General features: G+C 45.6%; 2 protein-coding genes across 8 annotated transcripts; one reads left to right on the top strand and one right to left on the bottom strand.

Moving 5' to 3' along the window:
• Window positions 1-281176: 281176 nt before the first annotated feature.
• LOC138285381 (mitogen-activated protein kinase kinase kinase 6-like) lies at window positions 281177-657565 on the top strand. 4 transcript variants are annotated; one of them, XM_069225240.1, is made up of 29 exons: window positions 281177-281626; window positions 290443-290582; window positions 300162-300185; window positions 301969-302156; window positions 314460-314628; window positions 316636-316742; window positions 390773-390943; window positions 391050-391162; window positions 422878-423037; window positions 424698-424959; window positions 425115-425222; window positions 425342-425391; window positions 429509-429604; window positions 455241-455331; window positions 456840-456973; window positions 463275-463402; window positions 476661-476797; window positions 481561-481666; window positions 508678-508835; window positions 509257-509458; window positions 544384-544555; window positions 567680-567842; window positions 582206-582391; window positions 583324-583429; window positions 603647-603914; window positions 604144-604256; window positions 606113-606219; window positions 651122-651198; window positions 656728-657565. In XM_069225240.1, exons 1-29 carry the CDS (start codon window positions 281383-281385, stop codon window positions 656795-656797), a joined length of 4050 nt encoding a protein of 1349 aa, XP_069081341.1. In that variant the 5' UTR covers window positions 281177-281382; the 3' UTR covers window positions 656798-657565. The 4 variants fall into 4 exon arrangements, 3 of the variants coding, with proteins under 3 accessions (XP_069081341.1, XP_069081342.1, XP_069081339.1); XM_069225241.1 differs by lacking the exons at window positions 651122-651198; window positions 656728-657565 and adding an exon at window positions 625238-625348 and having other exon boundaries at window positions 281338-281626; XM_069225238.1 differs by lacking the exon at window positions 651122-651198 and having other exon boundaries at window positions 281339-281626.
• Window positions 655028-927980, bottom strand: SYTL1 (synaptotagmin like 1). 4 transcript variants are annotated; one of them, XM_069225245.1, is made up of 15 exons: window positions 927811-927980; window positions 838407-838955; window positions 798109-798257; window positions 746704-746791; window positions 736727-736781; window positions 735902-735944; window positions 725437-725591; window positions 724290-724412; window positions 718645-718811; window positions 717525-717627; window positions 714759-714920; window positions 700163-700241; window positions 689578-689677; window positions 659218-659423; window positions 655028-658443 (listed from the first exon to the last, which is right to left on the bottom strand). In XM_069225245.1, exons 2-15 carry the CDS (start codon window positions 838592-838594, stop codon window positions 658304-658306), a joined length of 1758 nt encoding a protein of 585 aa, XP_069081346.1. In that variant the 5' UTR covers window positions 838595-838955; window positions 927811-927980; the 3' UTR covers window positions 655028-658303. The 4 variants fall into 4 exon arrangements, with proteins under 4 accessions (XP_069081346.1, XP_069081345.1, XP_069081344.1 ...); XM_069225244.1 differs by lacking the exon at window positions 927811-927980 and adding an exon at window positions 865807-865904; XM_069225243.1 differs by lacking the exon at window positions 927811-927980 and adding an exon at window positions 865369-865508.
• Window positions 927981-1138240: the final 210260 nt, after the last annotated feature.

Genomic DNA, 1138240 nt, shown 5'->3' with positions numbered 1-1138240 from the left:
AGAAGCATTTAATTTACAAGCACTATATACATATAGTACAATATACTAAGGACTTGTAAGTGAATTAAATAACCCAATCAGGTGTATACCAATTTTACCACTTTTAGAATGGAGAGCACAAGCCATTTACAACTGGTTAACAGGAGTAAACTGTGCAGAGAACAGAAGGCAGCAAAAATTAGTTCAGCAAAAGAAGGCAAGCATCTGGGGTGACCCTGCTGAAAACAAAATATCTACCATGCAGGAATAAAGTGTGCTGAGTCTTAAAAGCAAACAAAGATAAGCTCAGCAAAGGAAGACATAATTCTGGGGTAAACCAGGAGAAAGGGCCAGGTCCAATATTAGTGAATGCAAACTAAGAACAGCTTATATGTATGGAAATATACCGTTTAAATGTGGAAACGTCCACAGAAGCAACAGGAAGGGCGATTTGGTAGGACTACTGTTAAAAATAAAAACAACTTTAGATTTCCATTCATTAAGTCCAATTAACATACTAATTCTCTCTTGCCTCTGCTTCCAAAAATATTAAAGAAACCTATGGATCTCCAGTTATCATGCTACATTAACTCAATCAACCCTGAACCCCTCTGTCTGGTTTTCATCCCCCTATAGCTCAGAGCCTGCATTACGTATTGTGGCAGTTAACTTTAATATGACCCTAGGTCAGACTTGTGTTACAGTCTCATCCTGCCAGTTTGTTAGCAGTTTACAGTCTGGCATTCACTCTTGATCGCTGATCTTGCTACCTATAATGTTCAGGAAAGGCCTTAACGCCCTCTTTTTTTAAGCAGTACTCTCAGGCCATACATCTGCCTCCTTTTTAATCTGAACTTTGCCCTTTTCTTTATAGGGAGTCCAAAGCTCTTCTCCTTGAACCCTGCTCTTTATATTTATATTCCCCCTCTTCTGCACCTTATCCACTTATTTGGGTTATCTCTAATTTTATATGTGGATTATTCCTCGCTGTTGGCTCGAAGGTTTTGCAGCTGTTTCGTAATGTAATTCCCATACCCGTTTACCTTAAGTTGCCAGCTGGATGAGGAAACTTACCACAGATAAAACAGAGGTAGTAGTAGTGATCAGTGTTCCCTCTTGGTGGTCTTCAGTTTGGTGGCCTTCTAGTTTAAATCTTATTCCCACGCCATGTAACTTCTAAAAATCATGTCTGTTTTTTCATGCCTCACTTTTTTTCTCTGTGCACATCCATAAAGCAGTGTCAAACTGTTTTACTTTATTCTTCATGGTTTTTACTTTTTTTCCTCCAGTTGTCAGAGGAGCATTGCCCAATCACTTATTGTATGTCTTCTGGACTAAGGTAACTCTCCCTGGTAGGGAGGCCATCCTATCAGGAGAAACAGCTACAAATTATGCTAAGTTTTGCAAATTGTTTTCTTTTCATTCTATTTTATTTTACTTTGTATCACCACTTCCTGTCCAACTATGTTGGATGTGGCTGTAGGTCCAGAGATGCCGACTTTGGAACTGGGGAACCACTTCCAGTCTGCCATGAGCGCAATATCTTGTGATTCTGAGCAAAATACTTAAACTATGGACATTACACAAGTGTCCTGCAACTGGTGCTCATGTGCTTCAATACTTTTGGGTCTAGTTTGCGCTATATAAAACTGCAAGAAAATGGGTTGCTTTTAAAGCACTCTGCTAATGCCATCATCCCTTGCTTAGCCCTGGTCCTTACTTCAAATATATGTTCAGGATGTATGTCCATTAAAGATACTTTGTGGATATAGACTGAGATATTTTTGTGTGAATCCCTTCAGTCTGTATGATCAGTGCAAAAGGTCATTTCTTTCCTTATTTGGGTTCCAGATTATGGAATTATCAATCTTCTGGTCTCCCTAAAGCGATTAGTCTTTGGTTGTTTCTTACAAAAACTAGGAACACATTTTTCCAGAGTAAATACTTACTTATGCCCCTTCATGGCTCGCTCAGCGTCAGGACCACTTCAGGGCAAATGCGAATTTTAGAAAAGCTCAAATCTGTCAACCAAATCACATACCACAACTTTTCCACTCCTGGAAAGCCCTCCTTAAGAAACATCTGTACACATAGAGTGTGCTGCAAAACATTAGTTTACACTCACCTAGATAATGCTGAAAAAGAGGCTTAGGGTACCTTACATGCCAGCTTACCCGCTCAAAAATCCCGTCTACCCTTAATCACACTAATGAAGGACCTCCTGGTGTTTGCAGAGCGAAGAAGCTTGCACTTTTAAGAAATTAGAATATAGCCCAGAAGCACATGATGTTAACTAATGTAGTATGATGCCTGTTGATGAGCGGATTCGAAGCCCACTTGGCAGATCCCCAGACATTTGACTGCATTACTGTATTAAATCAGTATTTTCACCCTTAGTGGAGTGATGCGATAATTAGCATAATTAACTAAGAATGCTTTGATCCAGCATCTCCTTAGCACAACCCACCAAGCACGACTTCACAGGTCATATTTGACAGAACTTTTATTTCAGAGGTGCCTTTGCATTCAGCAGTTTATTTGCTGACTGTGCAAGAATTTAATGGGTGTGGATGCTTATATTGTTCTAGTCATAATCAACTGGATGATGACTGCGGAGGCAAGGCACTGAATGCATCTTATAAAACCTATTTGATAACCTACAGGAGAGGCAACCATAAAAGGGTAGTGAAGGCTAAGAGGTCACTCTGTGCTATGCAATCTTAACAGCTGTTAATTTGAGATGTTGATTAAGTAATAGTCCACATTTACCCATAGAACCCAGATTCCCTTCTAATCACATTTTTACTGTATCATTTCATTTGATCCTGTGAAGTGCTTGAATGACCTTTGGTGTATACACCTACCTCTTACACAGATGGTACTATCAAACTGTTCGCAATCTTCAGGGAAGTGCCAGAGTTGCAGTCAGACAACAATGGTTGATGAGCATCCTTTCCTGTGTTCTAAAACCTCTTTGGTGTCTTCACAGTAGAGAGCAGCAACATGCCAAATATCATCAGGTACAGCCTGAAAATTTTTCAGAGATTCCCACATCATCTTCTATTGCTTAGACAGCCCACAGTTCCCACCACTGAGCCTGTACGACCAACTGGAAAGATTACCAAACTTCAGATGGATTTCTTCACTTAATTTTTCTTGTAGTAGATGCCCTAAATGGATTAGGGCTGGCCAGATGTGGGTCCCATGTTCTCTGTGCCTTGGAGCTCAAGCTTTACCGAATAATGAGGCATATGTAGGTTGCATTTGATCAGTGGTTGCTTTTCCAGATAGTTTGTTCTCAACTGTTTCTGTTGGAGCAGGACTAAGACTAGCTGCCATATGGCTGGGTTTCTCTGGAATAGCATAGTGGGTGAAAAATGAGGGGCGTGACTTGACTGCCGAATGTGGTCAGCTGCGAGGTAGGAAATCTCTTGGACCGCGCTTCTCTCTGCCTGCACTCTCTGAGGACCGAGACCCTCACTTGGGTCACTAACTAGGCCCAAACTAGTATGTATTTCTTCTGTTCCCATGTGAAGTGTGTATAACAAGTGTATATGACTAGTCAGTGAGGCTGGACTCTACTTATTGGAGCAGTACTATTGGAGCAATACTAAGACTAAGAATACGATTTTCATATGGCTAGTCTGGAAAACAATAATCTGGAATGTTGAGCTAAGTGATTGTCAATGGCACAGATCAATTTAAACACTTCCTCCTTCACTTTATTTGTTGCAGTAGACACTCCAAGGTATGCCCAGACATGGGTCCTAACAGATTGTACTATAATTGTGTGCAAGATGTAGCAGAGACCATTTTCTTTTCTGTTGTTTATCAACCCCAGCAATGACTACATATACTAGGCTATGAAGGCCAGTTGTTGGAGTGGACCAAGGGGAATGGAATATTGGAGAAAATGAAGACACATGATTCCACACTCTGCCTCGTCACACCAGAAGTCAAGGAGTTCTGCAGCTTGTAGTGGATCTCCAGAAGATACAGAAATTGTCATTTGGGGGCAGTTGTACAAAGCTATTTGGTGATCACAGACCCTGTGATTTGCAAAATCAAAGGGGATATGGCTGGGAATCGCCTGTTAGGTATATAATAAACTAATTTTGGGAGTATGAAAAGTCTTGCAATATGGGTTTAACAAACCGTACCGAAGAATTGTTCATGTTCCTTCAGAGGTACTTTTAGTGGAACATAATACCGCAGACTTAATAGTCAAGATGGTATAATCCTGTCTTAAGAGTTCACATTTATGTGCAAAGGAATAGTCCAAAGCTTTAATACTAACAACACTGGACTGCAAGAAGTTTACCTCTAATCCAAAATACGCATAGATCAGGTCTTGGCAATTGAAATCCAATATCCATGTGAAGAGGTTTTGGCTGCAGCTACGGTGTAGATAAGATGCTGTGAACGACACAGGAATGAAATAGCTGAAGCTTCAAGATTGCCACCAGCAGTTTATTGCATATGGGAGATCGTTGTTCACTTCTGCATAGTATGTATTCCATGGCTGCACAGCTTGAATCCAGCCAGTTGCCCCACTCTGTGATCTTTACACTCAGCGTGATTGGTATTGAAGCATTGTTTCGCCACACTTGGAGTACATTAAGTCTTACCCCAAGTCTCTCTTCGGTCATCTCCCTTGCTCACTGTGTATGATGCAAGCTACATCTCACTGACCAGGCCTAGGTAAGCCAAACCTGGCTTCAGGTTGGTTGTGATCCTATCTGGAAGGGGCCTGGCAGTTTTGGCTGGACTGTTCTTTATGGAGCAGGACCAAGACTGATCTGCATGTGACTGACCTCTGTCTAGTAGGGTGTAGTAAGCAAAAAACAATGGACTGGAATGTGGTCTGAGCAATCCAATGGGCGAGATTGATTCAAGCATACTTCCCATCATTTGCTTGTTTGTTACACTGATGCCCTAAGTACGGCGGGTGTGTGCAAACATGGGTCATGTGAACACTGTGACACAGGACTCGTGCTATACCTTGCAGGCGAGGCATAAGTATAGCTAAACCTGTCTGAGTTTACTTGTGTTCCTGAATGCAGTGGGCCTGGCCAGGCACTTTTGGGCTGGGCTCTTCTTGCTGAAGCAGGACCATGACTGATTTGCACATAATTGGTCCCTGTCTAATGTGAGATAGACTGCAAAAAACAATGGTGTGAAATTTCTTGAATGAATGTCAGTTGCGGACATTAATTCAAGCATTTCTGTTTTAACTTTGTTGTTTATTGATGAGGAGATTAACACATCTGACCTGCCACCAGTATCTTGTCCAGCAATGACAATTAAAGACTGCGTAAAAAAATTCAATTAAACATGCTGAAGCTGATTACGATTTTTAAAGACATCCGCCCTGAAGCACTTTGAGCATATTGCAGCTAATTCACTCCAAATGGAACCAACTGCAGAATTCAGAGAGAGACTGGTCGGGCTAGCTCCTCTATTCCAACACACCTTTACTAGGAAAAACACTGAAAGTGAGGGGATAAGACAGCTCTAAGAACACCTTAAATTAAGCAGTATCCTGGTAGGTTGTATTTCAGAATATTGGTAGCACAGATATTGCCTGACATACATATTGTGACCTAAATGTTGTTTACTAAAATACCATTCTTCTGAATTTGAATTTGTTATTGTTAATGCTAATGAGGTACTAATTTCCTAAACAATATTTTTAACTGGCAATATTTATGCCACAATATAGCATCATCCTACTAATCACTCAGTGGAGTCCTAGGGATATTAGCAGTTCATATGTGACCATTGGAGGTCTTAATCCTACTTCAAATGTGAACAGCTTCTGACACAGGAAGCCTCAACACTGGGTCAGTGGCCCAGATGGAGCTTGTTGTCACACTGGAGCCAACAATGCAGAATAGTCCGCACCGTACAAGCAATTTATAAGTCAACTTAGGACTTCCCTAAGAGTCTTCTGTGTCATCACAACTAATAAACATCTATGTGCCACCCGTGACAATCATTGTAGCACAATGCCAGCCTCAATTCAAAATGATTTCCACATATGATATGGAAATGATCCAGAAAATGACAGCAAAATTATCAACTGTCTAAGAAAACTGAGTTGATTGTGATAATAAGCCTACCTGAGAGCCCATTCCAATAAAGTAAAGAACTAGGCACACATCCAACCTAAATATTCTAGGCACTTAACTAATAGTTCTGGTTTGACACAGACTTTTCCTCCATTCAGATTTGCAGCGTTCACGAAGAGAGCAACTTTAAAATGGCAGTGTTAAGTTGTATCCTCCCTCCCGTTCTGATTCTGAATTGAATCCATTATGGCCCCGGTATTAGTCTGTCTGAACTATAGCAAAGTAATCTTTCCAGATGCACCAAAGAAAGATCTTTAAAATCGAGCTGATCTAACATTAACTGGCCAGACATTAATTTGGACTAAATCATGCCAGGTTGCATGAGCACTACAATGGCTATATATAATAATATGTGGTGTGTTCTAAGGTGATTTTACTCTGTGAAAAGGTCTTCTGGTGGGTTGTCTTGAATCACGCTGAGAGCATACTGTTTTCTCATTATTTTCCCATAGAGGTTATGGAAGATGCTCCAGAAACTAAAATCTAAAATGAGACCACATTTTCTGTAAATTCACACTATCTTTCTCATCCATGTGAGAATGAAGTCTGAAATTCTCAGTAAAACATGTACACCCAACAGAAGCGGCCCCTCAGTTGATTCCTTTGTATTCTACTGCAGCTTCCTAGAGTGATCTAAAGAGCAACTAAAGTGTGAACAGTCTTAAGTATTAGAAAAGTGTGGCAGACATGAAGCCGTCTTGATTTAATAAAACTGGTAAAACTTAAAACATTTAATTTAGAAAGGAGCAAAATGATGGGGTTCATTTTGTCATTGAAATTATGGTTAGTGCTGTAGAGAAATTAGGACACCGTTTAAGTGAGTTCTCAAATATCTTCCTTTAAAACATTCTAACATGCAGACTGAAACAAGAGGCTACTGGTGTTGAAAGGAACGAGGCTTTAAACACCAGCAACAGACTGCTTGTTAACTCCCTGGGGATCAGTAGCCTTACTAAAGTGTTCTAATGAGCAACTAGAGTGCCAACATTCTGAATTGATGCCAAAAGTGTGGCACATCTGAATGCCATCTTGATGGAATTTAAGTGGGAAACCTGAAAGCATTTGGTACTGAGGGTATTGTAGTAAATGAGGAAAGTAGGGAGATTCCTAATAAATAAGTCTCTCAAGATGGCCACCAGAGTAAAAAGAGCCCAGATGTAGAGCACATACCTCCCAAATGAAGCTCAAGTATAACCCAGTTAGAAAAGTGTGCAAAACGCCTTCATTTCTTTGCAGTTTTATATAGCGCAGACTTGACCCAAAGGTATGGGAGTGGTTTCCATGAGCATCAGTTAGATTACACAAGAATACATTCATTTTGGCTTTAGGCATGGTGAGATTAAGTGAGTTCCCACAGGAACTAGAACCTGGTTGCCCAGTTGCAAAGTCTGCGGCTCTGGCTTTAAGGCCACATCCTCTCCCCTAAATGTAACATATAATCAAATGATCAGCTTGGATAACAAACATAAAGATAACATGCCAACATCAAATATACATGTAGGGTTCAGTTTATGCCCCCAATTTGAACAAAGCAGACTTCCTGGCTAAATTCAGTAAAACACTGACAAGAATTTGACATCTGAAGAAGATGATTGGATGAGACTGGAATTTAGCAATTGATCCACTCTTTATGGCTGATCAGACTTCCACAATGTTACAGATAGAGACATTTTAGGAGATCTTATGATGGACCATTCGCGGGCAGACACATGGTGCCGCCTTCATCCTGGAGACACTTATTTTCTAGCAGTAGCGGTCACCCTTCCTAAGAGCACAATTTATCAAATGTTGTCATTACAAACACAGACTACAATGCCAGGCTGCTTAGAGTCTTCCAACTAAAAAACTGCCATCAGCTACTAGAATTCCTGCCATTTTGTTGTTAAATAGTCCCATTGACATCACTGGAGCCTTTGCTTCCTGTTCCGTGACGTTATACACATCAGAAGCCCCTGCAACAGACCTAATGGAGCATAATGGACCCGCAATTTCTGGTCGCCTTGCAATTTCCTAAGTTGTCACAAACACAATGTGACGGTCTTCATGAGGAGATCTGAAATGAAGACCGTTGCATTTGCCATCAAACCCATGCCTACAAGAAAAGCCCCAAGAGACGCTGGATTCCTGTCAGAATTCTATAAGATTAAAATTCACCAGATTTTTACCCTCCAGGAAAAGGAGTAATGAAAATCCATTCAAACAGGGGGACTCTAAGCAGAGTTATAGGGCCTTTATCGCACAAATTCCTAAGGCGAGCAGTGATACACTCCATTATAAAAACTACCACCCAACCTCGCTGATTAATACTGCCATTAAAATTCTAGTGAATATTTAGGCCACCTGGTAAACAAGAACCAGGTAGGATTTGTTAATAGGTGCTCCTCTCATAACCACATGCACACACTTTCTCAACTTATCTGGTTATCTCTGCGTGCAACTGATAAACGGATGGTCCTATCCCTCAAAGCTGAAAAAGCATTTGATCATGTGAAATGGGGCTACCTCTTGCGATTGATGTTTTGACCATTGATCAGACCTTTCTAACCATGGTACAATGCGGCTCTACCAAACAACAAGAACAAGTGTAAACTGTGGTGCCCACCTCTCACAGCTAATAAGCATATGTATTAAATGTACCTGACTAGAGATGCTATAATTATGCTGCTTACATTTGTAACTGTATAACTTCTGTGTTACAAGATTAATTGTAAACTCCAATAAAAATATTTAAACAACAGTGTGGATACTGGGCATGCAGGACTGAATTTAGATTGCTGCCCTTGGTTTGACATGGCTGAAGATGGAGGCAGCTTGTCCAGAGAGTAGACCAGGGATATGTTTTGGATTTTAGGCACCCCTTCTCTCACCAAGCTTGAATTTATGATCCATGTTAGCTAAGTCACTATATGGAATCATAACTTGTAATTTAGGAAACAGCAAAAGAAAGACAGACAATAAGCAGTTACTTATATACAATCTGAAAGGATTTACTAATCCCCTGTAACATCCCTCCTATTCTTGGGCTGCCCTTGTACTGAATTGATCCACATAGATCATGGGGAAACTGAGGATGTAGCTATGGTATCCCTAAAGTACACAGAAGAGTGATTGATGGAATGCTTGAATTAATCTCAGCCATGGTAATCACTTGGTGCTGCATCCTAGTCCGCTTCTATTTTGCACTCCTTGCCACCTTAGTTTGGACCCAGCCATATCCAAATCATTCTTGACCAATATCAGCAGTCCAGCCCGAACAAGTAACCCAGGACAGGTTTCACCCTAGTTAGGGCTCATCGGCTAGGTATAGCTTGTTTCCAGTGACACAGTGTGCATGGTAACCGCATACCCATACCTCTTTGGGTGGTGCACTATACGAAAAAAAAATGGATGGAATGCTTTAATTAAACGTAACCACTAGTAATCACTCAGGACCGCATCTCAGTCAATTGCCACTTTGCACACCAAGCCTCTTCAGTTTCGACCCAGCCATAAGCAAATCAGTCTCAATCCTGCTCCAGTAAGAGCAGTCTACCCCTGACTGTCAGGCCATATCCTCCCTGAATCAGAACACACGCAACCAAGGACTGGTTTCAGTCAAGTTAGAGCTCATCAGCTAGGTATATCTTTGTTTCAGTGACACTGTGTGCATATAAGCCTCATATTGTCATAACTGTCTCTCTTAGGGCAAGCAACAAAAGTATACAAAAAAGTGATCGATGCAATGCTTGAACTGATCTCAGCTACTTGTAGTCACTCAGGCCACATCCTAGTCCATAGTTATGTTGCCGTGCTGGTTGTATGCAATGGTATAAGTGCCACCATTCTGTGACCTAAAGATATAGGCTTTTTCAGATTTCTACTGCGCTAATTTCCATGAAGATGACATCCCAGCAAGTTACATCTCGTGATTTTTAACCTGACTTTGAGGTAATAGGAAATGACCACACAACACTTGACTTGGCACAGACTGCAGGAACAACTGTGGCCATTGATTCTGAGTACATCACCATGAGCTGGAATAACTAGAATAAACTCACATATGTTTTATTGTGTGTCTTAGAAACATCATAGTATATGGGGACTGCAATCATCAAGAAGTGGTGTCCAGCTTTAATCTTGATTCCCCCCCCGAGCTTCAGACCTACTGCAAGCCTTTTAGTATTTACTGTACCCTTTCTAGTCTTTTATTTACTCTCAGATCATCTAGGGTCCCCAGCTTCTACCTCCCTCACACAAGTACAGTAGCTTTGTTGTCATTTTCGTGTGCTCCAAAGAGTGAACAGGAGAGGGAGAGAAAGAAAGAAATATTCAGAGAAGGTAAACAGGGATACAAAGAGGAAGGGAGTGTACGAAGAAGTCAATGAGAAAGGGTGTATGGGGTAGGAGCGAAAGGAGATAAGGAGGATAAAGGGATGAAAGGAAAGAAGAACAAAGATAATGAGAAGAGATAGAAAGGAAGAAGGAGAGAGGATTAAGCAGGGCCACAAATGAGAGAAGGTTGATCAAAGAAAAGGAGATGGGAGAAAAGAGTGCAGCGGGAAAGGAAAAGTATTTAAGTATCAATGAGAAGAAATTTACAGTAAGAAAATTGGTGTAAAGGGGCTGCAGCTACCACCTGGGGAAGATGACCACCTAGCCTTTGAGTTCAGCCATGCCTGGAGACTATAACAGTCCTCCTTACTGCCAGAGTGCCTCTACTGACCCACATGGCATGTCCTGGGGCATTCAATATGCTGTGATGCTAGCGATCTGTTTTTCATGCTGCCATCAAGAACAGCGCACCTTCATTCCAGCACAGTCTCCCCCAAGCCAATCTCACTCCCCCTGGCCGCAAAATGGCCGATTTTGGGACATCATGAGTACAAGGGTCTCTGCTGGCTGCTGCACGTTCATTGGTGACTCAGTTTCAAAAGTATCTGTATATATTGCCCCAGAGTAGCATCAGATGCATGGTAGCTGCTTTGATTTTTCCAGGCAATTAAGCGTGCCCCATGCTTATATTTACAGGGGCCGCTAGCACTTGACAAAGACCACCACAGAATCCATGCAGGGCGATCATGCATCCTTAAAACAAGAAATGCTCTCATTGGATGGCAGCCACTGAAGTGGAAGCATAAGCATAACTCTACAAAGATTTATCAACCACCACTGCTAGATTGGCCCGGTCGGAGAGGAGTTTCACAGAGTTGGAAGACAGGAATAGAAGGGGCAACCTTTGCATTTTTGGGTTCCAGAAAGTACGGAAAGCTTGACTCCTTCCTGTGCCACATTCATAGAAGAATGGATCCTTCAAATGGTAGGATTAAACTTCACTAAAGACTTTAAAATAACACATGCGCACAGAGTGCCCACATACAGTCCCAAATAACAGTGATGCTCCAAGAGCTCTCATCTTCAGACCCCTCTGTTACTCGCACCCGAGACCATGCTTACACAGATAAAAGAAGGTTCAGGGAAGTAAATGGCAAGGCTCCTTCATCAGTACTTCCCAAAACTGTTCTAAAGACACTGTCAAAAATGAAAAGAGTTCTTATCCCACCATCAGGCTCTTAAAGGCTTATCAGTACAAATTTCCTTCATTGGTCCCGTGCGACTGAAGACAACCCTCAACAGAAAATCACTATCTTTCAAGATCCTAAAGCCTTGGACCCCTACATTGTGGACATTCAACATTTGAAAATGTGATCCTAACATCGTGCTGGAATATTAAAATGTTCTGTAACCAAGATACCCTACTAATAACCACTGATTAACGATAACCAGCGATGCTCTCATACAGATCTATCTAACCTTCCCAACGCCTCTACCTAGTAGAGCTTCCAGAAAGTCCGACCAAAATACAGAATTTTAATTTCTTGTAATTCAATTTTTTTACTTGGTCGCACAAGTTTGTTGCTTGCTACTAACAATTGTATGTCCCAGTTTACCAGTAACTACAAAATCCCAGACAGGGATGTTCGCCTTCAACTGTGCATGTTATGCTAACATACAGTTAACGGCTTCCATCACTTGCTAACCACCAACCTACTAACTACTAATAACTCCAAGCAGTTGATTTGGTTTTTAGACCTTAGAACTACTCTCACTTCAGTCTTACTACCGGTTTTGATGCAAACTGTTTTTTTCTTTTTTTTTATGAATATAATAAGTGTATGCTAATAATCTACAGATTGTTTGACACTCAGAACACTCTTGGACAACTCTCAGTTAACTCATTTATTAACATGGTTTACACCCCAGTTCACCCAAAGGTGCATATTTGACAAGCAAATCGCCACCTTCAATACACTATGGCACTTGGTTTGCTTATCCTTTAAAAAATTCCACCACAGACACAACACTTGCTTAATACTCACACACCACACCTGGATACAACCGTATTCTTGTATCACTTTACCTAAAACTACTGTGGGGGCGGAGCCTCACATCCCCTGGGTCCTAGGCTCAACTGCTCATGGCCTCCACTGCCCACCCTCAGATAAGCTTTCCTATATACCCCCTGTGGGTACTCAGGAACATGCTGTCACTCTCTAGGCTAATTCTATACTACCTATTTCTTCCCTTCTGCTCTCTATCTTCTTCTGTATCCTATCCTATCTTCCGTTATCTTCCTACCCACCACCCCTTCCCTCTGCTCCTCTCACTTGTCCCTCTCCCAACATTAACACCCTCCTACCCGCTCCTCCTCCTCTCACCACTATTCACGACCTTCCGCCTATTACCCGCTGGCAGCCATCCAGGGACACTTCTGTTATGGGCCATTCCTTGCTCTGATGCACAACATAAAGATATTCTCCCTTGACATTAAGGGATTAAACATCCATCAAAATGCCAAAACAATTCTAGACTACACCCATAAGCTCATGGGAGACCTCATACTCCTACAAAAAAATAAAGTTGCTTTGAAACAGGCCATTCTCTAAATAAAGCGTGGGTTGGTGACTTATCATGTGCCCCAGTCACCAACAAAAAAAAAGTTTTAATTATCCTTATGTCCAGATCCTCCAATTTCACTATCCCCTCCTCAGAAGCAGTTCCTGGAGGTAGGTCGCTCTTCACTGAACTACAGAAAGATAGCACCAAAATTAAAGCTGTGAACATTTACTCCCCCAATAATGTCAATCAGACGTTTTGGGTGCACCTCAACAAAACATTGTCACTCCTGCCCTCTCACTGCAGAATCGCCATAGGTGGGGATTTTAACCTCCTGTGGGATGCCATTCTGAATAGAAACTCTGCATGCCCTCTCACATCCAACAAGTCTCACAAACCGATGCTGAATCTGTGCAAAAGATGTTTGGAGACTGTTCAATCCGACGGACAAGGACTACTTGTTCTTCCCCCACCCCCACAATTCTTTCTCTGAATAGAATATTTACTAGAAGACAAGTCGCACATCCCAACTACATCTTACCCTACTATTGAACCAATCCTAGTCTCAGATCACGGCTGTATCTCCCTTCTATACGACACATCTTGCAGCACATTAAAGACCAAAACATGGAGAATGAACTACCTCCTCACTGAGGACCCTACTTTTAAAGAAATAATCAGGAAAGAAATTGAACAATACATAGAATACAACAGATCCTCCGGCCCTAACCCCCAAAGCGCATGGGGTGCTCTGAAATGCACCATTCGGGGACACTTGATTAAACTTATGGCAAAAAAAAATAAAAAAGGCAATAAGGCCCTTGACCAACTGGAACTAAGAAGAAAACGATAGAAAAAGATCTCAAACAATCCAGAGGTAAAACACAGTTAAACATATTAACCAAGTTTAAATGCAAATAAAATACGATATTAAGTAACAAAGCCTATCTAATAGTCCAAAGGTATCAAGGCATCAGTTTCTTCTGACAAAACAAAGCCAGTAGAATTCTAGCCTCTTATCTAAAACGTAATAGCCAGAAAACAAGAATAACCTCCAATACTAATAAACACGACATCCCCTGCTCAAATGAAAAAGACATTCTGTCCTCCTTTGAAAATTTCTATTGTACCCTTTACTCCAAAAGCAACAATACTCCATATGAAACCTGTCTAGAATACTTCAACAAGATTAACATCACCAAGATAGATGAAGCTACCAAACTCTCATTAAAAAATCCTATCTCTCGCAATGAAATTATAAAAGCAGTTAAAAAACTGGAAGGTTAGTGGCACGCATGGCTTCCCAGTCTCCTCCTACCAAACCTTGGGAGCATCCCTAATCAAAGCCCTAGAAGACCAATTTTCCCACTTCTCCTCAACAGGTGCAATCAAGAAAACTGTCACCGAGGCTATTGTGATAGTTATACCGAAAGAAGGGAAAGACCCATGCAGCCCCAAAAACTACAGTCACATCTACCTAATAGATATTGTTTGCAAAATCTATACAAAATCTTGCCACTCAGGATGGATGCTATACTCCACAAAATAATACACGTATTGCAATCAGGATTTATCAAAGGCAGATTCAGAGCAGCTAATATCAGACTATTCAGTCACACTATTCAAAAAGCCCACCATCTCGATTACCCTGCCTGTGTGATAGCACTATACGCAGAGAAGGCCTTTGACACTGTCACCTCCTTCAGCCTAGGTCTGTACTTAACTAGGGTGATTCTTGGCTTATATAAAGAACCTTGAGCCAGATTAAATATCAAAGGCACCTTATCCAGCTCCTTTAACCTCCAACAAGGTACCAGACAATTGTGTCCTCTCTCCTCTTTAATATTTTTATTAACACTAGAACCTCTGCTCATACTAATAAGAGAAACCCACCCTTATAACTAGCAACCCCTTCTCTGAAGGACCTCAGAAACTGGCCACCTATGCAGACAACATCCTCCTCTTCACTACCCAAGCAGAATTAGTTCTGCGTCACATCATACCCATTATCAATGATTACGCTAAAGTATCAGGAGAGTGTCTCAACAAAGATAAACTCACACTTAATGTGCATTAACAGTTCCCTTATCAGCGATTATGGCCTCAAATGAAGCCCTGATAAGATAAAATACCTGAGAATCTGGTTCACGCAAAACCTGAAAGAGTGCATTGATCCCAACGATACTAGACAAAATTAAAGGCAGCTTAGATAAATGGTCCTCCATATTCATCACATGGTGAGGAAGAATAGAATCCATCAAAATGATGATCACTCCTCTTATTAATGTATTAATCGGTATGTCCCCATATATCTTTCAGACACCCTTTTGCTAACATAGATAGAATGTTCACTGAGTTTTTATTGTGCTCTAAAGAACCTAGAATTGCTCTGAAGAAACTAAGGCTACCTAAAACACTTGGTGGCCTGAACCTACCAGACTACAGGAGACATGCTCTCCTAGCAAAACAGGGAAGCCTTTGGTTCCTACAGTCTATCAACCCTTCCCCCACATGGCTTGCTATTGAAAAGGAACTCAATACACCACTCTCCCTAACATCTCTTATAACTATTAATAAAATAAAAACGGACCACTCTGCCAACATCTTCTTAAGCACAGTGCAGGCCCTGAGCAAAATTGCCAATTTAATAAAATGCTATATTCACACTTCACCTCCCTATGGTGCAATGAAAACCTAAAATTACAAGGCAAAAACTGTTTTTAGAGGAATGGGCACCAAAGGCATACTCTTTGTAGGTGATCTTTGCACACCCTCCAAGCCTATACCCTTTTCCCAACTCACAGCTAATTTCGATCTAAATGACCTAGACTTTTTCCACTTCCTAAAGATGAAGGAAATCATAGCCAGACACAAATCCCCAATTCCTCCCGACACATTACAATCACATACCAAAGAACGTCACCTAGCATCCAAACTATACTTTCTTCTAAATAGGGATCCCTACTGTGTGACATCCTGTCTCAGGAAGAACTGCAAGACGGGCCGTCCATACTAGTGAGCCTTACCTCTAACAAAATTACACCATCATTACCGCAGTGTTGTAACTGGAAAGCATATATGGCCCACTGGACCCCTGCCAGACTATTTAAACCCGGTCTCTGGTACTCTGTCACCTGCTGGATCTGCAAGAAAGAAGCAGGTGACTCAAGAGACATGCTATTGGAGTGTACGTTCTGTAAGAAATTCTGGTTGGACATTAGCAGTACCATCCTAGCCTAGCCTCCATCACATTAGGAGTCCTCCCCCCAGACATGAAAAATACACTAAACAAAGAAGACAGCCTTTTATGGGATATTCTAGTCTCAATCGGCCTCAAAACCAAACTCTCCTTCCACACCTGGTGGGAATAGGTTCAGTTCAACAGAGGTGCAGGTAACTCGCTAAACACATATTTAGGGACACCATTGATGAAAAGTGATACAATCTGGTTCAAACTAGATAGATTTATTTCAGACATCTCCCCTTACTAGTAGTTGCCACTCCCCTCCTCCCCCCAAGCCACTTCTCCCCCCCCACTTCCTACCCAACTCCTCTTCTGAATACACTTCCCATACTCCTACTCTGTTAGCCTGTATCTCCTCTCTCTCTCCTTGCTTTCTCCCTCGATCTTCACTCATCTTACGACCAGCCAGGGTATTCTACATGCCTCCTTCACTAATTAGCTCCACTTTCTTCACCACACAAACAACATTTAAATCTACTTCATCATCTCACCCATATACAATTACTCCCGTCCACCGATGGCATATGAGGCTGATTCATCAAGTATCAAACTGTTGTGTCCATGCGTATTGATGGTATCCTACCAGGTATTACTTTCTCTGTATGCCTTCAGCTGTACTTTCCTGCTCACATAAAATCCTAATAAAAACGTCTTTGGAATTAAAAAAGAAAATTGTTGTAAAAAAAGAAAGAAAGAGGATGATAGGGACTCTAAGAGAACAGAATAGAGAGAGAGGGAAATGGAATGGGGAAGGAAAAGCTCAGGTAATGAAAATCTGATATGCAAGTAAACATGTTGGAAGGAAGGAGGATGTAAAGAACAGAAGGAAGGGAGAGAAAAGTGTTCGGGCGATTAGAAGCATGTTGAAGAGGCTTTGAGTTTTAGATGAAGACTCTACCAATATTACAACTTATATCCCCCGATTAGAGTACTTAAACATTGATGATATACAACAAGGTGAGAGGAAATTCAGTCTAATGTTTGACTTCAACTATACTTATTAACCTTGGCTGGTAGGTGGGTTAAAAATCATAATGTAATTGGTGTACATGCTCGATGTAATTTCTTTCTTTCTGGTATGTCACTATTTACAACAAAGAGATCTCATTAAAGTGCTACCCAACGCCTTGGGTGTTTTGCGTGTGCTCCCCTTTATTCTGTAGCCAGCCAGTGATCCGGCCGACCAGCATGATGCTCTCCTTCCTCCACTACTTAGACTGACTCAGCGTCTTTACAGACAGGACAGGGCAGACTGCAGTGCTGGTGCCTCCTCAGTGTTACTGGGTCTCCCTGTCACCTCTCCCTCTCGCTTCATGAGATTTTTAATGTCTAGATAAGATACTGCCACCCTGATGTCCCGTGTCTCCTTTGCAGACGTTAAACCTTCTACAAGGAAAACAGGAGAGGAGCAGAGAAGAGTTTACCTACTGCTGATAGTGCTTTGAACTGACCGGTACTTTCAGGTACAGAGTAGCTGCATGCCTGCGATTTGAGAAGGTGAATACCAGCATTTCTAAGCAGGGGTTTAATACAAATAATAGGACACTTTTCATAAGTGAACAGATACGCTGGGATAGTGAGTATCTTCACTTTTATATTTCCATTACAAGTACTGGCTTCTGAGTTGGACATCTCTCCTTGGACTCTTTGTCTTAGGCCCACATTGCATTGCACAGATTGATACAAGGTTTTTCGGATGAGCTCTGGCACTGAGCCCTTGAGTACACAGGGGAGTTTGGAGAGAAAGTATAAGTCTGAAAACAATAAGCCTCAATTTTAAGTTCTCCCAGTCTTGATAGCTCAAGCCAGTGAGAGGTGTTTATCAAACACTGGCAAAAGGATGCCAGTGCGCTGGCATACAAAACATTGCTTGTGGGACTGGGAGTACCCCCATGGAGTTGAACGGCTGGACTGCAGTCCCCCACCGTGTGGCAGCCCACAACCAGTGTGCAGGGTAACAGCAAATAGTTTTAGGCAATTTGTCAACATTCCACTTCAACTATGCTGCATAATGTTTTTTTTTGTGGGGGGGGTGGGGGCAGGGGCTTACCTCTGTTTGCTGCCTGCAAATCTGTGAATGCAAGGCAGTTGGCACCTCCATATTGGACTGGCACCATCAAGCACCAGGAAACATGTTGCACACTCATCTCCTTCATTTAGTTTTGAGGACAAAATGACATGCATATAGGGCTGGGCTAAGCATGCATCTTTAATAGGTGCTTAATCAATCCCAACCAGAACCTGCCATAATATCATTATTACGTCCTCCTCAACTTTGCAAGTATAGGAACATGGAGTATTATACAGTTGTGCTTCAATATGTAATACTCTCACCATACCCCAAAGATGATCCTTGAATTCCAATAATAAAGCCTTAACTCAGTCCTGGTATTGTGGCAAAGAGCAGTCAGGCTTTCCTAGAGGAACATGTGTTAAGCATTTCAGGGTACCATCATGGAGGATAGTACTTGACAGGACACGAAAGAAATCTGACATGAATTTATAAAAATAAAGCAGATTTTTATATTAATTTAGACACCAAAACAAAGTAAATCAGTTATGGATTTGCAAGTGAAAAAGAATTCAATACTGTTCAAGCTGTCAAAAGTTTACAATTGGGGTCAGTGGGCAAAATCACTAGTGACATTCGGCCACTTGCGACGTGAGTTCAGAGAAACCCACTTGTAGTTACGGTGATGCGGGTCCCAGGAACAAGCTGCGACAGTCAGACCAAATTTACCTGGCTAGAGGGGCCTGGGCGCAGAGGTGTCCTGGCTGTCCTTGGTGCTGAACCCTAGAGGCGAGGGTGCTGAAAAATGGTACTTATGACACTCGCTCACTTGCCAGTCGAGTTTGTGGGAGCCCATTTGGGGTTAAGCTTGTGTGGGCCCCTGGACCATGATTCATCAAGCAGAACAACTCCACCTAGCTCAGGCATCCCTAGTGCAGAGGTGTGCCTGGCTATCCTTAATGCTGAACAGGAACTGTGGATGCTGGCTTTACCACTGTGATGGTGCAGACGAGGAAGCATACAAACTCAATAGTGGGTCCTTTGGTGACGTTGGATGCAAGTGTTGTGGTGTGCCCTCAGGTTGCAGTGTTGAGTAAAGGTGGTGATGACTGGACTGGCCACCAACAAGACACTGCAGTGTTAAGTTGGAGGAGAAGCTATCTTTCTTTCAGGATGTCCTGGGGAAAATGGTGCCAGCTGTAACTTGGTGGAGAGCTGGACTAAACTTCCCACGGTGCACTGGACCACCTGCTTTTGTGCAATCCCTTGGAAGGCCTGATGGCCAGGGCTTCTTTGGTTCCAGTAGGTGCTTTTTACCTGTGGTGTGCTGGACACTAGTGCCACTAGTCCAGGGTGTTTTGTTATTGCCTTTGGCTCACAAAGGATTCCCTCTTGTTGGGGGATTCAAACTTTGATCCAGGATGAGTTGCAGTTGAACAGTTCCAGAAAGGTTGGCACAGGTTCAAGGTATCACGCCTTTAGTTTGTCCAGACTTTTGTTATCTTCGATGCGAGTCTCCATCTGTCCTTTCTTCGCAAGTTGTTGCAGATCTGAGGTTCTGGTGCTGGGGTGTGGGTGCAAGTAGCCAATGGGCTACTATCCTCAGCAGCTAATCTGCCCCTGAGGGGACCACATCCAGTGTGCTGTGTCATGTTTTCTACTCAGAACCCTCTATTTTGCCACTATTCAAGATGTCAGAAGTCTTCCTCAGCTGTACAGACCACGTAGCTCACCCTAGCAGAGTTGTGGCTATACGCCTCCTGAATAACTAATTTTCCCACCCAGCCCGGGTGCAAATGTGCCTGGGTCATGGGGTGATTTTGTCCTCCACAAGGAGATAGTTTGCTTGCATATTTGAGGCGGTGTGCCCTTTAAAGCACACTGTCTTGATGTGCCACTTCACTAGCCTTCCTGGGAAGGAGGAAGGGTGGGTGAGAGGGAGGTGTGACCTCCTTCCTGTCCAGGCCTTTGTTTTGACTCTTGGGAGTGTTCACACTTTTGCCCAGGGGGTCAGAATCCTGTCTAGGTGGCAGAAGCTGTGAGCTGGCAGCCAGAGCACAGGAAAACTGGGACAACTAGGAGGGCAACTTCTAAGGTCGCCACAAGGCTGTATGCCACAATGCTCTCAACACAATATTCATGGCAGGGGTTTGATACTAAACATGACCCATGTAGGTGGTACCATAATGTAGCTGGTGACCCCTGTTTTTCCCAGGTGCCAGGCCATGTTATCCTGTGGAACGTCTTTCACTTATAGTAGCCTTTAATGGAAAAGGCCACTATAGGATTATATAAGCTTGCACTTACATGTCCACACCTTTAATATAATGCACCTTGCCTTATGGGCTCAGGAGTCCTTCTTTAGGGGTCACTGAAATATATTAAAGATATTGCTTTGGCTGTGCCACACACAGTGTGGTCAAAGTCGAGTTCAAGCAGTTTACACTGCTCCTGCAGCCTGCAATGGCAGGCCTACTATCAATTTACATAGGTCACTCAAGGTGTCACAAGCAGTGCTTCAGGTCCTGATGACCCCTTTAAGACCCATGCCCTGGGTACCACTGGAAGTACATGCTAGGGACTTATAAGTCCAATTCACATACTAACTGGGGTCTGGTTAGCAGACTTCAATGCAACTTCAGAGTCATAACCCACAGCACCCATAGGAAAATGTGGGGGAAGACCATCCAAAAGGGACACTTTTCTACATGTCTCTCCCCGCCTAGACGAAAAGTGACGAGTAACTAAACTTTTTCTTGGTAGTTCTCATCATCTAAGTGGAAGAAGCTGGAAAGGCCATCTGCATTGGCATGGTCAGGCCCAGGTCTGTGTTCCACTGTAAATTACATACCTTGTAGGGAAATAGACCACCTCAACAGTTTGGGGTTCTTGCCACTCACCTGCTTCAGCCACCTGAGAGGCCTGTGATTGGTTTGAACTTTGAACTGAGTCCTAAACAGGTTCTCAGGTGTCAGGTTCTCAGGTCTCAGCTTCTTCAGTGACCAACCCACAGCAAAGGCTTCCCTCTCACTGGGACTCCCATGCTGTTCACTAGGTAGGAGTCACCTATGGATATAGGCAACTGGTTGATCCTGGGCCTCATCATTTGTTTTGTGACAACACTGCCCCAATCCCATGTTTAGAAGTGTATGTTTGAACAATGAACTCTTTCCCATAATCTGACGCTTTTAGGACTGGTGCTGAGCACATGACTGCTTTCAGGGTGTCAAATGCCTTTTGACATCCAGTGGTTCAAATAACCTTCTTAGGATGCCTTTGGGGGTAAGTTCAGTGAGAGGGGTTAAAATGGTACCATACCCCTTCACTAACTGTACTACCCAGTCATGCCAAGGAATGCCCTGACTTGAGGCTGAGTTTTGGGAGGCTCCCGGTCCAGAATGGTCTGGATTTTGGATTGGAGAGGTCTCACTTGGCCTCCACCTACAAGGTGACCAAAGTAGACAACTGACCTTGCCCTATCTGACATTTACTGGGTTTTCTAGTTAGGCCAGCCTGCTACAGGGCATGTAAAACCTCTCTCAGGTGGACCAGGTAATCCTCACAAGTGGAGTTAAAGACAGGAATGTCATCAGGATTTGCTGCACTAAAGTCATCCAATCCTGAACAAACTCTATTCACCAACCTTTGAAAAGTGACAGGTGCATTCTTCCGCCCAAAATGCATCATTTCCACTTCAAAGTGTTCTTCAAGGGTAGAAAATGCAGCACTCTCATTTGCTCCTTGGGTGAGTACAGTCTGCTAATACCCTGAATTAAAAGGTACTGAGAAAATTAGCTGCCAGCAGCTTATCAATAAGCTCATCTGCTCTTGGTTTGGGGTGGGCATCAGTTTTAGTGATTGCATTGAAACCCCTGTAAAGCACACAAAACCCTATCTCTGTTTTCCACCCTTTGAGTGAAGCTTGGGGACGAGTACCACTGGGCTAGCCCAGGGACTGTCAGTAGTCAATCGCCTCTACCTCTAGCATCTTGCTTACTTCAGCTTTGATGCATGCTTTGACTTGATCAGACAGTCAATAATTATTTATTGATTTTTAGAGTTTTATATACAGCGAACAAGACCCTTTCGGGTGACAGAGCGCTTTACAAGAAGGAACAAAGGAAATATGATACAAACTGTTACAATGTACAAGCATTGCACATCAAAGGAAAATGTGATACAAATGGTGACAAAGTACAAACATGGTATAGATTAGGAAGAGCAATATTTATAAGTGTAAATGGTAAGGGTGGAGATGAGAATAAAAGGAACAGACAAAAGTCCAGTTCTGCGCATAGAGCGATAGGTGACAAAGCGGTGTGTAGATGGCAGAGAGATGCAGGAGAGAGAGTAGCCCTTACCTTGGGCGATAGGCGATGATGTGACAGGAATTAACTACCAAACAGGCAGAGAAGAGTCACTCGAGGAGAGGAAGATAAGATCTCAGTGTGATAGGAATTTGTTGGATAGTAGAATTTTTACTTCTTTCCTGAAGATGGATGTGAATTGGTTGCATCTAATCTCGGGAGGGAGAGAGTTCCAGATTCTGGGGGCAATTCAGTAGAAGGATCGGTTGTAGGCTTTTGTTTGCTTAAATGTTTGTGCCTTGAGAAGTAAGGAGCTTGTATTTCTAAAAGGTATGTTTTCACCTGATATGGTCAATTTCTGGGCCAGGTAGGAGGGGGTATTGTGGTATAGAGCTGTAGGAGGCTGGCCTGGCTTGTAGTGGGTACCAGAGGTACTTACACCTTGTGCCAGGTCCAGTTATCCCTTGTTAGTGTAGAAGAGGTATTTCTAGCAGCTTAGGCTGATAGAAGGTAGCTATGGCAAAGCAGCTTAGGCTGAACTAAGAGACATGTAAAGCTCCTACTATACCACTGGTGTCATATGCACAATATCATAAGAAAACACAATACACAGATATACTAAAAATAAATGTACTTTATTTTTATGACAATATGCCAAAAGTATCTCAGTGAGTACCCTCAGTATGAGGATGACAAATATACACAAGATATATGTACACAATACCAAAAATATGCAGTAATAGCAAAATGAAGTAATGCAAGCCGTGTAGAGTTACAATAGATTGCAATAGGAGCACATAGGTATAGGGGCAACACAAACCATATACTCCAAAAGTGGAATGCGAACCACAAATGGACCCCAAACCTATGTGAGCTTGTAGAGGGTCGCTGGGACTGTAAAAAAAAAAACAGTGAGGGTTAAAAAAAAAGCCCACCCCAAGACCCTGTAAGGTAGGTGTAAAGTGCACCTACAACCCCCAGAGAGCACAGAAGTCGTGATAGGGGGATGCTGCAAGGAAGACCAATACCAGCAATGCAACAACAGTGGATTCCTGGACCTGAGTACCTGTAAGACAAGGGGACCAAGTCCAAGAGTCGCGACAGTGTCGAGAGTGGGCAGATGCCCAGGAAATGCCAGCTGAGGGTGCAAGGAAGCTGCCACAGGACAGAAGAAGCTTTGTGTTCTGCAAGAACAAAGAGGACTAGGAACTTCCCCTTTGGAGGATGGATGTCCCACGTCGTGAAGAAGCTTGCAGAGGTGTTCCCACGCAGAAAGACTGCAAACAAGCCTTGCTAGCTGCAAGAGTCGCTGTTAGGGTTTTTGGATGCTGCTGTGGCCCAGGAGGGACCAGGATGCTGCCACTTGGATGAGGAGACAGAGGGGGCGCCCAGCAAGTCAGGGAGCCCTCACAGAAGCAGGCAGCACCCGCAGAAGTACCGGAACAGGCACTTAGAAGAGGAGTGAACCAGAGTCCACCCGAAGTCAGAAAAGGGAGTCCCACGACGCCGGAGGGCAACTCAGAAGGTTGTGCACTGCAGGTTAGAGTGTCGGGGACCCAGGCTTGGCTGTGCACGAAGGAAATCCTGGAAGAGTGCACAGGAGCCGGAGCAGCTGCAAATCACGCGGTACCCAGCAATGCAGTCTAATGTGGCGAGGCAAGGACTTACCTCCACCAAACTTGGACTGAAGAGTCACTGGACTGTGGGAGTCACTTGGACAGAGTTGCTGAGTTCCAGGGACCATGCTCGTCGTGCTGAGAGGGGACCCAGAGGACCGGTGATGCAGTCTTTTGTTGCCTGCGGTTGCAGGGGAAGATTCCGTCGACCCACAAGAGATTTCTTCAGAGCTCCTGGTGCAAGAAGGAGGCAGGCTACCCCCAGAGCATTCACCACCAGGAAACAGGCGAGAAAGCCGGCAGGATGAAGCGATACAAGGTTGCAGTAGTCGTCTTTGCTACTTTGTTATGGTTTTGCAGGCGTCCTGAGCAGTCAACGGTCGATCCTTTGGCAGAAGGTGAAGAGGGAGATGCAGAGGAACTCTGGTGAGCTCTTGCATTCGGTATCTGAAGAATTCCCCAAAGCAGAGACCCTAAATAGCCAGAAAAGGAGGTTTGACTACCTAGGAAGGAGGATAGGCTAGTAAGAAAGGTAAGAGCCTATCAGAAGGAGTCTCTGACGTCACCTGATGGCACTGGCTACTCAGAGCAGTCCAGTGTGCCAGCAACACCTCAGTTTCAAAGATGGCAGAGGTCTGGGGCACACTGGAGGAGCTCACCCTCTCTCAGAGGAAATCCTTTGTTCTGCCTTCCTGGGCCAGGGCTGCCTGGACCCGAGGGGGGCAGAAACCTGTCTGAGGGGTTGGCAGCAGCAGCAGCTGCAGTGAATACCCTGAAAAGGCAGTTTGGCAGTACCCGGGTTCTGTGCTAGAGACCCAGGGGATCATGGAATTGTCTCCCTAATGCCAGAATGGCATTGGGGTGACAATTCCATGATCTTAGACATGTTACATGGCCATGTTCAGAGTTACCATTGTGACGCTATACATAGGTAGTGACCTAAGTATAGTGCACGTGTGTAATGGTGTCCCCGCACTCACAAAGTCCGGGGAATTTGTCCTGAACGATGTGGGGGCACCTTGGCTAGTGCCAGGGTGCCCACACACTAAGTAACTTTGCACCCAACCTTCACCAGGTGAAGGTTAGACATATAGGTGACTTATAAGTTACTTAAGTGCAGTGGTAAATGGCTGTGAAATAACGTGGACGTTATTTCACTCAGGCTGCACTGGCAGGCCTGTGTGAGAATTGTCAGATCTCCCTATGGGTGGCAAAAGAAATGCTGCAGCCCACAGGGATCTCCTGGAACCCCAATACCCTGGGTACCTCAGTACCATATACTAGGGAATTATAAGGGTGTTCCAGTATGCCAATGTGAATTGGTAAAATTGGTCACTAGCCTGTTAGTGACAATTTGTAAAGCAGAGAGAGCATAACCACTGAGATTCTGGTTAGCAGACCCTCACTGAGACAGTTAGGCATCACACAGGGAACACATACATATAGGCCACAAACTTATGAGCACTGGGGTCCTGGCTAGCAAGGTCCCAGTGACCCATAACAAACATACTGACAACATAGGGTTTTCAATATGAGCTCCGTGCTCTGGCTAGCAGGAACCCAGTGAGACAGTGAAAACACCCTGACATATACTCACAAACAGGCCAAAAGTGGGGGTACCAAGGCTAGAAAGAGGCTACTTTCTCACAAGCGCTTTATGGGTCATACATGCAATTTTGAGGTGGATGCTAGCCTCATAGGGTAGCTATGTCAGTGAATGAATGTTGGGGTGATATGATCACATTTTTTTGATACATTGATGAGCCTAGCTGCTGCATTGAGGGTAGCCTTCAGCGGTGCAAGTGAGATGTTTCGTAGGCCTACCAGGGTAGCACTGCCATAGTCTAGTTTCAATAGCACTAGATTTTGAACTGCTGTTTTGAGGTCTGCCAAGAAGAGAACAAGTTTTAATTTCCTTAGAAGATGTAATTGATGGTTAGCTCCTCTAGTGGCAGCACTGATGTGTTTTTGCATGGGCAGAGCTTTCTCCAGGGTTGTCCCTAGGGATATAGCAGAGTCAATGATGTGTGAGGTTCAATCCAAGAGAGTAAGATGTGGGAGCCACTCTTTGATATAAGGGGTGATGGTAGGTGGTGAGATCAATAAGAATTCTGTTTTGAGGGTATTATGTTTGAAGTGGTTACGAGTCAGCCAATGTTGCGTTTTTGTCAGGGTGTAATTGAGAATATAGATGTCATTCAGAGAGGTGATTTTTATGTAGAGTTGAGTGTTGTCTATGTACATGTGATAAGAGATGTGGGTGAGTTTGAGGATTTCAGTTAGGAGCTGGATATATTGGTTAAACAATGTTGGGGCAAGAGTAGAACCTTAGGGTACTGGCGGCTGATCGGAAAGATTGTGGTGGATTAGAATGCACTGCTGTCTTTTGTGAAGGAAAGAGGAGAGCCATTAGCACAGTGCCAGGGAGACCCATCCTGTATTCTAAAAGACTCAAAGGGTTATCATGGGTGGCATGGCCAACCAAGATTGGCAAGTGGGCGTGATCCACATGGGCTCCACTGCACTGATATCTGAAAATCATTAAAACTAATTCCAAAATGTGGTGAAATGGCTCCCTTCGAGATGAGGTGCTGGCAGAGAGTGAGGGGGGGTCAAGGGTGCTGTTTTTTTTATTTTTTAACTCTGTGCAGCCAAAAATGCGACAAGACAGTCCTGCTCGCGAGTCAGGCACCTACCAGCCACGGGCCATCTGTTCCAAAATGCCTGGAACTCTGATGGACAGGGCCAAGGTGACCGGCATGCTCTGATCGCGCCTGTATGTAGAATGGTGAACAGGGTGGCGCAAAACAAAGGTGAGGAGGAGTGCAGGGGCAATCGTTATAAACATTAACAAGAGAAGCAGCGATGCAGAATAGGCGGGCTGTCAGTGCCCTGCAACAAACCCAAAAGCCTAGTTGGGGAGTGCAGCGGTAACTTCGATCTCAACGCCCCCTGACCCACTAAATACGTTTTGCAAGCCAGCCTCCCAGCTTAGCGGTGCCATAAGGGAGACGAAGCCCTGGATCGCCCGCACCGCAGCAGCGCTGTACAAGACTTGTGGTCCCCAACTACTGGTCCTCAAACTGGCGGTTCCACCATGTGGCTGTCCACAGTAAACTACCTGGCGGCGTTTCAGGCCCAGATCACCTCAAACTAGCTACTACACAAAGAAATGTGCCCTGGCTACCCATATAGCCCCCACCCAGACTCCGCTTGCTACTCTTAATAAATTAAAATGGCACTGCTTTATACAACAGGGTGGGGTTGGTCCTCAGAGCTATGTTCCCTGTGCGAGGCTCTGTCACGAGTGGGGTTACTGTAGTCCTGACATCACTGGTAAAGTGGGGACTCAAAGCTCCTGTCAGCGGGCTTCCAGTGAGGTGGCTTACTCCTCTCCCCACCAGGCCTATCTCAACACCATGGGTCTTTCATGAGATAATAGTGTGTCTTGCGCCCCTGGAGGAACGGCTGTCCCCCACACATGATTACAATTGAGGCCCATTTGTGCCACTTCATGCACAGATGATCACAGTAAACCTGTGTAGCTCCTGATGGCTGTATTATAGAGTCACAGACCAGAAGGAATGTTTGGTGACCAAACTCACAACTGAGCAGCTGGTGTTTCAATTTTTCACCAACATTCTGCTGTGGTTCTCACCAATTCATAGCACGCCTCACTGATCACACTTGCTGCTTTTATGCCTCTGAAAAAAGCTCAACCCAACAGAGTATCCAGCTACTTTTCTCCTGTGGAGGCCACCCCGGGGACAAGTCAGAACAATACAATGGTTCTCACCAAAGAAGACTCCCTATCCTCCCTGAGGGACTTTAAGTGGGAGCTCCAAGAGGCACTGAAGGCCGATTTAGCCTCCTCCCTTGAAACCTTCAAATCTGAAATCAGCATAAAACTTACCACTCTACAGTAGAATGTGGACTAAGTGGCCAAGAAAACTCTGGATCTCGATTCTAAAGTCCAAGGGTTGGTACAACGAGTCAGACAGATTGAAACCTCAAATGATCTCCTCAGCATGCAGTTCCAGGTTTCTCTTTTTAAGTACGAACATCTAGAAAACAGGTCCTGGAGAGACAACATTCAAATTTGCAACCTGGAAGAAGGATTGTAAAGCCCAAATCCGGAGGCATTTGTGATCGGCCTGGTCTCAGAGGTGGTAGGCGAAGGGAAGACGAAGATTAAGCTCAATAGAGTCCACCGTTCCAATCAGCAAAACCTTTGATGAGAGACGTCCTAGTGATGCCCTAGAAAAACTCCGCTCCTTCAAGGTCAAGGAATTAATCTTGCAGGCAGTATAGAAAGCAGAAGAAATCTAATTTCATGGGGGCATGTGCTCCCTCTGTCAAGACGTAGCCCAGCAACACTGACTAGCTGTCTGGAGTTTTGACTTGTCATAGATAAATTGCACCTCGATTTAATCAAATATCGATGGATCTATCTCTTTAGCCTTACAAATATCAATGGACCTATCTCGCTGGCCTTACATTTGACTTTCAAAACAAGACTCATCACTCTATGGAGCTATTGGATGCAGTGGCCTCGTTGGGAGTATCGATTCCGGAAATGCAGCGACTTGAGGGAGGCCTAGAGGGCCCGACAGGGAGCTTCTCTGTCAGCAGAGAGAAAGCACAATGGCTCACGCAACGACATCCACAAATGCATAGAAAACATTAATTTGGTCACATTACCATTTCCCATCTGCAATTTTTTTGATTCCTGGCCCCAGACCCCAGAAAAACAGCAACCAGCTCTCTGTTCTTTCTAGGTACCAACTACTGTTTGGGAGATATTCTGCAGACTACAGATTGATGGACCCTCTTCAGTGAGGTTAAGTACTATATTAATGTCGGTATGTTTTGATAACTTTACACTTCTCTTGAAATGCATTGGCATTTTTGACCTATACTCCTGCATAGATGCCTCGTGCAGATATGTCATTCCATTGTTTGGGACTTTAGGTCCTGTCCATTATTGTTTTTTGGTTTAACAAGTTCTTATTTTGGGTACCTGGGGGACTGCCTACAACAACGATGGGGGTTGAATGACAGAGAGAGTTCCAGAAGAAATCCCAGCTCTCGAGGGAGGTGGGGAGAACAAGAGTAGGTACACCAGGGGATAGAGGTATCACATTGATATTAACCATTAACACGTTATTATGGTAATCACCACACTTACATGGAATGTTAAAGGCCTTAACTCTCTGGCCAAACACCACAAGTTCTGGAAATACCTGCTGGACCAATTGCATTATGCTGTAGCATTACAGGAGACACATCTCGGGCGGGATGAGGATCATAGATTATGCTATAAAGCCTACCCTGTAATGTACAAATCATCTGCCTCTACCAAGCACAATGGTGTAGCGCTCCTTTTCCACTCCTCCTTAAAATTTCAGCCGGAGGGTTGAGGACTGGATAAGGGGGGCAGTATAGTATTGGTGAAGGGATGCCTGGCGGGCCAGGTGTGTACTTTCATATCCATATATGCTCCCAACTCTTGTTTTTACACTCACTGCCATCCTTCTTGGAGGCTTTGCAGAGGTGAAATCTTCTTGATGGGAGATTTTAATTCGACCTGGGACTCTGGGATGGATAGTGCCCAGCCCTACAGAGCTCTCACCTGGAGTTTCCCTTAAACCTTAAAAGAGCCTTCTGCTCAGCGGGCTCATAGATGCCTGGTGGACCCTCCACCCAACATCCCAAGACTATGTGTTCTCCTCGCACTCCCATGGTACTTCCTCCAGGCTACAATATCTTTTTGTCAGCCAATCTCTAACTCATGTGCTAGTTGATGCTTTGTTTCACCCCATTACACTCTCAGATCACACCCCTGTGGGGCTGGTGCTGGAATGGGATGCCCCACCACCCAAATAGTGCTGCTGGTTCTTTCCAGGATCCCTCTCTAGGGACAGGCTTTCTGGGGCTGAAATATGAAATACATGTAAAGAGTTCTTCCATCTGAATAAGTTATAAGGAATTGGGATGCCTTCAAGGCAGTGATGAGAGGAAAATGCATAGCACTCTTATCTTCTCTGACAAAGATCACTCGAATGACTCGCACTTGAGGCTGAACTTCACTGGGCAGAACAAGCCCATAAAGACAGCCCCTCTCTGGCCCTACAAAGAAAAGTGATAGCATTAAGGGGAAAACTCAATACAATCTATACCAATAGAGCTGAATTTACTCTCTTACGCCTTAAACACATGACCTATGAACAGAGAAACAAAGTGGGTTCTTGTCTGGTGAGGCAAACACGAGAAATAATCCATAGGGATCATTAATCGGGGAATGGTTCTCTGGGCGTCACTGACAATGAGAAAGCAAAGACATTTGGACAATTCTGTGAGCAGCTCTATACAGCTGACCCTAGAAATGAAGCAGTGCAACTAGATTACCTAGATGGGGTCAGGGTCCCCAAGTGATGGAAGGCCACCAAAACGATACCCTAGGGGGTCCCATACAGGAAGAGGAGGACCAAGCTGTGAACTCTGCTCTGAAACCCCATAAGTCATCTGAAGCTTTTGGTTTTCATGGCCCAATTCTATAAAACCTTTTGCTCCGACCTGATTTCTTGTCCAATGACTTTGTCTAATTACATAGCAGAGAATTAGGCAGTTACCCTCTCCCTGAGTGGACCATTAATAACCTGTCAGAAACAGGAGAAAGACCCCCAATCCTTTGGCTCATGTAGGCCTATTACACTCCTCAATTTGGATGCCAAATTATATTCCAACATTCTGGCCACCAGATTGGGTAATTTAATGCCTGATCTGGTCCATCCAAACTAACCAGGCTTCATCAAAGGAAAGGCAAACCCATGGCAATTTGTGGAGGCTGAGCCACCTGGTTGAAAAAGCTACTAAACAATCTATACTGGAAGTCTCATTGGTGCTTGACGCTGAGAAAGCTTTTGACCTGGTGGATTGGTTCTTCCTATTTTATACCTTGCAACAATTCAGCTTCTGTGACCAGTTCATAGCCATGGTAAAGGCTAGCTATGCCATGCCACAATCATGCATTCTGGTTATTGAGGGGAAGTCATATCTTTTTTACTTGGTGAGAGGGCCGAGGCAGAGTTGTCCTCTCTCCACACTCTTGTTTTTTCTGAGCATTGCAAGTTCAGAGCCAAATTATGCACACCTTCTCCTGTTCAAGGACTCTTCTTTCGATCAATAGAACACCAAATCTTCTTATTTGCAGACAATGTGTTGCTGTCACTTACATCCTACCCAACCTCACTGGTGGCTCTACAAACTAAAATCCAGATCTATGAAAGAGTGGCGGGTGTCCACATTACTTTGCGTATGTCCTTTCTGCTCAATTTGACCCCACCTTCACACGACATGGAGACCCTAGAGAACTGCACACCCTTTACATGGGCTAAAAAAATACATCACTTAATTAGGCATCAGCCCTAGAATAGTGGACCTTTATTGGGGAAATTACCCCCCACTCCTGCAATAGCTAAAAGCTGACCTCAAACGGTGGGCCCCGGTGTACATCTCGTGGCTCGGACACATTCATACAATTAAAATTACTGCCTTACCCAAATTACTACACCTTTTCCATGGCCTCCCCATTGAGTTAGACCACAACTTTGTACCATCCCTACTCACATGTTTTATATTGCAAAACCGCAGAGCTCACCTGCCATACAAATTGCTGAGACTTTCATAGACGCAGGGCAGCTAGCCCTACCTGACCATCATTTATATTACAAAGCATCACAATTGAGGGTGACTTCTTAGTGGTCCTTAGGGGAATCTGATAAGCCCTGGTTTCACATGGATAGAGCTGTGGTGGGCAGATACATATGGGATGTTAACCGTGGAAGCCAAGAGCAGATCGCCCTCCCAATGCTTACATTAGTACCCCTTCTAAAATGACTCTTAAAGTCTGCGACGAAGTGAATCGGGTTGCTGAATGGACTACTTTTCCCTCTACCTTTACTCCAATTCGCTATAATCTGGCGTTCGCACCCACCCTTCGTCCTGGCCCTTTTAACTTATGGAGGGAGGGGGGATGCCTCACCATTTCTGATCTCTTTCAAGGTTGGAATATTCTCACCTTCGAGAACTGCCAGCGAGACTTTAATCTTCCAGACTCAGAATGCTTCTGATATATACAGATGAAACATTGGGTACTTCACCTGGATATTAGGACAGCGGGTGCCAGAGACCTTACCCATATTGAACAATTTACTAGAAGGGCGTGGGGGCTCAAAGGGATGCATCTCCTTTATTTATCCCTACTTCTTTTTACTGTCACCACCCCACAACCCCATCACATGGCTTTTTGGGTGGAAACTTGACAACACAAATCCAATTGAGAAATGGCACAAGCTTTGGAGAGACAAACCCAAATTTAATCGTTCTATAAATATGTGAGAGTCGCACTACACATTTTTTTTTGTCTGGTTCTTTTATCCTACCAAACTGAAAGAAAAATTCCCAGACACGTCTGCACTTTGTTGGAGGGGGTGTTAACTACTTGGGGATTTTCATCATAGTTGAAGGGCCTGCCCGACCAGTTGCCTATTCTGGTCTGAAATACTAGCCGTAAGTTAAAGACATCTGGGATATCTGATCCCGGTTTTCCCTGAATTAGCTCTTTTGGGTTTATGAGATGATTCCCTCAAGTGTCAAACACCTGGTGATTGGGCAATAATGTGGTTGTGCCTTGGTGCTGCCAAGATCACGCTGGCGACTGCGTGGAAGAAAAAAGAGGTGCCATTGTTATCACAGTGACACATTCGGCTCTGGCAGGCAGATGTTCTACTGGACAATTATAAAAATTCTGAATACATTTGGGGAACCCTGGTAGAATATTTTTCAAGGGGACTTTCACTGTTTGTGTGCCCCATGCGTACACAGGCTCTCCATCTTTTACAGTTTTTACCGACCGGCTCCTCATCTTGAGGCACTACCTCCTCTGCCACATGATAGTCCCTCTTTCAGGTCTACATTGCCTTTCAGCATATCACATACCAGCAACTGCACTAACCTCACTTACCTTTGTTTGTAGGGTTTTAATTTGGGGATAATAATGGGCAAATGGGTTGTTTTATTGTACATTTATGATCAACACCAATACAATGCATTATTTTATGTCTGTATTAGGAGACACCTTCATATCAGGGAAGCTGTTTTATTGCTCTAGCAATCCTATTGTATAACATTAGTGTCTGATAATGCTAATATTGTTGATACCCTCTTATATATGAAAATCAATAGAGACAGTTTGGCAAAAGGGTATCATGATTGACAGTGTCAAATGCTGCTGGTAAGCCATGGGGGAGTGCTGGCATTAATACTGAGGGGAAGTTGGACTGCACTAGACCCCGAGTAAAGGTGTGTGATCGCCAGGTGGGAAGGGTTGGAGGGGGGGAGTGGGTGGGAGAGACGAGGTTGTCCGAAGGGAAGGAGTCAGAGGGGAGTTGAGAGGGGGCAGGCAGGGGAGTGGATGTGTCTAGTATCTCCTAGAAGTAGGATAAGAAATAGGCAAAGTGTTTAAGATTGCGATCTGAAGATTGAACGAGCACGGTGCCGTTGTTGTAGAGGAAGATGGTGGCATATGCATTGTGTAATGTGGAGGGTGCAATAGTGAGTTTGTGGATGTGTGGAATTTTCGTGGTGATGATGGTATTGAGTGAGGAAAATAGTACTTTCCTCTGTTTATTACGTCAATTGGTAGTGAAGATGAGGTCATTCAGTAGGGCACCCTTTTTGTAGCAGAAGTAGGGGTCAATGATAAGAGTTTCTTTATTAAGATTGAGTATTCTATGTTTGAGAGTTCTTTGTTAGGTTGGGAGAGAAGTCTATTAAGAATGAGTCATTTCCTGTGGGGGATAATAGGGCATTGGAGGTTTCTAGCAAGGGTTGGTTCCATGCTGGTTGAAGTAGAGAGAGAGCTGGGGAGAGCAGATAGGGCCTATTCCGGCTAGTAGCACGGTTAGGTGCAGGAATGGAAATTGCTGCATGGAGATGCAGGGGAGATTCCATTCTGTGTCATTCACCAGGACCATTCAATAGGGCCTCAAGGTAACTGTTCCAATCTAGAGCCAGAAGGTGTCTCGGAGCATAAGTTCATTATTTAGAGGCTGTGTAAGTTCATGGGTAGTTCATGGGTAGAAGAGCTGAGTGGAAGAAATATTCAATATATAATAAATAATATACAGTGCAAGTACAGTGCAAATATAGGTGAGACACTAATCATGGCAAGATACCAGCAAATACTGGGGGTGAGAGGCAAAATACAGGTGAGACATTCATAACTACAGGATAGCAAATATAGGGGTGAGGGTCACACAGGCATAGTGAGGTCAGGCAGGACCTGATCAAATAAGGAGCCACATTCCAGGGAGTCTAGCACGAGGGCTCATGCCTAGGTTCAGTGTTATTAGGGGGATCCAGGTGAGATGGGCTGAGAGGCAGCTCCTAGATCCAGAAGTCCAGCAGCGGGTGAGTCAGCCAAACATATCCCAGCAGAGACAACATAGGGTTGGATAGAGTATTGGACCATACCATGTAGTTCGTTTCTTAATTTAGATATTGTATGGCACAGTCACAGTGGAGCAGGGGCATATCTACAAAACTAATTGTACAAGTGACCATTCATAAATCAAAGATTACCCAAAAAACAACTTACACTAGCTGACTCTTGCAAATCAGCCCTCCAGATTCTTAAGCTGGAGCAACGACTACTCGGTGGGGTCAATGCAGTAGTAAACACATGTTTAGGGGATGTTATATGGTTTTAAATCCCTGGTTGTGTGATGACATAGCATACAGGAAGCTACCAGTTGTGTGGCTAAGGGGACAGCAACAGGAAATGGGATTGAAGTGAGGGGTGAACAAGTCTCCTCACCCAGTCAAACCAAAATGTAGGTCTTCCTCTTCTCCAGCGATCGGCCTCTGATCACGGTTGATCGGGTGGAAAAGAAGCTAGATTCAACAGAGGCAGTAGGGGAGCAATGAACAATATCCGCTATGGCAAATTATTATTACCAAAAGAATCTTCAGAGAAAGACAATCTCCCCAAAAGCGATACTAGCCCTGAAAAGTGAGGCTGGCCATCAACCTCGGTGAGATGGCTCCTTCCTCACAAAAGCTGCATGACCCAGAGCGGGAGTGAGTAGGTATCAGGGGCTGGATCGACACCAGCCACCCACAGTAGAAATGTCAGTGGTGCCATGGTGGTCCAGGTGAGTCTGTTTGGCTGTGGGGGGGGGGGTGGGGGGGGGGTGGTGAGAGGCTTTGGTGGGACCAGGCCAGACTACACCAGGTCAACAATGGAGAGGCGGAATTACTCATCTAGATATGAGCAGCAACTGGCTCACAGGAGTGCAATGGGAGAGCAATGCTCATACCGCCCGCGACCCCCTCCAGCTGGCCCCATCGGTTGGATGATCCTGTGTGGCACAGGCAAGCGTGGAAAGATCTGCATGCAGTGGAGAGCGATGCTCATACCGCCTGTGATATCCTAGCTGGCCCTACCGGTCTGAAGTTCATGGGTGGCATAAGTGTGCTGGGCAAGATCTGGCTGCTGCCAACAACAACCGCCTCGGGGGCTCACTAAGGCCACTCCAGCATTGGGATGACCTTACTTTAAGAACCACCGGAGTCTGTAGTAGAGAATGAGAGGGAGAGTCAGATCTCCTTGACCCCCACAATACACAAAATGGCGGGCTGCCTTTTTCGGAGCTGCACAGCCCTGGTTAAGTAAGCAGGGAGAGTGCAATACTTGCACCACCGTCAACCAGCTCCTAGATAGTACTGTCTGATCAGGGAGATCTCCTGCAGCCTTCAAGATTATCCCTTGAGGCTCACCTCAGCTCAGTAAGTCAAGCATCAGGAACAGCAGGAGCGAGTAAACTGTCACTGTTTGGACATAAAGCTGTCTCCCAGGATTAAAGGAAGGTAGCAGAAGCATTGACTTAGTTTTGAGCAAATGGAGGTAGTGGAGTCTGGCTAAATAGGGATATTTGCCAAAAGCCAATCCCAAACCAGGGAGCCTCTTATAGGCTCGACCTTCCAGCAGCCATCTTCTTATATTGAATGTGAAAGTATATTTTGTTCTTGACAGGGAGGCTGCCACCTGTGTCCACATCATGGGCACACCAGGTTGTCTGTCCAAGGGTCAAAGAGAAGAGCCCAGCAAACTGGCTGAGGATTTGTCTGCAGTCGGCCTGCTGCTGTACAATAAGGGTGTCAGATAAAACATCACGTTCTACCGAACCATCTTGTGGATTGGTTGATAGTAGGTCAGTGAGTGGTTCATTTTCCTCCACCTGTTCTCTATCAGTGACCATCATCATGGTCACACCAGCCCTGTCTTGGTGTGGCTTCAGACGATTTCCATGGAGCACCCTGTGAGGTTTCCTAGGGTTGTCCGAGTAAGCAACTTCCACTTACTTCTCCAAAATAGGGTAGGGCCCAGTCGACTTGTCCTGAAAGGCTGTAGGAGCCACAGGCTCTAACACCCACACCAACTGACGTGGTTGGTACTCAACTGACTTCTGGTCATACCAAAGCTTGAGAAGCTCTTAGCTCGCCTCTAGATTCTTGTTTGCTTTTTTCATATAGTAAGCCAGGTGTAAATGCAGGCCCAGTACATAATCCACTATGTTCTGCATGGGTTGTTTGAGAGGTTTCTCCCAACTTTCCCTCACCAAACGTAGAGGACCCCTTACAGGATGGCCAAACGGAAATTCAAAGGGGCTAAAGCTAACCCCTTCTGAGGCACCTCTCTGTAGGTAAACAAGAAGCATGGTAACTTCTTAGTTTTTCAGAGAGGCACATGATCATGTCTTTCAGGGTTTTGTTGAACCTTGAACCTTTTAACTAAACCATTTGCCTGAGGATGATAGGAGTGGTGACTTATACCACATTCAGTCCACACAGCTTTTAAGTATGCAGACATGAAATGTGTCCCTCTATCACGACCACCTCTTTAGGGAATCCTATCCTGATGAAGATTCCAAGAAAGGCCTTTAGCACTGCCGGTACAGTGGCAATCCTGAGGGGAATTTGCTCTGGGTACTTAGTGGCATGGTCCACTACCACTAGAATGAATCTGTTCCCAGCTGCAGCAAGAGGGTCAATTGGACAGACAATGTCAATCCCTACCCTCTCCAAAGGTGTCCCGACCCCTGGAAGTGGAATAAAGGGAAACTTTGGTTGTCCTCCTTTCTTGACACTAGCTTGACATGTGGTGCAGACATGATAAAACTCCTTAACCTTCTCAGATATCTGGGGCCAATAGATATGGACAACCAGCCTCTCCCAGAGTTTGGTTTGTCTCAAATGTCCAGTGAGAGGGGTGTCATGGGCTAAGCTCAGAATATACTCACTTGGGGAGCCACCACTATCCTGGCTGCCCCTGGTTTGGGGTCCCTGGCCTCAGTTTACAGGCGCCCATCTTCCCAATAGACCATGTGAGCTCACCCTCTTCTTGCCTTGCATCCCCAAGAGTGGGGCATGTTCTTTGCCTTGGCATAGGTCCTCTCTGGACCTATGGACTCCTCAGTCTACAACATCCACCAAGTTTGGTTTTGACCTTTTTGGGTGTCCCTAAACTTGAGCCTGTACTCCTCTGTTGTGAATCCTTCTATCAAGGTTTCCTTCTTATGCTAATAGGACACAGCCACTTCTCCATTAAGGGTCAGAAGACTGTCTCTGCCTTTCACTGAGAATAACTCCCAAAGTAGAGAGCCCACATGTTGGTGACCTATCCTCATTTTTCAGGCTTTCTCAAAGGCTACAAACCATGTATCAATGTCTTCACCATCACTAAACTTGGGGACATTCCCTTTGGGGATCTTAGGGTCAAAAGATTCATCCTTTTCCTTATTTGTACTGCTGCCACCATCATCTTTGGGCCTGAAGCACATCTTGACCTTTCTTTCTTCAAGGACTAGTCTCCTTTCCGAGAGTTCCAGCTTTCTCTCCTCTAGTGAGAGTAGGTCAAGCTCGTCCTCAAGGCTTGCTGCCACCTTACCAATGGGGGTCTGCTAGACTGACTCCTGTCACTTACCACTGGTCAAGGTAGAGTTTTGGTTTTCACCAGCTTCCGCATCATCTCCAATGTGGGCATGGGCATCATCCTCACCTTCCTCAAGGTCTTCTTCTGAGAAACAGCCCTCCCTCTCTAGCCTTTCTTTCTCATAGGACCTGAGGACTTTTGCAAGTTTCTCCTTTTTATCTGTAGCTCTAAAGCTAATGCCCCTTGATTTGTACAAAACCCTCAGATATTGATCCTCAGGGTTGGGATGATTGACAAGTTGAGATTCTTACCAGTCCATGGTACACTAACTTTTACTTGAAAGTTGGGACCTTGTTAAAATGTTACAAGAACTTTCTTAAACTTGTTTTTAAAAATGTTTTGGAAATACTATTGGAATGGGGGTCCTCATAGAGCCCTACGTATTCCAAGTCAAACATTTTTTATTTTTTTTATCTGAAAAACGACTTTGAGTCTAATGACAAATGAGGATTTTTCATCTGAAAAAATACATCTGACCAAGTGATAATGCGAAACACAAGATCAGGATCCCACATCTGTAACACCAATGTAAAAGTGAAGTATTATGCAGTGAAGTGAATGTTCTTACAATACCATAGAGAAGGTCCTTGGATTCACAGTAATAAATATTTAGCTCAGTCCTGGTAGTGTGGCAAAGAGCAGTCAGGCTTTACTAGAGGAACATGTGTTAAGCATTTCACAGTACCAATATGAATAATAAGTAACTGACATGACTCAAAAGAAATCTGACACCTATTTATAAATATAAAACAGATTTTTATATTCATTTAGACACCAAAATAAAGGAAATCAGATACAGCTATGTATTTTCAAATGAAAAATAGTTGGAACTGTCAAACTTTTACCATTGTGGTCTATGGGTAAAATCACTTGACCACTTGCGGAGTGAGTTCAGAGGAACTCATTTGTAGTTAAGGTGATGCAGGTCCCAGGACCAAGCTGCAATAGTCAGACCAATTTTACCTGGCTAGTTGGCCCAGGTGTAGAAGTGTCCTAGCTGACATTGGTGTTGAATGCGGGAGCTGCGGATGAGGAAAATGGTACTTGTGACACTCACTGACCTGCAGATCGAGTTTGTGGGGCCCATGGGGGGTGGGGGGGAGATTAAGCTTAGGTGTGCCCCTGGACCAGGATTCACCAGGCAGAACAAGTCCACTTAGCTCAGATGACTCGGGTGCAAAATTGTGCTTGGCTATCCTTGGTGCTGAACAGGAACTGTGATTGCTGGCTTTAGTACTGTGACTGTGCAGGTGAGAAAGCAGTTGTAAAAACTCAACAACAGTGCCACTGGTGATGTCAAATGCAGGTGTTGCGGTTTGCCCTCAGGTTGCAGCGTTGAGTAAAGTTGGTGATGACTAGGACTGGCAACCAACAAGCCTTGGCAGTGGTAAGGTATAGGAGAAGCTATCTCCTCTTCCAGAGGTCCTGGGGAAAATGGTAGCTGGCTGTAAATTTGTGGAGCGCTAGAATACACTTCCTACAGTACACTGAACGTTCTGCTTTTGGCCAACCTCTAGGAGGGCCTGATGGCCAGCATTTCTTCGGTTCCTGTAAGTGCTTTTTCCTGTGGTATGCTGGGACTAGTGCCACAAGTCCAGGGCAGTCTGGTCTTGCCTTTGGCTCACAAAGAGTTCCCTCTTGCTGTGGGAATCGAACCTTGGTGGGCTGAGTCGGATTTGAGCAGTGTATACTGGTTCTGCAGTCTCCAATGGCAGGCCTGCTGTCAGTAGTTTACTTGGGTCACTCAGGTTAGCACAAACAGTGCTTCAGGCCCTGGTGACCCCTTTAACACTCTATGCCCTGAGTACCACTAGTACCATATACTAAGGACTTATAAGGTGAGTTGAAGTCCTTGGAAATTGGGGATATCAATTCACATATACTAATTTAGGGAGAGAACACAGGCAGTGGGGCCTAGTTAGCATGCTCCAGTGTACTTTCAGAATCATACACAGCAGCATCTAGAGAAAAATGGGGGGGGCGACCTTCAAAAAAGGGCACTTTCCTACAGCATGTTTTAGTGAGACAGACACTGTCTGGCTCACAAAACAACAGAATATGAAACAAAGAAGGAAGTATTTCAGTGTTATTGTCCTGATCAATTAACAAAGGTGCCCCTTGAAATGTTTGGGCCCTGGGCCTGGAGTCGATGCCAATAAAACTTCTTTGTAATGGAAATGTATTGCCTGCATTCTTAGTGAAGCTTAAGGGAAAGACCCAGAATAGAAACAAGGCTACCCGTAGAAGTTCTATAAGGACCTTTTACCAGAAAACTTCTAATTAGGCTTTCCTGAGCAATGCAATTTTGTGGACAGCAGAGGAATGGGGGTGAGTCAGGAGTCGCTGTTGTTAAGGCTAAAGAAGTTTCTAGGCAGGACTTGCCCTTTTGACAAGAGTGAGGATGAACTTTTTCTCTGCCCAACTTTACCTTAACCTGCCTAACCTTATCTTACTCTAGCCTATACATATACGGCAGCAAACATGTTAAACTTCAACCCTCACCCCCCTTCAACACAGATAGTCACACAATACAAACATACACTACACCTATATACAAATTAACTATACAATAAAACCTAAACAAAGATATATATTTTTTCTTATTTGTTATTTATTTTTACAAAGACTAAACATTAGGCCCCCACCCTCTAAGACCCTATCCAAATCTAAAAACTAATACCTATGAGAATTTGTAAAAATATCTAAAAGCTAGCTTACCTAAACCTATATTATCTAAAACTACCTAAAAATTCTGCTTACTATTGCACAACTATAAAAAAGTAAAACAAAATGTTGAGATGAGCTGGGAAAGCTGCTCTGCAGCCTCCTCCGAATCTGTCTGGTGGGTGGCCTGCTGGCTCTGCTCCTCTATAAAAGTGGCCACTTTTTTGACTGTTTTTTGAATTCCTGAATAAAGGTGTATTGGAACATGAGTCCTGACGAGATAGCCTCCTTGAATGTGTGGCCAGACGTGTTGTTGCTGGTGGAGGAAGTGGTTCCACACTTGTGTTTGCCTGTGGGTGGCTTGCCCCTGCTCAGACGTGGCTTGGTCCTGCTCTGGCCTGGCTGAGTTCTGTTCATCTTGGTTTGGTCCTGGACTGGGCTGACTTGGCCCTGGTCTGGTGCAGCTCAGTCTTGGTCCATCCGCCGGTGTGCTTGGTCTGGCAATGTTCCATGTCCCACTGCCTTAACCAGCAAAAACAGTATTTGCATCTTTTAAAATGTTTTTGCTACATTCCTGACGTGTCTGTGACGGTCCCGGCATTGCTCAAATGTGCGGGTCTCATCAGCAGTCATGTTGGCTAAGGTGAAAATAATAATAATAAGTTGTTAAGACATGTATATGATGTCTGAGATAAATACACTGTCTGACATTATAACACAATCAAATGTACCTGAGCATAACAATTCCAGCAACAGTGATTGAGCTATGGACAATATGTTGCCAGAACATTGACATCCACTACTAGATCCAGTGAAACTGAGTTAAGTGCCATCTGTGTGGTTGCACTACTAACAATGAGATAGATCCCATATCTTACCGGCCAAATATTCACAATCATGAAGATGTCAAAGTTAGCAAATATGACACATGGGCCTGGTTAACCAAAATTGGGAATTGGAGTTGTGTCCAGTAAAAGTACATATCATTGATCAAGAACATGTGTAATGGATGAGGTGATACAATACAGGTAGGGTGGTTTGATTTGGCATGCCCTACCTGGACTTACAAAAGGCTGCACACGTTGCAAACCTCACTCACTCTGGGGCTAAGTAATGGGAGCCCTGCAGCACATGTGGAACACATAAAGTAGTACATGTGTGACACAGGGCTCAGAATTAAATATATGAAGCCACATAAAGCTACCCTGTGTGTTTTTCAGTGGGCTCATACATATTGAGGTAGGCAACGTTGGCTAAATGGCTGTGTTGCCTTACTTAGTGCTCAGGAGGCCTTCCATGGGCATTGTAGAGTGTTTTCTCATGCAACACCATTGGGGTATGACAAAGCCTTATATTTACAGGAGCATGTAAAAGGAGGGATGCAGTAAATCTTCACTGCTCCTGAGGTGAGGTCTAATCAGGAGCTGTATCTTAATTTCTCAATGTTATTTCCTCCTCCTATGTGTGCTACATTCTGCAGAACAAATAGGAAGAGGAAAAAGCCTCCTAGGACTGTTTAAGTGCAGGAAGTTCGCCCATCTCATTGCAAGCATCTAGTCTGTTTGTAGCCCATAGCAGGTGGCATGCTGGACTTCAGGGAGCCCATAATGACATGCCTGAAGCATGTGCCCAGGATAAGATACAGTGAGTGATGTGGGGCAGAATAATGGCAGAGTCCAGTGTACCATGACACATATGTGACATGATTTACCTTAGGATCTTAGGAGTACCTAAGCAGCAAGGTAATGAGCCCCTTGTACCGCACCTGCCTACTTCTAGAGATGCTGCAGTGGGCGAAAGCTTATATATATATATATATATATATATATATATAGTGACACAAAGCTACTTTTGTTGGCTTAGCATGGCCTCATAGATACGTAGTATGGCACTGCAGCACAAATTGAGGTGTTGCCTTACTCAGCACTTGGGATGCCCTCCAGTGATGTCAGCCAAGGACTGTTCCAATTTCTGGAGCGTAGCATAGGTGCCTCAGAAGTGTCCTTATTGGGACTGAGACACCTACAGACTCCCTGTAGGGTGCCGGCAATGGTCTCCATCCCCACCCGCACCTCATCTACACTGGACTCCTACCCCTGCCATTGAAAGACAAATTGGGGTTCTCGGAGTGCAGAGATGGGCTAAGGCTGGCAGATGGGGTAGGTACCGTTGTAGGTGGTTGATCTGGAGACACATCAACACTGTCAGCCCCTCCTGAAACAGAAGGTGTTACAATGTAGTCAAGGATTTACTAAAAAGTGTCCTCCTCCATGGGGGGCTTGATGTCACTGCCAGCAGTTTGGTTATCCAGGACAGGCAGCTGGTCAGAAGGAGTAGATTCTCCCTCTGCAATAAAATGGAGATATGTCAACAATGATCTATGCTAGATATTGACCTATGTTATCTGGCTGACCTACAGTATTTATCCTCATTCACTTTCTGTTCAACATTGACATGTAGGTCCTATGTGACGAGTAGGTATTGAGGCCAAGTAGGACTGTAGTTCCCTTTCAGATAGCAGTATCTGTGTATTGGTCACACCCCACTGTGTGACATGGGTGATTATTTGTGTCATACCACATATTGCAACACAGTTACACAGCTTGCTGGACTGCCCTGCCAGTGCCCGTAAGTTGAGGTTAGGTCCACATATGCCTTGGAAATTCGCTTTATTTTTCATGATAGCTATACTGAATGTGTTTTCTGATATTGACAGCACTACTGCACACATTGCAACAAGTCACCAGGGTGCCATGCATTCCCTCTGCCACTGCTCATGCCACAGCACCTGGGGAAGTGATGTGGGTTTGTCCAAATATTTGATTTGATCCTGCAGTCTGCCTTACACACGGTACACCATGGCAGTTTGCCTTGTTGTACTGTCTTGCATGCACATTGTGCATTCATGTGGCCAATGGCTCATATTGGTCACACATCCACACTACTCCACACAGCTAACAAGCTTGCTACACTGCGGGAATGTGTAAGGGCATGTACTTACCATGATTGTGCTATCTGTATACACTCATGGGATTTCATTACACTCACAGTTGGTTCCATAATTCTAAACAGTGGCTAGTGTGCGTTTGATGGACTAGACCCAGTGAAACTAGGTAGATTGTTAGCACTGACGCTCACCCAATGTCATCACTGCCAAAGTTGGTTATCTGCAGAGTATCACACATCTTTTGACTCAGCCCCACTCACTTTTACATATACAGTACTCCTCTGGCAATCCTCATTTAGAGCCAGGAACTCCACTTACTGTTACACACTGATAGAGCCCAGAGCATGCATTGACTCTCATGTGACACCAAGCCCTACAATATGAATCACCACTTCCAAGTGTCCAAAATGGCTGCCTGTATTTGAGAGCTATGTGTTAAGCTGTCCCCACATGCTAGTAGTTGTGACAATCTATCATGGTGTCCTATCTCATCCTGTTGCTCTCCTCCTGTTTTGACATATGTAGCATGCTAAGACATTTCTTCGTACATCTCCCTCCTGATACATGCTACATCTTTATCCAGGTCAACATCACATGTGGGATGTACTTTGCCTATGCCCTTTTCTCTGTCATCCCTTCTGAGCTGACAAGTATGACACTATCTGACACAGCAGTGTGTGTGTATTGCTCAGTCTACCTTCTACTACACATGTTACTTCTTACTTACTTGCTATGCACTGTCTCTCCATTTAGTGCCAGTTCAATGTGCTCAGCCACACCTACATTGCACAGCACTACCAGGGACCCACTGGACTCACACACCATCTATTGTTTGACCAAACACACATGGTCTTCTGGGGTGCATCACCTGCATTCCCCCTAGTATGAATTTGTGCACAACAGGAGTTATAGTGGTCTCTACCATGTCAGGCTGCAGCTCTCAGCTGTGTGCAATGTGGTTTACTGCTAGTGACCATACATGTGGAACTTCACATGTTCCTATGTGGTGATACTTCAGATGCTTACCACCTGACCCCCCCCCCCTCTCAGGTAAGGTGTTTATCCTCTGACAAAGAGTTGATATTCATACGTTGTCACCTCTGTTTTTGAGGATTTGATTTTCCACCTCACTAAAATTGCTCTTCCTCTTCCCCTGGGCTCAGTCTAGACATCCTGGCTGGTGCTGGGGTGGTTGGGGTTGTTGTTCTGGCTGCTGCTGCCTGATGCCTGCTCCACCTCTCACTTTAGCCATATGGGGAAACACTTTTTTTCAAATATGCCACTTTTTGCTAGATTTTTGACTCAATGTGCCACAAGGCTGATTTGTTTTGCTTTACATGCTGCAAAGCAGCCTAGTGTCACTTTTACTGCAAGTGTCAGTTTTGTCTAAGGCAGCTGTCCCACAAATTCCACAATTTTTTGACGCACCATGGGACCTTATCCCATTGTGTGCCATATCATAAATTCAACGCATCCAAGAGGTTTAGAACTGTCGTAGTTCAGCACAAGTATTACTGAAGCATTGCTGCGTCATCACTGCTTTAATGCAGCGAAGCATGAGTTCTTGTAAATATGCACCTAGGTGTATCCAATGAGAAGTTCATGTTTGGATGTGCTCTTGGAATTGCAGCAGATTTGTGGTGCCACTGCAGCAGATCTGTGAATCCACAAAATGAATGCAAAAAGAGAAAGATGTGCTGTATTGCATTTATAGAAAGTTTACATAAGGTACAGTACATTGTTTTGTTAATTGTTACTTTTTTTTCCAAAATCACAAACAACCGTTATGGAATCATTGTGCTATTCAAATATACAATAATTTTTGCTAAGATGCTCTATGATAAGTGTATAAAGTGCTCACGCAGTGCAAAAATTGGTGTGTAAAATATATACCTTTTAAGAAAAAAGCATTCAAGTTTTTTCAATCTGAGGGTCTGGTCAAAACCATCTTGTACATAAAGTATCTATATTTAGGACATGACTGATAAATTTCCAAACATGATATTCGTCCAGCTTAAATCCTTTAGATACAGGCCAAGAGTATGGAAATGTCAAAATCTGAATGGTCAGTCAGACGCCTCTGGGGCCTCAACAAACATAGTCCCACAGTTGGGCAAATGGTTTAGTCAGAGTGGATCCTGGAGGACTCACCCTGTCTTACAAAGGGTTCTAGAGGACGTTAGTCACTTTAAGATGCACCCATGTTGGTTGCTGTATATAGGATGATTGTATTGCAGGCCTTGACATATTAACAAGATCAGTTTGTTTCTTGTTATGTCCATTTAGCACAAATGAGCACAAAGCTTTAGAACAGGGCTAAAAATGCGTGTGTTCACTTAATTCTTCTTACTTTGTCTGTGCGGATTAATAATTAACTACATTTGAGTATGCTTTGATTAAATGCCCTATTTTCTGCACTGCTCGAAAGATGTAACACTTATGTGCAGAATTACCTTGTTAAAGCTCTAGTTTTTGGGTGTACTGATTTGGGGGCTCTGTGGTATGGCTCTTCTTTATACCCTTCAAAAGCTTCTCTGGTGCTGCTGTTGCATTTATAGCACCCCAATTTTCTAACAGTGGTTCATGGCAACTGCTTAATTTGTGCAGTTGGTTGTAGGTGATGAACACCGGCACTCATTTTCAGGACTAAAGCCTAATCATTGTCAGACTTTTTTTTTTGCTGTAGGCATTTTATAAATTTTCATAACACAAAATAAATTACAAAAGAAATAACATATAGAATATATAACATGAGACCCAAGTAAGTATAACATATCACACATAATGAAAATCAAAAAGTAGGTACTAACATATATATATATATATATATATATATATATATATATATATATATATATATATATATATGTGTAAAGCTTTGAAAAAAAAGTATCTTAGTGTAATAAGTATTAAAGAAACATGAAAACTGAACAAAGTTTAATAATTTTGAGTGACATTAACTGAATAAATAAAAGACACAGTGGGGGCGTGGCCAAGCAACATGGCTGGCAGGACGTGCTCCTAGTGAGCTCCCGCTATCGGTGAAATCCTTAAGAGATCCTGGGGTACCTGAGGCAGCAGGGACCCTCCTCCTGCAGTGGGACGACATGCGGAAAGTTCAGGCACAGCAGGGTCACTCTGTTTGGTACCCGCGGAGCTGAGGCGGTGATCGCGCACCTCTCTTGGGCCGCACGTGAGGTGGCAGCTGGGCCCGAGGAGATCGTGTTGGAGCGGTGGGCGGCCACATCGGTGACACAGCCGGTTCGGGGGGGCTCGCTGTTCAACGGCCCCAGTTCTGGGCGGAGGGCCTTCTGGGCCGCGGCATCCTTGAGGGCTCCAGCAGAGACGGCTGGGCCCTAGAGGTCTGTGCGAAGGCCTGAAGTGCATTGAGGTTATGGGTGGAGGTCTCCCCTGGGCTTTGCTGGGACCGGCTGCTGGGCCCGTTGCCAGGTGCGGATTTGGAGAGCGGGCAGCATCTCCCATGCTACTGACTCGGCTGGACCTGCTGGATACGCAACCCCCGGCCCCTGCTGAAGGTCGTCGAGGCCTGGAGATGGGAGGCGGGGTCCTGTAGGTGTGTCGGGGGGCCTACTGGAGCCCGGGGTGTCGCATTAAGACCTGCTGGACTGCAGTCGCTGGTTGGTGCGCACTGGAGCGGGTGTGCGCGGTGGTGGTCCCTGGACCTACCTTTTGGATCCTTTTGGCTCTTACCTGTGACTGCCTTAAGAGGGGTCCCCTCCTAATGGGGGTATCTGCGGCCTCTGCACTGGACGCTTGGTGAAATAGTGGTGGACAGGGGTGCCTGGCGATGTGGAGAGCAGCGGACACTGTTTTTGTGGCACTCTGTGTTTCAGACTTTATTGGGGTCTATCTGCTACAACTGGGACTGGGTCAGAGCCCTGGTCCGGGTTTGGGATGGGATGGGGTGGCATAAGTGGACAGATACATCACAGGGCAGTACCATGGAGCAGTATACTACCCTGGTGCCCCTGCCACAGCGTATGGCCAGATCCGGGGGGAGTGGACACGATATGAGAGTGCCAATGAATCCTGAGGACCCTTCACGTACGGGGGCTGCTTGCGGTCATCCAGTGCTCTAGGGTGGCAGTGGAGGGTAAGATGGAGACTGTGGCAGTGGAGGTTAATCTGCTTCGGGCGGACCTTCACAAGGTGTCCGACAAGGTCAAAGTGGCGAAGTGGCGGAGGGCTCTATTGTGGAGCTACAAACTGAGGTTGGGACCTGCGGAAACAAATGGTGCAGGCCAATTCCACGGTTGGACGCCTGGAGGTGAGGTTGGAGGATGCAGAGGGGAGGTCCCAGCGGAACAATATCCGGCTGCTGGGTTTCCTGGAGTATGCAGAGGGGTCCACTGCGGAATCTTTTGTTGAGAGCTGGATTAGAGATGTGCTGCAACCGACTGGGCTAGCCAAGGTTTTTGTAGTGAAGCACATGCATAGGGCCCTTGGTGGGCCCCACAGCCTGGCGCGCCGCTCAGGGCCATTAATGCCTGTCTTCTGATCTATAAGGATAACGAATGTGTGTTGCGGGCCGCCTGTGAGTCCGACAAGGCAATATACGAGAACTGCAAGATATCCATTTATCCTGATTACACAAACAAGGTGCAGAGTTCTCGAAAGGGATTTTTGGAGGTCATGGAAAAACTCCATGCCATGAACATTAGATATATGCTTCTGCATCCGGCACGCTTAAAGGTGCTCTCAGTCGGTAGATCACACTTCTTCGATCTCCGGTGGAGGTGTGGCGATGGTTGGAGATGTGGGATAAGATGGCCCCAGGGAGGACGGAGGGAACTGGAGGCATCGCTCTTTGGGCCTCCGGAGCGGAGAGTCCAGATTGGAGGTCACGTAAAGCTGGTCAGCTGGTGGATGCTGGGACTGGCGGGTCGGCTGTAATCACAGAGTTGAGATACAGCAGGACGGATCACTGGCGGTAGTGTGTACTTGTCTGGCTGGGGGTCTGGATGTGGAGCGGGGGTGAGGATCTGGGGAGTTCCTGCGCAAGTCTGACTATGATCTTCATGATTCAGGGTGCCATTGCTCCCTTCTTTGCAGGGTTGGTGTCAACAATGAAAGTATTTCTCTGGTGGAGAGCTGCGGCACTAATTTGGTTCAGGTCCTGACAGGGCCTCACTTAAGGACTGGACTGCATTGGCCATTGGGGGGGCCGCAGACACTTAGTGAATTAAGACTGGGGCGGTACTTGGGTAATCAGTGGATTGATGCCGGGTTGGGGGGTGGTCACTCCACATTTGTGGTAGGACTTTAGACATGGTAAGTTGGGGTTTAGGCTGTTGTCCCGGCAGCATCTATGGAGTGGACTTACAGTATGGTTTGTTATGGTTGTTTTACTGTGTATCCGGGGTGGGGGTTGGGGGTTTCATTGGCCAAGTTCATCAATGTTTGAAGTTTTTTCAAAAGTGCAGGTATTAGGAAAAGATGTGCAATATGTCTTTTCCTTGTTTTACCACGGGGGTGGAACACAGGTGGAGGTGCTCAGTTGGGAGGGAGGGCAATTCAGTATCACTATGGGTCGTCAAATTAACATGTTGACATGGAATGTCAGGGGGTTGAAGAACTACACCAAACGCTATAGGGTACACTCATTTCTCAGGAGACATAAGGTTCATATTGCCTGTCTTCAGGAAACACACATGACTGAGGAGGAAGCACACAAACTGTCTAAGAAGTGGCAGGGTCAAATGTTTTCATCCTCCTTCTCCTATGTGCGAGGTGTGTCTGTATGGGTGGCTCCGGGGGTTCCATTCACCCATGTATACAGTGAAGTACATGTAGAGGGCCGATATGTTCTCGTGGAAGGCATGTTGGATGGCTCACCCATCGTTATCCTCAATACATATGCACCTAACACTGATAATTACTCCTTCTACACCAGAATACCTGACATTTTGGGGCACAGTGTGGATGGGCCTTGGGTCTGGGCAGGGATTACAATTGTGTATTGCATGGTGATCTGGACCGCCTTCTGCCGAAGCTGGGAACTAAGCCCTTGATGATGAACTCTCTTACAGAAGTGGTGACACATTTAGGGCTATGGGATAGTTGGAGGGAGCTGCACCCTGAGGGCAGGGAATATACTTGTTATTCCAGAACACATAATACTGATATCCGATTGGACAGGTTTCTGCTGGGTGGTCTCAAGAGCTCGCAAGTACTGGATGTTACACATATGGGTAGGATCTTATCCAATCATGCACCAGTGCAGTTACAGTTACAATGGGGTGCAGCGGCCACCAGTCCAGCGTGTAGTTGGCGTATGCCTGCGGACTTCGTTACTGATGCGGGGTGTCGTGAAAGGGTGGGTGAGGCCATAAAACAGTACTTGGAATTGAATTGGAACACAACACTGTCTAGGGGCCTGGTGTGGAAGGCTATGAAGGCAGTTATAAGGGGGAGTGTGTAGGCATGGCTTACAGGGTATGCAGACAATTGGAGCGGGATCTTACAGAACTGGAGGAGAAATTGGGGGATTTGCAGCAGCAGTTACCGGACACGAGAATGGCTGAGCGGGAGGTTATACAAGGAGGTTAATAGTTGTTGGGATACTTTAAGCCTGATCACACTTGGAGGGTATAGGCAGCGACTGCATCGGGAGGGAGATAAATATGTCAAACTCCTGGCGTGGATTCTGAAACGGGAGGTGGAGGCCCCTCCTATTTTGCATATTAGGAATGCTGACGGTGAAATGCTCACAAAGCGCACAGACGTTCTACATGAATTGGCTGCGCATCTCTAAAGGGTGTTGAAGGCTGCTGCTACACTGCCTGAGGAGGGTGTGGGGGGGTTCTAAAGCAGATGCCGCTTCCGCCCTTGGGCCCGGACAGTAGGGATGCTCTTGAGACTGCGATTACTGCAGAGTGAGGCAGTGGCTGCAATGACTAAGTCCAAATCCCCTGGTCGAGATAGTTTTCCTGTTGAGTTGTATCTAACGTTGTCCCTGTCTTTAAGGGAGAAGCTCCTGGAGGTCTCTGAGGAAGCTCGAGTGCATGGTATTTTGCCAGACACCATGTATCGGGGTATTGTATGCTTGATGCTTAAGCCGGGGGGGAACCCTGGTGACCCCTTCTCGTATCACCCGCTTACCATGTTAAATAGCGATGTCAAGATACTTTGTAAGATTTTAGCTACCCAGCTCCGTGGGGTAATTCAGGGTCTACTGCACGAGAATCAATTTGGGTTTATCCCTGTCGTAGTACGTCCTATAATTTGCATCGCTTGGCACATATCCTTCAGGAGACCAAAGATGTGGAGACTGAATTGGCACTAGTGTCGTTGGACTTGGAAAAAGCCTTTGACACAGTTGAGTGGGGTTACCTTTTAGAGGTCTTGCAGGGCATGGGGTTTGGCCCTGGTTTTTGCGCTTGGGTGTGGTTGCTGTATACCGCTCCTACTGCACAAGTACGGGTGGGGGAAGAGCTCTCAAGCACCGGGGAGATGGCAGGGGCACGAGGCAGGGATGCCTGCTCTCGCCTCTTTTGTTTGCTCTGGCGGTGGAGCTCCTAGCGATATGGCTCTGAGAGAAGCTAGTGCCGTGGGGGATTCAGGTGGGAAGGTCCACACATGTAATTTCCCTGTATGCGGATGATGCACTGGTTTATGCACGGGATCCCAGTGTTTCGGTGCCGATGCTACTGCAGAGGTTGGATGTTTTTGGGGCTGACTCTGGTCTCAAAATCAACAGGAAGAAGTCACTCCTGTTCCCCATGGAGTCCCTTAGTGGGTTTGTGCACGCTGGTCTACCTAGAGCGGGACTTCGGTGGGAGGTTGAGAGTTTCCGGTACTTGGCTATATGGGTCACTCTATGGCTGTGCCTGCTAAACACAATGTGGAGCGAGCAGTTGTGGGCCTGTAACGCTCGGTCTCCTTTTGGAACAGGTTACCTCTCTATGTGATGGGCAGGGCTGTGGTTGCAAAGATTGTGTTTTTTTTGCCATTGTGTTTATAATTGGTCCAGAACTCTTTGCATCCGTTGGCTGCCTGGCTCTTTCGTCGTTTGGATAATCTGCTAATCTCTCTGGTATGGGCTGATCGACTAAGCAGGGTGGCCCTGTCGGTGTTGCAGAGGGATCTTGTGGGGGGGTGGGTTGGTGATTCCTAACATCAGATACTACTATTACGCAGCACACTTGCAATATGCTGCCAGGTGGATGACAGAAACTTATAACTGGTAGAAGAGGTTGTATGTAGGAATGTGCGATGAGCGGCACTGGTGCATATATCGATGTCGGGGGTAGATCTGACCCTGCTGCACCCTACCTGATCAAGATTACTGCTGGGAATTGGGAGCAGGTAGTTAAACGTACTCAGACGAGCCCCTTTTGATAGGGAGCTGAAGATAAGGGACTTGGCCCCATTTCGGATATGGAGAAGTTAATGTCGGTAGAGGCTTGGAGACTGGGAGGATGTGAAGTGGCTGGGGATCTTTATCCCAATGGAGAGTTTCTCTCCTTTACTGATGCTCAGGATTTGATTGATCTGGGCCTGGTCAATTTCTGCAATATGGGAAAATCGAGACTGGGGCACGTGAGATCTGGAGTGGTTTCCCGGTCGCCCTTGGGGCCTCCTCGGTGCTGAATGGTCTGATTAACTGGGGTCAAGGGACACATTTGATTACTCGGTTTTATCGAGCCCTCCGGGAAGATCAACCAGGTGTGATAAGTGTGGTACGCAGGGCATTGGAGTCTGACCTGGGGGAACCCATAGAGGATGGCGACTGGGATTTGGCTTTGTCTTTGGTGCGTACGGTGTTGTGTAACCATAGGTTTAAGACGTTGCATTTTAATTTTGTACATAGAACGTATCTCATACCCCGTCAACTAAACAGGATCAACCCGAACCATAGAGCGTGATGCCCTAGGTGTGGTGTGTTTGGTGCTTCCTTCCTACATTTGGCCTGGACTTGCAGGGCAGTATATGACTTTTAGCAGGAAGTGGTAGCAGCGATTGAGGAGGCCACGGGATTGGGGTTAGAGGCAACGCCGATGACCTGTATCTTGGGAGTAGTGCGGAAGCCGCGTGGTCGGGGCATTCCATATAAACTGACATAGCTAGCGCTGGTGCTGGCCAGGTATAGAGTAGCAATCGGTTGGATGAGCACCTGGAGCCCGATGATCTCCAACTGGCTACAGGATTTACTGGTGTGGGGGGCAGCCGAGGAGCAGCATATGCGCTTGACACGAAGAGATGAGAGGCCACTTGCTGATGTAGCGGCTTGGGGAACCTTCTTGTAATGGTTTACTGGTGGGAAGGACATAAGCTCTATAAGCAGCAAAGAGGATGAGGGGGTGTGGGGACACACCGCATCCTCTGAACAGGTGGCGGCCAACTATGGTTTCGATACGTTCCTATTTGCATAAGCTGTTCAATGTATGGTCTCATAATGATCTGGGTTGGGATGGTGGGATGGAGGGTAAGGTCTGTACAGGGGTTGTGACTCTTTCATGACTCGAACTCTGTTGTACATGGCCCTCTGGTACTCTTATGCAATGATGATGTATTGTCTTGCCATACCCTGCACTGTGCTGTATGTTCTTGTTGATTTCAACTTTTTAAAACTTAATAAAAACAGTTTAAAAAAAAAATCAAAGACAACAAAGATAATAATCAGATCTAGGAGTACCAGGTTCAAACCAATAGAGCAAAGTAGAACATATTACAAAAATGTACATTGTTTTCAAAGGTACGTTCTATAGAGGAGATGAAAAAAGAGAATAGAAGAAAGGAAAAGATGACATAAGGAGAAAAAAAGACAAAGAGAGGGAACGCCATGGGGTATTATAACACAAGAGTAAAAAAATCTACTTCCTATAAAATGAAATAAAGCAGAAATTTTTTGAGGGGTGAATTATGTTGCGGCCATAAATGCAACTCATGTGTGCCAAAGTGATTGTGAAAGGGTGGGTTGCTTGGCAAAAGTGATAAGCTTTTATGTACCCTGCTAAGGTAGGTATCCCATTCCTACCACGTATAAAATGAGACATGATTCAAAGCTTTCCATTCTAACAAGATAACTTTGATTGCTACCATCAAAAGAAGATCTAACAAATCCATATCATTATCAGACACATCGAAGGGGGGCAGAAGGCATGTGGGCCTCACATGATAAGAAGGATAGATAAATTGAAGGATATTTTAGAAATTTGATCCTGAACGTCTGTCCAATAGTTAGAAAGGTGTTTACATGTAAGAAACATATGATTGAGTTTGACTGCTGTATCTTTACAGGACCAGCAGAGACCAGAATCAGAAAGGTTTAATTTAAACATTTTGGCTGGTGTCCAATAGAGAAGATGTGCTGCGTAAAAATGTGTCTGGGATCATGTAGGAATTAGTTTATTGTTAAGATGTTTAGGAGAAATGTTTGGCTAGTTCTCATCAGGAATCAAAAAAACGTTTGACTTTTGAAGATATATGAACCAGTGTTGTTGAAGTGGTGAAGGAGAAGTCACTGGAGCGTTCAGCAGAATTGTATATGCATTTTCTATACCCCCTTGCTCAAATGTAGAAAAAAGAAAAGAAAGTTTGAAGGAGGCAGTGCACCAAGTGTTTAATTTCTTGCTTTTATCTTTAAGAAATTATAAAAGTCTATGTTGGATAGTGAATACTTGGGGCCTGATTGCGGCCTTGGCGGAAGGGATACTCCATCACAAACGTGACGGATATTCCGCCCGCTGTTTTACAAGTTCTATTGAATATAATGGAACTTGTAATACGGCGGGCGGGATATCCGTCAAATTTGTGACAGATTATCCCATCTGCCAAGGTCGTAATCAGGCCCTTAGTTTGTAAAAGGGCAAACAAAAGTGGTTCATTATCTACCATCAAAACAGACACTACATTTCGACTTTTTGAGGCCCAAACTGAACCTGTCATGGCTGAAACAGCAGTCGATAATTTTGAATTATTCTACAAGGAAAGGACCAATGACTTAGATTAAGACTTGTCCACAAATTTAAAAGCTTTAATCATATTGTGAAAAATATGAGAAGTGAGGTAACTCAAAAGAATTCACAGTTAAAGCTGGAAACAAAGTACAAAGAGATAGATGATGATGCTCAATTTGAAGCCAAGGAGGAACCATAGTTGTGGAAGGACCAAGCCAACATGCTCCACGAGCTATAAGGAAAGCTGTACAGAGGTTATACCAATTTGGGAAGTCACACCCTTCCATTGAGAGGGGAAGTTTATGTTTTTTTTAGATTCATGCTAGGTTTTTTTATTACAGCACAAAAAAAATTGATGCAAATTTATCTAAGGTAGAAAGAAAATTAGTAGACAGAGGAACAGGAAGCATCATAATCAGAAAATTTACAAGAGAAGTAATCATCATTTTTATAGTTTCCATTCTTCCCCATGAAGATATAAATGTAGGTGACCAAGAGGACAGTTGGTCTTTGATCTTATCTAAGATTTTATGTTCATTAGCGGTAATTGATTCATCAAATTCTTGAAAAAACATATGCAAGATACTTAATCATTAATCATTTTCAGTTGCCATGAAAGTCCTGATTGTTCAATACAAGAAGGATGACAGTCAACATCAGGAGGCATGACCTCAGTCTATTTAACGAGTAGCCCGAATATTCTGCGTAAGACTGAATTGAAGAAAGAAGGTTAGGAATTGCTATATCAGGATTTTCAGACACAATTAAATGTAAAATCTGCATATGCGGCTATCTTTAGTGTGTGTGAACCAAAGGTAACACCACTAATTTCCAAAGAGTTATTAGTCATCACTAATTACAGATCAACCACTAAAAGTAATAGTTAAAATAATGGACAGACTTGACAGGTGCCTTGAAATAGAGAGAAAGAGGAAGAGAGAGAACTGTTGACCCTTATCCTCACAGTGGGGTTCATGTAAAGGGACATAACCATTAAAGAGGAAGTTTCACCCAAGTTATACCTATTCAAAGCAGCTTTAAGAAAAGGGCAGTAGACTTTATCAAAAGCATTCTCGACATCCAAGGCTACTGCAAGGGTGGCAGGGAGTTAACAAGGGATGCTTTTCCAATCACATGGCAAAAAAAGACTAGAATTATCACATGCCAATCTACCTATAACAAGCCTATATTACGAACAATGAATTAATTTGGCAATCAAATGTTCCAGGCGTTTTGGTAGAATTTTTGCATAAATCTTTGCCTCCATTTTTAAAAACGAGATAGATCTATAATTCTTAGGATCAAGATGGTCTTTCCTTTCTTTAGGAGTCACCACTATGGTGGCTTCCATCGATGACCCTGAAACAACACTTGATGTATCAAATTGTTTAAGTTGGGATTCTAAAGAAGGTAAAATAGTATCAGAAATGGGCTTGTAAAATTCATTTGGAAAGCCGTCTGGCCCAGGAGCCTTACCTCCAGGAATGAGTTTAATTGCATTTAATATTTCCTCGTTATCAATCGGTTTATTAATGGAAATATTTTCATCCTTTGAGAAGGATTTCATGGGAATGTGACTCAAAAATGTTGCACATGCCTTAGCTGTAACTCCAATCTTCAGAGTATAGAGAGCAGCATAACATTTCTTTAATTTGTCTGCAGTTTTTCTTTTAATAGACCCTTGAGGGTCTTTACATGTCATTTTAATATTTTGTTTAAATTTCAGAAATGCAGCTAAGGACCTATCTGCTTTATTCAAATAGAAAGGGTTTGTGCTTTTTGAGCTAAATGCGCTTTTTTACTAACAATAGAGTTTTATTCCTAGTTAAGTGGTCTAATGTCTGTCAATAAAGAGGAATCCTCCGAGTTTCTCTGTAAGTAGCTGTCATATCCTTAATTGACCTGCCAAGAGATAGCAAAGTAGGCTTTATGTCTTTATTCTTTTTAGACATCTGACTAATACAAAGCCCTCTAAGTGAACATTTTAAAGCATCCCAGAGAGTAACTGGATAAGTCACTAAGCCAGAATTTTCTTTCAAGAATTGAGAAATCTCATTACGCAGCCATAGTCTATCTTCTTCTGATTCTAAGAGTTCTATATTAATTATCCAAGTGCTCCTCACTCCGGTTGCGTGGGCGAAAACGTAAAAGATACAGTCATGGCAGCATGATCAGATACTAGAATCGGTTCTATTGAGGAGTCAAGAATATCCTGAGTCAGCCCAGATATAATCAATCCTCGAAAAGGAACTATGAGAGGAAGAGAAAAACATAAAATCACTGCCTGTAGGATTCTGTAACCACCCTATATCTATTAAGTTATATGTAGTGCAGAAGTTAAGCATCGCCTTGTGACCCCTTGGAGGTCTATAGCGAAAGGCAGAACATCGGTTGAGAAAGATATCCATGGGAAGAGTAAAGCCTCCCCCCAAAACAAGTTTTGCTGATTGAGGTAAAGTCAGGAATGAGAATCATCAATGTTTGGAGTGTAAATATTAACTGTATAGAGTTCACCATCGTCATGTGAAAGTCTAGCTATAGTCCACCTGTCTTCTTTGTCATTCTTGAAAAAACTGTTCAGTTTGTGATAAGTGTAATAACACTGATTTCTTTTTAATTAGCTGGGGAACAATTGGGCCAGCGCGCAAGGAAGGGGTGGGTTTTTGACCAATCTTAGTTTCTTGTAAAAAGATTATGCCACTGACGGTCCATGGACCGCCAGAGCCACTGTGGCCGTCTGACCACGGGCACGGCGGTGGAGACCACCATATTGTTACTGTGGCGGTTTGGCCACTACCAATCCACTGCGTCACCGTCCATCCTGCTGCTTTACCATGGCCCGCCGGGCTGGGGGTTTCCACCTGCAGCCCGGTGGGAGTTGGATAACTTCTGAGGTTATTCCGACTCAGGGCACCGCCAGCATTTTCCTGGCAGTCTCATTGCCACAAAATGCTGGCAGTAAGGTATCCTGGTGATAGAAACTTGCGTTCCTGTCATCGCAGGGACAAGTGGGGTTTCAGGTAAAACCTTTCCTACCTCTACCTCAGAAATATCCACACAAGTCATTAATTCCATCTCCCTTATCATTCTCCTGGCCCCACCTGAACGTTTTAGTGGAGATCCTTACAAGGTACAGATATTTTTAACCCAGTGCTATTTACACTTCCTTTGTCGTCCTGTTATTTTTATAGAGGATCAGTCAAAACAGCATTCATTTTGTCTTATTTGAGTGGATATGAGACTTCATGGTCCATGCCTTTGGTGTCACGAAATGACCCTATATTATACGATTTTGAAGTCTTTAAAACCGAATTCCTTCGAATCTTTAACCGCAGAACAATTTCCCAAGCCACAGATAATGAATTATTAGACTTAAAACAAGGTGATAGAGATTTAGGGCCAGATGTAGCAAAGACTTTGCGACTCGCAAAGAGTCGCAAATGCGTCTTTGCTATGTAGAAATGCATTTTGCGAGTCGGCACCGACTCGCAAAATGCATTTCCGAGTCGCAAATAGGAAGGGGTGTTCCCTTCCTATTTGTGAGTCGCAATGGTTCGCGTCGCAAATGGACTCGCAGTTACCATCCACTTGAAGTGGATGGTAACCCAGTCGCAAACGGGAAGGGGTCCCCATGGGACCCCTTCCCCTTTGTGACTGGACCGAAAAATAATTTTTAAGAGCAGGCAGTGGTCCAATGGACCACTACCTGCCCTGAAAAATACAGAAACAAAAGGTTTCGGTTTATTTTTCAAAGTGCAGCTCGTTTTCCTTTAAGGAAAACGGGTTGCACTTTGAAAAAAAAACTGCTTTATTTAAAAGCAGTCACGGACATGGAGGTCTGCTGTTCCCAGCAGGCCTCCATCTCCGTGAGTGCCCTGAGTCGCTATGGGGTCGCAAATTGCACCCACCTCATTAATATTAATGAGGTGGGTCTTTGCGACCCCATAGCGACTCGCAGAAGGTGTCTGAGACACCTTTCTGCATCCCAAATTGCGACTTGCAATTTGTGAGTCGCAGGGACTCGCAAATTGCAAGTCACAATTTGGGACTTTCCTACATCTGGCCTTTGATCTCTTAGCTGGCCCAATTCAACAAATTAATTGTGGAGACTGGTTGCCCCGAGAGCAAAAGGGCTGCGTTTTTTTACTGAGGTTTACGAGAAGAACTAAAAGATGCACTAGCCAAAATTCCAGATTGACCTACTGATGTGTCAAAATTAATTGATCTAGTTTTACAGATTGATCAGCATCTTTTTGAAAGAAAAGCTGAACGCAAGAGAGAATTTTGTCCTATCCCACCACGTTTCGATAGGAATAAAGTGGGAAGTATCAGGATCTCTGAGACACACTCTTCGTAAGAGCCAATGCAAATCGGCAGTGTTAGAGGTCCCCTGTATAAGAGGAAAAGGACAAGAAAAGATCAATGTCCCTACTGTGGGTTGTCTGGGCTTTTTGTAAGAGAGTGCCCAAAGAAGCCTAAACAAGATAATTCAGGAAAAGAGAAAACTCATTCTACTAAGAGAGTAGCCCTGGTTGACTTGAATTGTCCCAATTAGTGGCAAACACCTTACAGTCTGCTTCCCCTCATCTTACCATCTCTTTTGACCTCATCTTCAGAGAAAAGAAGCTGCAGGAGGTTTCAGTGATGATTGACTCAGGGGCTACGGGAAATTTCTGCGACATCCAGTATGCCACAAAAATGGGAATACATTTAGTAAAAAAGAGAATAGCAGAGCCTGTTTATGCGGAAGATGGAACAAACTTGTCTTCAGGTCCTATCACAGATGAGACTGAACCTATAGTTCTGAAAGATCATCTAGGACACCAAGAAAAGATATCTTTCAATCTCATAGATGCTCCTCAATTTCAGCTGATCTTGGGCTTACCGTGGCTTACGGAACACAACCCTGAAATTATTTGGGAAAAGAGGACTGTCCAATTAAATTCAAGTTACTGTAGGAAGCATTATTATGGTCCTCAAGAGATAAGTAGTGCACCATCTCCCGCTCAAGTTTTAGCTACTAAATCCAATGTGGTTTGTGCTCTGGAAAAGGTTGTCATTCCCCCAGAATATAAAGAATTGTCTGCAGTGTTTGACAAGCAGAGGCAGAGAAGCTACCTCCCTGCATATCTTATGATTGCAGGATCGAACTTGAGCCAGGTTCGAATCTACCTTGCAGAAGAATCTAAGCCCTTACTGAAAAGGAGAACAAGTTCCTAAAAGAATATTTGGAAAAATATTTGGCAAATAGTTTTATTTTTTATTCGTCCCTCTCAATCCCCAGTCCCTTCCCCCCTTCTTTTTCGTCTCAAAGAAGAAGAATGAAGAGTTAAGAACTTGTATCGATTATAGAGCGTTAAATCAAGTTATGGTGAAGAATCAATATCCCCTGCCCTTGATTTCAGTACTTCTAGATTAGGTAAAAGATGCAAAAATCTACACCAAACTAGATGTTCGCAGAGCATACAATTTAATTTGAGTTGCTAAGGGAGATGAATGGAAAACGGCCTTCCACACGCGGTTTGGTCTATACAAGTACCAAGTGATGCCTTATGGGCTATGTAACACGCCGGCTGCTTTCCAACACTTTGTGAACAATGTTGTGAGAGAGTTTTTAGATCAATTTATAGTAGTCTACATTGATGATATTTTAATCTTCTCCCAGAATTTGCAAGACCATGTATATCACGTGAGAGCAGTTCTAAAGAAATTGTTGGAAAATAACCTATATGTGAAGTTGGAAAAGTGTGCCTTTCATGCGAAGGAAGTAGAATTCTTGGGACTCGTCCTATCGGAATATGTAGTTTCCATGGATCCTGCTAAAATTCAAACAATCCTGGATTGGCCTTATCCTAAAATGGTGAAGGAGGTGCAAAGTTTTATTGGCTTTGCCAATTTCTACCGCCGATTTATAAAAGAGATTTCTAAAAAGGTGGTCCCCATTACAAAACTTTTGTGAAAAGGAGTAACCTTCCACTGGTCAACTGATGCTGAAGAATCTTTTGAGATCCTCAAAAGAGCCTTTATGACAGCCCGATCCTTCTCCATCCTAACCCTGAGGAGCCATTTTTTGTGGAAGCTGACGCCTTCGACGAAGCGATTGGTGGTGTATTGTCTCAGAGGCACTGTTTCACCCAGTGGCATTTTGATCCAGGAAATTAACTCATCCTGAAAGAAATTATCCAGTTGCTGACAAAGAGCTATTGGCAGTGAAGGATGCCTTTCAGGAATGGTGGCATTATTTATTAGGGGCTCGTCATGTAGTCACTTTGTTCACCGATCATAAAAATCTTCAGTTTTTAAAGTCTGCAAAGACTTTAACTCCAAGGCAATTGAGATGGTCCTTGTACTTTGCAGATTTTAATTGTATTATTACCTATCAACCTGGTTCTGCCAATGGCAAGGCGGATGCGTTATCAAGAATTAATAATATACCTGGAGCCGGAGAAGCTGAAAAGATTCCAATTATTCCAGCAGACAAGTTTGTTTGTACCTTACAATTTTCCGAAATAAAAAGGAAGGTTTGAGAATCCATGTCTGACCAAGAAATTTCAGATTGGACCAACAAAAAACAAGGAAGAAGGGTTTTAGAAAATCTTCCTTTTGTTGAAAATGCTTTATATTTGCCAACTCGTGAGTTGCAAGAACTAGAGCTACAAGCATGTCATGATGATCCTTTAGCTGGCCATAAAGGAATTTTGAAGACTACTGAATTAGGTATTTCTGGTGGCTGCCATGATCCCTCAAATAACAATAAGTTCAAACCTGTGATAAATGCATTTGGAGAAAGACAACATGATTAGCTCCTGAAGGTGAGCGGCAGCCTCTTCCCATTGCACCATATCACTGGCACACCATTACTATGGATTTGATTTTAGATTTACCTTCTAGTCAAAGTTTTGAAACAATCCCAGTTTTTGTTTCCTTTCATCCCTTCTGAAGAAGGTTCCTAGATCCTCTCAGTTAACACAGTTATTTTCACAGCACATAGTGAGAGCTTGTGGCATTCCGGTGGTTGTAATCTCAGATCCAGGTCCCCAATTTGTTTCCCAGTTCTTGAGGGCCTTTATGAAACAACTTGGAACAGACTCACGTTATTCTAACAGTTCTCATCCAGAAACGGATGGACAGACAGAAAGAGTTAACCAGGAGATAGAGCAGTACCTACGCTTATATCTCCTGGACCAAGATAATGATTGGCCAGATTTCATTTGGACAGCAGAATTTGTGTACAACAATGCTATTCATGCCTCCACTGGTTATTCTCCTTTCTATTTGAACTCTGGTAGGCACCCAAACATTATCATAGGAAGGTCGGGAGGCTCGGTCCCAGCTGCAAATTAATTCAGTAAGAAAATTCAAAAGACCTTCCAATCCACTAGAGAACACTTGACCAAGGCAAAGGTCTCTTACAAGAAACATGCTGACAAAAAGAGGAGAGACAACCCTTGTTATTGCGAGGGTGAGAAGGTCTGGCTATCAACTCGACATTTACATTTAAGAGGGAACAAAAAATTCCAGCCTAGATATGTAGGACCGTTTAAAATAAAGAAAATTGTCAATCCAGTAACATTCAAACTCGCCTTGCCCCCTCAGATTAAGGTTCATCCAGGATTCCATGTCTCGCTACTTAAAGGAAGCCCTCCCAATGTTATGACAACCACCCCTCCAGATCCTATCCAAGTAGATTCACATTTAGAATATGACATTAATAGAATTTTAGACTCAAAGTTTAAAAAAGGAACATTATATTACCTCATTGATTGAAAAGGTTTTGGCGCAGAAGAAAGGTCCTGGAAGCCTTCCACAATGTGCATGCTCCAAGGTTGATAAAGCAATTTCACGACACTTTCCCTAAACCTTCTGTGGGATGGAGTTCTTTGGAGGGGGGTACTGTCAGGAAAACTATTGCCAGCGTTTTTAAGTTCTTCCCTCAGCAAAAACAATTCCCCTTTTCCTTGTACCCACGTTGGTTGCAGCGGCATCCTCATTCCTGGTGGCTCTTGCGGAGGCTGTTCTTAGATCTAGCTTCTTCAGGTTTAACTGCCACTCTCAAGATGGTGGCCCCAAAGCCTTGTGAGGTCAGCACTCTAATGTTTCTACCTTTGTCTCGTGCTGAAGCTTCCCTCCAGCTATTTCACTCTGGGAGCCCTGCACTTCAACTGTCATCCTGAAGAGAATGAGCAGTATTCCTGAGGCGCTTCGTTTCATAGAGAATTCTTCCAGTTTTGAATAATTAATTATTTTTCTTGTTACGGTGTGCACACCAGCTACTTTTTCCCTTTTGAAGAAGCTGATTTTTTTCCTTCTTCCAACAACTGGCTATCAGCTTTCTGAGGAGAATTTGTTTTGGCTTAACAGAACTTCAAGCCACTGCAGTAAGGAATCTTTTTGTGTGATTTCCAGAATTGCCAATAGATATATGTACACATATATCCAAGAACTCTTTGCTTTGCAGACTTGTCAGCCTTAGAGACAAACCTCCGTGCTCAGACTAATTCCTAGAGACTGTGATTGAGAAAACTGAACCTTGAGAAGGAGTTTTCGTTTCCTGTAAAATACATTGGCAGTTTGTATATTTGTGAACTTTCAAACTGTTCTCCAGAGAACCTTGGAAAACTCTGACTCCTGGAGAAAAGAAGATATTAAGTTAACATTGTTCTCTTAGAGAGAGGGTGGTCTCTATAAAAGATCCAGGTTAGAAGAACGATAGAATTGTGTGAATGTGAATGGCTGAACAGTTGAATGCGCAGTAGGAATGTACTTATCTAGCTCTTATCACCCGACTGCAGGTCCTTCCTTTAAAGAAATCCCAATAAGAAGAAAGGTGCAGGTTTTCAGAGACACAAACTGAATATCCTATCTTCAAGTGGGAAACACAGGCTGGAACTGGATCTGGAGGCGGTCTCTCTTTTTCTATTCCCATTCCCCTTTCCCCCTAGTGGATGCATGGTTCAGTTAATCAGTTAAAGTCTGAGCATGCATCTGTTGGAGGGAGTTGGGTAAAAGGCACCTGCTCCTGTGGAAGTTTGACTTAATGGGTAATCTTCTGACAGCAGTAGATACATATTTGAATGGCCATTATCTATTATGAAAGAATACAAAAAGATAACTAATAGTCATCATTGATAAAATAAAGTAATGAATAGAGGAGAAAATAAAGCCTCACACCCATATTCCTGATGCTCAGTCAGTCAAGTATGCAGGGATGTGAAATTCCTATTGCCCAACACATATTGTTGGGGATCAAGGGCAACACGTTTTCATGTTTATTTTGACCTTGGGACAAGTAGGCCCAACCATTTATCATTAATAAAAAACCTTCATTTTTAGGGTGAACACTGTAAACAAACATAAGGTCACACTGCACTACTGACAGTGGTTCAAGTAAAAAAAAGTGTACACATGTTTGTAAAGTTTAACAATATGAGGCTAATGGTCCCAGAATGCTCTCTGATTAGATGCAAATGTTTGCAGAAGCTTGTAAGCAAGAGTGATGATTCTTTGCTTTCAAAATAAAATGTTCAGGCTATGAAATTTTAGGTGCTATTTCATTGAAGCGTCATTTAGTAAAATGTGTTGATGCATGCTACCATTTCAAGAATATATTCCTAATAGAAAATCAGTGTAACCATTTTAAACAAGATTATGGGAAGCTTGAAAATAAACAAGCACTGGCAAAGCCAAATGATCCAAACTTTTTGTGAGTCTTTTGGTTTTGTCTATGCGTGTCTTTTTTTGACATGGCTTTTGTAACACTTTATTGTTGTTGGAGCTGCCAGGCCCTCACCATTGTAACAAACACTGGCAAAAAGGGGAAAAAAAAGTTTTTGGTCTCAAAAAGCACACGCTGCCACCATTGATGTAACAAGGGCCCTGCAGCCCCCCCTCCAGGGGGCCCCCTTAACACAGCACCTGCCCTGAGTGAGTCAGGAGCAGGGGGAGCCCACATTGTTCTTTGCAGGGGGGCCCCCTCCAGTTTTATTACGCCACTGATTGCCACAGTGGTTCCTGGCATGGAACAAAACTACTTTGTGTGCCAATATGCTCCTTGTGGAAGAGCAGAATGCGATTAATAACAGCACAGGCATCTGATAGAGAGATAAGTAGAAGTTTAATAAAAACTAAGGGGGTGATTCTGACCGCGGCGGACGGCGGTCGCCGCCCGCCACGCGGTTCCCGCCGAAAGACCGCTCCGCGGTCAAAAGACCGCGGCGGTCATTCTGGCTTTCCCACTGGGCTGGCGGGCGACCGCCGAAAGTCCGCCCGCCAGCCCAGCGGGAAACACCCTTCCCACGAGGACGCCGGCTCAGAATTGAGCCGGCGGTGTAGGAAGGTGCGACAGGTGCAGTTGCACCCGTCGCGAATTTCAGTGTCTGCTAGGCAGACACTGAAATTCTTTTTGGGGCCCTCTTACGGGGGCCCCTGCAGTGCCCATGCCATTGGCATGGGCACTGCAGGGGCCCCCAGGGGCCCCGCGGCACCCCCTACCGCCATCCTGTTCCCGGCGGGAGAACCGCCAGGAACTGGATGGCGGTAGGGGGTGTCAGAATCCCCATGGCAGCGGAGCGCGCTCCGCCGCCATGGAGGATTCTCAAGGGCAGCGGAAAGTCGGCGGGACACCGCCGACTTTCCGTTTCTGGCCGCGGCTGAACCGCCGCGGTCAGAATGCCCAGCGGTGCACCGCCAGCCTGTTGGCGGTGCTACCGCCGACCTCCGCCATGGCGGTAATTACCGCCAGGGTCAGAATGACCCCCTAAATGTCTTTGTTAACGCCAGACCTAATTAGAGACCCAATTCTTGAAGAAAGTCACAAAAGTGCACCCATGGTATATGTCTTTGAATTAGTGGCTTTCATGAATTCAAAAGAACTTACAGAAGTAGACCAATAAATTGTACTCCTCTAAAATATTTGTGAACTGTATTTTAGCACTACCAAAAATGGATGTGTAGACTTGCTCATCTGAAAATCTATTGAGCGTTTACAAGTTCACTTTCCTTCCAATCACATCTTAACCACCCTTGGGAGAACCTCTACTTCTGCCCTTGTCAGGAATAAATTTCCAACCTTTTTCATTATGGGAAAAGATTAGAGAAGAGCTGGTGGAAATCCTTAAAACATGGAAGTTAGTAGGGTTGTAGACTCAAAGGCATTCCAGCCCTGGAACTATTTCTTACTGCTTTCTCCAGTCCCAGTATGTAGGTTTGCAGAAAGATGGCAAAATAAGGAAATTGCTATAGTGGGGATTGAAATTGCAAGTATTCAAGCCCTACTATAGTAGTACCCCTGGCATAATCCAAGAGACTATTATCAGAGTTCTTACATAATGAGATTGCTGCCACTACATGGCACCAAAGGGACAAGTATTTTTTTTTTTTTACTGGACAAGTAGATTTAAGAAGCAACCTGTCCCATTGACAAGCAGATATTTTATTAAATCCCACACCCGAGTGTGAAAGAGAATATAACTATTTCAGAAAAAAGAGAAGTGCACCAATCTATGATATCGCAAACAGACTGTTGCATTTCTGTGAAAAATAGCAGCAAGAAATACAGTCCAAAATAGAGATTTTGCACACTTAACCCCTTCGCTGCCAGGCCTTTTCCCCCTCAGGTGCCAATCCTTTTGTTGGCTATTTGGCGTAGTTCGCGCTTAGGCCCTCATAACTTTTTCTCCACATAAGCTACCCACGCCAAATTTGCATCCTTTTTTTCCAACATCCTAGGGATTCTAGAGGTACCCAGACTTTATGGGTTTCCCTGAAGGAGACCAAAAAATTTGCCAAAATACAGCAAAAAATCGTGTTGTTTTTTTACAAATGGGGAAAAAGGGCTGCAGAAGAAGGCTTGTAGTTTTTTCCCTGAAGAAGTCATCAACAAAGGGTTTGCAGTGGTAAAATCACTATTGTCCCAGCTTTCGGGAACAGGCAGAGTTGAATTAGAAAACCCCATTTTACAACATAATTTTGACATTTTACTGGGACATACCCCATTTTTACTATTTTTTGTGCTTTCAGCCTCCTTCCAGTTAGTGACAGAAATGGGTGAGAAACCAATGTTGGGTCCCAGAAAGCTAAACATTTCTGAAAAGTAGACAAAATTCTGAATTCAGCAAGGGGTCATTCGTGTAGATCCTACAAGTGTTTCCTACAGAAAATAACAGCTGAAATAAAAAAATATTGAAATTGAGGTGAAAAAACAGCCAGTTTTCTCCACGTTTTACTCTGTAACTTTTTACTGCAATGTCAGATTTTTTAAAGCAATATACCGTTATGTCTGCTGAACTCTTCTGGTTGTGGGGATATATAGGACTTGAAGGTTCATCAAGAACCATAGGTACCAAGAGCCCAAAAATTAGCTGCACCTTGCAATGGGTTTTCATTCTATACCAGGTATACAGCAATTCATTTGCTGAAATATAAAAAGTGAAAAATAGGTATCAAGAAAACCTTTGGATTTCCAAAATGGCCACAAGATAAGGTGTTGAGAAGCAGTGGTTATTTGCACATCTCTGAATTCCGGGGTACTTATCCTACCATGTGAATTACTGGGCATTTCTCAAATAGATGTCTTTTTTACACAGTGTCTTACATTTGGAAGGAAAAAATGTAGAGAAAGAGAAGGGGCAATAACACTTGTTTTGCTATTCTGTCTTCCCCCAAGTCTCCCGATAAAAATGGTACCTCACTTGCGTGGTTATACCTACTGCTTGCGACAGATCACACACACATCACATTTTTTCATTGAAATCTGACATGTTTTTTGGAAAGTGCCTAGCTGTAGATTTTGGCCTCTAGCTCAGCCGGCATCAGAACTTGCTGTCACCGAAATGAGAGGGAAAAGTGTTTTTTTGGCCAATTTTTGAGGTTTGCAAAGGATTCTGGGTAACAGAACCTGGTCAGAGCCCCACAAGTCACCCCATCTTGGATTCCCCTAGGTGTCTAGTTTTAAAAAATGCACTGGTTTGCTAGGTTTCACCAGGTGCTGGCTGAGCTAGAGTCCAAACTCCACAGCTCAGCACTTTGTAAAAAACAGCCCTGTTTTCTTTGTGAAAATGTGATGTGCCCACGTTGTGTTTTGGGGCATTTCCTTTCGCAGGCGCTAGGGCTACCCACACAAGTGAGGTACCATTTTTATCGGGAGACTTGGGGGAATGCTGAGTGGAAGGAAATTTGTGGCTCCTTTTGGATTCCAGAACTTTCTGTCACCGAAATGAGAGGGAAAAAGTTTTTTTGGGCCAATTTTTGAGGTTTGCAAAGGATTCTGGGTAACAGAACCTAGTCAGAGCCCCATAAGTCACCCCATCTTGGATTCCCCTTATTGTCTAGTTTTCACAAATATGCAAGTTTGCTAGGTTTCCCCAGGTGCCGGCTGAGCTAGAGGCCAAAATCCACAGCTAGGCACTTTGTAAAAAACAGCTCTGTTTTCTTTGTGAAAATGTGATGTGTCCATGTTGTCTTCTGGGGCATTTCCTTTCACGGGCGCTCATCCTACCCACACAAGTAAGGTACCATTTTTATCGTGAGACTTGGGGTAGTGCTGGGTGGAAGGAAATTTGTGTCTCCTCTCGGATTTCAGAACTTTCTGTTACCGAAAGGAGAGGAAAAAGTGTTTTTTGGGCCAATTTTTGAGGTTTGCAAAGTATTCTGGGTAACAGACCCTGGTCAGAGCCCCACAAGTCACCCCATTTTGGATTCCCCTAGGTGTCTAGTTTTCAAAAATGCACTGGTTTGCTAGGTTTCCCCAGGGACCGGCTGAGCTAGAGTCCAAAACCCACAGCTAAGCACTTTGTAAAAAACAGCTCTATTTTCTCTGTGAAAATGTGATGTGTCCATGTTGTGTTTTGGGGAATTTCCTTTCGCGGAATCCTTTGCAAACCTCAAACTTTAGCCAAAAAAACACTTTTCCCTCTGATTTCGGTGACAGAAAGTTCTGGACTCCGTGAGGAGCCACAAATTTCCTTCCACCCAGCATTTTTTACAAAGTTCCTAGCTGTGGATTTTGGACTCTAGCTCAGCCAGCACCTGGGGAAACCTAGCAAATCAGTGCATTTCTGAAAACTAGACACCTAGGGGAATCCAAGATGGGGTGACTTGTGGGGCTCTGACCAGGTTCTGTTACCCAAAATCCTTTGCAAACCTCAAAAATTGGCCAAAATAACATTTTATCCTCTCATTTCGGTGACAGAAAGTTCTGGAATCTGAGAGGAGCCACAACTTTTCTTCCACCCAACGTTCCCCCAAGCCTCCCGATAAAAATGGTACCTCACTTGTGTGGGTCGGCCTAGTGCCCGTGAAAGGAAATGCCCCAAAACACCACGTGGACACATCACATTTTCACAAAGAAAACAGAGCTGTTTTTTACAAAGCGCCTAGCTGTGGATTTTGGCCTCTAGCTCAGCCGGCACCTGGGAAAACCTAGCAAACCTGCGCATTTTTTAAAACTAGACACCTAGGGGAATCCAAGATGGGGTGACATGTGGGGCTCTGACCAGGTTCTGTTACCCAGAATCCTTTGCAAACCTCAAACTTTGGCCCAAAAAAACACTTTTCCCTCTCATTTCGGTGACAGAAAGTTCTGGAATCCGAGAGGAGCCACAAATTTCCTTCCACCCAGTGTTCCCTAAAGTCTCCCGATAAAAATGGCATCTCACTTGTGTGGGTAGGTCTAGTGCCCGCGAAAGGAAATGCCCCAAAACACAACGCGGACACATCACATTTTCACAAAGAAAACAGAGCTGTTTTTTACATTACAAAGTGCCCAGCTGTGGATGTTGACCTCTAGCTCAGCCAGCACCTGGGGAAACCTAGCAAACCTGCGCATTTTTTAAAACTAGACACCTAGGAGAATCCAATATGGTGTGACTTGTGGTGCTCTGACCCGGTTCTGTTACCCAGAATCCTTTGCAAACCTCAAAATGTGGCCAAAAAAAACCTTTTTCCTCTCATTTCGGTGACAAAGTTCTGGAATCCGAGAGAAGCCACAAATTTCCTTCCACCCAGCATTCCCCCAAGTCTCCCAATAAAAATGAGACCTCACTTGTGTGGGTGGCCCAGGTGCCTGCAACAGAAAAATGCCAAACACCTGTAGAGATTGAGGGGATAGCACAGCGACTTGATAAGCACATATTTTTCTTTTATACATCTTTTAGGCTGACTCTGCTTTGGGGACCCACACAAGTGAGGTATAATTTTACTTAGGAGACTGAGGGGAACTCTGGGTGGTAGGAAATTTGTGCTGCAGCAGTGATCCTACAAAGAAAAGTGAGGAAAATATGCTTTTTTAAGCAAATGTTGAGGTTTGCAGAGGAGTCTTGGTAAGAAAGTGTTGGGGGTTCCAGGCAAGCCACACCTCCTTGGGCTCCTTGGGGTGTCTATTTTTATAACATGTCTGGGTTTGGTAGGTGTACGAGGATGGTTGTTATAAAGACCAACCTGCGCGGGTTTTCCTTATATTAAAAGGTTTGATTTATTTGGTTGAATAGAAATCAGTCTTATGTGGACAGTGTTTATGGCTGATAGATCGTTGCGTCTTCTCCCTCTTGATGACAGCTCGCGTCTTCTTCCTCGTTCTCTTCTCTATCTCTCTCAGGACCTCACAGGAAGCGTGTGGGAGGAAGAAAGAAATATAGTACGGGTAAGTGTGGGATAGAGGTTTTGCTGGTTTCCTTCTTTCTTTCCCTAAGTATCTTTCTCTTGTCTTTCTTTTTCTTTCTTTCCCTTATTCTTCTCAGGTTCTCTTGTCCTGTTCTTGTCCTTGTTGTTCTTTTTTTCCCTTCTTATCGTTTTCCCTTTTCTCTGTTCTCTACCTTCATATAAATCAGTATATCTCTCATTGCTGTCTTTTCCTCTTCCTTGCTTTCCCGTCTGTCTTCCTTTCTTATCGTTTTCTTATTCTCTGTTCTCTACCTTCATATACATTAGTATATCTCTCCTTGCTGTCTTTTATCTTCCTCGCTCTCCCGTCTGTCTTCCTTTCTTCTCAGTGTGCCCGTTTCGTGCCCACCCCTTTCGTTTTTCCTTCCTCCCAGTGTTCCCTGCGTCGTTCTCTTTTGTTGCCCCTTTCCTCCCTCCTTTCCGCACCTCCTGCCTCCCTCCCGGTTTCCCTTCTCCCTCACCCCGTACCTGGAGAGGCCACGCTTCTCATGAAGCGTGGCGGCTTTTCCGTTCGGCTTCCCGGGGTCAGCGGTCGTCTTCCAGGGTTTCTGCCGGTCCCGATCCCGGCAGCGTTTCGTTCCTCCACGAGGCAGCGTCTTCGTTGGTTGTCTCGGCGTCTCCTCTCTTTACAAGCTCCGGTGTCTCCCAGCTCCTATTCCCGGTGTCGCTCTCCTGAAGGGAAGGAAGCAGTCTTTTAAATCCCCTCAACTCCCACGGTTGTGATCGGCAGCCAATGTCAGCGCTGTGATCCTGGGCTAGCTCTGGTCCAAGAATGGCAGAGTCAGCACAAGTCGGGGAAGTGTGTGGGTTGGAGTGAAAAGACCCATCACAGTAGGTTTCCCTAGATGAAGGCTGCACCCGGGACCAAAAACATAGGTGCCCCCCCCAAACACAGGTAGTTTTGCAATAGATACATTTGATGTGTCCACCTACTTATGTGTTGTTCCAAATACTAAAGTTGTGAAAAGAAACGCACTTTGGTTATGTTAAAAAGACCCCTCACCCACCAACCAAGGTGGTGGAATGCTTCATCATCGGGGTCCCACCCGAGACACCTAGGGTGTCACAGGTGTGCTGTGACGCCTGATTACAGCGGAGCAGGTTTTGTCATTTTTACCACACATACTGATTGGATTTGGCATGAGGGTGAGTGATGGTTCAGTGGATCAAATTTTATTAACAAGAGATTTCACAAAAATGAAATGCACTGTTAATAACTGAAAGGCAAAAAACTGAACCAATGACTCAGCTCGTGAGTTGTAAAGCCACGACAAGGCACCAAGGGTCAGATGTAGCAAAGGGTTTTACCCATTCTGTGTCTATGGGAAAATGTGTTCGTACATATGGCCCCAACTGCTTTACAGTCTATTCACACACCTTCCATACATGACATGCACAAGACCATTCACGCCGCCAGGCAAGGGCCCAGCACATTACAACACTCGCATCGACAGAAAGCGCCACTCAAGGGCCCATCACTTTCATACGCCCACATGCCTGGTACAGCAATCACATCAACTGATGAATGTGTGGACTGGCGTTTGGCTGGCACCGCCAGCCAAGCGCCACCCCGCACACACCGCCAGCCAAGCGCCACCCCACGCACACTGCCAGCCAAGCGCCACCCCACTCACACCGCCAGCCAAGCGTCACCCCACTCACACTGCCAGCCAAGCACCACCCCACTCACACTGCCAGCCAAGCGCCACCCCACACACACCACCATCACTTTTTTTTTGTTTTTAAACAACAAAGAAACCACTAATTATAAATAATTACAAAACTACAAACACAAAAACTCTAACTAAATACATGACAGTAATGTCAACTGTGAAACTGAACATATAAAAATATACAACAGCAGTTTACGCTTATGGAATTTCCCAATAATTCTTCTATGTGTGGTAGCTACTGAAACAGCCACCCACACACAGCCCAGGCTTTGAAGGACAATCAGGGCAGTACATCCTAGTCTCCTCCCTGATACCTCTTCGAGCACAGACTCTACATCTCTTAGCAGGAAAGATTTTTTGGGCCGTGGGAGGAATGTGGTCAGCAAAGTGACGATCTTTCAATCTAGCCACATCCTCCACCACTGCTTCTCTAGGAACTCTTGCCTGTTCCAGCACAACAAGGTTCGCTATGATAGACTCCTGAAATTTCAAAAATGTCATCCTTGACTCTGGAGAACTATCCTTGAACACAACAAAAGCATGCTTATTATAGTCTAAAATGCACACAGGTTTGCGCACTTCGGCAACCTGACCCCAAACAGCCACAGGTGAAGTATTCTCATCATGGATGGTACTTAGCATGTACACATCCCTCCTGTCTAAAAATGTCAGAGCTAGCAGATCATCATTCTGCAAGGCACTGCACTGTCCCTTCTCAAGTTTTTTTTACAGACAAGCTCTCTTGGACAGCCTTTCTGATTAGAGCGGATTGTGCTACAAGCAACAGTGTCCACTCTGAACAACTCCTTGAACAACTGAACTCCAGTGTAGAAGTTATCTACATATAAATGGTGACCTTTGTTAAACAGTCGTCTACCAAGTTCCCACACAATTTTCTCACTAACTCCAAAAGTGGGTGGACAACCAGGGGGGTCAATATTGGAATCCCTACTAGTGTAGACCTGGAAATTATAAACATATCCTTTACTACTTTCAGAAAGCATATACATCTTAATTCTATACCATGCCCTTTTGCTAGGAATGTACTGCTTAAAAACCAAACGACCCTTGAACAGGACCAAAGCCTCATCTACGGATATTTTTTTGCCTGGAACATAGATCTTTGAAAACTGATCTACCAAATGATCAAGGACAGGTCTAATCTTAAAAAAGACAGTCAGAATCAGGGTGATATCGTGGCAAGGCTAAAGCATTATCTACAAAATGCAACATCCAAATAAGAAGCTCAGACTGGTGACGACTCATGATGGCAGGAAATATAGCAGTTGCCATCAAGGGACTAGTAGACCAATATGAAGACAGTGATAGCTTCCTTATCAGCCCCATCAAAAAAGTTAAAGCCAAGAACTTTTTCAACTCTTCCAGATTTGTGGGAATGCACTGGTCTAGCCCTAGAGTGTGGCCTACGTCTGGCAGCGTTGTCCCTCAAATACTGCTCTGCATGCAAATTAGTCTGCTCAACAATCTCTTCCAAAAATATATTGTCCATAAACAACTCAAAAAAGTTGACGGGCAAATTTTTTTCCCTATTAACTCAGCACCCTGGAAAACTAGTAAACACAGGTAACTATGGCTGCTCCATGTTTGGTGCAACCCACGTGTCAGGTCTTCCAATGGGATGCCTTTCAGCCGCTGGCTCCTGCACCATTGACACATCAGTGTCCTCCTCTAAAACAGGCCCTACATCAGCACTGAGAGTGGCTTCATCATCAGATGATTCCTCTCTGACAGAAAATTCACTTCCAGAATCTTGCACTTCCTCCTCTGCCTCAGATGCAGAGTCAGTCTCATAATCATGGTCAGAAGACGACTCAAAAAGCCCATCAACAACCTGCTGAGCGGTCATCCTACCGCTAGCCATGATCCTTGAGCCATGAAAGCCATGAAAAGGCGCTTTCCGCCGGTCAGAAGACCGCCATAACACCGCCGCGGCCGCGGTAAACCGCCACGGTCATTCTGACCCACAACTGGCAAACCGCCAAAAACCCGACATCCACAAAAGTCCGCCCCACCAACGGCCAGCGAAAAACTGGCGATCACCAAACCGCCACGCCAACAGAAATACGCCCATGCCATTACGACCCACGAATCCCTGCAGCGGTCTTTCAACCGCGGTATTCTATTGGCGGTACACCCTGCCGCGGTCAAAATACACACACCTTCACAAAACACTACCACATTGGACAATTTGAAAGACACACACCTGAGATACATACACACAACACTCCCACACACCCAATACTATATAAAACACACACCCACATCACCCACAAACCCCTACGACCAAAAAATTAGACAGAAGGCCAGAGAGAGACAACAGCAATAGACAACCCCACCACACAGAGGCAAACCACACCATCACCCACACAATATCCACGCACAAAACACCACACACCACCACACTCACCACACTCTACAACACATACTCCACCCCACACCTCATCCACACCACACCATGGCACCCCAAAGACACCCCCGGTTTTCAGACGCTGAACTCCGGGTCATGGTGGAGGAAATAGTTCGGGTAGAGCCCCAGCTCTTCGGGACACAGGTGCAGCACACCACCATTGCCAGGAAGATGGAGCTATGGCAAAGAATAGTGGACAGGGTCAACGCTGTGGGACAGCATCCACGAAATTGGGACGACATCAGGAAGCGGTGGAACGACCTATGGGGGAAGGTGCGTTCCATGGTATCAAGGCACAACATCGCGGTGCAGAAGACTGGTGGCGGAGCCCCACCTACTCCACCAGAATTCACAGCATGGGAGGAGGAAGTCTTGCACATCCTGCATCCTGAGGGCCTCGCAGGAGTAGCTGGAGGAATGGACTCTGGTAAGTCTCATCTTCACTACTTCCCCCCCACCCCACCTACATGTCAAATCATACCCCCACCCTCACCCCCACCCCCACCCCCAACCCCCATCACACCAACTCCTTGCAAATGGCTCACCATCACAACCCACCCATCCCAACACCTAGCCCTGCATGCGTCCACAAAGCATGGACACCCATCACCAAAGCCTGCCCACTGCACATACCCATCTCCCCCACAAGCCACCATCACATAAGCCCCCACAAGGGAATTCCAGCACTGGGGTACACGGGCACCCACCCATTGCACACTAAGGCACACACAGAAGCAATAACCATACTCTTATACCCCTGCAGGACCCGAACGCCACCACCCCGCCCAGGAGGGTCCAGAAATGTCCATCCCACCCCCAGAAGAGGCCCCCAGTGATGACAGCAGCTCTGTCTCCCTGGACCCAGATGACCAGCCCGGCCCATCGGGGACCTCCGGACAGTCGGTTCCCCTCACACAGCTACAGGCCACAGCAGACCTAACCCCTTCTGGGAACACCAGCACAGCTCCCACCCAGCGGGCCCATGCCTCTGTTTCCAGGACACGTCAATCAGCGGTGTGTCCTCCACTACAGGGCAGCCAGGTTAACCCACCACCCCAACAACAACAGGGACCTGGGGGCAGTGGTAGTGGGCACACGGTCCAGGGGACAGAGGCCCAGGGAAGCAGGGGAACTGGGAGGGCTGCTGTGCGACAGGGGGGGGACAGGCCCAGGGAACCCACTCTTCACGAGGCCCTCACCTCCATCATGGGAGCATACCACCACTCCCAGGAGACGATGGCGACGGTACTGGCCAGGTTCCAGGAGATCCAGGTACTGCAGGAGGAACAGTACATGGGGTTCAGGGAAGAAATCCGAACCATTAGTTCCACAATGGGGACCATCGTCGTGGCTCTCAACCAGATTGTCACCACATTGCGGGACCATGTGGCACCACAAAGGGCCCCTGTCACTAGCATGGACCAAGAGCAGCCTACCACCTCCGCCGGCGCTAGTGGACAGGAGGCCCCCACACAACAACAGGCCACCAGAACCCCACCTCCTGCAGAAGAAGAACCACACCGCAAGCGGGCCTGAGATCTCGGAAAAAGACAGAGTAGGATGGCAAGACCCCCGCCAGCAAAGGATACCACCTGATGTCATCCCACTGTCCCACATTGTCACCCTGTCCAATCTTAAACTGCACCTGCTCCATCCTTCCACAGGCATATGGACAATGCACCTATGAGACTGAAAATCTGGACTCTGCCATGGACATTCCTCCACCATCACCCATCACCGATTTTCAACCATGTCCCTAAATTGAGCACTTAAATAAATTCACTTTTCAGCACAAAAATATTCTTGAGTCTGCTTGTATTTTGAACAAATGTATTAGACATAACGGTGCCAAAATGTTCTGTTACATTGTGATGACAACATACCACTGTCACACAGCTGTAGTCCATGGGGAAACAAAGCAGAGGTCACGCAGTGGGGCCCACATTTCTGAAATCGGAAGGGAAAGACACAACTCAGTTAACATACACTGGGGGGAAACTCAGACAGTAGAGAGGCAGGAGACTGTAAGTAAATGTAAAATGCCGGTGTTGATTCTTACCTGTGTGTTATTGAAAATACTGTTGTATCACTGTGTCCCTATTGTCTGTGTCGTCCCCGTCGTCTTCCTCCTCTTCACTCTCCACAGGCTCCACAGCTGCCACAACACCACCATCTGGACCATCCTCCTGCAGGAAAGGCACCTGGCGTCGCAAAGCCAAGTTGTGAAGCATACAGCAGGCCATGATGATCTGGCACACCTTCTTTGGTGAGTACATTAGGGAGCCACCTGTCATATGCAGGCACCTAAACCTGGCCTTCAGGAGGCCAAAGGTCCGCTCAATCACCCTCCTAGTACGCCCATGGGCCTCATTGTACCGTTCCTCCGCCCTTGTCCTGGGATTCCTCACTGGGGTCAGTAGCCATGACAGGTTGGGGTAGCCAGTCACCAATTAGCCACACAAGGTGTCTCTGTAGCTGTTCCATCACATAAGGGATGCTGCTATTTCGCATGATGTAGGCGTCATGCACTGACCCAGGGAACTTGGCATTTACATGGGAGATGTACTGGTCAGCCAAACAGACCACCTGGACATTCATCGAATGATAACTTTTTCTGTTCCTGTACACCTGTTCACTTTCTCTGGGGGGTACCAAAGCCACATGGGTCCCATCAATGGCACCAATGATGTTGGGAATATGTCCAAGGGCATAGAAATCACCCTTCACTGTAGCCAAATCGCCCACCTCAGGGAAAACAATGTAGCTCCGCATGTATTTCATCAGGGCAGACAACACTCTGGACAACACCTTGGAAAACATAGGCTGAGACATCCCTGATGACATGGCCACTGTTGATTGAAATGACCCACTTGCCAAAAAATGGAGTACTGACAGAACCTGCACTAGGGGGGGAATCCCTGTGGGTTGGCGGATGGGTGACATCAGGTCTGCCTCCAGCTGGGCACACAGTTCCTGTATAGTGGCTCTGTCAAGTCTGTATGTCAGTATGACATGTCTTTCTTCCATTGTCGACAGGTCCACCAGCGGTCTGTACACAGGAACATTCCTCCATCTCCTCGCAAGTCCCAGCGGACGGTGCCTAGGAAGGACAACAGCGAGCACAGAGTCAAGCAACCCACAGGTACGTTCCCACAGCTTGCACAGTACACAATTCTCAATGCATTGAATGGCTTGTGTGAGTGGCAATGCAAGGCCTAGGCCTGTGTGACGCAGTAGAAATTCAGCCATGTGGGCCCTTGAAATGGCGGCTGCCTGACCTGTGGAGTGTGACAATGGGATGTGAGGTCAATGCGCTGGCGTGGCACACCGTGGCGGTAGGCGGTCGAAGACCGCGGTGCTAAGCCGCAGTGGTTAACATTGAACCCTATGGGTTTCAGGAGCCAATGATGATGTGCGCCGGCGGTCGCGGTACGCACCGCCGCGGGCGTGACCGCCATTTTCTATCTACTTAATCACTCGGGACCTGATCATCCACAGGAGAGGACCTATACTGCAAGTGCTGCTGTGACCTCTGTCTGGAAGAGACAATGGCTGCTGCGACTGGGGAAAGGGCCCCTGCCTTCACTTCTGAAGAATTGGAGAAACTCGTTGATGGGGTCCTCCCCCAGTATGCGCTACTCTACGGTCCTCCAGACCAACAGGTAAGTCCACTGGGAGCATGCTTTGTGGCCAATGGCTGGGTTGAGTGGGGTGAATGAACGATGGTGGGGAGGGGAGCAAATGAGGCATGCATCAAACGACAGATGAGAGCATGTGCCACATGGCAAGGGTGGGGAGGGGGGGCCACTCACATCGAGCATGCAGAAAATGATGACATTTATTTTTCTCTCCCTGTACATGTCAATTAGGTCAGCGCCCATCAGAAAGTCGACATTTGGCGTGCCATCGCCAAGGACGTCCGGACCCTGGGGGTCCACAACAGACGGGCACCCACTGCCGCAAGAGGTGGGAGGACATCCGCCGCGGGAGCAGAAAGACCGCGGAGGCTCTTCTGGGGATGGCCTCCCAACGTAGGAGGGGTGCCACCCGTCAATTAACCCCCCTGATGTCCCGGATCCTGGCGGTGGCCTACCCAGATTTGGATGGGCGCGTGAGGACATCACAGCAGACACAAGGGGGTGCGTACAAGCACATTCTGCTATCTTAGCGTGCAGTGGAGGTGTCTGGGTGGGGGAGGAGGGATGTGGGTATCCGTAGGCCAGGGCGCTTTCTGTAGGCTAGTCCCCTCCGTAAGGCATGGCCCTGTGCCCCCGCCCCCCACCTCTGTAGGGTGCCAAGTACAGCTATCCATGGCCCTGTGTCACCTATGTGTGCAGTTGTCGTCCTTTGGCTTGCAGTCCAGGTCTCACTGATTGAGTAGTGTACCACAAGTGCGCGGCGTAGTGCAGGGGGCTTCTGTTTCTGTCCTCTCCGCCAACTGTGTTGCCAATGCATACACTCAACATGTCTTTATGTTCCCCCCCCTATTTTTCGTCTGCTCTTCCTGTTCATGTATGCATTAGCATCATCTGGCAGAGGAGAAGTGGCATTGGAGCACGAGGGAGCTGCATCTCACATGGCCCCGGAGGGCCATGCAACGGACTCTGATATCACCAGTGAGACGGAGGGCGAGGGGGGCTCCACAACGGGGACACGTGGAGATGTCAGCGACACCGACACGTCCTCGGAAGGGAGCTCCCTTGTGGTGGCGGCAACATCCGTGCCCACCCCAACAACAGGTACAGCCGCCACCCAGCGCACCAGCTCCGCCCTCCAAGCAGCCCCTCAGCGTTCGCCCCGTGCCCGCTCGCACACCAAGGCGGGCATCTCCTTCGCCCCAGGCACCTCAGGCCCTTCCCCAGTTACCCCTGCTGCCCTCAGTGAGGAGGTCATTGACCTCCTCAGGACGCTCATTGTTGGGCAGCCTACCCTTTTGAATGCCATCCAGGGGGTAGAAAGGGAGGTGCACCGGAGCAATGCATACCTGGAGGGCATTCATTCGGGTCAGGCTGCCCATCAGCGATCGTTCAACGCTCTGGCCTCAGCACTGACGGCAGCCATTGTCCCTGTCTCCATCCTCCCTCCTCCAACTCCCTCCACCCAGTCCCACTCCCCTGTTCCTCTGCCTATCCCAGACACACCTACAGGCCAGCCTGCACACACCTCAACACCCAAGGGCAGCTCATCAAGACATAAGCACCACACATCCCACAAGCATTCACAGAAGCAACATCCACATGCAGACATACCAACAGCCACTGCCTCCTCTGTGTCCCCTTCCTCCTCGTCTCCCTCCTCCCTCCCTGTGACGTCTCCACTCACACATGCATGCACAACATCATCATCCACTACGTCCATCACTAGCACACCCACCAGAACACTCCGCACACGTGCAGTCACCACCCCCACTGCCATTTACACGTCCCCTGTGTCCTCTCCCACTGTGTCTGTCACTCCCTCATCCAAACCACACAAACGCAGGCAGCCACCCACCCAACAGCCATCCACCTCACGACAGCCTCCGTCACAAGCACCTGCACCCAAAGACAGCACACTTGACTCTCCTACAACCACATCCTCTTCCTCCACTCCCATACCCACTCCACCTACCCTTCCCATTGCTCCCAAAAAAAAATTCCTCTAAAAAATTAACCTCTTTCCATCACCTGACCCACCCCTTCCATCTCGTAAAAGTCTAATCAGCACCTCAGCCACCACAACCCCTGGACCTACAAGGACCATAGTCCAGGGATATTGGAGTCCACCACCTTCGAGGGCAGCCACATCGGCCAGCAGCAAAGGGACAGCCAGCCAACCCCCTGGGAAAAAATCTAAAAAAGGGAAGGCCCGGCGCAAGAGGACAGAGACTGCAGCCTCCACAGCCACCACCCTGGCACCGTCAGGAAGTGGGGTGCCACCTGGCACATCTACAAAGGGAGGCAAGGGCCACAGAGACTCACGGAAGGATGGCAAGGGCAGCACGGCCGACAAGTCCGGCAGCAGGCGAGCAGCCCAGGAGGGCCCAACCAGCCCCATTCCTGGGGTGAAGGAGGACACCCACGGGCACGGGACACCAGCACAGGAGGGCCCCGCAAGCGGAAAGTTGGATGGCGAGTGAACACCATCTATTGTCCAGATCTGGTGCCCTGGAGACACATGTGAAGAACCGCTGAACAGGGCCCTTCAAGACCAGCACCGCTGAACAGGGCCCTTCAAGACCAGCACCGCTGAACAGGGCACCGCCGTCTCAAGAACCGCTGAACAGGGCCCTTCAAGACCAGCACCGCTGAACAGGGCACCGCCGTCTCAAGAACCGCTGAACAGGGCCCTTCAAGACCAGCACCGCTGCACAGGGCCCTTCAAGACCAGCACCGCTGAACAGGGCCCTTCAAGACCAGCACCGCTGAACAGGGCACCGCCGTCTCAAGAACCGCTGAACAGGGCCCTTCAAGACCAGCACCGCTGAACAGGGCCCTTCAAGACCAGCACCGCTTAACAGGGCACCGCCGTCTCAAGAACCGCTGAACAAGGCCCTTCAAGACCAGCACCGTTGAACAGGTCACCGCTGTCTCAAGAACCGCTGCACAGGGCCCTTCAAGACCAGCACCGCTACACAGGGCCCTTCAAGACCAGCACCGCTGAACAGGGCACCGCCGTCTGAAGAACCGCTGAACAGGGCCCTTCAAGACCAGCACCGCTGCACAGGGCCCCTCAAGACCAGCACCGCTGAACAGGGCCCTTCAAGACCAGCACCGCTGAACAGGGCACCGCCGTCTCAAGAACCGCTGAACAGGGCCCTTCAAGACCAGCACCGCTGAACAGGGCACCGCCGTCTCAAGAACCGCTGAACAGGGCCCCTCAAGACCAGCACTGCTGCACAGGGCCCTTCAAGACCAGCACCGCTGAACAGGGCCCTTCAAGACCAGCACCGCTGAACAGGGCCCTTCAAGACCAGCACCGCTGAACAGGGCACCGCCGTCTCAAGAACCGCTGAACAGGGCCCTTCAAGACCAGCACCGCTGCACAGGGCCCTTCAAGACCAGCACCGCTGAACACGGCCCTTCAAGACCAGCACCGCTGAACAGGGCACCGCCGTCTCAAGAACCGCTGAACAGGGCCCTTCAAGACCAGCACCGCTGAACAGGGCACCGCCGTCTCAAGAACCGCTGCACAGGGCCCTTCAAGACCAGCACCGCTGAACAGGGCCCTTCAAGACCAGCACCCCTGCACAGGGCCCTTCAAGACAAGCACCGCTGAACAGGGCCCTTCAAGACCAGCACCGCTGAACAGGGCACTTCAAGACCAGCACCGCTGAACAGGGCACTGCCGTCTCAAGAACCGCTGAACAGGGCCCTTCAAGACCAGCACCGCTGAACAGGGCACCGCCGTCTCAAGAACCGCTGAACAGGGCCCTTCAAGACCAGCACCGCTGAACAGGGCCCTTCAAGACCAGCACCGCTGAACAGGGCCCTTCAAGACCAGCACCGCTGAACAGGGCCCTTCAAGACCAGCACTGCTGAACAGGGCACCGCCGTCTTAAGAACCGCTGAACAGGGCACTTCAAGACCAGCACCGCTGCACAGGGCCCTTCAAGACCAGCACCGCTAAACAGGGCCCTTCAAGACCAGCACCGCTGAACAGGGCACCGCCGTCTCAAGAACCGCTGAACAGGGCCCTTCAAGACCAGCACCGCTGAACAGGGCACCGCCGTCTCAAGAACCGCTGCACAGGGCCCTTCAAGACCAGCACCGCTGCACAGGGCCCTTCAAGACCAGCACCGCTGAACAGGGCACCGCCGTCTCAAGAACCGCTGCACAGTGCCCTTCAAGACCAGCACCGCTGAACAGGGCACCGCCGTCTCAAGAACCGCTGAACAGTGCCCTTCAAGACCAGCACCGCTGAACAGGGCACCGCCGTCTCAAGAACCGCTGAACAGGGCCCTTCAAGACCAGCACCGCTGAACAGGGCACCGCCGTCTCAAGAACCGCTGCACAGGGCCCTTCAAGACCAGCACCGCTGAACAGGGCACCGCCGTCTCAAGAACCGCTGAACAGGGCCCTTCAAGACCAGCACCGCTGAACAGGGCACCGCCGTCTCAAGAACCGCTGAACAGGGCCCTTCAAGACCAGCACCGCTGAACAGGGCACCGCTGTCTCAAGAACTGCTGAATAGGGCCCTTCAAGACCAGCACCGCTGAACAGGGCACCGCCGTCTCAAGAACCGCTGCACAGGGCCCTTCAAGACCAGCACCGCTGAACAGGGCACCGCCGTCTCAAGAACCGCTGAACAGGGCCCTTCAAGACCAGCACCGCTGCACAGGGCCCTTCAAGACCAGCACCGCTGAAGAGGACACCACCGTCTTAAGAACCGCTGAACAGGGCCCTTCAAGACAAGCACCGCTGAACAGGGCACCGCCGTCTCAAGAACCGCTGCACAGGGCCCTTCAAGACCAGCACCGCTGCACAGGGCCCTTCAAGACCAGCACCGCTGAACAGGGCACCGCCGTCTCAAGAACCGCTGAACAGGGCCCTTCAAGACCAGCACCGCTGCACAGGGCCCTTCAAGACCAGCACCGCTGAACAGGGCCCTTCAAGACCAGCACAGGTGAACAGGGCACCGCCGTCTCAAGAACCGCTGAACAGAGCCCTTTAAGACCAGCACCGCTGAACAGGGCACCGCCGTCTCAAGAACTGCTGCACAGGGCCCTTCAAGACCAGCACCGCTGAACAGGGCCCTTCAAGACCAGCACCGCTGAACAGGGCACCGCCGTCTCAAGAACCGCTGCACAGGGCCCTTCAAGACCAGCACCGCTGCACAGGGCCCTTCAAGACCAGCACCGCTGAACAGGGCACCGCCGTCTCAAGAACCGCTGAACAGGGCCCTTCAAGACCAGCACCGCTGCACAGGGCCCTTCAAGACCAGCACCGCTGAACAGGACACCGCCGTCTTAAGAACCGCTGAACAGGGCCCTTCAAGACCAGCACCGCTGAACAGGGCACCGCCGTCTCAAGAACCGCTGCACAGGGCCCTTCAAGACCAGCACCGCTGCACAGGGCCCTTCAAGACCAGCACCGCTGAACAGGGCACCGCCGTCTCAAGAACCGCTGAACAGGGCCCTTCAAGACCAGCACCGCTGCACAGGGCCCTTCAAGACCAGCACCGCTGAACAGGGCCCTTCAAGACCAGCACCGGTGAACAGGGCACCGCCGTCTCAAGAACCGCTGAACAGAGCCCTTCAAGACCAGCACCGCTGAACAGGGCACCGCCGTCTCAAGAACTGCTGCACAGGGCCCTTCAAGACCAGCACCGCTGAACAGGGCACCGCCGTCTCAAGAACCGCTGAACAGGGCCCTTCAAGACCAGCACCGCTGCACAGGGCCCTTCAAGACCAGCACCGCTGAACAGGGCCCTTCAAGACCAGCACCGCTGAACAGGGCACCGCCGTCTCAAGAACCTCTGAACAGGGCCCTTCAAGACCAGCACCGCTGAACAGGGCACCGCAGTCTCAAGAACCGCTGCACAGGGCCCTTCAAGACCAGCACTGCTGCACAGGGCCCTTCAAGACCAGCACCGCTGAACAGGGCACCGCCGTCTCAAGAACCGTTGCACAGGGCCCTTCAAGACCAGCACCGCTGAACAGGGCACCGCCGTCTCAAGAACCGCTGAACAGGGCCCTTCAAGACCAGCACCGCTGAACAGGGCACCGCCGTCTCAAGAACTGCTGAACAGGGCCCTTCAAGACCAGCACCGCTGAACAGGGCACAGCCGTCTCAAGAACCGCTGAACAGGGCCCTTCAAGACCAGCACCGCTGAACAGGGCACCGACGTCTCAAGAACCGCTGCACAGGGCCCTTCAAGACCAGCACCGCTGAACAGGGCACCGACGTCTCAAGAACCGCTGCACAGGGCCCTTCAAGACCAGCACCGCTGAACAGGGCACCGCCGTCTCAAGAACCGCTGAACAGGGCCCTTCAAGACCAGCACCGCTGAACAGGGCACCGCCGTCTCAAGAACCGCTGAACAGGGCCCTTCAAGACCAGCACCGCTGAACAGGGCACTGCCGTCTCAAGAACCGCTGCACAGGGCCCTTCAAGACCAGCACCGCTGCACAGGGCCCTTCAAGACCAGCACCGCTGAACAGGGCACCGCCGTCTCAAGAACCGCTGCACAGGGCCCTTCAAGACCAGCACCACTGAACAGGGCACCGCCGTCTCAAGAACCGCTGAACAGGGCCCTTCAAGACCAGCACCGCTGAACAGGGCACCGCCGTCTCAAGAACCGCTGCACAGGGCCCTTCAAGACCAGCACCGCTGTACAGGGCCCTTCAAGACCAGCACCGCTGAACAGGGCACCGCCGTCTCAAGAACCGCTGCACAGGGCCCTTCAAGACCAGCACCGCTGAACAGGGCACCGCCGTCTCAAGAACCGCTGAACAGGGCCCTTCAAGACCAGCACCGATGAACAGGGCACCGCCGTCTCAAGAACCGCTGAACAGGGCCCTTCAAGACCAGCACCGCTGAACAGGGCACCGCCGTCTCAAGAACCCCTGCACAGGGCCCTTCAAGACCAGCACCGCTGAACAGGGCCCTTCAAGACCAGCACCGCTGAACAGGGCACCGCCGTCTCTGCACCGTTCCGCTGGGCCCTTCCTCTCAAGCACCGCTCCGCTGGGCCCTTCCTCTCAAGCACCGCTCCGCCGGGCCCTTCCTCTCAAGCACCGCTCCGCTGGGCCCTTCCTCTCAAGCACCGCTCCGCCGGGCCCTTCATCTCAAGCACCGCTCCGCCGGGCCCTTCCTCTCAAGCACCGCTCCGCCAGGCCCTTCACCTCAAGCACCGCCCCGCCGGGCCCTTCCTCTCAAGCACCGCTCCGCCGGGCCCTTCCTCTCAAGCACCGCTCCGCCGGGCCCTTCCTCTCAAGCACCGCTCCGCCGGGCCCTTCATCTCAAGCACCTCTCCGCCGGGCCCTTCCTCTCAAGCACCGCTCCGCCGGGCCCTTCCTCTCAAGCACCGCTCCGCCGGGCACTTCATCTCAAGCACCGCTCCGCCGGGCCCTTCCTCTCAAGCACCGCTCCGCCGGGCCCTTCATCTCAAGCACCGCTCCGCCGGGCCCTTCCTCTCAAGCACCGCTCCGCCGGGCCCTTCATCTCAAGCACCGCTCCGCCGGGCCCTTCCTCTCAAGCACCGCTCCGCCGGGCCCTTCCTCTCAAGCACCGCTCCGCCGGGCCCTTCCTCTCAAGCACCGCTCCGCCGGGCCCTTCCTCTCAAGCACCGCTCCGCCGGGCCCTTCATCTCAAGCACCGCTCCGCCGGGCCCTTCCTCTCAAGCACCGCTCCGCTGGGCTCCGCTGGGCTCCGCTGGGCTCCGCTGGGCCCTTCATCTCAAGCACCGCTCCGCCGGGCCCTTCCTCTCAAGCACCGCTCCGCTGGGCCTTTCCTCTCAAGCACCGGTGGCCCATTGGCAGAAGGGGCAGGCCCGGATCAGTGTCGGGCAGGGCTGCACGATACACTCTGGGCACCAAGACTCCTCCAGTACCAGTGGAGTCTGTCATCCACTTGAGAGACTGTGGCTTTGCACTCCCCAGGATGGCACAGTGGGCAGGCCACCCACTGTTGAGACTTGTGAGACTGTGGCTTTGCACTCCCCAGGATGGCACAGTGGGCAGGCCACCCACTGTAGAGACTTGTGAGACTGTGGCTTTGCACTCCCCAGGATGGCACAGTGGGCAGGCCACCCACTGTAGAGACTTGTGAGACTGTGGCTTTGCACTGCCCAGGATGGCACAGTGGGCAGGCCACCCACTGTAGAGACTTGTGAGACTGTGGCTTTGCACTCCCCAGGATTGAACGTTGGCCATGGAGGCCCCTCGTGGATCTAGCGTCGTGGACTCATCTGGCTGAGGTGCCCCCCTTCCCTTCCCCCTGAGGTGCCTGTAGTTTTACTATCTGATGCCCCTGCAGTGTTCTCTCCAATGGATTCGGGTCTCCTGTGTGGGCTTTGCCCATGTGTTGAGGACCATTGGCCCACGTACGATGACTGTAAGCCATTTTCGACTGGACAATTTACATATGTGTATATAGTTATTGGATGTTCGAATTACTTATTTACTTAGCCTTACAATATATTTGGATTTCGATATCATATTTTTTTGTCTTTGCATTCTTCCAGGGGGTTTGGGGGGTGTCACTCTGAGTTGTTGCTCTGCATTGGTGTGTAGGTAGTTGGGGGGGGGGTGTCGCGTATGTGTGTGCCCGTAACCTTTTCTCCTCCCCCCTCCCCTGTGTCGTAGGTGCAGTACTCACTGTTGTCTTCTGCGCCGGCGTTCGTGCTCCTGGTAGAGTAGCAGGTAGACAATAGCTGGTAGGATGTTTAATTCGGGTTCCATGCTGTCCAGATTCCTCGTGGAGTGTGTAGAGGTGAGCGTTTTCCCGTTAGTAGTCTGTTTCCGCCGTGTTTTTATCGGTGGGGCTCCCGCCCCGGAAAAGGTGGCGGATTGGTGAGTTGTGATAGGGTGGGCGGTACATTGTCTGCCGCCTGCCTGTTGGCGGTGACCGCCGCGATGTTTGTTTGTCCCGCCGTGGCGGTCGGAGTGTTAAAGTGGCGGTCTGTGTTGGCGGTTCCCGCCAGGGTCAGAATTCCATTTTTTTGACCGCCTGCCTGTTGGCGGGTTGGCCGCCGCTTTAACACCGACCGCCAGGGTTGGAATGACCCCCAAAGTGTAGCTTTATCACTAAGAGTTATAAACTCAAAAACTATACCGCACACTTGCCTGAAAAAACTTGACTCACTAGCAACTACTCTGCACAGCCACAGCAATCACCAATGATATCCCACTAAAAAGAGAAAAAAAGAAAATTAGACATAAAACAACACAATAATCATTGTGCATAAATCTAAAGACAATTTCACACACAATCCTGTATTCAGTACACCACCTACAAACATGTCATTCATGTATGGCAACAATACTCCTTTGGAGTAAATTTATTTACTTACCTAAAACATGCAACTACGCATACCGCAGGACAACCACTGCCAAAACTGCAACAAGCCACAGCAAAGGAAGCAAAAGCTTTGAACTAGAACAAAAAGAAGAAATAAACTGTTATTATCATAAATGCAAATACTTCGCCAGTTGACAAACACCCCGCCACCAACCATCTTTAAACGTTCCCGTGTGTCTAGTGTTCTCTGCTTGGGGTCAGATGGGCCTAAAACAATAGGCCAATTTGCCCCAAAGGGGGGCAAAAATACCATAGAGTATATTGCCCCCTTTGGAGGGCGACCCTTGCCCAAGGGGCCACCCCCCCACACAAAACACACACATGATCCCCAGCGCAAAGTGGATTCTGCCCCCCTTGAGGGCAGATGGGCCTGAAAAAAAAAAAAAAAAGGGCCGATCTTTGGGGGCAACCCTTGCCCAAGGGGGCACCCCAACACACACAAAAAAGAAAATAAATAATCCCCGGCGTCTTCATGGTTTCTGCCCCCCCCGGGGGCACAAGGGCCTACAAAAACTAGGCCAATCTGCCTCGAAAGGGGGCAGAAATGGCTAGATTACATGGCCCCCTTTGGGAGGGCGACCCTTGCCCAAGGGGCCACCCCCCACACAAAGCACACACACACATGATCCCTAGAGCTAAGTAGATTATAGGCCGATCTGCCCCCAAGGGGGCAGAACTGCCCAATAGTGCTTTTGGGCCATTGGGGGAGACCCTTACCCAAGGAGCCGCCCCCCCAACACAAAACAACAAAAAACAATCCCTGGTGTCTAGTGGCTTCCTGCCCCCCTTGGGGGCAGATTGGCCTAAAAATAAGGCCAATCTGCCCCCCAGGGGGGCAGAAATGGCGAAAAAAGCATTGCCCTCCAAAGGAGAGTGACTCTTGCCCAAGGGGTCGCTCTCCCATGCCGTAAAAACACACACGCACACCCACACCAGTTCCCTGGTGTCTAGTGGGCATTATGCGATCGGGCAGCAAGAATGCTTAAAGAGACATTGAGGGAAAGGAAAACCCTTTCCTTTCCCTCGATGCCCTTTACCAGGCATCCCCCCCCAGAGGTAAAACTTACCACCTTACTCGTAGACGAACTGGAAGCAAATGGCTTCCACTGCGGCTTTCCTCCCTTTCATGATATCAGCGTGCGATCGCGAGGAAGGAGGGTGGTGGGGGGTGTAAAGGGAAGGGATTCCCCTTCCAGCTCTCACCTGGGGGGGTGGAGGGTTGGCCCTCGGGGAGCGCTAGCGCTTCTCCCGAGGGGTTTTCAGTGGACGTAATGGTTACGTCCATGGCGCCTCACAGGCGCAGCCATGGACGTAACCATTATGTCCATGGAAGACAAGGGGTTAAAGAAGGATACACCAATATAGTTCAGTGAAAGTCAAGATGGAAGGAAATACGCAGAACCAAAAGCACCATCTTCATCCATCTGAGTCTCAGATATATTGTCCAAATGGTAGCAAGTTCTGATGGCTCACCAAAAATGTGAGGTTTACCTTTACAAACTACCCTGCAATCGGGGGGACCAGCAAATGAGAGGGGGATATTCCATTCAGAAAGCTTGAAACCTTGACACACTATCTCTTGTAAAGAAATGGAAATCTTAGTTCCTTGCCAAGAGGCCCCCATAGATTTTCTCACCAGTGCAAGAATGAATTCTGCATGATGGAGATTTAAAGGTTTAAAAATTACTTGACGTTGGATTTTAGTTTGCTTACGTTGAAAAGGTGGTACCCGATTTGCATGCTCTTTTTCAAAGTCTCTATAAAAGGATATTTGAAGGGTAGCCGGGATCCAAGATTCCAAGACATCAACCACAGGAGAAGATTTTTCCTCCACTCCTTCAAGAAGACTAAAAATTCTAAGTGTACGACAACTACTATGATCTTTAATATCAGTGACATCTCTTTTGAGGTAAGAGACAACCTGATCAACCCTTTGAAGTTGTTTCCAGTGAGCATGCTTCTTAGCATGGTTAACCCTAATAGTCAGGTCCTTCATATCCTTCCTGATGGTCGCAAACTCCACTTGTAAACAATCCATGTTAGTTTTAGTACTTTGAGCAATGTCATGTATATCATGAAGGGCCTGATTTAGAGTTTGGTCGACGGGTTACTCCGTCACAATCGTGACAGATACCCGGTGCGCCGCCTTACCATCCCCATAGGCTATAATGGGATCGTAATACGGTGAATGGGATATCCATTACGTTTATGACAGAGTAACCCCCTCTGCCAAACTCCAAATCAGGCTCTAAGTTTCGATTGTATAGCCTCCATTGTTACAGGATCTCCACATTTGTCCTTGATAGGGGAGTCAAGGATCTTGCTTTGGCCGTTTTAATTTCCCCTTAGCATTTTTTTCTTTAAGATTCTTTAAATTCAGCAATGTTTGGTGACAGGGGGGTAGAGAGAAAACAGCGTAGTAGAGGGAAATACTGCAATGTAGGTCAAATATAGGGTACAAAGAAGCAACTGCAAAGATCGACCATCTGATGGTCGCGGCTTCATTTAGTTAAATCCCTTCATACTATGAGTAATCTGAAGAAAAAACATATCCGCTGACATTTCAAACAACATCTGCCCAAATAATTACTTTGCGGAAGGTCTTGAGGATATAGCATAATAATGCTAATATCATGAGTCAATAGCCAACGATATTAATGATACAAGGTATGAAGGGCAAAGACAATAGTACATGTGTTACAAAGCAATTACAAAGCGAAGTCGTAACCTGAAAGAGTTGCTCCATGCTGATGATTTAATGGGGAAAACCCAAACCTTTTAGGGGTATTGTCTCTATAAAATGTCCTAACATGAACAAAGGTGTAACCCACATAATCGTTGGAAAAGGGGTAGAAAAAGATTTCAGCAAAGGCTCCAAACATAGAAATATGTGCCACATTAATTAGGAGATGTGAGGCTTATATAAATCACAAAGAGCGACTAAAACACAGTGCGGGCTGTATATTTAACTTTATTTTCCTTTCCCATCCTTTTTCGGGTGGCATGTGTGAATCATCGACCACTCCTCGAGCATAGGACGCCGAGATTCCGGGTGTACTGGGCGTAGGATTCTTTCACACGGACTCCTTTACTCAAACGGGTCAAGTGGACGCGCTGAATCTTTACCGCATGGTCTGAGTGCAGTTTATATATATTTTCTGGACTATATTTATTATCTAACAGTTTGTTTTGGTATTATATCGAATTTATGACAATTTTCGGATTATGAGAGCTATATGTCAAAAGAAAGATATGCACCTGAGTTTATAAGCCCTGATGAAGCCAAGGGGCAAGAAGTCCAAAAGATGAAACACAGGTTGGCAGTGGGCGAAGGATAAGTAAAGATAGAACATTTCCAGTAATGAAATTGGACCTCTAAATAATAATTTCACAATTGTGTACATTATTTGCGTGTGCTGAAGGCTTCCTTGTTGTTTGTGCAACCCTAAAGTTCTCATGGGGATGTTCCCTGGACATCCTCCACACTGTTGTAGCTATTTCAATAGATACAGTGTGTACTTTAGGGGTGAGCGCCAAAATTCCTAAACCACAATTTTTCTGTACACTCCTTGAGCATATTCACACTGCAAAATTACAAAAATTCAGAGGCCTGAGTGGCCGAGGGGACAGAAATGGCTGGAGCGCGACCCATGCAAAAGGAAGGAGAGTGTTAGCCTTTATCGTTCTCCTGAGCTGCGGGGCATGCACAGAACAGTGAGTGTCTCCTCGTGCATTTCCTCACTACAAAATACCAAAAGTCAAAGGTCTGGGTGTGATTTACCTGGATCGAAAAATACTGCCCTGTAGCCTGCCGTGTTCCTCCAGGCAGCGCAACTGCCCCAGCATCATCGCCGAACAAAGTGAGATTACATGCGGCGCCATCTTGTAAGCCACTCTTTCTTAAAGAAACAATCCACAGTCGGCGATCCTCAATAAATGTGGGTCTCTGGCTCACAGAGGAACATCAGTAGGCTCCATAGTCGTTCCCCCATTAATCCGCCAGATCTCCAAGAAGCCATCCCGTTCTTCTATGGTTCAGCGCCATAGAGGCTCCATTGAGCTCAAAACAGAGTCGCCATCCAGTGCGGCTCCTAAACCATGCCCTGATAATTGTTAGTTTTAAAATGTATAACAAGAATAATTGTGGTAATAAAATATATTTATAAATTTGTGAAAATGTATAGTGCTAAACTGAAAGTATGGGTGAAATTGTAGTACAATTTATATGAAAAAACTGTAAAATGCACTGAAAAAGGCAAAGGTTACAGGGATGTTCTAGTTAGAAAGGTTTTTTTTTTTTTTAAATCTTAGAAATTCACTGAAAAAAACAAGGTTACATTGGCATTATAGTTGGAAATAAAATTAAAAAACCTTAGAAATTCACTGCAAAAAAAAAAAGGTTACAGGGACGCTTTGGACGGCTCAGATTTTACACACACCCACCCATAGATATTCAGCAGTTATGCTTATCTGAGCTAACTATAACTCATAATACACTGCTTATGACCTCTCATATTACATCACTCATGACATGGTTAGTGACATCAGTGATGACATATCAAATGACATTAAGGATGACATCAACGATGAACTCATCCAGCAAAATAAACTGCAATGTACTTTATAAAATAACATTTAATTTCTTTTTAAATAAGAAGACAACATAGGTGGGAGACGTATAGCTCAGAGCTGACTGTAAGCTTATGAACTACTACATTAACTTGTCACCTAAGGGACATTTGTCAGCAGATAGTCCTGTCTCTCTTGAACCACTACTCTAAACACTAATGATCAAGGTAAATGTCTAACGATATAGGATAGTCTTTTGCAAACCACAACACCATTCGTAACCCTGAAAAGAGGTTTTAGTGTAAATGTCAGATTTAAGCAAACCACTATAATATACAAACAATAGAGAGCTCTTTGCGGACAGCCCACTGTGTCACAAACTGTTAGAAATGTGGTCGCTAGTTGGCAGCAGCATGCACCCTGGCTATGCAGGGGCCACAATCCGAGTCAAGGTAAGTCAAATACACAACCTAAATTAACCTGCACTCACCCTCTGGTAGCTTGGCACAAAGGCAAGCTTAACTTAGAAGGCAATGTGTAAAGTATTTTTACAACACACCTGCAGCAACTAAAATGACAACACCATAAAAAGCCTCCACACAGATGTATAAAAATAGAGACTATTTATCTGAGTAGATCAACATCAAAACTACAAAATCCAATGAACTTTCACTATAAAAGATATCAAGAATAAGCACACTTTTATTGGGCTTGTTTTAGAGCCTTTATGGTATTTTAGGTGAGTACGTGTATTCCTCTGTGATGAGCACAGCGAAGAATTGGTGGGGCCATTCGGGACCACTCCGAATATTGACTTAAAATTCCAAATGTGTTTGTCTCTTTACTGCAGGGAGCGCAGCGCAAGCTCTAAGGCTGCTCAGGCAGGCAGTATCGAGGCAAGCCAGCGCTGTGGCAGAAAGCAGGGTTGTGTCTGAGCACAGCTCGCCAGCTGGGGTAGTGCAAGCATGTGCAGCGTGTCACCGTTACCTAGCAACATGAGCGGCAGGCTGAAAGGAAGCCACTCCAAAGTCTTTTCAAAGCAAGAATTAGGCTGAAATTAATCCACTCCGAAGTCCTGGGAACACAAGTGGCAGACTGAAAGGAAGCCACTCCGAAGTCCTAGCAGAGGGGGCAGTAGGCTGAAATGAAAGGGCTCCAAAGTCCTGGCAAAGCGGGTGGTAGGCTGAAATGAAACCCCCCCTGAGGTCTTTGGTGTCCTTGAGGCCCCTAGCAGAACCAAGGGCAAGTCAGCAAGCCCTTGAAGTCACTCTGGATGTACACAGGGCAGTGATGGCGGAGAAATGCCCACTATCTAAACGTGAGATTTCTAAAATAGTAAAGAGGATTTATCATTACCATTAAAATTATACTAAACATGATGCAGCTACTTCTCTCGGACCAGGATTTACAGCTCTAAGTACTTTAAGGAGTTCCCATTGCTGGCCAGTGAGAAGAGCAGGCCTTCCAGTAATAAAAAACAATTCTGAATTTACTCGTGCAAAATCATAGAAATTCAGCAGTTAGAGTTCTTTCAAGTAACTATAACTCGAGCCCTAAGGTAACTATAACTCACACCTTTGCCATGCACAGCTAATTACTCCACATATGTCATTGATGAGATATTGTTTGGCATCTTTGATATCACTGTAACGTTTGCAATAACATTATTGATAAGAAAACTGTGCATGGCACGGCAAAGACGCAAGCTATATTTTCCTTAGGGCACGAGTTATAGATACTTCAAAGAACTTAACTATAACTGCTGAATTTCCATGGTTTTGTACAAGTAAATTCAGAACCTAACAATAACACCCCTGTAACCTTTGTTTTTTTCAGTGAACATAGATATATATATGCATATATATTTATATACAGATATATATATATATATATGTGTTTATACGTATACACACACACACACAAACACACATATATATATATATTTATATATATATATATAGAGAGAGAGAGAGAGAGAGAGAGAGAGGGGGTTCACTTGCCTTATTATACTTATTATGCGTGGTATGGCATGTGTGGTAAAGTTACAGTGGTAAAGACATAAGTGGTAAAGGCATGCATTGCAATGACAATTCTGACAGGCCTTACCAGTTCCTCTAGTGCTTATCACAGAGTTGCCTTTCATGCTGATGGCAGGCTCGTTACAGGGGCCAAGAAATCAGACCATAGCAGAGCTAAGAGATTGCATGTATAACCTACAAAACTATTCACAAAGGCCTACCCTGACTGAAGGGGAAAGGGAAACTCAGAGGTAGACAACAGAATCCAAGGAAAAGAGACAGAATGATCCTTCAAATTCCCCAAATCCACAAAAGAAAAACATCTAAACATGCCTTGTCCCAAGACTTTGGAACTCCACTCCTGAGCACATAAGATGTGCTCCAAAGCTATTTGTCTTCCAAAAATATTTAAACACTTATGTCTTCGACCTACATTTCACCCACTAAACACTACTATTCTTTTTTCTATGATATTCCTATGTTACGTTTTCATTAGGTCCTTCACTAATAAAGGGATGTGCCAAACGCTAATATATACTATATCAGTCTCAACATGTTGTATGTAAAACCCTCTGCTGACCTGTGACTAGATCTGTGCAGGATAAATACAATAAATAAAAAAAGTGATGCTTCAACTAGCTTAAAAGTGGTAATTCTTTGCATTGTTATTACATTATCAAAACTGCAACTTCCTCTGGCTTTCTTTCAGTGCTGAATTGGCTAAGAAAACATCAGCCATCTCACACCAGAAAGAAGCACTCTGTCCACCAGTCTGCTGGAGAGTTTACCCCTGAATGCAAAAAGGGCCCTAAGTTTAAGATATTGTTCTCGCGCGACTTGTGTCGAAATAGAAAGTAGAAGCAGAGACTACATTCAAGGAGGTAGTTGATGGAAAAGTAACTATAAAACAAGCAGGACGCACAAGAGGGGCTTAACGGGCAGTGGGAAGGGAGGGGAATGTGTATTGGTAGGTGTACTAGGTGAGAGAAAGTGCATTATTTAGTGAAATAACCAACATTTTGAACTCTTGTCAAACAAAGAAAGGGAGAGAGTTGGTGTGCGTTTTTGTCTGCGTGTGTAAAATGTCCTCGTGAAATCCGACAGACACATCACCATACCTGACTGAAAGCACCTGCAACCAACTATTTATCACAAAATATATTTATTAGGGGAGTGTAACACCTCCCCCTCCCCCCCAATATCTCCTTCCCCAAAAGATACGCCCCTGGTTGTAAGAACTAAAAGACACTGATGAAAAGTAAGAAAAACTTGGTCTCACGAAAAGATATGAAGGGTTTTCCCGTGACACCAAATACCAAACAAGTACTGAGAAACCAAAAAAGGTTTTGCATCCCATAGGTCATGCCCGCACAAACAAATAATAGGAAATAAACACAAGCAAATGATACATTTGCAGAGCACATACCTCCTAAAGGCTTTGATGCATCCCTCCACCATGTATAAAGATACAGTGTAAATAAATGTATAAATTGAGGCCCAGAGTATGCATCACCTTTTTGGCACAACCCAAAAATAAAATCTAATTGATTAATTCTTGTAATGAACACAAATGTTTTCATGATAGACCTGCTTGAAATGTGTGTGAAGTCTTTTGTTCTGATGTCACTTCTTGTGATGTCACGGGTTGTGATGACACTTAATGTGATGTCACATTCTGTGATTAGAGATGGGTGATCCAACAAATTAACAGGGAGCACTTAGTCAAGGCTCGATCTTAGAACCCTTGCACGAGCTGAGTCATGAAAATATTTGCTGTGTAAATCATACAACAAAGATCAAGTAAAAATATGATAAAGTCTCTTCAAAATTCAGAAAAAGTGTATTTATTTTAAAATGTGGATGCTTTACAGGAGCCGTAGTTATATTACCCAAAGTCATACACATTGTTTCTAGGCAGGAGGAGCTTAAGTGATTTGACCAGGATCACAGTATGTTGAACCAAAGCAGAGACTCGACCTAGTTCCCCAGTCAGCAGTACTACCAACAGCTTTGACCGTAACATCACATCCCGGGCAAAGAGAAGGAGGAAGGCAGGTCGACGCCATATAAAGGATCGGCTTATTATGAGCTCGAGTTTCCATCGGAGCCTCGAGCAGAGCCAGGCTTCAGGTTCGAGTCTGGCTCGAGGTTTCAGTGGCTTGCCCACCTTTACCTGTGATGCCACGTGGGATGTTGCGCGCCAAGATGTGGTGCTCTGATGTCAAGAGCCATAAGGTCACTTGCATATTTGCCTCCACTTCAGTTTTTTTAGGACTTGTGCCCTGGAGATACTCCTATAAACAGAGCCATCTACAGATGTGCAAACACATGAGAAGAGAAAACGAAAGTTAATGCATCAAGAAAGATTTAAAATTGTAAAAATGATGTTATTTTTTCCCAGAGAAATAAGTACAGAAACAATTGGTCGTTCTAGTGGGAGGCTGTTTGATAATTTTTCTGCCACACCCTTTTATACCCGGTCAATACATAAAACTATTTTTCGTCCTAGGCATGTTCAGCAGAAATATGTCAGTGGGGCGCAGTGTGTGCGTTCAGGATGGGTAGCTGGAATTGGGTGCTAGGACTATTAGAGAGGTTAAATGAACCTACACCCACGAGTGAGGACAATTTGTTCCACCACTCTTGATAGTCTCGCACAGTAACTCTACTCCCCCACTTCAGTCCTTCAGATTGATAAAGGACAGAATCTGCACTACACTACTGTATCAGACTAAGGTAACCATCTGGCAAGATGGCAAATTCTTTTTTAAATTCAAATTTATTTTGTTTTGTGATGTTGCTTTATGCGCCCTAAGTGGCAGGGGTATGCCCAGACGTGGGTCCCTTGCTCGCTGCGCCACTGGATTCAAGCTAGCCTGGCTGATGAAGGGTGATACCTTGTTTCCTGTCCAGGGAGGCCCTCGCCTAGCAGTTCGGGCTGGACTGTTCCCATGGGGAACAGGGTCAAGACTGATTTGCATATGGCTGGGTCTAAACTGGGGTGACGTGGCGAGCAAAATAACGATGGATTAAACCCAGATCTGTGACTGGGGGTGATTGTTTGAAAAGTTTCAATACTCCGTCCATCATTTTATTTTGTTTTGTGATGTTGCTTTGTGTGCCCTAAGTGGCAGGGGTATGCCCAGACGTGGGTCCCTTGCTCGCTGCGCCACTGGATTCAAGCTAGCCTGGCTGATGAAGGGTGATACCCTGAAACCAGTCCCAGGATGCTTGTTTCCTGCCCAGGGAGGATCTGGCCTAGCAGTTCGGGCTGGACTGTTCCCATGGGGAACAGGGTCAAGACTGATTTGCATATGGCTGGGTCTAAACTGGGGTGAGGTGGCGAGCAACGATGCATTAAACCCAGATCTGTGTCTGGGGGTGAGTGTTTGAAAAGTTTCAACACTCCGGCCATCATTTTATTTTGTTTTGTGATGTTAAATTCTGGACAGTGACAGTAAAAATTCAGGACAAAGGGGCAAAATTCAGGACAAAAGGTCATTTTTACGGACTCATTTTAGGAGGCGGAACAATTATAAAATAGACAGCTGACAGAAGTACAAGTCAAAATAGGTCTAAGTTCTTTAGTTGTATTACACATTGGAGTATTGAGCAAACATTCACATATAGCTTGATGTACTTAACAATGAAAAAACTACCAAACACACACCCCAAGAAGATGTCGACAGCTGGCCATGAATTATAGTGATATATATATATATATATATATATATATATATATATATATATATATATATATATATATATATATTACTGAACATAGACTTAGAATGCACAGGCTGTGGCACTACTAGAGAGAGTGAAACTGAGAAAGAAATGATATTGAGAAAGAAGGCAAGGATATATACAGCGATAAGGAGAAAGAATTTTGGAAAGGTGAGAGTGAACAATTAGAGAAGGGGAAAGCAAGCGCCGGTCAGCCAGCTGATACAGATAAAGAACTGATGATGAAAGAGCGAAAAGAATAAGATGGGGCAAAGAAAGGAGTGAAAAAGATGCAGAAATATGACAGTTCAAGGAGAAACAAGCCTTCTCTCCGGAGTGCCTGTTACCTGAAAAAAAAATGTAAATGTCTGCAACAGGTTTATCAGCTAGTCTAAAAGCTAAAGGGGAACCTGCTTTTTCCTGTGTGAAGTACATTTGTAGTTCAAGCTTATCAGACAGTTCATGAACTTACATGGTGGGGACAGCCCGCCACTGCTTGCCTTTGGTTGTCTTTATTGGCAGTATTTATTGCTTGCTTCTTATTAAATGGATTTCCTTGTCCCAGCTTGTCCATCCTCTGTCTGTCCCTCCTTTTGAGCATAGCTCCCTTAACATCTCTCTCATTAGCTGGCTTCTATTCTTCCACTGATCACTTTTATGGAACCTTTTTTCCTTTTCGGTTAAGCACTCCATAGAGAACATGTGTTTTCAGCTCTCTCTTTCTCACCTCTGTGTGCTCTCCCCAAATTGCCAAACTGTGCTGTGTTTCTGTCTTGTGTACTTCTCACCTATCCTCCTCATGCTCACTGTTGTTCTCACCTTCACGTGCTTCTCTGTTTGTGAAGCTGCCACTTGTGGGTGCATCTCGCTTTCTAGTTTGCTTCTCCCCCTGCATTCTGTATTCGTCTCCCCCCATCCCCTTGTTCTATGTTTTCCCCTGGCTACCTCTGTTGCTCACTCCTGTGTGTGATGCTTCCACTCCCTTATCCCCATTGTCTCCTCTGCTTCCACAATCACTTGCAATCATTTTATGGGCACCCTAAAAAATGCCCCACATTTGCAGATTTCAACCTTTTGTGAAGCATTACTCGGTTAGTAACAGGTAATTAATTTGGGAAAGCCTTTTATAACCTGTAGGTTAATAACATTGGATAGGACTGAACAGTCCATTTTCCGTTGCAGATCACCTGCTGGCCTACTGACACTCATCTGCAGGACCATGAATCTCATTTTGCCCTTGCTCACCCTCAAATCCCTGTGTATTCTCTCTGTTTTTAGGTCCTGACTCTGCTGTTCATTCATAGAGATCCCTTATTTAGGTCCTTAATACTCCAGCTAATGCTGAGGCCTCATAACTGTGGCCTTAGTTTTAGCTCCCAGAAGCGCCTGCTAACCCTTAGTTCCAAAAGGCTCCTACTCACCCTGCTTAACCTCAAGTTCTATAACATCCCTCACAATAAGGTTCCTCAATCTTCACCTTCATCCCTGAGGCATCTGCTCAACTGTGGGTAATTGAAGCTCCTCCTCCTCTGTTCTGTTCCTGATGTTCCTGTTCACATTGCAGATCACTGAACTTCCTGGTCACTTCCATGTCCACAAACTCCATGCTGACACTGTTTACTCAAAGCCTCTACATAGTCTCAAGGTTTACCTTTACTCCCTTCCAGGTACTGACTGAAATGTCACTTCACTGCATGAGAATACCTTCTGCTGATCCTCATATGCTGCAAGGCCTTAGGCTGGTTGTCCTGTCTGAAGGAGCTGTGAGTTCTGCTAGCCTCTGTCATTTGCCCCTTACTGTTGCCTGCAGTTGGAAGCTTTCCAGCACTCTTTTTCAAGTCAATGGAGTCACTGAAAGTGGCCCAGAGCGAGATTGGTCATCTTCCAATTTGAAGGTCTGAGACAAAGTACACAAAAACCCTACTACACACAGTCAGATATACTAGAAAGCTATAAATATTACAGGTTACCTAGGGCAGATAAATTACATTATTGAACAAGCATGCAAAAACCTGAAAGATTTAAGTGTCTGTTTCAGACGTTCCTGTGCAAATGTTAGGTCATGATTTGGACTCTGGCAGGGACACCTCACCTTTTCAAGACTTAAAATTGTTATCACTAAAGAAAGTACTGCCAATGAATATAGAAATGAATTAATGATTATCATTCCTAAGCAGCTGCATGTCATGTGTTTCATCTCGAGTTATACTCAGAAGTGAAACTACATTAAACCATGTTCCAGAATGCAATGCTCCAGTGGCGTAACCGAAAATAACAGGGCCATCCTCTTGCAGAACGTGGTGAGGGACCTTAAGCTTCCCATGTGTCACAGAAATTCATAGACCTTAGGCTCAATAGGGGCCCTCTGAGGGGAGGTGCCCCCAAACAGTGCCACAGGAACTACATGGCCCTACAATACACCCCTGCAATGCTCTGTTCGTTTAAAAAAGGATTGACAGAATGTGACCAGCATGGCATGGAGACACCTAGCAGCTACCTGCTGTGCCCTCTTGTCATCCCTCTTGCTATACCTCCATCATCCTCACCAATCAGTGTCTCTTGGCAGCACTCTATGGTAAGGATGTTTTAAATTGTGAAGATGAGTCGTCTTAAGAATGAGTTAGACAAGCCTGGTCCTGCTAGCTTAAAGAAGCTCCTCTAGCACACATTGGCACCAATCCTGATTGGCGTAGCTTTGTAAATAAATAACATAATATAGTGCATAGCACTGCCTTGCAATACCTTCTATTAGGTAGGGGATGCATGGGTGGTGCATGATCGTTCCCGTGCATCCACCCATGTATTTTGATGTATACTCATATTTGCAAAGACTTGTAAAGATGGGTTTACACCAAAATGGTGTGCCTATCTGAAGCTGGTGTCCTCAAAGGATAGTTTTCTCTTCCTGCTCCAAAAACTTACATGACTACAATGTTTTGGCACTAGGCAGCCACAAGTGCATCAGCGTGAACAGAAAGAGTGGTGCTGTTCTGCTCTTTCTGCTTCGCGGAATGCAGTGCTGCAACTTCACTCGCTCTGTTGTGTTGCATGAAATGTTTGTAAATATGATCCTCAATGATTTGGCACAGGTGTCTAGAAATACATTTTGTCTTGGACCTTGTACAGTGTTCTGCTGCCTTTTGACAAGGGTCACGGTATAGAAGTAACATATATGTACAGTCAGAAAATCACTGCTTGTTAAGAAAAGGATATTTTTCAAATAATGGGGGAGAAAGCCATCCAAGGCTCTAGCAAAAGCCATTTGTCTGGCAGGTTACAGGGCAGCAGTAGAAAATGTTGGGATAATTGCACACTGGTCATGTTATATTCAGCATTTCTAATTGTGCTCTTTGTTCTCCATATGTTTTATATGCCTACCAAACATGATTGCACTGAGCCCTCATTTTCAGTAAAATAGTGGTTGGTGTATTGGCGGAGCCCCTCTCTGGTTTTTGGGATCTCAAGGTACCAGGGATTGACTGGTCATGCCCTCTCCTGATCACCCGGCCTCTTTTGCACCAATACCATCAGCGGTGAATGATCCAAAACTCCTGGTGAGGTGTCGTACCTCAGAGTACAAGTGAACCTGTGTATGACATATGATGAGATAGTCAATTATGGAGAGACTTTTGTGTGCCCAAGAAAATTATGTATACTATGGCTTGTGATCAATTGGGTTGGTGGTTGAATGTGCTGTGAGTCCTGGTCAAGCAACTACCACAATCCTTTGCAGGGTGAACCTCAAAAAGACACAAAATTAACATGTGCTGAATCCTGGGTAGTTTTATACACAAAGCAGTCAGGTTTAACTTAGAGGCAATGTGTAAAGTATTTATTCAGGACACATGATAGAGTGAAAAGACAACACAAGAAAAATCCCAAAACAATTTAGAAAAATGTTATTAAATTATTTGACATCAAAATGACAAACATTTAATCAGTAGAACCGGAGTTACGAATTTTGAAAGTTTAAGGTTCAAAATAGCACCTAAAAGCAAAAAGCGCCAACCACACACATCTGGTCATGTTAGACCAGGGCAAGGTCACAAGTTAAGGCCGACCACAATGGGGTGCACTTCGGATACAAAAAGTGGATTGTGCCCGGTCAGCGCTTACCTTTAGACTTGCAAAATGTTTGGAGAAACAGTATCTGAGAAGGTAGAAGTTCAGTGGGGCAAGGCTGCAGAAGTATCTGAGGTGGATGTGTCATGGTTAGTCACGGAGAGAAACAGTGGTGAAGATTTTTAACTTCAGGCTTAGTTGTCGAGATGGAAGTCGAAAAAATCTCCAGCGGGAGGTAGCAGAAGGATATAGCCAAATACAGTTCCATGAAGTCAGATACCCCTTTGGCAAAGGCAGCTTAAACAGATTTGCTGCTGCAGAGAAGAATGTAGCGGGAGAAGCCGCAAAGTCAATCTGCCCGGCGATGCACCTGGGGCAGATAGGCGAGCAGGATGGTCTCAGTCTCTTCATATTTGTCAGAGCACTTTTTGGCCAAGTTTTGCCTAGGGCCTCGGATTTATAAAATGGCCATCTGGGCACTTTGAGCACCACAGCCAAGGGTTCAGGATTGGATGGAGACCTCCTGGGGATTCAGGACTCACTCAGGGTGGGTCCAGGTGCAAGTTTAAGATGGTGGGAGCCTGTTATGTCCCTATGGCTCTAAACAAGAGGCCAGAAAAACTGGCCCTTGGAGTCACATCTGATAGTCGTGAGTACAGGTGTAGATGTAGAGCTCAATAGCAGGGCATGCCTCTGTGGGTTCAAAGCAGGCAGCAAAGCAGTCCTTCCGGGTACAGCAGTGGTCTGGCAGAGTGCATAGCAGGTCACAGCATCAGCCTGTCGTAGTTTGGACTCTTGCTCTGGGCAGGACTGCTAGTTTAGGGATGACAGTACTTTTGTTTGTAAGCGACTACGTCTTTCCTACAACAAGTCGCAACTGTTGTCCCAACCTTACCGGCTCACTAGCAGCACCTTACCAGAAACACAATAGTAAAAGGTGATTTATGGCAGCCGTTACGCATGGACTCGAAAATAAGATTTCTCAGGGAGTGTCGTGGTTAAACGGAGATTACCCTTTTCTCACAGATATATCATGTCTCATACAAACACAACATACAAAAGTACACTGTTCCACACGTGCACAAATAGCCTAGGACACCTGAGGTGTCAGGAGCAAGAACCCTCAAGCATCACAATGGATGACTAGCATCATCATCAGGAAATGCTCCTCGTCAGGTCGGCGCTGCAACGCCTGACGGGCTCCCCAAAGGGGGGCACTCAGCCGTACTGTTCTGATAGTAACTCGTAGGTCTAACCTAATCAGACAGATATGCCTACATTCAGGCACCAGCATACGCACGGAGAGAACGGAAGAAAATATTAAAATTGGTTATTCATCGCAAAAATATTTCATAATTTTAATCAATACACTAGGATGAAGACCAAGATTAAAATCAGGAAGAAAGTAATAAATTGAGTGTTGATGCTCAATTACTCTCAAAGAGCAACAAACTATAGGGGACTATAACTATAATAGTACCCTTAAACCAGGGTCGACATGTTTCGCGTCGAACGGTCCTCACGGATCCAATGACGCTTCATCAGGACATTAATCAATTCTTCTCCAAATCAAAAAAAGGGTGACAAAAATATATATATACCGGTCACTTACATTAAAGTAAACTGGCTAAGTCACAGTCAGGTCGACCATCAATGGTCAACCCTGGTTTAAGGGTACTATTATAGTTATAGTCCGCTGTAGTTTGTTGCTCTTTGAGAGTAATTGAGCATCAACACTCAATTTATTACTTTCTTCTTGATTTTAATCTTGGTTTTCATCCTAGTGTATTGATTAAAATTATGAAATATTTTTGCGATGAATAACCAATTTTAATATTTTCTTCCGTTCTCTCCGTGCGTATGCTGGTGCCTGAATGTAGGCATATCTGTCTGATTAGGTTAGAACTACGAGTTACTATCAGAACAGTACGGCTGAGTTCCCCCCCTTTGGGGAGCCCATCAGGCGTTGCAGCGCCGGCCTGACGAGGAACATTTCCCGATGATGATGCTAGTCATCCATTGTGATGCTTGAGGGTTCTTGCTCCTGACACCTCAGGTGTCCTAGGCTATTTGTGCACGTGTGGAACAGTGTACTTTTGTATGTTGTACTATTATTGGGAGACTGTACACTGGACCATATAACCTCCCGGTCCCCCCCCTCTTTTTTGATTCATACAAACACAGGCAATGACACAGATGCAGTAGAGTTACAATAGTTTTTATTTAACATAACTGCAATTTGCGATAAATTCCATGGGCTGCAATGATTAGGATAATGAATAATGCAAGAGACAGAACTGTGAAGACGAGAGTCATTATTACAAAGACCCCCACCATCTTGCAATACCTCGAAATTATATATTAGATGTGATATGCCCTAATACCCTAATGTGAAAGGCCTAACCTCCTACCTAGAGGAGAGCTGGGTTTGTTAAACCTAATCTGCCAATGCCATGTCCATGAGAGGGGCCCCCAACCCATGTTACCTTGGAATGAGGTCTCTATCTCAGACTCTGCAGGGACACGAAGACTGGGTCAGCGCCAAGACGACTGCAGCATCGGTATCAGCGATGGTGGTGATGCCCTCTGGTCGGAATCCCTCTGATTATCTGTCTAAAGTGTGATGTATTTATACAGATCTACAAGGTCCCCTGACGTAGGTGTTCCTAAACAATAGATAACAGACATGCTTGGGATGGCAATTAATATCAACAATCCCTTGAAAGTATAGAGAGGGAAAATCCCTAAGGGTGAACACCTACTGTTTGTCTGTCTTTGGTGCTTGATCTTGACGCCTTGGCGCGGTGACATTGATAATGTTACCCATAACAAGTTGCCTAACTATAAACAAGGCGGCCATCTTAGAAGAAATAAATAATTAAATGGGCTAAGACAGAGCAAGCTAAGTAGGTTAAACGTCACTAGGTGACGCGGGCAAAAGTTTACAAGCCAAAGGCTAAGCTAACTCCTGTTATCCCATGAAAACAAACTAGGATTCACTACAAGGCATTCCTCTGAGAGTCCTTTCACAGGTCCAGCAGTAGTGAACTGAAGTATGGTTCAGAGAGTCCTATTTTTATACCTTGGTGCCCTGCCTCGAGGAGGTGGGAGAAGTTTCTGGAAAGGTTCTTTGAAGTTCTGGGAGGTTCTTGCCTCCCTTGCTCTGACTCTGAGCTGGCTGCACTAGCAATACAGTATTGTTAAGCCTATTGTGAGGAGACAAGACACAGCCTATTTGGTGCCAGTGGGGCTTTGCTCAGCTCCACCCCCATCTTGCCTGTTAACTGACCATTTAAGGTCTGCAAATCCCACCATTATGTGACTTCCTATGAGGAATTCACAAACTCCTAGTTGTCAGTTACACCCAGTCATGTGACCTACGTTAGGCAGCAGGCACAGGAGACTAAGGGCAGGAAAATGACAACTTTCTAAAAGTGACATTTTCAAACTTGTAATGTTAATTTCAACTTTAACATTAAGAGGTCTTATCATTACAAGCTCGAAGGTCCAAAATATGAAATATCTACCTCCTTTCATTTAGGAATTACAGTGTACTAAATGCAATAACAATTTACCAATTGTAATCCTACGGGATGGGTAGGCCTCACAGTAGTGAAAAACAAATCCAGGAGTTTTTCACTACCAAGACATGTAGAACTTAAAGATATATGTCCTACCTTTTAAATACACAGCACCCTGCCCTATGGTCTACCCAAGGACTTCCTTAGGGTGACTTATATATAATAAAAGGGGAGTTTAAGGCTTGGCAAGGGGTTTTAAATGCCAAGTTGACATGGCATTGGGCACTGCATTCGGGCTGCAATGGTAGGCCTGGAATATGTCTTGAAGTGCTATTAAAGTGGGTGTCACGATAAATGCTGCAGGCCCACTAGAGACATTTAGTTTACAGTCCCTGGGTATATGGCATACCACTCTTTAAAGGACTTACAAGTAAATTAAATATGCAAATCAGGTATATGCCAAATTAAACCATATTTAGGGGAGTGAGGGCAAGCATTTTAGCACTGGTTAGCAGTGGTAAAGTGCACAGAGCCCTATGGCCACAGAAGCAAAAATTCAAGAAAATGAAGGTAAGCAGGCAAAAGATCTGAGGGAAGACAACCCTAAGGCTGACAGGTCTAACAATGATCTGGCGGGTTATGTGCTCTGAGGAGGTCCACCAGTCCCCTAGCTGTCAAAAAGTCTTGAAGAGGGCTAGACCTTTCCCATATGGTTCTAGCCGTCAAACCTGTTGCTTTCGTTACAACTTTGGTGTAACTCTACAAGGTATGCTTTCCCACCCAAAGGGACACAGGTGAACTTGGTATAATGCACCCGTGATGAATGTGAAAGTGAAGTTATTGTAGCCCCACAAACCACTACACTATTCAATGTATAATTGACATAGAAGTATTGCTTTTGGGTTACTAACAATCCCACAAAGTGATCATGGGCACAGTGGAAACAGCAACAACCTTATTTCGATATTCACGGTATCACACATGCTGTACTAAGAAAAATGAACACTTTTAAGCTAAAAGTATTTATGACTACATGAACAATATGTTTTTTAACACATCTAAAACAACTACACATAATATTATAAAAATAACAAGGCACATTATCAATAACCAGAATAAAATGAATATTTTCAGCATTATTAAAATATAATGTAATTTAACACCCTAATGCCTACTCGTATGCGCTATACAAAGAAAGCATGAAAGGCAGAGCAACTTGCGATCTACAGTTTCTTCGGAAGAAGTGACGCACTGCATACCTTGTTGACAGCAAAGGCTGTATTTTTCAGCAGAGGCGTGAAGACAGTGTTCCCTCCAAAGGGCAAATATCCGCTGGGGTAGCAATCAGTTGGTCTCCTCCGGGACCCAACTTTATCAGCTGCAGTGTTCAGGTGAGATGTGTCATCTGCGTGATGTGAAATGCACCTGCATAGTGTGAAATGCACTGGCAACAGGTGAGACTGTCTCTGGCTGAGTCACAGGCAATAATCTGATTGAGGGACCGCTCCTGACAAGTGGTCAAGTGGTACACCTCATATTCTAAATGTTATCAGAAATTGGAATTTCTAACATAAATTTAGAATGTCTGACATAGATTATGTACATCAAGGTATGCATCCCAGACATTTCCTTATGAACATATAAGACAAAAGGACGTCAATTCAGACCACATTATTTTGGTTATATATTTGTATGTATTCTTTTTTCACCTTGAGATGGTGAGGAGTATACATTTGACCCAGACAAATGATGCATTACATATTGTAGCTATCTCATGAATTGAAGAACTTCACACTATCACAATTCCTAGAAACATAAAGGGGGTCATTCTGACCCTGGAGGTCACCGACCGCCAGGGCCAACGACCGCGGAAGCACCGCCAACAGGCTGGCGGTGCTTCCATGGGCATTCTGACCGCGGCGGTACAGCCGCGGTCAGAAACGGGAAACCGGCGGTGTCCCGCCGGTTTCCCGCTGCCCCAGGGAATCCTCCACGGCGGCGCTGCTTGCAGCGCCGCCATGGGGATTCTGACCCCCTTACCGCCATCCTGTTAGCGGGTGTCGGGCCCTGATTGGGCCTCTGACAGGGCCCACATTGATTTTCAGTGTCTGCTTGGCAGACACTGAAAATCGCGACGGGTGCAACTGCACCCGTCGCACACCAGCAACTCCGCCGGCTCCATTTGGAGCCGGCTTCCTCGTTGCTGGTGCTTTCCCGCTGGGCTGGCGGGCGGCCTTTTGGCGGTCGCCTGCCAGCCCAGCGGGAAAGTCAGAATGACCGCCGCGGTCTTTCGACCGCGGTACGGTCTTCTGGCGGTTCCCGCCAGGCCGGCGGCAACCGCCGCCGGCGGGGGTCAGATTGACCCCCAAAGTCTGGCAACATCTGAGTTTAAAAGCAGATCATGACAATGATTCTGTAGAAAGCAGGCAATATGGTGGCTCTTGAGAACTGTACTAACTTCACGTCAAAATTATCCCAGTTCTTCCTCAGCACTAAATTAAAGTCTCCAGGGCCTGCATTAAGAAGGAACTGTTAGGCTGCGGTCGGTAATCTGCCTGCGGAGCACCTTTTTTTGCCCGCGGGGAGACCCGTGGTCCATTTTTCAGCACATCGGGCCTGCCACAGGATGTTTGTTCACCCACAGTCTCCAACTCTTGTGCTGCAGCGGGGTCAGATGGCCCGGGCAGCAGATCTTGCCACAGTTGCAGTGTGCTCTGCTTTTGCATCCGGGTGGCCCCCACAACACTTATATAATACTTATGTTTTCTTGGCTCTTGACTGTCCGCCCTTTTGGTCATGGGGGCCATACTTTCTTGGTCCCAGAGTGCTTGTCTATCCTAGCATGCACTGCTCTTTCCTATTACTAGTACCTTTCCAAGATGGTGTTTCTCCTATTTTGTCCTATGATACTTTCCCAACTTAATATGGCGTTTTTCCTGTTTGTTCACTTCCTGTTTTACTGGTATATAAGTGGCTTGAATTTCTTTCTTCTTTGCGTCGCAGCACTCTGGTTTGGTGGTCCTCACTCCTGTTTCTTCCTGCTATGGATTACATTCTGCTTGGTTTTCCTTGCGGCTTCATGATCTTCCAGTTCTCGGAGTCCTGAGTTCTACTGTGCCTTTTCTGATTTTCTGGAGCTCCTTTCTGCTAAATGATTCCCTGTTGTCTAATCATACTGAATTTGTGGAGGCCTTTATACAAAAATTTTGAGCGTCCTGGATTACAGTATTCAGCAAAAGATGCCTTATGTGACATTCAGTAGGGTAATCAGGATGTCTTGCAATATATAACCAGGTTTCGTCATTTGGCAGCAGTGACCACTTGGGTAGTACGCACTTATCCTTTTTCGTAGAGGGTTACGTGATAAAATAAAGAATGAACTGGTGATTCTGCTCGAATACACATCATGAAATAACTTATGTATGTAGCATTAGCTATAGAATGCTGCCTTTAGGGAGGTCATTTGGAGAAACGGAAAGGTTGTATTCAATCCCATATGGGAACTTCACATACAGTGACTCCCTGTCAAGAGTATACCTAAGCTGCTGCACCCGTTGTCTCTGGAGAAAAATTGAAGCAAATAGACATGACCCATGGTCCGCTATCTGAAGCAGAACGTGAACATAGGTGAAAGAAAGGACTGTGCTTGTTCTGTGGCAATTCAGGACACTTGATTCAGGCTTGTCCTACTCGTCCCACGAAGTCTATAGGAAACGCCAATTCCTGTCCTCTGTAAGAAGGGAGAGGGCGGGACAGTTAAAGATCCCTTCTATATGTTCTTCTAAGATGGACACATTGGCCCTCATTATGACTTTGGCGGTCATTGAGCAAGACTGCCAAAGCCACGGGCGCCCAGAGACTTCCAGTGCTGGTGGTCTTCTGCTCACCATATTATGGGTACTGCTGGATTTCCACCACATTTTGGGTGGAAATCCAGCAGTAGTCATGCTGGCGGGTGGAGGTGCTGGGGCGGTTCCACCACCAGCCCCGTCCCGCCAGAAGGACTCCACCCGCCATATTTAGTGCAATAATATGGCCTGGCGGTGTCCTGATGGCGGGGCGCTGCCAGAGGTGGAAGCGCCCATTCCCTGCTGAACGACCTCCTTCCCGGACCAGGTAAGTTGATCGTCCGACAGGGGAGGGCGGTGGGAGGGTGGGGGATGTTGTGTGTGCGTGTGTGAGTGTGTGTTATCTGCGTATGTGCATGAATGTGTGTATGCGTGGTTGTATGTGTGTCTGAATGTAGAAGTGAGTGTGTGTATGCATTTAAGTGTGTATGCGAGTATGGATGCATGAGAGTGAATGCGTCTATGTCAGTGTTGTGAATGAGTGATGCGTGGTGCTTGCGGGTGTCTTTGTGCATGTATGCAGGGGGTGAGGGCGATCTATCTGGAGGGGGTGTGAAGGGTGGGGAGGGCGGGAAGGGGTTTTGGGGGGGGATTGTGCCTGCGGGGTGGGGGAGTCATCTGGCGGTGACAGGGAAGAGATTTCCTGTCACCGGTAGCCTTTCTGCCAGGGTTTCTGTGGAAGTGCTACTGCCGCAGAAACCCTGGTGGAAACGCGGCTCCTAATATGGTCGGCAGTCTTCTGTGGACTGCGAGGTCGAAGATGCTCATCTCTGGCCCCGCAGGTCCGACCGCCCTGGCAGTATGAGCAGAGATGTGGCAGGTCTTCTTCTACTGCTTATGTTGTTCAATTAACGGATGGAAGAGAAGAAAGAGTTTTTGCCTTATTGGATTGTGGTGGTAGTGATATCTATCTTGATAAGGAATGGGCCAAGGAAAATAAGATACCTGGTGTACTCAAGGAAATACCTGAACAGGTTCATACTGTAGATGGTACACTTCTTTCATCAGGACCTGTAACAGTAACTCCTCCTTCTTTGTGTTTGAAGTTTGGGAAACACCAGGAATAACTTTGATCTGATTGCTTCTCCTAATCATGCGATCATATTAGGCATACCTTGGCTGACACAACACAATCCTTATATTTATTGGGTACCAGAACCACTTCTTTATCTTCTCAGTTTCGTAATCATAACTGCTATTCTTCAAATATATATTGGTCTCCCAGAGCTATACAATTAGAAAACAAAGAGGCAGGTTGTTCTATCAATTTTATTCAAAGGGTACTCAAACAATAAACTGAATATCTAGATGTCTTCCAAAAGCCTGTAAGACCTGTTTTACCAACACATCGAGAATATGATTGTGCCATTCTACCCGAAACCCGGAACGGTTGTTCCTTTCGGGTGAATGTATTCTCTTTCCGAACCTGAAAAAGAAACACTTAGAGAATATCTGAATGAGAATCTAAGGAGCGTTTTGATCACATGGTCTTCTTCACCTGCAGGGGCTCCTCTTTTCTTTGTACTAAAGAAGATAAAAGATTTACATCCCTGCATAGACTATTGCGGTCCTAATAAGATAACTATAAAAAACAGATATCCTTTACCCCTTATAAAGGAACTATTGGAAACTTTCAAAGGAGCACAGAGGTTCACTAAGTTAAATGTACGGGTGGTTATTACCACCTCCAAATAAAGGAAGGAGATGAGTGGAAGACCACTTTTAGCACCCCATTAGGCCGTTTTGAATACCAAGTGATGCCTTTTGGTCTAACAAACGCTCATTCTATATTTCAAAGATTCATGGATTCTGTATTTTTGGATCTTTTAAATCAAATAGTTGTCATATAGCTAGATGACATCTTAGTGTATTCCATTCAACCAGAACAACATACATACCTTGTCATTCAAGTCCTTGAAAGACCGCAAAAGCATCAGTTATTTTGTAAACCACAAAAGTGTGAGTTTGACAAGACTGAAGTGGAGTTTCTGGAATATCGTATTAACAGGACTAGTATTGACATGGATCCTGGAAAGGTTCAAGCCATCCCGGATTGGCCATCTCCTTCCACGATAAAAAAGACGCAATATTTCATAGGATTAGCCAATTTTTATCAGCAATTCATTAAAGACTTTGCTCAGCAAACAGTTTTTTTCACAGATTCTTTAAAGAAAGAAAATCTTCGGAATGGATTCTGTTGGACTGAATCTGCTGAGACAGCCTTTAAGGATCTGAAAAAAACTTTTACACAGGGTCCAATTTTACAGCATCCCGATACTATAAAAAAAAATATAGTTGAAACTGATGCATTTGATAGAGCGATAGGGGCTGTACTCCTACAAAGACATGATGAAGATGGATTAGAACACCCAGTTTTCTATCTCATATTCTGACAGATTCTGAACGTAACTACTCTGTAGTGGAGCGAGAGATACTTGCTTTAAAGGTGGCCTGTACTGAATGGAGACAATTTCTAATGGGAATTAAAGTACCTTTTGAGGTCAGAACTGATCATCGGAATCTATTAAGCCTTCAGAATTATCAATGTTGGAACAGTCGACAGGCAGGATGGGCTTTCTTCTTCTGTCAATATGATTTTTTCATTACTTACATCCGTGGATCACAGAATATCGTAGCAGATGCTTTGTCCCATCGCTATCCAGAGGGTGTTACCATTCCAGCACAGCCCATTATAGAACCCCATTGGATTGTTGGAGTGGTACAATCCTTTATGGATCAAGTGTTATCTGAATACGCTGTACTCACTAAAGAAGAATGGGAGACATTGAATCCCCAACTGAGGAAAATCAATAGATGTCATCTTCATGAAAAAGCATTATTCCTTCCGTCCAAAAAAGTGCAAATACAAGCATTACAGATGTGTCACGATTCACCTGTTGCGGGTCATCATGGGGTCAAGGCAACTCAAGAATTAATCATTCGATCTTTTTGGTGGCCTACAGTTGTAAAAGATGTTAAGACCTATGTTTCTTCTTGTCCAGTGTGTGCACAAGCTAAGATACCTTGTAACAAACCTGCAGGATTTTTACAAAATTTGCCTGATCCACCATTCCCGTGGCATACGATATCTACTGATTTTTTATGTTCCCTACCATCCTCTGTAGGGAATACCGAGATCATGGTTACTGTAGATTGTTTTTCAAAGGTGCCTCATTTTACGGCTTTAAAGAAATTACCTACTGCCCAAGAGTTGAGCCACATCTTTTTACAGAAGATTTTTCGCCTTCACCGTCTCCCTCAAGTCATCATTACAGACCGAGGCCCTGAGTATGTTTCACATTTTTGGAAACAATTTGGTAAATTTTTGCATATTGAGGTAGCCTTATCCTCTGGGCTCCATCCTCAATTGAATGGACAGAGAGAACATTTAAAGAAGAGACTTAAGCAATATCGCCATTGTTCTTGTACTGCAACTCAAAGTGACTGGTCCCAATATCTATCTTTGGCAGAGTTTTCATACAACAATATGGTGCATACTGCATCAAAAGCAACTCCTTTTATTTGTACAGATGGATATCATACCAGGGCCTTTCCTACAATGAATATAGAGTCTTCCTCTGTTCCAGATGTAACCTCTTTCTCCCGTCCTCTTTGTAGTGTCCAAAAATAGATGCGTTCTAATTTGCTGGCTGCAAAACAACTTATGAAGAAAGGTACTAATGTAAGACGAAATCCTTTTCCCTTGTATCAGATTTAGGAGAAGGTCTGGCTTTCATCTACATTTTTGCCTTTTTGTTTGTCCACAAACAAATTTAAACCTTGATATTATGGTCCTTTTAAGATCGTACATATGGTGAATTCGGTGTCCTTCCGTCTGCAGTTGCCTCGGACATGAAAGATACACCCACTATTTCATGTTTCACAACTGAATCCATATGATTCTGATCCTTTTCATAGACACCATGCTTGCCCCCCTTCGCTGTTGGTGGATAATAAGCGGAGTATGAGGTACAAGAGATATGTGATTCACTTTTTTTTGGAACCATCTTCAATTTCTGATACATTGGAAGGGTTAGCCACTTAGTGACTGTTCTTGGGAAGATGCTTCTTCTGTTCATGGTCGTCTTCTTGTTCACAGATTTTTTGGGCTTTTTCCTGGTAAGCCTTGGGCTCCGGGGGGAGACCTACTGTGACGCCGTGGGTTGGTAATCCGCTTGCGGAGCCCCATTTTCTTCCCGCGGGGAGGCCCGCAATCCATTTTTCGGCACGTCGGGCCTGCCACGGGACGTTTGTTCACCTGCAGTGTCCAACTCTTGCATGCCGGCGGGGTCTGATAGCCTGGGTTAAGCCAAGGATCTTTCCACGGTCGCAGTGTGCTCTGCCTTTGTGTCGTGAGTGGCCCCCACGATGCCTATATAATACTTATCTGTTTTCTTGGCTTTTGGCTGTCTGCCCTTTTGGTCATGTAGGCCATGCTTTCTTGGTCCCAGAATGCTTGTCTAGCCTAGCATGCACTGCACTTTCCTTTCACTAGTACCTTTCCAAGATGGTGTTTCTCCTATTTTGTCCTATGATACTTTCCCAACTTAATATGGCGTTTTTCCTGTTTGTTCACTTCCTGTTTTACTGGTATATAAGGAGCTTGAGTTTCTTTCTTCTTTGTGTTGCAGCACTCTGGTTTGGTGGTCCTCGCACCTGTGTGTTCCTGCTATGGATTACTTTCTGCTTGGTTTTCCTTGCAGCTTCTTGATGATCCAGTTCTTGGAGTCCTGAGTTCCACTGTGCCTTTTCTGATTTTCTGGACCTCCTTTCTGGAGGTATTTTCCCTGGTGTTTTTTCCTCTGGAGCTCATCTGGAGGGCAGGGACTGCTTGGGCTTTCATCTTGCCAGCAGCACCATGGCTACCAGAAGGGGTAGTCCTTATCTTGGCCACACCAGGTTGTACCAGATCCTACATCTGACAGAGGCGGTTAGAGAAAGGTGAATCATGACAGGAACTCACCTCCAGCAGGGTGAGGGCATGCAGTTTAGATGGAACACATATTGGTCATATATTAAGCGTCGCCCCCTCCCAGTGTCCTGAGAGAGCCACATGCCTACCCTGTGCATCTGCCTATGTTTGTTGGGATATGAAAGCAGAATTCTGCCTCTCCATGCTTGCTCGTTTTGACTAGTATAGCCACTCCTCTCAAACCCATTCAGTAGCATTTTCTATTCCCTTCTATCTAGGGCTTTGTGGTTGTTGCTCTTCATATGTCTTTCCTGCACCCACACTACATCCAGGCATGACGTTAGCACTGGAGCACCACCCCCCTCTTGGTCTTGTGCACCATCCCATTAATAGTCCATGACAGTATTCTCAGTGTTTTGGCATTTGCCATGTTGAAGCTATACCAATCCCCCGCAGGATCACCTCATGATGGACCATCATCCTCAGCTGCTGGTACAACTGCCCACAGTAGTCCCATTTATGTTTCCCATTCATGGTTCTCGACAGTGAAGTAAAGTGACAAAAAAGGATACTTAATGATAAACCTACCCCTTGTGTCCCTCACCACTCCCTACATACCTGCATAGTGAGCTTAAACTCGCCCACACCGCCCCCCAACTTTGCACAGCATCTGTTGCCCTTTGAGAAACATAGGTGGTCATTACAACCCTGGCGGTCGGTGTTAAAGCGGTGGTAAGACTGCCAACAGGCCGGCGAAAAAAAATTGGGATCACGACCGTGGCAGAAACCACCAACAAAGACAGCCACTTTAACACTCCGACCGCCACGGTGGTACAAACAAACAGCTTGGCGTTCACTGCCAACAGACAGGCGGAGGACAATGTACCGCCCACAGTATCACAACCTACCAATCCGCCACCTTTTCCGGGGCGGATTCACCGCAAACAAAAACACGGCAGAAACAGGACTTCGAAGGGAAAATGCTCACCTCTACACACCCCATGAGGAACCAGGACGCCATGGAACCAGAGCTGCACATTCTGCCAGTCCTTATCTTCTTGCTCCTCTACCAGGAGCATGAACGCCGGCAGCGAAGACAATGGTGAGTACAGCACCTACGACACAGGGGAGGGGGGAGGGAAAAAACAGGGACACACACACGCAACACGCAACACCCCCATCCACTACAACACACACACTAATACAGCATGATACATTACAGTTACACCCTCCAAACCTCCTGGGAAGAATGCAAGAACAAAAGAAAATGAGTGTAACCATTGTAATATATTAAAATACAGTACGCAAAAATATATATATACACTATAAACAAATATATACACCAAGAATAGTAGTCCAGGTAGTGATCCATTGAAGTCCGTGGAACACTCGGCCCACATGGTGTTGGCGAGGCCCACACCCAATCGCCAAAATGACAGAGAAATCACTGCAGGGGTATCAGATAGCAATAAAACAGGCACCTCAGGGGGAAGGGAAAAGGGGGGCACCTCAGCCGGTTGAGTGCACAACGCCAAATCCACGAGGGGGCCACATGACCGCTATTCCATCCTGGGGAGTGCAAAGCCACAGTCTCTCAAGTCTCTACAGTGGGTGGTTTGCCCACTGTGCAATCCTGGGGAGTGCAAAGCCACAGTCTCTCAAGTCTCTACAGTGGGTGGTTTGCCCACTGTTCCATCCTGGGGAGTGCAAAGCCACAGTCTCTCAAGTCTCTACAGTGGGTGGTTTGCCCACTGTTCCATCCTGGGGAGTGCAAAGCCACAGTCTCTCAAGTGGAGAACAGTCTCCACTGGTTCTGGAGGGGGCTTTGTGCCCAGAGTGCTTCATCCTGCCAAGGACAGAGGTAGTGGATGTTTGTCTCCACTGGTTCTGGAGGGGGCTTTGTGCCCAAAGTGCTTCATCCTGCCAAGGACTGAGGTAGTGGATGTTTGTCTCCACTGGTTCTGGAGGGGGCTTTGTGCCCAGAGTGCTTCATCTTGCTCGTGACGGGCTGAGTAGCGTCAGTGCCCTTGGCGCTCATGGGCCAGCGGTGCTTGTTGCGGCGGTGTCATTGGCAGCGGTGCTTGTGGCGTCGGTGCCCTGTTCAGCGGTGCTTGTGGTGGCAGTGTCATTGGCAGCAGTGCCCTGTTCAGCGGTGCTTGTGGCGGCGGTGCCCTGTTCAGCGGTGCTTGTGGCAGAGGGGTCCTTTGCAGTGACTCAGCTTCTGGCGGTCATGTCTGGCCCAGCTGGGCTGGTGCTGGCGGTCATGTCCTGGGCAGCAGGGCTGGTCCTGGAGGTCCTGTCCTGGGCAGCAGGGCTGGTGCTGGCGGTCCTGTCCTGGGCAGCAGGGCTGGTGCTGGCGGTCCTGTCCTGGGCAGCATGGCTGGTGCTGACGTTCTGTCCTGGGCATCAGGGCTGGTGCTGGCGGTGGCCTCCTGGGCAGCAGGGCTGGTGCTGGCGGTGGCCTCCTGGGCAGCAGGGATGATGGCGGTGGCCTCCTGGGCAGCAGGGATGATGGCGGAGGCCTCCTGGGCAGCAGGGCTGGTGCTGGCGGTGGCCTCCTGGGCAGTGGGGATGATGGCGGTCTTCTCCGCCGTGCTGCTCTTCCCATACTTGCTGACTTTCTTGTGGGCCTTCCCCACCTTGGAAGGTGTCACAGCTGACTCCACACTCCCACCTGTACCCCTGGGAGCGGCTTTGGTGGCTGGAGTCCCCCCTCTCCCGCCGGGCACTGGACAACCTTTGATGCTTCACAGGTGGGGGACTGTCTGTGCTGTGGCTCCGTGCCACACTGGCTGCCCTGGTGGCCGGTGCACTCCAGATTCCTGTGACTATAGGCACCACTGGTGCCGGAGATGTTGTGGCTGAGGTGCTAGGTTGGGACCTGGAGAGTCGGGCCCTAGGAGACGGATGGGGTGGGGGAGGTGAGGGAAAGAGGTCAAGGTTGGACAGGAAAAGTTTCTTGGGAACACTGGGACAGGTAGCTGGAGGGGGTATGGGAGTGGAGAAAGAGGTTGTGGTTGTAGGAGGTGTTTGTTTGGTGACTTTGGGTGAATGTGCATGCGCTGGAGGCTGTCGTGAGGTGGATGGCTGTTGGGTGGGTATCTGCCTGCATTCGTTTATCTTAGGAGGGGGCATCACAGACACACTGGGAGAGGACACAGGGGACGTGTGAATGGTAGTGGGGGTGGTGACTGCACGTGAGCGGGGTGTGGTGGTGGGTGTGCTGGTGATGGAAGTAGTGGCTGTAGATGCAGTGCATGCAGGTGTGAGTGGAGACGAGACTGGGAGGGAGGAGGGAGACGAGGAGGAGGGGGACACAGTGGAGGCAGTAGATGTTGGTGTGTCTGCATGTGTGTGATGCTTGCGTGAGTGCCTGTGGGATGTGTGGTGCTTATGTTTGCCAGAGCTTCCCTTGTGTGTTGAGGTTGATGCTGGTCTGAAGGTGTGCTTGGGATAGGCTGAGGTAGAGGGGATTGGGTCTGGGTGGAGGAAGTGGGAGGGGGAGGCTAGAGACAGGGACAATGGCTGCCATCAGTGCTGAGGCCAAAGTCTGAAAAGCTCGCTGAAGGGCCGCCTGACCAGAATGAATGCCCTCCAGGAATGCATTTGTTTGTTGCAACTGCCTTTGTACACCCTGGATGGCACTCAAAATGGTAGACTGACCAACAGTGAGGGACCTGAGGAGGTCAATGGCCTCCTCACTGAGGGCAGCAGGGGTGACTGGGGCAGGGGCTGAGGTGCCTGGGGCGAAGGTGACTGCCACCCTCCTGGGTGAGCGGGCATGGGGCAAAGGCTGAGGGGCTGCTGGGAGGGCGGTGCTGGTAGGGGGGGTGGCGGCTGTACCTGTAGATGCAGGGGGCACAGATGTTGCCACCACTACATGGGAGCTCCCATCAGAGAATGAGTCTGTGTCACTGGTGTCAGCCCCTGTCCCCGCCGTGGAGCTCCCCTCGCCCTCCGTCCCACTGGTGAACTCCGAGTCTGTAGTCTCGCCCTCCAGGGCCATGTGGGATGCAGTTCCCTCCTGATCCGGTGCCACTGCTTCTCCACCTGATGATGCTAATGCACACAAGAACAGGGAGACCACAAAAAGGGGGGGGGGCGACAGAAGAAAGACATGTTGAGTGCATGCATTACCGCTACCGTTGGCGGACACGACAGACACAGAAGCCCCCTGCACTATGCCGCGCACTTGGGCTCCACTGTTCAATCCCTGGGACATGGCCTACAAGGCTATGGCCGACATCTGCACACATGGATGACACAGGAGCCTGACTAGGTGAACTTGGCACTGTACACAGGCGGGGTGGGGTGGGGTGCCACAGGGTCTGCCAGAACAAGGGGACCTAACTAGCACACTCGCCCTGGCCTAGGGAAACCCACAGCCCACCTCCCCCACCCAGACACCTCCACTGCTTGCAAAATCAGCAGAATGAGAGTGTACTCACCCCCTTGTGGCTGCTGTGATGCACTGAAGCGCCCATCCAACTCCGGGTAGGCCACCGCCAGGATCCGGAACATCAGGGGGTCATGGTGCGACGGGCACCCCTCCCACGTTGGGAGGCCATCCCCAGCTGAGCCTCCGCCGTCTTCTTGCTGCAGCGGCGAATGTCCTCCCATCTCTTACGGCAGTGGGTGCCCCGTCTCTGGTGGGCCCACAGGGTCCGGACTTCCTTGGCGATGTCCCTCTTCTGGTGGGCGCTGACCTACATGACATGCACAAGGAAAGAGGAACAGTCATTACCTACTGCACCGTCAATGTGAGTGGCCCCCTCCCAACTCTGGCCATGTGTGCATTTCTGTTCTTAGAACTCTGCCCCCTTCCCTCTCCCACCCAGCCCTGTCCACCCAGGCCTAGCCCATCCACCGTGCTCCCTGTGTACTAACCTGTTGGTCTGGAGGACCGTAAAGTAGTATGTACTGGGGGAGGACCCCATCCACAAGTTTCCCCAACTCCTGTGCAGTGAAGGCAGGGGCCCTTTCCCCAGACGCAGCAGCCATCGTCGCTTCCAGACCGAGGTCACAGCAGCACTAGCAGTGTAGGTCCTCTCCTGTCGAAGGTCAGGTATCTAGTGATTGAAGAGATAGAAAATGGCGGTGACGTCCGCGGCGGTGACGTCCGCGGCGGGGCGCATCATCACCGACGGCGCACCTGTTCATTGGCTCCTGGGACCCATAGAGTCCAATGTTAACCACTGCAGCATTGCGCCGCGGTCTACGACCGCCTACCGCAACAGTGTCCAACGCCAGCGCAGTTACCCCACAATTCCATTGTCCCAGTTTAGAGGTCAGGCAGCCGCCATTTCAGGGGCCCACATGGCTTCATTTACTACTGCGTCACACATACCGAGGCCTACACTCAAAACATATCCCGGAAGGGTTAATTGTCTGTTGTAGTCTTGTGGTTGACTGTGGGTACATACGTGGAGGAATGGTGACTGTTTCTTCGCTGTTGTCCTTCTTAGGCACCGTCAGTTGGGACATATGGGAAGATGGCGGAATCCGCCGGTGTACCGACCGCTGGTGGACCTGTTGACAATGGAAGAGAGACATTTGATCGTGACCTACCGGTTTGACCGTGCCACAATCCAGGAACTATGTACCCAGTTGGAGCCAGACCTGATGTCACCAATCCGCCATCCGACTGGAATCCCCCCTGACGTTCAGGTGCTGTCAGTGCTCCATTTCCTTGCAAGTGGGTAATTTCAGACTACTGTGGCCATGGCATCAGGGATGTCCCAGCCTATGTTTTCAAACGTTTTGACCAGAGTGTTGTCTGCCTTGCTGAAATACGTAAGGAGATACATCATTTTTCCTGAGGTGGAGGTTTTGCCTACAGTTAAAGGTGACTTCTATGCCCTTGGACATATCCCCAACGTCATGGGTGCCATTGATGGGACCCATGTAGCTCTGGTCCCCCCCGCAGGAGTGAACAGGTGTACAGGAACAGGAAGAATTATCATTCGATGAATGTCCAGATGGTCTGTTTGGCAGACCAGTACATCTCGCAGGTAAATGCTATGTTCCCTGGCTCTGTGCATGACGCCTACATCCTGCGGAATAGCAGCATCCCTGATATGATGGGTCAACTCCAGAGGCACCGTGTATGGCTATTGGGGGACTCTGGTTACCCCAACCTGTCCTGGCTATTGACCCCAGTGAGGAATCCCAGGACCAGGGCAGAGGAACGGTACAATGAGGCCCATGGGCGGACTAGGAGGGTGATTGAACGCACCTTCGGCCTCCTGAAGGCCAGGTTCAGGTACCTCCATATGACAGGTGGGTCCCTATTCTACTCACCGAAGAAGGTGTGCGACATCATCATCGCCTGCTCCATGCTCCATAATTTGGCATTGCGACGCCAGGTGCCTTTTCTGCAGGAGGATGATCCAGATGACGGTGTTGTAGCAGCTGTGGAGCCTGTGGAGCCTGTGGACAGTGATGAGGATGAAGCTGAGGAAGAAGAAAACGACAACAGGGAGTCAGTCATACAGCAATATTTCCAGTGAGACACAGGTGAGTACATTTTCAGGTTTAACATAACATTAACTTTCACACGTCTAGCTCTATCCTGTACCTACATTTCACTCACTATTTGTTAACTGAGTTGTCCCCTTCCATTTCAGTTTCACAAATGTGGTAACCTACGTGTCAACAGCTTGCACCCTTGAAAGGCTTGTGATGTGTGACATTGGTATGTTGGCCTTCCAATGGGTAACCCTTTTTGACACTGTAATTGACAATACAAAGTTCAAAATCATAGACTGACTCCAGTTTTATTAGTGTTTCAAGGGTGTTTATTTAAGTGCATAAAAATGAAGGGGGTTGTGAAATGGGGGTGGGTTATGGTGGAAGAATGTCCATGGCAGAGTCCAGTCTATTAGTCTCACAGGTACATTGCACATCTGGCCATTGGAAGTGGAGCTAGGGCAGTTCCAATCTGGACAGGGTAACAAAGTGGGACAGTGGGGGGACAATCAGGGTAGTCTTATTTCCTGGCGGGGGTCTTGCCATCTTGCTTTGTCCTGTTCCTGGATCTCAGGGACCGATTTCGTGGTGGTTGTCCGTCTGCAGGGGGTGGGGTGCTGGTGTGGTGGTCCTGTGGCGGGGCATCCTGTCCACTAGCGCCGGTAGAGGTGGTAGGCATTTCATCGTCCTGGCTAGTGTCAGGGGCCCCTTGGAGTGCCCTCAAGGTCTTTTGAATGTCCGTCAGCACCCCTACAATGGTGCCCAGGGCGGAGCCGATGGTCCTGAGCTCCTCCCTGAACCCCAAATACTGCTCCTCCTGCAGACGCAGGGTCTCCTGCAACTTGTCCAGGACTGTTGCCATCGTCTCCTGGGAGTGGTGGTATGCTCCCATTATGGAGGAGAGGGCCTCGTTGAGAGTAGGTTCCCTTGGCCTGTCCTCCCTCTGTCGCACAGCAGCCCTCCCAGTTCCCCTATGTTCCTGTGCCTCCATCCCCTGGACCGTATGCCCACTACCACTGCCCCCAGGTCCCTGTTGTTGTTGGGGTGGTGGGTTACCCTGGGTGCCCTGTAGTGGTGGACACACCGCTGATTGACCTGTCCTGGGTAGGGAGGTATGGGCCCGCTGGGTGGGTGCTGTGCTGGTGTTACCAGAGGGTGTAAGCTCAGTGTTGGGTTGTGGCTGGGCAAGGGGAACCGACTGTACTGAGGCCCACGATGGTCCGGGCTGGTCATCAAGATCCAGTAGGGCAGAGCTGCTGTCGTCACTGTGGGCCTCTTCTGGGGGTGGAGTGGTGTTGTCTGGACCCTCTGGTGTGGTGACGTTCCTTCGGGTTCCTGCGGGGGTATAAGTACATGATTATTGCATGTGTGTGTGTAATGGTGTGCAATGGTTGGGTGTGCGTGTACACCAGTGCAGGCATTCCTGTGTGGGGACTTGTGTGCTGATGGTTGGGGGGTGTTCTGGGTATGTGCAGTGGTCATGCTTTAGTGATGGGTATCCATGCTTAGTTGTGTCATGCAGGTCTTGGGGTTGGGATGGGTGGTTGGTGTTATGGGTACATTATTGAGGAGTTAGGGTGATAGGGGAGGGTGTGAGGGTGGGGGGGTGTGATAGCATTCAGGTAAGGTGGGGGATATGATAGTTAAGATTTGACTTACCAGTGTCCGTTCCTCCAACGACTCCTGCGAGGCCCTCAGGATGCAAGATGGACAAGACTTGCTCCTCCCATGTTGTTAGTTGTGGGGGAGGAGGTGGGGGTCCGCCCCCAGTCCGCTGTACCGCGATGTGGTGCCTGGATACCGTGGAACGCGCCTTCCCCCGTAGGTCGTTCCACCTCTTCCTGATGTCCTCCCTATTTCTTGGGTGCTGTCCCACAGCGTTGACCCTGTCCACTATTCTTTGCCATAGCTCCATCTTCCTGGCTATGGATGTGTGCTGTACCTGTGAGCCAAATAGCTGTGGCTCTACCCGGAGGATTTCCTCCACCATTACCCTGAGCTCCTCCTCAGAGAAGCGGGGGTGTCTTTGGCGTGACATGGGGTGGTGTGGGTGAGGTGTGGGGTGGTGTATGTGTTCATGAGTGTGGTGAGTGTAGTGGTATGTGGTGTTTTGTGCGTGGATGTTGTGTGGGTGATGGTGTGGTGTGCCTCTGTGTGATGGGGTTCTCTATTCTGTGCTGTCTCTCTATGGCCTTCTCTCAGAATTTCTGGTTGTAGGGGTTTGTGGGTGATGTGGGTGTGTGTTTTATATTGTGTTGGATGTGTGGGAGTGTTGTTTGTATGTGTATCAGTTGTGTGTATTTGGAATTGTCCAATGTGGTGGTGTTTTGGAGCTGTGTGTGTATTTTGAGCGGAGCGGTGTGTACCGGCAATGGAATACCGCGGTTGAAAGACCGCTGCGTGGATTCGTGGGTCATAATGGCATGGGCGTGTTTCTGTTGGCGTGGAGGTGGAGGATTTGTTTCCGTATGTTTATCGCTGACCTTTGGTGTGGCGGTGTTGTGTGGGTGTCTGAATTTCGGCGGATTCCGTGATGTGTGTCATAATAGCTGTCGCGGGCTCCCGCAGCCGCCACGGTGTGTTGGCGGTCTTCTGCACGGCGGTAAGCGCCTTTTACTGCCAATGTTGTAATGACCCCCTTAGTGGTGCTGACCTTGCTGTGAGGTTGCGTAACCCAATGCCTGATTTGGAAGTAATAAAAGCGGTTAGAATCTGGGAATCTATAGTCATGCTTAATATTCTTGAATTACTTCAGAGCAGCATCTGCGTAGAAAGCTCGAAGCCGGAAATAGCCCGTAGATCTTCAGACTTGAAAGACAGAAGTAGACATGACAGGTGTGAAGTCTGTATTATCTACAATGGGCATGAGTGGGATGGGGAAATAAGTGAGACCTTTTTTCCATGCAGCAGAGCCCCACACAGCAAGCGTAGCCTAAGTAAGATGGAAGACGTACAATAGCCGACCTTGCATAATGTTGGAGACCCATGGTACTACCGCTATAGGTTTAGAAGCCAGATTTTGGTTAATATAACACTACTGCCTCTCTGTTTCTCCTTGCTACTGTTCACCAAGTAGGGTAATTGTGAGTCTTGATAGTAGAGAGTGAGCTTTGGAACTGCCCAGCTCACGTTCCATGGTGTGCTGCATGTATATTTTTGCAGTAAGTCCTGATTGGCCACCTGCCCATATGGAATTCATAGAAATCACCAGTATGTGGGAGATGTCTTCTCTCCTAAGAGGAAGGGGCATGGTTTGGAAAGAATATGGAATCTGAAGTAGCAAGGCAATTGTGAGTGCAGATATGGGCCCTACCCAGGAAATGGAAGGATTCCGCCAGTGCCCCCAAGGATGATAAGGCCTCATGCATGCAAAGGTCGAAGTTAGTTTTTGTGCAGGTTTAAAGGTTTGGTGTCACAAGATACCCAAGTACTGAATGGAGTCAGTGGACCAGCAAAACGGTGTAACAGAGTTTAACATGTTGGCTAATGCATGGCCTCCCACTAATAGTAGACACTCTGATTCAGTCATATTTACATGGAGGCCTGCCACTTCTCAAACCTCCTCCAATAGGATAGGCTCAGTGGGGGTAAGAAGGAGGTTTCCCACAAAAGGAAACACTAAACGTTTTTGTGGCAGAATGAGATACTATGCATTGGTGGGTGTAATCTGAAGGATGGGGTTCTAGGAAAAGGTCAAACAGGAGTAGGGGCAGGGGATAAGCTTGCCAGGGGCCTCTATGGATTGATATGAGGTCCAAAGCCTGGCCATTACCTCTGATCCTACCTGAGGGGGTGGTGGGAGTATAAAGAGCTGCGATCCAACAATGGAATTGCACACTCAGGCCAAACGTTTGCAGGACATCAAAGAGCATACCCCAATTCACCTTATCAAATTATTTTTCAGCATCAAGGGGTGACAGGAGTGCCCCATTATTGGTTATATTAATCAAGTGCAAGACGTTTGCTTTTGTTACCTTCTAGCTCTGTGGAGGACACAACAACCCCGGTCGGAATGAATCAAGTAAAAAAAAAGCCTGTCCAATCTGTTAGCCACCTGCTTATCAGCTTGAAGTTCATATTACACATGGAGATTGGGTGATAAGAAGGGCAAAGTGCAACATCCTTTCTTGGTTTATGTTGCAATACGATAGAGGTCTCAGTCAGGTTATGGGTGGTGGTGAAGGCAATAAAAAGAGCAGTTAGAATGGGAAGAAGCAAATCTCTTGTAGAATAGCATGGTAATCCCATCTGGCCTAGAGCTTTTGTGGACTTACATGGGTTAATGGCTCCCAGTAGTAAAATAACAGGCTCCTTGAGTTCTGTTGTAGACATAGGGCCTGATTCACAAGGGTAAACTTACACCAAAAATTTAAGTTTGCACCAAACGTCTACGTTTAGACTTAAAGTCTAACTTTACTCACTGCTAACCAATGCTAAAGTGCATGTGCTCTCTGAAACATGTCAACATTGGCTCATACCCATTTGGCATCTTTAATTTACTTTTAAGACCCTAGTAAACTGCACTAGATATACCCATGGCCTATATATTAAATGCTACTAGTGGGCCTGCAGCACTGATTGTGCCACCCATTTAAGTAGCCCCTTAACCATGTCTCAGGTCTGCCATTGCCAGGCCTGTGTGTGCAGTCTCACTGCTACTTCAAACTTGGCATTTAAAACTACTAGCCAAGCCTTAAAGTCCCTTTTTCGTCTATATAAGTCACCCCTAAAGCAGGCCCTAGATAAACCATAGGACAGGGTGCTATGTACATAAAAGACAGGACATATACGTATGAGTTTTACTCCTCTCATAGGCCAGCATTAGGGATCCTCTTATGTGCTTGTGAGTGATCATTTCTGATCTGAGAGGAATAGACTTTTCATATCTGGTATGGTTAGAATGGTAGTAAGAAATCCTACTTACTGGTTACTTGGATTTTACATTACTATTTCAGAAATGCCACTTGTAGAAAGTAGGCATTTTTCTGCACTTACTGCCATCTGTGCCTTACAGCCTGTCCCCAATCCACGTCTGCTCTGTGCTGGTTGGCAGCTCCCCTTGTACATTCCACCCAAACAGCCATAAACTCAGCTTCATTTGCATTCATCTGCATACTGATGGGTCTTCCTGAGCAGGAAAGGTGAAGGGGCTCACACATACACTTAAAATGATTAGTAACCTGCCCTAACACAAAGGACTGATAACCCCCACAGGGCTCCTGGCAGACAGGACTGGGTTGAAAGGGGAACTTGTGCACTTCAAAACAACTCTTTGAAGTTTCCTCCACTCCAAAGGCACTGTTGGGTATATATATTTGGTCTGTGACTCCACCAAATTAGACACTTCTGGATCTGCAACTAGACTCTGTCAGAGGGACTGCCTGGCTGCCCAAAGCACTCATCTTGACTGCTTTGCTGAAAGAACTGTTCTCTTGCTTGTGACCCTGCTGTAAGAACTCTGCCTTCCTCCACAAGTGTTGTCCAAGGGCTTGGATTGAGTTTGACTCCTCTTCTGAAGTCTCAGGGCCAACAAAGCCTTCACCAAAGAGAAGAAAATCCCTGTCCTTTGAAAAATCGACGCAACAACTGCAGAAATCGACTGAGCGCCTACCTCGTGGCTGGAAACTCCTTGCACCGCCTACTCGATCGACACAACACCTGCAGAAATCGATGCAGCACCTGCATCGCAGCTGGAAAATCGCCACATCGCCTGCAAGATCGACGTCGCATCCTTCCTAACAGCGCATTCTGGATTTTCAACGCATCACTCTAGGGCGTCAAAATATCCCTGCATCGCAATGAGGACCACAGGCTGCGCTCCTGAAAATTGATGCATCACCTTGCAGCGTGGAAAGTACAAAACACATTGGCCCTCATTACAACCCTGGCAGTTGGTGATAAAGCAGCAGTAATACCGCCAACAGGCTGGTGGTAATAAAAATGGAATTTTGACCACGACGGAAACCGCCAACAGACAGCCACTTTAACATTCCGACCGCCACAGCGGTAGCAACAAGCACCGTGGCGGTAACCGCCAACAGACAGGCGGAAGACTATGTACCGCATACAGTATTACAACTGGCCTATCCACCACCTTTTCTGGGGCAGTTCCAATGCCATCAAAAGCACGGCGAAAACAGTACACAGAAGGGAAATGACTCACATCTCGATACACAAGGAAGAACCACAACGCCATGGAGCCCGAACTGCACATATTTCCAATGCTGGTCTACCTCCTCCAACACCAGGAACACGAACGGCGACGAAGATGACCGCGGAGAGAGTACCGCACCTAGCACACAATTGAGGGGGGAGGAAAAAGAGAGTGACACACACACGCAACACGCAACCGCCCCACCCCAACACCATACACACAAACAGATGCAACAACATTACATATACACCCAGTAACCCTCAGGAATAATGCAAGGACAAAAGGAATTGATTAAAGTGAGTGTAATTAAAAATGTAGATAAATACCTCCTTATAGCACAAAACAGTATGTACAATATATACAAATGGAGGGACAATGCCTACTCCAAAATGTCCGTGGCCCACAGGGCCATAACACATAGGCCAAGGCCACACTTGACTCCTGCCTCAATACGGAGAGAACACTGTAGGGGCATTAGGTCAAAAACACACAGGCACCTCAGGGGGATGGAGAATGGGGGGGGCACCTCAGCCGGAGGATGGTACAGTGCCACTGCTCCTCGAGGGGGCTACATGCCCTCTGCGATGTCCTAGGGAGGTCAAAGCCACAGTCCATCAAGTGGGTGTTTGCCCACTGCTTGGTCCTGGGGAGTGCAAGGCCACAGTCTCTCTATTAGGTGGTTTGCCCACTGCTTGGTCCTGGGGAGTGCAAAGCCACAGTCTCTCTAGTGGATGCCTTCTTCTACTGGTTCTGGAGGGGGCCTTGTGCCCAGTGTGCTTCATCATGACTAGGAGGGGGGGGGGAGTGGATGCCTTCTTCCACTGGTTCTGGAGGGGGCCTTGTGCCCAGGGTGCTTCATCCTGGCAAGGAGGGGGTGAGTGGATGCCTTCTTCCACTGGTTCTGGAGGGGGCCTTGTGCCCTGTGATACAGATCCTGGATGGTGCAAGGTCACAGTCTCTCACCTGGGTGTCACACCTACAGGTGTTGCAGGGGCCAGGGCGCACTACAGCCCATGTAGTCAAGACTACACACTGCTCAGCGGCGGTGACGGCTGCTCAGCGGATGGCAGTTGCGAGGCTGGCAGCTGTGCTGTCAGTGGTGGGGGGAGGCTCCAGGCCGTCTCCTGCAGCCTCGGACGGCTGCCCACTGGGGCTGCTACTGCTGGCAGTGGTGCTGGTGGCGGTGCTGTCAGTGGTGGGGGGAGGCTCCAGCCCTTCCCCTGCAGCCTCGGACGGCTGCCCACTGGGGGTGCAGCTGCTGGCAGTGGTGCTGATAGCAGTGCAGGTGGCAGTGCTGGCGGCGGTGCAGGTGGCAGTGTTGCCAGTGGTGGGGGGAGGCTCCAGCCCTTCCCCTGCAGCCTCGGACGGCTGAAGTGCCATGGCTGGTGTTGCCCAGATGCTGCTCCAGCCCCAGGCACCAGATCCATCCTGCCTGCAGCGTTTGTTCCTTTTATATTGACCTTGGCAGCTGTTGTCCCCTTCCTGCCCTTGGCAAATGGTGGTGCCTCCTTGCTTCTGCCAGCTGGTGTTCCCTTCCTGCTCTTGCTAGCTGATGGTGCCTCCTTGCTGCTGCCAGCTGGTGGTGCCTCCTTCCCCTTGCTGGCTGGTGTTCCCTTCCTGCCCTAGCTAGCTGTCGGTCCCTTCTTGCTCTTGGCATGTGGTTCAGGCACACTGGCAGTGCTGACGGGTGCCTCCTTGGAGCCTCTCACACATGCAGTGGCTGCAGAAACTACAGTGTCCGTGGACTGGGTGGCTGAGGTGCTGGCCTGGGTTCTCCCCACCCTGGCCCGAAGTGAAGGACGGGGGGAGGGCCAGGGAATAGGTCAAGGGTGGAGAGGAAAAGCCTTTCAGGGACACTGGAGCTGGGAGAGGGTGAAGGTTTGGGAGTGGAGGAAGAGGGAGTGGTTGTAAGAGGTGTCTGTCTGCTGTGTTTGGGTGCAGGTGCATGGGCTGGATGCTGTTGTGAGGTAGATGGCTGTTGGGTGTCTGAGTGCTTGCATTTGTGTACTTTGGGAGACGGGGGCACAGACACAGTGGGAGAGGACACAGGGTACGTGTGCATGGAAGTGGGGGTGGTGACTGCCAGTGAGGGGCGTGTAGTGATAGGCGTGCTGGTGATGGAGGTAGTGGATGAGGATGTAGTGCATGCAGGTGTGAGTGGAGACGCTACTGGGAGAGAGCTGGATGACAAGGAGGAGGAGGACACAGTGGAGGCAGTGGATGTTGGTGTGTCTGCATCTGGATGGTGCTTGTGTGAGTGCCTGTGGGATGATGTGTGGTGCTTGTGTTTGCCTGAGCCACTTCTGTGTGTTGATTTGGGGTACATGCAGGTCTAAAGGTGTGCTTGGGATAGGCTAGGGTTGAGGGGAATGGGACTGGGTAGAGGGAGTTGGAGGTGGGAGGCGAGAGACAGGGACAATGGCTGCCATCAGTGAGCTGGCCGGAGCCTGGAATGATCTCTGTTGGGCCGCCACGCCGGAGTGAATGCCCTCCAAGAATGCATTTGTTTGTTGCAAATGCCCTGCTAGACCCTGGATGGCATTCAGTATGGTTGACTGCCCAACAGAGAGGAATCTCTGGAGGTCAATAGCCTCCTCACTGAGGGCAGAAAAGCTGACTGGGGCAGGTCCTGAGGTGCCTGGGGCGAAGGAGATGCCCACCCTCCTGGGTGAGCAGGCACGGGAAACTTGCTGAGGGGCTGCTGGGAGGGCGGTGCTGGTACAGGGGGTGGCTGCTATACCTGTAGTTGCGGTGGGCACAGAGGTGTCCATCACCACCAGGGAGCTTCCATCGGAGGAGGTGTTGCTGTCAGAACTGTCTCCGTCGTGGTACTGCCCTCGCACTCCGTCCCACTGGTGCCCTCACCGTCGGTGGATTCGGACTTTAGGCCCATGTGGGATGCAGCTCCCTCTGTCGCCGGTGCCTTCTCTCCTCCGCCAGATGATGCAAATGCACAGAAGGACAGGGCGACAAAACATAAAGGGTGGGGAAGAGACAGAGGATACACTTGGTAAATGCCAGAAACAGCAACACCTTTGGCGTACACAACTCACAGGCAACAGCCCTATGCACTAGGCCATGCAATACCAGTTACAATGTTAGTCACCAGGCCATGGGGTACAATGCCTAATGCCATTAGCTGCACACCTGAAACCCACAGGACCCTGCCCAGTAGTAGATGCCCACTAGCATTAATGGGGTTGGAGTGCATCTGAGCCTGCCCATCATGGAACCTACCATGTTCGTCCTGGCCTAGGGGCACCCACAGACCCACATCCTCCACCCAGGTTATACCTCAACGCGTGCAACTTCATGATTCAAAAACTGTACTCACCCCCTTGTGGCTGCTGTGATGCCTTCAAGCACCCATCCAACTCTGGATAGGCCACCACCAGGATGCGGAACATCGGTGGGGTCAGGGTATGACAGGCACCCCTTCCTCGTTGGGAGGCCATCCCCAACTGGGCCTTCACCATCTTCCTTGCCCAGCAGCGCAGGTCCTCCCATCGTTTGCAAAAGTGGCTGCTCCGCCTGTCAAAGACCCCCACGGTCCACACCCCCTTGATAATGGCACACCAAATACCTTTTTTCTGATGGGCGCTGACCTGCAGAAAAAGATACATAAGAAAAGGTATTAGTCATACCGTCCGGACTGTTACACTCATGGCCCACCATATCCCTCCCAAACCCTTACCCATAGACATTGCCCAACAAACATGCAGCACTTTGGTCAGGAGAGTGAACAAGTGAGTAAACAGATAGAAAATAGCGGTCACGTCCGAGGTGGTGCGTACAGTCATCCCCGGCGTACATCACCCTTGGCTCCTAGAACCCTGAGGCCCCAATGATAACCAATGATGTGTTGCACAGCGGTCGTCGACCACCTCCCGCAACGACGCACAACGTCAACGGAATTACCTCATTTCCACTTGTCCCTCCTCACAGGTCAGGCGGCCACCATTTCAGGGGGGAACAGGCCATGGCACCTAACTGCATCACAGCAGACATTGGCACATCAACAGACTCACATTTTCACATACTGTTTCTGTAAAAAAAATGCAAGGCATATTAATCTGACTATCTGCTCACCGTTTTTCACCCAGTGAGGATGAATAGGAGATGGAGACATACCATCGTGTACAGACCCATAGTGGACCTGGCCACAATGGAGGACAGGCACATTATCCTAACCGACAGACTTGATAGGGCCACAATCCATGAGCTGTGTACCCAATTGGAGCCAGACCTGATCTCAGCTATCCGCCACCCCACTGGTATCCCCCCTCTTGTGCAGGTCCTATCAGTGCTCCATTTCTTGGCAAGTGGGTCCTTCCAAGCAACAGTGGCCATGGTAGCAGGGATGTCACAACCTATGTTCTCAAAAGTGCTGACCAGAGTGTTGTCTGCCCTGATGAAACACATGCGCAGCTACATCGTTTCCCCCCAGGTAGAGGATTTAGCCACAGTGAAGGCTGATTTCTATGCCATGGGACATAGCCCCAACATCATTGGTGCTATTGATGGTACACATATTGCCTTTGTCCCCCCCCCCCGGAGAAATGAACAGGTATACAGAAATCGAAAGAGTTTTCACTCTCTGAATGTGCAGATAGTGTGCCTGGCGGACCAATACATCTCCCATGTCAATGCAAATTATCCTGAGTCTGTGCATGATGCCTTTATTTTGAGGAATCATTACATACAACAATGCCCTAATGGGGAAAGATCGACAAATTAATTATATATCATAAAACAACATAGGTGAAAACAAAAAAACTATTTATTCATATAAATATATATATTCATTTATTTACTTATACAAAAATATCAATTTAATATATTCATCCTATATGGACAACCCATCTAGTAAAACAACACACCAGAGGACAGATAGTGTGAGAAAAAGTGCTCGTGATAGATAGAAAGAAGAATACATATTCCAATGAATCAAAAAACCTATACAAAAAACATTAAAAACAGTTGGTTGGTTCTTTTCTGTTTGCTGCATTAACTCCATTCCAATGATTCATTGGAATATGTTTTCTTCTTTCTATCTATCACGATCACTTTTTCTCACACTATCTGTCCTTTGGTGTGTTGTTTTACTAGATGGGTTGTCCATATAGGATGAATATATTAAATTGATATTTATGTATAAGTAAATAAATGAATATATATATTTATATGAATAAATAGTTTTTTTGTTTTCACCTATGTTGTTTTATGATATATAATTAATTTGTCGATCTTTCCCCGTTAGGGCATTGTTGTATGTAATGATTATCTTCTACCCAGCCCGATCGGGTTTTTGGGTTACCGTCTGTGGTTTATAAGTATTTATTTTGAGGAATAGCAGCATTCCATATGTGATGTCTCAACTGCAGAGGCACAGGGTGTGGCTAATAGGTGAGCCCATGGTCCCCACCCAGTGTCTGTTGGTATATGGGTGTGGGGTTGGCCCTAAGGGTGAGTGTTTGGCTAACAGGTTTCCCTTCGATATTTACAGGTGACTCTGGTTACCCCAACCTCTCATGGCTACTGACCCCAGTGAGGAATGCCAGGACAAGGGCAGAGGAACGTTACACTGAGGCACATGGGCGAACAAGGAGGATCATTGAGCGCACCTTTGGCCTCCTGAAGGCCAGATTCCGGTGCCTCCATCTGACAGGTGGGTCCCTGTGCTACTCACCCAAGAAGGTCTTTCAGATTATCGTTGCATGTTGCATGTTGCACAACCTGGCCTTGAGACACCAGGAGCCTTTTCTGCAGGAGGATGAGGCTGGAGATGGTCGTGTGGCAGCGGTGGAGCCTGTTTACAGTGACGAAGAGGAGGCAGAGAAAGAGGATGTGGACAATAGAACAACCTTAATTCAACAGTACTTCCAGTGACACACAGGTAAGACACTGTAACTTCACCCTCCATTGCAGTTTTCCTATTTCTATGGCCACTTACTGTACCCTTTGGCATCTCTATTTTCAGATATCTGTGCCATACTCTGGCTCCTGGTGTGTTTACTGCTGCCCACTACAGGCCATACCTATGTATCTATAACTGTACATTTGAATTGCTATGTTAACAGCTTTTTTTTTTTTTTTTATTATTCTTTTTATTGAGTTTTTATGAGGATCCACCATAACAAAAAAGAAAAAAATACATTGCAATTCCAAACTTTGTCTTAAATAATTCCCACAGTGGTTCACAGAGAAAAAGCTCTATACAGAAACACTAAGATTAGGTAGCTATGCAAATTCATTCAATAGGTGACTCAAGAACAGATTTATCCATGATTGTCTAAAAAGAATTCACCCCTAATCGAGGAATTTTTTTTACCACTTCCTATTCTACTAGCATATCTCATTTCCTGATTTCTGACTTACACCGTTTTGCTCCGCCATTCTTGAGGGGTGGGAGATAACTCAGAACGCCAGTTTCTCAACAAGAGAGATCTGGCAACCACAGTGGCAATAAAAATGAGTTTCTCCCACCTGAAAGGGAGCCTTACCTCGGGGTCGAAGCCTAGGCACAACAACCGGATACTGGGAGTTATAATAACCTTAGCCATAGTTGTTAGCATCTTGAATATTCCCTCTCAGTACTCCTGTATATTTTGACATGTCCCAATCACATGTATCCAACCCGCCACCCCTACTGCTTTACAGGGAAAACAGAGATCAGGACAGCTGGGCAAAACACGGGATAAGGCTATCGGGGTTCGATATAATAGCCCTTTACTGAAAAATATCATTTGATGCCAATTCACGCCTCTGAGAACTGAGAAATTTAGATGATTCATTCTCTCCCAGCACTCACTTGAAAGATCAAAGTTCTCCTGACGAGCCCATTTTCTTTGTGCCTTTGCCTCAAGATCAACCTTATCCCTGTCCACCAATAACCTTCTCCACGACCCGGCACTCCTTATTCCAGGAGGATCCACCAATTCTGAGACTAACGCCTGGGCATTAATGATTACATTGATATCCAGATCCCTTTGACTGTTTAGCATAGTATTATAGGATCCCACCAAAAGAAAGTCATTTTTGACAACCATCTGGATGTCTAAGGGAGTTTCCCAGTTGTCTTTGATGCGAAAATGCCCAATTTTACTAAATCCTGCATGCCCCCACCTCTTCACTAAGTCTGCATTGCGCTGAGCACCAGAGCGTAGAATGAACTGTGTAAGGGGGGTGTTGAAATGCAGATATGGGATTGAATACTTTCTAAAAAAATCTGACTTTCTCTTAAAGAGCCATTTAAGAATCTTATAGCAAACTTTTTTGGGAGATTTCGCCAAAAGTGCTGGATTCCGAATATCGTGCTCCCTACATATTAACTCACAAAAGTAATTAGAGAATGTAGAACCTACAGTTTATTCTGCTTTAAAACTAGTGAGATAATGCGCAAAAAAGGCAAAGTAATAATTTTTTTAATTGGGCAAAGCTAACCCCCGCTTTTCTTTATCCACATATAATGTGTTTAATGCGGCTCAGGCCTTCTGATTTTGTCAAATAGAAGGGTGAAACATAGACTCCAGTTTTTTGAAAATGTTTTGTGTTAAAATACACAGGATGGCTGAGAACAGAAAATTAAATAATGGTAAAACTGACATTTTAATCAATGCAATTTGACCTATTATAGAAAGGGGGAGAGACCCCCATCGGGCAAGCAAAGCCTGAGTTTTCAAGAGCAGCGGGGCATAATTAAGGTCATTCAGGTCTCCTATATCGGCTGAAAAATAAATCCCAACGTATCTCTTTGGCCTAGTATTCACACAATGTCTTAATTCGGGGAGCAGTTTAATAGAAGAGGTGTCACACAGAATAATATCGGTCTTACTCATATTAATCTTGTAGCCACCAATTTGCTCAAATTCGGCAAAAACACTAAAAGCCGATTCCTGTGAAGTACGTTCTTCATCCAAAAACATAATAATATCGTCAGCGTAGAGTTTAATCTTTCCCATTGATTCTAAAGGGGGTTGAATCTGACTATTTTGTCTAATTTTAATGGCTGTAGGCTCAATGAAAAGAGCAAAAAGTATAGGAGATAAAGGGCAACCCTGCCAAGTCCCTTGTTGTACTTGAAGTTGACCAACACACACAGAATTAATAATAATATTAGCTTCAGAGTTTGAATACAACCTTTGAATTAGTGCAGAGACCTGAGAGGGCACCTTATAGCTAGCCAATACTGCGAAGAGTGTATCCCATACAACTAAATCAAATGCTTTTTTCCGCATCTAATAAAAGAAAAATGGCAGAGATCTCATTAGAGGCGAAATAGTTAAGAGCCTCAGCCAAAAAATGCAAGTTGGCGACCAGCTATGAACCCGTTTTGATCGGGATGCGCCAGTTTATTGACAACTGCATTGAGCCTATTAGCCAAAAGTTTCGTAATAATTTTATAATCTGTATTTAGCAAAGAAATTGGACGATAAGCATTAGGATCTTCCCTGTCCTTATTCTGTTTGGGAAAACTAACCACATTCCCTGAGTGCCAAGAATTTGGAATCTGTTCGCCCCTAAGTAGGCCATTAATTAAAGAGAGAAAATCATCAATGAATGTCTTAATGAAAGCTTTATAAAATTCAGCCGGAAAGCATCAGGTCCACAACCCTTTCCCATAGGGAGGTTCCTGACAACCTTAAGGAGTTCTAACTTCGTAAACGGCTGTATTAGAACATCTCTGGCCTCTTCTGTGAGACTAGGAATATCCAGTTTCCCCAAGAATTCCTGAATAGACCTTGGGGGTTATTCTAACTTTGGAGGAGGTGTTAATCCGTCCCAAAAGTGACGGAAAAGTGACGGATTTACCACCAGCCGTATTACGAGTCCATTATATCCTATGGAACTCGTAATACGGCTGGTGGTATATCCGTCACTTTACCGTCACTTTTGGGACGGATTAACACTCCTCCAAAGTTAGAATAACCCCCCTAGTGTCAATATCCAGAGCATGGCTGTAAATTTGCCTATAACGCTCTAGCATAATTTCATCCACAGCTCTGGGGTCAGTATGTCTAACCCCAGTGATAGGTCATCTCAGGGCATGTATGATATTACCAGCAATTCGATCCCTATCCTGCCATGCCAAAAATTTGCCTGTGAAATTTCTCTCCTCATATACCTTTTGTTTATAAGTCTGATATCCTATATCAACCTTCTTAAGAAAATTGTCGGCCAGTGTCTTTTTACCTAATTCAAAAGACTGTCTATTGTCTTCCGAAGGAGCATGTAGATAAGTAATTGAACACGTTTGCACTGCCTCTTCCAGGGAGGCATGGTCAGATAAGCCACGTATATTCTCTCTCATGGGGGGCATTCATTCTCCAAGGATTACAAAGCATCAACACTTTGACATAGTGTTTAAAGATTTTGGCAACTCTAGGCTTATGTTGTTTCTTGCCCCTAACAGTGGTATCCAAAATTGGATCCTGAAGAAAGTTAAAATCCCCTCCAATAATATTTTACCTGATAATTGCAAAAGGGACTGGAACAATCCTGCATAGGGAGCTGGATCATCTAACAAGGGTGCGTAAAAACTAACAAAAACAAATCTTTCTTTGGCAATTAAACAGTGCACCCAACACCATCGTCCTTCGGGACCGCAAAGAAAGTCAAGTGGCTGTGCATTAAGACCTCTAGCTAGAAAGACCACAACGCCTCTATGGGCTGCTGAGGCTGCGGCAACTACCTTGAAATCGCCCATTTATTTAAACATATGGAAGCCCGCAATTTTTTTAACTGGGATATGAGTTTCCAGTAAAAGAATAACCGAGGGATTTAGGGCAGCTACCCTTTCTTCGATTACAGACCTTTTCCTCCGATTATTTAACCCGTTGACATTCCAGGAAACTATTCTTAATGAAAGATTCAATCTTGCTATTGAGTTCTCAAAGAAAATTGCCAAGGAAATAAATGACCAAAACCTGGTCCAATTAACATCACCTCCTCTAAAACCTTATCCCTTCTGAAATACACATAGCTACTATTTGGTGTGGAAAACCAGGATCCTGTGCCCCCTACCAACCCTCCCGAAACCCATCCCCAACCCACACCCCCACCCTTGGGTGGCCAGAGCCTGTGGCCCCCCAGCATGAGCGATCTGGGGCCACCCCCGCCCCCAAATCCCACCCTTCTTTAATTGTGTGCCTTGACATGGCGCCCTACACCATAGACTCGGAAAGGACTGGAGTGTTAGTACCATAAAGACGCATTTGATTTACACTCTATGAAATCCATCTTTCTGAAGGAGCAATTCCCCTCCCAGTGCCAGGTCCATCCTCCTTAACCCCTCTCTCTTAATCATATTTCCCCCCCGCCCCACTACCCTCTGCCCCGACTGCTTCTGAATTGAGTGCAACAAAGTCTTAGCAGCGTCAACTGTATGAATTAAATTAGAATGGCCCTGAAAAAACACTTTAAGTTTTGATTTGCTGTACAAGTCCTGCCGGAGCACCGTTTTTTGGAAAGCCGGAATCATCCTTTTCAATTCTCTCCTTCGATGTGCAGCCACCACAGACATATCTGAAAAAATGTAAAGGCGAAATCGCCAGGAGCCTGATGTATTTTACTCTTAATTGCTTGTTGAAGAATGCGTTCCTTGACCCGAAAATCATAAAAATTAACGAGGATAGTTCGAGGATACTTTGCTTGGGGTGACTGTACTGCGGGAACTAGATGGGCCCGCATGATCGTAAGATCCAAATGTTTATCGCCTGGTTCAGAGAGAACATGCTGCAAAATAAGGTCCGTGATTAAGTTTGTGACAGTCTGTCAGTTTTCACGCCCTTCCGGGATTCCTGTAAACCTCAAGTTTGATCTGCGTGAGCGATACTCAGCATCATCTAGCCGGATCTGTAAATCTAACAAATCAGCTTGACATTTTGCCACTGATGGTTCCTCAGAGACGCGAGCATCCTGCAGGTCGGATACTCGCTGTTCAATCTCCTTGATGCGTGAGTTAAGTTGCTGTATATTACTCGAAATTAAATTCAAGTTGTGATTCCGTCCTCTGATTTGCCTCGTTTTGTAAGATTTTCAAGGCTTTTAACTCAGACAAGATCTAAAGGAGCAGATTTTCTGAAAGAATATCGGACCTTGCCTTGTCTCTAGGTGCGTGAGAGAACAAGCCCATTTGAGAGTTCAGCTGATCCTGGACCGATTCAGGAGGTCCATTAACAGAGGGGTTCGTGAGGGGGCCCAACTGTAGTGCTTATCCCTGACGCAGAAACTGACTTGCAGGACTCGCGAGAGAGATCAAGTAGAGAGCTGTTTGCTTGAGGAGCAGAGGTAGAGTTAGTAGTCAATGCGGAGCATCGGCCTTTTGGCCCTTCACAAGTTCAGAGAACAGAGGATAGAGCATTTTGGAGCCTGCGCCCATATCCAGAGCCCAGCTGTAAGTAGCTTCGGCGCTGCAGCTCAAGGCTGATTGATTCAGAGGTAGGCTAGCCTTATTCATTGATTGTGAATTTAAATCCAAGTCCAAGTCCGAGCTCCTAGCCTCTGCCAGTGGAGACTTAGAACCAGCATTTTGCGAGCTAGTCATAGAGGGGGTAAGCTGTGAGGAGAAGTGTCGCTAGAAGCTAAAACGACAGTTGGTGGAGGGACGGTATTTGAAGACAAGTCCATATTCAGGTGATTGTCGGATGTGGCTGGGCGCTTTGTTTTAACAGTGCGAGCAGCTTTAGGAGCTCTAGAAGCAGGGCGTCCTTTTCCCTGAAGATAGTGCGGAGATTGGGGCATTACACAGCGCGGGGGCAGTGTCCTTTTAACCAGCCACTTTCCAACTGTCAGAATGCATAAATGTGCAAAAAAATTTACAAAAATGTACTGCACCAACACCAGACACTGCTCACATCAAAGTAACTTATAATGTCCAGTTTAAGAAAGAGAGGGAAAACTTCCTTCAGTGGAAAAAGGAAATGCCCTCCATAACCCCCACCTCACCTCCGTTTCCAGTCCTCCTCTCCTGAAAAACAAAACTCCTACCATGCAGTCTCAGGCCTCTTTGGGACTGCAACAGATTCCCCTGACAGCCAGAAGAACCTGAGGGAAATTTCTCCAGAAAATGCCTCAAAAAAACGGCAAGCAGCGAACAGCAGGGAGGAGAGGAATCCAAACGATCTTTTCCGTGTTTCAATAACACGGCGCTGGCATAAAAGCGTCTCCCTGCAAGCGCGCGTCCTTGCGAGCCGGTGTTCAGCTGTGGAGCATGACGGAAGATCCTACGCGGCTATGTCGTCATCATACATATTTCAAACAATTGACAGACTCCATACTTGTATTAGTTCCAATGGTGTTTATTTAGGTGCTAATAAGTGTAGGGGGTATTGCAATGGGCTGGGTTGATGGTGGAGGAATGTCCAGGATAGAGTCCAGTCTATTGGTATCACAGGTGCATTGTCCACGGGGGCATAGGGAGTGGGGCAATGGCAGTTCAAGGTGGACAGGGTGACATAGTGGGACACAAGAGTGACGTTCAGGGGAGTCTTATTTCCTGGCAAGGTCTTGGCAATGTTCTCTGGCTTCTGCCTGGATCACAGGGACCTTTTGTATGGTGGTTCTCCATCTGCTGGGGGAGGGGTGCTGGTTGCCTGTTGTTCCTGTGGGGGGGCCTCCTGTTTACTAGTGTCAGCGGAGGTGGAGGGCTGTATTTCGGTGTGGCTAGTGTCAGGGGCCCGTTTGGTGTTGGCCATGTCTGACAGCACCCCTGCAATTGTGACCAGGGTGGTGTGGATGTCCCTCAGGTCCTCCCTGATCCCCAGGTACTGTCCCTCCTGCAGCCGCTGGGTCTCCTGCAACTTGGCCAGTATCTGGCCCATGGTCTCCTGGGAATGGTGGTATGCTCCCAAGATGTTGGTGAGTGCCTTGTGGAGAGTCAGTTCCCTGGGCCTGTCCTCCCCCTGTCGGACAGCAGTCCTCCCGGCTTCCCTGTTGTCCTGTGTCTCTGTCCCCTGAACCGTGTGCCCACTGCCACTGACCCCTGGTCCCTGATCATCCTGTGTTTGTGGGGTTGCCTGGGGTCCCTGTATTGGTGGACACATTGCTGATTGACATGTCCTGGGGACAGAGGTATGGGCCCGCTGGGTGGGTGCTGTGGTGGTGTTTCCTGAGGGGGAAGGCTCTGTGGTGGTATGGGACTGTTCCTGGGTAACCGACTGTCCAGAGGTCCCTGATGGGCTAGGTTGGTCATCCTGATACAGACGTCCAGAGCTGCTTTCATCACTGTGGGCCTCTTCGGAGGGGGGGACTAGTTGTTGCTGGCACCTCCTCTCCAGTGACATTGTGTGGGGGTCCTGTGGGGATGTAAATGCAGTGCTATTGTTACTGCATGTGACATCTTGTGCATGGGTATGTTCCCCTCTATGGTTGTTATTACCAAGGCAGCTTTGGCTTGAGTGAGGTGCTATTTGGTTGGCTAAGTGATTGTCACTAGTGTGCATGCTGTGGTGATGGTTGTCCATGCAGGTCTGTGAGTGGTGTTCATGCATTGGCGTTGCATGCAGGGCTTGGTATTGGGATGGGTGGGTTGTGATGTTGGGGTATATGTGAGGTGGTGGAGTGATGGGAGTGAGGGTAGGGCTGGGAGTTTGTGATGGCATGCAGGTAGGGGGGTGGTGAAAGTAGTGAAGATTTGACTTACCAGACTCCAGTCCTCCTGCTACTCCTGCCAGGCCCTCAGGATGCATGATCGCTAAGACTTTCTCCTCCCATGTTGTTAGTTGTGGGGGAGGAGGTAGGGGTCCACCGCCAGTCCTCTGTACAGCTATCTGGTGTCTTGCTACCACGAAACGCACCTTCCCCCGTAGGTCTGTTCTGCTTTCCTGCTCTTATCTCATAATCGAGCTTACAGAACTTTTCTGGAATGCACTTCCGAGTTTAAAGAAGACATTTATTGTTATTATTTCTTCACCGCAAGGTTCTTGAGAGACAAAATTAGTAGATTGGAAGCACACGTTCAAAAGTAGTCGCAGCAATGAAAGCAAAATATATCAAAGTACTTCTCAGTTGCAATGTACACAGCAAATATATGTGATTATATTATAGCACTTCAAAGCAAAGCATAAAAGTCTAACTTCATCACCGTAGGGCCTACAGCTCAGCTTCATCTTTCTGGGGTCTGCAAGTTGTTGACTCCGGTCAACTGCGAGAAAGAGATTTTCTACCCAAACGGGAGACAGGCAACTGACGTCTCCGTTCCTGTCTGAAGTCAAGAAGATTCAATCTACCTCTGCTGTAGTCCAGAGTCATCCTTAAAAGCAAATTCAGTGTGAGAACCGAAGAAACTTGGAGAGTGGCCAATCCTCCTGAGCTCACTCGTTCTCAGACTGGATTGCGAGGTAAACAAAATCTACGTGCTCTTATCAGCTAAGGTCTGGTGTGAAGAAAACAGCTTGGTCCATCTTGTGGAAAAACACAGCTTGGAAAAACACAGCTCATCTGCAATGTCTCAACTGCAATGTCTAACCCCACGTTAAAGCCAATAGGCAGCTAACCTAAATATCAAATGTAATGTCTAATGTCATGTCATAGCCAATAGGCAGCTAAGCTGAATACAGAATGTAATGTCTAATGCCATGTCAAAGCCAATAGGCAGCTAAACTGAATACAGAATGTAATGTCTAATGCCATGTCAAAACCAATAGGCAGCTAAACTGAATACAGAATGTAATGGCTAATGCCATGTCAAAGCCGATAGGCAGCTAAACTGAACAAAACATATAATGTGCTACTGGTGAACATTGAGCAACTAATATGCGCAATGGTGAAACACAAAGTCATTGGTCAAACACAATTAATAGCATCACACGGTTGTAACACCTCTTCCTGATGTCATCCCTTGTTCTGGGGTGCTGTCCCACAGCGCTGACCCTGTCCACGACTCTCCGTCATAGCCCCATCTTCCTAGCAATAGACGTCTGCTGCACCTGTGATCCGAATAGCTGTGGCTCTACCCTGATGATTTCCTCCACCATGACCCTTAGCTCCTCCTCCTCTGAGAACCTGGAGTGTCTTTGTGATGCCATGGATGTAGTGTGTGTGGTGTGTGTGTGAGGGTGTGTGGGTGATGTGTTGGGGTGTGTGCTGTAAGGTGCGTGGATGGTGTATGGGTGATGGTGCTCTGTGGCTCTGATTCAGTGGGTGCTCCTTGCGTGTCTCTCTCAGTTGTAAATTGTTTGTAGTGGTAAAGGGTTGTGGGTAATGTGGGTGTGTGCTTTATAGTGTTGTGGGTGTGTGGATGTGGTGTGTGTATGTGTGTCAGGTTTGTGTGGTTTGAATTGTCCAATGTGGTGTTGTTTTCTATGTGTGTATTTTGAGCGCAGCGGTATGTACCGCCAATGGTTTACTGCGGTTAAATGTCCGCCGCAGAGATTCGTGGGTCATAGTGCTGTGGGTGTATTTCTGTTGACGTAACGTGTGTGTTTTGGTACCGCTAGTTTATCACTGACCTTTGGGCTGGCGGACTTGTGTGTGGGTCTGTATAGTGCCGGATTTCTATGTGTGGGTCATAATACGTGTAGCGGTATACCACCACGGACGCGGTATGTTGGCGGCAGTTAGCATGGCGGTAAGCGGCACCTACCGCCAATGTCATAATGAGGGCCATTGTCTTCGCCACCAAGAAAATCCAACGCATTGTCTTACTTTTCAATGCATTTCCTCCTCTGCTGCCCCTTTGCGTTGTTATTTTTGACGCATCCCAAGTACTGTGTGTTAAAAGGATACAACCACTGATTTTTAAGGATGGAGACTCATTTAAACCTTTAAAAAGTGATGTCGTGACTTGTGCATATTGTATTTTTGTCATTTTGGTCTTATTTTATTCAGATAAATATTATCTATTTTCCGAAACTGCTGTGGAGTACGTATTGTGCTGTTTTCACTGTGTAACTGTATGAGTTAATGCACAACACTTTACACATTGCCTTCTAAGTTAAGCCTGCCTGCTCTGTGCCAAGCTACTAGACAGTGAGCACAGGATAAATTAGGTTGTGCAGTGCCTTACCCTGACTAGGACAGTGGTCCGTTATTTGGACAACGGGGTGTACCTCTGCCAACTAGAGAGCCAATTTCTAACACCATGTCTAGTACTTTAATTGGAATCTGAAGACAACAGGAGACTTGGTGCAAGAAGCTCAAGAGGAGGCAGAATGGTAGATCATGAAGGAAGACACTGAAAGCGTTTCAGATGCAAGGACTACCGGATCATCAGGAAGGCTTGAAAGACTCCAGGTTCTGGGTGACTCAGGAGGTGAGTGCAGGGACGATGTTTGCGCAGGACTGGAATGAGGCCAAGCACCGATGCAGGTTCAGTGGGGGATATATATGCTGGAAGAAAAGAGTGTTCCTGAAGGCACATGTCCCACGTGGAAGTGTGGAATGTTCCAATGAACCTGGGGAAGATCATTTGTTACATACAATGCAATGAATATGAGGCCTTGCAGGTGGCAGATGCAAATGGTAATTGGCAACAATTAACAAGTATAGCGAAACTTCAAGCGCATGATGCAATGGGTTACAGTGGATAGCATAACTTGTTCTAAAAGACATGTGATAACCTGCAGGTACAAAGCAGACTAAACTTGCTTAGCAACTGAGCAGGAGGGTCAATGTTTCAGGCTTCCTTGGAGGGGGAACCATGGAGTGCTTGAGACAAGAGGGCGCCACAAGGGAAGGATGACTTGGAGTGCTCAAGGCAGGGAGGCACCATAAGGGAAGGGTGAAATGAGCCCGGCGAGTAAAACACTCCGCACATAGGGCAGACAATGGAGTCATGACAGATTAAGCCTCCCACAGAAAGATGATGCCAATGGGTGTTATCAGTGATAGGAAAGTCTGTAATTGGTTTGAGGAAGCAGCGCATGACAGCATGGCCACTAAGAGTACCTGGTAGAAAAGAAACTATACACTGTTGAAGGAGATGAAGCCTCCTTGTCTCACCTTCGTCATGATTGCCTCCTTGTCTGCAAAACGTTGAATGAGGGTGAGAACAGCTGGCATACAAGTCCCAGCTCTTCAGAGAAAGATAACCCTATTGGCTCTATCATGTGTATGGGGCCACCCTTTCTTCTCTCAAGGACACTATCCAATAGGTCTCAGAGATAAACTGAGAGGTCAACATGAGTGATTGTGGTCAGCATTCCTCTGATATGTATAGCTTTTACGTTGAGACCTAATCTCAAGGTGTTCACACTTCTCTTGCAAGAGGATACCTTGATTTTCGAATTGTAGGATGGGTTGTTGTAGGACCTAACTTTTCGTAGTGGTTGCCAGTGGTGGTAGTGTAGAGGGATGTTCTCTTTATTAGGATCAATATGAAAATTGAAGGGCCAATTTGATCTTTGTGGTAGAACAATGGTTATTTATTTGTCTATTAACTCCATAGGAATGCATTGGCTTGAAGGTGGCACAGTGGGCATAGGTGGAAACATTGCGTTGTTCAGTGTAAGTCCTTTTGGAGCTTGTAGCGTGTGTTTAAAGTATTTGTGAGCCAACGTGAAAGGTTCTAGAGGAAAAGTATTATTACTTATGCAGAGATAACTCCTTAGGGATGCCTTGATGTCCGAGGGAGCTCTGACAACTTACATACAGGTATTGTAAAGAGATGCTCCATTTTTAAAGATAAATATGAATTTTGAGGATAGCAAAGTTGTTCCATGTTTTGGTGAAAAGGTTCCTGGTGTCAGACTAACTCCTAACAGACGAAATAATGGTATGTGTTGTGATTGAAAAACAACGTATTCATAGTGTAGCAAAGCTGAGTCTGATAAACTGGAGTTAGCTGAATTATTTAAGGAGGTTATATTTTATCTAAAATGGGGCCTGCGTATAAGGTGCTGGCACAATAAGATGCTGGTGAATAAGATGCTAACTTTCACCAGCGAGTAAATGTTGCTCGAACAAGAAACTAACTGTAACCTCATCTCCAAATTGTTCATAAATGTTTTGTTAAGACAGAAAGATCCTGTCTTACAATCCGTAGTTCCTCGGGTGTATTAACGGCAAAAAACTACGCAGGTTCCTCCTCCAAGTTAACTCATCTCTACTTTGTAATGGCAAAAAGTACACAGAACGCATAATTGACACGTCAAGACGTTTTCCATCTGGTAACCTGGATACGTAGTGACACCTGAGGCTCCTCAGCTCTGTGGCTGCCAACCAATCACTGTTCTCCTCTTCGGAACGGACCCTCCCATTGTTCCATTCTGGAACAAGAGAACAGCTGGCTTATATGAAGTACAACACAAACAAGCACTTCTTCTCCCATATAAAAACACATACAGAAGAAAAATAAAAAATAAGCAACATAATTTCGAGACAAAGGCAAAAAGTAAGAAATGATATAAGATAAACAAAATCTTAACTGAATAAAAAATGTAATTAGAACAAACCAATGCAATGTGAAATAATACTAGAACGTCTAAGCCATCAAAGTAAAGTAGGAGTACAGAAACTGATATAGAACCATGAGAGACGTCAAACATCCTTAACAACCATTTAACCCCTTAGGTGGCCTCCTAATCCTTTTTCACAACAGTCAACCGAAACGACTCACTATCTGGACATACCACATAACTCATACCACATAACTCAATATTGCATATTGAAAAAACGAGTATAAAGTAAATTTCGATAATGTTTAATAAAAAAAAACAGACAGACTGCATCAATGACGTCAATAGCCACACAGAACGAACTAAGAGGAAGCAACGTATATCACATGCCCCCAGGTAATCAACTTTCAACCTTTCATTTTCATCCTGTATATTTTTCCAGATTGCATCAAATCTCATTATTGCAAAGTAACCCTGAATGGAAGTTGTTAGACCTGACAGCCTTGGGGTGGTCACCTCTAACTTTTTGCCTGCCTCCCTCCACTGCTAACCAGTGCTAAAGTGCATTTGCTCTCTCCCTTTAAACATGGTAACATTGGATCATACCCAATTGGACTATTTAATTTACTTATAAGTCCCTTGTAGAATGCACTGTATGTGCCCAGGGCCTGTAGATTAAATTATGCTATTAGTAGGCCTGCAGCACTGATTGTGCCCCTCACTTAAGTAGCCCCTTAACCTTGCCCCAGGCCTGCCATTGCAAGGCCTGTGTGTGCAGTTTCACTGCTAATTCGACTTGGCATTTAAAAGTACTTGGCAAGCCTAAAACTCCCCTTTTTCTACATATAAGTCACCCCTAAGGTATGCCCTAGGTAACCCATAGGGCAGGGTGCTGTGTAGGCAAAAGGCAGGACATGTACCTGTGTATTTTACATGTCCTCGTAGTGTAATACTCCTAAATTCGTTTTTACACTGCTGTGAGGCCTGCTCCCTTCATAGGCTAACATTGGGGCTGCCCTCATACATTATTTAAGTGGTAGCTGCTGATCTGAAAGGAGTGGGAAGGTCATATTTAGTATGGCCAGAATGGTGATACAAAATCCCGCTGACTGGTGAAGTTGGATTTAATATTACTATTTTAGAAATAGCACTTTTAGAAAGTGAGCATTTCTCTGCACTTAAATCTTTCTGTGCCTTACAATCCATGTCTGGCTGGGTTTAGTTGACGGCTCCCTTGTGCCTTCATTCAGACACACCCCAAACACATGATACTCAGCCTCACTTGCATACATCTGCATTTTGAATGGGTCTTCCTGGGCTGGGAGGGTGGAGGGCCTGAAACTTGCATGTCAAAGGACAGTAGCCTGCCCTCACACAAAGGACTGCCGCACCCCCTACTGGGACCCTGGCAGACAGGAGTGAACTGAAAGGGGACCTTGTGCACTTCTAAGCCACTCTGTGAAGTCTCCCCACTTCAAAGGCACATTTGGGTATTTAACCAGGGCCTCTGCCCCTACCAACTAAGATACTTCCTGTAGAAGAAACTGGAACCAGAACCTGCATCCTGCCAAGAAGAACTGCCTGGCTGCCCAAAGGACTCACCTGTCTGCTTTCTGTGAAGGACTGCTGCCTTGCTGTTGCCCTGCTGCCTTGCTGCTCTCTGGCTGTGGTGAAGAAGTGCTCTCCGAGGGCTTGGATAGAGCTTGCCTCCTGTTCCCTGAAGTCTCAGGACCAAAAATACTTCATCTCTACAAGAAGGACTCCTTGTGCGGTGAAATTCGACGCACACCCTGCCAGAAACGACGCACAGCCTGCACTGCGGTGAAAATTTCACCGCACGCCGAACCGGAACAACGCAGCCCGGCCTTGCAATGAGAAGATCAATGCAGCACCAGCGTAGCGACTGGAAAATCGATACACAGCCCACTGAATCGACGCACAGCCGAACCGGAACGATGCAGCCCGACTTCCAGAGAGGAATCAACACAGCGCCTGCCGTGCGGTAGAAAATTCAACGCAACGCCCACCGAATCGACGCAGCTTCTGTGACTTTGTCCTGCCAGTGCAGGAAATCAACGCATTGTCCCCGGGGCGTCCGAAAACCCCGCAACCCGAAGAGGATCCACAACTGAGCGCTGGAAATCGAGACACAGCCGCCCCTGCGTGAAAACTAAATGACGCACACTTCTTCTCCTCTGCGATTCTTTGCAGAGATTTTGCACGCGAACCAGTTACTTTGTGCTTGAAAGAGATCTTGTTTGCTTTTAAAAGACTTAAGACACTTTAGATCACTTTACTGTGATATCTGAACATATACTTATTGTATTTTAATAATTCTGACCTGCATCTTATCAGATAAAGATTATATATTTTTCTAAATACTGTGTGGTGTATTTTTGTGGTGCTACATGGTGTTATTGTATGATTTATTGCACAAATACTTTACACATTGCCTTCTAAGTTAAGCCTGACTGCTAAATGCCAAGCTACCAGAGGGTGGGCACAGGATAATTTGGATTGTGTGTGACTTGCCCTGACTAGAGTGAGGGTCCTTGCTTGGACAGAAGGAAGCCTGACTGCCAACCAAAGACCCCATTTCTAACAGAGGTTAACCTCTATTTGTAGCTAGGGTTTGTTCTCTCACCGACCTTTCTGTGTGAATGATACTAGTCTTAAACTCCATCCTCTGCCTGCCTTAGTACCCCTGAGTGTACCCTACTCTCTCACATGCCTGCCCCATTACTATTTCCTATATTGCAGTAAACTAACCATACCCCCTTACAAATCATGAATTTGTACCTGTTTCAGCAATATCTAAACCTTTTCTAATCAATCTATTCATCCCACTCCCATGATCAAAATCAATTTCCCCTTCTGTGTAACCTCTTCTTGCAATCTCACAATATATAACTTCTGCCACCCTATTTACTTATCAATTCTTTTTTAAACTTGCATGAGCGGACTCTAATAATTACACTTAACTCCTTTTTATTTAATTCACCTTTAGAAACTGTAAGAAATACTTAAGGTTCCTCAGAGAAGAACCCAATAACCAAACAGAATTACAATAATAATTAATAACCATTGAATTAACTACTAACGTCAGGTTATGGAGCAGCTTGGTAACTACAATAAAAGCACATCAATGCATTGTCAGAGGTAATAAAACAGTGTATTACTAAATGCCCTTGCAATGTAATGCCATACACTCCATCTCTTGCAAAGCAGTGATGTGGCGCTTTTTCTCTGGTTTCGATTATAAGCACTATCGACTGAATGAACCGGGAGCGGAATTAATCCCTTAAGGATTTGGTGCTACAGAACTCGACCTGATCAACATGTAAATTCAGTGTCAAATAAAATTTCATAGTTAAGTGTAAAACACACGAGGCTTCACAATAGAGACTGACGTATTAAAATGAAAACCATGAACGTTTATTGAAAATGAAAAGCATTACAGTAAGTAAATAAATTACAAAGTTAGTCAGGTGGTTATTTTCCATGTAAAAGCGTGAAGCTCAGAATAAAATGCAACTTATGAAAGTGAAGAACAGAAGAAAATTCAGCTCAGTAAACATGATGTAATTGATGAATCAGACCAACAGTGTCACTTTCTAAAAATCTGTGAAAAGAGAACCTAACTCCCCCTAGGTTTGACCCATTACATATGGCTTTTTAAAGTCCTAAAAATCCCACTAAATAGTATTGCACAAATAATAATACAGTTTGAAATCACATTTGTCTGTACTGTCAGACAAACGTTTACAATATGATTCCCATCGCCAATACTCTGGTGACACCTTGTAGTTAGCGCAAATTCTGAAGCAATTCAAGGTTAAGTTCTCATGAGAATCTCAATGTGGCCCAATTAGGTGAGACCTTGAGAAAGCATTCACTTTGCTAACAGCCTGAAACAAAGCTTGATAACAAAGCATCCTGAATGACACTGTGTTTCAGAACATTATTCACAAACTATTAGTCACACGAGGAGTGCATGGACAGAGAGTTGAATGTGTGCAAGAATAAGGCAGCAACAACCATTTTAAAATTGAAGCCTACATTATCAATGTTAAAATAAACACATTCACAGCAAAATATCTCAAATGTATTAGGAGTTAATTTCATTTTGTCAATACAACTATGAGTTTTCATTAGAACCACTACACCAGCAGAAAGAGGGAAATTTAAAAAACAAATAATCGTGGATATATTTACCTCATTGGTTTACGTTAAAGTGGTGACAATTTCAGGAAGGAGAAAGCATATTAAAGCTATTTGTGGCTTTAAAAAATCGTGAGTCTCACATCTAAATCTTGTCTGTTGGCATGCTTGCCTTACCTCTACGCCCCTCATCCTCATCCCATTCATTGCACTACGAGGGTGACCGCATTCTGGGCAGAAAAAAAGCAGAGGAGATTTCTCAGTAAGTGCTGCCCACCCCCTCGGTGATATATAATGGATAGCTTACCCAGAATCCTCCTGTTTTTTTTCTGTCCTCTAAACCAAGAAACACAGGATCGAGAAGTAAGTCTGTGAGAGCAGGGTTTTCCTGCCCCTCTGAACTGCTCTCCATCTGTGAGAGGACTTACTGCGGTCATGTGTTAGCTCCTTTTCTCAGTGAAGCTGAAACTCAGAAGTGAAGCACCGGGGATGTTGTTTCCCTTGCCAGCAGAATTGGTTCAGTCTTGCTTTTCTCCTCTTCTCCTCACGGTCAGCATGGAAACTGAGGAGCTGAGTTTGGAGGGCTTAATGCCTCTTCCTTTGCCTGCAGATTGGGCGCAGGGTGCAGGGCAAGTTAATAGTGGCTACATATGTGCATACTTTTGTTTGATTCCAATGCAGGAAAACCTGTCAAGGGAGTGGTTAGGATACGCCCCTGCCAGAGGTTACTGCCTATAGTTGTTTGACTGGTGCAGATGGTGTTTTGCCTGTATTTTTCTGGGGAACACAGTGTTTAGCTGTTCCTGCTCCAGTTCCTGCCTGGTGTTTGGCAGTTGCCACCTTTTACAGGATGAAGAAGAACACCACTAAGAGGTAGAGATGTTGATCAAGAGATGCTCTCCCATGTCATAGAGAATTTGGGGTTTTCCCCACTAAAGAAGCCTGCCTCTTGCACTGCGGCGGGGTTGGACAGTAAGGGGTCAGGCCACGGATCTTGCCCGCGTCGCAGTGTGCTCTGCCTTTGCATCACGGGTGGCCTCCACAACACCAATACAATACTTATCTGTTTGATTGGCTTTTGGCTGTCTGCCTTTTTGGTCATGGGAGCCATGGTCTCTTGGTCCCAGAATGCTTGTCTATCCTAGCATGCACCGCTCTTTCCTTTTACCAGTACATTTCCAAGATGGTGTTTCTCCTATTTTGTCTTATGATACTTTCCCAACTTAATATGGCGTTTTTTCTTTTCCTGTTTGTTCATTTCCTACTTTACTGGTATATAAGGGGCTTGAGTTTCTTTCTTCTTTGCATTGCAACACTCTGGTTTGGTGGTCCTCATCCTGTTTGTTCCTGCTGTGGATTGCTGTCTGCTTGCTTTTTCCTTGCAGCTTACTGATGTTCCAGTTCTTGGAGTCCTGAGTTCTTCAGTGCCTTTTCTGATTTTCTGGAGCTACTTTCTGGAGGTTTTTTCCCTGGTGGTTTTTCCTCTGGAGCTCCTTACAGAGGGCACGGGTGCTTGGCCTTTCATCTTGCCAGCAGCACTGTGGCTACCGGAAGGAGTTGTCTTTATCTTGGCCAGACAGGGACGTACAAGATTCAAAGGCGTACTCCACCTACATCCGACAAAGGAGGTAAAGGAAAGGCGAATCAAGACAGATTGCAACGCCCAAAAACCTGTCTTGGCCAAAATATAATAGAGGATCTTCCGGGTGAGATTGTGGAGACAGCTAAATCATTAGTACATTCTGTGCAACAACAGGCTCAAGAGCTGCAACAATTATGTTTGGAAAATACAACATTACGACAAGCATTGGCCTCTAAGACAATGGATGTTCCTTCCGTCTCTATCATGATGCCACAATTTTCTGGGGATCCCATTAAGTAGAAAAAATTCCTTGATTCCTTGATAGTATTTTTTGCATTTCGTCCATCACAATTTCTTCAGGAGAAGACCAAGTTTGGTTACTTGATAAGTGCCCTGTCAGGCTTGGCTTTAGCATGGGAGACTCCATTGGTGACCGCAAATGATTCCCTGTTGTATTTTTTTACTGAATTTGTGGAGGCCTTTAAACAAATGTTTGAGCATCCTGGATTAGCGTCTTCAGCAGAAGAGGCCTTATGTGACATTCAGCAGGGTAATCAGGATGTCTTGCAATATATAACCAGGTTTCATCATTTGGCGGCAGAGAATACTTGGGTAGAATGCACCCTCGTTACCCATTTTCGTAGAGGTTTACGTGATGAAATAAAGGATGAACTGGTGCATTCTGCTAAAATATACAGCATGAAAGAACTTATGAATGTAGCATTAGCTACAGAATGCAGCCTTCGCGAACATCATTTAGAGAGACGAAAAGGTCGTATTCAATCCCATATGGGAACTTTAATTACAGTGACTCACCGTAAAGAGGATACCCAAGCTGCTGCACCCGTTGTCTCTGGAGAAGACCTGATGCAAATAGACATGATCCCATGATCCGTGGTCCGCTATCTGAAGCGGAACGTGAACATAGACAAAAGAAAGGACTGTGCTTGTACTGTGGCAATTCAGGACATTTGATTCATGCTTGTCGTACTCGTCCCTCATAGGCTATGGGAAATGCCAATTCCTGTCCTCTGTAAGAAGGGAGAGGATGGGACAGTTAGAGATCCCGTCGAAATGCTCTTCTAAGATACACACATTATCTCTTTTTCTATTGCCCATGGGGGAGTGCAAAGCCACAGTCTCTCAAGTCTCTCCAGTGGGTGGGGTGCCCACTGCTTTATCCTGGGGAGTGCAAAGCCACAGTCTCTCAAGTGGATGTCAGTCTCCACTGGTTCTTGAGGGTGTTTTGTGCCCAGAGTGCTTCATCCTGCCAAGGGCTGAGGTAGTGGATGTAGCTCTCCACTGGCTTCATCCTGCCAAGGACTGAGGTAGTGGATGTATCTCTCCACTGGTTCTGGAGGGGGCTTTGTGCCCAGAGTGCTTCATCCTGCCAAGGACTGAGGTAGTGGTTGTATCTCTCCACTGGTTCTGGAGGGGGCTTCGTGTCCAGAGTGTTTCATCCTGCCAAGGACTGAGGTAGTGAATGCCTTTCTCCACTGGTTCTGGAGGGGGCTTTGTGCCCAGAGTGCCTCATCCTGCCAAGGACTGAGGTAGTGGATGCCTCTCTCCACTGGTTCTGGAGGGGGCTTTGTGCCCAGAGTGCTTCATCCTGCCAAGGACTGAGGTAGTGGATGTATCTCTCCACTGGTTCTGGAGGGGGCTTTGTGCCCAGAGTGCTTCATCCTGCCAAGGACTGAGGTAGTGGATGCCTTTCTCCACTGGTTTTGGAGGGGGCTTTGTGCCCAGAGTGCTTCATCCTGCCAAGGACTGAGGTAGTGGATGTATCTCTCCACTGGTTCTGGAAGGGGCTTTGTGGCCAGAGTACTTCATCCTGCCAAGGACTGAGGTAGTGGATGTATCTCTCCACTGGTTCTGGAGGGGGCTTTGTGCCCATTGTGCCCAGAGTGCTTCATCCTGCCAAGGACTGAGTTAGTGGATGCCTTTCTCCACTGTTTCTGGAGGGGGCCTGGTGCCCAGAGTGCTCCACGTGCAGTGTGGCCGGTACAATTCCCTCACCTGGGTGTGTGTGCCACGAGATTGCCGAGGTACAGGTAGCATGATACACCATGGAGACAGCGACATACCCCACACCGATGCGGCTTCGCATTCCACCTGCAGGTGACAACAGTGATGACTGTAATGCTTCATGGAAGCTGCCCAGGGTCCTGGAACTCGCCACCAGCCTCGGACGACTGACCACTTGGGATGGTAGGCATGTTAGTGGTGGTGCCACTGTCGGAGGACGTCGTGGGGCCGCTGGCGGTGCTTGCGGCAGTGTCTGTGGTGGCAGTGCTTGCGGCGGTGTCAGTCGTGGGGGTGCTGGCGGCGGTGTCTGTCGTGGCGGTGCTGGCTGCGGGGTCTGTGGCGGCGGAGCTGGCTGCGGGGTCTGTGGCGGCGGTGCTGGCAGTGGGGTCTATGGCGGCAGTGCTGTCGGCGGGGTCTGTGGAGGTGGTGCTGGCGGCAGGTTCAGTGGCGGCGGTGCTGGCGGCAGGGTCTGTGGCGGCGGGGTATGTGTCAACACCTGCTGAGGGAGAAAGCACAATGTCTCCTGCAGCCTCGGACGGCTGCCCACCGGGGAAGAGGCTGGGGACTGTCGCAGCAGCTGTAGACGTGCCAGAGGCAGTGCAGGTGGCGGTGCAGGTGGCGGTGTTTACCGCCATACAGGTTGGCGTGGACGTGGACAGAAGGAGTGACACTGGTTCCTCAGTCTGTGCCACCATGCCCTCTCCTGACCTGCCCTTCAGTTTTTGGCCCTTCCCCACCTTTGATGGTGGCGCAGTTGTCTTGCCACTATCCCCTTTCGTTTTTGCTGAACCCTTGGTAGCTGGTGTTTTCGGCTTCTCCCTCTGGGATGTGGGCACCTTTTTCACCTTGGCAGGTGGCGGAATGTCCTTGCCCTCGCTACTTGGCACACTGGCAGCCCTGATGGTTGGCGCACTACATGACCCCGCAGTTGCTGGCACAACTGTGCCTGGGGATGTGGTGGCTGAGGTGCTGGGCTGGGACCTGGAAAGCCTGGCCCTAGGGGAAGGACGGGGCATGGAGGTGAAGGGAAGAGGTCAAGGTTTGCCAGGAAAAGTTTTTTAGACACACTGGGACGGGTAGATGGAGGGGGTTTGGGAGTGGAGGACGGGGGGAGGGGCAGGGACTAGGTCAAGGATGGAGAGGAAAAGCCTTTCATGGACACTGGGGCTGGAAGAGGGTGAAGGTTTGGGAGTGGAGGAAGAGGTAGTGGTTGTAGGAGGTGTACATCTGCTGAATTTGGGTGGAGGTGCATGGGCTGGAGGCTGTTGTGAGGTGGATGGCTGTTAGGTGGGTGTGTGCCTGCGTTTGTGTACTTTGGGAGGAGGGCTCACAGACACACTGGTAGAGGACACTGGGGATGTGTGAATGGTAGTGGGGTGGTGAGTGCACGTGAGCGGTGTGTGGTGATGGACGTGCTGGTGATGGAGGTAGTGGCTGAGGATGTAGTGCATGCAGCTGTGAGTGGAGACAAGACTGGGAGGGAGGTGGGAGACGTGGAGGAGGGGGACACAGTGAAGGAAGTGGATGTTGGTATGTGTGCATGGGTATGGTGCTTGTGTGAGTGCCTGTGGGATGTGTGGTGCTTATGTTTGCCTGAGCCACTCTTGTGTGTTGATGTGTGTGCATGCTGGTTTGATGGTGTGCTTTGGATAGGATGAGGTACAGGGGATTGGGTCTGGGTGGAGGAGGTTGGAGGGGGGAGGCTGGACACAGGGACAATGGCTGCCATCAGTGCTGAGGCCAGAGCCTGAAATGCTCTCTGTTGGGCTGCCTGGCCAGAATGAATGCCGTCCAGGCATGCATTTGTTTGTTGCAAATGCCTCTCAACACCCTGGATGGCATTCACAATGGTAGACTGTCCAACAGTGAGGGATCTCAGGAGGTCAATAGCCCCCTCACTGAGGGCAGCAGGGCTGACTGGGGCAGGGCCTGAGGTGCCTGGGGCGAAGGAGATGCCCACCCTCCTGGGTGAGCAGGCACTGGACACATGCTGAGGGGCTGCTGGGAGGGCGGTGCTAGTAGGGGGGGTGGTGGCTGTACCTGTTGATGCGGTGAGCACAGAGGGGCCTGCTACCGCAAGGGAGCTCCCATCAGAGGAGGAGTCGCTGTTGCTGGTCTCTGCTCCTGTCCCCGCTGTGAGCTCACCTCGCCCTCCATCCCACTGGTGGCATCAGACTCTGTAGCTTAACCCTCCAGGGCCAGGTGGGATGCAGCTCCCTCCTGCTCCGGTGCCAATGCTCCTCCACCTGATGATGCTATTGCACACAAGAACACGGAGACCACAAAAAGGGGGGGGTTAGACAGAAGAAAAACATGTTCAGTGCATGCAACACCACTACCGTTGCCGGACACAACAGACAGTGATCAGCCCTCTGCACTACGCCATGCACTTATACTTCCTAGATTAATCACATGCCCATGGAGTATGAGGCCTAAACCCAATTGCTGCACACCTGGAAGTCACAGGAGTCTGACTAGGTGTAGATGGCTCCAACCACTAGTGGTGTTGGGGTGCCACATAGCCTGCCTCACAAGGGACCTTGCCTACCAAGATCGCCCTGGCCTAGGGGAACCCACTAGCCACCTCCCCCACCCAGACACCTCATAATGCGCGCAAAGTCAGCTGAATGAGAGTGTACTCACCCCCTTGTGGCTGCTGTGATGCCCTCAAGCACCCATCCAACTCTGGATAGGCCACCGCCAGGATCCGGAACATCAGGGGGGTCATGGTGCGACGGGCACCCCTCCCACGTTGGGAGGCCATCCCCAGCTGGGCCTCCACTGTCTTCTTGCTCCAGCAGCGCAGGTCCTCCCATCTTTTCCGGCAGTGGGTGCTCCGTCAGTGGTGAACCCCCAGGGTCCGGACATCCTTGGCGATGGCACGCCAAATACCCTTCTTCTAGTGGGTGCTGACCTAGAGAAATGGTATAGAGGGAAAGGAAATTACTTACCCGTCCGGACCGTCATACTCATTGCCCCCGTTCCCACCCTTGCCCTGAAGCACATACACTCACCATCCGCACATGCAGGCCTCAGTCCCCCCCATGTATCTTCCATCCACACCACTCAAAACAGGCATTGCCCATGCAGCATGCTCAAAGTGTACTCACCTGTTTGTCTGGAGGACCGTACAGTTGTGTGTACTGGGGGAGGACCACATCCACTAGTTTCTCCAACCCCTCCGAAGTGAAGGCAGGGGCCCTTTCCCCAGACACATGAGCCATCGTCGCTTCCAGACTGAGGTCACAGCAGCACTTGAAGTGTAGGTCCTCTCCTGTTGAAGGTCAGGTATCAAGTGAGTGAACAGACAGAAAATGGCGGTAACGTCCACAGTGGTGCGTACCGTCACCACCGGCATACATCATCATTGGCTCCTCGGACCCATAGGGCCCAATGTTAACCAATGCAGAATTGCGCCGCGGTCTTTGACCGTCCACCACAACGGTGTACAACGCCAGCGCAGTTACCTCATATCCCCTTGTCCCACCTTACAGGTCTGGCAGCCGCCATTTCAGGGGTCCACATGGCATTAATAATAACTGCGTCACACCTATGTAGGCCTGGAATACACAGTTACAGGCACATTGCAGATTAAAACATTTGTGCAAATGACATTTTGGGATACCTCAGTGTTGGCTGACTCTCTGCTCGCTGTTCTCCTCCATAGGGAATGTCTGCTGGGGCAGCTGATGAGATGGTGGCATCCTCCGGTGTACAGACCGCTGGTGGACCTGTCGACAATGGAAGAGAGACACATATTAGTCACATACAGACTTGATCATGCAACAATTCTGGAACTGTGTGCCCAGTTGGAGCCCGACCTGATGTCAGCTATCTGCCATCCTTCTAGTGCAGGTCCTGTCAGTACTCCATTTCTTGGCAAGTGGTTCCTTTCAAATAACAGTGGCCACTGCATCAGGGATGTCCCAGCCAATGTTCTCTAACATGTTGTCCAGAGTGTTGTCTGCCCCGCTGAAACACATGTGCAGCTACATCCTGTTCCCTCAGGTGGAGGATTTGCCCACAGTGAAAGGTGACTTCTATGCCCTGGGACATATCCCCAACATCATTGGTGCCATTGATGGGACACATGTGGCATTAGTAACCCCCCCCCCCGCAGGAGTGAACAGGTGTACAGAAACCGGAAGAGCTACCATTCGATGAATGTGCAGATGGTGTGTTTGGCAGACCAGTACATCTCCCATGTGAATGCTAAGTTTCCAGGCTCAGTGCATGACGCTTACATTTTGAGGAATAGCAGCATCCCTTATGTGATGGGGCAACTCCAGAGGCACCGTGTGTGGCTAATAGGTGAGGCCAAGGACCTAATACAGTGTGAATAGGTGTCTGGGTATGGGGTTGTCCCTATGGGTCAGTGTGTGTCTAACACTTGTCCCTCGATATTTGCAGGTGACTCTGGTTACCTCAACCTGTCATGGCTACTGACCCCAGTGAGGAATCCCAGGACAAGGGCAGAGGAATGCTACAATGAGGCACATGGGCCAACAAGGAGGGTGATTGAACGAACCTTCGGCTTTCTGAAGTCCAGATTCTGGTGTCTCCATATGACAGGTGGTTCCCTCCACTACTCACCTAAGAAGGTATGCCAGATAACCTGGCTTTCGACGGCAGGTGCCTTTTCTGCAGGAGGATGGGCCAGCTGGTAGTCTTGTGGCAGCTGTGGAGCCTTTGGACAGTGAAGAAGAGGAGGCAGAAGAAGGGGATATCAACAGCTGATATCCTGGGAATGATGGTAAGCTCCCATGATGTTGGAGAGTGCCTTGTGGAGAGTGGGTTCCCTGAGCCTGTCCTCCCCCTGTCGCACAGCAGTCCTCCCAGCTTCCCTGTTGTCCTGTGCCTCTGTCCCCTTAACCGTGTGCCCACTGCCACTGCCCCCAGGTCCCTGATCATCCTGTGTTAGTGGGGTTGCCTGGGTTCCCTTTAGTGGTGGACACACTGCTGATTGACGTGTCCTAGGGACAGAGGGATGGGCACGCCGGGTGGGTGCTGTGGTGGTGTTTCCTAAGGGGGGAGTCTCTGTGGTGGCCTGTGTCTGTGTCAGGGGAACCAACTGTACCGAGGTCCCTGATGGGCCGGGCTGGTCATCTTGATCCAGTTATGCAGAGCTGCTGTCATCACTGTGGGTCTCTTCTGTTGGGGGACTGGATATGTCTGGCACCTCCTGCCCGGTGACATTGGGTCGGGGTCCTGTAGGGGTGTAAAGGCATGATTATTGCATCTATGTGTGCCATTGTGTGCAATGGGTGAGTGACCCTGTACTCCAGTGCTTGCATTCTTGGCTTGGTCCTTGTGTGATAATTGGTTTGGGGTCTGTGTGGGTATCTGTAGTGGACATGCTTTGGTGATGGGTGTCCATGCATTGGTGTTACATGCAGGGCTTGTTTTTGGGGTGTGTGGGTTGTGTTGGTGGGGTCTCTGTGGGTTGTTACGTGTATGGGTATGAGGGTAAGGGTGGGGTATGTGATGGCATGAAGGTAGGGTGGGGGATAAAGTAGTAAAGATTTGCCTTACCAGAGTTCAGTCCTCTTGCTACTCCTGCGAGGCCCTCAGGATGCAGTATTGCCAAGACTTTCTCCTCCTATGTTGTTAGTTGTGGGGGAGGAGGTGGGGGTCCACCGCCAGTCCTCTGTACAGCAATCTGGTGTCTGGAGACCACGGAACGCACCTTCTCCTGTAGGTCGTTACACCTCTTCCTGATGTCATCCGGGTTCTTGGATGCTGTCCCACTGCGTTGACCCTGTCAACAATTCTGCACCATAGCTCCATCTTCCTTGCAATGGAAGTCTGCTGCACCTGTGATCCGAATAGCTGTGGCTCTACCCGGACGATTTCCTCCACCATGACCCTAAGCTCCTCCTCAGAAAATCTGGGGTGTCTTTGAGGTGTCATGATGTAGTGTGGGTGATGTGTGAGGTGGTGTGTGTTGTGATGTGTGAGGGGATGTGTTGGTGAGTGTTGTTTGCGGTGTGTGGATGTTGTGTACGTGATGGTGTTGTGTGTCTGTGGATGCTGGTGTTGTTTCAGGTAGTGTCTCTCTTTGGCCTGCTTTCAAATTTCTGGTAGTAAGGGTTTGTGGGTGATGTGGATGTGTGCTTTATATTGGATTGGGTGTGTGGGTGTGGTGTGTGTATGTGTATCAGGTGTGTGTATTTTAATTTGTCCAACGTGGTTGTGTTTTGTAAGTGTGTGTGTATTTTGAGCGTGGTGGTGTGTACCGCTAATGGATTACCGCGGTTGAAAGACCGCCGCGTTGATTCATGGGTCATGATACTGTGGGCGTATTCCTGTTGACGTGACGGTGTTCGTTTTGTTATCGCCAGTTTATCACTGACCTTTGGTGTGGCGGACTTGTGTGGGAGTCTGTCTTCTTCACGGCGGTAAGTGGCATTTACTGCCAGGGTTGTAATGAGGGCCTATGTTTCTTCTTGTCCAGTGTGTGCACAAGCTAAGATACCTCGTAACAAATCTGCAAGATTATTACAACCTTTGCCTGTTCCACCATCCCCATGGCATACGATATCTACTGATTTTTTATGTTCCCTACCATCCTCTGTAGGGAATACCGTGATTATGGTTACTGTTGATTCTTATTAAAAAATGGCTCATTTTACATCTTTAAAGAGATTACCTACTGCTCAAGAGTTGAGTCACATATTTTTACAGGAGTTTTTTCGTCTTCACAATTTCCCTCAAGTCATCATTTCAGATCGAGACCCTCAGTATGTGTTACGTTTTTGGAAACAATTTGCAAATTACTGCATATTGAGGTAGCCTTATCTTCTGGATTCCATCCTCAATCGAATGGACAGACAAAACATTTAAATGAGAGACTTGATCAGTATCTCCGTCACTCAAAGTGACTGGTCCCAATTTATATCTTTGGCAGAGTTTTCATACAACAATATGGTGCATAATGCATCAAAGGCCACTCCTTTTTTTTGTATGTATGGATATCATCCCAGGGCATTTCCTACAGTGAGCATCGAGTCTTCCTCTGTTCCAGATGTAACCTCTTTTTCTCGTCGTCTTTGTAGTGTCCGGAAAAAAATAAGTTCTAATTTGCTGGCTGTATGTAGGAAGTTGGCTTTGTATGTACTATTTCAAAGTAAGAAATAGCATGCACAGAGTCCAAGGGTTCCCCTTAGAGGTAAGATAGTGGCAAAAAGAGATAATTCTAATGCTGTATTTTGTGGTAGTGTGGTCGAGCAGTAGGCTTATCAGAGGGTAGTGTTAAGCATTTGTTGTACACACACAGGCAATAAATGAGGAACACACACTCAAAGACCATTCCAGGCCAATAGGTTTTTATATAGAAAAATATATTTTCTTAGTTTATTTAAAGAACCACAGGTTCAAGATTTACAAGTGCAAACAGGCGTCAGGTTTGCAATTGGTTTCAAAGGGAGACCTGGGGGTCTCTTCAGCAAAGCAGGCAGGCAAGGGGGGGGGGGGCTCCTCGGGGTAGCCACCACCTGGGCAAGGGAGAGGGCCACCTGGGAGTCGTTTCTGCACTGGAGGTTGGATCCTTCAGGTCCTGGGGGTCTTTACCAGGCGTCGGGTTCTTTGAAGCAGGCAGTCGCGGTCAGAGGGAGCCTCTGGATTCCCTCTGCAGGCGTCGCTGTGGGGGCTCAGGGGGGTCAACCCTGGCTACTCACGGGCTCGCAGTCGCCGGGGAGTCCTCCCTGTAGTGTTGTTTCTCCGCAGGTCGAGCCGGGGGCGTCGGGTGCAGAGTGGAAAGTCTCACGCTTCCGGCAGGAAACGTGCAGTCCTTTAAAAGTTGTTTCTTTGTTGCAAGTTTCAGTCTCTGTAGAACAGGGCCGCTGCCTCGGGAGTTCTTGGTCCTTTTAGATGCAGGGTAGTCCTCTGAGGCTTCAGAGGTCACTGGACCCTGGGGGACGCGTCGCTGTTGCGGTTTTTCTTGAAGTGGGGAGACAGGCCGGTAGGGCTGGGGCCAAAGCAGTTGGTGTCTCCGTCTTCTCTGCAGGACTTCAGGTCAGCAGTCCTTCGTCTTCAGGTTGCAGGAATCTGATTTCCTAGGTTCTGAGGTGCCCCTAAATACAGAATTTAGGGGGGTGTTTAGGTCTGGGAGGGCAGTAGCCAAAGGCTGCTGTCCTTGAGGGTGGCTACACCCTCTTTGTGCCTCCTCCCTGAGGGGAGGGGGGCACATCCCTATTCCTATTGAGGGAAATCCTCAAAAAGCAAGATGGAGGATTTCTAAAGGCAGGGGTCACCTCAGCTCAGGACACCTTAGGGGCTGTCCTGACTAGTGGGTGACTCCTCCTTGTTTTTCTCATTATCTCCCCTGAACTTGCCGCCAAAAGTGGGGGCTGTGTCCAGGAGGCGGGCATCTCCACTAGCTGGAGTGCCCTGGGGCATTGTATACGAAGCCTGAGCATTTGAGGCTCACTGCTAGGTGTTACAGTTCCTGCAGGGGGGAGGTCTGAAGCACTTCCACCCAGAGCAGGCTTTTGTTTCTGTCCTCAGAGAGCACAAAGGCCCTCACCACATGGGGTCAGAAACTCGTCTCTCAGCAGCAGGCTGGCCCAGACCAGTCGGTCCTGCACGGAACAATTGGGTAAAATACAGGGGGCATCTCTAAGATGCTCTCTGTGTACATTTTTTCATAAATCCAACACTGGCATCAGTGTGGGTTTATTATTCTGAGAAGTTTGATACCAAACTTCCCAGTATTCAGTGTAGCCATTATGGAGCTGTGGAGTTCGTTTTTGACAAAATCCCAGACCATATACTTAATGTGGCCACACTGTACTTACAATGTCTAAGAATAGACTTAGACACTGTAGGGGCATATTGCTCATACAGCTATGCCCTCACCTGTGGTATAGTGCACCCTGCCTTAGGGCTGTAAGGCCTGCTAGAGGGGTGACTTACCTATGCCAAAGGCAGTATTGTGTGTGCATGGCATCCTGAGGGGGATGCCATGCCGACTTTGCCTTTTTCTCCCCACCAACACACACAATCTGCAATGGCAGTGTGCCTGTGTTAGGTGAGGGGTCACAACATATGCTGCAGACCTTAGGGGCCTTCACTGGTCACAGGGCCCTTGGTACCACTGGTACCTTTTACAAGGGACTTATCTGTGTGCCAGGGGTGTGCCAATTGTGAAAACAATGGTACATTTTAGGTGAAAGAACACTGGTGCTGGGTCCTGGTTAGCAGGGTCCCAGCACACTTCTCAGTCAAGTCAGCATCAGTATCAGGCAAAAAGTGGGGGGTAACTGCAACAGGGAGCCATTTCCTTACACTGCATAACAACGTATGAAGAAAGCTACTGATGTAAAAGACGTCCTTCTCCCTTGTATGAGGTTCAGGAGAAGGTCTGGCTTTCATGAAAAATGTTGCCTTTTCGTTTGTCCACAAACAAATTTAAACCTCATTATTATGGTACTTTTAAGATCATACATATGGTGATTCCAGTGTCCTTCCATCTGCAGTTGCCTCGTACATGGAACATACACCCAGTATTTCATGTTTCACAACTGAAATCTTATGTTTCTGATCCTTTTCATAGATACCATGCTTGTCTCTCTTCGCTGTTGGTGGATAATGAGCCTGAGAGGTACAAGAGATATGTGATTCACGTTTTTTTCAGAACCGTCATCAATTTCCGATACATTGGAAGGGTTACCCTCTTAGTGACTGCTCTTGGGGAGATGCTTCTTCTGTTCTGCTTGGTTTTCTTTACAGCTTCCTGATGTTCCAGTTCTTGGAGACCTCAGTTCTACTGTGCCTTTTCTGATTTTCTGGAGGTTTTTTCCCTGGTGGTTTTTTCTCTGGAGGGCATGGACTGCTTGGGCTTTCATTTTGCCAGCAGCAGAGGCGGGGTTGGACAGTAAGGGGTCGGGCCAAGGATCTTGCCCGCGTTCCCGTGTGCTCTGCCTTTGCACCAGAGGTGGCCCCCGCGACACCTATACAATACTTATCTGTTTGATTGGCTTTTGGCTGTCCGCCCTTTTGGTCATGGGAGCCATGGTCTCTTGGTCCCAGAATGCTTGTCTATCCTAGCATGCACTGCTCTTTCCTTTTACCAGTACATTTCCAAGATAGTGTTTCTCCTATTTTGTCCTATGATACTTGCCCAACTTAATATGGCATTTTTCCTTTTCCTGTTTGTTCATTTCCTGTTTTACTGTTATATAAGGGTCTTGAGTTTCTTTCTTCTTTGCACTGCAACACTCTGGTTTGGTGGTCCTTACTCCTGTTTGTTCCTGCTGTGGATTGCTGTCTGCTTGATTTTTCCTTGCAGCTTACTGATGTTCCAATTCTTGGAGTCCTGAGTTCTTCAGTGCCTTTTCTGATTTTCTGGAGCTCCTTTCTGGAGGTTTTTTCCCTGGTGGTTTTTCCTCTGGAGCTCCTTCTGAAGGGCACAGCGTGCTTGGCCTTTCATCTTGCCAGCAGCACCGTGGCTACCGGAAGGAGTCGTCCTTATTTTGACCAGGCCAGGACGTACAAGATCCGAAGCCGTACTCCACCTACATCTGACAGAGAAGGTAAGGGAAAGGTGAATCGTGACAGATTGCAACACCCAAAAACCCATCTTGGCCAAAAGATAATAGAGGATCCTCCAGATGAGATGGTGGAGACAGTTCAATCATTAGTACATTCTGTGCAACAACAGGTTCAAGAGCTGCAACAATTAAGTTTTGAAAATACAACATTACGACAAGCCTTGACCTCTAAGACAATGGATGTTCCTTCTGTCTCTATCATGATGCCACATTTTTCTGGGGATTCCAATACATTGAAAGAATTCTTTGATTCCTTGACAGTATTTTTTGCATTTCGTCCATCACAATTTCTTTAGGCGAAGACCAAGTTTTGTTACTTGATAAGTGCCCTGTCAGGTTTGGCTTTAGCATGGGAGACACCATTGGTGACCGCAAATGATTCCCTATTGTCTTTTTATAGTGAATTTGTGGAGGCCTTTAAACACATGTTTGAGCGTACTAGATTAGAGTCTTCAGCAGAAGAGGCCTTATGTGACATTCAGCAGGGTAATCAGAATGTCTTGCAATATATAGCCAGGTTTCATCATTTGGCGGCAGAGACTACTTTGATAGAATACGCCCTTGTTCCCCATTTTCGTAGAGGGTTATGTGATGAAATAAAGGATGAATTGGTGTATTCTGCTCAAATATACAACATGAAAGAACTTATGGATATAGCATTTGCTACAGAATGCCGCCTTCAGGAACATCATTTGGAGAGACGGAAAGGTTGTATTTAATCCCATATGGGAACTTCACTTACAGTGACTCACTGTAAAGAGGATACCTAAGCTGCTGCACCCGTTGTCCCTGGAGAAGACCAGATGCAAATAGACATGACCCATGGTCCGCTATCTGAAGCAGAACGTGAACATAGACAAAAGAAAGGACTGTGCTTGTACTGAGGCAATTTAGGACATTTGATTTGTGCTTGTCATACTCGTCCCTCAAAGGCTATGGGAAACGCAAATTCCCGTCCTCTTTAAGAAGGGAGAGGTTGGGACAGTTAAAGATCCCTTTGAAATGTTCTTCTAAGATAAACACATTGGTGGTCATTACAACCCTGGCGGACGGTGTTAAAGCGGCGCTAAGACCGCCAACAGGCAGGCGGTAAAAAAAATTGAATTACGACCGTGGCGGAAACTGCTATCAAAGACAGCCACTTTAACACTCCGACCGCCACGGCGGTACAAACAAACAGCATGGCGGGCACCGCCAACAGACAGGCGGAGGACAAAGTACCGCCCACAGTATCACAACCTACCAATCCGCCACCTTTTCCGGGGCGGATTCACCACGGACAAAAACACGGCGGAAACAGGACCTAGAAGGGAAAACGCTCACCTCTAAACACCCCTTGATTAACCAGGATGCCATGGAACCAGAGCTGCAGATCCTGCCAGCCCTTATCTTCTTGCTCCTCTACCAGGAGCACTAACGCCGATGGCGAAGACCACGGTGAGTACTGCACCTACGACACAGGGGAGGTGGGGGGGAAACATAGGGAAACACATATGCAACACGCAACACCCCCACCCCCACCCTCACCCACGACAACACACACACTAATACATCATGATACATTATAGTTACACCCTCCAACCCCCCCAGAAGAATGCAAAGACCAAAGAAAATGAGTGTAACCATTGTAATATATTAAAATCCAGTATGCAAAAAAATATATATATATACACTATAAACAAAATATACACCAAGAATAGTAGTCCAGGTACTGCTCCATTGAAGTCCGTGGAACCCTGGGCCCACACGGTATGGGTGAGGCCCACACAAGATCCCCGACCATGACGGCGAGAACACTGCAGGGGCATCAGATAGCAATAAAACAGGCACCTCAGGGGGAGAGAAAGGGGGGGCACCTCAGCCGGTTGAGTGCACAACGCCAAATCCACGAGGGGGCCACATGCCCACTGTTCAATCCTGGGGAGTGCAAAGCCACAGTCTCTCAAGTCTCTACAGTGGGTGGGTTGCCCACTGTTCAATCCTGGGGAGTGCAAAGCCACAGTCTCTCAAGTCTCTACAGTGGGTAGTTTGCCCACTGTTCAATCTTGGGGAGTGCAAAGCCACAGTCTCACAAGTCTCTACAGTGGGTGGTTTGCCCACTCTTCAATCCTGGGGAGTGCAAAGCCACAGTCTCACAAGTCTCTACAGTGGGTAGTTTGCCCACTCTTCAATTCTGGGGAGTGCAAAGCCACAGTCTCTTAAGTCTCTACAGTGGGTGGGTTGCCCACTGCTGCATCCTGGGGAGTGCAAAGCCACAGTCTCTCAAGTGGATGACAGTCTCCACTGGTTCTGGAGGGGGGCCTTGGCCCAGAGTGCTCCATCCTGCCAAGGACTGAGGTAGTGGATGAATCTCTCCACTGGTTCTGGAGGGGGCATGGTGCCCAGAGTGCTTCATCCTGCCAAGGACTGAGGTAGTGGATGGATGTCTCCACTGGTTCTGGAGGGGGCTTGGTGCTCAGAGTGCCTCATCCTGCTCGTGACGGACTCAGTAGTGTCAGTGCCCTTGGCGCTCATGGGCCAGCGGTGCATGTGGCGGCGGTGCCCTGTTCAGCAGTGCCTGTGGTGGCGGTGCCCTGTTAAGCGGTGCTTGTGGCGGTGGTGCCCTGTTCAGCGGTGCATGTGGCAGCGGTGCCCTGTTCAGCGGTGCTTATGGCGGCGGTGCCCTGTTCAGCGGTGCATGTGGCGGCAGTGCCCTGTTCAGCGCTGCTTGTGACGGTGGTGCCCTGTTCAGCAGTGCATGTGGCGCGGTGCCCTGTTCAGCGGTGCTGGTGGCGGCGGTGCCCTGTTCAGCAGTGCTTGTGGTGGCGGTGCCCTGTTCAGCAGTGCTTGTGGCGGCGGTGTACTTTGCAGTGACTCAGCTGCTGCTGGTCCTTCATGGCCCACCCGGGCTGGTGCTGGCGGTCCTGTCTGGCCCAGCGGGGCTGGTGCTGGCGGTCCTCTCTGGCCCAGCGGGGCTGGTGCTGGCGGTCCTGTCTGGCCCAGCGGGGATGGTGCTGGCGGTCCTGTCTGGCCCAGCGGGGCTGGTGCTGGCGGTCCTGTCTGGCCCAGCGGGGCTGGTGCTGGTGGTGGCCTCTTGGGCAGCAGGGCAGGTGCCGGCGGTGGCCTCTTGGGCAGCAGGGCTGATGCTGGCGGTGGCCTCTTGGGCAGCAAGGCAGGTGCTGGCGGTGGCCTCTTGGGCAGCAGGGCAGGTGCTGGCGGTGGCCATCTGGGCAGCTGGGATGATGGTGGTGGGCTCCTGGGCAGCGGGGATGATGGCGGTCTTCTCCGCCGTGCTGCTGTTCCGAGACCTGCTGACTTTCTTGTGGCCCTTCCCCACCTTGGAAAGTGTCGCAGCTGACTCCACACTCCCACCTGTACCCCTGGGAGCGGCTTTGGTGGCTGGAGTCTTCCCCCTCTCCCGCCGGGCACTGGCCAACTTTTGATGCTTCACAGGTGGGGGACTGTCCATGCTGTGGCTCCGTGCCACACTGGCTGCCCTGGTGGCCGGTGCACTCCAGATTCCGGTGACTACAGGCACCACTGGTTCCGGAGATGTTGTGGCTGAGGTGCTAGGTTGGGACCTGGAGAGTCGGGCCCTAGGAGACGGACGAGGTGGGGGAGGTGTGGGAAAGAGGTCAAGGTTAGACAGGAAAAGTTTTTGGGAAACAGTGGGACAGGTAGCTGGAGGGGTTTTGGGAGTGGAGGAAGAGGTGGTTGTAGGAAGTGTTCGTTTGGTGACTTTGGGTGAAGGTGCATGCGCTGGAGGCTGTCGTGAGGTGGATGGCTGTTGGGTAGGTGTGTGCCTGCGTTTGAGTATCTTGGGAGGTGGCGTCACAGACACACTGGAAGAGGACACAGGGGACGTGTGAATGGCAGTGGGGGTGGTGACTGCACGTGAGCGGGGGTGTGGTGGTGTGTGTGCTGGTGATGGCAGTAGTGGTTGTAGATGTAGTGCATGCAGGTGTGAGTGGAGACGAGACTGGGAGGGAGGAGGGAGACGAGGAGTAGGGGGACACAGTGGAGGCACTGGATGTTGGTGTGTCTGCATGTGTGTGATGCTTGCATGAGTGCCTGTGGGATGTGTGGTGCTTATGTTTGCCTGAGCTTCCCTTGTGGGTTGACATGTGTGCATGCTGGTCTGAAGGTGTGCTTGGGATAGGCTGAGGTAGAGGGGATTGGGTCTGGGTGGAGGAAGTTGGAGGGGGGAGGCTAGACACAGGGACAATGGCTGCCATCAGTGTTGAAGCTAGCTGAAGGGCCGCCTGACCAGAATAAATGCCCTCCAGGAATGCATTTGTTTGTTGCAATTGCCTTTCTACACCCTGAATGGCATTCAAAATGGTAGACTGCCCAACAGTGAGGGACCTGAGGAGGTCAATGGCCTCCTCACTGAGGGCAGCAGGGGTGACTGGGGCAGGGGCTGAGGTGCCTGTGGCGAAGGTGATGCCCACCCTCCTGGTTGAGCGGGCATGGGGCAAATGCTGAGGGGCTGCTGGGAGGGCTGTGCTGGTAGGGCGGGTGGCGACTGTACCTGTAGATACAGGGGGCACAGATGTTGCCACCACCACAAGACAGCTCCTGTCAGAGGACGAGTCTGTGTCACTGGTGTCAGCTCCTGTCCCCTCCGTGGAGCTCCCCTCGCCCTCCATCCCACTGGTGAACTCCGAGTCCATTGTCTCGCCCTCCAGGGCCATGTGGGATGCAGCTCCCTCCGGCTCCGTTGCCACTACTCCTCCGCCTGATTATGCTAATGCACACAAGAACAGGGAGACCACAAAAAGGGGGAGGACGACAGAAGAAAGACATGTTGAGTGCATGCATTACCACTACCATTGGCGGACATGACAGACACAGAAGCCTCCTGCACTACGCCGCGCACTTGGCCTCCACTGTTCAATCCCTGGGACATGGCCTACAAGGCTATGGATGACATCTGCACACATGGATGACACAGGAGCCTGACTAGGTGTACTTGGCACTGTACACAGGTGGGGTGGAGTGCCACAGGCTCTGCCAGAACAAGGGGACCTTGCCTCCTAAACTCGCCCTGGCCTAGGGAAACCCACAGCCCACCTCCCTCACCCAGACACCTCCACTACACGCAAAATCAGCAGAATGAGAATGTACTCACCCCCTTGTGGCTGCTGTGATGCCCCCAAGCGCACATCCAACTCCGGGTACACCACCGCCAGGATCCTGAACATCAGGGGGGTCATGGTGCGACGGGCACCCCTCCCACGTTGGGAGGTCCTCCCCAGCTGGGTCTCCGCCGTCTTCTTGCTCCAGCGGCGAATGTCCTCCCATCTTTTCCGGCAGTGGGTGCTCCATCTGTGGTAGACCGCCAGGGTCCGGACGTCCTTGGCAATGGCACGCCAAATATCTTTTTTCTGGTGGGCGCTGACCTACATGGATTTTACAGGGGGAAAAGAAAAGATATAACCAAATGCACCGTCACAGTCATTGGCCCCATCCTTACCCTTTCCATTATGCACATGCACTCACCGTCGTTTCATGCACGCCTCAATCTCCCCCCCCATCTTTCATCCACCCCACTCTACACAGGCATAGCCCACACAGCATGCTCCCAGTGTATTTACCTGTTTGTCTGGAGGACCGTAGAGTAGCGTGTACTGGGGGAGGAACCTATCCACGAGTTTCTCCAACTCCTCCGATGTGAAGGCAGGGGCCCTTTCCCCAGTCGCACGAGCCATTGTCTCTTCCAGACCGAGGTCACAGCAGCACTTGCAGTGTAGGTCCTCCTGTCGAAGATCAGGTACAGAGTGATTGAACAGATAGAAAATGGCTGTCACGTCTTCGACCGCCTACTGCGACGGTGTGCAACGCCAGCGCAGTTACCTCACATCCCATTGCCCCACTTTACAGGTCAGGCAGCCGCCATTTCAGGGGCCCATATGGCTTAATTTTTAACTGCGTCACACATACCTAGGCCTAACCTCAACACACATACAGGCCAATTTTCGGATTATGATTCGTGTTCTGTGTAAGCTGAGGGTACGTACCGCTGAGTTGTTTGACTCTTTGCTCGCTGTTGCCCTTCGTAGGCACCGTCCGCTGGGACATGTGAGGAGATGGCGGCATCCTCCGGTGTACAGACCGCTGGTGGACCTGTCGACAATGGAGGAAAGACATGTGATCATCACCTACAGGCTTGCCCGTGCCACAATCCAGGAACTGTGTGCCCAGCTGGAGCCAGACCTGATGTCAGCTATCCGCCATCCCACAGGAATCCCCCCTCAAGTGCAGGTGCTGTCAGTACTCCATTTCCTTGCAAGTGGGTCATTTCAAACAACAGTGGCCATAGCATCAGGGATGTCCCAGCCTATGTTTTCCAACTTGTTGTCCAGAGTGTTGTCTGCCCTGCTGAAACACATGCGGAGCTACATCGTTTTCCCTCAGGTGGAGGATTTGCCTACAGTGAAAGGAGACTTCTATGCCCTGGTACATATCCCCAACATCATAGGTGCCATTGATGGGACCCATGTGGCTTTGGTACCCACCCCCCGCAGGAGTGAACAGGTGTACAGAAACCGGAAGAGTTATCATTCCATGAATGTGCAGATGGTGTGTTTGGCAGAACAGTACATCTCTCATGTGAATGCCAAGTTCCCTGGCTCAGTGCATGACGTCTACATCCTGCGGAATAGCAGCATCCCTTATGTGATGGGTCAACTCCAGAGGCACCGTGTGTGGCTATTAGGTGAGCACCTGGGAGCAAGTCAATGGGAATGGTTGTCTGGGTCTAGGGATATCCCTCCAGGTTAGTGTGTGTCTAACAGTTGTCCCTCGCCATTTGCAGGTGACTCTGGTTACCCCAACCTGTCATGGCTACTGACCCCAGTGAGGAATCCCAGGACAAGGGCAGAGGAACGCTACAATGAGGCCCATGGGCGAACTCGGCGGATAATAGAGCGGACCTTCGGCCTCCTGAAGGCGAGGTTCAGGTGCCTCCATATGACAGGTGGATCCCTATTCTACTCACCAAAGAAGGTGTGGCAGATCATCGTGGCCTGCTGTATGCTTCACAACTTAGCTTTGTGACAACAGGTGCCTTTTCTGCAGGAGGATGGTCCAGATAGCAGTGTTGTTGCAGCTGTGGAGCCTGTGGACATTGAAGACGAGGAAGCAGAAGAAGAGGACATGGACAACAGGAACTCAGTGATCCTGCAATATTTCCAATTACAATTGATAGAGCATTTTGCCACAGTAATTGCTAATACACTATTCCGAAATCACAGACTGACTCCAGATTGGTTTGTGCTTCAAGGGTGTTTATTTAAGTACTCAATATTGGAGGGGGTTGTAAAATGGTGAGGGGTGATGGTGGAGGAATGTCCATGGCAGAGTCCAGTCTATTAGTCTCACAGGTGCATTGCCCAAATGGGCATAGGAAGTGGAGCTGGGGCAGTTTGAGGATGGACAGGGTGACAAAGTGGGACAGAAGGATAGCATTCAGGGTGGTCTCATTTCTTGGCGGGGGTCTTGGCATCGTTCTCTGTCTTTGTCCTGGATCTCAGGGACCGTTTGCGGGGTGGTTCTCCCTCTGCAGGGGGTGGGGTACTGGTGTGGTGGTCCTGTGGCGGTGCCTCCTGTCCACTAGTGCCGGCGGAGGTGGTGGGCAGTTCATCATCCATGCAAGTGTCAGGGGCCCCTTGTTGTGCCACAGTGTCCCTCCTGGTGTTGAGTACTTCCTTCAGCACCCCTACGATGGTGCCCAGGGTGGAATTGGTGGCTCTGAGTTCCTCCCTGAAGCCCAAATACTGTTCCTCCTGCAGGCGCTGGGTCTCCTGAAACTTGGCCAGTACCGTTGCCATCGTCTCCTGGGAGTGGTGGTAGGCTCCCATGATGGAGGAGAGGGCCTCATGGAGAGTGGATTCCCTTGGCCTGTCCTCCCCCTGTCACACAGCAGCCCTCCCAGTTCCCCTGTGTTCCTGGGCCTACGTCCCCTGGACCTTGCACCCACTACCACTGCCCCCAGGTCCCTGATGTTGTTGGGGTGGTGGGTTAGCCTGGGTTCCCTGTAGTGTTGGACACACTGCTGCTTGATGTGTCCTGGTGACAGACGTATGGGCCCGCTGGGTGGGTGCTGTGCTGGAGTTTCCAGAGGGGGGAAGGTCTGTAGTGGCCTGTGACTGTGTGAGGGGAACCGATTGTCCCGAGGTCCCCGATGGGCTGGGCTGGTCATCTATATCCAGGTGGACAGAGCTGCTGTCATCACTGTGGGCCTCTTCTGTTGGTGGTGTGGACATGTGTGGACCCTCCTATCCAGTGACATTGGGTAGGGGTCCTGCAGGGGTATAAAAGGATGTTTATTACATCTGTGTGTGCAATGGTGTGCAATGGGTGTGTGTCCGTGTACCCCAGTGCTTGCATTCCTGTGTAGGACCTTGTGTGATGATGGTTTAGGGGGGTGTATGGGTATGTGCAGTGGGCATGCTTTGGTGATGGGTATCCATGCTTTGTTGTTGCATGCAGGGCTTGGTGTTGGGATGGGTCGGTTGTGATAGTGGAACATTTGTGAGGAGTAGGAGTGATGGGGGTGAGCGTGGGGGTATGTGATGGCATGCAGGTAGGGTGGGGGATGTAATAGTTAAGATTTGACTTACCAGAGTCCATTCCTCCATCTACTCCTGCGAGGCCCTCAGGATGCAGAATCGCCAAGACCTGCTTCTCCCATGTTGTTAGTTGTGGGGGAAGAGGTAGGGGTCCGCCGCCAGTCCGCTGAACCGCAAGGTGGTGTCTTGAGACCACAGAACGCACCTTCCCCTGTAGGTCGTTCCACCTCTTCCTGATGTCATCCCGATTTCTTGGGTGCTGTCCCACTGCGTTGACCCTGTCCACTATTCTGCGCCATAGCTCCATCTTCCTAGCTATGGAGGTGTGCTGCACCTGTGATCCGAATAGCTGTGGCTCTACCCGGACGATTTCCTCCACCATGACCCTGAGCTCCTCCTCAGAAAACCTGGGCTGTCTTTGCCGTGCCATGGGCTGGTGTGGGTGATGTGTGGGGTGGTGTGTGTAGTGATAAGTGGGTGATATTTAGTGGTGTGTTGTGTGAGGTGCGTGAAAGTTCTGTGGGTGATGGTATCGTGTGCCTGTGGATGCTTGGTAGTTGTTTGTGGTGTCTCTCTCTGGCCTTCGTTCAGGATTTTGGTCGTAGGGGTTTGTGGGTGATGTGGGTGTGTGTTTTATATTGTATTGGGTGTGTGGATGTGGTGTGTGTGTGTGTATGTGTATCAGGTGTTTGTGTTTCCAATTGTCCAATGTGGCTGTGTTTTGTAAATGTGTGTGTATTTTGAGCGCAGCGGTGTGTACCGCCAATGGAATACCGCGGTTAAAAGACCGCCACGTGGATTTGTGTGTCGTGATAGTGTGGGCGTATTTCTGTTGGCGTGACAGTGGAGATTTTTTTTTCGCCAGTTTATCGCTGACCTTTGGTGTGGCGGACTTGTGTGGGTGTCTGAATTTTGGTGGATTCCGTGCTGTGGGTCATAATAGCTGTGGTGGAATTCCGCGGCCGCAGCGGTGTGTTGGCGGTCTTCTGCACGGCTGTAAGTGGATTTTACCGCCAATGTTGTAATGAGGGCCATTATCTCTTTTTCTATTGCCCATGTTGTTACAATTAACGGATGGAAGAGAAGAAAGAGTGCGTGCCTTATTGGATTGTGGTGCGAGTGGTATTTCTATTGATAAGTAAATGGGCCAAGGAAAAGAAGATATCTGGTGTACTCAAGGAAACACCTGAACAGGTTCATACTGTAGGTGGTACCCTTCTTTCATCAGGACCTGTAACAGAAACTACTCCTTCTTTGTGTTTGAGTTTGGAAAACACCAGGAATATCTAACTTTTGATCTGATTGTTTCGCCTAATCATGCGATCATATTAGGCATACCTTGGCTGACACAACACAATCCTTACATTAATTGGGTAACCAGAACTATTTCTTTATCTTCTCTGTTTTGTGAACATAACAGTTATTCCTCAGATACGTATTGCTCTCCCAGAACTATATCATTTGAAAACAAAAAGGCAGGTATTCTATTAATTTCATTGAAGGGGTACCCAAACAATATACTGCATATCTAGATGTCTTCCAAAGGTCTGTGAGCCCTGTTTTACCACCACATCGAGAATATGATTGTACCAGTCCACTGGAATAATGGTTGTTCTTTTTGGGTGAATGTATTCTCTTTCTGAACCTGAAAAAGAAACACTTAGAGAATATCTAGATGAGAATCTAAAGAGTGGTTTGATCACACTGTCTTCTTCACCTGCAGGGGCTTTGTACCAAAGAAGACAAAAGATTTACGTCCCTGCATAGACTTTCACGCTCTCAATAAGATAACTCTAAAAGACAGATATCCTTTACCCCTTATAAAGGATTTATTGAAAGCCGTCAAAGGAGCACAGAGGTTCTCTAAGTTGGATTTACGGGGTGCTTATCACCTCCACCGAATAAAGGAAGGAGATGAGTGGAAGACTGTTTTTAGGACCCTCTTTCGGCCATTTTGAATATCGAGTGATGCGTTTTGGACAAATGAGCGCTCATTTTATATTTCAAAGATTCATGGATTCTGTATTTTTTAATCTTTTATATCAAATAGATGTTATATATCTAGATGACATCTTAGGGGGTGATTCTGATTCTGGCGGGCGGCGGAGGCCGCCCGCCAGAATTCCGCCCCCATTATACCGCTCCGCGGTCAGAAGACCGCGGAGGGTATCATGAGTTTTTCCCTGGGCTGGCGGGCGGTCTCCAAAAGACCGCCCGCCAGCCCAGGGAAAAACTCCCTTCCCACGAGGATGCCGGCTCGTAATCGAGCCGGCGGAGTGGGAAGGTGCGACGGGTGCAGTGGCACCCGTCGCGTATTTCAGTGTCTGCAAGGCAGACACTGAAATACTTTGCGGGGCCCTCTTACGGGGGCCCCTGCCGTGCCCATGCCATTGGCATGGGCACGGCAGGGGCCCCCAAGGGCCCAGCGACCCCCCCTACCGCCATCCTGTTCATGGCGGCTTTCCCGCCATGAACAGGATGGCGGTAGGGGGGGTCAGAATCCTCATGGCGGCGGAGCGCGCTCCGCCGCCATGAAGGATTCCCCCGAGCAGCGGTAAGTCGGCGGGAGCCCGCCGACTTGCCGCTTCTGACCGCGGCTGAACCGCCGCGGTCAGAATGCTCGTGGGAGCACCGCCAGCCTGTTGGCGGTGCTCCCGTGGTCGGTGGCCCTGGCGGCCACCGGCCGCCAGGGTCAGAATGACCCCCTTAGTGTATCCCATTCAACCAGAACAACATATGTCACATGTCATTCAAATCTTTGAAAGACAGTTATTTTGTAAACCAGAAAAGTGTGAATTTGACAAGACTGAAGTGGAGTTTCTGGGTTATCGTATTAACAGGACTGATATTGCCATGGATCCTGGAAAGGTTCAAGCCATCCTGGATTAGCCACCTTCTTCCACGGTAAAAAAGACGCAATGTTTCTTTGGATTAGCCAATTTGTACTAGCAATTCATGAAATATTTTGCTCAGCAAACAAATTTTCTCACAGATTCTTTAAAGAAAGAAAAGCATTGGAACGGATTCTGTTGGACTGAATCTGCTGAGACAGCCTTTCATGATCTGAAACAAACTTTTACACATGGTCCAATTTTACTGGCATCCCTATACGATGAAAACATTTATAGTTGAAACAGATGCATCTGATAGAGCGATATGGGTTGTACTCCTACAAAGACATGATGAAGATGGATTAGAGCACCCAGTTTTCCATCTATCTCATATTCTGACAGATTCTTAACATACCTACTCTGTGTTGGAGCAAAAATTACTTGCTTTAAAGGTGGCCTGTACTGAATGGAGACAATTTCTAATGGGAACCAAAGAACCTTTTGAGCTCAGAACTGATCATCAGACTCTAGTATTCCTTCGGAATTTACAATGTTGGACCAGTCCACAGGCAAGATTGTCTTTCTTCTTCAGTCAATATGATTCTTTTCATTACTTACAATCCTGGATCACAGAATATCTTAGCAGATGCTTTATCCCGTCGCTATCCAGAGGGTGTGACCATTCCGGCACAGCACACTATAGAACCCCATCGGATCATTGGAGTGGTACAATCCTTTATGGATCAAGTGTTATCTGAATACACTGTACTTACTAACGAAGAATGGAAGACATTGAATCCCCAATTGAGGAAAATCAAGGGATGTTATTATCATGATTTTTTTTTTCCTTCCTTCCAAAAAATAGTGCAAATAGAAGCATTACAGATGTGTCACGATTCACCTGTCACTGGTCATTGTGGAGTCAAGGCAACTCAAGAATTAATTCTTAGATCTGTTTGGTGGCATACAGTTGTGAAAGATGTTAAGACCTATGGTTCTTCTTGTCTAGTGTGTGCACAAGCTAAGATACCTCATACCAAGCCTGCAGGATTATTACAACCTTCGCCTGTTCCACCATCTCCATGGCATGCAATATCTACTGATTTTTTATGCTCCCTACCATACTCTGTAGGGAATACTGTGATTACTGTGATTATGGTTACTGTAGATTATTTTTCAAAGACGCCTCATTTTACATCTTTACAGAGATTACCTACTGCTCAAGAGTTGAGCCACATCTTTTTACTGGAGAGTTTTCGTCTTCACGGTCTCCCCAAAGTCATCATTTTAGATCGAGACCCTCAGTATGTTTCACGTTTTTGGAAACAATTAGCAAATTACTGCATAGTGAGGTAGCCTTATCCTCTGGGTTCCATCCTCAATCGAATGGACAAACAAAACATTTAAATCAGAGACTTGATCAGTATCTCCGCTGTTTTTGTAATGCAACTCAAAGTGACTGGTCCCAATATCTATCATTGGCAGAGTTTTCATACAACAGTATGGTGCATAATGCATCGAAGGCAACTCCTTTTTTTCTGTGCGTTTGGTTATCATCTCTGGGGCTTTCCTACAGTGAATATCGAGTCTTCCTCTCTTCCAGATGTAACCACTTTTTCTCGTTGTCTTTGTAGTGTCCCTAAAAAGATACGTTCTAATTTGCTGGCTGCACAACAATGTATGAAGAAAGCTACTGATGTAAGAAGACGTCCTTCTACCTTGTATCAGGTTCAGGAGAAGGTCTGGCTTTCATAAAAAATGTTGCCTTTTCTTTTGTCCACAAACAAATTTAAACCTCATTATTATGGTACTTTTAAGATCATCCATATGGTGATTCCAGTGTCCTTCCGTCTGCAGTTGCCTCGTACATGGAACATACACCCAGTATTTCATGTTTCACAACTGAAATCTTATGTTTCTGATCCTTTTCATAGACACCATGCTTGTCCCTCTTCGCTGTTGGTGGATAATGAGCCTGAGTATGAGGCAGAAGAGATATGTGATTCACGTTTTTTTCGGCACAGTCTTCAATTTCTGATACATTGGAAGGGTTACCCTCTTAGTGACTGTTCTTGGGAAGATGCTTCTTCTGTTTTGCTTGGTATTCTTTGCAGCTTCCTAATGTTCCAGTTCTTGGAGTCCTCAGTTCTACTGTGCCTTTTCTGATTTTCTGGAGGTTTTTTCCGTGGTGGTTGTTCCTCTGGATCTCCTTCTGGAGGGCACAGACAGCTTGGGCTTTCATCTTGCCAGCAGCACCATGGATACCGAAAGGGGTCGTCCTTATCTTGGCAAGACTAAGGCATACAAGATCTGAAGCCGTACTCCACCTACATCTGACAGAGGCGGTAAGGGAAAAGCAAATAGTGACATCCTCATCCCAGGATACGGTGTTGCTGCAGTTTCACAAATCTATTAATTTGTGACTTCCGATTCATCAGTACATTTTGAATGGTATTAAGAATGAATGGAAAGAACATGAGAAAATTACTGTTCCTAGGTTTATCACAAAACTCTGACCTTTGGAAGAAATGTAGGCTGTTCTGCCTAATTCAATCTAGGTTTATTTTGTGGTAGCCAGTTTTATGCACCATTCATATATGGCTGAAGTGAACATTTAAAAGAGCCCCCTCACAAGAAAGTGGGCTCCTTGTTGTAAAAGGGTTTTTTGGGATCTCAGATTGCAGTGAGGGCTAGAATTTATGGGGCTTACACAATATAGTTTTTACTGACAGATTTTGGGCCTGATTACGATATTGACAGACAGGGCCACTCTGTCACAAACATGACAGATATCTCATCCACTGTATTACGATTCCATTATATGGTGTGGAGATTGTAATACATCGTATGGCCTATCCGTCACGTTTGTGACTGAGTATTCCATCCTCCAACATGGTAATCAGGCCCTTTATTTATATTGCAGGCCATCCAACAGGAGAAGGACTGTCTTCATCTATTATAATCTTTGGAGTGTGAGATACAGTTCTTATCATATACCTCATGTGACATGGTAAGGTCCTCATCCTTAGCCAGTAGAGCTTCTATCTCAGGCAGACAAATTGTGTACTTAATGGAGTGGAACACTGACACAGTCCAGAGGGCAAGTGCCCTTTGAATGCCCTTTGAAGGTCAGAGATTATTTAGTCCGGAGTTAGATGATAAATTCCATTGTTTCTTCAAGGAAAGGAAATATTCTTCAACCTTTAGGAAGGAGGTGCCAAATCTTCCAGGTCTTCTTGATGGAAATTCTTCAGACAACCTTCAAGGAGACAATCCTCTGACCATTCTTCCAGATCCCAGGGCAAACCATCCTCTTCATTTCATTCATTTACGTAACAGAAATCAGACTGAGGGCGAAACCCAAAGAATTCCTCACTACGTCGAGATTCAAGCACCCTTACAGGTGTTAGCGTGTCTGACCTTAATAAGTAAACTTACAAGGGGACGCGCATAGGTCGATGAACCTTTTGACTCATAATTAAGATGTTCTTACCATAGCTCCAGTACATAATCAATAATCAATACACAATAGTCAATAATCATCAATAATCAACATTAATAATCAATGGAGTAATTAATTGTCACGCATCAAGACCTTTCAGTCATTAATAATCACACCTTTTAGTGAAAATTAGAATATTTATTTCCCTATATTAACAATGCTAAAGCCATGTAGATTAATCTCAAAATCAAATACATACAGAAACAATACTGGCTGTCCAAAGCGGCGGAAGAAATGTAATCTAATCAAAGCTTGAACTACAACACATTCTAAGCTTATGGTGCAAATCAATAACAAAGTCAATTGCGTCAATGTGATTACATACATTAAGTTTAGCAGAGAAATTCATCAAGCATTAATCCCTGTTATCATGATTTCATCAGAGAGGATCCTTAACTAACATCAGATTAGCATCTGCATGTTGGGCTTCATGCAAAAAGATTTAGTAACACGTTGATTGGTTTGTCTTGAAATGTCCTCATCATCCGGCTTGTCAGGCAACAATATCGTTGCAACTCTATAGGGGCTATAGGGGAATTTTTTTAACACAACGAGGGAACAGCGTCTACCAGGTCCATTGAATGGGAGACTTTTAAAACAGTAATCCGGGGAAAGTGCATTGCCGAAAATATAGGTGCCCGAAAATCAATAGAAGCAGAACTTCTACAATTGGAAGACTATCTTAGAGACGTGGAAAGAAGGCGCCCCACGCAAACTGACTTACACCCCACGCTAGTGGCTACCAGGATAAAAAACCACGTGGCAAATAATACACTTGGTCGCATCGATTATAAACAACACTTAACCAGACAACACTCGGAAGGGGACAAAGCTAGCGCTTTATTAGCCTGGCTTGAGCAACCCCCCAAAAAACAAACTGTTATAGTCGAAGTCGAAAACTCACAGGCCGCACACGTATACACCCAAAAAGAGATGAATTCCGTCTTCCGCGAGTACTATGCACTTTTATATGCATCCCCCACCGTAATACTGACCTCCACCCAGTTACGTGAATTAGAAGCCCTCACCACCCCCAGCCTGACAACAGAAGAAAGCTCAACCCTAGCTACGCCTATATCGATCGCTGAAATAAAATCTGCAATCCAAAGTATGGCCAGGGGTAAAGTCCCAGGAGCGGACGGGCTCTCATTCGAATTTTACCACCAGTACCAAGACTTGCTAGCCCCCCACCTTTGCACATTAGATGCAGAAGCATGGAATAGTAATACCCCCCCCAATCGACCAATGTAGCCATCATGATCCCCTTGCTGAAACCAGATAGACCTGCCACAGATGTTCGCTCTTACCGCCCCGTCCATGCTCAACATAGACTACAAAATAGTAAGCCAGATCCTAGCCGACAGACTACTTCCCCATATGCCTTCATTGATACATCAAGACCAATCAGGTTTCATACCCAAACGCAGCACATCCCAAAATATTAGATGCCTCATATCAGTACTCCACTCCTTGCCACCGAATTTACCACATGCGGCGATCATCTCGGTCGACATAGCGAAGGCATTTGACAGCTTAAGATGGGACTATCTGGAACAAGCTATGCTAAAGTTGGGGTTGGGGGAAGGGTTTGTAAGGTGGACCAAACTATTGTATGCTAACCCTACCGCAAGAGTAAGAACAGGCAATTACATATCTCCTCCATTTCGGATCGGCAGGGGCACCAGACAGGGATGCCCATTGTCACCCCTTCTTTTTGCAATCGCAATAGAACCCCTAGCCCAAATGGCAAGGTCCGGCCTCTACTATAAAGGCATCCCAATTAATAACTGGTCCCATCACATCTCCCTATATGCAGATGACATGCTGCTCTTCCTACAAAGCTTAGAAACAGAACTACCAGGGGCCATGAGAATGATGGAGAACTACAGAGCCGCCTCCGGACTCCAGATTAACTAGAAGAAGTCCGCCATTTTCCCACTGCACAAAGAAACCCCAGAACCTAATGATACAAGCGGTCTTCCCTGATCACCTAACACATTCAAATACTTAGGAGTAAAGATTTACCACTCAGTAAGTGATCTACTAGAAGGAAACATACAAGGAGCACTCAGAGGGATTAGAGCCAGTATGCGCTTCTGGGAAACACTGCCTCTAACAGTCACAGGTAGAAGTGCTCTCCTTAAAATGATAGTGCTGCTCAGATTGCTGTACTATTTTTCAACCATCCCACTCATAATCCCGAAAGCAACGTTCAAAGAAATAGAGTCCATGTCAACAAATTTCATTTGTGGTCCAAGTAGACACAGAATGGCAATACGATCTCTCCAGAGACCTACAGCCAAGGGAGGCCTAGCCGCCCCTGACATGGAAATATATTACTGGGCAAGACAACTACAATGGATCGCAAAATTATCCATCAACCCTCCAACTAACGCTGAACTATGCCTTCCCTTAAACTGCTCCATAGACAGGATAATGGGCATACTACTGAACCCCCGGAAACCCAAGCAACTGCTCCCGATAGAGTGGGAATCGGCTAGACACTGTTGGTCCCAATATTTAAAACGCTCTTGCATTAACACTCCATATGCCCCAGAAGTTCCACTGTCCTGCCTGACCCATATCTCAGGGAAGCAAAATATCCCAGGTCTCAACAAACTGATATCACATAATATTACTAAACTAGGAGACCTATACGGGGAGGGAAACTTCACACCTACACTGAACTACAAACACAATACGACCTCCCCCCCGGTTTATTCATCACCCACAATGCCATCATTAAAGTTGCCCAAAAAACTTGGAGAACTGGGAACCTTGAACCCCCCACTCATAATAGCTGCAACATTATTTGCTCAATAGGAGATCAGAAAGGAGTGGTATCAGGAATTTACAAAACATTACAAGCTAGCACACGCTTGCCTCTAGCAAATCTTAAATCCAAATGGCAATTGGACTTAGACATCACATGGGAAGCAGCGCAATGGGACCAGATCACCTCTCATGTCTACTCTGTATCCAGAAATGCCAGGTTCAAATTAATAAACCTATACATCTTTCACAGGGCCTACGTGACCCCATAAACGATCACCAAAATCTACGGCACAAATATCACAGGTTGCCCCAGATGTGCGGAACCTCCAGCAGGCTTCATACATATGCTCTGGAGCTGCCCCCAACTTAACACATTCTGGGAAGAAGCTTTAGCAAAAACTTTAACTTGTACTGATAGATCATTGAATAAATGTCCGGAAGTGGCTCTACTAAGGGACTTCCCACGCCCGACAGCCCTTAAAATAGCTAACAAGTTTATAGACCTAGCCCTGATCCTGGCTAGATGCGAAATAACCACAAATTGGAAGTCAACAACAGGCCCACAAATAACCAGATGGCAAAACTCATTAGAGAAGTGGGCAGACGCAGAAGGAACGGTATTGCTACGTGAGGCACTACGAGAGCTCAGGCCCAGAGACAATGCCTCTCAATGGGACTCAATTCTGGAAAAACTAAAATCACCAAATGCATCCATCATAGAAGCAAGTGTAACCACCTCGGAATCCGACACAGACTCAAACGCTGCACCTGAATCCTAATGCTTTGCGAGAGAGGAATTCAGCAACTTACCCTATTGAGACCTACCAACTGTGAATTACATTATATAAAAGTTGATGCATGAGGGGGGGAGGGGTGAGCAGCAGTTCAAGTAAAGTAACCTCTATGTCATTGTTATTGCTATGTTCAAAACTTTAATAAAACCTTTAAAAAAACAAAAAACTACTAAACCAGACAGATTACAACATAAAACCAAGTGTCTCATATACTTTAATATACTCCGGAGTCTTAGACCATGCAGCGTCCATACATCAACAACCATGTGGACAATTTTTTAGCACAAAGCGCCACACACATATGAAGTTCTACGACTTCCCCACTCTCACACTGCGGAGCATGCGCACTCCTTCTACAACTTCATTTGGAGTACGGAAACTCCTTAAATCCCTCAGAGACCTCACAATTCACCTGCAATTTGCATAGGCGGTGCAAGCGCAACCTACTTCATTCACTCTGTCACTAAAACACCAAGAGCATCCTCCAACAACCATTAGCAGGATCCAGGATCTGGGAAAGTCATTTTTGGACTTAAGGGAACATTTTCTCTCCAATTAGCATCATTGAAAAACAAAATCCAAATCTCAATAATAATGAATTCTGCTACAACCTCTGGGACCTTCAATCCTGCTACTATCTTTGTTCGCTTATTATTCTGTTGGGTGTCTATGATAAGCCCTTAAGGAGACGAACCATCAGTCACTTACATTCTCTGTTAACACCTGTCACTCTGTACCGGATGTCTAGGGCAAGCTCTTAAGGAGACTAACCATTACCTCTGCTACCATGTCTTCTTGATGGAAATTCTTCAGACAACCTTCAAGAAGACAATCCTCTGACCATTCTTCCAGATCCCAGGGCAAACCATCCTCTTCATTTCATTCATTCACGTAATAGAAATCAGACTGAGGGCAAAAACCAAAGAATTCCTCACTATGACGAGATTCAAGCACTCTTACAGGTGTTAGCGCGTCTGACCTTAATAAGTAAACTTAGAAGGGGAAGCACATAGGTCAATTAACCTTTTGGCTTGCAATTAAGATGTTCTTACCATAGCTCCAGTACATAATCAATAATCAATACACAATAATCATCAATAATCAACAACAGTAATAATCAATGGAGTCAGTAATTGTAACGCACAATGACCTTTCAGTCATGAATAATCACACCTTTTAGTCAAATTTTGAATATTTATTTCTCTATATTAACAATGCTCAGGTCATGTAGATTAATTTCAAAATCAAATGAAATACATACAGAAACAATACTGGCTGTCCAAAGCGGTGGAAGAAACGTAATCTAATCAACGCTTGAACTACAACACATTCTAAGATTATGGTGCAAATCAATAACAAAGTCAACTGCGTCAATGTGATTACATACATTACGTTTAGCAGAGAAATTCATCAAGCATTAATCCCTGTTATTATGATTTCATCAGTAAGGATCCTTAACTAAAATCAGATTAGCATCAGCATGTTGGGCTTCATGCAAAAAGATTTCGTAACACAAATTTGGAAAAACATCTAACTATGGCTCTATCAAAACAGTGCAGTTGGTACCTAGAAAGAAAATGCAAATATGCATAATAATCAACAGTCTATTACTTTATACCTATCCTCAGTGTGGATCAGCATGCAGAGTCAATCTTCGTCCTGAGAACATCAGTCGATCAGCAAGTCATCAAGTCTCTAAGCATTAAAGTTAAGCAAGTCTCTTGTCAAGACGCACTATGGGCAAAATGTAAAGGCAGAATGTCTGGCTAAAAATGCTGCTGTCTTCTCAGTGTAGTCCTGTTTACTCAAAACTGCTAAAACTACTTCCCAAATCCCTATTGGCCAGTTAATCGTATGTTCACACTTTGTCCAAGAAAACTAAAATTCCAAATATATGAATTCTAATATTACTCCGTTCACATGTCGTTGATTGGTTTGTCTTGCAATGTCCTCATCATCTGGCTTGTAAGGTAACAATATTGTTGCATCTTCCACTCTAGTCAGTATCTGCATTGTTCTTCTCCTGAGAAAGTCAGTCTCACACACATTACACACAAAATGTTACACTAATAGAAACATCATCTTCTAGCAGTCGGTTCTCATGAGAAAGCTTCCGTTATGAGCACATTTAAACAATACAATAGAAATCACAGTTTAACTCTCTAGGACAGCCATTTTATTAAACATCAAGAAATATGGCTTTTACATGAGACCTGGCTAGTAGGCCAAGACACTTGCTAAGTTAAGGCCTACAAGTAATAAAGCTAAAGCTTACTGCATAACCCTCAATATGACATATTACTACATTAGTCAAACATACTGTATATTCAACATTTCATAATATTAAATCATTGACTAGTACAATTCGTTAACTTTGGTGGCCATTTTTCGTGATCCCATTTTCAAATGTGTGCATTATTTTTCTACATTACTATGTTTTCGACACAAACTTATTATTCAGAATACATGAACGCTTGTTATTCATTTTTATTAAAACACCTGCACTAGCAATGGTCAGTGGACAGATAAGGGAGATTTATATAAATGGAATTCAATCTCTTCAGACAAATGAGATCTCAACATTGTTAAGATGGGTTACCAAATAGAATTTCGACTCCTTCAGAATATTCTGGAACCATTTGCACTCTTCTTCTCAGGAACTTCTTCAGGAGTTCGACCTTGAGGGAAGGGATTGCATCCCTTCTGAAGAAAAAAGTGGTTTGTCCTGTCACAAGGAAATGAAGGGGTCAGGGTGTTTATTAAATTGTCTACCTGATCCAAACATCCTCCAGGGAAACCACCTGGTGATAAACCTAAAAAACCTCAATCAGTAAATTCCAGACATCAAAATGGAGACACTATAGAGGCTCTCTCCCTTAATTCCAGTGGAGAGTTTCATGGTTACCCTAGATCTCATGGATGCCTATCTTCATATCTCTATAAGAAATAAGGACTATGGTAGTTCATGATTCTTCAGTTCGGCATCAAATCAGTTCCCAGAGAGTTCACAAAAGATGATGGCTTCATTTGTACCCCTTTTTCATCTACAGGGGATATCAGTGTATCCATACCTGGATGACTGGCTTCCTCATGCTTCTTCCTTTCAAGAAACCTTGAATATTCTAGGATGAACAAAGGCGGTGCTAAGAAGATTAGGACTGCTTCTCAATCTCCCAAAGTGTAAACTGATTCCAATGTGAGAAATCAAGTTCATTAAAGCTATTTTCAGAATTGATCTAGCGAGATTATTTGTGACGGAAGACAGAATCATATGCATACAAAGTTTGATCAGGGTCCTTCTCTCCAGTTCGGATGTTCTGGCAATGAGATGTATGGAGGTCCAGTGGCACATGGTGGTCTGTGTATTTACAGTCCCTTGCACATCTTTATCTGTGACACTTGTACAAGTTCTATTCTCCAAAGACTCATTTGTTGGACCAGTTGGTTTCTCTCTCAAATTAGATCAAGCAAAAGCTGAAATGGTAGTTAGACACTGTAAGGAAATGCCTCTTTTTGCATGTTCAACTGCACATTAGTGGACAGATGCTGCTGGTTTGTCGACTGCTAACCAGGCCTCAGTGCTGGTGTTCTAATCTCTTACAAAGTGTATGTTGAATTGGCTATACCCAACTAGCAGGTGCTGTCTTTTTAAGTCCCTAGCGTATGTTCCCCAGGGCACCGAGGGTGTTAGAGAGCAAACATTATTAATAAAAAATGTGTCACTAAAACATAATGTAATAACGTATATTGAAAGGCCTAACTGAAAAACGTGTTGGAAAAATAAAAGTTTGACTTGGAAAAGTGATTGCCACAATGAAGTTCTATGTGGAACAATACATGCTGATGAAAATGTATTTTGATTAATCATAATTACAATTACTGACAAAAGAAGATTATTAATATGTATTACAAAAACTAATAGTTTGAAATCATTAGAAATGGTTTATTCTTCGTGTTTAGCATTAGTTAAAAGGCCCAAGTTTTTGTTTTTTTCCAGAAACACAATGTTTCATCAAACATCCTGTGTGACTTTTTCTATCTTGATCTCATGTTTCATTTCTTGTATTTCTTTGAGTAACATTTAACAATAGGCCTTAGTGTTTGGCAGGAAGCAACATGTCATGTTTCTAAGTTCTTTTTTTTTTTTTAAACACATATTTTATTGTTTTTCAACAAAGCAGAATTATTACAAAATTCTTTCTATTTACCAGGTGAGATAGCAATGACATGAATATAGTTTTCTTATTTGGTATATAGAATCCAATAAAAGCATCTCCTACTGGCGATGCCCTCTTCCAGCCCTCAGCATCTAACAGCAACAACAAATCCATAACTTCCCAATCCCCCACCCTCGGTTGCACTGAATATGGGAAAACCGTGCTTGTCTATGATATTCAAGCCACCTTCCTGATAGTTCCATCAGTACTCAGCCAGGTATAGGGGCACAAACTCCCTTCTCTCAGCGGACACCCCGTGGCAGCATGAGCCCCTACCAAGTGACCATATTCTCAGGTTGTGACAGTTTCACCTACCAAAGCTACCTGGAAGTCATCTACTATGGCCTCCCTTGCCTGGGCATTCTCCAGGCATCCACTCGCCCTGTTTGCCTCCTGAAGTGATACTGCACTCTCTATTGTTGCCCATTTCTCTAGTTCAGTGCACCAACCGGGCAATCCGGGCTCCTCACAGTTTTTTCCAATTATGTGTTACTTCACCTTTCGCCAATAGGAGAGCCAAAACCTGAAACTTACTGGCCACTTTGTTTTTTGAGGTATGAGAGTACCAACTTAGCAGACAGTGCCCCGGTGTGCAGGGTATGGCTCTATTTAGCAACATGTTTAATTGTTCCGTAGCCCCCTCCCAGTATTGGTGCTGCTGGGGCAGCTCCATAACATGTGGAACAGCCCTGCTCCGTTATCCCCGCATCCATGGAAGCCTGTCTCCTCCACTCCAAAGTAGCGTTTTATACGCTCTGGTGTTAAGTATTCTCTCTACAGCATGTAGAAATTGATCAGCTTAAATTTGGCATTTTGTGATACTTTGGGCAATCTATTAAGGATGGTGCCCCTTGCTGTCTCTGATATTGGGGTACCTAGACCTTCTTCCCACTTAGCTTTGAGCCGCTCAAGCGGTTGGCGGCTATCCTCGCCTATAGCCTTATACAGATTGGAAACCATTTTAACCTGTGCCTGAAAAGCGAGCCAAGTAATCACAGCTACTCATCACCGGCAGTTCAACAGTACCAGTTCTCCAATGTTGGCGTATCGCCATAGAAACTGCTTCTACCCACACTGCAAGGCCTCTCCAATCTCCCCCATGAGGAATTGCTGTCAGCATCGTTATCGGTGGAGTAGGCGCCTAGGGGACCATCGACCGAGGCTCGCTGCAGGCATCTCCTCCAGCACCTCATGATCACCTTGAATTCCTCAGTGTCCATCACAGAAGTGCGCCTGATACCCAGTAATATTCGCGTCAGATCTGGCAACACTGGTATAAACGCACTCCCCCCTCTCTCTGGTCTTTGTCTCCCCACCAACCATTGAGCAAACCACTGCAGCTGGGCCGCTAAATAGTATCCCTCAAAATATGGCACTGCTAGCCCTTCCTCTGCCACAGGGTGTTGCAGTGTAGTTAGGACGGCTCGCCTGCGGGTAGATCTCCATATGAATTATATAACTGTTGAGTCCAGTTCTTTGAAAGTCGCCCGGTGTATCCACAGGGGTAGTGCTCCAAAGTAGTGTAAGAGGTGAAGAAGGGCAATCATCTTCAGTAATTCTATTCTACCTATGGGTTGTAATGGAAGGGTTGATCAAAATACTATACTAGTTTTCAAGGCCCGTAGGGCACTCCCCACGTTTTCATCTAATAAGTCGACTCACTCATGGTAGATCTTGACACCCAAGTAAGACATACAGCTTGATGCCCACTGCAGTGGGGTCAGGTCTTCTGGCGGTGCCAATCCTGCAGTTGCTGGGTAAACCCATGACTTCTGCCAGTTTACCTTAAGGCCTGATAGTTGCCCAAACTCTGCCAGCATGTTTTTAGCTCCAGCTAGTCCCTTCTTACCGCCTTGTAAAACAACAACATGTCATCAGCATATAATGCTATTCTATGCCATTGTCCCCTTACTTTCAGTCCTCTGTAGCTTGTTCCCTGCCGCACTCTAGCTGCCAGTGGCTCCACGGCCAAGGCAAACAACAATGGGGATAATGGGCATCCCTGTGGCGTCCCTCTCTCTACTTTGTAGCTCTGCGAGATTACTTTATTTTTTCGCGCACACGCTGCTGGGTTTATGTATCGTAGCTTAGTGCAGGCTATGAAGCCTTTACCAAGACCAATTCGTGCCATCACTGCAAATGGATAGTCCCACTCTAGGCTCTTGAATGCTTTTTCTATATCCACAGCCGTGACCACCGCCCCATCGCAGTCTTGGGCCCCTTGATCTAGTATGGAGAGTAGGCGTCTGATGTTTGGGAACGTGCTATGCCCAGGGATAAATCCAGCCTGGTCTAGGTGTACCAGCCGCAGCATATGAGAGAGCAATCTTGTGGCAAGTATTTTACTAAGAATTTTGTAATCGACAGTTAACATCAATAGTGGCCAATAGGCTTTATAGTTCCAGGGAGGTTTGCTAGGATTCAAGAAGGGCACTATTAATGCTTCACGGGTAGTGTCAGGTAGCTGGCCCGATGTTCTGGCTTCGTTATATAGTTTCTCCAGTTTTGGTGCTAACTAGGCTACATACGTCATATACTATTCCACTGTAAATCTGTCTGTTCCCGGTGTTTTTCCCTTTGACGTCCTTTATAGCTGCATTGATCTCCTGTTGTGTAATATACGCCTCCAATTTCTCAGCCTCTTCTGGTCCAATTTGCGCTAGACCAGCTGTATCTAGGTATACCCCTCCTGTTTCTTCCTCCCAATGGCTAGCGTTTCAATATACCTGAGTGTAGTATCTAAGGAAACAATCATTAATCTCTTGTTGCCTAAATTCTCAGTCCCCTTTCTCTGTTTCTAATTCTAGGATTGGGGTCTCCCTCTTCGCTGGGTTGGCCAACCAGACCAGTGAGGTATTTGACTTATCACTTTCCGCATACATAAGTGCCATATAGCCCTTGTAATCAAAACTTCTGAGTCTCTCTACCTTAGTGGCCATCTCTTTCTTCTTATCTAGCAAGGGCTGCTGAATAACTGGGTGCTCAGGCCTCCGCTTCTCAAGCTGACGTAGTTCCTCCTCAGCAACCCTTACTTCCTCTACCAAGGTCTTCCCTGTTCCCATCCCCATTGCTAGACACTGTCCTCTGAGAGTGATTTTGAATGCATCCCACTCTACCTGAGTACTCAATGCCATCCCTTCATTCTCCTTGAAATATTTCTTTATACCCTGTCTTAACGCCTCCCTGGTAGCTTGATCCTCAAGGATTTCCGGCTTGAGCTTCCAGGTGGGTATCTGAGGTTGGAGTTAGTGCCAGTTTTAACTCAGCATTATAGGATTATGGTCCGAAACCGTATAGGCCAGGTATTCCACATTCGTCACCGTGCTATGCACATCAGGGGAACACAGGAATGTATCAAGTCGCACATGTAGATTATATAAGCTAGAAAAATAGGAGTAAACCCTGACTTGGGGGTGAGTCAATCTCCATACGTCTACTAACCCCCATTCTCCTTGCCACTCTAAGAACACCCTCGCCAGTCTCCTTGTCAGGGCATCTCTCAATGGAGGGTGTGACCTATCTGCTTCTACATCTGCCACACAGCTGAAGTCGTCACCAATTATTAAAGGATGCGTCAAAACGTTTGTCAGTTGCCCTGACAGTCTCACTATGAATGAGTCCTGATCCATATTTGGAGAATAAATGCTAATTATTGTCAGATATCTGCCCTCCAGCCTCCCACTCACTGCTACATATCTTCCCTCAGGGTCCACTACTTGAGTCGTACACTGGAAAGGCACCTTCTCTCTTACCCAGATGAGCACTCCTCTGGCAAAGGCAGAATAGCTAGTATAATATGCTTGTACTCACACCTGCGCTACAGTGCCGCTCCCTCCTAGGTCATCAGATGTGTCTCTTGTAGCAGTGCTTTATGCAGGCCTCGCCTATTTAAGTATGAAAAGACCTTGTACCTTTTAGGAATGGTATGCATAGCTCTGACATTCCAGGACATTACATTATAATCCACTTGCGGAGCCATAATAACCCTAGGTAGCTCAAATACTCTGCTTAGCTGTCCCTCATCTCAGCAGGTGCGTCCCGGTACCTCCCCAAAGACATTACTTTGCTCAGTGTAGTTATGCAATCTATGTGATCCCAAACAAGTAACCTCTCAACATTCCAACTTCCCTCCCCTCCCCAGGACGAATCGGGCAGAGCCCCCTGTCGAAACTGGCTCAGTGCCAACCAAACAATGTGGGTTAGCCCACATTAACAGCAAGGGGAAAACGCAGGCCAGTACTTGCAGCTTGGGCCTCCCGGCTAGGTCCCCAATCAGGATTATACAGTTAAACAAGTATCAATTCCGTGTATCTTGATACTGTGCTCTCAGTAGTCTCCTCCCTCACCTGGGGAGGTTTGGACCATATCCACTGAATCTCACAGTTGACGTAACGTGGTAAGCAACCCTGTTCAATCTCTATATAGAGTCATCTACAGTTCCAGGGGTAACTTGGGGGAGTATTATGGTGGAAATGTTAGACCTGCTGGAGGCCGAATCTGATTCAGAGTCCTCTGCGCTGCTGTTCTCCATCCCCAGGGGGGCCGTTGCCCAAGCCCTTTATGTTTGCCACTGCCTCGACTGATCTCGGGTGAGTCCGCCCCCGACAGGGGCCCCCCTTCGCGGGTTGGGTCATCTTCTTTGTTTAGTTTTCGCTGAGCGTCGTTCCCCTCCCCCCCTCAACTGGATCCAGGTTGTGGATGATTGTCTATCCAGTGCCAAACTCCTTGTGGGGTAGAGAAAAAGAAGGCTCCCTCAGTTGTTACCACCCTGAGCCGTGCTGGAAATAGCATGCTATAAGCCATCCCCATCTGGCGGAGCCGTCTTTTGGCTTCAGCAAATTAGCTTCTCTTTTTTTAACGTCCCGGGAAAAGTCAGGGAATATGAGCACTCTATTGTTTTCCACCACTAGCTCTTCCTTCCACCAGGCCAGGTCCAGTATATAATCTCGTCCTTATAAAACAACTCGGTCCTGGGTTTTCTTAGGCTCCTGCGGCTGTCATTTTGTGCTCCTACGTCTGCTGGCTCTCCCACCGATGTCTTGTTCAGGCTCTGCTCCGTGCCTCGCTTCAATGTGGAAAGGTGCTGCTTGTTGTCCCTGCAGGTTCTCGCCACCCAAACAATGTTTTATATTTCGATGCACGCCAGGATTTCAAAATTTTGGGTCCCTCAGCTCAGGAGCACTTCAAGATGCTGCTACCGCCATCGGCCTCAGGCCACGCCCCATTTCCTGTTTCTATGTAGTTTAAATTGTAATCTTTGACTCAGTGGGTCCTCCTTCAAGATCTGGCAGGACTCCAACTGTAAAAGAATTGGAGATTTATTTGATGCTCAAGGCATCATGGAACTTGCCCAGCTCAGATTGGCTTATGCCCTTCCGCAAGAAGCATACTGGCAATACTTGGCTATTCGGCACTGGGTGTCCTTCACAGCAATTCGATTGCATGCGAGTAGACACCTCCTCCCCTTTGAACAGTGGTTATTAACAAGTACAACTGATAAGATGTTTATTTATAATATTTATGGCTTCCTGACTACACCACAGATCTTGCCCCAGACTCGTGCAAGATGTAGGTGGGAGGCTGAATGTGGCCGTCCCTTTACGGATAGGGAATGGCAAAATGTACTACACCACATGCAAGTAACAGCCCACAATATGAACACTAAATAATTGTTTCTGAAGGTAGCACACTACTGATATTTCACGCTGGCACGTGTGGCTGGCTGGCGGAGGGGCACCACTGATCGGTGTTTGCGGAAATGTGGATGGCTGGGTACATTAACACACATTTTGTAGTATTGCCCCCACATAGCCACTTCTGGGACAACATTCTGAACGTTATTGATGATGTCAATGACACAACAATACCACACTTTCCGAGTTAAATCCTATTAGGACTCCCAAATCCTACCCTCTCAAAGCCCCAAAAGGTAGAGCCATCATGCTGGCGCTGGAAGCAGCTAAACAGCTTCTTCTAGCCCGCTCGGATCAGAGGTACTCCCAACCCACATGGATTGGTTACATAATCTCTGGTACATACTGGGGATGGAGAAACTGACGGCAGCAGCGACTGGATCCCTGCCTACTTTTGATAAAACATGGAGGCCCTGTATTTCCTTTTTCTCTGATGAGTTTAGAGAGCTGACATGCCAGTGATGATTAAGGGGGTCATTCCGACCCTGGCGGTAAAATCCGCCAGGGCTGGGGACCGCGGATGCACCGCCAACAGGCTGGCGGTGCATCCCTGGGCATTCTGACCGCGGCGGTACAGCCGCGGTCAGAAACGGGAAACCGGCGGTGTACCGCCGGTTCCCCGCTGCCCTGGGGAAACCTCCACGGCGGCGCAGCTTGCTGCGCTGCCATGGGGATTCCGACCCCCTTACCGCCATCCTGTTCCTGGCGGTTTTGGCCGCCAGGAACAGGATGGCGGTAAGGGGGGCCCCTGCAGTGCCCATGCCAATGGCATGGGCACTGCAGGGGCCCCCGTAACAGGGCCCCACCAAGATTTTCAGTGTCTGCCATGCAGACACTGAAAATCGCGACGGGTGCAACTGCACCCGTCGCACCCTTTCCACTCCGCCGGCTCCATTCGGAGCCGGCATCCTTGTGGAAGGGGGTTTCCCGCTGGGCGGGCGGTCGGCCTTCTGGCAGTCGCCCGCCCGCCCAGCGGGAAACTCAGAATAACCGCAGCGGTCTTCTGACCGCGCAGCGGTATTCTGGCGGCTCCCGCCGGCCCTGCGGTTACCCCCTAAATGTCCTGCATTTCATTCATTTAGATAAAACCCCGACTGAGATGACAGAAACTGCATAGGGGCGATAGAGTTGTTCCTAGGTGGGAGCTAATAAGCTGGCGCTGATGTAATGACGAAGGTGTGGGGGGTACATATCTTGTTTTCTGTGTTCCTGTATTATTTGCTACATGTTTATTATCCACCGGCCGGTGGTTGTAGGTGGTGTGGTTGTAAACCATTGCAAAAATTCAATAAGAGATTTAGGCCCTCATTACTACCCTGGTGGTGGGTGATAAAGTGGCGGTAATAGCACCAACATGCTAGCAGTAAGTATCGCCAAATTATGACTATGGAGATGATTACTCCCACAGACAGCCAATGTACCACACTAACCGCCACTGCGGAAACAACAGCCACCACGGCGGAAGCCGCCAACAGCCAGGCAGAAGACAAAGTACTGCCCACCATATTAAGACACAGCACACGGCCACCTTTTACTGGGAGGTACCAACGCCAACAAAAGCTTTGCGGAAACAGAGCTCAGAAGTGAAAGGACTCACCATTCGAGACACAGGGAAGAACCACGCCGCCATGGAACCCGAACTGCAAGTTTTCTTGATGATCTTCTATGTTATGCTCCACCTGGAACACCAACGCCGACGAAGACGATAACGGTGAGTACAGCCGCCTAGCACACAAGGGCGGGAGGGAGGAAAACGAGAGTGCCACACTCACGCATAACACACACTCGACACACACACACACACCATACACACAACCAGCTGCACACGTAAACCAATGGCACAAGACACACAGCAGAATAATACATGAACCATAATGCTGGAGTAACGACAATGTATTAGCATAGCAAAATCCACCCCATGAACCAAATATATACAAATGTCCATAAAGGGCCAATGCCCAGTCCAAAGTCATGAGGGCACACAAGGCCACAGGGCACATTTCAAGGACCATCATGTTCCCTGACTCAGCCGGAGAGAACACTGCAGGGGCATCATTTTGCAAGTGGGAAGGCACCTCAGGAGGAAGGAGGGGCACCTCAGCCGTATACGGGAACATTCCCACTGGTTCTGGTTGGGTCAAAATGCCCATTGCTTTTTTCTGGTGAGTGCAAGGCCACAGTCTCTCAGGTGGGCGACTTTCTGACTGGTTCTAGAGGGGGCAACATTCCCATTGCTTTGTCCTGGGGAGTGCAAGGCCACAGTCTCTCAGGTGGGTGACTTTCTCACTGGTTCTTGAGGGGGCAACATGCCCATTGCTTTGTCTTGGGGAGTGCAAGGCCACAGTCTCTCAAGTGGTGGACTCCCCCACTGGTTCTGGAGAGGGCAACATGCCCATTGCTTTGTCCTGGGGAGTGCAAGGCCACAGTCTCTCAGGTGGGTGACTCTCCCACTTGTTCTGGAAGGAGCAACATGCCCATTGCTTTGTCCTGGGGAGTGCAAGGCCACAGTCTCTCAAGTGGGTGACTCCCCCACTGGTTCTACAGGGGGCGGCCCGCACAGTAGCCCCTGGAGGGTGGCCTACATTGCGTCCGCCGGCAGTGACAGCTGCAATGTGGTGGTTGTTGGAGAAGTCTCCTGGGCAGCCCCTGCACTCACTGATGGCTGCATTGTTGTCATGGTTGGAAGAGGCTCCTGGGAAGCCCCTGCACTAACTGATGGCTGCATTGTGGTGGTGGTTGGAGGAGTCTCCTGGGCAGCCCCTGTACTCCCTGATGGCTGCATTGTGATGGTGGTTGGAGGAGTCTCCTGGGCAACCTCTGCACTCACTGATCGCTGCATTGTGGTGGTGGTTGGAGGAGTCTCCTGGGAATCCCCTGCACGCACTGATGGCTTCATGAGTCTCCTGGATAGCCCCTGCACTCCCTGATGGCTGCATTGTAGTGGTGGTTGGAGGAGACTCCTGGGCAGCCCCTGCACTCCCTGATGGCTGCACATCCACAGCTTGCGGTTGAGGCCTTGTGACAGCTGGTGGTGGTGGCGGTGTTAGCCTGACAGCTTCCGCTAGTGAAGAGTGCCTCGTCTCCTCCTGTCCATGGGTCAGGGATCCCTTACCCATCCTGGCAATGTTGGATGGGCTCTTCCCCTCTCTGCCTGATGGTGCAGGCTCCTTCCCCTTCTTCACAGCTAGTGCAGGCTCCTTCCCCCTCTTTACAGCTGGTGCAGGCTCCTTCATATTCTTCACAGCTAGTGCAGCCACCTTCCCCTTCTTCACAGCTGATGCAAGACTCTTCCCTTTCTTCCCTGGTAGTGCTGGCCCCTTCCCCTTCTGTGTTGTAGGTCTGGTATCCTTACCACCACAAGTATGTGGTGCTACCACTGTCCCCATGGACTGTTTGGCTGAGGTGCTGGGCTGTGTCCTTGGTACCCTGCCCATATGTGCAGGACAGGGGGAGGGGTAGGGAAGAGGTCATATTGGGAAAGGAAAAGCTTTTTAGGGACGGTGGGGCGGGAGGAGGGAGGAGTAATGGGAGTGGAGGATGAAGGAGTGGTTGTTGGAGGTGTATGTCTGCTGGATTTGGATGCAGGTGCATGGGCTGTATGCTGATGTGAGGTGGATGGCTGTTGGGTTTCTCAGTGCTTGCGTTGGTGTCCTTTAGGAGGGGGGACAGACACGGTGGGAGAGGGCACAGGGGATGTGTGCATGGCTGTTGTGGAGGTGTCTGCCAGTGAGGTGTGTGTTCTGCTTGGAGTGGGGATGCTGATAGTGGATGTAGATGTAGTGCATGCAGGTGTGGGTGTGAACATGACTGGGAGGTAGGTGGGGGAGGAGGAGGAAGGGGAGACAGTGGAGGCTGTGGATATTGTCGTGTCTGCAACAGTATGGTGTTTGTGTGAGTGCCTCCAGGGTCCTGTGGGATGCAGCTCCCTCTGTTGCCGATGCCACTGCTCCTCCACCAGATGATGCTAAGGCACACAAGGACAGGGTGACAAAACAAGAAAGGTGGGGAGAGAGACAAAGGATACACTGGGTCTATGACTGCACCAACACAACCATTGGCGTACATAGCACCCTCACACACAGGGAACAGGTCTACGCACTATGCATTGCACTACCAGTGAAATGGCTAGTCACCAAGGCATGAGGAGGGAGCACACACCACCAACTGCATCACACCTGGGACCCACGCAGGCCTGCCTAGCAGTGACTACTAACAAGCTAGGTTACCTGTATTTGCCATGCAACCATCACCCGTCAGAGGACCCACGCTGCAATGTCTGACCTTGCCATAGGGGCACCGACTAACACACAACCACCACCCGGATACCACCCCACCAGCCATAAGTTGTAATGATACCCACTGTGCTCACCCCCTTGTCGCTGCTGTGATTCCCTCAAGCACCCATTCAGCTCAGGGTAGGCCACCGCCAGTATGCCGACCATCACGGGGATCAGGGTCCAACGGGCATCCCTTCCTCGTTGGGAGGCCATCCCCAGCTGGTTCTGCGTGGTCTTCCGTGTCCAGCGTCTCAGGTCCTCCCACCGTTTCCGAAAGTGGGTGCTCCGTCTGCCATAGACCCCAGTGTCCGCACCTCCTTGGCAGTGGCCCACCATATTCCCTTCTTTTGATGGGCACTGACCTGCTGAAGCAATGAAGATAGGAAAACACCATTAAACTAACAGTCCAGGCTGTCACACACATGACCCACCATGCCCGTTTCCATCACCACTGGCACACACATTTCCCAGCGCACGACAGGCACACCACCAACAGAAAATACCCCCTTACACAATGCCTTCACACACATCCCCATGCATCCATGCACATGCATTGTGCACACAGTGTACTCACCTATTGGTCTGGAGGCCCATACAGCAGTCCGTACTAAGATAGGACCCCATCCACCAGTCGCTCCAACTCCTCCGAAGTGAAGGCTGGGGCCCTTTCCCCAGTCACACAGGCAATGGTAGGTTCCAGACACAGGTCACAGCAGCACATGCAGTGTGGCTCTTCTCCTGTGGAAGGTCAGGAAACAAGTGAGGAATGATTGAGAAAATGGTGGTCACGTCCACGGCGGAGTACTCCGTCACCACCGGCGTACATCCCCATTGGCCACTGTACCCATAGGTCCCAATATTATCCAATGAGGAATTGCACAGCAGTTCACGACTGCCTACTGCCACGATGCACAACATTGGCAGAATTACCTCACTTCCACCAGTCCCTCTGCACAGGACATGTGGTCGCCATTTATGGGGGGATGAACAGGCCTATCGATAATTGCTGTGTCACAGTATAAATAGGCACATACTTTGAAAATTACACTGTCCAAATACATGATTGCACGATGTGGACTGCTGTTGTGATATAGTTTTTCAAATTGTGGCAGCCTACTCACTCTTTTGTCCCTTAGATACCTACCGCTGTGGATGAATAGGAGATGGAGACATACCCCCTAGTACAGACCCCTGGTGGACTTAGCTACACTGGAGGACAGGCAGATAATACTCACCTATAGACTGGACAGGGCCACAATAACAGAGCTGTGTGCCAAGTTCGAGCCTGACCTGATCTCAGCTATCCATCATCTGACGGGGGTTCCCCCCTCTTGTGCAGGTTCTATCAGTGCTCCATTTCCTGGCAACAGGTTCTTTCCAAGTAACATTGGCCTTGCCAGCAGGAATGTCACAGCCAATGTTCTTAATCGTGCTGGCAAGAGTCTTGTCTCCCCTGGTGAAACACATCTGCAGCTACATAGCTTTCCCCCAGGTGGAAGATTAGGCCACAGTGATTCTATGCAATGGGACATATCCCCAATATTATTGGTGCGATTGACGGAACACATATTTTGTTTGTCACCCCCGGCAGAATGAACAGGTGTACAGGAATCGTAAGAGTTTCCACTCCATTAATGGGCAGATGGTGTGCCTGGCGGACCAGTACATCTCCCACGTCAGTGCTAAATATCCTGGGTCAGTGCATGATGCCTTTGTTCTGAGGAATAGCAGCATCCCAAATGTAATGGGCCAAATACAGAGGCACAGGGTGCGGCTTCTAGGTGAGCCTTGGTCCCCATCCAGTGTTTGTTAGTGTATGCCTCTGCTGTTAACCAAATAGGATAGTGTGTGGCTAAATGTTGTCCCTCAATACTTGCAGGTGACTTTGGCTACCCAAACCTATTGTGGCTGATGACCCCTGTGAGGAATGCCAGGGCAAGGGCTGAAGAGCGTTATAATGATGCACATGGGTGAACCAGAAGGATCATTGAGAGGACCTTTGGCCTCCTGAAGGCCAGGTTCAGGTGCCTCCATCTGACAGGTTGATCCCTGTGCTACTCACCCAAGAAGGTCTGCCAGATAGTAGCGGCATGCTGCATGTTGCACAACCTGGCCCTCAGACGCTATGTACCTTTTCTGCAGGAGGAGGAGACTGGAGATGCCCCTGTGGCAGCAGTGGACCCTGAGGACAGTGAGGATGAGGAGGCAGAGGGTGAGGATGTGGACAACAGAACATTGGTGATCCGTCAGTACTTCCAATGACACACAGGTGAGACAGTGCAACTTCACATTTCTATGACTGTTGTTGCATTCTGTGTGGCAGTGGCATGCCGGCATTACCCACTTGTTACCTCTACTTACTGTCACCTATGGATTATCATTTTACAGATGTTGGTGATATGACAACAATGTCCTGATGTGATCACTACAGCCAGCAACAGGTCATTCATTCTATGCTCTCACTATGTATAGTTCATTTGCAATGGATGTAGCTGTTTCAATCAATACAAATGTGCTATACATGAAATATTAGTAGTCAAGTTTTGTCCAAGGGTGTTTATTGTAGTGCTAAGAAATTGAGGGGAAAGTGCAATGGAATGGGGCGATGATGGAGGAAAGTCCAGGGTATTGTTCCAGTCTGTTTGTAGCACAAGTGCAGTGTCCAAGAGGACATAGGAAGGGGCGCAATGGCAGTTCAAGGTGGTCAAGGTGACTAAGAGGGACACAAGGGGAACATTCAGGAGAGTCTCATTTCCTGGCGGTGGTCTTGGCAATTGTCTCCGGCTTTTGTCTGGGTCGCAGGGAACGTTTGCGGCGTGATTCACCTTCTGCAGGGGGAGGGATGCTGGTGGCCTGTGGGTCCTGTGGCGTGGCCTCCTGCCCACTAGCGGCAGTGGAAGTGGAGGGCTGTTCAGTTTACTGGCTAGTGGTAGGGGCCCGCTGGTGTGCTGTTGCCTCCCTCATGATGTTGGCCACGTCTGCCAGCACCCCTGCTATGGAGATCAGGGTGTTGTTAATGACCTGCAAGTCCTCCCTGATCCCCTGATACTGTTCCTCCTGCAGCCGCCTGTTCTCCTGCACGTTGTCTAGGATCTGGCCCACCATATCCTGTGAATGTTTTTAGGCTCCCAGAATCTCAGAGAGTGCCTCCTGGAGAGCCGGTTCCCTGCTCCTGCCCTCTCCGTGGCACACAGCAGTCCTCCCTGTGTCCCAGTGTCCCTGTTGGCCTGTGCCTCTGTCCCCTGAACGTTGTGCCCACAGCCATTGACCCCTGGTCCTTGATTGGCTTGGGGGCGAGGTGTGGCCTGGGGTCCCTGTACAGATGGGCACACTGTCCTGGGGACAGAGGTGTGGGTACGCTGGGTGGGTGCAGTGGGGTTGGTTCCTGATGGGGGAGGCTCTGTGGTGGTCTGTGAGTGGGCTTGGGTGACCAGCTGTCCAGTGGTCCCTGATGGGCCAGGTAGGTCCTCCAGATCCTGAAGTCCAGAGTTACTGTCATCACTGGGTGCATATTCTGTTGGGGGACTGGATAGTGGTGGCACCTCCTCTCCACTGACATTGGCTGGGGTACTTGTGGGGATGTAAATGATGTATTATGCTTCAAGTGTCTGACATTTGTACTTCCCTAGCTTCCCCTCTATGGTTGGTGTTGCCCAGCCAGCTTTTGCTTGTGTATGGTGATGTATTGTGGTTATGTTAGTTTCCCTATGCTGTGCATGCTTTAGTGATGGGTGTCCGTGCAGGGCTGGGAGGGGTGTCCATGCATTGGTATGGCATGCAGGGCTTGGCATTGGGCTTAGTGAGATGTGTAGATGCAGTGTGTCGGATGGAGTGGAGTGATGGGAGTGAGGGTGAGGGTGTGAGATGGCATGGAGGTATTGAGGGATGATAGTTAGTAAATATTAACTTGCCAGTGTCCAGTCCTCCAGCAACTCCAGCGAGTCCCTCATGATGCAGTATTGCCAGTACCTGCTCCCCCCATGCTGTGAGTTGTGGGGGAGCAGCTGGCGGCCACCACCAGTCCTCTGTATGGCGAGCTGGTGTCTTGCTGCAATGGAACGTACCTTCCTCCGTTGGACGTTCCACCTCTTCCTGATGTCATCCCTTGGTTGTGGGTGCTGTCCCACGGCGTTGACCCTGTCCACGATTCTCCGCCATAGCTCTATCTCCCTTGCTATAGATATCTGCTGTACCTGTGCACCAAAGAGCTGTAGCTCCACCCTGACAATTTCCTCCACCATGACCCTTAACTCCTCCTCAGTAAAAAGGGGGTGCCTTTGCGGTGCCATTGGTGCTGGGTGGTGTGTATTGTTGAGGGTGTGTTGGGTGATGTGGTGGGGTGTGTCATGTGGAATGCTTGAGGGGTGTATGGGTGTAAGTGGTGTGTGTGTCTAGTTGTCTCTGTGCTCTTCTCCTCAATCCCCTGGTGGCAATTGTTGTACGTAAAGGGTTGTGCTCTTGGTCTATCTCTCTCAGTTGGCAATTTTTTTGTAGTCGTAAAGGGTTGTGGGTAGTGTGGGTGTGTGTTTTATAGTGGTGTGGGTGTGTGGGTGTGGTGTGTGTATGAGTGTCAGGTGTTTGTTTTTAGTATTGGACAATGTGGTGTTGTTTTGTAAGTGGGTGTCCATTCTGGTATGTGCTGTCAATGGCTTACCGCCGTTGAAATGTCCGCCGTGGTGATTCGTGGGTCATAATGTGATGGGTGTTGTTACATTGGCATAACAGAATGGGTTTTGGGATTGCCAGTTTATCACTGACCTTTGGTCTGGCGGATTTGTGTATGTGGCAGTATTCTGTCAGATTGGTGTGTGTGTGTCATAATATGGTGAACGGATATCCACCACTGTGCGGTATGTCGGCAGTCATCAGTGTGGCGGTAAGCGGAGTTTACCACCAGTGTCATAATGAGGGCCTTAATCCATAAATTGTAATTTTTGTACAGAAACTGCTGACCGAAGAGAAGAATGGAGTGACAACATGAACCAATCCTGGATAGAGGATTAGAGAAAAGTTACATCTGAGGTGCAGACAAAGCCTGATTGGATGTGCACTAACCCACCTCATAGTCTTGTCCAATAGAAGCTTAGTTAGTAACTTTTGAAACTTTGATATAGCAACTCTTTAGGTGATGTCAGTCAGTTCTCCATTTTCTGAGCTTCTATTCAGTTCTGCATTTTTAGTGATTCTGTTCAGCTCGGTTATTTAGGTCTTATCTATGATTCTAACAGTTCAGTTTTACTAGGCCCAACTTTACTGAACTGTTTCCGCTTCTTGTTCTGATGCTGACTAATGAAGATCCGATGTTCCTGTGCTCTGCGGATGAAGGTTCTGCAAGTTGCTGACCCACTGAGGAGAGGTATAATCAATGTGCATTTGTTTTCTTTTGCAGGTTTTTTCTCTTTAGAAAATCCAACAGCTCATTTTATTTAGTGAAATAGTTAGATGTTTTCCAAATTAATTTTTGTCATATTTTAATTTTTTCATGAAGCCCACACATGCATTTCGAATTAGAGTGTTGGCTAGGGATGCCTGACCTAACATTTGATTTTTAACATATAATAATTGATTGTGATTAATTCAACTGCAAAACTAAATGTATGCTGTTTCTATTATTCACTTAATTCTGTTGTTATTCTGTGTTGTTCTTTGGCATGTATAATGGTAAATGCATTGGCAAGATTGGGATTCTTTAGATGGTTTGGACAGCCTGTGTTTCTGTATTTCTATCATTTGGTCACATCATTTACATGACTTTAGCGTTCTTAATTTGAGGGCTACAAATGTTTAAACTTTACTAACCTGGTGTGGTGATTATGGCAACATAGGTCCTGGTGTTAGCGTTCTTAATTTGAGGGCTAAAAATGTTGAAACTTTACTAAACTGGTGGGGTGATTCATGGCAACATAGGTCATGGTGTGTATAAATTCTGACTCCCAATTGAAAATGTTGATTATTTGATGCATTTATGATGATTATTGGTTTATATTGTCTGACTGGATGATCTCACACTCCTATCTGAGTCAAAAGATTTGAGTCGACCTCTAAGGGTAGTAAATGCCACTGCCCTATTACGTGACACCTTAGCCTGAAGTCACTGGCTCACAAGGGCATGTAAGGCTAAGTGTCCACCTAAAATGCAGCACTGATTGTGCCTCCCTGAGTGTGACAAGGTGCAAAACCGCTCCCAGCCTGCACTGCAGACTGGAAGAACAGTATTTACACTGCTATTTTTACTTTGAAATTTAAACCAATGGCAAAGTCACCCCTTCTTTTAACAGTATATGTAAGTCTCCCCTAAGGAAGGTCTATAGAGCTCTATGTCAGGGAGTTGTATGCTATTAGGTAGGGCATATATTTTTTATGTGTCCTAGCAACACTTCGAATTTGTAATTTTGCTATGGAAAAGTTAGTAGCTTTATTTGCCATTTGCTAACACAGGGTAACTGGAATGCACCCCAGTCTGGCTAACTTCTGAATGGGGACTACCTAACTTGATACTGTAAGGTATCAAATTAATCATGGTCCAGGTCACATTTAAAGTCACTATTAAAATAATGCAACTTTTAGAAAAATCCCACTCTGTGACCCAGCTAGTCCAGTGGCCAACATACAGCTTTCTACCCACCTGGGGAGTGATGTGAATGCCCCCATGACTTAGGAACAATAGCTGCCTGCAGAAGGGTGAAGTGTTGCCGCACCTTAGCAAGAAGCCACTCAAGGTGTGAGCCCAAAAGGCGAGTTTCAAAGGAGAAGCTGCATTTGGTGGACAGATGGTGAGCACACTATTGAGAGGCTGTCCTTTGTTCAGGTAGACAGGCTGGAGACAGGGCCAGAAAGGGAAAACCAAGGCCCAAACCTTTTTTCCGTGGGTGTGTAGCCCCCAGATCGCCAAAACTTTAGGGTGGGAGACCAAGCTCTGAGGGCAGGTTCAGACATCTTAAGAGTGCCTAAAATAGTGCCCCACGGATTGCCATATGCCACACTGCCAGAAATTTGGCACCCAGAAGGAAGGGACCTGGTAGCCCATTGGCTAGTGGGTTAGCGAAGTCGGGACTGTGCCTATGGTTCCTGGTGTGGGGAAAAGTTGTGCCCCAGACCAAAGAAGTGACTCCAAGGATCAGTTGCCTGATCCACTAAAGCCACCTCCAGGGACGCTAGAGCTGAAGAAGTCCAAACTGGCGATTTGGTAGCCAACGCAGAAGATCCGCCGCTACCTGTCACTCGGTACCCCAAGAGACCGATCCTTGACAGCCATCCGAGTCAGCCAGACCCAAAAGTGCTATCAGAGTCCAGAATGGTTGGCCAAGTGGGACACCAGCCTCCATCAAAGGCTTTTGCTTCAAGCGCTGTGCCCGGAGACCAGTCACCCGGCAGCACCTGTCATTTTACTGTCTCGAAGAGTACTTCATGGCGCCCCAACCTCTGTGGCCAACGTCTCCCCACATCATCCGTGGACAAAGGAATCACCATAAAGGCACCCCGTCCACCACACAGCAACCGGAGCATCCTCAAGCATCTTTTCATCCTGCATACCCAACATCAGTACCCCTCCTGACGCTTCAGATGAGGCCTGCCAGTGGAGCGATGTAGGGCCTGCCCTACTCCAAGGCACACAAGAAGTGGCTAGAGGCAGCAAAGCGTCCCCGACTGCAGGTGGCGGGGTAGTGCACTGGGCCCTCGGGGCATCAAGAGACTGAAATAGAACCATTGGGAAGGTTCCCGAAAGAAAACACCAAGACCTGGAGACAGCGAGGCTGCATGAGGCTCGAGGCAGCAACCACTCCCTTGCAGATGCACAATTAGTAACAGCCCACGCCAACGCCACCCTGCAGGCCAAGACCCCCTTGCCCAGAGAGGGGAAGGGAGAGAGTAATCCTGCCCCTTAAGTCACAAGACAGCCAGGAAACCAAGCAAAGCGTGGCCCAACACGCTTCAAACCAGCAAAGGCACAAGGGGCTGAGACAGATACACACCACCGCAGCACCCTGCTGATATGTGCCTGGCAGCCCGTACTGCACAAAACTGGTCGGAGGAGAGGTAACACGGTGAGCCTGTGGGCAGTGGCAGGTTCTTGCTAGGTCCCTGCAGATCACCACATTGGTGGCAAAACATACAGAGCTGCTGGAGGACACTTGGTTCTGCCACCCCAGGTGGGGCCTGATAAGGGAATGTCACGGGGCCTGCTCCATTGGAAGGCATGCACAACGGGCGCCCACAGAAGCTTGGGGCCCCCAGCGGCGAGCAGTGGTGAGGGGCAAAAGGCCCTTTGAGCAGTGGGAGACTGTGCTAGACCCAGTGGGGATGTTGATAACAGAAGAGCACCCCCCACTCCTGGCGGTAAGCACTAAATTGCCCTGGGACACGCTGTAAAGTAAGCGAACCCTGTTGGGGCCTGGCAAGGCACCCCGTAGATCCCTGTAGAATCCTGTGGAGACAGAACGAGGTACATTGAAGCGGAGCCATGCCGGCACCGCGACACCTGGAGTAGGGAGTGGCAACATTAGTGCTGGTGCTGGGGGCGATGGGCTGGGCCCTGACCACAGGGCAGCACTCGAACACTGAGGGAAACACCTGACCCACCTTACAAGACAGTCGCTGACGCTTGGGAAGGAAAAGATGCCCACGACCCCAGCACACCACTTGTGCAGACAAGAGAGGGGGGAAGCTGAGATACAAAGGAACTCAGCATGCAACACCCTAAAAGCACTGCATGGAGAACACCACAGCGGAGCAATAGCCAGAGGCAAACCCTCAGCCGCAACATCGCAAACCAAAATAGACAAATTTGCCAAGCAGACCTCTCAAACTGACGGAGCAGGGGTGGCACATGGCATGGTGCTACAAGAGGGGAACCCTCAAAACTCCATGATGTTGCAAGCAATCAAGGACCTTAAAGATTCGCTGTAAGGAAGCATGGGAGAGCTCAAAATCGACCTTTCCTTAATCTGCTAAGACCTAAGAAACACCACGCACAGAGTCAGCGAAGTAGAAACCAGGGTCTCTGAAACAGAAGACATGTTCAAATCACACGACACTGACCTCAAAGCCCTGAAGCGGCATGTTAACCTGCTGGAGGCCAGCCTGGAGAATGCAGAAGGAAGATCCCGCCGCAACAACCTTCGCATCATGGGCATCCCTAAAGGACTGGAAGGGTCCTCGTCTACACCCTTCATTACAAGCTGGCTCAAAAGCTGAGTGCCAAAGACTGCTCTCTCAAACTGCTTCATGGTGAAGTGGGCTTACCGTGCCCTGATGCCAAAGCTCCCTCTGGGGGTCCCTCCCCAACCCTTTATCCTATCGCCAGGGTGTTGAACTTTGCAGACCACAATGCAGACATCCCAGCAGCAAGAGAAATCAGCTCCCTGAAGAGTCAGTCGGCCCCGTGCTGATTTTTCCCGACTACACCCAAAAAAATCCAACAATAACGACGATCATTCCTGGATGTGAAAAAGAAACTCAGAGATATGAATGTGAAATAGATGCTGCTCTTCCCATCCAGACTAAAAGTCTTTTTTCAGGATAAGACCTTCTTCTTTGACTCACGGGAAGCAGCTTGGGAATGGCTGGAGGAGCACCCCAACCTTCGCAATCGAGGGGGCCCTGGCAGAGGGAGCGGGAATGAAGTGAGACAGGGAGGTAGGGAGATGGGAAGAGGTCAGAGAGATCTGGTTGGGGGCTGGCGAATGAATCCCAAAAACGACAGAGCTGCAGAAACATAAGGGCCACCTCCCTGGGTCCAACAGAGAGCCCTGAGTGACACAACACTTCCCTAGTTCTGGATGACACACAGTCACTAGACCCATAGGCTATCCTTTGATCTGGGCCTCCTAACCACATACAGACATTATGACACCATCCTCACAACACAGTTTTGACCTCACACAAGGCTCAGACACACTTCATAATGCATTGATGCACATCAACCCCTGCACTCTGATAGCCACAACATTTTGGAGGACTTAGTGCATGTTCTAGGTTTATAGTTTAGATCTAGTTAGGGTGGGACGGTGACCTGGGGTTGGGGGTGCTTATAGTAGCAGGAGAAGTGACACCTGAAGGCACATGAGGGGTACTTCTAAATGGTGAAGTATAGGGAGGGCTACAAGGGGTTGGGGAATCCACTTTGTTTTACATAATAGTGAAATGCACAGGTTGATTAACATTCCCTTGCATGGGCCCTCCCTCCTCCATTCACACAATACTCATGATATCCTACATGGAGGAAAGCTGTGACACAAATTCAATTCGTATCACTCTCCTGGAATGTGAACGGTCTGCTCTGTAGACTTAAACAAGGGGTAGTGCTCAAATCAGCTCATCGCCATGGGGCAGACATCCTTTTGTTTCAAGAGACACACAGAATGGGCAATAAATGCCCTTTCTTGGTCCCCCGGGGCTACAGCCAAGTTTACCATGTGGGATTCCATTGGGGATCAAGGATAGTGGCTATTCTGATCCACAAATGGACTCCTATGACCATATCACAGGTATGGCATGATAGCAGTGGCAATCTCTGGATCCCTGGAAGTGTCCTGGTTATTTATTATAAGCATGTATTTCCCCCCCCGAATGTGTTGTTCCTGTCTGCTCTGGGAGCTCTCCTAAGGGAGATGCTAAAAGCACCATGGCTGATAATAGGTGACTTTAATGGGGTATGCGATCCTGACCTGGATGGATCTGGCCGAACACGAGGAGAAAATCCAACCATGCTATCGGGCTTTCTGCGCAAAATGATGGCAATAGAAGTTTGGAGGGCTCATCACCCACAGGAAAAGAGGGTATACATCTTACTCTGGAGCACACTGATCCTCTTCTAGGCAGGACTACCTTATTACTTCTCAACACAAGGGCCACTGTGTGCGAAGTGCGCGCATGCTGGCCTGAGGCCTCTCAGATCATTAGCCCCTGCTGATGGAGACGGAATGGGGCCCCCAGCCTGTGGCCACAGGATTCAAACTAAATGAGTGGTTCCTACAGGGTGAGGAGTTCAGGGATATGGGTCAGAAATTTTCTGTACAAAATCTAAGAACTGTAGATTCTCCCAGTGTCCTCTGGGAGGCACAGAAGGCCACCCTACGAGGAGGCCGTATTAGTTACTGCAAAAGACGGAGAACCCACCTCTGCCAAACAATCAAGGACCTCGGAACAAGGGTGCTTAACCTGGAGATATAATACCTTAGCTCACAGCAAGGTGAGATCCTACAAGACTCCCTCCAAGTACAATCAATCCTCAAACAGGAACTCAGCCAAGAGGTGAGAGAGGTGTGGGTGGCCACAAAGAGTCGTATATGCCGATGGGGTGATAAATCCTGCAAAATGTTACATTGGCTCTGTACGCCATGGCAGTCCGGTTCCCTGGTGGCATTCCTGGAGTGGGCAGATGGCACCCGCTTCAAGGACAGTGGCAGGATTGCAGAGGAGTTTGTAAATGTTTACTGTAAACCCTATGCTGCTGAGCTGTACAGTCCACTTGAAGACTTGGAGCAGTAAGTGGCCATAGTAGTGGGAATATCAGCTTGCCAATGAAAATTTACAATACAGAAATGCAATGGAAGGTGAAGCTACGCTGTCTTACCTGGGTGTCACTGGAAGTACTGTCGAATGATTGCTGTTCTATTGTCCACATCCTCATCCTCTGCCTCATCTTCGTCACTGTACACAGGCTCAACCGCTGCCACAAGCCCATCTCCAGCCTCATCCTCCTGCAGAAAAGGCACTTGGTGATATAAGGCAATGTTGTGCAACATGCAACATGCCACGTTGATCTGGCACACATTCTTGGGTGATTAGCACAGTGAACCACCTGTTAGATGGAGGCACCGAAACCTGGCCTTCAGGAGGCCGAAGGTTCGCTCTATAATCCTTCTTGTTCGCCCATGTGCCTCATTGTAACGTTCCTCTTCCCTTGTCCTGACATTCCTCACTGGGGTCAGTAGCCATGAGAGGTTGGGGTAACCAGAGTCACCTGCAAATACCGAGGGACAACTCTTAGTCTCACACACTAACCCTTAGGGCCCACACCATACCCATACACCAACATATACTGGGTGGGGACCATGGGCTCACCTATTAACCACACCCTGTGCCTCTGGAGTTGAGCCATCACATATGGGATGCTGCTATTCCGCAGGATAAAGGCATCATGCACAGACCCAGGATACTTTGCATTGACATAGGAGATGTACTAGTCCGCTTTGCACACTATCAGCACATTCATCGAGCGAAAGCTCTTTCGATTTCTGAAAACCTGTTCATTTCTCCAGGGAGGGGTCAAATGCAATATGTGTACCATCTATTGCCCCAGTGATGTTGGGGATATGTCCCATTGCATAGAAATCAGCTTTCACTGGGCCAAATCCTCCACCGGGGGAAAACAATATAGCTGCGCATGTGTTTCATCAGGGCAGACAACACTCTGGTCAGCACTATTGAGAAAACATTGACTTAGACATTCCTGCTGCCAAGCCCACTGTCACTTGAAAGGAGACAGTTGCCAAGAAATGGAGCACTGATAGGACTTGCACAAGAGGGGGGATCCCAGTGGGGAGACGGATAGCAGACATCAGGTCAGGCTCCAATTGGGCACACAGCTCTTGGATTGTGGCCCTGTCAAGTCTGTAGGTGAGGATAATGTGCCTGTCCTCCATTGTTGCCAATGGTCTGTACACAGGGGATGTCTCCATCTCCTATTCATCCACAGCGGTTGTAATCTAGGGGGCAAAGCGATGAGCATTTGGTCAGTAGTCAACATTTCCAAAATGTACAGTGCATTGAAAGTTGTGACAGAAACAGTATGTTGTTGTATAGGGCAAAGTGGTGCCTATGTGTTCTGTGACGCAGTCAGGTGCCATGGCCTGCCCCCCCTGAAATTGCGCCTGCCTGTTCTGTTAAGAGGGACATGTGGAAGTGAGGTAATGCCGCTGACGTTGTGCGCCATTGCGGGAGGCGGTCGAGTACCGCCGTGCAACTCCTCATTGGTTGTCATTGGGCCCTATGGGTTACAGTAGCCAATGGTGATGTACGCCGGCGGTGACGGTAGGCACCACTGCGGACGTGACCACCATTTTCTATCTGTTCTCTCACTTGCTACCTGACCTTCAACAGGAGAGGACCTACACTGCAAGTGCTGCTGTGACTTGTGTCTGGAAACGACCATGGCTCCAATCTCTGAGGAAAGGGCCCCTGCCTTCACCACTGCAGAGTTGGAGAGATTGATGGATGGGGTACTACCCCAGCACCTAATGCTGTATGGGCCTCCAGACCAACAGGTGAGTACACTGTGGGCACAATGCATGGGGCATGAATGCATAGAGTGCTGTATGTGAGGGCCTCGTGTAAGGGGGGTGGTTGAGGGGTCCTAGGCAGCGTGATGCATGCATGGTGGGCAATATATGTGCGTAAGGCGATGGGAGGGATATGGTGGGCCATTAGTGTAACAGGCCGGACGGTATGACTGATACCCTTTTCTATGTGTATTTCCTCTGCAGGTCAGCGCCCATCAGAAAAAGGGTATATGGCGTGCCATCGCCAAGGATGTGCGGACCCTGGGGGTCTATGGCAGGTGGAGCGCCCACTGTCGCAAATGGTGGGCAGACCTGAGACGCTGGGCACTGAAGACGGCAGAGGCCCAGATGGGGATGGCTTCCCAATGAGAATGGGGTGCCCGTCGAACCCTGACCCCCCTGATGTTCTGCATACTGGCGGTGGCCTATCCTGAGCTGGATGGCCGCTTGAGGGCATCACAGCAGCCACTAGGGGGTGAGTACAGTTTCCCAATATACTACTTGTGCGTGGTGGGGTGGTATCCGGGTGAGTGATGTGGGCCTGTTGGTGTCCCTAGGCCAGGCCGGACATTGCAGGGTAGGTTCCATGTTGGGCAGGGGCTGATGAACACCACCTCCAGCCAAGCTAGTGGGCATCCACTACGGGGCAGGGCTCTGTGGGTCTCAGGTATGCTGCAATTGGCGTTAGGTATTCATGTCCATGGGCTGGTGACTAGCATTGTGACTGGTAGTGCTTTGCCTAGTACGTAGGGCTGTTCCTTGTGTGTGAGTATGTTTTGTACGCCAACGGTGGTGTTGTTGCTGCCATTGACCAAGTGTATCCCCTGTCTCTTCCCCCCCTTTTTGTTTTGTCATCCTGTCCTTATGTGCATTAGCCTCATCTGGCAGAGGAGCAGAGGCATTGGTGATGGAGGGAGCTGCATCCCACATGACCCATGAGGCTGAATCCACCAACGGTGAGGGCACCAGTGGGACGGAGGGTGAGGGGAGCACCACAGCGGAGACAGGAGGGGACAGTTCTGAAAGTGATACCTCCTCAGATGGAAGATCCCTAGTGGTGGTGGACAGCTCTGTGGCCATCCCAACTACAGGTACAGCTGCCACCCCGTACCTGCACTGCCCTCCCAGCAGCCCTTCAGCGAGTTTCCTATGCCCATTCACCCAGGAGGGTGGGCATCTCCGCCCCAGGCACCTCAGGCCCTGCCCCAGTTAGCCCTGCTGCCCTGAGTGATGAGGCTATTGACCTCCTGAGATCCATCTCTGTTGGGCAGTCAACCATAGTGAATGCCATCCAGGGGTTGGCAGGACATTTGCAACAAACAAATGCATTCCTGCAGGGCATTCACTCTGGCATGGCGGCCCAACAGATATCAATCTAGGCTCTGGCCTCCTCCCTGATGGCATCCATTGTTCCTGTCTCTAGCCTCCTCCCTCAAACTTCCTCTGCCCAGTGCCATTCCCCTGAACCCCAACCTATCCCAAGCACACATTCAGACCAGCATTCACCCAAGACAACACACCAGAGTGGCTCAGGCAAACACAAGCATCACACATCATCCCACAGGCACTCACACAAACAACATCCAGATGCAGACAGACCAACATCCACTGCCTCTACTGTTTCCCCCTCGTCTTCGTCATCCACCACCCTTGTAGTAGCGTCTCCACTCACACCTTCATGCACTACATCCTCATCCACTACCTCCATCACCAGCACGCCTTTCACTACACACCCTTCACTGGCAGTCACCGCCCCCACTTCCATACACACGTCCCCTGTGTCCTCTCCCACTGTGTCTGTGCCCCCGCCTCCCAAAGTACACAAATGCAAGCACTCAGACACCCAACAGCCATCCACCTCACAACAGCATCCAGCCCATGCACCTGCACCCAAACACAGCAGACAGACACCTCCTACAACCACTTCCTCTTCTCCACTCACAAACCTCCACCCTCTTCCAGCCCCATTGTCCCTAAGAAGCTTTTTCTCTCTGCCGTTGACCTCTTCCCTACCCCTCCCCGTCCTTTACGTCAGGCCGGGGTGGTCAGAACCCAGAATAGCACCTCAGCCAAGCAGTCTACGGCCACAGTTGTTTCGGCACATACTGCAGGTATGAGAGGCTCCAAGCAAACACCCATCAGCACTGCCAGTGTGCCTGCACCAGCTGTCAAGGGGAAGGGCAAGGATGTACAACCACCTAAAAAGGGGAAGGAGGCACCACCACATGGCAAGGAGACACCACCACATGCCAAGGCCAAGGGCAAAGCAGCACCACCACATGGCAAGGGCAAGGTGGCACCACTACATGGTAAGGAGGCACCACCACATGGCAAGCCAGCACCACCACATGACAAGGAGGTACCTCCACATGGCAAGGGCAAGGAGGCACCACCAGACGGCAAGGGCAAGGGCCTGCCCCTACAGGCAGGAACGACAGGAGGCCTGGTGCTGGGTCTGAATCTGAGCCCCCAACACCAACCATGGCGCTTCAGCCATCCGAGGCTGCAGGGGAGGGGCTGGAGCCTCCCTTCACCACCACCAGCAGCACTGCCACCACCAGCAGCAGCCCCAGTGGGCAGCCGTCAGAGGCTGCAGGGGAAGGGCTGGAGCCTCCCCCCACCACTGCCAGCCCCACCATCAGCACCGCTGCCAGCACCGTCACCAGCAACACTGCCAGCAGCAGCAGCCCCAGTGGGCAGCCGTCCAAGGCTGCAGGGGAAGGGCTAGAGCTTCCCCCCACCGCTGCCACCTGCACAGCCACCAGCACTGCTACGAGCACCGCCACCAGCATCGCTGCCAGCAGCCCCAGTGGGCAGCCGTCAGAGGCTGCAGGGGAAGGGCTGGAGCCTCCCCCCACCACTGCCAGCACCGGCACTGCCACCACTGAGCAGCCGTCGCCGTTGGCGGGCAGTGTGTGGTCATGCCTCCATGGACTGTGATGCATCCTGACCATTGCAAATCGTGTGGGTGTAACACACAGGTGAGTGACAGTGACCTTGCACTCCCCAATATCTGCATCGCAGGGCACTCACCCCCTCCTTGCCAGGATAAAGCACAATGGGCACAAAGCCCCCTCCAAAACCAGTGGAAGAAGGCATTGAGTCGCCTCCTCCTTGCCAGGATGAAGCACACTGTACACAAAGCCTCCTCCAGAACCAGTGGAAGAAGGCATCCACTAGAGAGACTGTGGCTTTGCACTCCCCAGGACCAAGCAGTGGGCAACCCAAACAGTAGAGAGTTTGTGGCTTTGCACTCCCCAGGACCAAGCAGTGGGCAACCCACCCACTAGAGAGCCTGTGGCTTTGCACTCCCCAGGACCAAGCACAGGGCATATAGCCCCCTCCAGGACAAGTGGTGTTGTACCATCTTCCAGCTGAGGTGCCCCCCGTTCCCCATCCCCCTGAGGTGCAGTGTATTTTTGACCTGATGCCCCGGCAGTGTTCTCTCTGTGTTGATGCAGGAGAAAGGTGGGGCCTTGGCCTATGTGAAGTGGCCCTGTGGCCCACAGACACTATGGACTGGGCAGTGTCCCTCCATTTGTATATATGTAAATACTGTTTTGATTTTTGAGGACTTATCTCTAGTATTTTATCTTATTACACTCACTTCAATCACTTTCTTTTGTCCTTGCATTCTTCCTGAGGGTTACGGGGTGGATGTGTAATGTTAATGCATCTGTTTGTGTGTGTGGTGTTGGGGGTGGGGGTGTTGCGTGTTGCCTGTGTGTGTCACTCTCTTTTTACTCCCCCATCCCCTGGGTGCTAGGCGGTAGTGCTCACCATGGTCGTCGTCACCGGCGTTGGTATTCCTGGTGTAGGAGGAGGTAGACCAGCCTGGGGAACACCTGCAGTTCGGGCTCCATGGTGGCATGGTTCTTCCCTGAGTCTCTAGAAGTGAGTCATTTCCCTTCTGTGTACTGTTTCCGCCGTGCGTTTGATGTCGTTGGTACAGCCCCAGAAAAGGTTGCGGATAGGCCGCTTGGAATATTGTGGGCGGTACATTGGCTTCCGCCTGGCTGTTGGCGGTTACCACCGCGGTGCTTGTTGCTATCGCCGTAGCAGTGAATGTGTTAAAGTGGCTGTCTGTGAGGGCAGTTTCCGCCGCCGCCATAATTTCATTTTTTTTACTGCCGGACTGTTGGCGGTATTACCATCGCTTTATCACTGACCGCCACGGTTGTAATGAAGGCCAAAGTGTCCTAGAGTAAATAGCAATACTGTCAAAAATAAGTCCAGTATCTAGGACATCACATTGAAAAGCAAGTGAGGAAGGTGTCGCAAGAAAGGATTTCTGCAGTCCTGAAAATGAACATGCCAATTATCCTGAGAGAAGCCAGAATGTTTTGGGAATGGTGGTTTACTTTTACCAGTGCATACCCAACTTCTCCCTAGTGGCAAATCCTTTACAGAGGCTGACACACAAAGATATGTCTGATCCGGTACCCTGAGATGACAAATGCTTGGTTACCGTCCTAGAGCTGAGAGAAAGACTCTGTCATGCCCCAGTCCTGGGAATGCCTGATTAGAACAAATAATTTGCTCTCTTTTGCAGTGAGAGGGAGGGCTGTGTCATCTCAGTGATTACAAAGATGCATTGTGCCAGGGCACAGAAGACGGGAAAGACAGGGGCGAGCCATGAGTCCCCCTGGGGGACTCAGGGAAGCAAGCATCCATCAAGCACGACGGAGCATACGGATGGAGGGAGAAGTCACGGGCCCAGCAGGGAAGAAGAAGCAGGAAGTGGGAAGACGCACAGTGGGACCTCGGACGAGAAGGAGTGACGTGGAACCGACAAGGAGGGACGTGGAACGACCGATGAGCAGGAACAGGAGGAGAACCAGAAGAAGAGAGGGTTACAACGTGACGGACGAGGGAAGAACCCAGACCCACCAGAAGAGAAGGGAGTGGCCAGAATACCCAGCCAAGTCCCAGGAGGGACGTGGCTTTCCCAGGTATGGGACCTTGTACACGGTTCATGTTATAACTTGCTGGGGTTTTCAGAGGGGCAGCAGGGAGGTTGTATGGGCCACTAGCAAGCACACCAATAGTGTGGAAGAGGGCTAGGGCCTCTTCAACACTAAACCAAAACACAATTACACCTATCTGAGGGGAGGACTGATCCTTTAATTATTTAGCTGGACCACTTTTATGACTAATTGTCTGTCAGGTCAACAGTCCCACATAAGTAGGAGATAAGAGCATTAAGAAAATATTAATAAAACAGAACTCTAACCCGCATGCATGTTATGACACAGCTATCTGAGGGGAGCACTGTTATTCTTTTTCTTCATGAGGACACCAAGAAGGAAGGGACACAGTTGGCTATTATTCTTTCTTAACCCTCCCTCACTAAAAATAGCACTTCCTCTGTAACCATTACGTCCCGGCACTGGAGCTCGGAAGAAGCGCTAGCGCTCTCTCTGTGGGCTTCCCACCCAACCCCCCCCCCATGGCAGGGCTGGAAGGGGAATCACTTCCCCTTAAACTCCCGACCCTCCCCCAATCATGTCTGATGATGTCAGAGCGCAATCGCACTGGAGATTACAGATTAGTTTCTCCTCGGTACGGGGGGCAGGGGAGGCAGAGAGGCATAAAAAGGGAAGGAAAGGCTTTTGCTTCCCTTTTCATGTCTCTCTGAGCATTCCCTGGGGGCAGATCGGCCTATATTAATTAGGCTGATCTGCCCCCAGGGGGAGGCAGATGCCATTACCCACCAGGGATTATATATATATTGATAAGGGGAGCGACCTATTAGGCAGAGGGGCAAATTTTTTATCAGGCCCTTTCTGCCCCCCGGGACAAATTGGCCTATATTAATTAGGCCGATCTGCCCCGGGGGGGGGCAGATGGCACTAGACACCAGGGATGTTTTTTTCATTTTTATTTATATTGTTAAGGGGAGCGACCCCTTAGGCAAGGGTCGCTCCCTGGGGGGGCAATTCTTTTTATTAGGCATTTTCTGCCCCCCGGGGGCAGATTGGCCTACAGTAATTAGCCCGATCTGCCCCTGGGAGGGGGCAGAAGCCACTAGACACCAGGGATTTTTTATTTTATTTATATTCATAAGTGAGGCGACCCCTTAGGCAAGGGTCGCTCTCCGGGGACCAATTTTTTTATTAGGCCTTTTCTGCCCCCCTGGGGGTGGATCGGCCTATATTAATTAGGCTGATCTGTCCCCAGGGGCGCTGAAGCCACTAGACACCAGGGATTTTTTTTTAATGTATATTGATAAGGGGAGCGACCCCTTAGGTAAGGGTCGCTCCAGGGGGTGGGGAATTGTTTTTAGGCCATTTCTGCCCCCTTTGGGGGAAGATCGGCCTATTTCTATTAGGCCGATCTGCCCCACGGGGGCAGAAACCACTAAGGCACCAGGGATTGGTGTGTGTGTGTATGTGTGTGTTTTGTTTTGGGGGGCACATTACTCTTTGGCCATATCAGGCCCATTTGCCCCCAAGGGGGGCAGAAAGCCCACCAGAAACGAGGGAAGATTTGTTTTTCCAAAATAAGAGGGTGTGGGTATAGCCAGACCCCCACCCCAACCCCACCCCAGGGGCCAAAGTTGTTCTGCCCACCAGTGGGCAGATGGGGCAATTACCCCTGATCCACACCCCGGGGGGGGGGGGGCAGAAAGTCTACTAAATGCCAAGGAATAAAAAAAAAAACTGTGGTGGTGGCTACCAACCAGTATGGGCATGGTTGTGCCCCCACCCCAACTGAAGGGGGGTAACAGTCTTTCACCCTCTCCCCCTCACACTAAAACATCTTATCCCACGGCAAGCAAGAGGACATTTCATTATTTTGGGTTTTGGTTTTAAATTTGGGCCATGAGAGCTTGGCTAACTCTCAAAATCGTCCCACTTGGAATGGTGAGGGCTGCACTTTTTGGACTTTGGGACGCTGCCATGTAGAAAAATCCAAAAGACCTAGACATATCTGAAAACTAAACATCTGGGTGAGTCTAGGGTGGTGTGCTTCACATGCACCTGCACCTGCACCATTTTCTTACCCACAATGCCCTGCAAATCTCCAACTTTGTTGGAAATCACACATTTTTTCTACATTTTTGTGATGAAACCTTCAGAATCTGCAGGAATCCACAAAATTCCTACCACCCAGCATTGTCTCATCTATACCGCTAAAAATTCTGCCCCACTTGTCAGAAGAAAAATGTTTTTTTTCAAACTGCCCTTTTGGACCCACTTCGGTTACCCCTCAATTTTTACCTGTTTTTGGCTCTTCCCTGTCACAGGCACTTGGCCCACCCACACAAGTGAGGTATCATTTTTACCTGGAGACTAAGGGGAACGTTGGGTGGTAGGAAATTTGTCCTGCAGAAATGTGGGAAAAATGAGAATTGTTTAGCAAAATTTGAGTTTGCTGAGGATTCTGGGTAAGAAAACACAGGAGATCCATGCAATTCACAGGTCCCTGGATTCCCTTGGGTGTCTAGTTTTCAGAAATGTTTGGGTTTGGTACTTTTCCCTACATGGCTGCTGAGCCCAGGACCAAAAACGCAGGTGCTCCCCCTCAGCAAAAACAGGTAGTTTTGTATTTGATAATTTTGATTTGTCTAGATAATGTTTTGGGGCATTTCCTTTCGCGGGCACTAGGCCTACCCACACAAGTGAGGAACCATTTTTATCTGAAGACTTGGGGGAACGCTGGGTGGAAGGAAATTTGTGGTTCCTCTTAGGTTCCAGAACTTTCTGTCGCCAAAATGTGAGGAAAAGGTGTTTTTTTGGGCAAAGTTTGAGGTTTGCAAAGGATTCTGGGTAACAGATCCTGGTGAGAGCCCGACACAACACCCCATCCTTGATTCCCCTAGGTGTCTAGTTTTAAAAAATGCACAGGTTTGGTAGGTTTCCCTAGGTGCCGGCTGAGCTAGAGGCCAAAATCCACAGCTTGGCACTTTGCAAAAAACAGCTCTCTTTTCTTTGGGAAAATGTGATGTGTCCACGTTGTGTTTTGGGGCATTTCCTTTCACGGGCACTAGACCTACCCACACAAGTGAGGTACCATTAGTATCGGGACACTTGGGGAAATGCTGGGTAGAAGGAAATTTGTGGCTCCACTCAGATTCCAGAACTTTCAGTCACCAAAATGTGAGGAAAAAGTGTTTTTTGGCCACATTTTGAGGTTTGCAAAGGATTATCGGTAACAGAACCTGGTGAGAACCCCACAAGTCACCTCATCATGGATTCCCCTAAGTGTCTAGTTTGAAAAAATGTACAGGTTTAGTAGGTTTCCCTAGGTGCCGGCTGAGCTAGAGGCCAAAATCTACAGCTAGGCACTTTGCAAAAAACACATCAGATTTCAATGTAAAATTGTGATGTGTCCATGTTGCGTTTCCTGTCGCGAGCATTAGGCCTACCCACACAAGTGAGGTACTATTTTTATCAGGAGACTTGGGGGAACACAGAATAGCAAAACAAGTGTTATTGCCCCTTGTCTTTCTCTACATTTTTTCCTTCCAAATATAAGACAGTGTGTAAAAAAGACGCCTATCTGAGAAATGCCCTGTAATTCACATGCTAGTTTGGGCACCCCGGAATTCAGAGATGTGCAAATATCCACTGCTTCTCAACACCTTATCTTGTGCCCATTTTGGAAATACAAAGGTTTTCTTGATATCTATTTTCACTCTTTATAATTCAGCAAATGAATTGCTGTATACCTGGTATAGAATGAAAACCCATTGCAAGGTGCAGCTCATTTATTGGCTCTGGGCACCTAGGGATCTTGATGACCCTACAAACCCTATATATTCTCGCAACCAGAAGAGTCCAGTAAAAAAATCTGACATTGAAGGAAAACGTTACAGAGTAAAACGTAGAGGAAAATGGCTGTTTTTTCCACCTCAATTTCAATATTGTTTTATTTCAACTGGTATTTTCTGCAGAAAGACCTTGTAGGATCTACACAAATTACCCCTTGCTGAATTCAGAATGTTGTATACGTCTCATAAATGTTTAGCTTTCCGAAATCCAGCTATAGTTTCAAACCAATTTCTGTCACTAACTGGAAGGAGGCTGAAAGCACAGACAATAGTAAAAATGGGGTATGTCCCAGTAAAATGCCAAAATTGTGTTGAAAAATGGGGTTTTCTGATTCAATCCTGCCTGTTCCGGAAAGCTGGAAAGATGGTGATTTTAGCACCGCAAACCCTTTGCTGATGCCATTTTCAGGGGGAAAAAACACAAGCCTTCTTCTGCAGCCCTTTTTCCCATTTCTTGTTTTAAAAAATGGCATTTTAGCTGTATTTTGCCTAATTTCTTGGTCTCCTCCAGGGGAACCCACAAACTCTGGGTACCTCTAGAGTCCCTATGATGTTGGAAAAAAAGAACGCAAATTTGGCGCGGATAGCTTATGTGGACAAAAAGTTATGCGGGCCTAAGCACTAACTGCCCCAAATAGCCAAAAAAAAGGCTCGACACAGGATGGGAAAAGGCCTGGCAGCAAAGGGGTTAAAGTGCACAATATCAAATAAAAGAAATAACAACAAAAGAAGACCAGAAGTGGATACTAAAATATGTACCTGATAGAGACTTCTTGTTTTCTTCTCTCCCTCTCCCTCTCTGGTGATGTGGGAGCCAAGAAGCAGCAAAGCTACTGGCTGTAAATGAATAGAAAGGAAAAGAAGTTACCCAGGGACAGAACACCAAGATCTGTATTAAAACAAACCTGAACTCTTAATAGACTATAAAACACTCTCAATGCATCTAAAACATCTGGTCAGAAATAAAAATTACTCCGTTTTTTCACAATCCCAGTGTAATGTATATGTGTATGCCTCCAGAATATGAAACAAATCTTCCAGGGATAGGTAATGTTAGCATTTTTCTCCATGTTTACTTTACCCTGTTTTAACACCTCGTGTTGGACGTCTGAGAGGTGCTTTACAAAATCCTGTATTGCTGGTACACCTTCAGATGATTTAACAATATTTTCAGATAACCTTAGTGTATTAGTGCCTGTTACACAATCGAAGGGGGATACCCCAGTGACAGAATGCTGTGAATTGTTGTACACAAATTCACAAAAAACAGGCAAAGTTTGTGACAAACCCACAGGGGGGTGTCTGAGAAGCCTTGTTCTGAGTACAAATGGGGCACGTAATCATGCACATCCTTGGACAGTGTTGGCCACCAAAACCATAGCTGACAATTAGCCAGAGTCTTGAGAATTCCAGGGTATCAGCTAGAAGAGTATTGTGACACCAAGTCAATGCTTCCTGTCTTAATTCCTTAGCGGGAATAAATAAAGTGGTTCCATGGCATGGAAGATTATTATGGACATGATTATTTTTATCAGTTATCCAAGAGGCTAAATTCTCCTGGCTTATGCTTTGTCTAATCCTATTCAAGAATTATTCTTGTTCACAAAGACCTACTATGTCTTCAGGTGATATGATATTCTGTGGCGTTTGTTCCTGAGAAATCTTCTTTGAATAACCCAACATGGATAGCCAGTCTGCCTAAGTCTGTTGTGTGTCTGGATGATAGGTAATGATTAAATAGTATTCACTGAAGAACAATAACCCCCTTACTTGTCTAGAGGGTCGATACCTTTAATGATCGTAACAACTGGAGATTCTTATGATTGGTGTTATTGTAATGGTATGCTGAGCCCCTAACAGGTATTTCTGCCACTCTTAGAAACATAACTTAATTGCCTATAGTTCTTGTTTGGCAACTGTATGTTTCTGTTCAGCTGGCAATAACTTTTTGGAAAAGAATGATACTTGGGGCATGTGTCCTACTGTGCTGCCGCGTTGTGACAGAATGCCACCAACTGCAACCTGAGAGTCATCCGCCTCTACAAAATACAGTAAAGTGGGGTCTGGATATCTGAGTACCAGAGCTGTGGTGAATTTCTCCCTGAGTAACTTGAATGCATCATTGGCCCCGTGGACCAACCAAAAAAGAAACCTTTTTTCAGAAAAGTCTGGTAATTGGGCTTACAGTGTTGGAGAAATGGGTGATAAAGCGTCAATAAAAGGTTGCAAAGCCCATGAAACTTTGATCTCTTTGAGTGTGGTTGGTGCTTGCCAATCCAGTATCACCTCCACCTTTTTCTGATCCATGGTAACACCTTCCAGAGACAGGAAGTATCTCCGGAATGCAACAGATTCAGTGTGAAATGCACATTTTTCCAGTTTAACAAAAAGAGCATGTTATCAGAGTTTTTGCACACCTTCCTTACAGGCTCTGTATGTTCAGTCATGTTTTGGGAATAAATTATTGTGTCATCGATGTATACTATTACGCAAATGTCCCGTAGATCTTGCAAGACCTTGTTTATAAAATACAAAAATGCTGCAGTGGCATTACATAACCCAAATGGCATGACTGTAAACTCAATTGATCCAAATTTGGTTTGGAAGGCTGTTTTCCACTCATCGCCTTCTTTTACATGAATGTGTTGGTATGCACCTTGCAGATTTAGTTTAGTTTACAGATTACGGTTTCAAACCTAATTGAGCAAGACTGGAATCAGGGGCAACGGATATCTGTTCTTAACAGTAACCTCATTGAAGGCTGTAAAGTCTATGCATGCCCTTAACTCGTCATTCTTCTTTAATATGAAAAAAATCAACAAAGATGCAGGGGATGTGAAATTAATAATAAAGTCCAGGGCTAAAATCTCATCTGGGTATTTTTTCAGGTGTTTTGTCTCAGGTTCCGAGAGAGCATAAAAGGCGACTGCAAGGAAGCAATGCGCCCGAAATTAAATCTATGTGGCAACCATATTCCCTATAGGGAGGCAATTTTATGGCCTTTTGTTCATCAAAATATCTTGAAAATCCTCTGTAGGAACTTGTGTTATGCATTCTTGTTTTAGTACTATGCATGTCATTGGAGATATAACCTCCTGCTGCTCCTTATAACAATGGTTTCAATAATAGTGGGAACCAAGAGTGACAAGGCGAAGGGACCAATCAATGAGAAAATTGTGAAGCTGAAGTCAGGGAACCCCTACTTTAGCACCAAGGGTGGGTGTCAATGAGATCAGAGGTCAGAGTCTCCATATGCCATTCTCACATGCTAGAATAATAGGAACAGTTTCATTTTCAATCAGCCTGCAAGACAGCTCGGAGCCATCGACAGCAAAAACTTGTTCAGGTTCTCTTTTCTTAACATGTGGTATATGCAAGGAACTGGCCAAAGCTATATCAAAAAAGTTTCCTGCAGACCCAGATTCTAAGAGTTAAATAGCTTCTGCTGTTGAGGTGAAAGTATTACAATGGCTAATGTAGTAAAATGTTGTGAAACTTTATGTGAAGTGTTTGCCAAAAATTGGGGAGTCTGAGCTAGGACCTTATCCAACTGGTTGACCACTGTGTCAGCCGGGCATTCTAGCCTTCATGCATTGAACTATACATTACAGAAACATTCTTTCAATTCCCTTTTTGTTTTGACAGTATACTCATGAACGAAGTGCCCTGCCTTACCACAGTTCAACTTTGATTCAACTTTTTTCTTTGATCTTTTTTCCTCTTTACTCAATGGATCACGTAAGCCTCCTATCTGCATCGGTTCTGCATTATCCTGATTCTTAGGCTCAATCTCTTTATGCTCTAGATGTACCACTGATAGCTTATGTTCTCCTCAAGACATTCTCCCTTACGTTCATTAACGTATGCTCTAACCGGACGAATAAACCAATGAACTCAGAACAGTCTGATGGGAGATTCACTATTTGTGCTAAAGAACCTTTCAAATCATCTCTTAGTCCTCTATAAAAGAGGGAGGTTCTCTTCTCTTCTGGCTATTGAGTTTCTGTGACCAGCATACAAAAGGTTGTAATATAAGTCAGAAGATCATTATTAACATGGCATAAGGTCAATAATTAATTATCAATAGCCTGAGCAAAAGTGTGTTTAGCAAAGAAACGATGCATCAACTTTTTAAATTTTCCAAAGTCATATAAGACACGGTCACTATTTTCAGTGAGTGGAATAGCCCAGCTAGCAACTGTAAGGAAATGCCTCCTTGGCATGGTTACCCCCTGACTTTTTGCCTTTGCTGATGCTAAGTTTTCATTGAAAGTGTGCTGGGACCCTGCTAACCAGGCCCCAGCACCAGTGTTCTTTCCCTAGACTGTACCTTTGCTTCCACAATTGGCACAGCCCTGGCACTCAGATAAGTCCCTTGTAACTGGTACCCCAAAGCCTGTACTGGGTGGAGGTGCTTCACACCTCCCCCTGCAGGAAATGTAACACCTGGCGGTGAGCCTCAAAGGCTCACCCCTTTTGTTACAGTGCCACAGGGCATCCCAGCTAGTGGAGATGCCCGCCCCCCGGCCACTGCCCACACTTTTGGCGGCAAGGCTGGAGGAGATAATTAGAAAAACAAGAAGGAGTCACCCACCAGTCAGGACAGCCCCTAAGGTGCCCTCAGCTGAGGTGACCCCTGCCTTTAGAAATCCTCCATCTTAGTTTTGGAGGATTCCCCCAATAGGATTAGGGATGTGCCCCCCTCCCCACAGGGAGGAGGCACAAAGAGGGTGTAGTCACCCTCCAGGACAGTAGCCATTGGCTACTGCCCTCCTAGACCTAAACACATCCCTAAAATTAGTATTTAGGGGCACCCCAGAACCCAGGAAATCAGATTCCTGCAACCTGAGTTAAAGAAGAAGGACTGCTGACCTACAAGCCTGCAGAGACGACGGAAGACGATAACTGCTTTGGCCCCAGCCCTACCCTGTCTCCTGACTCGAAAACCTGCAACCAGCGACGCATCCAACAGGGACCAGTGACCTCTGAAGTCTCAGAGGACAGCCCTGACCCCCAGGACTAAGAAACTACCGTGAGCAGCGGCTCTGCTCAACAACCTGCAACAAACTTGCAACTTTTCTACATCTATAAAGTCCTCACTCTTCCCGCCGGAAGCGTGAGACTTCACACTCTGCACCCGACGCCCCCGGCTCGAGATCCAGAGAACAAACACCACAGGGAGGACTCCCTGGCGACAGCGACCCCATGAGTAGCCTGAGACGACCCCCCTTGACCCTCACAGCGACGCCTGCAGAAAGAATCCAGAGGCTCCCCCTGACCGCGACTGCCTGTAACAAGGGACCTGCTGCCTGGACCAAGCACTGCATCCACAGCCCCCAGGACCTGAAGGAACTGAACCTCAGTGCAGGAGTGACCCCCAGGCGGCCCTCTGCCTAGCCCAGGTGGTTGCTGGCCTGAGAACCCCCCCGTGCCTGCCTGCACCGCTAGAGTGACCCCCCGGGTTCCTCCATTGAAACCAATACAAAACCCAACGCCTGCTTTGCATACTGCACCCGGCCGCCCCTGTGCCGCTGATGCTGTGTTTTGTGTGCCTACTTGTGTCCCCCCTAGTGCTCTACAAAACCCCCCTGGTCTGCCCTCAAGGACGCGGGTACTTACCTGCTGGCAGACTGGACCCGGAGCACCCCTGTTCTCCATAGGCACCTATGTGTTTTGGGCACCTCTTTGACCTCTGCACCTGACCGGCCCTGAGCTGCTGGTATGGTAACTTTGGGGTTGCCCTGAACCCCCAACGGTGGGCTGCTTATGCCCCAGAACTGAGACTTGTAAGTGTCTTATTTACCTCACAATCTAACCAATACTTACCTGCCCCAGAAACTGTTGATTTTTGCACTGTGTCCACTTTTAAAATAGCTTATTGCCATTTTAACCAAAACTGTATATGTTATTGCTCTAATTTAAAGTTCCTAACTTACCTGTGTGGAGTACCTTGCATTTTATGTATTTACTTGAAATCTTGAACTTGTGGTTCTTAAAATACATTAAGAAAAGATATTTTTCTATATAAAAACTAATGGGCTGGAGTAAAGTCTTTGAGTGTGTGTTCCTTATTTATTGCCTGTGTGTACAACAAATGCTTAACACTACCCTCTGATAAGCCTACTGCTCGACCACACTACCATGAAATAGAGCATTAGAATTATCTAATTTTGCCACTATCTTACCTCTGAGGGGAACCCCTGGACTCTTTGCACACTATTTCTTACTTTGAAATAGTATGTATAGAGCCAACTTCCTACAGCAACGATGTCCCCAAGATCGGATATAATAAAGGCTATCTTAGCTGTTTCTGAAGGAATGGCTCTAGGTTTTGCCAGAAACTGTAACTGGCACTGACTCCTGAAATGTATTACTATCCCCAAAGAACCTTTCAGGTAGGGCCAGCGGCACAGGGGTTGGAATGGTTACCGTGACATGCATAGGATTAACATTTCCAATGCAGGGTGCACAGGGATTTTTCATTTTGCCAAACCGTGCAGGTTGTAGGACAGGCCTCGTGTCTTTGGGAGTTGCCCCATCCCCTACATCAGCTAACCAAGGTGAATGGCCAGGGCGATATTTGACTAACTCTTCCTTAAGTGACAGATTTTCCTGTTGCAAGTATTCAACATCACTTTGTACATCTGATAGTTCCTGAGCTAAATTAGCAACATATCATTGATAATCCAAATTCTCTGAGCAGTGGAAAGTGCAAGGCTTGGGCTTCTGTCACGCACTCACCCGGTTCCAACCACAGAGACGATGCTGGACCTCCTATCCCTCCCGAGGCAGGAAATTAACAACAGTAACATCCCCCCTCATATGCACCCTGACTCCAGGTGGAAGGGGTAGGGTATTAAAAAAGAAGTGATGAACTTGCATCACTGGGGTACTTTTCTGCTGCCTTGCGCCACTGTCTAGTAGAGCTTGAACTCCCTAGACCCCATTATCATTGATACAAGTGCAGAGCACTAAAAACAACTAGAAGCATAGTTTCCCACCAGTTCTCAACTAAGAATGTTTTAACAATTCCTTACACAATAATGTACATAGGAGTGTACTGGCACTCAGTAACATACAATGTTCAGATCAAACTCAGATACCACTTCAGACTCTAGAAGTCTCTCCAAAACTACTAGCTACAACTTGTCAAGGAATGCAGTAGCAAAACCTTTGGGTGCAATAAAGTTCAGAGTGTTGGAACAAGAAGATTCCAGAGTGCAGGGCCATATGGGAGTTAATACTTCAACAATATCCAATGTCCAAAGACCAGCTCATTCTTTCTTGAAAACCAGTCTTGGAATTATCCACTAAACTATGGATTAGTGCACACTATCCTGAGGGTAAAGCACTTAGCCTTGTCTAGCACTTTAACTGGAATCCAAAGACTTCATGAGGCTGAGATGCACGAATCGTAAATCATGAACAAAGACACTAGAAGCAGGCGACTCAGGAGGTGAGTTCAGGGGCGATACTTTTGCAGGACTGGAACGAGGCAAGGTGCTGATGCAGGTTCAGATGGGGTATTTATGCTGGAAGGAGAGACTGTTCCAGAAGTCATGAGTCCCACGTGGAAGCATGGAATATTCCAATAAACCTAGGGAAACCACGTGTTACACACAATCGATATGAGGCCTTGCCGGTGGCAGGTGCAAAAGGCAGTTGGAAACAATGAACAATGTATAATGGAATCCCAAGTGCATGATGGTACAATTCAAAGGGTCAGAGTGGATACTGTTACTTGCCCAAAAGACATGCGATAATCTGCAGGTGCAAAAAACAGATTAACCTTCCATAGCAACAGTACAGGAGGCTTAATAGTTCAAACTTTCTGAGAGGGAGGCCGGGGAGTGCTGGAGACAGGGAGGCACCACAAGGGAAAAATGACATGAGCTCGGCATGTAATACCCACAGCACAATAGGCACAAGATGGAGTCATAAAAGTCCCTATGGCTTTAGTGTGGTCCATGACTTTGGACAGTTATGGTCACAGCGAGGTTTCATGACCCGTTCTGGTTCTCTCATAAATGGAGAGTATTTAAACAATTTACTCGAAGCTCTGCAGTTGTCTGCTTGACAGTGGGCAATAAGTACGCAGAGGAAGTTGCAAAATGCTGTGCCAATAGAGCTTGTACATTCAACGGCGACTACTCTAATGAAACCACAGATGAGACCAATGACAACCTTTTGTTAACTACAGCTGATACATGGGAAGAAGTTAAGAGGATACAAGGTGAAATGCCAGAGGCAGAACAATAAGGTTGGGTCAGAGCAAGTTGTGTCAAAAAGGATGAAGACATTTGGGTTACAGAGGATGGAAGACAGATGTTGTCAGGTAGTCTGCTGCCCCTTTGGCTAGGCATTTCCATGGTCCTGCCCATGTAAGGAGGGTTGCCATGGTTCGTTTGTTTCGACAGACTTGTTTTAACCCCAGATTTTGATTGATGGTGGAAGGGTTGTGTCAACTAATGAATGTAGGGAAAAGTACTGCAATGACACTGAGCCACATAGGAAGATCAGGTGGTCCCTTCAATAGGATACAGTTGGACTTTATCAAAATACCTGTGTTAGACCTGACAGCCCTAACTTTTTGCCTGCCTCCCTCCAATTTTTGTACACTGCTTTTGCTGGTTTTAGGACTCTGCGCACTTTACCACTGCTAACCTGTGCTAAAGTGCAAATGCTCTCTCCCTTAAAACATAGTGACATTGGCTCATACCCATTTGGCTTATTTAATTCACTTATAAGTCCCTAGTAAAGTGCACTACATATGCCCAGGGCCTGTAGATTAAATGCTACTAGTGGGCCTGCAGCACTGGTTGTGCCACCCACATATGTAGCCCCTTAACCATGTCTCGGCCCTGCCATTGCAAGGCCTGTGTGTGCAGTGTCACTGTCAATTTGACTTGGCGTTTAAAAGTAATCGCAAAGCCTTACACTTCCCTTTTTCTATATATAAGTCACCCCTAAGGTATGTCCTAGGTAACCCATAGGCCACGGTACTATGTAGGGAAAAGGCAGGACATATACCTGTGTAGTTTATATGTCCTGGTAATGTAAAACTCCTACATTTGTTTTACACCGCTGTGAGGCCTGCTCCTTTCGTAGGCTAACATTAGGGCTACCCTCATATACTGTTTGATTGGTAGACAATGTCATATTTAGTATGGCCAGAATGGTAAATCAAAATACTGCAGATTGCTGAAGTTAAATGTAATATTACTATTTTAGAAAGGCCATTTTTATAAAGTGAGCATTTCTCTGCACTTAAATCCTTCTGTGCCTTACAATCCACATCTGGCTGGGTTAGTTGACAGCTCCATTGTACAATTCACTCAGACAACCCCAAACGCAGGATGTTCAGTCACACCTGCACACATCTGCATACTGAATGGGTCTTCTTGGGCTGCTAGGGTGGAGGGCCTGACACTCACATGTTAAAGGACAGTGGCCTGCTCTCACACAATGGACTGCCAAACCCCCTACTCGGACTCTGGCAGACAGGATGGAACTGAAAGTGGACCTTGTGCACTTCTAAGCCACACTTTGAAGTCTCCCCCACTTTAAAGGCACATTTGGGTATTTAAACACGGTCTCTGATCCTACCAACTCAGACACTTCTGGACAAGATACCACTGGAGAAGAGACTCTGAACCAGAATCTGCAATCTGCCAAGAGAAGCTGCCTGGCTGCCCAAAGGACTCACCTGACTGCTTTGCTGGAAAGGACGCTGCCTTGCTGTTGCCCTGCTGCCTTGCTGCTGTCTAGCTCTGCTGAGTGCTCTCCAAGTGCTTGGATTGAGCTTGCCTTCTGTTTGTTTCCTGAAGTCATCTCAGGGACAAAAAGACTTCATCTCGGCAAAGAACTCCTTGTGTGGCAAACTTTCGACGCACAGCCTGCCAGAAACGACGCAGAGCCTGCATCGTGGTGAGAAAATCACCACACGCTGAACTGGAACGGCGCAGCCCTGCTCCCCGAGTGGAGATCGAGGCAGCGCCTGCACTGCGACCGGAACTCTGACGCATTGCCCACTGGATCGATGCATAGCCAAGCCAGAATGACGCAGCCCAACTTCCTGCGAGGAAAATTGAAGCAGCGCCTGCCGTGCGACAGAAATTTCCCTGCAAAGCCACTGGATCAACGCAGCTCCTGTGACTCCGTCCTGCAAGCCCAGGATTTCTCTGCATCATCCCCAGGGCACCCAAATACCGCGCAACCCAAAAAGGATCCAAGTCCGAGCACCGGAAATCGACGCAAGGCCCTGGCTCCATGAAAAATATTGATGCATCATCTGTGTGCGGCCAGAGAAACCAACGCACACCTTCCCATTTTCCACACATCTCCTCCTCTCTGGGCCATTGCAGATAATTTAGACGCAAACCAGGTACTTTGTGCTTTCACAATACACATTACTTTTAAGAACTTAAGACTCTTTTTACCATTCTCTAAAGTGATATTTCAATGCGTCTTGATCATTTGACCTTAGTTTATCCAGATAAATATTCTATATTTTACTAAACCTGTGTGGTGTATTTTTGTGGTGTTTCTACTGTGTTTTTGCATGATTTATTGCACAAATACTTTACACATTGCCTTCTAAGTTAAGCCTAACTGCTCAATGCCAAGCTACCAGAGGGTGGGCACAGGATAATTTGGATTGTGTGTGACTTACCCTGACTAGAGTGAGGGTCCTTGCTTGGACAGGGGCTAACCTGACTGCCAACCAAATACCCCATTTCTAACAGCCTGTGTGTAACTGGTTGAGATACGCCCTGGTGGTTGTGTGCATCTTCTCACGCTGGGTGGAAGCATACCGGACCAGAAAAAATCAGTCTCACACTAGCTTAGTTGTTGTTGAGGGAACTTATCCCTTGGTTCGGTTTTCTGGCTTCTCTGGAGTCAAACTGAGGGACTCATTTCAACAATGAGGTCCTGAAGTTTTTGTGCGCAACATTACAAGTGGAGCAGAAACTATGTTTTAGCTATCGACCTGAAGCTTCAGGGACAGTGAAACAGGTGAACGGCACATAGAAATCTAGACTGGCTAAAGTGAGTGCTTTGATATCTTTGAAATGGTCTGATGCTCGGCCCCTTGTGTTGATGAGCCTTCGCAGTATTTCTGATCAGAGGACGGGACTGTCCCCCCATGAGATAATCATGGGCAGAGAAATGAGACTGCAAGCTGTGCCTGTAAATTCACTTGTGAACATTACAGATGATATGATTCTTGATTACTACAAAGGACTGCTGATGTAGTGCCTTCTGTGTTTCTCCAGGTTGGAGCAGCCACTGCTTGACCACATCAGGAGCAGTGCCACAAACTCAGTCCTGGCGATTGGGTCCTGGTGAAGAAACATGTGAGGAAATCATGTTTAGAACCTTGTTGGCGTGGACCTTACCAAGTTTTTCTGGTGACAACTACAGCTGTTAAATGTGAAGGTCTTCCAACTGGATTCTTTCTTCCCATACTCACAGAGCTGAGTATCCCCTTGATGATGTGACAGCACCTCTCCTATGAGTGCCAGTTATGACAGAGAGACAGAGGAAGCAGGCTAGACAAGCTGTTGGGGACCAAGCAGAGCCTGGAACAGCACGTTTCATTTGTGGGGGCTCTGGATGAGTCAACAGCTGAAACTGAGACAAGTGAGTCTCATCCTTTGGTGGCAAATGAGTCCGACTCGGACCATGACGATGGACCTGGTACAGCAAAAATGCAAATGGGAGCTGGACACTGCTGGCCAAGAAGGCAGGAGAGAGAAAGACTGGGGCCTGATTTAGAGTTTGGCGGATGGTGATACTCCTTCACAAACGTGACGGATATCCCATCTGCCATATTACTGTCACCCAAGCCAGATTCCTCAGTATCTGCTGGAATAATCTGAGGTACACATCCTTCAGACAGTCAAGGGCTGATTTAGAGTTTGGCAGATAGGGTTACTCCATCACAAACATGACAGATATCCCATCCGCTGTATTTCAATACTATTATATCCTATGGAAATCGTAATATGGCAGTAGTTGTCCTGCGGTTTGCGTAGTTGCATGTTTTAGGTAAGTAAATAAATTTACTCCAAGTGAGTATTGTTGCAATGCATGAATGACACGTTTGTAGGTGGTGTACTGAATGCAGGATTGTGTGTGAAATTGTCCTTAGAGTTATGCACAATGATTATTGTGTTGTCTTATGTCTAATTTGCTTTTTTTTTTCTCTTTTTAGTGGGATATCGTTGGTGATTGCTGTGGCTGTGCAGAGTAGTTGCTGGTGAGTCAAGCTTTTTCAGGCAAGTGAGCAGTATAGTTTTTGAGTTTATAATTCTTAGTGATAAACCTATACTTTGTTACTTATCTTACACAGTGCTGGTTGTTGGTGGTGTATTTGTCCAGTTAATTTTTGTAGGAAGGATCATGGCCAGCCGTAGGATGACTGCTCAGCAGGTTGTTAGTGTGCTTTTTGAGTCATCTTCTGACCATGAATATGAGACTGACTCTGCATCTGAGGCAGAGGAGGAAGTGCAGGATTCTGGAAGTGAATTTTCTGTCAGAGATGAATCATCTGATGATGAAGCCACTCTCAGTGCTGATGAAGGGCCTGTTTTAGAGGAGGACAGTGATGTGCCAATGGTGCAGGAGCCAGCGGCTGAAAGGCTTCCCATTGGAAGACCTGACGCATGGGTTGCACCAAACATGGAGCAGCCACAGTTGCCTGCGTTTACTGGTTTTCCAGGGTGTCGAGTTAATACGGAAAACTTTTTGCCCGTCAACTTTTTTGAGTTATTTATGGACGATATATTTTTGAAGATATGTTTGTATGTGTGCTTTGTGTTGGGGGCAGAACTGCCCAAAAATACATGTGAGCCCCTGGGGGCGACCCTTGCCCAAGGGGCCGCCCCCCAACACAAAAAATAAAAACCAACAATAAAATCCCTGGTGTCTAGTGGCTTTCTGCCCGGCGTAAAAATAGGGCCAATCTGCCCCCAAGGGGGGCAGAAACGACGATAAATACATTGCGCCCCCGGGGGGAGCGACCCTTGCCCAAGGGGCCACCCCCCAACACAAAGCACACATACAAACATATCTTTCTGGCGCTATTGGGATTCTGCCCCCCTTGGGGGCAGAAAGGCCTAAAAAAAATAGGCCTCTCTGCCCCCAAGGGGGGCAGAACTGCCCAAAAATACATGTGGGCCCCTGGGGGCGACCCTTGCCCAAGGGGCCGCCCCCCAACACAAAAAATAAAAACCAACAATAAAATCCCTGGTGTCTAGTGGCTTTCTGCCCCCCTTGGGGGGCAGAATCCCCATAGCGCCAGGGATACTATATGTGTGTGTGTGTGTGTGTGCTTTGTGTGGGGGTGTGGCCCCTTGGGCAAGGGTCGCCCCCCCCAAAGGGTGCAATGTAATCTGGGGGATTTCTGCCCCCTCCCCTTGGGGGTAGATTGGCCTATTTTTTTTTAGGCCCATCTTCCCCCAAGCAGAGAAGACTAGACACAAGGGAAAATGAAAAAATGGTTAGTGGCGGAGTGTTTGTCAACTGGCGAAGTATTTGCTTTTATGATAATAACAGTTTTTCTCCTTTTTGTTCTAGTTGAAAGCTTTTGCTGACTTTGCTGTGGCTTGTTGCAGTTTTGGCAGTAGTTGTCCTGCGGTTTGCGTAGTTGCATGTTTTAGGTAAGTAAATAAATTTACTCCAAGTGAGTATTGTTGCAATGCATGAATGACACGTTTGTAGGTGGTGTACTGAATGCAGGATTGTGTGTGAAATTGTCCTTAGAGTTATGCACAATGATTATTGTGTTGTCTTATGTCTAATTTGCTTTTTTTTTTCTCTTTTTAGTGGGATATCGTTGGTGATTGCTGTGGCTGTGCAGAGTAGTTGCTGGTGAGTCAAGCTTTTTCAGGCAAGTGAGCAGTATAGTTTTTGAGTTTATAATTCTTAGTGATAAACCTATACTTTGTTACTTATCTTACACAGTGCTGGTTGTTGGTGGTGTATTTGTCCAGTTAATTTTTGTAGGAAGGATCATGGCCAGCCGTAGGATGACTGCTCAGCAGGTTGTTAGTGTGCTTTTTGAGTCATCTTCTGACCATGAATATGAGACTGACTCTGCATCTGAGGCAGAGGAGGAAGTGCAGGATTCTGGAAGTGAATTTTCTGTCAGAGATGAATCATCTGATGATGAAGCCACTCTCAGTGCTGATGAAGGGCCTGTTTTAGAGGAGGACAGTGATGTGCCAATGGTGCAGGAGCCAGCGGCTGAAAGGCTTCCCATTGGAAGACCTGACGCATGGGTTGCACCAAACATGGAGCAGCCACAGTTGCCTGCGTTTACTGGTTTTCCAGGGTGTCGAGTTAATACGGAAAACTTTTTGCCCGTCAACTTTTTTGAGTTATTTATGGACGATATATTTTTGGAAGAGATTGTTGAGCAGACTAATTTGTATGCAGAGCAGTTTTTGAGGGACAACGCTGCCAGACTTAGGCCACACTCTAGAGCTAGCCGGTGGATTCCCACAAATCTGGAAGAGTTGAAAAAGTTCTTGGGTTTAACTTTTTTGATGGGGCTGATAAGGAAGCCGTCGCTGTCTTCATATTGGTCTACTAGTCCCTTGATGGCAACTGCTATATTTCCTGCCATCATGAGTCGTAACCGGTATGAGCTTCTTCTTCGGATGTTGCATTTTGTAGATAATGCTTTAGCCTTGCCACGAGATCATCCTGATTCTGACCGTCTTTTTAAGATTAGACCTGTCCTTGATCATTTGGTAGATCGGTTTTCAGAGATCTATGTTCCAGGGAAAGAAATATCTGTAGATGAGTCTTTGGTCCTGTTCAAGGGTCGTTTGGTTTTTAGGCAGTACATTCCTAGCAAGAGGGCACGGTATGGAATTAAATTGTATATGCTGTCAGAAAGTAGTACAGGATATGTTTATAATTTCCGGGTCTACACTGGTAGGGATTCCAATATTGACCCCCCTGGTTGTCCTCCCACTTTTGGAGTTAGTGAGAAAATTGTGTGGGAACTTGGTAGACGACTGTTTAACAAAGGTCACCATTTATATGTAGATAACTTCTACACTGGAGTTCGGTTGTTCAAGGAGTTGTTCAGAGTGGACACTGTTGCTTGTGGCACAATCCGCTCTAATCGGAAAGGCTATCCAAAAGAGCTTGTCTGTAAAAAACTTGAGAAGGGACAGTGCAGTGCCTTGCGGAATGATGAGCTGCTAGCTCTGAAATTTGTAGACAAGAGGGATGTATACATGCTAAGCACCATCCATGATGAGAGTACTTCACCTGTGGCTGTTTGGGGTCAGGTTGCCGAAGCGCGCAAACCTGTGTGCATCTTAGACTATAATAAGCACATGGGTGGTGTTGATAGAGTAGATCAGAGGTTAGAACCTTACATTGCTGCTCGTAAGTCTTATGTGTGGTATAAGAAATTAGCGCTTCACTTGTTCCACTTGGCAACTTTTAATGCTTTTGTTGTGTTTAAGGATAGTTCTCCAGAGTCAAGGATGACATTTGTGAAATTTCAGGAGTCTATCATAGCTAGCCTTGTTGTGCTGGAACAGGCAAGAGTTCCTAGAGAAGCAGTGGTGGAGGATGTGGCTAGATTGAAAGATCGTCACTTTGCTGAGCACATTCCTCCCACGGCCCAAAAAAACTTTCCTGCTAAGAGATGTAGAGTCTGTGCTCGAAGAGGTATCAGGAAGGAGACTAGGATGTACTGCCCTGATTGTCCTTCAAAGCCTGGGCTGTGTGTGGGTGGCTGTTTCAGGAGCTACCACACACAGAAGAATTATTGGGAAATTCCGTGAGCGTAAACTGGTGTTTTATATTTTTATATGTTCGGTTTCACGGTTGGCATTAGTCATGTATTCAGTTAGAGCTTTTGTGTTTGTAGTTTTGTACTAATTTATGATTAGTGGTTTCTTTGTTGTTTAAAAACAAAAAAAGGGGATGGCATGTGTAGAGTGGCGCTTGGCTGGCGGCGTGGGTGGGGTGGCGCTTGGCTGGCGGTGTGTGTGGGGTGGCGCTGGGCTGGCGGTGTGTGTGGGGTGGCGCTGGGCTGGCGGTGTGTGTGGGGTGGCGCTTGGCTGGTGGTGTGGGTGGGGTGGCGCTTGGCTGGCAGTGCCGGCCAAACGCCAGTCCACACACTCATCAGCTGGTGTGATTGCTGTATCAGGCATGTGGGCGTATGAAAGTGATGGGCCCTTGACTGGCGCTGTCTGTGGATGCGAGTCTTGTAATGTGCTGGGCCCGTGGCTGGCGGCGTGAATGGTCTAGTGCATGTCATGTATGAAAGGTGTGTGAATGGACTGTAAAGCGGTTGGTGCCTTGTCGTGGCTTTACAGCTCACGAGCTGTGAGTCATTGGTTCAGTTTTTTGGCCTTTCAGTTATTACCAGTGCATTTCACTTTTGTGAAATCTCTTGTTAATAAAATTTGATCTACTGAACCATCACTCACCCTCGTGCCAAATCCAACCAGTATGTGTGGTACAAATGACAAAACCTGCTCCGCTGTAATCAGGCGTCGCAGCACACTTGAGACACGCTAGGTGCCTCGGGTGGGACCCCGATGATGAAGCATGCCACCAACTTGGTTGGTGGGTGAGGGGTCTTCTTCACATAACCTAAGTGTGTTTCTTTTCACAATTTTAGTGTTTGGCACATCACGGACGTATGTGCACACATCAAAGTGATATATTCCAAAAATACCTGTGTTTGGGGGGGGAGGGCCCACCTATGTTTTTGGTCCTGGGTGCGGCCGTCATGTAGGGAAACCTACAAAACCCAGAAACTTTTTAAAACTAGGCACCCCAAGGAGTCTAGGGAGGTGTGGCTTGTGTGGCTCCCCCAACATTTTCTTACCCAGACTCCTCTGGAAACCTCAAAATTTGCATAAAAAAGCATATTTTCCTGATTTTTCTTAGTAGGATCACCGCTCCAGCACAAAATTCCTACTCCCCAGTTTTCCCCTCAGTCTCCCAAGTAAAATGACACCTCACTTATGTGGGTCCCCAAAGCAGAGTCCGTCTAAAGATGTATAAAAGAATATGCCCTTATAAACTTGCTGTGCTATCCCTTCTATCCCTTCAGGTTTTGGGCCTTATTCTGTTGCAGGCACCTGGCCCACCCACACAAGTGAGGTATCATTTTTATCGGGAGACTTGGGGGAACGCTGGGTGGAAGGAAATTTGTGGCTCCTATCAGATTCCAGAACTTTCTGCCACAGAAATGTGAGGAACATGTGTTTTTTTAGCCAAATTTTGAGGTTTGCTAAGGATTCTGGGTAACAGAACCTGGTCCGAGCCCCGCAAGTCACCCCTCCTTGGATTCCCCTAGGTCTCTAGTTTTCAGAAATGCACAGGTTTGGTAGGTTTCCCTAGGTGCCGGGTGAGCTACAAGCCAAAATCCACAGGTAGGCACTGTTTTCTCCCAAAATTTTGGATGTGTCCACGTTGCGCTTTGGGGTGTTTCCTGTCGCAGGCGCTAGGCCTACCCACGCAAGTGAGGTATCATTTTTATCGGGAGACTTGGGGGAACGCTGGGTGGAAGGAGATTTGTAGCTCCTCTCAGATTCCAGAACTTTCTGCCACAGAAATGTGAGGAACATGTGTTTTTTTAGCCAAATTTTGAGGTTTGCTAAGGATTCTGGGTAACAGAACCTGGTCCGAGCCCCGCAAGTCACCCCTCCTTGGATTCCCCTAGGTCTCTAGTATTCAGAATTGCACAGGTTTGGTAGGTTTCCCTAGGTGCCGGCTGAGCTACAGGCCAAAATCTACAGGTAGGCACTTCGCAAAAAACACCTCTGTTTTTTTCCAAAATTTAGGATGTGTCCACGTTGCGCTTTGGGGTGTTTCCTGTCGCCGGCGCTAGGCCTACCCACGCAAGTGAGGTATCATTTTTATCGGGAGACTTGGGGGAACGCTGGGTGGAAGGAAATTAGTAGCTCCTCTCAGATTCCAGAACTTTCTGCCACAGAAATGTGAGGAACATGTGTTTTTTTAGCCAAATTTTGAGGTTTGCAAAGGATTCTGGGTAACAGAACCTGGTCCGAGCCCCGCAAGTCACCCCTCCTTGGATTCCCCTAGGTCTCTAGTTTTCAGAATTGCACAGGTTTGGTAGGTTTCCCTAGGTGCCGGCTGAGCTAGAGGCCAAAATCTACAGGTAGGCACTTCGCAAAAAACACCTCTGTTTTTTCCCAAAATGTAGGATGTGTCCACGTTGCGCTTTGGGGTGTTTCCTGTCGCCGGCGCTAGGCCTTCCCACGCAAGTGAGGTATCATTTTTATCGGGAGACTTGGGGGAACGCTGGGTGGAAGGAAATTTGTAGCTCCTCTCAGATTCCAGAACTTTCTGCCACAGAAATGTGAGGAACATGTGTTTTTTTAGCCAAATTTTGAGGTTTGCAAAGGATTCTGGGTAACAGAACCTGGTCCGAGCCACGCAAGTCACCCCTCCTTGGATTCCCCTAGGTCTCTAGTTTTCAGAAATGCACAGGTTTGGTAGGTTTCCCTAGGTGCCGGCTGAGCAAGAGGCCAAAATCTACAGGTAGGCACTTCGCAAAAAACACCTCTGTTTTTTTCCAAAATTTAGGATGTGTCCATGTTGCGCTTTGGGGTGTTTCCTGTCGCCGGCGCTAGGCCTACCCACGCAAGTGAGGTATCATTTTTATCGGGAGACTTGGGGGAACGCTGGGTGGAAGGAAATTTGTAGCTCCTCTCAGATTCCAGAACTTTCTGCCACAGAAATGTGAGGAACATGTGTTTTTTTAGCCAAATTTTGAGGTTTACAAAGGATTCTGGGTAACAGAACCTGGTCCGAGCCCCGCAAGTCACCCCTCCTTGGATTCCCCTAGGTCTCTAGTTTTCAGAAATGCACAGGTTTGGTAGGTTTCCCTAGGTGCCGGCTGAGCTAGAGGCCAAAATCTACAGGTAGGCACTTCGCAAAAAACACCTCTGTTTTTTTCCAAAATTTAGGATGTGTCCACGTTGCGCTTTGGGGTGTTTCCTGTCGCCGGTGCTAGGCCTACCCACGCAAGTGAGGTATCATTTTTATCGGGAGACTTGGGGGAACGCTGGGTGGAAGGAAATTTGTAGCTCCTCTCAGATTCCAGAACTTTCTGCCACAGAAATGTGAGGAACATGTGTTTTTTTAGCCAAATTTTGAGGTTTGCAAAGGATTCTGGGTAACAGAATCTGGTCCGAGCCCCGCAAGTCACCCCTCCTTGGATTCCCCTAGGTCTCTAGTTTTCAGAAATGCACAGGTTTGGTAGGTTTCCCTAGGTGCCGGCTGAGCTAGAGGCCAAAATCTACAGGTAGGCACTTCGCAAAAAACACCTCTGTTTTTTCCCAAAATTTAGGATGTGTCTACGTTGCGCTTTGGGGTGTTTCCTGTCGCCGGCGCTAGGCCTACCCACGCAAGTGAGGTATCATTTTTATCGGGAGACTTGGGGGAACGCTGGGTGGAAGGAAATTTGTAGCTCCTCTCAGATTCCAGAACTTTCTGCCACAGAAATGTGAGGAACATGTGTTTTTTTAGCCAAATTTTGAGGTTTGCAGTGGATTCTGGGTAACAGAACCTGGTCCGAGCCCCGCAAGTCACCCCTCCTTGGATTCCCCTAGGTCTCTAGTTTTCAGAAATGCACAGGTTTGGTAGGTTTCCCTAGGTGCCGGCTGAGCTACAGGCCAAAATCTACAGGTAGGCACTTCGCAAAAAACACCTCTGTTTTTTTCCAAAATTTAGGATGTGTCCACGTTGCGCTTTGGGGTGTTTCCTGTCGCCGGCGCTAGGCCTACCCACGCAAGTGAGGTATCATTTTTATCGGGAGACTTGGGGGAACGCTGGGTGGAAGGAAATTTGTAGCTCCTCTCAGATTCCAGAACTTTCTGCCACAGAAATGTGAGGAACATGTGTTTTTTTAGCCAAATTTTGAGGTTTGCAAAGGATTCTGGGTAACAGAACCTGGTCCGAGCCCCGCAAGTCACCCCTCCTTGGATTCCCCTAGGTCTCTAGTTTTCAGAAATGCACAGTTTTGGTAGGTTTCCCTAGGTGCCGGCTGAGCTAGAGGCCAAAATCTACAGGTAGGCACTTCGCAAAAAACACCTCTGTTTTTTTCCAAAATTTAGGATGTGTCCACGTTGCGCTTTGGGGTGTTTCCTGTCGCCGGCGCTAGGCCTACCCACGCAAGTGAGGTATCATTTTTATCGGGAGACTTGGGGGAATGCTGGGTGGAAGGAAATTTGTAGCTCCTCTCAGATTCCAGAACTTTCTGCCACAGAAATGTGAGGAACATGTGTTTTTTTAGCCAAATTTTGAGGTTTGCAAAGGATTCTGGGTAACAGAACCTGGTCCGAGCCCCGCAAGTCACCCCTCCTTGGATTCCCCTAGGTCTCTAGTTTTCAGAAATGCACAGGTTTGGTAGGTTTCCCTAGGTGCCGGCTGAGCTACAGGCCAAAATCTACAGGTAGGCACTTCGCAAAAAACATCTCTGTTTTTTCCCAAAATTTAGGATGTGTCCACGTTGCGCTTTGGGGTGTTTCCTGTCGCCGGCGCTAGGCCTACCCACGCAAGTGAGGTATCATTTTTATCGGGAGACTTGGGGGAACGCTGGGTGGAAGGAAATTTGTAGCTCCTCTCAGATTCCAGAACTTTCTGCCACAGAAATGTGAGGAACATGTGTTTTTTTAGCCAAATTTTGAGGTTTGCAAAGGATTCTGGGTAACAGAACCTGGTCCGAGCCACGCAAGTCACCCCTCCTTGGATTCCCCTAGGTCTCTAGTTTTCAGAAATGCACAGGTTTGGTAGGTTTCCCTAGGTGCCGGCTGAGCTAGAGGCCAAAATCTACAGGTAGGCACTTCGCAAAAAACACCTCTGTTTTTTTCCAAAATTTAGGATGTGTCCACGTTGCGCTTTGGGGTGTTTCCTGTCACCGGCGCTAGGCCTACCCACACAAGTGAGGTATCATTTTTATCGGGAGACTTGGGGGAACGCTGGGTGGAAGGAAATTTGTAGCTCCTCTCTGATTCCAGAACTTTCTGCCACAGAAATGTGAGGAACATGTGTTTTTTTAGCCAAATTTTGAGGTTTGCTAAGGATTCTGGGTAACAGAACCTGGTCTGAGCCCCGCAAGTCACCCCTCCTTGGATTCCCCTAGGTCTCTAGTTTTCAGAAATGCACAGGTTTGGTAGGTTTCCCTAGGTGCCGGCTGAGCTAAAGGCCAAAATCTACAAGTAGGCACTTCGCAAAAAACACCTCTGTTTTTTTCCAAAATTTAGGATGTGTCCACGTTGCGCTTTGGGGTGTTTCCTGTCGCCGGCGCTAGGCCTACCCACGCAAGTGAGGTATCATTTTTATCGGGAGACTTGGGGGAACGCTGGGTGGAAGGAAATTTGTAGCTCCTCTCAGATTCCAGAACTTTCTGCCACAGAAATGTGAGGAACATGTGTTTTTTTAGCCAAATTTTGAGGTTTGCAAAGGATTCTGGGTAACAGAACCTGGTCCGAGCCCCGCAAGTCACCCCTCCTTGGATTCCCCTAGGTCTCTAGTTTTCAGAAATGCACAGGTTTGGTAGGTTTCCCTAGGTGCCGGCTGAGCTAGAGGCCAAAATCTACAGGTAGGCACTTCGCAAAAAACACCTCTGTTTTTTTCCAAAATTTAGGATGTGTCCACGTTGCGCTTTGGGGTGTTTCCTGTCGCCGGTGCTAGGCCTACCCACGCAAGTGAGGTATCATTTTTATCGGGAGACTTGGGGGAACGCTGGGTGGAAGGAAATTTGTAGCTCCTCTCAGATTCCAGAACTTTCTGCCACAGAAATGTGAGGAACATGTGTTTTTTTAGCCAAATTTTGAGGTTTGCAAAGGATTCTGGGTAACAGAATCTGGTCCGAGCCCCGCAAGTCACCCCTCCTTGGATTCCCCTAGGTCTCTAGTTTTCAGAAATGCACAGGTTTGGTAGGTTTCCCTAGGTGCCGGCTGAGCTAGAGGCCAAAATCTACAGGTAGGCACTTCGCAAAAAACACCTCTGTTTTTTCCCAAAATTTAGGATGTGTCTACGTTGCGCTTTGGGGTGTTTCCTGTCGCCGGCGCTAGGCCTACCCACGCAAGTGAGGTATCATTTTTATCGGGAGACTTGGGGGAACGCTGGGTGGAAGGAAATTTGTAGCTCCTCTCAGATTCCAGAACTTTCTGCCACAGAAATGTGAGGAACATGTGTTTTTTTAGCCAAATTTTGAGGTTTGCAAAGGATTCTGGGTAACAGAACCTGGTCCGAGCCCCGCAAGTCACCCCTCCTTGGATTCCCCTAGGTCTCTAGTTTTCAGAAATGCACAGGTTTGGTAGGTTTCCCTAGGTGCCGGCTGAGCTACAGGCCAAAATCTACAGGTAGGCACTTCGCAAAAAACACCTCTGTTTTTTTCCAAAATTTAGGATGTGTCCACGTTGCGCTTTGGGGTGTTTCCTGTCGCCGGCGCTAGGCCTACCCACGCAAGTGAGGTATCATTTTTATCGGGAGACTTGGGGGAACGCTGGGTGGAAGGAAATTTGTAGCTCCTCTCAGATTCCAGAACTTTCTGCCACAGAAATGTGAGGAACATGTGTTTTTTTAGCCAAATTTTGAGGTTTGCAAAGGATTCTGGGTAACAGAACCTGGTCCGAGCCCCGCAAGTCACCCCTCCTTGGATTCCCCTAGGTCTCTAGTTTTCAGAAATGCACAGGTTTGGTAGGTTTCCCTAGGTGCCGGCTGAGCTAGAGGCCAAAATCTACAGGTAAGCACTTCGCAAAAAACACCTCTGTTTTTTTCCAAAATTTAGGATGTGTCCACGTTGCGCTTTGGGGTGTTTCCTGTCGCCGGCGCTAGGCCTACCCACGCAAGTGAGGTATCATTTTTATCGGGAGACTTGGGGGAACGCTGGGTGGAAGGAAATTTGTAGCTCCTCTCAGATTCCAGAACTTTCTGCCACAGAAATGTGAGGAACATGTGTTTTTTTAGCCAAATTTTGAGGTTTGCAAAGGATTCTGGGTAACAGAACCTGGTCCGAGCCCCGCAAGTCACCCCTCCTTGGATTCCCCTAGGTCTCTAGTTTTCAGAAATGCACAGGTTTGGTAGGTTTCCCTAGGTGCCGGCTGAGCTACAGGCCAAAATCTACAGGTAGGCACTTCGCAAAAAACATCTCTGTTTTTTCCCAAAATTTAGGATGTGTCCACGTTGAGCTTTGGGGTGTTTCCTGTCGCCGGCGCTAGGCCTACCCACGCAAGTGAGGTATCATTTTTATCTGGAGACTTGGGGGAACGCTGGGTGGAAGGAAATTTGTAGCTCCTCTCAGATTCCAGAACTTTCTGCCACAGAAATGTGAGGAACATGTGTTTTTTTAGCCAAATTTTGAGGTTTGCAAAGGATTCTGGGTAACAGAACCTGGTCCGAGCCACGCAAGTCACCCCTCCTTGGATTCCCCTAGGTCTCTAGTTTTCAGAAATGCACAGGTTTGGTAGGTTTCCCTAGGTGCCGGCTGAGCTAGAGGCCAAAATCTACAGGTAGGCACTTCGCAAAAAACACCTCTGTTTTTTTCCAAAATTTAGGATGTGTCCACGTTGCGCTTTGGGGTGTTTCCTGTCACCGGCGCTAGGCCTACCCACACAAGTGAGGTATCATTTTTATCGGGAGACTTGGGGGAACGCTGGGTGGAAGGAAATTTGTAGCTCCTCTCTGATTCCAGAACTTTCTGCCACAGAAATGTGAGGAACATGTGTTTTTTTAGCCAAATTTTGAGGTTTGCTAAGGATTCTGGGTAACAGAACCTGGTCTGAGCCCCGCAAGTCACCCCTCCTTGGATTCCCCTAGGTCTCTAGTTTTCAGAAATGCACAGGTTTGGTAGGTTTCCCTAGGTGCCGGCTGAGCTAAAGGCCAAAATCTACAAGTAGGCACTTCGCAAAAAACACCTCTGTTTTTTTCCAAAATTTAGGATGTGTCCACGTTGCGCTTTGGGGTGTTTCCTGTCGCCGGCGCTAGGCCTACCCACGCAAGTGAGGTATCATTTTTATCGGGAGACTTGGGGGAACGCTGGGTGGAAGGAAATTTGTAGCTCCTCTCAGATTCCAGAACTTTCTGCCACAGAAATGTGAGGAACATGTGTTTTTTTAGCCAAATTTTGAGGTTTGCAAAGGATTCTGGGTAACAGAACCTGGTCCGAGCCCCGCAAGTCACCCCTCCTTGGATTCCCCTAGGTCTCTAGTTTTCAGAAATGCACAGGTTTGGTAGGTTTCCCTAGGTGCCGGCTGAGCTAGAGGCCAAAATCTACAGGTAGGCACTTCGCAAAAAACACCTCTGTTTTTTTCCAAAATTTAGGATGTGTCCACGTTGCGCTTTGGGGTGTTTCCTGTCGCCGGCGCTAGGCCTACCCACACAAGTGAGGTATCATTTTTATCGGGAGACTTGGGGGAACATAGATTAGCAAAACAAGTGCTATTGCCCCTTGTCTTTCTCTACATTTTTTCCTTCCAAATATAGGAGAGTGTGTAAAAAAGACATCTATTTGAGAAATTCCCTATAATTCACATGCTTGTATGGTCACTCCGGAATTCGGAGATGTGCAAATAACCACTGCTCCTCAACACCTTATCTTGTGCCCTTTTTGGAAATGCCAAGGTTTTCTTGATAGCAATTTTTTACTCTTTATATTTCAGCAAATGAATTGCTGTATACCCGGTATAGAATGAAAACGCACTGCAGGGTGCAGCTCATTTATTGGCTCTGGGTTCCTCGGGTTCTTGATGAACCTACAAGCCCTATATATCCCCGCAACCAGAGGAGTCCACCAGACGTAACGGTATATTGCTTTCCATAATCTGACATTGCAGGGAAAAGTTACAGAGTAAAACGTAGAGAAAAATTGCTATTTTTTTCATCTCAATTTCAATATTTTTCTTTTTCAGCGGTTATTTTCTGTAGGAAACCCTTGTAGGATCTACACAAATGACCCCTTGCTGAATTCACAATTTTCTCTACTTTTCAGAAATGGTTAGGTTTCTGGGATCCAGCATTGGTTTCATGCCCATTCCTGTCACTGACTGGAAGGAGGCTGAAAGCACAAAAAATTGCAAAAATGGGGTATGCCCCAGTAAAATGCCAAAATTGTGTTGAATAATTGGGTTGTCTGATTCAAGTCTGCCTGTTCCTGAAAGCTAGGAAGCTGCTGAGTTTAGCACTACAAACCCTTTGTTGATGCCATTTTCAGGGGGAAATCCACAAGCCTTCTTCTGCAGCCACTTTTTCCATTTTTTTTTTAAAAAAACGAAATCTTCACTGTATTTTGGCCAATTTCTTGGCCTCCTTCAAGGGAACCCACAAAGTCTGGGTACCTCTAGAATCCCTAGGATGTTGGAAAAAAAGGACGCAAATTTGGCTTGGTTAGCTTATGTGGACAAAAAGTTATGAGGGCCTAAGCGCGAACTGCCCCAAATAGGCAAAAAAAGGCCTGGCACAGGAGGGGGAAAAGGCCTGGCAGCGAAGGGGTTAAGAGAAGTCATGGAAACTAATAATACAAGTAAACATAGGTACATATTGGTAGGCACATTAATAGTTATAGTTGTAATATTAATTGTTTTGCTTGTAGGATTATACCCACCTACATCTCGTTCAGTGGCAGACAAGCCTGCTGATAATAGACTGTACTTGATTGATGACAAAGAGCTACATGTAGATTTATCTAAAGGTGACTATTCTTTATATGTTCATAATAAACTGCTTTGTGAATATGTTGATGCTATGAACGTGAGGTATTTTTATGTCTGCATGCCGTTATCCACATCAGCTGCAGAAGGTATCACCTATAACCAGTTGGGATTTGGTCCTTTCAGAAGTTCCTTTTTTAAATCATTTGAATAGAAATTCGCATGCCAAAATAATGGATACAGCTAAAAGGTATTTTACACCTACCATGACACTAGATACTGCTTATCCTCATAGTTTAATTTGCAAATTGACAGACGTTGAAAAGAAATGTTTAAATCTTGTGGAAGACAGGGGGAGGAAGATAAAAGTTAAAGCAACAAATCTAACTAGGGTACCACAGTGGACTAAATAAGAGATTGATCATCAAGCAGCAGTAAATCCAGGCAATTTTGCTTTAAATTAGCAACACAAAGGAAAATTGTGGGTGCAAACTGCAAACTAACAAGAATGAATGTGACATTCTATTTGTGGGAAAGAGTGCCACCATACATTTTGAAGTTAGAGGAAATTGGGAACTATTTTTAAATGAAAACTATCCTATATTTCCTAGAGTTTTATTATTTATGGAAAATATGTCTATTTGAAATTGCCCAAGAAATGGTATGGTACATGCTGTTTGGATGTAGTCTTTCCAAAGATTTATCATGCAGAACCGTTTGATGATCCTGTGTGGGAACAGAATTCCAGACCCAAGCGTGGAGCTTGTACTAGTGAAATTGTAGGAGATATTTTTGATGCAATGATTCCATGTGTAGGTGTGATTTTGAATGGCATGAATATTAGAAAGTTGTCTATGTAGTTAAGTTGTCCACTAGTCCTGCAGGAGCTTTATTACTTGTAGATACTGAAATTGAAGCTATAAGATCCATGGTTATGCAGAATCGTCTTAGACATTCTTCTCGACAAAGAGGGCGGAGTCTCTCAGATGTTACAGGCCCAGCAATGCTGCACCTACATCCCTGATAACAGTAAGGACTTGAAAAACTATGTTAAGAACATAGCTGGTCTCAAGGAAGATTTGAAGGAGAATTGGTTTGCTGCAGCTGGCAAATGGTTTGGAAACCTTGGAACTGGAATAGCGGGTTCCATTTTGATACCACTTGTGAGAATTGCCTTTGGTGTGATATCTTTAGTTGTTATCTTTAAGGTGTGTAGACGGATAAAAGGAAGGAGAGAAGTGAAAAGGAAGAGAGAGGAGATTGTATTAGAAGAGAGTCAGTGTAAATATTATGATGAGATGAAACATATGGAGGAGACTAGACAAAATACATTAAACCTATGAGGGTTTGATTGGTCCATCTGACAAGAGTCTTAACTTGATTGTGATGGCTTGATTCGCCATCAGCGGGAGGTGTGGAGTAGTGTTATTGTGACTTCACCCCTATACATTACAGAACGAATGCAAACATGCGATTGACTCTGTTAGAAATGGGGTCTCTAGTTGGCTGTCAGTTTACACCCTGTCCAAGTAGGGACCCTCACTCTAGCCATGGTAAGGGAGTCGTACGTAAGATAACCCCTGCTCAACCCCTTGCTAGCTTGGCACAAGAAGTCAGGGTTATCTCAGAGGCACTGTGTCAAATATTTGTGCACATACACAGTAACACAGTGAAAACACAACGAAAGTACTCAACACCAGTTTAGAAAAATAGCCAATATTTATCTGAGTAAAACAAGACCAGAATGACAAAAATCCAACATACACAAATAAAGTCATCGCTTTTTAAAGGTTTAAAAGAGTCTTAATCCAGAAAAATCAGATTTTGTATCCTTATAACACCAGTACTTTGGATGCGTCAAAAGCAAAGATGATGCTGGTCGCAAAGGAGGAGATGTGTTGGAAAAGCAAGCTAAGCGTTGATTATTTCCCGGCTGGATGGGAGATGAGTGGATTATTTTCCCGCCTAGTCTGTGATGCGTGAATTATTTTCCTGCCGGACGGGTGATGAGTGAATTCTTTTTCCGCTGAGCTGCGATATGTCGATTCCTTACTCTGGTGCAGCGTCAATGAAGAAAATGATGCCCAGGGAGGATAAATGGAAAGTCCAGGAGCATGACAACAATGGATCTGCTCTAAAGCAGGCGATGCGTTGATTTCTCTGCTGTGAGACAGGTGCTACATCGATTTTTCAGCTGCAGTGTAGGTCCTTCTTCGATTTTTCTGCAGCACAGCCTCCGTTTATGGTTTTTAATTCAGGTCACCAGCTTCCACTTCCAAGGGCCCCGGGACTGAATTTGGCACCACTTGGCAAGTCACGACTTTCAGTAGAAGAGCCTAGGCACTGGCAGATAAAGCTTTTGATGTCCCTGAGACTTCACAACAGGAGGCAACCTCAGTTCAACCACTTGGAGAACCTTGTCCAGGCCTTTCACTTACTGGTAAATCAAAAATGCCATGGAGAAAACCAATCACCAACCCAATTTAGACAGAGAGCACTTACACTTTAGCACTGGTCAGGAGTGGTAAAGTGCCCAGAGTCATAAAGCCAGCAAAAACAAAGTTCAGCACAGAATCATAGAAGTAGGTCAGAAGCCACAAATACAGGGGAAACCATGCCAAGAGTTGACAGGTCTTCCAGACACCACATATTGGCCCTCATGATGACATTGGAGGTAAGTGCTGCTTACCACCATGCTGACGAGACCGCGACAGTATACCGCTATGCGTATTATGACCCCCACACATAGAAATCTGCCACTATACAGACACACACATGAGTCCGCCACACCAAAGGTCAGTGATAAACTGGCGGCACCAAAACCCACAGCATTACGCCAACAGAAATACACCCACAGCATTATGACGCGCGAATCACTGCAGCGTACATACTGCCCTACTCAAACTACAAATACACTAACAAAACAACGCCACATTGGTCAATACAAACTACACACACCTGACACCCATACACACACCACACCCACACACCACTATAAAACACACACCCACATTACCCACAACCCTTTACTACTACAAACAATTTACAAAAGAGAGCGAAGCACACCAGGAGCACCCACATTACCAAAGCCACAGAACACCATCACCCATACACCATCCAAGCACCTCACAGCACACACCCCACAACATCACCCCACACACGCCACACACCCTACATCCATGGCACCACAAAGACACTCCAGGTTCTCAGAGGAGGAGCTAAGAGTCATGGTGGAGAAAATCATCCGGGTAGAGCCACAGCTATTCAGATCACTGGTGCAGCAGACATCCATTGCAAGGAAGATGGAGCTATGGCGGAGGATCAACGCCGTGGGACAGCACCCCAGAACAAGGGATGACATCAGGAAGAGATGGAACGACCTACGGGGGAAGGTGCATTCCGTGGTTGCAAGAAACCAGATAGCTGTACAGAGTACTGGCTGTGGACTCCTACCTCCTCCCCCACAACTAACAACATGGGAGGAGCAAGTCTTGGCAATCATGCATCCTGAGGGCCTGGCAGGAGTAGCAGGAGGACTGTTCTCTTGTAAGTCAAATCTTTACTACTTTCACCCCCCTACCTGCATGCCATCACAAACTCCCACCCCTACCCTCACTGCCATCACTCCACCACCTCACATATACCCCACCATCACAACCCATCCATCCCAATACCAAGCCCTGCATGCAACACAATGCATGGACACCACTCACAGACCTGCATGGACACCCATCACCACAGCATGCACACTAGTGACAATCACTTAGCCAACCAAATAACAATTCACACAAGCCAAAGCTGCCTTGCTAATAACAACCATAGAGGGAAACATACTCATGCACAAGATGTCACACGCAGAAAGACTAACACTGCATTTACATCCCCACAGGACCCCCACACAACGTCACAGGAGAGGAGGTGCCATCAACATCCAGTCCCCCCCAGAAGAGGCCCACAGTGATGACAGCAGCTCTGCACACCTGGATCTGGATGACCAACCTGGCCCATCAGGGACCTCTGGACAGTCGGTTACCCAGCCACAGTCCCATTCCCCCACAGAGCCCCCCTCAGGAAACACCAGCACAGCACCCACCCATCAGGCCCATCCCTCTGGCCCCAGGACACGCCAATCAGCAGTGTGTCCACCACTACAGGGACCCTAGGCAACCCAACAAACACAGGACGATCAGTGACCTGGGGTCAGTGGCCGTGGGCACACGGTTCATTGGGACAGGGGCACAGGACAACAGGGAAGCTGGGAGTACTGCTGTGCAACAGGGGGAGGACAGGCCCAGGGAACTAACTCTCCACAAGGCACTCACCAACATCCTGGGAGCATAACACCATTCCCAGGAGACCATGGGTCAGATACTGGCCGAGTTGCAGGAGACCCAGTGGCTGCAGGAAGGACAGTACCTGGGGATCCGGGAAGAACTGAGGGACATACAAACCACCCTGGTCACCATTGCAGGGGTGCTGACAGACATGGCCAACACCATGAGGGAGGCAGTGGCACACCAACGGGCCCCTGACACTAGCCAAACAGATGAACAGCCTTCCACCTCCGCTGACGCTAGTGGACAGGAGGACCCACCATAGGACAACAGGCCATTAGCACCCCACCCCTTGCAGAAGGAGAACCACCCTGCAAATGGTCCCTGCAATCCAGGTAGAAACCAGAGAACATTGCCAAGACCCCCACCAGGAAAAATACTCTCCTGATTGTCACCCTTGTGTCCCACTCTGTCACCCTGTCCACCTTGAACTGACATTGCTCCTCTATGCGCCCTTGGACAATGCACCTGTGATACCAATAGACTGGACTCTATCCTGGACTTTCCTCCACCATCACCCAAGCCCATTGCACATCCCCATTTACTTCTCAGCACTGAAATAAACACCCATGGAAAAAATAAGTATGGAGTATGTCAAATGATTTAAGGATGTCCTTGTTTAACAATCTGTAGACATTGCAAATAGACTGTACAGTGATGTATACATAGTTATGACATGTAATGTGCTGCAGTCAATAAACCAGGAGCCACAGGAGTGCACAAATATCTGCAAATAGATATGTTAAGTGCATGCAATAAGTGGCCTTTGTAGTGGGAACAGAGGCCAGCCAGAGAAAATTCACTTCACAAAACAGCAATGGAAGGCGAGGTTACAGTGTCTTACCTGTGTGTCACTGGAAGTACTGTTGTAATATAGTTCTTCTGTTGTAGAAATCCTCTTCCTCTGCCTCCTTTTCACAGGCTCCACTGCTGCCACACGACCATCTCCAGCCTCATCCTCCTGCAGAAAAGGCATCTGGTTTCTCAAGGCTAGGTTGTGCAACATGCAACATGCAACGATGATCTGGCAGACCTTCTTGGGTGAGTAGCACAGGGATCCACCTGTCAAATGGAGGCACCTGAACCTGGCCTTCAGGAGCCCAAAGGTATGCTCAATGATCCTCCTTGTTCGCCCATGTGCCTCATTGTAACGTTTCTCTGCCCTTGTCCTGGCATTCCTCACTGGGGTCAGTAGCCATGAGAGGTTGGAATAACCAGAGTCACCTGAAAATATCGAGGGATACCTGTCAGCCAGACACTCACCCTTAGGGCCAACCCCACACCCATATGCCAACATACACTGGGTGGGGACCATGGGTCACCTATTAGCCACACCCAGTGCCTCTGGAGTTGAGCCATCACATATGGATGCTGCTATTCCTCAGGGTAAAGGCATCATGCACAGACCCAGGATACTTTGCATTCACATTGGAGATGTACTGGTCCGCCAGGCACACTATCTGCATATTCATAAATACGGGCCACAGATTTATCTAATCAGGAGCTGGGTGGTCATTTTCATGCCTGGTGGTTACCTAGATGTGGACCCACAGATCCTTGTTACACTCTATATTTTGTGTCCCTTGCGCACCACGAGAACGTGTAGACAAACAATTATAGAGGCACAATACTATATATATCTTTTAGACATGGAATTTTCTCAGATTGATGAATTTGAATGTGATAACCCTGTGCAAACATGACTCTAATTAACTGTTGAAGTTTCAGTTTTACTTGATTATATATTTTACAATTTTTCATATTTAGTGACTCACCTTGGTTATGAGGTTTTACGCGTCCCTATGATGCCCTGTCTTTACATGGGATGGTAAGCCTTCTATTATGTTCACCTTTTTTTTTTTTTCTTTGGGATCTGATGCCTATCACACTCACTACTCTCCAGTAAGACACCAATCAATGTCTTCCTGCTGGACTTTGTTTTACATGAGTGTTTTGTCTCCTATGCAGGGCGACCTACTGTTAGACTGACTGTGACGACTGGTCCATAGACTGTAAGTGATCTCCCAGCATTTACGGTCTCTGTTTTTGTTTTTTACTTTTTGTATATTAAGGAGAAGTTACAACTAAACGGTCCTGATGAAGTGCCAGTGGATCAATCCCTGACCGAGTAGGCGCGAAACATGTCGACCCAGTGTTAGGAGTGAAGACTCTTCCCTCCTTCCCCTTTTTTAGGAGTATAGGAGACATCATTCCCTTGAGACTCCTACTTGTTTTTAATCTTGGCCTGACCCTTACTATAAGCATGAAATCTAGTTACCAGGTGTTCAGAGGCAATTTTATATACCCTCCACTCTCCTTTTCTCCTCTGTCAGCACGTCCTGCGGACCTAATTTGATCTGCAGAATCATCTTTCGGTTGAAGAGCCACCACCTCTTGTGTGGTGGCCCGTCAGACGTTGCAGTGCCCGTCTGGCGAGGAGTTAGCCCGATGATGATGCCTAGCATCCTATTGTGATGCTTGAGGGCACTCCTACAGATAACTTCTTTCAGTCTTCTTCTTTTTTCATCCTTATTGACAATATCTTTTCTTTGGAACAGTGTACACATTTTTCATTATAAGTTTACGTATAGGGAGTAAGTACACTGGACCAGATAAATCTCCCGGTCCTCCTCGTATAGGTAGCATATTCAAACATATCCTCACAGTAAAATGCCTTGCATGTTGTAACAGAAACAGTATGTTAACGTGTAGTCCCGTAAATGTGCCTATGTCTGCTGTGACGCAGTTAGGTGCCATGGCCTGTTCCCCCCTGAAATGGCGGCCACCTGACCTGTGTGGAGGGACAAGTGGAAATGAGGTAATTACGCCTACGTTGTGAGCCCTTGCGGGAGGCGGTCAAAGACCGCCGCGGAACACCTCATTGGTTATCATTGGGCCCTATGGGTTCCAGTAGCCAATGGTGATGTACGCCATTGGTGACAGTAAGTACCGTTGCGGATGTGACTGCCATTTTCTAGCTGTTCACTCACTTGCTACCTGACCTTCAATAGGAGAGGACCTTCATTGCAAGTGCTGCTGTGACCTGTGTGTGGAAGGGACCATGGCTCGAGTGTCTGGGGAAAGGGCCTCAGCCTTCACTTCGGAGGAGTTGGAGAGACTAGTGGATGGGGTCCTACCCCAGACCGTTTACTTTATGGTCCTCCAGACCAACAAGTGAGTACACTTTGAGCACGATGCATGGGGCATAAATGCATGGAGTGCTGTGTGTGTAAGCCTCATGTAAGGGGGGTGGCGGAGGGGTCCTGGGCAGAGTGCTGCATGTATGGTGGTCAATGTCTGTGCATAAGGGGATGGGAGGGATATGTTGGGCCAGGAGTGTAACAGGCCGGACAGTTTGGCTGATCCCATTTCCTACGTATCATTGTCTGCAGGTCAGCGCCCATCACAAAAAGGGTATTTGGCGTGTCATCGCCAAGGACGTGTGGACCCTCAGGGTCTTTGATAGACGGAGCACCCACTGTCGCAAACGGTGGGAGGACCTGTGCCGCTGGGCAAGGAAGACGGTGGAGGCCCAGCTGGGGATGGCCTCCCAACGAGGAAGGGGTGCCCGTCGAACCCTGATCCCCTGAAGTTCTGCGTCCTGGCGGTGGCCAATCCGGAGTTGGATGGGCGCTTGACAGCATCACAGCAGCCAGAAGAGGGTGAGTACAGTTTCAGAATCAGAAAATTGCACGTGGTGAGGTGTTATCTGGGTGGGGGATGTGGGCCTGTGGGTGCCCCTAGGCCGGGACGAACATGGCAGGGTAGGTTCCATGTTGGGCAGGGTCAGATGCACTCCAGCCCCAAATATGCTAGTGGACATCTACTACTGGGCAGGGTCCTGTGGGTTTCAGGTGTGCTGCTATTGGCGTAAGGCATTGTACTCCATGGCCTGGTAACTAGCACTGTAACTGGTAGTGCATGGCCTAGTGCATAGGGCTATTCCCTGTGTGTTTTGTACGCCAACGGTGGTGTTGTTGCTGGCATTGACCAAGTGTATCCTCTGTCTCTCCCCCCCTTTTTGTTTTATCACCCTGTCCTTGTGTGCATTAGCATCATCTGGCGGAGGAGCAGAGGCACTGGCGACGGATGGAGCTGCATCCCACATGGCCCATGAGGCCAAATCCACCAACGGTGAAGGCACCAGTGGGACGGAGGGCGAGGGGAGCACCACGGTGGAGACTGGAGGGGACAGTTTAGCCACGACTCCTCCTCCGATGGAAGCTCCCTGGTGGTGGCGGACTCCTCTGTGGCCACCCCAAGTACAGGTACAGTCGCCACCCACATACCAGCACTGCCCTCCAGCAGCCCCTGAGCGTGTTTTCTGTGCCCGCTCACCCAGGAGAGTGGGCATCTCCTTCACCTCAGTCACCTCAGGCCCTGCCCCAGTCAGCCTTGCTGCCCTCAGTGAGGAGTTTACTGACCTCCTGCGATCCATCTCTGTTGGGCAGTCAACCATAGTGAATGGCATCCAGGGTCTGGTAAGGCATGTGCAACAAACAAATGCATTCCTGGAGGGCATTCACTCTGGCGTGGCGGCCCAACAGAGATCATTCCAGGCTCTGGCCAACTCCCTGATAGCAGCCATTGTCCCTGTCTCTAGCCTCCCCCCTCCAACTTCTTCTACCTAGTCCCATTCCCCTCAACCCCAGCCTATCACAAGCACACCATCAGACCAGCATGCACCCAAATCAACACACAGAAGTGGCTCAGGCAAACACAAGCACCACACTTTATCCCACAGGCACTCACACAAACACCATCCAGATGCAGACACACCAACATCCACTGCCTCCACTGTGTCCCCCACCTCGTCATCATCCACCTCCCTCCCAGTAGCATCTCCATTCACACCTGCATGCACTACATCCTCATCCACTCCCCCCATCACCACCACGCCTATCACTACACGCCCCTCACTGGCAGTCACCACCCCCACTTCCATGCACACGTCCCCTGTGTCCTCTCCCAATATGTCTGTGCCCCCTCCTCTCAAAGTTCACAAACGCAAGCACTCAGACACCCAACAGCCATCCACCTCACAACAGCATCCAACCCATGCACCTGCACCCAAACATAGCAGACACCTCCTACCACCACTACCTCTTCCTCCACTCCAAACCTTCACCCTCTTCCAGCCCCAGTGTCCCTTAAAAGCTTTTCTTCTCCACCCTTCACCTATTCCCTGCCCCTCCCCTCCGTCCTTCACTTTGGGCGAGAGTGGTCAGGACCCAGGCTAGCACCTCAGCCACCCAGTCCATGACCACTGTAATTTCTGCAGCCACTACAGTTGTGAGAGGCTCCGAGAAGACACCAGTCTACACAGCCAGTGTGCATGCTCCGGCTGCCAAGGGCAAAAAGGGAGCACCAGCTGACAAAGCCAAAAAGGGAGCAACAGCTGCCAAAAGCAAGGAGGCACTACCAGCTGGCAAAAGGAAGGAGGCACCACCAGCTGGCGAAGGCAAGAAGGGGCCACCAGCTGCCAAGGGCAGGAAGGGACCACCAGCTGCTAAGGGCAATGACAAAGGCACAGACGCCGCAGGCAGGATGGATATGGAGCCTGGTGCTGTAGCAGCATCTGAGCAAACAACACCAGCCATGGCACTTCAGCCATCCAAGGCTGCAGGGGATGGGCTGGAGCCTTCCCCCACCACAGGCAGCACCGCCACCAGCACCGCCACCTGCACCGCCACCAGCACCACTGCCAGCAGCAGTCCCAGTGGGCAGCCGCCTGAGGCTGCAGGGGAAGGACTGGAGCCTCCCCCAACCACAGGCAGCACCGCTGCCAGCACCGCCACCAGACCACCACCAGCAGCAGCCCCAGTCGGCAGCCGTCCGAGGCTGCAGGAGAAGGGCTGGAGCCTCACCCCACCACTGGCAGCACCGCTGCCAGCACCGCCACCAGCACTGTCACCTGCACCACCACCAGCACCACTGCCAGCAGAAGCAGCCGTCCGAGGCTGCAGGGGAAGGGCTGGAACGTCACCCCACCACTGGCAGCAACACCGGCAGCACCGCCACTGCCACCGCTGAGCAGCCATCACCGCCAGCTGGCAGTGTGTAGTTGTGCCTCCATGGGCTGTAGTGCGTCCTGGCCCCTGTAGGTGTGACACCCAGGTGAGAGACTGTAACCTTGCACTGGGCACAAAGCCCCCTCCAGAACCAGTGGAAGAAGGCATCCACTCACCCCTCCTTGACAGGATGAAGCATACTGGGCACTAAGCTCCCTCCATAACCAGTGGAAGAAGGCATCCACTTGAGAGATTGTAGCCTTACACTCTCCAGGACGACGCAGTGGGCAGACCACTCACTAGAGAGACTGTGGCGTTGCACTCCCTAGGACCAAGCAGTGGGCGCACCACCCACTATAGAGACTGTGGCTTTGCACTCCCCATGACCAGGCAGTGAGCAGACCACCCATTAGAGAGCCTGTGGCTTTGCACTCCCCAGGACCAAGCATTGGGTAGACCACCCACTAATGAAACTGTGGCTTTGCACTCGCCAGGACCAGGCACTAGGCAGACCCCCCACTAGAGAGACTGTGGCTTTGCACTCCCCAGGACCAAGCAGTGAGCAGACCACCCACTAGAGAAACTGTGGCTTTGCACTCCCCAGGACAGATTGATGGGCATGTGGCCCCCTCCAGGAGCAGTGGCGTTGTACCATCTTCGGCTGAGGTCCCCCCCCTTCCCCCTGAGGTGCCTGTGTATTTTCGACCTGATGCCCCAGTAGTATTCTCTCCGTATTGAGGCAGGAGTCAAGTGGGGCCTTGGCCTATGTGATATGGGCTTGTGGCCCACAGACATTATGGATTGGGCAGTGTGCCCCTCTATTTGTATATATTGTAGATACTGTTTTGTGCTTGAGGACGTATTTCTAGTACTTTATATTATTACACTTACTTTACTCACTTCCTTTTGTCCTTACATTATTTCTGAGGGGTATGGGGTGGATATGTAATGTTGTTGCATCTGTTTGTGTGTATGGTGTTGGTGGTGGGGGAGGGGGTGGGGGAGTTGCATGTGTGTGTCACTCTTGATGTCCTCCCCCCCCTTGTGTGCTAGGTGCGGTACTCACCGTGGTCACCTTCCACGCCGTTGGTATTCCTGGTGTAGGAGGAGGTAAACCAGCATGGGTAACACCTGTAGTTCGGGCTCCATGGCATCGTGGTTCTTCCTTGAGTGTCCAGAGGTGAGTCGTTTCCCTTCTGTGTACTGTTTCCGCCGTGCTTTTGATGGGGTTGGTACCACCCCGGAAAAGCTGGCGGATTGGCTTGTTGTAATAGAGTGGGTGGTACATTGTCTTCTGCCTGGCTGTTGGCGGTGCATGTTGCTACCGCCCTGGAGGTCGGTGTGTTAAAGTGGCTGTCTGTGTTGGCAGTTTCCGCCGAGGTCATAATTCCATTTTTTTTACCGCCGGTCTGTTGGCGTTATTACCGCCGCTTTCTCACCGACCGCCAGGGTTGTAATGAGGGCCATTGTGTGTGACTTAACATTATCAATGTAAAGTGAAGCATCAAACCATTTTATTGAGAGTGCAATCACTGTAGAAAATTGAGTATCACATACAAATGTGTGTTCTAGTGTTTAATTCTAACATGAAGATTTGTAGCTCTCATTCACATTTACACTTGTATTTTGAAATGTTGCATTTAGTGAAAGCACATTGCAAATGCAATCATGAATTAGTTTATTCACGTATTGCATTCATTTTGACATTATGCTTTCAGTTACAATTATTAAAATTGCACATCAACACTGATTTACTAAGTTAGCATGAGTAGGCCTTCATTTTAATGTGAGATGTATTTTCCCAGGCTCTGAGTGTTTTTCTTTTGCAGGTGTGAATTTGTGGTCTCTTAGCTAGAGAAAGGAGTATTGTGTATTAGACATAGAGGGGCCTGAGAAGAGAAATTTTGGCATGGACTGGACGATTAAATGAGCAGGAAAAACTATTTCCATTCATTGCATATCTGAGAGACTCAAGGTTAACCTGGTTGTTGGAGCTCTTTGGAATGGGAGATTTGTCCAAAGGTGCAAGTGTGCTCCATGAGAGCGAGAAATAATTGGGTTTCTGCTGACATGTTGGGAAATACTGATGCTCCTGGAACTTTCCATCTTAAGTTAGTGTTCACATTGTCAGAGTTAAGGCAGATTCCTATAGATTTGGATAGGTGAAGACCGCTCAGATCTCTTTTGTCTCTACAGCGCGTAGCTTAATGATAACAATGGTTTCTTTATTTCTGAAGACACCTAGTGGAGTCTTTACGATGCTGACACCTACCTTGCCCTAACCCCGAAACCCTTGAGACCTTATCATACTTAGCTTAGAACCTAACTAAATGTCCTTAATTCTGTATGTTTAGAAGGAGCAATCCCAATTTCTTTAATGAATGTCAGTTATTATTTCTTAGTATCTGTATTGCTGTGACTGTATTTTCTGTGTGCCTTATGCTATTGAGATTGAATCTATTTTGGCATTTTAGCTTGCTGGTTCTGATTCTGTAACTTTACAATTTGATTTTGATATACATTGGAGTGATTACTAATTTGTAAGAAATTTACTAAACTTCAATACTGATTCACGATCTTCTTTGTGTGACCAAATTGACTTCAGAAACTTAAAATTATGAATTTGTAGCTAGCTCCTTTGCCTCCCAGTACACTGCAATATTCATCAGATGGAGGCAACCACCCGCTTCTATATGTGCCCTCTCATCTACCAGGGGTAAGGTTACCTCTTGAGCAGCACTCTAGGGAGCATCTATTCAAGAGATTTATAGAGTGGCTACCTCTTCTTCAAGCTCCACGTTTGTAAAGCATTACAGACTGAATAACATGCTTGACTGTAATAAGATTTTTGGTTTGAGGGTTCTGACTTCAGCTCTTGAGTAAACTGTTGTTTTGACTTGATAAATAGAGTATTCACAGAGATGGTATGTATTAAATCAATTAGTGTGCATACTTTTGTATGTACTGTGGGTTAATGTCAAAGGCTTTTTAATGTGGTACAACTCTTTGTGTAATGACTGGGATGAGGATGAGGGCCTTTTCCTACCTTTTACTTCCTAGCAATCTTCATTACTTTTAGTCCTACTCATCTTCTTTGCAGCTATTACAAACCCTCCCTCCAAGCCTTTGACTTTGCTTGGATATAACAGGAGGATTCTGGGTAATTCATCCCTTATCTGACAACCCAGGAGGGTGGGTAGGGCTTACTGAGAATTCTGTTGTGTTTTTTCTGTCCAGCGGGTAGAGTCATTCTTATAGTTTAATGACTGAGACGAGGGACATAGAGGTAATGCATAAATGCCAACAGACAGGATTCAGACAGAGACACACATATTTTAGAGCCACAAATAGCTTTAATTAGCTTTCTCCCGCTTGCGCAAATGGTTGTTGCTGCCTGTTCCCATCTTATTCTTCCACACAATCAACTATCTGTCCATGCACTCAGCACACAATTGTGAGCTTGCAAAAACATATGTTGAAATACAATGTTATTCACTCATGTACAACATGATGCTTTGTTCTCAAGCTTCATTTCAGGCTGGGTTGGCAAAATTAATGTTTTCTCAAGGCCTAACCAAACATGGGCCACATTGCGATTTTCATGAGAACTTAACCTTGGATTGTAGTAGAATGTGTACCAGCCACAAGGGGTCACAGGCGCACTAGTGATGGGAATAAAAAAAATTCTAGCTATTGCATCAAGAATTTTCTGTTCTATTAAGGACACAGAAGTGAGGATTATGCCTCTCTTTCTTTACTGTCAATAAAACAACAGCCAATGAGTTTACAGAAAATGAAAAACTACAACTCCCAAGAACACTTGTAGTCCGGCCTGACCAATCCCAGGCTAGTCCCCCACTATAAGAGTCACCATAACAAAAGTCCTTCCTCTTTCTTTGCGTCAGATGATCATTTCTCCATAACTTTCATGAACTTGAGCGGAACATGCTGTCCAACAACCTACGGCAGCGAGATCCCGAATCGTCATCCGTCCAAAGTATCACTTGCCTTTATTACCTGCACCTAAGGATAAAGGAAATGTACCAATAATACCATAATGAATGAATCTTAAGGGGGGTAAAAACTTTGATATTTACAAACACATCTCATCCTAACAAGTATAAATCTTTAAAATTGAACACTTAATAAAATCACAGTTTTCAGCATAAGGGTGAGATAATCCTCGCCTCTGTGTTCTTAATAGAATTGAAGATTCTTGACGCGATAGCTAGAAAATGTTTTATTCTATGTCAGGACCGGAGGCTTCGGATTATGCTAGTTTAAAGCTGTTCTACCACTGTTGACGCTATATCAACAATATGATAAAATACCTTAAACGTATTGTCTGAAGACCAATCTGCCGCTACCATGATATCTTCTAATCTAGATCCAGCTCCAAGAGACTTAGATGCCATAGCTCCCCGAACCGAGTGAGCACCAAAAATAGAAGTGTCTATACCAGCTTCCCCCAAAAGCCATTTAAGCCATCTAGCTAAATTAGCTGCTGACATAGGACCACAAGGTTTTTGCAGAGAAATCAACAGTTGACCCCCTACATCCCTGCGACATTCCAGCGTACAACTTTCATAAGCCTTCAAACATTGTACAACACACAACTTCTGATAATGGGGAAAAGCAGGATATGAAATACATTTAGTTGCAGTTTCTGTACGTCTAGAAATTGGGAATGAAACTCCGGAGGGAGTAAGTGCTCTACCTTTCAAGTCCAATGCTCTCACGTCCAATACACGTCTACACGAGATTAGACACACAAAAAAACATACGTTTGGCAGATAACTGCTTACGTGACAAATCGTCATTACACGGCCAAGACCTGATAAAACTAAAGACAACATCCACATCCCACAGAACCAAATATCGCGTTTGAGGAGGATTAACCATAAGAATACCCTGACGGATTTTAGAAATCAAAGGATGCTCCCCAACGAGTTTACCATTCCCATGCGGATGACCCGCTGAAATTGCAGATTTGAAGTTATTAACAGTTCTGTAGGCGAGACCCTGAGTTGCCAACTCCGAGAGAAAATTAGCAATCATGGAAATCTGGGCCCCCAAGAATCAATACTCTGTTCACTGCACCAACCCACCCATCTCCTCCAGGAGGTTTTATAACGTTTATGGGTGGAGGGAGCCCAGGACTGAGACAGGAAGAACATAGCTTCTCCTGAAGCATTTGCCAACGTCTCCGGAAAGTCTCCAAGCCATGAGGCTCAACTGGCCTTGTACCACTAGAGGATGGGGAAGACTCAAGGGGTCCAGTAGCAACGACGGGAACAATGGAAGAAGAACAGGGGGTGCACATGATAGGGACATCGCAAATGGAAACCAAGCTTGAGCTTTCCAGAGAGGTGTCACTAAAATGATCTCGGCCAGTTGTCTTTTGACCTGAGCAAGGACTCTCTAAATCATTGAGAATGGGGGGAAAGCATAAAGAAGATCCTGGGACTAGTCCTGAAGGAATGCATCCGATCCCATCGGTAAAGGATCCGGCCTCCAACTGAAAAACTGAGGCAGTTGGGAATTGAGGTATAATGCAAAAAGATCTATTGAGCAGGGACCCCATCTCTCTGTAAGGTTTTGAAAAATCAATTGGTGAAGCTTCCAATCGCTGCCATTCCTCAGAAAACGAGAGTTCCAATCCGCCACCACATTTGAGTGACCTGGAATGTACTCCGCTACCACACGAATCTGGTTCTGCAGACAATAATGCCAAAACTCCTTGGCAATCTCCGCCAGCATGCAAGATCTGGTCTGGCCCAGTTAATTGATATATCTCACTGCTGAGATGTTGTCCATTTGCAGCAGTATGCAACAAAAGGCTTTGCTGGGGGAGAGCAAGCGGATCGCAAAGGCTCCCACTAGCAACTCCAAACAATTGATGTGAAGACTCAACTCTTCCGAGGACCACCATCCTCCCATCTCCATCGAGCCACAACAAGCTCCCCAACACCACTGGCTGGCATCTGATTCTATTACAATTTCTTGCGAGGACGCAAAAATGGCCCTGCTGTTCCATGCTTCCATATGGTTCAGCCACCAGACAATCTCCATTTTGGCTTCTTCCTATAACGGAATCTGTTCCGCATAAGCCAGACCCTTGCAGAGATGCAGGATCTTTAGACGTTGAAGAGCCCGATAATGTAACAGGCCTGGAAAAATCGCCTGAACTGACGAACCAAGAAGCCCCACCAAATGGGCCAAAATCCATAATGATATAGTCGGAAAGGCAAGGGCTTTCCGTAACTCTCTCCTTATCGAGGTCTGTTTCGCCAACAGTAACCTTAGATGGGCCTGCACAGAATCCACCTGAAAACCTAACAATTCTATACATTGCGAGGGGAGTGTTAGTGACTTCTCGCTGTTGATCAAGAATACCAAATCCTGGAGGATTTGAATCACCCAGGTCAGATGAAGTAAGGCTAAGTCCTTGGACTGGGCCATGATTAATATATCGTCGAGATAAATGATAAGGCGAACGCCTGGTTCTCAAAGGAAATGCGCTACGGGGCATAGCAGCTTGGGGCGGAAGATAGACCAAAGGGGAGAACCCCTGAATTTGTACCACTGGTGTCTCCAAAGAAACTGCAGAAAGCGTTGGTGCGGACAGAAAATTGGTACCGTTAAGTATGCGTCTTTGAGATCTAGACGCACTAACCAATCTCCTTCTTGCAGCAGATCTCGTAATAGATGGATACCCTCCATCTTGAAATGGCGATAGACTATCCACGAATTGAAATCTTTCAAATGTAATACTAGGTGAAAAACTCCTCCCTTCTTTTGCATGAGATAAATAGTGCTGACAAAACCATTTGGATGTGGTTCTGAGCAGACTATCGCATGTTTGTGAAGAAGATCCTCGATTTCTGCGTCTATAAAAACACTCACTGTTTGGGAAAAAAGGAGAGGTAGAGGAGGATGGATTTGACCTGGGTGGATTAAAATTCCAGTCTGAAACCCTGTACTGTTTGTAGAACCCATGGATCTTGTGTAATGTGTCCCGATGCCTGGACATGACTCTCCAATCTCCCCCCAAGGGTTACCTCTGTAAAGGGAACAATTCTCACCTCAGACAGAGGAGTCTTGATTGCGTTCAGACCCTTTTCCTCCAAAACCACGACCTTGTCCTCTTCTGGCCCTGGATGGCTAAAATCCTGAGGAGGACTGGTAGTAGCCTCGGCCTCTAGGGACGTAGTTGGTGGAGGTCTGCTGAAAGCCCCAGCCTGACGCTCGACCCCGATAACGTCCGGCCCTGGTAAAAAGGCCACCACTGAACATCCATTTCATCGAAGACTGGGCCTTATCTAGAGCTGTAAAAGTAGATACATATTTACCCAATTCCTTAATGAATTTGTCTCCAGAAAGGAGTCCATTAGCCAGGGATCCTGGTTCAGTAGGAGCAAGCTCTGCCAATTTGGGGTCGATGCGCATAAGAAAGGACTTTCTGCGCTCTGTGGACATGGCACAGTTCGCGTTTCCCGGGAGACAGATGGCTCTCTGAGCCCACTCAAGAATGGCCTCTGGATCCAAAGGCGTACTGGTCTCTTTAGCTTGGACCGCTAATTCCAAAATTTTTGTAATGGGGCCTGAAAGATCCAACATTTTCTCTTGGCAACCCTTCCAGGCATGATCAAGCGCTTTCTTGGGGTCTTTTGTGAACTTCTTCAAGAAGGTAGCCATACTGGGGTCAAGTTCAGGAGTGTCAGCCACCTTCCCAAGCAGAGAGACATTTGGAACGCAAAGTGCTGCACACATCTTTGTTGAAACTTCTGCGCAGTCTATCCTGCACATAGTCGGCCACTTCCACACATGGAACCCATTCTGTATAACGGGGATGAATAATGTTCTCGGGGTCAAACAATACATTTTTCTGTGTCTCCGCCTCATCCGGGGCACAATGAGATTTACGTTTACCCGGTTGCTTGGGTTCAGAGAACTCCGAATCCGAATGAGAATCCGGAGATTGCGAGAGTTCCTTGCACGAACCTGATGGCGGTGGTAATATGTTAGAAGCGGCAGTGAGACCAGGACCATATTTGTCATCCTTAAGGACCACAGTTGCCATCTTTGAAAGAATTTCTGCTGAGGATAACAAGCCTAAGAATGCTCTGGGGTTAAAACCGTCTTCCTCAGATTGAGGTTCTCTAATCCTTGACCCAGATGGTGGAGGTCCCATCAACTCTATTTGCCCATATCTGACCAGGGGCATTGTAAAAGGTTTTAATGCTTTAATTAAAGCTTGATTAACTGAATCTTTACATGGTGGCCAAGGGCCTGTACCAATCTTTCATCCATCTGTTCTGGGAAGGGTCCTTCCACTTCTTCCTGATAGTATTCATCCTCTTCCGCAAAATAAGCCATGGTAGGATGCACAGGAGGAGTTGAAGGGGGGGAGGAAAGCCCCTACAGGTCAAAGAAAGGCAGAATAATCTGTCCAGAATTTCACTGAGACACTGTCTCAATAGGGCCCAATTTTGTGTGGAAGGAGCACCTGTATCACTCTCCTAGGCAAGGCCTTATACCACTTTTGCGCCCCGTCGGGCATTCCAAGGGCAGTAAATACACTTGTTAAGCTTGCGCGCAGCACACAACAGAAATCCGATTCAAGATCGGAATCTCTGGCTGTGTGCATGCGCGAGGAACAAACCAGTAAAAATAAGGAGCGGACTGCTCTCAAAGGCAGCGCTCAGAAGGCCTCCAAGGGAGGCCTGGAATTCCCTTGCTGGAGTCGCCAACCCGCCGCGCGTATCAAGAAGAGGGGAAACATCACGTTGCGCGGGCGGGACTCCAATACTGTGCACAATGAAGTCGCAATGAGCGATCAGTAAGAGGGACACCCTCTGATCACGCGGACGGCTCAACATGAGCAAGGCAGGTCCACGAAGCATGTCCTTAAATCAAAGCCCTAAACCGAGCGCCGCTCAGCCCCGCTCCCGCTCCACAGGACGATTTACATACAGTAACAGTTACCAGAAAGAAGATACAGACTAATAAGGAAAAGGGACTTATCTTGGGCTAGGCAGCAGCAAAGAAAGAGGAAGGACTTTTGTTATGGTGACTCTTATAGTGGGGAGCTAGCCTGGGATTGGTCAGGTTGGACTACAGGTGTTGGGAGCTGTAGTTTTCCATTTTCTGTAACCTCATTGGCTGCTGTTTTATTGACAGTAAAGAAAGAGATGCATAATCGGAAGCCTCCGGTCCTGACATAAAATTGTATGGAACTGTTAATGCGTCCTTCTATGTCAATTTATACACATTAGGACTCGTTTTAGGCCGATGAATCTTTTGACCCAGTGGTGAGACACCGTAAGACGAGGTAACTGATCAATATGTCAAGCAATATATCAATAATATTATCAACATATATCACCACAATATATTTCAGTTTAGACTGTCGGCGCAACCATGACCTTTCAGTCATGAATAACCACATCTTTATTGAAGTTTTGTGAATTTGATTCCCTATTGATTACAATCTAATAGCAAATGTATTAGTCTCAAAACCAAAAAGCAAAAGAGCATAGTCACGATATGGCAATTGTGATAAGATTTTGACAATGCGAAGATGACAAACATTAAACCACTAATATGTGATATGTACACAAATCAAGTACGTAGAACAGCACATACGTCTCAGTTCAGCATAGCACAATGTCAGTCACGTTCGTTGCGTCAGTCAGGGTGAACCCTAGCCTATCCACTAATTAGCATTGGCATGTTGGACTTTATGCAAAACAATTTAGAACACCGATTTGGAAAATATCTAACTAAGGTCTCTAATCAAAAATACAGGAGTTGGTACCTAGAAAGGAAAGCAAATAGACAAATTACAAGAGCAACTGTCATAATTACCCTCCTCGGAATGAGTCAGCATACAGGTTCAGACTTCTTCTTCAGGACATCAGTTGGATCGTCGTCAATCTATCTAGTCTAAGGGCAGGGGACACTTCCCTCATAAGGAAGAAAGTGTAATGGGGCGACTAAGGGTGAGGATGGTTTATTAAGTCTCAAGTCACCAAACAGAGTGACAGAGTTTCTGGATGCAATCAATATCATTCCCTACCTAGATCTCTCGAGTCTCCTGTGTCATGAGTTTTTATCCCTTTTTCGTGATACCTTCCCCCAAAATTCTATTGGATAGTCATTACACCCCACTATCTTTAACCTATCAAATTATACATTAAGTAATGCACTTGTCATTTCATGATAATTCATAACATTTTGATTGGTCTTCATAATTGACGTTTTTCGTAGGTGGCACATCCGGGGTTACTTCATTCTCTGGCACTTTCTTCGGGTCAAAAGTTCTCTTTTCCGTGGTTGAATGTCCTTGGATGTTTCCATATTTGTTGCAAATCGTATAAAACTTATACTAAAGCAGCTATCATGCGGATGGGAACAAGCTTAAGTTTGTTACATAAAACAAAGGAAGAATACATGCTGGGTCATGGCCTTTTGCAAGTTAGCACACTGGAGAAACAGAAAAAATATGCTTTAATATGAGAGCTACACGGCTAATTCTTCGACTCACGCTAATTTAAGGCTTATGGATTCTAATAAAATGCAATCTTCGTAAATGTTAATATATTCGATTCATTCATAATATAAGCAATCATTTCTTATAGATGACATTAGTATATGCATACAATAATTATCTTCAATTATAAGTATGTTAGAATACATTTCAAATGAATAATATTTTTATGAATATTAATGCAATATTCGTTAAGTATAAGCTTTTCACATCTAAAACAGGTAATATTCAGATTACGCTTTCAGTCCCTCCTCTGATGACGCTCGTCATCACACAAATCTTTCTTTGGTCTAATTTTTCACCTTGCGCATGATACGCATTTCAACATCTTGCCCTTTATGAGAACTTTCCCATATCTCATTGAACATTTTCTCTCTTTCACTTTCTTCATTTCTTCTGGTTCTTTTGGTCCAATTTCTTTTTACTTTGTCATTTATTTTACATGCCCCCCATAATCCTAATAGACAAATCAAAACAATTAATAAACCCATCAAACTTTTTGCAAGTACCCCATTCCAAATGTTGGTAAACCAGCTTCCAACTGGGGCAATTCCCTTTCCAAATTTCTCCCAAACTCCAGGTTCTTTCAGATCCTTCAAGTCTGTACTATCTCTAGTAAGGTTAGTAAGCACGCTTCTAATTTTCTTACTGTTATCTGGAATAAATGAGCAACAATGACGCTCATTAAGCATTTTGCAGACACCTCCACTCTTTGCTAAAAGAATGTCTAAAGCAAGCCGATTTTGAAGAGTCATAGCTCTTTCTGCAGCAAGTTCAGTATCCATCAGGAGTATAGCCCCTGTAAAATTTGTCAGCATGTTATCCACAATAGTAGACAACTTTTGAATTTTCATAGAATTCAAGATAACCCCTACTGATGGGATTATAGCTCCAAATATATCACCAATGACAGCCGCCACTGATTCGCGTTTTTGTCTAGAATGTTGCAATTCAGACGTCTTAGGTATTTGTTTCAAGTCATCAATCTGGTATATCTTTGGGAATACTATCCCCAAATAACTTGTCCCATACCATCCCTTAGGGAGACGGTAATAAGCATTTAGCCCACAGATGTAATAGATTCCAGGGATCGCTGGATCTTGTCCATTCAGCATAAAGGTCCATTTACTCTGAAACAAAAACACATGCCTACACTCACTCGTACCCAAAAACAAATTGTCTTGATCAGATTTTGGCCTATATACACAGAGCCTACCTACGTGTAATGCATCTATAGCTAGTTTGCCTTGTGTTTTGATTGCAGTATAAGCATAATCATTTGCATATGTACGTTTCTCTAATCCTTTTTCTAACCTTTCTTTCAGTGCTTTGCGTCTATCATCCGTGTGATCTAAAAAAACTTTTTTCTACAGGTGACAATAAGCAAGTCAAATTATTGCGATGTGCATAAGCAGTCCCAAATGTAAGTGTTGGCTCAAAGAATCCTCTAACTATTTTTATATCATGCTCGTTAGCTAATTTATTCAAAAATTCAATCACAGGCACAAAAGAAAACACAACATCCAAGTTCGAATAAAAATATTGCACATGCTCTTGATTATAGAATCTTGTTAGTAGCAAGCTGCAACTAATTCCATAAGTGAGAGGGAGGCTATGATAGGTAACTCCCTCCTGTACAGACAAAGGAATTTTAGTACATACATAACAATCTTTCGCATCCATATTCGTTTAGTAAGCGATAGAACACATTAGTAGAAAGTTCCCCTTTTGCATTAATTCCCTCATGCATATGTCTTGCATCTTGCTCAAATCTCTCCCATGGTGTTAGTGTAGTAGTAGTCTCAGGTTTTGAAGTTGCGTTAATAGTTTCTTTCTCTTTCCACGGCATTCCCACAATCACTCCTACAATTATCAATGCACACACAACACCTATTATAAGGCCTAACCAACCACACACCTTACTTCCTTTGCTACTATTTATATTATAAGCCATGTTTGTATAGAATCAGACTAGCAGATTGACAATCAGCTCAAGAATAAACCTCTGCAGATTTTTACAGCGTTTCACTCACTCCAGGACCCTTTTTGTCAATTCAGGTTAGCAGCTTGTCATAATCAGGTTTCTTTAAAAGTCAATTCTGGATTTTGTGTCACTTCCAGTAATTTATAGACTCTCTTTTTTCAGTTTTCAAGAATTTTCAAACTTAGCCAAGTCTTCCTTGAGTTTTGTTCAGGTACCGTAATACTGGCCTGGTACTTCTCGATCAAAACAGAATGCTAGGAATTCTTGTTGCCATTCAGATGTTGTAGCATACGCCCATTCAGGACCTGTATATCTTCTGTTCGCAATTCTTTTTCTCTTTAATCTTCGTTCACCTTGTTGTTCTCCTTCACTCAGATCATCTGCTTGTGAGGTATCACTTTCTTCTATTATGGTGTCATTCGATACCTCTCTTATTTTAGGATGCGATTTGTCTGGCCAATTATCGCCTCTATGTGTCTTTTCTCGACGTTTCCCTTCAGGACGTTGGACAGCACCCTCCTCTTGTGATATGGTGTTTTCTCTTGACGGACCTGCAACTGGTTCGGGAGACTCTGACACGTTTTGATTTGTATCTATAGTTTCTCCTTCTCTTTCCTCTTCTGGTTCTATGTTGGGTTCAGATTCTAACCCGTAATCGTCTACTTCTGGGAGAACCTCTCCTTGGCTTAGTTCTCCTGCTGCCTCTACTGAGATAGGCACTCTGTCACCTCTTTCGAACTCATTGATAGCTTGAGGGACAAGGCTGTTCTCAGTGGGCTCTCCAATAGTCTCAGTTCCTTCTTGACTGTTCTCTGACTCTGAGACTTCTCTTCCTGAAGTTGCTGCACCGGATACTTCAAGTTCCTCTTCAACAGGACACGTTACCTTTTTCATGTGACTGGCATGTATCCAGTTGGGAACCCCGGCACACTTCACAGCAGTGGTGGTCGTCAATATTACTTGATACAGTCCTTTCCAACGTGGTTCTAGGCACGATTTTCTCACGTGCTTCTTGACAACCACCCAGTCACCAGCTTGTAGAGAGTGTCCTGGATCGCCAATCGGTGGCAATGTGTTAGCTTCTACTTGGTGAGAAAAAGAGCGAATCACGTCAGCCAAACCTTTGCAGTAATCCAACACCATATCATCTGTAATATTCACTAGTGCATTCGCAGGTACTGTTGGTAATCTCATAGCTCTGCCCGTGAGGATTTCGTGGGGGGACAGTCCTGTTTTCTTGTCTGGGGTATTTCTCATAGACATCAGTACTAGAGGTAAGGCATCTGGGGCCAAATGTAGGAAGATTCCAAATTGCGACTTGCAATTTGCGAGTCCCTGTGACTCGCCAATTGCAATTCGCAATTTGGAATGCAGAAAGGTGTCTCAGACAATTTCTGCAACTCGCAATGGGGTCGCAAAGACCCACCTCATTAATATTAATGAGGTGGGTCGCAATTTGCGACCCCATTGCGAGTAGGGGCACTCACGGGGATGGTGGCCTGCTGGAGACAGCAGACCACCATGTCCGTGACCGCTTTTTAATAAAGCAGTCTTTTTTTTTTTCAAAGTGCAACCCGTTTTCCTTAAAGGAAAACGAGCTGCACTTTGAAAAATAAACCGAAACCTTTTGTTTCGGTATTTTTCAGGGCAGGTAGTGGTCCATTGGACCACTGCCTGCTCTGAAAAATTATTTTTTGTGCCAGACACAAAGGGGAAGGGGTCCCATGGGGACCCCTTCCCGTTTGCGACTTGGTTACCATCCACTTCAAGTGGATGGTAACTGCGCTTTCATTTGCGACCGTAATCGCGGTCGCAAATGAAAATGCATACCATTGCGACTCGCAAATTGGAAGGGAACACCCCTTCCTATTTGCGACTCGGAAATGCATTTTGCGAGTCGGTTCCGACTCGCAAAATGCATTTCTACATGGCAAAGGGGCTTTAGCGACTCGCAAACGGCGATTTTCGCTGTTTGCGACTCACTAAAGCTTTGCTACATCTGGCCCCTGGTCATTTCATGTTTGTTGCTGCGCACATTTTAGCCATTCTTGATTTCAGAGTACCATTCATCTGCTCAACTAGTCCTGATGCTTCAGGGCGGTAGCTACAATGCAGCTTTTGTTCAATGTTGAGTGCAGCACACAGGAGTTTAATCACCTCATTGTCAAAGTATCTTCCCCTATCTGATTCTATAGAAACCGGAAACCCGAATCTTGGTATCAGTTCCCTGAGTAGTAGTTTTGCAACTGTCAGACTGTCATTCCTACGTGTGGGATGTGCCTCAATCTAATGACTGAAAACACACACAATCACCAACACGTACTTCAATCCTCCACAAACAGGCATTTCGATAAAATTCATTTGCATTTTGTTGAATGGACCTCCAGCTCTCCCAATGTGGCTCAAAGTTACCATAGATTCTTTTCCAGCATTCATCTGTTGACAGATGATGCACCTGTGGCAAGTGATTTCTGCGGCATGTCTGAATTTTGGATTGAACCAATCAATCTTAAAGGACCTGATCATGGCATCCCTTCCTAGATGTGCCTGCCCATGATAAAGCCGGGCAAACTGTGACAAAAGGCTATTTGGCAAAACAAATTTTCCCTCTTCTGAAACCCATAAGTCATCAGCTCTTTGTACACATTGCATTCTTTGCCATGAGCGTTTCTCCTCTTTGCTCGCACGACCTTGTAATGTTTTCAGTTCATCTAAGGTGTCAACCACTCGTAATGCCATATTTAAATGTGTGTTGTTTTCAGATTGTGGTAACAATTCCCATTGTTCCTTAAACGATATACAGTTCAATGCACAAAATCTTGCAACTTGATCTGCATTGCCGTTTCCCATAGACACAAAATCTTGTGACCTGATGTGAGCACTGCACTTCACCATGGCAATTTCTTGAGGTAACACAATCGCTTGTAACAAATCTCTTATTTGTTCACCGTTTTTCACAGGAGAACTAGAGGAGGTCATAAAACCCCTCTGTGACCAAAGTTGGCCAAAATCATGCACAATTCCGAATCTGTATCTGCTATCGGTATAGATAGTGACTTTCAAATTTACAGCTGCGTGGCGTGCTTTAGTAAGGGCAATTAATTCTGCCACTTGTGCAGAGAACACTCTCTCGAGCCAGGAGGCTTCGACAATGCCAGTTATGGTACATACCGCGTAACTGGCTCTCAATGTTCTTGCTGAATCTCTTAGACAGGACCCATCAACAAACATAATGCAGTCATTTTCTTTTAACTGGGTATCCTGTATGTCTGGGCGAGGTTTGGTACAGAGTTCAGTCACTTCAAGACAATCATGGTCAAATTCTTCCCCATCTTTGATTTCAGAATTTTCATTAGGGAGTAAAGTTGCCGGGTTCAGTACAGTGCATCTTTTGAGAGTGACATTCGGTGACCCCAGTATGATCGTCTCATACCTAGTGAGACGTGCATTTGTCATGTGTTGAGTCTTAGTTGGTGTCAAGAGAATTTCAACTGAATGTGGAACCATTACTGTCAGAGGGTATCCCATGACTATGCCTTCACATTGTAAAAGGCTCTGACCAACTGCTGCAACTGCACGCAAACAACCCGGTAAGGCTGCTGCGACAGGGTCCAAAGTAGCTGAAAAATATGCTACAGGGTGATTTGCATCTCTGTGGACCTGTGTTAAGACAGACAAAGAACAAGCATCACGTTCATGACAAAACAACAGAAAAGGTTTTTCGTAGTCTGGCATTCCCAATGCTGGTGCCCTGTACATGCATTCTTTTAATTCTACGAATGACTCAAGTTCCTCTTTTGACAAAGTTATTGTATATGGCTCATCCTTGACTTCTTTTCCTGTCAATTTTATTAACAGTTTTGAGATGATTGAGAAGTTGGGTATCCACTGACGACAGTAGCCCACCATTCCCAAAAACATCCTGACATCTCTTTTTGTTGTTGGAGGATTCATCTGCAAAACAGCTGTTATTCTTTCCTTTGATATTCTTCTGGACCCTTTCTCAATCAAATGTCCCAAGTATGTTACTTCTTTTTGACAATATTGTAACTTTCTGGGCGACACCTTGTGTCCATTCTTTCCCAGATGATTCAGTAATGCAATGGTGTCGTTTTACAACTGTCTCTGGTTTTGGATGCAATTAACAAATCGTTGCTGTACTGCACAAGGGTTGAATTAAAAGGCAGCACAAGAGGTTCCAAATCCTTTTTCAGTATCTGATTGAAGATGGATGGTGACTCTGAGAACCCCTGAGGAATTCTGCACCAACTGTACACCTTATCCAGGAATTTGAAACTGAACAAAAATTGGCTATCCTCATGAAGAGGTATCGAAAAGAAAGCTTGTGATAGGTCTACTACGGTAAACCATTCAGCATCACAGGGAACCTGAAACATTATTACCGCTGGGTTGGGTACCACAGGACAACATTTTATCACGATTTCATTTATTTTTCGCAAGTCTTGCACAATTCGAACTTTTCCACAGGGCTTCTTTAAACCCATGATGGGTGAGTTACATGGACTGCTCAAGACTTCTTTCAGGACCCCCTGTCTGAGAAAATCTGCAGTTATTTGTGACACTTCTATAAGGACATCCTGGGTCATGTGATACTGTGATATTTGTGGGAACACTGCATTTGGTTTGATCTGAACTTTGACTGGTTCTACTCCTTTTATTAATCCTACTTCCTTTCCGGTCAAATCCCACACTTTCTCTGTCACTGTTCCCTGTAGTTCAACAGGTAAGTCAATCAATGTATGCATTGGGAATAAAGTCATCAAAGGGTAGTCTTCATTTGTTCCTGCTTCTTCCTCTATAAATTGACTCTCATCTCCCTCATCGTCACTGTTTGTCTGTACCTCAATTCCATCATTGGAACAGGTAATCGAACATTTTGTCTTACACAGTAAGTCCCTTCCTAGTAAGGATACTGGACTTGAATCGCATACAACAAATCTATGCAGCCCTTGGAAGTTGCCAATTTCAACTTGCACCGGATCAGTAATCGGGTTAGTCAGGTACTGATTTGCTACTCCAACCACTCGTATGGTTCGCACTGAGAGAGGCAATCTTGGGACTTCTGCACTTCGAACTGTAGAGCGTGTAGCTCCTGTGTCAACCAAAAATGAAACCTTATAGCCCATTACTTTTCCCTCTACATATGGGCCTCTCTGATCCACCTCTAGGGATGCTGCAAGCCTGCACTCTTCACTGTCTGAGCTATCATCTGACCAATCCTCATTCATGCCACTTTCACCTCGTAATGGAAACTGTTGTACAGTGTTATTTTGATTTGTTACCTGACCTGTGACCTGTGGAGGAAGCATCACCTGTTGCTGTCCCATCGGAGCCATTGGTAATTGCATTTGCTGTCTAGGCACCATGGGAATCTGCTGTTGCACTGGTTGCATTTGTATTGACTGAAAACGCGGCATTTGCATCTGCTGCATGGGCTGTACCCCTTGCATTTGTACCAAATTATTCTGAAAATTCAGGTTTTGATGTCTCATCTTTGGACCTTGTGAATTTTGTAAGGTACCAACATTAGTGCTGTGCTGAACTGCACCATCCTGCACCACATTCGGACACTCCCGTTTCCAGTGCCCCACGCCCCCGCACGCGTGACATGGCGACATCCTTTTCGCTCCTTGAACGTCATTTTGAATTATAACATTATTCATGTCCGAACTGCGGTTCACAAACCCTCGACCTCTGCCTCTTGGTTGTGCCTGAAACACGCCATTCATTTGCGGTTGTTGTTGTTGTATCATCTGCTGAACTCCATTTCCCTGTATTCCAGTCTGTGCAGCCCTTATCTGCATCACTATCACCTTTTCCTTCAACTTTTTCTGCTTCAATTCGATCTCATCCCTACAGTACTTTGCATACTGCAATACCTCATCAATCGGTTTAGCTTGCCAACAGATCAAATGATTCTTAATCATTTGACTAACTTCTGGTCTCAATCCTTCGACGAATCTAAACACAAGGTGATTCATGTCTTTTGGTTCAATTGTCTCAGTACCACTGTAATGCTTAAATGCTTTCAACAATCTCTCGTAATAACCATGAATTGACTCTTTAACCTCTTGAGAGGTCCGGTCGATTTTCTGCCAATCAGTCACCTTCGGCGACACCTTCTGTTTCAAAAACTCAATCAGTTTATGATAATATTTCATCACCTCTTCTGAGGGTGCTCCGTTCACCTTATCTCTTGCCGGCTCCTTCGTCGGCCAATCTACCCCTCTCTTGCACTCGAGCCACAAATCAGGCGGAACAATGATCTCAAACAAAGTATTCAAGTCTTCCCAGAGACACTTTGCAAGTTTTACAAACCTGTCTGTTTGTTGATACCACTCGATCGGCTTCTCTCTCAGCCTAGGATAATCATTTGTAAAAGATAGAATGTCTCCTCTAGTCCATGGAACATGTACTAAAACACCACCAGCTGTCTCTCTCATAGGTAATATTTTTACCGAATCCAAATCAGGTGAGGTCCTAGCTTGATTAGACCCTGGACTATCACTCTTTCCCTTATCTCTTTTCTTTGCCCATCGGCCTTCCCATTTCTCCAATGCACCCCAAATTTGTGCACTCTGCAACAATTCTCTCAAATGTGCTTTCATGCCTGCAGATCTCATGTGTTCAAAATCTTTTGAATCAAAATCTAATCTGTAACTTCTTTTCAAATGTTTAGTGTTTCCGATATCAATATTGTATTTGTCTGCTAAGTTTGCCAATCTCTGATGTACTTTGCCTACCTCCTTGGTAATTTTGGGACATAGGTATCTTAATTCTGCTTCTGTGTATGATTCCAATCTATTTACTCCCATTGTCCCTTCTACTAACTCAGCAGCTTCTGCCCCTAGTCGTACAAGGTTCAGGTATTCGTCTTGTTTCTCTTTCTCGGGTTCAACTGTGGTCACTGTAGTCTTTTGTGAAGTATAGGTTTTCTCTAACCATTCATTTAACTGTTGTACCGTAAATCCCTGCAGTGAAATGTTCCCTGCATGTATCATTGGAGAATGCGAAGTATTTGTACTCATGGTTTGGGGAGTTAGAACTCCCAAAACTGCTTGACGCATTGCTTCGAGAGGTGCCCCCACTGGACTAAGGTCCATTAAAGGTCTTGTGGCTCATTTACTTGCTCTCCAGGGGCCATTATCTGTGGAATTCCCATAGGCCCTCCTCTTATCGCTTCTTGAGTCATCACTCCCTGATCACACATCCCTGCTTTATGTTGTGCATACAATGGTACAGGGGGACCAACAGTAATAGGTAATGATATAGCGGCAGGTGTCTGACCTGGACCCAGACCTCTTGGAGCCTCAACACCATAGGTCTGTTCCAATGTACCTGGAACAGGTACTAATGGCGGTCCCGCTACAGGGTTATACCCTGGTATCAACTGTGGAGGTTGGGACATTAACTTCGGAGTCGATTCAATCTGTATTAACTTTGGCTTTGTGTATATCGGGTCCGGCGGTACTATCACATTTGTGGTAGTTTTAAGCACCGGGACAGCAGGATAGATTCTCTTTATCTGTGGTGGTGGTTGCAACTGTATCGGCATGTCGGGTGCAGTGGGTACACTGACACCATTCTGTATCAAAGCTGTATCGCTAGTCTGTACCGTATCAGTAACTCCCTTTTCCTGCGTCTGGTTCCCAGGATCCAAGCTAGTGCTTGGAGCGTTGTCGCTCACCGCATACAGTGGCGGACGATCATGTAACAATCTATCCATAAATTTCTCATCATCTGAATCATTGTCCTCTTCCCAGGATCTTTTATTTTCTTTAGATTTGCCTGAGTCTTTATCAGTTTTACAGGAGGCTTTCTTTCCCTGTGTTTCTTCTCCCTGAATTATTGCTGGGAATAACTTTAACCCATCTACGATTCCCCTTTTCCACATTTTGCTCTCATTGTCCCACCTGGCCTCTGCATAGGATTTTTCTGCCCTTCTCAGTCTTCTCTGAAACCTTTCTTGTCTATGTTTAAGAGCCATTAAGTCCCAAATCGCTAAAGCCTCATATTGTGCCGGTCTTGGAGGTGGCTTTTGTGTACTTAACATCCACCTCAGATTTTCTAGTACCTTTGGATTGAACGTACCATGTTCTGGGAACGCTAGACACCCTTCTTTCTCTGTTAATTTGCGCCACTGTTTCATCCATAAGCAAGGCGCGACACCCTTCTCTTCCATAACCGTATAAGCTGGTGTACCCTCAGGTGGTGTAGGTTCCCCATCAGTTGCTACAATATATACATCTCCCTTTAGAGCGCTCTTGAATGCTTTGACAAAATTCATTTTTGCGATTCTCTTATTTTATATTTAATCAGAAATGGCTTAGTTCCCAGGACACTCTTCACCCACCCTTTCTCAACCTATTGCCTCTCACGGACGGCAGCCAATCCGTGTGCGACCCTTCTCGACATCCGACCTATCTCAGCGCGGCACCACTGACGTCACACTCACACACACAGCAGCTGAGAAAGTCTTGCGGATTGTCCGCTCTTCACTGACTCTTACAATCATACAAACTAATGCAAATTATTGCGAGCACCTTTAAATGACAAAACAAATCTGCCGGTTTACTACAGGAAGGGTAACACATTCGCTTCAGAACTTTACAGAGATTTCACTTGAAGCCTCAGCTGCTACTCTCACCCTTCTCAGTTCCCGCATACGCAAGCAGAATTCGGCCCGCAAATTCTACTCTCGACTTGTCAATGACTCCTTCTAGTGCACTTTAGAATTTGTCAAATCTCCATCAAAGGTTTCATACATGAATTATAACTCAAACTCGATTTGTCAACCATGCCAGATTGACCTATTAAACCGCACAGATTACAACATAAACCACATTTATCTTCATACTCCGGAGTCTTAGACCTCAACAGGTCCGTACACAACAACCAACCATGTGGATAATTTTGAGCAACAAGCGCTACATTCGCATGAAGTACGTTGACTTCCCTACTCTCATACTGTGGAGTACGCCTACTCCTGCTAAACAACACTTAATTTGACCTAATTCACACAGATTTTCCACAACACCTGCAAATGCATAAGCTTAGGCAAGCGCAAGAACCCTAACCACATACATTATGACGCCGAGAACATTCCCAACTCATTTAGGCAGGCTCCGAGATCCAAGGAAAGCCATGGCAAGCTTAGAAACCCATCATACCTCCAAATTGCATTATCACAAAAAAACAAATTAAACAATGAATCTCCGTTTTAGGGCCCCCAAGGGCCAAACCGTCGCTCTGCTACCAGAACTGTTAACGCGTCCTTCTATGTCAATTTATACACATTAGGACTCGTTTTAGGCCAATGAATCTTTTGACCCAGTGGTGAGACACCGTAAGATGAGGTAACTGATCAATATGTCAAGCAATATATCAATAATATTATCAACATATATCACCACAATATATTTCAGTTTAGACATTGGTTAAAACTGTTGGCGCAACCATGACCTTTCAGTCATGAATAACCACATCTTTATTGAAGTTTTGTGAATTTTATTCCCTATTGATTACGATCTAATAGCAAATGTATTAGTCTCAAAACCAAAAAGCAAAAGAGCATAGTCACGATATGGCAATTGTGATAAGATTTTGACAATGCGAAGATGACAAACATTAAACCACTAATATGTGATATGTACACAAATCAAGTACGTAGACCAGCACATACGTCTCAGTTCAGCATAGCACAATGTCAGTCACGTTCGTTGCGTCAGTCAGGGTGAACCCTAGCCTATCCACTAATTAGCATTGGCATGTTGGACTTCATGCAAAACAATTTAGAACACTGATTTGGAAAACATTTTAACTAAGGTCTGTAATCAAAAATAAAGCAGTTGGTACCTAGAAAGGAAAGCAAATAGACAAATTACAAGAGCAACTGTCATAATTACCCTCCTCGGAATGAGTCAGCATACAGGTTCAGACTTCGTCTTCAGGACATCAGTTGGATCGTCGTCAGTCTATCTAGTCTAAGGGCAGGGGACACTTCCCTCATAAGGAAGAAAGTGTAATGGGGCGACTAAGGGTGAGGATGGCTTATTAAGTCTCAAGTCACCAAACAGAGTGACAGAGTTTCTGGATGCAATCAATATCATTCCCTACCTAGATCTCTCGAGTCTCCTGTGTCATGAGTTTTTATCCCTTTTTCGTGATTCCTTCCCCCAAAATTCTATTGGATATTTGTTGTGGCCTCTTTCTTTCTTATGTATTCTCCCTACTACCTTAATGTTCCCTGCTACTCAGCCAGTGAGTGAGGTCATAGTATGGTTGGAATGTTGACAGTGTTTGTGCTTGGATGAGTGGTCAGTTGGAGTGAGAAGGGCTGAGCTGCAGGATGCTGCTCCTGGTGGGGCTTTATCTGTGACCTTCAACTAAGTTAATAAACCTACTGCTTTTATAATCTACGAGCATCCATCTCTGATTACAACACTGGCGACGATTTAAGGAAGAACCAACGCGTGAAAAAAAGAAAGAAACTGAACCTACAGAAAATCTAAGGAGGAACTAGATTACAGAGGAAAACCAAGAGAAGAGAGATTGAAAACCTAAGAGAAAAATGGAAAACAAAAGAGACTGAAGTGACGAAGAATGCCCTGGAAGCCCCACCAGTGTCTTTTCTACCAGACAGCCTGTACTCAACAGAAGTTAGAGGGCGAGTGACCTGTTTAACTTCAAGGCAAGCTGTTTAGTCTACTAGGTATGCAGCAAACAGGGAGTGCAGTGGCCTGAAGATTGAGAAGGTGGGCTGCTCAGCTGTGCATGGAGCCAGACCTGTTGTACCTGCTTGTATGGACTGGGCATATTGCGGGAATGGTCTGCTGAACTGCCTGTGTACAGAGTTAAAAATGTATGGCACTAAACATTTGGTAACCTAGTAGAAAGTCAGAAGGAGGAACAACTGGTGTTAGCATTTAAACACTATCTGAAGAGTGATCAGTGAACCTGCGCAGCAGCCGCTTGAAGCACTGTCCTTAGGGCACACATGGTAACATTTACAGTCTACCTGTTGACTGGGTTGCTGAGTTTCCCCATCTCCTATTCTACAAGAGAGATCATTGGGTACCTGATCTGTTTCCAGGAAGCTTTCTGAGAGGAAGACTACAGCGCCGACCTGGCACATGGGAACAGCTCATGTGCAGTGAAGAACATGTGTGCCAATTTTTCGTATGAGGATAAAGAACTGTGCGTTCATTTAAATGGGATAAACTGTACAGTGGCAATGTATTCGGGTGAGAAGTCGCTCACCGGCGTGGAGTATTTGAATATTTTCCTGGAATAATTTAACTTTAGGTTTACTGTCATGTGCATTTTACTCAATACCATACATTGCTTGAGTGTATTTTTCAATACTGCTACCCTCTATTTTAAAGATGCATTGGGTTGAATTGAGGAATGTTATTTTTATGCTGACATTGTTTGCTGCTGCTGAAATTAATTTTTATTGCTGTATTGAATTGAGAAATGTTATGCCGTTACTGACATGTTTTAAAGTTGCTGAGTCGTGGCATGTATGTTACGCATGGGAGGTGCACCCTAATGCTATTTTAGCATGAAATTTTGCTTACCATATTTTGCGTGTGCATATTGGCCTGAAGTTTTAAAGCCATGCTTGATTTTAGAGATGTATAATTTGAGGTTGGATGCTAGAGTCACGTGCAGAGTGACATTCTTATGTTGTGATATTAGTATTTTGATCCATATTTGGGATTGTGTTTTTGACCATCCTTCCTAAGGGGTTAAGGATGTGGGGGCAGTGTGTTAAGCCCAATGTTAAGGGGGATACGCCCCAGTGATATGTGTCAATCCTTCCTATGGGGTTAAGGATGTGGGGGCAGTGTGTTAAGCCCAATGTCAAGGTGGGTGGGGGTACACCCCAGTGATATGTGTCAATCCTTCCTATGGGGTTAAGGGTGTGGGGGCAGTGTGTTAAGCCCAATGTCAAGGTGGGTGGGGGGTACATCCCAGTGATATGTGTCAATCCTTCCTATAGGATTAAGGATGTGGGGGCAGTGTGTTAAGCCCAATGTCAAGGGGCGGTACACCCCAGTGATATTTGTCAATCCTTCCTATGGGGTTAAGGATGTGGGGCAGTGTTTTAGGCCCAATGTTAAGGGGGTACATCCCAATGCAGTAGAGGGTAGGTGAAACCCTGGTCCTGTTCGAGTATAGGGTGATGGGAGTATGTGATTACACCCCAGTGCAGTAGAGGGCAGGTGAAACCAGTAGAGGGTAGGTGAAACCCTGGTCCTGTTCGAGTATAGGGTGATGGGAGTATGTGATTACACCCCAGTGCAGTAGAGGGTAGGTGAAACCATGGTTCTGTTTAAGTGAATGGTGATAGGGGTACATGTTTACACCCCAATGCAGTGGAGGGTAGGTGAGAACCTGGTTCTCTTTAATTGAATGGTGATGGGGTAGGTGGTTACACCCCAATGCAGTAGAGGTGAAATAAACTCTAGTCCTGTTGAGTGTTGAGTTGTGGAAGGCAACAGGTTGGTCCTGTTTTAGTGTGCATGATGTGGAGGGGAACAGGTAGTTAGTGTTCTCTGTTGGGTGAGCAGGGACGTTTTGTGTTATTTGTACACTTGTATTGTAAATTTGTGGAACGTATTGATTAACAGTTTTTTACCTTCTTACATCCCATTGGAGTATTGAAGTTATGCAGAGTGAGCGTTTGTTAACCTGTACTGTTTATTTCGATGGGGTGGTACTCAGTTTTGGAGGAAGGTTGATGAAGGGTGTTTTGCCGTTTTCCGTTCTGTTGAATATTTCATTGTTTTGTTAAGGGGGGAGATGTGTTGTGGCCTCTTTCTTTCTTATGTATTCTCCCTACTACCTTAATGTTCCCTGCTACTCAGCCAGTGAGTGAGGTCATAGTATGGTTGGAATGTTGACAGTGTTTGTGCTTGGATGAGTGGTCAGTTGGAGTGAGAAGGGCTGAGCTGCAGGATGCTGCTCCTGGTGGGGCTTTATCTGTGACCTTCAACTAAGTTAATAAACCTACTGCTTTTATAATCTACGAGCATCCATCTTTGATTACAACAATATTCATTACACCCCACTATCTTTAACCTATCAAATTATACATTAAGTAATGCACTTGTCATTTCATGATAATTCATAACATTTTGATTGGTCTTCATAATTGACGTTTTTCGTAGGTGGCACATCCGGGGTTACTTCATTCTCTGGCACTTTCTTCGGGTCAAAAGTTCTCTTTTCCGTGGTTGAATGTCCTTGGATGTTTCCATATTTGTTGCAAATCGTATAAAACTTATACTAAAGCAGCTAGCATGCGGTTGGGAACAAGCTTAAGTTTGTTACATAAAACAAAGGAAGAATACAGTACATGCTGGGTCATGGCCTTTTGCAAGTTAGCACACTGGAGAAACAGAAAAAATATGCTTTAATATGAGAGCTACACGGCTAATTCTTCGACTCACGCTAATTTAAGGCTTATGGATTCTAATTAAATGCAATCTTCGTAAATGTTAATATATTCGATTAATTCATAATATAAGCAATCATTTCTTATAGATGACATTAGTATATGCATACAATAATTCTCTTCAATTATAAATATGTTAGAATACATTTCAAATGAATCATATTTTTATGATTATTAATGCAATATTCGTTAAGTATAAGCATTTCACATCTAAAACAGGTAATTTTCATATTACGCTCTCTCAGAACGTTTGTGAGACAGTGCTGACAAATGAGATTTCAAACTGTATTACCCTTTCTGGCATATGATTCAGTGTGATTTTAAGCCTTTGCACGTTCAAACTAATATGTATAAGCCTTATTGTCTTTAACCCTATAAAATGGGTCAAACCGAGAGTGGGTTGGCTTGAACCATTCGACGGTTTTATCTTTCAATACTTTACCACTTATTTTCTTTCTTTAATGCCTCCCATTTTCAATAAACCTTCATGATTTTAATAATCTTTATTCTGAAACCTTGCAGTCTTATATAGCCCAGTTTTTTTCTTAGAATTCTTGGACTTGTAGTCCTGGTTTTGGGTTAAATAAGACTAAAATCCCCAGAAGTCTAAGAAAGAAACAGAGGATGGGCCTAACTAACACGCAGGAACCTGGGAAATTTGGCAGCTATGAGTCTTGTTGCAAAACAACATAACAAGCTGCTTGTCTCACTTGAACTCTACGATCGGTTCAGATAATTTGCATAGGTTGTAGTTAAGTCGAAGCAAGGACGGTGTCGCGCAAAATACTAAACGTAAGCACGTACAGCTTTGATAGGCGTGGTTCAGGTGTAGGTTATTGCCGTCAGAGGGTACATCCTTAGCAGTGGGTGGGCTAAGGTAACGGGCTGTTGATTTCAGTCAGTGCACTTCTGTTTTTTTCTCTGGGGCGTGGCTTTTTTACTTAAACAGAAGGGCATTGGTTGCCCGGATCATTTTCCATTGGTGGGCTTCCTCTCTGTGAGATTTTTGTCTTTAAGATGTTCCTCAAGTAGGCGTGGTTATATTTCCCGAAAGTCATTTACTATAGCGTAGGCGCGGCACATCCCTCTAAGGGTGTATTGGCCTAGTACGGTGTCATACTAGGGGTGTTTACGTGCAAGTGGGCGTGGCTGTTGAATTGGGTGTGGTCTTCTAGTCTGTGGGCGTAGGCCTGGTTCTTCTGCTCACTGTGCGAATGGAGTCGGCGGTGAACTGCTGGCAGCATATCACTGCTGGGCTGCCCACCACCCCGTCTTCACGGGTCCCTCCGCGGCCCCCAACCGTGGTGCTGGTGGTACCGGACACGGGCCAGGACCCCCCCTCCTTGCGCTGTCTGCAGGAGGCATGTGCCGGGCTAGGCGCTACCGTGTGCACCCTGAGTCGGGGGAACCTGGAGCTTGGTGGCGACCCGGGGGGTCAAGAAGACTTCTACAACGCGGGTAAGGGGGCGGGTAGTGGCGGGTGGGTAACGAGAAAAGCATTACGGTGGAGGTCTTCTGCATCGAGGGTTCCTGGCCGGTGCCTTTGAGGGGTTTACTACTAGGGTAGGGAAGTTGCTCTGAGCCTGAAGTAGTTCAACACCTAGTGTGTGCCCCACAATGAGCCCCCTGTCAGGGTAGGATATGCAGAGACTTTGAATGCTATGACATGTAGCCTTTTCTGTTTCAGTTCAAAGCATACTTTTTCATGCGTGAGCATGCACAGCGCCGCTAGATAAATACCAAGGTTTGTATGAAGGTTATACATAGCGAGAGTGCCTCTTTGTAGATATAGGTCTGGAGCTAGGGAAAGGACGTGTTTGTACCTCTGCTTAGGGGTAGGGTATTGAAATAGGGAAAAGCTAAGCCAACATCCAAACTGGTTTTAAGAAATTAGACTTCTAAATGGTGTGACTACTCACCTAAAGGAATAATAATCATAATCCTTGTCAGAATGAACGCTTAAGTCACCAAGTTACCATAAAATCACCCCCCGTGTCACAGAACAATCAGGGTTAATTTAGAGCAATATGTAAAGCATTTATGCAATACCATAATAAAGTTGAAATGCACCGCAATAACAATCCCAAACCAAATTAGAAAAATAGGGTAAAATGTAATAACCAAAATTATAACGACCCAATAAGGGGAACCAGAGAGATATATATATTTTTTAAAAAGTTTATGTAATAGAAGCATAACATATCCGTTATAGTCAGTGGTCATGGTAGAGTGGGACCCAGCCATAACTTAACGCAGACCACAATGGAGCGCATGTTGGATACTTCATCCAGGTTTGTCCTGGTCAAATAATTTACCTTCTCACTTTAGTCCTTTAAGTTCCAGTCTTATAGGGTTTCAGGCAGAGGCCAGATAGGAAGATCATTCATAATTCTGTTGGCAATGGTCAGGTGGACAATAGAAGAAAAACGCCTCTTGCAAATTGTAGTGTTCCTTTAAGTTAAAATGGAGGTCATCCTTACAGCACTTGGGGACATTTCCCTGACCTAGGTACAAGAGAAAGCAGATCTTAGACAGCTGGTTCAGTCCTCTTTAGACCTCCGTCGAGTCCAGAAGTGTTCTGAAACAGGTGCATGGAGGGGCCACACTTATGCCCAGCAGAGGCTAGTGGGTAGGAGTGATTCATAGACCCCCCCCCCCCCCCCCAACCAAATGGGGTAAAGGTCCTGAGACCACATCTACCCACTGTGGGCATTTTCAAGATGGAGATAGCCTTTGGCCACACTAAAGTTGGGCTCTGAGGAGTGTTTGTGTGTGAGGTGTACTATGGTAACCCTACTGTCCTCCAACATTTAACACCAAAATCCAATTTGTGACAGTCACTGTACCCCTATAAACTCAGAGACAGAGATCTGGTAAAACAAAACCGAATTTTGCAGCACCAAAACAGTCAATAGAAAAGTATTATTTTGGCATTCTGCTTCCCGGCCTTTCAAGTGTGCCCCCAGTGTTGTATGAAAACTCCACCAGACCTGGCTCAAGCAGGACTCAACTCTGTAATCTAAAAAAGAGGAGCCCTGTGTTCTGTAACTTGGGTCTGTCGAGAATGGTGACATGCATCTCAGCGCTCTAAAATAATGAAATATTTGGGATTTATAAATACCTCCGACATCAGTCGTTCAAGAGCTCAGTGAGCCAGTTACCCTCTCGGTCGGCAGCCAGCGCAGCCCCAGTCAAGACTTGCTCAGCATGTTGAGCAGGCACCATTCTCTCTCTGGCGGCAGCGCGAGGGACCTGTCGCCTCCAGAGTCTGATCCGAGTGGCATGGCTTCATCAATCTTGAGAGGGGCTGCAGGGGGAATCAAATGGCGGCACAAGTTAGTGGCCTTTTCAAGCAGCAGCAGAGGGGCTATTCCTCCAGCCAAACTAAACTGCAGAGTGCTGCCTGCTCGCACCACTGGCTCCCACTGCCTATAGTCGGCAGTCTCTGGTTGAACAGCCCGTGTATTGTGCAAAATGATTGGGGTCTTTGTTTATGCTATGATGTGTCAAGTGCTGCTGCCTGCGGAGATTGGATCCAGCGAGCATGGCTGAGTCAGCCCTAAGCCTGCAGTGCAGCAGTCGTCGGTCACAGCAGTGCACACCTTGTGCTGCTTTGCTCAGTAGTACTAAAAGCAGCAGGTGCTGTGTGTGACAAGCAGCTTCAGGACGAGGCGCTATAAATGTGACTTTGCATTTCAATGCAGTGGTGCGGACCACGACACTGAAATGCATTATTCTAACCTCTGATGCATGGTAATTGGCAGGGCTGGTCTGCTAACATTTGCCTGTGACAGAGAAGGACTCTTTGAAGTTAACCCAGTTTCTGGGTCCAGCCCTACGGATGTATAGCTGAGTCCTCTGCAGATGTGTGTGCCTCTATGAAACCCAACTGCATCTGGTTAATCGGACCACCTGATCATTCTATGTGACTCATGGTCACTACTGTCCTGCTGCCCGGATTTAACTGCTGGTAAGTAATGCACCTGTGACTAGGTTCTCAGAGATGACACGAAAATGGGGATTGTACCAGTATGTTTTGAAGAGACAGATTGTAGCGTATCTCCTTATATGAATAGGACCATTGAAATCCCTGGCTATGATTCAAAGCATAGCATTAGATAAAGCAGATGTCCCACCTGTTGAAACCCAAACCTTATCCTGATTCCTTCCATATCGAGACCTCACCCACTTTTCCCTTTCGGTTTTAGGGACTTCATCCTGCAAGACTTTTGATTGCTCCTACAAATTGCGCAAAATGTTTGGAAGGAGTCAGTTTCAGCGTTCACATAGTTCTTCTTGATTGAATACACAGGGCGCAATACCTTGCCCTTTTCTCTGCATAGTAGTTTCCAGCAGTAACACAATCTTATCCGCTATTGTGTTACACATAGTACAACAGAGACTCTAGGCTGTTAGAATGCTTCAAGCAAGTCTATGACATATTTTCCATATCTTTTGGAGGAAGTCAAAAAAACCATCTGTGACCGCAACTGTCGGAAAATGTGGACAATACCAAAACCTAGGCAGTTGCAATGCTTGAAGCAAGTCCAGTACAGTTCCCATTTCTTATGGGGGAACCAAAGGAAGTCAAGGAAACCCCTCTGTGACCACAACTGTCTGAAATTGTGGACCATGCCAACGCCTAGGCAGTTGCAACGATTGAAGAAAGTCCATGATATAGTTCCCATTTCTTTTAGGCGATCCAGAGGAAGTCAAGGACCCCTCTGTGACCAGAACTGCCTGAAATCATAGACCATGTCAAAACCATACTGACTCTTGGTATAAGTGGTGACACTCAGACTTCAGGAAATGCAACATGCTGCGGTAAGAGTGATCAGCTCAGCCACCTGTGCTTACATTAAATTGCACAAATTGGAGGCTTCCATGACACCTAAGGTGCACACAGTATAAACTGCTCGCAACGCTCCATCTCCACCTCTTAAGCAAGAACTGTCTACAGACAAGATAAAATCTGGGTTTTCCAGGGGGGCATCACCAATGACAGATCTTGGCTTGGGCACCAATCAGTAAAATCTAGACAGCCATTGTTGACCCGCATAATCATTGGAATCACTGTCTGGGAGTGGGCAAGATTAGTAGTATTTAGTACATTACGCCTTTTCAGAGATACATTGTATATGTCCAAAATCACTTGTTCATATTTAGTTAGCCTGCTGTTTGTCATATGCTGTGTTTGAGTATGGGTCAACAAGATCTCAAATGACTGCGGACCCAGTACAATAAGCAAGTAGCCAATAACAATGCCCTCACACTGCTTGTGGCAGACACTGCAGCTCTTTGCTTGGTGCATCCAGGAAGTGCAGCAGCCACAGGATTGAGTATGGCAGAGAAATGAACCACCTACAGTTTTTCTTCCCCATCGACCTATGTCAAGAGATAATGTCCACAGCAGAGTTTCTCTCTGAGCTCTAGGAAGGCATTCTTTGTAGAGGCTTAGCCACTAAAATTGGGAATCCAGTGAGTACACTAGCCTACAAATAACAGGAAAATGCCGACTTCTCTCTTTGTTGTTGGTGGGGGTCATTCTCAGAATTGTAGAGAGATCTCGGAACATTTTCCATTGTCCTTTCTCAAATGTGATGTCCCTGATACAGAACCTCCCTCTGACAGTACTGAAGGTTTGTAGGAAACACGTTGTGTCTTTTCTCTGCCACATGATCAAGCAACACAATGGGTTAAACTGTAGGGTCTTCAATCAAATATTGAAGAAAAACATCTGAAGAGTCTGTACTCTCTTGTGGGAATCTACACCAGGCCTGAACGTTCCCTAAAAATCAGAATTGGAAAAGAAGCTCCCTCCTCTTATGGAAAAGGATGGTCAACACAGAGCAGTGACTGAGAACCATTCGTACTCCGATGGAATTTGGAAAAGTATCACAGCAAGATTCTGTACCACGGTACAACATGGAAGAGTGATTTGATTCACCTTTCTCAGGCCCTGAACTATCCTCCTCTTCTTATTGCTCGATTTCTGAAAACGCATCACTGGTAAGTTGCAAAAGCTCCCTTAGATTTCTTTTAGGATACCCTGTTCTAGCATGGATTTAATAACGGGAGTAATTCCTGGCACCATCCCAAGTGTGAGGTTGTATAGGGCCGTTCGGGGGTACTCTTCGTTAGGCTTCTATATGAGTTTCACAGGGTCGACATTTTTGATTGACCTAGTGTCTTTGCCCATAAAATCAGATACTTCCTCCCTCCCTGTACATCTTAAGTCAGGAGGTAATTCTTATGTCATTAAGATTGGAGACAACACAACTGCTGATCCCTTTGCTCTTAATTTAACTTATACATCCTTGTGTGTTGGGGGGGTTCCATAGCATCTCGTGTGCCATAGATCATGCAGTTTAATTTGTAGAGTGAATCTCTGCCCCACTGATTGACTGGATGTGAGTATGGGATCTCTACTACTGTAAGTAGAGCGGGCGCTCAGGTAGTGATCGATAATGATATATGGTGGGCCATTCATCTGTCCATCTAGCTGTAGCCTACTCTATAACTGCACCAAGCACGTCTTATCATCCCTCTCCCCCCAGGACTCCGGCGCAGTCATTGTGCTTGATCAGGGTCCAGTCTAGTGGGTCTGTAAATACCAGGAACTGTTGGAGAATATCAGAACTCATAAAAGGGTTCTGTTGAACCTTTGGTTTAAATTCAAATCATACCTTCATTAGGCCATGTTTTGCTGTATCATTGAGGCTTGGTCCATATTGGCATTATGACATTTAAACGTGCGAATTCCGCATTTGCATTACATTCATATTTGCCATTTGAACTTCATTTTGCATTTGATTTGGGTTTAATCTACGTTCTTGTTTCTAGTGGGCCACCTTGGTGCAAATTAGATAAGCAGTAGTCTTCTTCCGCAACATATTTATATCAATCCCTGCATTCTGCTCAACAACCATTCCTCTTCCACTGGCCTGCGGACCGAAATTCCCTGTCTGCGATCTTTGACCACCACCTTGGTAACCAGCTGCCTACATTCCTGCACCAAGACTGGGAGCAGAATTAAACTCTGAATTTGCCTTCAGGATTTTTAACACCACTGTATTGTCTGAAAATGTATATCAACCTTTTATTATAAGTGCACACAAACTCTTTGGACTCTTGGGTCGTTCTATTTATCTTTGTTTTCAAATGAGAATTCACCTGGTTATATTTGTCCATAACAGCTGGAGAAGACGCATTTGTTGTAGCATTGACCTATGGTTTAGCATTTGACCCATCTAACACCACCTTGTATTTTTCCCACAAATCTTTAGGAACCACAGTGTCAAAGAAAGTATTCAAGTCCCCCCACAGCCCAGACCTTTCAAAATCTTAACAATCCTAACCATTGCGGTGTACCATTGGTTGGGATTTTCCTGGAACTTTATTTGTGAATGTAAAAAGATCACTATGACTCCAGGGTACGTGAACCTACCCACCTTCATTCACTTCTCTCAGCGGGGACTCACCACTGCCATCCCGTTGCGATCTCTGATTCTGGTGGCGGTCTTCTTACGGTCCGGCCACCAGGATTGTAATCTGGCAGTTGGTCCACCAGGATGCATCCGATCACACCACTACAGCGTGTACGGTGGTCCTATGGACCTCTGTCTTCTTAATCGTGCCCTTAGTTATCGGCAATTTAACTAGATACCCTGGACCAGCCTGTATTCTGCAAGTGTACTGTTGCAATCAAGTTCGACATTCTACAGTTATCACATAAAAGAAAACATTTTGCAAGGAAAAGAAATTAAATGAACATCACATTTGCAAATTTGGACTTCAGCTTTACCCAGAAAAAAATGCACATATTTTATGACGCAAGATGGTAACAAGACAGACATTAGCCATTTTAAAATGTAGACTTACAGTAACTATGGTTAATCTATACATGAAACAGATGAAACATTTGCGTGTTTACATGTTAATGTCGATAAATACAAAACCTTTAATAAGTCAAAAACCTTTTCAAGTCCATTCAAGTTAAAAATCTGAGTTGTTCTTGAGATGGGGAATTTTTTTTTTGGGTTGAAAATGTTCCTAGTTGACGTGTGAAATTTGGGGCTGCCCTGGATTAGAAAACATTCAATGTCTCCTGGGGTCGAAAGCGCTATATATAAATAAATACATTCTTGTGTAATTTATGTGAAAACGGTGTATTTCACACTATACACGTATTGTTATTTTGCATGCATATTGTACTTGAGGACTTACCTCCTGTGCAAGATTCAAGCAAAATACTGGCAGCAAACTGGTTCAAGCACCAAACATCTGTACACACGTTTTACAGTTCCCACAAGGTTTTTTTGCTGCAACCAATTTCTCACCTGCAATAATTAGGCAAAAAAGCGTATCCGGGAAGAACGCCAACATTACTCACCATATTCTAACCGAAAAAAATCAGAATTTTGATCAAAATCATAATTAGTTCAAAAACGAATCCCCAGGCCTTATGCACACTTAATAGTCTAAACTGTTTTTTATCAGAGAGTCGTATACTCTCCATCTAATCGGGCAGTATCAATGTAGTGCATATACTTTAGTATGAGAGGTCACAGAGGCCTTCACGGATACAAATCTTAGTTTAACGACTGCCCATCAACTTAACTTTAATACTCCCATCGACTGGGCCAGTGAGTGCAAAGTAAAGAATGACGAAACTTGTCAATCATGCCACAACTTTTTCTTTTCTTCAAATGCCATATTGTACTTTGTTAGCTTGTGTTTTACTCTGTTACCGTACCACAGATTCTTGTTACTGGGTGACTATTCAAGTTCGTTGAAACCAAAATGATATTTTACAAAAACGGCATTACAATAGCAGCAGCAGATCCAGTGATGCTAACACGAAGGCAGCATTACTTGTGCCTCGTATTCGTATCTAACTCTGCGAGATGGAAACATCGGAATTCCCAGCTGTGTAGCCTTTGCAAGCGGATATATTCGCCAGTGGAGTTCAGTTGGTTAACGGGATTGCTGCAGCAGTCTGTTTAGGGCGCCCTGTTGGAATGGTTTGAATCACAACAGATTGGTAGCTTTCCATTCTTCCCAGATTGATAGCATTACTCCGGATGAATTGACTAATATAAACATCTGTTTGCAACTCAAGTACACTGCTTGACTATGGCAGCAACACCGCAATAAAATCACATTTGTTGTTATTTTTCTTTTGTAATTCCTGCTTGAGCCACCAACAACCGTTTTACAAAATGGTAAGCAGTAGATCATGCACCATTGTGGCATATTTACTATCTCTGAGTGAAGTGTTGCAGATTTCCTTACTTCCCAATGTTTGTTGATTCTGCTGCAGTTGATTTGCTGCTGTTGTGTATTGCTGTGTGTACATGGGTGCTGCTTTGAGAATTAATTTATGAAGCAGACCTGTAAAGCACACTAATACCCAGAAGAATCTTGTGCTAAGACTGTGTCCCAAGCCCTCATGAAAACTGCTGAACTCATCGTGACTGTCCTCCTGGCAGAGAGTCAGACCGCAGTCTGCAGTGTTATTTGATAAATGAGATGTAGAAACCACAGACCTCTCTAAGTGACTAGTCACTTAAAGCTGGAAACTCAATACTTGATAGTTGAGACTTTGCTTAAATGCTTGGTAGCTGTGTGTCTCCGCGGAGTCCTTTTAGGTCTGATATGTAACGGAGTTTGAGCCATGAATAAATAATCTAAGACGTTTCAGTTCAGCCTCAGTCAGCCATTGGCTTCTGTGGTTCTGGAACCTTTAGCCCTGGATTTGAGATATTGTCACTCACATCTTGTAGGAATATTTCAGTCTCACCATTCTTTTGAATATTTTGATAGATTCTTCCTCTTCCCCTTGCATGCATGAGGGACTTGATTTTACATATGACAAGTACTGTCTGGTAGCATATTTGCTTATTTACCTTATCAATGCATCGTATACACAAAAATGTTTTTTTTTTTTTTAATATTTTGCACTGCAGTAGGCCTTTTTATTGCTTTTGCTGTCTCTTAAGTGCTCTGTTTTGCAATGCTTAATTCCGTTCTGAAAAGTGGCGATTCTTGCAATTTTGCTTTGGTTTTTCTAGTCCTCACAACTCTCTCGTAGCCCGTTCAGGGGTGTCGGTATAGACAAATGGCGGCATTTATATTTAATGATTCCCCCCCCCCCCCCCCCCGGAAGTGCCTGCAATGCCAAACACATTTCACTCGTTGATGTTTCACATCCCTCTCTTTATATGGCTCACTCGTTGTGTTGTTCACTTCTAACCAACGTCCATCCCTTTCAGATGTTGCCATCGTGGAGGTGAATGACTCCCTTGCCCAGCCATCACTGTTCTACCACTTGGGTGTGCGTGAGAGCTACAGCATGACCAACAACATTCTGCTGTGCTGTCAGACTGACCTGGCAGATCTGCAGGCTCTGAAGGTGAGTCCTGGGCTCCAAAAACGACATGAAAACTTTGAAAAGAAGGGAACTGAAAGAGAGGCAAGTAGACTGAGGTAGAAACTTCGAGATGGTGGGAGATAGAGAATGCAAGACAGAGGTAGACTTAGACACTGAAAGAGAGGGAGACAATAGGTAACTGAGATACTAAGCTCGAGACTTTGAGAGACACTGAAAAAAAAACTGATAGACAGAGACGCAAAGAAAAACACAGAGTGAATTGATAATGAGTCAGTGACCTCTTTCCTTTAGGTAACATAGGGGGTATTGATTGCAGGTACTGTTTACCACTACTGTCTCGGAGCCCTGGGTATTATCACACTCAACATACCTTTTGTTGTACCCTTGATGCTATTAGGATAGCACTAATTTCTGAATATTTGGAAGTGGCAGTAGGTTGCCACAAAGCAAGAATTAGACCACTTGGATTATATGTTAATAGAGCACCGCATTTGGTAATGGAGTGTACTGAGCTAAGCAATGAAAAGGCAAATTACACTCTAGCGAATAGCAAAATATGGAGCACAATCTGTTGCATTGTTATCTGGGTCTGTTGGCGTTTTAATAATTTTGACAGACTGGCACAAAGACGTTTCTGGTATTCTTGGAAATAATCCGTTTTCTAAAGAAAATAAACTATACACATTGCACAGATTTATGGGGTTTGTCTTGCATGGAAGCGCAGGAGAGCCCACTTTAGTAACAGTTCTTTCTACATCGAAATAAGAGTTTATGTAAAATATACGCATTGTTGCGCTCTGCAGAAAACAAGCGCGCACATACCAACTTAATGAGGTAAAAGGTGTACTGCTTTTATCCTTGACAGCTGGTCTTCACTTTCAGATTTACTGTGTTCATGCTATTTTCCTCTGAAAGCACCACGATCAATTAAAAAACAAAAAAAAAAACACTAGAAAATTTGAACACCACGTGTTTATGTGCTTTAAAAAGGGATACAAAATGATCGGAATTCTTGTAAACTGAGTTCTGCATTACAATAATTGCTACTTTGAGAACACTGTCTGTGATGTAAACATTTGCCTGGAGAGCGAAGCAAGACATTTTCATGACACTTAAGTAAAACACTTTCAACTGTATTTTCCATTTAAATGCATGAAGATTTTGTTTCCTTTTGCTGACCAAATCCCTTCCACTTTAGTACCTCAAATTAGTGATTCAGACTATCTGGGTAAAATTGAAATTTTTAAAGGTTTAATACAGTAATCAACAACCGAAAAAAGTCCCGTTAAATTTGCAAGGTGTGTTAAACCGTATTTGCATAGTTCTTTTTTACCAACTTTGATATAATGAAGTTGCACATTAATATTCTTGGTTATAATCTGCAGAACATGCAGCAGATCCTAAATTTTGTGGCCAATCAGTTATGGCCGTGAAGTTGCATAACTCAAGTGTGGTGTATTGATTTTGCTCAATAAACTAAATGTCTGTTCATAGCTATGGGTTTTAAAAATAATACCTCCTTGTTTAAATATACGAAACCTTCTGAAGTTGATCTGCAATCCCAAATAGTGTTGTGTTAATGTGAAGAAGTGTTACAAATAACATAACCCAGTTGACTGTGTACAATCGGTCTCCTAAGATCGAAACATAAGGAGGCTGGGGTTATCGTCTACATCTATTTGGTATCAGTTATTTTGCCATTTTATCGTATTTTTAGTGGATAAATGTGTGAGGCAGGATGCTATAATAAAATCCAATTTCCAACAATGTATCTATCATTTAGTTAGTTTCTCAGTGTTCGGGTGCAAAGAGAATCTCAGTGGGTTTAAGGGTAAGCATAGGTGTGTTTGGCTGAGAATATGCAAATAACATCCAAGTTTACAGTAATCAGCTGCCTATGAGAAAATTCGTATTTTTACCTAACAAGGATGTTAGTTTGTGGTTGTTACTTTTAAACAGCAGTGTCTGGATAACTGCAGGGATAAGGGACACGTTAGGTTAAAGTGACTGATCTAGTGTAAGAAGGGCCACTTTGAGCTTCCGTTTGTCCCATATACAGTGTCCAAACAGGGGAGGGGTCTACTGATGTTGAAATACACTTGGCATTCTCAGTATGTCATTTTGAAGTTCGAAACTGTAGGGTCTGCTACCTACTGCATGGCTGTGCCTGCAGTTTTAAGGTGGTTCAAGCACTTATGTAACCATGATGTTCACAGGAAGAATCTATTAACTCCTAGAAACTGGGTTTAGGTCTAGGGTCCAGCCCTTCGTGATGTCTTTGGAACTATCAGGAATGGGTACTGATTTGGGTCATCTGCCTCAGTAACCAGAACACTACCCTCAAACATAGAATGAAAGCAAAAAACATGCATGTCCCATTTGGTCTGGAAAGTGTATTATACAGACTTCTAAAAAGTCAGGTGGTCAGGGAGCAGGTCAGGCCTACTACCAATGCTTTCCTTGAGGGTCCTAGCATATCATTTACCCAAAGTTGTATAAGGTGTCTTGGGTAACTCTAAACCAGCTGGTTGCAGACTCTTGTGTCTCTTGGCTAAGGTCATTTCTTTGAGTTGTCCCCCATCTGGATCCAGTTTTTCATGCCGTTGCTCTCAACATTATCAGGTCCTCTTCTACTTGGGGGTGTATAGCTTACAATTTCCAGGTAGGGCTATTATGAGTTAATATTGGATTTTTGTAGCAGGGGCGGATGGGAGGGTCAAGGCTGAGTATCTTGGTCAGTTGCCTCTCCAATCTTAGGATCTGTGCACTGACACACCTACAGGGAGCAGGAAGAGGACCAGGCACACTTCTGCAGACACAAGGAAAGAGGAGAACACCACACCATGGCTGGAGAGGAGACCAGGGATGCTGGGGGCAGCAGGAAGCAAAACATTAATTTTCTGCGAGGAAGCTTGATGTCCTTACTGAGGAATGTGTGGCTGACTTTGACAGGCTTTGAGAAGGCTTCTTTTGGTGTCCCTGAAGCCCAGAAAAACAAAACCTGGAATTACATGTAGGAGAAAGTGAATGCCTTGGGAGTCGAACAGAGAACCATACCTGAGCTGCACAAGAAGTGGTATGACCTGCGCTCCAGGCAAAGGAGAGGCTGGCCTGCAGGATGGCTGAAGGGCGTGTGACAGAAGGGGGACCATCCACCTGACCCCCACCGACTGCCATGGAGTGGCTCATAGAGGCAGACTGGAACCTTCCAGTGTTACTGAAGTTAGAGATAGACACCTCACTCCCAGCAGCCACCGGCCAGGTCAAGTGACATACCTGTATGTTGATTGTAGACTACACTGTTAGGCAAACCACGGCAGAGAACTCAAAGCCTGGACTACTCCAGACAGTTGTTCCAACCACTCATCCGGTGCATCTTGGGAGTTGTAGTGCACTCCATCCTCATGCTGTATAGTGTGCCAGTGGCCGCATGTAACAATCTGTTACAACTCCTGCAGCAGAAACACACAAATCACAACGTCACAATATTGTTGTGACAAAAACAGTATAATTTATTTATACTAAATGTGTGCTGCATATGTCCAATAGGTCCCAGTCCTGATGTCATAGACACTACAGCAGCTAATGACACAGAGATGGAGCCAACATTATAGGGGTGTGGAATTTTAATAGAATATCTACTTTCCATGGGACAGATTGCTTCTTAAATTTACTTTTCCTGTAAAAAATGTACTTGTCCCTTTGGTGCCATGTAGTGCAGCAACAAATTATGGCAGCAATCTCATTATGCAATAGGTCGGATAATAGTCTCTCTGATAGTAGGGCTTGAATACTTGGAATTTCAATCCCTACTATAGCAATTTCCTTGTTTTGCCACCTTTTCTGTAGATCTACATACTGGGGCTGGAGGAAGCAGTAAGCAATAGTTCCTGGGCTAGAATACCTTTGAGTCTGCAAACCTCCTAACTTGCATGTTTCAAGGATATCTACCAGCTCTTCTCTAATCCTTTCCCATAATGAGAGAGGTTGGAAATTTACTCCTGACAAGGGCAGAAGTAGAAGTTCTTCCTGGGTTGGGAAAAAAGTGGTTGGAGGAAAAGTGAACGTGTAAACGCTCTATAGGTTTTCACATGAGCAAATCTGCAAATGCATATTTGCTCATGCTAAAATACAGTTCACAATTATTTTCTAGGAGTACGATTTCCTGGTCTACTTTTGTAAGTTCTTCTGAATTCACAAAAGCCACCAATTTAAAGACATATACCATGGGTGCACTTTTGTGACTTTCTTCAAAAATTGGGTCCCTAATTAGGTCTGACATTTTGTTTTTATTAGACTTCTATGTGTCTCTCTCTATTGGTTGGCTTTACTGTGTTTGATTGCGTTCTGCTCTTCCGCAAGGAGCATACTGGCACACAAAGTAGTTTTGTTTAGTGCCAGGAAACACTGTGGCAGTCAGTGGGGTAATGAAACTGAAGGAGTATCCCCACCACTCCTCCTGCAAAGAACATAGAGGGCTCCCCTCCAGACTCAAACGTGGCCCTCTGGAGTGGGGCTGCGGGGCCTTTGTTATTCCTCTGGCAATGTGTGCTTTTTGAGACCAAAACTTTTCTTTTTTTTTTCTTTTCCACCAGTGTTGGTTACAATGGTGAGGGCCTGGCAGCTCCCACAACAATAGTGTTACAAAAGCCATGTCTAAACGAGACACGGATTGCTGAAACCAAAAGACTCACAAAAAATGTCTGATCGGTTGGCTTTGCCATTGCTTGTTTTTTTTTTTCATGCTTCCCATAATCTTTTTGAAAATGGTCAAACTGATTTTCCATTAGGAATATTTTTTGGAAATACTAGCATGCACCAACACAGTTTACTAAATGATGCTTCAAAGAAATAGCACCTTAAATTTCATAGTAGCGAAATGTTTTTTTTCTACTTGCAATTTTTTCTGAACATTTTAGTTTGAAAGCAAAGAATCATCACTCTTGCTTACAAGCTTCTGCAAACATTTGCATCTAATCAGAGAGCATTCTGGGAGCATTACACTAAGCCTCATATTGTTAAACTTTTCAAACGTGTACACTTCTTTTATTTTTTACTGGAACCACGGTCAGTAGTGCAGCGTGTCCTTAAAACGTTTTCTTACAGCGCTCACCCTAATAACGGCTTTTAATTAACGTACCATAAATTCAAGTTCGAACAGCCTTAACATATGAACACATATTACCTAAACTGCAGAAAGTTCCCTTTTCTGTAAACTGGGAACCAAAGGGTTTGTGCTGCAGAGGGCTGGGCCTGCTTGCCCCAAGGAAAAAATAAACATGAAAACATCTTGCCCTTGACCCCAAACAGTATGTCTTGAGCAATAGGAATTCCACATCCCCGCACTGTCACCTGGCCCATCCACCTTCACACCATCATCAGTGTGACGTAAGACCACATCACTGCCAAGCTTCCAGGACAGTGAGGGAGAGCACTTCTCTTTAGCTGATAAAACAAGTGCTGATCCAAGTCCATTCAGCATGGCCAATGTGTCCAGTCCATCAGCTGCATGTTCAGCCACGTATGGTGGTCTGGAGATGGCAATCATCAGAACATAGCATCTGCAAAACAGGAAAATCAGTGGTGTGATCAGGGATCTGCAGCGCCTCACCAAAACAGTTTACAAGAAGCATGAGCGCTAGACCAGTGCTATGGAGAGGGAGCACAGGCAACGGTGCCTGCGTCATAGACACTGGCCAGATTTGATGCCCACACCCGTACAATGAACCCGCTGACCAATGCCACCTTCAGCCTGGCCAGGCATACTATAAATATACAGACAAATGTCACATTGCTACCAGGATGTCCCCAGGGGCCTTGTGCAGGTGTCCGTGGCTCTTGAAAGTCTCCAGACCAACATTTTCACTCTGCCAGCCAACCCCCCACCCTCTGGGAGTGAGGATGGCTCGAGCATAAGTAGTGTGTCTGTCCTGGACACACTGTGCCATTAGGAATGAATCCCCAACAACGTTCTGAAAGTGATACGTGAAGGGCCTGGGCAGAGGAGTACAAGAAGGGGATGTAAAAAAAAAATAATAATAATTTGCAGACATGGCACATTCCATTTTGTTTTTTGTTTTTTGGTATGCATGCAATTATTTTTCTCTGTACAGTTTTACTTTTTTTTTTTTTTTTTATGACAACATTGACCCCTGAATTAAAAGCGGTGATTACTTTGTGCATTAAGACAAGTGTGAGTTCCCTCATTGATACCATGCCATGTCTTACCTCCGAAGTAGTTGTTGGTGATATATGTGTGTGTAGCCGGTCTCTTAGCTGCATGTCTGCCATCCTGTTGTCCCTGTGGTGGCTGTTGTTCATCATCAGAATCTTTTTCTGATTCTGGTTCACTGGTTACATCCTGTAGTCCCCTCCGCATTGCTGTGTTGTGTTACATGGCCCAGGTCACTGTTATCTTACAGCATGTTTGTGGCCTGTTTAGTAGTACACCTCCTGTCTTATGGATGATCCTGAAGCAGTATTTCAGTATGCCATATGTTATCTCTATGACTGAGCGTGTTCCTTGTGTGACTTGTGTGACTACTTGTATCGTCGCAGACTTGGTGTCCGGGTAGTCGGGTAAGGTATACGAATCCATGGACATAAGGGATATGCACTGTCACCTTTGAGACATGGTTGTGTAAACCATTATAACATTACAAAAGAGGCCCAGCTAAACGAACTACCACAGGATGGATAGGAAAAAGGATTTTCCTGTTAGAAAAACCTTCACCCACCACGGTTACCCCTTGGTGGCATACTTCATCATTGGGTTTCTTCCCGTTCAGCTACGGAGCGGGGCGTGCTACGACCTACGGGATACATGGGAGCACTGATGTAATCTCGTCAATGTGAATCACAAGAGGAATAGGAGTGGTGGGGACTTGGGTGAGTTTAAAAATACCGGTCTCCTAGTAATTCCAGTGATTTAATAGATCTCTTGGAGGCGGTATGATTAAAAAGGGGCTGTGGAAGTGGGAGATGTAATGTACCTGACTTTCTAGTCTACATGTTTGGGAGCCTTACCCCTAGGCTCCTCTTCAGGACCAAGGTGGACTTTCTGGTGCCCAGCCATCACTGTTCTACCACTTACAGACTCTAATGAAAGCATAAATAGTACATTCTCTGTGATATGGTGCAATTCACCTTACTAATGTGGAGTCATAAGATGATACCTATTGTTTATAGTGTCCGTCATTAGTACCTGTGGAAACACAAGAGAGGCATAGTAATCATAGCCCCCATTTGTAATGGGCCGCTATGTATGTTTTGTGGGTGTGGTGCCACCTATTTGAAAACTGCACCCCACTCATGGGAAACGGCACTCATGAATATCGGGACCGAGACTAAAGTACTCTCACAATCAACAGTACAAGACCTACTACATTTAAAACTTTTAAACATGTAAACACGTGAAATACACCAAACAGCACACATGTGGTGCATGCGTAACCTACTCAGTAGTATTTGGATTCTCATATCATAGCTCCTCCGGGAGGGGTGTGTGCTTGTAGTCACACCCTAAAGATTTGGCAAAGTTTTAAAATCAGTGCATCTTACTGTATCTGTAGCGCCATGTAAACAATGTTCAAAAGGCACTTACACTTCCTCAAAGCGAAACTTCTGCTCTGTACCTAATGCTCAGCTTCCCGGGGTCTGAAACCTGAATGCTCACAGGGGAGCCGAGTTTAAATGTGCAGCAAGGTATCCTTTGTGGGTGCCTGTAATTGCACTGAGGTCATTGGGTCTTCATAGGTTTACAGAGGCAAGACTGGGGATTCCCATATCGTTTTGATAATTATTTGGGTGCTTCTTGTGTTTAACGAAGGGTTACTCATTCCTTTCTTACTATGATGGTGACATATATGTGAGTGGCTAATATTTTTATTGTTGAGGGTTTGCTCTTTGTAACACTGTGGAATGTAAAGAATGAGATGGACATAGGACCTTCTGCGCTGCCTAGGTGTACCGTTCATTTCAGGAGATGTATATCCAACTAATGATTAATGTGATGTTAATACTTCATCAGCTGGCTCCAAGGTATGTTCTCATTGAGGCCAAATTGGTGTGTGTGCAATTTATAAACCCATTATTTATTTATTTTTCGAACAGTGTACATAATTAATCGCTTTATGGTGTTCTAGGATAACCCACTAGTAATCCTCCACTGTGTGTGCTTTCTCTTTGAAATGAGTGGACATTTTAGTTATAGCCTGTCCATATCTCAGGTCACTACGGTTTTCGCAGATGCGAGTCTTAACTTGCATCCTCCCCCCCCCCCAAAAGACACATCACCCCGAAACTTTGCAGACCGCAGCTGGTGGAACTGGCAATGTTTTTAGAAAGTTTCATGAAGCTTTGTCAAGCGGTGCCAAATATATAGGCAAGTAGAAAACCACTTTTTGTATAGAAACGTGGTCCTACCTATAACTACCTAGTGGCAACCACCACTAGGTAATATATATATAATCTCAAGACAGTACCCTTTCATGTTTAGATTGCAGCATAAGGTATGCATAAAAAAGAAGCATGCAATTCTGGGTAGTTCCTAAGTTTAGGTGGAGAGCAGCTCCTTTATATGGAGCACCCTACAACACCACAGACATTCTGAATCTGCTCATTTCAAATGTCTGTTTCTGTAGCAGAGTTTTAAAGCATAGGATTAGTACTGTCCCATCCATGCAGGCCTAGAGAATGACAGTGTCTTTTATCATTTTTACAGTAGTCTTTAAGCATAGGATTACCACGGGTCATCCGCACCAAACTTAAAAATGTCAAAAACAAGGCGCAGTTTTAGAGCTTTTAATTGGTAAAGTGCGATCATAGCCCCCCTGGAATAAATAAAAGCTGCCCCTGATACATGTGCTTTGCTCAAGGTAGAGTTCATCAGAGAGATATAGCTTTGCCCAGATACAAGGGAACACCCAGTATAATTTTAAAAAAATCTTATGCCAAAGTCAAGATAGTATCCTTTCAGGTTTAGAGTAGTGAAAGGCTTTTGCCATTGCGAAATAGTGATTTGTGATGTAATTGTAGAGAAACCTACCAGTGTTGCCTGTAAAGTAATGACTTCCAGTGATTTGGGGCCGAAGTAGTGAGGGACACTGCTGTAATTTTCATCCCCAGAGCACATGCATAGTCTGTTGTGGAACGCAAGAAATGTTTTCCTCCACACACAAGCCACTTGTCACAAATTCTTGCATACATGGAGATGGGGAGGCAAAAAGGAGAACCTCACTTATGAGGAGCTTTATAAATGTAATTCTGAGCATATGGCCAGACTTGGAAACGACCACTATGCTATGTAATCTCAAGATGAACCTTAAAGATTAGACCCTACAAGCCCTAAACTCGTCTGTAGTTGCTTGTGTTTCCATTGAGAGGCACTGTAGTGAATATTTGGGGTGGGCTATTCTTTTTGGGTGTGTCCATGCCTGACGTATATGTGGTTGGTCCTTGTGTGAACCTGTATAGCGGGGTGGTACCCACTACAGTGCTGTCTTTTTTTTGTATTATTATTTGAAGCTCCATCACTTATGTTCTGTTTGTTACCTGTAAGTGTCTACCATAACTGACAATCTTCTTTTTTAACTGTTGCAGGAGGATGTTTCCCCAAAAAATGTGGTGAGTGCTGTGAAATGTCTCCTTTTCACCAACCCTCATTCTGTCTGGCCACTGAATTAAGTCTTTAATTAAATCAGGCCATCAATCGTTTTTCTTTTTTCTAATATCCTCAAACTTTCTTTTGACAGAGGCTCCTTATTAAAGGAGTGATAGAGAGAGTGAAGAGAAAATGATGGAGGGGTAACTAAAAAAAAAGAAGAAAAAAAAGGAATGTGGAAACAAATGGTAGTGAAAAAAAGACTAGCGAATGGAAAAGGGATAGGATGTCATCTTAGTCCCTGAAAAATTCAATATAAAGATGGGAAAGTAAAGAAGAGAAGTACTCCAAGGAATGGAGAACACATTATGAAGGCACCGGAGAGATGGACAAAGAGCATCAGTAGAATAGGGAAGAGTAAGGGAGTGGACCCATGGGCTTGACAAATTCTTGATACAAGATTTGAATGACTTAGTAAGAGTCAACCCCGAATTCTGCAACTGAACCAGACCTCCATATTTGATTGACAGTGTTTCAGATAAAGTCCGAACAAGTAAATCACCTCCACTAATACCAGAAGGAAAATAAAGCTGTGTATTTTCAATGGATTCTACTGCTTACTAACCACCAGCATGAAATTACTTTTGGGAAAATTATAAGTGTTTTTTGGCTGCTTTGAAGAATAGACATAATTTGCTTGATAGTTTTTTCTGTCAGAAAAGTCCGTTTGGCAAGAAATCCCATTTAACTGGGCTATAGGTGCCAGTCACGTTTGCAGTACCATTGGAGAAATTGTGTACAGTAATAACCCAGTTTGCCTGTGATGCTCAAGGATAAGATGAATTCCAGTAAAGGCATACTGTGTTGTAAAGCGAATTCCAGTTGTGAGGGGGTAGAAGTGTTGCAGTGAAACAGAAGTTGAATTGTGGCTATTTTCATACTTTGGGTCGTGGTTATTTCCCATGAATGAGGACTGAAAAAAAAAATTGACTGACTACCAACATGTTTCAAGGCTTAAATCAGCCTGTGTCACAAGTGTGGAAAGACTAGTATTGATGGGGCTTGAGGATGATGTTGTAGTATTGATGGGGCTTGAGGATGATGTTGTAGTTGAGGAAAATGAGACAAGCTAAGGATATGTGAACAGTTGCTGTGGAAAAAGGAAGCACAAGTGGCGGAGAGGGTAAGATTGCTGTTTAAGAGGTACAGTGCATTGGTAGAGAAGGTCGATGCTATATTTATCCTGTTAACCCAACCAGTGCATTAGGTTTCCGACTTGCAGTCTACTTGCTGCTCACTTTGCCAGTGACACAAAATTGGGGATGCAGAGCCTGCCACCCACTAAACTCTTCTGTCAAGAATCACCTCTCCCTAGACTTCCAGTTATATTATGACTCCATATAATTATGTTGGCATGAAACCCGCAGTTTTAGTTTCAGGCTGCAATTCTGCTTCCTCATAAGAGGCAAGCTGGAGGTTCAGTAAACCCATGTTCTTTACCTTTTTAAGGCACTCCGAAATGGCAGAGGTCCTATACAACACCCTCAAATAAAATAAATAATTATAAGGAAATAGCATAGAAGGGAGACGTTGTACTGGTGGATATGGTAACGAGCTCAGTGGAAAGATGATTTTGCAGTGGAAAGCAGAAGTTAGTGTGGGGGGGGTGAATTGCCGTGCTAGTAGTAGCCAGTGCAGTTGGATAGAGAGTATTGACTATCTAAAAGGAGAAGGCAGTGATGGGCATTAGGATAGTGTGATTAAATTGAGCATAAAATTACCCTCTTGCTCCTCTACTTTTTCTAGGACTGCTGTGGCAACTACACTTTTATTCCTTATGTGGTAACTACGCAGGGAAAGGTACTGTGCTGTGACTCATCCATGATGAAGTGCCTGACAGAGTTCTTCCAGCCCCACTTCAACATTGATACCTTTCTCACACCCCTGACGGCACGCCTCGCCAAGCTGCTGGAAGGTACCACCACCAACTCCTGGTAAGATACCGAATTAGAGGGAGCAAGGTCATTACTGATGAGTGGCAATGTAGAGTTTGTGTCTAGATGCTGTAATTTTGTTTTGAGTGCAGCAATACAGGGTCATTGTGTACACATTTCAGAGCTGTGTATGCATCTGAGACAAAACAGGAGTCATTATGTCAGTAAGCATGCTATTGCTATAAAGGTGATCATGAGGCAACACTTTAATTTTTGAATGAAATGGGCTCAAAGGAATTTTTTTTAGAGATATTCCTACTATTTTAGCTGAAAAGCAGTAGGTTTTAGAGAGTACTTCAAGATCTACTGCAGCACATTATTCATTAACATTTATAAAGCGCGCTACTCACCCGTGCGTGTCTCAAGGCGCTAGGGGAAAGACTGGGTTACTGCTGCTCGAAAAGCCAGGTCTTTAGGAGTCTCCGGAAAGCGGAGTGGTCCTGGGTGGTCCTGAGGCTGGTGGGGAGGGAGTTCCAGGTCCTGGCCGCCAGGAAAGAGAAAGATCTCCCACCCGCCGTGGAGCGGCGGATGCGAGGGACGGAAGCGAGTGCGAGGCCAGAGGAACGGAGGAGGCGGGTGGGGACGTAGAAGCTGAGGCGTCGGTTGAGGTACTCCGGTCCCTTGTCGTGGAGGGCTTTGTGTGCGTGGGTGAGAAGTCGAAAGGTGATCCGTTTGCTGACTGGGAGCCAATGCAGGTGTCTCAGGAGTGCGGAGATGTGGCTGTTGCGGGGTACGTCGAGGATGAGGCGGGCCGAGGCGTTTTGAATGTGTTGCAGGCGATTTTGGAGTTTGGCTGTGGTCCCAGCGTAGAGGGTGTTGCCGTAGTCCAGGCGGCTCGTGACGAGGGCGTGGGTCACGGTTTTTCTAGTGTCGGCGGGGATCCAGCGGAAGATCTTGCGGAGGGTGAGGAAGCAGGCGGAGGACACGGCGTTGACTTGCTTGGTCATGGTGAGAAGAGGGTCCAAGATGAAGCCGCGGTTGCGGGCGTGGTCTGCGGGGGCCGGTGCGTTGCCAAGGGCCGTGGGCCCCCAGGAGTCGTCCCAGACGGACGGGGTGTTGCCGAGGATGAGGACTTCCGTTTTTTCAGAGTTCAGCTTTAGGCGGCTGAGCCTCATCCAATCTGCGACGTCCTTCATACCCTCTTGTAGGTTGGTCTTGCCGCTGGCGGGGTCCTTAGTGAGGGAGAGTATAAGTTGGGTGTCGTCGGCGTAGGAGGTGATGATGATGTTGTGCTTGCGTACGATGTTGGCGAGGGGGCTCATGTAGACATTGAAGAGTGTCGGGCTGAGTGATGAGCCTTGGGGTACGCCGCAGATGATCTCGGTGGGTACTGAGTGAAACGGAGGGAGGTAAACTCTTTGGGAATGGTTTGAGAGGAAGGAGGCGATCCAGTCCAGGGCCTGGCCTTGGATCCCGGTGGAGCGGAGGCGGGTGATTAGGGTGCGGTGACAGACGGTGTCGAAGGCAGCCGAAAGGTCAAGGAGAATGAGGGCGACTGTTTCACCGTTGTCCATCAGGGTTCTGATGTAGTCTGTGACTGAGATGAGGGCGGTTTCCGTGCTGTGGTTGGTTCGGAATCCGGTTTGTGAAGGGTCGAGCAGGTTGTTGTTTTCCAGGAAGGTGGTCAGCTGTTTGTTGACTGTCTTCTCTATTACCTTGGCTGGGAAAGGCAGGAGAGAGATGGGGCGGAAGTTTTTCAGGTCGCTCGGGTCCGCCGTAGGTTTCTTTAGTAGGGCGTTGACTTTGGCGTGTTTCCAGCATTAGGGGAAGGTAGCAGAAGAAAAAGAAGAGTTGATGACGGCCTGGAGGTGCGGGGCGATGATGTCGTCGGCTTTGTTAAAGATGAAGTGAGGGCAGGGGTCCGAAGGGGCGCCGGAGTGGATAGAGTTCATGGTGGATTTGGTTTCTTCAGTGTTGATGTGGGTCCAGTTGTTGAGGGTGATGGTCGGGGGTGCGGGTTCGGTGGTGTTTGGTTGGATCTGGTGTCCGAAGCTGTTGTGGAGGTCGCTGATCTTGCGGTGGAAGAAGGTGGCGAGGGATTCGCACAAATCCTGTGAGGGCGTGACGGCGTTGGGGTTGGAGAACTCCTTGACGATGCTGAAGAGTTCTCTGCTGTTGTGGCTGTTTTTGTCCAGTCTGTCGGTGAAAAAGTTCCTTTTAGCAGCGCGGATCAGGCCGTGGTGTTCGCGGGTAGCGTTCTTGAGGGCGGTCATGTCAGCGGTGTGGTCCTTGCGCCAGGCCTTCTCGAGAGCGCGACAAGTTTTCTTTGAGGGTGTCAGAGAACCAGAGAGGTTTTTTGGTGTTGGTCTGTCGATGCGTGCGTTTGAGGGGAGCAAGGTTGTCTGCGCAGTTGGAGATCCAGTTTGTGAGGCTGAGGGCTGCGTCGTTGGGGTCGGTGGTGAGGATGGGTTGGTTGGCGGCGAGTGCGGAGAAGAGTTGCTCTTCGGGGATCTTGTTCCACTGTCGACGAGGGATAGGTTGAGTGCGGAGGTGGCGGGTCTCGCGTCAGAATGTGAAGTGGACACAGCTGTGGTCGGTCCAGTGTAGAGCGGAGGTGTGGCTGAAGAAGATGTGTTTGCTGGCGGAGAAGATAGGGTCGAGCGTGTGTCCGGCGATGTGGGTGGCGGTGTTCACCAGTTGTTTGAGGCCGAGGTTGGCGAGGTTGTCGAGCAGGGTGGTGGTGTTGGGGTCGTTGTTTTGTTCCAGATGGAAGTTGAGGTCGCCTAGGAGGATGCAGTCCGGTGAGGCGAGGGCGTGCGGGGAGATGAAGTCGGCGATGGCGTCGCTGAATGGGGCGCGCGGTCCGGGAGGACGGTAGACGAGGGATCCTCTGAGGGTGGTCCTCGGGTCGGTGCGAATCTGAAAATGCAGGTGTTCTGCGGCGAGAGGGGTGTCTTCGGTGGAGGTGGTGACGCTGATGGAGTCTTTGAAGACGATGGCGATACCTCCTCCTACTTGGTTGGTGCGGTCTTTTCTGGAGATCTTGTAGCCTTCGGGGATGGCGGTGGCGATGTCTGGAGCAGAGGAGGCGTTCATCCAGGTCTCCGTGATGAAGGCGACGTCCGGGGCTGTGGAGTCCAGGAGGTCCCAGAGTTCAACGGCGTGCTTGTGGACGGAACGAGCGTTGACCAGGATGCACTTGAGGTGGTTGATGGCGCGTGGGCTTGTGGTCGTGGTAGTAGCGTGGTGGAAGATGCGTTTGCAGGAGTTGCAGGCGAAGGGTCCATGGGTGCGTTTGGGGTGAGCTTGGAAGCAGGTGTTGGAGCGTCCTGGGTTGAGGGCGTGGAGGGTGGTGGGGTCGTAGCGGATCAGCGGGGCTTGGGAGAGCTGGGGACCAGGGGTCGTGGCGCTGGGCGCGGGCCAGGCGCGGACGGGCGCAGACGGGCTAGCCTCTGGCGTGCCCGCTGCGCACTCGCGCAGCGGCTGCCATATGAGGTAGGAGGGGGGGGGGGGGTCAGCTGGGGGCGAATGGGAGCTGGGGGGCGGGGGCGTGCAGGAGGTCGCGGCGGGAAAGCGCGAGGGAGGGGGGGACAGGTAGAGTGAGAAGAGCTGGGGTAGGGGGGTTTAAGGGTGGAGGGGGGGTGAGTGTTAGGAGGTTTAGGAGATTAGGGAGAAAGATAGGAGTAGGGTTGTGAAGATAGGGGAGGGGGGTTGTAGAGGTGGGTGAGAGGTAGAGTGAGAGGATAGGAAGATAGGTAATAGAGGGGGTGGCGGGAAGGGGGGGGAGAGATAGAGAAATACACAGAGAAAATCGATAGATAGAGAAAATCGATAGATAGAGAAAATCGATAGATAGAGAAAATCGATAGGTAGATAGGAGGAGGTGGAGAGTGAGGGAGTTAGATAGTGGGATAGAGAGATGGAGAGATAGGAGGAGTGAGGGAGATAGATAGGGGTGATAGAGAGGGGGGAGGCGAGTGAGGGAGGGGGATGAGGCAGGAGCAGGAGGGCAGGCGCGGGGAGAAGAAGACGGAGGAGGCAGAAGAGCCGAAGGCAGAAGAGCCGAAGGCAGAAGAGCCGAAGGCAGAAGATAGAAGACAGAAGAACGGAAGAACACAGAAGACCACAGAAGAAGATACAGAAAACGAAGAACAGAAGGCAGAAGACCACAGAAGAAGATACAGAAAACGAAGAACAGAAGGCAGAAGACCACAGAAGAAGATACAGAAAACGAAGAACAGAAGGCAGAAGACCACAGAAGAAGATGAGGAAGAAGAGAAGAAGAGAGAAGACGGGGAAAAGAAGAGTACAGAAGAAGATTACAGATGAGCGAGGAGGAAGAACAGAAAAGAAGCAGGAGCAGGAGAGAGGGTGAGTAGCGCGGGGCAGAGCGAGGAGGTGGGGGGTACTTACTGTGAGGTGGGTCTCAGGAACCTGGAGGAGCTGCAGGGGGAGCGACCTACCCTTGGGTCAAGGGTCGCTACCACTGTCGCGCAGCGGCCGCCATATGAGGTAGGAGGGGGGGAGGGGTCAGCTGGGGGCGAATGGGAGCTTGGGGGCGGGGCGTGCAGGAGGTCGCGGCGGGAAAGCGCAAGGGAGGGGGGGGGACAGGTAGAGTGAGAAGAGCTGGGGGAGGGGGGTTTAAGGGTGGAGGGGGGTGAGTGTTAGAAGGTTTAGGAGATTAGGGAGAAAGATAGGAGTAGGGTTGTGAAGATAGGGGAGGGGGGTTGTAGAGGTGGGTGAGAGGTAGAGTGAGAGGATAGGAAGATAGGTAATAGAGGGGGTGGTGGGAAGGGGGGGAGAGATAGAGAAAATCGATAGAGAAATCGATAGAGAAATCGATAGATAGAGAAATAGGAGGAGGTGGAGAGTGAGGGAGTTAGATAGTGGGATAGAGAGATAGAGAGATGGGTAGATGGGAGGAGTGAGGGAGGTAGATAGCGAATGGGTTAGATAGGGGTGATGGAGAGGGGGAGGCGAGTGAGGGAGGGGGATGAGGCGGGAGCAGGAGGGCAGGCGCGGGGAGAAGAAGACGGAGGAGGCAGAAAGAACAGAAGACCGGAAGAACAGAAGACCAGAAGAACACAGAAGAAGATGAGGAAGAAGAGAAGAAGAGAGAAGACGGGGAAAAGAAGAGTACAGAAGAAGATGAGGAAGAAGAGAAGAAGAGAGAAGACGGGGAAAAGAAGAGTACAGAAGAAGATGAGGAAGAAGAGAAGAAGAGAGAAGACGGGGAAAAGAAGAGTACAGAAGAAGATTACAGGCGAGGAGGAAGAACAGAAGAAGAAAAGAAGCAGGAGCAGGAGAGAGGGTGAGTAGCGCGAGGCAGAGCGAGGGGCTGGGAGGTGGGGGGTACTTACTGTGAGGTTGGTCTCAGGAACTCAGGAACCTGGAGGAGCTGCAGCGGCAGGGGGAGCGACCTACCCTTGGGTGCTGAAGCAAACATTTTCTTAAGTAGTCTTTCTGACCTTTTTTTTCCCCCTCTGCAATAAACCCTAGTAGCTCCCAGTAGAGCAATGATTGGAGGAAGTTTTGCGTAGTTTGGGGGCAGTGGTGAGTCAAAACCTCCATAATTCTTCTCTGAAAAAAATCCTGTTCATTGTCTAGGGGTACGCATTCAGAGTACTAACAGGTGTGTTAGTCTTGATGAGTGTGACATTTGGTCAGTGTGTGCATTATGGTTGCATTATGAGAGGTTCTCCCCTGCTTCTCAATGAATGGATGCCCTGTGCCAGATACTGAGCAATTATGTTGGTATTTCCAGGCCGGATACCAAGAGCAATAGCCTCCATTGTAAGTGCAGCAGGGATATTTCAGGGTTTTATGCCATTTGGTAGCATTACTGGCATGAAAATAGCACCACTGTTTATCATACCGCCATTCTAATGAAATGAGGTGGGAGATTTTTCTCTATACAAGTCTGCAAACAATGGAACAGCCTGACAAAGAAAATAAGGATAAGTGGATGTGGGCGAGCCAGAGCTGAGCCAACTGTCTGGTGCAGTTGTAAGAGCCCGTGCATGAACCGAGACCTGGAAATGTTTGACATGTAAACCATGCAACTGATATCACGTAAATTATGATAAAGTTTCTTCAAAAGTTTAAAAAAAAATAATAATAATAATGTTGCGCGGGCAGTCTTATTTTAGCTTCAGGGCCTGCACCCTTTGCCCTTCTACCCAGCTACATTTTTTTTATTTCATTTATCCGTTTTATGATATTTCAGCATGGCTTACTTTTAGCAGGGATGTTTTTATTTTCTAATCAACTGCCTTTTTGCAAAAGATTTGTTGTCTGTTCCTTTGTGTGACATTTCATCCTAGGCCTCTGCTCAGTGCTGTATAGATAGTTTACCTAGTATTGCCGAACCAAGAGTACGGAGCCAACCTTCTAAACGCAGACATATTGTCACGTCAGGTCTGTTCTCAGAACATAACACGTTTGTATATTAAAAAAACACCACATGGGCCAAAGGAGGTTAGAGGGGATTCTAGCTAGAGCCATTGCATGCTGTCCACCATCTTTTTCGACAGCTTCACAGACCCTGGTTTTGTCTTCCAGCTAATCGGGAGGATTTCCGGCAGAACAATGGACTGACTCCTGCCACCCTTCAGGTATAGGGTCAGGACTTCTCCGTTAGGCCGGGATGGGCAAAGGGCTACACACCAACATGATCTCAGGTTTAGAAATTAGGGCATAGGTAGGAATCACTAGATTCATGCTTATTCCAGGATTAATGGTCACAATCATCGCTGTTACGTTTAATGCTCCTAATAATTGCAGCTCATGTTTTATAAACTAGGATGCCGTAATTTCAATAAAATGCATTGAAACTTTTCCTGCATAATCTCTGTTGCCATCATGTGTTTGAGACCTTGTGTATATGAGAGAAAGGGTTATGGTCTGTCGACCACAACTTCTATGAGGAGTCTGAGTATTGAGTCTCTAGGCTGCCAGAAATCATCCTTACTTCCTAGGTTTGAGTGAGGTGCTGCCAGCTAGTGATGCACTATGCCTACAGCTTCCATCTGGTGTGAGACTAACTCAGTCGCTGAGACATGGTGGTGCTGCTGTCCTAAATTCAACAGTCTTAACCCCATGGTAAGAGTCCTACGACACACATTTCTTTAACATGCAGCCGCTTTGAAGTTAATATCACTTTATAGGTTCATTGAGAGGTAATGAATTTGAAGGGATTAGTTAAACAACATATTACCACAGTTCACACAGTTTAGTTAGCAGGGAAGTCAGGATTAATTCCAGGTTGTCTGGTTTCACTTTGTACAATTGGCTATTAAGTGGGTATATCTTTGTCTCTCCTTTTCTCCCTCATATGTTCATGCTTTTTCAACTTTGTGCATGAGGTTAGAGCGAGGTTGGCATGCCATAGCCACATGAAAGCTCACTTGTTTTGGGCTAGATGTTCCGAGAGGACCTCGAGCTGGGCTTTCCCTAGCAAAAAGTAACCAGCTAGAGTTAAAAAAAAAAAAAAAAATTAAAAAAAATAAGAAAATGCAATTAACCTTGGCTTTTCTCCAAAACATGACTCAAACCCTGGAAGACAGTATACAATCTGTCAAGTGAATCGAAATGTTTTAGACGGTTTATCAGTGCCCTAGATGGTTAAGCTCACAGTGACATGGAGGGGACCAGAAAACCACTTGTGGCTGAATATGGTGTCCCTAGCATGGATTGTACATGCAATGCCAACCTTTGTCTCTGACAAAATCTGTGTTTATATGATAAGCACCTACATGCTATACTATTTCTGTGGCTCAATACTTTAACAACTGCATGTCGGGAATTAGTGAATGGATGAAGACAGCTTATTAAAACATAATCTTGATAAAAAGGAGTTTATCTTCTTTGGTTGCTATTCTTCGATCTGGTCCCACAACTGGTGGCAGTCTGCCTTCGGCTTACCTCCAGCCCCCTGCGAAGGGATTCGAAATTGTAAGGGTTTTGTTTGACGAGCACTCATGTCAATCACACCTTTCCTCCTGTTTTAACATCATTGGATCCCTTAAAGTATTTCCTTTTATCTCAGAGTCAGCGCAGAAATTGTTATTGTTGCTTTAATCTCCTCCAGGCTGGACTACTGCAGTGCTTTGTTTCTTAACATGGAGCAGAGTTCTCTAGTAAAATTGCAAACTGTCCAAAATGCCACTGACCATCTTATTTTGAACATTCCTAAATTTAAATTGGTATCTGAGAAGCTTTAAAAAATTACATTGTCTCCCTATTAAGCAATGAATCTCATTTAAAACCTTCTAGGTCGCTCGTCATGCTCTTCATGTACAGGGACCTCACGTTTTTGGGCTAAATTCAAGTGGTACCATCTGACTAGATTGTTACGCTCTGCTTTTAGGAAACAGCTGATCATTCCTAGATTTTGCAAAGCTAGATGGGGAGGTAGGTCTTTTGTCCTGCATACTGCTAAAATGTTGAACTCTTCCTAGTCACATATCTGTTCTGGATAACCATTTACTATTTAGAAAGAGTCTATTTGTGCGCTTTATAAAGTTTATTTCAGTTCATGCTCACACTTGCAATACACAAATGTTTATGCACTGTCAGAGCCTTACCCAACAATTCTACCATACCTACAAACCTCACGCATAGCTCTCAATTTGTCCTCACTCAAGTCGGGCATCCATCAACAATCGTTCATCACACCTGACGGGTACAGAAGCTAAAGAAAACTGGAGTGCTTTCATGACCTCTTCAAGGCCATGAAGCACCACATAAAGGATAGATAATATATAGTAGTGCAACCATCCAGAAAGTGCAGTAAGCCTTACAGTGGGTATCGAAAGCACTACATAAATACTTCTATAATACATATACCCACATGAAATACAAAAAAATACTAAATGACTGCAACCAGAAGTAAACTGCACAAGTAGTGCTAAAACAACATGGTCCAGTGGGTCTTAGAAATGCCAAGCCCTTGAAAAACGTATAAACCAGCTAATGGTGTCTGAAAAAAGAAAAATGCCTGGCAGAGCCAAGGTAAACAACTCAACCCTGTGCTAGCAGAAGCTGTTTTATATCACGAGATGACTCTGAATCACAAAAGATGTAATGTTTCAATGTTGTGGTTCTAGTTTACAAATCATTGTTTCCCGTTGTTACACCAAATGAATCAACTGCTTTAAACTAGGACCACATGTAGAATGCACACATTTGTTAAAAGGAAACCCAACTTTCAGCGTATCCATGTGATGTATATCGGACTAGAAAGAGCAAAGACCTGGTGTATTTACACGTTTTCACTGTGATCTTGGTGCCATGACATGTTTACCATCATCTATTTCCCAGTGTATATCAAGGATAAAAACTAACATTCAATTTAACAACGAAAGGTGACACCAATACAAATGCATTTACACGACAATACAGTTACAAGCCTTCCACTGGCAACCAGAATGGCCTAAAACTGATAGCAATGTATATATTTCAAATATCAACCTTGCACATCAGAAAGGAGAAGGGATCTGTGAAGTGTCCCAGTGGATGTAATTTCTTTGTAGGAAGAGCTTGAACTCTGTGCCATTTGGTACTTCCTAAAATGGGCAGGTGTCGCCCGTTTCTTTCTTGGACCAATTTTTCATGTTTTTTTCTTTCGTTCTCACCCTGCAGTTTAACCTTTAGCCATGTGATTGGTTAAGGCCAGGGGACAATCAGTAAATTTGTATGCTTTTTTCCCCCAGTCATTTTCTGATGGTATCTTGATGCACTAGCGGAAAATGCATCTTGTGTTAACGATATTTAGGCCTCAAAAATCATAAAAATGTTAATAGACCTGCAGATCGAGTAGCCTGAATAATCTACTCGACCTAACTGTAATGTACTTGACCCAGAAACGGGTCTCAAAATGTGTGATCTTAGGCAAATATTGTATTTTATAGTTGCCTTTTTTCTTCGTTCTCACATATGAGTGTGCCATCAATTAGGAGTTCAGCATTTCTGCTGCACCTTCTAACGCTAACGTTTGCTCAATTTATAATAACTGTAGCCCGCATATAGGGTACACATGATCCATTCATGACTTGCCTCTTAGTTTAGGAATAGCTTTGCCATGAGGGCAGGAGAGTTTCTCAGTTTATGTTTAAAAACTCACTTTTAATAAATATATTACTAAAGCATGATGTGGTAGCTCACTGTCATTTACAGACAGTAAATTTCCAAGAAATGTCCAAAAACCTTCCCACTAACTTGCAGCTTTACTGATAAAACTATATAGTGTATTAACAAATATCTGTGAAAACTGGGTTTCAGAAAACATTTATCATTTGCACATCACCAAGTAAAGTGTTTTGACTTTTTTTCATTCTGTTAAAATATATCACACAAGTAGAAAAAATGGTCTTTCACAGCTACTGAAATATATTTTGAAATGTTTGTAAAGTTGACTTAGTTATATAAATGGTGTGTGTTAGGAAAAACCTGATACCAAGAGACTTTAATTTCATATAGGTCAGACAGTTCACCTTACAAAATCCTGGAACTTCGCAGTCACAAGGAAAAGTATTTGCATTGCAAAAAGACAAACTGACTTTTGACCTCTTTCTCTGAACACAGAGCAAATGTGACAAGAATAAGATTTATATGCATCTTAATTGTTAATTTAGTTTCTGACTGAACAGAACAGCTGTTCTTTGTCCACTTACCAGAAGGGTCAAGTGGAGTCTAAAAATAGCTCGACCTCCCAAAATAAAACTCGCCGTAGATTTTTCGTGCCCTGTATCTTCCAGATGTTACTTTAGCCCCCAAGTTGCAATGGTATTGATCTTGGCTAATTTGAGTAACGTCCTTTCACCTGGATATCTGGATATGGATATTGGGATTTTTGTTGTTCATATTGCTTTTCATGGCACTTCATATGACTGTGATACTGTGTGTAGTTTAGCAAAGCACCTGTAGGAATCCTCTCTGGGCTGCATGGTTTTCAGCAGCTTTTTCCAGAGCATATTCGGTATACCACTGTGGAGAGGACCCAAACCTCAGTCTGGTAAAGCAGAGTGTCCACTTTCACACTGAAACTCTGTGGGTCCTTGTGTTAATGTGATATAATTTGGTGAAAACATGCCAAAACCTATGCTACATGTTAAGTCCTGGTATGCAAAACTGTGTACTTCATATATTGTCTTCTCTGTACTTTGTAGTTTGTTTTTGCAGACACTGAGTGTGTCCCAGATCAGTACCTTTTTTTCTTTTTTTTTTTTTTTACTACCGTATTTAATTCCATTTTGTCAACAAGCCTTGAAGTGCTGCAATTTCATGGCCAGGGTGAAGTTGTCTATCTGATGCTGCACAGCTCACAAGAGACATGTTGTAATTTTTTGTTGATGTGCTGGCATGCCCTACTGCCTCAGTAGGTGATTGGGCATAGGGTGCACAGGTTTCAGGGCATTTGCTAGTGTTCTTCAGACTGCAAGCGTCGGTGGACTTTAACTGTTGGTCCCAAAGAGACCTCCTTTGTGTATTGAGTATATGAAGTTGTGTATATTTGCAGACCCTGTCCCTCTGTTATTAGGCAAACGGTTTGATACATCCCAGCTTCAACCTCCTCACACAATGTGACTCCAGAAAACAGAGGGAGGCATTTCTGAAACGTGAAAAGGATATAAGAGCAGCAAAAACCTACAAATACTACACATACCCTCAATAATTAGGCCATTAATTGGTTGCTTTCTGATGGGCATCTTCAACAATACAACTTGTCATTCATATAGTAGGACAGTTTGAGAATTTCCACTTCCCTTCTTTTGTACATTTTCTGGACTGCACGTGTTTTCACCCAGTGAGCCCAATTATCAAGCAAGCTGTCTGTAGATATTTTGTTTCACTGACTTACAAAGAATTGGCTCTGATGTCAGAAGGAGTAAGAACAAAGTGCATATCTCTTTAAGACAGTGGCTACCTCCCTCTCATAAAAGAAAGACTGGCCATACTGGAGCCTAACATACAGTTAGAGGGCACAGGCGATGAGGCTAAGGGGTAAACGGACTACTATCTCCCACCATGTAAATTCAGTCTCTCAAAACTTGGATCTTTGGACTTTAACTCAGTACAACCATACATATCGCAAACTATTACAATAAAATGAAAAATCTTTTGGTTTAGCGTTCTTATTGTTTTTCCCCTGCGAGCTCATGCAGCAGGTAGGAACTGCCATAACTGTTATGTGCACATTATTTGCAGGGTTGTTATGTGTGTTCTGTTTTGGTGTTTGGGTGAATGTGCTCTGAGGCTTCAGAATCAGAAGTTGAAAGGACCGGATTACACAGGCCTCGGCAATACGTAAATGTTTATAACAGCATTAGTTTGAAGTTTATAAACCACTTGTTTATCTTGCAGTGAGTACCTCCGGGAGACGATCCGGCGGGATATCCGGAAAGCCCGGGAAATGTACAGCGGAGACCAACTGAGGCAGGAACTGAGCCGTATTCAGCGGCGGCTGGACAGCGTTCAGTGCCTTAGTCTGGATATCCTCATGAACTTCCTGCTGGCTTACCGTGATGTGCAGGTAACCTCTGCTTTCACTTATGCACTGATATTGCAAACCTAGATGAAAGGCGCCTGTTTAATATCTACTGCCATTTTGCAATACCAGCTTTACAGTTCCTTTCCGTGTTTTCATACCATTGTCACCAGGGAAGACTATGGCCCTCATTATGACATCAGTAGTATTCTCAGAATACTGCCAATGCCAAGGGTGCCAGGAAACCACCAGTGGTGGCGGTCTTCTGCTCGCAATAATATGGACATTGCAGGATTTCTGCCACGATAAGGGTGGAAAACCTGCAGTAGCCATGCTGGTGGGCGGTGGTGCCCTGGTGTTGCTACCACCAGCACCGCCCCACCAGTAGGTCACCACCAGCCGCATTAAGGCCATTAGTACGGCCTGGCGGTGTCCTGCTGGCGGTGGCAGTGCCCCTTCCCGTTCCCTGCCGGACGACCTCGCCGGACAAGGTAAGTCAGGGTCTGACAGAGGATGTGGGGTTGGAGGGTGGATCTGCACGAGTGTATGCATGTGTGTGTGAATGTGAGTATTGTGGTGTATGCGTGGTTAAATGCATGTATGAAAGTTGAATTGAGTGCGTGTCTGCATGCCAGTATGTATACATGCTTGAATGGGTGTTTGGATGTCTGTATGAATGTGTGCCTGAATGCGTGTTGGTATGTATGAGTGAATGCGTGCATAGAAGTGTAGGTGAATGGGTGTATGAGTGCTGCGTGTGGGTGTCTGTGTATGGGGGGAGGGGGGTGTGGGGTGAAGGGTGCTGTGACTGTAGGGGGTGGTGAGGTGATGTGAGTGTGTGTGGATGTGTGCTTGTATGGCTAAGGGGGTGGGGGCAGTTGTGTGGTGGGTGCGTGTCTGCGTGTGCATGAATGGGTGTCGGGTCTGCAGGTGTGTGCGTGTATCGGGGTGTAGGGTGTTCATGAATGAATCTGCGGTGGGGGTGTGTGTTTGTATGGGGGGCTGTTTAAATGAGAGGTGGTGATGAGTTTGGAAGGGGGTTGGAAGTTAGGTGCTGGTGGAGTGGGGGCAGTGCCTACCGGTGACGGGGAAGGAATTTGCAGTCACCAGTAGGCCCTACCGTCACGGTTTTCGTGGCGTTGCTAACACCGCAGAAACCATGGAGGTAGGCTGGCTCATAATGCCGCAGGCGGTACTCTGTGGACCTCCTGGTCGGAGATTAAATCCCACATCTGCACAATGAAATATCTGGATGTTTCTAGCGCTGTTCCTTTCAGTTTGCGAGATCACAGAAAGAGCCACGCAGGCCATTGTACTGCAGACTCCAATCGACCTTTGAAATATCCATCGAGTATGGGACATTACTTCGACAATCTGAAGATTGCTATGTGTCTGTATACCCATGGCCTTATGAAATTCTGTCTGGGAGGGGGGGAGGGAACATAATGGCAAGTGTGAAGTCTGCTGCAACATATTTTCTGCATGGAATTCATAAAACAGTTCCCTTCAGTTTTTCCTTTATCAACCTCAATGTTGTTTTTATGGGAATAGTGCCAGATGTTCATCTCCATATCTATACATAATATCAGAATCAAAGTGTAAGTGTCTTATCGCATGATTTCTCCAGATTACCATTAAATCAGAAATATGTATGCAAAAACAAAATCATGAAAGGTAAATGAAATAATCAAGAAATGTAACTATGCAAGGCAAGTCCAAAGAGACAAACTATGATAGCATTATTTGGTGCTATACCCGACCAGCCAGTCTTTTAGACATTAGCATTTCCATAAAAGTCAGTGTTGGTCATTGATATACCAACACACACTGCAGAGAGAACCCATATAAAACAGAGTGTCTGGGTCAACTGAAAGGCAGACCAGAGGAAATCCATGAAATCCAGTGCCTGTTTCACTGTTTTTTTGTGTAGATAAATAGGAATCTGTAGTTGGACCTAGTTTGTAATTTCAGTAGTGTGAATAATGGAGTGTACTGCGTTCTTTAAAGTGTCATGCGTTCCTTGATGTGTTAAACTATACTCCTTCTACTCAGGACTACAATGCCATCATATCCCTGGTGGAGACCCTGGAAGCCCTACCCACCTGTGACATGGCCCAGCAGCACAGTGTAACATTCCATTACACCTTTGCGCTTAATAGGTGAGTGCTGGGCACCCTCTAGTCACAGAATGTTCTGTACTTAATATGTGATCACGCCTACTTGATTGTGTGAAAAATCTACTAATCGGCTTGGCTTTGGCATATAGTTATGGCTTTCAGAGGGAGAATATAGTTGAATGAGCTTCTATTCCAATCTGGAACGCACGAAATGTCAACTTACCTATTGCTTGCATTAGAGGTAGAACGTCACACACAGATACTACTTGCATGGGCGTTCTAGCTTCAATTGTTTGTGAATAAAGTCAACATTCTGAAATAGAAATTCTTGAAACCCCTACTTAATCACTACTGGGACCTGCTGACTTTCATCCATGCAATTTCCATGATTTGAACCTCAAAACAATGCACACAAATAGAGAAACAAGTATATATAAAGCAAATATAAAAAATGTGAAATATTTAACTCCGAGACTAGTCATATGCAAAAATGTAAATTGTAAAGGGAATGTTAGAGCGTTTCAATATTTAGTTTCATTTCTAAATGACAACATGATTTGATTGACTCTAGCATATCACTTTGTTTTTTGCTCGTAAAGCATGTTCTCTTTTTCTCACTGCATAGCAGTGGTTCGATTGAAGCCATCAGTGGTCCTAACTAGATTTTGTTTTCTGTACTTAAGCTGTTCCCACGAATTAAGATAATGATGCCAGCTTAATTTTAGCCTTCAATTTCTAATTCCTTTGTATTTACAGACTGTTTTAAAACTTTGTTTAATACTTTTATGTATATACTTTGTTCTGCTAACTTTTTTTTAAACAGTCCCAAACCTCCTGTGGAGGGATCGTGGATGCGAGGGGTCCGCATACCTGAGGTTAAGATCTGTTTGCCTAAAATATTGTTCTCATTTAATCCCACAGTGTAGGTTTTCATCTGTCAAACATCACTTATTTTGATCATGGGTACGCCTCTCCTCTCACCTATACTGTCTGCCCATTTCCTGTATAACTTGTCTCACTCTATCCCAGCCCAAATACACTGCAGCCACTTTCCTTTATTAGATCTAACATGTTATGAGTGCATTTGTTTCCTTAACTACATGAAGAGACATTGTAGTACTGATTATTTTGGTGCTCATACTTAGATATAAATGCATTGTATTTAGATTCTCAGCAACAGTCAGCATGCCTGCTTTTTGTATTAGAGAGCTGCAGAAGGGATAGGCATGATTTCCCTTGCAGAACTCCACGGGAGAGAAAAGGAAGGAAAGTGCATAGTGGGTCCACCATGTCCACTGTTGTGGAAGCTTCAAAGGAGAAGCAAAGCTGGCATGCTTGAATGGGGAGAAATATGGTTCCAGTCTGATTTTACAGGAAGGCCAAGTGCTCTTTTCCATGGGAGGGAATCCATATAATGATCTAATGGAGGGATGCCATTTTTTCTGTAAGTACTAACATTTTGAAAGCTTTGAACTGACCATTCATTTTGCATAGTTTTCACCCTAAGTGTCAAACCCCTAGTAAACTATTGAGTGGCTGAGGATGGGAGAAAGGCCACACTCTTTCACCTCTTCCTACCCCCCCCCCCCCCTGCCCCCCCCCCAATCAACCTCTGCTAGGTGCTATATTTGATTAGTTAGTTGGAAGCATCAGATGTTACACCGGTATGCTGCTTGTAATCGTTAGGCCGGGGACCATGACTCCCTACCAGAAGGAAGCAGTTGAAGGTCTTTTGTGTGGCCTATTAGCAACTGAAGCCCAGCTTTGTGAGGCTTCCAAGAGACAGAAAACAAATGGAAGTTCAAATGTGTGGAGAGGACAGTAGGTCATGAAAGTATGTGATGCAGAACTTAGAAGCAGTTCAGTTGAGATAATGCTGAATTGTGGGCAGTAGCGTGACCGCCATAGTCAAGAACTTAGTGTGTTTCTAAATAGTATCAGGATTGGCTGATCTGCTAGTCCCCAGGGACACAGTAGGGCACTTGAATGAGACTTGTTGTGAAGCAGACCAGTTGACCTGGTCTGCCAGTGTATTTGATGAAAATTGTTTGTATGAACTGGGAAGTGTGTGACAAAACCTACTTACACTCACTTTGCACTGGTATCCAGAAAAGGGACTCTCCTGTGGAAAGTGAGGTCTTTGGCGCCCATACCTGAGACTGAACTAGCAGCTGACTAAAAGGTGGTACTGTCTACGGCATAAACTGACTCTGAAGCACTCTTTCTGCCATGGAGATGCAAGCGCGAGACACCCCCTAAAGAAACTAAAGTTTTGAAGATGTTAACTGTCTGCATGCACAAGATTACTGATGCTAATCCAGCCACTCTAGCTTCACAGAAGGGCACGATGCATCCTGGGACTGTGATCTTTGCTGTGCTTCTGCACTGGGAAAGAGCTTCTACTGTCCACTCCCTAGTACAGCACACAGTTTCTTTGATTGGCCTTGTAAAATGGAGATGTTTAAATTTAATCATAAAATATTTTTTGATTGTGCTAAATTGGCCATAGAGCTTTACTGAGTAGTTATGTGCCGGCCATCCCTGTTCAATGGTATTAAGGGGTAGACGCAATTATCTTAGAGACTAACAGTGCTTACCTGTTTGGGAGGTAGTTTTGCATGCTGTTAATACAATTGGCCCTACTTCCCATAGCTAGCATTCCCGTACCCCTGACTGCTCTCTTGAATAATACAGACCTTTACTATACAACTTCTCTCACCTCAGAGGGAGTTGGGTGTGCTTGTGCCCACATCCTTCTGTTTGGTGCCTTGCTTTCCTGCTGAACTTTGTCGTTCTCATCTTTTTTTAGGGTCGAGTGTACAAGCGCTCTGGCCTGTTGTAATCTCTCTGTGGGCTTTTAACTACAGGCATGTCACTTTTGTTGGTTTGTGGGCTTGCCTTTTAAAATTTGCTTGATTTCATTTGTGAAAGGCATGCATAAATCATGCCTTTTCCCACTGCTTAGCCCTCCTCGAGCGCACGGCCAACTACTGAAAACGAAAACATACGAGGCTCTGTTTTCTGCATAGTTCTGGTTTACTTTCCCTTTTTATTTCCTATGCAGCACAATCTCGCTCTGGGCATTAATCGAGTGCTTTGCATGTTTACTTCTATTGTTTATCCTAGCTCCTTGGCGAATTCAAGGTTTTACACAGTGCGATCGCGCTCGTTTGTTATTTCCCCTCATCCCTGTCACTATCCACATCACCCTCATTTTTTTTTTTTTTTCCTCTTGAACACGATCACCCACTTCCTTTCTGCGCCCTCCCTTGTTTTCTTTGATCTGGACTTTAGTACAGATCGCATTTGAAGATCTGCCATTGTTTCATTTTATTCAAACCATATTTTATGTGGGAACTGGGAGAGCTAATGCCGAGATTCGAACCGCGATCCCCAGTCCCAGAGTCGGCAGCAGCTCTGTATGTTGCTATGCGTCCTCTCAGGCCCTAACTCGTTTAGAAATTTTACAGTTAATGTGGTCTGTTATAAAGGGTTCTGAAATTGGAAATGGAATTAAAACTATACAATTACTCTCCAAAAATATTTAAGAATATAGTGTACTGATAGATTTGAATAAATCCATGTTTCGCAAATACATAGTTTAATTGATGGTAAACGCAAACATTCACTGTTGTTAAAATCTCTACTACAGGGTAACGTTTTCATATCGGAGGTGGGATAACAACTATCCAGTGCTGTGTTGCTCAGTCTTTGTGATCTTGATAAAATGACTGTGCCTCAGTTGCGTTAAATATAACTATTGGGAAGTTACGAAATTACTAATTTCCAGACTTCCCTCAAATGTTTGCTTACACTGACCGCTTTCCTCTTAACGCGCACCCAATTCACGGTCTCTGCAGTTCTGTTTAACCGAGCACTTCCCGTTTAGCCTGGCACTCGGTTCAGAGACGCCGCCTTTGGGTGATTGGCTTTCAACCTATGTGCATGCTTTCGGGGTTTCACCGCCACACATGAATGAAATTAAGGACTTCTCTCAAGTGGTTGCTCACACCGAGCGCTTACCGTGGCACACCATTCACGGCTGGATCCGCTTTAATGTAATTAAACACTTCCCTCAATAGTTTGTTTAGTGTGCTTTGTTTACGCTTTACTAGCGCGTTACACACGCGCAGAAATGAAATTTAATGTATGCTGCGCATCTATGTAAAGGAGCACTGCCTTCAAGTGTTTGTATTTGGCTTATGTTCTAAATGTGCGTTTGTTGTGTTTAGTTTGTCTTAAACGTGTGACACGCTACATCGACAATTTTCTTATAATGTATGCGCTTTGGATTTAAAATTGGGAACAAGCACTACACACTTATCTCTGCACACGCTTTACATATGCTGCATTGTTTTTTTTATTCCATAATTGCGGACGCCATGCGAGGATGTTCTCATTTCTTTGAATCTACTCTTGTGTTTGGGGTTGTCCGTTTGCGTTAGTATTACAGTCTACAAATAAGGGAGGGTTTCTTAGTTTAAGTATGTGTTTGTAGATATTACAGACTAAAATGTTTTGGGTACATGTTATATGACGCCTCCATCACTTTAATCCATTATCTCTGTTGGCAGGTCTTATGTGATGCTGCGCTTCATTTAAATCCATTATTGCGGCGCATTTGCTTTGTGCTGATGCGCACCGTTCGTTCAAATTCCTTGTTTTTAATTTACATTATTTAAATGCGGAGATGAAAAAGTGACCAAGCTCTTCACACTTATCGCAGCACCGACTTCACGGACACTGTACTTCATTTGACTCCTTAAAGCTGACCCATACTGAGACTATCGCTCAAAAATTGAAAATGGTAATCAGGGGACACGCTTCACGGACCACACACTTTAATTCTAATGAACAGTTCTCAAATGGGGACATCTTAAATTTGTACTTCATTGGTGCGGCACCCACTTGACGGATGCCGCACTTAATGGTGTACTATCTAATAATAACTTTTAGGTTACATTACGCGCAGTTGCCAACTTGCATTATGCAATTGTTAAATTGTGTGAGCTTTAATTTTTTATTTCCTTGAAAGGTGTTTTCACACAAAGTAACTGCAAAAATGCCTTTATCGCTACTGAGTCTGGCTCCCCTGGTGGCTTAACATCCTGTGCTTTTGACTAATTATTAACTTTATGGATTCGTGCCTTACACAAATGCAGGTCATACAGTTGATAAGAATCTTTACTGACCTGCTAATGACCTGCCTCCTAGATTCAAGCAGGTCTATTGCAAAACAAAGATGGCATGTATTGTACTTTCGTAGCCCATCTCGGTTTTCATCCTGGCACCTGCTTCAGACAAAAGATGTGTGTTGGCGATTAGCTTTTACTTTGCTAAAAGTGTTGGAAAGGCTACACTCACACTACTGTGCTTTACAAATCTTTGCACCACATTTAACTTGAAACTGACTACTTTTAGGGTCGGGCGTGCAAGTGCTCTGGCCTGTTGTAATCTCTCTGTGGGCTTTTAACTACACCCACTCTTGGTATTCATTCTTTGTTGTGCTTGTCTCAAATGCTTAATTTTTATTGGTGCATTTTGTGAAGTGTCCCTCCTTTGTGTGCTGACTTCCCTCCCAGGTAGATTCACTAACTGTACATTTTTGTTGGCCATGACACTACGTCATGCTTCCTCCTGTTACAGCGTGTGATGTCCCCTCTTCCGGTTTCGGTTTGCCTTTCATCCCAGCCATGATCCTTTCTAGACATTCATTCAGGGAGCCAATAACTCTCGCGCTCATGGCGGCGGTGGTGCTTTGAATCCGCTTGCTTCTGTCAACTGTTTTACTTTTCATTTTCAATTTATGTGGCAAGAAAAGTCCAGTTAGAAATTTACAATGTTAATAGCTCTAACTTGATCAAACACAAGACAAATGCTTGGTATTTTTATTTTGGCTGCTGCACCAGTGCCCACTCGGGGACCTCAGAGTGCTGCCAGATGGTGCTGATAAAGGAAAGGTGTGGTCAGCAAGCGGTGATGTACGTTGGGCTGAGCTGTGGAAAACAGGCATTCAAACCTTTTCTGGTAAATGGGCTTCAAGAAGTCCCCGAACGCCAAAGTTTTTCACGTTAAACGGAGATGTTAGTGAGCCATCTAAAACAAGTTAGCGCAGTTATTTTTAAAAATCTTTGCTGGAGTGGCATTTTCTCCGATTGGTTAATCCTTTGTCCGTTCGCTGCTCACAACACATTTTATTTTAGCAATCATGTTAGCAAATGAGAGCAAGTTTCACTCTCAACTGTTTTGCACTCTGAGCATTTTACCTCTCTCGGAGAAACTTTAGACCAGGGATTCCCAAACTGTGGTCCAGGAACCCCTGCTGGTCTATGAAGCCTCCTCGGGTGGGTGGAATGGAGAAGGGTGGGTCTGCGACTCTTAGAAAATGAAATAATATTCACACTAATAAAGTGTATATACATGAAGTGGCTGAATGTACAAATAAACATACTGTAAGTATCAAGGAATTTGAAATTAGAGGGAAAAAATGTAATTAGTATCCTCAGATTGACTCGTGGGAGCAGTGCAGGTGCATTAAACAGAATATAGTGTGGATGATGTGTGACTTCAATAGAATTTAGAAGAGCTCCAACCTTCCTATGATAATTAAACATTTATTTTTTATTTATATTTGTTTGCAAATATGTGTTATTATTTGTTTGATAAATTCTTGTTTCTGTTGTTTCCATTAATGACTCGGTGGGGGTTCCTGGATTCTATTAATGAATCAGTGGGGGTCCCAGGTTTCCAGTAATGATAAAGTGGGGGTCCACAGAACTCAAAAGGTTGAGATCCATTGCTTTAGACCATTCTTATGGGCATCACCTGCTGAGCTTTCACAAAATCATGGATGTCTGTCCAAACAAATCTTTAATAATCTCCTGTGCTGTGACTTTGAAGCTGTGTTTTTCATTTTTTTTTTTAAATTTAGTTATTCTTTTTAACAGTAATGACCATCACTGCGTATGGTGCGCTGACTTCATTAAAGTAAAACGAACCAATGGACTTGTTTTACTTTGATTGAATGAGTGCCAATCCCCCTCAGGTAATAAAGGAAAGGACACAAGTTTGGTGTGGATTCCTTTATTGTAAAAAAGTTAATGGAGCCCTAAGCTTGAACTACCGCAAGTAGCAAAAAAGTGTCTCAGCACTGGGGATTGAAGGTGAGGTGTGGCGGGGGGTTGCAGGACGGGTGGGTAATGGGGGAGTGGGGGAGGGGGTAGAGGCAGCAGTTTAGTGGCTAAGATCAAATCCAAGAGAGCAATCCAGTTGCGTCATGACGCAAGTCTAGATATTGGACTCTGATCACCGAACACAAAAACAGTTATTACTGTATCAGCGAGACTTTGGAGACGGCTTAGCAAGTTCTGTTGCATCAATTCATTACCCATCCTTTGTTTTCATACCCCTTTTCTTATTCACATATTTAAAGTCTTATCCTATCCTTTTACTCACTTTACAAAATGCTCACAGCCAGAACTTTTGTCTTAAAACATATCTTTAAAAAAATGAAACTGTTAGTAGCATGCTAACACAATTACAATTTGTGTCATTTATAATGGATCCAATTAATTAGTCCCAATCATCTAAAATAATCTTACATTTTAAGAAAGGCAAATATATTTATCATTAGGTCGAAACAGCTGATAATTCTGATCCATTTAACTCCAACCTAATATAGGAAAAAAGTCAGTTTTTATCAGTTGACACTCTCCTCTATGGTGCTTTGACTCCTCCTGGTTGTTGCTTGACCCCTTCGTTCACAACTGCTTCCCTAACTGCATTGCTTTTATTTAGAGGAACAATGCCAGATAGGAACTTCACAGATAACTGGATTGATCATATGGCATCAAACATTAAACAAGGCCCCCAGTGAAGAAAATGTGTGCATATGGAAGTCCACATTATCCACCTATGATACCTTGCCAAATAACTGGACTTGCAATCCAACATATATGATCTGCAAAAAGATGTTTGCACAATCCTAGCATATCGTGTTTCTGCAAAAGGCTGTAAACTTGAGCACCTAAACAATGAAATCTTTTTCTGCCAAGAAAGAGACCTCTACAGGAATATCAAATTGCACATACTCTCCGATTCTAGATAAACTAGACACTTTGCCATCTATAGCAACTTCAGCAGAAGTAAATAATCTAAAACATAAATTCCAACGCTCAACCGTGAATGATAAATAGGAATGATGAATCCCAGAATGAACAGCCTATAATTTCTGCAAAACAAATTCTAGTTACGATCATCCAAATGCAACATCTAGTTAAAATGTTGATGGTTATTTCCAAAAATAGATCCCTCCCCTTGTGAATTTTCCATAGGCATTAGACTAGATCCAGAAACATTTCAAGCAGCATTCCTGCGTGCTGGTAGGTGTAATCGTGCAGCTCCATACCAACTTCATTCTGTTTCAAAAGTGACAAGTGGAACTAGATTTAAGCGCCGCTCATGCACACTGATGCACATTTCTTTCTTTCCTTGCCTTCAAACGCGGATCTGGAGCTACTCCTCTGTCTCTCATGAGACATGTCTTTCTTTAAATTCTAGTTTGCAAGGGAAAAGGTCACGTCTCAAATCAGGGTTCATACCTTGTAAGGGACTGTTGCAAACCGATGTCTGTGATGGAAACCCATGAGGTATACTTTTAGTGCTTGGCATTGGATCACAACTCCTGGGTCTGTGATGACTGTGTTCGGATAAATCCGAAGGTCATACAGGAGAACAAGGTGAAGCTTCACATCGCCAAACACTAAAAGACTCAACATTGTGACCAGTTGAAAGAAAGGCTCGGGTCCCATTTCAGAAGCAGATCTTCATTGTGGTTGAAGTAATCTGGTAAGTCCAGAGGGAAGCATAAGACGTCCACGTGGGCCTTTTCCCCTTCTCACCACTCACATGTCCAGAGAAGGCATGAGTGTGTCAACATGCCTCTTGATCTCTCTCCCGATCTTCTTTGGAGCAGATTCCAAGCTTCGTCTAAATGCAGCTGGTTTTCTCAGGTTCATCGGCAAAACCTTGGCAGATTGAGGCTTTCTGTGAACACATGCTGGACCTTTTTGGCAGTTTAACAGCTCTTTGGCGCACCTTTGGGCCCCAAGGACTCATGAGGGCCTCCAGTTGTTTTTCTACCGGCAGGTCTGCCCTTGGCACCATCGGGAACCTTCAAACCTGCTTTAGGATTTCGCTGTAGTGCTGAATTTGTTTCAGTTCTCACTACTGACATAGGTTCCCTCAGCATAGATGGCGCCAGAGGACGAAGCACACCCCATCTCTCTCTGACTACGATCTGAACTAGTCTCAACCAAGACAGTGCTCCGATACCATTGCAGTGCGGCCCTCCGGCAACCCAGCAGATTCAGGTGCACTGTACATACCAATCTGCAGAACCCAAGCACTACATAATATTCTTCGCACCGACTAAGGCAATGACCATCTTGAGGATGGGGATGACTTTTCTCTCCAATCTACAGAGGATAATTGGTCAAAGGAATTGTACGATGGTAGTGGCCTGTACACTTGTCTAGACACTGGCCTGGTCTCTCCTACTGGCCTGGCGACTGAGGAAAGCTCCTCCTCTACTGCCAAGTGAAGGGCAGCAAAAGTGCTTGACCTCCCATTGCCCAGAATGGAAGTAAAAACCAATGTCCTCTCAGAGGTCCTTCAACTAGGTCAGACACACTCAGAACTACTGTTACCTTTTAATAAGGCTCTCACCCACACTCTGTTGGGTGCATAGGCAAAACCATCCTCAGGGCCCCCGGTTAGCAGCCAAAATGTGCTGAACATGCTCTTTGATGGGGATCACCTATTTTGGCCCACATGTGGGCCAAGCTTTAAAAAAAATAAAGGATTCGGAGACAGCAAAAGCGATGGGGGCACTGGAAACACCTGCACCCTGAAGTTTCTTTCACAGCATGCCTTACAGTGGAGGATCAAAGCAAGCCTCCCCTGAATCCTCCACATCTTACCAGTGCACCCAAGGCCAGCAATTCTCTCCCAGGGGCTGTTTTAGAGGATCCTATAGGGGTTGCAATTCCAGAGGCAGATTCAAGGGTAGCTCTCCAAAATGAGCTACACATGTCGCCAAACCCTGACTTGCCTGTTCTTCCCCTGGCCATAAACACCTGTTGGAACACCTACAAGGTTTCTTTTCCTCATGCAAACAGTCACATCAGACCAGTGCGTGTGTGATATTATCGAACATGGTTATTGCATGGAGCTCACTTCCACGCTGTCCACTACTCCACCTCACAAGCGCAGACTATCACTGGGACATCATACACTACTTAAGGAGGAGGTCACAGTCCTTCTCTGCAAAGGGGCTATAGAAACTGCCCCCACCATCAGCAAGGTACTGGAGTCACTAATACCTAAAAAAGACAGGTCTTTCAGTCCCTTAAACAGATACTGTCAGAGTATTTTCACATGTCTACCCTTTAGGATGTTATCCCACTGTCTAGCAAGGGAACTTTATGGCCATGCTCGACCTAAAGGACGCCTATTTCCAAATCCCAATACATCCGGCTCATTCTCAATATCTCTGATTTGTGGTCAACAGAAGGCACTACCAGTTCCATGCTCTCCTTTGGGGTCCCTACTGCACCCAATGTGTTCACCAAGTGCCTTGCGGTGATAGCGTCACACCTCCGCAAACAGGGTGCCCATATTTTCTCATAGCTGGATGATTGGCTTTTTAAAAAGTGCCACCCGTCTGCAGTGACTCGAACACTTGCAGGTCAAATAGGTCTGCTTCATCGCTTAGGGTTTACCATCAGGGCCACAAAATCCTACCTCCAGCCCCTGCAGATCCAGCCTTACCTAGGTGGTGTTCTCAACATGGAGGTAGGATTAGCCTATCCAAATTCTGCCAGGATCCAGTCCTTTCAGGCACTAATTCTCTTGTTTCAACCTCCTCAACAACTCAGTCGTGACAGCCACGCACCTCTTAAACATGATAACCTTCTGCATTGACATAGTACCTTGTGCCAGGCTTTAGATGCATTTGTTACAAGCATGTTTGGCCCAACAGTGGTCTCATGAGGAAGGCCATTGGGACGATTTTGTGTTGATCGGTTGCTGCACTCAGTACTCTGTGCAGTCGTGGAACACTAACAACCTGTTGTGAGGGAGGCCTTCCTAGACTTGTCATAGATGATTGTTACAGTGGGCACCTCCCTTATGGGGTGGGGCGCCCACTTACAGGATCTGACTACAGGGTCAGTGGGAAACCAAATACCTCGGTCTCCACTCCTGCACCTAGAGTTTCCCTGGCGATGAAGGCCTTCCTACCTCACCTGCTAAGCAAGGTTGTCCTTGTATGGATAAACAATATGACAGGCATGTATTACATTTTCAAACAGATCAGATAGATCTGTTCGAAACAGGAAATGCCAAATGCCCAAACTTCCAATTTTTCCACAGTCCAGTGGCAATGTGCTGTGGATTAACTGGTCAGGGATATTTGCCTACGCTTTCCCTCCTCCCCCTGTTCTTCCATTTGTGGTGTGAAGGCTTCGGCAGACATCCCTCATGTTCATCCTAGTAGCCTCCGCATGGGCTCGCCAGCCATAGTTCACAACTCTGCTCGAACACACTCTGGTAATGTGCAAGAGGCTCCTCAGCAGGCTGGACCTCTCATGCAGAACCCCAAAGAAATCAGGCACCCATATCCTAAATCGCTCAACCTTGCGATCTAGCTCCTGCAGCCATAGAATTTGGGTACTTTTTATCTTCCACCTGAATGCATGAGCATTCTCAAGGAATCCCGCAGACCTACCACCTATGTCTCCTTCTCTGCCAAATGGAGGCGATTTGTCTGCTACTGTTACTCAAAACAAATTGGCCTGTTTAAAGCTACAGTACAAAACATTTGTCTATTACTTGCTTCACTTGCAGGTTTCTGGGTTAGCCTTTTTTCCTCCATACGGTTGCATCTAGCTGCTCTGGTTGTTTATTTTTAGAATAGACAATACATCTCTCTCTTCAGGATACCAGTTATTAAACCCTTCATGGAAGGTCTCAAGAGTATTTCGTCCCATGGTTCCTCCGGCACACTTTTGGAATCTCAACATTGTACTAACACAACATATAGGCCTTCCTTTTGAGCCCTTCCACACGTTCCCACTTCAGTTCCTCTCTTGGAAAGTGGCATTTCTAGTTACTGTCACCTCACTCAGGCTTGTCAGAGCTTCAAGCATTAATTCTGGAAGAACCTTTCTTCCAAATACATAAGGAAAGGGTTGTCCTCTGCAACAACTCTAAATTCCTTCTTAAAGCAGTGTCTCATTTCCATCTTAATCCGTCAATTGGCCTACCTGTTTTTTTACCCACAACCTGATTCTGTTGTGGAATGACTTTCCTTACTTTGAATGTAAAGCAAGCTTTCTTGTACTACATTGATAGGACTAGGCCACTGAGGAAGACACAACAACTTTTTGTTGCTTTCTCCGACCGCCGTTAAGGGAAGGCTATATCCATGTTCAGCATTTCCTGCTGGATAGTTAAATGCATTCAGACATTTTGCGAAACCAAGATAATTCTACCCACTCCTCCTAGAGCACATTCTACTCGAAAGAAAGGAGCCTCTATGGGCTTCGTGGGTAACATCCCAATAGCGGATACATGCAAAACAGCAACCTGGTCTACACCACACACTTTACAAAACACTACTCTGTGGATGTTCTATCCTGCCAACAAGATGATGTTGGTCAGGCAGTTCTTCAAACAGTTTTCCAATCAACTGCAACAGCACAGGCTAGCCACCGCTTTTGGGAGGACTGCCTTACAGTCTGTGCACAGCATATGTATCGTCAGCCACACATGCCTTGAACGGAAACATTTACTTACCCTGTAAGCATCTGTTTGTGGCATGTAGTGCTGCAGATTAACATGCCCCCACCCTCCTCCCTGGACTCCTGAGGCTATTGCAGTCTTTCTACCTTTCCTTTTTCTCTTATGTATGGACATCTTCCTGTATATCCCTTCACTTTACATTTCATCCTCACCCTCTGTGCGGTAAAACTGTCTAGCAATGGGGTCCATGAACATGCTCATTATCACCAAGAGGAGGAGTCACTTTACCTCGTGACTCAAAAGATATCTTCGAAGAAGGGAAACTTGCACACATCTAGGCCCAGCTCCAGATGGCAGGAGTGTGCACAGCAAGTGCATCTACAGGACCTCAGGCCACAAACAAAAGCTTACAGGGTAAGTAGCATTTACCTTAAGTTAAAAGTGAAAGCGTGTGTATCTGTCAGTCTGTCTCACACCGTAGTGGCGGAGGAGCTACTTAAGGTATCTCTGTCCACAATGTTGAATGTCTTCTCATAGTCAATTTAGTTGACATAGAAAGGGCGTTTGATTGCTCATTGGCGCACGGTGTCTGATCTGTGCAGGATTCATCTTTGCAGAAGCCAGTTTGTCCTGCGACAAAGCATTGACTTGTTCCTTGGTTCGATTCAGGGTGACTTTGTTGAACACTTTGCCTGGGGTTGATAGAAAAGTTATTCCTTTGTAGTTTGCATAGTTACTCAGTGTAGGAAAGTACCCTCTTTTTGGCATGGTTACCCCCACATTTTGCCTGCTGTCAGCATGCTTAGACTGCTTTCTCTGGGATCCTGCTAACCAGGACCTCAGTGATTGTGCGCTCTCTATATTTCTCTCTCCGTCTGTCTCCCTCTCCCAGTGTGGTTGCCTAGGACTTTGTACACTCGACAGTTGACATACAGGTGCCCCCTTATAAGTCCCTAGTATTTGGTACTTGGGTACCAAGGGCATTGGGGCACCAGGGGTTCCCCATGGGCTGCAGCATGTATTGTGCCACCCATGGGAGCCCATGCAAAATGTCTGCATGCCTGCCATTACAGACTGCATGAAAAGGTGCATGCGCCCTTTCACCACAGGTCACTGCACCAGGTCACTGAGGGTCACTCCTGTGGTGGGCCCTCCTAGCCCAGAGGGCAGGATGCAGGTCCCTGTGTGTGAGGGCACCCCTGCATGAGCAGAGCTTCTCCTGCAAACTCGAGTTCCATGGCACTGGACCTCGTAAGTGCGGGGAAGCTATATAATGCTAAAACCGAACCGGGCATGTTTGGTATCAAACATGTCTCAATCATACCCCAATACTATTGCCAGTATTGGTTGTATGATTCCATGCACTCTGGGGGCTCCTTAGAGGACCCCCCCCCCCCAATATTACTATAGAGTGGTCCCCTTGGTCCTCTCTGCCAGCTGTCTAACTTGGGAGACAGTTAACTCTTGCCTCTCCTTGCAGGACAGTACCCCTGGGCATTGTGACTATTGCAGCTACCAAGGCTTGTTGTCTCCTGCTCCAAGGGACCTTCAGGCTCCTTAAGGAGTAGCCCTGACCCCCAGCACTTCTTCCTACCAAGCACATTCTCCTCTCGACTGCTCCAGTGACGTTGGACTTCTCTTCTGGTGTGCTGACTTGGCCTCACTGCGACTTACTGTGCCTGCTGCCAGTGAGTTGCCTGTGAGGGCTGTATTTGCTTCTGTTGGCTCTCTCGACTGCTGAGGGTCACCCCGGACTCCCCTCTAAAGGTCGAGTCCCCTGGGCCTTTCTGGTCCTCTTCAGCATTGCAACTCAGATTTTTCTCCTCTTGCATTTGCCAAGGCTTGTTGGTGGTGCTTCAACACCACTGATCATTTGTACCCGACAACCGACGTGGGACACCATCTGCACCACTCCAAGGACTCCTCTCCAGCTCCAGGGCTCCACAGCTGGTCGTCTTCTTCCTCCGTTGACCTGGTTCTTCATCCACAGAAGGGTGGGTATTAGCTCCTGCCCCCACTGGACACTCCATCATTGACTGGACTCTGTCCCCTTCTTTTGCAGGTCCTCTTCTTTCAGAATCAACCATTGGTTTCTTCTAGACTGGTGCTGTTCTTGCACGATCCTTTTCTAATTCCTCCTATTAGTACTTGGGAAGACCATGTACTTACCTCATCTCGCCTGGTAGCCACTCAGGTACTCACCTCTTGGGATTCCTAGTTCTTCCGACTCCCCTCTAACAACTCAACAACCTTTGGTGGGGCACAGTATCTCGCATTCCATTTTCTTAGCATATGGTTTGGGCCTTCCCTAGGGCCCTCACTATTGTCAGTAAGTATTGCCAATGCTTGTTGTTTATATTCTAATTTCTGATTGCTATTGTGTATATAAACATCTTATCCCATGGCAAGCAAGAGGACATTTGATTATTTTGGGTTTTGGTTTTACATTTGGGCCATGAGAGCTTGGCTAACTCAAAATCGTCCCACTTGGGACTGCACTTTTTGGACTTTGGAACGCTGCCTTGTAGAAAAATCCACAAGACCTAGACACATCTGAAAACTAAACATCTGGGTGAGTTCATGATGGTGTGCTTCACATGCACTCGCACCATTTTCTTGCCCACAGTGCCCTCCAGACCTCCAACTTTGCTGGAAATCACATATTATTTCCACATTTTTGTGATGGAACCTTCCGAAATCTGCGGGAATCCACAAAATTCCTACCACCCAGCATTGTCTCATCTATACCGATAAAAATTCTGCCCCATTTGTCAGCCTAAATATAATTTTTTTTCCCTTCAAACTGCCCTTTTCGACCCGCTTTGGTTTCCCCCTCAATTTCGACATGTTTTTGTCTCGTCCCTGTCACAGGCACTTGGACACCTACACAAGTGAGGTATAGTTTTTAACAGGAGTCTGAGGGGAACGTTGGGAGGTAGGAAATTTGGCCCACTGAGGTGATCCCACACACAAATGTGGGAAAAATGTGATTTTCTTTTTTTTTCAGCTAAATTAGAGGTTTGATGAGAATTCTGGATGAGAAAACACCGTGGGATTCAGTCATACCTCCCTGGACTCCATCAGGTGTCTTGTTTTCAGAAATGTCTGGGTTTGTTAGGTTTCCCTGTATGGATGCTGAGCCCAGGACCAAAAACGCAGGTCCCCCCTGCCCGGAAAAACAGGTAGTTTTGTATTTGATCATTTTGATGTGTCCAGATAGTGTTTTGAGGCATTTCCTTTTGTGGGCACGAGGCCTACCCATACAAATGAGGTACCATTTTTATCTGGAGACTTGGGGAGAACGCTGGGTGGAAGGAAAATTGCGGCTCCTCTCGCATTCCAGAAATTTCTGCCGGCTGAGCTAGAGGCCAAAATCTACAGCTAAGCACTTTCCAAAAAAACAAAGATTTCAATGTAAAAATGTGATATGTCCATGTTGCGTTTTCTTTTGCGAGCATTAGGCCTACCCACGCAAGTGAGGTACCATTTGTATCGGGAGACTTGGGGGAATCACAGAAAAACAAAACAAGTGTAAAAAAATAAAAAATAATAGACGCCTATTTGAGAAATGGGCTGCAATTCACATGCTAGTATGGCCACCCCAGAATTCCGAGATGTGCAAATAACCACTGCTTCTCAACACATCTTTTGTTCATTTTGGAAATACAAAGGTTTTCTTGATGTCTATTTTTCATTCTTTATATTTCAGCTAATGTATTGGTGTGTACCCGGTATAGAATGAAAACCCATTGCAAGGTGCAGCTCATTTATTGGCTCTGGGTACCTAGGGTTCTTGAAGAACCTACAAGCCCTATATATCCCCGCAACCAGTAGAGTCCAACAGACTTAAGGTCCTTTTACTAATATAGGCCATTTAAATGGGTAATTCTATATATGCCATCCATTCCCTTTTTGTTTTTAGGATAGTATTTTTTGTTGGAAAATTGTTTTTTCTCGCTTTATTTGAATGATTGAACTGGGTTTAATGGGGGTATGGAAAGATGGTCATTTGTTCTCGTCAACAGTCTATTTGCCGTGTTACCGTTAAGTGTTGTTATAATAGGTTTGTGTTGGTCAAGTCATTGATATTACAGTGGTTAAGTTATCTATATTTTTTGTATGTGGAATCTTGTTGTCGCTCTGAAGTGGATGACACGTCCTCTTTTTTTAAGAACTATTTAACAGAGTCGAAAAATAAAAAATAGAAGTTATAAAAATAAAAACGTTTGGCCGCAATAAAACTTGATGTGCATCCTGCAATTGAAAATAGTTCATAATGGTGTCAGTGTAGGTGTTCTTTTTCTTATAACCATAGTGGCCTAACCTCACTATAATAGGCCCAGACCCTAGTTTTATTTCAACATTCTTGCAGAGGCACTGAAAGCAGACATTGAACCATCACTAGACAAGCTCTACCCCATATGTGGAAGGATCTGGGAAGAAAAAAAGGTCCCATCAAACCAGAACTAGGGATATCTCACCAAGATCTCCAAGAAAGGTGACCTGAGTGTAGGAAGCTGGCCTAGTGTGTGGTGGACACCTATGGTGTTGTCACCTTATACTAGATATAAGGTAGCTGTGCATGAGCAGCCAATACTAATCTAAGAGACCTGCAAAGCTTATGCAATACCACTATAGTCACACAGCAACTTATCACACATGAAAGATCCACACAGTGTTACAAAAATAATGGTACTAGATTACTTATAGGCAGTCCCCACAACTGGAGGTAAGTACACACTAGATATATACACAATAGCAATCAGAAATTAGAATATAAACTACAAGCATTGGCAATACTTAATGACAATAGTGAGGGCCCTAGGGAAGGCCCAAACCATATACTAAGAAAATGGAATGCGAGATACTGTGCCCCACCAAAGGTTGTTGAGTTGTTAGAGGGGAGTCGGAAGAACTAGGAATCCCAAGAGGTGAGTACCTGAGTGGCTACCAGGAGAGATGAGGTAAGTACATGGTCTTCCCAAGTACTAATAGGAGGAATTAGAAAAGGATCGTGCAAGAACAGCACCAGTCTAGAAGAAACCAATGGTTGATTCTGAAAGAAGAGGACCTGCAAAAGAAGGGGACATAGTCCAGTCAATGATGGAGTGTCCAGTGGGGGCAGGAGCTAATACCCACCCTTCTGTGGATGAAGAACCAGGTCAACGGAGGAAGAAGACGACCAGCTGTGGAGCCCTGGAGCTGGAGAGGAGTCCTTGGAGTGGTGCAGATGGTGTCCCACATCGGTTGTCGGGGTGCAAATGATCAGTGGTGTTGAAGCACCACCACAAGCCTTGGCAAATGCAAGAGGAGAAAAATCTGAGTTGCAATGCTGAAGAGGACCAGAAAGGCCCAGGGGACTCGACCTTTAGAGGGGAGTCCGGGGTGACCCTCAGCAGTCGAAAGAGCCAACAGAAGCAATTACAGCCCTCACAGGCAACTCACTGGCAGCAGGCACAGTAAGTTGCAGTGAGGCCCAGTCAGCACACCAGAAGAGTAGTCCAATGTCGCTGGAGCAGTCGAGAGGAGAATGTGCTTGGTAGGAAGAAGTGCTGGGGGCCAGGGCTACTCCTTAAGGAGCCTGAAGATCCCTTGAAGCAGGAGACAACAAGCCTTGGTAGCTGCAACAGTCACAATGCCCAGGGGTACTGTCCTGCAAGGAGAGGCAAGAGTTCACTGTCTCCCAAGTGAGACAGCTGGCAGAGAGGACCAAGGGGACCAAGGGGACCACTCTATAGTAATATTGGGTGGGGTCCTCTAAGGAGCCCCCAGAGTGCATGGAATCATACAACCAATACTGGCAATAGTATTGGGGTATGATTGAGACATGTTTGATACCAAACATGCCCCTGTTCGGTTTTAGCATTATGTAGCTTCCCCGCACTTACGAGGTCCAGTGCCATGGAACTCGAGTTTTCAGGAGAACCTCTACTCATGCAGGGGTGCCCTCACACACATACGTAATTTTTGCTGTGTTTTGGCTGATTTCTTGTTCTCCTTCAGGGGAACCCACAAAGTCTGGGTACTTCTAGAATCCCTAGCATATTGGAAAAAAGGATGCAAATTTGGACTACTCCCATGTTGGGAATTAATCATTGCACGTGAACTATAGTAAGGCTGTTATTTTCTGAACTTTCCATGACGGAAACCAATAAATGTACCTGAATCACAACACGTGGGTTTGATGAATTTTTGACTGCTTGCAACTTGCAATATGCAAATCTATTTTTTCAACATGAATCAAGTGGGTTCTCAACTCTAGTATTTACAGAATTTTTCTTCCCTAGGGGATTACTGGTCCATACCCCTACTTGAGTTCCGACCCACAAACCTTTAGCCTTTTATCGGGCATTCTCACAGGAAGGAAATTTGGACCTTCTCTATTTATGGTTAAACTGCTACAAGCCATCGTCCTGCTAAGCCCTATGAAGTAGGCAATTCTTTGAATTTCTTCAGTTCTGACTACAATGGCGAATCATGCAGGCAAACGAGAACAACAAAGCAACAGACTTGATCAAGTTTTTAATACCTCTGGTGCTGTCATAAATCGATCTAATACTACTAATCCACTCCCAGCAAAAAGCACTTTCTTAGCTCTAGAACGAGCTGTCAAAAAAAGAAACGTACAAATGGTGGGAAGCAGCTTCACTTAAAAAATGCCTTGAACATGACTTGATACCACGGGGACTAAGAATTAAAATTTTCCCTCCAACTGATACCACATCCCAAGAAAGACTTCAACAATGGGAAACTAACCTACAGATGGCTTCCAATAATATGATACAACAATTAATAGATATAGCCCAAGAAGAATATGAAAAATATCGACAGGAACTTGATATTCTAAATAAACGAATCGAGGAAGCTAACTGGGGTGATATTTCTGTGAAAAACTATGATATCCTTAATAATATCCTAGATCATTATGAAGAAGATATTATTCAGAGAAAAAACAGAAAATTCAGACGTGACCTGACTGATTACCAACTAGGAAGAGGATATACCTTTAGTAAACAATATGATAACATAAAGGTAACCAATTTGACCACAGAATTACCTAGCTGTTTGGAGACATTACCCTCCTCAGAAATCGAGTCATCGGAAGTAGTTGAAAAACGTCAACCCAACAAACCAATGGTACATTTTTACTAGGAAGTCAGAAGACACCATCTTGGAATGACACAAGACAGCCGCACAAAACCACCAGGTACTATAATAGAGGAACCAAAACCACTTGTATACAGACAAGAGCTCGCAGCAAGGAAGCGAGACACAGAGACCAGACAAAGACCTAATCGTCAACTTATCCAACATAACCTTATTGTCCCCTCAACTTGACATCCTAAATAGGGGATTATCGTTTTGCCCCACTTACCGTTGGGATCTAGTACAAACAAAAATCGACCTATTCAAATTTATCCAAAAACTCAAACTTTAAATCCTTTTTCTCCACCTCAATACCCAAACCCCACTTGTCTCAACAACTACAGACTTCTAGTGATCTCACAGTTCAAGATCTGGAGGCAATACGATTATTAAGTAACTTCTAATGTTGAGTAACAAGATCAGTCCCTCATTGAAATAGCCCATGAACTCAATATTGAGATGACATCGCATCAACACTTTGATCTTCCAATCAAATCAACCGTCACTCCCGTGTTACCAGCTGGGAATTGGATTGATCTATTTTTTTACAGCTGTGACACAAGACCTTGACCAGGAATATCGCAAATACTTTAAAAAAACAATATCTTCCATTAAATATTAACTCTACACATAAAAAAAGCTATCAATGAATTAAAAAAGAACAACATTGTTTTCATTAAGGAAGCAGATAAGGGAGAGGCAGTATTGTTATTCTCAACAAAAGTGACTATTTGCAGGAGATTTACAGACAAATTAATGACACAACCTGTTATAAGAAACTTTCATCAAACCCCACACGGGAGATTCAAAACAAACTGAACAACCTTCTAGATCATTGGTGCTCTAAACAAATGATTTCTCCTGAGGAAAGGAACTTCCTCTTTATACAACATCCTACTACTACCACTTTATATTTGCTACCTAAAATACACAAAGGCAGCCACCCTCTTAAAAGTAGACCAATTATTTCAGGTATTAACTCCATCTGTTCCAATCTAGGTACTTTCATTGACTTTGAGTTGCAACCTCTTTATGCAGGATTTACCTTCGTTCATTAAAGACACCAAGGATATATTACAAAAACTACAAAATATTGACTGGCAACCAGATTATATTCTTGCCACCATAGATGTGGTGAGTCTATATACCTCCATCAGACATCAAGATGGGATTGAAGCGGTCAATAGCTGTCTTTCTACACGATCGGTTCACTTAATTGAACGGAACCAGATGATAGAAATGTTATCATTCTTCCTTATGAATAACTTCTTCCTCTTTGAAGGTCAATACTTTATCCAACTGCAAGGTACGGCGATGGGAGCCAAATTTGTGCCGCCTTACGCATGTATTTTAATGGGAGCAGTAGAAAGACACTGGCTTTTGAATGATAACTTTGAACATCTCTCACAACACATAATTTTCTGGTGTGGCTACGTAGATGACAACCTGCTTATTTGGCTGGGTCAGCAGTCTTCACTTCAACTTTTTCTCGAATCTCTCACACCAAACAGATGGAATATTGAAATCACGTATCAGTTCTCCAGAACCACAGTAGAATACTTGGATCTTACACTGTATATTGAAAATGATAAATTACATACTCGCTTTCACAGAGAGTACAGCAGCCAATTCCATTCTACATGCCTCTAGTTGTCATCCATCCAGCACAATTTGCAACATCCCAGCAGGAGAATTCAGACGAGCTAAACTAAACTGTAGTAATATATCTGACTATGAGACCGTATCCTCTGAAATTGTTCAACGCTTATCCACCAGAGGATATAACATTTCAAGCTTAAAGAACACTGCCAAAATAGATGGAAAAACTATGTTAAATAAGTCTAAAACCACATCTAAGAACTCTCCTGTCCCCTTTATGACACACGTCCATAATGGTCATCAATACATTTGCAAACTACTTCGCAAACACTGGTATCTACTTTATAATAAGCCGTCAATCAATCAACATATTTCATCCCATCCTCAGATTGGCTTCAGAAGAGCCCCCAATCTTAGAGACAAACTCTGTTCCTCGTTCTATTTGGACAAATCCTCCACTCCGTTTCATACGACCACCCAAAGGTTTTTATACCTGTACAAAATGCTCTATCTGTAAACTTGGTCTAACTAAAACAAATCAATTTCTATCAATGATCAACCTTTTGTGATACGAGACTTAATCAACTGTGAAAGCACTAATACTGTCTACCTCATTAACTGCCCTTGTAATAAATCCTATATAGGGAGTGTTGGACCTGGCTTTTTGACTGGGACATCCCCAAACCTTTTGCCTCCTTCCTACTATTGTTTTCTGACCTGTTGTTGTTGGCTTTTGACCTCTGGGCACTTTACCACTGCTAACCAGTGCTAAAGTGCATATGCTCTCTGTGTAAATTGTACTACTGATTGGTTTATCCATGATTGACTATTTAATTTACTTGTAAGTCCCTGGTAGAGTGCACTACATGTGCCTAGGGCAGGTAGATTGAATGCTACTAGTGGGCCTGCAGCACTGGTTGTGCCACCCACCTCAGTAGCCCCTTAACCTTGTCTCAGGCCTGCCATTGCAAGGCCTGTGTGTGCAGTTTCACTGCCACTTCGACTTGGCATTTAAAGGTACTTGCCAAGCCTAGAACTCCCCTTTTTCCATACATAAGTCACCCCTAATGTGTGCCATAGGTAACCCCTAGAGCAGGGTGCTATGTGGGTAAAAGGCAGGACATGTACTTGTGTGGTTATATGTCCTGGTAGTGTAAAACTACTAAATTTGTTTTTACACTACTGTGAGGCCTGCTCCCTTCATAGGCTAACATTGGGGCTGCTCTCATACATTGTTGAAGTGGCAGCTGCTGATCTGAAAGGAGCAGGCAGGTCATATTTAGTATGGCCAGAATGGTAATATAAAATCCTGCTGATTGGTGAAGTCGGATTTAATATTACTACTCTAGAAATGCCACTTTTAGAAAGTGAGCTTTTCTTTGCACTAAAATCTTGTTGTGCCCTTCAATCCACGTCTGGCTAGGTTTAGTTGACAGCTCCTTGTGCATTCACTCAGACACACCCCAAACACAGGGTACTCAGCCTCACTTGCATACATCTGCATTTTGAATGGGTCTTCCTGGGCTGGGAGGGTGGAGGGCCTGCCCTCACACAAAGGACTGCAACACCCCCTACTGGGACTCTGGCAGACAGGATTGAACTGAAAGGGGGCTTGGTGCATTTCTTAGAGACTCTTTGAAGTCACCCCCACTTCAAAGGCACAAATTAGTATAAAACAGGGCCTCTGCCCTACCTCATCAGACACTTGCTGGAGAAGAAACCTGAACCAGAAACTACATCCTGCCAAGAGGAACTGCCTGGCTGCTCAAAGGACTCACCTGTCTGCTTTTCTACAAAGGACTGCTGCCTTGCTGTTGGCCTGCTGCCTTGCTGAACTCTTGCCTGGCTGTAAAAGTGCTCTCCAAGGGCTTGGATAGAGCTTGCCTCCTGTTCCCTGAAGTCTCGGGACCAAAAAGACTTCACTCTTCCTCTTGGACGCTCTGTGCGCCGAACTTTTCGACGCACAGCTTGTTCCGCGGCAAGAAAAACGCCGCACACCGCTGATCAACGCAACGCCTTCGGGACGACCGAAACTTTGACGCACGGCCTCGCAAGGACAACGCCGCCCGACTCCGCAGGAGAAATCGACGCGACGCCTGCCGTGAGATCAAAACTTTGACGCACGGCCTCGCAAGGACAACGCCGCCCGACTCCGCAGGAGAAATCGACGCCTGCTGTGAGATCGAAACTTCGACGCGCAGCCCCGCAGAACGACGCGCAGCCGGAAAACAAGCAGGAAAATCCACGCACAGACCCGGGACATCTGGTAATCCCCGCGACCCACAGAAAGAGACTGTCCGCGCGCCGGAAAACGACGCACGACTTCCCCGCGTGGAAAATAACGACGCAAGTCCGTGTGTGCTGGGGAGAAATCGACGCACACACCCTTTTTCCACGCACCTCTTCCTTTGTGGCCCTCTGAGGAGATTTTCCACCAGAAACCAGGTACTTTGTGTTTTTAAAAGAGACTCAGTTTACTTTCTAAAGACTTAAGACACTTTATATCACTTTTCAGTGATATCTTTACAAATTCATATTGCAACTTTGATCGTTTTGACCTGAAGATACCCAGATAAATATTATATATTTTTCTAAACACTGTGTGGTGTATTTTTGTGGTGTTATGCTATGGTGTTGTATGATTTATTGCACAAATGCTTTACACATTGCCTTCTAAGTTAAGCCTGACTGCTCGTGCCAAGCTACCGGAGGGTGAGCACAGGCTGATTTTGGATTGTGTTGTGACTTACCCTGACTAGAGTGAGGGTTCTTGCTTGGACAGAGGGCAACCTGACTGCCAACCCAAAACCCCATTTCTAACAGGGAGTACAACCAGAGCACTGAAAATTTGGATACAGGAACATTACCGCAACATTCCAAAAATAATACTAAACTCCCCTTGGTCGAACATTTTGTAAAATGTCACCCACATACACAATAATTTACTCTTAGTGGCCTGATGCAATTGAAACCACACCCTCTGGGTGGTAATCTTGAACTTCAGTTACGATGAAATGAAAATGAAAGCAGACTCCTTATTCGTTATGATACTGCACGGCAAGGTCTCAATAAGGATCTTGAGTGGCACTACTTGCTTTATTAGTAAAGCCTGATCAATATCACCTGATGAACTTTACACCTATGTTGAACTTACATTGTTCCGTTAGATTCAGTTCTGTAGTAGGTCTAAGCATATCATTTTGCCTTGAAGAGTTGTTGACAACCTAAAGGGACCTACTTGAATATTCAAGGACAATTTTTATGTTCAACACTGACTATTTGCCTATAGGTTTACGCCTAATTGCTCATTATTTGTCATTCATGTCCAGGTTATCTCTGTATTTTAAAATGACACTGTTAAAATTAGGCTTGTCATATGTAAAGTCATTTCTGTTATGTATGAGGATGTTTTCTTTCTTTATTTTTCACCCATCTGCTTCAGTCACTAGGGTATTTGCCCTTTCTTTCATCTTCGCCACTCTCATAGCTTACCTTGAATATATCAAGGCTACACCCAATCCTCTATATATCATTTCAATTAGTGGCCCTCAACATATAGTCAAATCTAAGGTCTCCATAGCTCATGTTATTGTCCCCCAATCCCACCTCTATCCTTGTATAAATATTAGGATCATTCTCCCAGGAATGTTTGGCCAAACTTAAAATAATTTTATATTCAGGAAATTCATAATTGGCCTGTTTCATCTCACTGGCTTTAAGCAATTATTTACATTACACACACAACATGGCCAACGTTTTAGCCATGCTCTGTAATGGCTCACTCTACACTATTGTAAATATTTTAGTAGTATTTTGTTAAACGTCTAGTTCTTGTACAACTTGTATACAGATCCGTTCTGTCGTCAAAAACAAGATGAACAGCCTATAGGGGTAAAGTACACGTTCGACATTTATCTATGGTAACATGCCTATACGCGTCTTTTAGCGCTTTCAACATGGCGCTCCATCAACATTTTAGTTTCCTTACATTTCTTGCTAAAAATGGAAGTAGGACTTGGCCACAGTCTCTAATTAAATACCATGCTACGCCCGCTTGCGTTTCTAGACGCACTCAATATGGCGCCCAACCAACACGCTGCTTCGCCAAGCCCTTGTTGATTTTCCTGATTCTGTTTGTTGAACTCGGGTGAGTTACAGGAGATATCATCATATCGTTACACTTGTAATTAATTACTTAGATTATCCCATGTGGGTTTCTCTTACAATTTCATAAATCATTTTTTAAGTTTCTATCATCAGGCAACATTAATTATAAACTTTGTAGATAATGAATAGCTGCAACTCACTAGATATGACCGTCAGAACTACGTGACATAACCAAATAAACTTCCTCTACAATATCATCTCTACCCCTTTACTACTGTAATTTTGGGTAACTTAAACTATATTTAACACACTTCTACATATCCTTATAACCACCTTAGAGTATATACTGCAGATCAAAATGCTAAGCGTTATTTTGTTTCTGCAATTTTTTTATAACATTCAGGTTATACTAGTCATTTATCCTTGTTATATTTCTTGTATTTAGGCCACCTATATTTCTATCATGAACAATTGAAATGAATATTCCATTGGTATAATTTTCCTCCGTTTTCTTTTAATAAGTTTTTATAAAGGAGTGCATGATTGATTAACTTTGTGGGACTATCTGGACAGTTTGGATCATCTACCTTCATATTATATTCTATTATCTTGTGCCAGCACCACTGTCATCTTTACGTCCTTTTTCTGATCTTCTGGTCTTCTAACCCCACTATCCCACAGGTTTTCTTGACACTTGTTCAGTTTTGACTAACATGGAAGGGACTATAGTAAATAATAGTCTTGTCTTTTTTCTAATGGTCTTCCAGATTAGGTTCACTGGGTTCATTTTTAGGTTTTCTTCTTCGTACACAATTTCACTATTTTTGCCTAGTCTATTGAGCACAAGCACTGATGGGTGAGAGCCATGCATGACCTTCACTAGTCTCTTATTCGATAATACTTGGAAGATTCCTTTTAATACATGACTCGCCCATTCTCCATCACTTGCAGCCTTGAGAAAGCCCTAGGTGAACACACCACAAGGGGCGAAACACGTGTCGGTTGTTTTCTACGTGCAACTTATCCAACATTGGAAATGTCTTGAATCAGTGAATGTATATGAATTACAGACTATTTTTTTCCTTGCCACTCTCAAGACTACTCCCATGTTGGGAATTAATTATTGCACGTGAACTATTCTAAGGCTGTTCTTTTCTACACTTTCCCATGACGGAAACCAATAAATGTACCTGAATCACAACACGTGGGCTTGATGAATTTTTGACTGCTTGCAGCTTGCAATATGCTAATCTATTTTTTCAACATGAATCAAGTGGGTTCTCAACTCTAGTATTCACACATTTGGCGTGGGTAACTTATGTGGACAAAAAGTTATTAGGGCCTAAGTGTGAACTGCCCCAAATAGCCCCCCCCAAAAAAAGGCCTGGCAGCGAAGGGGTTAAAATGAAACCGGGACTCGCAAACTTGTTACTGAAACAACACCTCATAAGTCCGTCCTCTTTATAGTCCAACTGATCTTTCTCAGCTGGAAGAAGAGAATCTGATAATAAAATGTAAATCTTAAACTGTTAGACCATATTGGAATGAAATGCGATGAATAAACAAAGCGATAAAACAGCAATGGCACCTCCCGCCTGTCCTGTGTGTGCACGGTCATTACTTGCAGAACACCAATATCTTGTTTGGGAAAACTTTCCTAGAAATACATTACTACCGGCAACCGAGCAAAACGAAATAACAGAGCCCCCTCTGAATGAAAAGCTCTGTGTTCACGAGCCTATATTGAACTTTTTAAAAGACTGCTCTTTGATTGGGAAGAATGTTTGCTTTTCTGAAAAGGTTTTTAGCCACTTGTAGCAACAACTATCCAGGCAGGTCATTTGTCACGAATCTGTTTCATAAAATTGACTCTAATGTGCACCAGCGCCACCTGTAAAGCCCGCGTTTCATAAGCTAATCAGAGCATTGGTCTGAGCAAACGATCAAACCAACATACAGTGCACTCGCCTGATACAGCGTTCTAACTCAACCAGCCTTCCCGGCACTCCGGCACCTGCGTCTGCTGATCATATCAGTGATCTTGTTCAACATCAAACCTACTCCATTTATTATTGGTCATCCACATTACATTATGCCTTAAAGGCCCACCCTTTTGAATAAAATTAACATAGCTGCCTCTGCAGCGCAATCGGTGCATCGTGGAACTCGTAGTCCACGATTTCACTAAGATCTTTGTACCCGATATTTAGCTGCTCTTAGGATTTCACAATTACTACCATTGAGCTCATAGTGCACCAAGCGCATGTTCTTTATTCTCCTAATTTTTAAGTGTCCTTAACCATTTTTTAATTGTCTGTGAATGTCCACGGCAACTAAATCTCCAAACACTCTTCCACCTTAATACTGTCTGAGATTCATCGCATCATACCCAATACCAAATTACAGACAAACTCCAAAGGCTGTGAAATTCAGAACGGTGAAGAAATACTATACCGAAAAGCTTAATCTGGGCAGCGCTTTGTTATAGGTGTTGCATTTCAGACATTTCATTCATCCCATCGTTGGTAGTTTTAAATTTCGAAATGAAATTAGCTTTTTTTAAATTCAAACTTTGTTTGAGGTTGCCATCTCTTTGGGTGAGTTCAATCACAGATAACACTTGTTACAATTCGTCCTCAGTGTGCTTTCTTTTCAAAAGATGATTCACTAATGGGGCTGTAACAGCTTTGCGGCAAATCCTTGACTTGTGTTAGATTAGCCTTTGTCTCACCTCTTGGTTAGCCTTACCTTTGTACAATTTTACGTGGGCATATAATCCCATAGATAACATTTTTAGTCTTGCAGTTGGAAAAAGACCTGTGGTAACATTTCACATTGTTATGTGAAAACTCCGAGCCCTCAAGGGTTTGATTGCAAACAATACAAGTGCCTCATTTATGATGTCGCTTTACTGGTGGCAGAATCCAAAGTTTTTGCAATTTTTATTTTTTTCTTCGAATTTGGACGAATGTACAGCCTTAAAATCTGTTGCCCAATGTTGATGTGTGTTTTTTTTTTTTTTTTTTTTTTTTTTTTTTAATGCAAATAATGGATATTGAAAGGAGTAATCAAGGCCTGAAAGTAGGTGCCAATTTTGTAGAACAATTTTATTTCAAACCATTTGGGAGCAAAATGTAGGCACGCAAACCAGATGTTCCATTTTTGGGATGTCTTTTATTTTTTTCTCCAAGAAACATTCCCTTGGTGGAAACTAAGCTCTCTTCATGGCGTTATTTAACAATCTTTTAGGATACCATTTTATTTAAATTTTGCTACGAGGACCTCAGCGTGATATAAACAATCATTTTTACGGGACCAATTGCGTCTAATCCGTAGGAATTGTCCATACAGTAAATTATCTCTCAAGCCTCTTGGATGAAAGTTTGAGTAATGCAGTGCCATATTCAGTTGATTCTTGATGAAGAGTTGTCAGTAGCCTACCATCTTTAGCAATGATTTCGATGTCCAAGAAGGTAATTGCTGTTTATTTATTTTTTTGGTTTAAACACTGAACTTAATGTCAGGAGATCTGTCATTCAACCAATTGGAAATCTGGTCCAAAGAGTGGACATCACCTGTCCAAATGCAAAGAATGTTATATTTAAACAGAAACCAACCAGTTGTATGGTTCCTCAAACCGAGCCATGTAAAGTAATGCAAGCTCTGGTGCGAAGGAACAACCCATTGCTGTCTCTTTTTATATGAAAAAAATATTCATCCTCAAACTTGAAGTAGTTCCTTTTTAAAGCCAGCTGTGCTAGCTCTATCACAAACTCAGTGGGGACACGATGAGGCCTTACTCTTTCTTGTAGATATGATTCAATGGCCTAAAGTCCTTCTTCCTGTAGTATTTGGGTATAAACAAAAACCACGTCAAGAGTGACCAGCCATTGTGTTTCAGGGCTAAATTCTACCCCGTCAGTTTTATTAATCACGACTGCTGTGTCCGTCAGGTGTGATGGCACTTTCTGAACTTAAGATTTTAAAAATGTGTTCACATATTGTGAAAGTGGTTTTAAAACTGAGTCACAACCGGAAACTATCAGACATCCCGGAGGGGATTTCTCACCCTTATGGATTTTAGGATCGAAATAAATCACAGTTATCCGCAGCACTGTTGGTATGTCCTGATGCCTTCTTATTTCTCAGATGTTTGATGCATTGCCATATTTCTTCCTTGGTTAGTCTGCTACAGTAGATTGAGAAGTACTTGTCAGCTGGCAGTATGTCTGGCGGAGACACTTGCACGGTCTAGTTGAGCAGTTCTTCAAAGTGCTCTACCCATCTTCGTTGTTGGCCTTCGTTACCTATGATTGACTTCCCGCTTTGCCTTTAATGAGTCTTTCTGGCTTGCTCTAACTCCAGGAGAGTTTCCTTGTTATGTTGCAGAGTTCTTTGAAGTTTCGATGTCTTGCTGCTTCCTAAGCTTCGCTGGCAGTACCATTCATAAATCTTCACTTGTTTGCTCTTAAGCTTATGTTTGCTTCCTTGCTGTTTTTGGCATCTTTGCCTTGAGCTTACGTGGGAATGACCTGCAAGATAGTCAATGGAGGACAGCTCATGGAAGCTTTCCAAGTGAGGACTGGAGTCCACCAGGGTTGTTTGCTCTTGCCTTTCCTCTTCCTGCTGGCTATAGAGTGGTTCATGAAGATATCCCCAGCAAGGTAAAGAAATGGGATTCATTGGACACCTTGCTTATAGCTTGATGACCTGGCCCTACTCTCCTATACCCCTGTGCAGATGCAACAAAAGTCAGTGTGGCAGCCGCATCAGCACAACTTGGCCTCAACATCCACAGGGGAAAAACCAAGTCCCTGAAGGCTAACATGGCCAACACAACTGAAGTCACTCTTGCAGACAATGCACTGGAAGAGGTTGAGGCCTTCACCTACCTGGGCTGTAATATAGACAAGCAGCAAAGCAAGGGGTGCCTTCATTCAGCTAAAGAAGATCTGGAGCCCCAAGGACCTACTTCTGGAAAACAAAGATCAGGCATCTAACATCAACCTAAAAATTATCCTTTTTGTATGGAGCAGAAACTTGGAGGATAAGTGACCATCATCAACAACCTCCATCAATGCCTGTCTGAGGAAAATCCTCTAAATCTGCAGGCCAGCCACCATCCACAACATTGACCTATGATGGCAGACTTTCCAACTCCGTGCTCATGAAGAAATCATGAAAAGACGCTAGGGCTGGATAATCCACACCCTCTGACTACTTGGGAGATTGGGTCAACTAGATAGTTAACATGCAGGATGCCCTTGGATGTTGGATGCTAGAAATTGGGTCTGTGGTTGGCAGAGGTATGCACCCTGGTCAAGTAGGGACCACGGTCCTAGTCAGGGTAACTCGCAACACAATATAAATTATCCTGTGTTTACCCTCCACTAGCTTGGCACAGAACAGGCAGGCTTAATTTAGAAGGCAATGAGTACAGTATTTGTGCAATACACTTTGAAAACACCATAAAAAGTACTCCACACCAGCGTAGAAATTTTGATTTTCAGATCACAGAGGATGTGAGGCATCAGAAAACAAAACCGTTGCATTGATTCATTACTGCGCAGAGGGGGTGATGCATCAGTTTTTCTCACGCGGGTGAGCCGATGCATCAATTTCTAGACACTAGGCCTCGTGTGCTCACTGCGGTGTGGAGTCGATGAAGAATTAGCTCCCAGGGATAATGTGTGCAAAATCCAGACGTGTGGTGGCATTGGGATCGTGGTGAAACAGGTGCTGCATCGATTCTGCAGCTGCAAGACAGGTGCTGCATCGATTTTTCTGTCTAAGCATGTTGAGGTGTGGATTTTCTCTTTTAGGTGAAGTCTATGATGGCCCTGAGACTTCTTAACAGGAGGCAAGCTGACAAGCCACTGGAGATCACTTGTGGTGGGAAGGCAAAGTACTCCCAGCAGAGTCAGAAAGCAGCAGACAGCAGGGCAACAAGCAGGAGAGCAGTTCTTCCAGGAAAGCAGTACTGATGAGTCCTTTGGGCAGCACTGCAGTCCTTCTGACAGAGTCCAGTTGTAGGTCCAGAAGTGTCTGATTTTAGGGGGTCACAGACCCTGTGTGTGTCTATCGATGACGTGTACCTGCAGATACACATGCTATGCATTATTCTGCCATCTAGTTTGGGATTGGAGTGTTACAAGTTGTTTTTCTTCGTATAAGTCTTTTCGGAGTCACCCAATTGAGTGACTCCTCCTCTTGGTCATACTGCGCATGGGCATTGACTCTGTTGTTAGTTTGTTTTCTTTCCGCTGTTGAGTTCGGACCTGTTTCCTCTCACTCCGAGATTTCGAATCGGAAACTTTAGGTAACATCTTTGATCGGTGGTATTATTTGGATTGTGTTTTCCACCTAGACGCGAACCGATAGTACAGTCGAAAACTAAATTTTGCCCTTCTAGGCGCGTGCGCCCAACTTGGGCCTGTTCTGGCCTACCGCGTCAAAGCCTAATGGATCGTACTCCTTTTCGATTTTGTCCCCGATGCCACACAAAATTTCCATATGCAGACCAACACCTTGTATGTAATGTTTCTTTCCCCCGTTCACAGAGAAGAGGATTGCGAGGCCTGTCGATCGTTTCGATCCAAAATAACCCTGCATGATTGGAGAGCCAGGAGGCTAGAAATGGCATCTAAGAGTAACGAACATCTCGACCCCATGGAAGAAGATTAGGCGCCGACGGCAGTTTCCATCAGAGACACCGACTCCAAAGACGACTCAGAGGAAGATAGATTTATCACTGCTGGTCAGCACATGAGTACGACTGCCCCTATGCCCACACATAAAAAGTCCTCGAAGGCCTTGGGTGCACCACTGCCACAGAGCCAAGGTTTGACCTGAAAGAAGATTCTTGTCGACAGACCTTCAGGTTTGCGCCGAAAAAGGCCACACCTCCATCGATACCAGAGTCGAGCAAGTCCTAAAAGAGCTCAACTTCCGAGTCGGCGTTCCACTCTTTGGAGTGGAAGCCATGATGCCCTGCTTCGGAACCGAAACACCCGGCTATATTTTCAGGCCTGAAAAAACGAACATCTTCGGAGCAGAAAAAGCCTTCCTATTCGGAAGGACAAGGACTTTCGAGCCATCTTAAGCAGAACTCAAAATCACTTGATGAACAGTCATAATAGACCATCTGATCATATTTCTGAGGACACAGAGATTCAACCCATCCTTGAAATCATGGATGAGAGACAATCAAGGATTCATATCCATAAAGATACCTGCAGAATAATTACTGCACCTCATCTACAGACCAAGAGAAAGTTGGCTTTTCAAGAACATTTAGATACTGCTCCACCACCAGCAAAGATTTTAAAAGGAAGGAGAAGCCATTACCTATGCATACTTCTCCCCCTCGTTCACCACAACTTTCTTTTTTGCCACCACCTACTAGCCCACCACCTTTGCCTTCACCAACTCATTGCCAGTATTCTCATTGTGATATGGTTGATCCTTGGGATCCCTATGATCCGTATCCTATTCTGCCAATGACCTGGACTTGTACCCTTCCAAACCTTCTCCGCCAGAAAGACACTAGTGCATACATGCAGGTTATTTCTAGGGCAGCAGTGTTCCATGGGGTGCTCATGCACAGTAAACCTTTGGAAGAGGATTTTCTTTTTAACACCTTATTCTCCATGCACTCATGATATCAGTGCCTCCCAATGCTACCTGGCATGATTAAGCATGTGGATGAAATATTCAGTGAGCCGGTCAAAGCTAGGGTTTTAACACCACGCATTGACAAACAATATAAGCCTGCACCTACAGACCCTGATTACATTACCCACAAAGTACCTCCAGACTCAGTGGTTGTGAGTGCTGTCAGAAAGAGGGCTAGTAGCCAGTCCTCAGGGGATGCTCCTACCCCTGCCAAAGAGAGTAGGAAATTTGATGCTGCTGGCAAGAGGGTAGCGACACAAGCTGCTAACCAATGGTGAATTGCAAACTCGCAAGCCTTGGTAGCAAGGTATGATAGAGCCCACTGGGATGAGATGCAGGAACTCCTACAACACCTGCTAAAAGAACATCAAAAAAGGGCACAACAGATTGTTGAGGAGGGTCAGGCCATAAGTGACAACCAAATACGGTCTGCCCTTGATGCTGCCGATACAGCAGCTAGAAGCGTGAATACTGCTGTCACCATATGCAGACATGCATGGCTACGTTCCTCTGGATTCAAGCCAGAAATCCAGCAAGCAGTACTAAGTATGCTTTTCAATAGAAAACACCTGTTTTGTCCTGAGGTTGACACTGCCATAGAAAAACTCAGGAAGGACTCAGACACTGCCAAAGCAATGGGAGCCCTCTATACAACAGCTTACAGAGGCTCCTTTCGTAGACAACAATTTAGCTGAGGATTCAAGCCACAATCCAAAGAGGCTTCTACCTCCCAGGCAAAACGAGGGCAACAACAACAGCAATACCAGAGAGGGGCATTTAGAGGTTCTTATAGAGGCCAATACTTTAGAACCAGAGGCAAATTCCAGCCCTCAAAACAAACCACTACCCCATCTAAACAGTGACTTATTAAACAACCCCACACTGCAGCAATTCCACTCCCAATGGCAAAATATCACCACAGACCAATGGGTACTTTCAATTATCCGCAATTGTTATTGCTTAGAATGTATTTGTACCCCTCCAAACATTCCTCCACGTTATCACAGGTAGTCCCAAAACACAATGCTCTATTACAAGAAGAAGTACAATCGCTACTACTAAAAGAGGCAATAGAATTGGTCCCAAAATCTCAACAAGGAACAGGGGTAAACTCACTATATTTCCTCATTCCCAAAAAGGATGGCACTCTCAGACCCATTCTAGATCTCAGACCACTATATCTATATATCATGTCAGAACACTTTCACATGGTAACTTTACAGGACGTCATTCCACTACTACAAAACAACAAGATTACATGACTGTATTAGACCGCAAAGATGCGTATTTCCATATACCCATCCATCCAGCTCTCAGAAAATACCTAAGGTTTGTGATAGCAGGAAAACATTATCAATTCAAAGTTCTGAAAATCAGCATTACAGCTCCAAGAGTGTTCACAAAATGTCTAGCGGTAGTAGCAGCTTACCTAAGAAGACAACACATACATTTGTTTCCATATCTAGTCGATTGGCTAATAAAATAAAGCAATTTTTATACAATGTCAACAACACACTCAATACACAATAGAGACCCTACATACACTGAGGTTCTCAACTACCAAAAATCCCATCTTCAGCCAGCGCAAGTGCAACCTTACCTAGGTGCTATTCTCAATATGCAAAAAGCCTTAGCCTATCCAAATACACAAAGGATACAAGCTTTCCAACATCTCATACCACAAATGCAGCCAAATCAACATTACACTGTAAGATTTATCATGAAACTATTAGGAATGATGGCATCCTGCATAGCAATAGTACTGCGAACAAGACTAAAGATGAGGACACTACAACAGTGCATCACATCAATGGTCTCAAGCACAGGGCCAATTACAATATCTAGTGCTGTTCGACTGCCAAATGCAGAAGTCCCTTCAATGGTGGAATCTCAGCAATTTAATGAAGGGGCAGTCATTTCAAGACCCTATCGTCAGACCACAATAACAACAGATGCATCAATGATAGGTTGGGGAGCACATCTCAACAACCTTACCATTCAAGGGGAATGGGATTAAAAACAGTAACATTTTCACGTAAACCATTTAGAATTATTAGCTGTGTTCCTTGCCCTAAAAGTGTTTCAACCCCTTCTGACACACAAGATTGTTCTGACAAAAACAGACAATATTACGACCATGTACCACCTGACAAAACAAGGCAGGACACATTCATCTCAACTGTCCCTTCTAGCCCCAAAAATATGGAAATGGGCAATTCACAATCACATTCATCTACTAGCAGAATACATTCCAGGAATACACAATCAGCTAGCGGATCTCCTAAGCAGAACACACCAACCGATACACGAATGGGCGATTCGCTTTCAGGTACTTCAACAGTACTTTCAAAAGTGGGGAACACCAGAAACTGACCTAGTCTCAACAAGCGAAAATGTAAAATGCCAAAACTTCGCATCCATACACCCACACCCTCTGTCCAAGGGCAATGCTCTATGGATCAACTGGTCAGGGATATTTGCTTATGCTCCCCCGCCCCCCCCCCCCCCCCAACCCCCACCCCCCAACCCCCTCCTGCTTCTTTCATTTCTGGTCAACAAACTACGTCAGACCGCTCTCACCATGAAACTCATAGCCCCAAGGTGGGCACAACAACATTGGTACACAACACTCCTAGACCTGTTAGTAGTACCTCACTACAAACTTCCAAACAGACCGGATTTGTTAACACAAAACAAAGGACAAATCAGGCACCCAAATCCCAGTGCTCTCAACTTAGTCATTTGGCTCCTGAAGTCATAGAATTTGGTTGCTTACAACTTCCATTAGAATGCATGGAAGCTCTCAAACAAGCATGCAAGCCTACAACTAGGCAATGCTTTGCTAACAAATGGAAACAATTTGTTTATTACTGTCAATCTAAAATTACAGACCCACTTACAGCATCAATACAAGATATTTTATGGTACCTACTTCATTTACAGAAGTCAAATTTAGCTTTCTCATCTATTAAAATCCATCTTACTGCAATATCAGCATACTTTCAAACTATTCAACATACCTCTCTCTTTAGAGTCCCAATTATAAAAGCCTTAATGGAAGGACTAAAATGTATTATTCCACCTAGAACACCACCTGTTCCTGCTTGGAATCTCAATATTGTATTCACGAGACTAATGGGCCCACCTTTTGAACCCATGCATTTCTTTAAGGCTCAATTCTTAACCTGAAAAGTTGCTTTCCTAGTGGCCATTACTTCATTACGAAGAGTTTGTGAAATACAAGCATTCACTCTTGAACCTTTTTTCCAAGTACACAAACATAATGTTGTATTTAGAACTAATCCAAAATTTCTGCCAAAAGTTGTATCACCTTTTCACATAAACAAAACAGTGGAATTGCCAGTCTTCTTTCCACAGCCAAATTCAATTACAGAAAGAGCCCTTCACACTGTTGACCTTAAAAGAGCTCTAATGTACTATGTGGGTAGAACAAAAGATTTCAGAAGAACAAAACTGCTTTTTGTTGCCTTTCAACAACCACATAAAGGGAATCCTATCTCTAAACAAGGATTAGCAAGATGGATTGTTAAATATATACAAACATGTTACATTGAGGCAAAAGACAACTTTAATCACACCTAAAGCACTTTCGACTAGGAAAAAAGGTGCATATTTGGCATTTTTAGGAAACATACCATGGCAGACATATGTAAAGCTGCCACATGGTCTACACCACATACATTTACAAAGCATTACTATGTAGATGTATTTTCAAAGCAACAGGCCAATGTTGGTCAAGCTGTCTTACGAACATTATTTCAAACAACTCCAACTCCTACAGGCTAGCCACCGCATTGTTTTGAGGGGGAGAGCAACTGCTTTATAGTCTATGCATAGCATGTGTATCTGCAGCTACACATGCCATTGAACGGAAAATGTCACTACCCAGTGTACATCTGTTCATAGCTTATAGTGCTGCAGATTCACATGCACCCTCCTTCCTCCCTGGAAGCCTGATTTTCTAGTTTGTACATATGAATATACACTTGCATGGACATCTATTTTTCACTTGCTATTTCTATGCAACATTTATATTATTACACTCTATCACGCCTTCCTACACCCTTTTGTGGGAAAACAATCTAACAATGGAGTTGATGCCCATGCGTGCAGTATGACCGAGAGTAGGAGTCACTCGACTCCGAAAAGACTACTTCGAAGAAAAACAACTTTTAACACTCCGAGCCCAACACTAGATGGCGGAATAATGCATAGCATGTGAATCTGAAGCAGTACATTGGGTAAGTGACATTTTATTTATATATATATATATATATATATATATATATATATGTAAATGTTCGATGGCATGTGTAGCTGCAGATACACATGCTGTGCATATCCCGCCATCTAGTGTTGGGCTCGGAGTGTTACACGTTGTTTTTCTTCGAAGAAGTCTTTTCGAGTCACGAGATCGAGGGACTCCTCCCATTTCGGCTCCATTGCGCATGGGCGTCGACTCCATCTTAGTTTGTTTTCTTTCCGCCATCGGGTTCGGATGTGTTCCTCTACGCTCCGTGTTTCGGTTTGGAAAATTAGTTAGATATCGGGAAAAATTTGACGGTATTGTTTGCGTTCGGGTCTCGGGTTAGTTAACACAGATCGACACCGAATTTTTAAGCGCTCCGGTGGCCCTTCGGGGTTTCGGTTCCCGCAGGGGCCTGGTCGGCCCGACCACATGCGTCGACAAGACTAATGGAACGGACCCCATTCCACTTCTGCCCCGAATGCCACAACAAGTATCCTTACACAGATCAACATTTGGTCTGTAATTTGTGTTTGTCTCCCGAACACAAAGAGGATACCTGTGAGGCCTGTCGAGCGTTTCGATCGAGGAAAACGCTGAGGGACCGGTGAGCGAGAAGACTTCAAATGGCGTCGCCGCCGTCAGGACATCAAGACTTGGAGGAAGAAGAAACCTTCTCCATTGCTGACTCGGACAAGGCCGAAACAGAACAGACGCCGAAAACCGTGAGTAAAACTGCCCCAGCCAAAACTCACGGTAAATTCAAAAACTCGGTGACCGTCCATCGGCACCGAAAAAGGGCACGCATGTGTCGAAGTCATCTGACTCCGGTCGAGATACCGGCACAGAAAAGACTCGACCCCGAGACACTGGGTCAGAACAATCTCGACATCGAGATACCGGCACCGAGACGACTCTGCTCCGAGAGATCGGAACACCGAAACACAAAAAAGTGGCTTCGGAGCCAAAAAAGATGGTGGAAAAGGTTTCGATCCCGAAACATCCGGCTTCGGAGCCGAAAACAAGTTCCTACACCGAGGAGCAAGGGCTTTCCACACAAATGCAAAGCCATAAATTTGGACAGGAACTAGAGGCAGGGGAGCCAGATTATACACAGAGAAGGCTCCATATCCAAAAGGAGACAGGGAAGATAAGAACTCTCCCTCCTATAAGGTTGAAAAGGAAACTGCTTGTGGTGGTTTAGCCTTCTCTTGGAAAGCCAAAGGTGGCAAGACAAGTAACTCCGCCACCATCACCTCAACGCTCACCGCAATCATCACCAGTTGCTAGCCCACCGATGGTGCAGTCTCCAACACACACAAGCATGAGCCAAGATGACCCAGATGCATGGGATCTTTATGATGCACCTGTGTCAGATAACAGTCCTGACTGTTACCCAGCAAGACCATCACCACCTGAAGACAGTACTGCTTACACGCAGGTGGTGTCCAGAGCAGCTGCCTTTCACAACGTCCCCCTGCACGCTGAACCAATCGAGGATGACTTTTTATTTAACACTCTGTCATCCACACATAGTCAGTACCAGAGTCTTCCAATGCTACCAGGAATGTTAAAGCATGCAAAGGAAATATTTCAGGAACCCGTGAAAGGCAGGGCTATTACTCATAGGGTGGAGAAAAAGTACAAGCCTCCACCAACAGACCCTATGTACATTACGCAGCAACTGACTCCAGACTCTGTAGTAGTTGGCGCAGCAAGGAAAAGGGCGAATTCACACACCTCCGGGGATGCACCACCACCCGATAAATAAAGTCGCAAGTTCGACGCAGCGGGAAAAAGAGTGGCAGCACAAGCAGCCAATCAATGGCGCATTGTGATTTCACAGGCTTTGCTGTCAAGATATGACAGAGCCCACTAGGACGAAATGCAACACTTTATTGAACATCTGCCCAAAGAATTCCAAAAACGTGCACAACAGGTGGTAGAAGAAGGCCAAAGTATCTCAAATAACCAGATACGTTCAGCAATGGATGCAGCAGACACAGCTGCAAGAACTGTAAATACAGCGGTGACAATTCAGAGACATGCATGGCTGCACACCTCCGGATTCAAGCCCGAAATCCAACAGGCTGTGCTTAATATGCCTTTTAATGGACAGCATTTGTTTGGGCCGGAAGTGGACACTGCTATCGAAAAATTGAAGAAGGATACAGATACGGCCAAAGCCATGGGCGCGCTCTACTCTCCACAGAGCAGAGGCACTTTTAGGAAGACACCATTTAGAGGGGGGTTTCGGGCTCAAACAGAACCCTCAACTTCACAAACCAGGCCCACATACCAGAGCCAGTATTAGAGAGGAGGCTTTTGGGGACAGTATAGAGGGGGACAGTTCCCTAAGACTAGAGGGAAGTTCCAAAGTCCCAAGACCCCTCAAAACAAACAGTGACTTCAGTGTCACAAATCCCCAACACGTAACACCGGTGGGGGGGGGGGGAGAAGACTAACAGATTTTAGGCAAAAATGGGAGGAAATAACAGACCTGTGGGTCCTAGCCATCATCCAACATGGCTATTGCATAGAATTCCTACAGTTACCACCAAATGTGCCGCCAAAAACACACATGTCCAAACAACACATGGATCTATTACAAATAGAAGTCCAAGCGTTGTTACAAAAAGAGGCAATAGAACTAGTACCCAGTCATCAAAAAGGGACAGAGGTTTACTCCCTGTACTTTCTCATACCCAAAAAGGACAAAACTCTAAGACCTATATTAGATCTCAGAATACTAAATCTTTACATCAAATCAGATCACTTTCACATGGTAACACTTCAAGACGTAATCCCCCTACTCAAACAACAAGATCACATGACGACATTAGATCTCAAAGATGCGTACTTCCATATACCCATACATCCTTCACACAGGAAATACTTAAGGTTTGCATTCCAAGGAGTACATTACCAGTTCGAAGTGTTACCATTCGGAATAACAACAGCACCAAGAGTATTTACAAAATGCCTTGCAGTAGTAGCGGCACATATCAGAAGAGAACACATACACGTATTCCCATATCTAGACGATTGGTTAATCAAAACCAACACCCAAAAACAGTGTCTTCATCACACAAAATACGTCATAGAAACCTTTCACAAACTAGGGTTCTCACTAAACTATCAAAAATCACACTTACAGCCGTGTCAAATACAACAATACTTAGGAGCAACAATCAACACAACAAAAGGGATTGCCACTCCCAAGTCCACAAAGGGTACAAGCATTCCAAACCATACTACAAAGCATGCACCCAAACCAAAAGTATCAAGTAAAATTGGTGATGAAACTGCTATGTCATCATGCATAGCCATTGTCCCAAACGCAAGATAACACATGCGGCCCTTACAACAGTGCCTAGCAACACAATGGACACAAGCACAGGGTCAACTTCAAGATTTTGGGGGTTATTACAACCTTGGAGGAGGTGTTAATCCGTCCCAAAAGTGACAGTAAAGTGACGGATATACCACCAGCCGTATTACGAGTTCCATAGGATATAATGGACTTGTAATACGGCTGGTGGTATATCCGTCACTTTACCGTCACTTTTGGGATGGATTAACACCTCCTCCAAAGTTGTAATAACCCCCCTAGTGTTGATAGACCGCCAAACACACACCTCGCTTCAATGGTGGAATCCTATAAATTTAAACCAAGGGCGGCCTTTCCAAGACCCAGTGCCTCAATACGTAATCACAACAGATGCTTCCCTGATAGGATCGGGAGCACATCTCAACCAACACAGCATCCAGGGACAATGGGAGATTCAGCAGAAACAACTTCACTTAAATCATCTAGAATTACTAGCAGGGTTTCTAGCGTTGAAAGCATTTCAACCGATAATAACACACAAACACATTCTTGTCAAGACAGACAACATAACAACAATGTACTACTTAAACAAACAGGGAGGCACACACTCCTCACAACTGTGTCTCCTAGCACAGAAGATTTGGCATTGGGCGAATCACAATCACATTCACCTAATAGCGCAATACATCCCAGGAATTCAAAACCAATTAGCAGACAATCTCAGTCGAGATCACCAACAAATCCACGAATGGGAGATTCATCCACAAATACTGCAAACCTACTTCCAAAAGTGGGGAACACCGCAAATAGACCTATTCGCAACAAAAGAAAATGCAAAATGCCAAAACTTTGCATCCAGGTACCCACAGCCTCACTCCAAAGGCAATGCGTTATGGATGAGTTGGTCAGGGATATTTGCTTACGCTTTTCCCCCTCTCCCATTCCTTCCGTATCTTGTTAACAAATTGAGTCAAAACAAACTCAAACTAATACTAATAGCACCAACTTGGGCACGACAACCTTGGTACACATTACTAGACCTGTCAGTAGTACCTCATATCAAACTACCAAACAGACCAGATCTGTTAACTCAACACAAGCAACAGATCAGACACCCGAGTCCAGCATCACTCAATCTAGCGACCTGGCTCCTGAAGTCTTAGAATTCGGACACCTAGACCTTACACAAGAATGTATGGAGGTCATCAAACAAGCTCGAACACCTACTACAAGACATTGCTACGCAAATAAATGGAAACAATTTGTTTATTACTGTCAAAATAATCAAATTCAACCATTACACGCGTCTGCAAAAGACATTGTGAGCTACTTACTACACTTACAAAAATCAAACGTAGCTTTTTCGTCCATTAAAATACATCTCACAGCAATTTCAACATATCTGCAAATTACACATTCAACTTCACTATTTAGAATCCAAGTCATAAAAGCATTTATGGAGGGTCTAAAAAGAATCCTTCCACCAAGAACACCACCAGTTCCTTCGTGGAACCTCAATATTGTATTATCGAGACTCATGGGTCCACCATTCGAACCCATGCACTCTTGTGAAATGCAATACTTAACCTGGAAAGTAGCCTTTCTAATAGCTATCACATCCCTCAGAAGAGTGAGTGAAATACAGGCCTTTACCATACAAGAACCCTTTATACAAATACACAAACATAAAGTGGTTCTACGCACAAATCCAAAATTTTTGCCAAAAGTTATATCACCGTTCCACTTAAACCAAACTGTGGAACTCCCAGTGTTCTTTCCACAACCAGACACTGTAGCTGAAAGAGCATTACATACATTAGACATAAAAAGAGCTCTAATGTACTACATTGATAGAACTAAACAGCTTCGCAAAACAAAACAATTGTTTGTAGCTTACCAAAAACCGCATACAGGGAATCCAATATCCAAACAGGGCATTGCCAGATGGATAGTTAAATGTATTCAAACCTGTTATGTTAAAGCTAAAAGAGAACTGCCTATTACACCAAAGGCACACTCCACTAGAAAGAAAGGCGCCACAATGGCCTTTCTAGGAAATATACCAATGACAGAAATATGTAAGGCAGCCACATGGTCTACGCCTCATACATTTACTAAACATTACTGCGTGGATATGTTAACAACACAACAAGCCACAGTAGGACAAGCAGTACTAAGAACATTATTTCAGACAACTTCAACTCCTACAGGCTAAACCACAGCTTTGGGGGAGATAACTGCTTACTAGTCTATGCACAGCATGTGTATCTGCAGCTACACATGCCATCGAATGGAAAATGTCACTTACCCAGTGTACATCTGTTCGTGGCATGAGACGCTACAGATGCACATGCGCCTTCCCACCTCCCCGGGAGCATATGTGGCTGTTTTAAGTTGACTGTAATTAAACTTGTACATTTGAAATATTGTAAATATAACGCTTTTAAGCACATTATGTACATACATACTCCATTGCATGGGCATTATTACTATATACACAACTCCTACCTCACCCTCTGCGGGGAAAACAATCTAAGATGGAGTTGACGCCCATGCGCAATGGAGCCGAAATGGGAGGAGTCCCTCGATCTCGTGACTCGAAAAGACTTCTTCGAAGAAAAACAACTTGTAACACTCCGAGCCCAACACTAGATGGCGGGATATGCACAGCATGTGAATCTGCAGCGTCTCATGCCACGAACAGATGTACACTGGGTAAGTGACATTTTTCATGTATGTATGTGTATATATGTATGTGTGTATATATATGTGTGTGTATATATGTATATGTTCGATGGCATGTGTAGCTGCAGATACACATGCTATGCATAGTCTGCCATCTAGTACTGGGCTCAAGAGTGTTACAAGTTGTTTTTCTTCGAAGAAGTGTTTTCGAGTCACGGGATCGAGTGACTCCTCTTCTTCGGCTCCATTGTTCATGGGTATCGACTCCATGTTAGATTGTTTTCTTTCCGCCATCGGGTTCAAACGTTTTTCTTTCGCTCCGATAGTTCGAGTCGGAAAAGTTCTAAGACTCTCTAATTCTCGTCGGTATTGTTTCGATTGCGTACCATATTCCATCAACACTTCGGTACCGTTGGGTCAAACATCTTTACTCGCCCTTCGGGGCTCCCATGCCCAACTCTGTCCTGGTCGGGCCGACCGCGTGGATGCCTCATGGACCGGACCCCATTCTGCTTTTGTCATCTGTGCCACACAAAATTTCCCTACACAGACCAACATCTCGTCTGTAATCTCTGTCTCTCCCCAGACCATCAGGAAGAGAATTGCGAGGCCTGCAGATACTTCCGTTTGAAGAAAACGCTCCTAGCAGAAGAGCACGGAGACTCGAGATGGCGTCCAAGAGCACCAAACGTCTTGATGTCGAGGAGGAAGAGATTATGCACACTGCAGTCTCCATCTGAGGGTCTGACTCCGAACAGGAGCCTGAGGAGGACAGACCAGTCACAGCAGGACAGCACGTGAGTACGTCTGCCCCTGCCCCAGCCAAGCCCAAACATAAAGCCTGGGGAACGCCACTGCCGGAAGGCCATGGCTCAACCCGTAAAAAGACCTTCGGTGACCAACCAACAACTTCGTCACCGAAAAAGGCCACGCCACCTAAGCCTTCGGACTCGAGCTGAAGCTCTGTCTCCGAGACTACCAAGCATTGATCCTTCGAGTCAAAACCTTGAAAATCGTTTTTGGAGCCAAGGCCATCCTCCACTCCCACCCTTTCGATACCGAAAAAAACAGCTTCGGAGTCGAAAAGGCCAATTTATACAGAGGAACATGGACTTTCGCAAGCACTCAAAGAAAGCCATAAAATCCCTGAGGAACATTCACAAATGGAGGCTATAGATGAAAGGCAAGCCAGGATTCACATCCACAAGGACACTGGCAGAATAATAACATCACCTCCTCTAAAGTCTAAGAGGAAATTAGCCTTCCAAGAAAAATTGGACACTGATCAGCCACCAGCTAAAGTGTCAAAGTCTAAAGAGAAACCTCTGCCTCCTCAATTTTCTCCTTCTCAGTCTCCTCCTCACACTCCTCATTTGCTTATCTCTCCCCCTACTAGTCCCACACCTGTGCAATCTCCTGTACATTCATTTGATTCACAGCATGACAATGTGGATCCATGGGATCTTTATAATCCAAATCCCATTCCAGATAACCCAGACTGCTATCCCTCTAAACCATCACCACCAGAGGATAGCACAGGAAATAATGAGGTCATAGCTAGGGCAGCATCCTATCACAATGTCGCCCTGCACACTGAGCCGTTCGAGGATGACTTCCTTGCTCCCAGGCATGTTAAAGCATGCAGATTAAATATTCCAGGAACCAGTGAAAGCCGGAATAAGTGGAGAAAAAAGTATAAGCCACCACCCTCTGATCCTGCATTTATCACACAACAATTGCCTCCGGACTCTGTAGTGGTAAGCGCAGCTAGAAAAAGAGCAAACTCTTAGTCATCAGGGGATGCACCCCCCACCGGACAAGGAGAGCAGAAAGTTTGATGCTGCGGGCAAAAGGGTGGCATCTCAGGCAGCCAACCAGCGGAGGATAGCCAGCTCCCAGGCATTGTTGGCTAGATATGATAGAGCCCACTGGGATGAGATGAAAGATATAATACAACATCTCCCCAAAGACCAACAAAAAAGGGCGCAACACATAGTTGAGGAAGGGCAGGCTATGACAAACAATCTGATCATGTCAGCCCTTGACTCTGCAGACACAGCAGCTAGAACAATCAACACTGCTGTTACCATACGAAGGCACGCATGGCTTAGGTCTTCAGGATTTAAGCCTGAAATTCAACAGGCGGTCCTCAATATGCAGTTTAACCAAAAACAGCTTTTTGGCCCTGAGGTAGACATGGCTATTGAAAAAATGAAAAAAGATTTGGACACCGCTAAAGCCATGGGTGCTTTGTATACAACACAATACAGGGGATCCTTTCGTAAGCCCCAATACAGAGGTGGATTTAGAAACCAAACACCTGAGGCATCCACCTCACAAGCAGAATCAGCCTACCAACCTCAATATCAAAGAGGTGGGTTCAAAAGCACTTACAGAGGCCAGTACCCCAGAGGCAGGGGAAAATATCAGTCCACAAAGCAAGCCTCACAACCACCAAAGCAGTGACTTTATCCATCACTTCCCAACTCACACCTCACCTGTGGGGGAAGACTGCAAACGTTCCACACCAATTGGCTACCCATCACAACAGACAACTGGGTATTATAAATCATCCGCAATGGCTATTGCATAGAATTGGCACAAATTCCACCAAAACCACACAACCTCTATACACAACAGATTGTATTGTTACAAGAGGAAGTAAAATCTCTATTACTCAAACAAGCAATAGAGCCAGTGCCACAAAATCAACTAGGAACAGGAGTTTACTCACTGTATTTCCTCATTCCCAAAAAGGATGGAACCTTAAGGCCAATATTAGATCTCAGAACCCTCAATCTTTACATCCTGTCAGACCACTTTCACATGGTAACACTACAGGATGTTGCCTTACTACTTCAACAGCACAATTTCATGGCAACATTAGACCTCAAAGATGCGTATTTTTACATACCCATCCCTCCAGCGCACAGAAAATATCTCAAGTTTGTAATTCAGGGAAAGCATTATCAGTTCAAAGTGTTACCCTTCGGAATAACAACAGCTCCCAGAGTATTCACAAAATGCCTGGCTGTAGTTGCAGCCTACCTAAGAAGGCAACACATTCATGTCTTCCCATATCTCGATGAGTGGCTAATAAAATCCAACAGTCATACACAGTGTCAAAAACATACGCATTATGTAATGCAAACCCTACACAACCTAGGGTTTACCAAAAATCACACCAACAACCTTTGCAAATTCAACAGTATTTAGGGGCCACACTAAATATGCAAACAGCGCTTGCAAGCCAAAGTCCACAAAGAATACAAGCATTTTGCAATATTGTGACACAAATACAGCCAGCCCAACAGCACACTGTCAAATTCGTCATGTAACTGTTGGGCATGATGGCATCCAGTATCGCCATTGTCCCACATGCAAGACTAAACATGCGGCCTTTACAACAGTGCCTTGCACAGTAGTGGTCACAGGCACAGGGTCAACCTCACGAGACTGCCACACATGCATATCACTTCAGTGGTGGAATTCCACAAACCTAAACAAAGGGCGGCCATTTCAAGACCCCGTGCCTCAGACCATACTTACAACAGATGCACCAATGATTGGCTGGGGGGGGCGCACCTCAACAATTGCAACATTCTGGGACAATGGGATGCCAGACGCAAACAGTTACACACAAATCACCTAGACTTGCTAGCTGTATTCCTTGCACTCAAAGCTTTTCAGCCTCTTCTCACTCACAAGAACATCCTTATCAAAACAGACAACATGACAACAGTGTATTACCTAAACAAACAAGGAGGGATCCATTCATCCCAACTCTCCCTCCTAGCCCAAAAGATTTGGCATTGGGCAATCCACAACAAGATTCACCTGGTAGCACAGTACATTCCAGCGATACACAACCAATTAGCAGATGTTCTCAGCCGAGATCATCAACAAACACATGAGTGGAGGATTCATCCTCAAGTGCTTCAGCTATATTTTTGCCATTGGGGAACACCAGACATAAATCTATTCGCCACAGGGCGAAAACACAAAATGCCAAAACTTCGCATCCAGGTACCAACATCCCCTATCCAAGGACAATGCTCTATGGATTAATTGGTCAGGGATATTTGCTTATGCTTTTCCCCCTCTCCCGCTCATTCCATTTCTAGTCAACAAACTACATCAAAACAAACTCAAACTCGTACTCATAGCGCCAACGTGGGCACGTCAAACCTGGTACACACTAGACCTGTCAGTAGTACCACCTATCAAACTCCCAAACAGACCAGATCTGTTAACACAAAACAAACAACTGATCAGGCATCCAAATACCAACATACTCAATCTAGCGATTTGGCCCCTGAAGTCATAGAGTTTGGGTATCTACAACTACCAACTGAATGTATGGAAGTAATTAAACAAGCAAGAAAACCAACTACCAGGCAGTGCTATGCAAACAAATGGAAGAGATTTGTGTATTACTGTCAATCAAAACAAATTGCCCCTCTTTCAGCATCAATACAAGACATTGTATGTTATTTGCTTCATTTGCAAAAAGCAAACTTAGCTTTTTCATCCATAAAAATACATCTCACTGCAATCTCTGTGTACTTGCAAAATATACAACACACCTTTATTTAGAGTTCCTGTTATCGAAGCCTTCATGGAAGGATTAAAATGCATCATTCCACCTAGAACGCCTCCAGTGCCTTCCTGGAATCTAAACATAGTGCTTACCCGACTTATGGGTCCACCATTTGAACCTATGCACTCATGCCAGATTCAATACCTAACATGGAAAGTTGCCTTCCTAGTCGCAATTACTTCATTAAGAGGAGTCGGTGAAATCCAAGCTTTCACAATTAAAGAACCGTTCATACAAGTACACAAACATAAAGTTGTACTTCAAACGAACCCAAGATTTCTCCCAAAAGTTATATCACCGTTTCATATCAATCAAACAGTGGAACTACCAGTCTTCTTCCCACAGCCAGACTCTGTATCAGAAAGAGCCCTGCATACATTAGATATTAAAAGAACCTTAATGTATTACATAGCTAAAACAAAATCATTTAGGAAAAACAAACAGTTATTTGTGGCGTTCCAAAAACCACATACTGGTAACCCTATTTCAAAACAAGGTTTAGCAAAATGGATAGTAAAATGCATCCAGACATGTTACCTTAAAGCTAAAAGGCATCTCTTAGTTACACCAAAAGCACATTCCACACGGAAAAAAGGGACTACAATGGCTTTCTTAGGAAATATACCAATGGCCGAAATTTATACATATATACATACACACACACTCTCTCATTATCCCCCTCTCACCCCTCTCATCCTCTTCCCCCTCTCCCCTTCTCTCCCTTTCACTCTCTCTCCCTTTCACTCTCTCTCCCTTTCGCTCTCTCTCCCTTTCGCTCTCTCTCCCTTTCGCTCTCTCTCCCTTTCGCTCTCTCTCCCTCGCTCTCTCTCCCTTTCACTCTCTCTCTCGCCCTCTCTCCCTTTCACTCTCTCTCTCGCCCTCTCTCCCTTTCACTCTCTCTCGCCCTCTCTCCCTTTCACTCTCTCTCTCGCCCTCTCTCCCTTTCACTCTCTCTCTCGCCCTCTCTCCCTTTCACTCTCTCTCTCGCCCTCTCTCCCTTTCACTCTCTCTCGCCCTCTCTCCCTTTCACTCTCTCTCGCCCTCTCTCCCTTTCACTCTCTCTCTCGCCCTCTCTCCCTTTCACTCTCTCTCTCGCCCTCTCTCCCTTTCACTCTCTCTCTCGCCCTCTCTCCCTTTCACTCTCTCTCTCGCCCTCTCTCCCTTTCACTCTCTCTCTCGCCCTCTCTCCCTTTCACTCTCTCTCTCGCCCTCTCTCCCTTTCACTCTCTCTCTCGCCCTCTCTCCCTTTCACTCTCTCTCGCCCTCTCTCCCTTTCACTCTCTCTCTCGCCCTCTCTCCCTCTCTCTCTTTCTCGCCCTCTCTCTCCCTTTCACTCTCTCTCTCCCTTTCACTCTCTCTCTCCCTTTCACTCTCTCGCCCTCTCTCCCTTTCACTCTCTCTCGCCCTCTCTCCCTTTCACTCTCTCTCGCCCTCTCTCCCTTTCACTCTCTCTCGCCCTCTCTCCCTTTCACTCTCTCTCGCCCTCTCAACCTTTCACTCTCTCTCGCCCTCTCAACCTTTCACTCTCTCTCGCCCTCTCAACCTTTCACTCTCTCTCGCCCTCTCAACCTTTCACTCTCTCTCTCCCTTTCACTCTCTTTCTTTCTCTTTCTGGCTCTCTCTTGCTCTCTCTTGCGCTCTTTCTTTCTTCAAAGAGTGATTTTGAAGTGCACCAGTTCACCTTTCAACCCAGCCCTGTCTGCCAGGAGGTCTATGGAGGGGGTTATTAGTCCCTTTGTGTGGGGGCTTAGCCAATACCCTTTGAAGTGTAAGGGAGGGCCCTCCACCCTTCCTGCCCAGGAAGACCCATCTGTCTGCAGAGGAATGTAGGTGCAGTTGAGTGTCCTGTGTTTATGGCTGTCTGAGTAGAATTCACAAGGGGAATTGCCAACCAGCACTGACCCAACGTGGAATAGGAGACAGGCTGTAAGGCAAAAAGCAGTAAGTGCAGAGAAATGCCTACTTTCTAAAAGTGAGCTTTCTCAAATACTAATGTTAAATCTAACTTCACTAGTAAGCAGTATTTCTCACCACCATTCCAAACATGACTATGGCACAGCTTTCGGAACAGAAATTGCCATTTAAAAGTATGTAAGGAAATTTCCAGTACTGGTCTATGAAAGGAGCAGGCTACACAGTAGTGATAAGTGACTTTGGGAGATTTTCACTAACCGTATATGTAAAACTTACAAGAACATGTCCTTCTTTTTACTTACATAGCACCCTACCCTATGGGCTATCAAGGGCCTAACTTAGGGGTGACTTGTATGTAATAAGAGGGAGAGCTAAGGCTTGGCAAGTACTTTTAAATGCCAAGTCGAAGTGCTAGTGAAACTGCACACACAGGCCTTGCAATGGCAGGGCTGAGACATGGTTAAGGGGCTACTTGTGTAGGTGACACAATCAGTGCTGCAGACCCACGAGTGGCATTTAATTTACAGGCCCTGGGCGCAAATAGTGCATTTTACTAGGGCCTTGTAGGTAAATGAAATATACCAACTGGGTAGGAGCCAATGTTACCATGTTTAAGGGAGATAGCACAAGCACGTAAGCACTGGTCAGCAGTAGTAAAGTGTGCAGAGTCCTAAAACCAGCAAAAGCAAAATCAGAAAAATGGAGAGAGGCAGGCAAAAAGTTGGGGTAAGACCACCTTAAGGCTGTCAGGCCTAACAGTGGAGTTCGGCCGGGAATGCCGTAGCTCAAGTCCTACTCCATTGGCACTTTACCATGCTCCCCCCCCCCTCCCCAATCCCCCAGCAGGCATATGTAAGTTGGAGTATAGGGTGCTAAAAGAGTTTTATAGGGGTGGATAAGCCAGTAGGGTGGAAAGGATGTTTGGATGAATGCCAACTCATTGAAAATAAATGGGGATCAAACAGAGTTCCTGTGCTGCCTACTAGGTAGAACCCTTACGACACTTTCCCCACTATGTCTGGCCTTTTTCATCTGATGAGATGCCACTGCCATCAGACACAGTCCGTAACCTTGGAGTTGTATTTGATAATAAACTGTCCCTGTAGAACCACATGACTAAAGTGGCAGGCATGTGTTTCACATTACTGGATGGACTAAGGAAGGTGCTTCCTCTTCTGCCCTCCCAATCCAGAGTTATGGTTGTGCGAAGTGTAATACTTAGCAGACTGGACTATGCAACGCCCTACTACTCAGCACCAGTCTACCTGGTCAAGCGACTGTAAGCAGTACAAGTAGCTGTGGCCAAACAGCCACTGAATAGACCTTGTGGGTCCACGGCCAGTGACTCCTTCAGTGAATTACACTGGCTCCCTCTGAAACAGAGGATCATGTTCAAGGTTATGTGTATTATTTTCAAGGCTCTACAAGGAAAAGGCCCTGTGCCCATGCAACTTAGGTTCCAAAGATATTATCCACCGAGATCTCTCCGCTCAAGCACCGCAAACCTGGTCTGCATTCATGCCTACTGAAGATCAAGGCAAGGTTGCTAGATCTTTTCAGTTAAAGCAGCTCAGTTATGTAATGAGCTTCTGCACTCAGTGAGAGCCTCGTCTGAGCTGCTGCAATTCGGAAAGGCTTTGAAGACCTGGCTCTTCCCGAAGTAATTCTAACTTTGTCGAAAGTTTGGCATGTGCACTCTTAGCAATATAGTACTTGGTATGCTGGTGCCAGGATATCCGTTTTGGTGACAGTTTGAGCTTCATAAATTTGATAAATAAATAATTAACATATTGAGGAAAGGTCACTTTTGGAGTTTACGGTGGGTGTGGGGTTTTAGGTGGCAAGGGTAATTTTAGGGATTACGGTGGGTATGGGTTTTTGGGTGGTAAAACTTTTCTTTTTTCTTTATTTTTTTTATATAGAGTTTAAGGTGGGTTTTTGGGTGACAAGGGAATTTTTAGGGTATAGAGTGGGCATTGATTTATTTGTGACAAGGGTTAGTTTAGGGTGAGTATGTGTTTTTGGATGGCAAAGATAATTTTAGGGTTTAGTGTGGGTATGGGTTTTTGAGTGGCAAGGGATTTGTTTATGGTGGGTATGAGTTTTTTTGGGTGGTAAGGGTTTTTGTTAGGGTTTTGGGTAGCAAGGAAATGTTTAGTGTAGGCATGAGTTTGAGGGGGCCAAGGTTTTTTTTTTTTTTATTTTTTTTAATTTTTTTTAGGGTGGTTATGGGTTGTTGGGTGGTAAGGGGTCTTTAGATATAGGTTTTTGGATGGCAAGGTTTTTTTTTATTTGTTTTTTTTTTTTAAGGTTTAGGGTAGGTATGGGTTTTTGGGTGGCATTTTGTTTGTATTCTTTTTTTTTTTTTTCTTTTTTTTTGGATTTACGGTGGCTATGGGATTTTGGGTGGCAAAGTTTATTTTTATTTTTAGTGTTTAAGGGTGGATATTGTGAAATAAATTTACAAGTCTCTTGTAAGAGGCTGATTTTCTACAAGATAGAATACAAGGATTCAGATTATGCTTCAAAATATCATTTTATTCACTACAGTGGGTCACCTACTAAGAGTGTCAATGATGACGATGACTCTCTGGCCAAGGGAACTGGCCATTCCCTCAGCCTTTGATGTCTTTTATTGCAAAAAAACCAACAACAAAAAACACTTTACCACACTATGCATGCGTCGTAATTTCCAAACATGTTCAAGCAAACATTTCCGGTAAAACCTTTGAACCACAAGAACAGGATGTTCAAACACAGAGAAAACATTTCTTAGAACATGGGATGGTTTAGCCCATCTGCAAAGTTTCGAAAGCAACTCTTAGAAACCTGCACATTTGCAAGAAATGAAATTAAACAGGGCTGATGAAGGCATTCAATTTTGCTCGTAGCACATAACAAATGGAACTGAAATGTTAGACAAAATGGAGCCCTCACGGCAAGTTAAGAAATCTATTTTCCACAATATAGGTTTTTGGGTGGCAAGGGGTTTTGTAGGTTTAGGGTGGTTATGGATTATTGGGTGGTAAGGGGTTGTTAGGGTTTAGGGTAGGGTGATCTCTCTCTCTCTATATGTATATGTATATATATGTATATATATATATATATATATATATATATATATATATATATATATGTTCGATGGCATGTGTAGCTGCAGATACACATGCTTTGCACATCCCACCATCTAGTGTTGGGCTCGGAGTGTTACAAGTTGTTTTTCTTCGAAGAAGTCTTTTGAGTCACGAGATCGAGGGACTCCTCCCCTTTCGGCTCCATTGCGCATGGGCGTCGACTCCATCTTAGATTGTTTTTTTTTCCGCCATCGGGTATGGACGTGTTCCTTTTCGCTCCGTGTTTCGGGTAGGAAAGTTAGTTTGAATCTCGGAAAATTCATCGGTATTGTTTGCGTTCGGTATCGGGTTAGTTACAACAGATCGACACAGACTTTTGAGCAGGCTCCGGTGGCCCTTCGGGGTTTTTTCGGTCCCCCGTCAGGGCCTGGTCGGCCCGGCCACGTGTCTCCTCAAGGCTGATGGAACGGACCCCATTCTGCTTCTGTCCAAAATGTCATAACAAGTATCCGTATACAGATCAGCACCTGGTCTGTAACTTGTGTTTGTCTCCAGAGCACAAGGAAGATACTTGTGAAGCCTGTCGAGCGTTTCGGTCGAGGAAGACATTAAGAGACCGAAGAGCGAGAAGACTGCAGATGGCGTCGGCGCCGACAGGACAAAGGCATTTGGAGGAGGAAGAAGAAACCTTCTCTATCCAGGAGTCTGACTCGGATGAGCTCGATCTCGAAGAAACGCCTAAAACCGTGAGTAAGACGTCGAAACATAAAACTTGCGAGAAGACCACAAAAGCCCAGGGGACGCCACCGCCAACAGGCCATGGCTTAACCCGAAAAATAGGTGACCGATCATCGGCACCGAAAAAGGGCATGCTTGTGTCGAAGTCATCCGACTCCGGTCGAGATACCGGCACACAGCAATCTCTGGCCCGAGACAGCGCCTCCGAGCAAGTTCGGCACCGAGACAGTGGCACCGAAATGGGTCGGCACCGAAAGACCACGACGCCGAAAACAAAGAAAGTTTTGTCGGAGCCCAAAAAGGCGACCGAAAAGGTTTTGATTCCGAAACATCCAGCCTCGGAACCAAAATCAGGTTCCTACACCCAGGAACAGGGATTGTCCTCCCAAATGCAAGGACATAAGTTCGGACCAGAACTAGAATCAATGGAGCCAGACTACACTCAAAGGAGGCTCCACATTCAAAAGGACACAGGGAAGATAAGCACTCGTCCACGAATTAAAATGAAAAGAAGACTTGCCTTTCAAGAAAAGGACAAGCCGCCACAGGCAAAGGTGGCAAGACAAACAACTCCGCCACCATCTCCACCACCATCAATGCACACATAACCGGTAGCCACTCCACCACTTATGCAATCCCCGACTCATACTGCAATGAGTCAAGATGATCCCGATGCATGGGACCTTTATGATGCTCCGGTATCAGATAACAGCCCAGACTGTTATCCAGCGAGACCGTCGCCACCTGAGGACAGTACATCCTACACTCAGGTAGTCTCAAGGGCAGCTGCTTTTCATAACGTCACCTTGCATGCAGAACCAATTGAGGATGACTTTTTGTTTAATACACTATCCTCCACTCATAGCCAATACCAGAGCTTACCTATGCTAACTGGTATGCTAAAACACTCCAAACAAGTATTTCAGGAGCCTGTGAAAGGCAGGGCCATAACTCCAAGGGTGGAGAAAGTACAAGCCACCGCCAACAGACCCTGTGTATATTACGCAGCAATTAACACCAGACTCTGTGGTTGTAGGGGCAGCTCGCAAGAGAGCAAACTCTCACACCTCGGGAGACGCTCCACCTCCAGACAAGGAAAGTCGCAAATTCGATGCTGCAGGGAAAAGGGTTGCAGCACAAGCAGCAAACCAATGGCGCATTGCCAACTCACAAGCACTTCTGGCAAGATATGATAGGGCTCATTGGGACGAAATGCAGCATTTCATAGACACTTACCCAAAGAGTTCCAGAAAAGGGCACAACAAGTGGTGGAGGAAGGACAAAGTATCTCAAATAATCAGATACGGTCAGCAATGGACGCAGCAGATACAGCTGCAAGGACAGTAAATACTGCAGTAACAATAAGGAGACACGCATGGTTGCGTACGTCAGGATTCAAGCCGGAAATACAACAAGCCGTGCTGAATATGCCTTTTAATGGACAGCAGTTGTTTGGGCCAGAGGTGGACACTGCTATCGAGAAACTTAAAAAAGACACTGATACGGCAAAAGCCATGGGCGCACTCTACTCCCCACAGAGCAGAGGCACATTTCGCAAAACACAATTTAGAGGGGGGTTTCGAGGTCAACCTACAGAACCCACAACCTCACAAGTAAGGCCCACTTACCAAAGCCAATATCAGCGGGGAAGTTTTCGGGGGCAATATAGACGGGGACAATTCCATAAGAATAAAGGGAAGTTCCAAAGCCCAAAAGCTCCTCAAAACAAACAGTGACTTCCAAGTCACAAATCCCCAACACAACACCTGTGGGGGAGAGACTAAGCAATTTTTACAAACATTGGGAGGAGATAACAACAGACACTTGGGTACTGGCAATTATCCAGCATGGTTATTGCATAGAATTTCTCAAATTCCCTCCAAATGTTCCACCGAAAACACACTATGTCTAAACAACACATGGATCTTCTAGGATTAGAGGTCCAAGCATTGCTACAAAAAAGAGCAATAGAATTAGTACCAATTCAACAGAAAGGAACAGGAGTTTACTCTCTGTACTTTCTCATTCCCAAAAAGGACAAAACACTGAGACCTATATTAGATCTCAGAACATTAAATACCTACATCAAATCAGACCACTTTCACATGGTGACATTACAAGACGTAATCCCACTGATCAAACAACAAGACTACATGACAACACTAGACCTAAAGGATGCATATTTCCATATACCAATACATCCTTCACACAGAAAGTACATAAGATTTGTATTCAAAGGGGTACATTACCAATTCAAGGTGTTGCCATTCGGAATAACAACTGCACCAAGAGTTTTTACAAAATGCCTGGCAGTAGTAGCTGCGCATCTCAGAAGGCAGCAAATACATGTGTTCCCGTACCTAGACGATTGGTTAATCAAAACCAACACACTAGAACGGTGTTTACAACACACAAAGTACGTCATAGAAACCCTACACAAACTAGGTTTCTCAATCAACTATACAAAGTCACACCTTCAGCCGTGTCAAACACAGCAATACTTAGGGGCAACAATCGACACAGCAAAAGCGATTGCCACTCCAAGTCCACAAAGAGTACAAGCATTTCACGATGTAATACAGGTCATGTATCCAAACCAAAGAATACAAGTCAAAATAGTAATGAAACTCCTAGGCATGATGTCCTCATGCATAGCCATTGTCCCAAACTCAAGATTGCACATGCGGCCCTTACAACAGTGCCTAGCATCACAATGGTCACAAGCACAGGGTCAACTTCTAGATCTAGTGTTGATAGACCGCCAAACATACACCTCGCTTCAATGGTGGAACAATATCAATTTAAACCAGGGGCGGCCTTTTCAAGACCCAGTGCCTCAATACGTAATAACTACACATGCCCCCATGATAGGGTGGGGAGCACACCTCAATCAACACAGCATTCAGGGACAATGGGACTCCCGGCAAAAAACAGTTTCACATAAATCACTTAGAACTATTGGCAGTATTTCTAGCCTTAAAAGCATTTCAACCAATAATAAGCCACAAACACATTCTTGTCAAAACAGACAACATGACAACAATGTATTACCTAAACAAACAGGGAGGAACACACTCGACACAGTTGTGTCTCCTGACACAGAAAATATGGCATTGGGCGATACACAACCACATTCGCCTAATAGCACAGTTCATTCCAGGGATACAGAATCAATTAGCAGACAATCTCTCTCGGGATCACCAACCGATCCATGAATGGGAGATTCATCCCCAAGTACTACACACTTACTTCCAAAATTGGGGAACACCACAAATAGACCTGTTTGCAACAAAAGAAAACGCAAAATGCCAAAACTTCGCATCCAGGTACCCACAAGATCAGTCTCTGGGCAATGCGTTATGGATGAGTTGGTCAGGGATATTTGCATACGCTTTTCCCCCTCTCCCACTCCTTCCATATCTAGTAAACAAGTTGAGTCAAAACAAACTCCTACTCATAGCACCAACTTGGGCAAGAAAACCGTGGTATACAACACTACTAGATCTCTCAATAGTGCCTCATATCAAACTACCAAACAGACCAGATCTGTTAACGCAACACAATCAACAGATCAGACACCCCAATCCAGCATCGCTGAATCTAGCAATTTGGCTCCTGAAGTCTTAGAGTTTGGACACTTAAACCTTACACAGGAATGTATGGAAATCATACAACAAGCTAGAAAACCAACCACTAGACATTGCTATGCAAATAAGTGGAAAAGGTTTGTTTATTATTGCCATAATAATCAAATTCAACCCTTACACGCATCTGCTAAAGACATCGTAAGCTACTTGCTACATTTGCAAAAGTCAAAACTAGCTTTTTCATCCGTTAAGATACATCTTACCGCAATCTCAGCTTACCTGCAAATTACCCACTCATCTTCACTGTTTAGGATACCAGTCATAAAAGCCTTTATGGAAGGCCTAAAAAGAATTATACCACCAAGAACACCACCACTTCCTTCATGGAACCTCAACATTGTCTTAACACGACTCATGGGGCCACCGTTTGAGCCCATGCACTCATGTGAAATGCAATATTTAACATAGAAAGTTGCATTTCTAATTGCCATCACATCTCTAAGAGTCCGTGAAATCCAAGCATTTACCATACAGAAACCATTTATTCAAATACACAAGCATAAAGTAGTTCTACAGACAAATCCGAAATTTTTACCAAAAGTCATATCACCGTTCCACCTGAATCAAATAGAACTACCAGTGTTCTTCCCACAGCCAGACTCTGTAGCTCAGAAAGCACTACATACATTAGACATCAAAAGAGCGTTAATGTACTACATTGACAGAACAAAACAAATTCGGAAAACAAAACAATTATTTGTTGCGTTCCAAAAACCCCATACAGGAAATCTAATTTCCAAACAAGGCATTGCTAGATGGATAGTTAAATGTATTCAAACCTGTTATCTCAAAGCAAAAAGAGAACTGCCTATTACACCGAGGGCACACTCAACTAGAAAGAAAGGTGCTACCATGGCCTTTCTAGGAAACATTCCAATGACTGAGATATGTAAGGCAGCCACATGGTCTACGCCTCATACGTTTACCAAGCACTACTGCATGGATGTGCTAACAGCACAACAAGCCACAGTAGGACAAGCAGTACTACGAACTTTGTTTCAAACAACTTCAACTCCTACAGGCTGAACCATCGCTTTTGGGGAGATAACTGCTTACTAGTCTATGCAAAGCATGTGTATCTGCAGCTACACATGCCATCGAATGGAAAATGTCACTTACCCAGTGTACATCTGTTCGTGGCATGAGACGCTGCAGATTCACATGCGCCCACCCACCTCCCCGGGAGCCTGTAGCCGTTTTGAAGTTGATCTTGAACATTTGTAAATTTGTAAATATATTACTTTAAACTGCATTATGCAGATACTTGTTTACTCCATTGCATGGGTACTATTACTATAATACACAACTCCTACCTCACCCTCTGCGGGGAAAACAATCTAAGATGGAGTCGACGCCCATGCGCAATGGAGCCAAAAGGGGAGGAGTCCCTCGATCTCGTGACTCGAAAGACTTCTTCCGAAGAAAAACAACTTGTAACACTCCGAGCCCAACACTAGAAGTCGGGATGTGCAAAGCATGTGAATCTGCAGCGTCTCAGGCCACGAACAGATGTACACTGGGTAAGTGACATTTTCCATATATACACTTACCACTTAAACTTTTTAAAACACATATGCCTTTATTAATCATACCTTTACAACAAACATTTCATTGTAAAGTCATATGTGGTAAAGGCACATTCATGGTAAAAGTTGTCATTGTAAAGAAATGCGTGGTAAATGCATGGGTAGTAATGGCATGCATGTTTCCGTAGTACACACGCAAAAATATAGTAAATTACTGTCAGCCCATGAAGAATTAAGTTACCTGAACATTTCTTATTTTCTTTTGTGCAATTCCGTTTGTCTGAAGGTGATCAAATAAATGAAAGCATAATTGTGATCTAGTCCACATGTGAAATAACAAATTGCATTCTTTTGAGAAACAAGGTCTTTGAGGCATGGGGAATCAAGATTCCAACAACCGACAGAATGATAGTAGTCAGTCTTAGCTAATGGGATTTATGCTGACATAGAAAAGGATGCAAGCCCTTTTAACCTTTGGACACCTGCCTCAAAAAATTCATGTGGACACAGAAGGGACACCTTCCTGGCAGGGAACACACCCATAACAGTATTGTGGGGTCAACATAGTGGTACACAATCCAAAATAAAAGAAGATAATAGTATGAATAAGCGGGATTGGGGCTAGCTTGCTTCAGCACTTGCCCCCAAAGTACACCAAATATGCCCACATTTGCAAGCCGCCTTGCTCATACAAAGATGCGACCCCTCATGTATTTAATATACTTTCATAGAATGAGACACTCTCTGGAAGCAACATTGCCTCATGTGCTGCAGGGAACATGGAGGTTCCAGTTGTTGGTTATGTAGAATTTTATTCCTGAATTGTGATTAAGAGGCTTGTTTGGGATGGTCTTGCAATCATAACCACTTGCATGGATTTTAAAATGGCTAAGAAAAATCTAGAGAACTCATCCTTGCTGGCCCTGGCAATTGGAAATTTGAACTTTGGAAACAAAGTCAGCATTTCCTCTAAGTTATTGTGTATAATAATCTTGCCCTAAAAGAGGATACAAAATGAAGGACTTCAGAATACTCTATTCAATGTAAGGCTTGCCTACAATGACCCTCTACAGTTAGTCGCCAGTAACTTTAATTTACATGTAATGAAGGGTACTGAGGCAGATGATCTGTTCTTCCTGCAAAATAATTATTGGGTGATACAGGATCAAATAATAACTCCTTAGGGCAAAGGCAAACTATTCCTTTCAGGACACAGGCTTTACATGTTCGCTGCTCACAAGATTAGCGCATGTCCTTTCCCCACTCCTCAGTAAGGAGGCTAGCAGTCTTCGACTGTTTCTTTGAATCTTTGAAATTATTATTATTTAAACAACTTTAACATATGGATAAGATGTGAAAACACGGTTTATGCTTATTTGAAGGCCTTGAACAAATGAAATGGCTGCGGTGCAATACAAAAGTCACCAACTCCTGTGAAACCTGGAAGGGATCCTTAGTGTCATGTCAGCATGGTGCTACCTCAACAGAGTCTGGTTGGCTAAGCATTTGGGAGTCAGTGCACCATATATTTCTCGAACATTAAATTCCAATTATGGCAAGCAAGATATGTTCCAAACTACCTTCAAACTGACAAAATGTGATGTACAAATGCCTTCTGATAAAATAAGTTACAATTTAATAGAAAAATAAAATTCTGAACATCTTTAGCGATGCAACATAGACAGAGAAGGTAAAATAGCTTAGAAAAATTTAAAAAACAATGTGGTAAACAAGAGCACAAGAAGAACAAGATTGGGTAGCATTGTTTGAAGCATGATCTTGCAAAGCTCAAAGGACGTTTGAGTCATTCTAAACTGAAAAGGAAATTGCCTGCACCCTAAAGGGAGTGGAAACGTAGCCCATAACATATGGGCAGCTCATATTATTACGAAGGGAATTCTGTTCCCCTAACTTGGGTTCTTGCCTAACAAACAATGCACATCTTGAAAGTACCATTCTTTGCCATTTTTGGCTAGTCAAGGAGATTATTCAGAAAACTTCCCTCACTCGGAAGGTACAGTGCGAGCTTCCCTCACACAGAAGGTACAATGCAAGCTTCCCTCACAGGAAAGGTACAATGCAAGCTTCCCTCACAGGGAAGGTGCAATGTAAGCTTCCCTCACAGGGAAGGTACAATGCAAGCTTCCCTCACACGAAAGGTGCAGTGCAAGTTTCCCTCACAGAGAATGTTTCATGCAAGTTTCCCTCACAGAGCAGGTACAATGCAAGTTTCTCTCACAGAGCAGGTACAATGCAAGTTTCTCTCACAGAGAAGGTACAATGCAAGCGTCCCTCATGCAGGAGGCACAATGTAAGCTTCTCTCACAGAGAATGTATCATGCAGGATTTCCTCATACACAGCAGATGCAGCACAGGCAGGAGCAAGGCAAGCTTCTGTCAGACACAGCAGGTACAGCACAGCAGCAGTGCAAGCCTCCCTCTCAGAGAATGTGCAGTGCAAGCCTCCCTTACACTAGGAACAGATACAGTGCAGGCAGCAGTGGAAGCTTTCCTCACACACAGCAGATACAGCACAGCAGCAGTGCAAGCAACTCTCACAGAGAAGGTACAATGCATGCCTCCCTCAGACGGAAGGTACATTGCAAGTTTCCTCCCAACAGAAGGTACAGTGCATGCTTTCCTCACAGAGAAGGTACAATGCATGTTTTCCTCATAGCGAAGGTACAATGCAAGCTTTCCTCATAGAGAAGGTACAATGCAGGTTTCTCTCAAGATCCAGCTATTAAAAAAATTACAAGCATGCATGTGTAAATCAGTTTATAGGAAATGTTATATAAGACGGTGGGGATTACAAGGCGTAGGAATCACATCATCCATACTAGTAGGCAGTAGAGTTTAAGTGTGTTTGGTTCAGAGAGGTACAAACTCTGGATTTAATACGTACCACAGTGGTTGGTTTTACTAAAAATAATTTATTGCTACCAAACTAACCCTTTTAGCAACAGTAGGATAATGAAAGACTGGGGAAAATAGAGTTCTGACCTATACCACACAGTTTGAATGCAGCTCCTTGATGGGAGTTCATGTGTAAATGTATCATATTAGGATTGTAATTTATGGACTGCAAGAAACCAGGATCTCTGTGACAAAGCAGTAACCCACTGTGCTAGCCGCATAAAATTAAGTTTAGTGATCTGCCTAGTACAGGTTCTTTGCAGCAGGCACATTAACCCTCTGCGCCACATCATGGTGGGCGAAAACTGCCATTCGACAAAAAGCTGATCTCCCTTCAGTAGGAACATCATTCACTAGAGTTATTTAGACATTTTAATTGTTGCCTGAAAATTCCTGCACACAAAAGGAATTCGGCAGAAGGTGATGTTAGTTCTGAGTACACAGCACCTGAGGGGGTAGCAGCCCACCATCGTTGTAGTTAGAATGGCTGATTCCCAGTTGGCCCAACCACTAACAGACAGAATTGGCGCCACACCATAATCTGCTGTATCCGTGCAGAGCATAGAGAATGGATAACATCAGCTAAGCAAGGTCCTTCTCACTTGTGGGCGGAGTTAAAAGTAAGCAGACCCAGCAGTGCAAACGCTTACAATACACACAACACACGGGCCTCAGCACTGCATGATGCAAAGTAAAAGCAATGTGAAACAAAGTCAGGAGAGGGAGACCTGGCAAAGCAACACTCGGGCATCTACTAATAGGCAGTATATTTTAAGCGTATTCGGTCCAGAGAAGCACAAATTCTAGATTTAAATCATGCTACAGTGGTTGGTTTTAATAAAAAGAATGTACTGCTACAAAACGAACCCTTTTAGCAATATTAGGATAATGAAAGACTGGGTAAAAATAACGTTATAACCTATATCACACAGTTTAAATGCAGCTCCTCGATGGCAGTTCATATGTGATTGTATTATATTAGGATTGTATCTCATGAACTTCAGGAAACAAAAGGATATCTGTGACAAAAGCAGTATTCCACTGAGCTAGCCGCATAAAATGCAGTTTAGTGATCTGCCTGGTACACGGTCTTTGCAGCAGGCCCATTAACTCTCTGTGCCCCTTCATGGCGGGTGAAAACTGCCATTAGACAAAAGGTTGATCTGGCTCCAGTAGGAACATCATTCACAAGACTTTTCTTGACATTTTAATTGTTGCCTGAAAATTCCTGAGCACACCAGGAATTCAGCAGAAAGTGATGTTAGTTCCGAGTACACAGCGCCTGAGGGGGAAGGGTTCTCCCATCATTGTAGTTAGAGGGGCTGATTTTGAGGCGGCCTGACCGCTAGCAGACCGGAATGGGCACCACACCATAATCTGCTGTAACCGTACAGAGCATAGAGAAGGGATAACATGAGCCAAGCAAGGTCCTTCTCACTAGTGGGCGGAGTAAGAAATGTAAGCAGGCCTTGCACTGCAGACGCTTATAATGCGCAAAACACACAAGACACTGCATGAGGTAAAGTAAAGGCAATGTGAAACACTGTCATGAGAGTGAAACCTGGCATAGCAACATGGGGGCCGCCGTACCACAACAGATAACTCGAACAATACTCTTGGATTTTTTGTAATTAAAAGTAAAATGATTTATACCTCCTATTGTGAAAAGGAGGCCCCTGCACTTGTAGACGAGGGAAACTTGCAGCAGCCCAGTCGCAGCTGGTCTCAGCTATTTACAAATCAGTGGAGTCAGCTGGACCCAGCCTGCAGCAGTAGTCGCTGCCGGGCACCTCGGTAACAAAAAGAAACAAGCATTTACAATGCAACGGGTCGCGCGTTTGCTCATGTTAGAGCTGATCGCCTTGTAAACTCCTAACCCGACTTTTCACCTATCGTGCAAAAGTGCATTTATGTACATAACCCGAAAAAGTGAAATCAGCTATGTAAAGCGCTCGACTTTTGCCAAGCGAGATCGCGCTTGTAAATTAGAGAAAAAAGTCCACGAGCCCGATGGAAAACAGCGAGCCTCACATGTTTTCTGTACGTGGTCGCTGCGCTCGAGGAGGGCTAGCCACTGGCAAAGGCATGACGTATGCGTGCCTTCGACTAATGAAAGCAAGCAGATTTTATTAGGGAAGCCCACTAACCAATAAAAAACACTGACGTGAAGTTGACAGGGCTCCCAGGCCTTTTCTAAATACAAAAGAGTCTCGCTGCGATACGCATGCGCGAGCGCATGCAACACAGGCTCGACCCTAAAAAACTGCACTGGAGCGTTAATAAAAACGAAACAGCAAAAAACTTTAATAAGAACACTCTTCCTCTTATGCTCCCCTACAGCAGCTGCACATCTTTCCTCACCTGTTGAGCAGTCTCCTATGGAGTTCTCCCAGGAAGGGATACGCCAGGGAACAGATGACTGCTCTTGGGAGAGAGTGCCTTCTCTAAATCCAGGGCTGTTACAAGATGAGAGCATGAAGTAGTGGGAGCTGGGCTGTGTGCGGCACGACCAGCAAACCGTAAAAAATAAACAAATGTAAGACAGCTTGGAGGAGGGAGGAAAGTCTTGGAGTTCACAGCAAATGTGACCAGATAATATTTTTAGCCCTTTTTCCAGCAGGGCTCAGAAAAATGAGCACTCCTCCCAGTGCTCTAGAAGAAAGATCCTAAAATGGTGAGCAGTGTATTTAGATAATAGTTGGTCCGATCTCCTGGGAGGAGAAAAAAAAAGTGTGACAGAGTAAGACTACCCAGTAGCAAGCAAGGATTTTTAAAATACACTGGTATACACAAATCACAATGACTGGGTGGAGCTGAACCTCACAAACCATCTACATCAGGCCGCTAAGCGACAGCGCAAGCGCTGTCAAGGCTCAACCGAAATAGGAACAATATGTGATCCCTGGAGTTAAATGTTTTGCCCTATTACACATAGAGGCTAAATGTTTTGCAAACGTTTTGTTCACAGAAATCGAGTGTTGGGCCACTGCCTCTCATTTAGTTTTGCTCAACCCTGTTGGCTTTAAATTAGCCACTGTCTCGTCTGGTAACACCTTGCCTTTTTCCTTTCTGGTTGAAAATGCCATACAAACAAAAGCGGTCTCATATATACTTGTTTCAGTGACTTTGAATGGCATTTTTAGCGAGTAAATGGAAACCATTTATGGCAAAAACTGCACCAATGGGCATTATCTTCAGTGTTGCTTTGTGTCTATATTGACACCGGGGTTAAGGTCAAACAAAACAGAAATAAGAATGTCTGCTCAAAGAGTTACAGGAACAGAAGCCTCAAGCAAGTGTGTGTACTTGCACCTTTTGCTTTTTAGCTTTGACATAGCTGATTTAAATGGCAAGCTTGACACCGTGTACCCGCCTCCCCCAAAATCAGTAACTAGCATGTAACCTTTTGCTGTATGCTGACGATATTGTTCTCTTAAATCACACTGTAGTATGTCACCAGAAAAGATTGTCTGATATTCTTTCTGCCAAACAGATTCAATGACTGTTAACTGCAAAATAACTAAAGTCTTAGTTTTTGTTAGGAAGTTCCGTAAGCCTGGCTCTTGGCACTTAAGTAAAAATCCAGTTGACAGGAGAACCACTGATACATTTCTAGGTGTTTAGTATGATGAATGAGACTGCTGTGGTCAACATCTTTCCTCACCAATGGCAAAGTAGATTCACTATGATTTGCCCTCAGCCCTTTAGCAAGGTCAAGCAAACAATTCTTCATGTGTGCTGGTACCTACAGTTAGAAAAGCTAAGCTAATTTCCCTCACTAACCTATGGTGTAAAGCCCTTTCCAGGAAAGGTAGCAGAGCAATACCTGTAGGTCTCTGTTTAAGCTTCCACACTGCACTTCTCAGGCACAGATTAGAATGGAGTGGCCTGCTCAGTCAATCACTTGTTAAAATCTACTTTTGTGAAGACCTGTTTCAAACTGTATGTACAATACCGAAAACTCAAACCTGAAATATTACATATTGGAAGAAATCAATAAAGAGAACATTTGAAAGTAAAGCACCTAGAGTCCCTATTTAACCACCACCTTAGTGCCCCTAGACGTCAGTGTGCCTTGGAAACTACTGTTATAATTTAAAACCTTTATATAAATGATAAAGCCCCAATTTGATTTTTTTTCTTCCTGGAAGCGAAAATAGCTTTCAGGATCAGGAAATTAAGTCCATATTTGATGGGTATTAACTCATACAAAAAAAGCACACCCACAGAAATATCGTACAGCACCATTGTAGGCTGCTGGCCTGGTGTGTGGTGGGTACCCAGGGTACTTACACCTTATACCAGGTGCAGGTATCCACTCTTACTGAAGTGTAGGCAGTGTCTCTAGAGGTAGCTGTGGATGAGCAGCCAAGGCTTATCTAGGAGACATGCAAAGCTCATGCAAAACCACTGGAGTCACACAGCACTCACACACATGAACGAAAACACTCAGTTATACAAAAATAAAGGTACTTTATTTTTGGAACACAATACCACGAAATACTAGAAGGGCCATTCTCCTATAGGTAAGTAATACACTATATACACTAGTAAACAGTAATAGGCATAGAAAAAGTTAGAAAACAGGTCAAATAGCAATTATCAATAGAGACCCTGGGGGGGCGCTCAAACCATATACTAAAAAAATTAAATGCGAACACAGGACCCCCACCTAGGTAAGTGTAATGTGTAGAGGGGAGCTGGGAGTACTAGAAAAGCTCAGAGGTAAGTAACACAGTACCCCTTCCCAGCGACTAGGGAAGCAGGAGTAAATCACTGGAATTTCCCCAAACCACCCAAAAGGAAGGAAAAGAAGAAACAAATACACTCAGACAAGACTGCAAGAAACCAGCGTTCGATTCATGGAGAAGACCTGTGGAGAGAGTTGCAGTTGCTAGCAGGAGCCCTGGAAACAATGTTGCAGAAGAGTTCTTCTTCTTGGAGACAGATTGGAGGGAGCTGAAGGTTCCAGTCGCACTTCTGGAGGCCAGAAGTATAAGTAGAGGTTGCAGAGGAGTCCTGCTGGAATCTTGCAAGCCACATCTGTGGACCCACCCAAGAAAGAGACCCTAAATAGCCCCGAAAAGGGGATTGGTCATCTAGCCAGGTAAGCACCTATCAGGAGTGGGCTCTGACGTCACCTGCCTGGCCTGGCCACTCAGATGCTCCCAGAGTTCCCCGCCAGCCTTGGAAACATGATGGCAGAACCCAGGGGCCCTCTTATAGGAGCTCTGAACACCACCCCAGGGATGGTGATGGACAGGGGAGTGGTCACTCCCCTTTCCATTGTCCAGTTTCACGCCAGAGACTGGTTTATGCACGGAGGGCACCAAAATATGCCCGTCAAAGCATGCCAGTGGCTTGGGGAGGCTACCCCTCCCAAGCCAGTCACACCCATTTGCAAAGGGAGAGGGTGTTACCTCCCTCTCACAAAGGAAATCCTTTTATCTGCCTTCCTGGGCTTGATCAGATCAAGCAGCAGGAGGGCAGAAACCTGTCTGAAGGGTCGCAGCAGCTTGGGCTGCCCAGAAAGCCCTGTAAGACTAGTGGTAGCAATTTTGGGGGCCCTCTAAGGAGTCCCCTGAATGCATGGAATCCTACTTGCAATAGTTGCAACAGTATTGGAGTATGATTCTGACATGTTTGATACCAAACATGCTCAGGTTCCATTACCATTATGTAGCTGGACATAGGTAGTGACCTCTGTCCAGTATACTTGTAAAATGGCGTCCCCATAGGGGTGACTTACAGTGACCTGGTGCAGTGACCTTTAGTGAAAACTGATGCATGCACCCGGTTCACACAGACTGCAATGGTAGGCCTGCAGAACCCTTTGCATGGGCTGCGTATGGGTGTCAGAAAAACTGCTGCAGCCAATAGGGATCCCCTTGCACCCCAAAGCCCTGGGTACCTAGGTACCATATACTAGGGACTTACATGGGGGGGGGGGCAGTATGCCAGTTGTGGGAAGAAAAAGGTACAGTTGCCAAGTTAAAAGGGAGAGAACCTAATCACTGGGGTCCTGGTTAACAGTCAAACACACTCACAACAGGCAGAAAATGGGGTAACCGTGCCAAGAAAGAGGGCACTTTCCTACAACCATATTCAGTACTACACACAAAAGTTAATGCAGTTGAGTATTGGGCTCCTTCCAAGTCTAGACTTTTAAATCAAAATGGGTCCCACCCTAAGTATAAGAAATTGCAAGCTCTGTGATCATAACTTAAGATAATCCGCTCACATATTATGTATCTGCCCAGCGGTTGACATAGAGTGCTTGATTCAGTTGTGAGGCCCGTTTAACCAAATACATATTCATAGATGTCACAAAGCGATCGCATTCTGTTTAAACGGTGACCATCCTAAAGTCGTTTCCAGATTTAAAAAAATGATGAACACAGTGACAACACTACTACGACTCACAGAGGTAGTTTGATTCCATGTGACTAACATTTGTTTTGCCTTCTCTATTGAAAGGTCCAGGAAGGCTATTGCTGTATATTATCTTACCTAACTATGCGTGAGGAAGTGAATTATTACTTGTGGTGGAGTGCCAGCCACTCCGATTAATAAATCACCTTCTCACATTCGTGTGAGAAAGAACAATTTTGCCTAGTCTCTTCCAGTTTTGCGCAGCTGGATTTTCTTTTTGGCTCTGTACACTGGGACATTGCTAACCAGGCTTCAGTGTATGTGCTCTAAGTAGCAAAACATTAACTAAACCCTAACTGGAATATGTTCCTTTCCATAAAAAGACATAGTATAAGGTGCTTAAAGTGTATCCATGTCCCTGGAATTTAAATGTCACCTACAGACTATAGCACTACTGAACTATCCACAAGTGTGACAAGGCAAACATGATTCTAGGCCTACCACTGTAACTTGGCTGCTGAAGGTTTAAACCTGCAGCCAATCTGCCAGAATTAAAGCCATTTTCAGAGGAGAAGTCCTTTCTTTTAAATATTAATAAGTCACCTCTATGTAGGCTGTTTAGCACACAAGGGAGGATGCATGATAAGACATGTCCATTTTTAAAGTGGACATGTCCTTACAGTGACTAGCACCCAAAAGTTATTTTCACTGCATGAAGGCTAGCTGAGCCATTGACGAGCACTGAGAAGCAGTATTAATTATTACATCTGATAGAAACTTCAAGCTACAGATTCCGTACCTTAGAATTATCCCCAAGGGTTAGAGTGGATTCAGAATTTGTTTGCAAGTAGTACCCGTGTACAGCAGTGGGTGGCGTCATTCGTCTCGGTCTAGCATCGTCCCCATCGTCTGCACCGGAAGTCACTTGCGTGATCTCTAAATATGGGCCACCCCCGCACACTGGCATCAGCTCTTTTCTTTCCACCCTAGTCAGTTTAGATCCGGAGAAAAAGTACCCCCCCCCCTGTCACTCTGACCATTTTTTGACCCTTTTGTTGAAGATTTTTGTCACTTTGTCTCCTTTTGTGGGTGGGATGTCCACAAGGAAGGCTGGTTTCAAACCCTGTGGTGACTTTCATCGCCATATGTTTGACAGACCCATACCTTCTCTGCCTCTGGGGCTTCGAGTATGACCAAGACCTGAAATCGATTGTAGCGTCATGCACCTCAAGGCCTAGAGGGAGCGGTCCCTCGAGCTCCTTGCTGCCTGACATGTGACATCTCAACGGTCTCGATCCAGGTCAAGAGGAAAGTCCCTTTATTGGTTACGGTACCACTCAAAGCGCTCTTCGCAGTCCAAGTTGTCTGGGTGACACAGTGGGTGTATCCCACAAACTGACCTGGTCCATCAAAGTCATCCAACGAGACGAGGGAAAGTAGGAATTTGAGGCCTGACTCTGCAGTTGAGCCTGTGACATGGCTGTCTCAGCGCCTCCCTGAATTTCCTGGAGCTGGAGCACCCCCCCAACTCCATAAAGTTTATGAGGCCATGCACCTCATATTTGGGCTCCCCATCCCTGCTGGCATGCTCTCTGTCCCCATGGGTGCATGAGGAGCCCCTAGGCCTTAGACTAATCTAGAGCAGCACTGGTCTGGCTACCTCGACCTTCCTGAGCGCCAACTCCATTGCCGATGCCCCCAGCGCCACAGTGCAGTCCCTATAACCATCCCTGACTCTGGCATGGAGCCGGATGGGGGTTGTCAGACGCCCACTGGAGGCAGGACGGAGCCTGTGTCCTATTCCTATGGGCTAGGACATGGGGATGATTGGGAGGAGCCACTAGACCCAGATGAATACCAGTCCTTGCAGTCATCTTGCAGATGCTCGTAGTCTGGACACCTCCCCAAATACTGGCTTGGTCTCTCCTTCTACTGTGACTTCGTAGGAGGGAGCCTCATTTCCTATGGTGGTGTTGAGGGTGGCCACGGTCCTGAACCTTCAGTTGCCCTCCGTGGCAGTCAAGGCAAACCTCTTGATGGTGGTGCTTCAGCCAGGATTCACCCCATCAGAAATGCTTCTCCTGTTTAACGAAGCCCTGACGGACTTCTTCCTGGGGGCCTGGGTCAGGCTTTGCACAGGGTCTCCTGTGAATTGCCATCATCCAGCCCCATGTGATCTTGCTTTCCTCACACTGCACCATACCCAGAGAGCTTGATTGTCCAAGCCTCCACTTCCAAGCTCATTCCCTACTACTCCGGCAGACAGGGAATCCAAGATGTGGATACTTTGGAAAATATGTTTTCTTCTGTCAGACTGGCACTGTGGTCGTAAGGGTTTCTTCATCTTAGATTTAGGAACTGAGGGGGGCACTGTGTTATTAATTGCAGTAGGGCCCACCAGACCCCTGGAAATGTTTACTGTATTGATTAGGGGGGGGGTCAGGAGTGGACCCTCGCAAACAAACTAGTGCCAGGTATAAATATGGCACCCAAGGGCCCATTCTTCAGGGCATTCTGGACCTGTGAAAGAGCAGAAGAAGGACTTCACCTGCTTTTTGAGACCTGCAAGAAGTCCTAATGAGCTGGACCTGGTCCTGGCCAAACAAGTGGACTCCAGGGGGCAATTGGCTGACCACATGTCAGCTACAGGGCCACAGTCAGCTATAAGAGGCCTTTTCTCTGAATTCCTAGAAGACCTGACCTGGATCCTTGTATGGCCTTTGCTGCAGTGAGTCTTGGAGTGCTGTTCCCTAAGTCCTGGGACTCTTTGATGTATTTAATTATACTACTCCTGCCACCTGTAAGTAGCTGGTACTTGGAAACTCCGAGACGTCAGAACTTGGACAAACCTGCCAAGGAGTTCTACCTAAGGCGTGACCCCGCTTGGCTGAAGAAACAGGTTTCCTTTCTTTGAGCTTCTTCACAGCAACAAATCTGTTTCAGCAGGACCTCAGTGAGAAGGTATCCAGCCTCATGGATCCCTCGTCAGACACAACCCACAGCCATGGTTCACTGGAGGGGGAAGACACCAAGGTATCCGGAAAGTGAGAGGACTTGTCGGGGGCTCAAAATTTGAATTTTCCACTAAAACCAGGTTTTCCTGGGACGTCGTCCTGCGCCCATCCAACTATGTGTACTTTGGATATGGACTACTGCCTTGCCCAGCTGAAGGATTTTGACTTCCAGTTTCTGAGACTAGGTCCTAAAGTTAAATCTGCAATTGATTTGAATCTGGTTGCCGTATCCAACCCATACTCCATCACTGTCAGTCTGAAAAAGCACCCTGGTCTCGGTCTACCTTGACCAGTTGAATTTCATTAGTGCTTAACGCTTTTTGGCACTATTTTTACTTAAATCTTTTAAATTTCGTAATTCCGGTCTTCCAAATTGGATGTTTGTCATTTGTTTGAGTCATTTTGTTTGTTAAATCAATTTATTAGTTTTTAGAGTATGCAATTACCCAAAGGTGTCCTGACACTAGCAAACTAATAGATTCTGTGCTGTGGCTTGTATACTTGTTGGCTCCAGGCAAAGCCTCAGTAGACAATTTTTTCTTTTTTTTTTACAGCCCTGCAATTTTCTTTTTGCATTTAACTGTTTTGGTACTTCTGAATTCTTTGCACATTTTCTCTCAGACAAGTGTGTATGCTCTGTGCCAAAGCTGCCAGGGGTTGGGCTGAGGTTTAAGATGCTGAAACCTTTATCTGGACCTAGCAAGAGAGTGACCTTATTACTTGTTATGGACTACCATCCACCTCAAATAATAATTAACTTTCTTACACTGTGCAAACCAAATCCACAAAATTTGTTACCATGGTTGCAGAACTGTCATTAGATCTTGTTAATTAACAGTTTTTTGGTTCTCCTTCCCTCCGTGATTCATTAAGCGTTTTTTAATATTTTTTTTGTTTCATCCAAAGTGGCAACTGTTATACACTGAATTAATTGTGACTCACTTATATTAATTATACATGTAAATAGTAAATCTGTGGACGCTCTTTTTCGTAGTATTGAATCTCTTTGGTGTTTAAATATCGACAAATATGAATTGCTTTTCTTTTTTCTTGATTTTATGAACACTGTTTTGTTTACACTAGTGTAATTATATAAATACAACAATTCTTATCATACACCATTATCCTTTGCATCCAAAGTAGAGCGCGTAGTGTGCATTGGTGTCCTATTCCTTCTGCTCTAGATGGCTTATTACACACATCCTATTCCCATTTCGTACCTACATGAAACCCACAAAACTACCTCACTGCATCCACCAGAAAGAGGTCACACAGCTATATCTTAGTCTATTTCCAGCATGATCACATCACACCACACCACACACTGATATCTTATTTCGTGTTTAGTGGGAGCTCAACACCCAACTTTATTCGTTCACACCTAGTAGAGGGATGGACCTATTTTGTTACACTAATATGTCTCCTTCAACTGATTGCTGCTCACAGTAAACACTTAACCTGCTAATTTCACTATATGTGATATGTCTCACATTAACAGCCAATTCCTTTCACTGCAGATGTTGTTATAGTGATTATCTATTCTATCCCTTAAATGAAATACATAACACAAAATTATTTGCACGATTAAACATACAAGTACTGTCAAACGTTGTTGCACTCTTATCCTATTCTTCCCATGAATGGAAGCTTAGTGACACTTACCTAAGTCCTTACGCTGGAGGAAAAAACATACACACCCCACTCATACTAGTACTTTTTGTAAAGGGTCACCACTCACATCTTGTTCCTTCCTCCAGGGTGAGTTTCCCCTCACAATATTTGCTTATTTTTTGGTCTAGATGGTGCTCACCATAGTCCTTCCTTTAGAGGGACTTATTACATTATTATTATTCTGTCTCTTAAAGAATTGTATCTCACACTTGAAGCCACAAGCTCATCCTACACTAAAGCTGTTCCTTCTACTACAGTGGTTCGTCAGGCATAGAGTGAATTGCTGATATGCCACATCATTATCCACATGTCTAATAATACAAGTGGTCCCGCTCATAGATGACCACGCTTCTATTCTTTCCTTCAGCAGGAACTCATTATACAGCCCTAGCTTACTTAATCTCTTCCAGAAGCTAACTAGGCTCACTTGTATCATCTCTCTTCTGCCTGTAAGGTCTCATCACACATTCCTATCCTAATCCTTGCACAAAAGAGCTCGCTACATAACCATTCTGTATTCCTTCCTCTACTGAGAACTTGCAGTACATTTTTATTGTAGTACTTTTTGTAGTAGGGGTGCCCCACATAGTTGTAATTATTCCTTCCATAAGAAATAGCTTACCACACACTATCTTTCTATTGATTCCAATAGAGGTTAATCACGCTGAATGTCTGTCAGGTACGGCAGGAGAGAACTCTTTACCAACTGTTGCTGTGGTGATGCCAGTGACCATGATAACCTCTTTTTATATATGCATGGTGGTTATCTTGCATCGGTATCTCCTTCCAACTCTTGACTGTTGTTTTCTATTATACAGTTGCAAGTACCTGTGGTCTCCCAGCACTCTTGCTGCTACCCATTGCAATCATGTAATGAGTGTGTTTAAAAGATGTACGTAACCCCCCCCCCCCAACCACCCTCCCTCCGCCGCACCTCTCTCTCCAATTCTGGAAGATGTCTTTTTATTAGTATTTGTCTCTCTGCAGGCGGAACCAACCAGGTGACCGCAAAAAAGCGCTGGCTGTTATCCTGCCAGTTGTGGAAAGTGAGGAGGGGACTGCCCCGGACCTGTACTGTATGTGCGGTCGTATCTACAAGGATATGTTCCTTAGCTCTGGCTTCAAGGATCTTGATAAGAGAGACCGTGCCACATTCTGGTGAGGCCAGTCATCCGATTACTTCCCTATCCTGTCGACTATGTCCATCCTTAAATCACCCATGTATTATCTCTCCTCTGCCTGATCCGTATTTGTGATTTACTAGGTATGGAAAAGCTTTTGCTACTGAACCAACGCTTCACTCTGGTATCAACCTTGCAGTCCTCCTCATGGCGTCTGGACATCAGTTTGAAAGTTCAGCAGAGCTGCGGGTGATTGGTAAGTATCTGTCATGTTGAAAGCATATTCTTTGACTTTTGAGTGGTTTGAGGTTGTGGCAGGTGTATGGGAGTTGATGTGGCAGATAGAAGAGGTGATGTGTGGCAAGTCATCGAGAAGGTATTGCAGCTTGATGATAGTGTGGAAGATGGAGAAAGAATGTCCAGGATGCACTAGCTGGTTTAAAACTTCGCTGATCAAGTAAAGGCTGCATGGCACATTTGATAACTGAGTAACAGATAACCAGTCTCAAATATATAACTTGACAAAGGGTTATGAATACTGTACTGTAACTCAATTCAATGATAGTTATTTTATCAACCTTAAAATAGAAATGCCTGTTTCAGTTTCCACTCCACAATAAGCTGCAAATGTACTAACTGTCAGAGTGGCCTCACCAGCCAGTACATTTACTACAAAATTAGTAAATAAGCTAATCTTCTTATTCCTATACACAGGTTTTTTTGAAGCACTGTAAAAATTGACCAAGGAGTCTTTTCAGCGTTGTCAAAAGTCTGATAAATACCCCCAACCACTCGCTAATGTGGGGAATTCCCCAATTTCTTTGAAGAAAAAGGAAAAAAACATGTTTTTCCGCCGCACTTTGCATACCTTAAAAGAAAGGCATTAAACCACAAACCGTCAAAATAATGTTTTTAAAGCTAATATGCAAATTGACTTGTAAATATGCTCACTGATTTAAGGCCATCCTTTCTTTCACCGTCCCTATCCCTGGACATAGTGTAAAACACATAGGTTCATCCTTCATTTATTATTTGACAAATACTATCAATGCTTCACTGGTTTAGGATGTAATCCTTGTAGGAAGATGCCACTGTTGCCATGGTTACCACCTAACTTTTTGCCTTTTGTTGATGCTAGTTATGATTGAAAGTGTGCTGGGACCCTGCTAACCAGGCCCCAGCATTAGAGTTCTATCCCTAAACTGTACCTTTGTCTCCACAATTGGCACACAGATAATTCCCTTGTAAATGGTACCCCTGGTACCAAGGGCCCTGTAGCCAGGGGAGGTCTCTAAGGGCTGCAGCATGTGTTATGCCACCTTGGGGACCCCTCACTCAGCACATGCACACTGCCTCTCAGCTTGTGTGTGCTGGTGGGGAGAAAAAGACTAAGTAGGCATGGCACTCCCGTCAGAGTGCCATGCCCACAACCCACTGCCTGTGGCATAGGTAAGTCACCCCTCTAGCAGGCCTTACAGCCCAAAGGCAGGGTGCACTATACTACAGGTGAGGGCATAGCTGCATGAGCACTTTGTCCCATAGTGTCTAAGCCAATTCTTAGACATTCTAAGTGCAGGGTAGCCATAAAGAGTATATTGTCTAGGAGTTTATTAAACACGAACTCCACAGTTCCGTAATGGCTACACTGAATACAGGGAAGTTTGGAACAAGAAGGACTGCTTACCTGAAAGCCCAACTGAGACGATGGAGACAACAACTGACATTTCCCCAGCCATACCGGCCTGTCTCCAGACTCGCAGAACCTGCAACAGCGACGTATCCAGCGAGACTAGCGACTTCCGCCGGCTCAGAAGACTGCCTTGCAACCCAAAGGACCAGGAAACTACTGAGGACAGCGGCTCTGTCTGAACATCCAAGAAGAAACCATCTTTAAAGGGACTTCAGCCTAACTCTGGAAGCGTGAGTCCCCAACACTCTGCACCCAACACCCCCGGCTTGTGTCCAGAGTAATCAACAATGCAGAGAGGACACCCCGAGGCGACTCCAATGACGTGGACACCCTGAGATGACCTTCCTGCACTCCCACAGTGATGCCTGCAGAGAGAATCCAGAGGCTCCCCCTGACCGCGACTGCCCGGTGACAAAGAACCCGACGCATGGAAGAAGCACTGCAGCCGCAGCCCTGAGAGGAACAGACTACCGGTGCAGGAGTGACCAGCAGGTGGCCCTCATCGTTGCCCAGTTTGTGGCTGGCCCGAGAAGCACCCCTGTGCCCTGCCTGCATCGCAAGAGTGACCCCTGGGTCCTTCCATTGATGTCTATCTAAAACCCGACATCTACTTCACACTTCACGCACTGCACCCGGCCGCCCCTGTGCCACTAAGGGTGCATTGTGTGTGCCGGTTTATGACATCTCCCCTCTCCCCCAGTGCGTATCTGACTGGCCCTGTGTTGCTGGTGCTAGGTGTTTGGGGTTGACTTAAACCCCCAACGATGGGCTGCCTATGCCCAGGAGACTGAACTTGTAAGTGCTTTATTTACCTGAGAAACTAACCAATACTTAACTCCCCCAGGAACTGTTCATTTTTGCACCGTGTCCACTTTTAAAATAGCTTATTGCCACTTTTGCCAAAACTGTGTACATCACTGTTTTAATTCAAAGTTCCATACTTACCTGTGTCAAGTACCGCACAATTTATGTACTTAACTAAATTATGAATCTTGTGGTTCTAAAATAAATTAAGAAAATAATATCTTTCTACATAAAAACTGTTGGCCTGGAGTTAAGTCTTTGAGTGTGTGTTCCAATTTATTGCCTGTGTATGTACAACAAATGATTAACACTATCCTCTGATAAGCCTACTGCTCGACCACACTACCACAAAATAGAGCATTAGTATTATCTAATTTTGCCCCTATCAGCCTCTAAGGGGAACCCTTGGACTCTGTGCACACTATTTCTCTCTTTGAGGTAGTAAATACAGAGCCACCTTCCTACAGTCCTGATTGTCATAAAGTAAGTCAGGCCACGCTGCTTCTTGGGGGGGAAATAATGTAATTTTTTCACTACATCTCTCCTACCTTCCTAGCAGAAATGTGTAGAAGTTGTGTTACTAAGCAGATAGAAAAACTACTCTGATAAAAATAAAAAAATAAAACACCTCCACAATTTTCAGTGAGGCCTTGTTGTAAGGCTTGTTGCAGCCATCAGCAATGTTACAAATAATGTATGATAATCCACGCGTCCTAAATGAAAATGGATCATGCCTTCAATTTCTTCTTTCACCTGTCAATAGTGTTTGGCACAGTGAAACATGCCTCCTTTCTAAAAGAAAATCATGCAAGAACATATGGTAATAAGTGGCAAGTTTCTATAGTGGTTTGACTCCTATGTTACTTGCTTGATAGAAGTGAGTTATTGAACTTTCTATACTGCCCATCTTCTCTTCAACAAGAAGTCCCTTGAGGTTCAGTCCTTTTCCGTTGCTTTTAAATATGTACATGCAACCCATCAGTTCCCTTATGAGACAATCCACTATTTTCATGACCCTCAGCTTTATTGGAGAGTCTCCTCTGTGGATGATATAGCTGGTCGTGGAAAAGCTGTTGAGAACATAGTCACAAACAACAGAGTTTTGCTTTCCTCTCTTTTAAGAGACAGCCTTATGTGGTGTTTTTGAGGTACAGAACTGCAATCCCTCCATTGTTGAAAGAGTAAAATAATTTGGCTTTATACTGATCATGAACCAGAATGTGCACAACCACATTAACACTTTATTGCTTTGAAGTTGGGCTTGTTTTGCTAGAGTTGCCAGTTCCAGCTGAAGGCTTCATAAAAGTAGTTTAAAGTTTAGTCGTTACTAGACTCTGCTAATTCAGTTCCTAACGCAGAATCAACCTGCCGCTCTACCCTCCGTATCAGGCTCCAGAATATCTAATCACATCTCTTCAGTGCTGGTTGCTCTAAAATGGCTTCCTGTTGAGGGTTGAGGTTGACTCAAGTCGACCTACATTGTTCATCCAGTTATGCAATGAGGAACAACAAACTACCCGACATACAAACAAGCAAGTCATCTCAGAATGTTCCCAACTCTTCAAAGCACAGTCTTCCTTCCTGTAGAAACCCCCTCTAGTAAAACAAGTATAAACTCATGTTAGACCTGGCAGCTCTTGGTGTGGTTTCCCTGTGCTTTATTCTTCTGCCCTCCTATTTTTGGATCCTGTGCTGTGATTCGTTTTCACTGGTTTCGATACTCTGCGCACTTTACTATTGCTAACCAGTGCTAAAGTGCAAGTGCTTTCTGTCTAAATTATATTGGTAATTGGCTTTTCAATGACTTGCATATTTGATTTACTAGTAAGTCCCTAGTAAAGTGCACTAGCGGTTCCCAGGGCCTGTAACTCAAATGCTACTAGTGGGCCTGCAGTACTGGTTGTGCCACCCACACGAGTAGCTCTGTAAACATGTCTCAGACCTGCCACTGCAGTGTCTGTGTGTGCAGTTTTTAACTGCCAGTTCGACCTGGCAAGTGTACACACTTGCCAGGCCCAAACCTTTTCTTTTACTATATGTAAGGCACCCCTAAGGTAGGCCCTGGGTAGCCCCGTGGGCAGGGGACAGTGTATTTTAAAGGTTGGACATGTACTTATGTGTTATATGGCCTGAAAGTGAAATGCTGCCACATTTGTTTTTCACCATTGTAAGGCCCGTCTCTCCCATAGTTTGACATGGGGATTGCCTTTAAATCTGTTCTTAGTGCAGATTATCATTGGGAGCAGATGGAGATGTTAAGTTTGGGGTCTCTGAACCCACAATTTAAAAATACATCTTTTGGTAAATTTGGATTTATATTGTCTGAGAAAATAGGCATTTTCTTGTTTAACCATTCTGTGCATCTGCCTGCCTGTGGAATCCAAGTCTGGGTCAGACTGACAGTTGGGTAGTTTGTGAATTCCCTCTAGACAGTGATACAAAGAGAGATGAGGTGTGTCCTGCATATCCTGATGAGTCTTCCTGGGCTAGAGTGGGATGGGTGGCTGACACCAGCACTTGCACGGGCTGTGCCTGCCCTCACAGAATACAGTATCAAACCCCCTTGATGGACCTGTTGCTCTGACTGTTGCTTTGCTGTGCTTGCCTGCTTCTGCTGCTTCTGCCTGGGGAGTGAAAGGACTAGACTTTGCTTTCTGAAATCCTGCTTGTGAAGTTTTTCCAAGGGTTGGCCTGAGCCTGCCCCTTGTTCTGAAGCCTCAGGGCCGTCAGAGACTTAATCTGCCAGCACCTGGTCTGTCTTGCTGAGACCCCTACCCTGCCAAGTGGTGCCACATCCAGTCCCTGTGCCGTGGAAAGGAGAAGCTGGTGAGCCCAAGGTGAAAATCCACGCACCGTAGCCCAACAGCAGAAACATCAATGCAGCCCTTGAATTGCAGCTGTAAAAATTATTTAGGGCCAAGGAAATCGACGCATCGCCAGCTCAGCGTTGATTCATCGCTGCTGTGCATTTGGATTTTCCATGCATAGTCCCTGGGGGTCAAAAGCTTAAACATCAGTGCACAGACCAGAGGCTGCTTGTCCGGAAACAAAAGCATCCCTTCCCTGTGAGGAAAGAATCGACGCATCGCTTACCCGGCGGAGAAAGAATCAATGCACAGCCTCACTTGCGTCGATTTCTGTGATTAAGACTCTTTCTACTTTAAAAATTGACATCTTATCTTGTGTTTTGGATTTTTGTTGTTTTGGTCTTGTTTGATTTAGATAAGTATTGGCTAGCTCTCTAAAATTGGTGTGGAGTTCTTTTGTGGTGTTTTCACTGTGTTACTGTGCATATTTGTACACATTCTTTACACACTGCCTCTGAAATAAGCCTGACTGCTTATGCCAAGCTGCCAAGGGTGTGAGCAATGGTTACCTGAGCTGTGTATCTCCCATACCCTAACTAGAGTGAGGGTTAGTATTTGGACAGGGTGTAAACTGACTGCTAATTAGAGACCCCATTTCTAACAACTCTGAAGCTATGAAGTATGTAACCTTTCTCCTTAAACCCTAAGGAGAAATCCTTCAATGAAAATTTGAAAAAGTGTCTAAAGCCCTTTGCTTCTAGCATCCCCTGCATTTGTGGCCTGGCGCAAGCAGGCTGTGAGGGTTGTGATCACCTTTCTTCTGTTCCTCCGTCGCAGTTCAGTGCTGATTCCTTCATTATTATCTTTTATACCCTATAGTGTACTTTATGGTTAATCAGATTGTTATAAATTGTACACTGAAACTGAAAAGACTTCTTGTTGCATATTCCTTACCTTTGAATTTCCCCAGGCGTCAGAATGGATTGGGAGATTTTTTTTTCTTCTAGCAGTACCCCTGCGCGCCGTTAGGTGGCGTTGGTCGACTCCGTGGGCGTCGTGGATGCTGTGATGACATTGCGGTCGTATATAGGCGCCACCCCGGAGCGCTGACGTCAGTTCTTTTCTTTCCACGCCAGCCTATGCACAGAAGCGGAGAAGAGCTACCCCAGTAATTTTTTGACTAACTGCAAAAAAAACATCGAATTAGTTTTTGACGCGTTTCGGTGCGTCGAGGGATGTCTCGTAAGACCGGATTTAAGCCCTGCGACTCCTGTCAGCGCATGATGTTGGTGACGGATCAGCACCTCGTGTGTATCTGGTGTTTGGAGCGCAACCACGACCCGGAGTCGTGCTCAGTGTGTCAGGCCACGAACCCGAAAGCTTTGAAGGAGCGGTCCCTGAAGCTTATGGCGGTCCAACACTTGACTCTGCGTTGTTCCCATTTGAGAGGAAGGTCAGGAGACTGGTGGCAGAGTCACCACCATTCTTCTTCATCCAAGTCAACTGGACGTTTGGGTAAGATGTTCCTCAGCCTCGCCCCGTCGCTCGCACGACGCAATGCGGGAAGAACATTGACGTTCTAGGCCTCTGTCCTCAGAGCCTCAGCCTGGATCTGCTCCGTGCTTTCCCGAATTTATGGGAGCCGGGACTACCCCTGCCCAACTTAAGGAGTTCTGTGAGGCCATGCGCCTCATATTTGGGCAGTCCGACCCACCCTCAGCGCCTTCAGGCCCAGGGGAGTCTGTGAGGGCCGCCTTGGATTTAAAGTCTGTGACTTCGGTCTGGCTCCAGAGGGCACCTCAGGATTCGCTTCCTGATCCATCCTGATGCCAGGCTGTAATGTCATCTTGGAAGCCAGGCATCCATCCACCAAAACGGTATATGCCTGTCGTTGGGAGAAATATGTTGCATGGTGTGTCAACAAATCTGTTGATCCCCTCTCTGCACCTCTCTCAGAGGCTCTCCTCTTTATTCTCTCCCTTGCCCAGCAGGTCTCTTCTCTGGGCACCCTCAACGGTTGTCTGCCATCTCGGCCTTCTTAAGGCTACCAGACCAACCTTCTCTCTTCAAATCTCCCATTGTCAGGAGGTTTCTTAAAGGCCTCACTCATATGTTTGCTCCCGTCCCGTACATCATGCCCCAGTGGGACTTGAACTTGGTCCTCACATACCTCATGTGTGCCCCTTTCGAGCCTCTCCACAACAGTCCTTTACAGCTCTTAACCCTTAAAACAGCTTTCTTGATTCCCATCACCTCTTATCTGAGTAAGCGGGCTTCATACTCTTTCTTCAAATCCACCATTCCTAGCAGTGCATCCTGACAGTGGTGCTTTGTACCAGGGCTTCCTTTCTTCCCAAAGTGGTAACACCTTTTCACGTAGGCCAGTCTATCACCCTGCCTACTTTTTATGCACCCCCACATCCCTCTCATGAGGAGGAGAGACTCCACCATCTGGATCCAGAAAGAACGTTGGCGTTCTGCCTAGATTATACCAAAGAATTCCGGGTGGGCTATCAATTCTTTGTTGGATATGTGGTTGTGAAAAAAGGGAAGGCGGTGCAGAAGAGAACCATCTCACAATGGCTAGTTCTCTGCATCAAGATGTGCTACGCTTTGGCAAAAAAGTAACCCCCTAAGTGTTTGCACGCTCATTCAACCAGAGCAGCAGCTGCCACCATGGCGTTAGCACGCAGAGTTCCAGTCCTGGATATCTTTCAGGCCGCAAAGTGGGCGTCATTACGTTCACCAAGCACTACTGCCTGGACAGTCAGGTCCGCAGGGATGGCTATTTTGGCTTTTTGGTGTGATCTTAGTTTGCAGCCCACCACCAGGGATGGTATTGCTCGGGTATCTATTCAAAGGTAAGGAATCTGCAACTAGAAGTCTCTATCAGATGTACAAGTTACTTAACTTCGGTAACAATATATCTGGTAGAGACATATTCTAGTTGCAGATTCCTTACTGACCTGCTCATCCTCCCCGCACTGCAGACTGATTTCCAGGGACAGGTACTTCCCTCTAAGGGCCCTAGATTTGGTGCACTGTTTTCAGTGTTCTTCATGGCTCCGCGCTACTGGCGTGGAAAGTCGTGAAAAGAAACTGATGTCAGTGCGCCGTGGTGGCGCCTATATACGGCTGCAATGTCATCACATCGACCACAACGCCAGCGGAGTCGACTGACATCACCTAACGGTGCACTTGGGTACTGCTCAAAGAAAAAATCTCCAGATTCAGTCTGATGCCTGGGGAAATTCAAAGGTAAGGAATATGCAACTGGAATATGTCTCTACCAGATATATCGTTACCAAAGGTAAGTAATTTGTAATACTCTGTTAAAACGTATGCTCCTGTTTAAAGTGTGCTTAATGCCCTGATCAGCCTGAGTCACACTATTTAAGCCTGGATATAAATAATTCTTTGATGAAAGTTGTTCACAAGGGAGTCTGGATAGTTTTATTTCTGAAGACTGAAGTAGATCATAACTGAGGTATACTTCTTGTGGTCAGGTGTTTCAGACCACTCACCTACCAATGAGGCCACACTTTTGTGTTCTCCCACTTATTTTCATTCTGTGGGATGTAGATTAGTAATGCATGATGGGATTTAAGTGCCAGCAGTAAATGATGATCATAATGGAGCATCCGTCACCTTATCCTTTTATCCCAGAAATCCCATTACCTATTTTGGATCAGCAAAGTAACCTTTGCTGCACTCTACATCTGATCGAGACATCTAGTTGCAGATTGCTTATCTTAGAATTTTCTCCAGCCTGCAGTCTTGATTCAGAGATATTTCTCGAGCAGTACCTGTGCGTGCTGTTAGGTGGTGTCCATCAGCTCCGTGTTCATCACTGGCTGTGCCATATATGATGCCATGTGTCCTCTGCTCCAGCACACTGATGTCAGTTCTTTTCTTTCTGCACTAACCAGTGCTGATCCAAAGAAAAAGATACTCCTCAGTCACTTTCTGATCTTTTATTGACTTTGTCAAAGATTTTTGAGTGTGTTGAGAATGCCTCTGTGTAAAACCGGGTTCAAGCCCAGCGCATCCTGTCATCGTGCGATGTCTGTGACGAATCCACATATTGTGTGCCTTTGGTGTCCAGAGCGCAACCACAAATCTAAAGTCATGCTTTGAGTGCCGGGCCTTTAATCGGGAAGCTTTGAGGGAGGGGCCCTAAAGCTTCTGGCGGCCTGGCATTTGGCTCCCTGTAGGTTCTGATCTTGGTCGAGAGGAAGGTCCCAAGATAGGTTGTGGAACAGCACCTACCCCTTCTCATCCCACTCCAAGGCCTTGGAATGATCGGGTATGTTGAGACGTAAGAAGTAGTCGAAGATGAACAAACGTTCTTCGACTTCTCCCCACCCGTTGTCCGACGAGATGAGGGAAAGGGAGCATCGTTGTTCTAGGCCTCTGTCTGCAAAGCCTGCTTCTGGTTCAACTCCGCGGCGCCCTGAGTTTATGGTAGACGGAGTGACCCCTGCCCAACTCAGAGTTTTAGGAAGATATGCGCCTCATGTTTAGGCAGTTTGACCCTGCTGGAGCAACTTTGGGCCCCTTTCATTGTGCCCCTATAGGACTTGAATTTGGTTTTAGAGTTTTCTGATGTGAGCTCTTTTCGAGCCTCTCCACAATTGTCCAATCAAGCTCCTCACTTTGAAAATAGCCTTCCTTGTGGCCATCGCATCTGCCTGCAGGGTAAGTGAGCTGCAGGCATTGTCATCTAAACTGCCCTACCTTTCCGTTTATCCTGACAAAGTGGTGCTTCGCACTAGGGCTTCCTTTTTGCCAAAAGTGGTCATGCCCTTTCATATAGGCCAATCCATCACCATGCCTACTTTTTATGCACCCCAGATACCTCTAAGGAAGAGGAGAGTCTCCACCACTTGGACGCGAAAAGAGCTTTAGCGCTCTAGCTTGATCAAACCAAAGAGTTGTGGATGGATGAGCAACTCTTTGTTGGCTATGTGGGTGTGAAGAAAGGTCAGGCAGTGCAGAAGTAAATCATCTCCAGATGGGTCGTACTCCCCCTGAGGGCTTGCACGCTCATTCTACCAGAGCTAAAGTTGCACTGCGTTAGCACGTGGAGTTCGAGTCCTGGACATCTCAGGCAGCAACTTGGGCATCTCTGCACATGTTTACCAAACACTACTGCCTGGACAGTCAAGTCCTATAAGACAAGCACTTTGCCCGTTCCGTTCTGAAGGACTTTCTAGTATGATCTTAGTTCGCAGACCCACCGCTGGGGATGGTATTACTTGGGTATCTATTCTGAGGTAAGGGATCTGCAACTAGATGTCTCTATCAGATGGATAAGTTACTTCCCTTCAGTAACACCTTATCTGGTAGACACTATCTTTTGGCAGATTCCTCAAAGAGCCACCCATCCTTCTTCTGCAAACTGATTTGTAGAGACAGGGACTCCCCTTTCAGGGCCCTATGTGAAAAGAAAGTGATGTCTGCCTGTCAGCAATATAGGACCCGCAACTTCATATCAGGTGCTGCTGACGATAGACGCAGCGACGTTAGATGCCACCTAACTGCACGCAGGAGTACTGCTCGAGGAAAATCTACAGATCCAGACTGACACATGGGGGAAATTCTAAGGTAAGGAATCTGCAACTAGATATTGTCTCCACCAGATAAGGTGTTACTGAAGTAATTAACATGTCCATCATCAGTCTTCATTATAAGAGCACACTTATCTTTTAGTAGATATGAGATATAACAATAATAGGCGATCTTATTTTAACAGTCTTTATAAAAGCGCAGTGATTTCTCAGTAGACTGGACACATAGTTTTTGTACAAAATGCTGTTTATTTTATTTATTTTTCTCAACATTTTGTGTTATTAATTACAATGGTAGTTTACTTATGACAATCCCCTTCGATAATGGCACAGATGTCAAAAAGAGATGGAAAACTGTAGGAAAGTGCCCCTTAGGCATGGCTACCCCCTACTTTTTGCCTGATATCTGTTGCTAACTTGACTTACTGTGTGCTGGAATCCTGCTAACCAGGCCCCAGCACCTGTGTTCTTTCCCTAAACTATACCGTTGCTTCCACAATTGGCACACCCGTGGCACACTCAAGTCACCCCTCTAGCTGGCCTTACAGCCCTAAGGCAGGGTGCACTATACCACAGCTGAGGGCATAGCTGCATGAACAATATGCCCCAACATTGTCTAAGTCCATTCTTAGACATTGTAAGTGCAGTGTGGCCATACTGAGTACACGGGCGGGAGTTTGTCATTTCGAACTCCTCAGCTCTATGAAGGCTTCACTGAAGACTGCAAAGTTTGGTATCAAACCTTTCAGCTCAGTAACCCACACTGACGCCAGTGTTTCATTTATTCAAAAATGCACACTCAGGGCATCTTAGAGATGCCTCCTATATTTCACCGAATCTTCTAGTGTAAGGCTCATCGGTCTGTGCCAGCCTGCCACTAACAGACACGTTTCTGACCCCAGGGGGTAAGAGCCTTTGTGCTCTCAGGGGTCAGGGTCAAAACCTGCTCCGGGTGGAGGCGCCTCACACCTCCTCCCTGCAGGGACTGCAACACTTGTCGGTGAGCCTCAGAAGATCCTGCCTCTTGTTACACTGCCCCTTGGCACTCCAGCTAGTGGGCATGCCCACTTTTTTTTGCAGAAAATTTAGTAAACACCAGGTGTGCTTACCCCCAGATGGGACCACCCCAAGGATGCCCAGAGCTGAGGTGAACTCCTCTAGCCAGCATCCTCAATCTTGCTGTGGAGGATGTTAAATACAGGGGGGGGGGAGGGACCGGGAGGTTATATGGCCCAGTGTACAGTCTCCCAACTATAGTAAATATGAATAAGGTACACCGTTCCAAAATTATCTAACAACCTAGGAGACCTGAAATCTCAGGAGCAAGAGCCCTCAAGCATCACAATTGATGACTAGCATCATCATCGGGAAATACTCCTCGCCAGGCCGGCACTGCAATGCCTGACTGGCTCCCCGAGAGGGGGCTCTAAACCATGCTACTCTGAGAGTGACTGGTGAGTTCAAACTATGCAGACATGGATGCCTGCATTCAGGCACCAGTACACATAGGAGAGGGCAGAAAAAATAGTTACAATTGGTTATTCATCGCACAATCTACACCATAGTTTAATCAGTACAAAAGGATGAAGACCAAGATTAAAACCAGGAATGAAAGTCACAGATTGAGTTATAATGCTCAATTACTTTCAAAGAACAGATAAACCTCACCTGTGCCAATTAGGGTGTGTATTTAGTGCTGACCTGTAGTCCCCCCAGTGCTGATCTAACCCCCCATGTCTGTGCCCTGAAGTCACAGGAAGAATCAGCTTGCAGGTAAGTACCTAAGTGCTCTGTCTCCATAGGATTCCATTGGGTTCCCAACACCAACTTTGACCTCTGCACCTGGCTTGGCACCCTGTTGCTGGTGGTGCACCCTTGGTGTCTTCCTAAACTTTGCATGTGGACACCCTAACCCCTGAAGACTGGGATCCTAAGTCGAGTACTTAACTTCAAATAGGACTGCATTGCTTGCTATGAGAAATTGCACATTTCTAATTTTGAAATTGAAAAGTATTACTTAACTCTAAACTGGTTTACATGTGAATTCTAAACAAATTGCATTTGATACTTGAAAGTGATACATTCTTGCAACTTTACTAACCTGCAACAAAGATCCTTTTGGTTCTGGAAATAAAGTAACAAAGTATATTTTTTAATACATAAACCATTGGGCTGGAGTTAGTCATTGAGTGTGTGCCTCATTTCCTGACTGTATGTACAACAAATGCTTAGCACTACACTTTGATAAGCCTAACTGCTCGACCACACTACCACAAAAGAAAGCATTAGTATTATCAACTTTAGCCTCTTTAAAGCCTCTGGAGATCTACTGGACTCTGTGCACACTATACTTGACTTTGGTATAGTATATACAGGACCAGCTTCTTACAAACTGCTTTTAGTGCACAAAGCTGTACTGGCTGTAGTTGAAGCATCCACTGAACAACAATTTCTTATTTGATTGTTGGTTGTAGCTCTGAAGCTGCAAACCAAATGTCCAGTGACCGAAATATTTATCCAGGACTGTTGCTTGAATGTTTTTCAGACGGATGCCAAAGAGGCTTTGCATCTTTATCAAGTGATATTGACGCACATATTCTGAAGACCAATCAAATAGTTCTGGTTTTACGTTCAAGTGGTCTTTGGGATGAAGCCTGTGATTTAAAAAATCTTAAAATAACTTGATAAATAGCTCATTCTCCCCATGTCCCTCCCTCTTCCAGCTTTTGGAACCCACTATTCATAAGTTATAACTTGCCCAGTTTGAGCGTTAGATAGTTAATCTCTTGCTGCTGGCTTGTTTGGTCAGACAAGTGGTCTCAAACTCTTTCCGGGCTGCCTGTAGTCCTTTTACACATCTCCAGTTAAAACCATATAATCTGTCTGTAGTGAGAGTCTTCAGTGCAGCGTTTTACCTGGGTTCCACAAGAGGAGCACCCTTCACAATCTCATAACATGGTATGTGCTGTTTCACCGTTGTTATGTCTCAGGTGTGGAAAGTGGCTTTATTTGTGTTGAGATGAATCCTCTGCATTTTCTGATGAGCCTTGTGCTTTTTATCCACAGTGGACTTGATATGGAAGCCCACTAGAGGCTGCTGTTTTTCATATGTGAGACATGAGCTGCGTTTAGCTGTCGAGTGGGGAGGGGAGTATGGGGGGCCAAAGTGTATCTCTGTTTAAGAGGGGTTCTCATTATCCCAAGCTATGAGGGATTGACACTCTTGGCAGCATAATCTCTGGTACAAGTAAAAGCATTTTTACCTTTACTGCAATGGATGTATGACCTACCAGCTCCCCCGCAATGATAATCCATTGCAGTCTACTATACCTTAGGACCGTTTTCTTCATGATGTCTGGGATGTTCATGATGGATGCCTGATGGTGTGTGTGTGTGGTGTTATGTCTGTTTATGTCTGTCGGGGTGATACATGGTGATGTCTATTTCTAATGGCACACCCTTTTCAAAACCAAGTTTGGAGAGGCAGGTTGCACTTCAAAAGCTAAACACTGCTTGACTGGCCATTTATGCCCATATCAGAAGATAAGTATTGACCTTTTCTGCCATTACTTAGTTCAGATTTGGACATTGAGAAACCTAGCTTTTCATGTGCTACTTTGAGGGAGAGGTGACAGCATGGTCAAGAAGCACGACTGCTGCTGCATCACCACTCTCCTTATGGATTGGGCACAAGTCCAGGAAAGATTTTGCTGATCTGTCTTGACAGAAGATGAGGACAAAGGAAAGAAGCAGAGGAGAAAGGAAAAATGTACCTACCTTGTACTTGCCGGCCCAAAGAGGTAGAGTGCCCTTGCCTAGTGTAAGTGATCTTCCTCACAGTTTGTCGTGAAAGCTAGTCTAGTGAAAGGACCTGCGTGCAACCTCATTGACAGACTGGGGCTTCCCTGGAGACACTTAGTTGCCCCAGACAACTGGGCTCTAGAAGCCACTCTGCATATCTTAGTATAGAAGAGACGCCATCCCCTTCAGTCATAAGAGGATGAACCTGCTTCGTCCCTTGACCCTCCCTGCAACAAAGGCATGCTTTGGCTACCCTTCCAGCCATCCTATGAGTCCTTACTTCCACCCGTTACCTGGGATCTTATCACATCTACAATAGGAAGTTGCAGTGATTCTGAAACGATTGAAATTGGTTTCCTAGCTAAAGCATTTCAGGAGAAATTGTGGAGTGAACTCCCAGCCACAGCCCGAAGACTAGTCCAGTAATCTTTTGACCCCCTGGAACTTTCTCTGCCTGTTATGGGTGCCCCCTGCACTGGCAAACCTCAGTGGCAGATTCCTTACCTTAGAATTTCCCCCAGATGTTAGTCTGGATCGGGAGATGAGATTTCTCTCGAGCAGTACCCCTGCAAGCTGTCAGGTGGCGTCGGTTGACTCTGCTTCTGTTGTTGGTGTCCTGTTCGCCAGATATGACATCGCTGGTCGTATATAGGCACCACCCTGGTGCGCTGACGTCTGATCTTTTCATTACGTGCCAGCCTACAGGCAGATCTGAGGAAGCGCTACCCCTCAGTCACTTTTTGACTGGCTTTTTTTACTTCTGTCAAAGCTTTTTTGACTCCTGGTACTTCGAGTATGTCGTCACAGAAGACCGTATTCAAGCCCTGTGACTCCTGCCATTGGAGGAGTCAGAGCCGCACCTCGTGCGTATTTGGTACTTGGAGCATGACCACGACCCAAATGTGTGCTCCAACTGTCGGGCCAAAAAATTTAAAACTTTGATGGAGAGGTCCCTAAGGCTCATGGTGGCCTGGCACTTAGCACCGCGTAGCTCCCAGTCTTGGTCAAGAGGAAGGTCCCGCGACCGCTTGCGGAGCCCACACTCTTCATCGTCTCATTCAAAATCTTTGAGACGCTCAGGTAAGCATAAGAAGAAGTTGAAGTCCAAACATTCTTATACTACACCCCGTCAGTCAGATGACACGATGCGGGATGAGGAGTGCCGTTACTCTAGGCCTCCATCCTCAGAGCCTGCTTCTTGGTCAGCTCGACGCATCCCTGAGTTTCCCAACTCTGAGTTCTATGAGGCCATGCGCCTCCTATTTGGGCTGGCCGACCCTTCTGTTGCGCCTTTGGGCCCAGCAGTGGTTGGCTGGGGCGCCCAGAGTTCTGCAACAGCTTTGGCCTCCGCTCCGGGGAGCTCCCAGGTATCCATTGCCAGATTTGTACCAGCGTTGGTCATGCCACTGCGACCTTCCCCAATGATGGAGCTGAGGTCGACGCTCCTGATGCCTGCTGGGCCCTCGATTGGCATTGATCCCATTTTATTGCTGACTTTGACACCGAGCTGGACTGGCGTCGCTTGATACCAGTTCGCACTTGCTCCCCAGGTTGGATCCTGATCCTTATTCTTATGGGTATGGTGAAAGTATGGAGGGGTCGCTGGACCCTTTAGAATACTAGCTTGATGCCCCATGGAGTGAGCTCAGGACTTCGGTGAAGCCAGTGGTCTCAATACCTCTCCTGATGCTGGCATGCTTTCTCCCCCTTACTGTGGTTAAGGAGGAGGGGGCGTCCTACTCAGTGGTGGAGAGCAGAGCAGCCGAGGTCCTGAGCCTTGAGTTGCCTGCTGTGGCTATCGGGACTAACTGCCTGGCTGAGGTGGCTTCTTCATTAGAACCCCTTTTGCCCTTCAATGAGGCCCTCGCGTATGTCTTGCTAGGGAATTGGTCCAAATCCAGCACAGGGGCACCTGTAAACTGGGCAGTCGCTGTCACCAAAGGCCTGCGCGTAATAACCCAAAATTCCAGACCCCTGAAAGCTTGGTTGTCTTGGCCTCTTCATCCTCAGCTTGGGAAGAAAAGGTTTTCTTCCATCAGTCTGGCATAGCAATCTGTGAACACTGCATGCCTTTTAGGCCATTACTTCCATAATTTGTGCAGGTGCTGCCACAGATCCCCGAGAAGCCCCGGACTATTCTCTCCTAAGCTATTGCTGACAGGAGGGATGCAGCTAAGTTCACAGTCAGATGTACGCTGGATAAGACCGACTCACTGGGCAGATCTGTTGCAACGCTTATGAACATGCCCTTCAATGGCACTGTCTCTTCTGAGACAAAGCAGAATCAGCGATCAAGTGCTTTAAGAAGTCCAGGGTTACAGCTCTATCCTTGGGGCTTGCCGCTGCCTCTCTCCCCCCCTCAGTCTGGTTTTCACCCTTTTTGGTGACTACAGGATGAGTGCCCAACCACATCCCTTTTTTGTCCAGCCACTGTGCTGCGCATGCTGCTCAGCTTCTGCGTGGCCGGGGATGTGGGATCCAATGTCCACGTGGATCAGGGAGCCCTGTCCTCCACCCCTCCCGCTGCAACCTGATCCATGCCACCATCTTACGATCGGATGACGTAGGATCACGTAACACTTATCTGCAAGGATGTTACAGCTCTCTTGGCCAAGGGAGCCATAGTGAGGGCCCCTGTGCCCTAAGTAGGTCGTGGTCGTTATTCCTGCTACTTTCAGGTGCCTAAAAAGGACCAGGACCTCCGCCCTATCCTTGATTTCTGGTCCCTCAATCTCTTCCTCATGAAGGAGAATTTGACAAATGCTCATTCTGGCACAGGTCCTATCTATCGTGGACCCAGGAGACTGGACGGTAGCGTTGGACACTTACTTTCATATGCCCGTCCTGCCGGACCACAGAAGTTACTTGCGGTTTATAGTAGGTCTCGAGCATTTTCAATTTACAGTGCTCCCATTTTCCTGCACCCTTGAGTGTTCACCAAGGTGATTGCGGTGGTCGCAGCCCGTCTGCGCAGGTTAGGGGTTTCAGTCTTCCTTTACCTCGACAACTGAAGGTGGGTTTGCCCCAGACTGTCCTCTCCCTTCTCCAGACTACGGCTGATCTCCTGCACCCTCTGGGGTTCACTATAAACATGCTGAAGTCAAACTTGACTCCTCAGATGCTCCCTTTCAAAGAAGCTGTTCTTGACGCAGTGTAGTTTTGGGCTTATCCTCCTGAGCGGCGAAACCAGGGTATTCAGGCAATGAAACTGACGTTTCAGGCTCTATTCTGAGTTTCAGTGTGAGTAGCTCTGAGGCTGTGGGGCCTCATGGCCTCCTGCATCCTGCTGGTGACACATGCCGGATGACATATGCAGGCTCTGCAATGTAACTTGAAGTTCCATTGGACCCAGCATCTGGGAAATCTCTCAGAAATGTTCCAGATCTCAGAGGGAACTGTGCACGATCTGCAGTGGTGACTATTGAACCGCAGTTGGGTCAAAGGCAGATCCTTCTCCTTTCCCCAACCAGATCTGACGGTAGTGACAGCTATCACTCCTGGGATGGGACGACCACATGGGAGATGCAGAGATCAGTGGCATCTGGTCTCCGGTGGAATCTGGGCTCCATATCAACCTTCTGCAGTTCAGGGCGATCAGGCTAGCATTGAAAGCATTCCTTACCTCTTTGAAAGGTAAAGTGGTGAAGGTGTTCACGGACAACACCGCTGCCATGTGGCACCGCAACAAGCAAGGCGGGGTGGGGTTGTGGACCCTTTGTCAGGAGGCTCTGTGCCTCTGGATATGGCTGGAACATCTGGGCATATCCCTGGTGGTTCAACATCTGGCGGGCTCTCTGAATGCAAGAGCAGATAAACTCAACAGTCTATGCTTAGTCGATCATGAATGACGCCTCCATCCGGAAATGCCACTAGGTCTTTTTCAGCAGTGGGGCGAGCGTTGGTTAGATCTGCTCGCCTCCACTGAGCATGCGCAATGTCAGCTGTTTTACATGCTAGAGTTTCCAAGGTGGCACTTGCTCAGCGATGCTTTTCCACCAAACCACTTCTGTCCAGAGTTCTCCAGATCATCAAGAACAACCAGGCCCATGTCATTCTTGTGGCTCCGGACAAAGACTCTAGTATCCCAAGCTCTTGGGCATGGCCATCGATCCTCCACTCAAACTGGCTCTTTAGTAGGATCTTCTGTTGCAGCAGCAGAAGATGGTTCTCCATCTAAACCTGTCCAGTCTCTGCCTTCTTTTGTGGAGATTGAGTGGCAGCAGTTGACAGGTTTTGACTTTCCCCACCGAAGTCTGTGATGGTATCTATGCAGCCAGGCGTCCCTCCACTAAAACCGTGTACAACTGTTGGAACAATTTTGTGGCATGGTGTGCAGACAAGTCTGACTTCCCCCCTCTCTGCCCCTCTTTCTAAGGTTCTTTTGTTTGTTCATTATTTGGCCCAGCAGGGCTCTGCATTGGGCACACTCAAAGATTATTTGTGTGCCATTTCGGCTTTCCTCAGATGGCCTGACCAACCCTCCTTTTTTAAATCTCCCATTGTTGGAAGATTTCTAAAGGGTCTTGCCCATCTGTTTCCTCCTTCTCGGTTAATAATGCCCCAATGGGATTTGAACTTAGTTCTTACTTTTCTGATGTGTGCGCCTTTTGAGCCCCTTCGCAACTGCCCACTTCGGCTTTTTACTCTAAAGACAGCCTTCCTTGTAGCCATCACTTCTGCCCGCAGAATGAGTGAGCTGAAGGCTCTTTCCTCGAAGCCACCTTTCATCTCCATCCAGCCTGACAAGGCGTTGCTTTGTACCAGGGCTTCCTTTCTACCTAAACTGATCGCTCCCTTTCATGTAGGCCAGTCCATCACCTAGCCTGCTTTTTACACACGCCCACATCCTTCTAAGGAAGAGGAGAGACTACACCGCCTGGACCCCAAAAAAAGCATTGGCGTTCTATCTTGATCGTCATAGAGAGTTCAGGGTGGGTGATCAACTCTTTGTAGATTATGTGTTTGCGCAGAAAGGTCAGGCAGCCCACAAGAGAACCTTCTCTAGATGGGTTGTAATCTGAATTTTAATATGCTATGCATCGGCTAAAAAGCAACCCCCTGAGGGTTTGCACGCTCACTCCACCAGCGCAGCAACTGCAACCACTGCGTTAGCATGTGGATTAAAATTCCTGAATATCTGCCAGGCAGCAACAAGGGTGTTCTTACAGATGTTTACCAAACACTACTGCTGGTCCGAAGGAGAGGGTACTTTGCCTGTTCGGTCCTGCAGGACTTCCTAGCGTGATCTTGGTTTGCAAACCCACCTCTGGGGATGGTATTGTCTGGGTATCTATTCTAACGTAAGGAATTTGCAACTTGAAGTCTCTGTCAGATGGATAAGTTACTTACCTTCGGTGACAAATTATCTGGTGGACATATTCTAGTTGCAGATTCATTACCGACCCACCCATCCTCCCCGTTCTGCGAACTGATTTCTAGGGACAGGGTCTTCCCTTTCAGGGCAACTTTAACAACACAAAAGGATGATGGACAGAGTGCTGACAATGCAAACACTCACCCCCAGTCACAGATCTGGGTTTAATCCATCGTTCCTTTGCTTACCATGCCACCCCAGTTTGGACCCAGCCATATGCAAATCAGTCTTGACCCTGTTCCTCATGGGAACAGTCCAGCCCGAACTGCCAGGCCAGGTCCTCTCTGGACCGGAAACAAGCATCCTGGGACCGGTTTCGGGGTTTCACCCCTCATCAGCCAGGCTAGCTTGATTCCAGTGGCACAGTGAACAAGGGACCCACGTCTGGGCATACCCTTCCCACTTAGGGCAACTTTAACAACACAAAAGGATGATGGACGGAGTGCTGACAATGCAAACACTCACCCCCAGTCACAGATCTGGGTTTAATCCATCGTTCCTTTGCTTACCATGCCACCCCAGTTTGGACCCAGCCATATGCAAATCAGTCTTGACCCTGTTCCTCATGGGAACAGTCCAGCCCGAACTGCCAGGCCAGGTCCTCTCTGGACCGGAAACAAGCATCCTGGGACTGGTTTCGGGGTTTCACCCCTCATCAGCCAGGCTAGCTTGATTCCAGTGGCACAGTGAACAAGGGACCCACGTCTGGGCATACCCTTCCCACTTAGGGCAACTTTAACAACACAAAAGGATGATGGACGGAGTGCTGACAATGCAAACACTCACCCCCAGTCACAGATCTGGGTTTAATCCATCGTTCCTTTGCTTACCATGCCACCCCAGTTTGGACCCAGCCATATGCAAATCAGTCTTGACCCTGTTCCTCATGGGAACAGTCCAGCCCGAACTGCCAGGCCAGGTCCTCTCTGGACCAGAAACAAGCATCCTGGGACCGGTTTCGGGGTTTCACCCCTCATCAGCCAGGCTAGCTTGATTCCAGTGGCACAGTGAACAAGGGACCCACGTCTGGGCATACCCTTCCCACTTAGGGCTCACTGTGCCACTGGATTCAAGCTAGCCTGGCTGAGGAGGGGTGAAACCCCGAAACCGGTCCCAGGATGCTTGTTTCCGGTCCAGGGAGAACCTGGCCTGGCAGTTCGGGCTGGACTGTTCCCATGTGGAACAGGGTCAAGACTGATTTGCATATGGCTGGGTTCAAACTGGGGTGGCATGGTGAGAAAAATAATGGATGGATTAAACCCAGATCTGTGACTGGGGGTGAATGTTTGATTGGTTCCGCATTCCGTCCATCCAGTTACGCTATCCCACAGCGTTTGTATTTTGCTTTGCTTTTGCCGCCCTAAGTGCGCCGGGTATGCCCAGACGTCGGTCCCGGGCTCACTGTGCCACTGGATTCAAGCTAGCCTGGCTGAGGAGGGGTGAAACCCCGAAACCGGTCCCAGGATGCTTGTTTCCGGTCCAGGGAGAACCTGGCCTGGCAGTTCGGGCTGGACTGTTCCCATGTGGAACAGGGTCAAGACTGATTTGCATATGGCTGGGTTCAAACTGGGGTGGCATGGTGAGAAAAATAATGGATGGATTAAACCCAGATCTGTGACTGGGGGTGAATGTTTGATTGGTTCCGCATTCCGTCCATCCAGTTACGCTATCCCACAGCGTTTGTATTTTGCTTTGCTTTTGCCGCCCTAAGTGCGCCGGGTATGCCCAGACGTGGGTCCCGGGCTCACTGTGCCACTGGATTCAAGCTAGCCTGGCTGAGGAGGGGTGAAACCCCGAAACCGGTCCCAGGATGCTTGTTTCCGGTCCAGGGAGAACCTGGCCTGGCAGTTCGGGCTGGACTGTTCCCATGTGGAACAGGGTCAAGACTGATTTGCATATGGCTGGGTTCAAACTGGGGTGGCATGGTGAGAAAAATAATGGATGGATTAAACCCAGATCTGTGACTGGGGGTGAATGTTTGATTGGTTCCGCATTCCGTCCATCCAGTTACGCTATCCCACAGCGTTTGTATTTTGCTTTGCTCTTCCCTTTCAGGGCCCTAGTTCTGATGCACCAGGGTCAGTATGTTTCATGGCTCTGTGCTTCTGGCATGGAAAGTCGTGACACGAAACAGACGTCAGCGCTCCGGGGTGGCACCTATGTCCAACCTGCAACATCCTATCCAGTAAACATGACGCCAACGACGAACGTGGCGTCGACTGACGCCACTGGACTGCGAGCCTGGGTACTGCTCGAGAAAAATCTCTAGATCCAGACTGACACCTGGGGTAAATTCTAAGGTAAGATATCTGCAAGTAGGATATGTCCCTAACAAATAATTTGTTACTGAATGTAAGTATTGTGTCCATCTGATATAGAGACCTAAATATGCACCTTCTCGTTAGGAGCACCCAGCACAAACTTGCATCTTAGTCAGCCACTATCCTTTCTGTAGCCAGGGGGCTGGAGGGCAATGGACTTCACAGAATTCATTCTGAACCCTGGAAATCAGTGACGAGATACCTGTTTACCCTCCTCGGCGGACACCCCCTGAGACTGCAAGAAGAATCGTGACTTCGACTTTTAAAAACTGACTGGCAATTACTTTCCTTTGGTTTGTTTGTGTTTTGGGCATCCTTAAACGTATTTTGGGTTTAATAGCACATCCTCTGAATGTATTCTGACCAGTTTCCTATGTCTGAAACCAAAATAAATCACTGCCTACTGAAACTAGCTGTTCAGTTTAGTTTTACCTGATAATGAACCTGCAAGGAGACTTTTCAGTTTTCTCAACTCCAGTGTTAGCACACCTGAACCCCACCTTTAGAATAACCATGGCCCTAGTATTTGAGTTTTTGGATTGTTACTAAAATGGACAAAAACATCTTGCTTCTCAAGTAGAATCTGTTACACTGCCTTGAGGAGGATTGGCCTTTTAGTTATTTCTCCCTTTGGGAGTAGTCTCATATGCTGTGCTGAAGCTTAAAACACTCAACAGTGGTTCTCCAGAAGTAAGGGCCATATATATTTCTGCTACAAACAACCAGTCCCTTCTTTGCATTTTCTGGACTTCAGGTTTCATTAATTTGTCCTCATCACAGAATAATATCAGCCTCTCAACACAAATTCAGAATAGGAACAAAGGACAGAAGGGGCATGTAGAATTCTGGAAAACCTCCCAGTTCTTCATGAAGAGTACCCCTCTAGTCTGTACCCATTCCCCAGACTTGCCAGACAAGTCACCAAAGCACTGTCTCCTAAAACAGATACATGTTAGTCTTTGGTGTAGTAAAAAAAGGCTACTATTAAAAAACCAAAAACAATCAAAAAAAACATCTTAGCACTTCTCAACAGCCCTTACTTGCATGTGTTTTTAATTTACCCACTTTAGGCCCTCTGTTAGTAATTTTTTTTTTTTCCCAACTTTACCATCTAAAATACAGGTTTATGGAATGTTTTAAAGTCTCGTAAGACTGATGTTTAACATTGGTCCATGGGACCAAAGCATGCCAGACATTCAGTATATGCAGACTGTGAATGATGGCATTTTGTATATAAATATGTTCGATGGCATGTGTAGCTGCAGATACACATGCTGTGCACATCCCGCCATCTGGTGTTGGGCTCGGAGTGTTACAAGTTGTTTTTCTTCGAAGAAGTCTTTTCGAGTCACGAGACCGAGGGACTCCTCCCATTTCGGCTCCATTGCGCTTGGGCGTCGACTCCATCTTAGATTGTTTTTTTTCCGCCATCGGGTTCGGACGTGTTCCTTTTCGCTCCGTGTTTCGGGTCGGAAAGTTAGTTAGAATCTCAGAAAAATCATCGGTATTGTTTGCGTTCGGTATCGGGTTAGTTACAACAGATCGACACTGACTTTTGAAGAGCTCCGGTGGCCCTTCTGGGTTTTTTCGATTCCCCCGTCGGGGCCTGGTCGGCCCGGCCACGTGTCTCTTCAAGGCTGATGGAACGGACCCCATTCCGCTTCTGCCCAAAATGCCATAACAAGTATCCATATACAGATCAGCATCTGGTCTGTAACTTGTGTTTGTCGCCGGAACACAAGGAAGATACTTGTGAAGCCTGTCGAGCGTTTCGGTCCAGGAAAACACTAAGAGACCGAAGAGCAAGGAGACTGCAAATGGCGTCGCGCCGACAGGACAAGAGTGTTTCGAGGAGGAGGAAGAAACATTCTCCATCCATGAATCGGACTCTGATGAGATCGATCACGAAGAAACGCCGAAAACCGTGAGTAAGACGTCGAAACACAAAACTCACGAAAAAAACACTAAAGCCCAGGGGACGCCACCGCCAACAGGCCATGGCTTAACCCGAAAAATAGGTGACCGATCATCGGCACCTCCACACAGCAATCTCGGGCTCGAGATAGTGGCTCCAAGCAGGTTCGGCACCGAGATAGCGGCACCGAAATGGGTCGGCACTGAGAGACCACAACGCCGAAAGTAAAGAAGGTTTCGTCGGAACCGAAAAAAGCAGCCGAAAAGGTTTCAATACCGAAACATCCGGCCTCGGAAACGAAAACAAGTTCCTACACTGAGGAACAAGGACTGTCCACACAAATTAAGACACATAGATTTGGACAGGAATTGGAAACAATAGAGCCAGACTATACACAAAGAAGGCTCCATATCCAAAAAGAAACAGGGAAGATCAGTACTCTCCCTCCGATTAAAATGAAACGCAAACTTGCCTTTCAAGAAAAAGACAAGCAGCCACAGGCAAAGGTGGCTAATCAAGTAACCCCGCCACCATCTCCACAATGCTCTCCGCAACCATCACCGGTAGCCACTCCACCAATGATGCAATCCCCAACTCATACAGGAATGAGTCAAGATGACCCTGACGCATGGGACCTTTATGACGCACCAGTGTCAGATAATAGTCCTGAATGTTATCTAGCTAGACCGTCGCCACCAGAGGATAGTACAGCCTACGCACAGGTGGTGTCGAGAGCAGCGGCATTTCATGTCAGCCTTCATGCTGAGCCCATTGAAGACGACTTTCTTTTTAACACACTGTCGTCCACACACAGCCAGTATCAAAGTCTTCCTATGCTTCCTGGAATGCTAAAACACTCCAAACAAGTGTTTGAAGAGCCTGTGAAAGGAAGGGCCATTAATCCAAGAGTGGAGAAAAAATATAAACCACCACCAACAGACCCCGTGTACATCACACAACAGCTAACACCGGACTCAGTTGTAGTAGGGGCTGCACGCAAAAGAGCGAACTCACATACTTCAGGAGATGCACCACCTCCAGATAAAGAAAGTAGAAAATTCGATGCAGCAGGCAAAAGGGTGGCGGCACAGGCAGCAAACCAGTGGCGTATTGCCAATTCACAGGCTTTGTTGGCCAAATACGATAGGGCCCATTGGGACGAGATGCAACATTTTATAGAACATTTGCCCAAGGAGTTCCAAAAGAGAGCGCAACAAGTAGTAGAAGAAGGACAGAGTATCTCCAACAATCAGATACGGTCGGCAATGGATGCTGCAGACACAGCTGCTAGAACTGTCAACACAGCAGTAACAATAAGGAGACATGCATGGCTGCGTACATCAGGATTTAAACCAGAAATACAGCAAGCTGTGCTGAATATGCCATTCAACGGACAGCAGTTGTTTGGGCCGGAGGTGGACACTGTGATCGAAAAACTTGAAAAAGACACTGACACGGCCAAAGCCATGGGCGCACTCTACTCTCCACAGGGCAGAGGCACATTTCGAAAAACACAGTTTAGAGGGGGGTTTCGAGCACAAAGCACAGAACCCACAACCTCACAGACAAGACCCACTTACCAGAGCCAGTATCAGCGGGGAAGTTTTCGGGGACAATATAGAGGGGGACAATTCCAAAAGAATAGAGGAAAGTTCCAAAGTCCCAAAACTCCTCAAAACAGACAGTGACTTCGAAGTCACACATCCCCAGCACATAACATCTGTGGGGGGGAGAATAACCAAATTTTACAAACATTGGGAGGAAATAACAACAGACACTTGGGTCCTAGCAATTATCCAGCATGGTTATTGCATAGAATTTCTCAAATTCCCTCCAAACGTCCCACCGAAAACACACAATATGTCAAAACAACATATAGATCTTCTAGGACTAGAGGTTCAGGCATTGCTACTAAAAGAAGCAATAGAATTAGTACCAAAACACCAGAAAGGAACAGGAGTTTACTCTCTGTACTTTCTCATACCCAAAAAAGACAAGAGTCTGAGACCTATATTAGATCTCCGAACATTAAATACCTACATCAAATCAGATCACTTTCACATGGTGACATTACAAGACGTAATTCCACTACTCAAACAACAAGACTACATGACAACACTAGACCTAAAGGATGCATATTTCCATATACTGATACATCCTTCACACAGAAAGTACTTAAGGTTTGTATTCCAAGGGATACATTACCAATTCAAGGTGTTGCCATTCGGAATAACAACTGCGCTAAGAGGTTTTACAAAGTGCCTGGCAGTCGTAGCTGCAGATATCAGAAGGCAGCAAATACATGTGTTCCCGTACCTAGACGATTGGTTAATCAAAACCGACATGCTAGAAAAATGTTCACAACACACAAAGTATGTCATAGAAACCCTCCACAAACTAGGTTTCTCAATCAACTACACAAAGTCACACCTTATACCGTGTCAAACACAGCAATACTTAGGGGCGACAATCAACACAGCGAAAGGGATTGCCACTCCAAGTCCACAAAGGGTGCAGGCATTTCACAATGTAATACAGGCCATGTATTCAAAACAAAAAATACAAGTCAAAATGGTGATGAAACTCCTAGGCATGATGTCCTCATGCATAGTTATTGTCCCAAACGCAAGGTTGCACATGCGGCCCTTACAACAGTGCCTAGCATCACAGTGGTCACAAGCACAGGGTCAACTTCTAGATCTGGTGTTGGTAGACCGCCAAACATACACCTCGCTTCAATGGTGGAACAGTATAAATTTAAACAAAGGGCGGCCTTTCCAAGACCCAGTGCCACAATATGTAATAACAACAGATGCCTCCATGATAGGGTGGGGAGCACACCTCAATCAATACAGCATCCAAGGACAATGGGACACTCACCAAAAACAGTTTCACATAAATCACTTAGAACTATTGGCAGTATTTCTAGAGCTCAAAGCATTTCAACTCATAATAAGCCACAAACACGTTCTTGTCAAAACAGACAGCATGACAACGATGTATTACCTAAACAAACAGGGAGGGACACACTCAACACAGTTGTGTCTCCTGGCACAAAGAATATGGCATTGGGCGATTCACAACCACATTCGCCTAATAGCACAATTTATTCCAGGAATTCAGAATCAGTTAGCAGACAATCTCTCTCGGGATCACCAACAGATCCACAAATGGGAGATTCACCCCCAAATACTGAATACTTACTTCCAGAGTTGGGCAACACCACAAATAGATCTATTTGCAACAAAGGAAAACGCAAAATGCCAAAACTTCGCATCCAGGTACCCACAAGATCAGTCTCAGGGCAATGCGTTATGGATGAGTTGGTCAGGGATATTTGCTTACGCTTTTCCCCCCTCCCACTCCTTCCATATCTAGTAAACAAGTTGAGTCAAAACAAACTCATACTAATAGCGCCAACATGGGCAAGACAACCTTGGTACACAACACTACTAGACCTTTCAGTAGTGCCTCATGTCAAACTACCAAACATACCAGATCTGTTAACGCAACACAAACAACAGATCAGACACCCAAATCCAGCATCGCTAAATCTAGCAATCTGGCTCCTGAAGTCCTAGAGTTCGGACACTTAGACCTTACACATGAATGTATGGAGGTCATAAAACAAGCTAGGAAACCTACCACTAGACATTGCTATGCAAATAAGTGGAAAAGATTTGTTTATTACTGCCATAATAATCAAATTCAACCCTTACACGCATCTGCCAAAGACATCGTAGGATACTTACTACATTTGCAAAAGTCAAAGCTAGCTTTTTCTTCCATTAAGATACATCTTACAGCAATTTCAGCTTACCTGCAAATTACGCACTCAACTTCTCTATTTAAGATACCATTCATAAAAGCATTTATGGAAGGTCTAAAGAGAATTATACCACCAAGAACACCACCAGTTCCTTCATGGAACCTCAACATTGTCTTAACACGACTCATGGGTCCACCTTTTGAGCCCATGCACTCTTGTGAAATGCAATACTTAACATGGAAAGTTGCATTTTTAATTGCCATCACATCTTTAAGAAGAGTAAGTGAGATTCAAGCATTTACCATACAAGAACCATTTATTCAAATACACAAGCATAAAGTAGTTCTACAGACAAATCCTAAATTTTTACCAAAAGTCATATCACCGTTCCACTTAAATCAAACAGTAGAATTACCAGTGTTCTTCCCACAGCCAGACTCTGTAGCTGAAAGAGCTTTACATACATTAGACATCAAAAGAGCGTTAATGTACTACATTGACAGAACAAAACTAATTCGAAAAACAAAACAATTATTTATTGCTTTAAAAAACCTCATACAGGAAATCCAATTTCTAAACAAGGCATTGCTAGATGGATAGTTAAGTGCATTCAAACCTGTTATCTTAAAGCAAAAAGAGATCTGCCTATTACACCAAAGGTACACTCAACTAGAAAGAAAGGTGCTACCATGGCCTTTCTAGGAAATATTCCAATGACCGAAATATGTAAGGCAGCTACATGGTCTACGCCTCATACATTTACCAAACACTACTGTGTAGATGTGCTAACGGCACAACAAGCCACAGTAGGCCAAGCAGTACTACGAACATTGTTTCAAACAACTTCAACTCCTACAGGCTGAACCACCGCTTTTGGGGAGATAACTGCTTACTAGTCTATGCACAGCATGTGTATCTGCAGCTACACATGCCATCGAACCGAAAATGTCACTTACCCAGTGTACATCGGTTCGTGGCATTAGTCGCTGCAGATTCACATGCGCCCACCCGCCTCCCTGGGAGCCTGTAGCCGTTTAGAAGTTGATCTTGAACATCTGTATATTTGTAAATATATTACTTTAAACTACATTATGTACATTACTCCATTGCATGGGCACTATTACTAGCATACACAACTCCTACCTCACCCTCTGCGGGGGAAAACAATCTAAGATGGAGTCGACGCCCATGCGCAATGGAGCCGAAATGGGAGGAATCCCTCTGTCTCGTGACTCGAAAAGACTTCTTCGAAGAAAAACAACTTGTAACACTCCGAGCCCAACACCAGATGGCGGGATGTGCACAGCATGTGAATCTGCAGCGACTAATGCCACGAACAGATGTACACTGGGTAAGTGACATTTTCCATATATTGCATTTAAATAGATAAATCCTCAAAAGTTGCCATGGATTTAACTCCTAAAGACCATGGTTGGGAAAAGTTAGCTTTATAACTTTATAGTGTGGGTTAAAACAGAGCTCTTTTGCAGATGAGGTAAGGGTAAGATTGACGCCAGCTGGAACATTGCACTGATTAAGGACGTGGGGTTCTCCCTGGAGGTGGTGCTCAGGTGACGGTCAGAGGTTCAAAAAGACATTTTAAAATAGTCACGTTTAACTAACTACTGATAAAACCTGTAAAAACAGATGATACATTCTCAGAGCCAGCTGAAGGAAGTGGTCGCTCTGAAATGAAAACGGGTGCTTGTAGTAAAAAAATTATAAAAAATACTCTGTTTAGAGATGTTTATGTATAAAGCAGGGATGCAGGAAGAGTGAATTAAGAAAGAACCCTCAAATTATCAAGAAAGGGTTTTTATTGATTAACTGGGATGGATGAGGTCACCAAAATAATGTGTTTGCTGGCAAGCAGAAGAGTGCTCTATGAAGTTTTTAGTAGTTTGATGAATGGGAGAATTGAAGAGTTGTCTGGTTTCTGTTTTTTGGGCTGTGCATTTCTTAAGACTGAGAAGATCACTTCAAAATCGCTTTCTGTACTTAGCACGTGACCTTGTACTGATGCTCATGTGGAGAGTCAGAACATTTTAAGTGGGCACGCAGGTGCTGTTCTCACTTTGGTAAAACACAGGGTCATCGGAGGCATGGTTACTGTGATTAAGTACATTACTGAAGTGGGCAGCAAGAAAACCCCTACCTTGCACATTGAAGCTCCTCTAAGTTTCAGAATTATTGGTTGATGCTCGATAGTCCAAATGTTGAAGGAGAAAAAAAAGATGTATTGAAGTTCCTCAGGCTACTTCTTTCAATACCACTGTTTCTTGTGCTGTCAGGGAGACAAGCTGCTATCCCATGGCGTACCTGTTAACTTTCCCCTAAGTCAGGAATACTTGTAAAACAGACAAACTGCCTTCAACAAATAAAGATGCAAGAGACCCAAACACCTCTGTAGGGCAGATCTGGAGCCAAGTTGTACTTGTAATGCAGTTAATTTTTGTCCTTGTGAAGATGATTATCCTCTTGCAAAGCTACCCTTGAAGACTCTTGAAAATAGACTGTAAATGTGATGTTTGAAGACCAAAACAATACCACGCTCACAAAGTGACCTCTTGTAGTTATCTGGAAAAGATCAAACTGCAGAATACACAAAGCGGTGGCTCATTAATAAAAAGAGGTTACCCAGAGGTTTACATCTACTAGAGTTTGAAATTTCCTAGGACACTTCTATTTATCCCAGCTCTAGTGAATGAGAAAATTGCAATATTTTGTGGTTCTTCCATTTAAGGTGAAAACCAAGACATCAGCAGAGACATTTTGGGGCTTACTATATTTAGGGCTTGCCCATCAGCTGTAGTAGTAGACCATCAGTCACAATGGCTCTACCGAAGATAACAAGGACCTGTGGAGAAGTAAAGATTGTTCTTGATAAAATTCCTGTAGGGTATTGCATCAACTACCATACAGCTAAACTAATGACCTCTGTTCTCATAAAGGAATTGGTTTTTATGGGAGTAGTCTTCTCCTAAGCTATGAGTACTTGCTGAAACCAATTCATAAACTATCTCTGCAGGAGGTTAAGCCTGGAAAGGGTAAATAAACTATATTGGTCTGACATCATTAATTTCTTTGTGATATAACATTCTTCAGCTTTTAATATTCCCTACCGCTGGCATCGGACAATCTAAAAGACTAAGCTCTTAAGAATACAAATGCAGTAAAAATGTATATTCCTAACTAATATTTTAATAAAACAAATTATATGTGTGCTGCGCCTGAAATCCTGTGGTTGCACTGAGATTCTGCACAACTGTTCCACAAACATAGTGAGGGTTTCAGCCCCGGTACAATGTTAAAGCAATAGGACTGGTCCAATTTCTTTAATTAAAAAATAATTACAAAATCAGAAGCGTGATGGGTCAAATAAATTGTTACAAATATGATCACTATCTTAGCTTATCTAGATGAGAATGAGGTGGGCCTGTATATCTCAAACAGCGTAGAAAGGTGAATGTGAAACTATGCTAATAATTGGGTTGAAAGGACTGCCAACAGTTTGAGGTACTCTGCAGCGTTCCAATGTGCTATGTTTTTTTTTAGATTTCTCAGGTCTGAGTTCCTCTGCATTGTCCAGCCTCACATTAATTCACTGAGCTCATCAATACTGTCCGTCCAAAACTAAATTCACGGGGATTGTACCACTGCCCTGCAACCCTCCTCCCCCACCCCACCCTTAATGCTTAGAGATCATCAGCACTGTCCCATCAACACCTTACTTAACTAAAATCGTCAGAAATGTTGTATTGTCACCAGAGTTCACTAAGTCTTCCATGGTTTAATCACACTGTCCTTTTATCCCTGTTAAGTTATTGTGACCAGGGTGCTGAGTGTTTCTGACCGCCCCCCTCCTTTTGACCCCCCGAGTTGACTCTGATAACTAGTAATGATGGCCATTTCACCTCCAGGCGTGAAGCTGAGCTGCTTGCTGGGCCGAAAAGGCAGTCTGGAGAACATGCAACATTATTGGGATGTTGGCTTTTACCTGGGTGCTGGGATCCTGGCAAATGACGTGGGCAAAGTGTGCCGGGCCTCGGAGAAATTATACAAACTCAACCCTCCTGTTTGGTAAGGATCCAGGGTAAACCCTGGTTAGAGCTGCAGCAAAAGAGAAAAGTATGAGGGAAGAAAGCAAGCATTGTGTGGGTTATATTGGCATAAATTACTTCCTCCTATATTTGAACATCAGCTCTAAGCCACCTCTTACTTGAACGTCTCAATTGTGTGACTGCATGCAGTCTATGTTCAACTCCAAGACCACATCAGTGCTCACCATCTCCTACAAGACTACCAGTATGGTTTCAGATAACGTTGCAGCATTGTAACTGCTACCTTACACATTGTAGATGATGCCCACTTGTCTGCTGCCTTTAATATTTTTGGACCTTTCAGCTACCTTTGACACAGTCAATTACCCTCTTGCATATGCATCCTGAATTCTAGAATAGGATTCACTGGCTACGTCCCTCAGTAGTTCTCCTACTACTTTTCCAACTGACATCAGCTTGTTTACATGGTCTCCTCCAGGTCACAAAAGATCCTTACCACCTGTGAAGTCCTCCAGAGCACAAACCTGTTCCTTGTCATCTTCAACCTGTACATGGTGCCTGACATGACTCAATGACATGAACCTTAATGGCTTTGAACCCCAACCTTCACCAAATGGCAAGCCATTTGGACTCACCATAGTTACCAATTTCTCCGTCAAGGAACACATTGCCAAACAAAGAACTGCTGCTACCAGCTCTCGCAAAGGCAATTAAACATTTTCTGCCAGAAAGAGACTTCAGAACTGCTGTTAAGTCCTTGTACTTTCACATCTTGTCAGTGGTAATGCCCTACTCCATGGCCTACTCGCTGCACACTGCCACTCCTGAGGGGCATCCTATGTGCTACAGTCCATTTCACCCTACAGTAGAAGAAATAGGATCACATCATCCTCATGCTGATGGAGCTCCATTGGCACCCCTTCCTGTTCTGCACCATCTTCAAAACCAGCTGCATCAGTTACAAAGCCATTGTGACCTGCTCCCCCGCTTATCTTGCGGACAAACTCACAATCTCTGGTAGGTCTTGGCACATGGATAGCCAGGACACCATCAGACTCCTGACTAAGATGTTTGAAAAATTTAAATAAAACAACAGCAGAACTTTTCCATCTATGCACCCAGGTTCTGGAACAGCATCTCCGTATCCATTAGGATGTCCCCAGTGCTGCTCTAATTTAGGAAATAATTGAAGATTCACCTTCTGAAGGAACACTGAATCACAATGCATTAACTATCCCCTACTCAGTTACCTCTTCTTACTTTTTGATTTTATGGTTGTCTTTGACACTGTACAGCCCTACACTGCCTTTTGGCTAGGTTTGTGCTATAGAATCTATCTCTCATGCTCCCTCCCTCTCTCTGTTTCTCTCTCCTCTCTCTCTCTCTCTCTCTCTGATCTCTCTTCTACCCATAGTCTCCCTTTCGATTCATCTCTCTATGCTTAGTCATTCTCGCGCAGTAAGAGTTGCTTTGGGGAGAAAGCAAATCGAGTCAATATCGCTAGAAATTCCCCTGAGAAAAAATAACTTGTCACACTATGGAAAATGAATGATGAATATTTGCAGAGCCTCTTCATTGTGCACCGCTATACCTACTTTAGTGACTTTTCATGTAGCACAGCATGCTTGTTTCTCATCATTCTTCTCTCATGCCACTAATTTCTTCCAATTCTACTATAGGTACATCATGTCCATCATGGAAACTGTTCTACTCTACAAACACTTTAAGATGCCCTCACTCAACTGTGCCATGAATTCCAGTGGGATGTCCCAATTTCAAGCAAGCACTGATGGGGTTTCTCCCTTTATCATCACCTCCAACACAGCACATCCAGTACCAGTAACCCCTGAGGACGCCATTGAGAAGCAGCAGTTATTTGATTTCTGGATGAGCTTTCTGCATCAGTCATGCCAGCAATGCATTTCCACAGAGAGCTGCCCAGTGAGTACTGGTAATTTGTGTAGGGTGATGTGTAAGGTAGCCAGAGAACTTCTATGAGGAGCCATGTCCCTCATGGTTGCATCTGTTTTGCAATTCCTGTGTACCCCGTGAGAGTCTGTGTACACTTATGCAAATATTTCTCCTTCCCGCTGCAGGTTCTTGTTCTGGAGATGACAAAGATTTTCCAGCCCTCCTTGCTGAGAGTGAAGAACAGTGGAGCAGATCAGATCTTGTCCCTGTGCCATGTCTGCCCCTCCCAGGAGGTGAGAGGAGCTTAAGATTGTATTTGTTTACTTCCAGTCAGCATCCAATACATTCTTTTTGTTTATATCTCCAAATGTGGTGTCTCACATTGAGTCTTAACTTTAAATTTCTCCTGCAGAAAGGAATTACTAGTTGGACATTCACACCATCCTGTATCCGTGGAGCCAGGTAAGCTTTATTACAATGTGCTCACCAGACCTCTGACTCAAATCTAACTCTCCTTTTCAGTCTCCTTTATCCTCAAACAAGCTGTTCAAATATTCTGTAAGATGTCTTACAGGCCTTGTTTAAATGGCAGATACTGTCTAGTGAGAATCTAAATAATGTGTTGCAAGGAATTAGGACGCTATTTTCTTACTTTGTCACATGCTCAAGATCTTTGGTAGTGATAACAGCCAACAGGGGTATAAAATGATGAGCAATTGCATCCTCCTGTCAATACAAAGTGTCACTGACATGGATTTCAGTATGTCATATATGTATTTATATGAAAGCAAGCAAACTAATTATGAGCAGCCTAGTCAATGGAGTTGATGTGACACTATTAACCTGAAGTCAAAATAAGTAGATATGAGGGTTTTAAGTAAAATAATTAGCAAATGTTTGCTATTGAATCTCCAGGGATTCAGTGAGATTGATTCCTGTAGTTCCGACCAGTGACCTGCGGCCATGTTTACTCAGCAGGCATTTAGCACATATCAATGGTAGATTTTTCTTTTGTGTAAGTCTTAGACTGAAACATTTATGGGAAAAGCAGAGCAATTGGAATTTAAAGTATAAACATGTATTAGTACGGGTAGTAGGATAATATACTATTTTATTAATTTACAATGAAAATGAAGACCCAGCCTCATTTTGAGCCCCAGTGGAAAATGTATATGGAAGGTGAGGTTAAAGTGTTGTGAAAACCTCACACTGGGTAATCAGAGAAAAGTACTTTACTCATGGCTGCACATGTAGTTGTAACCTGAAAGACTTCCTTTTATTGAGTAAGAATGCAGGCACTCTTCAGGAATTCCAACTTTCTTGTACGGCCACCCTAGATGGTTCACCTTTTTACTGAACACTGTTTGTGCTGGCTGTAGAACTCTGTGCCCTTTACCTCTAGTAACCAGTGGTAAAACACCTATTCTCACCATTTTTAAACATTGTTAATGTGGTATACTCCTGTTGGGAGAATTTCACTCACCTATAAACCCCTTCTATGTGTTACCGGGTGTACCCAGGGCCTGTAAGTTAAATGTAATCAGTGGACTGCAGCACATATTGTGCCATCCACTACAGCAGCTGTACAAACATGGCTTTTGACAAGTCAAAGCCTTCCTTTTAAATATTAACAAGTAACCCCTAAATAGGCTTAATGGCCCATAAGGCACTGTGCATGCTATTTAGAAGGAGACATACAAATTCAATGTTCAATAAGTCCTTACAGTGACTAGCCTCCCAAAAGATATTTCACTGTAGCAAAGCTGACCGTTCCATGGACAAACACTGGGATTCAAAATAGAATTTAGGTTTGCTGGGAAACAGCTTGAAAATAATTAAAAAGCGTCAAAATAGTTATTAAAAGCCTAGTTCAATGGTGAAGTTAGATTTTTAAAAAATATTAAGAGAAATGTACTATTAGGAAGTTACGATTAACATGCCTAAAGTATCTGGAGGCTAATTTGCATTAGCCTCCCAATACAGCCCTCAGAGTGTGCAAACCCCAATGATGTGTGAATGAAGCCCATAGATAAAGACCTAAGTGTTTTTTTTTTTTGGGGGGTGGGGGAGAGGGCGAGGGGGATGAACTTGCTTAACTTCAAAGAGTTCTTCCCTGTCGGATGCAGATGCTGGATGACACCTGCCCAGACCCTATTTTTGTTTCCCCAGCCAGGCATGCTCCAATCTTAGCAGGAGGAGAGCTTCCCCCAGGGCTGCTGTAGTATGCCCACAGAGGAGGGCTGTTCATTTCTCTGGTCACACTTGCTCTGTGCAAGGGTAGAAGGGTTTCGCCATCTTGTGTTTAGGGAGAGAGGAGGCATTGTGAGATTTGTGCAGTAGGGCACACTGGAAATGCTTGAAAGGTGGGGTAGAGTAACCCATAGGAACATTTGCCTCAATATTAAGGGAAGGGACTCTCTCCCTCATCAGATGGTGCTAGGCATAAGGTGGCATCCAGAGTACCCTCCCCAGGACACTTGCTGAGCCTGAGGATAAATAAAAGAGAACTGAAGCTGCTGTCAGTAACCAGAGAGGAGCCCTGGAGGTATTTGACCTGGTCCTCCTTATCCCCAGTACAAAGAAGTGGACTTAAGGGCCAATTGGATGACCTCCTGTTTGGGTGATAGGGCTACAAAAAAAGCAACAAGAGCCCCCCTTCCTGCAAATGTCCATCTGACCAGTTCCAACTGGGATTGTGTTGGACTTTGCTGGTGGCCACTGCTGGAGTAAGTCCTGACCCCCAAGTGCTGTTCCTGAGGTTCTGGAACCCTGGGCTGTGTTTGGCTGGACTTCTTTTACTGTTCCTGAAAACTTGAGACTTAGAAACTTTTCCAGTTTCAAGAACTCTAGAGGACTAGGTCCTGATTGGTTCAAGGCGCGTTGCTGTTGCACTGAAGATTCAGGTTTCTACCACTCTGAGGTTTTCTGCAGCAGCATATCCAGTTCAGCGGGACCTCATGAAGGTTTCTGGCTTTCCAGAACCCTCTTGGCCAACAGTCTGCAGCCTTGCCCGGCCAAAGGATTTGGAACTTCAAAAAAGTGACTAAGTATGAATGTAGAAACTGTGATCGGGCAAAGGAACCAAACGTTTTTGTCTGCAAAGGCCCTTGTCTGGGAGCGAAATTCTAATTTCTCGGGCATGTAGCGTCTCTGCCAAAAAATAGATTCACCAGACCATGTAGAACAGGTACACAGCCTCGTGGAGCCCTCTTCTGCTACGACCTGCTGCATTGTCCCACTGAAGATTGTTTTACTTCTGTTTTTCAGACGACGTCCTAAGGTAAAATGTCTGACTAGGTCAAACCTTATTTCTTTATCCATCCTGCATTACATTGCGGTTGGCCTCAAATGTGCCTATGTCGTCATCTATCTACCAAGACCAGTTGATCTTGGTTGGCATCTAAAGCATTAAAGCATTTGGGGTTATATACAATTTCAAAAAATCATATCTGCTGTTCCCCTTACTAGAAGTTAATTTTGGTTTCATTTTATTTTCAAAAAAAAAATTCTAAATTGGTTTCTGTTTTTTATTGTGTCGGGTTTTGAATTTTCTTTACTGTTTTAGTGCTGCATAAATACTTTACACATTCCCCTAAGTTAAGGCTGTCTACTCTGTGGCATAAATACCTGGAATTTAGCCTCAGGTTAGGTTAGTAAATTCAGTTTTCACCCAGAGAAGGATTGTGATTATTACTTGAGCTGTGTAGATCACCACCCTCAAAATAATACAGCAAGTCCTTAAGCAGTCCTCTAGCCTATGAGCACTGCATGGCTACTCTCTTCATGATGAAACAAATTGGCTGTGGGATCTGCTACAATTGGGTATCCCACTGTCATTTAAGATATCCCCTGAATTACTCCCTCCACTCCTTTACACTCGGGAGCAGCTCCTCTGCATTGGTGGAGAAGCGGCGCCCTCCTGGCTTAGAGCCAGCAATTTTCTTTCTGCTGGCTCAGACAGCAGTGCAGGAAGGCGTGGGGCTGGGGCACAGGAGAGTGGAGAGTGGAGAGAGTGCACCTAAGTACGCATGTGTGTTTGGCCGGCTGACTCAGGCCGGCCAAACACCCAAGCGCACTTAGGTTTCTCCAACCCGGCTGTGTTGAACAGCTGGGCTGGAGAAACTGCACGGACCCAGGGCAGAGTCTGAGCGGCAGTCCAAGCTGCTCAGACCAATCCTGATGATGCTTGGTTTAGTATGAGAGCAGCTCCAGTTTTGCTAGGGAGTCTGTGCTGTTTTTTTTTTTTATATATATATTTTTTAAGTTACTCACCTCTCAATCTCCCTCCCTCCTCCACCACTCCATCACCCCCCGCCCCCCACTAGCTCCCCCCTTACATTTGTGTCATCCACCACTGTTTGATGGATCTGCTCATGAAGGGACAAGCATGCAGTGCTGTTTATACACACTTGAATTACAATGTGGATACATAGGGCTGATAGAATAGTAATATTGCTTGGTAAGAGAGGAAAATAAATGAAATCTTGATGCAGAAAGCTTGGTAGCTTACCAATTGTTGAACAATAAACTACATCATCCAGTGATGCATCTTCTTAATGATGTCTTTCTGTTCTGCTAGCATTGCAAAATGTGACGAGCGCTGCTGTTTCTTGTATGTCTTGCACACAGCGCAGGATTTCCAGCTGTACTTTCCTTCTCAGCAGCACTGCAAATGGTGAGTTTGAAATGCTGTTGTCTAATGCAGAAATGGGTATGTATATATGTCTCCTCCATTCTCCCTATCATATAATTATTTTCTTTCTTCATTCTGTCTTTTTCCCCTCACTACCCTATTACCATGCTTACCACCTGAGGGATGTCGTCTCCAACTATTCACACTTTGTAATATCTAATAGAGCTATCTAGTTGCAGACTCCTTACCGGTGTTAAGTGGCATCAGTTGGCCCTGCACCCGTCTTTGGGGTTGGAAATGTCATTGCAGGTCCTCTATAGGGGCCACCCTGGCGCACTAACGCCAGTTTTTTTTCTTTCTGCTCCAGCCAGCGCTGATCCAAAGAAAGAGCTACCCCTCAATTACTTTTTGACTGTTCTTTTTTCTCTTTTTTCACAGCTTTTTTTGCATTTCTACTCCTGTGTCTTCACATAACACAGGGTTCAAGCCCTGTGGATCCTACGATTAGGTGATGTCTGTGACAGATCCGCCCTCATGTGCCTTTGGTGTCTGGAGTGCGACAAAGAGCTAAAGTTCTGCTCTGATGCACGGGTCATGAATCTGAAGGCTTTGAGGGAGTGGTACCTATGATGATGGCTCCTGGCACTCTACTCTACGCAAGTCCCGGTCTTCATTGAGAGGAAGGTCTCTGGATCTGTTGAGTAGTCCCCTCTCCTTCGTCCTGGAGACTTTCATTTAAGTCAAGACAACTGAAGATGTCAAAGAAAGTGAAACATTCTTCGACTTCATCATGAGGAAGCCCAGAGCATTTGTCAGTCTTGGCCTTCATCTGCAGAATCTGCATCTGGCCCGGCTCAGCGTCTCCCAGAGTTTCCGGGACCTGGAGCAACCCCTGCCCAATTTAAGGAGTTTTATCTGGCCATGCACCTCCTCTTTGGGCAGTCTGACTCCACCGGTTCCATGCGGCGGCTTCAACTCTGAGAGGCACCCATGGATTGATCCCTGCATCCAAACCAGCGCCCAGCCATACCACCTCAACCTTCCCTGCTGCCTGTTACGTGGTTGACGCTCCCGCCTCAGCCTGTGCCCCCGGGTGGCACCACGCCTTCCTCATTGCCAACTCTGACATGGAGCCAGATGAGTGTCATACGACGCCGACTCTGGCATCGACAGGGGCCTTACACCCTATTCCTGATTCTGAGCTTTATTCCTATGGGCTAGGTTACGGCGAGGAAGGGGAGGGGACCCTTTACAATACCAGCTCCAAGACCCCATGGACCTGAGTGAAGTAGTTGGCCTGGATACCTCCCCAGATACTGGCATGCTCTCTCCCCCTACCATGGAAATGGAGGAGGGAGCTTCATATTCAGTGGTGGTGTGGAGAGCAGCCGAGGTCCTGGACCTTGAGCTGCCTTCGGTGGCAGTCAGGACTAATCTCCTGACAGAGGTGCTTTATCCTGGGACTTCATCCACTGAACCCCTCTCCCCTTTAATGAAGCCCTTACGGTTGTCCTACTGGGTACCAGGTCCAAACCCAGCGCAGGGGCTACTGTTAACAGGACAATTGCCCAAGCCCATCACCCAGCACCCGGTGACCCAGGTTTCCTGATGCAACACCCCACCCCTGAGAGCTTCGTCAAGCCCTCACCTCCCAAGGCACGTTCTCTCCCATACCCCCGGATAGAGAATCCAAGAGGATGGACTCACTTGTTTCCTCCATCCCCCATTCATTATACCCAGTGGGATTTGAATTTGGTTCTGACATTCCTGATGTGCAGCCTCTCCACAATTGTCCTCTCAGGCTTCTCACCTTGAAAACAGCCTTCCTTGTGGCCATTACCTCTTCCTGCTGGTTGAGTGAGCTGCAGACGTTGTCATCTAAGCCACCCTTCCTAGTTATGTACCTTTGGTAGCGCCTTACCTAGTAGAGACTATAACTAGTTGCAGATTCCTTACCGACCCACCTATCCTCGCTGCTCTTAGAACTGGTTTCGAGGGACAAGGACTCCTCTTTCAGGGCCTTAATTTTGACACACCAGTGGTTAGTGTTCTTCATGAATCTTTGTTTCTGGCGTGAAAAGTCGTGAAAAGAAACTGACGTCAGTACTCCGGGGTGGTGCCTATATAGGACCAACAACATCATATCCAGCGTGGACGATACCAACGATGGATGCAGAGCCAATGAGTGCCACCTAGTGGAGCACAGGGGCACTGCTCGAGAAAAATCTCCGGATCCAGATTGATGCCTGGGGAAATTCTAAGGTAAGGAATCTGCAACCAGATATTGCCTCTACCAGATGAGGCATTACCTAAGGTAAGTAACTTGTCCTTCTAGTGTGTACACCATAAACTTTCCTCCCTTAGCCTAGAGAGCCGATTTGGAATGTAACAAACTCATGTAACTGGCAGTCCTGAAGGTACAAAGCCAGAAATCAATGTCCACAACAGAAGGTATGTTTCGGCAAAAGGTATGGGGCAAGGAAAACTGTGTGTACCTTAATAATGCATGATGATTTGGGCTGTAAAAGCACATAAGCTGTACTTATTGTGACAATATTTCTCCAAGTGATTGTTTATATTTCATTTATTACGGCTAAAAAGTCCTAAAAGTATTACATCTGCTTAAAAAAAAAAAGATAAAATGCAATCATAAATTAAGACAACAGGCTTTTTTAATATAGAGCGGCACATAAAGTACTATACAGAGCTGTGTTCAAGAATTCCAATTAGGTACATTATTGAAATGCCACATAAAGGTCTCAAATTTACAATGAAAACAACCTCCTCAGGCATCCTCTTCAGGGTGTGACAAATAAATTGAGAAGGGAAATCCAATCTATCTGCCATTGTTGTACTGTATACATGAGTGGTTACTTATATATCACTGGCTTAGCGTATAACCATTTTACATTGTTTAGTAAATTCTTCTGCCCATGTCACTTGTTTCTTACCCGGCCTATGCCATCTGTAAATTCTTTTGTTCATTATTTGCCGTACCTCTCATTTTCTTTGTTACATGATAGCGTCACCATCTAACTCTGCTCTTTCCCTCACTATTCTTCTTAGGTTAATCCTCCTTTTGTTTTCCCTACTTCCCCCCCCTCACTATCACTCTACTTAATCTTTCTTAATTTGTTCATTGTCTTGCCTCTAGTTCTTCCTATCCCTGGCTTTTCTCCTCAAAGGGTTTCAATCTTTCTCTCTCCCTCTGCTCCGAGGCTTCCAGTCTCCACCTCACATTGGTCTCCCTTCCGCACCTACTCCTCCTGTCCTGGGTCAGGCCTCATCCTGTATTGAGTCTCAACTCTGCATCTCCTACTGAAGCTTTGCTCCTCTCTTTCTTTGGAAAAAAAACCCCTCTTGATTGTATTCCCCCTCCCTCTCACTTTTCTGCTCTCCCTTATGCCCTAGTCTTAACACCAAGCCTATCCATCAGTTCCAATGGTTCTCTCTTGTTTTAGGGTCAGAAGTCTTCTGTTTGATTTTATGAAGCTGTCCCACCCTGCAGTTGAATTTGTCTGCACAATCGTATGTGTTTGCTTCCTGTCAACTCAACAATCCTACCAGCTCTTGCAAGGTTCTCACCTTAACTCTGTCTTTGTTGACATTTGAGCAGGTCTTTGATGGTAGGGGATTACTTGAAGTGAATCTTTTTTGTGAGAGTGGTCACTGCCCTCTATACAAGTGATGCAGGACTGACATAGGTGAAAGAATGATTTAAAGTCTGACATAGTTTTTTAGTTTTTTGTTTTACTTGTACTCCTCTGGTGGAAGAGGTTGGCTGCTTATCAGCTCTCCCTGTAAAAGATCTATTCAGTCTGCAATAACTGGGCTCTTTGGCCTTCATTATATAAAGAGGCATATGTGAACCGTACCTGGAGATATATATATATATATATATATATATATATATATATATATATATGTTCGATGGCATGTGTAGCTGCAGATACACATGCTGTGCACAGTCCGCCATCTGGTGGTGGGCTCGGAGTGTTACAAGTTGTTTTTCTTCGAAGAAGTCTTTTCGAGTCACGAGACCGAGGGACTCCTCCCATTTCGACTCCATTGCGCATGGGCGTCGACTCCATCTTAGATTGTTTTTTTTCCGCCATAGTGTTCGGACGTGTTCCTTTTCGCTCTGTGTTTCGGGTCGGAAAGTTAGTTAGAATCTCGGAAAAAATCGTCGGTATTGTTTGCGTTCGGTATCGGGTTAGTTAGAACAAATCGACACCGAATTTTGAAGAGCTCCGGTGGCCCTTTGTTTTTTTTTCGATCCCCCGTCTGGGCCTGGTCGGCCCGGCCACGTGCGACTTCAAGGCTGATGGAACGGACCCCATTCCGCTTCTGCCCAAAATGCCATAACAAGTATCCATATACGGATCAGCATCTGGTCTGTAACTTGTGCTTGTCCCCCGAGCACAAGGAGGATACTTGTGAAGCCTGTCGAGCGTTTCGGTCGAGGAAGACGCTGAGAGACCGAAGAGCCAGGAGACTACAAATGGCGTCCACGCCGACAGGTCAAGAACGTTTCGAGGAGGAAGAAGAAGTTTTCTCCATCCGCGAGTCGGATTCTGAAGAACTCGACGCCGAAGAAACACACCAAACCGTGAGTAAGTTGTCGAAAATCAAGACTCACGAGAAGTCCACAAAAGCCCAAGGGACGCCACCGCCAACAGGCCATGGCTTAACCCGAAAACTAGGTGACCGATCCAAGGCACCGAAAAAGGGCATGCTGGTGTCGAAGTCATCCGACTCCGGTCGAGATACCGCCACACAGCAACCTCGGAGCCGAGACAGCGGCTCCGAGAAACTTCGGCACAGAGACAGCGGCACCGAAGAATTTTGGCACCGAGACACCACGCTGAAAACAAAGAAGGTTTCTTCGGAGCCTAAAAAGACTTCCGAAAAGGTTTCGATTCCGAAACATCCAGCCTCGGAGCCGAAAACTAGTTCCTATACAGAGGAACAAGGATTAACCTCCCAATTACATAGATTTGGAGAGGAGCTTCAAGCTGTAGAGCCTGACTACACGCAAAGAAGGCTTCATATTCATGAGGACACAGGGAAGATAACCACTCTTCCCCCCAATCAAAATAAAAAGGAAACTTGCCTTTCAACAAAAGGACAAGCAACCACAGGCAAAAGTGGCAAGGAAAACAACCCCGCCACCGTCTCCACCACCATCAACACATGCATCACCAACAACAACTCCACCACTGATGCACTCACCAGCTCATACTACAATGAGTCAGGATGATCCCGATGCATGGGACCTTTATGACGCTCCAGTGTCTGACAACAGCCCAGACTCCTATCCCACAAAACCGTCACCACCTGAGGACAGTACATCCTACACACAGGTGGTCGCAAGGGCAGCCGAATTTCACAACGTCACCTTACATTCTGAACCAATTGAGGATGACTTTCTGTTTAACACCCTATCCTCCACCCATAGCCAGTACCAAAGCCTTCCCATGCTCCCAGGAATGCTAAAACATTCAAAGCAAATATTTCAGGATCCAGTTAAAGGCAGAGCCATAACTCCAAGGGTGGAGAAAAAGTACAAGCCACCGCCAACAGATCCAATCTATATTACAACACAACTAACACCAGACTCAGTAGTTGTCGGGGCAGCTCGTAAGAGAGCCAACTCCCATACCTCAGGAGACGCACCACCTCCAGACAAAGAGAGCCGAAAATTTGATGCTGCGGGAAAAAGGGTTGCAGCACAAGCAGCAAATCAATGGCGTATTGCCAATTCACAAGCACTTTTGGCAAGATACGACAGAGCTCATTGGGATGAAATGCAACATTTCATCGAACACTTATCCAAGGAGTTCCAAAAAAGAGCGCAACAGGTGGTAGAAGAGGGACAAAGTATCTCAAATAATCAGATACGGTCTTCCATGGATGCAGAAGATACAGCTGCAAGGACAATAAACACTGCAATCACGATACGAAGGCACGCATGGCTGCGCACTTCAGGGTTCAAGCCGGAAATCCAACAAGCTGTGCTCAATATGCCATTTAATGAACAGCAATTGTTTGGGCCGGAGGTTGACACTGCCATTGAGAAACTCAAAAAAGACACCGATACAGCCAAAGCCATGGGCGCACTCTACTCCCCGCAGAGCAGAGGCACATTTCGGAGAACACCTTTTAGGGGAGGGTTTCGAGGTCAACCCACAGAAACCACAACCTCACAAACAAGGCCTACTTACCAGGGTCAATATCAGAGGGGAGGTTTTCGGGGACAATATAGAGGGGGCCAATTCCCAAGAAATCGAGGAAAATTCCAAGGCCCCAAAACTCCTCAAAATAAACAGTGACTCACAAGTCACACAACCCCATCACATAACACCTGTGGGGGGAAGACTAAGCCAATTTTACAAACTTTGGGAGGAAATAACAACAGACACCTGGGTCTTAGCAATTATCCAGCATGGTTATTGCATAGAATTTCACCAATTCCCTCCAAACGTCCCACCGAAAACACACTATGTCAAAACAACATATAGATCTTATAGGACTAGAAGTTCAAGCATTCCTACAAAAGGACGCAATAGAATTATTGCCAAATCTACAAAAAAAACACAGGAGTTTACTCACTGTACTTTCGAATACCCAAAAAGGACAAAACTCTGAGACCAATACTAGATCTCAGAACACTAAATACCTACATCAAATCAGACCACTTTCACATGGTCACGTTACAAGACGTAATCCCACTGCTCAAACAGCAAGATTACATGACAACATTAGACCTAAAAGATGCGTATTTCCATATACCAATACATCCTTCACACAGGAAATACCTAAGGTTCGTATTCCAAGGAATACATTACCAATTCAAAGTGTTGCCATTCGGAATAACCACTGCGCCAAGAGTTTTTACAAAATGCCTGGCAGTAGTAGCTGCACATATCAGAAGGCAGCAAATACATGTGTTCCCGTACTTAGACGACTGGTTAATCAAAACCAACACGCTAAGACAATGTTCACAGCACACAAACTACGTCATACAGACCCTTCACAGGCTAGGTTTCTCGATCAACTACGCAAGTCACACCTTTTGCCGTGTCAAACACAGCAATACTTAGGAGCGACAATCAACACAGCAAAAGGGATTGCCACTCCAAGTCCACAAAGGGTTCAAACATTTCACAAGGTAATACAGGCCATGTATCCAACACAAAAGATACAAGTCAAAATGGTAATGAAACTCCTAGGCATGATGTCTTCATGCATAGCCATTGTCCCAAACGCAAGATTGCACAAGCGGCCCTTACAACAGTGCCTAGCATCACAATGGTCACAAGCACAGGGTCAACTTCTAGATCTGGTGTTGATAGACCGCCAAACATACATCTCGCTTCTATGGTGGAACAGTACAAATTTAAACCGAGGGCGGCCTTTCCAAGACCCAGTGCCACAATACGTCATAACGACGGATGCTTCCATGACAGGGTGGGGAGCACACCTCAATCAACACAGCATCCAAGGACAATGGGACATACATCAGAGGCAGTTTCACATAAATCACTTAGAACTGTTAGCAGTATTTCTAGCGCTGAAAGCATTTCAACCCATAATAACCCAAAAAATACATTCTTGTCAAAACAGACAACATGACAACAATGTATTATCTAAACAAACAAGGAGGGACACACTCGACACAGTTGTGCCTCCTAACACAAAAAATATGGCATTGGGCGATTCACAACCACATTCGCCTAATAGCACAATTTATTCCAGGGATTCAGAACCAGTTGGCAGACAATCGCTCTCGATCACCAACAAACCCACGAATGGGAAATTCACCCCCAAATACTAAACAATTACTTTCAAATTTGGGGAACACCTTAAATAGATCTATTTGCAACAAAAGAAAACTCAAAATGCCAAAACTTCGCATCCAGGTACCCACAATATCAATCCCAAGGCAATGCTCTATGGATGAACTGGTCAGGGATATTTGCGTACGCTTTTCCCCCTCTCCCTCTCCTTCCATATCTAGTAAACAGGTTGAGTCAAAACAAACTCAAACTCATACTAATAGCACCAACATGGGCAAGGCAACCTTGGTACACAACACTACTAGACCTTTCAGTAGTACCTCATGTCAAACTACCCAACAGACCAGATCTGTTAACACAACACAAACAACAGATCCGAGATCCAAATCCAGCATCGTTGAATCTAGCAATTTGGCTCCTGAAATCCTAGAATTCCGGCACTTAGACCTCACACAGGAATGTATGGAGGTCATAAAACAAGCTAGAAAACCTACCACTAGACACTGCTATGCAAATAAGTGGAAAAGATTTGTTTATTACTGCCATAATAATCAAATTCAACCTTTACACGCATCTGCAAAAGAAATAGTAGGATACTTACTACATTTGCAAAAATCTAACCTAGCTTTCTCTTCCATTAAAATACATCTTACGGCAATTTCTGCTTACCTACAAATTACGCACTCAATTTCATTGTTTAGGATACCAGTCATAAAGGCGTTTATGGAAGGCCTAAAAAGAATTATACCACCAAGAACACCACCAGTTCCTTCATGGAACCTCAACATTGTCCTAACACGACTCATGGGTCCACCTTTTGAGCCCATGCACTCTTGTGAAATGCAATACTTAACGTGGAAAGTTGCATTTTTAATTGCCATCACATCTCTAAGAAGAGTGAGTGAGATTCAAGCATTTACCATTCAAGAACCATTTATTCAAATACACAAAAATAAAGTTGTTCTACGGACCAATCCTAAATTTTTACCAAAAGTAATCTCACCGTTCCACCTAAATCAAACGGTAGAATTACCAGTGTTCTTCCCACAACCAGATTCGGTAGCCGAAAGAGCACTACATACATTGGACATCAAAAGAGCACTAATGTACTACATTGACAGAACAAAACTAATTCGAAAGACAAAACAATTATTTATCGCCTTTCAAAAACCTCATACAGGAAATCCAATTTCAAAACAAGGCATTGCTAGATGGATAGTTAAGTGCATTCAAACCTGCTATCTTAAAGCTAAAAGAGACCTGCCTATTACACCAAAGGCACACTCAACCAGAAAGAAAGGTGCTACCATTGCCTTTCTAGGAAATATTCCAATGAACGAAATATGTAAGGCAGCAACATGGTCTACGCCTCCTACATTTACCAAGCACTACTGTGTAGATGTGCTAACTGCACAACAAGCAACAGTAGGTCAAGCTGTATTAAGAACATTACTTCAACTCCTACAGGCTGAACCACCGCTTTTGGGGAGATAACTGCTTACTAGTCTATGCAAAGCATGTGTATCTGCAGCTACACATGCCATCGAACGGAAAATGTCACTTACCCAGTGTACATCTGTTCGTGGCATTAGTCGCTGCAGATTCACATGCGCCCACCCGCCTCCCCGGGAGCCTGTAGCCGTTTAGAAGTAGATCTTAAACATTTGTAAATATATTACTTAAAACTTTATTATGTACATACGCATTCACTCCATTGCATGGGCACTATTACTAGCATACACAACTCCTACCTCACCCTCTGCGGGCAAAACAATCTAAGATGGAGTCGACGCCCATGCGCAATGGAGTCGAAATGGGAGGAGTCCCTCGGTCTCGTGACTCGAAAAGACTTCTTCGAAGAAAAACAACTTGTAACACTCCGAGCCCAACACCAGATGGCGGACTGTGCACAGCATGTGAATCTGCAGCGACTAATGCCACAAACAGATGTACACTGGGTAAGTGACATTTTCCATATATATATATATATTGTGTTGGGGGGGGGGGGGGGGGGGAGTTTGTTCATGTGTATTTTGGAGGTGTGAGTGCTAGAGTCCTTTGGGCCTAATATGTGTGCATGCCAGTCCCAGCATACACATTGCATGTCTTCCTCCAAAACATTACATAAACCTATTGGGTGCGGTGAGTAGAAGGCTTTGTCCTTTCATGTGGAAAATATTCCCTTGTAACAGTGAAACCTACGCTCCCATTTGTGACTAGCCTTCCTCTGTGAAATGGCTGACAAAAAGAGGTAATTCCACATACAATGAGGCAGATTAAACTGGTCTAAAGAGGGACAGCAGTACAGACAACCCAGGGAATCGGGACACCAGAGTGGGACAAATGTTCCTCTGTGTTGGAAAACCAACTGGACTTTATAAAAGCACAGCCTTTCCTGATTGGAGGTGAAGTGCTGGCCGTCCTCAGCCCATATGTTGTTTAAAGATTCGATGTCACGGTTGAAGCCCTGTGCACCAGCATCAAGAGAAGGTTCTGAAGATCCAGAAGAGGAAACCCTGCTTGATTGCTGTTTGCAAATAAGTCTGAGTATAATTCTAGGAAAGAGAGAGGAGAGATTGACATCCCTAGGACTGGAGCTGGAACTCCATGTCCTACAAGCTCCAGCTGACTGGAAAGACCTGCATGTGGAGATTCCCCAGGAGCCACCTTGTTACCATAGCAGCTGTCCAGAAACACCACAATGTCATCTGAGCCGAGGAGTTGATCCTTTGCCTTCTAGCATTGAGAAGGGTCAACCTCTGCATTCCCCGATTACCATGTTACTACTTTCTGAGCTTCTTTGCCCTTTGCTCTCCGGGTCTGTACGGAAATGCCTTCCTTGGCATGGTTACCCCCTAATTTTTTGCCTTTTGTTGATGCCAGTTAGGATAGTGTTCTTGGACCCTGCTAACTAGGCCCTAGCACCGGTGTTCTTTCCCTAAACTGTACCTTTGTTCCCACAATTGGCACAGCCCTGGCACACAGATAAGCCACTTTTAAATGGTACTCCTGGTACCAAGAGCCCTGTTGCCAGGGAAGGTCTCTTAAGGGCTGCAGCATGTCTTATGCCACCCTGGGGACCCCTCACTCAGCACATGCCCACTGCCTAACATCTTGTGTGTGCTGGTGGGGAGAAAAAGACTAAGTCGACATGGCACTCCCCTCAGGGTGCCATGCCCACCTCTCCCTGCCTGTGGCATAGGTAAGTCACCCCTTTAGCAGGCCTTACTGCCCTAAGTCAGGGTGCTCTATATCACAGGTGAGGGCATAAGTGCATGAGCCCTATGCCCCTACAGTGTCTAAGCAAAACCTTAGACATTGTAAGTGCAGGGTAGCCATAAAGAGTATATTGTCTGGGAGTCTGTCAATTACAAACTCCACAGTTCCATAATGGCTACACTGAAATCTGGGAAGTTTTGTATCAAACTTCTCAGCAGAATAAATGCTCACTGATGCCAGTGTGGTACTTATTGTAAAATCCACCCAGAGAGCATCTCAGAGATGCCCCCTGAATACCAGTCCGACTCTTAGTGCTATGCTGACCTGTTTCTGCCAGCCTGCCACAACCAGACGAGTTTTTGACCACATGGGGAGAGTGCCTTCATCACTCTGTGGCCAGGAACAAAGCCTGTACTGGGTGGAGGTGCTTCTCACCTCCCCTGGCAGGAACTGTAGCAACTGTAGGTGAGCCTCAAAGGCTCATGCCTTTTGTTACAACATCCCAGGGCATCCCAGCTAGTGGAGATGTCCGCCCCTCCGGCCACTGCCCCCACGTTTGGCGGCAAGGCTGGAGGAGATAATGAGGAAAACAAGGAGGAGTCACCCACCAGTCAGGACAGCCCCTAAGGTGCCCTGAGTTGAGTTGACCCCCTGCCTTTAGAAATCCTCCATCTTGAGATTGGAGGATTCCCCCAATAGGAATAGGGATGTGCCACCCCTCCCCTCAGTTAGGAGGCACAAAGAGGGTGTAGCCCACCCTCCAGACAGTAGCCATTGGCTACTGCCCCCAGACCTAAACACACCCCTAAATTTAGTATTTAGGGACGACACTGAACCCAGGAAATCAGATTCCTGCAACCTACAACAAGAAGGACTGCTGACCTGAAAGCCCCGCAGAGACGATGGAGACGACAATTGACTTGGCCCCAGCTCTACTGGCCTGTCGCCATACTCCAAGAACCTGCCCAGCGATGTATCCGACAGGGACCAGCGACCTCTGAGGACTCAGAGGACTGCCCTGAACCTAAAGGACCAAGAAACTCCCCAGAACAGCGGCACTGTTTAAAAACTGCAACAACTTTGCAACTTTAAAGCAGCTTTCAAAGAACTCTCTCTTCCTGCCGGAAGCGTGATACTTCACACTCTGCACTGATGCCCCCGGCTCGAGTTCAGGAGAATTAACACCACAGAGAGGACTCCCAGGCGACTACGATGAGGTGAGTACCCTGAGTCGACCCCCCTGCACCCGTACAGCGATGCCTGCAGAGAGGATCCAGAGGCGTCCCCTGACCACGACTGCCTGGTAAGGGAACCAGACGCCTGGACCAAGCACTGCACCTGCAGCCCCCAGGACCGAGAGGAACCACCTTCCAGTGCAGGAGTGACCAGCAGGCGGCCCTCTTCCTTGCCCAGTCGGTGGCTGGCACGAGAAGCCCCCCTGTGCCCTGCCTACATCGCCTAAGTGACCCCCTGGTCACTCCATTGCTTTCTATAGCATACCCGACCCCTACTTTGCACACTGCACCCGGCTGCCCCTGTGCCGCTGAGGGTGTGTTTTGTGTGCCTGTTTGTGTCACCCCCAGTGTTCTAAAAAACCCACCTGGTCTGCTCCCCGAGGACGCTGGTACTCACCTGCCAGCAGACTGGAACCGGAGCACCCCTGTTCTCCATAGGTGCCTATGTGTTTTGGGCCCTTCTTTGACCTCTGCACCTGACCGGTCCTGTGTTGCTGGTGCTGTGGCTTTGGGGTTGCCTTGAACCCCCAACGGTGGCCTGCCTATGCCCAGGAGACTGACTGTGCTTCACTTACCTGAGAAACTTAACCAAACTTACCTCCGCCAGGAACTGTTGATTTTTACAGTGTCCACTTTTAAAATACCTTATTGCCATTTTAACTTAAACTGAGTGTACTACTGCTTTGAATCAAAGTTCTATACTTAACTGTGTGAAGTACCTTGCACTTTATGTACTTACCTCAAATCTTGAATCTTGTGGTTCTAAAATAAATTAGAAAATATATTTTTCTATATAAAAACTATTGGCCTGGAGTTAGGTCTTTGAATGTGTGTTCCTCATTTATTGCCTGTGTGTGTACAACAAATGCTTAACACTACCTTCTGCTAAGCCTACTGCTCGACCACACTACCACAAAATAGAGCATTAGTATTATCTAATTTTCCCACTATCAACCTCTAAGGGGAACCCTTGGACTCTGTGCACACTATCTCTCACTTTGAGATAGTATATACAGAGCCAACTTCCTACAGGGTCCATTCCATTAGCTTACAGAAGTTACTCTGAATAAGTGCCTGCACTTGTGAATGAAGAGAAAGCAAACTGCCTTAATGAAGCTATTAAGGACACTGTGCACCCGCAGGTCCTTCTATTGTTAAAGACTGTTAAAGTGCTCAAATGAGATCTTTAGAGACCCTGTTAAATCTAAGTTAGTGACATACAGAACTAAAGAGAAATTCAAGCCCCACACCTCACACTCTGTTGTTCATACAAGGGCGTGTCCCGCCTGATTCACTCCTAGTCCGCAATGCCAGAAGGGTGCTTATGCAAGGTACTGAGGACTTGCCAATCTCAGGTAAATTAAGTGTACTGATCCAGCAGGAAAGTGTGCACTAGGAACAATGATGATCTGCTCCTTACATTGATTTGGCTCATATCTTGCCATGCTATTATTAGCTCATTATGTTATGTGTATTTGCAAAGCTTACTATCACCTGAAAGGTATCCTTGCACTGTGTGTGTGTGTGTGTGTTTGTGCGCGCGCCTAGCCCTACGTTTGGTAGGTAGGATAATTGAAAAGTCAGGTCTTCAACCTCTTGTGGAGTTCAGGAAGAGTGCTGGAGGTTCTCATGTGGAGAGGGATGTCGTTCCACGCTTTGGGAGCGATGTAAGAGAGTGCATGTCCTCTGATTTGGTTGTGTATGTGCAGGAAGCTGACTCGCCATATAGTGCACTAAACTCAAGTACACTGTGCAGAGTTCAGTAGATCTGCAATTGGTATTGTAGAGGCAAAAGTAAATATGAGTAATGCTCCATTTTGTGGTAGCCTGGGCCAGCAGTTTAGCTCATCAGAGGGAAGTGCTAAGCATTTCTTGTACTCAGAGGCCAATAAATGAGAAACACACTCGAAGAAATCCAAGACTAATTTAGAAAAAAAGATATTTGTAAATATGTATCAAACCCAAGAACTTCATAATCAGGAAAGTAGACTTTTAAGCATAAATACTTTGCAGTTTCAAAAATAGACACTCCAATTTTCTAAAGAGTGCTCTCAATGTTTTCCTATGGATGGAAAACAGTGGTCAGCAAACACAGGTGTAGGAAGCTGGCCTGGTGTGTGGTGGTTTCCCAAGGTACTTGCACCTTATACCAGGTCTAGGTATCCCCTCCTAGTGAAATGTAGGCAGTGTCTAGAAGCCAGGCCCTCTAGAGGTAGCTGTGGATGAGCAGCCAAGGCTTATCTAGGAGACAAGCAAAGCTCATGCAAAACCTCTGTAGTCACACAGCACTTACACACATGAAAGAAAACACTTGGTTATACAGAAATAAAGGTACTTTATTTTTGGTCAACACAATACCACAAAATACTAGAGGCAACCCTCCAATAGGAGGTAAGTAATAGACTAATTATATACACTAGTAAACAGTAATAGGCACAAAAAAAGCTTAGAAAGCAGTGCAAATAGCAATAACCAATAGTGACCCTGAGGGGATCCCAAACCATATACTAAACAAAATGAATGCGAACACAGGACCCACCAACTAGGTAAGTGGAATGTGTAAAGGGGAGCTGTGAGTACCAGAGGTAAGTAACACAATACCCCCTCCTCTGCGACCAGGAAAGCAGGGGTAAAACATATTTTCCCCAAACCACTCACAAGGAAAGAAAAGAAGACATCCAGACAAGACTGCAAGAATCCAGCGGTGGATTCCTGGAGAGCAAGACCTGTGAAGAGAGGTGACCAAGTCCAAAAGTGTCAGTGGAGTCCAGGAGGAGTAGGAGCTACTACCCACCCAGCTGTGCTTGCAGGAGTTGGTGGACTGTGAGGAGAAACAGGTCAGCGCTGGAGAAGAGTTCCTGATGGATGCAGAAGATATTCTACGCTGGAGTGAAGATTGCAGACTTTTGTCGGCGCAGGAATGCCACCAACAAGCCTTGGCAAAGGCAAATTCGCAGTTAGTGGAAAAGTGGTGCTACAGGGGACCAGCAAGGCTCAGGAGGACTCCACCCAGGAGGTGGAGTCACAGGGGACCCTTAGCGACACAGAGGGCCCAAAGGAGCGGAGGTAGCACCCACAGGAGTCCAACAGGACAGGGACACACAGAAGTTGCAGAAGGAGGCCACGCAGCACTACAGAAAAGGATCCCACCTCGCAGGAGAACCACGCAGAGGGCTGTGCATTGCATGAAGGAGTGCTGAGGGCTGGAGCTGCACGTAACCTGAAGTTCCTTTGGAGGAAACTCAAACAAGCTTTGGCAGCTGCAAGAGACGCAGTGCACTCTGGACCACCACCCGTGATGCAGAATCCACGCAGCATAGGATGAGAGGAGATCTATGAAGCCGGTCGCTGTTGCAGTAGGTGCCCGCGGATACAGGGGAGTGCCTCCTTTACTCCAAAGGAGATTACTTCTTCCTTCTATTGCAGATTGAAGACTTGCCTCCCTCAGAGGATGCACAGCCGGGGAAATGTTGCAGAGGCTGGAAGAAGCTGTGGAAACAATGTTGCAAGAAGCGTCTTCTTCGTTGATGCAGATTGTCGGTTCCTGTAGGGTCCAGTCATGTTTCCAGTGGTTAGAAGTCAAAGTGGAGGTTGCAGAGGAGTCCTGCTGGACTTTTGCAAGCCGAATCTAAGGACTCACCCAAGAGGAAGACCTTAAAGAGTGGGCTTGGACACCTAGCCAGGTGATCGCCTATCAAAGTGCATCTGACGTCACATGCCTGGCCTGGCCACACAGATGCTTCCAGAGTTCCCTGCGAACAAGCTGGTGGAACTCAGGGGCCCTCCAGAGCATGGACTAGCGGGGGTGGGATCCTGAACCGGTGTAGACTAGTTTATGCACGGAGAGCACCAAGTGTGCCTTTCAAAGCATACCAGTGGCTTGGGGAGGCTACCCCTCCCAAGCCAGTCACACCCTATTTCCAAAGGGAGAGGGTGTTAACTCCCTCTCCCAAAGAAAATCCTTTGTTCTGCCTTCCTGAGCTGGATCAGATCAAGCAGCAGGAGGGCAGAAACCTGTCTGAGGGGTGGCAGCAGCTTGGGCTGCCTGGAAAACCCTATAAGACTAGTGGTAGCAATGCTGGGACTCCGTTAAGGAGCCCCCAGAGTGGATGGAATCATACTTCCAATACTTGCAACAGTATTGGGGTATGATTCTGACATGTTTGATACCAAAAATGCCCAGGTTTGGAGTTACCATTTTTTTTATTGGACATAGGTAGTGACATTGTCCAGTACGCGCATAAAATGGCACCCCACTCCTCACGAAGTCCAGGAAAATGGAGCTGTAATTCATGGGGGCACTTCTGCTAGTGCAGTGGTGCCCTCACACACAGGTACTTGCACACTGCCCTCTGGACTAGGAGGGCCTTCCATAGGGTTGACTTACTTTGACCTGGTGCAGTGACCTGGTAGTGAAAGGGTGCATGCACCCTTTCATGCAGGCTGCAATGGCCGGCCTGCAGAACACTTTGCATGGGCTGCCTATGGGTGGCATAATACATGCTGCAGCCCATAAGGATTCCCTGATACCCCAATGCCCTGGGAACCTAGGTACCATACACAAAGGACTTACCTGGGGACAACAGTATGCCAAATATGGGGTGAAAAGGGTGCCAGCAACCAAGTTTAAAAGGAGAGAGCATAATCACTGGGGTCCCGGTTAGCAGGATCCCAGTGAACACAGTCGAACACACTGGCAAACGGGCAAAAAGTGGGGATAACCAAGCTGGAAAGAGGCTACTTACCTACAACAGGGTTAACAACTACTTACAAAGCCAATCTCAGGGAGTTAAGGTAAGTACTGGGCACTGATTAGAACCACAATAACCGGTCCCACAGGGTGGCACTGGGACTGCCATGTGCAGAGGTGTTGTAGGGTGTCAGGTGGCCAGTGGTTTCCTATTGGAGTTTGACCTTGTGGCAAACAGGCTGCATACTCTGGCTGGGAAGCCAGTTGGTGACAACAAACAGGTAGGTAGTAGAAATGGGGTGTGTGGGGGACGTGGGTGCACCTTTGGTCCTCTTTCCTTATGCCATGGGCGACAGATGCAGGAGTGTCTTTAGGCATCTGGTTTTCCCATCCAGGAGCACTCGTGGACAGGGGGTCCTATGTGTTGAGGCTGCAAGGCGGCATCGAGAAGTCTGGCAGGGGTGGACCTAGGGTGTACTCAAGCTCTTGGGAGCCAGGGGACGTCGTTTGCACCAGTGACTCACCTCAGCTAGGGTCAGTGATTACGGGTGCAGTGGTTGCTGTAGCTGGATTTTCTCTCTCCTCAAGCCTGTGGAAGAGGGGACCTGCATGCAGAGGCTGCAGACATCTCAGAGTTAAAGATGGGTGAGACGACACAGGAGTCCGTCCCTGTGCAGCTAAAGACCGGCGTTTGCACCATCAGTTGGCTTCACCTCGGGTTGTGGACGTCGGGTGCAATGATCCCTTCTGGTGTCAGGTTTCCAGGGTTCTAGTCTTTGCTTTGGAGTATCTTGTTGCATGGCAAATCCAGTGCCCATGGGAGACTTGAGTCTTTATTGAAGGCTGGACGAGTTGGCTTCTTGTTAAGGATCCTTCGAGGTCAGCAGGCAGGCCGGAGGAGCTGGGTCCAGGTCCGCTGCTCCTTCGTTTTCTCTTCTGTGGGTGTCCGGGTCTTCTTAGGTTGTCAATCTAAGTTCTAGGGATCAGGTATGCCACCCAAATACTCAATTTAGGGGCATTACAGGGAGTGCCCGGCGGTAACAAGTGGGATAACCACCTTTAAAATGACTACACCCTTCTTATGACCACTCCCTCTGGGAAATGGGCATAAGCCTAATGGCATAATTCCTTCCAAACAAGCTGGGGAAATTTAAAAGATAGTGTCTACTTTAGGGGTGGGACTGGCATGAAGTGGGCACACCTCCTAATTTAATTAATTTTCCTGCCTGTGCTGCTGCCAGAAGGAGGGTCAGGACAGGGGCATTGGTCATCTCCACCATTGGGAGAGACCTGGGCTGCATTACAAAGGAGGCAAGGCCTTTGTAGCTCTTTGCTCTGAAATGTCCATCCTGCCTGGGAAAGGAGGTCACACCTCTGCTCAGTGCAGGCTTTTGTCTCAGACCCACGAGAGCGCTGGCTCTCACCTTGTGGTGCCAGAAACGCTTCTGTGGTGGCTGAACTGGTCAGGACCAGTCAGTCACCACACTAGTAGCTGGTAGGTTTTTCAGTGGACACTTCTAACGTGCCCTCTGGGTTGCATTTAATATTAAATCCATCACTGAGGTCTGTGATGGTTTATTATTCTGAGATGTTTGATACCAAACATCTGAGAATTTAGAAAAGCCATCATGTAGCTGGGGAACTCGTATTGACCAGTGTCCAGCACTTGCATTTAAAATGGCTTCCCTGTGCTCTTACTATCTCTCAGAATCGACTGAGATGTAGCAGGCGCATATCAGTTCATGCATATATGCTCTCACATGTGCCCGGTTGCACCCTGGCCTAGGAGTGAGTTAGACCCGGCACATGCAGTGATAGGGGACCTGGCACACGGGTGCGTGACAAGTCGTGTTTTCAATTTAGCCTTTACCAACACACAAGTCCGCAATGGCAACACTGTGTGGGTTAAATATGAAGGACCTGAAGGTGGCACAATTAGTGCTGCAACACTCAGAGACCTTCTTTAATACCCCAGGCCCTAGGTACCAGGGGTACAATTTACTAGGGACTTACAGTGGTAGCTAAAGAGTTTGGCAATTGTGCAAAACAACTGTGCGGTTTTGGGGAAAAAATCTGACACTGGGGACCTGGTTAGCAGGGACCCAGTGCACTAACAGTCAAAGCCACATCAGAAACCAGGCAAAAGTGGGGGCTAACCATGTCAAAAAGGGTGCTTTCCCACAGTGTGGAATCTTTGCAAGGAGGAGTCCTTCAGAGATTTACCTTACAGCCCGATGCACTTCTACGAAGCCTGTAAATGCTGGATGCAGGGACAAGTTTTTGCCCTGGTGTGGAACCTGTAACGTGGCCTCACTGGAGGCAAAATGTTAAATGTCTTATTTATTTTGTCTTTGGCTCAGCAAGGGCATGCAGTGGGCATAGTTAAAGGTTATCTGGCGGCCCATTCATCGTTTTAGAGTTTACCAGACCAACCACCCATTTTAAAATTACCTATTGTGATGTGATTTCTCAAAGGTTTAATCCACATGTTTCCTACTAAATCTGTGTGATACCAAAGTAGGATCCTAATTTGGTCCTGTAAGGAAATGACTTGCATGTTCACCTCAACATTTTTGGACTGATGCTGTTGGTTTTTCAGCCCAGTGCACTGAGGTCTGCTAACCAGACCTCAGTACCAGTGTACAGACACTATACAAATTGCATCTCAAATTGGACACCCCTAGTTGACAAGGACTGGCTTACTTATAGGTCTCTAGTTCTGGGTCTCCAAGGTGCTCAGGACATGTAAGGCATTGTATCCACCCAGGTCTACAGCACTGTTTGTGCCACCTTGTGTGCAACAAAGTACAAATGGCTCCCAGCCTGCCACTGCAGACTGGAAGGCTAGTGTTTTCACTGCCAGTTAACTTTTGCCATTCACACCAATGGCAAAGCCACCCTATCCCTTAACACTATAGATGTCTCCGCTGCACAAGGCCTATGTAGCCCTATGGCAGGGAGCTGTGTTTTGGTAAGTAAGATTTATATTTTTAATATTTTTTAACAGCAACACTTCCAAATTGTTGTTTTGTTGTAGATAAAGTTAGTAGCCCTATTGGCTAGCACTGGGTTACCGGTTGGCACCCCAACCCGTTAAACTCCTGAATGGGACTACCTAGCTCTATCATGTAAGGTATCAAATCAATTATGGCATTAAACCAGACCTGGTGCCCAGGTCGAATTTGATACTACTATTAAAGTTAATCAACTTTTTAAAAGTTGCCACTTTATGCTTCAGCTAGCCCAGCAGCCTCACACTTGCCCCGCCACAGAGACAGCTTTCTGAATGCCTGAGGAGACGTGTGAACAACTCCCCTGCACAGGAACAATGGCAGTTGCCGCTGAGAGTCACAACCTCTCCCAAGATGGCCACTCAGTTAGTTCAAAGGTGAAGCTGCATTTGCTAGGGAAGTAATGCCAATACCCCTGAGCAGGATGCATTTTGTTCCTGCAGACACAGTGGAGACGGGGTCAAGAAGGGGAAACTCTCCAAAACCGGTTCTACTGTGGGCATGTAGCCCTCTGGTAGCCACACCTTTAGGGTGGGCTGCCAAGCTCCTAACAACTGAGGAAGGGTTGCATCTGCTTGAAAGGAGCAAGAATGTGGTACTCTGGGATAGCTGTTGTAGTTGGACTTGCACTCCTAAGTGAGACTGCTGGTTAAGGGATGACAGCACATTTGTATGTAGGCAACTGAGTCACTCGTACAACAAGTTGCAACTGTCGGCCTATCCCTCCCGGCTCGCAAGCAGTACCTCACCAAAACTCAGACAGCAAAGGTGATTTCTGGCAGCCTTATGCATAGACTCTAGGTAAGACCTCTCAGGGAAGTTGTGGTAGAAAAGAACTACCCTTTTCTCTCATTAGGAGCAAGTGTTATACACACATAGGCAAAGAAGGAGAGTTTTCAAAATATTTATTGAAAAGACTACAATCCATGCTAAAAATGCATGTCTTGCAATGATTAGGTTAATGACCTGTAAAAGAAGCAGAATTGTGAAGATGAAAGTTGTGAATATAAAATCCCACACCATTTTACAATAAACATGAGAAATAAAATTAGTAACCAAGATAAACTAATCTCTACCCTAAAGAGAGCTAGGTATGATAAGCCTAATCTTCCAGAACCATGTCCATGAGAAGCACCCCCCCAACCATTGTTACCTTGTTATGAGGTCTCTAGGTCAGGCTCTGGTGACACAAAGGCTGATTTATGCATCAAGGTGATGTGCAGCATAGATGGCATCTGGAAGGAACCCCTCTAATGACCTTGTCCGTGTGAGGTGTGTTTATTCAGATCATGTAGGATTCCTGACGCAGGTATGTTCCCAAACAACTGATAATGTGGCAGACTTGTTGTCTGCAATTGCATAAACAATCCCTAACAAGTGATCCAATCACACGTAAGTGGAAAAGGGACATGATGACAATACCTTTGTGTATCACTGATAGGAACGTCGATAATGACGCCTTATCAGAATTGCACTGATAATGAAAATCAAAACATTTCTTATAAAATGTAAGCATATGGCGAAAGCTAAAAGAAATAATAAAATAAAACATAGCTAGCTAAGTAGGTAATAGGTCACTAGGTGATGGGGCACAGGCCTGCAAGCCAAGGGCTAAGCTAAAACTGAAATGAATTCACCACATAGCCACATGCCACACATCACAGAAAGTTTGTCACTAGATAGGAGAGGACCCAGTAGCCCATTGGCTAATGACTGCGTGGTCCCCTCAGGGCACTTTCCTGCGATAAATATGGCACCCCTGGCACTCTGACCCGCCGATCACATTGGAATGGGAGAGAGGACCGAAGAAGAACTGCCCAGTGGCACGTGCCCGCACAAAGAGGGGCTACACTGTCGGAAGAACTGCACCTGCTGCGCTCTGGGCTAGCAAAGATTGCACTGTATCACAGGTTCCAAACTCAGAAAAAGTTGATTCCCAGCCCCATCCTACAACAGTGACTCCGAGGATCAGTCATCTGAGCTTCTGGAGCCAGCTCCAGAGACACAAGAGCTGAAGTACCCCAAACTGACGCATTCGTAGCCACCACAGATGTTTTGCTGCTTCCACTTGCTGGACTCCAGAGAGGACTTATCTGAAATAGCCAAAAGCTGCACCTTAGTCTGTCTGACCCAGGAGTGCTGTCCAAGTCCAGATTCATTGCACCCAAGGGACATTAACCCCCACCTAAGGATTTTACCCCAACCGCAGTGCAGATTGACCAGTAACGCAGCATCTGCTGGCATGGTACTGTGATGTAGAGGACTTCGAGGGACCCCAATCTCTGTGGCCAAGTTTGCCCCACCTCACCCATACAAGGGAACACCCTTGTCAACCTCACCACAAACGTTACATCATTTGAGTGTCGTTTTCCTGCATCCCTCAGTATCCAGACTACTCAGTTGATGTCTTGGGCAGTTGTCCTGTAAAGTTTGGATTTTGCTTAAAAAACTAACTGGTTTCCAGGTAACTGTCCAGAATGTCCACTCTCGACCTGTAGACGTCTGTACTCCTGGAATTGTTCTAACCCAGGCAGGGGTAGGCAAACTTATTTTTTCAAACTTTTTGAAAGTTTCTATAGTTTTTGTTGACTAATGCATTTTTGTGGTTGCCTTTTAAAGTGATAATATCTTCTAAAATCTGTATCTCTGGAATGCTCTGGTGGACAATGTTCAACAAGGTCTCTAAAAATTAATGAAAATATAATCTTTTTATTTTTTTTAATTGTCTTCATTTTTTCATGTGTTGTAGGTTTCTTTTCAATGCTTGGTGCTGTTAAATGCTTTACACATAGTTCCTTTCTAAACCTTACTGCTCACAGCCCCAGCTATCCAGGTTTGAGCTTGAGATCAAGTAAATAAACCTGATGCAACCTAAGGTGGAATCTGTGTGTGTACTGCATGATAAGGCCACACAGCCATATCATATAGAACACCCAAATCCTCACAGGTCCTTACTGTCCCTATGTGCACCCCTTTGGAGCTGTTGCACAGTTGTATTTTGACCTTGAAGACAGTCTTTCTCATTGTGGTAACTTTAGCTCATGGCTTGAGTGAGCTTCAAGCTTTATCATTCCAGATACCCTACACCACATTCTTCCTTCTTTCTGGACAAACTGGTGATGAGGACTAGAGCGACCTTTTTACATAAGATTATGACTCCATTGCATGTCAGTCACTCTTCCAGCGTTCTTTGTGGCTTCTCCCCACTCAAAAGAGAATGAGAGACTTCATTGTTTGGACCCAAAAAAAGGGCTGAATTTCTACAGTGATCATACCAAAGACCAGCCGGTCGATGATCAGCTATTTGTAAGGCTGTCTGGGGAAAATAAATCTCTGATGGTTGAATCAAAAGTACTTATTATTGGGCTGTGGATTCCTTAATCCACAGCCATATGTGAGCATCAATACAGAGTCTGCTCTCAAAGGGTGGGTGCACAGGGGAAAACTGGACAATCCAGGGCAAAAGGACACCACAAAGCAGCTTCTGCTCAGCAGTGTGATGGAGCGGATGGCAATGCAACTAGCCCTTTGTGCATTTCATTAGCAAATATGCAGCAACTTAGTGCTCATGACAACTGTATGTTACATCTAGAAGTAGAGGCATTCAGTCTCCACAACTGTCACATTTGGCATATCAAAATTGACTCTGGACTATCCTACCTAGTACCATTGTTGGTGAAACATCTCCCAGAGGTCGACAAAAACGTTGCTTATCTATTCAGCAGATGTTATCAGCAAACCTGTGAGTGGGAAATCAGAGCTCAGTTACTTAGCTGTTTCTTTCAACATTGAGGCGCATCAATAGTCGGCCTGTTCGCCACAAAAGAATATGCAAATAAAATGTCAAAACCTTGCATCCAGGTGCCTTCACTGGCAGTCTCCTGGCAACACACCATGGATCAACCGATTAGGGATATTTGCATGTACTTTTCACCCCCTACCAATGATTACTATGTTATCATCAAAAAGAACAAAGGTCTTTGATACTAATGTTCATAGCTCCACCATGGGCTTGACAGCCTGATTCTGTGTGCTTCTGGAAATGTCAGTCCATCCTCATGAGCTGCTGCAACCATGCCCACATCTGTTTATGTATCCAGGTAATTTAACACATCCCTGGCACATGCGATTTGGCACTTGATGGACAAGAATTTGGGTACTTATAATTATTGTAAGAATGTATGGAAATATTGAGGTTGAAAACCAATCACTGGGGTGTGCTATGCCTCAAAATGGGAGAGCTTTGTTCAGTAGAGCAGCATTTTAAACGCACCGACTTTAACAGTAAAAAAAAGGTAGAAAATATTATTTCTTGTGTACAAAAGTCAACTATGCCTACACGTCCACAGACGCGCACTTAGCAGATATAGCCACCTACTTACAAAACAGAAAACGCAGTTCAGTTTTAAACTCCTCATTGGTTTAAAATGTTATGAAAGGTTTAGAAAGAATTGTACCTCCTGCACATCTGCCTATCCTGTCACTGAATCTTAATATAGTCCTACCTTGACCTATGGGGCCTCTGTTTGAGCCCTTCCATTCCTACTTGCTACAGTTCCTTTCACAGAGGCTGGTCTTACTGGTTGGGTCCTTTATAATGCTGTAGATCCACATGTGCCCTACATTTTTCCACGAGTGCAAACAGGCAGTAAGATGACTGAAACATACTTAATCAGTACTTATATTTTTATGTTTCTTATACCAGTTTCACTGACATCGTAATGTTTGGCACATACACACCACTAGCACAGGGACTTTGCCTTGTGAACTTTTTTTGCATTTTTCAAATTCCACAACCTGGTGTCACTGTTTGAGCCAGATGTAGTACTTACAAATCCCGTAACATTGTACTTTCTGGCTGGCACCTTTAACCTATTGCTTTTAGCATGAAGCAAATGCTTCTTCAAATTTCTCAGTTGTCTCAAATCCCCCATAAGATACAATATTTCATCAGCACAAATGCTAATCGTACTTCTCGTACATACCAGGTACGATTGCATACATGTTTCAGATTGGTTCCATGCCCCTGAAAGGGACTAAGCACCTGTGGCTTTCAGTGTGTAATATTTCTTAGCATACAGTCTCTTAATCACCTATATTAATAATTTTCTCCCTGTAACTTGAGAAATGACTATACTCATGTTACCGATAAGTACTGTGTTGGATTGATTACGTTTCTAACCCTAGACCCCCTGCTGACTTACAGTTTGACTGCTAAAACACACTACCCTGAGAGAGTTAAGGGCTAAAAGGCAGTGCTTGAACATTTCAAATGGAGTGCATTATTATTATGACCGCCCGAAGAAAGCTGGAAGTGACTTTAATCCAGAAGATAAGGACAAGTAAGCTCAGACTGCCCTGGGACACCAAGAAAAAGGCTCAATGGGCCCTAACAGCTTCTTTTCTCTGATTATGGGATTCCTTCTTCTCTTTCCCTTTTAGAGCATGTCTTCTTTGTCCCTTCTCTTACCATGTGGCTCTGCTTTTTTTTGTTTGCCCCCCCCCTTCTATTTTGTGTCTCTCTTCTTTTCACCTAAATCTCATCTCTTTCGCCTCTCTTAGTTGTCCTCTCCTTTTTGCACACAAATCTCCTTCTGCTTTGGGACTCCCTTTCCTCTGTTGAAACTCGCTTTCTGTCCTGGAAGTTGGTCATGAATTACTTCATGGGGGTGATGTCCCTGACCTACTTCTAGCTGGTGCAGTGACTTATGTTATCTGTGACAGGTTCTGTAATGCGATTCGCACCTTCACGGCAGAGCATGAGCTAACAATCGGGGAAGACGGTGGAGACTGCACTTCTGATGACTTCCCAGAGGTAATGCTAGACAGGGGGCTGTGGTGAATTGTGTGGGTGCGAGGGATGCCTGTTCCTGACAAGACCACAGATCTGTCTTGAATTGGAGTTTTGGTCCCTGGGATAAGGTTGTGAAAGATCAGACGACTCTGAGGATTTGGAATGGGGTTAGAGGTGCTTTGAGCAGATGCAGCAAGTAATCTAAAACTCATATGGTGGTCTCATTGCATCTGTTCACCGAAGGATGATACAGGGTTAACATAGGGCATCCTCCTTTAACTCTGGGTGATGTTGGGCAGCTAAGAGTTTATTTTAGTGGCACTGAGGAAACGTATGTAGAACCCTGGGATATGCATCAGGTACGTGGTCAGAGTTGAAGATGAATAGAATTTAGTGGGGAAATGGAAATCAAAGGTAGCATAATTTCATTGTGAGTTACATGACACTTACTGTAATTGCTGTGATGACTCAATCCCCTAAGAATGCTGATTTTATCGATCATACAATCTTAGGTGATCTCAAAATATCCAGAGTACTGGAGGGGAAAAAAGGCTGTAAAATTGGGGAATAACAGTCACTGCCCTGAAATGTGGCACACTCTCCAGAGCTGCTGTACTAGGTAGAAGTAGGGTCTGTATTAAGAGCCTTACCTGGACTGTCTCATAGGTCCAGGGAGAAATGGCAGTTATTTCCATCTTTACTAGGTCTGCTATGCTGCTCAATTGTCAAAAGAACAAGGTTTGCAAATGGATCTGCCCTGGGCCTAAGGGGCGACGAGTAGACACAGGCAAGCAAAGCAAAATCCTTGGGGTATAGTTCCATTGGGTAGGCACCTGAAAGTCTAAGGGGTCTTGTGCCATGTGAAGGTTGTAGTTATTCATTGGATCTTGCCTGCTGGTACGTTGCTCGCATAAATGCCAGTGAAGCTCAGCTTGCCTTTCTTAGGGCATTCTCTATATAATGCTGCATATGTTGTAACATGCCTTCTAGAAGATTCTTCAGAACAAAAGGTGGTACATAGTAGTCTTCAGGGTCACAATTTCAGACCCAGCGACTTGGTCAGAGCTCTCTCTGACCAAACGACTTGGTCAGAGCTCTGTCTCTGGCCCAACCAATTGATCAGTACACTTTGTGAACCCACATCTTAATCAGTGTGCTCTATCTGACCTCACTTGTCCATGTGCTCGCCAAACCAAGCATCTTTGTCCGACTACTCTTTATGCCTACGGCTTGGTGAGTGTGTTCCCTTAGCCCCACTACTTGGACAGTGACCTGTCTCAGCCTCTTGGCTTAATCGGCACACACTCCGATCCCACTGCTTTGTTAGTGCACTATCTGGCCCAGTGGTTTCTTTGTTGCTCTTTCTGGTCCCATGACTTGATTGACAATCTCTTCGACTCTTTAGCTTAGTGATATCTCACCCCTGATAAGAATTATGGCTCTTCTGTTTATTGTAATCCAGACCATGTCCCTTGCTCATGCTCCTGTCTTCATTCACCTTTTTTTGGCCCTTCTTGTCATCCTCTCAGTTCGATTATGAGCTCACTGAGAATGGAGATCGGGTGATTCTTGGTAAAGGAACCTTCGGGGTTGTCTACGCTGGGCGTGATGTGAACAGCCAGGTGCGAATCGCCATCAAGGAAATTCCTGAGCGGGACAGCAGGTATGTACAATGGAGCAATATGTGTGTGGATAGGTACTACGAATATTGTACCGGGGCTTTATGTGTTATATGGACAGAGGGATTGCATTGTGTGTACGGTAGGGCACTGCTTGTGTAAAGAACTGCATTTATGTGCCAGGAATGGAAAAATGCAGAAAATTGGGCTTCTTTTTGTTGGTGATTTTCCATACTGTCATCAATTCCAGGGCAACAGCTGAGCAAATAGATGGCATGGGGAGTTGAAAAACAGGATAAGATTTCCTTAAATAGAGACGTTAACAGTCATTTGTAGTGCATGCTACTATTTATCTGTGGGTGTATTGTCATTTAAGATTTGAATGCTTAAATTGATAAAGCACAAAAAGCATCAAAGTATGAGAGCATCTTTATTAGATAAATGTGGAAATATACTATTTTGCAACTTCATTTATTGACAGAACACAAAATAAACATGGATAAATACTGGTAAGAAGGCCAAAAAATAAATGTGGATGTAATCAGATGAAAATGTTAAAAAAAAAAAAAAAACTTAAAAAAAAAAAACTAATAATATATATATTATAAAACCAGGAGCCCTAATTACAAATGACCTTCAGCTTGGCAATCGTTTATAAACTTGGGCGGCATGGAAGCCTCCGCCTTGCGGATATAAAGACCTCCGCCAGCCCATCACAGCTTACTGCGTCTTCCAAAACCCCAAGGCTTCTTACTTAGCCCAAGCAAATAGTATTGACATCTATTGTACCAATGAGAAAAGTAAACCTCAAAGGTGTATCTTACCATACTTTTACTGTTCAAAGCCGGTACACTTGAATGAGACACTTATGTGTTAGACACTTACAAGTTATTATGTGAGGCAGCTGCCAATGGGCAGTCGTAGTTAGGACTATGTTTCCACAGGAAATGGTGTTTGAATAATCTTCACAAAACTTTGCAGAAAAAGTCCCCATCCACCTCAGCTTCTCCCTGGAAAGCTGTGGGGTAATCTGTTGAGCACAGACTGAGGAAAAAGGGTGGCGGAGGCCCAAAACACATTTTCCCATAGCAGTTTTCCATCAGAAAACTAAACACAAGTGCAACCACAACTACTTAATGGAATGCCACTAAATATGGCAGTTAGCTATTTCCTCAAAGTGAGGTTTTTGTGATTTGGCGTAAATATGTTCACTACTTTAAGGTTCAAAATGTATGTATTTTTCATGCCCAAGAGGATCCGTGGACCCAACAGATCAAAAGATAAGATCTGATTGGCTTCCACAACATCATATATGAAGGGGGTCTTGTAGAGGGCAAACTTGTCACCCCGAGGGGTCTCCTGGTACTGGAGGGATGCTGCAGGCTTTGTCCGGCTGGCAATAATCGTCGAAGAGCCAAGTCTTGAGCTTCTTTCTGAAGTCGTTCAGAGAAGGGGCGGTGCACAGGTGGAGGGGTAGGTCCTTCCAGTACTTGGCGACATAGTGGGAGATGGAGCAACCTCTGAAGCATTCGGGGCGGATGTGGGAGATGTGCGCCTGGATGAGAATGGCTGAGCGAAGTTCTTTGGTCGATCCGTGGAATGCGAGGCCGCTTTAGATGTAGGCGGGTCCAGCATTGTGCAGGGCCTTGAATGCATACATGAGGCATCTTTGCTGGACGGGAAGCCAGTAGAAGTTCCTGAGGTGGGGAGTGATACTGTTCTTCTGGGGAGGACAGTTTTTGCTGCCGCGTTCTGGATGGTGTGGAGGCGGTTAATGAGCTGCTTCTTGGTACCGGTGTAGCGCACATTGCCATAGTCGAGTCGGCTGGAGATGAGTGCCTGGGTGACTGTCTTCCTGGTAGAGATAGGGAGCCATCGGCAGATTCAGAAGCAGGCAGAGGAGATGGCGTTGATATGTTGCTTCATGGTCAGTTGGTTGTCCAGGATGATTCAGAGGTTGCATGCATGGTTGGTGGGGATGAATGGGGGACCGAGGGTGGTGGGCCACAACGTGTTGTCCCAGGGTGGGCGGGTGGCAGAGGCTTGTTCCCGAAGATGAGGATATCCATTTTGTCTAAGTTTAGCTTGCAGCAGTTGATCCTCATCCAGGTGTCGATGTCGGTCATGGTGTTTTAGAAGTTGGTTCATGTGTTGGTGACATCGTCGGAGAGTGATAAAGCGAGCTGGGTGTCGTCTGCATAGGATATGATGTTGAGTCCCTGGGTGCGTGCAATATCTGCCAGTGCAGCCATGTAGGTGTTGAAGAGGGTGGGGCCGAGGGATGAGCCCTGGGAGACGTCGCAGACATCATCTTTGGGTGCAAAGATGAAGGGTGGGAGGAGGAGCCTCTGTTCGGCCGGAGAGGAAGTAAGTGATCCAGTTGAGCGTGTTGTCCTGAATGCCAATGCTGTGGAGTCTAGTGATGAGGGTGTGCCTGGAGACAGTATCGAAAGCTGCCAATAAGTCGGGGAGGATGAGGGCTGCTGTTCCCCCTAGGTCAAGGAGGTGTCTAATGTTGCCAGTTGCTGCAATCAAATTGGTCTCGGGGCTGCGGTTGGGCTGGAAGCCGGATTGGGAAGGGTCGAGCATGTTGTTGTCTTCGAGGTAGTCCGTGAGCTTGCAGTTGATAGTCTTTTCCAAGATTTTGGCGGGGAATCGGAGGAGCGAGACGAGGCTGTAATTTTTTAGCTCGTTGGGGTAAACTGAAGGTTTCTTAAGGAGGGGCTTGACCTCGGCATGTTTCCAGGCATCAGGGACCGTGGCTGTTAAGAGGGAGTGTTAGAAATGGGGTTTTTGGTTGGCAGTCAGGTTACCCTCTGTCCAAGCAAGAACCCTCACTCTAGTCAGGGTAAGCCACACACAGTCCAAATTATCCTGTGCCCACCCTTTGGTAGCTTGGCACGAGCAGTCAGGCTTAACTTAGACGGCAATGTGTAAAGGGTTTGTGCAATAAATCATACAATAACACAATATAGCACCACAAAAATACACCACACAGTGTTTAGAAAAATATATAATATTTATCTGGGTATTTGCATGTCAAAACGATCAAAGATGCAATATGAATTTGTTGAGATATCACTAAAAAGTGATATGAAGTGTCTTAAGTCTTTAAAAAGTAAACAAAGTCTCTTTCAAGCACAAAGTACCTGGTTTGGAGTGGGAAATCTCCGTAGAGAGCCGCAGAAGAGGAGCTGCGTGGAAAAATGGTGTGTGCGTCGGTTACGCCCCTTCACACACAGACTTGCGTCCTTATTTTTCACACGGGGAGACGTGCGTCGTTCTACGGGAGGAAAAATGGTGTGTGCGTCGGTTTTGCCCTTTCACACACACACTGACTCGCGTTGTTATTTTTCACTCTGGGAAGACATGCATAATTTTCCGGCACGCGGACCGTCTCCTTCTATGGATCGCGGAATTACCAGATGTCCCAGGGTCTGTGCGTGGATTCTTCTGCTTGTTATCCAGCTGCGCGTCGTTCCGGGAGGCTATGCGTGGAATTTTCTTTGTCACAGCAGGCGTCTCGATGATTTCCTCTCTGGAAGTCGGGCGAGGCCGTGCGTCGAAGTTTTGGCCGCTCCGCAGGCGCCTCATCGAGTGGCGTCTTTCAGGATCGGCGTGAGGTGAATTTTTCCAGCGGAGCAAGCTGTGCGTCGATTTTTTTCGCCGCACACGGTGTCCAGTTGAGAAAGAGAAGTCTTTTTGGTCCTGAGACTTCAGGGAACAGGAGGCAAGCTCTATCCAAGCTCTTGGAGAGCACTTTTGCAGCCAGACAAGAGTTAAGCAAGGTAGCAGTCCTTTGTAGAAAGCAGTCAGGTGAGTCATTTAGGCAGCCAGGCAGTTCTTCTTGGCAGGATGCAGGTTCTTGTTCAGGTTTCTTCTCCAGCAAGTGTCTGGGTATAAAACAGGGCCTCTGCCCTACCACCTCAAAGTGCCTTTGAAGTGGGGGAGACTTCAAAGAGAGGATCAACATTTACATTCTCCAAGTCAGTGACAAAAATATTGTATTAAGCCTGGGCTCTGCCACGTGGTAAAAGCAAAGTATCTGAATCTTAGTGGTTGTCTGATGTTGGTCTTACAGTAGGATTAGAGAGTGGCCTTCGATGTGTCTGAGAGCATAATAAGTTGTGCTTCCATTATTGCTGGTGCTGCCGGCATTGGCACCTGCATCAATTCAAAAGAAACCGGCCCATAGAGTGGAGCCTGGACTGAAGTTCGCACATGAGTCAGTGTGGAACCTGAAGCAGCTCTGAGTGGAGAGACTGAGCCGGAAGGTGGACAGAGGAAACTGGTAAAGTGTCAAAAAATTGCAACAGGGCCTCTCAAAAGGCCTTGACCTGCTGTAGTGTCTCTGACAGACCAGGAAATTGATGGTGCATTGGGGCCACACTCTGAATTGGCTCCTAAGGAGGTCTGGAGTGACACTGGGTGGCATGTTGACGCCTTCTCTGGAGTTTGAGAGTGACGGAAGGGGGCCAAGTGCCTCCTGGGTGACTTATTCTTCTTTAAAAACTTACCTCACAATTGTGACCACAAGGCAGATCTGTTGTGGGAATGGAGCCATCCCTTTGACCAGTCATTTGGAGTCTTAAGATGTTAGGCAACATCAGGTTTCGCCTCGTAGTCCTGTATGGCCTTCAGGTTCATCTGGATGCAACTGTCAAAGACCCTGGACTCATGTTCCAACCCTAGCCACCAAAGGCATACTGTGACATCTGTTTGACAGTCCCTAAAAGGTTAATAAAAGGTTTATACTCTGTCATTTTGGGAGATGGTATTTTTCCTTGTACTCTGGATTTGAACAATTCAGTCAGAAAAAGTCTAGTCAACGACTGAGTAGCTCCAGATCCACCTTTGAAGGTGCAGAAAGAAAGAAACTGATGGCAGCACGCATGGCTCACTTTTATTTGGCTCTGCTTGTCACTTCTGGAGTAGAACAACATTAGTGCGGAGCCACATAATGCCACTTGTCGGGGCGCAGTAGCACTACTTTAAACTTTCCGGATTCAGTCTGTTGCCTGGTGAATATTCACAAGGTGAGTAATTTGCTACTAGAAGTATCCATCAGAAAGTTTGGGTCAGCCTTCAGAATCGCTCAAATGTGTTATATTTGACCCTACATATTGTTCTAATGGATGTAATTAAATGAATGTAGAATTCAGTAAATGTTTTGCTATCGTAGCTTGTTTTATAAAGTTGACTAATTTTATTGGCTTAATCTTCATATTTGCAGTAATTACATTGCACACAATTTTGAAATTGAAGAGTTGTCAATTGAAGCCAACTACTGTTAGACTATGTAGTTTTACAGTGACTGGATGTTTTTGGATTTAAGGGGATCAGACTTAAGTGTGTGTGTATTTGTACTAATTTCCAATGCTTGTTGAGAATTCAAAATATCTATTTACTTTCTGCACAGTGTCTGTAGAAATTGCATTATTTTCATTGGTATTTATTTCTCCTCCTGGTTTAGTTAGTGGTTTCATTGCATTCTATTGATATTGCATTTGTATAGTGATTATTACCACTGAAAAGACGCTGAAGCTTCTTTTAATATGATTTCAGAAGGGCCATCTTTAAGTTTTGCAGTTACCTTGTTGAAGTTGCCTTTCTGTTCTCTGCCTTAATATTTCTCCAAATGAGATGTTCTTAATTTGCCATAGTTGATGACCCGAGTTAGTATGTAATGCTCTATTGACAGCTGTTCCCTTTAGATGCAGTTTGCTATTAAGAACATTTGCTTTGATATTGAGTTCAACATATCAAAATACTGTATTGGTTGAACTAAATTTCAAGGTCAATTCTTTGTTCTGATCATTGTTATTTAGATAAGTAAAATACTTTAAATATGTCTGGTACTGTAAGTTGCAACATTTTGCCTGTTCGTATATGCTGAACCGATTGAAAAGCAGTGCACTTAAGTGTCAAGGTTGGTGTGCCTGGGCTGCATTTTGTATGTATTTGTCAAGTTTTTTTCTACATATGTTTGCAAAACAGAAAAACATTGCGTGCATACAAAGGCCACACCTAGTGCCTTTGCCAGTGCTTGTTTAATATATAGGGGCACTTTATCTTTGACAAAGAATGTCTGAAATTTGCAGGCACTCGGTGTGATCTTGGTTCTCAATGGAGCAATGAGCAGGTAATAAGAATTCACCAATCGTAGGCTTTTTTTAAATTACTAGATCACAGATTCTAGTTGTTCCATAGTGTGACACAGTGTTCGTATGAAGTGAAAATGCAGGAGGCTGGGGGCTTGCTTATCAGAATTGCTGTGGAAGAATAGCTTTTCTTGATCAAACCTTGCTCAGAACCACTCTTTATCTTCTTTCTCTCTCTGCAAAGGTTCTCACAGCCTCTCCATGAAGAAATTGCCCTGCACAAGCGGCTGAAGCACCGAAACATTGTGCAGTACCTTGGCTCAATCAGTCAGGATGGTTTCATCAAGATCTTTATGGAGGAAGTCCCCGGAGGTATGCTAGGATGGTTTTGAAAGGGGTGGTAGTCATTAAGGCAGACCCTATGCGTCTGGGAAATACAATGTGAGGTGAGGTAGGATGTTAAGGCAGGTAAGGTTCAGTTGTAAAAGTGCATGAGGCTGATGTTTATTGGTCACTGTTAGCATGCATTTGTAAACGAGTGGGGGGTGGAGGAGGTCATTGCTACAACTTAGACATTGCTACTAGAATGGAAAATAAATAAGATGCTATATGGCTTTCGTCCATTTCTTATTCGCATCAGGGCTAAAGGGTGGCAACTGCGGCATTTACACAGGAAGTCTTCAGAAGTGAGTGGGTGTGAACTGCCCATGGGACTAGTTTTTGGTGGTGCACACTGGATGTCAATATTTTGAAGGTGCTTTTCTCACTTAATTAAATGATGTCAGGATTGAGTGACTCTTGAGTTGCTTTTGTGCTGGCTACTGTTGAAGCTTTTGTGTGTTGGTTTTACTGGTTGGGTCTGTTGTGTGTGTGAACCTAAGACTGTGTCTGTGTCTGTTTAGATGTGTAGGTGAGCAAGGAATGCAATTGACAAATTTGCTCATTCAATGATTGCTGCAAAGTATTCTTGTGCTCTTCCAACAATTCTTGTTAATTTTTTTTTTTGTTCTCGCCTCTCACCAGTGATTTCTTTCCTTGGAATGTGTATTCTCATCAATGGGCCTAATACTTTGAATGTACCTGAAGTCACCAGTGTCCACTGCCTTTAAACCTTGTTCATAGTAGTGCTTTGTTACTCATGGGCGGTTCCTCATGCAATCTTCTTTGATATTCTTAAACATTAGCTGTTAGCTCTTGAAGATTCCAGGAACCCCACTGTAGTGCAAAGCAGCGTCATACAGTTCATTCTCCATCTTTGTGAAGTAAGAATCTCTGAACACAGCTATACCTCTTGAAGTCCTGTTTTTCATTGTAAATACTTTTTCGCTGACCTTTTTGCTTTAACCGACCTTAGTTTTCCACTTGCGCCAGTCCGAAAATGTCCTTCTGTCTAACTTTCTGCTTTTGCGTTTGTTCTACTCATCTGTGTTAAGTTGATGGAATGGACACTGTTTCGTTTCTGTCCTCGGTGCCATTCCAAGTTCCCCCATTTTGACCATCATCAGGTGTGTAATCTGTGCCTTTCCCCCATCATCAGAAAGCTACCTGCGATGTCTATAGATCTTTCAGATCAAAGAAGACCCTTTGGGGCTGAAGAGCTCGTAGGTTACAGATGGCGCGGAAATCCCCAGAAGACACCCTTGACATATTTGTGGAGGATTACACAAAGGAGGAACCCGACCAAGAAGACAACTTCTTCATTCAAGATTCTGCCTCCGACGTTCAGTCTGAGATTAAGAGCAGTGAGGTGACTTTGGCACAGCCAGTGAGTCCTGCCAAAAAAAAACTGTTAAAAAAGCCCTTTACGAGGACTCTGGACTGCCACTGCCACCAGGCCATGGTTGGTCTCGGGAACATTTCTTCTTTTCCGCTCGGCTCCAAAACCAGCCAAGAAACTAACATCGACCTCAGCATTGACCTCCTGCCATTCGGTCAAACGACTTCTGACAAATCTTCAGCACCAATCACCTCTGGTCTGATCCGACCAGCCACAACCACAGCTTCTGTACCAATAGTCACCAACTGAAGCAATTGGTACTGAAAAACAAAGGAGTCAACTCCTTCAGAACGTATGGACTCGAGCCAATCCTCCACTGCGTCATGTCCAATTGAGGCTATTTTGGAGACTATGGATGCAAAACAGGGCCGCCGCCATATCCATTAAGGTACAGGGAGTATCATTGCCTTCCCCGTTACATTCAGGAGGACATTATCCTTCTAAGAGGCTTTAGACACTTCACTGCCTCCAAAAAGGACCATTAAGAACAACGCTGCTTTATCTAAACCTTTCCTTCCTCCTCCTCCTGAATTACCTTCCTCACCACCTCCACCCTCTCATTCTTCTCCACCTCTTCCCCTCCTCGTTCCCCTTCCTCTCCTACTGCAGGAGACCTCACACCTCAGGGTTCTCCTCTCTTTGTAGGGGAATATTTGTGTGGAACACAGCAAGACCCAGACCCATGGGATGCATATGACCCTGGTCCCATGATAATTATGGACCCAGATTTATACCCTGCAAGACCCTCTCCCCCAGAGGACTCTACTAGTTACTAACAACATATAACGAGCAGCTGCTTTTCATAATGTTCGGCTCCGTAAGGACCTGGTAGAACAGGATTTTCTGTTTTGACACCTTAACCACCGCACATAGGGATCTTTAGTACCTTCCTGTGCTTCCTGACATGATTTGTTACGCAGATTACATCTTTAATGAGCCAGTCCGCTCTAGAATTATCAATCCTAGTGTGGATAAAAATTATAAACATGCTCCTTCTGGTCCACTGTACGTCCGGTCTCAGGTCCCACCAGATTTAGTAGTGGTCACCACTGCAGTGAAGTGAGCCAACAGCCAGGCCACAGAAGATTCTCCTCCACCACAGAAGGAGAGCACAAAGATAGATGCAGCAGGTAGAGGAATTGCAGCACAAGCAGCAAATCATTGGCGCTTTGCCAATTTGCAGTCCCTTTTAGCAAGGTGTGATCGGGCTCACTGGGATGAAATGGAGGAGTTCTTCCAATATCTCCATGATGAGCACTGCAAACGAGGCTAGCAGATTGTTACAAACGAACAAACAGTCACCAGTAACTCTGTACGCTGTGCATTAGATGCCGAAGATACAGCTGCATGAGGGGTAAATACAAGCCTATTGTTAAGGCAACATGCCTGGCTTAGATGTTCTAATTTCCCGCCAGGGGTACATCAAGCGGTGTTCAACACTCCCTTTGTCAAAGAACACATTTCTGGCCCCAAGCGTACTCCACTCTGGAGAAACTAAAAAAAGATACTGACATCACAAAGGCCATGGGTGCCCTTCAGTCACAGGCACACAGAGGTAATTTTTGCTGCCCCCCACATTTAGAGGTGGTTACAAAGCCACAGCCTCAAAACCATCTACCTCTCAAACTAGACAACCCTCTACCTCATATTCTTAAGGTTTCTTCATAGGTACCTTTTAGAGGCAACAACAGAGGCAAGAGCACTACCACAAGTGGTTCATCTTCAACATTTAAGCAGTGACTACATACTTTGGCCAAGCTCCACACCACACCTGTAGGGGGGCAACTTCGAAATTTTCAGACACATGGATAGATATAACATCGGACCAATGGGTCCTTTCCATTATCCAACATGGTTATTGTCTGGTGCTAACTACAACCCCTCCAAACGTTCTCCCTCGTTCTCACAGGTCATCTCACGAACATCTCACCCTCCTAAAGCAAGAGGTACAGTCCCTGATTCTCAAAGGCACCATAGAGCTTGTTCCATTACAATACCAGGGAACAGGAGTAAACTTTCTATATTTTCTCATCCCGAGAAAGGATGGAACTCTCAGGCCAAATCTGGATCTCAGACCATTAAATCACTACATTCTCTCAGAACACCTTCACATGGTTACTCTTCAAGACGTTATTCCCCTACATCAACAAGACAACTTTGACGACACTAGACTTAAAAGATGCCTACTTCCACATTCCCCTCCACAGAGGACATATCTAAGGTTTGTGGTGGCAGGAAAACCTTATCAATTCAAGTCCTGCCTTTCGGAGTCAGGACTGCTCCCATAGTGTTCACAAAGTGCTTGGTGGTAGTCGCTGCACACCTCAGAAGACACAATATAAACATGCTCCCTTACCTAGATGACTGGCTAATCAAAGCCAGCACTCTACAGCACTGTCAGTCTGACATTTAGACCACAGTAAACCTACTTCACAAGTTAGGGTTCACAATCAACTTCCTCAAATCCCATCTACAACCACTTCAGGTTCAGCCCTATTAGGGAGCCATTCTCAATGCAGAGTTGAGGTTAGCATACCCCAACCCAGCATGCATTCAGAAATTTCAGTCTCTTCTCCCACAATTACAGGAGAATCACCCATATACAGTCAGGACTATCATAAATTTTTTAGGGATGATGGTCATGCATTGCCATTGTTCCCCATGTCAGACTACGCAAGCTTCCCCTGCAGCAGTGTCTGCCACGTCAGTGGTCTCAGTCACAAGTTCACATAGAAGATCTAGTGTTGTTAGACCGCCATACTCGCCGCTCTTTGCAATGGTGGAACACCACTAATCTGTTGAAAGTGTGACCTTTTTATGGACCCTGTGCCTCAGCTCATTCTGACCATGGATGCATCACTGACAGGGTGGGGTGCTCACCTTAAGACCTCAGAGGACATGGATTATGGGATCTCACTGACCAATCCATGCACCTCAACTCTCTGGAGCTTCAGGCGGTGTTTCTAGCCCTGAAAGCTTTTCTTAGGTTCGGTGGCATGTGTTGCTGCAGATACACATGCTGTGCATAGTCCGCCGTCTGGTGTTGGGTCGGAGTGTTACAAGTTGTTTTTCTTCGAAGAAGTCTTTTCGAGTCACGAGACCGAGGGACTCCTCCCACTTCGGTTCCATTGCGCATGGGCGTCGACTCCATCTTAGATTGTTTTTTTTCCGCCATCGGGTTCGGACGTGTTCCTTTTCGCTCCGTGTTTCGGGTCGGAAAGTTAGTCAGAATCAACGGAAAATTTGTCGGTATTGTTTCGTTTGGTATCGGGATAGTTAGGGCAAATCGACACCGAGCCTTAAAGAGCTCCGGTAACCCTTCGGGGTATTTTCGATCCCCCGTCGGGGCCTGGTCGGCCCGACCGCATGAAACATCGAGACTGATGGAACGGACCCCGTTCCGATTCTGTCCTAAATGCCACAGTAAATATCCTTATACAGACCAACATTTGGTCTGTAACTTGTGCCTGTCCCCTGAGTACAAGGAAGAGTCGTGTGAGGCCTGTCGCGCGTTTCGGTCGAGAAAAAACGCTCAGGGACCGAAGAGCCAGGAGGTTGCAGATGGCTTCCACGCCGACAGGACAACAAAGGTTCGAGGAGGAGGAAGAAGAAGAAACTTTCTCCATCCGCGATTCGGATTCCGAAGAATTCAACGTCGACAATCAACCAACCGTAAGTAAGACGTCGAAAGAAAGATCACACGAGAAAACAGACAAAGCCCAGGGGACGCCACTGCCAACAGGCCATGGCATAACCCATAAAGTAGGTGACCGTCCATCGGCACCGAAAAAGGGCGAGCCGGTGCCGAAGTCGTCCGACTCAGGTCGAGACACAGGCACGCAACACTCTCGGGACCGAGAGAGTGGTGCAGAAAAGGCTCGACACCGAGATAGCGGCACCGAAGCTACTCGACACAGAGCCAGCGGCACCGAAGCTGCTCAGCACAGAGATAGCGGCACCGAAGATGGTCGGCACCGAGAGGCCAAGACACCGAAAAAGAGAAAGATCTCGTCGGAGCCGAAAACAACTAAAGACACGGTTTCGGTGCCAAAACACCCAGCAACCGAACCAAAAACCAGTTCCTACTCAGAGGAACAATCACTTTCCTCCCAACTAAAAAGACACAGATTTGAGGAGGAATTACAAACTACAGAGGTAGATCACACGCAACAGCGGATCTTTATCCAAAGGGGTACAGGGAAAATCAGCACTCTTCCCCCAATCAGAAGGAAAAGGAAGCTTGACTTCCAGCAACAAGACAAGCCACCGCAAGCAAAGGTGGTAAAGAGGGCAACTCCACCACCCTCTCCACCCCAGTCAACTCATGTATCACCGGCACAGACTCCACCACCATCACCAGCTCATACCACCATGAGCCAGGATGATCAGGCAGCATGGGACCTCTATGATGCTCCAGTATCGGACAATAGCCCAGAGTCGTACCCAACTAAACCCTCACCACCTGAGGACAGTACAGCATATGCACAGGTGGTAGCTAGGGCAGCCGAATTTCATAATGTATCTCTACATTCGGAGCCTATTGAGGATGACTTCCTCTTTAACACCCTGTCCTACCCCCACAGCCATTATCAAAGCCTTCCCATGCTCCCGGGAATGCTTAGGCACGCTAAACAGATTTTCAAGAGTTAAAAGCAGAGCAATAACTCCAAGGGTGGAGAAAAAATACAAGGCACCGCCCACAGACCCTGCTTTTATTACATCACAACTGACACCAGATTCAGTAGTCGTAGGAGCAGCTCGTAAAAGAGCCAACTCGCAGACATCAGGCGACGCACCACCTCCGGACCAGGAGAGCCGCAAGTTTGATGCAGCTGGGAAAAGGGTTGTGGCACAAGCTGCAAATCAGTGGCGCATCGCCAACTTGCAAGCACTCCTAGCGCGATACGACAGGGCCCATTGGGACGAGATGCAACATCTCATCGAGCACCTCCCCAAAGAATTCCAGAAACGAGCGAAACAAGTGGTTGAAGAGGGGCAAAATATCTCCAACAACCAAATACGTTCTTCTATGGATGCAGCAGATACAGCCGCAAGAACAATAAATACTGCTGTGACAATAAGGAGGCACGCATGGCTGCGCACATCTGGTTTCAAACCTGAGATACAACAGGCAATGCTCAATATGCCGTTCAATGAACAGCAATTGTTTGGCCCAGAAGTGGACACTGCAATTGAAAAATTGAAGAAGGACACTGACACAGCCAAAGCCATGGGCGCACTCTATTCCCCGCAGGGCAGAGGCACATTTGGCACTTTTCGCAAAACAACTTTCAGAGGAGGGTTTCGAGGTCAAGCCACAGAAGCCAGCACCTCACAAACAAGACCACCTACCTACCAGGGACAATATCAAAGGGGTGGCTTTCGAGGCCAATACAGAGGGGGCCAATTCCCAAGAAACCGGGGAAAGTTTCAGGGTCCCAAAACCCCTCAAAATAAACAGTGACTCACAAGTCACACAACCCCTTCACACCACACCAGTGGGGGGGAGACTAAGCCAGTTCCACAAATCATGGGAGGAAATAACAACAGACACTTGGGTCTTAGCAATTATCCAACATGGTTATTGCATAGAATTTCTCCAACTCCCTCCAAACGTCCCACCGAAAACACACAATATGTCAAAACAGCATATAGACCTTCTAGGACTAGAAGTTCAAGCATTACTGCAAAAAGACGCAATAGAATTAGTACCAAAAACACAAAAGAACACAGGAGTTTACTCACTGTACTTTCTAATACCGAAAAAGGACAAAAGTCTGAGACCAATATTGGATCTCAGAACACTAAACACCTACATCAAATCAGACCACTTTCACATGGTCACGTTACAAGACGTAATACCACTACTGAAACAGCAAGACTACATGACAACGTTAGATCTAAAAGACGCGTATTTCCATATACCGATACATCCCTCGCATAGGAAATACCTTAGGTTCGTATTCAAAGGAATACATTACCAATTCAAAGTGTTGCCATTCGGAATAACGACAGCGCCAAGAGTCTTTACAAAATGTCTAGCAGTAGTAGCTGCACATATCAGGAGGCAGCAAATACACGTGTTCCCGTACCTAGACGATTGGTTAATCAAAACCAACTCGCTAACAAAGTGTTTACACCACACAGATTATGTTATACAAACCCTTTACAAACTGGGTTTCTCCATCAACTATGCAAAGTCACACCTTCTGCCATGTCAAACACAGCAATACTTAGGAGCGACAATCAACACAACAAAAGGAATAGCCACTCCAAGTCCACAAAGGGTTCAAAATTTTCACAAGGTGATACAAGCTATGTATCCAACACAAAAGATACACGCAAAGATGGTATTAAAACTCCTAGGCATGATGTCCTCATGCATAGCCATTGTCCCAAACGCAAGATTGCACATGCGGCCCTTACAACAGTGCCTAGCGTCACAATGGTCACATGCACAGGGTCACCTTCTAGATCTGGTGTTGATAGACCGCCAAACATACATCTCGCTTCTATGGTGGAACAGTACAAATTTAAACAAAGGGCGGCCTTTCCAAGACCCAGTGCCACAATACGTGATAACAGATGCTTCCATGACAGGGTGGGGAGCACACCTCAATCAACACAGCATCCAAGGACAATGGGACGTACATCAAAGAAAGTTTCATATAAATCACCTAGAATTGTTAGCAGTATTTCTAGCGTTGAAAGCATTCCAACCAATGATAACCCACAAATACATTCTTGTCAAAACAGACAACATGACGACAATGTATTATTTAAACAAACAGGGGGGAACACACTCGACACAGTTGTGTCTCCTAACACAAAAAATATGGCATTGGGCAATTCACAACCACATTCGCCTAATAGCACAGTTTATTCCAGGGATCCAGAACCAGCTAGCAGAAAATCTCTCTCGGGATCACCAACAGGTCCACGAAAGGGAAATTCACCCCCAAATCCTGAACACTTACTTCCAAATTTGGGGAACACCTCAAATAGATCTATTTGCAACAAAAGAAAACGCAAAATGCCAAAACTTCGCATCCAGGTACCCACACCGGCTATCTCAAGGCAATGCTCTATGGATGAATTGGTCAGGGATATTTGCGTACGCTTTTCCCCCTCTCCCTCTCCTTCCATATCTAGTAAACAGATTGAGTCAAAACCAACTCAAACTCATAGTAATAGCACCAACATGGGCAAGACAACCTTAGTATACCACACTACTAGACCTGTCAGTAGTACCTCATGTCAAACTACCCAACAGGCCAGATCTGTTAACACAACACAAACAACAGATCAGGCATCCAAACCCAGCATCGCAGAATCTAGCAATTTGGCTCCTGAAATCCTAGAATTTGAACACTTGAACCTCGCACAAGAGTGTATGGAGGTCATAAAACAAGCTAGAAGGCCATCCACTAGACACTGCTATGCAAGTAAATGGAAAAGATTTGTTTGTTATTGCCATAATAATCAAGTCCAACCATTGCATGCATCTCCAAAAGATGTAGTAGGATATTTACTACATCTACAAAAATCAAATCTAGCTTTCTCTTCCATAAAAATACATCTCGCAGCAATATCTGCTTACCTGCAAATTACTCATTCAACTTCCCTATTTAGAATACCTGTCATTAAAGCGTTTATGGAGGGCCTAAAGAGAATTATACCACCAAGGACACCACCTGTTCCTTCATGGAACCTCAACATTGTCTTGACAAGGCTCATGGGTCCACCTTTCGAACCCATGCATTCTTGTGAAATGCAATACTTAACGTGTAAAGTTGCATTTCTCATTGCCATCACATCTCTAAGAAGAGTAAGTGAAATACAGGCGTTTACCATACAAGAACCATTTATTCAAATACACAAAAATAAGGTCGTTCTAAGAACAAATCCAAAATTCTTACCAAAGGTTATCTCACCTTTCCACTTAACCAAACAGTGGAATTACCAGTGTTCTTCCCACAGCCAGATTCAATAGCTGAAAGAGCACTACATACATTAGACATCAAGAGAGCGCTAATGTACTACATTAACAGGACAAAAGAAATTAGGAAAACAAAACAACTATTTATTGCCTTCCAAAAACCTCATACAGGGAATCCAATTTCAAAACAAGGTATCGCCAGATGGATAGTAAAGTGCATCCAAACCTGCTATCTTAAAGCAAAGAGAGAACTGCCTATTACACCAAAGGCACACTCAACCAGAAAGAAAGGTGCAACTATGGCCTTTCTAGGAAATATTCCAATGACCGAAATATGTAAGGCAGCAACATGGTCTACGCCTCATACATTTACTAAACACTACTCTGTAGATGTGTTATCTGCACAACAGGCCACAGTAGGTCAAGCCGTACTAAGAACTTTATTTCAAACTACTTCAACTCCTACAGGCTGAACCACCGCTTTTGGGGAGATAACTGTTTACTAGTCTATGCACAGCATGTGTATCTGCAGCAACACATGCCACCGAACTGAAAATGTCACTTAGCCAGTGTACATCTGTTCGTGGCATTAGTCGCTGCAGATTCACATGCTCCCACCCTCCTTCCCGGGAGCCTGTAGCCGTTTAGAAGTAGATCTTGAACATTTGTAAATATATTACATTAAACCTTAATTTTGTACATACGTATTTATTCCATTGCATGGGCACTATTATTAGCATACACAACTCCTACCTCTCCCTCTGCGGGGAAAACAATCTAAGATGGAGTCGACGCCCATGCGCAATGGAACCGAAGTGGGAGGAGTCCCTCGGTCTCGTGACTCGAAAAGACTTCTTCGAAGAAAAACAACTTGTAACACTCCGACCCAACACCAGACGGCGGACTATGCACAGCATGTGAATCTGCAGCGACTAATGCCACGAACAGATGTACACTGGGTAAGTGACATTTTCATTACCTGTCACACAAGGTTGTTTTTGTCCAAATGGACAACATGACAGCCATATATCATCCACTAACAGTGTTGTTAGAACACCTGACTCACTGTTTTCTGCAATGGTGGAACACCACTAATCTTTTGAAAGGTAGGCCTTTTCTAGATCCTGTTCCTCAAGTCACATTGACCGCAGGTGCATCACGGACAGGCTGTGGTGCTCACCTTCAAGACTTGACAGTGCAGGGCCTCTGGGATGCCAAGCACCAGTCTTTACACATCAAAGACTTGGGGCTTCAGGCAGTATTCCTAGCACTGAAAGCCTTCCTTCCTCACCTGTCTCACAAGGTTGTCATAGTCCACACAGACAACATGTCAGACATGTATTATTTACACGATCTTCTCAACTCGCTCTGCTCTCTTGACCATTTGTCAGTGGGCCCTTCACCTGTTGGCGGAGTACCTGCTCGGAATGGACAATGGCTTTTCAGGCCTTCTCAGCAGGATGCAGCAACAGGTCCACAAATGGAAACTCCACCCACAAGCTCTTCACTCATACTTTGAAAGGTGGGGAACTCACCACATCGACCTTTTCGCCACAGCAGAAATTGCTAAATTCCTAAACTTTGCCTCCAGACATCCACACCATCTATCCGAAGGCAACGCTGTATGGATTAGTTGATCGGGGAGATTTGCTCACACTTTTCCACCTCTCCTTCTCATTCCTTTTCTAGTTCGGAGGATCTGCCATACATCTCTCACCATGATCCTTGTAGCTCCCACTTGGGCATCACAGCCTTTGGTTCACCACACTCCTGGATCTCTCAGTAGTCTCACATGAGAAGCTCCCCAAAAGGCCGACCTTCTAACTCAAAATCAACTGAAATTTAGAGATCCAGACCCCAAGTTACTCAACCTTGCTATATGGTTCCTGATTTCATAGAGTTTGGATATCTAGGCATACCTCCAGAGTGCATGGACATTCTCAAGGAAGCCCGTAGACCTACTACTAGAGCCTGCTATGCTGCAAAATGAAAATGTTTTGTTTGCTGCTGCCAACCCAAATGCATTGACCCCATGAAAGTCACAGTACAAGAAATTATTTGCTCCACTTGCAGGAAGCAAATATAGCCTAAATTTTCATTCAACTACATCTCGCAGCAATAGCTGCATATCTATGGAACAAACAACATATTTCCTTGTTCAGGATTCCGGTCATTAAGGCTTTCATGAAAGGTCTTAAATGTGTAATCCCACCTATGCCTGCAACATTGTGGAACCTTAACATTGTGCTCACCAGACTCTAGGGTTACCCATTTGAACCACTCCACTCATGTGTGCTTCAATTCCTCCAGTTGAAAATGGTTTTCTTAGTCACCACCACTTCACTTAGGCGTGTTAGTGTGCTCCAGGATCTAACCCTGGAAGAGCCTTCCTTCCACATTAATGGGGATATAGTAATTCTTCTCACTAATCTCAAATTCCTCCCTAAAGTGGTTTCTCAGTTTCACCTTAACAGTCCATTGAAATACCAGCCTTTTTCCCACAGCCAGACTCTGTTGTGAAAAGAGCCTGTCACACATTAGCTGTTAAAAGCACACTTGTACTATATTGACAGAACTAAACACTTTAGGAAAACTAGGCAACTTTTTGAAGCTTTTTCTCTACCCCACAAAGGCAAACCCAATATCCGAATCCGACATAGCCAGATGGATAGTCAAATGTATATGGAGATCTTTACCACTTTCTCCTAGGACACACACTACTAGAAAGAAGGGTGCTACTATCGTTTTCCTTGGTAACATTTCCATAGCTGACATTTGTAAGGCAGCTACTTGGTCTACACCCAAACATGCACAAAAACTACTGTGTGGATGTTCTAGCACGCCATCAAGCTAATGTAGGTCAGACATTGCAACGTACACTTTTCCAGTCAGCTGCAGCTCCAACAGGCTAGCCACCGCTTTATGGACGGACTGATTTACAGTCTATGCAGAGCATGTATATTTGCAGCTACACATGCCATCAAACGGATTGTTACTTACCCTGTAAACATCTGTTCATACCATATAGTGCTGTAGATTCACATGTGCCCTCCCTCCTTCCCAGATGCCTGTGGCTGTTGCAGTTACTTTACCCTTGTATATATTTTGTACATTTGTATTTACTTCCTTCCACTCTATCAAAGGAGTCGTTGCCCATGTGCAGTATCACAGAGAGGAGGAGTCACTCGATCACGTGTCTGAAAAACACTTGTTCGAAGAACAACAACTTAAACCATACTGGACACAGCACTAGGTGGCAGGAGTATGCAGGGCATGTGAATCTATAGCAAAGCATACCTAGAACAGATGCTTACAGGGTATGTAACATAATTATTCATGGATGTGGGCACAAAAACCCAAAACGGACACTTTAAAGTGTTAGGCGTATCTAAGCAACTTGTTTTCATTGTTGAATTCTCACGTTTTGTTTCATGTTCCTCTGGGGTTTAGAGTCACAAGTATCAAAGATCCCAGGATCAACTTACATATTCTCCGCCCTTATCCTTTATTTCCCTACTGGGTATCTTCTTTGAATGCATAAACAGTCCACCCTCTTCTTTGTTGCACCAGGAGTTTAGTTATTTTCTTTCTTCCCTTCAATGTGAGCAGCCCAACTGATTCTGATCTGCATTTTGGAACAATAAAGGTTTGGATTACTTCAGTGTAAAAAAAAAAAAAAAAAAAAAACCTCCCACGTAATGGCCTGTCCACCATTTCCTCTCCTCCATGTTTTCTTTGAGATTTTGTTGCATTAGAACTTCTTTTAAAACATTTTTCTTTGATTCTGTGCATAGGTGGAGGTATTCTTATGTTTATGAATTTTCATAATCAGGAGGAAGAGGATCACAAATAAGTAAATTTTGCTTCTTAGTGGTGATTCCTACCTTGACCCCCTGGGTTTGTCACCCTCATAGGCAGCCTGTCGTCCTTGCTACGCTCGAAATGGGGCCCACTTAAAGACAACGAAGCCACCATGGCCTTCTACACCAAGCAGATCCTGGAAGGAATACGCTATTTGCATGACAATCAGATAATCCACCGCGACATCAAGGTAAGATCAGAGACTGACTTTGACATACAGTGGGAATGGACCTTCTTCTACAATGGTTGTGAGCTGATATAAATGCTAGGAGCATAGACATGTTTCTGCTTGTATAGTGTGTGTTCTCTAGTTAAGGATTAATCTTGCTTAGAGTCTAGTAACACTTAGTAATGTGCTTAGAATTGTCAGACAACCGGTAAACGACAGCTGTAGATGTGCTGAAGATCACAGACTGCATGTGCATCTCTTTGCACGTTTCCTAAAGTTCACAGAACACACCCCTTAGTAGCACACAAGATTTCAAGATGCAAGTTAATGCCCTTTTCAGACATCACCTGATATGCAGGTAGATTGTGTTTATGTGTTTTAGTCAGTGTTAGGCCTGGCATCCTGAGGGTGGTCTTACCAAATATTGTTTTGCCTTTTTACCTCTTGTTTTGTTGCTGTATCGTTTTTTTAGCCTTAGGACTCTAAGCACTTTACCACTGCTAACCAGTGCTAAAGTGCATGTGCTTCTCCCCTAAATATGATTACACTTTTGTATCCACAATTGGCGTATTTCATTTTCGTGTAAGTCCCTTGTAAAGTGGCATACCATATACCCAGGGCATGTGAATTATATGCTACTAGTGGGCCTTCAGCACCGATTGTGCAACCCACATAGGTGCATACATAGGCTCCACTGCCGAGCCTATGTATGCAGTTTCACTGCCACACCGAATTGGCATCTAAAAATTCTTGCCAAGGCCAGAGGTCCCCCTTTATTAAATCTAATTCACCCCCAAGGTAGACCCTAGGTAGCACGTAGGGCATGGTGCATTTAAGCAAAAGGCAGGACATGGACAGTTTAGGAGTTTTTCATTACTAGGACATGAAAAACTTAGTCATTTTTCATTATTGTGTGGCCTGCCCTTCCCCAAGGCCAGCATTAGGGATTCCTTATAATATATTTAAGATGTATTTCCTAATCTGGGAGGAGTAGCTGCATCATGTTTAATACCATTGGAATGGTGATAATAAATCATCTTTACTGGTAAAGAGGGATTTATTATTACTATTTTAGAAATGCCAGTTTTAGAAAAGTGGACATTTCTCTACACTCTCTGCCATGTCCGCCCACGGCCTATATCCAGTACATGTCTGGCTTGGGCTAGGTGACCGTTATACTTGTGCATTCCCTTCAGACTCCTACAACACAGGATACTGTGCTCTATCTGCATTAATCTGCATACTGATGAGTCTTTCTGGGGAGGAGGCTGGGAAGCGCTCACCCTTGCATTTCAAACGGTAGAGACCTGAGCCCCCACAAAGGGCCTGATTATCCCCCCACCACCCCGACTGATAGTCTGGAGCCAAGGCTGAGCTGAAAGGGGGACCTGTGCACTTCACAGAAATTCTTTGTAGTCCTCCCCCCACATCAAAGGCACTTTCTAGTATAGTCTCTTGACCCATTAAGTCAGTACAATACTGGACTAAGAAGAAACTGCTGGAGAAAAGGATGCTGCGCCAGAAGGATTGCCAATTTGCTGTGCCCGACTGCTTCCATGCCTTGTGCCAGAGTGACTCCAGGGGCTAGTTAGCTAGCCCCTGTTCAACTGAGGCCCCAGGAGCATCAAGGACCACGCTGCAAGAAGACCTGTCTCCCTGCCAGCGTTCACAGCGCTGTTAGAGTGTAGGTAATTGAGTGCCTGTGGTGTGCGGTAGCAGAGACTCCCAGGGTTTCAACTCAGTCCTTGGCCAAGTAACAGTGGTGTTCTGGGGCTGCAGGCATCCTCTTAAGGGGAGGAAGAAGGTTCCACCTTCCTTGCAAGGAACACTTGGACACAGCCCACTTCACTGGGTGAGTCGCACACGTCAAACGAGACTGCACGTTGCTCAAACCCCCACCACCGCCTGTCACTGTGAAACGCAACTGCCTCACTACAACCCGGACTCCATGTGGATCTTGATACTGTCACTATCCAGGCCTGTCTTGCTTGTAAACTGCTGGAGGGATGTACTCAAGTGGTCCAGATTGATTACTAGCGCTCTCCCAAGACGCCCGCCCAGCAAGGCTTGACATAAATGCTCTACCACATACCGATATGGGTGGCTATAAATTTACCGTGCAGCTCCTGTCATTACCATAAATACCCTAACACGAACCCCATGCAATCGGAGATACGGATTTTATCCTTTCTTTTGTGCATTGATAACTTCATCACTGTGGGGATTTATTACAGACTTGTATTTCTTGCCTTGGCCGAATATTATTTCCACCAGATCTATTATGAAGCATAACCCCTAAGCTATTTATTGGATCTTTCTGTCTTTTTTGTCTTGTATTCACTATATAAAAAAAATCTAAATTTTCTTAACCTTGTGTGGTGTTTATTTATGGTGTTCTATTGCGCTGCTGTGAGTGTGTTGCACGAATACTTTACACATCGCCTCTGAGACAGGTCTGACTGCTTGAGTTAAGCAACCAAGGAGGTGAGCAGGGGTTTTTGTGGCTGTGTGACTCCCTTTCCCTGACTATAGTGAGAGCCCCTACTTGGACAGGATGCATACCACTGCCAAGCAGAGACACCCATATCTGTCAGTCAATAATGTACATAGTTCTTCTTTCACTATACTAATGCTGCCTGTTTAGGCACGCTTTATGGGATATGGATCACAAGGAAAAAAACCTTACCATTGTTACAGTGCTCCAACATTTTGTTTTACTCATGTATTGTGGTGGAACTCGAATTTGGCTCTTTACCAACAACACTCCGCTTACCAGTGGATTCCTTGGTGTGCCTGTAGCGCCGCTGATGTTTGGGTCAAATTAGCTGTGCCTCTGCAGCTTGTGTAGATCTAAAGAGGTCTCTGTATGTTGTATGCAGGCTTGTTCAATTTGTGGCACAGATGAATACAGACATGTCTACAGTGACTAGTAGGGCCACTTAATGACACCTCTGGCCTGAAACAGACATCTATCATGTCCTATTTTTTTTTTTTTTAATTCTTAATTCTTTTTATTGCGTTTGAGGCAAACAAGTATATAACAAAACAATTTAAAATGCAATGTAGCACCAGTACATTGCCAGACAAGATTAATTTCTCTGTTTTTGCTTATGCTGTGTTTTTGACTACAACAAATCTGTTTACTCCATTACTGACTTTGCAGACCGGTGAACCTGTGCACACCATCTCCATTATTCTTGTAAACGTTAAGCAACTTGAAAAGACTGTGTATCACAGCTTGGTGCAAGTGATCTTTCTCAGTTGAGCCGGCCACGGACCCTTTGAGGATGGGTCTCGTTTTTGGAGCAAACGAAGCACGACATCTAATGCTCTGTCTTGGCATGAAACAACACTTGTACAGTTAAAATTGTATAGAAAAGGCATAGGATAATGTGTGTGACACAAGTTTACAAAGTTGGATGGCTAGGGCCAGCAACTCCTTTAGTCTACCTAGAGATCCTGAGTCAGATTAAGAGGAGAGTGAGTTGCATGTTAGACTGAGAATAAGCAGCATGTTTCTAATTGAGCTGTTTTGCCAACTCTAAATGCCGTTCTGGCGCTGGAGTAGTAGAAGATGCTGTAGGCCTAACCGGGGAGCTGCTTTTTTGTGCTGAACTCTGTGTTGGATAAGCAGCTGCCTGCTTCTGGTCAGGATTGAGGTGAACTGGAGCTGCTCTGTTTCGCTCAGTTTTACCGTGGCAGGCAAAGCATAGTAACAGGCCTGAGTACGTTGTCGGAATTTCAGTTCTAGGGTAGCTGGATTGCATGCAGGTTTAGCAGGAAGAGTTTCATTAAAACTCTGGTTAAGCCCTAACACGGGGAAAGCATGGGTGCACAGGGTTAAAGTACAGGCAGTCTCATAGAGCGGATGATCTGCCCATTTGACGTAGTGAGTGAACATTTGAATGAATGAATGAATGATGAGGGTTGAGATTTATTGGTAGAGCTAGAAGTGGGTCTCATCTCTAGAATAGCAGTGGATGCTGTATGCAATAATTGAAATACACCGACTGATTTGTTGCGTAAAGTAGTTTAGTAACTGATGGTGACCATGTTTAGTTTGAGAATCATTAGCAGAGCAGAGTCGGACGCAGTAGTCGAATTGCAGCAGGTAATGTGTTCAGTATAGTACTCCAAGTGTTTTGTTCTGTGTTCTCATTCAATTAGCGTGTCTTGATAGAGCTGAGACTTGTTGCCGAATTTATCATTGAAAAGCTCAACTTCTATTGTCCTCCTAAATGAACGATGGGGCTTGCAAGAGTGTGGTTGTTTTTATGGTATATAATTTCTTTTTTTACAAATGTGGCAAAAGGCCTTAAACGTCCCATCTAAATCCTCAAATTTGTTTTTTTACTGACTAATTTCCAGTGGTGGGATATGGAAACATGTTGTTTTGAGTAAATTCAAGGCAGTATAGGGGTGTGCCACTTTTCACTCTCCTTACAAATGTTTGATGAGATATAGAGGAAGACTTCTGAGGTTTCCGTACATGAGTGTGTACCATTCACTGGGACTGTAGTTAATTCTGCCGATCCTGGTTGTGGTAGGTTGGCAGATCTTTGTGGGTCTCAATACTATAGTATCATGGGGAAAGCAGTTTTTCAATGAGGTGCACCAGATCTGTGCCCTATTACTGTTGTAATATTGCACGGGGGAGTGCACATCTGTTGAGGTCAGATAGCCTGAGGTGGGAGCAATGTAGTGCTGTGGGGGAGGTGAAGTGCGGTGCTGCTTTCTAGTTATTTATATAATGTATTGAAGTTCTTCTTTGTTTTTTTCTTTAGGGCGATAATGTGTTGATTAACACCTACAGTGGAGTACTCAAGATCTCAGATTTTGGTACCTCGAAAAGGCTAGCTGGGATCAGCCCGAGCACAGAAACATTTGCAGGTGAGAATAGTGACATTGGAAAGATGTTGCCAGAATCCTCTGATATCTGTGGTCAAGCCATAATTCACAACATTTCTGGGCCACTGCATGTTAAGTATAGCTCCGAGCTGTAAAAAAATGCCTCTTTTTGTATAGCCATCCCCAAGTTTTTCGAGTGATGCTGATGGTTTTTCATCTCAGAGTGCACTGAGGCCTAATACCCAGACCTCGGTGGCAGTGCCCTGACCCTAAAAGTTTGTTAAATTGGCTACACCCCATTGGAAATGGTTAACTTACCTGTAGGTCCCCAGTAAATGGTACCCTGGTACTCAGGGCATGTAAGTTAGAGAAGTACCCCCGGGCGTGCAGCACTGATTGTGCCACCCTGGTGGTCCCCCAAGTAACACAAATCCCCCAGTCCGTCACTGCAGACTGCTAGACCAGTTGAGTGCTGCTAGCCCGAGTTTGCCATTGGAAGCAATGACGAAGCCATCACTTCCCCTGGACATGTTTGTAAGTCACCTCTCTGGCAGGTTTGCTGAGCCCTAAGGTCAGGGTGAAACATATAACTCAGGCAGGACCAGTACTTTACGTGTCCTGACAGTAGAACAAGCAAAGCTACAATTTTTACTGTTGAACACTTTGGTTGCCTAATTGGTGGGTACATGGTAACACGCTGAACACCTCAGCTGTGCTAACTCTGGAGCGGTACAACCTAAGTGGGCATTCCTAAGTATCAAACAACTCATTACATTAAGCCCGACTTGTATCTCAAATTGAAATTAATGTAACTTGGCACAGTATGCAGCTTTAGCAAAGCTGCCACTTTGTTGCCTTTAGAGCTCCTGTACCTTCCCGGGCACACGTGGAGTCTGCTTCATGAGAACTGTGTCTGCAGTTCCTGGACGGGTGCTAACAACTCACAGGAAAGAGAACACTGAGGGATTGCAGGCCAGGCGGGTGTCACGTCCCTCCTGCAGGAAGCCACTTTGGTGTTAGCCAAAAAAAGGCAGGCTTCTGATGTGAAGCCAACTTTGAAAGGCAGATGTGTACCACCAGGGGGAAGGGTTACCCCATTGTTGACGTTGACAAACTGGCACAGGAGGCTGAGAGGAGAGACCAGTAGCTAAACCAGTTCCCCAGGGGCATATAGCTCAGAGGTGGCAAAACCCCAGAGTTGGGCTGGGGAGGTGTGTGCACCAGGAGAGAGGTCTTGCCATCTTGGAGGTGAGCAAAATAGTGCACCCTAGGACAGCCAGATGCCACATTCCACAGGAAGAAGTCAATAGGTGGGAGGGAACCTGGTAGGCTATTGGCTACCAACTGCATCCTACCCTGCAGGCATTTTTCAAACATCAGATGGGCACCACTGGCACCCAGACCTCAGATCTTGACCAGCTTGGAAGAAGACCTGCCCTGCTGTACCGAAGGACCAGCAAAGAGAGGCTGCACCAATGAGGGTTTCTCTTGCTGCACCCGGTGGCTACCGAAGAGAGGAACTGTGCATGCCATATCTTGCTCAAAGAGAAGATGTCTCCAGAGCCTAGTCAAGGCAAGAGAATTCCAAGGGCCAGATGACTGGCCTCCTTTTCACAGCACGGGAGACACAACAGGTGAAAAAGCCTGCTGGGGCAAGTTGGTATCTCAGAGTCTTAAAGCAGTTACTACTGCTGCCGTGCAGCACCAAGGCGTGACACACAGAGTTCCATCTGAGCTTGCTGAACCTGGGAGTGCTGTTGGAGAGTTGCTGGGACCCTTGGAAGGCGAGTATTAGCCTGTAACCGCAACATTAGGCAATTGGTAGTCCAGTGGCAACTGGACTTCGGCCAGACCATAGGGGACTTTATGGAAAGTCAACCCTGCAATCAGGACCAGCTCCTTGTGGACTGAGGAATCCATGCAAGAAGACTCCCATTTACGCATCGCATCCACAGCACCCTTAAAGCATTATTAGCATCCTTTATCCCTTGACTCAGGAGCATTCCATAGTAAACCATTGTAACGTGGATAAAGTGCTGTAACTGTTGAAGGATTGCTTCTCCTGTGAAGGTAAATGTTCTTGAGAACCTCACTGGACCCCCTGACTAGCTCCCTTTCAGAGTTGGTCATCTAGAGTAATTCTACCTGACCGCACTGACACCTACCTGTGTCTAGTTTAGTGACTTTAGCAATGCTTGTTCGCGGTGAAGTGAAATTGCACTGATTTTTATTATTGCTTGTAAAATCTATATCTACGGAACTGTCTGATGGATCTTTTTCATTCTGTTGTCCAAAATCTTATGAAATACAACCTATTTTTAAAAATTGATGTTATGTTGATTTCTTCTCATTGTTTTGGTGCTGTTTAGACGCTTAGCACTTTTTTCTCTGTATTAGCCTTGCTGCTCAGTACCACAGCTAACCAGAATTGAGCTAAGGGTTTGACAGACAAAACTCCTGGATCCTAAAGAGGTTGCTAAGTGTATTAAATGGAGAGGTTGTACTACCACACCATATAATGCACCCCTTTTCCTCACACGAGCTTACTGACAGTGGGGACATATTGTTCAGAATCTTCTATTCACTTAGAGGGATGATAAATTACAAAATTGCTTTTTGGGTTGGGGTAATTTATTCGATTTTCAAATGAACATACTAATGGAAAATTACAAGATGATACAAACATAATCTACGTTTTGCGCGACTCATGTTGCAAAGATAGAAAATATAACATAGCATATTATCAATCTACCAATGCCTCATTGGGTATCAGCACTCTCCCAATAATAAGTGTACCACAGCATGATAGGACTCGACAGTTAACTTAGACAGCTCAACAAAATCCCACCTCCCAGCTATTCTGCTTCAGCCGGCAGTGTAGCCATCGTCCAGTTTCACAGATTTTGGCAACTACCATTGCTATATCCAGCCATCTCTTTTTATGATTAGTGATGCCAACAAAGTTCTGTGTGACCTAAAGACAATTCAATTTGAGAAACGATTGTATGTGCAAGTCGCTCACACGCTGTAGTGCGCACCAGCTAGGGTTCCAGTTTGTTTGCTACCTTGGATACAACTACAAATTATGTACCATATATTAACCTGGTTGGTCACATCTCCAACAGTTTGTATTAGGTGTGAGCTTTGCCTTGTGACATTTGTATATTGAGTGCCAGTCTTATACTACTTTAAAATAACTGAATTTTAACAGTGCCTCTCAAGTCTCTGTCATGATCTTGCATTATGTCATTCCAATCTACAAAGAGGTGCCCTTAGTTTTAGAAAGACATGTTGCCTAATATGTTTGTGACTAGACACCCACATCTTCAGAGAGCAGCCAGAATGGGGTTTTCTCTGGCCTCTTTGGAAAGGTTTTTTCGATATGACTATGGGTCCCTTAATTCCTTCTTATAGGTGACTCAAGTGTGCCCCGGTCATGGGTCTCCAGTTCCGGGTGAAAATGTTTGGTCAATAATGACAGATGATATATATCAGTATTAGGGTGGGGCAAACAACCATAGGTCTTGGTTGCATGCAGTTTCACCCCATCTACTCTTGGCGTAGTTCCCTGCCAAATGTGGTCATTTATTTGATGATCAATATGCCAGAGTTGCATGCTAAATACATAGTCAAAATGTGGGGCTGCTACAATCTTAATTGTCTGAATTTGCTGTCACATATAGAGCTGTAGCGTGTTCCAGACCACAGTGATTTTATGCATTTGTTCCTTTAAGACTGCCATTTTATCTGGGTTCATTGGGTGAAGGGTATTGGTCACTATGATACTCAAGTACTTCATTTTGGTCTGCATCTACCAAAATGTAATGCTAGATAGGGAGCGGGCAATCCTGTGAAGTATCAGTGTTAGGGTTTTGTTCTTGGTCCATATGATTTATATTACCTTAAAAAATGGAAATACTCATATGACCATATCGAGGTGCTTTAGTTTTATGCATTCTGCAGGGGGATCAAAACCTACAATATCTTTTGACTAAGGGAATGCTATAGCAAAGCCTTCTAGCGTGAGTATAATTAATAGAGAAGATGGGGGCAAGCCCCGTCTGATCCCTTTGTTGATCAGTTATAATTGACAATGGCCGAATGGGTTACACTATAGCCATTTCATCATAGTCCAGAAGGTGGGACCTTTAACCATCCTGGTGGGTACGCTAAAATGATAACCCCATTCCACCCGATCAAACGACTTTTTGGCATCGAACAAGAGGGACACCATTTGAATCCTCATTTAGCCTGGTAAGTCAGAGTAAATGAGATGTACGCACATGGCTGCATGAGGAACAGACTAGGATGAACTCAGCTTGATTCCTGTGCACAAAAGAGGGGTTGACAGTTTTTAACCTTGTTTGCCAACATTTTGGCAAGTATCCCAAATCTCTGTACATCAGTGATATAGGGCCAGGTGTTTTGCGATTGCAAACAGCCCAATGGGCCGTTTGCAATCACAGAAATACATTTATGGTATGTATCAAGTTCAATTTGCGATTCAGTAACTTGTTACCAAATCTCAAATTGGATTTGCGACTACATACTGATTCGGTATTAGGAAGGGGTGTGTCAAGGGCGTCCCTTCCAAATACCGAATCACAGAGGTATGTATGATTGTTTTGTGACTGTGAATGCGGTCGCGAAACAATCGCAGTTAGCACCAATTTCAAATTGGTGTTAACCCATTCGCAAAGGGGAAGGGGTCCTATCGGACCCCTTCCCCTTTGTGAATGCATGCAAAAAAACAATTTTAAGAGCAGGCTGTGGTCCCACGGACCACTGCCTACTCCTAAAAAATTAAAAGAAAACTTTTCATTTTTCTTTGGTAAACGCATCCAGTTTTCCTTTAACCCCTTCGCTGCCAGGCCTTTTCCCCCCTCCTGTGCCAGGCCTTTTTTTGCCTATTTGGGGCAGTTCGCGCTTAGGCCCTCATAACTTTTTGTCCACATAAGCTAACCAAGCCAAATTTGCGTCCTTTTTTTCCAACATCCTAGGGATTCTAGAGGTACCCAGACTTTGTGGGTTCCCTTGAAGGAGGCCAAGAAATTGGCCAAAATACAGTGAAAATTTCGTTTTTTTCAAAAAAATTGGAAAAAGTGGCTGCAGAAGAAGGCTTGTGGATTTCCCCCTGAAAATGGCATCAACAAAGGGTTTGCAGTGCTAAACTCAGCAGCTTCCTAGCTTTCAGGAACAGGCAGACTTGAATCAGAAAACCCAATTTTTCAACACAATTTTGGCATTTTACTGGGGCATACCCCATTTTTGCAATTTATTGTGCTTTCAGCCTCCTTCCAGTCAGTGACAGGAATGGGCATGAAACCAATGCTGGATCCCAGAAACCTAACCATTTCTGAAAAGTAGACAAAATTCTGAATTCAGCAAGGGGTCATTTGTGTAGATCCTACAAGGGTTTCCTACAGAAAATAACAGCTGAAAAAGAAAAATATTGAAATTGAGGTGAATAAAACATCAATTTTTCTCTACGTTTTACTCTGTAACTTTTCCCTGCAATGTCAGATTATGGAAAGCAATATACTGTTACGTCTGCTGGACTCCTCTGGTTGCGGGGATATATAGGGCTTGTAGGTTCATCAAGAACCCGAGGAACCCAGAGCCAATAAATGAGCTGCACCCTGCAGTGCGTTTTCATTCTATACCGGGTATACTGCAATTCATTTGCTGAAATATAAAGAGTAAAAAATTGCTATCAAGAAAACCTTTGCATTTCCAAAAAGGGCACAGGATAAGGTGCTGAGGAGCAGTGGTTATTTGCACATCTCTGAATTCCGGGGTGACCATACAAGCATGTGAATTATAGGGAATTTCTCAAATAGATGTCTTTTTTACACACTCTCCTATATTTGAAAGGAAAAAATTTAGAGAAAGACAAGGGGCAATAGCACTTGTTTTGCTAATCTATGTTCCCCCAAGTCTCCCGATAAAAATGATACCTCACTTATGTGGGTAGGCCTAGCGCCCGCGACAGGAAACGCCCCAAAGCGCAACGTGGACACATCCAAAATTTTGGGAGAAAACAGAGGTGTTTTTTGCGAAGTGCCTACCTGTAGATTTTGGCCTCTAGCTCAGCCGGCACCTAGGGAAACCTACCAAACCTGTGCATTTCTGAAAACTAGAGACCTAGGGGAATCCAAGGAGGGGTGACTTGCGGGGCTCGGACCAGGTTCTGTTACCCAGAATCCTTTGCAAACCTCAAAATTTGGCTAAAAAAACACATGTTCCTCACATTTCTGTGGCAGAAAGTTCTGGAATCTGAGAGGAGCTACAAATTTCCTTCCACCCAGCGTTCCCCCAAGTCTCCCGATAAAAATGATACCTCACTTATGTGGGTAGGCCTAGCGCCCGCGACAGGAAACGCCCCAAAGCGCAACGTGGACACATCCAAAATTTTGGGAGAAAACAGAGGTGTTTTTTGCGAAGTGCCTACCTGTAGATTTTGGCCTCTAGCTCAGCCGGCACCTAGGGAAACCTACCAAACCTGTGCATTTCTGAAAACTAGAGACCTAGGGGAATCCAAGGAGGGGTGACTTGCGGGGCTCGGACCAGGTTCTGTTACCCAGAATCCTTTGCAAACCTCAAAATTTGGCTAAAAAAAAACATGTTCCTCACATTTCTGTGGCAGAAAGTTCTGGAATCTGAGAGGAGCTACAAATTTCCTTCCACCCAGCGTTCCCCCAAGTCTCCCGATAAAAATGATACCTCACTTGCGTGGGTAGGCCTAGCGCCGGCGACAGGAAACACCCCAAAGCGCAACGTGGACACATCCTAAATTTTGGGAGAAAACAGTGCCTACCTGTGGATTTTGGCCTGTAGCTCACCCGGCACCTAGGGAAACCTACCAAACCTGTGCATTTCTGAAAACTAGAGACCTAGGGGAATCCAAGATGGGGTGACTTGCGGGGCTCGGACCAGGTTCTGTTACCCAGAATCCTTTGCAAACCTCAAAATGTGGCTAAAAAAAACACATGTTCCTCACATTTCTGTGGCAGAAAGTTCTGGAATCTGAGAGGAGCCACAAATTTCCTTCCACCCAGCGTTCCCCTAAGTCTCTCAATAAAAATGGTACCTCACTTCTGTGGGTAGGCCTAGCGCCCACGAAAGGAAATGGCCCAAAACACAACGTGGACAGAACATATTTTTTCACAGAAAACAGAGGTGTTTTTTGCAAAGTGCCTACCTGTGGAGTTTGGCCTCTAGCTCAGCCGGCCCCGGGAGGGGGGGGGGGGGCAGAAATGCCCTAAAATAAATTTGCCCCCCCCCCCCCCCCCCGGAGCGACCCTTGCCTACGGGGTCGCTCCCCCTGCGTGACATTGGCGCCAAAAAACAAATCCCCGGTGCCTAGTGGTTTCTGCCCCCTTGGGGGCAGATTGACCTAAAATCGGCCAATCTGCCCCCAAGGGGGGCAGAAATGGCCTAAATACAATTTGCCCCCCAGGGGAGCGACCCTTGCCTGATGGGTCGCTCCCCATCTCGAAAAAAACAAAAAAACAACAAAAATATGTGCCCTGGTGCCCTGAGGGTTCTGCCCCCCCCCCGGGGGCAGAAAAGGCCTAAAATAAATTAGCCCCCCCCCCAACCCCCACCCCACCCGGGAGCGACCCTTGCCTATGGGGTCGCTCCCCCTGCGTGACATTGGCGCCACAAAACAAATCCCCGGTGCCTAGTGGTTTCTGCCCCCTTGGGGGCAGATTGACCTAAATTCGGCCAATCTGCCCCCAGGGGGGCAGAAATGGTCTAAATACAATTTTCCCCCCAGGGGAGCGACCCTTGCCTGATGGGTCGCTCCCCATCTCTAAAAAAAAAAAAAGAAACAACAAAAAAAAAAAAAAAAAAAAAAACAATTGCCCTGGCGCCTAGAGGTTTCTTCCCCCCCTGGGGGCAGAGCGGCCTAGTAATAGGCCGATCTGCCCCCAGGGGGGGCAGAAATGGCCTAAAATAAATTGCCCTCCCCCCCAGGGAGCGACCCTTGCCTAAGGGGTCGCTCCCTTTGCGTGAAATTCACGCAAAGAAAAAATTCCCTGGTGTCTAGTGGTTTCTACCCCCCTTGGGGGCAGATTGGCCTCATCAAAATAGGCCAATCTGCCCCCAAGGGGGCAGAAATGGCCAAAATATAATTTTCCCCCAAGGGGAGCGACCCTTGCCTAAGGGGTCGCTCCCCACCCAAAAAAAAAAGAAATGAAACATAAAAAAAAAAAAAAACAAAAAAAAAAGGTCCCTGGTGCCTAGAGGTTTCTGCCCCCAGGGGGGGGCAGAAAAGGCCTTCTCAAAAAAATGTCCCCCCTGGGAGCGACCCTTGCCCAAGGGGTCGCTCCCTTTTGTCTGTTTCAATAAAATAAAAAAAAATCCCTGGTGTCTAGTGGGGTTTCAAAAGCCGGATTGCAAGCAATCCGGCTTTTGAAACCCTCGGAGGGACTTCAAAGGGAAGGAAATACTCGCGCGCTGACGTCACAGGGGGGGTGGGGGGGTCGGGGGTGGAAGGGGAAGGTCTTCCCCTTCCATCCCGACTTGGGGGGGGGAAGGGGGGTGTACGGGGGGCGCGCTAGCGTGCCCCCAAGTTCCCCTGTGCCTAGGACGAGATGATCTCGTCCAAGGCACAGGGGAACTGTAGCCTTGGACGAGATCATCTCGTCCAAGGCACAGAAGGGGTTAAGGAAAACGGGCTGCATTTAAAAACAAACAAAAAATTGCTCTATTCGAAAGGAATTACACACATGGTGGTCTGCTGAGCCCAGCAGGCCACCATCCCTGTAACTGTAGCCATTTGCAGTGTATCGCAAAATGCTACCTGCCTCGTGAATATTAATGAGGTAGGTCTATTTGCGAGCCCTTGCAAATCGCTATATGAAACTCCTGGAGTTTCATACATTCCAATAGCTGTTACTTAATTGCGATTTGTAAAAAATCACAATTTGCTGATCGCTATTGGAATTAATGATACATCTGGCCCACAGACTTTGTTCATTGTAATGGGTTTCTCCCTGGTTTGGGAGTTAGAAAGTTTTAAGCTCTATTGAAGTTAGATGGTAAGCCTTCCGATTGTAGAATTTCCTGGAACATCATGCTCAATACTATAGCATAGGTAGATACTGTTATCTTGTAAAATTCTGCAGGAATTCCATCTTACCCCGGGCCTTTCCTCATGGGCTTGTCTTTGACGGTTTTTGAAACTTGTTCTTCAGAAATTATTCTGTCCAATTCCTCTTGGCTTTCTGGAATTAACTTTGGAATGAGTAACCTATAAGGAAACAGTAGCACAACAGTATCAGCCGTAGGTATTTCCGAAGTATATAGTGCCTCATAAAAGGAGGCAAATTATTTTGTGATATCTCTGGGGTTTCTGAGAATGGTATCATGGACATCATAAAGTGCTGCACTATTTGATGTAGCATTTCTTCAGTTCTGCTGAAAAGCTTAGCGCCAGTAGGCCTTTTTCCAGTGTTCATAGTGGCAACTTCAATATGTTGAAGGGGTTCCTCAGCCTGCGAAGTGAGGTATGCTGTTAGCTCATATTTTGCTCTTCTAAGACAGCAAAGGAATACACCTGTCAGCTTCCTGTAGGATTCCTTTGTAAGTTAGTTAATTTCAGGTTCCAGTTTCATTCGTTACCCCCGAGCTGTGTTATGTGCTAAGGACAAGCCTCTTATCTTGCCTCTGAGATAGAAATTTCCAGTGGCCCAAAGGAGCAAAGTTGATGTTAGAGTTGTTATCTAGTGCCATGTAGTCCCAGAACTCCTGTAGTACTTTTTTTGTTTTCTTCAGGAAGGCTACATCTTAGGGTATACACCTTCCTGATTCTGTCTCTGGGCACTTGTAGCTGCATGTCTAACTCCAAGCTGATTGGGCATTATGTGAGATGAGCTGGATTACTATTGTGAATTTTGTGATATATATATTTTTTTTTTTTAGGAAAACCCTCAGCAATTCTTAAAAATAAGCCTATTTTGGTGTAGGTCTTTTGGGGCCGTGAAAACAGCTATATTCCCTGTCCATATGGTCTGCCATAAAATCTTGTTAAATGCTCCTCTCTTTGTTACGATAGTCTTGGCGACCATAGTAGTCCTGAAAATGGGTCAAGCGAGGCATTCCAATACCCACCAACGACCGTTTTTGTTTCCCAGACCTCTGTCAATACTTTGTTTATTTTGGCGATCAAGTCTCCCTTCTCAGTGATAAGGGCATATGCAGAGCCTACCAAATAGTAGTGACTTTGGCATGTCAATTTAGCAAAGACGAAAAAAACAGCCAAACAGTCTTGTGATTTGCATAGGTTTCGGCACTTTATTGCATAGGGATCTGTGTATGAAAATGCAACCCCACCTATTCTTTAGGTTATTGTTGGCCCCCACTGAGGATTTTCATGTGAAATCGGGACCTGAGCTACTAACACTGTTCCTACCCAGTCCTGCCTTAGATTATCAGTTCCCAGAGACTGATGAATTTCCCGTGCCAATGCAATATTTGTGTGTTTTTCCATCCCATGTAACAGAACGTTCTTTCTTCCAGACACCGAAGACCAATAGGGTGTCAGAACACAAGATGAGTTAGTGAAGAGTATCCCAAGAAAATTGTGAGTGAGGCAGCTATTGATTATTACAGCAACACAAGGCATGAAGGAACAGTGAACTTCTTGAATAATTAGCAGCAAAAGTGCTACTAAGCACTACTAACCTTATTAGGGTGAAAAACTCCATAGGTCCTCCTTGTACCATTCCTAATCATTGAAGATCGAAAGGGACCCAAGCTGAATATTCAAGCTAAATAGGCAGTGTAGGTGATGATTAATCACTGCAGACTCTAAGTTTGGATATAAATGTTCGAAGGCATGTGTAGCTGCAGATACACTTGTTTTGCATAAGTCCACCATCTAATGTTGGGCTCAGAGTGTTACAAGTTTTTTTTCTTCGAAGAAGGTTTTTGAGTCACAAGATCGAATGGTGACTCCTCTCGATGATATTGCACATGGGCATCGACTCCTTTGTTAGATTGTTTTGTTTCCGCTGTCGGGTTTGGACGCGTTTCCTCTCCCTTCAGTAGATCTCAGTTCGGGACTATCCGAGCTTCTCTCCTTTTCTATAAACGTCAATATAGGTCTTGATCGGGTTTTCCAATCTTACATTAGATCCGATTGTAATCGTCGGGGACCTCACTCTTCTTGGGCCTACTTCGACGTTTGGTAGTCTAACAATGTTAGGCTGATGGAACGGACTCTGTTTCGCTTTTGCCCTCGGCGTTACGCCAAGTTTCAATACACCGATCAGCACTCAGGGTGCAATCTCTGTCTCTCTTCAGATCACAGAGAAGAGAACTATGACGCTTGTCAATCCTTTCATTAGAAGAAGACTGTTAGGGATCAAAGAGCACATTGGTTGGAGATGGCGTCCAAGTCGTCGGAAACGCCCAACATCTTCGGAGAAGAACATGCATAAGAGGAATTGCACACATCACTCCATCATTTCCATCGCAGACTTCGGTTCAGATCGAGATTCCGATGTCGACAGCCATTCCATCCCACTGGCGCAGTATGTGAGTACATCAGTCCACTCCCATCACCCAAAGACAACAGAAAAGAATTCAGCACTGGCCCTGGATCACCCACTGCTTGCCAGCTGTGGTTTGACCTGAAAAATACAATCGAATGACCAACCCTCGGGTTCGGTGCCAAAACAAAAGGCCAAAGTGCATTCGGCACCGACCAAACTGGCACACAACATAAACATGTGCACTCACACGTAGACATGCGCACATATACACATGTGCAGTCACACTCGCGCATACTCCTATTGACTTGCAATCAGGCAAGCTCAAGCAACCACACGCTCAAATATACACAAGTGTTCTCACACGCAGAACACCAACAATATGCACACTCACTCACCAACTCGCACGTTTTCCACATAATACACTTATCACAAAGTTTGTGTAAAGAAAAACAATATTCAGGTAACTTGTGATTTAACTCTTGTAACGATAATATGCACAGCCTTGTAGGTTTTCTTGTGTATAATTTTTGTCTTAACATAACTTATAAGTGGAAACACAAAAATGCCAAGTTTATATTCTATAATCCACAATATTTCATAGCTTCAAACCCCCAATCAATAAAAAGTGTTTGATCTTCAATCTTGGTCGGTGACAGCCAGAGACTACCAGGAGTTCCCCGCTATAGCAGAGAAGATGGTCGAAGACTGCACGCCGGGCGAGCTAGGTAACCTGGCTAGGCTTAGGCCGCAAATAAGAGACATCAGCATGAGCTGGAGGAGAGACTATTCTTGTTCCATGTGTGATGACAATTAGAGAGTGAAATATGCTGTGCAGGGGAAAAATGAAGAGGTAAACGCCCGCCATGGGACTCTGAAGGTAGCGGACATTGGATACGGCATCAAAGATGAAACTACAAATCCCATGGCTGAGTGCTGTTACTATTAGAAGCTGTGCTCACTGTGTGCTGTCTTGGGACAGTAATTTGAGCATCTGCACGGGCGGGCCCTGGCCCAACAACACTTTTTGGGGAATGTGGGATATCTGTGAGTGGCTGACTCACCTTCCACTTGGGGCCGCGGTTGTTGTGTGGTCTGCTGTATTTCTCCTGGGTGACTCTCACTAACGCTATTCACCTCTGCATTTCACACTTACCACCGTCCAGACCGTGAGAGAGAACACTCGAGATTGTCCCCAGGCATGCATGAGAGATCACTAGCTCAGCCATCCAGCCCCACCCTGCAGCTCCGGGGCCAATCTAGACGCTGCTCCCTTGCTGTATACGGCATGAGAGCAGTGTGAGGATTGGCTCAGTCAGGGGCTGCCAGCGCTCCTTTGGAGCCTTGGGGGCTGGCAGTGCAATCCCCCGGGCTCCTAGCATTGCACATAGGCGAGGGCTCAAGTGTGCATGTCAGGCTGGACAGAGCAAGGCACCCGCCCAACCTGACGTGCACTTTTTTACCCCAAGGAGGCCCAGCTGTGTTACATTCAACAGCAATTAAAGCTCCACCCCAACCACGTCCAACTCCGCTCACCCTCAATTGATTCCATTCATACAAAACAGGAAATTTTCCCGGGCCATGCCGTGCAGTGCTGAAGCTGATAAACAATGTAATTATTAAAAACTATTATTAATATGTGGCTTGGGGGCAGGGGGGCAATGCCCCCACGCCCTAATAAAGAAACCACCACTGAATTTATGTGACTCAACAGGATATAGATCCATGGAACTTATTTGATACAGATCTCATCCCTCCTAATGATCCTCATTTATACCTTGCAAGACCATATCCCCCTGAGATACCACTGTTTACAATCCGGTTGTAGCTAGGGCAGCTGCATATCATAAAGTACAACTACATACAAATCCCATTGAGGGTGATTTATTTTATTTTATACCCTAACATCTACTCATAAGGGGTATCCGTGTCTCCCAATGCTCTCAGGCATGCTTAAACATGCAGAAGACATTTCCAAGGAACCGGTAAAATCTAGAATTAATACACCAAGGGTGGATAAGAAGTATAAACCTGCACCCTCTGATCTGGTTTTTATTAGAGCTCTATTACCACCTGACTCTGTAGTCGTCAGAGCTGCAAGAAAGAGAGCAAATAGTCAGTCTACAGGGGATGTTCCTCCTCCAGAAAAGAAAAGTCGTAAATTTGCCACAGCAGGAAAGAGTAGTAACCCAAGGTGCTAACCATTGGAGGATTGCAAACTCTCAAGCACTTTTGGCAAGATACAATTTAGCTCATTGGGGCCAAATGGAAGATTTATTACCGTACCTTCCACCAGAACACCAAAAAAAGGGCACAACCGATAGAGGAAGGGCAGGCCATGTCCAGTAATCAATTTAGATCTGCTATGGACGCAGCAAGGTGCTACTTATTCCAGTATTGGAACTTTCATAGATTCACATGCTTGAATCCTTCCCCGTTGTTGAGATGGGATTCCCCGGTGTAATATGCCCAATTGCATATTAAGCATTCAATGCATTAGGCCTCTAACTTAGAAACACATCAGTCATTTTGTAAAAAACAAACAAAAAAAAAGGACCAAACTCAAACGACAGCCAATCAGATCACACCACCCTATAGGACCTTCCTGTGAGGTGCTGACTTCCCTCAGATTTTCTACTGCACGTCGTGCTTAGGAGTCTCCTCTGAGCTCTGCTCAGTTTTTCTCTCAGATATTCTTTCTGAGGAGAATTGGATACTTTTTCTCTTCAGAAGTTCTTACAAAGTGGGTGCTTCAACCTGACAACCATGTCAGAGATACCTAAAAAAAGGCTTTTTAGAGCCTGTGCTAACTGCATGAAGAAAAGGCTGCATGTGGGTGACCAGCATAAGGACTGCATATATTGTCTCTATCCTAACCATAAAACGTGAGCCTGCAAGGTATGTAGGACCTTTTCTACTAAAACTCTGAAAGAGAGGGTTGCCTTCTAATTTGGCAACAAAAACTAAAATCCAGGGACAATACGGTTTCTGATGAGGACAGTGCCTTTTCTTCTGTGTCTGTCGTCAAGACACCTGTGAAGAGACAGGCTGAAGATATCTCAGGGGAACCACCTAAAAAGGCTTCAAAGAAATCATCTGAGGCGTCCTCAAAAATATGTAGCCCGTCAAAGAAGAAGGGAAATCAAAGGCTTCAGATTTGAGATCTAGAAAGAAAGCTGTCTATGAGCCCCCACCGCCACCATTCAAGCTAAAGCATACTTTAAAAAAAAAGTCTCTGCACCGTCAACAGGACCATCATCGACGGTAGCTCCATCGACGGCCCATACCTTAACGACATCTGCCGTTGTCACAATGTCTATCAGTTGCGAATACTGAATCTTCATCGACTGTCTGGTCATCCTCGTCGACGGCACGCCCCGTCTCTTCGCCGTCGCATCAGTCTTCGCCGATGCAACTCACCTCGTCGATGCTACTACCGTCGACAGAACACTTGGCGCTTCCACTGTCAGCGACGGCCTCATCGACGACTCTTCTACCGACGACGACACTCCAACCATCAACTGCCTCTTCGGCAATGTTTAAACCGTCGATGCGTCTACTGTCGACAACACTTGATCCGTCGCTCACTTTGTCGACACCGCCACCGTCGATGACCTCATCTCTCGTCGGCGACGAAGATTACAGAAAAGATACAGAGACCATCATCCTTTGCTCTCTTCTCGTCGACCGATCAGGCTGCTCAAAGGAAAGTCAAAAAATACCATGAGACTCCTTCAATAACATCTCCTAGTAAAGTCTCGAGCTTTCTACCTTCGCATCTGTTGGATGAAGATGACTCAGAAGAAGATGGCCTTTATGCAGTGGCCAGCAGTGCCTCTCAATTACAAGTCAAATGTCAAGAGTATTCAGATAATGATGACTCTTACGACGACGAACACTATTATGAGCAGCAACAACCGAGGCTGGTAGGTCTCCCTCCCGGATTGGTTTTGGATTTACAAGCAATGTTGGCGGATTATAGGAAGCGCTTTCCGCCAAAGCCTTCTTCGGAGCATCAGCCCACACTTCTGCTATACCACCAACTCCTCAGCCGTTTCAACAATCGCAACATGTAACTCCACCTAGGCCCCAGCATTATCCACAATCTACACCTGTGCAGGGGAACCCTCTTCTGAGGAAGATGCTGCGGAAGGAGAGATTCATACAATGCATGACAAATGGGATGGTTATATTATTCCAGTACCTGCCTCTCCTGAGACACCTGTGGTAGAGTCTCCTCCTGAGGATATCCGTGGCTTTCATAACCTGCTAGAAAGAGCAGCCACATGGTTTGGTCTCCCAATGCCTGCAACTCAGCGGGATTGTTTCCTCTACGATTTCAAGGAGCCTCACAGAAAAATGGTCAGGGCTATCCTGATAATTGATCACGTTTGGAGCCAGGGCTTGAAGATAATGCAGAATCCTGCAACGGTTCCTGCAGTGCTGCCGAGGTTAGCCAAAAAATAAGTCCACAGATGAATTACTAGCTAACGCACGGGCAGCTAGCACGAATAAATTGTACCGCCTTAAGTGAAAGCCATATTGTTTGTGGTGTAAAGCCAGGAATATACACCCTTTCTCCTCCGCACCGAAAACAGTGTTGACATACTTCTTACAGCTAGCACGTTCTGGGCTTTCCCATGCGTCCATCAGAGTCCATCTGGCAGCTATTTCCCGATATAGAAGAATACCAGGCAAACCTTGTGTTCTCTGAGGTTAATAAAGCACTTTTTGAAAGGTCTCTTCAGGTCCTTTCCTCCAGTGAAAGCCCCATCTCCTGCATGGCAACTTGGCACCGTCCTTGGCCATCTCAGGAAGGAGCCCTTTGAACCCATTTACAGGGCAGACATCAAGTACCTCACATGGAAGGTGGCTCTCCTTCTCGCCATTACTTCGGCACGAAGGGTCAGCGAAATTCAAGCTTTCACTATCCAGGAACACTTTTTGCAATTCAAAAATGATAGTGATTCTATGCACCAATCCCAAATTCATTCTTAAAGTGCCTTCGGAATTTCATATCAATGAGCCAGTAGTGCTTAAGTCATTTTTCCCGAACCCTCAAACTACTGTGGACAGAACCCTGCATTCACTCAATCTTAGAAGGTGCATCAAATTTTATTTGGACAGAACAAAGTCATTTCAGAAGACTAATAGCCTTCAGTGCCTCTAGGAAAGGGCACCCTTTGACGAAGCAGACTATTTCTTGATGGATTAAAGACACAATCGTTTTCTGCCATCAGAAGGCAGGTAGACCATTGCATACGAGTGTGCGAGCACATTCCACCAGAGCAATATCTATTTTCATCCTGTGCACTGTTTGCAGGTGTCAATACAGGACATTTGTCGTGCTGCGACATGGAGGACAGTTCATACTTTCACGCAGCACTACTTCCTGGACACTGAGTCGCTTCAAGATGCACTTGTTGGGCAAGCAATCCTCAGAAATTAGTTCAATGAAGGTGAGCTGAAGTTTCTTCCCTCCATCTGCTTGTTTTATATTATCTCACATTTTCTATTAGAGTAATGCTGCTTTCCAGGCTGTAGACCGCAGGAAACGTTATGAGAATATTGTCATGCTCTTTCATATATAGAATGCTATGTTGCTGTTGAACATGTCAAAAATGTGTTATTCACTGCTTACTATTCTGATTCAAGCATGTGAATCTATGAAAGTTCCAATACTGGAGTAAGGACACTTTCATAGATTCACATGCGACCCATCCACCTCCCCTGGGGAGGTCACCTTCATTCCCTCCGTTCTATCTGTACTGCAGCACTTGTGCTTGGAAAATCTGAGGGAAGTCAGCTCCTCAGAGAAGGGAACTAGAGGGTGGTGTGATCTGATTAGTTGTCTTTTGAGTTTGGTCCTTTTTTTTTTTTTTTTACAAAATGACTGTGATGTGTCTCTAAGTTAGAGGCCTAGTGCATTTAATATTTAATATGCAATTGGGCATAGCTTCTGTATTACCCCGAGGACTCCCATCTTGACGACTGGAAAGGATTAAAGCAAGTGAATTATGAAAGTGTCCAATACTGGAGAACTAAAGTTACAGATAAGTAACTTATTTCTACTCAAAGGTGCCATAGGTATGGTACCTATATCGCAACAAGGGTCGGTAGTGTATTCACTATACTTCCTCCTACCAAAGAAAGATGGTACTCTCAGACCAATCTTAGATCTCAGACTTCTCAGTCAGTACATTCTATCAGAACACTTTCACATGGTTACTCTATAGGAAATCATTCCCTTGCTACAGAAACAAGATTATATGACCGCATTAGATCTAAAAGATGCTTATTTCCACACTCCCATCCATCCATCAGAAATTTCTGAGATTTGTTATAGCAGCAATTCAAAGCACTACCCTTCGGAGTAACCGCACCAGGGGTATTCACCAAATACCTAGCAGTGGTTGCAGCATTACCCAGAAGACAACATATACATGTCTTTCTGTATCTGGACGACTGGCTTATAAAAGCCAGTGAAATTCAAACCTGTCAGCAGCATACACAGTTTACAGTGGACACCCTACACAGTCTAGGATTTACAATCAAAAATCTCACCTGCAGCCAGCCCAAATACAACCGTATCTAGGAGCAATACTAAACACTCAATCAGCATTAGCATACCCAAACCCAGTGAGAATTCAAGCTTTTCACAATCTCATATCTCAACTGCAATACAACCACACTTACACAGTGAGGTTGATCATGAAACTATTGGGAATGATGGCATTATGCATAGTAGTATTACCCAATGAATTCCTACACATGAGACCACTACAGCAGTGTCTTTCTCAAGAATGGTCTCAAGCACAGGGTCATATACAGGATCTAGTGTTGTTGTACTGCCCGAATTATCACTCTCTGCAATGGTGGAATCACACCAGGTTATTAAACAGGCGGCTCTTTCAGGACCCTCAGCCACAGACCATGATCACAACAGAAGATTCAGTGATAGGTCGGGGACCCCAACTCAGCAACCTCACCATACAAGGGAAATGGGACTCAATTCAACAAACTTATCACATAAACCATTTGGAATTACTAGTAGTGTTCCTAGCACTCAAAGCTTTTCAAACCCAAATCACACACAAGACAGTGTTAATAAGAACAGGCAACATGACCGCAATGTATTGTCTGCAAAACCAGTCATCTCAATTGTCATCTCAACTGTCCCTTTTAGCACACACAATTTGGAAATGGGCAATTCACAATCACATTCAAGTACTAGCAGAGTATATTCTAGGGATACAGAATCAACTAGCGAACCTCTTAAGCAGGACTCAGCAACAAGTACACAAGTGGAAGATTCACCCACAAATGTGGGGAACCCCAGACATAGATCTGTTGGCCACAAGCGAAAACACAAAATGCCCAAACTTTGCATCCAGGTACCCACACCCTCAATCCAAGGGCAGTGATCTATGGATCAATGGGTCAGGGATATTTACTGCTTTTCGGCCTCTCCCACTAATTCCATTTCTGGTCAACAAGATCTGTCACACCTTCTTCACTATGATATTCACTGCTCCCATATGGGCATGTCAACACTGGTACAAAAACCTGTTGGGTCTGTCTGTAGTACTACATCAGAAACTACCTAACAGACCAGACCTATTGACCCAGAACAAATGTCAAATCAGGCATCCCAATCCCAGTATGCTCAACCTGGCGATTTAGCTCCTGAGGTCATAGAATTTGGCTATTTACAGCTTCCATCTAAATGTATGGATATTCTAAAGGAAGAACACAAACCTATAACTAGACAGTGTTATGCAGCTAAAAGTAAACGTTTTGTATATTACTGCCAGCCCAATAACATTAACCCACTTAAAGCGTTGTTACAGAATATTGTATGTTGTTTGCTTCATTTACAAAAAGCAAATCTTGCATATTCTACTAAAAATCCATTTAACAGCAATAGCTGCTTACCTTCAAAACACAGCATACTTCTCTGTTTAGGATTCCTGTTATGAAAGCTTTTATGGAAGGCCTTAAAAGAATTATTCCACCTAGAGCTCCACCAGCTCCTGCCTGGAATCTTAACATTGTGCTCACAAGACTTATGGGTCCACCATTTGAGCCCATGCATTCTTGCCCTCATGTTTTTTTCATGGAAGGTTGCTTTCTTAGTAGCAATTACCTCCTTAAGAAGAGTTAGTGAAATTCAAGCATTCACTTTAGGAGAACCTTTCTTTCAAATTCACAAAAATAAAATAGTCCTTATCACAAACCCAAAACTTCTACCAAAAGTAGTTTCACCATTTCATATCAATTCAGTCAGTGGAATTGCCAGTCATCTTTTCACAGCCAGGCTCAGTTGCTGAAAGAGCTCTTCATACCCTTGATGTTAAAAGGGCTCTCATGTATTATATAGATAGAACAAAAAATTAACGCAGCTTAGTGGCTTTTCAACAACCTCACAAGCGTAATCCTATTTCGAAACAAGGATTAGCCAGATGGATAGTAAAGTGCATTCAAATGTGCTGTCTTAAAGATAAAAGACAGTTACTAGTAACTCCTAAAGCACATTCTACTAGAACAAAAGGGGCTTCAATGGCATTCTTAAGATATATATATACCAATGGCAGACATATGTAAAGCAGCCACATGGTCCACACCACACAAATTTACTTAACACCGCTGTGTGGATGTCTTATCTCGCCCACAAGCAAATATTGGACAAGCAGTGCTTAAAACACCATTTCAAACTACTCCAACTCCTACAGGTTAGCCACAACTTATTTTGGGAGGGGACTACTTTACAGTCTATGCCAAGCATGTTTATCTGCAGCTACACATGCCATTGAATGGGAAATATTACTTACCCAGTAGACATCTGTTCGGGGCATGTAGTGCTGCAGATTCACATGCGCCCTCCCTCCTCCCCAGAAACCTGTGGCCGTTGTAGTACTTTATTTGTAAATATATGTATACATTGCATGGACATTTGCTCATATATATATTTCTACACTCTTTACTTCACCCTCCTGCGGGAAGCAATCTAACAAAGGAGTCGATGCCCATGCGCACTGTCACCGAGGGGAGGAGTTGCCCGATCTTGTGACTCGAAAACCTTCTTTGAAGAAAAACTATTTGTTACACTCCGAGCCTAACATTTGAAGGCAGACTCATGCAAAGCATGTAAATCTGCAGCACTACATGCCACAAACAGATGTCTACTGGGTAAGTAACATTTTCCACATTGTACTGGTGTAATAAACTGGAGGTGGCTAAGCTTTAAGAGGGAACATTGATTTGTCTCTGTTTCTCAGAGGTTGACCGCCTTTTAGTTTATCTCGGGGAAGTTATCTAGTGATGAGATGTCAGATTTGATGGTCAGCGCTGGTGTACTGGTTAAAACTACATCCGTTGTGGAGCCTTCAGATGTTTTTTAAAAATGTGTGAGAGCTTGCAGGTTATGAAACTATTTTGTTCTACCGTCCACCAAAATAACATGATTGCTGGGTCTATGAGACCGTATCAAATCCCCTTTTGCTTTAGAAGAGGACGGCAAGACAAGAACTTCCTCCTGAACACGTGGGTGTCATGAAAACTTGGCACCAAATGAGCCTTTCCCCCTTGAAGACATATGGCTCATGTTTGGCAGTTTGAGATATCAACCTGGCTTGCTGGTAATGCAGAAGGCACATAATTACTGGTCCGGGACAGTCTGCAGTCCCGTTCTGTGTGCCCTTTTAAACTCAGTAGTATTTCCGAAGTCACTGCCTAGAAGTCTAGGGAGAAGGCCAGCTAAAAAGCTGTGTGTGTCATCCCTCTTTTGGCTTTGTCAGGCCATAAGCACGTAAATTGACCCTCCTGCCTTAAGTATGATGACTTTTTTTTATTTTTGCCCAGTCTTGGGGCTTCGGATACCCTTTTCTCTGGGTCCATTAACCGTTTTTCTGATGTATCCAGCAGAAATGTCAGTGCAGACATTTATCTATGCATGGTTTTGAATCCATGCATAGTCTCAGTTGAGTCCAGTTCCACAGAGTTTTATTTTCTTCTTTTCAATTCCTGCGTGAGGGTATCTGATGTTATAAAAGCCATGCCTTCTTCTTCACTCAGTTTTCCCCCCCCCCCCTTTCTGCCCACCAGTACTTCTGGGACTAGGAGCGGCCTCGAGGCATTGTTCCCTGAACTTGATTAAAGCAGCAGCCTCAAAATAGCAAAGAAGAATGTTTTATAGAGTAGTCTAAACCATGGAGCTATGCTGTGGGAAGTTGGCTCTGTATATACTATTTCAAAGTAAGAAATAGTGTGCACACAGTCCAAGGGTTCCCCTTAGAGGTAAGATAGTGTCAGTCAGTCAGTCAAAATAACTTTATTCGGCATATTGCCATAAAAGTACACATGCATACATATAAATCATCATAAAATACAGTACTTATTGCATAATTCAAAAGGCGAGACTCTTCGATCTGCAAGTCTATAAAATCTAAGCGTACCACTTAAGCCTACTAAATCAATATATAATAATAAATACTTATAAAATCATATACAACAATAAAACAGTATTTGAATTCCCTTAATAAATAGTCACATTGCTAATTCATATCGATTCCTAATGGTGATAGCGGATTTGATAAAACTTAAAATAGAGCTGCACATTTGTTTGGATGAAAGGCTTTGAATGCCAATCAATCCTTCTTTATAAGAAAGGGTGTGCAAATTACGCAAAATAGGTAATAAAAAGGTTTCCCTAGGAGCTGAATAGAGTGTACAAAATAAAATAAAGTGACAAGTACTTTGTTTCGAAAAATTGTCACAAGGGCATGGCGGTAATGTTTTTTCCCACATGCATTTTGTTGGAAACGCCACTCTAAAATGAATCATATTAAGTCTAAACAGTACAAGTAAAGAGTATAGGGAAGGGATCGGAAACCAAACAAAATAAGGTTCTATCGAATTTGATGATGAAATTTGTACATATAAATCAAAAGAACTCAGTTTCTCTGCCACTTGATATCTAAGATTCGTAGCGTACTCTTTATATCAAAATTTAACAATTTCCTTCTCATTGGCGGGCAAGAGCTCTGGTTTAGAATACATAAACTCAAAATCCAATTTCGAAAACAGTTATGAACAAAATGTAACCATGGAATTTTGTTGTGGTTTGCTAACGAAATACAGTCTTTTACACAATCATCTGTTAAAGTAGCCGCCGGATTTGACCATACTTTTATCCATAACAAAAGGGGGGCAATATCTATCAAATCTGTAATTTAGCGGATTCCCAACTCCTCATGGCATATAATATTCGCTACACTCTTGGGTACCATAAGTAGCCGGTGGAGAAATGTATTCTCTGCCTGTTGTAATATACTTGAACTGGTATATCCCCAGAGGCCACCCCCATAAATCGCTGCAGAGACACATTTGGATTTATAGAGCGTGATGATCTGGTGAACCGGTCTATGCCCTAATCTACGGGCAAAGCGAAAGATTGCTTCAGCATTTCTTTCCATTTGTTGGAGCTTAAAATTCAAATGGAATTTCCATGACAGAGAGGAACTTAGGTACAAACCTAAATAGCAAAAGTCTTTTACCTTTAAGATAGTGGCAAAAAGAGATAATTCTAATGCTTTATTTTGTGGTAGTGTGGTCGAGCAGTAGGCTTATCAGAGGGTAGTTTTAAGCATTTGTTGTACACACACAGGCAATAAATGAGGAACACACACTCAAAAGACAATTCCAGGCCAATAGGTTTTTATATAGAAAAATATATTTTCTTAGTTTATTTTAAGAACCACAGGTTGTTGTGGGGTTCAAGGCAACCCCAAAGTTACCACACCAGCAGCTCAGGGCCGGTCAGGTGCAGAGGTCAAAGAGGTGCCCAAAACACATAGGCTTCAATGGAGAACAGGGGTGCCCGGTTCCAGTCTGCCAGCAGGTAAGTACCCACGTCCTCGGAGGGCAGACCAGGGTTTTTTTGTAAGGCACCGGGGGGTGTGGAGGGGAGCACAAGCAGGCACAGAAAGTACACCCTCAGCGGCACAGGGGCGGCCGGTTGCAGAGTGCAAACGGGCGTCGGGTTTTGTATTGAAAGCAATGGTGAGACCTGGGGGTCTCTTCAACAATGCAAGCAGGCACAGGGGGTAGCCACCACCTGAGCTAGGCAGAGGGTCGTCTGGGGGTCGCTCCTGCACTGGAGTTTGGTTCCTTCCGGTCCTGGGGGCTGCAGGTGCAGTGTTGGTTCCAGTCGTCGGGTCCCTTGTTACAGGCAGTCGCGGTCAGGGGGAGCCTCTGGATTTCCTCTCACGGCATCACTGTGGGGGCTCGTCTCTGGCTACTCACAGGCTCGCAGTCGCCGGTGAGTCCTCCCTGAAGTGTTGGTTTTCCGCAGGTCGAGCCTGTGGGCATCGGATGCAGAGTAGAAAGTCTCACGCTTCCGGCGGGAAACGTGAAGTCTTTAAAGTTGTTTCTTTGTTGCAAGAAAGTTGCAGATTGTTGAACAGGGCCGCTGTTCACGGGAGTTTCTTGGTCCTTGGTTGTAGGGCAGTCCTCTGGGGCTTCAGAGGTCGCTGGTCCCTGTTGGATGCGTCGCTGTTGCAGTTTTCTTCGAAGTTGAGAGACAGGCCGGTTGGGCTGGGGCCAAAGCAGTTGTCATCTCAGTCTTCACTGCAGGGCTTCAGGTCAGCAGTCATTCTTGTTAAGGTTGCAGGAATCTAGTTTCCTAGGTTCTGGGATGCCCCTAAATACTGAATTTAGGGGTGTGTTTAGGTCTGGGAGGGCAGTAGCCAATGGCTACTGTCCTTGAGGGTGGCTCACCCTCTTTGTGCCTCCTCCCTTAGGGGAGGGGGGCACATGCCTATTCCTATTGGGGGAATCCTCCAAAATCAAGATGGAGGTTTTCTAAAGGCAGGGTCACCTCAGCTCAGGACACCTTAGGGGCTGTCCTGACTGGTGGGTGACTCCTCCTTGTTTTTCTCACTATCTCCCCTGGACTTGCCGCCAAAAGTGGGGGCTGTGTCCAGGGGGCAGGCATCTCCACTAGCTGGAGTGCCCTGGGGCATTTTAACACGAAGCCTGAGCATTTGAGGCTCACTGCTAGGTGTTACAGTTCCTGCAGGGGGGAGGTGTTAAGCACCTCCACCCAGAGCAGGCTTTTGTTTCTGTCCTCAGAGAGCACAAAGGCTCTCATCCCAGGGGGTCAGAAACTCGTCTCTCAGCAGCAGGCTGGCACAGACCAGTCAGTCCTGCACTGAAGGATTGGGTAAAATACAGGGGGCATCTCTAAGATGACTTCTGTGTGCATTTTTTTAAATAAATCCAACACTGCCATCAGTGTGGGTTTATTATTCTGAGAAGTTTGATACCAAACTCCCCAGTATTCAGTGTAGGTATTATGGAGCTGTTGAGTTCGTTTTTGACAAACTCCCAGACCATATACTTAATATGGCCACACTGTACTTACAATGTCTAAGAATGGACTTAGACACTGTAGGGGCATATTGCTCATACAGCTATGCCCTCACCTGTGGTATAGTGCACCCTGCCTTAGGGCTGTAAGGCCTGCAAGAGGGGTGACTTACCTATGCCACAGGCAGTATTTTGTGTGCATGTCACCCTGAGGGGGATGCCATGTCGACTTTGCCTTTTTCTCCTCACCAACACACACAATCTGCAATGGCAGTGTGCATGTGTTAGGTGAGGGGTCCTTAAGGGTGGCACAACACATGCTGCAGCCCTTCCCTGGTCACAGGGCCCTTGGTACCACTGGTTCCTTTTACAAGGGACTTATCTGTGTGCTAGGGGTGTGCCAGTTGTGGAAACAATGGTACATTTTAGGTGAAAGGACACTGGTGCTGGGGCCTGGTTAACAGGGTCCCAGCACACTTCTCAGTCAAGTCAGCATCAGGCAGAAAGTGAGGGGAACTGCAACAGGGAGCCATTTCCTTACATATGCATTTTTATATAATGACAGATTCTCCTACATGAGGCAAACACAATGACTCAGTTTTAGCTATAAAAAATGGATCGTTATATCTGCTTGCAGCCTGTAGATGGCAGTGTTTGTGGCTGGCTTTCACTGTTTAGAAAGGAATTAGGTTGCGAGGAACAAACATGGCAGAGTCCAAGAGAAGGTGTGACATCAGAGGTAGGGACCATCCCAATCTCTGATGACTGACTGCCTTGATCTCCAGCGGAGACTCTCCGGCAGGTTCTTGCCCTACTAGAAGTGTGTGGTATTCTCCCAGTAGGTGGGGCCTGCGTCTCTTAATGCTGGTAAACGGGCGACAGAACAGCGCCACCATGCAGTTAGCTGCACGGGTTACTCCCCTGCTACCTTTAAGTGGCAGAACCAGCACTCATGCAACTGCAGGCATCTCTGGTCGCTGCTTACTGGAGTTTCAAAGCAGTGGTGTTGCAGTGTCATGCAGACGTCGGTATAGAAGAGTCCAGCAGTTACCAACGGACTGTTATGAGCGGTAGACGCATCCAGATAAAAGCGTCAAACTGCTTACTGAGCTCCTGGTCCTGATAGTATTATTTCCCCATCACCAAGCCTCCATCCACGGGCCTGTCTGTGTAACTACATGGCTGCGGAGAGCAGATATTCATTTAATGCTGTAGCGGCCACAGGCGGAGCATATCAGATCTGGGCATACGATATTTGTGGGATGTCACCGCCTTACGTTAATCTAAAAATCCTTTCCTCTGGAGCAGTATTTATCAGTTTTATAGTCTTGTTGGTCACAGACCAGTCACAGTTTGGAGATATTTCTGAGGTAATAAACAACCTTTTCCTCATCTCAAAGCTCCTCTCTCCCAGGCTTTTTCTCATTTCTTCAAATTCATTTAAATCAACGCCTTCCTTTCTCAAACTCGCACCCCTCCTCTTTCTCAAGCTTACCCTGTTCCATCTCACTCCTAGACAACTTTCTGATGCCTCTCCCCAAGCTGCTTCGCCTCCGTTCTAAAGTCTGTCCACCTTAATTTGCGAGGCTCGTTCTTTCCATTTTGCAAGATTTCTCCTCATCCCTTCCTTCCGAAGAAAATCCTTTTCAAGTTCCTCCTCGCCTCCTTTTTTTTTTTTTTTTTTTTTTCAACTCCTTTCCCTCCAGCAGTTTGTCTCCTCCTCCCTTTCCCAGGCTTTCTCCTGTGTTCCCATGCTGCTCATCCCTTTTTTCCATGTACTTCTCTTCCTCCTCTCTTTTAAGGCTCTTCCACCCTTCCCTATTCCTACCTTTGACAGTCTCATCTATCTTTCCCATCCTCTTACCACAGGTGTTAACTCCTCTCTTCTCCGTAGCTCCCCTTCTCCTAGCTCCTCTCCTCCCTGTAGCCAAGCTGCTTCCCCTTATCTCAGTATTTACCAAGTGTGTTCTCTATTTCACTGACTTATTCTACTTCTCAGTCTTCTCCTCCCCTATTCCTCCGCCCACTGTCTTCCATCTGCTGTTTGTCCTATTTCCCAGGTAATTCCTTCTCCCCGTTTTGACTGATTCTGAATTATTCTTGCTATTGGCCACAGCTCTACTTTCCCTCCTCTTATACATTGACCCTTCCTTACAGACTCTAACTGATTATCTTTCCTTTCAGGAACCTTACAATATATGGCTCCAGAAATCATTGACAAAGGCCCCCGAGGTTATGCCAAGCCTGCAGACATTTGGTCTCTGGGCTGCACAATTATAGAAATGGCCACTGGAAAACCACCATTTTATGAGCTTGGTAGCCCTCAGGCTGCCATGTTCAAGGTAAGATGGCTATCATGTTTGCATGGTCCTGCAGGACAGTATCAGCTGTGGGCAGAGAAAGGAAAAGTTTGATTGAAGTAGTGGTATTGTACCCAGTGAGTCTCCAAGCGTTAATTAAATAGTGGGTTGAGTGGAGCAGTGTGCCTCAGGAATCTGCCATGTAATTTAGCAGCAGATTCACAACCTAGGCTGTGCAGTGGCTGAAGTAGAAGGGTGATTTTTTGTCTCTTTAAAACTGTAGAGTGGTAAAAGAAGAAACTAATTTACAGTAATTTACAAATAGTCTACTTGATTGAGGGGTGTGTCTGAGATGTCATCATGCCCTCAGTTTAAAGTCCTTTGGGAGGAGACTATTCTTTGTGCACTTTCACCACTCAAGTTGGGTGGGTGGTTTTCTGATATATGTATGTCTCTCCTTTAGGTCGGTATGTTTAAGATTCACCCAGAGGTGCCAAATTCCATGTCTGAAGAGGCCCAGACGTTCATCCTCAAATGCTTCGAACCGGATCCTGATAAAAGGGCAACTGCTGCAGTGTTGCTGCAGGACCTGTTCCTCTGTGCTCCTGGCAAGAAGAAGGGCCACAAACCGACGTTGGCATGGTCCGGTGAGAAAGCCAACACAGGTGGGACCCCTCCTAGTACTTTTAAATTATAGTTTTGTTATAGCCAGTGTATTTTAATCCATAAACAAAGTAAAGGATCTCAGCTGAAAGCATAATGGCATCAGGAAGTTTCATTCATATGATGATTCTTTTTATCTTACCCTTAAGGCTTTTACTAGACTTCTTCCTCCTCGTTCGCTGAGTAGTGAAGGCTCAGTGAGCGATCCATAATGAGATCTCCACCAATAGACTAAGAGTGGGATGAAGTGACAAAATTCCTCTGGTAAAAATTGGTTGGCTTCAGTTGGATTGATTTTAAGCCCCTCTTGGGTGGCTTAGCAGTCCAGGCCGGACTTTCCTTTTGGGGGGGGGGGGGACGCAAAGGCGTATTTGCATTAGACAACTAATAAATAATGGGATGCAATTATGCCCAGAGAATTTAGTAGCGGTGTGGGTCAGTTCTTTCCATCCGTCTTTTGTTGGTCGACACAGGAAAGAGAACATCTCTCTAGAAATACTCATTACCATTGTGGAACTTAAACCTGCCTTACCAATCCTTGAAGCGTTCAACATGTTACCTACACATTGGCAGGGAGACAAAGAGAATAGAATGGAAGCAGTTGTGACTGTGATTTATAATAAAAATAAAAGGCAAAATGAGAAGGTTCAGTGTCAGTGGTCAGGAGTCTGAACATAATCCTCATGGTCATCAAGAAGGATGGATAAGGGAACTGGTGCAATAGAAAATGAAAGCACTCTGCATAATGGCTCCTATTTTGTTGTTAATAACCCTGGAACCAGATTATTTAAATACTAAAGCTGGAGCTCAGTTGGCAAATATGATACCTAGGCATAAGAGTTTTTCAGTACGTATCAGGTTACAGGATGGGAGAACAGCATGTTCTCCCAGGCTTCATATTTAAACTTTCAGTGCTACATCTCCAGAACACTGCTCCATGAGTGGAAGGAGTGGGGTTGGTCCTTTTATCACAGGAGGTTAGACCACATGAGTAACTATGTAAGCAATGCAAGTACTTTGCATGATATCATTGAAAGAAATACCTCAAATTATCAAAAGGGTAAATACTTATGTTGAACATCAGTTTTTCTTTCGTCATTAAATTTGTCAGTAAACTTGCCAATGTATTAGTGTTTGTCAGGATCATACACTGAAAAACAAGGTGACTGTAACCAATGCCCCCTCCATGCAGTGTTGTTACAAATGATGTAATTTCAGATGTCGTTAGGGATATTATCAATGCAGTCATCGAACATGTCATTAGTGATGTAATATGCAAGGTTAGAAGTAGTGCATGGCGAGGGCGTGAGTTATAGTTACTTAGGGCATGAGCTATATGTACTTGAGATAACTATAATTGCTGAATTTCTTTGGTTTGTTAGTTTAAAACAGTAGGTTTTAACTGACAATTGACCTAACGTCATATTAACCTTTTGTTATTTTCAGTGAATGGCTATGGTGTTTTGTTTTTATTTTAACATAGTTAGATGTCCATCGCTGTGCACAGCGTGATATCAAGAGTGATGTAATATGTGACGTAATTTGCAGTGCATGCATTGCCCCCCCCCCCCCCCGAACCATGTCTTGATTTGCAAAAAAGGCAACTGCAACATCTCAGGTTGCGCCCAACCAATTGCTGTTGGCGTGTGGAGATCTGCAGCTCTAGATATACATACATCTTTTTTCTTTAATAACTCTACAACTACTGAACGGATTTACACCAAATTACAGAACAAAGTTCTTTCTGGACCAAATGTAGCTTTCTGCCAAATGTGGTGTAATTTCGTTCAGCGGTTCGATCTGTAGTTATGTCTAAAATCTCTGCAGGAAATTGCAAAAGTTCCTTTCTTTCCTCACCTTCTGATCCGGAGCTCCTCTCCCAACTTTGTTGATCTTCTGACAACTCCAAAATGATTCCACAGTGTGCAATGGAACGATGTACCCATCAAAAATAAAATGCTTTAAGCTGTGCTGTGACTGCAGGAAGCAGATGTTAGTCATGAACCCACACCAGAATCTGAGCTCCGGACCCCATTAAGTGGTGTTATAAATGTGTCTTAATGGATACGAAGGTGATTCGAGACCAGAAGGCAAACACTACTAGTTGTAGTCTTAAAGCAGGTCTGGCTCCTGCTCCTAATTGCAGACCTAGTCCCAGGTCTGCTTCTATGACTGATGCTCTTCCAGCTCAAAATCTTTGGGTATGTCAGTATCCAGGTTAGACTGGACTCAACCACTTTCTACTCTTCTGACTATAAAGAGAAGGCGCAAGGCCATGAAGATTGAAGTTTCATTCCCTCAAAGTCACGGGCCATAGAAATCAACTCTTCAGGTGGTCCCAATGTGCCTCAAGTTACTGGGGGCATCATCAGTCCTGCAACATTCGGAGGTCTTCAGAGAGACCACAATGCACATTTTCAGTGCTCTTCCGACTTCTGCTGTGTGCCTTTAGGCCACATGGAACCGCAGGGGCCTGTAATAGGGTTGCATCTGGCTGGTCCCTCCCAGGGACCATATTGACCTCGACTGAGACTGATACTCAGCTCCTGTTCTGATGGATGAACTAGTTTCCACACCCGTATCGATCCCATACCACTGTTGGTTCAATCTTGACGGATGTCACGCTATAAAATTGTAAATGCACAGTCAGTCAAGATGCAGCCTGACTCTGACCCAGTGCCATTGCCGCTATCAGCAGAGGCTCCATGTTCTTTTTTTTAATTCAAACTCTGATCCTGTGCCAGAGCAGGGTTCACCTCAGGATACTGATGATGGCGAGGGCAATGGCTTTCTCACCTTAATTATAATTATGATTTAGACCTTCATTTAGAAAGCACCAGTGGGCTCGATACTTTCCATGAGACAGAGCTTGATTCGCAACTTGGACCACCAGCAAAAGAAAATGCCTAATTTGCAGTGGTCGTTCAGAGAGCGGCTGACGTACTGCAATTACAGCTGCCCTCTATTGAGACTAAAAAAATGTTTTGACACAAATTTTGCAGCCTGGACCAGCAACATCTGAGCACTTGTTCCCATTTAATGACTCCCTCACAGATACTTAAATGGCTACAAGGTCAAAACTATAATCTTGCCTGCCTATTGGCTGGCAGATGACATAGGGCGGTGACCTGGGTTTTCTCACCTAGCACCCTGAAGTGCAGGCATAACCCAATATGGTGAACCCTAATGTTCGTAGCATGTGTAGCTGTAGATGCACACGCTTTTTGTGTACTCCTGCTATCTAGTGTTAGAATCAAACATTGCAAGTGTTTTTTGTTCAAAGAAGTGTTTTCGAGTAACAAAAAGATACCCTCTTCCCAAAAAGAATGGTCTTTTTCCCTCTGTTTTGACACGCTTCAGAAAATGCACTGAAGACTAAGTGCTCAACTGTCAGAGCAATATCTCCTTGATTGACATTGGAGCATGAAGAGTAGTAGTGTGTGATGCAGATGAAGAGGAGGAGCGAGCGATGGAACGGACACCCCTCAGCAAATGCCCTCAGTGCCATACCCAGTATCCCTGGGCCGACCTCCGCTTGGTCTTTAATCTTTCTCTCTGCAGACCACAAAAACACCTGGCTACCTTCTTCCTGGGCTATTGATGCAAGAAGAGCATTCAACACCATAGAAACAGACATTGGCACAAACTAGGCTATAGCAGCCATCAGCAGTCAACACAATGGACATTTTTAGCGAACCTGAGCTACTCGGCACCAAAGAAAAAGGCGCCAAATTGTCAGACGTCCCTCCTCGCCAGAGGTCATGGACTCTGGTACCTCTGAGCCAGAAGAACAGGAAGAGCAAGGGGGTCAATCCACCACAACCAAATCCAGCCCTTGCACTGACATTACGCCACTAGCCATGTATGGTAGTATTTGAAGCAAACCATATACTTCACAAGAGGCTACATGCTGAGGCGGAGCACCGCTTCCTTGCAAGTTGGGCATCAAGCCCTGCGCAAGTGCACACTTCTGCCTACATCTCCTCCCCTGCCTTCAGTCAACAGTTGGCATCCAGGCAAGGCATTGGAGCTGAAGTTGGACTCAACAAAAAGCCTCAGCCCACTCCCCACCCCACACTCCACACCCCTCTTCCCTTCACCCCCCTCAATTGGACAGGCTGGAACATCTTGAAGGCTGAAGGCCCTGTAGATATGCATGGCCCATTCTGCGCTGAAGACAGCATCTGCACTGAGGCCACCTTCCAGGACCAGATTTGGCAATTCCCAGAGGCCAGTTCTCCAAAAGTTACAGAAGGAGCTGGTTTAAAAGACAAATGCATTTTCATCCATCCCGTCACAGGAAAAACTATTTTGAAGACCTCGTCGCCAAAGACTCCAGAGGCTTTGCTCAAGAAGAGGAGGGTTGCTTTTGAGGACAGGTCCATGCTGCACATTCCTCCGGAGCTTATGCCACCACCTAAAAATTGTTGATCCACCTACCAGCCCTCCTTCCATTCTGCCTCCTCCCTGACTACCTCCAACTACTCTACCAGCATCACCCCATTCAGATTCTCCCCAAGGGTCTTCATGGTCTTTCTCTGACACTGGCAGGTCCAGCCCCTATACCACCTACACCTCAGATAATTATGAAACCCCTTTATACCCACATCCTACAGAGTACCCATGGGACAATTATGATGTGGGTGCCTGGAGGATCCTAATTTCGAGCCAGTCCCACTCAGGGCTTCTCCCGCTGACGGCACTGTGTCCTATGGTGGGTTTATTCAAAAGGCAGCCATTTTCCTCCAATTAGACATGCACATTATACGTGAGGAAGATTGTTTCCTCATGTATATGCGGACGGAACGCTCTATGCTGTTCTTGACTGTGTTTAAGGGTATGCTTGAGTCTACTCCTGACACTTTTTTAAAAAGCCTGTTAAAATGCATTACGTTGTTGCTTTTATAGTGTGGAAAGGTTCAAACTTTCTCCTCAAACCCTACTTACATAGTAAAATCAAGCAACTGGTTCCCCCAAACTCACTGATCTTGCATAATGCCCATGAATGAGTAGCTGCTCAAGTTACAGGGGATGCCCTACCACCTGATAAAGAAAAAAAATAATTGATGCTGTGAGTGATGATAGGGATGGCTACATACTGACGTATTACCAATTCCATTGGCCTCGTCTCACGCTACTATAAGTCTCGGTGGGAGAAAATGGAGAGTCTGTTGCAGAAACTCCCTGTGCAGTTGAAGAGAGGGGAGGAAATGTTATCAAAAGGTAAAACCATATCCAATGCCAGCATAGAATGTGCCTTTGACTCTGCTGATACAGAGGCTATAAGTGTAAGCAACTCCTTCATACTCCACCATCCCTCATTGTGGGCCCTTGCTCTAAGGTAGATGCTAGAAAAACATTAAAAAGATCTGATATCGCAAAATCTGTGGGTGAACTCATCCTCCCCTCCCCCCCAACACCGTTGACAAGGGCTCCAAGGCCACCACGCCCGAAAAGCTGCAGTCATAAGACTCTAGCCGTTTTACCATGAACAAGGAGACAGGTGCTAAACACGAGGTTCCCACTGAGGAAATAACTCAAACAAAGGCAGTGATATAAGTACTCCCACCAAGGGAGCCTCTACTTCTAAGCATTAACTTGCTTTACATCCCGCCTGATCACACATCCCCTTTTGTGGATGATTACAGGAGTTTCTTCCATGATGGGAGGAAATTACCTCAGACCGCTGGGTTCTAGGTATCCTCCAGCATGTTTGTTGCCTGGCAATTGTTTCAGCCCCACCAAATATTCCACCCTGTGCTCACATCCTAAGCTTAAAGTATCTTTGCCTCCTGCAGGAGGTGGTACACATGCTCCTGCTTAAAGGGGCCGTTAAACTGGTGTCTTTACAACTCCAGAGCAAAGTAATTTACTCTCTATACTTTCTAATCCCCCAAAAAGATGTCTCCCTCAGACCAATCCTCAATCACAGGCCCGTCAGCAAATACATCCTACAGAAATAGATCCTCTTAGAACTTTTTCCTATGACCACTCTACAGTTTATCCATCTAACGACTCTACAGTTTATCCCTCTACTACAGTATGGTAACTTCATGAATGCACTAGACTTAAAGAGCGTCTTCTACTTTCACATACTTATCCACCTGGCTCACTGCTGCTACCTTCACTTCATGGTAAGTGGCCAACACTACCAATTCAAAGTGTTGCCTTTTGGGGTTACCAGAGCCCCAGGAGTGTTGACAAAATTTCTAGCAGTTCTAGCCGCTCATCTCAGAAGGCAAGGCACCCATGTCTTCCTCTAGACGATTGGCTGATCAAGAGTGCAGGCAGGCTGCAGTGCCTAGCACATGATATGTAATATTTACCCCACAGGATATTTCCCCAGAGGTGGGTACCATGCAGGCCCCTTTTTTGTAATTTATTGCACTGTACTTAACCACACAAGTAAGTATTTGTATTTATTAAATGACTTAAATGTTTAATTCATAATACCGTATTTTCGTTTACTTCTCCACTCCATTACCCTTACCTATTACTTCACCCTTATTTTTTTTTAAATTAGGGGTGGATAGCAGTAAAGGGAGGTAAGGCTTTTTAAGGCTTAAAGGGCGGGTCCAGGTAAGGGTTTTGTGATGGTTTAGAAGCAAGTAGGGTATAGAGGCTATGGATTTTTTAGGGTTCAAGGGCAGGTAGTGGTGAAGAAAGTAGGTTTTTTTGGGTTTCAGGGGTAGGTAAAGGGAGTAGTTTTTTTTAGGGTTCAGGGCAGGGGCGAAGCTTTCTTGTTGGGCACAAGTCTGGGTAGAGGTAATGGGTTTTTAGGGTTCCGCAGAGGGTAAGGTTAAAGGGGGGTCAGGTTTTTTTTTTTAGGGTTCAGAGCGGGGTGTTGGCTGCCCACTGGAGGTTGCACCACACCCTCTGTCCATTCCCCTACTGCACATGGTCAAAAGGTTTGCTCAGAGGAAGTTGGGTAAATATATATATTTTTTAAAAACTCTCTGGAAAAAACAAAGGTTGAAGTGACATTATCATTAGGCCTGTTAATAATATAAAAAAATATGTTTTAAAATAAAAAACACTTAATTCACCAGTTACAGGTTGCTGAGCTAACTCTAACTTGTGTCCCCGCCATGCACTGCCGTGACCTCACATATTACATCACTCATGGCCTGTTGAGTGACATCATTGATATCATCTCTGATGTTCCCTCAAATTACATTGTCGATGACATCACTGATGACATTATTCAACCTACTACTGTTCAAATTTCTTTTGTAGACCACTGCAGCATTTCAGATGTGAAAGTAAGTTGTAAATCACACAGAACTATGTAAAGCGTAAATTACTCTTCAGACACACAAGGCCCCATAATTGACCCAGTTTCCTCCTGTGCACTATACTAAACTGTTGGAAAATTGATTATTGGTACGGGCAGGTAAGGACCTACATTTAGCAATAGGCCACTGGCCTCCACTTAGGTCCCAATAAATTAAACCCAGCTCAACCCTTGGTAGCTTGGCAACGAGCGTCAAGGCTTAACTTAGGGGACAAATGTGTAAAGCATTAAAAAATCACATAACAGTAAATAAGTAAAACAATAAAAATCCAACACCAATTTATAAAAATAGATTATATTTTTATCTTTAAAATGACACCAAAACGATTTGGCAAAGTCAAAGTTTGAGGCCCACCGCGATGGGGCCCTGCTTGGCTACAGCCTGCAGGAGGCCTCGGTCAAAAGATTACCTTCGGACTTAGTCGTTTTCTTGAAGATGTTCTTCAGCATGACCAAGTCACCAGTCCAATCCAACCTCCTGGAACTCTTCCTCGGATACGCGTCGCAGGAGCCCTCGTGGAGATTTTAACTTCGAACTGAGTAGTTTTTTGGAGATGAAAATCCTTCGACCGGGGCAAACCTGAAATTTGATCCAACCTCCCTGGAGCCCTCCCTATAGAGAGCAAAAGTTCTCCAAACTTCTGGATGTTCTTTTAAGGTTCTTTTGAGGTTCACAGCTCACCCCAAGGTTCCAGAAGCTCTGAGATGCTCCTGGAGGGTGCAGACCACAACTCCCAGAATGCACCTGGAGCAGGCTCCAAAACAGCCACTGGACAGTGGTCAGCTGGTCAGTTTCTTCAGGAGTTGGTGCAGGGGACTCTGGTTAGCAGTTTTTTACCTGTAGCAAACAGGGAGTCCCCCCTTGAACCAGTTGAAGCCAGGCATAGTCCTTCTTGTGGTGAAGCCCAACTGTGCAGCTGATGCAGTCCTCCAGAGTGCAGTGTCCAGGTGCAGGTCATGAGTCCAGCAGGGCAGTCCTTCTGTAGTTCTTCCTTGTTGGAATCTGGTAGTGATCTGAGGTATGGGTGCAGGTCTGACAGTTTTATCATTGCTCCTGGGTGAAAAACAGGGGGGTCCTGGTTCTCCAATCAGGTGCAGAGTCCTTTCCCCTGTGATGACCACTTCCTGGGAAGTATGGCAAAAATCTATCCCAGGGAGCAACATTTCTCAAAAATCCATCAAGGCTGAAACTGATTCTTGAAGGTTACATCTGGCTGAGCCCACCCACTGGTGTGGCTAAAAATCTTAAACACACCCTTCTCCTGCACTCCTCATCTAATCAGAGGGGCACCTAATTTGTCTAGGTTTGCAGGATGTGAGGGAGGTACTGTGTTGCTCCAAATGTCATCCCCTGTCTTTAAAGAACAGTTATGGCACCCCAAACCAACCCCCTCATTCTTCCTGCCTCTCCATCTGCTGAGGGAAGTTCTCCTCCCCCAGGCACATTCTTTTGTGCTGAGCCCAGGCTACTTTACACCTCATCAAAGCAGCCTGGCCAGGCTGCCAGAGGCTGGCCAATCAGAGCAGAGCACTACAGGGCTGAAGTTTGCAACTTCTTAGGTAGATTTTAAAACTCTTTAACCGCACTAGTTATATTAAATCCAGCAATTGTAAGTTGTGTGATTTATTATAACAATTAATTTGATACCAAACTTAAGGTATCCAACAGTTCAGGGTCTTTATAAATTGAAATAACGTCTCCCCATTCTAGCCTATGGAGGCCGTTCACTACAGTGAGGGAAAATGAATTTGCATGTTTTACCTCACCAGGGCTTACAAAACTATTATTATAAGGTCCCTGCTTATAGCTACATGGCACCCAGCCCTAGGGGCACATAGGCCACACCTTAGGGGTGACTTATATGTAAGAATAAGGTAGTTTAAGACTTTGAAACTACTTTTAATTCCAAAGTCAAATTTGCATGTAACTTTAATTTAAAAGCAGCCAGCAAGGCAGGCCTTCCTTTAAAATGACACTGGGCACCTCAGCAGTGCACCTAATGGTGCACCCCCTATGCTGGGGTCCCTAAACTTACATGCCCTACCATATACTAGGGACTTATAGGTAGGTTGGCTTAGCCAATTATAATTAGCCTAATTTGCATACTCATTTTATACATACATTTACTAAACACTATTGTGTAGATGTGTTAGCTCGCCCACAAGCAAATGTTAAACAGGCAGTACTTAGAACACTATTTCAGACCACTCCAAATCCTACAGGCTGCCCACCGCTTATTTTGGAGGGGACCGCTTTTTAATCTATGCACAGCATGTGTATCGACAACTACACATGCCATTGAACGGTAAATGTTACTTTCCCAGTAGACATCTGTTTGTGGCATGTAGTACTGTGGAGTCACATGCGCCCACCCTCCTCCCCGGGAGCCTGTAGCCTTTGCAGTACTGTAAATATGTGTGTTTGGTGGCATGTGTAGCTGCAGATACATATGCTGTGTATTATCCTGCCATCTAGTGTTGGGCTCGGAGTGTTACAAGTTGTTTTTCTTCTAAGAAGTCTTTTCGAGTCACGAGACCGAGGGACTCCTCCCTTTCGGCTCCATTGCGCATGGGCGTCTACTCCATCTTAGATTGTTTTCTTTCCGCCATAGGGTTCAGACGTGTTCCTCTTCGCTCTGTATTTCGAACCGGGAAAGTTAGCTAAATATCAAAAAATCGACGGTATTGGTCTCATTCGATACCGGTTTAGTGTTATTGTATCGGCACCGATCGCAGAAGCACTCCGGCGGCCCTTTGGGGCTTCCGCTCTTCATCGGGGCCATCCATCGTTGAAGACTAATGGACCGGATCCCCTTCCGCTTCTGTCCAAAGTGCCACTCGAAGTATCCTTATACAGACCAACACCTGGTCTGTAATCGGTGTTTATCACCAGAACACAGGGAGGATACTTGTGAGGCTTGTCGAGAGTTTCGATCTAAAAAGACCCTACGTGATCGACGAGCGAGAAGACTGCAAATGGCGTCGACACCGAGAGAACAAATCGACGTCGAAGAGGAGGAAAGAATTTCCATCCAGTGGACGGACTTTGACGAATCCGAAAGTGAGCGACACCTGACGATGCAGAAAACAGTGAGTAAAACTGCCCTGTCCAAAACTCACACAAAGATCGTTAAGGCCAAGGGGACGCCACTGCCAGCAGGCCATGGCTTAACCCATCGAAAAGAAGGTGACCAAACATCGGCACCGAAAAAGGCCAGAGATTTGCCGAAGACTTCCGACTCCAGTCGAGATTCCGGCACCGAACGATCTCGACACAGAGAGTTCGACTCACCCAAGGTGAGGAAAAATAACGTCGCAACCGAAAAAGACTTTATCGGAAACATCGGTACCGAAAAAAGCGGCTTCGGAGCCGAAAAGAAGCTCTTACACAGAAGAGCAAGGACTTTCCAGCCAAATGCATACAAACCACAGATTTGAGCAGGAAATAAGTATGGATGAACCAGACCATACGCAAAGGAGGTTGCATATCCAGAAAGAGACTGGAAAAATACAAACTCTTCCTCCAATTAAAACCAAAAGAAAACTGGCATTTCAGGAGACAGAAATGCAGCCGAAGGCGAAGGTGTCCAGAGAAAAAATCCCACCACCAAGGTTTTCTCCACAACCTTCCCCACTACTCTCACCACAGTTGTCTCCGGTGGGAACACCTCCAATGCAGTCACCTATGCATAGAGGGATGACACATGATGATCCTGATGCATGGGACTTACATGATGCACCAGTATCAGATAACAGTCCGGATTGTTACCCAACAAAGCCGTCACCTCCAGAGGACAGTACTGCATATACACGCAGGTACTATCCAGGGCAGCTACGTTCCACAATGTAGCAATGCATTCTGAGCCAATAGAGGATGATTTCCTTTTCAACACCTTAGCATCCACCCACGATTCCTACCAGAGTCTGGCAATGCTCCCGGGTATTCTCAAACATGCAAAACAGGTATTCCAGTAGCCAGTTAAAGGAAGGGCTATCACGCCTAGGGTGGAGAAGAAGTACAAGCCGCCTCCCCCAATGGATCCTGTGTTTATAACACAGCAACTTACACCGGACTCGGTGGTTGTAGGAGCAGCAAGAAAGAGGGCAAACTCTCAATCGTCAAGAGACGCTCCACCGCCTGACAAAGAGAGTAGAAAGTTTGACGCAGCGGGCAAACGAGTGGCAGCACAGGCATCCAATCAGTGGCGGATTGTTAATTCGCAAGCCCTACTTGCTCGCTACGATAGGGCACACTGGGACGAGATGCAACACATTATACAACACTTGCCCAAAGAACACCAGAAACGTGCCCAGCAGGTTGTGGAAGAAGGAGCAATATCCAACAACCAAATAAGGTCCGCATTAGACTTGGCAGACACAGCAGCACGAACGGTCAACACTGTGGTAACCATTCGCACGCATGCATGGTTAAGAAGCTCTGGATTCCAGCCAGAAATCCAACAAGCGGTGTTGAACATACCTTTTAACCAAGAACAATTGTTTGGGCCGGAAGTGGACACAGCAATTGAAAAATTAAAGAAAGACACGGACACGGCCAAAGCCATGGGCGCGCTCTACTCCCCACAGGGCAGAGGCACATTTAGAAAGCCACAATTTAGAGGGGGGGGGTTTGAATGCAAACACCAGAGCCTTCCACCTCGCAAACCAGACCCACCTATCAGGCACAATACCAGAGGGAAGGGTTTTGTGGCTCATATAGAGGAGGACAATTCCCAAGAGGAAGGGGAAAGTTCCAGACACCTAAAAGAAGCCAAACCAAACAGTGACTCCAATGTCACAAAACCCCAACACTTAACACCAGTGGGGAAGGGAGACTTACCACATACTGTCAGAACAGGACACACGTTACCACGGACGCATGGGTCCTTGCCATTATCCAAGATGGTTATTGCATAGAATTCACAAATTTCCCACCAGCTGTGCCCCGAAGGGCACACAATATGTCCAAACAACACTTAGACCTATTACAAATAGAGGTCCAAGCACTATTACAAAAACAAGCAATAGAATTAGTACCCAACCGTCAGAAAGGAACAGGTGTCTACTCACTATATTTCCTAATTCCAAAGAAGGACAAAACATTAAGACCTATCTTCGACCTCAGAACACTGAATCTCTTCATCAAGTCAGACCACTTACACCTGGTAACACTTCAAGACGTGGTTCCCTTACTAAAAAAGGAGGACTACATTGGATCTCAAGGATGCGTACTTTCACATACCCATCCATCCTTCTCACAGAAAATACTTAAGGTTTGTGATACACGGCGTACACTATCAAGTCAAAGTGTTACCGTTCGGGATAACCCCAGCCCCAAGGGTATTCACAAAATGCCTTGAAGTAGTAGCCGCTCACGTAAGGAGACAGCACATGCACGTATTCCCATACTTGGACGACTGGCTAATAAAAACCAACACTCAACAACAGTGTCTTCTTCACACGCAATATGTTATAGAAACTCTACTCAAACTAGGGTTCTCTATAAATTACCAGAAATCACATCTGCAGCCATCCCAAATACAACAATACTTGGGAGCAACACTCAACACACAAAAAGCAATTGCCACTCCAGGTCCACAAAGGGTCCAAGAGTTCCAAAATATAACATCAAGCATACAGTCAAACCAACACTACCCAGTAAGGTTTGTAATGAAACTTCTAGGCATGATGTCTTCATGCATAGCCATTGTCCCAAACGCAAGATTACACATGCAGCCCTTACAACAGTGCCTAGCAAAACAATGGACACAAGCACAGGGTCAACTTCAAGATCTAGTGTTGATAGACCGCCAGACACACTTCGCGCTTCAATGGTGAAACCCTATAAATTTAAACCTAGGGCGGCCATTCCAAGACCCAGTGCCTCAAGATGTGATCACAACAGATGCTTCCAAGATGGGTGGGGAGCGCACCTCAACATGCACAGCATACAGGGTCAATGGGACAATCAACAAAAACAACTTCACATAAATCATTTGGAACTGCTAGCAGTGTTTCTAGCATTAAAAGCATTTCAACCACTAGTAGCTCACAAACATATTTGTGTCAAAACCGACAACATGACAACAATGTATTATCTCAACAAACTAGGAAGGACACACTCGTCACAACTGTCTCTTAGCACAACAAATTTGGCATTGGGCAATTCACAATCACATTCACCTGATAGCACAATACATCCCAGGCTTTCAGAACCAGTTAGCCGACAATCTCAGTCGATCACCAGCAAACTCACGAATGGGAAATTCATCCCCAGATCCTACAGGATCACTTCCTACGTTGAGGAACACCAAAAATAGACCTATTTGCAACAAAAGAAAACGCAAAATGCCAAAACTTCGCGTCCAGGTACCCACACCCTCAATCCAAGGGCAATGCGTTATGGATCAGTTGGTCAGGGATATTTGCTTATGCTTTTCCCCCTCTCCCACTCATTCCTTATCTGGTCAACAAACTAAGTCAAAACAAACTCAAACGAATACTCATAGCACCAACCTGGGCTCGCCAACCGTGGTACACAACACTGTTGGACTTATCAGTAGTACCTCACATCAAATTACCAAACAGACCAGATCTGTTAACACAACACAAACAACAGATCAGACACCCAAATCCAGCATTGCTCAATCTAGCAATCTGGCTCCTGAAGTCTTAGAATTTGGACATTTAAACCTTACACAAGAATGTATGGAGGTCATTAAACAAGCTAGAAAACCTACGACAAGACATTGTTACGCAAACATATGGAAAAGATTTGTTTACTACTGCCACACTAATCCGATTCAACCACTACATGCTTCCACAAAGGACATTGTAAGCTACTTATTACACTTACAAAAGTGTAATCTAGCATTCTCTTCCATTAAAATACTTCTCACTGCAATATCTGCCTATTCTGCAGATTACACTTACAACATCGCTTTTTAGAATCCCAGTCATCAAAGCATTTATGGAGGGACTAAAAAGAATCATACCCCAAGGACACCACCAGTACCTTCGTGGAACCTTAATATTGTATTAACACGACTCATGGGACCACCATTCGAACTCATGCACTCTTGTGAGATGCAATACTTAACTTGGAAAGTAGCCTTTCTAATAGCTATCACATCACTTAGAAGGGCAAGTGAGATACAAGCATTTACTATTCAAGAATCCTTTATACAAATACATAAACATAAAGTGGATCTCCGTACAAATTCCTACCAAAGGTCATATCACCATTCCACCTAAACCAAACAGTGGAACTCCCAGTCTTCTTTCCACAACCAGACTCAGTAGCCGAAAGAGCCTTACATACATTAGACATTAAGAGAGCACTAATGTATTACATTGACAGAACAAAACAATTTAGAAAAACAAAACAATTGTTCGTAGCCTTCCAAAAACCTCATGCAGGTAATCCTATATCCAAACAAGGCATCGCCAGATGGATAGTTAAATGTATTCAAACTTGCTATATTAAAGCAAAAAGAGATCTACCTATTACACCAAGAGCACATTCCATTAGGAAAAAAGGTGCCACAATGGCTTTTCTGGGGAATATACCTATGACAGAAATTTGTAAGGCAGCCACCTAATCTACGCCTCATACATTCACTAAGCATTACTGTGTAGATGTGTTAGCAACGCAACAAGCCACAGTAGGACAGGCTGTCTTAAGAACATTATTTCAGACAACTTCAACTCCTACAGGCTAAGCCACCACATTTTGGGGAGATTACTGCTGGACTGCAGCTACACAGGCCACCGAACGGAAAATGTCACTTACCCAGTGTACATCTGTTCGTGGCATGAGACGCTCCAGATTCACATGCGCCCTCCCACCTCCCCGGGAGCCTGTAGCCGTTATTAGTTGAATGAAAATTGTAAATTTGTAAATAAATATTATTTTAATACACATTATGTACATACATACCTACTCCATTGCATGGGCACATCTAGTATATTCACACCTCCTGCCTCACCCTCTGCGGGGAAAACAATCTAAGATGGAGTCGACACCCATGCACAATGGAGCCGAAAGGGAGGAGTCCCTCGGTCTTGTGACTCGAAAAGACTTCTTCGAAGAAAAACAACTTGTAACACTCCGAGCCCAACACTAGATTGCAGGATAATGCACAGCATGTGAATCTGCAGCGTCTCATGCCACAAACCGATGTACACTTGTTAAGTGACATTTTCCATACATTGCATGGACATCCCACTTCTTCTATCTTATTATATACACACTCTTTACTTCACTCACCTGCGTAAAAACAATCTACCAAAGGACTCAATGCCCATGTGCAGTATTACCAAGAGGTGGAGTCACTCGATCTTGTAACTTGAACACCTTCTTCGAAGAGAAACAACTTGTAACACTCCGAGCCCAACACTAGATGGCAGACTTATGCACAGCATGTGAATCTTTAGCAGTACATGCCACAAACAGATTTCTACTGGGTAAATAACATTTACCTTCTCTAAGCAGATGTCTCCCCTCCTGCACACACACTTTGTCCCCATTTGAACTACTGGATACTGGTTTCCAACCCTTGACAGTGCGCTGAAGCCTGCTAACCGGGCTCCGGTGCCAGTGTTCTTTCCCCTAACCATGAAATACTCAATTGTAACCCAACTGGCAAGGACTTTAGCACCCCTGTGCGTCCCTTCCAAATGGTACCCCAGATACCTAGGACATGGGTAGTAAAGAGGGTCCCTATGGGCTGCAACATGTATTATTCCTCCCTAAGGGACCCACACTAAAACACATGCAGGCTGCCATAGAGGAATACGTGAAATTGTGCAAACCAATGTGAATAAATGGCATTGCACACCCTGTTTGCAGGGCTCAAATACAGTGCATGTCTTATATGTAAGCCACCCCACAGCAGGGTGCATTATAATGTGAGGGCATATCTGCATGATCAGAAATGCCCCTGTGACATCTAGTTTGATTACTAGATATTGCAAGTGATCAGGGAAGCCATCTTAAGGTATGTACTGGGCACTGCTCATTTAGAAGTTATCCAGCTATAGAATGGCTTCATTCAAACCTGTAGTGTTTGGTATGAAACAAGTCATCTTAATAAAGCCATACTGATGCCAGTATTGGATTGATTATGGAATGCACCCAGAGGGCACCTTAGAGGTGCCCCCTGAAACCTAGTAGTCCTCTAATGTACTGGCTTGCTGCTATTGACCAGCCTGCCACCAAAGACAAGTTTCTGGCCCCCTGGAGTTGACAGCCTGTTTTCTCAGAGGCCAGAAACAATGCCTGCTCCAGAGGAAGCTGTTATCACCTTCTCCAGCAGGATGGCTAGTAGATTAGTTAATCTGAGCTGGAGTTTCCAAAGTCTCTGCTGCCCTTTGATATGCAACCCTGGCTTCCTCCAGACCTGGGGAATGCCACCCACTCCTCTAGTTGGCAGTGGTTTGCACCCTGTCCAAGTAGGGGTCCTCACTTTAGTCAGGGTAAGGGAGTCACACTGGTGAGATAACCCCTGCTCACTCCCTTGGTATACTGGAACGAGCAGTCAGGCTTATCTCACAGGCAATGTGTAAAGTATTTGTGTGTGTGTGTGTGTGTGTGTACACACACACTCAGTCACACTCACTCACACACGCTCACTTTAGAAAAATAGCCAATATTTATCTGAATAAAAGACCAAAACGGCAAACGTACACAAGTAAAGATATGACTTTCTAAGTCTTAATCCATAGAAATCAACAGTTGTATCTTTTTGGCACAAAGTACCTGGGATGCGTCAAAAACAGACGATGTGGGCTGCTGAAAAACATAGCGATGCCTTGGTTTCTTACCGCGCAGGTGAGATTATGCATCAACCTTTTGCTTGCAGGAGAGGTGATGCATTGGTTCCTTACTGGCAGGGGAGGTGGTCAGTCAATTCTTTCCTCGCAGGAAAGGTGATAAGTGCAGCCTCAGTCCCTTCCCGCAGTGTGGGGTCAAAGAGAAACTGACGCCTCAGGGACGATGCATGGAAAATTCAGACATGATGTGTTGATGGAGCCTCACGGAACAGGTGCTGCGTCGATTCTCCAGCTAGGAGACAGGCGCTGCATCGATTCTTCAGCCCCAGGACAGGTGCTGCATTGATTTTTCTGCTGCAACCCGGCGCTGTGTGGGTTTTCTTCTTTAGGTCACCAGTTTACACTTCTAAGGGCCCAAAGACTGGAGCTGGCACCACTTCGCAAGTCAGGACAGGCAGAAGAGCTCAGGTACTGGCAGATAAAGTCTTAGATGTCCCTGAGACTTCTGAACAAGAGGCAAGCTCAGTTCAAGCCGTTGGAGAACATTGGAAAGCAGGATGTAGAAAGCAAAGTCTAGTCCACTCCCAGGACAGAAGCAGCAGGCAATCGCAACAAAGCATCAGGCAGAGTGGCAGTCGCTCCTATGGCATCTAGCTCTTCTTCCTGACAGAATGTCCTCAGTCCAGAAGTGTTCTAAAGTTTTGGTCTCAGAGTCTGAAACTTATACTTATTTCTGCCTTTGAAGTAGGCAAACTTCAAAGGAAAGTCTTTGTTGTGCACAAGACCCTGCCTCTCCTGCCCTTTCCCTAGACACACTCCAAGGGGTTGGAGACTGCTTTGTGTAAGGACAGACACAGCCCTATTCATGTGCAAGTGGCAGCTCCGGCCCACCACTCTAGCCCAGGAAAACACATCAGGATATGTAGGGCACGCCTCAGCTCTCTTTATGTGACTTTTAGAGTGAATTCACAAACAACCCAACTGTCATCCTGACCCAGACGTGTATTAAGCAGGCAGAGACACAGAATGGTTAAGCAAGAAAATGCCCATTTTCTGAAAGTGGCATTTTCAAACGTACAATTTTTTAAAACTAACTTCACCAAAAAAATATATTTTCAAATTGTGGGCTCAGAGACTTCAAACTCCACTTCTCTATCTGTCCCCAAAGGGAAATTACACTTAAAAAATATTTAAAGGCAATCCTGATGTTAACCTATGGGAGAGATAGGCCTTGCAGTAGTGAAAAACAAATTTAGAAGTGTTTCACTATTAGGACATGTAAAACACAACAGCACCTATCCTACCTTTTAAATACACTGCCTCCTGCCCATTGGGTTGCCTTTGGCCTACCTTAGGGGTGACTTTCATGTAGTAAAGGGAAGTTTTGGGCCTGGCAAGTGAGTGCACTTGCCAGGTGGAAATGGCAGTTCTAAAACTACACTCAGACACTGCAGTGGCAGGCCTGAGACATGTTTGCAGGACTACTCATGTGGGTGTCACAATCAGTGCTGCAGGCCCACTAGTAGCATTTGATTTACAGGCCCTAACATACCTGGTGCACTATATTATTGACTTACTAGTAAGTCAAATATGGCAATCATGGAGAAACTAATCACCAGTACAATTTAGTCAGAGAGCACTTGCACTTTAGCACTGGACAGTAGTGGTAAAGTGCCCAGAGTGTTAGTGTTTAGGCATAACACTATCCTCTGATAAGCCTAAACTGCTCACCTACACTACCACAGAAAGAGCATTTGGGATTATTGACGTAAGTACTGTAAGCCAATAAGGTTCACCGGAAAATCTGCATGGTGTACCCCTACATTGATACACTACATAGATAGCAGGTTTCTCACAGAGAGGTTACACCATCTGAAGGACTGTGCCTGCTGTACTTTGGTCTAGCAAAGTTTGGACTGTGCCAGTGGCTCCTGGCTCGGGGAAAAGTTGATTCCCACCCCCAACCTACAGAAGTAACTCCAAGGATCAATCTGCTGATCTCCTGGAGTCCACCTTAGGGACACAAGCTGAAGTAGCCCAAACTGATATGTTGGCAGCCACTGCAGAGGTTTTGCTGCTTCCAGTCTCCGGGCAACCTAAATGACAAAGATGATATAGCCCAAAGCTGCACCTGAGTCTGCCTAACCCGGTAGTGCTTTCCAAGTCCTGATTCGTCGCACCCAAGGAACACTAGCCCCACCTAAGTTTTTTGCCCCAACCGCAGTGCTGACTGACCAATAGGCCAGCATTGGCTGGCCTGCTACTGCAAGTTAGAGGACTTTGAGGGACCCTGATCTCTGTGGCTCCATTGATGTCTCTGGCGGTTGTCCTGTAAACTTTGGATTTTGCATCAAAAATGTTCTGGTGGCCAGGTAGCTGTCCAAAGTGCCCACTTTGACCCCTAGACCTCAGTCCTGCTGGAATTGGTTGACCAACCTGGGCCAGAGTAGCCAAACTAACTATTTCAAACTTTTCAAAAGTTTCCAAAGTTTTTGTTGACTGATGCTGGTTTGTGGTTGCAATTAAAATTGATACTACTTTCTCAAATCTATATCTCTGGATTCCTCCCTGCAACATCTGTTTGCTCCGTTTGTTCATAAAGGTCTCTAAAAAATACATAAAAATATAATCCATTTTTATAAATTGGTGTCTTCTCTATTTTGTGCGTTGTTAGTTTCTTATTTCATTCTTCGGTGCTGCTAAATGCTTTGCTCATTTTCCTTGCTAACCCTTAATATTTGCAGCTACAGCTGCCCACGGCTGTGAGGGTGCTGAGCTAAATGACCCCCACAGCCATTTAAAATAGTACACACAGATCGTCACACTCCTCAAAGCCATCCTCTGGAAGGTGAGATTTTTATTGCTCACACAGGCTCAGATATTGCCTGCCCTTGTCCCTGGTGTCTGGATGAGGCAGTTGAATCTGAATCTGCAGGTCGCCTATTTCCAGTTACCGATCATTCAGACTCATCAGCATTACCTGCAGTTCGTGATGGAGCAGCAGAATTTTCAATTTGCTGCGCTCCTCTTTAATCTCTCTAGTGATGGTGGTGGTTGCAGCACACCTTCAGAGGTCAGGGGTCCCAGTCTTCCCCTACCTTGGTGACAGTTGAAGTCCCAGGCAATCATCAACCACCTCCAGAGTACAGCAAACCTTCTGTCACCTTTGACGAAGTCACTGGTTCTCTGACACCTCCCCTTCATTGCAGCCATTGTGGGCAGTGTTTGGTTTTGTGCCTTTGGGCTGCTGAGACTGATGGCCTTTGGCACCCCGCTAGTCTAACATACCAGATGGTATATGCAGGCTTTGCAGTGGGATCTGAAGTCTCAGTGGTCTCAAGATCAAGGGGGTCTTCTTCAACCACATCCAGATTTCAGAGGAGACTGCAAATGACCTGCAGTGGTGGTTACTGGACACGTATTAGGTCTATAGCACACCACTCTCCCTACCTCATTCAGAGCTGACAGTGGTGACTGGTGCGTTACTTTTGGGTTAGGGTTGCCACGTGGGAGATGTGGAAATCAGAAGCCTGCTATTGCTGCAGCGGTGCACGCTTTTTCACAGTCTGCACCTTCATGTTTAGAGATTGAGCAACAACAGCTGAACATCTTCCTCTGAAGTAGGTTGATGTCATCTTAGCTGTTATGCATCCCTCAGCTAAGACAGTGTATGCCTGTTGTTGGGAGAAATCTGTGACTTGGTACGGCACATGCCAGCTCAACCATCTCCAGGCAAAGTTACCTGATGTTTTGTTGTTTGTTTTGTGTCTGGCTGGCATGGCCTTGCTCTTAGCACTGTTAAAGCATACCTTTTGGCTCTTTTGGATTTTTCTATGGCTGTTGAACCTGACCTCACTATTTAAGTTACCTTTTGAGATCCGAGTTTTTAAAGGCTTACATTGCCTGTTTCCTACATCTTCTTTTGTAGTGACACATGCCAGGGCGGTAACTTAACTTTGTCTTCAAATATGTGTTGTCCACTTCTTTTGAGCTCCTTAAGAGCTGTCCTTTGTGGCTTTCACCCTCAAGACCATGTTCTTTGTCACCATAATATTGGTGCACTGAGTAAGTGAGCATCAGTCTCTCATGGTCAACGTGCTGTACACTGCTTTCTACCCAGACAAACTAGTTCTGCAGGTACGAACATCCTTCTTACCGGAAGTTATGACATCGTTCCATGTTGGTCAAAATATAACTTCACCAGTGTACTTTACTCTGTCCCACCGTTATAAGGAGGAAAAAAAGACTCCATTGCTTGGACTCCGAAAGAGCACTGAGCTTTTACATCACTCGAATCAGAGAACACCAGGTTGGAACATGGCACTACTCTATGCAATCCCGCCTCTGCCTCTCTTTTTCCAAATTTTGCAGAAGATCAGTAACACCCGGGCCCAAGTCATCCTAGTGGCACTGGATTGGGCCCAAAAGTGTTCTGACCCTCCCTCCAGTCAGACTACCACATTGTGAGGATTTTCTGTCACAGCAGCAGTCCAAGGTTACGCACTCAAACATGCACAGTCTACATCTCCATGCATGGAGAACGAGCAGTGACAGTTGACTGTTTGATCTGCCACCCGAGGTTGTGGATGACATCCTTGTTGCCAGGCATCCATCTATGAAGTCCATTTACACTGGGCGCTAGGACAAATTTGTGGCCTGGTGTGTAGTCCTTAAAACAGACTCTTTACAAGTCAGACTGCCAAATGTTTAATTTCTTTTATCTTTGGCCTAGCACCCCCTTGCAGTGGGGAACTATTAAAGGTTATTTGTCAGGCTTTTTCTGTTTGCCAGATCAATTATCCCTGTTTAAATCACCTGTTGTGAGGCAGCTTTGTAAGACGTGTCAGCCTTAGGGTGGTCTTCTACCAAACATTTTTGCCCCACCTTTTTGATGTATCTTTTTATTGGCTTTATGATTCTGAGCACTCTACCACTGCTGACCAATGGCAAAGTGCGTGTGCTTCTCCTCTAAACATGGTAACATTGGTGTATCCACAATTGGCATATTTAATTTACTTGTAAGTCCCTTGTAAAGTGGTATATCATTTATCCAGGGCCTGTAAATCAAATTCTACCAGTGGGCCTGATACACTGATTGTGCCGCCCACTTAAGTAGCCCTTTAAACATATCATATCAGAGGCCTGCCACTGCAGAACTTGTGTGCAGTTTCAGTGCCCCTTCAACTCGGCATTTAAAACCCCTTGCCAAGCCTTAAGCTCCCATTGTATTACATATGTCAGCCCTAAGGTAGGCACTAGGTAGCACAGGGGGCAGGGTGCCATGTAACTAAAAGGTAGGGCATGTTTTTTTAAGTTTGACATATTCTGATAGTGAGTCGTTTTTCACTACTGTGAGGCCTACTCCTCTCATAGGCCAGCATGGGGAATTCCTTCCTGTACTTTTCACCTGCAATTCCTGATTAGAAAGGAATAGCTACATCATGATTCAAATCATTGGAATGCTAATGATAAATCCTCCGTTTGTTGGCATGTGTAGCTGTAGATACACATGCTCTGCATACTCCTGTGTTCTGGTGTTGGGTTCGGATTGTTACAAGTTTTTTTCCTTCGAAGAAGCATTTTCGAGTCACAGGATCAAGTGACGACTCCTTCTCGGTGATACGGCCCATGGCCATCAACTCCTTTGTTAGATTGATTTCTCTCTGTGTGTATCTTTGCTCTGTCTTTTGACTTGCTTTGGTTCAGAATCTTTCATTACGTCTTCTCCTTATCGACAATATTGTTTCTCGATTTCACATTCCCATCTTCGTGTTGTTCTCCTGTCATCGGTCCGGGCACCGACTTTGCTCCTTCAGTCATGACCTTACCCGTTTCATGCTTATCTCACCAAACGACATGGAAGAATATGCTGAGCTGATGGAACGCATGTCGTTTCGGTTCTTTCCTTGGTGTCACTCGAAATTCCCCCACAGCAACCAACATCTGGTGTGTAACTTGAGCCTCTCACCCCGAAGGTACCTGCGACTCCTGCAAATCCTTCCTGTCAAAGAAGACCCTTTGGGACCGAAGAGCTTGTCGGTTGAAGATGACGCACAAGACTCCAGACGACACCATGAACATCTTTGGGGAGGAGCACGCCCAGGAGGAGCTGGAACAAGAGGTGGCCTTCTCCATCCAGGACTCTGACATTCAGTCAGACATCGAAAGCCATGAGGTAACAACATCTGTACAACCTGTGAGTACCGTGGTCCCTCCTGTCCACCCTAAGACTGTATAAAAGCCCCTTTTAGAGGTCACTGGACATTCCCTGCCACCAGGCCATGGTCCGATCTGAAAAACTGTTTCAGCTGCCCCTGGTGCAGCTCCAAAAATAGCCAAGACCAAAACACTGTCTTCGACCTCCAGCACCTCGGACTGAGACACTTCAGTCCAAACTTCGGCTCTGAGTACTATGGTACCAACCCGAACAGCTACCACCTCACCTTAGTGCCGAGCTAAGTGCCACGGTGTCGAAAACACAGAGACAAGATCTTTGGAGCAGAAGGACTCTAGCCAGCCTTCAGCTACTCCATCACCTGTGGACCACGGCCAGCGCCGCCTCCATATCAAAGAGGATACAGGGTGCAGTATTGCTTCCCCCTGTACTTTTCAAGAGGAAATGATTCTTCCAAGAGGCTTTGGACACTTCATCCCAAAAGAAGGTTACTAAGGACAAGGCTTCCTTCACACTTACTAAGCCTTCCCACCTCTTCCTCCTCCACCTTCTACACCTCTTCTGCCCACTGCTTCTCCTCCACCTCACACCCCTTCTCGTTCACCACCCTCACCTACAGCAGGAGACTTTTTACTTTAGGAATCCTCTGTGTACACTGGGGAGGATTTGGGTGGGACAAAGCAGGACCCAGATTTATCGGGCACGTACGACCCTTGATCCCATGTTGTCCAACGACCCAGATTTGTATCCCCCACAACCTGCTCCACCAGAGGATAGCACATCCTGTCAACCGGTAGTAGCTCATTCAGCTGTCTTCCATAATGTTTAGCTATCTATAAATACTTCTTCCTGGTTCATCTTTTACTCTTTTGTGTTTTAAGGAGAATTGTATTTAAAATTGGTTATATTGTTCCAAAGTGATAGAGAAGAGAAAAGCAGACAGAGTTTTCTCTGTTTTGTATATACACTTTGCAGCCTTGAAGAAGTCTTGTTGACGAAACACGTGTTGGCTGTTATTTCTCTTGATTTATGATGGACATTATCACATGGAGTATTTTTGGATGAACAATAAATACAACTGCACAGTAATTTCGAACTGGAATCCTCATTGATACATATGAAAATAAACAGGATGAATACGGTGTGCCCTGGCATATACCTATGAACTTTCTAACATCATATGTTCTATATATGATGCGATCTGCATTCTTGGTGGCTAGGATGCTTACCAGTTGGTCACCCATCAAGCTACTTGTGTTAACATATTGATTGTATTTTCTGGATTACATTGTACTTATGTATAGGAGGTGCGAACATTGTACACAGCCACTTTTTCTTGCTATTCCACATGCGTCCCATACAGCAGTGTCTGTCACATCAGTGGTTTCAGTCACAGGGTCACCCGAAGGATCTAGTGTTGTAAGACCGCCATACTCACCTCTTTGCAATGGTGAAACACCACCAACCTGTTGAAAGGGCGGCCTTTTCTGGACCTCGTGTCCTTGGTCATTCTGACCACAGACACATCACTGACTGGTTGGGGTGCTCACCTTCAAGACCTCACAGTTCATGGGCTCTGGGATCTCAGTCACCAATCCTGGACATATCAGTTACCTCAAGTTTCAGGCAGTCTTTTTGGCCCTGAAAGCATTTCTTCATCACCTGTCTCAGAAGGTTGTCTTAGTCTGCACGGACAGCATAACAGCCATGTATTATTTTTCAGAAACAGGGGGGGGGGACACGGTCGTCCCAATTGTTACCGCTCCTCTTGGACAATATGAAAGTGGGCTCTACCACCACATTTACCTGGTGCAGAGTTCCAGCATTAGATGACGACTTTGCAGACCTGTCTGGCAAAATGCAGCAACAAGTCCATGAATGGGAACTCCACCCGCAAGTCCTTCCAAAATACCTCCTAAGGTGGAGAACTCCTCAGATAGACCTTTTCGCAACAGTAGAAAACACAAAATGTCCTAGCTTTGCCTCTAGGTATGCACACCCTCTATCCAAGGGCAGCGCCCTATGGATGAACTGGTCAGGGATATTTGCTTATGCTTTTCTACCTGTCCCTCATTCCATTTCTGGTTTGGAAGTTCAGACAGACATCTCTCACCATGAATTTGGAGGCTCCCACTTGGGCGCGACAACCATGGTTCACCAAACTTCTGGACCTCATCAGCTCCCGAAGAAAGCCTACTAGATGCCAGGGTATTTTTTTAAAAAAATCATAAAATAGAGAGGTGGTGGCTACCAACCTGTATGGGCATGGTTATGCTACCACCACAGTTGAAGGGGTAACAGTTTTTTAGCTCTCCTCTCCCACACTAAAAGAAAGGTTGCCCAACAGGCCAGACCTTCTCACTCAAAATAAAGGACAGATCAGACATCCAGACATGAAGTCACTCAACCTTGCGATATGGCTTCTGAATTCCTAAAGTTTGGGTATTTAAGATTGCCTTCAGAATGTACGGACATTCTCAAGGAAACTTGTAGACCCAAAACCAGAGCATGTTATGCTGCAGAATGGAGACGTTTTGTATGCTGCTGCCAACCCAAACTTTTTTTATCCCATTAACGCTACTGTCCAGGATATTGTTATTTGCTACACTTGTAGAAAGCAAATTCAGCTTACACTTCTATTCGTTTACATCTCGCAGCTATAGCTGCATATCTACAGAACAGACAACATACTTCCTTGTTTAGAACTGGAGTCATAAAAGCTTTCTTGGAAAGCCTTAAGGTTATTCCACTCAGAATGCCTCCTGAACCATCCTGGAGCCTCAATATTGTGCTTACAAGGCTCATGGGCCTTCTTTTTGAGCTACTTAATTCACGCCCACTATAGTATCTTTCTTGGAAAGTGGTGTTCTTAGTCGCTATCACATCACTCAGAAGTGTTAGTGAGCTTCATGCCCTAACCTTGGGAGAACCTTTCTTCCAGATCCATAGGGACAAGAAGGTCCTTCGAACAAACCCGAAGTTCCTTCCTAAAGTAGTTTCCTAATTCCATATCAGTTGAAGTAACAGACTTTTTTTCTGCAGCCTGACTCAGTTGCAGAAAGAGCACTACACAATTTAGATGTTAAATGAGCACTTATGTTTTACATTGACAGAACATAGATTTTAGGAAAACTAAACAGCTCTTTGTAGCTTTTTCACTTCCTCAGAAAGGCAGTCTAATATCCAAAAGCAGCATAGCTAGATGGATAGTTAACTGTATACAAACTTGCTATGCTAAAGCAAAGACACAGTTACCGGTAACACCTAGAGCACATTCTACTAGTAAAAAAGTAGCCACTGTGGCTTTCCTTAGAAACATACCTATAAGACAGCTATATGGCCTACACCACATACATTTACAAAGCAGTACTTTGTAGACGTAAAAGCAAGTCAGCAAACCAATGTAGGATCAAGCTGTGCTACAAAAAAATTTCAAGTCAATGCAGAGCATGTGCATCTACAGCCACACATGCCATTGAATGTAAAATGTTACTTACCCGGTAAGCATCTCTTCGTGGCATGTAATGCTGTAGGTTCACTTGCACCCTCCTTCCTCCCCTGACACCTGTGTCCGTTTTAGTTACTTTACACTAGTATATAGTTGTACATCTGTAGTTACATTTGCATGGACATCTTTCTCTATACTTCCTCTACACTCCTTTTCTCACCTGCCTCTGGGAAAGCAGTCCAACAAAGGAGTTGATGCCCATGCACAGTATCACCGAGGAGGAGGAGTCACTCAATCCCGTGACTTGAAAATGCTTCTTCAAAGAAAAATAACTTGCAACACTCCAGACCTGATATGTGAATCTACAGCACTAAATGTCGTGAACAGATGCTTACTGGGTAGTTGAAAATAAGTACCTGTGCTGCAACCTAAGAAAATCCATGCATTGACGAGGTTGCGTCGATCAGAAATGGCTCCACGCATCGAGCCCTCAACTTCGATGCGTCTTCCATCCAAGATACTTTTTCAGCAGACCCTGCGTGGGGTCTTTAGCTGGCCTGCCCTCCATCGCGGTCGGCCTGAACTTAGGATTTACCCAAGTCTAGTGCGACCTTGAGTAACCTTTAAGCACTATTTACTTCTAAGCACGATTGTTTGTTTATTCTTTTTAAAAAACTATATCTCGACTTCCACTAATTGGATTTTTGTCATTGTGATCTTGTACTCAAATACATATTATCTGTTTTTCAAAACCTGTGTGGAGTCTTTTTGTGATGTTTTCATTGTTTTACTTTGTGTGTCTGTTGCACAAGTACTTAATACATTGCCTCTTTAGATAAGCCTGACTTCTCTATGCCATGCTACCAGAGGGTGAGCACAGGTTATCTCTAGGTGTGTGTCTAGCTTACCCTGACTAGATGTGGTGGTTCCTGCTTGTACAGGGTGCCTATTCTGACAACCAGAAACTGTAGTTCTAACACCTTTATTTAAGGTTTGTTATACCTGTTCCGTCCCAAATCATTTGTAATGCCATAGTGGAACCTTAACTTTGTCTGGGTGCTCACCATGCATACTACCTTTTACCCATGCACAGCTTCTTGTTGCGTCTTCTGACCTTAAAGTCTGTCTTTCTCATTGAGATCACGTCAGCTTGCTGCATGAGTGTTCTCAAGGCTCTATTAGTACTACTACCCTACAGTACCTTTTTTCCCCCAGACAAATTTGTGCTGTGGACTTTGGTGCACCTTGCCTATAGTTGTGACTCCTCTCTTCATTAATTAATTAGTTTACTCCCCTTCGATGTTCAAAGGAGGAGAGGCTCCATTGGTTGGACCTCAACAGGTCTCAAAGTTAATGCATTGTTTGCCCACTCGATGGTCTGTGGTACAATCAGCTTTGTGGGATGTTCTTAGGAAAAAAGGCAATGCTTTACAGGAAAGAACTTTGTTGATGTAGATTGTCCTTTGCATTAAGATCTGCTAAGAGTTGGTAAAGAATCAGACCTGTAAGGTCCAAAAGGCAATTACTCCAGGGCCAAGACCGCTACTACTGCATTGGTTTGAGGGCACCTGTACTTGAAATCGGTCAGGCTGCAACATGGCTGTTGATGCATATGTACATAAAGAACTATTGCGTTGACAGGGCTGGCTGGAATGAATCTTCCTCTGCTCAGTTCTGCAGACTTTCTGGTCTGAGCTCAATCCACAGACCTTCCACCTTAGGGAGGTACTGCTTTTGTATCTTCTATGGTGAGGAAACTGTGGGTAGACATATCCATATAAAAAGAACAAGTTACTTAACCTGTGATAAACCTCTTACTGTTTGATAGTCTAACTGCAAATTCCTCACTGCCCTCACACCTTCCTGCTTGGTGGAGCAGCCTCCTTTATCTTCAAAAATATCTCCCAAAGTGGTGGTGATGTGGAAATGCAATGGGCAGGAAACTGACATCATTGCACAGAGGGTGCTTTCATGCAACTCCACTCTGCACTTTTGGGGCTGTAAGGAGTCAGCATGGAGCTTTACAGCACAGTCTGTCGGCACACACGAGCACTGCTTTAAAATTCCAGATCTAGTCTGGCATCTGGGGGCCGTTTTAACCCCTTCTGTGCCGGGAACGTAATGGTTGCATCCTCGGCAGCACTGCTCCGGTGCCGAGGACTTAACCATTATGTCCTGCACCAGGCCCATGGGGGGGGGGGGGGATCTAGTTCCCCCCCCACCCCCTTCCGACCTAAGGGCAGGGATGCGCACTGACCTCATCAGAGGCTGCCCCCATCAGCTTCCAGCGCGATCGGACAAGAAATGCTTTAATTTCTCTCCTGATCAGGGGGTGGGGGCAGGCAGAAAGGCATCAAAGGAAATGCCTTTCCTTTGATGTCTCTTTGAGCATTTCTGCAGCCCGATCATGAAGCGCCCACTAGACACCAGGGGTGTGTGTTTTGGTTATGTTTACATAAAAGGGAAACAGCCTATTTTAATTAGGCCGATCTGCCCCAAGGGGGCAGAACCCACTAGACACTAGGGATATTTTTCACATGTGGGGAGCCAACCCCCTTAGGCAAGGGTCGGTCCTCTAGGGGCAAATTGTTTTTAGGCCATCGGCCTATATCTATTGTGTGTGTGTGTGTGTGTGTGTTGCTTGGGGAGTCGCTCCCCATGGGGGCACATTACTGTTGGCCATTTTTGCTCCCCTTGTAAGGCCCATCTGCCCCCCACTTTTTTTTTTTTAAGAGGGCGTAGGGGTATGGCCATACCCCCAACCCAAATAAATGGGGACAAAGTTGTTCTGCCCACCAGTGGGCAGAGGGAGCAATTATCCCCGATCCACTCCCTTGGGGAGGCAAAAAGCCTACTAGATGCCAGGGTATTTAAAAAAAAAAAAATCATAAAATAGAGAGGTGGTGGCTACCAACCTGTATGGGCATGGTTATGCTACCACCACAGTTGAAGGGGTAACAGTTTTTAAGCTCTCCTCTCCCACACTAAAAGATCTTATCCCAACGGCAAGCAAAAGGACATTTCATTATTATGGGTTTTGGTTTTACGTTTGAGCCATGAGAGCTTGGCTAACTCTCAAAATCGTTCCACTTGGAATGGTGAGGGCTGCACTTTTTAGACCTTAGGACTCTGCCATGTAGAAAAATCTACGAGACCTAGACAAATCTGAAGACTAAACATCTGGGTGAGTCCAGGGTGGTGTGCTTCACATGCACCCGCACCATTTTCTTACCTACACTGCCCTGCAAACCTCCAACCTTGCTTGAAATCACACATTTTTCCCACATTTTTTTGATGGAACCTTCCGGAATATGCAGGAATCCACATAATTCCTACCACCCTGCATTGTTGCATCTATACCGATAAAAATTCTGCCCCACTTGTCAGTCTAAAATATTATAATATTTTTTTTCCCCCAATACTGCCCTTTTGGACCCGCTTTGGTTCCCCCTCAATTTCTATATGTTTTTGATTCTTCTCTGTCACAGGCACTTGGCCCACCTACACAAGTGAGGTATCATTTTAGACTGAGGGCAATGTTGGGTGGTAGGAAATTTGTGCCGGTGCAGTGACCCACACAGAAATGTGGGAAAAAAGTTGTTTGTTTTTTTTAAGCTAAATTTGAGGTTTGCTGAGGATTCTGGGTAAGAAAACACTGGGGGATCCATGCACTCCCTGGGGTGTCTAGTTTTCAGAAATGTCTGGGTTTGCTAGGTTTCCGTAGATGGCTGCTGAGCCCAGGACCAAAATCACAGCTGACCCCCCCCCAACCACAGACCAACGCCCCCCCCCCCCCCTCGCAAAAATAGGTAGTTTTGTATTTGATAATTTTGATGTGTCCACATAGTGTTTTGGGGCATTTCCTATCGTGGTCACTAGGCCTACCCGCAAAAAGTGAGCCACCATTTTTATAGGGAGACCCGGGTGAATGCTGGGTGAAAGCAAGTTTGTGGCTCCCCTCAGATTCCAGAACTTTACAGCACCGAAATGTGAGGAAAAAGTGGTTTGCTTGTTTTTTGACAAATTTTGAGTTTTCCTAAAGATTCTGGATAACAGAACCTGGTGAGAGTGCCACAAGTTACCCCATTCTAGGTTCCCCTAGGTGTCTAGTTTTCAGAAATATCCAGCACCTAGGAAAACCTAGCAAACCTGGACAAGATAGAAACCAAAATCCACAGCTAGGCACTTTGCAAAAAACAGGTCAGTTTTCTTTGGGAAAATGTGATGTCCATGTGGGGCATTTCCTGTTGCGGGCACTAGGCCTACCCACACAAGCGAGGTACCATTTTTATCGGGAGACTTGGTGGGAATGCTAGGTGGAAGGAAATGTGTGGCTCCTCTCAGATTCCAGAACTTTCTGTCACCGAAATGTGAGGAAAAAGTGTTTTTTGACACATTTTGAGGTTTGCAAAGGATTCTGGGTAACAGAACCTGGCGAGTGGCCCACAAGTCATCCCATCCTGGATTCCCCTACTTGTCTAGTTTTCAAAACTGTACAGGTTTGGTAGGTATCCCTAGGCGCTGGCTGAGCTAGAGGCCAAAATCCACATCTAGGCACTTTCCAAAAAACACGTCGGATTTCAATGTAAAAATGTGATGTGTCCATGTTGCGTTCCCTGTCGCGGGCATTAGGTCTACCCACACAAGTGAGGTACCATTTTTATCGGGAGACTTGGGGGAACACAGAATAGAAGAACAAGTGTTATTGCCCCTTGTCTTTCTCTACATTTTTCCTTCCAAATGTAACAGTGTGTGAAAAAGAAGTCTATTTAAGAATTGCCCTGTAATTCACATGCTAGTATGGGAACCCTGGAATTCAGAGATGTGCAAATCACTGCTTCTCAACACCTTGTCTTGTTCCCATTATGGAAATACAAAGGTTTCCTTGATAGCTATTTTTCACTGTTTATATTTTACCAAATGAATTGCTGTAAACGTGTTATACAATGAAAACCCATTGCAAGGTGCAGCTCATTTGTTAGCTCTGGGTACTTGGGGTTCTTGATGAACCTACAAGCTCTACATATCCCCACAACCAGAAGAGTCCACTAGACGTCACGGTATATTGCTTTAAAAAATCTGCCATAGCTGGTAAAAGTTATAAAAGAAAACGTGGACAGAAATGTCTCGTCTTTCACCTCCAGTTCAATATTGTTTTATTTTAGATGTTACTTTCTGTAGGAAAACCTTGAAGGATCTACACAAATGTCTCCTTGCTGAATTCAGAATTTCGTCTACTTTTCAAAAGTGTTTATCTGTCCGGGGTCCAGCATTGGTTTCACACTTGTTTCTGTCACTAACTGGAAAGAGGCTGAAAGCACAAAAAATAGTAAAAATGGGGTATGTCCCAGTAAAATGCCAAAATTGTGTTTACAGATGTGGTTTTCTGATTCAAGTCTGCCTCTTTCGGAAAGCTGCGAAGGTGGTGATTTTAGCACCGCATACCATTTGTTGATGCCATTTTCAGGGAAAAAATCACAAGCTTTTTTCTGCACCTTTTGTTTCCCCCTTTTGTTTTTTGTTTTTTTTTGTTTTTAATGAAAGGTTCACTGTATTTTGGCTAATTTCTTGGACTGCTCCAGGGGAACCCACAAACTCTGGGTACTTCTAGAATCCGTAAAATGTTTGAAAAAAAGGACACACATTTGGCGTGGGTAGATTATGTGGGCAAAAAGTTATGGGGGCCTAAGCACAAACTGCCCCCATATAGCCACAAAAACGGCCTGCCACCTGAGAGGAAAAGGCCTAGCAGCGAAGGGATTAAGATGATGAATCTGTAATTAGTCTCCACTAGAAAGATTGTTACCAAAGGTAAGCAACTTTGTCAGTGGGGTTTGAAAAATTTAGCCAAAGGCCTGATTGGCAGTGCATGTGCAGCATCCTAATTCATGATGAATTGTATGCACTTTAAACAGTATTTGCATATAACATTTGGCACTTTGCATGACTCCTAACAACTGCATTAGAACTACAGTGACTTTTCTGTGCATCAGAAGTAATTTCTGGTACACTCTAGGTGGCTGTAAAGCAGAAGTAATGGCACGGAGTAAAAACAAGTCAGTCACTAAAGTAGTGTTTGATTGGGGCATTTGTTAATAATCTCACAAAACTATGAAAGATGGCCATCTTGAAACCAGGTTATTGTTATGACGCTGGAGGACCGTTTGGCACATGTATAGGTGAAATCACCGGTCTGCCCTTGAGCAAAAACTCACAGTACTTTTTCTCCATATGAAGCCCTGATTTTCCCTAAACAGAGTATTTTTTTCTCTCACAGAATATATTATGAGGTATCCTCCCTAGTGTCCTTGTTTGTTTTGTAAGACACGGCGATTTCTGTCACTCACAAAGTTAGATTAGGCCTTTTTTAGGGTCCAGATGAATGCTATGGACCCTACGGAGCCATTGTAGGTAAAAAGATTTTGACTGCTTAGGATTTCACAGATAATAATGCCTAGGGAATCCATCTTTGTTTTTATTCTTACCATGGAATCCAGTCATGTTTAATGAATTTCTAAATCAGGATTACCATAAATAATTGTAATCCCCTTTAAGTCTTTTTGGGCAGTCTAATGACTAACAACCCTCGAATGACAGGAGAAAATTTATCACTTGTGGGTAGTTCATCAGGCTATTCAGGCCTCTTTAACTTAGGATGAGAGATCTCTGAAAAAGAGCTTTGAAAGGATGCCCGTTGGGTATTGCACCCACCACCCGACGAGGAACCGGTCCCCATGATGAAGCCACTTCAGTGGGTGTGGGATCCTGTATCCTAGAAAGGGGGTGCTCTCTCATTAGGGAGTTCCCCAGGTCATTATTTGACAGTAGTCTGGTAAATAAATGATGCTATCATCTTTCCCGGAATGGCATGCTTTTGTTGTTGATTTCACAAATTGAGAGGCAGTATAATCGACCAGCCTCTCTTCCTACACCCGCATGTATAGTGTTGTTATGACACATTTTAAAGTCAGGCCCTCAGTCAAACCCAAACTAAAATATTTAAAAAGAAAGCCCTGCTCGGGTTTTAAACACAACCGAGTAGTGCCCACTGCTCTACCAAGCAGTGGAAAAGGGAGAGAAAATAGTAACGCATACTTCTTCATAGAGTGCTTTGTAGGGGAAAAATAGCCCCCTCAGGCAGAAATGGGGAAACAACACCATAGCCAGTTAAAAGCGGGGCTAATAGGGCTGTGCTTCAAAGGAAGAACAAATGCAGATAGGGAAGGTATTCAAATTGACAGGAAAGCAGCAGGCTGATCAAGAGCAAGAGACAACTCTGTGCAGTATTTAATGGAGTAATGTCTGCTGCAGGTAGCTGTAGCGAGACAGCAAAAAAAGGTACAGTCTTAGTGTGCTGGATTTTTAAGGAGTAAAAGCTATAAAATGCATATCTATTTGCCAAATAACAGTCATGATTGTCTTGCTAACAGAGACAGCAGGAAAGTAGGAACAGATAACATTGAGGGCTCTTGCCATATTCCTGCTGCCCAACTATAAAACGTTTTCTTAAGTGAAGAAATGTTGAGTACTTGGTCCTTCATTCCTATCCCACTCTTTGCTGAATGTCCTGAAGCTGGTAAGCTGAGGGCCAATGATATTACAAGGCTTTTTTCTGTTTCAGTAATAGCGTAGGTATTTTGAGATGTGTTTCATAACCGAGGAGTGGTGCACACATGCACCTATGTGAACCAGCACAGCTGATCACATGTAAAATCTCACACAGCTTTGTATGAACCTTTTATCTCCTCTACTAATACAAGCATACGTTTCTTGAGCAGACCCTCACCTCTGTCATAACCATGACATATTTCTAACAGGGCAGCAAAAATAAACTGTGTCAAGTTCCTCTTTGGTTGTGAGGTGCTGTATGTGGGCTTTGTGCAAACTCTTGGCCATCCTTGTGCCAGAGTGCCGGGACATCAGCTTTGGCACCATGTGAAAGTAGGACGTCCAAGACATTGTTTGTGTGGGCTAAAAGTAAAGAAGGTACTTCAGCAACTAGCTTTAATAGGTTGAAATATTGGCAGTTTCTAAACTGAGAGCCTTTTTCAAACTCCAATCCCCTTTTCATCTGTGAAACACAAAAAAAAAAAAGAAAAACAGTAAGGTGAATCTTTGTGTTAGTTTTTAAGGGTGTATTTATTAGTGGTTTTTTTTGTTTAATTTCAGTCCTTCCTTTATTTGATCTCATGCTTAGTTGTCTTATCTGTCTTACTTGACCCTTCTACACCCTCAGGAGAATGTCATCAAAGCCTCTCTGTTCCAATCAGCCCACGAGAAGATCGGTGGGACAGAGAGAGGCAAAATGGGACAGGGTCCCTGAAAACCAGACACAGCAACATAGACTTGACGCAGAACAGCATGGGTCCGGTCCACTCTTTTGGAGATCTGCAGCAAAGCTTCCTAAGGTAATGCTTCCACACATTTGTCTTCGAGGGATTAGGAAGGGGAAAAGATGTTTACTGCCAGAGTACGCAAAAGCATAGGGTGGAAATGTGGGAACAAGGGGTATAATAAAGACAGTACTCCTGTAGACATAGTGGCATTGTTCAAGTTCATATGTATTCAACCCTCAAATCTTTAACTAGAAAAGATGGAAAAGTTTGAGGATATCATTGTGCAAATTAAAGCCAAGCTAGAGGCATTGAGGGATTGCAGGAATGCTCAGAGACAGGAGACTTTAGGGATCTCTTCTTTTTAATTAATTAAACCGGGCAGTCTTCCCTGTAGGAAAATGCCCCTTCATGTATGGTCACCCCACACTTTTTGCCCCCAGTGCTGATGTGTATGACTCTGTTCGTGCACTGGAAGCCTACTATCCAGGTCCCCACTTCCTGTGCTCTCTCCCTAAATTATGTTGACTTGGTGATTATCTGATTGCAAGACTTTACCCCCTTAAAAGGCTGTAATAGATGGCACCCAGGGCCTTCAGCACAGGTTTGTGCCACCCTGTGTGACCCTATCAGTGTACTGGTGGCAAGCCTGCCATTGCAGACTGCCAGAGTGGTGCAAAATGCTAGAGTTCAACTGTGCCTTCACCAAGAGTGCCACAGTTCCATGCACTGCCTTACATATATGTCATATCCCTTGATGAGGCCTCTGCAACCCAGGAGGCAGAGTGCCTTATATTGAAGGTGCAAACATATAAGCACAAGTTCTAGGTCTCTATCCGTTTCCATTAGTGCAGGCCGGCCCACAGGATAACATGGGACTTGAGCCCCGGTTAACCAGGGTTGCTAGATCCGTTATAGTACCGTCTATATATGTCAAGTTTGGTGTCAAACAACTTGCCTTCTCTCTTTCAACACGATTCTTGTGTCGAGAGACAGCTGATATGCACCCAGTTGGCACACTAGAGGTTGCCCTCATGTTTGCCACCTTCCTTTGTGCTGTGGCTGAGCAGCCTGTGATTTTTCCAGTGCTTGCTGCTGCCAAGACAGAGTTCTGACCTCCTGTCAGGCAGCCTGGGCACCCCCAGAGGTCAGAACAAAGAGCTGAGGCGGGCAGTAGGTCACACCAATCCCCCCAACCAGTCTAGTGAATAGGGCCATCAAGGCAATGAGCTTTAAAGGCTGCAAGGCACCAGATAGCCATCAGCTGTGAGCTCTGGTGAAACGGCCCTCCCCGTGCCCCAGACACATTTGCTTGTGGACAGACAGGTAGTTAGGTATGCAGGACTGTGCACACTCCCAGCAGGCTGACCATACCTCTGCTGTGAGCAGTCTGGTCTGTGCACCAAATTTTAGTTTCTGCCATCTTAGGAGTGGCAGAATAGAGGGTTCTCTGTAGCTAAAGGGGACCTGTCCCACCGGATGTGGTCACCTCAGGGGTGGATTATCTGTAGGAGTTAGCTGCCCATTGGCCATTAGTCCCCATACCCCTAACTTTCCCAAATCCGAGATTTAAGGGACACCCCTGACACCAGAACCTCAGATCTGATCGACCAACTTCAAAGAAGAACCAAAAGATCATCTGCATCACCGACAACCGCAGCCTGCCCACTGCTCCAAAAGCAAAAGAGGGAAACTCGGTCAATGAGGCAATGGACTTGGAATTGCATGATCGACCTTTGTCCTTGGCTGAACTCCTCAATCCCGATCAGAGAGACACCCATGGAAGCCAGAAGCACCTTCAGCCTCCCTTGGACTAGTGGCATTAGTCCCCTGCAAACTGCAGGTAAAAACGACCATCAAATCTGAAGTTTCACAGGCCATGGGGTCGTCCAAAACCAGGTGGTCCAGTGTCTTCCGGGACTCGTAGTCCAGCCTTCCTCCAAGTTTCAGGCTGGTACCTCACTCCCTCGGACCCCAGTCACTTTCCAAAGGATTCCGCCACCTTTAACACTGTCAAGGCTTGTTGGTTGCCGGTCCCAGTAACTAACCCCTTCTCTCGACGGTACAGCATGCAGCCTGCATCCGACATCTACAACCCAGCTCCGGCTGAGATTTTGCATTGCCTTGTTAGCTTCTTGCCAGTGGTAAAATCAGCACCTGCGCAAGCCCCATTCAGCACCGCGGACCGCCAGGACAACTCTGCACCTAGACTCCACAGATCTGGTTGAAGTAAACTGGCTGTTGTGGCCTGGTCTCTGGGCCCGCACTAGCTTAGTCCTGCAAGGGCTCCCCGCAGCTCGAACTCAAAGTCATTGTTTGACCCCAGTGGCCTCACTGCCATTGATGTCAACGTGAGTCCCGTTCAGCACCACTGACAGCCAAGACAACTCTGCACTTGACTCCATGGGCCAGGTAAAACTGCTCTGACTGTCGTAATCTGGTCCCAGTGACTGCACTAGCCTAAACTCCAAGGGTTCCAAGCACTTGTCATTAAAGTGCATTTTTGCAACATGTCATTTTCCCATTTACTTCAGAGCAACATTTAAATGGCACTTCTGCAGTGATTTTCTATTGCTTCTAAAAACAATATTTCCTGTTCACCTGAACCTTTACTGTTCATTTTGATGTCAATTTATATAAAAATAAGCTCTATTTTTATCAATTGGTGTTGGATTTCTTTTTAGTTGTGCCAATTACTTATCATCCATGTTTGGGCTGTGAAATGCTTAACATATGTTCCACTAAGTAAAGCCTGACTGCTCTTTGCCCCACTACTAGGACTGAGCTAAAGATTTTAGTGTGAATACAAGGACCATCTCTGGGATATTGTGAGAGTATTACATGGTGAGGACTAACTTCCACACCACATAATACTCCTTTTTCTACATTCCCTGTGTGAGTGGGGAAGTGAACATACCAAAATTGGACGCCAAAGTCTATTCTTTCTTTAAATACAGGCGGAGTGTGCTGGCTCTTTGAGTCATTCTTTTTTCTTTCTTTCAGATTTCAGTTCCTTTACCCTCTGTCCATTCTCATTCTACAAATCATATGTTTCAATGTGCTTGTTCAGTTGGATTATATGAAGTGAACTAGGAGGGTAACTCCCAGAATGCATTTTGTTAATTTAAAAACCTGGTCCGCCTGGTAACTTGTGTGCCCCTTCTCTGGTTAGTACATACTTATGTCACTGAAGAAAGTGCCCTGGGCAGAATACGGTCACATGTAGTCAGAGCTCTTATGTACATTATATCTTTCTGGCTGGAAAATTTAATAAATCACATATCCTAATCTGATGTTTGAAGCTGCAAGGCGAGATGGAGACTGTGATGTCACATCATGCCCTGTGCAGCTTTTATATACTTATTACCAATAACTTAAGCACTGAGTGGCACAGATAGAGAACATCAGATATCCAAGAGGTGAAAAAGAATCATAGAAGCTCAGGGGAACATAAGATGAGTGAAAGAGTACTTAAAACAGAAATTGCACCATTGGCGTTGTTTGATATTTATTATAATCTTGAATTCATTAGATCTGAGATACAAAAAAATCTGATAAATCACTGTTACGCTTGTTAATAGGTGGCACTGGAAAGGCATGTTAAAGTAAGGTTGCTTGATTGACTTTATTGTAAGGATTTTGATGGATACATCGGACTCTTAGATTCCGCACCTTGGAATGTTTGCCAATTCTTAGACTGGATCTGGGGATTTTTCATAGTAAAGCTCTGTGCGCCCCCTCGGTGGCAATATGCGACTCCACACTGCCCCAGAAGTGATAGTGGAGTTGCATATAACTACCACAGCTGCGTGCTGACGTCCATTCCTTTCTCTACACCCCTTTTAACATGAATCTGGAGGTCCTCTCCTGAATTTTTCGGTTTCTCAGCCATTTCTAAAACATTCAAACTGTTTCCAAGGGAATATTATTCCCACTGTAAATGACAGGATTCACGCTGCATTTCAGAAGCAGATGTTGGACTGAAATCTGCAGTAGGTATGTCATTGGTATCTGGACTCGGGATGTAACTCTGTTTTGTAATAATTGTGCCCTCATGCACCCAAAGGGTTTCTAGACCATATGTCTAAACTGTACATTGCTGAGTGTAAGAGAAAGTTGCAGCCATCGTGTAACTCATGAGCCCGACGTGGTCCTAGTCACAGGGCTGTTCCCTCAACCATTCCACTTTCTGCTTGAAGTTTTCTAGTAACAAATCCAACAACAAGCATTACAGAGCAAAGCGAGTCTCAACCCCATCCTGCCAGTCCAACTCAAAGTAGAAAGCACAAGGGCATGAAGATGCAAGTCGCACTGTTGAGGTCACTTGTCACTGAGCCTGTCCTCAGCTGATTCTTGCACTCCCAAAGTTTCCCAGGCCCTCATCAACCCTACAGCAGAGAGGCCTTGCTATAGATAATCAGTGTGCTTCTGGCTCACTACGGACCCCAAGGAACCTTAAGGCCTCTAATTGGGTGACCACCATCAGTCTTTCCATGGTGCCTTCTTTCTCTTTGGGACTTGCTCCCTCATCTATGCCAACTACGATACTAGCTTCTGTATCAGCCCCAGAATTCACAGCACTTCCTCCCACCCTGAAGCTGTTACTAGCCTGTGCTGATTCCTATGTTCGCTCCTGAACTGACTCTAGGCAAAGCTCAATGTCGCTGTACTAAATTCAAGTATGGTTGTCATGGAGCCTGACTAACCCTGTATCTCTTCAGTGCCTCCATTATCTTTTAGATTAAGACTATTTTTTTTTTGCCAGAACCAGGGTGTGCTGTAGGATTTGGTGAGAGGGATGACTTGCTGTCCTCTCATTATATTTGAGATTCCTCATACCTTAAGTTACAAAATACAAGTGGGAAAAATTTAGAGGAGAACGCATAATCACTGGGGTCCTAGTTAGCAGGATCCCAGTGAACACAGCAAAACACACTGACAACAGGCAGAAAATGGGGGTAGCCATGCCAAGAAAGAGGGCACCTTCCTACAGCAGTCATAGAGCTAGGGCCCCTTCAACACTAGGGCAGTGGCATCTACTCCCTTTACTTATTCATTCATCCCCAAAAAGGACGGCTTTTGCACCAATCCTTCATCTCATCCTCTTAATAGACACATCCTCTCTGCACATTTCCATATGGTCACACTACAGGATATCATCTCCCGGCTGCTGCAAGAAGAATTCATGGCTACACTAGACCTTAAGGATGCCTTTATCTTAATTCCTTTAATTCATCAGCGCCACATATGCTTCATGGTAAGGGGTCAGCACTATCAGTTCAACTTGTTGTCCCTCTGAGTCACCACAGCCTCACCACTAGTTTTCAACAGATGCCTCGTGGTGGTAGCCACCCACCTCAGATGGGGAGAGACTCATGTCTTACTTTTCCTGATCAACTTGCTGATTAAGAGTACAAGTGGATGGGAATGCCTAGCCCACTCCCAGGCTGCCATCTTCCTTATACACAGCTTGGGGTTTACAGTCAATGCCACTAAGGCCCACCACTAGCCTCCTCAGATCCACCCATTTCTGGTGTCACTTGTGAAAATAATCACAGCTAAAGTCGACCCAAGGGTGGCGGCATTTCAACAGTTAATGCTTCTTTTTCAGTCACTCGGAGTTCAAACGGTGATGCACCTCTTAGGTATGATGGCCTCCTGTATAGCAATAGTCCCTCACACAGGGCTCCTTATGCATAAACCTCAAGAGTGCCTTTTAGCACAGTGGTGACAAGGGGTTTGTCAATGGGAAGAACTAATGTTAGTAGAAGCCGGCACCCATTATTCTTTCCAGTGGTGGAACAGCAGCAACCTATTGCAGGGCCTTCTCAGACCCAGTTCCACACTCAACCATCACCATGAGCGCATGACTTGCAAGACCAAGAAGCCCTAGTGCGTTGTTTTCAATAGCAAGGCGGCATGCTGTCTCCGCAGCGGTCAGCACTGGCACAGTGAAATTGGCATTGGGTGATCCAAGTGCTTCGCCTAGTGGAATACTTTCCTGGGGTTAACAATGACTTTTCAGACTGTAGCAAGCTTGCTATCTATGTAGTGTACCAATGTAGGGGTGCACCATGCAGATAATCCAGACACCCCTTAGTGGTTTACAGGTCTTAAATTAATAATCCCAAATGCTCTCTGTGTGGTAGTCTGGGCAAACGTTTAGGCTTATCAGAGGGTAGTGTTAAGCATTTATTGTAAACACACGGTCAATAAATGAGACACACACTCAAAAAGAAACTCAAGACCAATTTTCTAAAGTAACGCAGATTTGTATATAATTTTAGACACTGACATCATCGGTATCGGGTAAGTATTTTTGGAATTATGAATTTTTACAGTAGACAAAAATACTGAAATAACGGTTTTGAGAGGTGGTAGCCTTGAACGCGATAATGTTATCCTAAGGGAAAACCTACACTGCACAGGGTCATTTTGAAGCAACTTTGCAGCTGTGTCAGAGGTCGACACCTTGGTATGTACATTAAAAACAAGTAGGTAGTTACACAGGACCAAGGTAAGCAGTGCTAGTATTCTGTTTTTAATTTTTCTTCTAACTCTATGGTTTTAGGCGTTAAAAGAGTGTTGCTTCACACCCTTCTTCTTTCAGTCTCTTCTGCACTCGTCTGTGTTTCTCTTTACGGTTTTTCAACCTCCTTATGCCTTTAGCCGATCTGTGTGGACTGCAAACCTTTGATAGCTACGTCCTGGGGTGTGGCGGAGTCGCTGTAACAGGCTTCCTGCTGCTGTGGTTTGGACAGCCTCCCCTCTCCATTCTGCATCTCCTAGTATTCCGGCTTCCCAAGCTCATCCAGTCACTCCAGTCCTTGCTGCTCCTCACCCTGCTCTGGTCTTGCTCCTTAGGAGTCCTGTCTTCTTTTTAGCTGCTTCTGTATCCAGGTAACAGATGTGTGATGTCACTGGTGTTTCCGCTTGCCCGCTCTCGGTTGTTCCCCCGCGGTATGCTTCATTGCCTCCTGTGGTTCCTGCTGCTGCGTCTTCTTTCCCTGTGCCTTTAGACCCGCCACAAACTTACAGGTTTGATCTTCTAGACTTAAAGTAAGGGCCAAGGTCCTAAGAACCAACAGCAGTTTCTGGTGGCCTGCCTTGGTGTGTACGGGTGCAATGGTTCTGGTCACAAGGGTAGCCTTGAGCGCTACCGCTGAAGTCAGTGGAGAAACCTGTAATGAGAAAAAGGCTGCAAGTGGGGACTGGAGGGCCAGTGCGATGGAACAGGGGGCTCAGGTCTTGAGGGTCTCTGGGGCAGGGGTGCACAATCAGTAGGCTTGGATTCAGGCTGTGGGGTTCAGGTGCAGAGGTGTTTTGTTGTGCGTTTGAGACTCACTGTTCTTAGGTGACCTGATGAGAGGAAGAAAACAGGGCTGCAGGGCCACTCTTGTTAAAGTCCTTGTGGATCCTGAAGTCCCTCATTGGTAGGCCAGTGTGTGTGGTGCTTGAAGTGGACACGCAACCAGCCTCGGTTGCAGCAAATATTTCAGTACCCAGGGCATTGGTGCTTGGCAGCTCCTGGGGGTCTTGGTATCCCCAAATTTGTCAGGGAAAACAATCTGCCCTCCTAGAGCAATGAAGACCTCGTTCTGGAGTGCTGCTCCCTCAATGGGTTCGATGGTGGACCAGGAAAATGCTTGTCGGTGCCTGCAGCTGCAGGTGGATGGTTCCTTCACACCAAGGGAAGTGCTAGCTGGTTATCGAAGTGCAGAGCAGTTCTCCAAGCATTGGAGAGGAAGCACAGCTTTTGGACGAATTAGATATTTGCAGTTGTCGAGGTTCAGATGCAGCAACTCCAAATACAAGTCTTGTTTCCATCGGTATGGGGACCAAAACTTAGACCTGTTTGCCATCTGTGAAACCGTGTAATGCCTGAGCTTTGCCTCCTGGTTTCCACACCCCCAGTCCATGAGCAATGCTGTCTGAATGAACTGGCCAGGGATCTATTGCATAGGCTTTTTCTCCTCCCCCACTTCTACTGTACATGGTGTGGAAACTGTGGCAAGCAACACTAGCTCTTTTCCTCGTGCTGGTGGCTCTCACTTAGACCAGACAACCACGGTTCCCAACCCTTCTATAAACGGCCACTGCTCCACACAAGAACTTTCCCAACAGGCTTTCTTACTCTGTCAAGGAAGTCGGACACTCAGAACTCAGGCAGCACAATCTAGCACTCTAGCTGCTGAGGTTAGTTTGGTTACCTTAACTTTCCCCAAGAATGTATACAGTTAATAAAGGAAGCCTCACTAAGTTGAAGAAGTTTGTTCACTACTGAACTGTGAAACATCTAAACCCACTTAGCACCAGCAGTTCAAGACATCACTTGTTACCTCTTACAATTGCAGAAGTCAGGGTCAGTTTATATCTTGATTTGACTACACCTAGCTGCTATTGCTGCATATATGCAGAGCAGGGAACAGTCTTCACTGTTCAAGATCCCTGTCATTAAAACCTTTATGGAAGGCCTTAAAAAGCATCCTCCCACCCAGGGTGCCACCTGCCTCAGTCTGGAACATCAGCGTTGCCCTCACCAGACTTATGGGCCCCCCTTTCGAACTACTAAACACCAGGTCCACAATGACAGACTTCCTTAGGACCAACCCAAGATTCTTACCCATGGTTGTGCCCCTTTTCACTTTAACCAGACAATTGAGCTCCTAATCTTCTTCCCACAACCTGACTCGGTAGCAGAGAGAGCACTACATACACTTGACATCAAACGTGCTCTTATTTTCAAAATTATTTTTAAAAGGCTATTTATTGGATTTTAAGAGAAAAAAATAAATGGGTTAAAGCAATTGTATATTCAGGTGAGAAATCAGATACAAAACAGGTTTATGATAAGCTGCAATGGGTTCTTGAATACCATTCATTTACGGGTGTTTACTTCACTGACTATAGCATTGTTGATTACTTCCAGCAGGAAATAAAATATGTATAAAAACTTGGGGTGTGATGCAACAGTGTTTTTACAGTGGCATCAACAAAAGAATAATAAATCTGAATTGTGATAATATCTAACTGTGATAAGTTCTCCTAGGATCCCAGCAATGTTGGCCCCCTGGTGGACTCCCATACTACAGTTACTTCCCGCAATATGGTTCCCATTGTATGTGAAAGAACTTAGGTTATCGAGGTTGCCGGTAAACGTTGATCCTCCCTTATATAATACAGAGAGTGGTGTAGTGAACGTGGGGTGGTGCTCATGGTTAATTGACATTGTCGGGGTCTAGGTTATTTTGAAATTCATTTGAGATGATGTCCCAGTATGAGGCTATAGGATACTTGCGGAGCCCGAGAGTGTCTTCTCTGTTCAATGCAGCACTTTCTGCCTGGGCCCACACAAGGTGGGAGTTAGCCCATGCAGGTATTGTTTTGGGGGGTTGGGGGGTTGTGATGGTCAGGTGACTTCCATCTTTTAGCGATTAGCCGTTTTGCTGGTATGAGGCCCTAGTCCAAAAAACGAGTGGTAGGCTTGTTTCTGTATGTCTGTGGTATAAACCCTTCAAACGTGTTCTTATATATTACATAGATATGCCCAAGCCCTTCCATAAAGCACAACAGTTTTTTGTTACATTTATATAACCTTATAAAGGTCACTCCATATCACAGGCAAGTTAACCAGATGAATCTTCAGATGCATCTAAACCTGCTGTCCTAAAGCCAAAAGAACCATACCGCCCCCCTTCCCTCCCCCACCACACATACAGACCTCACTCCACTTGTAAACAGAGCGCCACTATGGCCTCCTTTGGGAGTATAGTCCTAGCAGTCTGCAAAGCTGCCACATGGTCATCTTCACACACCTTCTCAAAACACCACATGGATATTCTTGTTGGGCAACTGCCTAGAGTTGGTCAGACTGTTCTGGGCACTCTATTTCTGACCTCTGCGCCATCCACTGGCTAGCCACCGCTCAGGGGAGCAGTGCTTTACAGTCCATGCAGAGCATGTGTACAGACGCATTCAATAAACAGATTGCTACTCACCCTGCAAGCATTTGTTAATAGCACGTATTGCTATAAATTCACATAGAGCCAGTAGCCTTCCCAGAAGCCAATGTTTGTCGTAGGCCGACACTCCCCCCCCCCCCCCCCCCCCCCACCCCCAGGGTATTGCAGCATAGATTTGCAAATTTTGCTGCACTATAAATGGAAACTTTGCAGCACAAATAATTGAAATGTTCCTGCATTATTGTGGCACTTTATTTTGCTTATAATCATTCATTTTCTGCCTTGAATCCATGAAATGAAAACTGTTGTAGCAAAGTTCTCCACTTTTAAATAGGCATGTTTAACGTGTCTGCAGCTCTATGGAAGCACAGTTCCAATCCTAACCTCGTGAGAGGGTGCCGTACTTCTCCTTGGGATGTTCTAGCACCCATGTATAAACCCCTGCCTGGGCACTGTTGCCTCCGGGACCTGTGAGGCATGACCCCTCTTCCTCATGTGCCCTAGGGCACATGATTGTAGTGGGTGGAGGTGTATTTCCACGGCTCATATAAGCATGTTAGTTATTGCTCTGGGCAGATTAGTGGCATGGAGTGAGTGTAAGTCCTTTACAATGCAGTCCCCACCTCCAGTTGACCAACATACAGGTGCTGTCTGTGCAGTCTGCAGCCCGCATATGAGACTATTCATACCACAGCCCCTCCACTAGCACCCCCCCTCTCCCAGCAGTAGAGTCCCCCACTCAGACAGATGGTAGATCTGAGTGGTTCATTACTGTGCATGCACTTATTGTCATTAAGTTTGACTGCACAACTCTCAGATTAAAAAGTGCACTGGATATTTTGCAGTTTTAATATAGTGGACTTTCTGAAACTCCTATAACCCCCATTCTCTTCCTGAAAAGAATTAACGAGACCGATAGGGCTTACTTTTCGATGGAAGTCTTAGCCCACCGAGTTGTGATCTTGCTTGTGTGTTCAAAACTCATTGTATGTCGAAGTGACATATGAGGAAGGTTGCATCAATAAACAGTGGTGAAGTTTGACTACAGTGCCACCAGATAGGGAAATGGTACTGATGGGCATTCTGTTGACCAGTTAGAAATGGTTTGTATTGGATTAACTTGCTGCTAACATGTGGGTTTTGGACCTCTGCATTACTATGGGCAAATTTCCAGTAGGTATTTGGAATGTGCTGATGTCTAAGCCATGCAAAGGTTTTCAAATTAGGATTGGGGTTATCAGTGGAATTGCTAGCTTGTCCTTACATTGTATCAGTGTAGGAAGCATTGAGACCCCCATTGTATATGCCAGATGACTGACACACCAAGATGTGACAAAACACCCTTGATAACTAGCTTGCAGCAATATGGTAATGGAAGTTGACAGTATGGAGGAATAACAGGATAATGGCCGTCATCATGTAGTTGCACACGTTTATATTTTACAACATTATTTACTTTTAAAAGAAAGTTTATTCTTCTTTTGAAAGAATGCACATATTTATACATTTCTTTAACTGTATGTTCAGTGGCTCTGTTTTCATCAGTTGTATATTTTTTGCACGGGAAAAAATACAAGTTGAATCATTCATCATCATGCCCTTATTGGGTCATGAAAGTCGAAAATACAAATTGTAATCCACTTAATAGATATGCATTCATTACTTTTCACATTGTTCACTGAATATACAGGAAACAGTGTATGGATGTGTACTTAATCTTCTTTCGATGCGCCTTGTTCCAGGAATATAAACTGGGGCACACCTTTATAACAAATGATTGAATATTGAAGGAATGGGCACCTCATGGTTCTGAATGACACATGCTTATTTTATTTCTCATATCAATCAACCCATTACCTGTATTGTTAAATTAGATGCACGTTTCGCTCCCAGCTATACAAATTATTCAAGGCTCAAAGTTCCTAGCTCCATGTGTGAGAAAATGCTGGAGAGTCTGCATAGATATCTTCAAACTACAGAATTACTTACATACCATGCATGGTCATTTATACTATCTTACTCACTACTCCATATTCTCTCTCATTAACAAATGGAGTCGGTTCCCATGTGCACACACTACTATAGGAGCCATCCATACCTTGTAACTTGAAGAAAACCAAGATGCAACTTTGCAAGCCCAACACTAAATAGCAGGATTATGCAGAGCATGTGAATTTACAGTACTACATCCGACAAATAGATTCCTAAAGGTAAATAACATAGTCCTTCTGATGGATTATCCAGTTGTAGATTCCTCACCCATCTCCCACCTCTCCATTTAATGGTGAGGCCTCCTATTAACATTTGAAAATGTCAGAAGGTAGTATTCAGCATACCGTAACTAACAAGTATTCACTCCCTGTGCCTCAGGACAGGGAAAGCACAAAATTAAAAAGTGATGGTGGCCCTCAGAGGTAGCACATAAATGTGATTCCCATCTGTCAATTTCGGGCTGCGTGGTGCCACCTCACTGCACGTAGTAGCATTGCTATAAGAAATCGGTTGTCTACTCTGACGGGTAGAATAGTCTATGGTGAGGAATCTGTGGTTGGAGTATGCACCAGAAAAAGAATTACAAAAGGTAAGTAGCTTATTCATCAGTGTAGAGATACCTACCAATAAATTCCCCATGGAGTCAGTTTATATCTTGTCAGCCTTTGTGGTTTTTAGAACTTGAGCCCACAATTGCTTTGAAGCCAGCAGAGGGGGAAGCACTCTACAAACAGACATCATGCACCAGCTCACTTTCGCATGGAAATGGATACCACATACTTCCCTCCTTTTGCAAAAAAAACACACATTGCTGCCATTATCCCAAGAATCACACAAGGAATGGGGCCCTAACAAAATAAGACGCATCACACCAGACACTGCATTTTAACAAAATATAAAGTGTACAAAGAAGATTCATCCCTGGGTGCAGTATGAACACACTCAAGTGCAATAGATTCCAGCAAAATGCTCCTAACGTCAAACACTTACACCTAGACCTCATCGTACTTCAGTTACTGTAGGCTGAATTCTTCTGATTTATCACGGGTAAAGAGGTGAAGCAGAACAAACTTCTCTCACTCAGTGTCCCAGCTGTATAATTTTGATCTTAAGAGAAGGTGGTCCTTTTCCTTGGGAAAGTAAATTGATGCCCTTTCCCCATTGGTTTTCTTGCCTGGGTGAAGCAGTTATGTTAGACAGCCCACGGGTGCTTGATCTTTGGTCAGCTTGACAGGGCATCCACTACTACACTTATCACCACAATATTGACTGGCAGGCCGTCCAGGGAGCTTGGTCATTGGTGGGTTTTCAAATTATTATTTTTTTATTTTTAATAAACACATGTTTTTATTAGCAGGCATGCCTCATATTCATCATTACAATATCAGTTCTTCATACATCTAGTAGTCTGTACTTTTTCAATGAGGCCCCCCACTTGATGATAACAAATTAAACGTCCTTTATTTAATGTTCCCTCCCCTCCGTTCCCTAATTAGTCAGGTTCAGTATGCTTGGAGTGTGGACAATCGTTAGGCCATCTATGGCTGAGATTCTGTAGGTTGGATACTGCATTTCGTTGCCCAAGTTGGATCGATGATATTACAGGGGTGGCCGCAGGGCCGAAATTAGTCCAGAGACGGGCCAGGAGTGGTATGGGTTAATTCCTTCAAACTATCCACAAGGGTCTCCCAAGCTCTTACCTTGTCTAGAGGTCTCAACCCCCTCTTGGCCTCCCGGAAGAGAGAATCCCCTTCACAGGCCACCAATTTCTTCAGCTCCCTGTACCTCCTCTTTACATTCGGGCCATATGGGTTTTTGCAGTTCAGGGTGATTTCCTTTTTAGCCAGGATTTAAGCCAGGTCCTGGAATCTACTGGTTACCTTCGTTTTTTGGGTGTTTGGGAACCATCCCAGCAAACAGTGGCCCAACGTACAAAGTACTTCTTTATAATGTCTGCCACTTTGAGTCACCTCTTCCCAGCATGTTCCCAGCTGTGGGCAATCCCAGAACATGTGATTGAATTTCGTCCCTAGTGATCCACATCTTGGGCACTCCACTCTCGCTATGTTGAAGTGCTGATTAATCTGCCCCAGTGTCAAGTATGCTCTATGCAATATAATGAAGTTTACCAGTTTGACTCTAGCATTTCTTTTGACCTTGGGGGCCCTTTCCAATATAATTTCCCAAGATTTGTCTGGTATGTGTGTTCCCAAATCCTCTTCCCATTTAAGCTTCAGTGATTCCATGGGAGGGGTCATAGCTGTCCTTATTCTGTTATATAGGTTTGCGACTGCTTTAAAAGTGCCCAACAAAACTGATACTTAAGTGCTTGGTGGCCTGTGCCTTGGGTTCAGTTAAGCCTGCCCTCCAACGGTGACAAATGACTGCAGCAACTGATCTATGTAAAAGAAAATGCCCTCCTGGCAGGTCGAAATCAGCTCTAAGAGCTTCAAAGAGGATCAGAGCGCCATCTCTAAAAAGGCTCCCAACTGTGGATATTCTCGCTGTTGTCCAGGTATTTAACCCATCCCAGTTACCCCTATGTGGCAAGGCTTGCCACAACAATAAAGGGAAGTCCGGAGAATAAAGACCTTTAGTTTTAGTTTTATTCAAATAGCGTGTCCAGCACTGAGTGAGTTCCTTCAATTTGGGTATGTCAGCTCCCTTAGGTTGTCTAATTAGTAGTGAGACTTCGATCAGTCTGGGTAACGGAGGGGTAAAGGATTTCACTAATGCTCAAGGTATCTCACTACTCACCAGCCACTGTGTAAACCATTGGAGCTGTGCGGCAAGATAATAGAATTCAAAGTCAGGAACTGATAATCCACTCTCTGCCAACTGTCTTTGTAGTTTAGCTAAGGCCACCCGTTTCCGGGTACTACCCTATAAGATATTACCATGGTATCTAACTATTTAAAGGTTGACTTTGGTATCCACACCAGTAGCACTGGTAAATAGTACAATAGCTGCAGCAAAACTATCATTTTAAGAAGTGCCACTCTGCCTGCCAGAAGGTCATACTTGCTTTGACAGATTGTATAGCGTGCCTCACATTACAGTCTAAAATGTTGTGCATATCATGATATATTTTAACACCCAAATAAGAGAGGCATTGTGTTTCCCACAGTAATTCACCCAGGTCTGACGGGGCTACCCTGGCGGGCCCCTAGGGGAAAACATAGGACTTCTGCCAGTTCACGGCAAGACCCAACAAGGCTCCGAACTTTGACAACAGTAGCTGGACACCCAGCATATCCCTCCACATACCCCTCAGGAATATAATCGTCGTCCGCATCAGGGCTATGCAGTGCCACTGGCTGCCTGCCAGTATCCCCTGGTCCCCACCTCCTGTGCGAGTCAGGGTCGCCAACGGCTCCATGGCTATCGCGAACAACAGCAGAGAAAGAGGGCAGCCCTGCCTGGTGTCCCACTCAGCTGCATAGCTGTCTGTGATGTTTTGACCAGTACGAACCCTAGCCATTGGGGCAGTATATAGTAATTTTACCCATGCTATGTATTCCTCACCCAGTCCCATCTTTGCCATCACTGCATAAAGAAAACGCCATTCAAGACTGTCAAACGCTTTTTCAGTATCCACCGCCAATACCCCCTGCCATTGTCTTTTCATATGAGGGGTCCATCATGACAGCCAGCAGACCACGGATATTACCAGCCGTATTCCGCCCCGGGATAAACCCTGCCTGATCGGGGTGCACCAGGTGTGTCATGAGGGAGCAGCCAGTATTTTACTAAGAAACTTCTAATCTAGATTCAGCATGGAAAATGGCCTATATGCACTACTCTGTCGGGTTTTTACCGGGTTTCAATAATGGCACCTCCAAATCCTCCCATGACGTAACCGGCAACAGTCACCTCTCCTTTGCAGCTTGATATAGGTTTACCAATTGCAGGGCCAGTAGGTCAGAATAGGTGGCATAGAACTTAACTGGGAAGCCCTCTGTTCCCAACGCCTTGCCCTTAGCTAACTCCTTAATGGTGGAGCTTCTAATTTCCTGTAGTGTGATACCCCCCAACTGTTCAGCCGCCTCTCGTGTGAGTCTTGTGAGTGGCTCCCGGTATTCATGGGTGGCCTCTACGTCATAATGAAGGGGACTTTTATATAGTCTCTGATAATAGTGCAGAAAGTGGGCATTGATCTCCTGTGTTTACAACCTATCCCCTGTGGATGCCTGTACTTCCATAATGATCGACCCCCTCTTAGTCGGTGATGCTAACCATGCAAGCAGTCTTCCTGCTTTATCTCTCGCCATGTGAGCCTGTGATATGTAATTCTTGTAATCGAAGCAGCAGAGGCACTCTACCTTGGCTGCCATTCTCTATTTTAATTCTAATAATCTATGCTGGAGGTCTGGTTTTCAAGGCCTGTGTTTTTCTTCCTCTTGCAGCGCATCTTCTGCTTCTAGTGTTTCCCTGAGCAATGTGGGCTTTACCTCCACTGCTTCCGCTATACATCTCCTCCTCGGCACTCCTTTAAAAGCGTCCTATTCAACTAATGGGTTACTAGCAGTGTTGTTTTCAAGAAACAAATAAGCAATCTGTTGTCTCACCGCTTCTTGGTAGCATGTATCTTCTAAGGTTTCGGGTTTTAATTTCCATGTAGGAATAAGAGGACGGGTGGATCCCCATTTCAGTGACCATAATATGGGGTTGTGGTCTGAAATGGTGCAGGCCAGGTATTCAACATTATGTATGGTTGAAAACATGTCAAGGGTTCAAAGGAAAGAATCTAGATGCACATGCCGATCATGTAAATGGGAAAAGTACGAGTAATCGCGGGTATAACCTATACCAGGCATCTATGGGGCCCCACTGCGTTTGCCAGGCTGTAAACTGCCATGCTACCCTTGCTATCTGGGAATTGTTCAATACGGGGTAGGATCTGTCCGTACTGGGGTCTGCCACAGTTAAAGTCCCCACCCAGCACTGTGGACTGCATAAGGTGCAGGACAATTTGGCAGTGAGTTTCTCGAAGAATTAACCTTTGTCTGTGTTAGGTGTGTAAACGTTGATCAAGACTAAATCCCGGTTCTCTCATTTTCCTTTCACACAGCACCCGTCTGGGTCGACAAAGTACCTCTGGCAAATGCTGACTATGTTGTATAGTAATCCTGCCCCCTCCAGCCCTTCTATATAGCCCTCCCTTGAGCTGGTGTTTCTTGGAGCATTGCCACATGAGCTCCTCGCTTCTGTAAATAGGAGAAAACTTTGGATCGTTTTAACATTGTATGCATACCCCGGACATTCCATTATATAAATTTATATGTCTCTAGTGTAGCCATAGTCACCTCTCAAAGCAAAACTCCTCCGCACACTTCCCCTGAATTCTTGAACCTGGTCATCAGTTCACCCCAAGCCGAGTCGTTTTTCTGCCATATCATGTGCATGTGACTCGTGGGTCTCTGCAGGAAAATGGCTCCTTGTTGCAGTTAGCCCCACTTCTTGCCTGGTATTGATGCTGACTTGACTTGTGTGCTGGGATCCTGCTAACCAGGCCTCAGTACCATTGTTCTTTCACTAAAAATGTATAATTGTTTCCACAATTGGCATACGTCTGGCACACAGATAAGTCCCTTGTAAAAGGTACCAGTTGTACCAAGGGCCCTGTGACCAGGGGAGGTGCCTAAGGGCTGCAGCATGTGTTGTGCCACCCTAAGGGACACACAAGCACACTCCCATTGCAGATTGTGTGTGTTGGTGGAGAGAAAAAGGCAAAGTCGACATGGCATCCCCCTCAGGATGCCATGCACACACAATACTGCCTGTGGCATAGGTAAGTTACCCCTCTAGCAGGCCTTAAAGCCCTAAGGCAGGGTGCACTATACCACAGGTGAGGGCATAGATGCATGAGGAATAAGCCCCTACAGTGTCTAAGTCTATTCTTAGACATTGTAAGTACAGTGTGGCCATATTAAGTATATGGTCTGGGAGTTTGTCAAAAAGAACTCCACAGTTACATTATGGCTACACTGAACACTGGGAAGTTTGGTATCAAACTTCTCAGAATAATAAACCCACACTGATGCCAGTGCTGGATTTATTACAAAATGCACACAGAGGGCATGTTACAGATGCCCCCTGTATTTTACCCCAATCCTTCAGTGCCAGCCTGCCACTGAAACGAGTTTCTGACCCCCTGGGATGAGAGCCTTTGTGCTCTCTAGGGCCAGAAACAAAGGTTGCACTGAGTGGAGGTGTTTCACACCTCCCCAGGCAGGAACTGTAACACCTCAAAGGCTCAGGCTTCATGTTACAATGCCCCAGGGCACTCCAGATAATGGAGATGCCCACCTCCTGGACACAGCTCCCACTTTTGGCAGCAAGTCCAGAGGAGATAATGAGAAAAACAAGGAGTCACCTTGTTTCCAGTCAGGACAGCCTCTAAGGTGTCCTGAGCTGAGGCGACCCCTGCCTTAGGAAATCCTCCATCTTGTTTTGGAGGATTCCCCCCAATGCGATTAGGGATGTGCCTCCCTCCCCACAGGGAGGAGACACAAAGAGGGTGTAGCCCCCCTCAAGAACACTAGCCATTGGCTACTGCCCCCCAGACCTAAACACACCCCTAAATTGAGTATTTAGGGGTGACCCTGAACTCAGGAAATCAGATTCCTGACGACCTACAAAGAAGGACTGCTGACCTGAAAACCCTGCAGAGAAGGAGGAGGACGACAACTGCTTTGGCCCCAGCCCTACCAGCCTGTTTCCGGATTCAAAGAACCTGCAACAGCGGCGCATCCTGCGGGGCCAGCAACATCTGCCAACTCAAATAACCGCCCTGCAACTCCAAAGGATAAAGAAACTCCCATGGACAGCGGCTCTGTCCAAAGCAACAAGAAGAAACCATCTTTAAAGGGACTCTCACCTCACTCCAGAAGCATGAGTCCCCACCACTCTGCACCCGACACCACCGGCCGGTGTCCAGAGAAATCAACACCGCAGAGAGGACCCCCAGGTGACTCCAACAATGTGTTCTCTCTGAGCCGACCTCCCTGCACCCCCTCAATGACGCCTGCAGAGGGAATCCAGATAACCCCCCTGACCGTGACTGCCAGGTAACAAAGAACCCGATGCCTAGAAGAAGCACTACACCTGCAGCCCCCAGGCCCGTGAAGAACCAACCACTGGTGCAGCAGTGACCAGCAGGCGGCCCTCACCCTTGCCCAGTTGGTGGCTGGCCCGAGAAGGCCCCCTGTGCCCTGCCTGCATCGTCAGAATGACCCCCGGGTCCAGCCATTGATTTCAACACAAAACCTGATGCCTTGTTTGCACACTGCACCGGGCTGCCCCTGTGCTGTGAGGGTGTATTTTGTGTGCCTGCTCGGGGACCCCCCCCCCCATGGTCTGCTCCCCGAGGACGCGGGTACTTAACTGCTAGCAGACTGGAACCGCAGCACCCACATTCTCCATAGGCGCCTGTGCTATTTGGGCCCTACATTGATCTCTTCACCTGACCGGCCCTGTGTTGCTGGTGCTGGGTGTTTGGAGTTGACTTAAACCCCCAACGATGGGCTGCCTATGCCCAGGAGACTGAACTTGTAAGTGCTTTATTTACCTGAGAAACTAACCAATACTTAACTCCCCCAGGAACTGTTCATTTTTGCACTGTGTCCACTTTTAAAATAGCTTATTGCCACTTTTGCCAAAACTGTGTACATTACTGTTTTAATTCAAAGTTCCATACTTACCTGTGTCAAGTACCACACAATTTATGTACTTACCTAAATTCTGAATCTAGTGGTTCTAAAATAAATTAAGAAAATAATATTTTTCTACATAAAAACTGTTGGCCTGGAGTTAAGTCTTTGAGTGTGTGTTCTCATTTATTGCCTGTGTATGTACAACAAATGCTTAACACTACCCTCTGATAAGCCTACTGCTCGACCACACTACCACAAAATAGAGCATTAGTATTATCTAATTTTGACCCTATCAGCCTCTAAGGGGAACCCTTGGATTCTGTGCACACTATTTCTCACTTTGAGATAGTAAATACAGAGCCAACTTCCTACGGTCTCCCTATAAATAAACCAACTACTAACTTCCCAACTCCCCATCTCCAGGACAAAAAGCATGCCTCTTATGCAAACTAAAAGTAATCAACTGTGCACACTAAATTGGGTGCTGGCCACTCGATTCGCATCAGTGTGCTGTAACACCGCCTGTCCCCCCACCTCAGTCTTATTCTTTCTGGCATGTCATCAACCCCGATGCCCCTCTTCATAATCATCCCTACTACTCTCTTCCTCCTCCTGGAAGATAACAGAGCAGGAACCCAGCAAGTTCAGTGTTGATAGAATTCTCACAGGTAGCAAGGGTGAGAGAGTCAAATGAAACAGTCCAACGTCCCTTGCGTCCTCTCTGGTCCGATCTCCTCTGATATACGTGTACTGATTGAATATCTGTCAGATCCCGAGTGTTCTTCGCCAAGCACAGGGGTTGGACTGTGGTATCTACCACTCAGGGAGGCTACTGCCTCCATCACTTTATGGCGTTCTTGTTGTACCTCCTTTTTAGGTGGGGCAGATGGTCTGCGTTGAGGCTTATGCCTAGGCCGTCTGTTTTGCCGTTGTGAGTTGGTGCCATTTTCTGTGGCTTTCCTGGTTGACAAATGGGCATCTATCCACTGCCAGACCTTTTCCGAAGAGCTTAAGAATTGCTCCCCCTCTTCTGCTACCACACGTAGTCGGGCCGGGAACATCATTCCGTATTGTATGCCCATTTGTCTTAAATTTTGTTGAGCTTCTCAAAAGGTGGCTCTCCATTTCTGCACCTCTTGGAAGAAAATGCGGACTGTGCTGTTTTCCATTGTACTGTTGCCTTTCTTTCTCGCCTGCCCCAAAATATAGTGTCAGCCCCTATAATTTTGCAGTCTTACAATAACTGGTCTCAATGGAGTCCCCGGCGGGGAATGGTGCACCGGCACTCTGTGCACCATTTCCAAGGCAAAAAAGGGTAAAAGTCTCTTGTCTGCCACGGTCTCCCTAAGCCAGCATGCCAGAAAACCCACCATATAATTTTTGTCTATGCGCTCAGGTAGGCCAATCACTCTGAGGTTATTTCGCCTTGATCTGTTTTCTGTATCTTCCGCCATTAATTTGAGGAAATGAATTTGTCTCTCTAACTTGTGCAGTTTGTCACTCGAATCTTTTATAAAGGTTAAAGCCTCCTTGATTTGTTTCTTTGAAGTAGACACTCATTCTGCCAACCAGCGGTGATCATAACGCAATAGTCAAGTCTGTTGCTAGGGCATTGATTTTTATCCTTCCAGGGCTTCCCAAGAGGCCGTATAGCCTGCAGTATGTCCTGGAGGGAAGGGGTCCTAGAGCCCTCTGCTGTGTGGACGCGCTTAGCCTCTGACTGTGGGGCTGGGGAACCCTCTGTGGCTTCCTCCCTCATCTCCTGGTCCCTCTTACGACCTCTTTTCCCCATGGCCGGTTCTCACCTGGATCGCGTTGGCTGTCCCAGATTGGCCTAGGTCTCCACTGTGGAAGCCCATGCTCCCAGCATTGTCAGTCACTGGTACAGTGCAGCCTATGGTGGTTAGAAGGTAGACAATTCCGGTCCAATGGTGTTGCGCCAGTCCTCTTCATTTTCCACTGAGTCGCGCTTCCCTGGAGGAGTGGGAACATCATACCCGGTACTGGTCATCCACCTCTTTGGCTTCAGCCGGTGTGCAGCTGTGTCCACGCCTCCCTTATGAGCCCACCGGTGGGGGCTCCCTTTCACATCTCTGTTCCTTGCTGTCATGCCCCTGGTCCCCAAAATATTCAGTCACATCTATTGGTCAGGTCCCTCTGGCCCACATCAGGAAGTCCTGGTGTCGCCCAGGCCTCCAGGTCCCTCTGTATTCAAGGCCATTCCAGAGCGCTGTCACGAGGCTCTCACCAAGCGCTGCGCCACCTCAGCCCCAATCCAGGCGTCCAACCGCAGACCTCCTCCTCAACCAGAACACTGCTCATCACCTGCACCCCGCACCACTCCGCAGGCCGATGCCCATCCGCCGCCCTGCCACTGCGGAAGTACTCCGCGCATAAATTGTAGAAGGGCCGTCGCCTCCCTTCCTCGGCCACAATGCCCATATGCTGGTGTGCTGGGGGCTTTGTCTGGCCTCTCCTCACTGCACACCCCTCACTCAGGATCGTCACCTCAGGGGCCGCGCAGTCTTTGAATCACCCTTCAACTGGATGGCCCGCAATGCCAGACAAGGAGTACTGTTGGCGACCTCGATCCTCCGGCAATCAGTGCTATCCTCACATTAGAAGCCACCAGGGCCGCTGTCCGCCGCCTACAATGTCACGGCTGCCATTTTTGCTACTGCTCTGTCTTCTCTGCGTTATCAGCCGCCAGCATCTAATCTGCCTTGATGCCGGTGCCGAACAGCTGAATCCGCGATTGGTGGGGGTGGGTATCTTCATAGAAATCAGCAGCTATTTGGGGTGAGGCACACTGGAAGTCAGGACTATGGTGGAGGAATCGCTGGCAGGAACCTCACAGAGAGGCTCTTTCCTCCATTGGCATCAGGCCACGCCCACTGGCGGGCTTTCATTCTTATAGTATTTATTTAATGCTCTTTTACTTATTGCAACACACATAGCATGTTCAAAACCTCACCACTACTGTTATGCAAGTTGACTGATACAAAGATTTCACATTGCTTGATAGACTTTAGTTTGATAAAATAGATTACAGGTATGTGTCCCTGAAGGAGCCAGTATGTATATTGTTCAGCATCCAGGTGTTCACTGCCTGGGCCTTCTGTCACTGGTAGGACCAGAGATCGAATAGTTGAAAGAACACTAGAAAGCAAAGGAGGAGACTCCTTAAAGCACTTTTATTGCTACAGAAATTGCCTGAAGAAAGTTGGCAGAGAATCACTTACGCTCTCCAGGGCAAGGAATGTAAATATTGGAATACAGGAATGTTAATATTAGAATACAAATAACAGAAATATACTTTTTTTTGGATTGCAATGTTTTCATTGCAATTTTGATGCAAACACAATAGTACATTAGTGAGATTCATATACATTTCCTATATTTGAGCTTCCAACTATGTTCCATGATCATAAAAGGTTTTCAAACATTGGTAAGGGATATGCTGTTAAACACTGTCTAGTGGGAGGAGGCCTGCATGTAATCCATAGTCTCACCATGACACAGATGCCTGTTATTTTCTCGAGTGGACTAAAATATATATCTGCGTTGTATTATTCTCCCTTACCCCTCAGATCTCCGACAGACTTGGGTACTGAGCTCACACCTTCATCCGCGGAGGAAACCAGTGGAACGTTCCTTCTGAAGAAGGAGAGCGAACGCAGAGCCACCCTGCACCAGATCCTGAGTGAGGACATGTACTCCATTGTCACAAGCCTGGTGGAGTCACAGAGTGAGGTGGGTGTTGGGATGCACACGGGAGGCAGGACATTGTGGTGTATCATGCACGTCCTGTGATTGATATTACCCTGACTACTTTCTATTAATTTTAATTTAAGTTATGTTTTCTTTGAGCATGAAGCCTAAGACGTCTCCACCACACTCTTTAGGGTGGTCCTTGAGATGCAGATTCCAACTTCTGAATAGCTATCATTCCCTTTGTGTATTTACTGTTTGATGTGTGAGTAGCTAGAAGTGATGTTCGTGTCTGTTACGCCCAAAGTGGCCTGGTCTGAGCCATTTAACATGGAGATCTTTTTACTTGACTCAATTTAATGAGCATTACGCCTTTGTGATGCCCACTGTGCCTCATTCACAGCGTAGATGCAGCACTGCATTGCCTCACATGAGGCAGGTATAGGTCATTAATGTTACATATTCATAAAAAATTATGCTAAATCCTTGACTCTATAACAAAGAAAATGGAACCCCTTTACAAATAAGGCAGTGCTCTTGGCCTCAGTTCTCATAATTTCTCCCTTATACACAGTTGAAAACATTTGAGCTGTCACTGGATAGAGAGACGTTGACAACGTGTGTTGCAGATAAGTATTCCAGCTATTCCTAAGGCCCTTTTTACTTCAGTTAAATATAAAATGATTCTTCCCACCATACAGAGGCGTGTATGTGCCAGTGGTCACGATTTCTGGAGGCAGCCCAAATAAAAGAAATATTTCTGGAGCACAGTACAAACGAAACAAATGACAGTGGGTGAGGTGTCTGCCACAGATATGTCAGAAGCTCATTGAAGCCCATTGACAGACTCGTCGCCAGTGAGAGGCAGAGCAAATTATTTCTTATTAATGGATCCTTCTAGCTACAGATTCCTCACCTTTTGAATTACCCCAAGCACAACTCATACTAACAGCCCTAAATTGAATCGTAATACCTTGGTATTTAAACTGGCTGACCCTGAGCATTTATCTTCTGGTTCATCTACCTCTTCACAAGCACCTCCTGTTGCAGCAACAGAGCAGGGTCCAATTCTCCACAAACTGCATCTCCAGGTGTGAATTTTGAGCAGCACCAACTGAGTGGGTTTATTCCGCCTGCAGAAGTATTGAATCCTTTTGGTTTCACATCTGCCTAACAAGTCCATTTATTCTGGCCATCGGGTGAAAATTGTGTCCTGAGGCTGAGACCTGTGGGTTAACCTTCTTCATGCTTAGCGGTCTTAAGTTCTGATGTACGTCTTCTAGACAACCTGGCAAGGCTTTGCTGTGGGCACCCTTAAAGGTTATTTGTCCACCCGTCTACTTCCTTCCTTTGTTATTCAAGTCAACTATTTTAATGTGTTCTTAACCCCTTCGCTGCCAGGCCTTTTCCCCCTCCTGTGCCGAGCCTTAGGCCCTCATAACTTTTTGTTCACATAAGCTACCCATGTCAAATTTGTGTCCTTTTTTCCCAACATCCTAGGGATTCTAGAGGTACCCAGACTTTGTGGGTTCCCCAGAAGGAGGCCAAGAAATTAGCCAAAAAAGAGTGAAAATTTCGGTTTTTTTTCTTCAAAAAAATGGGAACAAGGGGCTGCAGAAGAAGGCTTGTGTTTTTTTCCCTGAAAATGGTATCAACAAAGGGTTTGCGCTGCTAAAATCACCAGCTTCCCAGCTTTCAGGAACAGGCAGACTTGAATCAGAAAACCCAATTTTTCAACACAATTTTGCCATTTTCCTGGGACATACCCCATTTTAACGATTTTTTGTGCTTTCAGCCTCCTTCCAGTCAGGGACAGAAATGGGCATGAAACCAATGCTGGATCCCAGAAACCAAAACATTTCTGAAAAGTAGACAAAATTCTGAATTCAGCAAGGGGTAATTTGTGTAGATCCTACAAGGATTTCCTACAGAAAATAACAACTGAAAAAAATAATATTGAAATTGAGGTGAAAAAATCAGCAATTTTTCTCTACGTTTTACTCTGTAACTTTTTCTTGCAATGTCAGATTTTTTAAAGCAATATACCGTTACGTCTGCTGGACTCTTCTGGTTGTGGGGATATATAGGGCTTGTAGGTTAATCAAGAACTGTAGGTACCCAAGAGCCAATAAATGACATGCACCCTGCAGTGGGTTTTCATTTTATACCGGGTATACAGCAATTCATTTGCTGAAATATAAAGAGTAAAAAATAGCTATCAAGAAAACCTTTGTATTTCCAAAATGGGCACAAGATAAGGTGTTGAGGAGCAGTGGTTATTTGCACATCTCTGAATTCCGGGGTGCCCATACTAGCATGTGAATTACAGGGCATTTCTCAAATAGACGTCTTTTTTACACACTCTCTTATATTTGGAAGGAACAAATGTAGAGAAAGACAAGGGGCAATAACACTTGTTTTGCTATTCTATGTTCCCTCCCCCCAAGTCTCCCGATAAAAATGATACCTCACTTGTGTGGGTAGGCCTATTGCCCGCGACAGGAAATGCCCCAAAACACAACAAGGACACATCCCATTTTTTGACAGAAAACAGAGGTGTATTTTTTGCAAAGTGCCTACCTGTAGATTTTGGCCTCTAGCTCAGCCGGCACCTAGGGAAACCTACCAAACCTGTGCATTTTTAAAAATTAAAGACCTAGGCGAATCCAAGATGGGGTGACTTGTGGGGCTCTGACGAGGTTCTGTTACCCAGAATCCTTTGCAAACCTCAAAATTTGGCTAAAAAAACAAATTTTCCTCACATTTCGGTGACAGAAAATTCTGGAATCTGAGAGGAGCCACAAATTTCCTTCCACCCAGCGTTCCCCAAAGTCTCCCGATAAAAATGGTAGCTCACTTGTGTGGGTAGGCCTAGCGTCCACAAAAGGAAATGGCCCAAGACACAACGTGGACACATCACATTTTTTCACAGAAAACAGGTGTTTTTTGCAAATGCCTACCAGTGGATTTTGGCCTCTAGCTCAGCTGGCCCCGGGGGGGGGGGGCAGAAATGGCCTAAATATAATTTGCCCCCTATGGGAGCGACCCTTGCCTAAGGGGTCGCTCCCCACCTCTAAAACAAAAAACTAAACGAAACCAAAAAAAATGTATCCCTGGTGCCTAGAGGTTTCTGCCCCCCTGGGGGCAGATCGGCCTAATAATAGGCTGATCTTCCCCCGGGGGGGGGGAAGAAAAGGCCTTTAAAAAAAATCCCCCCCCCCCCCCCCCCCCCCCCCCCCGGAGCGACCCTTGCCCAAGGGGTCGCTCCCTTATGTCAATTTCATTTTTTTTAAAACATCCCTGGTGTCTAGTGGGCGTTTTGACAGCCGGATTGCTTTCAATCCGGCTGCCAAAACGCAGAGAGAGACTTCAAAGGGAAGGAAATAACTTTCCTTCCCTTTGAAGCCTCTCTCTGCCTCCCCCACGTGATCGGAAGAGAAATGCAAAGCATTTCTCTTCCGATCGCGCGGGAAGCTGAGCTTCCAGCACGATGGGAGGAGGCTCTGTGACAATCAGAGCGTGCTCGCATGCTGACGTCACGGGGGTGGGGGAGTCGGGGGTAGAAGGGGAAGGGCTTCCCCTTCCATCCCTGACTTGGGGGGTTGGGGGGGGAACCCCACAGAGGGAGTGCTAGCGCACCCTCTGGGCTGTGTGCCCAGGACGTAATGGTTACGTCTGCGGCACAGAAGGGGCTAAAAGGGCTCACATGTATGGTTTCTCCTACTCCCTCTATTATGCCTCAGTGGAACCTTCACTTGGTAGTCAGGTTTATGATATGCATATCCTTTAGGCCTGTGGTCAGTTGCTTGTCTGATGGGGGTGCCTCATCAGATGGTTGTGAGTTCGCCCTTTTTCTTGCTGTTGCAACCACTAAAGAGTCAGGTGGGAGTTGGCCCTTTATGTATGTTGGGGTCTTAGGGAATGGCTTATGTTTTTTATCTACCAGTCGTGTGGTAACACATGCTTTTATCGGGTCCTTAAAGATATGTGTTGTATGCCTCAGCATTCCTTTAGGGATGGGCAGGTATTGTGCCGAGCACTGAGTGGATGAAATATCCTAATTTGTCTTGCTCCAGGTTAACTGTAGTGCTTTTACCTGGACATATAACTTTAAAGGGCAAGATACCTTTACCAAGGTGGATAAAGACATTAGAGCAACGCAATCAAGATAGTTCTCTTGGTATTCATAGTGAGACATCTTCAATTGGAAGATCATATTATTGACCAGAACGTCTAATTATTGTAGACTCTTATATTTGATCCCAGAAGAAGCGATTATTCTTGAAACACGTGTTGAAGGTTATCAGTTACTCTGCGTGAAGAATCATGGTTGTCATATATTATTTGTATAAAGAATCATGACAATTTGAAAATTCATCTGTGACAGTGAAAAGACATTTCTCAAATTGAACATTCATCTGTGATAAAATGCAATTTCTATGAATTATTCACGGCACAAGGACTTTCTGTTATCTCTCAGATAATCAGTTATAGCTTGTTGTTTCTTTCTTCAATCTTTCTCACTGGAACATAACTAGTGGTCCAAGAGTTTAGTGACTGGAGAGATTTCTTTTACACATCGAATGTAATTTTATAAACATTCTACATGTGTTGCTTATTGTGACAGCACATGTAAGGGACGGGTTTATAGCTATGGACACAGCAGGAAAACTCATATTTATTGATACTGTAAACATCCTAGAGATATTGGCTTTCCCTTCTCGTGCTGCATAGCAAATCAGGTTGGTGCCATAAATATACACTTCACAAACTATCTGTTAGGAAACAGGGTTGCTGTACAGCAGAGAGGTTAACAATCTGGATGCCCTTAGATTAGGAGGAAAGGTGCAGAATGGATTTTCTGTAAGGCATGTTGCGGGTGCTAGAAATGAAGAAGGAGGTGCAGGGAGGAAGTTAGTGTGGCTGAATGGATGGTATATTGCGGGTTATATATATATTTGAGACGTGTATGGCTGGAGATTCACCTGCTTAGGATATGTCTGCATCTGTTGTTGGGCTCGGAAGTATGCAAGCTGTTTTTCTTCCAAGCAGTCCTTCGAGTCACGGTGACTCCTCTTGCTTGCAATGCGCATGGTCGTTAACTCCATTAACTCCATTGTTTTTTTCCACTGTTGTGTTCGGTCATTTACTCCTCTGCTTCGTCTCAACTTCACTGAAAAACTAACATATAGTTCTTTACTGTCAGTATTGTCATTGATCGTGGTTATTCATAGCTTACAAAGGTCACTCGATGTCTATGCCTTCCAGCAAACGAGGCCCAGAGGGCCTTTGCCCTTCTGGGCAAATCCTCATTTCTCGAGGGTTCAATCATGCTGTGCCCTTCTGGTGATGACACGGTTGCCTTTTCAGTTTTGCCCTCGTTGCCACCCCAAGTTTGCACACATCAACCAACATCTGGTGTGTAAGTTGTGCCTTTCTCTGGATCATCAGGAATCCATCTGTGAGGCATGTAAATCCTTCCTGTCAAAGGCGCTCCATGACTTAAGCACAAGATGCCTCAAGATATGCAGGTGCACCATCCACGACAACCAGACATCTTTGGATCCCAAGAGTACCACCGTGAGGCTCATGCACAAACCTCTGCAGCAGATGAGGGCTCCTTCTCGAATGGCGACAGTATTGGGTTTGAGCTAAGAGTACAAGACCTTCCACTAGGACAAACCATTAGTACTATGCCCCATCACTATCAGCCACAGCCTCAACAGCTCATCCAAAACTGTTGAGACTGGTTCTGACAATCCGAAGCCTTTGCCCTGGCTACCAGTGCCTTCCAGCCATGGTCTGCACCTAGCAGGTGTACCAGATACACCTAGCCCCGGCTCGGCACCGAAAGAACCGCACAAGACCACTGCCCACCAGTCATCTGCATCAAACAGAGACTCTGAATTGAGAGCTTCAGCGCCAACAACTCAGCCAGCCTCTGCACCGAAACCAAGTACATCGGGACAGACACTCTGCAACTAAACTCTCTGTGCTGAAACCTGATTTAAAACCCAAATCTTACACTTTTGCCAAATGAATGTCCAGTTCTGAAAATGTGGAACTTGTACTTGAACTGTTAAAAGATCATCTAGGTTCCAGACAGAAACAGCTGGTGATTCTCCCTGACACCGGTCTTTTTCTGTCTGCGCCTCCTCATATAATGGAGAAACCAGCTGAAAGACAATTAACCTTTGAGGAAGCTCTGGAGAAGAGCCCATGCCCACCAAAGCACAAAAGGAAGGTGTACAAGGCCACCATTCCACCACCCATTAGCCCACCACCACCAGTGGCGCCGAGGGCACACCCTCCACCACCTTCACTTACTGTTTCCACATGCTGTTCCCTACAGGGTTACATTCCTTTTTTATTTTTTATCATGCGGATGATAAGGCCAATATTCTATTCCCACTCAAAATGACTTGTGGGACACTTATGACACAGACCCTGACCTGTATCTGGCAAAACCTTTCCCTCCAGATGATACCACTATATATCATGACATCATAGTTAGGTTAGCTATTTATCATAAGGTCGAACTCCAAACCAAACTGATTTCCTACGTGAGACACTTTCATCCACTCAGTGCTTGGCACAATAACTGCCCATCCCTAAAGGAATGCTGAGGCATACAACAGATATCTTTAAGTACCTGATAAAAGCATGTGGTATCACACCACGGGTAGATAAAAAATATAAGCCATTCCCTACTGACCCAACATACATAAAGGGCTAACTACCACCTGACTCTTTAGTGGTTGCGATAGCAAGAAAAAGGGCGAACTCACAACCATCTGATGAGGCACCCCCACCAGACAGAGGCCAGAAAAATAGACTCACTGAGGAAGTGAGTGCCTGCAAAATTAGCAAACGCCTGGAGCATAGCCAACTCCTTTGGGCTCCTTTCACGTTCCAACAGGGCTTACTGGAATGAAATGGAGGGGCTGCTCAAACATCTCCCGGAAAAATACAAAAAACATGCATTTGCGATTGCCTCAGAAGGCAAACTAATTGCTAACACATCTATACGCTGCACGCTAGATGCAGCTGATACAGCTGCAAGATGCATTAGCACCTGTCCTTCTAAAAACAACATGCCTGGCTTAAGGGTCAGGTTTCAAGCCAGAAGTGCACAAAATATCCACACACTTCTGTTTGATGGGGATCAACTTTTTGATGCCACTGGATTCAAGCTAGCCTGGCTGATGAGGGGTGAAACCCCGAAACCGGTCCCAGGATGCTTGTTTCCAGTCCAGCGAAGACCTGGCCTGGCAGTTCGGGCTGGACTGTTCCCATTGGGAACAGGGTCAAGACTGATTTGCATATGGCTGGGTCCAAACTGGAATGGCATGGGCAGCAAAAAAAACGATGGATTAAACCCAGATCTGTGACTGGGGGTGAGTGTTTGCATTGTCAGCACTCTGTCCATCATCCTTTTGTGTTGCTAATGTTGCCCTAAGTGGGAAGGGTATGCCCAGACGTGGGTCCCGTGCTTCCCATGCCACTGGATTCAAGCTAGCCTGGCTGATGAGGGGTGAAACCCCGAAACCGGTCCCAGGATGCTTGTTTCCAGTCCAGGGAAGACCTGGCCTGGCAGTTCGGGCTGGACTGTTCCCATTGGGGACAGGGTCAAGACTGATTTGCATATGGCTGGGTCCAAACTGGAATGGCATGGGCAGCAAAAAAAACGATGGATTAAACCCAGATCTGTGACTGGGGGTGAGTGTTTGCATTGTCAGCACTCCGTCCATCATCCTATTGTGTTGCTAACTTTTTGGTCCTCAAGTAGACACTTTATTTGAAAATTTTAAAAAGGACACTGAAATGGCCAAAGCTTTGGGGGGGGGGGGGGGTAAGGGGGGGCATTACAAACATCTATAGGAAGAGAACATATTGTGGAGCAGCAAAAGCTACATCAGCAGACACGTCCACCTCATGCCAGCATCCTTAATTGCAAAATACATCGCCAAGGGATATAACAAGGGCTCCTACAGAAGCAACAGTTCAAGAGGCAAAAGTAGAGGCAGTTTCACTAAATCATCTGCCACCATCAAAATACCTTAACTTATCTGCCATTCTCCCCGATCACACTACACCTGTCGGGGGAAGACTCCAACTGTTCTTTTCTGTTAGATGGCATGTGTGGCTCTAGTTACACATGCTGTGCATAAGTCCGCCATCTAGTGTTGAGCTTGGAGTGTTACAAGTTGTTTTTCATCGAAGATGCTTTTCGAGTCACGAGATCAAGTGACCTCCTCCTCTTGGTGATAGTGAGATTGGGCATTGAATCCTTTGTAAGATTGTTTTCTTTACGCTGTCTGGTTCTGACGTGTTTCCTCTCGCTCTGGGACTTTTCAGTTCGGTATACTCTGAACTTTTCTAAACTTTCTATTAAATGTCGTTATAGTTTTCGATCGCGTTTTCTTACTGTCTATAGCAGATCCGATCGTAATTGTCGGATTCAAATTGATGTCCTTAGGGGCGACTGTGCCCTTTAAGGGCCTTCTTCCATACATTATTTGATCGAATAATGTAAGCTCATGGAACGTACTCCGTTTCATTTCTGTCCTCGGTGTCACACAAAATTCCCTTACACTAATCAACATCTGGTGTGCAATCTGTTTGTTTACCGAACACAGAGAAGAGACATGTGATGCTTGCAGATCGTTTGGCTCCAAAAAGACTCTTCTGGACTGGGAGAGCGCGTTGGATGGAGATGGAGTCCAAGTTGGCAGAGCATACGTAAGGAGAAGAAAAGTGTGTAGCAGTTTCCATTAAGGGTTTTGATTCCGATCGAGACTCAGATGAGGACATCATACCGGCGCAGTACGTGAGTACAGTAGGCCCCTCACACCAAACAAAGACAATAAAAAATACTCGATCTTCGGTCCTCCAGTGCCTTCCGCCCAGGGTCGGACCCGAAAAAATATCTTCAGAAGACCAACCCTCGTGCTCTGCACCGAAGCAGAAGACGAAAGTGCAGCTGACACATACCAAACAGGCTGCTGCACCTCTTTCAGTGCAGAGTCGAAAACCGGACTCCTCTGCTCAGGAGCCGAAAAAGAGACTAACCGTTTCGGAGCTGACAATTTCGGTGCTGATCAAGCATTCCACCAAAGTTTCGGAATCAACAGATACTGGTGGTAAACGTTCTTCATTTACTGAGTAGTCTTCGGAAATTCACCCCATTTTAGAGATTATGGATGCCAAACAAAGAAGGATCCATATACACAAGGATTATTATAGGAGACGGGGAATTATAGCATCTCCTCCTCCGGCAACCAAAAGAAAGTTAACTTTTCAAGAGACTTTAGACACTGGGTCTCTACCACCTAAACTCAGTAAACAAAAGGAGAAAAAAAAGACAATGCAACCATAGTCCTCACCCTCCTTATTTTCCTATTTCGCCACCCTCACCCACACATTCGGCACAGATTTCACCACAGGCCTTACCCATATCACCACATGAGTATGATTACGCTGATCCTCAAAATAAGGTAGATCCATGGGATCTATATGATACAGATCCTATTTTAACTAACGATCTGGATTTGTGTCCAGCAAGACCTCCTGATGATACAACTGCCTGTAATCAGGTTACAGCCAGGGCAGCAGCATATCTTAAAGTGCCGTTACATACTGATCCTACTGAGGATGATTTCTTGTTCAACACATTAACATCTACTCTTAAGGAGTATCAGTGTCTCCCTATGATTCCGCCATGATTAGACATGCTGAAGATCTATTTAAAGAACCAGTTAAAGCAAGAATTATAACACCAATGGTAGACAAAAAATATAAACCAGCACCATCTGAACCAGTTTTTATTAGAGGAGAATTACTGTCTGACTCTATAGTAGTTAGTGCAGCAAGGAAAAGGGCTAATAGTCAATCTACAGGAGATGCCCCTCCAGATAAAGAGAGTCATAAGTTTGATTAAATGGGTAAGAGGGCGGCCCCTCAGGCTGCAAATCATTGGAGGATTGCAAACTCTAAGGCACTACTTGCACTCGGACAAGACAGAAGTCATTATCTTCGGCTCCACCCCCTCCTCATGGGATGACTCCTAGTGGCCTGCCACTCTCAGAACCACTCCGACTCCCACCAACCACGCACGCAACCTAGGATTCATCTTGGACCCCTCACTATCCATGACCCAGCAAGTCAACGCCATCTCCTCCTTCAACCCCCGCCGCATGCTCCAAAAGATCTACAAATGAATACCCACCGAAACCAGAAGAACAGTCACCCAAGCCCCCGTAAGCAGCAAACTGGACTACGGCAATGGCCTCTACGCAGGAACCACGGCCAAACTCCAAAAGAGGCTACAACGCATCCAGAACGCCTCTGCACGCCTCATCCTGGACATCCGCTGCCACTGCCCCCTCACATACTGCCTGAAAAACCTGCACTGGCTCCCAGTCAACAAGAGAATCGCCTTCAAACTCCTCACCCACTCTCACAAAGCACTACACAACACCGGACCAGAATACTCAACTAACGACTCTCCTTCTACACCCCGACCCGGCATCTCTGCTCTGCTGACCTCGTCCGCAGAACTACAACAGGCGGTAGATCATTTTCATACCTCGCTCCCCCCACCTTCTCCCCCTCCCCTCCTCAGCGCCTTGATACCCACACATGTGATTAGTGCGCTTTACAAATCCCTGATTGATTGATTGCAGGATATGACAGGATACATTGGGATCAAATGGAAGATTTATTGCAATATCTTCCACCAGAGCACCAAAAAAGGAGAGTAACAAATAGTCACAGAGGGCAGGCTGTTTCTAATAATGCTATTAGATGCACTACAGATGCAGCTGATACAGCTGCAAGAGGCATTAACACCATTATAATCATTAGAAAGAGATGCATGGCTAAGGGCGTCAGGATTTAAACCAGAAATTGAGCATGGACATCTCGTTTCATTACTATATATGTACATATAAACAATTTAACAAAGGACTCCATGCCCATGCACACTATCACCGAGAGGAGTCACTCGATCTTGTGACTCGAAAAGCTTCTTCGATGAAAAACAGTTTATAACACTCTGAGCCCAACAATAGATGGTGGACTTATGTACAGCATGCAAATCTACAGCACTACATGCCACAAACAGATGTCTACTGAGTAAGTAACATTTTCCTTCCCTCACGGAAGAATACCACCTCTGACAAGTGGGTCTTGGATATTATCCAACATGGTTATTGGCTGGAGGTCATCTCAACACCTCACTCTACAAGGTATCATTCTACTACTACAGCAAGGCAACTTTGTGGCCGGACTGGACTGAAAGGAAACATACTTTCATATTCCGATTCACCCAGCACATGGAAAGTTTATCAGATCTGTACTAAATGTAAAACACTTTCAGTTCAAAGTACTTTCATTCTGAGTCACTACAGCCCACAGGGTCTTTACCATATATCTTGCAGTAGTAGAGGCTCATCTACACAGACAAAACATACACAATTTCCCCTATTTGGACAACTAGCTAATCTAATGCACAAATTATCAAAGCTGTTTTCAACACACTCAAGTTACCATCAACTGTCTTCATCAACTATGTTTCACATTCAATTCAGTCAAGTCCCACCGAAAACACCTTCAAATACAACCTTTACCTGGAAGCCATCCTCAACTCTCAAGTGGGGATAGTTTACCCAAATACAGTATAGATTCGGTACTTTCAAACACTGGTACTACAGTTTCAGCCTCATCAGCAGATAACTGTAAGGCATCATGACCTCGCGTATAGCCATAAGGCCCTTATGCCAGACTTGATATGCACATTTTGTAGGGATGCTTAGTGCATCAAGGGACTCAAACAGAAGGTCATCTGGAAGATCTAGTGTTCCGCAGCCATCAAGCTTGCCACTCTCTGCAGTGGTGGAATACCAACAATCTTATAAAAAAGGCATCCTTTCCTAGACCCAGTTCCGCAGAGACCCATAAAAACAGGCTCATCGCTCACAGGCTGGGGGGCACTTTCACAAACAGCATTTACTTCTTAGCAGAGTATATACCAAGAGTGGACAACAACTTTGCACATCTCCTTAGAAGGAGGCAGCAACAAGTCCACAAGTGGGGGCTCAACCTACAAGTCCTCCCCTCATTCTTCCAACAATGGTGGCATCCAGACATAGACCTCTTCTTCACAGCAGAAAATGCAAAATTCCCAAACTTTCCATTCAGATTCCCACACCCACAGTCCAAGGGCAATACACTGTGGATGAACTGGTCAGGGATATTTGCTTACGCTTTTCCATCTCTCCAACTGCTTCAGTTTGTGATTCTCAAACTTCGGCAGATGTCTCTATCCCTCATCCTAGTAGCCTCCACATGGACAAAACAACCATGGTTCACCACACAACTGGAACTCTCAGTAGTCCCACTGACAGAGCCGTCTAACCCAACACCAGGGAGCAGTAAGGCATCCTAACCCAAGAGCTCAACCTACCGATTTGGCTACTTAAGTCTTAGAATTTGGATACTTGAAACTACCTCATCAGTGAATGGATATTCTTAAGTAAGAAGACCCACTACTGGAGCCTGTTATGCGGCAAAGTTTTGTTCCCTATTGTTAATCAAAACATATTGATCCTCTGACAGCACAACCACAAGACATCGTCTGCTATTTACTTTAGTTATATACCTATGGGCTAGCGTTCACTTCCATAAGGTTACACCTAGTGTCAGTAGCAGCATATCTGCAAAATAGAGAACACACCTCTGTATTCAGAATCCCTGTAATCAAAGATTTTCTGGAGTTCCTCAACAGGTCATTCCACCTAGGCCCCCCGCCCCCCCTTGCTTGGAATCACCTCATTGTGTTAACAAGACTAATGGGTCCTCGTTTGAGCCTTTAGACTCAATGCCCTCTCCAGTTTCTATCCTTGAAAGTTACATTTCTCATTGCAATCACTTCAGTCAGATGTGTCAGTGAGCTTTAGGGGTTAACTCTAGAAGGATTTTTTCCCCAACTCCATAGGGACAGGGTTGTACTACTTACCAATCCTTTATTCTTCCAAAAGGTGGTTTTACCGTTTCACTTACATCAGTCTGTTGAGTTACCAGTGTTGTTTCCCAAACCTGATTCCGTGTGGAAAGAGCTTTACACACACTGGATGTAAAAAGAGCACATATATATTGCATTGAAAGAATACAATCATTTAGGAAAACACAATTATTTGTGTTCTCTACACCACACAAATGAAGAGCCATTTCTAAATCAAGTATTTCATGCTGGATTGGAAAATGCATCCAAACTTGTTACGCTTAAGCCAAACAAACTGTACCCATTGCTCCAAAGGCTCACCCCACTCGCAACAAGGAAGCTTCTGTGGCTTTTCTTTAGGGAATATACCCTGTGGCTGACATATGTAAGGAAGCTACATGGACTACACCTCAAACATTACTGTGTAGATGTCATGGCCACACAACAGGCTACGGTGGTCAGGTGATTTTAAGAACTTTATTTCAAACAAATGCAACCCACGCAGTTTAGCCACTGCGTAAGGAGGAAAAATGCTTTACAGTCTATGCTGACAATGTGTATGTACAGCCACACATGCTGTTGAATGGAATATGTTACTCACCCTGTAAGCATCTGTTGGTGGCATGTAGTGCTGTAGGTTAACATTCGTCCACACTCCTCCCTGGATGCCTGTGTGAATTGCAAATACAAATATATACACATTACATTATCTTGCATTGTCATCTCCCTAGAATACATCATCATCCTCACCCGCCAAGTGGAAAAACATCCAGCAGTGTAGTTGAGGGTCATGTCCATTGCAAGCAGGAGTAAGAGTCACCATACCTCGTGATTTGAAAGACTTCTTTGAAGAAAAAACATTTTGCACACTTATGAGTTAAACACTAGATGGCGAATTTATGCTAACCATGTGAATCTACAGCACTGCATGCCACAAACAGATGCTTACTGAGTAAGTAATATTTTCCTTTCCAAAATACATTTTTGTTTGTTTGTAATGTCCTAATATCAGCAGTCTGCTACAGACAACCTACAACTGAGCGAGCCAACAGTTGTGTAATCCAACAGATGCTGAATTGCATGAAGGTGTTTTCCTTTGTTTGACAGAAAGTAACACAAATAAGCATAAAGCTTTGTACTGCAAGTTATCAGTGCTAGCTGTGCTAGTGTCACTCGATCGCCACCACCATGTAGACCATGCTGTACACGATTCTTCTTTAGCAGTATTGTTGCTGCTGGTTTTAGAAATTTGTAATGTCATTACTTTTCCAGACTCTTAACTTCTCACTCCATTTTTGTGCTTTCCCCCTTGCTATCTATCCTACATTCCTCTTAAGTTCCAATCTATCTCTATGGCATCTTCTGGATCTTTTCAAATCTCCCTCTTACTTTCTTCTCTTAGAGTTCAGTTGGGACTCTGCTGTCCAGGGATCATGTTTCCGAACTTGTGCACCTCCTGAACAACTATACTGGGTCTCCCGATCGCACAAAGCTGACGCAGAACCTTCTCCATCTCAGGGCTCGACTTCACGCAGATGGCCTTACCCTCTCTAGCACCCAGGGATTGCTGTTCAGCTTCCAAGAAGTTGTGAGTAGTGAGCAAGCTAAGCGATCTCTTGCGCTACTAATATAACTGATTAACTGCTAATGCTCTGCACATATTCCATGCAATTAATTATTGACTTTGTCTAGATGCTTCAAACATACTTTGTTCCTAGAAAAGCCATATTCACTTTGCTTTTCTTTTTATGTCCTGAAACTTGATAGTTCTTCCCCCACTGGCTGTGGATTGGTCTACTGAATCACTTAATTGTGTGAGTTAACCTTGCACTAACGATCACCATACCTTTGATGTTAATGAAGCTTGCTCTTTTGTTCCCTATGTTGCTAATGTTCTATGTATTTTTGTTGGTGCTAGTGTATCTGTGTGCTCTCCATCTTATGTACTCGCACAACTGCTGACCCTACCACCTGCTCCAGCTGTTGTGTACATGTGTGAGAGATGGAACTTTACATTGCTGTTGACCGTGCTGCATCCATTGTATGAGTTGGCATCTTCTAGTTGCATTTGGCATAAATTCTCTTAATTGTTTATAGGAAACCTATACTTTTATGTTTCTCTTCCTTGTGCAAATAGAGCTTGAATTGCTGCCCATACTATAACATGGACAGTGTACAATGAGCCTACATTTGCTGCTGCTCTAGCTTACCCTACTCACGCCTGTAATACCTTTATTGCTGCTGGCACTGCTTTGTCTACTCAGCGCATAGAATTCTTGCTCAGCTGCTTTTTATGTAATCCTGTAATGCATGTTTTCGTGAATTATTTATTGCTCACTCCTGTGCTATATTGGTTCTGTGAGTTAGGAAGGGGCTGTACTGCTTCTGCCTTCACTATATTTTTTTATTGTGCATTAATGAAGGCTGTGATACTGCTGACCATGTATGGCATTGTCAGAGGATGTTTTATTTTTGTTCCAGGTAATACTGTTGAGTGTTTTGTTTTGTTTTCTCCTCTAGGTAAAACTTGTCTTGAGGAAGCACCACATCAAACCACATTGGGTCTTTGCACTGGACAACCTGATCTGCCAGGCGGTGCAGGCAGCCCTGACCGTCATGGTCACAGGTACTTTTAATTTATTCAAATATTTACAATTTACCAGACAAAAAAGTGAAAAGATTAAGCTACAGAGATAATAAGATTAAGACTTGGTTTTTATAGCTGTTTGGATGGTCAATTTGATATTCTGTATTAAAGCAGCTTTACGTGATGGACATTTCCTTGGCTGAAAAAAGATGCACAAGAGTTGTCCCTCCATGCAACATAATGTACAAGAGGGTTTGCTTACTACACTTTGATCTAGAAGTGTTTACTGAATTAAGTTTTACTAGGGGAATGGTGTGCTGGACATACCATGACTTGGATGGCCATTAACGATTCGTTGTATGCTATTGTGGGATGATTTTTTGTGAGCATCTCAGAGCCCTACCAGCCAGGCAACATAGTCTTTCTTCTTCTGTTTTCCTCAGACATACTTGCAAGTCGTGTTTCCTTAAAGTTAATCTGGCTGGGAACCTCATGTAAAAGGGACCTTTATGGAGTCAAAGTTGAAATTGTTTTTTAAAACAAAAAATACATTACCCAATACATCTTACTTTCTGGTGTAACTAATCTCTCCACCTTCCCTAAGGTTAAACTCTTCTGTTTCCTGCCTTCATCTTCGTTCCTGAAAAACGTCACTTCTTTCTCAAATTTTTGGAAAAATTGGCATTTACATGAAGGTTGACTATTCTTCTGTGCATTTGAGCTTTCATATGAAAACAAGCCTTCCTGAGTCTGAAACTAACTGCAGAAATAGTGTTTTTCTTTTTTTCTGCACATTTCATATTTATAGAGATTACATTGAAAAAATGTTTTGCACACACATTGTTTTTGTAATTTTTAGTGAGTGTTTCGCAGCTTAGTGGTTACATACTGTGTTTATGAATTGTAATAAACTCATAGTGCAGTCGGGGTATGTAGGAGACTGGACTGGCTTGTAGTGAGTACCAAGGGGTACTTACACCTTGCACCAGGCCCAGTTATACCTTATTAGTGTAGAGGGGTGTCTAGCAGCTTAGGCTGATAGAAAAGGTAGCTTAGCAGAGCAGCTTAGGCTGAACTAGGAGACGAGTGAAGCTCCTGCAGTACCACTAGTGTCATATGCACAATATCATAAGAAAACACAATACACAGATATACTAAAAATAAAGGTACTTTATTTTTATGACAATATGCCAAAGTATCTCAGTGAGTACCCTCAGTATGAGGATAGCAAATATACACAAGATATATGTACACAATACCAAAATATGCAGTAATAGCAATAGAAAACAGTGCAAACAATGTATAGTCACAATAGAATGCAATGGGAGCACATAGGGATAGGGGCAACACAAACCATATACTCTAGAAGTGGAATGCGAACCACGAATGGTCCCCAAACCTATGTGAGCTCGTAGAGGGTCGCTGGGACTGTAAGAAAACAGTGAGGGTTAGAAAAATAGCCCACCCCTAGAACCTGAAAAGTGGGTGCAAAGTGCACCTAAGTTCCCCAAAAAGCACAGAAGTCGTGATAGGGGAGTTCTGCCAGAAACAACAACACCAGCAATGCAACAACGATGGATTTCCTGACGAGAGTACCTGTGGAACAAGGGGACCAAGTCCAAGAGTCACGATCAAGTCGGGAGTGGGCAGATGCCCAGGAAATGCCAGCTGTGGGTGCAAAGAAGCTGCCACCGGAGGGTAGAAGCTGAGGATTCTGCAGGAACGACAAGGGCTAGAAACTTCCCCTTTGGAGGATGGATGTCCCACGTCGTGAAGAGTCGTGCAGAAGTGTTTTCGTGCAGAAAGACCGCAAACAAGCCTTGCTAGCTGCAAGGGTCGCGGTTAGGGTTTTTGGATGCTGCTGTGGCCCAGGAGGGACCAGGATGTCGCCAATTGCGTGAGGGGACAGAGGGGGCGCCCAGCAAGAGAAGGAGCCCACTCAGAAGCAAGCAGCACCCGCAGAAGTGCCGGAACAGGCACTAGGAAGTGGAGTGAACCGGAGCTCACCCGAAGTTGCACAAGAGGGTCCCACGAAGCCGGAGGACAACTCAGGAGGTCGTGCAATGCAAGTTAGAGTGCCGGGGACCCAGGCTTGGCTGTGCACAAAGGAAATCCTCGGTGAGTGCACAGGAGCCGGAGTAGCTGCAAAACATGCGGTTCCCAGCAATGCAGTCTAGCGTGGGGAGGCAAGGACTTACCTCCACCAAACTTGGACTGAAGAGTCACTGGACTGTGGGAGTCACTTGGACAGAGTTGCTGAGTTCAAGGGACCTCGCTCGTCGTGCTGAGAGGAGACCCAGAGGACCGGTAATGCAGTTCTTTGGTGCCTGCGGTTGCGGGGGAAGATTCCATCAACCTACGGGAGATTTCTTCGGAGCTTCTAGTCCAGAGAGGAGGCAGACTACCCCCACAGCATGCACCACCAGGAAAACAGTCGAGAAGGCGGCAGGATCAGCGTTACAAGGTCGCAGTAGTCATCGTTGCTACTTTGGTGCATTTTTGCAGGCTTCCAGCACGGTCAGCAGTCGATTCCTTGGCAGAAGGTGAAGAGAGAGATGCAGAGGAACTCTGATGAGCTCTTGCATTCGTTATCTAAGGAATTCCCCAAAGCAGAGACCCTAAATAGCCAGAAAAGGAGGTTTGGCTACTTAGGAGAGAGGATAGGGTAGCAACACCTGAAGGAGCCTATCAGAAGGTGTCTCTGACGTCACCTGCTGGCCCTGGCCACTCAGAGCAGTCCAGTGTGCCAGCAGCACCTCTGTTTCCAAGATGGCAGAGGTCTGGAGCACACTGGAGGAGCTCTGGGCACCTCCCAGGGGAGGTGCAGGTCAGGGGAGTGGTCACTCCCCTTTCCTTTGTCCAGTTTCACGCCAGAGCAGGGCTGAGGGGTCCCTGAACCGGTGTAGACTGGCATATGCAGAAATGGGCACCATCTGTGCCCATGAAAGCATTTCCAGAGGCTGGGGGAGGCTACTCCTCCCCTGCCTTAATACCTTTTTCCAAAGGGAGAGGGTGTAACACCCTCTCTCTGAGGAAGACCTTTGTTCTGCCTTCCTGGGCCAAGCCTGGCTGGACCCCAGGAGGGCAGAAACCTGTCTGACGGGTTGGCCGCAGCAGCAGCTGCAGTGAAACCCCTGAAAAGGCAGTTTGGCAGTACCCGGGTCTGTGCTAGAGACCCGGGGAATCATGGGATTGTCTCCCCAATACCAGGATGGCATTGGTGGTGCAATTCCATGATCTTAGACATGTTACATGGCCATATTCGAAGTTACCATTGTGAAGCTACACATAGGTAGTGACCTATGTGTAGTGCACGCGTGTAATGGTGTCCCCGCACTCACAAAGTCCGGGGAATTTGCCCTGAACAATGTGGGAGCACCTTGGCTAGTGCCAGGGTGCCCACACACTAAGTAACTTAGCACCCAACCTTTACCAGGTAAAGGTTAGACATATAGGTGACTTATAAGTTACTTAAGTGCAGTGGTAAATGGCTGTGAAATAACGTGGACGTTATTTCACTCAGGCTGCAGTGGCAGGCCTGTGTAAGAATTGTCAGAGCTCCCTATGGGTGGCAAAAGAAATGCTGCAGCCCATAGGGATCTCCTGGAACCCCAATACCTTGGGTACCTCAGTACCATATACTAGGGAATTATAAGGGTGTTCCAGTATGCCAATGTAAATTGGTAAAATTGGTCACTAGCCTGTTAGTGACAATTTGGAAAGAAATGAGAGAGCATAACCACTGAGGTTCTGATTAGCAGAGCCTCAGTGAGACAGTTAGTCATAACACAGGTAACACATACAGGGCACACTTATGAGCACTGGGGCCCTGGCTGGCAGGGTCCCAGTGACACATACAACTAAAACAACATATATACAGTGAAATATGGGGGTAACATGCCAGGCAAGATGGTACTTTCCTACACAACCCCCACTCCCCCAAACGAAGGACAATAAGACTAGCCATGACCTGATGAGTCTTCATTGTCTAAGTGGAAATATCTGGAGAGTCCATCTGCATTGGAGTGGGTACTCCCAGGTCTATGTTCCACTGTATAATCCATTCCCTGTAGGGATATGGACAACCTCAACAATTTTGGGTTTTCACCTTTCATTTGTTTTAGCCAAAGTAGAGGTTTGTGGTCTGTCTGAACAATGAAGTGAGTGCCAAACAGGTATGGCCTCAACTTCTTCAGTGCCCAGACCACAGCAAAGGCCTCCCTCTCTATGGCAGACCAACGCTTTTCTCTAGGGGTCAACCTCCTGCTGATAAAAGCAACAGGTTGATCCTGGCCCTCAGAATTAAGTTGTGATAAGACTGCCCCTCCCCCTAATTCAGATGCATCAGTTTGGACAATTAATTTTTTGGGAGTAACAGGGGCTTTTCAGGACAGGTGCAGAGCACATGGCCTGCTTCAGCTCCTCAAAAGCCTTCTGACAGCTAGCTGTCCACAATACCTTTTTAGGCATTTTATTAGATGTGAGGTCATTAAGAGGGGCTGCAAGGGAGCCATAGTTTTTTATGAACCTCCTGTAATACCCAGTGAGGCCTAAGAAGGCTCTCACCTGGGTCTGAGTTGTAGGGGGAACCCAATCTATAATAGTTTGGATTTTCCCCTGGAGTGGTGCAATCTGTTCTCCACCTACCAGGTGTCCCAGATAAACCACTTTCCCCTGCCCTTTCTGGCACTTTGAAGCCTTAATAGTGAGGCCTGCCTTCTGCAGGGCCTCTAAAACTTTCCATAGGTGGACCAGGTGATCATCCCAGCTGGAGCTAAAGACAGCTATATCATCTAGATATGCTGCACTAAAAGGTTCCAGCCCTTGCAGGACTGTGTTCACCAACCTTTGAAAAGTGGCAGGTGCATTTTTCAATCCAAAAGGCATTACTGTGAATTGGTAACGGCCTCCAATGGTTGAAAATGCAGTTTTTGCTTTTGCATCCTCGGATAACTTGATCTGCCAATACCCTGCAGTCAAATCAAAGGTGCTTAGATACTTGCCAGATGCCAGTGTATCTATTAGCTCATCTGCCCTGGGTATAGGGTGAGCATCAGTTTTGGTTACCTGGTTGAGACCTCTATAGTCTACACAAAACCGCATTTCCTTCTTTCCATCCTTGGAATGAGGTTTTGGTACAAGTACCACAGGAGAGGCCCATGGACTTTCAGAGTGCTCAACCACTCCCAGTTCAAACATTTTCTGTACTTCTTGCTTTATGCAGTCTCTGACATGGTCAGGCTGCCTATAGATCTTACTTTTGACAGGGAATCCAATCAATAATAGTTTGGATTTTCCCCTGAAGTGGTGCAATCTGTTCCCCACCAACAAGGTGTCCCAGATAAACCACCTTACCCTGCCCTATCTGGCACTTTGAAGCCTTGATAGTGAGGCCTGCCTTTTGCAGGGCCTCCAAAACTTTCCAAAGGTGGACCAGGTGATCATCCCAGCTGGAGCTAAAGACAGCTATATCATCCAAATATGCTGCACTGAAAGCTTCCAGCCCTTGCAGGACTGTGTTCACCAACCTCTGAAAAGTGGCAGGTGCATTTTTCAAACCAAAAGGCATTACAGTAAACTGGTAATGTCCTCCAATGGTAGAAAATGCAGTCTTAGGTTTAGCATCTTCTGACATTTTGATCTGCCAATACCCTGCAGTCAAATCAAAAGTGCTTAGATACTTGGCAGATGCCAGTGTATCTATTAGCTCATCTGCCCTGGGTATAGGGTGAGCATCTGTTTTGGTTACCAAGTTGAGACCTCTATAGTCTACACAAAACCTCATTTCCTTCTTTCCATCTTTAGAATTGGGTTTTGGTACCAGTACCACAGGAGAAGCCCATGGACTGTCAGAGTGCTCAACCACTCCTAGTTCCAACATCTTCTGAACTTCTTGCTTTATGCAGTCCCTGACATGGTCAGGCTGCCTATAGATCTTACTTTTGACAGGTAAACTGTCTCCAGTATCTATAGTGTGCTTACACCAAGAAGTGGTGCCTGGCACAGTAGAGAAGAGTTCAGAAAACTGACCCAGGAGATTTATGCAGTGGTCTTTCTGCTCAGCAGTAAGACAATCTGCCAAAACTACACCTTCCACTAGAGCATCTTGTTCTGTGGAAGAGAAGAGAAGAGATCAGGGAGAGGGTCACTCTCTTCTTCCTGTCCATCATCTGTTGCCATGAGCAGGGTGAGATCAGCCCTGTCATAGTAGGGTTTCAGGCGATTGACATGGAGCACCCTAAGGGGACTCCTGGCAGTGCCTAAGTCAACTAAGTAGGTGACTTCACCCTTCTTTTCAACAATTATGTGGGGTCCACTCCATTTATCTTGGAGTGCTCTTGGTGCCACAGGCTCCAAGACCCACACTTTCTGCCCTGGTTGGTACTGAACCAAAACAGCCTTCTGGTCATGCCATTGCTTTTGGAGCTCTTGGCTGGCCTGAAGGTTTTTACTGGCCTTTTTCATGTACTCAGCCATCCTAGATCTTAGGCCAAGTACATAGTCCACTATGTCTTGCTTTGGAGCTTTTAAAGGTTGTTCCCAACCCTCCTTAACAAGTGTTAGAGGACCTCTCACAGGGTGTCCAAATAGGAGTTCAAAGGGGCTGAAGCCCACTCCTTTTTGGGGTACCTGTAAGCAAAAAGGAGGCAAGGTAACAGGATATCCCATCTCCTGCGGAGTTTTTCAGGGAGTCCCATAATCATGCCTTTGAGAGTTTTGTTAAATCTCTCCACCAGTCCATTTGTTTGTGGATGATAGGGTGTGGTGAACTTGTATGTCACACCACATTCCTTCCACATGGCCTTTAAGTAAGCAGACATGAAATTGCTTCCCCTGTCTGATACTACCTCTTTTGGGAAGCCCACCCTGGAAAAGATTCCCAGGAGGGCCTTTGCCACTGCAGGAGCTGTAGTGGTCCTTAGAGGAATTGCTTCAGGATATCTGGTGGCATGGTCCACTATCACCAAGATAAACCTATTGCCTGAAGCAGTAGGAGGGTCAAGGGGGCCAACTATGTCAACCCCTACCCTTTCAAAGGGAATCCCAACCACAGGCAGTGGAATAAGGGGTCCCTTTGGAGTGCCACCTGTCTTGCCACTGGCTTGACAGGTTTCACAGGACTTACAAAATTATTTTGTGTCCTCTGACATTCTAGGCCAATGAAACAAGGGAACAAGCCTGTCCCAAGTTTTCATCTGCCCCAAATGTCCAGCTAAGGGAATGTCGTGGGCTAGAGTTAGGAGGAACTTTCTGTACTCCTGAGGAATCACCAATCTCCTGGCAGCTCCAGGTTTTGGATCCCTTGCTTCAGTGTACAAGAGGTTGTCCTCCCAGTAAACTCTGTGAGAGTCACTGACATCCCCATTTGCTTGTTTGACAGCTTGCTGCCTTAGACCCTCTAGTGTGGGACAGGTATGCTGTGCCACACTCAGCTCCTCCCTGGCAGGCCCCCTTCACCCAAAAGCTCAGCAGTGTCTGCTTCCAGCTCCTCTGGTGTAGGTTCTGCACAGGGTCGAAATTCTTCTTCCTCAGAAGTAGAATCCACTGTAGAGGGAGGGATAGTAGGTAGTGATTTACCTTTACTAACCCTAGCTTTAGGGAGCACTTGGTCCATTCTTCCAGGATCCAAGTCACCCTGTCCTTTTTGCTTTTTGGCCTGAGCCCTGGTCAAAGCAAAAATATGCCCTGGAATGCCCAGCATTGCTGCATGAGCCTCCAACTCCACTTCTGCCCAAGCTGATGTCTCTAAATCATTTCCTAATAGACAGTCTACAGGTAAATCTGAGGCAACCACAACTTTCTTTGGCCTCCTTCCCCCCCCCCCCCCCCCCCCCCCCAGTTGAGATCCACAACAGCCATGCGGTGGCTAAGAGTGTTGTTATGAGCATCGGTTACTTGGTACTGGTGACCAAGTAGGTGTTGTTCAGGGTGGACCAGTTTCTCTATTACCATTGTAACACTGGCACCCGTGTCCCTGTAGGCCTGAACCTCAACACCATTTATTAGGGGTAGTTGCTTGTACTTATCCATGTTAAGGGGACAAGCAACCAAGGTGGCTAAATCAATAGCCCCCTCAGAGACTAACACAGCCTCTGTGGTCTCCCTAACAAGACCAACCCCAACTAAATTACCAAAAGTGAGCCCAGCTACTCCCTTGGATTGGCTATTAGTAGGTTTGCTCCCACCACCACTGCTATTACTAGGGACACTAGGTGTAGCAGCAGGGGTTGTAGTGGTAGGAGGCTTGGTGCTTTTCTTTGGACAGCTGGGATCTGTTGTCCAATGGCCTTTTATTTTACATAAATAGCAACATGGTTTCTTTTCTTTGTTTTGATTTGAAGAGGATTTGGGCCCCCCACCCCCACCAGAGTATTTTTGTGGGCCTGATGAAGACTCATTTTTAGATTTGTCCCCACCCTTGTCAGAAGACTTACCATCCTTCTTCTTACCATCTTTGTCACCCCCTGTATGAACTTTTCTGTTCACCCTTGTTCTGACCCATTTGTCTGCCTTCTTTCCCAATTCTTGGGAAGAGGTCAGATCAGAGTCTACCAGGTACTGGTGTAACAAATCAGACACACAATTATTAAGAATATGCTCTCTCAGGATTAAGTTATACAGGCTTTCATAGTCAGAAACTTTACTGCCATGTAACCACCCCTCCAAGGCCTTCACTGAATGGTCAACAAAGTCTACCCAGTCTTGTGAAGACTCCTTTTTGGTTTCTCTGAACTTCTTCCTGTACTGTTCAGTGGTTAAGCCATAACCATCTAGGAGTGCATTCTTAAGAACTTAAAAATTATTGGCATCACTTTCTTTAACAGTAAGGAGCCTATCCCTACCCTTTCCACTGAAAGATAGCCATAGGATAGCAGCCCACTGCCTTTGAGGGACCTCCTGTACAACACAGGCCCTCTCAAGTGAAGCAAACCATTTGTTAATGTCATCCCCCTCCTTGTAAGGGGGAACTATGTTGTGCAGATTCCTAGAATCATGCTCTTTTGCAGGATGACTATTTGGAATACTGCTGCTGCCACCATGGGTTTCTAAACCCAATTTCTGTCTTTCTCTTTCTATTTCCACGGACTGCCTATCTAAATCTAGCTGTTGCTTCTTGAGCTTCAGCCTGGATTGTTCCACTCTCAATCTATTGAGCTCCCTTTCTAACACTCTGTCATCAGGGTGGGTGGGTGGGTAGGGCATGTCTTGAAACAGAGGAATGGTGAGAATGAACAGAAGGAGACCTGGCCCTAACAGATTGCACACTAACATTCTGGCCTACAGAAGTGACACTTCTATTGTGATGAGAAACAACACTATTACTGTGATGTGAAGCAACACTCTTACTGTGATGGGAATTCACATCAGTACCAGCTATGCTAGGTGGCCTGCTAAGGGGCAGGTTGGAAAGATTCCCTCCCAAATCTTTTGCTAAGGGTGCCCCAGAATCAGAATGGGAACCATAAGCTAATTTCTCACCAGAAGTGCCAACAAGTCTTGTCTTGTTCAACTAGCATGTTAACTAATAATTCTCTAGAGGGATTCTTCCCTACCCCTAAACCTCTTTCTACACAGAGACTCCTTGCTGCCTTCCAGCTAAGGTGGTCATAAGCAGTCTTGGACAGATCAACAGTTCGGCCTGTGCCAGACATTTTAGAAAGTGTTTAAGGGATAGAAAAAGAAAGAAAACGTTTTTGGAACTTTTTAAAGAACAGAATAAAAACCTTTTAAACTTTTAAAGAACTTTTTAGAAAGTTTAGAGGTACTTTTCAGCACTTAGCAAAGAAGTGAGAGAAGAAAAGCAAAACTTTTTGGTTAGGTGTACATACACTGAACTGGTTTTGTATATTTTTCTCTTATGAAAAGTACAATGACAAAAGTGGTAAGTAGTTGCAAAGTACTTATCCCACCGCTGCCAACCAATGTAGGAGGCTGGACTGGCTTGTAGTGAGTACCAAGGGGTACTTACACCTTGCACCAGGCCCAGGTATCCCTTATTAGTGTATAGGGGTGTCTAGCAGCTGAGGCTGATAGAAAAGGTAGCTTAGCAGAGCAGCTTAGGCTGAACTAGGAGACAAGTGAAGCTCCTACAGTACCACTAGTGTCATATGTACAATATCATAAGAAAACACAATACACAGATGTACTAAAAATTAAGGTACTTTATTTTTATGACTATATGCCAAAAGTATCTCAGTGAGTACCCTCAGTATGAGGATAGCAAATATACACAAGATATATGTACACAATACCAAAATATGCAGTAATAGCAATAGAAAACAGTGCAAACAATGTATAGTCACAATAGAATGCAATGGGAGCACATAGGGATAGGGGCAACACAAACCATATACTCTAGAAGTGGAATGCGAACCACAAATGGTCCCCAAACCTATGTGAGCTCGTAGAGGGTCGCTGGGACTGTAAGAAAACAGTGAGGGTTAGAAAAATAGCCCACCCCAAGACCCTGAAAAGTGGGTGCAAAGTGCACCTAAGTTCCCCAAAGAGCACAGAAGTCGTGATAGGGGAGTTCTGCCAGAAACAACAACACCAGCAATGCAACAACAATGGATTTCCTGACGAGAGTACCTGTGGAACAAGGGAACCAAGTCCAAGAGTCACGATCAAGTCGGGAGTGGGCAGATGCCCAGGAAATGCCAGCTGTGGGTGCAAAGAAGCTGCCACCGGAGGGTAGAAGCTGAGGATTCTGCAGGAACGACAAGGGCTAGAAACTTCCCCTTTGGAGGATGGATGTCCCACGTCGTGAAGAGTTGTGCAGAAGTGTTATCGTGCAGAAAGACCGCAAACAAGCCTTGCTAGCTGCAAGGGTCGCGGTTAGGGTTTTTGGATGCTGCTGTGGCCCAGGAGGGACCAGGATGTCGCCAATTGCGTGAGGAGACAGAGGGGGCGCCCAGCAAGAGAAGGAGCCCACTCAGAAGCAAGCAGCACCTGCAGAAGTGCCGGAACAGGCACTAGGAAGTGGAGTGAACCGGAGCTCACCCGAAGTTGCACAAGAGGGTCCCACGAAGCCGGAGGACAACTCAGGAGGTGGTGCAATGCAGGTTAGAGTGCCGGGGACCCAGGCTTGGCTGTGCACAAAGGAAATCCTCGGTGAGTGCACAGGAGCCGGAGTAGCTGCAAAACATGCGGTTCCCAGCAATGCAGTCTAGCGTGGGGAGGCAAGGACTTACCTCCACCAAACTTGGACTGAAGAGTCACTGGACTGTAGGAGTCACTTGGACAGAGTTGCTGAGTTCAAGGGATCTCGCTCGTCGTGCTGAGAGGAGACCCAGAGGACCGATGATGCAGTTCTTTGGTGCCTGCGGTTGCAGGGGGAAGATTCCGGCGACCCACAGGAGATTTCTTGGGAGCTTCTAGTGCAGAGAGGAGGCAGACTACCCCCACAGCATGCACCACCAGGAAAACAGTCGAAGGCCACAGCATCAGCGTTACAAGGTGGCAGTAGTCGTCGTTGCTACTTTGTTGCAGTTTTGCAGGCTTCCAGCGTGGTCAGCAGTCGATTCCTTGGCAGAAGGTGAAGAGAGAGATGCAGAGGAACTCTGATAGCTCTTGCATTCGTTATCTCAGGAATTCCCCAAAGCAGAAACCCTAAATAGCCAGAAAAGGAGGTTTGGCTACTTAGGAGAGAGGATAGGGTAGCAACACCTGAAGGAGCCTATCCGAAGGAGTCTCTGACGTCACCTGCTGGCCCTGGCCACTCAGAGCAGTCCAGTGTGCCAGCAGCACCTCTTGTTTCCAAGATGGCAGAGGTCTGGAGCACACTGGAGGAGCTCTGGGCACCTCCCAGGGGAGGTGCAGGTCAGGGGAGTGGTCACTCCCCTTTCCTTTGTCCAGTTTCGCGCCAGAGCAGGGCTGAGGGGTCCCTGAACCGGTGTAGACTGGCTTATGCAGAAATGGGCACCATCTGTGCCCATGAAAGCATTTCCAGAGGCTGGGGGAGGCTACTCCTCCCCTGCCTTAACACCTTTTTCCAAAGGGAGAGGGTGTAACACCCTCTCTCTGAGGAATTCCTTTGTTCTGCCTTCCTGGGCCAAGCCTGGCTGGACCCCAGGAGGGCAGAAACCTGTCTGAGGGGTTGGCAGCAGCAGCAGCTACAGTGAAACGCCTGAAAAGGCAGTTTGGCAGTACCCGGGTCGGTGCTAGAGACCCGGGGAATCATGGGATTGTCTCCCCAATACCAGGATGGCATTGGTGGGGCAATTCCATGATCTTAGACATGTTACATGGCCATATTCGGAGTTACCATTGTGAAGCTACACATAGGTAGTGACCTATGTGTAGTGCACGCGTGTAATGGTGTCCCCGCACTCACAAAGGGAATTTGCCCTGAACAATGTGGGAGCACCTTGGCTAGTGCCAGGGTGCCCACACACTAAGTAACTTAGCACCCAACCTTTACCAGGTAAAGGTTAGACATATAGGTGACTTATAAGTTACTTAAGTGCAGTGGTAAATGGCTCTGAAATAACGTGGACATTATTTCACTCAGGCTGCAGTGGCAGGCCTGTGTAAGAATTGTCAGAGCTCCCTATGGGTGGCAAAAGAAATGCTGCAGCCCATAGGGATCTCCTGGAACCCCAATACTCTGGGTACCTCAGTACCATATACTAGGGAATTATAAGGGTGTTCCAGTATGCCAATGTAAATTGGTAAAATTGGTCACTAGCCTGTTAGTGACAATTTGGAAAGAAATGAGAGAGCATAACCACTGAGGTTCTGATTAGCAGAGCCTCAGTGAGACAGTTAGTCATAACACAGGTAACACATACAGGGCACACTTATGAGCACTGGGGCCCTTGCTGGCAGGGTCCCAGTGACACATACAACTAAAACAACATATATACAGTGAAATATGGCGGTAACATGCCAGGCAAGATGGTACTTTCCTACAGGGTATTATAGGTAAGTAAACATGGCTATAAACTGGAGATGAAAGTTCCTTAGGTAAGTTGCCTGCCAACAGCTTGGGCTTGTTGGGTGCGTAAGATCTCTTGAAGACCACAGGAAAATCTTCAGAGACTGCCCATTACTACTAGTTTGCTTTATAGTAAATCGTAATTTGCTGGCATCTTTTTTGATACCAGCCACTCCATGTCGAATTGCCGTCTCATGCAATTACGTTTTTATTTTTTTACCAATCTAACATTGTTACCATCCATCTTGCATCTGTAAATATAAAACACAAGAAAATGCCCTGGAATCATTCCATGAGTGGTGATGCATACACAATTGTACATCACCATGCATGCACCTCCAAAATTACATGGCTGCAAGTTGTCTTAAACGTCCCCTAGCCCCCACCCCAAAGCTGAGGCTACACAGTCAGTAGGTCAAAATGTGAGACCTCTTTGCTTTGCCAATAATGCAGTGTTCCAGTTACTGTGTGCATGTCTTAGGCTGTGCCCTTGACCATACTTTTAAGAGTTCATTGCTAGTGGAGGCAGTCCATAGCTCCAGGTCCTGTTCATTGTCATATTTTACAATAAATTTAAATTTTAACAGTTTCCTGAGAAAATATGTATTTTTGTCTTAACCTGATTAAGATGCTATTGGGTGTTGCCTTCTACTTTCCTTTTCAGGGCTTGTGACTTCTGGGGAGTCTGCAGCCTGAACTTGACCAGTCTAATTTTATTTTATCTCTGCAAGTGTATGAATGAAATGCTGTTTTTTGGGGGGAAACATGCATAATATGATACATGGCATTCTAACCTTAAAGACCCTCATACTGAATGCGTCATACTTAATGACTTTATCCAGACCAGTATGTTGAAAACTGTGACAGCCTTTCACTCAAGACCACTGAAGGATGAAACAAGAAGCTGCTGTATTTTATCATTTGGGAAGGCCTTCAAGTGACGATTTATATATAGCTAGGTCACCCCCTTGCCCTGATCCTTATAAATTTCTTCTAAAAAATCCAAGAATGCAGCAAACATGGGCAACATGTATTCAAATTGGAACATGGGTGAAGGATGCATCTAACTCGGTTGTCTGTAAGAAAGGCCATCTTTCATATCCAAAACCGAAATCTGTTCCTTTAAAGTCAGACTGTCCAGAAGTATGGGCCTATAACTTGCTGCCACTAAACTTGATTGCATACCAGGTCTCGAGGAAAGCCTCTACCAGGATCAGCCTAAAAATGAGGAGGAACATGGTGTCATGGATTCATGTCATGAGCTAATTGTTTTGTAGGGAGTTTGAGGTATACCCAGTCACCACCTCTTCTCAAGATGATATAACATCTGTTATGAGCGTTGCGTCAAGATTAGTTCAAGGATTCAACTTGATGCAAGTATAAATATTAGTTTTCTTTTCCCCAAGCTTGAGATTCACAATTAATGCCTCTTGCTCTACCAAAACTGAATCCTATGCCGTAAGTTAGCATATTGTTGAAAAGTTCCTTTTGAATACAAAATTCTGAAGCAACATCTGTAGTTAAGACAAAATCAATCAAGTTTTTGCTGAAGTTCCCTATGAAGGACAAAAACTAGTTGTACAATCTAATATTTAAATAATGGCTTCCCTTAGTTTCAGAACAGAAAAAAATTAACATGACCAAGACCATGAACTGTTGCGAGTTGCCAGTATGGCAGTTGCCAGTAAAAGAGATGCAACTGAAAGTTAAAGCAGTTTGACAAGATGAGCAATTTGTTGAAAGTTTTAAAATCATTAATGTAAGTGACTTATAGAAAACAAATGGAGTATTTCTCAAAAGATTAGGATGTTTAAATCCCCAGGGTTTAGGTCTGGCTTACAGGATCAAATGAAATGTTTTTTCATCACTTGTCCGATTGTTTTCAGACCAGTCCTTCCTAAACTTTTTAAGAACTACAGCCCACTTTTTAGTACCACAAAACTTTAGTACCCCAAAACGTAGGTAACAGCACTTGGGCCAACATTCAATGTGCAACTTGTGCCTGTATACATACCTCAAGGAATCTGTCTGCAACTGGTACAAGTCCTTCAGGGCGAAGATAACACTCCGGGACTTCAGAGCTCCTCGCCTCAAGATGTCTCACAGAGCCACAGACGACACACCTGACATTTTCGGTGAGGACCATGCTCAGGAGCAACCATCTGTTGAAGAAGAGGAGTCCTTCTCTCTCTACCATAGCTCCGCCTCAAGACCTAGAAGTCGAACCTAGGGATGCAAGAACTTCTGTGTAATCCACCCGTGAGTACTGCGGCCCCTGTCCCTGCCCTCAAACATGAGCCAACCAAAGACCTTCAGCTTCCATGTGGGCAGAATCTGAGGTCCCATGTCCACCACTGTTGTCTGGCCACGGTCTGATGTGGAAAACTGCATTTGACGCCCCGCTCCTGGGCCCGGCACCCAAAATACATGCCAAGGCAAAACCTTTGGTATCGACCTCTTCGGACTGAGACCAGCGTTCGCCTCTGACTCTGCCTTTGGTGCCGGCCCGACAGTCAACTTTCACCACCTCAACACCAACAGTGCCTCATTCCTCAAAATCTAAAGCTTCGGACCCAAAATGCTCACAGACGAAAACTATGAATATTTCCTCTGCCTCTACTTTACCAGTCAAACCCATTTTAGAAAAACTGGATATTTGTCAAAAGAAATAAACATACAAGTTGAGACTTTCTGTATAATTGCAAAGGCTTCCTCTCCTTCACCACTTAAGAAGAAGCTCACTTTGGAGGAAGCACAGGAAGTGCCAATTCCTCCTAGGAAGAAAACTATGGACAAGGACACCAGCCCTGCCTTTCTTCCATATCCCTCCACACCTCCACCACTTTCACCTCCACCATTACCTCATTCTCCTCCACCATCAGCTCCACCTGGAGACCCCTTAGACATGTCACCTCGGGGCTCATCACATTCAGACTCTGTTAGATACGGGGGGCCACAAGGGAATGGTCCATGGGACATGTATGATACAGATTCCCATGTAGACAACAATCCTGGCCTTCACCCGGTTACCCCCCCCCCCCCCCCCCATCCCCACCGAGGGCGCAACCTCTTATCAGGAGGTCATAGCTAGTACAGCTGCCATCCAAGTGTGGAGTTACACAGGGAGCTATCAGAGGATGCATTCTTTTTTGATACTCAGTCCACCACACACAGGGCCACACAATAGCTGCCCATTTTAAAGGGTATACTGTGGCATACTTAAGATATTTTTAAGAACGCTATTTAGGGTTAGGGTTGTAACTCCCAGAGTGGACACAAATATAAGCCTGCAGCCTCTGACCCTATCTTCATTAGGGAACAGCTACCAGCAGACTCTCTAGTTGCCACCTCAGCACGCAAAAGAGCCATCTCCCAAGCCATTGGAGACACACTGCCTCCAGCCACGTATTACCTACAAAAACAAGTGGAGGGGGGGGGGGGGGGGGACACAGTCTCTACAACTCCCACATCTGTCTCAGACCATCTGGAATTGGGCTCTACGTCATAACAGTCACCTGTTAGTGGAATACCTTCCAGGAACAGACAACTTTGCAGACCTGCTCAGCAAGATGCAGCAACGAGACCAAGAAACCTAACTCCACCCTCAAATCCTGCCACTGTACTTCCAAAAGTCGTGGTTCCCTCAAATAGACCTTCTCGCCACAGCCGAAAACCCAAAATGCCCAAACTTCGCCTCCAGGTACCCACACCCACTATCCAAGGGAAATGCACTATGAGTGAGTTGGTCAGGGATATTTGACTACACTTCTCCACCTATCCCTCACCTTCCATTTGTATTTCTGAAGCTCAGGCAGACGTTTCCAATAATGACCCTAGCAGCTCCTACCTGGACTTATCTGGACATACTACTAGACCTTTCTGTAGTCCCACAGGAGAAACTCCACCAGACCTTCTCATTCAGAACCACAGACAAGAAAGGCACCCGGGTCCCAAAACTCTCAACCTAGTAATTTGACTCCTGAGGTCATAGACTTTGATTACCTTAACTTACCCTCAGAATGTATAGACATTCTTAAGGAAGCACGTAGACCCACCACTAGGGCCCGTTATGCAGCAAAATGGAAACATTTTATTTACTACTGCCACTCAAAACAAATTGGCCCTTTCAAAGCCAAGGTGCAAGACATTGTCTGCTGCACACTTCACTTACAAAAGGCTGGATCATCGTTCACTTCTATACAGTTACATCAAGCGGCAGTGCTTGCCTAACTCCAAAATAGACATCACCATCCTCTGTTCAAAATTCCAGTTATCAAAGCCTTCAAGGAAGGACTTACACAAGTTATTCCACCAAGGGTTCCTCCTGCACATTCTTGGAACCTCAATGTAGTACTCACAAGACTCATGGTTCCCCAGTTGAACCTCTACACTCATGCCCTCTTCAATTTCTTTCTTGGAGGGTGGCATTTTCAGCTGCCATCACTTCACTTAGACGTGTTAGCTCTAACGTTAGATTAACCTTTCTTTCAAATACACAGAGACAAGGTGGTTCTCTGCACCAACCCTAAATTCCTACCTAAAGTGGTTTCTCAATTCCACCTCAACCAGTCCATTGAGTTGGCAGTTTTTTCCTCAACCAGATTCTGTGGAGAAAGAGCTCTTTATACATTAGATCTAAAAAGAGCACCTATGTTCTACATTGATAGAAATAAAACGTTCAGAAAGTCTGAGCAACTTTTTGACTCCTTTTCACCACCACACAGACACACCCCTATAATCAAATCAGGCATAGCCAGATGGATAGTAACATGTATTCAAACTTGCTTTGCTAAGTCTAAAAGACCTTTACCTGTTACTCCCAGAGCACACACAAAATGGGAGCTTACCATGGCTTTTTAGGAAACATTCCCATACTTGACATATAGAAGGAGGCTACATGGTCAACACCACACACCTTCACAAAACATTACTATGTGGATATTTTAGCTCGCCAGCAAGCCAGCATAGATCAGGCAGTGCTACGTACCCTTTTGTTTTTTAAAGCACTGCAACACTCACAGGTTAGCCACCGCTTGTGTGGAAGACCTGCTTTACATCCATGCAGAGCACATGTATCTACAGCCACACATGCCATTGAATGGAATATTTTACCCTGTAAGCATCTGTTTATGGCATGTAGTGCTGTAGACTCACCCTCCTTTCTGGACACATGTGGCTGTTGCAGTTCCTTACATTGACTATTTCAACTATAAATACATTTAGCATGGTCATCGCATTACTTACACATACTTTACACTCCTTTCTCACCCGCCTGTGGGAAAACAATCCAAAAATTGAAGTCGATGCCCATGCACATTTTCACTGAGAGGAAGAGTCACTTGAACTTGTGACTGGAAAGACTTCTTTGAACTTGCACACCTCTGGACCCAACACTAGATCAGAGGAGTATGCAGAGCATGTGAGTCAACAGCACCTCATGTCACAAACAGATGCTTACAGGATGAGTAACATATTCATAGTGCTTCATTATTGATTTCATAACTACTGAATCTATACAATTAACTTAGATATTTACATTTTGATGTGTTACGAAAAAAGACATGTAACAGCTTTTCCTTTCACAATTCATGTACCACAGCAAGTTTGCCAAATAATTCAATTTACTTTTCTTTACACCAGTCCCTATGGTAATAAAACGAGCAGCAGAATACACAGCCTGACATTTGATCTCTGTTTTGAAATGCAGCAAATGTGACAAGACAAATACAGAATGTAAAGGCATCTTTATATATTGCTTTGACTTTTGTGACCCACCATACATTAGCTCTCGACCGCTCCACCCTAGTGGGTCAGACATCACAGTTTGTGAAATAGAAGCAGCGCTCCAGATAGAAGATTGACGCCAACACAACAATGCTCGTATTGACGTTGTCACAAATAATTGTTTTACCTTTGAAAGCTCCATTGAAAGACTGTTTGAAACACAGATATACTCCTCTTCAAGTGATTGCCATGGACAGTGTACCTCAACATTATTCTACAGTCAACAGGGCCAAACATCTTACCCATTTGCCCACACATTCTAGAGACTGGGCATTCAGATAAAGCCTTCACAATCACGGCAATCGGAAATCTACACTAACCCAGCACCATAAAGTTTCGAGACTTTCTCAGGGCCTGCCTCATGAAGAAAGCAAATGACATACAAAAAAGAGGTAGGAATCTTTCCTACAGATACATACTTTGCAATTTGCTTAACAACCTCTAGCCTTCTAGCCACATCAGCCATCTTGGAGACTACTGACAATTCTGCAATAATTCACAAACTAGCAACTTCTACAGAGGAAAACAGAAAGGATATCAATGCATAATAAAATAAAGACATTTGCTCCAGCTACTTTGTTGCAAGGCAAAACTACAGATCCTAGATCTGTCTGGATTCTGTTCAACTGTCTCAGAAAACAAAGGAATGTGGTAGGGCATATTATCATTCCATCAATCTAAATACAGCAATTTCTGTGTCCTAAAACACAATTTGTGGTGTGCCCTAGGGTATTGTAGAAGACTGTTTATCTTATGAAAACCCATACAGAGTAATCTAGGCCAGTCCTGGAATTAGCTAAACTGCCTGGTCTCTTCCTTAAGAGTAGCTGTAGAGTGTGACCTCTAGAGATTTGCATATGACTGGTCTCTGTCTAAGGTTTGGTCTTCTATCTTAATGTGCTTCTGATTTACCCACCTCTGGAGACAATGGATGAGTTACCTATTCAGAATGTGTTTATCGACATCCAAAATATATCCCTATTGGAGAAGGAACATTAAATCTAAACCCCCTTCAGGCCATGGGTGTTATCATGTTTAAATTGAAGTTTTTATTCTTGTTAAACCAGGAAAATAGTCAGTATTTGTTTGATTAAGCATACCGCCAAAATGAAATGCACAACTAAGATTGCTGTATTGCGGTGTATTCTTGGTCAGTGGAGTACTTTAGTACATTAAAGGAGAACTTTCAAAAAGTACATCTGTGAAACATGCACCGTCACCTTTTTTTTTTTTTTTTTTTTTTTTTTTTTTTTTTTTTTGCTTTGTTCCTGGGGGGAGGTAGGGCCTTGTTCAAAGGTGCTATTTGGGTTGGAGGGGATTGGGGGGTGTGTGTTCAAAGGTGCTATTTGGGTTGACCTTCATTCTATTACAGACAATGTTGACTTTTTAAATTTTCTTTTAAGACTGTCTTTAAAAATTAGATTTTTATTTATCTTTTGAAATACATTCCAGCCCCACACGTAGTTCGATGTAATCTCATGTTCAAAGATCACATGATGGAGAATGGCTTCATCTAACTCAGTCTTATTTTTCAGAGCTGAAGGTGCAGCTTCAGACTTCAGTGGACAAAGACCCAAAAGATCAGAATGATGATGATGACGATGAGGAAGAGGAAACCAAAAAAGAGATTCCACAGCATGGAGTGTTAGTGCGACAGGAAAGACTGCAACCTGCGAGTGCTCAGGACACCAGGATCCCCCGCTCTGGTGTGGACATGCTGAGCCTGAACACCTCTGGGGATCCCTCACTGTGCACTTCAACTCTTGTGACACAGTTGAGCCTTCTCCAGGCAGAGAGTAGGAGGTAAAACTGGGATCACTATAAAGTCACACTCCATGAACATTGTCAGAAGGATTCACACCCTGGCTTCACTGAGCAACAGCACCAGGTTTGACCATTGCACCTCATGGGTACAACATCCATCCACCCACCTTGCCCATGCACCCCCACAGTCCCAACTGCACTGCCAATTTGTGGATTGCTGCCTTGTACACATTTGAGTCCACACTCATTTTAGTGTTCTGTGTTTCAGGTTAATGGCAGAACTGGTTAAGAAGGAGATGTACCACCAGGATCTTCTTCAGCAAGCCCTTCACTCTGCAGAGAACAAGCTTCAGACCCTCAGGAGAAAGTCAGTGCTTATGGGTAAGCACACACAGTTCCTACCCACAAACATAGCATTTGGGTTTTCGAGAGGCCATACCTGATCTCAGCCGGTCTTTGTGCACATTTACAGGCCAGTCTTTCTATGTCTTGCATAGATAAACAAAGATTCTAGGCTAAGGTTGCAGTATGGCAGAATTTGCACTATGAGCACCAGACTCGCTGCTTCTACAACTCTGCCTGGGATGATGAAGATTTCATTGTTGTTTGACGTTTATACCAATCTTCATCAGAACATCTAGATTGTCCCAAGTTCTGCAAGCCTCTCAGCCGTTTTATCCTGAACCAGGTTTTTTTTTATCAAGGGGGTAAGGTTCTGTGTTGTTTCTTTGGGTTGCTTCCAAGGTGAGACTTTTTCTGGAACCGTGCCTGGTATTTTAAAATTCATTGATGCTCCCTCCCACTCTTTTGTCCATTGTGGGTCTCCGACTGTTCATGATAGCTATAACAGTTTTTTTTTGTATTGCAATTTACTTTCCTATTTTAGGTGCGGTCCAGAGGTCGGTTTTGTAACTGAAAATAAATTGTGAAAATCTTTTCGCTTTCCCTGGGGAGGAGAGCGCACTATGAAATCTGAAATCCACAAAGCAGTATATACAAACCTTTACTGGAATCTGTGTGTGGTTTGTGAAGCAATATGACATCTTTACAGGGTGCAAGGATAGACAGTAGCTGTTTTAAAAATCAGTGAGCCAGGAGGGGATGACTTGAAGTACATATGACCACATGTTCTCTCACCCTGTCCCTCTCCTTCTTGATGACTCTGACTTTAACAGCCTTTCAAGGATTAGTCCCATCCAGACAGTGTATGCTAAATGCGCGCACTTGCTCTATTTCTCACTATAAGTCCATGTTCATGTTCATGTTATCAGTGGAAGTGATAAAGGGATGGGTTCTTGAATGCACGAAAGAAGAGATCCCAGAGACTCTTGGGACTCTCATGAGGGTGCTTTTTGTTAGTGTTGTATTTCCCAGTCGACTGTCTTCAGGATTGTACCTCCATATGCAGCTTTCGTGTTATAGGCTGGCATCTTGACTTTCACCCATGTGCAAGGAGGTTATCTTATAAACATGGAGACTCCTGGTGCGTGCAGTTTACAGATAGGACTATGTGTGCTGCATTTGTGCACTGAACACCTCTTTCACCACCTAACAATGCACATTCCGGCGTCTCTGTGGTAGTTGCACCCTGTGCCCCAGCACAGCAACCTAAAGTTGGTCTGCTAATCATACCCAACCAACCTAGGCCATGGTCTGGGATGATGGCCAGGCTACAGAAATAGGACTCCATTGTAATAAGGTTCTGCATCCACATCAGTATATCCCTCAAAAGGCTGTGACAAACCCAATACTGTCTTCCTTCTAGCCCATTTATAGTTACAGCTATGCTACAGAGTGTATTCTCAGTTTTCTCTCGGGAAATGTTCAATTGGCCTTCTACTTCTTCCCTGCATTAGTTCATGTTCTGATTAATCTTCACCTTCAGGAGCAAAGATTTTTAAAACACTGCAGTTCCTGATTCTGGTGTGGTGTCCGATTGTAAAAGTACAGTGCAAAAAGCATTGCCTGCCTCACTCACTGTAGAATATAACTATGCCTGTTAGTATTCTTTTTTTTTTTCTTTTACCTCCCAGGTTATTTATATTGAAAACTAATAAAAAGACAAGACATTTTAACTTACATGGATAACAGGCTGTTTATTTAATTCAAAAGGATATTACATCAACACATGTAAGAATACAGTGTCCACTTTACAATAAATGCACTTGGAAAACCAGTAAATCGAATTGCGTTTTGGTTTGATAAAGTTCTCGCCACTGCTTTCTTCCTCTTTCTAGAAATTTCTGGAGTCAGTCCCATGAAGAACCATCGAGCAGATGCAGAAGATCCAGCCCTTATCTCGTGGTTACAGAACCACAATGTGGATGGTCGATCTTTGAAAATAGTGAGTTCAGTTGTTGGGTTAATGCAGTTTCGGTTCTTTTGTATTTTGTTCCGTCTCTAGGGTGTTGGAGCTGATTTTAGATACTGTATTGATGCTTCTTCCCTTCCTCCTCTTCACTCCATGAGCACACTGTGTCCAGTCTTGGGGGCTATGAAACATGGTACGCAGTATTACACTCTGATTCATATGCATGCTATCAGTCAGTAGTGACTGGTGATCTTGGAAACTGGTGAAGCGTATATCAGGCACTGAATGCCAGCTTGGGATTCAAGCTATGCCAAATTAATCTAGATCCGTATTCACTCACACTCATTCTTTCTCATGCTTATTCTCACTCACTTCTTATCACTCACTGCACTCATTCTCACTCACTGTTCTCACTTACTCTGCATTACTCGCTCACTCACTGTCTATAAGCACCCACTCTCCTCACCTGTGAACACAGCATTTCTTTTCATTTGCATCTATCAGTATTGTAACTGCTGTCTGTTACTTCTTTACACTTCCACATAAGGTGGTAATTAGAATTGGGACATATTCGAGCATCACTCTGTGTGCTCATCAGAGAGGCCACACCAGAGACTGGATGAGTATATATTCTGCACACCCTTATCACTCACAGACAGGCACTGTGAGAATCTGGAATAGCTTTCAACCTCAGTTCAAGAGCTCTCAATGGTGTCCCATCATGAACACCTGCCCACATCCTGAATTCACCTAGACACACAGAGACAATTCACTTCACAGTCAGCAGCATACAGCAGTTGTGCGTTGCATCAAAAGAACCTACAGAAGCACAGCATCTAGAAAAAACAAATCTCTGTGAATGCAAGAAATAAAATGTGAAATGCAAATATAGGTTTCTTTGCTCACATGGAATACCTTTTACAATTATAGTTAAAAATCGGGATGCTGGTTCAAAGTTACTTTGATTACAGAAGGGATTGCTCACTAGAAAGGAATCAAGAAAGTAGAGCTCAAAAAAGCTTTGATAGCATGGGCAGAGGCACAACCAATGACCAGGAGGAGGATGAGGTGTCTGTGTATGAATCTGAGTCAAGCCTACAGTAGGGTCTGGTATTGCAACCTATGGAGAGGGAAAGCAGCTTAACCCCAAAGATGGAAATATCCTCCCAGGGAGGGACGAGTGTGTCCTCTCACAACCTATCATCAGAGGAGTTAGCAGAGAGGAGGCAGAGAGGAGGTAAAAGCTGGTGGCAGCTAAACTTAAAATTGAAGAGAAGAAACTAGCCATGGAACATTGACCGTAAAGGAGGAAAAGGTAATGTTGGCTTATGAACTGAGTCTGAGAGAGCTGCACTTCAAAGCCAGACAGGCAGAGTCCAGCAGTGATGGTGACAGGAATTCACCAGCGTCCTCTGGTGAGAGGAGGGTCCATATTCCAAAGGATCTCGTGCCTGTCTTTGTTGTGGGAGACAGCACTGACAAGTTGTTTGAGACTTGTTAGATTGTCTTGAAGATACACAAGATCCCTGAGTGGGATCGGGGTTAGGTTGTAGAAGCATATCCCTAAAGAGGGAGGGGCACCCTACTGGCCCTAGATATGGGTGACAGAATAAGGTATCCCCCCATGCAGGAAACCCCTGTCAGGTAGTATGGTCTCACCCCAGAGAAGAACTGCCCGAAACTGGCTCAACAGACCTGGGTGGATTATGTGGATTCCTTTTCCAAGGCACTGAACGGTTGAGTGAAGGCCAGTGAAGTGAAACATTAACAGGAGCTGAATACTTGATTGCAAAAGAGCACGTGTTCAGTGTATGTTGTCCAGATCTGCGCCAGCACTTGATAGTAAGCACCCTCCCCCCAGCAAGCTTGCTAAGGTGGTGGACCACTGGGTCAGCACCAGGGTCCACAAGAAGGTATCTGGGGAGTTGTCACCAAAAAGGTGGGCAGGGTCCCCATTAAAAGACGAAGGGGAAATGAGTTTTTTAAAGCACCCCAAATTAGTTTCTCAGGTCAGGATTACCATCCCCCTGCTGAAAAGACAAATAGATGGTTCCCTGATAGTAAGTCTTCAGGGAAGGCACTCCCTAAGTGCTACTAATGCCAACGGAAGGAGGATGCCAAGTGTCTCCAGCAGGCACTGCCCCCTCATTGGTTTGCAGTCACTAGGGCTGGCTAATGTAGTGCTTGGGGAGGAGATTGCCCCAGGTAGTGCGGGGGCAGAGTAGAGGTTACCCTAGTGTCCCTGAATGACAGCAAGATGGTACAGAAGATTATCATGCCTAGCAACACTTAAGAGTATAGGCAGTGGGTCGCCATGAGCGGGCAGAGGATGGAGGCTCTGAGAGATACTGGAGCCACCATGAAACCCGTCAGATGTCATCTGGGATCCTCTGAACAGGTAGTCCCTAATGAATTACACCAAGTTGTTGCAGCTGACAACTGTGAGAGTCACTACACAATGACTGGTTCCCTTTCAGTGGGGGGGGGGGGGTGGTTCTCGAATTCCTTGAGGGTAGCAGTGAGTCCGTCTGTGCCTGTGGATTGCCTGCATGGCAATTCACTTGGAGATGTTTGGGTGGCCTGAGTGGGTGTGCCTGACCAAACAGTCCATGGCAGACCCACCAGGTAGTTAGGAAGACCTGGAGCCTGGAAGAAGAGGAAGGGCAAGGGACGTGGGAAACATGTTCCTTTAACTTCCATGGTCTAAGAGGAGGCTGACCCTGAGGGGGTTGCCCCAGAGCCTACAGGGGAGGATGTGGCCAAACAGGGGAACCTGCCTGAGCTGACCAACTGGCAGAGAAAGGGGATTCCACAAGGGAGGAGTTCTGTAGAGTGCAGATTGAATGCCCTTCTCTTGTGGGCCGACAGCAGCAGGCCGAGGCCCAGGCAGCTGGTGCCACCTCTGATGATCCCTTGATTTACTGGGAAAACTGTCTTCTGTAAAGTGAGCCTAAAGTTCCTGAGCCCGGTGCAACCCTTGTGTTTGTTGTCTCCCAGTGCTACAGGGCCTTTCTACTGAATCTGGCTCATGATGTACCCCTGGCAGGTCATTTGGGGCAGAAAAAGACCATTGACAGGCTTGTTACCCACTTTTACTGGCCTCAAATGCGTTCTCTCGGTCCTGTCCTACCTGCCAAGCCAGTGGAAGGTCAGGAGAGAAGCACAAGGCTCCTCTGCAACTTTTTCGTGTCATTGGCACACCGGTTGAGAGGGTGGGCATCAACGTTGTTGGGCCTCTGGATCCCAAGACACCCATGGGCAAGAAATTCATCCTTGTCTTGATGGAATGCCTCCTGGTACCAGGGGGGCTATCGCTCTAAGAACAGTGACTGTGGCTGCGGTGGCGAGGGCACTGATGGGGATCCTTTTTCAAGAAACAAATGTTATTGGTTTTGACAAAAATGTCAAAAATTAAAGCAAACTATCATGAACAAAAACAGTGCTCCCCGATCTCTGCCTCATCCCTCCCCTCCCGCCACGTTTGATACCACATTGCAAGGCATAGCTCCCATTGTAGCGGACAACCTGTTGTAATCCTACCATTTACCCCAAATCTTAAGACATTTCTGTGATCATTCCCAGGCAGTATAGATTGGTTCCTCCTACTTGGCATAGCAGTCCATACCAGCACGCCACACCACCACCTTTGGTGGGTCTGGCCTTTTCCAAGATTGTGATATGTCTCTTTTGTCCACCAGAGCAGCCAACTAGAGCACTATCTCCCGGTGTCCCCACCAAAGTCGTTCACTATCCCCAGCAGACCACTTTTTGATTGAATGCGATTGATTTATCTAGGATCGTTAAGAGGGCGGTACTAATTCGGGTCCAGTAGTGGGCAATCTTTGGACATTGCCAGACCACATGGAAAAAGTCTGCCGTCAGAGACTGGTAGTGGGTACCCCTGGGGTCCGAAAGGATGACTGCAAGTCCCAGGCGCTGAGGAGTCAATCAAGTCTGATGGCGGTAGTGGAGCTGTCAGAGCAGGTTTAGTGTCTCTGGGGTGTTAACTATAATGGTGCTGTATAGCTGGGAAACACCCCACATCCTAATCCCCTCATCAACAGTTGTGCCTCCCAAGGGCTGAAGTCTGGGAGCTCCTGTAAGTGAGCGTCATAACACCTCAGGGAGCTGACACACCTGTAAATATTTGTGGAACAGGGTGTGGGAAGAGAGCAAACTAAGTTGGTGAATGAGTACAGGGTGGAGCCATGCCATATATCTCCCAGGATAGTAATTCCCATTAAGTCCCTGCAGGGGAACCCCTACAGGCATGCTACCTGCACCAGCCAGCACCCCTTCCATAAAGGAGTCTGCCTAGTCAGACATTTATCCCTGCTCGTAAAGCGCGTTGCCCTCCTCTACACCGAGAATATCACCCTGGTAACCTCCGGGAGGTTAAGAGGGAGCGGTCGACCGTTTAAGTAATGCATCAACCCATCAAGACTAAGGCTGCATACTTCTAGTAGGTATGACGCAAAATCCCAGCCGCCTGTCAGCCAATCATTTAGGACTAAAAGGTGGGATACCCAAATGTAGACACGGTTGTGTGCTGCCCTGGTACCTCCGTCACAGACTGACTGGTGACGTTTAGCCTGGGCAATGCAGGGATGACCGCCCTTCTAGAAAAAAGGACTAAGACATCACTGCCACCTCATTCAACCACGCACTAGGAATGTGAACTAGGAAATTTTGCAGGATATATATAAACCAGGGCACTATCATAATCTTGATTAGTGCAACTGTTACCAAAAGGTTAAGGGGGAGAGGTTGCCATGCCGCCAGGCTGGTTCTAGTTCCCTTCAAGAGGATTGCAAGGTTGAAGGAAAGAGTGAGGTCTGGCAGAATCGATGTGTGCTTACCCTGATATTTAAAGCTGAGACAGCAAACAGGGATAGCCATGTGCCAGTCACTCAGCTCGTTGTCTCTTTGTAAATGGGTTGAAAAGTGACTTCTTCTCACTCAACAGGATGCCTGAGGGCTCCTTGAAGAGATAGAGAAGCCGAACAGCTCGTGAGCCAGAAACCACCGGATCTTCCAGGAAGAGGAGGAAGACGTCCATTTATAGTGCGATCCCGTCCTCGGAGGCCCCTCCCATCGCCATCCTCTCATCTGTGTTTAGCAGCGGATCATGTGTGCCAGGGGCTCGATGGCAAGTGCGAAGCGGAATGGGGAAAGGAGATGCTCCTGCCGGGTACCGCGTCGGACTGGAAACTCCCAGGACAGTACTCTATTGACCATGACCTGGGCCGGCGGTTGTGAGTACAGAAGGTACACCATTGTCCGAAATTGGATGCCAAACCCCATCCGGCATAGCGCCACTCCAAGATAATCCCAGCCAACAGTATTGAACGCTTTTTCAAAATTGACAAGCAACAAGGCTGTCACTTCCCCGATCTCGCTGACATGATCCAGGGCTAAATATAAGTGCCAAATACAGTGTCTAGTGCTGTGACCTGGCATAAAGCTACATTGATCTGGGTGGATCAGGGAACGGAGGACGTCTGCGTCCAAAGCCTGGCTGCTAGGATATTAGCACAGATTTAGAAGTCTGCATTGATCACCTAGATGGTGGGACAATAGAACCCGCAGTTTGTCGACAGTTGTTCTGTTTTGGAAATGGCGACAATGGTTGCCAGATCAAACTCCGGAGGGAAGGACCTTCTTCCTGCAGCATCTGAATATAGCCAGAGGAGGTGGGGGAATACAGTATCACACATTTTAGTACTCAAGAGGGAACTCGCCTGTACCCTGAGATTTCCCAGTTTTCAAGTCTTGTGTGGCCTCTTGGATCTCCTTATCAATGAACGGTTCCTCCAGGGCCTTTTGCTGGACCCGTGTCATACGCGGAGGGGTATATTAGAAAGGAATGGCTGGGCCCGTTCAATAGGAGGCCTTGGCTGATGGGCATAGAGTCGTTCATAGTAATCAGCAAATGCTGTCGCACTTTCTTCAGCCGTGGTGACCAAGGACCCCAACGCGTCCATCATGGCAGGGATAAGACTAGAACAAATATTTCTAGATGGCAATGTATAAGACTCCTCTTATCGCCATGTTCATATATTAATTGGGAGGTGGTGCGCCAGCACTGGCGGGCCTCTTGAGAGACCAGTTGGTGTAACGCCCCTATCTAGGAGCAGTTGTCCTGCTTCAGCTGATGGTCATCTTTTACTGTGGGGGATTCCCCAAGGAGGTAGTGTCTGACTATGGCACAAACTTCATGTCAGGGTACATGAAGGCCAGATGGAAGGAGCGCAGGGTAATCTACAAGTTCTCCACTTTTTTTCCACCCTCAAACCAATATGCTTAAGGCATAAGTGGGGTGTCCTCTGGCCAGGTCTTTTGGTTCCATACAGGGAGGTACTGCAGAAGGGGGTTGGCTTCAGAGGTGAGAGGTCCTCTCAGCGTGTCAGAGTCTCAGTATGGACACTCTGTGAGAGGACCTCTTAGTCTGTTGAAGGAGGGTTGGGAGCAAGCTCCCAAGAAAGCACATCAGGACGTGGTCAGCTACAAGTTGGCACTCCGCAACCAGAAAGTACGTTTCCTGGAACTCGCCCAGGAAAATCTGGAAGCCAACCAGAAGGACGTGTGAAAAGCGGTATGGCTAAATGCCTCTGTGGTTGAGGTTCAGCCTGGCCAAAATGTGTGGTTGTTGGAGCCTGTGAAGCCCAGGACCCTGCAAGATCATTGGTCTGGGTCACATGAGGTGAAGGGGCACAAGAGCAATGTCACCGACCTGGTGGACCTCAAGACTCCCAGGAACACTTTAAGGGTCCTGCATGTCATCACCTCAAGCCCCATTTCGAAAAGTGTGAGCTAACCATGCTCCTAGGAACTGATTACGGGGTGGAAGAGGAGAGTGAACCTCTTCCCGACCTCCTTTCTTCTAAGGAGCAGGATGAGTAAGTGGAAGGTGTCAACCTCTCCCCTACACTGACCCTAGACCAGCAGAGAGACTGCTGTCAGTTGCTGGGGCAGTTTGCCTCTATGTTCTCTCTTACCCTAGGGCTGATATTGAAACTTGGGACTGGCCGCCTATAAAGAATAACATTTACAGGCTCTCTGACAAAGTGAGAACCAGCATTAAGGAAGAGGTTTCTAAGATGTTGGAGTTGGGGGTTATTGAGTCTTCAAGCAGCCGTTGGTCCAGCCCAGAGGTGTTGGTCCCCAATGCTGCCCGTCCAGATGTCACTCCAGAACTTTGGTTCTGTGTGGACTACCGCGGGCTCAGTGTAGTCACTGAGACTGAAGTGCACCCCATCCCTTGAGCTGATGAGCTCATAGATCAGCTAGGGGCCACTAAGTTCCTCTGCACATTTGACTTAATGTCTGCGTACTGGCAGATTAACTTGACCAAGGAGACCAAAGAGAGGTCTGCGTTCTTTACCACCAGAAGGGCACTTCTATTTCCGAGTAATGCCCTTTGGACTGAAGAACGCCCCTGCTACTTCCCAGAGGTTGCTAAACCAAGTCCTGGCTGGATTTGAGAACTTTAGTGCCACCTACTTAGACAACATTGCAGCCTTCAGTTCTAGCTGTGAGGACAACTTATGCCACCTCAAGGAAGTTCTTGAGGCTCTGCAGAGGGCAGGCCTGACTATCAAGGCCAGTAAGTGCCAGATAGGGCAAGGTTCCTTGGTTTACTTGGGCCACCAAGTGGGAGGTGACAAGGTGTGTTATACAGGTTCCTACATATATGGTTGGACTGTGTACTAGGATGACAGAACTTCAGGATGAGGGAACTGAGTCCATCTACACCATCTGAAACTGGTGCTCAATTCCTGGCTAGCTCAAAGGGCCTCACCTGATCCCCCAAGGCAACAGATGATTTCGGCAGCCTCAGACATGGCATTCCGACTCCCAAGGAAGTTGTGGACACAGATCTCACCCTTTCATTGTTTTACTCATGCATGCTTAGGATAAACACAAGAAAGATACAAAGAAAGGTTTTCAAACATTGAAACAATTGTATTCTTACATTGAGAGAATGAGCTGTGATTAATAGGCAGGTGAAACCAGTGTTACCAACATAGTGAAAAGAATAAACAGTCCAACTTTGGTAATCTTAGATATATATCTTCCTATCTATCACTGCCTGCGCTCTGAGAGCATGGCAGGTGTACCCTCTACCCAATCTAGTAGGATAGCCTGAGACCCCCATACCTAACGAGCTGAGCCAGGGAGCCGGTCTGGAATGAAGTTGGCAGTCCTTCTCTGCAAAGTGGAAGATCAGCGTCAGCAGAGCTGAATGTCGAACACGGGATTTGTTTTAGGACAGTAGTGGCCGGAGTGGTCCTCTGACCACTGCAGGACAGTGCCCCGTTTATATAATCAGTAGCACGCTGTGTTAGAGGTGCAATTTTAGTGTGATAATATGTCTAGGTTTCAGGAGCTGTCTCCGCGGACAACGCAAGCATCAGGATATCTATGTTCCTAGCCTTGCACAGAGTGTACATATTACGTGTCAGAAAAGGCTTACTAAAACAACCAGCATGTACAGCGTATTCATAGAATAATATTGTGCAAGCAAAAAGTGTCTAAAATGTCATTGCTAAAAAACGATGTACATGTAAACGAAGAACATGTAAAATGGAAAACTACACTAAAATGGAGAACTAAAGTGGGCCCAAGAAGGGAAGGCTTTGCCTTGGAAGGCAAAGGTCCCTGATAAACTATGCTAAAAGAAAATGTTTACCTTAACAAGCAAAGCATACAAGCCTTGTAAAATTATGGCAAGTAAAAATATAAAATCAACGAAAACAATATGATAAAAACAAGGACTAAATTTAAAAATAAAAGGATGCTGCCAAGATGTCATCTATGTTATCAGTGTCAGTGGAATCCAGGATGGAATCCCCATCCGCAGACGTCATAAACGGTATGACCTCGGCAAACAAATCAATGGAATAGACATGGTCAGTACCTTCATCTGACTCTAAAGGTGTTGCAATATATACTGTGTCCACATTCAAAGAGCCAATATCTGATAAAGACTTTTAGCTTCATATTACTTACATATGAATCCTCCCCAGTTGTCAGTCTGTATGCAGAGGATTCTGGGAGCGTCTGCATTGAGGCCAGGCAATGTTAAGATGGGATGACTGGTGTGGGTCTGGATCCAGGACTGGATCTTTACGGGCCCATCGGAGTCCAGGCTGAATCTACCTATATGAAACCAAATGCGGCACCCCCTCTGGCTCTATGGGCACCAAGGTGCGCGGAGGTGCATGGCATCATAAAACTCCTTATGTTGCTCATGGGAGCACTGGCTTCTAGAATGTAGGAATGGCGTGGAGCCGGCCCAGGCACAGGTTCTGAAAAACAAGGCCTAAAATGCTGACACTTCCTCGTCGCGTTAGCTGACAGACAAGGAGAAGTCGAAGATCGATTCAACTTTTTTCTCTTCTTCCTGTGCCTTGACTTATCCGATCATCCCAAAGACTTGGAATGGGCCTACTACTTTAGGCTCCCCAACCAGTCCCGGGGCATTCCCCTACAGAGTCCTATGTCAGGCCGCCATTTGCTTTAGGGACCGCTCCCTCAAAGCCTTCGGATGCATGGCCCGGCAAACAGAGCACAACTTTGGGTCCTGGTCCAGCTCCAAACACCACAGGCAGATGAGGTGCTGATCAGTCACTGACATCGCCCAGCAACAGGGGCGGCAGGGCTTAAAGCCCGTCTTGTGTGAGGACATGCTCAACACACCAGGAGGCGAAACCTCAAAAATTGACGAAAAATAGTCCATTCAAAAACTGACTGAGGGGTAGCTCTTCTCTCGGATCAGCGCTTCTTGGCACAGAAAAAAAAGAGCTGACATAATTTCTGGCGTGCACGCCACTGACGACGGGCGTGGAGCAACGCCACCTACAGGCACGCAGGGCTACTACTCACAAAAAATCTTATGCATCCAGTCTGACACATGGGGAGAATTCAAAGGTAAGGAATCTGCAGCTGGATATAGTCTCTACCCGATTAGGTGTTTTGAGGATAAGTAGCTTGTTCATCAAGGGAGCCGAAGTATCCAATTCCGAGGAAAGAAATGGCTCATAAAAAGCATCCTAAAGCAGTGGCAGCCTCAGGGGACAACACTGGAAATGAGCCCTCAGCTGGCACATCTGCAGATCCATGTCCAGAGACTGTACCAATTGTGCTGCACAACAGATGTTGAGTGCGCACTTGAACGGCACCAAAGACAGCAAAACACAGAATACACACAGTAGAACTGTACTGGTCGAAAAGAGACCAGTTATGGTTCAGCACCCCCAGCACAGATACTACAAAGTACTGTATCATGTATTCACAAAACATCTCGCTACTTGGCCTTGAGAGGGGACATTCGTTGTGAAATAAAGAAAATAGGACCAACATACTACTAATTAGGAATAACACGAGTGTGGTATCCCTCCAAATACACTTGAAAACAAAGAGTGTATAAAAGACGTATGACTCTGAAAACAGTCTGGAACATCCTGACAAAGCCAGACCCAACCACTTAAAGCTGCGGTTTTGGAAGCATTAAATATGCAATGCAAAAGTTCACCAGAATGGCGAGGAAAGTTTGTGCTTAAAAGTAATTGTATTTCAGAGAACAATAGTGAAACTTGTAATTCGATGTTTCACGGGCAGATGTAAGTGCCACGTCTTTCTGAAACAATAAAGCCTTTAGTCTGCTCGTTAAAATTAAGAAAAGTTGGAATGGAAGGCCACAAGCTAGCTACTCTAATCTTATGCCTGGGAGGAAAGAGCACAGTGTTATGACATGTACTGTTTGGCTGACTGAAACCACTTGTACGACACCTGCAGTCATCCCACAACAGCTTTCAATAATGTCCATTTAAAAGTAAATGAAACACTAGGCTAATCAAGGAAACGGGTACTCCCTTCAAATAACACACAGGATTGCCTATGAAGGCATTACACGCCCCGTGCTGTCTCACCTGTTTACATGTCATGGAGTGGTCCACATTTCTTTCTGCTGAGAAATACCTCCTTTTCTCTGCTCACACATTTGTAATTGAAGGGCAAGTTCCACAATCTGGAGATTAAACTCTACCCTAAAGCCTCATATTTGCCTACCGGAAAATGTTTTAAACATTATAAGAATTGAAACATTGAAACTAGCAGTGATGTCACCCCTTGAATTAACCACACTGCTGATGGAGTTTCAACTACTGTGAAAGGAAATTTCTATATTCTATAAGTAATGTCTTTCTTAGCCATTATTGGTTGTTGTTTGTTAAACTAAAAGCCAAAAACAATTCTGTTTAGTTACCATTCTTCCAGGGCATGCAGTTTTATTTTAAAACCTGTAGTGTCCAGCGCCACTGCATAATCTGTCTAAGCTGACCATGCCCATGTTGTAAACAAAAGAAGTGTAATTGTGTATAATATCAATTCCAGATGATACAATGTTATTGAATTTTGAGTTCACTATGTATTCATACCATTATCGACAACAGCCAGTGCTTTTTCCAAATTAGCTTGATCAATTTGCTTTAAGCGAGCAGCAGCTTCCAAATTTCATTATAGTTGGCATAAAGAAACCTTTTGGAACATGGTGACCTAGGACCTGACAAGAAATCTTGCAAATCCAGGTCATCATGTACTCATAGCCTTTAATTGCCAGCTGGGAAGGTAATGAATTTTAATAAATTAATTTAGTCTGGGTCAGCATGTTTTTCCTGACCTTTGTAGTAGTAAGTTTATAATCATAAATAACCGGATCTAATCTATTATGTCTAGAAAAATATGCAAATTTGTGCAAATATGGCTACCCACTGATGGAGTCGGGCAATGTTCCCATTGTGTGTAATTAAAAACTGCAAGTGGTGTACTAGCTGTATGTAAATAAAGATGGGCTTAGTGATGGTAAAAAAAACATTGCACCATAATTAGCAGAATTCATGTTTATATCCTCACTTTCAAATACACTATAATATTGAAGCTCATATAACATTGATGTTACCGTTTTACATACCATTCATCAGTAATAAAACCTGGTGTTATCATGCCGCCCATAGCAACCTTAAAGACCTAAGGAACCTTATCCCAAACAATTCCATTAGGGACTCGAAAAGCAGAAATGTTCACCAGGTTACCGGTCTTTTTGTACTCAATGAAAAGACGAGTGAGGTTTTAATATTTCCGTTACCAGTTTTACTGCAGAGCGTTCTGGGCGATAATGTCCATTTATAAGCAAGAAGAAATGGTCCCAAATCTAATCCACATACGCGGGAAAAACAAGGAAATGGGAATCCACAAATAAGACCTTGGAGGGAATCAGATAAATGTTTTTCAACCAGTGAAGAAAATAATGTACACCATGTAGTGAAATGTGTGAAGACTCAGCAGAAAAGTCATCCATGTCGACAAAGTAACGAGAAGCAGTCTGTGTGAAAACGGGAGTCTGTTGGTTAAAAAAAAAAAAAAGAACTGACTGGTTCATCATAAACAACCCTGTTGTTTTGAGTGTCTGTAGAAAACGTTAGACTTGCATCTGATGTATGCCTTGCATTTGCAGCTGTAACAGGACTTAACAAAAAGTTCATCCTCCGCCCTCCCTAACCGAGGGGAAACAATGTTGGTATTATTCACTGCTTGTAGAGGTATTTCATATAGGGTAGTGAAACGAGTTATGGAACTACCCAGAAGGCCCTGTGGCCTACTGTGTAGAATGGACCACATGATGCAACTTTCCTTGATAAATTGAAACAAATCTTTTGTCTTTATAACCAGCAAATGGTGGAAAAATGACAGCTCTTGTAAGTTGAATGTTGAGGACTGGCACCCACAGGTGGTATAATGGGCCAAATTCCTATTTTATTGCAATCTTCTCTCAAACTAGATCCCCAACTTTTGGAATCCAGCCACAGGGTACTGGTTGGTCCCTCACTCCTTCTGTGGCAGAACACTTAGGTTGTTCATTAGAACGTTCATCCCAGAAGTCTTGTAGTTCCTGTAAGGCAGCAGAATGTATTTCAAAACAGTGCATCTGCTGCCACTGAGCCAGGATTGTCGAGATCTGGAACATACGTCTGGATGCCAAAAAGTACCTCGTAGGTAGTCTGGCCACCCAGAGATAACCTAGGCAGATTATTTAATGCTCTCTGGACTCCATACAAGTGATGGATCCAAGTATGACCTGAACTTAATACTAAGCATTGCTTTAAGTCACGGTTGCTCCTCTCCCCCATTAAATTTCCCTCAGGATGAGATGAGGAAGAATAATGCACAGCTACACCGATTGTTCCTATAGTATCCCTTTAAGCCTTAGAGGCAAAAGCAGGGCCCTGGTTCCAGTGGAATGCAGCTACTGCATATGTCCCGACAAAGACATACAAGTATTTAATAAGAGTGCGAATTTCAGCCGATTGCTGTGACCAGACCCATCGAAATCTGGAAAAAAAATATTCAGCAAGTAAGATTAATTTAAATGCACCATCTGAATTTAAGGAACTGTAATGGTCTAGATACTCATTTGAAGTGGTTTATTTCAAACTAAGAGGGGTGTCTGCGATGAGTGAGCAATGGTGGAGCTTTGAATGTTGTTGGCAAATGTCACAAGTATTGTTTTGTTTTGTCTTTCTACAGACCCGGCCACCAATAATGCTTTTGTAATAAGGAAACTGTAGCTGCCACACTAGCTTGTGCAATGCTACACTCTCATGGGCAGTTATTATTAGTTCTAGCCTGCCGTCTTCATTGATAATCACACTATCACCAATCCCAGGAATTATAGTAAAAGGAATATTAGTGATGGGAATATTTTGCTGGATGATTTTTTTGGTAAGGGGGTACGCAAAGCAATGACGGCAGCCATTATATCTTCACCCACCCTCGTATGTGAATGAGTAGTTGCAGTCTTAACTGCAGATTCAGCTACTTCTTCAGCCAAGGAATTCCCAGCAATGTGTATTCCAACACGCTGGTGACTCAATGTATGAACTTCATGAGCACGTGCAAAACTGTCTTTGAGGTTGTGCCACCTTTTGACAGAGCGGTTGATACTATTCCCTTTTGAGTCTCTAAATCCATTGAGGCGCCAAAAATGTACATTTTCGTTTAAAAACTGGTTTCAATAATACAAATAACACATTGAGTGTGGGGAATTCTGGATTTGCATTTTCTAGTGCCAGAATTAATGCTTCCAGTTCAGTCCTTTGTACAGTACAATTCTCTAAGGGTTATGTGAGTGTTTTTTATGGAGGAATTCTCCATCCCTCATTACGCCATGTACCGTGGCGCAAGCCGTAGAGCATTGGTGTTTATTGCCTGTAGCAGGCTGGCTGAACCATCAGCCCTGGTATGTGTTTATACTGATCAAGAGGCAATATATTAGTAGACATGGGGTATTCTTGTTCATACTGGAGAAAATCTTGAGTTTGTAAAGTAGGGTCAGAAACAGTCCACATCAGTAGCCGTCTGGGAAGTGGCCCGTTGTATCATCTAGAATTTCAGGCGTTCGTGTTAGGAACGCTAGCCTTTGTGGCAGTCTCTGTAAGGAAATGGCTCCCTGTTGCAGTTACCACCCACATTTTGCCTGGTACTGATGCTGACTTGACTGAGAAGTGTGCTGGGACCCTGCTAACCAGGCCCAACACCAGTGTTCTTTCACCTAAAATGTACACTCCCCTGAGGGTGCCATGCCAACCTCACACTGCCTGTGGCATAGGTAAGTCACCCCTCTAGCAGGCCTTACCGCCCTAAGGCAGGGTGCACTATACCGCAGGTGAGGGCATAGGTGCATGAGCACTATGTCCCTACAGTGTCTAAGCAAAACCTTAGACATTGTAAGTGCAGGGTAGCCATAAGAGTATATGGTATGGGAGTCTGTCAAAAAGTAACTCCACAGCTCCATAATGGCTACACTGAATACTGGGAAGTTTGGTATCAAACTTCTCAGAATAATAAACCCACACTGATGCCAGTGTTGGATTTATTAAAAAATGCACACAGAGGGCACCTTAGAGACGCCCCCTGTATTTTACCCAATTGTTCAGTGCAGGACTGACTGGTCTGTGCCAGCCTGCTGCAGAGAGAAGAGTTTCTGACCCCATGTGGTGAGGGCCTTTGTGCTCTCTGAGGACAGAAACAAAAGCCTCTCTGGGTGGAGGTGCTTCACACCTCCCCCCTGCAGGAACTGTAACACCTAGCAGTGAGCCCCCAAAGGCTCAGGCTTCGTGTTACAATGCCCCAGGGCACTCCAGCTAGTGGAGATGCCCGCCCCCTGGACACAGCCCCCACTTTTATCGGCAAGTCCAGAGGAGATAATGAGAAAAACAAGGAGGGGTCACCCACCAGTCAGGACAGCCCCTAAGGTGCCCTGAGCTGAGGTGACTCCTGCCTTTAGAAATCCTCGATCTTGGTTTTGGAGGATTCCCTCAATAGGAATAGGGATGTGCCCCCCTACCCTCAGGGAGGAGGCACAAAGAGGGTGTAGCCACCCTTAAGGACAGTAGCCATTGGCTACTGCCCTCCCGGACCTAAACACACCCCTAAATTCAGTATTAAGGGGCACCCCAGAACCTAGGAAATCAGATTCCTGCAACCTGAAGACGAAGAAGAACTGCTGACATTAAGCCCTGCAGAGAAGACTGAGATACCAACTGCTTTGGCCCCAGCCCTACCGGCCTGTGTCCCCACTTCGAGAAAAACTGCAACAGCGACGCGTTCCCCAGGGTCCACGACCTCTGAAGCCTCAGAGGGCTACCCTGCATCTAAAAGGACAGAGAACGCCCGAGGACAGGGGCTCTGCCCAAAGAAGAAACAACTTTGCAACAAAGAAACAACTTTTAAAGGACTGCACGTTTCCCGCCGGAAGCGTGAGACTTTCCACTCTGCACCCGACGCCCCCGGCTCGACCTGTGAAGAAACACTACAGGGAGGACTCCCCGGCGACTGCAACCCTGTGAGTAGCCAGAGTTGACCCCCCTGAGCCCCCACCAGCGACGCCTGCAGAGGGAATCCAGAGGCTCCCCCTGACCGCGACTGCCTGCTTCTAAGAACCTGACACCTGGTAAAGACACTGCACCCGCAGCCCCCAGGACCTGAAGGATCCGACCTCCAGTGCAGAAGCCACCCCCAGGTGGCCCTCTCCCAGGTGGTGTCTACCCCGAGGAGCCCCCCTTCCTTGCCTGTCTGCTTCGCTGAAGAGACCCCTGGGTCTCCCATTGAACTCCATTGCAAACCTGACGCCTGTTTGCACTCTGCACCCGGCCGCCCCGTGCCGCTGAGGGTGTACTTTGAAGCCTATGCGTTTTGGGCACCACTTTGACTTCTGCACCTGACCGGCCCTGAGCTGCTGGTGTGGTAACTTTGGGGTTGCCCTGAACCCCCAACGGTGGGCTACCTTGGACCCAACTTTGAACCCTGTAGGTGGTTTACTTACCTGCAAAACTAACAAATACTTCCCTCCCCCAGGAACTGTTGAAATTTGCACTGTCTAGATTTAAAATAGCTTATTGCCATTTTTGTGAAAACTGTACATGCTATTTTGCTGATTCAAAGTTCCTATGATACCTGAGTGAAATACCTTTCATTTAAAGTATTGATTGTAAATCTTGAACCTGTGGTTCTTAAAATAAACTAAGAAAATATATTTTTCTATACAAAAACCTATTGACCTGGAATTGTCTTTGAGTGTGTGTTCCTCATTTATTGCCTGTGTGTGTACAACAAATGCTTAACACTACCCTCTGATAAGCCTACTGCTCGACCACACTACCACAAAATAGAGTATTAGAATCATCTCTTTTTGCCACTATCTTACCTCTAAGGAGAACCCTTGGACTCTGCGCATGCTATTTCTTACTTTGAAATAGTACATGCAGAGCCAACTTCCTACAGTCTCTAAGGCTGAAATGGGAGTAAACACAATTATTCATTTCCCTTGAGGCTGTCTTTCCTTTGACAGCCATCTGAACTGCAGTCAGTATTTTGTCAGTGGATGCAAAACTCATTTTAGAATTTGAATAATAATGTGACTTATATGCGATGTGGCTCGGTCATCCTCATTAAATGTGACGGGTAACCGGTGGAACCCGCAACTATACGGATTACCAAATTTGTTTTATTAACACGTGTGTGTGTGTGTGTGTGTTAATGCATACATACAAGCATTTCATTCTGTAATAATCTGAGAATCTGTGTAAATTCAGATGTCCAGTGTGTACTGGAAAAGTCTGGGTAAATTGAATCCTATATTAGTTTTATGTATTGTGCCTAATCTGGTATATATGTTCTGCTAAAATTTAAGAATCCTAACAAGGATCGCAATTTTTTGATGGTGTTTGGAAGTTGTAAAAGAGCACATTTCTCTAGGAAATGTGGTGCTAGGCTCTTTCCCTCATTTGATAACTTGTATCCCAAAAATAGGACCCGGAGAAAGGCTGTTTTTTTAAATTGAATTTGTAGCTATATTCAGCAAATCCCAAAACAATGTGATCTTCTCTGGCTAGACGTATGTTTAAGTCATCATTCATGAGACTTGTATCATTAACATAGGACAATGTTTCTGGGTCAATATAAGGTATAATTGACGTTAATCAGGCAGGAAACAGTCCAGGACTGGTCTTGTACCACTGAGGGAGCTGACAAAAACGGCATTGTAAGCCTAGTGAGAAGAACGCTGGATTTCTGCATTCAGGTGTTATATTTTGCCAGAAAGAATTATCTAAGGTGGTTTTGTATATTTTACTGACAATGTTGTTCATTAAAGCCGTACTGTGTCAGTTTCAAATGGCAAATGTGTGTAAATGATCTGGTTTAGTTACCAGGAATAAAGGGTTACTCTTAGAAGATACATAGGGTTCAATTACTCTCTAGTAGTCAAGATGTGACAGGATTTCCCTCATATCAACTTTCGTGTCATGTTTTATTGGGTATTGTGGTTACACATGGGGCTGGATCTTACAGGTATAGCATGATAAGGCGAATCCTGATCCCAGCCTACTTGCTTACGGTATAGTGCCAGGGCTTGTGCAAGAGCCTATTCTGCAGCACACACTTGTTTAACCTCTTCAGGAACAAGGACAGAGAAAGAAGGTAGAATTTAGTCTTCCAATGTTATACAGTTCCCACTAAAAAAGCGGGACTTTGATTAGAATGATAGAACTTCAGGGCAAGGGGACTGAGTCCATCTACATCATGAGAAACTGTTGTCCCAATTCCTGGCTAGTTCACAGTGCCTTACCTGAACCTCCAACCTTCCCAGGGCAACAGATGATTTTGGTAACCTCAAACATGACACTTCAGATTTTAGTGGAAACAGATTTCACCCTTTCATTGTATCACTCATGTATGCCCTGGGTAAACACAAGAAAGATATGAAGAAAGATTTTCAAAGATTTATTGAAACAGCCTTGTTCCTTCATAGGGAGAATGAGCCTCGATTACTAGGCAGATGTAACCAAGCATTGTAACCAGCATTACTGACATGGAGAAAAGAATAAACAGTCCAACCATGGTATTATTAGATCTGTCTTCCTATCTGTCACTGCCTACACTCTGAGATTCTTAGTGAGTGTACTCTCTGCCTGATCTAGGAGGGTAGCCTGAGATCCCTATACCTGGAGAGCTGAGCCAGGGAGCGAGTAGAGTGAAGTTGGCAATCCTTCTCTGAAAGACAGAAGATTAGCAGAGCTGCCTGTCAAACACAGGATTCATTCTAGGACAGTAGTGGCTGGAGTGCTCCTCTGACCGCTGCGGGTTAGTGCACCATTTATGTAATCAAAACCACACTGTGTAAGAGGCACAGTTCTGCTGTGGTGATATGTCTAGGCTTTATATACACAGCACCCGTGCTCAAGGCCCCTGACTTCAGAGCATGGCATAGGGGGCCATGTGTTGTGACTTGAATTGTTGCTATGCATAAGTGTGTGTGTGTATGTGTGTGTGTGTGTGGGGTGTCTCGGAATGTTACTGAGTGCCTGTTTGGCGTGAATGGTCAATTGGTGAAAGAGGACAGAGCAGCAAGAATGCTTCTCCTGGTTGGGCGTTACCTGTAACTAAGCTCAGTAAACCTACATTTTATAATCTACAAAGGATCCATCTTCAGTTACAGCATTGGCGACAACTGGAGAAAGAACCTGTGTGAGGAAGAAAAATGAAGAGAAACTGAGTAAAAGAAGTGCTGAAAAATCTAGGAGTAAAGAAGTGGAAGCTTGAATTGTAGGGAACCCCCCCTCCCCCCCCCCCCCCCCCCCCCCCGGAAGCCCCACCACTGTCTGTTTCATCCAACAGCCTTCAGTTCCTCCAGTGTGAAGAGCGTTTAACCTACCGAACACCAATATAAGCAGATTTAGTAGGACTTTTGTGCCAACAATAGTGAAGCTGGCGTATACAGCATCTCCTTGGGTTGATGTACATGCCGTGCGGAATTAAACTGGTTTCGCTGATGCTAAAGATATGCAAGGAATGCAGCAAGCGATGCGAACATGCTGGCAGCCCTGAAAATCAAGAAATGAAGGTATGCATTAACCAACTTCATTTTGGGTAAATGTGCGGGTGAGCAGTAAAACAGACAGCTTTGATGTTAGAGGAGTGCTGGGTGTGCAGCACGCTAAGTAAGCAAACCGGCTTTGGATGCAATCAGCTGCCTGAGGGCTCAAAGGCAGTTTTATTAGTGTTCGTTTGGAGCTGCTGATAACATTGGATGGCAGCTAGTGGAAACATTCAGATCTTAATGAACTGCCATGATACTCTTGAAGTCTGCTGTGAGGATTAACTGTAATATTGTGAATTCAGACCTCTCGTCAGTTAGACTGGTGGTGAGTTAATTGTTTTTTTCACCTTACTCCTTTTTAAATATGCCTTTAGGAGTGCGACGGTTGGTTGCCACATTTAAGAAAAAAAAACACGTGGCTGCTGTGTGCTGTCCCAGGCATTCCGAGCTTGAGTGGATGCGCTGTGCCGCCCGCTTCATACTGAAATCCAGCTTTATGTGTTGCCATGTGAAGTTCTCGTGGGCAGTTTGCTAATGTAACATTTCTGAAGCTGTAATGTGCACTGCTGTGGTTGAAGGGAACAGGAAGCGGAGTACGATGCGCGTCGTAAGAGGAATGAAAAGTTCAATGTGCACTGGTTAAGGCGCAAGGAAAAAAGCTGAAATGTGGGTGGGAGCTGCAACAAGGTATTAAAGTGGCAAATTATGAGTGATTGGAGCTGTGTTGATACACAAGAACGTTGCAAGTAGAACTGAGGCAAAAAGGCATTGGAAGGCATTCAAACTACAGTCATCACTCATCTGGTGTGAACTATGTACCTGAGGAATTGTGGAGTTTAACTTGTCGGAGATTTGAGTGTAATTTCAGGTGAGAGGTCGCTTACCAAGGACTTTAAAGTGTCATTTGCTTTTTAGTACCCTAGTGCTGTGTTGTAGGGTTGTGTTAGTGTTTCATTGCAGGGTTGCGTACCCTAATGTTGCTTTTCAGGGTTGTGTAGCCTAGTGTTGTGTTGCAGGTTTGGTGTTGCGTTGATGAGTATGTTGCTTCTCCTTGTTGTAGTGTGTTGCTAAAGGGGGTGGGTCAGTCAGTCAAAAGATCTTTATTCAACATTTTGCCATAATAGCACGTATACGTTACATAGAATATAAATAACTATCAAAATACAATCCTTATAAGTTAAGACAAAATACAAACATCTTCATACAACGAAAATTGCAAGGCTAATTGTCGAAACATATCAGGAATATCCCGCAACCCTTCTAGATGGGAATATAATAGTTTACAAACATTAAAATCATGATCAACAGAGTAAAATCATAAATAATCAAAATTATGTTATTAAATGAGTACGTCGACCAGTTCATATTGATTCCTAATAACAATGGCTGATTTAATAAAACTTAAAACTGAACTGCACATTTGTTTAGATGAGTCTTTGAATACCAATCAAAGCCTCCTTATGGAAGGTAGTATGTAATTTGCGCAGAATTGGCAATATAAAAGCTTTCCTAGGAGCTAAGTAAAGTGAACAAAATAAAACAAAGTGACAAGTGCTGTGTTTAGAAAAATTGTCACAAGGACAAAGCGGTAGCATTTTTTGCTACATGCATTTCTTAGGAAAAGCCACTCTAAAATGGATCATATTTAGTCTAAAAAGAACAAGTAGAGTGTACAAAGAAGGAATTGGGAACCAGATGAAGTATGGTTCTATCAAAGTTGAAGTTGAAATCTGCTCATATAAGTCGAATGTTTTCAATTTCTCTGCTACTTGATATCTATAGTTCGCAATATACTCTATATATAGAGTTTTAACCATTTCCTTAGCATTAGCAGGCATAAACTCTGGTTTGAGATACATAATCTCCAGGTCCAACTTCCGAAAATAATTATGTACAAAAGTAACCCATGGAATCTTATTATGATTGGCTAGTTGAATGCAATCAATTAAACAGTCTTGCACTAAGCTAGCCGCAGGATTTGACCATACTTTTACCCATAACAGGAGTGGGGCGATATCAATCAAATCCTTAATATACCGTATTCCCAGCTCCTCATGACAAATAATATTAGCTATATTCTTGGGTACCAGAAGCAGCCAGTGAAGAAATGTATTCTCTATACGTTGTAAGAGGGTTGAGTTAATACATCCCCAAAGGCCCCCCCATAAGTAGCTGCAGAAACACATTTAGATTTTTAGAGCATGATAATCTGGTGGACTGGCCTATGTCCAAATTTACGGGCAAAGCGAAGAATCGCTTCCATATTTCTCTCCATTTCTTGGGCCTTTAAAATAAGATGGGGGTTCCAAAACAAAGAAGAACTTAAATGCAGTCCTAGATAACAAAAATCTTTCACCTTGGTTAAAATATTTCCCCCCATATTAAAACATTTAGTTGGCATATTTCAAGGTCCACAAATCATAACATGTGACTTTGTGAAAGGAACTTTCACATCAAGCTCTTGCGTAAAAGTTAGGAAAAGATCCATAAAATTCTGTAAACCGTTTGCTGTACGGGCAATTAAAACAGCATCATCAGCATACAGCAAAATCGGAAGTTGTCTAGAGGCCATCCTAGGAAAATCCTTGCCATTTTTTTACTAAAAAGCTGTAAAGGCCATTAATATATAACAAAAATAAAAAAGGTGCTAAAGTACAACCCTGTCTAACCCCCCACATAAATGGGAGGGGGTGGGACCTTTCGCCATACTGGCCATATTGTACTGAAATAGTAAGATCAGTGTATAATCGTTTAATCAACTCGAGCAGATCCTGATCAACCCCCATTGCATCCATAAGTGACCACAATTTCTCTCTATTCACCAGATCAAACACACTGGATAAATCAATAAAAGCTAAATGACTAGATTCTCTCCTGGCAGTAACATATTTGCTAAGAATAAGGTGCAAATTTAAGGCCTGTTCCACTGTACCTAATCCAGGCCTAAAGCCATATTGGATTGGGGAAAGAATTTCTGTCCTTATCGCCCAATCCTCAAGCTGATTCAAAATAACACTCCCCAGAATCTTTGCCATAGAATCTATAAGAGAAATTGGTCTATAGCAAGTGGGGTCGAGCCTATTGCCCTTTTTAAAGATCGGGACAATTATTGCCGTTTGCCATGAGGAAGGAATAGAGCTTTTAACTGCGCTGATCAAAACATTTGTGATTAACGGGCACCACAAATCAGGTAAAGATTTAAATAAGTCCACTGGGACCCTATCCGGGCCAGGGGCTTTCCCTGATTTCATTTGTTTAATGGCTGTAATTACCTCGTATACCTCAAATGATGCAGGGTCCCTCAATTCCGTAGCTGCCAAAAGATCTTCCCATGCTCTAGATCTAACTTCATTCTTTCTATCCTCAAGGGCTAACTTATATCGGCCCCTAGCCTGTTTCACTAATTCACGACTAAATTGAATAGTTTTAATGGCTGCTTTTAAGTCTCTATGAGCAGCTGTACAGACTGAGTTAAACCAACGTCAGTGTTTTAATCCCTGAGTAGACTTGCTGCACACTAAAGCCTCATAAATAGCACAGCTTAAAAATTCATAAGCAGCTACGAGATGGGCATAAATAGGTTGCAGCGACAAACATTTCTTAATGTATTCTATATTATGCTCTATGATAGCCTCATGAAAAGTTTTAGGATCCACTCTATCCCACTTCATACGAAGGCCAAAGTTTCTATTAAAAACTGCTTTCCCCCTGCAATCTATTCTAGATGAGACTAACCTATTTTTTAAAGGTTAATTTTATACTCAAGGGGTCACTAGCGCAATGTGGTATTATCTTAAAATCTAAAATTAGGTGGGAAACTGAGGAGCCAATAAGAATAAAATCAATTATACTACATTTAGTATTCCCCGTGTAGGTGGGTGTCTTTTGCACCTGTCTAATTGCCCTATCCCTTGCATAAATGAGATTGAATTTATAAATAAGAGTATTTAAAACTTCACCTTGGTTAGAATGGATAAAATGTGTGGATGACTCTGCCTTCAATAAAGGCACCACACATATGTGGGAGTTCCTGATTACATAACGGAACGTTAAAGTCTTACATCCAGATCATTTCTAGCTCCCTATCCTGGAGCTTCCCAGTGGAATCAAGGAGATCTGTTAACTTCTCAAGAATTCCTTGCAGGGCATCACACAGGATATTATTGTAAAAATTCAAAAGCAGGATATCCTTATTCCCTTCCATCGATAATTGGACCACCATGAAAAATGCAGAGGACCAAATTAAAGACACCTTGATTTTTGGGAGTTGTAAGGATACAAGAACCAGGAGCCCCCTACTTGCCCTTCCCGCTGAGGAGGGGAGTGCTGGCTGAAACTCAGAGTAGTACCCATCCAAATGAAAAGGGTCCACGGTCCAAGTCTCCTGGTGACAAATAACATCATAAGTGGATATAAACTCAAACAATTCTAAATTTCTGACCTTGGACCGAAGCCCTGCAATGTTCCAGCTGATCAAAGATAAAGATTTGTTGGTGTTCGGGATCCTATTCACTAAGTCCTTATTTATGGCAACATCTATTATATTTTGGGGCAAAATAACTGTGTAGGAAGTTGGCTCTGTATGTGCTATTTCAAAGTAAGGAATAGCATGCACAGAGTCCAAGGGTTCCCCTTAGAGGTAAAATAGTGGTAAAAAGAGATAATACTAATGCTCTATTTTGTGGTAGTGTGGTCGAGCAGTAGGCTTATCCAAGGAGTAGTGTTAAGCATTTGTTGTACATACACATAGACAATAAATGAGGTACACACACTCAGAGACAAATCCAGCCAATAGGTTTTGTATAGAAAAATATCTTTTCTTAGTTTATTTTAAGAACCACAGGTTCAAATTCTACATGTAATATCTCATTCGAAAGGTATTGCAGGTAAGTACTTTAGGAACTTCAAATCATCAAAATTGCATGTATACTTTTCAAGTTATTCACAAATAGCTGTTTTAAAAGTGGACACTTAGTGCAATTTTCACAGTTCCTAGGGGAGGTAAGTATTTGTTAGATTAACCAGGTAAGTAAGACACTTACAGGGCTTAGTTCTTGGTCCAAGGTAGCCCACCGTTGGGGGTTCAGAGCAACCCCAAAGTCACCACCCCAGCAGCTCAGGGCCGGTCAGGTGCAGAGTTCAAAGTGGTGCCCAAAACGCATAGGCTAGAATGGAGAGAAGGGGGTGCCCCGGTTCCGGTCTGCTTGCAGGTAAGTACCCGCGTCTTCGGAGGGCAGACCAGGGGGGTTTTGTAGGGCACCGGGGGGGGACACAAGCCCACACAGAAATTTCACCCTCAGCGGCGCGGGGGCGGCCGGGTGCAGTGTAGAAACAAGCGTCGGGTTCGCAATGTTAGTCTATGAGAGATCTCGGGATCTCTTCAGCGCTGCAGGCAGGCAAGGGGGGGGTTCCTCGGGGAAACCTCCACTTGGTCAAGGGAGAGGGACTCCTGAGGGCCACTCCTCCAGTGAAAGTTCGGTCCTTCAGGTCCTGGGGGCTGCGGGTGCAGGGTCTCTCCCAGGTGTCGGGACTTAGGATTCAAAGAGTCGCGGTCAGGGGAAGCCTCGGGATTCCCTCTGCAGGCGGCGCTGTGGGGGCTCAGGGGGGACAGGTTTTTGTACTCACAGTCTTAGAGTAGTCCTGGGGTCCCTCCTGAGGTGTTGGATCGCCACCAGCCGAGTCGGGGTCGCCGGGTGCAGTGTTGCAAGTCTCACGCTTCTTGCGGGGAGCTTGCAGGGTTCTTTAAAGCTGCTGGACACAAAGTTGCAGCTTTTCTTGGAGCAGGTCCGCTGTCCTCGGGAGTTTCTTGTCTTTTCGAAGCAGGGGCAGTCCTCAGAGGATGTCGAGGTCGCTGGTCCCTTTGGAAGGCGTCGCTGGAGCAGGATCTTTGGAAGGCAGGAGACAGGCCGGTGAGTTTCTGGAGCCAAGGCAGTTGTCGTCTTCTGGTCTTCCTCTGCAGGGGTTTTCAGCTAGGCAGTCCTTCTTCTTGTAGTTGCAGGAATCTAATTTTCTAGGGTTCAGGGTAGCCCTTAAATACTAAATTTAAGGGCGTGTTTAGGTCTGGGGGGGTTAGTAGCCAATGGCTACTAGCCCTGAGGGTGGGTACACCCTCTTTGTGCCTCCTCCCAAGGGGAGGGGGTCACAATCCTAACCCTATTGGGGGAATCCTCCATCTGCAAGATGGAGGATTTCTAAAAGTTAGAGTCACTTCAGCTCAGGACACCTTAGGGGCTGTCCTGACTGGCCAGTGACTCCTCCTTGTTGCTTTCTTTGTTCCCTCCAGCCTTGCCGCCAAAAGTGGGGGCCGTGGCCGGAGGGGGCGGGCAACTCCACTAAGCTGGAGTGCCCTGCTGGGCTGTGACAAAGGGGTGAGCCTTTGAGGCTCACCGCCAGGTGTTACAGCTCCTGCCTGGGGGAGGTGTTAGCATCTCCACCCAGTGTAGGCTTTGTTACTGGCCTCAGAGTGACAAAGGCACTCTCCCCATGGGGCCAGCAACATGTCTCTGGTGTGGCAGGCTGCTGGAACTAGTCAGCCTACACAGACAGTCGGTTAAGTTTCAGGGGGCACCTCTAAGGTGCCCTCTGGGGTGTATTTTACAATAAAATTTACACTGGCATCAGTGTGCATTTATTGTGCTGAGAAGTTTGATACCAAACTTCCCAGTTTTCAGTGTAGCCATTATGGTGCTGTGGAGTTCGTGTTTGACAGACTCCCAGACCATATACTCTTATGGCTACCCTGCACTTACAATGTCTAAGGTTTTGTTTAGACACTGTAGGGGTACCATGCTCATGCACTGGTACCCTCACCTATGGTATAGTGCACCCTGCCTTAGGGCTGTAAGGCCTGCTAGAGGGGTGTCTTACCTATACTGCATAGGCAGTGAGAGGCTGGCATGGCACCCTGAGGGGAGTGCCATGTCGACTTACTCGTTTTGTCCTCACTAGCACACACAAGCTGGCAAGCAGTGTGTCTGTGCTGAGTGAGAGGTCTCCAGGGTGGCATAAGACATGCTGCAGCCCTTAGAGACCTTCCTTGGCATCAGGGCCCTTGGTACTAGAAGTACCAGCTACAAGGGACTTATCTGGATGCCAGGGTCTGCCAATTGTGGATACAAAAGTACAGGTTAGGGAAAGAAAACTGGTGCTGGGGCCTGGTTAGCAGGCCTCAGCACACTTTCAATTGTAAACATAGCATCAGCAAAGGCAAAAAGTCAGGGGGCAACCATGCCAAGGAGGCATTTCCTTACACAACCCCCCCCCAAACGAAAGAGGATGAGACTAACCTTTCCCAAGAGAGTCTTCATTTTCTAAGTGGAAGAACCTGGAAAGGCCATCTGCATTGGCATGGGCAGTCCCAGGTCTGTGTTCCACTATAAAGTCCATTCCCTGTAGGGAGATGGACCACCTCAACAGTTTAGGATTTTCACCTTTCATTTGCATCAGCCATTTGAGAGGTCTGTGGTCAGTTTGAACTAGGAAGTGAGTCCCAAAGAGGTATGGTCTCAGCTTCTTCAGGGACCAAACCACAGCAAAGGCCTCCCTCTCAATGGCACTCCAACGCTGCTCCCTGGGGAGTAACCTCCTGCTAATGAAAGCAACAGGCTGGTCAAGGCCATCATCATTTGTTTGGGACAAAACTGCCCCTATCCCATGTTCAGAGGCATCAGTCTGCACAATGAACTGCTTAGAATAATCTGGAGCTTTTAGAACTGGTGCTGAGCACATTGCTTGTTTCAGGGTGTCAAAGGCCTGTTGGCATTCCACAGTCCAGTTCACTTTCTTGGGCATTTTCTTGGAGGTGAGTTCAGTGAGGGCTGTCACAATGGATCCATATCCCTTCACAAACCTCCTGTAATACCCAGTCAAGCCAAGGAATGCCCTGACTTGAGTCTGGGTTTTTGGAGCTACCCAGTCCAGAATGGTCTGGATCTTGGGTTGGAGTGGCTGAACTTGGCCTCCACCTACAAGGTGGCCCAAGTAAACCACAGTTCCCTGCCCTATCTGGCATTTGGATGCCTTGATAGAGAGGCCTGCAGATTGCAGAGCCTTCAAAACCTTCTTCAGGTGGACCAGGTGATCCTGCCAGGTGGAGCTGAAGACAGCAATATCATCAAGATAAGCTGTGCTAAAGGACTCCAAGCCAGCAAGGACTTGATTCACCAACCTTTGGAAGGTGGCAGGGGCATTCTTTAAACCAAAGGGCATAACAGTAAACTGATAATGCCCATCAGGTGTGGAGAATGCTGTCTTTTCTTTTGCTCCAGGTGCCATTTTTATTTGCCAGTACCCTGCTGTCAAGTCAAAGGTACTTAGGAATTTGGCAGCACCTAATTTATCAATGAGCTCATCAGCTCTTGGAATTGGATGGGAATCTGTCTTGGTGACAGAATTGAGCCCTCTGTAGTCCACACAAAACCTCATCTCTTTCTTTCCATCTTTGGTGTGAGGTTTGGGGACTAAGACCACTGGGCTAGCCCAGGGGCTGTCAGAGCGCTCAATTACTCCCAATTCCAGCATCTTGTGGACTTCCACCTTAATGCTTTCCTTAACATGGTCAGACTGTCTAAAGATTTTGTTTTTGACAGGCATGCTGTCTCCTGTGTCCACATCATGGGTACACAGGTGTGTCTGACCAGGGGTTAAGGAGAAGAGTTCAGGAAACTGTTGCAGGACTCTCCTACAATCAGCTTGCTGTTGGCCAGAGAGGGTGTCTGAGTAGATCACTCCATCTACTGTGCCATCCTTTGGGTCTGATGACAGAAGATCAGGGAGAGGTTCACTCTCTGCCTCCTGATCCTCATCTGTTACCATCAACAGATTCACATCAGCCCTGTCATGGAAGAGCTTAAGGCGGTTCACATGGATCACCCTCTTGGGGCTCCTGCTTGTGCCCAGGTCCACCAGGTAGGTGACCTGACTCTTCCTTTCTAGCACTGGGTAAGGGCCACTCCATCTGTCCTGGAGTGCCCTGGGAGCCACAGGCTCCAGAACCCAGACTTTCTGCCCTGGTTGGAACTCAACCAGTGCAGCCTTTTGGTCATACCAAAACTTCTGGAGTTGTTGGCTGGCCTCAAGGTTTTTGGTTGCCTTTTCCATGTACTCTGCCATTCTAGAGCGAAGGCCAAGTACATAGTCCACTATGTCCTGTTTAGGCTCATGGAGAGGTCTCTCCCAGCCTTCTTTAACAAGGGCAAGTGGTCCCCTTACAGGATGACCAAACAGAAGTTCAAAGGGTGAGAATCCTACTCCCTTCTGTGGTACCTCCCTGTAAGCGAAAAGCAGACATGGCAGGAGGACATCCCATCTCCTTTTGAGTTTTTCTGGGAGCCCCATGATCATGCCCTTTAATGTCTTGTTGAATCTCTCAACTAAGCCATTAGTTTGTGGATGGTAAGGTGTAGTGAATTTATAAGTCACTCCACACTCATTCCACATATGTTTCAGGTATGCTGACATGAAGTTGGTACCTCTGTCAGACACCACCTCCTTAGGGAAACCCACTCTGGTAAAGATACCAATGAGGGCCTTGGCTACTGCAGGGGCAGTAGTCGACCTAAGGGGAATAGCTTCAGGATACCTGGTAGCATGATCCACTACTACCAGGATATACATATTTCCTGAGGCTGTGGGAGGTTCTAGGGGACCAACTATGTCCACACCCACTCTTTCAAAGGGAACCCCCACCACTGGAAGTGGAATGAGGGGGGCCTTTGGATGCCCACCTGTCTTACCACTGGCTTGACAGGTGGGGCAGGAGAGGCAAAACTCCTTAACCATGTTGGACATATTGGGCCAGTAGAAGTGGTTGACTAACCTCTCCCACGTCTTGGTTTGTCCCAAATGTCCAGCAAGGGGAATGTCATGGGCCAATGTTAGGATGAACTTTCTGAACAGCTGAGGCACTACCACTCTCCTAGTGGCACCAGGTTTGGGGTCTCTGGCCTCAGTGTACAGGAGTCCATCTTCCCAATAGACCCTATGCGTTCCATTTTTCTTGCCTTTGGACTCTTCAGCAGCTTGCTGCCTAAGGCCTTCAAGAGAGGGACAGGTTTCTTGTCCCTTACACAGCTCCTCCCTTGAGGGTCCCCCTGGGCCTAAGAGCTCAACCTGATAAGGTTCAAGCTCCAAAGGCTCAGTTCCCTCAGAGGGCAGAACTTCTTCCTGAGAAGAGAGGTTCCCTTTCTTTTGCTGTGTTGCAGTTGGTTTCCCAACTGACTTTCCTTTCCTCTTGGTAGGCTGGGCCATTCTTCCAGACTCCAGCTCTACTTGTTCACCCTGTGCCTTGCATTGTGCTCTTGTTTTCACACACACCAGTTCAGGGATACCCAGCATGGCTGCATGGGTTTTTAGTTCTACCTCAGCCCATGCTGAGGACTCCAGGTCATTTCCAAGCAGACAGTCCACTGGGATATTTGAGGAGACCACCACCTGTTTCAGGCCATTGACCCCTCCCCATTCTAAAGTAACCATTGCCATGGGATGTACTTTTCTCTGATTGTCAGCGTTGGTGACTGTAAGTTTTTCCAGTCAGGTATTGGCCAGGGGAAACCAGTTTCTCTGTCACCATGGTGACACTGGCACCTGTATCCCTCAGGCCCTCTATTCTAGTCCCATTAATTAAGAGTTGCTGTCTGTATTTTTGCATGTTAGGCGGCCAGACAGCTAGTGTGGCTAAATCCACCCCACCCTCAGAAACTAGAGTAGCTTCAGTGTGGACCCTGATTTGCTCTGGGCACACTGTTGATCCCACTTGGAGACTAGCCATACCAGTGTTACCTGGATGGGAGTTTGGAGTGGAACCTTTCTTGGGACAGGCCTTGTCTCCAGTTTGGTGTCCATGCTGTTTACAGCTATGACACCAGGCCTTTTTGGGATCAAAGTTCTTACCCTTGTACCCATTGTTTTGTGAAGAGGCTCTGGGCCCACCCTCCTGTGCAGGTTTTTGGGGGCCTGTAGAAGACTCTTTACTATTTTTAGTTTTGGTTGTCTCATCACCCTTCCCCTGGGGAGTCTTTGTGACCCCTTTCTTTTGGTCACCCCCTGTTGAAGTCTTGGACACCCTTGTCTTGACCCAATGGTCCGCCTTCTTTCCCAATTCTTGGGGAGAAATTGGTCCTAGGTCTACCAGATGCTGATGCAGTTTATCATTGAAACAATTACTTAACAGGTGTTCTTTCACAAATAAATTGTACAGCCCATCATAATTACTTACACCACTGCCTTGAATCCAACCATCTAGTGTTTTCACTGAGTAGTCAACAAAGTCAACCCAGGTCTGGCTCGAGGATTTTTGAGCCCCCCTGAACCTAATCCTGTACTCCTCAGTGGAGAATCCAAAGCCCTCAATCAGGGTACCCTTCATGAGGTCATAAGATTCTGCATCTTTTCCAGAGAGTGTGAGGAGTCTATCCCTACACTTTCCAGTGAACATTTCCCAAAGGAGAGCACCCCAGTGAGATCTGTTCACTTTTCTGGTTACACAAGCCCTCTCAAAAGCTGTGAACCACTTGGTGATGTCATCACCATCTTCAAATTTTGTCACAATCCCTTTGGGGATTTTTAACATGTCAGGAGAATCTCTGACCCTATTTATATTGCTGCCACCATTGATGGGTCCTAGGCCCATCTCTTGTCTTTCCCTTTCTATGGCTAGGAGCTGTCTCTCTAAAGCCAATCTTTTGGCCATCCTGGCTAACAGGAGGTCATCTTCACTGAGAGCATCCTCAGTGATTTCAGAAATGTGGGACCCTCCTGTGAGGGACTCACCATTTCTGACTAACACATTTGGAGACAGGACTTGAGGGGTCCTGTTCTCCTTATTTAGGACTGGAGGAGGGACATTGGCCTCCAAGTCACTAATTTCTTCCTCTGTGATGTCATCATCAGAGGGGTTGGCTTTTTCAAACTCTGCCAACAGCTCCTGGAGCTGAATTTTGGTAGGTCTGGAGCCAATGGTTATTTTTTTGATATTACAGAGAGACCTTAGCTCCCTCATCTTAAGATGGAGGTAAGGTGTGGTGTCGAGTTCCACCACATTCATCTCTGTATCAGACATTATTTTGCTAAGAGTTGGAAGACTTTTTAAAGAATCTAAAACTGTTTCTAGAATCTAATTTCAAACTTTTAACAAACTTTTAAACTCTAAAAGACAATGCTAAACAGGGACTTAACACACAAGGCCCTAGCAGGACTTTTAAGAATTTAGAAAAAATTTCAAATTGCAAAAATGAATTTCTAATGACAATTTTGGAATTTGTCGTGTGATCAGGTATTGGCTGAGTAGTCCAGCAAATGCAAAGTCTTGTACCCCACCGCTGATCCACCAATGTAGGAAGTTGGCTCTGTATGTGCTATTTCAAAGTAAGGAATAGCATGCACAGAGTCCAAGGGTTCCCCTTAGAGGTAAAATAGTGGTAAAAAGAGATAATACTAATGCTCTATTTTGTGGTAGTGTGGTCGAGCAGTAGGCTTATCCAAGGAGTAGTGTTAAGCATTTGTTGTACATACACATAGACAATAAATGAGGTACACACACTCAGAGACAAATCCAGCCAATAGGTTTTGTATAGAAAAATATATTTTCTTAGTTTATTTTAAGAACCACAGGTTCAAATTCTACATGTAATATCTCATTCGAAAGGTATTGCAGGTAAGTACTTTAGGAACTTCAAATCATCAAAATTGCATGTATACTTTTCAAGTTATTCACAAATAGCTGTTTTAAAAGTGGACACTTAGTGCAATTTTCACAGTTCCTAGGGGAGGTAAGTATTTGTTAGATTAACCAGGTAAGTAAGACACTTACAGGGCTTAGTTCTTGGTCCAAGGTAGCCCACCGTTGGGGGTTCAGAGCAACCCCAAAGTCACCACCCCAGCAGCTCAGGGCCGGTCAGGTGCAGAGTTCAAAGTGGTGCCCAAAACGCATAGGCTAGAATGGAGAGAAGGGGGTGCCCCGGTTCCGGTCTGCTTGCAGGTAAGTACCCGCGTCTTCGGAGGGCAGACCAGGGGGGTTTTGTAGGGCACCGGGGGGGGACACAAGCCCACACAGAAATTTCACCCTCAGCGGCGCGGGGGCGGCCGGGTGCAGTGTAGAAACAAGCGTCGGGTTCGCAATGTTAGTCTATGAGAGATCTCGGGATCTCTTCAGCGCTGCAGGCAGGCAAGGGGGGGGTTCCTCGGGGAAACCTCCACTTGGTCAAGGGAGAGGGACTCCTGGGGGCCACTCCTCCAGTGAAAGTTCGGTCCTTCAGGTCCTGGGGGCTGCGGGTGCAGGGTCTCTCCCAGGTGTCGGGACTTAGGATTCAAAGAGTCGCGGTCAGGGGAAGCCTCGGGATTCCCTCTGCAGGCGGCGCTGTGGGGGCTCAGGGGGGACAGGTTTTTGTACTCACAGTCTTAGAGTAGTCCTGGGGTCCCTCCTGAGGTGTTGGATCGCCACCAGCCGAGTCGGGGTCGCCGGGTGCAGTGTTGCAAGTCTAACGCTTCTTGCGGGGAGCTTGCAGGGTTCTTTAAAGCTGCTGGACACAAAGTTGCAGCTTTTCTTGGAGCAGGTCCGCTGTCCTCGGGAGTTTCTTGTCTTTTCGAAGCAGGGGCAGTCCTCAGAGGATGTCGAGGTCGCTGGTCCCTTTGGAAGGCGTCGCTGGAGCAGGATCTTTGGAAGGCAGGAGACAGGCCGGTGAGTTTCTGGAGCCAAGGCAGTTGTCGTCTTCTGGTCTTCCTCTGCAGGGGTTTTCAGCTAGGCAGTCCTTCTTCTTGTAGTTGCAGGAATCTAATTTTCTAGGGTTCAGGGTAGCCCTTAAATACTAAATTTAAGGGCGTGTTTAGGTCTGGGGGGGTTAGTAGCCAATGGCTACTAGCCCTGAGGGTGGGTACACCCTCTTTGTGCCTCCTCCCAAGGGGAGGGGGTCACAATCCTAACCCTATTGGGGGAATCCTCCATCTGCAAGATGGAGGATTTCTAAAAGTTAGAGTCACTTCAGCTCAGGACACCTTAGGGGCTGTCCTGACTGGCCAGTGACTCCTCCTTGTTGCTTTCTTTGTTCCCTCCAGCCTTGCCGCCAAAAGTGGGGGCCGTGGCCGGAGGGGGCGGGCAACTCCACTAAGCTGGAGTGCCCTGCTGGGCTGTGACAAAGGGGTGAGCCTTTGAGGCTCACCACCAGGTGTTACAGCTCCTGCCTGGGGGAGGTGTTAGCATCTCCACCCAGTGTAGGCTTTGTTACTGGCCTCAGAGTGACAAAGGCACTCTCCCCATGGGGCCAGCAACATGTCTCTGGTGTGGCAGGCTGCTGGAACTAGTCAGCCTACACAGACAGTCGGTTAAGTTTCAGGGGGCACCTCTAAGGTGCCCTCTGGGGTGTATTTTACAATAAAATGTACACTGGCATCAGTGTGCATTTATTGTGCTGAGAAGTTTGATACCAAACTTCCCAGTTTTCAGTGTAGCCATTATGGTGCTGTGGAGTTCGTGTTTGACAGACTCCCAGACCATATACTCTTATGGCTACCCTGCACTTACAATGTCTAAGGTTTTGTTTAGACACTGTAGGGGTACCATGCTCATGCACTGGTACCCTCACCTATGGTATAGTGCACCCTGCCTTAGGGCTGTAAGGCCTGCTAGAGGGGTGTCTTACCTATACTGCATAGGCAGTGAGAGGCTGGCATGGCACCCTGAGGGGAGTGCCATGTCGACTTACTCGTTTTGTCCTCACTAGCACACACAAGCTGGCAAGCAGTGTGTCTGTGCTGAGTGAGAGGTCTCCAGGGTGGCATAAGACATGCTGCAGCCCTTAGAGACCTTCCTTGGCATCAGGGCCCTTGGTACTAGAAGTACCAGCTACAAGGGACTTATCTGGATGCCAGGGTCTGCCAATTGTGGATACAAAAGTACAGGTTAGGGAAAGAACACTGGTGCTGGGGCCTGGTTAGCAGGCCTCAGCACACTTTCAATTGTAAACATAGCATCAGCAAAGGCAAAAAGTCAGGGGGCAACCATGCCAAGGAGGCATTTCCTTACAAACTGCCTCATCAAACCCTGTCAATATTGCCAGGGGCATGTGCCCAACTTCCATCTCAGCCTCCTGAGGGGCACCTGTTATAAACCCCGTCTCGGCCGCTTGTCAATCATTCTCATCAAGAGATGTCAAGTTCTGATGGCGGTCAAGAACAGGAATATAATCCTGTAGAAATATCCTTGACAATTCTACATTAGATCCACAGGGAACGTTAGTAGAGGAGGCTAATAAAATAGTTGGATCATAAAAAAAAAGCTTAGAGGGTATATTTGAATCCCGCCCTTCCCCTTAGCACAACATGAAGAACCATCAGCAAGTGTTTAAACAAACAAGGATTAGCAAAATGAATCACAATACAATACCCTTTATATACTTTCTTGGCTAGGCCTACCCACTTCACCCTTCGTACCATAAGAATTTTACTATTTAAATCATCTTGGTGACTAAGCTTTAGCCTCAGCCGGTGCACACATTTCCTCATTAAATCCCGAGTATCTTCCTTCTGGATATAATCAAGAGGGGGCGCATTGGTTAAGACCAAAACATATGGCGTACAGTCCGGTGGAAGTTGCAGAACCTCCTTTTGAACAATAGGAGATATAGACTTAGAAACTGTTTCACATTCCAAAGGAGTGCCCATACCACCAGTCAAGGTTGATAGAGTTTTTATGGGTGGATTTCCATGAGTCCCATGAGTAGATGTAGAGTGGACCAGGGGTTGATCCTGATCAGTTAATAAATTAACTTGCTGTGCATCTTTATGTTCAAACGTAGTTTCATGAGTGTGAATAACACCAGTTTTTGAGGAGAACATTTGGGTCATCGATTTGAACATGATATTCTGAAGTTGCTCAAATTTAGTATTTATTAGTGTTATTAATTTCTCCTCTAGAGCTGAAAAAAGAGGTTTGAGCATAGAATCCAAATTAGATGAATGGCCATCATGAGGGACTCTCAAAACTCTGGTATCAAAGCCTAAAACGACTGATGATGGTCCTGCAATTAACAGTGGATCTACCAGAGAATCCGATAATGGAAGGGTGTTTTCCCTTTACTTTGTAAAAATATAACTAAAAATGTCCTACTGCATTCCTCCTCGGATGCAGTTATCAGAGGAGTGCCCCAGCTCCGCCCGCGCAGCAGGAAGCGGCAATGTGCTATATGCGCTGACAGAAGAGACCCCGCCCCCTCTGCTCCGGCAGTCGGACGTGTCCCCCGAGAGCCAAGGCTGGTCTCCAAAATTCAAAGGTGTTTTGTGTTTATTACTGTATCTGATATTTTAGGACTGTTTATTTACATCTTTAGTCCTTTTTATTTACTGATTCTTTTTTTTCCCAGTTTGAATTCGTACTATCATCTATTGGTCCTTTTTGTTAAAGGACAAAGTTATTTCCATCATTTGTTTTCTCGAAGGAGAGATGTGTTGTGACTTGAATTGTTGCTTTGCATTCTCTCCTGAGTTACCAGTTCTCTGCTGCTCAGCCAGTGTGGGCTGAGCAGCAAGGATGCTGCTCCTGGTGAGGCGTTACCTGTAACTAGGCTGAATAAACCTACAGCTTTCAATCTACAAGGTATCCATCTTCAATAACAACACCATGCTCTCAAACTAAATGAAGAGGGACTGGATCAACCTATAGCTTTCATCAGTAGAAGGTTACTTCCCAGGGAAGAGAGGTGGACTGTGACAGAGAGGGAAGCCTTGGATATGGTCTGGGTGCTGAAGAAGCTGAGACCTTACCTTGTTGGTACTCACTTCTGGGTTCAGACGGACCACAGACACCTAAGATGATCAATGCAGATGAGGAGTGTGAATCCCAAACTGTTGAGGTGGTTCATCTCCCCACAGGGAATTGACTTTAGGGTGGAACACCGCCATGGAACAGACCACGCCAATGCAGATAGTCTCTCCAGGTTCTTACGCCTTAGTGAAAAATACTCCCACAGAATTGGGTACTTCTCCCCACTTTAAGCTGGGGGGGCATGTGTTCGATCGGACATCCTTGGCATGGTTCCCCTAATGTTTTGCCTTCAGACCTGTTTTTGCTGACCTTAGGATTCTGCACACTTTAACACAGTTAACTAGTGATAAAGTGCTTGTGTTTTCCCCCTAAAATGTGATAACATTCGCTTACCCCCAGTTGGCATATTTAATTTCCTTATCAGTCCCTAGCAAGGTGCACTACATGTGCTCAGGGTCTGTATATTAAATGCTACTAATGGGCCTACAGCACTGATTGTGCCACCCACTCAAGTAGCCCTTTAAACATGTCTCAGGCCTAACATTGCAAAGCTTGTGTTTTTGCAGCGTTTAACTGCCATGTCGACCTGGCAAACTCAACCTTTTGCCACGCCCAAACCTTCCTTTTAAATACAAATGTCGCCTCCAAGGTAGGTCCTAGGCAGCCCCTATGCAGGGTATTTAAAAAGTTGAACATGTACTTACATGTAGTAGTGAAAACTCACAAAGTAGTTTTTCACTACTGCAGGACTTCTCTCCCATAGGCTAACATTTAGATCAACTTGTTATATCTTGTCAGTATATTTCGCAATTAGGAAGAGATACGTTTTTAGAGTTTGGTGTCTCTGGAATCACAGCTTATGGTGAAGTTAGTTTTTAAATTGTAATTCTGAAATTGCCACTTTTTAAAAGTTGCCATTTTCTTACTTTAGCCATTTGGTGCCTGTCTGTGACCACATATCTGGGGTGGGTTGACAGTTGGGCCTTTTGTATTCCCCCTAGACAGCTATACACAATGGGAGCTTAGGTGTGAGCTGGAGAGCCTTGATGGGCCATCCTGGACAGGATGGGAGGAAGGAGCTGGGCACAGCCTCACTTACAGCTGAATAGGCTGTGACCTACCCACACACAAAATGCTGCATAACCCCCATCGTTAGTCTTGAGGAAGGGAAGACACTCTGAATTGGGAGAGTCTTCAAAGACATGACTTTGAAGTGCACAAAGGCCCAACTGGATATAAATAATGGACCTCTCACACCACCACTTCAGTACGCTTCTAGATCTGTGGCTATTCTTCTAGGAAGAAGGGCTGCTGAAGGCCTGCCACTCAGCTGAACTACTCTTTGCTGTACTCTTGCTTTGCTGTGCTGACCTGTGCCGTCTGACCTCTTGCCTGGTTGTGAGAAGGACTTAACCTGCAGCTCTCTAACCCAGAACCCAGGGTGACTTCAGGGGTTAGTTAGCTAGCCTCCTGATCTGAAGTCTCAGGGACATGACATTCCACCACCCTACTTTGGCACCTTGACTCTTTTATGTGTGAGTCTGCTCTGCCAAGTGGTGCCACCCCAGTCCTGGACACTTGGAAGTGAGGCCTAAGGTGCTTGCTCCAGCAGAACCAATGCATCCGCTGTCTGCCCAACACATTGCCGCCACTGGGTGGATGGAAACCGGCACTTTGCTTCTGTTGCATGGATCGGAGTCAGTGCATTGCTTCTGTTGTGTGGATCAGAACTGGGGCATTGGTCCTGTTGTGTAGATCAGAACTAGCGCATCACCACTGTAGTAGGGACAGACCCAGCGCATTGCCTCCAGACCCACCGCATCTCAGAACCGACGCATTACAACAGCTGTGTGGGAAAAATCGATGCATCTCTGCTGCGGGGATTGACACCGGCTCATGGCTTCTGCTGCTCCCTGCATCTTCGCCATCGAAGAAACCAGGATTAAGTTCCTTTTGTTCAGCGGGCCTCAGTGGGTCCCTGTGTCCTGCCCGCGCTCCATTGTGGTCGGCCTGAACCTTTGACTGTGTCTTGGTACAGCGCAACCAGATATCCCAGATTGGCGCTTATTGTTTCTAGGCGCCATTTAACAGTTTTATATTTAATCTTTCATAACTCAAGTTCTACTTTTTGGATTTTTGTCATTTTGTACTTGTATATATTAAATTAAGTTCTACTTTTCTAACCAGGTGTGGTACCTTTTTGGTGTGCCCTTTTCACAGTTTTACTGTTTGAAGTGTTCCACAAATCCTTTACACATTGCCTCTTAAGTTAAGCCTGCTCTGTGCCAAGCTACAATAGGTTGAGCTCAGGCTAATTTAGGGTGTGTTTCTAACTTACCCCGACTAGAGTTGTCATTCCTGCTTGATCAAGGTGCATACCTCTTTCAACCAGAAACCCAATTTCCAACAGGCCACCTAAGCCCTGGAGATAGATTAGAGAATGGTTTGGAACATGCTTTGTGTAGGTTTAGATTCAAGGGACATAAAATGCGCTATTAGACCATTCCCTGTACTAGAAGTGGCCTTGCTGAGCTCCTGGCAGGGGCGGTACACAAAGGCGCTGAGGCATAGAGGTGGGCAAGATCTCACTGCAAAGGCACACTCTTTAGCTTGAGTAATTTCTCTAAAAAATGTGTAATAAGCCTGTAGTCTAAAGACACTGCGAGTAGGTGTGTTTTTAAGTCCAGCTTTGTTGTCCTAATGCTCAAAGTTGTTCAAAAATATTTAATTCCTCACTAAATTCATCAGTGTGATGTGGTCTTAGCAATGAAAAAGAGCAGTGAAGTAAGTGGTAGGATAAACTGCACCTTCAGATACTCAAAAGTGTTAACTACATACTACTTGAAGGTAATGTTTCAGAACATGTCACTACAGCATCATTAATGAATTGTAAAATATCTTTAGCTATATTTTAAGCAGTACTTCCAACATGATAAGAGTCAATTCTTGATACCAACAATTTTAAGGCAATCATCGCGGAACTCAAACTTTCACTGTTTTTTGGTTAGTGTTTTTGGGGGAAGCAGCAAGCAAATTAATTTTACCAATTGCTGTTACCTTGAGTAATCCTTTTGGTCACAGTAAGATTCTTCAGCACTGCCACTGTCCTTGTATTGATGTGCTTTTTGAGCTGGGGGAGAAGCCCTGCCTTGTCCAAGACCACGCATTGCAGTGCTGCCATTATTGAGGGTAATGTGAATAGAAACTTGAAACCTAACCTAGCCATGTACTTTAAAATGAAAACTGGTGTCCACAAACATTATGAGGATGGAGATTGTGTAGAACACTCATTCAATTAGTAGATGGCATGGAGGAGGTTGGAACCCAGGGGAAAGTCTGTTTGAACTGGAGGATCGACTTACCTGGGTAACGAGGCCTGGCCAGTATTCCAAAGCTCTACTTCGCTGACAATGGAGAAAATGAAAGTAAACAGATACACTGCGCACACACAACTACAGCATGTGTAGTGCATATGGGACCCTACATCACAGAGTATATTAGGGGTTTGAGTCTGATGATGCCGGGTCACATGGTGAAAATCTGTCCCACCCTCCAGCCTCTTAGACGTCCCTTGCGCCCTTCGAGATTGACAGGTAACCACAGTCAGGACTGAACGAAAAACACAGCGCCCTTGGCTTGCAGTGCGTCTTTATACCAGGAAGGCCCGAAGATCAGCAGGCCACGGATGGTAAGGTGAGCCCTGGCTTAGCTCCGGCATTAGTCTGACACCCTCATACTAGCTCGTTAAAAGTGCCTGGCTTCTAACTCGTGCTTTGCGAGGGTCAAAGAGTGACAGTCAACCAGGCAGAGCGAATTTTCTAATTTCTATTGTGTAATCATAATAGTAATTAGAAAATTAGCATGTTGATCTTAAAGGAAATTGGGTAGGCAGAGCCTCTCAGCCCAAAGGAACCAGCCGGTAGGTGCCTATGTACATACAAGTCCCACCCACATACTACTTGGGCATTCCCTAGTAACTTCGATTCTAAGTCCACCTCCTGAATTATTCTAAAATACATAGGCCCTCGTGCAGGATAATGCCATTCAGCTCGTTTGTCATCACGAAAATAGGCTCCTTCTGTTTGTATTTTATAATTAGAGTTAAAATAACAAACATATGAAAGATGCAGAATCACCGGATCGGTAATACAAAGGTTCAAATCCAGTCTGTAAATACCTTAGGTTTGAGATGACCTTTTACCAGATTATTTTAAGTTTTTCACTTGGGTGTGGAGAGTTAGAGCGGGAACTGTTTGTGCATCAATTCCTGTAGGTTTTTCTCGCTGTCCGTGCCCCTTAATACTCATTCTGTCAAATATTTTTCTTGCCAATTTGTGTGAGCGATGGAAAGCCACTCTAGGGTGATTCAGGGTTGACTGGCCTATTGGCAAATGTGGTAATGCCAAAAGGCCTGGTCTGACAGTTCGGGCGTGGGCTATTTTTTGGCTGATTGTGGGCCTCTGATATGGTCTAGCATGTCAGTTTTTAGGTTTCACCTGCACAGCATTGTGCTTACAAAGTCTTTTGTATTTAAAATAATTCTTAAGAGGCTTATAACCTGTCCCTTAATTACTTGAACTTACCATTGGTTGATTCCAACATCGCTGTATTTTACTTGGTTCTCGTTGGCCAGTATGTCGTCTGCTTTCACTGCATGTCCTTCTTTGGCCGTCCATGCCGTCGCGTGGAGCTTGGACCAAGTACAACTTCCCATCACTGGCTACTGTCCAGTGTTCTCCCACTGACTACTTCACTCTGCAGGTACGTTTTTTAAATTTTATTTGATTTATGAGCAAGCACGCCATCTGAACTACCGCCCACCTCCCGCTCTTGTGTTTTTATTTCCGTTTGCTTTCTTATTCTGTGTCCCCTCACATCGGGCCACTGAGCACCACTCAATGTTACACACCATGGAACAGTTGTCACCAGGCCTCAGCTCTCTCCTCAAGTTATTTGGCAGAAGTGCAAAAAGTACTGTTCCTAGGTGCCAATTATAGCTGTAGAGGACAAACCCCTACATCTGTGCCAGTGATTCAAGCTTGTGAATTCAGGACACAGCCTCTAAGCAGCGCAGACTGGCTGTGTGCGATAGACTTGAACCATGTTTGGACACCATTTCATTTTATTGAGTTAATAAAGTGCTTTCAGTAAAGCACTCTACAAAAATCAGTAATTAGATTAGTGCAAACGATGCACTGTGTGGACTGGTTGCACAATGAGAGGAGTTGAGATGTAACCAAACAAATACTTTTTTAGGAGGATATGCTGTGTTGTCAGTATTTGAAATGCACACTGGACTGTAGACACCATTTACGACTCTGGAATTCTCAGCAACTGTAGGATGGTCTGGTATTTGTGTCACTCCAATGTATTCTTCAGTGATAGTTTGTATTGGACAACTGGACGGGGGGGGGACGCGGGTAGTGTTAAATCCTATGTCAGCGTTTGTTTAGATGCATCCCTTCCAAGTACCACGACTCAAAGTTTAGACTAATGTCCTCAGTACCGCATTAAAATTCTTAGCCACCACTGTTAAACAAGCTTTTAAGAAGGCGCTGAGGCAAAGCAGGTCGCTGGCTGTGGATTATAACTAACAAGGATGCAGTCAGCGCCCTTGTTGTGCGCTTCTACCTGGGCAACTTTGATCTGGGGCTCAGGTTGAGGAGTGGTGCTAGGTGACGCCTTGGGCCAAGCTAAGTGTAATACTTATACCTTTTGCTTTCAGTAAAACAGTTAAGCTGTGGCCGTCAGGTCGCACTCAACGGCAGGTAGATTCAGCTACACACATGAAAAGAAACAAACTAACAGGCTTCCAACATAGCCTCATGTGGGTCCGCCGTCTTTTGCAAGCCTTGTACCGGCCTAGTTGTTTGTGGTGTAGCATTTGAATAACAGCACTGCGCCAGAGGAGTAGTATTATGGGGATAAGGTTGCCCGCAGTACCCAGAGTCTTGTCAGCTCGTGCCTGAGGCTGAAGCTGAAGCGCATACTGAGTGGAAGTCACGGGGTGAGCAAAGTTGATATGCTGAGCGGAAAAAAATAGGAACAGAATTGTTTCCCTAACTGAACCAACCTAATAAGCAGGTGCTGGTTTCAAACTTTGTCATGTGCGAGCAACAGCAGCGCTGTAGTTCAACAACCTCTGTCTGCGGCACCACAAAGCATTCTACCATAGTGTGTGCAACTAAATAGTGCAAATGTCCTGAACCAATAATAAACTGCATTTTTCATAAAAAGGTAAAATATAATTAAATTACGCTTTCATTTATTTCGAGGTTTGGAAGAGTTATCATTATTTGGTCATTCGGGTGGTATTTTGTAACTGGAGTGTGAAAAAAGCCGAAAAATATACATGCACTAAAATGTTTGATTTTTGTGCACGACAATGCTAAAAGTGTAAAGTTTTCTTAAAAAGTCAAGGTTGCAGTGTTAGATATTCTTTTTCAGAAAGCAAAGTGGTGATCCCTGACTGTGTACAACTCCATTTCAATATCCCTGTGCTTCAGCGACATTTATTTTTAATTCCAGTCACCTGAGTGAGATCTTTGGCGATTGTATTCTGTTTGCTATTTAATGAGACAATATCCATTTATGGTAAGGTAGTTTGGTAATTTAAAAGCTGTTCATGATCAGATCACAGGTTCCTGACTGATTCCAACATTCAACCTTATGAGCAAAAGAAAATTAGTACTACTGATAATTTGTTGCCTTTTCCTGTTATTGTGAAATGTTTGGCCCAGTCCACAATAGTGATTTGACAACCGAATTAATTCTGATAATTGTAGTCTTGGTTTGCTTCTGTAGTGCCATTAACGTACCAGATTTTAGTGGTTTTGCTACTAAAAAAATGTTTACAGGACCTGAACTTTTCAAAAAGAAGCTAAACAGACTAGTGTGCAATATGTGTACTTTTATGTGTGTTTGTGTATTTGTGCATGTGTTTGTGTTTTCTTGCTTAGGGGCATAATGGAAAAGTGGCAAGCCATGACGTAGCTGGCAAGCTATTCATGTTCCTTGGGTAATTTAAGCCTTCAGTTAGCCCTGGCTTTCTATACAAGATCACTTTTTTTTTTTGTATGTTTTAAGGCAATTTCCGAACCATTTTTTGTTCTAATTATGTGTTTTCTGATATATATATTTATATTATATTTGTTATTTCATGTTTGATACTGCTTTATTCTATTCACGATCAAGTGTCACTCATGTGGCCTTAATATGTCACACATAAGCAAACCTAATTGAAAATGTTTCACACATGCAAACTTGGCAGCTATGTAGATGTGAGGAGCTGCTATTAGTTTCTTTGGGCTGTGATCCCCAGTTGTCAACTGGTTGATATGAGAGAGAAAGTTATTTTAAGAACCATGATTAGGTTACATTATTGCTTCAAATCATTGGTGTGCCCATGAGGGTGTGCTATGTTTAAACTAAGGGTCTGATTTAGAGTTTAGTGAAGGGGGTTACTCAGTCACAAACATGACAGATATACCGTCCTCTATGGTACGATCTTATTATAGCCTGTAGAGATTGTAATACGGCAGTCGGGATATCGGTCACATTTGTGATGGAGTAACCGGTCAGTCAAACTCTAAATCAGGCCACAACTTGTTAGAGAAGTTCTGTGAAATATGTTAGTGAGAGTATGTGGATTTGCTGTTGAAGTCGCCATACTTGGCCAGCTGTATTACTTGGTGCCATGGAGTAGTAACAGAGAGGAATAGAAAAGTGAGAGTTCTCCAGAGTTTGACATTGAGAAGACAAAAGTTAAGGAACAAGGCTAAGTAGGCACTTAAAGGCGAGAGAGAGGTAGTAGAATCTGTGGCAAATAGCAAGTGTAAGCCAATGGAGAAGAGTAAAATGAGAGGCATTGCTCGATGGTAAGAGCTCGAGAGGAGGAATAATAGAATTGAAAATAGACAGGAGATGATACAGTGTATAGTCTGGAAAATGAGGAGAGTGGAACAATACTCGAGAAGACACTTACAAATGAGGGTCTTGGTTAATTGGAAAGAGGGCAGTGGTGGCATAATTTCAAATGGCAGAAATGGACTCGAACTTGGTTTGAGAAGTAGATTACAAAATGTGACCAAAGCTATGAGCAGTAGCAGCGGTGTAGGGGGAAAAAGGACAAGGTGGAGGAAGATGGGCACAATGAAAGACAGCAGGAAAAGAAATCTTGATTTTGTTAGTGTGGAAAGAGGGTGAACAGAAGAGGGTAAAGGAGGCCTAAATGTGAATCGTCAGACATGAGCTTGAAGATACAGTGGTAGAGGCTTAGGGAAAATGTAGTTCGAGAACCGGAGTATTCCAGTTGGATACCATGAGGTTGTGGTTAGGGAGCAGATTGTCTAGACTCAGTGAGTGAGTTGCGAAGGAAGTGGAGCAAAGGATGGTGTGATCATCTGAATTGTAAATTGCCAGCATTTCGAGTAGGCTGTCTATAGACGATGGCTTTGAATGACAGGAACTTCCATGTGTCACTAGGCCTGTTACTGCATAGCTGGTCTGTATAGGTGATAAAAGTCCTCTGTTAGACTGTCACAGAAACCCCAGTAATAGAGACTTGTATATGTTGTCCGTACTTTCCCCCACCTACCACTCCACTCTATGCCCTTAGGTGTTGAAAGATGGTGTGTGGTGTGGGACCCGCCAGATGCAAAGGGTGTGCACGTTCCCGCCTCCCAATAGGTTCACTCTCACCAGAACAAGAGACGTGATAACTTATAACTCTCTCCTTCTTCTAGATGCTCAATCATCGCTTCACGCTGCAGGATCTGTTGACATGTGTGACTCGGAGTGATCTGCAATACACAGGCATCAGGTAAATTTCAAATGGTACCTCTACCGTTTCTGACCATACCTGCTGCTAGTTCAGCAGAACGGATTCAGGGCACAGAACTGGAAGTGATTGCGTCCAAATTCTCAATACAGGTGCTTCAACAAATGCCATTAACTTAACGTTGTGTGAGGATTTCAGCAACCTGCATTCAAAAGCCACTGAGGAGGCAAAGATGATTATGGTATGCCCATTGGGCACCAGGCTTCGAGCTGATTGCATTCCAGGCCTGGGCTGAAGTTGTAATCGTTGCCCACTGCCAACTCGTGCACATACACACTGAGGTACAGGCAGTATGACACCACACCTAGATGCCATCACTGCTCTCGAGATGGCTCCCTACAACCAGCAGGGTCTTCGCTTGAGCCGGAGTTAGTGAGCCCTGCTTAGTGTCTTGCTTTTATGTGAGCCATGATAGACCTATTCTTCAGTGTATAATCTCTACCAGAAGGAGTGTATTTTATTGGGGGAAATGGCGCACCAAGGAGAACTAGCTTATACTGAATTAGTCTAGCACCTATATCTGCAACGGTGCACTACAATGGGGAATACACCCTAAAACCCCAAATATTGACTAAATGAACAGTCAATTATCCTTATGCAAATACTGAGGCACCCGTTGAACAAGTGTACAATTGTTCCAAAAATGCATGGTTCCACCCTTATGGTAAGATAGTATATATATCAAACGATTTTTTTCAGCAAATATTATTATAGAACACAGCTCAATGAAAAGCAGTAGAACCAAAAACAGTAATAAATGATAAATTACCTAGTTTTTTTAATTTCCAAACAAATACATACATGGTCCCCCTAATAATTCATTGCACAATCCCTAAACCAACACAAAAGGTATATATAAGTCCCATGTCTCTCAAGTTCACTGAACGATCAAATCGTAATCCATATTTACTTCCAAGTCCATTATGTTTGATCTCGAGTGTTCCTCCAAATTTGTTTACGGCCCTAAATTTGAACATAACATCCAATAATCCTTACAACGACCTCTCAGCCAACACATGTTTCGTCGTTTGACTTCTTCAGGGCTGGAATGTAGTTGCTTCTTATATTTGCATATCTAAATCCCAAGAATCATCAACAACCAAAATTACCTTCAATCAAATCATATTTAAATCACTCAAGACCTATATCATCAATGCATAGTGGGATCCAGAAAACAAAAGCCTGTTAAGTAAATTAGTATCCAACGTCCCAGTCAAAAACTCAGAAAATCACCCTACTAATCCGTGCAAATACCCACAGTAATGACAATCCCTATACACGCTGCCATAATCACCCTAGTGTACATGCAAAATGATTTATAAGAGTATGAAGTATAATAGAAAAAAATGTAAAATAGCACGAATGAGAATACAGTGTAACCCTTGTGTACTGTCACGTTATAATTAGCAAACCACCTGGTGATATCCCAATTTAATGTGTGCCATTAGCACTTCACCTCCAGAAACACAGTATCACAAACTCTCTAAACTTCATCTGACTGCAAGCCCACAGTCAAAGCGTTTCAAAGGACTGCTGCCCCAATACACCGAACTTCAAACGCTATCCACTTCCTATAAACAAATATATCATGAGCCATTTCCTCGTCTTGTTAAGTAAGAACATTGATGACATATCTACATCTTAATTATTACGTAATGTAGCTCCTCTGTAAAGCCCAAAAATAATACCTTGTGAAAAAATAGTTGTTCCTCCGGCAGCTGCCGAAGTAAACACAACCTCTGTATGACCTTGCAGAGAGACGCGCACCCGCTAGATGCGGTGCGTCCCTGTAACTGGCATATTTAAATCTTACTTGATCAGCGAAATAGATGAAGGACCAAGATTTCTGACCTCTTTCACTCAAAATAAGAGGGACTATGCCCCACATTTGAGTACCAAGTTTCTCTCATCATCAAAATAAATGAGGGACCAATTAACCATTGTCAATTGGTCCATCCTATTCCTCAGTGTATTGGTTCCCTCTGGTGTGCCTTTGGGCCTCATGGATCCGATGGGGCCTCTGAGTGGAGTACTACTGGCAGCTACTCTGGCACCAGTCGACCTCAGATGTCTGCCTCAGGGCATGCCCTGGCCGTACACAGGACAACTTGTTGCCCAAGTCTCAACCAGTAGCACCGCCATCAGCACCAACGCAGACAGCAGCTTCACTTGCCAAAGATGTGACTCAGTCTAGATTGCATTGTTGCTTGTATAAAGCCTGTATATGTAATTAGTGAAAAATACATAATTTTCACTGATAAAAATATACACTTTTTCCCACCCAGATTTGAGGGAAGCCTGTATCAACATAGACTTTTGTCTTCCTTGTAGTTATTTGATGTGAACAAAGCCTTAGCTGCTTCAAATTGACTTTTACATCATTGGTCACAAAAGAATATCTCTGGAGCTACCGTTTCTCGCCAACACCTTTGAAGTAGCTCACCAAAGTCAAGCTCAGCCCAACACATCATTTAGAGGGTGTATGCATGTTAAAGAGGACAGTGGTGTTCATATCAAGAGCCTTAGAGTGGCAGCCAGCCAAACTAACTGCAGGGCCACATGCTAACACACAGACATACACAGGTACCCATGAGGCCTGCAAAGTGATAATCTGTTTCCACTATCAATCTAGCAAAGTCACAAGGAGTTCAGACATGTCACTGGCCCCACTCAATCTGTCACAGTATGTTTGTGAACAATGGGCTAGCCAACTGTAACCAGAGCAGAAGCGAGAGAGGAATCACCTAAGTGTGGGCGGTTAGCAGACAGAAAGATTGCAAGTTGGTTTCATGATCAGCCCAAGAACTGCAGAAAGCAAGGGTTAGATCCCCTTCTAAGCTACACTGTCCTTTCACCTTTGTGTATGTGTGCACATTTAGGGGTGTGTGTGGCAACGTGTGTCTCCCTGCTGAACATTGTTGCTCTTTGGAAGCTATTCCTGGTGGCGTGGACCACAAAATATAGTTGACTTCATCAGACAGGGGTTCTTCTCTGACACAATTTTTTCACTTTGGGGCATAGTAGTGGCCTCTGCATAATAATGATCATCCTTCACATACTTTGGGCATTCTTGTTCTTGTTGTGCATTCTCAGCCATCAGTAACGTTTTGCAAGTAACTTTTGGCTATTCCTGGCTTAATAATGGCGGGTGCTGGTGCATTTTGAGCTCCCTGACGTCATGGTGGCCATGCTTGGCAAAGTGGTACTTTTCATATAATGGTGAGCATTATTGTCATATTACATTAGCAGTATGGCATGAATTCATGGTATGTAATCATAATGCAAGTGCATTTGAAGCGGATTCCGTTTTTGTGAAGCATTTGGACATGTGGGTATTTGATGAAATGGCAAGTTGATATGTGGCAGCTGCCTATTTATTAAAAAGGAAAACTGGTGTTCTGAAGGCAAAAATCCTGTTTCTTTCGGAGAAAAAACGGGAAATTTAGTTTTCCCAAAATGCAATAGGTATTTGGTAGAAAAATGTTTATTTTCAGAAACTGATATATGGATTAAGACAAAATGATTGCATTTGCAAAACATAATGCCAGCTGATAGTTATCCTTTGATTAAATCGGTCACTATCTCGGGATGATTTTCTTTGAGCAGAATTAGCTCTAAGTACTGAAAATGTTGGAGACTTGTGATTTACAGGTTTTGTAGTGTGCGAGGGAAACTTGCACCGCTGCTTTCGCAAGCATTAGATGTTTTTGAATGAAGCCTGGATTGCGGCTGCACCTGTTGCAGGGATACATTAGAAGCTCTTTTTAGTTCAAACATTTATCATAAGTAAAAAAAAAGAACCCCTCCTGGCTGACATATCTTTAAGAGTTTTTTTTATTTGTAACTTTGTTAAAAAAAAAACACAGTTGGGCGACATTTTCCGAACTTTTTCTGCTTTGCTTGGCAATCCAAGCACCCCATTCAGCTGATGAAATGTTATAGCGAAGCCCTCTATCTTTAAAATCTGAAGTAATATAGTGCACAGAAGATTGCACTTTTCTGCAAAAGTGCTGACGTTTGCAAACCTTCGAAAAAGTGCTGTAAGGTTGTGTAACCAGTTATAATTATGTAACCAGTTATAATAAATCCAACTCTAGCAACTTTCAGTTTTTGTTGCAGCCGCAAGTGCCTTAAAAATGTCTTCTTTTTTCTGAATTAAGAACCATTGACTGTTCTTGTTGCCTGATATATCTGTTGGGGCTCTACCCCTCCCCCTCCTGCATCCTTCCACCACCTTTAATCCTACTTTTCAGCTTTGTTTCCTATCTTGATCTCTGCAGTGCCCCATTGTTACTTCTTTAGTCCTGTGTCATGCTCTCATCCAATCCATCCTCCCTTTTACTGTCCAAGACAACCTTCACTTTCTCACCATCTCCCTCTCTCTTCCCCTGACACCCATTTCTCTGTCAGATAATTTCTTCACCCTTTCCTCCTCGGTTTGCTATACTTCTGCAGTTTCCTCCTCACGTGTTCAATCTCTTCATGGTCTCCTTTTTGTCTCCCAACTCCCCCTGTTTCACTTGCACTGGCTCTCCCTCCTTGCTCTGTCCCTCATTTCTCCCCACGTCTCACACCCACACCTTCCCATTCTTTTTGATCCTCTTTACACCATCCAGATCGTACACTTTCCCAGGTAGTTGAAAGACACAGGTACTTGGAAAATACAATTAGAAGATGGACCTACCCTCATGTGCACTTGTGACAGACTGCATTACCTATTCCTTTTTGGGGTCGTGAGGGGTGGGGGTTGATCGGGTGAAAGAGAGGATACTGATTGTGGAATAATAATGTAGTTTTATATTAACCGACACTGCCTGAGGTATAGTGCTGGTTGCCGGTGCCACTTGAACAGCACACCCACGATTGTGTGGACACATCAGTCAGCTGGCTGGTCTAGAAGTTGTTTTACTCAGCAGAGCTAACAGGCAATTTCGATAAAAGTTTTGATTCTATGTTGACTAAAAGATGAAGACACCAGACAAATATAATACATTATTTTAGTAATCCATACTTTGTCACTTTGGTATTGGGTAATTTATTAAACTATAGTATTTCAAGAATTTAATCATACATGCCAATTTCATAAACCACTTTTGATTATGTGGTTGAGCCAGTCACTGTTTAAATGTAGCCTTTCCTTCAGCCTTAACCACGGAGCGTATAGAACCCAGTGGCTTGGAGAAGGTATGTTCACATTAACTGCAGTACTTTTAATAAAGGAAATAGAGTTTGAAATTTAAATAAACCAATTCCTCCCCGAGGCCCTCGAAAATGTTTGGGGAAAATGACTGATGAGAAATGGTTCTTTTAATTAAATGTTTTAATTAAAGGTACTCGAATGAACTAGGTGTGAACTCTGATTCCAGTACTTCATGGCCTCAATGTTGTGGTTTAGGAGCAGTAGGCGGCGCCCATGTGCTGCCTGTAGACAGGACAGCCACTTTAAAACGTCTGCATGGCAGTAACATATCAAGATAATTAACTTGTGATCTAATTTTTTGTTTCTTTCAGGGGAGGGATGGTTTGTCGAATCTGGGAGGCAATCCTGGAGAACCGTCGCTCCAAAGCAAATCTGCAGTGATTCCCCAATGTGACTACATTCCAGCAACGCAGAGGAAACGGCTGTTCAGAATAGGCGACACTGGAGAAGTACTGCGTTTTGCAGACTGGGATTCCTTGGAAAGATGGGATTGAGTTATATCCATCCTCATGATATCCGCTCCCACCTTACCCCAGATAGGCATCGGGCTGGACACACTACAAGAGTTTTTATTTGAAGCCCAATGCCAAACACTGAAGAGCAGCTGTGCAGTCATTTTTATATTACTTCTAATCTGTTTATTTGCTGAGTTCCACCTGAGCCAGCAATATCAGTAGCACTTTCTACAATCTCTACGAAGATGGGTCTCATAGTTAGATTGTAATCAGGCGGGGTAGAAGCAAATGTGCTGTTGAAGGCAAAATCAACATTGTGATCATTACACATCAAATTGGTGTGATGTACAAGCAGAAGTACATGCTCTGTTCTGATACAAGAATGCTCGTGCATCTGACATAGCTCCCAATGGGACCAATAAACAAAGAACTATTTATGAAATCCTGTGCCGAATGAATGGGATATGTATATATATTTCTGAACTGACAAACTACTCATAACCTATCCCTGGACTGGTTCTACCTTCTTCCTTCATGAAACCTGGCCTGAGATGGATTGGCTCAAAAAGGCACAGAGAAAAATTCTCAACATGAGTGCTTCATTGCTTATGCTTTCTTTACACAACACTTTTCTCTGATTGTAAATTCTCATTCAGGATAAGGCTATATTAATAAAGAGTTTATTTCCATTTTTCTCCATGTGTATTCATTTGAACAAAGATGACCTAAATTAAAAATTAATGTTTTCCCCCAAAGATATATATATCTAGTTATGCTGCAAAAAATAAACTTAAATACATCTAGTTGTAGGAATGAATCGACCAGGAATCATAAGCTCAAGTGAGGTGAGCCTTGTGTGAACCTGTATCTTTTGAATCCAAGCTGGCACCTTGCTCTGTAAACTTTTTTTTTCACTGGGGGGCAGGGGTATGGATTTTTAAAGTACACTTGGAACTGGTCATGACTGTTGTAAAAGCCTAGCCTGCTAACCTCTATTCTCTTATAAAAACATGGTTAATTTTAACTTATCGCATTGATATCCACACCTCTCTTGGGGCTGCATGATACCAATCCCCTTCCCCGTTCTCTGGGAGACACTAGCCCCTGTAAAGCAACCTGACCGCTGGGGTAACTGTTAACCTTGTCAAATATTTGGTGACCAGTCGAGTGTCTGCTTAAAGTTCTGCTGTCATTCCTTATACAGACATAGGTCACTTCTGCCTGGTTTCCTGCACAAGCTCATGATAGGGCCTGGGGTTCCACAAGCCACAGAGCACGGTACGGGGGAGAGGGATGTCTTAGAAGCTGTGGAAACAGACCATTCACTCCTTCCGTAGCTTGGAGGTCCTTCTCTGTTGCAGAGGCTCAGTGCATACATTTTGGCCCATTATACATGCTGTGGAAGTCAGTAGGGGGACGCAAAATACAATGGTCAGATCCTTGGAGTTAGGTTGGTCCTCAGCGGTAGACTGGCATCCACCCACTGGTTGGGTTTCTCCATCAATGTGCTCCACACATGTTTCTCGTCTTCAGTGGAGTCCATCCATGGCACTGGTAAGCCATAACTACTTCCTGGGAAGAGAAGGATACCATCAGCCTGGACTTTCTCAGCTTTCCTTCTAATGCATATCATACATTTTCTCACATCACCTTCCAAGCCCACCCTTGACCACATAGCATCATTGCACAACTCCATCTATTGTCTCAGCGGCATATTCACCATTTTTACTTTTTTTTTTCTCCAGACATCTGGTGCTGAAGCTTTCTGCAGTGCATCCCTCTCTTCCCTTCCATCTCAGATAGGAAACCATAGTGACCACATATGGGCAAGAGAAAAACTGCATATACAAAGTCAGGTGCTTTATTCTGACTGTCCACTGAGTGTCACTGCTGCATCTATGTGGAGTTAGCCAATGCTAGACTATGACTGGATTAAGTGTATTCACTGCGGCCCATGGGATGCAGGGGTTGATGTACTTCACCTTCTCGACCTCACAAATCCCTCATTATGTGCATACTGTCCGTGCAGAATAGACTCTTCTGACTTTCTCTTGTTGAAATCAGGCAGTTTATCACCGATGAGAGGCTGACATCAGCTGCCTCAGCAGGACTGGCTAACATTAACTAGAAGTAAGCCATCTCCACGGACTCAACTACATACACCATTGTGTGACGCTTGTACTACACTTGTTTCCATTCCCATGCTCTTGCTTCTTCCAGCAACAAAATTACTTACATTTTTACCTCTCATTCAGAACCCTTATTGGCCTGCTTTCCTGTAGCCTCCTGCGGTTCCCTATGCACTGTTCAGTGACGCCATTCACACTCCTTCCCTGCTATACTCACCTCTGCCCATACTGAGCCGCAGGCCCCCAATCTGCTGGCTGGAGAAGGCCTCCTGGTCCCATACAGTGAACTCTGCGCAGGCTTCCAGCAGGTCCTCAGCTCGGAACCCGTCGTACACCATGGTATGGTTGAAAGTGGGGTTCAAGCTTTTCTTGATCACCCGCGTCTTCTGGCGACTTGATTTGCTGTCATCTGGGAGGACATAACTGGAAGATGATGAAGGGTTAGACTACATGAGTACTCACTCATTTTGAAGCATGTAACTGTAGACAGATGAAGGGGTTGAGACTTTGTGATTACTCACTCATTCACTACTGCACACTACCAGCAACCCCAGCTGCACGTCATATATGCCTATGTCCAAAAGAACAGGCCCTTCATCAGATGTGGCTGTTACAGTTCTGGGGAGGGCAAACGTGTCTTTGACAGTAAACATTTTTGAAGAATCTTCAAGAAATTTGTCAGGCTTAGTCTTATGATACTGTGGGAAGTTCCATGCAAATCAGTCAAGGGAGCAAAGTTAAAAGGAGGCGGTGGGACTGATTAAATTAGCTAATAACTGGTGTTCTTTAATGTATCTTTATGGAATTGACAGGCTGTTAGGACGGTAAATCCGGTGCAATAATTTCAGGTTTTGTTGAGGTCTAACGAAGGGTCTGAGTGGTGAGTGTATGGTGGAGTGGGCAAAGACAGATGGGAGGTTACAAATCATTTTTAGGATAATTCTACAGATCTCCACAACATTTGGCAGACACTTGCCACGATTAGCTTGCTCTTGATATTTTGAGTTTCATGTAGATCTTAGAGGAGTGGGGTGACAAAAAAACACAATTGCACTGTTTCCCCATTTCAACTCTCATAGAAATCGTTGCTCTTCGCTTCTCCGCTACCGAAAAAAACTAAATGAAATTACACCAAACTTGGCATAAAACCTGGCTCTCTCATTGAAAGCATCAGGGGAAATGTATTGCCCTTTCTATTACAAACCGTGGCTGCTACTGCTGCCAGTTCTTTCTAGTCCGGTTAAATGACTAATCACTCAGAAAAGAGAGGCACATTTGGTGTGTCCCTCTAGGCTGCAGAGACTTGTTCTGGGTCCCAAGCCGTTTCACAGCCCCTCAGAACACGTGCGATTGTCCTGCCTGTTGAGGCTAATAATCAAAAACATAGTCTTGCTAAAAAGGGAAGTCAGACTGGTTGTGGGGATCCACTTTATAGTCATTCAGAGGGACAGTCCCTTCCCAACATTAGCTTTATTAATGTTAACTTGACGACTAGATTATTATTAGTATAGGCCATAGAATAACTCTAGCATACGCATAAAAGTGCCCTTGAATATAATATAATCATATTAGTATCATGCTGCCTTTACAGTAAGAATATGTCTAAATGCTCTTCCCTCATCATCATATTGTATATAAGCTATAGCTGTGCCTTCGGCACATTTGCCTTCGGTATACACATGGGTTCCACGTAATCCAAGCATCAGATTGCCTTTAACAAAGGTATCTGAATACCTTTAATATAAGCACTGCATTTCCCCCAACAATGGAATCACATTGTTAATACTGTAAGAATCGGAATGCCTTTTGAATCTACCCTTACCCAATATGCACATCTTAATATCCTTTATTAGCATAATTATATTTCCATTAATGTATTCATCAGAAAGCACTTGATATTAAAAAGTCCTTGCATTACATAGATGTGAGCAGGAGCATGCCTTCCTATCCGCTTAAAATAACACTCAATATATATATATATATATATATATATATATATATATGTCCAAGGTTACATAATTAAGTGACAAAGGGCCCCAAAGATAACATCATGTTGCAGTTAGGATTGAATTAGCAATAACAAGCATCATAATTTCCCTGACAGACGCATTAATTTTCTCTAGTTTAACAATTATATTAGCTAGATATCAATATCATTAAGAAGGAACATCAGATAATTCATACTGAAGACCTCTGATTCCCATTACAAGCATGTAATTATCCTTGAGAAAGGATTTAAAAAAATTAGCAAGGAAAATTGTACTTACCCTGTAATAATCCGTTTGTACAGTGTAATGCTGTAGATTCACATGCTCTGCATATTCCAGTCATCTAGTGTCGGGCTTAAAGGTACTGCAAATTGTATTTCGTCAAAGAAGCCTTTAGAGTCACAAGATGTAGGGTGACTTCTTCGTTAGTTGGTAAAGGGCATGGGTACTGACTCCATTTTAGATTTTTTCGCACACTGGGTGAGAGTAGGATGCAGTGGTTACCTGTTGGACCTGGCTTTTTGACAGGGACATCCCCAAACTTTTTGCCTCCTTCCTCCTATTTTTTCTGACCTGTTGTTGTTGGCTTTTGACCTCTGAGCACTTTACCACTGCTAACCAGTGCTAAAGTGCATATGCTCTCTGTGTAAATTGTACTATTGATTGGTTTATCCATGATTGACTATTTAATTTACCTGTAAGTCCCTAGTAGAGTGCACTACATGTGCCTAGGGCATGTAGATTAAATGCTACTAGTGGGCCTGCAGCACTGGTTGTGCCACCCACCTCAGTAGCCCCTTAACCTTGTCTCAGGCCTGCCATTGCAAGGCCTGTGTGTGCAGTTTCACTGCCACTTCGACTTGGCATTTAAAAGTACTTGCCAAGCCTAGAACTCCCCTTTTTCTACATATAAGTCATCCCTAATGTGTGCCCTAGGTAACCCCTAGAGCAGGGTGCTGTGTAGGTAAAAGGCAGGACATGTACCTGTGTAGTTATATGTCCTGGTAGTGTAAAACTCCTAAATTCGTTTTTACACTACTGTGAGGCCTGCTCCCTTCATAGGCTAACATTGGGGCTGCCCTCATACACTGTTGAAGTGGCAGCTGCTGATCTGAAAGGAGCAGGATGGTCATATTTAGTATGGCCAGAATGGTAATACAAAATCCTGCTGACTGGTGAAGTCGGATTTAATATTACTATTCTAGAAATGCCACTTTTAGAAAGTGAGCATTTCTTTGCACTAAAATCTTGTTGTGCCCTTCAATCCACGTCTGGCTAGGTTTAGTTGACAGCTCCTTGTGCATTCACTCAGACACACCCCAAACACAGGGTACTCAGCCTCACTTGCATACATCTGCATTTTGAATGGGTCTTCTTGGGCTGGGAGGGTGGAGGGCCTGCCCTCACACAAAGGACTGCCACACCCCCTACTGGGACTCTGGCAGACAGGATTGAGCTGAAAGGGAACTTGGTGCATTTCTTAGAGACTCTTTGAAGTCACCCCCACTTCAAAGGCACAACTTAGTATAAAACAGGGCCTCTGCCCTACCTCATCAGACACTTGCTGGAGAAGAAACCTGAACCAGAAACTACATCCTGCCAAGAAGAACTGCCTGGCTGCTCAAAGGACTCACCTGTCTGCTTTCTCCAAAGGACTGCTGTCTTGCTGTTGCCCTGCTGCCTTGCTGAACTCTTGTCTGGCTGTGAAAGTGCTCTCCAAGGGCTTGGATAGAGCTTGCCTCCTGTTCCTTGAAGTCTCAGGACCAAAAAGACTTCTTCCTTTCACGTGGACGCTCCGTGCGCCGAAAATTTCGACGCACAGCTTGTTTCGCGGCGAGAAAAACGCCGCACACCGACGCTGATCAACGCGACGCCCTCGGGACGATCGAGACTTCGACGCACAACCTCGCAAGGACAAAGCCGCCCGACTTCCAAGGAGAAATCGACGCGACGCCTACCGTGAGTGCGAAACTTTGACGCACGGCCTCGCAAGGACAACGCCGCCCGACTTCCAAGGAGAAATCGACGCGACGCCTACCGTGAGTGCGAAACTTTGACGCACGGCCTCGCAAGGACAACGCCGCCCGACTTCCAAGGAGAAATCGACGCGACGCCTGCCGTGAGACCAAAATTTCGACGCACGGCCTCGCAAGGACAACGCCGCCCGACTTCCAAGGAGAAATCGACGCGACGCCTACCGTGAGATCGAAACTTCGACGCGCAGCCCCGCAGAACGACGCGCAGCCGGAAAATAAGCAGGAGAATCCACGCACAGACCCGGGACATCTGGTAATCCTCGCGATCCACAAAAAGAGACTGTCTGCGCGCCGGAAAACGACGCCCGACTTCCCCGCGTGGAAAAGAACGACGCAAGTCTGTGTGTGCTGAGCGGAAATCGACGCACACACCCCTTTTTCCACGCATCTCTTCTCCTGTGGCCCTCTGAGGAGATTTCCCACCAGAAACCAGGTACTCTGTGCTTGAAAGACACTTTATTGCTTTTTAAAGACTTAAAGACACTTAATATCACTTTTCAGTGATATCTTTACAAATTCGTATTGCAACTTTGATCGTTTTGACCTACAATTACCCAGATAAATATTCTATATTTTTCTAAACACTGTGTGGTGTATTTTTGTGGTGTTATACTATGGTGTTGTATGATTTATTGCACAAATGCTTTACACATTGCCTTCTAAGTTAAGCCTGACTGCTCGTGCCAAGCTACCGGAGGGTGAGCACAGGCTGATTTTGGATTGTGTGTGACTTACCCTGACTAGAGTGAGGGTTCTTGCTTGGACAGAGGGCAACCTAACTGCCAACCAAAAACCCCATTTCTAACATTGGTGATCAGCGGTGAGGATAGGACTTGTGTTTGTGCAGTGACATACAGTAGCTAAGTATTTCACTACCTACCCACAGTTGAAGGTCAACTTGATTTTTTATCTCTTTTTTGACTTTTGGTCTCTGATGTCCTCCTGGATATACTATTGATATTTTGGACTTTGGATTTTGTTTTTTGCTGGTAAGATCCTATCAGAATGGGATCGCTTACCTACTTATTCTTTTTGCCTACTGACCACCTCACTAAGGCTGACCTAAGGAAGCTTTGCAGAGAATGTGGCCTTCCTGTAGCAAAGAGATCTACTAAAGCAGAGATGCTACATGCCTACATAGTCTGGGAGGAAGACAGATGGGCAGAGAGAGAGGCAGCAAGAAACCAAATGATTAAGTACCCCTCAGAGGAGGAGGAGGACGACTCAGATGAGGAAAGAGACCCAGTGAAAAAAGAATGGCTCATGGCTCAAGCACGGTGGATGGAAGAGCTAGATGAGTTTATTGAAAGGGCTGAGGCAGCAAGTCTCTTAGCCCTGGAAGAAGAAAAGATTGCAGCTCAAGAGCTGAGCTGTAAAGAGCTGAAACTGGAGGCCGGAAGGGCTGAGTCCAGTTCAGATGGTGGCAGCAAAAATCTTGCATCTAGTACTGCTGAAGAAGGGCACAAGCCCAGAGATGTGGTACCCAACTTGAAGAAGGGAGTTGACACACCCCAGGCGGTTCAAGGGTATGAGGTAGTTCCCGTTATGCACAGGGTCCCTGAGAAGGATTGGGGAACTGGCACAGGGAGTCATATTCCTACTGGGGGGAGGGACACTTTACTGACTCTAGCAGAGAGTGACAGAGAAAAGGGTTCCCCCCTGGTGGACGTCCTGGATATAGAGTGTAGAGACATCCCAGAAGAGTTTGGGTTGAGTGTCAGGGACAGACAGATACTGTCTCACCAGTCTCAGGAGGGTGAAGTAGAGTGCTTTTCCAAGGTTGAGTTACTGGGTGGTTGGGTGAAGGGTACTGTGGTTAATACCTGTGAAGGGCAGAGTGATGTAATTGCTGGAGAGCATATGTCTGGTCCTTATTTTCCAGAGCTACGCCAACACCAGGTGGAGTGTGAGTTCTCTGACCCCAGGGAACTTACAGTGAAGGCAGACTTTTGGGTGAGTACCAGAGAGTCTGAAGAGGCATTTGGGGGTGCTCCTGAAGGGAGTGGTCTAGGTGGTTCCCGACCAAGTGAGGTGGGAGAGGATTGTAGTGTCCCAGGTAGGTCTCAGAGCCTAACCTGTACCGTAGGGCTACCTTTTGAGGGAAGCCCCGCAGTGTCAGAAGAACTTGGGGGGATGACTGTAGACAGCATCCCAACAGTTCTGGTGTCTGGCAGTACCACTCCTAGTGAGGGGGTGCAGAAGTCCAGACATAGGGTTGAGAGGGGGTGGCCGACCCCAGTGGAGGATCTTGAAAGTCAGGGGTCAGCTCTGAGAGCAGAGCCCCCCAGGAATGACCCAGGTGAAACCGTTTCTGGTTTGGGGGAAACCCAGACTCTGCCGGATGGGCAGAGGTCGGGAGACCTGCGCCAACCAGACTCTTGTGTGGCCCTTGGGGACGGCGTGTCCCTTGTGGGGGGTGAGAGTGCCCCCCAGGAAATCCTGGCATGCCAGGCAAAGATTCAACCTCAGGGTGGTGACTCTGGGTTGGATAACCGGGTTCAGAGGTTAAACTTTGACCTGGTGGGGGGTAGATGTGCCCCCCAGAAAGTCCTGGAATGCCAGGCAATGGTTCAACCTCAGGGTGGTGACTCTGGGTTGGCTTACCAGGTGAAGAGGTCAAACTCTGACCGGGTGGGAGGTAGGTGTGCCTCCCAAGAAGTCCTGCTGTGCCAGGCAATTGTCCAACCTCAGGGTGTCGACTCTGGGTTGGATGGCCAGGTTCAGAGGTTAAACTCTGACCTGGTGGGAGGTAGGTGTGCCTCCCAGAAAGTCCTGGGGTGCCAGGCAATTGCCCAACCTCAGGGTGGTGACTCTGGGTTGGCTAACCAGGTTCAGAGGTCAAACTCTGACCTGGTGGGGGGGTAGGTGTGCCCCCCAGAAAGTCCTGGTATACCAGGCAATGGTTCAACCTCAGGGTGGTGACCCTGGGTTGGAGAACCAGGCTCAGAGGTTAAACTCTGACCTGGTGGGAGGTAGGTGTGCCTCCCTGAAAGTCCTGGCTTGCCAGGCAATGGTTCAACCTCAGGGTGGTGACTCTGGGTTGGATATCCCGGTTCAGAGGTTAACCTCTGACCTGGTGGGGGGTAGGTGTGCCCCCCAGAAAGCCCTGGTGTACCAGGCAGTTGTCCCACCTCAGGATGGTGACCCTAGGTTGGAGAACCAAGTTCAGAGGTTAAACTCTGACCTGGTGGAGGGTCAGTGTGCCCTCCAGGAAGTCCTGGCATGCCAGGCGATTGTTCAACTTCAGGGTGGTGACTCTGAGTTGGATATCCAGGTTCAGAGGTTAACCTCTGACCTGGTGGGGGGTAGGTGTGCCCCCCAGAAAGTCCTGGCGTGCCAGGCAATTGCCCAACCTCAGGGTGGTGACTCTGGGTTGGGGAACCAGGCTCAGAGGTTAAACTCTGACCTGGTGGGAGGTAGGTGTGCCTCCCAGAAAGTCCTGGTGCGCCAGGCAATTGTTCAACTTCAGGGTGGTGACTCTGAGTTGAATGGTCAGGTGCAGAGGTTAAACTCTGACCTGGTAGAGGGTCAGTGTGCCCTCCAGGAAGTCCTGGTGTGCCAGGCAATTGTTCAACTTCAGGGTGGTGACTCTGAGTTGAATGGTCAGGTGCAGAGGTTAAACTCTGACCTGGTGGAGGGTCAGTGTGCCCTCCAGGAAGTCCTGGCGTGCCAGGCAATTGTTCAACTTCAGGGTGGTGACTCTGAGTTGAATGGGCAGGTGCAGAGGTTAAACTCTGACCTGGTGGGGGGTAGGTGTGCCTCCCAGGAAGTCCTGGTTTGCCAGGCGGTGATCCCGTCTGAGGGTACAGACCCTGGGCTGGAAGACCAGGTTCAGGGTGTCCCCCCGGACCTGGAGGGAGGGGCTACTGATAACAGTGCCCCTACCATGTTGTCTTCTGAGGAGGCCACTCCTAGTTGGAGGGTGCTGGACCCCAGAAGGGAGGGCAGGGGGAGGGAAGCCTCACCCCGGGCCCTAGTCCAACCTGAAGGTACAGGCCCCAGGTTGGAGGGCCAGTGGCAGGTTAACAGCCCTGCACTGGTGGAGGAATGGTACAGGGTGACTTCTGTAAGCACCCTGACCATGTTGGACTCTGGGGGTACCGCTCCAGGAGGGAGGGTACAAAGCCCCAGAGGGGAGGACCAGGTTCAGGCTGTCATCCCTGACCTGGTGGAAGGGAGAGTGGTTAAAGGGTGCCCAGCACCTGGGGCTACCGCCCCCCACTCTCCACAGCCACAGTGGTTGGAGAGCTTTGAGAGGCCTGGTGCCTGGCTCTCATCCCTGGCAGCTGTCAGTAATCACTGTGGCTTGCTGTCCGGGTGGACAGAGTTATCCCTGGGGAGGGGACAAGTGTCACACCCCAGGGGTAGAGTGGGCAACACCACTATGTTGGTCATGGGGGTACTATCCTGCTCCTGGGATACATCTGTGAGCAAAGTAAGGTTAGGTGCTGCACAGATGGGATCCGCAGGAAAGGAGTGTGTATTGAGAAAAGGACCTTAATTTAGAAAGGCGGTCTGTGATCAGAGCCACATGCTTCTAGGGAGGAGGGTGGGCACATGCAAATTAAGAGCACTACACGCTACAAACAGATGCTTGCAGTGTAAGCAACATTTTCTGTTCATTGCATGTGTTACTGTCTATACACATGCTCTGCACAGACTGTAAAGCAGCACCCTTCCATAAGCAGTGGCTAGCTTGCCGATGCAGATGTCTGCAATAAGGGCCTTAGGACCATCTGGCTAGGATAGCCACACAATATTATTTAGTTAAGATGTGTGGGGTTAACTACATAGCTGTTTTACGTATGTTAGCTAGATTGACATTTCCTAAATAACTGGTTAGCTGTTTAGAAAAACTTTATTCATTCATTTTAAGACATGAGTGCATGTTTAACATCTAGGGTAAGAAGAACTTTCTGCTGCAAAATCAGGTTGGAGATAGAAGGCCAGGAGCTTAATGGGGAAAAGGGAAAATACCTTAGGGAGGAACTTGGGAATAGTTCTGAGTACTACTCTTTTCTTGTGAACTTGAAAGAAGGGTTCCTGTAGTGTGAAGAGTGCACTCAGTAATGTGTCCAAGAGGTTATTGCAGTGAGGAAGGCTACTTTCCAGGAGAGGTACTGGAGAGGGTAAGAAGCTAAGGGCTCAAAACCGGGACCCATAAGTGTGGTGAGGAATATGTTAAGGTTCCACAGTGGGGTAGGTGGGACCCAGGGAGGAATGACCCTTTTTAGGACTTCCATGAGCACTTTTCAATATTGTTTTGTCTGTAAGCTGCTATGGCTTGCAGGTGTAGCCTTATCTGGGTGTATGTTAGGCCTGACTTTTGGAGCTGGAGGAAGTCACCAATGGTATTGTGGACTTAAGGTTTTAGGGGTACAGGTGTTTAGAAATACAACTGTTTTCCCCATTTGCAGCAAAGGAGGAACATGTGGTTAATTTATGGGATACTCATAGGATGTCACTCAGTTGAGCATTTTTGGGGTTGGGGCGCCTGTTATGGTCCTGGTTCCTGGTGAGAAAATCCAGCCTGTTGGGAAGCTTCTCATGGGGACATACATTTTTTGGTTATAGGTGGTATTTAGTGGCATTTATGGTGAACCCGAGACTATGGCGAAGCAAGATGATTTGACTGGATGTGCACTAGACACTGTAGTCTGCTTGTCCTGTTGATCAGCAAGTTGCTTAGTTAGGAGAGAACAAATGCCCCCCCCCCCCTTCAAATGGATGGCACCCACGGACAGGCACTTGATGAAGACCCTAAGGGAAGTGGTTGCACCTAATGGAAGTACTTTGAACTGGTAATGACAGCCAGTTAACACAAAGAGCAGGTATCGTTGGTGGGTGGGATGAATGTGGAAGTAGGGGGCCTTGAGGTGTAAGGCTGCCATGTAGCTGCCTGTTGAAGTAGAGGGATGACGTTCTGCAGCATGATCACATGTACATGTTTGGAGAGGATGTATCATTGGATCTAACTGTGGCCCATGATGGGCCTAAGGGAGCAGTTCTTTTTGCAAATAGGGAAGTAGAGAGTACATCCCCTTACCCTGCTGGGGGGTGGCACTGGTTCTATGGTCCCTTTTTGCTGGAAAGCTTGGACCTCTTCCTCTAGAAATCTGAGCTATTCCCGGCTGAGAATGCACCTGCGGGTTGGGATGTTGTGGGAGGTGTCAGAAGTTGTAGGCAGTAGCTGTGGAAGGCCACTGCTAATGTCATTTCCTGCCAGCGAGGAAGAAAATTTTGCAGCCTTCCCCTGACAGGTGTTAGGTGACTGAAGGAAGGCAAAGGGAGTCACTGTTCAGAGGCGGAGGCACCTTTTAAAAGAGCATCCCTTTCCCCTGTTATTGCCTTTGTAGGCACCTTTGGTTTAATCGTGTGGTGGCAGCTGTTTTTGAGAAGGGTCGGAGAGCTAGCCTTGAAGCCTGTCATAAATTGGTGTTTTCTAAAAGGGGCCCTAGGGGAATGAGGTCTGCAATGGTTTTGGCAGTTTCAGTGTCCTTTCTTTTCTAGCATCTTGTCAACCTGTGGGCCAAACAGGTGTTCGCCACTGATGTGAAGGTTGATCAAATGCTGTTGTACCTCAGGCCAAAATCAGAAATTTAATGCCATGCATGACGTCAAATAAGGGCACCAGTATTAACCACCCCCGGATCCAGTGTTGGCTGTATCTTTCCTTCTGACACCAACCTCTTCACCCTTTTCTTATACTAATCTGGGAGATGCTTAATGAGCTCCTGTATTTAATTCAAATGGGCTTTATCGTATCAGAAGAGCCGGGTGATAGATAGCATGTTTCCATTAAGTGGGATCTGCTACTGCTACCCTCTTCCACAATAGCATTAGGTTCTTGCATTCTTTGTTGGGCAGGAGAATCATCACCCATGACTTGAGCATTATTGACACATGGGCAATTAGGAGGGACATGACCACTAATATAAGGTGGGCCAATGGAGGGTCCCTCCACCTCTACCCCCAGGAGAGTTACCATTCTCGTCTTGACCAGTTCCTCGAAGATGTCTGTGCTGGATTTTAGCATACCCTTCAACATGGGAACGAACTGGACTGTTGTTTGGGACTTAGTCTCTCCACCAAGAAGTCATCTTCCTTGTAGGAAAAAAAACACCTGTATGTCAAATGCGGTTGCCTCATGGTATTCAACAGTGTTGTCTGGGGGTGTTGATCATCCAACCGGATAGCGATTCAGGTCAGGATCTCTTGGAGATCAACATTGTGAGAAACTGGGTTGTTGGTTAAATGGGGTGCGATCCTTGGTAAAGCAACAGCTGCAGTCCCTTGCAGGATGAACCACAAAAAGTCACTAAATTAACGTGTGCTTAACCATGGGTAGCTAGGCACAAAAAACATTCAGCCTACACCTAGAGGCAATGTGTTAAGTATTTATGCACTATACAAGCAGCAACACAGTGAAAACAGAACAAAATAAAAACTCCCAAACCAATTTAGAGAAATAGAGGAAATGTTAGTAAATTATTTGACACCTAAACCATCAAAATCCAATTAGTAGAACCGGAGGTATGATTTTTTAAACTTTAGGGTTCAAAATAGCAAGTCCTCACTTTTAGAAAATGGCCACCTGGGCACGTCTAGCACCAGAACCAAGAATCCAGGAGTGGGGGGAGATCTTTTCGAGGTGCAAGACTTACTCAGGATGGGTCCAGGTGCAGGTTTAAGATGGTGGTAGCATGTTATGTTCCGGTGGGTCAAAACAGGTGACCAGCTGAATTAACCCTTGGAGTCCTGGGTGTAGGTGGTGACGCAGAACTCTGCAGCAGAGTTGGTCCTGAAGCTCCATGCAACAAAGCAGTCTTTCCAGGTACAGCAGCAGTCTGGCAGAGTGCACAGCAGGTCACAGAAGCAGTCCTCCGAGTCCTTCCATAGATCCAGTAGTGAACTAAGGAGCAGGTCTGAGAGTACTCTTTTTATACCCTGGTGCCCTGCTCCTAGAAGTTGGGAGAAGTTTCCAGAAGGATTCTGCGAAGTTCCAGGAATGTCCTGCCTCCACTGTCCTGGCTCGAAGCTGGCTGCTCTCACAATACAAGGTTGTTAAGCCTATTGTGTGGAGGCAGAGCCCAGCCTATTTAGTTGCAAGTGGGACTGTGCTTAGCTCCCACACCCGTTGTCAGTTAATGGCCCGTTCAGGTTCTGCTAATCCAGCTACTGTGTTGACTGTCTGGGGTAAATTCACAAAGTCCCAACTGTCAGGTACCCCCAGTCATGTGTCCCAAGGCACGGTTCAGGCACAGGGGGCTAAGGGCAGAAAAATGGCAACTTTTTAAAAGTGTCATTTTCAAACTTGTGATGATAAATTTGTTGTGTGTTTCCATTGAAGAGGGTTTATCATTACAAGTTCTTAGATACCAAATATAATGTATCTACCACCTCTGGTTTAGGAACTATAACTTATTAATTTTAATAAGGAATCCACAGTGTTACCCTATGGGAGGTGTAGACCTCGGAGTAGTGAGAATAACAAATTGGGAGTTTTTCATTACTAGGACATGTAAAACTAAAAAGTACATGTCCTACCTTTTATTTACACTACACCCTGCCTTATGGGCTACTTAGGGCCTACCTTAGGGGTGACATATGTAATAAAAGGGGAGTTTAAGGCTTGGCAAGGGGTTTTAATTGCCAAGTTGACATGGCAGTGGGACATTGCCTTCAGGAGGCAAAGGCAGGCTTGGGACTAGTTTTAGGGTGCCACTTAAGTGGGTGGCATAATAAGTGCTGCAGGCCCACTGGTAGCATTTAATTTACATGTCATGGGTATATGGTGTACCACTCTACTCCACTATACAAGTGACTTATATGTAAATTAAATATGCCAATCAATCCATGTTTAGGGGAGTGAGCACATGCATTTTAGCAATGGTTAGTAGTGGTAAAGAGCAAGGCTAACATAGCAAAAATCCAGACAAAATGTTTGGGGGTAGACCACCCTAAGGCTGACAGATTTAACAAACATCATAGTCATCCCACTAGTCATTGGTATGCACCAGATTGAATGGTGGACCATAGGGATTGGTGGGTGAAAAGGTCACGTTCCCCATAACAGGAGTGAGGGGAACCCTGTGGTGAATGTTACTGTGGTGATGTATGGGCAGTAGAGGAGGATGTGCACATGGGGAGGACTGGTGCCCCTGTCCTTTTCTCTTTAGTGTAGGGGCTGGGAGAGGTTCCAAAGCCAGCTATTTTAGTCGGTTTCCCTCCGTGGCACAGGAGATTCCTGTTTAACTCCTGTCTTGGAGGCAGATTTTGTCAGTCCTCTCGCTGATTTACATTTAGACTCTCCCTTGACTTACAAACTCATTAGATCTATGCTTTGTAAACTCCAACATGCATAAAGGCTGACATTGCACGCGACAAACCGATCGAGCCAAGGTTCTTCCCATTCGTGAAAGAGACTCTGCACCACCTCCTAATACAACCTGCATTTGTGTTCAAGAATCCTGCCAGTTGTTGCACCACCCGCAAAATCCTCTGGCGTTCCAGCCAAATCCAGAAGCCCAATACAAGTCGTACTGACCCACTTCAGTTCAAACTATCTGAAGTGTTCCTTTTTGTGCTGTCAAAAGCCCAGCAACAACTTTTTTTGGAGAGTTAAAGGTTGTTTATTTGCTATTTGGCACTTCTGTGATTGCCAATCAGTCCTCTTCATTCAAATTCCCTTCTGTGGAGGTTTTTTAAAGGATTTATTGCATATGCTTCAGCCTACACCTTTCATCATGCCTTAGTGGGACATGATCCTAATCATCACACTCCTAATGTGTTCTTTTTTTGAGCTGCTGCACAGCTGTCCATTGTGGTTTCTGTCTTAAGACCATTTTCCTCAATGCCATAACATTACGATACGTGTGCTGAGCTACACGCCCTCTCAGTCAACTCGGCGTACACAACACCACCCACAGCCTCAGAAATACTACTTTGCTATTTATTCAAAAGGCGAGGAATTTGTGTTTAGAAGTAACCATCAGAAGTCTAAATTAGTTACCGGTCTGGTGGATACTCTAATTCTCAGACTACTCACTGACCCTCCTGCCTTCCAGTTCTGGTAACTGGACTCTTTTCCATCTTAAAAAGGTCCCAAGTCTAGAGGTCTGCACACTGGTTAGGGCCAGTCTTCTGATGGGCTCTGCATTGGGGTGCAGACAGTCTATAAAACAGCTGATGTCAGTGTGCATGGGTGGTGTTTATATGTGGTTCCACATGCCACTTCTGGAGCGGAACAACATTAGCTTTGAACCACACACCCCATCTACTGGCATGCAGGCGGGTACTGCTTTAAAATTTCCATATCTAGTCTGATGCCTGGGGAAACCTCAAAAAGTGAGGAATCCACAGTTAGAGCGTCCACCAGAAAGACTGTTACCAAAGGCAAGGAACTTTTTCATTAATGCCAGCACTATTCAGTCAAAGAGCTGAAATGTCACACATTATCTGATGGTCAATGAAACATTCATAAGTGCTTCTCATATTCACATTAATAAACGCTAGCTATATATTTGAGATGACGGATTACTTCTGGACTAAGCCATACCTGCCTGATACTTTGCTTTCATAAACTATGACAGAGCTCCAGATAAGACCACTGTGTGTCTTTGGTTACAAACAGCCAAATTTGTCCGGGAGATGCAATTAGACTTAGGTTTGAACTTAGCTTGAACAGATAAGATTTCCTTAAGGATCAGTTTACGCAAATTCTGAACATCAGATAATGTGTTTATCAGAATGCCACGTACAGACATCAACCTCCACTGTTCTAGGAATCATATTACCCTTAACAGCACTAGAAAGTCCCCTTCTAAGCACCTCTCTCTCTGTCTTAAATGTGCTGACTCCAGAAATTCTTTCCAATGTTGACAGCTATGCACCCAATGACCGGGGGGGGCCAGCAATCACTTTACATCAGAACTCCTTTCTCGAAGAATCCAACTAAATTTTTCAAAAAGATAATGAGGGTCACCAAACCAATATGTTATACTGCTCGCATCAAAAATGCTCCAAATTACGCCATTACGCCAGAAAGCAGTTGTTCAACTTAAATGCCCCAAATTACGCCAGAAAGCAGTTGTTCAATTTAAATGCCCCAAATAACGCCAGAAAGCAGTTCTTCAACTTTCTAGAGATAAGTCCTTTATCATTTGTAATTAATTCTGTGCAAACCCTATGGGATGAGGCTAAACTCTTTGAGCAAATGTGACATAGTGAGTTCCTAGTTATGAACTACTCATTTGATTCCCTAACCTGACTGCTGCTTAAAGCCAGATTAAATAATGTTTTGCACAAGGGCTTGTGTGACGCACGGCAGAAGACAAGGTACTATTTTCTTAAAATTATAAAGGCCAGCATGCATAGCAATAAATTGAGTTGTCACGCTACCACCCATCAAACATTATTAAATGTGAGCCCTGGTGGTGTGGCCTAGATGATGGACATGTTTGACGCACTGAGACCTTCTTTGCCATCTGCAAGAATCCTGCTTCAAGGGGGCTCCACCTTTGTACACTCTGGTGCTACTCCAATGCCTGGTGCCTCCTCAACATTTTAAATGCTGGCCCGGACTCCTAGGGGCTAATTGGAGCTATTTGCCATGAGACTGTCTGCAGCCAAGAGCAGCGGCGCTGCAATGGCTGGAGGATCTGGTGGAGCTGTGCAGTGCAGTGCAGTGCGGTGTCATGGAAATGCACCTTTTTGGGGTGGGACAGAGCTGCCTTAAAATGTGTCTGGCTGCCAGCTGGGGCGGCTGTCTCTGCCATGGGCAGCCTGTCTGATATGCTGGATGCTCCCAGTGGGGGCAGAGTGCTTTTCGAGAATGTGTTGGTGGCCTGGATTGGAAGCGTTTCTCTGCTGTTTCTTTTCTGTCCTCACCTGGGGGCTGGTCTGTGTTGCATTGATTGTGCTGCCTTGTGGAAGTAGTGCATTCGGGAGTGTTTTGTAGCCATTTTAGCTATTGTTTTATACATGTTATTGTAGCAAACTAGGCCTGCCGTTGTGCACTTTAACCTAGATATGTTTTATTTTAGATTTGTTATATTATTTTAACAGTAGCCACATTTGCGGTCTTGTTTTATTTTCTCGATCTAGCTGTTCTTCGCCTAGGTCAGCACTGTGTTCTTAACCAAGACATTTCTTTCACTCTGTGCTTTTCTCAAGGGTGCAGTAAGATAGGTTGCCGGCAAAAGTGGTATGCTTTGCCTCCAATGTTCTCAGAAACATACACACTCTTATGTGGGGATCCTTTCTTGTAACATCAGCTGTTTTATTATAAAAACACTACTTTGACCTATGTATGTTAGAGGGAGATTCCAGCCAGATGACCATGACTGTATGCTGATTGCTTCGCTACAGCTGCTTATGTAGACTACATGTCTTTTGCTTAGGTATGATGGATGATGTCTTCCTAGGGGGAGCCTGAAGGTCAGAATTAGAGCTTAACATGCTGTCCTCTAACATAGCCTAGGTAGGAACTACCTCTACAAACGTTAGTGACAACATGGTAGTGTTATTTCTGTTTTACTCTCCTTGTCACAATCTTAATCTTATTGTGCTTCATCGTCCTAGTTATTGCAATACATGCTTTATTATCTAAGATGTAGTTACTTCAATAAAACCTTATTGAACCTTACTCTGCCTCTGATTGTCCTTGCATATGTGAGACTAATGTAACTGAGAGAAACGGATGAGATCTGAGTGACCACAATTCCCCTGAGTCATTTATGTAATGCGCCTGGTTACCCAATCATCCCTGCTCTTGGGTGGAGATGAGGCACTGCTAGTTAGCCAGTACAAACCCAGATTAGGCCGACATGTGTCACATGGTGCGGGTTCAGACTCAGTCCCCCGCAGTCCAGGTGATTCTGCTGCCTGAATCCAGTAGTCTAATTAGGATAATGAGAACCTACGCAACAGGAGGAAGGCCCCGCTTACTTATCTGCAGTGTGGCGGGAAGCAATGCACCTGATAACCTCCTTAGGAGCTGGTGATGCATGAGAGAGGCCTCAGTAGTAAGCGGGGGGGGGGAGCAAATGTACTATGCTGGCTGACGGACTGGAAGTACAGAAGCCCTATCGGCCCAAGTGTGGGATTGACACTTTTCTCCCACACTCTGCACCTCGCTTGACTCTACCAGATGTTGCTGGGCACCAGTTTGGCCTGTGTGGAGCTCCGGGGGTTGGTCTGGAGACTGCCCGAAGGCAATGTGCTTCCTCTTCAACACAGCTGTGTGGAGGGCTTGTTATTGTTATTTAAAAGCAGACCTAAAGTAATCAGCATTTTTTAAATAATAAACTTAAGTAGTGGTAGGGAGTTTCTAGAATTCTCCTCTCTTTGTTCAAAGTATAAGAGGCTGAGACCAGATGGACCGGGATTGATTCAGATCTCAGAAATGCTCAGGACACTGAGGTGTCATCCTTCCCGTGAGGATAATTGATCTCTCTCTCTCTCTACGATCGATTCTGGGATCTGGCGATCTGATGCTGATAGGAGGGAGATGAAGCAGATGTGCCATACCTCATGGTGATGCATATTTTTTTATTCATTATTTGCATTGTAATACAGATACATGTATTTGCTGTGGAAAATCATTTGTGCGTGTTTTCATTTCATAGTCGTGACCATTTTTAAACGTGTGCTTTCAGCATGCTGACATTCCTTTATGAGCCTTGAGAAGTGGATTAATAAATGCCTTCTTTAGAATAAGAAGCGCATTCTGGAAATTTTGGTCAGTGCATGAGTGTTTTAGCTCGGTCATTAGTGAAGCAAAACAATTTGCTGTAGTCGGACAGTCTAAAGGGAGGTTGGAAGCTGAAAGTGTACGATTTAAAAGTGAAAATATGTTTTTATTCAGAGAGTTAAAGGAAGCACCGCAAATTTTGGGATGGGTGCTTGGATAAAACAGAGTGATATACTGTTTTTATATGTTTAAAAATGGTGCTTTTTGAACAGAATGATGTCCCTTTTGTTCTTGACAGGAGGGTTTGTATACTTTGTCAGCTTACACAAAAATGCATGAGAGATGTAAGCAGTTAGAATATGAAAATAAGAAATTAGAGAAACAACGAATACCCTAACTATGCTGTCTTGTTAGAATAAGTTACTACAAGATAAGGCTGATATCTACCAAGCCATTGCACAGAAAGCTGATTTTTTCATATTCCAGTAATGAGGAGGTGAAAAAAGGTGGGGGCCAGTGTGAGCTATATGAGCAGAACGTAGTTTGTGCTCAGCCAAAATTTAGACAAAAAAATACAGAGTAGCCCACAGATTTTGGAAGGAGTTGAAATGCATTCTTTAAAAGGTTACACCCAGCAAGACGTTAAGGATGTTAACGATATATTCAAGGAGCTTTTTCAGAGTAAAATGTGGCTAGGACATAGAGAGATATTGCTACAGGTAAAACTAAAGGTTTTGGAGTTTGCTACTCCTCGCACTAAGCAGGAGACACAGCGATTCATGAGATTTTTTGATTTTTGGAGACAACATGACCCTCATCTGAGTCAAATCTTAATCCTTTGGTACAAAATGACAAGAAAAAAAGATGTTTGAATGTGGTGAAGAGCAACAGTGTGCTTTTGATTTGCCAAAAGAAATTATTCAACAGGCTTTAGACTTGTGGACCGTGCAGGAAGGAGACATAGTGTTGCATGTAACTATCCAGGGACAATATGTAGATTGTAGCAGGTGGCAAAAGCAGAGAAGAACAGCAGTGTCCCTGGGGTTCTGAACAAAAAAAAAAATCTAATGGGACTCTGAAAAGCTGGAGAGAGCCTTTAAATGAAGCCCTCCAGATTCTGAATAACAGACCATTACAAAATGCTGAAACTCCCCTGATACAACTACATTTGGCCACCAACCCCATTGTGTACTGGGAAATAAAACCTAGAACTGATGCTGCAGGAAACACTTATTAGGCATCCATTGCCACTTTTTTTTAAGAGGTTTGTTCGGATTGCGTTTATCATGTGGGGTTCACACGGGGATCCTGGGGAGTGGCACTCCTCCATAACGCATTCTCACTGGTGGTAACCTCTAACTGGAAGATGTACACAGCCTGTTTGTGGGGGTCAACAATATGACTTCCTTAATGTATATATACCAGCCCGATTGGCTGCTCCTGCATTGAAGGTGGTAGAGATTATTATCCTAGCGGTCCTCCATGGGATCACTATAATAGGAGAGGGCTTTAATGCCTTCCCAGACCCACATCTTGACTCCTATAATGCACCGACAGTGAACCAACTATCCTGGGCAAAGCAACCTGGGGCATGGATGGATTCTATGGAGTTGTTTGATGCATGGTAGGTATGGAAAACCAGAGATCAGAAGTATACTCACACCTCAGCAGCTCACCACACCTTAAGTATAGACTTATTTCTCCTTCCTGCCCCTAATCATCTTTATTTCAAAGGGACTGGTATCCTGCTGCGGGGTATCTCTGATCATTCACTTATAATGGCTAAGTTCAGATGGGTGGAGATTGTCCGTTGCGATGTCTGGTGCAATATTTGTTGACTGAACTACAAGCGCACTTTCATCACAATAAGGGCACAGTCTCTTCGCCTGGCACTCTGTGGGCAGCGGGGAAAGCCTCAACTAGAGGATTGGCATTTGGGTATCACAGATAGTTACCACACTCAAACGCCAGATGCTGGAGCATCATATTCTAAGTAACCCCTCCAAAATCCTTGACCTACAACTACATAATATGAGGGCACCCTGAACAACATGTTTCGCTTGAAGAAGCCAGGCACTGCTGGAAAGCATCTGTGCAGTGGGTGTATGAATGGGTAGATAAAAGTGGAAATGTACTTTATTGGTTGACTAGAAGGGAGATGACCTCCAAGATAGTCGAGGAAATTGCTGAGCGGGCTGGCACTCTCAGACAGGAGTTGTTGAAAACTCAGTCAGTTTTTGCACAGTGTTATTGAATGTTGTCCACTAATCATCCCTGGCCCTGAGTGGAACAAGACCATCCCATACCTAACAACATTCCACTACCACAACTCCCATTGGCGCTCGGTTCATACTTTGAGGAGCATCTCACGTTACAGGAGATTGTTGAGGCCATCACCAACATGAAACTGGGGAAAACACCCAGACCCGATGGATTTCTCGTAAAGTTTTATCATACATTCTAGGACCAGGTGGGCCCCCACATACTGGCCCTTTATAAAGAGGCAAAAGACAAGGGTGGGTTTCCTGCTGAACTTGACCTTCCTAAGGCAGGACATGCACCCGCCTGCTGCTCCTCTTATCGTCCAATTTCCTTGATTAATGTAGAGATAAAAATGTATGTCAAAGTACTGGCCAATAGGCTCCAGCAAGCCCTTCCTGTCCTAAACCATCCAGACAAATGTAGTTTTATGCCCGCCAGAAGTACCAAGCAGCATTGTATACGCTCCTTTTATTAGATTTTGAAAAGGCCCTTGATTCACTTGACTGATCCTTTCTGTTTGAAGTCCTTGAGAGGATGGGATTTGGCCCCAAATTCAGAACTCACATGCAGTTTCTGTACAGTGCCCCAACTCCTCAAGTACTGAAGGAACAATGTCAGATGCCTTCCCAATATGCCAAGGCACAGATTCACCCAGTGTCTGCTCCTCTTTGCTCTAGCCATTGAACCCTTGGCTTGGGTCTTCTGCTGTGATGAAAGGGTGGAGGGGTGGCGGTGGATAACCAAATGGAAGGTAGGATCGCTCTGTATGTAGATGACATGGTCCTCTTTTAGCTAACTTTCGGGACCTCGCTCCCTGGAGATACTGACCTTGTACAGAGCCGCTTCGGTCATAAGTGCCCTTAGTCCTCCTGCAGGGCGATCAAAGTGTAGTCACCCAGCACCCATCTATCCCTATCCATAGGCTTAGCTTTCAGTATCTGGGTACACATATCTCTAAGAACACTGATCTTGCATGGAGTCTTAATCTCACGCCTCTTATGGCAAACATGAAACACAACTTTCAGAGATGGGAGTGACCTCCGCTCAATTTGATGGGCCAGGTGGCTTTCTTTAAAAAGATGGTCCTGCCCAGATTTTTGTACACACTCCAGCATTTCCCCTTTGATACTCCCAGTAGCTGGTTCCAAAAACTTAACAGTGGTTCAAACCCTTTTATGGGTGGACTGCCCAGTTTGTCTAAATTTGACTAGGGCTATGCAGTCAGCGTAAAATGGGTGATTGGGGATGGCAGACACTAGGCTGTACTACCGGAAGACCCAACTGATGGTAATCAATGACTGAATAACTGGAGGGAGGGATGATCCTGCGTACTCCCTGAGAAGACTGTGAAGCATGGCCTCCTTCATTATGGGATGGAAAAAGAGGCTTACACAATTGACGACATTGTGGGACAACAGCTACTGCACATTACTTGCCTTGAAGGAGTCAGACGCTGTCACTGGATTGGGATTTCCACTCTGGGTGACGTGTGAAAAGGCGATCGTCTGCAATCCTTCCAGGAGCTCCATCAAGAACTCTCCCTATCTAGCACATAGTTTCATAAGTATCTACAGCTCCGTCATGCCCTATCGTATCACATCTGGGTCCCTACTGAATTGCCTGATCACCATCCACTCTAGGCCGAACTACTAAATGGCCACCTTGGTAAAGATGCAGTTTCTCAGATATATCATACACTAGTGAACAATGAGCTGGAGGTGTTCCTGTCTCTCAAACAGATAGGGGAAGGATGGCTGCAGTCCCTAGTGGACATGGACTGGGGGTGTGTGTGGGGGGAACGCACAGTTCGCTCCCCACAAAATAGCCATCTATTCCAGGATGTGGCTGCTCCACAACACTTATTTTACATCCAAAGACTTATGGCAGGCTGACAACGTTATCTTACCCACCTGCTTCCTGTGAACCCACGATGAGGCTGACATTTTCCACATGTTATTAGCATGTCCTCAGGGATGGGAATTTGGCAGGGCATTGAGTGAAAGTTATCCTGAGTTCTGGGTACATGGTTGGACCTAAACCCCAGTGCGGGCCTACTGGGTATACTAGAGGGCCTTGTCAGGCCCGATGTGAGGGAATAATGGTAGGGGCTAGCCACAGTGGTCACCAAATGAGACACTGCTTGCAAATGGAGGGCACCTCAGCCTCCTGGGTGGAGTGGCAGAAGGTTGTGGACTGGTGTGCTAAGATGGAGCAACCAGTATATTGTGCCAGAGGCTGTCCTCACAAACGCACTAAAATCTGTCGCTAATGTGGACTGGAAAGTAGTGAATAGTATGCATGTGGGTGGGAAAGTTTTGAACCAGTCCTGTGCCAGCTCCCCCACACAGTCTCTGGCCTAGCTGCAAGCACCCTGCCACCTCTGACCCACAAGCTCTGCTCCCCACCCTGTGCTCTGTTCACTGTCTGCCTTCTATCTCTTTGCCCTCATTGTTTGTCTTCTGCCTTTTTGCCCTCACTTTGTCTGGTTTCCCCCCTTATTGGGTCACGGTCTGCTTTCCCCCTCTTATTGCCTGTTTGCTTCTCCCCTCTTATTGTCCCACTGTTTTCCCCCTCTTATTGTAAGTCTCTCTGTCGCCTCTTTGTGCTTAGTTCCATATTTTGTTTCCTACTGTTGTTTTCTGTGCAGTCATGCTCACTTGTCCCACGCCTTTTCCTGCTGCTCCCTTCTCACCCACTCTTGCCATCTCTGGCCCTGTTCCATGCCATCCACACCCCACCCTCCCCAGGATCTACTTAATGGAGGCTGCAGTGTGACCCTATTGAGCAGGTCCTTGCCAGCGCCCCCATACGGTCTCTGGCCTACCTGCCAGTGCCCTGCCACCTCTGACCTGCTTGCTCCGCTCCTGCGCTCCATTTACTGTCTGCCTCTTTGCCCTGTTTGTCTTCTGCCTCTTTGCCTCACTTTGTCTGCCTGTCCGTTCCCCCCCCTTATTGCCCCACTGTTTGTCTGCTTGCCCTTCTTATTGCTAGTCTCTCTTTTGCCTCTTAGTGCTCTTTCGCACCATATTTTGTTTTGTGCTGTGCTTTTCTGATCACTCGCTCTGTGCTTTTACCCACTTACCGCCTTTTCCCACTGCTCCCTTCCCACCCGCTCTTGCTGCTGACAGCACAGCCCACTGCCATCTACGCCCTGCCCTCCCCAGGACCTATTAAGTGGAAGCTGCGGCGCAGCTATGCGGAATGCACATCAAAGGCAAGCCCGTCTGCGCATGGACCGTGCCCAGTGCCGGGAACCCTGGCCCACCCACCACTACACCACTGAGGTGCTCAGAAGCCTCAACAACAACTGAGGCACCTCTTCCCCCCGATCCACCAAAGGACCTTTTACCTGCCAACACTGCCGCTTGTCCTGCTACACCGCAGAAGAGCTCAGAGCCCTGGGGGCCGCAATAGCAAATCTGCCCGATCCACTAACCCAGGACCAAGCGGCACACCCACCCGGAAGACCACAAACAACTCAGAACTACTCCCTTTCATCCTGATCAATGTCCGGTTCCCTCTGTAAACACGTCACGGAAATCTGGGACACCATCAGCTCCCTCTCCCTCAACGTGGCCTTCATCACCGAAACGTGACTCAACCCCTACATTGCCACTGCAACACCCAATGGCTACAAGATGATACACCAAGACCACACCAACAAACACAGCGGGGGCATCGCCATCATCTTCAAGAGCCGCATCCAATGTATGGCCACCAACGAGAAGCCTACGTTCCTCATGAAACACCTCAATTACCACCTACAACCCAATGCCAAGACAACAGTAAGACTCACCCTGATATACAGACCTCAGGACCGCAATCAGCCTTCTGCAACATCATCCCCAACATCATCGTACCACTAGCCATTGACTCCAACCACTACATCCTCACTGGAAACCTCCACTTCCATATCCACAGCCCCAACCCCACCACTCTCCTTGAGTGTACACACACTTGACCCCATCTTCATCTCCAGGGACAAAGTCAGTTTCAGCCACGTCACGGAACTCTCCTGGTCCCACCACACCATCATACACTTAACCATCACTGACGCTCAACACACCACCACCAATACCCACAGACCCAACTACTGCAGCTACGGAAAAGAAGCAGAAACACAGTGGATGCAGGTCCTCAGCACCTATCAGAGGCCTCATCCAACCTGGACCAGGCCGTCCTGAACCTCTCCACGTGGATTACCAAATGCTCGGACAGAGTCACCCCCCTGTGGCCAGCCAGAACCAACAAAACCTTATGACAAGCCAGCTCGTACAGCGCAGAGCTCAGAGCCACCAAGAGCAGATACTACAGACTGGAGAAACAATGCTGATCCACCATAACCTCATCCGACCAAGCCGTCCACATAGCAGCCCTCAGCAACTACCACGGGCACAGAGAGGGGTCATCACCACCTGCATCAATTCAGCAGCCAACAGCACCAAATAACTTTTCAGAATAGTCAAAGAATACTCCAAACCGACAGCCATAGAGAATATCATCCACCCTTCCCAAGTACTCTGCAACACCCTCTCAGACTACTTTCACAGCAAAATTGCCAGCATCTACAACAACTTTGATTCCCATCCCACAACTTCCAACCTCAGCTCTCTCAACCCACCAGCCCACACCAACAGAACAATCACCACATGGACACTGCTCACTACTCAATCCACCTCGGCCATCATGTCATTCATCCACTCTGGGGCTTCCACGGACCCATGCCTCCACCACCTGTTCATCCTCAGAACCAACCACATCAGACCCCTCCTAAAGAAACCTTCCACTGACCCAAGCAAACTCGCCACCCCATCACTCTCCTCCCCTACCCTGCCAAAGTACTCAAGAAGACATCAATCAACAGCTCACCAACTACCTGGGAGAAAACAACCTACTGGACATCTCCCAGCCAGGATTTCCACTCCAACCATAGCACGGAGACTGCAACCATCACTGCCACAGATGACATCAGAGAACTCCTTGATCGCAGGGAAACCGCAGCCCTGATCCTCCTCAACCTATCCACCGTCTCCCACCACACCCTCATCAACAGACTCCGTAGCATCTGACCACAAGGCAACAACCTCAAGTGAGTCACTTCCTTTTTGACAGGACGCACTCAGAGCATCTGGCTGCCTCTCTTCCCCTCCGCACCTAAGAACATCGTATGCGGCGTACCCCAGGGTTGTCCCTCCGCCCCACATTGTTCAACACCTACATGACCCCCCAGGCGACCTCATAAGATCCCACAGGCTCAACATCTCCTACGCAGACAATACCCATTTCATCTTCTCACTCACTGAAGATCCCTCCTCCAGCAGAATAAACTTCTGCAACGCCATGAACAACTGCCTCAAGCTCAACTCCTACAAAACAGAAGTGCTGATCTTCAGGAGGCACACATCCATATGGGACCATAGCTGGTGGCTAGCCTAACTCAGACCCACTCTCACGGGTCACGCCTGCAACCTCAGCATCATCCTTAACAGCGAGCTGACCATGAAGCAGAAAATCAAAGCAGTCATCTACTACTGCTTTCATGCCCTGCACATGCTCTTCAGAATCTTCAAGTGGGTCCCAGTCAACACCAGGAAAACCATCACCAAGGTCCTCATCACCAGCCACCTCCACAATGGAAACGCACTCGACACCGGCATCTCCACCGAGCTCCTCACAAAACTACACACCATACAGAATGCAGCAGCCAGACTTGTCCTGGACCTCCCTAAATGCACCAGCATCTCCGCCCACCTCAGAGACCTTCAATAGCTCCAGGTTCAGAAGAGATGGCAGGTAACATGGCTACAAAGCCTTACATGACCAAGGACCGGTCTACATCAACCACCGATTAAGCTTCCACCAACCCACCAGACACCTGAGCTACTCCTCGCTATCCCTTGCACACCCCCCGAATCTGCTGCAGCAGTGAACGCTCCTTTTCCTACGTTGCATGGAAGACCTGGAACAACCTGCCCCTCCCCCTCAGAGCAACACTCTTGCTTGTGGACTTCAGAATGACTCAAGACCTCACTCTTTGACAGAAGCACCGCACCCCAGTATCCAGATGCCCCCCCCCCCCCAAGGGGTGACAGTGTCATGCTCTACAGATGAAATGATTGATTAATTGATTGACCATTGTATTATTGCTCTCATTGCGTTGTATATGAAGCAATGTGAGTTCTTTGTTACACGAAAAACAATGAAAATTGATTTATCAAAATAAATGTGGGAACTTGTCTCCTGAGCCGTGGGGTAGCAAAGCCTTGACTGATCCCTTAACCGTTTTCTGGGCCCCTTGTATCGCAAACATGCAGCAGTGATATCCTTATTAAAGTAGTCATCTTTCAATTCAGCCAAGTCAAAAAATGAGTGCTCAATCTCCATTTTTCTTTTCTGGCTACATTTGTGTCAAGAGTGGGTACAATCAGTGTCAAATTGAGGCGTCAGTATATTTTTACCTGTAAGTCAAACTAAGCCTGTAGTTCCTCACTTTCCAGGATTTATGTACAAGTATCTCATCCATTTTTATCTTTTCAACATGGTACTTGAAATCTTGAATTTATAATGAAATAAATAAGACTTTAAGTACCAGATGCTACAGAAGAAACCATTCCCAGCAGGGCAACTCAGATGTGAACCTCGGAAGTGACAGCTTTGAGTCTGTTTGGTTGATATTCATTTAGATATGAACCAGATTAGTTAATTTCTTTGGGGGTGGGGGGGTACTACTGCACTCATGTAGCCCCTCCCAACCCAACTCAACCCTTTTTAATTTACCATGGTGGTGCCCCTGCCTGTTTTGGAGAGCACCACAAGCAGCAAAGCAATATGCAAATAAGCTCCACAGAGCATTATTGGGCTCTCCAGAGGGGAAGCAATGAATATGTAATGAGCAGCTAATGAGAAATCCCTTTTCCTTGTTGGTCTATGGCCTTGCACCTCATTTTGTTGTATTTTTTTCTTTTGGGATCCCCAGTCCCACCCAACCACCTCGCCTTTCCTCCTTTGGGGGCACTTCTGGCTACCCTTGCCTGCCCCCCCCCCCCACCCCCCCAAGCATTCATCTTTGACTGACAGCATGGGAGCTGGCAGCATGCTTTTTAATGGCTCCCCTGCTCCCCTCTAGACAGTGGAAGCAGGGGTAGGTAGCCCTCCAGCTGGGGAGCATGAGTGTGTTCCCCCTTAGCCGTTCATCATCGGAGGCCCACAGATGGGGCCCCGAGTCCCTTTCTTCTGTGTTGGGGGTGTTTGTAAACTTTGCAGGGGAGCTCCATGAGCTCTTTCTTTGGCAAGGTCACAGGTCACCAACCTTAACAAAGGCCATAGCTCGGTCCCCGGTCGGTTGATTTGGACGACCCTGGGCTTATTTTACTCCTGGTGGTGAGCTCTAGCCACCAGGAGCAGTTGAAGCAAGCCTTCCGACCTTAACAGGTCGGAAGCTGGTTTCACTGGATCCCTGCACCAGCTTTCCTAACCCCCTGTCTCTGCTGTGCCTCTCTTCCGTCTGGGGGCAACCCAGATATTCCCCTAAATAGTCCACCAGACTTGTAAGGGGGCCAGCCTCACTAGCCCCCTAAAGAGACTAAATGGTTCTTGGCTCAACTGAGGACAGAGTCCTTAGTCCTTTTGGGCATCAGAGCGCTTGTCTTTCCAGTTGTATATGGCTATTGCTGACATCCAGGTCCAGTTAAAAAAACTAAAAACCTCTTGCACCCCTGGCCAACCCTAGGAAAGGTTCTAGAAGCTAGGCACTCCGGGCCAACCCTAGAGTGCTACCTCACCTCTGTCCCAACCCTCCTACACAGCATGCTGGGACAGCTCAAGATGGCACTGGCCAGAACACCTCTGGGAGCCTCAACTCTGCTGACATCACTGCCATGGTCCTTCTGATCAAAACTTCATAGAGGAGCCCACTCCTGTGTTGGCTTCAGCTATCTGAGCTTCCTCCTTAGTTTAGTGGGTGTGGGCTGTCAAACCCTGGTATAGTGTGACGGCTAATTAAGAGATGCAGATTGTCTTGCCCACCCCTGCCTTCTCAGGAGCTGAGGGAAGCACTGGCAATTACTACTTTTTCGTCAGGAGGCCTTGGCAGATCCTCCAGAATTTTGCAGGCTTCTGTAAAAATCCTGCAGTTTTTACAGAATCCCCTACTAAACCACAAACAATAAAATGCCCCCCTCCTTTTATTGACCCTGTGTTACTGCTCTGGATCAACAAAATGAGGGTGAGCATGAAAGAGGTATTTTTGTTCCCTCTCGAGCTCTGCGACGCCATTTTGAGCTGCTCCAAAACAAATGTTGCTGGTAAAAAGGAGCAAACTGTTGCTGCTGGAGTCTGGGACCTAGAAAGTAGCATTCCTGCCTCCTTCCGCAGTCTAGCTCCTCCTCCCCAGCCTCCCCGTGACCTCACAGTCGTCATTCTCCCCTTATCTACCCACCTGTCCTTGGCACTCCTCCTTCTTTTCTTACATTCCCTCCTTCCCTGCTATCTTTATTTCACAGCCTCCTTCCATTCCCCCATGGCCCTCTATTTTTTTTTGCCTCCTGACCTTTCATTTTTCTCCCTCAAACCTCCTGCATCAAGGAGCACCATGAAAAAAATGCTGCTGCAGGGCACATTACAGTAGCCCCCTCCGCCCTCTCCCACCTTTCACTGAGATGGGAGGAGGGTGCTTGAGGGCACATTAACAGCTCACTCCAGCAGCATGTGTGACACGCTGAAAAACAATGTGCCAGAATGCTGCCAGAGAGAGCACAGAGTTTAAACTGTATTCTGCACTCTCTCTCTATCACCGGACATCTTGTTCCCCAGGTCTCGCTGGCAACCCAGTGCTGGTTTGCTGGCTGGGCCAAAGTATTTTGCTTTTTTTGGCCACCGTTTTCTTATTTTGCAGCTGAAAGTTTTGCCAAACCAAGCTATGATGTCCTGGGGGGGAGTGGGGCTGCTTTGATCCCTCTGCTGAGAGCAGAATAATTAGCTTATCCCAGTAGGTTGACAAAAGGCCCTTATCACGAGCTTAGTCAGACAAATATTCAAAATTCTGGACTAACCATATGAGCTTTGGACCTGTGTTATCAGACTCTGCGCACATGTTTCACTCCAGTTTTATACCTCACAGTATTTTGTAGGCCTAAAGGAAGCAAAACTGCACTCCAAGGCAGATTTCCCCCATGTATAGAATAAAAAGTCACTGCAGAAAAAAACTGTAAACTGTACTGACTTTCCCTATGAGTGCCCACTAATATGATAAGGCCTTACCCTGCAGTGTCCCCTCTCCCCTAGGCTACCAGTACGCAGTTACTGGGCTGTGCACAACGGTAGTCTCATGCACAGCCCTCACATGTGTAACCAGCCTACTGCCCCTCACCGCAATGCGGCTGCCTCATCTTAAAAGGCAGGCCCTCGTGGTAAACATGTACAGTACATTTACCATGTAATTACTGTGGGTGAGAGACAGGTAGTGAGGCTCTCCGACAGTATAAAGTCCAAAACCAGGTGATCAAAAAGCAAAATATCTGAGCCTACTAAATGAGGGGAACACAACTTCAACAGTTACTTCATTGTCTTGGATAAGAAAGAGACTACTCTGTCTAGATATTTACCAGGTGTAGGCCAGATCACAAACCATTGCATTAATTTCTGAAAAGACAACTGTCTTATCAGTGACTAGAGAAAGAATTTATGGAATAACTAGGAGAGGCAAGCTCCCCCTCCCATCAAGCAGACGTTTATCTCAACCTTCCTCTATTCTTCTTGCTGGACTACCCTCCAATGTTCACAAGGTGGGACGCTATGGCTTAGACTGTCTTTGGTCTAAAACACAAATGACAAGAGCCAAAGGATTAGTTAGCAAGAACCTGGTCCCTTAATGCAACTTCACCAGAGAGATCCGAGTGTGCAGAAGTTTATAGAGGTCTACCAATCTATTGGTGGTGTAGCTATGAGACACATCATGGTATTCACAGACTAAGCTTGCACTCTAAGGGAAGCCCACCCTCTGAAAAAGGGACTGACATTTGTTAGAGGCAGCTCACTTTTTTGCACGGCTCACTGTATTTGATGAATTCACTCCACTTAAGACAGCCCCACTCCCCCACATATGCCAGGAAAAACGGATCCGTTCCAATGGCTTATATTGCCTGCTAAGTGGCACACGTCTCGAAAGAGAACTTTTTGTACAAAAGCAAAATCCTGAAAGTAGACCCTTTCTTCTTGACCTTGAAGTCCTTTCCGTTAACGTAGCAGCTATCAACATTCATGGGTCCTAACAGAAAAAAACCTGGTAACATTATCGGCTGAAATCCTTCCATCCTGGGTTTCACCTTTTCCTTTAGTGTATGACGTACAATGCTCTACCATGGTCTTTTCGTGCAAATCTCTGTCGCCTTTTTGCTAGATGGACCCTCAATAAATACTATAAATAGGATTAAAGGGTAGCGGCAGAGAACAGATCCTGTCTTAAGGTACTTAAGCTCTACATAAATAATCATGTGATAATGTCTGTAGATGTTTGCATTGCCACTTAACCCTTTCATCCTAAACGTATTGCCTTCTCTCCTCCTTCTCAGTTTAATTGCAACACAGCAGTTCAACTTTACCATTTCACAAAGGAATCAATGGTGCCAGTACGGATTGGCAGCAAGTTCTGAGCTTCTTTCACCCATATGTGCAGCTCTCCTGTGGGAGGTAGGCCGTTTCCTGCAGAAACAAGGGGAAAACATTAGAGACCTTGCAAAGAAAGGGCAGGCCGTGGGAGATTGAAATAGGCTAGATGTAAGAAGAGCTATCTGCAACTGGGAGAACTGACGCAATTACAGTAAAATGTGGGCAGAAATGATTTATGGATTTTCCATTCGTCAAGATAACATAGTAGGAAGGTAATAGGCCATGATTAATAATCATGTATGCATTGTGAAACACGGAATACTGAGAAGTTAAAAACAAACATAATTAAACACCCGCTGCAAAACTAACTGCTTCTACAAAGTACTGAAATAATCCCATAGTGCTAGACTATGAATAACTACCGGCAGGGCACCGGAAAATCAAACAAAGGTGAAAATCCACCTAATATTCCTTAATCCTACCAAAGTACACACACGGTGGATCAAACAAGTGTAGCGTCTCATCCTTAGGGGATGTGGGGGCGAGAATAATGTGGGAGAGTGATACTATTTTAGAAAGAAAGGCTGCATAATTCCCAAGTGTCCGCTAAGAAGGCACTATGTTTGGCAGCTGGTTTGGGTATGCATGCAGTTTACTGGCATGAAGTGCATAAGTGTTTGCGGTGAGAAACCTGGTCACAGATTCACCTATGAAGAAGCTCAAAATGAGTGCACATTGAGTGTCATAACTAAAGGGGTGGGCTAGATAGTTTGGCGAAGCGGGAACTTGGTTGCAATGGCCAGATTCAGTCCACCTGCCCAATTACCTTACGTTTGTTGATGACCGAGTCTGCTTTAACTCCATCACTAACATACTACACCAAAGGCCAATAAAGTATGGGCAACAGGAGGTTAGCCATCCGACCATCTGTACAATTTAGAGTGGGTGGTCGGATGGCTATTTTTTTTTTGCTCTACATCATTGCCAGATCAAACCTGGTGGTGAGGGTCAACAAAAATAGAAAGAAATACCCCCACCATGACTCCCATGGTGTGAGTGCAATTCGTTTTTTTTCCCCCAAAAACATTTCCACCCTTTGGAGTTTGTTTTAGAAAAAAGTAAAACTATTTATACTATTTAGGGACAGGCTCCGCCCATTAAACATTTACAACAGTGATAGGATGGACTGGCAGACATCTCTCGATCTGGGGGAGGATGGATGTCACTGGCTCTTAACTGAGCTCTCGATGCAGCATAAAGACTAAGGCAGGGGAAATCAGGGGTGTTTTTAAAGGTAGCAAACATATCTAATCAATCATGCCATACAGAGCAAAGTGGTCTTACGCCATTTCCAGGTGCAGAAGCCATTTTTGGTCTGCAAGAGGACACTTGCTGAGCTTGTCTGTTCTGACATTTAGGGTGCCTGTAAGGTGACACACTGTCAGAGAGATCATGAGAAGATCCAGCTACCGCCACAGTCTCATTGCATGCAGGCACAGGGCACATGATCTCACTCCACTTTGTTTGTTGCAGTGACACTTGGCTGTCATATTGTCTGTTGGCACTTAAATCAACATGCTCTTAATGGAAGGCAGAAAAGCTTTGCTGGTCAGACAGATGGCACAAAGCTCCAAAAATAGTGATTCAATGGTACAGCTCCTTTGGCAATCATCAGAGTCCCTGTCCACACATGACCTATCTGTCACTGTTGCAAGCTCTAGAAGAGCTATAAAAAAACTGCCTGGTGCATGTCATGTTGGCATCTGTTACCCACATTTGAGGGTCCAGAGCCACTTCGTTCACTGATAAAGAACTTTAAGATGGTCAGCAACAATAACATTGGCTCCAGGTGGCTCATAAACAGATGCGCTGGGCTCACATTCAAGAACCAGCTGTCAGGTACCCCAATGTGTGTATCCCTGAAATGTGAAGATGCACAGCTACCACCGGAATGACCTCTGAACAACTGAGGAGCTGACGTACGGCCAAAGTGCAAGACTAGAGTTAAAACTGTTCTGACAACACTATAACAGTGAGACACCTAATTTGGGACTCCAGGATCAGCACATGGACATAGGTGCCCTGAAATTCCCAAAACATCCACTTCTCGCAGTTCAGCATCCACAATCGGTCTCACTCCCCCATTCCTTCTTGGCAACCAGAAAGTATTGTGAGTAGCTTTTCCTTCCTCTGTGTACCTCGAGCACCATCTTGATTGCACTCTTGGCTAGCAGTAAGAGCACTTCTCAGGAGACACTATCAGGATGATCCACTGATTGCTGGGCTAATCTTGAGGAACATGGCAAGGAGTAAATAAGAAACATAGGGCTGTACGGGACAAACCGCAGACCACCAACAATGCTGGATTCTGCCCTTAAATGGCTGGTGGAGGGGAAACTAAAGTGCTTTGGCAGAGAAGGTGGCGGGATATCTATATCTTATTTTGACAATGTCCTATACATTTGCCCTAACCTTTGAGGCCATAGGTTAGTCTCCTTGAGTTACTCGGAAGTTCCAATACTGCTGGTGGAATTAGCAAGCAGGACAAGGAGCCCTACAGAACAAGCCTAGCTCTGCTGTCTATAAAGTGCTCTGGGCCCAAATCTGCCTTTTTTTTAACCAAACAACCAGGCCCCACAAAGGGCATGTCCATTATTGAAATCTGGAGGACCTGAGCATAGCGACGCAGGAGGCACACAGCATTCAATGAGCAAGACTCTCTTGCTTACATTGCCTATTTTCTTAGATTTTCTGTTTGGCGGTGCAGTGGGAAAAGAATCTGGAATGACCTTGCTCCTAAAGGCTTGAGCAATCAGGCTCTCAGAATTCAGATTAGGAAGGCTGGATCACCTGGTGTACCTCTGTGTGGTTGTGCAATAGGGAGACTCACTGGCGAGGTTGAGCAACATTTGGAGCAGGCTTCTGTAAGGAATTAAATCAATGCTTCATTAAATGGCAACAAGGTCTCTGAAGTAGATTGCCCTGACTGAAAAGCCTCAGTTAAAATATTAGCCTTCAGCTCCATTATAGGCAACTGTAAATCTAACATTACTGTGATTCTACGTCCTACCATTAAATAAGAGTCATGTTCCTCTGTTGGGGGCCACAGCCGGCAAAATTCAGTTAAGTCTCTGGCAAAGTGTCCAAGCCACTGGCACTATGGAGATCGAGTTACAAGCCAGCATCAATGTAATGAGTGGAAACAAGTTGTCTGCCTCCTCATCTTCTTTGTTGGAACTCTGCTCAAGGCCTTTGAGAGCATCCGATTCAGAGCCGGAGAGGGTCTCCATCGTATTGAAATACAGCCTCCTTGGCAAGGGAACAGAAAGAGAGCCATCCTCAATCTGCGGTTGTACCACGGTTATTCTATAGTGCAATATAAAGAACAGCCTTTCTAAAGTCCGTCTGAATTCGCACTAAATCGGGGGGGAATCTGGAACCAGTGCCTGTGGAGCCGGAGCCAGCACTGATACGGGAACAACCGGTAGAGTCTGCAGTAAGGGAGGTCAAGGTCCGGCACAGAGCCACAGGCAGAGTTGGCTGAGGACGAACAGGTTCAGTTGGTGTCAAGGAAGGACCTGCCAGCAGACGTCTGAATGTAGGCCTTGATGGATCCATGCCCTCCAAAGGCACAGCGGAGGGATTCAGAACTAGTTAAAAATGACTTAACTGAAACCTGCTGCTGCAGAATCTCTAATGGTCAGAGGAATTTGGAGCACATCAGCAGCTGAAATGGAATCAGATCAGAGTCAGACGTCTAAATCAGGGGTGGTCCCTTCCTGTGCTGACAAAGAGAGCTCTTGAAGAAGGCACACCAGAGTGGCGAAGAGTCTTGCTTGGACTTTTTCTGTTTCTTATGAACTTAAGTTTCAACTTGCTCCTGGACCTACTTGAGAATTGCGAGTGGGAACAGGAAGTACCTCACAACTTTGAACAGGACTGACCTCTCATATTATGATCAGCTACATAGAGTCTGTCTTCTTGCATTTGTCACAGGATGTGGAATCATACTTGGTGCCGATACACCAAAGGCACACATTGCACAGGTCTGTGGACAACATCTACTTGCCACAGTTTAAACCATCAACTTGGAAGGTAACACCTCTACACAGTGTAAAACGTTTTTGGAGACTACGGTAAAATAGGGAGTGGCGGTCCGGCTACTCGTCTAAGAGAATGGAAAAAGATGAACTAAAATCAATATGCAACATGCACGTAGATCTGAGTCCTCATGTCTGGAGATGGGACAAATTCAATACAGAGGCTGATAGTGCAATCCTGCCAGCATGCTGGAGCTATTGCAGAGTTTCTGAATTCTGTCTGGCACGTATGACGATTCATAAGTTGTGGAATCTGCAGTTAGAAGAATCCATCAGAAAGAAATGTGTGGCACAATGGGCCTTCAAAAAAAGAGTACAGAAGTCAAGACCTTAGAAATAAATAAGCTAATATAAATAAGTTAATAAGACATTAACTGAGGTAGAAATACCAGTGACACTGTATGTAAACGAAAAACTCAAGGCCATGCTGTAATTCTACAAATAATTCACATGCAGATTTTTGTTAAACAAGAAATGTAAAGACAACCAATGCAGAAGCAGGTCTTAGTTCACAAAGCAATACACAAACAGATCTTAGTTCTATAAGACTTACACATGTAGTTCTTACTTCAAGGAGACACAAGAAAGCAGGTGTAAAGTCAAAAGCAAATATACAACCAGGTCTTAGTTCTATCAGAAATAAAAGTCTGGCCCATAACTCAAAAAGAAATGCAGGGGCCGGGCCATCACTCAACTTAAGTCAGAGACTTAAAACCAACATTAGTTCAGGCCTTTGAAAAACAAAAGATCAAGCCTTAGTTAAAAATATGCATGTGTCTGGACCTTAGTTACATAAAAAATACATGTGTGAACCAGTGTTTAATTTGTACATAAAAAGGTGCCGGTTCCTAAAGCCCTCCTCTTAAACACACGGCTGCTGCAATTAAATGTGCGAACACGGAATACTGAGGCAGCGTAATCTTAAAGCCATCTCGGGCCTCTTCAATCCATATAAAGCCACTCCCTCACCCTTCGGCTCATTCTAGCCACTTTCTACTTTCTCCCTTTGTGACCCTTTTTCATTTTTCTCTTCCTCCGTCTGTCCATATGTGTCTTTTGCTCGCAGCACATGCTTGAGGCAGAAGAATAAGCCCCGGCCGTCAGAAATAAGTGCCAGTGCTCATCACCGGAAACAACAAACACAAATTAGGCACTGGTGTGAACCCTAGTTCACTAAGAAGTATACATGCGGCCTTAGAGCAACAAGAAAGCGGGGTTATTACACCTAATTGAGTTTATTAGCTTAAGCCCAATGGCCTGATTTAGACTTTGATGGACGGAGTTAACTTCATTGGGATGGCGGATAGCAAGCCCTCAGCTATCCCAACGAACCTCTGCCTGCCAAATTTTGAGTACTCCAACAGCCAGCATACAACTCTGTACACTGACAAAAACCACCATCATGGTGGTTCCTGTCAATGTCGGAAAAGTTTGATGGATGGTACTGCCATCACGTTTTTCTAAAGATTTTTCAAAAACAAACTCTACTACTAAAGTGGGAGTTTGTTTTTGAAAAATAAAAATGTAATGGCCCCACACCCAGAGTTTGTTCCCAGGGACTGGAAGATTTTTTGATTTTCTTTCTTTTTATTTCCATGTTTTTCCTGGAGATGACAGACAGAAAAAAATAGTCTTTACACTATCCACCCTAAATAGGGCAGACAGTGTACTCCATTGGACTGTCTTTTGAAATATTCCATCAACAGTGCACCTGACTCTAAATGAGGCAGGTATTCTGTCAGTTTAGCAGAGTACTCCATCACATCTATGATGCAAAACTGTAAATCATGACCCAAGCTGTTTCAGAATTAAGAATTCTGTTTTCAAAGTTTTAAACTAAATGACCTCACTTGAATGGAATTGGAGGCAAATGATACAGTACGAGAGAAACAATTGAGAATACGATGGAAAACCCAGAGTTCCAACAACATATATGTTAGATCTATCATGACACCTAGCTATATCTGTGCCAGACTCATGAAAGAGCATCCAGCCTCACTTCTTAGAGTTTAACTTCTGGCAAGGATTTAAAACAATTTCTAAAATAACTAAGCAAATTGCAAATATATTAAACATATAAAACTATAAGATCTGCAGTATTTGAGTAGATGCAAGTTTATATATGGCATAGTTTCAAGTTCTCTTTAAGAGGAAAGCACTTTAAGATATTTGCAATCACTTTAACAGGTGTAGTAAACAAATAAATGTGATTTTGCAAGAAAACAGGTGAAAATGAAGCAGGCTATTAACTAGAGGTGTGTTAGAGAGGTAAATATAGCAAACAACCAACCTAAAAGTAGTAAAGTTGGTACATAACAGAGAAAGAAACACAATTTCCTTCTCCTAATATAACTTTGTGGTTTGTTTTTCTAAGATAGGTAGAGTTCTCAGGAAGAGATAAGAGGACAATCAAGTTAGCCATCTGGGACTGTGTGCCATAAATGACCATCCAAGCAGGAACAGATGAGTAAGGGCCTGGGAATGCTAGATAAATACTCCTCCCTGGCAGAATAAACCTAAATGCACCTTGCGTGTCAAAAATGTAAATTAATATAAATTCAAAAGATGTTTGTTAACGTCTGCATAAATGGCTGTGATGGGCAGAGAAAATACAGAACTTTGTACATAAAATACCTTCCCAGTGGGTATTGAAAAGTGAGAGTAAAATTTCAAGGATATACTCGGGTAGATAGAGAAATCAATATTCTTCTTCTGAATAACCGAGACAGCATAATACAGTATTGCCTGTATTTTATAGTCATTAAGAAAGCATATTAACAAAATGATCAGTAAGTATTTAAAACCACCACTAAAGAAAGCTGCACATTAGATTTGTATTTGGCACTGGTTGTTAAGATTCTAATTGCAATTCAAAAACATACAAGATCTGCTATCTGAAGAAAAGTGATACTATGTTATCCTAAATAAATGTCATATCAGATGACTTATGCACTACCTTAACGGAAGTGGGAATTGGAAATTGTTTAAATCAGTCATCTGAATAGCATATTTATGTATGATTTATGTAGCTAAAGAAGTGCTATGGACAATAATATGGAATTTAACATAATTTTATGTATGAAAAGGTGCATCTCTGCATCAAAACCAACACTAGATTTGCTCTCTCATGTCAGCAAACTGCAATTCTTCCCACTGATTTCAGCCTAACTCTGCTTACTTCTGATGAGAAAAAAGCTTTATTAGGCTTTCAAGAGTAAAATAAAAAACTTTATTCAACTAATACTACCACATGTGGATACCATTTCAGGCATGATCATTTTTTTGATAACCATATTTTATTGAGTTGTCACAGTAAGTAAGATAAGACACACATATGACTTATCCGGGAGACCGACACAGCGGTCAAGCACAAAATGCACAGTCAAATAACACATAACCATAGCCGAGCAATAGCAATATTTCAAACTTTCATGAGATCTTTAGCTAGCTGACCAAGCCATTTCCCCCAGACCCGGTTGTGTTTGTGGGGGGACAGCCTCGGGCTTCGTAGATCAGTTTCGCTTGTTGGGAACACTGACGTTAAGAAGGCTTATCATGGCCTTGCTCTGCATTGATATTTCATGAAGGATATCTGGGACTCCACTCTCTGAATTACCATCCATTACAGGCTACAGTCCCTTAAACACAGTATTCCAACCAATAGTAGGGACTAACTTGTTCATCAGAATATTCGAATACCATTCCTCAATTATTAATACATTTGTGCCTTGGCCTTGAGAAAGTCCATGTGACGAAACACGTGTCAGCTGTTCATGGATGTACCATTGTCTACAAGGAATAAACCTCTATCAACCACTACACAGTGTCTGGACTCTGAACTTTCTTCTCCAATTTGGATTTTTTTTTTGGACTACTTTGGTGTGCCCTGGCATATTTTGACTTCGTTTCAGCTGATTGTTTATTCGATCAGCGCCCTGACACCTGAGGTGGTTGGGCGTCACACCAGGTTGGCACCCCTGCATTCGCTTGCACTTGAGCAAATTTTCTCCTTTATTGAGTTACATATTTGAATTTGGATGTGCGAACATTTAGCATTAACCACCACTCTGTTGTCTTTCTCTTGTTGGGAACACCAGTCCACGCCCCATTGCCACTGGGATATGGCAGGAAGAGTGGGAGTTCTCCAGCTAGTGGGCATGTCACGCTTGGCAACCATTAATGCTGTGCACAGAAATGTCTTGTCGGCCCTCCTACCCTCAAAGCCTTTAGGGACTCCCAATGAAAGCATCAAGGGAGAAAGGGGGAGTTCCCACCCCCTCACTGCAGGGTGGGAACTCCCCCCCATCACAACTCTCCTACCACTGCTGCCCAGAACTTCTGGACCTCAGGACACACCCAAACCACATCATAGAAATCGGCAAGAGCATCACTGCAGCAGAGGCAGATGGGTTCAGGGAGGAAGCCTGCACGATGTAGTCTAGCTGGGGAAAAAGGTAGGCGCTATACAAGTAGTATGTTTGGATCAGGTGTAGATATGGTGATGGCCCTGGATACCATAACAGCATCCCTTGAATCATCATCTTTCTGGGCACCTATCTAGTTCTCCCATCGAGCTCTAAGGTGGTCTAGCGTGCCCAGGGCATTAATGATCAATGAACGATAAATCTGGGAGATCCCACCCTTTCAATGGGCTAAATTCAGAGGGGGGGGTGGTGTGGTCTGGAAACAGAGGAACAGAGGGTGTGTCACAGTTGGATATATTTGTAGAATTGCATGTTAGAGATCATGTAAATGGCTGAAGTGCTTGAAAGGACTGCATATGTGCTGGCTGGACGTCGCCTAAATGTGAGAGGCCTATAAGGTCCCATTTCCCAAAGCCCTGCAGTGACGGAGTCTCTCATAGCCAGGTGCCATGCCAGAGGGGTGTTTGCTGCACCAGTGTTGTGTTCCAGTGAGTATGGCAAAGGGCAGCTCTCCAAGCCACGAGTACTGATTTGGTCACAGAGGGTGTGTTTTGGGGGACTGGTGAACCATACAGCATGGCCAGTATTTGGGTGAGCCCTAGGAGGGATGGTTCTAGCCAGTAGGCCAGATCCAACCATCCCCCACTGAACCGATTATGGATCAGTAAAAGGCCAAGAAAGTCCGATGGCTACCCAGAAGGTGGGTCTCTTGAAGAAGTAAAACATCAGGAAGGTTTAGATGGGTGAAGTTAAAGACTGCTGTGGGCTTTATATGATCTAACCGTTAACATTACAAGACAAAATTCGAAAAGACGTCATGTCGTGAGTTGAAAGGCCTGGTATTGGGCCCGAGAGTTGTCAGGATGAGTGAGGACATGCCATACCCTCGTGCCTCGGATGTTTTGCGCTGGTCTATCACGTGCAGGAGAAAGCTGTGTCTCAATGTGCATCATGGTACGTACATTACTGATATGTGTGTGGTTTCCGTTAAACAAATTTAAACCGACACATAAACAAAACTTAGTCTGTGATTAAATTAACAGTAACAGTTTACTGAATCCCCACCCCCAACACCCACTGCACCCCATACTTCCACCCTAGAAGCATCTGTCACACTAACAAAGAAAACAGAAGTGTAAAACAATATAGTAAGTGAAACAGAAGTGGTAGACCCCTACCTAGTCAAGGATTAGCATCTGCCATTGCAATCAGGCAGCAGAAATGCTGAGAAAGACATCAAAGGAAAGGAAAGGAAAGGAAGATCCTTTGATGCCTCTCTCGTCCCCTCCACTTGACCGGAGGACCAATGCTATTGCATTTCTCCTCCGATCCATGGGAGAGGGCAGCTCGATGAGGTCAGCGTGCGATTGCGCGCTGACGTCATCAGACGCCACATGGGGGAAGTGGTTTGGAGGAAGCGGGGGTGGAAGGGGAAGCAATTCCCCTTACATCCCTGCCCAGGGGAGGGGGGCCGCTGCCCCTAAGGTCCCATAGCAGGACGAGCTGATCTCGTCCTCGGCACCGGGCAACTGTAGCCGAGGACGACACCAGCTCGTACCGGGCACCTGAGGGGTTAAGTGGCGATTTGCTCTTTCTCTGTGTGCTGCAGATTGCAATGGGTGTTGCTGTGGCACGCCCACAGCAACACCCATTACACACCCCTTCCATGCGAAGTGCTGTATGTGAAGGGGCTGTATTTACAAGATGGCGTTAAGCCACAAAAAGGGGCTTAATGCCACCTTGTAAATATGGCACAGGGCATTGTGCCACTGGAGCGTCACAAAAAGTAAGGCCTTGTAAATCTGGCCTTTAGTTTTATAAGCCCTCTGCTATATTGGGGAAGGCCGTGGCCTCTCATGCATCGCAAAGGTCCAAGTAACGGCATCTCTTCTGGAGTTTGGACTGCAGTTTAGTTGTCCAGGGCATCTAAGGCAGGTGCGGAGCGTATATAGTGAAAATCAATGGCAGTGGATGGGTAACAAAGTGGTCCTCTTTTGTCACAAGCAAGAGCTATGAAAAACTATAAAATAATAATTAACAAAATTGCATGTTACCTGCTGATCCAGGTGGGATGAACTTCAGGGACAGAACAAGCTTCCCCCGGCTGCAAAGGACATCAGAAGACAATGGGGTCTATACACAAGACAAAAACCTATTGTTAAAGAAGAACTTCCAGCTCTATCTCTCAGTATTGTGTCATAGTGTCAAGACGTGGTGTGCTGCAAATCACAGCAAGCAGGATGAGCACAACTGGTCAGTTTTCCAGGGCTGTCAGGCAGTGGGGTCATTCATAGAAGGGTCGGTGATAGTGCCAGGGTAAGTGACATGATCTGTTGACATTTTTTTGTGTTACATTATTAACATTTTAGAATCATATTTTTTTAAAAGCTAATGAATTTATGTTGGATTTAAAACATCAGAGTTCTTTGTTAAAATACCATGAAATAATGTTTTTCATTTTTTTGATAAACCAATTTGTTTGATTTTTAGCACTAGATCTACAAAAACATGAACTTCAAGATGATGACACATGTACACCCCATCAAGTCCTTTGAAGGAAGAGCACTCGCCTCTAATCTTCTTATCAGTGTTTATAATATAACATCAGGTGACATGCTTGATCCCTTGCTATCCCACCACTAACCCAGTTGATCCAGCCATTTGGCCCAAATTCGAACGTGTTTCTGTGGGCATTCCGGGCTACATACTTGTTGAGCACACCAGTCCACACCTCTTCGCCGCTCAGACAGGGACGTGGGGGAGGACGACATCCATCGCGCAGCTATGTTTCTCTTAGCAACCAGGAGTGCTGTGACCAGAAAGACTTTCTCGTCCCGTGTACCCCCGGACCCTTCCTCACCCCCAGTAATATTAATTTGGGGCAGAGGGGCACCTCCCAGCACAGGGCCAGCGCCAGTTCCCATGTCTCTCCTGCCCAATATCGTGTGATCACTGGGCATCCCCGCCACCATGTGATAGAAGTAACAAGAAAGGACAACCTTTCTAAAGGTTATAAAATGTATTTATGAGTGATTAGGAGTTTATGCTTGTTTCATGAAAAGTAAAAAGTATACTTTAGGATTTTGTAGGAAATATATTTTTTAAAGACTCAAACGTCTTAAAGGCTTTTAAGTGTAAAAAGAAAACTTTTGCCTACATTTTTTAAATGTATAAATTTTTTAAGTTGTCCTTGCTTGTTAAAAGGTGAACACTCATTTTTGTAAACCTTAATAGCACTTAGATATTGTTTAATAAACTTGGCATTACGTTTTTACACACAAGTTAATAATTGTAAAGCGTTTTTGAATGAAATTGTAAGAAGAAATTGTGAACGAGGTTTTAACATGTTTAGCCAAGTTTTTCAAACCTCCTAAATAAATGGTGGTTTTGACATAGTATGTTCGCTCACTTCAGATTATAAATCCTCCTGAACCATCCACCCGTGGTGGCCACATTTCCTTCGGAATTTGGTTATTTCACCCTCCTCCAAGCCTAACACCTTGTTCGTGGACTGTCCAAATTCATGGAAAGAGAGATGAAAAGTTCCAGAACGATCTTACTTACTCACTCCAAACAGGTGAAAGTTAAATATAGACAGGAGGTATCGTCAGGACGTTCTGCTGCTCCCTTCTTACCTCACCGTGTCCTGTTGCCCGTGAAGCACCTTGTATGACTGGCATATACCCGTTCTGTGCATCGTCCTAAATAGGTATTTCCCTTCAATATTTAATACAGTGAAACACTTTCTCAAGGTCAAGATATATTGACAGTTTTTCACCCTCCTCGCCGCATAACTCGCTATAACAGATGGAGTTGTGTTCTCATATTATTTGCAAACGATCGAGCAGGAACAAAGCCCACCTGTTTTTGGTGTATCCATGCGGGGATCACGATTCACAGTTGTTTGGCAAGGAATTTAGGTTGTATTTTCATATCTAAATATAGAAGTGAAATTGACATACTACTTGCAGTTTCTAAAGGGTCCTTTCAAGGTTTGGAAATGAATGCGACATTTGCTGTATTGAAATTGGGGTCAAACCAACTTGAATCCACGGCAAAGACCTTGTCGAGCACATAGTTAACAGTTTTCTTATTTATTGTGTATATTTCTACAGGTGTGCACACGAGAGCAAACTGATCCCATCAGATACTTGAAGAATACCAGTCATTCAGAGACAAATACCCTAAGACATAAAACCAAAAACACCAACAAATACTACCATACACTCGAAGACCAACTAAGTCAGAGAGTCAAAGACGAACAACAGACTATCAAAAACCCAAAGAGCAAAGTACATGGACAACTTTGAGATCAGGCCTATCACAGAACAGATGTTGGGCTGGTAGAGTGGTGAACTAAGCAGAAAACATACGTATTCTCGGATTAACCAGCCTCTCGTAGCAAGTGTTCCTCTGAAAAACACTTAACTCAAGGAAGGGGTATTCTTTTTAATTCTCCTCACCATTTTATTTTTGCACAATAAGTCATTCAGGTGATACAGCATTGGAAAAGTCAGAATGGTGGTAGTATGGGACAGTCTTGCAATGGGACTCATCATGTGCAATCAAACAGGTAGTGTAGCACGGAAGAGGGAGTCAAGATTGGAACTGTGCAACAGAATCAAAGTTGAAACGTATGGCAGCCATGGTGGGAAAGAAAGGGAGAGCCTAGCAGACCCGTAAAGCATGGAAAAAACTGGGAAGGTTGGGTGGTACAGAGTAGGAAAGTCAGATAAAGTGGAATAGTCAGGCAAGGTGGCACCACACGAGGCAAGACGTGCCCAGTCTGGAAGGGACAGAGAGCATTAGGCATGAAGGCAAAGCATGGGACTGTCAGTCAGGGGGGCATAGAATAGGAGAGGCGTGAAGGAGGTGCAACATGAGACAGGCAGGCAAAGCATGGGGCAGTAAAGGAAGGAGGCCCAGCATGCAGAAGAGGGTAGATAGCATGTGGCAATCTGACAAAAAGGCAAAGCTTCCAAAATCAAAATTTCAGTTTCCAGTACTACGACTTCTCTGAGACATGCCTGATGTTCTTGGTTGAATGGATGGATCACGTCCTTTGGGTACTAGAGTAGAACTTCTGTACTCCCGAGTACTTCCAGGTTCAGTGGTTCCACGGGATATGCCATAGTTGAGATTCTTCTAAGGGCACAAGATTCTCTATCTGTTCCTGGTTATGGGTTTTCTTTAGCCCAATCTTGGACCAAGGTGTTCTGTTAGTCCTTCCCAACCCTGACCTCAGTCAACGCTGCATATTAATCTGCTTTTCCCTCATCCTCTGTTAGGTATTTTCTTGGCCTCCTGTACAGTCTATTATTCTTGGGCAATGTCCTGTGTGGGTGCAGTCATTTACCTCCAGAATCAGAGAGCCATGGTACTGGTTCACTCCAAATGGATAGCCTTCTCTCCCCCTTAGGAACTTGACTCTCTCAGACAGGTTCACATTTAGTATGACACAGTAAATAACACTCAATGATAGGAACAGCAATCAGAAGTGTCAATCTGGGCCCATGCTGCTGATAGAGCGCAGCCTTTGTTTGCTTCTCGGCCATCCGCAAACAGGGGCACTACACCCAATTATGATGAATGTGGTGTCCTCAGTGCAGCCACAAACTTGTGCTGCCCTTGGAAGCACTGCATTTTGTGAAATACAGAGCAGCTGCTTTAAAGTCGCTCAGTGTTTCTCTGTGTAGGTGGCAATCCAACTACCACTTTAAAGAGGGATTAGAGATCCGCCTTTAGGTGGGTGCAACAAGTAACTGCATCTGCCTGCAGGGGGGTTACTGAGGGGTTCATTGGGCCCCCATTTGCCCCTTCCAGAGAGCTGCCGTCAGGGGGCATAGTAGCTGTGCATCAACTTGTTGGGCATGGTTACCTCTGTGGTCAAGTCCATAATACAGCACGGGCACAGAGTCAAAGTGATCCCCTCATTTGCATACGGCCAGGCTGCCATGCAACTGAAGGAACACCCTCTGAAAATTGCACTGACATTACTTGTGCACCAACGCTATTAGCATTTCAGAAGGGGCTGCAAGAGAGTCTGCAGCCCATTCTGTAATACCATAGTGCCCCAGGGGAGCAAAAAGCTGGTGGACATATCACTTGTGCCCCCGAGCACTATCTGTAAAACGGCCTCTTGTGACTCTTTTAGTAGTATGGAAAGGCTTGCAAATATACAGCTCTACATTCAATCACCCACACAACTCGATCCTACCTATAATAAGTATTTATTACATTCTTGTGTGTTCCATGCGGGTGCAATCCATGTGGCCTGCTACCCACTCACCACTGCCTAGGGTAGGGACAAAGTCCATTCAACTAGAGTGCAGGGACCAGTTAAGGACCCAACTGGCTTCCCTTTTTTTAATGATAGTTTATGGTGTTTTTTGTTACAACGTTAGATTCATATATTTTAAGTAATGCTATATTGAAATACAAAGGGGCATATTTATACTCTGTTTGCGCTGGATTTGCGTCATTTTGTTTGGCGTAAATCCGGCATAAACCTAACTCCATGTTTATACTTTGGCGCTAGACCCGTCTAGCGCCGAATTTATGGAGTTAGAGTAATTTTTTTACTGTGGAAACCTTCCTTGTGTTAATGAGATGCAAGGTAGGCGTTCCTGGGCAAAAAATGACTCTATGGCATTTGCGCCTTATTTATACTCCAGTGCAAAAATGACTCAGGGAGGAGGAGGGCCTTAAAAAATGGCTCTAATCCTGTTTGAGTCATTTTTTAACGACTGGGTCACGGCAGGTGTTAGGGGACCTGTGGGCTCATTTCCATGGTCTCTGGCCATGGAAGCAGTCCACAGGTGCCCTTCCTTGCACCCAGGGACACCCCCTGCCACCCTTGCCCACCCCTGGAGAACACCCATGGATGGGGGGACCCATCTATGGTAAGTCCAGGTAAGTTTTGGTAAGTACTTTTTAAAAAGTTTTAAAGTGGCATAGGGGGGCCTAACTTGGGCCCCCCCTATATGCCACTGTGCCCAATGGCCATGCCCAGGGGACAGAAGTACCCTGGGCATGGCCATTGGGCAGGGGGTCATGACTTCTGTCTTTGCTGAGACAGGAGTCATTTCCTTGGGGGTTGTGCGTCAGAAAATGACGCTAGTCAGGTTAGAGTCAATATTTTTTACTCTAACCTGACTTGCACCATTCTTTGACGCACAACCCCCAGGCTTCCCTACACTTCCGCTGCCCGGTTAGCGTAATTTAGTTTGACGCTAATCAGGCCGCAGCGCCAGCTACCGTCATTCCTTAAATATGACACCCGGCTGGCGGGTTGGAATGGCGGTAGCTGGCGTTAAACGTTTTGACGCAAACCTGCGCTGGAGCAGGTTTGTGTCAAAAAGTATAAATATGGGCCAAAGTATGTAAAAAAAAATAAGAAACTAAAGAAAAAGCAGATAGCCTTTACCTTTGTAACTACAACATAATCAATATGTGTCATGGAGCCAAATTCATGCTGACAGATTCTCTCATCATAAGTGTTCAGCCCCACTTCTAGTAACATTAGTTACATTCCTCAAGAATTCCCGGATACAACATGTGACCATATGGTAAATAAATCTATTTCAAGTGCTAATATTCCAAAGTTCACACGTTTCACGAAAACAACACAAATGGCTTTATGAAGCACATACGTTTGAATATGTTCATTATTGGTCTGCTCGGCAATATTTAGAGTGATCAGGCTTATTTCGAGTTTAGTCAACCTGTGCAGTTGTACCTTAGAATATTCTGTGGTGGTACTCATATTTAAAGAGGATTTCACTAAGGGGGCATGTTTTGTGCGCGGTAAGATGCCAGTGAAAAACCCCAAATGCTCACACCAAACACTGTCATGTTTACACCATTGTATGTGGGTGTGATATGATACATATCTTTTCCCAATTCCATCAGAGCTGTTTCCAGTTCCTTAGGAGCCATGTCTCTAACCCACTCTTCATGGGAGGGGATCGTTGAAGTTTTCCTTTGTTGTAGAATACAGACCTTTGCCACTACCACTGACATAGAGAGCAATACTCAAAGATAGCCGTTACATTTTTTAAAAGAGCCAATGAAGGAAAAATGATGATGTTTATGTCACAGAAATCCTTGATCATGTCCCATGTACAGGTCCAGTATTTTGACAATTTGGTATTGACCAAACGATTTTTATGTTCAAAAGTTCACTCCGTCTGAGAACATCTCCAGCAAGGAGTCTCTGCTGATGCCCACTGCTTTAAGCCTACTGAGGGACAAGTGCCACCTGTGTAAACTTTTAAAGTAGCTGAACTTGATCTGGGCTTCCCTTCGACTTTTATCATGTTCTAATTGTATGTTATCCCAGTCTTTGTTTAACCGTACAGTACATTATGAGTCCCATCAAATGTGCTCCATGTGCACAGGTATGAGAGCTCTGGGGATATCAGCATAGATATAGGCAGTCCGCCCCAGGCTTCGTTTATGCAGTGTGTGAGTTACCTGTATCCCCCAATGTAGAGATGATGAAAGCTGGTCTCAGTTCCTCAGGTCCTGGTATGCTATTGCATCCTCTTGACCCCCTACATCCAGAACAAACATTCCCCTCTCTGCCAAACTCTCCAGCTTAGGAATTGATTCCCAACTAAGAGATGGTCACTGATGCTCAAAAGCCGCATTCACGTGGAATCTGCTGCAGGTTCCTGTGTGCCAGGACAATGCTGTAGCAGGGAGAACTGGATTATAGATTCCAACACTGTGGTGCTGGGCTCACAGAGTACCGGAAGTGCTGGTTCAGTTCAATACTTCTTTAATGTGTAGCCACAAAGAGTTCTTGCAGTAACTAATATCTTAGTGGTGCGACTTGATGAGCAATTCAATATGATGCCATGAGGAGCATTCTCAGGCCTCCACTTAACGTTGTCACATATAGTTTCAAAGGTGTCAATCTCTATTGTGCTTTGGTGCATATAAATTGGTTGACCTTGATGTCAAGTATATTGTGCATTTAGTGTGGGACCCTGATAGGCATTATTTCAAAAATATAATTAAACCTGGGTCTATAGTCATTGTCACTGACTGTACTCTACCTCCCAATGTGTGCAAAATCCCAGTCATTTTTTTTGTAAAAGGCACCATATAAGCCAGTCCTCTACTTACCAATCCACCCAAGCATATAATGTTTTAGGGCCCATCAGCATGAGTAAATATTGGGCCATTCATGTGGTCATAGGGAGTGTTTCGTGTGGGGAAATTGCTTTTTGCAGGTTCATCCCCCCACTTTTTGATTATTAAGTACTGGTGTAATAGCTCTGTAATGCACTGGGCCTTGCTGTCTAACCCTTAAACATATGTTTAATTGATATACCCCCAATTGGCATGGGTTAACTTACTTATAAGCCCTTAGTATATGATACCAGGGGTACCCGGGGCCGGATAGTTAGGTGTCCCTCGTGGCCTGCGGGACTGGTTGTGCCACCATGAGTGAGACAAAGGAAAGCATGTCTCCCAGTCTGCAATTGGTTGAATAGTTTTAAACTGCTGACTAGACTTTGCCAGTTAAATTGATGGCAAAGCACAAACCTTCCTTTTTAATATGTACAGATCACCCCTAAGGCAGGCTTAACAAGCCTTAAGGCAGGGTGATTTATATTAAAAAGAAGGGCATATGTTTTTAGATGTCCTGACAGTAAAAATCCTGCATTGTCGTCTTTACTGTGGAAAGGCTAGTAGCCTCACTGAAGAGTATGGAGTGGCAAGCGAACCACTCAGCAGCGATAACTTCCAAATGCCATTACTAACATTGGTTCTTGAAGATTTCAAAAGAATCAGTGCACTAAAAGTGACTTTTTTGCTCAAGACGAACTTAATGTCACTAGTGTACAAAATGCAACTTTAGAAAGATGCCACATTGTTGCAAAAAAGTTGTCTACTACCTATTTTCAGTCACAGGCAGCTGCTGTCTTGAGACCACTTTCTGTCCCCACAGGAGAGAAGTGCAAACAACTCTCAGGAAGGAATACATAGGACCTGCCGCAGGAAGAGGTGTAACCTCCTCCTGGAAGGATGGCTAGAGTGGGTGTGAGCCCAAAAGATGAAATTCAAAGGGGAAACAGGCTTTGAAGGGCAGATGGTAGTCACACTTACAACAAACTGCTCTTTTATGCCTGCACCAACATCTTGGTGTCCAGGTGAAGACAATGAACCATGTATTAGCTAAGGGGTCCAGAATAAATTCCTGTGGTGGTGAAGAGGACGCGGCCGCGGGTAGGTCATTTAGCAGGGGCTTTGTCATTAATTGTGACAGCAGTCTCCGACCTGCACGTTGCCCATCATGCCCTTCCCTTAGTATAGGAGGGTCCATACCTATTGTGGTAATTTTTTGCATAGCTTTCTATGTAAGTTACAGTTTTTTCCATATTTTCACACTCATTTGGGTACTTTTATGAGCAGCTAAGGAGTTTTCTTGTGGTTCTGATGAAACGCTACCTGAGCAATAGGGACACCCAGGTGTGAAACATGTTGACCTTTAGTTAGGGCTAGAGATAGTGTCCTTTTGCCCTTCACTTAAGTTGGATAGAGCAGTGGAACATTATTTCCTCTCTACTGCCCTTTGTTTTTACCCTTGACTGAGATCTATCACGTACAATAAATCTGTTGCAGTGTGGTTCTCGAGCCAATTTTAATCTATTTTCTCCACCTCTCTTCTCTTTCTAGTAGGTCTGATTTCTTTCCTACTATTTTTCTTGGCACGCACTTCAAAAGACCTCCGGCACAGAGCCCCCTCATGGGGCCCATCGGACATTGCAACACCAGTCTGACGAGGAGCAGACCAGATGATGAAGCATGACATCCAATGGGTGTGTGAGGGTTCTAGCGTCTAAATACAGAAGTGCCTCTGTGACCCCTGTGTATCATGAGGAACAGTGTATTTTTTGGGTTGTGGTGAAGAGGATATGCCAGTCACCTACAGGGTCTACAATGTTCTTAGGTTATTCTGTTCCTTCAAACCTGGAAGAGCATTGTGTTCCGTTGACAGCCAGATTTATGGCTTTCTGAACCCAGTCCCCTGCCTGGGCTATTTCTGACTGGTATTCACCTCAGACGGGAGGTTGCAGTGAATGATCTAAACAAATGCACATAACATAACGTTTCCTCCACTTGCCAAGGGAGATGACAGTGACAAAGGATATGGGTATGGATTACTTTTCATGCAGGCATGAAAACATACACAGAATCAAACTGAATGGTCTAGCTATCTCTCCCACCCTCTAATTACATGTTTTGGTGACAGGATCAGGGGCAGTGTACTTCCAGGTTGGATGGCTGAGATGAACATCGCTTGTTTCATAAGGGAACCACCATTTTGTGAATTTCGTCCAAACAGAGTCCAAATCGATTCTACTATTCACAAATCTGCCCTTGAATCATGGATCCTTCAAACAAACACAAGAAAACACCATGCCTTCTGGTCCCAAAACAATGAAGGTGAAGGGTCCAAGTTTAAGGGACTGAAGGATCGTTGCAGGTAGACCATCTAGACCCATTCATCTTGGGATGAGGCTAAAAAGCCTGTGCCTCTACACTCACACTGCCACCATTAGTCTCATCATAACATGGGTAGACAGGAAGGTGACCCCTCATAAATGGGAGTACACTTTGGTGTCCCCCTGACATCAGGGATGTTGACAAAAAAATGACATACAAGTTACTTACCTTTGGTAACCTAATATCTTGTAGAGACATATTCTAGTTGCAGATTCCATACCTTAGAATTTCCGCCAGGCCACAAACTGGATCTGGAGATTTTTCTTCGAGCAATACACTTGCATGTCGTTAGGTGGCGTAGGTCAACTCCACGGGCGTTGTTGGCATCGTAGTCGCCATGATGACGTTGGGAGTAGTACGTAGACGCCACCTTTGCGCAGTGACGTCAGTTTCTTTTAACGACTTTCCACGCCAAAGCGCAGAGCCGCTAAGAACACTGAGATTGGTGTGCCAGTGCTAAGGACCTAAAGAGGGAGTCCCTGTCCCTAGAAATCAGTTCACAAGCGGGGAGGATGGATGGGCTGGTAAGTAATCTGCAACTAGAATATGTCTCTACCAGATATTTAATTACCAAAGGTAAGTAACTTTTACATCTGGTAGAGACTTCTAGTTGTAGATTCCCTACCTTAGAATAGATACCCAAGCAATGCCATCCTCAGTGGTGGGCTGCGAACCAAGATCATATTAGGAAGTCCTGCAGGACCGAACAACCAAAGTAGCCGTCCCGACGGACCTGACTGTCCAGGCAGTAGTGTTTAGCAAACGTGTGCAGGGACGCCCATGTAGCTGCCTGGCAGATATCCAGGACAGGAACACTGCCTGCTAACGCAGTGGAAGCAGCATTTGCTCTGGTGGAATGAGCACGCAAGCCCTCAGGGGGTTGCTTCTTGGCCAAAGCGTATCACATTTTGATTCAAAGAAGTATCCATCGAGAGATGATACGTTTTTGCACCGCCTTCCCTTTTTTCGCACCCACATACCCGACAAAGAGTTGAACATCCACCCGGAAATCTTTAGTACGATTTCGATAGAACGGTAATGCTCTTTTTGCATAGAAAGTAGGCAGGGTGATGGACTGGCCTACATGAAAAGGCGTAACCACCTTTGGAAGGAAGGAAGCCGTAGTGCGCAACACCACTTTGCCAGAGTGCACAGACAAGTATGGAGGTTTGTACAAAAGGGCTTGAAGCCCACTCACCCTGCGAGCAGAGGCGATGGCAAAAAGAAATACAATATTGAAGGTGAGGAGCCGTAAGGGACAATTGTGCATAGGCTTGAAGGGAGTACACATTAAATAAGTAAGGACAAGATTGATGTCCCACTGAGGAATGATAAATGAAGTGGGAGGAAATAAATGGGTGATGCCTTTTAGGAATCTACTCAAAAAAGATTTAAAAAGTGAGGGCTGATCAGGTAACCTAAGGAAGGCCGAAATGGCAGAAAAATACCCTTAAAGCTGCCCAAAGAAGAGCCCTGCTGGGCCAAAGAAAGAATTAACAAAAGAACCTCAGATAGAGGGGATCAACAGATTTGTTGGTGCACCATGCCACAATTTATTCCAACGACAGGTGAATACAGTTTTAGTGGAGGGACGCCTGGCTGGCAAGATAACATCGCAGACTTCGGGTGGAAGATCAGAAGTCGTCAACTGTCGCCGCTGAAGCTCCATGCATGAAGGCTGAGGTTGGACAGATTCGGGTGAAGAACCGTCCCCTGTTGCTGCGACCGAAGATCCGCCCGAAGAGGCAGTCTGAGTGGAGGATCGATGGACATGCACAATAGCTCTGGATACCAGACTCTCCGAGCCCAGTCCGGAGCCTCCAAGATGACTTGGGCCCGGTCATTCCAGATCTTCTTGAGATCTCTGGGCAGAAGTGGTTTAGGCGGAAAGGCGTAGAGGAGGCCGAAGTTCCACTCGAGACAAAAAGCGTCTCTGAGCGAGTGCCGTCTTGGAAACACCAACACGCAAAACAGCTGACATTGCGCGTTCTCTGCAGAGGCAAACAGATCTAACCAAGGCTCTCCCCTCTGCTGAAAGAGACCTTGCACCTCCTCCGGATGGAGATGCCATTTGTGATAAGCTGTGCATTGACGGCTGAGTTTGTCCGCTCTGACGTGGAGAGAACCCGCCAGATGTTGAACCACCAGGGTAATACCCTGATGTTCCAGCCATGTCCAGAGGCATAGTGCCTCCTGACAACGGGCCCAGGACCCTATTCTGCACTGTTTGTTGCAGTACCACATGGCGGTAGTATTGTCTGTGGACACCTGCACTACTTTCCCTTTGAGAGAGGGAAGAAATGCTTTCAATGCAAGCCTGATCGCCCAGAGCTCCAGAAGACTAATATGGAGACCAGACTCCGCCGGAGACCAGGGGCCTCTGATCTCCGCCTCTCCCATGTGACGCATCTGTCACTATAGATAGATCTGGTTGGGGGGGGAAGGGAGGGGATCTGCCGTGGACCCAATGCGGATTTGAAAGCCACCACTTTAGGTCTTTCGCAATCCCCTCCAAGATCTGAACCAAGTCGGAGAGATTCTCCTGATGCTGAGCCCACTGGAAATTCAGAGCCCTCGTATGCCATCGGGCATGTGTCACTAGCAGGATGCAGGAGGCCATGAGGCCCAGCAGCCTCAGAGTCAGTCTCACCGGAACCCAAAACAGAGGCTGAAAGATCGGAATCTTAGCCTGAATATCTTGGAATCGCTTTTCGAGAGGATAAGCCCAAAACTGCACTGTGTCCAGAACAGCTCCGATGAAGGGGAGTGTCTGAGAGGGAGTCAGGTGTGACTTTGACATGTTTATAGTGAACCCCAGTGTGTGCAGGAGGTTCGCCATAATCTGAAGGTGGGAGACGACTTTCTGGGGCGAGTCCGCCTTCAACAGCCAGTCGTCGAGGTAGGGGAAGACTGATACACCTAACCTGTGCAGATGAACTGCAACCACCGCCATCACTTTCGTAAACACCAGATGGACACTGGTAAGGTTGAAGGGGAGCACAGTAAACTGAAAGTGCTCGTGACCTACCATGAATCAGAGGTAACGTCTGTGGGCAGGCAGGATAGGGATGTGGAAATAAGCGTCCTTCAAGTCCAACGCTACCATTCAGTCTCCTGGGTCCAAGGCAGACAGTACCTGAGCCAGGGTGAGCATTTTGACTTTCTACTTCTTGAGGAAGTAGTTTAGGTCCCGAAGGTCTAGGATAGGACATACGCCCTTGTCCTTTTTCGGCACCAGAAAGTAGTGGGAATAACAAGCACAACCTACTTCGGGCACAGGTACCTTCTCTATAGCTCCCTTGGCCAAGAGAGCTGTGACTTCCTGCAGTTGAAGCGCCAAATGATCCTCTGGGAGGTGGCTGAGTGATGAAGGCATGGCTGTGGAGCAGATTCGAAAGGGAGGGAGTAGCCCTTTTGAAAGATCTGCAAAACCCACCTGTCCGTAGTGATGGATTCCCAGTGGGGCAGGTGATGGCTAATCCTGCGCCAACTGGATGGGAGTGAGGGGACCGACGAGGAGGGTTTGGAGGCTGCAGCGGGGGTAGAGGTGGACTGGGCAGACAAAAGGTTCCCTAACCCACGTCCACGTGGGATTCCGTGTCCCCGGCCATGCAGCGGATGGATAGCATGGGTGGCACGGTGGCAGGCGCAGGATGCAAAAGGGAGCCCCTTCCGTGGCCACGAAAGGGGTGAAAAGCAGACTGTAGGGGGAGAGGAAAGACCAAGGGACTGAGCCGTAGCCCGGATGACAAGACTCTCAGGCGTGGGATGTTGGGATCGGAATTTAGGGTCATTCGGAGCGGGCCGATGGTGGCATGCGATAGTTCTATTCACAGGAGCCCCTGTGTTGGGTTTGGACCAAGTACCCAAAAGGACATCGTGAGGGCTTCATTGAACGGCAAAAGGGGTTTGGATGTGGAAGTCCCTGGCTGAAGCACCTCCGTCAGGAGATTGGACCTGACCCCTATAGTAGGAAGCTCAAGGCCAAGGCCCTCAGCTGTCCTACTGACCACCATACCATAAGTGGCTCCCTCTGCCGTAGCCAGTAGGAGGAGACCGCATACCAGCGTTTGGAGAAGTATCCAGAACACTGGTGTTGCCCAATTCATGTGCCTAGCCCAAAGATGAGTCATTCTGGTATTCATAAGGGTCCAGGGACCCCTCCAATCCTTCCCCAAATTCATACCCATAGGAAAAAGGGTCCGAATTTGACCTGAGTGAATAGGCCCCATCGAAGACAAAGACTCTGAGTCATCGAGGATAAGGATCGGGTCGACGTCGATAATCTACCTGGTGCCAGGAAAGGTCTCAATGAAGGCATCCACCATGCTTGGACCTCAGGTGTCTGCTAATGTCTTTTGGTGTCAGATTGCTAGGTCTACCAGCTCTGTTGTTTTCAATAAAAAAAAAAAAACACTAACACCAAAATGCCATTATATGGTTCTACAAATCAGTAAATGTAGTCCAAGATTAAGTCCTCACGCAAATATTCCTGAAGCCTGTAAGAGCCAGCACTGGATCTAAAGTTCCCCACAGAGAGAAGTATTTCAAACTGTGCTCTGTAAGCCTCTAAAAGTTAGTGCCGCCTTTGTGTCATTTTTTGACGCAAAAGCGGCTCAAACTTACAAAATATAATTATATTATATATAATATATAATATTATATATATATATTTTATTTTGTAAGTTTGAGCCGCTTTTGCGTAAAAAAATGACACAACGGCGGTGCTAACTTTTCATAAATCAGGCCCCAAGTGATCAATTAATTTTATCAGACACCCCAAAGAGTGAAGGGTACTAATAAACACTGCTAACGTTTGGATATTATATGAAATCCAGAAAGCAAGAGCTGTTATCAGACATCCACAGAGTAAAAGATCCTCAGGAAACAAGATACACTGGTCACAGTCCCACACTAATAAAGTGTGTATTATGTCTAAGGCATCTACTGCATTGTGATTTGGGGTTACCTGTGAATTGATGAGTCTTGCAAATGTAGAAATATTATGTTGTAGGTAACTATTAGAATGCTTCCTGGAAGCAGTGAGACAGACAGGAAGGCATGCAGATAGACTGACAAACAGAAGGACAGATGCAAAGAGAACAGAACACCTCTCTTAGCTTATCTCACCCTCGGCAGCAGGTTGAACCAGACAGGCTGTGTTTGACTCCAGTCCCATGAGCTCAGCTCTATCTCCACCTCGCCCATGAAGAGGTTGCGTCCCAGAGGGTCATGATGCCAAACGGACAAGTTTAAGATCTGGCTCTGAAGCTCAGACTTGTCAATCTTGTACTGTTCAATGAAAAAATGGGTCTGTTAGCACAGCACGCTACTTCAGGGCACAGTCACTTGAGGGTGATATATGGAGGGAGTTGGGCACACAGATTAGGGGTATTTGAGGAGTCTCAAAGCTGTACCTTCGCTATATCACCCTACCTTTACATCACCTCTGCTACACAGTGAGAACAATCACATTGTGGGTCAGTATATCCCTGACATCTACATTACCTAAGGGAAGGAAGTAATATAGTTCAAATTGAAGGCATGGTTATTCATTCTTGGGCCAGGGTTATTTAATTAAAATTAAAGTATTCTCAGTGTGATTAATGAAATCAAGTGAAAAGAAGCCTCATAAGTACATACACATATCATAAATAACATTGTATTTTATTACACTGATTTAATTGTAAATTAATTTTAAAAAGGCAAAGGTTTGGTACTTAAAATAAAAACGAAATATATAAAAATGTTATTTTTAAGTTTTAATATGAGTAAAATGAATTAAAATGTACAAAGGATACAATAGGTTTTTGTGGTAAAATAATATCAAGTTATTTAATAAGTCTTGTGTGAGGTTCAGGTTACTATATTAAAATAATCATAATTAATACAATATTTTTTCAGGGAGCGGTCTAGGAATCATATAAATAACTTCCAAATAATTAAAAACATTTAAAGAATAGGGTAAAGTTTCTCATTTAATTACAACTTTGAAAAATACATACAAATAATAAGTTTAAATTCAAAACCTAAACACTTGAAAATAATTCACTATTTTACGTTTTTAGCCTTAACATTTCAACACTTGTATGTTATATATATATATATATATATATATATATATATATATATATAGATGCCAACGTAATCATTAAATGAAAAAAACAATTAAAATAGACAAAAGAGAAAGCGTTGCAATTACAATAAAATAAAAGCCAGCATAAAAATGAAAACAGTCATTGTAAAAGTAGGTTAGAAGTTGGGGCGATGTAGTGGTTGAAAACTATAGAAAACATATCTGGACAATGAGGTTGTACAACTGGATGGATTGCACAGATGTCAGAACATACATAGAAGTCTGGCTACAAACTGAAGTCAGTGCATATGGAGATCATGAGGGAATCTGGGCACACTAGCTCGGACGCATGGGGAGTTGGGGTAAACTGCAAGTCTGGACACGGGGCGGGGGAAGAGTAAGAGTCAGGGCACATACAGTATTATCCCAATGCAATCACGCTGTGACAGAAAACAGCAAAACCTATCAATCCAATTCATTTTAAAGGACGTTACTGGGGGCTTGGACACCACCAGAAGAAAGCTCTCAAGTGTTCATCTGTGTTTGTGTGCCTAACCCCTCAGTGCTGATAGGTTATATCTGGATTTTAACCCTTTGTGCATAACCTTTGTGCTATTAATAAATGATTAGGCAGGTGCTCACAATTTGTGCTAAATTACTAAGATACCAATAAGCGATAAATAATGTGGACTTCTACCAACAATGGTCAAGCAACAGTGCAATGGGCCCCAATGCATACTATGAAAATGGACTCTCCCTCTCCTAGACGGAGTGGTAAAAAATAGTCATGACTGATGCAGTGAGCTTCTTATACCGTTGGGCCCTGTTGCCACTTCAGCCGCTGCACTTTTGAGAGCCACGCCCATTCACTGTGCTCACTTCGCTCAGGGGCTAATGGGTACGGAAAGATCAAAATGACCAATGTGTATGCTCTATGTGGGCCTTGAAAATAGGTGTTCTGGACTGTAGGGGAATATCCTTATTTACTAAGAGGGCAAGTGTGAACAGATTTCATTTCTGCCTTCAGGAGAGTTAAGTCATCATTTCTCAAATTCTGCCATGAAAGTAGAAGAATGTGAAGGCAATGAGGCAAGTACCCTCTAAACCTTTCGACCAGGGTAGTAAATTAAAGTAAATCAGTGGTCAAAGCAAGGGGGAAGTATACCTAGACTTCCACAGTGATCTAATAGCTAAGTAATTGTACATATACAATTTATGTAGCATCAATCAAGACTGATAATAATGTCAGGTCGGCAGCACCTAAGAAATCCAAAATCGGATTAGGATCTTGTGGTCTGAGGCATGTTAACACCTAACATGAAGATACTGATGATGACCCAACACTGATTTATCTCTACATTTGGGGTCGAAATGTCGACATATCTTTGAATGTGGATTATAAACAGTAAAGAAATGTTATGTGACTTCAGGGCTTCCTGGATTGACGGAGCCGTTAGAGGTCCATATTGTTCCTAAAACCACTTTCTGTATATATTGTATACATCACCTTCACTTATCCACACAATATTTACTTTCACTGTTTTTAATTAGGAGCACCTACCTTAGAAAATATAGCCATTTTTCCTGCAATAAAATGTAAAAGAAAAAGCATAATACAGCAATAAATCATTATTGATACTACATAAATTGTATATGTACAATTACTTAGCTATTAGATCACAGTGGAAGTCTAGGTATACTTCCCCCTTGCTTTGACCACTAATTTACTTTAATGAAAGTAGAAGAGGCAGCTAACCCATCTGAACCATTAACTCCATCACCAACAACTCTCAGGGCCTCACACAAGACTGGTGGCTCACCTTCAGAGTCTCATTAAAGAGGGGGTCCAGGCATCTCTTTTTCACAGCTGTCTTCCGCTTACTGAGGGAGGATTTGTCTGGCAAAAGGTAGGTCTTCACATAGCTGGAGAGAGAGCAAGGGAAAGAAAAAGACAAGATAGAGGTCAAACATAGAAGAGAAAATGGCACAGAAAGAGATTGAGCTATATATGGTATGTAACACCTTTACCCATGTTACTATACATCTTTACAGCCATACACCACCCTGAGTGTCCAGTTTTAGCAGATCAGCTACCAGGAGAAACATTGTAGGGATGCTGCTCTACATGTTCAGCATGTGTATCAAGCAAAGCAAATTTCTGTGCTTATCATTATTACCAATGGAGACTGTAAACGTTGGGAGACACTGCACTTCACACGTTTCTGGGAGATCCAGAGGTGATGTCTAGGGTTAATGAGGTTAGGTTTGAAGTTATGTGAACAACTGTTCTACCATTTGACCATTACTCCCACTACAATTCCAGGCTGATTCCTGAAACGGGTCTGAAGAGCTTAGTAATGAACATACCCAATTCCTGCTCCCTCCCTAAACCCCAGAGTCTGATCACAGCAACATTGTATTTACTCAAAAACGCACAAACCCCACATTCAATTCACTGCTCCTTAGCATCAGCTCAAAGCTAGGAGACCTGATCTTTGCTCAGAAATAACAGGAACAAAACCCATTCACATCTTACAAGGCTAATTCCTTCACTATAATGCTGGATCAGAACCACCCTATGATCAAATAGTTGCTTCTCTACTACATAAGCCTTTTTACCCTAACAGTGGAGCACACATACCAGTAAATACACATCTAACCTGCTTTCTAATAAAGTGGTAATCTCTCCATTACTGATGAGATTTATGCTCCCTAATACAGGATTAGCAGCACTCCAGAAATCAAAGGTATGATCTCTATTCACTGTCAGGAGAGCAAAAGTACCAAACTACTCATAGGACTGGTTTAAAATTCCTAAAATTAGATGCCCCAGAGAACTCACAGGTAGGATCTCTGCTGACTACAAGTTTGACGCCCCCAATACGTCAGGGATAAGATCTCTGCTCCTTTACGCCATATCATAACCTTGCCAGGACTCACGGGTCAGATCTCTGCTTCTTTGCTTCAGCAAGGTCCCTGCACTGAATGATGATGACCATCAGTTCCTTCTTTCGGGTATCAAACTGCAGGGAGAACTGGATGCAGCCGCGAACCTCCACACTGCCAATGTCACCGTCACTGTACAGGCTCATGATACTTCCACTAAGCTGCACTTGGGAAAAGGACAGCTGTGTTACAGTGAGAGATCATGGATAGATAAAGAAGGCAAATGCTGAGCAGCAGGGATAGACCCCAACACAAACCAAAGGAAAAGCAAAAAGTGGTCTGATGCTAAGAGTAATGCTATAGAAGATCAGAAGAATGCAACTGAAGATCAGGAGAAAGAGTAATGAGACAGAAGATGAGTGGCAAGAGTAGCAGTGTAGAAAACTCTGGAAGAGAGTTACTCAAGATAATAACGCCAAAAATAATGCGACAGAAGACCAGTACCAGCAGTAATGCAACAATAAAACAGTGCCAAAGCTAAGGCAATACAAGAGCAATAGCATTAGTAATGGGACAGAAGATGGGCACCAAGAGCCATGCTGCAGAAGACCAGTGCAAAATGTAATGTCCTAATAGGGCATTGTTGAAAGTAATGTAAATGAACCTCAGGGACAAGAGTAATGAGGTAGAAGACCAATGCCAAAAATACATCATAGAAGACCGGCATCAAGCGTTATGTGAGAGAAGACCAGTTCAAAATGTAATGGAATAGAAAAACCACCATCAAAATATTTGCAGAAGGCCCACTCCAAACATAATGTGTTACAAGGCAAGCACTATGACTAATGTGATAGCAGATCAGCGCTAAGTATAATCTGAAAGATGTCAAGAGAAATGCAACAGCAAACCAGGGTAAAGCAATCGCAGACCATCACCAAGAAGAATAAGATAGCACCCAGGAAAATGCAATAACAAACCAGTAACATGATAGCAGACTGGTGCTTGTCATACCATTACACATAATTTAGATTGTAGATCAGTCTTAAAAGGGATATAATCCAGCAGTAAGAGTGAGGTGTTATGCAAGTTCTAAAAGTCATATAATATCCCACGTCTGAGAGTAACGTAGTGAACAGGAATGAGAGCATAAAAAACCGCTATGGGGGGCAAAATGGATAAGGCCTAAAATACAGATAATAGATCAGTTCTAAGAATGTGATAACAGCAAGGGAATTGCAGTAAGGTAACAGAGCAATTCAAGCCTTCTGCTTCTTGTGGACTTTGTAGATGAATATTATAAACTGATATTGCCAATGTAATAAAGGATCATCATGGTGCCACTACACTGCAGAAGGGATGAGGAGAAGGAAACAGTAGGAGACAAATCACAGTTTCCTATATACCCTGGACTACAAATCTCAGGGTAGTTAGTGTTTGGCTGGAAAGAGAGAGGCCCCATAATGAGAGTTGGAATAGGGCGGGTGGCAAGGATTGAAGTGGAAAGCATATTCGTTGAACACAATGTGGTGCCCCCTGCCATGAACATGACTCAACCTCCCTTAAGAGGTCTTGTTGTAAGTGGGAACGATGATCATAGGGCTGTAGAGATCTGGAAGGCTTGTGATGGTTATATCTAAGGGCGTAAGACAATAGTCAGTATACTGAGAGACATATTTCAAGAAAACATGACTGTGTATAACAGGGAAAAGATGGAACAAGTACTGCAGAAATAGTATATGTGGCTTGAGCAAATTAGATGCTTCCAGCTGGTCTTTCTCCTAACTACCAGTAATACAACATTTACACTGTATTTGTTAGCCAAGGGTATCAAGGCACTGTCTTCCTTCACATGCTTCATATTAAAACCCTATGCAAGCGTCTTCTTGGGGTTGTTAAGGGTTAACAGCATTGCACATCATAGTCGTGGAAACCATCATTCAGCAGGGATCCTACAGCGAAATGTTATACTGGTGTCTTTCATCTGCCAAGTTCTGTATTTAGGTAATGGGTGGTTTCTTACTGTACACATATACATATAATTTCAAACTATTTACTCAAAGTTTGGGGGATTTTGTACATTTTCCAAATGTTTGAGGACATCAACGTGAGAGGTTCCTAAAAAAATAATTTTGGGAGCGGATCAATTCAGAAACTGCAACCACTGTTGCAGTCAATGATGGATTAATAGGCATTAGAACATTGGAATGCCGGGGGCTCCATTGAAAACAATGGAGTGCTGCGGGCTTTTACTGGCTGGTAAAAGCCCGCAGCGCAAACATTCCAATGTTCGCTTTGTTCACAGCAACAGCTGTGAACAAAGCCTCACGGAGCCCGAGGGGATTTTAATCCCCTCGGGCTCCGTGAACATTTTTTTTTTTAATAGAACATTCTGCCCTGTGTGGCAGAATGTTCTAATAGCCTTAGAACCCGCCGTAGTGGGCTCTACCGGCTATTAAAGTCCCTCTCCCTTGTTAAATGCCCTCGCCTTCGGCTCGGGCATTTAACGCGGGGAGCGGGCCTTTAATAGCCAGTAGAGCCCGCTACGGCGGGTTCTAAGGCTATATTAGCTAGCATTCAGTCCCACATGTTCACTACTGTCATAACAAAATTTTGCAGATATGTTTGGCATCCACCTATTTACGAGGACAATCTTTTTTCAGAGTTACATGAGTTTCATGATTTACACTTTCATACAAGCTCTGAGTTAAAAGCCCACAGAGAGATTACAGCTCTTCCCTCCTCCATCTCTCCTTTGCTCATCCCAAGCCTTATCCTATTACTATAAACTCCTAATTAACACTTCTGGATTCTTCCCTCCTCTATCCCTCCATTACTCTAGTCAATCCTACTAAGAAACTCACATATCCTTTGCTCAAATTAACTCATAATAATACTAAAACTGTTCTCATATTTCCCTCCACTAATCCATCACTAATTTTTCTGGTGTTCCGGAGTAGCGTGCTACTCACCGAAAAGCGCATCAACACCTTGTCAGGTGTAGTAAGAGTTATATATAAATACAATTACAGTTACAAACACTGGCATAACGTTTTGTGCTTCAAATATCAGAAAACACTTTCTAGGATCTGCTCCCTGCGTAGCCTTTCAAAAAGGAAACAGCCCATCTCACCTTCGGCCGTTGCGATGCAGCTTCCACGGTTCGGAGTCCTGTACTTTCTCAGTTATTCAACTAAAAAGCAGAATCCAAGAGCTGTAGATCTGTCGCCCTGCACTAAATCCAGCTCACAGAAATTGGTGCCTGTTATCCAGGGCTATAGGGGTAACTAGTGTGAAAACTAAGGGAGGTCTATAACTAAAGACTAGTTACAGGGAGTACTCAGGACTATAGTTGTAAATGCAGAAAAAGTTGTTCAAGAGAGTCACAAACTATGAGGGTCACTTATTGATTAGTGGGTTTGCTGCTTAATGGCAATGGCGGCAGGGGCCCCACCTATGCATACTGCACGGCCACCTGCCTGCCATATGTGACTTGGGCTTCAATTTGGCCGGCCATTTTTTTATTTAAGTGCCTCCCGTCAATGCACTTTCATCAAAACATATCATGGAGGTCAGCATGTCTTATCTTTTTGTTTTGCAGAAAAAAAAAACGTAGCTGTTTTCTCCCTGTGTGTTGTAGTTCGTTGCTTTCCTTTTTCTAGCCAAGCAGGGCTAACCTGGGTAGGAGAATAATAGGGCAGACTTTCTAATGATGAGCATTGGCCAGCAGTGGCTGCTTCCTAAACATTTCCAATGACTGAGCCAGCTGAGGCCCCGCCCCTGAAAATGTGGGAAAACTGTGGGTTTAGTGCGGTAGGAGATCCTCCAAATTATGGCGTGGCTTCTCCTCTGCCAAATCCTAAATGATCCTACTTTAGCTTGATTTTCCTGTGATGGAGGAAATTCTAAGAGTGGGGCTGCTTTGGATTAAGCACTTCCCCAAAGCTAAAGATGATATAATATAGACTTAGACTCCGCCGTAGCGGGCTCTACCGGCTATTAAAGGCCCGCTCCCGCGTTAAAGGCCAGAGCCGAAGGCGAGGGCCTTTAACAAGGGAGAGCGCCTTTAATAGCCGGTAGAGCCCGCTAAGGCGGGTTCTAAGACTATTAGAACATTCTGCCACTCAGGGCAGAATGTTCTATTAAATAAAACAAATTCATCACGGAGCCTTAGGGGATTAAAATCCCCTCGGGCTCCGTGAGGCTTTGTTCACAGCTATTGCTGTGAACAAAGAAAACATTGGAATGTTGGCGCTGCAGGCTTTTACCGGCCAGGAAAAGCCCGCAGCACTCCATTGTTTTCAATGGAGCTGCCAACGTTCCAATGTTCTAATAAACGTGCGATATGATAAAACACCAGTCAATGTGCAGACACAGAACTGATAGCTACAAAGCTCAGCAGGTCAACATTCTCCTACAGAGCATAACCTGCCACCTAGAGAGGAAAGATTCAAGTCCATGTGAGGATACCTCTACCTTTGACCATTCATAGACCAATGAATATAAATCATAATCCCATGACGAACGGTGAATACTAGAAAAAAATAATTTAGTTTAGCTCTATGAAAATGATGTCTCAACGGACTTGAGATTGATGGAAAAGAGAATTGCATCTCTCTTTCAATCCACATTTGTCTAGCTTGCATCCCTGTATTGCTATGTCTGTTAGATTATGTATCTGTTACTCTCAAACCCTGTCTGTCTGTCTAGCACTGGAACCCTCACTGTTTAACTTTCTCTCTCCTTGAGTGTGTCAAACTCTCTGGGACTCCTGCACCCTCATTACGGGTGCAGCAGCAAAGGTAAAATCGGAGCAAATTGTGTTTCTGCCCTGCTTTACACATATTACAAATAAGACACCAATTGCCACTGGGCCAGGATTTTCGCATGTGCTATTTCCTGCAGAGCCTTTCATGGGGAAATAACACTAGGGGCGTAGCTTGGTCAGTAAGATTAGGGGGGAGCTATAGAATTTTCGAACAATCACATATCATAGCAAAATACGTATACCAGAAGCGGCTCATGAGGGAGCTTAAGGGGCAGTGGAAAGGGAGAGCAGTGTGGATTGTTAGGGATACTTAAATCGAAATGTTTGGTAGAATAACCAACCTTTTTTTAAAACATGACAACAGAGTGGCGAGAGAAAGTATGTCTATATTTTTACCTGTGTGTGCATGTAAAAATCTCACGTAAAATCCAACAGACATCTCACAAACTTGACTGAAAGCACCTCTATCGAACTAGTTGGACATGCGTTAGTCCTTAGTGCAAGGGACTAAACTCCTAATCAGGAGATACATCTGCCTTGGTCACCCAGAACTGCGGATGTTCAGGACAGACAACATTTTTAAAGGAAATGGAGGGGATCGGAGGGGATTTGGAGGGAATGGAGAACTAAAGAGTTCACCGGATCTGGAATTACTGATTTACGTGGTAATTCCCCACTTTTCAGTGGACCTTCAGAGTTCCACTCGGACCACCCGCTAACGACTCAGCCCTAGAAGTTACTGTGAACCTAGGTAACCTGGGTAACGCTAAATTCAGTCATGTGGACTTTATAAGCACCCTTGCCCTGCACTCGAAAGCCTCATGGTAACTTCATATAAAGATTATAACACAGGTCCTCATAGTCCCCAAGAATGTTCGCTCTCATGGATCCAGGTCCTCTGCTCACCCCCCACACACATACACTACCCACATACCGTGGTGGAGCCCAAGCTCCTCATTGAGGAGCTGGTTTTTAGTGGGATGTGGTGTGTATCAAGGGCATTGTTGTTCTTTAGGGTGAGCAAGGTCCTCTTTTTGTTGTCAAGTTCTTCGTCGCTCTAGGATTAGAAGGAAAAACACAGAACATCAAACAAACAGCACAATTTTGGGACACTCATGCAGAACATAGGACAATATTATTCGAATCTGGTTCCAAAACTGAACATGTGAATATGAGGGAGTCAAAGCACTTGTGACACTTGCGTAATTTAATTAAGAGTACACAAATGCACAACCACTCTTGGAAGAGTCACACTGCTTAGAGACTTCAACAAAATAGGAAAAGTCCTTCAAATGAGCACACAAGAAGGGAACATGTGTAAAAGGAAAAAAAAGGCACCCCAAGGCGAGTGCAAGTCTCTTGTTGCTGGTAAGGGATGGCGTGATGCAATGGAAAGAGTTGCATGCCTTGCATTGCTCTCACAAGAAGTTCCTGACTCTCACAAGAGGAAGGTGGATCTCACAGGAAGGTAGATAACTTCAATGGAAGGTGAACAGCTTCCATATGTGGCTCTCACAGGAAGTATTTTATTTACAGAACACTTCTACCATTTCCATGACACAGCATGTGTTCCTCATAGGAAGTAAATGGCTCTCACAGGTATACATACCAAAGAAGCAGGTGTCTCTCACAGAAGATAGGGGATTCCCACAGTGACTTTGCTCTAATGTTCACATTTAACATTTGTATTTGCATTGTATATATTCCTCACAGAAGTTCCTGACTCTCACTGGTGGTAAGGCGCTCTCCTTGAAGATAAGTGGTTCAATAAGAGGTACAATTCTTTCATAGGAGGTAGGGGACTCTCATCAAATATAGATGCCTCTCAGGCTAGGTACCCGACAGCTCTCACATGACATATGTGGCTGACACAGTAACTATGTAGCGGACACGGGGCTCACAGTGGAGATATGTGGTATTTAAGTATGTGGTTCTCACAGGACTTACATAGCTCTGACAGGAGGTGAGTGGCTTTTACAGGCAATAGTAATTTCACAAATAGTAGGTGTCTCTCACAGGACACAGGTGACTCTAATAGGAGGTCGGTGGTACTTGCACAGTCCTCTCTACTCTGTTCTCACCTGTACTGTGATGATGACAGGTGATAAAAGGACATCCTCCATCTCCTGCTCCCTGCCATCTTTTGGAGGTAGGGGTGGGGCTAAATCCTCCTCTGCATCTGGGGTTCCCACGTCTGTTTGGGGCTGTTCATGGCCCTGATTCTCAAGTCGGCCTTCTGCAATGAAAACATAAGGTATCCGAACACTTTATTGGGCTTTGAGTTAATAGACAGGAGTTTAGACCAAATTACACAAACATTAATGCAAACGTAAGCAATATTGAACTCTGCTTAGCCTAGGCTTTGAAAACTCACAGGAGGTAAATAATGCTTATTGCATTGGCACAGCCACTAGGTTTAGCCTTTGGATCCTATTGGCTTTGCCAATGTTTTTTTTAGCAATGCTGTATAGCATCCCCGATGCTGTGCAGCGTGGCTAAAGAATTCTTTTTTAAAAAGCCCAGGATTCGGCCAGCTGTCTTTTTGTAGGAAAGTGCATCAAACATGAATGCATGTATAAAAGGACCCACGTGCTTTTTTTTCTTTTTAATGGCAAATCTGATTTGGATTGTAAATAAAAAGAAGAAAACTCACAACACTGCTTTTGTTGTAAAGCGAGGAAGCAACACAGAGCAGAAGCAAAACAGGGTGTGGAAACAACACACGAAGGGTGTGGTTTGGGGGAAGACCAGAGGACTCGAGTCGGGCAACCAACATTGAGGACATGGGCGAGAGCAACACAGAAGGCAGGGCAATATGCAAATGAGAGAGGGAGAGAGAGAAAGAGCAACATGGAACTGGGGGGTAGAAGTACACAGGCAAGGAAGCAATGTGGGAGGAGAAGCACACAAAGGCACGTGCATCTTTGAGGGTAGTGGGTGAGAAGCACACGGCTGTGACAGAGCAACACAGAGTGCAGCAGAGGGGGAAGAGAAGCACATAAGGGAGACATCACAAAATGTGCTTAAATAAAAGGAAAAAAGCAGTGCCTGAAACGTGAGCAGTGGAAGGACACAAGTGATATGTTCATATTTCAGGGGAGGGATGAACACATGAAGAGGAAGGAAAACCCATACAAGTTAACAAACAAGAAGAAAACAAAGTGACAACAAAATGAACCAATGGTAGGCAAGGGGCAGGCTGTAAGCCAATGTAAACTGACAATATGGCCCAGATTAAAGAGGGCCTAGCGCCTCCTTGCACCACCGTTGCGTCATTTTTTATGATGCTAATGTGGCCCAACAAGGTCAAATTCGTCATGCCATATTTAAAGAAAAAGTGGTCATTGCGCCACTTTGTAACCCCTCGCTCCACATTATGCCTGTGCTAGGCATAATGTGTACAAGGGGGGTGTCCCCATTAGGAGGGCCACAAAAATGGCATAGTGTATTCTAAGAGATTCCACAACACCATTTTTAACGGCTATTTTTAATACCTCCACAGAGTGGCCACTAAAAGGGGGCACACAAGTGTTTTCAATGGACCCCTACATACCCTGCAGGATTAGCGCCAACATGTTGGTGCTAATCCTGCACAGTACATCAATAGCATAAAAAAGTTTGACACTATTGCCCCAACCTTACTCTATGGTGTGCCGTATATTAAATATGGCGCACACATGGTGGAGGTAGGGAGGCACTAAGGGGCGCAAGAAAAGTGGCGCTGCATTGGATGTAGTGCCACTTTTCTTAAATTCAAGTCTATGGGGGTGATTCTGACCCCGGCGGTCTTAGACCGCCGGGGCCAGGGTCGGCGGGAGCACCGCCGACAGGCCGGCGGTGCCCCGCAGGGCATTCTGACCGCGGCGGTAAAGCCGCGGTCAGACCGGCAACACTGGCGGTCTCCCGCCAGTGTACCGCTGCCCTGTTGAATCCTCCAAGGCGGCGCAGCTAGCTGCGCCGCCGAGGGGATTCCGACCCCCCTACCGCCATCCAGTTCCCGGCGGTCCACCCGCCGGGAACCGGATGGCGGTAGGGGGGGTCGCGGGGCCCCTGGCGGCCCCTGCAGTGCCCATGCCACTGGCATGGGCACTGCAGGGGCCCCCGTAAGAGGGCCCCTACAAGTATTTCACTGTCTGCTTGGCAGACAGTGAAATACGCGACGGGTGCAAATGCACCCGTCGCACCTTCCCACTCCGCCGGCTCGATTACGAGCCGGCATCCTCGTGGGAAGGTCGTTTTCCCCTGGGCTGGCGGGCGGCCTTTTGGCGGCCGCCCGCCAGCCCAGGGGAAAACTTGAAATACCCGCCGCGGTCTTTTGACCGCGGCGCGGTATTTTGGGGGCGGAATTCTGGCGGGCGGCCTCCGCCGCCCGCCAGAATCAGAATCACCCCCTATGTCTTTTGCACGGAGACAGCTTATGCTGTCTGATAGGTCAGATCTAAAAATGTGCACAGACTCTGAGAGTGACAGCAGAAGTTCACCACAATGCCAAAGATGGCTGCATAGATCATAAACGTGCCTTATAATCTCTTGTGCACTGAGATATTGGTATTTCAGGCCAGTAGTTTATGGATGCTATATTGTGTCAAGAACTGCAACACATTTCTAAACCTCACTCCATTTCTTGTCAGGTTTGATGGTTGCTTGCCAATCAACTCTACTAAATGTGCCAGCCTGTACTATGTTACCAGTGAATCTTCATCCCAGCTATCCATTCTTCCTTAAGCTTCCCTTTTCTATTCAAACTCCTTACCATCTTATCTAAATCACTGTATTTTCACTAATTATGCTTCATCTGCATGCAGCTCAAGTAACCTTGCTCCTCCTGTGAAATGCCCTTTGGTAATGCTCTACACCTTCTAAACCAACCAGGAAAGGTATTTGGTTTCAGAAAAGCGCAATAACATTGGTCATGGCATGCAGGGAGTTTTCTTCTTTGGTACCTTACCAATGTTTTTCCTTCCTGGGTTTTCTCTATTTCACCTGGTGAACCCAGGCTAAGAAAATATGCTTCCCAAGGATTGGCCTAAATATGGTGGATCTTCCATGTATCACAGGAGCGTGCTGTGTGATGCCTTTAAATATAAACTATTAATGTTCCCAAAGACAAGGCGACAATTGTGTTGGCACTGGCTGAGTCAATGAAGCAAGCAATTTTGTAGACAGTTCATTTGACAACATCACAAAGTTCTTATTGCTTAAACGAAGCAAGTTGAAATAGTACTTCCAGCCTCAGCAATGATACAAGGTTTGGTTCATCAAGAATGGTATAGGAACGTGAGCATTCATTCCTTTATTTAGAAAGGCTGGATATCTATGCCTTAAACTGCACCATCCTAAAACGTTCCTCAAAGGAATTCATTTCTTTACTGGTTCCTGTCCTAGCAGCAAACAGGTTTTCACGTGTCCTCTTTCCAGTCATTTTTATTAGTCATTCTGAGAACTTGAGTATAAATTGGGATTTCCAATTCAGTAGTATTATAGATCTGGCATTTAACATAGCAATGTACATCTGCTTAATCCTGTGATCATTAATATGCTGTGCGTACCTTAATAGTGCCATCTTGGGATTTCGTGGGCTCTGAATACAAAGCTAAATTTCACAGAACCTAAAAAATCTCCTCTCTGGACTGTTTTAGAAGCGGACAAGATCATGCTGTGTTAAGCAAGTAGCTGGTTTTCGTGTATGAGCATCTAACACAGTGTGGGTCAATACTTCTATTAATCCAATGGGGAAAGGATGGTGTATGATAAATTAAGCAATTTGCATAAAACTGTATGCTACAAAAATTCACTCCACACATTGTGGTAAAATTTAACTCAAAATATCTTCCACATATCTTAAGTCAGAGTAATATGTCTCTCCTTTTCCCAATTACGAGCTAGTTTTGCAAAAATAGTTTGCTTTCTTCATCTCACTAAGAATGTTTTCCAGGATTCTGCACTTCTGACTTAACTATTCTCTACTAAATAGAAAAAATTTATTCATAAGCATTTAAAACTGTTGGCTCAAACCTAGATAGGAAGTGCCAAATCGGATTATAGGACCACAGGAACCAATTATTTTGGTCATTTAGAAGTGGCTCCAAATGCCGAATGGGGTTTCCACCCACTGGCCATTATGAAATCGTATACTTTGGAAATATAATAGCACTGCCATCTTGATATTTCACACCTAGTGAGAAAATTCTGATTATGAGCCTAGTAACCTAATTGCTGAATAAACATGGAATGAAAAAAAGTTTTAAAAAGTTGCTCTTTCTTTTAAGAAACCACTGAAGGGTTTTATATCTGACTTTTTTGGTTACAGATATTTTTGAAAGGTTATCAAATGTAAATTCACTGTTCATGTTACGTAAAAGAATATTGCCAACGTATTTAACTGATGAGCACAAATGTTACATCTAGAGAAGTAAGCTGCAGAAGCCAAAAATATAGTATGTTAGCCAATGCAAAACCTCATTCAAAAGTGAGCAAGTATAAAGAGTTAAGTGATAGTCTTGGACATTTGTTACCTTGAATAAACTGTGAGGACATTTTCAATATCAAAACACACATTATTTAATGTATGGAAGTCTAATAAATCATACATTTCTAAATAATGGATAAGGAAGAACTTCTGAGGGGGAATTAAAAGCTAAAGTATCTGTTTTCTAATTGTTAATTTTCTAACCTCCAAGTTCATGGAAGGAGATAAAAACTTTGATAGCATTAGTTAAATGTACCTTATCAGTTTTAAAGTCAGGAGGTTTTAAGAATAATATCACATCACCCACATAAAGATTCAGTTTTTATATGTCCAGATTGAGGGAACTATATTCTTATTCTCACAAAGAGCCACTGGAAGGAGTCTTAATAAAAAAAATATATTTATGACAGGGGATAGGGAACATTTACCTTAAAAGATTTAATGTATTCCAAAAGTAAGATTACATAGAGTGGTCCAACTTGCACTCATTTCTTAAAACCCTTGTGAGCTGCGAAGGGGACCAAATTTCCTTAGTATCGAAAAGAGGCTTTCCACGCTCACAAGATCACATGCTTTTCTGCCTCGTGAGACATAGTTACTGCTACCTTTTTCTTATAGGTAAAATAATCTATACCTTCAATTAAATACTTAGGGGCATATTTATACTCTGTTTGTGCCGAATTTGCGTCAAACATTTTGACGCAAATTCGGTGCAAACCTAACACCATATTTATACTATGACACCCGACCCAGCGAACGTCAAAATTCCTCTGTGTGCGTCATTTTCTGGATGCGGAAAACCGCCCTGCGTTAATGACATGCAAGGTAGGCGTTCCCATCCAAAAAATGACTTTAAGGCCTGTGCTCCTTATTTATACTCCCGTGTCATTTTGACGCAAAGGAGGTGCAGGCCTTAAAAAACAGTGCACAGTCTGATGTGCGCCGTTTTTTAACGCCTGGGTCAGGCAGGCGTTAAAGGACCTGTGGGCTCACTTCCATAGTCTCTGACCAGGGAAGCAGTCCAGAGGTGCCCTTCCCTGCCCCCAGGACACCCCCTGCCACCCACACCCACCCCTAGAGAACACTCATGGATGGGGGGACCCATCCCAGGTAAGTACAGGTAAGTAGAGGTAAGTATAATTTTTATATTTTTTTCAAGTGGCATGGGGGGCCTAACTTGGGCCCCCTACATGCCACTGTGCCCAATGGCCATGCCCAGGGGACAGAAGTCCCCTGGGCATGGCCTTTGGGCAAGAGGGCATGACTCCTATCTTTCCTAAGACAGGAGTCATTTCAATGGGGGTTGTGCGTCAAAAAATGGCGCAAGTCCGATTAGAGCCATGATTTTTTACTCTAACCTGACTTGCACCATTTTTTGACGCACAACCCCCATTTTTCCCAATGCCGGCGCTGCCTGGTTTGAGTAATTTTTTTTACTCTTACCAGCCCGCAGCGCCGGCTAACGTCAATCCTTAAATAAGGCGCCCGCCTGGTGCGTAGGAATGGCGTTAGAGGGCGGTACATTTTTTTACGGAAACCAGCGCCGGTTTGCGTCAAAAAGTATAAATATGGGCCTTAGTATTAGCATGTACTGACGACCACAAAGAATACCACTTTGATCTAGTGGATCAATTAATCTGCTATTTTGTTGATTCTGCCAGCTAACAATTTAGCAATGATTTTAATACTCTATATTCATATAGCGTTATTGGATGGTATGAATGAGGACTAACTGTTTTTTTTTCCTGGCTTTAAAAAGCTCACAATTGTTTCTGTGTTACTGGATAGGGATATTTTATCACTTTTTACAATGTGATTTGCTAGTCTACCTAAATATTTAGTAAAAATCTCTTTAAAGGGTTTTAAGCTTCATTACCACATACTTTCCACTGGACATATTTTGAATAACCTCTAATTTTTATTGTTGTTCGAATGGAGTAACGAATTGGTATGTGTTAGAAATGGAGTCTCTAGGGAGATATCAAGCTCAGATAACCCATGCTCACCCTCTTGGTAGTTTGGCACAAGCAGTCAGGCTTATCTTAGAAGCAATGTGTAAAGCATTTGCACATAACACACAGTAATACAGTGAAAACAGTACAAAAGGACACTACACCGTTTTAGAAAAATTGCCAATATTTATCTGTGTAAAACAAGACTAAAACAAGAAAAATCCAACATACAGTAGTAAAGATATGAATTTTGTAAGAATTAACTTAAAAATACAGTTCTTGAAGTCGATAGCTCTGCCTGGGGCAACTGTGGCATCGTGATCCACAAAACCAACAGTTCAGGCCGGCTGTGGCGTAGCGGGCCAGCTACTGTGTCGGGAAGACCCGCAAACAGTACCTTGGAAATGTAGGGCATCGTGGTCCTCGCGATGAGATGCAGAGAGAGGCGTCGCTGGCGTTGGTTCCAGAGGTCAGTGCGGGGGTCGTCGGGCCATTGAAGTCACACGCGTTGCAGATCGAGTTCCGGGCTGATGAAGTCAGGAGTGCTGCCGTGGATGGTGTTGGGGCTGCGGTACTAAGCTGGATGAAGCAACGTGCAGTCCCCACAAGTCACAGTGCAGGCAGCGGCTCCGTGACAACGTCCAACGTCATCAGTAAGACCAGGGCTGCCGTGTGAAGTGGGGCGGTGCGATGTGCGGTGTCACCAGGTCACGGTGCAGACAGCGGTGTCGTTGTTGCTGAAGCTCTGTCATCGGTAGCCCAAGTTAGCAGTGCGGTGCATGCTCCGTGTGGTGGCCACAGGTCGCAGTGCTAATAGGGACGTCTGTTGACGACACTGGAGTCAATGGTGCTGGCGTCGGTGGGCTGGGACTGCAGTACGGGATGGGTCGGTGCTTTGTGTACCTCACAAGCGGTGTCCACAGGCCACGGTGAAGGCAGCAGCGCCGGTGTCAGCAGGCAGAAGCACAGAACAGTTTAAGCAAGAAAATGCCCACTTTCTAAAAGTGGCATTTTCAAACAAACAATTAAAAAAACAAAAGATGTATTTTTAACTTGTGAGTTCAGAGACCCCATATCTTTATCTACTCTCAAAGGAAAACTGCACGTTAAGGATAATTAAAGGCAGTCCCCATGTTAAACTGTGAGAGAGACAGGCCATGCAACAGTGAAAACCAAATTTGGCAGTATTTCACTGTTAGGAAACACACCATTACACATCCCAAAATTAACATACACTGCACCCTGCCCTTGGGGCTACTCAGGGCCTACCTTACGGGTGCCTTACATGTAGTAAAAGGGAAGGTTTGGGCCTGCCAAGTGGGTACACTTGCCAGGTCGAATTGGCAGTTTAAAACTGCACACACAGGCACTGCAGTGGCAGGTCTGAGACATGTTCACAGGGCTACTCATGTGGGCGGCACAACCAGCGCAGCAGGTTCACTAGTAGCATTTAATTTACAGGCCCTGGGCACCTCTACAGCACTTTACTAGGGACTTACTAGTAAATCAATTATGCCAATCATGGATAAACCAATCGCCAATACAATTTACATAGGGAGCACTTGCACTTCAGCACTGATCAGCAGTGGTAAAGTGAGCAGAGGCAATAAGGCAATACATCTGGGGATAACCCTGCAAAAATGGCAATTTCCAACAGTAGGCTATTTCGGAAGGAATGATGAATAGGTAGGACTGAGAGGAAGGATTCTAGATGTATCAAGTACCCAATTACTACAACAGATGTTCTTTTAGCGATCTCACCATGGACATCGACCCTGAGATTAAGGGGCATATTTACAAGAAAGCGGTGCATCATAGATGATGCTCCACTTTTCTTGTGCCACTTACCAGCACCTATCAATACCATGGTTGCTCCGTAGTTACAATACGGCGCACCATGGCGGTTGTTAGCACAATAGCGTCAAAATATTGACACTATTGTGGCACTTTGCTACACTAGCATCAAAACGTTTGACGCTAGTGCAGCGAAGCACAGAGAGGCCCATTGAATATAATGGGTGAGTCCTTTTATTGCCTGCTTTGGGAAGGAGTTACAAATGACAGAGAAAATGTAAATTTCACTGCACCATTTTTCCGGGGCTCCCTGCGCCAGAACGTCCCCTTTGCATACATTATGCCTGAGGCAGGCATAATGTTGCGCAAGGGGTCGCAAAGTGGTGCAATGCAAGCATTGCGCTTGTTTGAAATATGGCGCAGCAGAAAAGCCAATTTAGTGCCACCTTATCATTAAAAAAATTACACTAAGGTGGCACAAGAAGTTTGTAAATATGCCCCTAAGAGTCCTATGTTACACTGACAGAGCTAGCTAGGTCCATTATTTAATCTAAGGGGATCATTCAGAGCCTTGTAGACAGTCCACCACGGGGGCGGAGGTCATGGTCTCCACTCCCCTTGTACTGGACTCTCAGTCCTATCTACAGATCATGCCTGACTTGTAGGGATATCTCTGATGTGAAGGGAGCTGCTATGGCTACTCTCACAGCACTGCAGGACTGTCGAGTGGGAGCCATCTTTGAAATACCTACTCTGCAAACATCTTGGTTAGAGAAAAGAACCTCCTAAAACTGGACTTTGATTTCTAAATAAATACCCCACATGTGTGAAGTTTTCTCTCTGCCTGTTGGCACCATTCTTCATTTTCCATGGCCATGTCTGGCATAGCTTGCATGGTAGACATGAGAGGGAAAATCAGTGACAAACTCTATACATTGCCCTTGAGGCTCTCTGGTCAATGGATCACAGGGCCAGTGGTTACTGTTGGTAGGATCAGCTGAGGCTCCACTATAATAACCAAGTGGTCCCCCCTATAAAAGTGTGGGGAACCACAGGTATACCAGGCAGGAACCATTTCTTTATGGTGGCATTCTCATTCCACCAACCCTAAGTACGGTTCTAAATCTTTAGGAGCTACTAGGTTTTGGGATTAGTGTAGTAATTTAATCTTTTTACCCAATGGAATATCCAAATTTGGTGGTCGATTCTACTACCTCATGTGAGTCAATGCTCAAACTTTGAAAAAATAGCTGCAAGCCTTCAGAAAGTATGTTTAGGCATTTAGGTTCCACAGGTGGCATTAGTTGTTCTTTGTGTAGAAAGACAGCAGCTTAAGCCATTATGTTGGCCACAGTTTACTTGCTGAAATTATATAAAAAAAAATTATTAGCCTCCAGCATCCTTCCAGTTGTTCTTTAGCGTACTTCAGAAAGCTTATATTTTTTCTTGAAACTGTAAGACAGAGGACCATTCTATCATAAACATCTCACTCCAATAAAAGAAAAAAAGGCTGTGCTCTAACCGCACTATGGGAATTGCTATTAGTTAGAAATGCTTTTTACTGTGGTCACAATCCACCTGCTTTACACCAGTGAGTAACACTATTTAAGACAATTTCATTCAAACAGTTTGATCAAACATCAATAACAAATATCACTACTGAAGTTCACTCCCTTCTGAAAATTGAGTGCAGTTTCAAAGGGAGCTTGAAATCTCTACTTTGTACACAAGCCTATTTTTATTTTTTATAATCAAGGGATTACTTTGTACGTTCAGGGGAACCAAATACTTGCTAGATTTCCAGGATTACTTGTGCCAGTGTAACTGAGTTCCATTCAAACATAGTACATGTTTCCTATGTTAACACTCTGAAAATCAGCCATGGATCCTGCTCCCGAGGAACTATGTTGAACACTCCTGACTTGTATAACGTCTATTAGAAGGATATGAGCTTTACATACAGATATGAGACAAATATGTGACAATATTTTCAGACAACCATCTTACTTTCAACAATATTCTAAATACAAATTACCCCGGCGCAAAGGTGGTATTAAGAAGTATAAAGACACACCTATAGCAGCAAAATTTAGAAAGTGGCAAAAGATGCGGTCCCAAATCTGAGGGCAGGAGACGCATTATAACATGAATCTGCAGAAAATGCATATATGTCAAAAATTACTACTGACCGTAACAATGAAAGTCAATTGAAAAGTTGAGAAGAATCAGTCAAAAGGTCGACAAATTATGACAATTGGGATGAGGAATCATAAGTCGGTGACAAAGGGTGGAGGGTAATGCGGAAGGAACCCAGACCAGCAATTGATTTACCTTTCTTCTCACCATTGACTACAGGCACACAAATGGTGACTTCCTAGGAGAGAAGCAACATGAGAATACATAAACCAAAAGTGGGACAGTGAATTTACAATGTTACGCTACAATATAAATACGAATATAAAAAGGTGTCAATGCCCATTCTCGTTCTGGCCTTAGATTTGATATAGCTGTATGGTAATTTGCCTGTGGCAGACATGTGTGGCCCTAGATTCCCTATATCAGTAATGTATGCCTGGGAGGGACAGACTGGTTAGGCTCTGGGTTATCAGTATCTGTACAGGAATGCATCAGGGGCGGTCGGTTTCACTGAGCCCTAGAAGCCTTGCGCCCGTAAATAGCATGCATATGAGGGCCAGGCTAGCATAGACCTAGGATTCCTGTGCCTCTGCAGAGGCACAGCTGGGAGGTTACGATCATGTAGGCCTGGGTTACTGTATCTGCATCATAAAATGCCTGTGTGGGACAGTCTGGTTGGTGCCTGTATTTCCCATATTTGTGTGACATAATTCCTAGGAGACAGTCTGAATGGACCCTGGTATCTTTTTATTTGTAAATAGCTCGCATGGAGGAAAGAAACTTGCCGACTGTCCACACTGCTCCCAAATCAATTTAAATAGCAAACCTGGGGTTGTCAGTCTTACCGGCCCCAGGATTCTCAGAATCTATAAATAGCATGTATATTAAAAAGGACAGGTAGCTAGCTGTCATTTACAACCTGAGCTTTTTTTCAATTACAAAAGCTTGTTTATCACCTTTTTTTAGCCCCTCTTTCAGCAATAACAACTGTCTTTAAGCATGGGTTGAGCAAAAATGTACCTGTGGTTTCGTAGGCTGAAGCAGCACGGGTTCAGGAACAACCTTGTCAGAGGCCCTAAAGTGGAGAAGGACATGAGATTTATGACCAATGCAGCACTAGGGCTGTCTCACACATGCATGTCCACTCATACATTTGTAATGCACATCCACTCAAACTCCCTCCAACCTATGCAAACTTGTCCACACATACCATACCCTCATAGTCATGCAGCTGCCCGTGCAACATCACTTGAATAATGTATAGAGACCCCTCAACGCACGCCCTCGTACTCACATGTATCATTAGGTGCTAGATTATGGCAGCCCGGAAGCATAATCCCAGTAATTATCTGTGTATCTGAGGCAAAGGTGTATGCATTGAGAAAGAAGGGGAGAAATCTAGCGGCAGGGCAGAACAGGCAGTGGTGTAGCAATAGCGCTAAGGGTATTAGTGCAATCAAGGAAAATGTGCCCACCACACAGCTGGTTGGATAGTAAACTACTGTACATATCAGGGCTCAGAGAAGCCCTCAGGTCACAGAGCCCTAGTATCACTGCACCATGGATAGTCACGCTCCTTAGCTTAATAAAAGTAAAGAAAGCCCTTTCATGCTGTATTCTTTCCCCTTTGCTTTTTAACCTGTATATTGCTAAAATCAACTGTCCTCCCCGTAAGCTGGCAGGGTGCTGCATGTCACATCTCCCATATGCTGACAACCTTAAGCTGTTCAGTCAAACAAAAAGCAGCCTCCAGAGCCAACTTTCCTGCCTGTATAATTACACCGTCAGCAACGGTCTGGAGATAAATCACTCCCCTAAACATGGTTTCACTGACCTACACATAGGCATACTTAATTTACTTATATGTCCCTTGTAGAGTGGAATACCCTTTACCCTGGGCCTATAAATGAAAAGCTATCAGTGGGCCTGCAGCACTTATCGTGCCACCCACCTAATACGCACCTTGAAATGCCATGTAGACTTGCCATTTAAACCCCCTTGCCAAGGATTAGACTCCCCTTTTGCTACATATGTCACCCCTAGAGTATGTCCTAGGTAGCCCATAGGATAGGGAGCTGTATAACTGAAAAGCTGGACATGCACTTTTAAGTTTGACAGGTCCTAGTAGTGAGAAACACCTACATGTGTTTTTCAATACTGTAGGGCCTACCCCTTCCTTAGGCCAACAATAGGGATCCCCTATTACATGTCATAAACTGTAATTCCTAATTAGGATTAGGTAGCTATTTTATGTTTGATATCTATGAAATTGTAATGCCAAACCCTCTTTAATGGTAAAGTCCAATTTTTTTATTTCAATTGTCAGAATGCCGCTTTTAGAAAATTGTCATTCTCCTGCTTTTAGCACTTTGTTCCTGCAGCCTGTCTTGGGCAACATGACTGGGTGTAGATGGCAGGTTTTGTGAATTCCTCCCAGACCCATTTTCTAAGAATTTCTGCTAAGTCAGAAGGTAAGCTGACCTGGCCCAATCCCCTTCTTGTGTCTGAACTTCACTCCATCGTTGTTAGCCATATTTGTTTACTTTGACATGGTCTCGTGCTACTATATGTCTGCAGTTGGTGCTTTGATCTTTTGGACACAAATTTTTACTAAAAACTTTAAAAATCCATAATTCCAGATCAACTGATCTGTACTTTTGCTCTTTTATTGTCAAATAATTTATTAAAATATACTCTTTTTTTGTAAATTGGTTTGGGATTTTGCTTAGTTTAGTTTAGTTTAGGAGTTTGTAAAGCGCATGGCTAGGAAGCAGAATGACAAGTAGGCAACTTATGCTGTGAACAGAAGGGTCTTCAAATTCTTGCGAAAGGATGTTTCTTGACTATCCTGGCGGAGCTCCAATGGAAGGGAATTCCAGAGATTCGAGCCTCTAAATGCTAAAGATCGACCTCCCCATCTTGCTTTCTTAATCCGTGGAACATTAATTAGGGAGGTCATTGAGGATCCAAGAGCCCTCTGCGAGATGTAGGGCATTGCAATCTGTTTAAGGAAGGACAGATCCTTATAATGCAGAGCTCAGTGCAAAGTGCATAGGGCCTTGAAGTTGATCCGTTGTTCTACAGGCAGCCAGTGAAGGGAAACTAAAGCAGGTTTTGTGGACAGGTGTCTGGGAATATTTCTAAGTAGGAGTGCTGCGGCGGCGTTCTGCACCACTTAAAGTCTTTTTAGTACATATAGAGGTGATACAGGATAGTTCCATAGTCCAGGAGTGAAATTATGAGAGCCTGACTTGGCTTGAAAAGGAACATCTTAAAGATTTTCGTAAACAGTCTTAATAGACTAAAACAGGTGGCTGCCAGCTTTTTAGAATGATAGTTCATAGTCAGGTGGGAGTCCAGCCAAAAACCCAGGGCCTTTATGTTGTCTCTTGGTGGAGGCAGGCCTTCCAACCCATCAGGGGCAAAGAAGGGGATCTGAGTGGGCCATAATTACCCACCAGTATGACTTCTGTTTTTTCTTTGTTCAGCTTACGTTTACAGCTGGCCATCCATCTAGCTACTGCTTGAAGACAGGGTGCCAGAATGGGCTGACCTGTCTTAGAGATGGTTGAGAATGAGAAGACCAGCTGTTTATCGTCAGCATAGGAAACCAGTGACAAGTCGTAAGGTTCCACAATCTCAGCCAGAGGGGACATATAGGTATTAAACAATGCAGGGCTGAGAAAGGAGCCCTGGGGCACGCCACAGCTGAGAGGAAGGCTGTTGGAAAAAAAGGAGCCATCAAGAACTTGAAAGATTCTATCCTTCAAAAAGGAGGAGACCCACTTCAAAGCACGCCCCTTGATGCCTGCATGGAAAATTCTATGAAGCAGAATGTTATGATTTATAGTGTCAAAAACAGCACTTAGGTCCAATAGGATGATGGTGGCAGCACCCGCTAGATCCAGTCGTCCTCAAACATCTTCGACTACTGCTAGAAGGGCAGTCACAGTACTATGCTGGGGTCTGAAGCCCATTTGAGTATGATAAAGGATCTTGTGTTCTTCAAGAAAACCTGACAGATGTCTACTAACATGTTTTTCAATCAGTTTAGCTGCTCCAGGCAAGAGAGAAATTGGTCTATAGTTACTCAATAGGGCTGTATCTAGATGAGGCTTTTTAATTAACGGTTTAATGAAAGCATGTTTCCAATGTGATGGAAAAAGGCCCGTTATAAGGACTCATTAAGGGCCTTAGTCAGAGCAGGGGCAATCATGTCTGAACCTAATGCCAAAATGTGAGGAGGGGCAGAGTCCAGTGGAGATCCTGATTTAATAATGTATAACAAGTTTGTTACAGGTTCCTCTGTAAGGGGAGGAAAATCTAATAGAGGATCTCTGGAGTTCAGGACTTGAGCCTGGCCTGTGAGGTTGTCATTCTGGGTGGTCATATCTAGAAAAGCTAAATAGACGTCTAGAATTTTCTTTTGAAAGAAACAGGCCAAATTATTGCTATGCTCCCTGGAGGCTTCAGTGGGATAGGTGTGAGGGGGCACTTCAATGATTCCTTTAAATATTGGAGAGTTGGAGGACTGATGTATTTTAGATGCATAATATGATGACTGTGTGGCTTTAATTTCTGTATGGAAGTGTCTAATTGCTTTCCTATATTTGTTTTTTGCTGACATATCGTAGGTTTTCCTCCATTTTCTTTCAAGGCGTTGACACTCCTTTTTTAGCAGCAATAGCTGAGGAGTGAACCCTAGTGATTTTTTATGGACTGCACCTCGGACGATAGTTTTTATTGGTAGTACAGAGTCTAAGGATTTGGAGATCCATTCATTGAATTTGTGCGCTGAACTTAGGGTGGAATTAAGAAGAATGGCTCCAGTGTTCTCAAGGTCAGACAGAGGTCCATTCCTTGTAATTTAGATAATTTTTTCTTGTGTTGTGTTTTCACTTTACTACTGTTTGTATGCTACAAAAATAATGTATACATTGCCGCTAAGTTAAGACTGACTGCTTTTTGTGCCATACTACCCAGGATTAAGCACAGGTTAATTTAGTGACTTTTTGTGGTTTATTTTACAAGGGATTGTGGCTGTTGCTTGACCAGCGCTCACATCCCAATTAACAAACAACCCACTTTCTCCCATTTTCCGAAATTTCACAGTTACACATTTCACACACACCTAAAATGCAGACCTAATTCATTATAGGGCAAAGTTACATGAAACTTTACAATATATAGGGCCTTATTACAACCCTGACGGAGGGGTTTCTTCCATCACAAACCTGACGGATATCCTGTCCGGCATATTACGATCGCCACTGAATATAATCGGATCATAATACGGCGGACAGGATATTCGCCACATTTGTGATGGAGGAAAACCCCTCTGTCCGGTCGTAATAAGGCCCTTTATATACTTTCAGAATCAGAATCAACTTTATTCGACTTTCATCATCAAAAAATCATAAAAACATACAAGATAAAACATTATAAAACGTTTTGGTTAAAAAAAGAGCCAAGTAAAACAAAACAAACTGTATAATATCATCTAGTACAAATAATGTAAAATTAAGAGGTTGAGGTCAACACTGCGGGACCATTCCAAATGTCAAAATATTTCCAAAGGTGTAACACTTAACATATGATAGGTAATTCGTTACCCAATCTCACAATAGGAGATAGCAAAAAGCAATCACTAAAGCAGCATAAATGCAAATAAAAAACTAGATATAGCAAAAACCAAGATCTCATAGGTAATAAATAGATAAAAAGATAGTGAGTACTAAATTACAATACAAAAAATGCAAATAAATAAAATGAGTAAAACATTGTTGCATTGTGTAAAACAAGAGCACTTTTTAAAACTCGACCTACACCTTTACATGTAACAGTGTCACCTAGCTGTTGCAGAAAAAGCAAAGCCACTCTCTACTTACTAAGTTTATTTTTGAGCAACATCAGCAATAAATAGTGCTTGGTCAAAGGTAAATAAATCTGCAAAAAAACTTAAAGTGCAAGAGGGCCTGGGAGAATTCCTCATCACAGGAGCAAGTGCAAATGTCAGATTGAAAAACCAGCCCCTGCAGGAAGCACAGCAACCATCTAATGGATCCTACCCTAAATCAAGTCAGCAGGATTCTTTTCCACGTACGAAGAATAAGAGTCAGGTAAGGGGCCATTTCAAGGAAAGTTTGTACTAAGCAATAATCTCTAACAGATGGCTTCACTAGCTCCACATCCTCCTTCTGGCTAATCATCGTCTCAAGGAAACTCTTCTTCAACCAGATTTTGTCCAGGTTTGACAGACAGTCCAGATTTTCAAGCATCCGCAGGCAACCAAGCTGGGCAAGGCTTTTCCTAATGTAAAAACAGCAATGGAATTCTAAGTCCATTCTGGCATAGGAGACAGTCCCTGATGATTTCCCTATTAAGGCTGGCCTCAAAATTCAACTACACTGAGCACCATAGCATCAAGGGGGCAAGTATAATAAAATCCTCCACGTATGCTAAGCCCAACTCTTGGTGAGATACAAAGTGAGATGTAGTGGCCGGCACTTCAATGATACGCCTGCAGACCCTGTTTTCTTCCAACTGTATACTACGAGAGTCCCTGTAACCCCACGCCCAGCCCCGTGAATCAAAATTGGGAGACAAGTCCTGCAATAGATCTCTAACATATTGGGGCAACAGGTTTTTTCGCAGTCGCAGAAGCCAGCGAGAATATAGTCTCTACAACACGCCTACATCGGTCTGTTCTATCCCTGACACATGGAGCCCAATTACATCCGTCATCGAACATGACACCTAGCTAGGGGAACTGGTGCACCTTCCCAACAACTCTACTCTTAATCAAAATATGACAAGTCTTAGTATTCTTAGGACCATAGACCATGTTTTGAGAACCAGTTTTTCCATAAACTCAACAAAGCATATAATCAGTGACCCATTTGCGGTCCTTGCAAGAAGTACTGAGTTGTCGTATAGAGAAGGGCAGGGAGGGGTTTGCCATGCATATGAGGTACATCAGCACCACAATTCATTAGGGCAATGTCCAGATTATTGTTGTACCGTAAATATAAGATGGGGCTAAGATACATTCCTTTTGTTCACCCCTAGTTAGAGAGAAAGATGAAGTACACTCTCCATCACCATATCTCACAGAAGCAGAGAGATCCCAAAGAACATGTTTTAGGTGAGCATCCAACCCCTCATCAAGACCCAGGGAGATCAAAATGTCCCATACTTTTGATCTTACTACACAATATAGTTTGCTTTAAATTGACAGGCCATTACCACTGACTGCCACTTCTCATCCTTCATCTCCAACTTTCTAAACTTCACTGCCAAACAATAAGATTTCAGGGCTTCCCTAATGGTCTCATTGTCACACGGGATGTGCTTTAGAGCTTTCCGCAAGTTAATTTCATTTTCACTCCTACAGGTTTTAGCGAACCATGTGCTCCTAGTTATCACAATGCTCTTTGTGGGTCTCAACAACAAATCCTTTATACATATGCTCAGTTTAGAAAAACATCCAAGCACAACAACGGGGTCTGGACTTTCTGTAAGGCAACATGTTTCTCCTGCTTCGTGCGTCAATTCTTCGGTCAAGTTTCCGGCGAGCGTCGAGTTTCAGCCGCGGAGCCGGCAGCGTGTCGTTTCTTTAGCCGCAGATCGGAGTCGCATCGATCTTTTCCCCGCACTGAGCTCTGTGCGTGAATTTCCTCCTCCTAGGCTGCCAGCTTCTCCTTTCACGGTCCCAGGAACTGGATGGGCACCACTGGATTGGCCCTTCCGCTGACTTCAAAAACCTGTATATAGCCACTCTCAGTTGGGATTGGGATAGTTTTACATCCAGTACCTAGGCGGAACCAGGCAGCTAGTCCTCCCTTAGCGCAGCCAGCAGGTGAGGTCGTTGCAAAGAGATTATAACAGAGATAACCATAAAAAACACATTATTTCGGGCCCACGTTTCCTGCAGGAAAATAATATAATTTTAGTGATCAATGCACACCAATCTTCTGTCTGTATCTTGGCGGATAAGCCAGCAATATTCCAGCTAAGAGCCCCATCTGCTTCACAAGGAGTGGGGTTGGGGGTACTGTCCACATGCAAAACCACCTCCCCCCAGGAGGGTGCTCCTCAGAGTGAATTACAGGAACAATGGTAGGTGAGACCCAAGAGAAGCTTGGGAAAGACAACATAATATCCCTGGACTCCACAAAACTTCCCACAAAGGTTCCAGAGGTAAAAGTTTAACAAATAGGGTTACAGAAAGTACAGAAAGAGAGCTTGCCTCCCCCTCAAAACAGTCCCCTCCCCTCACCCCAGTCAATCACCAGCCTCCAAACATGCAAGCGCCATAAATCTATTATCAAGGAAGGCCTGAAAATCACCGAAAGGGGGCCCTGGGCGGGGAAAAAGAGGTCAACTTCTCAAACTGGACAATAGGGAGAAGGGCAAATGTCTATAGAAGAACCCAAGTGCCAGGACTTTTAGGGAGCCTGCCGTATTGTGCCCATCCCTACTCTGCGCTAATATTGCCATGGCTGCGCTGGTCCTATTAAAGTAAAAAATTATGTAATCACAGGGTACTAATTAGGCAGTGGGCCAACTCTAAGAAAAAAGAGGACTTCATAATAAACATGAAAAGGACAGCTAAACTGAGTTAAACCAGTAAGTGACATGGGGCCAGATGTTTCAAAGGGTTTTACCCATTCTGTGTCTATGGAAAAATGCATTCGTACATATGGCCGCTTATTCTTTAAGTTTGTTGTGGATTCTTCCTTACCCCGCAGCAGCCTGGGGACGTTTGCTAAGATGACAAGCAATGTGCAGGACTCAGGCGGGAGATTAACTACAGGTGGGAGGTCATTATATACCTGTGAGGTGGGGAGAGAAGGACAAGGAGCGACTGGGAGATCAGGCCCTGACAAGGATTCAGTAGACAGCAGGCTGCCAGAGAAACAAAAATTGGGACGGGGTATAAAAGTTGTATTAGTATCCCCTCTAGTAGAAAGGTCCCTTGCTGGACAATCAGATGGAACTAGCTTCTGCTCCAAACCTGTTCCCTGTAGGCTTGGTTTTCTAACCGACCGTTGGTGGGGTTGGCTTGTTGTGAAGGACAGAGCCTGCCATTTTTCATTGTTGGCCATCACAAATGGCTGTCCCCCATGCATGTATTGACTATACTACCCAGGGAAGCCTCAATAGCAGAAAGGTGATCAAACAAAGGGCTTAGTTCACTATGCAACATGCTGTTGAGTCATTATCCTATACCATCCAATACAGCTTGAGCAATGGAAGGGAGGCAACAGTTGGGGCAGGATTTATGACTGTCATGCGCAGATCTAACATGGCCCTACCTAGGTTTTCCATTTTTCCTTCTCCTCTTCACTGAGGGCCGAAGATCACGTGAATTCGCGTTTAAAACCTCAACAAGCTGATCACTACCAACAAGACCCCCTTCCTCATTCTCCATGATAGGAGTGGTCCCAGCTGGATCCAGGGGAGCCTATCCATTGGCTGCAGATGAGAGGCCCAGTGCGGGAATAGGTAAAGGAGCTAAATCCGCTACTGTAAGGGAGAGAGGCCTTTCAGCAAGTTGGATTTCTTTATACAAAACACTCACTACTCGTACCCGAAAATCATCCAAAGTACCCCGCAGTGGAGCCCCACAGGATCCACAGGGGCAACCGGGCTAATTTTCCCAATCTCAACAGAGGGAAAACAATAAACAATAAACAGGCCTAACAACCTTTACCTGACAAAATGAGGCAAACGAAGGCACATGGTGTCCAACATTACAGCACAGGATCTTGGCCCAGCCCAGCCTCTTCTAGGCGACTATGGGCGAAGATGAACCCGGTCTTGGCTCACGCTCAGTTGTGTTCTGCACTGCGGGACGCCCAAAGCACTTAAGAGCGCAAAGTCAAGTCTGTAGCTCCACCCAAAAAGTCAGGTGTAAGCTGGGGGATGAAGTCCCACATAAACTATAGAATAAATAAGCAGGTGGTAGTGGCAGGCAGGAAGCCTCTGGAGACAACAAAACCCAGCGCTGTGGAACGCCCAAAGCGCTTAAGATCGCAGTGTCAAGTAGCTTTGCCCACAAAGTCAGGTGTAAGGTGGGAGACGAAATCCCATCTCAACTATAGAGTAAATAAGCAGGCGGTAGTGGCGGGCGGGGCACCTCTGGAGACAAGAAAGCCCCACGCTGCCCAAAGTGCTCAAGAGCGCAGTGTCAAGTCTGTAGCTCCGATCACAAAGTCAGATCTAAGTTGGGGAACGAAGTCCCACCCTAGCTATAGAGTAAATAAGCAGGTGGTAGTGGCTGGCAGGGAACAGCTGGAGACAACAAACCCCGTTTCAAAATCTACTTTCAAAAGAGTAAAAGTTTTTTTCTTTCAATGTGCACGTTTGATAATATGCAGTTTACTTATTGTATTCCTGTATTGGTCACACAAGCAAAAGGTGGCTTTTAGAGCACCAGTAGAAACAGGACATATTCACAAAACTCTGAAATCCTGGAATGGGAACTGCATTCCAGCCCTATGGAACAGCCTCCTTAGAGCACAGTCACGACATGATACATTATCAATTAAATTGTTCTGATGGGATCCATACATTAACCACGATATCCTAAGAGAACAGAGCATGTTAAAGCAATCATTACTTTCTTTAGTGTTTGTCTTAAGGCGTAGCAGGCAATTTCTAAACGCATACACTATTTTTATAATGCTCATGCAGTGCTTTAGACATGCACTGCTGCTTTGCAGTGACATACAAAAGCTGATGGGAATGTTTGGGTAAAATGTTAAGAAAAAACATGATCAAACCTTGACTGGATTTTAAGGGACTGGATTTAATTTCTCCGTCACAATCAAGTAAAAATCTCTCTCGCTCCCCCACCCAACACTAATTAATTTATCTACATAAGAAGTGAGAAAGGTTTAGTGGGCCATGCCAGGAGTCAAACCTGAAAATGACACACACACACATATCTTTGAAGCAGGCTCCCAATCTATCTTATCCAGCTGACTCCTTACCTGGGTCTCAGTTTGTCTGGTGACTGGTCCACTGATTCATCTCCATCGACGGATACCTCTGCAGGCCATGGACTTTTCTCCCGCTCACCTACAAAAGCACAGTAACTTTGTTGTCAGAAAACAACCTGAGGACATAACCAGTTACTTGCACAAGGCTACAAGGATTTGGTTACAGGAAATTACTTTCAAACAATAATATAGAAGCGTGAAAGTTACATACACTAGGGTACAGGTTTGCAGGGAGTTACAGATACCGGACTCCAGGGCTACAGTAGTTAAATGTGCATATAAAGGACTGCAGCGATATACATATATGCAACTGTATAGGAATCTAAGAGGCCGAACACAGACATAAAAAAATTACCTTTTGGGCATGGACCTTGAACTTAATTCTTTCTTCCTCAAGGTTTTACTCTAGGTTCTCCCAGCAGAAACTCCATCTCTACAACCTCATTGCAAATTTAAATGAACAAGTCTTTGAGTAAAGTAACAAAGCAAATCATTCATTCTTAGGTGCAAAAAAATAGAGCAAGCAGAGTTTCAAAGAACGGGACGATCTGTATTATATTTATTGTATTTGCCATTCGTCATCAGGGTCCAGGGTTTCCATGCCTAGTATGAACTATAGTTTGGGATATATAACTGATATTTTATCAGTTTGCAAGCCTTTCCTCAGTTGAATTCCTTCACTCTTTTATCTGCTCCTTATTCCAAGGTTGTGCTGTGTTGGCCGCAACTTTTATTCCAAGGTCCTGAGCTTTATCTATCTACGTGAGTCTTCAACTCTTTCCTAAATTGGAGCTGCGTTCGAGTGTCCTAGTGGAGTTGAATATGTTATTCCATAACCTGAGTGCATGGACGGGAAAGGCCGGCAGGCTTGTTTTTAATCTACCTAGGCTGCAATCAGATGGTGTACATGTTACGGGTGTGCTGAGATCCACTAGATGCTGAGCTTGCCGGGATAGCTTTGTTAAAAAAAACATGGTGCTGGCCAGGAAGAGGAGTCTATGGAGTTAAATCAGAATAGGAGTGAGGTGATCATATTTCTTAAGGCCCTGGATGAGACGTGCTGCAGCATGTAGGATGCCCCTAAGGGGTGCCAGTGCCCTGTAATGAAGGCCATGGAGCAGGAAATTACCACCATCCAGATGTGAAAGTTCGAGGGATTAAACTGCAGTTCTGAAGTCGTTTTCTGTATGGTACTAGGCTGCTGTTTTACTAAAAATTATATTCGCAATGTGCTCATTGACAGTGAGGTTGCTCTCCAGGGCGAATATAACTGACTTTGCATTCAGTGAAAGTTGTGGTTTGAAGCTGTCAAAGTTCATGTCATTGAGCCAGGTCTATACTGTTTCTTGTTTATTGCTCTTGGCAAGTAACAGGAATTGTCTTGGTTGAGTTGAGAGTCAGGAAGGTGTTGGACATTAAGCTCTGGATGATGTACAAGCAGTGTTTAAGGTGTAGGATGTCTGAGGCAGAGAAGAACTTACAAGTACAGTTGTGCAGCTTCCATATATAGGTGAATATTGATGTTGTTATCTGTGAGTGAAGCACCAAGTGGCTCCATTTATAAGTTGAAGATGACAGGAGACTGTTTGGAGCACTGTGGGACTCCAAAAGAGATAGAGATCTTTTGCGACCTGGAAATGCACATGTGGGTTGGAAAGGTGGGGGAAGAACCAGTGCCAGTGAATCTCATTCAAGACTCCAGTGTTCATATGAGTATGGGATGGGTGATTGTGTTGAAGGCAGCTGTGAGGTCCACCAATAGCAGAAGGCAGGGGGCATCTTGTGTTCACTGCTTACTTGCTCTGTGCTCATTTCTTTTGTTGGAGTATTTATTTTTTCTATCCTTGTTCAAGAACATGAACTCAACTTTTGACTTCTGATTAAAGCTATTGTTTTCACTGTCTTCTCTTCTAGCCATGTTTTTATTCTGCCCTTTTTTCTGAAGTATGTCTAGTTCCCAAACCCTATCCTGTAAGCAGACCTATGAATCTGGGTGCCTTCCTGATGATCAGTGTTAACCACATGTTCCTTCAGCCAGAGTAAGATTAACGTGTCATTTCATTTTGATGCTGGCTTCTTCTGGTTACCACTTTGAAGTTCGTTGGAAGACCCTTAACCTTTCCATGTCACATGAGCCTATACTGTGTTGTGTTATTACATTTATAAAACAAATTTATTTTTCATAAGATGGTAATTTTGGTCCTAAGTCAATGATGCTTAGAAATGATAGAGAACAGACTACCTTTAGGTCAAATGTAGTTTAATGCAGATAGTAGCCAGAGTTTGATAGAACCCAACTCAAAGTCTCTTCCTGAATCAAAATTGGAGAATTTCACCATCAGAAACAGCAGTGTACAGGCTGATGTATACACATTTTACACAGGACTTCAAGTGGGACAGGCAGTTGGAATTAGGCCTGTGACCTCCTGGATCAGCTGGCCTCAACACAATGAGTTCCTTAGAAGAATAGAGTAAGCTGCAGTACACTCTATTAATGTACTATGCATGTCTTGGCTTGCCTTATTTTTTCTTTTCTTTTCGGCTCATGGATAACTTTCTTATTCCTAGCTTTGCTCTAACTTCGGCACCTGCACCATTCCAGTCCAAGGCATTCTGGTATGTACCTCATTACTACATTTGCCTAGTTGCTTCTGTCATCTCACTCCTGTAACAAGCATGCGTTCCCCAGGAGCCCTGACACAATTATTTTACATTTCATTGAAAATATGCTAATGAATTTTAGACTACAGTTCACTAGAATCTAAAATGTGAGCCAAATTGCCACAAATAGAATGAATAAATTGATCTCATGGGAAGATTCTGTAAGTGCCACTACCATCTGAGCTATATCAACAGGATTCACCTGGAAGACTTTTTTAGCAGAAATTAATTTACTTTAGACCTGATGGGTAAACTGCATTTTGTAGTACGCAAGGAGGGTACTACAGTAATACTACTCACCTACAACAAAATACTATTCACAAACCTACTGCCAGAGACCGCTGCCACTGTCTCTACTATTTTTACTGTGCAAGATCTCCATGCACGTAGGCATATGTCTTGGTAGTAAATGTGGAAGGGACTGGAAAATGGGAAATACCGCTAAACACAAGGGAGTAAAACAAAAGAGTAAGGCAACTGCAATTCACAAAATAAAAGTGTATTCCATTAGTCTTGAAGTGAGCCAAGCACTTCTCTTTGCCGACCACTTGTATTGCAATACACTCCCAAAAAAGTCAATGGAGACAGGGAATTAAAATAATACCCACTGAAACTAATACTAATTAAATTAAATTAATTCAACATTTAAAATTATATAGACATTTTAAGTGCTTAAAACATTATAAAAATTTTTTATCTTTTTTTATTTAATAATAAACATTAAAGATTTTTAAATTGATTAAATATATAACTTTTAACCAAATTTACTAAGTATTAAAAATAAATAAAAATGTTATTGATGGTTAGTAATCACTTTTAAATTCTTGCTTAAAAAATAATATATATACATGTTTATAATATTTAATTTGCGCAATTACTTAATACACACTTAACCAGAAGATTAAATGTTCTGTATTTTTTCATTTTATTATTTTCTGGCTTGTTAATAAATATTTTACATTTATTTACATTTATATTATGAATTAAAATAATTAACAACATATGTTAAATGTCTCTATACCTTGCCATAGGGAGATTACTAGCTCTGTGGCAAAGTTCCCAGTTCCAGAGGCTGGCTTGTACTCCAACTAGGCATAAAGTTAAAAAGGTGTATAAAGTTACTTGTAGCAACTTTATGGTTGTAAAACCCGCCATAGGAGGCTCCAGAACCTTATTGCAGATGGTGAGGGAGCATGTAAGTCTAAACCAGTTATAAATCTCCACTCAGAAATTATGAATAGCAAAAAGGTGGAGTAGGTGTAAGAGTTAATAATATAGCAGTGTATATTTATTTACCTCTGGGAATCGAACCAATCTGTTTTTTTAAACTCTCTAGCTTGTTCCTGAAGGTGTGAAATCAGACACAGCAAAGTCACCAGAGGTCAGCCAAGGCAAGCATTAGCTGGATCCTGGAGAAAGCACCAGGAAGTGCAGAAGTGATCCCCAGTTACCAGACTCAAATGCGGCAAAAATACAGTGGACAAACTTAGCACTGTCAGTGTTTGACCTAAGCATTTCTTGGACATTTTGATGGCAAGAGACTTCCCTAAAACAGATTCCGGAAAGTGAACGACTTCTGTAGATAGCGTTGTTTAAAAAAAGCTGTGGTGCTTAAAAAATACCACTGACTGTGTAAGTGGAATTACAGCTCACTACATAAAAGAAAAGCATTCTCTAAGTGCTGGACTGATAGTTGAAAAATGGGAAGTTGATGGAAAACTAAATTAACTTGCGGCATCATCTTACTTGAAACTACCAATTGTCCATCCTTTAACGTCTATTGCACTTCCACATTTAATTGGCTGCTCTGCCTTCAAGTTTTTTGTGAGGCTTGAAAACCAGAAAGCACTAGTGCAAATATCTTCCTCAATGTTAAGGAGGGATGCTTTGACTCACTAAACTTAGACCACAGAAATATTCAGACATCTGTAAATTCACGAAATTCCAAACTGGCAATATATAATTGTCCTGAAAAATATTCTAATACCAACCCCAAATTGCACCAAGCTGGTGAGCATAGCGATGGAGCGCAACTTACTCCCAGGGTTTGGGGGGTGGGGGAGCATTTACACCACTGAGAAACCTTACAAAAAATGGGGCCGAACAACGTATTTTACATCGGAACGTAGGAAATATACTGGAAAAACGAAACATGTTGTATAGGAAATCCTAAAGGAAAACTTGACACAGCACTTCTGCCAGGCCAGTTCCATACTGTATCAGCTTGTAAACCCCCACAGAATGTCAGCTTCCATAGACCCCAGGATGTAAGGGACTAACCCACGTCTAGTATCGATAATGCCCCAACATATAAACAACACAGCCAGACAAGAACAATTTTAACTTTCGCCCTGCAGTTAAGACAAAGATCTATGGGGCAGATTCAAGAGCCCTAAGCATCGCCTTTCGCCACATTAGTGTCATTTTATTTAAGCTAATGTGGCCCAACGAGGCCAAAATCGCGGCACCAAGTTTACTAAGTGGCGCAATGCATGCATGTAACCCTTTGCGCTACATTATGCCTGCGCCAGACATAATGTATGCAAAGGGGGTATTTCCCCATTAGGGGCGCCGAAAAAATGGCGCAAAGAAATCCAAGAATTTCTTTGCATCACTTTTCCCAGCACTTTTAATGCCTGCTTAGAGCACGTATTAAAAGGAGGCACACAATCGTTTACAATGAGCCTCAATGGGTTTTACAGGATTAGCGTCAATATTTTTTACGCTAATCCTGCAAAGCTCCGAACTAGCGTCAAAAATTCTGATGCTAGTTCCCTAACTACCGCCATGGTGTGCCATATATTAGATACGACACACACTTGGAGGCGTTTGGGGGGTGCTAAGAGACACAAGAGAAGTGGCACTGCACTGGATGCAGCGTCACTTTTCTTAAATTAGGCCCTATGTTTTAAAAGCTGTAACCCACTGAGTTGTCTACCTAAAATACAAATCTGTACCTGCATAGTACATGCTGCGTTTTGCACCAGGCACATTTACCCTCTATGATTTTATGTTTTATGTCTTATTGTCCTTGCACAACCTAAGTTAATTTCCTCGCACTTTCCACTCTATTCTTTGTTGTTCTGACATGTTATCGTGCTTTCCCGTTTGTTTTTTTCTTTCTTTCTCCTTGCGTTCCTTTCTCCCTCCCTTTCTTTCTTTCTCTCTCCCTTTCTTTCTTTTTGTTCTCTTTTTTCTTTTTCTTTCATTCTCTTGATCTCTTTCTCCCTTGTTTTCTTTCTCTCTTGCTTTCTCCCTCCCTGCTTCCCTTTCTTTCTTTCCTCCCTACCTTTCTTTCTTTCTCCGTTTCTCTCTTGCTTTGTTGTCTCTACCTTTCTTTTTTCTTGTTATTTCTCGCCATTTCTTTCTTTATTCACCCCCTCTCCCTTTCTTTTTTCACTATTTTTCCTTCCTACCCTCCTCCCCTTTTTTCAGCGTCCCCTTCACTTTCAATTTCTCTAACGTCAACCCTTCCTCGATTCCTCCTTCTACTCCTTTCTTTCCGACCTCCCTTTCTTTAAGAGGTTTCGTTTCTTAAAACAACCTTCTGCAATTTCACTGGGATATTCCATGTAGACATCAATGGTGTCTGAATGTAGGTAGCACATTATTTTATTGATAATGATCCTAGTTCAGGCTATGTTAAAAAATAACTTTCTGATTTGTTTTCATATGTATATATGTTGCATGCTTGGATAGAGGAGGTGTGCAGAGGTGTACTTGGGCATTTGCACTAGGGCATCAAAAAACACTAGGGTGGTCTTGCCGGCAACCCTTCAAATATTTGTACCCCCCAGGAAACTTTATTCTTAATCTTGAGGTATTAGGCCGGTGGCATTTTCTGGACACCAATCAATGGACCATAGGACATTAGTCCAGGTAATTCAAGATGTGCTACCTCTGACAATTATGGGCAGTTTCATCTCTTGTAGTGTATGGGAAAGAAGCAAGCCCCAAGGAGAGTTGGTTTATAAACAAGACTAAAGGGACAATACAGGTCCATGGGGAATCACACAGAGAAACGTTTCCAGCTACAGGTCGTGTGCAATCAATGCTGTATACTGTTTTCAGGAAGACATGGGTACTGTAAATCCAACTTTTAAGCTGCTTTGCTTTTATGTACCCTGGTCTAATCCCTATATTGGGCATTAGCTAGGCGATGTTTTAATCGATCAGAAGTAGCTCTCACTATAGAAAAGGTTGGGGACCCCTGCACTACACTGACCTAACCATTATAATGCAGAGTATGTCTCCATTATTCTTACCTGCAAAAATACTTACCTAGGCTTACCCTGCATTGTATATGGTAGGTTGACTTATTAGATGTATTACTGTTGTGCAATGTAAACCTTGCTATTTGGTACACCATCATCATGGGAAGTCTTCCATTCTTTCTTAAACTCTCATTCACCCATCCACAGAACCACGTCCTGTCTAATATCAGTTTTAAGGTGAAGGGTCTCATGGCAAGGTCAAGATGTTATCCTTCGATGGGCAGGATTTGGGGGGTGCACAGTGAGGTCAGGGCTGGGCTGATCCTAGGAGCAACGTCGAAAACTATTAGGAGAAACTGTGCAATGTATTTGAATTTAAGTTTTGTCTATTTAACCTTAGGACTCTCTCACAATGCAGCTCATAATACCAATGCAATACTAGAACAGTGCTGTCTTACTAGGCCCCGTGAGGCCTGCAGTATTCCTAAAGCGTTCTCCTATATCTGGACGAGCAGTCAGTTTTCGAACTCTGTTTAGAATCTGTAATGTGAAGTCTGCACAGATCTCTGCAATTGACCTGCCCTACAAGGACACTACCCAATGACCTGTGGATTACATGTAAAACTCTTTATAACTCTGAAACAGATGTACTGAACTCATGGGTGCCCCTTTAACATGGAACCAACAATGCAGGGTCATAAGTTTTCTTTATAATTCTATTGTTTGCTCTCTACTCTCCTTTGTTACTGGTGTGTTTTATTTGCACTTTCCAGCACAAAAACACAGATGTAGTGATGGGTGCCACAGGGTCAAATTTAACAACATTGTGAAATTAGTGTTTGTCAGAACCACTTTCAGAGGACCATAGGACAAGCAGGAGCTACTGGGCCTAACAATAGGGGTGGCGGCCTTTATCTCCTGATGTTGCAGGGCCAACCTACCATTGGTCCTGAGTGAGTGACCCCTTGAGCACCAGACTCTCAGTGGCAGCGCAAGAGCGAGCAGTCCAAGACTTTTCAGAGGAAGGGAAGCACAAGATATGCGAGGGCTCACCCCTCATAATAACCCCCCTGTGACTCCACTAATACGACTGTCCAGTCCAATACTGAACTCTAGTGTAAAAAACAGTATTTAATATACACACTGAATACAGCACCCTAAATAATCAAAGCAATGGTCTCTCAAGGCTAGCACTCTAGTGCTTGGCAGGGCCCTGCTTCCCTCCTGCAGGTCCTCTCTCTCCGCCCTCATCCTCCACGCTATATTCTGCATCCCTGTCAAATTCTAGAAGATCCTAGGTGCTGCCTAGACTAGTAAAGTACATCAAAGTCTAGCATTTGCTTCGAAAGTTTCTCAGCTCTTGAAGTGGAAAACTGCTGGGTTTCAATTGCACACAAGCCTACAGCCCTGCATCCACATTACCCCAACCACGGTCTTCTGAAGAGTCCAAGAACCTGGGTGCCTCTCTACCTGGGCTCCACGCTGAGCAGTTCGTTCACACCGTGCCTGTCCCGCAGTCAGCAGGATCAGTGCACGGTGGTGGTCGCGACGGTGCCGGCTTCCAGGCACAGCAGCTTGTTCTTCACAGTTCATCCCATAATCTCTCACACAGTGACAACCGCAAGAGTCTTCTTAGGCCCCTCCTACCATGTGGGGGTCACTGGTGCAGGCAACAGTCCCAATGAGGTTGAATTCTTTGGGTAATGGCCCCAACAGTCTCAGTGGCCCCCCTCTTGGCACACTGAGGTTACAGACATGGGCGACAGCCCCAGCAAGTTCAGTGCTACCGAGCAATGGCCTGCAACTTCACTCACAGCAGCTGCGCTGACTTCTGCAAGAGAGCAGATGGTTTTCTTGCAACACTGGTCTTGACTGGACACAGTGCCTCACACTAAGCTCACCGGGATCCACTGGCCAGGAACCCCGCTGGGCCTTTTTCCCTGTAGATATTCTGTTCCTCTTCACAAGGCACATTGGTCTTGGCAGGCAGGAAGCAGGCTGGTGCTCCAGGCACAGGGCAAGTGTTCTTGACTCCTGGGTGAAGGCCCTGCAAAGGGACAGTCTCCCACAACGGGAGTTGCTCCAGTTCTGAGTGACCCACAACACAAGCAAAGGGAATAAACGTGAATAACACCTGGCTCTTAGTCTCCACTGAAATATGCACCATAAAGGTTCAAGAGACTAATTTTTCCTCTCTACCAGAATTCCTGGTAGTGCCAACCTTACTAGTTCCACCATCTCTCTGAAATGAGCAGAGGCCTGACTGCCCAGTAATTTTTCCTGCAAGCAAGAGGCCCTTGATGTGCTCAGAATATGTTCTGCTCCTATCCCTTCAGTGAGTGTGTCCCACTACAGTCCGCAGGAATGTTAGCAAAACACATTTCCTGTCTGGGGTGCAGTAGTCATCTCTCCAGCCTCTGCAGGCCCTGTGCTTTCAAAATGAAAACCACAGACCTCAATGTTATGCATCAGCGACAGACACACACATGCAACCCAGTACATACTTGCAAGTAACACATGCTGCACACAACTGACTAGGGTGACTTAAGTAAATAGCCACTGAACTTTACTGAGTAGGCCAGTTGGCCCCAGTTCTGCGACACAAGTAAAAAAAACAAGCCTGTTCAGATCACTGATTCTACTGAACACAAGATGCTGCCACCACTGTGCTCCTGGCGCTTAACTCCAGGTAATGGCACTAGTCCCTTACCTTCAAAAGAGCTTGGTGCTCCCCGTCCAGTCTAAACAGACTGCATTCCGTGAAACAGGCCTAAATTAGGGTGCACATGCGTGATCTGTGTTGGCCCATGACCAAAACTCAGAATCTGGGATCCAGGTATTGATGCAGTTGGGACACCCATGGCAGGAGTGCATGTCTGCCATCTGCAGGGGACATTTCATCCCAACAGTGGTATACAACCATGTACGCTAGCCATGTAAGCTTAACTTTTTACCTTAGGCAAAGCAAAGGTAAATAATAAACAAGCACTTACAAAGCCAACAGGTCTTGCCTATGCAAATTCTATTGACTGTGTCAATGTTCTTTCATATATTTCAGAGCAGTTGAGCTGTTGTGCAATACAACAAAGGTAAAATAAAGTGCTATGACATGGACAATAGTGAGCTCGCCAGCCAGCGATCATAAAAAAGAGAAAAATTACTTTTATCGTGCAAGCCAGAACCAGAGCTTCCCATTCATTAAATGTCGACAATACAAACTTTTGGGGAAGATGGGAACATAAATCAGATAATCACTAGTGGCATTTTTCTATTGCGTATTAAATGCACCGAACTGACCATCTTGTGATAAAGTAGCGCTACAAAAACACTGTCATTAAAACATACATAATTAGAAGTATTAATGTCAGTACTGCCCCCTTAACACTATGCAGAAATCATTCTGCAAAAAAGGGTCAATATTAGATTCAAAATTACGATGTGACAGTCATTAGATGTATTGTTTTCCGTTCTCAAAATCAGAGATGCTGCGCATTTGACTACTGTAACCCAGTATAACTATAGTTTTCAATCATCTGGTTTTGTAGGTGTTATGTAGAGCACCAAGACGTTTCTTTTCTGCCTCTTAGCAGCACAGTTATCCTCTATTGTCCCATGCAAGTGCTAACTCAAGCAATTATGTGGAATGTAAAAAAATACAAATATACTTTAGAATTAGCATTTTATACAGCAATCATTTTAGTGGCTTAGTTCACAAGGTGTACATTTCATTAAAAGAATGCTCTTGCTCCTTCACAATGCCTTCAAACTCCCCCTCCCAACCGAGGCGTAGATGATTGTGAAAATTTTCAGGGGCCCACTTTGAAAAGGGCCGCAAATGCCTCTTGTTTCACTTAATACATCAATGAAAATGTTTGCAAATTGCTTCGCCATAGCAGAAGGTTCGTCCAAAATACAAAAGAGCGGGGATAACTCGAGCGAGGTGCGGGGATGGAACGAGTAAGGGAGGGGAGGGAGGCTGCCTGCAGACATGCACTGTTGGAAGGAGCATGTACAAAAAGATGGAAAAAAGAGCCACAAGGCTAGCTTAAATTAGTAAAACAAAACAACGAACATCGGGAGGGGTTAAGGAAACAAATACAGGGGAGTGTGGGAAACAACAGCAGGAGGGGAGAGGTGCTAGGGGGCATTGGAAAGACGGAACACATCTACTGGTCTGGAGTGCAGGCAAGAAATGAAAACAAAAAGTACCTTAGAAGCGTGTGCCTAGTGGAAGGGCACTGGCTTCCAGCTACTAATCGCCAACCTGAAAGGGTACTTGGTCAAAGCTCCAGGAAACAGCCAAAGCTGAGGATTAAAAAGGGGAACTGTAGCCAGATGAAGTCAGATGAAGTCAGAAGCTGCTGCTGACCAATGAAAAGTAAGAAAAGGAGTGCGACCAGGAAAGCCTAGCAATGGTAATTAATGGGAAGTCTGTCAGCCGGCTGTAAGCCCCTTTTAAGAAAATTTTTTTAATACAAAAGATTTCACCCACAAGTCACACCACCTTGGAAGCGGTTTGGATAGTGTGGGGTGGTTTGGACTGAGTGAGGTGGATTAGGTGGAGTGGGGTGGGTTAGGGTGGGGTGGATTGGACTGAGTGTGGTAGATTGGACTGTGTGGAGGATTGGATAGGGGTGTTAGCGCGTCAGAGCCTTAATAACTAAACTTACAAGAGGATGCGTTTAGGTCGACAAACCTTTTGACCACGTTTGGGAACGTCCCAGTACGAAATATTTTCTTGGCATCACCAATCAATAGATCAATAAACAATCAATAATAACAATCACTAATCAATAAACATTTAATAAGAATTAATTATCGAACACACCATGACTTCTCAGTCACGAATAACCACACCAGTTTAGTCAAAAGTTAAGATATTTATTTCCCTATTGGTTACATTCTAACATCATGTCTGTTAATCTCATTAACAATCAACCACACCAAAACAATCCTAATTAGTAATCAAAGCACGACTTAATCAATGCATCGGCTATATTCATTCAGTAGTTAGGTACATCATTATATGAAGCAACTTAGCAGAGTCTCATTAGTACATAATTCAACAAAGCAAGAACTCAGTCGTTTATCTATTTGCACCAGATATTAGTGAACGCCTTAACTAACCTCGAATTAGCATTAGCATGCTGGGCTTCATGCAAAACATTTTAGTGATGATGGATTTGGAAAACATCTAAACTAAGGCCTCTATCAAAATAGCAGTTGGTACCTAGAAAGAAAAGGCAAACAGACAATCACAATTTGCATCGGATAGTTACCAATCCAACAGATCAGCAAGCAGCGTCAGTCTTCGTCCTCAGGACATCCGTCAATTCACCATCAGCAGAGATAGGGTGGGGCACAGTCTCAAGATAGCATAGCTAAGGAATGATTGCTTCCCTCTGATGGAGGCGAAGTAAGTATCAGGCAAGAATGGGGCAGAGGATGGTTTAAAGTGACAGGACAATTAATCTATTATACGGCAACTAGCAAAAGGTATTCTAGCAAAAGTCTCATAGCAAAAGGAATGGCAAATGGCAAGGGTAAGTGTCTGTCGTTTTCCTCGGGTTATGCCGTTAAATCAAATCCGTCTAACTATTCCCTAATACCTCATTGAATAAAGTTTGGTGCATTATTATCTCTGTCCAATAATTTGGTAAGCACCTTACTAGAATTTTCCACAGTTTACAGTTCCCATGTCGCGGATAGGTCCATGTTATTGATGTCTTCAACGGTTGGAATGTCAGGTAGAGAATGTTACACTTTGCGCTCCAATCAGTGTCTTCATTGTCTTCTCCTAGTACGGTTAACCTTGCACCTGTTACAAATTACACTGTTGCATCTAGCCTTGAGCAAGCCTGTTCTCATGAGAAAGAATTTACTACGGCTACACACACACATAGCTCTTGGAAAAATACAGCTTTGTGTCCGTCAGGAAAACAGCACATTACACGTTAGAAAATGCAATTCAATATGAGGCCAGGCAGCTAGGCCCAAGCCCTCGCTAAGTTAATAAAGCAAATTCTTAACACACAACCCTAATTATAATATACTAATACAAATTCAAACATTATTGCATAACACTCTGAATTAATAAGCCTTTTCATTAGTCTTCGTATACATTGGTCGCCACTCCCCGTGGGCACATTTCAAACTTGTGCATTATTTTCTATGTTAACACATTTTCTATGCAGCTTCATTACACAATATATTGCAAGATTATGTCATTAATATTGCTTTTAAAAAGACACACTCCAACAGGGGTAGGTGGATTGGGTTCGGGTGGGGTGGATTGGAGTGGAGTGGAGTTGGTTGGGGTGGACTGGACTAGGGTGGATTGGGATGGATTGGACTAGAGTGGGTTGGATTGGATTGGATTGGATTGGATTGGTGTGGGGTGGATTAACTAGAGAGGGCTGGACAGGATTGGAATTGGGTAGATCAAGATGGTTTGAAGTGGGGTGGATTGGACTGGAGTAGGGTGGATTAATGTGGACTGCATTGGCCTGGAGTGGGGTGGATTGGGGATGGTGTGAGTGGATTAGATTGGAGTGAGGTGGATTGAATAGAATTGGACGTGATTGGAGTAGGTGGATTGAATTGGAGTGGTGTGGTTGTAGTGGAGTAGAGTGGGTTGAATTGGAGTGTCGTGAGATGGATTGGACTGGAGTGAGTTGGATTGGACAGGAGTGGGTTGGATTGGACTGGGAGGAGTGGATTAGTGTTGATTGGACTGGATTGTAGTGGGGTGGATTGGAATGGGGTGAATTGGGATGGAGTGAGGTGGATTGGATTGGAGTGGAGTGGGACCAATGGGAGTGGGGCAGGTTGTTTTGGATTTGAGTTGGTTGTTTGGGATTGGAGTGGGGAGGCTGGAGTGGGGCAGACTGAAATGGATTGGAGTGGGTTGGTTTGAAGTGGGACAGACTGTTTTGGATTGGAGAGTGGCAGACTAGAGTGGGGCAGATTGTTTTGGAATGGAGTGGGGCAGATTGTATTAGGGTGGATATGAGTGAAATGGACTGGATTGGATGGGACTGGGGTGGATTGGAGTGGGGTGATGGACTGGGTGGATTGGACTGGGTGAGATGAGCTGAATTGGAGTAGGGCACATTGTTTTTACTTGGAGTAGGGCAGATTGGAGTGGGACATATTGTTTTGAATTGGAGTGGGGCATACTGGAGTGGGCATATTGTTTTGGATTGGAGTGGGGCAGATTAAAGTGAGGGGAATTTGAGTGGGACAAATTGTTTTGGATTGGAGCAGATCAGAATGGAATGGGGCGGATTGGAGTAAGGCAGATTGTTTTGGACTAAACTGGGGCAGGCTGGAATGCGGACGATTTCAGTGAGGTAGACTGCTTTGAATTGGAGTAGAGCCAATTGTTTTTGGATTGTAGTGGGGCAGTTTGGAGTGGGGTAGATTGTTTTGGACAGGAGTGCAGAAGACTGCAGGGGGGTAGATTGTTTTGGATAGGGGAGACTGGAGTGGGGAAGATGGTTTTGGATTGGAGTGGGGCAGATGGGAGTGGGATATATTATTTTGGGTTGGAGAGGGGCACATTGTTTTGGATTAGAGTGGGGCTGATTGGAGTGGGGCAGATTGTTTTGGATTGGAGCGGGGCAGATTGTTTTGGAGTGGTGTAGATTGTTTTGGATTGGCGTGGGGCGAACTGGAGTAGGGCAGATTAGATTGGGGAGGGTTTGGAGGAATGAAGTGGAGTGGGTTGGAGTGGATTGGATTGTGGTGGGCTGGGGTGGATTGGTGTGAGGTGCAGTGGGGTGGATTGGGGTGGACTGTAGTGGGGCAGACTGGAATGGGGAAGATTGGAGTGGCCAGGCTGTTTTGGATTGGAGTGGGGCAGATTGGAGTGAGGCGGACTTGATTTGGACAGATTGTTTAGGATTGGAGTGGGGCAGATTGGAGTGAAGCACATTGTTTTGGATTAAAGTGGGGCAGATTGGAGTGTGGTGGATTTGATTAGGGCAGATTGTTTTGAACTAGAGTGGGGCAGATTGTTTAGGATTGCAGTGGGGTAGATTGTTTTGGATTGGAGTGAAGCAGAATGCAGTGGGGCAGACTGTTTTGGATTTAAGTGGGGTAGATGGGAGTGGGGTATATTGTTTTGGGTTGGAGAGGGGCACAATGGTTTGGATTGGAGTGAGGTTGATTGGAGTGGGGAAGCTTGTTTTGGACTGGTGCGGGGTAGACTGTTTTGGAGTGGGGTAGATTGTTTCGGATTGAAGTGGGGCAAATTGTTTTTGCGTGGTGTAGATTGCGCCTTTAGTGCGCTCTATAAATGCCCATAACATAACATTGTTTTGGATTGGAGTGTGGCGAACTGGAGTGGGGGAGATTAGATTGGGGTGGGTTGGGAAGAATGAAGTGGGGTGGGTTGGTGTAGGATGGACTGTGGTGGGTTTATTGGTGTGGGTGGTGTGGATTGGGGTGGACTGTAGTGGGGCGGATTGGAGTGGGGTGGATTGGGGTGTACTGCATAGTTATGTTTTAAAGCATCATTTCAGAAATTACACATAATAAAGAAACCATGTTGCTTAGCAATATTTAGAACAAGTTAATTGTCATCTTTTGAGAACAGCTCCCACAAGCAAAAACAAAGGAAAATGAGTGCAAAGTGAGAAACGAAGACTTGGCAAAATAAAAGAAAGTTAGCTATAAAAAAATAAAACTTTGCAATTTTGCTTGTACTGCTGGGTACGTTTTTGACAGTCACATGCCTTCTGTTTGCACCGCACTAGAAGTAAAAAAAAAAACAGTACCTCAATCACGTCAGGAGCAGCGAATGAGCACTGATTAAGTTGAATCAATCAGTGCTTGGTCCCTGCTCCACACAGATGAGTGGAAATTATGGCAGGCCTACAATGACAAATTACGAGACTGTAAAGCAGAGTGCCAGGCAAGCCAAAAAATGGTAAGCAACAGGCAGGCTCCATGCCCTTTACTGTACATAACAGAGACTCCCGAGCGAGACGAATGTGCTAGTGCATGCACTCACAGGCTTGACCCTAAAATGGACTGGAATGGGATGGAGTGGACTGGATTGGTCTGAAGTGGATTGAAATGGGGTGGAGTAGATCGGATTGGGGTGTGGTGGGCTGCAGCAGGACAGACTGGACTGCCCTCAGGTGGGGTGGATTGGACTGGAGTGGAGTGTGTTGGATTGGATTGGGGTGGATTGGAGTGGGGTGGATTGGAGTTGGGTGCATTAAGGTGGGGTGGATTGGAATGGGGTGGATGGATAGGACTGGAGTGAAGTGGACTGACCTAGGATGCTGTGGAGTGGATTGGATTGGGGTGGATTGAGTTGGGTAGGCTCAATGGATTGGATTGGAGTGCGGTGGAATGAACTGGGATGGGGTGGGGTAGACTGGATTGAGCTAGAGTGGGGTGGATTGGTGTGAAGTGGAATGAAGTGGGGTTAGGTGGGGTGGATTGGGGTGATCTTGAGGATGGTAGATTGGATTGGAGTGGGATGGGTTGGATTGGGGTGGAGTTAGGTGAATTGGATTAGAGTTGGGTGTACTTGGTTGGGGTGTTTCAGATTACAGTCTATCAGACTGGGGTGGATTGGATTGTGGTGGGGTGGATTGGAGTGAGGTGGATTGGATTGTGTGGGGTGGGCTGGATTGTGTGGGGTGGACTGGATTGAGTGGGGTGGATTGGATTGAGTGGGTGGATTAGGGTGGGGTAAATTAAGGTCGGGTGGAGTGGACTGGATTGAGTATGGTGGACTGGATTGAGTGTGATGGATTTGGGGACTGGATGGGGTGAGGTAGACTGAATAGGGGTGGACTGGATTGGAGCGAGGTGGGGTGAATTGGAGTGGAGTGGGTGGACTGGAGTAGAGTGGACTGATGGGGTGGATTGGACTGGAGTGGATTGAGGTGAATTGGACTGGAGTGGGATGAACTGGATTGGAGTGGGGTGGGTTGGAGTTCGGTGGATTGGATTGTTGTGGGGTCGGGCGGTTTATTTGGAAAGGGGTGGACTGGATTGAAGTGTGGTAGATTAAGGGGGTTTGGAGTAAAGTGGATTAATGTGGACTGGAGTGGGGTGGATTAAAGTAGATTGCTTTGGAGCGTGATGATTGGGGTGGTATGGGTGGATTGGACTGGAGTGTGGTGGACTGGGTAGCATTGGACTTGATTGGAGTGGGGTGGATTGGAGTAGGTGGATTGAATTGGAGTGGTGTTGTTGTATTGGAGTAGGGTGGGTTGGATTGGAGTGGCTTGAGATGGATTGGAGTGGGGTGAGTGGGATTGGACTGGAGTGGGTTGGATTGGATTGGGGTGGATTTGATTAGTATGGGTTGGAATGGACTGTAGTGAGGTGGATTGGACTGGGGGAATTTGATAGGGGTGGGGTGGACTGGATGGGGTGGGGTGAATTGGATGGGGTGGGGTGAATTGGATTGGGGTGGGGTGGATTGGAGTGGAATGCGTGGATTGGAGTAGAGTGGACTGGACAGGGTGGATTGGACTGGAGTGGACTGGGGTAGAGTGGGATGAATTGGACTGGACTGGGGTGGAATGGATTGGAGTGGGGTGGGTTGGAGTTGGGTGGACTGGATTGTGTGGGGTGGACTAATTGGAGAGGGGTGGACTGGATCGACATGTGGTAGATTAAGGTAGTTTAGATTAGGGGGGATTAATGTGGATTGGTTTGGACTGGAGTGGGGTGGATTAAGGTGGATTGCATTGGAGTGTGATTGATTGGGGTGGTGTAGGTGGATTGGATTGGAGTGAGGTGGATTGGGTAGCAGTGGACTTGATTGGAATGGGGTGGATTGGAGTGGGTGGATTGGTTGGACTTAAATGGTGTTGGTTGTATTGGAGTACAGTGGGTTGAATTGGAGTGGGGCAGACTGTTTTGGATTGGAGTGGGACAGACTGCAGTGGGAGGGACTGGAGTGAGACAGACTGTTTTGCATTGGAGTGGGGCAGATTAGAATGGAGCGGATTAGAGTGGGGTGTATTGCCTTGGAATAAAGTGGGGCAGACTGGAATGGGGCAGATTGTTTTGGATTGCAGTGGGGAAAATTGTTTTGGATTGGAGTGCAGCAGATTGCAGTGGGGCAGATTGTTTTGGATTGGTCAGACTGAAGTGGGGCAGATCATATTGGATGGGAGTGGGGCAGATTGTTTTGCATTTGAGTGGGACAGATTGGAGTTTGTAGATGGCAGTAGAGCGTATTGTTTTAGATTGGAGTGGGGCAGATTGTTATGGACTGGAGTGCAGCAAATTGTTGTGGAGTGGTGTAGACTGTTTTGGATTGGAGTGTGGCGAACTGGAGGGGTGCAGATTAGATTTAGAGGAGTGGGGTAGGTTGGAGTGGACTGGATTGGGGTGCGTCGGATTGGTGTGGAGTGAGGTAGGGGTGGATTGCAGGTGGCTTCTGGGGGGGGGGAGATTACAGTGGGGTTTACTGCACAGTATGTTTTGAAACAAGAAACAATGTCACTTTGCAATATTCAGAACAAGATAATTGTCCTCTTTTGAGAACAGCGCCCACGAGCAAAAACAAAAGAAAACACGTGTGCAAAGTGAGAAAAGACGACTTTGCAAAATAAAAGAAAGTCAGCTATAAAAAAAAAAACTTTGCAATGTTGTTTGTCCTGTTGAGCACACCTTTGACAGTCACACACCTTCTGTTTGCAGGGCACTAGAAGTTAAAAAGAACAAAATAGTACCTCAATCACGTCTGCAGTTGCGGATGGGCACTGATTTAGTTGAATCAATCAGTTTGTGGTCCATGCTCCGCACAGAGGAAGGAAAAGATGCCAGGCCTGCAGTGACGAACTACGAGGCTGTAAAGCAGTGTTCCATGCAAGCCAACAAATGGTAAGCAGCAGGTGGGCTCCAAACTCTTTACTGTACACAAGAGTCTCGCAAGCGAGACGCAGATGCTAACGCATGCACTCACAGGCTCAACCTTAAAAAAGGGCAGTATTAAGCAGTGAACATATTGAAATTATTCAACCTACACTTTTATTACTATATGTCATTGGGGCTTTCAAAGCATAGGTTACATTATGTCACACCATGTTATGGTGGCTTGCAAAGCATGTGTGATGTTATGTCATGCTGGCTTTCAAAGCATATATTATGTTATGTTATATTATGGTGGACTTCAACGCATATGCTATGTTATATTAGCTCTCAAAGCATATGTTATGTTAACTATCACAGCTTATGTTGTCTTTACTTTCAAAGCATATATTATGTTAGGGTGGCTTTCAAAATGTGTTCTGTGGCTTTCAAAGCTTGTCATCTTATGTCATGTTGGCTTTAAAAACATATGTCAAATCATGGTGGCTTTTAATGCATATGTTGAATTATCTCATAATGCCTTTCAAAACAAATGCTATGTTAAGTCATGTCATGTGAGGTCATGTTTGTTTTCAAAGAATGTCATGTCTTTTTTGCACAGGCTTGTCACTTTTGTGCCTTCATGTGAGGATTTGGGTGTACTATATGAAATGCCTGTGAGGCCTTATCGTGCAGGATACTCGCAAATACCATCTTTGGGTCCAATCAGGGATGGTTATTAAACTTTAAGTTCAACCCTGGGTAGCTGCAGCTGCAAGCAGTAAGGCTTAGCAAAGGAATAATGTGTAAAGCAGTTAACAGCACCAAACAATGGAATAAAGTCACATAAGACACTGCAAAAACTTATAAAAATAGAGCACATTTTTATGAATTTCTAAAGCACTAAATAATTTTTGTATCAACAGCAAACAAGCATTGGCCAATAAAACTTTTAGAAACCTTTGGAAAATCTGAAATCATTAGTCTGACAATTACAACCCTAGTTGGGTGACCTATTGTGACAGAGCAGAGGTTTAGGAGGCCTGCAAGGATATGTTGGACAATAACCTGGCCACCAGAGCGTCTTTTAAGCAAAATCCAAACTTTGAAGCTTCCAATGGCTGTAAGATGGTCTTCTTGCTGTCCTCACTCCAGATCCACAGTATACTGAAGTCTATGGTGCCAGGGGTGCGATATTTATCACAAGAACTTGCCCAGAGGGGACAATGCTATCTAAGTTACTGACACTGCGTTTCCCTCCCTGTTCCTGTCTCCAACCTGTCTACAAGAGCAAAAAGGCATTCTGCTCAGGACTGTTACCACCATATGCCCTTTAAAAGGTGGCTTCCCCTTTAAAGCTCGCCTTTTGGGCTAACACCCAGACTGGCCATCCTGGGAGAGGAGGTCACACCTCACACAGTGGCTACTACCTTTGTTCCTAGCCTTCAAGTCATGTACACGTCTCCCCAGGCGATCAGAAAGCTGTCTGTGTGCCAGGGCCTTTGTGAAGCCACTGGGCTACCTGGGGCACAGAGCGGTAAATTCCTAAATGTTGCTTAGTATTAAAAGTGACATAAATGTTGACTTGGCCACCAAGCCACTTTTAATGCCACAATTAAGTTGATACCTTACATGACCTAGCTAGCTATTCCCATTCAGGAATTAGCCAGGTTGCGATGTCAACTGGTACTATGTTATAGCCAATGGGACTACTAACGTTATTCACAGCAAAATGACAATTTGGAAGTGTTGCTGCTAAGACATATGAAAAACATATGTCTTATGTCTTACTTAACAAAATACAGCTCCCTGCCATATGGCTCTATAGACTTTCCTTAGGGTAGATGTATAATGTTAAGGTATGGAGTGGCTTTACCATTAATGGTAATGCCAAAGCCGAACTGGCAGTGTTGCATTACCTTTTCAGTTTACAGTGGCAGGCTATGGGCCATGTTTTCACTTTGTCACACACAGGGTAGCACAACCAGTGCTGCAGCCCTGAGGATACACTCTGCCTTACATGCCTTGGGTACCATATACTAGGGACGCAGGAAAGTAAATACTTGGCATTTGGGAACATCCAATTAAACATAACTTTTGAAAAGGCACTGAACGCTGTCACTGAGGTCTGGACAGCAGGCCTCAGTGCACTCTCAGAGTCGAAAAAACAGCAGCTTATAGTCCACATAGGGGCAAAACGTTGGAGGAAACCTGAAAAAAGCCTGTTTCCTCACACTTCGTAGCACTGTCTGCTTTATTATTGTTCCAAAGCATTGTGTGTGAAAATGCCATGTACACATAAAATGTTGCTTTCCTTTACTTAAGTAATCTACACCTAATTAATGCATAATTTGAAAACAAGACTGTGGGCCTGATTCACAATGTTAAATTACACTTTTTTGAACATTAACAATTTTGTGGTGTTCACAAACTACAATTTTAATTTTACTAACAGCAAATTTTACCACTGTGGAGTCTCTGCAGACATGGCGGAGACTCCGCACATAAAAAGATGGATCTGTCCTATCTTTTTATGTGCAAAGTTCTTCAACCCGACTACTGAGTCTCTGCAGTTGTAAGATTACTATTAGTAAAAGTAAACTTGTAGTTTGTGAATACCAAAACAATAGTAAACATACACAAGTGTAAGTTTACCTTTCTGAATCAGGCCCATTGTGTGAAAATCTATGTTGAAATTTGACAGTACTATGTAATTCTAACAGATGATAACATTCTTTCTTTTTTTTTTTTAATGCCGGTCTAAAGTGAAAATATTATATATATGGAAAGAAACCCAAATGTATTATCACAAACTCAGGTACAATTTTCAAGGTTATCTTACTTTACACAGCTAGTGCAAATAAAAACGAAAACATCATATCCTTTATTTGCATTTCCTTCTTACATGACAGGACAAGGCAATAAATAAGTGTCATATTTACTTGCCCTTTAGAGAAAAAAGGTGCCCTCTTTGTAATCAAAGAGCACAGGTGCAGTCATTTATGGCTGGTTACAGACCATAGTTTCCATCCGCATTTTCACAGTGCAGTGGTGCTATCAATGAACAGCAAGCAGTTCTGATGCCAGTAGCTGTGGCCTGTCATTAAGGGTGGAGGGTCCCAACCCCACAAACATTTTCTGATGGTGGAATAGGGTCTCTCAGGCTGAGCAAAGATTAGGCTGACAGGCACTCTTAATGATGGGGCATATAAGGCTAAATGCGCAGGTGTCTTGACCAAAAGTTGCCAGGCTGAAGGTTTCACAGCCCTGAGGGCATGATCTCCTCAGCCCAGCAAAGTCCTCTATGAGCCGCCACACTCATGATGAGGGGGAGCTTCACTGACAGACTCAGACCTGGACACTTCAGTTTTAAGCCCTGGTGTGCCTACAGCCTAGTGTTCATCAGTGATGCTCGTCACAGAGTGGGGTTTAATCAGTAACTCTCAATGATCCCATACCAGTCTGTGACACTTTAAGGAAGGTCCTCCTCTTGTTGTCTCACCTTTGACTAAGCCAGCCAATGACAGGAGGTGGTGGGATCTTCCTTCTGTCCCTTCCTTAACATAAGCCTCCAGAAAACAACGGAGGCTTTCCTCCTGCCCCACAAAATACAGCTGTCTAGTACGCTTTTTTGATGTTGGGTGTATGTATGTGTGTGTAGGAATGTTAGTTGTGTTTCTCTGTATGTGCATCCCTTTATGATAAATTATTACACATTGGGACTCGTTTTAGGCCAATGAATCTTTTGACCCTGTTGAGAGACACCTTAGGACGAGATAGCTAGTCAACATGTCAATCAATACGTCAATAATGCCATCAATATTTATCACAACAATGCATTTTACTTTAGTCAAAGACATTAATAAACTCAAGACACCACCATGACCTTTCAGTCATGAATAACCACACCAGTTTAGTATGAATTTAGTGATATTTATTCCCTATTAATTACAATACTACTAGAAAGTTTATTGATCTCAAAGCCAAGAAACACAATAGCATAGTCACAATATGGCAACTCTGATAAGATTTCATCAAAGCAAGAACCACAGACATCAGAATATAGCAAGGCGTGAACATAAGCTATCCTTATCAGAATATCATTAGTACATTACTCAACAATGCATGAATTCAGTCATTTGTATATTTGCGTCAGTTCAGTGAACCCCTCACCTAACCTCAAATTAGCATTGGCATGTTGGGCTTCATGCAAAACAATTTAGAACATCAATTTGGAAAACATCTAGCTATGGTCTATGCCAAAAGAAAAGCAGTTGGTACCTAGAAAGGAAAAGCAAACAGACAATTACAATTTCATTATCATATAGTTACCCTCCAAGTTTGGTCAGCACTCAGGTTCTGTCTTCGTCTTCAGGACATCAGTTGATTCGCCATCAAAGGACATTCAGTTCCAGCGAAAGGGCAAAAGGGCACTTCCCTCATAAGGAGGTAAAGTGTAAATGGGCAATCTAAGGACAAGGATTATTCTAAGTAAAATCAGCAAGTCACCAATCAGAGTGACAAAGGTTCTGGATCATATCATCAGCATTTCCCTAAACAATTTAAGTAACTCCCTGTGTCATAGGTTTTTATCCCTTTTTCGTTGTACATTCCCCTAAAATCTAATTGGACAAGGGGTTGCACCCCACTATCTTTATCCAATTAAAATCATATTACTTCATCGAATTTGTTACCCCATAACAGTTCTCACGTATTTTATTGGTGCTTATGATTGACGTCTTTAGCGGGTGGAATGTCCGGTATGATTTCATCGTCTTGTGGTCCTTTGCACATCTTCGGTCAGTGGCTCCATTGTCCGTACCGGTTTAGGCAACCTTGTGCCTAGCGTTAATATACACTGTTGCATTTAGCTAAACATTTTACTACAGGCAGAGTGAATTTCATGAGAACGGATCTACTACAGTTAAATTCAACTTCTAACTTTTGGAAAAACAAGAGTTCATGTCCTTTAGCAAGTCAGCACATTGCACGTTAGGCAAAATACATTTAATATGAGAGTAAGGCAGCTAGGCCTCGACTCATGCTAACTAAGGCCTAAAAGATTTATTAGCAAAAGTCTACAGCATATACCTTATTATTATTAGTGTAAATCACATTCAATATAAGAAATTTATCAACATTAGTCATTTTCATTAGTCCCCGTGTACATTGGCGGCCACTCCCCGTGGGCACATTTCAAACGCTCGTTATGGCAAAATACATTAGTACATTTTCGAAGCGTCATTATCACACATTAGTTCCTAAACATTTCATGTTAATATAGATTATATAAGCTATGCTCTCTAAGGTGTGTGTATGTGTGTGTAGGAATGTTTGAGTTGTGTTTCTGTGTATGTGTGTTGGCTGTGAACAGGTGTGTGAGTATGTGCCAGGTGTGACTATGTGTATGCAGGTGTGAAAGAGTGAAAATGTGGATGGAAACTATGGTCTGTAACCAGCCATAAATGACTGCACCTGTGCTCTTTGATTACAAAGAGGGCACCTTTTTTCTCTAAAGGGTAAGTAAATATGACACTTATTTATTGCCTTGTCCTGTCATGTAAGAAGGAAATGCAAATAAAGGATATGATGTTTTCGTTTTTATTTGCACTAGCTGTGTAAAGTAAGATCACCTTGAAAATTGTACCTGAGTTTGTGATAATACATTTCGGTTGCTTTACATATATATATATTTTCACTTTAGACTGACATTAAAAAAAAAAAAGAATGTGAATCTGCCTGCCCCACCCTTGTTGCACATTATTTGGCGTCATTGGATATCAGTGCAATTGAAAACAAATATATATATATGTATATATCTAGATAGATAGATAGATAGATAGATAGATAGATAGATAGATAGATAGATAGATAGATAGATAGATAGATAGATCCAAAGATACAGGGTTAAGCGGTGTTAAGGTGTAACACAAAATTGTGGAGCTCCACTGCAGAATGTGTTGAAGGGCACCTGAGACTCATATTCATGTTGCAGATATTCATAGCCCTGAGGTTGAATGGGAGCACTAGAAGGGTTCCGGCATTGCGGTAGCTGTGGCCTGCAGTTGGCCCCGGGCTCTAGCAGTATGGCTTAACATCCCCACAAACTTCGAATTACGGTAATGGAATTAGACTTCTGTTTCTTGAGCTTTAAAACACAGGCCAGGGTATAGGGTTAGTTTATTTTTAGCAAACGTGTTTGGGTTCTATAACAGTACTCCTCTCTGAACCAATCTGCAATGTTGGCTGCATCACAAACTTTCAAGGGATTCAGGGCGGGGCAAGGGTGCAACTGAGGAGCCTGGGCAGGGAAGTAAATATAGTAGGATAAAAAAAAGAAAAAAGGGCAGAAAGGGAGGGATGGGCAACACAATGGACGAGCTACAAAGAAAGTTAGCACCACAGAGAGGGTGGGGGCGTGTACGTAAGTTGGCGAGCACCACACAAGGTACAAAGCAAATAAAAAGACATGTGTTCCCAAGAAGTGCTGGAAAAAAAGTCGTTTCTTGAATGTAAGCAATGGAAGGATAGAAGTCACCCTTTTGAAAACACTGTTAAAAAGCTATTCTTCAGGTAATGTCAAACATAGTAAGAGGAAGGAAAGCCACAGAATAAAAAGCACACAAATTATACTGACAAACAAGCCAACAAATAATAAGCAATGGGCTGGCTCAAAGCTCACTGCAAGTATTGGTAATGTCCACAGTAGGGCTTGGGCAACAGGCAGCAAAAGCTGTCTGTAGATGAGATCTAATTAGCAAGTAGGAAAAAACAGGTGCCATGAATACTTGCTAATTCCTGTTGGCTAAAAGGCTGAAAAGATGTTTGGGTCCACTGCTGATGGAATTAAGAAAGGCATTATTTAAATGTAAATGAGATTTTAGCAAGGAGAGGGACCTATTCACAAATTGCATTGTGTTGTACATTAGGAGTACTAAAATAGTACCACTGACGTACAACAAAATACTATTCACAAACCTACATGCAAAGGTCTTCACCTCTGAATCTCCTATTTTTTATGTGCAGAGAATCAGCCCGACTGCAGAGCGCTAGGCACACACATGTACAGATATTAGCTGTAATTGTGAGAGAAAAAGGGGTGTGGCTGGAAAATGGGATATACAAAAGCGTAGAGGTTCTGGGATGACTAAGGGAGAGCTAAGGGAGGGTTACGCACCCACCCAACAAACTGCACTTACAGTTATTACCACCAAAATCTATCTATCTAGCTATCTATCTATCTACACTGAAAATGTCAAATGGTGAATTAAGAAAACCTTTGATGTTCACTAAACAAACAAAGGTTACAGGAATGTTATAGTTAGGTTCCCATTTTACACGCACAAAACCATAGAAAATCAGCAGTTATAGTTATCTCATGTAACTATAACTCGGCCTCGAAGGTAACTTTAACTTGCGCCACCGTCATGAACAGTTTTCTCATCAATAGTTTTACTGAAAATGTTGCAGTGATGTTACCAATGATGTAACTGAAGTTGTTATGAGTGATGTCATATGTGGGGTTATTAGCAGTGCATGGGAAGGACGGGAGTTATAGTTACCTTAGGGTACAAGTTATAGGTGCTTGTGATACCTATAACGATAACTGCTGAATTTCCATGGTTTTGTGTGTGTCTTTTTCAGTGAATTTCTAGGGTTTTGTTTTTTTAAAGTTAAGTAATAGTTACTTAAATTCAACCCATGCCCGCAGCCAACCCTGTGCCACCCACGGCCCTCGGCAATGCACATCTGGGGTTTAATGCAGGAACTGGACTGTGGCCAGGCCCAGATGCCAACCCCCTGAAGGCACCTAACCCTGCTTCATACACAGTGAGGTGCATTTCCAACCACCCACAAGCACCCACCCTCACACACCTTTTGGCCTGCAGCCAGGCCCTGTAGCCAACCCCCCCGCCTGCAGGCAATATGGGAGGCTCAAGCAACCACCCTCCCCAGGGCTCCGTCCCCAGGGACCACAGGACCTAGGCAATTACTAAAAGGGAAGAGAGGCCCTGCAGCCCCCAGTACCAGGCTGGTTTTGGTTCCTGGGACACCATCCCTCAGGACCCAGCTAATTACTGAAAGGGCAGGAGAGCCGCGTGACCCCCTTCCAAGGGCTGATTTTGGTCCCTTGGACTCCATCCCTGGGGGAAACATCCATAATAACGCGTCCTTAAGGGCTCAGACTTTTCCCACATAAACATAACCATGCTTGCCTGAACAACGCATGCCTTTTTCTGTGCCTTAACCATGCATGTGCTGAACTTCGCATATGCCTGGTTAAGGCATAGAAAAGGGCATGCGCTGTTCGGGAGAGAACGCGGAGGACAGTGAGGTAAGTGGGGTTGGGGCTTGGGTGGGTGGTGGATTAAGGGATTGGGGTGGGGGTTCGGGCTATTTTTTTTTTATATGGAGGTGTAGGGTTTGTGTATTTTCTTTAAGGACCTAGGGTGGGGGGGGTCCGGCTATTGTTATTTTTGCAGGGCGGGAGTGTGGGGGGATTGGGTATTTTTTTTATTTTGGGCTTAGGGTGGGGAGCGGGGTAGTTTATTTTTAAAGCGGTGGGGGAAGGTTTAAGGAAGTGCAGGAGGAGGGAGGAGAGAAGAGGAGGAAGGATCATGAGAGGATGCGGTGAGATAAGTGGCGTTCGGACAGGGTTTGTGGGTAGGTTTTAGCGGTGGGGGTGGATTTAGGGCTCAGGGTGGGTGAGGGGTGTCGAGGTACTTTAGTTTTTGGTGGTGGGGTTGTCGGGGGGTCAGGGTATTTTTTTTAGGGCTCGGGGTGGGTGGGGGTCAGGGAAATTTAGTTTTTAGGGGTGGGGCTCGGGACAGCTTTTTTTTTTAGGGCTTAGGGTGGGAGGTGAATAGGGGTAGTTTACTTATTAGAGGGGAAGGTTTTAGGGCTCAGGGTGGGTGAGGAGTGCTGGGGTAGTTTAGGTTTTAGGGGTGGGGGTTAGGGTAGTTTTTTTAGGGCTCAGGGTGGGTGGGGGGTCAGGGAGTTTACTTTTAAGGAGTGGGGATGAGGGGGTCAGGGTCGTTTTTTTGGGGGGTTTCAGGGCGGGTGGGGCGGTCGTGGTACATTAGTTTATAGGGGAAGGGTCGGGAGTTAAGATAGTATTTTTTTAAGGGCTCAGGGCAGGTGGGGGGATCGGGTAGTTTAGGTATTAGGCGTGGGAGTAGTTTGGGGCCTCAAGGTGGGTGGGGGGGTTGCATGACAGAACCACTCATGCTGTTTCTGATGCGTTTCCACACATGCCTTTACTAGACAAACTCTTACAACAAAATTCGTTGTAAAAGCATGTGTGGTAAGGACATGAGTAGAAACAACGTGGTTGTGGTTCCCACCATGATATTAAGGCATGCGTTGCTCAGGCATGCGTGGTTCCATAATACAACTTTCCCTGGGATTCTGGCCAGTTAATGCAAGGGAGAGGGCCACCAGGGCTGATTTTGGTCCTGGGGACCCCATCCTCCAGTGCCCGGCCACTTCATGATGGGTGCCCTGGCCCCACCAAGGGTACCCAGTTTGCTCTGTTGGAGGCCGCAGGGGAAACCTCAATGCCCCCGTGGTCCCTGTTGGCTCCATGCCTTCGGCACTGCTCCAGAAAGCAGGGAGCAGCAAAAAATGCTGCTCCATGGGTGAGGGAGCAATTTTTTTCCTCTGTTTCCCTGTCTGATTGCCAGCAGGCAGGGAAACAGATGAAAAGTCTGTTCCCAGCATGAGAAAAAAGATTTCCTGCTCTTGCCTGCTGGAAACGGACTTACTGTTTGGTCTCGCTTGGTAGGGGCTGTCAAAGCTCCAGCCAAGAGAAAGCAAACAACTATGTGCCGAGGGTGGGCGCCTTGGGACATAGGGAGCTGGCCATTGGGGGGAGGGGGAGCGATCCCCAGGGCCATTAATGGCTCCAGGAGGGGGCCACGAGGCACTCCTACCATTAAAATTGCACAAGCTGGTCCTGGGAAGGTTGTGGTCCCCCGGGCTAAAAATTCCTAACTATAACTACCTACTGGCACACACACACACTTACACACACGCACACACATTAGTCACTTAATACATAAGAAATATAAACATTTAACTTTAGGTGGCTGTTACTTTTGTAAATAAATCTTTAAGAAAATACATTTAGTCTTAAATTGAATAAAGTTTTGCCCAATTGCGAAGGTTTTTCCCAAGCATGAGGAATGTCAAATACAGTTGTAAAGGTGCTACTAGTATTAACTTTACAGTTGTATATGACATTCTTACTTACTGTATTATTCTACAGCAGATGCCCTAACAGTAGTGATTTCCGTAGGTGGGTCCAGTCGGTGCTCAGAACTGGTAAATAGAAAAAAGGGGCTGAGGGGCCTTAATGGGCTCTCTTCGGCTGTCCTTCACAACCTCAGCAAATAAACCTGGAAGGGCTAAAAAAAAACTAGAAAAACAAAAACCTGAGGGACAGTCTTGGACACGTTGCCTGGATAACCAAGGGGAGGAAATGAAAAGGAGCAGACGAAAGACCAGGATCAGCATCAGGACCAGCAAGAGAACCAGGATGATTAGGACCAAGAAGATCAGGATCAAGGAGAACAGAGACCAGGAAAAACGGTTCAGGATGGTCAAGATAATCAAGACCAGGAGGATCAAAGCAGCAAAGATCAGGTAGGCCAAAAACAGGAAGACCAGAAGGGCCAGAAGAACAAGGATTAGGGGACCAAGGCCATACGACAAGGATGATCGGGACAATTAACACCAATATGAGCAGTACCATATGGACTAGCAGATAAAAGACACAACACAGGCAGATTAAGACTAAGAAGTGCAAGAGGTGCAGAAACATGAAAAGGCTTCAGAGGATCAGATCCAGAAGGATTGAGAATAGGACCAGGACCTAGAGGAGTAAAATGATGAGAAAGACTTTGAGCAGAAATCCTAAGACCACAAACCCAACAAGGGGTACCAAGAGGTACACAAAAGACCAAGAGAGAGGACCCAAAGGGGCACCAAGAGGACCATAAAAACCTAGATAAAGAGAGCAAGGAGAACCACATCAGGAAAATGAGACCAGGATAGCCAGGCCAGGAGGGATACTGAAAGCCAGACAAGAAGAGCCATGTGGACCACTAGGACCAGAAAGATTAGGGACAGAGTGACCAAGGGCCAGATGTAGCAAAGGGTTTTACCCATTCTGTGTCTATGGGAAAATGTGTTCGTACATATCGTCCCAAGTTCAGGAGAACCAGAACTCTGAAGAACTGGACCAGAAGGACCACAACCTGAAGAACCAGGACCTAGAAGACCAGAAAGATCAGGAATAAGATGCCCCAGGATAGCCAGGACCTGATGGATCATGACCAGGAATACCAAGAGGGCTGGTCCAGTATGAGAAAAGTGGAATATTAGTTGAGGTGGTCGTGAGATGTCACTAGGTAATAATTTCACTAGTCCATGTTCAGTATTCCGTAGCAGCTAGCTGTAGCACAGAGTAGTCAGGCTTAAATCACAGAAAAACAAATATAAAGCACTTATCGACCCAAAAACAATCGCAACGTACAAAACACGACACAACAGAAAATCCTACACCAATTTACAAAACTAGTATATATATTTTTTTCTTTAAATAGACACCAAAAAGACAAAAACCAGATGAAAGAAAATTAAGTTCGATTTTTGCAATATTTTCCTAAATCTCTGTTTTTCACTGTAAAATGTTTTTAAATGTTCAAAAAGTTTTGTAAATCACTGCTTTTCACTGTTAGCAGTCATATGTGATCATACAGCTTTAATCAAATATTGCCGCACAGCACATTATTAAAAAGTTCAAAACACTTTCCGACCTTATATTATGAAGGCCACTATGTTTTGCTGCCACCACAACTCAACTCGATTAAGCAGGTCTGAAGGAACCTGACTTCATGTTGATGTGACCGGTAAGACACCCCTGTCCGGTACTGATATGCCACTTCTTTATTCCATGCAGGATCCAGTATTACAAACTAAGGAGACATCAATCAAGGTCCTCTGGCCTTGATGACTAGATAACCAGAAGGAGGTGGAACAGGAGGGTGATTATGATGATGAGGACAAGGATTGTGAGGCAGCAAAGGAATGGGAAAGGAAGACAACTAGAAACAGAAGAACCAGGAGGAGGAAGAGGCCCAGAGGGAGAATAGGTCAATGTGATTCTAGGCATTCTTAGATTTTTACATTCAGAAATGGCTCATTGAAGCAATTGCTGGCAATGCTGTATTACCACATTTCAACCAATTCTTAAAACAATTTGGGAATTTTTAACTTATCCCAAAATATTCGAGGGCTGGAGTTAGAATACTAAATAAGCTTTGTGGACTATTTTGAGGAAGCTGCAATTTCTCCAAATATTGTAAGACTAGAGCTAGAACAGCAAATTAGCCTTCCCAATATTCACAAACCCTTTGCCGCCCTTACAGTGCCACTAATTCTAAGCCACATATATGCGGACACGCTGTGAGCTACAGGTGCCACACATCTTATAAAAATTATTGATTATTCTTCTGAAATCACCAATCTCTTATAGACTTCTCAGAATTTGTCAGCTCACATGGGGCTCTATTTAACCCTCACAGCTACCTTGAAATACGGTCTCTTTGTGACCAATTAAGTTAACCAGAACCGATTTACTATGGTAGTTTTATTTCCTATTTCTTTGAGGGTAGTGTTTGTCACTAATAATGTATCAGGTGAAGGTCACTTGCTTCACTTCACATGGCACCACCCCTTAGGACTCCACCCTTTTTTCTGTCACACTTAATTTATGGGATTCCAGACTCAACTGTTTACATTTCTAGCATTACATGCTGGGTGGTTAGAAACAGAGCTGGATGGTTAGATATAGAGCATATCATTCATTCTGCTTTTCAACCATAGAAGGATCACTGTGGTGTAGGTTTCTGCTCTCGGAAGTAGTTTACCTGAAGTACTCATATACCCCAAGCACCCTCCTGCAAACAGTTAAGCCCTTCTGCCTCTAAGTAGGTTACCAATGGTAAAAGTTGAGAGGGATTTTCATGATAAAGCAAGGATGATGGGAAAAGCGAGTGATAACATAAAAAGAGTCAAAATATACAGCCGGTGTCATAGTTCTGAGGGTTAGTTGCTGGGGATAACTATGTGCAATCGGTAGGTGACAAGTCTGAATCATGGGAGGGCCTGCTTATCTTTTGATCCATTAAGGTAGAAAAAAAGGACAAGTTACTTACCTTCGGTAACGCGTTATCTGGTAGAGACAATAGTTAGTTGCAAATTCCTTGCCTTAGAATTTCCCCAGGTGTCAGTCTTGATCTGGAGAATTTTCTCGAGCAGTATCCCCCGTTAGGCGGCATCAATCGACTCTGCATCTGTTGCTGTTGTCATCCGTACCAGATATGATATCGTGGGTCCTATATAGGTGTTACCCCGGTGCAATGACATGCTTCTTATTATGACTTTCCACGTCAGAAGCGCAGAGCCATTACTACTGATGCATCAATACTAGGGCTCTGAAAGTGAAGTCCCTGTCCCTACAAATCAGTTCGGAGAGCAGGAAGGATGGATGAGTTGGTAAGGAATTTGCAACTAGATATTGTCTCTACCAGATAAGGCGTTACAGAAGGTAAGTAACTTTTTCTTCTGACAGAGACATCTAGTGGCAGATTCCTTACCTTAGAATAGATACCCACCCAATTCCATTCCCAGAGGTGGGTTTGCGAACTAAGATCACACTAGAAAGTCTTGCGGACCAAACTGGCATAATGCCCGTCCCAGTGGAAAAGACTGTCCAGGCAGTAGTTTTTGTTAAACGTGTGCACAGATGCCCAAGTTGCCGCCTGACAGATGCTAAGGCAGTGGTCACAGCTGCATGCTAAAGCACTGGTCACAGCTTTAGCTCTGGAAGAAAGAGCATGCACACCTTCAGGGGGTTGCTTCTTAGCAAATGCAGAGTATGACCCATCTGGAGATGGTCCTCTTCTGGACTTCCTGACCTTTCTTTGCACCCACATAACCAACAAAAAGTTAATCATCCACCTGGAACTCTTTAGTACGATCGAGGTAGGATGCTAACGATCTTTTTGGGTCCAGGCAGTGGAATCTCTTCTCTTCCTTAGAAAGATGTGGGGGTGCATAAAAAGTAGGCCAGGTGATGGACTGTTCTATATGGAAGGTCGAAACCACTTTTGGCAGAAAGGAGGCCCTAGTGAGAAGCACCACTTTGTCAGGATAGATGGAAAGGTGGAGCGGCTTACATGACAATGCCTGCAGCTCACTCACCCTACGGGCAGACATAATGGCCACAAAGAAGGCTGTCTTCAGAGTGAAAAGCCCAAGAGGACAATTGTGGAGAGCCTTGAAAGAAGTACACATCAGAAATGTCAAAACTAAACTCAAATCCCATTGGGCATAATGAATGCAGATGGAGGAAACATATGAATGAAGCCCTAAAGGAACCTATTTACAATTGGAGACTCAAACAAGGAAGGTTGATCAGGCAACTGCAAAAAAGCACAAATAACGGACGGATAACCTTTGAGAATGCCAATAGCAGAGCCCTGCTGGACCAGAGAAAGGATAAACAACAAAACCTCAGAAAGGTCAGACTTGTCTGTGCACCATGCCACAAATTTCTTCCAGCAACAGGCGTATACAGTTTTGGAGGCGGGACACCTGACTGCCAAGATTACATTACAGACTTCAGGCAGAAGGTCAAAAGCTGTCAACTGCCGTCGCTCAACCTCCACGCAAGAAGGCAGAGACTGGACAGGTTCAGGTGGAGAACCCTACCCTGCTGCTGTGACACAAGATCCTTCCGAAAGGACAGTCTGATTGGAGGATCGATGGCCATGCTCAATAGCTCGGGATACCAGATTCTTTGTGTGCTGTCCGGTGCCACAAGTATGCCCTTGCCTGGTCATTCTTGAGCCTCTTGACAAATCTGGGTAGAAGTGGTATGGGCGGAAAGGCGTACAGGAGGCCTGAGGTCCACGCAAGATGAAAAGCATTGCCAAGCGATTGCCGCCTTGGAAACCCCAGTACTGCAGACCTTGCGCATTCCCTGCGGAGGCTAACAGATCTAACCAAGGCTCTCCGAAATACTGTAAGAGACCGCTCACCACCTCCGGATGGAGATGCCATTCATGATCAATCAAGCATTGTCGGCTGAGGTAGTCTGCTCTTGCGTTCGGAGAGCCCACCAGATATTGAACTATCAGAGAACTCCCCCGATGTTCTAGCCATGTCCAGAGGCTCAAAGCCTCTTGATAAAGGTTCCACGAACCCACCCTGCCCTGCTGGTGGCAGTACCACATGGCGGCAGTGGTGTTCGTGAACACCTGCACTAAATTCTCTTTGAGAGAGGGAAGAAATGCTTTCAATGCTAGTCTGATCACCTGGAACTCCAACAGGTTGGTATGGAGTCCAGACTCCACACGCCTCTGATCTCCACCTCTCCCGTGGGGCAGCCCCATCTCATGAGTGACACATCTGTCACTACTTTCAGGTCAAGCTGGGGAAGGGAGAGGGATCTGCCTTTGGCCCAATCATGGTCTGTTAGCCACCGTTGCAGATCTTGCACAGTTCCCTCCGAGATTTGGCCCATGCTGGAGAGATTTCCCTGATACTGCACTCACAGGAACTTCTGGCCCCAGTGCAGAGCCCGCATATGCTACCTGGTATGAATCACCAGCAGGATACAGGAGGCCATGAGGCCCAGCAGCCTCACAGTCATTTTCACTGAAATGCAGAATAGAGGCTGAAACATTAGTACCATAGCCTGAATATCCTGGACTCGCCGCTCGGGAGGATAAGCCCGAAACTGCACTGTGCCTAGAAAAGCTCCAATGAAAGGGAGCGTCTGAGAGGGTGTCTGGTGTGGCTTTGCACATTTATAATGAACCTCATTGAATGCAGGAGGTCCACCGTAGTCTGGAGGTGGGAGCCTGTTGTCAAGATAGGGGAAGACTGAAACCCCTGATCTTCTCAGATAAGCTGCGACCACTGCTGAGGGCGTGGCTGAACAAGATGCCCGGCTAGACGCTTTCATCGGCACTCCTGCCAGCGTCTACACAATCCTGCCTCTTCCTGCGGTATTCTGACGGCTACATTCCATAAACTCGACTGAGAGTACGGCGAGGATCCGCAACAATGCAGCAAACAACTTTTTTTGCCTCGGGACGTCCCATATGCGGTAGACTAATAACCGTCCGGTGCTCGCCTTGGCGGCGAGTGCCATTTTATATACAGAGTCTAGAGCCGGCGCAGACAACTGAGTGGCATCCCTTCTGGGTCTCCCAGAGACTCAGACGGCCCCTGCTCATCCGGTGTGCACTGTGTATTGGAGGGGATGGACTGCATGTGTTGGATCCCCGGTGTGTGGTGCCACAGATGCGGGAGCGTATGCCCGCTGCTGCCCTATACTCCTCTCCTGGCTTCCGCGAACTGATCACGACCTGACTGGGGTGGGTCTCGTTATTTGAAAAGCCACTTGAGCTGATATGAGGAGTCCCGCTCCAGAACTCTGAGATGACATACCTTCCGCCCGGCTCCCTGACCACCTTATGGCTGATGTGGGCAATGTGAGGCCACGGCATAAGGTCAGCCTCAAATTCCTGAAGTGGCAGGAGAGGCTGGATGGAGTCACGCTCCCTCGCTGGCTTCTGTGACGCTTCCACCGAGTCCGCAGCCCTGACAGGCGTGGGGATTGAAAACACCTGTGCTACCTGTCTCCCACAGGACAACAGGGACCTACGTTCTTCGAAGGTGAGTGAGCAGGAGCAGCTACACGGATGGGAGGGGGAGATCGACAACCGCCCTGGCCACTGATACTGTGTGAAGGCCCTGCCTCCTCCTGACACAGTTAAGCTGGGCACACACGAGGAGATTGAGACAAGTGAGCCCCCAGCCCTAAGGTACTGTTGCATTACTGGGAATGCTATTGGTTATACCTCTGAAGGACTGGGGGTCCTGGAGACTATTGGTGAGAGAAAAGCAAAAGGGAGGGGGGGAGAAGGAGGGGGAAGAAAGGATGAGAGAGAAGAAGGAACACAAATAAAGGACAGTCGGAGACAGCTCATGGATGACTGTGCCCTGACGCTGGTGGGGGCCCAGCGGATGAGGTACTGCCATTCTCATTTTGGTTACTGATAGAGACTGTGCCGTCCCTACACAGTCAGTCACAGCTGCACTTTGCCCACCTCTGTCTTGACAAACTCTGGTGGGAGAGAGATAGTGGACCCCCTCACCTGCTGAAATACTACGCTTCTACAACACAGCACGGTGGGGATCCTGGTCTGAATCTCGGGGCTGCGTCTCCCACTCAGGCTTGGTCACTGAGTGTACTGGGCCATCCAAACACTCTGCTATCCACTATGGTGAAAGATAAATGGAATAAGCCTGCCCAAACCAACAAAATCCTAAGCTATGCACGCCTGACCCCGTAATCAGGCCACACACTGGTGGATACTCTGCCCTCGGAGATGGAGGCTCGGGGCAAGGTGGACCCATCCCTGGCGGACTTGATGGTGGTGATACGCAGTTCAAGGGACGATCTAGCCCATAAATTTGAACCAGCTGCAGTGGATGTTACTCTACTCCGGGCTGATCTGCGTAAAGTGACTGAACCTGTGACCTCCATGGAACAAACTATCAGCACATTACTGCAGGAGGTTCATACACTCCGAGACAACGTGATTTGCCTGTAACAACATATTGATGGTGGACTAGAAGACGCAGAAGGGAGGTCATGCAGAAATAACCTCAGGTTGGTGAGTTTTCCACCAAACTTTTTTGGGAGGAAAGGATTACCACAGTCTTGCAACCCAAGCGATTGTCCAAATTGTGCACCATTGAACGTGCCCACAGAGCCCTCACCACACCGCCTCAGCCAGGGGCTCCACCGAGGGTGATCACTGTTCGCCTTTTCAACTTTCGTGACAGGGACATGATCCTTCAGTCCACCTGCATGGCAGGGCACCTCCTGTTTGACGAATGTCCTGTTTCTATCTACCCTGATTACACCCAAAGGGCGCAAGATTAAAGGAAAACATTTCTGTCAGTCAAGAAGAGACTTCGGGAACTCGACCTAAAATACAGCCTAATGCCCCCAGCAAAGCTGAGAGTGCAGTATGGTAGAAAGGCTCTCTTTTTCATCACGGTGGTAGAGGCCAGTGAGCGGCTTGACTCTAGGGGACATGGATTGTCTCAGGACCAAACTCACCAAACTCTCTCCTTCAGAATACACATGGTCCATCATCGCATTCCCATAATGGACATGGCTGTCGGAATAGCAGTGACACTGAAAGACTGGCTGACAAAATCCTGGTGTGGCCAGATGGTACCCTGAGAGTAACGGACATAGTGCCAGGTTCGGGACACATGTCCTATGACTTCCAGGAGGAACGGCGTACTGCAGATGATGCAACTGCCTGAACCTTTTTTTTTTTCTTCCTACAGGGAGTGAAATGGTAAGGGGTGACGGAGTGTTGGGAGATCACATTTTGGGGACATGATGTGGGCTGGGGTCCTTGCTGTGTTATTTAATGCTGGGAAACAAACTATGTTCTTAAGACTAATATTGACTACCCGCATGTACCTTTCAAACATGGATAGGATATCCTTTAGGGAATGTATCCATTTTTCTTTTGCTATGGCCTAATGCTTATTTCATTGGTATATGCGTTACAATGCTTATGACAATGCCCCTCTAGAGAGGCCCTGTAGATGCAGTTGGAGGCTGATAGTAACTGCTTTGCTTCCTCCACACTGATCTACCCTCTTGCATAGCACAAGTCTGAGGGTTGTTTTTGTTGCATTGTTGAAGTTTGCTGGGGGGGTATGGGGCGGGACGTGCTAACTACCTACGCGTGCAACATGCACTGGGAAGGTTCGGACTACTGCTCGGGGGGATGGGGGGTTGCGGTTAGATGTTTTTTTCTTAACTCAAAAATTGGTTGAAACTCTGTTGCTGCTTCTGTGTACTATAGATATGTGACCGCTATTGGGGGGCTTTGAGTATGTGGGGAGTGTTTGGGGGTGTCCCCGGATACTGGGGAAGAGAGTGATTTTTGCATGTATACAAAGGCTTCTAAGATGATGAAGACTGTTCCCTGGAATGTCAGCTGGATTGCCAACTATGAAAAACATAGACATATACATGCATATTTGAAACGCTATAAGGAGGCCCTTGCATTCTTCCAAGAAACCCATGTCTGAGGAGATTGTATCCCAAGCTTACAGAAACGATGAAGGAGCTCCATATATGCCACATCCTATTCAGGTTACGCCCAAGACGTTTTTATTTGGGTTGCCACAGTGGTGCCCTTTCAACATTACCAGCACATAGTTGACACCGAGGGATGCTACCTGATCCTACATGGACATCTAGATGGTCTTGAGATATGTTTTATAAATGTGTATGCCCCAAACGTAGATTGGCCTGACTTCTTCCCGGGGGACCTGGCTGCAGCGGCCCCCTTTTTAGATACTGCTATATTACTGGCAGGGGACTGAAACTGTGTCCTGGACGGAGGGCTAGGTCAGAGCCCCCCTCGGCTATCCACTAAACCCAGGCTGACCACAGCACTCAAACCTACTCTGGGGGACCTGGGACTTCATGATATATGGCGAGAAGCACCCTCTACAACAAACATATGAATGCTATCCACCGGCGACTGGTACCTTTAGTCGACTGAATTACTGCTTTCTCTCCCACAAGCTGGCTCCATGGGTTACAGACATCGCATACTTGACTCTGTATCTTTCTCACCACTCTCCAATGCTATAGTCCCTTGGAGGCGACTCAAGCCACCCACGTATACCTTTGTGGCACCTCAGAACGGAGGGCCTCGGTGATCCGCTGTATGACCAAATAGTTAAAAAACAGGTGCGGCCATCACCTTAGTAAACACCAGAGGAGGTGCTGGTAAGGCCATAAGGAAGCATGGTGGACTTAAAGTGCTTGTGGCCTACTGTGAACCGCAAGCAACGTCTGTGGGCATGCAGGACATGGCTATGGAAATACGCATTCTGCAAATCCAACGCTATCATCCAGTCTCCGGGGTCCAGGGCAGAGAGATTCTGAGCCAGGGTGAGCATTTTGGACTTCTCCTTCTTGAGAAAGAGTTTGAGGGACTGAAGATCTAGGATAGGGAGAAGACCCTTGTCCTTTTTTGCACCAGAAAGTCACAGGAGTTACAAACACAGCATAAGTCTGGCACAGGGACCCTGGACCAAGAGAGCTGTAAGTTCCTCTTGGAGAAGTGCCAAGTGATCCTCCATCATCCCATCGTAGGATGGTGGCATGGATGGAGGGGAAATCTCGAGAGGGGAAGGAGTAGCCCATTTGGACTACCTGCAAAACCCACCTGTCTGACGTGATGGATTGCCAGCGGAGCAGGTGATGGAGGATCCTACCTCTGACTGGTCCCTGGTGAGGAATCTTCTGACTAGGAAGGTTTGGAGGCAGCTTCTGAGGGGGGGCAGTGGACTTGCCGGACCGCTGAATTCCTGATCCACAAAGACCGTGAATCCCACTTCCCCAGCCATGCAGAGGCTGAACAGCATGTGCAACCCAGTGGTTGGAGGGGAACGGATGTGGCTGGGCGCCCCTTCTGTAGCTGCGAAAAGCAGACAAAGGGGGTTGAGGGGCCACCGTGAGGCCCAAGGACCTGGCCATAGCAAGAGAATGCTTGAAGCGCTTGAGCGCCAAGTCTGCTTTCTCTCCCAAGAGACGGATGCCATCAAAAGGCGTGTCCATAAGACTGGCTTAGACATCCCCCAAAAAGCCAAAAGTTCTCAACCATGTGTGGCGCCTAAGGGCCTCTGTCAATGCAACCGCTCTGCCCAGTGAGTCGGTTGTATCCAGACCACATTGAATCGAGAATTTCGCTGCGTCTCTCCCATCAGCAACTGCCTGGGAATATACAGCCTAGGCCTACCCGGGACCTGTGGCAGCACCTGAGCAACAGTATCCCACAGTGTGTGGGAATAACGGCCCAAAAGGCATGCAGTGTTCACAGACCGCAATGCCAGGCTGGCGGATTCCCTATACGGGGGTGAGGAAGGGAACTTTACCTGGGATGTGGAGGCTTGGATAACCAAGCTGTCAGGGATGGGGTGTTGCATCAGGATAGATGGGTCACCCGATGCTGGGCAATGGCAGGCAACTGTCCTGTTCACAAGAGCCCCTGTGTTGGGTTTGGATCAGGTACCCAATAGGACATCCGTAAGGACTTCATTAAAGGGGGACAGGGGTATAGAGGATGAAAACCCAGACGTAAGCACTTCTGTCAGGAGGTTAGTCCCGACTACCACCGAAGGCAGCTCAAGGTCCAGGACCTTGGCTGCTCTCCACACCACCAAAGACTATGAATCTCCCTTCTCCGTAGCCATGGTAGGGGGAGAGAGCATGCCAGTATCAGGCGAGGTATCCAGTTCGCTGGCTTCCCCCAGGTCCGTACACCAGTCGATGAGGTCCTGGAACTGATATTCTAAAGGGTCCGGTGACCCCTCCCCTTCCTCATCGTACCCTAGCCCATAGTAATAAGGCTCAGGATCCCACACAGAGGGCAAAGCCTCTGTCGGTGCCGGATTCAGTGTGGCAATGAGGATGGGGGGGGTGTGCCACCTGGGGGCATGGATGGCACCGGGAGTATCTACATCAGGGCAGGCGAAGGTCAAGGTGGTACGACCGGCGCTGGTCCAATCCGGCAAGGGATCTATGGGTGACACTCAGAGCAGAGGCCGAAGTTGCTGGCATGGAATCTGAAGGGGCCCCTTCCAACTCCGTGAGACCCCAAGGTACGCCAGCAGAGTCAGACTACCCAAAAATTAGGCGCATGGCCTCATAAAACTCCTTGAGTTGGACAGGGGTCGCTCCGGCTGCCGGAAACTCAGGGAGGCATGGAGTCGGCCCAGACGCAGGCTCCGCAGAGGGAGCCCCAGATTGATGACACACTCCCTTGTCTCGTCGGCTGACAGATGAGGTGTTTTGCCTTCTTGGACGATTTCTTATCCCCCAACTTACCTGATCGTCCGGAGAAACTGGAGTGTAACGACAAAGGGGGGGAGGGGCTCCATGACCTATCCTGAGACCTTCCTCTCGACCGAGATCGAGACTTAAGCGAAACAGTGCACCAGGCCACCATGAGCTTTAAGAACTGCACCCTCAAAGCTTTCGGATTCATTGCCTGGCACTCGAGCATGGCTTTGGGTCGTGGTCGTGCTTCAAACCCCAATGGCACACGAGGGGAGGATCCGTCACGGACATCACCCGATGAGAGGATCTGCGGGGCTAGAAACCAGTCTAGGGAGAAGACATCCAGCAACACACCAGGAGCGGAAATACTCCAAAAAGTTTAGACAAAAAGTAGAAAAAAAGACCAGTCATAAAATGACTGAGGCATAGCTCTTTCTTCGGATAAGAGGAAAGAAAAGATCTGACATCAGCGCACCCGGGTGGCGCCTACATAGGATCCACGATGTCATAGCCGCCATGGACACCGACTGACATGGAGCTGATCTATGCCACCTAATGGCAGGCAGGGATACTGCTTGGAAAAAATCTCTAGATCCAGACTGACCCCTAGGGAAATTCTAAGGTAAGGACTCTACAATTAGATGTCTCTATCAGATATGAGGAAACATTAACTGGATCATAAAACAGACCTTTTATTTACAATTTGGAAGTCACATGTACTAGACCAAAACCAATCAGTCTTCCTGCCAACCCAATCTATGGTAAACCTTAGAATCCTCTGTCAGAATGCTGACTACAAAATATCGACCTGCTTAATATCGACTGCAAGATATCAACTTCCCCAATACAGTCAAGGTAAGTAGATTTAGAATGGTAAGTCTTTGTATATTTGAGTACGTTTGTCTTGACGATTTTGTACGAATCAACATTTTGCATTCGATATTGTTGCAGGTCGAATTTTTGGGGTCGATACTTTGACATAAAACCGATAACAAGAGAGTTTGGTATTCTTAGTTCACGCAAAAGGCAATAAAGGCAAAGCTCTGTCTGTTGGCACACCACGTACCGGGCAGATCTGGGTGTGCGTGCCATGAAATATGTGCTTGCGGTCGATTAATGCCATACTGGAAAAACCGGTTCAATGTTTCACTGTGTGCTGGAGAGCACAAGCAGCGAAGTGTGGCCAGGACTGAATGTGAACTCATCTGTGCACAGTGCACCTGGCGCAGCCACTCCCAGAGGGCAGAAATGTGGAGGCTGGATGTAGTGATGATCAGTAGGTTAATGCACCCGGCCAGAAGGCATTCGTTAGCCAATAATAGTCGCTTGATCTATAAGTGTCCTAATTTGCAGTAGAAACTGCTGATTTCTGAAAAACAATGTACTTCCCTAGCTAACTCTTCTACTGTTAAAAGAGTGAACGAAACGCATATTTGCCTTTTTAGAATTCTATAAAAACAGACCAACGTGGCTGTTTAAAGTTGAAATGTAAAGATGTAATCAATAACGCATGTTAACACACTTAAAAAACAAAATCAAAACCACCCGAGGTCAAGAATTAACACAATCCTATTCAGAAATGTAAAAAAAAAATGAAATATCATATTTTGGAGATCTTAACACTGTAACATGTACCCGATCCGGCCTCGAACAAGGCAGCAAGGGGAATGAACCACAGAAGATAAATCTTCGACGAAGAATAACTTAGCAGAGGCAGTATGCAGTTTCAGTTCACACACCAAATAATTCTCAGGAAGGAGTTGGGCGAGGCAGGTATTTCCTTTCTTTTGTTGAGAGAACTGAACTGGTGGTGGATTCGAATATTTTTGAGGGACTTACCTGTGTGCAGTTCCCTTTTGAAATCTTGTTTCATCAGAAATGCAGAATATTTTTGGTTGTGCAGCTGGTGCACTACCGCAGAATTTTTTTCTATTAAACGATCAAAAAAACAACAACAGATATCACCAGTTCCCAGGTTGTCATCGGCATTCTGTGGAATTCTAGAATCCTGGTGGAAGTGCTCAAATACGGGATCTCTTAGAAAGAGTACACTGGTTGATCCCGCCTGGCATTCTATGGGGGTGAGGGCGCAATGCAGTCTTCCATGGTTCCAATGCCAATGCACGGGTAATATTAACACGCGTCTGAGAAATGACACGAGGGACTTTCCACTCCCAGGCGAGTTCAGTAACCTGGCAATCAAAGAGTCAGTACTGGTAAGGCCGACCCTGGCTCTCTGTACCGAGGAGGGCAAAGTGGGTGAAAACGGGGAACTGCGTGCTCAGTCAATTGAACCCATCCACACTAGTGTCCGTGAATTGAAGAAGGCAATTCCAGAGCCATCAAAACTTGGGCCCTGCACACTTTAGATGACCTTTAAAGGCAATTTATTGTAAATTTAAATGAAGGGGCTGTACGTGTAAAAACTAGTTTACGACTGGTGATCCCATAACACAACTGAGAAGAATAACAAGCGCCACATGTGGAGAAACACAAGTGAATGAATGAGAGGCATGAGGAGAATGACACGGGGGACTGAGCGCAATCGGGAGTGCGACTGAGAAAGTGAGGGAGAGAGAGAAAGAGAGAGGTAAGACAGATGCTGGAGGAGAGCAAGAGACACGGATGAGAGAGTGTAAATTAGAGCTAGGAGAAATGATAAATGAGAGGTAAGAGTGGAACACAGGGCGAGTGTTTGTGCAACCATGAACCGCCTTACAAACAGGGTCAGATTGGGACCAAAAATAAGCATGAGTACTCCAAAAAAGCGGCCCATGTTTTCGGATCATGACCTACTGTGAAACATTGCTTGATTAGTATCAGAGGAATACGTTTTAGAGACATTTATGATAAATTAAGGGCCTCATTTACAAGAATCTGATGCATCACCATCGAGGCATCAGCTTTCTTGCGCTTCCCGCACATTAACTAACGACGCCATGAATGCGCTGCATTTACAATACAGAGCTCCATGGCACACGTTTTCACAGATGCATCAGAATTTTTTATGCATCTGTTGGCGCTAAACTCATGCATTGCTGGAGTAGCGTTGTTAAACTGATGCAACTCCAGCAAAGCAAGAAATATCCCATAGGAAAAAGCCCTGCGTTAATTTTACGCCTGCTCTGAGAAGGCGGTAACATTTTGGCACAGTCAAGTCACAGAATGACGCAGTGAAATTTACATTTCACTGTGTCAGGACTGTGTGGCTTTTCCTCTGGGAGCAGGTATAATGTGAAGCAGGGCTTTACAAACGGATGCACTGAGCCCAATGTGAATGTGTCAGTCTGTAAATGCGGAGCAGTGTAGTGCACTGCTAGCACCACCACTGCATCAAAGAAAATGATATAGCGGTGGCGTAAAGTGATTGTAAATGAGGCCCAATTTTTTTAAGCTTTTAGGATCTGTCACCTCTAGGTAATGTTTTGCAGGACAATTGAAAATGGAACATTCAAGCAGAAAGGACTACCTGTTTGTACAGAGCAGCATACCCCTTCACATCTACAAATTCTCCGAAGAGAAGGTATGTGTCTTCTCCACATATGAGTCGGTAGGGATCAATTGCTCTTTTTAGAAGAAATCACTCTACATAAGCCCTTGGCGTCAGCCATTGCCCCACTGTGGGCTGCTTGAAACCCTAGAGACCAGTGTTATGCAAAAAGCTCTTTGATGCCCACTGCTACATGTCCACTAATGTTAGCAGACAATTTATGTCACCTGTCCCACAGAACAGCTTTATTCCACCTCATAACCTGGTCCATTGCCCATTACCTGAATTCCCAACCTCCCAATCTGACTCTGCCTGTTATTAATTTATCACTGTCTAAGGCAGAGACATAACAACTGTTGTGCTGCAAACAAGGCAACTGGAATGAACTAACACCAACACAGGGTTACTGTAAAGTCTAGACGGAGGCCCTGTTTATTTACATTACTACGCCATGGCATCCTGCCAACCCATGGCAAGACGGCCTGGGGAGACAAACAGAGACCACCTAACTTTAATTATTAATTGCATGATTCCTGGAACCCACAATGCCACACTCCTCCCTTATTCGGGAACAACAAAACAGAGTTCAGAAAACAGGAAGGGCAAGCACCCGGGTCTTTTCAAAGTGCTCAGGGCATCATTCCCCCAGATTCCTCGCTTAGTGTGACATGAAGTCTTTGTAGCACTGTCATGGAGTGGGATTGGGCCTCAGATCACAGCATTCAGCACCACTATATTTGGTCAGGGTTTGCAACATTCTGTCACTTAGGGGCTGGCATTCAGTAGGAGGATCCTTGCCCCAGTGTTGGGAAGGTGGGATACCCTAAGATGAGTCAGTGGTCAGGTCATGGCTTTCAACTTGCTTCTCCTCTGGGCTCTCTGTGCTGATAACTGGTTTACACCTGGGCCCTTCTTATGTGATGACCAGGCCTGGAGGTTTCAGTTGACTGGTTGCTTGGTAGGTGGTACAATCTCAGAAGGCCTCTTTTACCCATTGATCCAGGAAAAGGAACCAGACCTTGCTCTGGAGTCGACTCTTTGTTTTCACGCCCCGTGGTGGGTTCTGTGGGGCAGTTGAATGTATTGGCGGCCCCTTGTTAAATGGGGTGGTGGGGCGGGGTATATGAAAAAATTAATAAAATAAAATAAAAAACCTTACCTTTAATGTTGGGAGAGACGGTTCCGTCTCGCCTTCATCCTTGGACTCCCAGAAGCACACAGGCTTCCAGACTCCCTTCCAATCACAACGCTGCTGTCAAAAGGCATGACAGCAGCGTTGTGTTTGGTCTGAGTGCCCTGCTTTGACGTTCAGACAGGGAGTAGGGCCCTGAGCACTTTCTCCTCCCGGCTGTTCAATACAGCTGGTTGGAGAAATGCAAAGTGCGCATGACTGTTTGGCCGGCCCTCTATGGCTGGCCAAAGTGTCATGCACCTTTATGTGAACATAGCCCTCTTCAAGCCCAGCCCCATCCTAACCGTGCTCCTGAGGAAAAATAAAATGATAATAAGGTTGTGTTATTATCATTTAATGTTACCCTTTCCTTCACTGCATAAAGGCAGTGGGGCGATGATCATCCACCTTAGCGGAGGAGCCACTGCTGGTTCATTGGCTTGTTGTCTAACGCTGCTGAGGAGGACCAATCGGGCTCCTCGCAAAAGGCACCCTTTCGCAGTCACTGACAGATCTTGTCGTACATTGTGGAGGACTGTAGTGTCATTTTGGGTTCCTTGGTGCAGTGAGATAAGTGGCTGATCAGGAGCTTCCAGTCATTGTTTTGTAACTGCTGTGTTGGCTATTTGCAGACAGTCATCTTGTTCTGTGGCTCGTACAACGTCGGACATGGACATGGGTAGCAGTTTGGCTTTCTCTAGCACCAGTCTCTCCTATTCCTCCATGTCGTTGGCTGCCTCCACTTCTGAGGGTGTTGCAGGCCAGATGTGCCTAGACAGGAAATCATCAGGGTTCTGTGTATTCAATGTTATAATTAAATTCCTGTAGCTGTAGGATCCACTTTTTAGTCTGTGGGGGCAGTTTGGTGGTGGACCCCTGGAACAGCAGGATAAGTGGCTTGTGGTCAGTGTGGACCATAAAAGGTGACCTACATATATATATCTGTAAAAGTGGCGTCACACCCAATACGCTACAATGGCCTCCTTCTGTATTCTGCAGTATTGTTGTTGGTGGGTGTTAGGGCTCAACTCGAGAATGCAACAGGGCACACTCTCCACAACTCTAGCGTTGTGACAGGCCTGCTTGGAGCCCGGTAGAGCCTGTGTCCACTGTGTTGAGAAAAGCTAGCTATTGCTCCTTTCCTCACACGCAGCAACTTAAGGGCTTTGTGAATTCTCTCAGCAGTGCAGTGAGGTCAGACAGGTTCTGTATGAGCTGACCGCAATCCATTACCATGCTGAGAAAACTCCAGGCTCCTAATACAGAGGTGGGGCTGGGGCAACCTTGATGTCCTTCACTTTCGACAGGTCAGCTTGCCAGAGAACTGGTAGCCGAAGAAGCTTATGTTGCTTTTGAGCAATTCACATTTTTCTCAGTGTACTGTTAGCCCATGATCTCAGTCTGTTAAATACGGCACACAATCACACATTAGGTGGCTGTCTAGTGTTGGGGCGTGAACCAAGATGTCGTTGCTCACGTTCAACATTTTGGGGAGGCCTGACAAAACTACTTTGATGATATTGTGGAAAACAAGTGGCACTGCATATTCCGAAGTTCAGCCAGGTGTATCAATGGAGGCCAACATGGGTACAGAATGTGGTTATTTGGCGGATTCAGCTTGTGGTAGTATCTGTTAGTAACCACACCTGAGGCCCATTTTTGAAATTTATTTGGACCCGGAGAGCGCTCTGAGAATGTCATCCAAACAAGTGTTAGGTGTCTTTCTCTCCTAAAGGCCAAACTGAGTGCTTTCATGTTCATTAGGATTCTTACGGGCCCTGGTTATTTGGGCTTCTTGGCTAAGGCTATGGGGTGTTTCTGGTCACTCACTCAATGATGGCTGCATCCTCAAGGTGTCTCAACTCTTGCTCTACTTCACAGCGGAGGTGGAATGGTATCCATCAGTGCTCATGCACCACAAGCTTGATGGATTGTCGATGTGAAGCCAGACAACCTTCCCACATAGACACTCTGTTAGAAATGGGGTCTTTGGTTGACAGTCAGGTTACCCCCTGTTCAAGCAAGGACCCTCACTCTAGTTAGGATAAAAGAGAATCACCCTCAGCTAACCCCTGCTTACCCCCTTGGTAGCTTGGCAGAGCAGTAGGCTTAACCTCAGAGTGCTGGGCGTAAAGTATTTGTACCAACACACACAGTAACTTAATGAAAACACTACAAAATGACACAACACCAGTTTAGAAAAATAGGAAATATTTATCTAGACAAAACAAGACCAAAACGACAAAAATCCAACATACACAAGTCAAGTTATGATTTTTTTAAAGGTTTAAAATAAAAAGAGTCTTTAGGTAGTTGTAACACCACACTAGCGCTGCTAGCGTGAAAATGTACCTGGTTTGCGGCAAAAATAACCCCGCACGGGCGGTGTGCGTCGAAAATAACCCTGCACGGGTATATGCGTCGAAAACAGCTCGGCACGGCGAGGCGCGTCGAAAAAGCCAGCCACGCGACGGTCCGAAAGTCCCGCGGCGCTGGTTGCGATCTCTCAGCCTTCGTCAGCGATGCTGCGCGTCGTTTCTCCTGCTCCGGGCGTCGATTCTCCGGTCGCGTTTCCTGCGGCGTCGTTTCTCAGCTGCGGAGCCGGCGTCGCGTCGTTTTCTCAGCCGCGATCGGATTCGCGTCGATCTTTCCTCCGCACGGCACTCGGTGCGTGTATTTTTGTCCTTAGGCTGCCAGCCTCTCCTTTCAGGGTCCCAGGAACTGGAAGGGCACCACAGAGCAGAGTAGGGGTCTCTCCAGAGACTCCAGGTGCTGGCAGGAAGAAGTCTTTGCTATCCCTGAGACTTCAACAACAGGAGGCAAGCTCTACATCAAGCCCTTGGAGATTTCTTCTTCAAGATGGAAGGCACACCAAGTCCAGTCTTTGCCCTCTTACTCTGGCAGAAGCAGCACTGCAGGAAAGCTCCACAAAGCACAGTCACAGGCAGGGCAGCACTTGTTCCTCAGCGATCAGCTCTTCTCCAGGCAGAGGTTCCCCTTGATTCCAGAAGTGTTTCTTCAAAGGGGACTCACACCTTCTTGTGAAATCCTGCCTTGCCCAGGCAAGGCCTCAGACACACACCAGGGGGCTGGAGACAGCATTGTCAGAGGCAGGCACAGTCCTTTCAGATGAGAGTGACCACTCCACCCCTCCCTCCTAGCAGAGATGGCTAATCAGGAAATGCAGATCACACCCCAGCTCCCTTTGTGTCACTGTCTGGTGTGAGGTGAAAAACAACCCAACTGTCAAACTGACCCAGACAGGGAATCCACAACCAAGGCAGAGTCACAGAATGGTTTAAGCAAGAAAATGCTCACTTTCTAAAAGTGGCATTTCCAAACTCACAATCTTAAAATCAACTTTACTAAAAGATGTATTTTTAAATTGTGAGTTCAGGGATCCCAAACTCCACATGTCCATCTACTCTCTAGGGGAATCTACACTTTAATCATATTTAAAGGTAGCCCCCATATTATCCTATGAGAGAGACAGACCTTGCAACAGTGAAAACGAAATTGGCAGTATTTCACTGTCAGGACATATAAGCCACATTACTATATGTCCTACCTTATCCATACACTGCACCCTGCCCTTGGGGCTACCTAGGGCCTACCTTAGGGGTGCCTTACATGTAAGAAAAGGGAAGGTTTAGGCCTGGCAAGTGGGTACACTTGCCAAGTCGAATTTACAGTGTAAAAATACACACACAGACACTGCAGTGGCAGGTCTGAGACATGATTACAGAGCTACTTATGTGGGTGGCACAACCAGTGCTGCCGGCCCACTAGTAGCATTTGATTTACAGGCCCTGGCACCTCTAGTGCACCTTACTAGGGACTTACTAGTAAATCAAATATGCCAATCATGGATAAACCACTTACATACAATTTAAACAGGAGAGCATATGCACTTTAGCACTGGTTAGCAGTGGTAAAGTGCTCAGAGTTGAAAAGCCAACAGCAACATGTCAGAAAAACATAGGAGGCAGGAGGCGAAAAAGACTGGGGATGACCCTGCATAAGCAAAAGTCCAACACACTCTATACCGTCAAACAACATTGCAAACTCCTGTATTAGCTTATCAACTTTGTTGTTACGGATGCTGACATTTCACCAGTTTGAGTTTGTTCTTGGGCAGTTTTACAGCCCAGAGCCCTCCCTGGATACATAGATTTTCGCTTTCTTGGTGGTGCCCCAGTGGTCAATGTCAGTCGGAAGGTTGTTATATGGATCAGCAGCCATGAGATTAACTGATGGTCCTGTGTCAATTAGGATGGTAGTGGGCTGGTTTAGCAAATGGATGAGGCAACTGGGTGTGGCCTGCGCAGGTGTTCTTTTCGGTTTTACCACTTGGCATGGATAGCTTTCTGGACCCCATTATCGTAATTGTCACTCTCCTCCAGTGTTTCCTGGATTGTTTCGATGGTGTTAGCACTTTTTGGGGGGTGAGCCAGACTGAGCAGCATACTGTTGAAAAGTGATATACCTTCCTGCAGGTGGCACATTTTTTTCTTAGAGCTGGGGGGTGGGGGCCATTGCACCACTAGCAACCAGCCTGTTATTTTGGGTTTGGTGCCTTCTTGTCTGTTTTTTGGGGGTTCTTTGCTAATTGCGTATACATGCTCTGACTTGATGAGTCTCGGCAGAACGGACTCCATGTGAGCGGCTGTAGCATTTGAAGTTTCTTTGGACTGCCCAAGAGTGAGCATATCTCACATCGGCGAGGAGGCACATTCCTGAACGAACTGCACCCTATTTCATCCTCCTCTTCGGGTAGCGTGCATGTACTGGCCAGTTCCTATAGGCAGGTGTGGAACACATTCACTGACTCATCTTGGTTTGGAGTGCCTGGTGGAAGACGGAACGCTCATAGACAGGTTTGCCAAAGGTTAGTATTGAGTGATAATTGTGTTTTTGAGGGTTGTATATGTGTGTGCCGGTCCTGCTTCTGTGTCATTTTCACAGATCTTATTAACGTCTGACCCTCCCAGGTGTAGGAGTAGCAGCCGCTTTCTGCCGTCCTCAATGATGAGCTCCTCAAAGTATGTCTCTAGGCGCTCAACCCAAGCTTTCCAACTGGCCGTTTGTGTAGGTTGGGATCCAGTGACTGTGAATGGTTTTAGTGCTGAGATGGATGCAAAATGTGACAGTCTCTCCCTGCTGGGATGCTACAGGTGTATAGGGTGGCTGAGGCATGGCTGTGCGGTATCTAGAAGACATTGGAGACTATGTGGAGAATCTTCTGGTAGGCTGCAGTGGGTTAAGGTAGTGCCCTGACAGCGATGATGGGGGAGTTGGGGCATTACAACTAATGTGCTGCCAGGTCTGGGCAGTTGCACTAGTCCTGCAGGCACCAGGTTGCGCTCCTAGTGACCTCTGAGGGGCTGGAATGGTCTGCTTGCCTGTGCAAGTGCTTGTTGAGGCCGTGGCACCACAGCCTGTGAGCAGCTGCGTTGCTGAAGGAGTAATTCCTTTGAGGGTGGCCGATCTCTCCCTCTCTCTCCAGCCGCCAGTAGTGTGGGTGGGGCAGCAGGCAGTAGAAAACAGGCCACGCACAGGTGGGTGCCGTCACCCAAGGTGCTGGATGGGGCCTACATGATAATCTGGGGGTGTGCATCTCTCTTTGCGCAGCTGTGCATGAATGGGGCAGCTACCAGCATGCAGCATTGTCACTGGTGGCCAGAGTGGTGATGTAGCTGCAGTTGAGATTAAGGGGCGTAAGGAAAGTATGCAGCAGCATCCTCTTCACCAGTGTTGAGTTGCAAACAGGGCCAGTGCAATAAACTAACACCAACACAGGGTTACTATAAACTTGCCTGCCACACCTAGATGGAAGGCCTATTTGTTTACTTTAGTCCATCATGGCATTGGGCCAAACCATGGCAGGGTGCCATGGGGACAAACAGAAACCCACCTACTTTTAATTATTAATAGTGTGGTTCCTCAGACCCACAACACTACAACAACGAGGATTTCAAGAGGGAAGAACAAGAGGTATGTATGGAAAGAGTGATGAAGGAGGGACAAGGTTAAAGGGAATAAAGCATCTTTTTTTTCTCCTCACCTTTGGGTTTTTTTTTCCTGCGAATCGACGCTTGAACAATGTCGGAACCAAACTTCTTACCCCGATGTCGCTTGGCGCGGACTTCACAAAACCAGTCTCCTGTCAGAAACTTTAGCTGGGTAGGGTCAGAAACCGTTTGACGCAGCTTCCTGTGACGAGAAACAGAAAACATTGATATGTTTTACATTCTCATGCCCTTAAATCTACATATCCGACCTACTCACTACAAAGCCACATGACTGAGGCCCTTGCATTGTTATAGTTTTTGCAAAGCTACCAGTGCAACAGGTGTGTAAATTTATTGTGTGTGGAGAGCTACCCTGACTTTCTGTGTTTATACAGTTATTTTCATTATGTTTACAAGTGACCTTTAGGCTATTTTGTTTGTGCCATTTTCATCGACCCTATTTTAACAGTAACAGTCAGGGGAAACACTAGATACATTTTTCTCTTGAAAGTGTCATCACCCAACAAAGAATGGTTTTCAGAATATGTTGGTAACCTTTGAAAATGTCCGAGTATAATATTTTAATCAGTTGGGCCTGCAAGACAAGTAAGTTAACAAATGCTAATCTCACACTTGTTGGTTACTATCAGGCATAGCTGAAGATTTTTGAGGGTCCCGGTCAAAAACATTGTGGGGTTCCACATGTCACCAGCACCTCAGTGTAATAGAAAACAAACCATCTTCACCATTTGGTGTAATGTAGTAGTTTAGCCATTAGCTGCCCAATCATTCAGAATTGTTTCAAAACCTATAAAAAGATTTTGCAGCCTGAGAACGGGCCATGAAAAAGGGGGAAGCGTGGAATAATGATTCCTCTGCCACCCCTCCACCATCCCCACTTGAATCCTATGGCCTTGTTACATGCTCAATAGCCGAAGAATTTTGTGCAGAGATTTTCCAGAGGAATTCAATTATTCTCGAAAAAGAAAAGGCAATGGATCCAACTATTTCCTCCTCAATAAAACAATTATACTCACTTCAAAGACAAGAGTTAATCAAAACCTAGATGTACATAAAAGTGTGATTCCTAAGAAATATAAAATATCATCAATAATTTCCACCACTAACTGGGTAATACAGATTTCATGTAGGGCCCTCCCTTGACAATGATGTTTTTCACAATAATGTCGAAAATATTTGATTCTCTAACATTTGGAGTACGTTCTTGGCAGCTCAACAGTTTATATTATGCCTTTCTTTACAGGACATAGGGTGATCCTGTAACCCTACCAATGGGTATGAATCAAGATTACAAGAGATGTGCAAACACTGCACCTACCTAGCGACTGTCCCCAGGAAGAGCCTGGTGAAATCTGAGTGGGAAAAAGCAGAAAATAACTCAGAAAAAGGGAAAACCTGTGGCACTGCCAAGTTACCCCGCACCCCCCCCCATATTTTATGTGCTTTAATGTGAGCAAAATATTATTTTTTAATAATTGACATTGTTTCTTGACAAGTGTAGTTTAATTAACATTCCATTCAACCTTGCATTTTTAAGTCACCTTACATACAATTAATTGCTCTCTTGCTTGCATTCTTTTTGCTCTCTACTTCTCTGTGTAAGTCTTTAGAGAACAGAGGCTCATGTAAATATCACGAATAGAGAGGGCAGGAAAAACTAACCCGTGGAATTTCCTTCATTGTTGGAAACCTACAATTATCAGTAGTGATATCTGCCACCACGACCCTCATCCTGAAAGTGATGTAGAAATTGGAGTGAATTCATGTGTGCATGAAAGAAAAACACAGAAACTGGCAGTTCCAAGTGCATTATCACATGCCCGCGCTATTGTGCTACAGTAAATGAAGTCTTGCACATCGAATCAGAACTTGTACCAAAACCAGAGCACTCCACAGAGCACTTCCTGATAAGGTGACATAGCTCCCTAGGTTACAGATTGCTATGTGTGACATTTCAATAATTTCAGTGTAATTTTGAATTATATTTCAGTGACTATGAGTGACATTTTCCCCAGCAGCAAAATGAAGCAATGAAGAGGAGGGAAACATATAAATAACAAGAATTACACGTTAGAAGTGTTTAAGTATGACATACCACACTGACAGCTGGGCCTCCTGCATTGCCAGGCCAGCCTGCGAGAACGTGGACTCAGGCCCGTGGACAACGCCCCGTAGCATTCTGTCGCGCCACACGTGGATGATCTTGGCAGGCACTGTGAGTGCCTGGGCTGCTGCGTCGCAGCCCGGTGGGCTGGGTCCTTTGTGGTGATCATGTGTATCATCATGATGTGGCCTACCAGTGACTACCACTAGTCTCAGCCGTTGCGGGGGTCAAGAGAACTGAAGACAAGAGAGTTGCGCGGAGGGAGGGGCTCTGGCGTGTAACGTCCCAGATGGTAATTTCATTTTCAATCTCCTGGGGGCCTAAGCAGTGTTAAAGCAGCCAACTCAGGCAGCAGGAGACCAGGGCCACTAGCTCAGCTGGCCCAGGCCACCCAGCAAAACAGACCAGAGTGTCACTCAGCCATGCGGGCCGGCCTGGGATCGCGGGAATTCAAACTCCACCGTGGCCGAGACAGAAATGAATGCCGACCGGCACCACTACCGCAGGCTGGTGCTGCGAGGGAGAGGGTCAGAGGAGGATTGATCAGCCAACACTGCCAAGCCGCGGCGGGCGCCGCATAACTTCTTTCAATGGTGCCACCAAACGAAAAGCAACCAATTAAATTATGCCGCAAGCGCAGACACAACTCTGGCCACGACTGGATGGTCACTGACTGTGACATCAGTTTTGTGCGTGTGTCAGCCAGGCCGTCCTGGAGGGTGGGTGTGTCTCTGTTCACTAAGTTTTAGATACACTGTAACAGAGTGAGTATTCCACAACCACTGTGAACGCTCCTAGAGCCAGCCCCTTGACCTTAGCATGCCGGGAGCAGGCAGCGCACAGGCACTCAGCCCAGCAGTGCTCAGTTGATCTGTGCATTATAGTGCTTCCCTTAACAGCTGGAGGCACTATAATGTATGAATTTCCGTTTCTGTAGGGTGATGCAAACCACCTCACTGAAATATGTTAGAATCACACCTGATGCGTGATACTTGGCAGGGCGATCACCCGTCCGTTATTTTTTAACTTTCATGGACTGTCTGCACTTTAGCCCTAATGTTTGTGATGGATGGTTTAACAAACAGCATTTGTTCTGTTCTAATATTAGCCTTCCACCTAAAGGAAGAAAGTTAATTCCCACAGTTCAGATTCTCCAGCTGGAGTATAAGGGAAGGAGTCTCCTGTGCTGTGATTCCAAGGGAGGGGCAGACAGATAAGAAACAGGCCTTTGTGCCAGGGTGCTGTCTTCCTGAAAGTAATGCAAACATGCAAAACTGGTAAATATGCAAATGTAAAGGCTGCTTGAGAGCCCATATAGATATTAATTGATGGAGACGCGTGGAGCTTCCTAATGGCAGATATTTTCTTTATGAGAAGTACTTTAAGGATGTTCCAAGCTGAGCTGTGGAGTGTGCGCTTTTGAAGAACAGTTTTAAAAGATGTTTACACTAGGTATAATCTGAATATTCTTGAAATCTATACTTTGAAAACACTTTTTATCTTTAACCTAAATTTATATGCATATTTTGTGTCCGCCTTTATCATAATATGTGTAATGCATGTTTACAATTATAACTTACACATTCACAGTACTTTCAGGGACCTTGTAGAACTAACACACAAGTGTGATCCAAGTCAAATCAATTTACTTCATGTGTCTAATTTACTTGAAAGAGACATTTGAGAGCACTTTCAAGTAATTCAGTTTAAGGTGAACTGTGCACAAAAAACTCACTTGTATTTTTTTGGGGGCAAGTAATGATCCACCATCCATAACAATAATATTGGCCATGATGTATGGGACGCCAGAAAATTTGTTCACTTGGTTCACTCATGGTGTTGTCAAGAGGGAGGATTAATGAATGTTTTAAAGTTCACTTCTAGAAATGTTCACTTCATATAAATGTCAATGCAATGTTGTGATCTAATACACTAAACTGAAACACTATCATATGTGATATCCAAAGACTGTATTATTGTATGCCAAAAGAGGTTACATAGCAGGATAGTAACCAGGTATGTAGCAACAGACTTTATCATACATTTACAGAACAGTGCTGGGATACATACATTTATAAGAGTTGGCACAACATTTTTAAGTATTTCTGTGTAACAGACTGACCCATAATAAACTATCCCTCCACAACCCTCTGCCCAGTTACCGCTACCTTACCTATCAGCATAGGGAAGGCGAGCAATGAACCTTGTAGTGCTTAGAAGAAAGTGTTCTAGAGGGGAAATTATGCCAGAGATATGCACCCTTAGACTACTTCTTTGTGTAGTTGCTAGGTGTAGCAAAAACAACTAGTACATAGAAACCAAGAGTGTATGCGTCGGGTAGGTTACGGGGGGAGAGCATTATCCTTGGAGCAGTCTTTAAAGTCCTCCACCAAAACACACTATTTCTGTGCAAGAAAATATTCTCTCAGACTTGCTCATTCCTCTATGTGTAAAAGGGTGCTCTCAGATCAAAACCAAGAGAGCAAGGCCTCTGTCCAATTTACGATGGTCAGAGTAAGTGAATCCTTCTAGTGCACTGTGATATTGTGTTTTGCTAGAACAACAGTCAGGTCTAGGAACTTGGTGGAGGATTTCTCAAACTTAGGGCGGGGGTCTACGCCCCATAGGACCACTTCTGGGGAATTTGTTAGTGCAAGGCCCATCATGGTTGACAGCACCTCGAGAACTCTTTGCCAGTATGAAAAGAGTGTGGGGAAGTCCAAGGCATATGAAGCAAATTACCATCTAATTGCACACAGTGAGGACATGCAGCTGGGGCTTCCGGGAATATTTTCCTAATTCGGGCATGTGTAAGATAGGCTCAGTTCAGAATATTATATTGAATATACTGAAAATGGCATTCATGAGATACTTTGTGGGGGATAGTCCAATATTTTAGCCCAGTCCGCATCATGCATTGGTTTGGCCATATCAGTCTCCAAGGTAGTATAGAGAGAAGACCTGAAGTAGTCTCCATGTTGCAGGAAAGCTCTGTACACCCATCTTATCAGTTTGCCACCAGTCTCTATGGTGTAGAGTGTCTGGCCCAACTCATGTTGGGTTGGTGCTAGGTGACGGATATGATTGTAGTCTGCCATGTGGGTTTGGCAGCTCGCCATCAACAAATCCCCGAATTTTGAGAGGCCTGCAGCATGCCACATATGGAGTTGCCCTGAGCGTAGCTGTCCTGTGGGCTTAGAGAGGCCTAGCAAAGATAGTGCAGGAGCGTAGAGGTTCTTCATGTTAGTGAGTTTACAGGTTGTAGTAAGGCAAGAGAAAGCTGTGCGGAATAACCCTGGGTGGCGTTTGGTAGAATGGTCAGTAGGAAGAAATGAGTAGTGCTGCAAGTCCTCCTTAAAGTCTTTACGGGCAAATCCTTTCCCATGCAAAAGGTGACCCGGCAGCCAGCGAGACACCCACTGGAATTGTGCAACTAAATAATAGCATTCTAAATCCGGAAGGGCTAATCCACCCGTAGTAATGGGTAGCTTTAGAGTGGAAAGAGCTACCTGGCGGCGCCCTAGCCCCTAAATCAGGTATTGGACATCTGTGAAGAAGAAACAATGGGATGAGCAGGGGAAGGTTTGTAAAATTATACAATAACCATCATTCACGCTAGTGCCATGCACCCCATTACTGAAAGCGGAAGAGAAGACAAAAAAGCAAAGATTTCCATCCTGCAAATCAGTGAGGGAATGGTAGATTTTAATCCCTAGGTATCAAAAGGTAAATAATCCCTAGTTCAGTCTGTGGTCTAATTGTACAGAAAGGTCAAAACACTACCATATGTTAAAGACATGGGGCCAGATGTAGGAACTTTGCAAATTGCGACTCGCAATTTGCTATGCAGAACGGTGTCTCAGACACCGTCTGCGAGTCGCTATGGGGTTGCAAAGACCCACCTCATTAATATTAATGAGGTTGGTCGCAAATTGCGGCCCCATAGCAAGTCAGGGCACTCACGGGTATGGAGACCTGCTGTAGTCAGCAGACCTCCATGTCCGTGACTGCTTTTAAATAAAGCAGTTTTTTTTTTTCCAAGTGTAGCCCGTTTTCCTTAAAGGAAAACGAGCTGCACTTAGAAAAAAAAAACGAAACCTTTTGTTTCGGATTTTTTTAGGGCAGGTAGTGGTCCTTTGGACCACTACCTGCTCTGAAAAAATAATTTGGGGTCCAGTCACAAAGGGGAAGGGGTCCCATGGGGACCCCTTCCCGTTTGCTAGTGGGTTACCATCCACTTCAAGTGGATTGTAACTGCGAGGAAGGGAACACCCCTTCCTATTTGCGACTCTGAAATGCATTTTGCGAGTCGGTTCCGACTCGCAAAATGCACTTCTGCATAGCAAACTCACGTTTGCGACTCGCAAACGGCGATTTTCGCCGTTTGCGACTCGCAAATGGTTTGCTACATCTGGCCCATAGTTCTTACATTTTAGAATCTTTATCATGTACATTTTGTTTGTGCAATTTACATCCCAAATATTTTAAAGATTCTATGTGTACTTTTGCACTGAGGGTTGAGCTAGGTCACTGGTTTGGCCTTGGCCCGACTGCAAAAGAGTTTATGACATGGACGGAGTGGGCAATGGCCCACTGCAACCTTTCAAGGGGTTTGGACCCTGCTCACCCTTCACAAGCACAATCAGTGGACCATTGCACCAGAAGAATTTGCCAGGGTGGGTGGGTATTGCTTGTTCAACCATTTAACAGTGTCTCTTTTGTTTCTTTGCTCTCTGCTGAAACAACTCCCCAGGTATGCAATACTTTCCGATACTCATGGTGGATCGATCTTGTCTGATTTTAGGATTTGTTTCATCTTGTTCTTCTCTTCCTTATTTATCCGGTTCTAAGCAACAACCCTTTGAATCAGTTGCTTTGGATCACCCATCTTATCTCAATTTCATCCTCCTCTTTATCTTTAATTGGTAGTCCGGGCTCCCAGTCTTGAGATAAATGTAGAGTCTGGAATGCACACTCTAGTGCTAGGAGACTAGAAGCAATTTGTGGGTGACTCACATCCTGACATTAGCTGTGGGACTTTCACCCACATCATCTGCTCTGTCTCATTATTTTTTTAGGTTTAAAGTGCACTTGAGGTTGAGTTGAGCCTGATGTTTTTTGTTCAACTTGTTTAAACTAGCAAAAGGTCACTTACCTTAATATTTACTATATTGTTTGCCATAGTTTAAAAATGTTTAGACAGATAATCAAAATGTTGCTGTTGCTTCCTTTGAAGCAGCGGCCAAAATGCATTAAAAAAGTATGGGTATTGTGATGCTGCATGCAGTGGGAATTGAGTCAGCGTGGGGGGGGCGGCATCAAACGTGTGGCTAAAAATAAAAATACTGTGTACTTTTCCAAATTTTTATCGTCGGGTAACTACACGTAAATTAGCGCGTACCTTAAATGAAAAATAAATCAAAATGTAGTTACTCAGTGATAAATGCACTATAGTACATTATGAAACATCTCTTGGTTATTGCACTGCAGAGGTCTGTGCGTAACCAGAAAGCCGAGGTCACAGCCTGTGACAGAAAGCACTGTGAAGATGTAAGTCATTATTTTAAGCTTGCATTACACACAGTATAGGATAGACCAGTGGTTCCCAATCTGTGGTCCGAGGACCCCTGGGGGTCTGCGAAGCCTCCTCAGTGGGTCCGTGACTTCTTAGAAAATTAGCTTATATTAACATATTAACAAAGTGTATATAAATACGTGGCTAAATGAACAATTCAATTTTTTTTTAATGTAATGTAAGTGTCAAGGAATTTGAAATTGGAGGCTAACATTTAAATTAGTATCCTCAAATTGAATCCTGGGAGCAGTGCAGGTGCATCAAATAGAATGTAGTATGGGCAATGTGTGCCTTCAACTGAATTTGATGAAACTCTAACCTCCCTATTAAAATTGACATTTTCTTTTTTTATTTTATTTACAAATTTAAAAAAACTTGTTATCATTTGTGTATGTGTTTGATGGAATGCTTGTTTCTGTTTTTTTGTGTATTGTTTTGTGGTTCAAATCATCAACAATGTTTACGCTTCCAGTAATAACTTGGTGGGGGGGTCCCTGGATTCCTATAAGGATTCAGTGGGCATCCCCAGGTTACAGTGATGATAAAGTGGGGGTCCACAGAAGCTAAAAGATTGGGAACCACTGGAATAGACTGCTACAAAATGCACAAAAGGTTTAAGATAAAATTGTGCTTCCAAAATATAGATTTTAGTAATACCCCCATTGTACGTAATGTACTTTTTTTTTACATTACTGTCCCTCCAACACCTCCAGGGGTAGTAAGTGCTATATATTTACAATTAAAAGAACACACTTCACAGCTCAGTTGTTAACTCTTTAATAAATCTTTCTCATCACAAAGCTTTGAGTAAGTCGCACAATTAAAGCCATTACCGGCTCCGAAGCATCCTTTATATTTGCAGATTACCCTTCACATTTTTTGCAGATTAAATCATAGCCCACATTTGCATTCCTTCAGGCAAACAGGAACCCTAGCAGGAAGGCTTGTTTAGCTGTCTACCCAGCTTCGGTTTCACAGCACAGGAGACTCACTGAATGACACTTCAGCTAAAGAATTTAAACTATCGGAATTAACTGTCCCAGGACGGTTGTCTTTTTACGAACAGTAGGGGAACGTTTTTTCATAAAACAAAAAAGTATGGCAAAGTCATGACCCTTCGGGTCCGGTCCCACCCTCTTTGACCTCTGTCTCTAAGAAAGATTGGGTAAATTTGGGTAAGGGTGATGGCCTTGACACCGTGCTCAAGGGCATTAATTTACTATTACAGAAAAACTGAGGAACCTGGAAGTAAGAGAAATACCCTAAAAGGCCCAGCAAATGAGTTAACTGTCTTAAACAAAACAGGGGCCTGTATATAAGTCCATTGTAAACATAGGGATTCTGCAAAGAAAAGCTAGATGCCTGTCTGGGGAACAAAAGGGATCATATAAACAAGGACAGGATTTCCAAAGAACCTCAAGAGCGTGCAACGAAGGACACAATCCAATTGTAGCAGAGGAGCCTACAAAGAAGGCTACGGTCCCTGGAGAATGTCAAAGCTCTGCCATCAAGAACACAAATGATGAAGAACGTGAAAACCCCGCTCACACTATGGAAAAAATTCTGGAGACTCATTAAACAAGGGCAAGATCCCAGAACAACTAGGAGACCCTGAAAATAAAGATGAATGCATTGGAAAACCTGCAGACCAGGCCACTGTGGGCCATGAAGTACCTGAAGACCATATATATGTTAGCACGATCTACAGAGAACCATGATACCTTTCAACTGAGGACAACTTGCAAAGAGGGGCATACAATTAGGTGATTTTTCAGCACTTGTAAAAGAGGATTCAGACAACAACAAAACTGTGGTCAAGAGGACATGTCTCTAAGAAATCCGGGCGATCCTGCAAATAAATACAAGGGTCATATGGAAATAGGTGACCCTACAAAAGACAAGACCCCAGGAAACCTGAAGAATCTACAAACAAGGACAATAGCAAGGACATTTTAGGCATGTTGCAAATACATTTGCAACACTGAGATGAATAGGATCCTGTGGAGGAGGACAATACGCCTTGACAGCACCAAGACTCTTAACAATTATGGGATACCAGAAGATCCTGAAAACAAGAATACAATTTGGAAGAAATGGGAAAGTTAGCATCAGAACAAATTCTCTGCTGAACATAAAGGCTCTACAGATGTCCATGATTTCCTTCAGGTGTGCTTTACCTGTTGTGCCTGGTGTACGTCTGTGTGCTCTGTCCGTGCTCCTGCGGGTCACCCTTTTCATGCATACAACATTGGTGCTCCCTTATTTTATCTCAAACAGTTACGTTGGTTGTACTTAAGCCTCAACATAACATAGTATTGGTGCATACATCATGTGTGTATATTTTAATTTCAAGAACAACTTCTATAAACTCTAGAGTGAGAGTAGAAGATGGGGCCTTTTTGTCACAGATGCAAGAGAAACAGACCACTAAATAATTGCACCAGGAATGGGACAGGCACAGGGTGATTCACTTTGTAGCTTAAACATATTGTCTTTCAATTTATCACTTTTTCTGTTGCTCTGGCAGTCCTTTTCTACAAAATCGGTTATTTGCTGTTTCATTTTCTTTATCACACTCTGACGTAACTACCTTCCAGAAAAGCTCCCCTCAAATTCCACTGTCTCTGTATACATTTGTGCTTAACTCACATGTCATTGTTAATTAAAATTCTCCTATGGATAACTCTTGTTGGAACGTTTGCAATAGTCTTTATCTATAATTCTGAGCCTCTTTGTGGGCAACTTGCTATAGATTACTGTAAACTGCGCTTAGGTTCCGTGGGGCATAATTTGAGCTACTGGAAAAAATATCAAATACAAAATACAGCCACTTTATGCTTTTAGCTTATGATAGTTTCAGATGGCATAGTTTTCTTATAACCTTTTGCTATGCCCTAAATTTACATTGTTTCTTTCGGCATAGAGGTCTTCTTCCGTTACTTCAGCCGGCTTTTCACGTTGGCTCCCTTGAACCATGTTAGAATATTCTGTATTGACACTCACTATTTTACAAACCTTTCTCATACATATTCACTTGGGATACCTTGAAACCTTGACTGGATTTTATAATTCAATGAGTCAACCAGCCCCCCTCAACATTACTCTAACAACAAGAGGTTGTGTCCTGGATTAATTTGACAACTTGTACGTTATCTTATCGTTTTCATATCTAACATTCACATAACTTTGCATCAGTTCTTCATAATGAGCATATATGCGTCTGAACATGCCAGTCACCCAGAGTCAAGCAACAGGCAACTGAACAATACCCCATATTCATTAAATACAAGTAGAGGTCAGCACAGATTCATAATATGATCAAGCCGGCCATTGTCCATTTCAATTTATTTTTAACCCACTCACTATTCTGTCCAGTGGGACACACCTCTAAACAATACAAAATGCAGCAATTTCAGTGTCAAACAAATCTATAAAGAGGGCATAGATTCTGAAAGCACTACGTACCTATACAAATGGCTCTAGAAATACATATAACCTAAAATAAATGAACGACAACAATAGTTGTTCTTTTTCTTCAATGATGCACTGAGGAAAGGTCTTCCTCTTATTGACTACATATATGGTTTACCCACAACCTGTTGGGTCGTTAAACCTGATTACATATTGGAAGTCCCTGCTTGAAAACTGTTGCTTTTTCTCAAACAAATCCCCTTATGTACTACAACTCCTGGTATAGACTTAGCAAAAGCTTTACCAGGGGTTTCAGTTAAACCTTTTTAAGCTTCCACAGATTGCCCTGTGTTCAACATATCACTAGCAGGCTTGGAGCATCAGAAGCTCTAACAATCTAAAGAAACGCAAATTAAGGGGGTGATTCTCACCCTGGCGGGCGGCGGAGGCCACCCGCCAGAGTTCCCCCCTCCAAAATACCGCTCCGCGGTCGCAAGACCGCTGAGGGTATTTTGGGTTTTGCACTGGGCTGGCGGGCGACTGCCAAAAGGCCGCCCGCCAGCCCAGTGCAAAACAGCCTTCCCACTAGGACGCCGGCTCAGAATTGAGCCGGCGGAGTGGGAAGGTGCGACGGGTGCAGTGGCACCCGTCGCGTATTTCAGTGTCTGCAAAGCAGACACTGAAATACAAAGTGGGGCCCTCTTACAGGGGCCCCTGCAGTGCCCATGCCATTGGCATGGGCACTGCAGGGGCCCCCAGGGGCCCCACGACACCCCATACCGCCATCCTGTGGAACAGGATGGCGGTATGGGGTGTCAGAATCCCCATGGCGGCGCAGCGAGCTGCGCCTCCATGGAGGATTCTACAGGGCAGCGGAAAACCGGCGGGAGACCGCCGGTTTTCCCTTTCTGACCGCGGCTGAACCGCCGCGGTCAGAATGCCCTGCGGGGCACCGCCAGCTTGTTGGCGGTGCTCCCGCCAACCCTGGCCCCGGCGGTCCATGACCGCCGGGGTCAGAATGACCCCCTAAGTCTTGATCCAGAAAAAATGTTGAATAATTCAAGAGAACTTCAAGACTTAACAGATGAGGGGCAAATATCAAGAATGAAAAGGATACAGGGTATTTGAAGACAAGACACTTAAAGTACGGCAGAAGCTTGAACACAAGGGCACCCAGGGGTAACCTTCAAGAACTTGCAAAAAACATTGAGGAATAACCCTAGAGAAGCTAAAAATAGGTGCATTCTGAAGTAACCAGGAGGGATCTTCATTCAAGAATATCCTCAGGTGAGTCCTGAGAAAATGCAAACTTGAACACCCTGAGGAAAACCTAAAATCAAGGCTTTGAAGCCTAATTCCAGGGAGCCTCCAAACAAGTGCATAATGATGTAACTCAAAGAACCTGCAATCAAGAATATCCAGAAGAAACACTTGGAAAACTGCAAAAGGGGCATACAAAGATAACCCTAAAAAGGACATTAAATAATAATAGCAGATAACATTCTAACAAGAATTGAGAAAATTGGATGGCCTCTGATAACCCTAGACAAACAGCAGTCAAAGACATCAATGGCAAGAGAACCGGTAATTGAGGCCACTGTGAGGTAAAAGTAGAGAAATGTCAACCATTGTTGTCCAGGATTAACACCTGAAAACTCAAAGACTGTCTACATTAGGACAGCACCATGGAGAACAACCATACAAGCACACTTTGGGGGAAACCTGGATTTCTGCACACAAGGGCATTCTAAGTGGCATGGAAGAACAGAAAAGTCTCAGAAGTAAAACTGTGCCAGAAGAACCATGAAGAATTTTAAAATCGCTCAAACAATGATATGAAAGGGAACCTAGAGGTGCTCAACCAGAAAGCTAAGAGGACAATGCAAGCGCCACGAACATTGAAATGCCATAGGATTCTATAGAACATGGAATCCTACTAACTGATAGATCAAGAGAAATGTGGCTAATCTCTAGACCCCATAAAGAAGTGCAGACAGTGAGAACCCAGAGCCCTTACAAAAAATCATATTGGTACCCTGAAAACTCCACAAAGACATTCCAAGGTCTTGGAGAATATTATGAAGCTGATGTAAGGATACAATGTAACCATGCGGAACAGACAGACCATCAGACAAGGAAAAGGTAAAGAATTTGGAAGGACATAGAAACCTCACAAGTGAGCCAGCTAAAGAGCCCACGGAGACTCAACACACATACATCTATCAGTCGAACTGTAGAGTACAAGGGACCCTCAAACAGAAACACATCAACAGAGCTGGGAGATCTCATATTTCATATGCAGCCCACGGTGGCTAGCCCCGCCTGTGGTATGACCAGAGGGATCGTCAAACAGAAACAGGTGAAGCCAGAGGATATTTCAGCATGCTGACTGCAGGGAGAAACACTCAGCACATGCATAGTTCAAAATTCCATGCAGAACAGGCCATGGAACAACACATAAAGTTTGGAAAAGGGAAAAAGGGAACAGGCAGCGGCAAGTCAGAGACAGGCAGGGCTAAATGTCTTGTAAAAGAAGTCCATAAGACTAATTAAAATCAATTCACTGTCAGACTAGGTCAAGTTTCAAGAATCCAACTAAACACAAAAAGGGAAAGGGAGCAAAATCTAAGAAAAGAGCTGTAGAGGTTGTGCGCTGCTGCAGTAATCCAAGCATGCCTCGTGGTTAATGAGAAGTGGTGTGAAGGGGTAGCTGATACCTTACTTTTGCCCTTGTGCTGATACTTGGGAGCATTGGGAGACTGTTCCAAACACTAGCACCCTTGTGCAATTCTCTAGGAAAGGAAGGGCCAGAGAAGAGAAAGGTTTTGTGCTGCAAGTTCCCAAAGGTAACACAGACATGCCAATAAGGGGCAGCAGCACCGAATTTGTGTCTAGATGTGGTAGGACGTGACACCTTTAAATCAAGAAAAGACCAAGGCTTCTTCCTTGAGGTCTTACAAATAGAGCAAGGTCGGGAAACCTATAGAACACTGAGACCAAAAATAATAAACAGCAAAATGGTACCATGGAGAAAAGTAAGAACCTGTACATCATGAAAACAACAGAAGTAAGAACATGTCAGTAAACCAACAGAGAACATGGAAACTCCACAACTATGTCAAGAACAAAATAGAGAACATGTAAATCCTACAAAAAATAAAGGCCAGTGTTACGAGTGAGAACCCGAAGACCTCACAAAACAAGGGTATACTAATTAATCCATGATGTACATGGAGACAATTAAAAGGACGTCAAGGGAACATGGAAGCCCCAAAAACAAGGACAGGGTGAGCAAACCTGGAGGCCAATCATAGGCATGCTAAAGCACCCAGGAAGCTCCACAAACAAAGAAAGGGTCGGTGAACATGTTCAGGAACTCGGGAGACCCCACAAACAAGGATATGGTTCTGTAAAAGTGAGGAACAGTGAGACCAACAAATAAGAACATACTGAAGAGAAAGGGAATAATCAGGTGCATAGAATTGTTTACAATAAATACTTTTCCATTCCAGTGTGGTGACAAATGATGGTAGTGGTACTGTTGTCATTGTAGGAGAACTACTATAATACCCACTCATATTATGTCATAGTTTGGTATTTAACAAGTCCTCCTCTCGAATTTTACTAGACTATGAATATACAGAGCTCGACACGCCAAAGTTTAATCATTATTTACTTTCTCTGTGTATGCACGGACACTACTTATGTGAATTGCTCCTGTTTAGGCCAGTGTATGAACAAGGTAGGTCTCTAAATATGACAGTACATTATTTAAGCAAGTATTCTGAATGTAGCAGAATTCAGATAAGATATATCAGTAGATAAGTGTGCTAATTATGCCCTTGCCATCTTTCCTTAGTTACAGAAGAGTTGTTCTGTGAATTGTTCTGGAATAATTACTGTAAGTCATGTAGTTGATCGTACAAAACGTTACTGTGAATTGCATTTACAATCTGCTGTGTCAAAAATAATTCAACGAAACCACCCACAGCCTGGCCTTCTCCACTTGACCCAACAGTACAGTTTTCGGCAAATCACTTTATTTAATTGTGCCTCAGTTACCTTATTTGCCAAGATTGTGAGTGTACACAAAGTGCTGTAAAAATGGCTGGATGATTATATTTTACAACTAGGTGAACTCTTGAAGGAATGTTAAGAGCCTGATTCTCCTCATCTGTAAATTTGATTTATATGCCCAAAGGTGTTTTGCTTGTAAAAGGATTCAGACACATAAGATTTTCATGTAAGTCAGCTGCAGGAAGCGGTTGTTCGAGATCAAGAAGGTGGTTTAAGTTTGTGAACACCCATAAACGTACATGTTTATGGGTACTGATCAACGTCACGCCTGACATTTTCCAGGGTGGGACAGGAGAACCTCTATAAAGGGTGATGGTGGAGGGGAAGGAGTGGGGAAAAATATAAAATATAAAGTTAGCAAGTGCATTTGTAGATTTTCACATGAACAACTATGGAGGTGTGTTTATGCATGCAAACATGTAAAGTACAAAAGTTTGCGAATGTTACGTATGTGTTGCTGATTTGCAGGTGTATTTCTGGAAACAGTTTGAATTCCTCAAAAGTTATCAATCCATACAGATGCACTGTTGTAGACCTGTGCGAGGCTCCTGACACGCAGAACACTTTCCAAAGGCAATTGATAGGTGATTTTCAGTTCTGTTAAGTACCACGCATCAGGAGTTTGACTAATACATTTTAGTACTGGTGTTCGCACTATCGCACTAAAATTAGGGTGACCAGATTTTGAAAAGAAAAAAACAGGACAAGTTAGACATAAAAGTAGGACTAAAGCCTTTAGTCTCACTTTTATATCTGGTCTGTCCTGTAACAGAAAGAGAGAGAGCGAGACAGAGAGAGAATATATATACACATATCTATCTATCTATCGAGCCCAACACTAGATGCCAGAAGTATATGCACAGCATGTGTATCTGCAGCTACACATGCCATCGAACATATATATATATATATACATATATACATATATATGTATATATATATATATAAACATATACATACACACACACACGAGCAGGCAGCAGAAGTATTTAAGACACTAGAGGTGCATGTGGAAGGAGAGCATTCCTTTCACTTCTGATGCGCAGGTTGACCTGACCTTTTCCCAAAAACCGGGACATTTATTTCAAATTAACAAAAGCGTTGGCAGGTTGACCTGACCTTTGCGCCAAAAACATGGACATTCATGTAAAATAAACAAAAGCGTCAGGACACCCGGACACTCCTCTGAAAAAATAAACAGGACTGTCCGGGGAAATCCGGGATGTTTGGTCACCCTAACTAAAATGCATTAGTCACGCATCTTATAGTGCCCTGGGGCCACCTAAGTGCGCAAAGCATATAACCTTGCTGGATCATGAGGAGCTGCAGCGCTACGAGCATAGTGGCAGCAAGTGTGCTGTGCTGCCAGCAGAGAGCGCACTGCGATGGCAAGCCTTGTTTACTTTTTGTCAGTCTGAGATCACTCTGTGATAGGTGTGAGCCACAGGGAATGAATTTCAATAATCAACTAAATTAATCAAGCTCAGCCAGTTCCCCGGGCTTTGTCAGGAACCACTTACGTCTTCTGAGTGTCAGCACCACGCAGATAAACAATTACATTCGACCCAGTGGAAGTGTGTAATTGTGGATCCAGGGAGGCACCTTGCCTGTTATGGCCGGTGACTGCCCACAGTACACAGCTCAGGTGGCAAGCAGCAACTTTGTTAGGGTCGAGCGTGCAAAGCGTTCTGTCCCTGGTGTAATCTCTCTGTGGGCTTTTAACCACACCCATGTATTGCCCATCAGTTTTGTTGGTTCGTGGGCTTGCCTTTTAAAATTAGCTTGATTTAATTAGTGAAAGGCATTCTTACGCCATGCCTTTTCCTGCGTTTAGCCTGCCTCGAGCACACTGGCCAACTACTGAAAGCATACGAGGCTCCATGTTTTTGGTATAGTTTCTGGACTACTTTTTCTCTTTATTTCATAGTAGTCGAGCACTTTTCATGACATCGACCCTCTTACATGGATAATTGCACTTTTGCTGATACGTTTCACTGCGAGCAAACTTCTGTTCGTTTTCTTTTGAATGTCTGCTTTAAGCTCATGGCGGCTGACAGCTCACTTATGTGAAACATTTTACTTTTCATTTTCAGTTTATGTGGCAAGAAAAGTCTGGTTAGGAGTTTACATCGCTAATAGCTTTAACTCGAGCAAATGTGAGACCCATTGCATTGCAAATGCTTTTTTTTCTTTGTTGGTGAGCTGGCCCACCGTCAATACAGTTAGTAGCGCCTTTCAATATGGTCCATGCTCGACCACGGAGTAGGTCATGTTTGCTTGCAGGAAGGATGTTTTTTCAAGCCCTGATCTGCGTGGCCCAGTGCCCCAGCACCTCGCCCCCAACCACGCACCGAAAGACATGACCCCTCTTACCTGCCTCCACATGTGTTGCTGGGGTCGTGGGTGAGGGTGTCTTTAAAAGGAAGCTGACTGACCTGTGACTGGACTGACAGCAACCATATGGCATACATGATGATGGTATTGCTTAAATTCAGATTTGCTCCAGTTTGCTGGACTTTTAGCAGTTTGCATGACCTCCTGCCTTTTCTTGTGTTGAAAGTGGGCTGCACAGACAGTCGGCGGTGACCCTGGAGTACAACGGTCATCAAATGATGATTCAATTGCAGCAGCACTAAAGCCCACTGAGAGGATCAAAGCTAACAGGGCAATGCGATCCTCCAGCCAGCAGTGAGGCAATTAGCATAAAATAGCCCTACTGCAAATGAGTGGAGAGACGTCAAGTACGTTTGTGTGTGTTTTTTAACTGTGAACCTGGACTCCCTGTCATCGATGTGTATGTGTTCAGTTAGCAGTTGCATAATGCAAGGGAGGGGCTGGTGGGACCACCGAATGAAAGCAACACAGGACTCAATTCTTAATCCAGTGAACTGATGTGTTTTGGGTGAGCGAGTTCACTTATATTCAGCTACAGCTCTAACTAATAATAATACGTCTTAATACCCAAAAGATTCAATTTCAGCAACTTTAAAATGAGAAAAAACTGAGAAAAAGTGGTAAGGTTCCAAACGTTTGCATTGCAGTCTGCATGCAGCTCATTGATGCCTGTTCATAACTCACTGAGCTAATTCAAGAAGTATAATTTCTGACCTGTGGATTACAAATGGATCTCGCAAGCATAAGCAGTAAATGGCTAAACTGTCTACATAAAATACAAATCTGTAACCTGGTGTTACGTGGTGTCATTTGCAGCAGGCACATTACCCCAGAATGCTATTTAATGATGAGTCAAACTTTTGACTAGACAGCACAGAGATTTCTTCAGCAAGTGCCCTGACCTTCAGGTGGTTCTGTCAATTAACTTTCCTTATCAGGTGCTTTGAAGCAGTTTCAAGACCGTTTTAGGGCTTCTCATTGTTGAAAGGGGGACCTTTCTGGTATTTATCTCTTTACGTGGACTTTATTGCTTTCTTTTATTCATGAGAAAGTGTCACTCGAAGTGTTGCACACTTGCAGAATGTCACTCATACGTGCACTGGAACTATGAAAATGTCACACATTACCAGTCTAAAAACCTGGTAGCTATGGATTTCCCAGCCCCTTGGCTTAGTAAAATAAGCGAAGCACCGCAGTGGTGGCTGGGCCTTTTGAGTTCTTGTTGGTGCTGTTCTTACCTTTTGCTCTTCATACTTATACCAACTCCGTTGGCTTTGCTGGGCTCAGCACTGTGCTGTCCTGCCCTCTTTACGTCAGCAATGCTTCAGTCTTACTTCATGCAAAATACCTGTCATCCTCATCCCCTTGCCCAAGCCAAGAAGAGGCCTGTGAGTTAGGCAGTTGTGGAAAGGGCACACAGGAGCATCACAATTTCCAGAGCTCAACAACATCCACACAGAGGGAGGCAGTAAGATCTCAACAGCCAGATAACATGAAACGTGTCTTCAGGGAGTACAACAGTATGACAGCAAATAAAGAGGCCAGAGACTAAACAGAGTAGAGTACCAGCTGCAAGACCCAAACAATATTCACATAAATGAATAGGATCTAGTAACACAGCTCATTATACGGAAGGACTCAAAACATGAAAGCAAAGCAGAGAAGATTAAACATGGTCTGGGGTCACCTGGCAAAACACAAAATGAGACCTAGAATGTCACTGAGCATACAACAAGAAATTCAACGCAAGATGTAATCGCAGCACGACAGCACAACAGAGTTAGAGCCCACTCACATCCACACTGTATGCCAATCATACAAAGTGAGGAAACAGAGCACGTGAGCAAAGACAGCACCCAAGACTAAACGAGTATAATGTAGGGGTGGAGGTAACTGGTGTAATTATCTTTCACATAATTACTGTGAAATTACTCGTGATTATGTGAGAGGCATAATCCAGCATTTAGTGTTATTCTCTTTGTGCAAAATACACCCTTGCATCTAGAATGGGTCGTAGGATGCATTTTGCATTAAGGAAATAGCACCAAATGCTGCAGGACACGAACATCAGTAGCAAGCAGCCGCTCACTCTCCCTTGGGGGCCTATTTACAAGCCCCTAGCTCCACCTTGCGCCGCCATAGCCTAATTTATTTTTTACACTAAGGTGGCGCTCTGGTGACATTTCCCACGTGCCGTATTTACAAAGTGGCGCAATGCTTGCATTACGCCACTTTGCAACCCCTTGCACTACATTATGCCTTCATCAAGCATAATGTACGCAAGGGGGTGCGTTCCGACGCAAGGCCGAAACAAAATGGCGCAGTGGAATTTTCAGCATTTCACTGTGCTGTTTTTTCCCATAATTTTTCATTCCTGCTCAGAGCAGGCATTAAAATGATGCATCCATTTTAATCAATGGGCCTCCCTGTGCTTTGCTGCACTAGAATTAACATGTTTGTACGCTAGTGCAGCAAAGCGCCACAATAGTGTCCTAACGACTGCCATTGGGTGGGGCAGGGTTGGCACAAGAAAAGTGGTGCATCGGGACCAATGCGCCACTTTCTTTTATATATGCCCTTTAGTTCTTTGTTCCTGTGCTCTGGCAGTAGGATTTTTTGACCCAAATTACTCTTAATTACTCAAGCTGGCGTAGTTACACAACAGTGGTAGTATAGCATCAAAAACGTAATTACTAAAATTACTTAGATTACTCAGCATAGCTAAAATTTCACGCAGGCCTAGTATAGTGTTAGCTGCCAGAGCCCAGCAACATTCACACAACGTATGGTCTGGGGATCTCACCATGCACACAACATGGAACACATAACTGGAGGAATGACAGAATGTAAGCTAAGAGAGAGCTGGCGACTAAACAGAGCGTGACCTCCACTTTTACTACTAAGCAAGGTCATGTAGCTGACTTCCTTGGATCTCAGAAAGCACACGATACTTATCACACCTGAGTTATCATTTTGAGAGAGCAATGACAGGGCGCAAGATTGGGAATCAAAGATCAGCTGCCACACTGCCCCAACATAAAGCATTGTGTTACCGAGGACCTCAAACACCATACATTCTAATTGACAGAGCTGGGGCTGAGTCTATTGGTCCTTCAGAAGTCATTGGGATTGACACGTGGCCTGTGAATCACAGGGATCCCAGAATACACAAACTACCACAAGTGGAGACAAGAAAGAGCTGTGAATTAAATTACCATGTTTCAATTGGCACATGCTGAAGCCTGTGAAACTCACAGAGCCCAAAATATAGAAACTTGTCACTCAGAAGTAATGCTACTGTGAGAACAACAGAACTCCAAATCTGTATTGACAGAGCTGCCAAACGTTTATTTCAGAGATCACAAGATATGAACTCTTCAAAGTGGAGCAATCATAGCTTCAGAGCACAGACAAAGCTGGAGATCAAGAACAGTCTATGGGCGACATTGATAGATCAGCAGCATCCACACAGAGGGCAGCTTGGGAAAGTTACGGATCCCAAAGCATACGGACTCGATGACGGTAAGTAATCATACTGAAAGAGCAAAGATAGAAGTGCAGAAAAAATGGTTTAGGGCCAGGGCATGCTTAACTAACTAAATTTACACAAAGTGCAGCTGGGGAAACTTAGGGGTTAGCAAAGACCACATACTGTGAGAGCCAATACAGAGCTAAAGGCTAAAGGGAGTTTGTGGTATGCTGTCAGATCTCAACAAAACTGATACAATGGGAGGCTTGGGGAAAAACGAAGAGTGGATGCCATACGAGTATATCACACTGAAGGAAATGTAGCTTCGGAGCAAACAAGCATTTGCAATGCAATGGGTCTCACGTTTGCTTGAGTTAGTGTTATTAGCGTTGTATATTCCTAACTGGACTTTTCTTGCCACATAAATTGAAAAAGAAAGTAAAACAGTTGAGTTAAGGGAGCCGATTTAAAGTGTCATTGCCTGAGTGAAGAAGAGACACAAAAGGAAAAAGAAGTTTGCTTGCAAACGTATCAGCAAACGTGCTACTATCCATGTAACAGGGTTGATGGCCAAGGCAGTAACAAAACCATCCCAAGGATGGACAAACGTAAAACATTTACCAATGATAACAAAGGAATTTTGAAAGGCAAGCCCATGAACGAGTGATAGTGATGGGATTGTGGTGGGCGTGGTTAAAAGCCCACAGATAGATTGCAACAGGCCAGAGCGCTGGTGCGCGCTATCTAAAAAGAAGAGCCTGATTCACAAAGTTCCCTGCTTTTCATAATGTATGAACGGAAATGGATGAACATATGACTGCTGGTCATTATCAAAAGGTGAACCAGCATTTTCCCAACACCCACAAATACATTAGTTTTTGGCCATCCACATACTTCTATCAACTCTTCCCACCTGGAAATGGTCCGGGATTTACTTCTGTAAATATGAGAGTAGCATGGGAAGAGGAATAAAACGCCTCACAGGAAACCGGTTTCTAAACAAGGAAAGTATTTTCCACGTGAAAAAAACAACTGGAGGATGACTCCTATATCATAAACACTTTATGTAGCTGCATATGAGCATAAAGTATTTTGTGAGGGTTAATAATACTCTCAAATTCTGTGAAATTGAAAATTGTAAGATTTTACAAATATGCACACGTTTTTATTTCGAAAACAAATTCAATAAATTAAGATGCGGCCTCATCCCACTTAAAGCTTACTCATATGGAAGGAGAGAAGGCGTTGAAAGTAGGCTAAGCAGGTTGTATGCAGTGGAAGCAGAGTCAGTAATACATAAATCTGCATCTGCAAACCGCTGCTCCCATACATGAGATTTTGACTGCGCCCCTTCGTGTGGGCATCAAACGACTGTACGTCATGATGCACACTTCCTGAAATTCCTCAGGATAGCGACCCGAAGCAGCAGAGCAGCAGGATAGCGATCCGAAGCAGCAGAGAATCTAGGGCCAGATGTAGCAAGGGTTTTGCGACTCGCAAACGGCCCAAAACGCCGTTTGCGAGTCGCAAAAGCCTCACCGGAATGCAGAAATGCATTTTGCGAGTCGGCTCCGACTCGCAAAATGCATTTCCGACTCGCAAATAGGAAGGGGTGTTCCCTTCCTATTTGCGACTCGCAGTGGGATGCAATTCCATTTGCGACCGCGTACGCGGTCGCAAATGGAGTCGCAGTTACCATCCACTTCAAGTGGATGGTAACCCACTCGAAAATTGGAAGGGGTCCCCATGGGACCCCTTCCACTTTGTGAATGGACCCAAAAATATTTTTTCAGGGCAGGGAGTGGTCCAAGGGACCACTCCCTGCCCTGAAAAAATACCGAAACTAAAGGTTTCGTTTTTTTTTTTAAGTGCAGCTCGTTTTCCTTTAAGGAAAACGGGCTACACTTAAAAAAAAAAAAACTGCTTTATTTAAAAAGCAGTCACGAACATGGAGGTCTGCTGACGTCAGCAGGCCTCCATGTTAGCGAGTGCCTATACTCGCAATGGGGCCGCAATTTGCGACCCACCTCATGAATATTGATGAGGTGGGTCATTGCGACCCCATTGCGAGTCGCAGTCGGTGTCTGAGACACCGTACTGCATAGCAATTTGCGACTTGCAAATTGCGAGTCGCAGGGACTCGCAATTTGCAAGTCGCAAATTGCCAAGTTGCTACATCTGGCCCCTAGTCCATGACACTCCGTCAGGCAGGAGAGGGCGATAACAACCATGCAGTTAAAGGGCTCACGGCTAAACTGATGCAATAGCGCAAAGCACTTTAAAGCAATGTGAGGATTACAGTTGAAATGCAGTATTTCCCTCCCACCCCCCCCCCCACACACACCCATTTCCCACAATTTTTCTATTAAATTGGCAATGTTTAAATATGAGTAGACTAACTTTAACATTGCAGTTAAGTTCTTTTTTGGTTTTAAAAATGCAATCAAATACATGATGCCAAACTTATTATTCTGGTCAGGCAGGCCTTACTAACGTGTAAAAGTATTCACAGTGTGATTATTAGAACTGTGTGGGGGGGGGAAGGTTGGGGTTCGAAAGTATTTGGAGTCCATTCCCCTTTGACACATACTCCGAGCTTGGATATAAATGAGAAAACATGTTAGTGATGGCCCATTACAGAGCAGTTTACTTTTACTCCTGCTCATTTTTTCAGCTTAAAACAAAGCCCTGTTGCCAGCATTTTCTACTTTTGGCTAGAGCCTCGCGCCCCTGCCCCCGGGATTACTTGAGGGCCCCCTGTTTGAAGTCCGCTGTAGTGACTGGTGGTTCCCTCCGAGCTGTAGACTGAATGCTCTTTTTATTATATTGATTTTAATGTAATTGCAAACATTTTAAATAATTCTACAATAACGTTGTTTGAATCCTCCACGGGGAAAAGTATTTTCCACATGGAGAAAAAACAACTGGGGGATTGCTCCTTCATCATTATAAATAAGCAACACGCATTCTGTGAGAATTAACAATGCCCTCAAATTGGAGGATTTTGCAAATGTGCACACATTTGAATTTGTAATGACAGTGAGCACTGTATGCTGAGCTTACACATATTGTATTGCCTTACAGCACTGGGCCTTACAGTTGAAACTTTGTATTTAATGAGGCACATACACAACTTGAAAAATCTGTTGAGTGTTAATGCATGTCTTGATTTAGCGGCAGATCATTCCTCTTTGTCATAACTATAGTGTGACAATGTAAAAATTGGTAGTCCACGTAGGAGAGTTGAGCCTACAGTGAGCAAAGCAAAAATGAAGACTTCTTGCCCTTCAACATCTGGGCATCTGACTATGGAAATTCTGCACCCGTTGAAAATTCTGTAGAACAACAAACAATGACATTTTGAGGGAATCATGGGAACCTGAAATACAACAATGAAGCGCCTAAACAAACTTGGCAACCCAAAAACAAGTTCAGACTCAATTAACTGTGAAAAACCTGTAAACCACCAACAATGACCTACTAAATGATCAGGGTAAACACTGCAGACCAAAAACCAGGGACCTGCTGAACAATAGGGCCTTGCCACTGAAAAGGCCCACAGGGCACTGGTACAAAAACTCCCTCTGGGAGCCCCCATCATCCTACCACACCAGGTTTCTAAATTGTAGGGACAGTGACATGGTATTGAAAACAGCATGAGATAAGAAAGGAATCAAATATGAAGCAATAAGAACTATGTTCTTCCCAGGCGATATCAAACCAGGGCAAACACATTGACAGTCATTTGAAGAAGTAAAAAAGAAAACAAGAGTGATGCAGAAACATGCTTCTATTTCCAGTCAGACTCAAAGTAATATACAACTGCATACCTTTGTTTTTCAATACGCCAGCATCAGCATGGAAACGCTGATGGAAAGGAAAAGCTTAACAACACCCAAAAAAGTGCAAAAGGCGAGTAGTGAACCAGTGAGGTAAAAACAAAAGGTAAAATAAAATAAAATAAAATAAACCTCAGATCAGTATAAAACACCCCAGGGACTGGAACAAGAAAAACACTTGTTGGGTATGGATTGCAAATTCCCAGGCAGGGGGAGATTTATATACATTACCCACACAAGCAGTCCTAAACAAATAATCAACTTCTTCCCGATTCAAAAGTGGACAGATTTGAATGGATGCTATGTCAGGATCTAGGACACTTGTGGTAGGGGCAGCCTGTGTTCTGGGTATATGCCCCGCCGAGACTACAGGCAGGGATACTTTCACTGATGTAATGTTCACTAAAACAGAAGGCTCAAGGACCTCAAAAGCCAATCCCCAAAAATGGCCGGCATCTGGGACGTCATTACAACATACTTTAAGGAGCACGTAGAAAAAGTGAAATCCCCAGCGACACTGTATAAGTCTGTCCTAAGGGACAGAGTGCAAAACCAGATAATCCAAGAAAAGAATGGTACAGAAACAAAAGTAGTCTCCTTGGAAGAAAAAATACATCAGCTGGACAAGTTCAGTCACGTCCCCCGACTGGTGAGAGACAACTAAATAAATCTCTGGAAGAAATACAAATATAAGGTTCACAGTGCTATAAAATCATATTACCCAAGTACACATAGAAGTCGATATGAGGTAGGAGACAAGGTAGGGTGCCCTGTGACCTGTTTAGCGACAGTCAATAGGAATACAGAAGGGTGGGAGAATTAATCACCAGTAATGGAGTAAGGGCCACTACTGACCTAGATATTCCACAAGCATTTGCAGACTATTACAGAGACTTACATGGGCCTAGCTAAAACAAATAAAAAGAGAAAACCGCTGACTTTCTTCAGGATTTGAATGTATTTATCTTCGATGAAGACAGTAAGATGAATTAGAGGAAGTGACAGAGGTTATCAAGCAATTGCACATAGGCCCATTCCCCAGACGAAATGGGCTCCCAGTGAAATTGTTTTGAATGCTCTACTCACAACTGGGCATACACCTACTTAAAGTTTAAAAAACAAGTAAAAGAGGAAATTGCTCCAGGATCGCAGCCACACAATATTCACAGGTATACACAAATAGGGCAACCCTATAAAGGAATTATCCTCATATTTCCCAATTTTTTTGTAAACAGATTTTATTTAAGGGTTTGTGATCGATACAACGCATCTCATACTTGAAATCAAACTCTTGTGATGCTTCATACTAGCCAAACATATGCATTTCAATAAAATCAATTGAAAAATCTCAAACTTACTACACCTCCTCCTCTCCCTACCCCCCTCCCCCCATTTCTTATGATTCGTTCCCACAATGTATACAGTTGAACGGTCTGGTCGGTGTCTATTCCTGAAAATGGGCAATGGAGTGGTGAACGTGGTGGGGGTTAGGGCAGAGCGTAGGGAGGAGCGCTGACAGGCTGAACAGGATATTCATCAGACCTCAGTTACCTCTTTTCTAAGTGCTATTAGGGCGTTAGGGCAGGCAACATCCCTGGTGATGTTCCCTGGGACTGCACCTCTGGTTCTTTTAAGCAATAACCATCGTTCGAGTTCCCTGAACCAAGCCAATATGCAGGTTCCCCTGGTGCCTTCCAGGTTCGTGTGACTTCCCTCTTTGCCAGAACAAATGCTAGATCCTGGAATCTGCTGGTGACCTTTATTTTAGAGGTTTGGGGGAACTAACCCAATATAGAATTCCCTGGTGAGCATGGGACCTCTTTGACAATGGTATCAGTTACCATTGATGTGACCTCCTCCTAGTAAGCCCCTAGTTGAAGACAGTCCCACAGCATGTGTTTAAGATCAGCACTGACCTCCACGCACCGTGGTCAGGTCCCATCTACCTTATGGAAGTATCTGTTGCTATGTCCCAGGTGAGATAGGGCCTGTGCAGGATTAAGTAGTTAATCAGTTTAAATCGGGCATTACAGGATACCTGTGGGATTCTGTCTAGGATGTTTGCCCAGTCTTCATTAGGTATGGGGGCTCCCAAATAACCCTCCCATCCTGCCTTCAAGACATCTAGGGGTCGAAGTATATCCCAGCGTATTGCCCTATGCAGGCATGTGACTGATTTAATTGTGCCTGTCGCTAAAGCCAAGTATTGGCTGGTGGCATGAGGCTCCAGTTCTGCCAGGCCAGTTCTCTGCGAAATGCCACAGTAACAGCACTATGAGATAGAAAATCAGTATCGAACTGCAGTAGGTCGAACTCTGCACAGAATTCCTCAAACGGGAGGACTTCACCTGTCCTGACCAAGTCCCCAATTTTTTCACCCCGGCTGTCACCCATTCGGCCATCCGCTCCCAACTGCCACTGTGGGGCAGTGTTTTCAATATAGACATGAGTAGTTCACAGTAATACGGGATGCCCGCTCGCATTGTTTCCAGGCATCGGGCCCAGCAGCGGCACACAACTCTGAATTCTTGTGTGTACTCCTCCAAAGTTCTCCTCCAGCAATACTCCTGTCAATCTTGTTAACTTTGGGGTAAAGGGTCATACATTCCTGTCTGGGATCTGTCTACTTGTCAACCATTGTGTGTACCATTGGAGCTGTGCGACCAGATAGTATGATTCAAACTTCGGTACTGCCAGGCCAACATAAGCCGAAGGGCATTGCAGCTTAGAGAGGGCCACCCTCATCTGGCATGACCCCCCAAAAATTTCGTTGTTAGGGTGTCTAGTTCTCTGAACATATCCCAAAGGATCCACACTGGCAGTATGGAGAAGAAATACAATAGTCTTTGGAGGACTATACATTTAAGTATGGCTACTCTTCCTTCCATCAAAAGTGGGAGCATTTGCCAGAACTCAGTACAGGACCTAATTGATCTGATAGTTTGACCTACGTTTCGGTCTAACATGTCCGTCTAACAAATTTCTGTCACCAGATACAATAGGCAGCGGGGTTCCCTCTGTAGTTCGCCCGATTCCTCCGTCAAGTAGCCACTGGCTCTCAGTGGGAATAAACAAGATTTTTGCCAGTTGACCAGTAGCCCAACAAGGCACCAAATTCAGCTAGCATGCCCCTGGACTATCACATGGCCACCTACATATAGGGCTATGTTGTGAAGATAAATGCCTATCTGGAGTGCTTGGTATCTTTTCTCATCCCATGCTAGGCTGGCCTGGCTTTAAGGGCACCACTAACACTTCCTGAGTAGATGTCAGTAGAGTGCTCATGTCTCTTGCCTTGTTGAAGAGTTACACCATTTTGAGGGCCAATTCGGTGGCAAATGTTGCATAACATTCAACTGGAAGCCCATCAGTCCCTGGTGTCTAGCCGCCTGCCAGCCCTTTCATTGCTACTCTTATCTCCTGAATAGTTATTTCACCTCTCAGTCCCTCTGCCTCTTCCCATGTGAGGGTAGTGAGAGTTAGCGGCGTCAGGAAGGCTTGAGCAGCGCCTTCATCGTGCCAGGTGATGCTCCTGTAGAGCCCAGTATAGAAATTCCTGAAATGGTCATTTATCTCCCCCTGTTTATAAAGTTAGTGACCCTCTTCTGTATACAATTCCACTCTAACCAAATCCCCTCTTGGCTGGACTGCAAGCCAGGCCAGCAAGGATCCGGTTTCATCATGTTCAGCATGAGCTGGGATAAAATACTGCTTATAGTCAGAGCAGTGGAGCCTTTCTATTTGGCTTGCCAGGGTTTCTTTAGGCTCTAGTAGTGTCTGTTGCAATTCTGGGTGCCCTGGTCTACATTCCTCCTCCTCTATCAATTTCTGTACAGCTTCCATGAATTCTCTTAAAAAGGTATGCTTAACGCCCACTGATTCTGCTATGCAATTCCCTTCCGATCACTGCCTTAAAGGTGTCCCATTCCACTAGGGTGGTGGAGCTTTGCCATCATTCTCTGCAAAATAATGCCTAATTTGTTCCCTAACCACCTCTAGGTATTGTGGGTTTTCTAGTGATTCAGGTTTCGGCCTACACATGGGAATGCATGCTTTGGGGCGCTCCCGTCACAAGTGTAGTAGTACCGGATTGTGGTCTGATATCATACGGGTCAGGTATTCTACCTTTTGTACTAGGCCATGGGCATCTGGTGTGCAGAGAAATCGTATTGATAATCCTATCAGGAAGGGTCCCTGGTCCACATTCGGGGCATATATTTTATTTAGTGTTAGATCTCAACCCTCCATGCGGCCCATCACTACAACATATCTACCGTCAGGGTTGATGAGGTCCTACATATGTTGGAAAGCCTCTCCCGCTTTGATCCAGATCAGGGTGCCTTTGGGGTAGGCAGAATAGGTGGTGTAATAGGCCTGACCTCCCCATCGTCTACAGCGCAGCTCCCACCTTGGTCATGAGGTGTGTTTCTTGTAGTAGTGCTACATGGATCCATCTCCTGTTCAGGTAGGAAAATACTCTATATTGTTTCATCATAGTGTGCATCCCCCTTATATTCTATGATAGGAAGTTGTAATTCATGGATGTAGTCATCATGTCGGCACTGAACTCTCCCACCCACCCCCCTCCTACAGCTCCATCCCCACACACGACAACAGCAACCCAAAGTCCATCAGTTTCATCAAACCAAGTGGTACATGACTCACGTATTCCCCTAAAAACAAACAACTTTCTCCCAAACTCCATCTCCCCAGGACAAGAAGGCAATTACCCCCATAGAAACAGTCAAACAGTTACCAATGCTCACAGGAGTACTCTCTTGCAAGGTACAAGTGGGTGTTGTAGTGTCTTCACAGTTCCCGCCTGGTTTCCCTCACCCAGCTTCTGAATCTAACATTGCATATTTGGCATTCTGCAAACCCTGTTTAAGGACGTGTTCCTCACTTTTTTCCCCCCTTAGCCACACTGACAGTCACATGATAATACCAACAGGGCAACATGGTCAGATGATGTTGTCTGAGGTCCTCGGGGTCACAACTGGCAGATCAATGTTCAAGTCACCAGAGATACTGTATCCTTGATAAGAGTCCGAATTCCTTGCACCATCTACTTCCAACAGGGATAAGGGGCTTGTGTCATCGCTACTCATTGAAACCACCTTTTCCCTCACTTTTCAGCATTCCTGTTGGGCCTCCTCTGTAGAGGAGGCTGCCGCTCTGATAGCAGAGGACCTTCAGCATGGTCTGGGCTTGCGTTGACGGCTGCCGCAGGATCCCTGACTTGGCTGGGATGATTGGTGGTGGTCAATCCAACTCCACGCATTATCCAGGGTCTGGAAAAACTGTATCTCCTCCTACAATGCCACTCGAAGGAGCACCAGGAACAGCACCGCGTATGGAACGTCCAACTTTCTAAAAGTTTTCTTGGCCTCTTGGAATGAGGAGTACTGTCTCTGAACTTTTTGAGAGAAATCCGGGAAGATTCTGATTGTGCTGTTCTCAATAAGGTTACCTTTCTTTCTCGCTTCACTTAGGATGTAGTTGCGGTCTTTATAGTGGAGTAATGTCACCACCATAGGGCTCTAGGAGCTTCTGGGAGTTGGAGGCCATGCCTGCACTCTGTGTGCCCTTTCCAGGGTAAAAAACATGGAGAGCTCTTCTTATGCGACTCCCTCATGGAGCCAACGCTCCAGGTAATCAACCCGGTTACTCCCTTCCACTCGCTCCGGCAGCCCACGACCCTTAAGTTATTGCATTGCAATCTGTTCTCCGTGTCCTCAGCTTTCATTTCCATGGTGGTTAAACTATCAGTCACTTCAGCCAAGGCGGGAGATATGTCTTTCAGATCTTTCTCAGTTGTGGTAACTTGCTCGGCCAAACTGCGATGGCTGTCACGCAGCATCCCCAAATCCATGGCCAAAGAGTACATTTTAGACTCCAGGACTTCCCGAGAGGTAGTGATATTGTGCAATATATCTTGGAGAGTGGGGTCCTGGGAAACCTCGGGCCAGTGGTTTGGCTGTCACCATCTTGTAAAAGTTCAATGGCCTCCTCTATGTGGTCCTCTCTTGCCCCGATCTTTCTTCTGAGAAATCTAAATCTAATTTTGGGGTCTTCCCAGCATTGGACAAGAAACAGGAGGAGGAGGTTTGGCTGGGGCCCACCTGAGGTGCCTCTCTCATCAGTTATTGCATTGGGAAAATACTACGAGCACTTCATAGTGTGGAGCCCAGGGTTTGCTGTAAGCGTCTACTGTTCAAACAATGATCGACAAAGCCTTCTCTGTGTTCCCACAGGCTTCCTCTAAGCCACTCTGGTAACAGCAGCCTTTATTAGTGGCGGAGTCCATTTGGTTTCTGGGGCTGCACTGTTGCTGTTCTCAATGGGCCCTCGGCTCTCTAGGCCCAATTCATTACATGGCTGTCTCCTACTGCAGTTTCGCCTGTAACTGCTATGCTCTCACAGCAGGACACACGGGCTATGTAGCCTCTAGGTAAAGGTCAGGGGATAGGGGCACTCCTGCTTGCATAGACACCCAATCAGGGAATGCCAACCATGCGATCCCGCTGCTGGTACTGATGCCCATAGCCCCCTGCTGTCTGTGTGCCTCCCAATGCATTCAACCACTTTACTCTTGGAAGTCGTCCCACTTTGGCCACTATCAGGACTCAGTGAGGCCCGGATGCGATTCCCACAGCAAATGTTCAGGCCCCCGCACTTCCTGCCTCCAGGAGTACGTGCCACCTTAGTTCTCTGATCCGTCCCCGGCAGTGAAATCATAGTGGGGCCGACGCTTGTCCTCCTCCTCTGCTGCTGATCACAGCTCGATTACCCACCCAGGCCAGTTCCAATGTCAGTGGGGGTAGGGGTAATTTCAGCAGGTGACATCGTGCTGCTCTACTCACCACCATAAGTGCACGATGATCACTCCAATGTTCCAACCAGGTGGGTCCTGGGTGAGAAACGCTGTAGTGGTGTATAACCGGGCGCCAAGCTCTCACCAGACGCTTACCCTGGGACAGCCTCACACTGTGCCGGGCCCGCCCAGCAGCTCTCCAAACCTACACTGCGTTTATAGGCAGAGTCTCCGCTCATGGGAAGAAACGCTAGGGTCCATTGTTGGGCCGTTCTCTGCCTCTCAGGTCGTCTGAAGCACCGTTGCAGGTCTGTCCCTCTTAGGATCAGCTCAAGCCCATATCAGAAGCTCCTGCTTGCCACTTTGGGGTCGTCTCCAAACGTCGCCATCTCTGCTCATTCTACTCAGGTAATCTGCCTCCAATGTCAGATTCTGCCAGCTCCTGGAGTGTCGGGGGTCTTCTCGCCTTGATTTGGGGGCTCGTTAGCTAGTCAGGACGGCGCTAGATGGGGGTCGCCGGTGGGAGTTCTGCGCAAGGCTGCCTATTCCATCGGCCTCAGGCCACACACCCTTCCTCATATTTCCCAAAATCATTGCTTAATGTCAAAAACAACATTGTTGAGAAGATAGACTGTCTGCTAGGGGTCCTAACATCCCTCATCCACAAGAACCAGTCAGGAATCATGCCTTGTCTGTCAACCAGGCTAAATAAAAAGCTGAATGAATAAGTGACTGGGCAAAAATGCGCTGTAATGGTGCCACTGACAATAATGTCCACTGATGCCAATAAGGCATTTGACTCTATAGACTGGTTCTACTTAACTCTGATGTTGAACTGTTTTAATTTTGGCCCGACGTTTGTAAATATGCACCCCTTTTGTATAAGACGTTGATAACAGCGGTAAGGGTTAACAAAGTACTCTTGTCCCTTTTAAGGATGTGCGCTCTCGCCACTCGACTTCACCCTAAGTTAAAAGCAACTGGCAGGCTGGATCAAACCCTTGACCCAGATATTCCGGTTCTGGTTTGAAGAGGGCAAGGAAGATAAGATGTCACTCTGCACCGATGATGCCATTCTTGTTGTGTGAAATGACAATACTAAAGGTGCTGCCCCGCTCTAAGATTTAGGGACCTATAAGGCACACACAATTAATTGTTTAGAAGCCATCATTTTTAAAATAAAAGAATGAGGTATAGAAGAGTTGCAGCTGCAGATAACAACAGATTAACTTAAAATTATACGGGAGAAAATAACACCTAACAGAATATTGTTTTGGAGCCAAATGTTGAGGCATTTCTCACAGAGTTTTGAGGCCAATATACAGCAATGGTGCTTGTAACCCCTAACCCTGCTGGGGAGGGAAGCAGTTTTCAAAATGATAAACCTGCCAGTACTACCTTACATATTGTAGGAAAGTACCCTCTTTTTGGCATGTTACCCCCAATTTCTGTGTGATGTCAGTGTGTTTGACTGTGTTCACTGGGATCCTGCTACCCAGGACCCCAGTGATCATGCTCTCTCTCCTCTAACTGTTGTCACGTCATACTGGTAACCCAGTATTTCACCCAAAGTTGGCATACTGGTCACCCCTTATAAGTCCTTAGTATATGGTACTTAGGTACCCAGGGCATTGGGGTTCCAGGGAATCCCTATGGGCTGCAGCACTTTTTTTTTGTTACTCATAGGGAGCCCATGCAAAGGCTTCTACAGGACTGCCATTGCAGCCTGTGTGAAATGGTGCATGCACCCTTTCACTACCATTTACACTGCACCAGGTCATTTATAAGTCACCTATATGTCAGGCCTTCCAACCCTGAAGGCTGGGTGTAGAGTACCTGTGTGTGAGGGCACCCCTGCACCAGCAGAGGTGCCTCCATGTCAGCCAGGACAATTTTCCCGGACTTCGTGAGTGCAGGGATGCCATTTTACGCATGCACTGGGCATAGGTCACTACCTATGCACAGCTTCACAATGGTAACTCCGAATATGGCCATGATTGGTATCAAACATGTTGGAATCATACCCCAAGGCTTTTGCAAGCATTGGTTGTATGATCCCATGCACTCTGGGGACTCCTTAGCGGACCCCCAGTACTGCCATGACTGCCTTCTGAGGTTGTCCAGGCAGCCCCAGCTGCTGCCACCTCAGGGACTGGTTTCTGCCCTTCTGTTGTTCAGGCAGCTCGAGCCCAGAAAGGCAGAACAAAGAATTTCTTTTGGAGAGGGGTGTTACACCCTCTCCCTTTGGAAATAGGTGTTACAGGCATGGGAGGGGTAGCCTCCCAGAGCCTCTGGAAATGCTTTGAAGGGTACAGATGGTGTCCTCCTTCCATAATCCAGTCTACACCAGTTCAGCGACCCTCAGTCCCTGCTCTGGAGCTAAACTGGACAAAGGAAAGGGAAGTGACCAGTCGACTGTCCATCACCAGCTCAAGGGTGGTGCTCAGAGCTCCTCCAGAGTGTCACTGGGTTTTACCATCTTGGATTCCACGTTGATAGGGCACTCTGGGAGCATCTGAGAGGCAAACGCCAGCAGGTGACATCAAAGCCCTCTCCTGATAGTTGCTTACCTGTTTAACTCACCTTTTGGGTGGTTCTTCAGATTCAGATTCAGATTGCAAGACTCCAGCAGGAATCCCCTGCATCCTTTGCTTCACCTCCTTATCGAATAAACTGCATCTGGACCCTCCAGGAACTCTACAAACTGCAACAAAGAAGCAAAGACGATTTCTGCAACATTGTATGTTCAGCTCTCGCCAGCAACTGCAACTGTTTCCAGGTCATGCATCCTCAGAGGACTGCCTGCCTCAAGCCTGCACCAGAAAAACAAAGGAATCTACCTTGAAGTGAAGGAGTCACTTCCCTGCTTTAGCAGGCACCCTTCTGCAGCGATGACCGGTGGCTTGGGTCCCCTCTCCTGAAGAAGTGCGTGGATTCAGCAACACGGGTGGTGGACTGAAGTGGTCCCAACAGTCCAGACGTCCAACTGTCAAACTTTGGTGGAGGTAAGAGCTTTCCTCCCCATGCAAGACAGTACCCCCATGCACTGCGTGTTTTGCAGTTGCCAAGGCTTGTTGGCATCCTTCCATGAAGTTCTTCTTGCACCATGCAGCTCCAGCCCTCAGCACTCTATCCTGCCTGCAACAACTTCCTGAGTGGTTCTTCGGCAGCGTGGGATCCCTTTGTGTAGTGCGGCGTGGGCCTCCTTTTGCATCTTCTTTGGTCCTGTAATGTGGGACTCCTGTGCACACTGCCTAGTCTTCTGAGGGCTCTCTGAGTTGCTGAGAACCCCCTCTGACTCTCCCTCCTGGTCATGGGCATCGCCGTTTTCCTCTAACTGCGTATTTTGCATGTGCCAAGGCTTATTGGTGGAATCCAGCAACATAAACCAGACTGCATTCATCCATCCGGCGTGGGACATCTTGTGCACCAACCAGGAACACGTATCTGTCTTCTTGGGTGCAATACTGACTGTTGTTCCTCACTGGTGGTTCCTCTTTTGCACCTTCATCCGGGTTAGCAGGTTCTCCTGTTCTCCCTGGACTCTTCAGTGCTTCTTGGACTTGGTCCCCTTCTTCCACAGGTCGTCAGGTCCAGGAATCCATTGTTGGTGTCTTGCAGTCTATTCCGGTTCTTGCATAAATCTTGTGTTCTAAGAAAGTTGCTGTGGGTTCTATTACTTACCTTTGATGTTTTCTAATACTTTTAGGGGCCCTCTACACACTACACTTGCCTAGGTGGGAAACCGACTTTCACATTCCACTTTCTTAGTCAATGGGTTGTGTTCCTCCTAGGCCCATTTCTAACTATTGTGATTTTCACTATTTGCACTGTTTTCTAACTGTTATTACAGTTATTTCTGCATACTAGTGTATATAATTTGTGTATTACTTACCTCTTAAGGGAGTACAGTCTCCATAGTATTTTTGGCATTTGTGTCACCAAAATAAAGTACCTTTATTTTTGTAACACTGAGTATTTTCTTTCATGTGTGTGGGTGCTGTGTGACTACAGTGGTATTGTATGAGCTTTGCATGTCTCCTAGTTAGGCCTTGGCTGCTCATCCACACTACCCCTAGAGAGCCTGGCTTCTAGGCACTGTCTACATTTCACTAATAAGGGATAACTGGACCTGGTATAAGGTGTAAGTACCTTAGGTACCCACTACAAACCAGGCCAGCCTCCTACACATATTATAAAGTACTCTGTTCACAGTACCCAAATTCTTCCTTTAGAGGCAAAAAAAAAGACTTATGAATACTGTTGTGGGACAGAGGCACGGCAAGATTTGCACTAAAATCATTCTACATATCATCTTACAATGGGAGATAGAACTAACCGACATGGGGGGCTGTTACTGAGCGTTTCAATTTCAAGCATTAAATCAGCTTCTCAAATTAGTACCTCAGGACCCTAGCAGATCTCGAGGTATCTGGAAGTAGCACTCCTCAATTCAACCCATCCTATTTAATGAAATGCTTTTATTTGGTTGAATTAATATATGTATCTCAAAAATAAAAAGCCTGAGTTTGTATAAAAATATGTGCATTTTCTGAAAGCACAAGCTAATATTTGCGGAAAAAGTGGATTTCAAAATATATTTAAATCTGATATTTGAGTAATAAATCATGTAATATTACCAATAGTTTTACCTTGATGCCAGAGGCAATGCAGCTATGACCGTCATGTAGTACCCATGTAGAGACAATCCAAATTGACAACACATTTTTATATTGCTGCTAGCAACCCTGCCTAGTGCACTGAGGCGAAAACTGCAAGTAATCTTGCATGGGGTGGCCACTATAGTAAACTTCCATGATGTGGTCACTGTTACAACACTAATAATATTAGTGGCTCAAAATGACTTTCATTGAACATAAGAAGCTCTTAGCACAGAAAAGATTAAAGAACCGTGCACTGAACAATTGGGTATACACCTTGATAGACGACTCAAAAGATGTAACTAAACAGATTGGCACTAGGGAGGGCCACCTATCTAAATGATCTAATCAGGGTAATTTAGACTACACAAACAGTGCTGAAAGCCAAGGAAAGAACAGCATTGGATAGGAAGGATCATCAGGGAGACTCCATTCTGGGTAGAAAACCTTCTGAAGGAAACACATTAACAAAAAGGTTTGCAACAATGGGACTTAATAGGGATGCCTAAAGTGAGAGACATATTGCCAGATGTAGCAAAACTAGGTTTAGCGACTCGGAAATTGCGACTCGGAGTGACTCGCAATTTCCGAGTCGCAAAACCATATGCAGAATGGTGACTCAGACACCTTCTGCGAGTAGCTATGGGGTCGCAAAGACCCACCTCATTAAATTAATGAGGTGGGTCGCATTTTGCGACCCCATAGCGAGTCTCTGCACTTACAGGGATGGTGGCCTGTTGAAGTCAGCAGACCTCCATGTCTGTGACTGCTTTTTAAATAAAGCAGTTTTTTTATTTATTTTGCAGCCCGTTTTCCTTAAAGGAAAACGAGTTGCAAAATAAAAAAAATAACGAAACCTTTTGGTTTCGGTTTTTCAGAGTAGGTCCAATGGACCACTGCCTGCTCTGAAACCCCCTTTTTGGCAACATTCACAAAGGGGAAGGGGTCCCATAGGGACCCCTTCCCGAATGGGTTACCACCAGTGTGACACTGGTGGTAACTGCGAATTGCTTTGCGATCGCATTCGCGGTCACAAAGCAATTTAGCATAGCGATGGAAGTCGCAAAAAGGAAGGGAACACCCCTTCCTATTTGCGAGTCGCATTCACAATTTGCGAGTCGGTACTGACTCGCAAATTGTGAATGAGCATCGCAAACGGCATTTTGCATGGCGCAAACTGCTATTTTAGCAGTTTGCACCATGCAAAATGCTTGCTACATATGGCCCATAGTGAATAAAACAATATTAAACATTTGCAAACTACAAGAAGAATGCAAACTGTCACAGTCCAAAATATATAAATTCACCACGCTCCAAAATGTCCTGTTGGTGGACTCCATAGACTCGGCTGATACACCATTGGTAGCCCCATTAAAAATAAGGTACTGATCGAAGATTTCTAATAGGGGCAAAGTAGAAAGTGACATTCCAATGATACCCTAAGTTGAAACACTGTGAATTTTCAAAAGGGGCTGATTTACCCAGGAGCAAACGTCTATTTTGCACCCTTGGACTAATGATGGCAAAAGAGTCATGGCCAGGGAGTAGGGTACACAACAGACCTCACTGAAACAACATTTATCGGAGGAGTGTATAGAAGTTACTAAAGTGGTGTATGAAAGTAGAGGCTTCCCACAAAAACAAACAGAAAAGTATGGGGTAGGTGGATGATTGCTTACAGGCTAGATGAAGAAAATTTAACACCGGTAGGAAGGAATATAGATGGTGGCTCGGCAGCAAATGGCTAGATAAAAAATGAGGGGAAAACTTGTAACGATGGGCCTATACGTAATATATAATACCCTGTTTTGCTAAAATGTATACCTATATTTTGATTGATACACTGTATCTTTTTACTTTCTTGTTTAACCAAATAATTAAATTAAAAAAAAATGAAAAAAATAACCGGGAAAACAATATACAAGGAGGGAATGAAGGAAATGTGAAGAACTTGGAGACCAACAAATAGAGATATGCGGAGTGGCAGTGAAGAATCTGTAGACCAAAAAAAAAAAGCATTGTGAGACCCATGATGAATTTGGAAACCTTTAGCAGCCCTTCTATATGCAAGGGAAATCTAGACAACATGGAGACCCAGAAAAAAAGGACTTGCGAGGCAAACCTGGAGAAAGACAGCACTTCTCAATTTCATAGATGTAATGATTTAGTAAGGAGGAGTTGTTTTCCATATGTAGAGATGAATGTGATCTTCAATGTCTCTCGCATTCGATGAAACGTCTTTCATCCTACCTCTCTAGGTGATAGACAGAATAATCAAGACTAGAAACTTCCATGGTCTTTTACGCGTTTTGAGAGTTCTTCCCTTAAGGCTGCTCTTTTCAATAGCCAATGAGTAAACAGCCATATTACCTTTGAGTAGAAATGCTGTCACATGGTCACATGTTGTTCTAACTCTCCACAATAAGCGGTCTGTTTCTTTTGCCCCTTCAATCGATCTGTTCTAGATCATTACTCTTCGTAGTACCCAGACTCATGTGCTGCAATATGTTCGCTCTTTTTTTGCATACCCTCTTTGTTTGACAGGTCACGGTATTTGAAAAAAGACTATAGCTACTGTTGAACATTAATTTACATTCCCATCTACTAAAATGCGAGGCAAGGTGGATGCTGGAAGATGACCTCAGACATATGTATTTGGCTGGATATGGTGTCTGTTCTATGGGAGTGTTCTTAAGGTGGACGCAGTGGACAGCACCTTCCGAACCATGTTTTGAATGGGGAACAAAGATGCACTGAGTATACTGAGGGCTGCAATGTGTTGGTCAGTTGCACTGCTATATTTTTAGATTGGTGAGTGTTTGCACATGTTTTGATTTTATGTGTAGTCTATGTATGGGGCATATGAATTGAATAAACTGTAACTATACTTTATAATATTGATTATACTACTGCTATTTAACAGGGGTCTCTTCGGGGTATTCTCAAATTGTAATTACAGGCAACAGCGTATTTGTTACACTTCTAGACAATCACTCGTAAGGGGGTCTCAACAAGCACTGTGCTTTTTTTTTCACTGTGGGAAGTATGTGTGCCACTTTTTAAGTGCCCCTAGAAAGACTGTAGAAGCTACATTCCTTAGGAGCAGAATTAGAAACTGATCCTTTGGACAGGCATACGGCGACAAATTGCATGCACAAATTCTGAGCCTGCTGTACTCCTTAAAATCCTGCATGATAAATTGACCTTCAATTAAACTTTTGCTTACTTCCATCCTCTATATTTTAAATTTACCTCTGCTTCCCTTCTACCTTCTCCCTCCCTCACCTATATATGAATTACTCAAAATCCCATACCTACCCATCTTACGCTCTTTGGAAGCCCGTTACTATATTAATTCCAGCAAGCAATTTCTTACATAGCCCTGTCTAAACACATGGATGTCAATAATGTGCCACAAAGCAACTATAGTGAATGCATTGAATGAGCATGCAGAAATAACCCCAATAACTACTGGACTGATTAATTTTGGACTCCCGGGTAGTGTGCATACAGTGCTTCAACACCTCGTATGGTGTAGTAAGCGCTACATAAATGCTATTTAAACTTAAATATTCCGAAAGAGCTTCAGTGTGATCATAGGGCATGGGTCTCTTTACTGATCAGGATTAACACCAAGGACAGCTCCTCTATACAAGCTGGCCCACAACGCACAAAGTACGCACAAAAGGTTTCTCCACTCAACATACACCTACTCCTTACTCTCCCATCTCTTTCCTGGTTCTGTTAGTCGTTTTGGTACCTGTTTGCTTACTCCTGCTCCTGTGCCCTGTTTTCTTTCTATTTTCCTCCATCTGTTACATTTCCCCAGCTTTTCCATCCTCAGTGTTGACACTCATACTCCCTCTATTGCACTTTGCCCTGGGTCTTTATTTTTTTAAATGTATTTGCTTTGTTGTATTTTTTGGGTGCATGCACATACATTCAAAGCCTGGGTGACGTGGTCCTCTTTAAAAGCGAGATCTTACCGTATGCGCCCTTCATCCTTCTGTCTGAGCTGAGTATCCCTGCTCAGTACCTTGTCGATGGCGCGCTGCTCATCTTCCGTCAAATAACTCAGATCCAGCAGAGACTCGCTGTCTGCATTGCTAGCCATGGTGGGCCGGGGACGTGGCACCCCGCCATTTTCTTTCTGAGATGCACCTGCATGGCTCATGATTTTCTTCAGGGCAGTTAAATTCCTTAGTGCTCAGAGATGGACCAGAAATTCCGAAACACAAGTTGTTTTTCAAGCTATGGGCACAAACACCCAATTTGAATCCAGAGAGCTTCCCTAAGAATGTCCCTTGACAAAGCACTGCCTTCGGTCCTCTGTGTCTGAGTCAGCTTAGGGAGTTTGGAATGGTGCACAGCAGTGTGGACGGACCATGAGCACTGGCACAGGATGAATAGTTTCCCAGACTTTGAGTCTGATTGCAGAACAGCTGCCACATCCACAAATGGAGAAGGTTTGGAACTTAGGAAGTTGACTTAGTTCCTCTCACACACTCTTCTCTAGCCTGGAAGTATATGTAAGCCTACAGAGAAAAAAAATCACAAGTTTAAGACCACAAATAGTCAGGTCTGGTTATCACAGACGCTTCCGAATAACATAACTTAAACTCAAACTTCTTATAAAAGAAAACAAGGCCAGGTCCAGGTAGAATAACACAGGTTCTCAGGGGAAGCTGCCATGAGTGAAGAACTGACACTACTAAATGCATGTTTACTTCTTTGAGTTACAGTTACTGATGCGTGGGAGCTGTGGTTGAGTGGCTTTTTCCGTTCTCATATTTCAGCCTACATCTATGAACCTGCAGCCCTTATTTACCACAGACAGGGTAATGATCAGTGCCATCTGCCCAATATGTGGACGACCTACACTTTACACGCTAAATTATTGCATCGGAAAAAGTAAAAGGCTGTTCCAGCAGAAACTTACAATAACAAAACTTCGTCTGAATGCAGTGGGTATTTGATAATGAGTACTTAATTGTTACTACATTTTGTTTATTTTAATAGCTCTTCATATATCGAGTCAATGAGCCCAGCCGGCGAGGCAGAGTGCTGCACATCATGGAAGTGTAGATATATGATGAAAAAAAGTTTACGGAAACATTATGTATTTCATCTTATTGGGAATACAAATAATGTACCTACATCATATAAAATTGTAAAGACGTGCAGAGCAACAATTGGTAAGAGTACATTAGGGAACAAAGATACTCATGTACCATGGTAGGAGCATCAAATGTTACAATGAAGGAAAATTCTAGAGACGCTCACGATTAGGAAGATCTACTTGTGGGTAGGACTGAGAGCTTCCAAGGTCATCCGAATGGATAGGTGAGGACACTCGAGAACATAGAGGAGAAAAAAAATCTAAATAAATGAGAAATTGGGGCGGCAGGTTACAGAAAAGTAATGAAAGATACAGGAGAGCTTGAACAGAGAACAGGTCAGCCGACATAGGTGGTCAAGGAAAGGGGTCAGGCTGGGGCCGCATAGGTGTCAATGTTCTGCAAATGCTACTGTATGCAATCATTATGCGTGCAGCACACTATGCGCAGCAAAGGTCGGCAATTAAGGGTGGCTTAACATCTATACATTCGCTTCAAGTGTCTGCCGCCGCTACCCTACCATCTTGCCCCACTTGTCCTGTGTCAGACATTCAGGATGTACATGCCTCAAGGTAAAAAGGGACTGATATAAGAAACGTGGCACTGCACTCAAAGCAGCACCACTTTCCTTGTGTCCATTAGTGCCCCCCACCGCTACCATGTGTGCACCATATTTAAAATACGGCACACCATGGTGCAGGGTAGGGGGCAATAGCGTTAGAATTATTGATGCAATTGGTGTACTGTTCAGGGTTAGCACCAAAATTTTGGCGCTAACCCTGATCAGTCCATAGGGGCCCATTGTAACCAAAGGTGTGCCCCACTTTAATGCCTGCTCTGAGCACTAAAAATTGCTGGAAAAAAATGGCACAAAGAAATCTTTTAGATTCATTTGTGCCATTTTTTCGCTTCTCCCTTACGGGTGAACACCCCCCTTGCATACATTATGCCGGCGCAGGCATATTGTGGTGCAAGGGGTTACAAAGTGGCACAATGCATGCATTGCACGAATTGTAAACATGGCACAGCTTTTTTGCCATAATAGCGCCACATTCGTGCCAAAAAAAATGACGCTAATTTGGCGATATATGGCTCAAGGGGCTCTTAAATCTGCCCCTGAGTTTTATAATAAAGCCCATAATATTCTCAAAGTATATGTTCAACATACCTATGACAAGCATTTATGGAAGCAGCTAGCAGAATTTAACATTCTGAATTCACAGTCCAATTGACCACCCTCTCTCCTTGGATGCTGTCCATGTACAAGAAGCTCAGCAATTCTACACCAAGTCCAAATCTATGGTTTGTTTTATCTCTATCAGACCTAGACATTCCGATTCTATCTTGGCTGTACTACAGTGAAAATGCTAACATCTTCTTCATAGGGGCTGATTTAGACATTGACAGGCAGACCACCTCCCACGAGGGGAGCAGACTTAATAATTTCCACTGCTCATGCGGACTACGGCCCACCATTTGTAAACATTTCCGGAGGATATATTTATGCATTAGAAGGAAGTGCCACCATAGCAGCTTCTCAAAAGCAGAGGTGTGAAATCTTATAAAACATCTGCTTGTCCATGGGACAAGTTGGTTCATAAATCTGCTTGCCCTGTAAAAAAACACTTGCCCCTTTGATGTCATGTAGTGTGGCGACAAACTACGGCACAATCTCATTATGTAACAGCTCTGATAATAGCCTCTCTGATTATGCCATGACTCATACTATTGTAGGGTTTGAATACTAGGAATTCCCTTATTTTGTCACCTTTCAGCAGATCTAAGTACAAGGACTGGGGACCGGGGTAAACAAAAGTTCCAGGGTTGGAATGCCCTTTTGAGTCTCTGCCAACTTACTAACCTGCAAGTTTTGAGGGTTTTCACCAGCTCTTCCCTAATCCTTTCCCATGCAGAGAAGGGTTGGAAATGTAGTCCTGACAAGGACAGAAATAAAACTTTTTCCAGGGTTGGGATAAGTGGTAGGAGGGAAAGTGAACTTTTAATAATTTAATAGATTTTAGAATGAGCAAACCTAGACAGGCAAATTTGCTTGTGCTAAATTGTAGTTCACAGATCTTTGCTAGGAATACGATTTCCTGACCTACTTCTGTAGATCTGTGCGATTCATGAAAGCCGAAAATCTGCACTAATGCAAGAACATATACCATGGGGGCACTGTAATGATTTTCTTTAAGAATTGGGACCTTTTGTTTTGATTTCAATTCTATCTCTCTATTTATCGGGTGGCTTCACTGTGAGTGAGAGCATTCTGCTCTTTCACATGGAGCATATTGGCACATAAAGTAGTTCTATTCAATGCCCTGAACTACTGTAGCATAGTGTGCTTTTAGACACAAAAATTAGTTTTGCTTTTTGGCAATGTTTGTTATGATTGTGAGAGCCCGGCAGGTCCCACAACAATAACGTTTTGCAAAAACCATATCAAAACAAGACAGGCATTGACAAAGCCAAAAGGCTGGCCACCAATGTCAGACCCATTGGCTCTTCCAAAGTTGTTTATTTCTATGTTTTCCATAATTTGTTGGAATTGGTTTCACTGATTTTACCATTATGAATATTGTTTTGGAAATAATAGCATGCATCAACACATCTACTGAATAATGCTTCAAAGAAATGGTACCTACATTTCACAGTAGTTCAGCAAAACAGTTTTAAATTTTGTGAACATTTTATTTTGAAAGCAAAGATCACCATCTCTGCTTTCAAGCTTCTGCAAATATTTGCATCAAACCAGACAACATGATGGGAGCATTAGATATGGTTACATTTTGTTAAACCTTGCAAATGTGTGTACACATTTTTATACTGGAACCACTGGCAATAGTGAAGTCCAAGCTTACAACATTTTCTTAGAGTGCTCACCCTAACAATAAACACTTTGCGTTAATGAACCATAAATACAAGTTCGTAAATCATTAACTTATGGGCATAAGTGTTACCTTAACTGCAGACAATGCCCTTCCCTGCTCCATTATGTGGTACTGTAAACTGCCAGCCAATCAGTCTGTGCAGTAGGGGGTTGGGCCTACCTGTCCTAAGGACAAAATAAACATGAAAACTTGTTGTCCTTGACCCAAACAATATGTCCTGGGTGTTGAGCTATAGGATTTCAATACCCCTGCAAAGGCATTCAAAGTTTCCTGATCAGCTGCCATGTTTCATACAGCTGCTTAGCAAACGTCTTTGTTTTACAAAAACAAACTCCCGAAGTGAAAGTTTAATATTGTAAAACAAAATATAATGACCCTGAAACTCTGGGAATTTTATTCCAAGGTTTGGGTGTAAAGATTCTCTTTTTTCTCTTCAGGACATCCAGGCATTTTCTGGGAAAGGAAACAAAAGAGTACATCAGGCCATACGCTCTACTTAGGGCAGACAGTCTGATACAGTTAAAATGACAGCCCGAAATCGGCCCATGAATGTAAGGTTTTCACTGGTTTTCACTGGTACAGCCACCAAGAGAACTCTGGCAAAAACCGCATTGTACATCCAACTCCATATTGTGGGCATACTATCACTTTTGGCGGACAGGTTACTCTGCCACCTTTGTAGCTGAGTACCCTGTCCAATGTATATTGCAGAGTTTTCGAAGATGCACTCCATTTTAATCCAGAGTTGTACTCGTAATTCATTTAGCTTGTGCAATCGTGGAAGCATTTTCTGTTCATAAATGCTACTGTAATCTATGATGAACCACTAGTCTACTGGCCAAGAGGGCTCCAGCTATGCACAGCTAGGTTTACAGAGTAACCTCATTCTCAATAATCATTCTCAATAATCAAATGAATCTTTGATAAATCCAAAATTGTGTTTTAGTTTTTTGGTTAATCAGTTAAATCATATGTTGATTTCACATGATATTTAAAACATTTCACGTTCCAATTGCATTGAAAACTCCTTATAAATCATTTGTGTTAACACTGTACAAGCTCCCAGTGGAATTTAGATATATGTAGCTTTCTTCAAGGGAATAGTAATACAATGTTATTCTAAAATGAATGAACCACCTGTTTTGCTTCCAAGCCCGTCTTTGTTGCTCATCCCTGGCCCTTCCGTTGCTTCCCCCCACCCTCCTGTTGCTTCTTCTATGCCCTACAGATTTTTTTCAACACCTGCATTCTTCCCTTCCCTCCACCCCCATAGCATTCTTCTTATTTTCAACTCCAACTTCAATCAGTAGACAAAGAAAATGCTTGTATCAAAAATGTTTCCTATAAGAAAAGACATCGGGGCTGGGCAAGAGTATACAGTGATCCTCGGGACCACAGCGATTCTTCCACCCCTTAAACAAGGTAGCCGACATGACTCACAAAAGGGAAGGTGTCCCAAGTGAGGTGTTACTACATTAGTTGCAGTCCCAGTCACAATGCATGGATTCTTTCTTTTCCAATTGTAAATAGGGGGGGGGGGGTTTGGTCCCTTTCACACTCGCCCCCTATTTCCAAATCGAATCGGATTGAAAAATCCCCTCTTTCTTTCTTTCTCTCTTTGATTAAGTCTGAATCGTGTTAATAAAAAACTGTGGTGCACTAAGTTCACTGTACAAAGATAAGGCTCCAAACCAGGTTCAGATTTTGTAAGAATATAAACCCTAACAATTTTTTTTTTTGCAGCTCCTTAGCTTCCCTCTCACTTTTTACATGAGCCATGAAATGTTGCTTTATCCAAGATACCTCTTTATTTTTGATCTGGTAAGGAGCTGCACAGAGACAGCCTAACCTTTCCAACAAGCTCTTAATGTAAGGTAGCCTCGGAATTTTGAGAGCATTATGAAGTGCAGGTACTCCTTAATGATGGCCTGATTTAATTAACTCACTACCGGGCAAGAGTCAATTTATCAGAAATGTAATCCAGACCTAGTTCTTCAAGGGCAGCAAAGGTAGACACTGACTGTGGGAGACCAAGCAACCTTCTTACAAAGGCATTCTCTACCATTTGTATCTCCCCCAGTCCTTAAACCCGCAAAGGCCAAAAACATACAATGCTATTGCTAGGCATTTGGCAGAGTAAACTTTCAAAATTGCTGGGACAGGTCTTGCCCATAACTGTGAGAGTGTGAATTTTTTAATATGTTTTATTAATAATTTAATGTATTAACCGTATAGTGAATTAACATGCGAAAACGGGTGACTTTAGAAAATGGTTGCCATAATTAATTTCTGTTCTTTGGCTACGCAAAATTCTAACTAAAGTTGTTGTTATTTTCTGTGATTCAATGCTTACCTAAAAGTGTATGTTAAATAGCTTAATAGATGTGTACACAGCTACCCCCAGTGGGTTGATGCATTATGTCTTACAAGGTTATGTTTGATAAAGTTCTTGCATAAGTTCTATATGTTCTATTGCTTGAAATTGTCACTAATATGTGGTTTCTTCCTCGAGGATGGAAATAGTTGATACAATGGGAGAAGTTTCTTCCTGAGAAGAGAAGTTTAGATGAGATGAAACAATGGGGCCACAGAAGAGACGGAAGAGGAAAAGTTACTGTTATGAAAATGTCCTGGTTGACGTCGATGTCACAGCATTTTAGGTTATCAATTAGAGAAACTATTGGTTGAATAGTAAACCACCCCATGTACTGACCAATCATAAACTTTTTGAAGATTAATATAACAACCTGGGTAGGATTTTCTACAGTCAGACTCTAAGACAGATTTTAGGAGAGAAGAAGAGTCAGAGACTCCATGAGAGACTCCAAGACAGTTTCTACAGAGAGACTGATCATATTAGCAGTGTGGGTTTAGCTGTCAAAAGGCCCGATCTTCTTAAGTTATACCAGATAGTGTCCTTTTGCTGAAGTAGACTGCATGTTGTTGTTCTATGGGTAATGTATGAAATTGTATTGTTATATGTATCTCTTTTGCTTTGCAGGTACCAGCTGCAACATATCGTTTAAATGCTGCATATTAAAAATGATGTTTTTATAATAACCCGAGATAGTATGTTTTTCTAAATTTGTGTTTCTAAATTCTTTTACATGAAGTCCAACATGTTAATGCTAATTTGTGGTTAGTGAGGGGATTATCTTTCAAATCCTCAAAATTCATATTGACACTCTTTGATTGTTTGTACTAATGTATACTTTACCACTATTACCAATTCTGGTGTAATTGATTAGTGTTATGATACTGGAGATTATTTGCTTGATTGCTTTGATTAAACTCAGATACATAAGACGTTCTAATCAGCCACTATGAATTCTATATGCTTATCACTTGTGTTTGAGAGTTATCTTCGTGACATTAACATTGTTAATCTAGGGAAATACATTTATAACACTTCTTCATAAACTGGTGTGGTCATTGTCTAAGGTTCAGAATTCTAAATATGTTATTTACTGTTGATAATCACATTGCTCATTGATGAGATCTCCTCAATTCTTTGTCGCGTCGATCCATTGACCTCTTGCGCAAAATCCACTATTCAGTTCAAAGTCATAGCTAGAATCTTTTGGCGCTGCAGCATAACCTAGATGCTAAGTCGAAGAGTGAAGCCACAGTGCTAGCCATCGCATTTCACTTTGCCTTCAACTTTGGAGCCCTAGATCCTCTTTCATCAAATACGACCCCTTTTATGTGTCAGAAAAACATTTCTGGCAAATAAAGGGACTTCAGTAAATTAAGAAAAGCCCCTTTGAACTTGTAGGCCTTGTTATTTTGTAACCTGCATGGTTTGCAATTGCTTTGTGCATAAGGTCCAAAGTGTTTAATCAACAGTGTCCAGTCCAGGATATTCAGAGGGTGTGAAGCAGTAGCTACTTCAGACAACAGAGTCACGCTCCACCTAAAAGGAGAAACAGGCAAAGTTAACCCAATAAACGCTAGAAGATAGAGGGGGAGAAGCTATTGGACATGACACCACCAAAAGCATAGAGATTATTCAGTAACACTTTAAAGTTAGACAGGTAGTAAAGCAAACTTCGCCGTAGCAACATATTTTAAAGTTGCTACGGTGAAGGTGTTTGCTTAGAAGTAAATGCTGAAATCAGAGACAAGACTCCTATCTCAAAAAGGACAAAGTGAATAGTTATAGATGTTAATGCTGATGTTCCTAACAGCAATAATTCACCATCTTGCCCATACCAACAATTATCATTCGGGAACGTACAGTTTCAAGAGAAGTGGAGTCTTTTGATTTATTATTCAGAAAAGGAATTAAAGTTAGAAGTAATAATACCACAACTATAAATAATAGCAATGTAATTAAACTCTCTCCCACAATCCTTTCAGGATTATCACCTGCATCCAGTAACATTACCAACCTCTAACTGATTTTTAGCTGTGACTGTATCTGAGAATGGAGACATAAAGGGTTGATGCGAGATAGTTATGAACATTCTAATTGTCCAGAAAAATCTAAACTGCAACAGTAAAGCACTACAGAATTTTTAGCAGTGACGTCAGGTGCTAACATTCTAGAATTTATGTTATGTTAAAGAAAGAAAATAATAGATTACTGATCTCATAGCTAAATCAGAAAGCAGTATAGGTAGCATGTTCCTCCTTAGGGAGCAAGCTTGATGACCTTGCAACAAGAACCAGTAACTTGGAAAGTATCAAATTACAGCGAACATGCAAGCAATAATGAGTTTCACAAATCAGGATAAAATCTTTCCAGAGAACCTTGAGAAGGTGGAGAACCATGCAAGGCAAAATAATCCAAGGATACTGACTGTCTCTTAAGTGGCTTAAGGGATTGATTTAAAAGGCTATGTAATAATGTTATTACAAGATACAGCGATGATAAACACACCTAGCATAGATCTTGAGCATGACGTGCCACTTACACATAGGTTCCCTTACAAGTTGAGGGCCAACAGAAAGAGGCCAAGTAAGATTTTGATAAACCTTTTGTCTTGTGTTGTGAAGGAGTGGATTCTGGAAGCTGCACTGATATCTAACTGCCCTTGACAGCCAAGACTTCTCATTTCATATGAAGTAAAAAAAAACGTCAAGTTATAGAGGAGATGGGATGAACTAGAGAAACTGAAGCCAAATACAGACTAAATTTCACAAGATGCTTCACATTATGTGGCAGAACAAAATGCACACTTTAAGAAGTGTGGTCACAGTGGTTGAGCTGATTGAGACTATTAGGAGGGAGGGAGTCTCATGAAGTAAACTAGATTGCTGCAGGGATCAGTGAAAAGAGCTATATCAGCACTACAAAAGTGCCAGAAAAGATTTTGGCATGTTCCTTGGGTGGTGTGGCGTAGGGGCACTTATGGTGGGGTGCATGTAGAATATATATATTTTTTTAAAATGCAAGTCTTCTTAGCACACACAGTACTGTCACTAAGGCAAAAATACTGTTGGGTGTGGAGGTTACTGAGCCAGGCTCAGGGAGGGCATTTTCTATAACCTGGAAAGTTTATGTTTTACCTGGGAGAACAAAACAACTTAGGTTTCTTGAATACCTCAGGGAGAGTGAATGCCAACCAATGTTTTTGCAGGATACTGACCTTGCTAGATCCGAATACAAAACACTTTTCAAGAGACTGTGGATTCGGCAGGTGTGTTCTGATTACCTTTGTTTTACAAAAGGGGTAGCCAAAGTAGTTTGCCAGAATGCAAGAATAGACGTATCAGGCTATAGAACACATGACTTGGGCATATTGGTCATGGTAAAAATAAGACTTCAAACAACGGTGTTTACAAGTGCTTTGTTTCATGGCTCAAACATGGACGATCCCAGCCCTTTGATTAAGCGCTCCTCTAACTGACTGTGTTTTCCAGCTACACATATAGTATGTGGAGACTACAAAGTTGTGTTAGAAAATCTAATATACAGATTTACACATCCCCTGATTATTAATTTTCTGAAGGCTCGCAGGACATTAAGGACTACAGACTAGATGTACGAAAATGGGTAATAGCGATTTTTTTGTGAATCACTATTTGGTAATCCCTATTACCAATGTACAAAAGTGATATCTCCCCGATTAGTGATTCATAGTGGGTCGCAAATAGACCTAACTCATGAACATTAGTGAGGTGGGTCACTATTTGTGAGCCACTAGGATTCACTGCTCTTACAGGTATGGTGGCCTGCTGGGGTCAGCGGACCACCATGCCAGTGATTGTTTTTAAATAAAGCAATATTTTTTTTTTAATGCAACCCATTTTCTTTAAATGAAAACGGTATGAAATAAAAAATTAAAACTTTCATTTCTATTTTTTTTAAGAGTAGTCAGTGGTTCGTGGGACCACTGCCTGCTCTTAAAAAATATTTATTCAACTGTTCTCAATGGGGAAGAAGGCCCAAGGGAACCCACTTCCTATTTGCAAATGGAATAATCCCAACTTAGAGTTGCAGTAAAGTGAGAATGCTTTAACTACATTTCGATTGCAAAACATTCATACGCCCCAAACACTCGTCCTTCCAAATACCGATTAACAAACCAAAATTGTGATTTGGTAACAGGTTACTGAATCACAATTTGGGCTTTGTACAGTAGAAAAGGCTTTGTTGCATTAGCTAACAACCCAACTCTGTGAATTGGGCAATTTGCGAACCTGAAAATGTTTTTTACATATTGCCCTATAAATAATTACTTAGACCTTAGTGATGCCTGGGGTGAATGTGCAGGAAGGCAGAGAGGGTACATCGTTTAGTCAAAAGGATACGGTAATTTGTGTATGCTGGTTTTATTTTTAATAGATACATTATAAATTGAAATGGTAGCATGGGTAATTCACTCTTGAGCTCATATCTCTCTGTGGTGCATCTAGCGGGCTCCTTGCCCTTTATACAAAAGTGTCCGCACTGGATGCTGGATAAAAAGCTATTACTAAAATGATTAATAGTTTTGAGGATGAGAGTGGATAGAACCTAAAATTACATAGGAGATCCTAAACTCATGCTGAGGTGTTACGTTTTTTAATAGGACAGCTCATGAACTTGGCACTACATATTTTTTTTTAGAGTATGCACAGTGAGAACATATATCCTAATATACGGGCTATGAAAGGCTGGCTTAAAGAGCTACACTTACCAGAAGAGGTGAATGCATTGATTTTGGAAACAGATATACATAATGACATAACTTACAAATGGAATAACTGCAGGTCCTGGTGGGTTTCCTGCAGAAATATAAAAGGGATCTATGAAAGCATGGTGCCTCATGGAGTAATCTGCTAATTCTCTTTTAATTACAGGAAGCAGAACTCCAAATCATGGGAAGAGGTCATCACACTGATTCTGAAGATATATAAAGACCCAACCTCTGTAATCCTACAGACAATTCTCTTTGTTAAATTGTGATTATTAGTTTTTCAACTATTTTGGCAGGATGATGCGAACGTCTAGCAGCAGTACCACACTTGAAGATAAGAGGCATTTATTCCAGGTCATTGCTTGCAAGATTTAACCTCTATAAGTATTGGCTCAACCGGCCTGGCAGTGGCAACCGACTCTCCATTAGCAGGATATAAACACTTGATGCATCCAAACCTTTCAACAGGGTCAACGGATTTTTTTTTATGGCGGATACTTTTGAACAGCAGGACAGGTGGTGATTTCCACAGAGCAATTCAGGCATTTCAGAGCTTTCGCAAAGAACAAGTTGTTAATGGTAACCTTACAACAGGTTTTAGGGTAGGATGGAGTACTAGGCAGGGATATCTACCTTCACCTCTGCTTTTCGATATATTCATTGAACTATATGGACAACTCTAGAGACTAGATCAAGAAGTGATCCCATTAAATTGTAGAGAAGACAGCAACAAGAATGATCTATTTGTACACAATCTGACCATTTATATTTCTAACGCAGCTGGGAGAATCACCTGAGTTGAGAAGTTGGTTAGATTCTTTGGGTATTTATCTGGCTACCTGATGAATGAGTTCAAAACTGAAATTGTGGTCTGGAATCAGTTGAATGACTACCTGTATTTGTGCCGAGATGGGATACCCGAGTATTATGATAACCCATGCCTTAAACAGAGTCTCAGACAGTAATTTGAAGTAGGCCACAAAGCAAATTCATAGACCCTCGAGAAAGGGGCTGAATATTCCTCTCACTTTAATATGGACAAACAAACATGGTGACAATATCTATTTTACCTATGCATATCTTCTTAGTTAGATCTATCTCTTTGAATTTCAACAAGAAAATATTTCTAGAATACAAAGAATGGCTAGAGTTTGATTTGGGCCTCAGGAGGAATTAGCCTGCAGCCGGAGAAGCTGAGGATGTTGATTGGTAGAAGGTGACTGCCCTTGTCAAGTTTTCAATTACACACTGTTTGGCCTTTCAATTAATACATTTTAAGATACAGCTAGCTTATCCATATCAAACTACATGGGGGTCACTTGTTAAGGCTAAGATTGACAGTTTATATTTTCTATATAATTTTAGGGGCATGTGATGACACGGTTAGGCTAAAGTAGTGTGAATCCTTAAGAGCATTGACTGCAGAATATATGTCAGGATTTAAACATATATATGTGAACTTGTGGATATTATAGCAATATTGGTTCACTAAATATCCAAAGGAGTTGCAATTAGATCAACAAGATGTAATACTGAAGCCAAAAGAAGTGACAAGGCGGAATAGGTGCATTTGCAGGGCTTGCGAAGTGAATTTGTTGTCAATAAAGCGTGTGCGATGCATACTTGTCAACTCTGGAGTTCAAAGACTTATGGAAAGCATCAATAAGCATGCTTTACTATACTTTAAAATCTGTTGCGTTTATTAAAACTATTTCTTTATTTTGTATAGAATGTAATGAATTTCTAAAAGGTTGTCTAAGATTGGACAAGGTGCTGAGGTTCTAAGTGGTAAATGCAGAATCTCTCACATGGACAATATTCATGTGTTTAATAAATGTCCAGCTTTGGGAGCTTACTAGCAGTGTGTGAGTGAAGTCATTTCATTAATTATCCATCAAAACATTGAGGTAAGCTGCATTTTGGTGTTGGGAGGAGGGGGTGGTATTAAAACGATTTTACACTGTAGCAAAACCAGAAAAAACTGCGGTTCTGTCTCATATTAGCTAGACAAGAAATATGTAATAAGTGGGTTTCCACTCAGCCCCGTCCAGCAAATGAATAGCTGTGGTTCGTAAAAGTGACCCAAATTAGATTTGAACTGTTTAAGGGGAAAGAAATCACTTTAAAAAAAAATATTTTTTGAGAGTTGGTGATAAGGGGTTGTTTCTTAAAATCCAATAATTAAACCTTCTTAACCAGTGGCATAACAAGTGCACCTTCATTTGCTACTCATAAGAGTTCTGCACAAGGAGTGCATGCAGATGTGGTGTCGAATACGACCGAGGAATCCAATAATTGTCCATAGTGTAGCATTAAAAACATCTGAAAGTTATAGAAGGAAAAAAATAGAAGGTGACCGAGAAGTGGAAGACCATACGAGGATGTGAGAGTGATGAACCCTCAAACAAGCAACAAAAGCATGTCATGCCCACAGCAACAGGACCACACAACCAGAAGCCGAGCTGTGGAAAATGCAAAGAGCACTATCAAAGGGAAACAAGTGAAACTGGTACATGGGCCGGGTAGAACACAACTTAGAAGTTCAGAATGGAACTCAAAACACGACTGGATCTAATTAAGGAAGAAAATACTGATATCTAAGGAAAGGAATAGGCAACTTTATTGATAACCTATTTCCTCAAAGTAAAAAAATATTATTAAACCGTCCACGTCCCTCTAGTATCCTGTTTCTCTTTTGCCATACTTGCCTATTATCGTAGACCACATGTTCCCATACACCTCACCAGTTGTCTTCTGGTTCATAATTTATCACTTTATTTCCAGTCTGGCTTTCATCATAGTGTTTCTATTGTGACTGAGTTCACCTGCATGGTTTACTCTTGTAATCACAAACTGTACTCTATCTTGGTGCTCTTATGTCTTTCCACTAGTTTTTGCACTGTTAATCCTTTGCTCTGGTATTTGATGCTCTTATGTCTTTCCACTAGTTTTTGCACTGTTAATCATTTGCTCTGGTATCTTCACTTTGGTTATTTCAAGCTCGACGCTTTCTCAGATTTGTTCTCATCCATGAGCAATTTTCAGAACACTCTGCCATGTATAATCATCTTGCTAGTGCCTGGGTAGGTTGATCTGTATTGGAGGGGGTGCGGGTGGGGGGACTCTACCATCACACAATGCAGCAGGAGAGTGATGAGTGGATGAGTGGTTGAGATTAAGTCGCAGCCCTTTGGGTTTAACTGTTGTGGGAATCTTCAGAGCACTGCATGGTGAATGTTTAACAGGCAAGCTTTTGGTAAAATGTATTACTAGCAAAATGGAAGATGAGGTATGATTAAGGGGCGCATGTGGCACGAGGTACTTAATATTACAAAAGGCCCTGGAAATGTAACAGATCTGACCTTGGCAAGTGTGTTTTTTTCCAAATGATATGAAACTTGCAAAAAAAATGGCTAAAAATAAGGGCGTGGCAAGCAGCCCATGCGCACCACGTCTAGCGCTGAAGAGTACTTCTTTTTAGACAATGTGCACATACGCTCATGTGAAATGTAGGTAAGAGTAAGAGACATTTTTTTTTAGAGATTTGTTAATAAAGGCGCTGTATGTGAAGCAAAAGTTTTTGGCTACTGGTCAATTATAGGAGAAGGATATTTGTATCCATAATTTGGTACTTAAGAATATGTAGGCTAACTGCAAAGCTTGTGTTAGTAATAACAGTTAAGTGACCACAACAAAGTGTAAGGATTGTAATCAGGTATATTAGCAGAGAGTAAGTGTTAAAAATGCTGAATACCGCTGAGGCCATGGAATCAGAGCTTGTTTAGGCTCCTGGCGTTTTTAATGAGGAACATGGAATTCCTGTAGCAAATATTTCTCATACGTTTTAAGCAAGAGGAGTGTTAATGCTTTAAAGTGCACAGTATGGCTGTTAGTCTAAAGAGACACTGTGCAAACAGCTTAAAGTTATGTGCCAGAGAGGCATCATAAAAACACTGCAAGCAGCTAAACAAGTAGCCCCTGGGTGACTAGGCCGGACCCTGGGTATTGTGTGCAGGTCGCGCAGACGTAACAATAACAGACTGCGTGCTCACTGATGTTCTTGCGTGTTCCGCCTGTTTATTTTAATACCCTCAATCATGTGACCTTCGGGGTAAACCAAAACTGCATATAAGAGCGGGGTGTGGTAACCCCCTCGGCCTGCAACATTACAGCGCCCATTGCGTGCACCTATGCATACATTATGCCTGGCAAGGCATAATATAGCGCAAAGGATTACAAAGTGGCGCAATGCATGAATTGCACCTCTTTGTAAATATGACGCTGCGTTTTTGGCCTTCTAACGCCACATTAGTGTAAAATAATGACAATAATGCGGCGTTAGAATGGCACTAGGGGCTCTTAAATATGCCCCTATGGCAGTGCTTAATTTGTGTTTGCTGTTTCCGGTGCGGAGCTCCGGCACTTAGTTTTGAGGGTTGGCCCTTATTTTTCTGCCTCAAGCATTTACTGCAAGAAAAAGACACATATGGGAAAGACGGAGGAAGAGTAAAACGAAAAAGCGTCACAATGGGAGGCAGAAAACCGCAAGAGTGATCTGAAGGGGCAGGGAGTACCTGTAAATGGATAGAAGAGGCCCAACATGGCTTCAGTGTTACGCTGCCTCTGAATTACGTGTTCTCGCATTTCATTGCAGCAGCCGCGTGTTTAAGAGGTGGGCTTTGGGCACCGCCACCTTTTTATTTAAAATTAAGCACTGACCTATGGGGCATATTTGAAAAAAGTGGTGCTGCACACAGTGCTCTGCCACTTTTCTTCTGCCCCTTAGTGCCCCCCCAACGCCACCATGGGTGCGTCATATTTAAATACGGCGCACTATGGCAGCAGTTATGGGACTAGAGTCAGAATTTTTTATGCTAGTCCAGCACTTTGCAGGATTAGCATCAAAAATGTTGATGCTAATCCTGCAAAGCACACAGAGGCCCATTGTAACCAATGGAAGCCTCCTTTTAATAACTGCTCTGAGCAGGCTTCAAAAGTGCCGAAAAAAAATGACGCATAGAAATCTGTCAGATTTCTTTGTGCCATTTTATTGCCCCCCCTCCCCCAACGGGGGGATTCCCCCTTTGCATACATTATGCCTGGTGCAGGCATAATGTAGCGCAAAGGGTTTGTAAATATGGCGCAGCGTTTTTGGCCTTCTAACTCTACATTGGCTTTTAAAAAATTACACTAATGTGGCGTTAGAATGGCACTGGGGGCTCTTAAATATGCCCCATGGGGCATATTTGAAGAAAGTGGCACTGCACACAGTGCTGCACCACTTTTCTTGCACCCCTTGACGCTCCCCTAACGCCACTATGTGTGCACTGTATTTAAAATACGGCGCAACATGGTGGTTGTTAGGGGACTAGTGTCAGAATTTTTTATGCTAGCCAGGCGCTTTGCTTTGCAGGATTAGAGTAAAAAATGTTGATGCTAATCCTGCAAAACACCCAGAGGCCCATTGTAACCAACAGACGCCTCCTTTTAACACCTGCTCTGAGCAGGCGTTAAAAGTGCCAGAAACAAATGACGCAAAGAAATCTATCAGATTTCTTTGCGCTCTTTTTTTGCCCCCCCCCTAACGGGAGAATGCCACCTTTGCATACATTATGCTTGACGCAGTCATAATGTAGCGCAAAGGGATACAAAGTGGTGCAATACATGCATTACGCCACTTTGTAAATATGGCACCGCGTTTTTGGCCTTCTAACGCCACATTAGTGTAAAAAAATTACGACAATGTGGCGTTAGAATGGCACTAGGGGCTCTTAAATATTCCGCTATATTTCATATATGGCTAGCTGAGTGGATTAGTAAAGCCCGCCTTTAGTGCTTTAAAACACATGAATGCATGTGAAAGGGGAGCGATGGAGAGTTATGGGGTACATGTTCCGGGTGGTAGTGGGTGGTAGTGATTGAAACTGAGGAGGAGGTCGTGGGGTGGGGGCCACCACTATAAACTTTCACACAGAGCACCACCAGTCCTAAAGCCGGCCCTGCCTGCAACACCCTAACTCTGAATAACCAGGTATTGCACACCCTTACTTTACAGAGGACAGCTTAGGTGTTCTCACCTAAAACAAGAGTACATATACCACACTACAAGCATTAGAGCTTTCAGCGCCTCACTCTAATCATGATATCTGCACCAAAAGCATAAGAGCTACTATAGACGTAAGAGAATTTCAATGAAAGGCTTAAATATCATTACTCTAAACATAGATGAATTCAATACTTTCACCTGAAACAAGATGGTGCGGTACACCCTTACCCCTAAGAGGACATGCTAGAACACTGCCACAATTCTGATTAAAAACATAGGAGCCTGTGACATCCCTCCCCACAGAAGAACCTGGAAACGCTCATCCAACAGCAAGAGCCAGGTACAAATTCATCCCAGCATGACAGTATGGCAGACTGCAAATGCAAGGGTGTAAATACCATCTACCCTGAAGCTTTAAGTCTACAGCATATATGCTTCCAAACAGCATGGCTTAGAATACTATCAACTCAAGTGAGGGTCTGAAACACCTCTACACCAAACAAAAGATTTAAGCTCAGAACACTCTTGCCAAAATCAGGACAGCATATAACACTCTTATCAATAAAATGGTCGATGGAAGCATGTTGTAATGTGACATGATGCGCAGGTGTATTGATATGTAAAATTAAACTCCAATAGGGAGTTTTGGAATGTTGTTCTGTTATTGTGATGGGAACGTGAAGGTTCTGTGGCTGCAACATGCTTTGAGCTGGCAAAGACAAAAGTCACGTCCGATCTTCATAAACAAATAAATATCATCAAATATTATTTGTGAATATTTGAACTCCATTAAAACAAAGCACCTCAAACATAAGAGCCCAAAGCAGAGAGGACCTACATTTTGGAGTCTGGATCATTTTCTCGTTAAGTGATAGCCTGACTTCACTCCATATGCAAAAGCCTGGAATACTTGAACCTCAACCAGGACAGCCAAAAACACCCCCTACACAAACATGACAGCCTAGAAGATCATTACCCCAGACCTGGGAGCATCGAACACCTTTGAGCAAACATAAGAGATGGGAATGTCTGATTTCAAACATGACAGCGTGGAATACCCTCCACCCAACACAAGACCTCTCTCTTCCCAAACATTAGAGCATGAAACTCCATTGTCCCAAGCATGAGTTTCATGAACATGTGCATCCTAAATATGAAATTTCAATACACCAAACACGAGACAACTTAAGATCCGCATACCCACATTTTAAACTTCAGAGTCCAAAGCGCTCATCTGAATTTCTGCAAGCACTTCTAGCGGGCCAGAGCCCTGTATCTGAAACCTCATACACAGTCAAGTGTGGCTCCTCGATTCAGTGATCTCTAAAATGGTTGTACAGTGCATGGCTCAAGGGCTCTGCAGTGCACCTCTCAAGGGCTCTTTAAGCCAGTTTTCTATGAAATGCTTGTGCAGTCAGTGCTTAATTTGTAAATTAAGAGGTGCCGGTGCTCAAAGCCCTTCTCTTAAACACGAGGCTGCTGTGATTAAATCTGCAAGCACTGAATACTGAGGCAGCGTAATCCTGAAGCCGTCTCTGGCCTCTTCAATCCATTTACGGCCACCCTGCCCCTTTAGCTCATCCTGCAACTTTCTACTTTCTCCCTTTATGACGCTTTTTAGGGTCGAGCCTGCGTTGCATGCGCTCGCGCATGCGTTTCGCAGGGAGACTCTTTTGTATTTGTAAAAGGGCTCGGAGCCCTGTCAACTTCACATCAGTGTTTTTTATTGGTTGGTGGGCTTCCCTAATAAAATCCGCTTGCTTTCATTAGTCGAAGTCACGCATATGGCATGCCTTTTCCGGTGGCTAGCCCTCCTACAGCGCAGCGACCAAGTACAGAAAACATGCGAGGCTCACTGTTTTCCATCGGGCTCGTGGACTTTTTTTTCACTAATTTACGAGCCCGATCTTGCTTGGCAGAAGTCCAGCGCTTTACGTACTGGTTTTCACTTTTTCGGGTTATGTACATACATGCACTTTTGTCCGATAGGTGAAAAGTCGGGTTAGGAGTTTACAACGCGATCAGCTCTAACATGAGCAAACGCGAGACCTGATGCATTGTAAATGCTTGTTAGTTTTTCCACCTTCCTTCTTTCACATATGTGTCTTTTGCTCGCAGCAAATGCTTGAGGCATAAGAATAAGCCCCGGCCCTCACAAATAAGTGCCGGTGCTCAGCACCGGAAACAACAAGCACAACTTAAGCACTGAGTGCAGTGCTTGTGCAGTGCACCAGTCATTGGCTCATCGAGTCGGTTGGCTATGAAATGCTTCTGCAGTGCACCACTCAAGGGCTAGTCGAGTCAGTTAGCTATGAACTTCTTGTGCAGTGCACCACTCAAGGCCTCGTCAAGTCAGTTATCTCTGAAATGCCTGTGCAGTGCATGACTCAAGGACTCATCGATTTCAGCGATCTTGGAAATACTTGTGCAGTGCACGAGTTTTCCAGCAAAATGTGCTCCGTGAAATGATAAAGAATGATGAAAATTGGACAGCGCTGACATTTCTTTCCCTAAGAGTCAGCATGGGTTTCTGCTCATGCTCCTAATGGATTAATGAGCCTGGTGTTCTGTGACTACGCTCTTCTGCTGTGAACGTGCACTGTGACAGTCATCCTACTGTCCTGGTTTGCGCCTAGTAGCTAAATCCAATAAGGGAAATCCAAACACTGGCTACCAAGAAACAATGCACAAATGCATCCAACCGAACACGTCAGAAATGACAACCCACATATATCCAACACAACACAGATGCGCTATGTGGCTGCTCACAACAACACTTGACATTAAGACAAATTACACACAAGCACATACAGTCAGAATATCAAGCCAAAGCTATCTTCACTTCTGCCAGTGGGAGGCACTAAGGAGAATAGTGCAGGAGCTCTAACTGTGGTAAGCTTACAGCTTGTGCAGTACAGCCATTTCCTGCAGGAGGCACCAAGTAAGACTCTGCAGGGGCTCTGATCTTGGCGAGGTTTGCTTATTTTATATGACTAAACAACAACCGGCAAGGCAAGTCTTGAATCTGTGCCAGTTTTACAATGAATCCCCGCCCGCCCCCTCCAGGCTTACAGTGTATGCCTAGGCCAAACATTTCTGCCACAGAGGCAAGGGACAAAGGCACTAAAAACAACATAAACTCTCCACAGAGACTGTTCAAAGTGGTGAGACTGTAAAGACCCCAGAGAAGGAGGGAACAGAAGGACCAGAGTGTTGTATCACAATCTTGTCATTTATTTGATCCTGTTAAGTACATGTTAATGCTAATGTGTATTTATGGTTCTAGTGTTGCTATGTTAGGAATGGGATGATTTAAGGTGCCTGAGTGGCATTCCAGAGAGTGTCAGTTGCTGTTCTCTTTGGGAAATGGTCACTGAGGGAAGCTATGCTGATTCTTATATATCTTCAAAAAATCTTATTACATCTACATCTTGCCTGGATTCTCTGCATACCCACAGCGCAACAGAAATTGGTGACACAAAAGGGCAATGAAGTCAGCATTCATGGACCTGCTGCTCATTTAGCATTGGAAATGGGGACTACTCACTTCCCCCCTGCATTATCTATGGCTAAAACCAGCGTCCCTGAAGCTTAGCGATCACCTTCGGAGAGGAGGTCTTCATCTCCTTTCATGTATTACTACAAGTACTGTGCTGTTTAATATTTGCATTAGGGCCAGTGTGATTCGTGCAGGCACCGAGTGAAGCTTTTATCTACGTACTGGTTCAGGTTTCATTTGACAGTCAGACAGTTTACCAAATTACAGCTATTGGCTGTTGGTGAGCGTGCTCCATTTATTTTTAAAACTCAACATTCCTCGTGCGAAATACCACGCACTGCCATTTCTGCCCAGGCTGTCATCGTCATCTCCAGTTGGGAGCTGTCAACATTCTTAGTGCGAGACTCCACGTGTTGCTATCTTCTCTGACTACCAGTTCAGGCCGATCATTGCGGAGTACGTACATCGTAATACGTCATTGTTAAAGGAGAAACGGTGAATCTACCAATGGTGTTTTTACCGGAACAAAGAGCACCAAAGTTTAAGGTGAGCCAATGGTATAGATCCTTCAATAGTTATTTGATTGCTATTGATGGGGTAGGTTTTTCGATGGCAAGGAAGAAAGCAATGTTGTACAACTATTTAGAAACTGAGCGCCAGAGAATTTTTGACCACCAACCACAATTACGTTTGAAGACTTCTACAAAATGGGATGTGCTTACTGGGGCAATTCAGAGACTAGAGAAACACTTTGAGGAAGACCCTGAACATGAAACTGTTGACAGTTTTGTTGCAGAATTGAAAATGTTTGCTTCGTCATGTGAGTTTGTGTGGCCTCTGGAGCAATATTTGAGAGATCCGTGAGTAGTGAATTGTTACGAATCAAAAGTACAGGAAATAATATTATGCTGCAGAAATCATATGTTAGCAGAAAGGCTTTAAATAAGTAGAGGTATTGAAAGATTTATTTTCGCCTCAAAGGAACTGGGTAAAGCAAAAATGGCCTCATGCTAAAATGTAGATGCTATCTTGTATAAATCCAAACCAGTGCCACACAGTAGGCCTTGTGCAAAAAAAGGGGATAAGAATAGCACGTTTTAAGTGTGGGTCAAAGTTTCATTTAGCCAGTACTAATAACTTTCCGGCAACTGGGAAGTCATGTTCCAAGTGCAAAAGGATAGGACATTTTGCACGAATGTGCAGGAACTCTCCTAGGATAACATTGGTTGACAATCAAGAAACCGATGCTTCTGACCCGATGGTCAATGGAGGTGACACTAGCACAAGATTGGTGTTGTCTATAAATACAATAGAAACTTTGACACAAGAAACAAAGGTAGGGGGTGATATAGTATGTGGATTCAAGAGTGGTAAAACAGATGTCAAAGTCATGGTTGACTCAGGATCACCCATCACCATCATTTTGGATAAATTGTTCTTGGAAGAGTGTGGTGGATTGAAGCTACTGCCTCCTGATATATATACAGCTGCGTTCAGAGGACAGGAGATTGACATAATTGGCTACTTTATGGAGGACATGCACTATAAGAATAGATCTATCCATTCCATAGTTTATTTAGCAAAAAAGGGATACAACATTTTAGGGTGGAGAGATCAAGAAACATTTGGAATTGTCCCCTGGCCTGGCACCCAACATCCCATTTATTTGATAGATGGTGTTTTTGAACAAGTTAATTCTTTAGAAGATGTCATCAGCAAGCATCAATCTGTATTTGAAGACAGATTAGGGGTAGTCAAAGGTTACGAACATAAGATCAGTCTCAAACCTAATTCCATTCCTGCAATTCAAAAGGTACAGAATGTTCTGTTGAGTATTAGGGGAAAACTGTTTTTGGGAGGAGTGATTGAGCCCAAAGATTTTTCACAATGGATTTCTCTCGTAGTGGTGGTCATAAAAGAATCAGGAGATTTACGGCTGTGTGTGGATTTGAGATATTTGAATAAAAACATCCTGGTTGATTGTTTTCATCTCCCAGGAATTAAGGACTTGCTTGTTCAGCTTGGTGGCATGAAAACCGTTTCTACTATTGATCTTAAAGCTGCATATCACCAGGTTGAACTGAGCAGGGACTGTAAGGATTTAACAGCATTTAACACACCTTTTGGTGCATTTCTTTCTTTAGGATGCAGTTTGGCTTGGCATCCGTGGCTTCCTTATCCAGAAATTGATGCACCAGTTATTGGGGGAGGAAAGTGATGTATTCACATACCAAAATGATATCTTGATATGTTCTAACTTAGTGCAGTCCCACTTCGTTTTGGGTATTTTGGGAGTCATGGTGTCACAGTGAAGGAACAGAAATGTTAGTTTTTATTGGAGGAGGTAACAAATGTAACTCACAGGATATCTTTGCATGGGATCAAACCTAAGAACGATCTTTTGACATCCATTGACAAATGGTCCATACCTGCAGATAAGGACCAATTAAGATCTTGTTTGGGGTTATGTGAATATTATTCCTGTTTTTTGCAGAATGTGGCCTTACAAAGTGAACCCTTGAGAAAAATGTTGAGAAAGAATGGCAAATTTGTTTGGGAACCAGAAAAAGATGAAGTGTTTGGAACACTAAAGAATTTGATTGTAGGAGGGCCAGCTATACAAACGTTAAATGATAAAGCCACGTCTATTGTAACTATGATTGAAGTAACATAGGGACTGGTGCTATGCTCATTCAAATGTATGAGGGAAAAGAGAGTACGGTGCCATCTGCATCACAAAGACTTGCTGAGGCTGAAAATAATTACAGTATGATTGAAAAAGAAGCATTGGCCCGTGTTTGAGGTGTCCAACACTTTTCCATGTATTTTGGGGGGAGGTAATTAGTGGTGGTCACATACCACAAACCACTTGTATACATATGGAATGACAAGGGTATGGGTAACGTAAGTCCAAGGTTGAGTAAGTTGTTGCCCAAAAAGCATGAATTCAATTTCAGGATGAACGGGGGGGGCTGCACAGCAGATTTTCTTTCAAGATCTCTTTTTACTGGTGGTGATGATGACACATGCAGAGAAGAGAAAGAGATGGTTATTGGATTAATCAATGAAGTCACGGTTGAAGATATGATTTCGAGTGAGCGTTGGAACCATAAAGTCGACAGTGATCAGTGTCTCACAAGACTTAAGAAGTACATAATGTCAGGATGGCCCAGGAGAGGGCAGATCCCGGGCGATTTAAAGCCTTTTAGCAAAATAAAGAATGAGATGAGTGTGGAAGGAAATTTGGTGATGGGGGCACTAAACTGATTCCCCCAAGTGAATCGAGAAGGAGGTTGGTTAGGCTGCCACATAAAGGGCGTGTAGGTGTAACAGGAACCAGGAAAAGATTGTGTCAGTACTATTGGTGGCCTGGGATGGACAACAACGTAGAGGTGGTGGTTGGTAGTTGCAGTGAGTGCGCCCAAACTGAAAAGTCCATCAGCACTAATAATAACCCATTGTGTCCAGTCACCTTCCCAGAACGGCCAAGGGAGAAAATTGGCATGAACTTCATTGGACCAATTGGAGGGATTAACAATGGCAAGAGATATCTACTGGTGGTTATCAACTACCACTCCAAGTGGGTATCGTACAAATTTGTGAGGGAACACAACACCAGTAGTGTTGTAGACTTCCTAAATAATTTATTCCATTTGAAAGGAGGTTCCTGATTTGTTGGTTACAGACAATGGATTGCAGTTTGTGTCCATCACATGGTGAAGTTCCTGTACAATCTGGGAATTAAACACCTGATCACCGCACTTTACAGCCCTCAAGGAAATTGGATGATAGCGAGGGTTAACCACATGATAAAAGAAACTGCACAACTGGCAATTTCCACTGGGGGCGTATTTAGGAAGCTGGGGTTGAAAAGGTTTGGTATTACCACAATACTCCACACTCGGTAACGGTTGGGGTGGGAGGGGGTTGGGCAGGCTCTGGCCAAAAGATGCCTTATGCAGATAACAGTGCTTTGTTTGAAGCAGAAAATAATTTAGGGGATTTTTGTAAAAGGTAACAGAACTTAACTGCAACGTTTAAATAAGTCAAGACATATTTAAACGTTTAAAACTTTATAGAACTATTTTGGAAAATAAAGGGGGGGCGATAATTTTTTCCAATGGGGGCGGCGGCATTGAAAACCACTGGGCTGCAGAGACATGGGTCAGACACTGCGAAGACGGACACGCAGATCAGAGACAAGCAACTGAAGACGCAAAGATCAGAGACTGCAGCCACCGATGAGAGACGGTGACTTCGGTGACCCGGAAGACCAGACACTGCGGAGAGACCGTGATATGAGACTGTAGATCTAAAGGGACAAATACGGGATGAGGCGACAGGTAGTAGAGACAAAGATTACCATCAGAGATCCACTCTAGAAGCAGGGGACAGCGTCAAATATCAAAGGCAAGCGACTGTAGACACAAAAATCTGAGGCGCAGGATTGCAGACCCAGAATGAGACAGAACACAAGCACAATTACCAGAAAGACTAAATACTAAAGTCCGCTGTCACACAGATAAAGAGACAAGCAACACACAGTAATGAAATGCATGAGGCAGCAACCATGAGAAACAAGGATCAGACACACATCAGAAAAAGAATAGAAGGAACAGAGGGGCAAAAACACACTACTGAGACCAGACACAGACAGGTCAGCAGACCCGTGAAAAGTAAACAAATTGGAGCGCCTTACCTGTGGGATTATGGAGCTGAAACACTGCGAGGCTTGCTGGGGAGGTAGAGCCGCCAACCAAGAGCATGGGTGCGGCCTGGGCGGACATAGGGTTGGGGCGGGAAACACACCTTCCCAACCCAGATGTTTAGCATCACCCACACATAATGTTGCTTCGTGTAAACTCTATGATCTTGCACAGTAGCAATAATTATGAAATATTCTACCTAGATTACAACGCAGCAAAGGACCGGGCGCAGACGAATAATAATCTGATGCAAAGAAATGTGCCTAGCACAATAGGAAACAATATTTGCGATTGGGCCGCACTTCCTGTGTGTCTTCACCACACCCTCGGAGCGCCCAAATACGTTGATAGCCCGGGGTAAGCTCTCACAGCAGAGGTCGGCGTGTAACCTGAAAACCACCGTTTCTGTCCCTAATGGCGACCCGGCTAGATCATTCGATGTTTCCGCGTTTGGCACACAACATGGTCTTGAGCAACCACATCCCTTGGATTCAGTTACAATTGTTATGATTGCTAAATGGGCTCAATATAACTGATGCCACAATCCGCCTGGGGGGGTTTACAGCTTCAGTAAAACAACTCAGAGGGTTCAAGCACCTGGCACGGCCTTCCGGTCACAATTAAAGTAAACTAGCTCGAACGGTCTGCGCAGCTGAGAGTTCTGGGTAATAACAGTATGTGATACCACCGCCGAGGGGCTCCGCGGGTTAAAGCAGACGTTGCTGCGAGCTGTGTATTGAACTGCAGTGCAGCACTACTGTTACTACTGCTTGGCCAGCTGAGCCCTTCATCTCTCCGAGAGCGATACAAGCATCCAGGTTCCAACACCAGTGAGTTACAGCGCTATGGAGTAGAAATGAATAAGCGGTAATGATTGCTACATAAAACACCACTTATTTTAATTATAAACAAGAGATACATGACAAACAGTGCACACATTATCGAAAAGGCGCGCAAAAAAGCAGACCTACGTGAAAGAGAGTGCACAGCTCCGAGGCGCCGCGGAGGTAAAGCACCAGAAGAGGTGGGCAGACAAACCACAAGCTGCAGAAGCGAGGCACAGAGGACCACTTAGAGAACGGAAATGAAACAAGGGACGAGAAGCGACGCGAGCGCAACGTAGAAACTACAGAGTGAACTTCTAGTGCCTCATAACAATATATTGGCTTCTTTTCCGTAGTTCACGACACAGGTTGAACTGTACCCCCAATCTATTTTTTTAAACGACCACAGATGAATGAAACGTGGAGTAAACACTGTTCTTGTTCGAGTCAAGAATGCAAACTATAGGTTGCATCGCACAGAGATGTCTTCAGTCGATTTGCACCCAACTGAGCTGTATCTCTGGGATTCAAATGTATTTCTGCCGTTGCACACTGATGAAGGCAGCATGCAAACGTAGCTACACTGGCTGTCTTCCGTGACTTCCAAAATGTGTCATGCAATTTATTTAAAAATTTATGCTGGTTGCTATCTAAAAAGATGCAGATGCCGCAGGTTTATACGGCACACAAAACATGCACGGGCAGCTGCAGCAGGCTTGGTAACCCACTGCGTTAACTTACTGGGGTGAGATCATGGTTCCTGCATGTTACACGCGTACGTCGGTGCAGTGTACACACAGCCCGTGCAGCAGCAACTGCGCCTTCTCAGTGAAATACTATATCGGAATTGGAGCCCCAGACCTGTAGATTGCAACCGGATCTCCGAGTCTAGCGCATGTACCAGCTGAACTGCAAGACAGCAGCCAGAGCCAACCACAGAGTTACAGAGCACCAGACAAAACATTGAAAAAAAAACCTGAGGTGTTGGAGCCTGGAAGTTCATCGTTTGTAAAAGGTAATTCGAAACTACTGTTACCAGAAGATTGAGCACTGCTGGCTTAAAGACCAGTTTGTCTGCATTTTTCATAGAGAACATGGAACAAATTGGCAGCACTGGGCACCCAGAGACGAGACAGAGACCAAATAACAACAGAAGACCCATATGTATCCCAAACTGACCTTCACTGCTCCCAGCGCCTCCACTCCCAGCGCCTGCGTCCATCGCAGTGTGCGGCGTGACAGGTGCTGCAAGAAGGCGGACACCGAGTCACCTGGAACTCGCTCCCAGAAGGAAAACATTGACTCAGGGCGGACGGCGCTACCCATCTTGACCGCACAGGGTGCGGCAATCACGAGTCACCACAGCACGCCACCACCTATGCTAATGCCTGTGATCTTGGGCAGCCCTGCTTCTGGGTCAAAGTTACTGCATCAGAATGCCTCAGAAATGCAGATATGAGTTGCCTGGCACGGGATGAGTATGATAGCTCAGGGTTTTAATGCACCTGCTGCTGTATTCTGTATGTAACCACCAGTTTAACAGCTCACACATGGTTATTGCATGGCTCCATGTCACAAGAGCACACCTCTTGCACTCCCAGACATCCTTTCACCAATCATTATTTTCAGGTGTTGTTGTCATTTGTAGGGCGAGCAGTCAGCCAATAGTATGGCTTCGAAGTACTGAAGGCTGGCTCAGGTTGTCCCATGAGGCGATTCAAGGGTTTCTGTTTGTATTACATATTAAAACCTGAGGAATCAAGTGAAGATATATTTCGGATATTCTATACTATTCTTCATATATGCAGAGCATACTGAAGGTCAGCAAGGACGTCCTAAGGTCTTAATGAAGAGTTGAGTTTAAACCACAGGTCTGTATAGTAAAAAGCACCTCCTCCTGCCCTCTTAAGGAACTAAGGGCTAGTTGTACTACGTTTTCGCAGAATCGGCCAGTTGGCAATAAAAAAAAAGCATTTTAGGTTATAAAATCCAAACCATGAATCACAATTTGGGTTTGCCAATTCAGTATTTGTAAAGGACATCCCCTTTTAACTTCGAATTGGAATGCCATGCACTAATGTTTTTGATTGAATTCCGGTCACAAAACATTAATACATTACCGACTACATGGATGTAGTGGTAACCCATTCACAAATGGAAGGGCCTCCCTGAGAATGTGAACTTGTTTAAGAGGTGGCAGTGGTACAAGGGAAAAAACAAAGACCCCCCACCTTTTTTTTTAAATGCAGCCCTCTTTCCTTTAACGAAAACAGCCTGCATTTTTTTAAAAAAAAGTTTGCTTTATTAAATAGCAATCAGACATTGTGGTCTGCTGACCCGAGCAAGCCGCCATTCTTGTGATGGCAGCAATTGTTTGTGGGTTGCAAATTGAAAAGCTACCTTACTGATATTCATGAGATAAGTCGATTTGCAACCTATTAGGAATCACAAATTTTATGGCAAGACCGGAGGCTCCTATTATGCTATTCTTTTCTTGTTTTATTCAATAGCAGCAGTCAAGAAAAAAAAAACAAATCCCAGAAGGCAAACGAAACGTGGGCAATGGGAGAAAACGAGTAGTCCATGTATATGCACCAATCACAGTCCAGAACACCCCTACATACTCATCTTGACTGTGGACAGCCCTCTCTTCTTGCTGCTCGCAGTCAAGATAAGTACTGAAAATCTTGTTGTTCATTATTTTACATTTTTACTTCATCTACTGTTAATGTTTGGTGCGCTGCATTCTATCACGCTTTGTCCACCTTATCTTTCTCAGCTCGGCTTGTAGCTGAACATTCAAACATGTGTCGTCTCCAGTGCGCGCTATCTTTCGAAGTTTTGGCGTTGCTCTTACTGTGTTGCCATTTTCCGGTGCACGTTTGAGAGAAATGTCGGAACGGTGACACCGCAGGTAATTTTGTGGCTTTTTGGGCATTTCTGCTTACCGCTTGGGTTTTTCTTTCCTCCGTTCCTCACTTCCTTGTTTCTTCTGTGTTCTCCTTCCCGGACCTCCCCTTTTCTCCGCCCAGAGGCAGAGCCGAGTTGGTTTTTTCATCCGGTTGAGGAAACTGTTAACCCTCTTCAAACCTACTGTATTCATGGAAGTTGATAGTTCCCCTATTGATAAGACAATGAATGAAGAAGAGGAAATTGTTAATGAACAATTGAATGATTTTATCCAACTTTCTATTGAACAGGCTGTTTCAGCCTCTATAAATAAACTGTCAAAAAATTTGAAATATTCGGTTTTAAGTTTGGTATCTAAGACAACTTTGGCTCAGTCTGGCGGGATAGCAGAAAACGCCTACTTTCCAAATATGTTTCCAAAGGAGCGTTGGTTGGTGAGGTTTCCTCACAAAAGGCAGAGGACACAGATGCTCATTGGCCTCCCTTAATGGAGGGGTTTTCAAACAAAAATAAATCGTCTTTAAAATGTTCCAAAAAATCCAAACATTTTCTGCGCCTATTGTTATTTCTAGTATCTTAGATACTGATGATGAAATCCCGGCCGTGATTTCAGACGAAGATAAATCGGATAATGATAGGGATACTGTTTTTTCCCCTCCTCCTAAAAAAGCAAGGCTTTTGGCGCAAGAGGCTTCTAAACCTCTATTACTTACTGACTCGGAAGGGGTTCCTATGTTTGACCCAAATGACATACACCATCCACACTCCACGGAATGGTTCCCGGCAGATCATGTTGGGGATTATGTTGCTTCTAGACTGCGCATTCCCCTGGATAAACAATCTAGAGCTAAACTGTGCTCTGAGTGTCCTCGCCCTTCTCTGCACTCCAAAATAACCTCTACTCCAGCCATTGATCCTTCTCTGCTGATATTTTTTACCAAGTTAGGTAAGGATCCCTGCAAGGGGGTTGATAAGGCATGGTCCACATGGCAGGACAAACTCTTGGATGTTGTGGGTCCATTGACTCGCAATTTTGATATACCAGAAGCAGGTCGACTGGACAATTCGTCTATTAACCCTGTTGATTTGTCCTTATGGGTTCAAAGATCCTTATGTCTTTTGGGGAATGCCAATGCCGCAATCACTCATGAACGCAGAAAAGGTCTCCTCCTGAAGCTTGACCCCAAACTTGTCAACCTGGCTGTTTCAGATCCAGGCATCAAAGCGGAAAGTCTCCTTTTTGGGGATTCCTTTATAAAGGAGCTAAGCAAGTATGTGGCAACCTTTGCTTCTTTGGATAAAGCCCAGCAATCCCTTAAGAAGATGTTCACTGACCGGGTTTTTGCAAGGTTCGGCAGAGGCAGGAACCGCTTTGCCGGTTGCTCCTACAACAACCAGGGTTCCCGTGGTGCCTTCAATTCCCCCTACCAAGAATACAGACCTCAATTCTACCCGCAGAGAGGTTGAGGTTTCCGCAAAAAAGGCAACAGAGGCTCCAGGTTCTCATCCCAAACCGGTAAGTCCCTCTTCTGGCCTTCCTATTGTAGGAGGTTGTCTTTTGTTGTTTCTTCAAAAATGGAAGTCGATTACCACAGATCCTTGCGTATTAAACACTGTACAGGGTTATTCTATCAAGTTTTATTCAAAACCTTTTCAACGGGCATCTCCTCACCCACCCAAGTTCTCAGTAGAAATGACAAACCTAATTTCAACAAAGATCCAATCCCTTCTGCAGAAGCACACAATTGTCCCTTGTCAGTTAGATCCTACAGGTTTTATCAATTCGGTTTTCCTCGTTCAAAAGAAGAACAAGAAGATGCGTCCAGTCATCAACTTAAAACTCTTCAACCGTTTTGTCGTCTATCGTCATTTCAAAATGGAGACTATTTTGCACCTCAGAGATTCTCTTCTACAGAACAATTGGATGGTTCGTTTGGACCTCCAGGGTGCATCCCTTACCCTTCCCAGGCATCCAGAGTTAAGGCAATTCTTACAATTCGAAAGGTTAAACCAAACATATCATTTTTCCTCTCTTCAGCACCTCGGTGTTTCACAAAACTCATGAGACCGGTGGTGGCTTTTCTCAGAGCCCAAGGAGTCAAGTTAATTATTTATCTGGATGATATCCTTATCATGAATCAAAGTGTTTCTTCTTTTCAATCTCATCTCCAGTTAGCACCGTTCCCTTCTATTGAACCTTGGCTTTCTCATAAAAATCGATAAGTCTTCTCTGGTTCCGGTTCAACAACTAGAGTTCTTAGGGTTTCTCATGGACTCGGTCTCAGCTACACTGCATCTTCCTTCCGCAAAAGTAAAATCCATAAAATCCGAGATTCTTCAAAACTTACGCACATCTCTTATAGCCATTAGAACTCTAGCAAGGATAGAAGGTATTCTTTCTTCATCAATTCAGGCCATCTTTGCAGGTCCACTTAATTGCAGAGCTCTTCAAAGATTCAAAATGCATCATCTACAAAAGGGTCTCTCTTATTCAGACAAGGTTGTTTTAGGTCAGGAATCTTGGCCAGAACAGCAATGGTGGATAGACCATTTAGATTCCTAGAACGGCAGGACTATCTTTGCAGCAGCCCCAGATCTAGTATTAGAATCCGATGCAAGCTGTTCTGGCTGGGGAGCCCGATGTGGGCCAATCTCGACTGGGGGTACATGGTCTTTAGAGGAGTCAAAGTTCCACATCAACTGTTCAGAGATGCTTGCCGGCTCCTTTGCAATAAAAAGTTCAGCAAGAGGCAGGATTTGTTGCTCAGTACTTCTCAGGATGGACAACATTTCAGCGGTCTGTTATATCAACCATTTGGGAGGCACAAAATCCAAAACTTTAGCGGAATTAGTGAAAGGGTTTTGGGAATTGTGCCTTCGAAACAGGATTTCGGTTCAGGCAGAATATCTTCCGGGCAACCTAAATACGGTGGCAGACTGGCATTCCAGATACCTCCAAGATTCAAGCGATTGGAGACTTTATCCCATGATTTTCGAGGCCATTCCTTGCAAATGAGGCCCTTTCCAGATAGATCTATTTGCGTGTCGACTCAATACTCAACTACCCCTTTTCTTTAGCTGGCATCCAGATTCCTTAGCTCTAGCGTTCAATGCTTTCTCTCAGGATTGGTCAACCTCTCTCAATTACGCTTTCCCTCTGTTTATCATGATAAGCAGATTTTTAGCCCAGGTCAGACGTCAACAGGCGGTGGTTGTTCTCATAGCCCCTTTTTGGCAATCCCAAGTGTGGTTTCCTTCCCTACTGGAATTAGCAACAGATTTCCCTTGTCTGCTTCCGTCCTTTCCAGACCTCCTCTCCAATCCCCTCGGTCTTCCCCACAACTTGATTCCAGAGAATCTTCTCACCCTCTCAGCATGGAGATTGTCAGGGATTCCCAACCAATCCCTTCTATTTTGGCAGAGGCTTCAGTCTTCATCGAACACTCCTGGGCTACAGGTACAAAGAAAGCCTACGGATCAGCGTGGTCATTATGGCATAGCTGGTGTATGGGAAAACGTATCAATCCCCTTTCAGCGTATGTAACTTTTATCGTTAATATCCTTGTGGCTGAAGCTAGCAAAAGTAAGTCCTATCGTACTATCAATTTGTACAGGTCGGCTATTTCTTCGGCTCATCCTTACATCGATGGAAAACCAGTTGGCGAACATCCTCTGGTCTGTCATCTGTTGAAGGGAGTAACATTTTCTAATCCTCCTATACCAAAATACAGTTTCTTGTGGGATGTTAATGTTGTTTTCAATCTCTTTTTATCTTGGCCAGATAATATTATGCTCTCTTTGAAAAAGCTATCGGCCAAACTTGCCATATTACTATGCCTTGTTTCTCTTAAACGCCTTTCAGATGTTAGAGCCCTGGATATCACTGTTCACCATTTTACTCCTTCAAGTGTCTTTTTAATGTTCATAGACGTACTAAAACCAATTTGTCAACAGTTTTTTTATCCTTATTTTCATGACCAGCCTAAACTCTGTGTAGGACAATGCTTAAAAATATATGAACAAAAGACAGCCAATTTGAGATTATCTTCTGCATCCCAAGTCTTGATTTCTTCCAAGAAACCTTTTAAGCCTGTTTCCTCCCCAACACTTGCCCATTGGGTTGAGTGGGTTATGTCCTTGGCGGGTGTTGACATCTCCATTTTAGGGGCCCATTCTGCCAGAGGTGCTATGGCCTCTATGGCCTTTTGGGCTGGCTCTCATTTGGAAGACATTCTCAAATCGGCTGACTGGTCCAATGACAATGTGTTTAAAGTATTTTATTGTGAGCTAATACAACATGCCTCGTTAACTGTGATTAATTCGCTTTAAACTAGCATAAAAGGAGTCTCCGGTCTTGCCATAAAATGTAGATTTTCCTAGTAATCTATGAAGGAAAGTCTTAATTTTATTAAAGACATGGAGGCGAGTATTATCCTGCCTCAACATATTTAGGTTTTTTTCCCTCCCTCTCAGCATCTTCTACTCCTTCAAAAACATCATCCTGATCATCTCCTTCCAGTGAGCCAACTTTGGACTCTTACCGCACCTCCGAGTCCTCAACATTACCGTCTGCATCAGGACATCCTCCTTTTTGCCAGTTCCAAGTCACCGTTGATGAACTTTGTTCAAGACCTTTTGGCGATAGTTAAGGCAATTTGCATTATTTGTGCCATTCTACCTTTGTTTTTTACTTTCTAACCCTCGCACAAGAAAAGAGGGCTGGTCACAGTCAAGATGAGTATTTAGGGGTGTACTGGACTGTGATTGGTGCAAATACATGGACTACTCATTTTCTCCCATTGGCCACGTTTTGTTTGCCTTCTGGGATTTGTGTTTTTTTTTCTTGACTGCTGCTATTGAATAAAACAAGAAAAGAATAGCATAATAGTTGCCTCCGTGTCTTTAATAAAATTAAGACTTTCCTTCATAGATTACTTTGAAAGTCTACATTTAAAAAGAAAACTTTCATACATTTAGAATAGTGATTATCAACTAGCGATTCAGAGTAAGTCGCTATTTGGAAGTCACTATTCTAAAAGTAAGTGCATTTGACCCTAAATGTAAAACACAGCTTTGCTTAATGAAATCCCAAGTGATCTCAGAAAGGGTGCTGTTATGGCTTTGTAGGGTGGGGGTACTGTAAGAGAGTTGTATAGAGGTACCAGTCTGCAGCTAGCTACAACTTTCTTTGTGGAGCTCTCTTTTTAAAAGAACGCATACAATTTTAGGGAGCCACGTAAAATTGGAGAGTGAGAAAGAATTTCTGGCAGTCTTTCTTTTGGGTGAGCCATAGAGGGTGGGAGAGGCTTTCGTGGCAGAGGAAGGGTGCTGTAAATGCAACAAATAACACCTTCTCCATATTCTGGACTCAAGCTATGGACCTGAAAATGAGGGCACAAGAATCTAACCAGAAAGGTGCTGCATTTTCACAGACAGGTTGGGTATTTTAGCTAAGCGAACAGATGGTGTCAGACTTGGCAGTGTCTGAGCATTCATGTACTTCACAGCCAATGTGCTTCTTCCTCCTGACCAGGGTCTCCTCCTTGCTTATGGCTCCCTCCTGGTGGTCTCTGTGCTGCTAGTGGTCAATGGGTGCAGGGGAAATGGTAAATACCTTTGCTCCATAGACTACTATTGAACTAGGATGGGAGTAGAGCAGTGGTGGGAGATGGTATGTGAGCTGGCTGCGCTATGGTCACAGCAGGTGGGCCCAAAGAGGTGTGGATGGCTTAGGATCAAGGTGTCACCTCTTGTTGCAGTCTCATTCAATATCACATCCAAAATGTCCATCTCCAGAAGTCAGAGGGTATCAGCTCTCCCACGTAGCTGTGCATAAAGAGTGGGCTTCCTGTAAACCACTGTGTATGTTTCTAAAGTGCAGTGTAGGCCAGATTGGCAGAGCCTGCATTTAATCCTACACTGTGCTGTGTACACAGCTGGAAGTGTGCTGTATCTATGCAAGACCCCTAAAAATAATGAAGCTGATTCAAAACAACCTCTTTCTCAGAGGTACCACAATGCTTTGGGGCTGACTGTATGCTTGAGTTTGAGGCAGGGTGCTCCCTTTCTGGTTTTCCTGTTTAGGAAGGCTTCCTTGAGCCAATGAGCCTACGAGCTCTGGTTGAGCACCTGCGTGCCAGTGAGTGGTACATACACCTGAGTGGTCTTTTGGCAGTATTTCCAGCAACCCCACAGACAAAGCTGCTCTCTGCTGGTGAAGGGCAGAACCCAGAAACACGTGTCCAGAGATTTACAGCACTTGCTGCAGCTACTAAGGTGACAAACTACAGTTTACTTTATGGCTATAAAATGAACTTGTACTGCATCAACCATGATGCATTGGAGCAGACTGTGTGCGGGAGTATGGGGCAGGGTGCTCCCTTTCTGGTTTTCCTCTTTCTCAGAGATACACGTGGATCACAATGACTGCCAAGAAAATAATTAACCATAAACTAACATATAAGCAACAACATAGCACACAGCATCCAATAAATGAACATAACCACATATTCTCCTCATGTTTCACCCAAATACAATGCCTTGAGTGAATCAAAAGACAATTCAGCTGTTATGTGAACCCTTGATGTGGCTTGTGTTTGCAAAATAGATTGAGGAAAACCTATAATCGGGGAGGTTTTTTACAGCACACATACTGAACAGATGTATTTCAAGGTGCTCTAAACTGTGATGGTAAAGGAAGCGGAGCTACAGTGGAATAAGGTAATTCTCTTGGATCACAAAATTTGGTCACATTTGGTCAGATTCCTGACAGGCTTAGGGATCCTGGTTGCAGAGTTCAGTCGATAGGTATTTCTTTATCCTGTTTTATACATTAAATATTATTGATTTGTCTTTCTTTTAGGAGCTACAAAGTATCCTGTATTTTATTTAATTACATTTTTACAGCGCTTATCATCTGTGTAGATGACTTGATGTGCTTTGTCAAATTCTGTTGACTGCACTACAGAAGCCAGCCACAATTAGCATGCCCCACCCACAGAAACATCACTATCAAATTGTCTACACCACAGAAGACCACAAGCACCCTAAACAACTCCAACCATTGTTCCCAACCCCCAGTGTCTGCTGTATGCCCCTACTTCGGCTGCTCAAGCAGCACATGGTGTGAAACATCGGTCCTTCACAGCCATGTTGACTTTGGTCTGTCTTTGAAAATACACATTGGTATGGGAGTGTCTTGCCCCCTGTTCCAACAAACTTCCATGAAAGAAAAGTGCTTCAACATTTTTCAAATGTGTTAGAATCTACCCAGGTCCCTTTTTCTTTAACCAGGACTTAAAAAATGTACACATCTGATGTTCGAACAGGGTGGTTGTTCAGGTTCTTAAGGACTGATCAATTTTGATGTGTGCTTGAGATATAAATGAAGCAAAAAAGACTCAGTGATTACAGAAGTATCTGTTTATCCTTCTATTCGTTGATCCTCATAAATAATGGAATTTATTCTAGCTGGTAATGTGCTTTATCTAGAAACTTGCCGAGGCATACATTGAATTCTCCCTACCTGCATATGTTGATGCTGAATATCATTTCTGACTTTATGAACTTACTCTATATGCCTCACTAGTTACCAGTATAGTGTATCTCTTTTCATTGTGAAACTCTCTGAAACGCTAATATGGTTGGTTTGATGTTTGCTATGTGTGATGATGTGGGTGTACTATATGTCATGGAAGTGGAGCCTTATCGTGCAGTACACTCACAAATACCGTCTTGGGTCCAGTCAGGTTTGTTTACTTAACCTCAAGCTCAACCTTGGGTAGAAGTGGAAGCGAGCAGTAAGGCTTAGCAACGAAACAGTGTGTAAAGCAATTAACACCACCAAACAACAAAATATGAAAGCAACCATACAAGAAAGAAAGAAGACACCAATTGATTAAATTACATTATATTTGTATGAATGTTTAGAGAACTTGATGAACCAAATCCTCTGGAGGGTCCAGAGATACAGATTTTAGAAGATATTATCACTAATAAATGCAACCACAAACAAGCATTGGTAAAAACTTTGGGAACTTTTGAAAAGTTTGAAACAGTTACTTCTGGTCTTAATGCTGAGGGATGCAGGCAAAAGATGCTCAAAGAATGCTCGGGTTGTAGTGAGGTTGATGGGGGTGTCTTTGTGTGTGTTCTTTGGTCCACAGGTGAAGTGAGGCAACCTTGGCCATAGAGATCAGGGTCCCCTGAAGGCGCTACACCAGAGGTCTTCAATCTGGGGGTCGTGGAGTCCTGGAAAGGGGGTCACGCATGGCCCCAGCCAATCCTTAAAATGCCTCAGCTGAACTTTAATTTGATTCTCCTGTGCTGTGAAAGCCGCACAGACAGCTAAGGAGACCTTCATCCCAGAGCGTCTGCTTCCAGAATGATAAGCAAACGTGCTATACGAGCTGATGTGCGAATGAATGTTAAGGGTGCTTGGGAGCAGCTTTAAATGATCAAATCACTCAAAGCTTTGTGAGGACAAACATTTATTCTTTTTGAGGGTAATGCAAAGAATTAACAACTGCACTGTGAAGTGCGTGCTTTTAATTGTAATTGTATTTACACAGCGCTTAGTTCACCTGGAGGTGTTGAAGGGACAGCTATTAAAAAAACAATGTATTGCATATGCTCTGATATTACTTAAATCCACATTTTGGAAGCACCGTTTTATATTAAACCTTTTTGTAGTGGCCTATCTCATACTGTGTGTTAATGCAAGTATAAAATAATGCCTTACATATTCACAGTGCTTTCTGTCACAGGCTGTGACCTCATGGCACTAAAAATACAAAAGTCACTATTCTCAACTGCACCAAGCAAGATTTAGTTCTGTCACCCTCTCTGGTTACACACAGACCTCTGCAGTGCATTAACTACTAGAGGTTTCATAATGCACTATGGTGCATTTCCCACTGAGTACCAACTTAATTTTATTTATTTTTCATTTAAGTGCACTGTTATTTTATATATAACTACCTGATGGTGAAAGCCTTATTAAAAAACATAGAGAATATTTTGGGTTTATTTATGAGAGGCTTGCACTGCTGGAGCAGCACTTTTTTTTACGCTCCGGTGACGCAAGCCTCTCAATCATACCTATAAGGTGACGCAAAGCCACTCGGAGTGGCTTTGAATGGCCTTGTAGTTATGGAATAAGGCAAAGCAGCGCAAGCCACTGCATTGCCTTACTTTGCGTCAACAAGGCGTTCCAGGTGTGTAGTGGTGGGTGTTTCCATGCAACACAGATGGATTTTGATGCTGCCCCAGATATACAAAATCACATAAACTGGAGCAGTGCCAAAACCTTACGCCGCCCCAGGGCAGGTATAATGAGGAGAAATGTTTTAATTTCTCCTTGTTTTTTCTCTTTCCATGTGTGTTGCTGTCTGCCGCACATATAGAAAGATGTACAATGCCTCTTTAGATTGTTTTTGTGCACGAAGGTGCACCTTCCTGCACAAATACAATCCAGCCTATGTTGGCACTAGGCAGCAATTGTGCGCCAGTGCAACAGGAAAGGACAGAAATGCACTATATTTCATAAATACGGTCCGTTCCTGCCCTTTTGTATTGGCATGGGGCAGTGAAGCAAGAAGGCTTGCGGCACTGCCCCACGTCAATTTCTCATAAATGAGGACCTTCGTTTTTAGCCACACCCTTGGCCACCCCCCACACTCACTGACCTTTGGTTTTCTAAACACTGTTTAATATTTCCTCACAGTAAAAATGATTTGCTGTGGGAAATGGGGATGTTAATTATTATTGATGATGAGGAGTACCAGGTTCTAGAAATTTTTAGCAGGAGGGGGTCCTTACACCTAAATTTTTTTAAGAGGGGGTCCCGGCATCAAAAAGTTTGAAGACCTCTGCTCTACACTGTAGAAGCAGGCCAGCCGATTCCTGGCTACTGATCAGTCTACGCCGCAGCTGGGGCGAAATCCTGAGGTGGCGGCAAGAGTCCCTTGGGTGTGACAAATCTGGACTTGGATAGCACTTCTAGGTAAGGTAGACTCAGGACAACTTTTGGCCATCTCAGATTTGTCCTCTTGGGTGCCTGGCGACTGGTAGTGGCAAAACGTCTGTGGTGGCTATCAGCTCGTCTGGGCTACTTCAGTTCTTGTGCCCTTGGGGCTGGTTCCAGAAGATCAGCCAACATATCATTAGAGGTACTGTTGTAGGTTGTGGCTCAGATCAACATTTCTCCGATCCAGGAGCCATAGGCACAGTCCAAACTTTGCTAGCCTAAAGTGCAGCAGGTGCAGTCCTTCAAATGGTGCAGCCTCTCTTTGTGCGGTTACAAAGGCAGCTAGGCAGTCGTTCTTCTGTCCTCTCTCCAATTCCTGCGTGATCTGAGGGTCAGAGTGCCAGAGGTGCCATTTTTATCCTAGGAAAGTGCCATGAGGGGACCACACAGTCACTACCCAATGGGCTACTGGGTCCCCTCCCACCTGGTGTCGAAGTTCCTGTGATATATTGTATATTGCTGTCCCAGAGTGCCACATTCTTGCCTCTTTCAAGATGGCACAACCCTTCCTCGGCCGTTAGGAATTTGGTAGCCCATCCTAGAGGTGGTGCTACCAGAGGGCTACACACCCTCTGCAGAACAGGTTTGGGGATGTGTTTTCCCTCCTGGACCCTGTCTCCACTTTGTCTGTAGAAACAAAGTTCATCCTGCTCAGGGATGTTGGCACTACTTCCCTCACAAAAGTGGCTTCACATTTGAAGCTCATCTTTTGGGCTAACACCCTGAGTGACCATCCTGGGGGAGGAGGTGACACCTCTGTGCACTGCAACTGCCTTTGTTCCTATGCTGGGGAGTCATTCACATGTCTCCCCTGGTGGTCAGAAAGCTGTCTGTGTGCCAGGGCCTTTGTGAGGCCACTGGACTAGCTGGAGTACAGCGTGGCAACTTTCTAAAAGTTGCTTACCTTTAACAGTGGTATTAAATTCAACCTGTGCATCAGGTCGGGTTTAATGCCATAATTAATTTTATACCTTCCATGACCCAGTTAAGTAGCCTCATTCAGGAGTTAGCCGGGTTGGGGTGCCAACCAGTAACCTTGGTTAGTCAATGGGGCTACTAAATTTAACTACAGAAAAACAATAATTTGGAAAACTTGCTGTTGAAACATAAAAACTATGGGCCTGATTACAACTTTGGAGGAGGTGTTAATCCGTCCCAAATGAGACGGATATACCACCAGCCGTATTACGAGTTCCATAGGATATAATGGACTCGTAATACGGCTGGTGGTATATCCGTCACTTTTGGGACGGATTAACACCTTCCTCCAAAGTTGTAATCAGGCCCTATGGGGGTGATTCTAATTCTGGCGGGCGGCGGAGGCCGCCCGCCAGAATTCCGCCCCCATAATACCGCTCCGCGGTCAGAAGACCGCGGAGGGTATTATGAGTTTTTCCCTGGGCTGGCGGGCGGTCTCCAAAAGACCGCCCGCCAGCCCAGGGAAAAACTCCCTTCCCACGAGGATGCCGGCTCGTAATCGAGCCGGCGGAGTGGGAAGGTGCGACGGGTGCAGTAGCACCCGTCGCGTATTTCAGTGTCTGCAAGGCAGACACTGAAATACCTTGCGGGGCCCTCTTACGGGGGCCCCTGCCGTGCCCATGCCATTGGCATGGGCACGGCAGGGGCCCCCAGGGGCCCCGCGACCCCCCCTACCGCCATCCTGTTCATGGCGGCTTTCCCGCCATGAACAGGATGGCGGTAGGGGGGGTCCGAATCCCCCATGGCGGCGCAGCAAGCTGCGCCGCCATGGGGGATTCTGAGGGCAGCGGTAAACCGGCGGGAGACCGCCGGTTTACCCTTTCTGACTGCGGCCAAAGCGCCGCGGTCAGAATGCCCTGCGGGGCACCGCCAGCCTGTCGGCGGTGCTCCCGCCGACCCTCGCCCCGGCGGTCAAAGACCGCCGGGGTTAGAATCAGCCCCTATATGTCTTACTTAACAAAATACAGCTCCCTGCCATAGGGCTCTATAGGCTTTCCTTAGGGAAGACTTACATTTAATGTTAAGGGATGGGGTGGCTTTGCCTTTGGCGTCAATGGTAAAGTTGAACTGGAAGTGGAAACACAGGGGGTCATTCCTACCCAGGCGGTCCGAGACCGCCAGGGTAGGGGACGGAGGAAGCACAGCCAACAGGCTGGCAGTGCTTCTGGGGCTAAAGCCGCGGTCAGAAAAGGGAAGCCAGCGGTTTCCCGCCGGCTTCCCGCTGCCCCTGTGAATCCTCCACGGCGGCGCTGCAAGCAGTGCCGCCATGGGGACTCCGACCCCCTTCCCGCCAGCCTGGTGGCTGGCGGGAACGGGTGTCGTGGGGCCCCCTAACAGGGCCCCACATTGATTTTCAGTGTCTGCTTGGCAGACACTGAAAATCGCGACGGGTGCAACTGCACCCGTCGCACACCAGCAACTCCGCCGGCTCCATTCGGAGCCGGCTTCCTCGTTGCTGGTGCTTTCCCGCTGGGCGGGCGGGCGGCCTTTTGGCGGTCGCCCGCCAGCCCAGCGGGAAAGACAGAATGACCGCTGCGGTCTTTTGACCGCGGTACGGTCTTCTGGCGGTTCCCGCCAAGGTAGGAATGACCACCACTGTCCTTCCAGTCTGCAGTGGCAGGCTGGAAGCTATTTTGTTATTTGTTACACAAAGGGCGGCTCAAACATTGCTACAGCCTTGAGTGGATACTATGCCTTACATGCCCTGGGTTCTATATACTAAAGACTTATAAGTAAGTCAGTCCTTGCCAATTTGGTGTATACAACTCAACATGCAATCTTTATAAGGTAGAGCTCTGGCAGTGAGGTCTGGTTTGTAGGTCTTAGTGCACCCTAAGAGTCGAAAAGCTAGCAGCACCGGTTCAAAATGTGGGGGTGAACATGCAAAAAGAGGCATTTCCTTACACCATCTAAACACTAAATAAATCAATAAAATGTTTGGCTGCTGGATGAGGTGCATGTGTAACACACAGCGATACATCTTGCACTTTAGCAATCTGAAGCCTTCTACACCATCCTGGTGCCCCCCCACCCCCCTTTCGTTAGCTACAGCAAGTTAGACTTTAAAGAAATTAAAGAAAATTTTGTCAGATGATGAAATAAAACAAACAGTATCCATTAGTGCTGCTACTACAGTGCTTAGATTCACACATACACACATCAATGATAATGTATCTCACTGTAATTGAAGCACAAAGACCCATGCACAACTCCACAGGTGCACTCTGCTCCTACACACCTTGCATACAGAAGCAGCTCAGCTGACATACCTCAAGTCCGTGGCAACAATTAACTTCACAGTCCTTAAAACCAACGGTGGCTCTGCCAGTGCTCCTGGGTCCTATTCAGTAGCGCTCATTGACGCTCCAGTTTTTGGTCCCGGACGCAGTGTGCCTAATGAATCTCTATCCTGCAACTGTAGCTGCACTTGCAATGAACAGGCACACACTTAGCTCTGTTGAAATCCCTCGACCCTGCACCAGCATCTGTTATTTCAGTGCTAACACCCACACACTACTAGCTACCTGGTAGCTCATCACATAGAATGACCCTGCACATACAACAGCTAATTAAATAACATTCTTGTGATACTTACTTTGCAGTAGCAAACAACATCTTTAAACCTATCCAGCACTGTGACACTCCAAATAACATCTATTTACTGTAACTGATTATGCTGATGACAGTAAAGAAAAGCACATATTCATTTTGCTGCAGCTCATTTTTAGGTTTCTCCTAGACAGCACTTGCACTGTCTCTGAGAGACATGTTGTTAACATACAGTCAGCTTACAGCATGCCCTTAGCTTACCACTGGTTAGCTTCAGCATCACTCTCTTTTCCTTCGTCCCTGTTTCTCATGGCATGTGGGCGTCATGTCCCCTTCCTATGTTAGGCCCTCCGTTGGAATATGGACCAAGTACTTGTGCCAACTAGTTTCCGGAGCTACTTCTTTCTGTTCAAACGTGCCATACGAGTGCTTGTGTCTTCAATCCGTCTCCCATATCCCTGCCCATGTAGTTTCTATTCATTCCCATACGTTCCCCTTCCACATTGCTTGTTTTCCCTCCCTTCCCTTTACCCTACACCACTGCATTCAAAACCACTGCACTTGCAAATGCACTCTACTCTACACCAATCTGATCTATGCCACTAGATTCTACTCTGCACCACGCTAGTGTAAACCACTCTACTGACTCTAAATGACTCGTCTTCTACGCACTACTGTACTCTGAGCCCCTGCACTCTGCACCACTGTATGCCACTGCACTTTACACCACTCTACTCTGCATCACTCTACTCTACACCACTGCACTCTACCCCACTATACTATGCACCACTGCATTTTACTCTGCACACACTGCTCGATGCAACTCTACTCTGCACCATCCTGTGCCACTGCCCTTTATACTACTGCACTCTATGACATACTACTCTGCACCAATCTACTCCATTGCACTCTATGCCACTGCATGATATGCCACTACCCCACATGCCACTACACTCTACTCTGCACCACTCACTCTATGTCACTGCCTTCTACACTACTCTTCTATGCACCAATCTACTCTATGCCACACCACTTTATGCCACTGCACCATTCTATGGCACTGCACTCTACTCTGCGCCACTCTACACTATACCACTACACTATACGTCACTCTACTCTTTGAAACTGAAACTGCAGTCTGCAACCCTCTAATCTATGCCACTGCATTATGCTCTGCATCACTCTACGCCACTGCACTCTATTCTGCACTATTCTACTCTACGTCACTGCAGTCTACGCCACTGCACTCCATGCCAATGTATTTCATATCACTGTACTCTGCACCACTGCACTCTATGCCACTGCATTTTAAGCCACTCTACTCTGCGTTACTTCACTCTATGCCCCTCTACTCTTCGCCACTACACTCTTGACACCTGCACCACTCTAATTGACACCACAGCATTCTACGCCACTGCATTGTATGCCACTACACTCTACTCTACACCACTGCACTCCATGCCATTCTACTCCACATAGCACCACTCTACTCTATGCCACTGCACTCTATGGCACTGCACTCTACACCACTTTACTCTAAGCCACTCTACTGTACCCCAGTGCACTATACAACATTCTACTCTACTCTGCACTACGCACAGCAGTCTAGAGTACTAAACTCTATGCCACTCTTCTCTTCTCTATGCCACTTCCATCCTACCGAATGCCACTCTATGCCACTCCACTCTGTGCCATTTTCGCCATGCTGCTAAACCCCACTCTACACAGTGCCACTGTACACCACTCTACTTTACACCATTCCAGGACACTCTACTCCAGTGCACTTTGTGCCACTTTAGTCTACCCCCATTCTATTATATGCCACTATACTCTACTCATCTCTACTCTATGTCAATACATAGTATGCCACTGCATTCTACACCACTCCACTCTTTGCCACTCCACTCTGCACCACTGCATTCTACGGCACTGCACTCTACTCTGCACCATTCCACTCTATGCCACTGCACTCAATATCGATATTTATTGTTTACTGCTTCAGATCTCAGCCTTACAATTAGTAAAAACTGTTGGTTAAAACATAATTCATGAAAACTTAAAACGTATTTAAGATAATCAAAAAACATCATAATAGCAAACAGCACAAAAGTGCTGACATATAAACCTTGGCAGCTACAAGATAGTATCATAATAAAACATGTGCCACAAAAATAAGCCAAGAGTACAGAGTCAAGGAACTCTCCACAAGCACTGTTCTGATAAAAACAACCAATTGATGCATCAGGGCAGAGTGGGGCTTTATTAAGGTGCCCCTTCAAGGGAACGTTAGTTCAATACAACATATAACTAAAAAAGGGATCAGCCGGAAAAACATTAAACAATACAGGTATATAAAACATTTCAGAAGACACAGATAGCAGAGTATCAACCATGATTAAGCAGGATCAGTCAAATAAGGTATCCATAAAGAAAATAAGGCAGAGGCAATGTCCGCCTGGAAAAATATATACATTACAGCATAAAGAACAGACCCAGCGGCAAAGGTCCCCTCATAGTTGATCATTCAGTTGATGTAATGCCTAAGGCAGCGGGCAGCTGTTCAGGCGTGGCCAAGCAGCCCACAAATATGATGTTACAGAATTTAATACAAATTCATTGTTGGTTCCGAGGCAAAGCAACAGTGTCGGCTTTACACATTTAACCTCATAAAGTCTAAAAAGGGGAAACAGCCACCACCTGTGTGCAGAATCATAATTTGTGCAAAACAGCAAGAATGTAGTAAATTGTCCTTCCCTCCAAAATTACACAGTATTCAAAATCAGCAGCAATCCTACAGCTTCTAACTAGATAATCTCTGGTCGGTAGGATACCCAGTCCGTATTTTACATAAAATGATTGCATGAGCTCAGGGTAGATCGAATCCAGGTAGGATACGCACGGGGGGCCATGGTCTCTGCTGAAATAACGCCCTTATATAGACCCTGACTTCAACAACAGACACTGACTCGTCTGCCTGTATCTGTGATAGCGCTCCTTATTCAGATCTGCAGTATCCTGCCTTATTTTACGCAGGTCAGTCCAGAGGAAGCCCATCTGCAGCTCATGCAAGAGATTCTTCACATGGAACAACCAACTGTTCCTACCGCAACCACCATCTGAGGATGTGACTTCCAAAGATTGTAAATATATTGCTGCCTTTGAATTTCTCACCGGCCTGACCCAAAAAAGCACCGGTCTGAGGGCTGCTACCTCTGCTACTGGGGTAAAGCTAAGCTCTGCAGTAAGTGCCAATAGGGGGTGCCTGGCCCCAGATTCAGCAAGGCTCTTAGGAAGTTGTTCTCTACCGCTTGCAACTGGTGTACATTTGCATACCTCTAAAGTTCAACCCCATAAAGCGCATTTTGCTTATTTAATTGTAAAATAATACTAATACATTTGGCATCTGCCTTGTATTTAAACTTAAGGACTGCCCCAGTCATTTTCTCAGGAGTGTAGCTGACTACTAAATGTGGTTCCCCCATTGCAATTTCTCAGGAAACCGGACCCTCAGATAGTCATAATGCTGAACCGTCTTAATGGGAATATCATCTACCATAAGCTTCCTCTTGAGACAGGGGGTCGGTCTCAATACAATGCTCTATTTTACTTCAATTGATGGTGAGGGATTTCCTATCACAACAATCCATGAATATCAAGTACAGCGAAGATTTCCTTAGGACAGTAAACTTGTATGAAGTCATAAATATGATCCACAGTGCCTATTCGTGCCCAGAAGCCCGTTTGTACCTCTGTTGTCCATTCTTGAAAATAGGTACAAGAATGGCAGAACGCCTGCCTAGAGGATAGAACAAGGTTTCCTGTAAGAGTCGAGTACAATGATTTTGTAAGGACCTCAGCCCATAGATGAGGCTGCTCCTTATAACTATCAACAGGGACTAGGTCAAACCCTGGCGCCTTATGTTTTTTTATTGCACTCAATACTCTTCCTCTTCTGGTACAAAGTTATTAATGGTCCCCAGAGAGATCTTTACCCACTGGTAGGAGGCCAGGCTGGCCTGTGGAAGTACGACTATACAGAGCACTAAAATGTTGGTCCCACACTGCTGGGCCAATATGGCTTTCTGGATCATTAACTGCCCACTTCTCCACCCAAGTTACAAGTTCCCAGAACCTCTTGGTGTTTTTTTCCAGAGAGGCCTCTCTACGTTCCTCCCATAACACATTTTGAAGCTGTGACTTCTTAACATTTAGGAGCTGTTTGTACTCTCACCTGCATCTTTGAAATAATGCTTTGCTTGGGGGGTGGCAGTGGTGCCCTATCAGAGCTTACCACAGCAATCGCTTCTTGCAGAGGCATTCATCTTCATACCAGATATAAAATTTGTTCTGCATCCCACCAGTATGACAAGCAGTTATGGTCCCAGCTGACTTGGGCCACAAGAGTTTCATGTCTTCAAACATACTGTTGTAAGCTGCCAGGGTACTTCCACTATGATCGGCTGGGGTACTCAGAATAATAGAACCAGACTTTGCCATTAGAGCAATGGGAATTAATGAAGGTATTACTCATTACTTCATCTTATTCTCCTACTTTTGTTAGTCAGGATGATTTTGTGGCTATAATTTACCACACTCGCACTGTTGGAACTAGTACTCCACTCGGAGCTCAACCTTAAGAGGAGAACCACAGGATCTTGATCACTTTCCACTACTGATAACTGTCAGATCAAGAACACATTCCTAACACTCAATGTTGACTATAATGTAATTGATTAGTGACAATCTTCTCCCGTTATCATACGTCACTTTGGTAGAACCGTCTGAAACAATACGACCATTGATAAAACGCAACAGATAATTTATCGAGAAATCAGAAAATGTATCACCTTTCTTTGTTGATTTAAAACAAAACAACTCATAGCTGTCTCAGGGATACCCATGCAGTGATTTTCCATTAGAACCTCACTACTGACAACTGCAATGGACGGTTGTGTAATAAAGTCACCGCAAATCAATAATAGATGCCCTAGAACTATCTCTTGTAGTGATACATAAGTTTGCGAAGAGCAGTCCACTGACTGCCTGATGATACCCATTTCCTGCCCCTCTGGGTGGGCGATGTGTGGAAGGATTAAGAGGACCATGGAGCTCTTTATGTTGCCAATGTTGCCCAAATAGAACCTCTTCTCCCTGGCCAATGCCAGAACATGGCAGGACGTCAATACCCATAACACGGAGGACATTGGCATGACTAAGCACCAGGCCAGAAATGTCTGGCACTGTGAACACGATCTTAGATAAATGGGCATTGCTCCCGCCCAATCCTGGTCCCGCAGGTTGGCTAATCAACCTTACTATCTTTATATGTCCTGATGAGACAACCTTTAACTCGGGGATCACATAAAATAGGACTAGCAGCCTTGACCTGTATACTGGATTCCTGGAAGCAGTGTCTGGAAAGAGATCAAATAACTCGAGACAACATTTGGCTGCTTTTTTATTGATTCTGGTAGTAACGTCGGAGCAGGAACTTTTAATCACAGGTTTGCTTTCTTCGCCTCTTGTTGTTATAAATATAAGGGCAACGGTGTTAAGGGTGGAATTGTCCCAGGGGTCTTCTGGCTCCTCTGGGGGACTAATACCCAGACACCCTGTGTGGGCAGTGCCACGACCTACAAAAGGAGTCATCATTCTTCATGGCTCAGGTGTAGTTCCTGACTTCAATCCCTCAATAGGTCTTCTCGCGGGTCAACATTTCTTTTTGTGTAACCTTTTTTTTCCCTTTTTTTGACTGCACCAGGTGCCTTGTTGTTACTTTGGAAGCATCTGTGCCTAGACAGCCACCACACAACATAATTATGTTGTTCTTAGTGCGGTTTGTGTCACTTACATCATTTATATCATCTATGCATCTGACGGGAGTTAGATCCTGTCCATCAACATTCTCTGTTGTATCAGTGCCTGCTAAACTGCTACTAGGAATAGGACTGTTCGAATACTCCTTGGAATTGGAGAACAGACACTTTATCGAATATACTGGGAAGATTGGGTATTTCCTTGATATTTTTTACCTTGGTTTGCCCATCTTCCCCTTATTCACAGTTCCTTCTATAATGATTACTCCTTTTTCAGAGGTTGCTAGTGGTGCAGAACTCTCCACATTATATCCTGGGTCATCTGTTAGCCCTGTAGCGCCTGCTCCAGGCTTAATAACACTCATTACTGGTAGATTTAGCCCCTTGACACTTGGAATCAGTATAAAGGAGGTTATTGGCTGTACCAGTCATACTAACCTCATTGGTTACCTCTTCCATCGATTGGATAGTGGGCCAAGACGGGCGACTGCAAACTGGGCATATATTAGGCATTATATCAGTTGGCATGATAGATATTGCATTTTGGGCCAACAAATCTACAAATGTGTTTCAAGATGTCATCTGATAGGCTGCATCCAAGCTTCGTTCTGTTGACAATAAGGCATGACGTATCAGGGTCAATAATGATCCTATATGTTCAATTCAGCCTAGACACTTTTCCATTACTGAGAGAATTGAAGACAGGATTCTACTTGCATTCATAGCTTCTGAGATTATACATTCTTGTGAAGTTCAGGTTTAGAGGAAGTGCTCTCAGCAAAGTTATTAGCTGGTATGCTCAGAAAGGTCGAGTCATCCAAATGGAAGCCCCAATGGAAATTCGACTGCTTTCCACAGGTGTCTTATCAGGCTCCTCTGGAGCATCTCCAGAGTCATCAAGAGTAATAGGGATGCCAAGTTGCCCAGCCTTTTCTTTAAGCACCCTCCTGGAGATTATAACATTTGCTGGTACATCAGGAAGGTTATAACCAAGAAACATTAGGGAGTTAGTGCTCAAGCAATTGTTTTCTTGGCATATGGTTCTTGGTTGATCACAGATCACTGCAGGCTCTTGACTCACACAATCCCAAGTGATGTGCTTAGTCTGATGATGGGAACAAAGGTCACTGTCCTACGTGGACTTCTTTGGAGTGCATGTGCCATGCTTAAGTGACTCTACTCGCTCATGCCACTGCCTTTCTGATACTCTTTTAGCACTAATCATTTTGCCATAATCTCCTGCTTGAGCTCGTGTCTGGGCTATTTGGTCAACTGAATCAGCCTCAGACGTACAGGCAACCCCATTAAGAGCCTCCATACACAGTTTATCTACATTTGTATGCAGGGCACCACTCTAAAATAGCACTCTCTTGATCAAACTTCCCGAATGTCTATCACCACTGATCACAGTGCTTGAGGTTGTGTTAGAAGTTGAGGTGGTTGCTGACTCCTTCTCTGTCTCCTGGAAGAAGCTTGTTATTAACTTAGGGGCATTGTTAGTAACTCTATTAGAAACAGGGAGGTCCTGTGCAGATTCAGATGGTGGTTCCAGGAGGCTCAATGGTGCAATTATTATCTCCTTCTGTAGGGACCTTTTTCCTTTGGCTGGTCATGAATAGTTCATTAAACACCCTTAATAAGCGTCTCAGCACCACCTGTTTCCCACTGGTGCACCTACTCGTTAACGTCATGGTGTTACTGCAAGAGATTTCTGATGGTACAGAATATTTAGATATTAGATGTACCCCTGTACAAATCCAATGTGTCTAATTGTTGGTACCAGCAGTAATGTTATACAATTACATCATAATCCAATGTGTCTAATTGTTGGTACCAGAAGTATTGTTATACAACTACATCATATGCAGCATAGGCAGATTGTGCCAGTTAATTGTTAGCAGGATGATCCGGGGGGAGTGGATCGGTAACTGTAGTGCCGCCTGACTTCCCAGACCCTACAACCTGCATCCAATATGCTTGCAAGGAAGCAGCATGAGCATGCCACAAGGGCTATGGCCTTCCATGGTACAGGCAACAGACTTTTCAGCAAACAAGCCACACCTGCCTAATGCAGGCTGTCTCCACTTGCAGATGTTCTGGCCCAGCCTATGTACTCACCGCCAACTTACTCATACCACTACAACTCTGGATCCTTTCTTTCATAAAGTAAACTGTTACCACTGTTCTATCCTGCCGGGGAGGGTATTTCATTTAATACAGCCGCTTTGAGGCTGCCTGACCCCTTCCACCTTCATTTCCTCTCAAACAATAGCGAGACGTAATATGATCCTTCTAGGTCTTCATCCTACAGTTCTGTCAGCAGCTTATCTGTGGCATTTGCCCGTATTGTGTCCCTGCATTGGGAGGGGGAGAGGTGGGCTAGCACAGGAGAAATATCTCAATGGATGCTAATTGCTTGGCACCGAGAGTCTATAGTCCAATGTCAATTGTCACTTATCCAGAGTCTAGATTCTAGGCTCTGGACTGGTCAGCTAGGCAGGACAAGGAAACTAAGTGGTGTACTGCAAAATGCTCACAAGGTGTCCCAACATGTCCGAAGGGTATCAAGCACTTATCGCACCTGTTCTCTCAACGCTTCCGTAGCGCCATAGCGCCGCTCACCCCCACTCTGCTACCCTCGGACCCGTTCTGATCCAATCCCTGACCCAGGCTCACATTACTCGGGCCTTGGGTTGCAAGCTCTTGTCTCTTGTTCCTCTCTTGTTTGTCTCGCTTCCACAGTCTCCACTGTCTCCCCTCTGCGTGTGTTTCCCCGACTAACAGGGTTTCAGCGTCCTTCTCTCACAGCGTTACCTCCTGTTGCAGCGTCCTCCTCTCACCACTGCATTATACACCACTGCATTCTTCACCACTACACTCTACACCATTCTATTCTACACCACTCTAATCTACTCTGCACCACTCTACTCTGTGTCACTGTTCTCTGCCCCTTGCACCACTCTAGACCACTGCACTCTATGTGACTGCATCCTAATCATCACCATTCTACTCTACTGCATTTTATGTCACTTTATTCTGCCAAGCTGCACTCTACGCCACTCTACTCTGTACCATTCTACTCTATGCCACTGCACTTTACTCTGCACAACTCTACTCTATACCACTGCACTCTAAGCCAGTCCACTCTACTCTACGACACCTCCACGCTACTCAATGCCGCTCTAGTCTACGCTACTCTACTCCATGCTGCTCAACTCCACACAGTACCACTCTACACCACTCTACCCCACTCCACAGAATGCCACTCTATTGTACGCCACTGCAAACCACTCTCCTCCACTCTATGTCAGTCTTCTCCACTCTATACTACGCCACTTTGGTATACCTCCTCTACTCTATGCCAGTCCACTCTACATCAATCAACTCTACACCAATTCACTCTAGTCTATGCCACTCCACTCTACTTTGTGCCATTCCACTCGACTCTGTGCCACCCCACTCTACACCACTCCGGTCTACGCCACTTCACTTTACACTACTCCAAGCCACTCTAAGTCACTCAAAGCTATTCAACACCACTCCATTCTATACAACTTCACACCACTCTACTCCATGCCACTGCACTCCACTATACTCTACTCCACGCTTCTGTACAACATGGCTAAAAGATATTGGCTAAACCAATAGCTGTCACATAGGCAAAACCTATTGGTTTTGCCAATGCTCATTTATTCTGTGTTTATCTGGTGTCTGGAAATAGAAAATTACACATATATGCTGCAGGTGTTCCATCTGCTATGTTCACAGGAGATGTTTAAGGAGATGCTGATCTATGCTTTGTAGATAGTCCTCATGTGTTTTCTTTCATGGTTCCACAAAATCACCTTAAAATTGTGATCAGCAAATTACGGAGAAACCATGACCCTGCTTCAGGCATTAATGTGCATCTCTGTTTTTATTCAGACCATTTTCATAAAGTCTAGTATCAAGGCAGCTACTCTTTCAATAACAGAATAAGGGTTGACAAAGTCAAGAGGTCTGGGGCTGGCTACTAGCCTTTGGCTTAAGCAATTCTTGTTTTTTTCTGTTGTGGTTTTTGCACCACTTTTAGGTTGAGTAAGCTGGTGGGCCCCACTCACTCTAAAAAAATGGTAGAGGTAAAAATATATTTTGGACTGCAAAAAGTACACTTTAGTATAGTAGTCCCTGACACCAAACAGAACTACTTTGTGTGGATGTGTTCCTTGTGAAAGGGCAGCATGCCATAACTCACAGTGAAGTCAGCTATTGACTGAAGGGGACTGACTAATTTCCTCATGATGCATGCTGCATTGAGTGTAAGAAAAATATGAAAAAAACAACAGACTAATGGATACAATCTGGCTGAAAAGCCCTATAACTATGTTACACATATATGTTTAGAAAAATCAAAAGGCCTTAGATAAAACCAGACATAAAAAAGTTTATTGATCTGCATTGACTGCCAGCCTCTTTGGTAATACTTTTTTGTAATGATTTTGTAAATCTTTATTACAAATATGAAAGACACATTGAAAAGATAGTAAAAAGAGAGGCTTGCAAAGACAGCTTGTCAAGACAGATAGGGAGGCTTGCAAAGACAGATAGAAAGGCTTGCCAAGACAGACAGGGATAGATAGATAGAAGATGGACAGCCAAGTAGACAGACAAACAATGGAGTGGGTAGATTGGAGTGAGGTGAACTGGATTGGTATGGGGTGGATTGGAGTGGGGTGGACTGGACTGCAGTTGGGTGGATTAAGGTAGATTTGATTGGAGTGGGATGGAGTGCAGTGGGATGGATTGGAGTTGGGTAGACTGGGTTGTGGAGATTTGGAGTGGAGTGGGATGGATTTGATTAGAAAAGGGTGGAATGGATTGGTGTAGGGTGAATTAGACGGAAGTGGGTTGGATGGTGTGGGGTGGATTGGACTGTGTTAGATTGGGATGTACTGGGCTGGAGTGGGGTGGATTGGATTGAAGTGGGTTGGATTGGTGAGGGGTGGACTGGACTGGATTGGGGTGGGGTGGATTGGACTGGAGTGGGATTATTGGATTGGAGTAGGGTGGATTGGACTGCTGTGAGGAGGACTGGATTGGTGTGGCATGGGGTGGACTTTCTGCAGTGATGTTGATTTTTGGAGTGACGGATTGGTGTGAGGTGGACTGAAGTGTGGTGAATTGGATTGGAATGGTGAGGACTGGACTCGGGTGAGGTGGAATAAGGTGAATTTGATTGGAGTGGGATGGATTGGGTTATGGAGGATTGGACAGGTGTGGGGTGGACTGAATTACAAAAGGGAGGAATGGATTGGAGTGGGATGGATTAGACTGAAGTCGGTTGGATTGGCATGGGGTTGATTGGACTGGATTGGATTGGGTGTATTGGAGTGGGGTGGATGGGAGTGGAGTGAAATGTGATGGAATGGGGTGTACTGGATTGTAGTGAGGTAGATTGGATTGGATTGGGAAGACTGGTGTGGGGCAGGTTTTGCTTTGGATTGCAGTGGGGCAGATTGGAAAGGGGTAGATTGTTTTGAACTAGAGTGGGGCAGATTGTACTTGGGCAGATTCTTTTGAATAGGAGAAGGACAGGCTGTAGTGGGGCAGACTGTACTGGAGTGCAGTGAGGCAGATTGTTTGGGACTGTAGTGTAGAAGATTGTTTCAGACTGGAGTGGAGCAGACTGTTTTGAACTGGCGTGGGGTAGATTGTTTTGGATTGGGTTGGGAGCTGATTAGAGTGGAACAGATTGGAGTGAGCAGATCATTTTGGACTGGAGTGGGGCAGATTGTTTTGGACTGGAGTGGGGAAGACTGTTTCGGATTGGAGTGGGGAAGACTGTTTCGGATTGGAGTGGGACAGATTGTTCTGGACTGGGGAGATTGTTTTAGAATGGAGTGGACAGATTGTTTTAGATTGGAGTGAGGCGATTGTTTTGGATTGGAGTGGGGCAGACTGAAGTTAGGCAGTTTGTTTTGGACTGGAGTGGGGCAGATTGGAGTGGGGCAGATTGTTCTGGATTGGAGTTGGATAAATTGGAGTGGGCAGATTGTTTTGGATTGGTGTAGGGCAGATTATTTTGGATTGAGTGGGTCAGAAAGGAGTGGGGCAGAATGTATTTGATTGACTGGGGCAGATTGGAGTGGCGCATAATGTTTTGGATTGGAGTGGAGCAGGTTGCTTGGGAATGGAGTGGGGTAGATTGTAGTGGGAAATATTGTTTTGGCTTGAGGTGGGGCAGACTGGAGTGGGGCAGACTGGAGTGGACAGATTGTTTTGAATTGGCGTGGGGCAGATTGGAGTGGGCAGATTGTTTTGGACTGGAGTGGGGCAGGTTGGCGTGAGGTAGGTTGTTTTGGATTGGAGTGGGGAAGATTGTTTTGGATTGGAGTGGGCCAGATTGTTTTGGATTGCAGTACGGCAGCTTGTTTCGATTGGAGTGGGCCAGATTGGTTTGAATTGCAGTGGGGCCGATTGGAGTGAGGCACATTGTTCTGGATTACAGTGGGGCAATGTGTTTTGGATTGGAGTGGGGAAGATTGTTTTAGATTGGAGAGGGGCAGACTGTTTTATATCGGAGTGGTGCAGACAAAATGGGGCAGACTCCTTTAGACTGGAGTGAGGCAGATTGTGTTGGATTGGCATTGGGCAGGTTGGAGTGGTGCAGATTGTGTGGGACTGAAGTGTGGTAAACTGGAGAGGGGCAGATTGGACTTGAGTAGGGATAATTGGAATGGGGCGAAATGGAGTGGGCAGATTGTTTTATAGTGGAGTGGGGCAGATGGGAGTGGGGCAGACTGCTTTTGATTGGAGTGGGGTAGATGGTTTTGGACTGGTGTTCGACAGATTGGAGTGGAGCAGATTGTTTGGGATTGAAGTGGGCTAGAGAGGAGTGGGGCAGATTGTTTTTGATTTGAGTGGGAATGATTGGAGTGGGGCAGATTGTTTTGAATTGGAGTGGGGCAGATTGTTTTTTTTTTTGGATTGGGGCAGATTGTTTTGTATAAGAGTAAGGCAGATTGTTCTGGATTGTAGTGGGGCACATTGTTTTGCATTGGAGTGGGGCAGATTGTTTTGTAGTGGAGTGGGGATAGATTGTTTTGGATTGGAGTTGGGCAAATTAGATTGGGGTAGTTTCTTTTAGATTGGAGCGTGGCTGATTGTTTCACATTGGAGTGTGGCAGACTGTTTTGGATTGGTGTGGGGCTGATTAGAGTGGGGTTGATTGTTTTAGATTGGAGTAAGTCAGATTGTTCATTGTTGTAGTGGGGCAGATGGAGCAGCTTGGAGTGGGGTGGGTTGGGAGGACTGGAGCATGGTGGACTGGGGTGGACTGGAGTGGATTGGGGTTAGTGGTTTGGTTTGGAGTGAGGTGGATTGGATAGTTCTGGGGTCAATTGCATTGAGTGGGTGAAATGGTGAGGGTTGGATTGGCGTGGGTTTGAGTGGGGTGGACTGGACTGAAGTAAAGGGAGGTGGATTAGGGTTGTACTGCACGAGTATATGTTGAAGCATGTTTCTGAAAATGACATAAGAAAGAAACAATGTAGTTTTTAACACATATAAAAATGCATTTAGATCAATGTTGCCCATCACACACAACTGTATGTTGAAGTCTAAAGTTAATGATGGAAACTTCGACTGGTAAACTTGATTCCTCATGGCTGCTCTTCACCCATTTATGCTTCCACCAGAAAAAACAAACGCCATATACTATCTACTAAGACATTTTAGCAGCATTACAGTGCCATGTGTGTGCCCCTAAGAGCTTGAGCTCATTGTCAGCTTGATACTTTACGCGTGTTAGTGAGCTTTCTCTATGGAGCCATAAGGGGCTGGCTCAGGCATCCAGATAAACAAATAAAATAATCACTGCTGCATGGAGGGGGAAGTGCTATTTCTGTGGACGCGCACAACTTCTCAATAAAAACGTGTTCTTCTCTCCATCAACATGCAAGTAATGCAGAATGGTGGGCGGGGAGCACTGAAGGAGATGAGTGTGAAAAAGGAAGCTAGTCGCCCATCAGCACTTTACAGCTTTTGGGTCTTCACAGTGGCAATTCCTCCGATATGGCGGAGGAGCGTCACACCTCCCCCCCAACAGCAGCCTCAAAAGTTGAAAAATAAAACAATAATAAAATACGTTTATTATTGTTTTATTTTTCAAGTTCTAAGGGCGAGGCAGAGTCTTAGGGGTGGGGCCATCACGGCGATAGGGTCATAGGGGGAGTGGTGTGAATTGCTATCAGTGCACATGTGGGTTTGGTTGGCTAAACTGACATGCGCACTGAGCTGTCTCCAACGCGAGCTGCATTGCCGGGTTGGAGAAAGCAGGCAGTCTCCCAGTCTCTCTGGAAGTGCAAAAACATGGCGCTAAGGCTAATGCCGATGCATCTGGATTGGCCGCAGGGGAGTCTGGGAGCTTGTGCTGCAGTGGAGAGGAGCAGAAGAGCGTTGATGCGGAGGGAATCAGCTAAGTTTTTTTATGTTTTGTTTTTTTGTTTGTATCGTTGTTCGTTTGTTGTTGTTTTTTGGTGTTCAATTCGCTACCTTCCCTATCCCCCTCCAGCCACAGCACTCTGCCCTCACACCAGCTGCTACTGGGTCTTCCAAAATAATAATAATTGATTAACGTAAAAAAAAGGTAACACAGGGACCTATGGGGTGGGAGGAGTGAAAGGAGAGTGGGTGGAGGAAGCCATAGGCAGGAGTAAACAGCAATGAAACATATGCACTCCCACGGAATACTGAATACAAATTAAAACCAGCATCGGCAAACCTAGTAGGTTTAACTTTATATGGTGGAGAGAGGGGAATGCGGAAGTAGAGAAAGTAAATAAAGTAGGAGAGAAAGAACTGAGGGGGAAAAAAGCGGTGAAGAAGGAGTGGAGAGGAAAGATGGAAATGCGGGAAAGGCAGGCGTGGAGGAAAAGAAAGGAGAAGACTGGAAGTTGTGCTAAGAGGGGAATAAACGAATCAAGAGAACAAAGGTGACAAAGGAAGGCGAAAGAGACAGAAAGCTGAGAAGGTGAAAAAAGGTGACTGAGAAAAAAATCATAACTGAGAATATTGGTTCCAATCCTTTTGACCTGTGTGTAGTGAAAGGGATTTAACCAAGCTTCACTAACACAGGACAGAGACGCAGCAGGGCAGAGGAAGGTTTCTCAGCACAAATCACAGGGCAGGTGGCGGCAGCAAAGTGAAAGGTTAGTGCACTGTACAGCAGCAGTGCAAGCTTCAGAGTGTTCATGCGTGATGCTGCATGAGTATGTAGTAGTTCAAGAATGATATAGGCGGAGAGAGGAGCAAGGTGGTCAGCAGGCAGTGAATCACTGCTGCTTCACAGGACTCAGTTATCCTACAATTATACTGTATCTGGGCACACAGAGTGACTGCCGATTTACAGTGAGATATGCCTGCCTCACCCAACAGGTTGGTATGATTAGTGGCTACGTCCTGCTGCCCTGGGGTGCCTGCTTTAGTCCTGGATTGGACCTCTTCCTCACCAACCTGATCTTGAACTGTGGTGCGATGGACCATTCCTGGGGGCCAGCCTGCAACACCTCTGCTGTCTGGAGCTGGGGGCCTGCAATGGGGGGGGAAGGTGGGAGAGGCTCCTTAACTAAGAATGGGGGTGTTGTGGTGAAGCTGAAGTGTGGGGGGAGAGTCGTACTTGCCTACTGTGTTGCCGGTGTGGTGAGCGCCGTCCAAGTGCCCACAACAGACCAGCGAAGAAAATACCAGCTGAGACACTGGTGTGCCCTCCAAGGCAGTGGAGAATATGCTGGTGTGGCCTCACTGCGTTTAGGCCCACAGGAAAGACGGACACATTTGCTGGCAGACTACTGTGGAAGCTGCTGTCTTAGTACCACTCGAGCATCCCTTTAATTTTATAATTACACATGCTTAGGTGAGTGCTCTGCTTTTCCAAATGTCTTTTGCATCTGTAGTTTCCTGAACTATTCTCCAACATGGCTGTTGCAGGGATGAGCCAGCAGCTGCCGTTCCTCAATGCTGTTTCTGTTTTGTTGAAATTTCAACTTCGGTGCAACCAAACAGTGTGTAAATCATCCCCTCAATTTATGAATGAGCCTGGGCAACTCAGTATGAGATGGGAGAAGTGGTTCAGGTTATTTAATAACTACATGTTGGTCATTGATGGCAATATATTTCATTGCAGAGGAAAAGAGGGTTATTACTGAATTTGTGGGGACCTGATGAAGTGTTGGAGGACTTACCATCTTTGTCTACACGACGAAGCTGGATGTTGCCAACTATGAATGTTTCACTAAAGCTTTAGACCAGGCTTCTCCAACAAGTAACTCTTGAGCTCTTAAGTTACTCCTAAGTACAGCACAGCCTACTAAATTAGAAGCATTTGCTTAGTTCAGATAATATATGTATACCAAAATCGAAAAGCATGTACTCAAGATGAAAATGTGTGCATTTCCAGAACTCATAAGTTGATATTTGGTTTAATTTCTAAAATATATCTAAAGCTGATATTTCAGTGAAAAACTGTGCAGGGTTGAGGAGACTTATTATTAATACTGCAGCTATGGCTATTATATATTATCAATGGAGAGGCATTCAAAATTGATAAAACCCTTTTCACATTATTCCTGCCAACCCTGCCTGTTGCACTGAGGTCATTAGAGCTGGTGATTTTGCACAGGTGGCTACAAAGGTAATCTTTTCTGATGTGGTCAGTATTAGAACACAAGTAATATTAGTCATTCGGGATGATTTTCATTGGAAATAAGTAGCTCCTATGACAGAAAAGGTTGGAGACCCGAACTTTAGACAGATTCTAGGCACATTTCACAGAGGAACCACATATTGTTATAGAATATTTTGATTTTTTGTGCCATCAACATGTCAATGAACCCATAAACTGTTATGTGCTCACCATGAGAGTTTTAGCTGCAAATTGATAGTAAAATTGACACGTATATCAGAGATCAGGTTATTACATGGGGATTAAACACGAAGGTTCAGGAACAACTTCTGAGACACTGCAATCCTACATTATTAGAGACTATTGACATATCAAAAAAGTGTATAGCTGTCAAATTAATCTTTTAAAGCTTTACATCAGTCCACTGAGAATGAGGTAGCAGTGATGCCAGGGAAATGTAACCCCTTAAAACCTAAAATGGTCAGAGCTAGGGAAAAGAATCATGCCACAGGAACTTTCACCAGTGGGAAATTAAGATTTTCTTGTTGTGGCTCGAAAGCAAGAGGATCTTCAAAGATGTGTTAAGCTTTAGGGAACAAATGTTTTAAATGTGGAAGGTTGACGTGCTTTGCTAATTAGTGTTTGAAGGGGGATGCGGTGTATAAGGTGTCATTGGTTCAAGATGAACCAAAACAAGATGAAGAAAAAAATAACATAGTATTTCATATCATTAAGCAGGACCTGTTAAAATTAGATATGTTAAGTGGGGGAAGACAAGTATTGTAGGCCACCAACCTAACTGTCTCATTAAGATTGATCACAGCTATGGCTTATTCTGACTCTCCAATTTACTTGAATTTCTTATGTATATTTTGGAGAAATTTGAAAGAATAGAAATCTAGATCCTAATGATATCACTGTTTACAGCTATGGAAGACAACTGATATGCAAGCATATGTTATCTCTACAACTGCATTTCACAACATGCAAAATTTGAGAAAGGTATATGTTGCAACTGATGGGCAACATGTGGTGGGCTGGCACCATCATGGCCATTTATGGATTCGATTAAATCCTAATACAAAAGATCTAGTATTTTGTATAAATGTGCAACAGATTCATGTTTTGAGCTTGGAAGTGAGAGATTATGCTTTAGATCTTGTGTTAGTGAGGTACAAGGCAATGTTCCACAAGGAAGTCGGAGAGGTCCTTTGTTCTACCCATGATATCCTCAAACATAAAGCAAGGCCAGTGGAACACAAGTTAAAACATGTCCCCTTATATACAAGGGAAATAACTTACTTGCATGTTACAGGGTATGTGTGGTGCAGCTGTGATGGAACATATTGACACTGCAGAACGGGTGTCCACTATCATTTTGGTTAAAATTAAGACAGGAGTTTCACAGTTGTGTGTAGATTTAAAATCTCTTAAGAAGCACATAGGGGGTCTTTCTGACCTCGGTGGTAAAAGGCGCTTACCGCAGTTCAGAAGACCGCCATAACACCGCCGCGGGCGCGGGAAACCGCCACGGTCATTCTGACCCGCAACAGGCAAACCGCCAAAAACCCGACATCCACAAAAGTCCTCCACACCAACGGCCAGCGAAAAACTGCTGATGACCAAACCTCCACCGTCACGCCAACAGAAATACGCCCATTCCATTCCGACCCACGAAACCACGCGGCGGTCTTTCAACCGCGGTATTCCATTGGCGGTACACACCGCCGCGGTCAAAATACACACACAGCTCCAAAACACTCCCACATTGGACATTTTGAAATAAACACACCTGATACACATACAAACACCACTCCCACACACCCAACACAATATAAAACACACACCCACATCACCCACAAACCCCTACGACCACCATTTATTGACTAAGGCCAGAGAGAGACACCACAAGCTAGTACAGAGCATTCACAGGCACATAACACCATCACTCACACAACATCCACGCACAAAACACCACACACCACCACACTCACCACACTCATCACCACAAACACCACCCCACACCTCATCCACACCACCCCATGGCACCCCAAAGACACCCCAGGTTTTCAGACGCTGAACTCAGGGTCATGGTGGAGGAAATAGTTCGGGTAGAGCCCCAGCTCTTCGGGACACAGGTGCAGAACACCACCATTGCCAGGAAGATGGAGCTATGGCAAAGAATAGTGGCCGCTGTGGGTCAGCATCCACGAAATCGGGACGACATCAGGAAGCGGTGGAACGACCTACGGGGGAAGGTGCGTTCCATGGTATCCAGACACAACATTGCGGTGCAGAAGACTGGCGGCGGACCCCCACCTCAACCCCCAGAATTTACAACATGGGAGGAACAGGTCTTGGCGATCCTGCATCCTCAGGGCCTCGCAGGAGTAGGCGGAGGAATGGACTCTGGTAAGTCTAATATCAACTACTTCATCCCCCCCCACCCACCGGCATGCCAAATCATACCCCCACCCTCCCCCCCAACCCACATCACACATCCTCCATGCTAATGTCTCACCATCACAACCCACCCATCCCAACACCAAGCCCTGCATGCGACCACAAACCATGGACACCCATCACCTAAGCATGCCCACTGCACATACCCATCCCCCCCAAACCACTGTCACAACAGCCCCCACAAGGGAATGCCAGCACTGGGGTACACGGACACCCACCCATTGCACGCTATGGCACACACAGAAGCAATAACCATACTCTTATACCCCTGCAGGACCCGAACGCCACGACACCGCCCAGGAGGGTCCAGAAATGTCCATTCCACCCCCAGAAGAGGCCCACAGTGATGACAGCAGCTCTGTCTCCCTGGACCCAGATGACCAGGCCGGCCCATCGGGGACCTCGGGACAGTCGGTTCCCCTCAGACAGCTACAGGCCACAGCAGACCTACCCCCCTCTGGGAACACCAGCACAGCACCCACCCAGCGGGCCCATGCCTCTGTCTCCAGGACACGTCAAGCAGCGGTGTGTCCACCACTATAGGGCACCAAGATTAACCCACCACCCCAACAACAACAGGGACCTGGGGGCAGTGGTAGTGGGCACACGGTCCAGGAGACAGAGGCCCAGGGAAACAGGGGAACTGGGAGGGCTACTGTGCGACAGGGGGGGGGGACAGGCCCAGGGAACCCACTCTCCACGAGGCCCTATCCTCCATCATGGGAGCATACCACCACTCCCAGGAGACGATGGCGACGGTCCTGGCCAGGTTCCAGGAGATCCAGGTACTGCAGGAGGCACAGTTTATGGGGTTCAGGGAAGAACTCAGAAACATCAGTTCCGCAATGGGCACCATCGTTGTGGCTCTCAATCAGATTGTCAGCACATTGCGGGACAATGTGGCACCACAAAGGGCCCCTGTCACTAGCATGGACCAAGAACAGGCTACCACCTCCGCCGGCGCTAGTGGACGGGAGGCCCGACACAAGAACAACAGGCCACCAGAACCCCACCCCCTGCAGAAGGAGAACCACCCCGCAAGCGGGGCCTGAGATCTAGGAAGAAGACAGAGTAAGATGCCAAGACCCCCGCCAGGAAAGGATACCCCCTGATTGTCATCCCACTGTCCCACATTGTCACCCTGTCCAACCTTAAACTGCCCCTGCTCCACCTTCCACAGGCATATGGACAATGCACCTGTGAGACTGAAAATCTGGACTCTGCCTGGACATTCCTCCATCACCCATCACCGAATTGCAACCATTACCCAAAATTGAGCACTTTAATAAACACACTTATTGCACAAAAATAATCTGGAGTCTGCCTGTATTTTTGAACAAATGTATTACACATAACCGTGCCAAAATGTCCAGTTACATTGTGATGACAACATACCACTGTCACACAGCTGTAGTCCATGGGGAAACAAAGCAGAGGTCACAGAGTGGGTCCCACATCTCTGAAATTGGAAGGGAAAGTCACAACTCAGTTAACATACACTGGGTAGAAACTCAGACAGTACAGAGGCAGGAGACTTTAAGTAAATGTAAAATGCCGGTGTTGATTCTTACCTGTATGTCTTTGAAAATACTGCTGTATTACTGTGTCCCTGTTGTGTGTGTCGTCCTCTTCGTCTTCCTCCTCTTCACTCTCCGCAGGCTCCACAGCTGCATCAACACCACCATCTGGACCATCCTCCTGCAGGAAAGGCACCTGGCGTCGCAAAGCCAGGTTGTGAAGCATACAGCAGGCCACAATCATATGGCACACCTTCTTTGGTGAGTACATTAGGGATCCACCTGTCATATGGAGGCACCTAAACCTGGCCTTCAGGAGGCCGAAGGTCCGCTCGATCACCCTCCTAGTACGCCCATGGGCCTCATTGTACCGTTCCTCTGCCCTTGTCCTGGGATTCCTCACTGGGGTCAGTAGCCATGACAGGTTGGGGTAACCAGAGTCACCAATTAGCCACACACGGTGTCTCTGAAGTAGTTCCATCACGTAAGGGATGCTGCTATTTCGCATGATGTACGCGTCATGCACTGACCCAGGGAACTTGGCATTTACATGGGAGATGTACTGGTCAGCCAAACAGACCACCTGGACATTCATGGGATGATAACTTTTTCTGTTCCTGTACACCTGTTCACTCGTGCTGGGGGGGACCAAAGCAACATGTGTCCCATCAATTGCACCAATGATGTTGGGAATATGTCCAAGCGCATAGAAATCACCCTTCACTGTAGCCAAATCGCCCACCTCAGGGAAAACACTGTAGCTCCGCATGTATTTCAGCAGGGCAGACAACACTCTGGACAACACCTTGGAAAACATAGGCTGAGACATCCCTGATGAAATGGCCACTGTTGTTTGAAATGACCCACTTGCCAAAAAATGGAGTACTGACATAACCTGCACTAGAGAGAGGATCCCTGTGGGTTGGCGGATGGGTGACATCAGGTCTGGCTCCAGCTGGGCACACAGTTCCAGTATAGTGGCTCTGTCAAGCCTGTATGTCAGTATGACATGTCTTTCTTCCATTGTCGACAGGTCCACCAGCGGTCTGTACACGGGAAGATTCCTCCATCTCCTCGCAAGTCCCAGCGGACGGTGCCTAGGAAGGACAACTTGGAGCACAGAGTCAATCAACCCACAGGTACGTTCCCACAGCTTGCACAGTACACGATTCTCAATGCATTGAATGGCTTGTATGAGTGTTGATGCAAGGCCTAGGTATGTGTGACGCAGTAGAAATTAAGATATGGGGGCCCTTGAAATGGCGGCTGCCTGACCTGTGAAGTGCGACAGTGGGATGTGAGGTCAATGCGCTGGTGTGGCACACCATGGCGGTAGGCGGTCGAAGACCGCGGCGCAAAGCCGCATTGGTTAACATTGAACCCTTTGGGTTTCAGGAGCCAATTACGATGTGCGCCGGCGGCCGCGGTACGCACCGCCGCGGTACGCACCGCCGCGGGCGTGACCGCCATTTTCTATCTGCTTAATCACTCGATACCTGATCATCCACAGGAGAGGACCTATACTGCAAGTGCTGCTGTGACCTCGGTCTGGAAGAGACAATGGCTGCTGCGACTGGGGAAAGGGCCCCTGCCTTCACTTCTGAAGAATTGGAGAAACTCGTGGGTGGGGTCCTCCCCCAGTATGCGCTACTCTACGGTCCTCCAGACCAACAGGTAAGTACACTGGGACCATGCTTTGTGGCCAATGCCTGGGTTGAGTGGGGTGAATGAAAGATGGTGGGGAGGGGAGCGAATGAGGCATGCATCAAACGACAGATGAGAGCATGTGCCACATGGCAAGGGTGGGGATGGGGGGCCACTCACATCGAGCATGCAGAAGGTGATGATTTTTTATTTTCTCCCCCTGTACATGTCACATAGGTCAGCGCCCATCAGAAAATCGACATTTGGCGTGCCATCGCCAAGGACGTCCGGACCCTGGGGTACACAACAGACGGGGCACCCACTGCCGTAAGAGGTGGGAGGACATCCGCCGCGGGAGCAGGAAGACCGCAGAGGCTCTGCTGGGGATGGCCACCCAACGTAGGAGGGGTGCCAGTCGTACTTTGACCCCCCTGATGTCCCGGATCCTGGCGGTGGCCTACCCCGATTTGGATGGGCGTGTGAGGACATCAGAGCAGACACAAGGGGGTGAGTACAAGCACATTCTGCTGATTTTGCGCACATTGGAGGTGTCTGGGTGGGGGAGGAGGGCTGTGGGTATCCCTAGGCCAGGGCGATTTCTGTAGGCTAGGCCCCTCCGTTAGGCATGGCCCTGTGCCCCCGCCCCCCACCTCTGTAGGTTGCCTATTCATGGCCCTGTGTCACCTATGTGTGGAGTTGTCGTCCATAGGCTTGTAGGCCATGTCCCACGGATTGAGTAGTGTACCCCAAGTGCGTGGCGTAGTGCAGGGGGCTTCTGTGTCTGTCCTCTCCGCCAACGGTGTCGCCAATGCATGCACTCAACATGTCTTTGTTTCTCCACCCCCCCCCCCTTTTTTGGTGGGCTTCCTGTTCATGTGTGCATTAGCATCATCAGGCGGAGGAGAAGTGGCATCGGAGCACGAGGGAGCTGCATCTCACATGGCCATGGAGGGCCATGCAACTGACTCGGATTTCATCAGTGAGACGGAGGGCGAGGGGAGCTCCACAGCGGGGACACGTGGTGACACCAGCGACACAGACACGTCCTCGGAAGGGAGCTCCCTTGTGGTGGCGGCAACATCCGTGCCCACCGCAACAACAGGTACAGCCGCCACCCAGTGCACCAGCTCCGCCCTCCCAGCAGCCCCTCAGCGTTCGCCCGTGCCCGCTCACCCAGGAAGGTGGGCATCTCCTTCGCCCCAGGCACCTCAGGCCCTGCCCCAGTTACCCCTGCTGCCCTCAGTGAGGAGGTCATTGACCTCCTGAGGACGCTCATTGTTGGGCAGTCTACCCTTTTGAATGCCATCCAGGGTGTAGAAACGGAGGTGCACCGGAGTAATGCATACCTGGAGGGCATTCATTCGGGTCAGGCTGCCCATCAGCGATCGTTCAGCGCTCTGGCCTCAGCACTGATGGCAGCCATTGTCCCTGTCTCCTGCCTCCCTCCTCCAACTTCCTCATCCCAGTCCCACTCCCCTGTACCTCTGCCTATCCCAGACACACCTACAGACCAGCCTGCACACACCTCAACACCCAAGGGAAGCTCATCCAGACATAAGCACCACACATCACACAAGCATTCACCCAAGCAACATCCACATGCAGACATGCCAACAGCCACTGCCTCCTCTGTGTCCCCCTCCTCCTCGTCTCCCTCCTCCCTCCCTGTGACGTCTCCACTCACACTTGCATGCACAACATCTTCAGCCACTACGTCCATCACCAGCACACCCACCAGAACACTCCGCACACGTGCAGTCACCACCCCCACTACCATTTAGATGTCCCCTGTGTCCTCTCCCAGTGTGTCTGTCACCCCCTCTTCCAAACCACACAAATGCAGGCAGCCACCCACCCAACAGCCATCCACCTCACGACAGCCTCCAGCACAAGCACCTGCACCCAAAGACACAAGACTTCACTCTCCTACAACCACATCCTCTTCCTCCACTCCCATACCCACTACAACTACCCGTCCCTGTCTTTCTAAATTGATTTTCCTTTCCAACCTTGACCTCTTTCCAAAAACTGACCCACCCCCTCCATCTCATAAGACTCCAATCAGCACCTCAGCCACCACAAAACCTGGACCTACAAAGACAATAGTCCAAGGATTTTGGAATCCACCACCTTCAAGGCCAGCTACTTCGGCTAGGAGTAAAGAGACGGCCAGCCCACCCCCTGAAAAAAAAGCCAAGAAAGCCAGTGCCCGGCGCGAGAGGCCAAAGACAGCAGGCTCTAAAAGCACTACCCTGGCACCGTCAGGAAGTGGGGTGCCACCTGGCACACCGCCAAAGGGAGGAAAGGGCCACAGACGAGCAGGGAAGGGTGGCAAGGGCAGCACGCCCGACAAGTCCGGCAGCAGGCGAGCTGCCCAGGAGGGCCCACCACCAGGTGTGCAGGAGGACACCCACGGGCCCGGGATGGCAGCACAGGAGGGCCCCGCAAGCGAGAAGACAGATGTGCATGAAGGGCCCGGCAGCCACATGTCAGGTGGCGAGTGACATCCATGTCATGGCCGGATCTGGTGACCTGGACACACATGTCAAGTACCACTGAACAGGGCCCTTCAAGTCAAGCACCGCTGAACAGGGCCTTTCAAGCCAAGCATCGCTGAACAGGGCACCGCCGTCTCAAGAACCGCTGAACAGGGCCCTTCAAGTCAAGCACCGCTGAACAGGGCCCTTCAAGTCAAGAACCGCTGAACAGGGCACCGCCGTCTCAAGAACTGCTGAACAGGGCCCTTCAAGTCAAGCACCGCTGAACAGGGCCCTTCAAGTCAAGCACCGCTGAACAGGGCCCTTCAAGTCAAGAACCGCTGAACAGGGCACCGCCGTCTCAAGAACCGCTGAACAGGGCCCTTCAAGTCAAGCACCGCTGAACAGGGCCCTTCAAGTCAAGCACCGCTGAACAGGGCCCTTCAAGTCAAGAACCGCTGAACAGGGCACCGCCGTCTCAAGAACCGCTGAACAGGGCACCGCCGTCTCAAGCACCGCTCCGCTGGGCCCTTCATCTCAAGCACGCTCCGCTGGGCCCTTCATCTCAAGCACCGCTCCGCTGGGCCCTTCATCTCAAGCACGCTCCGCTGGGCCCTTCATCTCAAGCACGCTCCGCTGGGCCCTTCATCTCAAGCACCGCTCCGCTGGGCCCTTCATCTCAAGCACCGCTCCGCTGGGCCCTTCAACTCAAGCACCGCTCCGCTGGGCACCGCCGTCTCTGCACCGCTCCGCTGGGCCCTTCATCTCAAGCACCGCTCCGCTGGGCCCTTCATCTCAAGCACCGCTCCGCTGGGCACCGCCATCTCTGCACCGCTCCGCTGGGCACCGCCGTCTCTGCACCGCTCCACTGGGCCCTTCAACTCAAGCACCGCTCCGCTTGGCCCTTCAACTCAAGCACCGCTCCGCTGGGCCCTTCATCTCAAGCACCGCTCCGCTGGGCCCTTCATCTCAAGCACCGCTCCGCTGGGCACCGCCGTCTCTGCACCGCTCCGCTGGGCACCGCCGTCTCTGCACCGCTCCGCTGGGCCCTTCAACTCAAGCACCGCTCCGCTGGGTCCTTCATCTGAAGCACCGCTCCGCTGGGCCCTTCATCTCAAGCACAGCTCCGCTGTGCCCTTCATCTCAAACACCGCTCCGCTGGGCCCTTCAACTCAAGCACCGCTCTGCTGGGCACCGCAGTCTCTGCACCGCTCCGCTGGGCTCTTCATCTCAAGCACCGCTCCGCTGGGCCCTTCATCTCAAGCACCGCTCCGCTGGGCCCTTCATCTCAAGCACCGCTCCGCTGGGCCCTTCATCTCAAGCACCGCTCCGCTGGGCCCTTCAACTCAAGCACCGCTCCGCTGGGCACCGCCATCTCTGCACTGCTCCGCTGGGCCCTTCATCTCAAGCACCGCTCCGCTGGGCCCTTCAACTCAAGCACCGCTCCGCTGGGCACCGCCGTCTCAAGCACCGCTGGCCTATTGGCAGAAGGGGCAGGCCCGCATCTGTGTCGGGCAGGGCTGCACGAAGCACTCTGGGCACCATGCCTCCTCCAGAACCAGAGGAGTCTGTAATCCACTTGTGAGACTGTGGCTTTGCACTCCCCAGGATGGCACAGTGGGCAATCCACCCACTGTAGAGACTTGTGAGACTGTGGCTTTGCACTCCCCAGGATGGCACAGTGGGCAATCCAACCACTGTAGAGACTTGTGAGACTGTGGCTTTGCACTCCCCAGGATGGCACAGTGGGCAATCCACCCACTGTAGAGACTTGTGAGACTGTGGCTTTGTACTCCCCAGGATTGAACAGTGGCCATGGAGGCCCCTCGTGGATCTGGTGTCGTGGACTCATCTGGCTGAGGTGCCCCCCCTTCCCTTCCCCCTGAGGTGCCTGTAGTTTTGCTATCTGATGCCCCTGCAGTGTTCTCTCCATTGGAGTCGGGTATCCTGTGTGGGCTTTGCCCATGTGTTTAGGCCCATTGGCCCACGAACAATGGCTGATACCCAATTTGGAGAGGACAATTTACATATGTATATATAGTTATAGATGTTTGATATATTTTTTTACTTAGCCGTACAATATACTTCAAATTTCATTATCATTTTATTTTGTCTTTGCATTCTTCCGGGGAGTTTGGGGGTGTCACTCTGAGTTGTTGCTCTGCATTGATGTGTATGTAGTTGTGGGTGAGGGTGAGGGTGGGTGTGTCGCGTATGTGTGTCCCCGTAATTTTTTTCCTCCCCCCTCCCTTGTGTCGTAGGTGCAGTACTCACCGTTGTCTTCTGCGCCGGCGTTCGTGCTCCTGGTAGAGGAGCAGGAAGACAATAGCTGGTAGGATGTGTAGTTCGGGTTCCATGCTGTCCAGATTCCTCGTGGAGTGTGTAGAGGTGAGCGTTTTCCGTTCGTAATCGCTGTTTCCGCCGTGTTTTTATCGGCGGGGCTACCGCCCCGGAAAAGGTGGCGGATTGGTGGGTTGTGATAGGGTGGGCGGTACATTGTCTCCCGCCTGTCTGTTGGCGGTGACCGCCGCGCTGTTTGTTTGTCCCGCCATGGCGGTCGGAGTGTTAAAGTGGCGGTCTCTGTTGGCGGTTTCCGCCAGGTTCAGAATTCCATTTTTTTTACCGCCTGCCTGTTGGCGGGTTGGCCGCCACTTTAACACCGACCGCCAGGGTTGGAATGACCCCCATAGTGTGGACTATTGTCACTTACCACCTAGCCATGGCTTAGTTGCCAAGCTGGGAGGGTGAAACATTTTCAGCACTTGAGACATAGGGCCTGATTACAACTTTAGAGGAGGTGTTAATCCGTCCCAAATGTGACGGATTTACCACCAGCCGTATTACGAGTTCCATAGGATAAAATGGACTCGTAATACGGCTGGTGGTATATCCATCACATTTGGCACGGATTAACACCTTCCTCCAAAGTTGTAATCAGGCCCATAATGTCTGTATATCATCAGATTATCCTCCCAAAGAGGTCCCAACACATCTTGATGGAGTGAACAGGTACATCAAGATGCCTTTTGGATTTGTTTCAGCCAATTAGGTGTTTCAGAGGTTCATGCATGTGCTTTTTCTGGACATAGAGGGAGAGGTGGGGTTTTAGGCCAAAATCCTGATGTATGCTGATTCTGTTGAGAAGCACAATCAAATTTTTGACATATTTATATCCAGTCTTCACTAAGAAAGGTATGACGCTATCTAATGGTTTGGAACATCTGGGCCACAGAACTTCAGAGAGAGGAGACTTTCCAAAGGATGATCTACTCGAAGCATAAGGAACAACTCAGATCATTTTAGGATCTGACTGAATGTTTTGCAAAGTTTGTGAAAAACGTTTCAGTATTGGTTGTGCCCATTTGAGCTTTCCTTAAAAAGGGAGTAAAATACCTTTGGGTAAGGAACCTGGATTAAGGATCCGGGTACATGAATCAACTTCAATGCCTGTATGACTGAAATCACCCACTGAATGAAGAACAACTGTCTAAAGTTGAACAACGACAAGAGAAAAAATGTGGACTGTAGGAAGAAGTACTTTACAGTGGGACTCCACCTAGTGGCCAAGAGAGCTAGGACTGATCCCCACCACCCACACCACGTTCCTTGGGATTGTCATCGACAACAAACTGGACCCAACCATCCAAGTCAATACCATCACTGCTTCAATGTTCCATTTGCTGAAAATGCTGAGGAAGATTTTCAAATGGTTCCAAATCAGCACCTGGAAAACCGTAGCTCGCACTCAGTCACTAGCAAGCTGTAATATAGCAACACCCTCTATACCGGCAGATCAACAAAAAACTCACCAGAAGTCTGCAGACCATTCAGAACTCGGCAGCCAGAATCACTCTCAACCCCCCCCCATCACACTTGCATCACATCACGTCTGAAGGAGTTCCACTGGCTCCCCATGCACAATGAGAACAATTCAAGCTCCCAGCCACATTTTCAAGGCACTGCATAACACTGGCCCAGCACACCTCAATCGCATCTGCTGTCATAAACCTTCCATACAGATCTGCTCATCTGGACTCATACTTGCACACATCCCATGCATATGGAAAATCAGATCCGGTGATCAAGCCTTCTTCTACATCGCACCTAAAGCGTGGAATGACCTGCCACTACACCTAAGTGCCTCCACCTCACTACCTGAATCCCGCAAGAAGCTGAAGACCAGGCTTGTCGAGTAGACCCACTAGGTCCTAGGTCTGGCAAGGCTCTCCAGGTGATAGTACACTCTACAAATCTGCATAACTTAACAAGGAACAAGAAGAGACATTTCAGGTGATTAAGGTTTCCATCTTTAGTGCTAGCCTGACTTTCCTAAGTCAACTTGAATTTCCATCTGCTATTTGATAGAAGCTTGCTATGGGTATGTTTGGTCTTCATGAAACATGGTCTTTTAATAATGTTTATGCTTTTATTACAATTGACTATTTTTCCACATGGGTTGCGCTCAGGTGGCTTCGTAATCCTAATACGCAGTCGGTTATTCATTTTTTAGAGGATTGTTGTTGTATGGATGCCATTCTGACCTTATAATGGTGTACAATTTACCTCAAATACACTTAAAGCATTTAAGAAATTAAGTATGCTTCAAGAGCAAACTGCTCTGTATGTGCCCAACATGAATAGGTGTGTCGAAGGATTTATTCTGGTATGGTGCAGGATCTCTAACTTGCCCCTAAATCTAATTTGGATGTTGAAAATCCTATCTCCAATTTTGTTTTTTGCTTTTCAGTGCACATCTCACAATGCCAATGGGTTCATTCTATTTGAGTTGCTCAAGGGAAGAAATCTTAGAACCAGAATTATTCTGGAATAGATAATGGGTTCATTGAAGCCACTACCATTGGAGGCCTTGTACTGTAGGCAAAAGAAAATGTACAGCTCAAACAAAACAGGATAACTACACCCATTAAATCACCCGGACACTGTTTGTGAGTAGGTGATTTGGTCAAGGTATGCAAGCTGTTATGGTCAAAAAAGGCATTCCAAGTTCTCTAAGGTCTTCAAGGGTATCTGTATTGGTAAAACCTCTGTTCTTAACAATGGTACTTGGTTGAGTGTGTCTTGGCTGACCATGGTCAAATCAGTACTACTGAACAATGTTACCCTGGAGGAGACTGATTTCACGAGTTTTGGTTTCACTTGTAATTATCAATGCAGGAAGTGCATTCTTAATATATCTACTCGCTCAATTGTTTCATCCAATTGTGGAGAACGGATATATGATTCTTCCAGTGTATCTCACAGTGGCAATATGATTTCAAAAACACCTGTTTGCAGTACATAAACTTCATGCTGTGCCACAATATGGAGAGCCCGAGACAGGCTGCACTTGGTTGAGGTAAGTACTGGTCTGGAGAAAGATGGAACGTGGTCAATGGACTGTAATATGCATCAGCTAATACCAGCTAAACTCAAAGAGATTGTCTCAAATCTTACTATTTACTATTGGTGAACAATATTAATTATTTCTTTCACTGTTTACCTTTTATGTTTTTTTAAAACTTGTTGATGTCTTCTTTGTTTAAGGAGGGAGGGGTGCTGTACCTGTATCTGTTTGCAGTTTATTTAAGTGGTGTTCTGGAATTATTACTATGTCTTTGCTATCACTGCATATTTCTCCCTATTTATTTCTGAATGTGTTCTAAGTTGTGTGACAGTTGTAGTCTGCTCTTCCTGTACTTAACATGTGGTGTGTGCGGTCTCCAATAAAGACTCTACTCACCTCATTCAAAGTTAGACTTCATTACACCCTTGTGGCCAAATAGACATCATGGACTCCAAATACATGCCACAGTATAAAGAGCCTGTGAATGGTTGCATTTGTTTGGGGTAAGTACTGGCCTGGGGAAAGATGGAACCTGGGCAATGGACCGTAATATGTATAGGGACTAGAAGCTAGTCGAGGGAATGCCAGAATGCAGGCCTGCGATGGTGTGAGGTGTGAAGCCCCCACGGAAGAGCTCAACATGGGGCTATCTGGTGCCGTGAGAGATGCAGTGCTAAGACACCCTTGTAAATCTGTTCACTGATGCCATGGCTTGTGATTCCCAATGGGGTGTGAATCTCTGCTGAGTGGAAGGAGTCTTCAGGACAAGGGATTGCAGCAGAGAGGAGAGATGTACACAGTCCCCTACAAATTTTGGAACTGGGCCAGTATAAGTAGATGTATTGTCAGTTAGTGTTTCTATCACCAAGACTCTTGCATTGCACTGTATGACGCTGACATGTGATGTCTGCTATGGTCCAAGGAAGAACAACGAAATCCTCCTAAGCTGATAAAATGACAATGGCAACCTCTGCAACCTCTGGTAATACACCCCTATGGGTGACTAGATGATGAGTTGCCTTTCTAGAGAGATCAACTGAGGGCTATTATGGGCTCCTGAACTGACCTAGAAAATAAAATAGACACGGTCTCTGTAGAAATGACAGTGGTGAGGGCAGATCTCCGGAAGGTGAAGGGTTGGACCGAGGCTACAGAACATGCTTTGTGGTCTTTACAGAGAATGTGTCAGATAAAGGGCCACTTTCATCAAACTATAGGAGGCCACATGATTGTTCGAGATGAGGGAAGAGGACACCAAAGGAAAGTCCTGGTGCAATAATCTTTGCTTCCTGGAGTTCCCACAGGGTGTCGATGGGCTCTCTGTGTAGTTCTTTTTAAAGAAGGGGGGGTTGTAGAGACCCTACATCCCAGAAGCCCCTCTAAACTGCTCTCCATTGAAAGGACACATGGCCCCGTCTCAGGTTCTGAGGCCTAGTGAACCACTGGCGCTAATTATCACCTGATTCCTGAACTATGGCAACATGGACTATATCCTTTAGACGGCACAAGATGCACTGATGTAACAGTATGAGTGTCACACCATAGGGGAGTTCCCAAATTATACACAGTGCATGCAGCATCTCAGTAAGTCTTTTGAAGCTTTAAAACCTCAATTGTGAGATGCTGAACTACAATGTCTGTTGTGTCTGCTTCAGTACAGGCTGGTGAAAGATTGAATGACATACTTCTTCTTATCTTCGGAGACAGCTTGGGACTTGCTAGAAGGCTGGGACAAACCACACAAAACTTGCAAGATGAATACAGGGTGGCAGAGGCCCAACAGATCATCAACGTCTGCTTCCTTGGAGGAAGCTGTTACACTGGACAATGGGATGGTGAGTGCACCACTGAGAAGGTAGTAGAGTGCGAAGATGATCACTGGCCATGGCTGTATTGGGGACCAATCCACTGCCGACAGAGACAATGAGACTTTATACTGATGTTCATAGTGCCACACTGAGTTTTAACTTGGAATAAGGATGCAGAATAGCAACATGCTCTTTAAGTCCTAATGTAGCAATTACGATAGTGCGGCTCCTCTACACTTGGGCAGGCCTCAGTGCATCATTAACTGCTGTAGGCTGTTGCTGTTAGTTCTTTTTATACATAGGCCCACATAAACATATTCGTTAATTACCTTTCTAGCATCTGGTACAGCACTGCTGAACCTTAATCACACAACACCCACCAACTTCCTTCACTGATAGTATGTCCAAAGCATGTCTATAACTATTGCACAAATGCCTACCTTCTCCTCATTAATTTTGGTTAATGCATCTGCACTATTAGTAGCCAAATGACCCACTAAAGTACTTAACGTTCTAACATTCATGTTATTCAAAGCCACACCAATATACAGAATCAACAATCAACACACTAAGTACATACATAAGCACTTGACCAAACCCACATATCGCTCTCTTAAGACTCACTTTGATCCTTTCTTGTTTTCAAACATTGTTCTCCAGATTCCAAGATCAGTTTTGTACAGTTTCAGCAGTATGTAATAGGCAGCCTTGTTGAAGTCGAGCAGGCAACTGTTCCCAGAATTGGAGTGGTGGAAAATGGGGCTAGATTGAAAGATTGCAATTTTCCTGAATACACTAATCCAACAACCAAGAAAGACTTTCCTTGTCGGAGATGTACAGTCTGTGTCCGAAGAGTACAAAAGGAGAGCATATCCAAGCCTCGAAAAATCCACTTGCCCACTCGCTATGGCGAGTCACATTTTATCCGGTTGAGCTATTTTTAGGACCTACTTGCCCCTTCTGGTGAGATGAGAAAGAAGAGGCTCTCTGTTCAGTCAGAATGTGTAGAAGCAATAAAGGAGCCATAAAGATGCATTTAAATCTTGTTCATGTGGCATTTGCTCTGTATTCAGAGACAGAGGGTCTAAAGTCAGTGTGCCTTCTTAAATTAAATTTTCCTTCTGACTGTAGAGTTCCAGGATTTTGTAAGATGAACTGTCTGATCTGCTCTACAAAGACACACAACATTTAAATAACTAAGTCAACTTTGTAAACATTTCAAAATATATTTCAGTAGTTGTGAAAGCTCAGATTTTGTACTTCTGTGTGATGAAAAAAATAATAGGATGAAAACAAATCAGATCACTTTATTTGGTGATGTGCAAAGGATAAACAGGTTTTCTGAAACACAATTTTCACAAATTGTTATTATTACACTATATAGTTTTTATCAGTGAAGCTGCAAGTTAGTGGGAATGCTTTTGGGCATTTCTTGGAAATGTACTGTCTGTAAAAGACAGTGTGCTGCCACATCATGCTTTTGTAATATATTTATTAAAAGTGAGTGTTTAAACAAACTGAGACACATTCCTACCCTGATGGCAATGATATTAGTAAACTAAGAGGCAAATCATGGATCATGTGCCCTTGTGTGTGGGCTAGAATATTTTTATACAGGGAGGTGGCTTTTATTCTATTAGATCAAACAAAAGAGGTTTTTTTGTGCAGCAGAAATGCTGAGCTCACTTATTTAAAGGTGCACTTATATGTAAGAATGAAGAAAAAGGTGACTCTGCAAACTAAAATATTTGCTTAGGATCACTAAATTTGTGACCCGTTTATGGGTCAAGTACACTAGTTAGGTCAAGTGGATTGTTCAAGTTACTTGACCTGTAGGTCTAGTAATATTTTTATATCTACTGCCCAGAATAGCCTACTAATCCTCCCTATGTATGCCTACATGTTTTAATTTGTACCATATGCAACTCAAGTATTGGGAGCAACCACAAGTAAAAGGGACTGTGGGCCATATGTACTAAAGCATTTTCCCATAGACACAGAATGGGTAAAATCCTTTGGTACATCTGGTCCTGTGTGTGTTAGGTATTGCTATAAATATTTCAGTTTAGTTACGTGGTTGGCAGTAGTTTGATGTGCTTACTTACACCTGGTATGTATACAGTCACTGTTGTACTTTATCTTCTACTAATAGGTTGGTTCTTTCTATTTGAAAACATGTAGTTTTTAGTTTGATGTTTTTATTTCTTCCGTCTGTGCTTTGTGTGTGTAATCTGTTCATTGTGGGGATGTTCTAGAAATGAAAGTGGTGTGAGGTTTCATGGTGATGTCCGAGTACCATTTGTCTGACGGTGAGTGTGGACTGGTGTTTGTCTGGTGGTGTGTGTAGACTGGCATTTGGCAGGAGGCGTATGTTAATTGGCATTTGGTTGCCAGCGTGTGTGTGTAGTGACCAGCCGCAAATCACAACAAACACACACATTGACAACCTAATGGTAGTCCACACGTCACCAGCCAGACTACAGTCCATACACACCACCAGCCAAACACCAGTCCACACATACCGTCAGCCAAATGCCACTCACACATCACCATGCAGCTCGACACACACTCCACCAGCAGCCAGGTGGTGTGCTTGCTGTCAGTCCTGTGAGCGTATTGATGGGCCCTTGAATGGTGCTGTTTGTTGATGTGAGTGTTGTAATGTGTTGAGCCTGGCGGAGTGAATGTTTCTTTTTTTGTGTGTGACACACAAAGGTTGTGTGAATGGCCAGTAAAGTGGGTGGTACTTTGTTGTGGCTTCATAGCTCACAAATTGTGAGTCACTGGTTTGGTATTACAAAAGTTAAGTTATCTTAGTAGAAATCACTGCTACATTTTCATTTTTGTGAAATCCTTCATAAATAAAATGTTGAACTTTTCACTCACCCACATGGCAAATGCAACCGATGTGTATCTGTACTTGTAGTAGATGGTTGGGCACTAATATCTGTCTTTTATGTCTTTTACTGTGAGGGTGTATATTGTCTCTACAGAAAACCTAAAACCCCAGATATTTTTGGACATTAGAAACCAGGAAACCTGAGGGTGGTGTGTATTGCATGGATCCCACAAGGTTTTCCTACCCAGAACCTCAAACATAGGCTAACAACAGACATTTTCTTCACATTTCTGGGAGTTATGGCACTGGAATCTGTAAGGAGCTGCACATTTCTTACCACCCAGAGTTCCCACATGACTCCCAGCAAATATGGTACCTTACCTGTGCGGGTGGGCCTAGCTCCTGCGAAAGGAAGAGGTCCAAGGCACAATGTGGCAACATAAACAATGGGGGAATCTGCATTTCTTTTACACTGGCTTGGCGGCCGCCCCGGGAAATTGACCAAACCCAGGAATTTCAGAAAACTAAACATCAAGAGGAGTCCACAGTGGCGTGCCTCGTGTGGCTCCCACAATGTTTTTTCACCCAAAATGCGCTTTAACCATAAACATTTGCCTAAAATTGCATGTTTTCTTTGCATTTCTCTGACATAAACTTCAGAAATCAGAAGGATTATACAGAATTCTTACCATACAGCATTTCCCCACTTGTCCCAAGAAAGAATGTTGTCCCACTTGTGTGGCTGGGCCTAGTGCCCATGACAAGAACGGATCAAACTAAGGCCAATGGGAGTCCTTGAAGAGGGACTCATTGACCTTGGATTAATCTGTTCCTGTCAAGGGCACTAGCCCTACCCACACAAGTGCTATCCACCCATTGCTATCGGTACAACTGGGGGAATAGTAGGTGGTAGAAAATTTGTGACCCCTTGCAATTTTCAGAACTTTCCACCAAACAAATGTGAGAAAAAGGTGTTGTATAGTCAAAGTTTGAGGTTTGTAAGGACATCTGGAAAGAAAACTTAGCAGAGCCACGCAAGTCATCCCCACCCTCAAGTCCTGCGGGTGTCTAGTACTCCAAAATGTGCAGGTTTGCTAGGTTTCCTTAGGAGCTGGCTGAGCTAGGGCCCAAAATCCACAGCTACTCACACTGCAAAAAAGGGTCAGTTTTCAGTGGAAAAAATGTGATATGTCCATGTTGAGTTTAGAGGCCTTTCCTGTCGCAGTCACTAGGCCTACTCACACAAGTGAGGTACCATGTTTATCTAGAGACTTAGGAGAATGGTAGGTTACATGAAATCTGCGGCTCCCCACAGATTACAAAACTTTCCATCACAGAAATGTGAGATTTTTTTTAAAGTCAACTTTTGAGGTTTGCATAAGCTTCTGCGCAAGAAAACTTGTTGAGAGTCATGCAAGTCATACCTCCTCTGGATTCCCCTTGTATCTAGTTTAAAGAAACATGAGACCGAGCAACCCCTCACTCCCCCAATCCCCCATTGTGGTATTCTACTAAAATTTATGCCTGATTAGATGACGTGCAAGTTGGCATGAAATTTCTTCTTTTTTATGTAGTCCTTATCGACGCTGTGCTGGGCTTCCAACCACTGTGTCTGATGGCATTACAATTTTTCACAGTAGTAGTTTTCTATAGACCTCTAAAGGGTGAAAGGGTGGTCATGGTGCTGGGATTCTAATTTGTCACACTGATTTCTGTAACAAATGAATTAGACAACCTAGCTGTCTCTCTGGCTACCAACTTTTAAAGTCAAGCATTGTATTTCTTTTTTTCTAGAGGGAAAAAATTGGGATTGCAGGCAAAGGATCATTTCCCCCCTTTGTGCGGGACGGCGCACGCAGAAACCACATGAACCAGATACTTATTGTAGAAAAGGCCCTTTTGATGAAACCAATGCAAACTTTAGGCAAAAGCAAACCCTTGGCAATGTGCTGTCCAGGCTATAGTAAACCCCAGACTCACTAGATCTTAAAACAACCTACCACCCCCCTCCCCTAAAGAACCCCTTAACATGCCCCGTTCAAACACCAACGCCTCTCTCTAAGCTGCACCCCTCCAAACATCACTAGGTATGCTTTAAACTTGTCAACTTTCTTTTGCCTTCCAAATGGCCCCTACTCCTAGCTCCACCCCTGCCTTGCATCCTGGGCCTCAACCTACCCCACTTTCCTTGAAAGTGCTTTAAGACCTATCCAAAAAACAGACAGCAGAAAAACCTAAAAGCCCCACCCCCAAAAAAACTTGTTATACTACCAAGGCTCTTGCAACAATGCACTTTGCAATTGCAACTAATTCAGCTCCATACCCAGGACAGATCAATGTACACCGTCATCCCGAAAGAAATGCACCACCTTATAATGTATGTCTGGGTCCTTAATTAGGAACACCCCTCCCTCTTTGCAAAATTACTCACCTCGGCGTTACATTTTTCCCTCGCCTTCTTGATAGCCTACAGGCCGTCTGGCATCTTTCCATGCATGCCAAGGCAAAAACGAAGTCCACACAATTATTGTTCCTGCCCACAACTGTTTTATTTCCAAAAGGTTATCCTTCATGCACTTCAATAATGCCAAACATTTTGTTTGCACTAAATCATTCTCTCCCAAATCTATGACCAAAAGATCTGGAATGGAAAAGCACTGCACAACAACTCCAACTTCGGTTACAGTTCGTACCAACACATCTACTCCTTAACCACTTAGTTTGAGAAGTAAGATCATTAAAATCCAATTGCTTTCCAAACTTCTGCATTTCAGCTTAAAGCACGGCCTGCTTTACAAACGAGTGCCCACAAAATCCACGCTTAAATTCGTTCACACCGAGGCCCTGCAACAAAACCTGCAACGAAACACAACAGGGCACTAACATCACTTAGCCCAATGGCCAGCGCAGCTTCACAGCGGTCAGACAACATTCCTCATTGTATAAATTGCCCAGCACTCCCTCATCCCTTCTTGGGACTCCTCCCATAGGCGTCAGTGGTATAAAATGTCAATAAAACCACGTCTGGTGCTGAAGAGAAGGGGATACACTTCAGAACATCTTTAATCAATCTGTTCCAGACGTGCAACATCAGAGCTTCCAAAAAGGGGGTCACAGGGACCTCCTTATGTGGCCAGGAAGAAGGAGTTCAGGGGCCTACCACCACAGGAGCCAGACAGCATCAAAGTGTCTCTCTTAGGTGTATCACACAGCCAGTCCAACACTGCAGTTTGACTGCAGTGCATGTACAGTGAATTTAGCAGTACTGAAAATCATTTAGCAACCTCACCCCGTTCATAGGGTATTTTAAGTGTAGACAACTTTGTTCTGGAAGATGAGCCACACAACAAAGGGGAAAATACCGTGTAGTCCAGTTCTTTATCCTCTTGACCGCGAAGCCTTTTCCCCCTAGAATGCTAAGTCCTTTTTTGGCTATTTGGGGTAGTGTGCTCGTAGGCCTTCATAACTTTTTTTCCATATAAGGTATGCACACCAAATTTGTTACTTTTTCCCCACATTCTGGGGATTCTAAAGGTGCCCAGGGTCTTTGGAATCCTTGAGAGGGGTCTGTGAAATTAGTTCAAATATAGCTACAGAGCAACAGAGGGTTTGCTGTGCTAAAGTCACCATCTTCCCAGCTTTCAGGGATATGCTGAGCTGAATCAAAAGAAACTTTTTTTACCACAGTTTTGGCATTTTCCAAAGAGGTAGGCCACTTTTCTTCTGCTTTCAACCTACTTCCAGTTGTGATAGAAACCGACGTGAAACACATGGTTGATCCTGGAAACCTATAGATTTCTGAAAAGTAGACAAAATTCTGAATTAAGCAAAGGGTTATTTGTGTAGATCCTTCAAGGTTTTCCTAAAGAAACTAACTGTTGAAATAAAAACAAAATGAAAATGAGTAGGAAAAAACAGCTATTTGTGAAAACATTTGTAACTTCATGTCACGATGGTCGATTCGCAAAAGCAATATACAATTGCGTCTGCCAGACCCTTCTGATTGTGGGGATATACAGAGTTTGTAGGTTTTCCAAGAACACCAAGTACCCAGAGCCAATAACTAAACTGCACCTTGTAATGGTTTTTGACTGTGTACCAGGTACAGAGCAGTTCGTATGATAAAATACAAAAGGAGGGAGAAATAGGTATCAAGGAAACCTACGCATTTCTGAAAAGATACAGAGTTTAGGAGCAGTGGGTATTTATACATCTCTCAATTTGTGGGCACCCGTTCTAGCATGTGATTCTGAGGGCCTTTTTCAAAACGTCTTCTCTCTTACAAACTAGTTTACGTTTGGAAGGCACAAAGGCATAGAAATACAATTGGTTATACATTTTCTACTATTCTCTACTTCCACGTCTCCTGATACAAATAGTGCCTCACTTGTGTGGGTAGGCCTAGTGCCCGCAACAAGAACATATTTCCATTGAAAACTGACCCTTCTTTTGCAATTTGGGTAGCTGCAGATTTTTGGCCTTTGCTCAGCTGGCACCTACGGAAATGTAGCAAACCAAAGTGAAGCAAGGAAAGGGGGTTATGGATATTAACAAAGAGAGGAGCCTTGGTGTTTTGCAGGATTTGCCCTCACAACGGTCTAGTGTGATCAGACAGGCAAGAAGAATAACAGGGTACCTGCTAGCGGATCCACTGCAATGATGAGAATATAAAGTGGTTTGGTGAGGGGCGTGTGCGTTTAAACACAAGGGTTGTACGTTTGGTATCTGTAGCAGTGGCTAGCAGCCCGATTTCATCTGCATCAAGAAGTTTGGGTATTTTGGTTGGGGGCAAAAAAGCCAGAAGAAATGAAGGTAATTCAGTAGTGGGTGGGAAGGAAGCTTCCACGGCAGAGCATGGTGAGTATGGAGGTGTATCGGGGGGGTAGTGTCAAGAGTAAAAAGTTGCCCTATATAGGGGTGTCAATGCCTTTGGGGGTGCATCCCACCCATTCTATGAAAGAAACAAATTGTAAAGGTTAGTGGACGTTTTCAAATTATTGCACAGAGAGGTGCAAGCTAAAGAAGGGTCAAAGGAGGAGCAAAGGGAACTTTTGAGGAGGCCGAGAGTGCCCACCACTATTGAAAATTGGACGTCAGCATTCTTAATTTTTGCAAGCATTTATTGTGAGAAGCATCCTGAGCGATGTGTTTCTCTTTTTAAATACATGGATGTGGTAAGGCGGGCTCAAATGGATTGTGGTGTTTTTGGATGTTTTAAATATGATGAAGAATTTAGAGCTTGGATGGCATTGTTTCCAGATAAGGAGTGGGGAGGTAATGATAATGATTTCCAGATAAGGAGTGGGGAGATATTGATAATGAGCTGTGGGTGCAATGGTTGTGTACTTCTAAGATGGCACCAGCGTTACATACTGCCTGTGGGCTTCCCGTTCCTTGTAAGTCCTTTCAAGGGCGTCCCACCCAACCCGGGTGGGTAGTTTCACCAGAGGTCAATTCACACTGAACGGTTCCTGTTGGTCTTTCAATGGGGGGGGCATGTAGATGACTGCAGTCCAAGTTTAGGCATGATTGTTCCAACTATGGAAGAAAACATCCCTTGGTGCAGTGCTTCGGAGGGGTGCAGTGGGGTTGGCAGGTGAATGAAGGCAGAGGTGGAGACAGGGGAAGGGCCAGGTGCAACAGGTGGTCAGGAAAAAGGCCCTACTCCTATTAAGTTGGAGATTTTGTTTTACTGTTTTCAGTTGTATCCGAAGGTTGAGGAGGTGAAATTATTGTATTTCGGGTTTTTGGAGGGTTACAGCTTATGTTATCAAGGTCCGAGAGTGCGCAGATGTGCTAAAAATTTGAAATCTGCAGTCAAGAGGCCTGAAGTGGTAAGGAAGAAATTGGACAAGGAACTGGAGGCAGGTAGATTGGTTGATCCATTTGATTTCAGGCCGATTCCTAATTTAACTATATTCACAACTGGGAGCTTTGCCTAAAATGCAACCAGGCGAGTTTAGATTGATTCGTCATCTATCATGGCCAGCTGGCGATTCGGTTAAAGATTTAATTGCACAAGAGGATTCTATAGTTCATTACACAGTAGTGGATGAGGCAATCAGAGTGGTAATGGCTTATGAAAGGAATGCTTTGATGGCGTAGCTAGACATTCAGTCTGCATTTAGACTTTTGCCAGTACATCCTGAGGATTTTTCATTGTTAGGTTTTCAATTTGATGATCACATATTTGTTGATAGAATGTTGCCAATAGGGTGTTCTGTCTCTTGTTCGTTATTTGAAACCTTTAGTTGTTTCTTGCAATATTTTTTTCAACAGAAGACTGGGTTCAGGTATGTTACACACTACTTAGATGATTTTCTCTTGGGAGGTACACCAAGATCCAATGTATGCACAAATGGTTTAATGGAATTTCAGGAGTCTATGAAAGAGATGGGTGTGCCATTGGCTACGGATAAGACTGAAGGCCCTACTACTTGTATTACTTTTTCTAGGTATTGTGTTGGTGTCAGTGAATTTGGAGGTTCAACTGCCGCAGGAGAAGGTGCAGAAGTTGATGTCTTTGTTAGTTGAGGTTGTTTCCAAAGATAAACTTGAGTTACAACAGGTACAAGCTTTATTGGGCCACCTGAACTTTGCATGCCGTGTGGTGGGAGTTGGGAGAGCTTTTTGTAGGCGGCCTGGTTTTTCAGTTAAAGGTGCTGTTTTGCTGCACCACAAAATTTGGCTTAAGGCAGGTATAAAGGCCGACTTGAGAATGTGGATCTCTTTCCTGAAGAGTTTCAATAGTGTGACCATGCTGGCAGTTGATGAGGAATGGTGCTGGCAAGTTCAATTTCTTTCTGAGGCTGCAGGTGCTCATGGTTTTGGTGTTTTTTGGGATGGGCATTGGGCAGCTGAGTCAAATCAAATCAAATCAATCTTTATTCGGACTTTATTCCATAAAAGATAAAAACAATCTCTTTAAAATAGTAAAAATATACAGTAAGATACTTCGAGAAAACATTACTAATAGATAAATAAGTAAATAAATAAAAACCCTTGCTACTACAGCTTGAGGAATTATTCATTCTCATACCAGAGATTTTCTAAGTACGACAGCTTTTTCCTTAGTTCTATGGCATTTAGGATAAATTTTATCACTGCATCACATTTCTCATTGGTATCCAGTTTACATAAGTAGTTAAAAGCTTCTCTACAATAAAATAATTTGTTAGTAATAAATAAAGGTTTTATAAATTGCTTCCTAACATCATGATAAAATTTACAAGGTATAATAAAGTGCTTTAGGGATTGTGCAAATTGTCCCACACAGGGGCACTTCGGTAGGCTTTTACTCCAAGTCCTCATCTTTGGGAAAGCTACCAAAAAGTGCAACATTCTAAAGCGCATTCGAGTCAGATAAAATCTATCCTGAATGTTTACTATTTTCAGCAAATAATTTGGCATTACCTCGTTATTTTCAGTCACATAAAGTGCTACTGTTGACTTCCTACATTCTCTATTTTCTCTATCACAAACCCTCCATGCCATAAGTTGATTTTTCAATTCTTTCTTGCTGAATTGAAGAATAATACCTGGATTGTCCAAATTTGGAACTAGATTTATGCCTTTCAACAAATCTTTTAAATGCGTGAACCATGGAATTCTGTCCCAATATTCTAGTGTAAGGCAATCTTTAATGATCTTTTGGGTAAAATGCGTCCCTTCTTTAGACCAAATACCATACCAGGCCAACAACGCATTGGTGTATATTAGATCTTCCACATAAGGGCAACCCAACTCCTTGTGTACCATAAATGTGGAGGTAGTATTTGGCACTGCAAGTAGTCTGCAAAAAAATTTGTTCTCTAGCACTTGTAATGAACGGATCTCGGGCATCGAGCCCCAAAGGGCAGAACCATACGTAATGCTGTCTATTTTTGCTTTATTGTTTTAAGTTCAATATTTTGCTTCAAGCTCGTTATGTTACGGGTGTCAATAATGATTTCGCTGATGTGCTATCTCGTTCAAAGTGGCGGAAATTACGTGGACTGGTGCCGGGAGTGGATTTACGGAACACACCTTTGCCTGTGGAGGTTGGGAGATAGGAGTGTCAGGATATTACAGTTGATTTGTCAATCCATTGCTGCGTCCACTTTGAGGTCATACAACAAGGCTTCGGAGGATTTTACTGAGTCGGTTGCTTTAAGGAGAGATGAGGGACCATTATGGCTCAGATTGACAAGAGATTGGCGGCAGTGACCATATTGGATAAGATGGCAGGTATTTAATTTTTTGGTAAATACTATTGGGGTGATGATCCTATGGAAGGGGAAATTTGTAGAAGAATTGCGGCTGGTTGGGCGAGAGAGGGGGGTGCACAATTTGATCGTAAGTGCCCTATTTCCACGGCAATGTCGAGGGACATTCTAGGGGTTCTGAACTGGGTTTGTTTTTCTAGATGGGAGGTGGCTTTGTTTTCTTTGTGTACGTCCTGGCTTTATCATTGGGTTCGTAGAGTTTCTGAGTTATTGGGCACGAGTTCTTTTCAGTTAATAGCAGTTTTGAGGGGTGCTTTAGGTAAGTTGAGGATATCTCCAAACGTTTATAGTACACATTCTTTTTGGATTGGAGCAGCCACGGATTCTAGAAGAGAGGGTAAGAGTGATAAGTGGATCATGGATTTTGGTCGCTGGAGGTCTCAATGTTTTAAAAGATATATTAGGTTGGGTAATTTTTAGGTTTATTGGGAAGTTTGAGGTTTTATTCTGTTCATTATTCTTTAGGTAATTTTGTTTCTCTTTCAGGTTGTGTGGTTGGTCCTCACGCTGAAGGTTCATCTGTGTGGATCGTTGGGCACTCACTTATACGCTGGGCGGCCAAGCAAGCTGATTCGAGACCTTTTGGGCGGCAGTTGGGAATGGATGGCTTGAGGGTGAAGAGCTCTTGGGTGCGTAAGAGTGGTATGAGGTGGGGGGAGCTGCTGGGTATTCTTTTCAAGAAATTAGCAGGCGGGTTTTGCCTGGACTTGTTTGTTTTACACCTTCCACCATTTCAGAACGACTTGGTACAGTTATCAGGTATAGATTTACTCAAAGCCATGAAGTTAGATTTTAATAGGTTGAGATCCAGTTGGTCGGGTACCCATATTTGATGGACCAAATTGGTTACTAGGAGATTTTGGAGAGGTGTACGTAGGTTTGCAGGGATTGAGAAACAAAGGAAAAAGGTGAATAGGGAGATGAGAAGTTTTTGTAAGCAACAGGGAATTTCTGTTTTACAACATTCAGATTGTGGATAGTGATGCATCATTGTACAGACAGGATGGGGTGCATCCATTATTCCTGGATAATGAGTTCTACATGTTGCAATTAAGGCTTAGGATTGCAGAATTGTTGGGTGAACGTTTATGGGACTTTTGAATCATTCAGAGTTTAAATACTTTTGTGAGGCAGAAAAACACCTTTGGGTTTTTCTGGGTGGGGGAGATGAGAGACATTTCAGTGATTGGGAGGGGGTACAGAAACACCATGAGGGGAGGGCAAGTATATTGAGAAGGTCCAAAGGGATGGAGGGGCAATGGGAACCACAGGAAGGGGGCACCATGGCACAGGGGTACTGGATTTTGGACAAGGCTGACCTGGGAAAGGGCAATTAATTTTATTAGAGGGTGGGAGTGGGGTTAGGTGGAGTTTTTTGTATTAGTGAGGACATGATTTACTTTTGTTAGGCTTTATGCCAAGGTTGTTTTAGGGCTGCCAGACCTGTTCTATTAAAGCAGCGTTTTACTCCTTGATTATGTCTCAGCATGTTGTTATTGCACAATTTTCGCCTAGAGGGAGCAAGGGCTTGCCTGGTCTCCCCTCGGGCATATCAGGCATAGGTGGTGCAATCCACCACGCGGTGTACTTTCATTGGTTGTAGTTTTAAGTAGGACGGGGTTGCTGAGAGGCTATATATAGTGAGGGCGGGGTGTGGGTAGCCTCTTTTGGCCATTGTCACACCCCAAGGTGTCAGGGTGTGCCCCAAGGTGTCAGGGTGTGGTTTTCGAGACCCTCCCACCCTCCCTTACTGGATTTGTTTTTGGGGGATTTTTCTTTATTAGAATGAATTTTTCGGTTATTGGTTTGGTCTGTAATAGGTTTAATTTTGGTTAAGTCTCCTTAACATATTTTGTTCCGAACTTGGCATTGTGTTTTATTGTGTTTTAATAGGGCAGGTTGTTTTTTTATTAGCTGTCACTGCCGCTGGTAGAATGGTCTGGTGCAGGCAGAGATGAGAGACATTTCATTGGTTGGGAGGGGGTAACAAAACACCATAAGGTGAGGTCAAGGATATTGAGAAGGTCCAAAGGGATGGAGGGGCAAGGGAAACAACAGGAAGGGGGCACTAGGACACAGGTGTACTGGAGTTTGGACAAGGTTGATCCGGTGAAAGGGCAATCGATTTTATTAAAGGGTGGGGTGGGGTTAGGTGGAGTTTTATGTATTAGTGAGGACATGATTTAGGTTTTTCTGGCTTTATGTCAAGGCTGTCTTAGGATTGCCAGACCTGTTCTATTAAAGCGGCCTTTTACCCCTTAATTAAGTCTCAGCGTGTTGGTATTGAGCTATTTTCGCCCGACCGCCACAACTGTTAGAAATGCCCATCCCTAAAGAATGCACATATAACCTTAAATACATTCAAATATGCATGCCATGCAACTGCAGTGTATTATAAAAAACGGTAAATTAGTCCAAAGACAAGTCTGTCATCCACCGCCCTTGCATGCCGGGTCGCATTAGGGGGGACAGTTGGACGGGCACGCTGCTGTCTGTATTTTACATGCATTAATGGGGTTAAAGTGCTTGCAGGGAGGCCTTGGTGAATTGGTGACATGAAAGTGAGGCATTTATCCAGATTACAAAAAATGCAAAGCTCAAAATAAGAAAGCTGCTTCACATGCTAGAAAGGCCAGTTTTCATGCAATGGCTCATATTCAAAATTCAACTTGTAACATTCAATAACATCTGCTGTCTGGAAGTGGTAATGGCAAAAACCCAAGACACCCAATGCCAGAAAGTGGCCCTTGAAATATTTCAAGACACCACTTGACAGTCAGTGGCATCTGTAACACCACAAGACACATAACCTCTGACAGCAACATTATTAACATCCCAAATAACCCAGTGTCAAAAAAGTCTCCCTTGTAAGGTCCCGGGAGATCCATTGTCAGAAAGCGGCAATATTAGCTATTATCATCAGACAAAACATTCAGGGTCAGGAAGTGGAACATCCAAAGACACCAAATGTCATGACTGAAGGCTAGTATAGTATACCTTACAAAGAATGCCAGAAAGTGACGTTTGTAACATACAACTTAATATGGGACCTGAAAAAACAGCATTTAACAAGTTCCAAAATGATACAGAAGGCAAAGCTATACCGAGTTACAGTACATGGTGGCACTGTGACCTTTCATTCTTTTGCTAAAAAAGCAATCAGCTTTACAATCAGCATCACGGTTTCAGTGTAATGTCGTAAAAGGGTCACCTACATGCTTGAATACCCCTCCGCATCTTTTTGTATCTTCATTTATACAGCACTAGAATAATCTGTGCTGCTTTATAAAATCAAACGCTGTTGTTAAGTGTTATTAACAATATCCACAAACCCACCTATAACAAAGTCCTACACGTCCTCAACTTAACATTTATCTCTTCTTTAATAATTCCTCTATTGGTTTGTGATGAGCTACAACCACTATTAAGACTTAAATCAACAACATGTGCTACATAAGCAGAGCAAAAAGCAGTAATAAATACACAGTGGGCAGGGTAAGCCTCTGCATATTAACCAGACCAGAGGGTGTTGACGTAGCAGAATAAAGACACACGAAGTCCAGATCATGCTACAAAACATGCAAGTTTAAACGCCTAGTGAAGAAAACCTTTTGGATATAATTATCTATAGTTCAAAATTAACCCCAGCAACATAACTTTGCTTTGTACGTTTTCGTTTGTAATGTTCAGAGAGAGCAGCTGTTATCAAGAACGTTTAAGAAAACGTGCGTTGCGGTCAGTCAGAACTAAGGAGGAAATACAATCAAAATATATTTATTGTACTTTTCAATAAAGGTCCAAGCGTGCTAAGAAAAAGAGTTTATGAATCAAATAGTCTATCAGTCATTTTATTACCATCATTCCCTTGAAAGGAAAATCAACTAACCTTCATTTTTAAACTGCGCCTTCTGAAGTTCTTGTACGTTACCTGCAGGGCTTTCCTCCCCACAGACCAAGTCTAACGGAGATTTTTTTTTGCTCAATGAAGGTAAGGAAAATATTTGGCAATAACTGCTTCCAAAAGGTAACACACTAGTATCACACTTCAAATAGGCTCGGAAACATGCCTTCCAGCAATTCTGACTTTGGAGCTCTCTGCAGCTTTCAGCAGGGTGAACATAACACAAGCCCAACTGAACACAAAAATTAATCCTAAATAACCTGACTCCACACAACAACTACGATAAGCTCTAAAAGCAATGAGCTAATTAGTGCTCCTTTCGTCCCGTTTGAAAATCAGCCAATTAAATCTAAACACAAATCCCTAGCTCAGTGAGAATATACAATAATGACAAGTATGGGCAAAGCCAGTAGTTCGCGTCTATGCAAGAGCTATTGGCTTTGCAATGTGTTTTACCCTTGTACACCAGCGTGGCTTCTGTTAAGCATGGCTAAAAGTTAGTGGTGTAGAACACAGTGGTGTGGAGTGTGGTAGAGAGGAGTGGCGTGGAGTAGCATAGAGTGGCGTGTCTTAGAGTGTACTGGCATAGAGTGGAGTGGCGCAGAGTGAGGTACAGTGGTGTGGAGTGGTGTAGAACGGATTGGCATAGAGTGGATTAGCATCATACATTCCAATAGACCCAATTCAGGCAGGAGAGTCCAGATTTTATAAAACAGAAAGGGCCTTATTTTAGTTGTCTTCTGTCTTCTGCCTGAAATTGCCTCTCCTTTAATAGGAGTCAATGGTACTAAATACAGTCTCCCGATTATTTTTTTAGAAACTCTCACTTCTACTCAAAATGTTGGCATGTATGTGGCGCAGAGTGGTATAGTGTCGTAGGGTGGAGTGGCATAGATTGGAGTAGCATAGCTGTCAAATTTTCAGATTACTTATGGGTGACGGTTTCATGGTTTCAGTATACTTGTAACATTCTACTATCAAATGTGTGACACTTTGAGTGACACTTCTGTACAAGTAAAACCAAAGAACTAAGTCCAAATAAAGAGCTAAAGTGTTGCACATTTGTGAACATCTGATCCACAACCTTCACATGCATTTGTACCTTAGGAACACTCAAGTAAGACTGGGGATATATAAATGTGCAAGGACGCTGAATTTATGAAGTTTGAAGTGACATCTATGGAATGTGAACATTCTCCTCTTTCCAATCAGGGTTGACATTCTGTGTTCAGTGCCCAGTTTCTCTGTTCAGAAATCACAGGTGTGAAAAGGTTTTTTGAAACTTCTTGCAACCTACCATCCTTTGTTTCTGTTCAATATGACCCACAAATCCATGCTTTAGGAGATCAGTGTGAATCAGCATATTAACCCTCTGTGCTACTTCAAAGTGATTGAAAACTGTCACAAAACTAAATGCTGATCTCATACCACAAGAAACATCATTCACCAGAGTTATCTTGGCATTTATATTGTTACCTGAAAACTCATTGACACACAAGGAATTGAGCCCCACTGTCAAGTGGTTTTAAACCCATGTTATTTATCCAAAGTACAAGTTCCACAAGTAACAAATAGGGATCTCTATGAAAAAAACTCACAGGTATCCGACCTCATAAAATACAGTTTGCAAATATGTAAGCAGGGATCATTGTACACAGTGCACATTCTGACTTTACAGCAGGGATATAAACCCTTTATGCTAGTAAATAATGGCGAGTCAACTGCCAGTAGACAAAACTCCGACCATAACAGGAACTTTTAAAATCAACATGGCAGGATTTCATTTTTGACACTTACCAAGTCTGTCTGTAAGTCAGTGGGTGGTACAGCTGGTAAAATAAATCCAACCTTCTGCCGATGCTTGGGTCGCTGAAGTGTCTGTCACTCTCCCTGGCTGCAGACAGGTGCTGGAAATTCTCACGAGTTGGAGTAGTTATATGAGAGCAAGGAGCTTATGAAGTGCGTGGCACTGCTCTCAAGCATTTCCCGTGCCTTTTATGATTCAAATCTGTTTATTCCATATTTCAAGCAGTACAACATACAACCACCGACATCCAATGGCTAGTGGGTAAAACATGTATTAGACCAAGGGTAGGGAACGGAGATGGGGAGGGAAAACTACATTAAACAACCTCAGGAAGTGCTGCATTAGCCTATATTTTGGGGCATGAGAGAGGACAACAGAGGGGAGGGCTCCTTCCGGCTCATGAGGTAGTGTGTGAGGATTGTGTGAAGCCTAATTTGCGTAAGTAGGTAGGGCAGGTGAGTGCTCTAAATTCATCAGACAGGAAGCACACACAGCTTCCCCAGGTTTTCTCAAATTGTGGCAATGTGTGTATTACACTGGCCATTAATTGTTCTATGCCCAGAAGATTCCATAGTTTATGGATCCATTTGAAGTGTGTTGGAGTGTGATCTGTCCCCCAGCATGCCAGTATGACTTGTTTAGCCGCGCCCAGTGCCAAGGTGATCGCTAGCCCCTTTGGCGAAGCAAGTGGGTATGTGAGTGGGTTCAGTAGGCCCAAGTAAGTAACTTCCTGAGGTGCCCACGTAAATGGGAAATGTTGTTCCAGAAATGTCTGGTCGACTTTCGGAAGCGTGTTGTGAACGGTGCTGGATTCACATAGTTGATTCTAAAACCTGCGCCCCCCTCAAATCTCTCCAGTCCCCCTATCAGTGGACTTGGGATACGTAAGCACCAGCATCACGTCATCGGAATAGAGTGCTAGTTTGTGCTCCCTACTGCCCATTTTCAGACTTTAATATACCGATTGAGTCCTACCCTGGTTGCAAAAGGCTCCATTTAGAGAGCAAACAATAGCGGCAACAACGGGCAGCCCTGACGGGTTCCCCCGTTGCTAGCGAAGGTGAGCGATGATATGCCGTTCACACTGACTGCCGCTCTTTGGGATTTATAACTTGCCCACACCCATCTACTAAATCTCTCTCCCAGTCCCATTCTAGTGAGAACCAGTTGTAGGTATGGCCAGTGTACTCTATCGAACGCTTTCTCCACGTCGACTGAGAGAAGTGCCATGGGGGTTTGAGAGTGGTGAGCCTTGTCTACCAAGTGACACAGGCGTTTAGTGTTATCAGTGCAATTCCGTTCTGGGATAAAACCTGCTTGGTCTGTGTCAAGTAGGTGTTCCATATGGGGGCCCAGCCACGCTGCCAGAATTCCCGTATATATCTTTGCATCTACATTTAATAGCGAAATGGGATGGTATGACGAGCACTGTGTTGGGTCCTTGCCTGGTTTAGGAATGACAATAATAGTGGCCTGAAGCACAGAATCTGTTAGGGTGACAGTTACACTAAATGAGTTGTAGAGTCTTGCTCAGACAGGTGTTAGAGTTGGGGCAAAGGTCTTGTAAAAGGCTGTCGTATAGCCACTTGGGCCTGGTGCTTTATCTAAGGCCAGTTTTTGTATGGCTTCCAGCACTTCCCCAACCTCAATATCTTCCTCTAGAGCTAGGGACTCCGGAGTGGTGAGATTGTTCAGAAGCAGTTGGTCCAGATAGGAGTCTGTCTGGCTGGGCTCCAGGCGGTCGGTGGCATACAGTGTGGTGTAGAAATGTTCAAACACCTGTGCTATGTGGGTATCTTGGGTTACCCGATTGCTCTGAGAGTCTGTCTCCTCTACCACCCGCTCCTGGAGGGTTTGAGCACGGAGTCGGTGGGCAAGTAAACGACCCACTTTATTGACTCCCCCACATGGAATGTCTGTTTTTGACGTAGAATAGCGTATTCCGCTTTTCCTAAATCTAGGGCCTTGAGCTGTTTGCGGGCGGGCGTTAGTTGCCTCCTGATTCTGCATGCACCTGTGCGTTCGTGTTCCGACTCCAAGTCTCTGACCTCAGACTCCACTTGGGCCCTCTTAACTCTCCTATCCCTGTTCAGCTTTGCCGGCCTTGTAATGAAGGTGCTCTGAATCACTGCCTTCAGTGTGTCTCACAATAGGGCCACCAGGACTTCTGGATTATCATTAGTTTGTAGGAACTGCGTGATAGCTAGAGTTATTTCTGAAATCATCTTGTCCTGGCACAGAAGTGTGGGGTTTAAACACCAGTAATGCTGTTGTATAGGTGACCCTGGCAAGCGGCAGATGACTGAGATGGGTGAGGGATCCGACAGGGTTGCCACCCCAATGTCTGCTGCTGTGGTGTATGTACACAAATGTTGGGAGAGGAGAAAGTAATCAATCCGGGTGTAGGGCTGGTGGACCGCGGAAAAGAAGGTGTAGCTCTTATCTAGAGGGTGACCTTGCCGCCAAATGTCTACGAGGCCCACCTCTGTCAGCCACTGTCTGAATGTCGAGGAGTGTGCACCCGCCTGTCCTACCCTCTGTGTGGACCTGTCCAATGTGGCATGTGGAGCCAAATTAAAGTCCCCTCCGATCATAATATCCCTACCTGGTGTGGTAAATTTTTGCCCTATAGCCTCCACTAAGAACGCCTCCTGCTGGGAGTTTGGTGCGTAAATGTTTGCTAATGTGAATGTGTAGCCTTGAATGGTAATGTGCAAAGGGAGCACCCTGCCCGCACTTTCAAATTGGGTCTGGATCACTTGGCCTGGGAAATGCGTGGCCAATAGGATTGCTACACCGTCTGTTTTCTTAGTGCTGGAGATGAAGTGTTGCCGGTTAAACCATTTCGAGAGCATGCACCTCCAGTCCGCTCTAAGCAAATGTGTCTCTTGGATAAGGCAAATGTCACATTGTGCATCTCTGAGAAAAGAAAGGAGCGCCAAGCGTTGAAATGGGGCACTCAACCCCCGGACTTTCAGGCTTAGGATCTTAACCATAGGTATGTAAACTGAGGTACTTCATCATTATTGGGAGGAGTGGGGGACCCTCTTGTGTCCCTTCAAAATCTGTTACGTGTGTGTGCAAGTCATGGCAATTTTCCACCTGTTTGGGCTACTTGTGAGGAGAACATATAAACATTCAAACAACAAATTAACTGGTAGATTCCCTGCCTGGGAACCTGCATCCGAAACATAACAGTGGGGTCCATGTCAGTGGCGTGTAACTTCATCATCACACACCAATTGGAGTGAGCTCCACCGCAAGCGGCCATCAACTGCCACCAAGGCGAAGACCCATGAGTCTATCATCTGCTCTCACAGCCAGCAAGCAAGCCTTCCACTGGGATTACTCTATTGGGGGGGCAACCTTCAGTCATTATCCAGGTCCGAAGTGCTGTCTCTCTGTTGTAACTGCTAAACGATAGCTGCCCTTTCACTGTCCCTCTCTTGGGCAGTTGGTTTCCTGATCTTCTTCCCCTGACCCTGGCGGGTGGACCCCCCCCAGCACTGGGGGAGGCCTGGATCCCCCCAGGGGCACGGAGGCCCATTCCAGTCCACAGTCTTCCCGCCCAGCAGTTTACGGGCCTGATATTTTGTGTTCTCTTAAAAGAGGACCTCCATTGTAGATAGGCTTAATGTCTCGTTTTTACACACAAAGGTGATGCGGAAGGGGTGACCCCATTTATAATTGATCCCCTTTTCTCACAGGAATCCGGTGATTTGCCAGAGCAATGTTCGTCTTTGAAGTGTGGCCTGGATGAGATCTTGATAGAGCCACACTTTGTTGCCCTCGAATTCGATAAAAGTCTTATCGCTCTCTGCTGCCATGATCACCTCCTTCTGCCAATACTAATGCAGCCAGGTAAGAATGTCTTGTGGTTGCAACAGTGAGCTTGCTGGTCAACCCGCTCTGTGAGTATGGTCTAAGATAATGTCTTGCTCCACCAATGCCGGCACTACATAGCGGAACAAGCGGAGGACATATTCCTTCAGACTCCCTGCATCTGCCTGGAGCAAAACCCCTTTGATGCATATGTTGCACCTTCTCGAACGGTTCTCAAGGGCCTCCAGTTGGTAATTGAGGTCTTCTGTTTTGTCTCTTAGAGCGAGAATCTCACGCTTGTGCTCCTCTAGCTCCTCATCTCTATTGTCGCTGCCCCGCTCTAGGGAGTCAACTCTTTGTTCCATCTCACCCATATTGTGTCTCATGTCTTTGACATCTGCTGCTAGCTCCTGTTTCAAGGCTGCTATGTCGTCTCTCAAAGTAGTAAAGAGGTTTTCTAGAAACGATCTTGTGACTGGTGCATCTATGTCCAAGGTGGCATCTGGGATGAGCTGGCCCTCCTTTTCGGTGCAATCTGCCTTTTTCCCTGCCGGTTTTGCAAACATGTCTTAAATAGAGGAGTCTTTCCGTGCTGCTCGAGCAGTTGCCATGTCCACCTTAGGTGACGCCTGGGATCACTGTGTGGAACAGGGGCCGCGACAGAGCCCCGTTGTCCAAGTCACTCTTTGCCCCTCGTTTCGCCCTTTCTCCTTTATCTCCGGCCACTTTAAGGTTCCCAACCAACAATGTCACCTTCCTGTGCTGACGGGCTTGGCTAGAGAGGTGGTAACTTGTTCCCTTGTATGTTACTTGTGGGTTGCTCTTCCTTCTGCCGGGAGGCACCACTGGTCAAGCCAGGCCCGGTACGCATACAACTGTGATCAATCCTTTTTGGTGCAGGCCCTTGGGTTGTCTCCCTCTGCTGGACCCCCGTGCGGTGGGATGTATGTGTAATTGTCAGGGCCTCCGCCTTTGGGCCAATACGACCGGTCTCCCTTGCTCACTCCCGGTTCTGTGTAGGCCACGATGATGTCATTGACCCACAGGGTGCCCCTGCTGCTGCCATCTCGCCCTCTCTCTCATTTCTTTTCCTAAGGGGGGCCGCGTTCCCTTGCCGACCCGATCAGCACCGCTGCTCCCTAGATTGGCCCGTCTCCTCTCCTGCCAATCCTCCTACCTCCTGCCGCCTCCGGGTCTTCCCCACTGGCCCACAGTATCCCCGCCCTCTCTCCGGGCACTGGATCTCTCCTCACCTTCCATCACTTGGGGTCTGTGGGGCCCTTAGGTGCCCACCCATTTGCCTTCTGCCTTTCAGGGCCCAGGCGTGGCCACTCCACCATGCTGTGCCATGGCCCATCTACTACCACGTGGACCCGATATGTCCGATCAGTGTTGGCCTTTCCAGCCCCAGGTTTGTCCCTCCCTTCTGTCCCCTTCTTCCAGGGGGGTTCGCAGCCCCCTTTGCTCTGTGCCATCACCGGCCCCACCACTGCTTCCCAGGTGCCTTTGCTCCTTCTTTGCACCTCCTCGTTGGTGCTCACCCAGTCGACCGGCAAGACCGACAGTGTGCTGCAGGAGGTTCCCTCAGATTTTGGTCACACTGAACAATTGTTTCCTGACCATACCATACCACAGTCCACAAGATACGATTTCCGCCCACGAAAATAAGAAAATGAACAATGAACTGATTGCTTGTCCCCTGTATTAAGTCTGACAATAGCTGCAGGGCTGTGATTTTGACTGTTGGAGCAGACCAGAGTGTGTCAATAGGACTGCTGGAATCACCCCACAGTGAAGCAACCACCAGTCACGGGCAGCACCTAGGTTGGACTGAACTGCTAGTGGGACAAGCAATAAAGAGAAATGGATGTTATACAAGAAGACAAGAGGAAAAAGAAGAAAATAAGTAATTTAAAAAGACTATTAGGCCCACGTATCGCTTGTCTCACCATAACAATACTATTTTTGGTACTTCTGTCTTGCATTGGGTGGGTAATACATGATTCTGACTCAGAGGTCTCACCAACTACGCCACTGTCTCCAGAACAAAGCCATGTTTACTTACCACCCCATGAGGAAGGACGACGTAAGGAATATGAAAACAATACCTTCATATCTATGTTACATTAACATCAGCTGGCTGTAAATAGAACAAATTGTTGGATATGTGGCTTGCTACTGAGTTCCGTGCAAAGAAGGTTGCCATATATTGCATTCCCTTTTTCTTTTGATGGCTCCTGCAGCGCCTGGTATGAACTATCAGCCATTTGGCCTACCTCAATGGATGCTACTAATTCCGGACTATTGGTCACCCACCTATACCGGTTATGCTGGCCCACTGGAACGAGAGTTTATGGAACAAAGGAAGAAAAGTCAGAATATGCTGACCGACGAAATAGGTCTACTGACATATATTTTTTTATCCTTTAATACCACACCCCGGATTGGCAGAAGATTTTTTGTAACACAGGTCAAGGCTCCACTTTGTGTTCAGAAAAGTGGTAATAGAAGTGTAAGTACCAGTAACTGTAATGCTACAGTAATATTGAATGGAACTAATTGGCCTACCATGATACCATCACAAAACTCGTATTTTGTTTGTGGTAATAATGCCTACACCTCCTTGGTACCCACCTGGACCGGCACGTGTTACATTGCTTGGTTACTACCACCAACTTACACAGCTGGCCCTCAATACCACAGGACTCGGAGAGGGGTAATATCTGCAGAAGATACCTCAGCACAAGAAGCATTGGACTACTTTAAAGGAATCCTTCCGTTCTGGGGCCCTATGATGAACAGTAGGGATATCAGACATCTCACACGAGTCGTGGAAGCAGAGCAGAGCTCGCTGCTGACCGCCTTGTTACTCTTCAAAACAGAATGGTTCTTGACATTATCTTGGCAGACCGTGGTGGAGTTTGTACTTTGATCAGATCGAGCTGCTGCATTTATATTCCTCACCATCCAGTGGGAGTAGCTTTTCTTTATCCTCCACACTGGAGGGGCTGGGAAAAATATCTCTGATCCTGACTCGTGGTAGTTTTTTTGCTTCCGCCTGGGGAGGTGGGGAGGGGTGGTGGTGGAGGATCAATTCAGTTCTCCAGCCTGTGCTCTGGTGGGCAGAGAGCCTAACAGTTTCCCGGGGAGGGTTGGGCTCCTTCGTACACTGCATCAGAAGGGTCCAGGAGGGTGGGTCCCCAGGACCGAAAGTGGCTCGGGGAAGGAGGGCCCCCTTCCCCTTCAAAAAGTGAGTTTGACACGGGGAATAGGGTCTTCAGGGATGCTATCAGGTCAGGAAGTGGGTATGCATGCTCTCTCCCCAGGGACACTGTGGTTCTCAACCAAGGAGAGTGCGGGCATACCTTGCCCACAATCTCCCCTCGTAGAGAACTCCACTTTGATCTTGCTTGTCGGGAGCAGACAAAAAATGCTGATCCCCCTGGGAGGAGGCAAAGGAAAGGTACTGGCTCCCATCAGCACCCAGAATGGTGCTGGCTGGGGAGCCAGTTAGGTCGATGGGGTCCTCTGGATCCCCCCACAGCCCCAAGATAGTGTTTTTGTGGTATCCTGGGTGGGCACAGGGCACCTACCATTGGCATCGTTGGCCCTAGGGCATGGGCTCCATAGGGCCATAAAGGCTCAGGAGGAGGCCTGTGTCCCCTCTCCCCTTAATTAAAAAAAGGCCCCAGAGAATTGGGTTCCAGGAACCCCTAGTAGCTCGGGAAGGGGGCGACATGCACCACCTCCCTTTAATAGACAAAAAAGGCCCTAGAGGATGTGGTCCCCAGGGCCAATAGGGTCTCCGGATAGGTGGGTGTGTGCCCCTCCTCTTATTAAAAAAATAAGTAATGGACTGCAAAACTCCCTTGTGGTTGTTTTTATAATTGCAGTTTGTGGGATGAATAATGAAAAAAAAGATGAAGAGATATTTTAGTTTTATTAAAGAAAAAAATGTCTCTGAGTCTTTCTTTTAACATTTTTCAATCCACAAAATGCAAAAAAAAAATAGTTGAAAGACTCACAGACATGTTTTTATTAACACTTTTTAAAATATTTTTAGGATAATTGCTATTTTCCAATATTTTAGTGCGTGAATCAGTGAAATGTACATTGTACAATGTACATATTGGCGGGTTTTGGAGAAAGATGATAATTAGCTCACTTTTTTTTATTTTGATGTTGTGACTGGCAAAGTCAGTAAGTCTATCTGAGGTGGGCTGGCTGCTCCCCAGGGGTTGTACACAGGGTCAGCTGTGGGCCAGGCTCTGCCACCAACTGCATGCTGCACAAGCTGTGCATGGCAGGTGTTCAGCTTTGTGGCCCCTTTGTACACACCTCACAATTTCTACCACCATCTTCTCTGGGCACAAAACCCACCCTGCGCTTCTCTTCCACCATGGCCATTTTCAACAAGCAATGGTTTTTGACACAAACCCATATTTACTAACATTTGCAGAAAGGACTACATGTCAAAAAGTAATGCCTCCTTGCGACTTGTTTTAATAAGGAGAAATCTTTTATTTCTCCAAACTTTTCTGTGTGCTGCACTGTACAGCACCCATCTAAAGTAGGAAACATTTTAAAGTTTGTTTCAGCATAGTATTTCACGGTAGAAAGGTACTCTTCCAGTAGAAAACCTATTCTGGACATTATGCAGATACCTTTGTACTGTGTGAAAAGGTGGGTGCTTGGTGCTAGACAGTCTAGTTGTGCACCAGTGCTGCTGGGAGAAAGGAGGACAGTGCCATATCTTAGCAGATAAAGATCTGTACTGCTCCCTCCTATGGCAACCCAGCAACTTTCGTTGCTGTGCTGGTTTGTGGGACATCTTTGTAAATATGACCCTAAACATGCTAAATGTCTTCTTTTTTGTGGATTTATCAAACGGCATAACAGTTATCACCCTTTTTTGTCCCCTTCTTCCTTCTAATTTTGGCTCTCTTTGATGAATGTGCACAGTTTGCTGTATTTCCAGTCAGTGTTTTTTTTTCTGTAGTGGACAGCAAAGATTCCTTTGGGAGCTAAAACATGGAAACACCACTTTTTTGACCCTCCAACTTTATTTTCACCTTTTTTTTACTAATCTTCAAGAAAGTTTGCATTCCAAACCACATAAATTTTACCTGCCAAGATTTATACAGATTTGTCAAGCTATCACAGTTATTAGCAAAACCAAAAAATTGGCTTTTTAGAAATATTAATTCATATATATATATATCCGCTATTCATAATTCACACAACAGCAGCAATGCCAGCCAGAAAATCCGCCAAATACAATTACAAAATAAATACATAATGTTACAGATCAGATTGTATTTCAGATTAACATCGCCACTACCAATGACATAATAATAAATATAGCATTAGTTATTTTTGGAGTATGTGTTGTTATTTATCTATGTTGTGCTTTAATAAGTTGACATTGGTTTTATTTTTGTCAGGTCTGAAGCACAGTATTCCGGTGTGTTACGGTTTGCATGGCAGAAATATGGATTGCAGTATGAACCATACCTAGCAAAGTTTTTTTTTTATTATGTACCAGACTATTCCATGGTGGGTGGCCACCTCCCTGCTTTACATGGGTAACTCTGCCACAAACTGCTGCCGGCCAAATGCATCTCCTCATGGCTGAAGCCAAGCCCAACGGGACTTTGTTGGGACTAGCCTTCAATCGGTCACTTCCTGCAACTTGTCTAAGGAGCCCAAAAACTGTTTGGTCTGTTGGTTCGCAAACCCCTGCTTTGCATTATGAAAACCGCTCACAGCGAGGGTTGGCCAGAAGGCGTGGCCTCTGGCCTGACCATCCGCCCATCCATCTTTGAGTGGCCGGCTCTTGTAGTACAAAGCCTCAGCGGACTGGTAACGCTTCCATGAATCCTGCAGGAGTCCAACAATTGTTGAAGAGCACTTGCTGGTAGTTTGCTGACCATGAGACAGGAGAGCGATGAGTTGATCTGGTCAACACTCTTAGGCCCGGGCAGGCCTTGCGTTGCTTTTACACGCCCAGTGGTGCTTGAGTCGGAAATCCAGCTGCACGATGATCCGAAAACCATGCGGTGCGGGTTTGCGATCTCCCTGCCTCCGTCAGCGTTGCTGCATGTCGTTTCTCCTGCTCTATGCGTCGATTCTTCGGTGGTGTTTCCGGCGAGCGCCGATTGTTAGCCGCAGAGCTGGCGGCACGTCGTTTCTTCAGCAGCAGATCGGAGTCGTGTTGATCTTTGCCCCGCACGGCGCTCTGTGCGTGGATTTCCTTTTCTTTAGGCTGCCAGCTTCTCCTTTCAGGGTCCCAGGAACTGGATGGGCACCACAAGGCAGAGTAGGATTCTCTCCAGAGACTCCAGGTGCTGGCAGATAGAAGTCTTTGCTGTCCCTGAGACTTCAAACAACAGGAGGCAAGCTCTAACTCAAGCCCTTGGAGAGTTCTTCTCAAGATGGAAGGCACACAAAGTCCAGTCTTTGCCCTCTTACTCTGGCAGAAGCAGCAACTGCAGGATAGCTCCACAAAGCACAGTCACAGGCAGGGCAGCTCTTCTTTCTCAGCTCTTCAGCTCTTCTCCAGGCAGAGGTTCCTCTTGTTTCCAGAAGGTTTCTAAAGTCTGTGGTTGTGGGTGCCCTTCTTATACCCAATTTCTCCTTTCAAGTAGGCCTACTTCAAAGTAAAGTCTCACTTGAATGCAAAATCCTACCTTGCCCAGGCCAGGCCCCAGACACTCACCAGTGGGTTGGAGACTGCATTGTGTGAGGGCAGGCACAGCCCTTTCAGGTGTGAGTGACCATTCCTCCCCTCCCTCCTAGCACAGATGGCTCATCAGGATATGCAGGCTACACCCCAGCTCCCTTTGTGTCACTGTCAGGTGTGAGGTGCAACCAGCCCAACTGTCAAACTGACCCAGACAGGGAATCCACAAACAGGCAGAGTCACAGAAATGGTATAAGCAAGAAAATGTTCACTTTCTAAAAGTGGCATTTTCAAACACACATTCTTATAATCAGCTTTACTAAAAGATGTATTTTTAAATTGTGAGCTCAGAGACCCCTTATTCCACATATCCATCTGCTCCCAAAGGGAATCTACACCTTAATCAGATTTAAAGGTAGCCCCCATGTTAACCTATGAGAGGGACAGGCCTTGCAACAGTGAAAAACGAATTTAGCAATATTTCACTATCAGGACATATAAACCACATTACTATATGTCCTACCTCAACCATACACTGCACCCTGCCCTTGGAGCTACCTAGGGCCTACCTTAGGGGTGTCTGACATGTAAGAAAAGGGAAGGTTTAGGCCTGGGTACACTTGCCAAGTCGAATTTAAAACTGCACACACAGACACTACAGTGGCAGTGTCTGTGTCATGATTACAGAGCTACTTATGTGAATGGCACAACCAGTGCTGCAGGCCCACTAGTAGCATTTGGTTTACAGGCCCTGGCACCTCTAGTGCACTTTACTAGGGACTTACTAGTAAACCAAATATGCCAATGACGGATAAACCAATTACATACACATTTTGTAAAAGAGCACTTGCACTTTAGCAATGGTTAGCAGTGGAAAAGTGCCCAGAGTAACAAAAACAGCAAAATCAGAGTCTAGCACACATCAACAACCTGGGGAACAGAGAAAAAAGTTAAGGGAGACCACACCAAGGATGAAAGGTCTAACAGCTGCAATAGTAATTGGTTGTTTCTATTATACTGATTTGTTGCATAGTTTTCCTTCTAGCATCTACAGCAGTGCATTATGGTAAATTAAGTAATGTTTATAGTTTTCCATGGTGACATTGGCAATGCATGTATCAATATTGTGCACACAATAGACATGTAAGAGTGGAGGGTTGTGAAGGTGTTGAACTGTTTCCAACACCCTGCAGTTCTGGCTGCTACTGGGGCCCGCACCCAGGTCTAATCAGGGCTGCATTCTGCGATGTTTGCCTTTGCACTCCCGCCCAAGACTATATTGATACAAGTGCTGCCCAAGGTGCAAGCACATGGTAGAAGTACATCCCAAAGCCCCCGAAGATTGTGCTTGCGGGACTGCGGTCAGTCTGCCACCAAGATGTGGACAGCCTTAAACACTATCATTTTAGGGGCACCAGGTCTTTTGGTGGGTCCTTATAGAGGTTTCTCCTGGACCTGGTGTAAGTTCTGAGTAATATACCGCTCACTGCAATGTAAGATCTCCAAGAATAACAGAGTGATACGTCATGAAGGTGGTAAATTCAGGAAATAGAGGACACTTTTATAGGGTTTTTTGGGAGGAGTTAGCAAATTCCCCATAGCAGTTGTTGATACCAGACAAAAACAACAAGGTGCAAACTGAATGAACTGGTGTATACAAAATGGTCAAGACACTCAGGTTCACCTTTATGGGGATTTGGTGAAGGGCAGGAATGCACTGTATTTATGAAATGCAGTGCATTCCTGTTCTTTCCACCTGTGCTGGTGCCAGTTTGGCAGCCTAGTGCCAACGCAGGCACCCTTGAACCATGGTTCAAGGTTGCCTGCTTTGGTGGAAGAATTGTTTTGTGCAGGAAGGGGCATCTGCCTATACGAAAATAATCCTAAGGCATTTTCCTGTTTCTATGTGTGCTGTAGAAAGCAGCACACTTAGAAAGAGGGAAAACAGAGGATAAATAAGTTGTTTCTCCTCATTATACCATCCCCAGGTTTATATGGTGTTGTAAAATGGGGAAAGTGTCAAAATCCATCAGTGTTGCATGGGACCACTCACCACAATGCCCATGGAACGCCTCTTGAGTGCAGAGCAGGACAACGCATCGATTTGCACTGCCTCGCCTTACTCCATATCTATGAAGCCATTGAAAGCCACACAAAGTGTCCTCATAGGTATTATTTTGTAGTTTGGGTTGCAAAAAGTGATGCTCCAGTGGTACAAGGCGCTCATAAATATGCCCCTCAGAGTAAACTATATAATTCCTCCGCTATGCCAGGAAGCACATGGTCTTGATAGCGTGTATACCTGGGGCTTATTACTGAAGTGACCCAGGGGTGCAACAGGCATTTGTGTCCCTTTTGTGCACCCTCGGGGCACAAAGGGAATCTCTTTTCTTTTGCCTCTGCTCCTCTGCACCAGTGCAATATTATGGACACAGTTGCAGAGGAAAACATGCCTTTAAGAGGAGCACTTTTTCAGTGCGTCTTCTAAAAGCAGGAATCTGGAGAGGTGAAAATGGGTGCAATGGACCCCCACAGACGTCCCATTGCAAACGGGTGCAGTGACTCACTGCACCGACCTGCAAGGGGATCTCCAGTTCCTCTTGAAAGTGCGGGTGGGTGCTGTCTGCACAGAGAAACACGGAGCAGGCTTTAAACAGCTGCTCCGTATTTCTCTTGAATACCCTGCCATGGGGGAAGTGTGAGTTCGCAGCTTTCCTGAGGGGAGTACATTCTACATAATAGGGCACTCTATGAATGCTTACGCTAGTTTCTACAGAATATGTCCATTAATGACAATGTTGTGGCCCATCGATTGTTGGTCAACAATGGGGACAGGACTCCATGTACCGTGTATTTTATTAACATATATGACTTGCCATGTACAAGTTAATGCACTTGTGCATTAGAGGACATACTTCACTAGCAGATATTGTTCTTAGTGGGCAATGCAGTCATGTTGAAATGTATGAGAGTAGGCGCATAAATGGATGTCAGCCTGTTCAAATGTAATAGAGCGAATGTAATTGTGTGACAACAGTTGTACAACTGTGGATAGAGATTATGTAAATGTCTACATGTGTGTCAGACCCACGGGAAATGTTCTGCAAATAAGAAACAAATAATACTGCAGAAAAAAAGGCAAATTGCGTTGCATTTTGCAACATAGTTTACAGTACATCTATGACATTATTATATAATTTGTTTGACATTTGAACATTAATTGATATAATTGGGATTCCAGTACTAATTAACAGCAGTTTCTTAAGCGATAATTCTCAGCAGTTACCATCCAAAATGTTTTCTGACAACAATGAATGGTTCCAGCCTGCACGGAAGCACAGCTTTGTACTGCCGAACAATATTGTTGATTCCATATTTGTTATGCGCTGGTATCACAAGGAGACACTTTAGAATTCACGATTTGAGACATCAAAAGCGACACAACATGTTTGGGATTCTTCTAAACAGCCACAAGATACTTGTATCTTTGGTGAACCTAAATCGAGATGGCCGTCTGGATGTTGACCTTATGAGCCGGGATCTTTTCAAGCACCTTGCTCTACCTGCCTGGAATCTCAATAGCATCCTTTCCTTGCAGTTTATTTTAGTAGGGTAGGATTTGCTCGATTTTTCACCTAGGTATTCTAAGCTTGTTCCTTTCCTGCTGGCTGACTGCCACAGAACGGTCTTTCAAACTCGCATTATGTTTAGAATGGCCTTTAGTAAGTTTCTTTACTTTTGACACCCGCCTCTCTGCAGCAGAAAACGCAGGGGTGTCCTATGTACTGGCCCAAAATGAGGACACATTCTTGGCTTCCCTTCCCCATTTCTTGTCATTTAGGGGAAAATTTATACTCCATTTGTGCCAAATTTGCGCCATTTTTTATGCAATTTCGGTGCAAAACTAACTCCATATTTATATGTTGACGTTAGACCCGTCTAACGTGAAAATATTGGAGTTTGCACCATTTTTTAGATGCGTGAACCTACCTTGCGTCAATGAGATGCTAAGTAGGCGTTCCCATCTAAAAAATTGTGCTAATCTCACAGCCTCTTATTTATTCCTTGTGCTAAAATGACACTCAAGTGGGAGGAGGGGCTAAACAATGGTGTGTTAAGGAACTTGTGGACCCATTTCCATGGTTAGACAACATGGAATGGGTCCACAGGTGCTCTCCTCCCACACCAGAGGGACACCAGAGGATGGGGGACCCCATCCCAGGTAAGTAGGGTATGTATAGGTAAGTAATTTTTAATTTTTAATTAAAGTGGCATCAGGGGCCCAATGTGGGGCCCAAAGCATGGCACAGGGTGCAATGGCCATGTCCAGGGGACACAGGTCCCCTGTGCTGGCCACTGGGGTGGTGGGCATGACTCCTGTCTTTTCTAAGACAGGATTCATGTGGTATGGATGGTTTTGAATCAGAAAATGACACTAAGATGGTTAGAGTCATCTTTTTTTTACTTTAACCAGCGTAATATGGTGCCTGGCTGGTGCTCAGGAATGGCACAAGCCGGTGCTAAACATTTTGGTGCAACACTAGTGCAGTTTTGCACTAAAAAGTATACATATGCCCCTTAGGGCCTCATTTACGAAGTACCTTGCTGCGCCACCCTTTACCACTGGGAAAGGGTAGAAATGTGCTATATCTTGGAGGCACATTTTTGTCCTCTCCCTCCCGAGCTGGTGCACAAATTGCTGCCTAGCCCCAGTGCAGGAACCCTTGCACCATGGTGCAAGGATGCTTGCATTGCAGGGATTATTGTATTTGTGTAGGAAGGGAAACTTCCTGCACCAAAACAATCACAAGAGGTGTTTCCTCTTTCTATGCATGATGCAGAATAAAAATATTTTTCCCTGCTGCGTCATTGTTACGCCACCCCGAGGTGGGGTAGGAGTCTGACACATTTGCAGACTTGTAGATCTGAGAACGCATCAGATTCCTGCCGGTTCCATGGGTGTTGTGTGGGAACACCTCAAACAACACCCAGGGAACACCCCTTTCACACAGTGTTATGCATGAAAGGGGTCCGTACTTTCAATGCCATGAAAAGCCACGCACAGTGGCTTTTTGTGGCCTTGTTAAATATGGACTGGCACACTGCACCACCCGAGTGTAAAAAAAAATGACACTCAGGTAGCGCAGTGTGTCGCTAGGGCCTTGTAAATGAGGACCTTAGGGCTAGATTTACTAAAAAGTGGTGCAAAGTGGTGCTGCGCCAAAATTTGCAGCACTGCGTTGCATCACGTTTGAAACACAGGGATGCGCCATATTTACTCAAATACAGCACACACCTGTTTTTCCCCCAGTGATAAATTTGGCTGCCAGCGTCAATGCACGTACCCTTGCACCATAGTGCAACTGTGTCTGCGTTGAGGGGATTGATTGTTTATGTGCAGGAAGGTGTTCCTTCCTGCACATAAACAATCTACAATGGTGATTTGGCACTTCTACATAGAAGTACCAAATTGTTGTGTTTGAAAGATTGCTTATGTGCAGGAAGGTGTCTCTTCCTGCACATAAACATTCATTCATGGCCTTTTGCACTTTAAATGGAAAAAGCAAAAACAAGGAGGAATAAAAGTATTCCTCCTCATTGTGCCATTCTAATGCCACTCCTGGGGTGGCATTAGTTTTTGTCGTTGCCACAGATTTACACCTTCTTGTAAATCTGGGGCAGAGTCAAAAGCGATGGGTGTTGCGGTGGAACACCCAGAGCAACACCCATTATGTGCCTCTCTGATGCAGAAAACAGCATCGGAGGGGCCATATTAACAAGGTGGCATTAAGCCACAAAAAGTGGCTTAGTGCCGCCTTGTAAATGTGGTGCACTGCACAGCCCCACCGGAGCGCCATAAAAAGTGGCGTTCCGGTGGCGCTAGGGCCTTTTAAATTTGCCCCTTAGTTTATTTTCCCTAACTTTCTGGCCACCAACTGTCTTTAGATTCTGTAGATTAGAAAGGCAAGACTTGGTGACTGCTAGTTTACCTTTCTTTCGCCCAATTACTTGAAATTCATTTCCCCTGATATTCGAGCCACATTCTGTCATTTTCAGTTCTGTAAAATCTTAAGACCTAGTTGTTTTCCAGACAATCAACTATTCTGCCTTGCTTTACTACCAGGGCATTCACTTGAGGCTTACAGTGTACTGCATAAAGACCTTTCATTTGTTTATTCCTTCAAACTCTGAATGCCAAGATTACCGGTGGATTGAGAAGAATTCAAGGAATTGTGATATACATATACGTTTGCATAAGTGGTGCAAATCATTTTTATTTCGAAGAAAGAAAAATCATTTTGATTCAACACGCTTCAGCTTATAACGATTTTGTGGCAAGCAAAAGCCCTTCGCCCAGTCCATGTCCTGGTAATATTAACACCAGCTGTTCAAAATTATTACCCATTTATATGTCTGAAAAGAGCAGACAGCAACTGAAAGGTGACCAGAAACCTTTTGTGACATGTCAGACAAAATTGCATTCTGTGTAGGGCAGAACATATGATTAGTTTGATCTAGAAAACAAATTGTGTTAAATCTGTAAATCATGCAGCAGGTGCAGGCCTAATATACATATAGACTAGCAGTCACTATGAAGTACAAGTTTCTAAAAGCTCTGTTTTTGGGGAACTATTTTATTTTAGGTATGCTTATACATATGCAAGGGCAAAGTGCAGTCACTTAAGGTGAAATGATCCAATGGGCGCTCTATACTTTGTGCTGTGGTATTTTCTTTGAAAGCCTGGGGCTGGCAAGACAGCTAAAGCTGCCATTATGCCTGACCATAAAAACAGTGATTAGTATGATATGTTATGTGTATTTGTAAAGCGTACTATAACCTGCAAGGACATCCTGATGCTGAGCAGGTGTGTGTGATAGCCATGCCTATGGTAGGATGTTTCATTGAAAAGCATTCAGATTCTTGCGGAATTTAAGGAGAAACAAGGAGGCTCTGATGTGGAGTGGGCGGCTGATCCATGCATTAGGAATGATTTAAGAGAACAGTCGTCCTCCTGATCTGGTTCTGTGTATGCGTTGGAAGTGTGCAAGTAGGGGTCCTGCGAAGCAGATGTGTCTTAGTAGTTGGTGGAAGGAGATGCAACTGTTTAGTTAGCTGTGGCCTGAGTTGTGTAGTGCCTTGAATGTGTGTGGGGAGTTTACACTGAGCATGCTCTCTACATGATGAATCATGCATATCATCTCCATTATGCAATGGCTACAATTCACTTATATGCAAAGCATTTCCAATTGATTTTTCAGGCTTTGATAACATCCTGTTCTGAAGAGGACAGGTGTTGCAAAACCGTACCATGGTAGGCAACCGCTGTCAGTTTAATGAGGAAGATAGTGAAGTTACCAAAATGGGGTCCACTTGATTCCCACTCATCCACCCTTTCCAATTGAAATACAGTACAATTATCTTAATTAGGAACTAGTGGCACAATGGAAGAAGGAAGAGACACCAGTTAAAGAGAGGCATTTGATGGACACTCCAGACCTTCAATAAACCATTACTTGATACTCTTTGAAAGGAAACCCGGCAAAGACAAATTAACACCCTCTCAAGATAAATGCCATAAAAATATGTTTTGGTGTTCAGCAATAAACATACTGTTTTCTCATGACAGATGCACACTTTTGACCTCTGTATCTGAATGGTAACTAGAACTGAAGCTGAAGGATGAGAGATGGTAATCAAGATCAAGGCAATTGCAAGCAGGTAATTTGCAAAGTTCTGCATAAGTCCATAAAACAGAGATTCAAGGTGAGGTCAAAGAAAGGGAAGAAGGAACTGAAAAGGGGAACAACAACAAAGTTTCAGGAACATATTCAGTGACAAAGTATGTGGCAGCAGAGTAGTTCAAACGAGGAATGTTGCAGGCTCATAAGCAGGATATTTATGTTGCTGCTTCCAACATTATCTTAGTAGATCTGCCCTAGACCCAACAACTGGTTCCCTGCGAGTCTAACTTCATCTGGGGTGACAACTTCCAATTAACCACAATTACCATCTTCCATTTTCTCCACTCCAGACGTTAAGGGATGTTTGGAAACCTTTTCTGTAGAGCCCAGATTTACAAGAAATGATGCACAACTGTGGTAGCGCAGTTGTGAGTCAAAAATTGTAACGCCGGCTAACATAAATTCTTACTGCCATGCTTGTGCCATATTTACAAAGCAGCGCACATGGCGGTAAGAAATAATTCGCGTAAAAAAAGATGATGCTAACCCTTGCAACATGTCGCAAACAAAATTATGTTACTGTCGGAAAAGTCGCGCTAGCATGATTTGCGGCACGTTTTTGACACTAATCGTGCTAGTGTCACTTTTTCCTTATTTACGTAAAAAAACTCCATACAAAAATGCCAAACAAAAGCCACAAGGAAAACAAATAGAAAATTCAGGACAGGAGAGACCCCAGATAGACCCCAGTCAGCCCAGTACAAGCCAGGATGGATAGACAGACTTACAGGAGAAGGGGAAAAGGAATGGGAAGTCTCGCTTCAGTCAGGAGGAGAATAACATCCTGGTCAGAGAGGTGGCAGAGCATCAACACCTGCTCTTTGTCACCTCTAAAGTGCCAATAAGTAGGAAGGCTGCCCTATGGCAGTCCATAGTCAATAAAGTCAACAGTGTGACAGAGGTGAAGAGGACCGACACCGATTGTAAGAAGCGCTGGCACGATTGTGAGCACAGGACTGAAGAGAAACTGGCCAGCAACCGAAAGGCAGCACTGCAGACCGGAAGGGGAAGTCTAGCACCCCGGGAGGAGCTGGATTAGCTGGAAGAGATGGTGGCAGCGGTCATCCCGGAGGAAGTGATCACCGGAGTCCCAGGACAGGACACTGCGGCATATGATGAGCAACAACAAACACAGGGAAAGTTGCAGTGGGGGGGGAGTGTGTGTGATAACTAATTGCACAAAAGGAAGCACACAGGAGGCACTAACTGCATGCTGAAAGGGTGAAATGGGGGCACAATAAAGGTGAAGCACCAAACACATGTAATGCGCACTGACTCCCCCAACATACGTACACAGAACTTCACAACCATCACACAACTCCCTTCATCATATCAACTAAACCATCTGGTCATGTTGAACTTTCATTGACTATCATGTACTAGGCCTGTTGAACAGGGTGGGCCAGCAACAACAGGGATATGCCTTCCTTCACCACTGGGAAAGGCCACAAATGTGACATTAACTCAACATTTCTATCATTACTGTTCATGCTGGGGCAAAGTTAGCTGCCATGTGCCTATGCATGCACATCAATATCATGCTGAAAGGATGCCTGTATTTTGGGGATGAGTGTTGAGGGGCATCAAGGGACACTTTCCTGCACAAAAGCAATCAAGAGAGGGATTTACCTCTTTCTATGTGTGCAGCAGAATGCAACACATAGAAAGGGAAGATTTAAAGAGAGATAAATATATTCATCCCCCTTTTATCACCTATAGGCCACCTCTGAGGTGGTTTAGGAATCTCACACATTCCCAGAGTATTACATTTCGGAATACATCAGATTCTTTAGCAGTTCATGGGTGTTTCTGTGTGTACACCCACAGCAACAACCATGGAAGGCCCCTTTTGTGCAGTTATATGCATGAAAGGTCCCATATTTACAAGATCAAGTAAAGCCATGTGAGGTGGCTTTGAGTGGGCTTGTAAATAAGAAATGGGACATTGTGCCACCGGAGCATGAAGAAGAATGAAACTTTGGTGGCACAGTATGCTGCTAGGGGCTTGTCAGTATGCCTGTATGCGTGATGCACAATGCAGCGCATACAATAACATTACTTAAATAGGACAAACAATGATTATCCTAATCCCCATGTTACTACTATGCAAATACGAGATGTTGAATGAAAATGCATCATTCTACGATTTGAATATCTGAGAAGCTTACAGGAGTTGGGTGTGTTACATGTGTGTTTTCTGGTAACAACCCTACAGCAACACACATGGAATAACACCTACATGCAGTGTGAGGTATAAAAGGCCAACATAATACCAGGCCATCAAAAATTACACAAGGTGCCTTACTTGGCCAAGAAAATATGGACTGGCACTCTGTCCCACTGGAGTGTAACATCAAAAGTATGCTCAGGTAAAGCAGTGTGCAGTCAGTGTTTTGAAAATGCAGCACATTGTCACCCACACATGATGAAATGATGCAGTGCTGAACAGCTGACCACTCTGTTGTGCTGCATCATCATGAATGTAATGGAATGTGTAGTTGTCACTAATATACAATGCATCTCTTTACTAATCTTGGTCATGGGGCACTTACTGCTGCCTAACACCAACACTAGCACACATTCAGCATGGTGTTGGGGTGCCTGTGTTGCATGGTATGATTTCACATTTGCATGAATGGACACATCCTGCTACATCAACAATCAAGAACGGTGTATGTCACTGCCAGTGCTTGTCGTTAATTACAACACACATGTGAAAGATGGTATATAAGCACCCACAACAATGTCAGTCATAAGCAGCACCACTACAATGCCACCTCTGAGGTGGTGAGGAACCTGATGCGTTCACACATTGACATGTTTGGCAATGTGCCAAGTCATCGATGCAACCCATGGGTGTTGTAACAGTGATGTAAGGAAGGACAACTGTCCACATGCATTCTCCTTGTTACCTCTTATCATGTATGTTGTATGTTGAACCACACATAGTAAGATGCAACCACCTCTCATGTATGCGATTGTACAGGAAGGATACCTATTCTGGCATGACAAAACTCATCCCTGCAACACAGGCCTTCTTACAGCATGAGTTCAAGTGTTGATGAGTTGAAGGATTGAGTGTTGTCATGCTGGAGATGAAGACCATGGCGGGCAGCATAGCTGGAGTCCAGAGGTGCCTCAGTCTAAATAAAGACAACTCAGGTGCTATTCGAGGCACCCCCTCTCTGCTACATGGATGCCAGTAGTCCGTAGATAACATAGCTGGTGTCCTGAGTATGAGGCTTGAACAATTACCCTCTCCCAATGGAACCAGCGTGTTTGACAACAGGCGGGGGCTACCCAAACTATCCTGGAATTCATGCAGCGATTGGTGGGCTCCCTCAATGACAACCTGGTTGCCTACCACCATGACGTTGTTGCTATGTTGTAAAACCAGCAGTTACTCCTTGCTGCAGTGATGCCTTTCATCTTTCCACGGATGAAAGCTACTGGGACCTTTGATCCCACATTGCTAGCCCCTGATGAGTGTGTGCCTCCCTCAACTTCAACAGCAGCACCACACGTGGCACAGAAGGCAATGCACACACTAGATGATGAAGATGTGGAAGGAACTTCATTCTTTTGAAAAACCATCAGGTTGCTATACTCCGTGGCACATGGTCAGTCATTCTTTTGCTCTGTGCTGATGATCATGCCAGTGTAACAACAACTAACAACACCCCTCTTCACTCTCCCACTGTTGACTTAGCACACATGTGAACTCTCATACTGCCCAATTCCTACCTATTGGCACTGTGATCACTTTCTCACTGATGCGCTCCTGTCCTACACATGTCTCATGACATGTTTCCCTTCTCTTGGACTCTGTTTGGACTTCTGATGATTTGGGATCTCCAATGAGGTTAGTCTTGTGCACTGTACTGTAAAACCTATATCATCATTTATCATTCTAATACATTCACTCAAAACATCAAATTTCTTGATTCTGTTTCTGAGTCAGTAACTTTGTGACCTTTTCTCATTGTGGAAAATCTAGATATTGAGAGATCTACGGGCCACATGTAGGAAGATCCGGTTTTGCGACTCGCAGACTGCGAGTCTTAGCGGCTTGCAATTTGCAAGTGGCAAAACCGGATGTACAACAGTGTCAATGACACTGTCTGCGATTTGCAATAGGATTGCAATGACCTACCCAATTTGCGACCCCTTTGGGAATAGCGGCACTGACAGGAGTGGTGGGCTGCTGGTGACAGCAGACCACCATGTCTGTGACTGCTTTTAAATAAAGCAGTATTTTTTTTTTAAATGCAGCCCATTTTCCTTAAAGGAAAACGGAATGCATTTAAAAAAAAAAACAAAAAAAAAGTTCTCTTTTTCCGTGAGACTACTGCCTGCTCTGAAAAAAAGTTTTCGCCTGCATTCACAAAGGGGAAGGGGTCCCCTGAAGACCCCTTCCCTTTTGCCAATGGGTTAGTACCAATTTGAAATTGGTGCTACATGCGATTGTTTTGCAACCGCATTCACGCTCACAAAACAATCATACATACCGTTTAGATTCGGTATTAGGAAGGGACGTCCTTGACATGCCCCTTCCTAATACCAAATAGCAAAACCCAAACTGCAATTTGGTAACAAGTTACTTAATCGCAGTTTGGGCTTGTACATCCCAAAAAGCATTTTTCTAGTCGTTAATGGGCCGATTCTGCCAATCGGTCCCTTTGCAACCAGAAAAATACTTTGTACATCAGGCCCAAAGTACCTAAAAAAAATGTGCAATGTGGTGCTGCAAGCAATGTAGCTCAGCTGGGATGCTACATAACAAAAAAGTAGGTAATTACGGTATGCAACAGAACAATGTACCAAAAATGTAATTTTGACTAACACTAGTGCATATGCAGCTGTCTACTACCAATTGAGGCACACTTGCAGCATATATTGAGAGTGTTTGTGTTGCAGGGATCGGATGTCTATGAGCAGGAAGTGTCCCTCCCTGCAAATGCTCCTTGCTCATACTATGTATTTTTGCAAAATGCAGCACACAACCATTTAGACAAAGTTGCCTAAATATTTTTATGTTTCCATGTTGTGCCATGCAAACCACACCCCTGGGTTGATTTCATATTTGTGGCATTGCCTCAGGTCTACATTCCATTGTAAATCTGAGGCTGTTCCATATGCTATGGGTGTAGCACGGGTAAGTCACCAGCAACACACATTGTATGTCCCCCTGCAACAGAAATCATATGTTGGGGGAGACATGTATACAGTGCGTTTTAAATATACCCAAAGTGCTTGTATGCCACCTTATAATATGGTGATATGGCACACTGCCACTGTTGTAACACAAAAATGTTGCTCTGGTTGTGCTAGAGTCATGTGTATATTCCCCAGAGTACTTGGCTAATCAAGGTGTGGGATATGAGACCTACACAGAGTCACACACAAACTGACTGCAAAATGAATTAGGTGACTGATGACATCTATGTGAACAAGCAAGCTGAGCCTGAGTATCCTAAGCCTGCCATTTGACAGTTATCATGCATATATTGTGAAAGCTGACAGTAATCACAACATAAGTGACTGGGCCTAGCAAGGATGGTAGCACCAGGAAAACCATTGTCATAACAGATAAATGATGCAGGTGTAAGAATGTGATGGACAGCCGTCCGTGATTCACTAACAAAGCCTAGTTTTAGGGGGAGTGCAGCCACAACAACATCATGACAATACAAGTCACATTATTTGAAAATACAGAGACATACTGTATGAATACTTCGTTCTGGGAAAGTGTCATCATGCACTTTAAGAGTGTCACTTGTATTGCTGATAAATCCCTGGATTTGCAGATGTTACACAGTTGCCAACTTTACAGGAACTAGACAATAGGGGATACCTGTATTCACATATGTAAAATGACCATTAATTTCAAAAGCAAATGCCTAACATGAACTGTGCATACAAGCTACCACCTACACCAAAAATCAATATAGAGACCATGTATTAGGAATAGAAAAATATATTTAAACCTTAAAACTAAACCCAAAAATCCTAAGATAAGTAACTACCCTATACTAATCTACACTACACTATCTTAGCCTAACATAAACTTATGTCTAACTAATCTTTATCATTACCTATCCTGAACATATGACGCCACACGATAAACATCAACCCCCCGGCCCTCATAATTACACATCTAATGACAAGGACAACAGTTACTAAAGCTACATATCGTCCGCCTAAACAAACAACATATTGTTTGTAGATTTTTAAATATATATATATTTTCTTTTTTTTATAACACATACCCAAACATCACTCCCTCCCCCAAAAAATAAACTAAAATAAAAATCCTATACGCCCACCCCTAAGAAATAAATGGAACTATCACTAAGTACTACTGACTAATCTACTATAGCTGAACTTGCCCACCACTAACTCCATACCCCAACTATATACAAGTACCTTGTAAAATGGAAGGGAGGTCCATATTCAGTGCACACATGTCCCCTCAGTGCCTCATAATGTGTGCCTTCAATTCCCTCAAAATAAAAAATATCTGTCCAGTTGGTGCTCTAGTCTTAAGATGCAAAATTTGCCAACTCATCTCTGAACTCCTGTATGAAGGGGGGCTCCATGTAAGAATGTGCTGCAGGTGTAGCAGATGCTGATCCTGTTGTTTTGGCTGAGGTTGACAGCCCTGCCGCTAAAGAAGTAGCACTGTGTCTATCCACAGGCATTGCTACTGCATGGGGGGGGGATGGAATCCTTTGATGGCCCCCTTGAGGGAAGGCCTTACAGGCCCCCAAGGCATGTTCCCTGTCATACCTCCTCTGCATCCTCTGGTACCCCTTGGAGACTTGTTTTATGTGGCTGTACTTCTCGGCCCTCTTTGCAAACTCATGCTTCTGTGATGCCTTCATGTTAGCTGCTGCAAAATGATTTAGACATTTCAGTGATTTGCATTTTAAAGGGAAATGAACAATACGCATGCAATGGATTCACCATCTGCTGTAGTAACAAGTTGGCCAGCACAAATCTACATAACATCCTGAAGGGCAGGGGGGCATACATCTGCATACTAACCATCAACTACACATTGGCCATGTCCATGGCAGTAGGAGCAGCTTTTGTAGCACAATTACTTTGATCCATCTTTGAGAACATTTGAAAGCCCATGTCACCATTGACTGAGATTGGCACACACATCAGCCATGTGACTATGCATTGTCATACTCATCATGGCGTGTGGCTTATCAATGTCCCTCATGCATGTGCAACTAACCTCAGATCCACTGACATGTAACTAACTCATTTGAGGAAGGACTGCAGGGAAAATGTGTTCTCACTACAGAGCCACATATGTAAAGAATAGATGTCAGAACACATAGCTTATTTTCAAAACAGATTATGCCAGCCATAATATGTGACACTGTAGGGTGGTGCAGTCAGTAATATCACACAGGGGATGATGACACCACTCTCATAGTGACACAGCTCTGTTCCCGGAGAGCTGTGCCATGACTTGATGCATAGTCCCAAAATGACCTGCTTCAACCCACTAAAAAGCCCATTGCTTCTAGATATATCCTAAACTATGCCCATAGTGTTCCTTCACAGCACTGAGCGCCACCACCTCATATGTGGGGGTATGCATGTCCCACACCACATCTGCACAGGGATCTTGAAACAGCACAGGATAATGCTGTACATTGAGTGTCAGTTATATTCACAATATCTGCATCACCATGATTAGACGATGAAGTGGTTCATGGCTTGTCATATGGTATTGATATCTCTCTAACCAAACAAACATGATACAAACTGTGAGGATGACATAGGATTTAAATGTGTTACACCATGATTCAAGTAATGTGGCATGACACCACAATGGTGTTGGTAAATTGGCCAGAAAAAGGGACAAACAGACAAGACCCTTGTGCCACTTGTGCATCACTCTGTTTCAATATAAAAAGTTATGCAATTGATGCACCAGTGGCGCGAGTGGCTTCTGACTATGTCGCCAGGTGTGAAATGCTGACCACTGACCTGCTGATAATAGGTAACAATGAACTTGGAAACACACGATTAGCTGAGTCACATGGTGCAATGTGTGGCACACAGATCAGTTACATGTATTGACAACCAAATCTTTCCAATCTGCACACGTGTGTTGGACCCTTAACCTCTGCAACATGTCTATGTTATCATCACTGATATGGGACTCATGTACCAGGTTCATCATTCACAGGTTCTTGGCAACATTTGTTGCCACCAGTGCAATCAGTTCATGGGAAGTACAGGCTACAGACATTAGCAAACATGCTGTACATTACCTGATTAACCCTACTCTCATCCTGATTTAAAAGCCCAGGTGGTACACAGTGACGCAGCAAGTGTCTTGCTGCACCGCCCTGTGCTTCCACGAAAGAACAGGAATACACCATTTCTCCAAGAAACTGTGCATTCATGTCCTTTCCCCCTGTGCTACCACACAATTATCTGCCTACCACAAGCACAGGCACCCTTGCCCCATGTTGAAAGGATGTCTGCGTTGTCGGGGTGATTCTCTTTTGACCAGGATGTAACACCTTCCTGCACAAAAACATTGACAAGAGACATTTGCCAATTACTATGTGTGCCACAGGATGCAGAACACATATCAAGAGGAAACAATAAGGTAAAATAATGATGTGTTCCCCCGTTTAAGTAGGACCTATGTTACCTCTGAGGTGGCTTTGGAATCTGACGAATTTTCAGAGTTGTAAATCTGGGAATGCGTTAGATTCTTGAGCATTCCACAGGTGTTGATATGGGAACAACCACAGCAACACCAGTGAAAAATCCCCTTTCACATAGTTAAATGCGTGAAATTCCACATATTTACAGGATCGTGAAAAGCCATGCAGGCTGGCTTTGCGTGGCCTTGTAAGCATGGGATGGGACAGTGCACTGCCGGAACATCAAGTCATCAGAATCTGACTGGCCGCAGTGCACAGATATGGGCTTGTCAATACATCCGTATTTTAGTGGTAGCATACAAGCAATTGGTACATGCCATTGCATTCAACATTCATCTGCACATGCATCACTTGCACAACACATTACACATACAGATTGTTACTCACTGGTTGCCTCAGAGTCCTTGAAACTTTCCACCTCTTCAGTTGCAAATGTTTGGGGTCCACCTGTAGGACCAAACATGAAAGATGGCACGTGAATGTTGCACTATGAACGCTATGTACAAGTACTTCATCTCACCCATCAGTTGCCGTTGGCTGTAGTATACCTATGTTGATAAGTACCGAAGAATGGCATCATACATGGATCAGTGACATCCAGTAGATAGGCCAGGCTGAAATGTACACATACATGGTTGTTCTTAACATAATTGTCACTACTACATTGTTAAGTCAGAGCTGATGATATCAGGATACCACCTTTTTAAAACATTGATAGTTGTGATGTCAGCCTGATCTTACATTGTTCAGAGAACACACTCAGCTATAAATGCCTTAGTTCATGTCTGAATTGTGGCATCAAATGTATAGGACTATGCAACATAAAACAGTAGTTAGGCCCTTAGGGGTAGATTTACAAGCCCCTAGCGGCACACTGCGTCACCCTAGATTAATTTGTCCTGATGCTCCAGTGGCACAGTGTGCGACCCAATATTTACAAGGCCTTGCGTGGCTTTTCATGGCATTGTACTTATGGGCCCTTTCACACATATAACAGTGTGAAAGGAGAATTACATGGGTTTTGCTGTGTGTGTTCCCACATCAAAGCCCATGGAACGCTAAGGTATCTCACGCATTCCAAGATTTACAAATCAGGAAATGCATCAGATTTCTTCGCCACATCAGAGGTGGCGTAGAGGTGTCGCAATGGTGAGAAATTCATCTATTTCTCCTGTTTTTTTCTTCTTTCCATGTGTGCTGCATTCTGCTGCACACATATTAAGAGGTAAATGTCTCTCTTGATTGTTTTTGTGCCGGAAGGTTTCCATTCCTGAACAGGAAGGGAAACCTTCCTGCACAACAACAATCATCCCCACATGAAACAAGGGTTCTTGCGTGGGCGCTATGCAACAACTTGACCACCAGTTCAGGAGGAGTGGGCAGGTATGCACCCTATCTTTGCAGAAACGACTAATTCCTGCCCTTCTCTGGTGGCCCAGGGCGGCGCAGCAAGGTACTTTTTGTGCTGCATTGCACCTACCTGGGCTTGTAAAGGTGGCCCTAAGCCTTTTGTTTTCCTAGTGGTGCAGTTTTCCCATTGAGCTTGGTAGCACTTTTTCCATGAACACTATATTTTCAACCCTGCCCTTTGCCTTCATTTTCTAAAGAAAGCTCTATGGCCAAATGACAAGTTTCAGCAATTGTTAATCAAATGTCAATCATAAATAAATAAATAAATAAATCATAAATCATACATTTTGTTCCTCAGACTTCAATGCCAAGGTGTCTAGAAGGTCCTGTTCCCTTCTGAAAAAGTCTGCCCAGAGATGTTTCAACTGATGGTCAGTCCGCTCCACCCATATGTACAGGTCATGTGGGAGAGGACCTTCGCCCACTGCAGCTTCCTTGCCTCGGTCGTGTAACCCTATATGACTCATCCACCCATGGTCACCATATTGGGCAGGTAATGCAGCACCAGCCATAAAAATCCTCCTACCGCCTTAGCGCTGAGGTGACCTGCTCTTTCCCTTCCTGACATATTCCGAAACACCCTCTGTACACACAACCCAAAACAAAATTTAACCCCAACAAACCCCAAATATCCTAAATAACTATCCTTACTCAGAGACAGAGACCCAACAATATAACAACACCACATTATTAAAGTCAAAAGGACAGGACAACTACAGAAGTCATAGACAAAAAGACACAACAGTACACAACACAAAAGTACACCTCAAACAACACTCTCTCACACAGATCTCAAAAACACCTCCTCTCACCAAGACAGACAAAGCATGTGACTGTGAAAGAAAGTGGAAGACAATTTGTTGCTATTGTTCTAACAACTGCCATGGTGTGCTGTATTATAAATACTTCTCACACATGGTGTGGTTAGATGGGGTAATGGTGACGCAAGAAAAGTGGTGCATCAGTTCTGATGCACTGATTTCTTGTATATCTGGCCCATTGTGCTCCTTCTGAACAAAAGCTTTGCTCATATGAGTGACTACCTTGTAACACTCTGTAGAAACATTGCTATTGTTTTTAAGTCTTAAGGGTGGTTTCCACACACACCATGAGCTATGATTCATCGTAGATTTTGCACATGTTCACAACTGTGGGCCACACAGAGCCAGTGGCACCTAGGGAGGATAGTTAGGTCACAATTTGTGACTATTTGTTTCAAGATTCACCTTGGGAGCACATATCCTCACCACATACTGTAACTCAGAATTGCCTTCTATCACACACTATGCGTGACAGAGGTGCAATCAGACAGGCATAACACTTTCCTGCCCTACTATCTACTGGGATCTTTCAGGATATAGAGGTCAGGCTTGACAAATGATCTACTAGGGACTTACATGGGATTTCTGTCACCCTTGCCCTATTATCTACTACGGAGTCACAGGAGATATCTGTCAGGATTGGACTCTTTACTACTTGGTATGACAATTGTCGGTGATAAGCCTTATCTATTTTAGCCTGCTGTATTTTGTCACTCCATTGGTAGATATTTGGACAGGGACATGTGAGTAGACCTACTGTACATATGTTGTCAGTTTCAACATGCGTCACTCATACTTGTTTTTGCTAAGCAAACACACAGGTGGACTTGCAGACAGCGTAAATGGGATATCAAGTACTCTATACAATATGGGTAGTTGTATGGGTAAGATCATTCTCCTACCTAGCAGCCCGGACATGGAACACACTTCCCCTCAAGCTCAGGCAGACTGCATCACTGAAGCAGTTCAGGAAGGACCTCAAGACCTGGCTCTTTGACTGACCAGCATCCCTTCGTTCAGCACCTTGAGACCCTTTTGGTGATTAGCCGCTCTCTACAAGTACTGATTGATTGATAGTTATGTTCTCATATATGTATTACGTTGTACTGTTGAATGTTGCATTGGTATTGTGTAGCCATTCCCACCTGTTGTAGGCTAATAGTGTATTTTAGGCCTCAATTGCCAATTAGCTGGCGGTGTTTTGACAAGTGTTTTAGGCACTCATCTTCTTCAATCTCATTGTCCAGTCCTCAATGAATGTCACTTTATATTTTCTATGTGATATTTGGCAATGACACTAGAGTTTGCTACAGGTGAAGCAATGTTAACTGTTGATGATCCATTGTATGCAGTATGGCAGACTGACTTCCACACATCTCTGGACTCCTGCCACAGCAATATGTTGTATGTAAGTCACCTCCACAAAGTACCTGTGCCAATTAACTGCAGGAATGTGTCAACTGTCCTTCTAAATGAGTATGTTTAACATGGGCACTCACATAGAACTGATGTATACATCCTTTTTGAGATGGACAATGAGTGTGGATGGATTGCATGTGTACTCTTGCTCGCTATGGTACACACATGCATTTGTACATAGGTCTATGTCCAGATTGACACATGGATTTTGTCAAGGAAATGAGGGAAGCATTAACATTTTCAGACATACATGGGAGATGACCAGTTGTGTGAGTGGGGTAGGCCTAGACCTACTGGTGCTTTGTTCACTGTTTCTATTACAGACCTTTTGTTATGCATGTGTGTGTCACAGAGGATATGTTATGAATTTTCACATGTAATTGGAAATGAAGAAATTTCTATGCCACATTGCTGACAGTGAACATCTGTAGCGGGCAATGACTGCTCTTGTCCTACCAGGGGGTGACATCAGGTTAACATTCATCATAAGGAGAACCATTGTGACTGATATCATATTTCAAGGCAACAGACCTGTGTAACATATCTGTTTCAATGCAACATGTATCTAAAACTGGCGTAGCAAACATGACACACACAAATTTCATTCACATTGCTATGTGTGTAATTGAAGGGGCTTTCAGAGTGTACCTACGTCTTTATCCATCTGTTTTGGTGTAGTCTCACTTTCCAAAATGTGTATGACTCGCTTTTCCATTTGCATGTGACTGATACTCTGGGACACTTGTGTGATTTAGTGATTTATTAACAAGTAGTTTAGAAACATCATATCAAGGAATACATTCATGAGAAGAAGTTATCCACAATGTGTGCATCAGCACTGGTATAAAGGCGATCCCCATCTTGAGGTGGGTCATCATTGTCCTCATCCTCCTCCCTGGGACACTCCACCTGTACCTCCCAGGGGTCATTAGTTCACACACATATGTGGTGCAAAATTGCATAGACAACAATAATCTTACACACTAGTTGTGGTGAGTACAGCTGCCTTCCCCGAGACATCAAGACATTGAAATCTTGCTTTGAGCATGCCGAATGTTCGCTCAACTACGTTCCTGGTGCAGACATGTGCCACATTGTAGGCCTTCTCACCGTCACTCTGTGGATTTACATATGGTGTTATCACCCAGGGCTGAATGGCATAACCTTGGTCAACTGCAATGGAAGAAGAGCGACAGTGTCAGAAGTGGCCTCGCAATTTGTACAAGCTGTCATTGCTTAGTATGTGATTGTGACATAGAGATAACAACTTCTTTATGGCATTGTGTGAATTGCTATTTACAAACTTAATTGTAGTTGTATGTGATAGTGCACCTTTGAGTCACAGATAGAGGCGTAGGGGATTGGTGATATTGTGAATTGTGTGACATGACAGATTACCCATGCGAGGTGTGTGTGATGTTGCTTTTACTTGCAAATGTGTCCAATAACATGAGACATGCCAGGAGCCATGCTGTGTGACTGTACTCCTAGTTCGTGTTATGTGTGCCAATGGAACAAGTGTTGTGCCCTGTGTGCTGCAAGTCCCCACTCCACCCACCCCCGGTGACATTGTACACCTACTTTACACACTGATCTGTCATCCATATTGTATGTCAGACATGCATGTGTATGTGTAGACATCATGCAAAGTGTGTCACAGTGGGATCTGATCTATTGCGATATCTGCAGCTGCTTTAAAAGGCCCTGTGCCATAGTGTAGGGCAGGAAATTCATTGATGTGCCACCTAGCACTACCATGACTGACCAGTTATGCCCCATTACCACCTGATACAGAAAATGTCAGTTGTCTGCCCCTGCACTGGCGGTCCAGTGCCAAGTTGCTACATGGGACCATTGCACAAAGTTGCACAGATGCATGTGTTGTGGCTGTGATTGATTATGTGTTGTGAGATGGTCTTTTCTTCACATGACCAAGCAATAATGGATATTTGTTCTTCCTAGGTGTGCTGAAGACAGCACCTGACATAGAAAGATGGTATTACTTTAGTGACATCAGGAAATTATGTTGGTTGCACCATGGCAATGCCAGCCACAGGGTTGAGTAATACATTTTATTTAATTGCAACATTGGGTTGCCGGTGCTCTATAAATGTGGGGTATGCCAAATATATGATTACAATGGATGTTGTGAATGGAATACCCACAGGAACACCCATTGCACACACCTTCCAGACTAAGGGCCATATTTTTGGGATGTTGTGCATTTCTCCCAATGCACCTGTTTTAATGCAGACACCTTACCCCTCCAAACAACACCAGGATTGTGCAGCATTGACTAACTGGCACTATATGAATGTCATTGCCAGACACAGAGCCAATTTCTTTGACACAATCATGGTGCTTCAGTTAGACTTGTGCAAATTATTATTTCTATGCTTGTGCATGTAGGGTCAGGGAGGCCCATTGATTTTGGTTGGGACTTTATTTTTACGCCTGCACTAAGAAGGTGTTTGTACTAAAGGTAAACAATACCACAGTGAGATGTAGTGATTTTCCCTGTGCCAAGTTGTTTCGTCATCCCTGCATGGGAATGCCACCCTTGCATTCACTATGCCAAACAAAGGCAAGCTATGACACAATAGTTTGCTAAGTTGCACAATGCAGGCATATTGCACCTTTGTTACAAGACACAGGTGTATGGTCACCTTACCACCACCGTAGTATCATAAACATAACACTAAGGTGGCAGTAAGCATAACCTGCCCCTAAGTGTTGTGTGTGAAGGTGTGGCATTTACATGAGAGCGTCAAACCAAAAGAAATGGCTAAAGCTGTCTTGTTAATGCAAAGTGGGCATTGCACCACCAGAGCATCAGTACCAGTGATGCTCTAGTGGTGCAAGAGTCTTGTACATAGGACCCAAAGTATGGGTGATGTGTGGAGTGATTGGATGTGTGGAGTGATGCATGGTGCATATGTGTTGGTGAGCAGTAATGTATGAGAGACAATCAATGTGTGTATTATTTGTCCCATATGTTTGATGTGTTGTATGTGTTGTGTAGTGTCTGCTGCCTTACTTACAAGTAGGCCATTTTCATATTGTCCATCCTGGAAACGTCGATTGATGATGGAGTGCTTGACGATGAAGGCATCATGAACACTTCCAGGATATTTTGCTAGGACATTTGTAAAGAGGCCCTGATGGTCCACAATGGCCTGCACATTCATTGAATGTGCATGCTTCCTGTTGCGGTACAGGTGTTCCAGAGCAGCAGGAGGGACAAGCTGCAAATGTGTGAAGTCCGTGGCACCCAAATTTGAGGAAACACATGCAATGGCATAGAGCCCTTCTTTGATCTCCTGCTGGAGTTGTTGGGTGTTGGGGAAGAACACCGATATATGCACTATCTCTCCTCATGTTCTGGTTTTCTGGTTGTTGTGGTGGTGATGGTGAGTGATGCGGTGGTGCTGGTGGTGCCTGGCTTTGTCGCTGGTGTCGTATGTGGGTTCCAAGTTGGAGCAGCCGCAATTTTGTGGTGTCCTGTGGGTTGCCAGAGTGTTGTCTGAGAGTTTTCCTTACATACCTGTGCGTCATTTTAACGCCTGGTCTGACCAGGCTTTAAAATTTTGACATTAATGCAGGCTACCGTCATTTTTCCTTAGCATGCCTCTTTTTTTGTGAGGCTTGTAAATATAACGTTGGGAGGGTAGCGTAATTTTTTAAGTGGGAATGCCTACCTAGCATATCATTCTCGGTGAATGACGCAAGGTGAGGCGGCACTCTTAAGAAATGAAGCAGACCTTGTAAATGTGGCACTAAACATGTCTAGCGTCACTTTGTAAATATGGTGCTCAGTTTTCACTGCACTTGCGTATAAAAAATGGTGCAAATGCGACGCAAACTCCTTGTAAATCTGGGCCCAAGTCTCCATTGCTTTATGCCACGTCATAAAGTTAATAGGTGATTGGTCATTGGTTTGTGGACTGTTAATCCATTATGATGTAGTGTTCTTTAAAGAAGTGTCTTTTCAATCCTTTCCTAAATAGGAGTGGAGTTGGGGTGGTCCTGATAGATAAGAGAATTGTTTTTTGTAAATTTCTATATTATTCTTTAAACAAGCTTGACTGTTCACACATTACAGACTAATACAGTTACTGTTCTTCAGTATAGAACCGTGCAGTCCTCGTACAACACTTTTCAGTGTATACATAGCAGCGCCATTTAAGTCATTGGTTACTCAGATGAAGTAGCAACCATTGTTCACCAATAATCAGAATAAACATTTGAATAAAACACATAGGCCCTCATTATGACATTGGCGGTCAGTTCCTAAGACCGCTGAAGCCACTTGTGCCAGAAGACTGCCACATTATGAGTACTGAAGGATTTCTGCCACAATGTGGGTGGAAATCCTCCAGGAGTCATGCTGGCCGTTTGAGGCGCAGAGGCAGTTCCACCACTGGCCCGCCCTGCCAAAAGGACTCCGTCAGCCATATTACAACCTGTTATATGGCCTGTCAGTGTCCTCATGGCGGGGCACTGCGGGTGGTGGGAGCGCTGAGTCCCGTCCCCTCAGTGAGGAGCACCTCATCGGACGAGGTAAGTGTCCTCCGCAAGGGGGGGGGTATATCAATGGATATGTGTGAGTGTGTGTGTGCGTGTCATGAATGGGGAGTGAGGAGGATTGTTTGTGTGTGCATGCGTGTGTGTCTGTGTGTAAATGTGGTGATGGTGATGCGTGTGAGGGTGAATGTGAATGCTGGGTCAGGGTGCTTGTGTGCATGCATGTAGGCAGGGGTGGGGGTTGTGTGTGTATGTATGTTGAGGAAAGGAGGAGGTGGGGGATGGAGTGTGTCAATGCAGGCGAATGTAGTGAGTGGATGTGTGAGTGGGGGTGTTGTGCGTGTATATGTGTATGGATTTGGGGGGTGTTGTGTGTGTGTGCACGTGAGTGTAAGGGTGTTGTGAGTGTGAGTGATTGTCAGGGTGTACGTGTCTGTGGGTGCGTATGGGTGCATGCTTATATGGGGGTAAGTACCGGGATCGGGGGTGGGGAGTGAGTACGTGTATGCGGGGGGTCACTACTGGGAAGGGGAGATGGGGGGGTTACTGGGGGATTTGGGGAGGTGGGGTGGGCATGTTGTAAGGGAAGAGGGGCTGGGAGCTCTTGGTTAGATGGGGGCCTGGGGGAGTCATCTACCAATGCAAATTCCTGTCACCGTCAGGCTTTCCGCCAGGGATTTCATGGAGGTGGAAAGAGGACTTGTGATTCCGCTAGCTGTATTGGGTGGACTGCCAGGTCAGAGATGCTGATCTCAGGGACAGCTGTCCAACCGCTCTGGCAGTACCAGCGGGGATTTGGCGGTTTGGCACAGGCTAAACTGCCACACACATAATGTGGCGGTCTTCACTGACGGCAGTGAGACCGCCACAACGGCCCTGTTGTAATGAGGGCCATAGTTTCCAAATAACTTGCTACACCTACTCTCACCCACGTGCTTTCATACTCAGAGTGGTCAATAAATATAGAGAAAAAGTAACATAATCGTGTAGTCATAAATCTTACTTCATATGACCCGATCAATAAAGTTATTATTGAGTTTTGTGGATTTTGTGGTCTGAGAGTCACTGGGTACTGTCTCATACAGGCCACCTGTTTCCATAGCTCCAGATACTGGTCACTTAATTTAATGTGGTATCCCACAAGAGTGTTGCCAGCGTCTGTGGCATCACTCCCCTGGAAAGCAGATCAACTGCTACCCTTTCATCCCATTTTGTCCTTTTCATATGTGCCTCCTCATCTCCCACCTACTTCATTAGTTCATTCCTCCAAGCCTGAATCCTAGGTGGTCTAGCACTCAACCAACTAATCGTAAAACGCCTCTTGGCGACTTTCAGACCCAGCACTTTGAACTTCCCGCTTAGGTTCTTCTTAGCATTTTCCAGGAGTAAACCCAGCAGACACTGTTTAGGTTTATAAGGGACTGACTATCCTGTGACAGATTTAATGTGGGTTAGTACCTCCTCCCAGTAAATTGTAGTAATTGAACAATTTCACACTACGTGAAAAAAATCTACTTCTGTACTACCACATCTAGTGGATGTGGGAGTTATTTCAGGGTAAATAGTGTATAGTCTTTGGAGAGATAGGCTATGTGTATGTACTTATATTGTGCCAGTTTAAAATGTGTGTTTATAGACACCCCAAGTACAGCTTCGTGAATTTTGCTCCATTCCTTAGATGTAATAGGCTCTTCACAAGCTTGTTGCTAGGTCTCTTCTAATCGGAGTGGTGCTACTTGCTGATTCCACTCATAGAACCCGATACAGGTGTGTTTTTAGGTTACAACACAAGGCTAGGGAAAGCACTGTAACCATAGTCTGCGTGGGATCCAGGGCCTCAGGAAACAATAGCCTGTGAAAATTGTCCTTGTCTGAATCTAAATGACTCAAAGGCGTCCTGAATAGTTATAAAGCGCCCCACTGGTAAAGGTTGAGCAGCATAATGCATCTGCCCTGTCTCCACCTTACTGTCGACATTGTCTGGGCTATCTGGGCAAATGGACATACTATCCATAGATGTACGTCTGGGGCATACGGTGCGGGCTGAAGTATCCACCGCACTATCCTTTCCTAGAGTCTAATTAACAGCCGAATTGCATGGGGTAGTGCATCAGGGATGTTTCTGCCCAGTAGATGTCTGCCATGAAGGAGTGATCTCTCCCAATTATTCTCATCATCTAATAAGTGGATTGCATGTTGAACATGGGTTGCTAAATAATAGAGTGCTAGGTCTGGGACCTCCATGCCCCCTACCCCATTCTCTTTTGAGTGACCAACCCAATCCTACAGGGTTTCCCTCCCCATAGAAGCTGCACCAGAAAACTATCCAATTCTTTAAAAGCACGGTGACGGATCTCATACATGGCTCCCTGCAGAAAGCACAAATATCTGGGCAGTATGACCATTTTAATGAGAGCTTTCTTACCCATTAGGAACAACTTTTGTGAATTCCAGATTTCTATAGAAGGGCAGAGATTGCCGATTCCCCGACCCAGATCTAAATCACAGGTCTGTAGCACCCCACATGTGATGTAAATACCCGGATATCTCACTTTATCCGTTGTCCTTGGTATAGCTGCCTCTGGCAGCTGATCTACAGGTAATTCCCCCAGCAACCCTATCAGGAACAGGGCTGACTTGGTGGTATTAATTCATAGTCCTGAGTAGTCACCAAATTCTTGCATGACATTTGACAGGATTGGGGCTGCTATGTCATGTTAACATAGTCGAGCCAGTAAGCGCCCGCCCTATCCCCTTCCATGTACAACCTCCGGTGACTGGTATCTTCAGCATTCTTGTCCAATTGATCCCACATACATGGTGTTGCTATCTATCCCATTCAGCCAGTGCCCACGGGAAGTTGGACAGTGTCTACTCCAGAATCGCCATTGCTTATTCGCCCTGTGTCAGTTCCCTTTCCAATGTTTGGCATATACCCACTGTCATCACCATACACACACCCGGATGGCCACCTTCAGTTCATTCCACTCTACCGCCCTACTGACTGCACTTTCCCAGTTAGTGTCACAATAGTGGCCTATGGCATCCATGAATGTATTAAGGAAAACTGGGTCTGTCAGTGCCTCTACCCGGAGTCACCACAGCAGTGACTATGTAAGCAACAGGGGCGAGTGATCAGAGCTGTAGCGTCCCAATTAAGGCATATCTATTGCACAGTGTAACTCTGTGGATTGTATAAAAAAGTCCTATGTGTACCCGACGTGGGGGTATAGCATGAATATGCATGTGTGCAGAAGTTGCACTTGCCAGATATCAACCATTCCTACACCCACTGTACTTATGCAAGGCCCAATGTCATATTAGGTTTGGTGTCTTAGGCTCATAAACATTTATAGCCACAGTTCATGACCATCTAATGTACCTGCCAGAATACCATTTCTCCTTCCCGAGTCTAACTGCACTTGTGACTTCAGAAAGGGCACTACCGGGGCAACCCATATCAAGGTCCCTCATGCACAGCCAGAGTAGGGCATTGCATATACTTGCCCCCGCCACCTCTGCTTCAAATATTTGATACAGTCCCCCCAAATAAGTGTCTCTTGAAGAAAGGCCAAAGCCATCCCATATATGCTGAGGTAGGCATATACCCTATGCCTTTTCTTGGGTTTATTGAGACCCCTCACGTTCATAGTGAGGAATTTGTATTTGGTCCCTTTGTCTATCATAATGGCCATGCGTGCAAGATCCGAGTCCAGCATTAATCTGCGTTTTAGCATACAGCACTAACAAGTAGTGGAAGCTCCCCAATGAAACACCACTAGTAATTGCAACATCCCCCCGCCCCTTGGTTCCCACCCCAGACCCTCCCTTAGGCATAACTTACAGAACATCCTGACTCAACCCCTGGCCAGTGGGTCCTGTATCCTGTCCCAATCTCCCACTTCTCTTATCCCCAAATGGGCTTCTAAAATAAACTTAGGTGTGGATACTCCATGAGTCACCAAGATCTCAACAAATCGCAAGACCCAAGGAGGTTTTCAGCAATCCAGAAGAGGCAAGGTTTTAGACCTCTCCCATCAGTGAAGCCAAAAGAAATGTTTAACAGTTTTATATCACATAGGCCTAGTGTTACCAGTGGTAATAGGGAAGGAGCTTGTGTAAGTAAAGGGCTCTTGCGTCCACCCCCCATGTGAGCAGCAATAACATCAAAAATGTTTTTTCCCCTGTTTACCTGGCATCCAGTACAAACCCACTTTTTACAGCCAGAGTACAATTATTCACCCTGCATCAGTGCTATTACTCAGGGTATCAGGTACCACTTGCAATTGAGAGAAAGAGTTCTGAGTGATTAAGGGGGTCATTACAACATTGGCGGTATAAGGCGCTTACCGCCGTGCAGAAGACCGCCAATACACCGCCGCAGTAGACCGCCACAGCTATTATGACACACATCACGGAATCCGCCGAAATTCAGACACCCACACAACACGGCCACACCAAAGGTCAGCGATAAACTGGTGGAAACAAATCCTCCACCTCCACGCCAACAGAAACACGCCCATGCTATTACGACCCACGAATCCACGCGGCAGTCTTTCAACCGCGGTATTCCATTGGCGGTACACACCGCTGCGCTCAAAATACACACACACCTCCAAAACACCGCCACATTGGACAATTCAAAATACACACACCACTCCCACACACCCAACACAATATAAAATACACACCCACATCATACACAAACCCCTACAACCAGAAATTCTGAGAGAAGGCCAGAGAGACAGCACAGCTATTGACAACCCCATCACACAGAGGCACACAACACCATCACCCACACAACATCCACGCACAAAACACCACATACCACTACACTCACCACACTCATCTACACATACACCACCCCACACATCACACACAACACCCCATGTCACGCCAAAGACACCCCCGCTTCTCCGAGGAGGAGCTCAGGGTCATGGTGGAGAAAATTGTACGGGTAGAGCCACAGCTATTTGGCTCACAGGTACAGCACACATCAATAGCCAGGAAGATGGAGCTATGGCGCAGAATAGTGGACAGGGTCAACGCCGTGGGACAGCACCCAAGAAATAGGGAGGACATCAGAAAGAGGTGGAACGACCTACGGGGAAAGGTGCGTTCAACGGTCTCCAGGCACAACATCGCGGTGCAGCGGACTGGCGGCGGACCCCCACCTCCTCCCCCACAACTAACAACATGGGAGGAGCAAGTCCTGACCATCTTGCATCCTGAGGGCCTCGGAGGGGTCGGTGGAGGATGGGACACTGGTAAGTCAAATCTTAACTATCACATCCCCCACCCTACCTGCATGCTATCACACCCCCCCACCCTCACACCCTCCCCTATCACCCCAAATCCTCACTAATCCACCCATGACACCAAGCACCCATCCCAACACCAAGCCCTGCATGACACAACTAAGCATGGGCACCCCTCACTAAAGCATGCCCACTGCACATACCCAGAACACCCCCCCAACCATCACCACACAAGCCCCCACACAGGAATGCCTGCACTGGGGATCACGCACACCCAACCATTGCACACCATTACACACACAGATGCAATAATCATGTTCTTATACCCCTGCAGGAACCCGAAGGAACGTCACCAGACCAGAGGGTCCAGACAACACCACTCCACCCCCAGAAGAGGCCCACAGTGACGACAGCAGCTCTGCCCCACTGGATCCTGATGACCAGCCCGGACCATCGTGGGCCTCAGGACAGTCGGTTCCCCTTGACCAGCCACAGCCCAACACCGAGCTGCCACCCTCTGGTAACACCAGCACAGCACCCACCCACCGGGCCCAAACCTCCCTGCCTAGGACAGGTCAATCAGCGGTGTGTCCACCACTACAGGGCACCCAGGCTAACCCACCACCCCAACAACAACAGGGACCTGGGGGCAGTGGTAGTGGGCACACGGTCCAGGGGACGGAAGCACAGGAACACCGGGGAACTGGGAGGGCTGCTGTGCGACAGAGGGAGGACAGGCCAAGGGAACCAACTCTCCATGAGGCCCTATCCTCCATCATGGGAGCATACCACCACTCCCAGGAGACGATGGCGACGGTCCTGGACAAGTTGCAGGAGACCCTGCATCTGCAGGACGAACTGTATTTGGGGTTCAGGGAGGAGCTCAGGACCATCAGCTCCACCCTGGGCACCATCGTAGGGGTGCTGACGGACATTCAAAAGACCTTGAGGGACACCGTGGCACTCCAAGGGGCCCCTGACACTAGCCAGGACGACGAACTGCCCACCACCTCCGCCGGCGCTAGTGGACAGGACGGCCCGCCACAGGACCACCACACCAGCACCCCATCTCCTGCAGACGGACAACCACCACGCAAGTGGGCCCTGAGATCCAGGAACAGGACAGAGCAAGATGGCAAGACCCCCGCCAGGAAATAAGACCACCCTGATTGTACCCCCACTGTCTCACTTTGTCACCCTGTCCAGATTGGAACTGCCCCAGCTCCACTTCCAATGCCCAGATGGGCAGTGCACATGTGAGACTAATAGACTGGACTCTGCCATGGACATTTCTCCACCATCACCCATCCCCATTTTACAACCTTCCTTGATTTTTATAGCACTTAAATAAACACCCTTGAAAGCCAAAAAAATCTGGAGTCAGTCTATGATTTGGAACTTTGTATTATCAATTACAGTGTCATAATGGGTTACCCATTGTAAGGCTCACATACCAATGTCACACATCACAAGCCCTTGAAGGATGCAAGCAATTGACACGTATGTTACCACACTTGTGAAACTGAAATGGAAGGGTACAACTCAATTAACAAATAGTGAGTGAAATGTAGGTACAGGATAGAGGTAGACGTGTGAAAGTTAATGTAATGTTAAACCAGAAAATGTTCTCACCTGTGTGTCACTGGAAATATTGCTGTATGACTGACTCCCTGTTGTCGTTTTCTTCATCCTCAGCTTCATCCTCATCACTGTCCACTGGCTCCACAGGCTCCACAGCTGCCACAACACCGTCATCTGGATCATCCTCCTGCAGAAAAGGCACCTGGCGTCGCAATGCCAAATTATGGAGCATGGAGCAGGCGATGATGATGTCGCACACCTTCTTCGGTGAGTAGAGTAGGGATCCACCTGTCATATGGAGGCACCTGAACCTGGCCTTAAGAAGGCCGAAGGTGCGTTCGATTACCCTCCTAGTCCGCCCATGGGCATCATTGTACCGTTCCTCTGCCCTGGTCCTGGGATTTCTCACTGGGGTCAATAGCCAGGAAAGGTTGGGGTAACCAGAGTCCCCCAATAGCCATACACGGTGCCTCTGGAGTTGACCCATCATATCAGGGATGTTGCTATTCCGCAGGATGTAGGCGTCATGCACAGAGCCAGGGAACATTGCATTTACCTGCAAGATGTACTGGTCTGCCAAACAGACCATCTGGACATTCATCGAATGATAATTCTTCCTGTTCCTGTACACCTGTTTACTCTTGTTGGGGGGACCAGAGCTACATGGGTCCCATCAATGGCACCTATGACGTTCGGGATATGTCCAAGGGCATAGAAGTCACCTTTCACTGTAGGCAAATCCTCCACCTCAGGGAAAATGATGTATCTTCTTACGTGTTTCAGCAGGGCAGACAACACTCTGGACAGCACGTTGGAAAACATAGGCTGGGACATCCCTGATGCCATGGCCACTGTTGTCTGAAAAGACCCACTTGCAAGGAAATGGAGCACTGACAGCACCTGCATGTCAGGGGGGATTCCAGTCGGATGGCGGATTGGTGACATCAGGTCTGGCTCCAACTGGGTACATAGTTCCTGGATGGTGGCACGGTCAAACCGGTAGGTGACGATGATATGTTTTTCTTCCATTGTCAACAGGTCCACCAGCGGTCGGTACACCGGAGGATTCCACCATCTTCTCATATGTCCCAGCTGACGGTGCCTAAGAAGGACAACAGCGAAGAACCAGTCCCTATTCCTCCAGGTATGTACCCACAGTTACACACAAGACTACACCAGACAAAAAACCCTTCCTGTATGTGTGTTGAGTATAGGCCTAGCTATGCGTGACGCAGTAGTAAATGAAGCCATGTGGGCCCCTGAAATGGCGGCTGCCTGACCTCTAAACTGGGACAATGGGATTGTGGGGTAACTGCGCTGGCGTTGCACACCGTCGCGGTGGGCGGTTGTATACCGCGGCGCAATGCTGCATTGGTTAACATTGGACCCTATGGGTCCCAGGAGCCAATGAACAGGTGTGCCGGCGGTGATGATGCGCACCGGCGCGGATGTCACCGCCGCGGACGTCACCGCCATTTTCTATCTGTTCACTCACTAGATACCTGACCTTCGACAGGAGAGGACCTACACTGCTAGTGCTGCTGTGACCTCGTTCTGGAAGCGACGATGGCTGCTGCGTCTGGGGAAAAGGCCCCTGCCTTCACTGCACAGGAGTTGGAGAAACTTGTGGATGGGGTCCTCCCCCAGTACACGCTACTCTATGGTCCTCCAGACCAACAGGTTAGTACACAGGGAGCACGTTGTATGGGCTAGGCCTGGGTGGAGAGGGCTGGGTGGAAGAGGGAAGGGGGCAGAGTACATAGAACAGTTATGCATGGGAATGAATGGGCCACATGGCCAGAGTAGGCAGGGGGCCACTCACATTGACGGTGCAGTTGGTAATGACTGTTACTCTTTCCTTGTGCATCTCATGTAGGTCAGCGCCCACCAGAAGAGGGACATTTGGCGTGCCATCGCCAAGGAGGTCTGGACCCTGGGGGCCCACCAGAGACGGGGCACCCACTGCCGTAAGAGATGGGAGGACATTCGCCGCTGAAGCAAGAAGACGGCGGAGGCTCAGCTGGGGATGGCCTCCCAACGTGGGAGGGGTGCCCGTCGCACCATGACCCCCCTGATGTTCCGGATCCTGGCAGTGGCCTACCCAGAGTTGGATGGGCGCTTGAGGACATCACAGCAGACACAAGGGGGTGAGTACAACCTCATTCAGCGGACTTTGCGTGCAGTGGAGGGGTCTGGGTGGGGGAGGTGGGCTGTGGGTGTCCCTAGGCGAGGGCGAGTTAGGTAGGCAAGGCCCCTCCGTAATGTAGGCCATGTGGCACTCAACCCCACCTCAGCAGAGTGCCAAGTTGAGGTATAGTTGCCCCTGTGGCATCCATGTGCGCAGATTTCCACCATTGCCATGTAGGCCATGTCCCAGAAATTGCATGTGCAGAGGTCAGGAGCACGGCGTAATGCAGGGGGCTGCTGCGTCTGTCTTGTCCGCCAACGGTAGCGACATGCCATTCACTAAAACTCTCTTTGTTCTGTCTCCCCCCCTTTTCCTGCTCTCCCTGTCCTTTTGTACGTCAGCATCATCAGGCGGAGGTACAGTGGCACCGGAGCACGAGGGAGCTGCATCCCACATGGCCATGGAGGGCCACACCACAGACTCTGAATGCACCAGTGGGACGGAGGGCGAGGGGAGCTTCACGTCGGCCACCGGATCACCAACCAGCGACACGGACTCGTCCGCCGATGGGAGCTCCCCTGTGGTGGCGGCACCACCTGTGCGCCCCACTTCTACAGGTACAGCTGCCACCCCCCCTACCAGCACCGCCCTCTCAGCAGCCCCTCAGCATTCGCCCTGTGTCCGCTCACCCAGGAGGGTGGGCATCACCTTTGCCCCAGGCACCTCAGGCCCTGCCCCAGTCACCCCTGCTGCCCTCAGTGAGGAGGCCATTGACCTCCTTAGGTCACTCACTGTTGGGCAGTCTACCATTATGAATGCCATCCAGGGTGTAGAAAGGGAGCTGCAACACGGTAATGGATTCCTGGAGGGCATTCATTCTGGTCAGGCTGTCCTTCAGCGAACCCTGCAAACTCTGGCCTCAGCACTGATGGCAGCCATTGTCCCGGTGTCTAGCCTCCCCCTCCAACTTCCTCCACCCAGACCCAATCTCCTGTACCCCAGCCCATCCCAAGCACACCTACAGACCAGCATGCACACAAGTCAACACACACAAGTAGCTCAAGAAAACATAGGCACCACACACACCACAGGCACTCACGCAAGCCTCACCCCCATACAGACACAGCAACATCCACTGTCTCCACTGTGTCCCCCTCCTCCACTTCTCCCTCCTCCCTCCCAGTCTCGTCTACACACACACCTGCATGCACCACATCTACAGGCACTAGGACTCGCACCAGGACACCCAGCACCACAAGCCGCTCACCTGCACTCACCACCTCCACTGCCATTTACACATCCCCTGTGTCGTCTCCCAATGTGTCTGTGACGCCCCCTCCCAAAGTACACAAACGCCGGCAATTACTCACCCAACATCCATCCACCTCACGACAGCCTCCAGTACCTGCACCTGCACCCACAACACCTAAAGTGACACCTCCTACAATCACCTCCTCTTCCTCCACTCCCAGACCCCCTCCAGCTACCCATCCCAGTGTTCGTCAGAAACTGTCCCTCTGTCAAATTGACCTTTTTGCCCCTCCCCCCCCTCCAATTCATCAGTCCCGTCGTAGTGCCTCAGCCAAAAAGCCTCCAGTACCAGTGGTGAGTTTTCCAGGTTTTTGGAGTGCACCGGCCACCAGGGCAGGCAGTAGGACCCGGAGCCAAGGCACTGGCAGCCCACCCCCTGTAAAGGCTCTGAAAATGGAGAGTGGCCGACGGGACCGTCTTAAGACTCCTGGTGGGACACCAAGTGACATGGGATCGAAGGCGATTGGTGAGTCAGCTGTAACTCCAACAAAGGTGGGGAAGGTCCAGAGGAAGTCTGCCCAGCCTGTTGTGAGTGTCACGGCGGAGAAGTGCGCCATCATTTCCGGCGGTCCAGACACAACCGCCAGCACCGTCGTCACTGGTCCAGAGACCACCGCCGGAGTCACAGCCCAGGAGGGCACAAGTATCGTCAATGGTCCAGACACCACCGCCTGAGTCACAGCCCAGGAGGGCACAAGTATCGTCACTGGTCCAGAGACCACCGCCGGAGTCACAGCCCAGGAGGGCACAAGTATTGTCACTGGTCCAGAGACCACTGCCGGAGTCACAGCCCAGGAGGGCACAAGTATCGTCACTGTTCCAGAGCCCACCGCCGGAGTCACTGCCCATGAGCGGCCAGGATGCCACAGCCCGCTGGGCAATGATGGAACATCATGCCACACACCAATGCCCATTGTAGAGTACGTCATGCCACACACCAATGCCCAGTGTAGAGATCGTCATGCCACACACCAATGCCCAGTGTAGAGATCGTCATGCCACACACCAATGTCCGTATCAGAACCGACATGTCAAAGCACCGCTGAACAGTCCTGAACCGCCATGTCAAAGCACCGCTGAACAGTCCTGAAACGCCATGTCAAAGCACCGCTGAACAGGGCAAAGACCGCTATGTCAAAGCACCGCTGAACAGGGCAAAGACCGCCATGGCAAAGCACCGCTGAACAGGGCAAAGACCGCCATGTCAAAGCACTGCTGAACAGGGCAAAGACCGCCATGGCAAAGCACCGCTGAACAGGGCAAAGACCGCCATGGCAAAGCACAGCTGAACAGGGCATGCACCGTGTAGGAATGAATGGACCGCCACATCAGGCATCCTTATCCCATGTGCAGCTGGGACAGTGACAGGACAGGTACTTTCACGTGGAGACTCATCCAGTCTGGGCACCAGTCCCCCTCCAGAACCAGTGGAGACCTGCATCTACTTGAGAGACTGTGGCTTTGAACTCCCCAGGATGGCACAGTTGGCAAACCACCCACTGTAGTGACTTGAGAGACTGTGGCTTTGCACTCCCCAGGATGGCACGGTGGGCAAACCACCCACTGTAGAGACTTGAGAGACTGTGGCTTTGCACTCCCCAGGATGGCACAGTGGGCAAACCACCCACTGTAGTGACTTGAGACACTGTGGCTTTGCACTCCCCAGGATACATCAATGGGCATGGAGCCCCGTCGTGGATCTGGCTTCGCATTCATCTGGCTGAGGTGCCCCCCCTTACCTTCCCCCTGAGGTGCCTATAGTGTTTCCATCTGATGCCCCGGCAGTGTTCTCTCCGATTTTGGTCAGGTATCTATTGTGGGCCTCGCCCATGCATTTTTGGACTGTTGGTGCACAGACATTGTTGTGTACATATCTGCACTACTTCTCGGATTGTATGTGTAAATAACAGTGATTTTGAGATATATATATCTGCATATTTTTGTAAGACATGTATATTGGCACATTACAATGTTTGCCCGAATTTCGCATTGTCTTTGCATTCTTCCGGGGGGATTGTGGGTTGTTACTGTGATTTTTGTGACTGCATTGGTGTGTATGTTGTGATATGCGAGGGTGGGGGTGTTTGGTGGGTGGCCCCCTAACTTTTGCCTCCCCTCTCCCCCGTGTCGTAGGTGCAGTACTCACTAGTATCTTCTGCGCCTACGTAGCTGTTGGTCGTAAAGGAGCAGAAAAACAAGGGCAGGTAGGATTTGTAATTCCGGCTCCATGGTGTCCTCCTTCCTCATGGGATGTGTTCAGGTGAGCGTTTTCCCATAGCAAAAGCTGTTTCCGCCGTGTTTTTATCCGCGGTGCATCCGCCCCGGAAAAGGTGGCGGATTGGTGGGTTGTAATAGTGTGGGCGGTACATTGTCTCCCGCCTGTCTGTTGGCGGTAACCGCCGCGCTGCTTGTCTGTACCGCCGTGGCGGGCGCTGTGTTAAAGTGGCTGTCTTTGTTGCCGGTTTCCGCCAGGGTCATTATTCCCTTTTTTTGTCCGCCGGCCTGTTTGCGGTATTACCGCACCTTTAACACCGTCCGCCAGGGTTGTAATGACCCTCTAAGTCTGTTGACTCATTTTGCAACACCCCATCTGGGCAACTAGGATACACCCACTCCCTTTTGCATTAGGAGTCTCAGTGAGGTTCTTTGTTGTCACTTTGTTTCTGTTGGAGCAGCGCACTCCTCGCCGGATGTGGTTCTTGCCACTCCTGGGTCCATTGTTCATAGCCCAAGCCCAAAGTCTCAAACCAGTCCATCGCTACCTGAGACGATTCGTAGAATTAAACCCTCCTGTCATGTTAGATTCTGAGTTTGGCTGGAAACATGAGACTGTACTTGATGTTATGCTTCCGCAGCAGTTTTTTAATCGGCATAAAGTTTTTTTGGTGTTCCTGAACCCTTTGTATGTAGTCAGGGAAGATGAGTATTTGTTTGTCCTTGAATCTTGGGGGACTATGTGTGCGTACCTCTTGGAGGATCACATCTCGTTTCCTAAAATCGAACAAGAGGGCTATTAGGGCAAAGGGTAGGTGGCGCCAGGCTATGGTGCTGCCATCAAGGCTCAGTACGCACATTCAATTGTGAAGAATTTGGAGAGATAATTGGGCTTTACACTATTGACAGTCCAGTCCTCCAGGAAGAACTCCACAGAGAGATCCTCTGCTCACTCCAGAAATCCTATGAGGCATATGTTATTTCATTGAGAATGCCCCTCCATGTCTTCTATGTGTTCTTCCATTTGTGTCACACTACATTTGAGTCCTGCCACTGTGCCCCTTAAATGACTTGATTTCCATTTTAAGGGTGGTGATGTCGTTATCTGTACTTGTAACTCGTTCCCCACTTTCCATAGGACATCAATAATTATTCTATCCATCTTATATTCCAGTGCAGCCAGGGTGCCCTTTAAGCTACTGGATTTCAGCTGTAGCCAACAACTGATTTCCGGGTTCAGGTTTGTGTTGCTCCCCTTGCATCTGTACCTGATCCAGGACAGTATTTTGATCTATTATATTGAACTGTGCAGTCTTAGGTCCCTCGTCTTTTACTATGATGTCCCCGTTCTCACCAGCAAACCTGGGATCTAATGTATTAACTATGGCTCACCTACCAGAGGACTGCCCCTTTCACTTGTTTTTATTGCTCCCCAAGGGCATGTGTGGCCCACTCCTTTGGGGACTGCTTCAGATTGTTAGTGAGGGCCAGGCGGTACTCAATAATAATAATAATAATAATAATAATAATAATGGCTCAGCGTTATGCCACACAGCATTGCTCCCCGCTGCCTACACCCCTCCAAAGGTGAAGCAGGAGTGTCCTGGCTCCAGTCACATGTGGCGCACAGCTTAGGACAGTCTGAGTAGGTAGCAGTGATGGCAAAGTCCTCCCTGTGGTCCTATCACTTCCACTTCCCATCAGCTGATGGCATCAAAGATAGGGCAAGTACGCCATACATGGCACAGAGGAGGCAGGGGGTTCTTCACAACAGCAATTGCCCCTGCGAGTCCACAAACTCTTTTCTTCTTCCTTGATAGCTGCACTGGTAAAATGCCACAATGGTCTCAGGCAGCCAGCACTCAGTGTTGAGCCTCCTGCCTCCCTCCAGCACTGCAGTCACAGCCGTTCAATGAGCCCAAGTGGTCCTGCATCGCAGGTTAGTGCTTTTTTCCCCCGCCTTGTCTGCTGGTATCACACTGCCACCTTGTCTTGCAGAGTCACCTCTTGGGGTAGGCCAGGCCTGTCCTACAGCATCCACGCTCATTTCAGGCCACAAACCCCACCCACTGCTGCACCAGCAGTACATGCTGACCACGACTCACCAGCACAGGCACAGCAGTCACCTCACTGTGGCCAGCGAGCCTCCTCCTCAAGTCTTGGTCACCTTGGGGCTCAGGGTCTTACAGTGGCGGCCCAAGTGGCAGCACCAGCAGCCATTCCACAGGACTCGTTGCTCCGCACTATTCTCTGCCCAACAGGCACCCAATCGCAAGCATGGCAGTGGTTCCATACATCAGTGCTCTGCTGTAGAAAGCCCCGGTTCCAACTCACCAGGGTCTTTCACCCTCAAACAGCATACCGGTTGTGCTCCTCACACACTGGTCTAGTCTTTCTTGTGGTGCCGCTTCCGAGCCCCAGTGCCTGCCTCCAATCCATCACACATTGGCAGGGGGCTACAGTTTGTTTGTGATGGATTATTCGTAACACTCAATTTCTGCTCTCCTCACCAGGAGGAAGCAGAGTGCTGCCCCTGATTGTGACAGTTATCTTGGTCTCAGGGATCCTTCAGAAAGGGAGTCGCAGTCACCACCTAACTGCCTCCATCTCACCGGGTGCCACTTTAGGGTAGTCTGCACTCGAGTTCCGGCCTCACATTGGCATGGGCTTCCCCCACCACTCCTCACTGTTTCACACTGCAGGGAAGGCTATTATTGGTGTGCCTTCATTATTCTAGGCTGGGCACCTCCACAGTGGGGTCACCACGCAGCCTCTGTTACGTCATCGCCTGGGGCTGCCGCACCAGCCAAGGCCACAATGACTCCAGCCCTGAATCAATAGCTGATCTCAGCTGCCCTGTCACCGATACAGCCAATAGTAAGCTCCATAGCACCCCAACCAGCTAGGGATGCAGCGGCCAATGTTTTTAGGGTTGCACCTAATGTAAAAAATGCAGGATGCAGTAGGATTATATTCTCCACAATGGGAGCAGCAGCAAGGCACATCTAGTCAGACATCTTGGCTGGCCACACCCCAGATAAGAGGATGTTGTTCCAGATCCTGGGTGAATAGAAAGAAAAGTCCTGCTAACTTCTATTTTTTAATACTTTACACTTATTAGCCAACAGTATGATGGTGTCCTGGCTTTGGGTATGCTGAGAACCTCCAGAGATGGTAACCATGTCTACAAGATATAAGAGAGGGTGCTGGGTCACGATGGCCACATAAGTGCTGCAACTGGTTATGAAGATGATGCGGGCTGAAAGTTGGAGCCAATAGAGTTCCATCAGGATTGTGCTGATGTGACCCTCGGCTGGCATCAGTGTGAACTCCTCAAGAAAAAGAGAAAATCAGAACCTGAAGTTTGAGCTCCTTGTTACTGTGTGCCAAGAACAAGTCACTTGTAATGAACACCAACACTTCAGCAGCAGTTGCTTTTCATGCCGACATTGACCACCTGTGATGACTGGCAACACGAGACCTATACTTCACGCCCACACCAACTGTAGAGGATTAACCAACGGGAAGCTCCAGCAAGGGCTGTATTTTTGAGCTACAGCAGACAGTCAGAGACACTAGAACTGTTACTTGTGCCAGAAGCCTTCTCCTCGAAGCCCCTGTCAAAACGAACTTTAACCTTGGCCCGAACTTCAGAAGGTAATTGTTCAGCAGGGCTAACTTGGTACTTGTATTCGACTTGCACTCTAATTTGGTTGGCCTGGACTTGTGACTTTCTCAATTCTAAAGCGACTAGATAACTGCGAGTGGCGCTTTGTTTGTTTGTTAATTTAAAATCTGCTCTAAATTGGTTTGCATTTTTTCTTGTGTATGTAATTTCTAATTTTCACTGTTTGTGTACTGAATAAAAACTTTACACATAGCCTCTAAGTTACGTCCAACTACTTTGTGCCAAGCTACCAGAGGGTTAAGTGCAGGTTAATTTAGGGACTGTTTGTGGTTCACCCTGACAAGGATTGTATTATTTGTTTCAGTGGGGCATCTATCCCTGTCAATTTCTTACAGTGAGTGTTTCAATGTAGAGAACATGCAAGAATGTAAACGTGTGTGAATAAGCAGCAACAGGCATTGCAGCAGTTTGCAAATACAGCTGTGTGGATGTTAGTTAAACTAGTGAATGTGGAAGGGTGAAAATAGTTGTATGGGATTGTATCAATTCACATTACAGTACATGAAAACGTTTCTGTACAGGTGCATAAAATGGCCCACAGTTAATGTAACGGGTGAAGACGGTACAAATGGATATCCGACGTTTACCCATTGCTAGAGATAGAAAGGCGAGAAAAGAGAAGGAAGATACATGTAAAGATTAAATGTAAATACAACGACAAAAAGATAATCTTGGAATGAAAAGGAACCTGCAAGAAGGAGGCAAAGCGACATGAAATGTTGCGCCGTGGATGAAACAAAGGCATGAAAAAGAACCTCGAGGCAGGAAATATAGAGCGATGGAAGAAAAAAGGCATGAGTTGGAAATAAAATGAGTCAGCCCTGACATCAACCACCTACACATTTGCTGGATACAGGTGCTTAGAAAAACTTTGGGCCCCTGTAAATATTGTATATTTATTTGAGAAATTAAGCACTTTATCCAGCGGATTGTGAAAGGTGGTGATTTGCAGCGCTGGTCATGAACTATGTGATTCCCTTGTGCAGTCACACCCACGGGAGTGTCCAGGCGTCAGCATGTTCCGCACCAGTGAGTGCACCGGAGGAGGGAGGTGAGCAGGCCCAGGAACTTCAGCGATTGTGTTATCAAAGTACACAGCCACCCAGAGCGCTCCCACCCAGATTCTGCACCCGGAACTAACATGTGACCTACATGAGGAAGAGCGAGTGATATAAAGCTGACGTCCTGGTTATTCGTCCACCACTTTGAAATCACATTTTTTGCTATGGAAAAACTCATATAATAAATCCCATTGTATTTGTCCACCAAAAATATTTCAATAACTTAGTTCAATCTCTTGTTAATGTACATAACCGAAATATCGAGTATATAGCCGAAAATATTTCCTTGTTATTAGACTAATCGCATTAAGTACATGTTGCCAATATTTTCAATGACTTGAACATGCGAAAAACTCATGCAGCCTATCTGCAGTGGGTTCTAAGCACCTCGGGAATACCTCTTGAACCACACTTTTCCATTCAGCAGTTTAGGAAGTAAAAGCATAAAAATGGGAAATAGTCCTATACTTGTAGACTAGTAGCTTAGCACCTTCCATGGATTCAATAGGGCCTTTTATGTAAACCTTGGGTCTTGTGGAGTGCCAGCGTAATTGGTCCAATTCTCTGCCTAATTCATTAACATTGTGACTGGTGCTGTCTCAATATTTTTATAAAAGCCTGTAGTATGTAAACGCGTCTTCTTGGAGAAACATTTGAAAAAGGGGTGATTCCAGTAATTTACACAGTTTTTTGTTTAGACAATTCTTATTGCCGTAGTCTCAAGTCTGTAGATATGATTGTTTTTTTTTTTTGCTGAAGGGCCTCTTAACTTTTTCATTCGCCTTTATCGAAAAAATATATAATGACGTTCTAACTGCTGCCAACTATTGCTGTGCGGTCAATAATGATTTACGAGCTCTCAACATTTCTTCAGGGGATGCTTGGCGCATGCAAAAATGACAATTTCAAATATATTTCGCTCTTCACTCAGTTAATAGCACATCTTACGGGTCTTTGGGCCACATGCACGTAGGATTTTAGCAGTCGCAATGGTCCGATTCGCAGAATCGAGCCGTTTGCGACAGCTAAAAAACATTTTGAACTGTACAAAGCCTATTTTGAGATTCGATTATGTATTACTGAATGTCAAAATAGGGGGGTGCATGAATGTTTTGTGGTCGCAAAACATTCACAGTTTACCACCAAATTGAAGTTGGTGGTAAGCCATTCGCAAATGGGAAGGGATCTCCCAGGGACCAGTTCTCTTTTGTGAATGTGGGTGCAAACATTTTTTAGGAGCTGGCAGTGGTCCCATCGAACACTGCCTACTCTAAAAAAAATGAAAAGGAAACCTTTAAGTAAAACGAGCTGTATTTTAAAAAAATGCTTTATTTAGAAAGCAATCACAGACATGGTGCTCCGCTACCCCCAGTGGGCCACCATCCCTGTGATTTTAGGCCATTCCCAATGGACCGCAAATTGCGACCTACCTCATGACTATTGATGAGGTAGGTCCATTTGCGACCCACTGAGAATCACTAAGGGCCAGATGTAGCAAAGGTTTTTACCCATTCTGTTTCTATGGGAAAAAGTGTTCGTACAAATGGCCCTAAATGTGTCTGAGACACATTAGTACATCACTGTTTATGACTTCCTAATTGCGAATCACAAAGATTTGCAATTAGGAGGTCGCAAAGAGAATTCTTTGTACATGTGGCCCTTTAACCGGTACTTATTTAAAAAAAAAAACACAAGCACTGTCAAAGCCAATAGGTCTTGCCTACGCCAGCGCTGTTGGCTTTCTCAATGAGTTTTAACCATGTTGTACACCAGTGTGGCTGCTGTTCAGCATGGCTAAAAGTTAGTGGTTTGGAGGAGAGTGGCGTGAAGTGTCATAGAATGGAACTGCGGAGAGTTGAGTAGCGTGTTCTAGAGTGAAGTGGCATAGTGTGTCATGTGTTGGATTGAATAGAGTGGAGTTGCGCTGAGTGGCATACAGTGGAGTAGAGTAGAGTGGACTGATGTAGAGTGCATTGGCATAAAGCATTGTAGAGTGCAGTGGTGTACAGTGCAGCAGTGTAGAATTCAGTGATGTAAAATGCAGTGTACTAGATTAGAGTGTTACCTAGTAGAGAGCAGTAGCATAGAGTGCAGTGGTGTAGAGTAGAGTGGCATAGAGTATAGTGGCATAGACTGCATTGGTGCAGAGGAGAGTGGAGAGTGGCACAGAGTGCAGTGGCATGAGCAGAGCAGAGTAGTGTGGCGTAGAGTTGTGCAGAGTAGAATATAGTGCAGTGGAGTTCAGTCGAGTGGAGTGCTGCAGAGTGCAGTGGCGTAGAGTGCATTGGCATAGAATGCAGTAGGGCAGAGTAGAGTGGCATAGAGTTCAGTGGCATAGAGTGTAGTGTTGCAGAGTAGAGTGTCATAGAGTGGCCTAGAGTGCAGTGGCTCTGAGTAGAGTGGTGTTGGGTGGAGTGGCATAAAGTGCAGTGGCAGAGTAGAGTGCATTGACGTAGAGTGCAGTGGCATAGAGTAGAGTGGACCGGTGTTAAATGTATTGGTGTAGAGTGTTGCATAGTACAGTGACGTAGAGTGCAGTGGCATAGAGTGCAGTGGCATAGAATTCAGCTGCCTACAATGTAGCTTCATGCAATGCAGTTGCATAGATTAGAGTGGTGCATAGTAGAGTACAATGGTGCAGAGTGTAGTGGTGCAGAGTAGAGTGGCATAGAGTAAAGTGGGTGGGTGTGCAGTGGCATAGAGTGGTGCAGAGTAGAGAGGCATGGAATGCAGTGGTATAGAGTGGAGTGATACAGAGTGCAGTGGCATAGAGTGCAATAGTGCAGAGTAGAGTGGCATAGAGTTCAGTGGCAGAGAGTGCAGTGTTGCAGAGTAGAGTGTCCTAGAATGCATTGGCGCAGAAAGGCATAGAGTACAGTGGTGCAGAGTAGAATGCAGTGGAGTACAGTCTGATGATGTAGAGTGCAGTTGTGTAGAGCGCAATAGCATAGAGTGCAGTGGTGTGGAGTTCAGTGGCTTTAAGTGCAGTGGTCTAGAGTAGAGTGGTATAGAGGGCAGTGGCATAAAGTGGAGGGGCATGGAGTGGAGTAGAGTGGCGCAGAGAGCAGTGGCATACATTAGATTGTTTCAGAGTAGAGTGAAGTGGCGTAGAGGGGAATGGCGCAGGGTAGAGTGCAGTGGTGTAGAGTGTAATTACTTAAATTGATGTAGAGTGTAGTGGCATGGAGTACAGTGGTGCGAAGTAGATTAGAGTGGCATAAAGTAGATTAGCAAAGAGAGCAGAGATGTAGAGTTCAGTGTTACAGAGTAAAGTGCATTGGCATAGAGTGTAATGGCGTAGAGTGCAGTGTTAGAGAGGTGTAGAGTGCAGTGGAATAGAATGGAGTGATGTAGAGTGCAGTGGCGAAGGGTGCAGAGTAGAGTGGCATAGAGTGCATTGGCACAAAGTGGAGTAGAGAGGCGTAGAGTAAGGTGGCGTAGCGTGCAGTGGGGCAGAGTGGAGTAAAGTGCAGTGGTGCAGAGTCCAGTGGTGTGGAGTGGTGTAAAGTGGAGTGGTGTAGAGTGTGGTAGCACACTGCCATTACAGACAACACATTTTCAATTGAAATGACAATTACATCACATCCACAGACGTACAGGTTTAAACTATAATGCAAACAAATGATAATATGTGGCAATGGCATAGCCTAGTGTATTGATTTGTTTTAATCACATTAAGTATTTGTTTATTTCAGACTTTAGAATTAACAAAAAATGTGCTTCATTTGTGTGTTCATAATTCTGATATATTCGCAAAGAAAAGCCTTTCCTTCCCCCACTATCCAACAAGTTGAAGTCCAAGAAAGGAAAGTAAGCACCAAGCTCCCTTGGAAGACAGAACCTTACATTTGACCTTCTCCTTTGAATGCACAGAATAAGAACGTGATTTGCAGGCCTGTTTAGAGAAAGGAGCGAAAGGAGCAGTTGTGGAAGAATACACAGGGAGTTGGTGTGAAAAGGCTTTGCTCCTTGGGATGGACAAACCCACCCTGGACAGCCTCAAGCAAATAAAGCCAGAAAATAGAAAGCCAGAAAGTGTGAGTTCCAAACCACAAAGCCAATGGTCAGCAGTGGGCGGAATGCACTCCCAGGGAAGCTTTCTGAATATCCCTGAGATGGGTGTTTAGACAGAATATTGGGAACATAAATATTGTGGGACAAAATATTGTGTCAAGGAAATCAAGGAGAAACATTTCATGAAGTTAAGTTTCTATGGGTAAGCAAAGATTTACTATATATAACTCCACATACATGTACAGTGACAATATATGTATATATATATATCTATATATATATATATATCTTCTCTTCAAGGTAGGTAGATGTGGAGTTAACAGTATTACATATATACTTACCTATTTGCACTTTTCTTCTTGATATTTTGGACCTTGATATTTTAAACATGATATTCTGTCCACACAATGTTTTAGTTTCCAATATTATGTCAGTGATCTGCCAAGATGTCTTTAGCAAATGAGACAGCTGCACTGTCTGGTAGGCTTCAACCCAAAAAAACTTTGGACCTGAATTTTAGCAGAATGGATTATCCACCTGCCTAAAGCATATATCAAATAATCAAAAAAGGAGCCCTCCAGGTTGCTGCTTTCCGCATGTGTTGAAATAATACCCCATAGCCAAACAAGTGCACCAGCTAGAACTGCCAACCCCTCATTTCACAAAACAGTGTGAAGGAAAACAGATACTCAGGAAAGCTCATAGAACTTTAATACATGCTTAATTCACAATGTCCTAGCAATCATCAAAGTATTCTGAATGTGATTCGAAGTGTCAATGGGCCAGGTGTCAATGGACATGATATGACCTGTTGAATAATATTGCTAAATTATTTAAACTTTTTATTACTTTTATACATTTACTATAATGCAGCAAGTGGAGGAAAGAACACGTGGTCGGATCGAAACTTAAGCTTCACACTGACAAGGCCCTTAGCTCTTTTTTGGGAAGAATATGAGGAAACACTGAAAAGGAGATGAAGTGGGCTGCAGTAGAAAAGCTGACTTCACTAAATCTACAATACTCACTCGGTTACCTCAACTTCAAAAGACGACTACTTTACTAGAACAGTCAGGCTAAATGTGTAATGTACAACAGTGAAATACAACATGGCTGTATGTGAGGATTTGGGTGTAATATATGGTGTGGCTGTGGAGCCTTATTGTGCAGTACACTGACATATACCTTCTTTGGTCCAGTCAGATGCGTTTACTTAACCTTACGCTCAACTTTACGTAGCTGTGACTTTGAGCAGTAAGAATTAGAAAGGGAATATTGTGTAAAGCATTTAACAGTGCCAAATAACAGAATAAGAAACTCACACAACAAGAAAGAGACATGACAACAATTTATAAAAATAGAGCATATTTTTATGAATTTTTAGTCTTTGATCATCAAAATCCACTGGAGGGTTCTGAAGGTATTAATTTATATTGCGTTAAATAACTTTTATATCACCAGCAAACAAAAATTGGTCAACAAAAACTTTGGAAACTTTTGAAAAGTTTGAAAGATTTAGGGGCATATTTACAAGAAAGTGGTGCATCGGTCCAGGTGCTCCACTTTTCTTGCATCCCCCTGCGCTCCCCTAATGACACTATGGTTGTGCCATATTTACAGTATGGTGCACAATGGCAGTCGTTACCACAACAGGGTTTACATTTTTTACGCTTTTGTGGCGCTTTGCTGCACCAGCGCCAAACCGTTTGGTGCTAGTGCCGCAAAGCAAGGAGAGGCCCATAGACCAATACAGGAGCGTCACTTTAATGCTTTCCTTGGGCAGGCAATAAAAATGACCAGGAAAATGGTGCAGTGAAAATTTGTAAATTTGAGTGCGTCTTTTTTTTGGGCCTCCCTGCCGGGAAACACAACCCTTGCATACATTATGCCAGGTGCAAGCATTATGTGGCACAAGCGGTTGCAAAGTGGCGCAATGCATGCATTGCACCACTTTGGAAATATGGTGGAGGGAATGGCCTACTCATTGTCACCTTAGCATAAAAATAATGATGCTAAGGTGGCTGTAAGAGGGGCTAGGGGCTTGTAAATATGTCCCTTAGTCTGGAAACTCTGGAACAAATTGCGGGACAAATTCCGACAGGACAGAGGGATAGAAAGCCACTAAAGATACTTTGGTCAGTTACCTGGCCACCAAAGTATCTCTGAAGAAAAATCCATACACTATTAGACAAACGCCATAGACAACAATAGGGTGGTCCTGATGCTGAGAGATGCAGGCAAAGGATGCTCAAGGATGCTCCTGATGCTGTGTAGTCAACAGGGATCAATTCTTGGTGAGTCCTTGGTCCATGGGTAAGGTGGGACAACTTTGACCCGAATCTTGGGATACCACAAAGTCCTCTTTGCACTGGTGGAAGGGCTGCTGTGGCAAGCCTTCTGTTCTTGCAATCCAGCAGTCAGGCTGCAAACCTTTGCTCAGAACTAGTGTTCCTTGGTTCTGCCAAATTGGGGAATAGACAACACCCACAGATCCAGCAGACAAAGGTGTAACTTTTGGCTATGTCAGATATGTCCCTTGAAGTGCCCAGCTTCTGGAAGCAGTAAAATGTCTGCAGTGGGAGCCAACTTGGCGATTTGGGCTCTTACAGCTTTAATGTCCCGGGTGCTGTTCCAAAGGGGCAGCTTACTGACCCTTGGAGTCACTGCTTCAGTCTGGGGCCGGGAATCAACTTTTTCCCAAGCCAGGAACTCTGGACAGAGTCCAAACTCTACTAGCCCAAAGTGCAGCAGGTGCAGTTGTGCCAACATTGCAGCCTCTCTTTGTGTACTTTCACCGGCTGTAAGACGGTCTTCATTTCGTCCTCTCTCTAGAGCCACATTGTACTGAAGTCTAGGGTGCTGGGGTGCCATATTTATCCCTGGAAAGTGCCCAAGGGGACAACGTAGTCACTAGCCAATGGGCTACTGTTTCCCCTTGTTTTGGATGAGAAAGTTCTTGTCTGGTGTCACATCTGGTTATCCTAGAGTGCAACATTCTTACCACTTCCAAGATGGCATAACCATTCCTTGATCATCAGGAGCATGGTAGCTCATCCCAGAGGTGTGGCTATCTAAGAGCTACACACTCACAAGAAAACCAGTCCTGACACTGAGGGCCAAATTTAAGACCTTTCGGTGCAGGGCAGAGCAGCAGGTTGTCTTGCTGCTCTTCCCTGCATCAAAAGTAAAGGGCAGGAGTGCACCGTATGTATGTGAAATGGCACATTCCTGTCCCTTCCAACTGCTCTGGCACCATTTTGGATGCATAGCGCTAATGCAGGCACCATTGCACCATGGTGGAAGGGTACCTGTGTTGTTGGCAGGATTTATTTCTGTGCAGGAAGGTGCTTCTTCCTGCACACATTCAATCCTAGGAGGCTTTTTTGTGCTGCAGAATGCATCACACATAGAGGTGAAAAACGAGGAGAAATGAAGATATTTCTCCTCGTTGTGCCTGCCCTGGTGAGGGAGATTTACAGGCTCTCGTAAGTCTGGGAATGGGTCAACATCCATGGGTGTTGCCTGGTAACACCGACCGCAATGCCCATGGAACTCCTCCTTGGTGCAGTGCAAGGCATCCCAGTAACTTGCGCTGCCCTGCCTTACGCCATATCTATGAAGCCATTCAAAGCCACACAGAATGGCTTTGCCTGGCCTCATAGAAATAGCTGAGAGATTTTCTTTGCTGCTGCTCATTAAAAGTGATGCAACAGTGGTATATGCCTCTCATAAATATGCCCCTCGGTTTCCCTCTCTGTCCCTATCTCCAGCCTGTCGTCAGGAACAACGGGCAGCCTGCTCGAGAGTGTTATCACCATTTGCCCTTCAAAGGCAGCTTCCTCTTTGAAGCTTGCCTTTTGGGCTAACACTCTGAGTGGCCATCCTGGGGGAGGAGTTCACAGCCTACTCTGTGGCTACTGACTTAGTTCCTGAGTCATTCACACATCTCTCCAGGTGGTCATAAAGCTGTCTGTGTGCCAAGGCCTTTGTGTGCTGTATCTGAAAGACAGAGGGGTAAGTTTTTAAAAGTTGCCTAACTTTAAAAGTGATATGAATGTCAAGTTAACCATCAAGTTGCATTTAATGCCACAATTAAGTAGATATCTTACCTGATCCAGTTAATTAGTCCCATTCAGGAGTTAGCTGGGTTGGGAGGCCAACCTGGTACCCTGTGTAAGCCAATGGGACTACTAACGTTATACACAGCAAAATAGAAATTTGGTAGTGTTGCCGCTAAGCAAAATACAGCTCCTTGCGGTAGGGCTCCATACGCTTTCCTTAGGGGAGACTGACACATATAGTTAAGAGATAGGGTGGCTTTGACATGAATCGTAATGGCAAAGTCGAAATGGCAGTGTGACGCTGCCTTTCCAGTCTGCAATTGCAAGCTGGGTGCCATGTTTTCACTTTATCACACACAGGGTGGCACAAAAAGTGCTGCAGCCCTATGGGGAACACTCTGTTTTACATGCCCTGGGTACTATATACTAGAGACTTATAAGTAATTCAGTATTTGTCAGTTGTGGACACCCAATGCAGCATACTGTTTAGAAAAGGACTGGCCACAGTCACTGAGATCTGGACAGTAGGCCTCAGTTCACTCTCAGAGTCGAAACGCCAGCAGCTAATTGTCCAAACTGGGGCAAAAGATGGGGGAGACCTGCAAAAAGCCTGTTTCTTCACACTGTACATTTAAAATGTGTGTCACTGTGCAATAAGACAAATGCCTTAGTAGTGCTTTAAGCAAGTGTGAGGAAAGTGGTGTGTTATATGGTGTGGTTGTGTGACCTCACAGTGTAATACACTCATGATATCGACTTGGATCCAGTCAGCCTGTTTTTCAAACCTTAGCTCAGCCCTGGGTAAATGTGGCTTCAAGCATTCAAGCTTAAACAAAGAAACAAGTGTAAAGCATTTAGAAGTATCAACCCGGCATAGTAAGAAAGTCACACAACATGTAAGAAATCCAACATCACTTTATAAAAATAAATCTTATTTTAATTAATTTTTAGATACCAAAATTAACAAATCAACTGTGCTGTTCCAGAGATAGATTTTCAAGTAAAAGTTTTTCACTCAAAATGAAAGCAAGGATTGGCAACTACTGTGATTAACGAAACGTTGGAAACTGTAAAACTTTCGAAGAGTTGCTTATGGGTACTTTGGCTCACTTTGGGTGACAAACTTCATCGGGGAGCAGGTCAAGGGGGCCAGTAAGGAGTTGTAGGGCAGTTACTTGTCACCAAAGCAGTCTCTAGTCCAGTATGAGGCTATGTGGGCGAACCCCTATAGACTTCAATGGAGTTCTCCTGATGCAAGAGATACAGAATGCTGAAGATGCTTATGATTCAGTTGGGTTGACAGGGGGACGTCCTGGTGATACTCCTTGGTCCACGATCCTGGTGGGATGACTTTGGCCACTGAGATAGATGCCCTTCGAAGTCCTGGTGGGTGAAACAGAAGTCCATTTGCCACTGGCCTACAGGTCTCCAGTAACATCGAAACCAGCAGTTCCCTTTGATGGAGGCTACTATCCTTCTTTAGTGACCAAACTACACTCAGGTAAGTCTCACGGATCCAGCAGACTCAGATGCATCTTTTAAGTGTCAGGACTCAGTCACCCAGGCTGCATGTTGATGGTTAGTGGCAGTCATGAAATTGTGGTTACTGATTTGCCAAGATCGTCTACTTTAGCTTTTGTGGCCATGTAGCTGTAAACGGAAGTCATCCAACTGATTCTTGGAGTTCACCTCTTCTGTCTGGGGCTCATGCAACAACTTTTCCATGACCCAGGCATCACATGCACAGTCCTCACTTTGCTAGTCCAAGGATCAGCATGCGCAGTCCAGCAGTTGGTGCAGCCTCTTTGCCAGGTCCCAGGATCAGCAGGGAGTCATTCTTTAGCCCCCTCTCTCCAGTTCAGATGTGACCTGAAGTCTGGGCACATTTATGCCCAGAAAGGCCCCCTGGGGATATGTTGGTTACTAGCCATGCTCCCCCTAGGGTTTGTTGGTTACTAGCCAATGAGCTACTAGCTCCCTTCCTGCCTGATGATGACTTCGTGAGATGTGTGACATCTATCTATCTCAAAGTGCAACATTTTGTCCACTTCAAAGATGGCATGACTCCTCTCTCACTGTAGAGAGCATGGTAGGCCACTTGGCTACCTGAGGGCACACTGCAAAATTGGTTTGACAGCTATTTTCCCTTCGCTGGTTCAGATGCCAACCTGCTTACCAGAACAAAAGAGCATCCCCTCATGTGTGTCCACCATTTGCCCATTAAAGGCGGCTTCTCCTTTGAAGCTTACCTTTTGGGCTCACAACATGCGTTGCTTTGTGCCAGGGAGAGGTGACACCTCTTCCAACGATAGACATCTGTTCCTTTCCTGGGAGTCATTCACGCCTCTCCCCAGGAGGGCAAAATGTTGTCTTGTGTGAATGGCCACTGGAAAACTTGGGCATCAGACTGGCAACTATGTAAAGTTTCCTTATACTTAAAAGGTACATTAAAAGTTGACTTGGGCCTCAAGTCGGGTTTAATATACTGAAAAGTTTGATAACTTGAAGTACCAGCTTTAGTAGTCCCATTCAAGAGCTAGCACAGCTGACTTGTCAGCATGTAACCCTGTACTCGCAATAAGGCTATCAGCCTTTCCATAGTAAAAACAACATTTTTTTTTTACTGTGAAGACATATACAATTTATGTTTTACTTTTTAATATAGAGCACCACCTTGCCTTAGGATTAGATAGGCCATTTATAGGGTGCCATATATATGTTAAAAATGTAGGTCCAGGCTCTGCCATTACAGTAGTTTTAAATGTGAAAGTCATGTTAGCAGTTTAAAACAGCTCTACCAGTCTGCAGTGGTAGACTGGGAGTCACATTTTACATTGTCATGCTCAGGGTGGCACAATAGGTGCTGTAGCCATGAGGGACAAGTTAACTTACAGGCCCGGTGTACCCCTGGTACCATATGCTAGGGGCTTATAGGTAAGGTAAGTTATCAGGGATGAGCCAATCACATATTACACCTTTAAGGATCAGAGCACTGGCACTGAGGTCTGGTTAGCGGGCCTTAGCACACTCTCAGAGTTGGAAAAACCAGAAGCATCAGTTCAAAAACTTTGGGGATGATCATGAAAAAGATACATTTCCATACATGGCCCCTTCCAAATGAAAGGTGATACTTAAATAGCCTTCACCCTGGCAGTTCTCATCATCTAAGTGGAAGAGCCTGAGATAGCCATCTGCATTGGCATGTTCAGTCCCAGGTCTGTGTTTCACTCCAAAGTCCATACCCTGTAAAGAAATGGACTACCTCAACAGTTTGGAGTTCTCTCCTCTCATCTGCGTAAGCCACCAAATTATTCACTTATGACAAAGCTGCTCCAATCCCATGTTCTGAATCATCCGTTTGGACAATAAACTCTTTGCTGAAATCAGGTGCCTTTAGGACAGGTGTTGAGCACAAAGCTTCCATGAGATGTCAAAAGCCTTTTGACACTACTTAGTTCTGAAACCTTTTCTGGGTTGTTTTTTAGATGTAGGTTCTGTCAGTACAGCATTATGGTACCATACCATTTGACAAATATGCTATAGTATCCAGTCAGGCAGAGAAAGGCTTTGACTTAGGTTTGGGTTTTAGGAGCCGCACTATCCAGAATAGTCTGAATTTTGGGTTGGAGGAGCTGTACATGGCCTCCATCCACTTTGAGGGTGAAGTACACAACTGAACCTTGCCCTATATGGCACCTGCTTGCCTTCATAGTTAGTCCTGCCTGTTGCATGACTTGAAGCACTTCCTTGAGGTGGACCAGGTAATACTCCACGGTGGAACTAAATACAGCAGTATCATCTAGGTATGCTGCGTTGACACTTTCCAAACCTGAAAGAAATTTCTTCACCAACCTATGGAAGGTTGCAGGTGTGTTTTTCAAACCAAAGGGCAGCACTTTAAATTAGAAGTGGCCTTCATCAAATGTCAGACATCTCCTGTGCTAGGGCTATATGCCAGTAGCCTGAAACCACATCAAATGTGCTTAGGTACCTAGCAGCCCCTAGTTTGTCAATGAGCTCATCGGCTCTAGGTATGGGGTGGGCATCAGTCTTGGTGACTGCATTTAGACCTCTGTAGTCCAACAGAACCTCATCTCAGCTTCCTCTCCTTTCGGATTTGGTTTGGGTGGGGTTACCAATGGACTAACCCACAGGCTACTAGAGAGCTCTAGCACCCTCAACTTTAGCATCTTAGCTTTAAAGCTACATTTGACCTGAGCTGACAACCTCTAAATCTTACTTTTGACAAACAAGCTGTCATTTGTGTCCATATCATGTGTAGACCAAGTTGCCAAATCTGGGGTCAACGAAAAGAGACCAGCAAGCCACCTTAACAAACAATGGCAATCGTTTTGCTGTTGGTCTGTTAGTGTGGAAGAGAGACCTATTCCCTCCACTGATCCATCTTTGGCATTGGTTGACAGTAAGTGAGGGAAAGGCTTACTTTCCTCTTTTTCTCCTCCATATGTCACCATTTGTTTGGTAATGTTTGTTTTGTCATGGTAGAGTTTCTGCCTGTTAACACTGGTAACCCTGTATGTGAGTGTTTGTGTGTGTGTGTGGGGGGGTGTTCTTGGGTTTGCAAGTCTATCAGATAGGTGACTTCCCCATTCTTGAGATAAGGCCTAGCACATACTCTACAATATCTTCCTTAGGTTTCTGGAAGGGCCTTTCTGATCCCTCCCTCAACAAACATAGTGGACCTCCTACAGGATGTCCAAAGAAAAGTTCAAAAGGCCTGAAGCCCACTCCTTTCTGAGGAACTTCGGTGTAAGAAAACAGGAGGCATGGCAGGAGAACATCTCATCTTCTTCTGAGTTTTCCAGGCAAACCCATGATCATGCCTTTCAAGGTCGTGTTGGCTCTCTCCACAGGGAGACCATCCCATTTCCTTGGGGATGGTACAAGGTAGTGAACTTGAAGGTTGCACCACACTCATCCCACATTGCTTTCAGTTAAGATGATATAAACTTAGTCCCACTCTCTGAAATAACCTCTGTAGGAAAGTTATCCTTTTTGCCCTGATTACCCCTATTGTTTGACTGATGCTGGTGGTTACTGACTCTAAAAGTGCCCTGGGCTCTGCTTACCCGGCCAAGGGCTATTCCTATGTCCTCTAAAGGCATATAGATATTTGTTGTAAGTTTAATTAGCCAGACAACCTACCTGTACATCCCTAGTATATGGTAGGGCATGTACGTTGCTTTAGAGACCACAGTAGACTTAATACACTTAAGTGTCTGGTGTCATTGTAAAGTCAGGCCTTCCTTGCAGGCTAGTTTTAAAATAAAACTGAAATTAAAAGTACTTCCAAAATCCAAAACGACCTTTTTATGACTTATAAATCACCCCTAAGGTCTGCCCTAGATGCCCCAAGGGTAGGGTGGCTTGCTATAAAACTCAGGGACAATATAATATATGTTTTACATGCCCTAGTAGGGGAAAAAAGGTAAAAGTAATTTTCCCTATTGTAGTGCTGCTAGCCCCATAGGGTAAAATGGTAAGTCTTTATTCCACTTTTATAAAGTCTAACATTTGACTAGGATTAGCTAGCAACATGATGCAAGGTATCAAAATAAGTTACAATAAATCAAACAATTTGCCAAGATTAGATTTATTATATCTAATGATGGAAAGTCGTTTTAGAGCTTGCTATCCTGACTTTACCTAAAGCAATCCTGTAGCAGCCTCTTCTAATTGGTCAACCTTTTACAGCTTGAGCTAAGCTGCTCCCAGAGCAGCTGTGAAGAGGCCTGGGGCTAAAACAATACCACCATTTGGTGGGAAATCTGTTTATTGGGAAAACAAGGGGAGGAAGAGGTCTAGGGGCTGGAAGGGAAGTGTAGGGAATTTTTAGCCACACATGTAGGTTGGGTTAGCCAGAAACACACTCCAAGTAGAGAATTTCTCCATGTTGATCTTTGGAGAATAGTGCATTCTGGGATGCCCCTGCTGCACTCACAAAGCTCTGCACAAGAAAGGACTGTGCTTGTTTTAAAAGTTAAGGAGTGGACTCCCTAAGCAGTAAGAGGTAGAACAGTGCTGGAACAGCCACCTGCAACATCCACTGAAAGGTCTACTCCAGCTGACCAGCTTCACATGGATTTACTTGGGCTGACCAGGTGCACTGTCGGAGATTGAGTCCCAGACCCTGTTATGTAGCTATTTTAGCCATGTTCTGAGCGTGTTGCTTTAGCTAACTAGGCCTGCAGCTGTGCACTTTCACCTGTCTACATTTTATTCATCATTGCTTTCTTTTTCTAGCAATAGCTTCATTTGTGGTTCTGTTTTATTTCTCTCAATCTTGTTGTTCTTTCGCCTAGGAAAGCATTGCGTTCTTAGTAGGACATTTAGTTCACTTTGTGCTTCCCACGGCTACAGTTAGATAGGGTTGCCGACAATCGTGGTATGCTGTGTCTCCTGCATTCATAGAAAACAACACACTCATACGTGGGGACCATTTTGTAGAATGTCAGCTGGCTTACTATAAAACATCTCTTAGTCCCAGACATGTTAGAGGAAGATTCCAGCCAGATGACCATGACTGTATGCTGATTGCTGCAAGCTTCACTACAGCTACCTGCTTATACGGCTGAGCCCTGATCCAGATGGGGACGGTGTCTCTTTAGACCTCAGGCCTCTTTTTCAGGTATGAGGGATGATGTTCTTCCAGGAGAAAACCCAAAGGGCAGATCAGGCTTAGTATGCTGTGCTCATACTCTGTGTAGGTGACGGCATGGTAGAACTGTTTTTGTGTTTTACATTTTTAGTCACATGCCTGCTCCTATTGTCTTTCATTACCCTCATTGTTACTATGCACCTTCTTTTATCTAAGGTGCAGATATTTTAATAAATGCTTATTTAAATATGTTCTGCCTCTGTTGTCTTTGCCTGAGTGAGATCTGGGTAACTGAGAAAACGGAATGAGATCTGATGTACCACGATTCCCTGGGGAGTCTATCTTACCATGAGCTCAGTTGCCACAATCATCTCAGTCAGAGATGGGGCGCCGCTAGTTAGCTGGAAACCCCGGGTTAGGCCGACAGGTGTAACCAGGTGTGAAATTGTACCCACAACCTAGGCGATTCTACCTCCCCAATCCAGTAGCCTCATTACCCTAATGAGAACCTACGTGAAAACCCGAAGAACCAAACCACTGTTTCTGAACCCTTAGCCGGTTCTGCTGGACACTTTCTGGTCCTCAGGAAATCTTTAAGAAGAAGATCTGAAAATGTTGGAACTTTTTGCTAAGTTTTAGTGAAAGCTCCAGAAAAAGACCAGCACTGACGATGAGTCTCAAGCTGGCGACGTTGAGCCGCAACTTGGCCTGACCGCACTGGTTTGTCCTACTGAAAGCTTTGGAATTCCTTGCCATTGACAATGGGGACGAAGACCTCCAGGATTCACAGAGACATTGCACTGCTGCAGGCTGCCGTCATCGACTCGAACTCCAGATTCTCTCAATGTCGAGAACAAAAGCTCTAAAAAAGTGACTATGGGCGAAGGTAAAAGTTTGACTGGTACCTACTGCTTAACATATTTGACCTTCTCTTCATCATGGTCGACCTAAACCTTTGACTTTGTCTCAGTCCATAGCGACCAGTTAGTCGCGAATGATACTTTATGATTTTTTATGCTAGAATGCACATTCTTTTATTTAATCTTTGAAAACATATATCTCCGCTTCCCTAAATAGGATTTGGTGAAGAGTCCAATGAGGGCCCGAGCTACTGGAGGAGCAGTAACTGTCCAAAGGGTTATAGCCTCTGGATATCAGCAGAATTGTCCACTACTACTAGGGTGAATCTGTTTCCAGATGCTATTTGTGGGTCCCTCTCAAAGGGAGTTCTCACTACAAGTAGTGGTATCATGGGGCCTTTGGCTTGCCCTATGCCTTGCCACTGACTTGACAGGAGTGACTGAACTCCTTCACTTTCTCAGACATTGGAAGCCAATCTGAGGCCAATAAAATGGTTGATCAACTTTTCCCAGGTCTTGATCTCCCCCAGGTGTCCAGCCCCGAGGATGTCATTGACCAGGTTAAGGAAGAATTCACTGTATCACTGAGGGACCACCACCCTCCTGGTTGCCCCTAGTTCGGGGTCCCTTGCCTTATTATATAGGATTTCCTCCTCTCAGTATGCCTTATACTGACATCTCCTTTTTCTTGCCTGACAGCTGACTGTCTCAGACCCTAAAAAGGCCCTCAAAAGTGGGAAAGTCTTTTCTCTCTGGCTCAAGTCCTCTCTGAAGGGACCTCCTTCTCCTTGAAGTTCTGCCCATTCTGGCAAGTTATCTAAAGAAGCATCCTCCTCATCAGTCACAGGCCTTCCACTTAGAATTTAATACATTCTGGGCCTTAGGGCTTTTGGAGATTGGCTCTCCAGCCTTCCTGCCCTTTCTCTTGACATAAGGGGCCTAGGCAATTCTCCCAGGGTCCAGTATCCCCTGGCATTCCCTCAAGGCATTTTGTGCTCTAGTGGAAACACATATTCATTCAGGAAGGCCCAGCATTGCTGCACGTGTCCTTTCAACAACTCTGCCAGTCAGAATGTTTAAGGTAGTTTCCCAGTAAACATTCCTGTGGGATGACACACAGCTGACAATTTGGTGGACCTCATCTGGGATTATTTGGTTTGGGCAAACAGCATATCTCTATTTGGCCCCAAATTGGAGTTAGTACTTATTATTAGGCCTGGGCGGAATTCTCTGAATTGTCACTCTGCAGAATTCTGAAGAGTTACAAAAAACTCAGTGAGGCTCTGTGGAATTCTGCAATGGCAGAAAATGCGTGTCTGCCATTCGCGCTGCAACAGTAGTGCATTCCATGAGGTAAAATGACTGTGAATGGTGCCACACGGTGCACAAAAGGCACAGTCAATTTGTTTTCTCTGCTCCTGTTTCGCTTTCCTTGTTGGCTGCTTGCTGCACTAAGTCGAACCCACTTCACACCAATCTGATCTCCTAGTTCCCAATTCCAAATTTTGTTTACTTATTTGTGTTACTGTCTCACTTTCCTGTGTTTATTTTATGTTTCAGTCTGCATTTTTTGTGACTTTTTTGTAATTTAGTTTTACTTTTCCTTTCCTGACCTGTCCTTTCCATCCCAGTCAGACTCCCTCCAGTACGACTCCTCTCCTGACTCCATCTCTCTCCAATCCTCCCTCCCCATAATGGCAGCAGAAGCAGGCAGCACCACCCACACCCCCTGTGTACGACACAAGTGGACAGGGGTGCAGCATCTTCAGCGAGGCAGCAGTGACAATGCTCATTTTCTGGGTGCAGCACCACCTCCCCTGCATGGAGGCAGCAGGTGGCAGGACCAGAAAGGGGAATGCCCTGCTGAAGCAGCGGTGTGAGCGCTTGGGCACAGCAGTGCATCGCTCACACCCAGGATCAGCTGACACACCACTGGCCAGATATCCTGGTCAGGGAGCAGGACCTGTCACGATCTATTCTTCGCTTCTGGCCTTTGTCAACTTGAACTGGAGGACGACCTCAATTCTTGCAGGCCCTGCTCTGGCCAGGTAAGGTCGGCCCTTTCCGATAGCCACCGTGCCTGCTGACAATGGTACGTCAAAGACAGCCCGTTCCCTCCAGAAGGAGTCCCAGAGGAAAAACCAAAAACCTCTATGACAGGAACTCCCTGGGACAGAAGGAAAAAAAACATGTGTAAAAATATCAGACTTCGAAAGTCAAGAAGAATAACTGGAAGAAAGCTGGAACAAACAGGAATAAACGCTGGAATTGTCGGAAAACAACCGGAGCGTGATCACCACCAAAGGAAGTGTTGCAGCACAAGGAAAACAAGAATCCAACTCCTTAAATACCCCTGAACAGGAAGTGACATGCAGGAAAAACGCAAGAATGCCATGTTAGATTAGGAAAAGACTATAGAATGAGATAGATGAGGAGGCCATATTAGAAAGGGAACCTGATGCATGCAGGGAAGAAGACAAAAAAGAAAGGCATGCTAGGAGAAAGAAGAGAGAAAAGAAAAGGAAAAAGAAAGAAAAAGGAAGAAGAAAGAAGAAAATAGCCCAAAAAAGGTAAGACACTAGGTAAGTGACGAGTGGGGTGCCCATTCCTAATGCAGAGGCCGCTCTGCGCCCCGAACATGATGAGGCCCGATGGCCAATCCTGGGCCTCGGATGATTGGCGGGCGGAAAAAAGGGTTGCAGTGAGCTCCACGGCTGGGAAAATGGACCACAGCTCCAACCGCGGCCTGAACCGGTACCCTTGCCCAGGCCGCGGAGGCCCACTGCACAACAGGACCTGCTCGACCTGCTGGGTGTTGACATTGCTAGACTATGTGAGTAAATAACATTTTGTTTTCTAAAAATTCTAATCTTTCTTTGTCAAGCAGCACGATCACAGGTAAGGTAAATTTACATGATGATCATACATATGTATATGTTTATGTACATATGTTTTTTTACTGAGAGTCCTTTGATTCCCAAAGGAGCAACACACAGACGCAGTTCGAGAGCAGTGTAGTTTATTCATGGCTTCCACTGGATGCATTTTGGCCAAAGGCCTTTCTCACAGGTCTCCTGGGTCATGGAAATTAAGTTAAAAAGCTATATAAGGGGATAGCAGAAGGGCATGCTGTTCCCCTAGATTTAGAGAGGATGTGTCTAAGGGATAACTACTGTGAAGATTATAAATGTATGTTGTTTTTAGTTCATTTTTATGATTTTGCTAGACTCTTTCAGGATTGTGAATAGTAAAAATGAGTAGATGAGCTCACAATACATTCTATTAGTAGAAATGGATACTGTTGTACTTGTTTTTGAGCAGAGTGTGTGAGAGATAAGTACTGTGATGAGTAGATGGTTAATTTTTATTTTAAAGAAATGTTATGATCTCAATATATTCTTGTGAGGGCTGGTGAAATATTTGGGTGAGAACAAGGGTTTAGGTGCTCCTCCTTTTGTGAGTATTTGTGGTGATTGTTAAAAAGGAAGAAAAGGAAACTGTACAAACAACATAGATCATGAAGCAATAGGGTAGCTATGAAAAGAGTTTTTTTGTTAGCAGTTTTCAAAAACTATACAATTGTTTCTATTTTTAAACATTTTTATTTTTTTTGGGTATTTTCCTTTTCGTAAAGAGTAGAACAAAATCATACAATTTGAGGTGTGTAACAAACACCAACTGCATCTCCTTAAAAACATTTAAAAAACGACTGCCTAGGGGGGACCTGTGCAGACCTGCTTGTCTCTGGAGAAAAATAATATCTGCTTGCACAAACAGCAAAATAGTGCTCTATTAAAAAATCAGGGTTATTGTCCTTCTTTTGACTTAGAACCTGCATAGGTACAGTATCTCCTGGAGCATATGATGTTGAAGCCCCTGTAGAGCTTTGCAGCACAAGCCAACTCTGCCTGTGTAAGCTTTTGCTAGTGTACAAAACTCAGATGTCTCCATGTGCCTGTGGTACTCATGCTATATTGTTTATTTCTGCTCCTACAGCTAAACCCTTTCCTGCAAAGTTTACAGGTGACATACTTTGCACAAACCTTCTTGGCACCTGGCCTTATTTCAAAGAATTGACACACCAAGGATTCATTAGGTGGGTGAGGTGGCTGAGTTGGTACAGAAGCCCCTAGCTGTTCATCCGAATCAAACAAAGATACCTTTCTCTTCAAAGCTAAACAGGAAAGGGCAGCAAGCCAAATATGTCTACCCTCATCAAAGTCCACTAGTGAAATCATCCAAAATGATGGAATCTACTTCTTCTAAATGAAGACATCCATATGAGCCAATGAGGATCCTTACTTAGGGTTTGCTTCCTTTCCTGGACCTCTTGGAAGAGTGTTTTGTGGGTGTCTCACGAAACTATAAAAAATACTTCTTTATATCTGACCGCAAAAAATTACTTCCTTCATGTCTTCTAGAGAACCGTATACAATAAATGTTTGTACCTTAAACATCACGTGTAATGTTCTTTTTTGTTCAAGATTATAGTAAAACCCTGTTATTAACTTAATTCTAAATGTCCAATCTTGAGAGTGGTTCGCGATAGCCAAGCAGGAAGTACAGCCCCCTCAGAGTCCATTCAGAGGATTGTGCATCCAGCTCTTGCGAGCGTCTCACAAGAGCCATCTTTTTTAAAAAAAATAATATCCATTCATGTTTTATTCACTTCTCCATTATAGACTAGCATTAATTAAAAAAATAATTTAGTTTCACAAAACCCTGGAAATGCACTGATAAAGCAAATGTTAAAGTAATGTTATAGTTAGGTATAATAAAAATATATTTTTGTTTAAAAAAAAACCTTAGATATTCACTGTAAAAAAGAAATGTTTCCTATATTTCTGTGGTTATTAATATGATCTCTCTTACATGTGCAGCAATGTGCAGGAAAATGAAAGCTGAATGATTTCATCAGTGATGTAATCAATAATGTCATTTGAGATGTCCTAAATGATGTCATAGAACATGTAATAAGTTAAATCAAATATGAGCTCTCAAGCAGTGTATGGAGGGGGAGAAAGTTATTGTTAGTGCTGCTAATTATAACTGCTGAATTTCAGTGTTTTTATATTTTAGTTCAAAATTAATGTTGTCACTGAAAAATTCACCTAACTATAATGTTACGTTAACCTTTCTTTTCTTTTAATATCTACTGTATATATAGCACCAGTTGCAACTTGGTAGTTATAGTTATAACCTACTTTCCATAGGAAGAGTGTTTTTGTTTTGCCTATAACTGTGGTGCCGCTTGACGAATCTACATGATATTTTTAAAACGTATACTTTGCTTAGTACAGCTTCTGTCTTGAAAGTTTTGGGGTGACCCATCAAGTGGGGGGCTGAGAAAATGAGGGGGTCCCAAAACACGTTTTCCCCATTCATTTTCCCATGGGACCTTTAGACACGCCTAAAGCCGAACCACTGAACGGAATTACACCAAATCTGGCACAGAGCCCTCCTTGGCCTTTAATAAGCCCCAGGGACCACCACCTCCCCCGGGGTGATAGAGCTAATGTGCACTGGGAGGCTCCGAGACCCCCAGGACTCCAAAGACCACCACCCCTGGGGCAAAACACTTTTTAAGGTAAGGGAGGCCTTACGGCCTTCCCGACAGCACCAGGTACCATCACCCCCCGGAGCGAGTATACAAATATGAGCGCGGGACCACGTGGCCCACCCTTGCCCCGGGGACCACCACCTGCCAGGGCAAAAATGTTTTAAGTAAGTCAGGGAGACCCGATGGACAACCCCACAGCCCTGGGGACCACCACCTCCCCAGGTCTACAGTGATTTATGAGTGCGTGGTCTGCAACGGACCCCCTTCACTCTTTTAGCCCTAGGAAGGTGGTGGCCCCCGGGCTGGAGGGGGTCGGTGTACCCCAGCATCATATTAGTTTAAACCCCCAGGGAGGTGGCGGTCAATGGGTCTGGTGGGGGGCCACACGGCCCCTGCATCATATTACCTCAAAGCCCCAGGGAGGTGGCAGTCCCCAGGGCTGCAAGAGGGCCTCCCTCATCATATTAGTTTAAAACCCTGGGGAGGTGGCAGTGCCTGGGCGTGGGGGGGCGAGCACCACCACTGCCTTATATTTCTTTAAAGCCCCAGGAAGGTGGTGGTCCACAGGACTGTCGGGGGCAGGTGGCCACTGCATCCATTTTGTTAAAAGCCCTGGGGAGGTGGTAGTCTCCAGAGCTGTGGGGGGCAGGCAGCCCTCCCAAATAAAACTGTAATTGCCCCTGGAACCTAGCCCACCTGGGATGTTTACAAAACAAGCAGAATCCACACCAATTTTTTTTTTTTAATTGCTTTTTTAGCAATGGGGTGTGGGGGGGGGTGGTCCCTCTGGGACTCCAGCGCCAGAGCTATGGGGCCAGGGTAACTACCATGGCCCCTTTTCTGATTTTTTACTTTTTTGCTGGGACTCAGCTGAAATTGAGTTCCAACATGGCTGCCAACACTTCCTTGTTGAAGTGTTTGCAGCCAATCAGACCTTAGGACAAGATTGGGAGGGTTCGCATCCCTACATATACAAATTTGGATTTTCTTTAAATTCTCAAAAATGGATTTACACTAAATAACAAAAAGGTCGCTTTCTGAATCAGTGCTACCTTTCTGTCAAATTTGGTGTAAATCCGTTCAGTGGTTCGGGGGCTATTGCTATTCAAAATCCCTTTGGAAAAATGCATTGGGAAAAAGTGTTTTGGGCCCCCCTTTCTTTGCCCCCCTGCAGCCCCAAGGACCACCACCTCTTTGGGGCCAAGTATAGATTGAAATGTGGGGGTGCCCAGCCCCCCTCACAGCCCCGGGAACCACCACCTCCCTGTGTCCAAACAGAGAATGAAATGCTTGGGGTACCCAGCCCCCACACAGCCACGAGGACCACCACCTCCCCAGGGTAAATATTCAATGAAGTGTGGGGGCCGCGCCTCCCCACCTGCGGCACCGGGGACCTCCTGGGGACCACCACCTTCCTGGTACTGAAGTTAAGGAAGATAGGGGGCCAGACCAGGAAACCACCACCTCACTGGGGCAAGTCCTAATGATGGAGGGTGGTTGTGTGGCCCCCCTCAAGAAGCCAATAATGGCCCTGGGGAACACCATCCTCCAGGGCCGGTTCCTGTTGTGTCTCGGGGTGCCCACCCCTAAAACATAGCTGTTTGCTCTGACTTGGCAGGAGATCGGCCGGCTCCTGCCAAGTCAGAGCAAACACTTCGGTTCCAGCAATTGAGAGCTTTCAAACAGCTCTCCCTCCTTTCTGGAAGTGGAGGCTTTCTCTGTTTTCCTGCCTGCAGAGATGCAGGTAGGAGAACATAGGAAACAATTGCTCGCACAGAGAGGGAGATGCATCTTTAGCAGCTCCCTCTCTGTGACAGCAATGCCAACTCTCGAAGGAGGAGAGTAGCTGGCTGGGACCAGGGGAGCCCTCAGGCTCCCCCCGCGGCCCGCAATTATTTTGACTGGGTGCCCTGTGGGGAACTCAGGTGACATGTTCCGGCCCCATGGGATGGGGTCCACAGGGCCAAGGTCAGTTTGGGTAGAGGGGCTGTGCGGCCCTCCTCTCCCCCCCCCAAAAAAAGCTTTAGAAGGCAACAGGGGATGGAGACCCTGGGGCCAGGATTGGATCAGGGAGGGTGGGCCACGCAGCCCTCCTCCACCAAAAAATAAATATATTAACACCGGGGCGTGAGTTATAGTGACCTTAGGGGACACGTTCTAGTTACTTGAGATAATTCTGACTATAGCATGTGAATTTCCATGGTTTTTTATGTTTAAAATGTGAGCCTAACTATAACGTCCCTGTAACCTTTGTTGTTTATGTGAATTTTGTTTTTAAATTTCTATTTCCTAACTATAACATCCCTGCAACCTTTGTTTTTTCAGTGAATTTCTATGTTTTTTTAACAGAAAATAATTTTAATCAGTATACGTTAATCAAACCACATCCCATACTCACCTTTAACCCTAAAAACACCTTACCACCCAAAAACACATACCCACCCTAAACCCTAAAACATTTTAAAACCCCAAAACTAGGCCTGGTTGCAGAGCTCTGCCCCGCTTGTGGAGTTTGGGGAATTCAGACACTTCGCACTACGTGGAGTAGCGAGGAGTTCCTAAATGCCCCACTCCAGCATGGAGCGGAGTTTGTTTGTGCTCGCGAGGGTTTTGGTGCTCTCTCACGAGTGCGACGATACTCCTGGGCCGCTAGCAGGGGCACGCAAGACTTTGCACTTGCTTGCGCTCCTTCTGGACACGCAGGAAGCCAAAATAGGGTGGATCTGGAGCGGAACTCACTCCTGGAGTGGATTTGTTACTCCAGAGCAACTAAATCTAGTCCAAAAGACATTTTCGCTAGATTTTCTTCTCCAATGAACCCAACAATTAGTTTGTCAGGTTGAGGAGCCTTTTTTTCCAACAGGAAGGAAGTGTGTCAGAGACTCCAACTTCCTGTTCCTCTCCAGCAGGCTCTTCCCAGTGCTTTGTCTATCTTCTGGTCACTTTTCACTTAGATTTCGAGGTGGAAGAATCACCCTATTTGTCTCCTGATAATGCCTTTGGATTAAAGGACTTTGTTTTTGTGAAATCACACAAGTAAGTTCCAAAACTATTGAAGAAGGGTGTTGTTTGCTTGGGCTTGCACCAGTATTTCTTTGTACGTTAATTTGATTTTGAAAAGTTAAAGTGATGGATGGCCTGGAGTTTAAGTATGGGCCTAGTTATTTATTTAGCATTTTATTGATTTTTTATCTTTTATAAAGGAAAATTGCTGCACAGCTCAGTACCTGTCCTTTTCTACATATTTGTAACATTTGCAATATTATTTTACAATGTGCCCTAGATTTACAAAGGACCATTTAGCCAGTAGGATCAGTACTAGTAGTCATCAGTGCATGAAATAAATGTTCCAGTAGTGTATGTGCTTAAAATGTTGGCTGTTGTTTGCATTTCATTGTTTGCAAAAAGTGTATATATTGTGGGGTAATATTTCAGGGCAAAGAAGGATGTTGTTTAACCATGTGGCTCACAGCCATTTTCTGAATGAAGCCAGTATCCCTTTGCTATAGGCTTGCATGTGTTCTTTGTTTGCCATGCACCCTTGTTCCTTGTTCTTGTTGTTTGGCCATGTGGGCTGGCAGCCATTTTGTCCATCCAGCCAGAGTCCCTTGCCATAGGCCTGCATGTGTTCTTTGTTTGCCATGTCTACTTGCTCCTTCTCGTTGTTGTTTGACCATGTGGCTGGCTGGCAGCCATTTTCTCCACCCAGCCAGTGTCCTTTGCTATAGGCTTGCATGTGTTCTTCTTTGTTCTCCTTACTCCGTGTAGTTGTTGTTTGACCATGTGGCTGGAGCCATGTTGTGCATGCTGCCAGTGTCCCTTTGCCATAGGCTTACATATGTTCTTTGTTTGCCGTGCCTCCTTGCTCCTTGTTCTTGTTGTTTGACCATGTGGCTGGCAGCCATTGTGTTCATCCAGATCGTGTCCTTTGCCATAGGCTTGTGTGTGTTCTTTGCCTTGTCTTCTTGCTCTTTGATGTTTCACCATGTAGCTGGCTGGCATCCATTTTGTTCATCCAGCCAGTGTCTCCTGCCATAAGCTTGCATGTGCTGTTTGTTTTCCATGCCTCTTCCTTGCTCCTTGTTGTTGTTGGACCACGAGACTGGCTGGCAGCCATTTTGTACATGCAACCAGTGTGTCTTTGACATAGGCATACATACAAACATCCTTAATGATTGATTTTTTTTTTAAGTTTCACATTTTTATCTTTTATTTTTTCTATTTCAATTTTTAGTTTTAATTGTATTTTTTTGTCATTTTTATTTCATTTTCTTATTTTTCAACTTTTTTTATTTTAATTTTTAAATTTAATTTTTTTCTTTTTTAAGATTTTTCTTTTTCTTTTTAATTCTATTTTGTGATTTCTTTTTTTTTTCTTTTTTTGTAAATTTTTTTTTAGATTGTTTAATTTTTCTTTTTATTTTTATTTAATGCTGCATTTTGCCTTGTTCTATCCATCCAGATCCATCCATCCATTAATCCGTCAAAGATGCATAACTGCACTACTGCATTTGGTTTCTTTAGTTGTAAATCCATTTCCTCTTGTACAACCTGGCTGCGGAGCACGGCAGACAAATCAACCGCATAATTAATTTTGTTAACGATTACTCGATTGCCCCATACCACCTGGCCGCCATAGGTTATTTAAAGGATTATTCCATTTACCCATGCACTTCTCTCTCACTACCCCAGGTGTCTCATTTAAAACACATGGAGATAAAGCAAAGAGCTAGATCTGCCTGCTGTGCTGTCTGATTTGAAATAAAAAAATGTATGGTGTGGTAGCGAACAACACTCTGGACTCATCCCAATCCAGATTCTGCAGCAACCACAGCACCGAAACTGCCCTCATTGCCGCCACCGACGTCATCAGGACCCTACTTGACAACGGCTGCAGCCCTCATCCTCCTGGTCCTCTCGGCTGCCTTCGACACCGTCTGCCACCCCACCCTACGCACACGCCTCAACGACACAGGGATCCGTGACAGAGCCCTGGACTGGATCACTTCCCTCCATTCCGCTCTGAAACACCAAGATCATCTGCAGCGTACCCCAAGGGTCATCCTTGAGCCCGACCCTCTTTAACGTTTACATGACACAGCTCGCAAACATCGTCCGATCACATGACCTCAACATCGTCTCATATGCCATTGACCCTCAGCTGAGCCTCTCCCTCACCAACGACCCCGCCACGGCCACAACCAACCTCCACGAAGGAATGAAGGCCATTGACGAATGGATGAAGAACAGCTGCCTGAAACTGAACTCTGACAAGACTGAGGTCCTCATCCTCGGCTCCACCCACTCCACGTGGGCCGACTCCTGGTGGCCTGCCAAACTGGGAATGCCACCGACACCCACCAACCATGCACGCAACCAGGGATTCATCCTGGACTCATCGCTTTCAATGACCCAGCAAGTCAACGCCGTCTCTTCCTCCTGCTTCAACACCCTCCGCATGGTTCGGAAAATCTATAGATGTATCCCCACCGGAACCAGAAGGACGGTCACCCAAGCCCTCGTAAGCAGCAGACTGGACTATGGAAACACCCTCTACGCAGGAACCATGGCCAAGCTCCAGAAAAGACTGCAATGCATACAGAACGTCTCCGCACACCTCATCCTGGACATCCCTGCCACAGCCACATCACAGCCCACATGAGAGACCTGCACTGGCTCCCCGTCAACAAGAGAATCACATTCAAGCTCCTCACCCACGCTTACAAAGCACTGCACAACGCCGGACCAGAATACATCAACAGACAACTCACCTTCTACACCCCGACCCACCAGCTTCGCTTCACTGACCTTGCCCTCGCCACTGTTCCACGCATCCATAGAACGACTGCCGGTGGCAGATCGTTCTCCCGCCTCGCTGCAAAGACATGGAACACCCTTCCTATCCACCTGCGACAGACACACGACCTACTAACCTTCAGGAGACACCTCATGACCTGGCTGTTCGAGCAGTGGCAGCACCCCCCCCCCCAGCGCCTTGAGACTCTCACGGGTGAGTAGTGCGCTTTACAAATGCTATGACTGATTGACTACCTCAACAGCTAGAAAGGACAAAGATATAGACTTCAAAGAAAACCCATGATGATGGCGAAGACTGAGGGCTAATACTCACTCAGCTCTGTGAACTGGAGAGAGGTGCGTTGATTTGGAAATGCTGCTGGGTATGTGTTTGCTGCATTGCTAGCTCCAATATGAAAACCCCTATTAAGTTCTTGCTCTGCCTCTGAGTCTTCTTGGTATACTCCTGACTCCTCATGAAGCTTACCTTGCTTTACTTTGTCCTTCTCCTTTACTATATGACACAGCTACAGTTGTTTTCAAAACACAGGCCTTCTCCTAGTCCTCTCCTGCACAAACAAAACTTGGGGAAAGCTCAAGACTCCAGCTTACCTACCAGACAGGTTCAGACAGGCACCAGAGTGATGGACATTCCAAGAACAATGGAGGTACATCACCCAATTTGGCAATACAGTATCATTTTCCTTTTAACAATCATAATTTTTACAACTGGGTAGGTTAAATTTAATCTTCCATATTTCAAAACTAGAAGACATAACACTTAGGATTTACCATCTAGGGTCTCTTTGGGACAGAAGAAGTGTTTGCAATGCATTTAACTAAACTGTGATTAATGATGGTGTGCTGGTCAGTGCCCCAATGAATATTGCTGTGATTTCTTTGGTGTAGTGTTTGTCTTTGTCACACCTTTCCCATCCATTCATTGAGCCCCTAACCCTCTTACACCGGGCTGTGTGATTTATTGAAGTGTGACTTAATTTTATACTATAATTCAATCACACGCTTGCTGGGGCAGATGTGATGAAAGCAATACCAACTAACTGCATGAGCTTAACCTTCTATTACTTGAGCAATATTCTACACAGGCCCATCAACATCATCATTCACTCCTAGTGTTTGTGTTCTGTAAACGCTTAACCTGGTCCAACCACTTGAGTATGAGCCCATTTCTGCTGACTCCATGATTTAATTTCCTACGTTAAGTTTTGTAGCTCCCCACCATTGCCCAGAAGAAATTGATATTGCTAGGTGTTATTCTCAAACCAGGTCTTCTTTGCTGAGTGTCATTGTGACAGTCTGGTCTCAACCTTTCTAAAATGATGATAATATGATGATGACCCACTAACTCTGTTTTCTTTCAATCAAGTTGACAGTGATGGATAATCCTTTGATTAATCCTGTAGTTGAAGTTAGCAGAGGTGGGAGTGGCACCTTTTGTGACGTTATGTCTTCCCTTTTAGCACACTTGCCTGCTCCTTCTACTACCTACTTACCACCCCCTTAAGATGCCATATTCGGAAAATCCCTGCAGTAAAAAGACTCCCTTGCTTCATCTATTCAAATAAGAGAAGAACTATGGATTAAAGTTAACTTGTTTATTTAGTAATTAACTCCTACTAAAGAAGATGTTGCATAACTTTGTTGCGTAAGCGCACATTATTCTAATGAGGCAACTGGATTTGAGTGGCAGAATCGCCTGCGGTGTGGGGGACTGAGTCTAACCCACGACAGGTGACACCAGTCACCCCAATCCGTGTTTTGCTGCAGCTAACTAACGGTGCCTCATCTCTGCACATCTCTGATGATAAAGCATGTACTGCAATAACCAGGGCGATAAAGCATGACAGGATTAAAATGGTGACAAGGAGAATAAAGCATAGAAATAACGCTACCATATTGTCACTAGAGTCAATAAACTAATTCCTACCTAGGCTATATTAGAGCTCAGCATGTTAAGCTCTAGTTCTGCCCTCTAGGTTCCCCTGGGAAGATATCATCCCCCATACCTGAGCAAAGGCATGAAGTCTGCATAAGCAGCTGTAGAGAAGCGTTCAGCAATAGGCATACAGTTGTGGTCATCTGGCTGGAATCTCCCTCTAACGTGTATGGGACAGAGAAGTATTTTTCTAATAAAACAGCTGATATTCTGAGAAAATGTCCCTACGTAAGGATGTGTATTTTTCTATGAATACTAGAGACAAAGCGTTACCATGTTTTACCGGCACCCTATCTCACTGCAGCCTTGAGAGAAGCGCAGAGTGAACAAGAATGCCTTGTTTAAGAACATAGGGGGTGATTCTGACCCCGGCGGTCAAGGACCGCCGGGGCTAGGGTTGGCGGGAGCACCACCACCAGGCTGGCGGTGCCCCTCAGGGTATTCTGACCGCGGCGGTTTGGCCGTGGTCAGAACAGGAAAACCGGCGGTCTCCCGCCGGTTTTCCGCTGCCCTATGGAATCCTCCATCGGGATTCTGACACCCCATACCGCCATCCTGTTCCTGGCGGTTCGCCCGCCAGGAACAGGATGGCGGTATGGGGTGTCGTGGGGCCCCTGGGGGCCCCACAAAGAATTTCAGTGTCTGCCTAGCAGACACTGAAATTCGCGACGGGTGCAACTGCACCCGTCGCACCTTCCCACTCCGCCGGCTCCATTCGGAGCCGGCTTCCTCGTGGGAAGGGGTTTCCCGCTGGGCTGGCGGGCGGCCTTCTGGCGGTCGCCCGCCAGCCCAGCGGGAAACACAGAATCACCGCAGCGGTCTTTAGACCGCGGAGCGGTGTTCTGTCGGGGGAAATCTGGCGGGCGGCCTCCGCCGCCCGCCAGAGTTAGAATGACCCCCATAGTGCTGGCCTAAGCAAAAAACAGCTAGATAGGGAGAAATAAAACAAGACCCCAAATGTGGCTATTGTTAAAATAATAAACAAACCTGAATAAAATATATCTCGGTTAAAGTGCACAGTGGCAGGCCTTTTGTGCTAAAATAACATCCATGGGGCTATAACTAAAATGGCTGCACAACACCCTCCCCTTGCCGGTTTAAAGGTGATTCAAAGCCTAACAATGTATAAAAGATACTAAAACTCAACCTAAGATATATATGAAAAATGTCAATAACGACAAGTTAAAGGGACACTTGAGCATATATAAAAGGGCAATTTAAAACATTAACTTGTGGTGGAAAAAGCCGAATTTCAAGAGTCAGAGCCATTTTGGAAGTTGCCAATTGAATCCGGAACAATTGAAGACAGGAGATATTCCACTTCAGCAGGTGCTAAAGTAGGAAACGCATCACCAAGAAGGACCAAGGAGCATTTGTGTTCCATAGCCTGAGCTTCAGCCAAGGCAGCAGCATTCTGTGGTGTGCCCAGTAATGAGTTCAGAGCCGCATCCTCCAGGAAGGGCAAGTCATAAGCAGCTTCCTGCAGAAAACGCACCCTCAACGCGCATGTCCGGTAATGAACCCTCAGCGAGTACATCAACAGATCAGAATCCAATGAAAGCAGGCGCTGCATAGAAAGACAAACTTTCAGTGCATATTTGAACAAGCACCAGAGGCAACGAAACACGAGCTGCACACAATTCAAAACTGGTCTGAATGACAGAGACCAGTTACACTCCAATTCCTCTAGGAGTGATGCTCATGCGTTCACGACACAGCTGCGCTGGTGGGAGCGCTTTCATTCCTTCTTGTTGCGGCGAAACAGCCAGCCAGAAAAAATAGCAATAGAGAAATGCCATCTATTATAGCCAAAGTTATTTGAAATCTCCCGAAAATACTGGAGAATATTGAGTGGATGGCTGATGGTATTAAACCAAATATGGAGGAGAAGGTGTGAACGAAACCAGAACCAACGGCCCAAAGAAGTTTGCGATTCCAGTAGTACTAGAAGCATTAAATATTCGTCCCACGAGTTCACCAAGGTGTCGCGAAAAGTTGGTACTTAAAAGGGACTGTATCTCACCTGAAGTGCATAGGTTTTGTGTGCAGATGTGAGCGCCACATGTTTTTAGAAAAATAAAGGCTTGAGTGTGCTCAGCTTGTCACAATTCACATTAGGAGTAGCAATATGGGACCAAATGTCAGCTACCTCTTTTTGTCTAGTGGGAGGAAAAAGTATGTTTCCGGAGCATGTAACAATCTTAGAGACCGAAACAACATAAACTATTCCGGCTCGCATCCCGCAACAGTTTTCACTATTAAGGAGAACATAGCTGCCATTTTAAAGCACCTGAAACGCAAGTCTAATCAAGGGGACTGGAACTACTTTCAGATAACACGGCCTGTGCAAGGACAGCTGTTTACAAACCATTGAATGGCTGACAGAAGTCTTGCATTCACTACTGCTAAGAAAGACCTCTTTCATGCCACTGAGACATTTGTATGAGAAGGGCTGCTCCCACACCTCATGGATCTAACTATCTCTCAGCTTTCATATCTGCCTACTGGAATGTGTTTTAAACAGGACGTGAATTGAAGTGTTGAAATAGGCAGATTAATGACCCCATGTATTAACCATTCTGCACATGGTATTTCAGTCACAGTAAAAGGCAACTTTTTGAATGTTTAACATGACATAAGTCACTTCTTTCTTAGCCAATAGTTGTTGTTGTTGCGTCAAATTAAATGTAGAAAATATGTCCCTTGTGCTAACGTGTTGCCAGGGAATGCGACCTGCCATCAATGTTTGAAGTGTCCAACCTAACTGCATAATGGACCTTAGTTGACTTTGCCCATGGTGTAAAGAAGACATATCACTTTGTAATATGTCTATTGCAGAAGGGATAATATTATTTAGGGTGTATATCTGGTCTGAAAGGGTATTAATCCCATTATCTACAACAGCTATTGCCTTATGTAAGTTTTCCTGGTCTATTTGCCTCAACCGGGCAGCAGTTTCTTGTTGGGAAAGCTTCCAAATTTCGTTATATACTTCATATAACAAACGCTTTCTGCATTGTTTTCTGGGGCCTAACAGGAAATCCTGTAATTCAGTGTTCTTAGACAGGAGACTGAGGTGTTCTCTAAGCGCATCTTCAACCATTGCTGGCATAGTTTCCCTACACTGTATGTTGTTTTTATACACGCATGTTCGGATGATACATAGCGAGGGTCCGACCTACTAGTTCCAAAACCCCCTATGGAGTTTATAAAACGTTTGTGACACCCATTGGTATCCATGGGCCACAATAACCACCCATACGATGTGACAGTGAAGCATTAAATGTGTCATTCTGGACCCACTCATTGAGCTGATTTTCAGTTGCATTTCTATATTTTTGCCATTTCTGAAATTTCACAGGGGCAGGAATACTAGGTGCATTCAATTCCTTAATCTTTGATAAGCCTAAACAACTTGTTGTACAGTTTCATTTCAAAATATCATTTGAACAGGCAACAGCCATGCTCTAAATAAAGCTTCCTTCCCCCTTATTTTCCAATTTCTAGTTCCCCACACACTTTTTAAGTCAATGGACGTCAGCCAATATTCATAGCCTTCTATAGCCAACTGAGAAATAAAGGAATCCAAATAAATGAATTTCATGTCTGTCAATAATATATGTACATTTTCCATTGATGGCAATTTGAAATAATATGACTCAGCATTTTTAACATTGTGCCCAGAAAAATATGCAAACTTTTCAGAATACGTTTTAGAGCTCCCTGGTGGTGGAGTTGGACAATGTTCCCATTGTGTGTAATTAAAAATAGTCTTTGGGATACTTGCTTTGTGAATGAAAAGGTGCCAATAATAATTATAGCAAAACATATCACCATAATTCTCTTTAGATTGATAAACATCTTTGTTTTCAAATACAGTATAATACTGCAATTCAGTCATCATAGAATCAACTGTTTTCACATCCCAGTCATCAGAAACAACTTCCGGTATTATTCCATTATTCATTGAAAGTTTAAACACATATAGTATTTGAATGACCTCTGTCGGACGTATATATCAAATGTTACTCTATCCCAAACAATTCCATCAGGAATTGATATAGCAGAAATGTTCACAAAAGACAAGTCTCTGCGGACTTGTGAGACAAAAAGTGGGGTTTGAGGACCTCATCCACCAGTTCAACTGTTGGTCTTTCAGGAAGAAAATGACCATGTATTAATAAAAAGAATGTTATGACAAACCTAATCCATAGGAGGAAAGCTAGTACAGCTAAAGAAAGCCACAGATAGTTTCATGGAAGAATAATGTAATTTGTTTTAAGACAGTTTATCATCTTACGTGTTCTTGACAATTCAGATGTAGAAGAGGCGAATGAGTCTGAAAAGGTATCGTTGACGTCGGCAAAGTATCCAGAAGCAGTTTGTACAAAACTGGAGCCATGTCTGTAGGTAGAGAACTGGTGGGTATGTCTGGTGGTGGTTCAGAATTAATGACACCATCCTTCTGTGTTGAAGTTGTATTAAATCGATCAGTACTTTCATTATTGTTTGTTGTAACAGATGTTAGTGGAACTAATGCTTGATAATTTTCCACCCTCCCCAATGTCGGAGAGGTGTCAGCGTTGCTGCTTAAAACTTGTAGAGTGCCCTGGCCACTCTTCTTTCAATGTGCTGGGTTGTGTTTAATGTTTGCATTACAAACTGCACTAATTGTCTATATATTTCTGTCAGCTCAGCGTATAAGCGGCGGACCTCAGCCACTGTTAGGTTCACTGCAGCAGGGTGAGGTGTATGAGTGGCCAATAAAGGCCAGGTAGGACCATCATTACTTAGAGGACCTAACCTAACGTGTAAAATTGTGTGGGGTAGGGCGCCATCAAGCCAATTATTATGTTCTTGATAAGATAGAGGTATTTCTAGATATACATGTGCTCCATATTGTGCAGGTACGTTTGCAGGTGTATAATGATGAAATGTATTTGTGTTCCCATCAGTTGCTGGAAATTTGACAAAGAATAAAAAAGTTCTGTTCTATAGGCTGCATGAGTGTCAACAGCAAATGTGACTGGACCTCCCTGGGCCACTGGGCCATGTGTCAGTAAATGGGCAGTAAGTGGTAGTCTCATATTGACTGCGATTGACTGCATGGATGGGAGGTAGCGCTGCACAAAAAAACACTTGTGCTGCCACGTCCTAATCGCTAAAGATGGCCAGAAGTTGCACCCCCTGATGGCGCCACCGTCCACAAGGTAGGTGGCTACTGCTGCATCCCTGCTCAGCCATGGTGCTGGGTGGGGTGGGGTAAAGAAGAAGAGAAGAAAACAGCCTCCACATTTTGCCTGCCATTTGATGTGGTTTCCAAATTGTTAGTGCCCAGGGCCCCCTGCTCACCAGGTTCCCTGGGCCAGATCTCACAACTGGCAACACATTTAGTTGCCACTATAAAATGCTTGTAAATGGAACTTAGGTACCCAGGGCATGGGGTATTAAGAGTGAGCCCCGGAGGGCAGTAGCATGGATTGTTCCACCCTCAGGGACCTTGCATCCAAGTGCATCCAGCACTGCCATTGTAGGCTGAATGTCCTGGTACAATCCTAAAATGCAAAACTGCAAAACTAACATGGCACACAGCCGGTGTGACCTTTTCTCTGCATACTGCATTCAATATAGGTAAGCCACAGCTCTGGCAGGCCTTTCAGCCCTAGGGCAAGGTACACTATAATACATGTGTGGGCATAGATGCATAAGCAATATGCCTCAACTTTGCCCTTGTCAAACCTGGGACATAGCAAGTGTTAGACCTGACAGCCTTAGGGTGGTCATCCCTCAACATTTTGCCTGCCTCCCTCAATTTTTCTGACACTGTTTTGCTGGTTCTAGGACTCTGCATACTTTACCACTGCTAACTAGTGCTAAAGTGCATATGCTCTCTCTCCTAAAAATGGTAACATTGGGTACTACCCAATTGGCATTTTTAATTAACTTGTAAATCCATAGTGAAGTGCACTACATTTGCCCAGGGCCGGTAACTTAAATGCTACCAGTGGCCCCCGCAGCACTGATTGTGCCACCCACATAAGTAGCCCTTTAACCATGTCAGGCCTGCTATTGCAAGGCCTGTGTGTGCGGTTTCACTGCTACTTCGACTTGGCACTTAAAGCTACTTGCCAAGCCTTAAACTCCTTTCTATATATGTCACCCCTAAGGTGGACCCTCTGTAACCCATAGTGCACAGTACTATGTAGGTTAAAGGCAGGACATGCACGTATGTCCTGATAGTGAAAACTCATAAATTCATTTTCCACTACTGTGAGGCATGGTCCTCTTATAGACTAACATTAGAACTGCCCTCATATACTCTTAAGTGGTAGATTCTGATATGGGAGGGGTAGTCATGTGTTGTTTTGTATTGCCAGAATGGTACTGCTTGCTGGTAAAGTTGGATTTAATATTACTTTCTTAGAAATGACGCTTTTAGAAAGGAGGCAATTCTCTGCACTTATTCCATCTGTGCTTTACAGCCTGTCTCCAATCCACGTCTGATCTGTGCTCGTTGACAGCGCCCCTTGTGCATTCCACTCAGACACCCAAAAACACAGGATACTCAGTCACATCTGCATTCATCTGCATACTGAATGGGTCTTCCTGGGTAGGAATGGTGGAGGGGCTCATACTTACATTTCAAAGGCCAGTGGCCTGCCCGAACACAAAGGACTGATACCCCCCCCACAGGGATCCTGGCAGACAGGACTGGGCTGAAAGGGGAACTTATGGACTTCAAAACCACTCTTTGAAGTTTGCCCCACTTCAAAGGCATTTTTGGTATATAAACTGGGTCTCTGACACCACCAAATCAGACACTTCTGGACCTATACTTGCACTCTGTCAGAGGAACTGCCTGGCTGCCCAAAGGACTCATCTGGACAGCTTTGCTGAGAAGGACTGTTTCCCTGCTTGTTGCCTGCTGGCTTCTGACTCTGCTTTCCACCTGAAGTGCTCTTCAAGGGCTTGGATTGAGCTTGCCTCCTGTTTCTGAAGTCTCAGAACCAACAAAGACTTCACCTCTTCAAAGAAACTCCTTGTGTGCCGAACACTGATGCAACACCTGCAGAAATCACCACAAAGCCTGCCTTGTGGTTGAGAAATTGCCACACCAATGATGGGAACGACGCAGCACCAACTTACCACCGGAGAATTCCTCACAGCGCCTGCCTTGTGACGGAAAATTCAACACATCACATACTGGATAGACGCAACGCCTGCTCCTACCAGCGCATTAAGGATTTTCAATGCATCGTCCCTGGTCATCAAAATATCCCTGCATCACAGTGAGGAACCAAGACTCTGCACCTGAAAAATGACACAACCCCTTGCAGCGTGGAAAGAAACGATGCATCATCTGTGCCGTGCCGGACAATCCAACGCAACACCTTATTTTTCCATGCATCTCCTCCTCTGCGGTCCCCGTATGTCACTATTTTTGACGGATCTCATGTTCTGTGTGTAACAAAGAAACAACTGCTGATTTCTAAGGTTGGGACTCTTTTAAGCCTTTTAAAAGTGATATTTCAACTTGTGCTTTTTGGAGCTTTGTTATTTGAATCTTATTTCAATCAGATAAATATTATCTATTTTTTTAAACCTGTGTGGTGTATTTTTGTAGTGTTTTAACTGTGTTACAGTATGATTTATTGCACAAATACTTTACACATTGCCTTCTAAGTTTAGCCTGAGTGCTCAGTGCCATGCTACCATAGGGTGGGCACAGGATAATTTGGAATGTGTTGTGACTTACCCTGACAAGGATTGTGGTCCCTATTCAGACAAGGGTGTATACCTCTGCGAACTAGAGACCCCATTTCTAATAGTAAGTGAACAGACCAGCCATTTTAAATGCACGTGCTGGACACTGGTCAGTACGAATTTCCCAGCTACATGATGGCTACTCTGAACCCTGGGTTCTTTGGTATCAAATAACTCAGAATTATAAATCCAAACTGGTACCAGTATTGAGTTGATTACACAATGTGCCCAGGGGTCACCTTAGAGGTGACCTCTGCAAAAGCTAACTACCAAGGCATGGTTGCTGGCCGGTCACAACCAGCCTGCCACCACTAGGCAAGATTCTGAGCCCCTAGAGTGAGAAATCCTGCTCTCTAGGACTCAGATCAAAGCCTTTCCTGGTTGGAGGTGCTAACACCCCCTCCCATAGTAATAGGCACTGCCCTGTTAGCAAGCTTCAAAGGGTTTACTGCCCTTGACACTCGACCCCCAGGCCTGCTGCTAGCAGCAGATGGCCTCCCCTGTTGCAAACCCCCACTTTTGGCAGGAGCAACAGCAGGAAACCAGACAAAAGACAGGAAGAGTATTCAATCCTGGCTTGCACCACCCCTAAGATGTTGCATGCAATATGACCTGTAAATTTCATTTTCCTCCATCTTGCATGGAAGGAAAATAGTAAATCTGGTGTAGGGAAGTGACTTCTGACCACAGGAAGTGGTCACTTAGTGGGTGTAGCCACCCTTAGGTAGATGATGCACAGGTCACTACTAGGTACCCCTTAAAACACCAAATAAACAGAGTATTTAGTTGGCATCCCTAGACCAAGAAACCAGATTTCAAGGACAAAAGAAGACCAGCAACAAAGAAGACCCAAGGCATGAGAGGTGAGGTCCTGCTGCACCATGAAAAAGGGCCAAACCCTGCCTGCTGCACCCAGGACTCAACAATCGCCACTGAGGGGTTGCTTGGACATTGAACAAACTCTACAAACCCCAAGAGGACCTCCACTCTTCACAAATCACCAAAGATCTCCCTCCAGGGTGAAGGCATCACTTTACAACCTCAAGGAACCAAAGACCCAGTGAAGGCCACTTCACTGTCTGACAAGGAACAAGATGCTGCAGCCAGATGAAACTTCGCCCATTGGATCGTGAGGACAAACTCTGCAGTGTGTCCAGTTTGGTGGCACTACACCATCCAGTGAACAGACAGTGCAATAACCATAGGTACTGGTCACCTTACATCAGGCACCCAGAAGGACAGTCCGTTCTGGACTGAAAAAGGTTCAAGGGGAAGCCCCTGTAAAGGGACTTCTGGAACCACCTGGACTTCTCACCAGAGTACTCCTGCTGACCTGCAAGCGACCCCCAAATCGACCTACCTCCTGCATCCAAGGGCACCTTTGTGACCAGCTCCTGTCTCACTGTTTCGCTCTGCACATGGCCTCCCTGTGCCCTGCGCAGAAGATCCAGCTGTGCCCTAAGCGTCCCTCTCCCCTCTCAACCTCAATACTCCAAGGGGACCCACTGGACTTAACTTTAAGTCCACCTGCGCACCGCTTTTCCAAGTGGTCCCCTCTGGTGGCCTGGCACCAGCTCCAATGACATTCTGCTCCCACCAAATCCAAGAGTTGCCTGAACTTCTCCAGCTGATCCATAGTGCCCACCAACGACCTCGACATAACTGCAAAAGGAGACATTGGTAAACGCACTGCCTGTTTTATATGCATTTTTAAAGTATTGTCTCCCTGGATTTCTGTAGTGCGTAATTACATACAGAAATACTATTTTTAATAAAACGTCAAAAATGTAATTTTGATGATCTTGGTGTTAAAGTTTTATAAAAATCTGAAGTATTTTTGTGAATTGGTCTTGAGTTATTCTTTTGAGTGTGTGGTCTCATTTATTGATACTGTCAGTACAACAAAAGCTTTGCACTTCTCCAAGGTTATCATAACTGCTCAACCAAGCTAACATGAAAATTACACCTTTGGATGGTCTAGTTTGTATCTCTAAATCAATATATGGTTGCCTGGATCCCCTGCACAGCCTGCCAAGCTTTGCACACTACATAGAGGACCAGCCTCCTATACTTGGTGGCAGCAGTGGGATCAATACTTTGCATTTGCTGGTACCACTTTGTCAATTTTGTGAGCACACAAATAACTCTTTAAATTGTCTTTAGCCTAATTGTTTTTATTTCAAATGGCTAGAATGTTTAGAATAATTGTTAGGGCCCTGGTTATGTCCCTACAACAATAGCAAAAGTTTAAAAGTCCTTACCTTAGTTGGCCTTATCCAAAAAAGGGTTCCAAATTTATAAGAAGGTCCCAGCTTTAGTAAATTAAAACTATGTCTGATGCAGAGTGCCAGAGCCAGGAGCTCAACCTGGACACTTACCAGGCATTTAGTTATGATCAGTTAAGGAGGCTCTGCAGACTGTACCAACTTAGTACTGGAAAAAGCCTCAGTGCAGAGAAGCTTAGGTTTCTGGTGGTCCAGCATGAAAAAGATAACCCCACAGATTAATAAAATGATTAAGTTTCAGGGGGAGAAGAAGACCCTCTGGGAAACGAGGATGTGTGTAGCTCCTCTACCCAAAGCACTAGTGCAACCACAGAGGAAGACGTGGACTTAGCCAGACTAACCAAAAGACTGGCCTTAGAGAGTCAGCTTTTGGAAATTTAGAAAAAAAGAAAAGAGTTAGGCCATGGACCCATCTGTGGTGGCAGCATACTAATAAATAGGGAGATTGAGAGTCCTTTCAACCTACGACTCTCAAAAGGAGCTGTCCCCCTACCAAGAGGAAGATGATATCCAGAAATGGTTCATTGCCTTTGAAAGAGGCACCCAGGACATCTCTGTTTGCTGTGGCTTGGCTGCATCTTTGAAGCTGCCACCAAGTCACAGCAAATACTCTGCTCCGATGATGGGAGAGCTGTCAAACAGCTCTCCCTCCATTGGAGCGGCGTTTCCTCTCTCTGCCTACCTGCAGAGATGTAGGGAGGCAGACAAATGAAACACTCTCACAGAGAGGAAGCTGCTTTAGACGCTCCCTCTCTGTGACAGCAATGTTGGCTCCCACAGGAGGTTGGGAGCCAGCTGGGACTGTGGGAGTTTTCAGGCTCCCATCCCGGTCCCCAACAATGAGCCTCGGTTCCCTGGGGATAACCCAGGTCACATGGCCAGGCCCTTGGGGATGGGGTCCTCAGGGCTGGGATCAGCCCTGGGGAGGGGGACCACATGACACCCTTCCAAAAAAAAACCCCAATTTGGTTGGGCTCCAGGGGATGAGGTCCCCGGCCCAAGATCGGACTAGGGAAGGGGGCCATGTGGGATTGGGTGGTACTGGCCGCAGGGACTGCTGTGGTTCCCATTATAACAATGTTAGATTCTTTGTACATTTCCTTACCCTGTTTCTGCCAGCATGTCCCAACAGCTCTCTTTGGCAGGACTAGCAAAGACCACGTCCACCCTGTAGCTTTCTACATAACCTGGCTTTATATTCTTCTTCAGACTCCAAGAACCAGGCAGTTCATCTCTGCTGTGACAGCAATACTGTATCCCATTACTGAAAAAGTGGGACCATCAAAAAGTTCTCAAGTAGAAGTAGCTTCATTTACTCACTACCCAAAGTACCTATGCTGTATATTCCATTGACCTACTTGTAGAATGTTGGTGCTGAAGACTGTGAAGGTATGATGGGCTTCCCATGATGGTCGTGACAGTAAAAAGCTAGGAGCTGATTCACCAAGGTAAACTTACACTTTTGAGGCACTAGGGCCCTACGTTCCTGATTTCACAAAGGTGAAGTTACACATTTGTGTAAGTGTACGATTTTCAGAAATTCACAAAGCAATTGTACCACTAGTACCTTTACAACTACTTAACTTTTTATGTGTGGAGTTTTCTCCACGAGTGCGGAGACTCCGCAGTGGTAATAATACTTCTCATAAAGTTACTTTGTCAATTACAAAAAATCATAACTTTACAAAAATGTGTAACTTCTCCCTTGTGAAGATTAACAAGGCCCTAGCGCCTCCTTGCACCACATTAGCGTCATTCTTTTTTACTCTAATGTGGCTCAAGGAAGCAATTTTCGCTGCGCCATATTAACAAAGTGCCGCAATACATGCATTGTGCCACTTTGTAACCCCATGCAACACATTAGGGGCATGTTTATACCTGCTTTGCACTGTTTTTGTCAAAATAAATGACAATAAAATGGTGCAAAGTTAACTCCATATTTATATTTTAACGGTAGACCAGTCTAGCGTCAAAATATAGGGCTTAGCTCCATGTTGTAGATTCAATGAACTACCTTGCACTAATTAGATGCAAGGTAAGAGTTTCTATCCACAATAACACGCTCAGGCCCTCATTACGAGCCTGGCGGTCTGTGACCGCCAGGCTCGCGGTTGGCGGGAGCACCGCCGACAGCCCGGCGGTGCCCCACAGGGCATTCTGACCGCGGCGCTTTGGCCGCGGTCAGTGCAGGAAAACCGGCGGTCTCCCGCCGGTTTTCCGCTGCCCGTTGGAATCCTCCAAGGCGGCGCAGCTTGCTGCGCCGCCTTGGGGATTCTGACACCCCCTACCGCCATCCTGTTCCTGGCGGTTCGCCCGCCAGGAACAGGATGGCGGTAGGGGGTGTCGCGGGGCCCCTGGGGGCCCCTGCAGTGCCCATGCCAATGGCATGGGCACTGCAGGGGCCCCCGTAAGAGGGCCCCGCTTGTATTTCACTGTCTGCATAGCAGACAGTGAAATACGCGACGGGTGCAGTAGCACCCGTCGCACCTTCCCACTCCGCCGGCTCGATTACGAGCCGGCTTCATCGTGGGAAGGTTGTTTTCCCCTGGGCTGGCGGGCGGCCTTTCGGCGGCCGCCCGCCAGCCCAGGGGAAAACTTGGAATACCCTCCGTGGACTCTGGACCGCGGAGCGGTATTTCTGCCGCGCAACATTAGCGGGCGGCCTCCGCCGCCCGTCAATGTTGGAATGGGGGCCTAACCCCCTAACGCCTTATTTATACTTTGGCGCAAAAATGATGTGCACGGAGTAGGCGGACCCAAATAATGGTGTAAGCCTGCATAGCACCATTATTTCTTGCCTGGGCCTGGGCCCGACCAGGCGTTAGGAGACCTGTAGACTTGTTTCCATGGCTACACACCATGGAATGGGCCCATGCATTTGTGCAGTTTTGCATAAACAATTATAAATATGGGCCAATGTATGCAAGGGGGGCATTCCGACTTTAGGAGGCCCACAGAAATGGCGCAGTGAAATCTACAAGATTTCACTGCACCATTTTTGGCATCATTTTTAACGCCTACAAAGTGCTAGCATTAAAATTACCCATGCATTGAAATCAATGGGCCTCCTTGCACTTTGCTGCACTAGCATCAACATTTTTGACGCTAGTGCAGCAAAGCGCCACAATAGCGTAAAAAATGTTGATGCTATTCTCCTAACGTGTGCCATGGTGCGCCGCGCCGTATTGTAAATATGGCACAACCATGGTGCTGTTAGGGGCACGCACGGGATCGATGCACCACTTTCCTGTATATTTGGCCCCTAGAGTTTTGGCTGTATTTTCTGCCAACATTTCTTCTCAACTTTTTCATAAAAGACTGGAAAAGAGTTTTTAGCTGGACTATCAGTCTGGTGCCCATTATTGAAAAACTGAGACCATCAAAAAGTTCTCAGGTAGAAGTAGCTTCATTTAGCCACTTCCCCAAGTACCTATTTTGTATAGTCCATTACTTGCAGAATGTTGGTACTAAGAACTGTGAAGGTATGAAGGGCTTCCGAGCAGGGCCTGATTCACATTGGTAAACTTACACTTTTGTGTAAGTTTACGATTTTTTGAAATTCACAAAGCTATTTTACAACTGGTACGTTTACGACTACTTAACTTTTTAGGTGCGGAGCCTCCTCCACAAGTACAGAGACTTCGCAGTGGTAATGATGCCCCTCCTAAAAGTACTTTGTCAATTACAAACTATGGTAAACATACACGTGTGTAACTACACCTTTGTGAATCAGGCACTTAGAGTTTCGGCCTTATTCTGTCCACATTTCTTTTCAACTTTTTCATACAATATGGGCAAAGAGTTTTTAGCTGGATGGGCAGATGGAGCAAATTTGCTTCCATAACACCCAAGCTTATTAGTCTAAGGTATTTTCATCCTGTTGCTCTGCTGCCATCTAATGGCCATACCATGACGCACATTTTTTTCGCTGCGAAGTGGCTTTCTGAAGAACATCAGCTTGTTTATTTATGGGCTCTATGAAGAGCGTGTTCTCCGCCGTACCACACTTCCTAAACGCTAAGCCGTCTTCAGCTGACGATTCTACCGCCTCATTATGCCTGAATGCGAACTAATAGAACAGGACAGCATACCCAAGAGATAAGCAGACTTCCTCTGGGCATAGTCAGTGACACAATTAAGTAGTGTAAAAGGACTTTTATTTAGGGCAAGATTGCATGTTGTAAATATAACATTTAACATGATCTGAAATTCAACTTAAAATTTTCAAATCCCATCCCTTTTTAAACTCCCCCCAGTCTTCCTTTTCACTCATTCCCCCATTCTCCAAGGGGCCCTCCATCGGGACATAGTCAGTGGCACAATTTTAAGTAGTGTAAAAGGCCATTTATTTAGCACAGGATTGCATATTGTAAACAACATTTTTTACATGATCTGAAATTCAACTTCAACTTTTCTAATCCCACCCCTTTTGAAACTTCCCCCATCTTCCTTTTCACTCATTCCCCCACTTTTCCTCCATTCACCCAGCCTCCACTTCCATTCACCCACACATCCCCCTTTTTCTTTCGTCCCCTGCCTGCTTCAGGCATCCCACATCCCCCTTTTCCTTTTGTCCCCTACCTGCTTTGGGCATCCCCCACACTGTCATCCTTCACCTGCTTCTTTTTCCCCCCGGAAGGGTGGCCAGGCCCGCATCTGACTCTCCACCCGTCCCCATCTACTTCTACTGAACCACACTTGCAACCTGCCCTAACTGGTAATCTCCCATTACAACATTCGCTCTAACAAAAAACCCTTCTTCTTGCTTACCCCTATTCTACTTCCCTACTTATGTAGGGTGGGTGGCAAAAAGTCCGACCGCGCGATGGGCTGGCATGCAAGAGTTGGGTCCCACGGAAAAAAAACCTTTTTGCACCTTCCCCATAATCCCTCCCTCACGTACCTTCCCACCAATCCCTGTCCTATTTTGTCACTTCTCCTCCCGAAAGCTCCAGTGGAGAGACTAGACTGCCTCTTCCCTGCACGGGGCCCTCCATCGGGACATAGTCAGTGGCACACATTTAAGTAGTGTAAAAGGTCAATAATTTAGGACAGGATTACATATTGTAAACATAACATTTAACATGATCTGAAATTCAATTTCAACTTTTCAAATCCCACCCCTTTTGAAACTTCCCCCAGTCTTCCTTTTCACTCATTCCCCCACTTTTCCTCCATTCACCCAGCCTCCACTTCCATTCACCCACACATCCCCCTTTTCCTTGCGTCTCCTGCCTACTTCAGGCCTTCCCCACGATGTCATCCTTCACCTGCTCCTTTTCCTCCCCTGGAAGGGTGGCCAGGCCCGCATCTGACTCTCCACCCTCCCCATCTACTGCTACCCAGCACAAACCTTCAGGTGTTTTGCTGCCCCACCAGCGAACCCACTGCAACATTGCATGTCCTTACACAGACACTTTGAGCCACATCTTTTCTCCCCACAAGTCCCTTAATATTAAACGAAGCTCCGTAATGTAACATGCATTGCCCATATCAGACAGGTGCACTCTGTCATACCTGAAGAGCACCGCCTCCTCCTCTGTAATCCCTTCATGTTTCAGCAACTTAATGTCATGAGCCCAGCAGAAAACCCTCATTGCCCGATTGAGCTTCCTCTGAGCCCTCTCATTAGCCCCATGTTTCATTGCCCCTCTCCATTTTCTCCTGGGCACAAACTCAGACCAAGCAAGGTTCATGTATCTTTTGTCGGAACAACTCCATGTCCCATTGCATGTGTTGCAGTAGGGTGAGCCCAGAGAGCCGCACCAGAACGTTATCACCCAGATGTGACAGCAAAACAACAGGACATCACCAATTGGGAATTATAGATTTTAAGAAAGGAAGCAAGTTACCCCACCTCTTTCCACTCTTCCCCCACCACAAAACCTCTTGATGGCTACTAGGCAGTCCCAACGAGCGTCCATAAATCTGTTTCTCTGCATACTTTGCTGCCCAGGATATATGCATGAGTGCCCAACCAGCCATGTGACCATTTTTTGGTTCCTTGGGCAGCTCACACAACCTGCAAAGAAAACAAATTTCAATACGTGGCCTACAGTCCCCCCATCCAATAACCCCCCTTTATCATTCCTACTCCCCTTGCCTGTGCCCAGAACTCAGGCCCTCACATATTGCTTGCAGCTTTTAGATCTCTATCTCCCAATACACCTAATATGGACTCAGTCCCAACCTAAGTGAGCTGCTGCTGTTGCTGCCCCAATTCTAAATGAAAGTGTTCCAAAATAATGTGCCTGCCTCCCAAACCGTTGCAACGCCATACACAACACTGACAACAACTGGACTGCTGTAAGCTTCTCGCCATTCACGTGACAAAAAACACCTACCCCCATGGGCACCTTCCGTGCCCTGAAGCTGACCCACTCTAAAACCGGGCATGCAGCTACCTCTCCCCCTTGACACAACCATACCCATTTTCCCCTACCCATTTGACTAGTTTTTGACTTTCTGAGCCATATGCCCAAGTGCTCGCGCCGCAAGCACACTTCACCCACCTTCACGCCCACAGACTTTCCTACACCCAATAATTCAGACACCCGAAATGGCAAAAAAAACCATCCATACCATCCATAACCTTTACAGCGCTACCTTGTAAGCATTAGCACAACAAACTTGCAACACGTGCAATAGCTCCAGCAGTATATCAAACGTAAAGGCTTCCCTCACAGGCTTACCAGACCCCACTCTAACTTTTCCCCATCCTTTCAACATTTTCCTCAACATGTCATCCTTTGCTGGATTGCATCCATAAAACAACTCTACATAAAATTAAACACCTGCCAACTTGCCCCCAATTGTGGCTGGCGACAAAGCTTTGTGAAACAAGAACTATACAAAACACAGAGACCGTGTCTCCAGCGTGCCACTATTCTGTACCCATAGGTCCCTTTCAAAGTTTTCAAAATTCTGAAACTCCAACAATGCAAGAGGAGCATTCTTCCAAGTGGATTCCGCTAGTGACATCTCCACCAGGCTAATGACCATCACACCCCCACCCCCAAATGTCTGCTGGGACCACTGTCTTGTGCTGCTCCGCTCCTGGCACCAAACTGCAAAAACGTTGCCACTGTTAACGAGACAGGGAATCTGCAATAGCATTGTTGACCGCCGGAATATGTGCTACTTTAAATATGATATTTGAAGTTAAACATCAAAGCATAAAGCTTCTCAGGAGCTTCAATACCCTAAGGTCTTTTGCCCTCTGCCTGTTCACTAGCTCCACCACTGTCATATTATCCATGTGAAATACTACTGTTCTGTTGGCCAGTTCGTGCCCCCACAAAGTCAAAGCCACCAGCAGCGGAAACAATTCAAGGAACGCAGTGCTCCTTCCCTATGTTATCCACTGTTCTGGCCACGTCTCTGTGCACCACAGTCCATCCAAAAAAGCCCATAACCTGAGGCCCGCTGCATCCGAGAATATCTGCACCTGCCATACCATATCCTCCTCCCAAAAAACCATTGAGACCTCATTGAACTGTGTCAGGAAAATCTCCCAGGCCCTGATGTCCTCCCTCATGCCTACTGACAAATGAATCCTGTGATGCGGGAGTGATTGCACCTGACACAGCAAGCCCCATGCACCTGCAAAAAGTCTTACCCCCCGGATCACCCTGAATGCAAAATTGAGAAACCCCAAGAGTTGTTGGGCCATCTGCAATTTGATCTCATGTAATGACCTGATGTATCACAGAAAATTCTGAATCTTCTCTACTTTCCCTGCCGGCAATCTTGCCACTAAGGCCACTGTGTCCAGTTCAATCCCCAAGAAGGTCAGCATGCATCTTAGGCCCTCTGTTTTTTTGAGGGTCAAAGGAACCTCTACCTCCTGAGCCAACTGTTCAAAACCTTTCAACCTTTCAAGGACATGAACCTAATCCTGGCTTACCCACAAAGAGGAAATCATTCAGATAGTGTGTCTCCTTCTGATGCCCACTCACCTTTGTTAAAAACCCGCTGTAGGAAAGTACTAGAGGATTCAAACAATGCACATGAGATGGCATAGCCCATGGGCAGCACTCTGTCCACATAGATGACTCCATCCAATTGCATACCTAGCAGGGTGAAATCCTCAGGATGGATGGGCAAAAGCGGGAAGGCCGCTTTAATGTTACACTTGGCCAACTCAGATCCCCCTGCTACACACCCGGATTAGCCGAATAGCATCATCTACTAACACATGCACCTCCCGTGTGTCTTCCGGCACCATAAAATCATTTACTGACGCCCCTTCTGGCCATGACAAATGGTGTATGAGGCAAAACTCCCCTTGAGTCTTCTTGGGGACCACACCCAAAGGAGAAATAATCAGGTCCTCCATAGGCCTTTCATAAAGTGGACCTGCAATTCTGCCCTCTGCCACTTCCTTATTCAATTTTGCTACCACCACCTGTGGTTTTTCTTTGGCAGACCGCAAATTGTCTGCACATCTTTTTACCCTTGGCCCTTGATAACCTGCCCAGAACCCTTCTCTGAACTCCCATTCCAATTTGCATGCTATGTCCACATCGGGTACATGTGCAACCAAGTCAATAACTCCTCCAATCTAATGGGCTTAGGAGCCCTTTGACCCAGGAGTGTCCTGCATCCCTCTGCCTGTGGAGGATTTCCACTGCTCGGCCAGGCTGGCAAGTGAAAAACATTGCATAACTGGATGTCTCCCCTGCACTTCAAATACTAATGTTTGAATTTGCTTGGATGTCTGGAACAAAACCCCTTCTTAAAGTTCCAACAGGCTCCTGAACTAGGTGTCTGGGGTCGCTATGTGGTACCGGCCCCCATTTGGGCTGGACACGTCTGAAAAGGTTTATACACCACTGGCAAACTACTAGCAGTGTGCGCCTAGGCAGCAGAGTGGGAAGATGCCGTCCTCAATTCTGGATCCACATCACCCTAATCCTTGTCTGGATTTACTCTCATTCTAGCCCTGAAATCCTCATCATAGCTTAGCCAGGTGAACCCCCCAAAATGCATTTGAGCCTTGTGAATAATGTCCACATATTTAAACATTGCATTGACCCTATCTGGGTATGTCTCACAATAGATACCAGTGTATATTTTAAAAGCTGAGGTCCAGTTGTCTATATTTATCAGTACTCTGGGCTTACGTGCCAGCTCCTACTCCTCCTCTTTAGATCCCTCCATTACCTGTATATCCTTGTGCAGCAGTTTGAACAAATCCACATATTAGTTCCTCCATATCCTCGACTTCGTTTTCTTGACGCACATGAGAGCCTAATGGCATTGCTAAGCCCATATATGGGAGCCTCTTCTTATGCACCCCTATCCTTGTCCTCGACTTCCATTTCCCCTTTTTTAGCTTTTCCCCATCCTCAACCGGTGTTGTCATCCCCTTCCCTGTCACCTCATTTGCGTGCCCCACCTGTGCTGCACCTGCTCCAGGCACCTCATGGATCGATTCATCTCCAACCCCTATTGATTTATAATTAAGAGCCCTGGAGTTGCCTTGTAGTTCGCCCCAAGAGGACCACCATTCACTCTTACCTTGTAAGCCATGTTCCAGGGCTCCAGCTTCATTCGTTGTCCTGCGATCCCGATCCTCCTTGCGCAACAAGTCCTGATCCCGCACACTTTTCGTATGGTCCTATAACCTAGAAAGTGAAGAGGGGGTTGCGCCACTTCTGGACCCTTTCCCCCTCCCTTTTTCCTGGCTCACCTTGCTTTTGCGGATCTCCTCATCCTCCCATTCTTCCAACTCATCCTCATAGTCAAGTTCCACCACATCCTCGCCTTCCATCCCATACTTCTTGTCATCAATCACAGCATCTATCACCTCACTCCACTCCTTCGTTGTCTGGACCCCATGGTTTTTGCCATATGTGCGATTGCTGCATTCTTGTGCGGTACAGAAGGCCGCCGAAGACCCCTCTAGTGCTTCAGGCCAACGTTGTAGGGCTGTGTTGTGCCCCTTTCTTATCACTGCCTTCCTGTCAGCCTCTGCTGCTGACTTTGACTCCCCAAACCTTGCCTGGCCGTGTGCGCCACTTGTGCCCATCGCATCGCCAGACCCTCCGTCCGCACAAGCCTCCTGACCCTTACTTGCCTCCCCGTGTGGAACCCATACCAAGCTTCCCTGTGCTGCTACAGCATCCTCTGGATCCTCTGCCCCGCCTGACTTTCTTTTTGTCTGCCTCTCTATTCCCCATGCCACCTCCCTATCCCTGCATACCTGGCCCTCCTCTCCTCAGTTTCTGCTACTGCCCTCCTTTGTTCCTTTATTCTGGCCTCAATGTCTACGTTCACCCACTCAGTGGCCCCTGCCTGCCCTGCCGTGCCACCCTTTGGGCCCATACCCCTGTGCCATGCCTTTCCCCCAGCTGCCCTCTCATGTCCTTGTACGGCCTCCCTGGCATCCTTGCTGCCCCCTGTGTGAGCTCCCAGCTGGCCCTTGCTCATGTTCTGCTGGGCCTTTCCCTTGCTCCTCCTTTGCCCGGGGGCCCCTCCCCCATCCTCTAATTGTTGCCGTCTGCCCTTGGAGAGGTCCAGGGGCATCTCTGACTCTCCACAGCACCCTGCCTTCTCTTCCCCAAACTGAGCAGGCTGCCCTGTGGTGGTATCCGTATACGGGGGCCCAATTGGGCCCAGCATTCCCCTTGCACCTCTTGGCCCCTGCCACCCCCATCGCCGTGTTCACAGATGCTCCTACCTCAGTGCCTGATTTTTTATTTGGGAGGTGGAAGCACTGCGCCCCCTCTCCCCATAGCCTTCTTCTTGTGCCCTTTGGTTGGCGATTGGCAGATGGCAATTGCCACCGTGCGCCGCAGAGCACGTAGGGCGCACCTTACCTACCCAGGCCTTGTCTAGTACACCAGGCCTGAGCAGATCTGCCCTGCCGGCTTCACTGAGAACGCGAAGCGCGGCCTGCACCAGTTCAGGGTTGTGGCCTGAGCCCATGCCACTGTTGTGCATATTACTTCCCTACGTACCTAACTCACCTAACCGGCCAAACGTCCGACTGCGTGAAGGGCTGGCATGGAAGAGGCCGGTCCCACCCCTAGTACCCCTATTTGTACCTTCCCCATAATCCCTCCCCACGTACCTTCCCACCAATACCTGTCCTATTTTGTGACTTCCCGTCCTGAAAGCTCCTGTGGAGAGACTAGACTGCGTCTCCTCTCCACGGGGCCCTCATTTCCTCCGGTAACACAACCACGGAAGGATTGGTACACAACATCACCCTCATTTACTTTTAAGTTAACATGTAACATGTGTAATCAATTCATTAATCTTTATTCAGATAAAAAAAATGATAAAAGAAGAGCACACCAATTACAGTACAAAGATTACTTATCCACATCATACGATAATAAAAAATAATACATTAAAAACATGTAGGGCCTCATTTAGTAGGAAATGGTGCAATGCGGTGCTGCAAGCAATATTGCTGCGTCATTTCCGAAACACAGGGATGAGCTGTATTTACAAGAATATGGTGATTCCTATGTTTTCCCCTTCACCGGCGCTAAGTCAGCTGCCTAGTGCCAATGCAGCCACCCTTGCGCCGTGGCCCAAGGATACCCGTGTTGCCGGGATGATTGTTTATGTGCAGAATGCAGCACACATAGAAATAGCAAAAAAACGAGGAGTAATTCCTCCTCATTGCGCCTTGCTAACAACACCCCTATCGTGGGGTTAGATTTTGGCGCTGCCTCAGGTTTACTAAAACTCGTAAATCTGAGGCAGAGACAAAAATGTAATGGGGGTTGCTGTGGCACATCCACAGCTACACGCATTGCACGCCCCTTCAATGCAAAAGGCTGTGTGTGAAGGGGCTGTATTTACAAGGTGGTGTCAAGCTACAAAAAGTGGCATAACGCCACATTTTAAATACAGCGCAGGACATAGCGCAACTGGAGCATCAATAAAAGTGACGCTCTGGTGGCGCTAGGGGGTCTTAAATATGCCCTAAGTGTCACACTGCATGTGTAGTGCAACATGGTAAGATGGGCAGCACATTCTGGCTTTGTAGGGCAACTATGCTGTATTAACATCTGACACCATTGTGCTCCTAGGAAGTGGTATGTGCCATGTAAGTATAGAACACTGCTTCAAATATGGACTACACCACACATGTACCTAAATCATAACCATCACTTTTGAGAACAACATAAAACCTTCCCAGGCCCTTGAGCCACTACGCAAGTTTATCATGTCCATCAACACAGTCCAAAGAAACCATTTCACAAGAACAGGAACAAACGCTACACCACAAGCAAGTCTGTGTCACCACTCCAACTAAAATGTACACCTGCCATTGGATGTTCCAAACCACTATCAACTCTTACCAACACATCTCCTCTCTATCCTTTGCAGCTGACCAAGGGTATGGCATACAGCCGTGGGTGATGACCCTTTTTGCCAGTCCCACAAAAGTGGAACTGCAGGCCTACAACGAGGTACACAGGAAAACTCACAATATGGTGGAGAGGACATTTGGCCTCCTGAAATCCAGGTTCAGGTGCCTGGCCCTGACAAGAGGAAACCTCTTATATGCTCCCACACTTTTTTGCAAGATCATCCTGGCATGTGCAATCCTTCAAAACATTTGGGTCCGTACAAATATTCCCCTGGGATGAACAGGATGACGTACCCAGTGAGGACGAGGATGATGATGGAGCAGATAATGTGCAGGGGGAACAAATTAACTCTGCTGCAGGAGTCCGTAGGAGACTCCACATTGTGGAGAACTTCTACACATAATCACAATACTTTAAACATCACTTTGTACATAGCACTAATGAATCACTTTGCACCTGAATCTCCTTGGTCTACTTATTCTCCACTACATACACCATTGGAATGTGACTCAAACCTAAGTGAGCAGGTAGGTAACAGAAATGTAACCAGTATGGTAGCAACAACGTTTGTGACATGAGTGGGTCTACTGACACCATCCCAAATATCAGTGACACACAATTTGCGGGCATGTGACTCCTGAAAGTATAGATCCATGCACCACCACATATATTGTTCCGTCAAGTGGGCAAGGTTCCAATACCTAGCCCATCCACCACAACAACACCATGCATAACAGGATGAATGCAAGAGAAGCACACATGACGTGGGTAGGTCAACAAATGGATATCAAGTTATGTAGGAACAGAACGCTGTCACAACTCATGGTGACACTAGCATTGCCTTCATGGTATGTGTGACAAGGGTGGAACTGTTGTCCTTCAGTAAAGGTTCAGGGATTGTAACCAATGTCCGATGCTGAGCCTGCACAATGTTGTATCCATGGGATTGTGTCCCAGCACTGTCAATGTGCACATCCCTGGCACATGGTGGACTGTACCTCGCGTATGGAACACACACATTGGCTGTGGAATGTGCAATGGGTTGCCTTGATTACATAATCAGCTAGGGGTGCTGAATCAATATCCAAACACAATACCCATAGTCACTATCTGTGGGTTTTTTGGGACAATGCACCACCACATATTCAACTGGGTTGAATGTAGACGGAGTAGCAAATATTCACTATGTACATAAGGTGCACATATATGTTGCAATTGGCTAATGAACTCTCCAGCACCGAGGTGATGTGGCACCTCAATATCAGTCAGTCATGGTCAGAGTTACCTAGGCTGTGCCATGCTGGAAGAAATGCAAACACATGTACAATAATCGTTCCGGATGTACTGCTTCCAGACACCCACACATACTTGCAAATACAACCTGGGAGGTCAAATGGAGACAACGCAAGTGATGTGGCAGGAGTGATGTCCTGTGTGTGGAACACACGACAACTCATGAATACTGACAGTGGAACCGTACCTATCAAGTCGGCAGGAGAAGGAGATGTAATCATCTTCCATGAACACATGGCACATGTTGCATTATGTCCATGTATGAATAGACAATGTTGCAGTATAAGCTGTGCCCGAAGTGCAAACAGACTAAAGAATGGGAGCAATGTAGGTGACAATACATGCCTCACCAGTAGTGCAGGAATACATGGAGAAGGGACACACATAGCCCAACACAGCCTGTACAACAGATCAATGGGGTAAACATTTCACATATGTACAGAGAGGGTGGCCAGGTAGTACATCACCCAGTCATGTTGGCCACTAGCATACTATGGCATTTGCCCATTGCATGCCACCATGACAGGAGGCTGTAACAGACAACACCATCTGTACCCTGGTACTTTTCCAATATTGAAGTCACAACAGAGATACAAGCCCAAAAAGATGCCCAAGGAAACTGCTAAGGACATCAAAACATGTCCAAAATGTGTAGGGCTCTAGTGTTGTACATGAGAGGGGAAAGCTGACATCAAGTACTGCAGAGGTAAACGTGAGATCCTGGACTGTATGACCACAATTGTGCATGTGTCTGTCTGCTGGGGAGTGTGCATAGTTCTGCTGAGTAGCAAACATGAAGAGGCTAGGTCCCTGCTCAATTAACTCACACATCACTGCTCTAGCTATATGAATCTATCACATTGTCAGGGGCCCAATGCATGTGCACCGGGGGGTGATTAAACTGAGGCTCCGTTGACTTTCCTCTTCACATGCAACCATGGGTTTGTGTTGAATAGAAACTCACACTGTTGTGATGATGATTAGGCTGGCAGCATTGCCAGACTGCAACAGTGTGACACAGTGGTATGCCATTGTCAGTGACAGTCAATACAAACATGATGTGGACAGATATGGGTGCCTAGTTGATGGCATTCACACATATTCCACATATGTCAGCACACATGTACCACTGTATTGGCTCAGGCATGGAAATGTGTAAGGATACAGAGCAAAAAGCACAAAAGTAAGGGAATAGGTATCACTAGATAAGTGACTGTCAGAAATGAGCTACACGTGTGTTCCGACATATGGAAACATAGGTGGCACTGATGTGAAAACACATGCATTTGTCAAATGGCAACATGTGTCAATGCAGGAAGATAGTAATGTGAGGTTTTACATCCCATTAACACACCACTGTTGTTATATGTGACAGAAATCACAAAACACATGTCCATACACACACATGGCAGATACCAATCTTCCACAATACATGGGCACATGACATCTTCTGCAACTACGGTGCAGCAGAGCAACATGAAGGGAAATCCAACAAAACACCACAGAGTGAACACACAACACAGGCAAATTGGAAGGGTTGACGTGATTTCAATGCAGTCCAAGTCCACTGAGTACCGTGTTAGAAACTTTCATGGCTGTTACATGCATTACCATGTGTTGGACATAGGCCACCAAACATGTTTGGTGTTGTAGGTACGTGTACCTCAGACATAACAATGTAGTCCACCCCAAAATTAGTTTATATACACATGTATACACATATAGTACACATGTGCCAACATGTCTGTGGACACAATGTAGGTACACATGTGCATGAGGAATTGAGTAATCGCATGCAGCAGACTCACAAACAAACCTATTGGTCCAACATACCATTGTCTCCGTAATGACAGTACTGGACATTCACCAACATGTTGCCATACCACATATACACCATTGTACACCTCATGTAACATGTGAAATCACTCAGGGTTTACTCAAGGCACACAATGCAAAAATCCATGCAATGTCGTCAATCGTGAATTTTTTTAAATGCCTACGCATATGCCATACAATACCACTAAGCTAATAGACGCATAGACCCTGTGCGTCTATCACACATTCACGTGCCTTTTCACGCTAATGGTGTGAAAATACGACGAATAACGGTCATGCATCAAAAAAACAACGCATGGCTGAAAAACATGACGCACACGCCCAGGAGATGATGTACTAGGACATCCGGCCTGCAAACATGCTATAGTGAGTATAGTTTCACTTTCACTTCACAGTCTGTTTCTCTGTGACTGTGTGAGGTTGTGTGGTTTAGGTGCTGGTGGATTTGTGGAGTGTTTGCTGTGTTTGCTGTGTTTGTGTTTGCTGTGTTTGTAGTGTACATTGTGCTGTGTCCTGTGTTATTTTGTGTATTAATTGTCTTATAGCTTGTATTTTGTATAGTGAGTGTACTGTTTTTGTCTCTGCATTGCGGGGAGTTTGTCTGGGGTAGTTTAGTTGTTGAGGTAGTTCGGGTAGTTGGGGTAGGTGTAAAGGTTAAGTTTAATTTAGTTTTTTTGGGTGAACCCCATTCACAATAGGGAATGTCTGGCAAAGGGAGGATGAGTCAGATGTCTGCAGATGAGCTGGGGCGGGGGGTTCATCTGGCTTGTGGCACACTACCTCCCCATGATGCTGCAACTGGGTGGCCTGTTGATACTTGGCTACCCCACTGAGGCAAGGCAGCTATAGTGGGGCAAGGTGCTCCACCAACTTACCTGGATATTTGCAACTGGAAGGAACGACCACCAAATTAAGCATAACTGGGCAGATCTTGCGTTAAAGGAGCAGGATCTGCTCGACCATTTGGGAATTGAGATTGGGGGAACAGTTGGCAAGTCTCCCATACAATCTCTTTTTTTTGCATGTGCATGACAGTTGCAGATAAGTTTGAGTGCTGCATGCAATGGTTGTGGACATGTCATATGCGACCTGTATGACGAGTCCCTGCCCCATGTTAGGGCTGCATTTCAAATGAACAACAAGGAAGCAAATGCAGGACAAATGTATCATTTACCCTGCACAACCATCACAAAGTGTTGTGATGCATGCATAGTGTAACTCTACACCATGCCTACACCCTGCAACTTGCATGAAAGGGAGTCCCAAAACATTGTTGGATCCCAAAGTATTATCCTATGAGTCAAAAGATAATTCCCTATGTATCACTTTCAAGCAATCAGAACGGCTGCTGAGAGAAGGTGTGTAGTGTGGGCATATAAATGTATGAGAAGGACTCCCATGTACTCAGCAGTAGTTGTGATGATCTGTTGCATCTCCTGCTGAGTGCATCATTGACCTTCACATGAATAGATGATGTTGGACCACGCCTGCATCATGCTGTGACTTATTTCTGACTTCGCTCACACATGGGGGTGAGTGAGGTGTGCACTGGGGGCTACAAGGACAGTATAGATGCAATTGGTGCTGCACCACTGTAGTTCTATCAGCCCCTTTGTGTAATTAGCCAAGTCCATGTAAGGGTGCTTGATCATGCACTGGTCCAGAATACTGGCAGTTCCATGTTCCAGTTCATTGAGTACCACAGACACACTACATGATGTTCATACCCAGACACACGTGCAGAGTCAGTTTCACAGGCCTGCCACTTCTCACTGACAGTATGGGGCTGCCCTGCATCAGCTCCATCACTGGCACACCACTCACTAACCTGCACCACCAGATGCATTCTTTGACCACTGAGCAAGTGTGTCCGTGTTGAGTCGTATTTCCATGCCCATGTTCTAATTCCTCACTAGACTAACAATTGTATACCATTGCAACAATGGCAGGCCACACACTACTGGCACTACACCATTGATTTTATCCAGTCAATGTTCAGATAGGTACATCAACTCCCCATGAGTACCCTCCCATATCAATTTTGAAAGTATCTGTGCCTTAAGATGGCAAAAACATATTACTTACTTCACTGAAAGATGTATGATGTCATTCCTCAACACATTGGAATACCCACACAACCCCAGGGTAGTAGTTTGTCAGTTTGCTGTGACGATGATGTAGATGTATACATCATCTGATGCAGGCTGAAAGGCTATGGGTGTTACAATGGGTCAGGCACTGCAACAACCATTGCATGCCCCTCAGATGGAGTATATATTATGAAGCAGTCTCACATGGTAATTGAGGTGTCATGCTAACAGGTAGCTGCATGTCAATGCCATTTATTAATGGTGCAGTGAGAAGCACCACAGGAGTGTCACGGACAGTTACTTGGCATTTACACTAAGCAACATTTTCCATTCATGTCTCGCAGGTGGACCAGAGTCCTACACCATAGGAGAGGTGTTGCATTTTCAAGACCCCGAAGCATCCAGTAAGTGTTGTATTGTGTGCCCTGTGACCAAATCCAGGGAATGGTGTGAGTCAGTCAGAGTTGTGGAATGCAATGACAGACGTTTTTGCCTGACCAATGATCTGATATCATAGGGGGGTGGATGGTGACATCATGTATTGATGGATATCATAGGGGGATGAATGGTGACATCATGTATGTTGGAATGTTGTGCTATGAGAATGGCTTGCATGTAGTTAAAGGGCCAACGTGTGCTGGCATGGAATTGTGTGTAGTATTGGCTGACCACATATTCATTGCTCTCCACATTATAGGTCACAGGGTAGCTGTGTATATACATAGCTTGCCTGTTGGCAACCACTTTGTCACAGCACCATTATCAGCACTGTGTGCCAGACATAGCATAAACTTATTGACATGATGGAACTGATGTGGGTTCTATCTGCAGAAGTCACTAGGGGGATTATGTAGGAGACACACACACCGCAGGTGCCTCAGTAACCTTCAGGTATAATGAGTTTGTAGGACTGCAAAGAGCCATAATGTCCTGCACATAGTCAGTAGTGTACACAATTAGTAGAAAAAGTTTATGATTCTCCCACACCAGATGTCTACAGTTTTCACAACATTGTCCTGCCACCATGATAGTCGTGACTGATGTAGGTCACATCACATATGCATATGATGTGAATTGTGTGTGGGTACCTGGTACTTTCATGATGTCTGACATGCATGTGCTAATGATGTAACACGTTTCAGGATACAGTTGCAGCACCCAATGCAGTGCCAAAATCACTTTGGAGTTAAGGGCATCCATACTGCCAACTTGTGCGTGCTGTGTTACACATGTAGGACTACATAGCACAGGGTAGGGGGCTTCAGTTCTGTAATGTGTTGACAACTGTGATGTGCAACTCAGGCTTTGCCCAACCTTTCTTCTGCCAACATTGCATCAGTTATACATGTGGGCAAATCATGGGAAATTCCGTGGCCCCTTGTAACGTTTGCTCAGGCCAGGTCTTACACCAGGACACATAAATGCAGATTTACCAAACCTCAGAATAACAGGTTGCTAGTTAGCAGCCCCACTATCATATGGGCCACACCTTGACTCCATAATGAGTGGTCAGGCCTTGATGTATCACTAGGTGGGTTGAGGAGATGGATTGCATTCCTAGCCCCCCTTGTGCTCAGGGAGACAGTAAATCCAAACCTGTAGAGGCAAGTGATCCTCACAAGTTAGATGACATTAATGTTAATCAGAGTTGTATTTGCTCCTATAAGATCTGGGCCCTTTTGAATTACAATGGTTTGCTGTTATCTCACTGACATGTACATGATACTGGTAGTGTCTGGTTGGAAATAGACATAGATGAGGAGGAAGTCATTGTTGAAGAATGTGTGTTGGACTGTATATGTTATTTGCTGTTGCAGTGTAATTCACATTTCTGTACAAACTCCGCCCAGTGCTGATACTGATGCTTGCTTGTCCTCATATTTCAGCAGCCAACATGACTCATGAGCAGAGGCAGAATTTTATGAAGAGGGCAGAACGTTACCCCCACATCCTTGAGATGGAAGTGGGATACCGCAACATGGGCCGGCGATTGCGTCATGAGGAAGCTTCGGGGGAATGACGTGCCTTTGCACATGGTGAACTGACAAAGTAGGCACCAAAGGGGACAGGAGCAATCTCCTCAGGGATGCAGGGGGTCACAGCTGGACCTACACCCTCCATATCAGCTCCACCTGTCTCCACACAGCCACAGGTACTGCCCCAGCAGCCGGTGTTCCAGATCAATTTGAGCTAGACCTCAGAAGGGACCTAAATAACATCCTCAAGAAACTGGACAAATTAGAAGAGGAATAGGCAGACAACAGGAGGATGTTCAAGTTCATTAAAACAAAATAAAAAAGGGGATGAAATGAACATTGAAACTTGTGGACTACCTCCCAATTCCTTCCCCTTCCTATTAAAGTTTTGATACGTTTTAGGTTGGGCTTTAGATAGTTAGTATTAGGTTAGTGTAGGGTAGGCATTAGTTAGGTTAAGTATAGTGGGGGGGTTCTTATTATGTTTCTATTGGTGGGGGGTTGGGTGGGGGGTCATGTTGGGGTATATGTGTTTATAAATAAAAAAATATAAAAAAAATACAAAACTATAAAAACAATTAACAAAAAAATATATATTTGTTTAGGTCATAGGATAATTTAGTACATGTGTAGTTGTTGTCCTACTTGTATCTTGTCTCTGAAGGGGGATGGGGGCAATGTTTAGAATGTGGTGTTAAATGTGTAAGATAAGTTTAGATTAAGTTAGATAGATGTAGTTGTTTGATAAGTATAGTTAGTATAGGTTAGTTTAGGGTAGGGTAGGTTTTAGTTAATATATAGGTGAATGGTTTTATAATAAATCCTCTTTATAATAGCATACATTTTGTGTAAGGTACTTGAGTATCTGGGTCTTCTCATGAGTGCACTGGGCACATTGGGGGAGTGGCTTATGGAGCCCTTACTATTGTGATATCCCTGATTTACCATGTGCTTCCCCTATTGACAAATGAGTTATCACACTGGCTGCAACATCACGTCTACTGGTCCATGCATTTGCCATCCAGTGTACCCACCATTTACAATGTCTATGTCTTGGACAGGTAAATCTGGTACTTCAGCTGTCATTGATGGGGTCCTCTAGTCACAATTTTGGGAACTGTGACAAATCTGACAACAGGGACAATTGGAACTGTATCCTGCAACACCGACAGGTATCCATCACTGATGAAGTTAGCTACCTCTGTACCACACAAATCAGTTGTTCTGGGACTCCCAGCTGGCTATATTGCCATTGACTTGGTTCTCAGCCATACCTGCCAATTATCATAAGGAAATGATATATACATCCGTTTTTGGTTTTATACTCCGTGAATTGGTTATATCAGACAAAACATCATACACCTTTCTCATGTTAGGATCCTTGTGTGTAGCTTTGTATCCCACAGTCCTGCACTCATGTGCTGCTATTCTGTTATAATTGACATAGATTCACACAATACAATCATTTAGCTGAGTTGATGGATCATAGAAAACGTAGACATGCTAAATGTGTACAAGGTGTTTATGTACAGGCAGATGTGTTTTAGAAGTGAATTATTTACAATGTCCAGGTCTGAGACCCCATTAGTGAAAGTCATAGATATGTGACACAATCAGAGTCCAGGGTTGAAGGACATGTCATGAGACATGCTTAGGAGTAGTGTCCTTTAGTTAGGAGGAACAACAATTGCCAATCGTCATGTCAGAGACAATGACAGTACATAGCCAACAGTGGGTAAGTGAAGAGAGCATATTTCCTACTGTCACAACACTGGCATGATCTTAAGGCTAGAACTAAGGAGAATTGTCCATGTGACACAGACTGGTGATACTGCATACTTTTCCTACTGAAAATATTTTCTTCCACATCTTTATCCTCTGATGTGTGTTGTGCCTCCTGTGCCATTGGTGGTGCTGTTGTAGAGGTAGAGGGGGCTAAACACACTTCAGGGGATAAAGATGTGGAGTCCAAGTTCCCAGCAGCTGCCATTTCTGGTAAGGCATCACTGCAGGAAGGAGGAACTGCTGATTTTTCAATATAGCTGCAACATCGCAGTGGTAGGCCGCCATGTCTTCCCTGAGGGAGGCCACTTCCCGCTGAATGGACTCCAGCCCATTGTCTGCTATGCCTTCTGCCAGTTTGGGAGGGCAATTGTTGGGGCCTCTCCCTCATGGCAGTGACTATGTCCGCCATGGACTGCTGGAGTCCATGCAGTAGGGAGTGTGTGCCTCGGATGGCAGCTGTGTTTTCATTAGGTGTTATGAGGCACATCCAGACTCTCTCTAGGCTGCCTGCCATGGTCTCCATCCCCACCCACACCTACTTCACCAGCTCCCGCTGGACTCCTGCCACTGTCCTCTGAAAGCTGGTCTCTGGGTCTTCGGAGTCCAGGGCTGTGTCAGTACTGGCAGGTGGCATATTTTGGTTGGGTGGTTCATGTGGAGACCCCGCAACGCTGTATGTCCTCCTTGCAACTGGAGGTGGTGTCTGGAGGGAGACTAGGACATCCTGGAGAGTCAGTTAATTGATGAATGTCAGCTGGTCATCCAGGTCATCATTGAAATCCAGGACAGGCAGGTAGGCAGGAGGAAAGCCATCATCCTCTGCAATGAGATAGTGTAAAATCAATCTTAGTTTGTTGTGGCGTTGACATGGAACATCATTTATTTGGTAGTGGAGGCTCAGTGACAAGCTAAAGGTCCAAAGTTGTTATTGTACATTATGGGGCATATTTTTGAGCCCCCTAGTGCTACCAGAGTGTCACGTATAGGGACGCTCCGGTGGCTCTATGGGCTGCATCGTATTTACTAGGTGACATTAAGCCACTTATTGTGGCTTGACGCCACCTTGTAAAAATGGCCCCTTCCCATGCACCACTTTGCGTGGAAGGGGTGTGCAATGGCTTTTTCACGCTGCCCCAGATTTACCTGTTTTTGTAAACCTGAGGCAGCACCAGTATCTAACACCACCCCAGGGATGGCATTAGCAGGGTGCAATGTTGACGTATACTTTAATTCCGCCTCATGTTTTCCTTTGTCTATCTGTGCTGCATCCCACAGCACACATGGGCCAAGCAGATTGCCATTTCAGTTTCTTGTTGTGCAGGAAGGTGCTCCTTCCTACACAACAATATTCTCCACCTCAACAGAGCCATCCTTGGACTATAGTGCAAGGGATGCAGCGTTGGCACTAAACAGCTAATTTACCACTGGCACGGGCGGACACAGGGATGGCCTGTATGCTTATGATTTTTGGTCAAGACTGTGTTTTCTAAATGACAGTGAGTGATCCAGCTTAATTTGTTACAGATGTACCCACTGTCATTTCCAGTTTGATCAGGGCCTCTATCTTGTTTGATGGTGAGATTGCAGCTACTTGTACTACTGCACAAATGGGCCCTCATAAAGAGTCTGGCGGTCCAATGACCACCAGGCTTGCAGTGGCACTCGGACCACCGCCAACAGCAGCGGTCCAACTGGCACTTTAGGACCATGGTGAAAGCGCCATACTCCAATGGTGTGGGACTTCAAGGTTGCAGCCAGCCTATGGGCTGGCAGTGCTGCCGGTCTTAAACCTCCAGGTCAGCAGTGCAATCAGTGCTGCCCTCCTTATTATGATCCCACTTACCCACCAGGCTTTGCATGGCAGTCCGACCGCCATGCAAAGGCTGGTGGTAATGGGGTGTGGTGTTCCCCTGGGTGCCCTTGCACTGCCCATGGTATGGGCAATGCAGGGGCCCCCATGGGCAGCCCCTTTGTGCTTTCCACTGCCCAATTTATGGACAGTGACAAGCGCACCCCAACATTGGTGCTGGCTATATTACTAGCCAGCGTCAATGTTGTGGTGAGTTTCACACAGAGCTGGCAGGCCGAAACATGGTTTCCACTCACCGCCCCAGCGAGAAACATGTAATGCCTACCGCAGGAGGGAAGACCGCACTGGCGGTCTTTCTAACACAGAACTGTGGCGAACGGCCTCCGCCGCCCGCCAATGTGGTAATGGGCACCATAATGTTCACAGACATACACCATGTGTTGTATTTGTTTTATTGTTTACCCTTTCCCATGTGGGTGATATGGTTGTGTCTGAGTAGTTGTGAGTTCTCCCTGTATGTGTTGTGCTCCACAGGTTGCAAGCTTTAGTGCAGAATTTACTCTTATGGCACGGTTCAGGACAATATTAATATGTGTAGTTCAACACCGCACCAGGTTAGTTATGCAGGAAGTGCCATGTTTACTGGGATATGGGACAGCCCTGCAATTCCCCCTGCGGATGCCCTGCAGGCATTATTGCAGCGTGATGAAGGAGTGGCTGCCTTGAGGGGTTGAATTGTTTATGTGCAGGGTGGAGTTCCTTCCTGCACATGTGCAAGTCATGTTAGCTAAGGTTGCATTTCAATGTGTGCTGCAAGATGAAGCACACATGTTTAATGGTAATGCAACAAGGAGGTAGAGGAGCATTTTTCAGAGATACACCACCCTGAGCTCACTCAATGGTATTGACTTCCATCCTAGTCTAAGATGTCTAAGTTGTATGGGTACTGGAGCTTTGACAATATGCAAGGCGTGATGTGATGGCACAGCCACAGGCACAGTGATTACACGTCCCTTCCAACCAATGTGCTACATATTTACATGGTGGAGTATAGCCCTGGTGATTGGCATATATCCACGTTGTGTATATGTTGTAGTGCATACAACACCCAAGGCCTGTGTACATGTGTTGCTTGTGTGGGGATGGGAATCTTGATTCAGGGCCAGTGTGTCCCCATGCAATCCTTCAGCATGCATTGTGTGTGTCCTATCCACCTCCCCTTCTAGCATTTGTAAGATTCCAGCTATTTCCCCCATGCAACTTACCCTGCATTTGTAGTGGTTGGTAGTCTGTGCTGTCCTGTCCTTGGATTCCTGTGACCAGCCCTTCTAGGATGACTGCTGCTACTATCTCTTCCAGCTCATCCAGGTCCTCCTGTGGTGCAGGACTTTCATCTCCAGTCTGCAGTGCTGCCTTTCTGCTCTTGGCTAATTTCTCCTTAGTTCTGCACTCGCAATCATGCCAGCGCTTCTTGCACTCAGAGACAGTTATCTTCACCTTTGCCACGCTGTTGATTTTGTCCACTATTTGCTGCTATAAAGCCTCTCTCTTCCTACTTGACAATTTGGAGGTGACGAGAGCCGGTGTTGGTGCTCTATCACCTCTCTGACAAGGATGTCGTGCTCCTCCTCACAAAAGCAACACTTGCCCTATTTCTTCTCCTTCTCCAGGGACTTCTGTGGATCCTCCTGGCTGGTGCTAGGGTGACTGGGGTCTCCCTGGGGTCTCTCCTGGCCTGATGATTCCATCTTCTCTTGCAATTGCACTATTTCCTGCTTGGTTGTTCGAACAGTGACCCTCCCTGCCGCCCACCTTGACCCCCCCCCCCCCCAAGTGCCTTGAGACCCTCGCGGGTGAGTACTGCGCTGTATACATTTTTTTGATTGATTGATTGTGCATTTAAGTTTGACGCTATTGGGGGGTAAAAATGGCGGTAACAATTTTGCGACATGTTTCATGCCGCAAAACGTTTTTGCAGCACTTTTGCAGCATTAACGTCATTTTTTATTACGACAGGGCACAATGGTTACCGTCGTTTTTGTTTACGCTCACCATTCCTTAGCACCCTCATACCTCATACTTTAAATATGGTGCACGGCTGGCGCTATGGGATGGCGCTAGCTTGTGCTAAATAAAGTGAGTTTTGCGTCATTTTGTTTAAATATGGGCCTTCATTTTTTATACAAATCTAATTAACAAACATAAATTCTACAGAACTAGGAAGTAATTTTCAATCCCATAATCCTTTTCACAAGTTGTTCTCAACCAATAGCAGCGCAGTCTTGTCCACCAATCCGTGCACAGCTTTTCTCACTAACCGACCTACCCCAGCACAGACCAAATTATGTCACACTCACTTACTCAGCAGCTGCGACTCACCTTAGTGCCGTCTCACACACCCTTCACTTAAACATCTAAATGCAAATATTGCAAGCACAAAAACCAAACCTGTCTGCTCACTACAGGTAGGACTCAAACGCTTTGAAAGCTGTACAGAACTTTCGACTGTGGCCGTTGGCAAAAACAGCTACTCTTCTGACTATGGCTTTCTCACATGCCCAAGTAGGACTTGACTAGCAAATCTCACTCCAATTGATAAAGATTCTCCTTGTGCACTCAGGATTCACCTAATACCAACCAACAACTCACACACTCAAGGGATCCATTGGTATTGTAAACGGCGCTCAATCGACCAACACCTCACTGCAGACAACACAACAACCAAGTGTCTCTCTATACACTTGTACAATACTCCGGAGTCTTAGGCCTCGCAGGACCTGTCAACAACAACAACCACGTAGGCAATTGTTGAACAAATAGTACAAAATTCATTTAGAGTATGCCAACGACCCATTCTCCCTTTCTTGGAGTATGCAAACTCCCTATTCATTTACTTGGAGCACGCAAACACCCTCCTCACTTCATACATTACACTTCACCGTGATTTAGCCAAAAGCTTTGCAAGCACAAACCCTGCTCAAAACACATACTGGAATTTCATCAAGCCCTACACTTCACCAAGGACAACTCGCAATTTGGGTTTCTTCTAACTCTCCTCCTCATCAGACAAAACCCATAACTCTGCTACCAAAAACCACTGACGTGCCTGTGGAGGTCTTTTTCCCACCTCAGAAACCACAAGCACTAGTGAGCCACCATGCCCTATCCCACCATCAGAAGACAACTGGATCTTTGGACTTAGTGAGGAGTGTAATAATCAGACTCATTCAACACAAATCAATAACATAAGAACCATAAACAATTTTTGACACCGTGAACATTTAAACACAAAATCAATACTTCAAACCGAATAATGTTTCAAAGCTTAATTACAAGCCCAATATCAATGTAACTATAGGGTGCACAAAACTAAATTATAAGCATACATGAAAATCATCGGTTGACCAAAACGTCTAAAGAGATTTAGGGGCATATTTAAGAAAAGTGGTGCTGCACATAGTGCAGCGCCACTTGTCTTGCCCCCTTAGCATCCCTCTAACGGCCACCATCTGTGCGCCGTATTTAAAATATGACTCATCATGGAGGTAGGAATTTTCTGCACTAGTCCGACGCTTTGCAGGATTAGTGTCAAAAATTCTGACGCTAATCCTGCAAAGCACTCAGAGGCCCATTATAAGCAATGGAAGCCTCCTTTTAATGCCTGCTCTGAGCAGGCGTTAAAAGTGCCAAAAAATGGCGCATGGAAATCACTTAGATTTCCTTGAGCCATTTGTTTGGCTCCCCTAACTGGGGAACACCCCCCTTTGCAAACATTATGCCTGGTGCAGGCATAATGCAGTACAATGGTTACAATGTGGCACAATGCATGCACTGCGCCACTTTGTAAATATGACGCAGTGTTTTAGGCCTTTAGTATAAAAAAATTACGCTAGTGTGGCATTGGAATGGCTCCTAAATATGCCCCTAAGCCTAGTAAACATCAATACTGTTAGACATTCCAAAAGAATGACATAAACCAGCAAGACTATTATATGCAAATTAATTTCAGATTTCAAAGTAGATGATGGTGACATCAGTAAATTATCAAAATACAATTTTTAGCAATCAGTTACAGAGCTGGGCCATCCTTACTATAACACAAATTTGGACTTGTATGTTTGGGAACAGAGTAGCACATGCGGGTAAAAGCAAAAAAGGAAAAGACAAAAATAATTTTGAAAAATTATCTAACTAGGGAAACTCACTGTAAAAATATGCTGGTATAATTATCTAAGTTGAAAAGGAAACAAGAAATCACATGTAGTTATACCTCTCCTCATGGGACAGCAGACAGAGTATTTTCATCAGAAGAGCGTTTGCCTTCTATCAATGTCCATAGGCAGTAGCATCAGGGTGGTGTAGAACAAACACAGGCTGCACAGAGGACAGGTCAGCAGTTCAGAATTGATTGGGCATATTAGTCCTGAACAACATAAGCAAATTTGAAAATTAGGACTAAGAGAAACTCGTAAAGTAAAGATTAAGGCCCTCATTATGAACATGGCGGGATAGCCCGCTGCCGACCATGCTGATGATACGCCAGTGGCGGCGGCAGGCGTCGCGCCATATTCTGACACCGGGAGCCTCACAGACATTGATGGCAGTGGGGACCACCATGCGCCATGCTGGTGGTCGGTGGTCGGGGTGGATGCAGTCCAGACACCGCCATGCCTATAATGATGCAGTCATAGGCGTGGCGGTGTATGGAGGCGCGGCGATGCCGGCAGAGCAGCATTCTAGGAGCTTGTTCCCTCACGGAGCAGTGCCACGGAACAGGTAAGTGCTGCCCAAGAGGGAAGGGGGGAGGAGTGTGTGGGTGTGTGTGTTGAGTGAGTGCGTGCATGGGGATGTGCATGTGTATTTGTGAAGGAAGGATGTGTGTCTGCATGTATGAATGTGTGTGTGTATGTCAGAATATGGGTTCTTGTGTCTGTGGGAATTTTGGGGGTTGGGGGAACCTGTATGGAGTGGGGGTGGAGGATGGTGATGGGGGTTAGGGAAAGCCTACAGGGAGATTGGAGGGAGGAGGGATGGGGTCGATTTTTAGGATTTGGGGGGTGGGTTGCTGGGGGCGGGTCTAGGGGCTTGGGTGGGTGGGTGGGAGTTGTGGCAAGGGGGGGTCTGGCGTGTCACATACAGGTAACAGGAATGACAATTCCTGTCACCCGTATGCTTTCCGCCAGGGATTGACTGGTGGGGTATCCCGCCAGGAAATCCCTGGTGGAATCGGAACATTAACACTGGACTCCACTGCCGGGTCGAAAGTGTCTACCGACGGCCCGACGGCTGAATCTGGCCTGGCGGTGGGTAGTAGTAAACTGGCTGCTTTGCAGCCAGTTCATTACTGTTTTCATTATATGGCGGTCTGAACCGCCATGCTGTCGGTGGTAATTACCGCCACCGCCGACAGCTCGGTCAGCACCGCCATGTCCATAATGAGGGCCTACATATGGCAGAAGGCTTAGAGGGGCCATTAGCAGAACCAAGGCAGGAATAGACTAACTCTGGCAGAGTTCTAGACAGACTAAGGCCCATATTTATACTTTTTTTGTGCCGCACTTCGGAAACTTAGAAAATACAATTATATTTTCTAAGTTTGGGCCACTTTTGCTTCAAAAATGTTGCGCAAATGGGGCACAGAAGAAGTATAAATATGGGCCTAACTCTCTCAGGGCAATAGTTAGACTGACTCAAAGTTCCAAAGTCTCTCACTATTTAGAAATATCCATGGGCTTCTAGATTGGTCTCCAGGTGGGCTCATCGTATGCATAAGATTCGGCATCAAATGGTAACTGGTGACACTATCAAGCTTGCAACTATTCCAGATTTTCTCAGAGAAAGTGTGTTGTCATTTCAATGATTTCATACAGTTCAGACAAAATATTACATTTTCTAGTTGTTTGTTACTTCAGAATTCTTTCTCACGACACACAGGATGGGCTAAACATTTCTCACATGAGAATTATAAGTTTCCTGTCTTGTTTGACAGCTAGAACAAATATTGTTACATAGTTAACACTGAAACATGTTCTTTGCCTTCAATACAATAGGACATTCAACATCACATCAGCAACCTAGGAAAAATTCAGGATCAAAGGGAACAGAATAAACAAATACATTTCCTCTTCTGCTGCAAGAATGAATCTTCAGGCCTAGACCAGATAAGGAAGTCTAAATGCACATTATTAATACAATTAATAAACATAAATCCTATTGTGCACCTTGCAATTGAATCATATTTGCAAAGCAAATTATTTTACTGCAAGAATATGTACGACATATTAGAACACAATTTAAATGTGTATCTTTTTTCTCCTCACATGTAACTCCTGTGAATAAAATTCCATTTAAATCAATATAACTATGATTAATTCATGTTTATTTAATACTTATAATATATTTAATTTCTACTATTTTTTCTTAAATATAATGGTGCTCATTGTGATATTGGCAGTCACCTGACTGCCATGGCAGAGGTGGCGGTTGGTCCTCCACCAGGCTGGCGGTGAAAACCACCATATTATGACCGCAGTGGTGAACCGACCCAAACATAGCCACATCGCCGCCAGTACTGCCAATGTGGTCTGACCGCCAACGGTTGCCATCATGAGGCCGGCGGAAGGCATATCCCCGCCCACCATATTACGAGTCAGCAGACCGCCAACACTTCAGGGGCAGAGCGGCTACCATGAAAAGTCTGGCAGAAACAAGCAGCATAGAAGGTGACACTCACCTCCAGAGACACAGATGAGTCCGCGGCCGACATGGAACCAGAACTTGAAGTCTTCCCAATGCTCTAACACTCAATCCAAGTACAGGAATGACGACAAAGCCAACAACTGCGAGTACAGCTGTCTAGCGCACCAGGGAGGGGAGAGTTACACGCCCACACACAACACACAGACCTGCCACGGTCTGCTACGCACATATACACATGTACACAAACACCCCTCCCGATACACACACCCAGCTACAAACACACAAGCACACACAAATCACAGACAGGCACAACCAAAACTCATACACTACTCCCAACACACACAGAACACACATAGCATACACAGGGATAAAAAAATAAAAACGGCTCAAAAAATACAGAAATAACATAAGCTCACAAAATGAAAGGCCATACAAATCACCTAAATCAACACCAATGTCATCAGTTGGGCAGATGTATTCGAAGGATATGTATCAATAAAAACTATCTACAAGGATGGGCCATTGGCCAGTCTAACAAGTGCATTATGCACACATGGGCATGATATCGCCCCAACTTGACTCCTGACAGCCTCATGGCCTCCACTGGGCAAGGACATCAATGAGGCAGGCAGGCACCTCAGGGGTCAAGGGGTGGTGATGATGGCGGGGGTTTATGTTTGAAAGGGGGGGTCCTTTGGCTTTGGTTTGGGAGGTGGTGGGGGTTTGGCCTTAGGTTTAGATGGCGGGAGAGTGGTATTGGAATGGGGGTGGAGTGGCTACAGTCATTGCCTTAGAGGGATGCTTTTTAGCTGGGGAGGGACACGGGAAGCACTAGGGAGGCCATGGGAGGACTGGTAGCTGGAGGGACTGGGCTGGAGGAGGGGAACGTGACGCTTAGGGACAACACAGGGTAGGGCTGGAGGAGGGAACTGGTCAAGGCGGGCAAGGAAACGCTTTTTTAGGAACAGTGAGGCAGATTGTGGGAACAGGTTTGGGAGTGGAGGTAGAGTGAGTGGTTGTAGAACGTGTAGGTATGCTGGACTTTGATGTAGGTGCATGCAGCGTGTGCATGTGTGAGGTGGATGACTGTTGGGTGGATGAGGGGGGTGTCTATATGTCTTGGGAGGAGGGGGAAGACAGTCTGGGAGAAGACGAGCAGGTTGTTTGAATGTATGTTGCGGTGGTGTCTGCAAGTAAGGTGGGTGTGCTGCATCTGGGTATGATGGTGGTGGTGGTCAGTGTGGATGTAGTGTATGGGGTGCATGTCTGCGTGTCTGCTGTGGTGGTGACTGTAGACAAGGCTGGACTTGTGGCTGGATCCGGGAGTGTGGATGCAGTGCTGGCAGGTGTGAGTAGTGGTGTGACTGTGAGGGAGAAGGTGGTATGGGAGACAGTGGAGGCAGTGGCTACGGTTGTGTTTGCTGGTGTGTGTTGGGTGTGTGTACGCTTGTGATTTGACCTGTGGTGCTTGTGTTTGTCTTTGCGCGTCTTGTCTGTTGTCTTGGGGGCATGCAGGTCTGATGGTGTGCTTGGGATGGGTGGGGGGAGAGGGCTCTGGGACTGGGCACAGCTAGCTGGAGGGGGGGAAGAATAAGATCACTGGCTGCCGTCAAAGAGGAGGCCAGGGCCTGAAAAGATCTCTGTACGTCACCCAATGCACCGTGAATGCCTTCCTTGGTCATTGCTTTGCTGCATCTGGCATGCCAGCTCCTGGATGGCATTCACCATGGTTGACTTCCCCACAGAGATGGATCTCAGGAGGTCAATAGCCTCCTCATTGACGGCAGCAGGGCCGACTGGGGCAGGGGCAGAGTTGCCTTCACGAAGGAGATGCCCACCCTCTTAGGTGAGCAGCCATGGGTAATTTGGTGGGGAGCTACTGGGAGGGCGGTGCTAGTAATGGGGGTGGCGGGTGATGTAGTTGCTGGGGTGGTCCCAGAGGGGCCGGCCACCACCGGGGATCTTCTATCGGAGGAGGAATGAGAGTCAGATGTAGCGGTTCCTTTCTCCCCTATGGTGCTCCCCTCCCCCTCCAACCCACTTGTCACCTCGGCGTTGGTGGACTCTGCCTCCTGGGTCCCGTGGGCTGCAGCCTCCCTACTCACCGGTGCCCCTTACCCTTCCCCTGATGATAATAATGCACACAAGAACCAAAGGAGACAAGGAGGGAGGGTGGGGGAGAAAGAAAGGGAGCATAGGGTCAATAACCACACTTATGCCACATATGAGCCACACTTTACAACATTACCGAAGCAAAATTTCAGTATGCTGTGCCAAACATCAGACCAAATGAATGGCTACTAACAATAAGTCCCTACAATCCTCCATCAACAGCACTACACTGATGCAGCAGCAGATAGTGACTACTCACTAAACCATGTGTGGGAGTTAACTGAGGGACATCTTCACTTACCCCATGACAGTGTGTGAACAACCTGCATTTGCCTGGACAAACCACATAGCTAGTTGAAACAGCAGTACATGAGAGTCACCAATCGTCACTTTAGTCAACGGATGTAGCCCTCTACATATGTAGCCATGTCTGTAACTTACAACTACGTACCAGACCAATTAGCAGTACAATCAGGAGCTCAGCTACAGACCTGGCCAGAGGTTACTTAGGCATCCACTAGCTATTAGCTAACCATACAATCACTATGCGACTCAATACCAACATGACGAACACTGCCCTCAAGCGCCCATCCAACTCTGGGTAGGCCACTGTCAGTATGCAGGCCATTGGGGGGGGGGTCAGGGTCTGACGGGCACCCCTCCCTGGTTGGGAGGATGTCCCCAGCTGGGCCTCTGCGGTCTTCCGGGCCCAGCGTCTCAGGTCCTCCCACTTCTTTCTGCAGTAGGTACTCTGCCGGCTATGGACACCCAGGGTCCACACTTCTGTGGCAATGGCTCACCACAATCCCTTCTTTTGATGGGCGCTGACCTGCATGGGAGACACAGAGATAAGGACACATTTATGTAGACTCCTCAACCAGTTACAGCATTTGACTACATACTGTATACATATCACAGTCATGCTACACATGAAACGTACCAATGTGCACATAAATGTTGCATGACACAACACTCTCAAAAGGACATACTGCATGCACACATGCAACTAGATAGAACCATGTTGCATCTGTTATACAGAAAAGGTGCTTACCTGCTTATCTAGAGCCCCATACAACTGGCCATACAGGGGTAAGACGCTTCCCAAATTCTTCTGGTGTGAAGGCTGGGGCCCTATCACCTGTAGAACGTGCCATTGTGGCTTCCAGATACAGGACACAGCAGCACACAAGGTGGAGGTCTTGCTAGCTGGACAGTCCAGAGTCAAGTGAAATGGCATTTACAAAATGGTGGTCACGGCTGCGGCAGTGATCACCGTCACTGCCGGCGGTGATCTTCATTGGCCCCTGTTCCCCATAGATATCAATGTTATCCAATGAGGAGTTGCACAGCGGTTCTGACCGCCCACCGCCATCATGCATAATGCCAGCTGAGTGAGGTCACTTCCATCTGTCCTCTGCATGCAGGACAGGCGGCTGCCATTTTACACTGTTATTTATCATTGAACCCAATTATATGCGTATCATCGCCCGATCTGAAGCACTATATGCCTGGCCCTACACATTGTAAAGTTACTCATCTGAAATTAAAATGCCTTACACCATTTGTACTGTAATCAATGCTCTGCTCAAAACTGTTAGAACTAGGGAACTGGATGTACTATATTGTTTCGTGACTCATAACTTCACATGTCTTCATTCATTGTACATTTAAGCTGTAGACATACATACAAATAATGGAAGGGGGATGTATTAGACGTCCATCAGTATGTAGGAGCAACAAGAGCATAGATGGCAAATAAGTTGCCTATGAGGTTGATATTTCAGCATTGATTGATAAAAAGGGTGCTCTATATGTATTTTCTTTGTTCCACTTGTATTGTTTGCTATGTGTAGATACCGACCAATGAGGAGGTGGATGAATGCACCTGTGTACCAGCCCCTTGTTTACCTGGCTACAATGGAAGAATGACATGTACTGCTCACCTATCGTCTGAATAGTGTGACAATGAGAGAACTGTGTGCACAATTGGAGCTAGATTTCATGCTTGCTAATTGTCATTCAAATGCTATTCCTACTACTGTACAGGTGCTTTCAGTGCTCCACTATTTGGCCAGTGGCTCATTTCAAGTGACAGTGGCCTTGGCAGTAGGTATGTCTCAACCAATGTTCAGTTCAGTGTTGAAGGATGTTCTATCTGCCTTGCTCAAACACATTAATAGCTACATCAAATTCCCACATGGTGCAGATTTGGCCATAGTTAACGTTGATTTTTATGCAACGGGACACATTCCACATGTGATTGGGGCCATTGATGGTACCCATATAGCTGAATAAGTTATTATTCTATTAATGTGCAGATGGTGTGCCTCGATGATCAGTATATCTCACAAGTGCCTACCAAATTCCCTGAATCTGTGCATGACACCTACATTATGAGGTACGGCATTCTATTACACTTGATGACACAATTACAAACAGAGAGTGTCTGGCTCATTGGTGGGTATGAAGTTTGTTTTCACTGTCAGTATCTATCCTTTCCCTTCTCCTCTGTATTATTGTAAATATGTTATGTATCATTCCACTATTCCTAGGTGACTCAGGCTACCCTAACCTATCCTGGGTGTTGACACCCATAAGGAGTCCAAGGACAAAGGCTGACAGTCACTACAATGAGGCACATGGAAGGACCAGAAGAGTGATAGAAAGGACATTCGGCCTTCTTAAAGCAAGATTTCGGTATCTGCACATGTCCAGTGGATTCCTGGTCTACTCCCCTGATAAGGGCTGCCAGATAGTCGTGGCCTGCTGCATGCTGCACAATTTGGCCCTCAGAAAGCATATGCCATTACTGGAAGAGGAGGGGGGTTCCAATGCACGGGTGCGGCAGAGGGAACAGTAGACAGTGATGAAGATTGGGAGGAGGAGGATGATGTGGACACCAGGGCTTAGCTGATTTAGCTGTACTTCCAATGACAGTCAAATAGGTTTGTGGTTGAGTTGATGACAATCACCTCATGAAATGCAATGTGGCAGCTCTTATATTCGTTTTAGTAATATGTGGTTTGGTCTGCCTCAGTCATCGTGTGGTTAGTGGTACAGGAGCGAGATATGGGGTTACTGTACTCCTGCCTTTGCTATGTTTCAACTGTATGTTTGCTCAGATTGGTTTGGCCAAATCACATTTTGGACTCAGAGTGCCTCTGTAATTGGGAAGTACTGTTGGTAGTGTAATGGATGTACTGATGGCCTTACCTTTCACCTCTGTGATTGGGTCTCCCTTGCAGTTTCCCCAGCACTGGATGCCATGCAGGAGAGTGTGCCATACAGACAACATGGCATGACTCTATTCTTGGTGTGTCTTCTAAGGCCATTAGTGAGGTTGTGCCATGTGTGTAGTAATGTTGATAGTTCATTACAGTGCTGTATTTGTAGGACATGAGGCGTGTGAATCTAGTATGGTATTTGACACAGGATCATGCTGTTTGAAAATCATGTATTTCAAATGTGTATGTCATGGATGTTTTACCTTTTTCTTCAGATCTTGCAGTGATCACTACTGTGTACCCATGGAATAGCTGCTGACTGGAATCACTGAGATTGGTGCATGGTGAATGTTAAAAGGCAATTACACCGATAAACATTACAACAAGCTGACAATACTTTGGATGAACACTGATGTTCAGTAACATTTTCACTGTCACATTGTAGTACAGACATTGCATAGTGATTGAATAAAAGCAGAAATACATCAGCTGTGTTTAAGTGTGTTTATTTTCATGTACAAAAACTACAAATACACATGGATGTACATGAGAAGAGAAGATGTTTATTCTCTCACTAAGCTAAGTGGAATGTACTGTTGCTTTTGAATTACATTTAATAAACAGATTTCTTTTTAAAGTGTGTTTATTTTCATTACAAAAAGGAAGGGATAGTGCAAGAGAGTGGGCTGATGGTGGATGAAGTCTTCAGTGTAGTGGCTCAAGCAGTTGGTAGCACTGGTATTCATGGGGCCATAGGATAACGGAGCAATGGCAGTCGAAAGTCAACAAGTTGTGTCAGTGGCATACAGCGAAGACATGTTAGGAGAGGATCACTTCCTGGCAGTGGTTTTGGTCTTGGCTACAGTCTCTGTAGGATATCTGTCTCGCAGGGAACATATGCAGGGGTGTTCCTCAGCTACAGAGGGAGGGGTGCTAGTGGCCTGTGAGTCCTCTGGCAGGGTCTCCAGTCCAGTAGTTGCAGCAGATGTAGAGGGCAGGCCATGACTCTGGCTAGTGGAAGGGGCCTGCTGATGGGTGGAGAACACACACAGACTGGTGGCTATATCCCAAAGCCCCCCGGCAATGGAGGCCCTGGCAGCATTGTGGGCCTGCCACTGCTGCATAGCCTTCTGGTGGTGTCCCCTATGCAACCTCTGGTTCTCCTGCAAAGTGGTGAGTACCTGTCCCATCCTGTCCTGGGGTTTTTGGTAGGCTCCCAGGACTTGTGACAGTTCCTCTTGGGCAGACGGGTCTCTGAATTGCCCCGCCCCTTGGCCCACAGATGACCTCCCACTGGCCCTCGCCACCTGCGCATGTGTTGGGCAACTAGTTTAGTGTCTGCGTGGCCAGGGTGAGGCTTGTGGAGTGTGACTGACCAGAGGTGCCAGATGGCCCAGTGAGATCTTTCAGATCCAACCATCCAGAGTTGCTGTCATCACTGGCCTTCTTCCAGTGGAGGACTGGGTGTTCGTGGCACCTGCTTCTGGCTGACATTAGCAGTGGTACCTGTGGACAGGAACAAGACATTCACGTCTGGCTCCCATTTTCACATTGCCTAACCAGGGACATGATGCTGTATGGCTGCTCCACAGGTATGGCATTGGCATTACGCAGTTCATTAATTGCTTTGTGGCAAATGGAGTTTAATTTATTTGTTTACATCTGATATGTGATGACATTTCAGTATTTTTGCATTACTGACATTGTCATGTCTTGGTCTGCTCTTTGGACCTGCTTATTCAGTTGTATATGTCATCCTTTCCCATGTAGGTGTGCCTATGGGATGGATATTGTGCTTTTCTTAGTCACAATATGACTTCATGATGCAGATGCTTTACCTATATTTGTGAGTGCAGGCATTGTGGCACTAGTTAAATGGTGTGGACATGCAGGGAAAATTGGTATGGGTGGTTAGATGGTGAGTTTCAGTTTAGGTTTGGGTGGGCTGGGGAGTGATAGTCTGGTAGGGACACACGCAATACAGGTGTACACAGTGGTAGGGGAGTATAGGTGACTCACCACTTTCAATTCCTACGGTGATTTCAGTCAGGCCCTCTGGATGCAGGATAGCCAAGACCTTCTCCTCCCATGATGTTAACTCTGTGGGAGGAGGTGGGGCCCCACCGCCAGCCCTGTGATTGGAAATCAGGTGTTGTGATGTCATGGTTCGCACCTTCACCTGTAGGTCGTTCCACTGCTTCCTTATGTCGTCCTTTGTGCGTGGATAGTTTTCCACTGAGTTCTCCTTGTGGACGATCCTCTGCCATAACTCCATTTTCCTGGATATGGATGCCTACTGCACCTGTGCACCGAACAGCTATGGCTCTACCCTAACAATTTCATCCACCATGGCACCCAACACATCATCTTTGAAACAAGGGTGCTTTTGCGGGGACATGGTGATGTTCATGTGTGTGTGGTGAATGAGTTGTGCGGAGGGTGGTGTGTTTTGTGGGAGGTGGGGGTGTGTGGTTATGTAGGATTGATTGCTAGTAGTCTATAGTGCAATAGTGCGGTGTGTGTTTGTGTGAAATGCTGTTGTGTGGTGTGTGATGTGTGTTTGGGGTTTACAGGAGGCTGTGTTGTGTGTGTGCAGTTCTGTGTCATGAGTGGCCGTGAGTTGTGTGGCAACTGTTTTCCGTTGCAGATGATTGTGGGATGTGTGAGCGTGTGTTTTATACTTGTCGGTATGTGTGTGGTGTTTGTATGTGTATCAGGTATGGTGTATTTTGAAATGGCCAATGTGGGGTAGTTTTGTTGGGAAGCCAGTATTAGGACCGCGGTGGTCCACACCACCAATGGCTTACAGCCATTGAATGACCGTTGTGCTGATTTGTGGGTCATCATTTGGAGGCGGTATCTTCTTGGCCTGGCGGTGAGGGTGGTGGTACAGACACTCTCCCACTGTAGTTTGGCCTGGCAGTGTCAGGTTTGTGGCTGCTTTCTAGTGGTTTTGTGTTTGTGACGCATTATACAGTGGTCGATTTACCACCTCCACGGTGGTCTTTTGGCGGCCGCAAGCACAGCGGTCTTCAGTAAAGACTAAAGACTACCAAAATCATAATGACCACCAACATATTTTTTGTTAATTCTAATTAGTAATTCACTCAGTTATAAGTGCACCATGTCTTCATGTTAAAATGTGATATCAAAATGCGAATGAGGCAACATTGTCCACCATAATCCAAACGTGCACATTTCACATGTCCATGTTAATTTCTCTGTTAGACTTTGAAGGTTTGTAGGTCGTCCCATGCTAACTTATATGCCTCTAATGTATTGGTAAAATTTGATCTCTATCAGCACTAACCACAATTTCTATCACAAAATGAACCCCCTAATTTTGTTCCTTTCTAAAGTAAATGTATCAAGTTTGACCAGTTTGACTCAATCAAGATGGCTTCAGGTGTGCCACACTTTTGCAAGATATTTAACGCTCTAGTTGTTATTTAGATCACTCTTAGAGGCTGCAGTAGAACTTAAGGGAATCAACTGACTGGCAGCCTGCTCCTGTTGGAAGTACATGTTTTACTGAGAATGCCAGACTTCATTCTCATGTGGCTGAGAAATATAGTCCGAATTTACAGAAAAATGCTCTAATTTTTGCTTCTGGAGCACCTTCCATCACCTCTATGGGAAAATCATGAGAAAACAGTTTTCTCTCAAACATGATTCATGAAATCCCAGCAGGGTAAAATCATCCTAGACCACACCACAATTCCTAAAATGAGTGTGGTACCATCAACAAATAATTTATATTGTAACTAAAAATTGTTATCAGCCATTATATGTTCTGCTTTTTGTGACACGCAAGACTTGCCATTCACTACAATGCACTTCAATGGGTGCTATCATGTATATTGGTTCCAAGATGGCTGCCAGCACTTTCTGGTTGAAGTGCTGACAGCTAATCATATCTCACCATGAGATCTGTGCTTAGGATTTGCCCAGATGTACAATTTGGATTTCTCTTAATTTCTCCTAACCTACTGAACGGATTTACACCAAACATCAAAAAGTGTAATCTGCGGACCAAAATCTAACTTTCTGCCAAGTTTGGTGTAATTCCATCCAGCGGTTTGGGCTGTAGTTGTGTTCAAAATGCCTATGGGAATTAACATGGGAAATGCAAATTTTTTGACCCCCCCCCCTTTTTTCTCAGCCACCGCTTGATAGATCACCCCAAAACCTTCTAGGTGCAACAAGAATCACGGCTCACTTTTTTTGGAAACTTTTGTGAAAATCCATCAAACGGTGCCCAAAATATAGGCAAGTCAAAAAATGCTTTGCCTATGGAAACATGGTCCTAACTATAACTGCCTCCTGGCATCCACCATGTATATGTTATTAGCAGGAATGAGATCACCTAAAACCAACCTGAATATGCCGCCATCATCTGCGGTCTCTGTGTGGCTTGTGGAGTGTAACTGGGCCACTTGAGAAGAGACTTAGGTGATTCTTTTTTTACTGAAAAAAGCTAAGGTTACAGGGACGTTATAGTTATGTTCTGAAATTACTCACACAAAATCATAGAAATTCAGTAGTTATAGGTATGGTTAACTCAACTAACTATAACTTGTGCCCTGTGGTAACTATAACTCATTCCCCCGCCATGCACTGCACAGTTTTCTTATCAATAATTTTATTGCAAATATTGCAGTGATAATATCAATGATGCCATAGAAAGTGTCATCAGTGATGTAATATATGGAGCAATTAGCCGTGCGTGGTGAAGGCGCTCCATCATTTTCATAGAAATAATGGCCTAAGTGCGTGTGATTTGGGGATGACTTGGCATTATAGAAAAATATACATGTGTTGGCCTGAGATCAAAAGATTACTGAAAACTGGTGTAAATTTCAGCTTGATGTTAACATAGTGTATCCCTGTCTTTCCCTGCCTAGTGTACCGGCTGAGGAAGCCCGGGGAGGTGAGGGAGGGCACAGATCCTCTGCTGGAGGACATTATTACAGGGCAAATGATAACCCTCCCTCCCTATGCACCAGCTACAGAGGTCCCCAAAGGGGAGGGTAGTGCTACAGGTGACAAAACCACTGAGCTGTTTCCAGCGAACAGGTGCACGCCTTTCTAAAAAAGGATCTTAGCTAAGCAGGTCTTGATAAAATTTCAGAACTCCCACATCTCTTTATCCTGAGGCAGGAAAAAGTACTTGTGGCCAGGGAGGTGGGGGAAGAACATGACCAGCTGTCTGAGAAATGTAGAAAAGAGCACTCTCACTGCCAAAAGTGACTGAAGTTTGAGGATTAATCCCTTGATCCTGCCATGACGGCATCTGATATACAAGCCCTAATATGGGATATTTGCACTTATATAAAACACACTCTGTATGTTATCAGGCTATTAAAGGGAGTGTGCAAAGGGCCTGCTCAGGTGCAGTGATTGGGAGACAGTGGGGTGCTGGCACTGCCACCACCTAATACCCTGGTGATGCACTGCCGTTATAGCTCACCAGGCATCTATTCAGTAACAAAGCCTTTGTAAGGTACTTTAAAACAGGCACATTTCCTGAAGAAAGATGGAGCAAAGTACCTCGCCCTACTGGCTGATCTGGTGGGTGAGTGGTTGTAGGTTTCCCAGCTGCCGGAGGACTATGGCTGACCACACCATTAAAAGGTGCTGAGGTTAGCAAAGGCAAACTTGCTTCACACATTTGCTCCACTTATGTATGGCATACACAGACCAATGACCCTGCTTCTTCCCCATCCCTTTCCTCACAGTATGATTGGAAGGTGGCCAAATTTAGTTTTCCGGATGCTGACTTGTCCTCCTGGGCTGACACGCAAATCATAGATACGCTGCCGTATGCAGTTGACAAGCTGTGCTAGTGGGCAAACTTGTCATCCTCCCTAACAACTACCTGATTTGATTTTTGCCATACCCCTGCATCCCAATAGCCAGTACCTGTTCTTCTTTACCTTCAGACAAAAGAGGTATACCGGGTGTAGACTTGACCAAGGATATACAGAATGACCTTTCATATTCCCAGGAAATAAAAAAGGAACTCAACTACCGTACACTCCCAGGGGGTTCCACCCTCATCCAGTACATTGATGACCTACTGGTTGTCCCCCAAGAAATTGCAGTTTTGTTTGGCCACTATCAAGAACTTGGGTCACAAGATATCAGAAGGGACACAGAAATTGCTGCCTGATAGGATCTCTACCATCGCACAATGTCCTGGACCCAGTGCACAGTAGGAGGTTAGGGCTGTTTTATGTATGGCAGGGTACTTCAGTCGCTGGATACTGAATATCTCTTTAGTTGCTCGCCTCCTCCAAGCTCTAGTACACAAAAGTGTGTCTGATCCAGTGCCATGGTTCCAAGAATGCCAAATTGCTTTCCTCACTTTTAAGCATGAACTATGCATTGCCCTGGTACTGGCCTTCCAGGTTACACCAAAGACTTTCATCTGTTCTGTCATGAAAAGGGGAGCTGTTCCATGGCATTGTTAACACAAAAGAATGGAGCATTGTATCACCCGGTAGCTGACTAATCTACCACACTGGACCCCTTAGCCTCAGCCTCAGCCCGGTTGCCCTGTTTGAGGGCGACAGCTGCTGCCGCCCTAGCAGTGGAGCAATCTGAGAGCATTGAGCTAGCACAAAACTTGATTTTACACACACTGGGAACACATTGTTGACACATTGTTGACAACACCAAAGATAGAGCACCTCACCAGGCATGAGTTGACATTGTTTAACAGCACATATTACAATGAAGAGATGTACCACCTTAATTCCCATCCTCCCTTTGCCAACTGATTATGATGAACAGTAATTGGCTGCTGATGCTGCTTTACATGATTGTGCACTTGCTCTTGATAGACACACCAAGGTGCAACTGGACTTGCAAGACACTCCTTTTTTAGATGCTGATGGAGACCTCTATGTGGATGGTTCATGTCTGAGGGACTACAAGGGAGTACTGCAGGCATCCTTTGCCGGTGGCACTGCCCGCAATTTGATGGAAGGAGCCTAGTTGTCTGCGGTGAAAAGTGCTCAGGCGGCCAAGCTAATAGCATTGATCGGAGTTTGCTGCTTGGCTAAAGGGAAGAAAGTGAACCTATACTGACAGCTAGCATGCTATTGAGGTTACCCATGTCTTCGGCTAGCTCCGGTCAATGCGAGGGTTCCTCTCTTCAGCAGGGCACAAGGTTCAGCATGCACAACTCATAGGTAACTTCTTGCAGGACTTGCTATTACCTTCTAAGGTAGCGACTGTAATTTGTGCATCACATACCTCTTCTAAGAGCTATGGGCCTGATTTAGATCTTGGCGGAATCAGTCCTGCTGTTGTTATTCCATTGGCTAATCCATCCACCAACAAGGTGGTCTGCCTGATTTATTTAGATGCTGGCAGGACCACACACACAATTCCATCAGTGAACCACCATCACTGCCATAATTATATGTCAATGGCACCAAAGGCAAAATCTTCTGACGGTGGAACCACAGCCAGTTTTACCGCTGAGCAAATCACAACATGCCTTCCCAGGGATGCAAATGTGGCGGCTAAACCTCCCCACCTGAGTTGGCAGAATAGAAGGGATATAGGGTCGAAACTTACCTGTTTCGACTTTTCACTTTCCTTGCCACCATGAACTCGATCATACAAGTCCTACCTTTGCTGATGCTACTGGACCATGATGAAAATCAACCCTGTCATAGCCGGAACCCAAGGTAAGTGACTGTTTTACCCGTTATCAGCGGAATTGTCTGTGTACATTACCTCTGGACTTTATAAAAAAATAATTTGCAAGCAATAGTACAAAAGTGGCCAACGCATATGTGTGTAATGTGGTAGTTTAAGAAATTGAATGAAAAACATCTCTATATTTTATTTACATTTACCTATTTTGCCTAAAATGCCTTCATGCTAAAGGACAACTACATAAAAAGTCACACTAATCACAAATTCTAAATGTGTCCATACAGTTGTGTTTAATCATTTTCCTTAAACTACCACATCAGATACATATACATTACATACTATTGGCACTACATAAATCTAATAAAATATAGTAATTGCTCTGCACAATGCGACAAGTAGGTTAACAAGAACATTCAGTGTCACCTCTAAATGTAAACCATGTCATATATGTATTAATGTCACATTTTCCCTTGTCTGTAAATCATTAGATTTCATTTAGCTGTATTTTGTGTAATGCATGTGTGCTTCATACATCATTTTTAAATAAACACACCTGCATTCACAAGTTACAATAATATATACATGTTAAATTTTGTTGTAAATATCCGTTATCATGATGCATACTTGCACGAAAATGAAAATGTCCATTACAAATGTTCATCACTCATGTATGCACTATATATATATCTCAAAAATAAAACCTGTGTTTGTTGCTGGTATAAGTGAAATTTAGTTCATGTTACTCATATTTGCATTGATAACATTGCATCAGTTATTTACTATTAATTTAAAAATAATATCAGGACAAAGTATGTGAAAATAAATTAACATTTATTCAATAAATGAGATACAACTCACAGAATCACTGAATTACCCTAAAATAATGATTGTACTTCAGTTTTGGGCTTCTGCCTCGCAACTAACCTCTTAATAACAGTGCCAAGGACAACCTCCTCAGTAAGGGGCATATAATGGACAGAGAAGGCATCGCAATGATCTTTGTTGGGAAGAGTGGGTTTGGTTTTTTTAGGGGCCAAGGACAGGTAGGCAGTAAAAGTGGGTTTAAGAAAAGGAGTATGAGGGGTGGGAGAGGTTGGGGTTTGGGAGGTAGAGGAAGTTGGAGTGGGGGTGTGTGTATGGCTGTCTGTTTTGCAGGTGCATGTGGGTCTAGTGTATGTGTTGTGTGTTGGATATATGTTTCTTTGAAGGTGTGTGGGGGGCTGTGAGTGTGAGTGTTTGCATTTGATGGTTGTTAGTGTGTGTGTGCTTTTCTATGAGTGTGTTTGTTTGGATGAGTGCGCTGTTGAGGTGGTTGGTTTGATTGTGGTCCATGTGACTGTATGTATTGTAGATGCATGTGTGTCTGGTGTATGTTTGGATGTGTCTGGTTTGTAGGTGGTTTGTACTCTGGGGTTTGTGAACATGTGGGTTTGGCGGGTGTTGTTTTGTGTGTTGGTGTGTGTGTGTGACTGTGTGATGTTCAGGTGGATGATGTAGTTGTGGTGCTTGTGCATGTGGTGGTGGTAGTGGTGCTTGTGGTTGTGGTGGTTGTTGTGGTGTTTGTGGGTGTAGTGTCAGTAGTGTGTGGCTGATGGATGGGTGTATATTTGTGTTTCATGGTGTGTTTGTATTTATGCATGGCCAGTGGGTGTGCTGCTTTTGTCTGTTGGAGTGTGTGCATGCAAGGAAGTGAGTGTGCTTGGGATTGGGATTGAGTTTAGATTTCAGGTGAGGAAGGGACTGGAGTAGGGCACAAGGTAGGGCTGGTTGGGAGGCTGTGGTCAATGCAGGGGCTATTTTCTCTAGCGCTCTCTGCATGCCAAACACTGAACTATAAATGTTATCCAGGACTCTAGGAATGCAACCATCTAATACATTTGAGAACTACACCCCTGGATGCTATTCACAATCACTGTCTGGCCTACAGAGATACTGCATAAGAGGTCAATAGCTTCTTCATTGAGTGCAGCCGGGAGACAGGAGTGAGGGATGCCTGCGTCATCCTGTCTGTTGCCCTTTTAGAGGGGTGGGTGAAGGTAGATATCTGGGTGGCGGAGAAGGATGCAGATGGAACAGACAGGTCCTTTACGGTCCGACACTACAAGGGACTGGTCGCTTATAGAGCCCTCCAAAGATGATGATGAGCTGGTGGCCTCCCTGCCAGTCCCCTCACCCTCCATGCCAGTGTGTCTGCCAGTGTCCAATGTTTCTCCACCCGATACACAGTAGCCAGCTGCTCCCCCGACTTCCTGGTCAATGTCTTCTTCGCCTGCTGCTGATGATGCTGGAAAGACACATGCAACATTTTTATTATATCTGTGTAAATTAAGATGACCACACGGTTATTTTACAAAACATTTAATAAATTCTCATTTTTACCCGCTTCAAGGCTATGAAAACTAGTTATACCTTACCATTACCCTATACATGTAGGGAATATCATATGGACCCATTGTCTCACAGCTTTGCAATTTACCATTACTAGTCCCATTTCATTTTAGATAATTTCTCTTAACCACTTCGAATTTGTCATGGAATTGTACAGATTGGTTGTTTTGAATAGTGTACATAACTAAGGACACAAACATTTTGTTTTGGGTATGTGTAACTCTGTCATTAATGTGTGCACATTCCTGTCTGTTTCAATTATTAATGTTTGCCTACTAAATTCATCTTTGTTGAAACAGACTGGCTTACACGCACATTTGTGTAGGTGTAAGGCTTCATGCCAATCTGCAACTGTTAACATGAACTGACTCGAATTTTGTAGAGAAAACATATTTCTGTAATGTTTTTGCTAAGAAATGTTGTCATTGTTCTCATAGTCCTAGATCAAATGCTCAGTACTGTTTTGTCATTAAAGCAACTCACCAATGTGAAGTCAGAAACATCCGCTGTATCATAAGTACATTTCATGCTCTGTCATCTGTAATAGGACCAGCATATTGTCCTCATAACGTTCTCACAATTGTGATGGAGCATCACACCTGACCGAATCATCAATTGTGGCCTGTTTAGCACAATTGTCCTTCATAACATAGTCAAAATCCAGGCACATCTTTTTTCTGAGGCAGGCATGTGCCTGCTCAAAACAGACCTTCTGTAGTGATAATTACTCTAGTAGCAACCTTTAATACAAATCAATACACAAAACACATCATCATACACCTTGTGCCAAACCTACACCTTCCAGAACTCTTCTTGTGCATTGGATGTGTGTCAACCTTTATGTTGATACCAGAAACTATTGCTGTAACGAAAAGTAGTTAACTAACAATGAGAACTTAAAAAATATCTTACCCCCTTGATGCTGCTGTTGGGCTCTCAACTTCCCATCAAGGTTCGGATAGGCCACTGTAGTATGCAGACCATTAGGGGGATCGGTGTGCGGTGCACATGCTTACCCCATTGGAAGGACTGGCTGAGCTGGACATCAGGTGCCTTCGGGTGAAGTGTTATAGGTCCTCCCACGTCATACGGCAATCTGATGAGCATTGACCTATGGATACAAAAAAGAAAGAAAAAAGGTTTTGTGAGTTTTTGTTGGTCTACATTGCTGTACACAATTTTGTAAAATCTACGACAAGCATTTCTAAAAAGTTGGTACAGATTATTTTCAAAAAATGATTATTTCTTATAAAAAACAAATTTGTAGTGACCTGTTGAGTACCCTCACCATTATTAATATCCTCATGTTAAAAATCCAGGCCACAAACATCATCTAGACTAGGGGTCTGATATATTTCCCATAATGAGATCTTCTTCTGATCAGTACATGAGCTACTGAATGCTAAACGACTTGTACATTGTTAGCATACAATTCAATACCCAACTTCATTGGATTAATGACTAATGTTTTTAAAGCCAGATACTTTAGATAGAACCACATACTATGACTAAGGGCAGAATGGAAAGGCTGCCATGTGTGTCAGTGAGAGCATGGGTTTTAATGATGTATAAAGAAGTGTGGGTAGGAATGGGACATACTTGTATGGGTGACTGAGAGCCTGTGTCATTTGTACTGGCAGCACAGGACATACCTTTCCTCATATGTAGCACCATTACATGTTTAATACATACAGATACTCATTAGTTATATAGATAGATAAAATTAAAGTGTGAAAAAAATTCAGCCAAGTTCATAACCTGAAAACATTTTCTTGCACTTTACATTTCTCTCATATCGACATAGAGCTGTAACTTTCTACTCGCCACTGGAAGTAAGGCGCATGCAGTCTGTGAATGGTGAATTTTGAATTATGAGTAAATTGAAATGGAAAGTCACCTTATTCATTCAGATAACTTTTCATTTCAACTCATAGACATTTAAAAACATTGTTAAACATCATTTTGTTCCCAGCCAAATTATTGAGTTGACTACACTCCAATCACAACACTTCATTCAGGAACTAAAAGGGTCAATTCAGCCTGTGTCATTAAAAAAACAAGTTACATAGAAATAAATTTTCCATTCAAACGCGTACCAGTCCCTCTGGGTTCCCATACAGCTGGCTGTACAGGGACAGGACTTCTGTTGTTAGCAGTTCTAACTCCTCAGCTGAGAAGATAGGGGCCCTGTCACCTGCTTTGCCCCGGCATCATTGCTGCCAGAGGTCGATAACAACAGCAAATATAGAGGAGGTGTTGTTGGCTGCAACTTTAGAAGGCAAGGGAGCTTTTTTTGTAATGCTGCATACATGTACACGACATATGCTATTGTCAACAGAGGTGGTCACAGCCATTGGCTTTCTGACTTTACTGTCACACACGTTAGCCTACGGCTATGTCCGTGGTGAAGTGTTACACCTACTACGCAGTCAACTTCTGCGATGGCCTTCAGATTGCAATGTCTTGATGGCAAGGTCAGGCGACTGCCATTTTTTAATATGAAGCCATATATTTTTAAATTGTAAGTGCATCACCACCACTCAAAAAGATGGCTTGCTTGTTTATATATACAAAGTGCATACATTACTGTTCTTGTTGAAAATTAAAAAGTAGAATGGAATGTGTTTAAATGCGATAGTAATGTGGATTACTTTTTACTTACATTGATACATTTTTTGAAAAAAAATTACATTTGTATGTGTAAATAATACATTCAAAATATATTATTTAAACATTATTTAAAAAAAATATCAGATGTAAAGAATTGTTATTCTAAGGTACAACATCATTAAACAAGCATTTGCAATGCAATCGGTCTCACGTTTGCTCGAGTTGGAGCTATTAGCGTTGTAAATTCCTTACTGGACTTTTCTTGAAAAATGAAAAGTAATACAGTTGACACAAGCCACTTCAAAGTGCCATGGCGGCCTTGAGCGTGTGAGCAAAGGAGAGAAACAAAAGGAAAAAGAAGTTTGCTCGAAGTCAAACGTATCAGCAATCATGAAATTAACACTGCCAATAAACAGCGTATTGCTCTCTGAGGAGCTGCTTGTTTTGAATATGTCATTTAGTTTTTATGTGAAGACGTTAGAAACAAAGGTATTTAACCAGAACCACAACACAGTGCTGTGTAGTGAGCAGAAGTGTAATAAAAAAATTATTGTGAGTATCAGCCGGTTGTTATTCATTGCAAAGAGATTGTAGCAAAGATATATAAACAAAATAAATAAAACAGAACATGCGTTCATAACTGAGTGATAAAATGTAATCTCCAGGCAGTAAACACTTTTTGCGAACATCAGTTACTGCATTATGGAAATAACGTGGTGTCTGTAATGTTGTAAAGCATATGGGAATGTATGTTTATTAAACACCATTGCCAGATTCATTTTATCAGGCAACATTTACTTACCTGGAATGGCAGGGGCGCACACACACACACACACACACACACACACTCAGGCAGACAGACAGACATAAAGAACCAAGCACGTTTTCTCTATGCTATTTTCATCAGTGCATCACAGCTGATTTAGCAGCTGGTAAACACCACTGTAAATTAAGAATATAACCACTAAGAAAGCATTAAGAGTAGAGAGGGGTCTCTGAATTTGAAACTAAATATCTTCAGCATTGACCGGGTAACAGTGACTCTAAAGGTCATGAAAGAAGATGTTCATAGATGGTCAAACTTCCACCCTAACTGAATTAACACCCTGCAATAGCATTTCTGATCTTTTTGTTCTGACTCAAAGCATCTGACTTATTACATTATGTTTCTCTTATAAGGATACACATGTTTCAGAGTATGCTTGGAGAGGTTGCATTTAAGAATTTATTGCCCAACAATATTAGCTTTCAGACCTCGATTTTGCAGGCCATGAAAAAAAGAAATGGAGAAACAGAAGACTATCCCCTTATTTAACCCCCCCTCCCCCAAGCTCACTGGAAGCGTAACATTATATGGTTTTCTGACGGGGAGGGATCTATGTCAGTTAATCCTTTCAATTCAATTCAGCTTTATTTCGGTATAAAATACCATAAAAGCACAATATACAAAGCACTATTAATAAAAATAAAAAATAAAAACAAGAATTTAAAATATAATCCTTTACATAATAATAATAAAATGAAACATCCAAGTTAATAGTGTATATCATAAACAAGATCGAGGGGTAAAAATAAATATTTAATGTATATACACAACCATAAAGATGCTTAAAAACTAAATAGTGAAACGCAATCCCTCAGGAGGTAACAAATATCTCACCGCTGCTACAATACTGCACATTTCAGAATTAATTTCTAATAGGAAATAGGTAGTGGGCTACAACTCAGGGGTCAACACTCAAGTTTAGACTTCAAAAGTAATTATTCTGCATCAGCCCTCACAGTTTTTGCTCTAGTGCACCATATTGCCTGTAAAGATTTTGACAGAGCGCATGCCACATGCCCAGAGGGTTCATTTTGTAGATCCTAACAGTCAAAAAACGATTCCTAAGGCCCAGGGATCGACATAATGGTAAAATCCAACGAGCCCTCTGCTTGGAGTAAGCGGGACAGTGAAATAAAACATGGTCAATGCACTCCGTGGTCTCACAACCCATTGGGAATAAGTCTGTATGACCTTCAGATTGGTTCCATTTACAAGTGAGATCACATAAAGGTAGAGATCCTATTCTAAATCTAATGTGCACATGCTAAAGGAGATATAATCAAATCTATATAATGCTCAAATTCATAATGGCACTTTACTGATAAATAACATTTCTAGTTGCAAATTTAGCCAGTATGTGTCCCTTGTAATCTGAATGGCATTCTTGGGAAGACAGGAGGGATTTGACCAATAGGCGCCCAACCCGAGTTTGAAGAAAGTGTTTTTAACATAACCACACCACACATTTTGTTTTGGTTGGGGGAGCATTTAACAAGGCACACAACCATGCTCTATATGGGATTAAGGTGTCCGTGGACCAAATCCTATTCCAATACAACAATGGTTTTATAGCAGCTGTGTCTGAGATTGAATATAAATTTAGGTCCATACGAATAGGCAGTGTGGGGGAGCTTGCATGTATTTTTAATAACGCTTTTATGAAATAATTATCTGCTCTCTCTAGATTTTTCAAATTGCCATGCCCCCATAATTCTGTGCCATATAATATCCCGCCTCTAACTTGGCTTTTGTAAATTTCCATTGTGGGAGTAATGGGGACTCTAGGAGATCTGCAGCAAATCTCAAGATGCACCCTGACTTTTGTTTCAAACTCATGGAGCACTTCAGCAATTGGGCCGACCATTTATGTGAATCCTCCAACCTAACACCCAAATAATCAAAATATGACACCCTTTTTAAGATTTTGCCCTCCAACAGTATCTGTTTCCTCACTTTGTGTTTTGTATCACTAAAAACCATATATTTGGTTTTAATGGCATTTATTTGTAAACCATGCTCCCTGCAGAATTAGTAAACTTATCAAGAAGCTTGGCAAGGCCAGAAGCAGCTTGCAATAGCAATAAAGTGTCATCCGCAGAAAATAAACATGGGGTCTTAACCCCACCTACTTTAGGTGCATCATTAGCACAATCAAATAAGTAAGGAATACAAGCATTTATGAACAATAAAGAGTGTGGGACCCAAAACACATCCCTGTCTCACCCCCTTCAATATTGGAATCACTCTCGTTAGTTCCCCATTTGTTCCCCACTTAATTCTGGCATAGCTCTAAGAGTACAGTTCTTTGATCAAATTGAGCAGGTGTCCTGGAACTCCAACTCTGTCCAGGACCTCCCACAATTTGTGGCGAGGGACCAGATCAAAAGCAGATTTAAGATCGACAAAGACAACAAAAGTTTACCCAGATCCCCCGTCTTCCACCTGATCGTGAGGAAACGGAAGGCTGGTCGACTGTGCTTGTCTTCTGCCTGAAGCTTGCCTGCAAGTGGCTAAGGGCTTCATTTTCCTCTATCTAGTCCTTTAGTCTACTCAAGACCTGATAGCAAAATATTTTTTGTAAATTGTCTAGCGGGCTAGTTGGTCTGTAGTAACCCAGAACTAGCCCCGGCAGAACGACATTTGACACACTATTAACATGGGCACCCCAATAGTTAAGGTCAGATTTAAACAAATCAGACTGTATTCTGTCTAAACCAGGAGCTTTTCCAGATTTTTGGGCTGTAAGGGCTAAGTCAGTTTCCTTGAGGGTAAACGGTTTAAGTCTATTTGGTGTGAAGGAAGCAAACATTATTATACTATCTCTGCCAGTAAGAAGACCAGACTCCTGGCCGTATAGATCAGAAAAATGGCCAATCCAATTTTCAGGAGGGAAAATTCTGGGGGTTCTCATTCCGCCCCTTTTGACCCACCAAAGACCAAAACCGTTTGGAAATACTATCCTTTGCAGCTAGTAATAATTCCTGCCATGTTGTCTCTTCTCAATGAATTTTACTAATCTTCATTGCAGATGCATACTCACGCCTAGCAGAAATTATCATAGGTCTATCTTTTAGCTTTATTGCTTTTAGAAGAGTGCGTTTAGCATCTTTACATATTTTATTAAACCACCTGTGTTGCGTTCCTACTTTAGGTTGATTCTTTCCCCTTTTAGTTCTAAAAAAACGATCTTTCAGGGAAGAAAAGAAAGCTTCATGGAGAGCCATGGTCTTGTTCGAGATGTGCATACAGGGGCTAACAGGTAAACGGTGGATTGAGACCAGATCGTGCAATTTCACCACTAAATCATTTGAGCTTATTAAGGATTCCTATCTTATGGCACGCTTATCGTTTGACACCACTAAAGGGAATGTACCTTCAGACTCTTGTTGAACATCTCCTTTGGTAAAAAACTGCCTATCACATGCTACCAGAATCTGCTAGTGGTCACTAATATATTGGTTACCCACCCTAAGATCTTTAATAACATACCAGATCCTCACATCAATGAGCACAAAATCCAGTAAACTACAATAAGACCCACTAAAAAAAGAAGGTTTAACTGGCATGTCTGAAGGAAAGCATCCATTTCCTGTGCGTAGACCGTGATTTATCATAAGATCAATGACCTGCAAGGCCCTAATACTAGATTTAGACTGTTTTGTCAAAGGCAAAAAAAGGGGGGAATTCCGCGAATCCTCTGCCTGCGTTATCTCAGAGAAGAGAAAATTTGGCTACATCGACACATTAAAATCACCAGCTACAATGATAAAATGAGAAGGAAGAAAATCCAACAAGAGAGCATTCAACTGAGAAATAGTGCCAATATATTGACCAAATTCGCCTACCTCAGAGATTTGTATCCATGTGATAAAACCCACAACTGCTCTTCCAGCAGATGATGAAATAGCCTCCTTGCAGAACAAGCTTTACTCTTGTCTATGGACATTTGAAGTAGCACATGTTTCCTGGAATAAACAGAAATTTAAATGATCAACATAAAGCCCCCAATCAGCATCATCTAGCTTATTCTGTATTCCAGCTACATTCCATGACATAAATGTAGGGGTTTAAGGCCCTGTTTCAATGTGATCGCTCTGAGGGAGCTCCAGTATGTAATCAATAGTGGTGCTCATAGTGGATTTTGCCGTATTTAGTTTGTTAGCAAGGTCAGGTTTCCTGGAAAGGGAACAATCTAAGACTGGCTCAGTATCTACCTGTAATAATCCTTTCACTTAACCCTCTGTAGTGTTTGAACGTGCTTTCAACTTCTGAATGAACCATCTGTTTGTTGACTTGCTAGTTACAAGGCATTTTGTGAACATACGGCCCACATTAATCTAGTGTAAACTAACTGCCACAGAAAACTGTCTGAAACAATAATATTTTCTTCAGTGGACATTTTGTTTCATCAGATTGAAATAAAATCACATAAAGCTTTGTACCAAAATAAGAATACCTCTAAAGTCTACAAAACACATGCTGTTGAACAGTATATTTGTTTTCAGGTAAAGGCTAAGAGAAAAAATGGGCTTTCACTTTCTGCACTATTTTTGAGAAGAAATATGTGTATAACCCCATTACTCCTGATTGGATTTTACTAAATTATGAAAAATGCCATTTAGTTTTTCATTCTCAAAATGAAAATAAAATGTAAATTGATCTAGAAGTCAGTCTCATGGAAGAATTGCAATTCTTAAATCGGGTTTGATGGAGAAATGCTCCTGTAATGCAACTAGAACACTTCAAATCAAAAGTAAATAAAACAGTAACCATCAAACTATCTTTTTCAAAATTATGGGGAGACTTAAATGTTTGTATATATTGAGCCAGTGGGCCCCAACTGGCGGACGAGACCCCAAAGCAGGCCACATCAGTGTGCAGACCGAGGTCTGGCTCAGAGGATGAAAACAAAACCTCTGAGCTGAACAAAAAGCAACAACAAAAACAAGCCCTTTAGTACAGATGAGATGACTGCACTACCTCACGTTGTGTAAATGTTTGAACAGAAATTGGAAAATAAGTCTGGAAAAGTATTTTCTTTATTTCAACAGAATGAAAGGTCTTGCAAGCATTCTCGCCTCACATTTTAATGAGCAGAGCAGCCTGAGAAGATTTATGGCCCCATTAAAGGAGATAAGCAATGCCCTGTGTATGATGTTGTGAGTGCAGGGAGGAGCCCTGGAGAGAGAGACTCGACATACAATGCGAGGCTAAGCAAGTTTCACATCATTGCTTCTACGTTTAGCTACATTCTACCAGAAAGGGCATATTGTGGCATTCGTGAGGCGTGAGCTAAATGCCCAGGTATAAAATAAGCTAATTTTAGGAACCAGAGGTACATGATGACAGCACTGGAATAAAGCCAAAACAGCAACATGGGAGAAGAGAGGAGGAACAGAATGCTGAAATAAAACACAGGCAACACTTACAGTAAAAGGGGAGCACCAAAGAAATAACAAAAAAAAAAAAAAACTATCACAGCAACAGATAAAGAAACCAAAGTGGAATAATACAGTAGTTGGTCACTGCTCTGAAACAGAAAAAGGAGGGATAAAAAGGCAAAACTGACCACTAGAGGGCAAGCATTTTTAAAGGACACTGCAACCAAGAAGTATATTAAAAGTATACATGAGGTTGACCTAAAAATGATGTGTACATGTACATAACAAAAACATATGGAATTTTACAAAGACATGAGATGTGTGTTGATTTTCAAAGTATTGTTTACCATTTAAAGTGATATTTCTAATTTTTTTTAAATGCAGAAATATAATCCCAGGGAGAGGTAGAGGATGACAGCCTTAAATGTTTAGACCATTTCTAGACCTTGCCAGCATTGAAAAAACAATATTATAAAAAAATTCAGATACAATAGGCAAACTATTCTTGATTTATTTATTCAACTGGAGCCATATATTGTACCTCACAATAGGTATTCCACAGCAATAACACCATTAGTGAAAATAATAGCAGCACTCCATTTTGTGGCCAGCAGATCCTTCTAATACACTGTGGCAGTGCCCAGAGGCATGTCAGAACCAACTTTCAGTGATGTGCTACAAGAAGTCCTTTCTTTAATGATGAGACATATGAACAGCTTAATTCAGTTTCCACGAAACGAGGATTTTGCAAATGTGAAGGGAGATTTTTATGCTTTGGGTTGCATACCACACGTGGTTGGAACAACTGATGGCACACATATTGCCTTGGTGCCACCATATGCCAGGGACCAGGTGTAAAGCAAATGGAAGAACTTCCTTTCAATCAATGTGCAAGTTGTTTTCTTACCTGGTTGATATATATCTCAAGAATCTGTGCCCATTTCCCAGGGTCAACACATGATTGCTTTGTACTACAGAACAGCACCATACCCCGGCAAATGTCACAACTTGGACCTGCGAGGACCTAACTTATGGTAAGCACTATATGACATTATGATTGTTTGGTTAATTTATAGTTTAGGAATGTACAATGGGATGAGATATTTTTGCCCAATATATTTTTTTATTTCATATAAGAGACTCAGCGTATCCTAATTGGCCTTGGTTGTTAGCACTGCTGAAGAATCTACCAGCACCGGAGGAAGCCTGCTTCAATGAGACCCATAGAAGAACACTTAGACCAGTGGAGTGGGCTTTTGGGCCTCTGAAGGTCAGATTTAGATGTCTGGATAAGACTGGAGAAGCCCTCCCCTACTCACTCGATAAGGTGTGCCAACTCAACATGGCCTGCTGCATGTTGCACAACATAGCCCTGTGACACAACATTCCATACATTGCAGAGGATGGAGACCATGAAGAGCCACCAGGTGAGGATGTTGAAATGTCAAATGAAGATGGTAGTGGTAGTGGTGAAGAAGAAGGAATCCTCATACGTCAAGATGTTATTGACAACTTCTTCACGTGAGTGTAAGTTTACCTTTACATATTGTTAAATTAAGTGTCAAAACAACTTGTGACATAATGAGCATATCAGTCTGTGCTGGAGATTTTTTAGGAATGGGTAGTGCAAGAAATACCAGGGCAAAGATGTTTGCTGATCAAAGTTTTGACACATTGACTACTGTATTCATTTACACTCATTAGCTCTGATTGCTCTAAGTGAATGTGTCCTCATGACTTATCATTTGAGTCTATTTTGTCATGTAAAATAAATGTCTTCTTCTTGTTTTTTTTATTTAGAATCTTTCACCATGTCATCTTAATTTGGAGATTTAAAAGTTGTGACATTTGCAGTTATATATTACCTTTGCAAAATAAAAAAGGGAACACAGGGTAATCTTGTGAAAAGCACACACTTTGGATGTACATATCTTGCACAATGACAACTTGCATAGTGGTTGAGTAGAAGTTCTTGAGATTGCATTAGACCTGTTTTGTTTTGAATGTTGCCACCAAGGCAATATGTGCTGCTTAACATGTTCTAACCACATGCATGACTCAAGCCATAGCATACTCCTCTCCCTTCCGATTGGCTAATTCCTCATTTTGGGTTAAGTGTATGAAGCTGTTGATGTGTCTCATGATGGCAAAAAAGAACATTTTGTAGCACACCACAGAAAGGTGGTGGTGACATTTCACCAGATACTGCCACAGTGCATTGAAATGATTGTGGGATCACAGACTGTAGTAGTAATATGATTATGACTATTGATGTTACTGATGTGGGGTTCCTATTGTGGGGACAGGTTGTCTGGGTCCAGCTGATAACATGAATTAATAATAGCTTGCCTATTGAACCTATTTATTAGGATAATATCTTATTCTTCCATGGTGTCAGGGTTTTGAACATTAACATACAAATGACACAGACTATTTGGGTTATGCACTGGTTGTAACTTTTTACTGAATTTTTGGCAAACAATTATTTCTCACAAATGTATGCAATCAATACATTAAGATTTGTGTTTTGTCCTTTTTTTGTTCATTTTTTGGAAATGGGAGAAACATTCCATAATTATAACATTTTATTTTGGAATGAATTTAATTGATTATTGTTTTTTTTTTAATAATGATGAAAGTAAAAAAAAAGAAAATACCACAAGAAATGCAGCTCCAATCTTTGACTTTGTGGGTTATACATTTATTTAACAATAATAAATAAATGTAAACATGAGGAAAACCAAAAATGAAAGAAATCCCCATACAAAAGAGTCAATCATGGTGGATGAAAATATTTTTGTAGATGCTAAATTCTTTGAAGTCCAATGTACAAAATACAGCTGCCCTCAAAAAAGGTAAATGTGTCCATAAAATAGTCCATAGTCCACGGAGTAAATGGCAGTCATACACTGGAGGAAATTAAGTACTGCGTCTCTTGCTGGTAGGAGGTCTTGCCATTCTCTCCTGATGGTCCGGATAAACGCCCCCTCCTGTGAGGAGGGGGGTGGATTCACAGCTGCAGGGACTGGGGTGGGTGGAACTGTTTCATGTTGTGGCAGGACCTCCCTGTCTGTGGCTGAGACTGATGTATTTTGCCCAGAGGTTTAAGGACCACAGACGAGGGAGGATTTTGCAGGGAAAGCCCTGCACATATGGTGATAAATGTCAAACATCACCCGGGCCAGGGAGCACAAATTTGAGTTGAGATTCTGCATCTCTACATTGTGTTCCCTCTGCACCATGTCCCGGAGCTCTGTTAAGACCTGACCCATCATGTCTTGGGACTGATGTAGGGCAACCAAGACTTGAGTGATAGTGGTCTGGGTGACAGTGTACCCAGTGGCCTCACTTTGCTGGCCCACAGATTTCCTCCCATGACCCCTATGCCCACTACCCTGTACCTTCGAGGCAGTGCGCCCCACCCCACTGGGTCCTGGCTGAACTGGAAGTGATGGTGGTGCTGGATCAACAGCAGCCAGGAATAGGGAGCACATGATGTGTGTTATATTCCTTTGGACACAGGAAGTGGCGGTATCCTGAGGCTAAGGTGTTGTTCAAGCTGTGGTAGGAGGTGTAGGTGTGGGCCAAGTGAGACTCACTGGAGCTGTCTGCCCAGACAGACCAGATGGACCAGCTACCTCCTCATCATCTGTCTTGCAGGATTGATGTTCTCACTAAAGGCTTGATCCTGGTTTAGAGTGGAGGTGTCATTAGTGGCAGGCCGTGGCCCACTGGCTCTGGGTGTGGGACCTAGTATGAATTATAAAAAAAAATCCGAAATTAAAAGTCTAGATTGTACATCAAATATGTCTTCAGCTAGAGATGGCTGAAAAGAAAAATATTTTTTAGAAAGTGTACATTGCATGCAGCAAACATCCAACCTAACACAGTAGGGATTAATATTGAGATCTAAACAATTCCAAGGCCTGGCAGGCTAAAACTCAGACTATTAGCCATCATGTGAACAATGCAAAGTAAATTCTTTATCATTACTACTTATATTTAGAATACCACAGAACATGATTTTAAATCTTTCAGTCCACATACTATGATGATTTGTGAAAAAACAATTACACCTATTCAATCAAAAGACAAGAAGGTAACAACATACTAGATTAACTCAGAAGTAACATTTTCATAAATAGCATAGAATGGTGATTGTCAAATGCATAACACTTTGACATATATGCATACATAGAAGAAAAGAGAATGGCCAACATCACTTAACAATAGTATAAAACAGGGCATCATGGTAGTTGTAGTCATTTCTATTCACCATTAACAACACTTCTAAAAATCTGTACAAACATGTGTTAAGGATGTAAATAGGTGAAAGGATACTTAGAAGCACTATTCCTTCATGTGCAAATAGATGGAGTTTGGAAACTGATTACTTGAGTACAACACCAAACATTGAAACAAACGAGCAAACTAGGCGAATGCAATGGATGATTTAAGGAGAACAAAACACGTTGTTAGAACACATACTGATCCTTGTTAGAAAGAGAGATACAACCATAATGCTGCTAATTTGACGATAACAATATATTTTGATACTTTAAATTTGTATTTATATGTTTTAATAAGGATCTAAAAATATTTTCAACAGCTAACTTAAGGGCAAATGCTACATTTCTGATTAGTGTGACATTTATAAGTCCAACTTACCAGTTTCCACACCACCAGAGATTCCTGTCAATTCTTTAGGATGTAGGATCTGCAAGACCTTTTTATCCCAGGGAAGAATTTGTATGGGGGGCTGGAAGAACCACCACCAGGCCTCAGGTGATGAGTGGAGGCCAGGGAATTCACTCTCCCCTGCAGGACATTCTACCTCTTTTTAATTTTCTCCTGTGTGCACAGATTGTTTTCTACAGCATTCACTCTGTCAACTATTCTGGCCCACATTTGCCTTTTCTGAGATATGGTTGCAGTCTGTACTTGTGCTCCAAACAATTGTGTCTCTTCTCTAATGATTTCATCCTCCTTGACTGACAATTTTCCATCTGTAAAATGTGGATTCCTCCTCCGTTCCTGAGTGAGTAACTAAAACGAATTAAATAGTGGCCCACAAGTTAATGAAAACATTTAAAAATTCGACAAATTAAAAATGAACAGGGGAGGTAAAAAAAATAACCTGACTTCTGCATGGCACAATTAGTAGCAAAATGGTGTTCTGCACTAGAATGACAAAGGGTCATGGTCTGAAATGTAGTGTGTTTTATAGTGTGGTATGCAGATGTTCACAATTGGGCAATAAATATCAGGTGTGTGCTGCAACGGACTCCCACAATCAGGAATCCGTCCCCAGAACCAAGCCAGCATAAACCTAACTATGCTCAGACACTTTGGCGGCAGACTGCTTACATGGTGGATTCCACTCCGTCAACATGGATGGAGGTTCAGCCACCATACATTTAAATACTTTGGTCAGAACTCCATCAGCTTAACGGAGTACTTGGAACCGCCATCACAGCATGGTGACAGGACTGCTGTCAAGATCTAAATCAGGCACTATGTTTCCAGGGGAAATGCATTTATAGATGGAGAAGCAAATATGGTTGCTCTTACAGGTTGTGAGTTAGCTGTGGTTCAAATGCAACCCACCACACACGTTACAGAAAAAATAGATGATCATATGTCCCATTGGTAATTCAAAAAAGGGTTGATGATTTGGAAATAAAAGTGTGGCAGGAAGGAGGGTGTGTGCAGACAGGAGTGATTATGGATTGGACTAAATGGTAACATATGTTTCCTAGGTTTATGCTTTCACATATGGCTCGTTTATTTCATGGTCCCTCACACATTGGCTGAGATGGCATGATCAGACTGTTTTCGCAATGTTGGTACAATACAAGGTTTTGTCAAGTAGCAGAATGTTTGTGCAAACAAGGTAATGTAATGTGAATAATACAATGCTGGAAAAGGTACACCCAATGCACCTGGCCATTTCCCCCTCCACATGGACTATTTGAAACCCCCCAGCTCGACTTTAATGACATGCCACCTGTGTACAAGTACAGGCATGCACTAGTTGTTCTCTGTATGTTTTCCAAGTGTGTGGAGGCATAGCCAACAAAGAACTGTGATGCACAGACTGTTGCCAAATGCCTCCTAAAAGAACTGATCCCACAGTTTGGTATTCCATTGCTTGAGCTCTGACAATGTGCCAGCATTTGTCTCCCAAGTGATTGGGGGGCTTTGCAAAGGGTTTGGGGTCCCACAAAAATTTCAGTGTGCCTGTCATCCTCCAGCAGCAAACGCAGTGGGATGCAAGAGCGATGTGATGAACAAAATAGGGAAGATTTGTGCATCCTCTGGACTGTCTTGAATTGATGCTCTACCACTTGCCCTATTGGCCACAGAAGCACTCCTGACAGAGTGACCAAACTGAGCCCACACAGAATCCTCTTCGGCTGGCCTGTGCTCATTCCTGGCCACATGTCAATTGCTCTGCTGTCAGTATCTGATGATTTACTCTTACAGTACTGCATGCCCTACCTGTCTCCATTGCACCTGCTAGGCATGATCTCTAACTAGGAGATTCAGATTGGGTCAAGACCCACACCAAATGTCACTGCCTTCAGCCTTCAATGGAAAGGGCCACGTCAGGTGCTGCTGACTATGACCACGACTGTCAAGTGTAAGGGCCTGACTTCTTGGACGGACAGCTCTCACACCAAGAAGGTGCACCCACCATTGGAGCAATAACACAGACCGGGGACATTAACTGCAACACTCACTCTAGAGTAGTACCTAGGAGTCACATGCTGGTAACCTCTGACATTCCCTAAAAGGTACAGTAGCTTTGATACCATGCAAGGATTCATTTTGAAATTTCTCCACCTTAAAATACCCAGCACTTCTCCAATAACAGAGAAAATATGGCCCTGGGGGCTCATTGTGGTTCCTACCCCTGTCCTGGCAATGATAATAATTACACTGGTAATAGTATTCACGGGCATACCATTCATGGAAGGACAGATACCCACAACTAATGCAACTGAGACCTTATATTCTAAGTTGGATGTTGACAATGTAACAAGAATGGCAAATTAATTTGAAAGTGACAATGAAAGTGATGCAGAAAGGGGATGTGGAAGGAATATGAGGGAAACAAACTTGTTGAAAATAAGAAAATGTATGTGACAATAATGAATGTTTCAGGGTGTTATGTCTGCACACACCTGCATACAGATGTTGAAGACAAAATGACATATGATGCTGTACCATTACCAAAGTATGTAGGCTACACTTTGTCGAAGGATATGTTGTCCACCAAACATAAAATAACAGTGAGAGGACCCCACTCCTTGCTATAAATGCACCTCCTAGTAGACCCACATGCCATCCTCATAGCACAAAAACTTGCATGTCTATACGGCCCACTACAAGAGAACAGTCATTATTGGCACATTTTGACAAAAACCCACAAGAGTAAATAGAGGGACAGCATAGTTCTGAAACATGGCACTCCCCAGGGGATAAGGATGCAGATAAAGCAGGGGTATCCTGGCTGAGAATAACACAGCAAATAGTGGCCCCTTTTGTATTAGAAGTGCCCACAATGATGTTCAGAGAAAGCCAAACATTCATGTTGGCGACAGTAACTGCACAGGCTATGCCAACTTCATAAAACCAAAGGGTGGGGCCATACACTTATCCCAACAACTAGTTGGATATAAGGGCTTGTTCTTTGTGTGTGGGTAATTAACCTATTTCTACCTACCTGCCAGGTGATATGGATGTTGGTATCTATCCTTTGTGCTACCGCGTACGGCTCACCTTACCCACCTATCACAAGTACCAAGATCAGTAGGGCAGGGACAAACCCGCAGGAGAAGGCTAGCGAAATGGCTGGTCAACATGATCACAGGAGGGAGTGTGATGCTACCATGATAGTGATTGCCGATAACAGCCATAGAATAAATGAGTTAGCTACAATGATAAAATATGGCTGATTCTAGTGCTGCTGCACTGGGAAATATCACTGAAGAAATAACTGCATTAAGGGCAATGGAAATACAAAACCGCTTTGCCTTTGCCCCCAACAAAACCATATAGGACGACTCCTTGTGGCTCACCGCCCTAGGTTCCCCACCAACGCCCTCAAACCACACACGCAACCTCGGGCATCATCCTGGACCCTACCCTCTCCATGACCCAGCAAATCAACGCCATCACCTTCTCCTGTTTCAACACCCTCCGCATACTGTGAAAAACCTTCAAATGGATTCCCAAAGAGACCAGAAAGACCGTCCCCCATGCACTCATCAGCAGCAGGCTAGACTACGGAAACGCCCTCTACGCCGGCACCACACTCAAGCGAAAACTCCAGAGGATCCAGAATGCAGCCGCCTGCCTCATCCTGGACCTCCCATGCCATGAACACATCTCCTCACACCTCAGATCCCTTCACTGGCTTCTGATCGACAAGAGGATCACCTTCAAAATCCTCATCCACGCACACATCCCTCCACAACACTGGACCAACCTACCTCAATGAAAGAGTGAACTTCCACACTCCCACTCGCCACCTCCGCTCCACCGACCTCGCACTCGCCACAGTCCCCTATATCCAATGCGCCACCACAGGAGGCAGATCCTTCTCCTACTTCACCCCCAAGGCCTGGAATTCCCTCCTCACCAACCTCCGCAAGACTAACAACCTCCGGCTCTTCAGAAAAAACCTCAAGATGTAGCTTTTCGGACAGTAATCAGCCTCTCCTCCCCCACCCTCCCTACCCCACCTCCCCTCCCTCAGCGCCTTGAGAACCTTACGGGTGAGTAGTGCGTTCTATACATTTTTTTGATTAATTGATTGATTGATTGGACATTATCCTGACCAAGGAGGGAGGAATGTGCCAGGTTGTGCAGCAGAGATGTTGTTCCCATATCCCCTAAAATAGCAATAACATTAAGGAGACAATAGGAAGTATAAATGAGACAGAGGAACAGGCACACAACACCCAGGGGGGATACACATGGACCTCTGTGTTATTCTGGCTGGGGAGCTGGCATATGTGGCTGATAGAAGCTTTGATGGCTTTGTGGCGATATTGGTAACACTATGCGTCCTCCTCCAGGTGGTGACACTGTGGTGGTCATTCTGACCTCGGCGGTAAAAGGCGCCTACCGCCGGTCAGAAATCCTCCATAATCCCGCCGCGGTCGCGGAAACCCGCCACGGTCATTCTGACCCGCAGAAGGCAAACCTCCGAAAATCCGACCGCCACAACAGACCGCCAGACCAGCGGTCGGCGGAAAGGTGGAGGTGACCAAACCTCCACCGCCACGCCAACAGAAATACGCCCATGCCATTACGACCCACGAATCCACGCGGCGGTCATTCAAACGCGGTATTCCATTGGCGGGACACACCGGCGCGGTCAGAATACACACAAACGAACAAAACTCACCCACATTGGACGATTTGAATCCCACACACCTGATACACATACACACACCACTCCCACACACACAATACAATATAAAACACCCACCCACATCACCCACAAACCCCTACGCTTAAAAATTCGTAAAGAAGACAAGAGCGAGACACCAGCATCCAAAACATAACAGCCACAGCCACTCAACACCATCACCCACACACTATCCACACACAAAACAACACACACCACCACACTCAACTCACTTAAATACACATACTCCACCCCACACATCATACACACCACCCCATGGCACCCCAAAGACAACCCCGCTTCACAGACAAAGAACTCAGGGTCATGGTGGAGGAAATCGTTCGGGTAGAGCCCCAGCTGTTCGGCACACAGATACAATACACCAGTATTGCCCGGAGGACGGAGCTATGGCAGAGGATTGTCGACAGGGTGAACGCAGTGGGACAGCACCCCAGAAATCGGGAAGACATCAGGAAGCGATGGAACGACCTACGGGGGAAGGTGCGTTCCATGGTATCCAGGCACAACATCGCCGTGCAGAAGACTGGCGGAGGACCCCCACCTCAACCCCCACAATTCACATCATGGGAGGAGGAAGTCTTGAACATCCTGCATCCTGACGGCCTCGCAGGAGTCGGCGGAGGAATGGATACTGGTAAGTTGAAGCTTCAATACTGCTTCCCCCCCACCTGCATGCCAAATCAGACCCCAACCCTCACCCCCATCCTCGAACCCCACCCTCACCCCCACCCCCATCCTCACCCCCACCCTCACCCCCACCACCATCCTCACCCCCACCACCATCCTCACCCCCACCCCCAGCACACCTATTCCCCGCCAATGTCTCCCCATCACAACCCACACATCCCAAAACCTAGCCCTGCATGCGTCCACTAAGCATGGACACCCATCACCAAAGCATGCCCAATGCATATACACATCCCCCCCACAAGCCACCCTCACCAAAGCCCCCACACACGAATGCCAGCACTTGGGGACACGAGAACCCACAGATACACCCATATGCCACACATTGAAACTATAACCATACCTCTATACCCCTGCAGGACCCGACCGTCAACACACCGCGGCGGAGGGGCCAGAATTCTCCACACCCCCCACCCAAGAGGCCGTCAGCGATGACAGCAGCTCTGTCGACCTGGACACCGATGACCAGCCCGGACCATCGGGGACCTCTGGACAGTCGGTTCCCCTCACACAGGCCCAGGCCACTACAGACCCTAACCCCTCTGGGAACACCAGCACAGCTCCCACCCAGCGGGCCCATGCCTCTGTCTCCAGGGCGCGTCAATCTGCGGTGTGTCTACCACTACAGGGCACCCAGGATAACCCACCACCCCAACAACAACAGGGACCTGGGGGCAGTGGTAGTGGGCACACCGGCCAGGGGGCAGAGGCCCAGGGAAACAGGGCAACTCGGCGGGCAGCTGTGCGACAGGGGGGGGAGGAGAGGCCCAGGGAACCCACTCTCCACGAGGTCCTCACCACCATCATGGGAGCATACAACCGCTCCCAGGAGACGATGGCGACGGTACTGGCCCGGTTCCAGGAGATCCAGGTGCTGCAGGAGGAACACTATCGGGGGTACAGGGAGGACATCAGAGCCATCAACACCACCCTGGTTACCATGGTAGGGCTGCTGCAGGACCTCGTAAACAGCAGGGCGGACACTGAACAACACCCAAGGGCCCCTGCCACTAGCCTGGACCAAGAACAGCCATCCACCTCCGCCGGCGCTAGTGGACAGGAGGCCCCCGCACAGCAGCAGCCCACCAGACCCCCACCTCCTGCAGGAGAAGAACCACCCCGCAAGAGGGCCCTGAGATCTCGCAAGAAGACAGAGTAGGATGTCAAGACCCCCGCCAGCAATGGATACCACCTGATGTCATCCCACTGTCCCACATTGTCACCCTGTCCATCCTTGAACTGCCCATGCTCCATCTCCCCACAGGCCTCTGGACAATGCACCTGTGTGACTGTTACTCTGGACTCTGCCATGGACATTCCTTCACCATAGCCCACACCCACTTGAAACCACCCATCCCATTTTGAGCACTTCAATAAACACCTATTTTGCACCAAAATATCAGGAGTCTGGCTGTGATTTCAATAGATTGTAATTGACATGACAGTGCAAATATGTCCTTGTACATGGTGAAGTCAACAAACAGCTGCCACAAAGCTGTAGTCCATGGGGAAACGAAGCACAGGACTCGTAGTGGGGACCCCAGATCTGAAATAGGGAGGGAAAAGCCAAAACTCAGTCATCATACACTGGGGCAAATAGACAGGCAGCAGAGATGCTGCAGAGTAGTTAACATTTACTAAATTATCTTTGAAATGTTACCTGTGTCCTATTGGAAGTACTGTTCAATGATTCTGTCCCTGTTGTCTGTTTCAGCCCCGTCGTCTTCCTCCTCGTCACTCTCCTCAGGTTCCACCGCTGCCACAACACCACCGTCTCGACCATCCTCCTGCAGGAAAGGCACCTGGCGGCGCAAAGCCAGGTTGTGAAGCATGCAGCAGGCCACGATGATGTGACACACCTTCTTAGGTGAGTACATTAGGGATCCACCGGTCATATGCAGGCACCTAAACCTGGCCTTCAGGAGGCCAAAGGTGCGTTCGATCACCCTCCTAGTACGCCCATGGGCCTCATTGTACCGTTCCTCTGCCCTGGTCCGGGGATTCCTTACTGGGGTCAGTAGCCACGACAGGTTGGGGTACCCAGAGTCCCCCACTAGCCAGACACGGTGTCTCTGTAGCTGTTCCATCACGTAAGGGATGCTGCTATTCCTGAGGATGTAGGCGTCATGCACTGACCCTGGGAATTTGGCATTTACATGCGAGATGTACTGGTCAGCCAAACACACCACCTGGATGTTCATTGAATGGTAATTTTTTCTGTTCCTGTACACCTGCTCCCTGTCTCTTGGGGGAACCAAAGCCACATGGGTCCCATCAATGGCACCAATTACGTTGGGAATATGTCCAAGGGCGTAGAAATCACCCTTCACTGTAGCCAATTCGCCCACCTCAGGGAAAATGATGTAGTTCCTCACGGATTTCATCAGGGCAGACAACACTCTGGATAACACCTTCGAAAACATGGGCTGAGACATCCCGGAAGCAATTCTCACGGTTGTCTGAAATGACCCACTTGCCAAGAAATGTAGTACTGACATGACCTGCACCAGAGGGGGAATCCCTGTGGGTTGGCGGATGGGGGACATCAGGTCGGGCTCCAGCCGGGCACACAGTTCATGGATAGTGGCACGGTTAAGACGGTAGGTCAGGATAATGTGGCGTTCTTCCATTGTCGACAGGTCCACCAGCGGTCGGTACACGGGAGGATTCATCCGTCTCCTCGCCCAACCCAGCGGACGGTGCCTAGGAAGGACAACATGGAGCACACAGTCAAGCAACCCACAGGTACGTACTCACAGCTAGCACAGTATACGATTCTCTATGCAGTGAATGGCGTGTCTGAGTGGCTATGCAAGGCCTAGGCCTGTGTGACGCAGTTGAAATTGAGCCATGTGGGCCCTGGAAATGGCGGCTGCCTGACCTGTGAAGTGTGACAATGGGATGTGAGGTCAATGCGCTGGCGTGGCACACCGCGGCGGGCGGCGGGCGAAGACCGCGGCGCGAAGCCGCATTGGTTAACATTGAAGCCTATGGGTTTCAGGAGCCAATGGCGAAGGGCGCCGGCGGTGGCGGGACGCCCCGCCGCGGTACGCACCGCCGCGGACGTGACCGCCATTTTCTATCTACTTATCCACTTGAACTTTCACAGGAGAGGACCTATACTGCAAGTGTTGCTGTGACCTCGGTCTGGAAGGGACAATGGCTGCTGCGACTGGGGAAAGGGCCCCTGCCTTCACTGGAGAGGAGTTGGAGAAACTTGTGGATGGGGTCCTCCCCCAGTATGCGCTACTCTACGGTCCTCCAGACCAACAAGTGAGTTTAATTCAATATGGATTTGGGGCCACTGGCTGGCTTGGGGGCCTGGCGGGGATGGGGGGCATGTTGGGGCTGGCGGGGGGCCTGGCGGGGGGCCTGGCGGGGATGGGGGGCATGTTGGGCCTGGCGGGGGGCCTGCCGGGGATGGGGGGCATGTTGGGCCTGGCGGGGGGCCTGGCGGGGATGGGGGGCATGTTGGGCATGGCGGGGGGCATGGCGGGGGGCATGGCGGGGGGCCTGGCGGGGATGGGGGGCGTTGGGCCACTGGAAAGGAAAATGCTGAGTAACTTGAACGTGGTATTTCTCCCTCCCTGTACGTGTCACATAGGTCCGCGCCCATGAGAAGATCGGGATTTGGCGTGCCATCGCCAAGGAAGTCCGGGCCCTGGGGGTCCACCATCGACGGGGCACCCACTGCCGCAAGAGGTGGGAGGACATCCGCCGCGGGACCAAGAAGACCGCCGAGTCTCTGCTGGGGATGGCCTCCCAACGTAGGCGGGGTGCCTGCCGTCAACTGAGCCCCCTGATGTTCCGGATCCTGGCGGTGGCCTACCCTGATTTGGATGGGCGCGTGAGGGCAGCACAGCAGACACAAGGGGGTGAGTACAAGCATTATCTACTCTGTTGTCGCGCAGTGGAGGTGTCTGGGTGGGGGAGGAGGGCTGGGGGTCCCCCTAGGCCAGGGCGATATCTGTAGGCTGGGCACCCCCGTAAGCCCCTGTGTCCCCAGCCACCACCCTCAGTAGTTTGTCAGTACAGCCATCCCTGGGCCGTGTCATCCATGGGTGCAGTTGTCAACTCTAGGCGTGTAGGGCATGTTCCACGGAATGCGTAGCGTACCCCAAGTGCGCAACTTAGTGCAGGGGGCATCTGTGTCTGTCATGTCCGCTAACTGTACCGGAGATCCATGTACTCAATATCCCTTTATTTCTCTCTCCCCCCCCCTTTTTGTTTATCTTTCTGTGCTTGTGTGCATCAGCATCATCAGGCGGAGGAGAAGTGGCATCGGGGCAGGAGGGAGCTGCATCTCACATGGCCCAGGAGGGCCATGCCACAGAGTCAGACTGGACCAGTGAGACGGAGGGCGAGGGGAGCTCCACGACGGGGACGACTGGAGCCTGCAGCGACACGGACACGTCCTCGGAAGGGGGCTCCCTTGCGGGGGTGGCACCATCCGTGCCCCCCGCCATTACCGGTACAGCCGCCACCCAGCGCACCATCTCCGCCCTCCCAGCAGCCCCTCCGCGTTCGCCCCGTGCCCGCTCTGCCAGGAAGCCGGGCATCTCCTTCGCCCCAGGCACCTCAGGCCCTGCCCCTGTTACCCCCGCTGCCCTCAGTGAGGAGGTCATTGACCTCCTCCGAACGCTCATTGTTGGGCAGACTACCCTTTTGAATGCCATCCAGGGGGTGGAGAGGGAGGTTCATCGCAGCAATGCGTACCTGGAGGGCATTCATTCGGGTCAGGCTGCCCATCAGCGATCGTTCCAGGCTCTGGCCTCAGCACTGACGGCAGCCATTGTCCCTGTCTCCTGCCTCCCTCTACTAACTCCCTCCTCCCAGTCTCCTGTTCCTCTGCCTGTCCCACCCACACCATCAGACCAGCCTGCACACACCTCAACACCCAAGAGAAGCTCATCCAAACATAAGCACCACAGATCACGCAGACATTCACACACGCAACATTCCGATGCAGACATGCCAACAGTCACTACCACCTCTGTGACCCCCACCTCCTCGTCTCCCTCCTCCCTCCCTGTGACGTCTACACTCACACCTCCATTCACCTCACCATCAGCCAGTGTTTCCATCACCAGCACACCCTCCACTCCAGTCCGCACACGTGCAGTCACCACCCCCACTGCCATTTACACGTCCCCTGTGTCCTCTCCCACTGTGTCTGTCACCCCCTCTTCCACACCACACAAACGCAGCCACCCACCCACCCAACAGCCATCCACCTCACGACAGCCTATCCCTCCTGCACCTGCACCCAAAGACAGCAAACGTGACTCACCTACAACCACATCCTCTCCCTCCACTCCCATTCCCACTGTACCTACCACTCTCCATTGTCCCAAGAAGCTCTTCCTCGCCACTACTAACTTCTTTCCTGACCCTGAGCCCCCCCCTCCTTCTCGTCGGGGTAAGAAGAGCACCTCAGCCACCACCAGCCCTGCAGCCCCCTTGACAAGGGTGCAGGGGTATTGGAGCCCGCCAGCCCGCATGTCTGGATCTTCGCCCAGCAGCAAGGGGACAGCCAGCCCACCCCCTGGGAAGAGGAGCAGAAGGCGGAAGGGGCGCCGCAGGAGCCCGCCTTCTACATCCCCCCCGGACACCACCCAGAGACAGTCACCAGCCACAGCTCCAAAGGGAGGAAAGGGCCACAGGCCGACGACTAAGGAGGGCAAGGGCAGCAAGTTGGAGAGGTCAGGCAGCAGGCCTGCTGCCCAGGAGGAGCCCACAACCCCCATAGCCGCTGCCCCGGGAGGAACCGGCACAGCTGCCCCGGGAGAGCCCACCAGCCCCATAGCCGCTGCTCAGGGAGGACCCAGCCCAGCTGGCCAGGAGGGCCCCACCACCCACAGCCCAGGTGGGCAGTGAAGGAGCACCATCCCCGCTGCCCAGGAGGGCACCACCAGGCATTTAGCAGTTGGCCATAGACCGTCCGCCGTCTCAAGAACCGCTGAACTGGGCCCTTCAAGGCAAGAACCGCTGAACTGGGCCCCGCCGTCTCAAGAACCGCTGAACTGGGCCCCGCCATCTCAAGAACCGCTGAACTGGGCCCCGCCGTCTCAAGAACCGCTGAACTGGGCCCCGCCGTCTCAAGAACCGCTGAACTGGGCCCCGCCGTCTCAAGAACCGCTGAACTGGGCCCTTCAAGGCAAGAACCGCTGAACTGGGCCCCGCCGTCTCAAGAACCGCTGAACTGGGCCCCGCCGTCTCAAGAACCGCTGAACTGGGCCCCGCCGTCTCAAGAACCGCTGAACTGGGCCCTTCAAGGCAAGAACCGCTGAACTGGGCCCCGCCGTCTCAAGAACCGCTGAACTGGGCCCCGCCGTCTCAAGAACCGCTGAACTGGGCCCCGCCGTCTCAAGAACCGCTGAACTGGGCCCCGCCGTCTCAAGAACCGCTGAACTGGGCCCGCCGTCTCAAGAACCGCTGAACTGGGCCCCGCCGTCTCAAGAACCGCTGAACTGGGCCCTTCAAGGCAAGAACCGCTGAACTGGGCCCCGCCGTCTCAAGAACCGCTGAACTGGGCCCCGCCGTCTCAAGAACCGCTGAACTGGGCCCTTCAAGGCAAGAACCGCTGAACTGGGCCCCGCCGTCTCAAGAACCGCTGAACTGGGCCCCGCCGTCTCAAGAACCGCTGAACTGGGCCCCGCCGTCTCAAGAACCGCTGAACTGGGCCCTTCAAGGCAAGAACCGCTGAACTGGGCCCGCCGTCTCAAGAACCGCTGAACTGGGCCCCGCCGTCTCAAGAACCGCTGAACTGGGCCCCGCCGTCTCAAGAACCGCTGAACTGGGCCCGCCGTCTCAAGAACCGCTGAACTGGGCCCTTCAAGGCAAGAACCGCTGAACTGGGCCCCGCCGTCTCAAGAACCGCTGAACTGGGCCCCGCCGTCTCAAGAACCGCTGAACTGGGCCCCGCCGTCTCAAGAACCGCTGAACTGGGCCCCGCCGTCTCAAGAACCGCTGAACTGGGCCCGCCGTCTCAAGAACCGCTGAACTGGGCCCCGCCGTCTCAAGAACCGCTGAACTGGGCCCTTCAAGGCAAGAACCGCTGAACTGGGCCCCGCCGTCTCAAGAACCGCTGAACTGGGCCCCGCCGTCTCAAGAACCGCTGAACTGCGCCCTTCAAGGCAAGAACCGCTGAACTGGGCCCCGCCGTCTCAAGAACCGCTGAACTGGGCCCCGCCGTCTCAAGAACCGCTGAACTGGGCCCCGCCGTCTCAAGAACCGCTGAACTGGGCCCTTCAAGGCAAGAACCGCTGAACTGGGCCCGCCGTCTCAAGAACCGCTGAACTGGGCCCCGCCGTCTCAAGAACCGCTGAACTGGGCCCCGCCGTCTCAAGAACCGCTGAACTGGGCCCCGCCGTCTCAAGAACCGCTGAACTGGGCCCCGCCGTCTCAAGAACCGCTGAACTGGGCCCTTCAAGGCAAGAACCGCTGAACTGGGCCCCGCCGTCTCAAGAACCGCTGAACTGGGCCCCGCCGTCTCATGAACCGCTGAACTGGGCCCCGCCGTCTCAAGAACCGCTGAACTGGGCCCCGCCGTCTCAAGAACCGCTGAACTGGGCCCTTCAGGGCAAGAACCGCTGGCCCTTTGGCAGACGTGGCAGGGCAGGATCTATCTCGGGCAGGGCTGCAGGATGTCCTCTGGCCAACTTGCCTCCTCCAGTGGCAGTGGGGTCTGTTATGGACTGTATGGACTGTGGCTTTGCTCTCCCCAGGATGGCCCAGTGGGCAGGCCACCCACTGTATGGACTGTTTGGACTGTGGCTTTGCTCTCCCCAGGATGGCCCAGTGGGCAGGCCACCCACTGTATGGACTGTTTGGACTGTGGCTTTGCTCTCCCCAGGATGGCCCAGTGGGCAGGCCACCCACTGTATGGACTGTATGGACTGTGGCTTTGCTCTCCCCAGGATGGCCCAGTGGGCAGGCCACCCACTGTATGGACTGTTTGGACTGTGGCTTTGCTCTCCCCAGGATGGCCCAGTGGGCAGGCCACCCACTGTATGGACTGTTTGGACTGTGGCTTTGCTCTCCCCAGGATGGCCCAGTGGGCAGGCCACCCACTGTATGGACTGTATGGACTGTGGCTTTGCTCTCCCCAGGATGGCCCAGTGGGCAGGCCACCCACTGTATGGACTGTTTGGACTGTGGCTTTGCTCTCCCCAGGATGGCCCAGTGGGCAGGCCACCCACTGTATGGACTGTATGGACTGTGGCTTTGCTCTCCCCAGGATGGCCCAGTGGGCAGGCCACCCACTGTATGGACTGTTTGGACTGTGGCTTTGCTCTCCCCAGGATGGCCCAGTGGGCAGGCCACCCACTGTATGGACTGTATGGACTGTGGCTTTGCTCTCCCCAGGATGGCCCAGTGGGCAGGCCACCCATTGTATGGACTGTTTGGACTGTGGCTTTGCTCTCCCCAGGATGGCCCAGTGGGCAGGCCACCCACTGTATGGACTGTTTGGACTGTGCCTTTGCTCTCCCCAGGATGGCCCAGTGGGCAGGCCACCCACTGTTGGACTGTTTGGACTGTGGCTTTGCTCTCCCCAGGATGGCCCAGTGGGCAGGCCACCCACTGTATGGACTGTTTGGACTGTGGCTTTGCTCTCCCCAGGATGGGCCAGTGGTCATGGAGTCCCCTCGTGGATCTGGCGTCGTGTACTCAAGTGGCTGAGGTGCCCCCCCTTCCCTTCCCCCTGAGGTGCCTGTCCTATTTTCTTTCTGATGCCCCTGCAGTGTTCTCTCCGTGGAGTTCTTGTCGTGGGACTGGGCCTTGCCCATTTGCACAGGACCCCTGTGATCCACGGACAGTGGTTGGACTACATTTAGTAGCTGTATATATTTTGTACATAGTTTATTTATTTATTGGGATTAATGGCGTACATATTTCAATATATCTGCCCGTTTATGATCTCTTCTTTTGGTCTTTGCATTATTTCGGAGGGGGGTGGTTTGTGGGTTGTGACAGTGATCTGTGGGAATGCATTGATGTGTGTGTTGTAGTGGGTGTGGGTGGGTGGGTGTGTGCCGGTAATCTTTTCCCTCCCCTGTGTCGTAGGTGCCGTACTCACCGATGTCTTCCGCGCCGCCGGGCGTGCTCCTGGTATATGAGGAGGAATAGGAGTGCGGGGATGACCTGCAACTCTGGCTCCATACTGCCGGAATCTCGTGTGGAGTGCGTAGAGGTGAGCGTTTTCCCGTTCGTAGTCTGTTTCCGCCGTGTTCTTATCGGCGGTGCTCCCGCCCCGGAAAAGGTGGCAGATTGGTGGGTCGTAATAGGGTGGGCGGTACTTTGTCTGCCGCCGGGCTGTTGGCGGGAACCGCCGCGCTGTTTGTTTGTACCGCTGTGGCGGTCGGAGTGTTAAGTTGGCGGGCTGTGTTGGCGGTTCCCGCCAGGGTCAGAATTGCATATTTTAGACCGCCGGCCTGTTGGCGGCTTGGCCGCCGCTTTATCACCGACCGCCAGGGTCAGAATGAGGGCCTGTGTCTCTTCTTTGCTGCAAGGGGCTGTTTTGCAAGGGTGGATAAGACCTCGCGAGTACAGCAATGTGTAGAAATGAGGGTAATATACCAGCAACCACGTCCACTAAAGCTGGACGTATTGGAACCAACATCTTCTGTGGATGATCAGGGGCAGGGAGGGGGGTAATCATAGAGAAGTAGGTGTGGATAGGGGATCAACATTGTTTATCATAGATGGGGATGTGGAAGCCATTTTTTCCTTAACAGAATCCGTTTAATCCCTTTCTCTGTTCTGTGATAGTCAATGATGACAAGACAAGGCCTGCTAGACTTGTCTAAGGTAAAATGACCTCAGGTAAACTTATGTACTTATATGAATAGCTTGTAACTTAAGGCTTGCACAAAGTACCTCCTACTTGGCATGCATTGCCTTGCCTGCCCAGAATCAGCAATAGTTAGACAAATCTATGAGTATATAAAGTCAAGGACTGATTGGGTAGGAATTGTGTGGGATCATCGAATTTATGCATGTACTAGGTCCCTATTACGGAGCAGGTAATCTATTTCTGTATCACAGTTCTATCACAAGTTACCATTTCATTTTGTAAAGCTGGATATTTTGATGATTTTTTAATTTCTGTACTTTACATGCCATGTATTTGGTTATCATGCTGAAGTAATCATTATTTCTGTATCAAGACTGGATGTGCATGTTCATGCCTTTTGTGTTTTTCATGAGTAAAAGATCAAGTGGAAGTTTCTCAAATTGGCATGCAACTGTCAAGCGCTTATCCCCATGAATTCATGTATAAACATTTGTCTATGAAACTTGACACTTGACTATGTTTCATTTATTGAGATTCTTCAGACACACAGGGTAAAGTGAATTTAATCTAGTTCGCCAGTCCCCCCAGAAGGTTACAATTTCCCTGAAAATGTTGCAGCCTGATTAAAACTGATAAATCCAGAATAAAACTGGGGGTACAGTGCCCAGGTCTCATAGAAAAGATGAATGTCATATGTATCCATACAAAGGCAATCTTGGCAAACCAGCTTTGGCATCATGCCAGCAAGGTTCCAGGAGACCAGATTGGTGGTTCAAACAATTGAATCCATAGAGACACTGAAATGTGACAGAACCAAACTCTATGGGGATAGAACCACCTCAGCAAGGCCCTGGAATGGTCCAACTCATTGATACCTTCTAGAGGTAAAAACCTATTGCGACATGGGATGCTCAAATTAAGCCCCAATGGTGGAGGTACAGAGTGTAGGGCACACAGAGAATTCATATTGAGTTTGAGGTGCCTATAGAGGAACGCTAGAGGCAAAATATTAACAGCCCCATTGCTTGGTTGTCGATGATGCTGATTCAGAATTCGTTTTGCTAAAACTGGCTATCTAAAATTATTGATAACACAAACCCTGTGCATAGATTTCTCCAGTGAGCCAATCCAACCCACACGCCTCACCATCATGCTCTTACAATAGTCTTTCATGGAAAAGTTAGTTTGGCAGGATAACCAATGTGATACTTTATTTTTAAGTTGATCAAAGATTATCCAAGCCAGTACATTTCCCAAAACAACAACAAAAGGACAACACTCCGGGGGTAAGTTGACATGTGGAAAGGTGCTTTGATTGCCATTGGTAAGATTCAAGGTTGGTCTGATGGAATGATAATCCAGGTTACCCTGCTCACCAGTTACACATTCAGTTACACATTCACCCAGGGTAACAGCAGATGTACGCCTTTGAGAGATAGCACCAGAGGCTAATCACAAACCTAATGGCCCTTGTATCTGTCAAACATGATATATAGTGTGCTGGAGGGGGTACCTCAGATGAAACCTTAGACATTTTGGAGAATTCAACTTCAATTTTATCAAGCCTTGCAAATAAACAATCCAAATTAGTTTTAAGGGTGTTAGTAGTGTCAGGAAAAGGGTCCAAGTAGACACCCTTGAGGAAACACAGGAGCTGCCTCCAGGAACCAAAGAAGGTCCATGGTCCTATGTCTTTGCCCTTAGGTCACTGGTAGGGGGTGGGCACCTTTTTGGTTTTGTGCTTATGTTTGGAAGCTGAGCTAGAACCATGAACTCACTACTGCAAAGATGATCCCAGGGTTATAATGACGATCCCAGGGCTATCTCATTGAGGGATGGAACTGGAATGTCTAGGGGAGGTGGCAGGGCACAATGCGCATCATGAGGTTGGTCAAGTGCCTTGGCCATGGCAGAAACAGGGGGGTCCTTAGTGATAACCCCCACAATGCTTAATAAGAAAATATTGATAAATGCACAACTGGGTGCCACGGAGGGTCTGGAGGTGCTGCCTTCCTCTTACCCATTGCAAAAGCCAGAAAAACAAACACACAGCAGTTCGGCAAAAAAGCCAGGATGGAATATAGTCACCTTGCTTATCTGACTTTTAGGCATCATCAACTTCCCAAATGCCAATATCTGCTAGAAAGTAGGTGAAAGAGGATAGGCCTGGCCTGACCTCTTCTGGAAGATGACGGGCAAGGAGGGACCCAGTCTGGCCCGGTCTTTGTCCAAGCGCATACCCAGGCGCATCCTGTGTTGCAGAATCCTTGCAATGTTTATAAAGCAAGTTATAGAACACAGCCCCCGCCTGAAGCAATGTGACTGGGGGACGTAGTCTTACCCCACTCGGGAAGGAAAGGTGAGTCTAGGAATGCAAGTCAGGGAAACTGCAGTTATCAGCACCCACCAGTATTATTATTATTTACATGTTCCATGTTATTTACATATTATAGAACGTTATTTTGAACTTGGAGTTACAAAACTGAATAAATCATAATTTTTTTATTAACTTTAACTAGAATGTTTATTTTGCTTCCTGATATTAGCATAAGTGGGTCTAGATAGATAGATGCATTTCTGCTTGTTGTGCATAACTTTCTTTTTGTTCCAGGCACAAGAGTTACTGTATTCTCATTTAGAAATGTTATTCTTTGCTAGCTAACATTTTGAAGGACATAGAGAGGCTTTTAACTAGTTTGGACGAAGATTCCCAGCACCTGCCTAAAAAGGAGGAGAGGAGGTTGTTAGAAATTGGGTTTCTGGTTGGCTAGGGTATGCACCAAAGCCAGGCAAAACCCACCCACTCTGGTCAGGGCAAGGGAGTTACACGTCCAAGATAACCCATGCTCACCCCCTTGGTAGCTTGGCACGAGCAGTCAGGCCCAACCCAGAGGCAATTTGTAAAGTGTTTGCACAACACACACAACACACGTGACGCTAAATATACTCCACAAAGTAAACACAACACTGAACTATATAAAAATAAACTGTATTGCACAAAATATAATTAGACCTAACATTACATATCAGTAATACCCTGCTTCCTTAGCAGTTGTCAGAACGTTACACAGGTTACTAATACTCTGCAAGAATAAGCAGTAGTCACATTAGAACACATAAGTACTCAGGATTCTGCAACATAAGCAGCAGTCAGGAATCACAGTAAAGAAATAAATGCACTAGTCATAAAAGTATCATACATACCTAAATCAGAAATATTATAACACCATATGGCAAGTAATCAACATCTAACAGCATGTCCGGCCCCTAAAAGGCACATCAGCAAGTACATGGCGCAAAAAGACACAGGCTAACATAATTAATCCACCACGTCTATACTAGGAACATTTGAAGTCTTATGTGCTTTGAAAGTACCTGTTTTATGCTGCCAAGGCACCCCTAGTGCCACGATGTGGACAGGCAGGGGGGGTGCCGGCACTCCTTGCGCCAAACGAGGGCCGTGTGTTGATACAGGGGGTGGGAAGCGGTCTGCATCCTTTCCTGTGGTTTTATGATGGGCCCCTCCTGGGGCACGTGATCTCTGGGAGGCCTTAACTGGCCCTCCAATGAGGGGGGAGTAAGGAAGCCCAAACAAACAACAAGGGCCACAAAGAAGGAGACCCATGGCACGGTGGGCCTCCGGAGAGGCTTATGGCCTGCCCACGGTCTCAGGGATCAGAATGAGGGCTCCTCGGGGCAGGGGGAGCCTTCAATGAGGGTTCCTTTTCCCCTGCCTGTCTATCCGAAAGAGATTTAAGAGGACCAGTGGGGTGGGGAGCCTCTGATGAGACTTTCTTCCCTGCCCGACCCTGGAGGTACCGAAGTGGGTGCCTGCTTGTGCCCCGGGGGCACTCCTTGGAGTGTGCTTTGTCCCGAGGAAACGATAGAAGCGCACTCGCTCCTTTCCTTTCTTCTGGTGGTGCCCCGATGCCACCGGGGACAGCAGGACTCGCTTAAAATAAACAAAAAGGTGGGTCACGGTGGTGAATTCTGTCACGGCAACAATGTGCTTTTCCAAGCACAAGGTGTCACTACATAAGCCCAGGTCGTGGCGGTGAGAAGGGCCACAGCGACGTGCTCTTCACAGCACCTGGGCCCCTGTACAGCAAGGCGCTTAGTAGCGCAGGGGGCACAAGGAAAAAAGAGATCTCCAGGTGCTTTATGGGGAGGTGCAGCACCTGGAGATCTCTTTTTTCCTTTTTTCCAAGCACAAGGTGTCACTACATAAGCCCAGGTCGTGGCGGTGAGAAGGGCCACAGCGACGTGCTCTTCACAGCACCTGGGCCCCTGTACAGCAAGGCGCTTAGTAGCGCAGGGGGCACAAGGAAAAAAGAGATCTCCAGGTGCTTTATGGGGAGGTGCAGCACCCCTCATGTTGTGGATGATTACAGGGGTCACGGGCCACGGCACACTGCCCCTGGAGACAAGAAAGAGGGGAAGCACAGGGCTAGCAGGCCCAGCAACAGGCCAGCACAAGGTTTGCAGATGGTGGCAGTTCCTCCTAGTGACCAAGCAGGTCACAGGTCAGCACAGCAGCAGCAGTCCAAGGTGGGCCCCGGTGAGTCCATTCAGCAGCGTCCTGTGTCCAGTTTCAAGTAAGTCTCTTCAAGTCTAACTTGTGGGGAAAAAAACCCTGTACTTACACTCAGTTCTGCAAAGCATGTTCAATGAGGAAGAGAGGGGGTTTCAACCAGTTACAACTGGTTCTAGGAGTGTCCCCTCTCTCCTCCAGCACAGGCTCCAAACATCAGTTGTGGGCAAAAGACCCTATTGTGTTAGGCCAGGGCACAGCCTTTACAATTGCAAGTGTGCCCCGCCTCTCCCTTCTCTCAGCCCAGGAAGACTATTCAGTATGTAGATGCACCTCTGTGAGATCTCCACCCTCCCTGTGTACAGGCTGTCTGAAAAGTATGCACAAAGCCCAACTGTCACTCTGCCCAGACGTGGATTGGAGTCAAGCGGCAAAACACCAGAGTCACACGCACAGAGAAATGCTCACTTTCTAGAAATGGCATTTCTGTATTGATAATACAAAATCCACCTACACCAGTAAGCAGCTTTTCTCACTACTATTACAACTATATCAAACATGCCTATGCTACCCCTCATAGATCAGACATTGAGAAACCCAATAGGCTGTTTGACACTACCAGGACAGGCCACATTACTAGGCACATGTCCTGCCTTCTACGTAAATGGCACCCTGCCATAGGGCTAGCTAGGGACTACCTCAGGGGTGACTTACATGTAGTAAAAGGGGAGTTCTGGGCCTGGCAAGTAAATTTAGATGCCAGGTCCCTATGGCAGAAAAAGTGTGCACACAGGCTCTGTGCTAGCAGGCCTGAGACAGGTTTGAAACCCTATGTCAGTGGGTGGCGCAAGCAGAGCTGCAGGCCCACTAGTAGAATTTAATTTACAGGCGCTGGGTATAGGGACACCACTTTACAAGGGACATACAGGTAAATTAAATATGTCAATTAGGTATAAGCCAATCATACCACGTTACAAGGGAGAGCACATGCACTTTAGCACTGATTAGCAGTGAAAAAGTGCTCAGAGTCATAACGTCAGTCAACAAGAGTCAGACAAATAAGGAGGAAAAGGCAAAACATTTTGGGAATGACCCTGTAAAAGGGCAAGGTCCAACAGAGGTGAATGGTCTTTTGTGTGATATTGTGAAGGTCCAGGGGATGGAAGAAGTAGACATTGCATTATTTGTGAGGAGGAGGCCAGCACCCGTTTCACTGGAAGTACTGGTTTGCAACTATAACCCTCACTTATAATGCTACAATTTATGGAATTATGTAAAATATGTTGTATTATTATTTATCCGGAAACATAGCACCCATTTTCACTTATTTTACTGAGTCTTGTGTTTTTTAAATTATGGCACTAAAGCAAACATAGACAGAATGAGACTTTCCACCTGCATTTGTGCTTAAAAGAACAGCACTTTACATTGACGAAGCTAATTGGTCTGTGGTTTGCTGCAAGCCTTTTGGCTTTGGTGGTTCCTGTTTTCTTTTGCTATGGTTTTTGCAAAACTTTATTGTTGGGAAAGCAGCTCCACACTAATCAACAGAAAAAAAGCATTGCCTGGAAGCAAAATTACTGTTTGGTCTCAAACATGAACACATTATCATAGTATGTGCCTAGCACAGAAGGGAGATACTTTATGTGTGGATGTGCTCCCTATGAAAATGGCAAGCTTCTATAACTCACGGTGAAGTCAGCCAATGGCTAAAGTGGGCACATTGCCCCATGAAACACGATGGAGTGGGTGGACGAAAAATGTGAATGACACTGTCATGATCTGAATGCTTCTTACCGTGGTTATCTGTCAATCTCGAGGTACCACCTGGTTTCTTGCTGGTTCTGGACTGACCAAGGTAAGGGCGACCATTTCCAGTAGCCACGGTGATGCTGATAGAGTAACACCAGGCAGACCATGACCTCCAGAAGGAGTCCCGGAGGAAAAAAAACAATCCTGGGAAACACTTCAGAAGCAAGGAACTCCTGAAAAAGAGGTAAGAGAAAAGAGAAGCATATTATGAACTGGAAACAGCAAAAGCTGCAGACAAGAAAAAACAGGAGAAATCCCAAAAATCACCGGGTACAGGAGTGAGAAGCACCACCAGAACGGAAGTGTTTGCAACGTAAGGAACAGAAGATCAACTGTGCTTATATACTGGCAAACAGGAAGTGACACGCAGGGAGTTCCGAAGACACCATCTTGAATTTGGAAAAGCCACTATAGAGAGAATGGAAAAAAAGCCATGGTGTAAAATAGGAAGCAAAGCATGCAGGGAAGGAAAACAGACCCCTGGGAAGAAGAAAAGGTGGCTAAGAGGGAAACCACAAAGAAAGGGACAACAAGAAAAAAGAAAAAAGACAGAAAAAATAGGTAAGAGAGATTATAAGGGCAAAAGGCAGGCGCAACGCGTAGCAGCGCCCAAAGAAAGATGTACTGGTCGTGCTGTGGACCGAAAAATAGGCAGCAGCTGGAAACTCAGCTCAAAACGCAGTCTGCAGCAGAAATGGTCATCCAGACACGGACCGCCGATCTGACCGTGGTCCGCAAGTGGGGCGCCCCAGGTCCTCGCAGCGTCACAGTAGGTCTCCTCCCCGAAGCCCCAGGCTTGTCCGGAAAATGCTGAAAAAATGTATGGACCAACCGAGGAGCATGGACAGAGGAGGCATCCTCCCACGGACAGTCACTAATGGGATAGCCCTTCCAGCTAATCAAAAACTGGAGGCAAGTCCAAAAAATTTGCAAATCGCATATCTCATGTACTTCATACTCAGGATGACCATCAACCAAAAGAGGAGGAGGACCATGGGCAGTTCTCTGGAAGGGATCTGGAACAAAAGGCTTGAGTTGGGATACTTGAAAAACAGGATGCACTTTCCAAGTCAATGGCAGAAGAAGTCGAACAGAGACTGCATTAATCACATGCAAAACTCGAAGAGGCCCATAGTAACGAGGTTTGAACTTGATCTGAGATAAGCGAAAAGGCAGAAATTTAGAAGAAAGCCAGACCTTGTCCCCGGGCTGAAAAGATGAAGCAGTATTACGTGAGCATCAGCTACCTTCTTCATGGACCTGATGGAGGTGCTGAACAAATGAGGTAACTGCAGGAACAGAGGAGTCCTTAGGAGTGACATTAGGAAAAGCAGTAGAGTGAAAACCATAAGTGCAAAAAAAAGGTGTAGACGTAGTTGCATTATGGACTGTATTGTTGTAAGAAAACTCAGCCAATGGTAGGTAAGAAGACCAATTAGTTTGAGTCACATTACAAAAACAGCGCAAATATTGTTGGAGTCCTTGGTTTAGGCATTCTTTTTGACCATTGGTCTGCAGATGGAAACCGGAAGATAGGGCCACATCAATATGTAAAAATTTACAAAACTTTCTCCAAAAATGGGATACCTATTGAGGTCCCCGATCAGAAATAATTACTTGAGGAAGACCATGTAATCTAAATATCTCTTGTATAAAGACATGTCTCATTTCTTTAGCGTTTGGTCATTTCTTGAGGGCTGAAAAATGAGCCAACTTAGTAAAGGAATCCACTGTAACCATTATTACCCGATAACCTTCAGAAGATGGCAAAGAACATATAAAATCTGTGATTATCGTATGCCATGGAATGGATGGTACTGGTAAGGGCACCAATAGACCTGCTGGCTTAGTCTGAGGTGTTTTAGTTTGAGCACACATTGGGCAAGATCATACATATGTTTCGGCATCAGACTTCAACGTGGGCCACCAAAAAGAACGAAGGAGTAGTTCCTCTGCATTCTTAATTCCGCAATGTCCAGCAATAGGAGAGTCATGACACATTTGCAAAGCTTCTGTCTGTACCTTCTTAGTAGGCAAAAATATGGTGTTTTTATGAAAGAAATACTCCTGATGCTTCTGTAACTGTAAATTCCTTTAACTTGTTTGGATCTCCAGAATAACGAGGTGTGGAGACAGAAATAGCAGGTACATCACTGGACTGTGACACCAATGCTTGTCTCAGAGCTGTGTTCTCGGTACACAGTTGTTGTAATTCCTGTGTCTGTTGTTGTATAGTATGAAGCATAGACTGTGCAGTTTCCACAGCATCATCAGGTGGGACGTCCATGGTTCCATGACAACGCAGAATCTTTAGACGTTGCAATCTGTCACGATCTGAATGCTTCTTACTGCGATTATCTGTCAATCTCGAGGTACCACCTGGTTTCTTGCTGGTTGTGGACTGACCAAGGTAAGGGCGACCCTTTCCAGTAGGCACGGTGATGCTGATAGAGTAATACCATGCAGACCGTGACCTGGAAGGAGTCTCAGAGGAAAAAACCAAATCCTGGGAATGACCTAAGAAGCAAGGAACTCCTGAAAAAAGAGGTAAGACAAAAGAGAAGCGTAATATGAACTGGAAACAGCAAAAACTGCAAACAAGAAAAAACAGGCGAAATAAAAAAAAACACCGGATACAGGAGTGAGGAGCACCACCAGAACGGAAGTGTTTGCAACGCAAGGAACAGAAGATCAACTGTGCATATACTGGCAAACAGGAAGTGACACGCAGGATGTTCCGAAGACACCATCTTGAATTGGGAAAAGCCACATTAGAGTGAATGGAAAAATTGCCATGGTGTAAAAGAGGAAGCTAAGCATGCAGGGAAGGAAACACAGACTCCTGGGAAGAAGAAAAGATGGCTAAGAGGTAAACCACAAAGAAAGAGAAAACAAGAAAAAAGACAGAAAAAATAGGTAAGAGAGATTATAAGGGCAAAAGGCAGGCGCAGCGCGAAGCAGCGCCCAAAGAAAGATGTACCTGTTGCGCTGTGGACCGAAAAATAGGCAGCAGCCCGAAACGCAGTTCAAAACACGGCCCGCAGCAGAAACGGCCATCCAGGACACGGACCGCCGATCTGACTGTGGTCCGCAAGTGTGGCGCCGTAGGTCCTCGCGGGGTCACAGATACAACAACAGACTTATGGAGGAAGTCTGGCCAAAAACTCCTATAGCTATGTTAAACACAAACTTTCAGTAAAAGCAAAAGGTCTTGGATAACACCAGACCTAACAAGTCCATCAATCTGGTTTTGCATTACGGCTTCTTGAATTTCCTAACATTTTTTCTAATGTTATTGTGAATCTTTTCTACAAATTGATAGAGTGATTAATAGATAAATAGATAGGCTTGCAAAGGTAGATAGACAGATAGGTAAATAGGTAGACAGTTGCATAGGTAGGGGTGGTCGCATAGATAGCTAGATAGAGCCACATACACAGAGAAAGTTGTATAGCTAATGATGATTGGATGAATAGATAGATAGATAGATAGATCGATAGATAGATAGATAGATAGATAGATAGATAGATAGATAGATAGATAGATAGATAGATAGATCGATAGAAACTAAGACTAAACTGCTCAACTCCTATTAGTAATACTTTTTTGTTTAAATGATGAGGCATATTTAGAAGGCCCTCTAGCCACCGGAGTGTCACTCTTCGTGACGCTCCGGTTGCACTAAGCACTGTTCCATTTTTACAAGGAGGTGTAACACCACTTTTTTGTGGCGTTACGCCTCCTTGTAAATATGGGCCCCTCTGATGCAGTTTTCTGCATCAGAGGGGTGTGCAGTAGGTGTTGCTGTGGACGTTCCACCGCAGCACCCATTGCTTTTGACGCTGCCTCAGAATTACGAGTTGTCGTAAACCTGAGGCAGTGCCAAAAACTAACAAAACAAAGAGGAATGCTTTTATTCCTCCTCGTGTTTTGCTTTTACTATGTGTGCTGCATCCTGCAGCACACATAGAAGGATCAAAATGCCATGGATGACAATCATTTAAAATGAAGCTTCGGAACTTCTATGTATGCTGCATTTTTCAGCACACATGGAAGTTTCCAATTGCCATTATAGAATGTTGATGTGCAAGAAGGGACACCTTTCTGCACATAAACAATCTATCCCCTCAATGCACACACCCTTGCACTATGGTGCAAGGCTGTCTGTGTTGGCGCTAGGTAGCTTAAGTTAGTGCCAGTGGAGGGGGGAAATGCAGGGATGTGCTCTATTCCTCTAAATATGGAGCACCCCTGCGTTTCAAAAGTGGTGTGGCGCTGCTATTTTTGGAGCAGCATGGTGCTAACGTGGCACATAAATCTGGGCCTATATTAATTTGTTTTATACATACAACATCACTCAGGCCACACAATGCAAGACACATCATGCATTCACTTTTACATTTGTGATGATGACATTCTTTGGTGGGCCGCTAATGATAGATCAAGACAACATGTAGACCACCAACTGAGAGTACAGTGGAAGGGGTACTACTACATTATGGCAGTAATCTCCATCCGGATGTCCAAGAACATAATTATCTCCAGCTGGTAGAAGTTCTAGTGAAGCTGCATCATGCACAGGAAGAGCTCCGTGCAGTGAAAACACCCCATTTCGATCTCGACCCTTTACAATTACACCTTGTATTTTCATTAATGTTAGGAGACTCAGTACCCGTACATCCCAGTAAACCGCTAATGTTGCACCGGGGGGACATTGTCTTGGCTAGAAATGCTATAACGCCCTGCCACACAGTGGTCCATACCTGGAGTTTGTTCAATCCTTTTGCGATATGCCATGTGCGGTTGGGTATCCAAGGGTACCCTGAATCTGCATCACCTGTATGCATTTAACTCTCATTAACCTGTAAGGGAACGTGAGTCGAATCCCATTCAAGGAGGGCACTCATCTGGAAGCAATCGCTGTTTCTTGGTCAACAGATGCCAGAGCTCAAGGTCTTCCTCCAGCTTAGATCTCGCCTCACTAGTTTCACACTAATTTCTTCCGCTATGCACCTTTCTGTTTCATTTTTTAGGGTCGAGCCTGCGTTGCATGCGCTTGCGCATGCGTTTAGCAGGGAGACTCTTTAGTATTTAGAAAAGGGCTCAGAGCCCTGTCAACTTCACGTCAGTGCTTTTTATTGGTTCGTGGGTTTCCCTAATAAAATCTTCTTGCTTTCATTAGTCGAAGGCACCCATTTGTCATGCCTTTTCCGGTGGCAAGCCCTCCTCGAGCGCAGCGACCAAGTGCAGAAAACATGCGAGGCTCGCTGTTTTCCATCGGGCTCGTGGACTTTTTTTTTCTCTAATTTAGAGCGCGATCTCGCTTGGCAGAAGTCCAGCGCTTTACATACTTGAATTCACTTTTTCGGGTTGTGTACATAAATACACTTTTGCCCGATAGGTGAAAAGTCAGGTTAAAAGTTTACAACGCGATCAGCTCTAACATGAGAAAACGCGAGACCCGTCGCATTGTAAATGCTTGTTTTAATTACCGGCTCCTTTGCAATCAAGCAGGAGTGTGGGTTATTATGCAAGTCCAACTGGAACGCTGTCAGATAGCAGTCGGCTACTTGCATCCAACATGCATGTGCCCAGGGCAGTCCCACGTCAGAAGGAAATACGTAACCTTCACCTGGCATAATGTAGGACGCTCTTGCACTCTAGTGGGATCTATTTAATGTAATATGGCTGGAGTGGCATACTTCTATGTATAAAGTTAAAGTGAATCAGTCGAAATCGAGCATTACTGGTAATGTTATGGGAGGAGCCAGGGGACTGCTCCACAGGGCATCAGTGATATTGTGGGCACAATCTGTTTCTCATTTTCCCTGAGGACTGAAAGGAGAGTTGCGGAAATCTACTCATAGGGCTGTATATATCCGAGTTATGGTTCCTCGTCCACTAGCTGTACGAAGCAGTAGCTACAGCGTATTAGATTCAGGGGAGATGGGAATTACTGTACCCACACTTTCTGAGCTGTGTGGCATAGTGCATAATACTGAATATATTAACACCACGACAAATCGAACTGCTCAATGTCCTGCTGCTGTGGAACAAAACAACCACACTCATAGAGAACTCTCATTGTACAGCCTCCTGATTTCCATGCAGTCATGCTCATAAATTTATCCCTGTGGTAAAATGCTGGTATGTCCCATAATGGCACAGCACCAACGCATGGAAGTCCTTTGCCCTATATGATCAAATACATCTGCCATGCCCACAGAGTGATTTTCACTGTAGGAAAGCGCCCCTTTCTGTATGGTCCTTTCCAACTTTTTTGCCTCAAATGCTGATGGTTATGACGCTGAAGTTTGGTAAATACTTTATCCTCTTATTAGTCCATGGTATATGGTACCGGGGTATCCAGGGCATAGGTGGCAAAGGGGTCCCCAGGGCTGCAGCACAGTTTTGTGCCACTCTGGGCGAACCAAACTACTGACAGCAGGCCTGTCATTGCAGACTGCAGGAGCAGTGCAAACTGCTTAAACTTGACTGTGCTCTCAACATGTGTGGCACAGTCAAAAGCACCTCCTATAACATATGTCAGGCACCCCTAAGGTAGACCTCCTGAGCCCAGGAGGCAGGGTGCATTATAATAAAGGTGTGGAGAAGCCTATATGTCCTGATTGGAAACTACTACAACTGTTAGCAATCCATATGATCATAGGCTGCCATCCTGGCACGCTTGAGTTTGGCAGCTCCAAGGCGGTGCCACTACACAAATTGTGTTTGGTATCAAACAACATGCTTTCTCACCGCCAACATGAATCTCGTGCTCTGGGCCACATGGCATGCACCGAGGTAGCGACCTTACTGGTTTCCCACCTGGCTGCCACAGCTTCACTGTGCTCTGGCCAACCAGCACGTGCATTCCTTCGCCTACTGCTACCAAGATCTGATTCTGACCTCCTGCCAGGCATGATGATCATTCCCAGGAGTCAGGAACAAAGGCTTGGGCAGGAAGGAGGCTACACCTCCCTTCTCCCAAGCAGGATAGTGCACATCAAGGCAGTAAGCTTCAAAGGCTACACCACCTCCCAGTGGAGGAATCAGCCCTCCACCTGCCTCAGGCACATTTGCTCTCTGACAGGTGGGAAATTAGATATGCAAGATGGTGTACACCCCAAGATATCTCATCACACCTCCAGGGTGAGCAGCCCGGTCTGTGCACTAAATTCAGTTTTCTGCCATATTTAGGAGTGGCAGAATTGAGGGCTCTGGGTAGGAAAAGTGACTCATTCTACTGGATGTGGTCACCTCAGGGGTGGATTAGCTGCAAGGGATAGCCACCCATTGCCTACTGGCCTCCACAGCCCTGACTCCCCTTATCTAGGATTACAGAGACACCACTGGCACCAGTACCTCAGATTTTAACAACTTACTTCAAGGAAGGACCAAGAGAAGACCTCTGTCGCTAACTATTGGACTTTGCCCACAGCACCAAAGCAAAAAAGGGATACTCTGTCCCTGTGGCAACAGACTTAGAACTGCATGAATTAACCTCATCTATGGCTCTACTCGGCACTCCTGAAGAGGGGGGTGCTTGTCGAAGCCAGAAGCAACTTCAGCCCCCTGGACTAAGGGCACTAGTCTCCTGCAATCTGCAGGTAAAACCACTCACAGGATTTAAAGAATCACTGGCCATTGGGCCCTCCTTGGGACCACCCAAATCCAGGTGGTCCAATGCATTGTGGGAGTTGTGGTCTTGTCTGCCCACAACGTTTCAGGCTGCGATGTCACTCCCCCAGACCCAGTAAAGTCCCAGAAGGCCTGTTGGTCACCACTAACCGACCCTCACACTCTGCAACTACATGGAACACCATGCAGCCTGCATTTGGCCACAGCACCCATAACTCTGTTGTGTTTTTGAATCTTGTTTCCTGCAGCACAGTGTAAGTGGTCAAATCTGCACCACCAGTGACTCCCGTTCAGCATCATGGACAGCTAGGACAACTCTGCGCCGGCGCGCCACGGGCTAGGTAAAACTGAAATGACTTTTGTGGCCTGGTCTTCGGACCCCCACAACCTTACCCCTGCAAGGGTTCCATGTAACGGGGCCTCGAATGACCGATGGTCACTAATGGTTTTTCCCATTGACTGCAATGATATATTTTTCATGCATTATTTTACACTGCTTTAATATTGTATCTAAAATCTATAACTCCGTTTTATGTGTGCTATTCTGTTCATTTTGGTGTCTGAATTAAAATAAAAATACATTTTATTTTCATAAATTTGTTCGGCGTTGTATTAAGTTGTGTCAATTACTTATTGTCCATGTTGGTACTCTTAAATGCTTAGCACATGTTCTTCTAGTAAAGCCTGATTGCTCTTTGCCACTCCATCTATTGTGATAATATTACATGGTAAGGCTATCCAGCCATACCACATAATATTCCACTTTCCTACATTTACTGAGCATGATTCTGCCACTGCGGTTTACACCCTCACATACAGTCATTGTGTGAGTGTGTCCATAATAGGGTTCCCATCTAACTGCCTCCCATCCGTGCTATTCTGCAGATTGTACTACCCCGCCGCAAACAAGAATTGCACTGCCTGGTAGTAGGCCTCCATATCGGGAATTCTGAGCCCTCTCAACTCATGAGTGCATTTCAGTGAGTCCAAGTGCAGTTCAGTGAGTCCTTATTTACCCTAAACTATGGCTACTTCCAATGACCTTAGTTGCTTCAGCACCTTACAGTGTATGGGGAACAGGGAACACTGAAAGAGATACAGGCAGCATGGAAGAACCAGCAATTTCAGGATGGCAATTCTGCTGACTATTAACAAGATTAGTGACAGTAGCGGTACTGGATTAAGGTCTATCCATCTCTCTTCATCATGTGTAATTGCGACCCCCAAATACAAGTCCACACATAACAGTATGGCCATTTAAAGCAGAGTCTCGTGAGGCACTCGCTATAGGGGCCCAGGAGGATACAACACTGACTTTTGCAGGTTTACTTGGGCCCAGACTGTCCTCTAAAACATGTCAGCTCATCCAGTAGTAGCCCTAACGATCAGTTGGGTCTGCAACATACACCATTAGATCATAGGCATAAAGTGACACCACTTAGCTGTGTGTCCACATCGTGACAGCCAGTTGCCCATTACATGTTGCAACTTACATGCCAGCAGTTCCATGAATAGGAGGGGGGTCAAGCAGCACAGTGCGTCACGCCCCTCAGTAGTTCCAACTCTGATGATACATGGGGTCTGATTTAGATATTGACAGACGGGTTACTCCATCATGATGGTGATGAATATCCCATCCGCCAATATCTAAATCCCATTATATCCTATGGGATTTAAATATTGGTGGATGGGATATATGTCACCATTGCGATGGAGTAACCCATCCACCAAAATCTAAATGAGATCCATAATCATTAGTCCTGACTCTTGCCAGGGATTGTGTGTACAGGAGAGTAATCAGCTTTTGAAATAGTGTCCCAAATCTCATAGCGGTCATCATGACAGACTGGTATCACCAGCCAACCATGTTGAAGCCTTTCTCGGTGTCAGGCAACACCAAGGCAAGGTCTTCCCCGCTGCTCTCTGCTGTGCCCATCACATGCTCAAGTCACCCGATATTCAATGTGCCTACTTTGAATTAACCTGTTTTGGTCCGGGTGCACTAAATCCATTATAACCACTTTCAAGCATCAAGCTAAGAATATACCAAGGACTTTATTTTCACAAGTCAGCATTATGAGTGGTCTATATGGTTGACAGGCTGTGAGATCCTTACCTTGCTTGTGTAATAATATAATCATCGCCTCTGTCATGGTTTTTGGGAGCACCCCCTGCTGCAGCCTTCCTGGTACCCTGCCAGAAGTTTTTACGACAGTATCTCCACAAAAGTCTGATACCACTCTGCTGGAAGGCAGGCCAACCCTGTGGTCTTGGATGTATTTAAACCCCTTATTGCCTTAACACAAAACCATCAGAACTTTGTTTTGCTGCTAATAGTCAGAGTGCTTATCTGGCTTTGCGTTTATGTTGAGGTGACAAGAGTGTCTTTGACTGGTGCTAATTCTCCTGATTCCAATGTGCACCCCCTACTCTGTGCTTGCATTGGGCTTATTTTCCCTCTCTGTGGTTCTGCTATCAGGTCAGCATGCACAGTGCTTTGGGAACTATGGCATCAGAGGAGGCTGGGCAGAAGTGGCCACTGGAGCTGGAGGATGAAGTGCTTCCCCTGGAAGATGTACTGGCACAGGGAGTCTTTCCTTTCTATTTTACATGTCATGGATGGTGGCATACAATCCAGTGTGCCATCGAAATCATTGCGATTCCCATATATTTATGTACTTTGTGGCCAAGGTGTAGAAGAAAATCACATCATCAATATTGGAAGCATAAAGACCCATCAGCAAAGTGTCCCAACCATTGAGCTTACCATGCAATACAACATATTTTCCCTCTGTGTTATCTTCCAATGAAATAACCTCAATTAGTCTCTGCCAACTGGGAAGACTCCATAGAAGCAAGATGTTGGCCACTTGATGTTGCTGGTCAACGTCCCTCTGACCAACCCAGGCGTTGTTCAGTGACGGGGAAGAGATCCTGTGGATTATTCTGGCAGCAGCCACGGCAGCAGTGTTTTTCAAGGTTGTTATATTGCTGTTGATACTGAACTGAAACATTGTTTCAAAGGAAACTTTCATCTTCCGGCAGCTGTCTGTCAGCGGTGGCTCTGTGCAACCAGTGTAACGCAGCAGACTCAGGAGCCAAGGGAGAATGTACCTAGAAGCAACCAGCACCAGACTGGGCTCTACTAATTGGAAAGCTTCCCGGCGGTTTCTTCCCAGATGACTCTGTCTGGCAATGGAAATGCAGCGACGCACAAGAGGGTGACAGGGCGGGCAGCTTCTCCTGGCAGCCAGGGAGAGGAAAGGTGAAGTTGGAGTGGTACAATTCCAGAGACCTGCTAGGATAGTTCTGGAGCTCCTTGAAGGCACTGGGGCCATGGCAAGAGGTTCTAATCTGCATTAGGACCAGGGCCGAAGGGGGACCCAATGTCGGCTGAGATACGTAAACCCACTGAGGCCGCAGGTACTGCAAAGGTAAATCCGATCAACACGCTGACTGAAACGCCGCCTCAGGAGCACACCAATATTGATACCAATATTAATAAAAAAATAGTGGATGGCCAGCCAGAGGCAGTGAATGTGACGTTTAACTAGCCCCCTCAGGAGAACCAGGAGGACCAACAGGGGGCTGCGCAAACTGTGGCCTCCGAACTTTCAGGATCAGAACTATGCAGGCCCTAAGGAAGAAGCAAGGGACGATAGGAAGAAGCAACTTGTATCCAGAGAGGGGCTGACAATGGTGGCCGAGGTGGCTGAGGTGGTAGATAGCAACCCACACAGCATGGAGGGGGAACAAGGGTACGAGCATGACTTAGCAAAGCAGGCACCTCCCTCAGACAGACACCCGTGGTCAGAACTGATAGATCTCGCAGACCCGATTGGTCTCGGCAAGACATGAGTGTCAGCAATCAAGCTCTCGTTGCCAGCTCTGACCCAGAAACAAATGGCTATTTTTTCCTTGTCAGAGGATAATGATGGGTCTGAAGCCTCTAACAGGTCCAGCACCAGGGATCGCGAAAGTCTAGTGGAGGATCAAATTGGCGTGTCATCCTTTCCTACTGCAAGGAAGGTGGCAAAATCAGCAGAGCTGATACTTACTGCTGGCTAGGAGTTAAAATGGGACTATTCTCCCACTGAGCAACTGTGGGCAGCAGAATAGATGGAAGGCCAGGCGGACCTTCTGAAACTTCTACACCATGCCCTACTACATTGGAAACTATCTTTCAAAGTATTATGGCACATCGTGAAGAAACCCAAGCAGATGGCTCTGGATCACAGATATCAATCCTCAAACTACGGGTGGGGGGTCTGTAAGGTTGCCAAATCTTGCAATGCCATTGTGGAATGAGTCATTGATCTGGAGAAAAGAACTGCTGCCCTTGAAGTGGATAACGCAGGGCTATTGGCCAGCTCAAAGCCCAGAAATCCCAGCTAGTGGACATACAATGCAAGCTGGAAGATCAGGAAAACAAGCAAAGGTGCAACAACCTGCGGTTGCTCGGGATCCCAGAGGGAAAAGAAGGCACATACATGCAGTCTTATATGGTAAACTTATTCAGCCCGGCTTTCCCGGAACTGCAAGGCAAGAACTGGGCCCAGGAATTTCAAAGGGCACATCGAGTGTGTTGGACCAGGCCCTTTAACAGGGTCATTCCCCAGACTTTTAGCCTTTTGCTGCCTTATTTTTCTGACCTTTGTTGGCTGACGTTATGACTCTGAGCACTTGTTCACTGCTAACCAATGCTAAAGTGCGTGTGCTGTCCCTTGTGAAATTGGTATGATTGGTTTATACCTAATTAGCATATTTAATTTACCTATAAGCCCCTTGTAAAGTGGTATCCCTATACCCAGGGCCTGTAAATTAAATGCTACTAGTGGGCCTGCAGCGCTGCTTGCACCACCCACTGAAGTAGCCTTTCAAACCTATCTCTGGCCTACTAGCACAGGGCCTGTGTGCGCAGTTTTCTGCCACAGGGACCTGGCATCTAAATGTACTTGCCAGGCCCAGAACTATCATTCTACTACATGTAAGTCACCCCTAAGGTACGCCATAGCTAGCCCCGTGGGCAGGGTGCCATGTACGTAGAAGGCAAGACATGTGCCAGGTTGTGTGGTCTGTCCTGGTAGTGACAAACAGCCTCACTTGGTGTCTCACTGCTGTGAGTGCTGACTTCTAGGATTGCATTAGACATGCCCTAGCTTATGTGTAAGGGGTATTGTCGGATTTATGAGGGGTAGCGTAGGCATGTTTGGTATGGTTGTAATGGTGATAAGAAATGCTGCTTACTGGTGTAGGTGTATTTTTTATTACTGTTACAGAAATACCACTTCTAGAAAGTGTGCATTTATCTGTGCATATGACTCTGGTGTTTTTGCAGCTTGACTCCAATCCATGTCTGGGCAGACTGACAGTTGGGGCTTTGTGCATACATTTAAGACAGATTGTACAGAGGGAGGGTGGAGGTGTCACAGAGGTACATCTACATATTGTGTAGTCTTCCTGGGCTGAGAGAAGGAAGAGGCGGGGCACACCTGCATTTGTAAAGGCTGTGCCCTGCCCTTGCACAATAGGGTCGTTTACCCCCAACTGATGTTTGGAGCCTTTGCTGGAGGAGAGAAGGGGCACTCCCAGAACCAGTCGTAACTGGTTGGAACCCCCTCTCCTCCTCATTGTAAGAGACACTGCAAACGTAATATAAGTACAGGGGAATTTCCCCCACAATTTAGATATTCTTGGGACTCCAGAGACTTACTAGAAACTGGACACAGGACGCTGCTGAATGGACTCACCAGGACCACCTTGGACTGCTGCTGCTGAGGTGACCTGTGACCTGCCTGGTCACTAGGAGGAACTGCTACCATCTGCATCCCTTGTGCTGGCCTGTTGTTGAGGCCTGGTAGCACTGTGCTATCCTCCCTTTTGTCTCTAGGGGCAGGGTGCTGTGGCCCCTGACCCCTGTAACTATCCCAAGCACAAGGAGTGCTTCTTGTTTTCACCTCTGGCGCCTGGAGAGCGCTTCGCCGTGCCCCTCTGCGCTTTCTAAACGCAGACGCTGTGAGAAAAATACACCACAGTGACTCGGGCTTTATGAATACCACCCTGCGCCTTGAAAAGCACATTCCTGCTGTTAAAAACTCACTGCCGCGACCCAGCTTGGTTATTTTTGAGCGCGCTGGAGTCACACTTTCCCAGGACCCCTGGGGCATCTTCAATTCAAGTTAAGGAGTTAGCGCGCTCCTATCGTGCCCCCGGGATGAAGCGCACTAGAAGAGGTGCCCCCGGGGCACAAGCAGGCACCTACCTTGGTTCCTGCACCCCACCGTGGCCCGGGCGGGACTATCTGGAAATCGGGCAGGGAAAGGAAACCTTGTTGGAGGTCCCTCGCCCCTCCAGGCCCCTTGCTGTGCTGCTAAACAGGCCAGGGGGATCAGAAGCCTTTCGAAGGCTCCCCCCTTCCCTTAGGACCCTTCCCTTTTGGCCCCAGCTGGGGCCGATATCAGTACCTCAAAGGGCGGGCGGAGTGGAAGCCTCATCAGAGGCTAATCCGTGCCACCGGGACCCTTATTGGTTTTTGGGCATTGTTGTGGGCCCCCCCCTTTGTGGAAGGGCCAGTGGAGGCCCGGGGGGCCCCCATAGATCGTGGGTCTCAGGACGGGCCCGTCATAAAGTCGGAGGGGGTGCGGGTTGCCCCCCCTCCTCCCCCAAATCAACAAAGTGGCCCCCTAGGGAGAGCACGGAGCGCCGGGGCCCCATTTGGATCTTCCTGGCACTGGAAGTGCCCTTCTTCATAAAACCAGGTATTTTTGGGGACGTATTCGCTCTGTGAGGTTAGTATGGACCTTGGGGGGTTTATAAGTTACCTACCCACTTTTATAACGCTACATATGTGTGCTGATGTTCTTTTTATGGGTATGACATGCTGATATGTATTTTATGACTTGTGATATGTTCTCTAATGTTCCTTTTATGGATATTTACGAGGTATTCATGACAAGTACATATATTTCTTTACTGTAATTTCTGACTACTGCTTATGTTGCAGAATCCTGAGTACTTACGTGTTCTCATGTGACAGCTGCTTATTCTTGCAGAGTTTTAATAACTTGTGTAACATTCTGACAACTGTTAAGGTAGCAGGGTATTACTGGCGTGTAATGTTTGGTCTAATTATGTTTTGTGCAATACAGTTTATTTTTACATAGCTCAGTGTTGTGTTTACTTTGTGGTGTACATATTTCGTCAAGTGTGTTGTGTGTGTTGTGCAAACGCTTTACACATTGCCTCGGGGTTAGGCCTGACTGCTTGTGCCAAGCTACCAAGGAGGTGAACAGGGGTTATCTTGGACGTGTAACTCCCTTGCCCTGACGATAGTCGGTGGGTTCTGCCTGGCTTAGGTGCATACCATAACCAACCAGAAACCCCATTTCTAACAGAGTTCCAATAGGAACTGAAGCAGCCGGCAAGGGACGATGATAAACATCGAGCCATTTTGGGAAATTTTCTCCTGAAACAGGCTATGTTTGAAAAGTCTAGGCCGGATGCAAAATGTTTTGTGGGGGACCGCGCCTTCTTTGTAAGACAGAACATTTGCATACATACGTACAAAACATTTAAAATATTGCTGTACACATCTTACCATGATTATATCAGTGTTCAGGGGCAGCATTTTACATATGCTTCTATGGTGAGACTGGGGTTACTGGTTCAAGCATTTCAACTTCTAAGCAATCTGAACTTAATTCAAGCAAACAAACTGGAAGATTTGTGTCTGTAAATGACAAGAGGATTACAAACAAGCACATTACATTTCTTAAAGGAGGTTGAGGTACAACGCCCGCAGCAATTACTGTGCATCATTATAGTGACATAACTATATATTTATGACATCCTGGAATCCCTAGCACTCCATGTCCTACAGCCTGCAACAGTGATCCAGCCGCCTTCCACATTTCCCAAGATGAGGAGTTGATATGTGGTACAGATATGTGGATGCCAAGGGGGAGGGGGAAGTGGGAGGAAGGAAGGGGCAAGTATCTTTATTAAGCAGGGCTACATAACCATTAACTGAGCAGCTATAGTACATCCCTTAAGGCATCATTCGTTCTTGATAATTATGCAGCTCCTGCATATACGTGTCCCAGCCACTTGCAATTGGGACCTTATGCAACCCTCTAGCTTCCTTTCAGCAAAGCGCAACCACTTCAGCTCTACCCCATTTCAACAAAGCAGTGCTCTAGAGGGAAAGTGTCGGGAGTGTGGGCGACTTCCAACTCATAGCAATAGCTCATCTGCCTATAATTATAGCTAGGTTAATAAAGCGACCAGTTACAACCGCTCGCTTGGAGGGCGGAAGAGACCCAATAGGGCAGCCTCTGCTGTATGTATGTTCGTACACTGGGTCAATTCTGCAAGAGTTCCCATTATTTGTTGTAAAAAACGGCCCACTTCTGGACAGGACCATAACATGTGCAACATATTGGCAACACAATCGTGACAACAGGGGCATGTTGATGAGGACCCATACCTTTTGTTCAGTGTATCTGGTGTAAGGTATGCCCTGTCTAATATATTGTTCTGTATGTGTTAGAACTTAGCATTTCTAGATACTTTTTTGTGGTGTATCAGTACCCTGACCCATTCTTCATTCTAAAAGTCTCTACCCACATCCTGCTCCCATTTCCCACGCAGCACCTGCAGAAGGTCCCTGGTCGTGTGCGCCAGTGCCCGGGTGAACCAAGTGATTAAGCTTTTCTCACTGCCCATGATGTGGAGGGTATGCACTAAAGGATGAGGATCCAGTGTCAAGTCCGTTTTTTGCCACTGCTCAGCTAGTACGGCAGTTAATCTAGCGTGTGCTATGAAATGACCACCCGGGAGTCCCTCCTCACTGTGCAAGTGGTCAAAGAACTGAAGTACTTTATTGCGGAATAAAACTCCCACTGTGTCGATCCCTATTGTGTCCCATTGTTGTATCCCTGCCTGGCCTAGCATTGTCCAAAATGTTCTAAACGCTGCAAGTCTAATTTTGGTGAAATACTTCAGGAGTGTAGGCATTTTTCTAATACTACACTTATAGTTGCCATGGGCTACTGTCAGCAACATACTACAATGTGGGGGTGATGGAGTAGACGGAACAAAGGTTTCCTGAACCACTGTTGCGCATCACCACTGGAACGCTGTCCCAGTTCATCAAACATGCAGTCCGCTAGCCATCCGACCGGGTACTGTAGTTGCCCAGCCAAATTATAATATTCAAAATTGGGGGCTCCCCAGCCTCCCCTCCCAACCGGAAGTTGCAATTTACAGAGTGTCACCCGACGACTGCCTCTGTTCCAAAGAAAGGAACCTATTACAGCAGGCAGCATACAGAAGAGCTTCCTGGGGATAATTAGGGGGAAATAATGAAGAAAACACAAAAGACGCAGAAGTGCAACCATTTTAGATATCGCAATCCTGCCTTGCACAGTAAGCGGCAAAGTGCTTCAGAAGGTCATTTGAGAGTATATAGTTGTAATACCCCTTGTGAGGTTACCATCCAGCAGATCTTGTGTGGCGTGGTAGATATTTATGCCTGTATAGGGAAAGGTAGTAGACTCCCAGCGCATGTCTTGAGTTTCTGCTTGGAGATGCTGCATAGGGCAGCAGAGGTGCAGAGGGAATGGGCAGGACTTAGACCAGTTTACCCCTAGGCCTGTTGCCTCCCTTAAGACAGGTGATATATTATTTATGGCATTTATGCCATTTCTGATATCACTGATATAAATCAGCCTGTCATCCGCATAAAAGGACAGTACATGCTTGGTTTCTGACCAGTGGAATACCCCATTCTGCGCCCTGCCGACGAAGCCTCTGTGCCAGGGGCTCCATAGCCAAGGCAAACAATAATGGAGGCAGGGGGCAGCTCTGGCATGTCCCCCTTGACAGCGAGAAAGAGGGGGAAGTGCACTGTCTAACCTTTACATGAGCAGTAGAATCAACGTATGAAAAGTTGTATAAGGCTATTCAGGAGACCAGTTATGCCAAAGGCAGCTATGGTGGAGAACATATAGCTCCAGTCTACTGTATCAAATGCTTTTTCAAGGTCTAGAACAGAAATGCAGCATATGGCTGTTGTGTCAGGGCCTTTTCTACACAACCTACGGATATTAAGGGGGTCATTCTGACGGGCCAGGGTTGGCGGGAGCACCGCCAACAGGCTGGCGGTGCCCCGCAGGGCATTCTGACCGCGGCGGTTTGGCTGCGGTCAGAAGTGGAAAACCGGCGGTCTCCTGCCGGTTTTCCGCTGCCCAAATGAATCCTCCATGGCGGCGCAGCTTGCTGCGCCGCCATGGGGATTCTGACACCCCATACCGCCATCCTGTTCCTGGCGGTTCTCCCGCCAGGAACAGGATGGCGGTATGGGGTGTCGCGGGGCCCCTGGGGGCCCCTGCAGTGCCCATGCCAATGGCATAGGCACTGCAGGGGCCCCCATAAGAGGGCCCCACAAAGAATTTCAGTGTCTGCTCAGCAGACACTGAAATTCGCGACGGGTGCAACTGCACCCGTTGCACCTTCCCACTCCGCCAGCTCCATTCGGAGCCGGCGTCCTCGTGGGAAGGGTGTTTTCCACTGGGCTGGCGGCGTCCTTTTAGCGGTCGCCCGCCAGCCCAGTGGAAAACCCAGAATCACCGCAGCGGTCTTATGACCGCGGAGCGGTGTTCTGGAGGGGGGAACTCTGGCGGGCGGCCTCCGCCGCCCGTCAGGGTTAGAATTACCCCCTAAGTGTTGTGGATCTGCCAGGGACAAATCTGTTCTGGTCTATGTGTATTAGCCAGGGCAACTGAACTAGTAGCTTAGAGGCTATAAGTTTGCTCAATATTTTATAATCTGACCCAAGCATTGACAGGGGGCAGTAAGATCCCAGCTCCTGTGGGTCTTTCCCAGGTTTGAGAAGAGATATGAGTAAGAATTCTCGCAGGGACTGAGGGAGTCTACCCTCCCGCAACACCGCCTGGTAAACCTCCAACAGTTTAGGTGCTAGTATCGGTAGGTAGGTTTTATAAAACTCAATAGGGTATCCATCCCTGCTGTCTTTCTGATGGCTGATACTCGCACCATCTCACCTATGTCCTGGGCCGTTAAAGGCACATTCAGGGCTTCTACACCAGCAGGCTGCAATACTGGCAAGGACACTCCCTCTAGGAAGGCCTGTATCCTCTGGGTTCTATTTGTTGGCGGGGATTATACAGGTCTCGGTAGTATGTAGTGAAAGCATAATTGATGTCTATTTGAGTGGTGAGCAAGTGCGTGGGAGATAGCCTAATTTTCACGTGGGGGCTGAACTGCACAATAACGAGACCAGCAGGTGCCCCGATTTGTCCCCCTCAGCATGCATTCTCACCTGATATGCCTTAAAGTCAAGACAGCGGAGTTGCTTTATGGGGCGGGCATGCATCTCTGTGGCTGTGAGCAATAGGCGCTTTCCTTCTAATGAGGCCTGTGACTGCAATTCTATCTCCCTAAGTTTAGCTTCTAACCTCGCCAATTCTCTGCATATCATTGCTCGAACCCCCACTGTTGAGTGAATACAGTGTCCCCGTGTCACTACCTTCAATGCCTCCCAGTCCATCGTGTGTTTGGTTGCCGTGCCCCAGTTGTCAGTCAGGTAATGCCTTAGGGCCTCTCGCGTGTCTTCCTGAAACCCTTGGTCCTCCAGTGCTACAGGGTGCAGCTTCTATGTAGGGACCGTTGGTCGGGGCTGTCCCCATCGGAAAGTGACTAACAACAGATTATGATCAGCGAAGGTTGTCCCAAGGTATTCTGCTGCAATAACCAGCAACTGTAGGGACTGTAGGGGGGTCTGACATAGCATATAATCTAGGTAATGCGGTATAGAATAGTGTGAGAACTCTCTAGCATCAGGATGTAGTACGCGCCAGCAGTTGCACAATGCCCAGTACTCTTCCTAATGGGAGAATTACGCAGCCACCAATACTATGGGTTATGTCAGTAGCAGGATATAAGAGCTATCCTGGTCTTTGTTGACCCAGTCCCAGGCATTCATGAGTTCAGTAAAGAAGAAGCTGGCACCATTAGCTACTACCTTGAGTCTAGCTGGAAATAGCAAGGATTATTTGAGTCCGGCTTGGCGTATGTGTTTCTCAACCCCTACCAAGGAGGCCCGTTGACACTGGACCGCAGCTGTGTAGTTCGCAAACAGGTAGACACAGTAGTTTTCATACTGGAGTGGCATCACCATGCGCATTTTCTGAAGTATTATTTTCTGTCTCTGCAATTAGGAAAACAAGTCAGTACTGGTCTGGGTGGCGTTCCAGCCTGTGGCTTGCGAGCTGACACTCTGTGTGCACGTTCCACGATGTAGCGTGCGGATAAGGCCTCTACTCCCACAGTTTGAGCCAGCCAAGTCTCAAAGAATTGGATGACATCTGACTCTTCCCCCCATCAGGGAACCCCGCCATCTGGATATTATTCCTTTGGGATCGGTACTCCGAATCCTTTTCTCTGCGCCCTAGTTTCCTGACCTTGTCAGTGAGGGACCTAACTGTCACCTCCATCTCCGATAGTGATGGTTGAAAGTCTCTGAGGTCACTCTCTGTGCTTGTCACTCTTGCGGACAGTTTCTTCTGTTCCTCGCTGAGTAGGCTGACCTCCATCACATCCGCTCTGGTACGCAGGTCCTGCCCAGCGGCCTCGATGACTTCCAGGATTTTGTTCAGTTTATAATTGTGGATAGTGGGAGCCAGGGCCATTTCCAGGTTCTGTGTCCCCGGAGAAACTGAGAGATGGTCACCTGCTGCTCCGGTGGGCCAGAGCATGATCCTCCTCTTCTCCCCATAGTGTCACCCCTCACAGCCAGCAAACACAATTGCCCCCAAACCGTGCCTTGTGCCAGGTTACCAGGTATGGCAACTATGCAATGTCCATCTGAGTCAATGCCAAACTGCAGAGAACAGATGCCAGGCAAAGATCTCCGTTCCCAGGAGGGCCAGGGGCAGAGGCAAGGCACTCCTCCACTGTTCCTTTTATGATTCCCTGCCTTGCTGGGAAGGTCCCCCACCTCAGCGCAGTGTGCTGCCTGAAAGCTTCCACCAATCATCTCCCCCCCAGAAGGGCCTGCCACTCAGTCACCCCCTTCTCGCTTGGGGCTCCTCTCCACCGCCTCCACCTATCCTTTCGGTCTCAGTCCCAATCAATGACCGTGCACTCCTGTCCTCCATACACTTGAAGGAGCCCGAGGTGGGGGAGAAATAAAACAAGGAGAACAGGGCCGGCGTGCCGTCACCAGGCCTCCCTGTGGTCCTCGCTCCCTTCACAGCCAACGCCTCCTTGTCGAGGTTGGGCTCACTTGCTGCCTCCGTCTTGCACCTCTGATCCAATGTGTAGAGTATGAGCTCTTGGCTCCTCCAGGTGCCCCCACATTCAGGCCGCTCAAACTCTCCCCTTCTCCTCGCAGGCCAAGTTTGCAGGGGGGCCCTGCCACGCAGCACCCTCTCACCCTGTGGCCCCTTTCCATGTCACTTCTTCTTTAGTGGGGTTGAAGGAAGGAGGAGGAAGGAGAATGAAAAGGCAGTGGGGCACTCGCTCCAACTGCGGGCCCCCTGCGATCCCCGCTCCTCACCGTAAGGCAGGCCCTACTGCCGCACCCGAGCCCAGGCCGCCTCTGTGGTCGTGCGATGGCCAACCGGTGCATCACTGCTCACTCAGTGCTCAGGGAAATGGCACTGCTCTCGCCGTGCTCTGCAGGTGCACCCGCCCCAAGGCCACACCGTCCTGCAGCTTTCTCTGAGTACAATAGCCAGAGAGCAGCTTATTTTGAAGGATCAGGAGTCAAGGGGCAGGAGGTTGCTCAGAGTCTGCCCACCGTATTGCGGCACCAAACCACGCCCCCCCATCTTTGTCTTGGCTTTACGTCTATATCTCCACTCTGGGAGGATGGTGCTTCCCCTTCTGGGATCCTGTTCTTCGGTTTGGGTCTCTTTGGGCTATTTACTTTTTTGGGGATTTAAGGATATGGGTCAGAGGGTACGCTGTCATCACTCCAGACCAATTGTAGGTCTGATTGCTTTTTAGGGGTGGAAGAGAAGGGGTTTTGGGAGTTGTGGGGAGGGTTGAGATTGGAAGGGAGGGGTTGGAAAGGGTAGAGTCTAGGGAGCAGGTAGCGTGGCAGGAGGGGGGATAAAATAGAAAAATGTGGAAGTGGGAACAGCCGAACAAGTGGTGTAGGACATTGAATTGTGGTTCTGATACTATCAAGAGTGCAAGACCGGGGTACAAGCCTAAGTTTTGTGTATCAAATACCTAATGGGTAGATTGGTAATTAGCTCTGTTAATGTAGGTTGCCTGAATGACAAGGTGCAACACTAGTGATTGGCCACAATTTTAAGGTCCCTTGGTGCAGCTGTAATATGTCTGCAAGAAACAAATGTGCCGTGGGGCAAGAGGGACTTGTTGTCTATCTGGGGCTACACTTTAGCAGCATATACAACTCGGAGTACCACAATGAGGGGCATCACAATTTTTATCAACAATAACGTTGGACAGGTCAAACGGACAAGGGTCGATAGATGGGGAAGGTGGGCAATTGCGGAACTGGGGGTTGTGGTGGTCTGCTCTATTTATGGATCTAACCAGGATGACCCCTAAATATTTGAAGATCTTGAGGTGGAGCTAGCAGGTTGGAGACTTAAACATGCATTTGGGGGTGGGGACTTTGATTAGATTCAAATAAAGAGGGAGGAAGCCCCCCTATACCAGGCATTGGAAGCACTTAAGGAGAGCCATGGTGTGATTGATGTCTAAGAGATGAAGAAAACCTCTGATACGGGCAACACGTATTTCTCTGCACCGCTTAAGAAATTTGTTAGACTAGATTACTTTATGGTCTCAACTAGTTTGGATTAGTAAAATAGCCATTAAGAAAATGTTGAGGCTTTTTTCAGACCACGACCCTTTAATTTTAGAAATCACAGGTATGATCAACTCCAAACCCCTCCAGAAATGGTTGTTTGATAGAAAGCCACCATTAAATGAGGGTTTTTTAGAGCACCTGAGAAAATGGGTTGTTAAGTTCTTTGAATTTAATAGATATAGGGGGTGATTCTGACCGCGGCGGACGGCGGTCGCCGCCCGCCAAGCGGTTCCCGCCGAAAGACCGCTCCGCGGTCAAAAGACCGCGGCGGTCATTCTGGCTTTCCCACTGGGCTGGCGGGCGACCGCCGAAAGTCCGCCCGCCAGCCCAGCGGGAAACACCCTTCCCACGAGGAAGCCGGCTCCGAATGGAGCCGGCGGAGTGGGAAGGTGCGACGGGTGCAGTTGCACCCGTCGTGAATTTCAGTGTCTGCAAAGCAGACACTGAAATTCTTTGTGGGTCCCTCTTACGGGGGCCCCTGCAGTGCCCATGCCATTGGCATGGGCACTGCAGGGGCCCCCAGGGGCCCCACGGCACCCCATACCGCCATCCTGTTCATGGCGGGCAAACCGCCAGGAACAGGATGGCGGTAAGCGGTGTCAGAATCCCCATGGCGGCGCAGCAAGCTGCGCCGCCATGGCGGATTCCCATGGGCAGCGGAAAGTCGGTGGTACCCCGCCGGCTTTCCGCTTCTGGCCGTGGCTGTACCGCCGCGGTCAGAATGCCCGGCGGTGCACCGCCAGCCTGTTGGCGGTGCTACCGCCAACCTCCGCCATGGCGGTAATTACCGCCAGGGTCAGAATGACCCCCATAGCGTGTTAGACCTAACAGCCTTAGTGTGGTCACCCACAAATTTTTGCCTGCCTCCCTCACTCCACTTTTTGACACTGCTTTTGCTGGTTTTAGGACTCTGTGCCCCTTACCACTGCCAACCAGTGCTTGAGTGCATATTCTCTCTCCCTTAAAACATGGTGACACTTGCATATACCCAATTTGGCATCTATAATTTACTTGTAAGTCCCTAGTAAAATGAACTGCATGTGCCCCGGGCCTGTAAATTAAATGGTAGTAGTGGGCCTGCATTACGGATTGTGCCACCCACATAAGTAGCCCCTTAAACATGTCTCAGGCCTGCCATTGCAAGGCCTACGTGTGTAGTTTCACTGCCACTTCGACTTGGCATTTAAAAGTACTTGCCAAGCCTGAAACACCCCCTTTTCCACACATATGTCACCCTTAAGGTAGGCCGTGGATAACCCACACAGCAGGGTGCTATGTAGGTATAAGGCAGGACATATACCTCTGTGTTTTATATGTCCTGGTAGTGGAAAACTCCTATGTTTCTATTTTTCACTGCTGTGAGGCCTGCTCCTTTCATAAGCTAACTTAGGGCTACAATCACATACTGTTTGAGTGGTAGGTTCTGTTCACAAAGGGGTAGACAGGTCATATTTAGTATGGCCAGAATGATAATACAAAATCCTGCTGACCGTTGAGGTTGGATTTTATATTACTATTGTAGAAATGCCACTTTTAGAAAGTGAGCATTACTCTGCACTTGAAATCCTTCTGTGCCTTACAGCCTGTTTCCAATCCACATCTGGGCTGGTTGACAGCTCCCTTGTGCATTTCACCCAGACAACCACAAACACAGGATGCTCAGTCACACCTGCACACATCTGCATACCGAATGGGTCTTCCTGGGCTGGCAGGGTTGAGTGGAGATCGTCACAGCACCAGCGTTACGACTGAAACTTTGACACACAGCCCACTGGATCGATGCATCGCTGAGCCGGAACTATGCAGCCTGACTTCCTGCGGGAGGAATCGATGCAGCGCCTGCTGTGTGACAGAAACTCTGACGCATTGCCCACAGGATTGCCGAAGCACCTGTGACTTTGTCTTGCACGCCCAGGATTTCCACGCTTCGTCCCTGGGCATCATAAGACCCCACATCGCAAAGAGGATTCAAGCCTGCGTGCCGGAATTTGATGCAAAGTCCTTGCCGTGTGGAAAATAATTGACGCATCATCTTCGTTTTACACTCATCTCCTCTTCTAAAATCTCTGTATGTGTAATTTTGACACATACCAGGTACTTTGTTCTTGCAAGAGACATTTGTTGCTTTTTAAAGACTTAAGACACTTCGTATCATTACAAAAGTGATTTTTCAACTTGTGATTATCAAATCTTGATAGTTTTGACCTTAATTTATGCAGACAAATGTCTCAGATATTTCTAAAACGGTGTGGTGTATTTTTGTTGTATTTACACTGTGTTACTGAAGAATTATTGCACATATACTTGACACACTGCCTTCTAAGTTACGCCTGACTGCTTAGTGCCAAGCTACCAGAGGGTGGGCACAGGATAATTTGGATTGTGTGTGACTGGGATTGCGGTCCCTCCTTGGACAAGGGTGTATACCTCTGCCAACTAGAGACCCCATTTCTAACATAGTGCTTCAAAGGGGACTGTCTGGGAAGCTTTCAAAGCTAGTTTGCAAGAAGTTATTAGCTTTAAGGCTTTTAGTAGGAAACTGGTGGCCGAGGAGATAAGAAGATTGTATGATACACTTGCGAGGTTGAAGGACAGTCATATGAAGAGTATTGAGAGTGGTCAGGAGACAGGGCAGATTCCAGCCCAAATTTTGGCAGTTAAAGCTGACAAGAGTTACGTGTAGGGGGACAGCTCGCATTATGAACTAGACAAAAAGAAGTAAGGAAGGGCATTGAGAAAATTAAAAAAGCTGGATGAGTCTCATGCTACAGATAGCAAGGAGATTATTAAGATTTTTAGGGGTTTTCCCAAATGTTGTATCATGATGATTTTCATATGATGATCTGGGCAGATGGGTGGAAGGGTGGAATATACATGGGAGCAAACGCGCTAGAGCTAAATAGGAAATTGGAGGCACACATTATGGATGAAATCTTGGATGCCCTGGCATCCCTGGCTGTTGGCAAAGCGGCTGAATTACCCTTGATATCTATGAGGCCTTACGCAATGAGCTTGCCCCACTCCTTCTAGATCTGTTCTTGGGGGATGCAGCAAAATGGGAAACCCCCACTGTCATGGCAGGGTACTAATATAGTTATCTTTCATAAGAAGGGTAAACTCCCGGACAATCCCGCATCATATAGTCCTATCTCTTCGATTAATGCAGATGCCAAAGTGTACTCTAAAATAGTGGAACTGCACCTGGGAAGGATTATCGACCGGCTGATGTCATCATGGCAGCATGGGTTCAATTTCCACCTTGACATCCTCGATGACCCAAACACCTGAAACCTCCTGGACAAACTCTCAGCCTCAAACAACTCGTCAACATCCCCACCCACAGAGCCGGACACATTCTCGACCCCGTCTCCTCAGTGGGGAACAACATCACCATCTCCCATACCTCCGAACACCATTGGACTGACCACAAGCGCATCCACTCTACCTACACAAAGAACACCGCACACCACCACAGCCACCGTCTCCCTGGCAGATGCTGGGGCAAAGTCACAGAAGCACAGCTTACCAACGCTCTCAACCACTCCCTCTCACCGGATGCAACAGACGGTAACGAAGCCGTGGCCAACCTACACTGATGGCTCTCAAACTGCGCCAACCTCATAGCTCCCCTGAGGAAATCAGCAGGGAATTGTCAGAGCAAAACATCCAAGTGGGTTATGATTGACCTACAGGAATCCAAGTGCGCCTGCAGATGATTGGAACGTAAATGGATGCTCAGCAAATCCACTGAAGACCGCACAGCCTACAAAATAGCAATCACCACACACAACCAGAACATCAGAACCACCAAAAAAGCTGCCTTTCAAGCACGCCTCAACACTAGCACTCACAACAGCAAGGAGCTCTTCGCCATCGTCAAAGGGTTCACAAACCCGAGGCAGACATGTCATCCATCCCTCCCTCCCAAGACCTCTGCGATGACCTCGCCACCTTCTTTCACTGCAAGATCCAGGACATCTATGATGTCTTCTGGAAACAAAGCCGCCAGCACCGCTTGCCACCATAGACCATGCACCCCTGCTGATACTGAACACCTGGACCCCCATCACCATAGAGGACACCCAAAGACTGATGAACTCCATCCACTCAGGAGCACCATCGGATCCATGCCCTTATCACATCCTCAACTTGACTAGCATCTCCGTAGCACTGAAACTCTGTTGAACCATCAACCTGTCCTTCAAGACTGCTACATTCCCCTCAGACTCGAAACACGACTAAATCAACCCACTACTCAAGAAACCCACCGCCGACTCTAGGGAGCTGAAGAACTACAGACCCATCTCTTTGCTTCCTTTCCCAGTCCAGGTAACGGAGAAAGCCTTCAACCAGCAACTCACTGAGGCCCATATTTATACTTTTTCAAGCAAAACTGCTCTAACGTGGTTTTGTGTGAAAAGGTTTACCGCCGGCTAGCGCCAATCCAAGACGCCAGCCGGGGATCTTATTTATGGAATGGTGAAATCCGGAGCAAAGCGTGGGCTAACGTCAAGGAAAATGAAGTTAGCCGGTGGTGGTGGCAGTATGGGAGAAGGGCATTTTGCACCAAAAAATGACGCTAGGCTGGTTAGAGTAAAAAAAGATGACTCTAACCAGCCTAGCATCATTTCTTGATGCAAAACCCACCATAGCACATGACTCCTGTCTTATAAAAGAAAAGAGTCATGGCCACCACCCCAATGGCCAGCACAGGGGACAAGGGTCCCCGGGGCATGGCCATTGCACCCAGTGCATGCAGGGGGCCCATTTCAGGGCCCCTAATGTCATTTAAAAGAAAAATGCAAAATATTTACGTCTAGTTACCTATACTTACCTGGGATGGGGTCCCCATCCTCCGTTGTCACTCTGGTGTTGGTGGGAGTGTCCCTGGGGTGGGCATTTGTGCGGCAGAAAGAGGAAAAACAAAGCAATATAAAGATATCTCTCCTTGTTAAGCATCACCCGCGGAGGCGTAGCATTTTGACCCATTCCCAGGTCTACCAGTAATGGAAAATCTGGGAATGCACCAAAATCCCTGGCTGGTTGCGTGGGAACACCCACTCTCCACCCATGGAACGCCTCCCTGGTGCAGAGTAAAGCAACGCACTGATTTGGGCAGCATTGCGTTACTTTAGAATTATTAAGCTACGCAGGCTTAATTAATTAGAAAAATCAACTGCCTGATAAATACGCCCCCCAATTCTTACTTCCCGATTGCTCATTCCTCTGTATTACAGTAGGAAGGGGCAAGTCAGCATGTATGCCACGCTGAAAGTGTGGTATTTGGTATCATAGGGTATGCAGGACCAAATAGAGTTATATAGTAGGCAAGTATTTGTGTAAATGCTGAAGGCACTGCATGGGTAATGTGACATTGCCTTAGGATATTCCATTGAGGGCTAGGTCCCTGGTTATGATTAGTTATGTAGCAGTTGGTCACGAATGCTAGTTCCTTTTTCAAAAGCAAAATGTTGGTTTGTCGAGGTTGTAATCAATGGATGAAAAAAATCATCCAATGTTTTACAATAGACTGTTTAATTGTATTAGCTATGGTTTTGAACACAAAGATACGAAGCATTCTTCTGGCCTTTACCCAAGTCTAAAAGAAGCATTTTCTGTTATTCCTAGTACCTTTGTGTGCTTTTTTCACTAAATTCCCAGTGAAGTCTTGAATTCTGCTCATGTTCATAGTAAACGGCAAGTCGGAATGCTCAGTGTTGAACCAAAGGAGGAAGCTCCTTCCCAGATTACCTGAAGGTTATCGATAACACCACCAGAGTTCTCTGTTTTTTGTATGACACATTTAATTGAATTTATTGGTTAAGAAAAATAAACAAGACAAACTTTGAGCTCGAGCCACGTGGACATAACAAACAGTTAGCAGAGCAAATAAATTCCTGAAAGTTACACATAAAGGCCTCAAATAAATATAGATATCACAGCCGCTGAAGTGGGGGCACACATCACCATAACATCTGAACATAACATCTGCAGTCGGACTTCTCAATCCACACCCTCAGATTCAGTCACATTTCTGGGGAATCACCCTTCCCTTATAGAACAGCTTTTCAAGAGCAGCACAGAAATCCATGCCCCGAATGCACTCAGGTAGAGACGGGCCTACTCATCCCTCCAGTGTCTGGCCAGATCTCTTTTGTCTACCATATATGCCAGCGCAGTGCTCGGCTGGCCCTGGAGTCCCCCACAAAGTCTATTTGGGATACTCTGAACGCTGAATGTATTATGAATTATGAATTTGCATAGAATTTAGTTAACATAGAAAATAATGTGTGACATGGAAAATGTGCCCTTTTGAGTGGGCATCATAAATATGTAATGACCTTAGGAAATGCATATTAAATATTATGCAAAGTGTGTGTAGGGTATATTATAATGTTATATTAATGATTTGATGTTATGTGTTTGATTATTAATTACAGGCCTTAAGTTAGTGAGGTTTGGGCCTCGTTTGTACAGCCTCATATTAAACTGCAATGTCTGAATAAAATCGTGAAAATGTATGTTTTGAAAATCTAATACATTAATTGTTCGCACTGAGTTGACCAAACATCGAGTAGATGTCTTTTACTTTCTCATGAGAAGTGCTTGGTAGAATGTTCTGTATTAGTATTTGTTACAATGTTAACTTGATGCGTGAGACGGCGACGTTCCCAGGAACCAACAATGGATGCACTGACTAGAGTATGGATGGATACAAGAAAGCCACCTGATGAGCCAGACGATGGGAGGGGTGAAGAGGAACAAATCATCGACGTGTGAAAGACAGTTTAGATATATCTTTGAGCTGAGGTTTAATTCTAATTGGATTGACTGTAAACGTACGATTTTCTGACCAATTCCAATGTGGGAAGTTCTTTAGGTGATTTTAATTTAGCCAAAGGAGGGACGGGTGCTCATTTTATCTTGTTTTGGCAGCTGAGCACATCCTGATTACTCTATACTTAACTTTAACTTTGAAGCTTGATGGCCAAATGAATTGATGCTGCCCTTAGTGATTGTTTCTTAAATGGTTCAGATTGCTTAGAGACCACTGTGGCTAAGCCATTCCCTTTTACTGCCCCTTGCTGAAGACCAGATGGCTGTCCAACTAACAAAGAGAATCACAGCTTACCGATCCATATTGAGGAGAGGTATGACAAAATGCTATTGTTTTGATTATAGATTTGTTATTTGTGTCTATGTACCAACTGCTGTTTTGTTAGAGCCATAGCTAGATGTTTTCAAAATTACTTCTGACTAAAACTGTTTTTGCAAGAAGGACAACATGCTATTCTAATCTAAAGGTTTGTTGGGAAGACACAGAAAATGCTAACAGATTAATTGCTAAAGAAGTCAATATTGTTCATTTGCTGAACCTAAATATATGTCATTTCCAATGTGCAGTTATTCTTGCTGTTGATTTGTACAGTGATTCTTCAATGTTTAATAGCCAATAAGTTAGATAAATTGAGATTCTTTAAAAGATTTGGTCAGCCACTGTTGTTTGTGTATGCATACTATTTGGTTTTGAAACTAATTTACATGATAAGAGCGTTGTTAATTTAGGGAAATAAACATTCTAACTTTTACTAAAAGGTGTGGTTATTCATGACCAATGTGGGTCATTGTTCATGCCAATTAATGAGTCTAAATTGTTTTGTCAATGTTTATTGATTATGATGATGTATTTGCATTGATATGACGGACTTATGGTGGAATCACTCTACACGTAGTCAAAAGTTCCATCCACTTAATAACGAGTCCCCTTATCTATTAACATTTAAAGACCAAATAAGGAATGACATGCTAACAATACCCAGAACCTGACCCATATGTCCAGCAATCAGTGCTCAATACACCTGCACTACCAGGCACGTCCAGATAGTATGATAAAAGGTACCAGGGTCAGACCCACAGCGCAGGCACACAGGGTCGTTGGCCTGGCCCTTCCGCCAGATTTGGTTGTGGGCCTGGCCCACCTGCCAGATTTGGTCGTGGGCCCGGCCCGTCCACCAGAGGTGGTAAGGGGAGTAGTAAATCCTGTCAAAGTATCTGAATCGGACTAGGCATAATCACATCGATATTGCTAATGTTCTAGGTGCCATTATTGCCTCCACCCAGTCGTCATCTAGGGTCCCTACGTCTTCCTCCCATCTGGACCTCAATGTTCCCAAGGTGTTGGGTGCGTTCATGACCAGGGATTTGTAGAGGTGGAATATTCCAGCCCTGGCTACAGCATCCATCACCAGTTTGCATTTGGGTAAGTGCCATAAGCCTGTCTTTATAGCGCTGCAAGGCATGTTTCAACTGCAGATAGCAGTAGAACTGGGAGGGTTGAAGGCAGAAGTCATCTCGCAGGCCCCGAAAAGGAGCGTATATCGCCGTCTCTCTAGACATCGCCCAGCGTGGAGATGCCAATCAGATCCCACAGCCGGAATCCATCCAGTTTTTTGGTCTCAGCTAACCACGTCCCTTGCCATAAGGGGGTGAGTCCCTGTTAATGTGCTGTGGCACTGCATATGATGGAGCGCTGAGTGCCAACAGTTGCTAGGGACCATCAGCAGCAAGTGCGGTGGTTCCTGACTGTATAATATGGAAAGCAGACCATGGGGCCAAAGGAACACTACTTCCAGTCTGTGGGCTAGGTCACCCCTCTCTGCCCAGAACCAGTAATCTATGGCAACAAGCTGCGTGGCCCAATAGTATAAGCCCAGCCCAACCCAGTTTCATAGGGGAAGCAACAACATTTCACAAAAAACACCCTTGGATTTTCATGACCAACCGAAAGGTGGTAAAGGGGAATACATTGAGGTCCCAGTATTATGGCTGAGTTAAGGTGACCGATATACCCAGGTAACTAAAGCTATACCCTGCTATCTTAAGGTATGGGTCCAACCAGTCACCTGACACCTTGCCTCGGATAGATAACAAGGTAAGTTTGACCAGTTGACCCTTAGGCCTGAGGTCATACCATAAATTTCAAGGCGCTTCATAAGTCTCAGTAGGGTGTGGTAGGGCTCCTATATGAAAAGGAGCATGTCATCCGCATATAATAAGACTATAACAGGCCTAACTACCAAAAGACCCCGTGGGGGTCACCCATCTCATTCTTGGTTTTGGCATGATTGTACGATTTCCCTCCAAGCCCTCAAAATGGCTACTCATAGCACTCCGTGGAATAGCGAGGATATTAGATTGCCACAATTTAAATATACCCTAGCACTCAAACATGGGAGACAGGAGATTCGATCGAGGGCACGGGAAGACCTGCAGAAGGCCCTACTAAAAGATTCCAAGTTATTTTGGAATATTTGTAAATCGTCCCTTTTGTCAGATTAAAAAAAACTGATGGGATCACGTGTGATATTACAGAGCAGAAATGCGTGGAGCATTTTTCTGCAGTCTTTAACCCTGGGAGTGACAAAAGTATCAGTAGTGAAGAATGTGTCCCGAACGGAAGGAAGGATGGGATATTGAGTTTATATATTTATCCTCGGTAAAAAGAGAAATCAAGAGTGCAACTGTTTGTAAAGCCCCTGGCCCAAACGGTGTACTAGTAGATCTGTTCAAAATTGACATCGAGTTTGGGCCCTGTTGATCACAAAGCAGCAGGAAAATATGGCCCGTCTGCTTCTATGAGACAGTCAATAATAGTTCCCATTATAAGAAAGACAACCGGAACTCGCCTACATTTTATCAATCAATATCAGTAATCAACTCCACAATGAAGATCCTGGGTCGGATTATCTTCTGGAAATTAAAATCTTGGGCGGGAAAAAAAACATTTTTTAGCCTGATACAGTATGGCTTTTAGCAGGGTATGGGAAGAAAGGAGTAGGCACAAAACTTTACATTCATTTGAGGTAAATATGTGACGGTGAAGGGAGGGGCCATGCATATGGCATTCAGGCGCTTGCTCTGCACCTTTGATATAGTGGATAGAAAGTTATTGAGAGCTATGATGGAGCAAGCAGGCATAGATCTCCCCTTATTAGGGCTTATAAATTGACTCCATCAGAGAACTACCACTAGAGCTCGTTATTCTAGGTAGGGTAACTGCACAACCTCAATTAGAGTAGCCAGGGGAGTAAGGCAGGGCTGCATACTCACCCCTTTTTTATTTTTATTTTATATTAATTCTATAGATGCAGCACTGAGGGGATGTACTAAGGATGTGCCTAAACTTTGTAATCAAATAGTACTAGTTTTTCTGTACGCGGATGACGCAGTTCTATTGGAGCGTACAGCAAACAGATTGCAAAAGTTGATTGATTGTTTTAATAACTTTATGATAAGACTCAAGCTTCAGGTGAACCACCAGAAGTAATTTGTCATGCCATGTGGCCCCAAAATGTTTACTTCTAAGGCATTTTGTTTAGGGGAGAATCCAATGGCAAAAACAAAAAAAATACCTAGGTATTATTTTTTATTCTAATGGGAAATGGGAAAGATTAATATCACACAGAGGAATTAAAATGGGGTAGTGGGAGATGCTATGTTTAGATTTTCTAAGCGACTGGGGCAGTGACCGGTGCAAGAGTTGACCCAGTTCTATAAAAGTAAATGTGTAGCAGTGGGAACTTATAGAGCTGGAGTATGTGGCTTTTTGGCAACAGGCAAACTTCAAGTGGCTGAAAATAGCTTTTTGTGCAGGTTACTAGCCGTTTCAAGAGCCACTGCTAGTTTTATTGTGCACACTGAACTAGGAGTAGAATTAATTGACGATCATATTAGGCTGGCCCCATATCTCTTGAGGATAAAGGTATGGAGTAATCCCCAAGTTAGTTTTTTAAGGAAGGTACTAGAGGATTGTTTGAGAATGCACAACATGGTACTTATACCTTGGTTGGAAGATATAAAACATACTTTTTACTAACTAGACTCTGCACACTTTCTTGATGACCCGGAGCCAATTGTTGCTAACTCTAAAGCCAGATTAATTGAACTTTTCAACTCGGCCTGGGAGGAAGAGAGATTGATTAACATTTAGATAGATCCACAGCTCTTAGCTACATGCAAGTATGTACAACACCCAGTACTGAACCATAGTTATCATGGATAGTTAAAACTGAACAGAGATTCTACCTAACTAGATTAAGGCTCAATACGATCCATCATTTGGTATCCTTCCTAGTCTGTAGTTCTTGGCACACATTCCTTCCCCTTTGCCCGTGCTCTTTATGGTATTTTGCACACTGTATACATACCCAAGATTGAGATTTCCACGTTTTATTCTGGGGACAAATAAAGGAGGGGCTAAACTATTTACAATGTTTGTCTACAATGGATATTTGAGCCGCAGTACTCAGTTACATTAAAGGCACCTTTGCTATAATAAGAGCATATGCTCTGTAAATATTTGGGAATGCTGACATTTCGGGAAATTTTTATTGTGATTTTATGTATGCACAGATGAACCTAACTTGATTATGATTACCAAGGTGTAGTGATGGATTTTATATTTATTTGTATTAATTTAAAGTTTTTCTGTTTAACTTTGTAAATTTTATTCATTTATGGCTGACTTTAATGGCCAAATAAAGATTGATGATGATGACTCTGTCTTCCTCTCTGTCTCCACAGTCGAAGCTGCTGACCTTGGCATCTATGGGGATGAGCTCCACTTGCGGTTCCATTGCTAAGGCAAGTAACAAGGGTGAAAGGGGACCTCCCTGATAGGTGCCCCTCTCAACTAAAAAAGGGTGGAGAAGGCTCTGTTAACTTGGACCTGGGCCCACCGCCCAGTATAGAGTATTGATATGGACCTGCAAAAGCAGTGGCCAAACCCCTTCTCATGGAGAGTGTCAAATGACCACTCTATGTCTGAGGAGTAGCATGACATTGCCCCTCAGCTTGCCTGATCTGGCCAAGATCACATGGAGCCCCCACAGGCAAAGGTGGCTGCCCCTCTGTGGCATAAAGCCATTTTGGTCTGCATGGAAAATTGAGTGGACCATCGTCACCAGGCAGATGGCCAGAACCTTATCCAAGATCTTTACTTCCAAGTTGATGAGGGATATGGTCTGATAAGACCCACAGTCCTCAGGTGACTTGTTGGGTTTCAGTATGACTATAACAGTCACCCCTATCAGGTTCTGAGGGAGTTTGCAGCTGATGAGCACCCCCTCATTGAGCTCCAGCAGGTGGGGTATTAATAAAGGAGCAATCTACTTGTACAATTCAAGCAGGAAACCGGTTGGGGCCCAGGACTTTGCCCGAGGGCATGGCCAACATTGCATGCTGGATCTCCTTGGCGGTGAGTGGCTCATCGAGATCTCTGGACTCTAAGGTCAACAACTTCCTGATGGTAATGTCATGAATAAGGGGCTGTTCTAGCTTGCTGGAGGGGGGTTCCCAGGCCACGTAGAGGTTCTGGAAGTAGGAGGCAAAGCATTGTGCCAGGCCCACCATCATGTTATATCATCACTCACGAGTGAGCTCAGCTCAGTGATCATGATAATGGGGTAGTGATGGTGGTAAAGGGGCTGTCAGCAGTCATTAACCAATAAATTATTTTGCCCGTCTTGTCACCCATCTCATAGACTCTTCCCACAGGTGTGGAGCTGACTCATTCTTGCAGAGTCTAATAATTTATTGCTGAGATCTTCTGACATGCGTGGGGCTCCTGTCTCACCCTCCAAGTCTCTAATCTGACCCTCTATGTGCTGCACATCTGCCTCGTGGTGGCACCTGAGGACCATCCTGAATGCCTCCCATGCCTCCCACAGTGACACGGGAGAATCCACAGAGTCCTTGTTGAGTCGGAAATGGTCTATTATGGGCTCTCTAATCTATTAAACAAGGTCCTCGTGATGCAGCCACCACGCATTCAACTGTCCCAGCCCCCTCTCACCCCAGGCGCTCTCACCCACCACAAGTAATACCAGGTAGTGGTCAGATAGCACATGGAGTAGTATGTGAGACTGAGGGGCCATCTCCACATCTGAGGATGGGAGAAAATTAGTAATCAAGCAGCAAAGAGGTACCATGCGGGGAAGACGGGTGTGTGTATTGCCGCCCTGTACAGTGGTGGAGATGCGTGGGGCTCCTGTCTCACCCTCCAAGTCTCTAATCTGACCCTCTATGCGCTGCACATCTGCCTCGCGGTGGCACCTGAGGACCATCCTGAATGCCTCCCATGCCTCCCACAGTGACACGGGAGAATCCACAGAGTCCTTGTTGAGTCGGAAATGGTCTATTATGGGCTCTCTAATCTATTAAACAAGGTCCTCGTGATGCAGCCACCACGCATTCAACTGTCCCAGCCCCCTCTCACCCCAGGCGCTCCCACCCACCACAAGTAATACCAGGTAGTGGTCAGATAGCACACGGAGTAGTATGTGAGACTGAGTGGCCATCTCCACATCTGAGGATGGGAGAAAATTAGTAATCAAGCAGCAAAGAGGTATCATGCGGGGAAGACGGGTGTGTGTATTGCCGCCCTGTACAGTGGTGGAGATGCAAGATGTCCACCAAACCTAGGGCATCTAACCAGGACCTAAGTCTGGTAGTTCGGGGAGCCTCCGACGCAGACGTCATATCAATTGCAGGATTCTTTAAAGTATTAAAGTCAGCCCCCAGTAAATTGAGCCCAGGGATAGTTTCAGTCAGACGACCCGCCACTGCCTCGAGGGCAACTCACAGCAATTGCGTTGATCCATATACACTCCCCACTGTCCATGCAACACCGTCTAACATACCATGGAGGATTACGTATCTGCCTTGCTGGTCATGGTGTACCTTTCTAACTACCACGGGGAAGCTGTAGTGTAGTAATATAGCCACCCCCGGACCCTCTCGTGTAGCCCGAGTGGTAAACCCAAGAGTAGCCATGTCAGCCCAGAAAGGGATACCGGGTCCCCTGGAGGTGCGAGTCTTGGAGTAGGGCGAACCTGGGTGTATATTTTTGCATGTATGACATTATGGCCCCTTGTTTAATCTTGTCATTGAGGCCTTTGACATTCCAGGAGACTATCTTGTGTTCCCATACATGACCTGCTATTGTTAGTCACACCACTGGTTTGTAAAATGTGTGTGTGATTGTGTCAGTGATTAATTGATATGGGTCCTATCGTGGAGCTTGTTCAACTGTGAAATAAACATCTGAACTCCCCAGTGTAACTCAAGTGGAGCTGCAACAGGCAGCCACCAGTCCCCAAACCCTCTCCCCACCCTACACTTCCCCTGTGAAGCATCTGTCACCCTGGAAACAAGAACATAACACCCAAACAAAGCACAACTGTTGGAGGGGAAGTACTCATACCCTCAAGAAAGGATATGACTTTCCAGGTTGACCGTTCATTAAGGGTTCTTCATAAGTCCTACAAGCAAAGTCACTACTTTCCTCCCTCACCTCCTCTTGTGTCCAGAGACCCATTTGCCGACGTCGAGCATGGTCTACGTGGGTGGTAGAGGGTCATGTCTGCTGATATGTGGTGACGTCTGTCCTTTCAATGTTGCCTGGGGAGTGACCTCCGTTACAGGAGATTTTCCATGGCTTCCCAAGCTCACAGC

The sequence above is a fragment of the Pleurodeles waltl genome, chromosome 3_1 (genome assembly GCF_031143425.1).
Source record: "Pleurodeles waltl isolate 20211129_DDA chromosome 3_1, aPleWal1.hap1.20221129, whole genome shotgun sequence".
NCBI lineage: Eukaryota > Metazoa > Chordata > Amphibia > Caudata > Salamandridae > Pleurodeles > Pleurodeles waltl.
This window is presented reverse-complemented; position numbering and strand designations above follow the sequence as displayed.

What these genes read in the sequence shown, in the direction of transcription:
- LOC138285381 (XM_069225238.1), top strand. Translation starts at nt 281,383, where the DNA reads ATGGAGTCGGCGGTGAACTGCTGGCAGCATATCACTGCTGGGCTGCCC. An exon ending in CAGATCTGCAGGCTCTGAAG is followed by an intron (nt 290,583 to 300,161) that starts GTGAGTCCTGGG and finishes TAACTGTTGCAG; the next exon opens with GAGGATGTTTCCCCAAAAAA. An exon ending in CTCAGGCTGCCATGTTCAAG is followed by an intron (nt 508,836 to 509,256) that starts GTAAGATGGCTA and finishes TCTCTCCTTTAG; the next exon opens with GTCGGTATGTTTAAGATTCA.
- SYTL1 (XM_069225245.1), bottom strand. Translation starts at nt 838,594, where the DNA reads ATGAGCCATGCAGGTGCATCTCAGAAAGAAAATGGCGGGGTGCCACGT. An exon ending in AAGGATGAAGGGCGCATACG is followed by an intron (nt 798,258 to 838,406) that starts GTAAGATCTCGC and finishes TTCTCGTCACAG; the next exon opens with GAAGCTGCGTCAAACGGTTT. An exon ending in GCGGCTCAGTATGGGCAGAG is followed by an intron (nt 658,444 to 659,217) that starts GTGAGTATAGCA and finishes TTCTCTTCCCAG; the next exon opens with GAAGTAGTTATGGCTTACCA.